The sequence below is a fragment of the Epinephelus lanceolatus genome, chromosome 11 (genome assembly GCF_041903045.1).
Source record: "Epinephelus lanceolatus isolate andai-2023 chromosome 11, ASM4190304v1, whole genome shotgun sequence".
Taxonomy (NCBI): Eukaryota; Metazoa; Chordata; class Actinopteri; order Perciformes; family Serranidae; genus Epinephelus; species Epinephelus lanceolatus.
The window spans coordinates 22022511-23122500 of record NC_135744.1 but is presented as its reverse complement, the minus strand read 5'-3'; the positions used below and the strand labels follow the sequence as shown (position 1 = coordinate 23122500).

Below are 1099990 nucleotides of genomic sequence, written 5' to 3'. Positions count from 1 at the left end.
TAACTCCCAACTGTGTCATCGGGTCAACACGCTTGAGAGCCACCAATGCAGGACAACGTGTTTAATGTTTGTGCTTTAACATCGGTTACTATGTGTTTGTATCAGCAGGGGACCACTTCACGGCCTTCAAGGGCACAGACAGGACATGTGATGCTTCATCCTGCAGTGACTAACAAAGGGGTGTATTTACAGGGAGAATTCCATGACAGCCGAACACACAGCACCAAGTCTGGTAGTCACTTCTTTGCAGAGTAACTGAATCATAGTACAGTATGGGTTAAACAGAAACAGAATCAGTGAGTGAATAAATATTCCTGCAATGCTGATCACTATAAAATGACATTTTGATCTTAAGGGAACCACGTTCTGGATAACGGAGACCTAATCTTCGCTGGTTCCCCTTTTCAGTCACGAAATGGGGAATTAGTGACTCACCAGACACTGTAAGACTCCAGATCATCACCAAAGGAATATGTAGCGCAGCGACAAAGAAAAAACAGAGAAGTATATGTATATAGTATATTTTTAGAAAAGATTTCCCAACAAAACCTGAGTGTATTCTTTACAATTCTTCAGTCTCATCTCATCTTAACATGGATGTAAACATTTGTTTTCACTGACAAAACAGTATTTAAAACTAATTTATTTACTGGATGTATGTCATCTGTGCATAAAAAGGGTCAATGCACTGATGATAGTCAAGAACTGAAACGTTTGCTGCTTTTTTTACTCACTCTTTATCATTTTTGCACTTTGAGAAACCTTTTTAATGCACAGATGTCTTGTATGAAGTGACTATTTTTGCATTGATCTCAGCCTGTGGACCACTCTGTGGCTTTGTAACCCAGTTACATTGGTGTGTGGTGTCTCCTCTGCTGTCTTTACTTGTTTGTCTATTGTAGCAATGCACCCAAGACAAACTTTTTTGTTAGTTTCACAGCAGCAAGACTTAAAATATAGATATCACCATTAAACTTCCTTGTTGAATTACTTACATTAATTATATTATCATTAGTGAACTGAAATTTTATGTTTAAAGATGTGAATTAGATATTATCTAAATAAATATGAGCTTTTTGCATAAATTACCACAGAGGTGGGAGGTAACTAAGTACATTTACTCAAGTGCTGCACTTAAGTATAAATTTGAGGTTCTTGCACTTACTTGAATATTTCTGTTTTATGCAACTTTATACTTCTCCTCCACCACATCTCAGAGGAAATACTGTAAAGCTGTCCTTCAGCATGATACGTGGCCGGTGCCATTATAGTTTAATGGCGCATGTCTGCCCAAGCGCCGTCTGTCACTATGTGTCGAACGAAAGATAAGGCGGGGTGGATGAGTCCAACAAATACCAACTTTGCTTCCCGTAAGATTCTAAAGCCAAACCCTGTTTTTGTTGCCTAAACCCAACCATGTGTTTGTTGTTGAAGGAAAAAAACATCAATTCGCAGTGTTGCTCTGGCGTAGTGTGTTTATTTTGAAAGAGACTGTATGTAAATGGTAAATGTCCTGTGATAACTAAAGTGTATTTTGAAATCAACCAATTCATGTAAAAGGCAGAACTTGACACGTCATCGCAGAACGTCAACAACCAATGCACCCAGGGTACCTTGCACATCATATCTGGGCGTGGAAAGTCCATGACCAAACGTCGATATGTATCTGAAACTGCCTCCACATTGAACTACAATATAAAAATACTCTTCCGTGTATTCATCAGTGATAAAAACAGGATATGTTAAATAAACATATAATACTGTGAAAAAAGCCATTCTGCACAATGACTGAATTTAATTTTGATACTTAAACGTACATTTTTTCTGAATGACGGACTTTCACTGCAAGATCTGAGCACTCCTTCAACCTCTGAATTCCAATAATAGAAATCTGAACTGGAATAAACGTGGATTTTAGACGTTTTCTTTCCACTAGTCTGACAGAAAATATGTTATGGAAGCAGAACAGTCTGAAACCTTAACATTGACCAGTGCATGAAAACATGATGTTTTCACCTGGGGTGCCTCGCCCTAAAATGACCATTCATTTCAAACACAAAATGCCATGTAAAATAAAATAAATGAATCTTAGTGTGGCTTGGATTATTTTTTAAAGGAGACTTACAGACTATTGTCCACCCATGCAGAGGCCTTTACCAAGATAGATGAAGTATTTTCAAACCTCTTTGTTGTTCAGTTGTGTGTGCAGAGGCATTTTCTCACACACTGCGCTACAGACTAAGACAGATTAAGAGACAGTCGGTGCCGGTGGTAAAACTGATTCCCTACTTCACTCCCATGACCTCATTAAATCTTATAAAACAACCACAAAACCAATCAGTGCGACGCATCTGTCATACGTTTGCATGGTTGCATGTTTAAATGTTGAAAGTATATGACAACAAATCACAACAATTTGATTTAAAACAAGTAAACAAAACGCATCATTAGACTCACCAGAAGTAACTCCTCCTTCCTCCTCTCCTCCAGATTATCTTCTCAACTAAAAATCTGACCTTCAATTAAAAAACAAAACCGCAGTGCAGTGTCCGGCAGTGATGCGAGTGTTCGAGTCCTATTGTACTGCGTTTTAAGATGCTCGTTCAGTGTAACGGGTGAAAGACAAAAGGCCAGAGGGAGATAATGTGACACGCCCTTGGGAATATCTGCGTACATTACGGGATTCCTGAGTGCTTAAAAGGATGCTGTATTGACTATGTGTGCTCATGCCATGACAGCAAGAAACACCACAAAAGAAGTAAATTATCTTGTTTAAAGGTAATCCACTGGAGCACTTTGCTGGATATAGAGTCACATCAAGAAAGAAAAAACAGCAGCACACTAAACAATAAAATAATGTTTGTTAAATAATACATATGAGTTACTTACCCTACTTTTCTTACTCAGGTTTGTGACGATTCTAAAGCGAGTCTCCTTTTTTTAGTCCATACAGTTGCTGATGGGCTTCCTGTGTCTTATGTGCCTTTTCGTGGTTTCATTTACAATGCATGGGTGTGTATGTGTGTGTGTGTGTGTGTGTTCAGTGCTGCAGTGATCCTGTGACTGAGTGTGTGTGGTTTCAGAGAGCCTGCCTGCCTGCCAGTGTGGGCTGCAGATCTGCTGTTCATATGATCATCTGACAATTTCCTTTCTTGACATAACTTCCCCTTTTCACAGTTAACAGGGCACACAGGCCTTCACAGCAAAGCAGTGACTGCTCGCACAGGAAGGTTTGGGTATTTAAAATATCCCCCCCACAGACGCACAAGACCAACTCAAATATTACGACAGATATTGTGCAGCCTGGCGCTTCATTACCAGTGTTTGTTTGGACTTTTCTACATGAGCTTTGTGTGCGAAGATGGTGCTTTGCGTTCAAAAGCACCAGAATATAAATCTAGGCCCAGCTGTTAACTTCAATCTGGATCAGACTGATTTGTATTTGGAAATCCTATGTTCTGCCGTCCAGGATCAGCCGATTCATCTTCCTTTTGTGACGGTTTTGAAGATCAACATTGGACTGGAGCATCCTGATCTAAATACAAACTTTTCAAGATTACTTCGTGTGGGTGACAAATCACTATGTTGGCATTCTGTCAACAAACACTGCAATTACCACTTATCGCCACAGGTGTCGCCAAAGAGAACAAAACAAAGAAATTTGAGATTATAACTTTAAGTAATTTCTTAAAGTTCTTACTTATCCTGTTAGGGGTCGTGCGGGCTGGAGCCTATCCCAGGGTACAACCTGGACAGGTCACCAGACTATCACAGGGCTGACACATAGAGACAGACAACCATTCACACTCACATTCACACCTACGGACAATTTAGAGTCACCAATTAACCTGCATGTCTTTGGACTGTGGGAGGAAGCCAGAGTACCTGGAGAAAACCCCGCAGACAAGGGGAGAGCATGCAGGCTCTGCACAGAGGGGCTCCCCCACCCTGGGGTTCAAATCCTCTTGAGGTGACAACTCTAACCACTGTATCACCATGCTGCCAGTTTTATGTTTAAAGAGAGAGAAAAAAAGTTTTATTACATTTTCCTCCTGAAATGCACCCCAAATCCAGCCTTCTGTTTGGATCACAATAATCCTCATTTTTCAGATCAAAGGTATCCAGATCCTGCGAAACAGATAGTGAAGGTTTTGATCCAGATGAAAACTAAGACTTGATTTCATGATCTTATCTGATTTCAGAATCCTTTTCCTTTTGAACAACCAATTTTCAAGATTTGATCAGATCCGATCAGATTACGTGAACAACTGGGCCCTGGTGACTCAGTCAGGTAGTAGAATAATGAATATAAATATTAAAATTCAGTGATGTTCATTAATATTTTTAAGATTTGACACAAACATTAATTATTAATACGGATTTATTTGCGCCATAGTAACATCTCATCAGCTGTTAACTAATGGCTCACTGCAGGAAAACTACACAGGCCCACACTCTAAGAAAGAAATCTGTACAATAACAGAAACAGTAGCAGCTCATTAACAACAGTTTGCTCAGCAATTATAAAAAAAAAACAAAAACAAAACAGAAACATTACGTTAATTAACAGGATGCCACCAGTTTAAAAAAAAAAAATCAAGACTGAAATATCCATTAAATATGTCACTCAGTCAGGGGTCGTCACCTCACTGAATCATAAAAAAGGGTCCGTTAACTAGAAAGGTCGGGAACCATCCAGCAGCAGGCTGAAAAATGAAGCTAGTATGGTAGTGCCAAAAGCTGCACTTCCTCTAGCAGGCCACTTGGGGCTGGCTCCAAGAGTGAGTCAAAACACATGTTAAAATGTCCTACTTCACAGCAAAAATAAACATTTTGGTCTCTTTAGCTAATCTCCCCCTTTATCATAACAGTACGGGGGGTGAATTTTTTATGTAACTCACCCGTTTACATTTTATTGTGACTTTAAGTTACGCTTAATAATAAGGTAATCCTTTATTTATCCCACAGTGGGGGAAAATTACAAAAGATTCATACAAGCTAGACAGCAGTCAAACCTAGAATCTTCTGATCCGTAGTCAGACACATTATCCATTGCACCACTAGTCCTACTAGCAACTTTGATCTACGTCCATTATTTTATTCAGTCTATAGTTATCTCATGATCGTTTCATCCTATTAGTTAATTAATTTCCGTAATTACTGTATGAATTCTTGAGTAATGGCCAAAAATGTGGTTCTAATTAGATCACTGCTGAATCCAGGTGGACGTTTGTGCCAAAATTGATGAAATTCCCTCAAGTTCTTCCTGAGATATTGAATTCATGAGAATGGGTCAGATGGATGACCTGAAGACATAACACCTCTCACCACAGCTGTCGCCAACGTGAAGACATAAAAATATCACAAGAAAGTTTTAATTTAAAGAGTTAACTTCAGAGAATCGGATCCAATCAACTTACTGGAAAAAAGTCCTGCAGAATTCATCATTCCTACAGGGTCTCATGATGGACAAAAAGTACAGAGTTTACTATCAGGTGATAAAGATGTGATGAAAGGAATATGTATCCACTCTGGTATTTAAAAAAGGCTTCTAACAAACACAAATAAAGTTTACTACACTGCCACAGTCCAATGATTATAGACGCATCTTATCTATATTGCATCACCACAGCTCAGGATAAAGAGGTGGCTTTTCTTTTTGGACTTGCTGAGATGGTAAGTGGAAATTTGAAAGAAAATAAGCTCCTCACACGCAGCGACATAGAAACCGTAAGACAGATGGAAGTGAAAGAAAATGACAGTAATAACTGAGGAGAGGACATTTCCTTCATAGCCTATTTTCTGCTCCAGTGCTAACATGTTAATAGTTGCTATGCCTCATCTCACTGCGGGTCGTGCTGATAAACCACGCCGTAACTACGCTTTCATTTAAAGAAGCAGTGCACGCTCAAATACGGAGATCCTGTTATGGATCATAAAATTGTGATCTTCAATCTTCGACGCATTCCAGCAGCGCCGTGATTTCGATCTACTTCATGGGTTTTATATATACAGTAATGTCTTAGTTACATGCAGAGAATGAGCATGATCTTGTCACGTTAATACTGCGTCTATGTCACAGCTGAAGAGTGAGGCAATGGCAGATTGCTGGGCTTTCACTATTTTACAGCTCAGTTTGTTGTTGCACTGTATACTGCTCTGATGAGGCCGCTGTCAGCGAAGAAATGAGCTCTTTAACGATAGATTTTTTTCTCATTAATGATGAGCATCTTTGAAAAATGGCAACTCTAGGTTTTATGCTATAACTCTCTATTGTGGCAACATGTTATCTGATAAAACATGACTAAACCACAACTAAACAGACCCGGAAAAAGCCGGGTATATCAGTGAAATATTCCCTAAAATAATTTTCATTTTAGTTACGATTGCTTCCTACCGTACTTGTTAACGTACCGCACTCCATACCTGGGTACACTTGCATCATCATTGTGACATTTTTGTGGGGCAACAGCGCAAAAAAGGGTGCCACACATGGACACTGCTGCCAAGAGACCATATTCAGCAGGGAGGAGTAGGGCTGTCCTGAATACCAGTTTTTGGGCACCAAAGATTCGGGGAAGAAGGGCTGCGATTAATCAAAGCTTCCCGGTAAATAAGAGATGAGAACATAAGTCAATGCAGCTTAAAACAACATGACAGTTAGACACTTTGTTAGCACGCACGTCACTTCAAAATAGCCATGATCGAAGCCTTACAGTTTCAAAGCATTCAGGTCAGCCCAGGAGTGAGGGCCCTGTCGAAAAAGCTCTGCTCCTGGCCAGAGGAGGAGCCACTGCTGTAGGGCATGGAGCTCTCCACCTACTGCCACCCGAGCTCTGACTGCAGGTCGAAGGCGGGAGCAAGGACGGATCTAAGTCTTTCCTGCCATCTGATATAGAGGCATCAGTATTTACTTGAAACTGTTTCATAACAGGTTAAAAACTCTTCCTAGTTCTGTTAAACAGCAGTCCACTTCCTTGTTTTGGTACAGCTGGTGTTCACACCTGATGTGTACCATACCAGAGTACATATGAACTGTACTGAATACAGTAGGACATATACACACACATACAGTACATATTTGGGCAAGAGGTTGGAGCTGTGGAGGAGCGAGGCGTGGATCGGAGTGAGGGGCCAAGGACACTATCAGCAGACAGCCTGTCACACCTTCAACTATGCATAACTTAAAGCCTTAAAAATGTCAACAGGTGAGTTATATAAAAATTCACCTCCTGTACAGTCGTCATAATGGTGGAAATTAGCTATAGAGACCAAACCATTTGTTGCACCAGGCTGTAAACATGTTTATTTCTGCTGTAAAGTTGGATATTTAACATGGTTGTCAATGGGGATTGACTGGTGTCTGGAGGCAGCCTCAAGTGGCCGTTCAAAGAACTGCAGTTTTTGGCACTTAGGTTTGACTTTACTTTTCAGTCCTGGAGTTTGCAGCTTGTCTACAATATGCATTTTAAGGATATAGCCACAACGTCAAAATGATTCAGCAGCAAAAACAGGTCAAAAAAGACAACGATAGTTAGAAGCTAAAGCCAAACTATAGGCTACAGATCACAGTTTAAAAGTGAACCACCACATCACTGCTGATCGCCACACAAGACAATGAATATAAAGGGAAACATTGCTGATATTGAACCAGCTGTGTGGCATCACAGTGTGTGCAGATGAACGGTGTTTGGCTGCGCAGCAGCGTTTCTTCTGCGAGTTCCTGCTCAGCTCACATCACAGATTTTTCAATTGCTTTTCTCGGCATAAGGAAAGTTTTAAAAACATAAAACCGCCATAGCCCAAAAATTAAAAATAGGAAGATTCATAACTGACATGGTGGCAGTTCAAGGCGTCAACAGTTTTACAGACTTGTCTTTTACAGTGGTGGCCTAAAGGGAAAATGCTCTCTGGGCCGCAGGAGATTTTTTTCATTGCAATGCCACCAGTGGCCACTGGGAAAAAATTGCTGCAAGGCTGAGCTAATTTCACGGGGGCCTGGAAAGCCCCCTAAGAGACGTTTTCTGCCATGTACATCCAGCCCTGTCTTCTTCTGTTTATGTTTAATGGAGGTTGCTTCCATCACCACCATCAGTTGGACTGTCCTTTGCTCCATCTATTCCGGTACTGCCTCAGCACTAGTGGTGACTACAAGGCTGATCCGGGTCATTTACCGGAAACAACATGTGAAAGAGGCTACAGAGCAAAACATGTTGTGGCGCTGCACTTTGCCTGATTGCTCATATATTAATTAAGTTAATTAAAAATGTGCAAAACTCTGAATTAATCATGTAAACATACAGCACAGGGATTCCCCAGTGGATTAAGACTCATTCATTAGGTCACAGAGGACCATGGCCACGCCGACAGCAGAGTCCGCGTCCTGTCCGTACACCACTGGCAGAGGAAACGCTTTCTCCACCTCCTGCCTCAGCACCTCATTTCGGGCAATGGCACTCCCACTGCCCACAATCCTGCTGACCCCCGCCTGCTGCAGAAGCTCAGCAGGCATCATGGAGGTGATGTTGTCGATGATTCCGCGGCACAGTGCCCTGGTCACATGACCCAGGGAGAGATTGGTAGTAGAGATGTTGGTCACCTGAGCAAGGGAGAGAGGGTCGTGTCGCTCCCCCAGGATGGTGGGACTCACCCTCAGGTCGGTCGTCTCCTGCCTCAGGGCGCAACCAATCAGCTTCTCATAGAGGCATGAATCACTCAGCTCCACTCCTGCAAGGAAGGAGAGAGGAGCTACTTAACATAGGGACCAAACACAACTATGAGTCAGTTATTCTGGTATCAGTTTACTGTATCCAATTAGGTTACAGAGTGTGCAATAAAACTCACTCACAGTGCTCTCCCTCCTTAAATCAACACTGCTCTCTCTGAACTCTTATTGATCTTTCATTTCAGCTGGGGTTAATAACAGGTCATGCAGATTACAGCCTGAAACACATCTAACCAGACTGATTCAGTTCTTGAGCTGCTATTTCCAAAACAAAAGCCTCAACATGTCTAACACTATGTTTACACTGCAGGCAAAGGGGGCTCAAATCAGATTTTTTTCCTGCAGCACAAATCACATGGAATGTGATCTTTTATTTTTGGTGTTTGGCTTCACCCCCCTCCACCGCCAGCACCCAGACCTCTGCCGCCGGACGTGCAGGGATCTCCAGGGGAAGTCAAACAACGTACATCTGTGCACAATGTGATGACACACAGCTTTTTGAATATCAGCAAAGTTTCCCTGCTTCCCTTCACTGGTTCCTGTACAGCAGGGTCACTCTTTTTTTCACTGTTATAATCATTAAAAAGCAAAAGCAGCATGTGTATACATTCAGTAGGCTATATCTTCAGTAGCTAGCTAGCTAACCCTACACTTTTCAGGGTCTGATTTTGGTTTTGGAACAGGGAAGAAACGTATATCTTTTTCCAACCTCTCCAGATAACGAGTATCATTAATACACGACGTGCCCCAGGCACAACATTTAGCTCCAAATCCACAAAACCAGCCTGAAAATGAAGGAAATCTGAAACGACTGCATTAGAGACAATGGAGCGCAGCTGTGTTGTTGTCGGGCCCTGGTCTGAGTTGGCCATGTTACATTATGATTGGCCAGTCTGCATCTGGGGGCGGGGCTTAGCAAAGGGTCACTTAACAGCCTTTGCTCCACAAAAAGCCATAATTACAAATTTGGCTCTCTTTCTCCTCGTCCTTGTTACTGTCTGCTAACAGATTCACTGGTTTCCACTGCACATCAGCTTAGAAATGAAACTGTGAACGCTGAGTGGCATCCATGTTTACCTCTCTACGACAGCGTGCTCCATGTGACGTCTTTGTTATTGCTGTTTTGTACATAGAGGTCAGTTCAGGACCGTGACCAGTCTACACTGAAATCTGATGGGGCCACATTTATGAAATGATGTGGACAGATCTGAACAATAGATCCGACTTGAGCACTGAGGCCTGCGGTGTGAACACAGCCTAGGAGTCTACAGGCACGCGAGCAGCTCTCTGAGGTTGTACTTAGACACAACACTGCTTTGAGCCAAATGTTAACGTCAGCATTTTTGCATACTTAGATTATTGTATTACTGTATTGTAATTGCAACAGTACGTTTTTGTGGACACTCCTTGTTGTTTGTACGATGTGATTATATGCCTTGTTGTTGTTGAACCAATCAAGACAAATTCAAGTCAGCTCTTGCTGTGGCAAGAAATATTGAATCTTTAATCGAGCACTTAACACAAAGTCTAAGATAGATAGGTAGAATTCATCTTGAGGGAAATGTGAAAAGCACAACACTTTATGGCAACCCATACAACAGTTGTGATATTTGACTACCATGTACATACCCAGCTCTTTCATCCATGCAGTGAGCATCCCCACAAAAGTGGCCAGAACATTCCCTCCGTTCAGCGAAGCCGCCACCGCCAAGTACGAATCGTAGTAGGGGAAGTAGGAGATGGAGCAGGCAGGCTGAGGAGAGTCTGGAGGTTTGAAGTCACCTGGCATGGCGAAGGTCAGCTGGGCCGAGGTGCTAATGTTGAGAACTGTGAAATTAGGAGAAACTGTCACCTGAAGGCACGTGAACCAACATCTCCAAACAAGTCATGCAAGAGACACTGATGGAAGAATTACATCTGATACATAATGCGATTTCTATGTGTGCAAACTAAGATAAGGGTATTTACTGCTGCTGACTTTTAATTTAGTCTTTTGTCTAGTGTTTTTAATTCAGTATGTTAAGACATTCTTATGTTTTGCTATTGTTCTCTTTGCCGTTTTTAAAGGGAAGCTAAAAGTACGTTTTTGTGTCTAAGTGACTAATGACAACAACACTCTTTGAATTTGGTCCAGTATTGAGCGAGAGTGCTGCAGCCAGCAGCCACAGAACAGACTGCAATGTAAACCCCTTAGGGCATGTTCCCATCGTCGGTTTACTTCCACTAAAGGCTCAGGTTGTTATTCTAAGTGTCTGACAACATGATGGAAAAGATCCCTCACGTGGAATCCTTAAAACGCAAACAGCTGGAAATCGCTATCGTCAAACCAACCAGACTCTGTTTAAACGGACAGTAATTTTATCCACATTAACATACTTCATTCAAAGATGACATAAACTTAAGCTGACCTGAGTGCTTCAGAGCTTCAAAGCTTGTACCACTGTCATGGTAATCAACGTCCAAATTAGTATTTGAATACTTGGTTGTTCTTTTTTTTGGTTCCGTTTTTTAATTATTGTATATGAATTACCCCCAAAATCCCAAATAGCCTATGAAATGAGAAATACTAATCAACAGTGGCATAAAATAGATACTTTTTAAAAATCTATTCATTTTTTTATGGGTCTACGTAGGAGCAAATTTGTTTTTACAGGATGTGGCTTTAATTTAATTGATGCAATTACTGCACATTTTGTCGCCGTTTTTGCTTCAACACAAAGGAAAAACTTTGAGATCCGATTTTTGCCCTCGTATCTCATTAGACTCATAATTACAGTACTAGCAGAGAATATAAATAACTACCATTAGATTGAGGAAAGTATGCTAGGATGCTAGCCCCGACCCCCCTAGCGAAGCTTCGTATATTTGCAGGTAATTCTCACGGAAGCTAGGGATGCGCGCGATTAATCGCGTCCTCCCCTTCGCTAGTCGGCACCAGAAATATTAGTCGGTTAAATCAATTAGTATTTTATTCATGTACAAGGCCTCCTAACTGTCATGCAGCCGCCCCCCACTAGTGGGGGCTACAGAGCAGTTAGACAGCAGTCCCCCTCCCTGCGGTAATGCTCGAGTAGACTGAAGTTTTAAAACAGCACAGTGAGAATTTGGAGAGACGTCCTATCGCAAAACCAGCGCGGTTTGGCAGTGCTTTGATCTAGAAAATTAAAACAAGGTAGCATGTAGGCTGTGTCAGAAAAAACTGGCTCACAACTACATTCAACTCAACTCAAGCATTTGGATGTTAACCTCCGTGGAACGATGGCTGCTGCTGCTGCTAGCCACACTCAGACCAATCTGACATTGTTCACTCGGAGACGCTGTGATCCCGCCCGGTCTGAGAAGATAACGCCACTCATCACGATTATGACCTCACAAGATATGCTTCCACGCAAAATGATGACCTCCAAGCTGGAGCACATTCACCATAAAATGAGTGTTTTCCTTTTTTTTTAGACTAGTCGACTAGTCTTAATTAAAATTTTTGTTTAGTCGCCAGGGAAATTAGTCGCCAGGAATCTCTCTAACCGAAGCTTTGAAGACCTGAAAATGCTAATTTGGACAGCCCTAAAAAAACAAAACAGTCTTGGTTCTTATTTCCACTGTTTCAACAATCACCAGCTCTGGTTTGTTTGTTGTGCTTGTGCTTGTTTTCGGCACTGACAGGCTCAGATTGATATTATAAGTGTCCGACAAAGACATTATTTCCCACAAAGAGCAGGACAAGCAGTCTTGCAGTGCATGGTGAGAGTGTTGCAGAGAGTTTGTGGTGCATTCATGGTCTGTTTTTGCATTAAAGACACTCAGCTTTATACAAATGAGTCAGTCCTGTGTGATGCGCCTGGCTCATGAAACTTGGACCAACCTGTCAAAATTTCTCACTTCAAATTTTTTTAGAAATAGATTTTGGTTGATAGTTCAGCCTGTCCTGTTTCAACAGCCAGCAGAAAACCAGTGACCGCCAAACTAGCAGGGCGATTGTCCAGTGAGGTGCGTACCACAATAGAATACATCACCAGTGGGACGAGGTCAGTGGAGCAGCATGTCCCTTAGCGTCCTCAGCAGATTTGTTGGGGATGTAGCCTTCCCTCAATACCGTACCAGTTAAAAAAAATTGTTGTTCCCATTAATCACTTAAGACACAAAAACATGGAAAACAGAATCTGGGTTGAAAAAAACAGAAGTCTCCTTTTAACTACAGTAAACTGAAGCATTATCAGTATTGTATAGTAGACGAAATCTAATGGATGCATTAGTCATGGTACTGCTGGAATGGATTCTTTCATTTGAAGTCCATAAACAGTCTTAGAGTACGTCAATCACTACACTAAGTGATCCTGGCCCTGAAAAGAAATGATTGGACGTCCTGTTTCACCTGCATCTGTTCGTGCACTCATGCAGGAGTAGACAGAGCACTGGAAGTCTCCCAAGGCGGCACCCACTGGCGTACCAGCAGGGATACCATGCCAGTCGGAGCATGTCTGTCCTGCCAAGCCACCAGACGGCACACACCGAGGAAGTAGGTGCAAAGGGAAGCCGGCACCCTTCAGACTGGAGCATGCACACAGACAGTTGCTTGTTATGTAGGTTAGGAAAACATGCTATTGGTATTTGAACTGAACAGGAAATTCTGCACTTTACATACATGTCTATATTCCACTGGTTGGTGGAGGTGTTGAAGAAACCCCAGCTGGCTGCATTCTGGGGCGTCATCACGCACCCGTCCAAACCGCACAGCATGGACACCACATAGTCCTGGATGGTTCCTGCAGCTGTGTACTCCTCAAGGAACTCCGGCCTGAAACCACATACAGTAGGTTCACTTTCATATCACAAAACCAAGTGCTGCAGTTCATGGGATTAAAAAAAGTGCATGCTGCTTACCTGTGTCTCATGAACCAGAGAATTGTCACACAGCCAAAACCTGTGGCTACACTAAGGTGTGAGTCTGGTTTTGCAAGTGAGGACAGGAAGTCACTGCTGCAGCGGCCATCCTGCCAAGTGATGAGCTGACTGGTGTCTCTGGCTGTGAAGAAATCCCTCTTGGACCAATCACAGCCTGCAGGGGTCAAGAGACGTGGGAAAATACAGCAGGTTAAATAAGTTAGATCTGACTCCCAGGAGCAACCAGCAGAGGGCAGCAGAGTTACGAGAGAGGTACAATGGACCCTAGTTTCTGATTAAAAGAGGAGTAATTTGAAAACCTCCTGATTTCAGGACTCAAACTGTGTCAACACACTTTAAATTTCAATGACAACTTTGACCATTACTTTAGGTTTTTGTCACTCTTGAATGACAGACACTTTTAGTAACGAGGGGATCTTCAAGTGTTTAAAAATATATGTATATTAATTCATTGTGACTGCTTTATGTGAACTGCATATATTCTAATCCTCACTCAGAGGGGGAAAAAGCATTGTGGAGCGTTGTTACTGTGGGCTACAGCAACACTAAACCATACCGAAAGTGTTTGGTGGAAATGGGGCATATGGTGCATTTTCAGTGGGCTGCATACTGCTGAAGTAAACCCGGAAACTAGAAACTTTTTTGTGCATATCTGCCAGGCAAGCAACTCCACTGGAATGAATAGGTGCCACCTTGGGGTCCTGTATCTTCATCTTATTAACATCGATGTGTAATGCCTGGTACACACTACACAACATTTCTGCCCGTTCCAACAGTCACTATGTCACATTAGGCGATTGTGGATTCACAAAATCGTGCTGTGACTTGGCCAACAGACGTGATACACTACACGATGGTACACACCAATTATCCCTGGTCGTCTTTCACAACGTTATTATTATTTCAGTCACTGTGTCTGTTCATGTGCCAGCCGAAAAGTTGTTGTAGTAACGTAAAAAACACCACCAGATGTCAGGAGCTACATTTGAAGTACTGTACACAAACATAGAAGTCACCGAATCCTCCACAAGTTCCTGCAAATGTTTCACAATAAAAGTTTTTTTAGACAAAAGAAGGGATTCTCTCAGCCGAGGTTATAAGGGGCTTTTAATTTTATACAGATATAGGAGGTGTTGAGTTTGAAATGGCGGCGCGACGCATTAACTTAATCAAGGCAAAAAGGAGCAGTTGAAAGTAAAAATAAAAAACCACAGAAGGAATAATAAATAACGGCCCGTTTATAATGTAATCTGTTTCAAATGGAGCTGGTAGCCTCTGCAGTTGTGGTAAGTAAAAGCCCCACCTCCATTTTTTAATTTTCTTACTTTATGTACATCTCCATTATAAAGAACATTTTTTGCTGTGATTTTTTTTCTTTAGAGTGACATGCAGAGAGAGAGAGACAGGAGGCACCAGACACAGGGTTCGGGATTGTGGCTGAGACATTGACTGTGGTTTTATTTCTCGGTAACATTCAGTAACTTCTCTGCTGCTGGCATCCCATCCCTCTACCTTACAGAGCAAGAGACAATTAACTTTTTTTTAAAGAAATAAATCTCTTACTCAAACAATAATTGACATTAAAAAAAAATACATAAATTAAAATAAACATAACTGTCAAGTTAAACTAAATATGGCTCTCTGAAATGAATAAATTACCAACATAAAATATAAATTCTCAAGTAGACTTAACAGTTAACAGAAAAGCTAATGCCCCATCCCGCCAGCTTACACAGTATCAATTGTCTACTCATTTACAGCATGCTAGCTACACTCATAGCCTCACCGCAATAACACCATCAAACAGTAAAAAAAACACGGTTAATTTATAGTCAGACCCCTGGTCAAATGGAGCCTGGAGTGTTAATTAACACCAACAATGACCTAATAAACAGAATGAGTTATACAAAGCAGAACGCTATCACCAGAGATATTGGATAAAGGAGATACCCCACCGTAGGCTTATCCAATGTGAAGAAAACGGTTACTCTTCCTGTCTCCTAAGTGGGCGTGGTTAGCTCTCCCTCCAATCAGAGCCTGTTCTCCCTCAACCTGCTTGTAACTGTTTGTAAGCTAACTGTGATTTTACCGCCTGTTTATCAAGATCACAAGATCTCGCGAGAACTTGTTTTCTGAGATGGACAGGGCTCAAACAAAGTTAACTTTCTCTTGATCTGTGCGGATGAAAAATGCAGCTTTAGTGTCAGAATGTTGGTAAGATGTGTGGCTTGTGGAAAACGAACCCAATATTTATTTTAGTGACTACAGGGCGAAAGAATTGACCATAAATTGTGATCACGTTCATTTTCCTCATTGACGACAATACATTCAGAGCTGCCGCAAGTCTCCTACGGGGGCGTGGCGCTGACGTCACTGAATCAGGAAGTGAGCTGAGTGGGGTATCTCGCTTTATCCAATATCTCTGCTATTACTCACGTTACAGGGAAAGAGATAATTAACTTTGAAGAACACGGCGTCCTAAACAGAGCAAATCTCAAAGCTATGGCGTCCTGCAAGGGACAAACAGTGTGAACTGCTACATTTGCTGCGAAATAGACAGCGCAACAGCAACTCCTACTGGCTTAAGCAGGTAACTGCCTTACATATGATTGGGCCTGTGCATATGCGACTCAAGAGAGCAGGCAAGCGATTTAGTTTTCACACTTGGTCCTTTTTAAATGAGCCGAACTCAGTCTTCTTAAAGTGGACCAAAAAGTAGAACAAAAGAAAGGGGACTTAGTTCTTTTTTTCGTTCACATTGTCAGTTAATTTGCAGTTCTCCCTGGTTCCATTGTGTTTATTATGCGTCCCACTGAAATAGCGTGTGATCTGTCGGCGGCAAGCCTGGAGGGCTACAATACAACATAATACAACGAACACAAAACAACGAACACGAGAGGTCTGAGTTCTCTTGGAGTGTTCACGTTTGCACAAAAAATGCTGAGCCACCACTCTGAGTCCACTTAGAAGGCAGAAAAGGACCAAGTGTGAAAACACCCTAAAGGACCACCTCAGGAGGTGGTCTGAGTTTGGTTCATTTAAGAAGGACTAAATGTGAAAATACCCTTAGTGAACCACACCGTGGACGTGAAGCATGACGTGAAACACTTAGGGTATTGTCGCACTTGGTCCTTTTCAGCCCTCTGGTCTGAGTTCTCTTGGAGTGTTCACATTTGCACAAAAAATGCTGAGCCACCACTCTGAGTCCACTTAGAAGGCTGAAAAGGACCAAGTGTGAAAGCACCCTATATCAGGTGGGCTGTAGCCTCCCCTGGCCCCCCTTGGAGACGCCACTGTATTCCCTCACTGATGTTTTTCACTCTTCATTTGAATCAATGAGCACGGTTACATGCGCACAATAATCACTGGGAATAAACAGGTAATGGTAATAATCCGATTTGACGCGTTTACGTGCACTTCAATAATCTGATAATCAGAAAAACCTGGTTTACATGATTCAGTCCTTCAGTTGGATTTCTCCCCAAGTACATGACATAAAACTCAAACTTCCTGTTACAGTAGGTACTCATATCCTTGAAAAACCTCGAAAAGTACGCAAGTCATATATTTGCAAAATAAAGCACTCATCATGCTGACAGCTTATATTCTTACAGTACTGTTTGTTTTTATCATTAACAAATACATGTGAGAGCATTCTAATGTGTAGTTTATCAATGTGAAGCCAATTTTACATACTTTGGGTAGATTTGGAGTAAAAGTACTGCAAAGTGCAATATACAAGTGTGTTGTATATAAACTTGTCACACAAAGTGCATAACATAAAAGTAAGATAAAATAAAAGTGACAATTTAAACACTGAGAATATAAAAATATATTATTTTATGTAAAATCTTTATCTGAAAGGCAACAAAAGCTGTCAGATTAACGTAGTGGAGTAGAAAGTACAATATTTCCCTCTAAAATGTAGTGGAGTGGGAGTATAAAATAGCAAAACCCGAAAGAAACCAGATTAAAGGGTATACATGCACCGAATAATCTGACTATTGGGGGAAAAGCTAGATATGTTTATCTGATTTCTCATAATCAGATAATGGCTTTTATCTGATAAAACCTATCAGATTATGCTGTTTACATGACCACTTGAATAATCAGGTAACTCCAGAAATCAGATAATGATCGGTTTATTAGTGTGCATGTAAACGCGCTCACTGAATGAAGACATCAGTGTTTTTGCCGCTCAAACTTCATGTATCATTGCTCGTCCAGCCCTTGCTTCACAACTCACCACATGTTATGAAATGCAACAGGGTGCGTGCAACCAAAAGCCTTACCGCTCTTTGCTTTCCAGAATAAAACCCCGTGCATCTGTCCGGATACCCCGATGCTTCTCACATGCTGCAGCTTGTCTCTGGGCAGCAGGCCCATGCACCGGTTCAGAGTGTCGATGATCCGGCCGGTGTCCTGCTCTTTCGCCTGCTCGGTATAAACACGTTTGTAGCCAGGTTACACACGAGTCACATGCGGGACATACACACACACAGCAGTGTTGTTATTGCTGAGGTTCGTAGTAAAGTTGTGCGGTACACGAACGCACTCACCTTTAATCCGCTGTGGTCGATTATATCAGACGTAGTCGGCAAAGCCTGAGTGGCAGCCACCAACCTGGAGCCAGTTTCTAATAAAACGGCTTTTACCGAAGTGGTACCCACGTCTACACCCAGAATATATGCAGACATTGCTACTAATGAGACTGCTTTGACAATAGGGTAAAGTCTACTCTGCTGCGTTCACTTTGAAGTAGGAAATCGTAATTTTACCATTTCAGCTTCCGTAGGTCATAGTAGGGTCATAGTAGCTATTTTTCTATTATCTTATACTTATTTAACTGTAGTATTTCTATTATATATTATGTCCTTTGCTTGTGCAGTTTGGCCTTTATTTTTTATTTCGTCTGAATATGTATACTGTATACACCAAACTCAAAGGCAAAGTCTTTGTGACTGAAAATATACCTTGCCTAATAAATATTTTTTCTGATTCTGATACAATGCCTCATATGTTCACCCAACAACACACACACTGATTAAGCTTGAACGTTTTTCCCCAATTATAATAAAATAAAGAATTTCCCACTCTTTAATGCGCAGTGAACGCACCACCACAATGCACTGCGAAGGAATATGGCCGACTCTTGCCTAGGAGTGCTATCCACACGAGAATGAATGTGCTGTTTCCGTGTCACATCAGATGACATTCATTGAAAAATAATCTGAGATCTTAGTCTGACAAGTTACTCTGACAGAGTATGTGTTAGTAATCGCGCTGTGAGGAGCCGACGAGTCCCTGCGATCATTTCCGGTGAGAATCTGTCATCAGTTACCGGGAGAGCTAACAGTGCTATCCTGTTAGCAACTTCAGCTAGGTTACGTTGGGTCGCACAGTGATGGGTTTAGTGTAATAATTTGGGAGCAGTCTCATCTGTTTTGTCCTTTTCTGGTCTTTTATCTGCCAGATTATGTCACCAGAACAGGGCTTTGAATTCCGGTATTAGCTACTTTGATTTATTGTGGTCAGTAGCTAAGCTAAGCTAAGCTAACATCGACTAACGCTGACTGACAGCTTTTCTTTTTGTCTTTGTCACTCATACCAGGGGGTTTTAACGTAGTCAGACCTCTGTCGATTCGTGTTAAATACTTTCTAATGGTGGTTAATATGTTAAAATGTCCAATGAATGCATTACATCAACCTACTGATATCTGTAAGGCCTGTACATTAGGTTTTACAAGAGCTTCTCTGATGTAAATGACCTTGCTTTGTGGTGTTACACCGAATTTTGTGACCCATAAGATAGGTTCCGTGATCCGGCCCCTAAACCCGTAACCCTAACGACCCAACGACTTAGAAAACTAATCGATTTATAAGGGTGTCTGATACTGATACTGGGTCACATGTTTTAGGAACATGTTGCTAATCGATTAATCGTTTGGTCCACAAAACATTAGAAAGCAGTAAGAGACGTCTGTCACAGTATCTTACAGTGACTTCATCAAATGTCTTATTTTGTCTGACCAACATTTTCAAATCCAAATATATTAAATTTACTATAATGTGAGATAAAGAAATGAAGCAAACCCTCTCATTTGAGAACCTGAATATATCATATTTTTGGTATTGTTGTTGCTTGAAAAGTGACCTTAAAGATTAATCAATTACAGCAGTAGTTGCCGATTATATTTCTCTTAATCAAATAATCAAATAATTGACTTATTGTTGTAGCTCTATTAAGATCAAATACTCCAGGTAAAAGGCCAGCATAATAATGAGGTGTTATTGTCATATATATATAAAAATAATTTAAAAATCAAAAGTAGTCATTATGCAGCAGGATGGCTTCTGTCAGTGTTATGTTGGTTGAGGCAGAGTCGGTTTCAACTTTATTTGTTCAATGTTTAGTGTACAGACTGATTTAGAAATTGAATGTCTCTTTTTTATTGTTCTGTTTACTTGGAACTGCACAGTACTTTGTTGAGTAAGATAAAAACTTTATGGATGATGCACAAAGATCGAATTGGCTGTTTAAATATGGAAAATTTAATTCGCTGGTTACTTGGAGAAATTCTGGGAAATGAGGAAAAAAGCTCTTTATTAGGATAAACTGCAGGTTTGTACCTTTTCTTTTCAGTCTACAGTTCATTAGAAACTTCTTTCAAATGTTATTTGAAAGAATATAATATAGTGATTTATTTTTGTTATTTGTGCTCTTTGGTTTTTACTGTTTTCTTTTGTGTATGTATGCCATAAGATGATTTTTTTTTTTTTTTTGTAAAATGGTGGGCATGGCACAGAATTAAAAAAATAAAATAAGTTCAGTCTGTTATGGAGGATGACAAATGACACAAGTATCAATAAGTGAATAAATAAAAAGATAAATAAATGTATAATATTGGGTTAAAAAAAGCAAGTTAATAAATAAATGTGTAAAGGGAATAAATACGGAAATAAATAGGAAAATAAGTAAATGTATGAATAAACACAGGAATAAATAAATGTGCAAATACATTTTTGAATACAGAAATAAATTCGAAAGAAAATAACAGAATAAATAAATGCTAAAAAAATTACAGAAATAAATGCATAGATTAAAGAAAAAATACATAGATGTTGAAATAAATCTGAAAAAAAATGTTGAGAATTAACATTATTTCTATTTTTTGTACAACTACATTTATTTATTTCTGTATTTATGTGTTTGTATGTTAATGAGTTGGGTAGTCCTAACCTCTGCATTTATGTATTTTTCGGTATTTATTTCGCATTTATATTTATTTTAGTATTTATTTATTTCCTTATTTATTTATTCATTTTTTTATTTATATATTTGATTATCTTATAGATTTGGTATATACAGTCTTGAGCTGCAAAGTAACTAGTTTCCCTATCAGTGAAATACATGTAGTGGAGCTACAAAAGATGTTTTTAAAACTGTATTTGTGTTCAGGGTTTGGGTCATTCGATTAAATGTTCCTCTCTCTGTGCCCAAATCTTTCCTGAAACAGGAGCACCTTCCTGTGACAGCTGACCAGAGCCAAGATGGCAGGAGTCGTAGCCAAGCGTGAGGGACCACAGTTCATCAGTGAAGTAGCTGTGAGGGGAAACGCCGCAGTGCTGGACTACTGCCGCACCTCTGTATCTGCCCTCTCTGGAGCAACGGCTGGCATCCTCGGGCTGACTGGACTGTACGGCTTCATTTTTTATTTCCTAGCCTCTTTCCTCCTTTCTCTGCTGCTCATTCTCAAGGCCGGGCGGCGGTGGAACAAATGCTTCAAATCGCGGCGGCTGCTCTTCACCGGGGGCCTCGTCGGAGGTCTTTTCACTTATGTCCTGTTCTGGACTTTCCTGTATGGAATGGTGCACGTTTACTAAAAAGATCTACCACAGATATCCCTGAATTAATCCCATCTAATGCTAAACCAATAGTAATGTCTGCCCTGCTGTTTGTAGATAAGCCTTTAGAAGATTTCTTCCATTAAGAACTGATGATGAAACGGAGGGTGTATCAATAATAGTATGCAGAATAAACGTTCTCTTATCCTTCCTGCTCCACGTTTAACTGTTTAACCTGTAACTCCCAATCTGTGCTCACCATCATCCATACCAGGAGAAGAGCCACAGTTATGATAATGTAGGTTGTAGTGCAGCAGAGATCAAAACCGCTAACATCCTGACAAGGTGAAAGCACTTTGCATTTCATGTACAATACTATGGTTAATTTATAACAAATCTGATTACTGATTGAAATAAATACCTCTTAACGATGTGTTTGCATATATTATTTATCAGTTCTCCTTTCAGGCAGCGTCATTTGTCGACATCCTGAAATAAAACATGACATACATTTGTTTCCAACAATAAAGACCATTCAATAAATAGTAACAGGAAGAACAAACAAGAGGGAGTCCATGCACATCAGTGTCTTGCACTATTCATTAACAATCAGCCCGCAGTGAACTTGTCCACTCACAGTAGACTCATAGCACATCATGACTGCATTCCACAGCTTCACAAGTGAAATATATCGTGAATGAGGTTGTGTTGTAGCCATTGCATGGCCGATATCAACATACAGCAGGAAACACATCAGCAGTGTTTTAACAGTAGATTTCTGTCACAACAGAGGTGCACGATGCATCGGACTGAAACACTAGCAATTAAGACCGTTCACACATTTTCTCACATACTGCTTCCAAGTGCAGTTTTTTTTAAAACATTTTCTCTTTGACTCCATGCTGACGAAATCATTTAGATGGTATCTTTGCTGACCAATTTAGCAGAAATCACTCTATTTTACTTAATCCAGTAAGGTTTATGGGTCCATGATGTCAAGTATTTTTACTGTGATTTTTAGTCCATAAACGGCAAAAGTTACAAAGAAACTAAGGCCAATCATTAATTTAACTGGAAATGATGCTTAATTAGTCTGATCAACAGCCAAAAAAGCTTTTAGGTATTGATTTTATGACATGAAATGAAGACATAATTTTGCATTTGTAAAGCAGTCATGGGCAAACATTTGGCAATTCACTTAAAGGGACAGTTCACCCCAAAATCAAAAAGGCATATTTTTCCTCTGACCTGTAGAGCTATCAATCAATTTAGACCGTTTTGGTGTGAGTTGTTGAGTGTTGGAGATATCAGCCGCAGAGATGTCTGCCTTCTCTCTAGTATAATGGAACTAGATGACACTGCTTGTGGTGCTCAAAGCCCCAAAAAAATACATTTGAAAACAGCTGACCATCTCCCTGGGCAGAAGGAAGCGTGCATCTGCTTATGGACAAGAAACTCCTTACAGTGCGAGATGTAAGCATTAAAGGTGTCCTCCTCGGTTGAGCTGTAACGTTAGCTAGCTCAGTGGTGCTAAGAGGCATAAATATAGACTGTGAAAGCAGTGTGATTGCACTGGGGCCCATGGAATGAAGGGGCCCGTAGAGAGAGAAGGCCCACTCAAGTGATTCAGAATGCTACCTTGGAGATATACCTGTGTTTAAAGATAAATGATATCATAAAGAAAACAGTGTCATTTGCTATACATGTTGACGAAAGGGCAAACCCGTCTGCATCAATGTTTTCTTTTTATTATTATTTTTTAAATAGTCAGTAGCCCTCTAAAACAAAATGGTGTGCTTTTTCTACATAAGCTATTAAATCTACAAATATACTATAAAAACTCTTCAATTAAATGATAAATTTCTTACTGTCTTTTATATTTTTGTAAGATATGCCATGATGATTGCTGGGTGATATGTATGTTGATGTTTCCCAGTGTCAAGTATCTATGTGTGTGAAGACAGTATATGCACAATAGCATGCACTGTGGCCTGTCGTATCTCTTACGCAACTGTGCGCGTCTCTCTGAACGTTGACACGTTTGGCAGGTTTGGTTAATGGAAAGGAAATAGGTCCTACGTCAAAGTGCTCACAACAAAGTCTGCTGATTATCTTGAGAAACCAGATCATAATTTCTGGAAAGAGACGTTGCTATTGAGTTTTTTCAAATGTATTTCTATTTATTTATTTATTATGCCATCTAGTGCCTGGGTCTTTAACAGGGAGTCCATGACCCCTAAAGGGTCCTCAGAGTTACTGTTAGGGTAAGGGTCACCAAATTACTGTTTGATAATTTAAGTTTCATTTTTTTTCCAGCAACAATATAAATATGACTGAAAATAAATGGTAAATGTACCTGCACTTGTATAGCGCCTTTCTAGATATTCGACCACTCAAAGTGCTTTTTACACTACGAGTCACATTCACCCATTCACACACTGGTGGCCGAGGCTAACATACAAGGTGCCACCTGCTACTCGGTTTTTAACACACTCACACACAGCCATCGAGAGCAATTTGGGGCTCAGATTCTTGCTCAAGGATGCTACAACATGCAGGCTGGAGGAGCCAGGTATTGAGCCGCCAATCTTCCGACTGGAGGACGACCCGCTCTACTCTGAGCCACAGCCGCCCCAAACACACTTCGACATTTAATTTAAAGCACAAAACGTTTATGATAGGATGACTGTTACCCATGAGTCCCTGTACAATCATGTGCGCTTGCTAACGCTAAATCCCTGTGCATGGCAAACTACTTAGCTGACAGTTACATACTACTGAATCATACTGGCCAATTAGCTGTATTGTTATTCCACGTGCACGTACATTCTTGTGAGCAACAATGGATTGTTCTGTAACTTTTCAAGCAAGAGACTCTGACATACCATCCACCTCGGAAACCACCGGCAAAAGTGCAGAGGGGAGGCTAACGCACCTTGCCATGCTACAACTGTTGCTTATTTAGCAGCTACAGGCAAGTGCAAACAAGACAAGACCCCAAATATCCAGAGAATTATCAACTCAGTTTTATACAGTTTATGTTGGAGGGGGTCCCCGCTTTGTCTCTCTTTCAGTTACAGGGGTCCTTGGCCTGTAAATAGTGAAGACCCCTGATCTAGTTTGGAGAAGGCAGACATCTCTACAGCCAGTATCTCCAACACTCTGCAACTCACACCAAAGCAATCTAGACTGATATAAATAGCACTACAGGTAAGAGGAAATATACATATTTTTGATTCTGGGGTGAACTGTCCCTTCAAGTCTAAGAATCATATCATGTCACTGCTAATAAGCGTTACCACAGTACTGTTGCAGATCATTATTTATCTCCCACATCCCAGCTTTGGACCCTGACCCAGCCACTGAAACCACCTCTCTGAGTATTTCTACATCAGCGTCCCAGCCCATGTGCACAGTGCTGAACATTAACATTTCTCTGGACCAACATATCAGGCATCACTGTAGCTAGTGTCATGCCAGCAGTCATGCCAGTAGATGAGACGTCAGTCCGACTTTTGGTTCCCCCTCTCGCAGACTGCTGCAGGTGATTCGTCTCGCTCCGCCTGCTAATTGTGTGAAGAGAAGGTGATGTGATGCCTCGGCTCTGCAGGTTGAGGAGAGATGAGGGCTGAGTATCGCTGTCCTGTGTTGCGTGGAATAGTGGGACCCCGTTTGTCCGCAGTCAGCTGGCCCTCTGCGGTGGGAGAAGATTCCACAGTAGGTTCAGTTTCCTCTAGCTTTTTAGTGGAGTTGGCAGCGTCTTTCTCTGCAGCTGGTTTCCTGGTTCGCCTCTCTCTGTGTCCCGTTTTACCATCCTTGGATTTGGTCCGTTCTTTCCTGTTGCACACAGTGTGAGAGAGATGTGCCAATAAATGGGATGATTGGAAAATGGCTGATTTAAATAGATTTTTTTAAGTGGGGTTGTATGAGCTACTTATCCATAATCAGTGTATTATTTACAGTATATGGCGGTCAACATGCCCTCAGTTTAAAGCAGCAGACAGGCCTTTCTGGAGTCAGACGCGCTACCGTTGCGCCACAAGTTCTGCAGACAGGCCTTTCTGATGGAGAACTGAAGCCATTATCTATGCTCTCCTCACAGTTAGGGTTGGCTGCCGAACCTGGTACTTTTAAGGGTACTGACCGAATTATGCCGGTACAACCAAGAACTGATTCACGTCAAATCAATTGGTGCTGAATTTTGGTACCTTATGGCAGTGGTTCCCAACTGGTCCAAACACAAGGCCCAGGTTTCTTCTTAGTCATTGATTCAAGGTCCACACAGTTTAATCTATTCAGATTCAGCGTCATACTTGCATTTGGTCATGTTGTTGAGCTGGTTCGCTGTCTCACTTAAGTAGCTGTCTGATTGCCAATCACTCTACAGCAGGGAACTGCACTTCAGCATAAAAGTTCTGTGCTGGAAATTCACTGAATGGACCAGCGACCCACTTTTGGACTGTAACCCACCAGTTGGGAACCACTGCCTTAGAGTGCACCTGGGTGAGAATGCCAGGTTCAGACGGGAGGTGGAATCACCGCGAAGCACCCCAAGGCCAGAAGCCACCGGCAGAACTCCGTAGCCTGCTTCCCAGCTTCAGGGCACTTTGCAGCAGAGACAACGGAGCTCCCTGTAGCCCCCGGAAGTGCCGCAAGTGCCCTGAAGCTGCAACTTGTTCATAAAGTTACTCTTTTGTAATTAGCCTACAGAAAGAGTTAAGCACTAAAAAAAAAGGTACCGTTGGGTACCTGTACTGAATTTGAGGTATTGGCACCTATTCACAGCCACCAGACTCCTGTAACAACAACAGTAATTTTACCTCACAGCACACAGGAGTTGCTAGTCTACCACTGCCTCAATCAGTTTGACTGTTCGTGTTATTGTGTGAATCCTTTAAAACACCAAAGTCACCCAATAGCACAAACTAACTAACCGATCAAGGCAGCTGTAGACCAGCAGCTTCTGTGTGCTGCAAGGTAAAATTGCTGTTTTTGTCAATGGGGTCTGGTGGCTTTGAAGAGAGCATAGATAACAGCTTCAGCTCCCCATGAGGAAGGGTCTGACAGCAAAGTAAAGTGGTGAAAATATTCTAAATGTGCCGCACACTTAAACTGAAATGGATTGTTTTAGGCAGCTAAAATGTTTTGCTGCTGCCCCAACCATAGCAGTACATTTCTTAGCGTCCATGTTGGTACTCTTGCCTGCTTCTCCAAACTTAGGCATGCGGATTGGCGGGTAGGTAATACAGTGACTGTGGATTAGTTCTTCATACAACCCCACTTAAAAAAATACAAACCATGCCTTTATAGTTTGTGTAAATACAGTAAGTCGTACTTGAAGTTGATGATTTCAAACTTCCTCTCTCGGTAGAAGGAGCTCGTGTTCATCATGTACAGCAGTATCATGTCACATGCAAAGGCTCCCTGAAAGAAAAAATAATAATATCAGCTGGATTGTCACGAGCTGCTTATAGTCATTTATTTGTTATTGTCCGTCACCCTTAGTAACCACAGCAATATGACATTTGTCAGACTCGAGGCGTCACAAGTTATCCACTGACACATCAACATAATATTTTAGTAAATGACTTACTACACCCAGCAGGGCAACACCCGAACCGATGGCAATTATTGTTGGAACAATATTGAATTTCCCAGCCTGCAAAACAATAACAGGCCTTGACTGGAAGTCTATTACCGGAATCATGTGCTTCCTGAAGACAAGAAACTGATCATATGACTGCTGTACCTGGCCATTGATCATTATATCAAAGCGAATCCCATACACTTTGTACAAAGTGCGAAAGGTTTCCCCTTTTTCATCCTTGAAATACCTGGCGTATCTGTAAGGGGAAAATATCAGTTTAAAAAAAGGTGTAAAAGATGAAAATAAAACAAAGTGAAAGAAATAAGGAAATAAAATGACTGACTCATTTCTTGTTAAATGCCTGAAGGGACATACCTGAAGTTGTATCCAGAAGTGACTGAGTTGTTCAAGTTCATGTCCAAACGGGTGAAGCTGTAATCGGGATTACACTGTGATGAGTCCTTATCCAGGTCACAGTTCCACTCAATGAGAATACCAACAGACCCCCCCTGGCGGACAGAAACAGTGACTGTGTAAATATTAAAACAGCTTCACACATGTTACTAATGACACAGATCATGCTGGTTTCCTTTAGATTCTGAACTTTTTTAATTATTATTATTTATCTTATTATTTAATTAATGCGTTGTTACTCTTCATAACTGAAAGGCTTTGCACCCTCACACAGCTGTTTCTTCTATGGAATGTCATTTAAATCAATATTAAATAAATAAATATGGTGAAAGAACATGCATATACAAATAAACATAAATAGTCCTAGCCTCTTACCATTCATCCTCTAAAGGCCTTGCGCACCCACACAGGTGTTTCTGTCTATGGAATGCCGTTTAGGTCAATATTATTTAAAGAAATATGTCTATGAAATGAATCCTGACATAAATCTGCCAATAAATATAGAACTAAATGTAAATATATAAATGAGTCAACATAAATAAATAAGTGAATAAATAAAAGCATAGGTTATTAACTCAAAAAAGGACATTTTATCAAAGGACTACTTTTTTAAAAAAACTTTCATTTCCTAATATGACTCAGGGCTGCTCTGGTGCTGCTGCTTCGATCTGAATCTGTGTGATAACCACACCCCATTTATTTAAATATAACAGATGGAAATTAAAAGAGCTGGGAAACAAATGTGGCATTAGAAAATAAAAATGTCCTGAAATTAAAAAATTGGGGAAATATGAAATAAAAGTCACCTGATATAAAGACTTTTTTTTTTTTAAAAAAAAAGCCTTTTAAAAATGAATAAATAAATAAAAACCTGTTTATTAATTTATTGAACTATATTGACTCATTAATATATTTATGTTTAAATTTATATAATCATGGTCTTTTTTTCATGTATTAATGTATTTATAAATGGATTTATTTACATGGAATGCCATTTAAGTCAATATTATATTGACTTAAATTTCAGTATTTCTGGCTGATTAGACCTTTAATCAGATTGAAGGCTGGTGGTGTTATGACGGAAATTACGTTACATCACCAAACTATATGAACCAATAACAATGTGCTTTTTAAAAAAAAAAAAAAAAAAAAAAAAAGCCTTTTTCACAGCAATTTGACTTGTCATAGCAGGAGAAGCACATGTTACTGATAACATTAACAATGGCTCTTCTCTATTCAAGTGTCCCATTTAGACATAACCAGTGGTGGAATGTAATTGAGTACATTTGGTGAAGTATTGTGCAAATGTAAGGTACTTGTCTCTTTTTTTCATGCCACCTTATACTTATAAACCACAGAAACATATCAGCTTCCAGTGCAAGCAAACCATCCCCTTAAAAAGCCAATCAAATGGCTTAGGTTTAACAAAAAATGTGTGTCACTGGACATCAACAGGAAGTGAAGAGACAGAAAGAGAGAAACAGTTTTTCCTCTTTCGGTGCTTAGAACAGTTTTTCTACCCCCAAAATCTCCCCAAGAAACAGTGTTGGGGAAGCTACTTTGAAAGCATAGCTTTGCGCTAACGCTACTTAGAAAAAGTAGTTCAAACTACCTAGTAAAAAAAAATTAGCTTCTTGCAAAAAGTACCCACTTGTTCACAGGTCATACATAAAAAAATATACCCCAGTAGTCATGGGAAAGTGCAGGAACGTCAGCTTTGGTTTTGTACACAATGTCCATCTTGTATGTAACATTACAATGTAGCTCACTTATTAAACCTTCACTAAATGTTAACACCTTCACCTTTATATGTGTTGTTAGATTAGTGACTGATGTCTTTTCAGAGTGTATTTAAAGTGTATTTATAGTTTTGTTGGTGAAACTAGTCAGTGTTGTGTACTTGCTGAAGGATGACCATGGTGATTCTTCCTCAGGGTGAGATTTGGGAGGTTTATTCATGACATGATGACGCTGTTGCTGTGCAGACACTGAGCAACACCCGCACTTTTGCACATGCACTACACAAATGTCAAAAGTGTGTTGTGGTGGTGGCTGCCTGACGAATGCACATGCCTTCCCAGCCGGCAGGATGAAAGTTAAATGGGGCGGGGCTGGTCAAAGGGGGTTCAATTACAGTAGAGATGCAATGGAAAGAAAAAATATATATATAAATATTCCTGTCCTTTAACGGTCCAAATATGTTTGTAGTTTCAGTTGTAACAACATAAATAAATGGCCAAAAAAAAGCCTGATTCCCTTCAATATGGCCGCCATGGGTCCTCATCAATAATAGGTATGACTGCATTAATAACTGCTTTGTGGTGCAAATATGTTTCGACAGTTATTACTGAAATTACAAGCAGCTAAAATGGATTTCCATAATTCATCAACGAGACACTCTATTTGGTTTATGATCAAATGACTGCGAGGAAGCCAGGAAGTGAGATCACTCCCACACACACACACTTGACTGACTGATGCATTTGTATCATTTGTACCTTCGCAGCCATCTCCTGGAAGTCATTTCTGGTCCAGCTGACCACATCTCCGAGGCGGAAGATGGGGCAGTACAGGTTTTCCTCTTTGTCGTAGGTGCACTTTTTCAGGTAGCTCTCGTCAGAGGTTTCAAGGACATTGGACCTAAGAGGTCAACACATATGTCAGATTATCAGGAACGTTGGAAACCAGTTTAATTTTCTCATTAAACATCATATATTGTTGAGTTTATCCATTAAAAGGGACGGTTTTCCTAAACCTTCCTCTGAAGTTAAAGTTTTATTCATCATATTTTTATGGAAAATTGGGGATGTGACCATTTTCACTCTCAAGGGTGGTCAGGGGAATCTATCCCAGCTGACATTGGGCGAGAGGCAGGGTACACCCTGGACAGGTCACCAGACTATCACAGGGCTGACACATAGAGACAGACAACCGTTCACACTCACATTCACACCTACGGACAATTTAGAGTCACCAATTAACCTGCATGTCTTTGGACAAAATGTATAGTGGGCAAGCTGTCCAGGATAAAAGTCCGGCGTTGTTGGATCCATCCACCTCCCCTCCCACCTGCCCTATCGGAAATCATACTGCTGCAACAGGTTGCGTCCAGCAGCAATACAAACTGACACTGCCCGTCTGTGTATCACACTGCCATTAAAGGTGGCTATTTGACAACTTCGCAGTGAGACCAGCTTGTGTCAACATGGTCTTATTCCAAGTCGTGACATATTGCTGCTTTGTCAGTGGATTTTCACATTACGCACTAGGTACCTTCCTGTGGACCACCTGGGACGCCACTACCAACATCAGGATGTCAACAAAAGCACTTGGTTAGGTTTAGAAAAGAACACCATGGTTTGGCTTAACATTCATAAGGGAGGTGAACACCAGACTCCAGGGTGAAAGTCCGATGCTAGGTATCCTCCTGCGTCTGCTGTGGATGTTCCGGGATGCCACAACCAACACCGGGACGTCAGCAAAAGCACTTGGTAGGTTGACTGGTGGGGGGGCGGGGTATATTATAATTACTGCCTAGACTGGGGAGACGGAAACTGACTAAGACACACCTGCTCCTGCCAATTCAGAGTCACAGAATTCCGTCAACTTCTCATATTGGCATATTTGACCTTTCGATCTTCATCTCAATTCAATTCAATTCAATTTTATTTATAAAGCCCAATATCACAAATCACAATTTGCCTCACAGGGCTTTACAGCATACGACATCCCTCTGTCCTTAAGACCCTCACAGCGGATAAGGAAAAACTCCCCAAAAAAAACCCCTTTAACGGGGAAAAAAAAAACGGTAGAAACCTCAGGAAGAGCAACTGAGGAGGGATCCCTCTTCCAGGACGGACAGACGTGCAATAGATGTCGTACAGAACAGATCAGCATAATAAATTAACAGTAATCCATATGACACAATGAGACAGAGAGAGAGAGAGAGAGAGAGAGAGAGAGAGATGCAGGTAATGACAGTAGCTTACAACAACATTAATGAAAGTAATAATATTATAGTTATAGTTCTGGCTACTGTGGTACAATATGTTGAAAGTATGTATTAGTATCAGACAGTATACTTGTGTGACAATAGTCATATGTGTATAATAACAGTAGAAGTATGACTAATGACTAATGATGGCAGCAGCAGCAGGAGGCATCTGGCAGGACCACGGCAGCAGCACAACCACACACGTCACACTGTCCAGGCACCGCTGCGGTATGAGTTATTCTGAGAGACAGTGGAGCACAAAGGCTCCGGAGAAGAAGCCGAGTTAGTGACATCCAGAATGGCCGAGTTAGCAAGATGCAGTAATAGGATGAGAGTGAGAGAGAGAGAGAGAGAGAGAGAGAGAGAGAGAGAGAGAGAGAGGGAGAGAGAGGGAGCCCGGTGTATTATAGGGGGTCCTCCGGCAGACTAGGCCTAAGTCAGCCTAACTGGTGGCTGGTACAGGGCAAGCCTGAGCCAGCCCTAACTATAAGCTTTATCAAAGAGGAAAGTCTTAAGTCTAGTCTTAAATGTGGAGACGGTGTCTGCCTCCCGGACCGTAACAGGAAGATGATTCCACAGGAGAGGAGCCTGATAGCTGAAGGCTCTGGCTCCTGATCTGCTTTTGGAGACTTTAGGGACCACGAGTAACCCTGCGTTCTCAGAGCGCAGTGTTCTGGTGGGATAATATGGCACTATGAGCTCTCTAAGATATGACGGAGCTTGACCATTTAGAGCTTTATAAGTTAACAGTAGGATTTTAAATTCAATTCTGGATTTTACAGGGAGCCAGTGCAGAGAAGCTAAAACAGGAGAAATATGATCTTGTTTCTTAGTTCCTGTTAGTACACGTGCTGCTGCATTCTGAATTAGCTGGAGAGTTTTTAAGGACTTACTAGAGCTACCTGATAATAGAGAGTTACAGTAATCCAGCCTTGAGGTAACAAAAGCGTGGACCAATTTTTCTGCATCTTTTCGGGTCAGGATAGGCCTAATTTTCGCAATATTACGCAGATGAAAAAATGCAGTCCGTGAGGTTTGCTTTAAATGAGAATTAAAAGACAAATCTTGATCAAATATTACTCCGAGGTTTCTTACGGTAGTGCTAGAGGCCAGAGCAATGCCATCTAGAGAAACTATGTCATCAGATAAAGAGTCTCTGAGTTGTTTGGGGCCAAGAACAATAACTTCAGTTTTGTCTGAATTTAACATCAGGAAATTGGTGCTCATCCAATTTTTTATGTCTTTAAGGCAGTTATGGAGTTTAGTTAATTGATTACTTTCTTCTGGCTTCATCGATAAATACAACTGTGTATCATCCACATAACAATGGAAGTTTATAGAGTGATTTCTAATGATGTTACCTAAAGGAAGCATATATAGAGTAAATAGGATTGGTCCGAGCACAGAACCTTGCGGAACTCCAAAACAAACTTTGGTACGTAAGGATGATTCATTACGAACGTCAACAAATTGAAAACGATCAGATAAATAAGATTTAAACCAGCTTAGTGCTGAACCTTTTAGGCCAATTAAGTGATCCAGTCTCTGCAGTAGAATTTGATGGTCAATTGTGTCAAACGCCGCACTAAGATCTAATAAAACAAGAACAGAGACGAGTCCTTTGTCTGAAGCAATCAGAAGGTCATTTGTAATTTTAACTAGAGCTGTCTCAGTGCTATGATGCACTCTAAATCCTGACTGAAATTCCTCAAATAAATTATTATCCTGGAGAAAATCACACAGCTGGTCTGCGACTACTTTCTCAAGGATCTTTGACATAAAGGGAAGATTAGATATTGGTCTATAGTTGGCTAACACCTCTGGATCCAGGGTGGGCTTTTTTAGGAGAGGTTTAATTACAGCTACCTTAAAAGACTGTGGTACATAGCCTGTTAATAGGGATATATTGATCATATCTAATATATGAGTGTTAACTAAAGGAAAGACCTCCTTAAGTAGCCTAGTTGGGATGGGGTCTAAGAGACACGTTGATGATTTAGATGAAGAAATCACTGCGGTCAATTCTTGAAGAGAAATTGGGGAGAAGCAATCTAAATATATATTAGATTCTACAGCTGTGTTTGAGGTTAGATAGGTAGGCCTACCATCCGAGGGCAGGAGGTCATGAATTTTGCCTCTAATAGTTAGAATTTTGTCATTAAAAAAGCTCATAAAATCATTACTGCTAAGGGCTAAAGGAATACAAGGCTCAATAGAGCTTTGACTCTCAGTCAGCCTGGCTACAGTGCTGAAAAGAAACCTGGGGTTGTTCTTGTTCTCAGTCACCATTACTGCTTAGAAAGCTCTTGTACTGTCTTTTACAATCTCTTACTTAGAGCAAAATACCATTATGTATGTCTTAGAGGTTTACTCCACACACACATACACACACACACACACCCCAGCAACAGCAGCAGCAGCAGCATATACTGTATATCAATCACCGACACCATTACGCCCTCTGGCTCTAGGCAACTGGATGTGCCACACTGTAAGATGTGTACTGCTGCCAGCCACTTTGAGTAATCTCTCATTAAGGGGGATTTGTATTACCGGCCAATCCTCATTCAGCATATAAAGAAACATAAAGAGAGATAGCTGCTGTGTAATTAGGAAAAGATCTTGAGTGGTGAATGAGTTTGTTGCATCTCTCTGCTGTCTTGCAGAGGGGGCAGCAGCAGCAGCAGCAGCAGCAGCTCAGCTCCTGCTGGGCTACCCCCATCTGATCGGACACCTGTCCAGGGCAAGGCCTGCTGTCAAGGACGTCTCAGATGACTGTTTCACTGTCTCACTCAGTGCAATGCACAGGCTGGTATAAATAGAGGCTCTCTGCACCCTAAAGCTATTTAAAGCAGCCATTGGGACACGTATATCCCCCTCAGCTCACTCACTGATGTATGACTCGAAACCACAGACACGGCAGCTATCAGCACCACTTACTTGGAGAATTCAAACTTTGGAAACCTGATGAAATTCTTGATGTAGATGGTGAAGTTTTCCGCTTCGCTCAGTAAGGGCTCTCTGGAAGTGAAAGAGAGAGGCAGCTGTGTTAAACAAAAACAAAACAAGTGGAGCTGAAAGGCTGCGTTAGTAATAAATAGAACCTGTGAAATAACTCCGTCCCCGTGAGAGGATCAGAGCGAGTGTCACTGTAGTACCACAAAATGGCACATTTCCAAAGTTCTATTAGGGGGGGGACACTCACGTGGGTCTCTTGCTGTGTTCGACAGGACACCAGGCGTGAATCTCACAGGTCCCTGTGCTGTTTAAACACACGCCGGTCTTTATTCCTGACGGAGAGAGCAAAGATTCTTGGTTTGGTGGAGCTTAAAGAGAGTTAATGTGAAAATAAGACAAACTGGAATAGTTTTGTGAACCAGGGCTGCAACTCATGATTATTTTCATTGTCAGTTTATCTGTTGATCATTTTCTCAATTCATCGATTAGTTTTTTGGTCAATCAGTGATGACCTCAACATGACGACCTCAAATGTCTTGTTTTGTACATAACCCAAATGTATTCAGTTTGCTGTCATAGGGGAGGAAAACAACCAGAAAATATTCACATTTAAGAAGCTGGAATCAGAGAATTTTGACTTTTTTCCCCTTTAAAAATTACTTAAACCTATCAATAATCAGATTAGTTGCCAATTATTTTAATAGTTGACAACTAATCGCTCAAACGTTGCAGCTCTAGTACTGTTGTGTGAAGAAAGGTGTAACATTAATGTATTACAGGATACTGTTGAAACAAAAACATATATATATATATAAATATATATAAATTAGTAATTTAAATGTAACATCTTTGCGATAGCATTGAATTTAAAGGGACAGTTCACCCCAGAATCTAAAATACATATTTTTTTCTCTTAGGACCTTGGTGTGAGCAGTTTCATGTGGGATTTTTTTTTTTCTACTGAACTACACCTGCTTATCGTATCACAGTGCAGAGGGAAGCATGAATATACTCATTGACGACAGGATCGTTTTAGTGACAACGAGAGACGTAAACATCAGCCCTTTTTACACTGCCTATTTAAGGCGGGAATGTAGCGCCGTTATCGCCTCACCATTCTCTATAAAAGGTACGATCGCATAATGGGGGGACAGAGTGATCACACCCTTAAGCAGACAGCAGAGGTAGAAACTGAACTGCACTGTATCAACATCTGTGTATAAAGGACAGCTGGCAGGACGGGACCAAGGATGGGACGAGTGTGACGTTTTGATGCCATGTTATGTGTGGGACCCACTGCCAGGAGATTTAAAGAGCAGCTAAAAGCAGTTAGCAGCTAACTCAAAGAAGAAGTTAAGCTACCGAAAATGTCTAAAAACTGGGGAGACAATGAGGTCCCGGAGCTCCTCACCCTCCAAGCAGAGGATGAGATCAGCCTCCAGAAAGTGCTGCCTGACGCATGTGTTATATGTCACACTAGAGGCCTGCGCTGTCTTGTCACACGTTGGCATGCTATCTGCCATGACAAGCTGTGGCGGTATTATGCTGGCACTGTTTGGTTCTCTCTCACAGTGTTCATTGCGATCCTATCACGGGATCTCTGTATAAAAAGGGCTATTACTGGTATCCTCCTCAGCTGAGCAGTCACGTTAGCTATCTCAGTGGTGGGTCCATGTCATTGGTTCGACAGCCCATTGGTTTGACATCCCATTAGTCCGACTGTCCGCGGTGCTGAATGGCTCGCGGCGGGCGTATGGTGCGCCGCGACCGGCTTGAGGTGGAGCAGGCTCACGGCTTATGTTTGTCACTTTCTTTTTCATTTTAACCCACACCATGATCTTTTCCTGACCCTAACCAAATGGTTTTTGTGCCTAAACCTAACCAGACCTTAACCACAGGGCATCATGATGATTTCGGAACGGACTTCAGAACAATGAGTTTAATATGGTCGGAACAATGGGCTGTCGAACCAATGGGCTGTCGAACCAATGGGCAGTTCCCCTCAGTGGTGCCAGGTGAGCTAGCAGTAGATGCACGCATGTTAATTTGGTTGGCAGTTGTAGTTTGGTGGAAAGAAAACAGCCCCTACATGAAACTGCTCACAACAAGGTGTGTGGTTTATCTTGAGTATCCAGATCATGATTTCTGGAATGAGACATTGCTGTTGAGTGTTTCAAATGTATTTTTGGCACTTTGAGCACCACAAGCTGAGTGCCATCTAGTTCCATTATAGTGGAGAGAAGGCCGACATCTCTACGACTATGGTGACCAGATACAAACAAAGCCTCGTTTCCACCAAACACTTTCAGTATGGTTCCTGTGGAACTAAAAGTAACCCTTCAGACATGGTACCTAGACCCTAGCGTTTCCACTGCAAACAGTAACCTTAAATGTGGGCGGGGTTGTTGTCACTCACTGCTCCGTCCAGCACTCACTGTGTTTCCTCATTACCGGTGATACAAAGGGAAGTCTGCACCTCGTTTATCGTCCACAGAACGAGGCTGCACGCAGACATTTTCAGAACAAAATAGAACAGGCTGCAGTGAGAGTCTCTCTCCATGGGATGTTTAAAAATAGTTTGTTTGTGCATTTAGTCCTTCTCAGGCAAGCTCGGGGGCTAAGTGTTGCTGGAGCCCACAGGAACAGCGCTCTGCAGCACTTTTTTTTTTTCCCCGAGTGTGAGGATTAGAATATATGCAGTCCAAATAACCCGGTCGAAATTAATATATATAAATGCTTGAAGATCCGCTCATTAATAAATGTATTTTTGTACATGTGTGCATTTCCTTTTCTTTCTGATAGATTCCTTCATATTCCACCTAAATCTGCATAGCTTGTGACTGACAATTTTCCCCATTGGATGTGGCGTATACGACAGTGACAGGATCACATGCACTTGACCCATGCAGTTTGATTAAAACCAAACTCAGTCCTGTGATGACAGCGTTCCCTGCTTTCTTTACAGCCACCGGATAAAAGCCAGATTATAGAAAAGCTTCTGTCCTGCAGTGGTTTGACTTTTGAAAACTAGAGCCAAACAAAAGGCGGTAAATCCTTTGGCTATGTGGGGCGCGGGAAAAGGGATAAAAAACCGAGTCACCCATTCTAAATCTCCAACACTCTATAAGTCACACGAAAAACAATTTAGACTGATTAAAAACTCTACAGGTAAGAGGAAAAAAGTGAATTGTCCCTTTAAAGTAGTAGTAAGACAGTGTGTTAACAAGACTACACTTGTAAACTGAAGTTATTTTTCAATCATACAGTCACAATGAAAAGGTAAACCTGCAATTGAAGCTAAATATATTCATATTATGGGTTAAGTGTTTGAATGATCCTCACCATGGCCCGCTATTACAGATTCCCCCTCCGGACAGTCATCATCACTTTGACATTGTCCATCTGGCACCTTGTAACTCTGAAAGATATGAAAATACAATTCTGTAGACATGGTAATGTCGCACAGTAATTTTAGACATTAGCATGGAACAAATGGAACAATTAAAAGTCAATAATGGCATTCCTCTTCCCTTTGTAGACTCACCTCAGCACAGAACCCCAGCTTCTGGTTGGGGGTCTCTATGTAATTTGTTACTATGAAGAACACCTGTTCACCCTGCGAAATAAAATTAGGCCCAGACAGTTAGACTGAGAAGCAAAAGGTTAAACAAATTACACACCCAGGAAGTTCAATATTGTTAAATCTGTGGCGACAGATGCTGAGGCTAATGATATCCACTACAGCAGACACTCAATCGCCTCATAATCTCTCTTGACAGGTGAGTAACTGGGGAGCGCTCTGACATCAGTATTGGTATTCTGCAAATTGAGATAGACTACTAGATAGATAGATAGTCGGACAGACAGACAGACTCACGTTCGGGGGTATGACATAATCCTCAGCACTCCACAGGTGAAGCCCCGTCTCTGAGCTGTTGGTCAGTGTAACACCTTTAAGCTTGGTGATGACGGAGGTCTGGATGGCCTCCTCTCTCTCCTGGTAACCTTTCTTCACCACAAACACCCACCTGACACATTCATCACACCGTCACAACTCATTAACGTTCTCTTACATTTGGTTGTGGACACTTGATGATCAACATGGACACAATGCATCAGTGCATAGAATCTGTGATGCCTTGTTGAGCAGCCTGTTAGTGTGACATACTATACTATGACTTCTTAGGATATTTTTATGGTATGTTATACCATGACTTTTTGTCATGACATATTTTAATGACTTTTAATGACACACTATGATTTTTTTTATATTAAATGACATGCTATACCATGACTTTTTTTTTAAAAACATTTTTATGGAATGGTATGCTACGACATTTTTGGTGACATACTTTATCATTATTTTTTTATGACATACTATATTATGACTTTTTAAACTTAATTTTAATGGCATGCTATATTGTGATTTTCTTTTTCATTTTACTATACTATGGCTTTTTTATTTTAATGACATACTATTTAATGACTATATTGTGATAAGATATTTGTTATGACATACTATATTACTTTTTTTAATTCCATGTTTATGTCATATTGTACTATGACTTTTTATTATTATTTTTGTCCTAGTATACTATGACTATTTATGACATTTTTGGTGACATACTTTATCATTTCTATGACATACTATATTGTGATTTTTTTTAAATCATTTTTATGACATACTATAATGTGACTTTTTAGTTAGATTTTTTTGACATACTATGTCATTTAAAAAAAACATTTTGAAAAAAAAAAATTAAATTACTTTTTCATGACATACTATCCTTTCATTCTAAATGTTTTTTTAACTATACTTTTTATTTTAATGACATACTATACAGTGACTTTTTTTATGACAAACTATATTACGATGTATTATATTACGATATTCCATGTTTATGTCATATTGTACCATGACTTTTTATTATTAATAATAAATATACAACGACTATTTACATTGCATTTTAATAACACACCATAGCCTACTAGGATTTCTTTTTATCTATTTTTCTTTTTTTATGGAATACTATACTATGACTTTTTATTTCATTTTTTTGTGACATACTATGTCATTAATTTTTATGTCAAATATTGTAATTTTCAATTATATTTGTATGCCATACTATATATACTATGACTTCTTTGTAATATTTTTATGACCTACTGTATTATGACTTTTTTAAATGATATTATGGCATATTATGGCATTTTTATTTTTATTTTAATAACATATTATACAATGACATTTTTTTTATTATTATTATATTTTTGTGTCATATTGTACTATGACTTTTTTGCCATAATATACTGTGACTAATTACAGGGCCATAGCCTACTATGACTATTGTACATTGTTAAATATTTGTATGACATACTATACAACTTCTTTGTGATATCTTTATGGCATAGTATACTATTTTCAGGATGTTTGAATGACATATCACAGCTTAATATGACCTTACATTTTCATTGAGTGCTACTATGACTTTTTTTAAGAGTTTTATTTTTACATACTTCATCATGATTTTTTTAAGGTATACTATACAATAACTTTTTAAATTACATTTTTGTGGCACACTACATTATAACTGTTTTTCATAAATTTTAATGGCATACTATACTAGGCTATTTATTACAATTATGACTTTTTAAATAACACTGTTATGACATACTGTACCATGACTTTTTGAATGATATTTTTATGGCACAGTACACATTTCTCTGACACACTATACTATGTGGTCCGGGGTTGACAGCACACAAATTATAGCTGTGGAAGTGCCGACACCAGCCTGTGGCAGATGAAAGGAGTCATGTTAACGTGTAAATGTACCCTTGATGACATCACAGAATATTTCATGCATCTCCTCTGAAACTACTCTGAACTATTTCTACACTTTCAAGAGAAACTGGGGGTGACTGCAGCATCTAATGAGCACAACACACAAAAGAAGTTTCAGACATGACATGGCAATAAAAGCACTGCACATGAACATGACCCTCCCTCCCTAACATACAGTACATGCCACAGAGCCAAATATGATTTCATAAGCACCCTACAGCCACCACACTGACAATCCCACAGTCAGATATAACAATTAAGTTTTAAAGGTCAAAGCAGATCACATTAACCCTCACCATACTGTCACCTGCTCACTTTTCATCATGTCTCCTACATACATCAGCATGACATCACTCAGTGAGGGGTGGTGGGATAAGGTGACTTCCTGTCTCTACAGCAATTTGACACATTAATGAATTCACCAGCAACTCTGTCTGAGACACAACCTTCTTTTATAAAATGAAGTTTAAAATGTAAGCACTGCCACTTTAACAACAGCATCAAAGTCAACGCTTTCAGGCGAGCCCAACTATTTTTAACTTTGTGAATCACTTTCATAGAGGTTACTTTATTCCACACTTGGACAAAAAAAGAGGAGGCATGCATTGCACTTCACCCAATTATGTATCCCAGCACGGCCAGCTGATAGAGTCTGAATAATATCCCGATTTTCCTGTTCTCGGCGATGACATATTTCTCTGTCTTGTAGTTGAGGAGAGACACGAAGAAACCTCCCCAGCCTGCCATTCCTCCCGCACAGTGGACTCGAGTGAGACAGCAGCTCGCAGGCTCCCAGCTGATATGTACAACTGCTGCACATGTCAAGCACCGGGCAGACCCATTCAGAGAGAGGGGCTGCAGGACACCGACACCGCTCTGAGACAGCTGGAGGAAATGTTAATGATTAATTTCTGTCTCTTTTTTTTATTATGTGTCATACACACAAACCCATGACCATCTCTCATGAGCTGACAAGACACCGTTTCAATATAGTTGCAGTGATCAGACATAAACAGGTGTAATCTTAATGTTCAGATCCCCAAACAAAATACTAAAGTACTAAAGCTGTTGTACCAAAGTATGCCACAAAAAAAGGTTCATGACTCAAGTTTTTCCATGGTCATCCAATGTTAATGTCATTCTTTTATTTATATGAAATGAATTTTCTCTAACCTCACAGGTCCAGTGTGCATGAATTTTTTTTTTAATTTTATAAACATTTTTTATAACATTTTTTTCAATGTAGCATGAAAAGCACAACCTACTCCCTCAAAAAAAAAAAAAAAAAAAAAATCTGAAAAAGCCAAAAAATAAATCTTGTGACTCTCCTGTCACTAACATATCTGAACCATGGTACCTGGATGTTACTAATAGCAAACAATGGAGCCAGTTCAGAGATTACAGTGAGGCCACAGTTTATAAATAGTAATAAACTGTAATAAATAAAACATAAATAAATGCCTCCACTCCATGTAGATACCATACACTCATTGACAAGTGTCATGAAATAAGTTATTGCATTTAAGAAAAAGAACGGTAATGTGTTTTGGGTGTATTTGCAGTAATTGAATAGCCTATAAAAAGTAGGTTTTCTTAAGTGTACCTGGTTGCAGCAACATGTTTCTACAGGAGTCCAGAATGGACAAACTACACACTGGCTCTAGACAAGGCTATTCGCGTTTTCGCGTCAGCCGTAGTTGGAAGCCCCTTCCCCTCAAGTTGTGTTGTGTTTTCAGTGGTTTAAATCACCGGGTCCGTTTGTTTAGAGAGAACGAGACCTCTGCGGATAATTCGGCTCAGGGTTAAAACCTCTTGAACGTCTATTTCCAGAATAAAGTGAGTAGACATTAAGTTATCAAGGGAAAAAGGTGAGCACACAGGTGCTGGGCAGGTGGCCCTCATGCTGAGCAGCATAAAAGAGACACTGATTACTGGTTTAAATCAACTTGTTTTGAAGAGGAAGAGACCTCTGCATATAATTCGGCTCCTGGTAAAAGAGACAAAGGGATTTTAAGATTTTAATGGGATTTTAAACAGATGTTTCAGATGATTGAAGATGCAACTTAATCCCTCTGAATTTTACACACTGCTCCTTCAGATATCACTCTTTAGGCTTAATCCAGATTGACTACAGTGACTTTTGCTTTGGCTAATATTGCTGTAAAATTCCTAACAGGATCTTTCCTTAAAAAAAAAAAAAAAAAGTCACTGCTAATTAGTTTTTGTTGGGAAACATGAGTGGCATTAGCTCAGTCCATAGGGACTTGGGTTGGGAACCAGAGAGTCATGAGTTCAAGTCCCTGTCAGGACCAAATACTGAGTGTGAACTGGTGGCTGCAGAGGTGCCAGTTCGCCTCCAGGGCCCCTGAGCAAAGCACTGAACTTCCAACTCCTCATGGTAGGTGCCATGGGCAGGGTTAGTTTTAAGTTTTAATTTTACCTTTAAAAAAATCTGTTTTATTTGTTTTATTTTGTTGACTTTTATTTATTTAAGTCTTGTAAAAATTATTATTGTTGTTCATTTTATCTTATAAGTATTTTTTTAATTCATTATAAGTATTTTTGTTGTTGTTTCAGTTTTACTATGTGAAGCACTTTGGGCTACATGTTTATTTGAAAGGTCCTACATAGGCAAGGCAATTTTATTTGCACAGCACATTTCATACACGTGGGCAATTCACCATGCTTTACAGGGTAATAAAAATAAAGCAAAGGTGAAAGATTCACAATTTCAAAAGTGCAAAGTACAAGCAAGTGATATAAGAGGTACAAAATTATAGGGGCAAGCTTGTGCAGTTTAAACGAAAAATAAAGTGAAAATAAAACAAATATACATTAAATACTCCTATATTTAAAGACACAAGTAAATTAAATTATAAACAATTAATGGGTAGAGTATGCAGTGTAAAATAGGAAAGATTTTAGTTTTGACTCAAAAGTAGTCAGAGTCGGGATTGTTTAATATAAACAGGGAGGTTGTTCCAGGTCTGTGTTGCATGATAACAAAATGCTGCTTCATCGTGTTTTGGTTTACTCTTGGGACAGCTAGAAGGGCCAGACCAAAATGTCCTTGGGGTCATTAGAGGGATCATACTGCACAAGCAAATCAGAGATTTATGTGGGCCCAGAGCCACAAAGTGATTTACACCTAGTTTTTCTGGTGCACACCCACAGGGTTGTTTTCCCCTTGGCTACGTTAGTGGTCAACGAGCAGCAAGATTTTGAAGTAAATTCTCAGTGACTGGTTGCCAGTGTAAGGAGTTTTAGAATGGGTGTCTTGTGGTCTTACTCCCTAGTTACCGTCAAGACCCTGAATAAGTTGCAGTTGTCAAAGAGCTTTTTTTGAGAGCCCTGTGAACGGACAATTGCAGTAGTGTACTGGAGGTAAAATTGTGGGTAAGCTTTGTTAGGTCTTGCTTGGACATTATTCCTCTGAGTCTTGCAGCATTTTTAAGATGGTAGTAAGCAGATGAAGTGACAGATTTGATGCGCCTTTGGCTTTCTGAGTCCAAGACAACACCAAGATCTCTGGCTTTACTCTTTGTAATAAAAGATAGGGATTCAAGGTAAGAACCGATGTTCTGGCTGTCATTCTGTGCTCAACGACAGTTATCTCTGCCTTATCTCTATTTAGTTGGAGAAAATTGTGTTTCATCCAGTCACTGATTTGTTCGATGCAGTTATTCAAACATCCAACAGGTGTATAGTCATCAAGTGTATGTGAAATGTAGATTTGCATATAATTATGGTAAGCTGCTTTATTATTTTGTAGAATTTGGCCTAAAGGAAGCATATAGAGGTTAAACAATAGGGTCCCAAGATGGATCCTTGTGAAACCTCGCAGGTCATGGCCATCTGCTTGGACAGAGTTTTCTAATCTTTGCAATTGAATTGCATCAACAAAGTTGAAGCTCAGTGAAATGCAATAAAAATACTTTGAAAAATGAGATAGCAGTGTACTCGAGGACTGTCTTTATCATATGATACTCAGAAAAAACGCTGGTGCTCTTGAAGAAAAGGGTCAGCACATGGGAAGAAAAAATGAACTTCAGGCACTCGTGTGAAGCACAAACAGATGCATTTGAATGCGTGGCTGCTTAAGTTAAAACATCGACTGGTCTTGACCCTAAGGTGTTCGTCAGGGTGCAAAAGGGTGAACAGGAGTCAAGCAAACATTTCATAAGCTTGGTAGGGGGGGTCACCCAATCTTGATTAATAAGTGAGCACAGGGTTTGTTTGTTTTTATTTATGTATGTTTTTTTGTTTATTATGGTATTTTTTTCCTTTTTTACATTCATATTTTAGATGTTCAGTCAGTAATTTTTCATTTTAGCACACAGGGATTTAAAAAACAAACAAACAAACAAACAAAAAAAAAAAACACTTGTGATGGCGTGTCACTTTCAAAATGGCTTCTCACTGTAATCCATTGCTGTCACCCACCTGTGCTCACTTATCAATCAAGATTGGGTGACACCCCCTACTAAAATTATAAAATGTTTGCTTGACCCCTGTCCACCCTTTTGCACCGACGAACGCCTTAGGGTCGAAACTGGTCTATGTTTTAATTCCTTTTTTTGCTACACGAGTGCTTGAAGTTCATTTTTTTCTTCCAACAATAAAAATACTGTTTAACTTTGTAAATACTCTCTGATCATTATTATTATTATTATTGGTAATAATTTCTGGCAAAAATCATTTTTAGAAAATTTTGTGGTAAATTTCTACACTTGTCCAATAAACAACAGGCTACTGGGAAAAAGTGACACAGAGTCCAACAGTGAGTCAGGCTTGTAGCCTTCAGACTCAGCCAATGCTTAATTTATCATATAAAGTAATCCTCCACAAGACTTGTGAACACACTTTGATGTTCAAAATTGGTGGAATTCCCCTTTAAAGTGAGACAGACACACTGATTTTCTTTCATCTGTAACACCGTCCATATCTTGTTTGTCTTTTACCACATATTTTTTTGTCGTCATTATATTTTTATAGTATGTATATTTTCCATTTTTATCCAATAAATTATAATAATCAGTGATAAAAATGTGATTGGTTATTCAAGGTACATCACAACAATTTCACTCGCTTGTTTGGCACTCAAAAGAAAAAATCACCAACACAGCTCAGGTTATCTTCAGAGCAGCTGCTTTGGATCATGATCTCTGTCCTCTAATCCTGTCATACTGAAACAACCAGCAAACCAAACTCTTTAAACCACAGATTGGCAAAGTGGTGAAGGAAATATGCAATTGTAACTCCACAGAACGTCAGCACTACTGGTAAGCTGGTGACCTCTAGTGGTTCCATGTGACGTCTACTACTTCATTGAATAGCCGATGAATACAGTAAGATTTTGAGTTACTGTAAATTCAGATTCAGAGTCCAGGCAACCAGGGTTATGGGGATTGAATATTGGATGTTCAAGAGGGCATTGACCTTTGAACCACAACGTTTTTCTGTTGCAAGGATGTTATTTATAAAATTATACTAGTCAAAATTAATACTTATTTTCTATGAGGTTGTTTAAGACCAAGTTAAGTGAATTATCTGAGTAAAGCCCACCATTACCATGCCCGTTTTTTTTTTCTTTTTGGTTTGAAGCATTAGTCTCTATCCTAATTTGACAGGGCTCTGGGTTTTACTCAGGTAACTTGATAAACCTGCTTCTCAGAACAAATTATAAACACACCTAACCTTCACCCATACCAGACTCTAAGTTGTCATGTATGATGCAGGCAGTCACATCAACTGGCTTCTCATAAACATTCAAACACAATGTTGATGAATTACTTGTCATTTCTAAAGGAAATAAAGAGCATCAGAGCAGCCAGCTCTGAATATTATGGACAGGAAATACCTGGTTTAGGGAACACTATGTGACTGCCTCTGAGGGGAGTTGGTCAGAAAAACCATGTTATATAATAATTGAAACCTTTGATTCTTAATTTTAACAAATATTAAAAAACATCAACTGTCCAACATTTGTTTACGAGGACATTACGCATAGAAATAAGGCAGAATTGTTAATGATCTGAATGTATAATAGTAACTGGATTTTAGCAGGGGAAAATCTGAAAACCCCTCAGCTCTTAAAATGTTCACATTCCAAACAAATGTGCAAAAGAGGCGGAAAACATAATTTAATCTGTCATCTTTTATTGAGTAATGTTGTCATGTAAACCAAGTAAAAACATGGAATCATTTATTGACCACCCCTCAGACGCAGGACCAAGTGGAGGGTTGACTCCTTCTGGATGTTGTAGTCAGAGAGGGTGCGGCCATCTTCCAGCTGCTTGCCAGCAAAGATCAGCCTCTGCTGGTCAGGGGGGATGCCTTCTTTGTCCTGGATCTTGGCCTTCACGTTTTCAATGGTGTCGCTGGGCTCGACCTCCAGGGTGATGGTCTTGCCAGTCAGGGTCTTGACGAAGATCTGCATGCCTCCCCTCAGACGCAGGACAAGATGGAGGGTGGATTCTTTCTGGATGTTGTAGTCAGAGAGGGTGCGGCCATCTTCCAGCTGTTTGCCGGCAAAGATCAGCCTCTGCTGGTCAGGGGGAATGCCCTCCTTGTCCTGGATTTTGGCCTTCACGTTCTCAATGGTGTCACTGGGCTCAACCTCCAGGGTGATGGTCTTGCCAGTCAGGGTCTTCACGAAGATCTGCATGCCTCCCCTCAGACGCAGGACAAGATGGAGGGTTGACTCCTTCTGGATGTTGTAGTCAGAGAGGGTGCGGCCATCTTCCAGCTGCTTTCCAGCAAAGATCAGCCTCTGCTGGTCAGGAGGGATGCCCTCTTTGTCCTGGATCTTGGCCTTCACATTCTCAATGGTGTCGCTAGGCTCGACCTCAAGGGTGATGGTCTTGCCAGTGAGGGTCTTGACAAAGATCTGCATGCTGGCACCTATGAAAAGTACAAATTCCAGGTTACTATTTTCCTTTAATGTGAAAAGGCCTACAGCAAAAGTTACCTTGTATAATCTAAAAATAAACTGTGTCAATTTATTGTGACCAGTCTACTATGAAATGGTACCTCTCATTGTAAATATCTTTACACCTACGCTTTATTGTAAGGCCGTTTAGATCATTGCCTCTACCTGTCTGAGAAGGTATAACGTTACGGTAATTTTGAAGCAGCTTTTTTCATGTATTTTGAACAAGCAGCCGCCATTATTCGGGTCCCTATTTATCATTTTATCTATAAGTGAGCGGAATCCCACTGTATCACAAAAACATACTAGTGGCAAGCCGGTGTTTCCAGCACCAGCGCCATTTTAAAATAACGTATTGTTGTTTGCCTTCGTTTTGTTCCGCTAACGTTACCCGCTAATGGACGATGGAGCTAGAAATGTTGTACCATTGTTTCTAACGTTAGCTAATGTCTTGTTGGCTATTGTTCAACTTGACGATTGATAAAGAAAGTAATAAACATAAAGGGCATTGTCTTAAACGCAAACTACGTCATATAAATTACATTACTCATCTCAGAAACGTTATTTTGACGTTGAAAGCTAGCCTTTAGCAAGCCTCTACAGTCATTGTTTACGAAGCGGTTAGCTAACGGTAGCTGCTATAAAGGCACAAAGTCGACAGCTGTGACAATTTACGGAAGCTCTAAATCGATGGATAAACTACAAAAAGTGTTGCGGATAATATATTTTTAAATAAATGGCTGTACTTACAAGTTATTTCGGTATTACGTCCTCCTGTCCCCCAGTTACACCTCCTCTGACTGTACAGTTGCCAGGGGGACGGGAATATTTATACTGGAGCTACGTCATCGAGTTATATTCATCCGCACTTCGAGTTATATTCATCCGCACTTGAAAATAGTCCCCAATACTATATATATATATATATATATATATATATATATATATACATATATAAAACGTTAGTTTCTGTCCTCTAAAAGGAGTAGGAAGTGTAAGAAGTGTTCACTTAAATAATCCTGCCCCCTTCTCAGTATTCAGGTATTCATGTCTAATGTAAAAAAGGAAAGTGTGAATAACTATCCCAAACTTATTTACAACTACTGATATAGACAAATAAACAAAAAAAGCATGTTCATGTACATGTTTCATGAATACTTTGTCACACAACCAATCTGATCCATACTGATGTTGGTGCACAAACTAACTACAAATAGTCATCCACTTTACCAGTAAATTATAGAATTCACAGTTTAAATACTCACTGTTCTTTAACATCATTACTGTCAATATAAGCATATAAGCACAGATAGGCTCCCCACCTCCTACGACGGATCAGTACACATACACACACTTTTTAGTTTTTTTGTGTTGTTGTTTTTCATCTCTTTGTAGTCGGAATGCATGTTGTTGTGTTTTTTTTTGTCTTTCTGTAGTCATTTTGTGTCTCTTTAGTGTTGTGTCTCTTTGATGTATTGGTCGTTTTGTGTCTCTTTGAGGTGATTTAGTCTCTTGTCATTTTGTGTCTCTTTGAGGTTATAAAGTGTCTTTTTTTAATCATTTTGTGTCTCTGTGGTTCTATTGTCCCTTTTGAATACAATTTTGGGTTAATTTTGTGTCTTTGTCATTTTGTGTCTCTTTGGGTTAATTTTGTGTGTGTGTGTGTGTGTGTATATATATATATATATATATATATATATATATATATATATATACAGTACAGGCCAAAAGTTTGGACGCACCTTCTCATTCAATGCGTTTTCTTTATTTTCATGACTATTTACATTGTAGATTCTCACTGAAGGCATCAAAACTATGAATGAACACATGTGGAGTTATGTACTTAACAAAAAAAGGTGAAATAACTGAAAACATGTTTTATATTCTAGTTTCTTCAAAATAGCCACCCTTTGCTCTGATTACTGCTTTGCACACTCTTGGCATTCTCTCCATGAGCTTCAAGAGGTAGTCACCTGAAATGGTTTTCCAACAGTCTTGAAGGAGTTCCCAGAGGTGTTTAGCACTTGTTGGCCCCTTTGCCTTCACTCTGCGGTCCAGCTCACCCCAAACCATCTCGATTGGGTTCAGGTCCGGTGACTGTGGAGGCCAGGTCATCTGCCGCAGCACTCCATCACTCTCCTTCTTGGTCAAATAGCCCTTACACAGCCTGGAGGTGTGTTTGGGGTCATTGTCCTGTTGAAAAATAAATGATCGTCCAACTAAACGCAAACCGGATGGGATGGCATGTCGCTGCAGGATGCTGTGGTAGCCATGCTGGTTCAGTGTGCCTTCAATTTTGAATAATACCCCCACCAGTGTCACCAGCAAAACACCCCCACACCATCACACCTCCTCCTCCATGCTTCACAGTGGGAACCAGGCATGTGGAATCCATCCGTTCACCTTTTCTGCGTCTCACAAAGACACGACGGTTGGAACCAAAGATCTCAAATTTGGACTCATCAGACCAAAGCACAGATTTCCACTGGTCTAATGTCCATTCCTTGTGTTTCTTGGCCCAAACAAATCTCTTCTGCTTGTTGCCTCTCCTTAGCAGTGGTTTCCTAGCAGCTATTTGACCATGAAGGCCTGATTCGCGCAGTCTCCTCTTAACAGTTGTTCTAGAGATGGGTCTGCTGCTAGAACTCTGTGTGGCATTCATCTGGTCTCTGATCTGAGCTGCTGTTAACTTGCGATTTCTGAGGCTGGTGACTCGGATGAACTTATCCTCAGAAGCAGAGGTGACTCTTGGTCTTCCTTTCCTGGGTCGGTCCTCATGTGTGCCAGTTTCGTTGTAGCGCTTGATGGTTTTTGCGACTCCACTTGGCGACACATTTAAAGTTTTTGCAATTTTCCGGACTGACTGACCTTCATTTCTTAAAGTAATGATGGCCACTTGTTTTTCTTTAGTTAGCTGATTGGTTCTTGCCATAATATGAATTTTAACAGTTGTCCCATAGGGCTGTCGGCTGTGTATTAACCTGACTTCTGCACAACACAACTGATGGTCCCAACCCCATTGATAAAGCAAGAAATTCCACTAATTAACCCTGATAAGGCACACCTGTGAAGTGGAAACCATTTCAGGTGACTACCTCTTGAAGCTCATCGAGAGAATGCCAAGAGTGTGCAAAGCAGTAATCAGAGCAAAGGGTGGCTATTTTGAAGAAACTATAAAACATGTTTTCAGTTATTTCACCTTTTTTTGTTAAGTACATAACTCCACATGTGTTCATTCATAGTTTTGATGCCTTCAGTGAGAATCTACAATGTAAATAGTCATGAAAATAAAGAAAACGCATTGAATGAGAAGGTGTGTCCAAACTTTTGGCCTGTACTGTATATATATATATATATATATACACACATATATTATTATGTACTCAGAGGTGGGTAGAGTAGCCAAATATTGTACTCAAGTAAGAGTATTGTTACTTTAAAACAATATTACTCAAGTAAAAGTAAAAAGTATTTTGCATTAAAACTACTCTTTAAAAGTACAATTTCTCTAAAAAGTTACTCAAGTAAATGTAACTGAGTAAATGTAACTAGTTACTACCCACCTCTGGTCTCTTTTGTTCACTTTTTGTCTGTTTGTGGTTGTTTTGCTCCTTTTGTGTTTGTTTTTTGTCTCTTTGTAGCAGTGTTGTTCTTTTTGAGGTAACTTAATGTCCCTTTTTCATTTTGTGTCTCTTTGGGGTAATTTAGTCTCTTTTGTCATTTTGTGTTTCTTTGAGGTAATTTTGTGTCTCCTTGATGTAATTCTGTGTCTTTATTGGTCGTTTTGTGTCTCTTTGTAGTAGTGTTGTTCTTTCTGAGGTAATTTTGTGTCTCTTTTGTCATTTTGTGTCTCTTTATGGTTGTTTTGCTCCTTTTGTAATTATTTTGTGTCTCTTTGCAGTTCGTTTGCATCTTTTAGTGGTAATTGTGAATCTCTTCACAGTTGTTATGTATTTATTTGAGTGACATTTTGCAGGTTGGAGCCAGGGCCCCCCTTGAGACTTTGGGCCCCTGGACCTGTACCCAGTAGACCCATTCTGTAATCCTTCCATGCATATATATATAGGTATATAAAAGAACCTGTTACATTTATTATCCCCTATTTATTCTAGTCCCCTTTGCACTCTGCACAAGTGCACTACTGTAATACTGTTTACATTTTGTGTTGTACATACACTCACCGGCCATTTTATTAGGCACACCTTGCTAGTACTGGGTTGGACCCCTATTTGCCTTCAGAACTGCCTTAACTCTTGGTGGCATAGATTCAACAAGGTGTTAGGAACATTCCTCAGAGATTTTGTCCATATTGACATGATAGCATCACATAGTTGCTGCAGATTTGTCGGCTGCACATCCATGATGCCAATCTCCCGTTCCACCACATCCCAAAGGTGCTCTATTGGATTGAGATCTGGTGACTGTGGAGGCCATTGGAGTACAGTGAACTGTCATGTTCAAGAAACCAGTTTGAGATGATGTGAGCTTTGTGACATGGTGCGTTATCCTGCTGGAAGTAGCCATCAGAAGATGGCTACACTGTGGTCATAAAGGGATGGACACAGTCAGCAACAATACTCAGGTAGGCTGTGGTGTTTAAACCATGCTCAGTTGGTACTAAGAGGCCCAAAGTGTGCCAAGAAAATATCCCACACACCATTACACCACCACCACCAGCCTGAACTGTTGATACAAGGCAAGATGGATCCATGCTTTCATGTTGTTTACACCAAATTCTGACCCTACCATCTGAATTGTTCAACCTTTGTCCATGTTTTAGCTGTATGTGTATCTGTGTATATACACAAAGAGACAAAAAAAAACTGACTTAAATTCCCTGGATGAGTGCACGTACAGTACTTGGCCATTAAAGCGGATCCTGATCTTTGGCAGGATAAACAGCCAACACCAGATAATCCAGATAACAGCATTGAGCCAGTTTATCTTTGGATTAGAAGGTAAATACCATGGTACAATCTTGTGCCATCCATAATCCAGACTACTTTCTTCACTGGAGACTATAGTGGCACCCCTTACCTTAGCCTTGCATGTGGGTTGAAATATTATTGATGCTTGGGGTGTCAGTTTCACTATATACACAGAGTCATCACATTCAACTCATTCATGTTAGGCTGCACATGGAAAAACAAGCACTCCTTGTATGATTTATTTTTCTGCCACAGACTCCTGCTTATGTCTGCATGTTTTCCTGACCTTTTAACATGCAATGTGTATTTATGCTGTGCATGTGGAAACTAATCTCATGTGGCAAAACAAGACAATCTACAGTATGTTTGTACTGGAATCTGATAAGAATATGCTGCCCAGTTTGTTCAAGTCACCTTCTTCTGGTTTGTTTGCCTTTTCTCTAGCTAATGTGTCAAAGTCTTAACAGTAGATGGCGCCACATCCTCATTAATAAAAATTTCTTCTTCCTTTTGAGGCTCTCAGTGACTCAGAACTGACCTCCAGCTCTGTCAACTTCTTCAGGAGTTTCAGTGCATTCACTGAGTAGACACCTTTTTATAATCTACCCATCATTCATCTCCACATCTACAAAGTGGATACATATGTAAATACATATAGACCATTATATTAAAATCAGCTAGCTATAGGCAGCTCCCAGCTCATTCTATGGGATTTGACCTACTTGGAGATACTGTGCTTGACATGGAAACTATGGGCAATGGTGATTTGTGACAATGCAGGTTTTATTACTTTTCTACGCACTATGCTTCTCACATACATCATACAACTAAAGCAATGTTTTAATTGGTAGAAATTACATCCTGAATTGTGTGGTAGCTGTTGTTTACAGAGTATGAGGAGGGAAATATTTCAACACCTTTGTTGTTGTTTGTCTGTGTTTTTTTTAAGTTTTTAGTTATGTTGAGGAGATGTCAATGAACCAGAAACTGTTTCTGGACTGAAGATTATCATAGCAATGTTACAGCCATCACATCAGCTTTCTGAGAATGAAACATTGAATCTGGTTTTGTTCTTAGCAATGAACTATATTAAACAGATATCTCTTGCTGTTATTCACACCCCAAGGTCATATTTTGAGACATCTAGCTAGCTGTGTCTCAACATTTACTTTTCCAGGTCATTCAGCAATTTAAGGTCACTGCATTACCATGTTTGAGAAATCATGAGAAACATCACCTTCAGCTCAACCCTCTACTTCCCCTACTACAGACTCAACAGTGTACTAGAGGTTTTATTATGGCCTTTCCTCCTTATTGCCGTGTTTGCATAAAATGAAAATGTTTTACCCAGGTAGCTTCTACTTAGCTGATAGTGTATCTAAACAGTGGATTTAAAACATGAATGAACAAACAACACCAGGAAATTCTGTTTAATCATTTATTAAGTGATGTATATCGAACTTTTGGTCATGTAACGGATAACACCTTTGTCATGTGTAACAACTTTATAACATGGCATGTATAGAATGTCATACACAGCACGTTAACTTTAGGGAAATAAGGTTAAGAACATGGAATCATAAAATGACTTTACTGCCCCCCCCTCAGACGCAGGACAAGATGGAGGGTGGACTCCTTCTGGATGTTGTAGTCAGAGAGGGTGCGGCCATCTTCTAGCTGCTTTCCAGCAAAGATCAGCCTCTGCTGGTCAGGAGGAATGCCTTCCTTGTCCTGGATTTTGGCCTTCACGTTCTCAATGGTGTCGCTGGGCTCAACCTCCAGGGTGATGGTCTTGCCAGTCAGGGTCTTGACGAAGATCTGCATGCCTCCCCTCAGACGCAGGACAAGATGGAGGGTGGACTCCTTCTGGATGTTATAGTCAGAGAGGGTGCGGCCATCTTCCAGCTGCTTTCCAGCAAAGATCAGCCTCTGCTGGTCAGGAGGGATGCCCTCTTTGTCCTGGATTTTGGCCTTGACGTTCTCAATAGTGTCACTAGGCTCGACCTCCAGGGTGATGGTCTTGCCAGTGAGGGTCTTCACGAAGATTTGCATGCCGCCCCTCAGACGCAGGACAAGATGGAGGGTGGACTCCTTCTGGATGTTGTAGTCGGAGAGGGTGCGACCATCTTCCAGCTGCTTTCCAGCAAAGATCAGCCTCTGCTGGTCAGGAGGGATGCCCTCTTTGTCCTGGATTTTGGCCTTCACATTCTCAATAGTGTCACTAGGCTCGACCTCCAGGGTGATAGTCTTGCCAGTGAGGGTCTTGACGAAGATCTGCATGCCGCCCCTCAGACGCAGGACAAGATGGAGGGTGGACTCCTTCTGGATGTTGTAGTCGGAGAGGGTGCGACCATCTTCCAGCTGCTTTCCAGCAAAGATCAGCCTCTGCTGGTCAGGAGGGATGCCCTCTTTGTCCTGGATTTTGGCCTTGACGTTCTCAATAGTGTCACTAGGCTCGACCTCCAGGGTGATGGTCTTGCCAGTGAGGGTCTTCACGAAGATCTGCATGCCGCCCCTCAGACGCAGGACAAGATGGAGGGTTGACTCCTTCTGGATGTTGTAGTCGGAGAGGGTACGGCCATCTTCCAGCTGCTTTCCAGCAAAGATCAGACGCTGCTGGTCAGGGGGAATGCCCTCCTTGTCCTGGATTTTGGCCTTAACATTTTCAATTGTGTCACTGGGCTCAACTTCCAAGGTGATGGTCTTGCCAGTGAGGGTCTTGACGAAGATCTGCATGCCGCCCCTCAGACGCAGGACAAGATGGAGGGTTGACTCCTTCTGGATGTTGTAGTCGGAGAGTGTGCGGCCATCTTCCAGCTGTTTGCCGGCAAAGATCAGCCTCTGCTGGTCAGGGGGAATGCCCTCCTTGTCCTGGATTTTGGCCTTGACATTCTCAATGGTGTCACTGGGCTCGACCTCCAGGGTGATGGTCTTGCCAGTGAGGGTCTTGACGAAGATCTGCATGCCTCCCCTCAAACGCAGGACAAGATGGAGGGTGGATTCTTTCTGGATGTTGTAGTCAGAGAGGGTGCGGCCATCTTCCAGCTGTTTGCCGGCAAAGATCAACCTCTGCTGGTCGGGGGGAATGCCTTCCTTGTCCTGGATTTTGGCTTTGACATTCTCAATGGTGTCGCTGGGCTCAACCTCAAGGGTGATGGTCTTGCCAGTGAGGGTCTTCACAAAGATCTGCATGCTGGCACCTATGTAAAATTGATATACATAAAACCAGGATTTAGAATAAATTCAGTGCGGTAAAACAGTTCATATAAAACTGCTGCGCCTTAACATTAAAGTTTCTAATATTGTAACTAAATACATAACCTAGAACCCTTTAATTACCCGTTCAATTTGTGAAACATAGAGCTTGTATTACCTCTACAATATGCTAATGACTCAAATGAGAATGGAATCCCTTATGACAGGAACACCTTCTTAGAAAATCCTAAAAAAAAAAAAAAAAAAAAAAAATAGAATATCAATCTGACGCACTTAACTATCGGCAGCCCAGAAGCCATTCCGGCCCGAGCGCCATTTTGAGATCTTATTGACCTTCCTTTTGTTCAGCTAACGTTACTCGCTAATGGACGATACTGGAAATGTTGAGTCATTGCTAAAGCTAACATTAGCCAACCATGAAATCAACTACGGACTGATCGACGCCGAAACTCGGTAACAACCTGTACTGACTTAACAAAATAATAAAGCTTAACCGCTCGTCTTTACTTGAAGATTTAACGTCAATTTAAGGCAGACCGAGTCATTGTTAACGTTAGCTACGATTCACTTGAGCCAAACTGTAAAGCAACGGCACCGGTCACCAAACAACCGACTTTAAAAACAGAACAAGCTCACATTGTAACAACGATATATCTTGGGAAGATGATAAAATGTGTACTTACTTCAGAGAACTGCAGTCTATAGTTTAAAGATTGAAGTGAAAAGCTGCGAAGATTTCTTCTTCTCGTCTTCCGCTGTGGAACTATACTGCAGTACAGCCAAACACTGTAATATATACCGGTCTCTGCATACGTCATCTTTTAATATCCATCCGCACTCGAAAATACTCCCCACTGCTCCGAACCGCAGTATATCAATGTACGTTATTTATTTTCTTACACTATTATTTCATTTAATAATCTAACGTTTACTTATGAATGTTTTATTATAAATGTGTATGCTTGAAAACTATATTTTGACATTTCCCAGGCGGCGGAGTGATATCTCCCTACCCAACGGCTCTGGCTCTAGAATTTGCTAGAACACGGTAGCAACAGAAACCGTCCCCGAGCTTCTGATTGGACGGAGTGATTGTTTGTTTGGCCAGCGATTGGTTGCCGTGTTACAGTAAGTAATGTTTGATGACTACATAACATTTATGACTATGTGATTATAACACAGCTCAAATCAAGACCTAAATAGATAAAGTCTTGTGTAATTCCAGGCTGTACTGTAGTCTTATAACACACACAAGGACTCTTCCCATCTTCCCCTTTTCTGTAATACAGAATATCATACCCACTGTCATATCAGGAAGTCACGAAGCCTGTAAATGACTGTGCATTTATGTGACACACCAAAGGCACATGTGCAGACAGTAATTCTGTTGATTTCCATCAAACGTGCCTAACAGATGGAAACGTGTTTGGTAAACGTGTCCCACCAGCTGCTGTGACAGCAGGGTGAGGTCTTTGAGGTAAAGAAGACAGCACTGCAAACTGACCTCCTTTACCCTCCTTGTTTCATTTCATTTTCACTTGCAATCAGATTTCACATCACACATACCATCTAAATAAAGAAGACATCCTGAACACACAGTGCAATATATGTAATTGGATCAGCTGATTTTGCTGATGCTTGTTATCTGGCCATGACCACAGGCTGTGTGGTCATGACCTAAATACTGAAACAAGTGATGTTTGAGACCTAATGAGGCCACATTTGGTTTGCCCTAAAGATAAACAGTTGCTTATTTATACTGCTTCAAGTCTGCACGTGACATTTGGGCTCATTTTAGTCTAGGTGTCTTTACTGAAAGTATGTATTTTTAATTAAAAGTTAAGTTGTTGTAGAGTGGGGCGGCCCTTCCCTGCTTATCAGGATTTACTGTACTTAAATGTGCATGGCAGGAATTAAAAAAAACATTCACAAGCACAAGTTGAGCAAGCCTTATGTTTTCTGACTAGACACAAAATAAATGTTTCTTGCTGTGTAGGCATATTATTTTCATGGCTCAAGCTAAGATCAGTTCATATGATGAAACGTTATGTTAGTTTCTGTTCTCCTTGTTAATATTTTTGAGTAATATATCCCAAAGCGTAATGGTAAAGAAGAATTTTATTGTATAATTTACAGGTAAAGGCGTCGTCTTTTCCCAGTGAGTGTGGGTCATGTACAATGCCTGGCATGTTGTCAACGCTTAGGTGATAGTGGACAACAGAGGTACAGTGAGTTTTCATATGTTCCTGAAACAAAGTGACCCAGGTGATTAAACACGCGAAGCATCTGAGATTTAGGTCTGCGGTCTCCCAAATTGGCCATGGGAACCAACGCAGCACTGTGGAGAGCTATTGAAAATCAGGTTCAAATACTGACCAGTGATTTGCCTCCCCACTTTTAGCTGCCACCATTATTTCAACAAGCCACAGCACTGTAAAATAAATCACAGAGCCAAAGCTCTGATGAGGGTCTGTAGCCCACTGGGATCCTATTTTAAGGTCATAGATATGATTCAGCTTGGAGTCTTAATATATGTATTTAGGTCACATCATTCCCTCCCGCACCCTGTCATATGACACCCAACCCGTGATGCAGTACGCAAGTGCTTTCCAGACAGAGCTGGGCGTCTGCCGGCTGAACTAGTTCAACCCCTGAGGAATGTGTTTGTGCACGTCTGCAGTACTTTGCCCTGCCCCTTGCTTGGAATTATTATCGACGGCCTCAAAGTCTTCCAGGAAAAGCAGTCTTCCAACAGGACGCAGGCCGAGCTGAGTACTGTGGGAGCTGACACTATTATCACATGAAACACAAGTGATTTTCTTAGAGGTGCCCACCTTTGAATTTAAATCACATATTCAGTGAGCACATGAATAGCTGTGAATGTGTCAAAAGCAGAGAGGCGTTTAATGTAAATGTGACTCTTATCAGTGAAGGACTTTGACTGGGGTCATTGTATTTTCTCCAGCAGGGTGACTGGACCTGTTTTTGGGTGGGACGCTCAGTTTCACGTCAGCAGATTTCACAACAAGTGTGTTAAACTGGTTTCAGCAGAGCTTCAGTTTACTGGTAAATACATTCCTTATTGTTTTCTTGTTGACATCAAAGTGACTAAGTAAGTTCTTACCATATCAGTAACTAAATATAGACACATGTATTCATCCTGATGGTTTGTTATTTTCTTCCCAGAATGGATCTGATGAAACATACAGGCGGCTGCCACTGTGGGGCTGTTAGGTTTGAAGTCCTACATTCCCCAGACCTCCATGTTTTCCACTGCAAGTACGGATATTAAATTCTATCACATTGTCTGTCATAAATTTAAATAACAAATTTGGTTGTCCAAGACGTGTTATTTTAAATTTAAAATAAGTTTGTAGTCCTCTGCCAAAAAATAAAAATAATCCTGGCACAGAAGCTCTGAAGCTATCAACATTTTTAAAGGGTGACTTTGGTATTTTTTTCAACCTTGACCCTATTTTCTAGCCTGGTTCCAGACCATAGACCCCGCCCACTCAACTGAGTAGGCTTGCATCTCTGGTCTGGCATACTTCAATGAATTTGCGATTTATCTCGTCCAAACGCTGGACGGACCAATGAACGCCGGGGGTGGGGGCGGGTCTAGCAATTAGCCAATCAGCGCCACGCTGATGTCAAGCTGTACGCCGGTGGGTAACTGGTGAGGATAGCAACAATGGCGACCGCTACAGATCCTACAGACCACATTAACGATGCTATCGAGGTATTTTGCCACTACTCGCGTTAATGGAGGACCAAATTAAGGAAGCTGCTAAACTGGATTTAACGGTGATGCAGCTGGGCGTGCACGACGACGGAGACATTTTAAATGGGCAATGCTCGCTTGTTTTCGGCACCCCCGAGGCATGGATACTAATGACGTCAGATTCTGGGTGACTCGTTGATCTCTACTGATTGGTTAGGGAAAAAATCAAATTCCCTCCCCCTTGTAAATCGCCTTCAATGGAAGCCATGTCAGACTGAAGGTTCTGGGAGCTTCAGTCTGACACTCAGGCTACCTATTTTCCTGAGTTGAGTTGAGGCAGCCACAAAACAGGCCTCAGTGTAACCACATGTTTGTGCTGTCAATAAACGTCCACTAAAAGTGCTTGGTTTTGTCACTGACAGGCTCGGATTGCTATTCTAAGTGTCTGACAACATTATGGAAAGTATATCTACAGAGAAATATCTTTTGGTCAGAGAATTAAATCAAATATTTAACCAGAAACAGCCCAGAAATTGCCATCTCCAAACCCACCAGACTCCATTTAAATAAACAGTACTTTACTTAAAGTTGACAAAAACAAAATGAAATTCACAAAAGCCATCTTGGTCATTCTTTCACTGTTCCAACAATCACCAACTCTGGTTTGGTTGAAATAAACTCATAATTCAGACAGTTACATGTGAAAATATGCTGACTCTATACATGCTAAAGTTACTGTTTTTATAAATGGAATCTGGTGGGTTTGGCGATGGCGATTTTGGGGCTGTTTCTTCTTAAATAAAAGGATCCTTCTCTTCAACAAAAAGGTCCATCTCTGTAGGGATTCTTTCCATAATGTTGTCTGAGTTTTACAATAACAATTTGAGCCTGTCAGTGGCAAAAATATGCGCCTTTAGTGGACGTACATTGATGTCGCATTTTTCCAAGTGGTTACATTGCATTGCCAGTTTAACATCTGCTGGCTGCAGCGCTCTTGCTCAATGGTGGACCAGTTTCAAAAAATGTTGTTGCCATTAGTCATGTAGACACAAAGACCTGGCAACATAAGGTCCAGGTTGAAAAATACTTAAGTTACCCTTTACAGTAAGTTTGGCTTTAAAAAAAAATCTTGTAGTAGAGCAGGTGTCCAATGTGCAAAGGCTTACCATAGCATCCGTGGTTTCCATTCCAACCCACGGGCCTTTGCTGTGTCATCACCCTCTCTCTCTTTCCCTTTCATGCTATATTTGTCCTATTAAATGAAAGAAAAAGCAAAAAGACCCCCAAAAATGATCTTAAACGCATTTGGAACAATATTTTGTTACTTGTACACTTTGAAGCAAACTAATATAAACTGATTCATGTCTGTTTCTCCAGCTGTAGCATCTGCACAAAGAAACAAAACCATCATTTCATTGTTCCAAAACATCACTTCACACTCTTACAGGTATTAAACTCAAGCAAACATTTTGATTCAACTGAACTTATATAATCATAAGAGCATTTTTAAGTGAATGATTTTTTTTCTCTCTCCCCAGGGGTCAGATAATCTGACCACGTACACGTTCAACACTCACGTTGCTAAACACACCTTCTGTAAAACCTGTGGAGTTCAAAGTTTCTACACTCCACGCTCCAACCCTGATGGATATGGTATGACTGTTAGCTGCTGACACAAGACAGTCACAGTGTTCTCATGTGTTGTAAACTTACATCCCTCTGTGTTGATGCCAAACTACCTCTGCTGTGTTTACTCCAAACGAACCGCTCCAGTCTGCTCTTTATTGCTTTTGTTGATGGTATTTGCGTATTCACATAACAAAATTAGGACACCACCATTTTGTTTTATTAATGCGGTAAAGCCAAGTCGTCAGTGAAATGTGCTGCACAGTGGTGGAATGTAACTAAGTATATTTACGCAAGTACTTAAGTACAAATTTCAAGATACTTGTACTTTACTTGAGTCTTTCCATTTTATGCAACTTTATACTTCTCCTCCACCACATCTCAGAGGTAAATATTTTACTTTTTACTGCACTGCATTTGTCTGACAGCCTTAGTTATGTTTCAGATTATAATTTTTCATACACTTGATGTCCAATGAAAAACACGTATCTCCAGACATCCTAGCCGCCAGAAGAAAATATTGGCAATTGTACGTTTTTGCAAACCACGCATACGTTACATTTGCATGTTTTGTACATATCAACATATGAACTGACTGAAGTAAGATGCCTGCCAAGATCACAGTGTAAGACTTTTTGTTTTTTAGCGAGTCATTGCTGTATTTCCAGCGGGTTTTTATTTTTATCGATCAGCTTCTCCAGCTGATTCAACCGTGTATTTTAAACCAGTGGTTCTCAACTGGTAAAGCCACGGGGGACAGATTTCTCCTTAGTCATTTGCTCAATGTTCACAGAGCTTATTATATTCAGCTCCATACTTGTGTTTGGCCATGTCTCAAGCTAGTTTGCAGTCTCTGCTAGGTAACTGTTCGTTATTCACTCACTTTACAGCAGGAGACTGCACTTCAAAGTAAAAGCTCTGTGCTGGAAATTTACTGTACTTAAAAATAAAGTGTGTTTTCTACAAAAATGACTTGATAGCAAATCACTTGCGGTCCATTCAGAATGGAGGAACCACTGTTTGTAACCCAAAACATGTTCATTTCCTAACCATAACCAAGTGGTTTTTGTGCCTAAACATAACCGCACATTAACCACATTGATGAAAATTTGAGTTTTAACGTCACGTTTTAACATATCTGCTACACAATAACATGCCAATGTAATGAATCTGTGGTTTGCAAAAAAATGCACAATGCCATTTTTTCTAGCAATTCAGTCACTCCAGATATGTTGATATTGAAATTTAGTTATAAAGTGAAGGATGAGGTGTTCCTTTATGTGTTGAGAAAACTCTGAAACTGAAAACAGGGCTGTTTATCTGACACCATGAAATCTTTTTAGATGCATGGCTCTCACAGGACAGCCACGCTGCAAACACATGATGATCTTATAGAATATAATACTTTGCTGTAGATTAAACTGCACAGCTTTTACTTGTAGTGCAGTATTCTCACAGTAGCCTTACTTAAGGATGTGATTACTTGTTTCACCACCGGTGCTGGACACAATGGTCTGTTTTGTTCATGTGTAACTAATCAAGATGACCTTCACTGCTGTTGTTTTCTCTCCAGGGGTTGCGCCACACTGTCTGGACCCAGGTACAGTCCGCAGTGTCACAGAGGAGAAGTTTTGTGGGGAGAAATGGGAGGAAAGCATGCAAGCTCACAAGAGCATCAGAGACATGTCTAAACCTACAACAGACACAAAATAACACCACTGCGATGTAAGAATCTTTTTAATCTGGAAAATGTACAGTGTTTTCAACAAATCTTTGACATTATAACTAAAAACAGCTCAACTGTTTCAAACCATAGTGTTGTTTTTATACAGTGTAATGACAATAAAGATGTTTCACTAGCAAACACACAAGTTTCTTTTTAATTTCAAAATTATTCTCCGCTTATTTACGGAGAGAGCTTAGAAAAAATGTCAGGCTACTTTAGCCAGTAGAGAACTGAATAAGTCTTTGTTTAGTGAGCAAAAACAGCTCCTCACATTTGTAAACAGCTCACTGCTACCACAGTAATCGAGTAGTTAGGCAGCGTAACAGGGTAACAATCAGTGCATCTGGGTGAGATAGACTTAAAGGAGCAGTATGTAGGATTTAGTGGCATCTGACAGTAAAGATCGCAGATTGCAACATGCTGAAACTTCTCCCATGTGCCAAGCGTGAACTCTCTCGGTTAGGATTCCTCCAGTGTTCATTGCTCAGGAAGTTTTTACTGGGAGCTGAATCATCTGCAGAGGTGTCTTCCTCTCAAAAACAAATGGACCCAGTGGACCCCACGATCTAGAGCCAGTGGTTGGTTTGTCTGTTCTGGGCTACTGTAGTAACAATGAGGACCTGCTCCCTATGTCAATATAAACAGCTCATTCTAAGGCAACGTAAATGCAACACTTATTATTTTAAGATGATCATACAATAAAGAAAACATACTTAGTATATTTTATTCCATGTCTGCCAGCATATCCCCCTAAATCCTACACACTGGACCTTTAATAGATCTTTAGGTTCTTTGGTCCTTGTGGGATAATTTGGAATGTGTTGACGAACATGTACCGAGAGAAGGTGATGTAGAGGTAACGGAACCACAGGAGTTGAGTGCGGTGACAAAACATGGCGTCCTGGAAAAAAAGACAAGGGTTGTTTGAGGTTATCAGCCAATAACCTGTTATTGTGAGATCACAGGTAACAGCAAACAGTAAAATCTCTGCCTAGTTTAAATAAAACTAAGCTCAAAAAGTAAGGAAATTTGTGTTTGGTAGATTATTTCTTTGTTGTAACAATGCTTCTTGGCAATAAATCTTAAACTTTCCCTTGTAAATGGTGCCACATTTGTAAGGAACATGCATTTATGGGATGAGCAGCAGAGCTGAGTATGTGGGTTGCGCCCATGAAAAATTTGCCAAATCTCCTCTGCCAATGCCAAACAGCTTTTTTTCGTTGGCTGACTTGCCACAAATGCTGGTTAAAGAATGGGATGCCATCCCACAGCAGTGTGTGACCAGGCTGGTAGCCAGCATGACGAGGAGGCGCCAGGCGTTTGTGACTTAGTATGGTTCTTGCACACGCTACGGAGGCTCCTGTTTGTTAAATGAATAAATTGTTAAATTGCCAATATGTCTTGTTTCTTCAGACTTAAATCATCCAATCCGCCAAACAACACCAAACAAAAAAAAACAAAAAAAAAAAACTGTTTGGCATGAGCGCAACCCACATACTCAACTCTGCAGCTCATCCCACAAATGCATGTTCCTTACAAATGTGGCACCATTTAAAGGGGAAATAAACAAGCTTTCCAACAGTATAAGATTTATTGCCAAGAAGCATTGTTACAACAAAGAGATAATCTACCAAACACAAATCTCCTCACTTTTGTGCTTAGTTTACATGTATTTCTTTATATAGCGTTAGCTTGATGAGACAAATTCAGTCCTCGACTCCTCGCTTTGCTGTAGTGTCTCTTTATTTACACACTTAATCTCCACTCTTGCTTCCTCAGCACTTACACTGTAAATAGCCGTACTACAATGTGCCGAACACGAGTGCCCTATAATAGCAGACAGTGACATGTATTGCCAACAAACTGTTCATTTCAAGGCTGACCTTTGCTCGCCTGTAGCCCTGTGAGCCTATAATGCAGCGGAGGCCTGAGGGCAGCAGCCAGCTGACAGGAAGCTCCAGGAAGGAGATGTACTTCCTGAGGAGGCCGACGGTCACCAGGGAGAGCAAACAGCAGTCTGCGAGGACAGACAGAGACCCAGTTAGATGTTAATATATCGTTATAATAATCGTTCACTATAGCAGCAGTAGACTTTTAACTAGGCCACTGTCGCAGGTTATTCAGTTTCACATATTTTAATGTGAAGCAACCTCACGTCTAAGTATAGACCATAGAAACATTTATTCATGTTTTATAGTTCATCTATGCACTACGATGTCAGTCAACCATTAGGTGAAAGGTTGACCCCATGCCACACTTAGAATGACAGAAGTAAACGTACATAAACAAATTACATTTAAAAAATAACCACTTTAATAAAATAAATTGCTTTAATTATTCTATTAATTACTCTATTTATTTATTTTACTATTTCATTTTAAATTGTTCTTATTTATATTATTATTTGATAAAAATAATATTTTTTGATTAAAAAAATATTTATTTTGATTATTTTTTCAAATTGATTTAAGGATTGTCAAATTTCTTCTTTATTCATCTATGTATTAATAACACATTATTTTCCCTTTGCATTTTTTACCTATTTATTTCCCCCAAATTATTAATTTTTGTATTATTTTCAGTATACATTTAAATAAATAATGAACAGCTAAAAAGGGAGAATTAAATAGGAAAGTAAATAAATAGGGGCAAGGTAAATAAAAAAGCAAATAAAAACAGAAATATCAACTTATGTCAAATTATATCAATTAATGCGTACATTTATTTTTAATATTATTTTTGATACATTTAATGGCATGTTAATTCAATAAATTGCTTTAATTTGCTTTATGTATTAATTCTTCTATTTATTAATTTTATTATTTCATTTTACCTTTTACTTATTTACATTAAAACATTTTTTTTAAAGACTTATTTTTATTTGGTTTACAATAGTCAATTTTTAAAATTCATTTATGTTAATTACACATGTAAAAAGGCGAATAAATCAAAAAAAATTGAAACAGAAATATCAACTTATGTCAAAATATATCGATTAATGCCTCCATTTATTTTTAACATTATTTTTTGTACATTTAATTGAATAATCATTTATTTATGGAGGCATTTATTTATTTATGTATAATCTTGACATTTTCTGTCATCTATACACATCAGCAACATATAATAATGCTTCTTTTTCACACTTTAGATTGTTCTTCCTGTGCAGCATTTGTGATGTAGGTTATGTGAATTAGGAACATGAGAATGACTTGTTCTACTGTATGGGAGTTGAAGTGTCTGTGTGAGATATTAGTATTGTCAGTAAAATGAAAGAAAGACTGGATAAAGCACAACAAAAATATGGCATCATATTATAGAGCACAGACTGTCATATGGTGCTGAAGGTTTCACCTCTGATCCTTGTCATGCAGCAGGAGTTTGTGGAGCCTTAAAGCTGCTGCTAATGAGCAGGCGTCCTGCTGTACAGCCAGGTGAAGAGGCTTATTACAATCACGTTGAGCCTAATTCTCTCCTGCCGTCTCGACTAGAGGCTGCGATCAGACCAGTCCAACAGGTGAGGTACAAATGCGTGGTAATAAATAACCAGTGAGTGTGATTAATCACGCAGCTTTCCTGCTCACTGCAGGCTAAAGAGGGTAAGGCAAACTGACATCTAGGATAAAGTGTGTGTTTGCCTCCGGACTGAGATGATAATGTCTTCCTGGAGTTCAACAGCACAGTGCAACCGTTAAGATCTCACATACGATTAACTACACATGCTTATTTATGCTGGTTTCTTATCAGTTCAAACTTTAATGTGCTCTGTGGCTTTGAGCCTGTTATAACATGTTGCTCCTGCTCTGTCCTACTTTTCCTTTCACATTACCTGTCAGCATCATCATAAGAACTTTCCAGAAGCAACCAAAAGTTCAGACTAGAACTGCAGTCAGTTGATTGTTTGACTGACAGAAAAATAATCGGCAACCTGAAGGTTTTAGACTCTGGATCAGTGTCTCTTCATGTCTGTCAGAGATTATGGAATTCTCTGTATTGTAGTCTCCGTGGGTTTTATTGCTGAATGATGAGTCTTTATTGAGATTAACACTTTAACAACGATGAGTATGGCTTGCTGGCCTAACAGCAGCCAAATAAAAAGAGAGGAAATAAAAGACAGTTTAAATTAACTTAAAATTCAAGTAAAATCAGGAAAGGCTCTCCGATAAAGTCTGTTTTATGAAGGGACTTAAAAGAGATCACTGACTCAGCCGACCTGATTTCCTTGGGCAGACTGTTCCAGAGCCTCGAGGCCCTGACAGCGAATGCTCTGTCCCCTTTAGTTTTCAGCTGAGCCTCTGGAATAGACAAAAGACCTCTGCTGCCCGAGGATCTCAAAGTATGTCCTGGCATGTACGTTACTAAGAGGTCGGAGAATTAGCTGGTAGGACTGTTTCTCTCTCTGTTGCTATGTTGCCTTCTGAGTATCCCGTTTCTGCTTTTGTGTTGTCAGCTAACTCTGTTTATAAAGGTGCAATATAAATAAAGTTATTATTGTGATTATTATTTGTCGTAGAAACAACAGTGACTGCTTACTTTTCAGGATATTCTCTGCATGAAAGTGTTGAAAGAACACATGGTGCAAAACAATATCATTTAAATTTTAGTTAAAGCTGTTGAAAGCATAAAGCTGCTACTAACTTGCCAAGTTTGTTCTCCTCTGTATGCATGTCTTAAATAATCAACAAAATATTGATCAACAATTATTTCCAGGGGCCGGCTGCACAAAACACCCTTAAGTCTTCTCCTTAGGGTTTCCTGAAAATGTTCACTTAAGTATTTATGGGTTTCTCCTTGTCATGCTCTTATAGTTCAGGAATCCCTGAACTGTTGCACAAAAGACCATGTTAAGGTACCTCTGATTCTATTTTAACTGCAACATGACAAGGTTTATGGTGATAAATGAAAAAACTAACACACTCTGAAAAGAGTCTTCTGTGACCAGGAGAACCTAATGGATATGCTTTTGATTTGACTTAATTAATTTTTGTTGCTTCTTCCTACAATCGTTTTCTGGTGTTTAAGGATCAAATTTACTTTGTAGGATGTGCTGTCTATGATTGTATTCCTCCAGAAGTATAATCTTCTCGTCCTCTGACCAATATGATTTTCTTGTCTTCTTTTCTTTTGCCATTTTTAAACTATCTAACTCTAAGTCAACTTTGTGAGTCCAAGCAAACAAATAATCTCCGTGGATACTTGTACCACTATAAAATCTCTTTCAATGCAGTAAATAAGTTTTCCCTTAACGAAGGAAACCTTTTAAGGGATTCTGTGCAACTGTGTGAGTCCCTCAGCTGAGGAGAAATTGAGCCTTAGGTTACACACTTAAAGAGAAATCTTAAGGTGTTTTGTGCATATTTGCTTTGTAACTGAATGATTTGCTGCTATTCTTGGTCTCACAATAGTAAATAGTAATAGTAAATTCAGCATCTTTGCATTTGGAAATGCCGGACAAAACAGGACATTTGCTGAAGTCACTTTAGGTTGTAGGACACTGCAACAGGCTTTTCTCACTGTTTTCTAATGTTTTGCAACCAAAAGATTAATTGTGAAAACAAACTAGAGTTTGTGATATCCAACTGGCCTCATGCTGCCACCAGCAGACCAAAATGTATAGAGGAGATATTAAGGCTCATGCAGTCCCTTTTGAACAGAAGAGGGCGCCGTACATTCACAAAATACCCACTGTGAGCCAGTGTTTACAACACCTAATGCAGACTGGAGAGGTGGTGCTGCTCGAGAGGAAGTTGTCCTTGTCTGGTCTGATTGTGAAGCAGTTTGTATCTTTAATTTAAAATTCTACGTAATGCTTAATAATTAATGCAACTTATGTACTCAATGTCAACATACTTCACATATCTAGTTGAAACTGTTTGCACTTGAAGAACTGGGACCAAGGTCACAAAATCCAACCTGTGATACATTAGTCCGAATTTCCAAGATAACCTCTTCAACGTTTTCGTTGTATCACACCTACCGTTGGGTACTTGTCCAGTGGATGCAAGATGGCTGGGAAGCAAAGTGAAGACAAGAACAATGTTACTCACTGAACATAGCAACTGTTGTCAAACATGATACATTTTACTGACAGTATTTATGATGGCAACCTCTACAAAAAATGGCCATGGTGTGATGTTTCTACCGAACTAAAGCTGGTTTTAAATACTGATAAAAATGAAGGTTATGCATCTCTCAAACACTGGGAAGAAGCCTGTGAACACTCCCGATGTTATTACTGCTCAGGGAAAGAAGTCAGAGGTCGTCACTTGTTACAAATATCTCGGTATTTGGCTTGATGATGTGATGAGGTCTCTCTGCCTGACTTTAAAGCTCTAATAACTACAAGGATGAATAAATCAGTTGGTTCTTGCCATTGTGCGTAAGTGTTGTAATATTTCTACATATTATTGTATATCTTTTATATTTTTTATTGTGTGGTTGTTTGGCTGTAAACGCTATTAAGCAATTAAAGGAGCACTTCATCCACAAAATGACCATTTGTATATCGATTACTTGCCATATGTTATGTTGAATTTGTGATGAAAACTGTTTTACTTGCATGCCCCCATGGTGAACGAAGAATCCAAAAACAGAAAATTCCTTATGTATTGAAGTCATAGGGGTCCACATTTAATAACAGCAAAACTATATCAAAACATCCCTTTACAAACTCTCACACAAGTCGCATAGTATAATCCAAGTCTCATTCATCCAGTCATATGCTCAGAACTTTCCAAACAGACCGCCTTTTACAATGGGGAACTGAATTTAAAGTGAAACTTATCTATGCTCTCTTCAAAGCCAGACTCCATTGACAAAAACAGTAATTTTACCTCACTGAACACAAAAGTTGCTGGTCTACCTCTGCCTCGATCAGTAAGTTTGTGTTATTGTGTGATTTTGGTGAATCCAAACTAACCTCTTTTAAACACTTAAGTCACACAATAACATAAACAAACTAAAGCCTGCTCTATGGTGGGGTGCTTGACGCTTTTGATAAGTGTTTCTCGACAGAAATGATTTTTTTTTTCCAAAGCTTCTTTCAAGAGAATTTTGTTTTGTTGCGGACATTAACTGAACCAAAATATTTTCAATGTCAGTACCAAGGAGGGAAATCAAAAGTGCTCATATCATTCAATGTATATACAATGTTCAACATAAAGAATTTTCTCCATTTTGGGATTGTTAGTTCACTGTAGAGACATGCAAGACATTCACCCAGTGTTACATTGAATCTGTGAAGAAAACTTTGTTTAACTGATACACAAATGGTCATTTGGGGGGTGAAGTATTCCTTTAAAATGTTGACAAAAACCACAACCCAACTTCAAACCTGAGATCTAGAGCGCAGTGAAACTAGTGCACACCCCCTGTGGGTTCCAGCCCAATGGGAATCATGAGATGTGATTTGGAGAGCTCACATCTTATCAACAGATGAGGCCCACAGATTGACGGAGGGCCATACAGGCTCAGTGAGGGAAAAGACCATGACTAACACGGCAGACAATTATCGCTGCAATATGGGGATAGCAGCGTACACTTCATAGTGCAAAACACTTTTAAAAAAAAAAAAAAAAAAACCAACAGTCTGATGCAACTCGCTTGGTTGGCCTCTCCAAACCAGAGCTGCCCTCCCACCTCACCACTTCAGGGACAGGATTTACTGCTGCTCTCTGGGAGCAGAGCCGAGTGCCTCTGAGGACTCTGTTTGGATGACCTCTCAGCTATGTAACAGGCCGATTCTAAAAAACATGCTGTGTATGTGTGTGTGTGTGTGTGTGTGTCTTTGTGGGGAAACATTTGGAAAGATGGATGTTGATGTGTGCCGAAATGTTCTGCATTTTCCTGGACAGTGTTTTATGACTGTGGAGTGGGCTGGTGTCTGTGTGTAAGCCACATAATATCCCAGAGGATGGCATCTATAAGTTGAGGGATTAAAAAACACTGTTTTTCTGATGGCAGAGCCTTAAAGTTCAGTCGGTACCTGACAGCTTTATGGATGGCTACGTGATTGGCATGGCCACTCACTCCGCTCCCATCGAAGGTCAGCACCTGAAACAACAAAATGTCTCATTGTGAGTGGGTGAAAAGCCAGATTCTGGGTATCTAAAAGTGAATTTAAATAAATGGAGGCAAAAGATTTTTCTTGGGTTAGTGGACGGGTTTCGCTGTCTGACTGTGGAGCTGCTTGGCAGCCGACAACTGATATTTAAAAGCCTTTTTCTGAGTGCATGCTTGCACACCAGAGGAAGCAAGTGAAAAAAAAAATCAGGTCAAAGGGAACGAAAAAGTGCTTGACTAAAGACTTGGCATTTTGCTACGCTCAGGCGTTTCCTACCATGACTGTGTCTTTGCAATCAAGCATACGTTTAAGCTCCCGACCACCACATGTTGGAAGCAACTAGTGAACTTTCTCTTAATTCTTGCTGGCTTGTACTTTTAAAAGCAAGGGAATGGCACAGTGTCAGACCAATGAAACAATGTTTTTCAGTTCAAGAGCAGGAGAAGTGAACTACTTTCACATCTAAATGTTTATCTCTGTATGTTTTTGCTTCATATTCACAAGAGAGGACATGATTCTCTTGTCTAGTTTTTAGTCTGGCGGCATATTTGGCTGCTGAGCCTGACAGGATGGGAGGAGACGGTGTGTTTGTTTGTCGTCTTTGATTAAAAAAAATATATATTTTAATTATTTTTGTTTGCCAAATTTGCTGTTTGTCGGAGCTATTTTTGCTCTTGTTGAGATAGACCGGATGAAAATTCTTTGATTCTAAATTAACCGCATTCCCATTAGCTAATAGTGCGGAACTGCACCGGAGCTGATAAGCATCTCTGTGTAAACACAGACGTCGAATCCAAACTTTCTACTGCAGCAGAGGCCATTTCCCCCTCAATTATCATGGAGGTTCAAAATACGGTCTGAGGTGGACGTAAAGAGACAGCGGCTGACAGGGTTATTACGCAGACCGCAGTGAATCTGGGATAATGAGCGAGGGGAGCTGCAGTGCCAAAACATATGGTCAAAACAGAGCAAAACAATACATGGGTTTGTACAAAAGGAAATTGTGTGTTAACATCAAACAGGAAATGACAGAAAAACGAGTGCTTTGACAGGCAAGAGCAGAGCTGAGTGTACCATGTTGAAGGAGTGAGCTCGTATGTGATTCACAATCAGAGACGAGACCAGTGAGACGCTCCATTCTGCTCTGGGATCGTCTGGAAGTTTTCTGGAGGGCGGAAAAAAGACTAGTTATCTTCCTAGTAAAACTACAACAGTGTTTTACTGAGAAACAACAGCACATTGTGTCTGTATTATAATCTCACTGTCAGTGAAAGTCAGTTCCACACAACATAAGTAAGCATGCTGGTGTTTCTTAGGCTGAGCAGTCCTATTTCTTTCCGAGCAGCAGATTTCTGCAGTGCAGATTTAACCCAGCGTTTGAAAAAGGGCTGTTATGGAACGCAAACACGGGGGAGTGCTGGGAAGTCCGGAGGTTAAGGGTCAGACGGCCCTTAGCATCATCTAAAACTGCAGCCTGGAGACAACACGGAGTGTACATCAAACATCGCACTTGGCCAGCTCGAGCTCTTGGCCTACTAAACATGCATAGATTCATTTTCTGGCACAAATAACAGCAGACTTTTTTTTCTCTTGCTACAGTTGTTCAGCAGCACCCTTGAACTCAAGAAAAATCAGCTGCAAAAAAGATGAGTTGGGCCAACGCAGTTCACATAAAAACACAACCTCCTGAGGGCTGCATCTGAAGCGGAGTGGATCCAGTTTGTTCACCAGTTCTGATTTCTCTGATTTATGTAGATGACAACCAAGAACTGACAGGACTGCATGACAGCTTGAAACTGATCTTCCTGCTTATATCCTCCGTTTGAGATAATTATGTCAAAGTTAAAGTCTTCTACTACTTTCTTTTTTATATTGGGGGAAAAACAAATGCACATGTCCCACATATTGAGGGGGACGTGTGTGGCTGGAGGAGAACATGGGTGTGACAGTGCATGCACGCATGTATATTAGAGCAGTGGTTTCCAACTGGTGGGTCACAGGCTCATTCTGAATGGACCACGAGTGACTTGCAAACTTGTCAGGTTTGTTAAAAATACACTTTATTTTGAAGTACAGTGAATTTTCAGCACAGAGCTTTTATTTCGAAGTAACATTTCCTGCTGTAAAATGAGTGGATAGCGATCAGCTATGTGAGAGAGGCTGCAAACTAGCTCGACAACACGGCCAAACTCAAGTATGACGCTGAATGTATTAAACTGTGTGGACCTTGAACTAATGACTAAGGAGAAATCTGGACCAGTTGGGAACCACTGTATTAGAGAATAAGAATGAAGCAGTTAACAGTTTCATAATAAACTGCAGTGAAAGTCCTGACAATTAGAATTACCATTTCAAATTTTAATTATCATTAAAACTGTGTTTGATTACTGCACTTTGAAAAACTTGAGGTAAATACTATCCAGCAACAACTAAAGTTAGGTACACTCTCCCTGATGCAGTGGAGAGCTGTAAGTTGGAATCAGGCCCGCAGCCACTGCAGCAAGGACAAGGCCTTTGTACATGGGGAGCTGCTCTACCAGGTGAGCTACTGGGCACCCCAGATCCGCTGTGTTTTTTGAGATTGGTTTGTATGGCAGGTGGTGCAGTGGTTAGCATTGTCGCCTCACGGTAAGAGGGTTCCCAGTTTGAATCCAGGGTGGGGGAGCCCTTCTGTGAGGAGTTTGCATTTTCTCCTCATGTCAGCGTGGGTTTTCTCCGGGTACTCCGGCTTCCTCCCACAGTCCAAAGACATGCAGGTTAATTGGTAAATGGTTGTGTGTCTCTATGTGTCAGCCCCGTGATAGTCTGGTGACCTGTCCAGGGTGTACCCTGCCTCTCGCCCAATGTCAGCTGGGATAGGCTCCAGCACCCCTGCAACCCCCGACAGGATAAGTGGTTACGGAAAATGAATGAATGAGGTTGGTGTGTATGCAGAGTCTCTTTTATTGTTGGCTGAGCAGCCTCTTGTTGGTGCTGCTGGATAAGATATTAACAGATAACCTGACAATGAAAATTCACCACAATCAACTTAATGTGTTTTTAATCCACAATAAAGTTGCATACACAGAAGGCAGTGACAGCAGTGAAGAACGTCCCTGACCCAAAGCTGGCTAATTACAAATATCCGTGTGTGCAGATGCTCTTTTCATTCCCTGTAAAACTTGGTGATATGATTTTAGTGTGTGTATCAGTAGTTTTTGAACATTTTCAGCACATTTTAACAATACTGTGATAATTGTGGTCATAATCATCGTGATAAGAAATGTTCATACCGTTTCATCTATAACATGTAGGTATATATAAGTGCATTAAGTGGGGGTAGGTGAGTGGGGGTGTGTCAACAGTTGTTCCCCTCCCCTTCGCTGCTAACAATGAGCCAGGACAGTTGAGCTGGTAGAGGGAAGTGATGGATTAGGCCACAAATCTATTGGCTGCCAGTGATGTGAGGGTCAGGCTTTGGTGCAAGGGGTGGAGGGGTGGGGGTCGGCTGTGTCACAGGGAGGAGGGGCGGAGGGTTGGGGTTCAGAGGTAGTTTAAAACGGTCTGTCATCGAGTGAATGATACCAGTGACACATCATAAGAGCTGTGTGTGTGTGTGTGTGTGTTTTTTGTTTTTTCAGAGTAGGATGGTGCAGTGACATTGAATCTTATCAAAACCAATGTTCAGTGATGGAGGAAGTACTCAGATCTTTACTTAAGTAAAAGTACTAATACCACTATGTGGAAAAAAAGTCCTGCATTGAAAATATAAGATTATTATGACTCATGCATTAATGTAAAAGTAAAATTTTACTGTTCTAGTTGGTTGAGGCAGAGCTGATTTTTAAGTAATCATGCAGGACTGTAACTAATTATTTTCCTTAAGGATTAATTTCCTGCTTATTTTCTAGAGTAGGGTTGCAGTTGTGTACCTAGAACTGTGTACGGTGGAATGAAAACTGACCGTTATCTTACCGTGTACATTTGCTTGTCTACGATGTTGAAAAACAATTGCAACTTGACAAAGAATTCAACGTGGGGCATCGGTGGCTAAGTGGTAGAGCAGGCGCCCCATGTACAAGGCCGCAGCGGCCCGGGTTCGACTCCAGCCTGTGGCCCTTTGCTGCATGTCACTCCCTCTCTCTCTCCCCCCTTCACACTTGTCTGTCCTATCCATTAAAGGCTAAAAATGTCCCCCCCCCCCAAAAAAAAAAAAAAAAAAGAAAAAAGAATTCAACCTACACATGCATATCTCCTCCGCTCCTCGACTGCCTGACAGACTTTTTACACACCATGTTTAAAAAAATGGTTTCTAGTACCCCTTTGTTTTTCATACCTTGAAGAGTCATTATAGCTGATAATAATATTAATAATAATTGTATAATACCATATATCGTGCTGTGTTAATCTTAGACCGCTGCCACTCAATTCTCATGTTAACGATTTGATTGGTTGTTTGCTTTGTAAAAATTGCAGAAAATAGTGTCACTTTCAAAATGTTTATTTTGTCTAAAATAAAAAATAATAATAATAATAATTATAATAAAAATAATAATAATAATAACAATTATGAGGAAAAGCACATTTTTTAAGGAGTTTTTTGACAGGGATGGTGCATATTAATACAGATTGCTGTAAATATGCAAGAATTAGCAGAAAAGGTTAGCTATAATCTGTAGTCCTTGGCCAGATATTACAATAGATTCCCTTAAAGTACAAGAACAAAACAGGAAAAGGTAAGGATAAAACACAGTTACTGAAATAGGGTGCAAGCAGCAACTCCTGGTAAAACACTGATAAAACTGACATGTTAAATGAAACGATTAGGGCTGCAAGTCATATTGCCTTTATTTTGACAAATAGTGCAGTATAAGTCGTAATTTCTGTGGTAATGTTCATTTTTACTGGGAAAAATATAAAAAATGATGATGATGATGATGATGATGTGATTTTTCTCTAATTCATTTCTGTAGCACCACAATGCTTCATCTAAATCTTATGCTGTACAACATTCTACCTTTATTAAAAAGAAAAGCAGCTCCTGCCATTTGGATATTGCATTCAGCCATATTGCAATTTCAACAATACTTCAATTAATTGTGCAGAAACTACACTACACAAACTACTACTACTACTGCTGCTAACAGCTGATACAAACTGTGTAAGCTCTACCTGTATATATTGTTGGGTACAGTAGTAATTTATGACAAATCATATTTTAAAAGCTCTCTAAATATTTTTTATGTAAAAAGTCTCAATTTGCAAAGCTTTAAAATATGTAGTGGATTATAAAGTAGCACAAAAAGAACACACTCAAGTAATGTATAAGTAGATCAGATTTGTACTTAAGTACAATACTTGAGTAAATGTAATAATAATAACACCACTGACATCATGAAATGCTACCTAAATTAATAAAAAAAACAAACCTAACATACTGTTTTGTCTATTTTAGACTGAAGGCTGAAAAAACATGAACATTTGGCCACGGTGTGTGAATATTAAATATTGAAATATCATTCAGAGTTGACAGCTTTCCTACTTTCTTTGTGTTTAAATGTTTGTGTTGCTCACTGCTGCATTTATTCATTTATTATTTTAGACATTTCTGCCTTACAGCCTAACAACCGCAGCTAAGCACTAGCACACAGGAGGGGGAGGGCAAAAAAAAGAAAAATGAACAAAAGATACAAGACACCTGACCTTTCTCAAGCAGGATGCAGGCTGAGTGTCAGCTTCACCATGGCAACTGTGCAAAATGTCCTAAAGTAACCTCCCGGGCTCCCCCTCCGCAGCTTTGCATGTGGATGTCTAATTGCTTGCAGGCATCTGTATGCAGTTGTTGAACTTTGGCCCAGTAAGGGGATTCAGTGTGTGTGTGTGTGTGTGTGTGTGTGTGTGTGTCAGAGAGGGCTTGTTTAGTCTGGTCACATGGACCACAGGCCTGTGAAACTGCCAGACTTCTGTCCACACAGTCAGATTATATGTCCTGCTGGGAACGGTTGAGATGCCACTACAAGCTGCCAGTACGCCCACAATATCACACTGTAATAAGGCAGCTACAACTACAGTAACAACACACACACACACACACACACACACACACACACACGCTGTTCCACCATAATTTAGAGACATTTGCGGTTGCAGGTTTTTTCAATATTCACTCATGTTGAGGTAATAAACCACCATGAAAACAACCACCGAAATAATACAGTTAGTGTTGTTTTGAAAGTAAGTTGTGCGGAGAGAATAATCTGATATGACTAAATGACTGCTGGCTGCAGGATTCAGTAGATGGGGAAAGCAACTGTTTGACTATGCAGAGGCCAGTGTGTGCCGATGACAAATGTATCGGGAATAAAAGCACAGCCAGAGGTCAGCGGCGAGGCTGGAACATCTCACCGCTATTTACTGCACCCTGTCATGTGCTTATAAATTAGCTCGGGCTATTTTTACCACTGATCAATGTATATTTATACCTCGTGTGGGGATACAGTGTTACTGCAGCGACTGTCCTGTCCAGAAAGTAGTGCTGAGCTCTTTGTTTACATCCAGACAGAGAATTAAACTAATCTAGTCAGACGCAACAGCTTTCAGTTTGTGATCTACCCCGAGTAAAGATTTTTCTCCCTGAAGTACATCTATATGTAGAGTCAAATCAAAAGTTAGAAAGAGCTGCTGCAGCTCAGTCTGATGGATCATGTAATCAAGAAGTGGAATGGTTGGATTTGTGCAGTGAGCAGCTATAATGGAGTCCAGGGAGCAGACAGAGGTCAAGCCAGTGCAAGTGGAGAGGCAGCAGAGCGTGCTCAGATCGAGCTTGATCACAAAGGCCCCAACATGCACCGGGGCCCCAGATACTGTCAACACAGCTGTCCTATTCAGTGAGCATTAAAGGGAAAATCCTATTTTAAAGCAGAATTCACGTGTTATTCCTGTTATTCCATAGGCTACAGTTGTGAGGGAGCAAGTCTCACACAGACCTGTCATCGACTCAAAGTAGCCCTCACTGTGCCTGCTGGACTTTTGGTGTGAAGTCCAGACTTTAGCTTGAAAACTGAAGTGCAGTGGACCCATCACACTCCCCTGATGCATGAGAGACAGTCCATTCTACAAAAGAATAGATGTTAACATTCTAGTCTAGCTTCTGTGTTTTTTGCTAATTACAGTTTTTAGTGATGTACAATGATTTCAGCATGATAGCGATATCGATTTTTGGAGCCAGAGGTGACCATATTTGGACAATAGCTGTGTCTCAATTCAGGGACTGCATCCTTCAATTGCATCACATAGGTGTGACCAAGGCCGTCCCATTTAAAATTCTCCTTCAAATGCGGCCGAGAAATGCAGCCTTCTTTCCCAGAATTTGAAGGATGCAGTGGATGAATTCTTTTGTGGCCCAGCCTATCCCAAGATGCATTGCGCGCCGTTGACGATTAAAATCAAGTTAAGTTAACTAACAGTTGTTAACTAGCTAAATGTTAACTGTTGCTAACCTTACTATAAACTAAAAGCACACAGCTTAAACAATCTTAATTTAATAAGTTAACAGTCCCCCATCAGCCTGAAATGTATCAGACGGAGGTGTTTCCTGCGGTGAATCATCTCCTCAAGATTTTAATAAAAAATATACATAATTATAATATCTGGGTCTATGATTTAGGGCTAACTCAATTTTGTCAAGTGCCGCTGGGCCTAGCTAACAGGAATGGCAATCAGTTGCGGGGAGAACAATGGGTGATGCAACCAGGAAATCCTCTGCAGACCAGACCTTTTGTTACAGTACATGCCTATGTGTTTTGGGCCCGCCCTTTTTTTAAAGTTCCCTCTATTTCATTGTGTTACTCCCCCATCCCCTAGACCTCTGATGGGGACGGCCAATTTCTGAGACCATTCGGTTTGGCTGATGCTGTCTTTAAAGGACGTGGTCGACGTTGACCGCGAAGGCTGTGGAGACACAGCAAATATGTTGGAGCTAACCCTAATGCTAGGTGCTAGCTTGGTTAGAACAGTGTATTTACAGCTATGGTAAATTGTGATAATGCTAATTCTAATTTTGTGTGTGCAGGATTTAGGCGGCTATATCGGCCAACATGAAATATAACACGATAATTATGTCTTCCTTAGTTTATAATCACCTGAAATTAAGAATCGATGTTTGTTATGTTACGTTAGATTGAGCTGTTTTTATCTACATAGGAAGCAGATCCTCTTCTACAGAGATTGCCATGGTTATTTGTGCTGTAAAGTTGGGCGTTTAAACATAGGGAACTATGGGGAGTGGAGCCAGCCTCAAGTGGCCATCAGAGGAACTGCAGTTTTTGGCACTTCTTTTTGGCTTCATTTTCCAGCCCTGGCGGTTGCCGCTTGGTATCACCAGATAAAAGGCTTTAAAATGAAATATCAACATCAGCTCTAAATGTATATTTCTGCTGCTATGACAGGCCAGTTATATGAAGCTTTAATTTTGCGACTTTAGGGAGAGCATCATCCAAGCCTGTAAATGTAGGATGCATTTTCCATTTTTGTTTGAAAATGTTACATGAAAATAAATTCAGCATGTTTTACACAGAGTGCCACAGGAAGTCATTCCTCCCTGTGGCCATGAAACTTTTCAACTCCTCCCTCACAGTGTCAGACACTCTGAGTCCATAACTGTCCATGATTTATTTATTATTTATATTTCTAACTGTGCAATTACTTTAGCCAACTTAACTGTACAAAATACAATACTGACTTAACTGATATCATTTGTGCAATACTAACTCAACTGTGCTTTATGCTTTGCAATACTTCAACTGTACAATCACTCCTTCTTATTTAATTCTTAACCTACTTATTCTGTTCTCGCATTTATATTTAGCATGCTTGTATTATGACACACACATTTCTACATATAGCTTGTATTTCTTTTTCATATTTGTATATTTATATGTATATATTGGGTTATATATTGCACCATAGTTCACACATTTTTCTTATGTACACATTTTATTTTAATTTCTATTTTCCTGTCATTTCTGTATGCCTTTATGAAGTTTAAGAACAACAGTAACGTGCCCCAATTACCCCCCTAGGACCCCCCCAGAGACTCGATGTTCTCTGCAATTATGTGGGAAAAATATGTGCATGTATCAGCATAAATGAGTTGGAAAATATTGGTATATTGGCAAAAAATCAATAGTTTTACTGGGTTTTAACAATATGTCATTCCACTTGTGTGTTTTAGTGTTTTAAATCTGGCATCGTTTACATCCGTTGCTTACAGTCTTATTCTACATTGCCCTTGCTGGCACATTGCTGCGAATCTTGCCATGTCGCTGCCACCTGTGGATCAGTGAAACAGTGTAAAACTATTGGCAGGAATGTTTATCGCGTCATGTGTGTCCTTGTGCACAAGATAACCAAAACAGGGACCCATTCATAGAAAAAACAGCTCTAGAGGTCAAAAACTCTTCCTGGTTTGTGTTCACATTACAAAGAAATAGTACCCAGCTTGGCATAAACTCAAGACAAATATTTAAAGCCCACAAACGCTGATGATCTGCTCCAGGTTTTGTCCATTGATAGCATCACATAAAAATCTCAGTTTTGAGCCTCAGGTGCTCATTGTCATAGTTACTGTGCTTGTTTTAGGCTTAATGCTATGTTTGATGACTTCCCAGAAAGCCTGGAGATCAGTACTGCAGCTACACTGCCTCCAGCCATCGTCATCCAACTCAAATCAAAATTAATAAGATGCACAAGGCTTCTGTTTCTATTTTTTTCTCTAGCTCTTAAACATGAAAAATGGACTGACCACCAACCTCTGCACAGCATCTTTTTCTGTCTTTGCACACATAAAATGACCAACAAGAAAAACAGGGAGAGGTCAAGTCAAGGATGTTCATCTGCACATACTTGGGCAGAGGAGGTTAAGAGCGAAGCCAAAGTGTGGCTAGCCATGTACAGACACACGGAGAGAAAAACAGTTTGGAATGACCTACATTAGCAGCGCTCAGAGCATTGCCAAAATGTATCCCACAGTCCTTGGCAGTTGGCTTCGGCAGACATGGACAAGAGGAGGAGGAGGAGGAAGAGGAGGAGGGGTGGAACAGAGGGGGAAAGCTGGTTGTGAGTGAGCCGGGCTCTCAAAGTGCTGATTAGGTGTGTGTTTTGGGCAAACAACAGAATACACAGAAAGGGAAAATGGGCTACACTCCAGTTCAGCAGAAGTGCAGACAGCACCAAGATCAAAGTTCAGCTGTATTCTGTGTGCACAAGATGATAAAACTGTGAAGTAAACACACACACACACACACACACACACACTGTTCTGTAGGGCAGACAACCTGGGCAGGCTGCCAGCTTATTACTGTGAGTTCCAGGTTAGTGCCAGAGTTCATGCAGCTCTCCTGGTGAGCCAACATGTAGAGACTCACATGTAGGCTGCCCTGAGATTCTTAGAAACTCAAAACATTTTCAAGGAAAGCTGCAGGGTTGATCCAGAGGAGGGAAAAAAGTTTCCCCCTTTTTTTCAACATCACCTTTTACCATTACTTTCTCTGTAACTTGACCTTGCCAATAGCCAGAGCCAGGAGACTGAAAGTCTTACAGCTGCATCAACAGCAAAACACAGAAGTGGGGCTGTCCCAAATATCAGTGTTTGGGTATCAAAGCTTCAGTGAGAAATAGCCGCCATTAAACAAAGCTTCGAGGGGGGTGGAAGAAACATCAGTTTTCACTCGATGCACCTTAAAAATGGGACAACAGTGGTATGCTGCAGAGTGCTGCAGAAATGAGTCCTAAAACCCGGAAATGAGTTAGCATTTTAGCACTCCTGTCCTGGTCCCCTCGTCTCGAAGTCAGTGATTTTTTTTGTTGGATGCCTGAAATAAGGTGCTGGCGCTGGTCACACTGAAGTCATGAGTCATGTGGTGTATTCGTTTACAGCCTAACATTAGCTTTTTACCTCCTGCGATTGCATTTACACTTCAACAATCATAAAAGTGATGTTCATTTGTGAAGATTATCTTGCTGAACAAAACATGTATCATAAACATTTGTTTGCCACAGAGTTTATTCTGTGCAATAATCCAAAATCCAAAGGAAAATCCCAAAGGCTTTTTTGGCGAGGGAACCAGGGCGACGCTACTTTCATGTTGGCCTACAAATAAACATCATCCCTGCAGCACTCTATTAGCTACTTCGTTAGTATGAATGTCAGTTACATGAGCGATAATAGCTAGGAAAAAAGGACACTTTGCAAGATGGCTAATTTGATAATGATATGCCAAACTCATTATCAAATTAGCTGAAAAAAATTAGTTGATTTGTGATATGCCACTTTTCTTGGGCATGTAATCGACTTTTTGTAATAGGTCATTTTAAATCTATTCCAGACGCTTCACTTCTTAAACTCTTGCCAGTGGAACTGTAAAGGTCCTAACATACCAAGCTAATAGTTAGTCGTCGATGACGGTCTGCTGCCCTAGTTTTTGCGGTGTGCCCCGCATCATTGGCACTAATCGGCCCTTGTTGGCTGTTTTTTGGCTGATTCAGCCCGCTCAGTAGGTGTTGGAGAAAGCAGAGCCCGGTAAATTAAATCACTCCAATTAGCAGTTCAGTTCATTCATTCATTCATTCATTTCCCGTAACTACTTATCCTGTTGGGGGTTGCCAGGGAGCTGGAGCCTATCCCAGCTGACATTGGGCGAGAGGCAGGGTACACCCTGGACAGGTCACCAGACTATCACAGGGCTGACACATAGAGACAGACAACTATTCACGCTCACATTCACACCTACGGACAATTTAGAGTCACCAATTAACCTGCATGTCTTTGGACTGTGGGAGGAAGCTGGAGTACCCGGAGAAAACCCACGTTGACACAGGGAGAACATGCATACTCCAGTTCAGTTCAGTTCAGTGCACAAGATAAGAAATCAAAGTGAGTAAAGTAAACAAACAACTTGGGTCAAGAGGGCGTGAGGTCAAAACACTTTGCAGCAATGAGCTCAGAGCAGAAATGGTTCATAACTGTTTATGTTGTTTGCTAGCACAAGGCAAATATCATCTGTTCTTTCAACAAGTTGTGTTGTTAATGTGCGAACTGGCTAACTAGTGTCTTGAATCCCAGCAAGCATTTTTTGGTTTAAAAAACATCTAATAGCAGTCTACATGAAGACCTGACGTCTAGGCTAAATCACGGCTGATTTTGGGCTGTCAGTGAAAATTTGGTAGACGTCTAACCATAGCCAAAGTGTAGACGTCATCAATTATACGGCTATGTAGAGACCATGTCCAAAAAATGGAGATAAACATATTTTAATTACTGTTGACTCTCCATACGTGATTGAATATCATACCGCACGCCATCTGCAATGGCGAAAATTACATTTAATCAATTTCAAAATTAAATCGGCTAGATTTGGGTTACATGTCGCTAGAATAAATCGGAGCTAAATATAACCAATACGTTTAAATCACGACTATTGCTTGCTGGGATCCGTCCTGTCAGTCCTCTGGTTTCTCTCTTTGAATGATGAATACAGACTACTGCCACCTGCTGGTATGGAGAGTTATTTCCACTCGCACAGGCTCAAAACCAAATGCTACATGGCCTTTGGTTGTAGTCTCTGTGGCGTGTTCAGGTGCAACTTTTTGGCGAAGACATAGGCGACAAAAGATGACTCAACAGTTGGCCTTCGTCACCACTAGTTCTTTGATGTTGATATAGTGTCAAGGCCCTAATTTTAAATGTGCTTTTCTGAGAATAACTAACTAACCATTTGAACTCCGATCTGGACATCAATTACCATGGCAATGGTCAAAGTATTGGGTCAACTCTGCATAGAAGAAAACACAAGAAGAGCGAGATTACCCCAAAAACACTGTTCGAAGTTGAGCGCAATGATACATTATAATTTGCTATCATGCATCTTACTCTGAAGCACTCTGACATTAACGAGAGCGAGCAAACAAATGTCAGAATCTTTCTTTGAACCGTCATGTTCCTGCAACAAAGCTGGAATCTGCACCAATTTTCTTACCACTAAAGAACCTCTGGGGAACCACTGACGCCCTTCATTTCATCCTCTACATCTGAGAAGTGGTGATGCTTAAAAGTTTTCCAATACCAGAGATACTTTGGTATGTAACCCATAATTGACTGAAAAAAATCACCATAGAAGTCTGAGGCTTCTTTTCAGTGAATCTTAACTACCTGACTCAGTGGCTGCAAATGAATGGGGGGGGGGGCTGTATTTGGGTGGCACCAGAATATTTAATTAAGTAGTAAAGAGGAACACAATGTCATTTAATTAATAGGCAATTACCTCCCGTGACAGTAATGTTAATCAGCCCTCTAGTCATTCAAATCTACCCAATGTCCCCGTAGGGCTCACTGACATTGAATAATCCATGGTGACTCGTCAAACAACTTGACAGACAGCTCAGAGCAAACAAACAGCTCAGTTGTGCAAATGTTACAGGCAAATTCAGAAGTCATAGTTCCACTAAGGACATTTTTAAATAACCTGTTATATAAGCTAGTTAAACAAAAAGTTTAAGTTTGATTTACCTGAATGAAACGATGACTTATCACTGGCTTCCTGCCTGTTGGAGAATTGATCTCAAAATACTACTGAAGGTTAAAAAAAGCACTGAATGGTTTGGAGCCAAAATATATTTCTGGTCTTCTGCTACATTATGAACCATCCAGCCCTCTCAGGTCGTCTGGTTCAGGTCTGCTCTGTGTCAACAGAGGCAAAACTAAACATGGGGAAGCAGCATTCAGTTTTTATGCACCATATATCTGGAACAAACTCCTGAAAAAACTGTCAGTACTTTCAAATCAGAGCTGGAGACTTTTCTGTTTGCCACTGCCTTTTATTAAATCAAATAATTATCATTTCTTTTAATGCACTGTAAGTTTTATTCCTGTATATTATACCTATATTATTCTATTTTAGCTTTTATTTTATTTTCATTCTCTTTATAATGTGCTTCTTTTGCACTTTGTATGTAACGCAGTTTGAATTGCCTTGTTGTTGGAATATGCTATATAAATAAACTTGCCTGATTATAATTTAAAACTTGGTTAGCCGTACTTTTCAGGGATGGATATAAAATAGATATATACTCTAGATAGATACATAGATTGATGTTAGTTTGTAATTGAAAGGTTTTTAGGGGGCTCCATGTCCCACTGGGAAGACCAATCACTGCCTCATTTATTTCCTCTGTGACACAGAGGTAGTAATACATCAGGCCGGACTTGATCGGCACTGTTGTGGTGAGAATGGATGGGTGTGATTTGTGGTCGACTCGCTATTGTTCTGATAGATACTGGGTGATAAGGAGGGGACTGATGGGCTCCAACAGGCAGACATGCTGACACTTGACTCCTGAACTCAAGGCGGCACAAGTATACTTTGCAAAATGATTTTTTTAGCCAACATATAGCCTCAGTTTTTATTTCTATAAGTCTATTTGTTTTTTTACTGTATTTTATTTTTTTTTAATTATTTTGAAATATTTAGAATTTTTTGTATCACTATAACAATCCCTCTTTCTTATTCTATATCTATTTTTTTATGTATTTAATATTGTTTATTCCCATTTTTATTTTAATTTTATTATAATTAATTGTATCTTTATTAATAATGTAATTTTTATTAATTCATTTTTAACTAACTCTTTTTTTACTTAATTTTTATTATAATTAATTTTATTTTTTATCAATAATGTATTTTTTATATATTCATTTTTAATTAGATCTTTTTTACTTAGTTTTTATATCACTATTACTATCTCTCTGTTTCTCCATGTACGGACATGTTTACATATATATTTTTATTTGTCTAGAGATGGGCATCAAAACTTAAGACACTGAACTACTGATTCATGCATGTCCAGGAAATTTCAATAACCAAAACTATGGGGGAAAAAATAGTATATCTGTAAAAATCTGTAAATTCTAAGAAGCCATTAAAGACACACAACTGGAGTGCTATAATTTGTATGTTGTGTGTTTGGTGCAGATGGCAGCTTACTTATGGTCTACTATGGTGACTCTGGAGTCTGGTATCCCCAGCACGGCACAGCTGCTGAGAAGTTCCTGTTTACGTTGAGCTCCTTGATTGTAGTAGTTTCCTGTACAATAATTACAGGACAAATTAGGCTAAAGACACTGTGATGAAAGGATACATGTAGAAACAAGTCTAAATTCTGTCTAGTTGCAATCTCAAACATTTTAAATGATTTTAAAATATCATATGTTCTTTTGCTGTGTCACAATGGTCCTCCTTATTCATGTAGTTTTTTAGATGATGGACACCAACATGTTTGAGCATTTCCTTGAAAAGCTAGTTGTTGCTGAAATCCCTGTAACCAAAATTTGTGCAATTTTCAGATTTAGATAGTGCAGCTTTACCCTCCTTACTTTGATTTTCATATTTCACCCAAAATTCAACAAGTCTTGGTCTGCTGAACATCAGCTCCCTCATCAAAACAGGCCAGCAGAGGATGTGCTTCCTGTGGCAGCTGCAGTTCAACATGCCAAAGACAACGATGGTGCACTTCTACACTGCCATCACTGAGTCTATCCTCACCTTCTCCATCACCATCTAATGTGCGGCTACCACTGCCAAGGACAAGGGTATACTGTAGCATATCATTTGCTCTGCAGGGAATATCACCGGCTGTAATCTGCCGTCCCTTCAGTACATGTACACCTCCAGGCCCCTGAGGCAGGCAGGGAGGATTGTGGCCGACCCCTCCCACCTTGGACACAAACTTTTTGAGTCACTCCCCTTTGGCAGGAAGCTGCAGTCCACCGGGACCAAAACCTCATGCCACAAAAATAGTTTGGCCTCATCGACAAGGCCCGGTAACCCCACTGACCCCTCACAGACATCTGTCTCTATGCCATATATTAATGCACATCTTGGACTGTTATCTCTATGAATTGCAAATATTCTCTATCATGTGAACTTTTGCACATCCTCAAATCAATATTTTTGCACATCCTGTATAAACGGTCCAGATCTCTCATTCTAAAACATTATACATATTTGTTTTAGTATGTTTTTCATATTGTATTGTACATTTGGATTTATATTCTTGATTTCTGATGTACTTCTGCTCTCCTCTGAATATGTTTATTGTATATGTGTATATGTTCATTACACCAAATGCCACAGCAGATTCCTTGCAAGGAACTGTTTAGTTATAAGCAGCACGAAGTGGCTTGGGTGTGACTGTTTTTTTTTTGTTTGTTTGTTCGTTTTTTTACCCTCCTCTGGGCTACAAATATTTTTTTTTCTTGAGCCTCCCTGACTGACTTGGGGAAAAAGATGACCCTATCGCCACCATTATTTATTTATTTATTTTTTGTTATGTAATTTATTTATTTTTTGATTAGAAAAAATCCTTTTAATGATTGAAAGTTAAAAAGTTGAAGATGAAATCCTGAAGTTGAAAAAAGCTTTGGGTTGTCACTGTTGTCGTGCATGCTGATTAGTTAGTGCCAACAGTTTATCTTTGATTACATTTTAATTAAGACATACTAGAATAAAGCTATTTTGGTGAAATATCACTATAAACTCATATTTGGTTCTGCTTTTTTCCCTGTTAGAAGCTTTAGGCATACATATTGTGCTCAAGGACCATCGGAAATGTGAAATTCCAATGATAATTTCTGTGACTGCAGCTTCTGGCTATGATAATTATGTAATTTTGACCATTTTTTACAGAACACATGCATTTGGAAGGCAAAAATTTAACGTCTAGCTGTAAAATAAAGCCATTTATAGTTGAATGTGCCTCTTCTAAGCCAAAATAATAAACACAATTCCCTCCTCAGTACTTAAAAAATATTTGACATGCTTCCCCTTTCCCGCACCCCTCATAAATAACGAACAATCCCTAAGTGACTTTTCAATGGTTCTAAAACATGTAACTAAACCCAGCTAACGTTGGCTAGCAGCTATCTGCATGATTAATAACGAAGTCTCTATAGCTCTACAGTGCTTTATTAACATTATCTTTACAAACAATAGTGTGCTGTCACCGTACCTTCAGATAAACACAGCAAATGAACGGTGGCGTTTGACTCAACGAGTCGAACAATCGTCGGCGCGAAGAACATACATTCATCATCCGGATGCGCGGTGACAATCAGAGCTCTGACGTCAGCGCCGTTTGTTTCTCTGCTCGACGAAAAGCTCGTTAGATGTTTCAACGACTTCTCCAAGGTACGCCGATGTCGATAGAAAATGCATTTTATCAAAACGAGATAGCATAAAACTAACGAGACAAGCAGGTAAACACTCATTATTATTGACCGTTACCGTAAACAATCCGTGTAAAGACAAAAGTCTAACATGCAAATGGTTCCACGTGTAAAAAAAACCATGCAGTCTGTCTGATACACCAAACGTTACCCCGTCTTTAAAGGTTGCAACAAGTATCACAACTAAGTCTAACAAAGGAAAAACCGCCCGCTTTTAGCCATACAATACTATGTTTCACTCACTTGGAGACACTGTCATGTTTTCTCACTGAAATGCGTTTAAATCAAGTTCTACGAGAACGAAGACATGCATGTGATACTGAATAATTTTACGGCGTATTTAAATAAAGAGGAATTGGAAACCGTTGAAGAAAGTTATGTAAATTAAGCTGAATTTGTGTTTTTGAAAAGTGAAAATGTAAAACACCAGGAACGTTACTGTGTTCAAGGGGAACGATTTAGCTGTGACACTGCATTATCCTTACAGGTATATAAAAGTATAAAAACAGACATGTTTCTTGTTTATCAAAAGGAGCGACACAAAAGTCCACTCAATTTTTATATCTGTATATTATAGTTTTATTGTTCATATAAATGTGTTGCGGTATGCCAGTAGTACCACGAGGATTCAACTGAGCGGGGACAATTTCCTTTACCCTGTCAGGACATCGACCGACAAATGCGGCGCAGCCTTCAGTCTGCCCAGTTGTCCACAGCCCACAACCCGCGGATTTACAATCAACAATTTACACATATTTCTGCCCAGGGATACGTTTCTCTGCCATCGGTATATTTTCTAAACATGAGGTGAGTACAAATCGCTAACACGCAGCAGAGCAACATGTCTAATTAGCACGCAATTTAAGCGCCCCCGGTCTACGCTTAAAATCTGCCTTGCAAGATGGCGACGTGGTTGAGGATTCAAAGGTGAAATACAGGCTAGCTAGCGACAACAACAACATCTTAAACGTTGTGTTTCTGCACTGAAGCGCTAAAGTAGCGTTTACTTTTGAGCACAAGTGTATTATTGTGGGTTTTTTTGGTGCATTTCCGGGAAAGAGCGCTCTGTTGTGGAAATAGACCCATCCCCCAAGATAAGCTACAAATCCAATTGCGTTTATATGACAGTATGATGTTAAAAGACAACAATAACAACACACAGCAGCAATATTTCTCACTGCTGGGTAATGTATGAGGCAGTAGGGGTTATCGAGGCTGCTTGGTTTGCATGGAAATCATCAGAGACCATGGCAAATGTTTTCTAAAATTAACTGTACCTAGAACTTCACGGTGAAACAACGGAAGCTAACGGCTAGGCAGTTTTTATAACCCAAAACTACATGCATCTACTCCACAGATGCCTTAACCTGGTGTTTCCCGACCTTTTTTGGTGTCTGTCTCACCCCCACAGCTCATTAGATGAGCAGTGATCCCTCATCAGCACCACTTGTCATGTCCTAAATGTGTTCATTTAAAAGGGGTTTTAAATACCATTTCTTTTCATTAACTCAGGATTTGCCTGTGTTTGTTTTTAATTTCAATATTTGTCAAGTTTACGTTTGCACTACTACCACTTAAAATGGCAGAAGCTGACAATTTCCCCAACACTTCCAGCTCTATTTGGACTTATTGCTTACTTTCTGACTAATTTTTATACACTTAATCTTAGCATGTGGATTTCAGGAGTTGCAGCCTACTCAGGTTGGAGATCCTATTGTAGTTTATTGTTGTGTGAAAAAGTAAGTACTATAGCAGCATCACTGCAGTGTTTAAAATCATATTTGTTTTAATTCACCCAGTCTCTATTTTTTTCTACCACAATTAGTTGCAAATTAGCTACTTAATTTTTAAAGTATCCCCAGGCAATTGGAAAAAAATTACCCCCTTGTTGGGAATCATGGACTTAAACCACTCCAGTTGTTGAAATTAAAATGACAGATTAGTAAATGTACTGTAGCCACGATTTCTGTGATATACACGTCAAAAGAGGCGAGACAGGGATCCATCTGTACCTGTATTTTGAAAAGGCCCATTACATGATTCCCATCATAGATTTCTGTGAGCATTATTACAAAAGCATTAATAAAAACTGAGAAACAGGTTATGATCAGTCAGGTCACTGACCAGGACTGCAACAGCTGATTCTGATGGGAAGCATATTAATGCTATCCTTCTCAGTTGCTCTGTATACTTAAAAGATTCAGTGGCTGGATGGGACAGGGAGGCGGCTTCCTCTTCTTTTTCTTCATATAATGTGTTTGTAAAGTAGCCAGACTGAAGTTGACGTTTGACAAAATCCTCCTGCGCAGCATCAGTGCAACAATTATTGTTTCCTGTTTCACTGATTGTCCGCCATACTGGTAAATATTTGGTCATCACCTCAGGGTACAACACAAGTTCCTATTTTTTTAAACAGGGATCTTATGTCATTTAAGTAATGTTATCAATAGTGTTTTCAGTGGCATTGGCCTTTTTTGGTATTCTCAGGCCAGAGAAAATGAGGTAGGAGTGAATTAAATCAAGTTAAGAAAACAGAACAGTAAAAGTGAAGCATCAAACAGGGCTGTAATATTTTGAGGCAGCTGCAGTGCTGCTGGGTGCTCTCTTTCAGAGTTTTTTTGTTTAATTGCTCCTCACATATTGACATGTACAGTATGTCTGCCTCTCATTTTGACAATTTGCTTTGAGAGGATTTGCTCTGTCTTGGACTAAAGCCAAAAGGTGCTGCTGGCAATGAAACTTCATCTCACATACATTTAAGAACTGGATTCCTGTCCTGTTTGGTATTAGCTTTGTGCAGAAAGCATAGGACATGACAACCTTTGCTACTATATAATACAAAGTTATGTCATTTTAATGGGAAAAATAGCGCTCTACAGTTTATTGTATAAAAACAAAACCATCCACCAGCTGCATTCAATGCGGCTTTTTTTTTTTTTACAAGTCACTGCGTCAAGACGCTGATGATATTTTTAGTATCATTTCTAAAACTGAAAGTGGATTTCGAATTATGGGATCCACCAAACTGTGTGGCCTGTGGATTGTAATAAAATAACAGCTTCCCACCCTTCTTATGGTGGCAATGGTTGTAGCTTTTCCATCCCTGAAGTTAGCATCATAATGTTTTGGCATGGTGGCCATGCTATAAATCTTGCAGACCTAGAATAAAAATGCTGGAGCCAGCAGAACACAGATTCATACGTTGGATCCCTGTGAGAAAAAAAAAAATCCAGTGACGCAGAAACTTTTCCTGTGTGTGTTTGGTAGCACATTGCCCAAAAAATAATCAGACCAAATACAAAATCTATGTGTTTGTTCAACTGAAATGTACTGGGTGACAGTGCTTCCTTGCTCTGTCTTATTCTTCAGATATTGCTGAACTGATCCAGGCCAACGTGACTTTAAGCAGCTAAAAATAAACTTGATCATTTCCATCCAGCTAATTTGCTTAAATGCAAGTGGAGGATTGATGGGTTTATCTTGGATAAAATTATATCAGATAACAATGGGATGTTGTTCAGAAGTAATGGCAACATGAGTGGAAAGTTGAAACCATGATCACTGCTCATCTGACTGGATGGCATGATGTGTAAGGTTTGAGACTGCACCTATTTACCACAGCTGTACAGCAGAACTTAATTAAAATCTGAGGAGTTTTCCCATCTTAAAAATATGTTAACAATGACATGACACACCCTGCTAATCCCTTTAATAAACAACAGATTGTTTGTACAAGAGATGATAGAGATGTTATAATAAAAGTCAGTCTGGCTAGTAATTTGCTGTCACGCTTCATATATAAAATGTGTTCAAATTTACAATAAGATTGGATTATTTGTCATTTACACAATGATGACATTTTTTAAATTTTTTAATTTATGTTAATTTTGAAAAATTAAATGGTGGAGGGAGGGTCATGCATTTTCCCCAAGTCACTCAGGAAGGCTCAAGAAAAAATATTTGTTGCTTGTCACACCCCAACAACTTAAAAATAAAGAACAGAGCTGGCTCAGGCTAAACTACTTTTAGATTTGAGCATAGATTCATGTGTAAACATTTGGACAGGTTGTTTGTTTATTGTTTCCATTAATTTGATTTTATTGTATTTTCAGATCATGTATAGACATTTTACTCCTAATTATGAAAATAAATTGTATTCATTATTTAACTAAACCTGTAATTTCAAATACAATTGGTAGATGATTCTTTAACAGCCTACAATACAATTTTCTTTTTGTAAGGCTTTTTTTTCTCATAATAATTACATTTATTTACAAATATTTTTGAGTAAGTATTGCCTAAATTGTTTGTTACTAAGAAGTATGTCACTGCTGGAAAGATGGTGGTTTTATAAAACAGGCCTGTCTATGCAGTTTGAAATTGGTGCTACATGACCAGAGAAAACAGAGAAAAAGGGCTGTGGCATTTGCTTTTGCTCAAAAGGTAGAGCAGGGATGACGTTCTTCTGTAGGCTGACATGAAAGTTGACGTTGCCCTGGGTCCCTTGTCAAAAAGCCTGGAGGATTTTCCATTGGATTTTGGATTATTGCAGAAAATAAACTCACTGGCAAACAAACATTTATGTTATATGCTTTGTGTAACAAGATAATCTTTACAAATGAACATGACTTTCATGATTATAGAAGCCTAAATGCAATCAGCAGAACTAAAAAGCTAGCGTTAGGCTACAAACAAACTACATGACAGTCACATGACTTAAGGTTGCTGCTATATCAAGGCTGTAAAGCCGTCCTCGGCGTGATGACACGCTTAAGTCTCATTTAGCCATTTGTTATCAAACACCATTTTTAAGACGAATAAGAGCTTCAAAATTCTCAAGTGGGGTATTTATTAATGTATTTTATCACGTAGAAGAAAATGTGAAAGTATCTTAATCTTGTGTTAACTTCTAAACTCGTTTCTGGCATCTAAACAAAATTGTATTTAAAAATCCCAGTGACTTTGAGACAAGGGAAACGGGAGTGCAAAAATCCAAACTCATGTCCAGGTTTTAGGAATCATTGCTGCATCACTCTATAAACAATGCAGTCACTGCTTAGTCATACCACTCGAGCTTACCACTTCCTGTTCATAAGCTCTCGTATTACAGCCAAACAGTGCACTAAAATTTGTTTCCGGAAGCATTTTAGTTGAGAAATAGGCAATGCAGTAAAAGAATCCTAGTGTATATTTGATCAGCACTGCCTAGTTTGGCTCTCTCTCGATCTTCTTCTCAACTCTTTGTGTCCGTAGTGGCGATGGGCAAACAAAAAATGAGGAAGCACAATCTGTAGCGTGAGTAACAGCTGTAGAGCCAGCGAAAATCGGCCGGATGACAGGAAATGCTGGCGAATGAGCAGGGAGATCTAGGCGGGAAGTTAACCACAGTTCATTTACTCATTCTGCCCACATTGTTGTGATACAGAGCTAAAAATTCAGCTAAATATCTCTTAACATATGGTGATTATTTCAGTACATCTGGAAAATGCTTACTGGCAATGTTTTTGCTGATATATTTATACTGATTGTATCTGCAAAATGTTCGTTGTCAACGGGTTTTTTCCAACAGCGCCCACTTCTGGCAGTCATAGCATGATTAAGACATGATTAGGTTGTGAATGTTCAATTGACGGAGGGAATTTTAAAAGTTTTGTCTCTGATAGCGTGGCCACCTCTGAATAAGTCTGCAATTTTGCTAGTTGAAGCTTATTATAATATCACAGCTGCTCCACATGACATTCAGACAGCTGTAAAGAACAAAAAATCCAGGCTGATAACAAATTTAAGAACAGGCTGCTGTTCTTTCCACCCACAGGAGTACTGTTTTGGTGTTTTCCAGAGCTGCAGCTGCACAACCCAAAGTTTTTTTTAAGTACCAGTTGTTCCAAGATCATCCTTGCACTTTTGGTTTAAAAGCCTTGACTGAGGTTAGCGCCCTTGCAAGGTACGGTGAGAGTGAAGAGTGATGTATTTTCAGCAGGGCTGTAGGCCTAAACTCACCTGCATTGAAATAATTGAGAAATGTGATGTGGGACTGGTTTGACTTTTTTGGTCAAATAAGATCAGTGTTTAAACCAACATACAATCACTATGACTTGTGGTGCTCTCTCCTGTTGTGCTTGGTATTTTTGGTGCAGACTAATGCCTACCGTACACCTGAAGACTTTGAAAAGACTTAGGTCTGACATTCTCTCACATCTAGAGACAGTGGAAGGTTTTAGTCACACATTGTAAGATTTTGTAAAGACTTGGCATCTTGCAGGGTTAGTACTTAGAAGACTACAACCACTCCCTTTAAGAAATATGACATTAACAATTCCTTATGTGCCTGAAAAAACACAAATATCTAGAAACACATGATAAAAGGCGTTGCATCTTGTCAATTTGGCATTAAAACAATCCATAGAGATAAACTGTATTTGTGTACAAACTTTACTTTTTGGATTTCATTGACTCTACTTGCTGCCAGCCTTTGTTGGTTAGCTGCGCTGTTTTATTGGGAATGAGAGGCGAATCGTCTCAAAGTTAAGATTTCTCACTTAATAAGTGCTAGTTGCTGGGTCAGATACTTTATGAATTAAACAAAGACTCTGGCACACTTCATAACTCCACCAGTTTCTCCTCCTTTTTCACGGTCTGTGAGAACCGAGACTTGTTCACATTCTTTCACCTCCCTGGAGTCCCCGCCATGTTTACTGTCTACCCGTTTTTGCGGCTTCCTGTTTGGTGCTGCAGATAGTGCAGCGATAGGTTGTTGACAGTCTTCACATTAGTATTTGCATAAGCCAAGACCAAAAACGTACGATTATATTGAACATGTTCGATTATATTGGAACATCGAGACGAGAAAGAGACTTTTGTGTCCACCATACACCAAACAATCAAGGTCATGAGAGCTAGCAAAACACTTGTGATTTTATTCCAACATTGGAAATTTGTTTGTGACAGCGGAATTGCCTGAAAAAGTTGTTTGGTGTTAGGCTGGCATAACTTGACAGTACACTCGGTGCTCAGTAGACCTCACATTATAACTCATTTCCTGTTCTACGCTTTCTGTCTGATGCTGCAGCAGTACCAGGTCTCTCATGCAGAAAAATATTTAATAGGCTTTAGTGTGGCTTTCAAAAACTAAACTTTATGTTTCTGTCCTGGTGCAGCTGGTTTGTGTCTCCAAACATGGTCTAGCTAAAACCTCTGAAGCAGCAGCAGCAGCCGGCTAGCACTGAGCCAGGATGTCCAGTAGCTCGGGCTACCCCCCCAGCCAGGGGAGCTACAGCAGCGAGCAGAGTCGGTACCCACCACATTCTGTCCAGTACACCTTCACCGGCTCACGCCACCAACAGGTAAAACCTTCCCTCTGCATTGTTGTAATTGAGCTAACAGCTGTGTTTGTCTTTATCATAATTGAGCACACACTCTCAACGTTGTAAGGTCCCACATGTTGACTTTACTCTGAGGCACTAGATGTAAATCCACCTCTATGAGTAAGAGACAAACAGCTTTATAGATTCTGAAATCTGAATTATTTGATTTTTTTGCTGTTGATTGCTGGGTTTGATTTGAGAAGCTAGGGTATCCAAACTATTTAACTGTTTAGACTGTCACAATTGTGGGGCATGTATAGTGTTTAACTGTGGCTCACTTTCCAGTTATGTGTTCCTTAGACTGTATTGAATGTTTGTCAGCCATTTTGGATGACACACTTCTCAGAAGCTTCCTTTCACAGAAATCTGTCAAAGGTACATTTCTGGGCATTTGGATTGTTTGCTTAAATCTGGGACAAAACTGGAGTTATGAAATGTTTCCTGTAACTGCATTTGCTTGTCCAGGTGTGTTCGGTCACACTGTGCTGATAACATTTACGTGTTCTTTACCTAATAACTTTTTGATAAAAGCTTTGGAGAATTAGAAATATATTTTCTTCACATCAATAAAATTAATTTAAGTTTGCCACATAGAAGTAGTGCTGCTGGTTTCAGTTATATCTTTGTGCACTGACTGATGAGATGTGTGAAGAGGGGCGAAGTCTAGTCCTGCATTGCACTGTTACATATGTTTTATTTATTTCATCTTTCTTGTGAGCTCAGATGTGATATTGTGGTATTCTGTTCTTATTCTGAGTAACATAGACATCTCCTTCTCTACTGATAAATGTGTGAACCTTGTTATTTTAACAGAGGGGGGATCAGCACTGTTAATTTGTTTTTAATATCTTTCTAGAGACCTCCAAATGCTGACATTATGTCTGTGTCGTATACTCAGAGCAGCACTGGTTGAGTGGTAAAAATGCCCATAGAGTTCATTTAGGAACTTTGCCTTTATTAGATTGAGTACAGCAGAGGGCCTACAGGAAATGAGGAGGGTGAGACGGGGGGTGACATGCAACAAAGGTCCCTGTCCAGACTTGAACTGGGGATGTTGCAGTTAAATGATGAGAGTGCCTTAAACTCTGAGGCCACCAGGATGCCACTCAGACAGCTTGTAACAGCGCTCTGAGCCTAGTACACAGTGGAGTTACTTGTGCAAGTTGAAAAGGAAAAGTGCAAAAGTGATGCTCCAGGTCACAGTTACGTGTGTAAATCCTGAATGAAACAGCCAGTGTATACGGCTGTATCGATTAAAACTAAAGTGCATCTGTTGCATAAGCTGGATGTGTCTCCCAGTGTAGACAGGACTTTGCCTCTCTGTAAACATGGTTTGGTTGCTGCATCTGTGAAGTGCTTTGTTGTGGCTTTGCGGGAGCTCATAACTTGTCTTTTCATCTCTGGTCAGTAGATCTGTACATTGCTTTACACCCAAAATCACCCCCCTTCATGCTGTTGTGACCTTGATCAGATTGCTTAATATAAAGTTGTTTTTATTGTACCTCTTGCCTTCAGGATTTCACCGTCCCAGACTATCGGACTCACATGCAAGATCCACAGGGTCGGAGAAGACCATCTTTACTCTCTGAATTCCACCCTGGAGCTGAAAGGTAAGGCTTTACTTTAAACTCTGTGATATGAGGGTCTGTATTGTAAGCAGGGTTCTCATTGCCCCCTTTACACATGTAGCTTACAATTGGAGATTGTCAGTGTCTTTGGCCTTGTTTGCACCCGGTATTGATATGCGTCTTGAGATCTGGTTGCTCAGACCATATTCAGAGGTGGTCTCGTCCGCACATGGCCACATTCTTTACGCTCATGCGTCCTGGGCCACAATGAAGGTTCACCTAATCAGATGATGTCCTTGCCTGTCAACTCCCCGCCAGTAGATGTTGCACTGAAGGATCGTCTCCGGAGCTGCCTCTTTCCGGCAAACAGTTGGCTCAAAGTCTACTCGGTTAGCACGAGCTAACGTAGCTGCAGCTTTTAAATGGTCCCGTCAAATTCACTGCCGAAACAGGTCAACTCTGTCAAAAACCCTGTTAACAACTGTTACACATGACCCCTTATTTGCGCCCTCAAATGTATTGTTTTCAATGTAGATGAGTGGTATGAGCGCTCATAAGCCAGAGCTATGCCGTTGTGGCGCACACGCGTTCCTGAGCGCTTTTTTCAGGGTGCACCGGCTGCGCCCTAAGATAAACAGAGTTCAACTTTTGGAACACAGCAGCGCACACTCCATGTCACGTGACGACGACCAACCAATCTCAGCTGACTATCTTTCCCTTCTTCCGTAAATATCAGTCTGTTAAAGATAGGCAAAAGTTGGTCATTTTGGTGCCAGAGCTTTTCATCTGTCCCACGAACTAGCAACTTCAGACGCAGCCTACTGCCGCGCTCTTGAAAGCTGGCTCAAAAAAAGAACAAGGGTAGTGCCCAGCACCTGACCTTGCGTTTTCCTGCCAGTTAAAGATGCGGCATGTGTACGGCCCCTTTGGTAACAGCTGTGTGATGCTAACAATTAGCCCTGTCACTGTATGTGTGTGGGCAGACTCCCATCATTCCACCGGTTAATAATAACAATTCCTTTGGCCTTTGCAAACGGAAATAATGTACGTGTTTATGTGGATATCAGGTGGGAAAGTGAGATCCTATCATAAGCGGTCACTTGAGATGCATTCAAGTGTCAGGTGCGATCTGACAGACTTGGAGCTGTCCACTTGTGATTTAATCGCCCAAGACGCATGTTAACAGCAAGTGTACACAGGCTCAGAGGCATTCTCACCTAGTGGAACTACTCTGTTGGGTTTAGGCGAGGTGCTGCAGGACATGACGCAGAAAGTACGCTGTGGAACACCTGAGTCTCTTGATGTTACTTTAATTTATCTTAATGTTTTGGCTTCGTCCCTTACTGACAGAAGTTCTTAAATCTTGTCATCTCTTCAGTTAGACATTTGTTGGCGTCTTAGTGTAAATGGCCTTCCTCTTCACCCACAGATATTCTTCCAGTTTTGCACTAGCCCCGGTTACTCGCTGTGAATTCTCCAGATAATGATCTGCTCTATTCATGGGCTCATTTGGACATTACACAGACTTAGTACTGGAGAACTGGTAGGATAAAATCTGTTAACGTCCAGTCCAGTTGATTCAGACATTTGAGTTCTCACACACAACTTCTCTGGGTAATATCAAGATAAATTCAGGGTTGCAATGCATGTGTTAAAGGAACTGTAGTATATTTTTTTCCTTTTGCGTTCCTTAGGGATGCCATGAACGTCCCCTGATTACAGCTTTGGAGTCATACATCCAGACAACCAGATGTAGCCTCTGGCAGGTCTGTAAATTTCTTGTTGACTTCTGTTCCTCAGGCCTCCAGAGAGACGCCATGGTTACGAACAGCAGTTTCACTCCATCACATCCCAGTCTGAGCATGATGCCTTGGAGGCTAAACGCCCTCGCATGGAGACTGTGCAAGAGGCCCACATCACCCGTACACCTCCCACTGCTGGGGGTATCGTCCTGCCTATGACCCACACAGTACAGGACAGTCTACGAGCCAGTGTGGATGTCAAAAAGGTGGGCCCTGTTCCTCTTCCTCTGCAAAACTAAGAAGTCACATTTGGTATCTGTTGTGTTTTTGTCCCCACTCAAGTGATAAATTTCTCACTTCTGTCTGTGGTTTAAAATGTCACTGTGTTTGTGTATACTACTTTAAGACGTAGACACAGTCCCCACCAAAACGTAGGATCTTTTCAGACACTGCTTCACTGGTTCCGTTTTGCGAACATGTCTGCAGGGACTGGATAGAATCATTCAGTTTTATACACATCCTGAACTGTAGTTCTTCACAAGCTCACTGAACCTTTGTGTTTTTGCCAGGAGTCTCAGTTCACTGTTAAAGAGTCCCCATCCCCGGGAGGACCGACACTTCACATGGGTGACGAGCAGGACACTTCTCCTTCCAAACTGTCCAAGGAGGAGCTGATCCAGAGTATGGACCGTGTGGACCGAGAGATCGCTAAAGTGGAGCAGCAGATTTTCAAGCTGAAGAAAAAGCAGGTTGGTTATCTACTTAGTGAAACCTTTTGTCTCAGAACATGCGTCAAACACAATGGATGTTATGAAAAAAACTTGGCACCAGTAGCAATGTTGCTCACTCAAACAAATATGGCTTGTTGCTGCAACAAAGGATGTGTAATTATTAACCACCAAGAAGAAGTTGTAAATGTGTGGTAGTTAATTTATGTTTAGTGTTATAATGAATATGACTAAAAGCAGGATTAACAGTGAATGTACTTTTAAAAGGATTTCTCTGTTAATGTTAACAGACTCTACTCAGTGTTGATGAGGACGCTTCCACTGACGCTGCCAAAATCAAAAATTCCATTTGCTAGAATAGTCTAACTATATGAATATGCCATTAAATGTACCAAAAATAAATGTAGTCATTAATTAATTGATAAAATCTGACATAATTTGATATGTCTGTTTAAATTTGCTTCCTTATTTATCTGCCCTCGTATTCATTCCCCTATTTATTTATTTATTTATTTGTCTATTGAATTGGAGTTTTATTTAATCTAAAATATATTTATGTATTTATTTATTATTTAGGAAATGTATAAAGAAAATAATACATAATTAAATAAGTTTAGGGAAATAAAAAGTAGAAAAAATATGTCAGTAAATAAAAAAAATATAATGAATAAATAACAACTTAAAAATGAATAATTTAAAAAAAAAATCAAGAATAAATATATTTGAAAATAAATATCAATATATAGATAAAAAGGAAAATAAGACAGGAAAATAAATAAATGGGTTAATTAATACTAAGGTAAATAAATGAAGACGTTAATAACAGGAATATCAGTGTATGTCACATTTTATCAATTAATTAATGCCTATACTTATTTTAATATGATTTCTTTATACATTTAATGGTATGTGAATTTATTTATTAAGTCATTTATTAAATTTAGATTTTGGCAGCCTCCATCCTCCATACCTACGAAGTCCTGCAGGCTAGTTCATTTTCCCGAGTGAGGAGTTTCAATCAGCACACAGAGCTTCAGGTTTCACTTTTTTGGCACTAGATGTATTTCAAAGTAATTCACCTGGGCCATAAGATACTTCTACAGATCTGCCGAGTTTCTTATTTTTTTTCATCAGACAATTTTCCTGTCTTTTTTTTAATCTAGTTTTTCTCCTGCTATCTTTTTTTAGGAATTCTGTCTCATTAGACAGGAATGTAAGATGAGCTTTGCTGGGAGAGAGTATGTTTCAGCTTTTCGGTCTGCATTTTTTTTAGGATTTTTTTTAGGGGTTTATTTGTTTGAGGTATTTCAGGAACTCCTAATCTCGTCTCTGTAACCTGGTAGTTTGCATAACCTTTAACTTGTAAACACTGACCGACCAAACACTCACCAGTTAAGACTGTCAATTCTGTAGAAAAACAAAAATGTTGTACATGAACAAGCCTGCACAGAATCTGATAATGCCTGCATAGGCCCTCAGATCAGATCAGCACATTGTAGATTCGTCTCCACCATTTTTCCCATATGAAAACAAATACAGATAAAAACCATGAAAAAAAAAAGGTTTTATTGGGTATAGAAGAAAGGAGGCTCCTTGTATTTTCCCATGTGTTTTGTCTTGTGTGCTATTGGTCAAAATGCTTTGTGTTGGTGTTGTCTCTTAGCAACAACTGGAGGAGGAAGCAGCAAAGCCAGCGGAGCCAGAAAAGCCAGTGACCCCTCCCCCAGTGGAGCACAAGCATCGCAGCATAGTCCAGATCATCTACGATGAGAACAGGGTTAGTCATCTGCTGCAAACACCAAGACGCACCGACAACAGGCCTTAGTTCTCCTTCGTCATTTCATTTCTGTTCCAAATGATTCTTTTATCTCTTATCTTTGTGCGTCCATAAAGCTGCAAGAGGTAACTTTTCTTTATCAACCAGCTTAAATTGTGCAGAGCCACACCAAGCTGAGAACATATAGGTATCCGCTGGGTCCTCACTGTAGGGGTGACCACACAGCAACCACAGCCAACCAGTGCCAGCGTCCTACCTCAAACCAAGCCTTACTGCGCTGACCTGATGGCTGAATACGAGTCTTTAACTCTGTCTGTGTTCAGCCTTTGGTACTTTTGTTGCTTCTAACTGAATCTTTGTGGTTTGGAGTTTAGTTTCACTCTTATGTGCCTCTTCGTACTTTCAAGTATCAGCCTTACTTAGTCTCGCTCACCAGACCTTTCTCAAGAAAAGAAAGGTCTGGCTGGGCCAACTCTCACTTTGAGATGGGAGAAAAAAAACGCCCTGGCTGCTTGTATTTCTTTAAACCAATCACAATCGTTCTGGGCGGTGCCACAGCAACGGTGCGCTTGCAGAAATATTGCTGGGGGGAAACAGGTTTTGGTGTAACACACCCACAAAAATATCGCCTACAGGATGCAAACCATGGCAGAAAAATGGCTACATCCCCGCAAGATCAAACACTGCAAAATTTAGTAAAGGACGTGTTGAAAATAGTTGAAAACTGCTACACAACCGGAGGTGGTAGGGCGGGACTTCAGCGGGTGGCTCGTTCCGCCCAATGAGAAGCTGATCTATGCAGCGAACTTCCGCCCACTCAGACTAGCCTTACTTAACTGTTTCTATCTTTTTTAATCTGAAAGACATTTCAGAGCAGAGAGCATCTATTTGACATGCTTTATAAAATATTCACAGACCTTTTTCATTTATTTTTTGTTAAATTTAAGCTACAGTAGTGACTTAAGGAACTTCATTCAGTCGTTTTATTAAATTAAACAAACGCATTAAATGTAATTGTTCCTGGTCAAAGTTGTCACAGTGTTTGGATCTTCATGAAGCATGAAAACTCTAAAATCATCTGGCTCAGATGGAAAAGTCTTTTATGGTTTAATTTCTGCTCAGTTTCCCATCCTTACCAAATCTGCCCACCGCCGGAGCACCTCAGGATGCTACACTTGGTCCTCTGACATTTTACTGACAAGACTAGAATCATTTGTAGCTTTTAAACAAACATTTGTCAGAAATCAAACAAAATTTCTGTCCCATTCAAACACAGCTCTAACATCAGCTGTTTTTCAGTATGAAAAACCTTGAAGTTGCCACCAGGTGAATCTCCTATTTTGCTGTTACTGATGCACACTGAACATTTCCTCTTGTCTCTGATTTATATTTAAGTTGTCCCACCATTTAAGGCTTTTATTGTGGAGCAGCTACATGAAATGCAAAAGTTTTGTGGGACGCCCTTGTAGCGGAGCTGTTTTGTAATAACAAGTGGTGTACATAAGGAGATGTGGCTTGAATGTTTGGTGCTCATGGCTCAGCTCTGCATGAGAATCCCCACCCAGTGGAAATACAGTATTTGGCAAAGGGATGTTTTAATTTTCAGAAATAATATTTAGTATTCAGGAATGTTTTGTGGTTTATGCATTTTTGATGTTTTGCAGTTCTTTTAGAGAGAAACTATGTTTTAACAGCAGTGCAGTTTTGTCAGATATTTCCAAGTTCGTTTTTGAATTTTTAAAAAATAATTAAGAATACAGTGGACTTAAAGTCAAGCGCAGAGGCAGGCCTCATTATCTGTCTTTCAGCTGAACAATAGGGAAATGAGTAAGTGTGTGTGTGTGTGTACGGAGGTCACCGGAGTTCATGCCTGTCAGACAATGTTGTGGTAGGAGAGTGCGGAGACACGCCTTCCTTCTCAGTCAGCCATTAACCCTTTAGACTGTAAAGCTGCTCCAGCACCGCACAGCAGTCAGTCTGGCAGCCACAGTTGTTTGTCTCAGTTTGTAGATTTGGGCTTATGAAAAGGAAAATCAAGAGTTATTCAGTATCATTCGGATGATCTTGAATAAGCTAACAGTCTTCATGAATCCAGGAAAACTATTGTAGCCAACCCTATTTATCATGCTGCAGCAGAACATTCTGTCTTTTTATTTGTTTTTTCTTCATTCCATCTTTTATCATCTCATCGTTTTTCTTGTATCATGTATTGCTCCTTTCAGGCAGATGCAGCTGCTCACATTTAAGTCTATTAATTGCAGAACTACAAGAACAAATTAGATGCATCTATAGATAATCAAACAAGCATCTTTTTTTCTCTACACAGGACTCAGGACTCTGCTCTGATTATTATTTAAGTCTGTCTTTAGTTACAGTTTCCTGATTGTTGTTGTTGTTGTTATTATTATTATTATTATTATTATTATTAATAATAATTTATGCTGTATCCACAAAAAATGTCTTGAAAAGATTATATTAATATGAGTATGACCCACATATAATATTGATAGTCAGATGAGACATTTTGTCCCAGGACATGTTATGTTTTTCATTTTATTTGTTTTTCTTATATCATGTCACTTCTTTCGGGGAGGTTTAGCTGCACACGTAAATGTATTAATCTCAGAAAATTACATTTCAAGGGCCAAATAAATGCACCATGAAAGGATCAAACAATATCACACAATGTTATTTTAATCCGTATTTATTTAATGGTAGACTTTATAGTTATTTATATGTTACAGATCACACTCTTGATCAACAACTAAATTGGACAATTTTAGTTGCTGTACACATGTTTTATCAAAAACATTTTTTTCCAGGTGACTTCTTTTGTTTTTTCTTGAACTGTATTTTCTGTAGACCTTGTAATTAAGATGTAATCTCTGTTCTTTCTAGAAAAAAGCTGAAGAGGCCCACAAAATACTGGAAGGTCTTGGTCCTAAGGTTGAGCTGGTACGTGATTTAATGGTTAATAATAATGTGTTTTGTCCTTGCATTAGCTTTTAGGAACAGGGCATACTTAGCTCCGCAGCGAGTTAGATATTACTGCTTGCCTAATAGCTAATGATTAATCCACTACCTGTCTGGTGTGCTTTTTCCCTTCATAGCCTCTCTACAATCAGCCATCGGACACAAAGGTGTACCATGACAACATCAAGACGTGAGTATCTACATTTGTTCCGTTGAGTCATTTGAAAAGTGCAAGAACATCACAGCAGACATGGTGCTCACCACACTAACAGGATCTCACCTGAGGAAAGTGTTGGAGGTAACGCTGACATTAGCAAGATAAACCCAGCTGATAAATCTGTCTAATCTGATTGCCGAGTCACCTGGTTAAGTTGCCCTACTGACAGCAAGGAGAGTGATTGAGAAACGAAGTGAAAGGACGTCTGCATTAGGTGTGTTTCAAATTCAGGTTGTGTTGGGGGTTGAAGGCCAGGCCGTCTGGGATAAAAACCCTTATCAGTGTGCACCATGAGAGCGGCCCATCTGGCTCGGTCTTTTATCAGGACAGAGACCACCTCTGTGTGAATCTGCTGTGCAAGTCTCACTCTCAGGGTCAGGTCCCTCACTATGCTCTCCCCACATCCACCATCATGTGTAAACACAAGGGTTCACAGTATTCTGTACCTGCAACAGTGCAAATAAACAATGATGACCATGATGTTTTTTTGGTAGGAGTGTTGGGAAATAAATCATGGTCTGTCCCTATGATTTACAAAGGAAGAGTTTACCGAAGCCGAGGACTGCTGTGCTTGCAGTAATTTATTTTAATGTTGTCATCTTGAGATCACAAAACAATAATTCAGTTATCTCAAGATAACAAAGATTGTTTTCTCATGATAACCGGTAAATTTATGATGGTTCTCGAAAACACAAGGCTGATTTCTCTAGTTAATTAATTTATCACAAGAAAATACCTTGTTTTCTTGTGATAAATTAACCCAACATTTTTTATATAAGGCCATGTTTACACGAAAATGTTACACTAAAATTAAGATGACGGGTAATATCAGATTATGACAGAATTTTAAGAACCCTGTCCATAAAAATGACGGACATCTAGAACACAGACTCGGCATGGGATAACTATACTGAAGTCAAGTGAGCCGTTCTTTGCAAAACCCAGTAAAGCCAGGCGATGGCCAAAAGGGGCAAAGAAAGACCCATATTTTTGCAATAAAATTTCACATTTGATATACCAAGTATAACATTATGTTGTATGTAAGTAACACATTATGTTGCACATTTTATAGAATCCAATATTGTCATATTCTAACGGCATTAAAAAATAATTGCAAGCACGGCCGTTCTCTGCTTCCGTAGACTTTTACTACCTGAAGGCACTACTCATTTCTCATCTTTGTGCTGCCTGGATCTTTTCTGCTTTGTATGCCTTCTGGTAAATGCCACCATGTATTTGCTAACAAACATTGTGATACTGTCAATTGACTGATTTAAATGTTGTTCTCTTTCAGCAACCAAGTCATGAGGAAGAAGCTGATTTTGTTTTTTAAAAGGAGGAACCATGCTCGGAAACAAAGGGTAAGTGTCCCTGCTGTCGGGAAAGCATTTTGGAAATTCCACTTATTTGTGTGAGTGCTCTGGACACAACATTAGAGGAGCCACTCGTTCCCATGGTCAGTGTAGTGGTCACATCATACCAGACTGTTTGCACCTCAGCTGACCGGTACAAATTAAGTAGAAAACAAATATTATGAGCATAAAAGCTTTTGATTCGAGGTATCTTCTGTGTTTACTTAAAGCTACAGGATGTTTACACACTCTCTTGGCACATTGCAAAAATTCAAGTGCAGTTTTTCTGGTTTTAACATTTGCATTTTTGTGTTAAACTCACACATTCAGAGAGGACACAGTATGAAATAAAACATTTGTGCTTTTTTTCCCCCATGACTTTGTTGAGGAAAATTTTACGGGCATACATGAATCAGTAGTGCAGTGTCATTTTCAGTAAATATACATGACTAAATACTAATATACACAGAGAATAAATAAAATAAAGAAGTAATAGTGATAATAAAATTTAAGTCAAAAAGACTCAATTAATAATAATAATAATTTGTAAATATGATGATGATGATGAGAATGATTATAATAATAATAATAAAAATAAATGCATAAATAAATTGCTAAAAACTAAAAAAGCTGTTAATGTTGATACCAAAAACCAAAGTAAATAATTAATTACTCAAATGTAAAAAGTAAAATAGAAGTACAATATACAGTGGAAAAAAAATTACAATATAGAAATAAAAACATGAAGATGAAATAAAATAAAGAGCTAACAGTGACACCAAAAATCGAATCAAAATTTAATTATTAAAAAAATGAATAAATAAAAAGTAAAATAACAATAGAATACACATAAAAAATAGAGAGATTAAAATAGTGACACAACAAATATAAGTAAAAAAAATAAAGTAACAAAATACAATTTACAGTAAAAAATTACAATAAAGGTTAAGAGAGAAAATTAACAGTAATGTATTTTTTCTAATATACGTGCAATTTAATTGAATCCTTTTGTCATCTTGAAGCTCAGTTCCAAAAGCAAGTCTGTAGTTGAATGTATATGTTGTTAGACAGCTCACTGAACATTTAACACTAATTTTAAATAATCCTGAAAATAAAAAACATATAACTACCAGGTCTCTGTGAGGTGTAAAATAAACCCCTAAATAAAAGCCTGCAGCCATGCCAGTAGCTCTGTGAGACTGAGCTAAGTGCTAACATCATTGTGCTAACATGCTCACAGTGACAGTGCTGTCGTTAAGCAGGTATAATGTTTACTACACTCAGTCTTGGTCTAATAGAAATAGTGCATTGATGTATTTACAGCACAGGAAATGCCTTGGTTTCCCCTGTTTGTTGGAAGGTATTGTACGGCCCAAGAAGCACTTTTATACGCAGTGTGATAATAAATTCTGTCACACTGAAGAAAAGATCTGAGAAATCCGCCGACCAAACAACGGTCTCTCTGTCTTTCTTATCAGCAACCATTGATTTAAATATTTCTGAATCACCCCATGTCTTTTTTGGATTGCAATGGTTCAACGAGTCCCACCTTTCTCTGCCTGTTCTCTGTCAGGGTCAGACAGACCGTTTGGACTCTGAACAGTGGCAGAGTGCACATGGCCTCGTGCCAAGAGGAAGGTGGATTGTTTGTCCCTTACTGCAGAGAGTGGAAACGGGGCTGTATTGTCCTCCCAATACAGGAATCTTTCCATGTCTTCACTAAACATTTTGACTCCTTTGATTTTTAGTTTTTGATGCCGTTAAAGTGCTAATTTTAGCCGTAAAAAAAACAAACCGTTTCTGCCCTTTCTCCTGTAGAGTTTACAGTTTACCAGACCGTTTGTAAGTGAATCTACATTCACAGTACATGTATGAGTTGAAAAGTAAGCTTCTGTAACAAAATTGCAATAAGCTTTTGTAAAGGGTCGGGACATTGAGTTAGTCAGTGTGAAAGAAACCCAGAACAAACTGAACAGCACACACTCTCTCTACTCCCCTGCTCCCACTTCAGGTTACTGCAGCCCGTCTGTAGATGCATTCATATTTGTTTCCATGTTATCTTCAAAGGTTGAACTGTAGCACTGATTTTACTGATAGGGGTTTTTAAAAGATGAAACATGCACTGATACACTTTCATCTATAGATCATTAAAGACATTGCGGTTGCTAGGTAGCCCAATGGGGAGATTTTAATAAGTGTGTTTCCATTATTTGCATCTCTTTTGCCTCTTCTGCTCAGTGACCGAACAGTGTGTTGCCTTTTCTGTACCTCCAACAACCTGAACTCTATCTATTGCTCCATTGGAAACTTGAGTTCTTCACCGTTGTGCAAGTTGCATCTTTAAGGGATAGTTTGGATCTTTTGAAGTTTGGTTGTATGAGGCACTTGACCATAGTCAGTAGATGTCGGTCAGCATGGCCCCAGTTTGGAGAAGCAGATAGGAGTACCACCACAGAAGCTAAGCAATGTACTGCTGTGGACAGGGGCAGCAACGAAACAAATTTTAGTCTGAAGCCTGAAGCCCTTATATCCATCTCTACTCTTTTCAAATCCACAAGACTCCTTTACCAAAAAGTTATTTTAGCTCAGTGGAGTTGCTGCCCTGCTGCTGCCTCGATCTGTTTGGATTCACCAAGGCAATTCAGGTCTGAAAGGCACACAATAACACTGACAAATTGACCATTTGAGGCAATGGTAGACCATCAACTCCTGTGTTCTGCAAGGTAAAAAAAAAAAGTCTTTGTCAATAGAGTCTGGTGGCTTTAAAGAGAGCTTTATATTGGATTTAGCTCCCTGTCGGAAAGGGCTGTCTGATGGCAAGGTAAAGCTGTGAAAATCTTGTAAATATAGTGCACACTTAAACTGATATTAATTTTCTTAGGTGGCTAAAATACAAGTTGTTGCTGCCCCTGCCCACAGCAGTGCACTGTTTAGCTTCTGTGGTGGTATTCCTGCCTGTTTCTTCAAACTAGGGGTGTGCTGGCCACAATCTATTGTATTTTAAGTAACCGATGTTGGAGAAACATAGCAATGGAAGAACTCAGAAATCCTTTTAATCCATATTACAGTCACTGGTTTATGGACTCTCTCATCACATCCAATATTCAGTATATTCCTTTTAGAATCTCCTGACGTTTTCCAATCTGTGCACACAGGAACAGAAGATCTGCCAGCGCTACGACCAGCTGATGGAAGCGTGGGAGAAGAAGGTGGAGCGAATGGAGAACAACCCCAGACGCAAAGCCAAGGAGAGCAGAACGCGGGAGTACTACGAAAGGCAGTTCCCCGAGATCCGCAAGCAGAGAGAGCAGCAGGAGCGCTTCCAGAGGTAAAAGTCTTTACCTGTTAGTGGCTAACATTGTGACTTTAGACAGGTGTTATGGTACAGTATATGTTTTGCTGGGGTCGGTTCAGAAGCACACACGTTTGCTACACGCCTTTTAACAGGATGCAATGAGAACTTCAGATTGTTTCAGTTTTTCTCTTTGAAGACGTGTCGCTTGTTTAAGGGATGTCTCCCCAGGGCATTTTTCTTATGCAGATTATCTTTTGATAATGTGCTGTGCATGGGTTGTGTTTCATTGACAATAATATCTTGACATTAACATTAGCGTGGTAGCTAATGCACAGCTACGTTAACAGGGTTGACTACACAGATAACGACAAGCTGACAACGCCATATATAGATTTTAAATGTGTGGGAAACCCTGCCTTCATACGCAAAAAAACAAAATGCCATTCCTTTTAGCCCACAGCAGTGCCACTACAAGGAGAGGTCAATGTGAACATCAGTTGCGCCGCCATTTTGAAATCATAGTCATTTTAGCAAAGTGATTATGATTGCACAAAACACTCCAGTTCTTGTCCTTATTCCAAGAAAGAGGATATTCCTAGTAAGCCGTATACATGGCTAAAGAAATTTAATATTCCACTATTATTCATCTCTACACGCAGCTGTGCATACTCTGAACAATTTAAAATGCCCCTTTGGCATCCTACGGCTGCGCCCTTTTTAATATCTTAATTGCCTCTTGATGTCTGAGTCTTTCATGATGTTTAAAAGTCGGTCTGCTTCTCTTTCTGACTGGAAATGACAGCTTTTCTTATGGGCATGCATCTCTAGCCCAGCTTCACAAATTATTGGTGAGTTGGTTTGTGTGCAACGTATCCATGACAACTCACAGAGCTGACTGTAAACAGGCAAGAGGCGGTGTGTCTCACCCTGCAGTAAGAACTACAACTGAAACACTTATTCTGAATGCACTGTAAACATGTCCCAAAGAATGCTCTTAAAGCCTGAATAGTATCGCTATATCACACATATGTAACTTGGAAATTGCCTAATTCAGAAGATCGAAACAGAAGATGCTGTCCACATGGCCCATATGTAATCCAGAATATCGTCATATTTAATAATGGTGGAATATTACTGTGCTTATAAAAGCAGTCAGTGATAATGCTAACAAGACCTGTTGCCACACCCAGATATTCAAATCGTCGCCTTCATTTTTAAGATGTCTGTTCAGCGATAACCTAAATAGAGGACAGTAGGTGATGTGCGGTGGCCTACTTCAGGCAGAGACGCTGTTTGTGTGGGTGGGAGATGGGGTCAGGGTCCAGCGTCTGGTTGTTCCTGGCGCTGCTGACGCTTTGTGCTTTCATTGAAACCTCCAAGTAAGACTTTGCATGTCAGTGCTGTTTATGCAGACCGCCAGACCGTGACGGAGGAAGCAATAACTAGTAACTGCTCAGAAAGACTCTTTTATTTGTTAATAATGGTCACTTCAATCATTCTGTTCATTAACAGAGCTCCAAAACTCGTTTCCCGTCGCTCATACTAACAATTTGACTCTGGTTTTAGTTGGAAAAGAGACAACTGTGAATAAGTCATGGGGGCTTGGAAATGTTATTTCCTCTACAAAGAATGCAACTGTTAGTGTCTTTGCACAGCACACAAATTCATTGTGACATGTAAAATAAAACTGTAACACTTTGTGTATGTGTTTTCCGCAGGGTTGGACAACGAGGAACGGGCCTTTCTGCAACAATTGCAAGAAGTGAGCACGAGATTTCTGAAATCATAGATGGCCTTTCTGAGCAGGAGGTGAGTACTGACTGGACAGCCTATCTAATATACTACAGTGTAGATGTGAAACTACATACCTAGCTGACAACAGCCCAAATAAAGTTGTCACAGTTTGTGTTTTTATGAGGAAGACATCTCTGTAGCTTACTACATCACCTTGAATCCATTTAACCTGTTTGACTCAGCTAGGTTGCCTTTGTCCTCGGCCGACATTACTGTATTAGGCGAAATTTGAAAGCTATAGTGATCAAAAAAACTAGAAGACCTAAGGAATTTATTGGCACCAACCATGCCACTCTTGCTTGTCGGGAAGGGGTTAAGTCATGCTCCAAAGTTAGGCTAAATGTAGGTTTTTATACCACGTCATAGCATGGACATTTTAAGGTGCTCCTCAAGGTCTTGGTTTCTTACTTTGGTATTTTGGATTAACACACTGCGCTGGGCAAAACAATGGTTTTACCAACTGTTCTGTGATGTAGTAACTGTGACCACCATCTCTCCACGTTCCACAGAACAACGAGAAGCAGATGAGACAGCTGTCGGTCATCCCTCCCATGATGTACGACTCCGAGCAAAGGCGAGTGAAGTTCATCAACATGAACGGCCTCATGGACGACCCAATGAAGGTGTACAAAGCCCGGCAGTTCATGAATGTTTGGACTGAACACGAAAAGGAGATCTTTAAGGAGAAGTGAGTTGTTTTTGTTTCGTTGACGGTCACAGCTTGTCCCTGTAAGTCTTTTGTGCAGATTTGGTTTATAGACCATAACGGCACCTCGGACTTGTGCTGATATATTTCCAGCTTTGGCACATGAATAACAACTGGCATCTCTTTGCAGGTTTGTCCAGCACCCCAAGAACTTTGGCCTGATTGCCTCCTATTTGGAAAGAAAGGTAAACTGCTGCTTGCATTTTCCCATTTATTTAATATATAGCAGGATTTCGTGTCATTCATATTTTCAGGGGGTCCATTAAAGACAAATTCTCAAAGTCAATTTTCAGTGATGTAAATAAGTTCTTCAGGCTGTGATGAAACCTTTAGCAGTGGGTCTTAAAGCATTTATTTTAAGAACCTTTAGAACTGCTCATTCTGGTCTATTGTGTGCAAGATAATAAAAGTTTTTTTTCTTAAACTGAAGAGAAGTACTAAAAATTCTGCACTCTGTAGGCCAAGCTAATCCCAACCACCCTGACAACTGCCTTCTTGCAAGTGCGTTCCCCGCAATAGCAAAGCGTTTTTAAAGGCGTCTACTGCCGCTACGGTCCACGGCTGCAGTGACAGGCATGTGCTTCAGTGAACACTGACAAATTACAAGCTAGCTTGTAGCTGCATACTGTAGCAAGACAACGGAAGTCACCGGAGTAAATTACAACAGATTTTTACATATTTGGACAATTTACCCGTCATCTGAAGTATGCCAGGATCCGTTTTTCTTCTGGTTGTCCTTACAAGTTTCAAAGCACCTGTCTCTGGGTATTCAGACATTAGCGTTATCGGCCTCTCCATCATATCTTCTTTTTGCTTCTGTGACACCGGCTATTTGATCTGCCAAAGCCAAGCAAACTCTGTCAAGTTCAACACGGTGAACTCCGCACATTTGCATGGCTGTCAACCACTTCATACCTCTAACACCATGTTCAAAACTGCTTCCCCTCTGATGCCATCCCCACATGGTGGTGTGAAAGCCCCTTTAGTAGTGACAAACTTTTTCAGACATAAAAGAAAACAATTAAAGATTTGAATTTTCAGTGTCATATTATTACATCGTATTCGATCTTTACTGTTATGTTATGTTATGTTCAAGTCTTTTTGTATATTGTACTCTACCAGCGACTTCTTACTGCTGCACAGCAATCTCCCAGGGCATAAATAAAGTTCCATCATATCTTATCTCTTATCTTCTAACAATGTGCCATTACTTGTTTCAGTGTGTTGCTGACTGTGTCCTCTACTACTACTTGACCAAGAAGAACCACAACTACAAAACGCTGGTGAGGCGAAACTACGGAAGACGGAGAGGAAGGAACCAGGTAAACCTGAAACTTAATTAATTGTTTGTTTACAGTTTGTTCCCTCTGTGGTTGTCAAGATGCTGTCCACTTCCTCTTTGTTTTCAGAGCAGTAAAGATGAGGATTAAAGTTTAAATCAAGAAGAGCAGTTCTTCAGCTGTGTGATTATCAGTCAATTCAATCAATCAATTTTATTTATAAAGCCCAATATCACAAATCACAATTTGCCTCACAGGGCTTTACAGCATACGACATCCCTCTGTCGTTTATGATCCTCACAGCGGATAAGGAAAAACTCCCCAAAAAAACCCCTTTAACGGGGAAAAAAACGGTAGAAACCTCAGGAAGAGCAACTGAGGAGGGATCCCTCTTCCAGGACGGACAGACGTGCAATAGATGTCGTACAGAACAGATCAGCATAATAAATTAACAGTAATCCGTATAACACAATGAGAGAGACAGACAGACAGACAGACAGGTAGGTAGGTAGGTAGGTAGGTAATGACAGTAGCTTACAACAACATTATTGAAAGTAATAATATTATAGTTATAGTTCTGGCTACTGTGGTACAATATACTAGGCTGATTACTAGGCTTTATAGAGAAACAGTATTTACCGTGAGTTTGAAATGGAGACAGCTCAGTCAGAAGGATGTGGGTGTGGTTGTTTCACATGCTGAATTGCAGCACTGAGTTTGTCTGACGTTTGCCACACCTGTTTCATGAATCATGTCTCCTCCGCAGACTGACAGCACATTTAGTGTATGACACCCACATTTGTTTCCTGATTGGTTCTTATCACTCACAATGTGTCCTTTCCCGATTCATCTCGCTCCTAGAGCAGGGTGTGCAGCTCCAAAAATAGACAATCAATATGTGGCAGCAAATGTCGATACTCTGTCGGGTCACTGGTGACGCCCACCTTTTCCATCTTTTAATAAAGTTGTAACAACACAAGTTTTACCGATGTTACTGATGTTACTCCAAATACCGTACCGTACTTTTCCTACTGCTACAGCTTCACATCAAAAGTCTTTAACTGCCAGAACAGTGTTGAGTGTGAGTTGACCTCATTATAAAGTAGTCACAGGGAATGCGATGTGTTTGTCGGTGAGAGTAGCTGTTAGACGACGAGCTGCAGGCGACAGGCTGCTTCGCGGCATAACCAACTCCTTTTACCTCATTAACATTATCAGGTTCCCCATTAGCATTGGGTTTAAATCTGAAATATTGCCAAACAACTGCTTTTGGTTTTCACTTTGACATAAAAGCATCCGCTATGGTCTTGTCTGTCAACTCTTCTTACTCTCGTAACGCGATGATTGGAATCTGACTCCTTCTACTTCAGGCTCCGACTCTGACTCTGCTGCTGCTGTATGGAGCAGACACTTTTCAGCTTATAGCGTCTCTTGTCTGGCTAAGTAATGGTAAAAAATTGAAAAGAACAACAGTGAGTGTGGTTGGGAAGTAATGTAATCAGTGTATGTCAGAACACTGGCCACTGTGGCAGGCCTTTATGAAGTGAATGTGTGAGAAACCCTATCGAGTGAAACAGGAAGCAGAGTTGGTACTACCCACCTCTATTTAATTAAAAGTACACCACCCTTGGATTATTGTAATATGGCTACAGTTTGATATGCTTGTTTGTCAGTTCCCCTCAAGATACATCAGCATTACCTGTAGAAGATACAATATCTTCACCACATACAGTCAAATGGAGATTAATTAGAGCATTTAATTGTATGAATATTGTAGGGGTTAGCACATACTGAAAAATGTGTCCAGGAAGCTGTTGCTCCCAGTATATTATCGTCATAGACACTATCTTTTCACTGGACAAGGACAGGGATTTTGTGAGGTTGTGTTAGCGACTGTAGAATGAGTGTCATTCTATTTGTACATTATTCTTCTTGGCCTTCATGCTTTCATCGCTCTGCAGATTTTAGAGTGTTTTTTTTTTTAAGTGCTTTAACAAGTTATTTGTGTTTCCGGCGCAGACACAAGTCTCATGCACTCTTTGCATATGATTTGTTCCATTCTAAATCAGAAATACCTTCAACAACAGGTAATACTGGTTGATGACAGATTTTCGTTTTTCTCGTCTCCGGTCGCATCAGTCAGGAACTTTTTTTCCAAGCTGCAGGGTGCAGGTGTAGCAGACAGCTCTTCAAAAGTGGAGGTTGGCTGTTGGTTCAGGAAGCGCTTGCTTTGATAAGCAGCGTAGTTTTCTTTGAGCGGAGGAAGTTTTAAAATGTCAATATTGCAGATGATCATGTTCATTTAAATTGGGTGAAGCCAAAATTGTGATCGGGATTAATATTTGATTAATTGTCTCGCCGCAGCTTGATACTATGACAAATCAATCTTGATTTATAGAGCCACATACAGCAGAGATAATAGGCTCAAACACACGGTCATGTCTTTATTCTCCATCCAAAAAATAATTAGCAGATTAATCGTTAATGAAAATAATTGTTAGCTGCGGCCCTGCTTCAAATCCATTAAAAAACACCTACATAGAATAACTTATATACTGTTCTTAGCTCTGAAAGACACAGTTTCAACGTTTACGCCAAACACAGTGTCACAGAGACAAAAGGTCAGGCCAGGGCAGGGGTAATATTCAGAATATAGGGCAACTTGGGACAAATTAGGAATTCGCATTTCTTTAATATGTAGAAGAAACTGTGAGAATTTTAAGAAATTAGCATCTTCTTGATCCTAATGTTCTGTTACATGTTGCTCCATGAAAAAGTATTTGTCACGGGATCAAGTAAAGAAACAAACTGGAGTGACCCCCTAGTGATTTGGTTTAACAGTTTTGGTTTGAGAGGTTTGACAGTACATGCCAAAAAGATTGGCTACGGAGATGTTGATGTACACAGATTGCTCTTTGTTGCACCAAAACCCAGAAGAAAAAGATGCGCCGTCTCACAGCGCCGTGTTGGCTGACATTAAATATTGATTTCACTCATTCTGATGGCTATTTTCTCCTCACTGGGCTTTTCCCTGCCTCACAGATGTGTCCACAGTCCTTGTACAGGACATTCTGTCTCTGTGTTGAGTACATCTGCTGTGTTACACAGTGGATTGGTTGTGGACTGTCTTTACATGGGAGGAGGTGGAGGGCGCGAGAGTACATGATTTACATTTTGAACACAATGATGGTTACTTTACTAAGTGACTGGTACAGTTTCTTCATGGGTGATTCACCTCGGCCATGTTAAGCCTTTTAATTTTGCTCCATTCATTGTATATGGATCCAGCAGCACTTGAAAGAAGACGTAATCTTTCTGTGGCATAAGTAAGTGTGGAAAATTGTCTTTGTGTATTGGCTCGTGAGCTCATGAGAGCTGACTGAAGAAAACACTCTCTGTGTACTTGGAGCGCGCTGTTGCTTTGTACGGTGAATCTTTCTTTGCTTTTTGTGCTAATAGTGTTACAACATACATACACACTCGGGAAATCATTAACACATTGACTTTGTTATCGTCCATTCATGAAGAGTTTGACAAGTGGGCTTTGTTTGAGTGATAGGGGTGGGCGGGGTATATACATTTCCTTTCTTGGAAGTTATGGGGCACTAAATCTGCGGGAGATAATCAGAAAAGGGGATGGTCTAACACTCGTTTCATATCAGATTGTTGAACACTGATATATATGAGGTTGTCGATGTTCAGTCCAGCATCTGTCTTGCACTGGATGTCTCACTCATTGTTTTATGAGGCGTGTTCGGGCCAAACTGTTCTGAGGACTCCCTGTGAGGAACTGCGCCAAGATGTACATACCTTCCAGGGCTTTTTTCCTGTTTACATTTGCACCACTAATAGGAGCGCTGATAACGTAAGCTGGCTATAAGAATATTTTGCTTTGATGAGTGAAAATCGTGTTGTATTTCTCGCATTGCATTTCTGCTCAGTAAAGCCTGGACTTCACTGTTGGTCCATTGGTCTGTTTTCTTCATTGTGTTTTTTGTTACAAGCTGTTGTTTGTGTTTTGTGCTGTGTTCAGTCACTCACCATAAATTTACATCACTCATGGTCCCTCTTGTGCTGAAATGTACCTGCTCTGAGATAGGAGATCTAAGAACTACAATCTTTCCTAGTTCTTGCTTGGCGGACACAATTGAACCTTTTTATAATTCTAAGTAGGGATGTTTCTAATGACTAATCTCCCATACGCTGAATTAGAAGTCCAAACTTAGACCAATCGACTAGTCTAAGAGAAAGAAAACATTTAGAAAACAGTCAAAAATGAGCATGAGTTGAACATTGTCTGAAAAATTACTGTCTGTATTGTAAGAGCTCATGTGGTAGGCTAACTCTTTCATGCATAGGTGACGGCACAAAGTGACACACACACACATAAGTCCAGTCTTGTCGGGATCTCAAGTGCGCCCCTAAACGCCTGTCTCGCTCTGCCCAGCAAGAAGACATCCAGTTGAAGTGAGTGTGTGTGTGACGCTCTGACATACTTTCCTCGTTGAACGTCTGTTGACAGCTGCCGACTTGTACCGGTTGAGTGCACGTGGTTCCATCCATTGAATCTGAGGGTGAACATGAGTGTTTGTGAGTGAAACAGGGAGAGCAGGAGATCTGTTGATGTTCAGAGTCGTATGTTGATTCAGACTCTTCCCATTTACCTTAAAGTTTCACCAACAAGTATTTCTGGTACCGACTAGAGAGGGTAGTAAAGTGTAATCGCCTAGTCGACTAATCTTGCACATCCCTAGCTTTAGAATCCCCCTTTTTCGTTGTGTCCGCACTGTAAGAACTATCCATGACTGCTTCTTAGAACGCCATTTTGAGGTCGTTTTTGAGCTCCTATTCCAGAGTATGTACTCCTCCTGCACAAGAGGAAGCATAAATGATGAAGGTGTATGTTGATCGGACTAACACATAAGCCAAAGCACCACCGGCAACTGCTATTTTTAAAAACCTGTTACCCTTGTAAACAACAGACTAAACAAAACACAAACACTGGCTCATAATGAAGAACAAAGGAAGAGAACACATTGTGTGACAGTGGAGTCCAGGCTTTACTGAGCAACGGGGGAAATACAATGCGGCTTTGATTCATCGATGCGAACTTGACATTGCTGTATTAACTGTCAGCCAGCTTGCAATATGTAACTTCAGTGTTGCTGTCGGTGGTGCGAATCTGAACAGAAAAATGCCATTGGAAGGTATGTGGTTAAGGCTGGGCAATATGACCTCAAATCAATATCACGATTAATTGAACATCATACCTCAGTTATGATTAATGACTGATGATTTTGTTTTTGTTATTTTGCCCTCATATTTCACTGACGAGGTTCGTACTGTAAATGTGCTCAACTATTAAAGCTGGGATATTTTTCTAATGAAAGAGTGCATATCTTATCTTTATGGTTTTAACATAATTGAAGGAAACACACAGATGAACTAGTTTCTTGAATCTTTTTCATATCATGCAGCCTTTGTAAATGCTTGTGTTATCAAGAGCTGCTTTGCGGAGGCACTTGTTGCTGGGTGCTTGTCAGTCTCTTTCTTTTTCTCGAGCTATGCACTGTTCATATTCAGTAACGTAATTGTGCTCCAAGTGCTGAAACAGATTGCCGGTATTACCTTTGGTCGCTGAAACTTTTTTTTCTGCAGTGTTTACATTTGATTTCTTTGTGTTCGGTGTCGTCTTCACGAAAACCAAAATGTGTCTAAGCGATGGACATGGTATTTTGACTCTGGTACAAGCTACTCAGTTGACTCAGTGTTTGAGTTCTCCTCCATGTTGCCTCCAGGTCGCAGGCTGGACAGTGCATTAACACACACAGTAGGGAAAGTATTAACAGAATTTTAGAAAATACCGACATGGGCAAGATTACATCGGTTATAGCCTCTGAATGTCGGTTTCGATTAATTGCCCAACCCTATAGGTAGTGCTTGAAGGAGCTCCCCAGTGGGCAGTTCCTCTCAGGGAATCCCTGAACTGATTAATCAGAAAATGCCTAATGTAAAAGAGGTTTCCTAAAATTGTGAAAAAGTTCCTCCTGCCCAAAAACGCCCAATATTTTGTAGTCATTTAATGTGTTTCCTGCAGTATTTTTTATTGCAGTATTTTACACAAACTTTGTAGCATTGGAACACATATAAACATAATTTCAATGGATTATCACTTCAGTGTAAAAGCAGATGTAAGATGGTCTCTGTCATCATCTTGACATTCAGGTCAGTTGCGTAATTAGCTCCAGTGGGTTTTTTTTTGTTTTGTTTTTTGTTTTTCTCTGTTTATTTTTCAGGTTGTGTACTGTTGTTTTTTCCTCTTTGCTTTAATGCACAGCAGGATGAAGTGGATTTCCAAGCTACTGGTGTGACTTAACAAACGCAGTCCGAGTGAGTAGAGTGAGTCATTAAAGAGGGAAGGAAGAGGACAGAGTGAGCAAAAGCAAGAGCAGTGGAATGTAGGGCGAGTGAGCGAAACTGGGTGAAAAAACCCTGAGCGAGACAGTCAGCGCTGGCAGCTTATCCGCTGAGTGTGTGCTGTTGGTTTTTTTTTCATTTCCTCTTTCTTCTGTTGCGCTCAGCGAGAGAGGGAGAGAGATAGAGAGAGTCCCCCCTCTGTGAACAAGCTGAGTTGGTACAGCCCAGCCATCTGACAGGCCCAAAAACTCACTGTGCTGCTGTGAGTGCCAATCAAAGAGGAGTGCTCGGCAGGGATTACCTTGAGTGACCCTGCATAGATTAGTGCGTGCATGTGAGATGGACAATTCTTTGGGCGGCTTAAGCGGCCTGATGACACGCTTTCCCGGAATATGTGCGGCGGTGCCGTGGCCCGGCAGCCCTTCTAAGGAGCTCTGCTATGGTGCTGTCCTGCCCCTCTACTGCTACCGTTACCACCGCTATGGAAGCACTGGAGGGTAAACTCACATTTGCAACACCAGTAAGCTGTGGCTCACAGCAGAGCAAAGGGGGGTTTATGACCAGCAAATGAGCTTGCAGGTATGTCACCAGCTTTGAAACCACAGTGTTTGCTTTTTAGTTGTCACTCAGTTTATTTCTCTTGCGTTGTATCTTCTCATTTTTGTCTGTCATATTTTCTATTGCTCTGTTGCTTGGGCCGTTACTTGAGGCTTGTAGGCAGGCTAACTCAGCTATTTTAGGATATTTTTTCTAGGACATGTGCGGACATGGTTTTTGATTTAACAGTCAAGCCGAGACTATGTGGAGTACGTGTGTATTTATGCAATGAGGAACGGACTTTTGAGAGGAGAAAATGGCGGAATAAGTTTTTCAATGTCATATTTCATAGTGCAGAGTGTGTTAGGCAGCAGACACACTGGCGGCTTTATAACATTCCTTGAGCAAATGTGCTTCAAATATGGAAGTTTATGTCCCCCCCATGTCAGCTGAATCCTAATAACTGCACCTCTGATCTAAATTAACATCTTGGCTTGGCTTGTGAATGCACAAAAACACAACAGTAAACACACACTCTTGTGAAACCCTGCACAGGTTACACCCCCTCTGTGTCTGCCACCACTTCATTGGTTATTTTCAAAAGTAGATTTTGACTTCTTCTCTCTGATATTGCTCTGCTCTGACAAAAACAGCATCAATGTAGTGAGGTTTTCACAGTGAAGGAACATTTTCAGCAATTATCCGTTTGTTTGTGTTTTTTCCTGCAGCTTTGCTCGTGTTTGTACGAGATTGTTTATATGCAGGTCAGCGCAGGACAAGCTGCAGTTCAGTGTGGCGTTTTACGATCATGTGTAATTGATATCGAATATTTATTGTGGTGGAACATTTATCTACACCAGAACTGGAGGAAGTGCAGTTGCTCAGTGATTGTGCAACTTTTATTTCAGTGACCTCCCTGAGCTTCACTATGTAAAAAAAATGGCTTATTTCAGTTTGTTGTGCAGTTCACACAGCAAGAAGTTGCAGTTATGTGGTAGTTATCTTACGAGCAGCAACTGTTTTGATAATCGAATAAGTATTTGCTGGTTTCATGCTTCTTAAATGTGAGAACTTGATGCTTTTCTTTGTCATACACAATAATAAACTAAATTACTTTGGATTTACGGACTGTTGGTCAGATAAAACATGCCATTTAAAGATGTCCCTTTGTCCTCTGGGAAATTACACAGGGCATGTTATACTGTTTTTGACATTTTATTGACAAAACTGAAAAATAATGGGCAGATTAATAGATAATGAAAATAATTGCAAGTTGCAACCCAAGTTGTGTCGGAGCTCTTGATGCACTTTAATCACATTTTAAAGATGTGATCTGTTTTCAGTATTATCAGTGCTTACAAATGCTTTCTAAATTAGACAAATTGCTGGGTTTTGACTAAAACAGATATCATATAAACCAATAAATAAATAAAAAAAACAAATGTGTATCAGTTATATCAGGAGAAACAAAAACAGGTGTAAAAACAAAGAGTTTGTACTGTGGAGGAGGCCAGAGCAGGAATTACAGCTTGCACTGCAGTGCTGCAAAAATCCAGTTTTACTACACAGATCCCTTAAATATGATCTGCGGTACCAAAAAGGCCACAGTTTTTATCTAACTTGCAAACACAGCACACTCATCAGAAGTCTGGCGCGTGTTTGTGGTGCAAGATAAACACAATATTAGCATTTTATTTATAAAGAGAAGTGTGAGTAATGTGCAGTTGTCAGTGCAACATTTTATAAGCTGAAAGATGAAAAATATGACACTGAGCTCAATTTTGCTGGAACTGTTTTGAAAATTTTAAGTGGTGAAATGTCACTGAAATAATATTGCTGTTCTGGTAGGCAAAGTTAAGCTCATAGAATAGCAAAGACCAATAGTAAAATGCTAACGTTGCTAACGGCTATAAACAAACTTCACCACGTTGCATGACTTTAACACCACCACCACAATGAGGCTGTAAGACTGTGTTCAGCGTGATCATGTTCTAGAGTCTCATTTAGCCACTTGTTAGCAACCGCCCTTTTTAAAGGTGCTCTCAGAGCTAGAGTTCGCCTGCTTTGGTCTGAATCATTGTTTCAAAGCTGTATAATTGCCTAGAGTTGGTTTGTGTTCTCATGGCAGCATGTACAAGCAGACCAGATAAAATGCCTTGCACAAGGAAGCTGCTTTTCATTGGTCAGAATTTCATGAGGGAACAAACCAGGAAGTAAACAAAACCTGGAGGAAGAGTATACTTGCAAGATAAATGTGACACTTTCTAATGTCACAATGGAGGGACAACTACGCAGGTTGATTTTAGCACTGCTCATTGTAGACTATATTGCTGTCATTGTTCATTTTAGTCAAACCATACAGTTTGAAAACGAGGCGCGGCTCCAACTAGAAAACAATGTGTTGATGCATTGGATGTGCTGAATGTGCATATTAAGGCAGTACAGGAGGAGGTGCACATTAATAATCCTCCAGGACTGTAACATGCTCATGTTTAACCCAAACAACGTGTCATGTGACTGCAGTTGGTTCAGATCCAGTTCGCCACAAACGAACTGCACCAGTGTTCGTTTGTAACCGGATCGAGACCACATATTAAAGAAGGTCTCGGTCCAGTTGTTTTGGTGTGCACCAGAGTGCAATTGCTGTGTTCACTCCTGCCCAAATGAACCACACTTAGGGGGGCAAAAGAACTTGAGTTCGATTGAACCGAACCAAACAGGGCAGGTGTGAAAGCACTCTTAGACGCTTAAAAGCTTAAAGATGTAGATTTACTGACATATTTTATGTTGCAGAACAAAACGTGAAAGTCTCTGAAGCTTGTGTGAACCACAGGACTCATTTCAGGCATCCAAGCAAAAATCCATTGATTTCAAGAAGAGGGAACCAGAAGTGCTATAGACTCACAAGTCAGTCTTTAGACGCTTTGCTTAACTAAAGACTGATGACTTTCTCCCTGATTTTGTGTTTAGATGGGCGGATACAATTTCAGAGTTTAAAAAAACTCCCTACGTTGCAGAACCAATAGTAAATCTGCAGGGCGGTCCTTCGGTGGCTCGCTGAACTCTTGTGCTCATAAGCATAGTCCGACTAGAAACACGTGTAACGGTACAAAATGGCTCAAGTCGCTGTAAGTCCTTCATTTCCACAATCTTGTGGACTGAGCACACGTTTGATAAATCGGAGTTAAATCTCTCGGCATCCATTTTCAAGCTCTCTGTGTGTTTGTTTCCTTGCGGACGAGAAAAGGGGGAGCGCACATTTCCGGGAGGGCGTGTCCTTTTCAAAAATGCAAGAGGCGTTGCTTTGTTGCCGGCCGTTTTCACCGGTGTGTTAAACACACTTTAGAAAGGAGTGTCCCCAGACTATCAGAAGGTGGAGATCTCTGATTGTTTGGTGGCGAGACTAGAAGTGCTAACATGCTTACAATACTCATATCTAATTTTTAGGACTCATTCCTGCAGCACTCTGTTGCTTGGCAGCAAAGTTTATCAAGGAGTTGATTAGAGGTAGGTAGTTTTCATGGGTTTGAAGCACCAATGATGAGCAGTTTCTCCCTTCCAGAACTCCCAGTAACCAGGGTAACTGTGGCTAATGCTTGATTTTTTTTTACCTTTTTTTATGCTCTCTGATTGAGCCCAGGGGATGAGGGCAGTAACAATGAAATTAAACCAGGGGGAAAAGAATCAAAAGCAACACAAGGATAAGCAAACATAAGGAATTTATTAACAACCAAAGTATGAAATTCACAAAAGACTTAAATAAATAAACTGAAAACTACTTTATTAAAATAAAAAAGAACAAAGAATATAACATAGAAGCAAAGACTATAACACAGCACTGACAAATCTGACCTCAGTACATTATAACTGGAGTTTCAACAGGTTTGCAACCAACATGCAGCCTAAACACCGCCAAATAACCCGCTGGCACCGTCTGCTCCAATCTCCAGACTCATCAAAAAAAAAAAAAAAAAAAAAAACGCCACACCACCAGTGAGTAAGTGGGCACCGATGTGCTCAATCACCCACTACTCCAGGTCAGGAAGTGGAGGGCAGCACCTGGAGAGACACAACACCTTTCATTTTGACAGTCAATTTTTCCACCATGATTGATCAGTGGTTGTCACCATCAGCTGGATAATTGATTTTATACTAAATGAATTCAGGCTATAGATACACCATCGGGTAAAGTGCTGCTGTTACGTCTATTTGTCTACATTTTTTCCTCCATCTTATATAATTCCATTACAGGAATGTTTCCAGAGAAGTAACTTCCGAGCATTTGTATCAGCTGATGGTGGCAATATCTGTAATGAATTGCAATGATAGAGGTGATGCATAGCAATAATTAAGTATATTTTTCATTTCCTTTTCCTGCAGTGAAATTGCTCGAATATAGAGCAAGAGATTCCTCTGGTGGCCTAAGTTCTGTGGTAGGAAAGGGGAGATTGACTTGTGGCTCTGTCATTTCCTAAATCAAACAGCACTTGTGAATCAGCAAAAGAGGGAAGAAATTAAAACTCTCAAAATATTCGAGCCAGGTCAGGAAAGAGCTTCATTTAAAAACACTGAGGAACCACAGAACCACAGGGCCTCATTGACTTTTGGAGAACATCTGTGTGAAGGCTCTTTACGCAGTGTGGGAGAAGAGGCAGGAATTCCTCGGCTCTCGGGCCACCTCCAAGTCAAACACTAGCGCTCCCTGACCCAACCAGAACAGCACCTCACTGAAGGACATGTATGGGCGAATAACAGATCTAAAACAGACTGGTCTGCTCTGCAAAAAGGTCTTGGACACCAGCGAGTGCCAAAAACATGCTTTGCAGACAACTGCGGGCAGGAAATGAGTCAGTGAGCCAATGAGCCAATCCAAGTTTGACATGTTCTTCTCTGCATAAATCAGACTGCAATCTGAGCTCTCAATCTGCAGGGCTTTCCTTAAACAATTTAACACCACAGCTGCGTCATCACACTGTATTGTAGAGCCGTCATACCACGTGTCACTATGGATACTCCCATGCTAGTGTAGCATGCAGTGGTTCTAAAATAGGGTTAACACACGCAATATTGTAAATAGCACCATCATGTCCAAAAATTCTGGCGAGAGATCTGATCTGCTTCAAAAAATAAATACAGAAGTTGCTTGTAAGCTATGGAGGACAAAAAACTGACAAAAGTATTAATAGATAAATAAATGCATAAGTAAATACAAAAATACATAAATAAATGAATAAATATATGAAAGAATATATAAATGCTGAAATAAATACAAAAATAAATAAATAATCTTGGAAATAAATACAAAAATAAATAAATAAAACCTGAAAGAAAGAAAGAGAAAGAGAGAGAAATTAATGCAGAGTTCAGGACCTTCTACTTAATGACATAGAAATACAAAAATAAATAAATGTTGAACAAAAATGCAGAAATAAATTTAAGATATTTATTTTTGTCTTATCTAATCATCAACTTTCATTCATTAATTTTTCACGCATTTCTTTATTTATTTCAACATTTACTTATTTATTATATTATTTGTTTATTTATACATTTATCTATTTATTTTACCATTTATTTATTTCCAGAATTATTTATTTATTTATTCCTGTATTTACTCATAATTAATATTTTCATATTAATTCATTCCTGTGTCCATTTCTACATTTTATTATTTATTCCTAGATTTATTTAATTTATTCCTACATGTATTTATTTAGTTATTGATAATTTACCCATTTCTTGTTTTCCATAGTAAGCAACAGTCTTGACAAATACAGTGCTGTCAGCGATGAATCAACCGTGAATTAAATTTTCCAGTTTTGTCTGCAGTTAATTTAAAGGACATGAAGGGAGGACAGTGAACTGAACAGTGTATGTGGGTTAAACCTCAGATAGCATCACATGCTGTTTTCATTCCAGTACTGTAGATCTGATTTTGCTGGTCATGTAGTTTTACTCCTAGAATGCAAAATCCCTCCGATTATTAGCGGTCTTTGGTTAGAGCTGGACAGAGCAGGCATTAATTCAAACAGCTGTGACAGTCGCTCTCCCTCTTTTTGTGAAGTTGTTAAGTAATCAGACTTCAGTGTGTGATATCGCAGACGGACTCCTCGTGTGCTGAACGACGTTGTTGTGAAACAGACAGACGGCCACAGCCCTATTTTTTTTTTTTTTTTTTTTTTTAAAGTTGCACCGCTGTCTTTGACTCAGTCCATATCTTTTGCCTTTACCATTGAGTGGAGCACATTCCTTGGCCCCATCTGGTACCAGCATGGGATGTTTGGCTTGGCATAGCCAGACTTGTTCCAGCACAGCACTTTCATGGAACAGGCAGGAGGAAGCTTTCTGTGGTTACTGCGCCAGCAGTGATGATAAAGAATGTTGCTCTGTCCTCAATCACTCTGTCGGACCTGTTTTTAAAATTCCCTTTTGAATGATGCTTTAACTTGTCCTCTCGTAGGCTGTATTCATCTGAACTCTTCAACAAAGTTGTGCTTTCACTTGAGAATAAAAATATTTGCCTTGTTCTTCCGAAATAACAAGATTATCATCTCAGAATTGCTAGAAAAGTTTTCATGGGAAAAAAAATTTTTTTTTCTTTTTTTCCTGAACTAATGAGATAATAGGACGAAGAGCAGAAATGTTTTTCCCGTGACGACCTACCTCATAATTCTGATATTATAATCTCATTAATTCAGAGACAGTCCAAGTGAATGTATTATGCTTCTGATGAGCTAAACCTCGACCCTTTTCAATTTAAAACATCAAGATGATCCTTGTCTCTACATAGACGTCGCTTTTAGTTGTTGCATGTTATGTATAAAGTTCATCATTCATTTTCTCAGTGAGGAATTTACAGAGACAAAGGAGCATGAGAACTGGCCATACTCCAGATTTCTTAATTTTGTAACAAGGCAGCGGTTTGCTTGTGTTGCTTATTTTTCAGCAGATGTTGGACTAAGTGAAGATCATCAAAATATGACACAGCCTTCAACCTATCTGCACAGAATGTACGACTAGGCCTTTCATCTTGTAACTTTAGTTTTACCTTTGCTCTTGAATATTTGTTTAAGAGAGACTATTTAGGCCTACGATTTTAGATGGTCCTCTGGGCTCACAGGGCTAATTCAGCCTCTGCTGTACCATTGCAAGATATCTGTTGCTTGATAGGATGCAGGAAAAGTGGACCAGGAAGTTTATAAAAAATCTCAGGAGGGGTGTAGTAAAGGTTATTAGGCAGGTATAAAGCTTCTAGAAGACAAAAGTATTCCCTGCATTGTATCAACTTCAACCTAAATCACTGTCACTGAACTGTTTTCCCTGTGTTCTGTCTACAGCAAATAACACGTCCCTCGCAAGAAGATAAGTCGGACGACAAAAACGAAGAGGAGAAATCTGAGAAATCCGAGAAAAAAGAGGACGAGGAAAAGAAGGACGAGGAAGAGAAAGATGAAAAAGAGGATTCTAGGTGAGTTTTGAATGGCTGTTTGTCCTGGTGTGACTCTGCAGGTAAAGCTTTGGTCCATACTCGGTGAAAATTCTGGTAAAGGTGTGTTAGGTAAATGAATTGTATTAAGTCCCTCCAGGATTTTGCAGACATTTCTGGGGTATTCGTAGCCTAAAAAGTCTGTTTTTTTCCTTTAAATCTTTTAAAGAAGGCATTTTGCTCCAGTGAGAACAAAACCGCACTGTTCTGAGTTTGTAACTTATACAAGACTACTGCTAACCTGCATAGTTAACGTAGCACACCTTGATCACCTAGACGCTGATGAAGCGACCTCGGACATGGTGATTTGCCTGTTGTCAGCGCGTGTCAGCCATTCTCCAGGTGTATGTTGCAGTAGAAAATTGTGTCAGTTGATATTGTTAGCGTCCACCATAATGTTGCATGTGTTGCAAGACAGTTTACCTCGCTGCCTTGCACGGCTTTAGTGGTAATATTTGTTGGTGAATGTAATACATTTGTGTCACGCATGTCTGCATCTTCATGGGATTGGTTGCATTTGTGTTAATTGTTGCAATTGCAGCATCCTGGCAGCGCTACATGATGTTTCAGTGCTTTCAGTTAAGTGTCGCCATACATTGGCAGCTTGATTTCTTTTAATGCTCTTACGTAAAATACATGCTGGTATTTGACAGCCAGATTGTAAACATTTCACCCTTGCTAGTCCAAAGACCCTGGGCAGTTACAAATGTGTATATCAACAATATTTGTCCAACCTATAAACGAGACACTAGTGTAGCTTATTCTGTTTGTGAAGCAATGAACACAGGAGTGAAGAATTCACAAATATGGCTTCACATTCAGCTTCAATGGCGCAGGAGGTGACACATATCATATCATATTGTAAGATTCAAGTATTAAACTGCTCGTTATGATCATGTGATGATTAATCAGTGATTATCAGAAACAGTGCAGTGACAGGAGGATTTCACTTCGCCAGGCTCTTGGTGGAGTGATGTATGGCTGAGAGGAGACTTGGAAGGGGATAGCAGTGTCAGTTTTAACATGTGGCTAACAGACAAGACAACCTGCTAGCTTGTTAACAAGTGTATCTGGCTTTGGTATTAACAAATCATAATTATATTATTTTTCACATTTTTATTTATTGAACATTTCAGGGCATACATGAATCAGTAGGTCAGTGTCTTAAGTTTCTGTGCCCACTTCTGGACAAGTATGTACATAGATAAATACCTCTCTATATATGGAGAAATAGTAACACTATTAATTCAAATTAAGTTAAAAAGACTTAATAAAAAAATAAAGAAAATGGGGGGAAAAATGAAGATAAAAATACATAGTAGAAAACAAATAAATGAATAAAAATAAATAGAGAGATGGTAATGGCAATACAAAAAAATAAAAATTAATTTAAAAAAAAATATAAAATGTAATATATAGTCAAAAAAATAAAAATACTATACTTTTTCCAAAAGGAAAGGTATAGTTTTTAAATGTATACCCTGACTATATGTTGACAAATTCTAATATGCCTTTCTTGTGTGTTTAGTCATAAAGGAAAATACCAGATCACAAAAAGAGCCTGTTATTGCTGAGTCAAAAGGGAATAGATATTTGCTGTACCAACAGTCTCTAAAGCTGTGTTTTCCCCCTCTTCCAAAAACCACAGGGACATTGGCAAGGACAAAGACAAGTGTGACGGTGGGGAGGACGAGGACGGAAAGGAGCAAAACACGCCGCGTGGCAGGAAGACTGCCAACAGCCAGGGCCGCCGTAAGGGAAGGATCACCACACGCTCCATGGCCAATGAGGCTGCATCTGTGGCGGCTGAGGAGGCACCTCCCCCTGCCCCTGAGCCTGCCTTGCCAGATCCTCCGCAGCTCCCTAAGCCTGATCCGATGCAGAAGTCCATGAAGGAACCTGCAAAACCCCAGACTCCAGTAGCTTCCATGGATGCTAATAAAGGTGAATCCTCTTGGGGATGCTCTCTGCAAGTCTTTTTACAACACAGCTCCACACTTACTGACACAAAATCGAGGGAAAGGGAGCTCACATTAAGAACAGTATTTCACAGGAAGAAAAGAATGTTTGCACTAGATTAGTTTTTCAAGTTGAAGCAGTAATGCTGTTATTATATTTTTTGGCAAGGCGCTGAACGTTACAGAACATTTTTTCAATGGCTGTGCCACTTGTTGAATTTATTTGGAGGGGATACCCACTCAGTTTTATACACAGTCTGCACTCAGTTTATATACCTTGCATATAACCTGCAAAGATTAGACACAGGAATTGTTTAGATGGGATGGTCTTTCGATGGTAACATTAACCCTTTAATTGCATCAAAGGGTGAGTTCTGTATTTTCTAACCTGGACCCTATTTTCCCATGTTTTTGTGTCTAAGCTGCAGCTGGCAGCAGCAGGCTGCAATGTAAGGCGTGTTCCCACCACCAATTTATGTCCACTATAAGTACTCATTGTAGCCACTGACAGGCTCAGATTATTATTATGAGTGTCTGACAACTTCTGACAACTTAAATAGAGGATCCATACAGAGATCACCACAGCCTCCAGACCCCATTTAAATAAACAGTAATTTTAGTATATATGGAGTCAGCATATTTTCACATCTAACTGGGAGAATTAAGGGTTTATTTTAGCCAAACCAGATTTGTTGATTGTAGGAACAGTGGAAAGATGCATCAAGACAGTTTTTGTGAATTATTTTGTTTCTGTTGACTTAGAGTGATAAAAATACTGTTTATTTAGATGGAGTCTGGTGGGTTTGATGATAGCAATTTTAGAGCTGTTTCTGGTTTTAAAAAAGGATCTCACTCTTCAACAGAGGTCTATCTCTGTAGGGATCCTCTCCATAAGTTGTCAGACACTTAGAATAACAATCTGAGCCTGTCTGCCGAAAAACAAGAACTTTAAGTGGATGTACATTTACAGCGTAAACATGCCCCACATGTTTACATCGCAGCCTGTTCGCTGCTGCCGCCTGCAGAGGTCTCAATTTGAAAAGCTCTTGTTTCCATTAATCGCTTTGACACAAAAATATGATTCAGGTTGAAAAATGCCAAACTTACCCTTTCATGAAACATGCCAAAAACCTTGCAGCAATTTATGGAAGTGACCACAGCGTCCATTCTCTGGCATCACATTTAGCTTCTAAATTGTCACAGTCAGCTAAACATACTGTTCATAGTGTTAGCTTTTTGTGTTACGAGCTGGGACAATTGAATAGCCACACACGCAAACAAGTGTTAGACATGTCAGAATATAGCTCTGCTGGCTTCCTCCTTCCTCAAAATGTGCAGATTCATCAGCTGTTTATAGACTGAGAGTGGACAGTTGGTTTCAGGCACTCAGTGCCAAGTGTCAGACAGACTCTGTCCTGCATTGCACTCCACTCAGGAAGCTGTATGCAGTCTGTCCATCACCATGGCAATGTGCTGCTCTGCTCATGGTGCTCAGTCACGCACTTGGTGCTCTTCCACCCTTTTGGAGTCTGTCACTCTGACAATGCTAGCTCAGGTTTTCAGGTATCCAAGAAGTCCGCGTGCACTAAGCCTGTTGTGGTGTTAATCTGTATCATTAATGCACTGTTTTGTAAGTTGCTTCTCCGCCACCTGCTCCATCCCTCTGCTGTCTGCTGAGCTCTACCTCACTCAACAGTCTGAGTTATGCAAGGTCTGCCCTATAATGTGATTAACTAACCGTCTGCACTGTGTCCTTCCATCCTCTCAACCCTCTGACCTTTCTGGCCTCGTTCTGGGCGTATCATGCTTTACATAGGACTGAGTCAACTGTAATCTCCCCTCTGTGACTGCATCGTGGATTTTGTGTATCTAAGGGGTGGAAGATAAAAATAGATTCATAGATGCATCTCTTGAAAGATTATGTCTCGATGCATTTTGGCTTCTATGAAGTCTCTTCCATCTATTATTACTATTGATAAAAGATAATGGAGTGTAATGGAGTGTAGCAGTGGTCAATATGTCCTGTAAATATTATCACAACCTTTTTAGGTGATATGGAGATACACAATATATATATATCTCAATATTTTGAAATCTCCTCTAAACTACTGTAGACTACTGAAATACTTATAAAGTTAGATAAAGAGTTACTGCAATAAAGTTAATGTATCGTTATAATAAAGTTAAATGAAGTACTTATATAATAAAGTCAAGCAAAGTACTATTACAATTAAGTTAAATTCAGTACCATTATAATTAAGTTGATTAAAGTACTATTATAATGAAGTTAAATAAAGTGCTGTTATAGAAAGGTAAATAAAGTTCAGATATAATAAAGTAAATTAAATATTGTTATAATAAAGTTAAGTGAAGTACTATTACAATAAAGGTAAATAGAATACTGTTATAAAGTTTAAAAAAATAACTATTATAATAAAGGTTGAACTATTTTATAATAAATTTACTTAAAGGGCCAGTGTGTAAAATGGGTTGAAAACAGTGACATGTAGCGTTTAGATTCTAGATTGCAGCACTCACTCGCTCGCCAGTGCTCACCCCTCCCGTCTGCAAAGTTATGGTGGCCTCCGAGGACCTCAACACTTTGGAAAAATGGTGTTGTCTGTGACAGAGAACAGCGTCTCTGCCGGTAACATAGCCGAAGCAACGAGCAATGAGGTGAAGATCTAAACCATATTACGATATATGTTATAGGTTATTGTCCTTCATGAACCCCCTCCGTCGCTGTAAAACATCACCGATGTTTATTCTCTGCTGCCGCTTGTCCCATTTTCTTTGCCCCTCTTTGCGTCTTCTTTTCCTTGCAGATGACGGCTCGGGTTCATTCTCTCCTGTTGCGTGGGAAGTGTGGTCCATTCGCAAACTTTATAACTAAAAAAACTTTTCACTACTCTCTATCGACGAACTACTAACACTCTCTGCTGTTTCCTCCTCCTTCTTCCTTCCTTCCTTCCTTCCGCTGTCGTCTTCGTTGGTTTATTTATACACGCGAAACGCATAATTATAAGGCTACGAAAACCAAACAAATTTTATTTTATAGCAATTATACACTTAAATAAACATATTAATGGGTAGACTATTCAGATTCAGATTCAGATTTGACAATAAACCATGCCAAATATTACACACTGGCCCTTTAAGTGAAGTACTATTACAATAAGGGTAAATAGAATACTGTTATAAAGTTAAAAAAAATAACTATTATAAGAAAGGTTGAACTATTTTATAATAAATTTACTCTAATAAAAATATTGTTATAATGAAATAAATCAAAGCGGAACAACTTGTGCTTTTATTCTGAAGCCAAACGGCTCATCTGGGGCAGGAAGTGTTCAGGAAACAAACAGCTCTCTCTCTCCAGTTCATATAGCAATAACATTTGCAAGTCGCACTGGTGCTCCATGGTTGCAAATCACGACTGGGTGGTTGCGGTCTGGAGCCCTGCAGATACAAAAACCCAAGCCTTACCAGCTCACTGGATGTGTGTGATGTTTCAAGCTTGTGAGGTTTTTTTTTTTGTTTTTCTTTGTGTAGTGAGAGGGAGAGAGCAAGAAACTTTCATGCAGATGGCTTAAATAAAATAACGTGACAATTTATTCTCAATGTTAACATCAGTTTAGTCATGTTGTCCATCTGCACATAGAACAAGCAGCGATACTTAAGTTTAATCGGTAAAACACCAAACCCTAAATGGAAGTTAAGGACACATTCAAACTGGTGCTATTTGGTCCGCTTTAAACGAACCCTGGTCCGCTTCCACGAGTAGTTTGGTTCGTTTGGAGTGGTGTGAACGCTCATTTGAACTCTGGTGCGGACAAAACAAGCAAACCCTGGTCCGCTTGAAAACTGAGGGTCTCAGTTCATTTGCAAGTGGTTCGCTTATGGTGGGAAATGTAAACGGACTATCCAGCGAACCAAAGAGAGGAAGTGAACCAGAGAGAGGAAGTGACAGAGAGCGCAGTGCATTTTGGGTAGAAAAACAAAACAAAGCCAACAGCGCGAACTGGGATAAGCAGAGGTAAAAAAATAAAAAGTTGTAAAATATCTCGTGGGCAGACGTGGAGTAGTGAGGAGGAGCAGGTGCTTACCCCAAGACTGCATAACTTTGGTGTTGCTCCATTGTTTTTGTGGTGACCATGCTGGCCGAAGGGGATGGATTTCCGTTTCTGGTCCTGGCAAATCGATGAGCCAGGTTTTCTTCTTTCTCATGCTTTTTTTCCTCCTGGTCAGTGGTCGTTTTGGGCAATACCGCCCCCCAAACGAACAGCTGTTTTAACTTTGTGACGTTGTCCAGGCGGTTTGGTCTGCTTTAAAAAGTGCAGTGTGAAAGTGAACTGAACCAAATGAAGGTGTGAAATTTTTCGGCATTCCCCACCCATTCGAACCGAGTCCCCAGGACTATCCCGGTGTGAATGCACCCTAAATCTTGTTTTCTTTAATTAAAGATCTTTACAGCTGTGCCATGTTTTAAAAGTAGCAAGAAGTCACAGTGAGAGAAAAAAATTAAGCATGTATAGAATCAAAAATTTTGAAGAGTCAGCATAAATCAATAATTGTTTTATAATGGCATTGTAGCCGTTTAAATCGAATCGGGTGATGTGCCCAGATATTACCAGCCCTGGTATCTGTTTGCTTGCACTCTTGTAACCCCTGCAGCTATGGCGCTTCTTAGAAGTAAGTGGTGCTAAAGGTTAGCTATCTGTCAGTCTTGCCCAGTTGAAATGGTGCCAGGTGAGTTCAGGAAGCTGCTGATTCAGTGGGTGGGGGTTTGATCTTGTTAGAAGCTGTGGGGGATGGCGTATGTGTCTGAGTGTGTGTTATTAGGTGCATGAGATGGTATGCTGTAGGCAGACACCCTGTGTGTTTTCATAGCACTGAGATGAATGACCACCCCCGAGGGGTCCAGACTGTCACGGGGAGAACATGCGAGTTTTGCCACGGGAAAAGGAAGTCTAGTGCAACTGACATTTGTTTGACTGAAGTGTAACAGACTGTGTGGCCGGGGGACCTTTGGTAGGAGCCGTCTAAACAGTGAGAATTGATCTCCTCATCTTCGAAGTTGGTGGGTGGATGAAGGGGGGGGGGGGGGGGGCAAGCCTCCTGTTAATGTCAAGGGTACATCTGCTGCTATATTAGTCCAAATGTTTACACAGTCTCAGTGGGTGCCATGGAGGAGAGTGGGCTAGAGTTCACTCAGCCCCCCTCCATACTAACCGTGCACTTCTGTGAATTTTGTCGGGGGTGTGGAGCTGTGTAGCCAAGCCGAGGCAAGAAGGAGGAGTGTGTGTGTGTATGTGTGTTCATGTGTGTGTGATGCGCAGTGTCACAGTAGAAGGGGTGGGAGGGTTTTGGGCTGGCTGTTCCATCTGTCTATTTGTCTCCATCCAAGGCCATTTCCCAAAGAGGGAGGCAGAGCTCTCAACTCTGCCGCTGTCTGGCGCTACATCAGCTGACCAAGGCCCTCCCATCGTGGATTAGAGAGGAGGAGGGCTCGCTCTGGGCTGTGGGGAAGGAGAGAGAAAGAGAGATAGGGAAGAGAGAAAGAGAGTGTAAGTGAGGGAGCAGGTCTCGGCAGCCCCTGAATGTAAACAGATTATTAGATTAGTGGCCATGAGAAGGAGACGGCTGAAGGGAGGACCGTCACTCTCTCTCTGTCCGTCTCCCTCCCTTCGTCTCACTCTCTCCCTCGCTGTCTTTCTCTCAGTGCTGATGGGGCTGTGTCTTTTTTCTTTGTGATTTAGCTGGTGCTGGTGAAACTGGAGAAACTTCTCGCTGGACCGAGGAGGAGATGGAGGTTGCCAAAAAAGGTAGTGTTTCAGTTTATTTCCCTCTTGCTTTATCTCCCTCCGTCCTTTCTCCGCGTTGCTCTGCTTTTTATGATCTTTCCTTGTTTCCTCCCTCCCTCCTCCCCTGTCTTTCTTCTTTCCTCTTCTGATTATCTGATATTGCCTCGCCCTGCCTGTTTCTTACATGCACACAGGAACGTACGTGCACATGCGTTCACATAAAAAGAAGCTTGTGCTGGTGTTTTACTGGGAGCTGACAGAGACCCATGCGAGAGATTTTTTTTGTTTTACTTCTTTCAGCTATGCTGTTCTGCTGGCTTCTCTGAAGTGATCTATTAAGGCCATCCATGAAGCAACAGAGCGTGACCATTGCAGCTTCCTCCAAAGATCACTATCTATTATTCACGTTCAAAAACTTTGTCAGGTCCTCCAGAACATTTGACTTTGCTGTTGTGAATGCCTCAAAATGTTTATTGCATGCACACTGTGCCTGGTCTCAGACTGCGCCGCTGCAGTTATTAGTCGGGTCATATGCCATTCTAGTGTGCCCCCTTTCCCCCTTTTTGCTTGGCTTTGTTGGTATAGACTCTTAAGTCTGGTTCCCTGAGTGCCAAGACCCACAGACGGGGGGAGTAAATAAAGGGATTAATGTGGATTAATTAAGACTCTCTTGGAGATTTACCTCGCTCTTAACAAAAATACACTGCTGCTATGATCTCCTCAGGCATTCAGACTTGTATGTTAGATATGTCTGTGGATTAGTGTACGGAAAAGAGACCTGCACAAGCTCCTCTGGTCATATGACACAGTCACATTCAGAAATCACGTTATGCTGTGCCGCCACATATGGCTGGCCATGCAAGCATTAAACACAGTTCCTCTGGCAGCCATTGCTGTAACCTGTTGATCTACATAAGCCTCAGTGTTAATACCGGGCTGACACATCTCAGGCCCGGCAGCCAAATCAGAAGTTTTCATGGAGGAAAAAGAAGCTCAACTCTAAGCTAACTGAACACTTATGAACGAGTAGGTTTTTATTAATTTGGCCCCTGACAAATTAAGGAAGTCAGATATAAAATAAATCGACATCCATCTCTTCCTACAAGCTGTGTTAATTTTGTTATCAAAAGCTATGCGAACACGGCTTGGAAGAAAGATACAAGGTCATATTTGGGCCCACACATTCCTTCACTCTTAATTTTTAAACCTGTGTTCTTCATCAGGTAATTGTAAGATAAAATCCTTTGTGAAATAAGAGTAAATGTACAATATAATCATATGACTAAAAAAGACTAAAATTAAACTAAAAGAAATTTAAAATGTAGTTGTCATTGACTAAATATAATTTATATTTACAGCTTTCTTTAACTAAGATGAGACTAAAATGTCCTGACCTTTAGTCAATTAAAACTTGACTTTAAAATCAAAACAGGATAAGGTTGACTAAACAGGATAACAGCTGACAAGGACATTTGACAGAAACTAAGACTTAATTAAAAAAATAGCTGACAAAAAGAACACTACTTGCAAGCAGATATGTAATCAGACACGATCTTGTCCCATCGAGCTCCAATATTGAGGTCTAATACTGGTAGTTAGTGAAGTCGCAGATAATAAGACGCTTGCTGCAAGTGCATTATTTAAGCAGCTAGAACACCTCACACTTTCATTTATGTAATACAACAGCGCGGCAGTTTCCTCAAAAATGACAACTTTATCAAAAATTGACTAAGCTTCACAAAGGTTCTTTATAACATTCACATGATGATATTTGTCAGTATATCTACCAAACCAACAATTTAAAACGAACACGATAACATCTTATTAGCTCGCTCAAGGGTTTCCTTCAAGGATGTTTATGCAATATGAGTGGGTAGATGTCACCTCGGTTATACTGCGGTAGCATGTCAGGGCTCGACTGTTGCCAGGTTGCTACTGGCAACCATTTTCAGAAATTGGCAACTAATTCTTAGCCCCTGGTTGACATCAGTGGCAACTGCTTTTTAACTGCTTTTTATGTAAATGGCACAGACAGCAAAACATGCACCCCAAAATACATATTTGTTATATTTGTTGCACTAGTGATATTTGTTTAACGCCATGACAGTCAGGACCAGAACCAGACGATGCTGTACATGGATAGGTGCAAATGACGACTTTGCACATGCGTTGGTGCATTTACTCATGCACCAATTCACAGGCATATACTGGTATTTTGTATACCAGAAAATAGTGATAGACACTTTAACTCATAACACTAACAGGAGCAGTGTGTAGGATTCTTAGGATTTAGTGACATCTAGCGGTGAGGATTGCAGATTGCTACCAGCTGAAACTCTCCCGCTTAGCATTCCTTCAGTGTTCTTTGTCCAGGAGGTTTTTACCGAGAGCTAAATTATCTGCTGAGGTCTTCTTTTCCAAACAAAAAGACCAGATGGTTTAAACCAGTAAAAACACTGAATAAAGCATTTCCCCCTTAAAAAAAATCTATTTTTTGAAGCAGCTGTCATGGAGGGACCGCTAACTATGTCAGCCAATGCAAAAAACGCGAATGGCTCTAGGACCACTGTTTGTTTTGTCCATTCTGGGCTACTGTAGAAACCTGGCGATGCAACATGGCAGACTCTGTGCAAAGGACCTGCTACCTATGTAGATAGAAGCAACTCCAAGTTAACAAAAAGACAAGTCTTATTTTAAAGGTGATTATACGCTTAAGAAAACATACTTATTATATTCCAATATGCCGATATGTCCTCCTATATCCCACATATTGTCATTATTAAGCTGACTTATAACTGCATAGAATCAAAATTACTCAAAATATAAGGTGTTAAAAAATGGCGATCATATTTTCAGTTGTGGCTACAAAAAGCTGCTAGCTGCTTAATCACTTTTAAAAGTTATTATTGAGCCTTCATGTATTATGTATGTATGTAAATATTTATTTCCGTAAAGCTTCAAGAATGGGGGAAAAACAGCAATCTTGTCAGATCCTGCAGCTTTAAAAAATGTGTGATTGCTTCATTTGATTATTTCTCTCTCAGTCCACTCACTATCATTTGTCATGTGACAAATGTAGCTGTCAGGATGGTTGAGCAAGTGTACATTTAGCTAAAGGCATGTAAGTGAAGGTCCGGGTGCCGCACTTGTGATAAATATCTGTTGTTGAACACGTTGCGTGCACTGCAGTGCTCAGCTTTTAAACTGTGTAGATTATCTGTTTGGAGGGTCTTGCTGATGGTGAAAGTGTTTCATGCATATTTTTATGGCTGTTCGATGAAGTTGCCGTAGTGGTCACCACAAAGGATGATGTGTTTTGTTCTGTGCAGTCATTAGGTTTCCCCAGTATCTTACAGAATACTCAAGCTGTCCAACATCTCTGGGCTGTCTGCAAGTCTAAGTGACTCTAAATAAGATGAGTCACTCTGAACAGTCCCATTGCCCCCATTCCCTCATTTAACTGGAGCAGTAATGGGGCTTTTTGTTGAGCTCTGTGGTGATTTGTCAAGCTGCCAGTATCCCTCCTCTTCAGTCGGGCTGGGAGGGAGGGGAGGTCACGGGGTTAGGGGATTTAGAGACGAGAAGCCCTAATGTCAAAGGTAAATGGCAGTTTTCCAGTTCACTGCAGCTTGGCTGAGTCGTTCAGCATTTAGTGAGGGCGTCAAAGCTGATTGTGCACTCAGCTCTGTGTTAATCGGGATGGGGAAGAGCAACAGCAAACCATAGCAACAGTGGAGTGTCATTTTGCAGCAGTACCGAAAGTTCTCCCTCAATAGTAACACCTGCAGCAGCTTTTAACTCTAAAGAGAAGATTCATTGAGATCATCTGCTTGAATCATGGTGATGGTGCTCAAAAAGCATGAAGCAATAATTGGAAATATGTGAAGTATAGCATGTCAGGGTATGTCCACGTCAAATCAGGCTTTAATGTCTTTGCCATACCCCTCTGCTGGTCCTTTTAGATCACTTGAATCCTATTTATACACAGTATATGACATCACCATAATTCCTCCAATAAAGTATTTGCCTACATTATGTTACATAACGAGTGATTTTTTTCTGATTAAGTTGTGTTCTATCAAGTGTTCAAATGCTGCACGTCTGTAACGCTCAGTTGTCTCTCCTGCAACAGGGCTTGTTGAGCACGGGCGAAACTGGACAGCCATTGCCAAAATGGTGGGCACCAAAAGCGAGGCACAGTGCAAGAACTTCTATTTCAATTACAAGAGACGTCACAACCTGGACAACCTGCTCCAGCAGCATAAGCAGGTAAGCTACTGAGCACTCTCAGCCTTTTCTCACAGTCTGTCGCTGAGCTGTAATGTATGAATGCAAAACACTATTCTTTGTGTTTCCCAGGATACACGGCGGGCTCGTGCTGATAGGTCTCAAGGTGAAGGTCTAGCCACCGTGTCACCTGATGATGACGATGATGACAACGCAGATGACAGTGAAGGTCAGTGAGATGGATGATAGGAAGTGCATGCTCATCATTAAACACACAGACACACACGTAACAAAACACGATTGTTTTGGACTTTTCTTCCTGTTTGAATTTTTTGGCCTTGTCTCTGAGTTGTGAAGGTGTTAAAGGGATAGATAGTGGGGTTGTTTGAGGTACAGGAACACTGCCACGGAAGCTAAGCGAAATGTATTTTAGCTACCTACAATAATCAATATCAGTTTAAGTGTACGCTGTATTTAGAAACTACTACTACTACTGCTTTGCCTTGCCGTCACACATCCATTTTAGACGGGGAAATGAAGCCGTTATCTATGCCCTCTTCAAAGCTACCAGACTCCTGTGACAAAACGGTGATTTTGCCTCACCAAACATGAGGAACTGCTCATCTACTGCTGCCTCGATCGGTTCATTTGTTGTGTTATTGTGTGACTTTTGGATCCGAACTAACGTGACGACCACAGTAGTACATTGCTTAATGTTTGTGCCAGTTACACCAGGGCCACACTGCCTGTGTGTGCACTGCGTGACAGCTACCTCGCTGAACTGTTGCAGCTAGCACGCATGCAGTGTTTACACGGACAGCGCTGCTGCTGCAGACCTATTTTTCCTCATTGAGTTTTCCTCACGTAAAAGCCACAATAAGATCCCTGTCTTAAAACAATGAAGGGATTCTGTCCACAGAAACGCAAGAGTGCTTTTAATTTGAAACAGAAATATGAAGTGTTGAGTTAAAAATGAACATGTACGCTTTGTGTCATGTCTTTGAGATATTCTGCAGATACAGACATTGAAACTGTAGTGAAGGTGTAATGTTGCTGGTATAATGTCTATGATAATCAACACGTAATTTTCACTGTCTATTTTTGCTGCCATGTCACATGAAAAAATGGGCCATGCTTGGAATATCTAGAAGAGCAGCTGCTGAGAGGCAGGCAAACCGTGCCTGAGCAGCACTGCTCACACAGGCAGTGTAGCTACTCTAACCTGCTAAGATCGGCGACGAATGTGTGCTGCTCATGCAGGCAGTGTGGCCTGGGCATTATGGGGTTATGGAAGATCGATAACACAATTCTTAAAGACAGCTTGGCTCAGTGTTGAAGAGGCACATTAGGCGGGCATCATCATCATGCAGAAACCTGCGTCAAGTCACACAAGACGAAATTTTAAGAAGGTGGAAGAAAACGTACTTCGAACAAAATTTGAATGATTGGATTTGAATACATAAGGATTATTACTGGTCTGCTACAGAGTGATTTAAAATCTCAATAAAACAAAAAATAATGGACCCACCCTTTAAGTGAGGAGGGTAGGGAGGGAAAAAATGCAGTGACAAGAATAGTGCAAAGCTGGGAAGCCTGAACCAGAATGCCCTCTGAATTGTCATGTAAGGATTTTATCTGAGCTGATGGTGATGTGCTTGCTCTCCGCTGACTGTAGTTTTAATGAGAGAGAAAAAAGGATCAAATGAAAAAAAGCAAGGGCGGGAGAGGTGGAGATAAAAGATATGAACTAATTCTGAGTACATGGGCGCCTGTTGCATAACATTCTTGGCTTTGAAGACTCAACAAAGCCTGCTCTTTGAACACAAAGTGCCGGTCCACTTGTTTGATCCGGCAAGCCTGCCTGTCTACCCGCCCCCCTCTCCTCTCCAGAGGTCCTTATCTTTGCTGGTGAAGGCAGTCCACCATAAAAAAGATAGCATGCTCCACACAGAAATATATTAATATGAATGTTGCCTTAATGATACTGAAAAGTGCTGGTTTGTAGAAACTGTTTTTAACAGCAAAGTGATTCGATATGTCCGTTTTGTTGGAGCTGCTCAGCAGACTTATATGTAATTTAAACAGCCTCCAGTTCAGAAGATAGCAGCGACGACAGCAGGAGGTCACAAGGTTCTCTGTCATGTTTATTTGACTTTCTCTTTGTCCCATGGAAACCCAAACTACGCTTTAGAGGCCTTGGTGATCTGTAGCCTGTGGGTCTCACATTATATCTATCAGACAGTAGAGCACATAAAGCCGGAGGAGGCATCAGCACAGCTCTGTTAATGAGCACTCACTGACATTTAAATGTTTGTTATTTGGCTGTTAAGTATTACTCTGATTTGGGTTTGATACATGTTATGCATCTGCAAACTGTTTTTGCATAGACATACCGCCTGGACAACCATCACCATGGCAACAACTGCAGCGGTAGAAAATATGTAAACCAACAGAGGCAGGCAGATTTTTTAAATATGCAGTTTCTATCTTAAAGCCTCAGTGTGTAAAAATGGTGAGTAACAGTGACATCAGCGGTCAAATTCTAGATTGCAGGGCTCACTCGCACTCACTCGCTCACCCCTCCCATCGGGTAAGTGACGGTGGCCTCGAAGGACAAAAAGCCTTGCGCAGACAGCAGAGATCCATCCACAAGTTTTTCAGGTTTTTCAGGAGTAGGCCTATCTAGCAATGAGGTGAATATTTATATCTAAACCATGTTACGATATTGTAGCAACCCTGCAGTAAATGTTCTGTTATAATGTCAATGTTCTGTGTGTTAATGGCATGTTTGGGATTGAATGAGTATAGGTAGGGGGGCAGGGTGTGAGTGTGACGGGAATGAGAGCTGTGTGAGTGCGCATGCTGGTGTGTGTATGAGTGAGCTGGAGGAGAGAGCAGCAGTGCACAGTTGGAGTTACAGCTAAGTTCTTGTTTGTTGGTTGTTTTGGTGTGGTTACGGCCAACAGTAACCTGTACTGTTCAGTAATAAATGGTGGTTTGCCGAATAACTGCGTCATCCTTTCCATACGTCCTGACGGACGCTACAATATGTTATAGCTTACCAGTGAGATATAGGTTATCTGTGAGATATAACGTTATGTTAGGAGTGTTTTATCTCTAATTGTTTTGGTAACACAAGCAAACATTAGCACAGTAATGCTTAAATAACACGTTTTATGTGTTAGTCACGCACAGTGCGGCAAATATAAGTTGGTACGATTATAATATATGCGTTTCCAGAGTGTTCTTTCACAGGAGTTCTTTCCACCTGGAATAAGCAACTCCGATATTCACTCGCGTTTTGTCCCGTCCTCGCTTATCTGATCTTTTTCTTTTATTTGGTGGTGTGGTTTCCCTCTTACGGGGCAAAACATGTGTGTGGTCCTCCATTTAAAGTGCGACAGAATCATGAAAGTACAAAGCAGGTTCACGCAGAAGCACCCCGGATTGAGCTTCACCTTCTCTGTCTCCAGTGACGGCAAGTTCTAGGTAAACGCGAAAGGCGAACCGCGTATATCCCTTTCGGGCACTGTATTCAAATATGGCGACGCAAGAGGGCAGCCTCCAGCAGACCGCGCCTGTGCCTGTGCCTGCCTGTGTATATATATAGAGAAGAAATTATTCTAAGCCTATGAGAAAGCTTCCATTTGTATGTGAATTGCATTACACTTTAGTAAATAATTATTTATGAAAGCAATAGTTGATATTTGCTAATAAACAACCACGTAAATTACACATTATAACTTTAAGAATGTGATTTCCAGATATGGCTTCATGTTTTTATTATTTAAAAAAGTTCAGTTTATTCAGTGTTTTTTGGCTCACTGTGTGTCCACGCAGTTTAAGATTCTTAAGGAACAGATGATTAGATTTATTATCATCAGAGTATTAGAGTATTTTGAAAGTCTTGTATCTTTGAAGCCTTGGATTTAGCATAAGCAACCTTTAACGTTACAAAGCAAGAACCATACATAAACAAAAAGTGGTCATAGATAAGGTACAGTACGAACTGGCAATGACGTGTGCCAAAACAAAACGTGACAATGGAGGAAGCACAGATGGGTAGGAAAGAAATGTATGAGGCATTAAATGTATGAGGTACCTTTTTGGATTGTTACGTGGCTTTTAATACACGTCAAGGCTTTTAAACATAAGAAATCACCCCAGTAGGTAGATTTATGTCACAACAGATCTACATTTGGTTTCATTTTCATTTTTAATAAATGTTGCACACCCTAACCAGAGTTATCACCCAAATCAGATTTGGTTGTTCAATACGAATATTTGACTGTTCATTCCTTTTTTCTATATAGAGAATGGGAGTTTGAATGAGGTTTGGCTGGCAGTTGAGGGTGACATTGATGTTCACATAATATAGTGAACAATCCCAGTTAGCCCTCCTAGCTAATAAGTGCTAACTGTGCTATCAACAGATTGTGCAATGTGCAACAACATTTTTTGCCGACACTGGATATCGAACAAAAGCCGGAGCCTGTATGGTATTACAAAAGCCAGAGCTTGTACCAGAGCAGCATAAAAGTGAGGAGTGGTCAGACTGCAGCTATAACTGGGGGCCAAAATGACTGTTCGACTTGAAGAATCTCATATGACTGAGGAGTCTCCGACTGATGACCTGAATCTTCAACTTTCAGAGGGCAGCAATAAACAAAAATGTAAACATGCAGTAGTGACTGTAATTGTTAAGGCACTCAAATATTGGCATATTTTCAGTGAGAGGAAAAAAATAACGTAAATGTCAGTAATTCTCCATCATGAGAATCTGACCTGTTCACTGCTAAACTGCAGCCTGCATTTGCCCTTAATACAGGGCAGTCACAATAGATTGACATGTGACACGTGACGGCACATTCTGCAAGCCTAAAGCTCTTTAACCATATGCTTACATGTGTATACTCTATGACCAAGTATGGCAACATAGATGCAGTGATAAACTCTCTATAACATGAGTTATTAGGGGGTCACAGGGGACGCATCCCCCTCAAAATTTTGGACGTGTACATTTTGCCCTTCCACCCACCTACTCCAAAAAAAACCAACAACTAACGGAGGACTTTTATTTTGACAAATTAAATACATTTCCACAACTAATGGATGGAAAGAAAAAATCACCAGAATGCATTCAACTTGCCATCTGATGTGCAAAATTCTCTGACGTAGGACCCCAAACCCCCTAGTTTAAAAATATCGGCATGCATTTAGACACAAATCTTTGTCCATTGAGCTTGACTATCCCAGTTAACCAGGCCTAGCCGACTACTGAGGGGCTTCAGCTGATAGACAACAACTGGTGCACTGCCAAAACTTTCCTGGTAAAACTCATGCTCCAGAACTTCTGTTCTATGCATGCCAGTGGTAGACATAAATAGACTGTTTTGACAGATTTGGGTCACAGGGTGTACCAAACTGAAGGTCTGTTACTGAACAGTTCGGGGCAAATACACGTACCGTTATATCCTTAATTATGACATGGAGCCTGCATGATGGGGGCGCATGTTTCTAGTTATTGCGGCCTCTTGGGTTACTCACTGATTCATTCACTTGTTTCCCTGTCATAATACACTTGGTCTTCCTTATCTTATTTGGGTTGTCCTTTGTTCCTAAAAGCCATTCAAATTGGCTTCAATGTCTTGTGGGTTTCATGTTTTGTTGACGTGTACTTATTTATCCTCTGGTGCTTTTTCTTAGGCGGTGACAACAGCTCCGATACAGAGAGTGCCCCCTCCCCGTCTCAGTCTGGGGACTCCAAGAGGGCAGACAGTGCTGCAGGAGATGCTCATTGCTCTGACCAGGACAAAGGTCAGGCCAGTAATGGAAAGGCCATGGAGCCCTCCTACGGAGGACTCTGTGTCAAGGAAGAGAAGAGCCCAGAGAGTGAGACTGGATCTCAGGAGGAAAAGGCCAGGATGGCTTCCTATGCAGGCTCGGTGCATCCCAAACCTGAACCTCAGGATGTGGACATGAAGACTGTAGAGGTTCAGGTCAAGATGGAGCCTGAGATCAAGGAGAGAGGAGAAAAGGGAGAGCATGGTGAAAGGCACAGGGAGCTCCATTCAGATAATGACTCCAGTGCCACCTGCAGTGCTGACGAGGACGTAGAAGCGGAGCCTGACAGACAGAGGTGTGTTTTCATGTTGTCATGTTGTGTTGTGGTTTACAATCACAGGACTCGCTTTCGAGTGTGACATTTTACATTTTGCTCTCTGCCTCTGCAGAATGTTCTCCATGGACAAGCCCACGTTGCTCAACCCTCCAGGCTCGGTGCTGGTGTCCTCACCCAAGCAAACCCAGCTCAACATCCAGCAGCTGCATCAGCGGGCAGCCGCCATCCCTCCTATGGTAAGTCACAGTTTCAGGTTTAGACTGGCACGGAGGCAGGCGGCAGGTTGAAAGCATGCCCATATTACCCACATCAGTCATTATGAGCAATGTGATAAGATCAGAAGGTTTTTGCCTTCTAGACCCTGTCTACACATATACAGATATTCAGATAAATATACGATATGAGGATATTTTCATTTTTCGTCCACACACAAGTAAGTTGAAAACACTTTCCGTGGTGCAGATTTTTCAAAACTCGAAATACTTTGTAGCCATGTGGACACGTAAAATTGAGCATGTAGAAAATGATGATGTCATCTTATCAAAACCTGCATGTGCATTGTTACTTTAGGTAATGAGCATGCACCAGAAACAATAACAACAACAACAGCTGCGTTTGTTTACATTTTGTTAGCACTGCTTGGTCTGATGACTACATTATATCTTAACCTAGTATTGCTGCACCACCTCATGGACGAATGGAGGCATCTGCTGTGCCCAGTGTTATTTGGTCCACCTTAGTGTCGGCAGTTTAAAGTCCACCAGAATCGTTAATTTTGGATCAGGCGAGAAGATAACAGGACAGTTTTATAAGTGGGTTGTTGATGAGGAATAGAAGTTAAACTTTCTCATGTCTAGAGCATCAATTGTATCTTTGAGTGAGTTCCCATCCTGACTTCGAAGGGAAATCAACGGCGATGAGATCTCCTGTAGGTGTTTTGAAAAAGTTAACATAGTCTGCACACTTTGCTACCTTGTTTGGCCGTGTGGACAGAATTATTGTTTTAAAGGTCAGGGTTAAATATCTGTACGTTTAGACAGGGCCTTAATTTCTGGATGTACTCAACAGTTCCATGGTGTGCTTTGCTGACAATATGGACATGGATATGGATCATTTATCTACCAAAGTCTTGTTTTAAAGTGGAAACAGTGCTTTTGTTGTCCCCAGTAGCTATATCTACTAACCAAAGAGTATCAATTCAACTTCTTTGCAGTTAATTTCCCCAGTAACTGTTTGTTTTCACTTAAAGTGTAAGATCTATAGAGTCTTTTAAGGTCTTTGAATGAAGATATTCAGGGAATACATTTTAATTTGAGGTGTGGTCAGTGCTCTCTGTAGTGCTCAGATAAATTCAATACCTCATTTAAGCTCTATTTGCACGGGCGTGCTGTATGTCTGTACTATACTCGAATTTAATGACATTATTCCCCAGATATGATGTCAAAGCAAGAACCGTAGTAGTAAGATGAGCCCTCTGAATTTGCTCCCAAAAATACTGTCAAAACTTTAATTTACAATTGCCAGTACAGCCTCCATAATTCTCAAGAGACATAAAAAAAAAGCATGGAGGAATAAATACACATTGCAAAAAAATATAAAAAATTCACAGAGATGATGACTCACACTGGAAGATTATTATCCCACGACCTCTGTGTTTTGCGAAATACTGGAGTCAATTTGTGTTCCTGTTTTACTTGACAAATTACAGAAATGGCAGATTCGCACAGGATTAAGATCACAGGCGACCTCCTTAGTTATTACAGATGACTAAAGGTCACCAGGGGATTCTAGTCCGTGCAAATTTGGCTTAAGTTCATATCTGAAATTCCAACTCATCTGGACCTTTTCCCTCCTTGACTTATCTAGGTGCCTGGTCCTTTTGGCCCCGGCGGCGTGCCCATCAGTGGTTTTGCCATGTTGCAACACCAAATCAAAGCAGCGCACGAGTCGGCACACCAAGAGGAGAAGCAGAGGCAGGATCAGGGAGACCTGGAGCGCCGACCACCCTTCAACACCCGCAGCCCCACTGTAATAGACAGAGATGGTAAGAGAACAGAAACTATCCTCATTCTGTCCTCCTCTCCCCTTCTTCCTGGTCATCGCTCAGTCAGCCTGTTGCTGCTAGCGGTGGACTATTTATAGTTAATGCATTTTATAGGCCCCATTCATTTTTGTTCCCTTTTGAAAGAGGAAACGTTTGAGGGTGATCTGGACTGTCCCTGTTTCAAATCAGATGCAAACTCAAAGCTGCGGTCTGCGTCGATGCTTCTCTCTGGTTGAAGAAGAGGACTGTGGTGTTTTTTGAGGTTTTATGACTTGAGTGTGTCAGAGTAGGACACTTGCCGTCTCTGGGCAATCGGGTGTAGTTCAGCCTCTTAGCCTCAGAAGGTTGAGTGGTAAAGTCACTTGGCAGACTACATTACGGCGTGATTTTTGCAACGCTTTTAGCACCTTTTAGTCAGAGTGCTGTGAGGAGCAGAGCGTCTGTAAGTAAGCTGCTGAGCTCTGACGCCAACATAATTGTCACATAGGTTTCAGCGGATGTGTGCGCAGTTGGTGGTGCTAGTTGTAATCTAGGTCAGCTCAGTGCTCAACGGCATTGAGTTCTTGTTTTAATAGTCTTCCCTTTGTCCTTATGCCTGTGTACTGCAGGTAAGCCCTTACCGTACTTGCCTTATGACATGAAGCTGGCTCTGGACCAGGAGGTCCACTCTGGTCGGCCAGGCTCTCCCTACAGACTCTCCCCCAGGGAGCTGAGCAGGGCCTCACCCCAGCCTGACCCCAACGCCCCCAATGCCTCCCGCTACAGTGTGCCACCAGGTAAAAGCACACATGTTCACCTCCTCCTTCCTTCCCTTTTTGCTTCCTCCCTTCCTGCTGATACAAACTAGCCCTGCCAGACTCCCATGGAGTCTCTTGTGTTTGAAAGTGGAGGCAGTAAAGTATACTTTATGTTTGAGCCACTGTATTGATATGTACATTTTATATTCTTACAGGCTCTCATGATAGCCTGTTTTATACAGTTGCTCCCCTGTCTTTATTTGAAGTTAAAGTTGTAGCAGACGAGCGCTGTTGTGGGATTTTCTAATCCTGTCATAAGTCGGGTTTTGGTAGAGGTCAGGTTGAATTTCCTCTTGTCCAAAGGTATACGTACACACACTAGAGTTGTAGCATGAGTCAGCTGACATGAGCAATACATTTTGAAACCCAAATTTCTGTCAAGAAATATTAAATCACTAAAAACTGTGACGTTATAAATGTTTTCCTAGTGATTTTATTCTGAAAGTGTTCTGCTTTCTGCATAGTTGGCTTTTGGTTTGTAGTATCGTGGATCTTTGCTTCGAGCCTGTATCTCATGAGCCAGCTCTTCTTGGTGTAATCACACGCTGGAGACAGTAGAATGGTGATTTTGTAACTGCAGCGAATATGTCGACGATGAGTCAGATTATTTTTGGTCCGTCCACCAGGGCACAGAGAAAACATGAGCACGCTTCTTTTCCTAATCTTGGCCGTTGTCCTACATTCTTGTCTCAGAAAGAGGCCGAGATGGTGTGTGAATCACTGCCAGTCAATAGTAGCCATCATCGCCAGTTATATTTTTATGATTGCGGGCAAGTGGCAGATGGTGGCCAGAGATATTATGTTTTCATGTTGTCCATCCGTCTCTCCCATTCCCATAAAAGCATTATCTCAGGAACACTTCTGGAGACTTTGGCACAAACGTTCACTTGTACTTGACTAGATTTTGTTCGTCAGAGGTCATTGTGAGCTTACAAAACACTTTTTTGGCCATAACTCAAGAATACATTAATTATGACAAAATTCCACACAAATGTCTAATAGAATAAAATTATGAGGTGATGACAGTTTTATCCAAAAAGGTCAAAGGTCAGCTTCACTGTGACATCATAATGTTCTGCAAAAACACTTTTCTGGTCCTTACTCAACGCCATATCTCAGAAACTGAACGGTAGACATTTGGTCAGATACTGATGGTGACGCTAATCTTAGATGTCCACCTTGACACTGTGATGGCTGTAAAGATCTTCTGTGCTGTTGGGTTGAAGATGAGTGTGAAGTAGGGATGGGCAACACAAGCAAAAACACTATTCGAAAATCGTGGCAACTATTCGACAATTTTTCGAATAATAAATGTTGCTTCTTTGCAGCAACATCCATATTTGAACCAATATCTACTGTCATGGCTACAACCTTCTGTTTTGTCCTGTTCCTGTAGTACTCCACCACAAGCTCATTGGTTCTGCTGATATTGAGCTTCAGGTTATTGTTGTCGCACCATGTGACGAAGCTCTCTGTCACTTCCCTGTGTCCCTCAGTAAAAATAAGCTCAAAGCAAAGACAGCATGCTTATCACTGGAAATTATTCTCTGGAATTATACATGTCCAGTGTCGCCCACAGAGGTTTTTGCGGCTTTGTGAACGCAGCATGTTCTTTTCCTCAGCAGCTGCTTGTGGAGTTTTGAGTCGCGGGTTGGATGACACCATCCAGTAAGAACTGTCAAGATTAGATGGATGGATGGAAGGCACAGGTGCTGCATGCAGACCCAGTGCAATGAACAGTGTGGCCTTCTCGAATGCTTTGTGACAGTAATACTGTCGTGTGTCTAGTTTCTAACCTTCTTTTATCAATTTTATTATTTGTTTATTTTTATCACACACTCTTGATTTATCTGGTCTTAGCCTATGTTCAATGTTTTTATTGCTGTTCCTGTTACTTTTTGTCTCCATAAAGCACTTTGTAACTGTGTTTTGAAAAGTGCTATACAAATAAATTTCATTATTATTGAAGTTTATTAAGTTGAAAGTGTGGAGCAGTGAATAACCGAACGATACATTCCAACAGAGCACCTGGTCCAGCTCCAAAATTAGAAAATCAAAATGTGGCTGCAGATATTTTAATCGTGGCATATCCTGCATGTCAGTATAGTGATCACTTCCATTTCGCCAAGAAAAAATACACTTAATATCTTTGAATTCACTCAAAGTTTTCACTACATACACGGTATTATGTGAGGCAGACATGGATGTAAACAACTGACCGGTTAACGGAGGCAAACAACCACAAGGTGGAAATTCTAGCACAGATGTTTATAGAATTCTATATTGATACTAGAGCAAAGAGATGTATGAGGGGGAACAGGAGTGGGGTCAACATTATGAACAAGTTTGATCCAGCTGGCAATTTAGTTTCCCATTATTTTATAGATCTGTATTCATTTACTTTATTTACAGAATTATGGTTCAAGGATAGCAACAAGTTCTTGCTTCAGCTTTAAGAAGGCAAAAGGGTGTAGTCCACCAAACCAGGGTGCACGGAAATTCCCTGTGAAAATGTCTGTTGCTGTTGTCGATGTGGAAATGGATTTTCTCTTAAAGATTGACTGTTGTTGTTTGTCATTTGGGGCAGACCTATTTCTCGTGCCCTGACAAATGAGGGTTTTGTCCCCGACGATGAACCGCAGCATGAATGTTAATGTTTGACGCACAGTCCCCCTGCGTAGAGGATTTATAAATCTGTCATGGAGCTGCTTGTTTTCGTGTCTGTCCCTGTGTGAGCCAGCAGGATGATGACGTCCGTGCGCGCCGGAGGAGCTCTCACACATCCATTTGCATTTTTGATTTTGTAGAGTGCGGCGCATGAGGCATGCTGCCTGCGTGGAGGTTACCCCCGGTCTTCTGCTTGTGTGTTGCGATCCATTTCGTCTACTCAGCTTTCCCAGGAGACGGTAATGCAGACAGCAGGCGTGGGCCAAGGTTACCTCAAGTTGAGGACAGGCTATTAACTGAGGTCTTCAGTGCTTACCTCACCACTCACTGGAGTCTGTCTGAATAAAGCTGAATATTTTATCACCCAGTCTTTGATGGGAAATGGAGCTTAATGGAACCCTGATGTTGGGTGGGTTGAAGCTGTGGCGTCTGGCAGGCGAAACATTTGTAGGTTACTGTGTGAGCTGATGTTAGTTGTTTTGTGAGTTCTTAATACTTTGCTGTTTAGGGGTCTAATGTCCGAATTTTGGCCAGTAAGCAACATCTCTGATTATTTTCTCATACTCCCCACCAGTCCTCCATCCTGCCCCCAACCAGCTGGTCCAGAGTATGCCAGATGGAGTCCGCGTGACATTCAGCAGACCCAGTCGACCTCCCAACATTCCCTCTCCTCCTCCACTCATTCCAACCACCAAGCCCACGGACAAGCCCTCCTTCATCCAAGGAGGCTCCATCTCCCAGGTAAGACGCCGAAGGGGGTGATGGCAGCGGAGCAACCCTCTTCTTACTTACACCAGCAAGGACAAACCGTAAAGTAGAGTTCCCATAGATCCCTAAAAAGTCTTAAAAGGTGTTGAATTTATTTATCTAAAAATAATAGGATTAAAACATTTTAAATTAGTCTTTCAAAAGTCTTAAAAATGCTATGACAAGGAAAGTAAAATCTCATAAAAATTGGCAACAATAATTGGATTTAAAATACATGAAGAATCAGCTCTGAAAATGTTTTATGAGAAAGAAAATGCAGTCAACACATTTGTTAGAGCTGAAGGATTCACACAGTTTGTTTTGGTGAGTAACAACGAATACAAACAACTTTTGTGTGTTTACAAGAAAATTCCAGAGAGCTCCATTTAGTCATCAGTTTCATCCGTCACTCAGAAAGAACACATCTGGGTTTGATGATGAGATGTTTTTCCACAACAGACAATCTGACACACCAAATAATCTTCTATAAATCACTTACCTACATTTTATTTACCAATATATTAAAGTGTTTTCTCCAGTGTGTCAAATTATAGCATCCTGATGGGATGCATCTTCTTGTAAGTTATTCTGTCACAAATAAATGACCCAAGGAGTTGTAGTAACATTATAAACAGCGTCCAAATTTTAAGATAATAAGGTTTTTACTTCTGAAAAATGAGCAGTTTTTATTTTCATAAAAAAAATCTGGTTAATCCAAAAACAAAGCAAGTGAATGCATTATGCCTCCACAGTAATGGATGCAGGTCTTCTTTTGAGTATAATTTTTTAGATATTTATTTTTTCAGTCTGTCAACAGTGAAGAGAATCTTCAAATAACTGTAAACAATTTCTCATCTATTTTAATCTTGCAAGGAAAAACGATTCTTTGTTCGAACATTAGATGCACTTTTTTCAAATTCAAATATACAGCTTGCTGACTCTCATTACATGAGCAACTTTTTTTCAATAGCTCAGCCCTGCAGAAATGGAACCAGCTCAACTGGTACTGCTTGACAAATTATCTCAAGTATTTTTGAAGGGCTGAACCAGCTCTCTGAGGTGCTGTGATCCAAGGCTGCAACTAACAACTTCTTTCATTATCAACAAATCTGTTGCCTATTTTCTCGACTAATCATTTGGTCTTACATTTGAGAACTTGCTACCATCAAATGTTTGCTGTTTTTTCTCAAACTAAAACGGCTCACCTATTATTGAGATAACTGCAAATTTTCTTTCGATCAACTAATCTAGGGCTCAACAATACGGAATAAAATGCCATATCAGCATCATCTCTGTTGAGATATGCACGTGTAGTACCAAATGACAGTAAAGTTCATCTTTGTTGTTAATTGATAACCACTAATAAATATAAAAATATGTGTAGGGGAAAGTAAAAATTGATTTCAGGAAGTAGATTTACTGTATGACCCACTTGCCCTAACAGGCAACTGGAAAAAAAGTTTACGTTGAACGGTGCCAACAAATAAATGACTAATTGTTGCAGCTCTTTTGGGATCTTGTATCAATGAAAGGGTTCAGTTATATCAGAATTAATATATAAACATATACCCTGTCTTGTTAAAAAATGCTATACAATATTTAAGTTTGTTAAGTTTATTAAGTGTGAAAATGTTTCGGAAGGAGTCTCAGTTTCCTAGTTCAGCCTATAAGGGTCAGTCTATATCTTTTACCTTACCTTTAATAATTAGGAAAAACATAACAGTTTTAGAGCATTAATTCCAGATTACCCATGTACAGATTGTTTGTGAGAATATTAAAATCATTAAAGTCACTCAAGAAAATATTTTCCCTAACAAACCCGTGTCACGTGTGTCGTAGCGCTTACAAGCAACTAGGCCGTTGTAAAAGGTGTTTTAGTCAGGGGAAATTGAGACTTTCCTTCGCTGTTATTTGCTGTTATCTTATTATATACCAAAGTTTATGACTGAATAACTGAAACATATAAAAGACTATCAACATCCTTTGACGCTACTCTCTTGTTTTTGTGAACACAGTGACCTGACCTTGATCTTTGTTCCTGTTTTTCCAGGGAACTCCTGGCACATACCTGCCATCCCACGCTGTCTATGGGCCAGAGGGGACTAAGAGCACCGTGGGCTCCATCTCTCTGGGTCTGCCTCGGCACCAGGATCCTAACAAACCTGGTAGGAAAGCACACCATCACATCACTAGGAGTAGGCTCCTATGCAGCTTTAGACATTAAGTCCCAACCCCACCTAGTTTAACGACACCTCTGAGGGATAACTGTGTTGTGAAGGCCATAAGGTTTCACCTCGCTACTCCATGACATTTACTGAAGCAAGCTTTTATTATATAATGGACGTCAGTGTTCAAACATATTGAACTAGATGGATCAGTAATGGCACACTTAAAATCTCCTGCATGTTTTTTGCCCGTTGTTGTGATGACATAAAAGTGAAGTTGTCAAAATTCATCCATCCATCCATCCATAAAGACAGACAGAACACAGCAATTTGAATAACATTTTAGAGAAGCTACAGAGTTTTTAACTGTTTATGAAACAGTCTCAAATTGATGCCTATACCTGACCTACATAAGCAAACAAGTCCATCAGTGAGAAGACACTGATATAAGATATTATAATTATTTATACATACTTATTCTTAATGCCTGTGCCCGGGTCTGATTCCCCACCAAATTAGACTTAACTATTTACGGCAAGCAGACAGGAAGAGTTTATGTTTACATTTTCCCAGGCAAAGTTTGGCAGTGAAAGTAGTATTAAAAATAAGTTGTGTCTTTCTTTCACTTGCTTCCAAAACACATGTGACAACCAGGTCAAGATCTTTGAGACATGAGGAGGTGGCACTCATGGAAACACTACCACTTTTGTCCACAGGGGCCACCAAAATCAACACAAATCCAAAATCGCTTGTAGTTTCTTTAATTTAAGATCACATGAATCCTGTCAACCTGGGTTGTGTTCACATTTTGGGAAGGACTCACTGTCCTTGAACCTGAACTGCTGTTGTTACTGCTCTAGTTTTGAAGCTGTAATCATTGTATTGAATTTTAATTATGCACTTACACTTCGTGGTAGGGCATGGTTCTACTTCTAGACTCGCTCTGTTTGGGTTTTCCTTTTAGTAAACGTTGTGTGTATAGTACCTGGTACTCTGTTTTTGGTAACACTTCAGTCAAGGTTCCAAGCAAGCTGAGTCGATACTAGAAGGTGCAGTTAAACTGATTGGTCAGAGAGAATCGTTACCACCATGACACAGGACCTCCAGCACAAACCCATCATTTTTAAATAGCCTAACTACCGTCAGTATTGACCGCAATATTTTTATTAACTTGACCCAGATTTTAAAAATGGCAGCCCCTTAAATTGCCCCGTACAAGTATGTGCAGACATTCTGTTTGTGGTTGCCAATGAAAGGATTCAACAAGTGTTACTTTGATGACGATGTCATCAGTTCGCATCCCTGTGACAATCAGCTAAGAATCCCGCCTATAATGACTGGGTGCTGTCTGCAGGGGAAAACAAAATGGAGAAAATGACTTAGCCCCAGTGAGTGAGTCGAGTCGAACCATGCAGGGTCGATGTACCATGCCCGTCATCGGCCACTGAGCCAAACATTTTGATTTTGATGTAAGAGCCCCAGCTCCTCCCATCCATTTCTTGGTCTGTCCACACTGATTTATCTACCAGAAGAAATGTAGGCTGCTTTTTGGATTTACTTGTACCATAGTTAATCGTCTAAATTTGTCGCTGCCATCTTGAAGATTTGCCACCATCACTGATCAGTTTCCGCTTGTGACAAAGCAGCATGCCAAGTACATTATTGACCACCTTCATCACGACAAGATGACACCAAGCACTCATGACTCAACTCTCTTTCTTACTTCTCCAGGAGCTGCAGTTCCTTCCATGCAGGATGGCAGAGGCAACCCAGCGAAGATGGGCGAGGGTCTGGCTATGAGTGGATCAATCACTCAGGTAATAAATGGATAAAGTGATATTTCTTTTTAGGGTAGTTATGATCGAAACCTAAATAGATAAATGACCTTAATTGGTCACATATTTGAGGGGTATGTGTTTTTGCTTATATCTTTTCTGGAAAATCCATAGGGCACCCCTGCCCTGCCCCAGTCCAGCATTGCTGCCGACCTCCTGAAGGGCACAATCACAAAGTTGGCCACAGAGGATCTGAGCAGCCCAGACAAGGCGAGGGGAGAGCAGCTGTCTAAAGGTCACGTCATCTATGAAGGCAAGAGTGGTCACATCCTCTCCTATGATGGTAAGTGCTGTGATCATTGATAAACCAAATGATTAATGAGTATTCCTTTACCAAGCACACAAACGTGATTGGTATTTTTCATGTCCAAAAGCTATCAAGAACCCCAGAGAAAACACCCGCAGCCCCAGAACAGGCCATGAGCTGAAACGCACTTACGACATGATGGAGGGACCCATGGGCAGGGGACACCCTGGCAGGGAAGGAGCTCCATTCGAAGGTATTGTTTGTGTGTTAATGAGCACTGTGTGCCCTGGATTATTTGCTCTGTATCAGGAGAATGATAGTTTGGGTTGTTTGTTCCTCAGGGTTGATTAGCAGAGCCTTGCCAAGAGAAGGGCTACATGGAGACTCTAAGGAAAGACCACTGATCACAGGATCCATCATGCAAGGTAGCTAATCGTGCCACATTGACAGAAATCACTCACTGTTACTATTGGCATCGAATAATGTAAAACACTTAAAATCTTTCCAGGGACACCTAGAACTGCTGCAGGGAGTTATGAAGAAGCCATGAAATATGGAAAACAGATAAAGCGGGAGAGCCCACCGATCCGCTCCTTCGAAGGGGGTATCGGCAAGGGCAAGCCCTACGAGGTCAATACTATCAAAGAGATGGGACGCTCCATTCACGAAATCCCCAGACAAGATCAGTCTGGCCAAGACATCTGCAAGACACCTGACATGTCGGACAGGAGGGTGATGGAGGGCTCCATGTCTCAGGTAAGACCATTTTAAAGGACAGACCTGAACTTTTTGCACTTACTACCACCATGCCAGAACTTCAGTAGTCGATACCAATACCAGTGAAATTCCACAATTCTAGATACCCGATTTAGTGCCATGGTTAACTATAAATCCCATGTGCCTAAACATCTCTGCTAAAACCCATGCAGTCTGTGTTGTGGTGAAGTCGAGCACTATGAATTAGACAGAGTTGACAGTTCAGTGTGTCGATGATGATCGACCTGTTGTTGCTTTCATTTCACCCTCCAGATTCACCCTCTCAACCAGTCCGCAATCAAGCACAATGTCAAGTCCCTAATCACCAGTCCCAGTAAGCTCCCTCACAGCATGCCCCAGCTCGAAGCCATGGAACGAGCCAAATACGAGGACAGCAAGTCGGTACGCCACACTGTGGTCAACTCCACCGGCTCTGTCCTGCGCTCCACACATCAGGAGGCCGGCAAATCCCAGCTTAGCCCGAGCATGTACGAGGACGCCAACGCTCGCAGGACCCCTGTCAACTACAGCACCAATCCTTCGTCCAGAGGATCACCCATGCTGGGACGTGCACCAGAGGGTATATTTATCATTTTATTCACAAACTGTGGAACGTCATGTTCTCAGCCATTCATTACATGTCCAGTGCTATAATTACAACAATTATATTGTTAGATAAAATTGAATTAGACATTTATCCAGCTAAACCAGGTCATCTCATCCTCAAAGAAAGGACTGACTGTGACTTTTGTTGCAAAGAAACACTCATAGCTGCAAGCGTGTAAGTCTTCTTGCTTTACGTCAGCACTTCTAATGTATGATGATCAGTTAATGACCACATCAAACCTCCACAGGGGTTTAAAAGACAAATATCACTGTTTATTTAAGAAGTTTCCTTGTGACATATCTGCATGCTGACTACTAAACAGAGATGGTGTAGATTAGGTTAAGGAAGATAAAGGAAGTTTTAGGGCTGTACCCAAATATTCGGATATTCGAATATTCGTTTCTATGGGTAGGTATTCCTTATGAAAATTTGGTATTCGATATTCGTTTTTTTATTTACTTTTTTTTTAACATATTTTTTTGGTGCTAAATGTAGTCTTTGTTGTTGGTAAATGTAGGTTATCAATAAAAATCAAAACTTTTAAATTGCATTGTTAAAAATGTGAAAATATAGTATCGCCTACCAACGGAGCTTGTGTGCACGGCACGCTTGAGTGCATCCGTCTGAGGCTGTGGATCAATGCCAAGTTTTACCACTTTATCACTATTCCCTCTAACTTGTAGCTGTTTTTTCGTTATCTTTTGAATTTAATATGAATTATGGAACTGTTTTTGTCAACGTTTGTTTCCCCCGTTTTGTACAATAAATTGTTTAAAGTTTCAACAAGTTTTTTTGGAGTGCGAGACACAAGTGTGTTTTGAAAACGGCCGCGGACTGTCACCTGCTCAACGCATCAGTACCTTCGGATGCCATGACAGTAATAGATTATAGATTGTAATAATAATGTCAAAATATCATTTACAGACCGATTTAACAGACGATCACTGCTGCCCGACCCGCAGGTCCATTTGCAGGTTCCGCAGGTTACAGGTCGACCCGCGCATCACTACTCAGCTCAGTCTATAAAGGCTGTACACAACAGTAGACATTATATTCTATTCAGGCCGGCAGAACCAGCAGCGCGTCGGCTCTACAGTGCACGGCACTGCTGATTAACCATTTTATTGCAGCACAGAGTGTCTGCCAGCAACCAATTACTTGCAGAGGCTTCCTACAACTTGTTTCAACGGTTCCGATTTAATCAGAAGACAAATTAAACAGGATGACTAGCCAATGTGAAAATCAAAAGAAAGCATAGAATAATGTGCTGAAGGAGACTGTTGTGCCATCACATTTTTTTGTGGTTTGAGAGCAAAGATCCGGTCGCTGCTATGCAAAACTCCGCAATACAGTTAGGTCCGGAAAAAAACCCCGGAGTCCGCAGGTTCAGTGTTAATGAGGTTTTTACAGGGAGCCTATAAAGAAAACTGATCCCATTTATAGAAGCGTTTCTGTTAATTGATTGGTTAAATATCCTGATATAATAACATTAGTGCCACCCAAGTACACTGTGTTCAGGCTCAGAAATAATAAAATGTTTTGGTTAATGCTAAAAAATGTGTGCTATCCTACTTTTTTCTAAGTAGAGACTTGATCAGGAATCATTAAAGGAATTGATAAAGGACCAGATCGATGAGCACAAGTGATAATGGCACTGGTATCAATAAAAACTCATCAATTCCCATTCCTCTTCCTCTTTCCAAAGGTGTAATGAGCTCTGCAAAATCTGCTGCACACGAACGAAAGAGTGCCATGACCCCGACACAGAGGGACAGCGTCCCGGCCAAGTCCCCAGTGTCAGGTGGTGACCCTGTAGCCTCGCACAGCCCCTTCGACCCCCATCACCGGCCTGTTGTTCCTGGGGAGGTGTACCGACCCCACCTGCCTCCGCATCTCGACCCCAGCCTCTTCCACAGAGTGCTGGATCCTGGTACGGTGTTTAAATCCTCTCCTCTGTTTCCACCGTAACTAGAAACAGACTTGATACTGACGAAAACAACTCGGGCCCTCTAATTCATAAGCATGACATGTCTGGGATCTTTTTCAGCTGTTGACGTCAGCAGTTGCGATCATTATCTGCGAGCCGTCTGTTCAAGTTTTGTTTTGTTTTCTCTCTCCTGCTGTCTACAGCAGCGTTCATGTTCCCTAGGCAGCCGTCCCCGACAGGCTACCACAACACCTACCAGCTGTACACCATGGAGAACACACGGCAGACAATCCTCAACGACTATATCACTTCCCAGCAGATGCAAGTCATTCGACCTGACATGGCACGAGGGTTGTCACCACGGGAACAGCCCGTCGCTATCCCTTATACAGCTGGAGCTCGAGGTATGGACCTCCGCCAGCTCACCTGCCACAACAGGCGGGGGAGAGGCTGTAGTATGCAGACTGTGTGCTTGTGTGAAGTAGTGGCTACCTTTTCCAGACGCCCAGAAGCAAATGACCTGGTCAAATTTAGCTGCTCTTTATATTGGGGCTGCAAATGATTCGGCTACTGCTCAATTCATCGATTGGGTACAGTCATCTAAATCTCCATTTGCTGAGTGGTTGCCTCTTACAAGTTGACCACTATTCCACTCCGTTTGCAGCCCTGTTGCTAACTTATCAATCTGTATTTGGGAGCACTAACAGTTGAAGGTGATGGGTTACAGCTAAGGTATTCATACATTCAGAAATTGATGGATCGGTTCTTGTTGCTCACCGTTGGCCCTTTGCTTCTGTCTGTAAAAGGGATTATTGATCTAGCCCAGATGCCTCCAACTATCCTGTTGCCTCACCCTGGGGGAACAGGTACTCCCACTTTGGAACGCATCGCCTACCTCCCCGGAGCTCAGCCCCCTTTCCCTCCTAGGGCTTTCAACCCAACCTCCATATCGTCAGGTGAGGACCCCTCCCTTCCCCATCCCTACACGTGTTCCCTTATCTTCCCTACTGCCACGATCTCCATGTTCCCTCACACCTCTGTCAGAGTGCAGCCCTGACCCGGCCTGAGGTGTCAAAGGTCAGTTCTGCCTGTCCAGTGATGGATCAAGTTTCTGCAATCACACTGGGAGGGATTTCTCACAACACTGTCGAAATGTTGCATGTTAAAGTGATGGTTGGGTTTTTTTTCTTTTTTGAAGTGGGGTTGTATAAGGTACTTATCCATAGTCAGTGTAATATTTTCATCGCTTCACCTGACCATCACACAGCCCTTTTCAGTGGCGAACTGAAGCCTTTTTCAAAGCCACCAGACTCCTTTTCACTAAAACAGTAATTTCACCTTGCAGAGCACAGGAGCTGCTGGTCTACCTCTGCCTCGATGGGTTTGTTTGTTTTTGTTATTGCCGACTAACCCTTAAAAACACCAAAGAAACAAACTACAAACTAACCAGCAACTCCAATGTTTTGCGAGGTAAAATTGCTGGTTTCGTCAAAGGAGTCTAGTGGCTTTGAAGAGAGCGATATAATAACTTCAGGTACCTGTTGGAAGGGGCTGTCTGACTCCAAGGTAAAGCAGTGAAAGTATTCTGATACTGATTTACTGCTGCCCCCCTTCTAAAGCAGTGTGTTGCTTAGCTTAGAGGTGTTACTTCTACCTGCTTCTCTAAACTGGAGGCGTGCCGACCGCTATCCACTGTAGATAATACACTGACAATGGATAAATACCTCATACAACCCCACTTGAAAAAAAAATCCAAATTATCCCTTTAATAGAGTGATTTTCTTTTTCACCCAAAGAAATTGTGTTCCTCAGGAGATCATTTCAGGGGCACAAAAATGTGAAATAAATTGTTTTGACCCCACTCATCTTTGAATGGTTAGGTTCATGTTTGCAGCTGAATATCTGAAACGCCTCGTACTTGTTAGTGTGGCCGCCACAATTACTTGAAATAACATCAAAATTGCAATATGGCCGAGTGCAATATTCACATCACAGGAGCTGCAGTGTTTTGTTTTTTTTTAAAGGTAAAAATGTGTCACAACATACAATTATGAATAAAGCATTGTGGTGCTATGGAGATGCCACAGCCTACAAATCATATTCCAGACACAAGGTAACACACTGGTTGCAGAAATCACATCGTCATTATTATTATTTATTTAATTTTTTTCAGTGAAAATGGATTGCAAAAATGATGATATTCACTAAAATTGCGACTCATATCGCTGTCAAAGTAATTGCAATATTAGTTTTTTGTCTTATCTAAATTCAAAACTCTTGTAACACATAGAAATTATTAGAATTAGAAAACACTTTTGATGACATTTGATAGACTCAATCGTTTTCAATTCCATACTGAAATGCAATATTCAGTTAAGATCAAGATTGCCTTAAAAATACTTTGACGCAGTTTAAAGGTATTATGAATATTTTAAGTTTATATGGATCTAAAGCAGCAGCACTGTAATGAACCCTGGGTGGTCTGTTGCACTCATGGTTTGTCTGAAATGGTAAATATGGTGTTATTATTGGTAAATAAATGGCTTAATGAATAAATTGAGATACATAGAATAATATTAAAAATATATGTAGTTATTAATGAATTGATAAAATGTGACATAAATTGATATTACAGTTTGAATTTGCTTCTTCATGTATTTACCTTTGTGTTAATTCCCCTATTTATTACCCTTCCTATCTAATTTTATTTATTGTATCATTTTTTTGAATGTATCTATTTATTGGTGATCAGTTGTAAATTTTATTTTTTAAACGTATTTATTTATTTTAATTAATTAATTTATTAATTGTTTCATTTATTTAAATGATTAATTCCTTTATTATTTTTGGTACACAAATGCCATATGAATTTATTTATCAAGTCATTTATTTATTTTTGATTTTGCTGGCTTCCATCCTCCATATAATCTTACCATGACTGTGCTATGATAAATCTGTAAGTTGCAGGCAAGGCCACATGGTTCAGATCTCCAAAGGAAGCCTGATTCATCCAGCTGAGACCCTTTGAGTCGTGTGTTTGTATAAATCCTGTGTGTGTGTGATGTCTGTCGTTGTTGTCCTCAGGCCACCCAGCCCACCTTGCTGCTGCAGCTGCTGCCAGTGCAGAGAGGGAACGGGAGAGGGAGCGTGACCACCGGGAGCAGCAGGAGAAGGAGAGAGAAAAGGAGAGGGAAAGGGAGCAGCGAGAGAGGGAGAGGGAACGGGAACGGGAGCGGGAAATGCGAGAACGAGAGCGGGAGAGAACTAATGAATACATCCGTGGAGGTGAGGTCTTATGTTGTTTAAAAAGTTGTGTTAAAGCTGTCTGCTGTCGTGAGTGTTAGCACATGCTCTTGGACACTTTGTTTTGAAATCCACTGTGACAATGTGTGTGTGTGTGTGTGTGTGTGTGTGTGTGTGTGTATCAGGTGTCCAAGAGCAACCAGGCCGGCCAGGGAGTCGAGGTTATCTGCACTCTCCTTCTCCCTCGCTCAGGACGCAGGATGTAGTGGTTCAGCAGCGACCAAGCATCTTCCAGGGCAAGAGTGTCATCACGTCTCTAATGTAAGTTTGAACCTGGTCTAACACTGCATGTCCATCAGTTCACTGGACATGTTCCCTTTCAATTGTGAAGAGAATTTTAAGCTCATTTTTATAAAGTCACAAGTTGGTGGTATAGGCTGCTCGTTACGCATGGCTGTCAATGCCAGTGAACAGAGAGGAAGAGGTAGAGGTTTCAAACCAGAAACAAAACAAGTCACCTTGGCCATCTGGCTTTCTACAAGAGAAACACAGAAAGAGGTCTTTAGGACTTTGTTTCAGTTGGCAAGTTTTTGTTTCGTGCCGTCCAGAGGCAAAGACAAATCGTGTTGTTATGGGAATATTCGGGAAGACATGCCAGCGGAAACAGCTGATTAGTCATGTTAGTTAAATTGTCACTACATCAGAACTTATTCTGCAAAGGATTTTCTATATCAGCTCTTTTTTGACAAACGCAAAAGCCACCTGGAGCGAGTGTCAGAACTTTCAAATCTTGCCTTCCTTACAGCCTTTCCGTTGCAATACTTCAAAATGCAAATAAGATGTAGCGACACCTGCGAGCTAGTTCAGGCGGTCAACTCAAGCTGCACTGATTCATACACACACGTCATACGTCACTCCCCATATCTCACCTACAAATCACACCCTCCCAATTTGGCGGTCTATTTAAGCTGCAAAATCTCCCCAGCTCTCTCTTTGCGTTGTCTATGCAGCTGCTGTCCTGCATCAGTACTGCCGCTCACTGTTTCAGCTCCACCTCCACCCCAGCATCCACCTGCAGGCTCTGGCTAAGGGGTAGGGATAGACTGATATGGATTTTTTAGGGCCGATGCCAATACCGATTTTTTTTCCATCACCCTTAGCCGATGACCGATTATAGACTGCCGATTTTCTTGAGCCAATATTTGGGGCCGATACTGCTTTTGCTCCCTCAATTTACATAAAAAAAAATGACACAATGATAACAAATATTACAGGTCTCAAGTTTAAAATAAGAAACATTTATTGAACAGTAAAAAATACTAAAACAAGATGGAAAGTTGAGGTAGAACAGGTAGATTATTATTATTATTATTATTATTATACATTCAAATAAAAAAAAGAGTTCAGTGCTCTTAAATCTTCCAGTAATGTCTTATATAAATAATAATAAATATAATAAATAAACAAATATTTAAGCTGAAGCATGAATAAAACAACAACTACTGTACACAGTAGGATTCAACAGCTTTGTTCAACTTAACCACATACTTTCAAATGAAAAAAAGTGCCAGGGAAAAATAAATCCACGAACCCACACGCGTATCGGCCGATACCGATACAAGTAAAAAACTCAAATATCGGCCCGTTATATCGGCCGGCCGATGTATCGGTCTATCCTTACTAAGGGGGACAATATTTAATCATCACTTCCCAATATCTCATGTAAACATATCTGTGGCGAGCGATGAGGCCGGAGTCTAGATGCCAAAGACGCACTTATGACAACACATACATGTCTGTTCATATGTGCATTGAGGTTGTCCCTCAGTTTATATGCATGTTTAGGTTTTGGGCAGCAGTGTGTGTGCGTGTGTCAGTTATCTCTATATTAACAGTCTGAGCATTAGTCGTACAAACCAGATGTCTTTTAACCGTTTCCATCTTTCAGGAAACGTGGTTGATGCCTTCATTTCTTTATTTCCTCTTCAGGCCTCATTCAGCAGCAGCGACAGCAGCAGCACAGAGTAGCTCTCGCTACAGCACTGCAGCTGACGCTCTGGCTGCTCTGGTGGACGCTGCAGCCTCTGCGCCACAAATGGATGTGGCCAAGGTGAAAGAGGGAAAGCATGAACGGGACGAGGAAATGGCGGCGGCTCGACGAGCAGCCAGCCTCTCCGAACAGCAGCAGCAGCAGGAGGCAGAGAGGCGATCCATGCAGTCACCATATGGTGCTATGTCTCTGCCAGGGGGTAAACCCCATCCAGTGTACTCTGAGGGCCCCGGAGTTAAGGATAAAGGCCCTCAAACCTCGAAGTCCCGCATTGAAGAGGAGCTTCGGACTCGTGGAAAGACGACCATCACGGCTGCTAACTTCATCGATGTCATCATCACGCGGCAGATAGCTTCGGACAAAGACTCACGAGAGCGAGGCTCTCAGAGCTCTGACTCGTCAAGCAGCTGTGAGTGTGCGGGCAGCACATGAGTGTACTGCAACACAGTGACCTCATCAGTTAGCTGAGAGGTCAAACACACATATATGGAGGATGAAAAATGACATCAATAATAAATTGTATAAATACAGGAATAAATGGATAAAAGAATAAATAAATGCTAAAATAAAAATACAAAAAATACAGAAATACATTTTTTTTTTTATTAAAAAAAACAACAACAAATTTTTATCACCCTTTTATTTATGAAGTTTTATTTATTTATGCATTCATATATATTTCAATGGCTATTTATTTATTTATTGTTTTTTATTTATGCATTTTTTATTTTCTCTATTTATTAGGGCTTTTTTAAAATTGTCTTATTAATTTATGTCCTTATTTATTTATTTATTTATACATTTATTTATTTCCTTATTTTATTCATACATTTATTTAATTATATTCTTATTCAATTATTCCTGTATTTATTTGTATTTTTATTTATTTACTTACTAATTTTCATTTTAGGTTTTTTATTTCTGTATTTATTTGGGCTTTTATGTATTTTCTAAGTCCTACATTTATTCATACATCCCTATTCTTTTATTTCTGTGTTAATGATACATTTATTTATTTATTTCCCTATTTATTCCTGTATTTTTTTGTATATTTGTTCATTTATTTATTTATCTATTTATTCCTGCATTTATTCATATATTTATTTATTGATACTTATTGATAGTCATTTGTCATCCACCATACACATATGAGTTAAACCTTAAATATAATTTTGACACAGAGTAGATCGTGACCAAACCTTAAGACTGTGCCCTTTTTCTGAGCATAGATGGTAACTCTTATTTATACTTGTTGTTCAGTGTCATCCAGTCGATACGACAACACCGGTGGAGGAGCCATTGAGGTGATTAGTCCTGCTAGTTCCCCAGTCCAACCCCAACAGGACAAACCCGAGGAAGGGCAACAACAGGCAGCAGGTATGAACGCACCAACTCAGTTTGAGCATATAATATTTTGGAGTAAACTGTTATAATGTTTTAGCTTATTCAAAGATTGTTTCAAAGATGACATGTAACAGATTTGGCTATGAAGGCTAAATTTAGCTTCTTGGCAAGTGGAGTAAACATACCATAACTTACATGACTTCACCCACTGACCTCGTAATTTGAGACTGTCAGACACCATTCCTCTGCACCAGTCTGGTCACGAGACTCCACTTGATGTTATTTCTGTCATCTGCAAACAAATGTAGAGCATGTGCTGTTGGGATTCGGTGTATTTGCTCCTCCCTGTCCTATTGCTCTCTCCAAAACAACAACGCTCTGTCCCTTGTCAACCTTCACCAGCTGGCATGCGGGCCTATGACATGAGTCGTTACCGGCCATCAGGGGAGCCACCACAGCCCAGTCCCCAGCAGCCCCCCTCGTCCCAGTCTGACAGCTACTCCCAGGTCCCCAAGACTCACCGGGTCATGACCTTGGCAGACCACATTTCGGTAGGACATGCTAAAGAATCCGTTTTTTCTCTTATCCTTTTGTTATTCTTTTTTTTTTTTACTGTAAATTGTAATTTTATTCATTTTTTAAATTATTTATTACTTGTGTTTTTTGTGTCACTGGTGCGTCTCTATTTAATTAATTTTTATGTTTATTCATGTATTTTTTTACTTAATTATTATTTATTGTTTGTTTTCTTTTTCATTTTTGTTTTAATTTTTGTTAATTATCTTTTTACTGTTACTATTTTATTTCTATTTATTTATTATTATTTCATAATATATAATTTAATATGTATATTTTCTCATAATTTTTATTTTTATTACTATCTGTCTCAATATCTTATCCATTATTATACATTTTTAATATAAATTATATATATATTTTTTTTATTAATTGACTTCTACTTATTATATTAATATTATTTATTTCCCTATTACTATCTCTTTTAATTCTTTCATTTCATTTTTATTTTATATATGTATTTATTTTCATTATTATTATTATTATTATTAAGTCTTTTTTACTTTTTTTTTTTAGCACTATATCTCTCCATGTATAGCATTTCTCACTTGTGTCTATTTATTTGTCTGGAAATTGGCATTGAAACTTAGACACTAAACTACTAATTCATGTATGTCCTGAAAATGTCAAACAAAGGGGGGAAAAGGGAAAAGAAATGCCAAAATAATTTTAAAAAAGTAATACTAGAACATACATATACTAGAATTACCATGTACATGAACCCATCATCGCTAACTAACCTGTCCTTGCGGTCTCTCCCCACCTTGCAGCATATCATAACGCAGGACTTCGCACGCAATCAGGACCCACCTGTCTCCTCCTCAGCTTCGGCCACATTCCAGAGTGTGGGGCCACCCGTGTCCTCATCAGGGCGAGCCAAGGTGCCCAGCCGCTACAGTCCTGAGAATCAGGTCCAGGCCCCACACCACCAGAGACCCTCCAGCAGAGTTTCCCCAGAAAATGCCCCTGACAAACCCAGAGCCAGGTGCGTGGCCCAACCCTGAAATAATAACAGTGAGTCTAATTTATGACTTGTCATCTGTCTAACATTTGTTTCTCTGCTCGCTGTGTTAGGCCTGGTAAATCTCCAGAGAGAGGCGGCAGGCAGATGGAGAACTATGAGCCCATCTCTCCACCACAGAGCTACCAAGGCATGGACAAACAGGATGCTGGCGGACCCCCACCCCAGAGGCGAGAGGCCGACAACTCCGAGATCAGGTATGAAATCTTCACAGTTTGGATACATAATGTGCCGCATTTCCACTGCATGGTTTGGATAAACTCAACTCACTTTTGGTACCAGGTCCTTGGCTCTATTTCACTCTCTACTGCAGATAAGTACCCCGTTAGCATAGGCGGGATTCCCATCTGATCGCCATAGCAATGCTGCGTTAAACTGACTCTATTAAACGATCCGTAGCACATCATCTAAAGTGCATTGCACAGTGCATTTAGCAAACAGCGATTTCACTCAAACTCAGTTCTCTCTTAGCGCTCTGACATTTGATGTCTGACTTTATTACACTGTAAATTAGTTTCTTGTTTGGATGCCAGCCGGCCGAACCTTCCTCCCTGTCAGCAGTTATTTGATATCCCGGTGGAATTCAAAGTGCCAAGACCTTGTTCCCTGGGTTTCCCCTTCGCTGTTTGACTCTTTACCCTTTTGTCTGGTTCAAGGAGTGACTCGCGGTCCCCGGGGAGCGTCAGCTACCTGCCGTCCTTCTTCACCAAGCTGGAGAACACCTCGCCGATGGTGCAATCCAAGAAGCAGGAGATCTTTCGTAAGTTGAACTCCACCTCTGGTGTCGGTGATTCTGATGTTGGTAAGTGGGTCTTCTCTTGTCCTCTCCCTTCATACTAACATGCACGCGTCAGGTGATAGAGCTAACTGTTGTTACATGTGTGTGCATGTGAGACATTTGTGTGTAATTCATTTATTCCTTCTGATGTTTCACTCTAATTAGCCGTGCGATAACGTTGGAGCAACCTTACTTACTGTATCATGTTTAACTTGTCATGTCACACATTTAGTTTTTTCAACAGCTAAAAATTGTTTTTCAGGAAACGCACAACCAGGCACAGAGATCTTCAACTTGCCTGCTGTTACCAGCTCCAGTAAGTAGCAGCTAAACTCGCTCAGACACTTCACAGTTCAGTCTAGATGAGTCTAGTTTTTTTTTTTTTTCCTCACTGTGTTTTGTTGTGATTTTTAGGCAGCATCAACCCCAGGAATCACTCATTTAGTGATCCAGCTAGTAACCTGGGCCTGGAGGACATCATCCGCAAAGCCTTGATGGGCAACTTGGAGGAGAGACAGGACGAACACCAGGGAGGACTCGGGGCACAGTGTGCCATCAACAACACACCCGGCTCAGGCAGCGATGCCCGCCAGGAGGCCAACCCGTCACCCAGTATGGGTAGGTGCAGATTACATTCCCAAAATGTCCAGAAGGGATGTTATGTTTAACATTGTTGCTGATTTACACACTCTGTCCTGTTTGAATCCGCAGGGAAGCAGAAGCAGGGCAAAGCCAACAGCCGGAAATCCAAGTCACCTAACCTAGGTCAGGCCTACGCTGGAGGGGAGCGTCCCTCTTCAGTGTCCTCCGTCCACTCCGAGGGAGATTATCACAGACAGGCCCAAGCCCAACCCCAGTGGAGCTGGGAAGACCGACCTTCTTCCACAGGTGAGCTGTCCAGCCTCTACTGTCCGTGTCTATAAGGACTGTAATGGGCTGTGTATTTAGGGGGTCAGTCCAGCGCACACAGAATACATGATGTGTAGATTGTAAGACAGTATGTGGGGGTTTGTTTCTAACGGTGTTAGAAGTGTTTGTTTCGCCGTTCTGTACGCTGTTATCAACATATGCTGAGCTTAGCAAAACAAGTGGATTGCCATGCGAGTCAGTCACATTATGGCGAGTGCAAATGAAACCATAGAGCTCGAGGACCTGCCTGTGCGTTCCAGGTTAGCTACAGCAGCAACGGAAAGAGAGTTGTGTATAAGACGAGGACGATGTGTCAACTCTGCTCCACCTTTGTAGGGGATGTGAATGGAAACACATCTAACATGCGCTAACACATATTTAATGGCACCAGGATGATCAATGTTTGGGGCCTTTGAATGATAGGATATAGCCAAGTAGGGCTGGGTGGTGTATCGATTTTTTTCAATATCGATATATTTTCAAGCAAGATATAGATTTAGACAACGCCGTTTGTATCGACATAGGGTCAAGCTGCGCCACATAATGCATACCAGTGTTCATCTCTCCTCTGTCACACTCTCCGCACAGCTCCACCCACTCACTCACTCACAGTTTCTCCATCAAAACGCAGAGAGACACAGAGCTTCTCCTCTGTTTAATCGTTTAATCTGTCCATCTGTTCATCTGTGATGAATAAAGTTACCGCAGCAGCACATGTACCATACTGTGGGCCTTTTCCTCTGCAACTTCTAGCCGCGTACAGTCTAGCCATGCTGCGCCGATTTGTGTTTCTGTTATCAGTTTAGATGCGCGGTGTCAGGCCGAGCTGCGCACCTTCTCCGGAGTAGGTCCAAAAGCCAAGCCGCCTGCACTCAAGCAGCTATTTATACAATAACTTCATTTATTGCTGTACTGATGTTAGAGTTAGTGTTTGTTGCTTCAAAAGCCGCTAATACCGTTCTGCAAGCTGCGGCCTGCATTGTATGTCATCAATCTAAATGCAGTCCCTGATTGGCTGCTTACGTTGTCAACTACGATGTTAATCCCTTACTGGTCTTGATTTTAGTTTCTGGAAAGTGTTTGGGGCGGCACCGAGGCCAAACTGATACAGGGAGCGAAACAAAATGTTGAGGTCACATCATAAGGATTGTCTTTGCTATCTCGGTATCTTTTCTGCTGTGCTTTTCTTTTCACCCTGCTGTGTTGAACTCGCATTGAACCGTGCTTTTGTGTACCGTTACACCCCTGGTGTCTCCAAAAACTGTCTCCTGGTAAAGTCAAAGACAGAACTACCTGAAGAAAACTAATATTTTCATTTTTTCTTCTCCTTCTCTGTCCAGGATCCATGCAGTTCCCTTACAACCCTCTGACCATGCGCATACTGAGCAACACGCCACCCACCTCCATAGCTTCCCCCTCCATACAGAGCCAGCAACAGCAGCAGCAGCAACAGCAGCCTCCAGCTGGAGCCCCACAGCGCGTGTGGCAGTCCCTGCTGTCAGAGCAATACGAGACCCTGTCTGACAGCGACGACTGAGCCCTGCGTGCTACATCACCAGAAAAGAGGCCTGCGCTGAGTCTTTCCACCCCCCTCTCCCAGAACTATCCTCGCTCACTGGCGAGTGCGTCGAGTAGATTGGGGTGGTGTCCTTTTTTTTCTTTTTGTTTTCTCGGTGCTATGGCGCCCCCTGGCTGTGAGCTGAGAGTACAAGCAGCAGCCTGTGACAGGCAGGGCTCTCCAGAACGAGACTGGCTTTGGTCTGGAAGCACTCACCCAGCCTGTTGGGGAAATAAAACTCAACGGAGGGGACGGCATGAGCTATAGCAAAGATGAAGAACTTCATATGTAAAAAGAAACGACATAAGAGACTATTTCTGATTTTTTTTTTTTTTTTTGATTTCTGTAAAGATATACCTTGTCTTTAAGAAAATCATTGTATGTAAATAGAGTAACCTTTTGCAGTGTTTTTCTTAACTTGATTATTTCTTATTTTAATGTCGCTTTTAAATTGATCCACTTTAAATGGGAAGAGTCGGGGTGTAATCTTTAGTATCGCAGTTGGTCTCTCCCAGATCACCCCACCTGACCCCCACACGTGACCTGACACCCACTCACATATTTTTACCACAGCAACGCTGAGAGAGACTGGACCTTTTTGGTTTGTACTTGACCAGGTGAGTGGAGCACAGAGATCGTGCCACCCACCCCCACCCCCCCACCCACCTGCGCGCCATCCACCAAGCACCACCAGAGCCTGAACATCGTGGACATTCGAGGATGAAACATTTCAAACAGCAGTGATATTTGATGCCTGTCTTCGCCACACAGTGGAGGTGATGCATGGATTGTAACTATCAGTCGGTAGAGGTAACTTCTCACCCCGTTCAAGACGAAGAAATGTCTTCAAAACAAGTTGAGAACACTGGTGTCATAGCAGAAAGTCTGATATAAGCTTGCCAGAAAAAGATATCCTTATGACTACTCCTGGACCCCGTCTGAATAATGAAAGTGAGCCAATGTTTTATTTTTTTGTTTTGTTTTTTTTTCAATAGAGCTGACCATGGTGTGTCACATGTAGCTGTGTCTCTCTGCAGTTTCCAACCTGTCCAGAATGATCTGCTCTGCAATGTTGTCATGGTAAAAAAAATATATAGTATGTCAGGTTTTGCCATGCCTTGTGACTTGAGAAAGAAAGGCAGCTTTAACTAATTTTCTCAGAGATTTACGTTGGTGTTTGATGTTTGTATTTGTTTCTTTAGTCCCTCTTCTTTTTTCTTTTTCTTTTTTTTTTTTGATACTGTCCTGACAAAAATCTGAACTCTGTAAATTGTCTTTCCATTACACAAAAGACAAAACTAACCAAACATAAAGAATGGTCTGCACCATTGTTGCACTTTTTTGCTTTGTAGCTTTTGACAAAAAAAAGCATACTACCTGCTGTGTAACTTATTCAACCTCCAGCACAGGAGTATACTAAGATGTGCTTTAACTTTTTCCCCACCACTCACAGAAATCTGGATGTTTTGACTTCCTGTCTTTTCTTGTAGCTGGTACATCTTTTTTTTTTTTTTTTTTTTTGTTTGTAGTGTGACTCTTTGCATCACAGTTACAGTTTTAAGTGTTTGGTACAGTTAAATGTTTTAGGAGTTTGCTGTCATGGTGATTCAAAACCATGACCACTTAATCTCTGCTTTCATTGTGTCAATCAACAGGCTTTGAATATGAATTATTATAGGTCAACTTCATAAATGGCAGTAACGTTCCTTTGCAAGTATGTGGAAAAAACAAACATATTCTGGCTTTCACTTTGCTCAGTTAACAAAATCCATCTGCTCTAAACTTTCCTCCTTTCGTTTTTGATTTTGAATCATTTTGTCATAGCACATTTTTATTTTCTGTCATTTTCAACATCTTCGTTATTCATCCTGTCTTGGACGGGATGTTATGTGTTTACAAAGGCAATGACAAAAAAAAAAGAAAAAGAAAAAAAAAGTTTACAAACTTGAATCTTAAAGAAATCCGACATGAAGCCGAAAAAGAATTGGAGCATCTTTTCAGCTCTCTATCAAACACACACACACACACACACACACACACACACACACACACACACACACACAGTGGTGACTTTATTTTGACTTGAAAACCCGTGTATCCTATGATGTTGAAATGCAATGTTTGTATCGCACAATGTCTCTTAGTAGGCTATTACAAGAGTTCAGACCAATCAAATAAAGTGGATCAGTTCTCCACAATTGAAAATGTGTCGCTTCTTAACAGGTGTGCCGTCGATTTATTGACTACTGTGGTTTTATTTTTGGTAGGTGTGTGATGGTCATAATTGTCCTCCGCTAAGTTTTACAGAAGCTCTTCAGGCTCATTTTTATTTGTGAAGATGCAATAGAAATTTTCAAATTTATGGTTTCAGCAATTGCAACTTGTGGTGTATAGAAAACAAATTATATATAAAAAGGAGCAGTTAAATTGGTTTTGCTGCATCCTCATTTCTGCTGTGCTCAGGTTAACCTTTTAACCCAGATGGAAACTACAAAAAAGACACACACACATCCCAGTGCGATGAGCTCTGAGGCCCAGATCCCAATGTCCCTCCTGAAGTCTTCGGCCCTGAACCCTTAGGGACTTTGCTGACGTCACCCGGCAAATGTTTGAGTGCAAGAAACTGCAAGGGCAAAAAACTGTGTAAATAGCAATGGGACAGGATTTTTAAATTCTAATTTACCTTCTTCACAGCCAAGGCACTCCAGGGGTCAGTCCCTGAGCTTTGTCTTACAGGCTCTTGCCTCACAAAGTGGATGAAAGGTAATATACCCTGAGCACCCATGTGTTTCATTTTCACAGCACTTTGAATTGTGGGTAATTCCCTCAGACAAAGTCTGCCGAAATGCATCTTGGCGGAAAGTGTGTACAAAGGGCTCCAAACGTCTGTGGGCGAGCCATCGTGCACTTGATGATCTGATAGCAAGACAGCCCTAAGTCCTCACACACTTTGCAAGAATGTGCGTTTAAGTCTGTGAGTGTGGAGATTAGGATTGAGCAATATTAAATACCAATGATGGATATACAAGCACACATGACATACCACACCTGTTACAAACAGTCAACATCAAATAGTAGTAAGAAAATACATAATATAAGAAGTACATACTCCCAATAGCATATCAAGGCTATATATAGAAAAGGTACATAAAGGAAAAGACCATACATACAAACATGTACACATAAATGCCTTCAGCTAAATAGCCGTCAATTATACTAAATGTATATTACAAGCACATGTGATACACCACCCCTGTTGTAAAATCATCAGTCAAACACACACCATTTCACCAGTGTTCACAGGTGTAAGGGTGTTTCTCAATAATTGACAACAGCCTAGACCAAGTGAACAAGAAAAACATGGGGGAAAAAAACAAGAAAACTCAAGCTCCTCACACAATAAAGGCTATTTACAAGATTATTTACAAAAAATGTTGATCTTATGAATGAACACATTGCCTTGCAGCTTTCATAAATGGTGAAACAGTTTCAATTTAAGCTCAGTGTTGGGAATAATGGCTTTGAACACTCTTGACGAGGGTCCAGGAGAACCAAAACGTTAGTGTTGCGAACGTTCGCAGTGTGCAGGATCAGTAAACTTAAAATCAGTCTGTCGCTGCACATTCTGTGTGCCAAATTATGATGATGGTGATTATTGTCTTTGCTCATTCTGTTCCTGAGGGACTAAAGAAGCTTCCTGCAGTGAAGTCAATGATGTAGTCATAGTGTGAGAAGCCTTTTTGTCTGGAAACGACTGACTCATAGTGAAAGATGATGCACAACAATAGAGCTCTCTCACAGCAGACATCTGGGTACTTTCCATTTAGGTGAGCCAGTGCCAGGCCTCTTGTATCGGTCTGTTTCACAGCAGACATTTTGACATCTCATAGTTGTTACTGACTTTGCTGATTGGACGTAGACTTTTTTAAAGTTGGCTTTCAGGTAGTTTCCCACACAATATCCTCCTGAGACCCTGTGTCCTCATATGAGGACATCACGTTTTGGGTTTACTTGACCTTATACTTTATTCTACTTAACTGAGACCTGTTGTCCTCGTTCATGGACATTTTTTGTGCCATCTAGTGGTTGTAAGACCACAATACACTAATCCATGTAAAAACAAGATGGCGGCCATCTCTACCAAGTCAGTCTGCAGCCGATCCCAACACAAAAATGTTCCATGTCCAAAACCTGATCACATTTTTGCCTCTATGATGTGTCAAAATGTCTGTTGTGAAAAAGATCCACTGTATGCCCCTCTGCCTCTCGTCCCCTGACACCTTTAGCTTTAACATCATCACCTTCAATGAATAATAACCTCATTGGAAAGTCCCCAAACTGGTGCCTTACAGGGCAACATTTAGGGCAGCAGTGGCTCAGTCTGTAGGAACTTGGCTTGATAACCTCGCAAGGCAGCAAACCCCTTACTGCTCATTTGGCTGTGCTGCGGCGACCCATCATTCTGACATCCTCCCAGATTTGATGCATGAGCCTGTGTGTGTACATCCAGAAAAATAACACAACGAAAAGCTGATTTTTCCCAGGGGATGAATAACATATATTATCAGTGAATTAAATTAGTTTTAGATTTAAACCAAGTATATGTTGGCACTAAGTCAGATGGAGCAGTAAGTTGGCATGAATATATATCCGTCTGGGACTTGTCTTTTACACAGACATACCAAAGGAGACTATTTTAGGGATAAAAACAGGCTATATTCTCAATGTTCTCATTAAGAAAGCACAGCAGAGGACGTACTTCCTGCAGCACCTGAAGAGGCTTTAACTGCCAAAGACATTGATGGTGCACCTCTTAACTGCCATCATTGAGTCCATCCTCACAGGGTGCAAACAAGGTGAGCCAGGGGGAGCTTGGCTCCTCTTGATAAGTCATGAGCTCCCCTGAAAACATGTTTTTTGAAAATTTGGTGGGTCTCCAAAATATTGACAGTGTGCTATTACTTCTGGGCATTTCTATTTTTCTTAATATGGTCATTAACTGCTTATAATACATCAGATGTGATTGCAGCTATGAATATTTATTTGCAGCAAGAGTCAGTCCTCTCTTTGAGAAAAGCACAGAAAAGACAAAAAGAAAGTGAGGTCCCCTGAAAGCTATGGTATAGGTAGCACATTACATCCTCATCCTCTCCATCACCATCTGATTCGCCGCTGCCACTGGCAAGGACAAGGGCAGACTGCAGCAAGTCATTCATTCTGCAGAGAAAGTGATTGATTCCTGGTAGTAAGGAAGGACTTTGTGTCTTTTTTACACGTGTGTCTCTGCAGGTCCTTTGCATCTCTTTGTGGTCTATTTATGTCTCTTTGTGGTAATTTTGAGTCTCTTCCTGGTCAGTACGTGTTAATGTGGTTGACATTTTGTAGGTGAAGTCTTGGGGGGATGTGAAACATTCTCCTCTGGCAGGAAGCTGTGGTCCAACATATCCCCTGATCAGTGTTTGTACATTTCCTGCACAAAACTATTCTGCTCTCTCAGTCTAAAAACAGTTATATTGCATTTTGTTACAGTATTTTTAATATATATATATATATATATATATATATATATATATATATATATATATATATATTTCTATCATAACTTTTCTGTTTTACACATATCCTCTTGACTTTTTTAGTACTTTGCCTTTGTTTTTATTTTGTCTTAATCTTTTTATTGTATGCACCAAACATAAAGGCACATTACATTCTTTACATTTGTCCATGAACATTACATTACCACACATCTTTCTGGACCATTCTCTGTACAAACGCTTTAATCTTTACACTGTGAATCTTTGCACATCCCCTAGAATATATATTTGCACATCCCTGCTTTAATCTTTCATTTGAAGCAGTTACATGGTACATATTTTTAACAATTAGAAAATATATGTTGTATTTTAATTTCATTCTATATTTGTGTTTCTTCTAGATACACCAAAACACTGAAGAAGAAGAAGAAGAAGAAGAAGAAGAAGAAGAAGAAGAAGAAGAAGAAGATGAGTAAAGTGCCTCTGTGGTATCAGTAACGAGTTATGCCAGGCCTTTTACTTTGAAGGGGAAGCAAACGTTAGAGCCGGAAGTCGTAGTATTGTGCTTGCATCTCATTGGCTATCGGAGTCAATTACTTCCTGAAACAAAACGGTCTAAAAATGCGGTCTTTTTTACCTGCAGTAGCTGAACAACTTTTCCGAGACATACAAAAAACCTATCAGGAGACTTCCCAAAGTAAGAAGAGGGTGGTAAAGGAAGGAGATAAACAGGATTATCGACCCATGAACAGTTTTGATATGAAAGTAGCGTTAGCATTGACTAGCTAATGTAGCAGAGTGTTTGTTCTGAGCAAACTTGACGTTAACTCGCTGTTTGTTATGACGGAATAGTTTATGTTCCATTGTAAAACGTAGCTAACATTACTTTGCTGTAACATTTGTTACGTTTTGTTAAAGCTTTTAACGACGACGTAGTTTAATGTTTGGACTGTAGGTGGCACCGTTGTAACACATTTCCGGGTCACTCCTGTTAAACGCAGCAACATTTCTCTACCCATGAATTACTTCTTTATATTTTCTTTGAAATGTGTATTCGTGTTTATTAATATTTATATCAAATGGCTTGACTTACGAACTAAGGTCTATTTTTATAACACAAAAAACGAATAATGCGCATTTAAAATACTTTATTGGACATTACATTACTCAAAATATACGTAAATTATTTTATAGGCCATGTTAAACCCTCTATATAAGTAATAACAGTATTAATTTATTTTAATTTTTAAAAAAATTATTTAATTAATTTAATTATATATATATATATATGTGTGTGTGTGTGTGTGTGTATATATATATATGTATATTACATATAATTGTTTTTTTTGTTGTTTTTTTTTGCAATTTTATCAGCTTCTGTGTGACCCTAAAGTCATTTCCCACCATGTAAGTTGGTAGTTTCTCACCCTCCAAATAAAAAATACCAAAGAAAAAAAAAAGACTACAATTCCATTGCCCAATTTCAGGAAGTGACATATGACAATTTTTATTTTTATTTATTTATTTTTTTAAAAAATAAAGCAGGGTGAGCATAAACTTTAACTCATGTCTTTTCTTCCATGTTTTGCTATGTCAGTTAGGGCTGCAACTAACAATTTTAATTGTCCATTAATCTGTCTATTATTTTCTCAGTTAGTCAATTAGTTATTTGGTCTATACAATGTCAGCAAACAGCAAAGCCCAATATGATGCTTCAGAATGACCTATTTAGTCCACAGCCCAAAGATATTAAGTTTACTGTCATAGAGGAGTAAAAAAAACAAAGAATATTCACATTTAAGAAGCTGGAATCAGAGCATTTTTACTTTTTCTTCCTTAAAAAAGTATTCACACTGATTAATTGATTATCACATTAGTTGGAGATTAATTTTATAGTTGATAACTTGTTGATTATTCATTGTTGCAGCTCTAATGTCAATATATTTGTCACACTCTTAAAGTTTCCCGCTTATAGACTAAATTATAAAGAAAGTCAGCCCCAAAAAATAAATAAATTCAAAAACATATTTGATATAGTTATAAAAGTTCAGTTTATGTGTATAAGAATCACTGTATATAATCACCATACACTATAAACCAGTCCACCCTATTGTTTGAGTGCCTGAGATTGGACAATATGTTTTCCTGCCAGTTAAATATGTCACCATTTTTATATATTGCAATAACATGAACAATCCATCTTTCTTTCCTCAGACGTTATGAGGCCAAAATGTTGCTGCATAACAGGATTGACCCTTCTACCTCAAGTTCATAGTCTTCTCTCTGGACAGCAGCACATTTCTATTACTATATGTGACCATTGTAGGTTTACGCACCTGAAAAGAAATACCTTTTTGTCACAGCAGATATTTTGTCAGTTTGAAAAGCTCACGTCACGTGGTACTAATAATTTCAACAGTGGTTGTGTTCGTGTGTCCCAGTCGGCTATGGCTCCAAAACAGAAGCAGCTAAATGGAATTCATCCATCAGAGATTTTATTATTCACACCTGTGCTGAGAGAACCGCTCTGCATCGTGCATGCTGGTTCACAGGGATGCTCGAACTGAGCCAACATTTATAGTTGCCACGAAAAAAAGCTACTATTAGTATTGTAAACAACGTCCGACCTGATGAGACAATTCATGTATCAGTAACCCATCGTCATAACCAGCTGCTCAAATCAACAGATGTCATCTAACAAAGTTGTCTCTGATCAGTTGTTATCCGACAGGACATAAAACTTTGGAATGACACGCCACAAAAATCCCATAACAAGGTTTCGTATATATTGTCCATAAAGGATTACCACCTGCCAAGCCCTACATCCCAATATTGCTCGATACGCCTCAGTGGACTTTTATTACTATCAGTCAATCACTGTGGTTTTCCTGTACAAGCTTTTTTTTTTTTAGCCACAGAACTCAGACTCTTTATTCAGACAGAGCTGGTTTAATTTGTATACTGGAGACATGCCCAGGAACTTTGAATAGTTGACACTTCAAGGCAGTGACGAACCCATCTCAACAGCTGACTTTATTTATTTATTTTGTTCCGCTGCATTGTTCTGCTGGGAAACCTTTGGTTCTGGCATTCATGTGGATACCACCTGACATGTTCCACCCACTCAAACACTGTTGCAGACCAAGTACCCCCCCCCCCCCCCCCCCCCCTCACGGCAACAGTACTCCCCAATGGCAGTGGCCTCCCAGCAGGATATTGCACCATGCCACACTACAAAAACTGTTTAGAAATGGCCTGTGGAGTGTGACACTCTTGGTCTGCAACGGTGTTTGAGTGGGTGGAACATGTCATTCATGGTATCCACATGAATGCCAGAACCAAAGGTTTCCCAGCAGAACAATGCATTGGACCATTGGTTTACACCCTTTAAACAGATTCCAAATACTAATTAGAAACTGATCAAGTGTCATCACGATTACATCTGTGGAACTTATGTTTTGGTTTAAAAACAATACATAAACACAAGTTTAAAGAAGTTACTTCTCTTTTTTTTGCAGTTCCTGATGACCTGCTTATTGCGTAAGTATCAGTCTTCTTCCCATTACCCTTTCACTTTCATCACAGGTATTTTTCCCTAGTAGTGGAATGTAACTAAGTACATTTACCAAGTACTGTACCTAAATACAGATTTGCAGTATTTGTAATTTATTTGAGTATTTCCATTTTATGCAACTTTATACTTTTACTCCATCACATCTCATAAGTAAATGTACCTCTTACTGCATTTGTCTGATGAGTACTATTTACTTTTTTATGGTGGCATGGTGGAGCAGTAGTTAGCATTGTTGGCTTACAGCAAGAGGGTTCCTGGTTGGGGTGGGGGAGCCCTTCTGTGCTTGCATGTTCTCCTCGGGTCAGCATAGGCTTTCTCCTCCCACAGTCCACAGACATACAGGTTAGGTTAATTGGGGACTCTAAATTGGCTGTGAGTGTGAATGGTTGTCTGTCTCTATAGTCTGGCGACCCATCCAGGGTGTAACTGTCTCTTGCCCAGTGTCAGCTGGGATAGTCTCCAGTACCCTTGCGACCCCCCTAACAAGATTATGGAAATAAATTAAAAACAAAACACACACAACATGCTCATATGATAAATGCTGTACTACACTACTATCAACTACCACCAATCTACGCACAATCGACCACTCAAAGTGCTTTTTACATTACAAGTCACATTCACCCATTCACACACACATTCATACACAGGTGGCCGAGGTTACCATACAAGGTGCCACCTGCTACTCAGTTTTTAACACACACTGATGGGCATCATTGTTCAGTATCTTGCTCAAGGATACTTCAACATGCAGACTGGAGGAGCCGGGGATCAAACTGCTGATCTTCCAATTGGTGGAGGAGTCGCTCTACCTCTGAGCCATGGCTGCAGGTTGAAAAGAGAGGGTGGCCGAAATACAATGTCAGGATAATGTCTAATGTCAACGTCAATTTAACCTACAAAACTGATTACAGATGAAGTTGATATTTTGTTGGGTTTTAAGTTGTGGTGTTAAGCAACCAAATTCCAGACATCTCATGCCAATGTCATCTTGATGTAGAATAACAACATCTAGTCGTAAGCTATAGAAAACGAAACCCAGTGTCTGACAAACATAACAATAATGTCCACACAATGTGACATTAATGTTGTTAGAAATGTAAAATATTGTCACCCCAATTTTAATTCTGATGAAAATCGAACATTTGTCTGACGTAAGAGTCCAGCGTCTTTCTGACATATTGACAGCTGTGGGAAAATATCTAAAACATAAAAATATAATATTATAATACAGTGAAAAGAGCCATTCTGCTTAATGAGTACAGTTACTTTTGATACTCAAAGTATATTTTGCTGACGTTACCTCTGTACTGAAGTAATATTTTAAATGCAAGACTTTTACTTGTAATTTGTACACAGTATTACTACTTAAGATCTGAATCCTTCCACTGCTGTTTATCACCACCACCAGTGACTTTGTGTTGCTGTAACTAAACTTTTTTTTGATTTTAAGGCTATCCATAGTTATCCTCCCCTGTCTGAGTCGTGATCTCAATAAAGATCTCTGCACATGGTTGACTGAGTGGGTGTGAGGTGCAGAAACCGCACTGACGAGGTCTGGATTTGCCTAAGTGACGTAGCACTGACACACAGTGTCATGATGCTGCTGTGTGTCCTGACATTTCCTGGCACAATGGTTTGAATTACTGAGAGTGAAGGGGTGCTCACTGTCTGGGTCAGCTCAGCCACATCCTGTCTGTTTGTCAGGAATCTCTTCATCATGCTCTGTTTTTCACTCTATTTTTGTATTTGTCTCACCTCTCCTGTGTGGGAAAAATTCTGATGTCCACATTAATGATTGCAGGTAACATGTAGTGTGGAGTCAGTTTCTTGCATTGAACATTAATATGATTGTCTTATATGATATTTTGCATCCTTTTTCCTTATTGTAATATATAGACAGTAATGTTATTTAAGTTAGTATATGTTTTGATTTCAAACCAGTCATATTATCGTCTACACTGGTAGAATTTTAGTGAAGGATAAAAGACTAGGAATAAGATGCTAAAAACTCCTACATGAGAGGCAACATAACTGTCAGTTACACAGCTCATACATTTAGAGACACAACACACACAGACACACGTCAAGGAAAACCACATCAGGGGTTTTGAGCCTGGACTAAAACGAGTCAGTGGAGGAGGTGGATCTGATTGGGAGGGGGATGCTGTTCCACAGTTTGGGTGCAGACACAGCAAAGGAAGGGTCACTCCTAAACTTAAATCTGGAGGGTGGGACAGCCAGGAGCCCCAGGTCAGCTGACCTGAGGGACTTGGGGTTAGAATAGGGGGTTAGGAGGTCTGTGATGTAGGATGGGGTCAGACCATTAAGGGCTTTGTACACAAAGTAAGTCTTAAACTTAACTTAAATTGTGCTCAACTTTGACAGTTCTTCGATCGTTTTCTTACTTTTAGACTGGTCAACCCGTCAAAGTTTAAATGTCTGTTTAAAAATGTCAGGCAAATTTATTAGAAACATCCCTCATTTTTACTCCTCTTTCTGTTTGATAGAACTGCAATAATTTGTCTATTGACAGAATATTCGTTGTTATTGTCATTTTAGTAATTTCCTAAGCAAGAAAGTCAAACATTTGTGAGTTTCATGCTTCTTAAATGTGAGAATTTGATGCTTTTCTTTGTCAGTCATGATAATAAATGGAATAGGTGAGGATTTTTAGACTGTTGGTCAGATAAAATGTATCATTTGAAGACGTCATCTGGGATGAAACGATTTATTGAGACATTAATAGGCAGATTCATTGATAATAAAAATACATTGTTGGTTGCAGCCCTGGTACTTTCCAGTGGATGCATGATTTTCACATGTAGATATTTCAAGCTCAGCTACAGACTGAACTAGAGACCATCTTGTGATGGGATCAGCCCAACTGTGATACACTAATCTGCAAATTATGCTGCATTCATGTGCTCCTTGGATGATCCCATGTCCCAAGTTGGGAAGTCATTATTCCAACTTACGTGTTCATGAGCTTTGAGTCGTAATGTGGATTCAACTTGGATGCTATAAAGATGTGTTGTATTTTATTGCTCAAACCATTTAAACAACACATTGATAACAGTTTGAAGCTTTATATTACAAAGTGATTTTACACCCCCTAAAAGTACTAAACTATTACTTTACCTAGCTAACGGTAATGAATAACTTTTTCTAAATAATCTAGGTCACTCTATGTGGACAGTAACTAAAAGTTACAACCTTACACATTATTACAAATAACACGTGAGAAAAAATTGACACGCAGTTTGTCAATTAATAAATAATTACCATCAGCTGAATATTTAATTTCATCCGCCATGTTACTGAATATGTGATGTCAACTCAGCAACTCCTAGTTGTTGTTCTGATTTGAGGGGGCATTCACATTAATTTTTCCAGATGGGAAGTAATTTTTCCGATTGTTCTGTCACCACATGAATGCAAGGTTAAAGCGAATGTTGGCTAGGGGCGTAAAGTTTGGGGGCAAATGGCAACTTTCCTACTTCCTACTTTCCTACGTCCGCCCCCCTTGCTTGGTCCACACCCATCTTCGAATTTTGCCTTCATTTTGATCTCAACACACCTGTAAAGTTTCATGACTGCATCTTTCACAGTTGTAATATTATTGCATTCACACAATCTGTCCGCACTCCACACACAGACATAAACACCTGATAAAATACTCAGAGCTGCTTCTGTGGTAGCTCTCACTACAATAGGTGTCACCAGGACCACATTTTGCTGTGATGACACACACAGACTCACAAGGTGAAAATATACATTCATACATGAAAGAAGTGACTGTAGAGGACGCAGATATTCTGGTTCTTCTACCAACAGTAGCCCCAAAAGTCCACAGCCTGTGGGGGCACAGTAACTCATGCTGTCTTAATGAGAAGCTCACACACTCTGGAGTGATCATAAAAAATTGGTCTAATTTGATAATTTCTTCAAAGTTCTACTCAGCAGTTTCTGTGTGTATATCATAAAATGTAATTATATAAATAACTCACTTATTTGTGCAAACCAGTTTCAAGTCATGCACTAGAGTACAAATTTGAAGTTCTCGTACTTTGCTCGAGTATCTCCACGTTATACAACTTTCGGTTACACTTTACTTGAAGTTATCTACATAACTATGACATGACACTGTCATGAACCTGTCATGAACATTATGTACATGTCATAAACGTTTATGACTGCTGTCATTAGGTGTCATTTGGTTTTTGTAATGACAAGTTGACATTGTTTGGGTTGTCTTTATTATGACAACTTGACATTAATTAAAGTGACATTACCAGAAGCTGTCTTTGTCATGACAAGTTGACATTAAATTTGTTTGGGATGTCCTTATAATGACAACTTGACATTAACATAAAGACATCTTCTGGTAATGTCATCCTGAGTGTGCATGCGCCACGGTGTATGCAGCCTGTTCCAGTCAAACAATTCCCCCCCGGGGATTAATAAAGTATTCTGAATCTGAATCTGAATCCTGGTTAATGTCAAGTTGTCATTATAAGGACATCCCAAACAAATTTAATGTCAAGTAAAGTGTTATCCAACTTCCTCCTCCTCTGCTACATCTCAGATGTAAATATTGCACTTTTTTCTGCACTGTCTGACAGCTTAAGGTACTTTTCAGATAACAGATTTTCATCCCCTTCCCACTCAGTGAAAAACATTTATAATCAGATGTGTTGATTTTTTTGTTTGTGATAGCACTGAATGATTTTAGAAAAATATCTAATTGTGATTAATTTGACTGATATTGCAATTGCAATATGATTTGTGATGTTAGAGACAATGATATTTGTTAATGAGTTATTGATAACTTTCAGGGTTTTTGAATGCCAAGGTATAAAACGTGGTGGATGTCTTTACATCTCTAACTTGCCTTCTACATTTTCTTTTCATGTCTTTCAGGCTGAAGTTTGTCTTCGGGCCCTGTGCGCTGCAGGCTCTGGACCTTGTTGACCAGCACTCAGTCACCTGTGTGTCCTCTCCCAGTGGACGCAAAGCATTTCAGGTCTGTCCCCATCAGTCTACACTCAAGCAGTGGTTCTACATACAGAGTTTATATACTACACATTAATGGGTGGCATCCTAACATTGAATCTTTACAACAACATTTACATTCTGCCAAAGCAAAATAGTTTGCAACTTGGACATGTATATTTCACATCTCGATCACCAAGATAATCAAAACAGTCGATATTAGGGCTTTTTTTTTTTTTTACCAAAACAAGTGCAGGACTTAAGATGTGTTTAGTGGTTTTCTTCCTTGTACTTTGTTTAAATTTCCATAAAGAAAACTGGGGGGAAAAAGAGACTCTGACACATCTTGGATCCAGTGTTTGTAGCTCGCAGTTTTTGTTTCGCGGTGTTTTAATAAAGAAGGTGAAAACAAATCACCTCAGCAGGTTGTTAGATCTTAATTTGATAAATGCATTTCATCCTGTGGCGCATCCATTAGTCATGTCCTGGCACACAATTACGCACTGCGCTATTGTGTGCTAATTAAATGCTGATGTTTGACATTTTATAATTGTATAATGGAGGCACTGAGAGGTGGATAATTACAGTATGATCACAATAAAATGTGTGACCTAACTTTGTGGGTTATATCATAATACCTTATTACAAACATGTCACTACAAACCTTAAGAAGTAAGAACTGACTCAGTATTTGTCACATAATAGAGAAGGCTCTTTTACAGTGAACAAAAATATAAATGCAACACTTTTGTTTTTGCTCCCATTTTTCATGAGCTGAACTCAAAGATCTAAAACATTTTCTATACACACAAAAGACCATTTCTCACAAATATTGTTCACAGATCTGTCTAAATCTGTGTTAGTGAGCACTTCTCCTTTGCCGAGATAATCCATCCCACCTCACAGGTGTGGCATATCAAGATGCTGATTAGACAGCATGATTATTGCACAGGTGTGCCTTAGGCTGGCCACAATAAAAGGCCACTCTGAAATGTGCAGTTTTGCTTTATTGGGGGGGTCTGGGGGGGTCAGAAAACCAGTCAGTATCTGGTGTGACCACCATTTGCCTCACGCAATGCAACACATCTTCACATAGAGTTGATCAGGTTGTTGATTGTGGCCTGTGGAATGTTGGTCCACTCCTCTTCAATGGCTGTGCGAAGTTGCTGGATATTGGCAGGAACTGGAACACGCTGTTGTATACGCCGATCCAGAACATCCCAAACATGCTCAATGGGTGACATGTCCGGTGAGTATGCTGGCCATGCAAGAACTGGGTTTTCAACTTCCAGGAATTGTGTACAGATCCTTGCAACATGGGGCCGTGCATCATCATGCTGCAACATGAGGTGATGGTCGTGGATGAATGGCACAACAATGGGCCTCAGGATCTTGTCACGGTATCTCTGTGCATTCAAAATGCCATCAATAAAATGCACCTGTGTTCGTTGTCCATAACATATGCCTGCCCATACCATAACCCCACCGCCACCATGGGCCACTCGATCCACAACGTTAACATCAGCAAACCGCTCACCCACACAACGCCACACACGCTGTCTGCCATCTGCCCTGAACAGTGAAAACCGGGATTAATCCGTGAAGAGAACACCTCTCCAACGTGCCAGACGTCATCGAATGTGAGCATTTGCCCACTCAAGTCGGTTACGACGACGAACTGCAGTCAGGTCGAGACCCCGATGAGGACGACGAGCATGCAGATGAGCTTCCCTGAGACGGTTTCTGACAGTTTGTGCAGAAATTCTTTGGTTATGCAAACCGATTGTTGCAGCAGCTGTCCGGCCAGCTGGTCTCAGACAGAGGTGAACATGCTGGATGTGGAGGTCCTGGGCTGGTGTGGTTACACGTGGTCTGCGGTTGTGAGGCCGGTTGGATGTACTGCCAAATTGCCTGAAATGCCTTTGGAGACAGCTTATGGTAGAGAAATGAACTTTCAATTCACAACAGCTCTGGTGGACATTTCTGCAGTCAGCATGCCAATTGCATGCTCCCTCAAAACTTGGGACATCTGTGGCATTGTGCTTTGTGATAAAACTGAACATTTTAGAGTGACCTTTTATTGTGGCCAGCCTAAGGCACACCTGTGCAATAATCATGCTGTCTAATCAGCATCTTGATATGCCACACCTGTGAGGTGGGATGGATTATCTCGGCAAAGGAGAAGTGCTCACTAACACAGATTTAGACAGATTTGTGAACAATATTTGTGAGAAATGGTCTTTTGTGTGTATAGAAAATGTTTTAGATCTTTGAGTTCAGCTCATGAAAAATGGGAGCAAAATCAAAAGTGTTGCGTTTATATTTTTGTTCAGTGTATTTCACTTTCTTCATTAGATTTTAGAGAAACATACAAATGATACATAACTATGTCAGCATATGGACATTCACAAGACATAAAAATTAAGATAAAAATGCATAATAATTTTAATAGAGAGTAAAAATTTAATAATAGAAAATTAAAAAGATAAAAAAAATGCTGCTCCTGCAGCTAGCACCTGCCAACATCCAATTTCATCCCACCATAGAGTCAACATAAAGCGATGCTCCTAATGCTCCTAATACTCCTAATACTCAGACCCAGTATACTTTCCAAGTCTGTATGTTCAAGATAATGATGCAAGGACGACATACTTTTTTCAAAATACTTCTTGTTTTTTTTGCAGACAGGTTTTTTAGTTATTTACCAGTACTTGGTCTATTTACATTTTTCCATTACAGTGCTTTCATCTGTTTTGCCCGTAACAGACACAGATATAAAAAGATTTGCTCCTTATGTTTTGTTCTTTTGGATAACAACCTAAAAAAAGGGTTTGGGGTTCAGTGTACACTATGTACTTTTCTACCGCGAGGGGACTTTATGCAATAACAAAAGACGGAGCAATGTCTTCATGCAGTCAGTTTCTCTTGGTTATAGTTCCTTCAGTGTTCATCGTTCAGGAGGTTTTTAGCAGGAGCCGAATTATCTGCAGAGGTGTCTTCCTCTCCAAATCAAACAGACGAGGTGATTTAAACCAGTGACAACATTGACTTAAGCAGGTTTACGCTTCTTTGATGCCGTTCAGCTCATCGAATTGCTGCCAGCCTGACTCCTGCTTATGTAGGCTCACCTTTTTTCTCTGATAACTTAAGATCCAGATGTTCAGGAGATTTTTAGCGGGAGCCAAATTAACCGCAAAGGTCTCTTCCTCTTAAAAACATATGGAGCAAACACTGAATAAAGCAGTTTCACATTAAAAATCAGTGTTTCTCTGATGCAGTATGGCGAAAAGTGAAAATCAAGACATTTGATCACTAAAATCCTTCATCTGATAAAAACATATATTTATTTTATCATAGAAAACTGACTTAAAACTGGATAAAGTGTCAATTTATGACAGCTTCTGGCAGACAGCCACAACCCTGACGCATGCACAGAGGGGATACAATGCCACTGACAGGCGATGGAGACCAAATGGCACGAGCCATGTCCCTGATTAAAATTGCAGATTTCTCTGAGTTTGAACGTTGTTGGAAACGTTTGGGATAATGCAAGTACACAACTCAACACAACATACACCGATCAGCCAAAACATTCAAACCAGTGGTGGGTGAAGTGAGTAACATTGATCATTTTGTTACAATGCAATGTTCTGCTGGGAGACGTTTGGTCATGGTGTTCATGTGGATGCTACTTGACGCCCTCCACCCACCCAAACACCGTTGTAGGCTATGTAACCCCCCTCCCCACAGCAACGGTACTCCCTGATGGCAATGGCCCCCCAGCAGGAAAATGAGCCATGCCACACCACAAAAACTGCTCAGGAATGGCCCAGGGAACGTGACAAAAAGCTAAAGGTTTCGACCAGGCATTGTATTCAAATCTCTAGATCTCTCTAGATCAAATCTCTTCCATCGTATACTTTATAGATTGGGCGCTCTTAAATCTGCATATTTTCAAAAGCACCTCACAAACACCTAATATTACCAGACGACTTCACACCAAAGAAGAAATGCTATTCCTTTTTTCTCAGAGCTGACCTGAGTCGCCCTGTCCTCAAAGTGAATCTCAGCAGGATGCAGAGTGACCTGTGACGGGACATGCAAGGCGGTCCACTGAGGTTGTGGTCATTGTGACCCAAATTTCCTGTAAACTCCTTCAGGCTCCTGCAAAAACAGCTTTATGAAAGGAACTGTAAAGCACAATGCAGCTAAATAAAGACATGTATTCTGCTCTGTTGGGACATGGGCAGCTCAGTTGTTGGTGTGTTTAACCGTTTCATTTAATGTCCCTTAAGGCTGTGTGACATTTGTGGTCCAGCAGCATGTATGGGAAATTATTAATGTAATATCTATTTTTATTCTCTTGTTCTCTGGAACCCACCCACCCCCCCCAAAAAACCTTATTATCTTCATCTGTGGTTTTTCTTGATCAGTGTTTCCCAAAGCCCAAGATGACGTCCTCTAATGTCCTGTTCTGTCTACAACCCAAAAATATGTAAAACCAGAAAATATTCACATTTAAGAAGCTTAACTCTGAGAAATTTACCTTTTTCACTGGAAAAGAAACTGTCACTGTACAACTGTAACATGTAACTTATATTTCAGACATTTGTCAGATTCCAAACCATGTTTAGCACTTTGTGATATTTTTCAAAGTTAGATTTTGAACATTGAGCTCTGTAATTCCAAAAACATATTGTTTGTATTAACTGTTTTATTATTAGATTTTATATTAAATCTGTTACAGAGCAGAAATGATGAGTCAATTAATCAATTAGGAGGTCAAAAGAAAACTAATCTAATTTTAGCAGTGTGAGGATTTGCTTCTTATCCTCTTCATATACAATATTAAAAAGTTGTGACTGGCATTTTTCACTGCTCTTGTCTTTTACGTATCATAGATTTAACGATTAATGGATTAATTGAGAAAATTATTTGCCGATTAATCAACGATGAACATAATTCCAGGGTGCAAACTTTATGTTTTGGTGGCTGGTGAATTTGCATATTTTACCATTGTTTGGCAAGGGGGTGGTGTTATTTTTGTACCCTGTAATTGTTAGTTGCTGTCCAGACCAATGTCATTTAATTCTTGCAATATGTCACAGCCTTATTTTCTAAGCTGAGAACAAATAATGATAATTTGCTAGATACAATATCTTGCAGACTCTAATGTTCAGTGGAAGTGACTGAAGCAGCAACAAGTTGTCATTTAATTGACATTTGATCTGCAGAAAATTACAAAGAAGAAAATATACTTTATTAATCCCTGAGGGGAGATTCAACGTTTTCACTCTGTTGTCATATACACACAGGCTGGAAATACACACACTGATGCACAAACAGGACCTATACGTGCATTACATATAGAGATAGCAGAGTGAGGAGCCCTGAGCAGTTGGGGGTTCAGTGCCTTGCTTAAAGGCAACTTGGCAGTGCCCAGGAAGCGAACTGGCACCTCTCCAGCTACCAGTCCACACTCCATATTTGTTCGGGACGGGGACTTGAGTCGGCAACCCTTTGGTTCCCAAACCCAAGTCCCTATGGACTGAGCTACTGCAGCCAAATCTGCAAATTAATCTGCAACTGTATTGATTGTTAATTGTTGAAGAGAGTGCGTTCCTTGGTCTGATGGTATAGTAAATATAATGTTTTTTAAGGCTTAAACTCAATCAACCATGGACTCTACCTGGTAGCGTTGCGTGTCCACCACAGCGTCTTTTTTCCTGTCACAGAGCTCGACATTAACACTTTCCCAGGGCAAGTTAACTCTGTGTTCAAGCAAGTGGAATGCCTTGAATGAAAAATAGATGTGATCTCCAGTGTAATATTATCTGAAAATAAAACTGCGCACTGTTTGGCTGGGAGCCAACAGCTGAGCTGCATGCACGAGTCTGTCTCACCACCAAGCGTTGAGCCGGACTAAATCGGACTTACTGGACACTAGAATTTAACTTCGGGGTTGACAATTTCATTTACAACATTAACTTAGTAATGTTAAATATCTCTGTAACGCTGCATGAAGAGAAAGTCTTACTATTCGTAGCCCAGCAGCTAACATTAGCCACCCTGCTGCTCCAACAAGAGCTGTGGTGTTATCCTATCGCTTTCAGAAGCGTCAAAATGCAGCCTTGAACTGCCTTTTCTTTTTTTTTTTTTTTTTGGAAAAATAAATCTGACACTGAATGTCTTCTGGGATTAAATTTGTTTTCCAACTAAAAATGGGGGTTGAAAAGTGTTAAACTGGATAAAACGTGCTCATCAATGTCCCCAGCCATCCAGTCACAGTGGAGAAGGGGCGGGACAAAGACCAGCCATCACGCTGGACATCTGCAGTTTTCAGTTGGGAAAAGAAACACTTTGGTAGACACATGACCTTATTAAAATAACAACAGCGACTGTCCTATCAATGAGAATTCGGTCGGATAAGAGCATATTGACGAATCAGTTGACCGACGGACCAGGATGTGACAACCCTAATGCATTGGAAATGTCAGTTGGATAAAGTCATTTTAGCCTCTGAGATATTGTGACAGGATTTAAATGATGAATTGCGAAAATAATCTACAGATTAATCAACGATGAACATAATTGTTAGTAGCAGCACTAATTTTCTGGATACAATGTCTCGCAGACTCTTGTGTTTAGTGGAAGTGACACGTCCTGCTTGTCAATGTTTGCATGAGTCTAAGCCTGTGGGAAGGTCACACATTTCCCCCTCTGCTTGATTTTGTTGCTCCGCTATTTACTCACTGCTCTGAAACATTTTAGTGGAAGCAGGCTGTCACTCACACATATAAATAGCTAGCCTGGGTCTGTCTGACGGTGAAGGAATCAGCCTAGCAGCACTCACACAGCTCACTCGTTAGTACGTTAGGGCTTTTTTGTTTAATCCATACAAAATCAAAGTGTGAAAACAACAAATTGTGGTTTTGTGATGAACCATTTCTCGGCAACTTCCCTGTTAATTTGTCATTTGTACACTTTGGGATTTGATACAGATTACACAAACAATATATAAGGTGTTCAGACATCAGAGTGGTATTGATTTTATTCTTATCTAAAAGAAATAGATTAAAGCCAGGAAACCAGGAATTGAGACAGGAGTCCTTGTGATGTAGCCAATTCGGGTTTTTTTTAATGCCTGATTTAATCATTTTTTGTAGAAATCTGACAGAGTTGATAAAAGTCTGGGACTCATCTTTAAAGGGCCAACATATCGCACAAAAAACTGCTGTTACGTGCTGTTAGTTTTAGATTTTGAAGGCTTTTAACAATTTTTTTCATCCAGGACATGGGTGTTTTCTGGCACAGGGCAAGTTTCAAAGTTAATCTTTTACCCCAAATATGCAATGAGTGTGTTGATAAGTTATAATTTTAAGGGTTTTTTATATATAAAATGTTGGATGTTCATATCAAAAGTGGCCAAAGTTTCAAATCATGTGGTAAACGTATGTAAAAGTAGTCCCTGTGAGCAAAAAACCTCAAGCGCCAGACTGTTCTGAATGCTCTGTTTCTAACAGTTTTTTTGTGCTTTGGCTACAAGCTGTCAGCTCATGAAGTATTTCTGTATATTATCATCTGCTCAAGGCATACTGCTGCAAGTGTTAATATTACATACACCGCTACATGTAGCTACATGCTAACATCAGGGAAACATAGTCGTGGTTGCTGATGTTGTTAATTTCTTCCCAATTTCAAATCATATTCCTACTGAAACATTTTCAGTTGTGTTAAGATGCTCTTATTGGTGATTTTTTTACATTGAAAGTGCTGCTATTCTGTTACAGTCATTCTGCAGCTGCGGAGATGGAGACATGTACAGCTGTAGCCACATTCTGTTTCGAGCTTACATGACACACCCCTCCAAACCTTGCCCACCAGTATGAGATGAATCCAGCAGCGCAACAGTTATTTGAACCCTTCTACAATGCGACATTGTAAAAGCCAAACATAGCAGTGATCTTCTTTATAATTCATTATACATGAAGATGTGAGTCACCTAAACGAGATGTAACCTGTACCCTACCTTTGACAGCTTCTTTTTTAACGTAACGCCTCATAGCTAGCTAAATGCTAACTTATCATTTTAATTGGGACTTCTGCGTCTGGACCAAGGGGCAAAGGGGGGGTGGTCGTGTACTGATGTGGTAGGTCAGGGGTAAGCAACCTGCAGCGCCTGAAACACATGCCTAAAGAAATTCTTACATTCTCCAATTGTAAAAATGTGAAGCCGCTATACCAAATAAAATAATGTTTTTACATTTCAACAACTAACGTGTGCATAATACATCTGCTGCACCTTTTCCTTGAAATTTTGCCGAACCTTGATAGCAGTGGCTAGTCTTGAGTCTTCCTAGCTGGTTAGCTATGAATGCCAAATCCAAAAAAGTAAAAGTCTCGAAATAAAATAGAGAGTTTGGTAATCATAAATAGTGCCCTGCAGAGTGGCCACCTGAATTTAGACTATTAGTGTCGGCTGATTTAGACTTAATAGGCTGTTTTACCTTCATTAAAAGCCTCAAATATATTTTACAGATTTACACAGATTTTTATACAGTATAAGGGAAGTAAAGTGTTAATTGAACATTAAAGGATCTAAACATGTTCTAGTAGAAACCTAAAATACAAGTATAACCTGCAAAATATGTCCCCGTTATTGTTCCAGACTAACAGGACCAAGCAGTGTTGACTGTAATGAGAGTGTGAATCATGAGCTTGTGCATTTGATTAAATATGCAAGTATGTTATGGATAGCTTTGAGTAATCAGGCTGTTGATTTTTACCTGTCAAGCAAGTTAAACATCCCTGATGCTTTCCCAGCAGCCTTCAGGTACAGGCTTCTCTTCTGGGAATAGTAGCATTACCTTGTGACTTCATGCGGAAGTTTTACAACATAAACAATATGTTAATAATCACATAACGACATTCTTCTTTCTCTTTGTCATAAATCCTGGAAGCAGTTCATTATGTGGCATTAGCAGCAGTTAGTGTTGCTCCTGTGGTATCAGCAGGTCTGTTTTATGTTTAACAGTGATAGATTGAGTGAGACTTCAGTTTACACAGTGTCTATTCAAACGCTGCCTCAAAGCCATGCCACAAATATTTATCTTAGCCTGCTCCCTGACTCTCTCAATTTAAACTTGGCAGTGACAGCTTCAGCAAGCAGCTGTTGAAATATCTGGAACCAGAACATGGCTGACATGGCATTAAGATATATTTAATGTTCTGGGCTAAATGTAATTACAGCAGGTCTCTAAGAAATAAAAGGAGGAAAGGAGCAGGAGGATGAGGATCAGGGGTCGAGTCATGACAGCCGTGACCTTTCAGGCTGGAAGGCTGAATACTTCCCTTCAGAATAGTCCATATTTGGGCAGCATGTTACAGCACTGAGTTAGTTTTCACATAATATATTGTATTGATCTATGTATCAGTATTATTTTGACAATAAAATACAATAAAATAGATTTCAGTAATAATATGATAATAATAATAATAATAATAAATACAAAAAACTAAATTGAAACAATATTGTCTGGTTAAAAAACTAAGAAAAAAATAAATAAAATGAATGTGAATTGATTTCAGGAAGGAGACCGCATGAATTTCCTTCAGCTTTTGCGACATCGAACCACAGAAATTGAACAAAAATGTGGTAGTGGCAAAAACTGCAGTTCTTTTAATGGCCACTTGAGGCTAGCTCAAAGAGTGAGTCAGTCCCCATAGACCCCATGTTAAAATGCCCAACTTTACTGCATAAATAAACATGTTTACAGCCTGGTACAAAAAATTGGATTTAGTCTCTATAGCTAATTTCAAAATTCATGACCACTGTGTGGGGGGTGATTTTTTACATAACTCATTCATCTTAATGTTATTAAGACTTTAAGTTATGCATAAGGAAAGGGACACTTTGAGTGACAGGTAGGTTCAGTCCGTTAGCAAGTTGCCACCACAGCGTCGACGTTGGATTGGTAACGTAACCATGGCGTAACCAGATTCACAGAGTAGAGGCGTAGCTGTCGCTATTTCAGTGTGTTTTCAGTTCATAAGAGTTATTTTAATGTGGTTAAAAAAGCCTTGTTCAGCATTTGGTTTTACTAACTACTCTAACTAGTCAGATACTACTACTACTATTTTTCCAGTATGTACAATTATTTTTAATGGTATTAACCCTGTTTTCCCGCAGCAAAAGTTAGCAGTAGCATTACCACAGTTAACCATAGTTGTAAATTCATTGTGCTAACCAAACTGGCAGCTAGCTGTAGCAACACTGTCTCAACCAAATATGGTCACTGTGGGCTCCAAAAATCTAAGATGTTGACGACCAAAAATGCCAAATTCGAAGTCTCAAAACAAATAGACATCTAATGTTAAACAACTGGGATCATGTCTTCCTGTGAGTATGGTAGTGAAAGAGTACTCATGTTGATTTCCAATTAAACATTATGGCCACTCCTCCATACTTCTCCAACCATGTATTTTGTGTATTAAGCTACATATTTACATACTACTGAAGCATTATACCTGGCCCATACAAAAACAACCTAAACCTACCGACTAAAGCTAAATCAATTTTTCAAAAACTAAACCTTTCTGAAATACTGAAACTTAACTACAACATTTTGAGGAACAGTGGCTCACTTTAAAAAAAAAAAAGCCCTTCTGCAATTAGTCATCTACTCATCAAAGTCCTTAAAAATTTCCTGTGTGAGGAGGAGAGGGTGAGAAAGCAGATTTCTGTCATCAGATGATAAATAGTGATCTTAACAAAGCAAAACTTTCTTAAGTGGTTTCCAGAAAATCATCAGACAATATTTGGATTGAAACTATATTCTTAGACACTATTAAGCGTAGAGTTTACTGGACGTACTGTGACTTGCTCATCTGGCCACTGAATCAGAGAGATGTCGAAATAGTCGATAAATTAACAAAATGCCCAATCTTTGTCATTTCCTGTTAATATGCTGTTTCCGTGGGACACAATCAGGTTTCTCATGGTGTAGGGAATGAATAACTCATGAGAGCATGACATTTCACTGCTGGGATTTTTCACCTTATCTCATTGTTAACGTTCAGTGACCTTTTCCTTGGCGAGAGTATACCACGGCCTGTTGGGAAACAGAAGTAGCGAGTAGACACAACACTGTGGATGGCGGTGTTTTGTCTTCTACGCATTAAAAAGTTGAGGTTGATGTTCAGCAGTAGGAATGAAACAATTGATGAAGTGGTTGATTGGCATGATAGAACTGTTTTGATAATTGATTAATTATTCATTAGATTCTGCCAAAAATGCCACACATTTGGAGGCTCCAGCTTCATCAAATGTGAGGATTTGCCCTGTTTTGTGTAACTGTAAATTGATTTTCTCTGGGTTTTGGACTATTGTTTGAACAAAACAAGTAATGCAAAGATGTTTGACATTATATAGACTAAAATAACTTCAGATTCAGGCCAACAGAACAAGAATGGCTGCATGAGGTGGTGAAAGGGGAAGTTTTTATGATGCTTTCCTAATGTGCCTGTTTGTGAAGAGCGGCAGCTGCAAGGGGCTCTGAAATGTTTTTTTTAATCTTATCTCCAGTGGCATCGGTTTGCCAAGCATTTCTTCTGATGGGAATGTAAAACAAGCTTTATGCGGCATGGAGACAGTTTTTTGGTACTTGACGTAGTTCATTAGGACACATGTAAGAGACAGGCAGTTCTCTTTTTTTAAATTTTACAATAGTGCAGCTGGAGAGTGACAGGAAAGTGGGGAGAGAGATGGGGAATGACACACAACAATTGGCTGCAGGTTGGAACTGAACCTGAGCTGCTGCAAAGGACTGTGCCTATATGCGGCACATACTCTACCATGTGAGCTAGAGGTCGTCCCAAGACAGGCAGTTTTCAAAACCCTTTGGTACTGTATAAGGTCTAGTTCACACCAATGACTGTATGATATAGATGGCATGAGAGCTCTCCTAAAGTTAATCCAAAACATCTCAATCTCCCTCTAGTGGCTGGCTGCAGTATAGGTCATAAACCCTGCCCCCCTCGATGTTAGCGGATGGGACATGGGCCAAACTAAAAACACAGTACACATCACCTGAATTTTTCCCAAAGATGGTTTCTGTTATTTTTTTCTGTAGTGTTTTATCACGTTGATTTATGCTTAAGTGGTCAGTTTTCCAATAAGTTTGGTTTTATTAGTTATTTGATGCCATAAAAAGGGTGTTTAATGACACTACTGACAGCTGCGTGTGTCAATTGGTGTGCTCATGATCAATGCCGCTACTCGCGATATGGTCGGACAGGTGTATGGGCAGGAACCCATTACTGCAGCTCCACTTCCTGATCGCTTCTGTGCTCCAAATGGCATTACCAGCGCAAGATGGCTGTGCATGTCCAGGATATTTTGGCATATTTCTTGTACAGTGGGAAGCAGTGTCCATCTTTATATACAGGTGAAGAGAGAGGAGGAGCGCACACCAGGGTTGGAGAGGTGCTAGTCTCGCTCACCAGACCTTTCTCAAGAAAAGAAAGGTCTGGCTGGGCCGACTCTCACTTTAAGATTGGAGAAAAAAACGCCCCGGCTGTTTGTATTTCTTTCAACCAATCACAATCGTTCTGGGCGGTGCCACAGCAGCGGTGCGCTTGCAAAAATATTGCCGGGGGAAACAGGTTTTGGTGTAACAAGCCCACAAAAATATCGCCTACAGGACGTGAACCATGGCAGAAAAATGGCTACATCCCCGCAAGATCAAACACCGCAAAAGTTAGTAAAGGACGTGTTGAAAACGGTTGAAAATTGCTACACAACCGGAGGTGGTAGGGCGGGACTTCAGCGGGTGGCTCGTTCCGCCCAATTAGAGGCTGATCAATGCAGCGAACTTCCGCCCACTCAGACTAGAGAGGTGCTGACCATTAACGAAAAAATACAGATTCACATACATCAAACCCTGATGAAGACGGTCTAGTCGAAACGTTGGTACTTGAATAAAAGAAAATATTTTTGCATCGAGTTTTAGAGTGTGCGCCTGACATCTTTCATTTTTATATACAGTCCAAGGTCCATATGTTGTGAGGGAAATTCTCCTCTCCAAATAAGTGACGTGACCCAGGTGTTCTCTGCCATCCTTCAAAATGTACAGACCTTTATACTGAAGCTCTGACCCCAGTTTGCATCCAACAGCTGCCCTCGTAAAGGTGATTGCCCCCCATAAAACAGATTCCCCAATACAGGAAACTTCCCTCATCAAACCAAAGGTCATGCCTCCAAGATATTGGAAAATAAGCCCCCAATATAGATTCCTGAATAATTCTAACAATGTGCATGGTTACTTTTTAGGAACTTAAGTTTTTCTTTGCGTTTTGGCCTCTTGCCCAAAGCAAACTGCATTTTAGGTCACTGAAAACAGACCCTTAGTTAAACTTCTTCCACAGTGAAGATGTTGAGAAACTCAGTCAACTTTTCAGTGTTGACGTGTAGACAGGGAAAACTGATTGCTTTGACACGACAGCTCCTGCGCCATCATTTTCTCATCATCGTCTGTTCCTATGAAATTTGCTTAGTGGCGCATGAAAACAAAAGAACTGGGTTTCCAGCATATGAAATCTTCTGCATCATGGGGCCCATACAGCAAGCACAGTAGAGACTTATGGTAGCTGAGTGGCTAACTTCTGGTTTAGCCCTCTGCTAACTTGAATGGGGTTAAAGATGACTTTATCATGCAGCTCTTCTAGACTTAATAAATATTATTGAACCGAATGAATTCCATCTTGATAATGAAATGAGTCATTTTGCATGGGTTGGGATGCTCAAAATAATTTATCTACTGATTTACAAATGTCTTTTTCACCATGTGATCGGAAAAAGTCTTTTTGGGCCTCGTAGCATCATGTGACAAACCCGGACGTTGTAATTCCCGGCAGTGTTCCTGGGGTCTTGGTTCTGTGCCTGCGTAAGACAAAATAACTCTCCATACCAGCAGGTGTCAGTAGTCTGTATTCGTCATCTAAAAAGGGCAAACCAGAGGACCTTTGGACTGCGCATATACTAACCGTTGTTATGATATATACATGAAACAAAGCAACATTTGCCTACCATTTTCACATCACTTTTGCTCACCACTTGCTGGTCTTCAGTTGCTTTTTTTCCCAATGGCGTTGTGAAAATATTTGTGTTGGATTGATCAGATGATATGAAGATGAATAAACTAGAAGAGCCCTCTGTCTTTGACCTCTTGACTTTAGTCGTTTGCTTATGTTGTGCACTGGTAGTGCACTGATTCGCTTAAGCTGAACAGCCAATCGGAGTGATTTGTCACGATAATGGGCTCTGCCACTGATTCATCATGCTTAATCAGCTGAAAAAACACTGCCAAGGGCTGCCTAGTGCCAACCATGTGGACACACCACATAAACTAGGGCCAAGACGCTGACTGATGGCCCAACATTGGCTGATGGCCAACCTTCAGCCTAGTGTGCCAGGGCCTTAACCTTGCTAAAAGGCAGCATTTCCATGTTTACACATACATGTACAGTTACTCTTCCACCATATTAAAGAACAGTGGTATCAGATTAAGCTATGGAGGTCACTGCCACATAATAGCCTTCCGGTAATGGGCTTGTTTTCAGGCTTCTGATTGGCTTCTTCTTCATCATCTTCTTCTTATTTGTCTGGCTTTAGGGTTAGGTTTATATCACCACCTGTTGGTTTGGCATGCTGACAGAGATTTTTATATATATGTATATATATGACCATACTTGTGTGGACAGGTTTTTATTTTTTTTTTGAGAATTAAGGAGGGAAAAACACGGTTTTCACAAATACCCGTGTACGTGCAGAGTTGGCCAAAGACTTCATACACTATGCTGGAGTACAGATACAGGGGATTGTATACCTCAGTGACTTCCCAGAGCTTTACATTTCCCTGAAGCCTTATTTGTGGTGTGGAACCAGTGGACAGAAGGCCGTCCAAAGTTCCGGCCCTCTGGCTCATGACGGCTTCCCGAGAAGTATTCCCGTGAGAGCCAACATTTCAGGCAGAGATGGAGCCAGAGCTTTGTTGAGGCTTTAACTCTCACTGTTCCTTGTGCAGAGACGGAATCTTACAGATCTTAATGCATAAACTGCCATTTGAGGAAAATTTGGATCCCTCCCAGGTTAGTGGAGGCCTGCAGTTTGTGGTGTGTGTTGATGATGTTGTTAGCTGCCAGCTTTGCAGTGTGAGCTGCAGCAGAGACACATAATAATGACAGCAAGCAACAGAAAATGCCCAAGTGTGAGCTGGTTTTCAATAAACTTGGCTCTTTGGGAACTGTAGAGACTCTTGGCTCGGTCTCCACAGTTGTACTGTTTCTATGCCGATCCTGCTGTGCATGGTGCTTTATTCAATTTTACTGAGGTGCTTTAAGTCCATGTAATTGTCTCTTTTGTGCCTCATTTATAATGAAGTGTCACGCTGAAGAAATGGGAGGTTTTTGCATTTGTAGGTCACAGGGAAAGGTAATTTATCGAAGCTCTGGAGAATAATGGAGCCTGCTCTGCCATCTTGGGAGGCATTAGTTATTGTGAGGTGTCAAGTTAATCCACCAACTTAATGTCCTTGTGTCATGTGCATGACGATGAGCCTTAAATCACTGCCTGTAGCTGGGAGTGAGCACCGGCATTGTGGTTTGGAGATTTTGTCAGTTGAGGCCATTAGACAATAGACACCTCATACTAGTTGTTTAAAATGCATCGTTTCTACTTCGTCTCCTTCAAATAGCTAACGTGAAATGATGATGCTGATGATGGAACCACACCTTCAACCCAACCACGATTCTGTCACTTCCATGAAACATTTAAAAATAAAGAATTATGGTTAGTTAAAGTCCAGTGATTTTGGACTGTGAAGTCAGTTTCTTAAAGGGACAGTTCACCCCAAATCAAATGTACATATACGTAATGCTGTTTATCAATCTAGATTGTTTTGGTGTGAGTTGCTGAGTGTTGGAGATATTGACCATAGAGATGTCTGCCTTCTCTCCAGTATAATGTAACTAGATGTCATGTCACTCTGCTTGTGGTGCTCAAAGAGCCAAAAACCCCCACAGTAACAGCCATGTCTCTTTCCAGAAATCATGACCCGGTTACTCAAGACAATCCACAGACCTTGTTGTGAGCAGTTTCATGTTGGAACTATTTTCTTTCCACCAAACATTCGCCAACTCACACCCAAACAATTTAGACTGATGAGTAGTGCTACAGGTAAGAGAGAAAATCTGTATTTTTGATTTTGGGGTCAATTATTTGTTTTAAAGGACCTTGCAAGTTGTCTTCAGGAGACATTATCTGGTGTATTGACACTGAAACAGGAACCAACTTTGTTGGTTGTTGTTTACAAGGTATGACTATATCCCAGTAAATCACCATGACTGCTGTCGTAATGTGTGAACAGTTTGATTTCACACACGAAGCAGCTGCAGGACTTGTCTCTAGATGACATCATCAGTCTCTTCTCCCTGCTGTGTAACTTAAGGACAAGGTGTGATTAGTATTTATGGTGGAGAAATAACAAAGTGTTGGCGTGCATGTTGCAGCGGCTCTGTACTCCCAGCGTTGATTTGAGCACATGCACTTTATATTGTGCAATAACTTAATCCACAATGTACTTAAAATCTGCTGCTGCCATTAATTTATTGATATTCAAGACGCACTTCATATTATTATTTATGCTAAAAGTTTATTTGTCACTGCTTTATCTCATCTTTATCTGTGGTTTTACCTTGTTCTTATCTTGTCTTAATGTTTTAAATTTCACTTTAACGTAATGTTTTTAACTTTATTTGTGTGCAGCTGTCAACAAATTTCATTGTACATCTACAATGACAATAAAGTGCCTAATGTCTTGTGTCAGAAAGGTTCAAACTCACAAGTTGTAGAAATTACATGACAATTTAAAGAACATTCATTTTCACTTTCATATTTAATAGTTTGTTTTTTTTAAATTGTTGGTCGATGTCAAAACAGCAGGATTCTATGTGCTGTGAGTCAGTAGGTATATTTGAGATGAACAGGGCCTCACCTGGAAAGAGGACGAGATCAGGGGGCGGTGAAAAAAACGCTGCAGTCAAGTTAGACAGTTTCCGACAGTTTTCCAGGTACTGTCATCATTATCAGCCACACAAGATATGTTCATGAACAGATTGAACCATTGATGCATAACATAAGACCAGTAGCCCACAGTCTTGTATTAGATAACACAACTACACAGAAAATTTGTATCTCTTCCAAATGTGGTGTTTGTGGTTGAAACTAAGAGCTAATCAGCTCTTTGATTTGACAGCCAGACTTTGTCCATCATGCTCTGGGTCTTGTAGGCAGTGGAGAGCTGCAGCTCTGCAGCGCTTATCTCTAAAAACTGCAGCTGCCTCAGTCTCATGAAGTTATCTTTGCCCATGTATGCATAATGTCAGAGCCAGTCGGACACAGATCCAACCGGCATGTATTGTGCTGCGATTGACGGTAATCGATTATTAGCAGGCCTGGCTCATCTCTAACTAGCATAATGTTGTTGTTTTTTTATTTTAATTTAACATTTATTGAACCAGGAGAGTCCCATTGTGATTTAGAATCTCTTCTTCATGAGAGACATAGCCAAGACAGGCAGCATTGTAATCCGCCGTCATGGACTTAAGTTTCACTGCTTCGCCGATGACATTCAGCTCTACATTTCCACCAAAGCCATCACTCCTGGTACTCACTTTGCCCTCGCCATCTGCTTCATGGAAATAAAACCCTGGCTTCAAACCAGCTTTTTCAAACTTAACTTTGACAAATCAGAAGTCATCATCATCAGTCCCAAATCTCTTCTCAAATCCACCCATAACTTCTTCCTGTCCATCGATGGCTACATTGTCCTTACCTCCCCCCATGTCCGTAACCTTGATGTCATCTTTGATCAAACCCTCTCCTTTGACCAACATATGAAACACATCACCAAAACAATGATTCATCATCCAAAACTCTCGAGAAGCTATAATATACCCAGAATTCAGCTGTTCGTCTTCTTACACACTCTGGGACCCGTGACCACATCATCCCTGTCCTTTATAACCTCCACTGGCTCCCCATCCCCCAGCATATCTGCTTCAGATCTGCCTCATCACCTATAAAGCCCTTCACAACCTGGCTCCCCCACCTGTCAGAGCTCCTCCACCTGCACACTACCTCCCGTGGTCTTAGGTCTGCTGATGCCAACCTCCTGAGTCAGTTTCATGACCAGGTTAAATAAAAATATTTACATCTTAAATAATCTGCCACAAATTCTTTCATTCTTGGCTTTAAAAGCATTTTAACAACATTATTTCGTTGAGTTTCAAGTCATTCTGAAACATATTACATGCTGAAGGTGTAGAATATGCAAAAATGCACCTTTTCAAATTTCCGTACAGTCATTTGGAACAAAAATGATAAAAAAAATGTCTAAGAACACAAAGAGTTTTCTGCATGGTAAAGGCATGAAGGTAGTAGGGGAGCCAAAACAAACACTCAAAACATAAAACTCCAAAATCCAATGTGGGTAAACACTTCATTTAGTCAGTGTGACTATAAACGTTTAGGATTGTGGAGAGAAATGGAGGAAATGGAAAAACAAGAGATGTACTTGGAAACATTTTCATGTCTTCACCTCTCTGCTGAGCTCAGTCATGTCCAGACTAGTTGAGGGAACTTTACGATCTAGAAACGAGCTTGTTTGTCTTCATGCCTTTACAGTCTCCAATGCACCTCAGCTGGCAGCCAATACAAACAGCATTGTGATCAATCTTGATTGGTGAACCTGCTTCCTCATAATGAAACAGCTTGTCTCTGTGTATGATCTTTCAAATGAGGTCAAGCTTTGTCACTTATTTAAATGTACTTTGCATTGATCTGTTTCAGGTAGTCGGAGGCTCAGGGCATTTGTACACTTGCTTTGTGTCCTGTCACTACTGCCCTTGCCCGGCCTTTGCCCACACCGTGCTCCGCAGAAACGAGGGTCTCCTGGTGAGTCTCAACTGTTAGCACAGCTTGGGCTGCATATCAAACCTCAGTACCCGCAAGTGCCAAAACCTGGCACTGAATGCTTATTCAGATTGTATTATTCTCTACATATACTTTAATCAGTCTTTGATGTAAACAATTTAGCTACTTTAGATTTGTTTCTTTTGTAGAAAAACATGTTTATCTTATTTAAGTAAGGTATCATACAAAGTGTCATTTGATAACTGTTCAATAATTCTTGCAAGGGCTTTGGTTTCAGAAATAGGGAGGGCAGAAAAAGTCAAGGCTCTTCAAACAAAGTGTCAGTGCTATTTCCGGCATTTAAAATATTTTATATAAAAAAGTAGAAGTGCTGTGTGAACTGCTGTATTTTCAATACACTAATTACTGTGGCTGAGAAGGGCAAAAGTGCTACGACCACCCAAAACATTTCAGTCTGGACAAATGTGTCGCAGCCTCAGCAACATATTCAAAAACATATGAAAATCCAAAACAAGTACAAAAAAGCAAAGGTGCAGCAAATTAAATAAGCATGCTGCAGAAAGTCAGAACAGATACATTAACAGCAAACATGCTGCAGATACAAAAAACAATGCAAAGTCAAAAACGTGAATCTTGAAAACAAATTTTGATGATTTGGGTTGTGTAGTAAGACATGCCAGCTTTCATGTTTTGGTGAATTGTTGTAAAGATCTACAACAAAACAGAACACTTTGCCCTAAAATTGTCTGTGGTTTTAATGGGTCCAGTGAGCTCCTCCAGAGCTAAAGTACAGTCATGCTGCACTTCTAGGGCACCGATTATCAGATCATGTTTGTCTTTTCATCCCTAAGAGGTGAATCACACAGTGACATAAAACTGTCAGTGTCATTTGTGGCATTTTCTTTCGTGGAGTCATTTTAATGATGGTGCTTGCCTCCCCACATGCAAATGTTCCACCAAAACAAGTTCACCCCTGATACTGTTGATGCATCCTTGGCCTAGCGCTGCCCAACATGATTGTGATTGGTTTAAAGAAATGAAAACAAGCCAGAGCATTTTTTTAATACAGTAGTTCTTTGTACAGGTGGGTTTTTTTTTTACTGCTTTGGCATTTCCCCTGTCGCACCTCCACCAGTGCCATAAGGTCAGTTGCAGGTTTGTCAGCTGGAGGCTGCCGTTAACTGAGGTTTTGCCCCCTATTCCAGTACACTGACACGGCACTGTCAAGATAGGTCTGGCAGTCATCACAAAAGAAGTTCTTCAGGCTTCCAGGGGGAGCTACATGAATCTGGTGCTCTTTTTTAATTCTGTGAAAGACTAAGGCCTAATGCAAAAAGAAATCTGTAACTTCTTTGTGTCACCTCTTTACACCACTATTTTGCTGTTTCAAAAACAAATACACTCTTCCGTCTGGTCTCTCTCATGTCGAAAATCAAGCCCTTCCTCTTAACGCTTTTCTTAGAGGCCTGGAGAGCTTCTGTTGTTTTGCCTGGATATGCAGCATTTATTATTTTTATTTATTTATTTTTTTTTTTTTGGACTTATTAGCCTTTAATATATAGGACAGACAAGTGTGAAAGGGGGAGAGAGAGAGGGAGTGACATGCAGCAAAGGGCCACAGGCTGGAGTCAAACCCGGGCCGCTGCGGCAACAGCCCTGCACATGGGCCGCCCGCTCCACAACCAAGCCACCGACGCCCCTATGCAGCATTTTTCTGTTGCATTTGCTTTTATTTGTTTGTTTGTGCATTTTTGACTTTGCATTGTTTCAATATCTGCAGCGTGTTTGCTGTTAATGTTTTTGCTTTTGTCCACTGAAGCTTGTTTTTTTATTTGCAGCACATTTCTGTTGTATTTGTTTTGGATTTTTGTGTCTATTTTTGAACTGGCATCATTTCTGAAGCCGCAGCACGTTTCTCCTCATAGAATTGTTTTGTGGCCGTCTGTTTGCCCTTGATGGCGAAAGTAATAACCCTATCTAAAATCACATTAGGTTTTTGTTGATACTTTAGATAATACTGTGCATCTTCACTAAGAAAAACAGTCCTTTATTGCCATATCTAATATTTGATATTTGATTTATGCTCAACTGTAGCATCTTTTTAGGAGAACTGAACTGAATACAGACAACTATGTAGAGGAGTTTAACATTTTTTTTAGTCCTGAGTAGTGCCTGCAGGCACAACCTCCATTTCTCACATATAGACTCCTCTTACCCCCACTGTACAGAAGCGAAGCTAAAATATCCCGGATACAGCCTCTTCCATCTTGCTCTGGTGACGTCATTTGGAGCTAGAGTCTGCACAGTAGCGTTCATTGCGGTGTCAAGTTTCCTGCTCATACACCCATCCAACCAATCACTAACTGTGCCACTGAATGCAAGCCCACAGATAGTCTCACACAGTTGTCAATCATGTTGTAAAATCCCAGTTTTATTACATTGAATAACTAATTAAATTCAAACGTTTCTTTTCCAAAGAAAAAAAAGAACATTTGAACACACAGCAGCGTGATAAAAACTACCTTAAATGACAGAAACCATCTGTGGGGAAAAATTATTTGATGTGTATTTTGCATTTTTAGTCCCATCCACTAACAGGGAGAGGGTGGGCTTTATGACCTATACTGCAGCCAGCCACCAGGGGGCAATTGAGATGTTTTGGCTTCTCTTTGGGGAAGCTAACAAGTTGTCCATCTTTATATACAGTCTATGTACTAACATAGATGTACAATAATAACTATACTGGACCCCAAGATGGCGCCCATTGATTCCGATGGAATTGCCTACCTGGCACATGCACCGAAAAATTTTCTAGCTTGCAGTTTTGCTTTCGCGGTATGCAGCCCACTGAATATGTACAGTAGTATTTCTCCTGCTGGCCCCGCCGGCAAGTTCCCGCTGGGCTCGTAGACTTTACACTGTAATGTTGTCGCAGGTTTTTAAATTGCTTTTCTTGGCTCAACAGTTTTTCTGACATCTCTATTACAGTGATTGTCTGTGGGGAAAATGTTTTTTTGGGCTGCAGGGGATTTTTTACGCAGCAATACTATAAGTGGCCACTGGGAAAAATTGGAAGCAAGGCTGAGCTGCTTTCCTGGGGGGCCTGGACAGCAGGGTAACTTTTATGTACCCTGAGAGATGAAATCAAGGAACCTTGAATAACCCCACAAATATAGATTTGGAAAAGAGAGGGGGTCATGTCCCGACACCACACAGAAGAAGACAAACACATAGATGTACATACACAGCGTCTTGCTAGGGTTGAACTCTGTTTGAACATCAGCTCAGGAACAGGAATTTCTCATACTGTATAATTTACACACTGCATACAGCAGTGTGTAAATTATACACACTGCATACAGCAGCATATTTACAGCCATTGTGTCTCATCAGTCAGGCGTGTATCCTGGAGAAGAAATGCGCCGCCAAGTCATAACTGAGACAAAGCACACGTTGACATGTGTGTGACAGATGTATTGTGGTCAGGTCATATTCTTGTCTGGTCACTGAGGGGTGTCTCCACTCTGACTGGCTGTTTTTGCTGTAACTGCAAGCAAATGGCTTCTCCTGCTCCGAGTAGCAGGAAAACTTATCTCCCTGGAGGATGCTGCTAAAATCAGTGTGAGAAACAGAGCTGCCTGCAGCAGACTGTGGAGACTCCCCATGAGTGTATCAGCACCACTTGTATCATTCCCCATGAAAACACACTAAAGACAAAAAAATAAAACTAGTCACTGCCTCATCAAAATCTCCTGCGACTTTTATAGCTTGGCAGAGGAAGTCAGTTTTGTATCTCATGGTGGATAAGATTGTAAAACAGCGGCTCCATCTGCATTCTTTCCTGGGTTTTTCAAACACCCACTTAGCTGTTAGCAAAAAGCAGTGATGTAGGTTAGAGTGGCAAGCGTCGAGCGATGATAATAATAGCTGAAAGGGTTTGTTTCATTTTTTGAAGTGGGGTTATATGAGGTACCTATCCATAGTTGTCGTATATTTTCCCCACTTTTTCTCGCCATCAGACAGCCCTTTCTGACAGGGAACTGAGGCCATTATGTCGCTCTCTTCAAAGCCACCAGACTCCTTTGGCAAACACAGTAATTTTACCTTGCAGAACACAGAAGTTGCTGATATACCACTGCGTCGATTTGTTTGTTTGTGTTATTTTGTGACATTTGAATCGACACTAATGTGGCATTGACAGCTGTATGTTGCTTAGTGTAATGGAAATCATTATAAAATTATGTAATTATGTAAAATCTTTGCAACGCTTAACACTTACGTAATGGAAACTTTAAGGTCCCTGTGCTATGTGCCACTAAGCAGAAAGTATGTGAAGTAATCCTTCATTTTATGTCTTGTCAGGATGTCACAAGCACAAGTGCCTTACATGATGTTTACTCTTTGTCAGTGTGTAACAAGCTGTGAGTGCTTTACGTGATGTCCAAGGACATGACGAGATAAGCTGGCCCAAAGTGCTTTGTCACCCCTCTGATGATGTTAGTTAAAGATCCCCAACCTCAGTTGTTGTCAGAGAGTATAAGTATCTGATATCTCCTGTGTTCAGGGCTCACTCTCTGCACTCAGCTCATTCTTGACTGTTTGTTGTCGCTTATACATACGTGCATATTTTTACAAACAAATTTCCATACATTTTCCATGACTAGGCCATGCCTTTGAGGCATGAGTTTTTATGACCATACATTCTCTGAAATGTCTGTGTGCACATGAAAAATAAGAATAAAAATCCATGTCAAAATATACCCACCAGTATCTGTAAATAAGGAGCTAGTCCAGTCGTGGCTTCTAAGAATAGTGAGAATTTAGTGTCCAAAGTTCCTCTGCCATTTGTGCTTTGTTTGTGGACACAGCACCCAAAGTTGTCCCTTGTTTGATGGAGGATGAGAGGGAAGCACTGCAGCTGGCAGCAGGTGTCACGTTGGTCACTGGGGTAAAAACACCAGTGTCAGTAGTTACTTTGCAGCAGTAGCAGCAGCAGCAGCAGCAGCTTAATGTTAGCGTCTTCAGCATGAATGTCCAATGCAGCTTCTCCCATGTTTGAAATGTCAAACGTTTAACTACACAGTCCACATTTTGCGCTTCCTGAGTCCTGGTCTTTCTCAAGCCATGCCGTATACTCGTCTAAGTGAAGCCAGACATTAATAAGTCAGCGTTTTCCTGGCATACACAAATGTATGTTTTGTCAAAGAACAAGCTGCAGCTGAGTGATGTGACTGATCTGACTAAACATTAATATGTACTGTTCTATTCAGGTATCTGTGAAGCAAATTTCCATGCCTTTCCAGAATGTTTTGGGTTTATTTATTTTTTCCAAAACTTCCCCAGGCCTGAAAATTGCTATTTTCAAATTCCATGACTTTTCCAGGTTTTCAGTGACCTTACAAACCCTGCTTCAACCAAAATTTGAATGTTTGCATTTGAGTACAGACAGAACATTAAAAGGGAAAGTCAAAGAATTTTTGTAAACACCAACACAGTGGACTTGGCCTATAACAAAACTCTCCAGTCCCACAGTCAAAACAACACTACACTCAGGAGACTGAGTGTTTGACAATGCAGTCTGCCGTCCTCCCCCGCTCAAGACTGTGTTCATTCAGGGGCTATGTAGATACCAACATGACTGGATAAGGCCAAACAAGGTCCATACTGCTCTGACAAGTAGGTCAGAGGAAAGATAAAGGAGCTCTGTGCTAACGAACAGAGTCGACAGGAAGCTAGTAAACAAACTTTTCTACCTTTGTCCTTTTCACCACACTTTGTCTCATTGTTGATGTAGAACACTGATCCACAGGCGTGTTGTTGTGGAGGAAATCTTATTTATAATGCATGGAATGGGCTGAGGGGGGAAAACAAGTCAATGATTAACATGTTAATGTTGATTGTAATGAGAGGAGTGTGTTCACCAACACATGCACACAAATGCAGAACTGCAAGGCTTTTTGTTATTTAGCCACACGGGTTATTCCTCACACAAACATACCATTCAGAAAATAATACATACTCATAACTCCTTTAATCACTCCGCTTTCATTTATAGAGATGATTATAATTTGATATGAATATTAGAAATTGTTCTGACATTTGCTTTGTGATTATTATTCTTGGGCTGAAGTTTACTTGTGGGAAATCTGCAGCACGTCAGAACCAAGCGGCTCCTCTGTAGTTAAAATTAAATTACTGAAGGGTCATTAGAGCTATATATCTGTGTCATTATTCACGTCAGCGCCCATGTCCGTGTAATGAATCAATGTCTGTGCTCTTTTCTCCCAGTGCAAACACATCCTGGCTGTCTACCTGTGTCAGGCCATGGGTGTGACTCAGCAGGAGAGCGTGTCTGATCAACAGATGTCCATGCTGCTCAGCGGGACAGCAGCCCCGTGACACCCAGGTACGTTCAGCAAAGCCCGTAGACCAGCACCCCCTCGCAGACCCTACTTGGATGAGAGCCGAGGTTTTGAATAGACATTTGAGTCACTGCAGAGAGGACTAGAGCACGGGAACACTTCTCACTGCCCTTTCATTTGTCTCTCTGAAAGATACCAGATGTTGCTTTATTTATTTTTTCTTTTGGAGTTCTTAATCTGTTTCCAGGGAAACATCTGTTCATTAAGTATGTGCAGCTTTATTTTTAGGTTCTTTTATCTGAAGCTGCAAGTATGGAGGACTGAGGCTGCCAAAATAAAAAATAAATAAAGACTTGATGAGTTAACACGGCATTAAATGTACCAAAAATAGTATTTAAAATAAATGCAGGCATTAATTATTCCATAATATGTGCCATGAATTGATATTTCTGTTTTGATTTGCTTCTTTATTTATTTACCTTTGTAGTAATTCACGTATTTATATACTTTCCTATTTTCTTATTTACCTATTTAAATTCCTATTTTATTCAGTTAAAGTAATTTTTAAAGCAACATATTTAAAAAAAGAAAGAAAGAAAGATATAATAAATATATTGATAAAATAATAAAATAAAAATACATTTAAAGATAAATTTAAAATTTAAAAATAATAAATGCAAAAATAAATAAATAAATAAATACACTGTCATGAACAAAGGAAAACAAATAAAGAAGCAGATTAATTTATGTCACATTTTATTTATGAATTAACACTTTTGAATTTTTTTTAATTTTAACTTTAATGGCGTGTTATTCTATCTATTTATTGAGTCATTTATTTATTCATTTTTGATTTTGACAACTTTCATCCTCTACATACAAGCTGTGAAAAAATAAATTTAGGCATCAATTGTATGAAAAAAATGTGACATAAATTGATATTTCTGTTTTAGATGGCATCTGTATTTCTTTACCCCGTTATTAATTCCCCCCATTTATTTACTTTCCTAATTAATTTTGCCTTTTTTAAATGTACTTATACATATCGATTTTTTTAAAGAAATAAATAATATAAAAAAATAATACAGAAGTAAATAAGTTTGGGAAAAATGCAATAATACAGAAAAAAATAAGTAAACTTAAAAATAAAAAATAAATGCCAAAATAAATAAATACAAAGGTAACTTTAAACAAAAAAATAAACATATGTCATATTTATCAATTAATTAATGGCTACATTTATTTTTTTATATTATTTTTGGTGCAATAATTGAATATTAATTAATTTATTTATCAAAAATTGTTTAATTTTTTCAATTTTGGCACTTTCCCTTCTCCATATGCGAGCAGTGAGCGTCTGCATGCTGAACCAACTTTAGAAAAACATGAACAATGTAATTATACATTGTCATATAACATAAAATTGAAAATGTAAGAATAAAGACTGACCAATATAAACAACAATATAAACATTGCCTTTATTAACAAAATATTTCACCGTACATACAGATTGCATCATGTTAAATAGCAGTATCAGTTGAAGTCTTGTTGAATGAAAGAGAGAATGGCCTCTGGAAAAGTTGAACATCAGTTTGACCACAGTGGATGTTTATCCTGATTAGTAACAACACTACAGCACATTGACAGATACTTCGGAATGAAAGGCAGGAATGTTGAACTAGATCAACTTGTTATTGTCCGTCTTAACTTGAAAATCACAAAAGAAGGCAATAGTTTGACATCAATCAATAGCTTGTAGAGAGGCGGACACCTACAGTACTTATATTTTTACACATCAGTCAACAAAGACAATAATACAACGTTACAGTGCAGTTACAGTATAGATGTCTCCATTGGAATGTACTAAAACTTTGGCACACTCCTGTATTTTAGCCCTTGAAGTTAGTCAGAGTTGGTACACTGGACACACATGAGGGGAGAGAGTAAAGCAGTGGAGGCAACTTAAGAAGAATGCTTGTTTAACACCAACACAACATGGTTCAACACCACCAATGAAGCACACAAAACGGGAAATAATTGAAAATGTCAGTGCAATGTGTTTTCATTTGTGTAGTGATGGCTTTCAGGTGACCAAATTCACCCTGTTTTTTTTTATTTCCCCTCACATAAATTACGATACTCCAAACAAAACTTTACCCTGCTCTGATTGAATTCATCAAGACCTGTTTTTGTTTTCTGCAAAAAGCCTTGTAGCCCTGCAGAGAAGAGGCAAAGCATCAGGTGCTTTAAGATTTGACTGGAGTGGAAAGCAGTGCTGCAGCTGTGTTCCCTCAAACTATGACGACTTATATATACTCACGCGAGACACCGTGGCGCAGACCTCCACAGATGGCGCTACGAGCAAGCACAAAGGTGTTTGTGCTCAGCGCATTGCTCGTTGCAGTATTCACCGAAATGTGCCCACTCCACCGTGTTAAAGTTGACTGATTCATCTGGCATCTTGACATGAACAGCTGTTTCTCGGTTAAAAAAAACAACCAATGTATGCAGTTCGGGGGCTTAATTAGCCAGGGGCAAGGTAATGCTGTTGTCAAGCGATGGCCTAGAACCAATGAGCAGTAATAATAACAATGCTGAGCGCTATAGACAAGATACACACTGTCATCGAGGCTGTTCTAAATTGACTTGTCTTCTCAATATCGACCAACATTGTAGTTTGTTTTACTTCACCTTGCTCCACTCTTAAAACCCAGGACAAAAACTGGCACATCAGTGTGGACTTAAAATGATGTTAGATTGAGGCGGATACCGGGGTCTCTAGTGTATGAATGAAAATTGAATTCCCCTCCCCCAAGAAAATCAGTTTGAATAGATTTGATGTCACACTGAGGGTGAAAACTGAGGGTAACGAGTTGACAGTTCTGTCTTATATCAGGCGATCTGAAACGGCAAACAAAATATGCCGTGAAGAGGCAAGAAGGCGACAAGTGTTATTGGCAAGACGCCATTGACCAAACATACAACCTTTCAATGCAGAGGAGGAATTAATGAGTTCAATACCCCTTAGGAGTTAAATATTTGGAACAACAAATGTATTAATACGAAACTGAGGTTGAAAGGTTGAGTATCAGCTGGCAAAATATTTACCGAAATTTAGATTTTTAAAATCTTTTGAAAATCCTGAGACATAATAATAGGAAGGCTGGGTATCGCAACTCAATACCTTCAAGGAATCAACTGAAGTAACCCAGTACCAAGTAGTATTGAAACGTCTTCAGTCAAACGATACCTGCATTCAAACTTTTTGCGCCGGGGGTCTGATCTCAGATCGTCAGGACAGTTCGAATGGTCAAGTTCAACGTGCCCTGTTAGCACAAGCTAACACAGTAGTAGCAGCTAATATCCAACACTGAGCCGTTAAACAATCCTAGGAAACTCACACTGACTCTGAAACAGGTTCTCAACTCCCCACCGGCTCAGCAGACTTTCTGGTGGTGCAGTCTCTGGAGCCACTGTCCTCCTAATGAAGAGTTTGTCTGCCTGGCTAGCATGAGCTAACACAGCAGCAGCACTAATGTCAAACACTGCACCATTAACCTAGTCCCAGCAAACTCATACAGACACTGATCTGGTTCAGCTCTGTCGTTGAACCATTTAATAACCGTTGGGTAATGTTAGACATATGATGCTAACAGTTAGCCCTATCACTGTGTGCACTGTTGGACTCTCACTAACTGTCCCTGGCGCAGAGCTCACTCCCGCAGCAGCAGCTACAACCCATAAAGTCTGTGGTGAAGTCGAGCACAATATATCTGATGGAGTTGGCAGTTTACTGTGCCGAGATGCAACCAAAACGTTCAAAAGTATGGATATAATGTCACACCACTTTATTAACATTGTAGGTATCGAATTAAGCACTTTCCTGGCATCGGTATCACTTTAACGGAACTGGTATTGGCACTTGTATTGCAAATTTTTAAACAATGCCCAGCCCTAATTAACAATAAAATTAAATTATTATTTACTTCTCAATGTATTTGCTTTTATCAATATTTGTGACAGTCATGTCTGAAAAGCCCTGCAAGCACCTAGTTACAGAAATTCAGGGTTATACAACAAAGTGGCGCAACAACTTGCGGAGCCTTTGGGCTTTAAACAAAATACGAAATATCATATTTTTTTGCTCGCGCCCCCTACCTGGGTCACTACAGCAGGCATAAACCTAGCATGCTGATGAATATGTGCACTGTTGAGTTTGCCTCTCAGAAGAAATTCCATTTGTGTTACCTTTGTCACTCTTGAAAATTAGATCATTTTGGGGGGTTTTACTGGACTTAGTTGTCTGTCCGATAAGATTAGAGATAGCTAAGATGGATAAGTGTTGGCTCATTAGGATTTTGATTAAGTGCAACATATTTTAGGGTTTCACCCTCAAAACTGTTTTCTCAAATGAAACAGCTCATCTCAGTTCAGTCAGTGATTTCAGCAGCTTGTGGGGGGAATGACTGCACTAAAAGGGCAGATGGGAGCCTCAGGATCCCAGCTGACACACTGTCTGAGGGCAGAGGGGATGTTGTCAGCTGGACTCCGGAGGCAAGTGACATTCATATACACCCAACTGAATCAAAGCAGTGGTGTTTTATGTGATGCAAGCATACGTGTGTACCAGGACATTGGTGATGAGGAATAATGTAAATTGATTTTAAGTATCAGATATGACATTTGCTTGTCTGCGCTATAGTGTGTTATCTCTTGGCTCGTAACAAAGCAGCTGAAAATGCCCTGTGCAGACACCGTTTTTCTTTAAAAGATATTATAAGTTTCCCACTTCCTGAGTTCTGTCTTAAGAAATGTTAACCTGGCAATTATATGGAGCAGCACTACAGTTTTGCTAAACTACTTCTTAAAGAGATACTTCATCCCCAAATCAAAAACACATATCTTTTCTTACTGAGGTGTTTTTTTAATCAATCAGTTTAGTGTGAGATGAAGAGTGTTTGAGATATCAGCTGTAGAGATGTCTGCCTTCTCTCCAATATAATGGAACTAGATGGCTCTCTGGTTGTGGTGTTTGAAGTGCTGAAAAAAACTCACGTGAAAAACTCAACAGCAGTGTCTCTTTCCAGAAATCACGACCTGGTTATTCAAGACAATCTTCTGACTTGTTCTTGTTGTGAGCAGTTTCATGTAGGAACTATTTTATTTCCACCAACTACACCCACCAACTGTATTACCACACAGAAGGAAGTGTGCATCTACTGCTAACTCACCTAGCGCCACTGAGCCAGCTAATGTAACAAATCAGCTGAGGAGAACGCCATTAATATGTACATCTCATGCTTTCACAAGCACAAGCCTCTCGTCCAAGAGCAGATGCACTCTTCCTTCTGCACGGTGATGCAGAAAAACATGTTTTTTTTGCATTTTAAGCACCACAGGCTGAGTGCCATCTAGTTCCATTATACTGGAGAGAAGGCAGACATCTCTACAGCTGATACCTCCAACTTGGCAACTCACACCAGAACAATCTAGACTGATAAATAGCACTACAGTTAAGAGGAGAAACTTGTTTTTGTATTTGAGATGAACTGTCCCTATATGTCTGTGTGACTGAATCAAATCATGCTTTTCTCTGGCTCTTAGTCACAAACTGATCTTGTGACCCCTGTGACTATCGGGGATTATTCATGCAATAGGCAAAGCATTTCTTTTCTTTCTTGTTTATTTTATTCTAATTTAGTTGTTGGCATTCTCCATGTATGTAGAAGAGTCCCGTCTTTTTCCCCCCTCTGTAGACTCCTGTGTCTGTCTGCCTGACCACATTTTTTGTAGAGGAGTCACTGGTGCAGCAACAGGACAATACTGGCACTTAGTTAAAGCAACAGCTCAAGAAGATTTCTGCTATACAATGTTGTTATACTGATAAAGAAAATCTTTACTTATGTCTGTACATTGAGTCTGTGATGGTCACGAGTATGAATTCATATTAAAGGGCCACCGAGCCAAAAATAACCACGGATGCAGACTACTGCTAATGTACCTCTCTAGGTCCACAAGTACAGATCTAGCCACACCAAGTTTTTTGATCTTTACATTCTCAAAAGATACGGTCTTGTAATAAATAAATTAATAAACACTGGCACTTATTGCTGACAATATAAAATAGCAGGGCAAAAAAAGGAGTGTTTGGAGTTGAAACAAGGTGGATTCAGAATGATAAATAGCATGATAGAATGTAGTTTGGATCATGTTCACAGTCCTACAAATCCAGTTAGCTTCAACATGTTTTTTAAATCAGAAATCCTTCACAATACAATAGTTACGTAAGACTCGCCATTCAACATTTCACTGCTTGACCCCTGATTTATAAATAAATGTCCACATTCAAGGCGCTTTTGACATCGATTCATCTTCACATATACCCTTGTTCTGTAAACATTATAAACCTCAGTGAACATGAAATTCAAGACTGAAACAACAGAGTTAACAGATAATACTCCGCCCCAGTCACGACTCTGTCTATAGCAGAGGGTCGATGGTCATGTGGATCTGGTCTCTGTTGTGTCTGCTGCCGTTGGAGCTGAGGTACAGCTCCTCCCTGTGGCACAGGAAGTGTTGGGCCAGAATCTTGCGGAAGGTGTTTCTGAAGTCCTGGATGCGGTAAGCATAGATGATGGGGTTGACCGCGGAGTTGGCATGACTCAGAATGATGGCAACATACATGACAAGTGGTGGTTTATACAGCTCCTTATAAAACAGTGTGAGGCAGTTAAGGATGTGGACGGGCAGCCAGCAGATGGCGAACAGTCCCACAATGATGGAGAGGGACTTGGCGGCCCGGATCTCCTTCTGCAGCAGCCCGTGGTGATGGCTGTCCCCGTTGCCCACGCATTTAAGCTCGATCTGTCTCAGCTGCTTCCTGGCCACTGTGAAGATCTTCAGGTAGATGCCCAGCATGATGAGCAGTGGCAGCAGCACACAGACAAAGAAATTAAAGTAGACCATGTAGTGCATGTCCACCACACTCTCAAAGAAGCACCTGAGCCTGCAGCTTTGTAGTAAATTTCCTCCGCCTGTTAGCCCCTCCACAAGGTCAGCGTTCGTAGTGTTATCCGCTGCAGAGCTGTTGCTCCTGCAGCTCGAGTACTTATAGTTCCAGCCAAAGAAGGGGATAAGACCAATGACAAAGGAGAGGATCCATAAAACTGCGATGATCTCTCTGGCAGCCTTTCCCGTCATCAACTCCTTGTACCTGAAGAAAACACAACAGAGGTTACCATTTTAATAATGTTAACGTTTTGGACAATGGTCACAATCCAAATAGACTCCAAAGATCAAGGACAGCCCAGCTATAACAGAAACAAATACAACATAGCAAACATGTGTACCTTGTCACGCTGCTGATGTTTGTAGCAGAGTGTTAATGGCTTTCATTGTAAAGAATTAACAAATTCAGCCGGCCTCAGGAAAACCTGATTTTCTTTTCTACCAGTCAAAGCGGAGCTGTCACTGCAGCTACATTGTTATAATCTTTTTCATCTTCCATGTGCTTGTAGGCATTCTTCCTCTTTCTTGGCCATTTAACGGTATACTAGAACACTGAAAGGCGTCTATGCTGCCCCGTCAGGTCTGGAAGAAATGCATCCCCAGTACCTAGTTATTGTAGAAAAAAACAAGAATCATCACGTTTTCAGAATTTTGGCATCAACGTGGTACCTAAGTATCGGTTCTTGTGACAACCTTAAGGCACAGAAACAACTAGCCACATCAAAGAACTAGTGGCGACTAAGGTTGACTGCTGCGTCGCCTCATGTTGCCTGTGTCTATGCCAAAAAGTTGCACTTGAACACAACACAAAGAATATAGTCAACGGTCAACAAGTACATATGTACTCTGCCTGCGTAAGTGTGCCAATGGTGTGGGACACAACACCAAAACTAGAGCAACAGGCACTTACGAACAGCACAACATTGACCAACAGCCAACCTCCGGCTTGTTGTAGCAGAGCCCATAAAAATGCAAACATGAATCAAACATTTTTGGGTGCTTTTTCTTTGATGTAATAATTCCATGATGTGAATATTTACCCGAGTTCTTCTAATGATTGTTCCATATCTGCATATTTGATTCATTTTCTTGAATTATACAAATCCAAACAAAGCTCAAAGCCCAAAGGTGTTTGACAGTCATGAACAGGATTTGAGCTAACATTCACATGACATTTTTTTATTTCAAATTCTGCCCTGGAGAAGGGCCCACTGAGAATGTTGTCTTCTCTTTGGCTCATAGAAAGTGAATTGATGTTGGCCGTTGTTTTGTTTGTTGGTGTGGCCCCACTGACAAATCTGATTATTCTTATTTGGCTCCTTCTGAGCACCGGGAGGCACATCGGCCTAATAATGGCTAGGCATCAGGCAGACAATACGAATGATCAAATGTGATGGTGAATTGCTGTGACTTGGTGCATTCAAGTGTTGCAGGGAATATCTCCTTCACAGTCTTTTTACTTTTTTGTTTTTTCAGACCAGACAACAAAAGACAACAACACAAATACAGCAGGCATCCAGTCGCCCACTCAGCCACATGAAGAAGACTAACGCCGAGTTCAGACTGACTTCAGCCCTGCATGAAACAATGCAGCCTTCTCATTCATTTGGACGGAGCCGGTCTGGGTGCGCAGCAGGAGTGCCAACACTTGGCTCTGACAAAACCTAAAGAACAAAATGCTCAGCTGACACTGATGGGAATGTAATAGTTGAGACATTTCAGTCAGTGGTGGCTCAACTGACATTGGCATCTATAGAGCCACCCTGCAAGCACTGCAAGCGACAAAACACAAAAACCTCAGTTAAGCTAATTCCAAACAAAAACAGACAGATCAGCTTCAAAGTCTTGGCAGAGCTACCAAATTAATTTTAAAGCTGGGGTAGGCAGTTTATTTTGGTGTTATAGGGCAAAAATCTCACATTAACCTTTGAGCATATTGTAATTAAAGTGGTGTGAGAGAAAACTAGACCTCTGCACCTCGTCTTGGCTCTGTTTTCAGGCAGAAATCTAGCTTGTGATGGGACACTTCGGCCAGTCAAGGGTCATTTCAGCGAGAGGACGTTCCTATTGGTTCTTCTACAAATGCAGATGCATGTGCATGCCCCTTCTATGAGAGCCTGATTCACAGAGCACTGTAAAAAACTGTACACTGCAAAGCAACCCAAAAAACGAAGACAGACTTATCAAAAGGAGAGTCTACAAGAGTCTGACAATAAACAAAATAATACACATGTCAGTATCAGCAAAGCGTTTCAGAGATGGAGAGAAAATGTTGCTAATGTTAGCCTTCTGCTAACGAGAGTCAAGGTTTTACAGCTGCACCTTGAAGCTCACCTTTATGTAGCTAACATTAAGTAGACCCTCCATTCACAGTAGCCCTCTTTACACAAAGATGGTGCTACGGGGCCGCTACAAAGTCCCCTCTCTACGCCTCCTTTGAATTTTTACACAGAACCAAAAGACGACAGCATCATTATGCTCCAGTGTGCGCTTTATAAACAATAACAATCATTTACCAACTCTCATATATGGCAGCTGATTTTGTTCTCTGCTCAAAGGGTGAGGAGCTCCCAAATCTCATTGTTTTGCCAATATGCAAACATGTATGGCTGCCGTTCGTTTATTTTGAGTTAGGTGCTGACTGCCCCCAGCTTCTTTTTGAATTTCCCATAGTGGGTCACACACATAACATGTCATCAAAACGTCACATCCGTCCTGCCTGTGGTCTCATCTTATTTATACAGGCACCAATTCCGCCCTGTTATAACCTCCTGAGGCGGCTTAAAGGCAAGACCACTCAGTCCCCTCATTCCACACTTGTACCATATGTACAGCACAGTGAGGCAGCATGAGGCCGTGATATTCCCGTCTTGAACAGACAGCGTAAAAGAGGCTAGTGTGTCCTCTGTTTCACTCCCTGCAGCTACAGACCACCTTGCAAGGAGGAGAGATGGTAGCTCTCAGATCCCCAGTCAGCGGCTGCAGCAACCTGAAACCAGCCAGCTCTGAGGGATCGTACAGCCTGGACTCCCTGCCAGATCAACAAACTTTCTTTTTCTATCGTTATAAAGGTTGGACGTGGCGCTGCTGCTGTCCACCAGCCAGCAGTGACACCTGACGCTGGGGAATTTGCTCTGGCTGAATTTGAGTGAATACCGCTGCCGACTGAGGTCCGTTTCAGTTGCCCTCCCCCCCTGAGTGCACAGTGCTCGGTACCATTGGTTTAAGCACACAAAATCCTAATGTATGAACCTTAGATATGTTTAGCTGAACTTGTATCATCACAGTGCATCCTGGGGAGGATATACTCTGGAGCCAGTGGAAATGACACCTCCATTTTAATTAACAAAGTACAGCAGGACTAAACAGATAAAGGGAGTTGTATGCCACTTTGGTTTTCATGTAATTTCCATTTCAAAAGGAAATACAGTCCAACTGCAACACTAACAGATGGGCTTATTTATATCATTTAAACCACTGATTCCCAACTGGTAGGCCGCAGTCCAAAAGTGGGTCACGGATCATGTCAAGTTTGTTAAAAACACTCTTTATTTTTAAGCTGAAAGCAGCAACCCTGCCTTCATCAGTCAGACTGACTGATGGGGATTCGCTCTGTTTGTTTTCTTTAAGTTATAAGTGTGTTTGTGTTGTAACTATTTGTTAAGTTATGGCATTTTAAAATGTATCCTGGTTGTATATGATTGCATAGTTGTACTGTATGTAGATACTGTGTATGTGTTTTTATATTTTTCTGATGTAAAGTCATGTATAGATATATTTCTAATTTCATTAATGTAAATTCTGCATCTGCGTTATTAACTGCAAGCATGAATGTTAATAAAATCACACTATTTTAATGTTGCCCCTGAGCATATATCGGCATACTATCAGCAAAGTAGCTGCTATCTCAGATAGTATCTCACATCCTGCTTCACTTGAATTCCTACAACAAACATATCGCTAAAATTACACACGCCTCACTTGAGGTTTGAAGCCAGTTAACTTGTTTGTGCAAATGTTTAGATACTGTAAGCAGGCCACACTGATGAAGCATGCAGACATTAAAGTGAAAGAAATAAACAGCCCTGATGAACTTTGTCTTCACTTCTTTAATGTCCTGGCTTTGTACTTTTTTGTAGTTTGATGCCTGAACTTTTGGACTAGATCCATCTTGTTTTTCACTATACAGGGATGGATGTTGACTGTTAGACTGATAAATGATTCAGCAAGTTTCTCATAAAGCCATCGCCTCATTGAAATATGATATGAAATTATGAACAGCAGGTGCACAGAGGCTGCGTATGGAGATGCAGGGCTTACTCACACAAGTGTCGTCCTGACTGTTCCCATTATACGAACAGCGCTCGAAGCAAAATGAGCTGTTTCCTCAAAGTGATTCAGACGGGCGACCACATGGTAATGACTCATGCACACGCTGACAGGCACACACAAGGCAGTCTGAGCTGGAGGTGCTGCAAATAATCTGATCTCTACAGCTGCAGAGGACATGATCACACTATATCAGCACTTACGTGACTTCTGCCGTTCTTGTAAACTTTTGCAGTTGTAATGATTAGTTGTAATTGATTATTAAATCATTAGTAAATGATGAATTTACTAAATGATAAATCATTACTTGAATATAAATCTGGCCTGTCATTTACAAGCCATTAGTAAGTGATTAAAGTGGTGAATTTAAGAGAAACAGTAAGTCAGGAGATGTGTAAAGGTCCATGCAGGGAGGAAGATACTGTGAATGAATGGGTCAAGCACAGGACTTTCACCTTGGGGTTTGTGTCCCCTGTGAGTCATTTGCAAAAATTTTTTCAGACTTAGCTGACTTATTATTTTGTTTTTAGGATGTTTAAAGCTGCTGAATGCACACTGTGTACATAAACTTTTTAATAATAGCTAAATAGTCCCGTTGGTGTTAACATAATATTTCGATGCTGCGAGGACGCCCAGGAAAGACATACAGCTGATCGCCAGGAAACGCAGCAAACTTCAAAGGAACTATTTTTGGACAATGATGAGGCTTCTCGATTGAACACTCAATGAATGGTAAGTGAAATTTCAAGGCCTGTTTCCATGGGAAATAGTTACATGTACTTGGACAAAGAGAACAGTGTGATCTAATGGCTGAAGCTAATAGAAGACTATAGAGTGAGAAACTGTGGGTTCAATTTCCATGAAAATGGAAAGAATTTTGATGGCTGGCGTCATAACGAAAGAGCGAAAACCTCAGCAAGGAAAATAAGACAGGTAAGCCCAATACCTCAGGCTATACTATGACTCTATAAAATGCATGTTATGACATGGTATCCCAAGACTTATTTACATTTTGAAGACAGAACACTGATTTTTTTTGTAACATTTTTATAGCATACTATTCTATGACTTTTGTCATGGTTTTGGATGACATACTATACTATGACTTCTTTTCATGGTTTTGGACGAAGTACTGTAGTATGACATTTTTCATGGTTTTGGACGAAATACTGTACTGTCACTTGTTTTTCAAGATTTTGGACGACATACTATACTATGACATTTTTTCATGGATTTGGATGACATACTACACTATGACTTTTTTTCAAGATTTTGGACGACATACTATACTATGACATTTTTTTTCATGGTTTTGGATGACATATTATACTATGACATTTTTCTCATGGTTTTGGATGAAATACTATACTATGACATTTTTTCAAGATTTTGGACGGCATACTATACTATGACTTTTTGTCATAGTTTTTGAAGACATACTATACTATGACATTTTTTCAAGATTTTGGACGACATACTATACTATGACTTTTTCTCATGGTTTTGGACGACATACTATACTATGACTTTTTGTCATGGTTTTTGACGACATACTATACTATGACTTTTTCTCATGGTTTTGGACGACATACTATACTATGACTTTTTGTCATGGTTTTTGACGACATACTATACTATGACTTTTTGTCATGGTTTTGGACGACATACTATACTATGACTTTTTGTCATGGTTTTTGACGACATACTATATTATGACTTTTTCTCATGGTTTTGGACGACATACTACACTATGACATTTTTTCAAGATTTTGGACGACATACTATACTATGACTTTTTCTCATGGTTTTGGACGACATACTATACTATGACTTTTTGTCATGGTTTTTGACGACATACTATATTATGACTTTTTCTCATGGTTTTGGACGACATACTACACTATGACATTTTTTCAAGATTTTGGACGACATACTATACTATGACTTTTTCTCATGGTTTTGGACGGCATACTACACTATGACTTTTTCTCAAGATTTTGGCCGACATACTATACTATGACATTTTTTCAAGATTTTGGACGACATACTATACTATGACTTTTTCTCATGGTTTTTGACGACATACTATACTATGACTTTTTTTCATGGTTTTGGACGGCATACTATACTATGACATTTTTTCAAGATTTTGGGCGACATACTATATTATGACTTTTATTCATGGTTTTGGACGACATACTATACTATGACTTTTTTTCATGGTTTTGGATGACATAATATACTATGACATTTTTTTCATGGTTTTGGACGACATACTATACTATGACATTTTTCTCATGGTTTTGGATGAAATACTATACTATGACATTTTTTCAAGATTTTGGACGGCATACTATACTATGACTTTTTTTCATGGTTTTTGACGACATACTATACTATGACTTTTTCTCATGGTTTTTGACGACATACTATACTATGACATTTTTTCAAGATTTTGGACGACATACTATACTATGACTTTTTTTCATGGTTTTGGACGACATACTATACTATGACTTTTTTTCATGGTTTTGGACGACATACTATACTATGACTTTTTTTCAAGATTTTGGACGACATACTATACTATGACTTTTTTTCATGGTTTTGGACGACATACTATACTATGACTTTTTCTCATGGTTTTTGATGACATACTATACTATGACATTTTTTCAAGATTTTGGACGACATACTATACTATGACTTTTTTTCATGGTTTTTGACGACATACTATACTATGACTTTTTCTCATGGTTTTTGACGACATACTATACTATGGCATTTTTTCAAGATTTTGGACGACATACTATACTATGACTTTTTTTCATGATTTTGGACGACATACTATACTATGACATTTTTTCAAGATTTTGGACGACATACTATACTATGACTTTTTTTCATGGTTTTGGACGACATACTATACTATGACTTTTTTTCATGGTTTTGGACGACATACTATACTATGACATTTTTCTCATGGTTTTGGATGAAATACTATGACATTTTTTCAAGATTTTGGACGGCATACTATACTATGACTTTTTCTCATGGTTTTGGACGACATACTATACTATGACTTTTTGTCATAGTTTTTGAAGACATACTATACTATGACATTTTTTCATGATTTTGGACAACATACTATACTATGACTTTTTCTCATGGTTTTGGACGACATACTATACTATGACTTTTTGTCATGGTTTTTGACGACATACTATGCTATGACTTTTTCTCATGGTTTTGGACGACATACTATACTATGACTTTTTGTCATGGTTTTTGACGACATACTACACTATGACTTTTTCTCATGGTTTTGGACGACATACCACACTATGACATTTTTTCAAGATTTTGGACGACATACTATACTATGACTTTTTCTCATGGTTTTTGACGACATACTATACTATGACATTTTTTCAAGATTTTGGACAACATACTATACTATGACTTTTTTTCATGATTTTGGACGACATACTATACTATGACATTTTTTCAAGATTTTGGACGACATACTATACTATGACTTTTTTTCATGGTTTTGGACGACATACTATACTATGACATTTTTCTCATGGTTTTGGATGAAATACTATGACATTTTTTCAAGATTTTGGACGGCATACTATACTATGACTTTTTCTCATGGTTTTGGACGACATACTATACTATGACTTTTTGTCATAGTTTTTGAAGACATACTATACTATGACATTTTTTCATGATTTTGGACGACATACTATACTATGACTTTTTCTCATGGTTTTGGATGACATACTATACTATGACTTTTTGTCATGGTTTTTGACGACATACTATGCTATGACTTTTTCTCATGGTTTTGGACGACATACTATACTATGACTTTTTGTCATGGTTTTTGACGACATACTACACTATGACTTTTTCTCATGGTTTTGGACGACATACTACACTATGACATTTTTTCAAGATTTTGGACGACATACTATACTATGACTTTTTCTCATGGTTTTGGACGGCATACTATACTATGACTTTTTCTCAAGATTTTGGCCGACATACTATACTATGACTTTTTTTCATGGTTTTGGACGACATACTATACTATGATTTTTTTCATAATTTTTGATGACATACTGTACTATGACATAGTATACTATGACTTATGTTCATGGTTTTTGGCAACATACTATATTATGTCTATGACTTCTTTTTTTTATTTTTGACATATTTTTGTTTGACATTTTCACAGGTTTTTTTGGACATACTATTTTATGACCTTTTCTACCACATTTTTATGACATACAATTCTCCTCTTTGTCGTAAATTTTTGTGACATACTATACTGAAACATTTTTTTTGATCACATTTTTATGACATAGAGTACTGATATTGTTTGCACATTTTTGTGACATACTATGTTATGACCTTTTCTATCACATTTTTAAACAACATTCTATCCTCTGACTTTTTTAGCACATTTTTGGGACATTATATGATTTTGTTTTAATCACATTTTTATGTCACAGTATTTTATGAGGCCTTTTTTTGGCACATTTTTGTGAGATACTATAGTATGACTATTTCTGGCACATTGTTGTGACACACTACACTAAGACTTGTACTACTCAACTGTTCTTTATGTTATTCTGTGACTATTTTTACTTTTTCACGGCATACTATAGCATGACATTTTAATGATATACCATACTATGATTTTTTTTAAACTTTTTGTGACAATATACAGTACAGGCCAAAAGTTTGGACACACCTTCTCATTCAATGCGTTTTCTTTATTTTCATGACTATTTACATTGTAGATTCTCACTGAAGGCATCAAAACTATGAATGAACACATGTGGAGTTATGTACTTAACAAAAAAAGGTGAAATAACTGAAAACATGTTTTATATTCTAGTTTCTTCAAAATAGCCACCCTTTGCTCTGATTACTGCTTTGCACACTTTTGGCGTTCTCTCGATGAGCTTCAAGAGGTAGTCACCTGAAATGGTTTTCCAACAGTCTTGAAGGAGTTCCCAGAGGTGTTTAGCACTTGTTGGCCCCTTTGCATTCACTCTGCGGTCCAGCTCACCCCAAACCATCTGGATTGGGTTCAGGTCCGGTGACTGTGGAGGCCAGGTCATCTGCCGCAGCACTCCATCACTCTCCTTCTTGGTCAAATAGCCCTTACACAGCCTGGAGGTGTGTTTGGGGTCATTGTCCTGTTGAAAAATAAATGATGGTCCAACTAAACGCAAACCGGATGGGATGGCATGTCGCTGCAGGATGCTGTGGTAGCCATGCTGGTTCAGTGTGCCTTCAATTTTGAATAAATCCCCAACAGTGTCACCAGCAAAACACCCCCACACCATCACACCTCCTCCTCCATGCTTCACAGTGGGAACCAGGCATGTGGAATCCATCCGTTCACCTTTTCTGCGTCTCACAAAGACACGGCGGTTGGAACCAAAGATCTCAAATTTGGACTCATCAGACCAAAGCACAGATTTCCACTGGTCTAATGTCCATTCCTTGTGTTTCTTGGCCCAAACAAATCTCTTCTGCTTGTTGCCTCTCCTTAGCAGTGGTGTCCTAGCAGCTATTTGACCATGAAGGCCTGATTCGCGCAGTCTCCTCTTAACAGTTGTTCTAGAGATGGGTCTGCTGCTAGAACTCTGTGTGGCATTCATCTGGTCTCTGATCTGAGCTGCTGTTAACTTGCGATTTCTGAGGCTGGTGACTCGGATGAACTTATCCTCAGAAGCAGAGGTGACTCTTGGTCTTCCTTTCCTGGGTCGGTCCTCATGTGTGCCAGTTTCGTTGTAGCGCTTGATGGTTTTTGCGACTCCACTTGGGGACACATTTAAAGTTTTTGCAATTTTCCAGACTGACTGACCTTCATTTCTTAAAGTAATGATGGCCACTCGTTTTTCTTTAGTTAGCTGATTGGTTCTTGCCATAATATGAATTTTAACAGTTGTCCAATAGGGCTGTCGGCTGTGTATTAACCTGACTTCTGCACAACACAACTGATGGTCCCAACCCCATTGATAAAGCAAGAAATTCCCCTAATTAACCTTGATAAGGCACACCTGTGAAGTGGAAACCATTTCAGGTGACTACCTCTTGAAGCTCATGGAGAGAATGCCAAGAGTGTGCAAAGCAGTAATCAGAGCAAAGGGTGGCTATTTTGAAGAAACTAGAATATAAAACATGTTTTCAGTTATTTCACCTTTTTTTGTTAAGTACATAACTCCACATGTGTTCATTCATAGTTTTGATGCCTTCAGTGAGAATCTACAATGTAAATAGTCATGAAAATAAAGAAAACGCATTGAATGAGAAGGTGTGTCCAAACTTTTGGCCTGTACTGTAAATTATGTTTGTTTTGTTTTTTTTTCAATTTTTAAGACTTACTATACTATGCCTTTATTTTAATGCACTTCATGACATACTGTAAAACTTCAATTAATAGCCTGGGCCATAATCAATTTAAATCACTGAAATAAACAGGCTTATATCTGGGACAAGTGTCTATATCGGCCAGGCCTTCAGGAAATAAATCAAATTGTTTATCAGCATACTGTTTACCAGTATGAACATTAGCAGCTTCAGATAATATGTCAGTTATCAATCATTCATTTCATCTAGCACAGAGAGACAGCACATTAGAGAATGAGAGAGTTACAGCACTTAAGGATAACGGCACCCAGCATACTGACACAATCCTGTTAAAACAATACTCACAACTTGGATTAATTATTATGAAAAACCCTTTTGATTCTTTTGATCTGAGGACCCTTACAGACTAAAGGAATATGAATAACTTAAAGGGTAATCGAGGAACAGACACATAATTTGAGGACGCCAACAACCAGCTTTTACACAACTGAAGAACTTCTAAAAAAAAAAAAAAAGAACTGCTTGGCAACCAACATGGAATGATCATCAGATATCATTGTGTGACATTTTATGCATTTGAATTTACGTGCGCAGGGGTACATGCCCACTTCATTTGCACATTATTAGTGCTGTGAGCGCTAACATCCTTTACCAAAGGATTGAAGGACAGAACTATCAGACATAAGCAATACAGGCAGAGAGCAGGCACCCTGGCTGTTATATAATTATAGCGTATGCCACATACCCACAACATCCACAAATCGATTTTAAGCATGTTTCCTGTCTGCCACTTCACTATCAACAATCAAATGAAGTAACACAGAAAGCAGGGTTCTGACACAGACACTAACAGACTATCAACGAGCAATAAGTAACCAGTGAGAGAGATAATTTGAGGACAGAGTCACGCTTTCAACATTCTGTAAAATATAATGCACAAAGACTATTAGCAATATTTGTAAATCATTTGTAAAGCAAAAATGTAAATCTTTAGTAATACATTTATAAATATTTAAAAGTTACAGTAGAAATTCCTCACTTGACCATTACTGATTTTTTCCTTACAGTTGGCAAACAGTGTGTCAGTAACGTAGCTCTAACTGTCAAGAGGATTCGGGTTTGAACAAGTGCATGTGTTATAGATACAATCCTCACCACATCCCATAAACATGTGGGTGGTGTTCTTCTTAGGTAGGTGCAGAGAGTGTTGTTGAGGACGTTCATTGTAAAGACAGAAAATATCACCCAGTGCAACAACACTGCACTTTTCTGTGTTTTTAGACAGTGATATGGCATGGATGTACATACACCATCAACAATTCATTGTTGAAAAGAAGATGTGAGAGATGAGCGTAAAGCCAGGCTGTCAGGAAGTGGGTTCACCTGAAAGCAAATGTCTCCCACTTTGACAACACAGACAGGAAGTGTGTGCCATCGCCGTCTGATTTCATATGCACACAATTTGCTAGTAAAATCGTGCTATCAGAGGGACGTGGCTTCTTAATCATTAGCCTAGTCTACCTCTGAGTAGGCAAAATCAACCCTGTATAATAATAATTATAATATTCCCAACAGTCAATTATTCATCAGTGGTGGGGCAGTTCTGCCCTTGTCCTGCAACCTGCTGCAAGGGGTCGTGAATAATACAGCACTCTGCCCACAGAAGGAAGGAATGGAAGCTTCAGAGCTCACAATGACCTCACATTCTCACACTTTCTCCCTCTTCCTCTCCATCTTCTACTCCCTCATTCTGTCAGTCACAAGTACAGCAGCCAGCACAGGGTCCATTTCCCAGAGGGTCCATCTCCTGCACATTGCCTCCCACCCTCTCTTTCTGTTCGGAGGCAGGGAGCGGACGAGCGGCTGAATGGATTAGTTCTGGCATGACGACAGCACGCTGGCATCTATCTTTGTTTTGCTTTCTTCCTCTGCTCCATTCTCCATACATCCCCTTCTCTTCTCTCTGTCACTGTGCTTCCGCCTGGCCTCACACAGACCTCTGCCAGGCCACACACACTCTCTAAACGCTCACAACATCCACTTCAATGTCCGGCAGTGTCCGCAGTCCTGCTTCAAACACAGGCTAACAGGTGGCCGTTCACACTGACGACACATGGGAATTTTATCCTTCCCCTCTCACTGTGTGTTCAAACTGATCTGTGCGTTATTTGCATTATGATGTGGATTCGTGAATGTCTGAAAACAAGTTGTACAACAGGGTAAAGGCACATTAATAAAACCATGTAAACACAGATGGGAATTTCTCGCCCCGATTGAAATGTGTTCATGCAAGAATTGTTTTGACAGAAGAGGGAAAGGTAAATATAGATATAATCTCCCTTTACATTTTCATGGGAGAGGTGGACTAGCTTTCCCCAGAGTGTCGTGCTGCTCAACAACTGCACTTGTCTTTGGTCCTCGCTGACTCATTACTGAAGTGATATACATCAAAAACTAATTTTGGAGCCCTGAAATACTCAGCCCACGCAGACTTGAAAGATAGTTTTCTTCCTCTCAGGAAATGAAGGCTGTGGTCAGCTTGTTTCACTACAGTAGTACAAACAATGAAAACTTCCTGTCAGTAATCAGCAGAGGTGTAACATTTAACTTCAACTAGTTTGCATTTCAACAGCTCTCAGTGTAAAACGTCCAAACACAAGTTCTAAGGTGGCTCTAACAGACATAGGCTATAGACAGGTGACACATGAAGACAACCCTCAGTGAATGAGTGTAGAAACATAACAAATATGAAGATGCTCCCAGACTAACCACATGAAACTGTAAGCCTTTCACATTTACTGCTCAGTGAGTCCGTGGACTCTGAGGGTCTGAGGAGCAGGGGCAATAACATGAGATAAAATAGGGCATCAACTGCATTCTGTGGGCACCAGTGTGCCGAAAGTTTCCCCATATGTAGGACAGCCTATATAACACCACATCATGTTTTCCCAATTTTAAGGTCACTCTAGAGGGCACTTCATCATGTTTTATCACAGTTGTGTGTCATTAAAAATATTTTTAAAAAGTCATAGTATAGTGTGTCATAAATAAATTAATAACAAGAGACTGTTTAGCGTAAAAATGTATTTTAAAAAATCATAAAAAAGTAATATTAAAAAGTCATATTAATAGAGAGTAAAATCATTACAAAGAATTCATAGAATGTAGGGTTGCAACGATATACCGGTTTCAAGGTATACTGGGATATTTAAATTGCCGGTTATCATACTGTGTACATTCTCCTGTCTAAGATATTGCAAAAATGCAACTGGATAGATAATCTCAACTAATCCTCCATTTTCCCCGGGATTATTAAAGTAACTATCTATTTATCTAATTTTATTTTAATTCTTTTCAAAGGGAGATTTTTTACACAGACTTTCATTTAAAAAATGTTTTAAGTTTAGTAATAAAACATTTGTTTAACCAAAAATAACCCTTCTGCTGTACTTTCTTTCAAGGTCATTCTGACATATGATAATAATAATAATAATCCTGTAATACCGCAATGTTTTCTGAGACCGTTATTGTACCGTGAAATTCTCATACTGTTTTAACCCTTATAGTAGGGTATGTAAAAAAAAAGCATAAAAATGTTCAAAAAAATGCAATGTATACTTTGTCCAAAAATCATAAGAAAGTCATAGTATAGTATGTAAAAGAAAAATCGTATATAATAGTATATTTTTTTTTCCTAAAAATTACTTAAAAAATCACGGTATAGCATGTTATTAAAAAATAAAAACAGTCTTAGGATAGTATGTCATAAAACTATTAATAATAAAGTCATAGTGAAGTAGGTCGTAAAGAATAATCACAAAATTCATAGTATGGATTGTAAAAAATATATACTGTATATTCAAATTATGTTAAAAAAAATCAAAAAGTCATATTTTACTGTGTCAAAAAAAGAAAAATCATAGTATAGGTATGTTATAATAAAATTCATAAAATTCATAGCATAGTATGTCAAAGATAATCATTAAAACTCCATAGTATAATATATCATAAACATTTTCATAAACGTGAAAGAACATTATGTCATTAAAAATGTTATAAAAGTGTAGTATAGTATGTAATAAAAAAAACCTCATTATAAAGGTCACAGTGTGTGGACTTTCCCTCTGTAGTCCTCAATCATATGCTCGCTCCCTAAAATGGTAATCAGGCAACAAAATCTGAGAGCCCCTGATCTAAGCTTTTGCTTTCAAAATGCTTTAAATTAGTTGGTTTAGCTGTCAAGTTTCTAAAAATCTCTCCAGGGGGAATTCCTTCCAAAACCCCCCTGGAGTGTTGGCTGGCAGAAAGTGTAGGCCACATTGAAAATGTAACCCCGCCCCTGTTTAATTGGTAGAGTGATATCAGTCTTCTCATCTACTTCAGTATATGGTGTTCTGATAAATGTCTGCGACAATACTGATCTTGTTTTCTAAAACAAGCTGCAAATCCCACACCTTAATCAACCTAACCACCTACATGTATTTCTAACCAATGTGACCTCCTGTATCAGACTTTATTTTAGAATCACATTGCATGTCATTGTCCTCTCGTCTGAACAGCTGATCCCAGGTCATTTCAGGACTCTGCTGTTGTGGATAATGTATGTCTCACAGAAAGTGTGAGGGTGATGCATCCCTCACTGTGTGTCTGTCTACATCTGAAATCAAATTCCCACCTGCAGCATTTTTAGTGAGATGATAAATGTGGTCAACAGAGCCTCGCCTGGTTCTTTAACTCCACCTTAACTTTTAGACATTTTTCATTATTTGTGAAACACTAAAGCAGGATTTACATGGTGGATGACACTGCACCACACCCACTACACCACTACATGCGCTGAAACAAAGACAGGGAGCTTAAAATGCCCACTTTCCTAACCACACTGACTGAGGCGGTGCTGCTGGTGTGGGTGGGGGTAATCGTTTGAGGTCTCTGATGTGCTAAAGGTCATCTCAAAGTCCAAACAGCACAGAGGGACAAAATAGCTAAAGGGTCTTTTTCTGAGAACGGCAAACGGGGGCTTGAAGTGAGCATTGAGTGGGTGTGCAGCTCTGTCATCTCGTGAGGTTTAAAACATCTGGCTTTGGCCTTTTACTTCCACTAAAACCATCTGTGAAAACACTTTCATGTGAGAGCCCCAAAGGCCGCAGACTGGCCAAACTCACACACACACACCAGCCATCACTGTGGACATGTAACATGAGCCGAACATACACACTGGTCTCATTATCACATGTATGCGTTGTGAGGCTGGGCTTTCAGAGGAAACTATAAAATTTCATGTTGAAAACTTTTTACAGAGAACGTCATGAGTGTGTCGCCAGTTTAATGGCAGTTTAAAGTTTTCTGTGTGAGGAGGCAGAATGAAGTTTGGTTTCCGTCCGTGGGTCAAAAATAGAAGTACAAGTGGGGATTTTTACAAGCAACTTGGTTGGATGACTTTTATCCTACACTAGTGTCAAAGTGTCCTTTCTTGCCAGCGTTTGAGACTAATGGAAATGACAGCACATCACAACCCTACGGCACAAACAGCACCCACAGCCACCTCCACTGGCCACAGCATTCACTGCAGTGAGTGTTGCCCTTTAAAAAAACATCTCTGACGCGCAAAAGCAACACCACCTAAAAACAGACGAGTCCCATCTGATAATAAAGCATGTATTCTTCAATTTGTTGTGAGCAGCACTGTGCTGCCTCTGTTCCCTCAGGCGGACTCGCTCAGAGGCTGCACAGCAGCACTCGCTGGCCTTTGCCATCAGGATCAATGGAAGTGACAGTGAGGCCCCTAATATTGATCCAGTGTCTTCTCCCGTCACATCAAACAGCTGCATGACAGATCTTTGCATCTGTTCTACAAGCTGCAGGAGGCTCCAATAAAAAAACAGATTCCTTGAGCTTCACTGTATGTAAAGGCAGCTTTACCTAAAGCCTACAGATTATTCAATCAGCAGCCACTTTAAAGCGTTTGCTGAGTCTGTCTCCAACTTGTGATTAAAGAGGTATTATCTGATTATCATTCCACGTTTACATATTAACTGAGCTATTTTTATGCAAGGCATTAAGCTCCACATGAAACTGATTCATGAGATCACAGAGCTGATGTTGATCTTTTACATCATGGACATGGATGGATTACTGAACGGGCTGACTGGGCACAGGCTCAGGGGAACCAAAGTGTCAGGGGCCCCCCTGGCCCTCACATGTAAAATGATAAATGTCGAAATAACGTGACCAGGAAGGGACGTAAAATGACCACAAGGAGATGAAAACGAACTGCAAAGAGACACAAAGTAACTACGAAATTGGGCAAACAACCATAAGAAGACACAAAATGACTACAGAGAGATACAAAACAACCACTGGAGACACAAAATGATTACAAAGAGACACATAACAACAAAAAAGAGACACAAAGTAACTAGTAAATTGGGCAAAGTGACGACAAGGGGATACAAAACAACGCATAAGACACTAAATTACATCAAAAAGATACTTTTTTTTTTTTACCTCAGTAAGACAGAAAACGGCCTCAAACAGACCAAAATGACCACAAGGAGAAGGAACAAGGGGACTGCAAAGAGACACAAAACAACTACAAAATACACAAAACAAGAAGACACAGAATGACCACAGAGAGGTACAACACAACAACAATGGGATGCACAACAACCAATATGACACAAATTACCTCTAAGAGATGCAAAAATCAACCCAATAAGACAGAAAATGACCACAGAAAAGACACAAAAAATTGAATGGAGACACAAAATGACTCCAAAAAGACAGATGACAAAAAGAGACACAAAACAACCACGAAGAGACACAAAGCAACAGCAAAGAGACACAAAACGACCACGACAAGGCATAAAACAACCACAAAGAGACACATAACAATGAAGAGGGGACACAAAACAACCACGTAGAGACAAAACAATGACAAGAAGACACAAAACAGCTACAAAGAGACACAAAATGACTACAGAGGGATACAAAACAACCGATAAGACACAAACTGACCTCAAACAGACAAAAATGACCACAGAAAGAACCACTGGAGACACAAAGTGACTACAAACAGACACATCACAACAACAAAAAATGTGTGAAAACTACAAAGACACGCAAAACTACCACAATGTCTGTGTGTCTTTTTCCTGTGTAGCATAGGTGGTGGGGCCCTTTGCAAATCTGTGCCCAGGGGCCAGTCATTTCATTATATAATCTTAAATTTAATTATTACCTACAGGGGACACATGTCAATATTCAGGGCTGTTTTATGAAGATAAAATGACAAGAGGTCAGTATTTTCTTCCTTATTTCACACACTGACTATGATTTAACAGCCAGAGAGCTTTGAGTTCACTTTGATTGAAAACCAGACTGAGGTCTCACTGTGTCTCTGTCTTCACCATCATCCTGTCAGATTAATAAGAAGAATGTTTAAATGAATTCCACATCAGTGATACAAACTCATTCTCACCTCAGAGGAATCTTCACCGCCAGGTATCTGTCAATTGCAATAGCCAGAAGGCTGAAGATGGAGCTCTGTGTCAGTACCAAGAGAAAACAGGCCAGGAAGAGGCATCCATAGAAGTCCAGACGGATGCCAACGCTTATGGTGATGGCAAAAGGGATGGCGAGGCAACCGACCAGAATATCCGCCACGGCCAGAGACACCAGAAAATAGTTGGTGGCGTTCTTCAGAGTGGTGTTGATCGACACAGCCCAGCACACCAGTATGTTGCCGGATATGGAGAGAACAGCGATTACTACTTCAATCACGATGTAGAACGGACTCATCTCAGCAAAGTGTGTTAAAGGACTAAAACCTGCAAGCTGAACATAACAGGAGACACAGTCACCCGCAACGCTACCTCTAGTCCCAGAGGAGTAAAGAAGTCTTTCTGCTGTAATCCAGGAATCTTCCACAAGTGTGAGCTGCGGTACCAGCCATCTGTTGGAAGGAAAGGGGTTTGCTTTATATTCAGATTAAGAAAAAGTTTGCATCACAAAGTTGACAAAAGCTGGAGAACAAAAAACGCATCAATCCTCCGCGTCTGCTGCATTAGTGACCAGACCAAGCTGAGGGAAAGTCACTGGACATAGTTGTGACTCACCTTCATAAACCTGCACATCGTCTCTGGATGTTTTCACATTAACAGCGAGCGATCTGTGGAGCGCATCTGTAGCTGTGGAGCGCAGGCAGTGTGTCACACAACTTCCCCCCACGCAGCGGTTTTGAAGTGGAAGGGGAAACGCAAGAAGAAAAAAACGAGGAGGAAAAAAACCCTCAATTTCACAGAGAAGCCACGCCCAACACACACACACACACACACACACACACACACACACACACAAACGCTTGCAAGAAGTGCGATAAGGGTGGAATCCCAAACAAGCGTCACCGGTCCGCCGCGCGTAATTACGCATCAATTAAACTTCGTCCAACCACGCTTCCACGTGCTTTCCGTTTAATGTAAATGCCGTCATGTTTATACTGTACGCACTCGCGCCTGCACTGCTCATAGACACGCGGCTGCATCTGGTTTCAATCAGTCCGAAATCGCGGAGTTTACCCCGCAGGCCAGGAGCTCAGTGGAGGCAAAAGAAGAACGATTTACTCACATTTAAACTGCTGAATACTGTTTACCTTCCGCTTCTGGCTGACGCAAATTCATGCTAAGAGGTCAAAATAGGAAGAAATATTTATATATGGAAATCAGTTTTGAGAGAGCACATGAATCCAAGACCAAGCTTGCCTTTTTTATATTCTCATCTGACCTTTCTTACTGTGTTTAGATATTTTCATTCATTCCCTAAGTGTTGCCTCATGTGTACCTGCTGCTACTCAAATGTGTTTAAGCAGCAAAGGTGTGATGTGACAAGCAGGCTACTCTTTTCCATTCAGTGTTCCCACAATGCCCAAATGTTTCACAACCCTGGCACAGAGCTGGGCACAGAGGAAAAGCATTCTAAGTAGAGCAACTCACAGAGCTGGTGCTTTCACGGACAAAGACTGCGTCACCTTGGCGTCACATAACTTGAAGAATCATTTTTTTCAAAAAGTGAATGATTGAATATAAAACTTGACAATCCTTTATTGGGCAATATCCATCCAACAGGCTTCCAGATCTGACATCAGTATATAGAAAACTGCACACACTTCTGTCCATTCTCACTTTTCAGGATACACGTCTTGTAAATCAATAAATAACACTTTTATCTTCCAAAACATAAGGGCATCTGCAAATGGAGGCTTGTCTAAATCATACCACAGAGAAAGTGTTGCGCCTTAACCTCTTACACGTAAAGGTCATCCTCTCTGTCATTATTTAAATATGGCATGCGGAATATGTAGATTTTGCAAAGCAGCTGCAGTACCATAGTTGTTGAAAGAGTCTCGATGGAAAAACATGAAAAACAGTGCACAATGGTTTGATTCAGCCGGTCCTTAGTGCTGTAAACAACGCAAACATAGAGATCAATCTGTCTTCATAAAAATATTTCTACAAAACTATTCAGCAACTCTCGTAGTGTTAAATCATGTTTTAGTGTCGCATCACAGATGGCAGCGTAGGGTTTGTCTCATCTCTATTCTTAAGTGGAAAATATAAAAGGCTTCAGTTCAACTCAAAGCTGTCAGTTCAAAACACTCTCTGCTCTGCAAAGTACAACTCCAGCTCGTTCACGATAAGCACTCGGTGTGAGAAGTGACAGATTCTTTAAAGCAACATTTCAGCAAACAAAACAAAATGTTCAGTGAAAAAAGACGTCACGCTGCGAGCTCAGACAGAGGGTTACACTTTGACCATGCATAGATAGTCTGGTATATGCTGTGTCTTGGAAGATTTGGCACATTTGAAAATGACCAGAACCAACGGGAGCCCATTACCGCCAATGTGATTAAAAATAAAAAAAGATACTGTTATTATTGATAAGTTATTATTAGAAAACTGTATGTATGATGTATTGATGTGTGGGTGAATGGTGCATGTGTTGTAAAGCACTTTGAGTGGTTGCTAAAGTCCTGTTTCCACCAAGCAGTGCAATACAAGTAGTCAACTAATGGCCCTAAATGATGACTATTGGTCGACTGGGAAAATTCGTAGTCGTGGGCAGCCCTAACTGAGATACTAACTTGTCATTTTTCTTATAACAACTCATTATTTTGAGATACAAAGTCATTATTTCAAGAAATGTTCTCACTGTAGTGACTCACAGGATCTGTTTTTTATCCATCACATTGGCAGATATGGGCTTCCATAAGAACCAGAGCATTTGATTCACAAACAACACTGATAATTAGCATATAATGGAAAAATATCTTCTGTACTGACAGCCAGTTTGTGACAAAATCTGGTAACACTTGAAGTTATCTACATAAGAGTGACATGACACTGTCATGAACCTGTCATGAACATTATGTACATGTCATAAACGTTTATGACGGCTGTCATTAAGTGTCATTCAGTTTTTGTAATGACAAGTTGACATTGTTTGGGTTGTCTTGATTATGACAACTTGACATTAATGAAAGTGACATTACCAGAAGTTGTCTTTGTCATGACAAGTTGACATTGTTTGGGTTGTCTTTGTCATGACAAGTTGACATTAAATTTGTTTGGGATGTCCTTATAATGACAAGTTGACATTAACCAGGATGACATTACCAGAAGATGTCTTTGTATCAATCATTATGTCACCTTGTCATAAACTCAAAAAGAGCTGCATTTATTGGTAATGTCAACTTGTTATGACAACCTAGTTAATGTCAACTTGTCATTATAAGGACATCCCAAACAAATTAATGTCAACTTGTCATGACAAAGACAACTTCTGGTAATGTCACTCTGATTAATGTCAAGTTGTCATAATCAAGACAGCCCAAATAATGTCAACTTGTCATTACAAAAACCAAATGACACTTAATGACAGCAGTCATAGACGTTTATGACATGTACATAATGTTTATGACAAGTTCATGACAGTGTCATGTCATAGTTATGACAGTGTCATGTCACCCTTATGTAGATACCTTCAAGTAAAGTGTTACCCAAAATCTATTACAGTATGTATTTTTGTCAGTTCTTTCAAAGTCAGTATAGAGGGAGTTAAAAAAAATCAAACCAGCTCAGCTGTCCCCTGCCTGTGAATCCGATGCTCAGATGATGTTTAAAGCTGGTAAAATTGAACAAGTTATTGTTTCTTGCAGTACAGTCTTTGTAAATTTGAGCCTCAGTGCTCACTGTAGCGTCCCGTTAAAAAATGAGAAAACAGCAACTCTGTGATTGTTTCAAATCTCCCAAGAATGGAGACTTCCTCAGTTGTGTGTTAAGTGTCCAACAGTGAGCAGGAGGAAGGTTACGCTGGCAGCGTTACATCTGTCTGGAAGGTGAATGTAGTGCTGACAGAAAAAGTGCTGCAGTGCCTCCAATTCATCTCTCTCCAGCTGGTCAGGTCTCAAAGTACTTGTAGATCTGAGAGACGTACTGCATGACGCTCTGCCAGTCCGGCCTGTCTGTCTTCATCACCTCCTCCATGTCCTGTTTGGAACAAAAAGAACAAGGAGTGTTTAGAGTTATGGTGTTTTGATTGTAATAATTCTGAGCTTTACAAACAGCACCACTGTCAGTCCAGTCAGAGTGGTGTGGAGATAAAACCCAGCTTCCTTAATATTTATGTATTCTGCAAGGACTCCATGTGTGGTCGTAAAAGGGCAACCATTAACAGTGAGCAGCATTATTATGAAGTCACTCTTCACAGGAGCGTCTGCTAAATGCCAGAACAACAGCATCCCCATTAGCACAATCAGAACTAACATGCAACGACGCCAAGATACGACACCAAGTCTCTCAGTGTGAAAATAACATTTGATTTTTATATCTTGATGGGTTTCTTATTTAAATACTTTCTATTTTATGTCCATGTGTGTTTTACATTACTGTCACACTGAGTGGTAAAATTTAACTAAGAACCTTTAAGTACAGTTTTGAGGTTCTTGTACTTTACTTTAATACTTCCATTTCATGCTACTATAGACTTCTACTCCATAGTTTGAGATCATGAATACAAAATATAAATAAACAAGCAAATTATTATGATGTGTTATTGCAGGTTAAACTACACAGACATGACCTCAAGTAGGAAACCCCAGGGACATTTTAGATTCTGATCTCAATTTTAAAGCTCATTTTAAATCACTGACAAAAACTGCATTTTATCATTTACACAATAAAGCCAAGGTACGACTGCTACTGAGCCAGCGAGATGCTGAGAAGCTTATCTGTGCTTTTGTTTCCAGTTGTCTTCACTATTGTCATGCTCTTCATACTGGCCTACCGAAAACTGCTGCCAGGGTTTTAACAAAAACCAAAAAGAGAGACCATATAACTCCTGTTCTACATAACCTAAACTGGCTCCCAGTATCTTTTAAAATTGATTTTAAAATCCTTCTTCTGGTTTTTAAGGCTCTTAAAAATTATTCTTATTTAACAGATTCCTCATCACCTTATGTCCCTCGACAAACCCTGAAATCCGCCACAGCTGTTCTTTAACTGTTCCTAATGTCACCACAAAAACCTTTGGGGATGCTTCTGTTAGCTGCTATGCCCAAAAAATACAGAACACCCTGCCTTTAAATATTAGACTTGCTGGCTCAGTGGAGAGTTTTAAACAACAACCCAAAACATATCTTTTTAATATAACCTATGACTAGCAGCTTCCTGTGTTAATATTCATAATATGTATTTTTTATTATTTGATTTGATTATTGATTGATTAATTTATTTATTCTTCTCATTTTTCCTTGATTGAGTAGTGTATAATTGTAAGGTTTTATCTGTTTACTGTCTGTCTCTGCTGCTGATTTGTAAAGCACTTTATGCTGCATTCTGTGCATGAACGATGCTATATAAATAAAGTTCATTCATTCATTCACCATATAAAATAATTACAATGAGCTTCACCTTTACCAGCTGCAACACTAAAGTGATGAACAAATTAATGCATTAATAATTATATTCCAGTAATAAAGTATATATTATTCTGAAACGGACCGTTCTGCATTATGAATACTTTTAATTTGGGTACTGTAAGTATATTCTGATACTAATATTTTTGTGAGAGTGTGAGTTAACTTTGCTGAACAAGGAGCTGCTGGTCTAACAATGCCTCAGGTAACTTGTTAGTTAGGTCACTTGGTAACACAAACTGACTTACCCAGGGGTCAGCAACCTTTACTATCAAAAGACCCATTTTCTAACAAAAATTTGAGTCTTATTATGAAGGTAACTCAGACTATTGCGTATAAAAAAGCCGTTCAACATTACTAATAGGTCTAAACGAGCATTCATTAATATGTTTTAGCACAAGGTGGCTTGTTGGCAGGACGCTATTTGTGAACATTTGGTAAGAGGTGGTGGTGAAAGCAAATTAATCTGTCCACGCATTATTAATATCTATTTTCCTCCCAGACTCCACAGTCCATAGCTAGCCTCGCTAGGGAGATTCAAGACTAGTCACCACTACGGAGGTTCATTTAGACAAGACAGGAGAAACATTTAGAGGAAAAGGCTGTAGATCTTCTTGACAAAATATTAAAAGTTGTTTGTAATTCTGTGCCTAGGCTACACATTTTTACAATTAGAGAATGTAAGAAATTCTTTAGGCTTACAGCAATTATAAATAAAAATTCAGTTCCATATGATTTTTTTAGAGCCTCAGGGAGCCACTGGAGAGAGGCTCATGTGAGTCGCACGTTGCCTACCCATGCACTAACAGATCAAGGCGGTTGCAGACCAGCAGCTCCTGTGCTGATCAATTTAACATTACTGTCTTTGTCAATGGTGTCTGGCTTTGAAGAGAGTGTGATTAAAGGGGAACTGTGCACATTTTCTACATTCATACATGTTATTCCTACGGTGTAACAATCCAAAAATATCAATAAACATGAACAACTCTCTCCCAAATCCAAAAACTAGAGTGCTCAAACTCAAATATGTGATGTCATAGGGTATAATGTCTGGAGCTGCTCCATAGACAATAAATTGGGAAAGATGTTCCAGATCAGTGGTTTCCAACTGGACCACAAGTGATGCACAAACATCAAGTCTGTAAAAAACAATTTATTTTTAAGTACAGTGAATTTCTAACACAGAGCTTTTATTTTGAAGTGCTGTTTCCTGCTGTAGAGTGAGTGACTAACGGACAGCTACTTCAGAGAGACAGTAAACTGGCGACATGGCCAAACCAAGTATGACACCGAACATATTAAGCCATGTGGACTTTGGACTCGTGACTGGGGAGAAATCTGGACCCTGTGGGTGGACCAGTGGGGAGCCACAGTTCTAGACGACACTGAGCACCCAGAGGAATGTTCTGAGTTTATGGGGACATTTCAGAACACCACAACAGAACACAAATCAAACAAACATTCTGTGGGTCCAAAAACTCCATCTCCCATTCCTTGTCTATGGAGCAGCTCCAGACTTTATACTCTATGACATCACAAGTTTGAGACGTACCTCTCTGGTTTCTGGCTTTGAGAGTGAGTGGCTCATGTTCACAAATCTTGATTGATCTTTTCTAGGTCATGGAAATAATTGGAATTATTAATTTAGGTGGTGTCCCCCTCCCCAGTTGCTCTTCCCGAGGTTCCTACCATTTTTTCCCTGTTAAAGGGAGTTTTTCTTTATCCGCTGTGAGAGTCCGAGGTCAGAGGCATGACGTATGCTGTAAAACCCTCTGAGGCAGATTGTGATTTGCTTTATAAATAAAACTGAATTGAATATGAAAGCTTACAAACAGATGTTTGATGAAGTTTTGCTGTTATTAAACATGACCACCGTTCACAACAGTTCATCAAGAATTTTTTGGATTCTTCCTTCTCTGTGGAGGCATGCGAGAAAAAGTTTTCGTAACAGGGGTTGAGATCAACAAATGGTCACTTGGGGTTGAAGTATTCTTTTATGATACTGTAATCTACATTATTGCATTATTATGACACTCAGTATCTGTTTCTCAATATAGGATATAGTCACCTGCTTGGACACAAATCAGGGCCCAGAGTGATGAGTCAGACGTTGAACCAGGCTTTCACATGACACTGTCAAGTTGCGTCACAGCAGTTTCCCTGAGCTCAGACTTATACAGAAGCTTCACTGCAATAACAGTAACTTCCATGATGTCTCAACCCCCTTACGGGAGGGTGATCAGCTGCTTCTCTCTGGGCTGACTGTCTGATTGTTGTGTTTATATAACAGAGAAAGTAACAGTTGAAAAGTTGGAAGTCACCAGCATGGGAACATAATTCCCGTAACCACAGGCACATAATGGACATTTAATAAGACAAAGTAAAATGGACTTTGGTCTCAGTGAAACATTTGGGCCTATTTTACTTCCTCGCTGACGTCCAGCTAGCTCTTCCACATATAAAGCGAAGGAGCTATTCGACTGATTTGTGTTTTCTCAGAGCACTTATTTTGGCTGGACTTCAGAAAGAACAGATATCCAACAAATATTCATCTGATTTATCATGCTCCTCAAAACATGGTGCTGTCATCAGGAAAGCAGAACATAGCGAGAAGTCATGCACAGATGTAAAGCAGGGCTGGAGAGAGGTCACATTAGTTTAACCTTTGCATGTCTCAGATACTCTGCAATCACTTCTAAGAAGAAAGTAAAAGTGTTAACAGAACAGTATGTTCAGCACCCAAAAAACATAGGTGTGAGCCAGGGGCGATTGCTCTGAGACAACAAGGGAGGCTGAACTTCCCCTAAAATTTCATATAGAAGAAATGATCAAATATGCACTATTGAATTTACATTAAAATAAGACTTTACATTGCATTAAACGTGTGCTAGGATGCGTTTCACATCATGACTATGATGTTCAAACGTCAGCTGTTTATCACCAGATTTCAAACACGACCTCCCCGTCGTACATTCTTGTGTCAGCACGGTGAATGCGGAGCCTCCAAGCACTCCTATGAGACAGCGCTGAGCAGGTTTTTTTCATGCAGCAAAGCGAGACGGTCATTGGATAAATGCGACAAAATCGTCACTTCCAGGGAGGCTCAGCTTCCCTGGGACCTAATGGTGCGGTAGGCGGGAGAGGACGCTTGGTGTATGCATGATGATTGGAGGAATTGTCTAAAGGCTGAACCCCTTTGTGATTGACGGCGCTTTTAAAATATATTTCGGCATTTCGAGCTCAGTCCCATGCGGATGCGAGTGCCGTCCGGAGTTCCGAAAATCTTTGAGGTTTGTTTTGAGTGTGGTTGAAAAACGGCTTCAATTAAATGTTCCTTTTATAAGTTACTGCCTCGCTACAATACGACATATTTCATGATGTAAACTTAAAGTGAGCTTCCCCTGTTTGAAAGACCAGCAGCCGCCACTGGTGTGAGCATAGGCTGATTATGAGACAATGGGCCCCTGGGCACAGATGTGCCAAAAGGCCTCCTACATAAGAGCAAAACACACAGACTTTTTCGTGGTTTTGCCTTTTTTTGTGTCTCTTTGCATCTCTTTGTGGTCATGTTGGCCCTATTTCTACCAAGCGGTACGGTACGCATTTTTTCCATTTCCACTGCCAAAAGTTGTGGATGGTACCAATGGAACCGTTCTGCATACTCCTGATTTTTGATTCCCCCTCTGTTGGGGTACCTAAGACACAGATCTGGTACTAAAAGGTGGAGCTGTGAACACTGCAGTCTGTTGATTGGCCAATAGCGGACAGTCACTCTGCTCAGGGCTGAGCTGTGGCTGGTTTTGAGGCTCATGTAACCACTGTTCATACTGTGGAGAGTTTCACATTTCTAAGCTATAACTATAAAAATAAAGGATGTTTTGCTGCCTCTCACAGCAGCTGTAGTTTGGAAAAAAACTCAATTCACTGGGCCAACTGCTGGTGACTTTTAAGGTGGAACATTAACTTGTAATGTTACTCAATGCATGAGTTGACGACGTGAATCTATCAGCACACCTTAAATTTGACTGTTTGTTTGACTGGTTGTTGTTTGTTTGTCTCTCTTGATTACGTGAACTGCATATATTCTAATCCTCACTTAGAGGACAAAAAACCATTGCAGAGGGTCATTCTTGTGGGCTATGGCCGGCTGTGCTGGACTGAGAAGGACTAAATGCACAAACCCGCTATTTTTAAATATCCCATGGAGAGAGACTCTCACTGCAGCCTGTTCTATTTTGTTCTGAAAATGTTGGTAGACACATTCAGTAATCCATCCATGTGTCTGGGGAAAAAACCTAATTTCCACTGGCTGCAGCAGATTATTCCTCTAAAGTCAAATTACTCTGGAAGTTGTGTGCGTGAGGATTTCACTTGAGCTGGCCGGCATTAAACTGTTTACAGTGTCAACAATCTTACAGCCAGTAATATGTGTTTGAATGAGAAGGGAAAAAAAGCATGACAGTATAAAACAAAGGCTTTTAGGGTGTGTGTAATGAGGATGTCTCTGTATGAACAACAGCTCTGTGACGGCAGTGAAGTGAGCAGTGATTTAAACAAGACAAATGAGTCAGGATCTATAAACATTTTATAATGATTAGAAATCAGAAGCCCATGTGCCAAAATGTTGAAACTATTCCTTAAAGAGATGGAGCATTTACTCCACATTTGCTACCATAAGCACACTGCAGTGCTTCACTAGATATAAATATGGAAGTGACTCTGTTTACCTCATGACAAAACACGTAGTGTTCATTCTAAATATTTCACTGGAGCAGCTGGTTGTTACTCAGGCATTGCTGACGAGAGCTGCTAATGTTTTCGCAAAGCAACTAAGTCAAATTCTATCTGAATTATGCATAAGGTTAGTTTTTCTCTTGATGCAAAGTGTCGTACATTTCCAGAGCACAGTGGTGGAGTGCCGGCTCGAGGCAATCCAGGCAGAAAGTGAACGATAACTGATATGACACAGTTAAGCTCAAGACAGTCAGGAGGAAAAATCATCAGACAAAGTGTACTGTGTCCAGTTCGTCTAATCAAAGGTTCCCTCTGTGTTATCTAAGTGTGTGTGTGAGTATGTGAGGTCTGAGGCAGCTCGACTCACCAGGGAGGGTTTGATCCCAATGCTCTCAGCAGCCTGGAAAGCTAAGGTCAGATTCCGGACCTGAAGAAAAACAAACCATTGTGAAACCACTGTGAAACTCCCTGCACCCGTCATCCTGCAACATCACACATGGAGGTTCAAACGGTAACAAGAAGCTCACAAATATATTTATAAACCCTACAAGCACCCAAGAGAAAGTCTAAAACAGACAGCGTGTGAGGCTTAGCTTGTCTGCATGAGCATCTTAATGTATATTATCTCCTGTTTATTTAACACATGTAAAGCTATACTGTGTACTGAATTACTCTAATTAATTAATCAAAACTCAAAAATGGTATAAAAAATAACCTTGTATATTTTGTTTGTTTTTTTCTTCCCCCCAATTTTGCTTTTTGAAAATTTCAAGGCATAAATGAATCGGTTGTTCAGTGTCAACGTTACAATGCCCATGTCTTGTAAATATACATAAAAGTAAATAAGGTAAATACCAATACATCATAGAGAGATAGAGAGGTAGTAATACTGATAATAAAAATTAATAACAAAAAAAAGTAAGCTACATAAATAAATGAATGAATAAGTCATAGATATAAAAAAAATACAAAGTAGAAATAAAAATAAATAAAGATACATTTGAAATAAGAGAGAGAGATGATAAAAGTGATACAAAAGAATCAAATTAAAAAAAATAAAATCAACGGGGTGTCGGTAGCTTAGTGGATAGTGCTGGCGCCCCATGTATAGAGGTGATGCCTCGCTGCAGCGGTCGTAAGTGCGACTCCGGCTTGCAACCCTTTGCTGCATGTCGTCCCCCCACTCTGTCTCTCTCCCCACTTCACACTCTTCACTCTGTTCTGTCCATTAAAGGTGCAAAAGAACAATCTTTAAAAAAATAAAAAATAAATAAAATAAAATAAGATCAATCAATCAATAAAAAATAAAATAAAAGTACAAGTCACATTAAAAAAGACAGAAAATTAACAATACCATACTTTTTCTAGAGAGAGAGGTATAGTTGTTGAATGCATACCCTGAGTTAAAGTTGGGGTTGGCAGTTTAAGTTTAGCTTCACTGGGCAAAAATCCCATTATAAGCTTTGAGCATATTGTAATTCAAGTGGACTGAGAGAAAACCAGACTTTTGCACCTTCTCTTGGTTCTGTTTTCAGGTTTTTAGAAAATCTAGGCTGCGATGGGAGACTTTGCACAATCACAGGTCATTTCAGAGAGAGGGCATTCCTATTGGCTGTTCTACAAATGCAAATGCATGCAAGTCCCTTCAGTGAACCCTGATTCAATGGAGGGAGATCCTACAGAGAAAGTTCCAGCATCGGCAATAACTGCCTACACTGCAAAGCATCCCAAAAAAGGAAGACAGACTTATCGAAAAGAGAGTCTAAAATAGCAAAGAAACACGTGCCAATATCAGGAAGCCATTTCAGAGATGGAGAGAAAATGTTGGTAAAGGCTCATGGCTGCGGCTTCATAGTCAAGTTTATGTATCTAACATTATCGAGGGCCTCAAAACAGGGTGTGTCCTCCGGCTCAATCCCCGTCGCTACAGACCACCTCAGCGGAAGGAGAACAGGCAGCAGCTCCAAAGACAGAACCCCAGTCAGCAGCCACAGCAACCCAAATCCAGCCAGCCTTAACCCTAGCTCCGGGGGTCTGGACAGCCCTGATACCGAGCTGGATCAGCATCCAGATTCTGTTATGCGGCTACAGAGATCAGACGCAGCGATGCTACTGGCCATCAGCCCACAGAGACACCTGGGCTGGATAGCTCGCTAAGTCTTGTCTCATTTGTGGTCTGATAACCAGTTAGAGAGCAGGACAAGGAGGGGCTGAGCGAAGAAGCTGCATGCAATGTTACAATAAAATAAGATTCATTAAATTACTGTATGGGAAACACTGGGTTACTGGATGAAGCGTGTACATAAGCCTGTGGTCGTCTGGTAAGAGGGGCTTACGACAGAGAGGGGAGAGATGCAGGAGGAGAATGTATTTTCAAACATATCTTTTCCTTTTCCAGATTTCTGCCAACCCCAGCTGTAACATTTCCAAAAACAACGACAACGAAACTCAACAAGACAATGTACAAATTCATATTTACGTACACAGCCCACTTATACAAGAGAAGACAAGAGAAACAATATAACAGACATATCAAACTGGCAGATGATGTCCTTGATGTCAATTTTCTGGAATACTGGTGAACTGTAAGTACGTGAGGACTGCTAATAGAAAGTTTCACTCTCTCTCGACCTGATGTTTAATATTTCTGCCTTCTGAACCAAGAGTGCACGTCCTTGAGTTGCAAATCGTGACTCTCACAAACACTCAAAATGTCATCTTAACTGCCTCTAGACATCAGCACAGCTGGGATGATGAATTAATTAATTATGAATTCTTAATAATTAGTTCTGCAGTTGTAGACTGCCTACTTGAAAGACCACCTTCCCCTTTCACCTAAAACATAAGTCCAATTTTAAGCTTATTTTCTTAAAAACATGATGTGATAAAGGGTGAAGGAAGGCAGTACTGGGATTATTGGAAGGACAGATTATACTGGGAGGAGACTGGGTGTTTGAGCCTCAAGGAAAGTCACTCAGCAAGAGTTATGAAAGCCAACACACGTCTGATGAATTATTCAGCGGGATGCCTTGGTCATTAGCTCTATGTTACACATTCACACCAACCAACTGTGCACACACACCTACATAACATAGGATGTGTCAGGCCTGGTCAGAGGTGTTTGTCTATTGTTTTACTGTCGTAGCAGACTGAAAGACCTGCAGTCCCCAGAGGGGAACCATATTGTTTGTACAGTTAGTGATATACCACCTGCATGTCCACATTACAGAGCTGTCGACGCCTTGCTATACAGTAGCTGCTGGCCTGTGCTCAGAATCACGTACAGCGCGACTGAACAAATGCTACATTCATAATTCATCTTCAGGCTGTCTCTTAATGCTGTGTGGACAATGTGGCGCACCTATAAAGTGTCTTCACCTCCATAAAGGAGGTCTGGAATGTGCAGCTTAATGGTGGAAAAAACGACTCCAGGCAAAATTGTTTCAAAGCATTACATGAAGTTTATTTGCCTTTTGGCAAAACATGCATCTTTCAGACCTTTGCTGTATAAGCAGTTTTTTTTCGCAGTTTACAGGTTCACATTTTCCACAAACAACTTATTGTGGTTTTATGTGTGGTATTTTCTGGAGACACAATTCTGCAGGTTTGAGTCGGCGGGGGTGGGGGGGGGGGGGGACACACGAGACTGAATGGGAGCATATCTGTATTCACAGGGTCCTGTGTACCCCAGCTCATTATCCTCTTAGTATGACTCATTAAGGAGAGTTTAAATACCCGGTTTTCGCAGCACAATCCCTGCTAGAAAAAAGCAATGTCTCTGTAAAAAAATATCTGCCTTTTGTGTCACTATCCATACTGTAAACACAACGATGGATTGCTGCAAGACACCCATGTTTGGTGCCTAAAAAGTTGCAGGAAACACAGCAATGAGTCCCTAAATCACATCTGGTTTTGTTGTTTGTCGGTCTTGGACAATTGTCTGCAGCTTGGCAGGCGTCTCACTTGGATGTCACGCCATCCTCCATCCATTTCACCTCCAGATGACAGTCAGCTCATGCGCTACGTCACATACTCTAGACTTTGGAGCCTATCCCAGCTGACACTGGGTGAGAGGCAGGGTACACCCTGGACAGGTCACTAGACTATCACAGGGCTGACACATAGAGACAGACAACCATTCACACTCACATTCACACCTAGGGACAATGTAGAGTCACCAATTAACCTGCATGTCTTTGGACTGTGGGCGGAAGCCGGAGTACCCTGAGCAAACTCACGCTGACACGGGGAGAACATGCAAACTCCGTACAGAAGGGCTCCCTTGACACAGGAACCAGGAACCCTCTTGCTGTGAGGCGACAATACTAATCACTGCATCGCCATGCTGTCGTAACTTTTTCAAGGTTTGATGGCTGGGATGACTGATGATATACTCCTTGAAACCTACGCCCTCAAAATTGTCCAGGATATTGTCCTTTAGATACTGATATCTCCACAGTGGCCAAACAAGATTTTTACCATTCAAACTGACTCAGAAACATCCATATCCCTTTGTTCTTTTGCAGTTTGAACTATAAAGCTAGTCCTTTCCAATCTCTGACAACATTAGTTTATATCATGAGACACAGGACCCTGGGAACATACAGATGACCCCAGGCTGAACTTGCAGTTTCAGTACTCCGCTCACTTATCAGAGAGGATTTTACTGCAGCTTCAAGTAAGTTAAGAGCTATAGTTTCTTTGAGGCAAACAGAGCTGTCAAGCTGCTGTGAAGAATTCACCTCACTAACCACATGCAACTGCCTTCTCGTGTCAACTCAACCCTGTACACAGGAAAGGATTTTGTCAGCAAAGCATCCAGTCATTGTTGCGGCAACCTTCTAGGGGCCCTGTGTCATGTACACAATGCCCTGTAAAGTACATGCGAGTGACCTCACTGCTCTTTTTTTAAACTTCTTCTTAGTTCATTTAATCACAAGCAATCGTGCAGGGCAGTCATCTGTTCAGAGACGCAACACAGGCAGAAATGTCTTAGAGGGCCGTCCATGGATTTCAGCATCTCCTCAATGTCCATATATAGTTCCTTTTCTTAAGTAAAGGGGATGAACAGCGGCACACCCTGCTTGCTGGACACGAAGAGACCTGAAAAATCTCATCTCAACTTTCCATTCGAATTCCTTTCAAATGAGGCTACTTGTTATTTTATATCCCTCTCTGCTTGATAATTCAGTGTTTTTATCTGAAATTACAATGATCATCTCCAATTCCCATTTTTCCTTGATATCCAAACTGTTATCCATCGGTTCTTCTGGTCATATCTTATCTAAATAAACCATAGGCTGAGAGGTTGTGTTTATGCTGAAGCTGCCCATGGGACATCAGTTCTCCTCCTTATATAACTGACCCAACATAATTAAACATTTTCCTTCACATTCTTTCAACCCTGCTTCCAATTCAGGTGGAACAAAGTCAATGTTAAGAGTATACTTTAATAATCCCTGAGGGGAAATTCAACTTTTTCACTCTGCTGTCACACACGCAGGCCCGAAATACACACATGCACAAACAAGACCTTTACATGCATTAAATGGAGAGATGTCAGGGTGAGGGGGCTGCCCATGGACAGGCGCTCCGAGTAGTTAGGGGTTCAGTGCCTTGCTCAAAAGTACCTCGGCAGTGCCCTGGAGGCAAATTGGCACCTCTCAACCTACCAGTCCACACTCCATATCTGTTCTGGACCGGGACTTGAACCAGCGATCATCCGGTTCCCAACTAAAGTCCCTATGGACTGAGCCACTGCTGTCCTGCTTGATGCTCAACATTTTCGTGAGCTCCCACATTGCTTGCCTTTCAGCACTTTTGACAAGATTGGTGAAGACTGACTGTTGGGCAGTCTCATTGAAACTGTTAAACCTTACGTTTGAGTTCTTCTCCCATGAACTTGGTCATTTAATTCCTTGAGCACCAAATTCTACTGTTTGCAAACAAGGCAGATTATTGTATTCGCCCCAAGCTGATCCATTTTTCCTGAAACCTCCTTTTCTCTTCAAACATACAACATTTTTTCATGGTGGTTTTTCAATCTCAATTCCACACTAAACTGCTGAGTTGTCCACTGCAACTAACTTAAGCTAAAAACTAACTTTAGCCAACAGCACAAGCATCGATGACTGAATACAACTCCCATAATACTTGCAAGATGCCACCAACCAAACAGTACCTTTCTAAGGCCTTGATCAAACACCTTTTGCAACCTGCAAAACACTAGGAGCACTACACTGTCTTTTGTCGCCTGCCTCGATCAGACAGAGCCCTTTCACAGCCTGCTGCATTTATTTTAAAACCATCGAATCATATGTCCTCACCTTAACCACTATGGTGCGGTTTGTTTGTGGTGAGAATGTGTTCCGAACTCGATCTGAACCAACTGCAGTCACATGACACATTGTCTGGGTTAAACATGAGCATGTTACAGTCCTGGAGGATTATTAATGTGCACCTCCTCCTGTACTGCCTTAATATGCACATTCAGCACATCCAATGCATCAAAACATTGTTTTCTAGTTGGAGCTGCGCCTCGTTTTCAAACTGTATGGTTTAACTAAAATGAACAATGACAGCAATATAGTCCACGATGAGCAGCGCTAAAATCAACCTGCGTAGTTGTCCCTCCATTGTGACATTAGAAAGTGTCACATTTATCTTGCAAGTGTACTCTTCTTCAGCGTGTTGTTTACTTCCTGGATTTTTCCCGCATGGAAATTCTGACCAATCAAGAGCAGCTTTCTTGTGCAAGTCATTTTATCTGGTCCGCTGGTAAATGCTGCCGTGAGAACACGAACCAACTCTAGGCAATTATGCAACTTTGTAACCAAATTAGTCCCTGATTCAGACCAAAGCAAGACAACTCTAGGTCTCAAAGCAGCCTTAGGATGGGTCTCAGATAGTTTGACAATCTGGTGTCAATCACTGGGCTTAATTACTGTTGGTAAAACGTTAGTAGTTGAGACGACAATTCGTTCAGATATGTTTGCAGCTTGCCTCAGACTAAGTTGAAAATGACCAAATCTTAGCTTAACACAAACCGCATATGGTGCTCAGCAAACGTCTTGTTATCACCACCACAGAAGGCCCGGCTTTCATTCATCTGATTGGACACTGGGAAAAAAAAGCCAGTGATGCCAGGTGCTTTTTCCTCTCTGAGTTGGTGTTTTTTATACTCAAGGCATTCAAAGCGCTCCGGCAAAAACACAAAAAGCATAAGGTGGATAAACACAAGATGCTCAGCAACACAAAAGCAGCAAGCAAAGCGCCTCACTCCCACTGAAAACTATTAGAAACAGACGCTCTGTCTGATTAGGGCCTATAAGTTGTGATTCCTACCAGGACAGATACTTGTTATGGGGTTGTAGTTTGACACAGTAGACGTGTAGTGTATTAAATGTGAGATTAGGAGGTGAAAGTATTGGAGTATTCGAAATATGAATCATGCTTTTTATGCCATATTTGGGTAAGAAATGCATGAAAAATGCACAACATTATAGGCAACTATGCTTTGGATGTTAACACGTGGTGTCTTTACCTCGACTTCACTGTTCTGGTGCAAAGCCACATAATTGTTCACATATGGATGTATAAGTACGTGTGAGTCATGACCCAGTGATAACCAATAATCCAGGTATGCAAGTAAAATGAGATTTGGATACAGGGATTGGAGAGGTATGTGTGTGACTAAAGAGCCTGTGTGTGTGTCTCTTCTATAAATACACTAATTTCCGCTTAGTTTAATGTGCTTCTCTTATTACCTGCTGGTAAGGCACCGACCGACTGGCTATTAAGACTGGTGTTAAATTAGCACTTCAGTGTGTACACAGTTTTCCTGTAGTTTTCTACCTTATCTTGACTGATGAGTTCCTGGTATGGGATGTGGGCGGGCAGATACGTGTGCAAGAGGGCACAGAAAGCCAGGCCATCACTCCAACTGCTGCTGAAGTTGGTCACATCGATGTTCTATGGACAGAAAATTGGGCAACGACAAAAAAGAACAGACGTTACAAATGACTCAAGTCCATATCACATATCATAATGAGCTTAAGTGCCCACAATTTGTCCAAGAGAGCTAATAGCCTCTTGACAACATGAACAGGCCATGAAAAAAGCCATTAAGTCACAGAACCACAGGAAACAACATGAAAATGAAAATTTAATGCTGTTACACACTGTCCCGGGTCTTTCAGAGTCCATTAATGCCTGGTCATGTTTCCTTCGTAAGATCTTCTTCTTAGATCCCATTTAAGCCTCTGATACTCTCTCTGATCTCTCCTCTGGGTGAAGAACGTGCATAGCGGCACGTCCAGTCTTGTGTTTTTGTGTGTGTACGCGATTCACGAGAAAAGTCACCTCATACACTGTGTACAACATTTTCAGAGTCTGATGAGAAGAGAGATTCCGTAGGACAGACTTCCTCCGGGCCATTGTTTGACTCCCTGTTGGATAGATAAGCTATTTCCGGTGTCTTCCTCTTTTATCCCTCTCATGAACTTTGGGAATGGGGCTAACTGCCAGGGAGACTTTCCTGAGTCATGGGTTTGTGTCTGTGCGGCTTCAGAGGCCTCCACATACCTCTACGCATTCACACACACAACCTGAGGAAGGAACAGTATTCTGATCCAGGTCCAGCAAGTGCAGGTGGAAATATTCAAAGAATCCTAAAAGCGGACATGCACGCAATAGGGCCACCCCTCGGAATTCAAAGATTTGAATCATCAGTTGGAGAACCCTCAGAGATTGCTTCAAGTAAGGCAGTCATTGTTATTGCTAGTCAGTGTGCTGTGCAGTGTTCTTCTGGGGACATTTTGGTCCCCAGATTTTGCTGCAAAGTGAGCGCACTTGACATATACGCTACTCTTTGGTACAGACAGTGATGCAGTGGCACAGAGGAGGAGAAACTTTGCACGGTAAGGCTCTGAGATAACATTACCCTCCGTCTTTACACTTTATAAGACACAGTCTCTGGCTTTTGTTTGATACCTAGTGTTGGAAAAATGTCGTCAGGGGAGTTGAAGGGTACAGATGACCCTGGCCCAGGGTACAGACAGAACAAGGCAATGAAAGGAGCAGAAAGGCAGTGGACCAGTGGCGGCTGCTGGTCTTTCAAGGAGGGGAAGCTCATTTTTGGCCTACATCATAAAATGTGTCCGTTTATTACCCTCTGGGGCTGCTGTGTGAGGCTAGTGTGACCGCCTGTGAGTGCTTTGGGATGGTGGAGGGGTTCACAGCAGCACCCGCTGCTTGTTGGGGACAGTAACTGCAGAGTGACAGAAGTCAGAGTCTCCAAACACGAGTACAGTCTCCAATAACACCAGAAAAAGATGCTAGATTTGTCGCTAATTGTTTTTAACAAAGAAAAAGTCACTAAGAGGATTGGAAAAGTCTCCAGATCAACTCGGAAAAATGGAATGAAACTTTGAAAAATGCTCCGGTGGTGGTTAATATTTCAAGATCGCTGATTCGCTCATTTCGCTGTCAATCAAAAAGGGATTCAGCCTCAGACAGATCATCCAATCATCATGCGGAAGCCCAGTGTCCAGGCCAGCCAAGGCCAACCCACTGCCCCATAGACCCCCAGAGACGCTGAGCGTCCAATGGGTGGGACAAAACCGAGCATTAATCCAATGACTGTCTAGTTTTGCTGCAGTGGAACAACCCACTCTATGTTTCCCCATTGAAGTCTTTGGACCCTGAGCTTCGACACTGTTTAATGCACTGTGACGCTACGGGAATGAATGAGAAGAAAGTCGCGTCAGTGGCCTGTGATAAGTAGCTGATTCTGAACAAAAGTTGAACGCGTTCTAGCGCATATTTAGTCAATGAAATGTTAACACAACAGTACATATTTGACCACTTATTTTCTGACATTTTAGGGTAAGTTGAGCTTCCCTTGAAGTCTTAGAGCAATCGCCACTGCAGTGGACAAATATCTGGCAAAAAAAAGGTGAAGAAGCAGCAGGTATGACAGGCAGAGCTGATGGTGAAAAGTGAGGCAGACTAATGTTAGTGAATAAAACCTGCTGTATCAGGCTCAGTTTTAAAGCTATAGTGAAGACACTGATATCATATAAAAATACACACTATATGTGTATCCAATGTTACCAGTCATGTTATGCTATCTTGTTGGGAAGGGGGCCAAATAACGCTGCAAAATTATGCTACATTTTGGCGAGGGAAAAAAGGAACATTGGTGTATTTATGTATTTCTGCATACTGGGGTCCCTGAACAGTCTTGGAATCGCAGAGAATGGGCGTCAGAGATGTATGATCTGCTTCAGGAGCATGGGCTTCAACATCTCTATAGCCATAGACAGAGAGTGGATGTGCGGGTGTTTAAAGAATTTGCTATGACAAAATATAAAAGTAATTGGTTGGATGAAATTAACCATAAACCAAAATTACGCACATTTTGTTTGTTTAAAGAAATGTATGATTGTGAAAGATATGTTATGTGTGATTTATCTAAGAGCCAAAGATCTCTGTGTGCTCAGTTTTGCTTTGGGATATTACCGCTACATATTGAGACAGGACGCTACACTAGAACTAAGGAAGATCAAAGATTATGTTACTACTGTGAGCTCGGTGAAGTAGAGAATGAAACCCACTTTCTGCTGTACTGTCCATTTTATGATGACTTAAGAGAAACACTCTTTGACAAAGTATCAACACATGTAGGTCTGTCCCAGGATAACCAAATAATTAAATGGTTATTTGATAATCATATATTTGCAATATCCAATTATATCGATAAAGCGTGGAATAGAAGAAAGCAAGCAGCTTATGCACACAGATAGATCATGGCTCTAAAGATTGTCCTTTTTATTTTATTTTGTTTTACTTATTTTTATTGATCTTTACTTGCAGCTTGCGTATATGTCATGTTTACTATTTTATGTTGGTGTGATGGCACTGGAAAATGTTTTGTTTAAAATGTGTCTGAATAATCCCATGAGGGATGGGCTGCCTTAGGCAGCCAGACACGAAAATAAAATTTCATTCATGCATACATTGGGTATGACTGGAAAACACACTACTTCAGTTCAGCACACTATTTAACTGATAAATGATTAGTTGTAAGAAAGTAGTCCCAAGATTGAATGAATAAATGAAGACAAAAATTAGACCGATACGTTAACTCATGATTTGATTTTATGGTTTAATATCATGCAGTAATTTCTTCACTCAATGTTTGAGTTGAATTTTCTCTAATCATCCATTGGAGGGCCCTTTTTTTCAGCCCAGGACAAACATAACTACCTCAGCTTGCCAAAATGTATGGCCTTAACACAGACTGGATACAAAATACATGTGGAAATACGATGAATCGGATTATATTCACAGGAAATGTAAAATTTTGCAACACATTCTCACTCCTAACTTGTCAAATATTGATTCTTGTTTAGCAGCCCTACATGTCCAGGTGCCCCTCTAGCATTTGTTTTGGATGTGTCAGCAAGTCAGGGGACAGCGTGTCAAGTTCTGCAGGTAACATGCATAGTGTCATTTCAAACAAAACTTCAAGAGTAGGTTTATTTACTTTTTAGGTTTACTTGGTTAGGTTTGGAGATAAAACTACATGGATAGGCTAAGGAAAAGATCAAGGTTGAGTTAAAATGACGTTGACTTTTGTTTTCACATGGGACACAAACAAAACAGTCTCCTGGGTGAAAGTCCTGTGTTCAACCACCAGCTTACATGGACTTTTTTGCTTTTTTAGTTTGTCAGCTGGTCTGAGCATCTAAAAATGACACGGTCCAGTGATAACAATTCATCCTCAGTGGATCATGAATGTCTGTCCATGATTTCATAGTAATTCATCCAATAGTTGTTGCGCTAAAGTGCCCTCTTGAGTGGCGAAAATGAGAGGATGTGCCCCTTTGGCTGCCCTCTTGAGTGGTGAAAACGAGAGGATGGCCCCTTTTGGCTGCCCTCTTAAGTGATCAAAACAAAGATGATGTGCCCTATTGGATGAAAACGAGCAGATGTGCCCTTTTGGCTGCCCATGTCATGCAGTAGGTGCCCTTTTTTCCTTTTCGCCCCTGCAAACATCCTGAGTCCGTCACTGGCACTAGGTAATGTTGGGTTATGCTCAGTGGACCTGATCATAACAGCCACACTTGGCAGAGTGAAGAGCCAGCCTGGTCTGTAGGCACAGGCTGAAATTCCCTGTTTGCTTAAAGCTCCCATGAACGAATAGCAGGGTGCTATTTGCTTCTGCATATTCATGTGTTTCCTGTAAAGACCTTAACCTAGGGAAGGACTTGTCTCAGATATTGATTGGTGTTTACATTAGTCAATAGTGCTTAATGTGTGTTATGCCCCCCCTGCCCAGGCAGATTTCAGATTGACAGTAGCTACTAGTCAAACATAGAAACCAGCCTTCTCTCTGTTGTTGAGGACTTAGCGCCACCATTATCACCCAAGCCTGTGGACACATTGGACAGGGATGAAATGGAGGAAGAAGACACCCATGATATTTTTGGAGTGAGGCCACACATGTTCGAGCCGAGATCCGGAGTCCAATCAAGTCAAGCCAACTTCATTTGTATAGCACTTTAAACACAAACAGGGTTGATCCAAAGTGCTCTTACAGCTCACAAAAAGCCAGCAGTGCCAGGTGAAGGAGAGATGCAGGCTGAGCCACACAATTAAGTTGTGTCATTGGACGACGAGTCATCAACATTTTTTTATTTATCATTTACCAGGAAAACAAACTATAAAATTCCATAAAGAAAACCTACATAACAAAATGACTTTCTTGTCATTGCTGGACCAGATACTGCCACGGAGGTGACGATCAGCACTAGACGTGATCAAGTAAAGCATAAACATCTATTTTGATCTCATAGGAAAATAAAAATCGTGTCTCCATTAGTGTTCCTGAGTTTTGGGTATTTTAGGGATACAGCATTTGCTGTAGATGTGTATTGTAAGACCATCTGGGAGTTTTATCTTTCCAGATAGGAGAAAAAGCCCTGCCGTGCTCTTCACATACTGCAGAAAGGAGAAAGACATAAAACAACGACAAAGCTAAATGTGCACCTGTTTATGCAGACTTGTTTTTCTAATTGTTTGGGATAGAGCATTGGATTAAATATCTTTGGGTACATCCGTGTGTCTGTACACAAAGCATTAGCTCTAGGGAGATGCTAAAGATCGGACATGCAGTCCTGTGCTTGTTTTCTGTTGCTCTAAGCCGGTGGTCTTCAGTCTTGACCCTGAGGACCAGAGCTAATCCAACCAGTGACTGATCCATACATGTGATGCCCAGAGAATGTAATAAACTACCTCACAGAATAGAAAAACAGCAGGACTCCGAGTCCTGAGGACAGCTCTAAAACGCTGCAGTCATGAATATCCCCAGAGCTCCTAAGAACTGTTGATAGATTTGTCATTCCTGATTGCCTTCACTCATCTGCTTTGGTGTTATGGATGCCAGTGTTACGTCAGCTTATAACTAGCTGTAGTTTCATAGTGAGAGGAAAAACTGCATTTTGGTTGGTTGTTGTGGAGTTTAAACACTAACCTAGTGATCACTATGGTCCCTTCTGGTCACCATGAAAATATGCCTTTAGCTAAAATGATCCCTCACTTATTTTTAAAGACTTTTTAGCCATGTAACAGTGCAGTTCTATGGATGTCAGTCAGTCCACCATTTTAGTCCAGACTCAAATATCTCTATAAATATTAAATGGATTGTTGAAATTATGTACAGACATTTATGGTTGTCCTAGGATGAACCGTACTGACTTTGGTGACCCCGTGAATTTTCTTCTAGCATCACCAGCCCTCAACATTGGTTTTGAGTTAACTATCTCAACAATGGGAGTGTATCTCTGTTCCTCAGCTCAATAACCTGTTATTATGACTCATTAAGGAGACCTTTCGAAGGGTTTTATGTTCTCAGTAATCTGACTCATAGGCGGTGTTGTAGTCAAGACCACCTAAACCAAAACCAAGTCATGACCTACACCAGATCAGTGTGAGTCCCAAACTGAATGACACACTTATGATAAAATGTGGAACATGCAAACCATAGACACTCCTCATATTGATGTGAAAAATTCACATCCTGGTAAAAACACCCACAGAAAACAAATGAGGACTCCTGTCAGTGCCATATGTGTGTGTGTGTGCGTGTATCATGAGAAATGACTCGATAAAATAATCAAAACGTATTGCAGAGGTGAATTTTATGTTTGGGAATTTTACTTTATTTTTCTCTGAGCGAACGAATACAAACACACACTAAGGAGATGAAATCAACTAAACCATCTTTATTCAACAATCCTATTTTTTGCACAGGCACTTTAGTGATATCTTTGTCCAAAACTGCGACTTGATTGAGAAAAAAATGAGATACGATAAGACCAAGAGCTTCCAAAAGTTGTCTTGAGACCAAGACTTATCTTGAGTACTACAACATTGCTTATAGGATATTAACATAACTTTTTGGATGTTTTAGAGCTTTTCATTTGTATTCTGTACTTTTGTTATATGTTGTCTGTCTATAACTTATGTTGCTGCCTGTCTCGGCCAGGACACTCTTGAAAAAGAGATTTTAAATCCCAAGAGGTTTTTCTGGTTCAATAAAGGTTAAATCAAAAAAATAAATAAATATAAAAACATAGTCGACAATCGTCTTTTTATGTTTTATGTGGTGTTTTCTTTTTCAGGGATTTAGTCATTTAAATGCCAGGCCTCGCTTCTCCATGTGCAAATATTCCACCAAAACAAGTTCCCTCTGGACACTTTCGCAAGGGCACCGTCACTGAATCTATCTGAACTATGATTCTGTTTAAAGTAATACAAACAACCCAGAGTGTTTTCCTCCTTAGTGAAGGATAATGATGGGTTAGGGTAGACCTTCCCCCAGGCACTAAAACAAAGTGTGGAGATAAGTCTGGCCATGCAAGACCATGTTCTCAGTAATTTTCCCCCAGGGTCAAATGTTCAGTGTGCGTTTCCTTTGGTCAATACGTTTAACTGAACCACCTACAGCACTTGAACTAGGGATGTTGCACTCTCTGAAACCTGAGTCCTCAAAGTTGTGGGCAAGACAGCTTTCTTGAGTTTAGACACTGATATCTCCACAGTGGCTGAAATGATCTTTACCATTCAAACTGCTTTGAAACATTCATCGCATTTTGTTCTTTCGCAATTTGAGCTGTGAAGCTCTTACAATGTTAGTTTATATCAATAGACATAGGACCCTGGGAACAAAGGCATTAAAAACTAGTGGATGGATTGCCATTACATTTTGGTACATTATAGTTCCCCACAATACTGTAGTAACAGGTGAAAATTTCTAGTTTTCCCTTTATGATAATCCCATCATACTAAGCTGTACACAGTTTGGTGCTAACTAGCAAATGTTAGTATGCTAAACATGAGCATGTTAGCTTAGCCACAGCTGCTACCATGGCTGTAGACCCTTATGGTGTTATCTTAATGATAATAGTGCATGGTCTAAAGCCCAGTATACACTGTGCGATTTTGGGCTGTCCCAGATGAAAGATGACCATCGTGAAAGGAACATGGTCATATCTTTGGTTGTGGCTCTCAAACAGTGGTCCTACATCACACAGTGAGAGAGGTTCAAGGATGGCTGTTGTCACAGTCTTGTGATCAAAGACAGCCTGGGATAAGATTCTGACAGTGTAAGAAATTTTGGATGACCATCTCAGTATGACTGCTGTTACAACCTCCGTCTAACCAACCGATAGAAATGTGGCATGAAATGACCCAATAGTGCTAAACCCAAACAAACAGATGGACAGCAGCTTGCCATGGAGACAAAATGTGCTCAAAGAAATATGTGAGATTCCAGCAAAGACGAAAACCTTGTTGAGTTGAGGCAGCAGAAGCTTCACCTGTATGATGTGTCCTCTAGCTCTTACCATGATCGCTTAAAGAAGGATGAAGCATGGAAAGAAATAGCGGCAGAGTTGCAGCTGCCAAGGAGTGTAACAAGTGTGTAACAAGCAAAGAGTACGCACATTGTGAACCCGCCTCTGTAGGCACATCTTAAGCCCCATTTCCATTGAGCAGTACAGTTCAGTTAAGTTCACTTTTTTTCCGTTTCCACTGCGAAAAGTTGTGGATGGTACCAATGGAACATTTTCGTACTGTCCTTATTTTTGGTCCCCCCTCTGTTGGGGTACCTAGCACAGAGATCTGGTACTAAAAGTTGGAGCTGTGAACACTGCAGTCTGTTTAATGGTCAGTAGCAGACAGTCACTCTGCTCAGGGCTGAGTTGAGGCTGGGTTTGAGGCTCATGTAACCACTGTTCATACTGTGGAGAGTTTTATTAGTAAACTGTAACTATAAAATGAAAAGATGTTTTGCTGCCTCTCACAGCAGCTGGAGTCTGAGAAAAAATAACTTCATTCACTGGGCCGACTGCTGGCGTTTTTTAAGGTTGAACGTTTCCTTGTAATGTTACTCAATGTATGAGGTGATGCAGTGAATCAACCGACACCTTAAATTTTCCATATGACAACTTTTACCATTACTTTAGTTTTTATATGACATACAGTGTTAGTGATGAGTGGATGTTCAAGTGTTTATATATATTAATTTCGGCTGGATTGTGTGAACGGCATATATTCTAATACTCACTCAGAGAAAAGAAAAGCATCAGGCTACGCCAACACTAAACCCCTGAGCTTGCCTGAGAAGGACTATACGCACAAACCCGCTATTTTTAAATATCCCATGGAGATAGACTCTCACTGCAGCCTGTTCTGTTATGTCATATGTCATTCTGTAGACGATAAACGAGGTGCAGGACGGAGCAGTGAGTGACAACAACCCCGCCCACATTTGAGGGTACCGTTTGTGGTGGAAACGCTAGGGTCTAGGTACCATGTCTGAAAGGTTACCTTTGGTTCCAAAGGCACCAAACTGAAAGTGTTTGGTGGAAACGCGCCCTTTACATAGCAAGAGAATACTGTGCCATTCTGACTTTAGACTAGGTGTTTGTTGGTCAGTCCCACAATCGCTTTCTACTGATTTGTTTTGTTCTGATTTGCTAAAATGCAAAATAACATATGAGTCAATTATTGTTGTCCGACATGAGCCACTGGGGCAAGCCAGAGAGCGTTTGTGTGGTCACAATGGGATCTGAGGGAGCAGCTGCTTCTGAATGAAGCCAAACAGGATGCTCAGTCCTGGGCTCAGCTTTGTTCACATCCACTATTGCAGATCATGAAATACAGTCAATGTGTGCACGATCAAGAATCACCCAATCAGTAACATTAACTTGTCATCATCATGATGGAAACAATCAGCAAACATATTTTCAAAAAACTCCTGTCATCATAAACTTTGAAAACCCCTTTCATACTAAGCACGTACCATGCATTAACAGCAGCATTTCACCTAAAGTGATCTCTAATCTGCAAATAACATTTCGGTGATCTAATGCTTTGATGATACAACACAGGCTGAGAAGGAGAGTCTTTGGATGTGTGAGTCTTCTCTCCATCAGTCACCGCCTATCTATTATGTCTGGGGGGCAGACCTGTGCAGTCATGTCAGCCCTCATTCCTCTCATAACTCCCCCCTTCTCCCTCTCAGCTGGCTCAGAAGAGCTACTATTTGTGTGTCTGTGTGTGGTGTATGTGCAGACTAACACACACGCGTGCACACACACAGAGACACACACACACACAAGGGAGTGATGGGAGGCTAATCAGACTCCTGAGACTCCAAACACAAGATAGACAATGACAAATAAGTTGACAAGAAAGGTTCCAGGGTGCAGCTTGTAGCCTGTGTGTGTGTGTGTGTGTGTGTGTGTATGTGTGTGAGAATCTGGAGAAAACATGTGTCCTAATCCAGGCCAGAGCAGGCAGGTATGTTCGAGTTCAGGGTGGGAGTGGGAGAGGAAAGCAGCTGGGTGTTGGTGGCGGGGGGTTGGGATTCGTTCAGGGTAAAAAGAGAGGGAGAGGCATGAATGCTAAAACAGCAGTGGACAACAACAGCTCTCTGGGAGCCGGCTCAGAAAAGCAAACACAGCATCAAGCGACAGGAAGTGTCTCGCTCGGCACACAAAAGGCAGAGCTGTCGCTTTTTAGGGCTCAGAGAAAAAGAGAGTATGAGAGAGAAGCAGGGGCCTGTACAGTCAGAGGGAGAGGACTGACCAGAGGTGGAAAAAAAGAGAAGTTGATCTGTGTATATTTGCTTTGGTCTGCCTCCAAGTGGGAAGCAGATAAGATCTATGATAGCATCAGTGGTTAAATTACGAGAGAAAATGAGCCTAGAAACTTTCATCAGCTAATAAAATGCAGACAGGGACATTTCACACATAGAGCTGTTCTTATAAAGACCAGAATGGTGTCATGCTGCAGCAACGATCCTCCTTTTAATGGCACTTTAACAAAATACGTATTAGAAAGATATCCCAAAAACCAGGCAGCAGAACATTTGTAGCTACTGTAGAACGTGAGACAACTGACTATTTTGGTACATATAGAAATATTTTTAAGTTGACATTGCTCACAAATGGTGATGAGTTCTGCAACTAACAATTATTGATTTCCCAGGAGCTCAGTCATCTGAGGAAAATGCTGCCATTGTTGTTTTCTGCAAATCATAAATGTGTTGCATTTGCATGTTTAATACGCATCATATAAACATTTCTAAGATAATGTAGTGTATGAACCGACTTTGTCACTGGGAGGTGAAGGGGATGGTGAATGGTGTGGCACCTAGATGAGCCAAACTGCAGAACACTGTTCAAGGCCAACAGACAACAAAAGCGGTTGTGGTTTAGGGAGTTGTTGCTGAATTTCCAGCAGCTTCATAGCTATCAGTTGTGGGTGTTTTGTAGGGACCCATCACTGGGTTTCTTGTGGCTTTTTAGGCACGACAACTGGTTGTTTGTTGCAGAGACATCACTGCTTTTCATGTCAAAACAGTGGCACGAAAACGGGTTGTTTTTTACTGACACATTGTTACATTTCCTGCTGGGATAGTGGCACAAAAACTGGTTGTTTGTTGCGGAGACTTCACTGCTTTTCCTGCTAGAACAGTGGTATGAAAAGCAGTTTTTTTTACCAAGACATTCCTGCATTTCCTGCTGGGACAGTGGGATGAGAACTGTGCATTTTAGGACAAATCATACTCCCTTCCAAACCATAACCAAGTGTCGGTGAAGATTCTCAGTCATCCAGGTCATGTAATCATAAATGCAATTTCTTGGTCAACTGGACCCTCTTGCGTCTCTTGAAGACATTTCGCCCCTCATCCAAGAAGCTTTTTCAGTTCTAAATGACTGGTAAGGAGATGCAGGGTTTAAACTCTGTGTGGGTGTGGACTCTTGCAGCGTCGTTAAGGTCATATGTGAGCTCTTTGTTCCAGAGTCGTTGAGGTCACAATGTGAGTCGATGACCCACCTGAGGCCTAACGATGGTCATTCCAGTTTGATGTAGAAAAACAAACTGGAACGATCATCAAACAGAGGAGGTGGCCTACGACACAACTTATCACCCACCGGCAGCAGTGGCTCAGTCCATAGGGACTTGGGTTGGGAACCGGAGGGTTGCCTGCTCGAGTCCCCGTCCGGACCAAATATGGAGCGTGGACTGGTGGCTGGAGAGGTGCCAGTTCACCTCCTGGGCACTGCCAAGGCGCCTGACCAAGGCAGCCCCCTCACTCTGACATCTCTCCACTTTCTGTATGTATAGGTCCTGTTTGTGCATGTGTGTGTCTTTCGGACCTGTGTGTAATTGATAAGCACGAGTGAAAAAATGTAATTTCCCCTCAGGGGGATTAATAAGTAAATAAACTTAAAAATTTAAAAAACAAAACAAAAACAAACCTACAATGCAGTCTTCCGATCCCTCCCCAGACGACTCCACACCCATTCACACCTGATCCCACCTGACCCTAACGACTGACATGATGGCCAGGTGGGTCATCGACTCACATTTTGACTTTAACGACTCTGGAACTAAGAGCTTACCTGTGACCCTAATGACACTGTAAGGGTTCCCACCCACACAGAGTTTAAAGCCTGCAACTCCGTACCAGTCGTTTAGAACTGGAGAAGCTTCTTGGATGAGAGGCGAAGCGTCTTCAAGAGATGCAAGATGGTCCAGTTGGCTACGAAATAGCACTTATGTTTACCATGACCTGGATGACTGAGAATCTACGATATAGCATTTATCATAACCAAGTGGTTTTTGTGCCCAACCTAACCACCTTATTCCCCGCATTGATGAAATGTAAAGTTTAAACAAATTTGCTGCATAATAACATGCAAATGTAACATATCTGTGGTTTGCATAAAGGTTCAATGCCAACATTTTTCCAGCGACTGAGTTGGTCCAAGAGCCCAACCCATTGCCTTCAAATATTTTAGCCCCAAAAAATCAGTGTATAATTGTATGAAACAGGGAAAAGCAGCTAATTCTCACAGTGGAGAAGCTGAACACACTGACAGTTAAGCATTTTTCCTTAATAAATAATTAAATAATGAAGTAATCATTCCAGACACACGTGTGGCTATAGCTGCAGAGGACATTAAAGGCCAAGGACAGCATATCCTCTCTGCCATAAACCATTTAGAAATGGAATTCACAGATGAGCTAGATATAATCCAGGCACTAAACTAGACAGCAGTTTAACACTGTGTGCAACAACAAAGGCTGAGTGTGTGTGCTCTGCTGCCACATGTAAATGCTACTTGGACCGGTGTCACATCCAGGAACACGGAGTAAAGCCCCACTGCTGTCATGCTTTTATGATACTTGACACCCAGATGTCAACGTGCAATTATTGCAATATTGAGCTCTTACTCACATATCAGGAATGTGAATAGCAGCGAGCGGGCGGGCAAGGAGGGATGGAGGATAACACACATACACACAGTTTGTTAAAAAGCCATCAGTCTAAAGGCTGAAAGCAGGAGACATCAAGCCTGAGAGAGTCATCTGACTGATGAGCTGGTCTCAGTATATTTCCTGTCACAGAATCTCTCTACCTCCCCTCGACTGAGTGAACAAGACATACGACCAAGAATGAGATGTGAGAAAGAAACAGAAAATAAAATGAAGAGAGCAAACAAGGACAGAGGAGGAGAATCCAACAAAAATGAGATAAGGAAGTTTGAAATGGAGGGACAAGGAAGACAGAGAGAGGGAGAATGCCCTAATGTACCATGCAATGAATCATAGTCATGAGCAATGACAGGCTGAAAGCCGAGGCAGGCGGGGCGGTGGAGATAAAGACAGGGCAACACGGAAGGTCACAGAGCTGCTGAAGCTGCTCTTCACAAAGTCATCCTGTTGCTACGTACGGTTTAATGGACTCATTCTGCACACAGGGCAGGATAACGAGTGGAGAGGGCGACATGGGTCAGAGAGGGCACAAAGGTCAACTGTACTTCTGCTTGTAGATAGATCTGCCTTTGATTGAAAATATCAACCTGTCTCACAATACCATAATAAATAACTGGTAATCATATTAAGATTATATAAAAGAGATTTCTGAGCCAACCGGAACCATATGGAATACCAGTTAAGTCAATATTACATAATCAAATATAAATAAATAAATACAGCTATAAAACAGATGCTGAAATAAATACATGAGGCAACAAATATTAAAAAAAATGTAAATATGATTTAAAGAAAATAAAGGAAATAAAAAAGTAGTCCTTTGAAAAACTCTTTTTTTTATTTATCAAAACATACTTGCTGATTTATATATTTATTTACATTTTTATATATATATTTATTCCCTCAATTATTTATTTATTTCAGGATTTATTTCGGCATATATTCATTTATTTTTTTGCTTATTTATCACTTTTTTTTAAAAAATGTAACTACAGTTGTGCAATCAGTTTTTTACTCTGCGCACAAAATAAGTGCTCATGCAAAACTGCCGTCGGATTCATGACTTGTGCACTCCTCCAAATTTTGTTCTTACTGCCGTGTATATATTAGTGAATCAGAATCGTTCTAAACTGACAGGTGTGTGCGTGCTATTTACAACCAGCATACTGCCACGCCCCTTTTCTCTACATAAGGAAATAGGTTAGCCTCGAGGTGTGTCATGGAGTAAGTGGTGAAGCTGTTTCTACGACACACCAGTGTCAGGTCAACGGTAAAGGTTTATGAATATCTTGGCAGTTAGAAACACCTCTTCCTCCCACTCTATTCAAACATGTTAGAACATGTCGGCCTCTAAAGCGCCTCTCCTGAAGGCACGGGCTGTATATCTTCCAGGAGAAGCTACTTATGCCATCTTAACACTTAACGCTTGGAGGTAAATCAGAATCTTTTATACAGACCCTAGAGAGGCTACTAATTAACATTGGCTATATATGTGAAATTTCACTCGAAATTGGTGGGAGTGGTCGATCATTATAGGCCAAGTCAATAAAAACAATGAAAACCAAACTGTTATCGTTAAATAGGGACGTTCTCATGCACTCCATTGTGCCCTACGACTGGGACACTTAGTTTTTATGGTTGAATATTTGAATTATTATTGATGAGAATAAAAGGATGCCGATTTCATAGTTATTTAATACATTTGGCCAATGCAATACAAAACGTCTGATTTTTAATTATAATCAATGAAAGCCTTATTTAATGAATGCAGCTGTAATATCCTACGCATTTAGCTAAAGGTGTGTGCCAGAGGACATCATTTGGTCATACTCAGTTCTAAATTTGTTGGAGGAGTATGAAAAAATTCAGGTAAGAAAACAGTTTGCGACTGAGGCCCAAAATGTCCTTCTGATTTTACCACCATGTATTTCTGATCAACACTGTGCTGTGTTCAAAGGTGACCTCCATGCCATGTTCTTCACTGAGCTAGACCAAACACATCCCAGACATTTTTCTGTACTGGCTATAAATCTTCTCATCTGACTCGAAGTATTCAAATCAGAAATAACCAGATACCAGAAATAAACTTGATTAAAAGTAGTGATACGACAATGTATAAATACTCCATGTAAAAGTCCTGCATTGAAAATGTTACTTAAATAAAAGTACTCGTTTGTCAGGATGACTCATTTCAGAATAATATATATTACTGGATTATAGTTATCGATGTATTAATGTGTTCATCAGTTTAATGTTGCAGTTCGTAAAAATGGAGCTACATTTCATTTATTTATTTTAAATATCATTTCGCATACTGCTGGGTAGCTTGTAAAATCCACCCCTGGGGACCAATTAATACTCACTTATACAATGATATTATAATTTATTTATTGGTTACATTTTGTCCTGTTAATTTGTCTTAAATCTGCAAAGTAACTGAAGCTGTCAGATAAATGAAATGGAGGAAAAGTTGCAAAACAAATTGCAAAACAAGTTGCAAAACAAATATAAATACTCAAGCACAGTACCTCAAGTAAGTATCTCTAATTTGTAACTGAGTAAAAACTGGAAATAACCACTTGTCAGATGCCGAGAGTTCCTTAATATGTTTTTTATTTTGACATGAGTCCAGACAGCCTTGAGGCCTTTCAGTCTCAAGCACATTTGTATTTAAAGTTCCTCCAGATATTCTTTAATAATCATGAGTATTGATGATTCAAGGAATAATAGAATGATGCCGCACATTTAATTAAGATACTCCAGTCATTTTCCCTTGCAGTGAGCCCTCTACTATGACCTACTGTAATCGTATTCAATGCCAATGATCTCACTCACAGCGCTATTACAGTTAATCCTACATTATTACAACTCGCAGTTACGGTTACTCTTTGAACTCCGACCCCCTCCCCCTCCTCCATGTCTGACCTCCATTCCACACTCGCCTGGGGGTCCATTCCTGTCCCTTCAATGGCTTTGTCTGTGCGTGTGTGTGAGTTTCCCAGACGTGGCCGGATGAGCCGTGCTCTGTCAGGCCCAGCTGAGCCTCATGTTCAGAGCCTTTGCTCATTGTTCCCATCTTGAACAAACAGCTTATTTATTTTTGTTTGGCTTCTATGGTTAATTGAGGGGAAAAAAAGAGTTTAAAAAGTGTCCGGAGCTGTCCTAAATTAAGACATCAAAGAACCTGATAAATATACAGCAGGAGGATTTAACAACAGACCAGACGTTAAAGAAAGCCTCTGCTTAGCGAACGTGGCCAAAAATGGCTACTTTTGTAAAACTGGAATCACAACAAGACGACATTTTGCTTCTAAATACAGCTTCAGAAATGTGTGGAAACTTTGCAATTGTGGTGGATGGATTCAAAAGTTTAGACGCAAAAATATAAGATTTTGATGCTGAAAATGTCAAAATTAGACATGACAACAATCCATCTTGACTTTTGATCATAATGCCCTGTAATTTGGCTGCTATCCACAACAATGTCTATTCAAACAACGCAAAGACTTTGTGGAAAGCAGGAAAAAGTTATACACTCATTTTCCGTTTCCACCAACATAGAACTGGTTCCTCCACAATTCCTGAACCTAATTTTGAGCCGTTCAGAGCATTTTGATCAAAAATAAATTGGTGCACAACCCAAAAAGTTGGTTCTCATCTGGAGCCAAAAACTTAACAGGTTTTCCTTGACCTGAAGTGCTAACTGTGACGACATCAGTGAACACATCATATTCTACAAGTTGGAAAGAGACGATGGAGAAGGCAAGTGAAAAATTGTCAGTGTGCAGTGGTCTCATTAGTAGTTGGTTCATGCTTGTTTTTTTTTTTTTTTTTGTAAAATCAACTATCTGTACTAACAGAACAAAAGTTCACAGGTAATTGTTGTAATCTGCTAGTTTGCTTCGATTTTTACTTCCATTGTGCACTGGGCAACGCCCTCTGTTGATTACATCCTTGATTACAATGGTTCCACTCAAAAGCGGTGGAAACGTGAGCAGTCATGAATACAATCAGTTCAAGAACCAGAGCTAATCTGTTGGAAAAGGGGTGGAAAACAGAGAAGCAGCGGTGGAGTACAAATTCAAGGTACTTGTACTTTACAGTCAACTGATGGAGCAGTTGATTGATGGAAGGGAGTCAACTGACAGATCTCATTTGGGGCGCCCTATCTAAACTGTCGCTTTGCAACCCGCCTCCACCCCAGCTCCTCCTTTTCATGCTGTGTCTTGCTTATTAATATCATGTTTGCCATTGATGCTGCTCTGTTCTGTTCCTTGGATCTTTGCTGCTGCTCTCCCTGCCTTAGGCTTTTAATGTATGCACATGGAAGGGCAAGGAGGTGTGCTCTATCCGCCTTAAGGTGCGGACACACCAAACCGACATCAAAGAACTAGCGGCGACAAAAGCCAACTATTGCGTCGTCTACGTCACCTCACGTCGAGGAAATAAAAGCTGAACAGCCAATCAGAGTGATCTCTCTCACCAACTAGCTCCACCGCTGATTCAACATGCTCAATCGGCCGAAAAGCCGCCAACGGCAAAGGGCCGACAGCGCGGGACACACCGCAAAAACTAGGCCAACAGACGCTCACCGACGGCCCGACTTTGGTCGACGGCCAACCGTCGGCTTGGTGTGTCAGGGCCTTTAGGCTTGCCACATGGGTGCTTGGAAGAGGCTTTCTGTGTAGGCCCGAGGAAAGGCAGAGGGGCCCCAGAACAGAGCCATACCACCAAATATAATACTGCAAATGGAAATAAATTTTTCTTTGACTAAAGTGTTCCTGACTGAATTTCCATTTTATGCAACTTAATACTTCTACCACACCACATCTCAGAAGTAAATACTGCATGGTTTACTCCACTACATTTGTCTGACAGCTTCAGTTACTTTGCATATTTACAACAAATTGAGACAATAGACAAAATGTAACCAATAAATAAAATATAATATTATTGTTTTTATTCTGGGGAAAAAACAACTTTACACCAGTCACTAATGACTTGTGCTGTGTTCACACAATGAGTGACAATGCAAAAGCATGACCTGCAACATGAAGGCCTGTTTATTTGGGGAATGTCTGTGTGGGGATTTTTGTTTTCACTTTCTTAAAACGTGATAGACAAGACAATCTCAAACAACTCCCCATACATCCTGCAAATTATAAAAAAAAAGAGACAGGGAACGTTTTACTCCACAACGGGTACATTTACATAAGCAAGATTTTGAATGCAGGACTTTAACTTGTAATGGAGTATTTTCACAGTGTGGTCATGGGAGTTTAACTAAAGAAGAGGATCTGAATACTTCCTCCACCTCTGCAAAGAAGTCACAAAGCCTCCAGTTCCAGGCCGCGCAGCAACACGTTCATTAGAGTCAAATCTCACTAACTGCCTTGAAAACCAGTGTAACAGAAGTTGTGTGAAAGCGGTCTTGTTTTTTAAGCCTGTGTCCAGTCCAGCTCTGACGTGCAGAGGATCCCTTGTGAATACCAATTTCCTGTGAGAGGCCCCTTCAGTGTCTCCCACAGGGCAGAGTTAATCAGCGCAAGCTTAAGGTAATCACTGATCGATCTGAGCTTCCCAGAATCTGACATTTGAGGTGTGACAGAGCCTATCTGGACTCACAGCTCCTAATCCTCAAGGGCTCGGGGGCTCTTTTCCATGGTGATAGCACAGCCATCCTACCCACTGTGTGTGTTTATATGCATTTAGCATGTTTTCCCTTTTCTTTCACTAACCGTGTTAGCAGCCACAGACCCCTCCAGGGACGAGATCCATATGACACACATCACTCACACCAACACATACATACATAGACACACACTTGACTGCTGGATGCATGATGTAAGGCACGTAGGCCACGGTTACTGCTTACATCGTGCTTTTTTCCTTGTCACCTGTATTCATTAAAAAGCAGAAAAGCATGCATTTACAGAGCCAAACGTAACCTGATATAAAACAATAATTAAGGGGTAACTCGAGTACTTTTCAACCTGGACTCAATTTTCTCATGTTTTTGTGTCTCAGTAACTAATGGGAGCAAGATTTTTTGAAAATGGTCTAGTATTGAGCGAGAGCCATTTAAATAAACAGTAATGTTTTCACTTACTTACTGTAAAACACACTTCATTCAAAGTTGAGAGAAACAAAACTCACAAAAGTCGTCTTGGTTCTTCATACCACTGTCCCAACAATCACCAGCTCTGGTCTGAAATAAACACTTAATTCACCCGGTTAGATGTGAAAATGTGGTGGATCTATAAATGCTAAAATGACTGTTTATCTAGATGGAGTCCGGTGGGATATGCGATGGCAATTTCTAGTCTGTTTCTTGTTACACAAAAAGGATCTTAGTCTTTAACAAAATGGTCTTCTCAGTACAGATCATTTTCATAATGTTATCAAGCACTTATGACAATAATCTGACCACTTTTAGTGGATATAAATTAACAGTGTGAAGTTGCCCCGAGTGGTTATATTCCAGTCAGTTTCACTGCTACTGGCTGCAGTACTCTTGCTCAGTACTGAACCAAATACAATTTTGTTTTTCCCGTTAGTCACTCAAAACCCAGACACACCACACCAACATCAAAGAACTAGTGGAGATAAAAGTCTGCTGTTGCATCACCTCATGTTGCCTGCATCTTGAACAAAAAGTTGCACTTGAACACACTGCAAACAGCTAACTAGCACGTACGTGCAGCGCCCACATCAGGGGAAATAACTCTCCATAACAGCGGGCAGCAGTAGTCAGTGGTGGATGAAGTACCTGAAAGCTATACTTCAATAAAAATACAGATATCTCACCAGAAAATGACGTTAATAGAAGTTAAAGTCACCTATTAGAATATTAATTCATTCATTCATTCATTCATTTTCTGTAAGCGCTTATCCTGTTAGGGGTCATGGGGGGGAGGGGTCCTGACATTAGGCGCGAGGCGGTGTACACCCTGGACAGGTCACCAGACTATCACAGAGCTGACACATAGAGACAGACAACCATTCACACTCACTTTCACACCTACGGACAATTTAGAGTCACCAATTAACCTGCATGTCTTTGGACTGTGGGAGGAAGCAGGAGTACCCAAAGAAAACCCACGCTGACACAGGGAGAACATGCTAACTCCGCACAGAAGGGCTCCCTCACCCTGGGGGTCAATCCGATTCTCTCTATGCGCACTGAGTGATTTCAGAGGGATTTCACTCATTGATGGGCTCTGCCGGCTTCGACACTGATTCAACATGCTAGATCGGTTGAAAAACAAAGACAAGAGCTAACTACTTCCAACGGTGCGGACACACCATAAAAACCAGGGCAACAGACACAAAGACATGAGACAACAGGGTTCAGGTTGAAAAATACCTAAGTTGCCATATAAGGTGAGATGAAGCTTAATTTCAGCACATCAAACCTACACTGTGTTCTAATCTAATCTTCTCCTCACGATGATTATAAGCACTCATCCCTTTGTTGGTGAAGATTCTCAGTCATCCAGGTCAAGGTCATTCTAAAGCCGGACTATACCTCTACGTCGAATCAACGCCATACCTACGGCATAGGCTCTGCGTTGACATAGAGCCTGCTCTGTAGCCTGATGTGCATCTCCCTAGAAATGTAACTATACATCGCGGTGACGCAGACCTCCTGTCTAGTTTTGTAAGCTGAAACCATTTCCCTCAGTGGAAATGAAGCTTTTATTTACTTTAATTTCACAGATAAAAAACAATAAATTGTGAAGACAGTAAAACCTCCACAAAATAGCATTTTAAGTCTTGTGTGTGATTTATCCTGGCTTCATATGAGCAGAGAAAATCTCTGCTAGTTGCTAGGCTAGTTTATACAATGTTAAATGCCATAGGCTGGTGCTAATAACGTTAGCAAGTTATATTTGTTTGGAAAATGTGTTCAGTATAAGACAGTTGTTTTGTCAGTGAACCTTGTGAGTTAAAATGGAGCTGAATTTTGTAACGTTACCTTTGTTGAATGTTGCTGTTGTCCCTGGTTTCATATGAGTAGAGGAAACGATTGCTAGCCGCTAGGTTAATTTATGCAATGTAAAATGCCATAGGCTTGTGCTAATAACGTTAGCATGTTGTATTTGTGGGGAAAAATGCTGCGAGTTATAGTGAAGCTAATTTGTGTACTTGTGTTTGAAATTGTCTCAATTAAGCCATGTTTAATGTGTGTTGAATGTGTTTTGGGAGTGTTTTGAATTAACTACACTTTACAGCACTTCACAGAAATGAAGCAGCCGACTAGTGTTTTGGAGGTGTAACTCACAACAGTGTAGGCGACGTGTGTAGGCTACAGTTACAATGCAGTCCTGAGATACATCCCCAGACAGCTTAACACCCATTCACACCTGGACCTATCTAACCCTAACAACACATATGATGGACAGGTGGGTCAAGGACTCACACTGTGACCTTAACAACTCTGAAACTCTGAGCTCACATGTGACCTCAGCAACTCTATAAAGGTTCTCACCCACACATGGGTTATAGATAGATAGATAGATAGATAGATAGATAGATATACTTTATTTAATCCCCAGGGGGAAAATTTAAAATGTCCTCAGCAGCAGGGGCAATAATGACAAAAAAGACACAGATCACAAGAACACAGCACACATACTGACACAAGAAAAATCCTAAAAGTACATAAGATCACAAGGTGTGAATAAAGGGTATAAAAAGGTGTATAAAAAACAGTACAATAAATAGGAAGAATGGTTCAAAGTGCATATGAGTTTGATTGGAGGGAGGAGTTGTACAGTTGTATTGCTGTGGGTATGAATGATTTATTTATTTATTTTATTTTTTTTTTAAAGCTTGCAACTCTGCACTAGTCAGGACTGAAGGAGCCTCTTGGATGAGATGTGAAACATCTTTAAGCAAGCCCAGATGCCAACGATATAGCACTTAGAAACACTCATCCCTTTATCAATCACAGTGAACGAGCTAAGTGTGACATCAGGCTTTGTGTGCAGCTATAATCAGAAAGATTTACTGTGCCCTGTGGCAGCTATTTTTGCCTTAATGTCAAATGACCTCCCAGCATGCTTACAATAGCTCCCGTTTTCTGTTTCACTTTAATTAGGTTGCTGTTTGACAAAAAAGGTCCGCCATCAATGGGACTGTAATAATAACTGGCACATGGCTGACCCTCCCATGGGCTTTGTCCTCGTCGTGCACAGCGGCTTTTCTGGCTCCTCACTGGCAGATGAGCATAATATAAGAGCTTGTTATGAAAGTGAACAACAGCGATTGTCAGAGCTGCCTCTTCAAAGTGATCATTAATTATGTAGCCTGAAGAGGCCAAGCATAAAATACAACTGGGTGACTCCATACTAAAGAGCCAATTAGTGTTGAGTTATTACCTCTTTGACCTTAGTCCACAGCAGAGAAGAGAGGGGAGCGAAATGCAGTTGGATGTATTGAAAAAACTGAACCTCACTAACCTTTCCCAGAGCAGAAGACGAGCATGGCAGAGAGAGAGAAAGACAACCTGGTTGTAGTTTTATATCAGGGTATTTGTCGTAGTCTCCTTCGCGGAGCTACCACTATGTGACAGATGAGTCAGTCTCTGAGCATTAGACCTGTAATTAGTGGCTTCCATGTGGTCAGAAGCCTCATAACACTGTAACAGCCTGACCTTTCTCCAGACATAAGAAGCACAACACATCCTCTGACAATAACCTTTTCCCTCTGCTCGTCATCACACTCAACTGTTGGTCACATATGTTTTGCTACAGAGCACTCCATTGGGCTCCACTTGCTTTAACTGGTGCACAGACACTGTGTGTCATACATGTATGCATACAGTACATATCCACACATCCCATAAAACACAATCCCTGTGGAAATTAGTGGAATTCAACAGAAAAAAAAACAAAAATCCCAAGAGGTTAACAACAGCCGCTCACACATAGCTCTGCTGAGAAACTGACCGCCAAAAGTTCAAAATATTTGGAAAATCGTTTTGAATCTGACTTGCAGGGCCTTTTGTTCAAACTATATCATATTTAACCCCTTGATCTACCCCTTTGTGCTTGATGCTGACAAGTATTCATATAGAGTACTGTAACTCACATTCTTTATAGTATATTTAGTGTATTACAATATGTTTGTGGAAAAACAGACTAATTTTGTTACAAAGTTGCATAACTGCCTAGAGTTGGTTCATGTTCTCACCGCAGCATTAACAAGCAGACCAGATAAAATGCCTTGGGCGAGAAAGCTGCACTTGATTGGTCAGAATTTCCATGTGGGAAAAATCCAGGGAGTAAACAAAACGTTGAAGAAGAGTACACTTGCGAGATAAATGTGACACTTTCTAATGTCACAATGGAGGGACAACTACGCAGGTTGATTTTAGCGCTGCTCATCGTGGACTATATTGTTTGAAAACGAGGCGCGGCTCCAACTAGAAAACAATGTTTTGATGCATTGGATGTGCTGAATGTGCATATTAAGGCAGTACAGGAGGAGGTGCACATTAATAATCCTCCAGGACTGTAACATGCTCATGTTTAACCCAAACAATGTGTCATGTGACTGCAGTTGGATCAGATCGAGGTCGGAACACTTTCTCACCACAGTTTCAAGAAGGTCTCAGCCCGGTTGTTTTGGTGCGCACCCGAGTGTGATTGCTGTGTTCACACCTGCCCAAACAAACCGCGCTTCAGGGGCAAATGAACTTGAGTGTGATTGAACTGAACCAAACAGGGCAGATGTGAAAGCACCCTGAGTGACTAATCGGAACAAACATTTTTGTAACTGGGCCAATGCCAACCAACAGGGCTGCAGCTGTGAAACCGGCCGCAATGTAACCCTAACAGGCAATTGCACACCGTCAATTTACAGTCACTAAAAGTGATTGCTTTTGCATCGGACGGGCTCAGATTGCTGTTTTAAGTGTCTGACAACGTTATGGAAAAAATCCCTGCAGAGGTAAACCTTTTTGTTAAAGAGTAAGATCCTTGTTGTTTACCCAGAGAGAGCCCCGAAATCGTCACTGCCAATCCCACCAGACTCCATAAAAATAATTATCAATTTTAAAACACACTTCGTGCAAAGTGAAAAACTGTCTTGGTTCGTCTTTCCACTGTCGGAAAGTGAGAAGATGTACAGCCTGCAACACAAGCTGCAGTAAAATCACTTGGGGCAAAAGACAACATCACAGTACGTCCACTAAAAGTGCTTGTTTTTGCCACTGACATTGTTATTCTAAGTGTCTGACAGCATTATGGAAGAAATCCCTACAGAGATAGACCTTTTTGTTTAACCAGAAACAATCTAGAATTTGCTATTGTCAAACCCACCAGACTCCATTTAAGTAAACAGTAGTTTTATCAATGTAAAACACACTTCATTCAAACTCGACAGAAACAAAATAAAACTCACAAAAGCCATCTTGGTTTATCTTTCCACTATTTCAACAATTACCAACTCTGGTTTGGTTCAAATAAACCCTTGATTCACACAGTTAGATCAGAAATAATGCTGCCTCTATACACGCTGTATATTACTAATAATTTAAATGGAGTCTGGTGGGTTTGGTGATGACAATTTTTGAGGCTGTTTCTGGTTGAACAAAAAGGATCTTACTCTGTAACAAGAAGTTCTGTCTCCTTCCATAATGTTGTCTGACTCATAGAATAACAACCTGGGCAAGGACAAGCACATTAAGCGGACATATATTGACAATGCGAACTCGCCCCAAGTGGTTCAATTGCAGCCTGTTTCGCAGCTGCCAGCTGCAGTGCTCTCACTCAGTACTGGAACAGTTTCAAAATAGTTGTTCTCATTAGTCACTTAGACACAAACATGGGAAAAAAGGGTTCAGGTTTAAAACAGCTAAAGTTATCCTTCAAGACAATACAGTTTAGGGCAGTAACACTTATCCTGAAAATAGATGTTTTTAAGGTTAACTGCCTAATAATTTGTTAATGACTTACAGGTCAGGCACATGGTGCACATGGAGGAAATGCATAAACATGAAGGATCACAGCTCGAATCAAGAACATTAACTTCAGGAGGGGACCGATTATGCCACAGACTGAAACTCTCCTAGTAGCCAAATCTTCTTACTGCATTCCTGATACTTGCAAATAATCACACTGTATTGCTAAGCCCTTTGTGAGAGGGGATCATAGGTTCCATAGTTAAATGGGAATGAGGCTCCATTAAGGGTTTCATGTCGCTGGGACCCATTTGTCCTGAACTGAACTGAGATTTGCATTTCTATCTGGCTTACTAATTAACAAGAGTCCATGTAAATTTAACCAGGATATTTACTCAAGTACTACATTTGAGTACAATATGGAACACTTTAAGTACTTGACTTGGGTATTTTCATTTTGTGCTACTTTACATCTCTAATCAACTGCGATTATTTGGCAGCTATAATTACAAGTTCTTGGCAAAAAAAAATCTGTGTAGAAACACATATTATAAGCAAATAGGCTGTCACTCTTCCTGCATCCAGCGCTGTTGTTTGACATGACAGTGATGTAGCTGGAGGCAATGAAGAACTACAGGCTATTTCATTATGGATTTCTAGTCTCTGCCTCTGGGTAGTCAGGGGGCGTGCTCTAGGTCAGTGGTTTTCAAAGGTCAAGCCAAAATCTCAAGGTACACCTGTATTTATCTGTGCACAATATCTTCTCTTATCATGAGATAAGACAATTAAAATGAGAAAAAATAGGACAGGTAGTTTTCGTGATACTGTATAGTGACAATTTTTCTTTCGGTGGTAGGTCGTCTTTGCTGGTGCTTTGTTGTAATTTGCTCCGTACAATAAAGTAATTCATTGTCCTACTCACGGCTTTCTTCTTTTTAAATGTTATCACTGACATAAAAGGTGGCAATTTTTTCCTTTAAACTATACCCAACAATCATTTAACTCTTGAGCAAGCAAACCTTCTCTGGTTACAGCTGCTTAAATGTGAGCCCTGTAATACAGTATATAACAACATAACAGGGAGGGGTGATTCTGCATCATAAATACTTTTACTTCTGATACATTTTTCAGATTGTAGTTCTGTACTTTAACTACTTTTTATAATTTCAAATGCAGGACTTTTAGTTGTAACAGAGTATTTTTACAATGTAGCATTAATACATTAACTTAAGTTAATAATCTGGGGCCATATTCACAAAGCTTCCTTGTACTAAGACTTCTTAGAATTGTGACGTTTTCTTAGAATTTCCTCTTAAAGTTAAGACTAGGTCCTTGTAAAGATAAAAGTTATTCATTATTAACCTTAAAATAACCCCTAATGTGAAAAACTGTTAGGAGCAGGGAGGAGAACTTTTAAGAGGAGTAAGAGTTTCTTAATCAGATGAGAAAATGGTGGAAATACAAAGAGGTCAGAGAAATATTCTCCAAATGCTGAAAGACAGTGAGTAAATAAAATGCAACAGATTAGATCATGCCGGAATAATATGTGCGGTTGATGTCATCAGGGATACGCACACATTTCCCACCTAACGCGGAAGGCCAGAAATAAAATGCAACAGTGCAGCAGTGATGACTTGAGGCTGTCTCAACCTTCCATCAGCAGTGATCACACTAGGCCCATTTCCACCACAGGAACTTCGGGGTAATTTTACGGGGCCGGGGCCGTTGGTGCGTGTCTCCACCGCAGGAACTTCAGGGTAATTTTACGGGACTGGGGCCGGTGGTGCGTGTCTCCACCGCAGGAACCACCCCCGAAGGACAGAGTTCCGGAACTTTTACAGGGGCTAAACAAGTCCCTACCTCGGGGTAGGTACTCAGAACGGCCCCAAAAGACTTCCAGCTGGGGCTTGGGGATTACTTGGTGCTGATTGGATATACTCAAGGAGGGATGTGATGTCAACAGAAAGCAACAAAACAGCCGGCATTTTTAAAACTCAGCAGACGAGGGTTAGCTTGTTCATATAGCTTCCTCCGCCATGTAAAAAAAACTCACTAAACGGTCCGTGAAAAAAATATTCTTTCCAGTGGATATCTTAGTTACAACATGATTGAGCTAGCAAAGCAGTTTTGTGTTGCTATGTGTGGTATTTATTCAGTTTTGGGAAATCACGATGTCTAGAAAGCATCAGTGGCTGCAGCTGACAGGGACAGCTAACAGCAGCAGCAAAGCTAACATCAGGACGTCATCTGTTAAAAGCCTCCTGTTGTCGGATACAACATGAAACTACTCCAGATAGCTTAATCATGTTGTAACTAAGACATCCGCTAGAATTTTTTTTTTCACGGACCATTTAGTGAGTTATTACAGACACCGCTAAGGGCTATCAGCTAACGGCGTCCCTATGTTGCCCCGGTAAATGGTCGCGCAACAATTATGTCACATCCAGAGCCCGGTAACTTTACAGAAACCTTCCTCCTACTCTGCTCTCTCAGTGGAGACACAGCGGTTGAGAGGGCCAAACGAGAGGACGTTCCTGTAGTAGTTCCTGCCCCCCAAATAGTACCAGGAACTTCTTCAGTGGAAACGGGCCTACTGACACTGACAACACTTTCACAGTCAGCAGTTCATTTCATTTCCACTGGGTGTCCACACCTTGTAGACTCACAAAAGGGTGTGTCCATGACAACCAATCACATCTTGTTTATGCTAAGTTAGGAGCTCTCTGAGAATGTTTGTGAATACGGCCCCTGGCCCCTAAATTGACAAGAATACCGTCGACATATCTTGTGTTTTTTTAGTTATGCCTTTTTGTAAGGAATTGTTAATATGTCGTATTTCTTAAAGGGAGTTAGGCGCAATATTTCCCACCAGGAGCAGGATGGGAAATAATCTGAAAAGGAATCTAAGTGTAGACTTGATAATAGACTTACAAGTCAGTCTTTAGACGCTTTGCTTAACTAAAGACTGATGTCTTTCTCCCTGATTTTGTGTTTAGATGGGCGGATACAATTTCAGAGTTTAAAAAAACTCCCTACGTTGCAGAACCAATAGTAAATCTGCAGGGCGGTCCTTCGGTGGCTCGCTGAACTCTTGTGCTCGTAAACATAGTCCAACTGCGTTAAAAGTTTTAAAGAAAGTCGCTGTAAGTCCTTCATTTCCACAATCTTGTGGACTGAGTACATGTTTGATAAAACAGAGTTAAATCTCTCGGCATCCATTTTCAAGCTCTCTGTGTGTTTGTTTCCTTGTGGACGAGAAAAGGGGGAGCGCACATTTCCGGGAGGGCGTGTCCTTTTAAAAAATGCAAGAGGCGTTGCTTTGTTGCCGGCCGTTTTCTCCGGTGTGTTAAACACACTTTAGAAAGGAGTGTCCCCAGACTATCAGAAGGCGGAGATCTCTGATTGTCTGGTGGCGAGACTAACCTGATAATAGTGATGCTGCAAGATCCCCAGTCTTATAAAAGCTTATAGTGTATGACTAAACACTCACACTGTCTTTAGATGTGAGAGGGTGTCAGACTTTGGTCTTTTAAAAGTCTTTTCAAAGTCTTCTGGTGGCAGGGTGTAAGTATTAGGCAGCAGAGAGGTGTTGAGGACGTCCTATGAGGATTAACAACCTGAAGACATCAGACAACTTGACTTTTTAATTTTAATTTTAATTTAATAAGCCTTTTTAATCCCTTTTAAAAACGTGTTTTTAGAAACCGTCTTTGTTTTGAATGAGCTGCATTACTGCACGTTACAGTGTTGACTAATAGGAGTTTCTCGTTAGGGGCGGTCTCAGTTTCCATTTCCTCTGGAGCTCTGGTGAAAATGGGTACTGAACCAGTGACCTTGCATGACAAACCAGTGACGCCCAAAGATTCATGTCAAACCAAACCAATCTAAACAATGTGAGCCATGGCAGTCTGTTTTATCACGCAGATCTTCAGACTGTCTCCTGGTCAGCAACATTTTTATCTCATCTGGTCACATATTTCCATCACAGAGGATCTGCTGGGTGTGTTTCACCAACACACACCGCGTGTGACCATCAAACAGCTTGCCTCAAATGATAGGAGGGCGACTCAAAGTTCACTGAGCAGCACTGCGCTTGAGAAATAGGGACTATTGATCTAACACCTCATCCCATCATTCAGACCATTTATCATTGGGAAGACTGGGTCTATTTTTAGCAGTTATCAGCACATGCTTTTTCAAACTTGGTCAAGCCGGAGCTCCGTGCTTTTAGACTGAAAGACAACCACAAACAGGACAGAAGCAGAGCCTTTTATGTCTATAACTGTAATTAATCTTCTATTACAGTGCTGAAAGAGCTCAAATGACTCCTTTTCCTCCTAAAGTGGAGGTTGCAGGTTGGGACCAGTCTGCCTGCTGGCAAGAGTTTTAGCATTAGCTAGCTGGCATGCTGGCACCCAAACACGATGATTACATAGGCAAATCTCTAATCCCACTGGGCTTAATGGGCTCCTTAAAGTGGATATTAGGGGAGCTGCTAATGCCAGGTGATTGTCAGCACTTGGACACAGGGAACACAGATGGGGACACAATAACAATGCATAAACACATGCACATGCATAAAAACAAGCAAAGCAATATAAATACACACATGTATAAATCCAGCGTGTCCGTAACACTGAGTGCTTCGCATCATAGTTTCCATTACCGTGGTGCCATGGTGACTTCACATCCCCAGTGAGATGACAAGCGGGTGAATAGTGTGTCTGCAAACACAGTAATGTGCCACTACAGTCTAACACCTAACTGATGGCTGAGAAAAATATAAGGAATAACCACCAAACCCGAGGGCATGAACTGAGCAATGCTGCACTGATGCAATATAGAGGGAGGGAGTGGGAGCTGTCATCTCAATTTTAAATGAATATTTGAAGAGTGTGAGACTAAAATAAAACCCTCGGACAGAAAAAAGCAGGGTGTGAAAGTGAATGGAGCCTGAATTGTATTTGAGAGAGGTCTCTGGCCTGTGATCCCTACCGGATAGCCCTCTGTTTTCTTCTGGCACCACTTCAGTAAAGCGTTCCTCTTAGATCCTCCATACTCCCGGGCCAGTGCAGCCAAGGGGTCCTTTCTTTCCACACTGTCACCAGGGAAACACAAACCGCAATCACACACACACAGAGAGAGAGAGAGATAGAGAGGGATGGTTACAGTATGTCATTGGGAGTATGATGATTACCCAATAAAACTATTATTATCTTCACATACATTCGCAAACTTCAGTGCGCGTGGACATGAAGGAAGCTTCATAAAAACCATAATTATGCAAGCTCTCTAAGTCTCATAGCAAAAGAATGTGTTCAATTAAATAAGCATGTTTCCAGATGGAAATCCATTGCAGGAAATAATTTGACCGCCATGTCTGAAACGAGCTCATAAGTGGCCCTGATGTAAAAACATATGATTCATTCCAGATTTCCGACAGAGGTGCTTCAGGAACCTAGAAATGTACTACTTAACATTTTATAAATATAATCAGTCTTCTTGAATTCAGATGGAGGGCAGGACGTAATCGATCCATATACAGCGTGAATTGGAAAAAGAGGAAAGTAATAAAACCTGCAGGCAGCAGGTATGGTCAGAAAATTAAAACTCATGTTGGATGTGATCCATGCAGTATGAAGAAAAGTGATTTTTTTCCCACAACCATGACTGAAATGACAGAATTTTTATATATAATATTTCAACTCTGTACATTGATGCACCGCTGTCATGCTAATGTTACTGGCAACATTAGCTAACTTCAGCTACTATTATCTTTTGTTTATATTATTTTTTAGGGCTTTTTGCCTGTTCTTTGTACAGGTGACGTGTTGTTTCCTGCTTTGGCATTTGCCCTGTCGCACCTCCACTGGCGCCACAAGGTCAGCTGCAGGGTCGTCAGCTGGAGGCTGCCATTCACTGAGGTTTCAACCCGTATTGCAATTCATCTCCTGGCAGGGGGCAGTTGCAGATGGGGACGTCTCCCCGTCACCCCCTGCAGCTGCCTTTATTGAGGTGTTGTCCCCCAGCCATTGTCCTTTCTCCGGAGCCACAGCCAGAAGCTTTCTCGGCTTTCTCGGCCTCCTCTCCTAGCTCCTTCATGGCCTTCCACAGTTTTGACCCCGCCATTTCAGCACCGTGGAGTAATCGGACTACTGTTTTGCCAACAAAGCCCCGGCATCTAACCTCCACGGGGTAAACCCTGGGTTTCCAGCCAGCCTCTTTGCACTCCGCTGCCAGCTCGGAGTACTTGAGGTGCTTCCTTTCGTGGGCTGCTGTCATGTCCTCTTCCCAAGGGGATGGAAAGCTCAATGACGACCCTCTTTTCCCCTGCAGACCACATGACAATATCTGGCCTGAGAGTAGTTGTTATGATCTCTATTGGGAAGACCAGCTGCTTTCTGAGGTCCACCACCTTTATTATAGAACAGGGAAAGAGAGAATGGGGGAGACATGCAGCAAAGGGCCGCAAGTTGGGCTCAAACCTGGGCCGCTGCAAAGCCTTCAGCCTATACTGGGCGCACGCTCGACCCGGTGAACTAAAGGGCACCCTTCAGCCACTACTTTCAACCCTCTAGCTCAACTTATCCCTTAACACTGTTAAAAATCTGGGTTGCGGCTAAAAACTTGGAGAAATTGTCCCAGTACATTGAAAATACATCCATCTCGAGGCATATTTAACCCAATGCTTTATTGTTTATGACTGAAATTAGCTGAAGACGGAGGTTCCTGATCCACATCTGCAATTGTTTCTATTTATTTTCTTTTTACTACTCCCCCTTTTACATCCTTTTACTTTCAGGAATTAAAGTGACCCTTGTTTTTTCCCCCGATTTGATCGATTGGAACAGCCGTAAACAGCACAAATCGTACGTACTTGCCATGGCAAGGCCAGGCGAATTTATTTATATAGCACATTTCCTACCCAAAGGCAACCCAAAGTGCGGTACAGATTAGTCAAGTCAAATTTCATGCAAAGTTAATTTGTGCAGTTTTGGTGGTCTTTGCTTCCAGTTGCCTGCCCTCTAACTGGACAGCACACCGACGTATGACATCATATGCACAGAAGCTATTATGATAATGAAACCGTTAAGTCAACTTATTAAAGAAATTCTTCTGCATAAACAGTCTCATGCATGGACGAGTAGCGCGCCTGAGCAAGCATGTGTGATTAAACTCCTAATGTTTTAGTGAAGCTGCATGTGTTTGGGACTCGGCTTATACTGCACAAGTTATCTTGAGAGTTTGTTACCATTTGTTTTGATAAAGTTTTGTTGATGTTAAACACTGACCCTCTATGACTAAATTCATTAAGAATTAATTGACAATTAAAATAATTGTTAGTTGCAGCCCTAGTAGACATAGAGGAATAATGAAAGGATGATATCTTACAATGATGTGCAAAGAATGTTGTCTGCATGATGGAGAATATGACAATACTTTGTAGTATTAATTAATACTATGCATGAATGAATCCTCTAATGGGAGTTCCATAGTAAAGGGAACTTTATTATTTGCTCTTTCATTATTACAATGAGATCAAAGCGTATTTGCAGTTAAGTGTTGTTGTGTTAGAGTGCAGGCATTGCTCAACATTAAAGTGCAGCCAACTGTATACAGCTCAGAGCGGCTCTAAGTGTGGGATGTAAAGATTAAGCACAGGTTTTTTTTTGGCCTCCTTCCTACTTTTCCTCTTCTACCTCCATGCCCTCATGCTCAAATATTCATATACAGACTTTAACACTGGCTGCACGTCTGTAAACCACACAGGAGAAAGAAAACAGAAATTATGAGAAGTACAACAGATTGGTTAAATGCCTATCTGCAGTGTCATTCAAAGGGTCCGCTCCCTGGGGTTTCTGCTGGAGCTGGGGCCATGGGAAGTCTACGAGACACGGTCGTTGCTCTGAACATGGTAAACATTTCACACGTCAGAGCAGCTCTGCTGTTGAATTCATTATTTCTCTGTCTGAGGCACCACAAGGCCAGAAACAGGAAGACCCTGTCCAAACAAACATAGGGCAGGGGCAGAGAGTGCGAGTGCTCATCAGCGGTGGTACAGCCGCCATAACATAACCCCGAGACCACACCAAACACGGTCATGCACTGCTGCTGATCTGCTGTTTGAGAGAGATGGTCTGTGCAAAGGTCTGCAATACAGTCACACACATTTAGATTAAAAATATATGTTTAAGGGATGGATGGCAGTGGGCACACCCCCCGTTCGGAGAAGCAGACAGGAGCACTGTAGCGGAAGTTAAGCAATGTACTGCCGAGGATGGGGGCAGCAGCAGAACATATTTTAGCCACCTACAAACTATCATGTGTATGCTATTTTTAAAATGCTTTCACTGCTTTACCTTGCCGTCAGACAGCCCTTTCTGACAGGGAACTGAAGCTGTTATATCACTGTTGTCAATGCCACCAGACTGCTTTGTCAAAAACAATAATTTTACCTTGCAGAACACAGGACCCATCCAACATTTGTATGTGGGAGCCATGTGAGTAGTAAATGAGATGAAAAATGGGCCCTATATGAGATTGTCCAAGGGTTCCATAATGGCGTCATGCCAGTTGTCCACATGGGTGGTTTCTCTCAAGTGGGCCCAAGACAAGATGCTCATTTTTGCCCCATACTCACTTGGTACCCAGGTAGCTGTAGCATAACCCATATGGAGCCCGCTTGGGTAAACCCACCTATGTGGGCTACTGGCATGGGGCCATTATGGGACCCATGGACAATCTCATACAGGGCTCATTTTTTAAGCTCATTTACTAACCACATGGGGTCCACATACAAATGTTGAAAAGCTGCTGGTCTACCGCTGCCTCAGACGGTGAGTTCGTTTGTGTTATTGTGTGATTTTGGTGTTTTAAAGAGTTAGTTCAGATTCACCAAAGTCACACAATAACACAAACAGACGAACTGATGGAGGTGGCAACACCAGCAACTCCGGTGTTCTGCGAGGTAAAATTACTGTTTCTGTCAAAGGAGTCTGGTGGCTTTGAAGAGAGCATAGATAACGGCTTCAGTTCCCCGTTGGAAAAAGGCTGTCTGACAGCACAGTAAAGCAGTGAGAACATTCTGATGTTACATTTTTGTAGGTGGTTATAATACATTTTACCACAGCAGAACATTGCTTAGCTTTCATGGCGTTGATCCTGCCTGCTTTTTCGAGCAGTGTGCTGACCGCCATCGATCGTAGTTGATACACTGACTGTGGATAAGTACCTCATACAACCCCACTTTAAAAACTCCAAACAGACAGACAGATGGCGCCAATAGAGTGTGCCAGTAATCCCAAGTGGGTATGGGGCAAAAATTAGCGCTTTTAGCACTTCCGGTTCTCTCGTCTAAAAGTCAATACGTTTATTTGAATGGGATTTTGGTAAAATGCCTCAAATAAGGTCTGTGCTTAACAAAAGCTTAAGCGAGTTTCAGGTTTTGTTCTACGACATAAAACACGTCAGTAAATACCCTACTTGTGAAGTTTGAAGCTTTTACGTGTCGTAAAAAAGGCGGTTGCTAACAAGTTGCTCAATACAACTACAAACCCTGTCAGGGACATTAAACGTCATCACCCCCGAACAGGCAAGAGTGCTGGCAGTCCGCCATTACAGCTTCTTATTTAGCTTAAACAGTCCGATTTCCCAATTATACAATGTTTTTAAAATAAAGCGGCTGAAATCAGTTGAAAGCTTAGTGGCGGTGACGTCAAGAGTCATGCGACCATGGAGTAGTCATGTAGTCCGTTAAAGCCTAACGTTAGCTTTTTACTTCTGGCGATCGCATTTAAGCTTCAAATGCAGTATGAAAGGTGTTCATATGTAAAGATTATCTCGCTGAACAAAACCTGTAAGTATCATAAACTTGTGTTAACCACAGAGCTTATTTTCTGACATAATCCAAAACGCAGTGCAAAAATCACATTCACTTTCTCTTCCGGGAACCAGCGCAATGCCAAACTTCCGGGTTTTGACATCAGCCCTGGCACACTCTATAATACTGACTATAGTAATTACTAATGTCAACAGTACATGATGTTGGTTGAGGCTTAGGGTGTTGTCCAGTGTGATGATGACCAAGTACTTGGCTCCTTCAACTAACTCTACTGTCTCATTGTGACAACACGTAAACATAAACTCAAACACTGAGTCATCTCTGCCTCAAATGCAGCCTGTCGCAATGGTAGTTGAACTAAATGGAGTGCCACAATCAGTCATTTTTGAGTGTACACAAAGAGGAGCGGTCTGTACACGGATATGATAGCCCTGTGATGCCAGAGGCCAGAAGATGAAAGCATGTTTGTTTAACATGTCTCTCTTCCCTTTCTGATAAGTGGATACTCATTTACTGTGTTAAAGCCATCTGTGTCAACACTGTCGGCTATAAAACTCGTACAACTCCAAAGTCTCTCAACTTGGACTTAAATATTTAACAGATTTTCACCAAAACATGTTATCAAGATGGGAACTTCTGAGTTTTTCTTGTGCAATTAAAAATTAGCCTTGAAGTTCTATGACTTGTGAACATGTCTGTTTTGTTGCAGTGCTCAGGGCATGTTTGATAATGTGTTAAAGACAGTACTAACTCCTGGTTTCACAACATTCAATATGCATTTCTGTCTTTTTTTTCCAAAGTAAGAGTTGATTAAAGCTGGGGTAGGCAGTTTCATTTTGGCATCACTGGGCAAACTTCCCACAATAACCTTTGAGCATACTGTAATTCAAATGGTCTGAGAGAAAACTAAACTTCTGCCCCTCCTCTTGGCTCTGCCTTTTGGCTTTAGAAAATCCAGCCTGTGACCAGAGACTTTGGCCAATCACAGGTCATTTCAGAGAGAGGGCATTGGGACAGCCCCAGCAAACTTTCTGTTGCTGCTGTCACACAGGTTAGACCCCGCACTGCCGCTGGCCACCAGCCTGCTGTGACATCCAGCACTTGGAGGTTTGTGCTGGCTGAATTTGAGCCTTTCCAGCCTCAGACCAAAGCTCCTTCTCCTGAAGTGCTGCCTGCTTTCTTCCCAGGGAAGCAGTCCACAGCGGCGGAGAGTGAGACGGAGGAACTGTGGGGTGGCTAGCAGCTAATTCTTGTCTCATTTATGGTCTGATGAACAGAAAAATAGAACGTGGCGCAAGTGAATGTGCTGTGTGCAACTCTACAATAAACTGCCTGTTTTTGTCTGGTGGGAGGGGCTTATGACAGTGAGTTGTATTTTCAAATACTGCCATTTTTTGTTTGCTTGTTTGCTTGCCTTTTCCAGATTTCTTCTTGCCCAAGCTTTAAAACTAGTCACCAAGGAAACCTGCACATCTTAACAAATAGAATTATGTCAGAGTGAATCATTGGAGACAGTCATGGTCGGCCCACCTGAGCTTGCTGTTGCCTCGGTTGTAGCTGAAGGATGATGTGCGGCCACTGAGGGAGGAGGGGGCTTTGATTACAGACTCTAAAGAAGGGCTCTTCCTCATCAGGCTGTTAGGTTTCAGGTCTTCCCCGCAGCCTGACATCTTATCTGGGGGAGTGAAGGAGGCAGGAGAATGAATGTGAGGAGGAAGTCATAATAAACCTTGTAAAACACATTGTAAAATGCATTTCAGAATTGTAAGGCGGGACTGCAACAAAAATAAGGTCATGGAAAAAATGGAAGAAATAGAAATGGAAAGCAAATTAATATTTATAACTTTAGGACTGGTTGTGCTGCTTTGACGCTCAAGTTACTGTGTGTTTCTCAGTGCACTCATCGAAGCTGGAACACCTGTTGACTGTAGACGGCTGGCGACATTTTCAGAGCTCAGTCACCACATTTACAGTATTTGCTTTTCTAAGAATAAAATCATAAAATGTTCCATGTCGGATGATTGCATCTCTTTATCCATCTTATCATTTCATTGTCTATATGTAGACATTTCAGCCTTAATCATTTCTTGAGCATCATTTTCAGAGATAATAGTCCGGCTGTCCTTTGACCTAAAAGCAGTGTGTGAAGCCCATCGCTTGTTCTTTATGACTGCAAAATGAAGTATGTACTGTACATAAAGGTAAACTAAACACCATGATGTCCAGCTAAAACCATACCTGTGATGTTTCAATGTTTCTATTGTGCAGCATCATTTTCAAAGACAAAATCCTCATTCATTCATTCATTTTCCGTAACCGTGTATCCTTTTGGGGGTCGCAGGGAACCTATACCAGCTGACACTGGTTGAGAGGCGGGGTACACCCTGTACAAGTCGCCAGACCATGCATACATACCATACATGCATACATTACATACCATGATGATGAGAGAATTCTCCATGATTAATTCTTTTCTCCAAAGTTTTTGACAGTGGCTTTATGTACGTGTGTCTCTAAAAGGACATAAAACAGAGCACAGATCTCAGCACATCAGAGTCTGAAGCAGTCTGTCACTTATCAGAGGTATTTATTTTATGTTTTAAAAGGAAAATCTCAGAGTGTATACCTGGATAGGGGAGACAGCAGCAGCAGGTGCGGTGCGTACAGGGATCCCACTCAGCGGGCTTCTCGAGGAGGAATGCATCTGAACTGTGTGTCCTGGTCCATCTGAAAGACCAGATAATACACCCGTTAATTATTGTGCCAAAGGAGAACTAACAGAAAATGACACACAACATGTCTGCAGTAACAGGTCTTCAGTATAGCTCAATTAATACAGTGCCCTCTTTGCCTCTTTTTGTTTTATCTGAAATCTGTTTGTATATCAAGTTTCAAAAACTTCCCATAGTTGCCATTTATCTTCTGGTCAGATTCTTAGTCTTGATTACTTATTCTTTGCTTATACACTCAGTGTCTGAATTTTAATCACTTACTTTATTGTAATAATGTTGTAAAATGTAATTCCAATCTTATTGAGTACATATTTTATCAGTTATTTTATTTGTATTAATATTATGATGAAAATTTATCTCTCATTAATTTTATTTTTTAAATTTTTTTTATTTAATGGTTTTATTCTTCTTATTATGATTACTATGATAATTATATTAATTAATTATTATTATATAACTAAATCAATTATATTTTGTTGTCATCATTTTTATTTTTTATTTTCATCTATTTTATTGAATATTAGTCTGACTTTTATTTAACTTTATTATTATAGTTTTAAAATCAATTATTTTTTATCAGTCTTTATAATCTATTTGATCTTTTATTTAACTATAAAATAATAAAAATAATAATTATAATAATTATTATCATTAATATTATTATTGGCCCTATTTTTGTTGATATTATAGCTTTTAAATACATTTCACTGTATTTTTTGCATCATCTTTTTAATCTATTTTATCCAACTTTTAGTCAAAGTTTGTTAAACTATCTTATTATTATGAATACTAAAAATATGTGGCTTTTGAATCCATTTTATTTTATCATTTTTATTCTATTCTTGTCTTTTTAAATCTGTTTATTCCAGCTTTTAGTCTGGCTTTTATTTAACAGGGATTTTTTTCTTTACTAATTACTGTTCTGGCTTTTAAATCTATCTATCTCTTTTAAAGTCTACTTTAATGGTGCCTTCAAGTGTCAGTTTTTGTTGACGCTGTCATAGAGGTCAGCTAAGTCCACACACAGCCCTGCTTAACTGAGCATGACTTTGCGGCAGAGAAATGACAGAAATCTACCAGCTGTTGTTCTCTAGAGTTACACAAACATGTTGGGATTCCCTGTGTGAGTGTGTGTGTTACGGTGCTCACTCTGTCCAACAGTATCAAAAGACTTAATGAGGGATTTGACAGTAGCTCCGGGCTCTGAGTCGTTGGCATCCCCGGCGACATCTATGGGTGTGGTCGGGATCATAGAGATATCGCACCAATGACGGTTGATATCGGAGTCGGACACCCTCACCTCGTCACCTTGGGACCTGACAGACACAATGAACAAGGTTGCTGTGTAGACACATGTACAATATATACACCTGTGGAGAGGAGAATCTGATGAACTGGAGATTTAACACTCACGTTACTATTTATCTTATAAGATTACCTACTGATTAGTACAGTTAAATGTTATGAAATAAGTTGTTTGCTCAGTGTATTGACGTGTGGTCATAGTTTGAAGATTGAACTAATGAACTGTCAACAACCAGATAAATTTGGAACACAAAATCTGAGCAGTCCAATACTCAAAACACTTTCTACCCATGGCCCCCCGGTGAACATTGGCCTCCAGTCTTTATGGCGAGGGATTTACACTGTCTTTATCAGTGATGAATGACCAGACAGGAATTAGTGTCTTAAACGTTGCACTCACCTCCAAAGACTGATAGAGACACACAAACACATTTGGACTGGTGTAACTTCATTTATTCATTTGCCTAATGAACATCTGACAAACAATACACGTATGTATTCCTTCACAGGCATAAAACCAGTTGTTCCAAGTTCTTTTCTTTTCTTTCTTTCTTTGCAGAATAAATTAACAGCACATTCACTGTATTGTTCATTAAAGCTCCAGTGTGAAGGATTTAGGGGGGTTTATTGGCAGAAATGGAGTATAATATGGTAAGTATTTTTTCTTTTAAGTGGTTCCCCTGGTGGGTCGCGGGTCCATTCTGAATGGACAACAAGTGACCTGCTAACATGTCAACTTTGCAAAAAACACACTTTATTTTTAAGTGCAGTGGATTTCCAGCACCGAGCTTTTACTTTGAAGTGCTGTTTCCTGCTGTAGAGTGAGTGAATAACAAACAGCTACTTAACAGAGACAGCAAACTTGCTTAAGACATGGCCAAATACAAGTATGGACCTTGAACTAAAGAGTGAAGAGAAATCTGGACCCAGTTGGGAACCACTGAGTTAGTGTATAATCACCTCAAAATAAGACTTGTGGTGTTTCCGTTACCTTAGAATGAGCCGTTTCTATCTATGTAGGGAGCAGGTCCTCGACTATGGAGATCACCATGTTTCTACAGTAGCCCAGAATGGATGAAGGAAACACTGGCTCTAGATAGGGCCAAGTGTATTTTTGTGTCAGCCACCTTAGTCAGTGCCCCTCCACAAAAAACACAGATTTTTTTTTTTTTACTGTCAAACTGTTTTTATCAGTGTTTCTACTGGTTTGACTCACTGGGTTTGTTTGTTTTGGAGAGGAGGAGACCTCTACGGATAATTCAACTCACAGTAAAGACTGCTTTAAATGTCTGGATCTGACATACAGTGAGCACCGACTAGTAGGTGCTGGGCTAGCGGGTTGTCTGCAATGTGCCAAACAGTGTCGAAGCAGCCCTGATTTGTAACATGAAACTGCTATATTCAGTGCTACTGCCAGTTTAAATCACCGGGTCCATTTGTCTTTGAGAGGAAGAGACCTCTGTGGATAATTCAGCTCCCATTAAAAAAACACAGAACAATAAACACTATAGGAATTCTAACCAGATGAAGTTTCAGCTGGTTGAAACAACCTAAACCCCCTAAATCTTACACACTGGACCTTTAAACGGCTTCACTATAGTAAGAAAATGACCAATTACACATCTCATCTTTTCTGTTTGAGCATATCCAAATGTTTACATTTTGAGCACCAGTACCTTTTCACCTGGCGGAACAATATGGCTTTTAATTAAAAAAAGAGAAAATGCACAAACTGAACATCTCTGATGGACTTTTAAGGAGAACCTGAGATCCTGCTGCAATACGCCATTATGCTGTATGACAACAGAGAACATTGTGTGTAAGGGTTTGGCTCAAAGATGAAATAAATCAACCATGTGATATTTCTGTCAAAGTGAGTGACATCACAAAATCTGAGGATCTGGTACAATATAAAGGGTGCTGAGGAAATACTCTAAATATGTTAAACATAGTGATTCAAGATCGATCAGCAGGTGTCAGTGACCTCTGAGGTTCAGATAAAAAGGGTTTCTATATTAACTTGTCAGTAACGTTGCTGAGAAAAAGAAGTTCGACTTTTCATCCGACAGTGGCGCTTTGAGAGGAACCTGTCATTATAGTCTTTGTGTTAAAATGGACCATCAACCTTTTGGTATGTTGTAGGAGTGAAAATGACTCTGAGGTACAGCAGTTTGTGTTTGTGGCAGTCGTAAAATCTAATTTTGGCAGTGTTCTGGACCTGGTTATTTAATGTGGCAGAAAGAGTTAATACTCTGTAGATTTAAGAGTAACATAGCAATAATCAAAAGGTACACAGATGACAGTAACAGAGCAGATGATACCAGTATGTCCACATTGATGTCTCCTACAGTATGGATGGCAGTTGTGTGTTCCATGGTGCCATCTAATGGCTAAATACAACACTGCATTCAGTTTCATTACAGGACCATAAACTTAAACATTAAACTGAAATGACATTGAAAAATAAGCAGACGGAGGTCAAAGTAAGAGTAATTTCACTGACTCAGAAATAAAAGCAAATGTGAGGTCCAGCACAAAAACCATGAGCCACCTCCTTTTTTTAAAACAATATCAAGTGGACTCTGCTGCATTGCTTTTGCCTTGAAATGAGGATTTTCAGATTTTCTTCGTTCTGGCAGAATGCTGTGAATCTTAACTGTTTCAGCTTTGCCATCGACTAAATATTCATCAAGTCTTTTTTCTGCTTCATCCTGCTTTTTAAGCAGGTCATCACCCTCTACTGTACCATCTCAACTCTCTAAAAAAAAAGGCACAAATCAGCGTCGCACAGTATGAAGAGGAGAGTCTTTCAAACATATTGCATTTCTTCAACACAGGTCAAGAAATGTACAAACAAACAATACATTCAATGAGAAAGAAAAATACAGAATTATCATTTAAAAGGTTCCAAAATACGGAAGCAGAGAACAGCCGTGCTTGCCGTTATCTCTCTAATGCTGTTATCTTGAGATCATGAGGAAATTATTTTGTTATCTTGAGCTCGTGTTCTCATGATAATGGGTTACTTTATTTTGATTCTTGAGTAAACAAAAGGCTAATGTCTCGAGATAATGAAATCATTTATCACAAGAAAGCAACTTTTGTTGTCTGGAGATCTCAAGATGATTTTGGAGAACTTGGAAAATAGTGTCTGGCTCATTTGATCACACCTGATTTCTGCCTTAAAGATCACTGTCATGATTCTGGATTGCTGAGTGGGACTGGGTACCATTCACATTTGAATAGATACCGGTTCTTGTATCTGGACTTCAGTGCCGCTACCCAACAGTAACTATCTTTGGTACTCTTGATGTAGCAGACAACCTTTGCTAATCACACTTAGAGCTAATCCTATGTCTGTCTTTCTATGTGTCTGCTCGTTTCTCTCACTCTCTGTTTAGACACATCTGACAAATATGTGGAATAGGCACATAATCAATCATAATCACAAACAGCAGTGACACTTGGTAATTTCTAAAATAAAATACAAAAGAAAATAGACCAAATGCTGAAACTATCACTGCAGATTGGTGCTGCAGCGATAGTTTCAGCTCGCTGGGAAGCTGATGGAGCTCTGCTGGTGCCTGCAGCTTTATGACATCTGAGCACTTCCACCCCCTAAACCTAGCTGCTCCATGGAGCATGATTGCCAAGCACAAAGCACAGAGAAGCCGACCATGGAGCATTTCTATCGGCTTCTTTTAAGCTTCTACCTTCCATCTAAAGTTAAACCTGGCTGTTTCACATAACTGCATTGCAGGCAGCGGAGCCGGTAATGGTTAGGGTCACTTCTGCTTACTGTCTGAACTTGGCGTTCTCAAGCAGATGCGCTCTCAGGTATCAAAATTTGGCACAGATTGATTTAATGTGAATTGGTACTCAATAGTACTGATATTATTTAGTTGGTATCCATAAAAGTACGAAGTTAAGTACCCAACCCTGTTGTTGGGGGGAATCATAAATGAGGAGGAATGATCTTGATGTTATCTCTAAAAAAAAAAAGGCACAATGCGATACCTGCCTGAAGTACAGTCTGGTACAGTCTGATGTGTTGATCAGTAATCAGTACTCCTTGATCTGACAATGTCAGCCTTAATCAGTTGTCATGACGCCATCTATGCATGCTGCCATGGTGCTCCTGATCTGTGATTAATATTACAAGAGGTAACAACTTCTTGTTTTCTCATGATAACAGAAAAATTATTGTTGCCTCAAGATAATGGCATTAAAGCACTGCCGTTCTCTGCTTCCTTACCAAAAGACATGTAGAGAAATGGAAGCCAGACTCTGCATCACAAACCTCTTTGTGTACTGCATCTACACTGGTCACTGTGGCTTACAATGAGTCTGGTTTACCACGTTACATTTTAAATGACACTGAAAAATAATAAGTGCAACAATAACACTGTCTTCACGAGGTGGAGGGCTCTTCTCTAGTGCCCCTCTACTGCCGTCTTGGTATCAAAAGTGGCTCCGGTGCTTATCCTGAAAAGAAGAAGAGGAAGAAAGATAAACAAGTGTTTACAGATACTTTATAGAGACCATCTTAAACATGTTCATGTGCAGCAAAATTTGAGATCTTACATTTCTTCTTAACATTGTTATTATGAGAAGCAGACCTCTGGGTACTTCTGGATTTTTTTTTAAACTCTGTTCCATGCATACCTTATAGGATTAATAAGGTCACTCATACTGTCTAGTATGACTAAATCACCCGGTGATGAAGACGCTATGCAAATGTATCTGAAGCACGTGATGCATAGCATGAGTTTATTCCAGTCATGCCGTGCAGACCCATCCTGCTATGTCACCAAAAAAAGTGGGAGGGTTATTCATTCAGAGAACAGCAGGTGGCACCAGATACATCTACTTGGTTTAAAGAACCAAAGACAAAGCAAACCAAAGAGGTAAGATAGTCCCTGAAGGTGAAGTCAGCCAGCACACAGAAAGACAGACAGAGTCAGACAGGCTAGAGCAGCAACACGAAGCCAAACACAGATAGGAAGGTCAGTGAGCAGCAGCAGCAGCAGCAGCAGCAGCAGCACACAGGGCAGGGAGAGGCAGGCTGGCTGAGAGAGGGCTGGCAGGGCAGGGAACTCACCTGGACTTTACACAGGGAGGCTTGTCAGAGGGACATCTTTGACAGGGTCATCACAGGGAGCTGCTGGAGGTGGGGAGCGGACGTAGCGTAACAGCTAATCTTGGGGAGAGTATGCTGACTTAGTCATGGTCTAAAACCAGTAATGTACTAGATTCACGAAGGCTGCATGAAATTTGAACAAGACATGATAAGGCTTTAAACCAAATATGACTATTTCTTAAACTATAAGTGCTCTCATAAGTGATGTGTTAAAGTACGTTTCAAGTAGAATCATTTAGAGGTTGTTTGCTTAAAGTGGCAATAGACTTTTTGCTATAACTTCTAATTATGAAGTAAATGTTGGTCACACACTGTAATGGCTAAAGAATAATGACATGACTGGCATTTAGGTTAGTTTCCTATCCCAGACACACCAAACCAACATCAAAGAACTACTGGTGACGAAAGCCAACTGTTGCGCCACCTCACATCCCCTATGTCTCGGCCAAAAAGTTGCACACATGCACATGAACACACTGCAGAAACTACAGCCAACGGCCAACTAACATGTATGTTCTGCACCTGCATGAGAGGAAATAACTCTCCATGCCAACAGGGGATGGTCGTTTGTCTCCGTATATTCAGAAAGAATAGGGAGAAACCGGAGGACCAGAGTTAGCCAGTTAGCACATTAACAACATAACAAGATGTTGAAAGAACAAATTATATATACCGTGCACTCCTGAACAATGACAAAGACAATTATGAACCATTTCTGCAAAAGAACTCAGTGGCTAGCAAAAAATAATCTTACCTAAAATAAGTTTTCTTTTATCTCACGCCCTCTTGACTTAAGTTGTGCGTTTGCTTTCCTCACTTCTGTTTCTCTTCTCGTGCACTCAGCTGAACATCCTATCAGAGATTTTAGTCACTGACAGGCTCTGCTGCCTCCAATGCCACCTCAACGTGCTGAATCGACAGAAAAACAAGTACCAACAGTATGTGACACAGTGCAAAAACTAGGGCAATGGATGCTCACCAACATCCCAACACTGATCAATGGCAGATCGTCTGCTTGGTATGTAAGGGGCCCTAAGCCTTACCTTCACAATGCAATTCTGTTTGCCACGGGGTATGATCTCCCAGGAAAATGAACCCTCAATTTACGGCACAAAGGAAATGCATAATAAAAAGGTAATAAAAAATAACACAGAGGCTCTGTAGTCTGAACCAAAATGACAAACTCTTGATTACCTCCCACACTGTCAACAGCAAGCACTACAGCTTCACTCCCTCCGTTACCTTTCAAAATAAAATAAGGACGTCCCAATCCAATCTCAAAGATCAGTATCTAGGCAGATCGAGGCATTTTTAACTGATGAGGATAGGCAATACTGAGCTATATATAGCCCGATCCGATCCTTTGTGTTACGGCAGCCATTACACAGGTGTTTTTTACTCAAGAAGCTTTCATGCACAGCAACGTATCAAGTGCAGCCGTCAGTAACTCTGCAACTCTCCACTGTCTATCTCTCCTCCACACCGCTGACCTCTGTGTCTGTTTAAGAGGGAGGGCCGAGCCCTGCCTACGGCCACCACACGTCATAAGCGACAACAAAACACAGTAAAATCTTGTTAATATATGTAATTCACCCAATTCATCTGCACTCTTTTCATTTCAGCTCAGTGTGAGAGTGTCTTGTGGTGTGGGTTACATGGTGCATGCTTCACCACGGACACTCAGGACTCTACTGCAAGTGTAACAAAGGCTCCTTGAGCAAACGGCCAATAACAGTAAATTATTAATGTAATTCACACATCCACGTAGTGCACAGACCATGAAAATAAACACTGAACAGAATACAGTTCATTCAGGTAACACAGGAAAAGGCTGCATCAAAGCAACCAACACTGGAGAATACTCTCTTAAAGGGACAGAGTAGGGATAAAGGGATTTGTTATTTTATAGCCTACTTTATTATTTTGTAAACACAAAACAAAAACAATAACTGTTGCAGCTGTATTATTAGAGGAAAATAGAAATATCGGATTGGGACTTGGCATCGGGATCTGGGCCAATAAATCTTGATTAGGCCAGCCCCCCAATGAAAGCCTTTTACATAAACGCTGCGTCACTGCTAACCAGAGGGAACTTAAATTCACTCTGAGCATTTTGCTAAGAGGTAACTCCTCAACAAAATAGCAGACGATGTAACAACCGGAGTAACTGTGGAAACCTGACAAAGAAAAAGAGCCCTGCTGACGGAGGAGGCAAAGAAGGCAAAGAGGGAGAGAGAACTAAGGTAAAAAAAAAGAGTGAACTTGGTGAAGAGAGTGCTCCAAACTGACATTCAGCTGGCTATTTCACTACGTTGCAAAACCTGCCTACGTATTAATCCTACACTGCCTTTATCATAGATATTCATATTAAATCAGGATTCTTAGGGCTGTTCCTTGCTTTGGACAGTAGCCATCCTGCTTGGCTCTGATGAAAACGGAAAACAATCTGCCTGTCTATGCGACAGAGGCACCAACAATAATACCACTTGGAAACAATGGGGGGGGGGGGGTGTAAAGTTGTGCGATTCCACTTGCAGGATTATACCATGACGAGCCACACAGATAAACAGAGCGCTGTACAGTAGCAAATCTAAGCAGACTTTGCCACAGGAAGTATTCGACCTGGCATGATAATGGAAGAGGACAACACTGTCAAAAACACCATGGCATTTGCACGCTCAAAAACACTTATATATACAGTATACTCACACACAAACCAATGCAACAATCTCTATGAGTACATCACTCACATTACGGCATGGCCACAGTGCAGCGTGATACATTGGCGTGAAATATTTTACACCGGCTCCTGTGCTGCATTATAAAACACTTCAAAGCAGCATCTGTGCCTAGAGCAGATCTGCCACCACATCCGTCTTCTCATATAATAATCACTGTCCCTAATGAATATACTGAGGTTAATTCTGTAAGGTTTGAATGTTACTATAGGGCAATGGTCAGTGTGGAGGAGGAAGATAGAGAGGGCAGCAGCTTAAAGGAGTAGAATACACAGAGGGAAATACGGCAGGAGACTGCTAATTTACTAACAGAGTCTGCCAAATCCCAGGAACCTAAACTCTGAGACTCCAAGGATTTAATCTTCTCAGATAATGGCTAAATTATGGCTAAAATAAATACACCATAGCAAACATTTTATCCTGCTTTAATTACATTGATTATGGAAGCCCATTTCTGTCATTATGATAAACATCTGTAAGTCATTATGATAATGATTTAGTATCTCCAAGTCATTTGGAGATACTAAATCTTTTTTTCAATGCTAAGTCATTATTTTGAAAATTAGGTCATTATTTATTAAATATTGTCATTATTTTGAAATGGTTTCTCATTATTTCAAGATTTTCAGTCATTATTTTAGAAGTTTCTTAATATTTCTGAAATAATGAATCATTATTTTGTGATACTAAATCATTATTTAGAGATATAAGTCATTATTTCTGAAACACTAAATCATTATTTTCAAAAAAGGTTTGTCATTTTGAGATACTAAGTCATTATTTCAATATAATAAATTATTTTAAGACATGTTCTCATTATTTTGAAACAGTTTCTTATTATTTCAAGATAGAAGATACCATTTTCTGAGAAAGTTTCTTAGTATTGCAATACTAAGACATTATATTAAAATACTAAGACATTATTTTTAGATACTGAGTCATTATTTTGAAATACTAGGTCATTATTTTGACAGTTTCTTAAAGGCGCTGTATGTAAGAATGTGGCCAAAACGGTTACTGCACTCAAATTCAAAATACTGCCGCGAGTCGTGTCCGCCCCCCCTCCTCTACAGATTCGAGGTTGCTGGACAGTGGCACGCTGGAGACTGATTTGTTTGCCCATGGGCGGCTGCCGTGGCAGGGCCATGTCGCCGCGTCCTTGATCTTCGGTTTTCCAGTGGACCGTTCGAGCAAGTCTGGCTTCTCTGCTGCTAACGCTGCTGCCGGGATACAGCTGAGGAGATTGCTAATGCTATGTACCGGGACACTGCTAATGCTGCTTGCCGTGCTGCTATAGCTCAGTCGTAACTGTAACTGATGCTGAGACTCTACTGACTGTGTGACTGGTAGACAGCGGTGGGTGGCGCAACAGGCCAAAACACAAATTCAATACATAAACATGATTTGCGGACCGTAATTTTTTTTTTTAAATGCGAATATTCTGGCTGTACTATTGTTGTCAGTGAGATTAGTATGTTATATGAACATTATTCCTTAGTCTCTGTGACATATTAGGATGATTTTACGACTTTGCTTTAGATTTCTTACATATAACTCCTTTAATATTTTGCAATACGAAATCATTATTTTAAGATATGAAATCATTATTTAGAGATATGAGTCTTTATTTTAAGATACTAAGTCATTATTTTGACACACTGATCCATCAATTTACATCCGCTTATCTGGGGCCAGGTTTTGGGGGGCAGCAGGCCAAACAAAGCACCCCAGACGTCCCTCTCCCCAGCAACACTTTCCAGCTCCTCCTGGGGGACCCCGAGGTGTTCCCAGGTCAGATGAGATATGTAATCCCTCCAGCGTGTTCTGGGTCTGCCCCGGGGCCTCGTACCAGTGGGACGTGCCTGAAAAACCTCCAGCCTGAGGCATGCTGATCAGATGCCTGAACCACCTCAACTGACCCCTTTCGACGCAAAGGAGCAGCGGCTCTACTCTGAGCTCCCACCAGATGTCCGAGCTCCTTACCCTATCTCTAAGGCTGAGTCCTGCCGCCCCACAGAGGAAACTCATTTCAACTGCTTGTATCTGCGACCTCATTCTTTCAGTCACTACCCAGAGCTCATGACCAAAGGCGAGGGTTGGGACGTAGATGGACCAGTAAATCGAAAGCTTCGCCTTCCAGCTCATCTCCGTCTTCACCACGATGGACCGGCGCAGTGCCTGCACCACTGCAGAAGCCGCACCAAACTGCCAATCAATCTCACGCTGCATTCTACCCTCACTAATGAACAAGACCCTGAGATACTTCAGTTCCCTAGCTTGAGGCAGTAACTCTTCCCCAATCTGGAGAGGGTAATGCACCGGTTTCCGGCAAAGAACCATGGCCTCAGATTTGGAGGGGCTGACTCCTGACCGTCATATTTTGAGACAGATTCTCGTTATTTAAAGATACCCTTACTATTATTTAAAGTTTCTTAATATTTTGGAATACTGTGTCATTTTTTAGAGAGCGTTTCTCAGTATTCCAATACTAAGACAATATTTCAAGATACTAAGACATTATTTAATGTCATTATTTTGAGATATTGAGTCATTATTTAGAAATATTAGGTCATTTTTTGGGAGATACTAAGTAATTATTTTGGGATACTTAGTCACAATTTTGAAATATTAGGTCAAACTTTTGAAATATTAAATCATTATTTTGAAATGCTATATCATTACCTCAAGAAACTTTCTCATTCTAATGACTTACAGGATCTTTTGTTTCATCACATCGTCAGAAATGGGTTTCCACGGTATTTAGAGTTTTGAAAACCTCTTAAGCAAGAGATTATTGGGAATTAAATTTACAACGTAAGTACCACTTATATAAAACAGAGGATGGGGAAATGGCAAGACTCTGGCAGGTATCTCATAACCACATCGTGTTGAGAGAGAAAGGAACTGCAGCCCGATGCTAAACAGGGGGAGCCGGGGGGGATTTGTGGAGAGGGAGGGAACTGAAAAAAGTAGGGAGTATGGTGGAGGTGGTACCTGACTCCCTGCAGGGCCTCGAGGTCTGATGAAAGCTTTGCACTGCGGTCCTGCTCCTCCTGCAGCTGCCTCCTGAGTGTACGGAGCTCCTGCTGAGCCTCCACCTTGATGTCATTGGCAACCACCACTGCGGTCTGGAGGTCCGCCTGGAACCGACGCCACTCCTCTTTTTCATCCTATAGACACAAACATATGGACATACTCTATAGATGCACATAAAGGTATATAGATACAGACAGAAATCATCAACTGACACAAGAACTGTTTGTGAACCCTTTGGATTTAATTGGATGTCTAACAATAGATAAATCTGATAAAACAAATGATGCACAAACAATTTTACTTTCATGTGTATTTATTTCTGGATGGGAAAAACTACATGAACCTTTAGGATAATGACCATGTCCCCCAAAAATTCCAAGCACAGCCACTGTCAATTTCCATACTTGAACCTGCGACTTCCTAGTTACTTTTATTTCAGATCCTTCTTTTAAAAAACAAACCACAGCACCACAGACGTTACAAAAGGAGCTTTCTTACCTTCATTTGTCTACTCATGACCTTCAGCTGTCGGTCTGCGTCAGCTTTCTGCTCCTCCAGCTTTTTGACAAGATCTGCAATGACAAAATTAAAGTTTTAGAGAACCTCAGGTCTAACTGTAGGCTCGGGAAGAATCACATTAATTAAACAGCATTAACAGGATGCAAAACCACCAGCCACAACTCGGGGGCTGCAGAGACTAAAACAAGTAAGTCTGCAACTGCAGTACAAAAGCTTCAGACTGCATTTCAGTCATTACAAACCGCTCTGCTGAGTTTAAAATTGATTTTAAACGCTCAGAAAACAAGTTTATGGTCTTCTCAAAAGCTCGCTCACAGTTGCTTGATGATTTTAGCATCTTCACCTCTGACGGTAAATTCACTGAAAGAGCGTCCTCATATAATACTGGGTTTATGGATAGATGACAAGCTTTCATTTAATGTACGTATTGCTGCTCTAGTTGGGAAGCTTACAGTGAAGATTGGCTTTTATATAAGAAATTACTCTTGATTTACTTTCACTTGTGGAAGCTACTTTTCTGTCTGTGACTGATTACAGTGACATATTGTATATGCATGCAACCTCCTCTATTTTACATAGCCTTGACTCAGTGTACCATGCATCTCTACATTTTATTACAAACACAACGTCCCTCACTCATCACTGCATTCTTTGTGATTTGGTGGGTTGGACGGCAATGACCATTCGCAGACAACAGCACTGGTATATTTTATCTATAAAGCAATATTGGGTAGACTTCTAGCCAACCTCTGCACCCTGCTGTGTGTCAGCTACACTCCTCCAGGTGGTTGCTTTTTAATGTACCCCGGGTTTAAACAGATCTGGGGAAATCTGTATTTTCCTACTCTGCACTGTGGGCATGAAGCATTCTCCAAAAATACCTAAAATTAGAAACTCTTATATCCATTGATGAATTTAAGGGCATCGTAAAAAGAATGTAGTGATAGAGACATGTGCTTGTTTTTCTTGAGGAGGATACAACAGCAACTGATCTACGGTTACTTCTGGACATTATTAGATCTTTCTAGAAATATTTATCATCACTGCAGAAATATTAGTATCAGAGCTATCTCATCTGCCATGTTTCATTAGAGCCTATGGAAACATAGTGTATCCAGCCACATACTGTTTAACAGTTGCCAACGGCACTAATGGTAAGTCAGAGACAGATGTGTTACAATACGCTCCCATTTTGCATCTGATTCTCACTGGATTGCCAGTTTGTAAGCTTCAAAAGTTTCCACCTCCTTACCCTCCGATCCACCTTAAATCCCACCGTCATGAAATGTTATAATATTCAGTTATTGTTGGAACTGTTTAAAGAGGTATAGGTTTTACGTTATTGTCATTTTGGAGGTGTTTCTAACACTCTGTCTGCCTCAATTTTATAGATGAGGACACATTAAATATTAGACACCACTGACTGCAGGTGAAAAGACTCCACAGAGGGCTGAACAGCCAGCAAAAAGAAGAACATACTCTCCATGTCCAGGACGGCTTGATTGGTGTGGCAGTTGACGGCCCTCTGCTGCTCCACCTGGTCCTCCAGTTCGAAGATGGTCTCCTTCAGCTCCTTCACCTGGTTCTCAGTGTGAATCGCGGCCTCCTCCAGTGAAGTCACCCGGCTGCTGAGCTCCTGCTCCCTCCTCTCAGCCCGCTCCTGAACCTGCTGGCATTTGGCCTCCGTCTGTATATATGGATGAATTTGTGACATTACAATGTGTTTAATACAGTCATAGGCTAAAACAAAAAAGTGTTGAGGTGCTCCACATAATCTTGATGGTGTTTTCTATGGAATGCCATACAAGTCATTATTGAATGAATACATACATAAATACATGTGCCAATGAAATAAATAAATGTTGCCATGAAATAAATTGTTAAATAAATAAATTAGACAATAAATATAAAAAGATTTGTCCAAAGAAGAAACAGAAATAAAAACAGCTGTGAAATAAATGTGAACCTAAAATAAAAAGAAATAGAAAAGAAATAAAAGTCCCCCGAAATAAATAAAAGTAGTCCTTTGAAAAACATATTTTTTTAAAGGGAGACACTTCGACTGAATAGGGTGAAACCTTTTATTTATTTATTAAACTATATTTTTTATATGTATGTTTATTTATATATTTATTGCCTCAGTTAATTATTCCAGGTTTATTTCATAGGCGTATTTATTTATTTAATTCATTTATCAATATTGACTTAAATGGCATACTTTTCACACCACTGTCTTTCAAAAGATTAGATGAATGATACTCTCCACAAAATAAAGCTGTATCAAGGCAATATTTTTGAGTCTAAAGCAGACTTAAATAAGTTATGATACGGTGCTGTTTGGTCTGCTGAAAACAAACTCTATTTACTATCAAGCAGCAAAAAGAAAAAGTTAACATAGCGAGTCTAATTAGTCTTCATTCGTTCATCTTTTTTAATGACTACTGCTCATTAGTGCACAGAACACATTTCAACCATAACTTCCACATCTTTCACTTAAAGGGATAGTTTGGATTTTTTTTAAGTAAGGTTGTATGAGGTAGTTATTCATAGTCAGTGTATTACTTACAGTAGATGGTGGTCAACAAGGCCCCAGTTTTGAGAAGCAGGTAGGAGTACTGCCATGGAAGCTAAGCAATGTACTGCTGTGGACGGGAGCATCAGCATAATGTACCTTAAAAACATAAACCTAACAAAAAATGAAATGGTGCTAAGCAAACACTGTCTTTGTTGGTTAGTTTTTTGCCACCTAAAAAAATCAATGTCAGATAAGCATACGCTATATTGAGAATATTTTCATCGCTTTACCTTGCTGCAGACAACCTTTCTGACAGGCAACTGAAGCTGTTACATCACTCTCTTCAATGCCACCAGATGCTTTGACAAAAGCAGTAATTTTACTTTGCAGAACACAGGAGCTGCTGGTCCACTGTTGCCTCAGTCAGTTAGTAAGTTTGTGTTATTGTGTGACTGTTTTAAGGGGTTCGTCAAATTAAGCAAAATCACACAATAACATAAACAAATGAACTGATCAAGGCAGCGGCAGACCAGCAACTCCAGTGTTCTGCAAGGTAAAATTACTGTTTTTGTCAATGGAGTCTGGCAGCTTTTTAGAGATCATAGATACCAGTTACATCTCTCTGTCAGACAGCAAGATAAAGCAGGGAAAATATTCTGATATTGATTTTTTTTAGGTGGCTAAAATATGTTGTGCTGCTGTCCCTATCCACAGCAGTACATTGCTTAGCTTCCGTGGCAGTACTCCTGCCTGCTTCTCCAAACTAGGGCCATGTTGACCGCCATCTACTGTGGGTAATACACTGACTATGCATAAATACCTCATATAACCCCACTTCAAAACATTTGAACTACCCCATTAATTAAGGCTGGTTTTCAAGTATGATAAAAGTCACTTAGAAATAAGGGTTAATGTAAACATTTAAGTGGGTTGTGAATAGTTATAAATGGCAGTAATGCAGAGTCCATGTAATGCTGTTTAGATAAGAGCTTAACTATGTCTGACAATGACAACATTGTCGTGACATGCAAGGTGACAGTGACTCATGGAAATAAGAGTTCAGTCAGGATTCGATCTGACTGCATCAATGTGTCCATTGCTCCAACTATTGAACTACACTCAAGTTGAAGTCAGTGTACCATGATAGTTGCTGGCATCCTGAGAAATGGCACCGCGAAGCAGCTCTCTGTGAGCATACTAAAACAAGTGAGTGATGTAGTTATGCAGGACCGTCTCCTGCTGACACCATATGGCTCTAATAGATTAGGATGTTCGTGACTGAAGTTATGGCGTGGCCTCACCCTCACACCCATGTGGCAGAAAACAGGAGTGTGACTCAGAGGGTCAAACACTGGAGGACCACCCTACTGTTGGCACTACAGTCACTGTCCAAAAATGACGACATCACTGAGCTGATGGTGACACGCCTCAATTTGGAGTCAACAACCACCTACATGACCCCAAACCCACACAGCCACAGCCTTTCTGGTGTTTGTGGTGTTGAAGGGGAAAACCAAAGCGACTTGTGAGAATCATATGAAAACTATTTGAGTGAACATGAGTTCATGTGCTGCGGTGGTGAAGAAAAGGATTCAGTACCAGCTGTAAAGCCTGTTTAATGGTCATGTTTGGGCCATTTTGGAAACTCTGTGCCCTAATGTTCACATTCAGTAAGTGACTGAGCCAAGAATGATTAAAAATGTTATGGCGGCCCATTTGACTCTCATTTTTTAGTCATTAGCAATCGCTAGACTGATGATACGGCTATTACTAAACACATAACTGTTGTGATTTGTTCTCTTTCTAATCTATTCCTGAAGATGACGGCACTGCAAGCACAGAATCTGAACATAAATCAATGAGCTGCTTTTTAACAAGTGAAATGCTGGCTTTGCTTTTTCATATTTTACAGTAAAAGCAAATTTTTCTTTGGGGAATTCCTGAAAGTTTTGTCAGACACAAGTGCTGCCCTCACTAACATAACAGAAAGTTTGTTGGAACAGTGAGTCACATATAATTCAAATACTGCATTGTACACACACCACTTAGCACAACACAATGGAAGCAACCAGCTGGAAAAAGTTTGAACAGTGCAGACATTCTCTAACCAGCAGAGAGTTGTCCAGTTTTAAATAGGCTCATTGGAATCTCTGACGACAACATTTGTCTCCAGATATCATCTCCAAGCAAAAATCTTATATTTTGTGATAAATACTAATTCCTTTAGTCATCATCTTATACGGGAAATATCCCTAACATTTAGTATTACCTAAAGTGTATATACAGGTTACGTTTAAAGGAACAGTGTGTAGCATTTAGTGGCAGCAAGGACTGGTGGAAGCAGCCAGCTGAAACTTCTCCCTTGTGCCAAGCATGAACCCCCAATTGACCTTTCGCTAAGTCCCGCCCCTTTGTGATGGTCCGACAAGCTGTCGCAGTAAACATGGAGCCCACACTGTAACTAACGGCACTCCCTGAAGAAATATAATCATATTTTTGGAAAAATGAAACAGTGATTCCAGAGAGAAGCAGACAGAGGGGTCTACAGTCTGTGTTTGAAGGATATATCCAGGATGTCAAACTGACTCAGCAGCAACAACAGGTTAAAAAGACAAAGACAGTTAGAAGCTCAAGCCAAACTATAGGCTACAGATCACAGTGTAAAAGTGAACCACCACATCACTGCTGATCACCACACAAGACAATGAATATAAAGGGAAACTTTGCTGATACTGAACCAGCTGTGTGGCATCACAGTGTGTGCAGATGAATGGTGTTTGGCTTCACCCCCGTGCTGCTGCCAGCATCTGGACCTCAGCCGCGGGACAGAAAGGGATCTCCAGGGGAAGTCACGTTCATCTGCGCACACTGCGATGACACACAGCTGGTTGAATATCAGCAAAGTTTCCCTGCTTCCCTTCACTGGTTCCTGTACAGCAGGGTCGGTCTATGTTTCACTGTTATAATCATTAAAAAGCAAAAGCAGCATGTGTATACATTCAGTAGGCTATATCTTCAGTAGCTAGCTAACCCTGCACTTTTCAGGGTCTGATTTTGGTTTTGGAACAGGGAAGAAACGTATATCTTTTTCCAACCTCTCCAGGTAACGAGTATCATTAATACACGACGTGCCCCAGGCACAACATTTAGCTCCAAATCCACAAAACCAGCCTGAAAATGAAGGAAATCTGAAACAACTGCATTAGAGTCAATGGAGCGCAGCTGTGTTGTTGTCGGACCCTGATCTGAGTTTTCCTGATGCTATGTTATAATTGGCCAGTCTGCGTCTGGAGGCGGGACTTAGTGAAAGGTCACTTAGAAATCCCTCAAGTGCTTACCAAGAGCCAAATTACCTGCAGAGATCTCCTTCTCTCCAAAACAAATAGACTCAGCGATTAAAATTGGTAAAAACAGTGAAGAAAATAAGGTAAAGCATAACAGGTCTCCTTTAAATTGTAAATACAATATATCACAAAAAAATGAGTTGTAACCTAGTACCCTTCCTACCTTGGACATTGTGGCTTGCACGTGCTCAGTCTCGGCCTGGGCTTGTAGCAGCTCCTGCCTCAGCTCTGTCAGCTCCACCTCCAGCCTGTCTCTCTCAGCGTGGGCTGTTTTCAGCAAGTTCTGCACTTCACTGCTGTCACCAGCGCTCTGCATGGCCTTCAGCTCACCCACCTTTTGCCTCTCAATGTCCACCTGCGCTTTCAGCCTACTGTTTTCCAGTCTGAGACAGTCTGCTGTTGCCCTCTGCTCCTCTGCAACCTGTGCTGCCTGACCTCCAGCTTCCACCTCCCTGTCCAGCTGGGCCTGCAGTCTGTCCATCTCCTCTTTGATGCAGCGCACCTGGCCCTGCGCCTCCTGGTGCTCCTCCTCCAGAGCCCGCAGGCTGCCTGTCAGCTGCTGCTGGATGTCCACTAGCTTCTCCCGTTCGAAGCGCGAGCTCTCGACCAGCTCGGCATACCTCTGCTCCAGCTCGGCCAGCCGAGGCCCTTGGCTACCCAGCTCCTCCTCCCTCTTGGCCTGAGCTTGTGCTTGCTCCTGAAGTCGGCCAGTGAGTGCTTCATTCTTCTGGGCCAGCACCTCCAGGCGCTCTCTCTGCTGTTGAAGCGAGGTCTGCAGGAGCCGTTTCTCCTCGGCCAGACGCTCATTCTCAGCCGTCAGCTCCTGCACCACTTGCTGCTGGTCAGCCAGCTCCTGCACAGTTGCCTGCAGCTCCTCGGCTGTGCTGTGGTGGCTCTCCTCCATCTTGTGAATCCTTTCGGTCAGGCTCTGCACTGACACATCCTGCCCTCCTGCATTGGTCACTGCCACCGCTGTAACGGCTTCTGCACTAGCACCACTACTCACTGACTCTGAACGCGACGGGATCTTCTCAAACTCTGAGGAGTCGGGTGATGGTGAGTCCTTGGTGATGTCAGAACCAGAGGAGACAGAGGTTTTGAGAGGGCTGGCAGTGGAAGGAAGACTGTCCTGTTGCTGAGTTGAGGAGTTGGAGTCTGAGGGCAGTCCATTCACCAAAGGCTTGGAAGGGCTGCTTGTGTTTGTACTGGAGAGAGGAGAGGCCTCCAAGGAAAGCAGTTTTTCCTTCAGCGCCTGGTTCTCCTCCCTAAGCCCTGCCAGCTCTCTCTGAAACTTCCCATTCTTCTCCCTCAGCTCCCCAACCAGTACAAGGGCCTCCGCCACTTGCTCCTGCTCCCGATCAGCAGCCGGCTCTTGCCATGCGACAGAGTTGGCTGACGGTGAGGAGGGAGCGGTGGAGGCTTTACCTTTGCAGCGCTGCAACTCCATCCTGAGATTGCTGATCTCTAAGTCTTTGGCCTTGGCCTCAGCCAGCAGCTCTTTCACCTGGCACTCCAGAAGGCCCTTTTCCTGGCTTTCTGTGTCTCCACGGGACTTGGTTGAACTACGTGTCTGCTTTGCCAGGGTGGAGAGGCTGGAAGTGCTGGCACTGGAAACCATCCTCTTAGTGGTGGAGCTCCTAAGCTGGTCCCTCAGAGAGATGCGGTCTCTTGTTATGGTGGAAGGGATTTCTCTAGGAGCTGGAATACCAGACTTCTTGGCCGCTTGTGCACCTGCAAAGATGAAGTACAAATGAAACAGTGTTTAAGTACCTAAGTAATCAAATCAGAAATTTTATGTAGTCAATCCACAAAACAGTTGACGAAGCTTTCTAATTTATAACTGTAAAAATTATGTGATAGTTATATAAACACATGTATATATCCTTTAAAAGTCTCATTGAGACTACAAATCTCTTTTTCAAGAATGACCTGGCCAAGATGGCAGCATAAACATCATCACAATAATAAACACAAGCAAACAAGTACAACTGTCACACACAACAAATGAGCATGTACAGCATCCACCTAAAATATAATAAAAAAAATACATAAATGTGCAATTTTCTAACAACGACTTCAGAAAAAAATTAAGGAGCAATCACATTGGCCGAGTGCTTTAATTGTCTTTTGTTCATTTCTCTATTTCAGCTACATAGACGCTTCAGCAGGCTGACTCCAAATTATGAGTCATAAACGCTTCATAAAGTATGAAACTATCAAAATATCCCTTTGATCTAAAAATCTTGAAACCTTGTTGATAAGTATAAATAAAAACCATGACCTACATTCACTACTGAGCAGTAGAAAGGTAGGAAAACACTACATTATTAATCTCTGGTTAGGCTAAAGTAAAAAGGTAATCTGGAAAGTTTACAAAAACAATACAATCATTAAAGGTAAACTTCAATATTTTTGAACATGGGACCCTATGTTTTGTGTCCAAGTGACTAATGGGTGCAACAATTTTTTTTTAAACTGGTCAAGTATTGAGGAAGAGTGCTACAGCCTGCAGCCAAAAAAAAAATAGGGCTGCAATGTAGTCTCTGTAGGTGATTTTTGCAACGTAAACTTTAAGTATCTAACAGAGAAATGAAGCATTTCTGCATATCTTTCGCTGGTGTTTTTGTTATTGTGACCAAGTTTCGCTCAAGGAGAAGTCTCATTCTGAAATCTCGCGAGAGTAACTTGTTGCAGAAAAACAACGGTGGAAATGTTCGTGAGAGTTGTAGAGAGAAGTGTGAAGAGTACAGAAAGCCTAGCTTAGTGTCATCTGAAAGATTTTAGACCAGCGAAAGGTAAAGAAAAACATTTCTCTGTAGGTTCTTTTCCTTAATGTTGTCAGACACTTAAAATAACAACCTGAGCCTGCCAGTGGTAAAAATTAACACTTTTAAGTGGACATAAATTGATGGTACACAATTGCCCATAGGGATTACATTGCAGCCTGTTTCGCTGCCGCGTCTGCAGCTGTCTCTCTCAATACTGGACCAATTTCAAAAATTGTTGTCTGAATCAGTCACTTGGGCTGCTTTCAGACCGAGAGTTGTCTTGCTTTGGTCCAAATCATCTAATTTTGTTACAAAGTTGCATAATTGCCTAGAGTTGGTTCATGTTCTCACGGCAGCATTTACAAGCGGACCAGTTAAAATGCCTTACACATGAAAGCTGCTCTTGATTGGTCAGAATTTCCATGTGGGAAAAATCCAGGAAGTAAACAAAACCTGGATGAAGAGTACACTTGCAAGATAAATGTGACACTTTCTAATGTCACAATGGAGGGACAGCTACGCAGGTTGATTTTAGCGCTGGTCATTGTGGACTATATTGCTGTTCATTTTAGTCAAACCATACAGTTTGAAAACGAGGCGCGGCTCCAACTAGAAAACAATGTTTTGATGCATTGGATGTGCTGAATGTGCATATTAAGGCAGTACAGGAGGAGGTGCACATTAATAATCCTCCAGGACTGTAACATGCTCATGTTTAACCCAAACAATGTGTCATGTGACTGCAGTTGGTTCAGATCCAGGTTGGAACACGTTCTCACCACAAACAAACCGCACCAGAGTTTGTTTTAAACCGGACCAAGACCACCTCTTCTAGAAGGTCTTGAAGGTTGTTTTGGTGTGAACCAGAGTGCGACTGCTGTGTTCACACCTGCCCAAATGAACCGCACTGAAGGGGCAAACAAACTTGAGTTCAATTGAACCAAACTAAATGGGGCAGGTGTGAAAGCACCCTTAGACACAAAAACACAGGGAAATAGGGTCCGGCTTTAACAGAATATTCAGAAAGTGTGTTTAGCAAAGTCAATGTGAAATATCACATGAGAAACACACATAATTTTACGATAATAAAAAATGATGATTTAGTTTAATCAAATAAACACAAAGATCCACTTGGACTGCAAATGTGGTGCCAGCGGTGATACAACACAGATTCCAGTTTACAGTCAGGGAATTCTTATGTTTCAGAGATAAAACTTTACTCAGTAAAATAACCATATAGCAGGCTTGACACTGAAAAGGGGAGGTTAATGGAATCAGTGTACAGACATGCCGGGACCATGGATTTGTTAACATCATGTAATGACACTAATTGAATAGACAGTGTGTCACATTCAGACACTTGTATTATTCAGCAGTTTGATGTCGCTGGTCACTGTACCCTATTCACATATTGTTCTCTGTTTGGACAACAGAGCATCTGCCTGGCACTGTCTGTCTGTTACTGTCTGTGGTCATTCATCGCTGCAGCGGAGCTTAACTGTGGCATTTCAAAAGGCATCAGCGTGGGTCGCTGGCACGCGCCAGCCTTTTCCAGACCTCTCTCAAATATGAAGAGTATTTACTGATGCCTGGCGTGAGCAGGGTGCTGCCTGAAAACGTTTTATTGTTTATTTTCCGATCATTCAGCAAACAGCGATAGCAGACATAAGGGGGTTGCTTGTTTCAAAGGATGACAAAGGTCCCTGTGCACGTGGAGCATTCAGGCACAAAGCAGCTTAAGCAGTGCACAGACAAAGACGGCCCTGTGTCTCTCACATGCACACATCATCATCAAACCCACAGAGCAGAGACTAGACAGACAGCCTGTGTGCTGAGATAGACAGCACATCACCCTGAGCAGCACGTGCACACATTTACAGCACACATACACACACACAAAACTCCACAAACAAATGGCCTCGTTTGGAATGGAAATCCTGTGGGTTCTTTAAGTACTCTGCCACTGATAGGCACTTTGCACAGACTATCCCCTTATTGAATAAACTAGTAACTGTGGCAGGAGCTGCCAACACTGGCACAATTTCTGGGGTACAAAGCCGTTTAACATTCCCAGAGTGTGCAGCTGTGGTTGAAAAAGTGAGGTGGGCTTGCTAATTATAACCTAAAATCGTTGAGTAAACACTCGAGGTTCAGATTTTTAAAGAACACCAGGGGCTTAAAGAAAAATGAAGAGTGGCAGAATGACACTTGGCCCTGTCGGTTCTGAACGTCAGTGAGATTAGGTTCTCAGTTAAAAGACTCTCTTTTACTTCTTCCACTCTGCTAGGATGCTGGTGTCCTCAGCTGACATTACTGTCTTTCAGAGGCTGTAGCAGGCTGAGTTTTAACACTCAACAGTTAGGATAAAGTTTGATGAGGGAACAACTAGCATTGTCCCAGAGGTCCCTTGACCTCTCACCTGAAGATATGTCAATGAAAAGCCCATCTGTATTCATATGTGATGATGTTAGGCCCTACAGAGGCTGTTTCACTCTAGTAAGGCCATTTTCAATAAAACTTTACCTCACTGTATTCTCTTAAGCATGCAGAGGATGTATGGATTTCATGGATATATTAACAATAAGGGGGTGTCTCAGCTGTTTCCAGAAAAGACATACTTGCCTTCCAGTCGCGAAAAAATGCAATTCTTTAACAGAAATCTGTCAAAAGTTTTTGATACGAGGGCGGCCTCTAGCTCAGCCAGTACAGTGTCCACCCCACGTAGGCTGAGTCTTTTGCAGTGGCCTGGGTTTAATCCCAGCCTGCGGCCCTTTGCTGCGTGTCATCCTCATTCTCTCTTCCCCTTTCCTGTCACTCTCTGGCTACACAGTAATAAAGGCAACAAGAGCCCAAAAAATAATCTTTAAAAAAAAAATTTTGATAGCAAATTACAGCATGGATTTTTCTGTGGTGTTCCTTAAGATTTTGGCGTCTTAATGTGCTATTTTCAAGGGTTTTTTCCTGTAATTTTTGACCATTTTTATTAATTCTCAAGTTGTCAAAAATGCTTAAATTTAGCATGGAAAAGCCATCATATACTACCATCCCAATCTTCTAAGCCCCTACAGGATGGAAGACAATGTCTGCTTCCAATAACGTCTAGTTAGACAACCTATGCATCACATACAAGAAATTAAACAGAGCTGAGACAACCGTGCCTTAGTTAGATTTTAGCCACATAAAAATAATCTATGTTAGTTCAAATGTATGCTATATTTTGATTATTTTCAAGGCTTTATCTTGCAATCAGACAGCCTTTTCCAATTGGGAACTGAGGCCGTTACCTCAAAGCCACTATTAATTTCTCTTTGCAGAATGAGGAAGCTGCTGCTCTACAGCTACCTCAGTTGGCTATAGTGTGTAAGGTAAAGCGCTTAACATATTGCAGATATAGCATGAACTGAATTTAATGTTTTTTAGTGGCTAAAATTTGTTTGCAGTGCCCCCTGTCCACAGCAACACATTGCTTAGCCTCCAAGCTGGTAGATTTGGTTTATCAAGGATGCTAACAGAGCAATACTGTACATAAAATAAGCAAAACACAGATGTCAGATAGGTCAGACCACCATGTTTAACTATAGATCTGTAAATGTTACAGTTTTGACTAAAAATGACAACGGAAAAGAACAAGTTCAAATCAACTTCCACTTGTCTGGGGCGTCAGTAGCTTAGTGGATAGTGCCAGCGCCTCATGTATAGCGGTGATGCCTCGCTGCAGCGGTCGCGAGTTCAACTCCGGCTTGCAACCCTTTGCTGCATGTCATCCCCCACTCTCTCTGTCTCCCCATTTCACACTGTCCAGTACATTAAAGGCAAAAAGCCCCAGAAAATAAAAGAAAAAAAACCCAAAAAACTTCCAGTTGTTTGCCCGGAAGTGTTTCCTGTTATATTGAGTCAGTCTGTACATTATAAAATTTCAAAGGTTGAGAAGGCACCTAGCCAAAACCCATTTATTACAAAACTTGATGCAGTGCTGAGCTGCATGCCAAATTAATCCTCAGGTTCCCAGCTTTTAAATGATGTAAGCCACCTGTATGTTGCATAAACTGTTGACCTGCTCTCTCACTCTAAAGACCCCCTGCACCACCTAAAAAAAAGGGTTAAAGGAAACTAGGAGCTGTAAAAATGAAGAGTTGCAGAGTGACACTCAGCTCTTTCACTTCTGAATGTCAGTGAGATTTAGCTAAAAGCCCTTGTTTAAAAAGAACTCAACGTGTTTGGACTGACAGGACGCTGCCATTTAAATTCACATTAACAAATGCCGCACTTCATCCTAATCAGTTAGATGAATTTGTGACTGGACAGAGCTGCACTTGACAAAGTGCGTGCCATTAAAAATCAACAGTCACTTTTCTGTGCACTTCACAGAGGATGAAGCCATGACTGGCAGAATGAGGGCAGCATGCACTCCTAAATTATGTACTGTCACATGGAAGATGTTAACACTAAATCAGCACTGTGTGCTCTAAATGACTGTTTACTATGCACTACAGGAAGCATCACCCAGACATGGCCAGAGAAAGAATGAAACACCTCACAGCTCGCGCATATTTCACAACCACTTGTCATATTCTCATAATAGGTGGCAATAAAGACGGGGACAATAGGTCCTTGTTAGAGACAGACAGGACAGTCCGATGTGATTAAGATCAGTCCGGTCCCACAAGGATGAGTGATGCCAAGAGCGGGACTTTCATTTGCTGTTCCATCATATTCTGTTTTCCTCTGAGTGAATAAAACCCAGATGGAGCACATGAACTCACTCATCTTTAGATCGCCCACCTCTTTAACCATGACATCACCGCAGCTGCTTAACGTGTACAGAGACATGACACCAGTCTAGATGCCAGGAGTCCGCACAGACAGCCGGATCCTAAAGAGGAAGAAACAGTCACAAGAGTACAGCGTCAGATAGTTGAACTGACATTTTTATAAGCCTTCTTTCTAGAAAGAAAGCTTATGAAGAGGTTGCCAAAGTTGGCCAAATATTATCTTAGACCAAAAACAATATTGTTATATAAAGCTGACATTAGCCACCACTGACAGTGTATCAGTACATCTCTGGTAGATAAAAAATACCACCCCAGTGAAACAACCTGTTTCCAAGACCAACAGAGCAGCTGCAGAACGTTTATTATATCAATTTTCACATCATCACGTGCCAGACACTGGAGACAGAGACTTAGACTCTATTTAAACCTACACACAGAGGGCAGAGGAAGACACCTAAAGTTGAACATGACACTGGATCAGCCCAGAGTACTAATAAAGATACCAGAAACAGTCTATTAAATGTAGAATAAATGATGACGTTGTATTGAAGAGCGGAGAAAGGGAGACTAACAGAAGTGCTTCCCTTCCTCAGACACTACAGCTGAGATGTCCCTGAAAGAGGCAATTAACCTCCAACTGCTCAAGTCAAGCTGTTCAGTGGCCACCTTCAAAAGACTCCCAGGACAGAATGTGGGTAAGTGCATTAGCGCGTAGCACTGCTGTAAATTACATTGCCTGCCTAATGTTTTCCAACAATTTCTTCACCATACAACTAAGCCAAACACAATTAAGACAAAAGAGCAAAGAAACGACCAGTTAATAACACAGCCATAGAGTATTTTGGACGAATTTTCAAGATTTAAGGCCAAAACGCACCAAAAGCATCTGACCCGCACCTGTTAAAGTGCACCTAATTTTATTGAAGTTTTGCCAGCCTACATATAAATAGCCACCACATTGGTGAAGATTCTCAGTCATCCAGGTCATGGAGTTTCTTAAAGACGTTACACATCTTGTCCAAGAGGCTTCTTCAGTTCTAACCGACTGGTGGGGAGTTGCAGGCTTTACACCCTGTGTGGATATGAACCCTTACAAAATTGCTGAGGTTCTTTGGTGTTGTCTGCATTTCAAATCTGATGCCTGCAGTGCGCCATAGGAGCACCAAATGACGCGTGTCAAGTGAGGCACACCAGTTATCGCTTTCAGTCGATTTGGGCCTTTAAGCTGTTATCACACACTACATCAAAGTTGTTCACACACTACATCAAAGTTGTTCACACACTACATCAAAGTTGTGGGTGTGGAAATTTTGTACATTTACCAGTCAGTCTACATTCTGCCCCCTTCCCCTTTAGGTCATGAGTTTTGGATGGTGACCAAAAGAATGAGATTGCAGATATGAAAAGCCGAAATGACTTTCCTCTGTAGGGTGACTGGGATAAGCCTGAGAGATAGGAGCTCGGACATCCAGAGGAAGCTCGGATTAGAGCCCTCTCATCGAATGGGGCCAGCTGAGGTGGTTCAGGCATCTAATCAAGATGCCTCCTGGTCGCCTGCCATTGGAGGTTTTCTGGGTACGTCCAACTGGCAGCTGGGGAGAGGGGCATCTGGGATACCTTGTTAAGCCTGCTGCACCTGCAACCCTGCCCCAGGTAAGTCGATGATAGATGGATGGCAAGGCGACTCACAGTCTGGTGCATACAGAATACACAGTAGAGATTGATGCATGTGGAACCAAAGTTCACGAGCTCAGGTTCAGCCCCAGAAACTTTGAGCCATAAGCTGTTACCAGCAGGTGCTAAGGTCAGCACAATAAGGAGACTGCAGTGTGAGTCAGTCACACTATGCCCAGTATAAATTAAACAATGGAGCTGAAGGACCCGTCTGCGGGTTCCCAGTCAGAAGACAAGAGTGGTGCGTTGACATTGCTCATTGTTGTAGAGTCTGTGAATGGAAACACATTCAATATCCCAATGCACATTCACCAGGATGATCAATGTTTGGGTGCTCTGAATATAGCCAAGCTAGAACTAAGTGAAACTCTTCATGCCAAAGTTTTATTTTATCAATAACAGATATATTTTGGTATTTTTAGTTTTATATCATAAGAGATGTTTCTTTGTGACCTGCTGTCTTTTGGGGTTCAAATGTTCCTCATTTTTATAATGACAATAGTCTACAGATGCTTCTAGTAGGAAAAATGTTACCTTGGTCCCCAGCAGGAAGATTGTGTCCGTCTTTGACACTTGCACTACTGTCTGTTCAAAATAAATCACAAGAAGTATGCCTTTATGCATTTGTTGTTGTTGTTTTGTCGCTGCACTGAACTGTGACTTTTGGGTATCGTTAAAGCTATGAAGGATGGATGGATGGATTTTTTTTTAAACAATTTGTGTGTGTGTCCAAGAGGGCACAGGAACTACATTTCCTTATGGCCCTTACAGCCACTTCTTTCCATTGTAAGTGTGCAAATCTTTCTTTCACAATCACGACTAAAATTTCAAAGGCCAAGGTGGTTAAGAGTTAGCTTAGTCTTAATTTAGTGCTGTCTTTGATGTAGGCCGGCTCAGGTCCAGGACCATTTATAGCTTCCTCTAAGAAGCACTAAATCTGTGAAAAGAAGTGCAATGGACAGTTAACTGGCTCACAGAGAAGCTTTCCTCCTCTAGCGGGGAATAAATCCTTATGCAGTCGAAGGAGTCTAGCTCTTATTGATAGCAAAGTGCAAATACTGCCAAACATCACTTCTGAAGAAAGTGAAAAAAAAATCCCCAGTGAGAGAGAACATTGTCAGATGATGTGTTTTGTACTTCTTCTTCCTTCATTGCTTACACTACAGGCGTAGTCAATTGTTCTAGATGAGGAATTTTCTCATGAACAATGACAGTGTTTAGTAGGACTGGGTATCGTTTAAAAATATGACAATGCTAGTACTCTTCAAGTGATAACAATACCAACAGAGTACTTCATTCAATACCTTTTATTTTGGCAGATACTTCCTAAATCCAGGTGTTCATAGCCAACAATGCAATTACCACCTGGTGTATAAATATCCAATGCGGCTATTCACACCTGGGTGTATATTCCTGGGCATTGAGCAATGTTGAAATATGAGGTTATCATGAACAGGTCTATTCAACTATTCTGCAAAAGTTAATGCACACAGTGTGCATTTATACATCCTAAAAACTGAAGACAAAAAGTCAATTAAGTCTAAAAATAATAAGCGAATACTGACTCGGGACACAAACCCCAGTCTCCTGTGTAAAAGTCCTGTGCTTGACCCATTCATCCATCACATCTTCCTCCCTCCATGGACTGCGTCGCTCTTTAAACTATGTCACCTGGCTTTTTGGCAGTATGTTCCTGAGTTTATCTCAGAAATTTTTCACTTTTTGGCTAGTACTAGCTTTAACCGTGACGCCTGTGCCCTAATCCTAACCATTCCTGACCCTGGAATGTCAACATGACGAGTACTAACCAATCACAGTACACAGTGGGATCCATAATAACGTGTTGAGGGATGGGTGTAAATAGCCAAAAAGCTGCAAATAGACACTCCTTTTTTTCTGCTACAGGTACGATTTGGTGACATCTCGCCACACTGGTCTGCCAATTCCCTCAAATACACCATGCTCAACTTCCACACCACAGACTGCAGAATCTGTGGGTGATGAAACGAGATTTTGGTATCTATAGTGTTTTGGTTTCCATTTCTACTTTGTTTGTCATCTGAGTAGTACTGACCAATCATGTTTGAACAGCAAATTAACAGTCCGTATGGAGCGAAGCGCATTTGCCGAAATTTAATTTGGGAACCCATCAGCCATCGTGTGATGATGATTTAGCTTTATATTAGCTTTATCAAAAAACATAGCTGCATTCATATGCAGATATGTGTTTATATAGAACAGCCATAATGAAGAAAGAAAGAAGTCTTACCTCGGATATTTGCTGGCTATACCGGATCAGCCAGAAATATTGGTCCTCGCCCTCAAAGGCTTACTGTCGTCGAACCTAAAGCCGATGGGTTCCGAGATTGGAATTATAGCTGCTGTGGCAATGGGCCAATCACGTGCCACATTAAATCAAAGAATGCTTGTTTTCTAGATCTGGCAACCACAAGGATTGAATGCAGGTATCGTTTGACTGCAGAAGTTGAAACTGGATTATTTTTAGTGAATACCTTGAAGTTATCAAGTACTGATACCCAGCCTTTGTGTTTAGACAGTAGCTAAAAACAGACTTGCTGCCAACTTCAATAGACCCGTCTGAGGAGACTGAGCATATTAAATGACTGTGTTGTTTACATTAACTAATTATCCAAATGAATTACGCAGACTGACTTCCAGTAATCCAAAGGCATTCAGTTATTCCATGGGAAGTCAGCTCCCTGATCACAGTAATGCACAGTGCTGGCTTCTTTCTCTCTAATGAAGATAAGCTTTCAAATCACAGCAGGAGCTGTGTGGCTGGATGCCGTCCAGCACCAGCCAGTTAACTGCGGCCAGCCTGACTGCCAGCCAAGAGGTGACAGAGTGCACTGTGAGCAAAGTGCACACAGTCTTCAATTTACAGAACAGGAGGGGTCCCGGGTGAGGAGTCATGATGAATTAATGAGTGCAGGTGGTCAAGTGTCAGAGAGTTGGCACCTGAAATGACGCACTGGCTTCGTCATCATCACAAACAAAGCTACGGATGGGAATCTCTCCCTGCCACTCCTCTGTCTTCCCCTCTGTGTTCCAGGAAATGTGGTGTGCAGTTTTTCAGTCAGGTGGAAGTGAAGAGGAGAGACACAGAACATGGCCTGTGTGTCTGGCCTTCCTGTTGTCCAACTGTCAGGGCATGAAATAGGTCAACAGGCGCCCATCAGTCAGACTCACAGGCATTCCTTTCCTCTTACTGGAGTGGAGGATAGACAGAAGCGAGGCTCCATGACTGCCACAGTGACTGAGCAGAGATTAGCCTGGATGGTAAGCTGCATCACAAATGTGCTGCTGAAAACCATGACACCCTTTTGAGTATTAAAGTGTTTGTTCATTGCGCTAAGGTTCTATAAACGACTGCAAACCAAGCTACACATGTAGAACATGCTTTGTGTATCCAGCATGGAAACATCCTACACGATATTTCCAAAAAGCAGCTGGATTCTCTGACTCGGCTTCCGGTCTAGGACCTGACATCATAAGAAAGGAGATAAATAAACAAGCAAACAGATAATACAAAACTGCAGAAGCTCCCTACAGCAATGCCAAACACAAAGCTGTGTACACCTGATATATTTAACTACATCATAAAGCTGCAGACAACAGTCTAACACCCATCTCTGATTGGCTGTTTGCACTTGGGATAAGACAAATTCCAAAATAAAACAAACCTTTGGTTAAATATTTGAGACTCATTAGAAGAAAATAAGTCAACATGCCGTGACTTTAACACCCATAAAACTGAATGTATTTTATCACAGTTTTTGGCAATTTTTTTAACCAATAACATGAAACAGGTCTGAGCTGGTTGTATACCTTTGTGTCCAGCTTTTTCTTACTGCAACAGATCTTTCTTTCTGCCATCAGCTAAATGGAGGTGCTACTGTCTGATATCATTCGATAACACAGTGAGCTCTAATCAAACTATTCTATATGTAATCATATCACTGCAAAACCTTCGCTGCATAAAGAAAACAAGTTTATGTTCAAAAGAACAACATATATAATGGGAGTCAGGACATGGTTTGCTGTTTCAGCAGCTGGTATGCAGGATACACGGGGAAATATGCTCAGTATGGGTTGGAAAAAATCCATTCATTTAAGTGTTCATTTATTTCAGTCCATGCAGAGGTAGAAAGAACCACTTTTGTTGCTGTAAGCTATTAGTAACATGACACCATTTCCGTTTTAAGAAAAACAGCATGGAAGTGAGAAAGCAGAAAATAGCGAACGGTCTGAGATTCATGTTTATTATTAATTATTTTTTAATTCTATTTTCTTATTTATTAATTTTTATGACACTAGCTTGATGAGCAGGAGTAGCTAAGTTAACTTAAAATTAGGGCTGCACGGTATATGCGGTAGACGGTAGAAATGATATAAATTTGGCCCACGGTAGAGATTTGCGCTTTACCGTCCTATCGTTGATGACGTCATCGCACCTGCCTCAGTGTGAAAATGGCTGCGAGCACAGAGACAGCGAAGCAAGAGGAGCTGGTTCACGTCCGTGATTTAGCGTAGCACGTGCAACATGTGTTGCTGGAGAACTTGTGAGTGAGTGAGTTAATGTCTTATGAACAGCCCCGGACTTCTCAGACTCTTTTAGCGACTTACCGCTCAGAGGGAACTCATTCAGTGTCTCCTCTGGCAGCAGCACAGCGTCTCTCCCTCTCCTCTCTCGCCGTGCGCACACAGGAGTTGGTTTTCGGCAAGAGAGTTTGTCATAAACCTTTGGTAATGTAAACCTATGTGACGCTAGGGGCTCCACAAAAAACTCCATATGTGAATGTGTGATAGTTGTGGTATCATAGCAGCCTGTCACAGGTTACAGTGTGATGATTAGAGGAGAAATGGCAGAGCATAGAGGTCCAGGTGGAAAAAACACAACTCAGTCATTTAGGATTTTGCTAAAAGAAGGAAATTACCCTTTCATATAGATCCCAGGGGACATTTTGCACCATAGAATACTGGGTTTTAATTTTGAGTTTTGAGATCTGCATTCTGCACAATAAATGCTCTAAAAAATACATTATATCTTTGCTTTTGTTGTTGTTGTTTTTTTTTTTATCAATTTAGCTTTGCTAAGGGACTACAAAACCCATTCAGAAACACTTCTAAAGATATTTTTTTATGAGCACTTTTTGCCTTCAATCTACAGGACAGTGAAGCGTGAAGGGGGGAGAGAGAGAGGGAGAGACATGCAGCAAAGGGCCACAGGCTGGACCCGAACCCGGGCCGCTGCAGCAACAGCCCTGTACATGGGGCGCCCGCTCTACCACCAAGCCACCAACGCCCCAGAAACACTTCTATTATAACTTTTACACTTAAATTTATACCACGATATATACCGTTACCGTGAAGGGATTCGATTTATACCGTGATATAAATTTTAGGTCATACCGCCCAGCCCTACTTAAAATATATATTTCTTAAATATTCAAATGTACAATGACATTTTCCTTGCAACGTTTCTAAGCAGAAGTACCAAATACTGCTGAGGGGGTGGCAGTAGCTCAATCCATAGGGACTTGGGTTGGAAACCGGAGGGTCGCCTGTCCGGACCAAATATGGAGCGTGGACTGGTAGCTGGAGAGGTGTCAGTTCACCTCCTGGGCACTGCCGAGGTGCCCTTGAGCAAGGCACCAAACACCCCCAACCACTCAGGGCGCCTGACCAAGGCAGTCCCCTCACTCTGACATCTCTCCACTTAGTGCATGTATAGGTCCTGTTTGTGCATGTGTGTGTTCGGACCTGTGTGTAATTGACAGAAAGAGTGAAAAAATTGTAAAACATCAAAAAAACAAAAGAAGGACTGGCAGACGTGTATTTTTCGAAATATGTCTCATGACATACAGACTCTGGAAGTGTATGACTCAACTTTTCCACATGGTCTCGTCTTAAAAAAGTAAACAAATATTGCAATAAATTGTAATATCGAGTAGCGATACTTGAAAATCACAATACATATCAAATTAGCATCCAAGTATGTTGATAGTATTTAATAAGCATATCGTCCCAGCCCCAGTGGCTAAGGTGATATTTCTTCTTTTGGGATTACTCGACCACCAGAAGAAAATAATAAAAATTTATCAAATCATAGAAAATGTTTGGGTTATGGCTATTCTAAAAAGAAACTTACTGCCATGGAAAAAAAATGAGTAAAAGACTGAAGACTGACAGATTAATGCAGACTGACTGATGTGCAGAAACACACCCTTATATTTAAGGTCATCGCTGTGCCTCTCTTGTCAGCAGGCGGCATGCTAATCAATCGTACCTACAACTGACCAGGCAAACCTTCCACCCTGCCTTTTCAAAAACAGTCAGCATGCAGGACTGTGAAGAATTGTGTGTTTAAGCTGAGATGCTTGTATCAGCCTGAAAAGTGAACAGCTCTGTGCTTCCTCTGCAGCACGGCATGAAAGTGCAGCATGAGAGCTGGCAAGCCACAGAGGGCCACTTGGCCCGGGTTCTTTGGCTCCTTTAATCATTTTGATTGAATCATTTTAACTGGCCTGCATGGGATGACTTTTAACACAGCATCCTTATGCTGATCCACTCCGCTTTACACTACTTATGGAGCCAAAACCCTACAGAGACATCCAATAGCATGGACCGTGAGCCAGCCAACTGGGAGGGAGAATTTCTTCATGCTCCAAATGGAAAACAGTTTAACACAGGACTCACTGAAGGAATAATAATATGCCATTTTACATGATTGTAGGTTTACAGGATCAGCGTGTGTGATGGGTAACAGGTTGTATTGCTAAACTTAGTTTTAAACTTCTGATGATTTCCATTTTAGGCCCTTTACCTTTGGAATAAATGTTACAAGACTTAAGATGTATTAAGCTGTGATCTACTTTCCTGGATTGACCACAAAAAGGATTTTAAGAAACCTACCCTATGGAAAGATTAAGCTGCAAATAGGGGTTTTTGCGAAAGAACAGACAACATCAGCCTCTAATCTCAAGCAACATTTAGGTACTGTGGCTCCCTTTTCACTGACCACAGCTTACAACATAAACAACAGAGAAGCAACCGATATTACAGAAGGGCTCAGTCTCACCAGCGTTTAGAAAAGCAACATTTTAGAAAAGGCAAAGTAAATTCATGAATTGCTTCAAAGCCAGGGTTGAGCCCCATTCACGTTTGAACCTTTACTGATACCAGTGCTTGGAATTCAGTACCCAATGGTACCTTTATTCTGTTCTTAACTTATAATAACAAAAAATGTAGTTTTTGAACAAGCTGGAGGGGTGATGTAGTAAAGTAAGAAGCAATTATTCTCCTCTGCTCTTTTCTAATCACACATAAAGCTACTCTTCTGTCTCTGTGTCTATGTGTGTCTGTCTGCTCATCTAGCAGTGATAGTAGGCTATTACTAAAATAATATAGAAAAGAAGATAGACCAGACAGCAAAAACATCATGGCCGATTTGCACTGCACTTATACTTTTGGCTCCGTGGGAAGGTGACAAAGCAGCCAATGTAGCAGCCGATGTATAGCAGCCGTGAAGCTCTGCAGCCAGCCTCCCGGCTGTGGGACCATGCCACCCTCTGTCTGAAGTTGAATCTGGCAGCTCAATGAAGCTCCGTTGCTGGCCTCAGAGCTTCATGGCCAGCTTCTAGGCTTCGAGGCACTTTTCGGCACTTCTGCCTCTTGTCTAAGCCTGTAGTTTTCACCCAGATGCACTCTAATGGCCTATTTCCACCAGATGCATGTTGGTTGCGTCTCCGCTCCGGCACAGCAGTGGAGCCGATAGGATTCAATTCTAGTCAACGTGTGTGTTTCCACCGGCTGCGGCTGTGCTGCGTTCCGGCTCCGTCTCAGCTCCGGCACTCCGGAGCCCTCCGCAACAGATACGCAGGACTTCTATTTTTGCTGGACGCCGGAGCACCACGCAGCAATTCAGCACAGAGCAGATCGTGCGGGGCAGGAAGTCGTGCACAGAAACAAAATAAAACATCTGGTTAATTTTCAAAATAAAATACACAGTGTTCACGGCGGATCATATTTCCCTGCACTACACCTTGAAAACTACATAATGGGCAGAGCCAGGCCTGAAGTCAACAGTTCAGAGGTTTTCAGACGTCATTTCACCCCGTTGACACCATGGACGAGGAGATATAATCATGGCAGTGCATTGAGATGTCTTCCGGCAGAGCTGCACTGCTCCGCACAGTAAACGCAGCCAGCGGTGGATATTGACGGACGGCGGAGCACGCAGCAGATAACCAGCGCTGCTGTTCCGCAACGGACACGCATCCAGTGGAAATCCGGCGTAAGGCACTGACATTTGGCACAGATATATTTAACATGAATCAGTAACTTACAGTACCGATGTAATTCGGTCCAAATTTGGTACCTAACCCCAGACTATCTGTTAAAATATTTCATCTGCCCACCGTCAGCCCAACGATCCCAGCATGCCATTTTCAGTTGTTTGTTGTAGAAAAGACTACAAAATGACCTATTTGGGATTGTTTTTGTTTGCTGGTTGTGCACAGGACACAACCGGCAACCAAAATGAAGCAACTTTCTGTCTTTGCAAACATGGCATGGCTGACACTGACACTTTGAGAACAAGCATGAATTTGCAATAGCTCCAACCTCCATGCTTAATTTCAGCCCTCTAGGGCAAAAAATGTGGTGGGGAATTTTAACATTGAAATTCCCGCCGTCTTGACGATCCGTATATTGAAGAGGATCAACGAAGTTATCACACTAGCTGTGTCATACAACCTGCAAGAAGTCACAACATCACTGAGCTTCCAACGCCACTTTTTTGCGAGGACGTGCTAATGAATTCCACTGTGCCACTTTCTGGACTGACTGTACAAAGACACATAATCGACAAGATGACACCCAGTGTTCCCAACTGATGTTTTTTTGTGTTGCTGTTCTCAAGACACAAACAGTGCTCTATAGCAGACAGCAGAACCTACATCCACAGGATTACTGTTCCCAGAGCCAGCTGCTGACAGATTGACAAACCATATCAGGTTGATTTGGTATGCATGATTGAACACACGTCAGATCCAATCCAAGTGTTTTTGGGATGACAATTTTATACACGCATTCAGAGAGGCTCTGCTATATATTTTGATCTTTATAAGCTCAGGCCTGAAGGCAATAATGTACCAACTTTGATGTCCAGGTTATAGTCTCCAGTTAAACAGGACATTTAAACAGCACACGCCTCCCTCTGCAAACACAAAGCACCGTGTTTACTGTACCAACTGCTAACTGCCATGGAAAGTATGACTGGTGTAACTTCCTCACGATGCCCCAGCTATCAGAGGTTGGACAAACTTGCTTCCTCATGTTGAATCCCTGGTCTACGTCAATTCGCTCTGATATTGTGTTGAGATAGCACAATAATCTGTCCTGTTGCTTGTGGTGATTTTGGAGCCTGCTCTGCATGGGAGCGGTACCCATCAGGCAGCCACAGTGTATCAGTGCCTCACCAGACGTTACAGCAGACAGATAAGCATTTAGTATCAGTATGAGAAGTGTTTTATAGGAACATCTCAGCTGTACTCTAACATCAGTATGGGGGGGGGGGGCTAGGCTACTCAGGGTTATTTTCAATTCTGTGATATAATTGTCTAATGGCAGCAGTAAGCAAAAACTGAGATATGTTGCTGCTTATCTGAGAGGAGGCCAAGCCAAGCACTGTTTATGTGTGTAAGGATGAAAACTGCCTTAAAGTAATGACCTTGAAGATATTATTTATTTTAGGTCACTATCTATCACCACATGGCGTATCACGGTGGTAACTGAGCCTGTGGCCCACTGGTGAAAGCTCTTGCATGTGCAGTATTAAGAGATGGGTGTCTGTGGCAACATTCTTAGGAGAAATCTCAAGCAGTGTGGTTGGTGACTAGTTCTGCATCAGTATTGTGCAAGTTCATGCAGTGCAAGTGGCACAGAAGTGGCCCTCTCTCTGGACGAGCAAGCAGATATCGATAAAAAAAACTGCCTTCAAAGCACACGTGTTTTTAGCTAGCAAACATTTTACGTAGCTGTGTCATAAATCCCGCAAAATCTCACTATGTCACAAAACTTCCAATGCCGACAGTTTCCTGTCTCAACTGGCTGAGGTTGTTGCCTAGTGGCCCCTGAAGTGGCACTCATCTGGGCTAGTCAGCAGGTCAATAAAATCAATATAAAATAGATCACCTTTGAAGACTATGCACGTGCAGACATGAGTTTTCAGTTATTCTACTTGATTAGACTAGATTAGGGAATTCTGTGAAGTCACCAAACTCCATGCTCTAATTAGAGTGACAGAGGCATTAGTTCTTCCTGACAACAAAGCTGACAGGAAAGTCTGGGAGATGTCAATCAAGTCACACATACAGAAGGTTCTGAGGGGAGCTCAATAATGGAGTAAAAAAACACCTGTGTGCGTTTGCCATGACTGGGTAGGGGCTTTAAAAAAACATCTAGAACACAAACTTATTCAGTGGAAGTAAATTATTAAAGGGCTTTTCCATACAGGTGTGCTGGCTTTCGCTTGACTTGGTTTGAATAGGTGTGTCAGCCCAGCACGACAGGGATTTGCATCTTCATTACAACAGTGCTGTGTGCTTGGAGGTGTGTCTTTAACTGATGACGCACTTGTCTTTAGTCAATGACATTTGAAAGCAGCTAAAAAAACCCACATTATTTTGCTGGAAAGAGAGAGTGGGGATGACATGCAGTAAATGGCTGTGGGTTGGAATTGAATTGAATTGTGAGGCAGCAAAATAAGGAAATGTTGAGTTTTCATCAGCAGTAACTTAACACAACTCGGACAAAGCTGAAAGCTAAACTCCAAAGCACAGATATTCAGTTAGACGCAACCAAAATACTGAGAGCTGAACACAAAGAGACTTTTAAAAATGTCTTTCTCTCTGGTTTCCTGCACAGACATGAGTCTCAACACACACAAGCTTGTTTGAGGCAGAGAAGGGTATTGTAGGGGGTTGGCTGCGGTCGGCAAGATGTTGCCGCTACCTCCTTAGTGGGCTCAGGCGCACCTTCACCCCACCTCTGGAGACGGTCCACCTCAGGCACACCTCGGCACATTTAAACTGACAATGGAAGAACAAATCAACGCTGCATGGTTTGACTCGTGCAGCCAAAATTGCCAATGGAAAAACCCTATTCATAATTTTTTTTTCCAGACTTAAAATAGTCATAAAAAGGTCAAAAAGTCAACATTTAATCACACAATTATGTATTAAAATGTAAGACATGTTTATGCTAGATGTCTGAGCTTTGCTGGCTTTCTGAACCAGCACCCATAAAAAATAAAAACGCAATGTTGCTTTGCCGCAGTGTGGACAGAAACATCAATATTATTCCAATGACAACACACTAACTGCTACTTCGATAACATACCCCACTTTTTTAAAAAAAAAAAAACACTGTGCTTTTGGCAGCATCTTCAAACATTACAGCTACCTTCAAGCATCCCAGTCAAACTTCTGGAGGAAGCACAAGTGGGAGAAATTTCCCATTTTTGACCATGAGAACGTCACGACAACCCGTTTTACCTCACTACACAAACATGTTTTCTTTGATCCTGTGCCCAAATGGGTACAAATGACTGAGCTGCAGCTCTGAAAATAGACCCACTCTTATTGGACAATATATTACTGACAATTCATCAACAACATGCTGACTGCAGGCGCTGGTCTTGGCCGCTCTCCTGCTGAGCCAGTGAGGAGACAGGAAGGCTTGGTGTAGTAGCCTTCAGTGTAATTTGGTTCTGATAACGACCTCCTTATCACTGCAGCAGACAGCTCACTCCTTAGCCTGCCACTTCTGAGATAACACCATCAATCAAATCTGAACAAGTTCCTCCTGCTCCCACATTTCTTTCCCTACTTCCAGCACCAGAACTGTTATTCTACCTTCCAAACTCACAGTCTGACGAGCCTCAGCTGGCAGTTTCACCGTCTGGGTGGAAGCAAAGCTTATGTAAAGAGTTGTATAGAGATAAGAGATAATGAACCCTAATTGAATTAAAGGTTTAGAAGTCTGTATGCTTATTATTATTTTTGTGAAAAATAAAATCAAGGGCTTCTGTGCGTCCTTGGTCTTAGCTCCCTAGGATCTATAACTTCCTGCCATGAGCAGGCAGAATGAAAAATCAAGCCATTTGATGATCAATTCTCATTTACTTTAGAGGCTCATTTGAGAAAATGGAGAGTGCTAATTCATAATAATAATACACCAGTCAATTAATAATATTGCTGAGTGCTTCATTTCATAATGGAGGTTCATGTGGGAAGATGGGCCGAGGATTACAGAGTGCTGTGCTGAGTTTAAATACTTCTCATAGCCTGCAGAGTGTGATTGATTACACAGAGTATGACTGTGATGGCATACTCTTTCACTGGCTGAGCAAACATTTTACTCTGACTCATTTAATTTGCAACCCCACATACTTACACATACCGCCATAACAATCAGAGTTAAGACTAATGCCTACCATACACTAGAGGACTTTGAAAGGACTTTTAAAAGAGTCTGACACCCTCTCCCTGCAAAGGCTGGGGATTTTGCAGGGTCGGCATTTTAAAAAACTACACCTCAAAATCCTTAGGAGATCATTTCCAATCTTGCTCCAAAAACTTTTTGGATTTTGTCGCCTTCTCTTCTTGCTCCAAAAACTTTTTGGATTTTGTCACCTTAACTCACAACCAGCCCCTGCTGGTTACCTGAGCTGTTTTATTGGGAGGAGATTGTGGGAATGAGATGCTAACCATTTCAAAAATTAGGATTTCTCACTAAAATAAGCGCCGGCTGGTGGATCAGAGAGATGCCAAATTAAACACAGACTTCTGTTCACTCCATAACGCCACCAGTTTCTCCTCCTTTTCCACAGTCCAAGAGAACAGAAACTTGTTCACGTTCTTGCCCCTACATGGAGTCCCCTGCATGTTTTCTGTCTACCTGGTTTGGTACTTCTTGTTTGGAGCTACAGAGAGTGTGCCTATTGGTTGGTGATAATGTTCACGTCATTGAACTCCACAATCTGCAAGAGCCAAGACTAAAAATTTCCAATAATATTAAACATGTCTGATTTTGTTAGAACGCTATGACAAGAAATCAACTGACTTAAGACAGCCCAAATGATCAGGATCATGTGCATGTGCTACAACTGATGGAAAACTTGTGATAGAGCACAAGTCATGTGGAAGGTCTAATCAAACGGGATCAGATTAATCTGAGCCAAGTCCTCAACGAGCGAGCATCTCAAGCCTGGCATAGACGGAAGATTCCAGACGCAAAAGCGGTTTCACTGTAAATTTGTCTGTGACCCTGAAAGTGCTTGAAAAGTCATTTGGTGTAATGCTGGTGTAAGTCAGTTTTAGTGACAGGTGAAGTTGGATACTGTGGCGGTTGTGTCACCAGTTTGTGAGCTCTTCTCACTACCATCATCGACAACATTGGCTAATCTTTGAATCCAAATAATATTATTTCTGGACTAGCCCCCTCCATGGCAGCTCTCCCGTGTATTGGCCTCTGCTGGTCTGCAGCATCCCAGTAGGTTGCCAGGTTTGTGTAACAAGAAATCACCCAATAATGTTTCAAAAATCAAACCTCTCAATAACAAGAAAATGCAAATATTTAATGACAAAAGTCAAGTGATGAAGTGAAACTAACCCTTTCAAGTCTAACTTAGGACTTAAGGCATGAACACCAAGTTAAGTCTTTTATCATAGTTATTCAACCAAATCTCGAGTCGTCAAATTTGTGACTCGAGTCAGACTGAAGTCAAGTCTTGATTCAAGTTCCCCACCTCTGATTACATTCTCATAATTACTTTGTACTGAGAATAACATTCATCAACAAGCAGCCCAGTTTTGCTGAGTAACTGACAATTTGTTAGATTTAAGACAAGGCAAAAGAAATAAGAGGCAATATTGGTGTTCTTTGTTCCAACTTTTTGACTAAACACTCAACAATCTTTTGTTTTGCGTATCATGTATTAACTGTGCACTGTATACTGTATGTGTGTGTGTGTGTGTGTGTGTGCATGGAGAAGAAACAGGGAGCTAATCTTTTCAAGCATGCAGCAGCTTGCTACCACTGCCTTACAATCTGAGCCTACTGTGCTCTATCTTCAAGCAACACTCGCTACTGCTATGAAGTGATGCAGCTTAACAACACCCACCTCTGACAAAATACTTCTCTGTACTGTGTGTGTGTGTGTGTGTGTGTGTGTGTGTGTGTGTGTGTCTGTGGGTGTGTGTGTGTGTGTGTGTGTGTGTGTGTATGTCCGTGCCTGTTGCCCTAGCAAGCCACCTGGCTCTGGTCTATTCAGTGTCTATTTCTGTTGGGATGAAAACATGCAAACATAAATCACATAGCAGCATAAAAATATGATGAAGCTCTGTGTGTGTATGTGTGAACGTAGATATGTATACAAATATGAGGAGGCTCCGCACACATACACAAGTACACATATTAAGATGTAAATTAGGGCTGCACAATAGTGTCAAAAATATTTCAATTCCGAATATTTGACCCAGTTTTAATACTCATTTTCAACAGTACCGATACACTGGTAACAGCTGTGCGTTGACAATCTCTCTTATTGTTAATGCTCACTACAGTCATTCTGCTGGTCTCTGCTACTTACCAAAAATAATCGTCACTGACGTCATTGCGTTATAGCCTTGTTATCTTTACCTTTTGCTAAAAATTTTAATTGTTCGCCCTCAATGTAAATTTTCCCTGTGATACTGAAAGAATCATATCAAAGTTAGAAATTCCAGTATCGTGACAACACAACTTCACGATATATTGCCTTTGTATCGTCATCGCAAAGTCAGTTAGCGTGATTAACACATTTTGAAAGACTGTGATATTGTACTTTTTTGAGTTAATTAAAAGAGAGTATTAGTGGAAAACTGCACTTTAAAATCTAACTATCATACTTTTTCTTTATTGGTGCCTTTTTTGCGTTCAGTTCAAAGTTTAATTTGGTCGATACAGTGAAAGCCACTATTATATAAATGGACTTGCACTTGTATAGCACCTTTCTAGTCATCTGACCACTCAAAGCGTTTACACTACGAGTCACATTCACCCATTCACACACACATTCATACACTGGAGGCCGAGGCTACCATACAAGGTGCCACCTTTTAACACACTCACACACCAATGGAGCCATCAGGAGCATCAGGGGTTCAGTATCTTGCTCAAGGATACTTTGACATGTAGGCTGTAGGAGCCAGGGGTCGAACCGCCGATGTTCGCCGACCCACTCTACCTCTGAGCCACAGCCGCCCATCAGTCTATTTCACGAGCTTCAACTACAGGTGCTTTACATGTGCACATTCCTTTCCTGTCTGCATCACCAGCAGCCATGACTGCTCCTTGCATTTTGAGTGCTACACAAGGTAGCCTGAGTAACACCAAGTTTCACTGCTGCATCTCATTGGCTTGTTTTTGGCAGTTTGTCATATGCTTCGAAGACAGTATGTTTTTCATTGAGAAAAACATAACTTTTTTCCCTCCCATCGTTATTTCAATGTGCATGGAGCAGCTGCAGCCTCGGGTAGCTAGCTTGTTATCGCAAGACAAAGCAAAAATAAAGTACTTTTTTTTCTCATGTTGTCATGTATGAAAAGACCCAAAATAAACTCTGCAAGCACACTACTAGATTACTATAGGCAAATATTTAAACAGTATTTGTAACAGTATATCGTATTTTGCGATATGGTGATAAAAATCATCATGGGACTGGGATGCTATGTACGTCTGTCTCATCGCTAAGCATTGAACAGGACTGATGAGAAAAATCGAACATTCTGGACACTACAAAGGCTAACTTTGAGGTCGACGATGTGGTGTATGACATAATATTACTAACATTAAATATCTATGGAACGCTGCATGTGAGAAACTTACTGGGGTTTGTTTTCGCCTAGAAGCTAACGTTAGCCATCATGTTGTTTCAAAGAGGCCTTTTATGTGATCCTATTCCTTTCAGATGTTTTGTAATCCAGCCTTGAACTTCAGTGTCTTTTTCGAGACTTTGTAAAATAAGTCAATTACAGCTACACTAAATGTCTTTTGTAATTATTCATTCATATTTTTAAAGCTGATTGTCATGCCCTGATTGTATCTCTGAACTGCAGGGGGCACAATGATAGTAGCACATCAGATTTATCATTTATTCTTTTTGAGTCATCTTTTTAAATAGTGAGATAATTATTGTTTATTGTGGACTTTTCATTATGATAATGTTGTACTGTGAGTTTTTAGTATTGTTACATTCCTAGCATTTGTATAAGATTGATTCTGTCCAAAGCTTTTTATCCAAGGATTGATCACTATAAGGCATTTTAACTGTAAAAGAATGTTGGAAATATGTTGTTGTATTTCAGCAGCATGAGGCAGAACTGAGTACACTCCAATATCTGTTTATTTATTACAAGTAATATCGTTTTCGTGATATTCATGGACAATATTGCTTATCTGCCTCACACCATGCAAATGGTGGTTTTGTTGAAGTAATTCAGAGAGGTTACAGACGTGGCAGAGCTTCGTTGTCTTTGGATGAGCCTGAAGTTGCTGCTGAGTGCAGTTCAGAGGGACTTTGAAATGGAAATCTTACTGAGGCGCAGTGAGCTCGGGGCAGCAGAGGGATGTGAGCGTGAGACTGATGATACCATCTCATCTGGCAGCTCCCCTCATGCTTACTGTCAAGCAAATCTCACTCAGCACTTTCCCCCCCGCCCGACTCCCGATATCTACACGCAGGTGCAAACGCATTTACACACACAAACCTGTACTGACTCAATACAGAAACACAACACAAGAGATCAGTAATTACACGCACGGAAAGTGAGAATACGCTCACATTAAATAATGGCACAAGAACAGAGCAGAACTTGAAACCTGTTTAAACAGCGTCTATAACTCCAGGGTATATTAATCAGTACTCATCAGTCAGTGCTCTGTTGGTGCGCATCGTAGTCAGTACTCATTAGTCAGGACTTGTCGTGTCAAGAGATGCACTCAGACTTGACATGACTCACATCTATTGTATTTACCAAATGTATGTCTTTGCCCTTTTACATCAACAGACACAGACAAAGAGGGATGCTGAGGCAAACCACCATACAACAGAAGCAGACCTGACTCTGTTTCCTCCTGTCTCCCCGCCTGGTTCCCCATGTTGGTCCGCTCCGCGACTCCCACTCTCCACACCGGGGCGGACTAATCCAAGAATCCGTGGCTGCGGGGGAGAGGTGAGTGTGTGTTTGAGTGTCTGGGTCTCTGCTCAGCACCGAAAAACCAGCGCCGGTCAGTCACACAGGGATAAAAACATAAAATTCTTCTTATTCCTCCCTTCTACTGCTCTTCTTTTCTTTTACTCCTCTCCGGGACTGTGTGAGTGAGTGAGTGAGCGTGTGTGTGCATGTGTGAGGAGGCAGGCTGTGTGTCCTGTCAGTGAGTGACTGCGAGAGTGTGTGTGAATATGTGTGCGTGTCCTCCAAAACGGTGACAGTATGTCACACTGGCAGGCGGGCGGGCAGGCAGCGTCGTGTGCACTTCATTATCGCTGTGATGACTGGAATCAGCTCAGAGGGGGAGTGGCTTCCCTGGCCACACACACCAACACACCTCCTCCCACTGCTGCCAGCCAGTTTACTCTCACCAATACCAGCTGAACAATGGTGAGATAAACCGTCCCTCTCACTGGTACTGAAAAGACAAGCGAGTAGAGAGAGAGGGAGAGGGTGGAGGAAAGAAAGAAAGAAGGAAGAGGAGCAGGAGAAGAGGAGGCACTGTTTGTATTTTTGGCAGAGGGTGACCGTGCAACTCTTGTCTTTTCTTGCTCAGGGAACTTGCAGCCTGGGACCTCACACAAAGTCTCCCGTGCCCACTCCCCCCTAACAAAATCACAACTGCAATTTCCCAACAAAAGTCTTCATAAATAGGGAAAGGAGATGCTGGTCACCCCAGGCTTGCAGCAACATTTCTGTCAACAGCGAGTGCACTCAGCAGGGAACAATAGCATGTGTGTGTATGTGAGTGTGCCTACAAGTGTATAAAAGATGGGGGTGGTGTGCTAGTTTTGGAGGAGTTGTGCAGAGCCAGTGAGAAGAGGGCTTGTTTTTTTTCCCCTCATTTACAATGTATGTATGTGTTAAATATTTATGATGGAGGAGCCGAGGAGTGGAGAATGACTTGTCATTTTCAGTTGTACTGATCTGTTTTTCTTAAGGGGCACTCAGTCTTCAGTGTTGTGTTTTTATGTGTGCACCTGTCAGGAAAATCATGATGAACTCCTCTTGGAAATCTGGCAATCAAAGCTCACGTGAAAAGTGCCAAAATCTGCAGTTCCTCTAATGGCCACTTGAGGCTGGCTCCGAAACAGAGTAAATCTCTACAGACCTCCATGTTCCAATGCCCAACTTTACAACATGTTGTAGCCTGGTGAAAATACAGTTTTGGTCTAGTTTCCCCGCTCACGACAACTGTACTTAAGACTTAAAATAATGCATAATTAAGGGCGTGGCCACTTTGAGTAACAGGCTGTCTGTGAGCTCTCAGTAAAATCCACCTCTTGCCACAGCTCCACCCTCTTGTCCAAATATGAGCCCTTTTACTCACAGATCGTGCTATAGGACTGGTAAGAAGTTGCTTCTTTATGCTGCCTATGCTTTTCTACACAGACCCAAACAACAGCGGCATAATGCTGCCTCAGTGTGTGATTTTCTATAGCAAGCTGACATCCCAAAAGCAAAAGAGGTGTGACGAGCATGACATGTAACACAACAGTGTCGGCCTCTAGTGTGACATATAACAATATATAAACAACTACAAAGGCATAACATGGCAATACAATCATTTACTGTCTGTTATATGATGGCTAATTTAGACTTCTGTGCGGAGGGCAAGGAGCTCCCCAGTTCATGGACATGTTTTGGTTGCTGTTCTTCTTCGAGTTAGCTGCTAACTGCTTCTAGCTCTCTTCAAATGTCCCAGCTGTGAGTCACACACATAACACATCGTCAACATTACACCCATTCCATCTACAGTTCTGTTCTGTCGGCTGTCCCTGTCAGACAGACATCCATTCAGTGCTGTTACTACCTCGGCTGCCGGCTCAAAGGCAAGACAACTCTGTCCCCCACCCTGTGATCATACCTTTTATACAGAACGTTGAGGCAGAACAGGCAGTGTAAAAGATGGTAATTTCTTGTTCCACAAATCAAAATTGGCAATGGCTCAAAAGCTCAAAGCTTCAAAACTGGAGCTGACAAACCAATGGGAGACGACATGGGGACTATGTCCATTATTTTTCTGCAGTCCATGGCCAAAACACAAGGAAATCCGGAAATACTCCCCTACAATACAGGCATATTGCTGTTAACAGTTAATTGAGATTAAAGATAATTATAATTTATCAGCGGCCAAAAAATACATCTATACCACAGAAATACCCACCCACAAGAAATGACAAGGACTAAAACCGCACAATAAAGCTGCAAATACTAGTCGATTAACCAGTTAGTTGACTGAAAGAAAATGAATCCTTAACTATTTTAATATCAATATCGTTTTTTTTTAAGCAAAAATATCAGATGTTTGTTGGTGCCAACTTATAAATGTGATAAGCTGCTGCTTTCTTTGTCGTTCATGATAACCCTTTAATGGGTTTTAGACTGTTGGTCTGACAAAAGCAATTTGAAGACGTCACTTTGGGCACTGGGAAGTTGAGATGAGCATTTTTCACAATCTTTTGTCATTTTATAGATTAAACAATTAGTCATGAAAATAACCGGCAGATAAGTTGATAATGGAAAGAACTGTTAGTTGCAGCCCTTTTGCACAAACACAAAAGAGCAGCAACTGCAGCAAACAAAAGATTTTCTATTCATAGCTTTCTGAAGAGAGAGACATCGTGTTTCATCTGACCTCTGTTAACAGTAATACAATAAGACAGCACTGTCTGAGTGTTTAAGACACAGTATGCTGTGCTGTGATGGTCCAAACAGAAAGCTCTGTTAGCCAAGAGCACTACTCTATATGGAGTACTATTTATCAGAAATCAAAATTTATTCCAACTGCATCATCAATTTTTAAAGCCATACTTGACACAGATAAGCACTGATATTTTTAGCAGGATGAGCATCTCTCTGTTGCGTAAGCTCAGAGCTACCAGCTTTATTTCCTTCATGTTCACTGCTGAGAAGAGCCATGGAAATAAAAATGCAAAGCAGAATAATAAAGGCGGCAGACATTTAAAGTTGCAGCAGCTTTTTTTTGCTCAATATGTTTTTGATGCACAAGATACTCTAAGCTCCAGTCAGAAAAGCATTTTTAAAAATTCCCCAATAGTCTTGTTTGCTGCAGGATTCTGCCCACGTCAGGTTGAATATTCAGCCCTTTGATACAATACTGTACACCGCCGCTTTCAAGCCTTTTTTTTTTATAGCTTATGAATGTTGCATAAACTGTTGGTACAGTTTCTTCATCCTTTCTTAATACTCTCCTCTCCCTCTTCGTTATGGAGCAGCACATCTACCACAGTAAACAAACATGCCTCTAATCCAGCTAAGAATGTTCTCCTCACCGCAGGACGTCCATCTCTGTGGGCCCAAACAGGCCCCTTTCAAGATCTGGCAAGACCATTTCTCTCTGTCTTAGATCTTTAGGGGACTTTGTGAGGACATAAGCTTCTCAAGCAAGGAATTTCAAACTCAGTGTCAAAACTCTGGTCAACAAGCCTAAAGGATGGCAGGTGTGTTTATGTTTGAGTTGATGCCAGATGCGTAGATACAGTGTTAATTCAGGCCTTTGAAGCAAACACTTCAGATGCAGTGTAGTGAGTGGGAGTAAAGCTATTCCCACTTGCCATAATCCTTTTCACACTCTATGCATAATAAATGGAGGAGTACATATATATACTGTAGTGCATAGTAATGTAGCGTTCACACCGGGTGCGAGTGAAGCGAATTTGTAACGCGAGTAACGTGCCGCCCATAACTGTGCGTTCACACCAAACGCGATGGACACGATGTCATCGCCCGTGACGCGAGTATCGCGTCGCTTGATCACAAATGTCACCTTTTTGATTATCGCTTCATCGCTTCAATCGCTATGACGCAACCCTCCTCCCGCAATTTTCTTCACCTCCTACTATTTTCTCGTCAACCATGGCTGAGTTAACTACCGTAGCTGCTCTTTATCTGTTGTGGACATCTGATTTGGATCGGAGACCCAAACGCTGCTGTGTCTGGGCTCACAATATCCCCCAGAAACGCACACAGCTGGGTGAATATCATCACCTCCTGCAAGAGCTGCGTCTGGATGACGGTCGTTTCCAGCAGTACTTCAGGCTGACGCTGGCCCAGTTTCAGGACCTGTTGGCCCATATCGGTGCGAGGATCTCCCGCCTGGACACCAACTACAGGCGCTCCATCCCAGCTGCGGAGCGCCTGTCCATCTGTCTCCGGTTAGTTGCTTATAATTTCTTTATGAATGGTTGGATATCAACGCTGATTGGATGTCGCAGCAGAGCGTCACGCGATGTCGCTTGAAAAGTTCAAATTTTTCAACTTCAAGCGACACGCGATGAGGCGATGGACGTGTCATCGCTTCATCGCGTCGCTCTTATCGCCTGAAACGCATCGCCCAAAGCGACATCACGTGTCATCGCGTCATTTACATTGATTTTGAATGGATACTTGTGGCGTTCATCGTGTCCATCGCATTTGGTGTGAACGCACAGTTATGGGGGACATAAAAGGTAACATAAACTTTGCATGCGTATTTGTGTGTGTCCATCTGCACATGTGGGTGTAGCTGCCCCCAATAGTTGACCAAAGATTTGTCGACCAGAAAGGTCATTAGTCGGCAAGATTTCATTGGTCGCTTAGTCTCAGAAAAAAAAAAAAAGAAAAAAAAAGTGAAACTCTATTAGGAGCTGCATCTTGTCAACATAAATCAAAAGCTATATAACTGGATCTGTGGGAATTTAATTTGAAAGGACAGACACAGGAAGTGGCCACGCTCAGCAGTCAGACAGGAGTCACGTTACAAACCAATCACAGCCGATATCTTTCCCTTCTTCTGTAAATATTCAGTCTGATAAATATGGGAAAGTTGATCATTTGTCTTTCTCTGTAATGTAGCACAATGTTAACAATGTTACTGACACTATTCTTTCTCACACCTTGAACTCAAAGCATTGTATTGCCGCACCCAAAATATACACTATAAAATACTGTTGGAAACATACAGGTGACTAGTCGACTAATGGCCCTAAATGACGACTATTGGTCGACTAGGATAATTCTTAGTCAGGGGCGGCCCTATAAGGGTGTAAAGATCCATCAGTCTAATTGGTGTATAAATTCAGTGATCAACAATCCAATATCATCGATACAAACTGAAAACATCGATGCATATCATCATCTTTAAGATACGCCTTTATTTTGAAATTCCCATGGCACATAGGTGTCACCACAAAAAAAGTGCCAGCCAGACAATGGCAAGCAACAAATAAAGAATATCAAGGATATATAAACTACAATAGTGATTTACACACCTAAATTTACATGCATGTATGTTTCTTTACTTCAGTCAGAGTGTGTCTGTCACGGCTGAGTGCTTATGCAGGCTGAGGCGTCCCAGTGGACTGAGACGTGTTTGATTAATTTATCTGACAGATATGAGGAGCTCAAGGACCGTACCTCTCTTCCCTCCTGCCTCTCAAACACTGACACACAGACAGACAAGGCTCCGCTGGGACCGCATGCTATGGCTGAGTCTGGGGTCTGAGTTGTGCACAGTAATAATGCGTATATGTGCTCCTCGGATGGGTCTAGCTCCCGAGTTGGGATGCTGTTCTTCCGAATTTGGTGTGTTGATGAGATTTTTGGTCGTAACAGGGAAACAATATGGACAATACAAAGATGTTGCAGCCCATTGTTTCTGACCAACAAACAACGAAACTGGTTGTGATTTCGTGAGTCATGGCTGTGTTTCCTGCAGCTTTGTAGAACCCAAATGTGGGTGTTTTTAGCAACCCATTGCCACTTTTCTGACTGGGATAGTGCTACGAAAAGCAGTTGTTTTTTACCGAGACATTGCTGCGTTTTCTACCAGGATAATGGCACAGACATTGCTTGGTTTTACTGAGGCACTGCTGCTTTTCCTGCTGGGATTGTGCCCCCAAAATGAGGTATTTTAAGCCAACATTTTCCTAACCAAGTGGTTTTTGTGTCTGTACCTAATCACACATCAACCACAGCTTGGTTTAAATGTAAAGTTTCAACGTATCTGTTACCTAATAATGTGGAAATATAACATATCCATGGTTTGCAGGAACATGTAATGTCAACATTTATTCTGACAATTGGGTTGAGACGGCACATGAAGGCACTGTAACGCTCACACGCACTCTGGGTCCATAACAGTTCTAGTGCACTTCTCCGTTCTGCTTATCCTTCACTGTGACTATTAACTAAGGTCAACTGACACTTGTATCAGTCATCCATCTTCCCTCTGAATTGGTGCCATGACGAAATGATACAAGCTGATTTATGGGGAACAGAAAGTCATGGTCCATCTGGTGTGGCTGGAAAACCTCACATACAGAGAACAGTCTGAGGGAAACTTCATCTCCATCACTCACTGACAGCTGATCTTTCATACAGCAGAGGCTGGAGGTTAACGGAAAGAATGTCCTTTGGCTGACTGATGGCTATGTGGGGAATGATACAGCAAAAATGTTTTGTCATCTGTAAATCTAAAGCATACAGTATTTTGCATTCAATCAGAGCGAGACGATGCATTTTGTTCAGAGTCTTAGTAAATGTCATGCAACAACTGTCCTGATCTGGTTGTAATAATGAAAACAATACCATTAGTAGGGAGCACTGATGAAACATTATGTCTGTTGCATGTCTACAAGTGAGTAGAGTATCCCTCACAGAAAAGTGAACGCTGTAGCGTGAGAGAGCTTGATGCTTCTTGGTAAGGCTAAGTTGATCCTGATCATTCACTGTCATCTTCCTGCTGAGGGAGATTTATGAGGTGACAGCATTACGCTGACACACGTCACCCAGGACAAAAACAGCATGCAGCAGAAACACACTAAAACTGACAGCTATGTTTTTTTTTTTTTTTAAATCTGCAAACATGTCAAACATGTCTCAACTCACTCAACTTTTACCTAGGAAAAAATTAGGAAATAGGGCAACAGCGCAAATCAGATTTATTTATGGCTCCATCAGAAAAATACAGAGAGCTGAGTTCCAAACCTTTAAAGGTCCTTGTTGAAGTAGTTCAGTATGATATTCTTTTGAACTTTATTGTAATTTGGTTTATATTTTCAATGATGGAGCCCAAAATGGATCACACAGGATTTCCACAGTGTACTTTAATCCTAAATCCTACATCTATTATTTGAAATACGACTACTGAAACAGGTAACAGTAAACCTCACATGAATTTGGGCCTTACAGGGGGACTCGAAAACACACTTAGCAGTGGGAAAGTGTAGCCTGCCGTGAGCTGCCATGGAATGTCTCTGGAAAGATGCGGCAGTTTCATTCTGCAGCAAAGTGCAACCAAACTAAAAGTTGGGGAAAGTTTAACTTTTAGCGGCAACTTGCGGCCAGAGAATACCTGCAGCCAAGCGGTAAATAGAGACCTGTGACTGCTGTGACATGTTGACTTTGTTACAAAGACTTTCTTTCTACCTGAAACACATAAACACGCCTTCTGGCGGCAGAAAATGTAATTATATGTATTTATATGATGCTGCTTGGTGTGTTTTCAACGATGATATGTGAAAAAAGTTGCATAAAGCCTTTTGTAGCTCCAGAGGGAGCAGCACCAAGTCTGATACTTTTTTTAACTGATGTAATTTTAGTCAGCATCGGCTGGGGCATTAGCCACTACCGTGTCAGGCCACCACCGTGAGTTTGACGATGCTTCACGAAAACAAGGCTGGATCTGGACAGTACTCTCTTAACTATCTGTAACCAGGGATGGGAATGGAGAACCAGTTACAGTTGAGAACTGGTTCCAAATCCTCTGATCCATCAGAATCACATGGCTCTGAGCTTATCAATTCCTTTTATCAATGTTTTTCTTATAATTGCACATTGTAAACAATGATGTCAAACTCTACTCTAACTCTAGCGTCTACTGGACACTTGCAACAAAATGGAGTCATGGCAGAGAGGAAAAAACTGTCCAAAGTGTGATTTCATTTCACAAAAAAGATTACATCAGTGATGCTTGTCATGTCTGTAAGGGTGGAAACACCAGCAAAATGCGGAAACATCTTTTGACGCAGACATGGGTTTAAATTCCACAAATGCCACGTATTTGACACTTGAGTGTCACTGCCTCCAATTGAGCAGCATGAGGGTAAATATGCGGTTATAATAACATTACAGGCAGACTGAGCACATCTTTTTTCAACTAATAAAAACCGAATTGAAAATGCTGTTTAAATATTGTCTCCTTTCACCTGTATTCAGACTTTTTTTTTTTTACATATAGAAAACTGACAGATAATTGATAATGGAATTGGTATCAGTCCCAAGTGCTATATGGTAGGCAAATGGACTTGCTTGAGTTTCTCGAACCCTCTTGGATGAGTGTTTCGTCCTCTCTTCTTCAGTTCTCTTGGATGAGAGGTAAAACGTCAAGAAACTCAAGCAAGTCCAGTTACCTACCATATAGCAATTAGGATTACCATGACCTGGATGTCTGAGAATTTCCAACAAACTATTAATAAAGTCTTATCTATTCCCATACCTATCTGTGGCTTGCAAATGTGGTTGCAAAATGCTACAGAGGGTAAAGTAGCAGGAGGGCTGGGTATATGCTGAAGCAGCACAATGTAATTGTCAAATCTGCCTCTGAAAGTGCGAGAAGAAAATAAAAGTACTTTAGCGAATCAGACAAGAAAAAGACCCCCCAGAAGACATAAACGCTAAGCTCAACTCGACTCAACCAAACATTAACGATCAATGTGAAAGCACTGACTGAACACAGAGGAAAGTGCCTGTCAATGAAATGCCCATTTGTAAAGTTATGCCCTGCAGTCACCCTCACCAAGCTTGTTATTTATAGAGCAGGACAGTCTTATCTCCTTCTGTCTCTTCTCCTTGCACACTCCACAGGGACTCGTCTCCAAGTGAAAGCTTTACTGAATTATTGATGAGCTCTCTTAAATAAGTCATCAGGATAAGGCTGGGTTTTAACCCGTTGTCTGACAGCACGGTAGAGTGGGTTAAGTGCCAAGTGGGACAGGGACAAGAGTCCATTAGCAAAAATAACAGTTTTGACTCATTAGCACGGCATGCTGTGAGGGCAGGCGAGGGCGGGGTCGGACTGTACATCGACTGACCTTTTTAGCCAGTACCCAGTGTGTGTGTGTGTGAGTGTGTGTGTGTGAGTGTGAGTGTGAGTGTGTGTCCCATGAACCTGTATACCATGATGCTTTGTCAAAGGGACCCTGCTGCTTTATAGCTTCCAAGCCTGCTGTGACTGCAGCGCTTAATCAAAGTATTTTTGCTGTGCTTGAATCTTACTTTTTGTGTTTGTTTTAAAAGTCTCTCAGAAAGACAAAAAGCCTTTCATCACATAGGAATAATGCCTACAGTGAGATCTTTCATTTGTATTACAGTACAAAGCCCATGACTGCGTATCTGATGTCTAGTTGGAACTGGAGATGAGATGGTACCATCAACACATTTTCAGAGATCATAACAAACATGGCAATCTTTATTGACTGCATCCACTGAAGGAACATATCACAGATTAATGTAATGAGTGACGCACACATCGAAATTTGATCAAATGTGGTATATCAGTGTGTCCTCACAGTGCTGAAATGTTTTCAAAATTACACTCATTAGCACAGGGATGCTATGTTGTCTCTTTCTGTTGTTTCTTTGTTTTCCCCTGCATACACAGAATCTCGGGCACATTTGACCCAGTTATAAAGCTTGAGAAAATTAATGATGCATCTCACCACTGCAGTCCTCATTCCTACAGTTAATTACCATTGATCTGCTAAATGACATGGGGGTTAGCAGTGGGCTAAAATATACAGGAATAAATCAAATTACAAATTCTTGCAATACGTTGTCGATACACTTCAGTATTTTCAATAAAACATGCAGGTACTTCAAACGAACTCCCCGGCCAATCTGTCTTACCACAGTCACTACTCCATGACTGCTCGTGGTGGCGCTTATTAAATGAATGAGGGTAAAGAGAAGTTAGCTAACTTGTGGTGAAGAAGAAACTGGACTAAGCTAACCAGAACTTAATGCACTTTTTTGTCTAACCTCAAATTTTAAGCCAACGTAAATGAGAAGAGTTGAAAGAAAAAAAAAATTGAAATTTTAAAATACCACAACAAGCAAACATCTGCTGAGGAAGCTCACATGATATGACTGAAAGCTCCAGAATAGCTACTAAATGAACCTTGTGGTGAGATTTACTGAAGTGCAACTACAGTTTTACCACAGAGATTTAAAAAATGTATACATTTTTGGTTTGAGGAAATGTGGTGTTTGGCTCTGAGTCACGCACATCTCTTGTATTGTAAATACTGAACATGGATGTCTCCCTCAGACTGCTGCTGGCATGGAGGCACAGGCCTGACGCAGACACACAGAGCTGTAGAGGGATCAATTAACTAAAGAAAACTAACATCACAATGCAGTGAATAAATACATAACTCGCTTTTATAGGGGTATTTTTCCTTCTTTACTTACACACATATTTTTATGTATTGTAAAGGATTGTCTTCACAATTTATCAAGAATCACAGAATCGCTGTATCATGATACCATTGTTATCATTCAATTTGATTTCACTTATGTATTGATTTACTTAAAGGTACACCATGTAGGATTGCTAAATATGTGTGCCAGAGAAAGTGAAAGTAAATGTGAAAGTGGGCGACTGTGGCTCAGAGGTAGAGCGGGTCGTCCACTAATTGGAAGGTCAGCAGTTTGATCCCCGGCTCCTCCAGTCTGCATGTCGAAGTATCCTTGGGCAAGATACTGAACCCCAAATTTCTCCCGAATCTGTTTCGTCCATGTGTGATTGAGTTTGAATGTTCAAAAACTAAGCAGCAGGTGGCACCTTGTGTGGTAGCCTCGGCCACCAGTGTGTGGATGTGTGTGGGAAAGGGTGAATGTGACAAGTAGTGTGAAAGTGCTTTGAGTAGTCGACTAGAAAAGTGCTTTACTAGTGCAAATCCATGTACCATTTCAAAAGCCATCTCCAAATTCACTCTCATTTGGCATTTCACCCTGCTATATTTGCATTTTTCTGGCACTGTGTTTCTTGGCTGTGTGCTGCTGACAGTCTGACACCTGGCACCACCTTTTTATAAAGTCTTGACCTCAGCTGAGCATTGTGGGCATGCATGTCCTTAAACATCCCAAACACAGAATGGAAAAAGAAGAAAGTAAGAAAACACAGGCAGAGTCTCTGCAGAAAAATACACCACCACACACCGAGAGTGGGTAGGAGGTGATGACTGAGAGGGATTACTTCTGTATGAGTCTATAAATTCCTTTTTTTAGTGTGTTCCTCCTATGTCTCTAAACATTAAGTATGTTTATATGGAAGACAAGTATGCCAATACTGTGTTTTGTTATCTTTGAAAAATGATGCTTCACAATACAAACTTTTGAAAGAACAATATTTCCGAGTCCCTGCAACTTAAGTAAAAGAATGTTTTCACCACTGTGAGGATTCTGTCATGCGTCCACAGTCTAGTCACAAAATGTACTTGGACAGCCTCTGAGAAAAAACTCAATTATTGCCTGACGAGTGTGATGACAGTTGTGCTGCAGCGTGCCTCAGAGCCCAGTAAGTCCTGATTGCTTCTTGTCTGTGTGATGTCACATACCAACTAGGGAGAAGCTCAGCTGTTTACGACCAATCTGACAAAACCACTGGGTGACAATATCACTAAGACAAGCAAAAGACTCATGTCAGTATCCGAGTAAATGTGTTTCTTCCAAATTCTGAATTTGTTAATCTTCTCTTCTCCTAGAAACAGCTGGTTTTACTTCAGAGACCTCCCTTCTACATCAATAAACGCAAACACTCAAGACATTTCAGAGCATCTTAACATCAGTGAGTTCAAAATACCACAGATCACCACCCCAATCTATATTCAAATCATGGCATTTCCCCAGTGTGGATATTTCAGCAGAGCTCTCAGGTCAGGCTCAGTGACTTAGAGCTGACAGCAGGAGGCTAAATGATGATTGTCACTGCTCGCATGCATGGTTAACCACCGCTGCTCTTTCAGGTGTCAGATTTGATTTTCCACTTGCTGATTAGCCTGATTTTTGAGACCTGTTTGACATATCCTTTCATTGTCTGCTGTTATATGTCTTGATGTGTACCGGTGTAGTCCCAGCCCAGGTGCAGAACAATACAGCTTGCCTTATGGGAACATCATTTAGGTAAAACATACTTGATGAGATCAAGTACTCAAAATGTTTTTACACTGAACAGAAATATAAAAGCTTTTGTTTTTGCCATTTTTCACATATTGAAATGAAAGATCTAAGACTTCTAAGACTTAGTTCTCTCATATTTTGATCTCAAAAACTGTTATAATCTGTGTTACTGAGATAATCCATCCACCTGACAGGTGCAGTATATCAAGATGCTGATGAAACAGCATCATTACTACACAGATGTGCAATAAAAAAACACTCTTAAATGTGCAGTTTGATCACACAACACTACGCCACAGATGTCGCAAGTTGTACAGGAGTGTGGCATAGGCATGATGACTGCAACAATGTCCACCAGAGCTGCAGCCCATGAATTAAATATTCATTCTAATACCATAAGCCATCTCAAATGTTGCTTCCAAGAATTTGGCAGTACATCCAACCGTCCTCACAACCACACACCATGTGCAACTACACCAGCTTGGGGCTTCCACATCCAGCGTCTTCACTTGCAAGATCATCTGAGCCCAGCCACCCAGATGGCTAATTATGCTAACATTGACTTCCACATCATATTCACACATTTTCTGCTTTGAAATGGATACTATTATTGCTGTTTTTTTGTTGTCTCAATCAAACATGTTTTGCTAATAGTAGTTTGTATTATTTCACACATTGTTCTTTGTACTTTTGAGTTCTTAATAACTTTGCGAAAATGTTATTGGGTGGAGGCTTCAGATAAGCCCTCTGGATTATTTGCCTCTCTCTGCACTGTATTTCAACATTAATTTTTTCTTGTCTTTTTTGAGTTTTAATTAGGCAAAATATAAAGTATAAACAATGAGTTTGCACAATCAAAGAAAAAGCTGGATGTGAAGGTCCTGGGCTGACTCAGTAGAGCGGTCTGATGTACTGTTAAATTCATGGAAACAACATTGGAGATGGTTTATGGTAGTGAAATGAACATTTAAATTACGGGCAACAGCTTTACTGGACATTCCTGCAGTCAGTATGTCAATGGCACACTCCCCAAAAACTTAAGACAGGTGGATGGATTATGGATTACGTTGGCAACGCGCTCACTAACATGGATTTAAACAAATTTGTGAACAAAGTTTTAAAGAAACTGTGTGCAAAGAAAAGTATCATATCTGTTGGGAGCAAAAACAAAAGTGTTGCGGTTATATTTTTGTTTTGTGTATCTGAGCACATAAAAAGGAACTGAAGTTGGTCAACTTGTTTTTACTGAATAACAATACCCTATATGACTGATGTTTTTGCCTCTGCAGTGATGGCAAACATCCCAGATCATTTTACATTGGGATACCACTCTGCCTGATGCAAACTGCAGCCAGGGGTGTAGTTCTATTTGTTTACGTACTGGAGTCCACCTACAGTATGACGCACGCTCATGGTTAAGTTGTGGCTCGTTAGGTTATGTAACCACTGTTCCCACGGTGGCAGCTTTATATACATTAGACATATAGCTATAAAATGAAAGGATGATTTGCTGCCTTTTCATATTTGCTTGTTTAAAAGGCAGCAAACAGTTTTCTAGTTTTAGACTGAGAATTAAAAACAAAAGTTCACTGTGCCGCTCATAGTTACAGTGTTTTGGTTTAAGGAGTGACAAGGTTAACAGGTGACTATTAGCAGAATGCATCCGTGGTTGCTCATCGTAACTTAGATAAATAGTTGGCGTAGATAATAAACACAGATTAGTATGCATTTAAAACTGATTACAGTAAAATTGAAGTCATTTACAAGAACGCCTGCATGTTCCATTCCAGTCTTCAACAGCTGGCGTCACTATGAGTAAACACAACACATTCAGCTGATTGTTAACAACAGTAAACACAGTCACTCGTTACACCTTAGCATGGCAGCTAGTGGCAACTTTTAGGTTGGCGTGTTCCTCAGTGCATGAGTTGTGAATCAATCAAAACACCTTAAATGCCAATATGAAAACTTTGACCATTCCATTTGTTGTCAAGCACTTAAAAGCGTGACTTATATGAATTTAAATGAAACAAAATAGTGTTGTTTCAGTGCGGTCCAGCAGCATTACATCCCTGACTGCAGCTACATAACAGCACCAAAACTCTGCCCTAATTTAAAGATGGTTTCCTTCATGACTATTTGACAATATACCTCTCCTTAACTTTGGTCTGCAACCAGGAGTTGGCTTGCAAAACTAGCACAGAAGTATGTGAGGAAGACTAATGAATTTATCATGAAAAGAACAAAGTGTGAATCTGTTCTTGTCCTTGGGCGTGAAAACACCAAGCTTTGGTTAATTAGAGCCTGATCCAATGAAAGCTGATCATGGTCTAATTGTGTTTGAAAGAACCGAGAGCCTCGCTTGGCCTCGGTTCTCAGCTCCTCTGGAGTCTTTTGTCAAGTAGAATTCAATTATCTCTGCTTCAGCACAACAACCCTTTGAAGGAGAATTTCACCAGAGCGCAGCATCTCCATACTGTGTGGATGGGACACCATAAACAAACACAGCTATCTGCCTCACACAGGATTTTCCAAGAAACAACATTCATTACGGCAAACTAATCCCTGTCATTATCTGCCGCCATATTTGTCCTATATGTAATGCATGTTGTGCTGTCAGGTCTATTTGAAGTTGCTCTGTTTATCCAGCGGCACACCTAGATCATACAAACACACAAGTTAATAGATAATACAAATACCTAAGAGAAGTGTTTATCATGACTTGTTGATGATGTACAGAATTTTGGGTGACTAGGAAAGTTCATAAAAAGTTTCTAATCTCATTTACAGGAAATGAGCATAGACGGCATGGACCACAAATCCCCAAGAACAGCAATGTGTAGTTACAGGAGGCGACAGTGTTTGTCCCATGTGTGTCTAACAACCATAATCTGCAGTACATTATGAAACAGCTATCCAGTATCTCCATCTTTCTTCTAGCCATAAATGGTTGTCATTCCTTCATGCAACTTTTTTTGTGATTAAATTTCTACTTTTCAATATTGGAAATTACATTGAATATAGCAGCAAATCAGCAGCCTCTACATGCACCTGTGATACTGGAAGTTGATGGTTTTATCATCAGTACACAAACATGGTATTCTTGTTAATCCACATATGTTTACATTCATCAGCTGCCTGACAAAGGGCTCTTATTTATCCATCCAGTATTTAAAATTCTCCCTCCACCCTTCCCACACCCTGAATGGCACACGAGTTAAGAAGACAACCCAAAACAAAAAAGAAAAAGACGAAGATATACACCGGTATATAAAGTCCAGGGGGAAAAAAGGAAAATAAATATATGAATAAATAAAATATCAGTTACAAATGTAAAAAACTACCACAGGTTATCAATGTACCATGTCTTGGTAACCTTCAATTAACTTGAGATGTTATGTAATAGTGTAATTCCACACATCTCTTGATACAAGCTGAACACTGGTGATGAAGCTCCATCATACAGCAATTAGAAAAGCGTTTCACAGCGGGGATTTTCACTGTCAGGGTAAAGACAACAATGAGAGTGATCACGAAGTAATGACAAGACATTGCCAACAAGACTGCACAGTGAATCACTGTATTAAATTATTTTCAGTTGTGATCATACTTTAACCACATGTAAACTATACTGGGTCCTAATGTAGTGGAGATGATCGTTTTTCCTCTTGAGTTTTATCGTTTCCTTTCACCTGCCCAGGAACCACACGCGGAAATTAGCTGGTCGCTAAATCTGGTACAAAGCATCTCATCTTTTTTAAATAATATATTTTTGTACATGGTCCCTGACATAAACAATTTTTAAAGACTATACATAAGAGCTTGTTAAACATGCCATGTATAAATAGTATTTAGGGTGGATTTTTGTTTGGATTTTGAAAAATATATCCCACACATGGTTCGTAGAAAGGGGGCTAGAGGGCGACAGAGCACGAATCTTCAGATTATAACTGTATTTTAATGCTGCTTTTCAAATGTGGATACATATCCAGTTAAAAAAAAAAGAGGAATAGGTTTGTAAAATATATCCCATGATCAAATCTGCACAGTTTTAGCAACCTGCATGGTAAAGTTTTAAATCAAACTTTTAATGCAGGTGTGATCGAGACAACTGAGATTGATTCTGCATTGATATTTGGCCATATGTAAATATTAAATCATGTTGACTGTGATCAACACAATGTTTTTCCTATTTATGACTCATATGTTTTATTGTGAATCATTATTTGTTGTGCTTCTTTTAAACAAACATGATGTCAACAGACAGAAAAAGCACCCTTAAAAATTAATAAATAAGTAAAAAATAAATAAATGAACAAGGGAAAATTTTAAATAATTAATTTTTAACCAAATAAAATAATTGATAATAATAATAATAATAATAATAATGATTTTTCTATTTATTATGATGACAATGTTTATGCCCAACATGATATCTTAATTTTTAATTTTTGTTTTTGCATTTTTGAGGATTATTTAACATACGTAGAGACAGAAAAAGATAAAAAATAAAATCCATTAATATATACGTAATGCATGTATGTATGTATTTAATTTTTACTCTAATAATATAAAAATATCTGTGATAACTTCTTCTCTTCACACTCAACCTATCCTGCCTGGTTGGTTTTGCATTTAAAGTATTCAGAGTATTTTTTTTCGCCATGCGAAAAACATAATGTCATGACAGAAATAGAGTCACATGAGTTTTTTGTTTAGAGCTCTGTGTTTCTCTGTGTTTAAAATTGTATAACTTGCTTAAACACACATCAACACTTACTGTACACAAACACAAGCACACACTGAAGCAAAATAACATTAGAAGACAAGCCTAGAACACCACACAACATCATTTTTCTGTCTCTTATCCTTGGATAGAAGAAAAGTTCATTTTTCTTCATTTGTCAACCAAAACATAGCCTGCTGTTGATATGGCTGAGCAGATGTGTGAGGAGCCGACTATGAATGCATCCAGTCTCTCAGTTTTGGACCTAAACCCTGAGAAACTCAGTCCTCAGCCACCTGCATCTCATCAATGCCAGGCAAACAAGAATAAAGAGACACAAGAAAAAAATGAGAAAAGGGGAAAGAGAAGCATCTCTTAAGCTACTGGTAACCAGCAGCAACTGGGAGCTGTGACAGCCAGCTTTAGTGGTGTACTGTGGCCCTCTAGTGGTCAAAAGTGCTTAGTTGCACTGTTTTCATACTATAGTGTTCACTGTGATCAAAGTCTCTGTAAGTCATTTTAAGATAATCTGATAAAAGAGGCAGTCCCCTACCGGACAGGCTGCGAGGACGGCCCTCTGCAAGATCTGAGATGGCTCCAGTGGTCACAGTCTTTTTCATTCGGGAGCCAGAGGCAGCAGCTCCCAGTGCAGGCTTTGTCAAGGCATCGTCACTGCTGGCTCTTTTCAGCTAGAAACACATCTACAGTAAGTACCAGCAATATAGTACAGAGCTCACCTGGTGACATTTGTATAAAAAAAAAAAATATATATACATATATATATATATATATATATATATATATATATATATATATGCATATTTAAGTGTGGACATAAATTAATAATGCCTAGAAACAGGAGCCATGACTTTCTTTATGCATGGGAACAAGATAATTCAAAGTCCAGAGGGGGATGGTTTTCAGTTTTGGAGTGTTGCTGGGTATTATTATATAATTCTCCTTGCTGTTATACTTTATCTTGCTGTTTCTATATTTATCCGTTCACACATTAGAGACAGCCAAAATCCCAGAAAACCAGCCCAGTCACCAGAAGAAAATGCTGGCATTATGTTTCTGCAAGCCATGAATATGCTTCATTTGCATTCACACTTATCATACTGATGTTTCTAAAGTGACCTAGTATATGAGCTGACTGTAATCGGGAGGTGGAGAGAATGATGACACCTTGGTGGGACGCCTGCCAAGCTGCAGACCACTCTTCAAGACCAGCAAACAACAAAACCGCTTGTATTTTAGCGAGTCATTGTTGCATTTCCAGCAGCTTTTTGGCCCACCAATGTGGGTGGTTGTTAGTGTCCCCTGGCTCTTTTCCCAGTGGCTTCAGAGCCCCCAAATGCAGGTGTTTTTAAGGGACCCATCTGTTTCTCAGCAGGAAATAGTGGCATGAAAAGCACTTCTTTTTTTACCAAGACATTGCTGGTTTTCCAGCGGAGACCATGTCCCCAAAATCAGGTTTGTTAAGCCCAAACATGATCTTTTCCTAACCATAACCAAGTGGTTTTAGTGCCCAGACCTAACACACATTAACCACAGGGTTTTTGAAATGTAACTTTCAACGTATTCCCTACATAACAATATGCAATCATAAGGTAACCATGGTTTGCAGAAACGTACACGCCAACATTTTTTCTGGCGATTGGGTTGCAGAAAACACAAACATATGAGTGACATCAAAAGTTTGAAAAAATAAAATAAAATCATTTCATTATAAATTCATTCAATGTTTTACATCTATGACATGCGGGTTGCTGCATGTGTGTGCAGCTGTCACATGCATTCCATGTGGTTTTATTTTGTCATAAGCATCTACATGCCAGGTATAGTCACGCCCTAGAGCAAAATACTGCAAATAGTTTAGTTACCTAGAGTGACACATGGCTGAGGAGTCAGAGCTGAAAAAAAAATCTAATCAAAATCTTTCTTTTTTGCTTGAGCGCATTTGTTGTGCATCTACTTGTTGTAGCCATTTAGCCGTGTATGTGTCTGTAATGTTATATGAATCATCTGAACTAATTCACCCTCAGGTAAAGGTGTCACCATGTTAGTGTCCTTGTGACTCACCCTGCTAAGGCGCTGGTCTGAGGCCAGTGTGTTGGATGATCTGGATGTCTTCATGGCTGTGGAGGAGGCGGTGGAGGAAGAGGTGGCCAAGGAGACCTGCTTCTGGAGTCCCGGCTTGGGCAGCCCCACCTTGGTGGCGCCCGATTTCATCATGGCTGCGCGTCAGCTAACTACACCTAAGAGAAGTCCAGAGAAGAGAGGAAAATGTTGAGTAACAAAATTCTGAATGGTTATCCTCTAGAAAAAAAGGCATATATGTGCCTGTGTGTTCACTGCAGTACAGCAGAACAGCTCCCCTGGAGTTATTCTTCCAGAACAGATGCTCAGTCTCATTGAAGGTTGCTTTCTTTAACCACTACGCCACAATGTCTATGCCTCAGAGGCACCAGTAAGCACTGCTGAAATATGAACACATGATCTTCCAATAACTAGAAAAGCACTTTGAACAACAAACAAGTCTCTGAGAACAGGACGAGTGACACTGTGAGAAACTGGCTTTTCACTGGTAAAACTACTCCTTATGACCATGACAAACTAACAATCTTTGTAAATACACTTCGCTGATAACTTTATTTTTAGCCTCATTCACATGCAACTTACTGACAACAATCTATCCATTCATTTTAGTGTCTATTTGCACTCTGGTGAGAACAGTCACATTGCAGCAACAGCCTGCTGTTGCTCTGAAAATCGGTTTGAATTTGCGCAACGCTTTACCAAAACAGAGCCAGAGCTAGCAGTTGTTCAAACAAGCGATCATGCTCACTGATACACAGAGCAGTTTGGGATATCTTCGTTAGGTAATGCTGAAGCAATCTGATGTTCACTTGCTTGTTTGCATCACATCCAGTTAAGAGGAAGAGTAAAGAATGAAGGCTACCTATGCAGAAGGACGTGATGGGTGAATGGATCAAGCACAGGACATTCACTGAGGAGAGTGGGGTTCCAGTACTATGTGAGTCAACTTTGGCTTCTCATTTTTAGATTTAGTTTACTTATTGGCTTCAGTTTTCAGGATGTAAAAAGCTGCTGAATGCACACTGGGTACATAAATGTTAGCAGAAAAGCTGAATAGATCTGTTCCTGTAAACGTCATATTTCGACATTGCTAGGACACCCAGGAATATGCACCCAGGTGTAACTAGCCACAAAGGCTATTTCCATCCCGGTGCAAATAGCATTGTTGGCTACGAACACCTGGGTGTTAATTCAACATAATAATATTAAAACAGCAATTGCAAATAATCAGTTTTGACCAGAGCTGAAGTTTCTGCCTTCTTCCTCTATGTGGCAGTATCTAAATCTTCCAGACAATTGACCAATACTACAGAAGAACATATAAAATACAAATATATTAAAGGTATATTATCCTGGGCGGCACGGTGATGCAGTGGTTAGCATTGTCGCCTCACAGCTTCAAGGTGGGGGAGCCCTTCTGTGCGGAGTTTGTATGTTCTCCCCATGTCAGCATGGGTTTTCTCTGGGTGCTCCAGCTTCCTCCCACAGTCCAAAGACATGCAAGTTAACTGATGACTCTAAATTGCCCGTAGGTGTGAATGTGAGTATGAATGGTTATCTGTCTCTATGTGTCAGCCCTGTGATAGTCTGGTGACCTGTCCAGGGCGTACCCTGCCTCTCACCCAGTGTCAGCAGAATAAGAACTGCTCCTTTAAGCTCCACAACTTCATAAATTTGAGCAGGAAGCACAGAATAATAGGTGGTGCCTTTCCTTCATGTGACTAGGAAGTCTCCAACACATTAGTACTGCCTACTAGCGGCTGTTCCAAAATAAACAGGCTAAGAGTTACCTCTGGGGGCAACTAAGGATATGCAATAGCAACACCATTGAACTACTTCCTGCTGGAGTTAAGAGAGAACAAAATCTGTCATCCCTTGATTTATTCAAACCAGCAGCACTGAATAACAAACAGCACTATCTCCACATGTCTAGTAGGAGATTTGCAGCAGGATACAGCCACATCACTGTAAGGAATATGGTTAAAAAGCAATACAATAATGGCTTCCTTTTCCCAGCTCCAACAGGATGTGGTCACAGGGAGTGTTAAAGGTGTGCATCTGTTGTCCAGAAGGAAATGCACTCATCTGGGTAGCTGTAGGAAATGAAAGGAGGAAGGAGTGCACTTAACCAAGGAGAATGAGTACTGGTAAAGAGCTCTGCAGCTCCCAGGTGACTGGCTGAGTCATTGATCAGCGATGGGGTAACCTGATCTTCTGCCTTTGGGAGGCACAGTGCTGTTAATGGGGATAGCCTCTGTCTGTGCAAGCACAGGAAAGAGGTAACCCTGAACCCATCTGCTCGACAGTGGTACACTGCACTGACTGAAATAATTCATGTGTAGCACTATACTTCAGAGCAGGAAGAGTGATACTGCAAGAAAAACCTGCAGTAAGCAATAGCTGGCAGCACAAATAATGTTATGATGGGTAATGGGAGCAGTGTGGGTACTAACCACTAAAGACAATAACAATACAGGGGATCCCACATCAGTAAAGTGTTCCCAGCATAGGACATCCACTTTGGTTCATTTTAAACTGCCATTTTAATGTTTGTGGGTGCTTAGGGAGTATCTGCTTAAGAACACACTGCCTTTGCTTTGTATTTTTTTGTCAATATGAGAGCGTGTGTCTCCCTGCTGGCCCATCATATGATACTAAGACCACTCTAGGCAAGATCCTATGACTAACTCCTGCCTGGCGTGGTAGTCAAACACCTCAGCTGGGATGGCTCACCTCCCTGGCTCAGATCAGTTTCAAAAACATCGGCACCACTCATTGCCAAGCACACATTTGACTTCTCAACCTACTATAACCTCGGTGTAAGCTAAATTAGGAAGTGAGGCAAAAAATGAGGATGTCCACCTCGAGGTTATAATCATTTCTTTTCCTGTAATAAGAGGGAACTAAGCAACAACCAAACATTTCGTAGAATCAATTTGATCAGGCAACTGTGAAACAATGATGTAATGTTTGAAAACAAATGCCTTCAACGGTAACTTGACTGACTAATGTAGTTACTAATGGGAACAACAATTTTTGAAACTTGTCCAGTACTGAGCAAAACGAAACACTAGGAGCAATTATGCATAATCAATGATGCACCATCAAATGTCCACTTTAAGTTCTTGTTTTTGCTACTGATAGGCTCAGATTATTAATCTAAATGTCTGACAACATTATGGAAAGGACCCCTCCAGAGACGGACTTTTCCTTGAGTAAGATCCTTTTTATTTAACCAGAAACAGCCTTGAAATCCCCATCACCAAACCCAACAAAGTCCATTTAAATATCATAACACACTCTTCATTCAAAGTCAAAAGAACCACAATAAAACACACAAAAGCCGTCTTGATTTGTCTTTCCACTGTTTCAACAATCAATCCACTATGGTTTGGTTGAAATAAACCTTTAATTTACCCAGTTAGATGTAAGAATATGCTGGCTTTATACACACTAAAATTCTCGCAGGTTTGGTGATGGAAATTTTTGGGCTGTTTCTGGTTAAACAAAAAGATCATACTCTTTAACAAAATGGTCTATCTCTGTAGGGATCCTTTCCATAATTCTGTAAGGCAGTTTGAGCCTGTCAGTGGCAAAACCAAGCAATTTTAGTAGCTGTAAACTGACGGCGCATAAGGCATGGTGTATGCTTGCAATAGTGTTCCCAGCACAAGGTACAAGCACCAGAAAATGACACAATCACCCCTTGTGTGTCGAGCACGAGGGCTCCAAAAATTAGGCACCCATTGCGCATGCGGGGTTTTTCAGTTCAACCAAGAACTTAAACAGGGAAGGCTGGCCGAGAAAATTTCGCCTGTAAAGATGTCTCTACGACTCTTTAGTAAGAGACCACACACAGCGAAGAGTGGCTACTCGATAAACTGGCGCTTACTACTCTTGCCAGGCAGCTTAATTTTCCAGTAACGTTCTTCCTTGTTAACTTCTTGCTTATCTATAGACTTTTTTGTTTGTACACCACCTGGCAGAGCATTTTGCAACACACAAGCTGAGCAGTAATGCACCTGTGCATGCTTGTAACTCATGCACCATCTACGGAGGACTGTGCCACAACCAATTTTAAAAAATCTTAATTACCCTGAGTGGTTACATTGCCGCCTGTTTTGTGGCTAAGTTTTTGTGTCCCTTAGACACAAAAACATGGGAAAATAGGCTCTAGGTTGAAAAAACAGCAAAGTTACCCTTTTGAAAAATGCTCTAAATCAAAAGCCAGTTAAGTCTAATCTACTTTATGTTCACCTTCTTTGGACCAGTGCAGGACTCAGTTGTGCAAATATGACCTCTCCATATCCCTCTGCAGAGATATGATCCTCAGGAGCCAGAACTCTGTCCCACTTACTTTACAATGGCCTAGTTAGGAACCCAAAAGTCTTTGAGAGACAGACTGCAGGTTGTATTTTAAACTTGAACTAGCAAAGACTTAGGACACATGGTGTGAGTTGGGCATCCTTCTGTAAAAACAACTCGACTGACAAAGATGACTACAGCTTGCATGGTGTGACAAAACAAATATGTACGATGATGACATCATGGCTTAAACAAAGCTGGTAAAAAGCTAAACACGGAATTCGCTTTAAAAAAAAGAAAAAGTCAAGTTGGAAACCCAAATATAATTTGTAGCCACCACAGTCATAAGTAATGGGTTGTCATCTGCCTTAATTATATTGCTTTCAAAACCAGGAAGATGAATGTAAAGGCTGAAAATGGGACAGTGCGGTGGAGGAATTTCTCAAGTTGTTTCTGACAGTTGCTGCTAGACTGGACTGCTGAAATGAGATAAAGAGAGAGCACTGGCAGTCATGACCAAGTGTTGTCAGTTTTCGTCCTGGATGAAACAATCTCTCACACACATCTGATCTGATACAAACATGAGGGAGAGGGAAATGTGCTCCTATCACACATGGAAGATCAATACTCATACATAATGTAAATAGCTCACCAAATCAGATCGTATCAAGAAAGTTGAGACATTAAAGGGATAGTGCACCCAAAAATGAAAATTCAGCCATTATCTACTCACCCTCATGCTGAGGGAGGCTCTGGTGAAGTTTTAGAGTCCTCACAACACTTGCGGAGACCTGAGGGGGAGTGGGTAGCAGCACAACTGCACACGTAATGGCTGACGGCGCCCCAGATTAAAACGTGAACCGCACTCACGTGTGCACGCTTGCGCGTGAGACCAGCAAAAGCATGTGAACACACATGAAGGCGGTGCCCATGTCTCAAAGTCTTGCGCAAGCGCACACACGTCAGCGCAGTGTACAGAGAGGCAGTTAGAGCTACAGGCTACAATGAGGCTAAAAACAGTTTAAATGACGTTTTTCCAAACAACTTTTTATGTCGGGGCTTCAGGACACTTGGATCACTACAGACAAGCAGTATGGAGATATTTTGTGGTTTCAATTATGTGTTCTTGGACATTTTAATCTGGGGCGCCGTCAGCCATTAGGTGTGCTGTTGTGCTGCTACCCACTCCCCCCTCGGATCTCCGCAAGTGTTGTGAGGACTCTGAAATTTCTCTCAGCATGAGGGTGAGTAGATAATGGCTGAATTTTCATTTTTGGGTACACTATCCTTTTAAGCAGGCTGTTCTCATGCAGTGTTCATATGTTTTCCTATGATAGAGTAATGCACCAAAATAACATACCCCATGTAATCATGAGCCAGTAATTTCTGTATAACCCACGCATTTTGGAAGGTTGCGATCACGTAACCAATGCACTGATGGGAGTAAAGGAGGAAGCAATCCCCATAAGGAGGCAGGTTGGGGTGGTGGATGGTTCAAAGCACACAGGAAATACCCCATGTGTTCAGAACGGTGTGAACTTTGAGTTAACTTTGAGTCATTTCAAGGTTCGTCATCACCATGTTTTCTAACCTGAATAACTTAACTTGCCTGAACATAAGGATGCCCAACCACATTTCTTTTCCGAAACCTTATCACAATAATTTTACTTGCCTAAACCTAGCCTTTGTAACTTTACGTTAAATATGTTATGTTATTCGTGGGGTGCTTATTCATAGAATATCATACAAACGGTGATATGACAATACAGTATATTCTATTTCTGAGCACAAAACACAGGTCTTTTACCCAGGAGACCAGTGTTTGGAACCGTGTAAATGTGAGTCATTTTAAGGTAGGTCATTATCATGTTTCTTTGCCTAATCTAACCTACGTAATTTACTTGCCTAAACCTAACCTTGGTAACAAGGTTGTAACTTTATGTTAAGAAGTTTATGTCATTTGTGGGGTGCTGACTTGTTGGATATCATACGAACCGCTGTATGAGTATGTTGCATTACAACATGCTATTTCTAAGTTCAATCTCCCATTTTTCAAGATTACATTAAAAAAATTAGCTGGTTTATTTATCTTTTCAGAAACTGTATTTGTGCCTGTGGCAACTGTCAGTCAAAAACAACTATAGTGAAAGATATTATATATATATATATATATATATATATATATATATATATATATATATATATTCATATATATATATATTATGTCTTATAACTACTAACAGTGAAAAATACCAGGCAGTAAAGCCAAAAGTGGGAGTAATCTTTAGAAATGCACGATAAAAAACAACCAGTATGTCCTTTCAAACCAAACTGTTGAAGCGTTCACATGAAGTATGAGACCTATGTTTAACAGATAATTAATATCAATTTACCTCTGAGAGTACAGATAAATATAGATCCAGTATTTTGAAAAAGTGTTATTTATATTCTTTACTGTAACAGATCCACATATATATAATTATTTTAAGGTAAAACTGCTGTTCAGCAAAAATAGGACAGATGTTGAGATAAAACCAGTAATTACTCAGTGCAAACCCACTACTATGTAACAGTTACAGAGGAAATACCTTCTTGCATGTACACATCCATTGCACGAATATGTTTCTTGGCTGACTCGGCTTGCCACAACCACAAATCGCCTCAGATAACAGAGGGAAATCCAAGCTAACCAATCCTGACCACTCTCTGACATTAAATGCAGGTTGCCCTGGTACAGTGTGGGGCAGGCCATGTACACTGCACTTTAATTATTTAGTGTGTGTTTGTGTAGAATACGAAGCAGATGGGAGTGCAATGCTTCCTCCTATCACCAGGAACTATGTATAACGTGAACATCCTGTCATTTACACAGAGATTAAAAAAAAAAAAAAATCTGTCATCAGAGGGGGAACCTGTAGTCCTGCAAAGAAGTGGCTGCAAAACCTGCTTCCTTCTTGTGGTGGCACTGAAAGGTCGACTCCAACTACACTTGTTTCTGTTTTTTTCAAATGGAAATACCCACTTGCTCGCCAGTGTGCCTCTAGTTGTTGTTTCTACCAGCTAGAAACAACAACTAGAGGCACACTTGCTCGCCAGTGTGCCTCTAGTTGTTGTTTCTAGCTGGTAGAAGTTAACGGTCATATACTATGTGGGGCTAGTATTAGGGTACTCGAAAATGTATCTAGGGGCTTGGCCAGACATCGTTGTATTTCAAATGCAATGACAATAAAGGCATTCATTAATGAATGAATTAATTCATTCAGACATGGACGTAAAAACTGATTACACCACATATGTAGATAATCCTTTGTATTATCTGTTTTTGGTTCTCCATTAGGGATGGGAATCGAGAACCGGTTCCTGTTAAGGACCGGTTCCAACTGGTCCAATTCATCGACATCATTAGCCTTTATGCTTAACGATTCCCTTATCGATTCTTTTCATTATGCCGAATCTATGCTTGTCAGTCAGCAGCCCGTTCAACAACAAAGAAGACGTAATGGCGGAGAGACAGAAGCGGTCAAAGCCATAGCTTCACTTCACGCTGTTGTTAGCCTCCCTGGAGCTGCTAGCTCACTGTGGAGCACCGTTGCATCCCCGCCCCAGGTGGGCGGCGGGCGGGGCGCTGTTGTTGTTAGCCTCCCTGGAGCTGCTAGCCCAGTTTGGAGATTCGGCACATCCCCGCTCCAGGTGGACGGCCGGCGGGGCGCTGTTGTTGTTAGCCTCCCTGGAGCTGCTAGTCAAGTGTTGAGCTTCGACGCATCCCCGCTCCAGGTGGACGGCGAGCGAGGCGCTGTTGTTGTCAGTCTCCCTGGAGCTGCTAGCCCAGTTTGGAGCTTCGGCGCATCCCTGCTCCAGGTGGACGGCGGGCGGGGCGCTGTTGTTGTTAGCCTCCCTGGAGCTGCTAGCCCAATTTGGAGCTTCGGCGCATTCCCGCTCCAGGTGGACAGCGGGCGGGGCGCTGTTGTTGTTAGCCTCCTTGGAGTTGCTAGCCCAGTTTGGAGCTTCAGCACATCCCCACTCCTGTTGTCGGATTTCATGGGAACACCAAGGATGGTAAGATGAGGGCAGTTGAGTAGATTTGCACGCTATTTGTTGTTATAATATGCTGGGCTAGCTGCGTTAGCTGCCTCACCTGAGATAGCTGCACTAGCTGCATGGTGTTGACACACTCAGGCTGGAGATGCTTTTTTTCCAAATCTTTCTCATCATCTTTCTAAACTAGACCATGGCTTTATGGTTCATAATAAAACGTTCTGAAAGCAGATGTATTGGGTTACAAACAACAGGAGGTGATATCATTAATTCACAGGAGGAATCGATAACGGAATCGATAAAGAAACGGATCGATAAGCAGAATTGATAATGGCATTGATATCAATAAAATCCTATCAATTCCCATCCCTATTCTCCATCCAGTAAGGCACTACTGTGAGGTTTTTAATTCTATGTTTTCGTTTCTTTTAGGAAGTTAGTAGCTAGAGTCCTTTATCTCTTTGTGTTGAACCCCCAGGCCCTTTCCCTTTGAAGTCTGCCTCACATTTTTTGGTGGTTTTACATTTCCTCAACAAGCTGGGTCATAACACATTAGCAAGAAGCTGTGACGTGGGTTAGAGCAGTGAGCATAGATAATAACAATAATAATAATAACAATAATAATGATAATAATAAGTGGAAGGGTTATTTGGTATTTTTGAAATGGGGTTGTATGAGGTTATTATCCATAGTCAGTGTTAGCCCTTTCCGACGGGTAACTGAAGCCGTTATATCGCTCTTGTCAAAGCCATCAGACTCCTTTGACAAAAACTGTAATCTTACTTTGCAGAACACAGGAGTTTTTGGTGTACCACTACCTCTATTTGTTAGTTTGTTTGTGTTGTGTCTTTCTGATCCAAACTAACATGGCAACCACAAGAGTATGTTGCTTAGCTTTCATGGTGGTTTGGTAAGTTCAACCTTACCGGATTGGTCTCAGGAGAGGAGCCAGACTAAAGTCAGCACACTGAGCAAAACTATTGACATTAGGCACTTAGTAGACCCCAGCCACCAAAATGGTGGCAGGACGGCCGCTCCTGATGAAAGCTGAAAGGAAATCAGGAGTGCGAAAGAGGGTCTGCTAGGGCCAAAATCCAAGAACACCATCAGGCAGAAACTTATGTTAGGGGACGTAGGAAAATGTTTTTAGAAGGACATGAGAAAATAGTATTTTGACGATAAAACATACACGACAAAAATTTGAAAGTTTAAAAACATAAGGAACAGTACTGCAAAGTGGGGATGCCATGGTGAGGAAATATTTCCACCCGATAACAAACATGTAACAACACCGGTGTTATCAATTACACCACGTTTTACAGGAAAAGGTATTCGTTGATGACACTCTTTACTGATGATGCAAACCAAACATTTCCTACTGCTGCAGCTTAAAATAAAAAGCATTAACTTCCGAAACACGAGTTGACTTTTATAATGAAGGAGTCCCAGGAAGCGCAAAGTGTTTTGTCAGTGAGGTTAGAACTACTGCTATCATTCATCAAAAACGATCATTTAAAGTGTTTTTTTTTTGGGGGGGGGGGACAGTAGATAGGACAGTACTACCATGAGGGAAGGAGAGAGGAGAGAGGGAATGACATGGAGCAAAGGGCCAGGGTTGGAATCAAACCTGCAGCCGCTGCAGCAAGGACAGTGGATCATTTTACATATTGCAGTGAGCAATAAAACAGTCAGGAGCCACAGTGAGCCGCTAGCTGAGGAGCTGCAGGTGACAGGCTGCACCTACACCTCCAACTTCTTAGCGATTTAACCAACTCCTTTTCCGTCATTAACTTCAGGTTCACTATTAGCATCGGGTCTAAATCTGTAATATTGCCAAATAGACAATTTTGCATTTCAACTTGAAAACAAATCGTTCGCCCTGTTGGTCAACTCTCCTTATAATTTAAATCTGACCCCTGCTACTCTGTGACGCATCTCTGCTGCTGCTGAACGGAGCAGACATTAAGTTTAAAATTGTACTGATTAAAAAAATCGAACCATAGCCAGCAGGTAATGTAAGCGATGTACACCTTTTAACACCAGAAACACAGACTGCCGCTGGAAGCCTTCTGGAGAGCAACACATTGATATAAAAAAGACCCTAAAATAAAGTAATTACTGGCCCCCCATTTAATTAAGCAAAGTGCATTCAGGTGTGACTGCACTGCTTCTGTCCAGAGAATAAAATCAGAAATAGTCAAGCATTGCAACACACATCAAAGCAAAACCAAACTAAGATTTACAGCTAAGCTTTTCTTTACCAACACGACATGGGCATGAAAATGTCTGCTTTATCACATATTCATGCAAACCTACACCAGACCACTAAAAGCAGTAAGCATCTTTTATGATCCTGACTGCATTTTTTTTAAAAAGGATATAGATTGAAAGTCACTGTGTGTCATCATCACATCCTCCTGTGTTTTTTCCTGCCTGGCTTGTTGGTTAGCTTTTAAAAGGCTAGCATAAGCTTTAATATAACATACTGTAAGCATAAGATAAACCTAAAAACAGCAAACCTCTGGTCAGCCATGGTTGTAAAACCTTGGATAAATACTATGCCTGCACAGAATATTTCACAGGTTGCAAAGTTTGGCCCAGGCACATTTCCCTTTCTGAATTTTATTTCCAGCGGTCGACAGAAATGTGAGAAACCTGGCAGAAATACCGGCAGCAGATGTTCTTAGTCACTTTCTTCCTAACTCAATATATAAACTTGACTTCAGATTTTCCTATTTCAAACTTTCCTACTCCAATCACCAATCACATCTTGAATTCAAAACAAACTCTATGGCTGCAAAGCAGTGACTGAAGATAAACAACATATTCGAGAGCTTAAATGAGTAATGAGACAGAGGGTGATGACAGATTGGTGTTAGAAAAAATGCTACAGTAAAAAAAACAACAGTGGTGCAATTCACTCACGTGTTTGTCACTGGACGCTGTCCTAGAGACTGCCCTCTGCCTGAGTGCCCTGAAGCACAACAGACCAAAATATCCGTCCTTTGCTGAGCTGTATGAAGAGTCTGAGGGCGAAAAGGGTCAGGAGCAGCGGCTGTCTGTCTCAACACAACAGCCAGGATGAGGAAGTACTGCAGGCTGCCAACCGCTGTGCTGTATGTGCCGCTGCCTCTTTCACTCTCTCTCATACAAAAAGGAAGAGAAGGACAGATACTCAGCCATGAGCATGTTTTTCTCCTCTCACAGTTTTTCCACTCTTCTTCGAACTCTTGAAGAACACGCAGTAAAAGCGGGAGAAAGGAGCAGAAGGAGGAGGAACATATGGCTTTGAGACTACTGGGCCATGCACTGTTGAAATGAGGGTAATCATTTTTATTATAATCACACAGCCAAAACCACTGCCGTTAGAAATGCAGGTGTCTGCACTTTGTTCCCAGGACAGTGGCTTGCAGTTTGACTTAACCTGAGCCCATGTGTGTTTGTGGTTTGTAGGCAAGACACAACAGTGCCATTGTATTCCTCTATATTAAAAACCACAGCCATGTACAACAAAATATTGTGCTGCTTTGTTAAATTTTCTGTGCACTATGTCCGAGTCATGTCTGACTGGTGGAAGTCTGAAAAATAAAGATTGATTTATGACATTGTTATGAGTTCTTTATTTCGAAAGTGATCTGTGGGCTGTTGGGGCATAAACAGCAGCTACAAAGCTGGTCTTTGTCTGAGAAACACTTCTTAATGTGAGGGTGGATCATTTGTGGAGGGGTCTGCATTTTATGCTCCACCATTCTGGTCTAATTTGGATCCCACAACGTGCGGCATGCCAAGGCCGTAGAGCGTGTGGGTAGAAAGTGTACTGCACGCTGGTCCGGGATGAAACAGGCTTCAGCCTGTGGCAAGTGGTAAACTGAGGAACTTGGTCCGACCACACCCCTACACCACCACAAAAACAGCTTTCTGCTACGGGTTGAGAAACAGTTCAGAAAGCTTTTTTAGGCACCACATGCTGTTTCACACTCTGCTGCAGATACTGATTTTGGGTGTGATTTGATGCTGCACACTTTCGACAACACCGATTCTGTGACGTTGCTACAAGCAAACAGTATCTTATTGCAGTTTTGTCAACTGCTGTCTAAACGTTGTGACTGTTCACAGCCAGTCTTAGTGACAACTGTGAATTACATCATGACCGCAGCAAATGCTTGTCTCTTATGTTTAGAGGGTCTCTGTTGAAATTATGTATCCTGACACTTAAAACATAGTTCTAATAATGAGGTTAACCAATTTTTATTTTTTTCTTATCTGCAGTAGACAAATTTGACTTGGTTTTCTATTCCGCTCTACCCTTCATGGATGGCTGAAGTCCTCAACTAAAATTCCTGAGAGCATATTTTAAATATCATGTTTGGTGGGTGGAGCTGGGTCTATATCTGGTTTTGCCTGTGCAGTCTGGTGTACCAGCTTAGTTGGATTTCATTTAAGACCAGATGATCTGGCATTTGTCATTATGACACATTCTGGTAAATTAAAAAGTAGCCTACATCAGCAACCTGTGTCAAAGGTGTCACAGTGTTAAATCCTACCTGTATTGCATTATTAATAAGAAATACAACAACATGATTAAAACAATATTGTTTGTTTATGACTGGACTAACAGAGCCACTTATACCTGACAGGCCATGCGCAATTTAGTGCCAAGCTGAGGCCAGGAACATGAGGGAGACCAAATTTTAGTAGAGTTGGGAGGGAGGAAAATGCGCATGGCACATGTTGTGTTTGTTTACGAAAAAATGCATGTATTTTTGGGGTGACGAGACATAGCAGATTTACACTCAAAAGCCCCTTTTACACAGCCTATTCAGGGCTTATTTCACCTCACCACCCTGTATAAAAGGTAAAAACACGTGAAGTAAGTGTGAAGTGGCAGAACAGGACATGTGTGATCTTTCGATGACGTGTTAAGCGGGATTTAAACTTCTGTGTCTAATCGACGCCATACCTACATTGCAGGTTCTGCGTTGACAGAGCTGAGCCTGTACCGTACCCTACGCCGCAGCGTGACGTGCATCACTTTAAGCGGGATTTATACTTGGTATCGTTACAAAATACGGCACCCACCGGAGGGCGAATTTGTTTTTCCTAGGATGGCAATGGCATGATGTACCCTACTCTGCCTCTGACCTGCATTTGTATAGTGCCTTTCTAGTCATCCCACCACTCAAAGTGCTTTTACACTACGAGTCACATTCACCCATTCACACACACATTCATACACTGGTGGCTACCATATAAGGTGCCACCTGCTACTCAGTTTTAACACACTCTCACAGGAGGCAATTGGGAGCAATTTGGGGTTCAGTATCTTGCTCAAGGATACTTCGACATGCAGACTAGAGGAGCCGGGGATGGAACGGCTGATCTTCCGATAGGTGGACGACCCGCTCTACCTCTGAGCCACAGCTGCCCTGTCTTACCCTTACCCAAATTAATCTCACTACTCATGCCTAAACCTAGGCACAGTAGTAAGTACAGTAGGACGGGTCATGCCTTTATCACCATAGGAAGAACAAATTTGCCACTGTGAGATTTAAAAAGCAGCTAGCAGTAGTTAGCAGCTAACTCAATGAAGAAGAACAGCAAATGTCCACAAACTGGAAAGACACCAAGGTCCGGGAGCTCCTTGTGCTCTGGGCAGAGGATGAGATCAACTACCATATAACAGGGACAGTAACGGATTGTTATTGCCATGTCATTCTGTTGGTATTGTTTGAAAGCTCTGTCCAAGATGAATGCTTTACCTCACATTGTGTTGCACATCACGCCTCTTTTGCATCAGAGACACCAACATGCTATCTAAAATCCCACACTGTGGCAGTGCTAGAAGAAAATATCATTAACATTCAAAGGTATTAGGATTCATCATCTGGGAAACAAGAATGCCCAATGTACAAAGTTTTGTGCCAACCCATTTAGTAGATGTATAGACACATCACTGGATAAGTGAATACAAGCACCACCAATCAGGGGATTACCTGTAATTCATTAGGATTCATCCAGTGGGTGTCACATACATCTGTACAAAATGTCACCAAAGTCAGTCAGACTTGGTCGTGAATGTATGCACAAAAATTTCATGGCAAACTTTCCAACAGTTATTGATATTTCCAGTTTGGATCACATCGGTGGACCGAAGCAACCGACAAACCGACATTACCTTCCATAGGACCATGTCGCTAGCATGGCTAAAGCCTACCGTCTGAGGAAAACAAATATCACTTTTGGGAATAGTATACAGCCTTGTGCTTCCTCCCATACACATGATGTCACCAACTGTCTGTTTTTTTAATCTTTCTTTATCTTATCATCCTACAGAGGAGTTTTACCAGAAGCATGTTGCATACAGGTGCCAATAAACCTGTAGGATCACAGTGAAAACACAACACTTATACGAACAATAAAACGATTTAAAGTGTCCCAATATGGAACAGAGACTTGGGAAAAGCAAACCAGTAATTACCAGTATAATAATTATTTCTCAGCCATAAAAACAGCCAACTTAATTTATGAGGACATTTCTAAGAATTTCCAACTGGAATAAGTTTCTATACTGCCAAGATCCTTTGAATAAATTGAAACTAAACACTTACAGAAAGGGTGACTGAGGAAAAAGGAAACAGCTCACGCCTGGAGTATGAAACAGGCCAAACATCAATAAATAATGACGGAACATAAAGACGTAGGGCTGGAGGTGGCAGCAGGCATTCTGAAGCTCCTAAGCACCGCCTGCTTCTTATTGTCTTCCTTTTTCCTCCCTCAGTCTGTGCACAGGAAAGAGCACTGAGTCAGAGTCTCCACAGACACAACATCATCGCACAGGACGTGAAAACAAATGTAAATTGTGCGATGATGATGAGTGTGTGGCTTAGAATAGCCTACTGTTATTTCCATCACCATTAAAAGTAGCAGCTACTCTTATGATACTGACCAAAACTGTCCACAAAATTAGCTCAAAGTGTAAAGATACTGTAGGATTAAAACTGTCAAGCTGCATGTTTGTGCAGAATGAAATATTGACTGGAACATGAAGTCAGCTTCAAACATCTTTGAGGATTCAGCGGTATTTGGACAGAATATTGATATTTTGGCTCCACTCTATACTATTTGCTCTTGATGCTACATTACTGGTCTATGCTGTGTAGCTGTTCCCATAAAAATACACATATGAACCCAACTATTTAATTAAAGCTTCATCTATTTAAAAAACGAAGCCATCTGGCGATGGATGGGTCCCAGTTTTCAATGCGCCAAAAACTATTGGTCAAAATAAAGAAAGATTCAGTAAAGTTGTATTTCGTTTACAGTCACAGCTGTCTCTTTTTGTTGTTAAACTCCCCTCAGCTGCATGGAATAACTGTCAGTGTTGTCATTTCATTTCAAAGATGTCTGTAAGAGGATTAAGTTGTGCACTGAACATGCAACACTAGATAACTTCAGTGGGAGATTTAACAGCAGGGTTGACAATAAAAATTGCCTGATTGCCCAGGGCCAGTAACACGCCAAGCCGAGCTCAACTCACGTGCCCGATTGTGCAGGAGTAGTAATAAAAAATTAAACTCATCATTTTAGAGCTGATGATGGATGTAGCTAAGGAGTGGGCCATCTTGCTTCCTTCTCATCTTTATTGAGAGTTGCACGTGTGCAGTACCGATCTGGCACTCGCAACAAAATGGTGGGTAAAGACAAAGATTATGAGCTGAAGTGCAGAAGGAGCATTTTAATTCTCCTGGAAACAGGAGTTTAGTTAGCTGGCATTACAGTATGTATTGCACAGTTTGCAACAAGTAGCAAGTGGCACCTTGGATGGTAGCCCTGGCCACCAGTGTACAATGTCTGTGTCAAGGGATGAATGTGATATGTAGTGTTAAAGGGCTTTAAAGGGCAGGAAGACAAGAAAGGTGCTATACAAGTGAAAGTAAATTTACCATAAGATGGGGTCCTATTTCATCACAATTACAATTAGCGCTCACATTCACACCTATGATCAATTTAGAGTCACCACTTAACCTAACCTGCATGTATTTGGACTGTGGGAGGAAGCCTGAGTACCCCGAGAAAGCCCACGCTGATGCGGAGAGAACATGCAGACCCCGCACAGAGGGGCTCCCCCCACCCTGGAGTTGACAGACTGGTAAAAATAACAAACCTCAGTCTAATCACTGGCAGCATGCAACACACCTGTGCACAACCCTGGTGGTGGGAGCTCCACCTCCCGGGAGTTGTAGTTGGGGTTTTTTATGTACTGAATGGCAAACTGTTTTGCATCATATTATAAATTTTTAATATGAACTGGCTGGGGCACAAGCCAAACAAGATTTCATGCAGTCAATTTATTTTTCCTGATGGATTACTGATAATGTATCTGAGGGTGAGTGTTTCCTGCCATCTTGAAGCTCAGCAACAAGACAATGTAAAGATGGATTGACACGAGAAAATGTAATTTAATTAGTTATTTTAGTCTACGACAACCACATATGATGAAGTATAAAACAGCTGGATACCTATCATAATGTGTCACTGACAACAAAGGTCTTACAACCACAAGTAGATATTTTCTGTTGCTTCTGCCGGTGTGATATTGATGCATTGCTACTGCTGCTTCTGATATCACATTATCATAACAGCAGCTGAACATCTGACCAACATCTGCGCTCCAGCTAGTGAATCCAGAACAAATTACAGTTGCTATATAAACGTGCAGTGTATTGTAAAGCTACAATGATTAGTCAGTCAACAGAAAAAAAGTCTAATTTTTTGTACAAATGGCAGAAAATGCTGTTTTCAGGCTCTCAGATGTGGAGATTTACTGCTTTTTTTCTGTTTTATATGGTATTAAACTAAATAATTTTGGATTTTGGACAAAAAAAAAAGGCGTCACCTAGACTTAAGGGTAACTGGGATGGACATTTTTCACTGGTATTTTCTGACATTTTACAGACTGAAAGAATAACCTAGTAAATTATCTAGTTGCAGCCCTAGCATACTGTTAATCAAGAAACATTTCACTTAATATCAGACAGTAATATGTGCAAAAATGTGTGGTGCTTAGATGCATGTATTAATGTATTAATTGTGCCTGACCACGTCGGCAGCTCTGCAGCATCTGTACAGCACCTGGGTCTAAGGAAGCGTTGTGTGTGCAAAGTCATTATCTCAGCTAAAAGTGAAACGGGAAGAGTGTGGGATTAGTCTGTGTCCCATGCTGTGAGACAGTCTCTGCTCTCCCTCTGGGTTTCCCCTTTAGTCTGAAGGGATCTGAAACTAGTACGCAACAGGACGCAAACCTCCTTCCCAGAAGCAGCACTGGGGAACCTGCAGCCTGGTTTCACACAAAACAATACAGCAAAATGTGTGACATTTTCTGCAGTCAGTAGCAATTTGTGAGAGCTGAATGTGAGCAAAGCAAGATGCCAAAACACACTAGAATGCCTCCAGCTGTACAAATATTAACAGACTTTAAATGGTTTGAATTACACTCCTGGGAAAGGAGAACCGTGAACCTAGAGCTGGGAAGCAATAGTTCATGTATGTATTGTGTTTGTCTATTGACTATTGAGCCAGCTGCCTTTGTGTGGAGACTTTGATGTGCTCAAAATAGTAAAACCTCCTAGTATGATATAATTCCTCAACCAAAACATAGAAAAACTACCTCTCGGCATCTGAATATGAAATAGCCTAAAAATGAGAGCTGCTGCTTAAATCAGCATCTTTACGTTCAAGATGAGAGGAAAGCAGAGCTTGTGAGGAAAGTGCTGAGTGGATAATTTCCTTTGATCTGGACATAGATCAATAGCTTGTTTGCCTGGCTTTTAGGCCTCTGCAGCAGGGGTTCTCAAACTTTCACAAAAAACAAACAAAAAAAAAACAAAACTGCTTAATATGAGACCATGGCTCATTAATTGTGACAGTTCATATCCGAGAGCAGAGGCTGGGAAGTTCAATCCCCCATTTAAATATCTGATACAATATTCACACTTCAAAACTTTTTATAAGTACCATTTAACCTGCATATGCAATTTTCTTCACATCATAAACTTTAATTTTACTTTTAAAACTTTATGTCTCATTACTAACTTAAACAAAAATGAACTAAAGGTTAACCAATTAATTAGTTTGGCCATACAATTGGCGCCAACAGGACGTTTTAAAACTATTGTTATCAGTGGACCTTGGCTCCAATAGTGGCAGATGGTTGTGCAGCCTCCACCAGTCACGAGGGACGTACATCATCAACCAGAGCTGAATAGGGGAGGGTTGTGTTCAATGAACAGTGGGTACAGCTCCAGAGCAGCAGGCCCCTTCTGCTGTGTGACTGTGTCTCAGTGTACTGTTCTTCATTTTAGCAAACAACTGGTCGAGCACTGTAGCGCAACATTTGCATGGAGGCTCCATACACAAAGTCAAGGTAATGTCACTGTGTACCTGAGAATCTCAGGTTGAAAAATAATAAAAATAAAAATCACTCCCACCTAGATTTTTAATGGTTTGATGATGTTCAGTTCCAGAGTTAATTATAAATTACTTTGACTTAGATGTTCAGTTCATTTCCAACACTGTCAAAAAATTTTGGGGGGTGGGGTGGGCGTGATATCGGCCAATTAATTGGCTTTTTCCTGTTCCAAACTATCATTACTATATCTGCCTTTAAAAATTCATCATTGGTCAACCTCCAAAATGAACAGTCTGGTTTCTAAAACACTAACAAATATATTTTTCTGATATATTTAAGTTGTGTCACAGTAAGGGAGTAATGATAATGAGTAACGATACATCTGTCAGGAATGATAAATCAATGATCAATATCAACAATGCAAAGTGTAAACATTGATACATAGCTTCATCTTAAGGACATGCCTTTATTTTTGAATTCTCACACCACGTCTTTGTCACTATTTTTGTCCAAGCGCACCTCTTTCCTAAACGTTCACATAGTGCTAGCAACCTAGTGACAGGAAGATAATGGTAAGCAGTCACGGAGAAGATAATGAGGATATTTATTGATAAAAACAATATTGATCGCAAGCCCTTGAGTAGATACACAGACTTTGTGTTATCACCAAATATCATATGGTTGTCCAAAGAATCAATATTGTATCAGCGAATGCTGATATTGTGGCAGTGCTCTACAAATAAATGAATGTGTGGGAAACCCTGCACTATTTTTGTTAGCAATTTTGTCGATAAAATATCAGAAAATAGTGAGAAATGTTGTTTATAATTTCATACATCCTTTGTCTTAAAATGTCTTCTTTCGTCTACTTGTCATGTATGCAAAAAGGAGAGATCAAAATCTTCACATTCATACTTTCATTTTGCTGTTAATGATACTGCCTAATCGTGTGGAATTCATTAACACGATGAACACAAAGAAAACTAATTCCTCTATAAAAGTTGGACGTAAGCATGCACACTTTGGCCCAAGCCAAACAAGATGTTACTGACGTATTGAACTGTGCGCCCTGGCAGCAGTCACAGCCACCCATTCTCTCCCAAGAAACTGCTCTGTCCTGGATTCACCAGGAATAAAGAAGTAGGAGCGGATAAAGATACAGTCTTCTTGCATATTTCATGTGCTTCATCCTCTGTTTCATCGTTCTCAGAGCCCGGGCTCCCTCGAGGGCCAAACTTCCTGCTCAGATGGTGTCAAAGTTCTTGTCTGATAAACAGTCAGTCAGAGCTACATGGCAGAAACTTCAGCCGCTTTCCTGTCTGCCTGGCTGGCTGCATGTACAGAGAGTGGGCGGATTCCATAGAAACTCTAGCATAGCATGCATGAGAACCGCCAGGGAATAAAAAGACCACCACTTAACAGAGCTCAGTGATTTTCCACAATGGAACATCATAGTATGAATGCCACTGAGTAGAATTACTGTCCAACCTAAAAGGAGCAATCCGCGCTCTACGTCCTTTGAGTTTGCAACAGCGCACAGATTTGTGGCATGAGAGCTACTTGACGTTCATACAGTAGTGGGTGTGTTCCATGCAGCCCGTATGATGACGAGAGTCCACAAAGAGATAACAATGGGTCAGACCTCAGACACCGAGCAATCATTCCAAAGACACTCCCTATGCATGTGTAAACATCACACTTATAAACTTGCTTGTCCTGTTTACCTGGGTGAGATAACTCAATATCAAATCATCTGTCTACATCTTGACTTGCTCATGACACTTCTTCACTACACTGTTCTTGCCTTCAGGCTATCGTGGAAGCAAAAAAAGCCTTATACCATGATTAGGTTATCGACTACAATATAGACATGACTTCAATCATTTTGCTCACCACAATATTGTCTGTTGTCTTTACATAAGAATGTCACCAACATTTTAGTCAACATGCCAGAATAAACCACAGGGTTTTCCCCTTTTTTCTCTCAAAAGAAAAATGAAATAACACTTCAGAGACGACACAGCGTAGCTTGCCAGTAGCCTGCAGCTGCATTTTTGGAGTGGAAGCAACACAGTCCTGATAGTTGTTTGCTTGCCATCATCTGGCAATGAGCCAAAAAGTCTGCGTTTGTTGTTTTACCCTCCAACAACTTCATCATCCACTCTGTAAATCCGACAGCAAACTGCGCGGCTCCCAGGCCATACTTCCCTGGGAACCAACTGCAGTACACTAGCAAGATAACAGAGGTAACTCTTCTTTTACACTGCCGGTGCAGTAACCGCCCTAACAACTACCTATCTGCAAGAGCCTACCCAAAAGCAAAATGTTTTTGAAAGCAGCTGCTGCCACTACAGTCCACAATGGTGCTGACAGGTAGGTGCTTCCCTGAACACTGGCAAAAGTGCGAGCTAGCTTGTAGCCGCAAGACAACAGAAATCACTGAAATTAGTAATCTGAAGTTTGGTGGAATAATGGTGGTGCAGTGGTTTCGAGCCCGGGGGTGGGGGAGCCCTTCTGTGTGGAGTTTGCATGTTCTCCCTGTGTCAGCATGGGTTTTCTCCAGGTACTCCAGCTTCCTCCCACAGTCCAAAGACATGCAGATTAACTGATGACTCTAAATTGTCCATAGGTGTGAATGTGAGCGTTTATGTGTCAGCCCTGTGATAATCTGGTGACCTGTCCAGGCTGTACCCGCCTCTCGCCCAGTGTCAGCTGGGATAGGCTAAAGCCCACCCACGACTCCTAACTGGATAAGCGGTTATGGAAATGAATGAATGAATGAAAGTTTGCTGTAAATGTTACCCCAGGCCCACTCTATCTTCTGGTTGTCCATATAAGTTACTGGTGATGTAACTCCGGGTATTCAGACACTAACATTATCAGCTCCTCCATCTTGTCTTCTTCCTGCTTCTGGGATACCCACTTTTTGATCGGCCAAAGCCAGGCGGCAACCTCCAGATGTTTAACACTCTATGCAGCAGAGCAAAATCTGTGCGTGTTCACGTGGGCAGCAACCGCTTAATACTTCAATCGCTGTTTCAAACCACTTCCCTTCTACTATCTTCCCCTCATTAAAACGACTGGAGGCAGCGAGTTACTGCACAGCGGTGTAAAGGCCCATAACTGTGGTATTCCCAGAGCTTGGTAAGCTTGTCTTTAAGTCACAAGGTTCTACTTGCCAAATTTGTATCAACTCTCAAATTAATAAGTAATTTTGGGCTACTCCTATAAAAGTATTTTTAATTTTTCAATATATTAACAGGTTTTTGATTACTTTTTAATGGATATGTTAAATAGTTTATATATTCCAATTCCAATGTCTGAATATTCTTAAGAATTATAACTTCATTGCCCTTCGAAAAGGTGTACTTGTATTATTATTCTATTGTATAAACATATATTAAAATGACATTTATCGCAAATATTTCTGGGAAATACATCATCCAACAAAAGTAGTTACCGTGACAGGCAAAAGAAGCCTGAGACATTCATGTTAAGAGTTCATATCTCTGCTTTACCTCAGACGTGGCCCAGATGACCCATTTACAGCAACACTAGCATTCCTTGGAGCCAGTGAGTTAGACCGTGATACTTGTCAAGTATGCAGTCTGTTTCCTGGACGTTCTTGAACTAACAAAAAAAAAGGAGCCAGAGGAAAAAGATGCTTGGCAATGCCTCCCTTCACAGCTACACCTCTCAGACAGAAAACACTGCTGTGCCAGTGCAGATGACGATTTAGAGGAGAAGGGAGGTAGCCTGGCAATGCTGAGGAGGCTGGGAGCCATCTGCCTCTGCAAAGCAAGAGTTAAAATACTTTGCAAAATAGCTGCAACCTGCTGACAGCATGCTGAGCAGCCTCACATTCTGTCAGAAACAGGGGGACTTTTATTTATTCAACGGACTGAACACATAATTCCAGCTCCAATCAGTCCATCTCCTCTTATCTCCTCAATTAAAGCCTCCTCCACTGCAGTTAAGGACGTGCCACTCCAACTGTATGCAGCCCAGACCTCGCCTCTTGAGGACAGATAACAACTCTTTCTTCCCAAATCACACTGAGTGCTTTTCCCTGAATGTGTGTGCGTAACAGAGTGGGAATGAAAACTGTGTCTGACCATATTAATATTTTCCTAAGATCCTCATCATGAAGAGGGTGAGAACTAATCCTGTTGCAAACACGAGGATCAACACGCACAGCTATGTATGCTGAATAAAGGGAGGCAAACAAGAATTCTCTGGTAAACTAATCTCAAAGCATATTATTATTGCAGCTACTGTATATGCATGAAGCACCTTGTGATGTCAGGTCACTCTGTTGTCCAGCTTGACAGTAATGCTGCTCAGGATTCAGGAACTACACCCAGTCAGCGCCTCTCTCTGGTACCTCATCTACAGCCAAGCAGGCCAGAGCACATTTGCATGTCTTGTTATCTATTCACCACTCTCGCTTTGAATCAAAACACAAGATCTGAGACCTCATTTACATTCACTTCTTAAGAATATATAAACAGAAGCTAATTTTAAGAAGACAACCTGCATCTTATGCTACACATTGCATTTTAACATTAATTTCTGATGGCTTTACCTGATGATAATCTATGCCAGAGAAATTGTTGCAATGTATGAACGAGGAAACAGTGGGTGCACTCGCTGACCTGCACAGGCTTCCAAAAACTGCTCTGCTCTGATGCAGCCAACAGGAAATTCACTATCAAGTTTTGAGTTTGTTTAGAGATTAACCTCAAACTACTTTTCTGCAATAAAGACGTCTGCTTGACATTACTAAAGATGAAAATCTGACCAAGTCGTTTTATAAATGAGGCCTTTTCCAATGTCAAGAGACCTGTGGGATATTTTGGACATCTGTATGACTTTAGTTGTGCCTCTGGCAAAATTTAAAACACAGATTTGTCCCTCCATATTGATTGATGACAGGTCACTGTAGGCTAACACCACACAGCAACTAATAGACTTGATGAACTCAGATTGGTACAGCTCAGTAGTCTCCTTGATCCTCATTACTGTGGGGAGCTGGGTGATGGGTATCTCATCTATGAGTCCTTGTGGCTAAAGTTTCACACAAGCTCAACTTAATAATCATAAATTTTTAAATCCCCACCCACTCAACAACCTACAACAACCCTCACCCTGACTTCTGGCATTGTCAAATGCCAAAAAAAAAAAAAAGTCACTCTGCTCAGGGCTGAGCTGTGGCTGGTTTTGATGCTCATGTAACCACTGTTCACAGCATGGCAAGTCTTACACCCCTACTCCACACTGACCTTTTAAATAAACAGGTATTGCCTATTAGGGCTGCTCATTTTGAGGAAAATATATGATATGTGATGACGTTAAATATTACTTGCGATAAACAGATATTAAAGTGTACTTAGGTCTGCCGTTCTGCTACTTTCAGTATACTGCTAAAATATGACAAATTGCTTGTTGAATCAAAAAATAAAATAAAAGGGAAATTTTTTCCAACATACTTTTATTAAACTAAATCAACACTGAACTGAAAACAAAAGCCCCGTTTCCACCAAACACTTTCGGTATGGTACCTTTGGAGCCAAAAGGAACCCTTCAGACATGGTACCTAGACCCTAGCGTTTCCATCGCAAACGGTATCCTTACGTGTGGGCAGGGTTGTTGTCACTCACTGCTCCATCCATCGTGATGGCCCACCAGTGGATGGAGACATGAAATATAATGCTTTTCAATGTCCATAATATTCATTCATTGTGCAAAATAAGAAAAAGCATGTTAGCCGATTCTGATTTCTAATTTTATCATTTTAAGGTCAATATCGGCTGATACCGTTGACGTGCCGATATTATCGTGCATCCCTACGTTTATGAATGCCCATAATCATATGAAGTCATGACAGTTGACAAAGCTTCAAATATGGATGTTGCTGCAAAGAAGCTATAAATTCATGATTGCTTCACGCACATTTTCAACCCAGCAGCACAGACAACCTATACAACCAGCACAGTTTCAAGATAAGTGTCATCAATTCAGTATCTGACCAAATGTCTCCTCTTTTGTTTCTCAGTTATGGTGTTGAATAACAGCCAGAAAACATGATGATGTCACAGTGAAGCTGACCTTTGACCTTTCAGATATAAAATGGACTTAACTGTTTTTTCTATTTGATATCTGTATGAAATTTTGTCAGAATTAGCGTGAGAATTCTTGAGTTATGGCCAAAAACGTGTTTTGTGAGGTCTCGGTGATCCTTAACCTTTTCGACCACCAAGATCTAATCAGTTCATCCTAAAACCCAGGTGTTTGTTTGTACAAATTTGAAGATAGTCCCTCAAGATATGTCTGACATACACATTCATGAGACTGAGATGGACGGACAGCCTGAAAACATAATGCCTCTGCCCACGGCTTTCTCTGGTGCGGAGGCATAAAAATCCCTAGTGCAATAACACAGTCTTTCACAAGGTGTTTCACACAAGTTGACACTGCGATAGCATAAAAAATATATATATATACCTACATATACTGTACAGCCCTACTGCTTAGCTGTTATCAAGGATGTGCATACTCTTTGCATGTAAAGATTTGCATAAACCTCAGTCTTAATTTCATCTTAAATGCCTAATCAGTACTTTTTTGACTGAGTAAACAAGACAGAGGTATGTCCATGTTTGGACATGCAAATTGCAGACTGTATCTCTACCCAGCTTTTAGACGAGTCATACTGTAAGTACATTTCTTTGCGGTTATATTGGGGCACTGGAGGTTTGAAAAGTGTGCAATTCCCTGATTCTAGATTGCAACATCCACACTGATGTCTGTGTTTTATCTTAATTATATTGAGCCTACAAGTCATTATTATGGTGGCGTCTCCTTCCATAGAAAGCAACTGGAATTCCGCATCTGAGGTGAGCATCTGATGTACAATATAGAGGACAACATCACTGCAGTATCTGCCTTTCACCCTTCTTCCCACAGCTGGACAAGGTCACTCTAAATGCTGTTACCCCACCCCCACCCTAACTAATTTCATATGTCAGTTACAGCACGTGGATGACAGACTCCACTTTGACTCTGCTGCTAATTTTCTACTAACAGTCCCTTAGTGTGCATCAAACATAAGTAAATCCAGGACACCAGCACTGTAGATGATCCTGAGTGTGTGGCACAGCAATGACAGGAGACCATGAATCCCCTTTAGAGTGTCACACATTCCCACTGAGCAGAATGGTCCAGGTGATTGCCAGGTATCATTTTCTGTCTGACAAAACAAGCCATACCACCGCTGTACAACTGGACATGGGTGCTCCCCACATAACCTCTGGCTATAAATAGCAAGCCAATGACAGGAACTGCCTGGATAATGAGTTGAACAGAGGATGAAAGCAGCTATAGAAAAAAAAGAGGAGGATTCTCTGCTCCAGGCTCTACAAGGACATGCTAAGGATTAGTCCTGGTAAGGGACACTACTGCCTCCATCAATGAGAAACACAAAGTCATGGAATCAATAACAAATTCAAACAGACAGATTGCAAATATGTTGACGGATGCAATCTTCCTGGCTACAAATACTAGACACAAAAAAGACAGGAGCCTATCGGTAAACATCAATGATTAAAAAACTGTATACAGTGCTTTAGCCTGCATCATTACATCGACATAAGACCAGCCTCCCTCGGTGCTTTCATGTGTCTAGCCCAGCCCGTCCCGAACACAGCCCAGAAGCCGGAGACTATTTCCCCTTCTTGGATGGTTAACCATGAGAAAAACACAGGGTGTAATTACCTACAAACAACATTCACATTGCATTGCATGGCATTGACTGCCTCATAAATGACTGGTGCACTGCTCATATTTGAACTCTCCTTTCTGCCGGCGTAATCAAAAGGAACAGAAGAAAGTGAAAGCTGTTATTTGTTGCCCATTTGGTCTCTCCCAAAGGATCCATGAGCGTTTCCTTGCAAGGCTGGCCTCTCCTATAAACACAAGACTACAACGTAAGCTCTGCAATTAGGATATTTTACAACTTTTCTTTCCCTTTTGTCGTTATTGAAAAGTCCAATTATGCTGCACAGTAAGCCATGACCAAAATAGAAAAGGTTTATTATTAAAGCATCTCTATTTCAGGCAGTGATCTGATGTTTCTGGAGCACTTCGGTAATGTAGGTTACAAGTAAATGTTACGTGGCAGGAATAGAATCGCAGACAGGAGCTTAGTCAGGAGAGTTTGCTGTAATGAAGCATTTAAGGTCCTATTAAAGACATAAACAACAAGCTTCCACATAAAGGCACACTAAACACAACAAGGCCCTGTTTGACTGCTTCACATGGCACTGATCTAATGAGGAACAAATGGCTCGCTGATCATGTGAAGTAAAACTGCTTGCAGTGCATTGAAGTGGTACCAAAGGGCAACGTGCCATTAGCGGCAAATGTGAAATTTACATAAAAACACGTGAAAAAATAAGCAGTGCAGCTGAATTAGTAAATTAATTTGTACAATTGCAGGTTTATTTTGGAGAGAAAACTTTAATAACCCTTCAGGCTGGTGCTAAACGGCGCCTAGCTACCTTCACTGATTCAAATCTGATAAAAGTAAATCTTTGTATTGTGTATAGATCTTGAGTTAAGGGCTTTATCTACCACTGATGGTACTGAGGTCATATCCTCTGTATTTCTGAGGAAACTTTGGGGATTTTTGCAACCTAGGAGGACTTTAACATTAAAAACTTGGCCTAAACATGGGGGGATTCTACTCTATACCATAACACCAATATTTTAGACTCGATTTATTCAGTGTTTTTGCCAGTTTAAATCACGGGGTCCGTTTGTTTGAAGAGGAAGAGACTAAAAAAATCTCCTGAACATCTGGATCTTAAACTATTAGAGAAAAAAGGTAAGCACACATTAGCAGGTGCTGGGTGAGCGGCCCGTCTCTGACATGCCAAACAGCGTCAAAGAAACACTGATTTCTAACTTGAAACTGCTTTAATCTGTGTTTTACCTGTTTAAATCACCAGGGGTCTTATTCATAAACACTGCGTATGCACAAAACGAGGCATGAAAGAGGCGTACGCCACTTCACACGCAAAAGTTGAGATCTATAAAAACAGACTTGATGGGAGAAACGTTTGGGAGACAGGAAATTTGTGACAGACGGTGACATGGAAGTCTGATTGTAGAAATTGTCAAATATTTTCTGGCACACACCATTTTTGGCTTTGTTCGTATGTACAATTTCAGTAGAGATCCTACGCATTGTTTTATAAATGAGGCCCCTGGTCCATTTGTTTTGGAGAGAAGGAGACCTCTGCGAATAATTTGGTTCCCAGTAAAAATCTCCTGAACGTCACATCTCAAGTTGTCAGACAAAAAAGTTGTGCACACATTAGCAGGTGTTGGGCTAGCTGCCTGTCTCTGATGAGCCACACAGCATAGGAGAAACACTGATTTGTACGCTAAACTACTTTTTTCAGTTTTTTTACCGATTTAAATCACCGGGTCAATTTGTTTTAGAGCGAAGGAGACCTCTGTGGATAATTCAGCTCACGCTAAAAATCTCCTGAATGTCTGTACCAGAAAAAAAGTGAGCACACATCAAGTTATCAGAGACAATCGGTGCGCAGAAACAAGCAGGTGCTGGGCTAGCAGCTCTTTTGTGATGTGCCAAACATCATAGGAGAAAACCTGATTTGTAACGTGAAACTGCTTTATTCAGCATTTTTACCTGTTTTAATCACCTGGTCTGTTTGTTTTAGAGAGGAAGAGACCTCTGTGAGTAATTCGGCTCCTGGTGAAAACCTCCTGAAGAAAGAACACTAAAGGAATCCTAACCGGGAGACATTTCAGCTCACTGCTAGATGCCACTAAATCCCCCTGAATCTTAAACAATTTTCCCATTAAAAACGTACACACAGTGGGTATTCTTGAAGCCAATTCCAGTATTTTTTAGACTAGGTTTAGATTTCAATTTAACAACTTTTTTCCTAACAAAACAGCCACGACATACCTCGTGTAGATAGGCTATGTATTCCTGGCAGTGTAAGGCTTTGAAGCAGAATTTAGATTTGTTTGTTAAAGAAAATAAATCAAGAAAAGTCTGTCAAGCTCAAATAACACACGAAATATCCAAATATTTAAAAATATTAACAGACTTTCATTTTAGTTTCTGGATTTTCTTGGGGTGTGTGTATGTGTAAGCTGCAGTATCTTCACTGTCCTGTTAGATAATGTAACTGACATGTCCCTTCACACAGGAGAAAACCCATAGAGTTGTCAGGTAAAACATTACACTACCAAAGACAACACCATCACTGCATGTATTAATACTTCTTTCCAGTCGTGTTGGACTAAACACTGAGACAGAAAGAGGCAGATGGGGAGTATTGATCCAGCATGGATCCTGTTGAACTCCGGAGGCTGCAACCTTTCCAAGTACACAGTGAAATTCAAGATGTGAAGCCACGTAAAAACGTAAAATAACGTCCTGTTTCTAACCGTGTTTATTCGACTTGTTCCCCAAATGAGACACTCGCACAGTGACACGTTCACTTAGCATGTAAACAACCTGTCCTCTGGCTATTTATATGACAGACGTAGTCACATCAGGAAAGACACGTCTGCTTCACAGTGACTCATTAAATTAAAAGGAGCAGATGTTGCTATATTGTTAACGCTGCTAACAAACAGGCTGTCATCAAAGTCAGTTTGGCGTCGCTCTCAAACCAACTGACACCGCGCGACTCTCTGTGACAGCTTCGTTAACGTCCGCCGACAAACACCGTTAACGGTAAAGTTTACACATTTTAACTCAACACATTATTAAAAAGAAGAAGAGGAAAGGCTGCGACAGACTGTCAGAGAGAAAAGCTTCATCTCACCTGTTCAGTGTCGCTGCTGCTGCTGCTGCTGCTGTTGTTTGATCAGGATGCTGCTGCCGCCGCCGCCGCCTCACGCACGCGAGTCATTAAAGTGTTACCACCGGCCTGCTGGAGCCGGTAGGTGGAGCGCGTGGAGAGAGTTTTGGCGCAGTGCTCGAGGAGACTTCTGGGAAATGTAGTCTTTCCATCTATCAACTGCTGGAAGGCACCAATGAAGTCTCCAACAATTTAAAAATAGAATAAAAAAAATAATTATAACAACAACTAATAATAATAACAATAACTCTATTATTGTTTTTATTTTATTTCATTTATTAATATTTTTTTTATCCAAACATAACATCCAAAAAATAACTTTTTAAAAATACAGTCACTCCAGTCACTCCATAACAATAATAATAATAATACAAATAACAACAATAATAATAATGATAATAATAATGATCATTATTATTATTATTATGAAGTGTATGTCTTTTTTAAAAAGTATATTCATAACTATATAATAATAATTATTATTATCATTTATATTATTATAATTATGATGATTATTATTATCATTATTATAATTTTTCATACTTACAAATATTAAGTATTATGCCTATAGCTAAATAAACATATACAGTACATGATATATACATAGAATAAACAATGTTAAAATAGCCCAATACTACTACTACTACCAATAATAATAATAATAATAATCATTAATATTATTATGATTATTATGAGAATTACGATTATTATTATTATTGCTGTTGTTGTTGTAGATATTATAGATATTTAAAAAAAAAAAAAAAAAAACACAGGGGGGGACACATTTACAATGCCTAAATATTGTCAATATGTAGTTAAGACTAAAGTCAAAGATTTAGGCTTATTTAACATAATGATAATGATAATGATAAACTTTATTCCAGACTCAAGTCCATATAAAATACATACAAAAACACAGACAATACAATAAAAACAACACAACAAGTAAGTTTAAAACACATACAGGCATGTTTTTATGGGGGTAAATATTAGTACTGCTTGATGATTATCATTTTTTTTCTTTATTGTTGTATTTCTTTATGAGAACCTGGTTGGGATTGTGCTTAAATGCTGGACATTTAAAGAAACCAAGATAGCATTTTGTATATTTTGTATAAAACTGTATACTAATCTAAAATACACAGTAAACCTTGTACAATCTAAGGCAAATAGATACGACAGTCCAGCAAAAATATCTTAGGGCTTCCTTTGCTAACTTTATGAAGTAGTGTTTATTGACTTGGTGCAAGTTACTGAGAGAACCTAATGGCAGGCTCTTGGCTGGTGTTGTATTGGAATATATGTGTTTAAATAATATTCCGTCATTCTCTTGATTTAAATAGGGGAATTCAACACCCGTCTGAAACAGCTGCAACAAAAATATATACATAAAACCTCCAAAAAGGTATGATTTATTGTAAGGATGAGATGTCTTTTCTAATAAAAACATTATATTAAAATCACAATATTTGCTTTATGTTGACTGTGTGGTGAAATGAAGTAGAACTGTGGTGACTAGAAGCTGCAGGAAATACATTTTTAAGTATTTATATAAATATTTAATTATTCAAATGTTAAATTTGAACGTATTTTAACTTCATTTATTTATTTGATTATGCAGTTTATATTAAAAGATACATAATCATATTGATATACATATAGTTGTGTATTGATATGATTATGTTTCTTAAAAAAATAAAATCTACTCCATAATGTTACTGATAGTAGTCTACCCATAATGATATAGGTAAGATGGAAAAAAAACATTGTGCATGTGCAGTACAATTTATAAAGACACAAGCAAAGCGTTGTGTAACCCTGAAGGTAGAATTTACTGCAGCACTTGCTGACGTCAGGCAGGTTGTTCCTGTGTGTCGAATGTGCTGATAGGAATTTAAATAAATCTTATCAGAGAATAAAATACATTTTCAAAAATATCTTTCAAATATATGTATTCTCATTTGCTTCGGTTTACTAATTTCTAAATTATTATAAATATAAGTATTAAAATAATATTACAAACAATACAAATGTGACGAATCTGCCCGCGCGCGTCTTGAACTACATTTACCTACAGCGCTGTGTCATTGAGAAACATGGCCGCCTCCACGGGAGCTACGAACGTTGCTGCCTCCGATTTACAAGATCCTTCTCCGGCGGGTCCGAGCATGGACAGTCCACCGCTTCAGTACAGTCTGATCCTGGAGCACCTGATCGGGGACAAGAGGCCCATAAAGGAGCTGAGTCCCGGTGTCATGGGGGGGCTGCCGGTGCCCGTGAAAACCGACGAGCAGAAGATGATCGAGAGGGGCATGGAGAGCTGCGCCTTCAAGTCTGTGCTGGCCTGTGTGGGAGGTAAGATATCAGCCTGACATTACAGGTACACATCACAGCTGTTTGATGTCTGTGTGGCTTTAGCTTTAGCGCTAAACTAAATGTTTTAATATGAGATTTGACTGTGCTGTAAACTGGTGTCAGAGCTCCGAAATCAGCTGCACATGTGGAGGAAGAGGACTGGAAGAGACGCTGGTGTTATGAGGCATACTGATACAGAGCGCAGATCATTGACTGACTGACAGAAAGCAACGTTTTCTTGCATCTTACATCTTTATTTATTTTATAACACTTATTTTGTATTGTTTAATTGTATTCTCTTCCTCGTATGTAGTTCCTGTTGCTCAATGTTGTCTAGTTTATGAACAGTTTTTATCATTTTCTAATATTTTTATTTATTTATTTTTGTATTTTAAAGTGCCTTAACTTTGTTTTGAAAAGTGCCATGTAAATAACATATTATTATCATTATTATTATTATTTATTTGAATGACTGTATTAATTAGTTTAAGCTATATTATTATTGATATTATTATGTATTATACCATATTATTGTGTTACATACATACCAGACTTTTACTTTACTAAATTGTATCATACCAAATTATATTATATTTGATATTGTGTTTTACTCTTGCACTATACTATATTATGTTACACTAGATTATTATTATATTTGTTATTATTAGAAAATAGAAAAATAGAAATAGAAAGAACTTTATTAATCCCCAAAGGGAAATTCAGCTATCCAGCAGCTCATAATAAAAATTAAATAAAATACGTTAAAATAAAAATAAATGAGCAAATAGACATTAAATTAAGATAAATTGTCCATTACACACTGAATTACATGAAATTGTATCGTACTGTATCATATTATATTTGATACTGTGTTTTACCACTGCACTATACTATATTATGTTCCACTAGATTATTAAAACAAGCTGTCTGAAAATGACGCTTTGGGAATCTGTGATACTAATTAAATATTTTACAGACCAAAGATTCACTGATAATATGAAATGATTGCTGTGACATTTCCTGTACTTTACACACATGTGATTAATTACTGTAAGGAAATCAGAGAGTAGCTTAACAGTGTACATCATATTTTATTCTTCGAGTCTGTAAATGTTGTTGTGCTTCATTGTGTGGACACTCATGCTGGTGTTTTTGTTCTCTGCAGGTTTTGTCCTCGGAGGAGCTTTTGGTGTTTTCACAGCCGGCATCGATACCAATGTTGGTATTGATCCCAAAGACCCTCTGAGAACTCCGACAGCACGAGAAGTACTCAAAGACATGGGCCAGAGGGGGATGTCCTACGCCAAGAACTTTGCAATCGTGGGCGCCATGTTCTCCTGCACAGAGTGCATCATAGAATCAGTAGGTCACACTGCTTTTTAATGAAATCCTGCTTGTCATATTGTTACTGTAATGCCATCACATGTAGAATGTGTTTTGGGAACCTCATGTTTGTGTTCTGCTTTTTTAAAGTCTCCTCAGAATGGTGTGATGGCACCCTCTGGTGCTAAACTGCTGTATTTGATCCTCCAAGTGATGATGTGCAAAATAATCCATTGTAACTTCTCCCCTGTGTGTTTTTCACCTGCAGCACAGAGGTAAATCTGACTGGAAGAACGCCGTGTACAGTGGCTGTGTTACTGGAGGAGCCATCGGATTTCGTGGTATGTGACCTGGTGTCTTTGCTTTGATGTTTTAAATTTAAAGTGGTATATTTCTCTTGTCCTGACGTGTATTGTTTGTCTGTCTTGCAGCTGGTCTGAAGGCCGGGGTGCTGGGATGTGGAGGCTTCGCTGCATTCTCTGCTGCCATCGAATATTATTTACGGTGAACCACCAAAGAGTGGCTCTGTGGACTCAATGGATTCACATGTGGGAAATCCAGCTTGTGAATATTTACCTGCACATGTAGGATTGCTGCATAAGAAGAACTGATGTATTCGGTGGAAGGGGCAGGATTTTTGTTGGTAAAAGACCTGTGTTACTTTTACTATATGGACAGTTTGAGCACAGCAAAGCAGCTTCATGTGGAGAAACTGAGCAGAGTGGATCTGCTTCTGTGTTGAAGGTTTTAAGGATGAGATGAAAATGTTGAACCCAATTCACCTCCATTCTGAGCCACGACCAACTCAAATGGGACTCAGATAAACGCTGTTATTCATTATTAGAATAATGTGTCTACTCAACTAATCTACATCAGAATTATTTATATGAATAAAGATGTTTTTGTTAACTTGTTCAACTTGTTGTTGTCGGGGCGGCTCAGGCTATTTATGATTTTTGTTATAGTTTGTATAGACTGAGGAAACAACACAAATCTGCTTATTGATATCAGAAATACTGAAAAAGGAGCCTCCATGCTGCATGATCTTAACATTTAATATGGAACGTCTCCAGACTGTTAGCACATATCAGTGTCTTACTATTAAATACTGTGTTTATCTAGGAAGTCGAAACATTTTCTAAACAAACAAATTTTCTAAAAACAATTCCAATCTGAAAAGTAACTAAAGCTGTCAGACAAATATAATGGAGTAAAAAGTACAACCATTGCCTGCAAAAGTAGAAGTTTAAAGCTGCACAAGATGGAAAAACTCAAGTAAAATACAAGTAACTCAAAGCTGAGAGAGAGATAACCCAATCTGTGAAAAGAATAATATATATTTGTTTTTTAATATTGTGTCAGTTATTTCAGAAGAGAAAGTTACAGTGCTTGTAAATAAGGGCCAAAGCCAAAAGCATTTTCTAATGGTAACATTTCAGTACTGGAGTTAGACCTGAGCAAGAAAAGGAGACAAAGACCACCTATTGTGGAAAATATGCAATTTGGAATAAAGTTCCAAATTGATTCTGGGTCACAGAGAATTCTTCTTGATCCAGGTGATTTTAAAGGTGCAGATCAGGGTAGTAAAATCTAAGATGGTAAACATTCACAGGTCATCCCTGAATCGACCACCAGGGGGAGTAATATACAAAGATCTGAAACTTAAATTATTGAATGTGCTTCAGTCTTTCAGCGGGAGAAAAACTGCTCTAAATGTTAAAGTTTTAGATGATGTATGAATGATTTTAGTGCATCAGGTGGGAAAAACATAAATAGATGAAAGTCACTGTTCTGACATTTCCTGCAAGCACTGTTTACCAAAACTCAAAATGACACACAGGTGCTGATTATTGTTGTCACATGCTCCATTTAATCAGCATTATCTTACAATATGTGGACATGAAAATGTTATGATGTAGCATCTTCATCGTTATTAACAGTTAAACCCTATTCACGTGAAATGGTACATCATGGACAAATGAAATTGTCACCAAAAACTTGAAGCTCTGACCAAGTGCTGTTAAACAAATATGACCCTTATCGGCTTGATGGGGGTGCTAGACTTAATGGTCAACTTTGAAAGAATATAACTCCTATGCTTTAAGTCCTATTTACACTGAACTTAGTACAGTTTCATCAACCATTAATGGCTACCTCACTACATTTCCACCATTTTGAAATTTTTGAAAAACACATTTTTGATATGTTCTCCTAAACCGTAGGTGCCACATGGACCAAGTTTTCTGTGAATTATTATTGGACCAAGCAGGATCATGCACCATGCCACACTGCAAACATCGCTCAGGAATGGCCCAAGGAATGTGACAAAGACCTCAAACTGTTAATCTGGCCTCCAAATTCCCCAGATCCCAATCTGAATGAGCATCTATGGCACGTACCGTGACTCCACCTCACAACCCACTGGACTAAATGGATCTGCCGCCAACGCACTGGTGCCAGACACCGCAGGACACCCAGAGATCCTGTGTCCATGCCTCGACAGGTCAGAGCCAAGTTCGATCCAAGGAGGCCCCACCTTGGATTAGGGGTACATCTGGGATATCGGCACATCACAAGAATCCTTGAGCAGACTGGGACCTGGGGAATTTAGAAGCCAAGTTGACACCTTGAGCTTTTTGTCACGCTCCACAGGCCATTTGTAAACAGTTTTTGTAGTGTGGCATGGTGCATTATCCTGCTGGGGGGCCACTGCCATTGGGGAGTACTGTTGCCATGAGGGGGGGGGGGTACTTGGTCTGCAATGGTGTTTGAGTGGGTGGAGCATGTCAGGTGGTATCCACATGAATGCCAGAACCAAAGGTTTCCCAGCAGAACAATGCATTGGAACAAAATAATCAAAGTTATTCACTTCACCTGTCAGTGGTTTAAATGTTTTGGCTGACATGTTTCCAGAGAGACTCAATCATTGACACAGACGGACACAAAGTGAGAGTGTTTTGGTAACTTTTATTTTACTAAAAAAAAGGGGGAGAAAAGTTCACATTGACATTTAGTCTCAATATTACAGTATACTGAAATTCTTCTCAAAGGAAGTAAAATACAACATTTTTTATTCCATTTTAATCTTATATTAAAAATATCAAATAGTACTCATCTAGCAGTGCTTACAGTATCTTAAGATATGTCGCAGGCTTGATAGCAGAAAGGTTGGCTTTGTACAGAGCAGAGATGGGCGTTTGCCGGTCTTAGCGAGGGCCTTGCAGAGACAACCTACCTTTGTGTTACCTGGCCTGGTCTGATTGACAAGCTGAACATGCAATGAGGGCAACTACACAAATCAACTCTATAGATTATACCGGTGCAGTAAGACACTTGGAACAGGCTTGCAATGAAACAACAAGAAAAAAAGCTAAATGTTCCATTCACTGTGTTTTTTCCCTACAACCCTCATGTCACAGAGTGCCCTCTCTCCTCTACAAAGTGATCTGAAATTAATTGGCAGACTTTTTTTTTTTCAGTACAGCTTACCAACCATGGACATGGTGAATGAGAAAATCAGACTAAAAATAACGTCACTACCTGAATAAACTTCAAAAAACAGACTCCTTAGAGCATTTCTCTAGTTGCACAGAACTGTACAGGCACACATATTATATATATTTAAAATAAATAGGGCTAATTTGGCCAAGACTCACTGGGGAGGGCAGCTCTCTCTTGTTTGTCAGCACAGAGAGACACGTCACCAGCCGTTTATTAGGGTGGCTCCCAGCCACTTCTACACCTCACAAGTTCTCATAGTCCCTTAAACACACAGACACACACACGTGCACGCACACACTCACTCAAGTACATCCATATCGTCACTCACACACCCCGGCCTCCTCCACCACATGCACAAAGCCAGAAAGACAGAAAAAAGGAAACAAAACAGCTGCTGAACATAATTATTAAACATGTAAATGCCTTTTTTTTTCTGGAATGCCTCTGATCAGGAAAAAGAAGCTGAGTCGACTCATCAAACCAGCGTCTGGACAGGGCTCGCTTATGACACACACCGGTGTGATCCTGTGCCACCGCACCAGGCTGTGGCCTCGGACCCCCATCGATCTTTTCCGCAGTGGTCCCAGAATGCCTTGTTGTCTTGTCGGTGGGAGGGGCGGCTCTGCTCTCCTCACATTACAAACAGGACATGTGACTACTAGACGACCAGGAAATCTCCTTCACCACCTCCCTACGTGCTCGGCTCCATCTCTTTTTAGGACTGGGGGGGGTTCAGGGGTGCAGACAGGAGGGATGTGTGTTTTGGGGGCTGTACAGTCAAGATGAGCTGCCTGCTGGGCGGAGAGGTGAGGCAGGAGGACCGAGTGGTGAGGACCAAGGTTTGTATGGAGTCTCTCACGCTCTCCTCTCCAGATGGCGCCCTGAGGGAGGCGGGTGGGGACTAAACGTCAGTGGAAAAGTAGAGCGTGTTGCGCTTCAGTTCGGCAAAGGAGATGGGAGGATGCTGCAGGTAATAGAGCAGCACCTGGACCTGTGAAGAAAGAAAGAAAACAAGTTTGTTTGGTTAAAAATTTGTTTTAATTCTTTCCAAATTAAAGTGGAAACAGACAACTTGTCAACTTTTCCAAGAGATATTACTGTTGCTGCCGTTGTTGCAAAGACAACAAGAACACTTTCCATTGTCCTCTGAGCCTAGCAACCACCAACAAACAGGACACACTGCTTTATGTTTTCCACAATTAACTCAGCTGTGTCATCATCCAGCATTTCTGCTACTGGATATAGTCACAGCAAAGAACTTACACTGATACTTTTGGTAAATGGGGATAGCTGGGGAGGGGAGGCGCTGCAACTGAGAGGGAAAGTGACGACAACAGAGCAAAGCAATGTGATGGAGAATCGGAGGAGAGACAGAGCGCACATGAGAGACTACTGAAATAACAAAAGGAAGAGAAGGAGAAGTGGGGCAAGGGTTCACGTCCACGCCAGCCCTTAGCTTGTACTTAACGCTTTAATATTTTTCCATCCATCCATTTTCATCTGCTTATCAGGGGCCGGGTCAAAGGGGCAGCAGGCCAAGCAAAGCACCCCAGACGTTCCTCTCACCAGCAACGCTTTCCAGCTCCTCCTGGGGGACCCTGAGGCGTTCCCAGGCCAGATGAGATATGTAATCCCTCCAGTGTGTTCTGGGTCTGCCCCAGGGACTCCTACCAGTGGGACGTGCAACAGGAGGCACCCAGGAGGCATCCTGATCAGATGCCCGAACCACCTCAACTGACCCTTTTCAACGAGAAGAGCAGCGGCTCTACTCCGAGCTCCCTCCGGATGTCCGAGCTCCTCACCCTATCTCTAAGGCTGAGCCCATAAAATCAAAAAATATTTAAAAACTACAACATAAAGGATGTTAATATTGTTTTGTTCGAACTACACTTTTCGTCATCTAAAGCAACAATTTCACTACATTTGTACATCTACAGTACAAGTTATCAATCTGACTGTGATCTAACACTGGCTGCCATTCACCTTTTATGAATGGGTACAGTACATATTTTTATCTATAAGGTCACTTGGATCTACTTCCTCATCATTTTTTCTTCCACAAATGAACCACCTGATGTGAAGCAGACTGTGTCTTCCTATGCTTGATTCTCTCTAAGTAAAAATTATTACAGAACAACTTTGCTCTCTTCTAGAGTTTTAAATGATAATTATGACTCTTGTGTTTGACTGCTACAAACTATTTAATTGTTAGTTAATATTTAAGGATGTCTGGCTGCTTTGAAGTTGGACTGCTGCCTAATTCAGCACTTATTTGGAAAGTTGTTCTTTGCTCTGTTATCTGCCTGAAGCTGGATTCTGCCTGTTAATTGCTTCTCGAAGTTTGTCTGCAGTCTGTGTTTAACTCAGTCTGCTGCTTAGCAACAACTCCTGTGAAAAAACACACAACCCTGACCTGTGACTACTAAAATAAAGTTTAAAGAAAACCTTTTTTATGATTTTGATGAATTCTGACAGTCAGTTAAGTCACAAATGAACACGTCTGGAAAATCTGCTTTATTAAAACAGTCTAATGTTCCACAAATGTCCCTGAATCCCTCCTTTAATGGGTCTCATCAGGCGGGCATATGTCTGGAAAACTTAATTTGATGTACTCTTTGTTTAATGTTGCTAGCAGTTTACCAGGAAACACAGGTTCTTGTTGGTAATTTAATTTACAATATGTATTTTACTCTCCTGAGAAGGTGCATTTGTGAGTCTGTGTCTCTAAAACATGTCCAGGAATTCTTTATTGCTGCTACATGGTTCTTTTATTAAAATAAAGGAGAATCCATCATATGAGATTATGTTGAGGATATGGCAGCGGAAGCATCTTTCTTTGGTGTGTGACATTTTGTATACTTGCGCCATAAACATTTAGAATTTAAAGAAGCCCCAATACAAACACTCAGCCTCACTGTAGTGGACTGACGGGACCTCCTGCATGTGCACGCTGCCCCATTTATGATGATTTACTCTGGATGTTGTTTATTCTGCCAAGGCAAAAAAAAAACATTTGTGCACAGGAAACTCATCTCTCAGTAGAGATGAATGGATGGCCTGCAGCCTAAATACAGCTGGGAGAGTAGACCGCAGTGACAGGGGTCACTGAGCGACGTGGGAGTGAAATTCATCCGGAAAACATGTGCGGCGACCGAGGAAATCTGCATGTACGCACCAGTCTACCATCTACGATGTACAGTCACAGAGGGGATGCATACTGAGTTTTTGTAGATTCAAAGGTCCGAAAACTAAAACTTGGTCTAAACATTGCTACAACTGTGTGAAAGGTAAATATCCACACAATTATTAGTTTTAAGGCAGCACCAGGGCTGGAAATTAGCACCAGCCATTAGCTAAATGCTAATAAAATATGCAAGTGGCTGCTAGTTTTGCGTCACTCACAAGCCGAAAAAAACAAAAACAAAAAAAACAACGGCAAACAAATGAGTGGCTGCTAGATTTTGAAATCCACCGGCCACAGAGGCAATAGACTAAAAAGTTAATTTCCAACCCTGGTCAGCACCAAAATGCGTCTGTGTGTAGGTACCTGCGCCATCACGTCATGTGACCAGATGTCAGAGGCGGAGGTGATGTGCTGTCCCTTCGTGCTCTCTGACTCTGAGGGCCTGAGCAGAGTGGGGCCAAACACAGTGGCCAGGTTATGGAGGGACATCTTGTTGATGGGCTCCTTTTCAGCCACCCTGTTTAAAAAAAAAAAAAAAAAAAAAACACCAGGAGGCCTGTCAGTCAAAGAGGGCGGGGTTAAAACATTGGAGAGACAGTCAGGGGTGCCATGTTGAAGGCAGCCATTACAAACGTAGGCAGAAACTGAACACAGAATTGTGGCTGTACCGTGAAGGTCAAAAGATGGTGTTGATCTGAAGGTTTAAATGAACACTGTTAAACTACTACTGCTGATTACCTCTCTTTAAATAACAGAAAACAAATCTTCTTTAGCAACTATCCAGAGTTCAAAGTATTTTCACTGTTCCTTGCAGGGGATGAACAACAACAACCGGACATAGTTTACTGAGTGGTTCAGACAGATGTTCCACAGCACCCAGGTCAAAAATACAAGTAAACAATGTGAGCAATCAACGCAAAGGTTAACACTATCTACCATTCAACATGTAAATGGCAGCATTTTATGGCTTGGTCCTAATTATAGGCACTTTTAAATGATGATCTGAGGGTAACAGTTCAAACTCTGAGTTTCATATTTCAGGACCTCGCTGTCTGACTGAAAATAGGCCTCTGCCTGTGAGATGTTTGGGAGGATCACAATTAAATGACTGGTTGAATTTATCTGCGAGTTCATCTGAAAATAAGACATGAGATGGTCTAAAACAGCAGTTCCCAACTGGTCCAGATTTCTCCTCAGTCATTAGCTCAAGGTCCACACAGTTTAATATATTCGGCGTCATACTTGCGTTTGGCCATGTCGTTGAGCTAGTTTGCTGTTTCTGTTAAGTAGATGTCAGTTAGTCACTAACTCTACAGCAGGAAACGCCACTTCAAAATAAAAGCTCTGTGCCAGAAATTCACTTTGCTTCAAAATACAGTGTGTTTTTTACAAACTCGATGCGTTCACAACCCACACTTATGGTCCGTTCAGAATGGACCTGCTACCCATTTTTGGACCTCAACCCATCAGTTGGGACCTTGTTTAGATTACATACACTGCTACATGTAGCTAGATGCTAACATCAGCTAAACATGATTTGAGTTTAAAAGCTTTTATTTGTGATTTTTCAGGGTAGAGAGTGTCACTATTTTATAGTCATTCCTCCGATGCGATGACGGTGTGGAAAACCTGACTAATTGGGGCAGACTGTGCTTTTTCGGGAGAAGGGCTTAAAGAGATAGGAAATAAAACGCACTGGAATACAGGTATATTATGGCAGACAGTACGAGAAAAATAAAGTGAACGTTAAAACATGTAAACATGTTCTAGTAGAAACCCAAAACACAAGAATGAACCTGAGCATGGGCAGAAAATATCCACTGCACTTCAAAATAATGTGTGTTTTTTACAAACCTGACACATTCGTGAGTCACTTGCGGTCCATTCAGAATGGACCAGTGACCCACTTTTGCACCGGGATCCACCATTTGGGAACCACTGGTCTAAAAGATTTCTACTGTATATAATAACGGGTGTTGAGACACATCAACTTCACTATTCTGATTATACCAACAGACATGGTTTCTTTTTTACAGACAGGTGGCCTAACTGTGATCAGTGGGAGTCCCTGTCTATGTCTGTGGGTTACTGCGTGCATGTGTGTACCGTTTGAGGTGCTCCAGCAGAGTGAGGAAGGTCATGAGGTTGGGGTCGGGCAGGGAGCGCAGGAGGTGCATCATGCAGTTCTCCTTGGCTGCCGGGTCTGAGAGCGCTGCGAGGGAGAGGAAAAAAAGATGTCAGATTCAATTATGGGACGACAGCTTCCTAACTTCAGCCCTTATCTCTTCCAGCTGGGCAAATTTAGCTCCCCACTGATGACAAACACACACTTCCAGGACTCAAAGGTCGCACCTATGCCCTCCATGAAGGCGGGGTAGAGGCGGTCGGTGAGCAGAGGCTCCGGCAGCTCCCTGAAGTACAGCTTCAGTGTTCCTGCGATGGCGTTGATGTCCATGTCGCTCAGCATCACCAGGATGTCTTTGGTATCTACAGGTCAGATATGGAGGATAAACAATAACTTGAGCATGTATAAATAAATACAGGAATAAATATTTAAAAAAAAAAAGAAAATGCATAAATAAATACTGAAATAAATGAAAAAATTGCATAAATAAATAAAAGTTGATAGTTAAACAGGACATAAATAAATAAATAAATACAGCAATAAATAAGTAAAAATGAATAAATGCTGAAACAAATACATAAATAAATTAATGAATAAATGTAAAAAAACATTTAAAAAAAAAACAAATTAAACTGGACAAATATCTTAAATTTATTTCTACATTTTTGGATAACTACATTTATTCATTTCTGTGTCTGTACATTAATGAGGGAGGAGGTCCTAACCTCTGCGTTTATTTCCATATTTATTAATTAATTTATTTATTTAGTGATACTTATTTTACTTTCCATCCTCCATGGTCAGACACAAACAAAGAGCGATTGGAAAGTGAACGCATTACATTATTACAGCCGAACAATAACACAGCTGCTCTTTCCGTCTCCGGGAATAATGTAATCTCTCAATAACCTCACATCCAGACGGAGACAGATGCAGACGTGCTTAATGATACTACACACAGAAATGTAAGGTGATACTGTGCTCCGCTTGGGACCAACGCTGAGAGACTCTTACGCAACATAAAACTTGAACGCTTGACAGCTGTTGCTTCTCATCTGTCCTGGCCCCCCAATTCTCACGTCTACTAGGTGCTAGAGCGAAGGCCTCGATTACCTAAACCTCTGGGCTGCAGGGATGTTAAAATCTGAGTGTCAAACACTTCATTTCCTGCATTCTGGTTAATTTATGCACCAATTTGTGCCTTTTCTGCATCAATATCATGGTACTCCCTGCTTCAACAGTGCATAGTTGCTTGATCATCCTGTTGTTTTATGGCAGATTGCAAACATTGCTTTATACCCCCATAATTTATGCCTAAGTTTAATAATATATATACTAAACTTCCAGTGTTTATGCATGCACTAAATTTGTAACAGGTACATGCTTGATGACTGCTGTGGTGTTATGTAATCTGACGGGATAAATGATTAGATGTAGGTCACCAAACTATCAGCTTTAAAGGGAAATTCCGATGATTCACTGATGGGATTTTGCTGTTACATATAATACAATCTGTTGTGTTGTTGAAACTGTTGTTAGTTCTCAGGTCAAGATGATGGGATGGACAGTCAGTGGAGTCTTACTGGTGTCGAATGCAGTTTTGAGGGCCTGGATATCCGTGGCCACCCCTGAGATCCTGTAGATTCCCACTTCGTCAATCCCCCTCTTCTCCACTTCCTCAATGCACTGACGGACGATGTAAGGCACCTTGGAGCGCTCGCGCCTGTGGACATGAACAGCATGTTATCTTTTCTGATAATGTAGGTACATTTACAGATTTATCTGTTTGCTAGCTCAAATATACAACAATAAATGTGCATAAAGCTGCAAAGACTTTATTTTATTTTGAAGGTAACAGCACATTCTGGTCTCATTAACGGAAACATGCTCACTTTGTCACCACGTTGATTTTGACTCCAAACACCCCACTCTGTTTTTTGGATGGCGTTCTCTTCAAGCTGAGGTCCCGACTCGTAAACTTCATAGAGAATTCCACTTTGATCTGAAGAGAAAGGAAACTGCGTTACTCAAAGAAGAACCGAACTTTGGGACCCCGACAACTTTTATGTTTTTCTTTGCATTGAGATTTAGCGGTTTTGACATTGAAATTTAATACCCGACATATTCAAGCTCAACATTTTAACATGTGGATTTTATTGTAAAGATTACAGCCGAACAGATTTTTTTTTTTTGAGATTTCCTTATATTTAGGGCTGCTCCCTGAAAGTTGACGAGTCGCCTCAGTGACCCCCTCAGTTGACAGGAAAATCTTCAAGTTGCACTGTCATTATTTTTCAGTGTACATTATATTATATTTTTATATTCTAACAGGATGAACAGGTTTGATGACAAAACCTGAGGCAGAGAGGTCTCAGAAGACGTCTGTAGTTTGGCAGCATTTTTAACTTTAGAAGGACAAAACTAACAAAGTAAGATGTAAGCAAAATTCAACATCATTGAACAATGATTATCTGCAATTATCTGGGCTGATTTACCACACATGCAATGCAGGCAATAAGTCTGTTTAAGGCTATAACACATGTTATGTACTTTATACCTCTGCTAGGGCCATCCCACGTACAGTAGTGACGATGATCATAGCTCGTCTTTTACAGACAGCATCGCAGATTTCATTGCGCTAGATATGATACATGATACAATATTATCACGATACTTAAGTCACTATACAATATTATTACGATTTTAAATATGTAAAGATGTGGTAAGTATTGCCCTAAAATATACTGCAGTTTATTACCTTTTTTTAACTGTAAATTATGTTCCCAAAGGAAAACTTTGTCAACATCTGTTTTATCTAATAAGATTAAGTTTTCAGTCTGTTCATTTCACTTCGGTCATTTTTTTTGCAGCAGCAAAATGTGTCTGTTGCACTGACAAAGCAACTGATTATATTATTCTAGTAGGCTACCTAAAGTTTAATTTGCAATACTAATAATTTGTATCATTAAAAAAATGGGTACTTGGCCCTGTGTGATGATACAGTATTGCCAAACAAAAATAGTGCAACACTATGCTGTATCGATTTTTTCCCCCACTCCTACTAGATATGAGGCCTGTGAATATTACTGAAGGTGCAGGAGACGGAACAAAAAGTTGGATGCTCATGTTAAAGGCGCTGTATGTAAGAATGTGGCCAAAACGGTTACTGCACTCAAATTCAAAATACTGCCGCGAGTCGTGTCCGCCCCCCCCCCTCTACAGATTCGAGGTTGCTGGACAGTGGCACGCTGGAGACTGATTTGTTTGCCCATGGGCGGCTGCCGTGGCAGGGCCATGTCGCCGCGTCCTTGATCTTCGGTTTTCCAGTGGACCGTTCGAGCAAGTCTGGCTTCTCTGCTGCTAACGCTGCTGCCGGGATACAGCTGAGGAGATTGCTAATGCTATGTACCGGGACACTGCTAATGCTGCTTGCCGTGCTGCTGTAGCTCAGTCGTAACTGTAACTGATGCTGAGACTCTACTGACTGTGTGACTGGTAGACGGCGGTGGGTGGCGCAACAGGCCAAAACACAAATTCAAAACATAAACATGATTTGCCGACTGTAATTTTTTTTTTAAAATGCGAATATTCTGGCTGTACTATTGTTGTCGGTGAGATCAGTATGTTATATGAACATTATTCCTTAGTCTCTGTGACATATTAGGAGGATTTTACAACTATTTGCTTTAGATTTCTTACATATAACTCCTTTAAACAGGTAAATCTGTTTCCATTCGGGGACAGCCCTATTTATATTATCAACTCAATTCTCCTTTTCAAAGACCTGTGCGTACACAAACTTTTGTACTTGTGGGGAAAACATTTCTCACATCAGCAGGGATATAAGAGGATTCAGTGAATAGAAACGCTATGCAGTCAGAAAAACTGGCCAGCCTTATCATCTCTGCCAAACATAACATCTCATCACAAGACTACATTACACATAGTACATTATAATCTAAGAGATAAGTCCTATCAGAGTTGAAACTGCTTGTGTCTTACCCCATTCATCTCTATGACGTCCATGTGCCAGTTCTTGGACTGCACCGTCTGAGGATCCAGCTGGAAGACACAACAGAGACAAAGACATGATGCTTGATAGGATTTTTGACCAAATAAGGGCACATGACTTCATTTGTACGGGATTTTCCCAAAAGAGGAGGCGGCTTAATCAAATCATCAGATAAAAACTGTGGAAAAGTCACATTTCTGCCTGACAGCATTATGAAACAACAATAACAAGTCACTACAAATACATTCACCACAGAGGAAACAGTTTTGTGTAATGGCAACACATGCATGACAGGGTTTTCTCTGGCGGGGAGTAAAAGGCAAGGGTTTAACTTTGGGTATCTCACCAGAGTGGAGCAACTAAAACAATTTTTAGCAGTGTATCTATGTTCCCCAGCTCGATATCCTCTTCAGGTGACTCATTAAGGAGACCTTTGAGGGGGTTTATTGTCTCAGAAATGTTTTTTCTTAAAGTCAAATATTCAGTGTTTGTTTGTTGTAATATTGAAATCACCTGTAGCTTACAGCCTAATGATGCCCTTAAATGTGTGAGATTTTAGACACTGATATCTAAACAGTGGCTGAACTGATTTTTACCATTCAAGCTGCATTCGAAACATCCATCTCTCTTTGTTCTTCTGCAATTTGAACTGCAAAGACAGCCCTTACCAATCTCCTACACTGTTAGTTTATATCGAGAGACACACATGCTCAACACCCAACACACGCCTCGACTAGGCCCTTGGGAACACAGGGACGACCCTCACGTTCCCCGCTTAAAGAGAGGAGATTATTTCCTCTACTAAAACAAATTAGGAAGCCAGCTTTTACTTTTTGGTGTGTATTACAAGATGGGCTTGTCATTTGAGCTTCTTGAAATGAACAGTTGCTGTTCTGTAGACGAAATACACCGCCTGTTTTCTGGCAGAGAAAAACAGTGCTGTTCCTGCCCAGTTTCGAACTGAGGACCTTTCGCGTGTTAGGCGAACGTGATAACCACTACACTACAGGAACTGGCTGACACCTGCTCCCCCCTCCTCAAAAAAAACACGGACAAACACAATCTTCAGGCATGCATTGAGAAACCCCTGCTGAGGAAATGTCGATAACCACCGTGCAAATGTTTGAACAAGAAAGGCAAAGCTGCAGAGGTGAGCAGAAGGTGAGGGGGGACGCTTTGAAACTGTGATTAATATTCACTGAGTCCAGAGTTCACCTTGTAACTGCTCCATTTTTCTAACCAGATGAAAGTCAGGCTGTCATTGCAGCCTGTGCCACAACACAGTCAGTGAGTCTCCTTCAGGAAAGAAAGATGCCACTTATGTTCCCCACATATACCCTCTGCAGTCTCTTGGGGTTCAACAAGGGCTCCAGATTGGCTCAGACACTTGGCCTACTTCACCGCACACATTCTCAAAGTCTGGGTCACACGTCCCATGATGTCCTCCGAGACATGATAGATGGCAGCCTGTTGTTGTTTTAAGTCTCCTGGAGTGTGTGCCCGCCGTGTGAGGCCACAACAGCTAATGCCTTTTTTATAGGCTGCTTGCACTGCACAGTTATGTCATTACAATGCTGCGTGGTGATGTGCTCAACGTAGAGGAAAATAATGATTGTCGGGTGAGCACAAGGGCAGCACACTTTTCTTATTGTCAGGCATTAGGCTGCGGCCATTAAAAGTTCTCAGTGAGAGTATTTCATTACCTCGTAAAAAAGCCATTTGGCATTGGTTTCACGCATTCCTATCATCGTTAAAGCCTGTTTTCCCAGCAGGGATTGAGACGAGGGACAGGTAATCACTGCAACTGGGTCTTTACACAGCTACTGCCAAGAAGGGAACTGGGCAAAGGTCCAGGACTGGCTGCTGATGCCTCCTGCAACCCCACGAATTAGACTAAAACTGTTCCTCCCACCGATTTCCTTCCTATTAGCCTCTGCTGATTTCTAAAAAAACCTGATTAAATATGAATGCACTGCAATGGGGTTGTAAAAACAAAGCGGGTATTTTATAGGCGGCGGTTACACTCACTGACCTCTCTTGAAATCATATCCTCAGCTGGGCTCTTTTTTTTTTTAATTAAAAATACTTGGAGAGGAACTTGTTTCACCCTTTTCCTTTCCTGGAAAATTAGTTTGTTTAAAGTGATGACTGCAGACTGTTTGGCTGGAGAGGCCTCAACAGAATTCAGACTGACTTGGTTCATACTAGATATTACACTCAGAATTAGAAACACAATGTCAGGAGAAGGGTTGCATGAGAAGAGACAGCTTTCTTGGAAATGAATTGTGACTTACATCGGGGGATGTGTGCAGTCAGCTGGTTTAAACAAAGCGGCGAGAGGATTTAAGGTTTTATCCTGAGTGACAGCTCAGCCAGGGGACTGACAGGAAGAGGGCAGCAGGTAACAGAGCAGGCAGGGACTGGAGAGAGCTAATGCGGTGTAGATGTGGCCATATAAAGCTAATCTTAATCTCACTGAATGTAGCGGAGATCTGTAGACATGTAGTAGGAGAATACACTAAAAAATTAAAGGAATACTTCACCCCCTAAATGGACATTTGTATATCAGTTACTCACCCCATGTTATGTTGAATTCATGAAGAAAATTTTGTTTTACTTGCATCCTCCATGGTGAACGATGTAAACAGATGTTTTGATATAGTTTTGCTGTTGTTAAACGTGGACTACTATGACTTCAATTCATTCATTAGTTTAAAGAACATAGTTTTCTTCAAGAAGTCAATGTAACAAAGGGTGAAAAATACATATACAAATGGTCATTTGGGGGATGAAGTATTTAAGGCAAATAATATCCTAGAAGACTATAAAGAATATATTTTAAAGCCTCCCTTTTTGCTTATTGGCTGTATGTTAACACATTTTAGACCTTTTTAAGAACCTATAGAAAGCAAACCAGCATGTCCCCCTTTCATCTCACTCCAAACAGATGAAAAGTCCGATGACTGATTTCCGTTCCGAGGAATGTTTGAAGGGGATTTCTAGCACATGAGCATCTACTATACAGTATGTGTGTGCATTCATGCACATGTCAAGGAAATGATAAAAGTCAGAAAGTGTCTGGTGTTTTTTTTTAGAGACATCCTCGGGCTAATGTGGCTCTGATTAGGATGCAAAGCTGTCTTTGTAGGACCGTAAAAACTATGGAGGATATATGACTCAAGGCAGACTGCAGCCCGGAGCAAAGCACAGAAATACTTCCAATCTAGTGGACCACTGTACACACTGATTTGTACGCATTCCAGTTGGGGAACACACTCGAAGCTTTGTCCTTATATAGAATGCAATAAATATGTGAGAGTGTGTTTGGAGGATACAGTAATTCAACCAGCATATATGGGAACTCATTGTTCCGTGAGCTATATGTCTATGAGTGTGTAGCAGGTTTGAGGCTCAGCTGGTTACCGTGCTCTGTATGGCCTAACAAACCTGACTCATGTATGCTCACACACACACCTCATCTAATCGGCCTTTGGTGTGTTCGAATATCCGAATCCATGTGGCTGCCATGTGGTATGGCCAACTTGAAGGCCCTAAAGAAAATTGATGGTTGATTTCAGTATCTTCTCCTGCCTCTGGTTGGACTTTCTATCAGTCAGGCAGAACAGAATACATCATAACTATGAGTCTTAACTTCAAAAGAAGAAGCAGACAGCCGTGAACCAGGATGTATATACAGCCAGTACTCTGCCCTGACTGATCTGCAGGGACAGTACAAAGCAGATAAGATAAGGCATGCTGTTCAGCTGCCACATGGTCTGTCTTTCTGATAGACACTGCAGGGGAACAGGAAGTCGGTTCAGTTCTCTTTATAATGATTCTTGGTAGTGTCAATTGTTGCAAAGTATTTATAAAAAGAAATTATGACCAAAAAGTGGCACTAAAGGCTTAATGTTTTGCTTATTCTAATAAAAGCAAAAACTGGTCACATATGTGGTTATTGGTGGCCAGTTTAGCCTTTTTATTAACCGTAAAAACCTGCACGCAACAAAGAACAGCACTGTTGACACATAACCAACAGCTGCAGCTTCCGCAATTCATTAGGCTCAACAACAAACACACCACCTGCCGTCTTTGGGCTAAAAACTGCTGTTCCCGCCCAGTTTCGAACTGAGGACCTTTCGCGTGTTAGGCGAACGTGATAACCACTACACTACGGGAACTGGCTGCCCTGCTTTCCCCTCTCTGAGAACATAATCCTGCACTCCTTCACTGGCATGTGACATGTGAGCCACACTCCTGCAGCCTGTATGGGAGCAACAGCAGCAACAGACTGACGCAGGGGGACAGTCAGAGGGCTGCACCCCTCTGGTGCTCTTTACATCTCTGACAAAACACCCAGGATGCCATTCTGCACATGCAGCACTACAGCAGGAGAATAATATATTTCTGGGGTCTTTTCTTGATTGAAAAAGAGCACATGTATTGCCAAGTGACCATGCAAGAAGCATGCACACAGTCCTGCAGTATATGAACAAGTTCGGCCCAGGGGCCCCTCAGTGGTATGATCCATCCATTAGAATACAAGAGCCAAAGCATTCTTTACTGACAAGCAAGTAAAAAATGCACACCTGCAGTTTGTTAACAAAAAGTGTTTTGGTGCATTTTTAGTTGCTCCGTTGCTTAGTCCACAAAAATTTCCCCACCATTTGGCTGCATTAATTTTTGCCCTTGGAGGCTGAAATTTAAAATGGAGTTTGCAGCTAATGTGAATTTGTGCTTGATTCTGCAAAGATTAATTCTGGGATTTCCGTGTCACAACTAGGAATGATGTACTAGACTATATATTTCCTATTAGAGAATAAATCCTGCATGTAAATGTCTTCATTCAACTTTTACCTTGATTTAACACTAGTGAGTAATTTGAACAGTTAGGACCCTATTAAACAATCCACAGCTCATGGTCTAAAATGCATGGTGCAGGTGCATTTACAGTAGGGTGTGTCCAACTCCTGTTATGCTAGTTAAACAGCACATCATCTGGACACAAGTAAGGCGCAAGTGGCAAAGGGGTTGTCTTTAGTCCCTTAATTAACCATAGGTGTGTTTTAGGCATAACATGAATTCAACCACATAGAGTATCATCTATGATTCCCTTTAAAAGCCAGGTGCACGTGCAAATTGAAGAAACGAGCGCTTTTCTGCTGAGAGTAAAGCAGTCAGAGCAGTAATGACACTGCAGCAAATATTGTGAAGCATTTAAGCAGCAAAACTAAGATAAAAAATTTTGAGGAAACAGAACTCTCCTAATGGGGAGTCGGACAACAGCTCTGCTCTGCTCTCTGCTATGTTCACATTTTACAGAATGTGATTAATGATGTATTATTTCACCCATCTGGAACCCATCCACACATGTGTGTAATAAGCAGGGAGTACACATGTTGTGATGTGGGCCCATCTTACTATCTGAGTAATGTGCCATTTAAATGGCGGGTAAATACTGCGGCATTCTGACTGTAGACCAGGTTTTTGTTTGTCAATCTCTGCCTAGAAACAGCAATATGCAAACAGTGCACCTGGCCACACCTTATTTTAAGGTGAAACTGGCCTTAACGACTCTGAAACTCAGAGCTCACATGTGACCTCAGCGACTCTGTAAAGGTTCACACTCACACAGGGTTTAAAGCCTGCGACTCTGCACCAGTCAGTTAAAAATGAAGAAGCCTCTTGGATGAGAGGCAAAACGTCTTCAAGAAACTCAAGCAAGTCCAGTTGCCTATGGTATAGCACTTCAGGCTACCACGACCAGGATGACTGAGAATCTTATTCTAAGAGCAACATAGCCATGGGCGCACTGATGGGTGCCAGTACATTTGCCGCTTACAAAACGTGGGCGCTGGCAGTGAGAATGACTGCATTGCTCTGAAATTAGCAATGGCAGCTGTGCTTGCACTGTGCGCCGGGTGTAAGGTAGGGCCCTAAATATCATTAATTAGATATAATCTGGGTTGGACTTAAGTGCGTGGTTTGTCCTGAACACATATCTGTGTGATATGAGGAAAATATGCTGTTTAATATCGTAACGATGCAATAAATAAACAGATATTTCTTTCAGTATTCTGCTAAACTACAACAAATTGCTTCATGAATTAACTGAATGAAAGAGAATTAGTGCCAACAGTCTTTTATTGAACAAACTGAACTGCACACAAAAGGCACTAATGAAAATAATAGTGCAACTTCTACTGATTCATCTTTCAAATAACTCAAAAAATCCCTGAGTACAATATCGCAGTGTTTTGATATATTGTGAACAGCCTTAGCATGAATAGATATTTCTTAAAAAAAAAATAGTGCTTATTCTGTAGATCCAAGAAAAAGAACTATCTAAGAAAGCGTGTTCTGAAATAGCCACTGTGCCAAACAGTTGGTTAGTGAAATGCTGTTTAAAGCCTTTAATAACACAATCCCTACACACTTAATTAGCCCATTGTTGCTGCGCTGGAGACTTAATGTATGCTGGTGACAATATTCAAAACACAACTTGATCTTTTGATATGCTAAATTAATGAATTTCTGTTTAATTTGTCCTTTGTGTTTCATTACAGTTTTCTCATTGCTGCTCTCTGGCTGATTAAATATTCATTCAGCTGCAGAAAGCTTTTTATTAGTCCTTTAATTAGAATGTAGCTCACACTGCACGGCTCCTTGGTTTTTTAGCAGGATTACAGGAAGTGTTTGTGCAGCTATGGAGCCTTTCATCCCCACGCTCCAGTATGTATTTGCCTCGTAGAACACAAGCAGCCTACCTATTTTTAGATAAATGAGCCACATATGCATAATGTTTGTATATGCATCAGTGACAGCTAGCGTCTTTACTCAACAGCTGCTGATGTCACCGTGGCCATGTCAGGCCTTTGACTCGGTTGCCATGTTGCCTTCGTCCCTCACTTCCTCGTTGGAGCCAATCGGTGGCGGTTTTCAGCCAGCAGAGGGTTGTGATTTGCAGAGTAGTCTTGAATCTCTGCAGGCAGTATGTGATTCTCTTATAGGGCTTGTAAACAGAAACACACACGCGCACTACTGTACAGTTATGCAACACCACCCTGCCTGCAGCCTGCACACAGAACTGTGAGTTATCCTACACTTACGAGGAGAGAAAGAGTGAAATATCCCTTTAATGCTCTGAATTTGAGTTCTCCTACACTTTCCTCATCATGTTGTTGCTATTTTGTGTCATTTTCAGTCTGAATTTACTCAGTAAATATTCAAATCAACCTAAAATGGATGCTTCACTTTAAAGTAAACCATGAACTGTGATTCAGGAACATCCCTGGATCAATACTAACTAAAAACTGTCCCATTCTAGGCCTTCAGCTGTTATATAAAACCCACATGCTGAAGTCACAGATGCAAACACTGCTTTGTTTCATTGTTGTACAAACTAACCACCAAATTTTTTGATATAATCCAGTGCAGCAGTGACAAAACTCACATATGCTCTCAAGAGACTGAGATCTAAGTCCTGTTTCTGTCCTCCGCTGAACCCTCATGTTTGTCTTGGACAGATTTACAGTGATCTTTTTCACTCGTCGTTCTTTGCGTAGTCGTAGGCAATACCTGACTATCCAGGCTATTTGTGATCTTTTCCACTAACAGCATGTACCATTTGGAAGCCATTAGATGATCACGTACACATTCTCTATGGAGTCGACAACTGAAGACGTACGATGTGTAAGTCTTGATGCAGGCGCCAGTACGATGATCACAAGTGTCTCACTTCAACTTTTTTGGAGAGTTTTGACTACTAATTGGAGCACTACCATGAGCTAAAAAAGGCAACTTCTTCCTGTTTTTATTGCGTAATTTTAGCTGAAAAGAAAACTTTCAGAAAACTAACAAGATCATCTCTATGTTCCCAAGCTCTGTGCCCCCTTTATTTAACATGCAAGACACACTTCACAACCATCTTCCTAATGATTAAAGACATGTACAAATATTTATTCATGTCTCTTGATATACACCAACATCATAGGAGATTGATAAGGGCCAGCTTCACAGTTCAAATTGCAAAAGAACAAAGGGAGATGTCTAGAATGAAAAAAGCTATTTTACCCACAAATCTCAGGGTGAAGGTTTCAAGCAGTATGACACCAGTAGGCTATAAGCTGTAGGCAGGGGTGGGTAGTAACACATTACAAGTTAAGTAAGAAAGTAGTTTTCCTTTTTTAAAATCTACTTCTACATTCTACAGGTATATTTTTGAGCCAGTAATCTACATTTACTTCACTATGTTTGCCATTTATACCTCCATTATAACTAATCTGCTCTAAATGTGGGGATTAAGAGCAGGGGGGAAAGCACGTGAGGAGCATCTCTAATGTTAAAAAGAAGCATCACCTGTCTTTCGACCACAATGTGAAGATGACGCAGCAAAACCCAGAACAACAGGCAGCTTCTAGCGACAATCTCTGACCACATCTGGCCAAACTTTTTATACCAAGATCTTAAAAAGACAATAGTCCTCCTCTAACCTCTGCAAGCGTATTGAGGTAAGTTGCACATACTGTAGGTGAACATGTAGTTAGCAAGCTAATGTTAGGTACGTTACGGTATGTTAATTTTTCATGTGTAACTTTCATTCTTTGATCTTCTAATAAGGACATTAACGTAATGGTAGCTAGAGGTGTTTTGGCTTTTTAATTTATTAATCCTGATTAAAAAGGGTTAGGGTTTTTCTTTTCCTTTGTTTTGCACTGGCTGGCACACACCCTAAAAATATTAGAATGGAAAGTAACTTGTACTTTGTTATTTATTAACCAGGTACTTTTTTACTTTCACTTGAGTAGGTTTCTCAAAATTAATATTCACTGTTACATGAGTACAGATTTTTGGCTCTCTACCCATCACTGGTTGTAGGTGGGTGATCTTAACATGGTGACATGGTGAAAAAAAAGCACTGCTAAGAACAAAAAACCTTTTTAAAGATCTCCTTATGGTGTCATATTAAGACACTATTGAGCTGTGGAACATGCGACCCTGAGAACTAAACCAGCAAAATAGGTCCTAAACTGATTGTCTCTGACGATTTCAGATAAATGCATCAAATTCCCTGAATTCATGTGGTAACCCCAAGTCATCGTCTTTATGGAGAACTGTTTACCCTAACAACTTTCCTGTCATTACCTAAGTCCAGACCCCTGTTTAAGCATGTGATGAACATACCACATCTTTAAACTCTCACCACCTAATTACATGATTAATGCCTTGTCGCCACCCTGCTGAGATTAAAGCCACCCTGCACACGGCCTGCTGTACGACCAGAAGCCATGAGGCTGGACTCATCCATGAGGGAGTCACTGTGGGTATCAACCTGAGAATGCTTTACTGACCTGCCGTTTCCCTCCTGGAGCTCATTAACCAGGCGCAGATCCTGCGCACGCGGGGATGGATTGGGGCCAATAAAGGGCTATGCCCTCCGGTGGGGACAGACGGAGATTTATGTGGCCTATATAAAAGGCCATTAGGGGACGAGCTGGCATTTTAGGCACGCAGGAGGGATGAAACCCTAATATCTTATCTGCACTAATCAACATACTCAGATGGAAGTGCATAATTTCATATGTGGGCTAAAATGCAGCGTGGGCGAGAGGTGGGATGAGTGAGGTGGAGGGCAGATGATAATGGTTGGATCTGATTCTCTGCCACGGCTAAGCCGGAACGACAGCTCCATTGTTCTCCCCACTAAGCTGGCTGTAAGTCCACAAAGAAAATAAAACCAGAACCTGCCTGGCAAACAGGTCATCAGCCAAAAGAACATGATGTTAAACACACACACTCACACACACCCACCCACACACACACACACACACACACACACACACACAAAAAACAGACCACAACTGAGAAGCGCTTAATCATCGTTTGTTCTTTTGCTGGGACACAAATGATACAGTATGTCTGGTTCTGGTCTAATTAGTGTTCCCAGCCAGACTCCCATCGCATCACACCGTGTCTTAATTAGGTGCCGCTTTAGGCTGAAGCGGTAAGGACAATCCCCCAGTGTACTGACATACCCTCACGCATCCTCCAACATCCACATTCCTCTCTACACCCTGTAAGTAACATATTATGCATGCCACAGATGCACACCAATGTGCCCTGGAGTTAGCTTTCCCTGGCCCCCTTTAATAATTATTTGAAAACACTGGAAGTCGCTCTTAAGACTATTTAAAGACAAATCTCAAAGTAGATTTTAAGAAGTAAAGCCAGCAAAACAATTTACTTCAACTTGAACACAGCTGGCTATACTATTAAGATTGTAATATGCAAACAGGGGAAAAGTATTACAAGGAAATAATGACCAACTGTTTTTACTTCAGAGTGTGACATTTTCAGATTGTTTTAAAGGGATAGTTCAGATTTTTTTAAGTGGGGTTTAGGCTTGGGTGGTATCACCAGGGTATTTAGCAATCCCAGTGGTGTGATTTTCCATAGCGCCACACATTCATACTGTCATAGATTGCATATCCCGGTAAAATTTTAGGAAGGTATGAAGGGTGCACAGTGTATTACCTACAGTAGATGGTGGGCAGCCGTTTGGAGAAACAGGCAGGAGTACTGACACCGAAGCTAAGCAATGTACTGCTATGGACAGGGGCAGCAACAAAACATTTTAGCCACCTTAAAAATCAATATCTGTTTAAGGGTACACTATATTGAGAATATTTTCACTGCTTTACCCTGCTGCCAGACAGCCCATTTCCACTGGCATTACATTTTCTCAACTGTAGAACTTCTGTGTTCCTTCACATAAGCGCCACTGTGGTGCACACTGATTAGGACAGCAACCACAAAATGACTTTGGATACCTTTGTGAACCAGAGTATACAGAGGAACTTCTGTGGAGGCAGCAATAATGTTCTACAGCTGAAGAAATGTAGTGCCGAAGGAAAGGGGCTGCCTGACAGCAAGGTAAAGCAGTGAAATCAATGTACTGCTGCTGCCCCTGTCCACAGCAGTACATTGCTCAGCTTCTATGCTGATACTCCTGCCTGCTTCTCCAAACTCAGGGCGTGCCGACTGCCATCTACTGTAGGTAATACACTGACTATGAATAAGTACCTCATTCAGCCCCACTAAAAAAAAAATCCAAACTATCCCTTTAAAGACCTGCAGGCAGCCTGTCATGTTACTGTTTCAGCTGATGATTTAACTCTGTCACCTCTCACCCTCCATCAAACAGAGTTCACCACCACGCAGAGGCAGAACTGCAGGATGGAGGGAGAAGAAAGGGAGAATTGTAGAGGAGCTGATAGGATCAAAAGGCAAGCGAGCACAGAAAAACTGCAACACAAGTTTACTCATAAACCCTGCCGATCAAAGCCTCACTGAAAATGAATGAAAGGATGAATGGGACTTCACAGAGCAGTTTGATGAAGGGAGATTCCTGCGCAGGCTGGGTGAGAGCTGGGGGGCAGGATCACATGCAACTAACTGTGAAGTTGACAAATCTGGACAGCAATGAAATGCAGAAACCTCCTTAATCTCATTATTTGGCATAAAGACATGGAGACGCCTGTGCAAAGAATGAATCAATACAGGACCCGCGGGTCGATGTCTGGGCTTAGTATGTAATCCCAGTTTCATCCCTGCTCAGTGTAACCAGTGGTCAGCCTTCCTCAGGCCTCTGTTGAATAATGGAAAGCACCGAAACAAAGGTCACCTCTCAACTTCTTTGTCCTGAACCGCCTTATCATTATGCACAAAAATTACAGCTCAAAATGCTGGCGATGCACTCATGATGAAGATGAGGAGGACTGCTGAATAAACATGCAAACACAGTGAATTAAAAAAATGAGTCAGAATTTTAGCTGCGTGTGCAGAGCTATGCATAGAACCAGGACAGGCTCACGTGCGTCTTCTCTATCGTTCACATACAAAAGCATCTGGAGCAAAAAAAAAACAAAAAAAACAACAAAACAAACAGGAGCCTGTTTCCTGCTCCCACGCACGGATCACAATCCCGAACCTGCATTGAAACTATGCCATACCAGACCTGTTAATGTGCGCACTACAGCTGCAATAATAATTGACTTGCTGTCAACTATTAAATTTAATCGCCAACTTATTTGATCATCAGTCAAAAGTCTCTGATTCAAGCTTCTTAAATGTGAATATTTTCTGATTTCATTACTCCTCCATGACAGAAAACTAAATATCTTTGGGTTGTGAACAAAACAAGACATTTGAGCACATCATCTTGGGCTTTGGGAAACACTTATCTACATTTTATAGACCAAACAACTAATCATTTAATTAAGGAAAATAATCGTCAGACTCATCAACTATGAAAATAATCGTTAGTTGCAGCCATCTTTGTGTAACAGATCCCTCAACACAAGCTTCACTAATGACATCAACTGCCCTGTCTGAATGAACCTCAATCCCATAACTGCACACCCAGCCATCACTACACTGGCCATCTAAATTTACTCTAAAACTTGAGTGAATTGGGAGACTATGAAAGTATTCACAAAAAAAAGAGAGAGAGAGAGAGAGTCATAAGAGGAAGGTAAAAAAAAACAAAAACATCCAGGCAAACATGCATGTAGCTGTTAGGGTTAGCTAACGTTATCCAGGCATGAAACTATATATTGTCTTAGATTTTGGATATCGTTGTATCGCGAAATGGCATAAATGGTATTTTTCCCCTCATTTTAAAGCCTGCATTACAACAAATGTGTCAACTAACCAGACTTTTCTGTTTGTTTTAACACTTTGCACTACCCCACTTAGTCGTTATACCCACATTATTGATGAGGAGAAACAAAAACAAAACGATAGTCAACCCTCTAAATTTGTCGCATCAGAGAAGGTATTTGGTCAGAAATATTGTTATTCTCCATTTTTCCCTGTCCTAGCACTGATGAAGTGCTTTTGAGGAGATTTAAAAATATCGAGATATCATGTATCGAGATAGAGCCTAAAAATATTGTGACTTTTCAGCCCTAGTACATAGCCTGCACTGCACATTCATTATGTTTACTTTGTCAAAATACTTCCAAACATCTCTCTAATGCCTAGTCACTCCACTCTGCCAGTAACCTTAGATCTGATCTAGATCTAGATTTGTCCAGAAAATGTAAATGTTTAATGTAGAATAGGGTTATATGTTTGTGCAGTGATTACTATAGATGTTAATAGAATACTGACATCCAAATCAGGTACTCAAGTACTCAAATACTCATGCCCATCTCTACTAGAAAATGCCAAAGTGATAAAGCTCTACCCTTGTAATGTAGCTGTACTGAAGAAAAAACTGATAAAAATATGCCACACGTATGTTTCAGAGCTTATCTGGCATAATGTGACAGTTAATCAGTGGAAATTGAGCTTGGAATGCCAAAGGGGCATCAGATCAGCTCAGCCACTGGAGGACAGTATTTAAAATGCACAGCAGGGGGAGCTACACTGATACTGAAACATCTCAGAAGATGCAAATACCATGTACTCATCAAGAGCAGCTCTAAGAGAGGTATAGCAGAGAAAGGGCAGGAATGAGACAATAGGGAGGAAATTGTGATTTCAAGTTAAACTGACATTGTTTTCTCCGACACATCTGTGGTTTTTAAAGTGATGATGATTTTCAACACCTGGGAAAACGACACTGTGCAGTCCAGGTGATAAGCCCTGCTAGTATCTGTGCTGTTTATCAGAACATTAACATCAGGAAACATTTGCTTATGGTACTCTAACCTCTTTTCCAAGCTGACAAAAGGCTTAGAAACACATTTATAGTATTCATTACAGTAAGTAGCATCTAATATGCAACAATAATCTCATTTCAGGACAGGAAAAAGCAAAAATGAAGGCTTTTCTAACAAATGTTATGTTTGTGTTTTCTGTGGCTGGTGTCACAGCAGGCCACTGTTTAGCCACCTTTTTAATTTAGCACTACATCACTGCCTCTAGCGCAGTCAATAGAGCCATCAGATAAGAACAATAGTCAACTCTCCACTGAAAGACAGACACCCGGGGAGAGAGCGCATGCACATGGAGAGGCATACACTGAGCATAAAGGAGAGACAGAGCAAACAGATGGAAGTGACACAGTGATAAATAAAAGAGAACAAATGATAAAAGAGAGGAAACAGCTTGTGTGATGTGTATGTGTGTGTGTATGTGTGTGCATATGTCATTCAAAGACCTTTTGTCTGAGCAGCTTGCTGCGAACACGGCCCCATAGCTTGGCCCCGGTGTTGGTGTGCCTCTTAAGCACAGGGGTCTGAGGCTGGCTGGACAGATTTTGCTGGTTCTGGTCCACACAGCAGTGCTGCTCCAGACGCTCACACACCGAGTTCAAGTTTACATCCGACACTAGAATCTCCGTCATCCCAAAAGCCTTTAAATGCCTCTTCCACCAAAGCACAGGTGGAGGAAGTGCGGCGTGTACAAGGAGGTGGGGGAGGATGGATCCCCACGTAGCCTCTCACCGATCACTGGACCAGGTGCTGGAGAACCGCTCCAGGAATTCACCGGCGAAAAAAAAATCTCCCGCAGCTGATTCTCACTTCAATAAAGGGAAAAGTGATGACAGGGAGGAGAACAAGATGCTGCCATGGTCTCCTTGATAAGCCTGATAATAATTCCTCTGTGAGCTCAATCCACAGTCAGCTGCCAACATCTCTTCGCAGTGCAATCTGACTTCCACAACGGCAATCACAGATACAGAGCGCTGGAGCGAGGCAAAAAGAGAGAGGGAGAGAGAGAGAGAAAGAGAGCAGAGGGAGGGAGATCGGGGGAGTGAATGAGCTCCCGTTGTCACTGAGCAGCCCTGCTTCTCCAGATGTTGATGGACACACCTCCAGAGAGGGGAGGAGGGAGCAATAAACAGTCAATGAGAAATGAGAGAGGGGGAGAGTGAAAGAGAGAAAGAGGGAGGGAGGGGGGGATGGCGAAATGCTGAACTGTGTTTTGCTCCATGTTTTGACCCCTTGTCAACCTTTCCCAGAGCTGGTCATCACACTCAGGAAGTGAGCAAAGAGAGGAATGTGATAAAGAGAAAGAGGTAGAAAAGGTGTGAAACCTTAAGGGTACAGTGTGTTGGATTTAGGGGGATGAATTTACAGAAATGGAATGTAATATAAAAAGTATGTTTTCTATAATCACCTAAAAATAAAGCCCCGTTTCCACTGAGCAGGACGGTGCGGTACAGTTCAGTTCGGCCCGCTTTTTTTCCATTTCCACTGTGAAAAGTTGTGGATGGTACCAATGGAACCGTTCCATACCATCACCAATTTAGGTCCCCCTTCTGGGTTGGGGTACCTAGCACACAGATCTGGTACTAAAAGGTGGAGCTGTGAACACTGCAGTCCATTGATTGGTCAATAGTGGACGGTCGCCCTTGCTTGGTACTAAGTTGTGGCTGGTTTTGAGGCTCATGTAACCATTGTTTACAGTGGAAACGCTAGGGTCTAGATACCATGTCTGAAGGGTTACTTTTGGTTCAAAGGGCACCATACTGAAAGTGTTTGGTAGAAAAGGGGCTTAAGAATTGTTGTGTTTTTGTTGTCTTAGAATGAGTCATATATCTATATAGGGAGCAGGTCCTCGTCTATGGAGAAAGCCATGTTGCGCCACCATGTTTCTACCGTAGTTCAGAAAGTACAAACCAAACACTGGCTCTAGACAGGCCCATTGATGTTTTTGCGTCGGCCACCATACTTAGCAGCCCCTCCATGATGAGGGCGTACAGAAAAACACTAACGTCTGGATCATAACTTATCAGAGATAAAATGTGAGCACACATTAGCGGGTGTTGAGCTAGCGAGAACCCCTGATTTGTAACATTAAACTTATTCAGGGTTTTTACTGGTTTTAATCGGCAGGTCTGTTTGTTTTTGAGATGAAGAGACCTCTGTGAATACTTCAGCTCCCAGTATAAACCCTACTGAACAATGAACACCAAAAGAATTATAACTCGGAGAAGGTTAACTGGTTGCCATCTGCAATCCTTACCGCTAGATGCCACTAAATCCCCTAAATCTTACACACTGGACCTTTAAAAAGTTCAGGTAATGAACGCTAAATATTAGTGGATAAAATGTCTAAAAAACATTAGGAAACATCACCTCAGTAAAAATTTCAGCAGACTTTAAAAGCTTCAGCATTGTCAAATGTCAGAGAATTCTTTTCCTCCACTTTCCACCCCATTCCTCCTCCTCCTCCTCCTCCTCTTCTTCTTCCTCTCAGTCTCAGTGCTTGTTACCGCGCCTTTCTGTGCCGATGACTTCTCCTTACCACGCTCTTACAGTTCTCTGATTTCCACGCGCACGCTCACTCGCACATCCTGGGAGACACGCCGAGCGAATCACCATCTTTATTCAACAGGACAGCCGGAGCTGGCTGCTCTTAAAAGGCGTATTCCTCTGTATAATGGATCGATAGGGGAAGGGGACTCTGTGTATGCCTGTCAAACTCCATCTCCATCCGCCGCCTGTGTCCCATCCTATTTGAATTAGAGGGGGAAAAATATTCTGCTGAGGAAAGGTTACAGACGCAAGGCTGCATTTTAAAACCTCCGCACCAGTATGACAGACTGTCTACTGGGCTGAATGGTAGCTGTGATTGAGAGTCAGCGTCTACTGGTAGGTAGACTGATGTGGGCTGATTGTACAGTTATTCATGAAGAGATTCAGATAAGAAACAACAAGTACGTTACACAACTTCCTTGATCTACTGAAATGGTGGGAGGCAGCTGTGTTTACTAGGACGGCAAGTGAGATGCATAAATATCTGATCCAAATAAATTTCTTTCTCTGCTAAATGTGTTGCCCATTAACTATTGAGTTATTGATTACCGATACTCTAGATGAGCATTTAATAATTTGTCTGTCCTATATTTCCTCTAAAATAGCAGCTACAAGTAGAACAAGTGTAAGAATATATTCAGTGGCTTGTTTTAAGTCCATGTAGGCCCTGAACACACCTTCACAAACCAAATAGAGTCATCATGTCATCACGAGGCGCCACACACGGCACTAGACAGTATGATACCATGGTGTAACAACATGTGGCTTAGTGTGTGTCCTGTGGTTGAGATATAAAAAGAGAGCAGATAGGAAGGGTGAGCAGGACAGCCTGTATGTCTGACTTTGTGACCGACAACGTAGGAGGATGAGGAGGAGGAGGAGGAGGGAGGGGGGTTTAGTATGGGAGAGACCTCAGCCAACCCCTGGCCACAAAGTATTTTTAACTCCCAGGGTTTGTAACTATGAGACATACACACTCCATGCGTCACAACTTGGAAGGAATGTCTGGGAAAAGCATGTTTTGGAAATGGGAGAAAGAAGAAAACCCACGGGGGAGAGAGGAGATATTTTTGGGAAAGATGAGAGAGAAGGGGAGCACTTATATAGACTGGTATATTTTAACTTTGTACATGTTAACCATAATATATGTTTTCTGATTCCCAGGTTGTGTTTATTGTAATTTTGAGGGCATACATAAATCATTAGTTCAATGTCTAAGTTTCATTGCCCATTTCTGGAAGTAAATATACCTAAGAAAATTGAAAAATTGAATTTAAAAAAAAAACAACAAAAACAAATAAAACATTATAATAAAATGATGAATAATAATAAAATATAAAACCAATAAATATAGTAAATAAATAAACAGCCATAAAAGAAAGAAAGAAAGAAAGAAAGAAAGAAGGAAAGAAAGAAAAGAAGTACTTAAATACTTAAATTTAATTAAAAAATAAAATAAAATAAATAAATGAAAAAAAAAATAAATAAATAAATAATAATAATAATAATAATAATAGTAGAAGAGAGATAGTAACATTAATGATAAAAATGTAATCTAAAAAATTATAATACTAGGATGAATAATAATAAAATATATTACCAATAAATATAATAAATAAACAGCCATAAAAAGAAAGAAAGAAAGAAAGAAAGAAAGATTCTAAATATAAAGATTTATAAATGGTAATAAATAAAAATAAATAAATAAATAAAATAATTATTATTATTGTAGTAGTAGAGAGATAGTAACATTAATGATAAAAATCAAATTACAACAAAATACATTACTACGATGAATGATAATAGATAATATATTACCAATAAATATTATAAATAAACAGCCATAAAAAGAAAGTAAGAAAGAAAGAGGTTCTATTAATGGTAATAAAAAAATCAGTAATAAAAAAAATTGACAAAAAAATATTAACTGAAATATAATTCAAAATAACAATAATAATAATTATTATTATACAGTGACAAAATAATATAAATAATAAAGACCATAAAGTAAATAGAAATGAAATAAAATAGAGATACAAAATTCAAAGTAAATCTTTTTTTGTTTAAAATCTATCTATCTATCTGTCTATCTTGTACTTGTCATATTGACATGTGAAAGCTTCACTGCCTTACATGGAAACTCCTTCAATTTGGTATTGAACTTAAATATATATACAGTACAGGCCAAAAGTTTGGACACACCTTCTCATTCAATGCGTTTTCTTTATTTTCATGACTATTTACATTGTAGATTCTCACTGAAGACATCAAAACTATGAATGAACACATGTGGAGTTATGTGCTTAACAAAAAAAGGTGAAATAACTGAAAACATGTTTTATATTCTAGTTTCTTCAAAATAGCCACCCTTTGCTCTGATTACTGCTTTGCACACTCTTGGCATTCTCTCCATGAGCTTCAAGAGGTAGTCACCTGAAATGGTTTCCACTTCACAGGTGTGCCTTATCAGGGTTAATTAGTGGAATTTCTTGCTTTATCAATGGGGTTGGGACCATCAGTTGTGTTGTGCAGAAGTCAGGTTAATACACAGCCGACAGCCCTATTGGACAACTGTTAAAATTCATATTATGGCAAGAACCAATCAGCTAACTAAAGAAAAACGAGTGGCCAACATTACTTTAAGAAATGAAGGCCAGTCAGTCCGGAAAATTGCAAAAACTTTAAATGTGTCCCCAAGTGGAGTCGCAAAAACCATCAAGCGCTACAACGAAACTGGCACACATGAGGACCGACCCAGGAAAGGAAGACCAAGAGTCACCTCTGCTTCTGAGGATAAGTTCATCCGAGTCACCAGCCTCAGAAATCGCAAGTTAACAGCAGCTCAGATCAGAGACCAGATGAATGCCACACAGAGTTCTAGCAGCAGACCCATCTCTAGAACAACTGTTAAGAGGAAACTGTGCGAATCAGGCCTTCATGGTCAAATAGCTGCTAGGAAACCACTGCTAAGGAGAGGCAACAAGCAGAAGAGATTTGTTTGGGCCAAGAAACACAAGGAATGGACATTAGACCAGTGGAAATCTGTGCTTTGGTCTGATGAGTCCAAATTTGAGATCTTTGGTTCCAACCGCCGTGTCTTTGTGAGACGCAGAAAAGGTGAACGGATGGATTCCACATGCCTGGTTCCCACTGTGAAGCATGGAGGAGGAGGTGTGATGGTGTGGGGGTGTTTTGCTGGTGACACTGTTGGGGATTTATTCAAAATTGAAGGCACACTGAACCAGCATGGCTACCACAGCATCCTGCAGCGACATGCCATCCCATCCGGTTTGCGTTTAGTTGGACGATCATTTATTTTTCAACAGGACAATGACCCCAAACACACCTCCAGGCTGTGTAAGGGCTATTTGACCAAGAAGGAGAGTGATGGAGTGCTGCGGCAGATGACCTGGCCTCCACAGTCACCGGACCTGAACCCAATCAAGATGGTTTGGGCTGAGCTGGACCGCAGAGTGAAGGCAAAGGGGCCAACAAGTGCTAAACACCTCTGGGAACTCCTTCAAGACTGTTGGAAAACCATTTCAGGTGACTACCTCTTGAAGCTCATGGAGAGAATGCCAAGAGTGTGCAAAGCAGTAATCAGAGCAAAGGGTGGCTATTTTGAAGAAACTAGAATATAAAACACGTTTTCAGTTATTTCACCTTTTTTGTTAAGTACATAACTCCACATGTGTTCATTCATAGTTTTGATGCCTTCAGTGAGAATCTACAATGTAAATAGTCATGAAAATAAAGAAAACGCATTGAATGAGAAGGTGTGTCCAAACTTTTGGCCTGTACTGTACATACATATATAATGTATTTTAAGTTTGCTCTACACATGGATGCACATTTTTTGGCTGTTGGCTTCCTTTTTAACTGTCAAGAAAGAATAAAAGTTTAAAAAAACTGACAGCATTGCGAGCCCCCCGACAAAAGGTCATCAGTGAACCCTCTTGTCTTCCATTCCCAAAGTGTACCATGTTACCATCTTTCCTCATTCATTTTCTTTTGTATATTTATATCCATGCTGACAACACTGATCATTTTGGTCAACCAGGTTAAGATCTATTCTATCTATCTCTACTTGCAAACGGCCACAGTCGCACACAGAGCACAGTTACTCTTGAGAATAGCAGCGTTGGAGCATCTATACAACCGGGGTCAAATGGAGTCCATCACTTCACAACACATCACATCAGAAAAGTCATGGAGTGAATACACATGCACGTATGCACTCCACCAGGCGCGAGACCACAACGACATACAGTGCGTTCATATATCCAGAGCCCCTCTCTGTCTAATGTTAGCTCATGCACTATTTATGGCATTAAAACATACATACTGCACATGCAGACATGTTAACCCAGACGACTGTGGGTTCACTCTAACTCCACACACATTAAAACAGTCCAAGCAGTTCTGCACAGCCTGCCACAGCTCACCAAACCCCCAAATTTATTCCATACGCGATATCTGAATGGAAAATAATAACAGGATAGTGTTGTTCCTGTTCTGAATCTTGTGGAAGCGAACCATTTCAGCTCTCTGGTTCAGTTGGTTGGATTGGTTTTGTTGTGCGTAAGAAGAGCCGAGTAATGGGCCCCTTTTTTACTGAAATGCCCTTGCATAGATAAAAATGTACCATAGAGCTAAATTACCCATATGAAAAGATGAACTGCGTGGGGCTTTGAGCTCGGGAGACATGGGAATGATAAAAAAGAAGGAAAGGAAAAACGCAAGTGGGGAGGGAGAACGAGTCCAACAGGGAGATAAGATTAAGAGCTCTTGTGGGAATGGGAGACTACATGAAAGGAAAGAAAAAGAGTAATTAGTAAAAGTGGTAATGCTTGAGATGTTTTTGTGGTGCAAGGTTTGGTGCTCAACACTAAGGCCCAGTCCACACAAACACAGGTAGGGGTTTTTCCCTCCTTTATTTAAAAAATAAAAAAGCCATCCACACAAGCACTTAGGTGTGTGATGATATCAGGAATTCAGTAGTCAACAGCAATACCACTGAAATTCCACGATTCTCGATAACCAATTAAAATGAATTCAAATGTTATTAACAATCCCTGATGATCCGCCTTGAACGCAAAGTACCAGTCTATGTGGGTTCATGAGATTTTCCAGGTACAATATATTAACTAGTTCCTCCTCCATTGTCGTTGCTGATCAGCACTCGTACATGTAAGATGTGATGGATGGTCTTTATCGTAGGTTATTTGTCTCGCCCTTCCTCCACTGTGATTGGACGGCTGGGTAAAAAGTGACAGTGGTGAGCGCAGCATTTTAATCAAAGCTGAACATTTTTCAAATCTCTGCAACCAGAAAAAGACGGCAAACATGCAACACAGAATAAATGCTCAGCACCTCATCACCTCCACGTTGTAGTGGAGTGTAAAGACGCAGCGCTGCCATTGTAAAGAATTAACAAAATATGTGGCCGCAGAAAGAAAACGCTCTTCTTTTTGATGAGACAACAGAACTTGATGCCGTGTTGTTGTTGTTCAACTGTGCTGGCAGGCGTTGTTCTTCTACCTTTGGCATGTAACGGCAGAGTACTTGTACTTTGTAGGCGTAAATGCTGCCCCGTCAGGTCCCAGTATCTGAGGTACTAGAGAAAAACAAGTACGATGTTTTTAGAACTTCGGTATCGACATGTCTACAAGCACTGTTATAAAAGAAATCTCTGACCAACTGAAAACGCACAAAGTGCTAACCAGAGCACACCAAACCTAGAGGCAGCAATATAACCCAATCATGAAAAGAAGAGGATGTTGATCAATCAGAAACCTGAAAAACAAGGTAATACCGAAAGGCTCCTTGGAGCAATAAACTCTGTAACCCATTCTAACACTTCTGTTTTTCAATCTAGAGGAAGGGCAAATGTACGTGTGTGTAAACATGTAAAGAGTCCTGTGGCCAAGGTTAGAGCCTGCACTATTTTGGCCATGTCAGCCATTGCACGCAAATGAACTTTGGTGACTTTCTGAAAATCTTCCCCCTAGAGGGAGTGCTACAAACAGCAATTCCTTTGTGGATGATAGGCCACAGAAAAATCTATGTCTTCCAAAATACTACTTACGGCCATACCACCCTCAGAATGCCCAATCTCGTCTTCCAAAATACCTGTGTACGTGTAGACTGGGCTGAACACTGTGGTGTTAGTATGGCTTCTAGAGATCACCTGACAACTTGACTGTTTGCTTGTTTTTCATTTACTGCTGAATGTTGAATTTGTTCAGTTTGATACTATTTCTTTTCTGTTCTTTGGCATTGTGTGTTATATCCAGCTCTTCTCAAAATCTTTTTCTATTTTAAGAGACGGTTTTATTGCTGGAAATCTGTGCCTCAGGACAACCACACCAGATCTTTTAAAGGGTAACTGTAAAATGTTTCAAGGAATTTAATCACTGTTACTTTACCACAATAAGTCATAATAATATACTTTTAAAAATGTAGCTGATTTGAACTTAAGGTAAAACCATCTGATTACAACATTAAAAAGGTGAAAGAGCAGATGGTCCAGCCCTGAGTGCCTGGGCTCTGACATCAGGACCAGTCCTGGCTCTTAATTATAGATGTGCTGGGTGGCACAGCCCCTCGTAAAGCTGCTCCATATGACCAGACAGGAGGGGGGGAAGGGAATGTTGAACTAGGTCCTGGTTTACACTCCAAACTCCATCTGGGACTGCGGCCGCTCCCTGACAAGCCCTGTGATTCTGTTGATTCTGCGATTCTCCGGCCTCCATTCCTGCAGGTTTCAGCGCTGCTCTGCCAATCATAGAGACCTTCGAGAGCCAGAGATAAATTAATGATCAATCTAACGGCTACGGTGCTCCGACATGAATATGGAGCAGCTCTGAATCCATGCCTGGCTAATGTGCAGGGTTGGTCCAGTAACTGCAGTCCGTCTGGTGTTTTAGGGTGTTTTTCATGTACTGTAACAGACCCCAGTGAGTGTATGGTGGACATCCTGGGAACACTGTACAGCTGCTGAAAACATCTGCATGTAAATGTTTTGCAGTTGACCTTCACTGTTTTCTCCCTTTGTATGAAACAAAGCCGGTACTTGAGTGTGACGCTAAGCAGTCCACGATGTTTTTTTGTTCACGTCCTAAGCAATTTAGTCACAAATACCGTCCTGAGTCAAAGTTGTAATATTTGACATTTACAAGATCTTGTGAACTACAACTCCAGATTTTCAGTGACTCTCCTCAAAGCAAGAAGGTCCTGGGCTTGAATCCAGCTCCCAGCTGGGCTCTATTTGTGTTCGTATATTCTGTCCTGCCTGATCTGTAAAAAACGTGTACGGATTAAACATGTTAATAAATTAAAAAAATAAATAAATAAATAAAATTTAAAGTGCTGTTTGGTGAATTTTGGTCAAAGCCAGACCAGCAGATGCCTTAGACCTTACTGACAAGACCTTACCAGTCTTTATGCTAAGCTAAGCTAACTGACCTCTAGCTGTAGCTCCATATTGAACACTCAGAAATGAGAGTGGTATCGATCTTCACAACTCACTCTCTGCAAAAAAGAGTCCCTGCTAATGGTTGCTCTGCATTTTCACTTTCATAGTGAACACACAGGGTTTGTGATTTTACAACCTGCACGCATGAATACGAGTCACAGTAACCTTCTGTTCATGTGGGCTTTGAACTGTGGCCCCAATTCATGCTACACAATCTAACTTTGAAAGTGTGTGTGTGTGTTCATTCATAACGTCACTACAGAAAAGACCTGTGAAGCAGCTAACGGAGGAACAAAGGTGATCATTTGGGACCTAGGTATCAGAAAATGATGAAATCAAAAAGAAACGGGGAGCAGCCCCGGGCTTATTTGACTTACTCAAGAAAAATGACTAAGTGCTTCGTTTTCATCATGTGTGTCTCTGAGGCCTGTGATTGGCTGACATGAGGGGCTGGGTGACATTGACAGCTGCAAGCGGCGTTGTGAGCGGATAATTCAATCTGATTTAATTCGAACGGTCTCTGTAAGAATGTTTACTGGATGACCCACTCCACCTCTTTGATCTTTCCTGCTGCCTTCGCTGGAGCTTAGGGAAGGGGAAGGGAAATAGGGTTAAAAAAGGAGGTGTGTGCGTGTGTGTGTGTGTGTGTGTGTGTGAAGGGGGCTTTCGAGGGAGGGTCCTTCAGGGTACAGTGTGAGTGCTAAAATGGGTGTGCAGAGGCGGGAGGGGGGTTTGGCAGGGTGGGAAATCACAGCCTTAGGGTGCTCTACAGATTATTCCTGCTTCTCTTTCATCTGAGCCGTTGGGGGGCATCTTCCTCAGATTAACCGCTCCATCACTTATTAAGCACTTTGGAACAAAAGTAGCGATGGAGAGCAAGGAGGGGAGAAAAGAGAGGAGCTACTGTAAGAGAAGGTTTCATTAACATGTAGCTCGTGTCTGTTGTGTGTTGTTGGGTGTGGCCGGCATGAGAAGAGGAGTGTGTGTGTGTGTGTGTGTGTGTGTGTGTGTCCTCCCAGAGCCAGAGAGTGGGTGGAAAAACAAAGCTTTCAGGATATGAAAATATATAAATAGACCCAGCTACTGAAAGCCTCAAAATTTACTCAGTGGTAGATCTGCGTAACTTCACTGAGGAGTATTTTGAGTCTGGTCAGTACATTTGGATGCAGGTGAGGACAAAGAGAGAACTGTAAAAATAAACTGAGCAAGAGGAAATAAAGCACTAACAGAGGTGGAGGAGCAGAGTGATGCAAGAGCAAATGGTGAAGCTGTAATGCTGCTGGTTCTGCATGACAAACCTCCTTTCAAACAGCGAGGTCACACTCTGTATACACACTGATCCTCACACTGCTATTCATGTACTTTCACCTGATTGATTGTAATTGCTAATTATGTTTATCTGTACCCATCTTAATTTATTTCATTGTCATAATTCATCATTAAGATGTGATTATTCATCAAAGGTTCTGTATGCGACATACAGAGCATTAATATAACAGCAAACCACTACTTGCTATGTAAAGATAAGGTGGAGTAATGGTGTCCTGAGCAGAGAATGAAGTCATACCGTCCTACGTGCTAACTCATCATCGCTACTTTGTACAGTAGTCATACAGGTCTTACTGCTTAAACCTGGACAGTGTCATCGCAAAAGTGTCGCCCCCACCCTTTGGTTCCATCTTGGTTAACAATGTTAATTCTGTCAGCAGTGCTGCCATTGTTTAGTGATGTTTATTGAGTTTGCACCATTAGCTGCTAGCCGCTGGCTAAGCCCCCTCAATGTCGACACTCCTTAAACATGAAGCCCTTTTAAGTCACTAGGAAGTGTTGCCAACTTGGAACAGGTTCCGTTCAAGTTCCCATACATGAAGCTCAGCGCAAGTTAAATCAGGACTCAAGAATCAAGACTTTCTTTATGCTATATCCATACACAGTTCTTTCTCCATCCCACCCCCACCACTTCCACCTATCTGCTGACTCTGGGTGCTCCCTCTGTGGGTTAGCCAATCAAGCTTTGCCACGATCTCCTTCAGCCGTTCATGTTGCTACTGCCAAACTTAAATTCTCTTCTCTGCTCCTGTCAGCTGTCTTTTAGGCAGACTTGTCGTGCCGTCCTCCACCCCATTCACCTCCAGTCACCTTATCAAGAGCCCAGGACAAGCACATCAAAAGCCCACGCCTTTTCACATCCAAGTCCTCAGCTCCCTCTTAATCTCATCTTATCAACACTATCACCACCAGTGTCTAGACTCTACAGGCGAGTTCCCTAATCTACTACGTCTTTACCACCCTCCTGGAATAGATGACATCACGATGAGGTCTCATCCCCTAAGACTTTCACATTTCTCAGACTTTGGAGTTTGGAGCATTTTGACCAAAAATAAATGGGTTAGGGACCAAAAAAGTTGGTTTCAAACTGGAACCAAAAATAAAAAACAATGACAGGTTTTTCTTGACCTACGAACCATGACTGCACCTGTGTCATATGATACAGCTTCTAAAGAGAGGATGGAACATTGCATGTTATAGTCTGCTACATCTTGTGAGCAATAATAGTCAGCCTATGCTTGATTTTAGGATAAAACCAATATCTGTAATAACAAAACAAAATCTAGCAGGTAATCAGGATGTCTACATATCAGATATAACTTTGATGCTTTTTATGATCTTTTCGAGAACACTTTAAAGACAAATTTAAGACGATCAGTTTCTCATTGAAGCATTCCAGGTAAGCGTGAAGGTAAGCGGTGTATATTTAGTCCCATGCAAAGGTAAGTTTTATGTAGGTATACAGTGCAAAAGCAAGCAGGTTCGCTAGACCACACCAACGTTCCAAGAATCGTGAACAGAGCTGATTCAAGAACGAGAGCTGATGTGGGGAAAAGTAGTTAGAGGGAGCCAACACAGCTGATGCTCTGTGTGTGTGCCAACAAGATTAAAATGCGTCGTTCCTCAGCGCACTGTATTTGTTCACCAAACAACAGAAATCTTTCTAGTCACACAGACAAACAACAGCACCTCCTTAGTGGACGTAATTACAGCTAAACAACACAGTGAACTTTCTTTAATTACAACTAATCCGCCCATCCCTGGCAAACATTACAGCATACAATTTGAGCCAAGCTGAAACTTGAGTTTGCTTTAAATAAACACCCGTGGCTCAACACGAAGTTAAAGCTGCGCGAGGCAAATTTGCATTTTTGAAACCCCAAGTGGTGGTGCAAAATAACTTTTTGGAATTTTTCAAAAAGTTCAGACATCATTACTCATAAAGCACCACATAATCCTGAGTGTCTGGGTTTCCATTTTCCTTAGCTGCAAGCAGGAGATTGTGATAAGAAATCTTTCCGCAGCAGGTTTAGCCATCATTGCTGTGTCCAGGTTTTTCTGGCTCAAGCGCTCACTTGCTGCATTTTGCTTAAAATTTGTTATTTTGTGAGCACAGACAAGATTTTCAGTTGCAGTCATACCTGGCATCAGTTTAATGTGTGTAAATAGGGTAAAGCTAAGAAGTAAGTCTCAGAGGGGATGACACATTCTTATCTGTTTGAGCAACAGTTGCATGTGATGTAGACTGGAGTAGGGTGTGACCTCTTCATACAAACCATCCTGCCCTTTAGGGCGATATGCATGTGAACCTATTATATGAAGCCGTGATCTTCGTGTTGTGCCCTCTGCTTGACGAGGACAAGGCTGTGTTACATCTGAACACTGTGACCCAGTTCCAGTGATGAAGTGAGCGCAGCCTCACAGGAGGACAACACTGCTGCTAACCTGCTTGAATAATTCACTCTAAAAGTGTAAACCCACGGCTGACTGGACGCAGTCACCTGGAAGATTACATGAGCAGGGAGAAGGAAGAGAGAGGAGGAGGTGACAGGATGATCCCGAGTGACATAAGGTGAGATGAGAGCGTATTATGCAACCAGAGGTTACAGTGAAAAGCAGTGAGGAAAAACATTTTTGAGCATGACGGTCTAAGTGTTAGAGGAGGAGGCGGATGAGACTGTTTTACACGAGAACATCCAATTTAAACTGCAACAGTCTTCTCAGTTAAAACCTGCTCAATGCTTTCTACAGTTTTTGGGAAGTGTGTTCATGATGCAGACATTTTTTCGATGATTCTAGTGAAGTGGAGGTGAGTTTAATACTTAACAGGAAGCAGAGAGACCAGCTCATGTAGTCTCCACTTTGCCATGACCAAGCGGCAACCTCCAGGGCTGAAAGATAAAGCCAACATGGAAGAGCCACAAACTGCAGTTCTTTGAACAGCCACTTGAGGCTGACTCCAGAAGCCAGTCCATCCCCATAGACCTCCATGTTAAAATGCCCAACTTTACAGCAGAAATAAACACGTTTACAGCCTGGTACAAAAAACAGTTTGGTCTCTATATCTTATTTCCCTCTTTATCACTATACGTGAGGGGATCATCCAAATATGATCACCACTGGCTCCAAAAAAACAAGATGACGACGACCACAATGCCAAGCTCGAGGCTTCAAAACGTGAGTCTGCAAACCAGGGGCAACAGCACTTGAGTGGTCGGAAGGCTAGAAAAGCACTATATCAGTGTAGTCCATTTACCAATGGGTGACGTAATGGTAACTACGTCCTTTATTTTTACAGTCTATGGTCATGACCAAACAAAACACCCCAACCACACCCAACAGCTGAAATCCTGTCATTACAAGTGGTGTTTCCATTCAACTGACCCTTCACTAATCCTGCCCCTCGAACACAGACTGGCCAATCATAGCAAAGCGTCGTCGCGCTCCGACAAGGGTCTGCCAACTACATGGCTGTGCTCCATAGAATCTCATGCAATCATTTCAGATGTTCATCAATTTCAAGCTGGTTTTGTGGACTTCGAGCTAAATGTGTAAAATGTAAAAATTGTGACTGTGGTGTATTTTCACACAACTCCCTTAAAGCTGCAGTAGGTAGAAAGCCTGAAAACGGTTGATTTTTGAGTCTCACCTGAGTTAGGTTTCATTCGTCTCCACCCTGAGCCCCTCCTACCAGACGAGCACGCGAGTATTTTATCCTACTTGGTTCTATTTCTCCCTCTCTGGGAGCCTCAGCTCTCCCTCACCGCGCAGCAGCCCGCCCCGCACATACCCCCATGGATCGGCTCTCCCTCTCCGCGGAGAGCCCTTGGCTCCGCTCCCACGGTCGACCCTCGCGCCCCCCGCCCGGGCCCAGCCCAGCCCCACCTCACCCTTCCCCTCCCTCTGGGACCCCGGGGAACCGAGTTCTGTCTTCCTTTTTTTGGGTTGTTTAGCCGTGTAGGCAGTTGTAGCCAATGCTGGAAAAGCTATTTTACCTGGTGCACTGTTCGCAATTGCTGCTTGCTCTCCCCTTCTGCCGGTGGAGCAGGAACGCGCATATGCAGTAGAACAGCCAATAGGAATGCAGTGATCTGAGCTGACCTTTGATTGGTTGATGCACATCAGCACAATACTGATTCTTTAGAGGCTGAACACAGAGCCATGGTGAGGTGCAGAAACCTATTGTTTGTCTCAGACCACTTGATTTACATTATGCTTAGAGGATATTATAGAATTTTTACTCAATTATACCAAAACAATGTTGCCTACTGGAGCTTTAATGAAAGACATGAAATCCCCATTATTGAAAAATCGGATTTGTTACTTCTGGCATTTTCTTTTCCATCAAAACTGCATCAGCTATTCTGTTAACTAATTCACAGCAGCATCCACAACACCTTCTTCTTTCACCAATAGCGAGTAAAAAAAATGAGTGTAGGGTCAAAACCTCATTAGCAGGTGATGAGGCTATCAACTTGAAGGTGGAAAATCAATTAGTGAATCAATGGAGACTATACTTGCTGCGGCTCCTGACAAGTACCCCGATGATTGGATTGTTATGATGACCGGTCTCTCTTTAACAGTGTTACAGCAGACCACCTCAGGCTTATAAGGAGGAGCTGTGGTTAAACGTTTTCTTTCTGATGTACCACACAGCCAAGTCTCTTCTGTTTTTTCTTTTACTTTAATCCCCTATCTTTCTCATTCCAATTCACAGATAAAGAAGACATCTTAGAGGTGAAACAATAGTGTTTTTCCACTAATGGTCGATACCAAGCAGCCAGTGGCTGGATTATTGAGACTGGTTGACAGAGGTTTCTATCTAACCAGAGCTGACCTGCCTCCCTCATGTTGGCTGGAGAGAGGAGAAGATACAAGTAGGCAGAGATGCAATCAACCCAAACAACTCCTCTGCAACTCCTGGAACACACACATCCAGTACACATCCCTCTCCCGGCTATTACACAACACACATTACATAATTCATACAGCTTGCGACTCTGTGAATCAGACTTTTAAGGTGCCCTCCCTCATAAACACCCACTCAGCTCTTTGAAAGGACCAGCACAGGGAACAGGTACAGTACAACACTTGAGCTGGCACCCCCGCCGGATCAACACATTTTATGATTCCGCCAAGGACATTTAAAAAATAACATTGCTCGGATGAAGTCAGCACAACACGCTGGTTATGCAACAGGCGGCTTCAAGCGAAGCAATGCACAGAGAGCACCCGTCATCTGAGAAATACTCAGAGCTGGAGAGAACACTGTTCTGCAAGGTTACTTAAAGGGGACCTGTAATGCTTTTTCATATTTTCTGTCATATACATAATGTTACAATGCTGGATGTTCTTATTACACGTGGCCAAAGTTTCAAATAATGAAGTAAACATATGTAAAAGTAATCCTGTGAGCAAAAAACATCAAGCCTCAGACTGTTCTGAATACTGTTTCCAATGGTTTTTCTACCTTTGAGACAAGCTGGCGTCAGCTTGTGACGTCTTTACACAGTCACCTGCTCCAGGCATGCTACTGCAGGTGTTTACATTACATACACTGCTACATGTAGCTACATGCTAATGTCAGGTAAGCATGTAATCATGGTTGCAGATTAATTTCTGCCCACTTTCAGATCATACTCCTGCTGGAATATATCCGCTTGTGTTTAGAAACTTAACTTTAAAAGGTGCAATGATGGTGCAGGCTTTTTGGGGAGGAAAGCTTTAAGAGACAAGCGATAAAACAACAGCCCACTCCCCAAAAAGAAAATATTGGTTTTGTAAGATTCAGCAAACCACTAATGTACCTTGCATTTGTGCATTTCAAACTTATCATATCAACGTTTCTAAAGTTATGTAGTGTAAAAGCAGACTTTGTTATATGGTGTGACAATTAGGCAAGATGCTGGCCAAGCTGCAGACCACTGTTCAAGACCAACAAGCAATGTTTTTTAAGCAACTTGTCACTGTTTTTCCACTGGGATAGTGCCACAGAAAGTGGTAGCTTTTTACCAAGCTATCGCCACATTTCCTGCTGTGACTGTGCCACCAAAAACATTTTTTTCTGAGGGCAAACGCAATCTTTCCCTAACCATAACCAAGTGGTTTTTGTGCCTACACCTAACCACATTAACCACGATGTTGTTGAAATGTAAAGTTTGAACCTGTGCACTACATAATAACATGCAAAACAGAAACATATGATGCCAACATATATTCTGGTGACTGGTTTGAAAATGGAGCGTTTCAGACACAGGTGTTCCAGAACAGACAGTATGAGTAAAACAAAGTGGTTTTGACCATTACAGCATGTAAACGTGTTCTAGTAGAAACCCAAAATACAAGTATGAACCTGACATTGAGCATAACATATCCCTTTTAAACTAGTCCTATTCAGTGGTCAACTCACAGCGGAGTAAAAAAGGCTGATTGCAAAGTGTGCCTCACTAAAGTTTTGTGACTGCTGACGTTAGAACAAACATTTGGATCAGTACGTGTCACTTGAGGTTGTGTATTTGTCAGGGCTACACACTTGAACTGTTCCTCTCCATTAGAGAGTTTTAACATTCCTAAATGTGCTAAAAAGGCAGAAGATCAAGTTGAAAGTTGCTTGGATCCTCGATATGTTACATGTGGCATCAGTCTGTTCCGCAGCAGCACCAGCACTGGATTTGGTGAGACCATAAACACGAGCTAACCGCAATGGCAATGACCTCATCTTTTACACAGCTGACAAGTTCAAAACATCCTCACAGCAGGGAGTCTGCAGGGACTTTTAGAAACACTTCCTCCACATGAAAACAATTACATCATCATTAGCCTCATTTGTGGTAGCAAAATACTGAGGTCCCTGGACAAAAATTGAAGCAGCCAATAATCAGGGCTTTGTTATTGCGGCTGTGAAAGAGTTAAGCAATACATATAACCCACCTTATGACCATTATCGACATGTGTTTACATTCTTTTAACTCATTACAGCATGTGTGTATCTGCCATGTGAGGAATGTTTTGTTTCATGAGTGAAGGTAAACACCTGTCAGGGTGGCCAGCTGTCTGGCTGCACATTTGTAAAGCAGACCTGGACAACAACATTAGCATTAATACCAATAAAGCCTCAGTTTTGGACTTTCGAGAGTGGGAGGAGTTTCCGATATTTACTGATAAAAAATAAAAACAAATTAGATAAGGGTCTGTGCCGTAAGTACGTCAGCTCAGAGTTCATACAGTCTGCACAGTCCGGACAGGAAATGGGCAGTCTCCCGCCCTCGCCCTGGGACAGGAAGTCATAAAGCAGGATCAAACGCCTGGCACTGCTCACGGTCCTGCCATATGAATAGCATAATGTCATGGGAAGTCATGGACTTGAGAACGACCCAAAGCCTTTGCAATAGCCGAAGTTATGAAAACCTGACCTACTGGAGGTAGCTGGGGCTTTGCAGAGTGTCGATTTTGTACATGAAGCTAAAAATCAGTCAGAGGTCCTCTCAGTGTTATACTACCTGGCTGCATTTACATTAAACATGAAGAGGGCCTTGTACCACTCTGGTAAGTGGAGTGGAAGGAATATGGAAAGGTCATCAGGACTTGCTGAAATGTGAAGAGAGGGAAAACGAACACGAGAGCACGCAGGTTTCAGCCATGACCTGAAACTAGTGATCCAAACACGCTACAAGAAAAGACACGGTGAAACAGCAAAAAAATCCATATAGCAGTACTAAATCCTTAAACTATTAATATGTAAAGTCTTTTTAAACTAGAAAAGTTAAGTATTTAACCAATAATCATTCAAAACGTATTGCTTTAAGCCAAAACAAATCCAAGAGATAACAAACTAAAACCATACAAATCTCAGATAAATGGATGTTGTGGCCTATTTGCTTCTGACCCACTGTACCGCTACATTCAGATCTAAATTTGTATGCCATAAACCACATCTCAGCAACTGTACATCAGGTTAAAGGTCACAGCCAAGATAAGGCCATGGGCTAAAAGCACTATTTTAGGGACCTTGCATTCACTTTAAATCTTCCGACGAGCCTGGGAAGAATACTATTAATAAGTGTATTTCCCTCAGCCAGCAGTTTTCATGTCCACTCATTTTGCTCTCTGTCTAGCGGGTAAATTCAGTATGTGTGTTTGTGGCTGGGGGCTTTCTCTCTTGACTCACCCGTGAACACGCTTAGATCACTACAGGAGGCAAGCAGATGCCTCTGCAACACTCTAACATGCAAAAACTGCATGCCGAAACCCAAAAATAACAGCTGCAGTACCTCCAGCTACTGATTAAGAGTCAGCTGCTGTTTCATCTGCATATGGTGTGGAGGAAACACAAGCTAAACACTAGATATCAACCCAAGGTTTGTGAAACTGACTCGCTTAATAACCTCTCATCTTCATCAAAATATTTCATTAAAAACGTACTCTTCCTTTACTAATTTGCACATAGAAGAAAAACTGCAGACCTTCACAAGTGTTGGGGCTTCAGGGATCAGACGGAGCGTGTGAAGATAGAGCTGACAGCTTACTGAGGCATAAACACACAGTTCTATAGGTACTTCAACAAAAAATCAAGACTGTGTGGCGGCTCAAGGACAAGGAGCATCCTAGAAACGAGTACACAGACACTCACACACACATCCACAGCTCTTGGCAGACAGCACGCATGAGGCTCCTCTTTCAAAAATCATTGGAATTTTCAACAGGGATGTCGATAAACAATAAAATGAAACGTGACTGGAAAATACAAACAGTCAATAGCAAAATATCTTATCACCGTGAATGGTCAAACCATTTGTTGTTTTCCTGGTGTTGCTCCCATCCTGTTGGGAAAGGTCCAAACATCATTAGACCTGAACCACTTCCCCTGATACAAAATGTTGTCATTGGATCATGGGTGTTTTGCAAAGCTTCTCCTGAGGTTGTAGAATGGAAAACCAGGATGTCAGTAATCCCTCTGACACACTATACTACTGGATTCTTGTGGATGCTTCTGGGGAAAACGTTTAGAGCAAAACGCTACACAGTAGACAGGATGAAATGGGGAAGTGTGGTGAACTGGGAGATGGCCCTGCAATACAAGTACCCATCTGCCAAGTGTTTAACCAAGACACTGAATTCCTACAACCTTTACAGAGACTGCATAATAGGTGACCTGACCTTTGACAACCTGATCGCCAGAAAAAATGTTGGCATTGAATGTTTCTGCAAGCAACTGATGTTTTATTTATGTATTTCATGTTGCTGATAAGCTGTAACAACAATGCTGTGGTTAATGTGGGGTTATGTTTAAGCACCAAAACCACTTGGTTAAGGTTAGAAAAATATCGTGTTTGGGCTTTAAAAAATAGTATTAGCGGCACAATCACAGCTGGAGAGGCCATCAATGTGTCTGTACAAGAGCAACCGCTCTTCGTGGCGCAATTCTGGCTGGAAACACGGTGATGTATATGGAAAAAAACAACTGCTTTTTGTGGCACTATCCTGACAAGAAACGCAGCAGTGTCTCAGTAACAAACAAGTGCTTTTCATGGCATTATCCCAGAAGAAAATATGGTCATATCATGATAAATAACAACCACTTTTTGTGGCACTATCTCAGAAGGAAATGCAGCGATTTCTCAGTAAAAAACAAGCACTTGTTGTGCTTTTTCTGCAGCTTGGCAGGCATCTAGCTGTCACACCATTCACCATCCCCTCCCAGGGACAAAGTCCGCTCATATTCTACATCACTTCAGAAACACTGATATGATACGTATGAAATGTACAAGTGTAACATCCGCAGTTTGCAGAACCATACCATGCCAACATTTTCTCCCTCAGAAAATGATCAACCATGCTTATTTGGGTTTACTTGAGATACTACAACGCACTGTGGATTAAGCCACAATTCGGTCTGAAGCAAGAAAGCACACTGCCAATTGTAATTCCATTTATTCCTAGTGACCACTGCCCTGATGTCTCCCCCACAATATCTCCAATTCCTACAAGAGAACCAAGCCTCAAACAGGCCCCACTGCAGATCAACCATCCTGCATAATGAGGTGCAGAACCACAGCGGGCAAATACTTGCTCATCTCAGACCCCAGCTGTGGCCATGTGGAAAGCATCGTAGTTCCTGCACAATCATCACGTCTAAACAAACAGCCGAGGAGAGCATTTTAACAAAGTGGCATTCGAGTAAACGCTCCAGCTTTATATCTGTCCAACCCCATCACTAGCTTCCCCTGAGGGTAGCGTGGGGTTCAAAACAAAAGCAGCCCAGAGCAAACGTCAGCTACAGACGGATATCCATCACATCTTAATGCTGTAGGAACAGCTCTGGTCCCCTGACTGACCACATGAAAGCCAGAACGGGCTCTCCATGCAGGGACACAGTGTGTTGCTGAGGCCCATTTACTTTAATATGGGCCAGAAGGCTGCCAACAACAACAAGAGGAAAAGGGATGCAGAGAGGGAGAAAGTATTCTGGTCTCACTGGGGTTGGGGGAATAAAAAAGACAGAGTCACATCTTGGTTCTGGCAGTGATGTGAAATCTGATTAAGAGAGCAAAGAAGGCAGAGAGACACTGAGGGGCGTCTCTGTGGAGCTGTTTTACCCGTCAACCATGGATAGAGGAGGACAGTGTGGAGGAGCGAGGGGAGGAACAGTTTGACATTTATGGGACATACGTTTATTCGCTTTCTTGCAGAGATACAAATGAAAAAATCGATTCCACTCTCATAGTCTGTTAGATATAAGGCTGCAGCCAGCAGCTGGTCAGTTTAGCTCAGCATAAAGACTACAGAGAGTCAGTATGCCCGGCCAAGAAATAGCCTGACACTTGAGGGTTGATTTATAGTTGAACATAGACTGTAAGCAGAGCCTTCACATGTCGCCTACGCCCCCGAGAGCATTAATACTTGTGCGATGGTGTGTCTGTGTTGCTCTGCAATTAAACTCCCATCTTCTTCCACACCAATATTTGTGGAACTCTCTTTCCATGAATTCGCTGCCATCAGTCTTTATAATGTGGTGAAGAGTCGTACATATTTACTACTTCTTTATTTAATCTTTACTCGATTTGGACCAGGTTTATGACAAAGGAGAAGCTGGAAATAGGTAGGATGAAATGCAATGCTACCAAGCAGAGCAGTCACAGTTGTTGTTGACATTTTGAAGCCTTGAGTTTGGCGTTCTGGCCTTTGCCATCTTGTTTTTGTTGGAGCCAGAGGTGACCATATTTGACTGAGAGGGTGGAGATGCGGAGGAGCGATCTGTAGACTTCTTTTAAAGGCCTACATTTGAAAAGTCATTCAAATTTAGAGCAAAGAAATCAAAATGGTTGCGGACTTTGTAAATCTTTAATAAAGCCACCCAACTTTCTCTTTAGCTCTTGATGGGAAAGTGTCTCAATTACTTTGGCTGACGGAGGGCTTTGTGATTTGAACTTAGCATATTTTTGGGGGCATTTGCTAAAACGATGGGTGTGGTTGTTTTTTCTTGGGAGGCAAATCTCTGCAAACAACATGACATGAGGCTAAAAATAAATAACAGTTTAAAAATTTGCTATTTTAAATTATTTATAGCCACATACACCCACGTTGTCATTGCAATTTACATGATCCTATACTACTTTAGATCTACTCAATTTCATATCACAAAGATTTCAATACCACCCTAACAATAGGTAAACCCTGCTAATAGATAAAAGAGGACAGAGCAGAAGCAAAGGAAGCATCACCGGGCAGACTTTAATACACAGGACTCTACAATCCAGTGACCACACAGGGATTTCACAGACCCTAGACAATCCATGGGTTGAGCCTCTCAGCGCGCTGGCTGGCAGAGCCAAGCATGAAATGAGCTTTGCCCCTCAGAGAGTCAGACTGGGACCGCGATGAGAAGGATGAGGTGAATCTCCTTCCCCAATGTCATCTGTTGTCTATAAATCCACAGCGTGAGTGCAGCCAGGGAATGTGAAGTTTATATGTGAATTAGAAGAAAAAATGACTGCCGTACATCAACGGGGGAATAAAAAACCTAAATTAAACCTGGAATGTCCCGGGATACAAAGAAAGAAAAACTGTTGTTACAGAGAGAACCCCAAAGGGGAACCGCAGGGTTTAATGACATGAAATTTCTTTGATTGATATTGAATAGAACATATTTTGACACCATTACTTGGTCTGGTAACAGTTGTCTTCTTCCATAAAAACTGGAGAAGAGCTGGTTGTTTTAAACACAGCAGGGCTACAAAGACAGCGAGAGGTTAGGATGTTACAAGGTAACTTCAGCATTTTTTACCTTGGACCCTATTTCCTTATGCATTTGTGTCTAAGTTCATACCATAGAGAGTTAACACATTATTCTCTACAACTCTCAGGTTCCAAAGCTACCAAGCAGCTGAAACAATAAGGGAGAAAATTTTAGAAACAGCCAAGTTAACTGATCCTGATCGGTGGAAACAGAGAACTCAAGCTCTTGTGGCTGGACTGAGAGGCTCTCATCACTCCTCACACGGTTTTATCTGAGCGTAGACATTGACGGCCTCTGTGTTCAAATATGACACTCTTTTTATTAGCTGACCCCCTCCCCCTCCTCCTTCAGACTGTTTCCAATTATTTCTGAACCCTGACTCTTCCACAAGACAAAAGGGTGGTAGTAAGTGCGTGGAGAGATTCACGGTGCCTCTCTGGAGAGCATTTCATTTCCCAGGCTGTGATGAGCTCCTTTGTTCTCACTTTAACTCTCAGCATCACATAATTGGCCACCATCTGGGGCTCTCATTCCTATTCTCCTCCTCCATCTCTTTCTCTTCTGTGTTTCTCGCAAACCGCGCTCTCCACGTGCGCTCCATATGGATCTTCATGGTAGGAAATCATACATCTGTTGTCAATCCTTTACACTTCCCTGAAACATTATGTAACATTATAATGAGGACCAATTACACAGTCGGCGTGCCCTCAACATCTCTGAGGTGCTTTGGAGAGCAACGTGTTTGTATTGTATTTTCTACCGGGGGGGGGGGAAGACACAGAGGGATAAATGGGATGGCGAGGGAGAGACATCACACAGAGCTCCTTTGGCCTTTAAATTGTGACTTTATTCTTTCACGAGGTCCTTAGTCATCCAACAGCTACAGCAAAGCTTTCCTGCTTTGCTCTTCCTACACGGTTCACAGTTCACTCTTTATCCTCGGCTGAATCAAAAGTCTGTCCAACGCCTCCGACTTGTACAGGGTCCAGCAGCAGCTGAGACTTTAACCAGTTCTGGCATCCTTTTACTCATAACTGGTTACATTCAAAATTTAGTTAGAGTTTGTTCATCACTGAAATGAGCTAAAATCCATAATGTTTCGTAGCCGTGCTTGCAGTGTGACTTTTGGAATGGCAATGTGGGTCTGTCGGCCCATCACTTTGGTCCGAGCTATTGGATAGGGCAGCACAATTATTCGAATATTAATCACAATCACTATTTGCGCCTCCCACAATTAAATGGACACGATCAACTGCAACATTCAAGCTTAAAATGTATGATCCCCTCATAGAAAACTCCACTGCGTATCAGCTCAAGCTCTTCCTAAACTAAAAGCCAGCCTCCACTTTTAAAGAGCTGTCATGCTGTTACGCACACATCCTGTAGCAGCAGCCTGTGAAAAACTTTCCACAATGTTGTGGCAGCAGATGGGCAAACAAAAATCATCTGCTCATCAACCGTCATCATCTGTTCTTTGGAAGTATTTCGGATTTGGGAGAAAACCAATCATATGCAAAGAATGTATGAAACTTGTGTCTGCACCTCAAAGATGCAAAACTAACTTGTTAAACCACTTGAGAAAACACCACAATCTGCAGCAAGATGAATGCATGAAGGCGAGAGGAATAACGTCACTAACGCTACCTCGCTGGATCCCCGTCCTTGTCCAGTGTCAACTCAGACATCCATAGCAGTGATATAATTTTATTTATGTTTTGTTTCTAGGCAGATCCATTGAATTCAGGCGAAGAGGAACCTTATTTTAAGTCTTGTTCTAATGCAAAGATTTGTACATTAGCAGGAATGTAGCACAACATGGGTGTGTGAAAGCAGTCCTCTGTTGATTTAAATGTGAAAGTGCAATAAAAATATTTTGTCAGTAAAATCAATAAGTTATCAGGATAAATATTTCTGATCTCAATATGAATCAAAATAATCAAGATTATCATTTTGGGCTAGTCCTACTTCTAAGGATTGTGACGTATGAAACCCCGGCTGTCTGAATTCAAGTTTTAAGAAGGCATAAATGCTCAGCTATGGCATTGACTGCTTATTTCACTCATGATATGTCTTGTAGCATATAAAAAAAAACACCATATGGAAATGATAACAAGGTTAAAAACTTGAATTTCAATGGAGGGGATCTGTACTTTATGTGTAGTGCCTTTGTATAATGTGTTTGATATCTGTGTTGGACAGTCAGTCAATGTTATTGTATTCCGGTAGATATCCTGCCTTAAAGTAATCTCAAATATAGAATTCTTATTTATATTTAAACGATTTAAGAAAGTTGTTCCCAACTAGTTAGTCGCAGTCCAAATTTGGGTCACAGGTCTATCCTGAATGGACCGCAAGTGACTCGCTTACATGTCAGGTTGTAAAAAAACATACACTTTATTTTACTTTATTTTTAAGAACAGTACATTTCCAGCACAGAGCTTTTATTTTGAAGTAGCGTTTTCTGCTGTAGAGTGAGTGACTAACCGACATCTTGACTACATGGCAAACGCAAGTACAACGCTGAATGTTTTAAACTGTGGGACCTCGAACTAATGACTAAGGAGAAATGTGGAAAGCTGGTCCAGTTGGGAACCACTGATTTAAGACATCCATTTTCAAGTTTTACTAACCCAAGTTTTTCTGTTTAGACTGGAATGGATCTCAGTTATTACTCAGTGATTTATGACGGAGTGGACTACACAGACTGAAAGCAGAAGTGCGGGTCAAAGTGCAACCAACTCTGGCTCACAATACAAATGTATTTAGGCTACTTGGTCCACATGATTAACGTCAGTCTACTGATGTTTAAGCACATGTCAGCCTTCATCAGACTGTAAGGTCCGGACAGTCCCACATAAGAACATTTTGTTTTACTGCTGTCCTCCTTAAATCATTTTCCATAAGAAGATGGCATTAAAACAGTAACATTAGAATTCCTCATCCTTGCCTTTTCTCTGCAGCGTAGAACATGTGATTCTAAGAAAAACCCAACAAAAGCATCAAGCTGGATGACAAATGCTGATCAAATGTGTCTGTTTTGTTTTCACACTCACATAAACTAGATTTGGCAGGTCAGGGGCTTTTCCTATTCTACTCTCACAGAGGAAAACAGTGGGTATCTGCACGTTTGCGTGATCTAAGAACGCATACAGGAGTGCATGTAGTTATTTAGGGCATGCATATCCCCAGTGGCAGGGAGTGGATGTTTCAAGTGGGAACAAAGGCTGTCTAAGTGAGGGTTGTGACGGAGGAGCTTCTTTGTGGGGAGATGACAGGGAAAGACTAAAAATCCATCAAAACACCGCTATCAGCTCCAATGATCAAGGATCGTTTGATGAAGGAAGTCGGCTTAATTGGGACTCATCAATAAAAAAAAGCACCATATGCTCAAACCCAGACAGACTATGAGGGATGAGCCTCATTAAAAAATATAGCCGAAAAAAAAAAAAAAATACAGGGAACATAAAGAATAATATAAGTGGGTTTATGAGGAAAAGAGCAATGAGGACGATCTTTGGTACTGACTGTTAATCTACAACCCCCACCCCAAAACACACACACACACACACTCGCCAGACAAAGGAGACGTAAACTAATAAACAGCAGATAATGTAGCAGGCTGAAGTTATTGATATCATTTACAATGTATTAGCCCATCACCCATTTGTGTGTGTATGTACGTCTGGTTTGTCCCCAGGGGGGCTGAACACACACAGCAATGCCCCATCTGTTAATATTGTTGACAGCAATGTGCATGTGTGTGTCTGTGTGCATGTCTGTGTGTCCGCAGGGGGTGTGCAGGGTGGAAACATGACAGATCACAGCCCTAAATGACAGGGGGTGCAGAAGCAAAATAAATGACACCATCTATTAGACAGTAATTTATATTAATACCTACACACTGAGGCATGAACACACACACACACAGTCACACACAGACTCATTAAAACCAACTGAGCTCCATGGGCGAAATGAATACTACATGAAATACCAGCACCCTGCATGCCCCAGAGGCAGGACATTTCCAACATAAAATATAGAGGAAAAATCAGTTGGGAGTCCTGGGCTCAGTTTCTATGAAAAGCAAATGGATGAAAAATAAAATTTTGTTCCCACCAGACTTTATTCTGTGCTACACTGCTAAAATTTCATTTAGATGACGACAGTTGGAAATTGTTTATTAGCAATAATCCCTTGAGATGTTTTATCTTGTTTCCAATGCCATGATAACTTGGCTTTAACGGCACACAACTAAAACCTCAATGTAACATTTTCTGTTTCAGGGCTAGCAAAGTGACTGCAACTTATTCTATCGTTTCTATTTTTTAAATTTTTTTATTTAACCAACAAAACCTCTTGAGATTAAAAGTCTCTCTTTTTAAGAGTGTCCTGGCCGAGACAGGCAACAACAGAAGTTATAGACAGACATAGAACAAAAATACAGAATAAAAATATGCAGATCTAAAACAGGCAAAATAAAACACAAAATAAGACTACAAAGAAAAGCCAAAAAGCCAAAAAGTATGTTAATATATACTAGAAATGAAACATAAAAACAGAAAAAACGGCAACTACACGATTACAAAAACCAGCTAAGACACACCGTGACATCGGCATACAGAAGATTGTGTACAAAAATCCTGCAACAGTGCTTTGAAACAGCCGAGAGGAACCAACGAGTGTGACTTTAAGTCCTTCTGTAGCAGACTCCACATATAAGGGGCTGTGTACAAAATTGCTCACTTGCCAAACTCTGTACGTACCCTTGGTACAGACAATAAAAACATGTTCTGTGAATGGAGAGCATAGCCATTTTCGGTTTTAATGTACACACATAAATATGCCGGAAGAAGGCCAAGAAAAGCTTTGTCAACAAGAGAATGCCAATGAAAAGGTCTACCAAACTGTAAAGAGAGCCAGCCAACCCGAGCATACAGGATAAAGCGATGAGTTATGCCTAGTTCACACGATTTTGTCATCACAGAGGATCTTGAAAGCCACCTTGGGTCGGAGGTGAGTTGGCAGATAGTCTGCCACGACGAGTCCTCGTGTGAACAAGCCTACGAGCAAGTCGCCCCCTCGTCTGTGACTGGGACTGGATATCTGGCATGCTAGAAAAACTGGAGAAGTGTGACACGACTGACAAAGAGCATCAGCCAATGAGAGGCGGGATATGTTCCACGTCAGCACGCAGGAGGACGGAAGAAATGTGAGGAGGACAATCCGCAGGGTTGCCACTTGCCAGGTCTGCTTATTAGCCGCAACTTTGGGCTTGTTTCTAAAGTGGAGTTGCTTACTTGGGCTTGCTCTCTAAATGTCACCTTTCTCTATTATATCCATCTAGTAAGTTATTTAAACGCATGATAGTCACTTCTTTTGGGCTTGTTTCCATAGCCCTCGTTGCTTGTTTCTCTCCCAAGATCTGGCAACACTGACAAGCCAACAAGCAACAAAAGCAATGGCGGCAGATCTGATTCAGCACTGGGAAGAATATCCATGCCTTTACGATGTGTCGTCTCCAAGTTAAGAAACGTAGTTTGGTAATGCCACCGCGTTATCTGGGGCTCTGTCGGTAAGGGCTCGGTGGAGAAATCTTGTGGTGTGCACACACAGGTCGTAACACAGTTGACGAGACTCCCGATGACAGAAACACATGTCACCAGGTATGAACACTCAAAAGATTACGATAGTCTCTGCGACGCAAAATCAGGGTGAAAATCGTGTAATGTGAACTAGGCTTCAGTGGCTAAATCTGGAGGATAGTGAAGGCCAAGGTGGAAGAACAAGTTGGTGGTACAGCATTTGTTTGTGGTTATTGTTGATCGGCACTTCCTGCGGACTGGGGTGTCTATCAACACCCTGCTTTTGATGTGGAATTTAAAAAGTTTCACACTTGTGAGATCATTTTTTTGGGTTCAGTTAGAGTGTCTCGTTCTCATCAATCATCTCCTTCTACATGATTTTGCATGGCGGTTGTAGCCACACACTGTGGTAGTAGCCAGCTAGCTAGTTACTGTGCATGTGTCACGTCTAGTTGGGGTAGGGGCCTTTGGGGAAGGTGGTTAAGCAAGAACGCTAAGAAACTGAAATTACTGAAGACGCCCTTATTATTATTTACACGATCATATGTGTATTATTAACATGATGTCAATATTTAACTTTTTTAAATATCACGCTAATCCTCAATGCTGGTATGCTCAGTGACATTTATATCAAATAATACGACAGACAAAATCAGGATATAATTCTCCAGAAGAAGCAGTAAAATTGATCTGTCACTCATAGATACATACACTAAAAAATATAAAGAATCAGAAATATCTTAATTTTTAACTGCCGCTTTCTCATTCTGCTTACACATACTGTTACCATCTTTCTAATGGTATTTCCCTTAGTGTTTATACATACTGTACACATTACTAAATGCACTCCGCAGGCTGTATTTCATTGTCATGACAGCCCGATGTTGGCATGATGTTTGATCGAGCGCTGGGAGATTAGATCAGAGTTTGAGGCCAGCACTTTCTGTACTGGCTGAGTGCCACAGGTCCACAAGCTTCACCACTAATTCTCAAGCCGGCCGGCCTGCTATTAGCTCCAAACAACGGCACTTTCACCAATAACCCTTCACATGCTGTAGCATGTAAATGTCAAACTCTGCATCTAATGCTTCGTATGGAGGGAAGCGCTTTGACTCTTAAGTGGGAATGAGAGTGCAGATAGATGCTCGCCCTCAAACTTTACAACCCCTCTGCACCCGTAGTTTTACAGTAACTCCCAGCTAATGCGTGCACCCCCTGTCCAGCTCCTTGGCTTCGGTGAAGGAGCTACTGTAAAAGCTGCCAGGAACAAACAGCTTCATTGCCCCCTTTTCTCTTTTCGCTCCTAATGCCCAACTTCTCTGGCTCTCATCATCTCCGGGAAGAGGTTCAAAATGATCAGGTTACTCCTCATTGAGGCCCGGTAACACTGCTGCGGTGAGGGCTGACATGCGCTCACCACAGAATAGAGAAAACAATAGAATCAACCCCCAGTGTTGTGCAGAAGGGGGTGAATGAGTGTTAGGGATGATGGGGGAGAAGGAGAAGGAGGAGGTTGGGAGGTTGAGGTGCTGTCTCTTTTCTGGGGACATCAATGAAGATGTTACTAATGACGAATAATAGAATGATCCGATGCGGCTGCAGCAATGACCTGCAGAAGGACACTGCGGGTAACGTGTAGTTCCACACAGTTTTGATACACAACACTGTGAGGAGGACATTCTGTACAGCACCATGTCAGCCATCATCTCTTAAAGCTGGGGTAGGTAGAAATCTGGAAAGGGAAAATAGGAATTTTAAAAAAGGTAGAATTTGAAAATACACTCTCCACCTGCAGCTCCCCCCTCTCTGTCATAAGCCCCTCCCACCAGACGACCATGAGCATATGCACGTGCTTCAACTCAGTGTTTCCCATACATTGATTTATTTAATCTTATTTCACTGTAGAGTTGTAAGCAGCTTATTTGCTCAGCTCCTCTTTGCCTTGTGTCTTTATTTATCAGACAAATGTGACAAAATTAGCTACTGCTAGCAACCCAACTGTCTCTCCGCCTTGCTCTCCATCGCTGTGGACTGATTCCCCCGTAGGAGAATGGGTGGAAGAGACAGATGTTTGCTTGGTGGCTGTAGCTGCTCGAATTCAGCAGATGTCACAGCTGGCTGGTGGCCAGCGGCAGCACCAGTTCTCACCTGTGTTACAGCAGCAACAGAAAGTTTGCTGATCCAGCAAATTGACACATTTTATTTCGTTTACTGTCAGGCTCTCTTTTTGATTTGAAGTCCATGTTCTTTTTATGGGTTGCTTTGCAGAGTTGGCAGTTGTTGCCAATGCTGGAATAGCAACTTACTCCACTATTGAATCAGGCTTTCACCAAAGGCAGGTGCACAAACATCCCCATTTATGGAATAGCCAAATGGACGCCCTCTCTCCTAAATGACCTTTGACTGGCCAAAGTTTCCCATCATGGGCTAGATTTTTCTAAAGTCTGAAAACAGAGCAGAGAGGAGGTGAAGAAGACTAGTGTTATATCAGACCACTTGGATTACAATATGCTCAGTTTATGATGGGATTTTTGCCCAGTGATGTCAAATTGAAACTGCCCCCAGCTTTAATTGACAGACCCTCAACAATGTGACTACAGCAATGTGCTGATTGCCTTTAGGAAAGAGGTTTCCAAATCAGACACTGTGGGGCCCCAGTCAGACAAAAATGAGACAACTGTGCTCCCCCAAAACATTCCTCAGTATTCTTTGTCTTATTTGGTTAGACGGATAATCATTCCAGTGTTTCCCACAGAACTACAATCTATGTGGTGGGGTCGCTAACTGTCCTTTTCTTTTCTTTTCCTTTGCCTGTGTGTCCTTGTGTATTATTCTGGGTCCCTTCTCTATGTTAAGATGGTTTTGCGTCCCTGATCTATAACGCAGGTGGATCTCTTCGTTTTTTCCCTCAGCAGAAGTTTGTGGAGTTGTGAGGGAAACCCTGCATCCTCAGTTTTGGAACTCGTTCCCATAATTAGGGAGCTTTGGGGGATGTAAATAGGAAGAGTGATGTTGCTATGGAGTCAATTAGTTAGCTGTGAGCCACAACTTGATCCCCCATCTTTTAAGCCTTTGGCAAAAAGTATGCTGAATTATCTATTAGCAGCTCCTGCTTGCAGTGTATCCATTGATGTACAGACAGCTATCACTGGATTACTTTGATGCTTAAGAAAATTGGACATGACGAAGTTCTGGAGTTAAAGGGAGTGTCTTTTTCAATGATTTCCATAAATCTAGAGCTTACTAGAGCTACTTACAGTGGAATTCTTTTCTCTGTCTTCCTCAACAATGCGACAGACTAAACGACTGAGAGTGCTGGTGGGTGTATGAAAGACAACACAGTCTTCCTCTGATAAGACAAGAAATAAAAGCCCTAAGAGGTGTGCCCAGGGGAGGCTGGGATGGGGTACACAAGGACCGGATTACCAGATGAAAGCATAGCTGACGCTGGGTGATATGATGCATTCCTGCTCTATAAAGCACCAGGGCTGTTAACCTCGACAGTTACATAACTGGTCCTCTGAAGACAAGTACCGCAAGCTACAGCTCACACATAAGGGTCACTTGGAAGAACTTGCACAGTGTATGAGGCAGACCAGGAGATGGTTTGCTCTTTCCACTCCTGGCAACCAGACTTTTATGAAGCATCACACAGGCAATGGACCAAGTCTGATCATGAATAGTTTGTAATTAAAAGAACATTCATCTCTTCACTGGAGCTTTCAAAACCTCATGTCAACGTCGACAGCAAAAATAATCTGTGATTGTAAGTGAGGTCACACCATGTGTACAGAAAGTTTGTTTAGCCAGCGGACAATCAATGCTTACAGAGCAAAAATATCCCAACAGCATGCCAAAGAAACAACACACTGGAGGCAGTGCTTTTCTTTAACTGGCAACTTACGGAGCTGATACTGATCAATTTTCCAAATCGCATAATCAGAGACATTTAAGATTCCATTTGTGTTGCCAGTTTGAGAGACAGGGGGAGAAAACCCCCGACACTGTTGCCATTTAATGGAGGATTAGCAACGTGACCTCAGAGATCAGAGGTTATCTGCTCGGGGGACGTCTGTTGGGTGAAGGACTGGAAATAAATGGTGGTATTTTCCCCCATGGACAAGCAACTCAATCAAGTTAATATGAGTGTGCTGCTGTTGGCTTTCTCTGATGCTTTACCTTTACTGTTTTTGTGGGTGTGTGCATGTGCTCACTGGTGGACAGGATACTGAACCTCCTGCACATAAAGGCACAGCGTTTACAGAAAATACTGTACTAAAGTACAGTTTATTTGATTTTCATTATGTTATATTTTTGTTGTATTTTTTTCTAAATTATGTTAGCTTAGCTTTTGTTATTGTTTGTTTTTTTCTTTATGTTAAGAGGTCTGTTGTATAAGCTTGTGGCTTCTTGACCTCTCCTGACACATTCCATGTTTTTCATTATCTGGATTTACTGCAATCTTATGTGTGTGCAAATAAAATAAAAAAATAAATAAAAATAAAATAAAAATATTTATCAAAATAAAATGAAATAAAATAAAAATAAATAAATAGAATAATATAGAAGTATTTATAAAAATAAAATAAAATTAAGAATAAAATAAAGATATTTACAAAATAAAAATAAAACAGAAATATTTATAAAAATAAAATGAAATTCTACATGTTATTTATTTTATCATTACTTTCTGTTTTATTTTTTATTTATGTTAGCCAAGTTCTTTTGGTCCATTGTATCAACCTGCGGCTTCTTGACCTTTCCTGACATATATCTTGTATTTTACTATTTGGATTTTATGTAGTCTTATGTGTGTGCAAAAACAAACAAACAAACAAACAAAAAAAAAAAAACAAAAACAGAAAGTTAACAAAAAAAAAAAAAAAAAAAATCATTTAAATAATAAAACCCCTCAGGTTTCCTTTTCACTATCAAAATAAAACCTCTGGCCCGATTCATAACATCTTCTGATGACACAAGCGATCAACTTTCTCATCAGTAACAAAGTGAAGTAACAGCAGTGGGCAAAAAAAAAGAAAGCAAACTTCCAGCCCAATATGCCCATTTACGGTCAGTCAGTGTTCCACGAGCTTGTTAAATAAATCAGAGGGTCTCCAGAGAGGAAAGCAAAACATTGGAGGCTCCTTCTAAACTCAGCTTCACCAAACAGTTTGGGTCCAAGTGAAAGTCTCTTTAGGTATGCACTCTGGACTGTAGAGCAGACTCATGTCCCTCTGGCTAACGCTTTGCAAAACTGGAACAATACTTAGGTACTATCTGCCTTATGTGATCAAACGTCAGTCCCACAATGTCTCCAAACCAATATTGAGGATTTCATCATATTTTAGTGACAATAAACTAAACATAGAAAATCATTTCATGGCTCATGGATTTTTCATCCTTGCGCACATTGCCGGTAGAAGAGGGCAACAAATGACATCAGCATTCATTTATGGTGAAGATACACATCAACAGGCTGGCTGTATGTTGACTGATGGTGACGATATCCATAGTAAAAGTCTCTTTGCAAAAGTGTATTTCTCAGTTTTACTACCAAAATCAATCAATGCCTTTTGACATCACCAATAATGAATCAGCTTCACCTCATGCACAGTTGTAGGGCTGTGGCTAATGATTATTTTCATTATTGATTAATCTGTTGATCATTTTCTCAATATTTACACTAATTGTTTTATCTATTAAATGTCAGAAAATAGTGGAAAATGCCAGTTATAACTTCCCACATCCCAAGGTGACGTTCACATAGACGCTTGTATTTTTGCTTCACAATTTACAAAACTGATTATTTGATTTTCATAAAAGTTGCCAATTCATTGAAGTAAATCGACTAATCGCTGCAGCTCTGCACAGTTGATACAATAAGTGGAGACAGTTTCTCTATTCTCAAAATCAAAATCCTTTCTCCACCAGCTACTGTACACATCCCCCTCTACAGTACATTCCCACCCTCTCAGACTCTGGGATAGAACATGCCATTCTCTTTCTCCCTCTCTATTTCTACCCCCCCCCTCTCTGTTTCCCCCTGCTCGCAGTGAGCCACAGAACATGTGGTGTATTTATTTGTTTTTTGGCTGTTGTTGGCTTGAGGTGGATGTTCCCAGCAGCAGCAGCGTTTGTCTCTCTGACTGGCAGCCATACCAGAGCGGGTGGGTTTTACTGTCATATAAGACGCAGTGATAAACGATTGATGAACCAGTGTATTGAATGTAGAGAGACGGGATAGACCCCTTTAACAGAGAAGAGGGAATTAAATAGTAGGGCTGTACCGAATAGTTTGAAGCTTCATTCACAGCACTGACATTCAAATTCTAAATCAACATTTGAATGCTGCGTAGTTTGTTTTTTTTCCTTGCATGTCGATTCCCTTTGTTTAAACCTGTTAGTTCTGCACAGTTGCAGATCAAGATTAGGCTACACTAATATTACTATTACAGTATTATACTATTTGTTGAATGAGGTTCCAGTGGTGGCTGCGTGGGATTGTTTCCAACTCGTGTGATCCAAACACTTCCCATAACTCCAGAGTGCTGTCCATGAAAAATCATTTCAGAAATTTACAACATGTTTTCATTGAACTAAATATTCTGCTTCAATCCATATTTGTTTGCTTTTGGGCTCAGATTCAGAATACTTTACAGATCCCCCAGTGGAAATTGGGAGACATTACGGTTGCTTTTAACTATTTAGATATAGAAAATGAAAGTAGTGTGCCTCATGCTTCAATACAACACAATGCATACATATAAATATAAAAATATAGGGAAAGTATAAGAAAATATAAAAACATAAGAAGAGATACTTTGTGTAAAAAACAGAATTTTTGATCTTGCTTTTGTTTGCTTTCCAGACTGCTGCATACAAAGGGAGGCACGTACCTGTGTTGACGGGGCGGTCCAACAACAATCTTATAGCCCCATAACTTATATTCATTCACTGAAGATGTGGATTCAATTAAAAAAAGACTAACTCATCTAATCCAATGAATCTCTTTATTCAATTTGAGGATTTGTTTGGTGATGGCGTCATTCATAAAATATGACAACTAACATTTGAAGTTTCATTCAAAAAACCTAAAGAGAAGCTTCAAATATTAAACAAGCGTGAATTTGCAATAGCTGCGACCATGTACAGGCACGCATCAATGTGGTGGCCCTTTTTGCTAACTGGCGTAAACAGCCAATCAGCTGTCCTTTGGCTCACGACCAGTCTATCTCCACAACAAATTTCAGCCTCTTAAGGCAAAAAGTGTGGCTGTCAAAGGGTGGGGAACTTTATGTGGACTGACCGACCAATCAATCAATCAATCAATCAATCAATCAATCAATCGAAAGAGCGAGCTATTAGAGCTGGTCACAGCTAAAAATGACATTCTGTACAGCCCTGTTAAACAGTTCAAAAAATTCTGCCTTAAATAAAAGGCAAGGTAACCAACTAACTATTCTTTTTATTGTGAAGTAGTCCTTGGTTCTCCTGCCCTACAGTAACAATATATCAACAAACATAGCCACAATCGTGCACACATACATGCATGTGCACAATTACTTTTTTTAAATCATCTGATAGGTCAGACAATCTTTCATGAAGAGTCGACTCCTGACCCAAATAACCTAATCAAACAGCCTAGGCAAGGTGTAATTATTTTCTACCACACTGCACTCAGAAGTAAAGACGGACTGGTAACTATCCACAGATATAAATCATCTCCATACAGTAGATTCATTATTTTAGAAACATCCAAGGTCACAGTATATGAACAAATCCAATGCCACATTAGGATGTGTGTGGAAAAGCACGCCTGTGTGGTGCACACTCACTCTCCTTCCCATTTGCTCTCCAGAGGAAATCAAAGGCAACATTCAAGGACACAAATCATCAAACTGAGTGAGGAAGGTGGTGGTGACAAACAGGAAATGCTACAACACAAATTTGTGGTGGGTGTTTTTCTTTTTTTTCATTCAAAGACGGTTTGAAAGAAGAGAAAAGAAGAGAAACAACATACCCACCAAAGAACATCAGATTTAGAAGATATTTTTGAGATACATCCTCTGCCCCACTTTCTCTCTATGTTAGACAGGAGATCTGTATCCCCAGTGCAACTTGTCACTGATACTGCTTTTACCTGCGACTACAAATGTTGTTGTATGTGCAGCAACAAGAAACACATTTTGGAAAGATTTAATTGATGTAAACCTTCTGTACAAGGGTCTCTAAGGGTGGAGAACTGATCAGTCGACCAGTTTGTGGTCAGCTGGATCAAAGCTGATCAGATCCGTGGATTAGAGGAGCAGCTGCTGCAGAGACGAGTGAAAGCAACCTTTTAGACCAAGCACTGGACCATGAGATGTGCTTTTTCCTTGAGAACGCAGCGGTATCTAACGTATGTGAGTGTGCTGCCTTTCTGCGCTCCAAGCATGTGGAATTACTGAACAGTATACATACTCAAACAGTCCAATGAACAGTCCAGCACCAAATGTAGAATGTCAATATGCAGCAGAGAATGTTGATGTTGCGAGAGGCTGCCAGAACTAATGAATGTGTGGAGAACCCTGCGTACAGTGATGGTGTGGTTACATGGCCGTCTGTTTTGCCTTCCCAGCTGCGGCACTATTCCTCAGTTCTGGTCCAATTTAAAAACTGTTGCTCCCATTAGACACAGAAACTTGGAAAAACAGGGTCCAGGTTGAAAATGACCAAAGTTTCCCTTCAAGTTTGGTGAGTTAAAGTATCATAAGCAGGTTTGAAAATAAACTGCTACAGGCTCACCTCTGGCACTGACACCTGCCTCACTTGAGAGAAACATGAGGACATTAACTGACGATAAGAGCGACTACACCCTCAGATCTGACCCAAGCTCACAAGGCGAAGCTCTGTCGATTGCAGAGGAGGAAACTGCAAAAGCAGCACTTGGACTGAATTACAGGGAAAATGACAGGAGTCAAGCTTCACTTGACCAAACAGATTTTCCTAAGTTCTGGAAAAATGGAAATATGACTCCTCTGCTTATGCAAAACCTAAACAAGGATGCAGAGCGGTGAGCGGCATTTTGCCTAAATCCCAAGAAACCACAGATCCGACTGTGCAGGCAGGATCTAGTTAACAAGACTGAGAGGGAGTTTTACAGGAACATTTCTCACAAGACAGGGGGAACCCCCCTTAAATAAACTCCCTTTCAGACTATTAATCCAACCAGCGTCATTAGAAGCCACCACGACAAAACCACTCCATTGTGCATAGGGGCTAGACGGCTAATTAAATGAGTCACATGTTGGGAAATATCCCCGAGAGGACACAGACGTCTCTCTTTGTGTATGGCTTGTTTCTGTGATGGCCTGTCAGCAGCCGCTCTCTTACCTGGACTTGTCCTTTTCCCATGATCTTGTCCACAATCTCGTTGTCATCCTTATTCAGCATGCTTTTGTCATAACACTTCTCATAGCACAGGATCCGCAGGTACTGGGAGCCCTCCAGCTCAATCTCGAACTCCTACACAACAACACAGAGAGAGATGAGGAGATTAGAACATTTTTATTGCAGTAATGACAGTAGCAATGTAGAGTAAAAGGTCTGTGTGACAGACTTCGTTCCACTGAGGCTCTGTGGTGTCTCTGAAGACGCGGGTCTTGGCCTTGCTGACAAAGTATCCAAAGGAGTCCACTTCAAGGGTGCAGTATAGATCTAGGAGGAGACACAGAAGGTAGACAAATCCATCAAGAAAACTGACCACTAAAAAACATTTAGGCTTGTGACATGCATGTAATTTTATGAGAAATAATAACTGTGTTTCTGAAACATATGCTTTGTGACACCAGAGTGAAACAATACACATCTGTCAATCACAGTTTTATCATCTTGTAGTAAAAGTCCAGCCATTATAACAGACTTTTAGTGGGTAATGATGTCATTGTTTGGAGATAATGTCTTTTCATTAAAGTCAAACATAATTATAGGTCACTTGTATGTCTTGTTAATTAAAGTTTCTTGACACTTAAAGCAAAAACAGACAAATACTGATCCAGCTTTGGCAAATGCAGCACAGAAGTACTTTCATTCAGTTGGCTGCACCACTCTTTAGATCAGGGCTGCAACGGTATGAGATAACCGTACGAGAACAGTCTCAGAAAATATTGTGGTTTCACAGTATCACTCTATTACAGAATTTATATTTTTATCAGACTGACTGTCCCTTAAAGGAATGAAAACAAAAGGTTTTTTGTTGCTTGAACAAATGTTTTATTACAATAATTGAAAGTAAAAAGCCTCCCCTTTGAAAACAGAGATTCTCTGTCCAGTTGCATTTATTCCCCCAATATCGTAGGTAAGCAAATGTACACAATATGATAACTGTTGACTTTTTTATCACGGTATACCTTCAAACTGGTATATCCCTGCAACCCTACACTAGATTAGTGTATTTGTAAGACACATAAGTTTAGAGCTGAAACAATAAGTTAATTAGTTTAGGTTGCCATTGGCAGTCATGTTGAGCCTTTGGTTGCCATCACTGGCTACCACTTTTTAACATATAAAAAATAGGGACAGCAAAACGTGCACTACATTTAACTGGGACAGATGGTTGGTCACCTATCATACATCTCGCCTCCCTCCACTGGTTGCCAGTTAACTTCAGACATGGTTTAGTCCCCAGTTACAAAACTAAGCTTCTGACTACTTATGCTCCAAGTCGTGACCTGAGATCCTCAAGCCTACCCTCGCTAGTCGTCCCTTGATTGAGGTTGGTGACTAAAGGTGACCAGGCCTTTGCCATCAAGGCGCTGAGGCTCGGGAAATTCTCTGCCTGAATTCTCTCCCTTCTTTTGTTCTATTGTTGCCTCTATACACACTATTTATTCAGCTCTTCTTAAATACTGTATTGTTATCATTGTGTTATTTTCATGTGTTTGTGAAGCGCTTTCTAACCTTTTTCAGATAAGTGCTATACATGTAAAATTATTATATTACTATTATTATAAAATGAATTAATTTTCGACATTAATTTCATTAGCTGTTGTTGTTACAGTCAGAATCAGAACCAGAAATTGCTGCACACACATCAGTGCATTTATTCGTCCTTTAAACTACTAATTATTTTCTTGGTTAATCAATTAATCGTTCAGCGAAAATGGCCCAAAAATTTCCAGTGCCCAAAATGTTTTGTCAAACCAACAGTTCAAAAGACATTTTTGCTTTAAAAGTTACTTTGAGTAATTAGGATACTGTGCAGTCATATATCAGCTTAATATTGAAAATGTGACTGAATGTTTAAAGGCTTTATTACGATACCCAGTAAAAAAATTGTAGCTTTGTTTTCTTCAATAAAAAAGAAGAAAATTGGGTCAGATCTGATACCCAACACAGATCCATTTACACAAGTACATGCACCAATGCAAGTGCAACATTGTCTGGTTATGGTCCTGACTGTAACAGTGACATTTAAATAAAAAACTGAGTGAATCTGAGTTTGGGGTGCACGTTTTGCTATTTGCAACCTGGCAACCGTTACTGTTGAGCCATGTAATACATTTTTGAATTAATCGTTCCTCATTCTCAAGAGGAAATGCTCGAAAGTTGAATTTCTAAAGGTTTTCACAGTGACAGTGAGTGAGTGTCTGATTGTGGTATCAGATTTGTAATGAATGTGCACTTAAAAGTTAAAAAGGTTACGTTCCATCAAAGTGAACAAGCTCTTTAAATTGTCGATAAGTTGTAGTTTGACGCACATCAATCTCCTGCCTGTGTACACATCATTTAGCACCAGCAGACCCTCATACCACAGCCGCCGCTCCCCTGGGATCAGCTCACACTCAGTTCTTCCACGGAGCAATTAAGGCTGTTAATGTGTTTCTTTAAATGCTGCTGCCTGTGGCGGTTCCTGCAGACCTCGCTGCCGGCTGTCTGTAAAGTGTCAATACTACGTCCCGCAGCCTGGACCTGGTCCCTGGGGTTAACCTCCATCTGACAGCATGATGGATGGATGCACTGCTCGACCTTTCACCAGGAGAGTCACCACGATTAGGTAAGGGAGCCAGAGATAGCGGCGGGGGAGCTGGTTGAATCTCATATGCATATTGCAGAATGACAGAGAATATGTTTACACTGCAACATCAGAAACAACAGCCTGACAGGAGCCTTGGTTAACACCATGGAGAGATACAAAGCATTCCACCTGGGTGAGCCAGGACACATATGTGGCCATATAACAATCACTAACAGGACTATACAGTAAAATGGAGTCTCATTCCATCTGGTTTCATTCCTGCTTTGTTTGTTTTCTCAGCATCCTGAAAGGCTCTGACACAATTACTCCCAATGAGGAAGAGATTAGTGCTGCTGGTACGCGGGAAGTCCAGCGGAGAGGAATGCAGTGTGACCATCTGGGGGATATTCATAAAAATGAGGCAGTTATGGTACGCTTCCGCTACATACCGAAGCGTAAAAGCTGGAAGGCTGCCACCTCTGCTTTGATGTCTGGCATCCCAAAAACACAAACTACCTGACAGATGGGGGAAGGTTTGGGGTGATGTTTTTGACATATCAAAACTAGGGTTGTAACAGTTGTGCCAAACTGTCACGGCACAGAGGTTTGGTGTATCCAACCACATGCAGAATACACAGTATGTAGGCCTATGAAAATAATGTGGAACCAGTGGTCACAAGTGCGAGTTCCACTATGCTATCAGCAACATATGATGTTAGCACAACAAAGCCTCCAGGAACAGGACTGGGCTTCGAAGCCAATTTGACATAGTGACCAAACTGTGTAACTACAACTTCTGGGTCCATCACGTGATGCCATGTGGTCCACAGAGATGTTTTCCCATAGATTTATATTATGAAAAAGACATCTGTAAATTAGTGGAGATGTTTTTGAGCGTCACAACCCCTACAAAATGACTTCTTTCACTATTGGGATTTGATCCATTCAGTCTGATAACATTTTGAAAGTCTAGAAGAGCTGCACAATTACATGATCTAATCCCCATTCAAGATACCAAAGGGCTAATCCCAAAGTTTGCTGCTCTGCTGGCGGAGTCTCTAGTGCGCCTACTCTATGGGCCGAAGGATGAACATGGCCCCTACACCAAAGCTGTATCCAGTTCACTTTACACATCCATGAGCACTACAAGCTGCTGAGCGTTAGTAGGTCACACTTTAGTGAGCACAAATGAAATGCCAGAGCAAGAAGATATGCCTGCAGGTTCCCAGTCAGCTACAACAGCAACAGGGGGAGAGAGTCGTCAATGGAAACACATCCAAAATGCTAATGCACATTGAACAGCATCACCTGATGTGCCGATCAGTGGGACAAGGAATAAACAAACTAGAGACCAACTCCTTATCCCGACTGCTTTAAAGCAGCCTTTAGACACAAAAGCAGAACAACACTGAAGCATTTGGCATAACACTGACAAACAGCCAAGGTGGAACTACTTGTAACACTCCTCTTACTGTACTGGTTTAAGCTAGAAGGGCTGAAAAACTATTGTGTTTGTGTTGTTTTTTTCCCCTAAACATTTGTGCAAATTCTTGTGTGATGGCACATTGTAGAGACATGAAATCTTCATTAATGATTGGATGTTGTGACCAAATACTGCCCATAAAATACGATCAGAATCGGCCTATTGGGGGGCGCACATCCCTCACTCCACAAGTCCGACTGGCGTGAAATTCAACACACACGTACAGCTTAATGTACTCTACAAAGACGGCTCAAGAACGCGTCTGACTAGATTTTCCGCCATTTTAAGATTGCTCAAAGGGGGGCGCCACAAGTTCCAAACAGGTGCACTAGCCTGGCACAAAACTTAGTCATAAATTAATGATGACACTAATCTTTGTCCAAATGTCACTAAACTTGGTGATATTTACTTCAAAAGGTAATCTTGGACATATTGAGACTACAAGAAGCACAGCTAGAAAGAAAATGTGAGAAATGGACGCTATACAAGACTCAAAATGACAACACTGGACTGGAATAATATTCAATAGATACACTAATCCTTAAGGCTGTAAAAATGTGTGTTTACTGAAGCAGTTTTTGTTTTGTCAGCTCTTATTATTTTTCAATTATTTAATTATTTTATTATGCTGTTGTAACCGACATGTCAACGTCACAAAAATTGTTCTAATAAAGATTTAAGTGAAGAAAAGGGAACTTTAAAGGGTCTTGATCCATCGCAGCTTTCGACTTCTAACGGTCCGTGTTGACTTAAACAACTGACTCACCACATGTTGCTATGTTTGTATTTATTTTGTATTTTCAGTTTCAACCAGACTTCTGTGTACCGTTTAGTACCTAGTTTACACTGGGATGCAAATCAGTTTAGCACTGTTTTGTGAATACAAAACAGCTGTTGGTTGTGTTCAATTTAGAAAGAAAAAGTACCAGTAGTCAGGGCATTTGTTTGAGACACTACAGTGATTCAAACTGCTCTTTTCATCTAGCCGCAGAGAAGAAGAGAGTGTATTCATAGTCCTGAGCAGCTCCCACTTTTCTCTGGAAGCTTATTTCCTCTCCATGTGAAATGGGTTTCAACCTAAAATTCAAACAAGGCCAGGGAGAGCATATTTAGAGACTTTTTGTGTCCTCACAGTGGATCCAGGAGGGCTCCGAGAAGTAGGACAGACTAAAAGAGGCCTGGAACTCCTTATGTTTTTATCTTCCTGGCAGGTCACCACCAGGCGCAGGGTATGAGGGGGATAAATTGGTCAGCATGGGGGCTCTGACCCTAAATGCAGGGGTTAATGAATACCATCCTCTTCCATCTCAATTAACTGAGCACTGCAGCGCTTGTGGTGTGTGTGTGTTTTTATACAGGAGGCTAATCTTTGCCTGGGGCTGTGTTGAGTGCTGGGTCAAACCATGGGTTCACAGAAATGGGAGACAAGTGATAATCAGTTAAACTAAACTGTGTCTCTACAGCTGCAAGTCCCAGTCACCAGGACAAGAAATCTGTTTGTATGTTTTTTTTGAAGGCTTCAGGAGAAAATAGTCTTCTGAGAGAACAAAATGAGGGGAGAACAGGCACAACTTAATTGTTTTCATAGAATCCAGAAGGAGAAAACTAATAAAAGCATGGCAGATAATGAATGGGAATGCATGCAGCCATGGCTGAATTAGATTACATGCAGTCATGAGAGCACGTGAACACTAACAGCACTGTTTCGTCTGTAATTTTTATGGGAACAGTGGCGACTGATGAAAGATTTGGTCCTGATTTATGAGTAAAAAAGTACCGTAAGACTAAAAATAAATAAATATAACTTTCTTTTGTCTGGTAGCAACTGCACTATTATTCCATTATTAGTTATATACAGTACATCACATGTGAATTAAGTTCAGCGCAGGCGCCCGTCTGGGGGTCAGGGGTGTTTGTGCTGGGGGCCCACCCGAGGGGACGGGCTGGGCCGAGGTGACTCTGAGCATAGGGCGGCCCCACGCTGGCAGCGGGGCCCCTCTCGACGCGGCTGCAAGGGTTCGAGAAACGTCGTGTTTGCCGGAGCTTCCACCGCCCGCATGGGTGGGGAGGTTCAGGGGAGAACCACTGACCCAATGGCGGGCTCTGTTGTGGGACACCTGGGGCAGCACGGTGATGCAGTGGTTAGCATTGTGGCCTCACAGCAAGAGGGTTCCTGGTTCGAACCCGGGGTGGAGGGTTCTCTGGGTACTCAGGCTCCAAAGACATGCAGGTTAATTGGTGACTCTAAATTGTGTCAGCCCTGTGGTAGTCTGGTGACCTGTCCAGGGTGTACCCCACCTCTCGCCCAATGTCAACTGGGATAGGCTCCAGCACCCCTGTGACCCTCAAGAGGATCAGCGGTTTTATATATATATATATACACACACGCCACTGTTTTTAATATCTCTATCTAGAGATAAAGAGGTATAGAGGTATTTACCTGCAGTATATATACACCTACTTGTCTGGGCAATGAAACACTGACACTGAACACTGAACTACTACTGATTCATGTATAACCTAAAAAACACAACTGTGAAATATATAAGTGTAGCAGCTCAATCTAGATCTGCACACACTCTTTCTAGCACAGACAACTTCAGTTTGTTGCAGCAGCTGTTGAATACATATCGAGGGAACAATGCAGTGTCACTTGTTGACACTCACACAAACTCAAAAATAAACCCAAGAACAAAGTGAACATGTTTTGCACCTCTCTACTAGGTCATGTTTTCCACTCATTTTTTATTCTAACAGAGTTTTGGGGAGATGCTCGACTCCCAGCTCCCTCCTCTGTGACCCAGTTTGACTACTTTGCCCTGGGCTGAATTTAAAGCCCTTTCCCACTGGGGGGGATCGCTGTGACACAAATAACACAGCTCCAATAAAATATTCTGGTACATGCTTCTGTGAGTTTTCAATCAAATCAGGAACAATTAGAGGCTATTGTTGATGATTACACGTCTACTTAACAATCTGAACCACTGAATAATGATAGCTAATTCCACTCATTACACTTTGAAATTCTGATATGATAATAATTACCATATGGACACAAGAGCACACACTGTACGCACACTATTATGCAAAAGAGCAGCAAATTGCTCCAAAACTCTTGTAAAGAACGCACGGTATGCTTTAAGTAGAGACAGTGAAGGAGACATTGACATTGCAAGGGAAACCACAGTGAACCTCTAACACACACAGGCTCAACTACACAACATCTACTGTACATAACAAGTAACATTTGATCCCATCATTAAGCTACATGTGGAGGAAACTGTGTAATTTCAGCGATTTGTGGTTTCATATAGGGCTGTTTTCAAAACAGAAATGAGAGAAATGGGAAATTCTGCCAGTGCTGGACGGGTTTCATAACGAGGACTCTACAGTGTTATTAACAAATATTACAAACATCCATCTATCTCTGAAAGGAGTAAAAACAACACACTGCTGCTACGACTGTCTCCCAACTCTAACCTTCAATGCAATTAGAATTTAGGTATTTCAATGTTTATCGGACACCGAGGACGAGATACCTCTCAAGATAAGATTTTATTTATCCTGGGGGAAATTGCTGCAGCAGTTGCAACTAGAATTTTCGCTTTGCGGTTGAAACTGCCGTCCATGTCTGTGAAAACATGGCTAGTTCACACACATCTTCCCCACAACAGCACAGAAGATCTATACAGTCAGCACAGTTTCAAGGTGAGCACCAAAGATTAGTGTCACCAATTAATTATCTGACCAAATGTCTGTTTCTGAGTTATGATGGTGAGTAATGGTCGGAAAAGTGTTATTGCAAAACATTCGCAGTGAAGTTGACCTTTTGGATATTAAATGTCAAAAACATATTTTGTAAGGTCAGTGTGGTCTTTGACTAACAAAATATAATCAGTTCATTCTAAAGTCCAAGTGAACATTTGTGCCAAATCTAAAGAAATTTCCTCCTGGTGTTCTTGAGATACTGCGATCATGAAGATGAGACAGAAGAGGGCATAGTGACCTTGATCTTTGACCTATGAACACCAAAATCTAATCATTATATTTTTGAGTCCAAAAGGACGTTTGCGCCAAATTTGAAGAAATTCCATCAAGGCGTTCTTGACATAAAGACTAAAATAACATAACAGTAGATGCAAAATACAGCACTAGAACTTGAAGTTGAAAACCAAAACTCAAAATATGATGTTTGATCTCGATCTGCCAAAAGTAAACCAACTTTAAAAGAATGTATCACGACTTTAAACCAGATGATAGAAGGCTTGAAGTGACTAATAATGCAACACAAGACAATTTAATAGTTTACTGGAAAAATTGAAATGCAGCATGTGGGTAAAGTTTATAAAAAAAGTTTTTAAAAAGTTATGTAAAAAGTTTGTGTTCATTAAAAGAATTAACTGCATGATAATAGTGCCAATAGAGTTTTATATTAAAGTTTAACTGATGCTGAACAGCTGTAGTGGTGAATAAAAGTTGCTCATCTCAGCATCCTGGGCGCAGCCAGTAGACTCCCACATATAAATGCTTAACTACCCACACATGCACATATACACCCACACTCAAACACACACATATAAAACACAGTCATCCACACAGCAAATTCCTAATCTAAAAACACAGGTGCAGCAGCATGTGACTTTATGACAGAGCAACGCTTTGAACACAGCTGAATTTAAGAACTCAGTGATGTAGGAGTGTGTTGTGTAAACTGAACTGAAGTATACTTTAGAATTAATCATGAACTATTAATATTGTCTTTTCCATCTCTCAAATGTAGGGTTGTATCTAAGGTCATTTTTTACATTCGAAGCTTCTATTGGGGTGTTCAAATAAAGCTCAAAATGTTTGTCATCATATTTTATGATGGTTCGAAGCTTTGAATGATTCAGTCCTATTTAAAGCTGAAGCTGCACATATTGGCTGATAATCACACTTATGGTCTGTAATCTAATAATATCATGCAGCATATTTTAATAACTGTGGGAAGTCTGTGCTCTCTGAACTCTTGTCTTTCTGCTGCAGGAAACCAACATCAGTTACTTTATTTGCTGGATACAGTGAAGAGGAGGTTTGTTTTCCTCACCTGGCACAAGTGGGTGGTGTGAGTGATCCCAGGACTTACAAAAGAAAAAGTACAAGAAAGGTTTTCAACATGTTTAAACTCTGCATAAACCCCCAAAGGGGGTTTACTTAAATGCCATTTGAGATTGTGAGATTTGGGTAAACAGCATTTACAGTACGCACATTCACGCCTTACCAGAATCCTGATGATTAGGCTACGTTTTGTTTATGTCTGACCCCCATTTAGAGGGACATTTTATTCTACTCTGACACAAAACACTTCTGTAATGGCCATTATCACTACCACCACCACCAAAGTGACCCATAACAACAACACATCCGCTACCTCGCACTACCTTCACGGCTTGCATGCCCCACCCTGGTTTTACACGCTTCACTGGACACACTGACATCAAACTGTATCAGTAAAACCACCAAACTTCCCTCAACACACTCACACACACACATGCATACTCTTTTTTTCTTCATTTTTAAACCCTTCAGCTCTCCGCGCTCCATCGAGGATCAAACAGGCTTTCAGAGGAGAGAGCTTTCCAATCCATTACCCGGGAAATTCTAGCGGGCCGGCTTTCATATTCTAAAGGCTGTCATGGTAACAGAGGAAATCACATTTCTTCATCTCACTCTCTTTTCCAGATATTTGATATTTGAACTGCTGCAACAGGGCACAAAGTGTACCGAAGCACCAGCTGTCCACTACTGACACGTCTGCACATTCCTGCCAACATCGCACTCGGCTGACAATAAACACACTTGGAGCTGCATCCGCACACGTTGTTATACAAAGGAGCATTTGTGTAAAGTATGCGATATCAGAGACAACTGCCGTTATGTTTGCCAGCAGTTCAGTTTCAAAACAATTGGTCTCTCTTTCCTTTTAATGTGCCTCGAGTGTTTTTGTGATGTGTGCTAAATGAAAACAACCACAGGAATTCCACAGTGGCTTCAACTTCTCTTTTTCTCCCTCTTCTATCATCTTCACTCTCATTCCCCATCCATCCATCTGGCCGTCTCTGCGTTGGGCTATAGCATGATGGAAACTGCATGTGCCGACTGCTGTGATTGACTGGATCATGTGTTTCGCTGGCAGACACGTATCTACACAGCAGCTATGTGTGAGGGGGACGCTTAGCCAGAGTGTGCGCACACACACACACACACACACACACAAAAAAAGCTGTTTCTGGCCGACTTACTGGCTGACTCCTTGAATCCTTTGGCAGAGTGGACGATCACATGCAGAAAGCCGTAGAGGCCAGGAATCTCCTCATCTGGAAAACAAGAACACACAGAGCAGTCAAGTCGTGTTCCTCGTGTAAATATGATGACGTGCTGCATTTAAAAGTCATTAAGAAAGGGAGTTTGTGTACATAGAACAGTGCAAAGATAAACACACAGAAACAGAGAGGAAAAAAGCCCACAGAGCACTACTGTCTCGTTTCAATCTCAAACACCCAAGAAATACTCGCACAGTTAGAAAACAGACACTCTCCTGTATCATCCTCTATTGCCTTGGCAGTGTAACATCACCTGCTGCAGGCTGTAATATTCTCTTGTGTCATATCTCCATGACTGTCACATCCCATCATGACTGCCTCTCACATTAGTCATGGACCGTTTTGCTTTAGAGAAACGTTTTTTCCGTATCAAAGCACTCCCTCTTTATTTCTCTCACAGTGTCAATCAGACATGTCATTGACAGCTGTGCTATTAATTCTTTCTTTTGTTTCAGGTCCTCTTATACCAAAAAAAGTCTTTCTTTACTCTTGGGAACCTGGCCAGAAATGCAGCAGAAAAGGCAGCTTTAAATGGCAATTTTAGGGTGTACTGTATTACCCCTTTTCAACAGTCATGGGCTGGTTTGGCTTGGCTTGGTTTGGGCCGTCAGCCCAGCACAGCAGGGATTTGCATTTCCATTACAGCAGGGCTACTTTCTTGAAGGTAAACTGATGATGGCTTGTCTTGAGTGATGATGTTTGAAAGCAGAGTGCTGATCCACGGCTGAAGTTCCCTGTTATTTCTGCTGCATGTGGGGGCAGGTAAAAGAAGTTTACCTGTTGGAGGTGAGCTGTTTGCAGAGGTACAGTAAGAGCCTGTTGTCTGCAGCTCTTCATCAACATCTCACTGTAGCTGTTTCTGCTTTCACTTTCCTCCCTGGCATATTATCAGACTTGCCTTCATTGAAGAAAAGCTGCCAACAAAGTTCCGCTAATTCAGTGATAACACATTTAATTTCCGATAGATTCTTCACAATAAAAGTCCCCCATTATTTTATTATGTGAAAACTTTTATTGTGAAGCTGCAAAATAAGGAAATGTTGAGTTTTCGAGCAGTAACTTCACACAACTTCTAATGCAGCTGATAGTGAGCATGAAACAGTAAACAGCTTTTAAAACGCATTTTTCTCTGGTCTCCTGCAGACATAGGTGGAGCGTCGCAAAACACATGTTTGTTTCAGGGGGAGAACGGGGGTCGTCAGGAGTTGGCTGTGGTCGGGGAGACGTCACTGCTACCTGCATGAGAGCAAGCGGCCCGGCTTTTGGACCTACTCCAGGGAAAGTCTATCTCTGACGCGGCTTGGCGTGCCACGGCGTGTCTAAACTGACGATGGAAACACAAATCGACGCAGCATGGCTTTACTTGGCGTGGCCAAGAGTGACAACGGAATAATCCAATCTAACAAACTCCTCATGAACAAGAGGGATTCATCAGGCTGAAAGGAGTGATTTTTAACAAGTTGGTTTATCTAAAGTCATTATTCTATCTTCATTATATACAGATCATTATTTAAATAATAAATGCTCTCACCCGAAGAAGAGACACATCAAACTTGAAGTGATAATTAACTGTGATCACAAACTTTCCTCAGATTGGTATCAGACCTCACATCAACAAGCACAATCTTCTGTCATAACAACTGAGCTGGCCGCCAAGTGAGATTTGTGGGTGGATGTTCGTTGGGTGGCCTGATATACCCCCCGCCTCCCCGCCGACACGACATGAAGGGGATACACTCTTGCTTTGGCTAAGGCCTGGCTGTATCTTGGTAAATAAACTATGATGGAGGGCCACAGGACCGTTGGAGCTCCACTGTAGGCGGCAGAGAGGAGAGCAGTCAGTCAATGTGTGTGTGTGTGTGTGTGTGTGTGTGTGTGTGTTGTATGTAAGCGACGGGAGTTTCACAGGAAGAAGGTTCAAAGGTTCAGCTTCGAGGTGGCCTACAGTGTGTCCTGCTTTTAGAGTGAGAATCAAGATCTTTTAATGATAATCTTACTTGAACAATAAACTGTCGACTTCATTTAACTAGTATGTGATAATTGAGGCGTCAAATCCAAGTGTGAGTTTTTAATTCTCTGCCATCTTATCCATCCTTTTAGTTATTATGAGACATTCCTTCCCCAGCTGGTCTCCATTTAAACTCCTACTGTGCTCCCTGCTTCACATGTCACTGAGGTGTGTGTTTATGTTTGCTTTATAATGAGGAGCGTTTTAAAGTCCAGGACAAGATGTGGGGTCTGAGCTGTGTTTTAACACACAGGGATATCACCTCCCCGGGACAAAAAGGAAACTATCTACAAACTTAAGCAAAATGACGAAGTCCTTACACAGCAGATCAAGTCAGCAGACAAGTTACCATGTAAGTAAAAAAAAATCCTGGAGCCTGACAAAGCAGTTAACATCATTAACCAGACTACTCTGTGAGTGAAACAAATATATACAGTACAGGCCAAAAATTTGGACACACCTTCTCATTCAATGCGTTTTCTTTATTTTCATGAGTATTTACATTGTAGATTCTCACTGAAGGCATCAAAACTATGAATGAACACATGTGGAGTTATGTACTTAACAAAAAAAGGTGAAATAACTGAAAACATGTTTTATATTCTAGTTTCTTCAAAATAGCCACCCTTTGCTCTGATTACTGCTTTGCACACTCTTGGCATTCTCTCCATGAGCTTCAAGAGGTAGTCACCTGAAATGGTTTTCTAACAGTCTTGAAGGAGTTCCCAGAGGTGTTTAGCACTTGTTGGCCCCTTTGCCTTCACTCTGCGGTCCAGCTCACCCCAAACCATCTCGATTGGGTTCAGGTCCGGTGACTGTGGAGGCCAGGTCATCTGCCGCAGCACTCCATCACTCTCCTTCTTGGTCAAATAGCCCTTACACAGCCTGGAGGTGTGTTTGGGGTCATTGTCCTGTTGAAAAATAAATGATGGTCCAACTAAACGCAAACCGGATGGGATGGCATGTCGCTGCAGGATGCTGTGGTAGCCATGCTGGTTCAGTGTGCCTTCAATTTTGAATAAATCCCCAACAGTGTCACCAGCAAAACACCCCCACACCATCACACCTCCTCCTCCATGCTTCACAGTGGGAACCAGGCATGTGGAATCCATCCGTTCACCTTTTCTGCGTCTCACAAAGACACGGCGGTTGGAACCAAAGATCTCAAATTTGGACTCATCAGACCAAAGCACAGATTTCCACTGGTCTAATGTCCATCCCTTGTGTTTCTTGGCCCAAACAAATCTCTTCTGCTTGTTGCCTCTCCTTAGCAGTGGTTTCCTAGCAGCTATTTGACTATGAAGGCCTGATTCGCGCAGTCTCCTCTTAACAGTTGTTCTAGAGATGGGTCTGCTGCTAGAACTCTGTGTGGCATTCATCTGGTCTCTGATCTGAGCTGCTGTTAACTTGCGATTTCTGAGGTTGGTGACTCGGATGAACTTATCCTCAGAAGCAGAGGTGACTCTTGGTCTTCCTTTCCTGGGTCGGTCCTCATGTGTGCCAGTTTCGTTGTAGCGCTTGATGGTTTTTGCGATGCCACTTGGGGACACATTTAAAGTTTTTGCAATTTTCCGGACTGACTGACCTTCATTTCTTAAAGTAATGATGGCCACTCGTTTTTCTTTAGTTAGCTGATTGGTTCTTGCCATAATATGAATTTTAACAGTTGTCCAATAGGGCTGTCGGCTGTGTATTAACCTGACTTCTGCACAACACAACTGATGGTCCCAACCCCATTGATAAAGCAAGAAATTCCACTAATTAACCCTGATAAGGCACACCTGTGAAGTGGAAACCATTTCAGGTGACTACCTCTTGAAGCTCATGGAGAGAATGCCAAGAGTGTGCAAAGCAGTAATCAGAGCAAAGGGTGGCTATTTTGAAGAAACTAGAATATAAAACATGTTTTCAGTTATTTCACCTTTTTTTGTTAAGTACATAACTCCACATGTGTTCATTCATAGTTTTGATGCCTTCAGTGAGAATCTACAATGTAAATAGTCATGAAAATAAAGAAAACGCATTGAATGAGAAGGTGTGTCCAAACTTTTGGCCTGTACTGTATGTATATATATATATATATATATATATATATATCTATCAAGCAAATCGGTGGATAAAAAGACATTGCGCATATTTTTACAGCCCAAAGCTCAAAATGCTTTGAATAGATTTTAAGGCGTCACCGGCAACTTTTGGATAAGAGCTATAAAAGTGCATTTGAATAACCTCCCATCATGACTTCTGAGTGAAATATCAATCTGAGGGATTTGTTGGTTAAATCTGATATCTGCCTCCTCACAGACTCTTTTATCTCTGCTACAGGACGGGAACTATAAATGTAGAACACCTTCAACATTTCAACACTCACAAAGAGGGCAAACTACTGAAATAAAAGGTGTCTTTTTATGTTCTGCCAAAGTGTCACATCTATGATCACCTGTCCTTGCAAAAATGAAAGTATTGTATGATATAGTTGTGAAGCTGTTTTTTAGTTATTATGCCAAGTGTTGGAACAAAACTCTTTTTTCTTATCATTATTATGGTTTTGGTTTAAACTTTCTATTTTTTATCTCATACCAGACTTCATTAAAGAACCTTGAGCTGCCTCTGTTTCTGAAATGTGCTCATAAAGAAGCACATATGTGATAAAACACATAGTCTGAATGCTTGATCTCCTGCAGAGATAATAATTAAAGAAGGAACTAAGTCATTAGCATGTGTACTAAAGAAAATAAGTCACAGTACTACACTTCAGGGTTGAGCCGGCCACCAACATCTGAAAAAGCTCCAGTGTCCAGTGAAGTTCACCAGAATGCAGAAACAAAAATACAAACCAAGAATCCCTATCATCACCACTTTAAAGCTGCTGGAGGTCAAAATGACGGCCTACTTGTACAGACATACCATTGTACAAGAGAAGAAACATTTTTCTCTATGATGCAAAAGATTAAGACAGTGTGCTTTTCTGTCAGCTCTGTGGCTATACATGTGCATTGTGTGTGCACGTGAAAGCAGAGACCCTGGTGGCATTTAGGGAGATCAGAGTAGGTCGGCCAGATGGCTTTAATGTCACCACCAGCCTCTGAAAGTGTTGCAACGCAGAGATCTGGAGCAAAAACAAACATATAGGAGCTGGGAGCTCAGCGCAGGCCACCGCCGGCACACTGCGTGGCATTGACTGCTACAAGCTAGATGAGAAACATATTGTAACCTAGATTCTCTCCTGCAAGGCCCCCCTCTCTCATTATGTGGCTTTTTTGTGCTGAGAGTGTAATAGGCACTTTTGTGTGAATTTAAACTCAAAGCAGAGCGAGGAGAGGAAGGAGCACTGTGTGTGTGTTTGTGATTGCTGGGCAAAAAAAAAGGAGAAAGCAAGAGAAACATACAAAGCACCCACACATAAGAGGACCTGAATAAAGAAGATACTGTGTGTGTGTTTCTTACCGTCTTTGTTACTGGTGACAGGAATGTTGTGGACAGTTCGGAGTTTGAAACAGGAGCTGGTCAGGACCTGGAGCTCCACAGAACTTAATACACAGGACTGGAGATCTGGAAAGAACACACAGTAACCACACAGTCACGGTCAAACTTTCACTTTCCTGTGGTGCAGTCAGTTTGTACAAAGTGGTTTGAAACCACTTGACGAAGCAGAGAATGTTTTCTGAGGACAGAATTTATTCAAGGCCAGCGTTACCTTTCTTCTGGAGTTTCTGGATGCTTTCCCTCCACTCTGACCTCTCGTAGTCGGAGGAGAGGAGGAACAGGTAGCTCTGAATACACAGGAAAAAAATACTGTTAAATCTCTGACAGTGTTTCTCATTAAAGGAGCAGTGTGTACGATTTAGGGGGATTTAGTGACATCTAGCAGTGAGGAATGCAGATTGCAACCGGCCAAAACGTCTCCTGGTTAGAATTCCCCGTGTTCATTGTTAATTATATAGAAATGACTAAAAGTAATTTCTTATCTAATTTTCATTTATCATTATTGTAGCCTTAAAGTGATTCTTACATTTTCTAATTGAATAAATGTGTAGCCTACACGCTGAATAAAAATGTTTTAATGTCTCATCAACTATGTGTCACACATCTACAGGCTGGCGCCTTTTCCTAAAATTTGCCAGATCTCAATGGCGTTGGCTAACCTTGAGTCTCCTTAGTGAGGCTAGCTATTGATTCCAAGTCCAAAAAAGAAAAACGTCTCAGAGGAAAATAGAAAACGTCAGAGTGCGTGGACAGATTTGTTTGCTTTCACTGCTTACACTGCAAAGTTTAAGTACAAAAAGGGCATTTGAACTGTTCTTTTTTTTTTCCTTTCAAAATCTATGGAAATTAAATATCCAAATTAAGGATGCAAAGTTTGCCAGCAGGGATAAAGGGAAAGTTAATCAATACTGTGTCCTCCACCTATAAGAAATGAATATGTTTTAAAGGCCCCATGCATGAAGCCTAGACTTCTAAAACCCTTTAACGATGTCCTGAGAATACCCATCAAGTGCTACAGTTTGGTTTGGCCCCTTAAAACAGGTCTATGTTTGGCTAAAAGCTTTCTTTTTTTAACTTCAAAGTGGAATAGCGAAATAACAATGTGCCTCATGCAGTGTATTTTTTATTAACCAGGCCAACACAGGAATTCACTTTTGCTTAATTTCTTTGGTGGCACAGATGTACGCTCTAGCTGATTCTGTATTTTGACCATTTGTGAACTGCTTTAAACCCAGTCCATGCTTTGTGGGTGTGACTTTATGCTGAGTCATCATCACTCATATCTACATGATCAATGTGTTTATGATTAAATTAACTGTTTCACCAAATCTTGCAGGAAACACTGTCTCCTCTACAAATCATTAATAGAAGACGTGAAAAAAATCCCACTCAATAAATTATTGCAGATTTTATACATAACCTAGATGCACCTTAAAAACACCATGATGTGAAAATATCTCATGCTGCCACAAGATTTTTATTTTGGAAACCTAAATCTGAGCAATCATAAAGGACTCTTTTAAAAGGTACATGCCTCCCTCTAGTGGCAAGAGTTGAGTGTTGCAGCTACATGGATGCAGAGAGTGTCGGGACGAACACATGTACCTTTCCATGTTTGTTGTGGATGCGGAAGGGGATGGTGGGAGAGTGCAGGAGCAGCCACGACTCCTGCTCATTCATCTTCTTCCTCAGACGCTCCACGCGACTCTGACCCTTCGGTGCTTTCTAAACACACAAACAACCAAAATGACGCACAGAATCTCATTCAGTGCTGAAACTGGAGTCCAACTCCAGTCATAACTTAGAATTTTAACACACATGACATGATGCACATATATATTTTTAGTTTCAGCGTGACTCACACTTACACACATACTTCAATCTACCAATATCTATGGCAACTAGACCAGCAAAGACTATGGATAAGCCCCTGAAAGTGAGCACAGTGCTGTAAGAGTCTTTATATATAATTCAAGGATCTCAGCTTCTCCTCAGAATTGAAGGAAAACAAATACACACATCCTCCCAGCCCTCACCAGGAAGCCGTGACTCACAGCCTAGATACAATCAGACCAATCTGGCCTCCTCTGACTCGAAATACCAGCCGTGGTCACTCGCTGTGCCCTGGGTGGGCGAGTTTACCACTGCGAGAGGGGAATAACAGGAACTGTCTGCTCCTGGAGCCTTCAATGTGTCTCAGCCCGGGGCGCGGGGGCGATTACTGTACAGACTTGTAGCAGCTTTTTTTTTTAACCTCTGTCACTCACTGAATGTTTTAGCACTGGTAGGAATTAACGAGAAGGGCTGATGCAATGGCAAATATTTACATTTATAATCACTTACATTCATGTCGTAATTCTTGTGTAAAATGTGTGAAGGTTTCTTTTCTTTTTACTAGCAAGCACCACTGAGGATAAAAGTTCTTGAATGTTGAATCTTGACTGCAAGCACAAGTGTGACGCAGCAATCCGATCTGTGGTGCAAATTGCAGAAACAATTTGGAGATTAGGAGGAACTTCAGAAGTTTTTGATTTAAAGGGATAGTTTAATTTATTTATTTATTTATTTTTTTGAATTTAGGTTGTATGAGGTACCTTTCCATAGTCAGTGTATTACCCACAGTCGAGGCACACTCCCAGTTCGGAGAAGCAGACTGGAGTACTGCCAAGGAAGCTAAGCAATGTACTGCAAAGTGTATGCTATACTTAGAATTAGGGCTGTCAAAATAGCGCATTCATTTTGATTAATTAATCACAGAAAAAATAACAAGTTCAAAAAAAATATTATGCTGATTAATCATGTTCTGTGGTGCCCTTTGACCTGCTGCGATATGAAGGCCACAGTGGCTTTGTCACATGATGGAGGCAGACGAGATGATGCTCAGCCATTTGAATAGAACATTTACAATTAAAAAACGCCCAGATAGAACTGTTGACAGGAGCACCGTTCTCTGCAATGTCTGCGCTAAGGATTTCCGTACCATCGGAGTACTTCAAGCCTGAAACATCACCTCAGTGCAAAGCATTTTGCAGTGAACCTGGAGGTCCGAGCTAGCACAGCCTCTGATGCTAGCACTAGCAGCTAGCCTCGTCAAGCCACACTCGACCAGGCGATCAGATGCAAACTGAGCAAGTCTACCTGTGACCGACTGACTAACTCCCTTCGAGGACAGGGGGACAACTGTGCCTCAAAAGTTTTTTAAATACTTTCAACAAAAGTTCATATATGCGATTAATTTAGATTAATTAATCACAGAGCATGTAAACAATTCATGTTTTTAATCGCTTGACAGCCCTACTTTTACCGCTTTACCTCGCCATCAGACAGCCCTCTCTGACAGGGAGCTGAAGCTGTTATCTATGTACTCTTCAAAGCCGCCAGACAGCTTTGACAAAAACAGTAATTCTACCTTGCAGAACACAGGAGCTGCTGGTCTTCCGCTGCCTCAATCGGTTTGATTGTGTTGTTGTGTGACTTTGGTGTTAGCTCAGATTCACAAAAGCCACACAATAACACAAATAAACTGATGTAGGCAGTGGTAGGCCAGTGACCATTGAAACAGTACAAAATAAAACAGTGTTAGTTGTTGGATAAGTACCTCATACAACCCTACATCAAACTATACCTTCAAGTTTCACATTTTTTCCCAGTTTCTGGATCAATTTTTTGGATGTCTCGTTATCGGCCTCACAGAGTTTCCCTACATGACGCATTAAACCTGATCCTGTCTAAGACAAACAAAGGTGTGGATGACAAGCACTGAGGTAAAAAGGAAGGAGCCGTGTTTCCAGCACAGAATTACTGATACGAGGGAGTCTTCCACGAATGTCTGTGCATGCCACGATAAATATCTTCAAGCAGGACACATCAGTCAAAAAGTCCCTCCTGAGTCATTTGTATGTGTTTGTGTTTCTCACACAATAGGGAAGCAGCTAATGACTCATTTTAAGGAACCACTAAAGGTCCCGCTCAGAGATCACCAACCCCAGAAAATTAAAAAAGTTTCACACGCCAGTAACTGCCAGCAGGATTACCTTCTCTTTCTGTATCTCACTCTTTAAGACTGAGATCTTGATCTTCATCTCCTCAATCTCGTGCTCGGGCAGGACCTGGATACTGGGGCAGGAGTCAGAGTCGTCCAGGGTCTGGAAGGTCAAGTCTGCCAGAGGAATGTACCACTTGCACTCATACTGCTGATGGCGACTGCAGACAGGGGATTCAGAAGGAGAATATGAAACACAATTAGTCAGATAATGGTACAATAAATCCTTCCTCTTTTTTTTTAGAGTCACCAAACCATTTGTTGTCACCAACCAGGTGTTGTCGATATGTGTTTTGAAATGTTTTTTGTTGATGAAGGTCTAGCTGAGACACTGTGTATTTAAATAAAGTTCACTGCAAGTAACAGGACAATGTGCGGAAATTCTCATCTCTTATCAGAAAAATCATTCCTAGTAAGAGATGATTAATGACATGATTCATTTTACTGTAATTACTGACTTCACGTCGTTAAAATAAAAAAAGTTCAACAGTTTCATTTCGTTTCTATTTTTAGTAAAACACACAACATCCTGTGAGCCTTACAAATGAGAACTGCAGTTTAAGGCCCTACTCACAAATGCGCTGCTTTTCTATTCAAAAGCGTACTCATCTGACCTTGAGACTAGTTCGATCCAAACACGCCAAACTAAGGAGCAATGTTCAGCCTTTTCACGTAGTCACAATGCCTAGATTAATGAAAATGATGCACGCTCAGCAGTGTGCAGAGAGGATTGATTTGCATTGTCACTAATGAGACTTTCATTAGTGTTCCTGGGTGCAGCACAGTCAACTCATTACCGGTGCGACGCCTTCATCAGAGGGCCAATTTAAGAAGTTTGATAATAAGAAACCACACTGGAAACAAAATTCTCATTTGCTACAACTAAAATCCACTGACTGAAGATGTTTTCAGATATTTTACTAAAGTATAAGTACGACACTACACTGTGAAAATACTCGACTTCAAGTAAAAGTTGTGCATTTAAAACCTTACTTCAGTAAAAGTCAGTGTTTTACTTTTATATCTGATGTTTTTAATATCACAGAAACTTTTCTGGTAATATTAGTAATATTACTACCTTTAATATAAGCTGTCAAAAGGATTTATAAGGTCTTTTGTACCTGCGGGTTGGGCAAGTCATTCCTAATAAAACTATTTGTCGTAATTGTTTTGGGGGTTGCTTCAAAACAGGAAGAAAAAAATACTGAGTTCAGAGCTGCCCGCTGATAGTCGACCAAATGTTCATCAACCAGAAAGGTCATTAGTCAGCAAGATTTCACTGGTCGCTTAGTTGCAGGAAACAAAACCATACAAACATGAAACTCTATTAGGAACTATTGTCAAAATAGATCAAAACCTATATGACTGGACTGTGTGGGAATTTGAAAAGACAGACACAGGAAGTGGCCACGCTCAACAGTCAGACAGGAGTCAGGTTAATTTCCAGGGCTGGTTAATAACATGTCGGGCAGGAAATCCAAAGTGTGGGATCATTTTGAGAAGGTGAAGGACGAACCCAAGGTGATATGTAAACTCATCTTCATTGGTCGACTACAAACATGACGTATCATCTGAAACATGGAAGTAGCTACATGCCCATTAGCCCACAGCGTCATTAACAGGCGGTTCGCTCAGTGTGTGACGTGCACTTGTAGATAAAATATAGGCCTATATTAATGAAGGTTCATTAGTACGGTTTTGTATTTCTCTGTAATGTAGCACAGTGTTAACAATGTTACTGATACTATTCTTTCTCACACCTTCAACTCAAACCATTGTGTTGCCCCGCCCAAAATATATCATTTCATAATTAAATTAATATCATAAACATGTGGGCGACTAGTTGACTTATAGCCCTAAATGATGGCTACTGGTCAACATGTTGAATCAATGAAAATGTGACTGATTCACAAATAATAGAAGTGAGATAATCGCTGGATACAGTGGGATTGAGGATCCTCTGTGACTTAACCCCATGTGACTGAGTTTCTGGATGTCTGTGCTGCTATTCCTGTGTGTGTAGCCTGTAGGCGGCATGCTGAGATAACACTCCAGACTATAATAGTCTAATTTACAGGCCTGGTAGTTATGGCAACGCTATGTGTTCCTCCAAGTGAGGGGGTGGCAGCAAATGACACAGTCAAACGATGAATGTCAACCAAAATAAGATCCAATCAGGCTAACAGCTGCTGCCGTGCTGACGAGGCGAGCGACACGCAATCCTGTAAATGTGACACTTAATCTGTGGACATGTGTCAAGCCTTGAGATGCAGCATCACACACACTCAAACAAAATCCCGGCGCTTGTGTTACCTCGCTTTCCTTTGCCTCCAGCTCAAAGAGATTCCTTAAACACACAACCCTCTGCTTGTGCGTACACATTTTCTTGAATAGCACCTTCATCCTTGCTCTCTGTTCACCATGTATATCAGCTACTCTCCAAAATACCAGAGGGAAAATGCCTGCTATCCTTTCTCTTTGTTAGCAAGGCTTCAAAAAAAGCACCCTCTGCTTTGCAAAGCCAGGAACAGAAAGAGACAGAATCCTCGGTAAAGTGCCGGTTTCATCCTTTTCTGTTTCACTGTCTGGGGCTGACGTGCTGATGTGGAATGAACAATACAGATAGAAACCTAGAAAGGGTCATCCTAAGATATGGTGGATATTTAAAGGCACACATTCATGGCTCTGTAGTGAATACACTGTTATGATATTCTGGATGGAGAGGGAAAGGTGAAGTGGACTCACCCAACAGCCGTCTTCTTCATCTTGGCACAGAGCAGCAAATCGGTGAAGAGGAAGACGTGCCGAAGCTTCCTGGAGCTTTCTGACACCTCCACCAGGAAGCCATCCTTCACCAGCTGACGAGCCTACCAGAACACAACACTGGTCAAACAATGTCAAGAGAAACGAGTGAAGGGCTGCCTTGTTTTCAAGGAGATCAATTCAAGGATTTTAACTGGTTCCTTCCCTGCTTGGGTTTCAACAAGCTCGGGGGAAAATGATCAAAATACAACAACTCTAAAATCACTACATTGGCTCCAAATCTGCTTTACAGTCACTTTGCAATTCTACATCTTAGTTAAATGTTATTCGAAAGCCTCACAGTTGCATTTGATGTGTGTTAGATCTCAAAGGGAAACTCTACTGATTTTGCACATCAAAGTCAGAGTGTTTACAGGTCTTGGGGAGTTGTATAAAGCCGTTTGTGGCTCCAGAGGGAGCTGTGGGAAGTCTAATGAATTGCCTACGAGACAACAAGTTAGGATGAAAAAAATGTGGGGGAGTGGAATCAGAAAGAAGTCTATACTTCAACCTGCTGCTCATCTCTGCTCGAGGCTAGCTGCTCAAGGTTATGTTAGCCGTGACGAGCATAACACACCCCAATCTCTGAACCAACAGCTGGCGGTTGAGTTGCATTGTGAGCGATGTAGGCACCAGGTTTTGACAGTGAAGGAGAATGTGTGAAATGTGATCTGTTGCATTAATATTCATCTCTTTTTTAGTTTATTTTACACTGTCTGTTGTGGGTGCGACAATGTTATAGGAGTGAGGTGCTAAATCAGTATATCGGAGTACTCTCAAGGAGACAAACAATGCACTGAGGGGCACATTCACAGAATAGATCGCAGCCACTGATAGCACCATAAATTGTGCATTACCTGAGACTGCTATCCACCCTGTCTCAAAGTCCAATTCACATGGGATATTGCGCTAATGATATTACAGTGCAAACACACCCATTAAGTTTTGCAACTCAGTGCTATTTGCTCTTTTTTTGTCAGCACTGTGAGTTACAGATGCTGACCAATGAGGTGCAGAGACAGTCTTCAGAACTACAGGTGAGGAATTTAAATGTGACAGAGAGAAACCGACTGACTTTGAGGTTCTCCTGTTTGTGTACAAAGCTCTTAATGGTCTGGTCTTCATCCTGGCTGTCCCATGCTCCAAACCTGGCTCAAAACCTACTTTTATTCATAGTGTCTGAAGCCCCCTGAAGTGGTTTTCTCTGATGTGTGAAGCTGTGTATCTGATAGTTATGTTTAATTCTCATGTATGTGTTTCCAGCATCGTATTCCTTTTGTACAGCACTTTGGTCAAGGTGAGATGTTTTTAAGTGTGCTTTATAAATAAATTTGAGTCGAGGCGGCACGGTGCTGCAGTGGTTAGCATTGTCGCCTCACAATAAGAGGGTTCCTGGTTCGAGCCCAGGGTAGGGGGCTCGAAACAGGGAGCCCTTCTGTGCAGAGCTTGCATGTTCTGCCGTGGCAGTGTGGGGTTTTCTCTGGGTACTCTGGCTTCTTCCCACAGTCCAAAGATATGCAGGTTAGCAATAATTTGGGGACCTGTCAAGGGTGTACCCCGCTTCTCACCCAAACCAACTCAACCAACTCTCTAAAGACGCAAAACTTTCACTGTAACTGCGCATGGCTATTAGGGCTGATCATTTGCATAGAAAGGGGCAAACTTTGCGCCAAATCTATGCATATTACCTCATTTAAAAATCTGCAAATAGCACAGGAGCACCAAGGCGCTGTTTGCTTGGCAGCGCAGTTAGGCTGTAATTCACCCTTTGCAGGTAATTTTGAGAATTACAGTTTCTGCTTGTCTTATTTGTACAGGTTTAGCAGCTACAAAAGCCACACAATCCTTTTGTGAATTCTCCCATCAATGTAAACTTTCATTTGTTAACAAGAAAATTCACCAAGGCACCAAATACACCTAACTTCCAAACCTTCTAATAAACTCTATCTCAACTGTACTCGTCTTTTGCCTCTAGAGGTTATCAAATCATGTTTGTAGAGCACTTCTAACTTTATGGAATGTGTTCGATCAATATGCCTGAATTTATTTTTAGGGTTTCATGTTGAGTCAAAACCTGCAAAGGAAAGAAATGACAGGACACAAGGCAGACAGGAAGATATGAGCTGTCCTGAAAACACCTCAGTCAAAGAAGGCAATTTAAGTATTATCCCTGGCTGCCTTCCTACATGCAGAGTATTTTCCTCCATCCAGGGTCACTCTCTCCTTGCACCATGACACAGCAACTAACTTCAAAGTCAATTATCCAGACAATTGGCTTTTGTTTTTGCTGTATCAACCTAAATAGGGAAAGTACTGGGCAAAAACAACAATAGCATACTGAACACTGCTATTCTATTTATTTTAAATACAGTCTGTGGACTCTATCTAGTTATTGGCAGGTATCTACATTGTTATCTCATTCATACTAAGAGATGAGGGTATTAATTTACACATAATGACACAGATAACCACACACACCTCTCCCTTGGGTGTGGTGACGGCAGTCCTGCGAGGGTCGATCTCCTCGTTGATGGAGGAGAGAAAGTTCTGAGATATCCGCAGAGCGTCCTGCAGGAGGGGGAAGTCCGGGTGGTCCTTAGGAGTGTGTTTCAGCAAGTCCTGCAACACATGCACAAATCCAATGGTGACATAGACACACACAGTCATGGTTTGGTTTAAAACTTTGTTGGTGCAGTAAAATATCTTTTTCTGTAAACTGTCAGAAATTCATTTTTACCTCCTAAAAAATCCACGCATGCACAAGCCCTGATTGAATTTTGTCTTATTATTCAAAACATAATTGCACTGTGCGAACACAGTGAATACTTAAGTAATCTCTGAAAATCCCATTTCCTTGTTTTTATTGAAGGTGCTCTCATCTGCATAGCAGCGGGGTGAGCAGGACAGCTGACAACAGAGACTTGAGATGCCGTCTTCGTTCCAAAACAAACAAATTTTCTCTTACTTTGCATAAAAAGACAGGAAAATGACCTTCGTAGAATCCCTCACACTAGCGTTAGATGCACTGGGCATGTTGTTGTTCTGACAGCTTTATGCAAAAGTAGTCGTGCAATAAATTCCCGTAACATAACTCGACACATCCAGGCATCTCTGCTTGCTTGATTGGCGGTTCCCACTTAATTACTATTACTCATCCAAAGAGGTCGGTTTATTTAGGCTGCGAGGACACTGTGATAAACAACAAAAAGCAGGCTTTGATTTTTTTAGCACTTGGGCTGCTGTGTGGAGCCACTAATGGAGAATTAAGATGTGTGAGAGACAACATTTTATTCTCCAGAGTGGATTTGCTGAGAGGAATGTCGAGTCTATCATCAGAAATCTTTCTGGTAGAAACTGTTTATTCTGCTTTGTGTGTGTGTGTGTGTGTGTGTGATCAGTTCATCAACATGCAAAACAAAGGAGCGACACAACAACACATATTTTCTCACTTGCCTCTTGTGCTATCTGGCCATGTTGTTTTTATTGTTTTACTTTATTCAGTGGTGGAAAAGATCATTTACGCATCAGAATAGGGACTGTGAGGGTGACATCATGCGTTTTAAAATTTTGGGACAGATCTTGTGAGGAATTTGCTCTGCTACAATGGTTACCCGATAACCTTTCGTTTCGTTTATTAAAAAGCTACCTTGGTCAAATCTGATGTAGAAGGAAAAAGAGAAATAAAAGTGACTCTATACAGAGGAATTGAATTGCAATGCCAATATTTCAAAAAGTAATCACAATAAACCTATTTCCTGAACTAACTGCATTACCTTTGGATAAGTTTTAAAGTTACAAATGTCCAGAAGCTCATGAACAATTTTGTGTGAGCACAGTGATACTTGCAAAGGAAAGATGGCTCTCCACTCTTTGTCCTTGTTAGGGTATAACACCAAGCAAAATACATACGATAAGGAGGTAACTACCGTAGCAGGCCAATCAACAGAGCACATACCTAACAAGATGGCACTCGCATGCAATACGGCGTGACGTACCTTCACATATCCTATACCAGAAAACTCCATTTCAAGTAAAGGTCCTGCATTTAAAAACCTACTTAAGAAAAGTAAAGTACTTTCAACTAAAAGTACTCCAAGTATCAAAAGTAAAAGTACGGGGCTGGTTGCACTAAGAACCTTGAGTTAAGATTTTCCTTAATGTCCGAGATAAGGTTTTCTTGAAGAATAAAAAAATCAATTGCACAAAACATCCTTTAGTCCTTAAGGATTTAAGGTTTTCTCCTTATCTTGGTCTTATACTTATGCTTAAAGTTTGTTAAACCGTTGCACAAAAGAACCTTAGTAACCAAAGTAAAGACAAAAACTTAAATTACCCTCGACTCCATCTTAACCACAACATGGTTGAGCTTATGGAGATAAATGAGAGAAATTAAGGCATCCTGAGAAGAGTGTTCCATGACTGGAGGAACCTGTTGGACACGCTTAATGATGAGCAGGTGATTTTGAATTTTACCAGAAGTCCATTAATGACTGTGACCGTCTAGGGTTGGATAACTCAACGCTCCAAAGCTGCGCTCTTCCAGTCCCTTCACAATTAATGATGGCTCTGTGGATTTATGTAACAGGATCTTTCCAGTCAGTTATTGGCGAGGTATTTCATGTGAGCTTTAAGTGGCATACTTAAGGAGCAAACTTAAGGTGCTTTGTGCAACTGACCCCTGGTTCGGCAGTAAAATGTCCCCTGTGACATATGATGTGATATATTATTGTTATTGTTAATATTGATGCATCAGCAAGTAAGCTGCATTTTATTGCTGAAGCTGGTCCAGTGCTTCTCAACCTGGGGGTCGGCCCCCTTTCAAAGGGTCACAAGATAAATCTGAGGGGTCCTGAGATGATTAATGTGAGGGGAAGGAAAAACAAAAAGTAAAACTCTAAACTTTGCCTTTTGTGAAATATTGGAAGTACTAACAACTCATTGACATCTGAAACATTACAAAGAGCTCCAACCAGATTTGTTTGGTTGTTGTGTATTTTATAAGTTTATAGTATATTTTCTATGCAAGTTCTAAATCTGAGAAGTAACTAATACTGTAGCATATTAGCATAGTAGTAAATAGCATGAGTAAAAAGTAGCATTGAAATGAAATATGAAAGTAAACTATGAGTTACTCAAAATTGTACTTAAATTTAAATACAGTACTCAAGTAAATGTACTTAGTTCATTTCCACCACTGGTTATATGTGCCAGTGTGTTGAGTTATCTGTCTCCACACACCGATATGATGGAAGTGAATGGAGTTTCTCTCCTGTCTTTTCTGTCATTTGGACGAAATGATCCCTTAAAGTCGTGTACAGTAAGTGCGAGCAGCATACTCACATGAAGGACCAGGGTGCTTCTGGTAACACGGTCAATGGGCTTGTAAAGGAGAGCTGTGGGAAGACAAAAGAAGAGGAAGGCTCTGAGTCAGTGTTGCTTACACACACACACACACACACACACACACACAAACAAACGAACAAACACACATAAACACACAAACAAACAAACAAACACACACACACACACACATAAACACACAAACAAACAAACAAACACATACACAAGGTCACAGTTCCACTGCTCCAACAAGGACAAATACTCCGACTCATGGCACCTATAGTCTGACAGGTGATATGATTTCAGCCGCCTACAACTTGTTCAGAACACAGCAGCCCGAGCACTGATGAGGACCAGACGGCGATTTTAAAGTCATTACATTGGGAAATGGGAAAACACAGGGGTCCCTTGACCTCTCACCTCAAGATATCTGAATGTAAATGAGTTCTATTTTTCTCCCCTTTATGGACGTGCCTACTGTATGCTAGGCCCATGCAGATTTGGACAAAAACCACTCAGCTTTCTCATTCAGGACAAAGCAACCCGCCACAATCAAAACATCTGCCACCACAAAAAGATTTTCTATTTTTGGAGCTGAACCGTTCATTAGAAGTGCTGTTAAAATATATCTATAAGTTTGGTTATTTATAGCACCACACTATCGAGCACAGAGCGCACTCTTGGCACAGGTGAAGCAGCAGAACATCAGGCACGTTGATGGAGAGACTTAACCGTTCATTCTACTGTGTCTAAACTGGGTCTAACTAGCCTCTGCAGCAGCTGCTTCTCTCCATCCATTTGATCTGATCAGCTTTGAACATGTCAACATATCAATTATCCACCCTGCGACTCCCACAGACCCGCAAAAATGTGAGAAGGGACACAGAGTGATACAAAAGGACACACACGCATTGTTCCTCAAAGTCTTGGTGTCTTGATGTGGCATTTTGGAGGGATTTTTGACCCCTTTTTTGTTTGTTTTTACAAATTCTCGATCTTGGTAACAAATGCTATCAACCCCACCACTACTGCAAAAACTTGTGGTACATAATTGAGCATGGGAATAGCAATCGTACACTTATTCATCATAATGATCAATCAGTAACAGATTTATGATGAGATGCTTCTCAAATTAATCTTTAGGTTCCCTCCTTTCATATGATGTAAACCACTTACATGTGGAATCTAATGTTGACCTGTTATCTCCCCTGTACCCCTGCTAAAAAGACAGCAAAAATGGGCCTCTTTGGTTTTCGTAGTATTTTTTAGCCTTTGTGTTATATATTCTCTTGACTTTTCCCCCTCCTTTGTTATCAAAAAAGCCAATCAGTAGCCTGAAAAATAGCTATTACTGGAAGGCTATCTGGAGCAGTGACCTCTGTAGCGCATTCTTACAACTTCTATTAGTACACATGTAAAAAGTCCTGTTAGCAAGGTTAGAGCTAGCACTATTGTGCTTCATTTCTGACACCTCACAAAGAAGATAACAGCACACACTATGACGTTACAAGCCAAGAACTCAGTTTTCCCCTGTCAGCACTAAAATCTGAGCTTCTGAAAATCTTCTTCTAGACTCTGGAATTTTACAAAGGTCTGTCTTCAGTGACCGAAAATGCAGTTTGTGTTCGGACCTAAAGCCAAAATGCTTAGAAAAAGCTATGTTTTAAAAAATACCCGTGTACGTTTGGACAAGGATTAAATGACAACAAGCATCCACACTGCTGAAGCGCCTTTTAGCGATACATGCAGCTGTCCCTGACCTTTGAGGTCCATGCGGGAACAACAGAAGATATTATTGTTATTTTAAAAAAAGAAATCTGATTGTACGTGTGTTGTTATAAGTTGAAAGGTTGAAGGTGGGGGGCTGTTCAGTTTGTTCTGCACAACAAAGGAATGGGCACACACACACACACACACAGAAGTCCAGAGCCAGGCTGCTTAACATGCAGTCCACCTCCGTGGTCGATGCTGCAGTCTCCTATTGGTTCTCAAACAGTTTGCTTCCACTGCATATTTAGGCTGCTACTAGGTAAACTACAGCCTGGACGATGGACTTTAAGAGTCCCTCTGAATAACACTGAGGCACACAAAAACAGCACAAATGAAAGCATGTTTATATAGAAAGTGCAACAACCACAGACACGTGCCCAAACAGCACTGCTCCTATCTCCAAATCAAAGTTTAAGCCTGCACCACCACACTTGGCTGGTTTCCGGCTTTGCTGCGGGGTTGATGCGAACAGCGGCAGGTCTGACACACATGACAGCTCTGGGTGAGAAACTCCCACAGACAGGACAGAGGGGAAAGATGGAAAGAAAATGGAAAAAATGGGGGTGGGCGGCAGGCAGGGTGGCAGATGTGAGAACCCCTGGGGAGACACGAATAAGAAGCAAGCACACATACAGATGTAAAAGAAGAAGTCAGACCTGGATTGCAGCAGTCATCTAATGAAATGCCAAAAACGTCTCAAGGTCTTAAAATAATAATGCCACCGGTGTCACGAAGCATTGTAAAAAAACAATGTATAATAATGTTTTTCCGCACATGCACTCAGAAATCAAAAAAGGCTATGCAATAAAAGCAAACCACATCAGCAAGAGCACAAGAATCTGGAAACCAGCTGACAGCGTTCCACTAAATGATCAAGCTAATCTCCATTCATTACAGTGCAGACTTAAAGCGACTGATTTTAAAACCAAGGGAAGAAAAGCTAGCCAGGTGAAACAAAGAGAAGTGCTGTGCCTTCTGTATGCAGGGCAGGTTGTCTCAGACAGACAGTGCTCCGCTCCCACAGAGACGCAGGAACAGTGCTACACTCATCTGTTTAAACCACTGAACATCGCTCCCATCAGCTGTACAGTAGTACGGACGTGCTGTCTCTCACTTCTTCTCCGCCTCTGTACGCTTACTTTTAAGTGTTCGTCCTCCTTTCTTCTCGCCTCCTCCTTCAACTAAGAGAAATGAAAGGGCGCGAGCAGAAACCTACAGGGAACATGTTCGGATCTACTGATAGGGCTTGTCATATTAAACTTTACACATCCTCATATGCTCAAATACACACGGACACACACTCACACACCCAGCTACTATATAAGACCAAAGAGAATCTTCTAGAGGGTCTTGCTGATGCTCTTTGAAGTTTCTCCACCCTATGGTCATTAATAATGCGGCCTCCATCTACGGTCCTGGTTCACTGAACCAATACCGTTACCTCCTGGAGGATTTACTACATGACCTGCTCTGTCTGCAAGGGCTGAAAACTCCTCTAATTCTGTGTGAGTGCAGGTTTATATTCACCTCAAGTACAGCTACTTTAGGTGACTTTAGGTTACCATGGGTACAATTTTACTTCCAGTTTTGTTAGTGCAGTACATTTGAGGACATCAGTTGGGAGTACGCTAGCTGGTTGTACAAGTCAGTACATCATGTATTGATTATTTATGTCCCGCTTTGTGCTGTGTGTCTGAAATTCTACTGCAACTGGGATCTATTTGAAAACAAGAGTCTGTATGCAGTCAGGCGGCATGCTCACAGTGACAACGTCAATGTTAAGCTGGTAACAATTCCCATGTTCCTAAGTTCAGCATGTTAACATGCTAACAGTTGCTAATTAGCACTAATCACACAGTTCAGCTGTGGCTGATGTGAATGTCATTTTTATTTGCAGGTATTTGATCAGAAAGTAAAATATTGGGGAAATTTTGACCTGAAGATGGTTCTAGATGGAAAGTTAAAGCAGCAGTGCAAGACATTTGTCTCCCCCCTCTGGCAGCGACAGTAAGTACACAAACACTATCAACGCATGCTTAAGACGTATGCCTGCAGGCGAACTCGCCACATCTCCCCGTCCCTGGGAGCATTCTTTTCAAGTTGTTTTTAGTCTCAAGTTTAATTTAGTTTATTTGAGTCCTCCTCCCCTACTTCATCAACTAAAAAATTGACACTTCTCATTCAAATTAAACAAAATGAGCAAAAAAACAAGAAACACTTGGCACAAAAAAAAAAAAAAAACTATAGACCCACAAGCAAACAAACTATAGAAAAAAAATCCTTTCTCTGAACACCAAGTTTGTTTTTTTATCTGGAGCATCCATACCTTTTTTTGGACGCTTCTTAGCTAGCTTCTGCCAGACTCCTAGCTGCCACTCTGTTGCATTGGTGTCCCCTGTTCCCTCTGGCTCTGGCAGGTTGACGTAAAACTAATTATTTCTGGTGCAGCAGCTCAGGAGAAGTCGCCAGCGACACCAGACACCACAAATTGGAATACAGTGAAATACAGAGAGCTATCCTAGGCAGGTTTTGCGAGGGCTTGGATGTAACGGTCGTTCATTTATATACTTAAGTCCCGCACTCTAGCTCTAAGGAGATTTAACAATAATAATGTTCACTGGTTTAGAATGTAACGCTTGCTAATTGGCATTAAACACAAAGTACTGATGGGGCTTATAGGAATGTCATTAGTTTGCAGGTATTTGGTCATAAAGTATTGGACAAATTTTGACCTGGAGATGGGGATAGATGGAAAGTTATGGGATCGTCAAAGTCAGTATTATTCATCTTCAGAGGATCATGAATGTTTGTACAAAATCTCCTTGTAATCCTCACAATTTTTGGAACCAATGTACTGTCAGTCTGATGACAGTTTAGCCCCTGGAGTTCCGGTGTGGCCAGCGCATTTCTTAATAACGGATATAGTAAATGGAAAATAGACTACATTTGTACAGTGTGCCAAGATTTCTTTTTCTGTGCAAAGATCATTGTTTACAGTCCGATTAGCAACTTAAGATGCAAGAGCAGAAAACTTGAAGGTACGTAACACTGTAAAGGACGCGCCTGCCATCTTTTGAAGTACATGCTCTGTTCTCCCTATAACCAAAGTGTATGCACTCAGTCCAAAAATGAGATAGTTTATGAATTATGTGAGTGGCGTTAGTGCATCAGGGTATATAATCCAGCCTTGGGCTGCCAAGTCATATGGATCCATGTTGTTTATCTTAAATAGTTTGTCCAAATATCGTTGCTTCACCATGTAGCAGGCGCAATAACACGGTGTGATCCATACAAGATGGCGCCCCTTCGCAAAGATTTAACACCTTGTGAAGTCACCTTCACATTCTCTACGGAGTTGGAGTCGAGAGATGACATTGCATTTCGGCCATTGTGTTTAACCTCTTTGACTCCCCACATGGACTGTTTACCTGCATGAAACCGAAGCCCACTGAGAGATTACAACGTATCAAACAGTTGTTGAGATATTTCAGCCTGGACAAGGTCGCTCAATGGCTACAGAAAGATCAATAACACCTTCTACAGCGAAGTTCAAAGTTCAGTCAAAAGTCAGGACGAGAGGATGAGAAGATAGTGAGGGAGAATCAGACAGAGAAGCAGATTATTGGAAGTCGATGACCTGTCACAGTGGGATGCCTGTGATTGGTCCTGTTCTCAAGGTCGCCTGGACGAGTTGGCTGACAGACAGACAGTTTGTCTTTTCTATGGAGGGGTAGACCAAAGTCTTTGACACATACTGCACCGGTCTACAGCTAGGACACGGGGACTGCCAACTTTATTTGGCAAGACATTCAGCCGACACCAGTGTTAGGCATGAACCATGTCGAGGATGAGGAGGGCAGAGCGGGAAAATGAAGATGGCAGAATGACAGATAGGGAGAGGGTATGTATGGATTAAGAAAATGGAGAGAAAACAGTCGGGGTACGGAGCAGGAGTCCCCATTTACATGTAAAACAGGATGTCAGATGTTTGATTTAGTACTTGTGTTTCTGTATGCATCTATTCATTAGAAAGTGGCTGGCAGATAAACCAGTATGTAAACAAGCCTGACAAATTGACTTATTTGACTGAAGAAAACACACAAAAGCACAAGTCAGTTCATTTGGCTGGGGTCCAGTTAGATCATGTTAAAGGCGAGGAGGATGGGTGGATGAGCATGGGGAGGAAAGCATGATAAAAAACATATGAAGGAAAAAGAAAGAGGAAACAATAGCTGAGCTGAGCCAGAGAAACCCCTCGCCTACCGCACCAAGTAATTAAGGAACCGCAATACAAACAGTAATCAAAGCAACTGCCCTGGGTGCTGACAAACACTGATTGTTGAGGGAATATGACACCAGCTTCATGCTACTTATCTACCGTGGTAACCTATGGTACAGCAGACCAGTCATATAGTAGTGTGATATAGCACAGTCTCAGCAGTGAAAATGAGAAACTGGTGTGATTATAACAACCAGCATGTTTGTTTTTTCCCCCCTCATTTATGGTGCATTAATTAACACTTCACAGGTACACACATGTGAACACTCACCCACCCTCTCTCAGCCAAACAAAACCCCATCATTTGCTCTTCATGTTTGGATAGAGCACATTTCATTCTTTCCTCTGGAGGTCTATCCCCTGGTTCAGTTGTGCCAATTCCCCCAAAACAGCTTAAGTTGGCAAGGTACTGCCAGAGCACAACCAGCTGCCTAACACATAAACTCGCTCACACACTGATCAGACTTGTCCCAATCCTCTGGTGATAAGTATTCCCTATGAGGAGCAGTCTGGGGGCAGCAGTCCTTATACAGACCAAACGTGCTCTGCTTTTAAACACACACACATTCAAAAAAAAAAAAAAGCTGTATATCCTGTATTTTAATTAAAAGACATAAACAATTGCAGTCTGACAGTCCTGGTGAGCTACATATTCTAACGGATCATCACTCAGCAGACACACAAAAGAACGCTTCAAAAGAAACTAATTTTATCACTTCATTACGTGAGCTACATGTACATGCAACATCATTAGCAGACAGTTACTATTTGTGCATCACGAGCATCACTTCACAAAGGTCCAAATACCCATCAGTTATGCCGGTATCCCGAATCAACCCTTGTCCCAACTTCACATCAGCAAACACAGTGCACTACCAATCTACCGTAGAATCAGCGACGATGTCATTCTAGAAAAATGGCAAGAAAAAGGAAAAACAGCACTCCCAAGTCGCCTACATTGAGCGGCGGCAGCTCATATCATGCAGTCGTTACCGTATGTGCAGTTACAACACAGTCTGAGGACCAGAAGCACCTCCATATCCCTCATGTCCTCTCCTCACTCTGTTCTTCTGCTCACTGCCTCCTTTCTCAGGCAGAGACAGACAGAGAGAGAGAGAGAGAGAGAGAGAGAGAGAGAGAGAGAGAGAGAGAGAGAGAGAGGGGGGGGAGTTAAAGAGAGAGAGCAAGTGTGTGTGTGTGTGTGTGTGTGTGTGTGCGCGTGTGAGAGAGAGAGAGAGAGAGAGAGAGAGAGAGAGAGAGAGAGAGAGAGAGAGAGAGAGAGAGAGAGAGAAAGTGCTCACACATGTGCCCGTTTGCCTCCCAAAGCCCGCCACTGCATACACAAGTAGAAGGGGCAGGACCGGAGTCTTAAAGCAGCGAGCAAGCCGAGACAGACGTGCACGCACACTCACAAATAGATACACAAATACAAGAACGCACCAGACACACACTGACACACACGGACAAGAACGCACACACATACACACACTAACACTTACCCTCCATCGAGACAGTCGTGGTACAATCTTTGGAGTCTTTAGGACCTTTTACTTTGAGGTTCTGAAAGAAAAGAGCGGAATGATCAATTTAATTAATTATACACACACAACCACGTTCTCGCTCCCACACACACACACACACACCGCTCTCTTCTGCTTGGCTGAGGCTGATAGAACTAATGAAGAAGTATAGGGTCACTGCAGCAGACTGAGACAGCTGAAGGAGTCTGGACAATACAAGTTTTACAAGTTTACCTCATAATAAATCATATTTACAGCCAGCAACACATCTCTACAGCGTGACTGTGCTATTATATTCATTAAGGTTTTGATTGCTTTGCCGTACATTGCATTTGGATTAGTGTTGCGATGGGGCGCTGTATTGGAAATCACAATTACAGCAAAAGACAGGAGTACAATCCACTAATAGAAATGTATTACAAGTATGTGTGTATGTAACTTTAATGCAAGCAGGCTGTGAAGGTTCTACAGTGCTATTGGGTAGTAAAAGGTCAAAAACATGACAGGAAATTGAGGGTTTTATATTTATAAATTTAAGGTGACTACCTCCATAGCATCTAAACTTGACGGTTGCAAAGGGTACGGTTGGTAATTTTTAACCTGGACTCTGTTTCCCCATGTTTTTGTGTCTAAGTGACTAATGGGAACAACAATTTTAGAACCGCTGCAATAGAGGCTGCAATGTAACCACCCAGGGCATGTTCATATTGTCAACTTATGTCCACTAAAAGTGCTTGTTTTTAGAACATATTTTCATGGATTCATGGATAAGTGACAAACCACCTTCTAAGGCAAACTGGCACAATATAATCATGGAGTGTTTTCTTCTAGTATACAAAGAGACAATTCATGGAAATATGGACTCCATACCTCTGGATGTTGTTTGTAAAAAGAACAAAAGTCAATAAATATATTTGATTTTTGCCACTGACAGGCTCAGATTGTTATTCTAAGTGTCTGGCCACATTATAGAAATGATCCCCACAGAGATAGACCTTTTGTTAAAGGGAAATTTCGGTTTATTTCAACCTGTCTCCTATCGTCCTAAATTTGTTTCAAGTGACTAGTGACATAAAAATAATAGTTAGCATGTTAGCTGTTAGCCTAGATACAGCCGGGGCGCATAGTAGCGTCAGACCTGTTAAAACGTAAGTGAATGGGCAACCTTCAAGTGCAAAGTTAGTCCACTAAACAAGCTTTTTTCCCACAAAGGCCGCCTCATATCGTTAGGATAAATGTCAGAGAACATACAGAAAACGACATGTAAATGTGTTGTCTTACCTTACCAGTGTGGTGCCATGTTTGTTTACCATCTAGCTCTGCTTTCCAAAAAAAATATATCGAAATATATCTCGCGAGCTCTAGATAAAGCCCAGCTGGATACTACTCCAGGTGGAGGTGTGCGCCCCGGCTGTATCTAGCCTAACGGCTAACATGCTAACTATTATTTTTATGTCACTAGTCACTTGAAACAAATTTAGGATGAGAGGAGACAGGTTGAAATAAACCGAAATTTCCCTTTAAATAACAGTATGAGCCTGTCAGTGGCAAAAACAAGCACTTTTACTGGACATAAATTGATGGTATGACAATGCCCCGTGAGGTTACATTGCAGCCTGTTTTGCTGCTGCAGGCTGCGGTGGTCTCGCTCAATACTGAACCAACTTCAAAAACTGTATTTCCCATTAGTCACTTAGACTCAAAAATATGGGAAAATCCAGGTTGAAAAATACCAAACGTATGATCTTGACCCCGTATTTTTGTTCAAGGTAAGCTACAATTACCATAACAGATTGAATGTAAGTATCCCTTATGCAAATTTAAAGTGTACAGCCATGTACAAATCTAGCATGGAAACAAGGAAGTGAGGCTTTATCAGGGTTATCGCTTCAGTCACAGAGGTTTGTTAATTAACATCTGTAACACCTTCAAAGCAATCAGGAGGATTTTAGCACCCCAGATCACCACCTTCCTCTACATGAGCTCTCAACTCAAAATATATCCACCTTGCTGCAACTATTTACAATAGCCCAAACCTTCTGTTGTGAGCTGCACTGCTCATTTGCCCAGAGGCTGCTGGGTGTAACATATTTTAACATCAATGTATGTGTTAATTGTATTTTAAGCTGGTGTTCCTCAAAGTAAAACCACATTTCCCATAAACACTGTTGCTTCCTGTCGAAAAGAGGATGTTTTGATTCATCTTGCTTCCCCTCTGTGCTCCATGTGCATTTGTTCTCTCCTTCACTTTACTGAAGAGGATTAATGTGACGGTTTAAGACACCTGAGACCAAATAGATTGTTTAATTCACTTACTATTAAGACAAGTTTGCTGTGGTAATAAATCTAAATATATAGTTACAGCTTTTTCCTCCATAAGCTTCACTGGTGCAGGACGAAAGGAAAATGTGTTCTGTACTGAAGCAGCAAGAATTTGTCTCTTTTTGTGTGTTTATGGTAATCATGCTGCCTTCTATACACACACAGCGACTCTGATTATGGGACAAGATTACACCAAATCCTCATATTACAGAAAGAAACAAAAGCCCAGAATCTAATAAATGCTGCATATGTGCTATTCAGACATGTCTTGCTTACATAATGTCAACCGTTTTTTGAGTCTGTGATCATCATTGGAAGATAAACTCACCTCAGATATCTTCTGGAACTGGCCGTTGGCCTGGCTGCATTTCACTGCCGTCTCTAGCGCCACTTTGTAGTTGTCCACAAAAGCCTTGTACACTCCCAACTGGCTGGCCTGTGAAAATAGAACGAATTAGAGACATTAAGGTACAGGAGAAAAATGGTGGTGTGAGACAATGATAGTGGTATGAGTGAATCTCTCTTCTGTTGAAACTTGGTTTCCTGTAACAACCTTGGGACTGATTTCTATGTAAAGGACTCAGGATGTGAGGTTATGTGTGCTCTCAAGTACCTTGCCTCTCTTCAGCTCCACTACAGTGCCATCAGTGTGCAACACCTAGTTGACGTTATGTTAGAAATGCAGTCCGCTAACGCCAACAAACGACCAGCACCCCCCACCAATACAAAGTCCACACATGCTGTGTTTTCTGCTATAAAGGTTTTGCTATGGCGGCCTGGAGATGGACCTTCAGTTAAAGCTGTAGTTAATCTAATTCAGCCAGTGCAAGACCCAGTGGCAAGGGGGTGGATATCCAAACTTTCTGTTGCTGCCATTACACAGGTTAGACCTCGCGCTGCTACTGGCCACCAGCCAGGTGTGACCCCCAGCACTGGAGTTTGCACTGGCTGAATTTAAGTTGCTACAGGCGCTATCTGAAGGTCTCTGGAGCTGCCATCCGCTCTCTCCTGTGGGCAAAAAAAGTGTCCGTGTCCAAGTGGTAGGGAGTGAGGTGGAGGGACTGCGGTGTGCTAGCTTAACTCATTTGTGGTCTGATAAACAGTAAATTCATCCAATTCAGTGCCCCATATCACAGATTCAGTTTCCCCTGTGCTGAAAAAACTACTAGAGGACACACAGACGTGAAATATTTTGTGTTATTGTGATTTTAGCTGGCAAATGTTAGCTAATGTCAGGTTGCTTGCTAACACCATGATGTATAAAGAGAACTAGATACAGCGTAGGGAAGTGGGACTTCATTCATTCCCATTAACATTGCTCAGTGGCACATTAAGCCGGATACATGATTTCTGTGTTATGAAATTACTCAGACCTTCTGTGTCTTGGTGCCCATAGAGCAGGCGGAAATAGAGACTTACAGTGGCCGTGCAGATAACTTCTTCTTTAGCCTTCAGCTAATTTGTATGGAGATAGCATGATTTAATCATGCAGCTCATTTAGACCTCAGAAATGTTATCGGACCAAATAAATAAAATCCATATAGGGAAACAAGTAATTTCATGTGGGTTGTGGTGCTCATTTAAAAAATGTATCCACGTTTCTACAGACATCTCTTGCACATTGTAAACTTATGGGAAAAAGTCTTTTTGGGCCCCATGTCTTCATGTGACAGACCTGGAAGCTGTAGCCCCTTTTACACTGCCGGATTGGAGAGTTGATCCAAGGTGCCCAATTTTCCGCCTCTTAGGGTAGACATATTGGCGGAACCCTTTTAGTTTAAAAAGACCAAGGTGGCCTTCCGCAACAGGAGGGGCTGTTGAAGACAGGAAATAGCTGATAGCAGGAATTAGCAAGCAGCTAGTAGCAAGAGGGAAATGCAAACCTGACAGACACTGTAAAGATGAGCAACTGGGGAGACAAAGAATTGCGCACCCTCCTTGCCCTCGCAAACGAAGAGGCCATTAACCGTCAGATGACGGGGACGGTGAAGAACGGGCTGACTTACGAGAGAATCGCCGAAGGACTGACCAGCCGCGGCTTTCCTCCTATGTCACTGTTTACGTCACACGCTGAGCTACACGTTTTGTTACTTGCTCACGCCCCCCATTGCCCTGAAAAAGCTGCATTCTGTATAAACAAAATTAGGTAGGCAGCATTTTGCTGCACTCGCTGATTTTGTTTTTATACTGCCAATGCTGAAAAATGACTGATTGGGCTTTCCTGCAAATTTGCACAATTCCTGTTTAAAAAGAGCTTGAAATGCCATGTTTGACGGCCATGTCCAGTTGGCTTTGTCAAAGAGTCGGGCACTGTTCCTGGGGGCTTGGCTAACTTGGACAAACTGCGTGGTAGCTAATGTAGCAAAATACTGTCTTAAGTGAATAACGTCAGCAAATTTATCCAGACTCCAGGGGCTGGTCTTAAATCACTTTATCAACTAACACTACAAAGCAACCAACGCCAGATCCATGCAACGTATTTTAGTTATAGCTAGCTGGCTGGTTTACTGTCTATTAGATTTAGTATTTCAACACAAGTCTGTCATGGTGGTAAACCAGTGAAGAGAGCACAACTTGCATTCACCTTGAAATATCACTTCCATACTTCCTTACATACGTACTGTCGCACAATGAGATTAAAATAGATAGAGCTATAGAGCTCTGGCAAATGAATTAATTTCTATTCCCATCAGAATTTAGCCTGAAGTGGAGGGTTGAAAAGACTGCAGTCCCACTTCTGCTCTATCAGCATACATGAAATTATCCCCCCCCCCCCCCCCCCCCCACACACACACACACACTGGTACACACATACAGTGTAGCCATGCACACAGGCTAATCACATTCCCATCATGCCACTCCACTGGTGGCTCTGTGCAGATTCACTTTCCCTTTCCCCGTCCCTTTCATTAACAGCAGCTCTCTGCTGCACTGTATGTGCATTGTAACACAAGCAGACCAGCAGTGCATGAATATGCATCCTGCTACAGCTATGCTTGAATGGCTGGGCTGAAGTGCTGACTGCACCCTATTAAAGCAATGAGATTGGATTTGGCTGAATAGAGTGAATGAGTAAGACTTGTTACTTTTGTCCTTAACACCCCCCCAACTCCTATTTTCATTTCCTCTCCTTCCACTTCCCCTCAGAGCATGAAGTGGAGAGTCGGGCACAAGAGAGGAGACATGGAGGAAGCATCCAGCCTCATATGATACAAACTGTAAATCAATATATTCTTCATAGGATACGGATGATGGAGAAAATAAAACATAGCCAAGTTATTTTGATGTGTATTTTGTGATTTGGCCATCTTAGCCCAATCCTGACAAACATTTAGTCACATAAAGACTTGCACAGACAAGAACTCAGCCAAACAAGTGTCATGGTCTGTATATCATCTCATCATAATTGGAGACTTCAAACCAAAACCTTGGATGGAAGGGAGAAACCACCATGTGTGATCACATTTCCAAAGATAGACATTTTTGACTTGGCAGCTTGGCTGGAAAGAACAAATCAAGCACAATGACGTGATCAAGTTATTTTGACCAGTTTATCATGTTGCTTGGACACGGCGTGTGACCGGTATGAAACCTTTCCAACTCTGTCCGTCACTGCGACGCAGGGCTTTGAGCGATGCTCTGAACATAGCGCCTACACTTCAAACAACACGATCACAGGTCAAAGTGGCGGATGGGAAAACAACAGCTTGTGTCTGAAAGTGGAGGTGGGAAGGAGGAGATGAAGAGGGATGGAAAAAAAAGGAGGGTAGGAGACAGAAAGAGAGTCTTGACTAGAAATAGACACTTTCAAGCAAATGAAAATGCTGATAGATGGCTTACGTACTCCTTGACATGTTAGATGGCAGAACGCTGCAGGCCAAACCATGTTTCTAACAATATCTTAAGCTCTGAACATGACACACAACAGTCTGAGCTCTGTTTTGATCATTTATGTATTGTTGCAGAAAATGCCTAACTCTGTTTAGACACTCATTATTAGGCATCAGCAATTAGCAATTTAGCAATATCTGTATTCTGCACATGCTTGACTTCACTAACTAATCCCAGTATACAATCAACTTCACAATCAAATATTGTATGTGCAGCACACTGTTTGCCAAAGTTCCTCCTGTTACTTTAATACATTGCTCCCCCTTTATCTTAAACACTCAAACTTCAGTCAGTCGTGCTCGTGTCATGTGATTAACACCTGTGAAGAACGATCAAACCAGGGAGATTCTACCACAATTCTCACTCACAAATGAGGCCAGCAACTGGGCATAATTCATAAATAAATCCAAACTTGAAATCAAAGTGAAACTAGGAGAGCAATCTGAGAGCACAGACCTCCGCCAAGGCTAAATGCCTCATTTCACAATGTTGATGAAAGTGAAAAATACTGTATGTATACGCCCTGTGATTTGGATCCCCTCCAAAATTTAATAGGTTCTTTCTTAGCCCATGCTACACCATTACACCAAGTTTCATGGAAATTCGGCCAGCAGTTTTTCTGTGATCCTGCTGACAAACATGAAATTGGGATGGGACAGGAGTTTTTTTGTGGTCGTGGGATGGGACATGAGTAAAAATCCACTCCCATTTCACCCTCTATCACCAACCTTACAACAAAATGGGCTGAAGTAAATACCATGCAACATTCTGACATCCCAATAAATAGACTAAACAGCAGACGTTTGAATCCTGAAGACAAAAACTGAACTACACTAAGAGTGTATAGCCATGTTAGCATCTCTGTAAGGCTATTTTTAGGCACAGCAATGATTTGAGCTAAAAGCTAACATCAGCATTTTAGTATGCTTACAATAACAATGCTAAAATGCAAATGTGAGGCAGATATGTTAACCACTTTCAACATCTTAGTTTAGCATGTTAGCATCCTAACATTTGCTAGAGACAAAGCACAATTGAGGATGATGGGAATGTTGTTGAGGTAATGGACCAGAGTATGACAAATTAAAATTTTCATGAAAGGTTAAGTCTTCAATTAAAACATAACATATTTCAAACCAAAGACATGATAATTGATTTTTGAAGACATGCCCACACACGACATCATATCCCTTAATAGTCAGACAGTGCAATGTGTCCAGTCTTCCAAATATAATTATTGACTCAAAACTGAACTTTGAAGCAAGCTGTTTTGTTTGAGGAAGCAGTCCTGGTACTGCATTGACGAAACCATGATGACTTTTTTTCTATCATGCTTTAACTGGATCAATTTTTATCTTTTCCTTTGAAGGCCTACCTTTAAATAACTGAAACTCTCTGAGTCAAACTGTCATATGGTCTGGTGGGCTGATTGGTAGGTCACAGCTTAACCCAGTGTCCCTGTACACCAGGCAGTTACAGCAGATAACTAGCTCAATTTTAAATGAGGGCACCCACCCTTTGCACAGTTTATAGTCCCAAGAAAAAAAGTGGTACGAAAAACAAAAACCTTGTTCCAGCAGCCATCACTCAGATTAACAACTATTTTATTTTAGTGATTCATGGATCCTTGTTCTTTTATCATGTCTGTGCATTGTCTGTGTTGCCTGCTGCATCTACTGCAGACAAAATCTACCTACGGGTACATATAAAGTAACCTGAACCTGTGGGATTATCAAAGTTATTATTATTCATCCTGAGGGGACCATGAAAGCCTGCACCAAATGTCATGGCAATTTATTCAATATTTGTTGAGATATTTCACTAAATGCCAACCATATCAACCTATTGTGAAACTTGACGATGGTCAGGGGATCACCAAAGTCAGTCAGCTTCATTTCCTTGTGACCATACATTTCTGAATATAATTTCATAGCAATCAGTCCAGTAGATGCTGAGATATTTCAGTCTGGAACAAAGTGGTGGCCACATTGCCCTCCATAGAGCCCGTGCCAATAGTAGGTTAAAATGGGGATGCAGTAATCCGTTTACCAGTGTAACATAATACACAGATTACAGTTATAGTTGGTGCCAAAAAATGAATGTATGTCTTCAGAAATGTGTGGAAAATCTGTTCTTATTAGCCTAAAATCTCTTCAAAACCATGACTGTAGCGAGATTAAACCCTTCCCACTTAACAAATTATCAAAGTCAACTGGAATGCCTCCAGGGACTTTAGTAATGTGGTCGGTCAAATGCAATCCTGGCAGCCACGGGCTGCAGCTGAGCCCCCTTCTTGTCTGAAAAAGGTGAGAAAAGTTGGAATGGTGGCTGGCTTTTATTCCCCATCTGCCTGTTTTCTGTAACTCTGTCCCTCTGTGTTGCTTCAGTGGCCTCCGTGCTGCCGACAAGGAGCAGTAGGGAGTAGACCGGCTAATTACAGTGCCATCTGTACTCTCACACTGCCACTCTGACTAAATGTTTAGCTGCCACATGACATGCTCATGTACGCACATATACGCAGCACAGATGGGCGCTGATGACTACACTAATAGGTGTCACTTGGTGGTGCGACTCCTGGGGTCCACAGAGAGGAGGGGAGGGGGATGAGAGGAAGAACGTAAACTACTAAAAAGGATTAAATTTCTACATAAGAGATCTGCTCAGTTTCTCTGCTACTAAATATAAGCTCATGTAGCAATGCCAATCAATCTTCCCAAGCTGCCAACACATGTAAGAGCTGTACAAAACCAAAGAATTTTATTTATACAGAAGAAGGGCTGCATGATATGAGGAAAATATTCATTAACCTTGTTGAATAATAAATAAACATTAAAGTTTACCCAGTTCTTGACTCTTGTGCCATGTCATCTCTCTTGTATCAAAAATAATGCCAGACAGCAGACATGCTATTATGTTTTTAGGCACCAGTTACTCTCTGGCATCTGCACTTTTGTCTACACTGATCTTGTCACACTCTTCTCCTGCAGTACGACAGCACTACTCCAATAAACCTCACTCATGTGTGCAGATTCTGCCCAATCAGATGATGCCTAACAGCCAGGCTCTTTCTGATTGCCCAGAGTTAACTGCATGGCGTTTATCAGTCAAAATACTACAGACAAAATGTAATTTAATATGTTGTTACTATGTTCAAACTGCAATATCCCATTCTTTCACAATGCATGTGCATGTTGATATCCGGATGACGTTAAAAAATAAATAAAAAATAAATACGAAAATCAATATAATGTGCGGTCCTGTGCAAAACACAGGCCCGAACTAATAAAATTATGATTTAAAAAAGGAAATATTACCACAAAGAAGAAGTGACAACACTAAGAATCTGACTAGACCTTCAATGCTAACCTTCCGTACGCATCAATCGCGCCAAAGAGACATTTCACAGGATCTAAAAAAAGCATAGAAGTTTGACAACCTGCTCAGGATAGCTGTTTGTTCTTTTAAACATTAAATAGCCGACTAATTTATAGTCAAACAATGACTCTAAGTAATTTTTTAGGGAAAAACATTTTTGGTTCCAGCTTCTTAAATGTGAAATTTTTCTGGTTTCTTCACTCATCTATGACAGTAAACTGAATATCTTTGGGTTGTGGACAAAACAAGACATTTGAGGACGTTATCTTGGGAACGTCCCACTGGTAGCAGGCCCGGGGCCGACCTAGAACATGCTAGAGGGATTACATATCTCATCTGGCCCTGGGAAGGCCTTGGGATCCCCAAGGAGGAGCTGGAAAGCCCGCGACCTGGCTTCAGATAAGCAACTGAAAATGGATGGATGGATGGATGGATGGATGGATCTTGGCCTTTGGGAAAAGGTGATCGACCATTTTCCATTTTTTACCATTCCATAGACCAAACAACTGATGGATTAATCAAGAAAACAACTGACAAATTAATCGACAGTGAAAATAGTCATCAGTTGCAACCCTAATCTGCAGTAGTGATTTTGACCCACTTATGGAAGCTTGGGGTTGTACTATAGCTAGAAGTTACAGATTCAGCTACTTGGCTTGTCTTGAACCAGATTCCATTGAGTGCTTAAGTAAGAAACATGGCTACAGGAAGTCCTTTCCATAAGTTTCTTGCTCGAAACTTGTCCGCCTTCACCTTCAGACTATTTAATCTATTGTCTTAAATACCCAATGTACAAACTGGAAGTTGCACTTTTAGTCACAGTGGGTTACTGCTAATCACAGCCCTGGCTAGCATGATTTTATAAGACGACAAAGTGCACCTGAAACCCTCTGTGAGATGTTGAAAACCGAAAGCGAAAGATGTCAACATGGTTGAGAGCGCCGTTTCATATCAGAATGAGACAGACATCCTCATCAGGTTCCTCATAACGCCGGCACGAAATTTACTGAGTTATTCAAGCTGAGCTGTGATATTTATACATCTGTCGAACTGAAACAGGCCGGTGAGAGTCTGTGGCTGAGTTGGGGGGTGAGTGAGCAGAACAGATGCATCTAAATGTCGCTTAACATTCAACCTTACGATAACAAAAAAAAAAGAAAACCTTGATTCAGTCCAGAAATATATATGATCAGATACTGTCAGCTCATAAAAAGATCAGACTTACAGTCTACTGTGTGCTGACATCTTGTCTACTGCACAGACATGAACTCTCTATTCAAATTTGTGAAACTTACAGATGCTATCTCACAGAACCACACAATAAATCCCAGGCCAGTAGAGCCAGAAACATTTAACAACTTCATACAATAACTTCTCTTTTTTAAAAGACTAAAATAGAAATCCTGGTTCTGACGAGTTTTTCTGCCTGAGCTGGCATGACACTCATTGGTGTGCTCTAGTCAAAACAACAGTGTGCTCATGACTTGGCAAAATGTCCCAGGATCTCTCATAATGGGACATCTGATTAACTCACAGCTCATTAGCGAGAATAAATTACGTCTCCTCAGATCCAAAAACGTGGTGCAAGCTGAACAAGGGACATAATTAATCACTGATCCAACATCAGTTAATCACATTTATCTGGTCATTGTCACACAATTTAAAGATTTGTAAAGCTGCGTAAATAATTCTGACAACCCTATGAGTGTAAAGTAAGTTGCCTATTTCTATACTTCTGTCCTTTGACAATACAATGGTTTGATATTAGCTGTACCATTTCTTTTAAAACAGAGGAAACTTAAAGGGGTAGTTTGGATTTTTGAAGTGGGGTTGTATGAGGTACTTATCCACAGTCAGTGTATTACATACTGCTGGTGATCAGCACGCCCCTAGTTTAGAGACAGGAAGTGGAATATCTGAATATCAGTTTAAGTTGATTTTATATTGAGAATGCTTTTATTGCTTTACCTCGTCGGACAGCCCTTTCCGTTGGCATTACATTCTCTCAGCCGTAGAACTTATTACTATCTCCTTTACAAACTGCTGAAAGTCTGACCCTAACAGCTGATCTGCGGTATACAGTGCACAGCTATGCGGCACTGATGCGTAGGAGTGCATAAGTTCTACGGTTGAATAAATATAATGTCAAAGGAAAGGGGCTGTCTGACAGCAAGGTGAAGTAGTAAAAATATTCTCAATCTGGCGTACACTTAAATTGATATCATACTCCAAACTGAGGGCATGCTGAAAGCCATCTACCGTACTTAATACACAGACTATGGATAAGTACTAGGGATGTATGATATAAACTAAGCACAAAAAGTAAGGAAATTTGTGTTTGGTAGATTATGTCTTTGTTGTAACAATGCTTCTTGGCAATAAATCTTATACTGTTGGAAAGCCTGTTTATTTCCCTTTTAAATGGTGCCACATTTGTGAGGAACATGCATTTGTGAGATGAGCAGCAGAGCTGAGTGTGTGGGTTGCGCATGTAAAATTTGCCAAATCTTCTCTGCCAATGCCACACAGCTTTTTTTTTTTGCTGTTGCTATTGAGCTTCTGGTACCCGCAGGTGCTGACAATCAGGTGCCAATCAGCACCTGTGAGTACAGGCCCTGCTACAGTGGTCAGTTGGTGTCGATAAATTCGCAATTCATTATCAGGCCGATAAATTATAGGGCGATAATGGGACATTTTTATTTTTATTATTATGCATTATTCCGATAATTAAAATTATAGCCGATAAATATTCCAACAACACAAAGCCAGACTGCTTCACTGACTTAACATGGGCAGCATCTACACACCCGACATAGTGGGTGGCGGTACATGTACCTTTGAACTTGGTGTGTGAGTGGCCAATAAACACACAAGAAGAACAACAACTGCAGCATACGAGGGCAATACAAGCTGTGGTGTGGACATTGTTCACAGTTCTAGAGGAAGACAACAGGATTGCGCCAAGAGTCTGATCTTTGATTGCAGCTGTCGAACAGGTTAGACACAGCACTGAAGAACCCTCTCCAGAGTGTTAGCATGAGCCGATTAGCAGCAGCGGCTAACATCCAACACAAGGCTTTTAAAAGCTCTGTTGTTAAACGTATTAATAAGCGCTGGCCAAGTGATGCTAGAGATAACGATTGTTTGTATCGTTACCTGGCAACCCAGTCTGGAGCATGTCCCTCTCTCTGGCTGTGTGTATGTGAGATACAGCTGCTTGTTTGTCTGAGTTGAGTGTTAATGTGTGAGGTAAATCAATGTGAAATTATCGGATATTGCATCGGTTGAAAGAATCCATATCGGTGCATCCCTATTAATATATCATATCACCCCAGAAAAAATCTGAACTATCCCCTTAAGGAGTTTCTGTGTAAATTATAATAACAGTTATGTTTTTCAACCAGCTAGTTAATTCATATTTTAACATTAAATCCATGGCACTCGATATGTATTGCCCTGGAATGGTGCTAGGCAAAGTAATGACGATTTTATTGTCCATTACCTTTAAAAATCCTATCACAAGATTAGGCTGTAACAGTCAGAGTAATAATTTGAACAGCAGGATGGCAAAAATAATAATAACAACCTCAACACTATGAAAATTATGAGCATAATAAAAGTGACTTAAATTATTATTTGTTCTCTGAGGTATTCTGAGGCTCCCGACTGTAGAGCCAAACCCTGTTGTTACTGTCAGGTAAAAGAGCTTACAGTGGTTCACTGCCACTTCTCTGAATAGACAGTTTGTTAGTCTGTCTCGTTCCAGTCCTGGAAAATTATAAACCACAATATTCTGTTACTGCCCGCCCACTGTGGGTAAATGGGGTGAACTAACAGGACACAGTGTGCCAGGGTTTATTGACTCCAATCATACCAGCTACACTACGGCTCTCGGTACCAAATGACATTCAAAAAGAGTTAAGAGTTTCTACTGATGGCTGCCTCAGGCTTTTACACACTGAATGGAAGCATTACACTGTAAATTAAATTTCTATGAGGATTTACTTTTCCTAAAAGAAGTACAATTTCTTACATCTCAGCTAAAAGTCTCTATTACAGTATGTTGCATCAGCCCATCTACAGTACGCCAATCACATGTAATGAGTATCTAAAAGAGACACACACACGCTGTTACAGTATGTTATGTGCAGAGAAGCATTCAAATTACATTATCCACTACAAATCTGACAATGCAATGATGTAACACAGAGGGGCTGACTTTGAGATGAGCCGAAGCTGGAGCCTTGCTAATTCCACACACAGACACATCCACACACATAACATGATGATGTTGTTACATTATGTACTGAGAGCGCCTGTTTAAGCAACATAATCCAGTGCAAACATGACGCTGTTATAGATCGGAGGCTGCAACGTTTCTGCTAATGCACTCAGACCTCAGACACGGGGGCGCACACACACACGCTTACGCACGCACAGTGTAATTTAGATGAGTGATTCACTGAGTACAAATAGTGTTTGACAATTCTCCCGCTGACACCCGTTTACATGTACCCTGCAAATGATGGAGCGGGATAAAAGAAAGGCCCACACACTGTAGTTCCTGAGCCCACGTCACACTCACCAGCTTCTGGAACAAATGTCCCACGGTGACCTTCTCGTCCCACTGCTGGATGTTGGGTAAGAGGGCGTCGTAGAACTCCTTGTGGATCTCAAAAATGTCCTGGATTTTGTAAAAGATGGTCTCTACCTGCTGGATGGTCAGGACGGGCTGCGAGGTTGTGGCCGTGGCTTTTAGGGGACGCATTGGCTGGATGATCAGAGACAGAGAGAACGGACAGAGTCAGTGAACACAACCAAGGACCAGTACATATATGAAGAAGTGGAAACTGAGGCATCACACCTAAACTCAGTTAATGTTTCTTCTTGTTAATATCATAAGCTTTATAACAGTATGGTATAATTGTTTTCCAATATACATATCATGTTTGTTTCAACTGTGGCTTAAAGTTCTGAAAAAATGGGTTGAAGTCGTGTCTATTTTAAAAGCAGGCTTTGACAGCAAGTATAATTTTGAGGCAGTTAATTGGCACTTAATCAGCGGCCTAATTGGGCCACTGCCTGAAAATAAAATCAGTTTCTGATCTTGCTATGCGTCACTCAGTGATAAGCATGTAATCTTAGCCTCTCTGCTCTGCAATTGGGTGACTTTCTTCCCTGCAGTGCAGTCTCTGACCACTCAGATTGTACGCCTACTCAGCTAATCATAGATATGTGCGGAGAGAGGACATGGCAGGGGGGAGACCCTGAATTACAGTGAAAACAAAAACGCTCTCACGTCATGGAAGCCAAAATTCTCTCAGGCTGATGATGACTCAGTCCTGCGCTGATAACAGTGGTTGTATGGAGGCAGAACACAAAGCTCAAAAGCCCTCATCAGGTCTGACAACAGTGTTACGACAGATCTCCATCTACATTACAGAACAGCGTCATGTGACTATGGAGGCTGCACAAATACAACTAGTCACACATTTATAGAGTATTTTGTGTGTGGTATCATTGATGTAGAACAAAATAGAAAGCTTTTATTGTCACTGTGCGGTATACAATGAAATTAGAAGTGCTGCTCCTGGTCAGTGCAATAAAAGACACAGGAAGACACTGCAAACACAAAATCAACTTCAGCAAACAAACATCCACAAATGACAGGTAAAAATACATGACTATACAGTAAGTCTGCACTAGAATAGAAGTATGTATTGCACTAAATTAAACGCAATTATTGCACCATAATGAATGTAATTATTGCACATGAACCATTAGGTCTGCTCTCAAAAGACAGACATCACAATGTGTGTAAGGGGTCATTCAATACTTTCTGGAGTTAAGTGGAGTTTTGGCCCAGGGAAAGAAACTGTATACTGATACTGTAAGTGAAAGCAGGAGCACCTGAACAAACTGATACTCAGCATGTCTTCAAACCTTGTAGCCCATAGTCATATCACTGTCATCTGATCTATTGTTCACAGCAGCGTATTGATGAAAAAGCTCAGTATCAGGTACTAACATGAAAAAAAAAATCCTGTTTTTCATGTTTTTTCAAAATATTGTTATAACAAGATGTGTTCAAGTTACAAAAAGAAACTTTTATTTTTATTTTTGCATGCATTTATTCACCGAACTGATCTTCTGAACAATTCTCAGTTAAAGCTTTATTAAAGTTTCTGGATGCGTCTCTCCCTGCTGATTCTGACAGAAAATTGTAAAAATCCTTCTTAGTGTGGGTCTACAGTGCGCATACATATCACAGTATCATCCACCGTGCTCAATAACAGCAAAATTTTGCCATGTCTCAACCCGAGCATGAAGCAGTACTTAATCATGTTGTACAGATGGGCCATAGCCCTTCTCCAACACTGTTTCTTCATCCAAAAATAAGTTTCACATGATGACAATATGTTAAGTATCTTGTAAAAATGTGAAAAACATCTTGTCATAACAAGACACTTTTCATGTTACCTGATACTGATCAGTTTTCTTTGCTGGCGTGACATCAACACGCTGCTGTAGTAGCTGACCAGACAAGTTTCACACACGATTAGTTGTGTCAATACATGATGAGCCAGGAGGACAGGAAATAAGAGGAGAGGGCCTTTCTGTAGCCTGTAATGTTTTTGCTGATATCTCATCTTAAAAGTTTTGTTCCCAGAAAGAAACTTTTCAAGTGTTGTTGAGTTTAGTATAGTCTTGTTTCGTCAGTGTCTGCGTCTCGTGAATCACCTGCTACATCTACAATTACCCCTTTAATTTGGGGTGTTTGGCAGGTGAGAGGAATTCAATTTCTCCCCTGTCTCTTTGAAGCACAGTGAGGCAGTTTGTCAGGAGTTTTTTTGTCTGAACCAACAAGCTGAATACAATGGACTTGTCCATTGCCTTTTTCAGGTGTTAACACCTGCTGCTATGCCAATAGATCCAAGTATAATCAACTGCTGGTGACAGATATAGTCAACATTCTCCCTAGATTATGTCAAATTCACCACCATAATCTGTAACACCGAGAGCTGACACAGAGGGTTACCAAAACACAATCAAACACATGACCTACTTTTGTTTACAAGTCCTGGTCTGCCTTTAATTTCATAACCTACCAAACATAAAAAAATGCAAGAAAGCAAAAACTAAAGTCTAAATACACTCTGTGTTTCTCTCAATGACAGAGGAAGTGGAGGTGGACAGGAACTAACTCGTCATTGTGCGAGTTGTACAATGACTTGTTGTGTCGTCACTGAGGGCTCAAAGAGAAGGAACTGAGAGACAGACCAGATTTCTGCTAGCATTGCTGCAATCTTTTGTTTACCACACTTCTGACGATGTCTTTTTTTTCTTTGTTTTACTATAACTGTTGTGTGACTGTCCATGTTCAATTCTACAGTTTGTTGTTTAACTGACAACGTGTTGATCAAAGTGAAGCATGTGGCCAAGAGCGCCAGGATATGATGTAATGGCTTAGCATGGGGAAGCATGTTCAGTAAGTGTTGCAGGAGGCTGCTGTGACTGTGGTCAGTGTGACCATTAACCACTGACAGTTCACACAGGCCTGCACCAGCTCACACGGCAGCAGCACTGCAACATGCATGCTGCTGCCAGAGTCTTAAAGGGACATTTCACCCCAAAATCATAAATACATATTTTTCCTCTTAGCCGTTGTATCATATATACATAGATCATACATAGATCAGCCTAGTGTTGGAGATATCAGCCGTAGAGATGTCTGCCTTCTCTCCAATATAATGCAACTAGGTGGCACTCAACTTATGGAAAAGCATAAAGAAAAAAATTGAAAAACTCAACAGCAATGTCTCTTTCCAGATATCATGACCCAGTTACTCAAGGTAATCCACAGGCCTTGTTGTGAGCAGTTCCACATGGGAACTACTTTCTTTGACTGAACCACAGCCGCAAACCGTAAACATTAATGGCGTCCTCCTCGGCTGAGCTGCAACCTTAGCTAGCTCAGTGGTGCTAGCTGACCTAGCAGTAGATGTATGCTTCCATCTGCATTGTGATACAATTGGCAGGTGTGGTTGAGCAGGAAGTAGGGATGCACGGATTGTGAAATTCTGGACCAACACTGATACCAATGTTTAAAATAACAATTTGGCCAATAGCTGATACTAATGTTTGGCTGTTGCTTATATATTGCAGTTATATATTGCAGTGAAAACATCAACAAAGTCGTCCTTTCAACAACTGTATTTATTATAGTATTTCGCCGAAAACTGAATTTTACAAGATAACATTTGAACACCTCATAAGAACATGATAATTTACCTTCACCCAATACTTATTTTTTACTGAAGAGAGCTTGAACATGTCAAAATTTAATTCAGTGCAACCAGTTCCTGCTACCGATTGCTAACAGCTAACAGCTAATGTTAACTAGCTCTCCTCCTGCTGATATTAAAGGGAAATTTCGGTTTATTTCAACCCATCTCCTATCGTCCTAAATTTGTTTCAAGTGACTAGTGACATAGAAATAATAGTTAGCATGTTAGCCGTTAGCCTAGATACAGCCGTAGCATTAGACCTGTTAAAATGTAAGTGAATGGGCATACTTCAAGTGCAAAGTTAGTCCACTAAACAAGCTTTTTCTCCACAAAGACCGCCTCATATCATTAGGATAAATGTCAGAGAACATTTAGAAAACGACATGTAAATGTGTTGTCTTACCTTACCGGTGTGCTGCCATGTTTGTTTACCATTTAGCTAAGGCTGCAACCAGTCCCATTCCTTGCAATAGAGGCATTCCTCTTCTGTGGGCACTGGGGCACAGCATTCACAGGTACACCACCAATCTCCAGAGCTACGCAGCCTTGCAGCAGCCATTCCTCCTCTCTCATCCTCTACCTGTTGTGCCTCTCTCTCTCTCTCTCTCTCTCTCTCCTCCTGCGTTCTTCACTTTCACAAAGCTCTTCGTCAGTGTATTCTGGCTCAAATAAATAAGGGCGGCCATAAAACTCTGCAAAATGAAATTCCTCCTCCACAAAGTCAAAGTCTGGCAAAAAGTCAGCCATTATTCTATAAATCTTTCATAAAATAAATGAATGAACTTTTCAGGCTACTGTCCGGTTCTGCCTTGCGGCTGTTGCTGCTTGTTCTCGCAATATTTCAGCCACGCTTCGGTAAGCAGAGGTAAATGGTAAACACACCGTAAGGTAAGACAACAACTCTGAAGACCACCTAAATGTGGAATGTTAGTATATAGGCTTTCCACATTGATAGTCAATGGCCGCCCTTATTCATTTGAGCCAGAATACACTGACGAAGAGCTTCATGAAATTGCAGAACGGAGGAGGAGAGAGAGAGAGAGAGAGAGGCACAACAGGTAGAGGACAACAGAGGAGGAATGGCTGCTGGAAGGCTGCGTAGCTCTGGAGATCGGTGGTGTAACGTTACCTGTGAATGCTGTACCCCAGTGCCCACAGAAGAGGAATACCTCTGTTGCAAGGAATGGGACTGGTTGCAGCCTTAGCTAAATGGTAAACAGCAAACATGGCACCACACCGGTAAGGTAAGACAACACGTTTACATGTCATTTTCTATATGTTATCTGACATTTATCCTAATGATATGAGGCGGTCTTTGTGGAAAAAAAGCTTGTTTAGTGGACTAACTTTGCACTTGAAAGGATGCCCGTTCAATTACGTTTTAACAGGTCTGACGCTACGGCTGTATCTAGGCTAACGGCTAACATGCTAACTATTATTTCTATGTCACTAGTCACTTGAAACAAATTTAGGACGATAGGAGACGGGTTGAAATAAACCGAAATTTCCCTTTAACACAGATTTGTTGTTAACAATGTCACATTAACAGGGAAACAATAGGGGGCGCCCCCTGATACACCAGTGGTGAGTTTATTCTATTTAGTCCTGACAGCATCCCAGGCGAGATCTCTGTCCATTCCCAAAATGTTTTCTATTGTCCCCAGGATGACAGGACGCTGTTAGCCTCGAGCGCTGCTTTTTAGCCTGCACAAAATTGCTGTGACACAACAGAAAAACATCGTCCACCGCCATCAGTGAAAGTCATATTATTTGCAGGAAGGCCGATGGCAGTCAACAAGGTGAACATCATCACATACAGATGTCCAGCCGATAAATCAGTGCATCCCGAGTAGAAAGAAAATAGTTCCTACATGAAACTGCTCACAACAAGGTCTGTGGATTATCTTGAGTAACTGGGTCATGATTTCTGGAAGGAGACATTGCTGTTGAGTTTTGCAAATGTATTTATTTTTGGCTCTTTGAGCACCACAAGCCGAGTGCCATCTAGTTCCATTATACTCAAGAGAAGACAGACATCTTTACAGCCGATATCTCCAACACCCGGGCAAATCACACCAAAAGAAAACTAGTGATGAATAGCACTAATGGTAAGAGCAAAAATGCGCAATTTTGATTTTTTTGGTGAACTGTCCCTTTAACACACTGGGGTTTTTTTTTTTGCCACCAAAAAGAAGTGAATCTGTCAGTCAGTGTCAGAGAGAGACATTTTCTTCACACCAGCTGTATTATGTTAACACGTGGTGTTGTGTGTTTTGTGCACTGTGTTTCGTGCACCGTGTGTGTGTGTGTGTGTGCATCTCACCAGTAGCAGGGCCTCCAGCTGGTTAATGTAGATCTCCTCACTGGCCAAGAAACCAGACAGCACCAGTTTCTTCATCTCCAGTCCTTTCTCTATGTCCCCCTGCAGGATAAAACATACATGTAGTTATACATTTCACATTTCTAACCAACACCACATCACAGAACGGTGACTCACGCTTGTTTCCTGCATGATGCCACTGCAGTTACCACATTAGGTAAACATGAGACTAATACACACACATCCAGAGTTTGTAGGAATGAGTGGCATCTGTTTATTGGGAATCTAGGCAGATCTAAAAACATGTAAATGGCTTACTTCCTCTGTGGGAAACACTTACTCCTCATACAGTACTTCCAGGCAGCCGCTGCATTTTGATTCAATATCAGGGAAGTCACCTCCCTAGCCATGTTTGGGGAACACCGAGTGAGAGCAAAACAAGACGCACTAATACTTTTATCCCTGTCCTGAGGAAAACACTAGTCTGAGTGAGAATACTTCAAAGAAGAAAAGGTGAGAAATACAGCTGCAAGCAGTGAGCGACAGAGGTTAGACTGAGGTGAGGTTCTTCACAGTCTTGCTGTTGGTATTCTGCATTATCCCGTCATCCCAGCATGCACTGGGCAGAAGGCAGTGAAATACGGGATACTGGAGGATGAGACAGTCAGACTCACTTCAGTAAACACCTTTAGGCATTCAATTCATCTGTCTGACATGCCTGTTATTCATCTACTGTACTTTGGATGTAACTATAAATCTCACATGATTTATATAAAATCAAAGGTGTCAAAGCACTTTCACACTACATGTCACATTCACCCATTCACACATACATTCACACACTGGTGGCTGACGCTACCATTCAAGGTGCCACCTGCTACTCAGTGACCTCTCACACACTGATGGAACAGCCATCGGGGACAATTTGGGGTTCGGTATCTTGCCCAAGCATACTTTGGCATGCGGACTGGAGGAACCGGGGATCAAACCTCCTGCCCTCCAATTAGTGGACGACCGGCTCCACCTCCTGACACAGCCGCCCCTGTCAAACTGTGAAATTCTCTGGCAAGTAATTTCACGTGTTATCGATGCTTATTCAATTTAAGAAAATGTAAAGAGACAAAATGACTGGACAGCATGACTTCAAACGTGAAGTCAACAATCCTGATTCAATATGCTTTTGTAAAGTTCAGTTAATATCTCCTTTCAGACCTCTACTTGTTTGTTCTGTGACGTTGCCTTTGTACATGGCATGCTCGTGCTAACCACTGCGCCAAGCGGTTTGTTCTGTGGGAGCACTGAAGAAAAAAACCTGGTGTTCACACACAGTCCTGGGTTGTAAATGGGAAACAAACAAAGTGGCTCGGACTGAGCCACACAACACAATTGTGATGTGCTTGTACACAGGACATGGGAAAGGCCACGGTTGTATAATGAAAAAGGAGAGTGGGAACAGAGGGATGTTAACAAGGAGCTTCTGAAGGAGCACTGACGGGAGGGGCGCATTTGTTTGTGCTGGGTGCAAATATCATCCATCTTTGTCCAGAAACTCTGACTCCACCTTCAATGAGCGATGTTTACCTTTGTGTGTACAAGTGCTTTAAAAGGTATTTATGTTGTTTAAATAGAGAACACACAGACAGGTAGAGATAAAGATTTTTCTTCTCCCTGCTCTTTTCAATCGTGGACTTGGATAAAGTTGTTACAGATTGGAATGAATGAAATCTATCTTCATTTTATGTAAGAACATGAACTGTGTTATATAAACTAGGTTAGCAGCAATGCATCGTGGTATGAAAATTGACTTTTATCATACTGTGTAAATTTGCTTATCCAAGGTAATGAAGAAAAAGTCACCTGACAAGAGAATCTCACCTGTGCATGTTTGTCCTCATCTGCCTGTCAGAATTTTTACACATTAATTATCATAAAGCAAACAAGCACTTGATGAGAAAAGTTGAAAATTACAGAAAATACGCAAGTGGCTGCTAGATTTACCCCCCCCCCCCCCCCCCCCCCCCCCCCCAACCAAAAAAAAGGTAATCTATTAAGTAGCAGGTATGTTTTGGAACTCATTAGCCACAGTGGCAGGTGGACAAAAACGTCAAATCCCAAGCACCCATTGGTTTGTGGACTCCCGTTTTAAAGCCTCACGTTAAGCATATTGGCTGTCACCATCTTTGTTTTTGGAGCCAGAGGTGACCATATTTGGATGAGAGGTTGGCGCTGTAGAGCAGCAAGGGTCGGATGTAACTGAGAAGCAGAGGACACGAACTCAAAGCGGCCACACTCTTGAATATGCATAACTTTGGGGCTTAGCTATAAAGACCAAAACCGTTTTTTTTTTTTTTGTACCAGGCTGTGAACATGTTTATCTCTGCTGTGACGTTGGACATTTCAACATGGAGGTCTGTGGGGATTTACTCTGTTTTGGAGTCAACACTTGAGACAACCCTAATACAAACTGTGTGCTTTGCAGATCAACACACAGACTCACTCTCACTTGCACCATCTAATCTAGTCAGCAAGCCATTGAGTTTATATAGTTCACACTATGTGATGGTGTGAGAATGATAACGATGCTTCATTCTTCATATACAGAGTATATTATTCATAAAGATATATTAACACCTGCCACGCAATTCACACTGTAGTGTAAATGGTAAAAACTCACAGTGGTGTTAATGTAATCTTAACAAGTAAGGTCAAGCCACTTTATTTATAAAACATATCAAACAATGCGTTGACCAAAACACTCAAAATGCGTGAAATCAACACGAACAATCCTCATTTAAATATTCCTCCATAATAAAACAGCATATAGATTAACAGTAAATCAGCAGCTTTCCCAAACAAAACACCTGCTCAGGCTGTCATTCACACACACGTCCATGCACACAAAAAAGGCAACACAGTGGAGAACTGTGGTGAAAGCAGTGTTGAAGTGTCATATGTACTTTGAGGGAGGCCAAAGAACGGGCATGAGGGCAGAGAGGAAGATTAATTATTAACAAGAGCAGATCCTTACAATGATATCAGCACACCAGCCCTGCCTGATAAGACAAGGAAGGAGCCATGACCTCATTGTTTAACCCAATCACGACAACATCCACCTTCTGACACTGATGTTATCCCTCGAGACTGGAGGTGTGCTGTATAACCATGTACAGCGTATACACTGTGTGCCAATAAACACTTTACATGTCTTAATTACAGGTTTAGTAAGCATCCGTTCACTGGAGGACAGCAGAGATTTAGCGACACTATTCCTATCTAAGATATTTTCCTGTACAAGACACATCATACTGTGCATTCATCAAACTTTCAGAGAGAGATGAGGAATATGTATGTGCTGTCACATGTGATAACTCTTAAATGTTACATGTGCACCTGTTCATCAACATGCATTTCCATATGTGATTGTTTCTGTCAAGTAACGCCAACCATACACAGGAAGACTTTTAAAAGACTAAAGTCTGGCACCTTCTCACATCTACAGACAGTGTGAGTTTTAAGTCTCACACTGAAAGATTTTGCAAAGACTGAGGATCATGCAGGGTCACTATTTGCAAGACTAGAACCAGATTCCTTTTGAGATTATTACCAGTCCTGCTCTTGGTGAAAAATATTACACTAAAATCCCTTTCAGAAATATGACAATTCCTCATGTGTCCTCAAAAAAGATACACAGTACTTGCATACAAACTTGTTGTCTCAACTCGCTACCAACAAGTGGTTGGCTGTGTTATGTTAGTGAAAGGAGATAGTGGGAGTGAGAGATGAACCGTTTCAAAAATAAGATTTCTCACTAAAGTAAGTGCTGGTTGGTGGATCAGATACACGCGGTATTTAACACAAGGAGCAACCTCTGAGGCTGAAAAATGAAGCCAACGCATAGTTGCAAAAACTGCAGCTCCTCTAATGGCCACTTAAGGCTGGAACCAGGGGTGAGTCAATCCCCATAGACCCTCATGTTAATAATGCCCAACTTTACTTAGGAGGTAAAGTCCTTAAAAATAGTATATGACAGCAACATAACATAAAACAGGTGGGGCAGGTGTTTAAAAATGGTTGGTTAAAAAAGTTTGGGCTGAGAGATTCAGAATTTTTATCTTACCTGCAAATTAAATCTGTTTTGAAGTCATTGCTTTCTAAGGGTATGGACATAGGGAACAAGAGAGACTTGGAAGACCAATTAATGAGGGCTGCTGGCAAGAGAGGTACAGTCTCAACAATGTATAAGCTGTTGTGTTCTGCTATCTTTGACAACAAGGCAACAAGGCTGCTCTAACTCTTCAAGATGATGTGATGCTATGCCTGATGAATTTGACAGTCCCTGGAACTTTATTAGATCGTGTTTTGAGAAAACGTAAACAGACTGTATAATTGAATCTCTGTCATACTCTGTACTCCCCCACCTCCTTTTTTGCTAGTTCATTTGTTCAGTTGTTTGTCTGTTTGTCCGTTTGTCATATCATTTTGGTTGTTGTCATCTTGTTTGTTGTTGTAACTGCTATTAAAAATGAAAAGTTATTAATAACTTTACTTTACAGCGGAAATAAACGTGTTTAAGCCTTAACAAAATCTTAACAGGTGAGTTATGTAAAAACTGGGCTCTAAAGTTACGCAAAATTACTTATGGTCTGCTTTGGGGGACAAACTATCGGCAGATAGTGTCCTCAGCTTCTAAGTTCCTCCACAGAGCCAGCCTTTTGCCCAAATATGGTCACTTCTGGTTCCAAAACAGCCAAAATGCCAGACTCGTCCATAAACCAAAGGGCGACATCACAGTAGCTACATTCATTAATTTATACAGTCTATGGTTAAACATTGACTCTTGTTAACTCCACACCTCCGGCCAGTTTCTCCTCCTTTTCCACAGTACAAGAGAACCAAGACTTGTTCATGTTCTTGCACCTCACTGGAGGGCCCTCCATGTTTACTGTCCACCAGGCATGCTGCTTCCTGTTTGGTGCTGGAGAGAGCGAAGCTATTGGTTGTTGACAGTGTTCATTGAACCTCAAATCAAGACATCAAGACGAGAAAAAGACCAACTTAAACCAAATGATCAAGATCATGGGAGCACGCCACAATTCTATCAAAACTCTCTCTCTGATATTATTCCAACATTGGAAATCTGTCTGTGTAAGTAATTTGGTGTGTGTCCGACAGAATAGTGACTAAATCTAAAGCGAATCATAAAAAGAGCCAGAAGTGACAACTAATCTCTTTCAATCCAACTGTGGAGAGATTTCAATGAGGGACGTCTTTCAAAATCTATCAGGCTGCATTCACATCAACACTTCGGCAAGTTAATGAAGGATTTCGACAGCCCATGTATTCAGCAGAGTTTGAGTCTGCTTTAATGCTGGCATTCCTTGAAAGAAACTGAGAGAAAACGTTCCCTCTAACTCAAACACAAAACAAAAGCGGCACCAGAAATGAGTCACACTCTTGAGACTCTTTGATATGCAAGTACGGCTACAGCTCACCATTTATTTTAAGCACCACGAACCACATGTCCACATCTCCAGACAAGTGTCATTGTACTTCTATCGAAATTACACCCCTGAGCTATTTCTTACAGGATTTCTTAGCTTCTTTGAGGTCTGAGTTATGATGCCAGATCTGTGTCGTCACACTGACCCACAACTAAACGCATGCATTTTGTAGTAAAAGTAAACGAGTACATGTTGATGACTTGTAAGTCTTACTACCTCCGTGACAAACATGTCACATTAGGGTGAAAAAAGAAACAGGAAAACTATTTTTTCTGACAGTGGGAATATTTTCCCTCAGCTGTACAAAGAGCTACTGTGTGGCGGGAGAGGGCAAGATGAGAAATACATGAGCGGTGAAAGGATTTTTCCATGGCAACCTGCTCCTGTGTGTCTCACTTACGTTTTTAATACGGAGAAGAAGAAAAACTACATGCTTTTTGTTGTGCCCTCTGCTCTCATTGTGTGTGATAAAGGAGCTGATATCAAGAGTGACCGGGAACGACGCAGACAGCTCTGCTATTTGTCAATTCATCTGGCAGGAGTACACATACTCACATACTCACAAACACACACTGCTTCACAGACAGAAGTTACTATTAGAAACAGACCAGCTGTCTTTAAAAAGCAGCAGAGTAAGGAGACATGTGCTCTGGAGTCACTGCCTCATCAGGCCACGCTGACACATCAATGGCTGTCACACACACACACACATACACACAGTCTTGCAGCCCAGATGGCTCATAGGCACACGTAGCGGCACAAAGTGACACCACATCACGCCAAAACATCAGCAAGACTACACACTTTGCTATATATAGTCAAGCTTTCAAGCCCAGTCAGCAGGTCAGACTTGCGTAAGTGTGTCCATATGTGTGTATGAGTGTGTGTATTCCCCTGCATCCAGCTGTCTCACCTTGAACTGTCTATGTGTCGGAGTGATGGGATCCAGCTCCCCATCTCCATATTCAAACACATCCTCCTCCTCCAGCACACTGTCCAAGTAGCACAGCACCTCCTCCTCTTCTTCCTCCATGATTCTCTCTTTCTTTTCTTTCTTTCTCCTCCTCCTCCTCTCCTCTTTCTGCCTCTGATCCCCTTCTTCAGGGCCTGTCCGGACACATCAGTGTTTTCCCTTCAGAGCAAGTCGTCTGGACACCGAGAGAGAAAGAGAGAGGACCCCGCCTACACAACCCCACCCCCCTTCCTCTGCCGGGCTTCCTGGTGTGAGAGAGTGTGTGTGTGTGTGTGTGTGTGTACCACTGTTCCACCTCGGTCGATGAGGTCTGCCCTCCCTCTACACCCGCCCCTCCCCTCACAACAAAACGCTATCCAGCCACTTCCTTGATGACTACATAGACTGTTTCTGTCTGAGCTTCACTGGGAGAGTGCCGCTTCTTTCTCTTCATTTCTTTCTTCCGTATCTTCAGGCAAAAGCCACTTCCTCAAACACACAGTTTCTCTCTTTCTCACATCACTGAGTTCTGTCTCCTTCTCTCTGGCCATTGTCTCTGTATTGATCTGCTGAGAGCCTTGGATGTGGAGCTGAGACCAGCTAATGTGCCGCTGGTGCGGCTGATTCTAATTACAGGTCACATAGTTCACTGGGTAACAGCAGTTTAGAGCAGGCAGAACACCAGGTTCAAATATAAAACTGTTAAAACAGACATGTGCACCAAGAAGGTCTGTTTGGAAAATCAATAACTCTGGATACTGGAAAGAAGATTGAGATGTGATGACTCAGCTGTGAGTTTGTGAGTGAAAACAGTTCACTCGCCACGACCTCTCACCCTGCTCCTGAACCCTAGGAGCCACTTTACAGGAAGTCAGCCTCCCTCTGGATTTTCCTCCCCCCATTTCTCTGGCTGGTTCTTCAGAGTCTTAAGTCTTAAGGCAATTTCTGCAAGCTTATCTTGCAAATTCAAGGCTAGTTCTTCAGGTTGCTTACCTCCTAGCCCGGGGATACTTGACTTGTTTTGCCCAGGGGCTACTTTTGCAACATGACAGGAGGCCAGGGGCCAGTTGGTAATCAAACATCTACAATATTTATCAAATAAAATGAATACACTTTTAAAAAATAAGCACAGATAAAGGAAAATTAATGTGTTCATTTTTCATTTAATTGCCTGTTTTCAGCCTTTAAAATGTGCTGTCACCACTCCTCTTTGCCAAGAGGTAAATCCAGATGACCAGTCCTGCCTAGTTCAGGTGTAAAAAGGGGCGCCTCTAGGATATGAGGACTGCCAGGAGGTATGGAGGATCCTCCCCTAACATTTTTAATATAAACAAGCTCTATTTTGGTAATTATTTTCAATGTATTCTTGCTCCTTATTTAGATTCAGAGTGAGAAAAAAAAAATCCCAGCGTGAATCAATTTATTTTGATTGTGAGTTAGAAAATGGTCAGCTCCCACTTGGCACCTATCAGGGGCCAGATTTGGCCTGCAGGTTGAAAGTTGAGTATCATTATCCTCGCCTTTATTATGTAGGTGAGATTTATTTTACAAGCTGCAACCTCGGAAGAGCGTTGGGAAAACAAAAAAAGAGTAAATTTATGCTTGTGGCTTGTATTTCTAGGTCATCTTAGTTGCAAGCCATTAATATGGGTGGATAAAGGAGCATACAAAAAAAGAGGACAAAGGATAGAAAGTAAAATAACAAAAGGCAGAAACAAGGAGGATCAAATAAAATGAAGAAAAGAAAGAATAAAATTGAAGCTGCCAAAATAATTAATAAATGGCTTTATTTCTCCATCTTTGTACTATTTCCTCTATTTACTTTCCTGTTAAATTTTCCCTTTTATTTTTTTTACTTATTTATCTATTTACTTATTGAATTATTTTTATATATATTTTTTAGTTATTTTTAAATGTATGTATTTTTTTTTATTAATTCATACATTCATTTCACATTTATTTTTTATTTATTCATTTTTAAATACATTTGTTTATTTTACATTTTGGCAGCTTTTGTGCTCCAAATAACTTGTCAAGTAAATTTAATTTATTCAACATTAAATCACCAATTTTCCCTTTTATAACACCCACTATCTTTAGACCCACCATTTAAAAATCCTTTGAAGGTGGGGAAAAAAACACAGACAGAGCAACAACAGAGGGTGGTATACACAGATACACTGACGCCATGGTTTTAAACCAACCCAAAATACAAACTAAAACATATTCATGTCCATTTAACTCTCATGCGCGCACATTTACAAACACGCTCCTCATGCAGAATGTATGCAACTTGGCATGGAGGTGCCAGCGTTGGATCTCTCACATCAGCAGACGAAAGGCAAACTCAGCGGAAAGAAAGGCCAACTTAACAAGGCGGTGAGGAGAGGACGACTACAGTGGAAAGACTTCAGAGGCTGCAGCGTCTGACGTGAATCCTCCACATTTAATCTGTAGCAGCATCAAACCAGCCTACCAAACTATAAACTGCTCCAAAATAAAGTATCAGAACTACATATTGAGATTATTCAGAGCTGTTTGCCTAACATTATGCCTGCAATGATGGTTACTTAAAGGTGAAGGGATTCAAGTGTTTATCATATAAAATGTTCCTAAAAGTGCCTGAAGAATCTTTTTCTTGCGACCACTTTATTTCATCATTAACAGCGACCTGAGGTTCCCAGGATTCACTGCATTTAAAAGTGAATGAGTACTTCAACTGCATTTTTTTTTCAAGTGGTTCGTGCTAATGAAAATATAATTAACTCTCACTGAGGAAACTAAATTCCTGAGAGCAAGCCTCTAGCAACAGGTCATTGGACTAGTCCTTTCACATTATTGCAGTTTTGCTGAATGCTTTAACACTCACAGTGATTCTTGAAGCAGTGCATTTACCAAGTGTGCCAAACAGGATGCACATTCTTTGCTTTACACTCTGTTTGTAATTTAATAATGCACTTCTCGCAAAACTGGAAACATTGGTCTCTACACATCTCTACTCTGACATATGTGAAAACATTTTTAGGAAATGAGCTCACTTACAAATCAAAGCTTGAGCACTATAAATAAACCACAGGTGAACATTTGATTTGAACAACAATGGAGGGCAATATTGGACAGAAAGATGTGAATGAAGTTACTGCCGGCCCCACAGAGAAGGCGAGATGAAGCAGATTTTTTTTTTTCTGTTCTTTGTTTTCTTACACAAATCTTTCCCATTTCTTTTTTGATTTTTTGTTTAAGGAGTGTTTGAGGAACAATAGTAATAGTGTTCAGAATGAACATGGATAATTTACACATTTGGATACCTGTGTGTATGTGTGTTTACAACATGTATGATAAAACGGTATTGCAAACTGCTGTGATCTGCACACAGAAAAAGCAAAAGGCACAAGTGCCACAAGCCGCTGTTTGGGAACTGGAGTAAGCCGGACACAAGGCTCAATTTTGCCCGCCATATGTTTCTAACCCCCTAAAAATGTGAAATTAATATATACTGCTGTTTTATTTTTTTGTGGGGTTAAAATGCTCTTTAAATATATAGGATCCCTGATAAGTGTTAGTGATTTTTCATAATCTAAGCACAGTGGGCAGAGTAACACTTGGTGCAGAAAGTCAGTTTGGCTCAGGTGCAGTAAGAAACGATTGTAGAGACGTTGGCACATGGACAAAAGGGATTTCAATTAAGGGAAATGCAATCCTACTACCATTTTGCATCTTAATCCTACTACTTAATCCTACTACCATTTTGCATCTTAACAATACAATACAATACAATACAATACAATACAATACAATAGGTGTTTGCTTTAGGCCCATGGCCCAACATTAGGTTTCAGTTTTGGCCCTCCAAGGGAAGAAGTTTTTCACATCTAATTTATAGTATCAGTGTATAGTTGGTGCCTTGTGTGCTAATTCAAATGTAAGTGTGTGTACTGAACTGACACAAAAACACAATTTTTAAACAGTTTGAAGAGTTTTTTAAGATCGTTTGCTTTTGCAGAAGATGTTTAATGTTTCACTGGTTTGGTTTAAATTTAAGTTTTGCAAAAAAATAGCCTTTACTCTAGTTTCAAAGATGGTGCTGAAGCAATCAGAAAACAAATGTGAAAATGTCCTGTCTCTGTTACCACATGGTGCCACTAGATGGAGACACATTTTCATTTAAACGAGCCGACCTCAGGGTGATTCACTGTGAATTCAACAGAACAATAAAATGAATAATTCATACATCACTGCTATAACAAGAAGGTCAATGATCAAGGCCACGGTGTGTTTGCACTGCTGCGATAATGCGATGACAATAAAGCTGCTTGAAGGAGAAATAAAAAGAGTCAATGGGAGAGAGCGGGCGGAATTAAAGAGCAAATAGAGCAAAGTGGGAGCTGTGAGAGTCAGGTTGGAAAAGGTGACCATGAGACATTTCTATAAAAGGTGTCTAAGGGTATTTCCAGGAAAATTCCCTACTTCTGTTATAATGTATAATAAAGAAACAAGCTTTGAAAGTGTAAACCACAAAACAAAAGTCGGAGCCAGTTCCACCTGCATGTTAAAGCTGCTGCTGTGATGTAGCCTCTTATTGTGTGCGTGTGGGAGGATCAGTTCAGGTCAGGGTCAACATGACTCCTGCTGAGCCTCCCGGACTGGGTGGTAAGCATCCACTCACACAGCATGACACACAACTGGTCACACAGGACACACATAGCTGTGGGGCATGAAAAGAGCAGTGCTCAACCCTGACCCACTGACGTGACGGAGTAAATATCAGCGCCACAGATGCTGATATATGCAGATAAAACCATTCAGGAAAGTCAGCATTTTTATACGACAAGGAATGTATTTCCATTTTATGAAAGATTTTGCATCAGCCTCTCTAAATGCCTGGAGTCTGGTGGGACTTAACTGGGAGATTCTACAGACAACAGTGTGTTTCATATTTCCTGAAGCAACAGTTTTCTTGAAGTAAACACAGGCGGTATTGCATTTCTTCTCCCCATGTGCCCTGACAGCCTCAGTGATCGAATAAACAAAGAAAACAGCAACTAAAACCTAAATTATGAACTTTAGGTGCACAGGAATAAACTGGCATCACTGAACACTGATTGACTGACAAATGATCACTTCAATGACTACTTTTAAAAACAGCATTATGAATATACAGTCCTGGAATGAAGGACTAAATAACTGGCAAATTGGTGCCGATGGCGTCAAACCCCATCTGGGTCAGCGGTCACTTCCTGCTGCTGTGAATGCGCCCCCTGCAGTGTGCTGCAGGCAGTCCAGCTATTGTGACTAATCGCTAACAATTACACAGGGTCTAGTTCCGGCGGCTAACTTCAGGAAGAAACCTCCTACTGCTAATTGCATGAGAAACACTTGGCTGATGACGTATATGTCGGCTTTAGATGTATTATACTCCTGACAGCATGTGAATAATGTCAGGATGGTTCATAATGTACAATATTATACTTTCAAAGAACATTTCAGTGGCTGTAAGAGTGATTTCACTTCAACTTTTTAACTGTTTAGAAGATCTCCTCCTGATTCCTTTTAACTGGCTAAGGTACAACTTGATGCCAAACTTTGCCTGGGAAAATGTAAACACAGGCTCTTTGGGAATGCGTGTTGTAAATTGTTTCATCTGATTTAGCGGGGTATCAGAAGCAGGGACAGGCATGAAGGGTATAGGAATAGCCTATCTTCTTGCAAATGGTCTCATTTGCTTTTGCAAGTTATAAAGAGACATCGGTATTGAACTAAGATTGTGAACCGGTTACGAACTCCTTGTAGCGGCCTTAAGAAACTCACCTAGAGGAGAACTGCACCCAATCAGTCATCCTGTGTGTAATCACAACCTGAAACATCCAGGCTGTGATTTATGTTGCACGGCCCTCTGTCTCCATCTGTCACATTATTCCATTGTCTAACCATACGAAGTTGTGTGTAGAAGTTCAAGTGTGGATGACTGCTACTGATGTGTGGCTGTGTCTGTATGTGTGTGCGCTCTTACCCCTGGCAGCAGCCCCTCTGGGGGTGTGGGGGAGACCGTTTCTCCGTCAGGCCCTTGGGGCGCGCACAGCTGGGGCGACATGGTGGGCGATTCATCTATATAGGGCAGCGTCTCGGAGCCATCCTGAGACTTGCCGTCCTCCGCTCCGTCCCCCTCGTAGCCATCTGTGTTGTAGTTAAAGTCTGGAGGACACGGAGATAGGGAGAGAGGAGATGAAGAGAAAAATAGAGAGAGAGAGATGGATGCTGATTAGCATTTCAGCACAGAGAACAAGGCCATCGCTGGGCTCCAGTGACTCACAACCATGACTGAGTGAGAACAGTCTAGTACTTCCTCAATTTCAAGCTGTAAATTCTCCCGTTACCCTCTACTTATTCTGGTACTCCATATATGACAAAAGAAGAATGGATGAAATAAAGGCTGACATTTAGGGAGACAGTTTATACATACAGATATATTTGGATATTTAAAGAGATAGTTCACCTAAAAACCAAAAATACATATTTTTCTTCTTAAATTGTTTTAATGTGAGTTGCTGAGTGTTGGACATATCAGCCGTAGAGATGCCTTCTCTCCAATATAATGGCACTAAGTGGCCCTCGGCTTGTGCTGCTCAAAGCACCAAAAAAATACATTTGAAAAGTGTTGAGTGACAGGAAGTGTTCATCTACTGCTCCCTCACCCAACACTACTGAGCTAGCCAATGTTACAGCTCAGCCAAGGAGGGTGTCACTTATGTTTACATCTCGTACTGTCACAAGCATGAGCCTCTTGTCCATGAGTAGATGCACATGTTCTTCTGCTCGGTGATACAGTTGGCGGGTGTGAGATAAAATAGTTCCTACATGAGACTGCTCACAACAAAGTCTGTGGATTATTTTGAGAAACCAGGTCATGATTTCAGGAAAGCTGAGTGCCATCTAGCTCCATGACATTGGAAAGAAGGCAGACATCTCTACGGCTGATATCTCCAACACTCAGCAACTCACAACAGAACAATCATGACTTATAAATAGCTCTAGAGGTAAGAGGGGAAATTTGTATTTTTGATTTGGGGGTGAACTGTCCCTTTAACAGGTAAAACAACAGTGGTATAACAGTGGACTGTTGAAGCTGATGAGAAGCAGAAAACACGCCAACAACAGCATGAAACAGTCTAGCGTGGCTGAGCTGGTTTCAGTGCTGAACTATATATAACTGTTAAAGACAGATATCTAATCTACCCCTGTGCTGAGGACTCCACATGTGACTTTCTTCATTCAATTTTAAATTTGTTTCCATGTATCTATGGGTTTTACATATTCGGCTTAGTGTCAGTATTGAGGTCGATATTCATGTCCAGTGACAACGCTGGTGTTTTGGCCTGAGTAACAGTGACAGTTCCAGTGGAAGGGAACAGTGCTGACTCTGAAACGACTCCTGTTGCCCTGCCTTCAAAAGAACACCGGTGAAGGAAACAGTGGAATAACAAAAAGGCATGGGGAGATATAAAAAGCTAGTGTGAGACATAAAAGATATTTGGTTGACACCATTTATATCTGATGTCTTTATAAGAGAGAATGGTGATATCAAGGCTGAAATTATGACACACACTTTCATGAGAAGGGTCCAGTGTTTAAGATTTAGGGGGATATATCGGCGGAAATGGATTATAATATTTATAACCGCTATATTTCTACAGAAGCTCAGAATGGACAAACCAAACACTGGCTCTAGATTGGATAGCAACCTCTGCGGATAATTTAGCTCCTAGTAAAAACCTCCCCAACGTCTGGATCTTAAGTTATCAGAGAAAAAAGGTGAGCACATTTTAGCAGGTGTTGGGCTAACGGACGTTCTCAGACGAGCCGAACAGCACCAGAGAAACACTGATTTGTAAAGTGAAACTGCTTTATTCAATGTTTTTACTGTTTCAAATCACCAGGGGTCTCATTCATAAAAGAATGCATAGGATCCATTATGAAAATGTACGTATGGACTAAAGCCAAAAATGGCGTGCACCAAAAATATTCAACAATTTATGCAATCAGGCTTCAACCTCACCATCTGTGTAGAAACTTTCCTGTCTCCCAAACGTTCGTAAACATGGGTTTCTCCCATCAAGTCTCCCATCAAGCCTGTATAAAGATCACAAATTTTGCCTGGGAAGTAGCATACCCCTCTTTCAGGCCTTGTTTTGTGCGTGCACAATGTTTATAACTGAGACCCCTGGTGTGTTTGTTTTGGAAAGATGATTCTGCTCCCGATAAAAACACTGAAGGGATCCTAACCGGAAGAAGTTTCAACTGGTTGAAGGATCCTGAATCCTCACTGCAAGATGCCACTAAAGCCCCCTAAATCTCACACACTGCTCCTTTAAGTAAGTACAAAGTTCAGGATGTTTGTTTTTACCCTAATGGGACACCAATCCTGTTTGTTTATGTGATACAGTACAGTGTATTCCTTTATAAGTGCATGCACCAAAGCTTGTGCAACTATTACAAAAAGCCACAAGCAGTGGGCTGGTGTAAAAGCTGAACACAGTGTTTGGAAAATGATGTGGGAGGTGTGTAGGTGAGCCTATCTGACTGCATATAACCTACCCTGAGCTCAGCCACCACTCTAAAGTACAAATGTGTGTGAATCCAACATTGTGCAGACACACATGTGCTCCAGAGGGCGTGTGTGTTTGTGTGTGAATACCGGACAACTCTAACGAGCCACAAATGTGAACTAATTGGAAAATAAAAGCAGGGGTCAATCCCCACTGGGACGACACATGCCATCAAGCTAATGCTGATGGGTGCCTAGAGTGGCCAACACACCGCCGTCTGTCACCTTCTGACACGCACCGTAACCCGTAGTCGCTGGACCGCCCACCTGCCAATCAAATAATTCCCTCCATCTGTCCGTTGCACGCGAGTAAGTATGTGGTCACAGCTACCATATGGTTTATTTGTAGCTGTTAGGCAAATAGCAGACAAATACAGCACTTCAGCTGACTTCACAGAAAACAGTGACAGCGTGCCGAAGCGCTGCGAGATGACACAAGTACAACATGAGACATAAATGTGAGGAGGGGGTTAAAATTCTAAGGTAGGGTCATGTGTCCAACTCCAACTGTGCTGTGATCGTGACATAAAAAAAAAAATCTGCTCTTCCAACATTCAAGCATGTGTTTGTTTTCTCTCTTTCTCCCTCTCGTCCATCTGTTCCCTCTCTGACTCTTCTGTACACCTTCTGGCCTCCTGACAGGCTACTTTGTCCCAATCTGCTGAAGTTGTCTGCGTGTATGTGAGCATGAGAGAAAAACAGAGAACTATTCTTGTTAAATTAGATATTCAACTGATGTTATAGCACCCGACAGAGCCCCCAAATCCTCTGATTTCCACCCAACTCACAGTTGAGGTCTTGAAACTCAACTGTGAGCTGAATGGATGAATGGGGTAGCGTATCTGTGTTCCCCAGACACACTCTCACTGGCAACTCGTGAAATACCAATACTTGGACAATGGCCCCACACATAAAACTATGACACTCTTGGTACCTCTAAATGGATACTGTGTCTTTTATAAATAAACTAAGAATGTAGGTAAAACACTTTTTAGGTTGTTTTTAGGTTTACCTCCTTAAGTTTAGGCAACAAAAGTATGTAGTTAGGTTTTTGCCTGACTAGGGCTGGGCGATAAAACGATCTTGAAACAGGATCGCAATAAAATGTATGTCGATGACAATGATGCCCTATAGTCATTTTACTCGATATGGATAGACCTAGATAAAGCCAAACAGCGTGTCATGCAGCAGAAGCAGAAGAACTCCTGTCCCCTTATCACACAGCCATAGAGCTCAGATCCTCCGATCAAAGGTTTTTATCAGTCCCGAGATCTAGGACTAAGTGTTATGGGACAGGAGTTTCTCTATCGCTGGAATTCTCTTCCTCCTCCTATCCGGTTTTCCCCCACCATTGAGATTTTTAAAGTCATTTAAAAACGTACCTGTATTCAGCCGCCTTTGATTGTGCCTAAGCCGACCAGCCCAATTTTTTAACCTGAAGTCTGTGCCTTTATTGTGCTTTTATTACTACTATTATCCTTATCAGGATTTTTGTAATTGTACTATTATCTTTGATCGTACTATTTTTTTTCTCTTGTTTGTTCTCTTCTTTTGCTTTTTGTTTTCCTCTGTGTATGATGTTGAGCACTTTGGATCAACGGTGTTGTGTGTAAAGTGCTATATAAATAAAGTTGAGTTGAGTTGAGGCATTGTGTACACCCATGAGTGGAAGTGAGGAGCAAAGCGGTGGTGACGCTAAGGAAGAGCTTGCATTATCCTTTAAAAAAAGATGAAATTGTGGATGAAAAAGGTTATCCAGTGTCAATAATATGGCAGTGGAACGTCTACTCGAAAGATGACGACGCACGGACAAAGACGGTCTGCAAAACATGTCGTCAGTTGGTGCAAACCAGGAAGGAAACACAATAAACCTTTTCCATCACCTGAAAAGGTGGCATCACAGCGACTACACTGAGAGCATGAAAATCAGGGCCAAAACCGGAATATCGTATGTTGTAAAGCCCTCTGAGGCAAACTGATCTGCGATATTGGGCTTTGCAATAAAATTTAAATGAACTGAACTGAAAAACACATGGTTAAGTTTGGAAAAACTATATCATGGCTTGGCTTAAAATAAGTACAGCTTTTACTAACATAATGTAATGTCACTGGCATAGTATGCTACACACACTTGCACACTACATTACTGTATGATTTATTATTCAAATAACTTGGCTGACTTTTGGCTCCACATGGTGAACAAACAGTGGCCTCCTGGGTGAAAGTCCAGAGTTTGGTTTACCCATCCACCTCCACTCCTGCCCACACTCTGTGGACTTTCTTGCTCTTTATACTACTGCAGTTGCTCGGAGCATCAAAAATGCCACCACCTGGTGTGTCTCATAGTACCATTAAAGGGTGCCTCGGTGCAGATATGTCACACCGAGGGCCACTAACCAAGCGTCTGTATTTTACGAGTTAGGAGTGAGACTGGGTTGGTTCCCCAGCTCAATATCCTCTGAATATGACCCATTAAGGAGACCTTTAAAAGGATGTCAGGTTCTCAGAAACATGTTTACCCATTGTCAAATGATCAGTGTATGTTTCCCAGTGTCAATATGTTAAAATCAACCATCTACAGTTTATAGCCTACTGATGTTACCATTCAAACTTCATTTGAAACGTCCATATACCTTTGCTTTTTTGCAATTTGAACTGTAAAGCTAACTCTTACCAATCTCTTGCAATGTTGCTTCCTATGAAGAGACAAATGCCATAAAACTCAACACAAGGCTAGACTTGGCCCTGAGGAATATAGGATCCAGGGACCATTAGGATGGCCCTATGGAAAGCCTTAAATGATGCACTCAACAAAGCACTCTCGTCTAGACGCACATCAAGGTCTGTTCCCTCTTTTACAAAGATGTAGGCCATGATTCCTTCGCAGAAACATCAATAGGTAGCAGAAATCATTCAGAAATACAGCCCCTGCTGTGCTGAGCAGAGAGCCAGTCCATCGTGGAGAACAAAGTCAGAGCAGCAAAGACAAAGCAGAGGAAATACTCGGCTCTCTGACCTATCCACAGATCACACACACACATGCACGAGCTTCAGTTTACTTACAGTTGCCTGAACTCTCATGCATTTAATGTCAGCTTAGTATGCATTATGTGTTGAACTGTTAATGTGAGTCGATACAGTAGGTTCATTTTGTGTTTGAATGAATCTCTGCATGCAATTTAGTGTGTGAGAGGTCATTATTTCTACTCATTATGTCTTAATAGCCATAAAATAATGCAAGACAGAGAGAGATACAGTAGGAGAAGCAGAGACGCAAGTAAAGGGCGAACATGAAAATGCCTTTTTGCCTGGCTGCTGCTTATGCTGTTGCTCAGCCAATCAGACAAGATCTAAAACACTCCCAGAGCAGAGGGGAGCAAGGAGACAGACTGACAGACAGACAAACAGACAGACAGACAGACAGACAGACTCAGTGATCAATCAATAAATCAGTCTCAGGAACCATCAGTTATACTGCACATGATCAATTAAACGTTTCAGTTAATTTTCAAGGAAAAAAATGCCCAAATTTTGATATTTCTAGGTTCTCAAATGTAAGGATTTGCTGCTTTTCCTGGTCTTACAACATAGTGAATTTGATACTTTTGGGTTTGGAAATGTTTCTTGGACAAAAAAGACATTTAATGAAGTCACTTTAGGACACTGTAACATGCTTTTCCCATTGTTCTCTAATGTGTGGGACCAAATGGTTAATCAAGGAACAGATTAATCTGTTACAAACATCATTGTGAGTTGCAGCCCTAATTGCCAGTACCAGGTACAATGAGCATTCATTGATAATTCAAGCATTTTTACATGAATTACTTTGATGTAAATAACATAGTGTTGATGGTAATTTACCTTTGAGAAGTTCAACTTGAGTATAAGACATAAAAAGGCATCGGTTTTGAACTAAAAGACTGTCATGACTTATTTGCCTTCATATCAGTAAAACGTCCACTCATTTGCGTCACTGACGTCCACTTCTTTATTGACATAGTATCGTCACAATAAAGTCAGTTCTCTAAGCCTGACTACTGATAAAAGTATTACTCATTGATAAAGGACAGGGCTCGCGATTCAAGGGAAATTCTCTTTACTGATGTGTTGCCAGTAGAGAATTAAACATCAGTACACTCCTGTAGCTTTGATTGGGTTTACAATATACAAGCCACTATATAACAAAGAGGAAGGGGGGTACATAGAGAAGGAGGAAATGCTATAAGGTTGGTCAACAAGCTTGTTGTTTACAGACCAGAGGGTGATGAAGGGCACCCAAGGAGTGGGAATTTAAGCTCTGGTCCACACATAGATGGGTATTTTAAAAAATGCATTGTTCTGAAAAGGCCTGAAAAGGTAGCAATCCATCAGAAATCAAGGCTGTTTAATGGCACAAAAGATGTGGCTCCTTCCAATACATGAGAGGAACGGAGGTTACGTGATATTTGTGGCTAATACTCAACAAGATGGAAAGATACTTACTCCTTTCGGAAATTCATCTTGACTGCAATCATCAGATACATAAACAGGAAACTGTAATAGCAAAGACCTCACCAATTACAGCACCAAAATAACAAATGTCAGCGTCATAATTATGGACCTATTCACCATGGACCAAGAGTCAGTGATGATTTTATCGAAATGCTAACAACATGCTAACAAGGATCATGCTTACATGTTGACAATGAGTGTCGAACTTCACATTACAGCACGAGAGACTCCTTCACTGAATCTGCTCTGCATCACATTAATGTAATTAAATAACAACCAGCGATGGTATCTGGTCTGAGGTATCTGAGGACCAAATTACAAATAAGTAACAGGAAGCACTTGAATCATGATCACAAATCTTTCCTGCATTTTATGTTGATCTCATATCCATTCTACACACAGGAACAACATCTGTCTTTGAAGGTTAACCTGTAGCACTCTGAGATCCAAGGATGAAAAGTGCATTACAAATAAAATTTATTATTATCATTATTATTATTATTATTATTAGGTTAGGTTGCATACACTAAGCTTTACAACCAAAACCTAAGAGTGTGAGAAACCCTGTGACCATTTTGCGTATACTAAATGTCTAAGACTAGTCTTAGAAGTATTTCAGTTTAGAAGACATAAAGTAAAGGGAATTTCCCTGGTGTTGTGAGGGATTCATTAAGTCTTTTCTTATTCGATCTTATCTTAAAGATGACAAGATGACAAAAGCGTCTTAAAATAAATGATTTTCTTATACATAAATATGTGTTTTGTGGTTTCCTATCCTGTCAATCATTTTGGGACTCTTGAGAAGTGACTCCTTAGGGAGGCTGGTATAAAGAATACGTTATCATCTAAATGGGAGTTATCTGCATATGTCTGTCACACCGCTGTCATTCTACACGTCTTTTTTAACAGCTACGACACAGAAGGTCAGATTTCACAATATCATTACAGAAGTATTTCAGTGCTGGAAAGATGATCTTTTCACATAACTGGGTTGTCTATGCAGTAGAAAGATGCAAATACTTTCACAGTTAAACAGTAACCTAAAATATGTTTCTGAAAACATTTAAGGCCTGCCTAGTTTTTTTTCTTTATCTTTTATGATAAAGGAAACAGTATGGCGCTCACTTCCTGTTCCCAAACTCTCATAATACAGCTAAACAGTAAGCTAAAACATGTTTCTTAAAATGTTTGAGGCAAGGCAGCACTGCCTAGTTTTAGTTTGATCTGATTTTGGTCTGAGTTTGAGAGAAAGCGGGGCAGCTCTCTCTATCTCCCTTCAATACTCTTTGTGTCTGTCATGGCAGGCGTACAAAAATGAGGAAGCACAATCTGTAGTTCTAGCGACAGCCCAAGAGCCAGCTCAAAAATGTTCACTGGCAAATGAGCAGGGAGATCTGGGTGCTGGCAAGATAGAGGGTTGTTTACCACAGTTCATTTACACATACTACCCATACTGTTATGATACTAAGCTAGATGAAAATCACTTAAGTATTCCTTTACACATCACGCTCCTGCATTGCTGTTGTTGTATTGTTGAAACCCTGCCACAGTCACAGTGCTCACATGCGCACAAGCCCACACGAGCACATGTTTATCTGCACACACTGTGACAAGCTGAAATGTCGGCTGCCTCAGTTCAGCTAATGCACCCTGACAATCCCCATGCGTGACAAACAGAAAAATCAATGCTGAGTTGTCAGTCCATGAAGGGGACTCATCAGCCTTAACGTGTTATTACTGTTCAATAGAGCGTCCCCCAAACATACACATTTTACAGGGTTAAAATGGGGACAACCTTAACATGACATGTGATTAAACGGTAGATAACGTCAGGTAAAAGGATTGACTAACTTGCAGAGGAGGAAGATCCTATTGAGAAATCAATACAGCTTCAGTCTGGAACATCACTACAGAGAAGTGGCAGCCCAGTCAGCAGAGGAAAATGTTGGCATTGTATGTTTTAAACTATAAATACGTCACATTTGCAGGTTTCATAAGGATCATATCAACATTTCCAAGTGACATATAAGCTGACTTTGTCATCCAGAGGTGGAAGGGATGGTGGATGGTGTGCCATCTAGGCACAACAAACAAACCAACAAGACCAACAAAACCAATTGTCATTTAGTGAGTCATTGCTGTGTTTTCAGCTGCTTTTTAGGACCAGTAGTTGACGTTTTGTGGCAACAAATCTGTCTTTTTTCAGCAGCTTTTTGGGCAAGGAACGCAAGTCTTTTGTAGCAACTAGTCTGTCTTTTTCCAGCAGCTCATCAGGCACCAAATGTAGGTGTTTAGTAGCAACCTGTCGGTGTTTTTCCAGTAGCTTTTAAGGCACCAAATGTAGGTGTTTTGTAGCGACTCATCTGTCTTTTTCCAGCAAAGTTTAAGGAACCAAATGCAGGTAATTTGTAGCAACCAGTCTGTCTTTTTCCAGCTGCTCATCAGGCACCAAATGTAGGTGTTTAGTAGCAACCCATCCGTCTTTTTCCAGTACCTTGTAAGGCACCAAATTAGGGATAGGCCGATATGGATTTTTTAGGGCCGATGCCGATACCGATTTTTTACCATCACCCTTAGCCGATGACCGATTATGGACTGCCGATTTTCTTGAGCCGATATTTGGGGCCGATACTGCTTTTGTTCCCTCAATTTTACATCAAAAAAATGACACAATGATAACAAATATTATAAGTCTCAAGTTTAAAATAAGAAACATTTATTGAACAGTAAAAAATACTAAAACAAGATGGAAAGTTGAGGTAGAACAGGTAGAATATTATTATTATTATTATTATTATTATTATACATTCAAATAAAAAAAAGAGTTCAGTGCTCTTAAATAATAATGTCTTTATAAAATAAACAAATATTTAAGCTGAAGCATAAATAAAACAACAACTACTGTACACAGTAGGATTCAACAGCTTTGTTCAACTTAACCACATACTTTGAAATGAAAAAAAGTGCCAGGGAAAAATAAATCCGCGAACCCACGCGCGTATCGGCCAATGCCGATACAAGTAAAAACTCAAATATCGGCCCGATATATCGACCAGCCGATGTATCAGTCTATCCTTACACCAAATGTAGGTATTTGTTGCAACCAGTCTGTCGTTTACCAGCCGCTCATCAGGCACCAAATATAGGTGTTTTGAAATGACCTGTCCATCTTTTTCCAGCGGCTATTTAAGCACCAAGTGTGGGTGTTTTGTAGCAACCTGTCTGTCTTTTCCTAGTGGGGAGAGTGCCACCAGAAGCGGTCTTTTGTAAAGAGACATTGCTGCTTTTCCAGCAGGGATTGTGCCCCCAAAACCAGGTACTTTAAGCAAAAACGTGATCTTTTCCTAACCATAACTAAGTGTTTTTTGTGCCTAAACCTAACCACAGATCAAAATGTGAAATGTCAAGGTACCTGCTACATAATAACATGCAAATGTAACATATCCGTGGTTTGCAGACACATACAAAGCCACATTTTCTTCTGGCAATTGAGCTGGAAGTGGACCTACATGAGGCTGTCATCCACAGACCAGAAAAACCACAGACCAGAAAAACTACAGAGTCAAACACAGGGCGACCATGCTTACCATTACTGGAGAGGAGAGAACGAATGAGACACGCAGCCTCAAAGAAGAAAGCCATGAGTGCGCTGACGTGTGCGTGAGTGTTGTCTGACCTAAACACCTTCACCGGCAGTCATCCATGTCACCAAGGCAGTCGGGCAAACATTATGTCACAGCTTAAGTCCCACTGGTCCCATTTCTTTGACTCAAATTCAACATCAGGGAGTGAGAAGCTGAGTCAACTGTACTGCCACAGGAGTGATGTGAAATAAAGAGAGCTGCTCACCGCTGAATACTTCCACTGTTGTAAACCTTTCAGATAGCACTTATTCAAATTAGGGCAACAATGCTGTATTCAAAAACACACGCAGACAAGGAGGAAGCAACAAACTCATGCACATACAGAAAGACCAGTTACTGTACATAAAATGCTTTGAGTACATCAGTTTCTCTGTCACGTCAATTCCCAGCAGGCCAATACACACTGTCCTGTTATGGTTTACTGGTCACATAGACATACAAATCAATAGTGTGGGTGTGTGTGCATAAAGTTTAGGTAAACTCCATGTACTGTATTATGAGGAACAAACAGAAACTGGCTTTCTGGTTCAGATCATTCGACACTATAATGGAGAGCCAACTGTCCAAACCACACACTGAAACCCAACAACAAAATGCTGCAGTGCAGCAGGCTGTAGATTAGTGCAGTTTTCATATTTGGAAATTATTCAAATCATGCTGTTGCAAGCTAACACAGCAAGAGTCTATGAATCCAGCGAGCACATTGATCTGCAATTAACTATTTATAGGACTATTTGAATACGTAGTTCGGCTTATTCCAGACACCCAAACAACTCTGTCAACGCAAATGTTAACAGAACTTGCAGATAGATTTTTTTAAAGGTTTTCCTTGCAAGAAATTAAAAGGTCATACCGGGTGAATAAACACAGGTTCCACAAGTAAAAATAGGGAACTAATACTTCATTTGATACCTTTTTTCTACTTCTACCTTTTTTCTACTTCAGTTGACACCATCATTTGAATGGAAGCATTAAGATGCATAAAACGCCACCAGACACCACAAGTATGTCGTATAGCCATACTTTGGAATGTTTTGGTGGCATCTCAGCACGCTGAACTTCCAACTCTATCAAATACACCACGTTCAACTTCACCACACCACAGACTGTATGGGTTAAAGCTGCTCTGATAGCAGGCACACTTCAAGTGATTTTTTTTCTAGATCAGAGTACAAAAAGGATCAAATGCAGATATCATATGACTGGAGAGGTTTCAATACTATTTGGTACTGGGTAATTGGGGTCGATACAGCTCAATACACAGCCCTACTGACAACTGAAGTCAAAGTTGACCTTCATGGGCCCAATGGCTGGCCTAACAGTCATTGGACAGACAGGCACATGAGAAAATGTTCTGTCAGTGCCACTAAAAGGCTGCGCTAAAGCATATAGCCATTACTGTAATGTATCATTAGCTGAGCCTCGAGGCTACCAGTAGATACCACAGAGCTTAGAGGAAGAGAAAACCACATTTACACTGTTTCTGTCCGTCATCTGGAGGACACGAGATGGAAGAAGTTCTCATTTATTTTGCAAAAGTAAAAGTAATAATACTACTGTGTAAAAATACTCATTTTAAAATATGACTTAAGTTAAAATACAGAAGTAATAGCATCAAAATATACTTAAAAGGGAAACTACACCCATTTTCAAAATTCAGATGTTATTCCTATGGTGTAAGGGGCCATACACATGCTACGTTTCTTTGCACCCTCAAATTCATTGTTTTCAATGTAGATGCACGGCAGGCGCGCTCAAATGTCACAGCGACACCGTCATGGGGCGCACACCTTCCCAGGCGCCTATGTTCAGGGTGCGATGGCTGCACCCCGAGATAAACCAAGTTCAACTTTTGGAACGCAGCAGCACGCACTGCATGTCATGTGACGAGGACCAACCAGTCACAGCCGACAGATATCTTTCCTGTCTTCTGTAAATATCAGTCTGTGATAAATATGGCAAAGTGGTTCATTTTGGTGCAGGGCTACCCAGAGCTTTACATCTGACCCACGGACAATATACCTAAACACTTACAAACGAAGGAAGATCAGCTCTGCACTCACCATTTTAGAATCTTATATACTCTATTATTGGATTATAATTATTAAATCTATTAATGTGTTCATCACTTTAATGCTGCAACTGGTAAGCAAGGAACTCATTTTAATGACTTTATATACTGCTGGGTAGTTAAACCTGCAATAACACATCATCACTAATTAAATTTAATTTAGTTTAAATGTGTAATGATATTAATAATTGTTTGATTATATTTTGTTTTCATTGTCTGAATCTGTAAAACAACTAAAGCTGTTAAATATTTAATGTTGAGGATGGGTCAAAGCAGCTGCAGATATACCACACTGCATGAGTGCCACCGCTCCCTAATGAAAGCTGCGCCATTTGTTTTACCATGACCTGCTGTGAACTTAGAACAGGGACGGTAACGGCCACTAACTCCAGTCATTTTAGTAGAAATATTTTTGTTTTTAATACAAACAGCAGAATTAATTGACAAAATTAAGACTGAAAAAATATACTTTTATTTAATTTACTTTTTTGGGGGGCATCTGTGGCATGTCCATGTGTTTGATTGTTACCACACTGCATTGCATTCTGGTCTATTGAGACTGTGGATTTGTCAAAGTAAATACAGACAGAACAGAGCTCCTTTTTTTTATTCTGAGGGATTGACTCAAAAACCTGACATTTCCGCTGATGTTTTATAACACTGTACTACTAAAGGCCACGTTATGAAACTTGTGACATAACATCATCTCCATATACCCAGCAGCTCACGGGATTTAAAAATAAAATACAACAAAACAGACCCAGAAATTAGAAATACACCACAGAGATTACATGTGTTTCGAGGCTTATTTTTTTCCTGCCTATCTTAATACCAAACACACCCTCTTATATTTGATTATGTTCTCAGTGTTTCCCTGGACCTTCTTTGCACTCCACATGACGCTTAGGGAAATCAGTACAGCCCGTGAGGAAACACAGACACCTTTGCTGTGTCACTCACATTACACAAACGTGCTCTACACAATTACTCGTAGGCTCTGGTGTGTGTTGATGGGGTTAGATCAATGAGGCTCCAGCTAATCAGGAATGGCTTGCACCAGAAAACACACACACAGATCTGCAAATTGCAGGATTGTTCAGCGACTGCATAAGTCTAAGTGACAGAGTGTAAAGTGTTTAAATCTGCTTCGTGAGTAGAAAACTACCTCAGCAGTTTCATAGCAAGTTCCACATGTGGTGGAAGAAAATTTATTACAGAAGGATCAAAGTGGATTCAATGAATCAAATCAGAAAAATGATTAAAATGCCAAAATGTTCTCCTCATAGTGCAGCGCAATAATATAAATGTCTGGGCATTAAATAAAGACTGCTTTTTCAATAAATAAAAAATAGCGCTCGTCAATCTCTGACACCATTTATCATTTCCATATGACACCTAAAAGAATCCTGCCGTGGTGCATTCAAGGATGCGCTGAAATGTGACATTTGAGTGTGAGCTACTGAACAATAGTCTCTTTCATGGAAATGCAAATAAACCACATTTACATGATTCCTTTATAATGTCATGGTTTGGTTATGGTCTGTCCTCCAGGTTGGATTTTAAGACAACCTAGCATGTGAGTGCAACACTTTTCCTTTTTGTTTAACCTGAAACAGCCCTTTTGAATAAACAGACACTTTAGCTTGTATAGAGTATCTAACTAGGTGAATTAAGGATTTAATTCAACCAAACCAGAGTTGGTGATTGCCGAAACAGTGGAGAGACAAACCAGAAAGGTTTATGTGAGTTATATTTTGTTTGTGCTGATTTTCAACAAAGTGTGTTTTGTGATGGTAAAATTACACTTTATCTAAATGGAGTCTGGTGGGTCTGGGACGTCTTTCACAGTTCCAGAGGAAGACAACAGGACTGTGCCAGAGGTCTGATCTCAACCGTCAAATAGGTTAGACAAAGCGCTGAAGGACTGTCTCCAGAGAGTTAGCACGAGCTAATTCGCAGCAGTGGCTGACATCCAACACCAAGCTTTCAAAAGGCTCCACCCTGTTGTTAAATGTAGTAATAACCACTAGCCATGTGATGCTACAGTTCGCCATTATTTGTAGCATTACCTCTCTGGCTGTGTGTGTGAGAGACACAGCTGCATGTTTGAGTATTAATGTGTGAGATGTGTTGTGGGTAGGCCATTTGTCTTTTTCACAGCCTATTGGCAGGTATGGAAGAGTCAGAACTGCTAGGGCTATGCAATATTGAATCATCCATATTTTCTCACTACATCTTAGCCTTTCTTACCCTCAGTTGTACATAAACTACCGGTTATATACTTCTTTTCAAAATACAAAACCATGAAATTATCGGTTATTGTATCGGTTATCAGCCATGAGAAGCAGGTAGTTATCGGTTATCAGTATCGGTTGAAAAAATCGATATCGGTGCATCTGTATTTGAATGTCGACGACAAGATGTGAGACTGAGTCACTGACTGTGTCATAGGAATGAATTTGTTTTTGAGAGACAGGGCAATACATATTTTTATTTTTTGTGTTTTGTTCTGTATTCCTTTTGTCTCTACCTTTATATAACATTCTGTAATGACAATAAAAATGAAGTGTTAAAAAAAGGTCTGTCTCTGTAGGGATCCTTTCCATAATGTTGTCAGACACTTATGATAACAATCTGAGCCTGCCAGTGAATGTACTTTGATGGTGCACAACACCCTATTAACATTACACTGCAGATTGTTTTGCAGCTGCAGCTCTGTCAGCTCTGTCGCTAAATACTGGACCAATTTTAAAAATTGTTGTTCCCATTAGACACAAAAACAAGAGAAAATAGAGTCCATGTTTCCAAAATTACCCTTTAAAGAGGTCAGAGGTGAAGGGCTGGATGCCATAATTTGATCAAAGAATCCACAATAAAGAGCATTTCATCTATACACACTCTGATGTGATTTTCACCAATGACAGCTGGCACAGCAACAATGGATCCCAGTGATGGAGAGAGTCCAGTGGTTCTCCTAAGAATCACTGCTCTGGTGTGTGTGTGTGTGTGTGTGTGTGTGTGTGTGTGTGTGTGTGTGTGTGTAGCAGTGGTCCACTCTGCTTGCCGTGTAATAAAGCCCAGATATAGTTGCATAACCATCCAGTTAAATCTGCAGTCCCCATCCCTGCTACCCCGCCACCCACTCAACCACCCAACGACCTCCGCCCAATGTCAGCTCACATCACTCTTAACTGCTAACCTCTCCTGACCGACAGCTCTAAATCCACCTGTCACTCTCGATAACCGGCCCTCGTTTCCATGGCAAGGACAAAGGCTGCCATGACAACTGGCCACGTTGATGCAAATCCTTTCTGCTCGCCAACAAACTGTTTGCTCACGTCGGGAGGGAAGAACTGCACGATTTATACCAGAAGACAAGAGAAACTTTTAAAACTGGACAGCCTGAGTCATAAACTAGCTGAGGGCTCCACAGAGAGAGAAAACTGTCCACAATAAACCTCTGCAGGGAGAATATGGATCGCTCTCCTCCAGCTGCCAAACACTGACTCTGAAGCTGGCACAAAAAAAGGAGAACAGATCTATATGTACATTATGGCTCACATCTCAGCTTTCCTTTATCTTTTGTTAATTCGTCATGTGACCACAGCGCCTGCATGCTTGTTACTGCTGCTCATAACACAGTAAACATAACAGAGGGATGACATCACACCAGTTTTAGCATCTTTACATTGCCTCTGTTTGTTTTAGGATTGATTTTAAAGATATAATAAGTTAACTTTTCCACATTAAAATGTCTAAAAACAGCTAGATCAGTGTCATATATTTCGTTGAGTTGTGTACTTACATGTTCCAAACCAAAAGAAATCTGTAAATTTAACAAAGAATGCTGTCCGAGTCATTTGATCGCTGTTGCCCATCAGTGGCATCATATCCCCCTTCTTGCGTGTGTAAGGGTTGTGGTTGTCTGACAGAAGCTGTTATCAGTTGACTTTTAAGCCACATTCTTACGATACACTTTTCAGATCTTGCTTGTTTTTTATCTACACATTTCAATCGGATGAAGGGGTTTACTGGCAACTGCAAACAGCATGTGGAAACACTGAGTTTTAACATGAAGCTGCTTTACTCAGCGTTTTCACTGGTTTAAATCACCGGGTCTGTTTGTTTTGGAGAGGCAGAGACGTCTGCGGAGAATTGAAACCTCCTGAATGGATCTTAAGTGATCAGAGGAAAAAGGTGGTGGTGCAAAGTGTACTTGAATTGCCGTTTTTGCACTGATATTTGTAACATATAATCATTTCCTAACACACTCCTGTTGGTCACTCACGCAACAATACACACACAAACACACACACACACAAACAAAAATGATGGGATTGAAGAGGTAACCAATAGTGACCTCTCCTGTGCTGCATTGCCTCCTCACACCCACAGTGGGCAGCTGAGTGACAGCTCCACTGCCAGGCGACATCACACAGAGGGACCCCTGCTCAGAGCTGCTATGGCAGGCGGGCCAGTCTCCAGCTGTTTAACTACACTGAGCCAGAGTGGACAAAAATGGCTGCTTCTGTAACCTCACCTTTCCGTTCAGACATTAAAGGGACTCTTTTATCTGTTATCTGATTTAGGAGCGGGCGAGCGCTTGTGTGTTTAAGTGGTACAAGCATAGACGTGATAGCTGAGTGGGGACTACAAAAACCTGCTAAGGCATACATCAAACAGCCAACATGTCCACTGGGCTATACTGGGACTGACAGAGCTATCCATCACACAAACACACAAAGACGCGCACAGCGGCAGGTACACACCAGTGTGTGCACATGATTGGTGGACAAAAGCAAATACATGTAGAATACAAACATGTCTGTGAGGAAAAAATAACATGCAGCAATTTACGTCAACTGCCAAACATTCTGCTGCATGGAAACATCAAAAACACCAAGGATGTGTTGGTATGCAAATGTAGCTGTCTTCTGAATAGCTACTGTACCTGCATGTTGAGATAGCTCTCTGCGTACCTCTGCATTTACTCCAACACATATAATGTGGTGGCAGCGACAGCAGTATCTGTGTGTATATGGTACAACAATACTATGTGCTGACACTAATGGCAGGCGAGACAGCACAAAGGTAAACATCTGTGTCCTCTGTCGGTGCGATTTGTTTTTTGATTCATTTCACTAATGGAGGAAAATGTATGGGGTGCTTCTAAAGATTGTTTTAATTAGGGACGCACCAGTTTCAAAACCGATTTCAACACCTGGGCCAATACCAAGTACTGATCTGATATCAGTGTTGAATTAATAAGCTATATGCCTCACTGAAGTGACAGGGATATTTTTTTATGTGTAAGGTAGCGTTGTCAAAATATTGATTTATAAATACATATCGATTCTAAATACTCATTTTACACTTATTGCTGATGTTAATTACTACATCAGGCTGGTTTTAGACACTGCATTCCCAACATTGTAAAAACAAAATGTGCCAGATAAATACATTCATGAACACAGAATTGTTATTTATTATTAAAATAATAAATTGTGCACCGGCAACTTAATAAAAAAAAATAAATCAATAAAATTAACAGGAAATACAATTCAAGTGTAAGCCTTCTGAATGCTGCAACAAACATTATTATTAACAAGCATTAACAGGAACTGAAATTAAAGTATAAAAAATACGACTGCATGATTAATCTCACAATTATTTTATAATCAATTCGCTTGCTTTATAAAACTGTGGAAACACTTTTCTATGATATCTCCAAATGACTTGTTTCGAGAAGCTAGAAACTGAGAATGTTTGCCATATTTGGTTTTTTTTTAAAAATGACTTAAACAACTGATCGATTATCCAAATTGTAAATATATTTTCCTTCGGATGACTAATTTATAAATAGAGCAATTTTTGCAGCTATGGAATTGTTACAAGAGTAGCCTACTACACCTCCATATAGAAATGGATTTTTAAAAAAGATTTTAACAATAAATTTGTGAATTTCTTTATAAAATTTTTAAAAAATATTAAAATACAAAATATTTCCCAAATCCTTAGAGTCCTGAGAGTATTCCAGTTTCTGAGTGTTGTGTCCCTGATGTTCCTAGATGCCACAGGGCTCAAAGAAAAAATATAATTTAGGCAAAAATTGCGGGAAAATGTGTGTCATCGACTATTTGAAGGGCTACAGTTACCTCAGTATTTGTTAGAAAGATTCACAGTTGGGCTTGAATGAAAGCCAAAAAGGTCCCCTTTAAAATGACACCAAACACGATATTGTAAAACACTGAAAACCAACCAGGATATGCACCAGCGTTGGAAATCCAAAATAGTTTAGGGGTGGTATACTTCATGAGCTGGTTACTGTGCCACAGCTGCCACTCGGGAATGTCTATCATACCAAAATATCATCTACAGACATGGATATTTTCATATATTACTACCACATTTTGCCACCTTGAGTGGTACATGCACTAAAAACAACATTTTCAAAATACTAATAGAAATATCAAGTCATATTCACGAGCACAGAAACACAATGAGCAGCATCAGTGAGCTCAGTGTAGCAGGGACGCTGCATTCTAACCAAAATGTCACTGCTTCTAACACTGATAACAGTGAGAGATGAAACAACATGCAAATTGTTTTCCCCTTTCTCAGCAACTACCGTAACGCTGTCCACACTTAACCCTTTATGTACTGCAGTGGACTCACAATAGAAAGTGTGTATGCACTGCAGCCCCCATAGGGTCCTCCTGTATACTGCCATCCTCTCTCCACCTTGTCCGTCTATAGGAGCTTGCACCAGCTGTAAAAAGCTGCAAACTAATAAAGTCAGGGGAAGAAAAAGTTGCTGCTGCAGTGAGAGAATTCAATCAGGGAGTTGTGCTGCCTTGCTCAGCATTTTTTCCTCTATAAGCAGCAGAGGGATTACATCATGCCCTGCAGCCAGCTAACACTGTGTGGGCACCGAGAAGCAGCCCTGCAAACTGCCTCTGTATAGGGTGCATGGCTGCAGTCACTGAGCACACACACACACACACACACACACACACACACACACACACACACACACAAATACACACCCTCAATTTTACAGTAGAGATGTGAGTTTACGAGCAAAGGGCTGTTGTGCACCTTCAAGATTCTTTTGGGAGGCCATTAAGAGAAAAAGTGTGTGTTAAGAGTCAACAAGTCTGTACAAGTTTATTTTTTAGCCACCTTTGCTGTATATGCCGCATGTGTGTTTATGTGTGTGTGTGTGTGTGTTCTGTGTTGTTGACAAGATATTCCTCTGCGTCTTCAATGCCGCTCTCAAAAGATGTAAGTGAGCTCAACCGTAACAGATCAAATCCTCCCAAGACCAGATAAAAGACGGAGAGAGGAAAAGGAAAACAGAAAGACAGAGCGCTGCGTCCTCGAGTCTCCTGCTCAGCAACTAGTCCTCCAGGCCCTGTGGAGCCATGACAGCGTGACAGTACATCAGTGGCATGACAGATGTGTGGTCATTGTGTGTGTGTTGACAGAGTACGTGTAGGCTTTTACACCTCCCTGTCCTGCGGTCATCAATCAGGAGGCGACACTGGGGAAATTAAAAGCCTTTATGAAGGTCTTTCTTTACAGCGCCGGCCCGTTGCTCCACTCATCAACATAAAGTATTTCAACAGCAGCAACATGACACGAGACTCTGAGGACGAACAGGTAGCTATATAGCCTCACTAGAAACCAATTTAATTCAAACATATGCAAATGAAAAGCTATAAAAAAAGATGGGAGCTCTGGTGAGAATGTGAAAATACAGTGGTTACATTTTATATAAGTTGCTGAGAACTAGCTAGCTGGAGCAGCTGCAGTTAAAAATGTTCTCAAGCTCTGAGGAAACAAACGATGAATAAAATTACTGAGCAAGAATTTGAGCTTTATTAGCTTTCAATTAGAGCTGCAACAATGAGTCAATTAATAGATTAGTCAACTGACAGAAAATGTATTGGCAACTATTTAGATTATGGCATAATCATTTTAGTCATTGAGGGACAGCTCAGCGATTGTTCTGGTGTGAGTTTTCCCAACCATTACTGGGGTGTAGTGATTCTCCCTTTTTGTTCCTCTCCACTTCACCTATTTGTGCGAGCCCAAAGAAAAGTAAAAGAACACTGCAGAGACAACACAGCGTAGCATACCGGTAGACGGCAACTGCACTAATGCCCAATCCCACTTCTACCCCTTAAATCTTCCACTTGGTATTGAGTGCCCTCGTTTGCGAGATAACCCTTGATGAGGAAAGTGAGAAATATTAGGGTAGAGATCTTTCCCTAAGAAATGAGACACCACTTCATGCAAATCGGCGTGTCCGACGTGCAGGCATATGTCACGCATAGTAGCGACGCAAGATACCGGTAGTCATTCAGGTTTGAAAATGTCGGCTCCAGCACTTGTGTCATGGTGTGTGCTATGTTTATTCTTCTCCATCTGATGAATCAACGGAGAAGAAATGCTAAAAACAGGAGGCGCCTACGACGTCTTCTAGTTCTGATCGGGTAAGTCGATTTGTTTTAATATTTTGATGCTGTGTTCAACCGAGTGGCTGATGAGTTTACACTAGTCCAACCATCTGTTGTTTGTATAGCCTACATTCCGATCGTAGAGTAACAAATTGTTTTCCAAAACTTGCCGAAGTTGCTGACTTCGCAAAGTGTTCTGGGAAATTTCATCTTCCACTTCGTTGACAGTATGGGTCGGGGCTCCCTTGGAATCTAGGGCGGGTTTTAAGTGTTGGAAACACTTCCACTACCTCAATTCTGTTTTGGGACACCACTAGCCTAAACGTGAACGCGCACAACCAAGTGCAAGTGGGTATTTCTAGGGGAAGTGTGGGTATTGGGACAGGCCCTCAGTTAAGTTTAGTTAAGTTTAGCTAAATGCTAATACCTATCTGTAGTCCTACACACAACAAGTAGAAACAATAAATAAGAATAAAATTCAAGTTGCAATGCAGACTACAGTAAATCCATGTACCTAGCATAACAGAAGCAGTATGTACACACTGCGCAGTACAAAACACAATATAGTGGAGTGGTAGAGACACAGTCCTGATAGTTGTTAGCTTGCCAACCCCTGGCAACAAGCCAAAAAGTCAGTTGTCTGTAGTTTTATTCTCCAACAACTTCATCCTCAACTCCCCAAATCTACCAGAAAGCCGCCCAGCTCCCAGTCCATCCATCCCCGATAGCCGACTGTAGCACACTAGTTTGTTTATGAAGGTAACAACAGTGTTATTGGAGCTTCGCTAAGCTTGTATATTAGTCACAAGAGGCATCACTTGTTTTTTTTTGTTTTTTTTTGCCAAATTTTGTCCCTAACTGGGTTATTCTGGGGATTATCTTGAGTAACCAGGCCATCTTGTTCGATTGTATTGGAGAGAAGGCAGACATCTTTACAGTCGATATCTCCAACACTGGGCAACTCCCTCCAAAACGTCTCAGCTGATAAACAGCGCTACAGGTAAAAGGAAAAACATGTATTTTTGATAATGGGCGAACTGTCCCTTTAAGCAAAGAAGCCAAAATTTGCTTGTTTTCTTCTTATATGTGAAAATTTGATGCTTTGCTTTGTCTTTCATAGTCTCGCCACCAGACAATCAGAGATCTCCGCCTTCTGATAGTCTGGGGACACTCCTTTCTAAAGTGTGTTTAACACACCGGCGAAAACGGCCAGCAACAAAGTAACGCCTCTTGCATTTTTGAAAAGGACACACCTTCTCAGAAATGTGCGCTCCTCCTTTTCTCGTCCGCAAGGAAACAAACACACAGAGAGCTTGAAAATGGATGCCGAGAGATTTAACTCCGTTTTATCAAACGTGTGCTCATCCGTGAAGAAAATGTTTTTCCAGCGGGTGTCTTAGTTACAACATTATTGAGCTAACTGAAGTAGTGTCATGTCGTATCCGACAACGGGAGGCTTTTAACAGACGATGTCCTGATGTTAGCTTTGCTGCTGCTGTTAGCTGTCCCTGTCAGCTGCAGCCACTGATGCTTTCTAGACATTGTGATTTCCCAAAACTGAATAAATACCACACATAGCAACACAAAACTGATTTGCTAGCTCAATCATGCTGTAACTAAGATATCTGCTGGAAAAGATATTTTTTTCACGGACCGTTTAATGAGTTATTACCTATTACAGACACTGCTAACGGCTAACAGGGCTAACAGCTAACGGTTAGCCCAGCTAAACGTGCACACAGAAATAGTAATGTTTGCTCAATCATTGTGTTTATAGACTTTACAAACATCAGATTAGTCCAAACGGTGATACAGTGATGTGAAAAATGTGATATATAGGCTATATATATATATAGCTAAAAGCTCTGCTGGTTTTCTACCCGGAAGTATTTGTAAACAAAAAGGCGATTCCCTCTATAGTCCGGTACCGCTACACGTGTTTCTAGTGGGACTATGTTTACGAGCACAAAAGTTCAACGAGCCACCGAAGGACCGCCCTGCAGATTTACTATTGGTTCTGCAACGTAGGGAGTTTTTTTAAACTCTGAAATTGTATCCGCCCATCTAAACACAAAATCAGGGAGAAAGTCATCAGTCTTTAGTTAAGCAAAGCGTCTAAAGACTGACTTGTGAGTCTATGTCTTTCATAATAATAAACTGACAACCTTTGGAATTTTGGACTCTCAAATAAAACATAGCAATTGAAGACGTCCGTTTGGGCTCTGGGAAATTACACTGGGCATGTTTCACTATTGTCAAACATTTTATTGACAAAATAATTAATTAATAATTGAGAAAATAATGGGCATTTTCATCTTAAAAGAAAATAATCATTAGTGGCATCCCGGTTTTTAATTGATTCTTTTTATCTGTGAACCAGACCAAAGAATCAGGGGTCTTTCTCTTCACACAGTCTCTGTTCAAAAACCATCCACAAACCAAAGGTAAACCTGTCGGCTGACAACAAACAGCCACCAGCCAGAGGGGCAGGTGTGGAGCGACAGATTGTGTTCCTTACTGCACACTGCGTCCTCCAGGGAGCCACCGCAACTGTGATCAATCCAGCTTAGGTAGTGATCAATATGCAGACACACCCACCTTCTTCCTTATGCACATACACACACGCAGATCCTCAAACAACTCTAGACACACGTGAGTGAACATGCAGCCACATGTGCACATAGATAGCAGATTCAGAGAGATTCAGAGATTCAGAGAGAAGTCTCGCTGCACAATGACAGATTCCAATCTCGCCTGTTATTTGAGCCTTAAATTGGAATTTTTATTTGACAAGGAGGCTGTTTGTGGTGTTGGTGAAGCATTTTGTTAACAGATGTTTGTTGCACAATAGTCGACAACAACACAGTCTTATACAAGGAATAGTCTAGGGATGAATTCAAGATGATGTCTAAGGCAGTCTCTTAACCACTTAGTACACTGGAAACACATCTGATGAGCTAAGCAAAGTGTATTTTAATAAAATAGCATCTTGAAAGGAACTTTGCATGGTTCTCTGCAGCTAAATGGAGTCAAGTTTTATTGGGGATTTGCAGGAAAAACAGGTGAAGTTGTTGGAAAATCTTTACACATTGTACATTTGTACATTTAAGTAGGCAACTTCTTAGTCGCTTTCTTAGGGCAGCATGATTGTGCATTCTGTGTGGGGTCTACATGAGTCTACGTTATATGAGATGTAAGTCAAGTATGTGACGTACCTTGCATATGTTAACTAGCAATAAAATGGCATTTCAGGTGAGGTTCTTTACCATGAAAAGTGAAAAAGAATAAAAGCAGCAGGCAAACTTTCCCAAAAACACACAACCTCATGGTCCTATAAAACCATCCAAACAAAATACCGTATCAGCCTTGAATCCATTGCAGGAGTTATTCTCATTTCCCCTTCTCTAAGTGTCTATAAATAACTTACTTTAACTGATTAATGAGGACCTGTTCATCCACTGCAGGCTGCATGATCAAACAGTCAATATATACAGTATATAACTTTCAGAGCTTAATGCTCTAAAAATAACTACTGCCACCGACATGAATTTCACATGAATGCAGGATGTGGCAGGTAGGAACGGCAATAAATATAGGGTACTGAGTGTATGCCTGGACACTGCAGCATGGAGAGGTGTGAATGCATCATGGTCACCTTCAATACATGGTGACAACTAGCAGAACATCAAGGGTGATGGGACTGTGAGTGAAAGAAATTACGTGTACAGTGACTCCAAGTGCAAGCCAATCTCTCAAGAGTACTCTTACTAATATTAATTTACTTCCAAAGGTATTCATTTATTGCTATTGATCTTAATCTAATTTTTGGACAGATATAATCCACAGATTATACCTGAGAGAAAGAGAGAATAGCGGCCTTTCGAATGATTCAGCCCTAAAATTACAGTTTGAATTCAGTGTGTGCACATTCTGTTTCAACAATGAGGACTTCCCCCACTATTTTCCCCTGGCTTAATGTTACATTAATGCTAAATGATGCTAACTACGCAGGGGTCAAGAGCAGTGAGGAGCTGCAGTCTGAGTCATCCAGTTAAGCCGGGGTCTTTGTTCCCCCCTTTCCCTCATCCAGCCTGATCAAGATGATAATGGGTATGCTCCTTGAATAGAGTGAACCACTGTGCTCAGGAAACAGGCAGAGCACACTTTAAAGGTCAATAAGCTGCAGGACTCCCACACATTAGTTACTGGAGAGTGAGAGAAAGATGAAAGAAAGCGCAGACAGAAAGGGAAAAGCTCCAGTGAATTGTGGTTTAATGGAAGATGACGGGAGAGTTGCCAATCCAAAATCAAAACCTTAACAGCATGTAACATCTAACACGGGCTGTTAGACGCTGTGGATGCATCCAACCCAGTCCCTAGAATAACTGTTGGTGTTGTACATTTCTGCAAACCAGGGATATGGTATTATGTAGTGGATATGTTGAAGTTTTAAGTTGCTACAAATCCGTGGTTAATGCATGGTTATGTTTAGCACAAAAACCACTTGGTTATGGTTGAGAAAAGATCATGATTTGGGCTTAAAATACAGTTTTAGTGGTTCAATCACCACTGAAAATGCCACTGATGTCTTAATAAAACACCCGATTTTGGTGACACAATAATGGCTGGAAATGCTACAGATTTCTTGCTAAAAACATCCAGTTTTGGTGGCACAATAATGGCTTCAATAATGCCTTGATATGCCACAGATGTCTTGCTAAAAACTTCCAGTTTTGGTGGCACAATAATGGCTTCAATAAAGCCTTGATATGCCGCAGATGTCTTGCTAAATACATCCAGTTTTGGTGGTACAATAATGGCTGGAAATGCCACAAATGTCTTGCTAAAAACATCCAGTTTTGGTGGCATCATTGCGGCTGGAAATGCCACAGATGTGTCACTAAAAAAACTGTTTTGGTGGCACAATCACTGCTTGAAATGCAGAAAATATGTGACTTTAAACACCAGCCTTTGATGTAACAGTAGCAGTTGGAAGTGCCGCTAATGTCTTGCTAAAAAACAAATCGTTTTGTAGTTCGTTAGTCCCGAACAGTGGTCTGCAGCTTGGCAGCCATCTTGCCTAAATGTCACACCATCCACTATCCCCTCAACCTCCCAATAACAGAGTCAGCTTTTTAGCTTTTTTACTTTGGAAACATTACAATGATACAAATCAAACACATATGTAACATATTCGTGGTTTGCAGAAATGCCGACATTTTCCTCTTGCGACTGGACTAATGCATCCCAATACAAATGTACTGAGATGATGCTAATGACCATGTGTGGCTTTTATCCACTCCACAACCTGTGTGCAAACATCCAAAGCACTTCCCTGCCAGAGAGGCATCCGATAAGAGGCAGAATCATCCCTTTATACCTCAAATGAATGACAATCCTACTACAGCTGCATATCTTCACGTGCCATATGCCCGTAGGCAGCGAGAGATAAGGGCCCCCTCCACTGCGGAGCCACATGCATGAATTGCTGTTACCCTCAAACCAAACCAACCAATGTTACCATGGCAGCCAGCCACTATACATTGTAATTAGCTGGCCTAAATCCCCAAGGCTGGGTCTGGTTGGACACAACCCACTGCTTCCATAGATTAGGACAACCACTGTGGTGCACGGGGCCCGAAGCCGTGTCTGTCTGCACACACAAACACAAGAGGTCACATTCAAGTGCAGACACACCTCTGCACACACATAACAAGACACAAACCCTCACTGACACAACATTTTATATCCCACCGCACAACCCTCCCTGTGTTTATAAGCAGGTACGAGGAAATCAATCCTTCACATGTACTGTGGCGCTATCACAGCCAACACACACCCACATTCAGCACAGCAAAGCACTGTACAGCAGCTGTACTGTGTGGGCATCTACACCTCAGCGTGCAGCACTACCCTCTGCATTCGTTCGTGGGCATGTGCTAATGGAAAGTGTATCAAACCGTGCAGTGAAACAAAAAAGCTACAATGAGTGAAGCTATTAAAATGCAAGCTGCTGGTGATAGCCCTCAGGGCAACCCTGGCAGTGATTGTAGTGTCTATTTATTGCACTCCCCAGCCCAATTAGGACAATATGATGCAGATTAGAGGCAATGAGTCTGATACACTCTAGGTGTATCAGATAGAAGAGGGCACCCTGAGCAGTGGTGTGCTGCATGGTCAGGTTAATCTTTCACAGCACAATAACGCCATTAAAGTTATTAGAAATGGAAGGCCAAGGAGAGCGATTATTGAAAAGAGAGACCCTCTCCTACGGGAGTCAAAGCGAGGACAGAAATCGATGGAAAAGTTTGTGACAAAGAAGAAATTCATCTCAAGACTAATTAGGCCAAAAAGAGACACAGAGATAAAAACTAACTGGCAGCGTGTGGGCGTACACTCCAAGTGAGAATACATCAAACTTTCTGCTGGATCTAACTACTTACAAGGCCGTTTTATGATTCACATGAGCAGGCGAGGAGGATTCTGAAGGCAATTTTCAGAGATATTTACTGGCTAATAAAGAGCAAAAGTCCCAAAATGTTTTGGAAAAGAGCTGCTAAGCTAGTCATCTTTAAAACCAGTCAACATCTTGTTGAATTCTACCACAGTGATCACTTAGATATGTTAAAATAGAAAACTGCTATCAGTCTGCCACATCAGCACGAGCATACCAACCTTACCAATGCGAGAACTATTGCACATGATTGCATCACGCCAAGCCAGACATTTATGTACTTCTTTTTACTTTCAAGCTTTAAAAACCTCTGGGGCCAAACACGTACTGCCTCGAAAACTAGAGACCACTGTTTAAAACACGTTATGCCTACGGTACACTAGAAGACTTTGAAAATACTTTTAAAAGACTAAAATTCTGACACCCTCTCACATCTAAAGACAGTATGTGTTTTTAGTCACAGTCTATAAGATTTTGCAAAGACTGGGGATCTCGCAGGGTCTCTATTTGCAAGACTGCAACTAGATTCCTTTTGAGATTATGTCCCATCCTGCTCCTGGTGGAAAATATTACGCCCAACTCCCTTTAAGAAATACGACATATTGTACGACATATGAAGACGGTATTCTTGTTAAGCTGCTGGTTAAATATGCTATTTCAGTGGGAGGAGACCGTGGGAAGGAGAGGTTAATTTAGATCACTCTACTCACTATGATAAGTGCTGGTTGGTGGATCAGATACCCAGCGAATTGAACACGGACCCTTCTTCTCTCCAGAACTCCAGTTTCTCCAGTTTCTCCTCCTTTGCACACTCCAAGAGAACTGAGACTTGTTTGCGTACTTGCGCCTCCTCACAGTCTCCTCCATGCTTACTGCCTATCTGGTTTGCTACTTCCTGTTTGGTGTTGAAGAGAGTGCAGCGATTGATTGTTGACAGTGTTCACGTCATTGAATTCGATATTTTAATGAGCCAAGACTAAAAGCTTACGATAATATTATACATGTTTGATTTTATTGGAATGTGAAGACGAGATCGAGATCACGGGAGCCACACGCCACAAATCCACCAAAACTCTCATGATTTTATCCCAACACTGTAAATTTGTCATTTGGCGTAAGGCTGGCATTAGTTGTCAAATGAAACCTTTTTGAATACAAAATTGGCATACCGACACACTTTTAATGAATGGTACCTGGATTTCAATGAGACTAGATCAGAAGTTGACAAAAAAACAAACACTATTCAGAAAAAAAAGAGCTGGAAACAATCCCACGCCGTGGCAGCTCCTTTGTCTCTCGAGCACTGATGGCAGGAGTGCAGGTATAAAGAGAAACACCTGCAGTTAACAGGCCTCTCTGCAGATTTCTCTGACTCTAACAGGGTCATGCAGCGATGCTTTGCTGTTCTCTCATACTCACCACCCATTAGCCAACTGTTACTGCTGTGTATTTGCCGAGCAGTAAAACCCACAAGGTGTCTCACGTGTCACCGACCATCCTGTTGTTGTTTACGCACGAACGCAAACTAATGCACAGCCTTTACAGATAATGAGGCTGGCCTCAGCCGCGTTTGTCTTGGAAGTTTATTTTAAGAGATTTCTATTGAGCGACTCGTTGGAAAGAGTGACAGAAGAGATAAGAGAGTAAGAAGGGATGCTGCACGATGCCTGATAAACAGGGAGCGCTCGGAGACACAAACCCATCTGGCATGAGCGTGTCAGCACATTACACACACACACACACACACACACACACACACACACACACACACACACACACACACACAGACTGGCGAGAGACCTTTTGGATATCACTCAATTGATTTTGAGTTGAATCCATCTACAAAAGGTCACACTTAAGTGGTGAATAAAAAGTGGACAGTGATTTAAAAGAGCGGCCTTGCTATCTGTACAGGTGCCAGCATCCTATTTATATTTAGAGAGGGAGAATATAACACAGAACACAACGGAGAGATGATGGGCACACATGAATAAATAAACTTCACAAATATTAGGTGTCCCACAGGAAAAGACAAAAGCATGCATCCTTCTGCTACCTCATACCTCAGATGCACACTAATATTCTACTATTATTCTGAATATGATACAGGTCAAGTAAACACCATATTCCATATATTCTGAATGTAACATTTCCAAAATAAGACGTGGGATATGCCAATATTATTTGGGTTATAGGAGCATTTGGACATGTATACAGGAGGAGGCAACCCTTGTTTGCACTGACTGAGTAAGCTGCAAAATTTATTTGTAAGGAATAAAAGAAACAACTTGTTACTGTCACTCTGTTGTCCTAAGGTCGTTTTTTATTTTAAATGAGTCAATTGTGCCCCAAGTGGCGAAAATCCGGTATTACCGACTTGATGCGGTATTTTACAAAAAACAGACCGTTTTTTTTTTCCTCATACCGACCCAACCCTAGTGAAGACAAGAACTCATAGTTTTAAACTAGGGGTGAGGGGAAAAAAATCGATACAGCACAGTATCACGATATTTTTGTGTGGCATATCGCACAGCCCTATCACAACATATTTAAAATAACAATAACATGACAATAACGTGACTTAAGTATCATGATAATATCGTACTGTAGATTCTCTGGTGATTCCCAGCCCTATTTTAAACATTATGAAAGACTTGAATATCAACAGGTTTTTAGATATGCACAAATATCCCAACGCTGACCTTTGCAAGAAGGTGATCAAAAGATGGAAGAGGGAGGCACGGTCTAATAAGCCCGCCACCGGTATTCACTCAAAAAGCAAAATTGTACAGGCAGCTGCAGCCATTCCACTTTTCCATATTTTCACTTTATGACAAAAAAATAATGTTACGATTATGTGGACAGATATTCCAACGGAAATATGAGTGGCAATTTTAGTATGAGAATCATCTGTTTTTTGCCAGGGTCTGTACCAAACAAGCATGTTCCCTTATGTCTGGAATATGATTTGTAGACTGGGACATGTCTGTAGCAACACAATGCTTTATTTATAAAAGGTACTTTATGATGCATTTTACCCTTATCAAAAAATTGCAGCTCCTGCAATGTGGATATTGCACTCGGCCATATTGTGACTTTGATAATAATTTGATTAATACAGCAGACCTAAATTGGAGTGTGCACAGCTGCATGTAAACAGGAATATTAGTGGAATACTAATTTCTATTAGCCACGTAAACAGCTTAGTGGGAATGTTGGCTTTTTCGGGATAAGGCCAAAAACCAGAATATTATGTGTATGTAAACGTGGTCACTATGAGTGACTCCGGGGGTTTTTCGGACCTAACTGTATTGCGGAGTTTTGCATAGCGGCGACCGGATCTTTGCTCTCAAACCACAAAAAAATGTGATGGCACAACAGTCTCCTTCAGTACATTATTCTATGCTTTCTTTTGATTTTCACATTGGTTAGTCATCCTGTTTAATTTGTCTTCTGATTAAATCGGAACCGTTGAAACAAGTTGTAGGAAGCCTCTGCAAGTAATTGGTTGCTGGCAGACACTCTGTGCTGCAATAAAATGGTTAATTAGCAGTGCCGTGCACTGTAGAGCCGATGCGCTGCTGGTTCTGCCAGCCTGAATAGAATATATTCTCCATAGCCTTACTGTTGTGTACAGCCTTATAGACCGAGCTGAGTAGTGATGCACGGGTCGACCCATAACCCGCAGGACCCGCAAATGGACCTGCGGGTCGGGCAGCAGTGATCATCTGTTAAATCGGTCTGTAAATGATATTTTGACATTATTGGCTATTACTGTCATGGCATCCGAACGTACTTATGCGTTGAGCAGGTGACAGTCCGTGGTCGTTTTCAAAACACACTTGTGTCTCGCACTCCAAAAGAAACTTGTTGAAACTTTACTTTACACAAAACACAAACAATAATTTATTGTACAAAACGGGGAAAACAAACGTTGATAAAAAACGGCTCCATAATTCATATTAAATTCAAAAGATAACGAAAAAACAGCTACAAGTGAGAGGAAATAGTGATAAAGTGGTAAAACTTGGCATCGATCCACAGCCTCAGACGGATGCGCTCAAGCGTGCTGTGCGCAAAAGCTACGTTGGTAGGCAATACTATATTTTTACATTTTTAACAATGCAATTTAAAAGTTTTGATTTTTATTGATAACCTACATTTACCAACAACAAAAAGACTACATTTAGCACCAAAAAAATGTTAAAAAAAAAATTAAAAAAACAAACAAACCAAAAAAAGTAAATAAAAAAATGAATATCGAATACCAAATTCTCATAACGAATACCTACCCATAGAAACGAATATTCGAATATCCGAATATTTGGGTACAGCCCTAATAAAACCTATGACGAAATGTATGTTTTGTTTTTGTTCACGAGACGAGACTGAACGAAAAAGTTAGTGGTGGACAAAATGATAAATTATTTTATGAAACATATTAGAAAAATGTTTTAAACTGGGAAGCCAAGAAAGGCCGTGCTTGTAATTATTCTCTAATGCCGTATGAATGGTATGAGATCGGAGCAACGATGGGCTGGTAAACTCCAGTATAGCCGATGCCAGGATGTTTCAATAGAGTGCAAAACACTCACATCGTAGCAGCGTCAGCCGTTATCACTTGCTTTGAGATGTAATTCTACAGTAAATAAGCAGCCGCGTTTGTCTGACTGTGGATGGTCGAGCTGTTGAATGGATTTGTGGAGTGTTTCTGTTGCAGCAGTGGCAGTTAGCAGCTAGCTCCACCTATTAGCTGGAGCCTATGGAGGACAAAAATGAATAAAAGACTCAAACTAAATCTAAAATAGCTGCCAAAAGAACACTGCCACACTATACCAAATCTTTTATGTATTATGTGTGTATGTATTAACCCTTCAACCTTCCTGGGTGTTTCTTCTGTTCTTTTTCTCCCCTCTCTTGCTGAGGGTCTCTATAATGTCAAAGACAGCCAGGCTGAATGTGAACATCCACTTAGATCCCAGCAGAAAGATGACCTACTGAGACCAGAAGGCCAACTCTTACTGGGGCCATTAATCTTTAACGATACCCACACATGTACACATATACACACACAGAAACTGAGAGAAAGCGATGACTACCTGCAGGTTAATGAATTCCTGGTTTGACAGCTTCTAACATAGGCTGTGAACACGTGACCAAACATTCATTTCAGCTTTATATCCATGATTTAGGAATATGAGTCCATTTAAGAAAACCTGATTTATGACCCATATGTGTTTGTATACCTGAGTCTGTCTGGGTGACTGGTCGTTGCTGGAGTGCATCAGTCAGCCCTCTCAACTCATAATGGCCTCGTCTCACTTTCCGGTCTCCCCCTCTCCTCCCCTCTCTTCCGCTCGACTACCCTGAATGCTTAATCGTGGCCTCTGCCTTCCGGGAGCACGTAAACACGCCAGCTGCACCATTGGCCGGGAACGGTGGTGTTACTCTGTGTGGATTGGCTGAGGCGAAGGGGACATGGGTGGCAGAAGAAGAAGGGGTTGGTGGTTACCATAGCCCTAAAGGATGACTGCTGTCCATAGTAACATACCACACACACACATACACACATACACACACACAGCTCCAGCCCCTCAGGACATGGTAAAGGTCCCCACAGATTCACAGAACACAAACACACTCAGACACATGACACACCCTCTAACATCAAGCACAACAAAGGATTTTCAGAGCTTCACCCACGCTAAGATGGCATCGAAAGCACAATCTAGCTAATGCTGCTATTTGATGTGTTCTAGCTACATTACAGTTTAAGCTCATTGCAATCGGATAATTTTCACTTAGCTATCAGCGAGCTGGGTTGTTTTTCTTCAAAAATATAAGAAGAATATTAATGCTGAGTGCCGTTTTTGTGAGCATTAACTCACCCAGATTGTCTCTTATCAAATTATTATGGAAAGACACTGTGATTTATAACATAGGCTCTGATTTTAAAGTGGAAACAGACAACTTTTAACAAGCAGCGGTAGCTACCAGGGAGAACAAAAGCACTATCCTCTTCCTGTTTTGGTTCCGCAATGTAGTGTAGGGCTGCAAAATATATCTTTTTTTATCGTCAGCGATAAAATTGGAACCTTTTGTGTTCAGTTCAATGTTCAATTGGTTCAATAAATGAATGTTGGAAATATTTTCTCTTCCTTTTTTTAAACTCAACAAGCAATTTGCTGTATTTTAGCAGTATACTGAATAGGGCTGCCCCTTTGAAAATTGGAGTTTCTAACCATCAGAGAGTCAGTCACCTGAGATTGCTTCAAGAAGAGTAGTTTTTTTCTTTCTGCTAGTCAGTGTGCTGTGCAGTGTACTTCTGGATACGTTTTGGTTCCCTGGTTTTTGCCGCGGTGTGAGCACTCTTGACTTTCACACTGGTACTCTAGTACAGTCGCCTGCAGACAGGATGCAGCAGCACAAAGGAGGAGAAACTTTGTGCTTTAATGCTCTGAGATAACTTTATCCTCTCTATTCTGCTTGGAAGAGGTGAATTTACAGCTCATAGCAACTTAAAACGACACAGTCTCTGTCTTTGTTTGATATGAAAATGTTGCACATTTTGGATCCCTAATTACCAACGTTATCTTGTTTACGAGCTAACATGAATGGTTCCACATTTCCACTTAGAGGTCGACCAATATTAGATTTTTAAAGGCCAATATAATAATAAAAATTTGTAAAATGTCCTATACGTGCCGATTAATCAGCCAAATTGATAAATCAGTGACCTCTAATTTCTTCGTGCTGTAAATGGAGCCTTCACTTTCTTCAAAGATCGTACCTGGTGGCAGACAGAATTACATAGTGGAAGCGACACTTCAAGGTAACCAATCTAATGGTGATGGTGTTATTATTTTATAGCAATTACATTGTGCTATCAACATTTTCTTCATCATGACAAGGCAAAAAATTCCTTTAAGCGAGAGTTAGAGGCTAACATTAGCCCAAGAAGCTTAAGTACAAAACTGTCAGTGTTATCATTTACAGACTGTTAGTAACACAGACGTCAGTCAGGTAGCCTGGAATTTGCTTCATAGAAAATTGCTTCCTTTCAGATCAAAACAGAAGAGTAATACTGGTCCGGTATCATTTGGATATTCTCCCCTAATCCTTCAGCCCCCGTGATACATGATGAGGTCTTTGCTCTAACTTCTCTGCGGTGTGTGAAAGAGCCACAACAACATACTCAACTGAGCCAAAAGCTTCATCTATTATTCACAAGGTTGTCATTGAATGAACCCAGGCAGCCGTGGCACAGAGAAGCACAAGCCCAGCAGGGGTGTGGGCGAGGAAGCTAAGTTGATGTTATTACTTGGTGTTAAATCTCGCCTTCACTTCTCTCAGCTGGAATCACTCACTTGGAACGATGAGAAGTTAACCATATCCATGATTAAATACAACTGCACAGCTACTATAATTGTGTATATGTTTACACGTGGTATTGACATGCATCTCGGATGATTCAAGCACAAACAGACAGCTAAGTACAGGTGAGTGCACCCAATGCTTCCAAGATGTGTCTGGCCACATTCTTTCAGCAGTATGTATGCTAATGTGTACTGGGCCACATTGAAGGACCACCTACTTAACTGACCTCTTCTGTGTAGGCCGTACTCATATGTGCACCAACAGTGAAAAGCCCATAGAGATGTATTACAAGTGTGTCAAACATCTTGGGTGGTTGGGTGTACCTGGAACACACCAAGCCTGCCATGGTCTTTCGAAACTCCTATTTCTTTTCACAGGAAGTTTACCTCCTCTTCTTCTTCTCCTTCTTCACTAGTATTTGGTCTTGGCAAACAGAAATAATGTTTAAAGTTTTTATTTACGTAAAGAGCTGTGAAGTGAGATCTGGTCATAGGAGGTCACCAGAGACGCATGTGGAGACACATTTTAATACCAGGTGTGAACAGACAGACCTAGAGCTGTCCACCTGTGTTTGGATGACATAAGACGCATGGTAATACCAGGAGGAAACAGGGTCTTAGTTTTCAGACTAAAGACCTATAGACCAATGATATTTTGGAAGAATTTAAATATTTCATTTCAGGCAGAAGCCATCTGTCGTTATGTATGCATGGTCAGGAAATTATGTATGACTGCCGTATGGTAAATGGAAAGCTCCATATACTGCACTATTGGCTGCACTACACAATATACAGACTTCTCTTCTGTCAAATGATTTGAGTAGTGTATACAGTATTAGCTTACTTGGCGCTTTTTGGCAGTTCATCACTTCCTTTTGGACCATACACCAGAATTTTACCCTGGCAAATAACGTGCAACAGCTGCAATATTGCAACCATACTGCTGGACTGACAATTGGTGCTTTCACACAATATTTACGGAATGAGATTTTTAGAACTAATCATCAAATCATAAAAAAGTATAACACTTTACTGTAACGCAGCCTTTAAAGCCAGAAAAAGACAACACTGACAGTACTGCAATACCCAAAATCTAAGACGATCTGGTCTCATATCACGTGTCGATATATTGTCGATAAAATGCCCAGCCCTAGTGATAATGGGATGCTCTGCTCTGTTGGAGCCACAATATGTAACAGGTGTGTTTTTCATAAAGTGTACTATCCTCTGAATCCTGACATGCTCCTTAATATGCCACAGCAGTAAATATTGTCTTTAATACAGCAGTATCTGTTTTATTGCTGGATAGGAGTAACAGTTGACTTGTTTACTTTGCCATCAGTACATCCACTCTCTGTTTCTCTCTCACTGTGTGTTAGAAGCTCAAAGCACTGAGCATTTGGTTCTCCCTCAGCAGCATCACACAACTGTTTCCTGGCTGTTTTGGAGAAGTGAACATGAAGCCGATTACATAAGCATGAACCCCTTACCGGGCCCAATGGGAGAAAGATGCTTGAAAACAAAGCAGAGAAGCATGGCATGGAAGAGGCAGGAGAGATGACGGTATTGCATAACAAAACTGCTTTGGGCTGACTCAGATTCTTTCTCCCGCTCAGTGTGTATGTGTGTGTGAGAACAGATTTAAATGTCTGTTTCTATAGCTACAGTACAGAGAAGGAAAGGAACAGCTTCATCTATTGATCAGCATAATGGAGGAGCTTTTACAGCGGGAAGACAATGATTCAAGACTTGACATGCAGCACGGATTAAATCACACAACACACAGTTTCATTCCTACAAAGGCATAAGGCATTTTTGGATAAAAGTTCTGGGAGTTGCCCACTGGGAAGCTCCCCCAAGAGCTACATAAGGTCAAGGTTTTTTTCGGTTTGCATCCGCCCTGCCAATAGGTACGCTGAATTGACGTAAGCCAGCTTTGACGAATCAAAATCACACTGCATTTCCCCCAGCACATATATGCTCAATAAAGCCTGGGCTTTGCTGTTGCTCCATTTGCTGGAGACAGCAATTGACCGATTAATAATGCTGTGATGAAGCATTTACAATCTCCCAACTGAAGACAACCAGGGTCTGACTCCAGCTAACAGCTAGTTTTGTCACGTTTCCCATCAAACACAAAAAGGCAAGCAAGAGTTGCTGCACGATGACTCCCTCATCCTTATATTTCAGCTATTTTTCCTAATCTCCTTCAGTAAAATTAACTGACTAACATTCTAACCTGGTTCCAACAATTAAAATATGGCATCTTCACAGTGAACCAGAGGTTCAGGTGGACCTTTTGGCCTGTGTTGTGTTCGTCTCTGTTGTTAAGCCACAAATGACATGTTTGGAAACACTTTCAGACCCCATTGATCAGGACTTGTTTCTGCTGGAGCTCAGGATGGAGCCACCGGCTGGTCAAACAGAGAGAGAGACTGGGAGAGAGAGAGGTAGGTGGTTTGGTCAAAATAGATTTTGTGGGGCGAGATAAATGAGACCCAGCCCTTGTTGTATTAAACTCCCCTACGCCAGTCTGCTGGGAGGCCATCCAGAATCACTCTGCTGTGCCCCTGTTTGCTGAAGCAGGCCATGTGACAGCCAAATAACTAACATTAAACACTTAAAGACAGAACTGGGACTGGACTGGATTCAGCTGAGAGCAGCCAGCCAGCAGTGAAGTTGGCTCCATCCATCACAGCTGCAGAGGGAAGCCAGAGCAGCTGACAGCCAGGGAAATCCACCACTGTGTGGTGAAATGTGGAGGCGTAACCCGTAAAAAACAGTTAGCATCTGGTTCATTTCCATTGATGCAATTCGCTCTGAATACAAGTGCCACGTAATCTTTTTATCAAGAGTCTAAAGTCCTACCTGTCACATTAAAACAACTTCTAACTTACCAAAAACTCCAAAACAACAACAGCCATGGGTGAGTGATGAAGCCAATACACGTGTCTCATTACAGCCCAGTTGCCAGAGGAAAATGTTTAAATTGCATGTTTCTGCAAACCATGGATACATTTGTAAGTTTCATTCATATTCTATCAATATTTCTAAAGTGACGTAGTAGACGAGGGGGATAGTGGACGGCGGGACAACTGGGCGAGACAGCTGCCAAGTTGCAGACGACTGTATGAGACCAACGAACAACAGAACTGACAGTTGATTTTGGCAACCCTTTGCTGTGGTACCAAACCTGGGTGTTTTTTATCAGTACACTGCAGCATTTCCCAGAAGCAATTAGGCCACCAAAACTGAATGTTTTTTCACCAACATATTGCAGCGTTTTCCAGCAGTGTTTGACACAGCACACCTGGGTGTTGTTCCCCGACACGTCATGTCTTTTACGCCACCAAACTTAGGTGTTTTTTACCAATACATGGTGGCATTTCCTAACAGCATTTGAGCCTCCGAACTTGGGTGTTTTTTACCAATACATCACAGCATATCGCAGCAGAGTTTGAGCAATCAAACTTGCACATTGCGCCATTCCCAGCTGCCTTTGAGTCACTGAACCTGGGCATTTTTTATAGACCCGTCCCGTGTTTTAAGCCATGATCTTTTCTTAACCATAACCAAGTGGTATTTTTTATGCCTAAACCTGACCACGCCATCACCCATCATTGCTGAGGAACAAAGTTTCAACATATCTGCTTTAAAGTGATGTACAAATGTAACATAGCCATAGTATGCCGAAACCGTCAGCCGCCAACATTTTTTCTGGTGATTGGGTTGCTCATCACTAAGTGATCAAATTGACTCTAAAATTTTCTTCTGTATCTTGATGGTGATTTATTAAGAAGCACACTTGCCTTGAACTACCTTACACCTCAGCATTTAGCCTTGGTGGTTAGGGCTTGTTTGCCCCACAATATCTCCAAACAGGATCTAATCTGTTGCCCGAAATTTGGATTTACTGAGACCTATGAGTCACCACTACGTCCATAATTCTCTACAGTTTATGATTAAAGCGTAGTTGTATGGCAGGCAGCAGATTACTTCTCACCAGAAACATGTTATTCCATATTATTATCTGCAGTCCTGGCAGAAGCAAGAAGGGATTATTCAGCCTTTAACCCTTTACAAACTGGTAAAAGGCCCGCCCTGACTCACACAGTGGGATTTTAGCATGGCTTGCTGGGCTGAACTCCAATACAGCTCAACACACTGACAGGATGTACAGAAACCCTCCCTCAGAGCTGCACATATATTCGAGCCTGTCTCACCGTGACTCGGATTAGGGAAAATCGTTTTGACATACATGCATGCGTGTGGCTCTGCATGTGCGCGTGCCACGACGGCTCTGCCATGCCAAAAATGCCCATATTCTGACTCTTACATAATCTAGCTCTCCTTTGATGTTGCTTTAGCGTCACGTGGCACTGAAGCAAGCCGGAGAGGAGTCTGGCTAATTCTCTGAAGGTTATAGCGCAGACTGGCAGAGTCAGAAGTCAGAGTCAGTCTGCCATTCTGGTCGCGTGGAGATGGCAACACAGTGCAGTTTAGGCACAGAGATTATGGGCGTGGAGGCAAACATGCCCTTGAAAGTTCATGGATGGCATGAGTCATTGAAAATATGGGGAACTGAAAAGCTCCTGTGGGTGATTCAGTGATTTCTCTGAGTGCAGATGAGGGTAACGTGTGCTAAATTCATGTGGTTTTAACAAGCAATGCAGACACTTTTGTTTTCAACTGAAGCTGCCAATACGCTGCGCCCATATTCAACATCTTTAAATTTGAAAATTACTATATTATTCCTAAATAAATATATATATATAAATACGTATATATTTTTTTAAAGAAGTACCAAAATAATTCACCATCCAATGTAATTGTCAGAATAAACAAAATGAGAAAAGAAAGTGTTGCCTTGCTTTACTGGAACAAATGTGTCACTAAAAAAGAAAATTTTCTAAGAGATACAATTAAAATTAATTAATCAAGTTTAATTTCAATTATGATTTTGGCTGCCAGCGATTATGAAAACAAGATAATGAAAATAAAACAATTATTGTGCCCTATTCTATTTTGCAATTATGTCTTCATTTTGTCATAAATCCAGCGCAACCCCTTCCTTTACAGCAGTGCACTCTCGCTAGATTGAGCAACTTTTCAGACCCTCTCACTGACTTTATTTCTAAAAAAGTGACCAGTGACAAGCTTTGCAACTTATTCAGATCTTCAGGGAAAAAGCGAGATATATTTATCTATTTTAGGTATATTAGCTGAATAAATCAGACTTAACTGCACTTCACAGAAACCTAATACAGTGGCATAGTAAACCCACCACCAACCAGTGTTCTGACCACTAAGTACTTAAAGACGTTAAGATAATCTCTTGAGTCATTTAATTTAAGATAGGATGTTTGAAAGCATTTAAATTTGAATTTGAAATTTCTATTTTTGCTGCAAATGTATATTGGTTCCAAATATCAGTTATCAGTCTCCTTGATTACAAATAATTGGTATTGTAATCAGCCCTGACATAAACATACTGGTTGATCCCTAACTGTAATTAATTCCCACGCATGCTACTCAGTTACTCAGCACTCATATTGACCAAAATAATCAGGATTACAATTTCTGCCGCAGTCAAGCAGCCCTAATTAAGGCTGCTTACACCTATGTTAGCATTAGCAACCCAAATACACTGTAATTTAGCCATCTGATGTAAATATTAGTAAATAATAACGCTTTGTGAAGTGATCTGGCCTAGCGTTAGGTTCCTGCTTGGAGTCATATTTGAAACTTATGTTGAACACTGACCACTGTGCCATTTATTACTGCCTTCCTTCCTTCCTTCCTTCCTTCCTTCCTTCCTTCCTGCCACTGATGTATTTTCCCCATTTATCCACAACCGTCTAGACGGCCCACTTCCCTGAAAAAGTTGTGTAACAAACTCAGGTCAGTTGTTACCAAAGTACAGCTTGACAAAACTGTGGGGCCATAAAACTAGCCAAATGCTAGTAAAATACACAAGTGGCTGGTAGATTTTCTCACCTAATCATACACTGGAGCTTGATAACAGTCTTTTTCATGATCTGATATTCCAAAATACTTGACCAGCGCATTATACACATTATATCAAGATTTGATGCGATAATGCAAGACAAATTAACAGTTTATCATCAGTGGAAGACGCAAATGTACAAAGCAGCTGTTCGAGACAATATCTAGTGTACACGCAAACCAGTCAGCAACAAACAAAAAAAAATAAAAAATAGGGCCAACCAATGGAGTGGTTAGAGACTGAAAGTGAGACAAAGGCACCATCAAAATGCTTCTAAAATCAGATCATGGGTAAAAAAAGCTTTTAGCCTGCTGCAGAACATAATAAAGCTGATAAACCGTATTTGTATGTGTGAGAAACACGCTAAAAAACGATGAGATCAGGACAGGAAAAGACAAAAAAATGTGGAGAAGCAGAGGATGAGAGGGAAAACAAGAGGGTTTTGAAGAACTGACACACACACATCGACACACAAAAACACTAATAGCCGCCTGGGAGCCGACCACTTATGCTGCTGACTGGACAAATGGGGCAGAGGATGACTGATGAGAGGTCTGGGCCAGTGATTTTGGTTGGGAGTGTGTTTGTGTACTTACACTGATGTGAGTGCATGCAGCGCTGCACCTTAACTTAAGCTTGTGCATCTTCTTTTTTTTTTATTTCTGCACTCTGTATGCACCTAGCTTCAAAACTAGCACCTGTGTAACAAACACAGAGGGAATGCAGTCCTGAACAGTAAAGCTGAACAGAGAAACTTCAGTCTTGTGGGGGGAACAAGGCAGCTGTGGCTTTGAGCATCCACTCCCACTTTACTCAGCGAGTGGAGGATGTGTGGTCACCGCTTTAACACTGAGCCATTAACACAGTTCCAGTGGCTGAAGAGAAAGGATGCAATTACAGCCTCATGTTTAGTAATCTACTACTCGACTACACTATGGGAGGGGTGGGACCGGCTCTGTTGTGTGCGGATGGGTTACAGCCTGTGGTCTGGTGAATGGGCTGTTTCAGGGTCAGTGTAGTGGTACTGAGGGAGTGTGCTACCGTTAAAAGTAGTCCTCAAAAAAATGCATAAAAGTGGTGGTGTGTTTTTATTCCCCTGAGTGAAGCCAGCCCTTGACGTACCAATTTACTTACCCAACACACACACAGTAAAGGATAGCGGATGGTGGGAAAGTGAAAGGATGATGAAATGACAGGTGCATGAAAGGATTGTGCCCCCTTCCCTCAGAAGAGCTCATATAAAGCCTGTTGTAATGTTAATAGTCTGTCTCCTATTGTACACATCCAGCCTCTCGCTGAATTTCAAATGTGTTGAAGCACATTAGGTGTTAAGTTGCGATGTGTTCTGTTTCTGGTCACAGCAATGCCGGGAACCAAAATAGCAATATTAAAATAGTACACAGGCTAAGTATACAGTCCCTGGTGATAGGAATTCATTACCATACAGTCACACTGACCTGATCCATTTCTGGAAAGTGGACTAGTGCATGCACTGAGAATTCAGCACTGAGATAATTCACTGCTATGATGCATTCACAGTTACTGGCAAGTGATGTTCTTATTTTCTGTTTTACTGGATGTTTAGTCAATTAATCAATAAGCTGATTGACAAACGGTTGACTGGCAACTATTAACATACCTGAATAATCATTTTAAAGCAAAAGAGCCAAACGTTTGCTGGTTTCATGCTTCTTAAATGAGAGAATCTGACACTTTTCACCGTTAAGGCCCCTTATAGTCAAGCCCCTTCCTACCTGTCTGAACTCCTTCATATCTACACTCCTTCACATACTCTTAGATCCTCTTCTGCAATCCAACTAGAGCTTCTAGAGCCTTCCGCCGTTCTGACCCCCACCTCTGGAACTCTCTCCCCCATGACATCTGCAATATTGATTCCCTTTCCACTTTCAAATCCCGTCTGAAAACACACCTGTTCATGCTGGCATACTTGTTCTGACTTAATGGTGACACACATTGAGATTTGCACTGATGCTGATTTTATAATGATGTAATTATACCTAATACTTATAATTACGATTTTTTTTGTCTGATCATTTTATTAACTTTTATTGTATATTATGGAATTGTTTGATTTTATAATCTATGGATACTGCTTGTTTTTTTTTTTAAACTGTGTCTTGTAAAGTGTCCTTGAGAGCTTTGAAAGGCGGCTATAAATGTTATTATTTTCTTGACATGATAATAAACAAAGTATCTCTGGATTTTTGGACTGCTGGTCGGATAAAATCATTTGAAGACATCACCTTAGAATCTAAGATATTACACAGGTTATGTTTCACTGTTTTCTGACATTTTAATTGACAAAAACAAGACAACGATGTGGAGATGAGTTAGGAAGAAATCCACTCTGTGCTGCAGTTAAAAAGAGAAATATTGGCTATTGGTTAAGGCTGACTGAAGGTAAAGAAACTCAGTGGAATAATATACAACTACTTGACATATACGACATCATGTGATATACATGTCGAAATTAAACAAGAGCTTAAACTGGAGAAGAAGGGCTGGATGGAAACCAGAGGATCTGTAACCTCTGTGATGATAATCGTGTGGGAGATCATAAGTATCATAATATGTCTGAATATCAGAATGTAAGCTTAATGACTTACAGAGAAAGGTATTTGCCAAAGTATTATTTAAATCGCCCATCTACATTTAAATTAATTTTTCTATTACAATCAGATAAGCCAAAAGTTATCTGTAAACCATGTTCCTTTTTGAAGAATGTCCTCCTTTTGTTTAAGTAATGTTTGTTGTTCTGTGGCCACGGGTGTTTCTTGCTGAGTTTCCAGTGGGGATAGTGCTGCGAAAAGCAATTGTTTTTTACCGAGACACTGCTCTTCTTGCAGCCAAGATCGTGCCTCAAAACACAGATATTTAAGCCAAAACATGATCTTCTCCTAATGCACGCGATTAGTCGTCTAAACGATAAAATGTCATCCCCTTTGCTAGTCAGCACCAGAAATGTTAGTGGGTTAAACCAGTTAGTGTTTTATTCATGTACAAGGCCGCTTAACTGTCATGCAGCCACCTGCCACTAGCGGGGGCTACAGAGCCGTCAGACAGCAGTCCCCCTCTCCGCAGAAATGCTTGAGTAAAATGGAGTTTTAAAACAGCACGGTGGGCAATTGGAGAGATGTCCTCTCACAAAACCAGCACGGTTTGGCAGTACTTTGTTCTAGAAAATGAAAACAAGCTAGCATGTAGGCTGCGTCAGAAAAAACTGGCGTATAATCATTTGACTGGAGCAGCGCGCAACCACATTCAACTCAAGCATTTGAATGTTAACCTGAACGGAACTGCTAGCCACACTCAGACCAATCTGACATCTTTCACCCAGAGACGCTGTGATCCCGCCCGGTCTGAGAAGATAACGCAGCTCATCACGACAATGACCTCGTAAGTTACTCTTCCACTTAACTTCGTTGAAGGTAAAGGCTTCAGGAAGTTAATGGAATACGTTGAGCCTGAATACACCGTGCCGGGACGCAAAATGATGACCTCCAAGCTGGAGCACATTCACCATAAAATGAGTGTTTTACTTTTTTAGACTAGTCGACTAGTCTTAATTAAAATTTTCGTTTAGTCGACAGGGATATAGTGCTGGTGGTAGGGGTATTCGTGACATAATAACATACAAATGTAACATAACCCTGGTTTGCAGAAACATACCAACATTTATTCAGGCCATTGGGTTACCTACCTAGACTTTAAAAATGTGCTGGCAGGTAGATGACTTTTTTAACCTTAAAGAAAAAGCCAGGCAAGCTGTTTTTTCTATTTTCCATCTTCATGCTAAGCTAAGGTGAGCTAAGTATACTTGAGACAGACATGAGAGCGGTATCAATCTCCTCATCCAACTCTCAGCAAGAAAACAAATACACATTTCCCCAACTGATATTCTGTTTTTTACTCCGTCTAAAACTGAAACAGCTAATCGCAACTATACAATATATGTGTGGCTCAGTTATCACACCTCAATGACACATATGTTTATCTCGCAATTATTCATTTTCACACCTCATTCAGGAAAAAAATGCAATGTTACAGATACAGTAATGTACAGAATCACACACTTTTGTTGTAAATTAACTGTACAGTGTGATAATAACATTATCACTCCTGTGTAGCTGCTTCAGTGTATTTGTGACAGATTCTAGACCACTCTGAAGAACAAGAGTAGCAGCTGCCCACCACATACACTTCGGACAACACGCTTGTATTTTGGGTTGCTTTCTTTCTGTTTCTGTATCACTTAAACCCCAAACACCACCACCACCACCCCGTCTCCCTCATCCTCTCCTATTCACTCCCTCTCTGCAGATTAAGGCATGGTAACAATGGTGACACAGCAGAGCAAACCCCAAAAGGCTGTGTCATGTGCCCAAAACTGCCAACACACACAAACAGTATCTCAACAGCACACACCAACAGGGAATCACAGCTGCGCCTGATGGGATGTGTGTAATCGCTGCAAAGGTGTACACTCACTGCTCTGAATCGAAGCATGAATTATTGTTCATACCCTGGTCTAAACCACCCTCATTAAAATATTCCTTCTGTAGAACAAAGTTGTATTTATACACAGTAAAAAAAAAATCTTGGAAAGCAGAGGCAATCGTTTTGTTGTGTATCAGCCTTGTTCCATAACCTGTAAGCGCCAACACCTGGTTTGAAAACAGCGCCAAAGTGACCCAGCTGTAGACACAGTATGACATGTCAGACTGTGTCTACAGCACAGTATGAGGACCACAATAAAGAGGGGATTAAAAATTCAGCATCAGACAGCTCGCATCCTCAATAAGATGGAACATAAAGTTCTACCTCCGGGTTGTAAGCATGACTCACACTCTCCCACACTAGATTTCTTCAGGCTTTCCCCGGCTTCTAGTGCCAGCAAAGAGCCCCACAACAGCGGAGTTGTTACTACTGCGGGACAACGGAGGCAAAAGAAGGAGCAGAGGGGGGAGATGACCGTGTTGTTATGGACAGCCACAGCGATGCACGCTAATTGGAAGTCCTGAGAAAATGCAAAGTGTTCTCTGTGTGCATGTAACACGAACAGGCAGCCCATGAGATGGAGAAGGAGGGGGAGCTGGGTAAAATGGCTAGAGGTAAAGACGAGCGCAAATGGGAAGCGATATGTGGAAAGGAGTAAATAGATAGATGGAGGGATACATACTGCTGTAGAGGGTGTCGATCCAAGAGAGCCGGGGCAGGCCACGAGCACTGAGGGGCTCCATCCTGCTTTTCTCTCCCTGTCTCAGTCACTCTGCTGTCTTTCTTATTTCTTCCCGTCCGTTTTAACGTTGCTGCTTTTCACGTTGCCTCTTTTCTTTCCCTTATCCTTGAGCCTTCATCTCGCAGGAGGAAGCAAAAAGAATCATTTGGAAAAAATGTCAAAAGACACCCCGGGGTCCAACAGGCAGACGAGCGAGAGAGCCGAAGAAGGAGTGTATGGATGAGTGGTGCGTGCGTGTGTGTGTGTGTGTGAGACAGAGAGAGGGAAAACAACAGGCTGGAGACGACCACCGCGGACCGTTGCTAGGGGAAGGGAGAAGCACTCCCTCTCTCTCTTTGGCTTGCTCGCTCACTCCCATCCACCCCTCCTCTCTCTCTCTTGATTCTGTGCGAATCGCTCATCAGTCTCTTTTTCTCTCTCTGTGTCTTGGAGCAGAGGCAGGAACTCAGGAGCAATGCATGATGACTGTGTCAAAGGTGAAATAACCGTCTCTCTGCTCTTCTCTCTTTTAGGGTGTTTTCACATATAGTCCTTTTATTGTCAAACTATGTATATACACACAAACTATGCGTATATGTGTAGTTGTGTATCCACCTTATTCCTAGCCCCCATGATACCTTGCGTGAATCATAGGTGCAACTTCCGGCGTTGAACCGAAACCAGCAATTTCCAATGGTAACAGTTTGTTTACAGTGCTCTATTCTTCTTTACAAGAGCAATAGGGAAATAAAACGTGGAACACACCACCTGTTATAGCTCAAACAGGATTATGTGATCATACCTCTGATCTCTGACAGCCATCTCAACATATTTTTTTTATTTTTTTTGCTTTTCAACCGAGCACGCTAGCAATTAGCTTGCCTTGCTCCGTTAAAATATTGTTAACTTTATCATGTCCCGAGCTAGCTTAAGGTAAAATCTGCTCCTTCTGAAGATGATTTATGATTTCTGATGACCTATTAAGAGATACTAACACATTCGGCAAACATTTAACATATTTCAGTATTAACTGTAGCTCCATGTAAAGTGAATAAATATGGTGTTTTCCAGCTAATCCTCCGCTCGTCTGCGTTAACGACACAGTTTACACGTTTTTTTAGCTTCTGATTTATTAAAAACTATTCTGACTGAAACATGAAGCTGAATTTAGCAGCAGACTTCAGTAACACATTCTCAGCCCTAATGATTAAATACATATTTCAAGGTTTGTTGCTGAGTTTATTTTCAGAGTCAGACAGGTAAAGACAGGGATATCATGTACTGACGCTGAGTGACGGACCTGTCAGTATAGGTGTCATTCTCTTCTGCAGATTCTGATTTAATACTTTTTCGCTGTCTGGTGAAACTCTTGTGGCAAGTTACATAGGTTAGGTTTAGAAAAATATAGTTACATAGATTACATGTAGGTTTAGGAGAGAAATACAGTTATGCGTCGTCATGTTATGTACTTAGCCTTAACTTGCGTACTTACGGTTAAGTCACATGCTTAAAGTAAAGTTATGTAGGTTAGGTTTAGGACAAGAAACATGCTGATAACGAACCCCAAAATAACTCAGAGTACACTTGGTTTCACATGGGACACGAACAGCGGCGTAAAGTCCTGTGTCTGTTGGATCCATCTACCACTCCAGCCTACCTCCTTAGGCATGCTTTCACTCTTTATATTGCTTCCTTCTTTACCCCTGTCAGCACAATGGTGACATGATCCCAGCCTTTCCCATTACGTGGGTTAAGTACAAATTACTGGCTCATAATTATAAACAGTACATGAGAACAGCTTGCACCTAAAGCACCATTTCGCTGATTCTTTCATTTCTAATCCTTTTGTGCACTAGAAGAAAAATAGGGAGTGCTGCACTGGGTCAAAAAAACTAGGCACTGGTGATATTAAAAAAAAAAAATCAGGTGCACTTCAAGGAAAGGGCAAGTAGTCAAATAGAAAAACAGACTATTCACCTTACTTAATGTAGACGTCCATGGTATAGGTTGGCAGTCTGAAAAGCATCTGAGGCACTCTGACTGTAAATAAAAATCCTTTATTAATCCATGCATCAATAAAATATTTTTATTTACAATGAGATTGCCTTGGATGCTTTTCAGACTGCCAACCTATACCATGGATATTAAGTAAAGACAGTGATTGTTTTATATTCTAATCCTTTTGTGCATTGTTCCAGGTGGACGGGGCAGCATACTTTTTTGGTCTAGTTCTGTCCTAACACAGAAACTCGATTTCTGTAAAGCATCATGAAAGGGCAACTGCAGGCCATATTTAATAAGATTTCTGTAACATTTTCTAAATGTACAAAGGCAAGGAGTAACTAGTCCACAGTGAGATGTGGTTACGTTCTCCTGAGGATGGTTTTATGTGTTTGTGTGCTTTTTTTGAGGGCTTCTGATGCATAACGGAGGGTAACGCGCAACATCATCACTGAGCTGGATTACCACACACAACAATGAGCTGTCGTGTGTGAAAGTCAGTCAGTCACAAAGTGACTGGTTCAGATGTCGTGTTTTAAGATACTCCCGTCTTCCTCTGTTCCTGTGGCCACTTGTGTAGCCCCCCCCCCCCCCCCCCCCCCCATTTACACACATGTTGGAAGAACATGAAAGAGATGCACAAACATGAGCATGTGTGTGTAGCACCTGTGGAAAGGTGGTTGGACAGAGATGAATACTGATGTTTCAGCTGGCACAGTAACAAATGTACAGGTAAAATGGGAAAGACAGTGGCGACCCGTTTACACTTTGTTTTAAAGTGCATTTCGGTGATCCAAACACAAGTGTAGAGCCAAGACACATGGCTGTGTCTATCATGCTACTCTAGCTGACCACTTGTACAGGTTTGGTAAAACACAAGTGGTAGAAAGTCAAAGGGCTCCACCTACAGTCATTACGTCCACACTCTTGTCTGTCATGTTAAAGGTTGTGTCAGTACTAGGTCTGTCACGATACTAGAAATATAGTAGTCGATACCAATAATGGAGTAAAATGAACAAAATTCTCCACCGTTGCTGTTTAGACAGTTGGTCTTTGTGGTAGGCTGTTTGTCTCGCCCCTCCTCCACTGTGATTGGACAGCTGGGTGACAGTAACGACTGCCACATCAGATCTGGAAGAACTGCATCCCCAGTAACTATGGTACTGGAGAAAGGTCATGGTTTCAGAATTTTGGCACCGACTTGGTACTGAAGATTTGGTTCTTGTGACATCCCTGGTGGTCACAGATGATGATATAGATAGAATCCAGCATGTCTCCTTCCATAGGGTAAAACGATGAATGGTCACACAACACTCTATGGAGAACTGGCCCACTGTCACCAAAACGACCACCACGTCCTCCACAAATGACGTATTCTCCTGTTCCATTCTTGTCAGGAATGCTTGAGGACACATTAGCATTTACACTAGAACAAACGTGTCACAGACCACCTCAGCAAGTGGTTTCAGTGATTGGTTCAGGATACCTTTTGGAGGTCATTTATACTTGTAATAGTGCTGTCCACTTGTGATCCAGTCAACCAAGATGCAGTTTAAAACCAACTGTAATCAGTACCGCTCGGTACAAACGATGACATGAGCATACAAAGAATTAAGGTTACAGTACAACCTCCAACAAACTAGGAAAGCAAACATATCATTTTGTCATTACACAATTAAGAATTTCATAGTCTTCTTTATTGATTTTTAAATGATCTGTCTGTCAGGTTTTAATGGGCACATTAGCACTCCTGTTGCGTTCTGTTCCCACAGACAGAGCTGACAGCACCACCACACAGCACCCTTTCTTTTCAACCCAGCTAACTCTACGTTTATGAACGCATGTGCTACAGAAAGAAATTAGAGACAAGCACCATCGTGCCAGCGGCAACAAAGCCTGATATGAAACCCTCCCCTCAAAACCCCGTCAGGTCCACTCCTCCCCCCCTTCATCCTCCTCTAAGCAGCATGGGGGAGGAAAGACGAGGAGGTTGAGAGGCAGAAAAACTTCAATTAGGACACAAAGGCTGACAGGAGGTACCCCCCCTCCCCATCCATCCTCAGCAGGCAGAGCACCGGGCCCCGAGCACCGCTCTTTGTCTGGCTCCACAGCTCTCATGTGCCAGCTGGAGAAAACACGCACACATACATTCAAAGACAGGGTACCCTCAGAGCTCGTCTAGCCAGAGGTCATATATGTGTTTGTGTGTCAAGGCATTTAATGTAGGCCTGCATGTGTCAGGGTTATTAATGAATATAAATGTGGCATTATGAAGGAGGAAAATCACACTGGTGTTACAAAAGCATACACAAACTCATAGTTTGAGTCTGTGCGTGCACACGTAGTAGTTCATTCAAAGAGAAAGCCACGCAGGCAGAGAAGAACACATGGTCTGTGAGTGGCACATCATCAAAAATAGATTCATCTACTGTACAGCCTTACACATCCTTTGTCTTAAATCTGGGACAATAGGGCCTCTCAATCTCCCACACAAACACACACACAGCTAGTGCTCTACTAATGTGTGCATGTACCTGTCTTCAAGGGTTTTGGGCTGCCCACCTCCCCCCCTCCAAAATGTCTCATCATTCAAGGGGGCAGAGCCAAACAAAGAAAACACACATACACACACACACGTGCCATGCCGAAACACGCACACACACACACCATATATGCAAACACACCACGCTGCATGTTAGTTTTCCTGGAGCGTCACAAACGTACATTTATCAAATATTAATAGGCAGTCAAGCTGTGTAGTAAAAAGGGCCATTACTTACTGTCTCTACATCCCATTGACACACAGAGGAAAACAACATGCACAGCCAACCAGCTTGCACAGTTGGTTCAGGTGAGAGCAGCTGAAGTATCTGTCGAGTTGCAGATGTTGGGGGGGGGGGGCACGGTCTGGCTCTTTGTAGCACAACAACAAAGCTTAACACATCAGCAACGGTTCATTCTCCATAAAGGTCAACATTCAGCAACAGTCCTCCACTCCATGTGTGTGTGTGTGTGTGTGTGTGTGTGTGTGTGTGTGTGTGTGTGTTGGCATAAAGGCCGAGCAGGTGGATTGAATGGGCGGATAAGATCTAGACTTCAGGCTATCATAATTTTAAATGTCTCCATTTCGAAATTGGTTTTTCCCAGGAAAGGGGGTGCTTTGTGTCGGATCACACCAGGTCAGGTGGAGTCTAAAATCAGTTCGCACAGTCTCCGTTTGTGGACGTTTGCAAAGAATCGCGCAGGTGTGTTTAACTACTGAGGGTGTAACGCAAACAGAAATCCAAAAGACAATACATCATGTCACAAACATAGAGTACAACACACACACAAAACACTAAAATCCATACTTCCCTTTGATCATGCGTGTAATCCCACTGTGAGCAACCCACTGTACTGCATGATGCTCAAAGGCATATTTAGGCTTACCAAAGTCAAATGTGAGTTAGAGGTCTTCTGTAGAAACTACTCCCGCAGGAAATCTGAATATTAACACCAATGTTTCTGCTGAAAAACTGTTTAATGAGCCACCTTAATCAGCCTTACTCCATGCATTTAAAGAAGAGCTTCTACTTGAGGAAGTGAAACTAATGCATGACTGCATCTTTATAACCAGACGAAAGGAAGTGAGTTCATGGTTGGACAAATATAAAGAAAAGTTGTGGTGACTGGGAAAAAAACAGCAAGGTCGCACAGAATTCACAGGGGATAATTGGATTTGCATTAGTAGTTGTGATCCCAACATTACAACATCATGGAGGGGCTGAATAAACAACAGAATATTAATCAGATATGGATGAAATGGTTAAAATAAACACCATTATAATGAAGCCCAATCTGATTTTTTATCTGTGTTTTTCATCATCTGACACCCACACTGATTTCACATTGCTAATAAAACAAAGCCTGATTTGGGGAATTACACCTCTTGGTTAATCCTAACAGACCACCAACAGCACCATTATAATCATAGTGGCTATCACTGCTTATGTTGTTTCAATATACTGAACAGACTGTAGGCTGATCCAAATACTGTGTTATATCAATCAATACGAGACAAAAATAGACTGTTATTTAAAGCTGGGGTAGGCAGCTTTATTTTGGCGTCTCTGGGAAACAATCCTATAATAAACTGCGAGCATATTGTATGGACTGATAGAGTGGACATCTGAGAGAAAACTAGACATCTGCAACTCCTCTCAGCTCTGTTTTTAAGCTTTGGAAAATCTAGCTCATGACGTGAGACTTAAGCCAATTGCACTGTCCTTCAGATGGCAGAAAATCCTGCAGAGAAAGTTGCTATTCCAGCATTGGCAACAACTGTCTACACTGCAGAGCATCCCAAAAAAGGAAGACAGACTTATCAAAAAGAGAGTGTGTAAGAGAGTCTAAATGAGAGTCTGACATTTAACAAAAAAAAAAAACAAGTCAGTATTGGCGAAGCCTTTTAGAGATGGAGAGAAAATGTTGCTTGTTTATGTAGCTAACATTAGCTAGAGCCTTGAATCACAGTGTGTCTTCCACCGAACTCTTTGCTAGGGATGCGCACTATTAGTTGTCTAAACAATTAAACGCCCACCCCCTCACTAGTTGGCACCAGAAATATTAATCGGTTACACCAATTAGTGTTTTATTCATGTACAAGGCCTCCTAACTGTCATGCAGCCGCCCACCACTAGTGGGGGCCACAGAGCTGTCAGTCAGCAGTCGGACTCCCAGCTGTAATGCTCAAATAAAATGGAGTGAAGCATTTGGATGTTAACCTGCGTGGAACAACGGCTGCGGCTGCTAGCAGTGCTAGCCACACTCAATTTGGCATCGTTCACATGGAGACGCTGTGATCCCGCCTGGTCTGAAAAGATAACGCAGCTCATCACGACAATGACCTCGCAAGATATGCTTCCACTTCACTTCGTTGAAGGTAAAGGCTTCAGAAAGTTAATGGAATATGTTGACCCTGAATACACTGTGCCAGGACGCAAAATGATGACCTCCAAGCTGGAGCATATTCACCATAAAATGCATGTTTTCCTTTTTTTTTTGAACTAGTCTTAATTAAAATTTTCATTTAGTCGACAGGGAAATTTGTCACCAGGAACATCCCTACTCCCCGCCACCACAGACCGCCTCGCCAGGAGGAGAGCGGGCAGCAGCTCTGGAGATCGACCCCGAGTAAGCGTCTGCATCAACCCCAAATCAGCAAGCGCAATCTCCAGCTTTGTGGGACCGGACAACCTCAGCACCCCACTGGATTGGCAAACTTTCTGTTGCTTCCGTTACACAGGTTAAACCAAGGGCTGCTGCTAGCCACCAGCCCGCTGTGACACCTGGTGCACAGGGGGTTTGCACTGGCCAAATTTGAGCCCAAACTGCTGCCCGCTCTCTTCCCACACAAACAGTCCACAGCGGCAGGAGCAAGGCGAAGAGGCAGTTGGGTGGCTGGCATTGTCTCATTTGTGGTCTGATAAACAGAGAAAGAGCGGGGCAAGAAGGGGCTGAGTTAATGTGCTATATGCAACTCTACAATGAAATACAATTAAATAAATCAGTGTATGAGAAACGCAAGGTTCCTGAAAGAAGCACATGCATGTGCCCATGGTCGTCTGGTGGGAGAGTTACAGGAGGAGGGTGTATTTTTCATATTTCTGCCTACCCCAGCTTTAAGCAAAATTGTTGCAGGCTCTTAATTTGAAATTTCAATACGTAAAGATTTCCTGTCATATAGTCTGGGGGGAAATGGTGGTCATTGCCAGACCAGTGTGTGTATGGGTCTGTGTATAATTAGGTGGCACAGAGGCCCACCAGCCAATGAAACTGTCACCCACCACTCTCCCACCCCTCCATCCTCTCTGTTCTACCCAGATACACCTGCCCCACCCCACTCCACCAACCCCACCCACATCTACCCCTTACTCTTCCCCAACATTTCGACCCTAACAAGCCTGGGGGTTGATTGGGGGGGGTGGTGTGTTGATAGCACTAATTTTCCAGTTACCACCCAGCTCCATCTCTCAGGGGCAGCATCCACAGAGGGTTGGCCCCCCTTTGGCACTGCACCACTAACTGGTACATGAGAGTAAAGTAAACTGGAAATGTTAAAAGCCTGATCTACCCACACACTTGAAAATGTTTTCCAGTGCTACTGGTTTGTGAGTGTATGTACGTGAGAGTGACAGAGAGTGTGGCTGCGGCACATACAGGAAGTGTTTCCATATGAGTGGTTTCAGAAAAGCCTAATGAAGCGCTGGAGCGAAACAGAATTCACAGAAATACAAATAATTTAGGCTAAATGAAATTGGTCTTGGCAAATAGAGAGGGTGGAAATAAGTCAGCAGCACTAGACAGACAGTCAATATTCTAAATGGAGATATATACGTATATTAAATTCACTACATTCACGTCAGTGGTTCCGTGAGGGTGTATTTAAACAATGGATAAATAAAGAAAACTGGATACAGCGTTGAAGCCAGGGCCCAGTTCTTTCCTATGAAAGTTGCCAAGTGGTGTATGCCAAAAAAGTTAGATTTCTCAGGTATAAAATTACCCAGATCTTACGCATCATGGGGCCTATAGAGCAAGCAAACTACAGACTTATGCTGGCCGAGCGGTTAACTTCTGGTTCAGCCCTCTGCTAACTCAAATGGGTATATATCAATTTAATCCTGCAGCCCTTCTAGACTAAAAAAAATGTTATCAGACCAGTTGGATCAAATCTTGATGGTGAAACAAGTTATTTTGCGAGGCTGTAACCTTAAACAAAGGTATCCACTGATTTACAGATGTCTCTTTCACTTTGTAATGGGAAAAAGTCTTTCTGGGCCCCATGGCCATCAACACAGAGATTTTTTTTTAACAATGTAGTATCTGTATGGTCACCTGCACTCAGCCCCGTGTGAGGAACTCTCTGAAGTGTGGAAACTCTCCTTGGAGATGGATGACGATATTCTCCAGCTATAGGTTTTTCAGACACATCCCTTTGTTTTGGGGGTTGGGGGAGACGGCAGCAGAGACGAGCAATAACTATGCATTATTAAAAAGCCCGGAGTGCACTAGTGATGAACGTCTGCTTGTTAAATGGGAATGCCTGAAATCATCTGGGGTGCTTTTTGTGTTTCATTTTTTTCATTGTTTGTTATTCTCTGCTGGTTTCTTTTATTTTTAAGTTAAATGGTGTGATAAGCCCCATGGGTTTTGTTTTCATCTCAACTGCACAAATAAGTTTTGTCTGGCCTCTGCGTTTGTCATAGTCACTATATTTTTACTCCATCAAGCCTATCACAATGTCCTTAGAGACATCATTAAATGTCTTATTTTGCCCAAACAAGATTTCAAAACCCAAAAATATCATATTCACTATTGAAACAGTCGATGTCTAGTCATAGTTATGGAACCTGGTCAGCGAGGCAGAAAACAGTCCTTTCCCCCCATGCCTGGAAATGCTGGGAAAGCACAGTTTTTACACTCACATAAGAAACACTGACTTAACATATTATTAAGTAAACTTAACATACAATATCAGAACCCTACAGCCATTAATGCTATGATGTAATAGACTAGCATGTTTCAGTGAATTCCATGCACTAACGAGACAGTATAGCAGTGCTAACATTGCTCAAAGCCATTAGCCTGTCTTTTGACAACGTGCTATAATGTTATCACACAGAGATTTGCCACCTCAAGAACTACAGGTCCTTGGAGGCTCAAAATGTTTTTACTAGCAGCTAAACAATCAATAGATAAAGCATTTGATCCTTTTGTTTAAAAAGAAACAGCCACGACATTACCATCACCATACCCACCAGACTCCATTTAAATAAAGAGTAATTTTAGCGTGTATAGAGGCAGCATATTTTCACATCTAACTGGGAGAATTAAGGGTTTCTATCAACTAACCCAGAGTTGTTGATTGTTAAAACAGTGGAAAGGCAAACCAAGATGGTGTCTGTGAGTTTTATTTTGTTTCTGTCAACTCTGAATGAAGTGTGTTTTATAATGATAAAATTAGTATTTATTTAAATGGAGTCTGGTGGGTTTGATGAAGGCAATTCTGGGGCTGTTTCTGGTTTTAAAAAAAAGGATCTTACTCTTAAATATAAAAGTATATCTCTGTAAGGATCCTTTGAATCTCGTCATTCAAACAGAAGAACAATCTGAGCCTGTGAGTGGCAAAAACAAGCAGTTTTAGTGGTCGTAAATTGATGGTTCATACGTGCCCTGTGTGGTTACATTGCAGCACGTCATTTCCATTAATAACTTTAACACAAAAACAGAAAAATCGGGTCCTTGTTTTTAAAAAACGTCCCTTTACTCTGGATTTCTAGGCTTATTTGACATGCAGAAAGCCACACAGCAGCGAATGCTTTGGTTTCCCCCTCGCGTTCCCACAAATATGATTGTATCTATAATGTAAGATCAAGGAAAACAGCAAATCCTCACATTTGAGAACCTGGAAATATCAAATTTTTGCTTGAAAAATGACTTATGATTATCTAAACAGTTGTCGAATAATTTTATGCCAATGGAACGGTTGATTAATTGACTAATGGTTGCAGCCCTTCTGTAAACACAACTGACCTCTCACCGTAAAGCTATTCTATCTGACTGACAAAGCTATAGCGAACAGAAGAAAAAACACTAGACCTCAAGTATGTGTGTGCATGTGTGTCTGTATGTGCACGCACAGGCATCACAGTGTGTGCTCTGGCAGGCGAGATCCCCTCTCACCTCATTTGCCCTGTAAACCCCTCCCGAACTCCTTCGCCATCCAATTATGTGGAACGGACCTGTCTGGCCGACCACTGTGACACGTCTGTGATTGTCTGCTCTATATTAAACCAACCTCTGATTTATGATAAAGAAGAGCTTCCTTAAATACAATCCCGTGCCTGTTCATGTCAAGGAGAGAGACGTGAGAAGGGACAAAGAGATGGAGTATGGTGCGTATGAATGAGAGAGGGAGAGTATTCATCTGATGCCAGCTGAATTCACTTTGATCTATTGAGGTCAATGTGGAAATCATCTGAATCATGCTGCGATTGGACAGACACCAGATAAGGAGAACTGCCCCTCCACACACACATTGACTCAAATGTGCACACACACTGTAAAACATCTCATGTGTTATTTATGCTGTTTGCTTATAATCAGTGTTTGTTTGCTGCACAGACGAGCTTCATTTTCACAGACACACTTGCACAGTTGGAGAGCTTGTCTGGCATTTTTAACACCAGCCCAGAGAGGAGATGAGACCACTGAGAAAACAGTCTGTCTGTCTTTGCACAGTTGCATGTGCACAAAGGCACACATCCACTCAAAAAATCGATTTCAGATCTGACGGATCAAACACACAAACACACACCATTAATAAGGGGGACAGCGAGGACGTCTGAATAAAGAACTACTGCTCTCTAGTGTTTCGTTTCTGTCAACACAAGTTCAGGAGCTTAGGAAAACATCTTCAGTGTGTGTATGTTTACAGACAGAAATGTTATAAACATGGCAGAAAATGAACAGTTTTTTTAACAGGGCAATTTGGTGCAATTTTTGCCTCTGATAATTAAAATCTGGAGGCATTCACATGGGGCAACTATCGTGAATTTGTGGCAAATTTTGTCCTTTGCCCCCAGTGATTTCTGACACTGGTTATGAAGCAAGGAGAGGAATTGATGAGGAGTAAGAATAAGATAGGATAAGTAAGAATTTGCAAGTTTTACACACACTATATGCAGTCTTCTTCTACTTTAATTCTTCTTCTACTTTCTTCTTAGTCTGCCTTAAAGAAAGTGACCTATTACTCAATACTGGGGTTAAACACATCTTGTGTTTATGCACATAGAGAACTGAAGCCGCTGTTGCTCACTTTCTGTATAGACATGGTGCAATACTACTCACAAATGTAACGGAAATGAATACTGGGAATAATTTCACCTCACTGCACAAAATTATGTTATCGCAAGTACTAATATCATTACTGCATTCCCCCTAACTCAGTGGTTCCCAACTGGTCCAGCCACTGGGTCTAGATTTCTCCTCAGTCATTAGTTCAAGGTCCACACGGTTTAATATATTCAGTGTCATAACTGGGTTTGGCCATGTCTTCAAGCTAGTTTGTTGTCTCTGTCAAGTAGCTGTCTGTCAGTCACTCACTCTCCGGCAGGAAACGGTACTCCAAAATAAAAGCTCTGTGCTGAAAATTCACTGTACTTGTCACTTGCGGTTCATTGAGAACTTTTGGACCATGACCCACCAGTTGGGAACCACTGCCCTATCTGACAATTTGAAAAACAAACATACAAACTTTAAGGGCTTTCTCTTTTTTGTGCCTCCTCGTCTCCTCTCTCCTCCTCCCCTGCTTGTGACCCGGAAGTCGATCTCAGTGCGCCATCTTGAGGGATGTTTCAATTCCTACAGTGCATCACAAGTTTAGAGAAGCAAGGAGAGAGGTGGCTTGCTGGATGAGCCATGAGCGAGGAGGCACAGATGTATCTTTGATAGAAGTCTTTGCAGAACCCATGACGTAAAAAAGAGGCTTGATACACACCTTATACTTAATGGGTGTTGCTTTAAAATGACGGCTGCGGAGCACAGATGTGTCATTTTGTTAAATGCCTGTTGCCTCATTTCTCTCTCATCGTGTCTCCTCCTTGCCTCCTCCACTTGCATCTGAAGTGGGAGGGACTACGATGCAAGAAGAGGAGCCAAGGAAGGGAATCAAGGACATACTCAGTGAAATAAGAAGAGAGCTACAACACTACAGAATGAAAACAAACACACCACAACATAACTGTCATTGCAACAGATGTCCACATGAGGGTGCTGTGTCCAATTTGCCAACACCCAACGATCCCATTAGATCCCAGCCAGTTAGGGTGTGCTCTCACTAGCATTATGTCACACAAGTGAGCATGCAGGCCCATTCACCTGTTTACCTTTTGTCTAACAGCAGCACTCTCTCAAGAGGTAACGCTAACGTTCAAAAGCTCAGAGTCAAAAAAGAAATTCAAGACGTCAGAGCTTCATGTGAGTAACACAATGTGGTACAGGTGAGTGAGCTTGATGCTGAAGCTGCAGAGGGATTGGTCGGGCAGCTGGCGCACGTCCCGAGTCAGGTTAACTGTGTCATCAAGACAGAGTACAGCATAAACACTCGCTGACACATGAGAGGGGCACCCACTGCAAAACAGAGAGTGAAAGCTGCGCTGTACAAGCATGAGCAACAGATCTCTTCATTCATCCACATCGGCCTGTTTTCAGCTTGTTAACAAATGTATGGATTCACTGTGAGACTGGAACAACTATTTCCTCCAGAGAGCCCTGTTAAATACCACCTCAGTCATCAGTCATCAAGTGTGTTAAAAACATGTCATGCTCTTGTTTCTGGCCTAACAGAGGATGTGCATTTATGTCTCTTTTTGACCTCAACTCATCACAGCTGAGTGGCAGAACAAACCAACACATATTGTGGCCAATGCACTACAATGCCCCCAGAACATGTAAACTGGGTGAAACATGCTGCAGCTTCAGAAGCGATGTCAATTCAAAAGCACATCTAAAATAGCAACAAATACAACAGATACGGGGCGTTGGTGGCTTAGTGGTAGAGCAGGCACCCCATATACAAGGCTGTTGCCGCAGCGGCCCGGGTTCAAGTCCAGCCTGTGGCCCGTTGCTGCATGTCTCTCCCTCTCTCTCTCCCCCCTTCACACTTCACTGTCGATTAAAGACAAAAACATGCCTTAAAAAATATTAAGAAATGAATAAAAATACAACAGATATATAGTGCAAATTTAAAAAAGCGTGCTGCAGGAAGCCAAAACAAATACATTAAGAGCAAAAACAGCGGAAGCTGAGCAACAGATTTACGTAGCTCCCCCTAGAGGCCTGCAGAACTTCCAGACTGTTGACTGACTGTGAAGCATTGTTCTGACTTTCCGTATTTGCAGCATGTTTGTTGTTAATGTATTTGTTTTGGCATTCTGTGGCACTTTTTTTTCATTTCCTGGCACACTTCTGTTGTTGTTATTTGTTAGAAGTTTTCAGATGTGTTTCTGAATTGGCATCCTTCCTAAAGCTGCAGCATGTTTGTCCTAATTTACAATTTTGGGCTTACACTTGTCGGCCACAGTAAACAGGTGACTGCATGTGAGTGTGTCGAGGCTCTGACACCAAGAAGCAAACAAACAAACATGTATCTTGACAAGGCAGAAGTCATTGGAATCAAAAATTATCCATGAAACCCTCTAAAAACCAAGGAAAAAACACATACAAATGCACAATATCTTATCAAACAAAGGCAGTGTTTGGGAAAGTTGCAGAATTAGTGTGGCCTATAAATCTAATCCTGCATTGTTCTCAGCTCATTTGCCAAGACTGTGCATGCCTAGAAAGATACAAACCGACAAACAAAGAGTGTCTGGTCGTGCAGGAAGCTCCTCAACACTGTGCAAACAGCTTAAACACAGTGAAGACACAACTTACTACTATCTTCTTCCAGGTACAATGCCATGCCTATACTTTTAATCCTAGACCTGCAGGCTCAGTGTAGCTAGTGTTTCCACATGGGATCACACACACAATGACACTCAATACCCACACTGGGAGCTCCTGTGATCTGAAACTCTTTCCTTTCTCTGACACTAATATAGTCAGTTGGCCAATGAGCGAGTTTTCCCAGCCTGACTGTCTCGTAGTATATCATTATGTTGCATCTTAACTTGAGCAGAAAGTTGTTAAAACTTTTAATCCACCTCTCTGTTTATTTGTCCATCTGTTCCTATTTCCACCTCGAGGAAGTGAAAGTGATGAGCGCAACAAAGGAAGTCCTCAAGACATTACCCGGTGCACACTGGGACAGAGAACTGAGAATGCCTTCATGTTCCAGCTACAGGTGTTTTAAAACCATCATACTTCAGTGAAGGCCAGTGTTTCATTAATTCCCTGGCGTGCAGCTGACAACAAAAATAGCCTCCACAGACAGGAAGGAGTGACAAAGGCTCGTGAAAAAAGGCGTCTTGTAGCGCTGTAAGAAAGAAGAACTTAGTGTTCAGGACAAAGCCAGGAGTCACGAGAACATATCCTGCTGTGACAGCTCTGAAAGCCAAAAGTCTGAGACATGTCTACTTAATAGAGGTGACGGTCCACAACATTTGAAGAAAACATTTTTCTCCATGGCTGCCATCTGACACGGTAACACTGTCACCACAAGAACTTCACACACCAGCAGGGAGAACACAAGCTCAATTTTCAGGAACAGAGCAAGACCAAGACTACACTATCTATACACCAGGGGTGGGCGATATATCAAATATACTCATGTCCTGCGGCTTGTTCCATGTGGGATGTAGTAAATAACTATAACAGAATACAAATTGTCACAGAAATATTTTTAAGCTGCCGGCACTTTGCTTCTCTCACTCTATACAATGGTTCTCTCCCTGTCACGGACACAAAAAGAAGAAACCTCATACATACATGAACATACGTCACAGAGTGTGTGTTATATATGAGACTTGTTTTTTTGTATCTGGATGGAAGCAGCGAGCAGGGAAAGAGCCTGGACAGCATGAAAGAAATGAAGCGCAACAGCTAGTTTATACGTGTTGAGTTATGACACAGTAATGGAAGAGTTTGTCAAGCTTGAGCTGCAGTATGTAGTAGGGATGGGCATTTTAAGTAACTTCCACATTCGAGAACTTTAATTATAACAGAGTACTCAAACGCGCACCAAAAAAATCAAACTTAAGAATGGGAATGTAAATTGGCCAACAACGTAAAACAAGTGCAATCTAAAATTCATTTACTGAACATCCAGGCTTCAATTAGCCCAATATACCATCAATTCAAAGTCAAAATAAGAAAAATCAGCAAACTTTCTGTTGCTGCTGTTACATAGGTTAGAAGCACAACTGAAGAACTGTCTCCAAGCCGCTCTCCTTCCGGTCAGTTTAACGTCTGCCTGGTTGGCATGAGCTGACACAGCAGCAGCAGCAGCTACAATCTGACACTGAGCCGTTTAATGGTCCCTTTAAACTCAAACCAACACTAAAATGGCTCAACTCTGTAGTTAAACCCGCAATAATCGTTAGGTAATGTTAGCCACGCAATGCTAACAGCAGGACAGAGTGACAGGGTGGCAAGGAGGCACTGAGCGAAGCAAAACGCAGCGCACTGGGCATTACCATTAGTTTAATTTTCACCCATTTTATAAAAAATTAAGTCGTGTTCACATGTGAGAGGTTTTTATTTAATAGCTTTTTTGCATGCAGGTTAAAATAATTCCAATAAAAACCACTTATTATTACAAACAAGAATGGTTTAATGCAGATATATGCTGTAGGACGGACGACTAGAATGATCATATACTAGTCCATACCCATTGAGTACAACATACCATACCATGACTTAGTCATACCAAAAATTAGAATAAAAAAAAAGCCTTCGGCCACAGGGGGAGCCACAGCAATCGGTTGCATTTTAGCCATTTTTAAGCATTTTTCTGTTGTTATAGCGCCATCCAGTTGCCAATTAGAGTTAAATTTCTCCAGTCACCTTGAGGCACCCTGTTCTACATATCTACCAAGTTTAGTACAAATCAATATGGCGGTTAGGCCTAGATAAGAAATTATCTCTCTAGCGCCCCCATTTTGTTTGAACGGGTCAATAATGGAGGGGTCCCCTCAGATTATGTGTGGTCATATGCCTACAAAGTTGCTCGATGAAACCCTTGAGATGTTATACACCTTTATGTGATGAGCCACGCCCTCCACAATATTCATTGCCTTATAGAAGCTCAGTTTTAGTAAGTTTTCCAACTTTTGCCAAGAGGGAACTTTAGATATTAAGTGTTTTTCATAAAATTCAAAATGGCGGAAAGTCTGTATAACTGGAAGTTATGGGTCCTTGAGGCAAATGTGTTCCTCATGAGGAGAGGCATCTCTGTGCAAAGTTTCATGTCTCTACGACATATGGGGCATGAGATATGCCCATTCAAAGTTTGCAATTTCAGTCGGTTGCTATAGCGCCCCCCTTTGGCCAATTGATGTAATATTGCTTCATTCACATCCTCCCATGACCCTCTACCACTGTGCCAAATTTCACATGGATTGACCAAGTCAGTGAGGAGAAAAACATGGAACAGACACACGCACCCACACACACACACACACACACACACACACACACACAGAGTTTTTGTCATTATATAGTAAGATCATGATATATAACATGTATCGCAATATAGCCTAAATATTCTGCCATATCATCCAGCCCTACTATACACTGTCTGCCTACATAGTCTGAGATTCGGGCAGGGTTTAATAGCCATTTGTAATTTACTTCAACTGGCCTCTAATGAACTTTCTGTGTGTTGGTCATCAAATGTCAACACCAGTCTCCGTATACCCATGAGCCCATATGAAACAGCAAAACAAGGAACAGTTCAAATCGTGTTTTCCGAACAGTCAGAGTCAGCAAACCACTGACTCGCCACTGGCCAACTAACACTCAACTTCCTTCTGCAACAAGTCCTTAAGCTAAAACTCTTCATACTACTGACAGAACTTCAGTTGTGTATAAGGCAGGAAACAGGCCATGTGCAACATGTTTCCCAATGACACTTTTCCTTCTCTCTCTGCTGTAGGACAAGCTATGACAAGTTCACTGTAATTCTGTTACTGGTTGCATTTATTATCATTTCATTACACAAACCTGGCTAATGAGTGAAATTAGGTTTTAGACTCATACTTTCAAAACAGACGCCTGATGCTACATGGTTGGTGCATGAATTGTTTCAATTAGTACACTGTCTCAATTTGGATTTGGACAGTCAGCAGTGAAGTTGTGCTCCGTTTTCTAAATAAATAGAGAGAAATTTATTTAAAAAGTGCTTTCAGCCATATGTTATAGAACCCATTTCAAACTCTTCATTAGAAATGGTCCACCAGTGCCTACACTGACAGTTTTACTTATTGTAATCTCATTTCTTGGAGTATCTTCAAATGCTTCATATCCCTAAAATCTGTACGACCTAAGCTAAAAGGCTATATAACGGGACATGGTTTTTTTTCATCAACTTTTACAAAATAAACACACAAAACATACTGATCCAAAAGATTTCTAAATACAGAAATATGTACAAAATCTTTCTCAATACCCCATAATTTATTTGATCTATGTACATTATTTAGTTTCTTTTAGTATCTTTAAGAACTGAAACTCAGTAGTTTTAGGGGGGGCTGCACAATCAACTGGTTGTATGCTGACTGTCCCCCCCTCCAGTCAAAGTGTGAGTAGCTGCAGCATCATTATGGAGCAGTGAACTGATGTATGTGGCCATGCACACCCACTGGCAGACTGTCAAGAGAAGAATGCAGGGCTCTGTGGGCCCATTAGCACTGAACAGACACACACACACCCGCTTCTTTCCACACAAACCACACTGGGATCTCCATGGCAGCCGGAGCAGTCAGCCAATCAGAGGGGGCCTGGTATTTTCTCTGACTTCACACAGAGGAAGTTTAAGTCTAAATGTCAATTATAAAGAAGGAGTTTGTGGCCGTCTGCATTTAAGCTGTGATTATATAATATTATTAATAAATGACACAAAGAAAAGCATAAATGAATTGAACTTCACACAGCACAAGAAACGGTGACTAAGAAATATCAACAAATCTTATATCTGCCAAATATGAATCAGAGTTACCCTCATGGAGTGAGACCTGAGGGGAAAACAGAAACTGGAAACCTCTCAGAGAGAACAGGATGACATGAGTCTCTTCTTCGACTCATAGGTGGGAGACTAGCAGAGAGTAGTGTCATGTGGTGGGAGCTTTTTAACCTGTTTAACTCTCCACGTTTGCCTTGCAGCCAATGTGCTTTTCCTTTATTTCTGTCAATTGACAAATCAACGACAGTGAGATAAACACATTGACGTCACTTTCACGCAGGGCACACCGATGGTTTTCTCATTTAGCAGTGCTGCAGCAGAGATGTATGAATCAGTTAACTGACAGGAAAACCACCACTCTCAGACGCCCCGTTATCTGCAGCTGCTCTCATCTCAACTTGATTTGAACTGAGAGGATTTCACATCAAGAATGAGTTTGCGTTTCCTGTACTTTCCAGTATTTCCCCTGTGTAAAATCCTAGCTCCGAGGCATAATCTGAAGGAAACAGTGAGCGAGATAGTTTATTTGTCTCATTTTTGTTTATGAAACGGGTTGACTCAAGGAAGAGGAGTGTGAGTGAGACAGCTCAGCCCTGTCTCAGGGGAGATGAGAACAGCAGCAGGGGCTTTTGTTGGCTGATGGAGGGCACAGCTTTGTGTCTAAATGACTGTCATCTCCAGGCTGCTCTTAATGTGAAAACCTTCCCAGGATAACTCTATCCTGAATCAAAAACCTCTGGAGGGTCCACACCTTTGTTGATTCTAGGAAAGAACACATGATGAAAAGGCAGTGTGCCAATGTCCCTTAAACAGGAAGCTGGTGTGAAATCAGGTTCACAAAGCTCTACTCGCTGGCTGTACTGTTATGAAGCCAACACATTTTGACAATAATATCAATATCTATCAATATTTTCCCTGTGTTTATTTATATAGCTCATAGCACATAGCAAAATACAACACAGACAAAATAAATAAATAAATAAATAAATAAATAAATAAAAATAAACAATAAGTAACATTTTGACTAAAAATTACACTAAAACAGTAAAATATTGAAAATCAGTAAGTAAAATAAAAAATAAAATTAAATAAAACAGGGGGTATAAGTGATGTAAAAAACAAAACCTAAGGCTATGATATTATTAAAATTAAACACCAAATTAATTAAAAAAATAGGTCTTTAATTTCCATTTAAAAATACAGAGAGAGCTTGCCATTCTAATATCTAGAGACAGTGAGTTTCACAGTTTAGGGGTATAAAAACAAAAAAGCACCACTACTTTTATGGGACTTTTATGGAAGAAAAGTGGTGGAGAACCACAGTGATCCTGCTAGAACATTAAATAAAAGAAAATCTCTGATAGAAGCAGGAAGCAAGGTCATTTAAAGCTTTATAAACAATACAATAACTTTAAAATCAATTCTAAAAAGATACAGGTAGTCAATGCAGTGGTTTGATCCATTTTCAGGTCATTCCATGGAAACTGTCCAGATTGAACCTTGAAATTCAAGATTTTAAATCACAACCAAATGTAGAATTTTGTATTTCATAGCATGAAGAATATGTTAGACCTGCATTAAGGCACTTTTTTTTACCAATTGGGCTGTATCCAGATATCGGCCTTTGACAGGTGGAATGTGACAGGTGTTAAGATTACAGGTAATATGGTGAAAATCAGTCTAACACCAAACTTCACATGTAGCTGAATGAGAAGAAAATGTTTTATGCAAACACATTTTGAAAATTTAATTAAAAATTGTTTTCCCCCTATTTGTGTGTGATGGGGTGGATATGTTACGTATCACAACTATTCTAAAAGAAAATCCAAAACTCACCAGCATTTGAATTTGTCTTCTTCAAACTCTTAAATGATGTCATTTCCTCTTAGTGACGTCACTTAAAGAAACAGTACAGTATACTGGTGCAAAAATATATTAGTGCGACCAGCCTGTTCTCATTACAAAGTCAAATACCACCGCTTTGTCAGTGATTCCAGTGTCAGACACCGACGCCAAAAGCTACCTTTCGGGGCAGTATGATACGCTGCTGGATGGGACCTCTTGCTGTGTTGCGATAAGCCGCCGGTCAGCAGGATGATACACGGGGTGGCATCAGTTCATAACATGGCCAAAGGCACCAGTCACAGGGTATGATGCGCCACTGGACAGCTTCAGTTTGAAATGCTGCTGTTAACAATCTTATATAAGGAGCTGAAAAGTCCCTATAGGGCGGGAAGGAGAGGTGGTGAATGGGTCCAACAAACCCCAGACATTCTTCAGCCAGACTTTCACCTGGGAGCCGGGTGTTCGCTTCCAATGTAGAGCAAAACCATTGTGTTTTTCTAAACCTAACCATGTGCTTGTGTATTTACATCCCAACATTGGTTGCAGCATCCTGGAATGTCAAACAGCAAAAGCAGAATGATGCAGAGTGTGTAATATGGAGACTTGAAAGTCCACTGACGAAGCGGCAATATGTGACGACTTGAGATGATTTTTTTTCCCTTTATATGTTGGGGGCCAAAACAGTTTTCTTAAAATGACTCTTTCCTCGTCAGGCCGTATTAGACGCAACCACAAAAGTGAAACTGTCAGTTAACCAATGACACCAGACGTGCACTATATGTCCCTCTTTAGACTGTCACAATCTAACTATCTAATTATCAGATAAACCCTTAATGGTGTCATAATTGCCATCAGGCATCTAGTCTGGCACCTTAACCACTTTTATTCCTCGTTCAGTTTCAGCAGGTAATGACTATGGCTGCTGACGTCAGCAGACTGCATGAGAACTGTATCACAGGATTTTATGTGGGGTGACAGGGATTACAATGGGTACCATGTGAACCTGAGGAAAATCCTGCTATGATGAAAAAAGCCCACTTGAAAAAAGTAAGCACACTTGTCTTAAAGTCACCAGATTAAGGTTTACTTTAGATTGCTGTCACAATATAACACTCATAGCAAGCATGCATGTGGCTTTGTGCACGCTGTGCTAGATGCAGCTTATTTATAGATATGAGAGCACCAGGCTGTATTAAAGCTTTCTTATTTGCAGTTCCCTACCCTTGCATTTCACACCTCTGATGAAGAGCGAAGGTCAACTCCTGCATCCATCTTACAAACAAGCGATGATGCTGCAAAACCCACACCTCCTCCTCTATCACAGAGACATCCTGTCTGCCTGCCTGCACAACCAGCACCACGACACATTCATCACCAAGGTAACACAGGGACAAGTCAGACCATAAATAGGACTTTAGTTTGGAGGATTTAAAAGCCATAAATTCTTTGACTGCCTTCACTTTGAAGAGATTTGAAGGATGTGAAAAAGTTTCCCACTGTTCCTATTACTTACTGGGTGACATGCTAAACCAGTATGGCGCCCATATTCAAAAAAAAAAGTTTGCCGTTACTTGAACATAAAAGGAAGTATATTTCTATTCAGGGAGAATATGCAGTAAAAATTGTTATTTGGGTCAACACAGCTTAAAACTAAAGCTTCCCAAAAGGGCAATAATTTCCAAGAGCTCGACCAATCAATATTTGTTTTTCCTAAATTAATCGTTAGTCTATGAATTGTTAAAACACAGCCAATAAGAGAGCTCCAGATGATATCTTAAAATCACTTGCTGTTTTCCAACCTAAATATATCTAATCCTTTCAATGCTAAGTGTGTCAAAGGCCATTAATACAAAGGTTTTGATTATACTGGAAACTCACAGGCATGTAGTGTGTGATAATGGGGAGTAAACCATTCAAAGTTTCAGAGAAATACAATTCTTTTCTCAAGAAAAAACACTCAGGCAATCTGCATATTGATTAAATCAATGTCCTTGTCAGTTTCTCACTAACATGTTGGTTAAAGACAATAAATGTGAGTCTTGTACTTGATGACGTCACAGGTCTGGTTACTGTACTGTAACTGGGCAGTGGCCGTGAATCAGCCTTTTCTTATCATTGTTAGTGAGCTTTATTAAAGAAGAAAACATGAGAAATAAGTTGAGTATTTCCTTTGTTTCCCTCCTACTTCTGCAGTGGTATAAATTAGCACCAACCACTGCTTATCGTAATTTATTTTCAGAAAATCCTCACATTTAGATATTTTCAATTTTTATATTGTGTTTTTGTTGTTGCTTTAGTTAAACTTAACTCTGGGTATACATTTAACAGCTATAACTTTTCTTTTTTTGTATGATTTATCTTAATTTTTTATTACTGTAAATTGTATTTTTTGTATTTTTATTTGATTTTTTTTTCTTTTTAATTAATATTTTAATTAATATTTATTTAACAATTTACTTGTATTTTTTGTATCACTATTCCAATCTTTCAATTTAACTTAAAATCCATTTTTTCTTACTTTTAATCTTATTGTTTTTATATTTATTTATATTATTATTCTTTATTTTTGCTATGTTTAGCATTTTGCTTGAAAAGTGACTGACCGATGGATAAATGATCAAAACAGCTGCAGATTAGTATTCTGTCAGTCAACTCAAAGATCAACTTACTAATCATTTTGGCTCTAAACAATACCATACTTGTCTATCTAAATTTTACTATTAGCTTTTTTTTTCCAGGTGAAAGTCTGTATACTGGGGTGCCCACAAGTGTACCTAGTAGAGTGGACACACCATTTACAAAGTCCTTGTCATGGCAGCAGCGGCTGCAGACTCCAAACCACGGCCCTTTGCTGTCATCACCCCTCTCTCTTTCACTCCGGATCAATCCTGTCTGCAGTCTGCAAAAAGCTGAAAAAATAAAAAAAATCCACATAGTTCTGCCTGGTTTCAATGGGTGTAAAGTTTAGGGGAAGATGTGTTTATGATTAGTTGATCCAGCTCTACAGCAGTGTTTCCTGGGAAATATCCCAGATGAGGGAGAGTTCTGGAAGAGATTTACCCTGATTTATGAGGATTTTTTAACCTACGTTCTAAAAAACTCGTCTGCCACAGTGTTAAGCCTTCACTTCGCAGTAAGACAGTGTTGTAACTTGAGCTGTCAAACTGTTTGGTAATAACACATACAAACCAGAGGTGTGTACACAGAATATACAGTGAAGCCTGGAAGCCTGTAAACTGTAATTCACAGGGTTTATGAGAGAAGCACAAACAAATCAAATAGACTGAGCTCCATTCACACCACAGAGTGTTAAGATAAAAACAATATGACAGGCCCTGTTGCACATGCTATTCAGGACGGGCCTGGACAAGCCCTTCTTATCTGAGGGTAGAAAGAGCCAACCAGAGGGAGAAAGGAGAATCTATGTGTCATATGCAAGGATCACCCTAGTAGAGCGACAAGAACAGGTTTGTTCTGCAGTTTCCTTTTTTTTTTAACACATCCAGTGATCAACAACAGCCGAATCAAAAAAAAAAAATCAGTATTGTGTTCTTTTCTCATTACAGATCACAAAGAGATGAAAACTGAACCTATTAGCAGGATGACGCAGCATGTGCTGCCAGGCCTTCCTGGTGATACAGTTTTATTTACTACATGAATCATGCCAAAGAGGCGCTACTGTAAGAACCTGTCAAATTTGGGAGGGAGAAAAAAATCCTAAATCTTATGAAATAATTCCTGTGAACAGAATATGGTGATCTAATTTGAAAGCAACTGGAAAATCATGAATGTAATCGTTTGACATTTTCAGTGTTGACACTGTCATGTTGATAATTTTCTCACCATGCAAGACAACCAATAATCTGTGCATGTGGGTCTAACAGGACGACTCAAATACTGCAGTGGCATAAACACTGCAGAGCCAACATTAAACATGTTGTTGCCTAATTGTATGTTTTGACAGGACCTTCACTCCAAAGACTTTAATTCCAAAATGATACGTCCACAGTCCAGAACAGAAACACTTGTTACCACAGAACATCTCTTATTTATGCAATGACTCATCTCAACATGTTGCCCAAAATAATTACAATATCACGTCTTGAATGTTTCAGTCATACAAAAGTTTGAGAACTGTGTTGAACTCTGTGCCAAAGGTTTTTCTCGCTTGGCTATTTTCTGAGCAACCAGCTGACAGAGAAGTGTGTTATAGGTGAGAGAAAGAGGAAACCATGCTGTTAGCTGGGCCATCATGTTGTTGTCAGCTCCGAACTAACTGACCCCATGAACTTTACGTAAAGTATCAGATACTTTGCCAACTGAAACTTTATCACCCAAAATGAAACAGTGAGTCATTAAAGTTTATAGAGAGGCATGCAGAAATAAAACCATATGTCTCTATGCAGATCAAAGTTGCTGTGTGCTAAAAATAAACAGCTTTTTCACTTGTGTCTGTATTCAACAAAAAACAGATGTTTTTCCATATAAATGCTTGAGAAAGTCAGGATAGCTGAGTCTGTCCATCACTGCTGATTGCTGTCTGCTGACTGCTGGCAGGACTGGGCAGGACTAATGCAAAAGAAACACCAGCACCGAGATTTCATATCACAATTGATCACTCTTGAGGCTCATCTATACTCCCTTTATGTATGAAATATATGTCAGTTTCAAACACTGTAAACATCACTGCCCACACACCTTGCTCCACTTACATATGTGACTGGTGTCCGTAGATCTGTAAATATACAGATGATATCTCTAGTGTCCAACAAAAAAAGTGTAATTCTTTACAGATGGATAGAAACCTGATAGAAACTACCTGTAGCCATGGGGGAAAGGCTTATTTTGTCCGTTTTTTGACATTCAGTATTTTGGAATATGTGCTTGGAAAATTACAGGGACAAAAACAGGACCAATACTGCATTAATTCATTCATCTTCCATAACACTCAGACTCTCACAGGACTGATACATGGAGACACACAACCATTCACACCCACATTCACACCTATGGCCAATTCAGAGTCACTAATTAACCTAGCCAGCATGTCATGTCTTTGGACTGTGGGAGGAAGCCGGAGTACCTTAAGAGAACCCACGCTGACACGGGGAGAACATGCAAACTCCGCACAGAAGGGCTCCCCGGCCCCGTGTTCAAAGCAGGAACCCTCTTGCTGTGAGGCAACAATGCTAACTACTGCACCACCATGCTGCCAAGGTAGGTAGCATGTTTTGTGAAATATTTCAATATAAAGACATATGAACGGCTGAATGAGTCATAATGACAATCAGACTGTACATAATATATAACCATATTTTAGCAGAATAACATTACGCAGATTTACACTGTATTAAAACTTGATAACCAACTTCTTTTAAATCATACAAACTCACTTGACAATCAACACAGGCAACTGAATTGAAGAAAATAGCCTGTTGGCTAGTTAGCAGCCTGCTAGCTAAGTTAAATTTTTAACATGAAAGTTCAATTTTTTAACGTACTCAAGGCAAATTCCAGGCAGAGGGGAGGAGTTTCACAGGCACATCAAATATGAAAACCATTCCCATAGGAATGAATGGACTTCTGGTTGACTCATGTTTGTACGCATACATAAGAGGAAATAAGGCATCATACTTTCAAGCGACCTTTATGTTAGCACAGACATAGCCAACAGATGGCACTAAAGGACAAAGCCAAAAGTTCCACACAACAACAAACAAGAAGACTGTGGAGGAGGTTGTAATATTGTATCTCTAACCAGCGGTGATCTATGCGGCCATTTGATGTTACATCTTGACATGAGGATGGAAAATTCATTTGTAAATTCACAAAGAAGACCCCAAAAAGTGAAGTGCCAGATATGCCAAAGGAAACTGGCACATCATAAACCATCCACAACCAGCTTGGTTTACATCGTGAAACTGGTGACCATTTCATCCACACCAGTGAAAACTATTCTAACTTGCTCAGTGAGATTACTGAATCAACAATATAATCAGATTCAACAAAGACGCTGACAGCCTTAAAATAACAGCAATTACTCCAGGTTTTGACCAACAACACAGTGCTGTGAATCAGAGGTGAATCACGCACACAGAGAGCCCCGGCCTATATGGACTCAGACACACATGACCTGATGGATGACCTATTCCAAGGAAACACACATTACACAAAGGCATCAGCATGAGCAAGACCCCTGGCATGAGCCCACTGACAATGTGTAGCTATGAGCGTGTGGGAGTAACACAGCAGTGTAGCGGCAGAGGCCCCGAAAATGTTCCTGGTTCCTCCCACAGCTCTTAACACCCTCCATTGTTTATAGCCACAATAAAGTCTTTCCACTGATTAGCGCATTTGTCCAAGCTAAACATCATTATCCTGCTGGACAACAAAGACATAATGGATCAAGAGATTGACGGTAAATGCTTATCCTGACTGACCCACAGCTTTATGGGAAAATACGTCCCCCTAACTACATTGGAAGAGAAACAGAGTGTCATGATTAAAAAACAATACAGGTGTTTTCATTTGATTTTCTCAGTGCCTCTAATTTTGTATTCGCGATATGAGAGCAACTCATAAGACACTCTCCCACTGAGTCATGTCCAACAACTGTCTTTTAGAGATGTTTCCCACACATTCATGTCTCCTTGATAAAAAAAAACATTTAATCAGAAGGTGCTTCCTTAAATGACAGCCCCCACAAATATGACGTATATATGAAATTCCACTTTTGCATGAAATAATTTCAACATCTAGTCAAACAGAGACTGAGCGCCTTTCTCAAGTCAATGTGACATGAAGAAAAGCATCAGTATTCACTGCACTGGTGTCTACACTCTTAGAAATGAAAGAGCTCTTACTGAAGGGCTGAGTTGCTACCTACAACCATTTGCTTATTTTTTTGAAGAAAGTGTTCTTTGTAAGATGAAGAACCCTCTTCATCCAAAGAACCCTTTTTGGAAGAAGGCATTTGTCAGAGATTGTTGAAAACATGGGTGCTAACAGATCCTCACCCTCATATACTCAAATGTTTACCCATGTTTCAAATGGTATTTTTAAATGCAGATGTATCTGGAATAATCAGTTAATTTTACTTGTGTTCTGCTATAGTCTATATCTTTACAGTGATTTTAATGGGTACCCAGTACTCAGCATTTTGTGGGCTTTTCAGTTCTGATTTGGAGTTTCACTTCCCAACCCTACTGCATCACTGAAATAGTTAAGGCTGTAGTCGTGGAGATTTCATTAAAATCCTCACCTCCTAAAAACATGATTGTGAACCATAAGACTACCAGACTACACCTGGCCCCAGGCTAACCTGTTAAACTAAAACCATGTCTATTAGGAAAGAGATCTATGGGTAATGTAGTCAATTACTGTTTTTACAGCCCCCCTTGGTGGATTCTGGAAGAAACCCTTGGAATATAAAAATGTTCCCCATAGAGCCCCCTGTGTGGGTTCTTGTTAGCACCCTAAGAGGGTGGAAAAGTTCTGTACAGAACCCCAAGAAAGGGTTCTGGGTTGAACCATTACAACGACCTCTCATGGGGATTCTGATTCGAACATTTTACAGATGGTTCTAGGTAATGCCAGATTCACACTACACAACATTTCTGTCTGTTACAATGGTCACTTTGTCAGATTAGGCGATTGTGGAGTCATAAAATTGTGACATTACTTGGCCGACAGACATGACAGACGACACAATGGTCCACACCATTCATCCCTGACGTGTGTGATGTCATCAGGTTATTCTTGTCCTATCTTTATTACTATTACTATTATTGCAGTCACTGTGGCTGTTCATGTCCCAGCCGAAATGTTACTGTAGTAAGAAAATCAAACATGCAAGACTTTCTGTCGGGAGTCATGAGACGTCCCAGATGTGGCATCGGTTGTCGTCTACTATGACACACTACACAAAATGAAACGATGGATTATCGCGTACAGGAGTCGTTGACATTCAAGATCCAAGCCGACACCATACGACGCTGCGTTGGGCTATAATCGGGCTGATATCGTGTAGTGTGTACCTGGCATAAAACCCTTTATGTTGGGTTCTAGGTAGGGGTAGGAATCACCTAAAGCCCCACAATACAATATTATCACGATAAATATTGGATAAATATTGGGATTTAATAAGTTTTACCATATGCTGAATATTGCGATAACAGATACTATATTACCTTTTTTCAACTGTAAGTTATGTCCCTAAAGAATGTGGGTGTGAATGGTTGTCTGTCTCTATGTGTCAGCCCTGTGATAGTCTGGTGACCTGTCCAGGGTGTACTCCACCTCTTGTCCAATGTCAGCTGGGATAGGCTCCAGCCCCCCCGTGACCCCAACAGGATAAGTGGTTACGGAAATGAATGAATGAATGAATAAATAATAAAAATATTGAGTCTTGGCTCCCATGTATCGATACAATATTGCTACACAATGCTACACGATACTATGCTGTATCATTTTTTTCCCACCCCTACATCTGGGTAGAATGCTCAAAAAAGGGTTCCAGGTAGATCCTTTCTGAACTTCCTACCAGGAACCAAAAAAGGTTCTCCAGTGGGGACAAGCCGAAGAACCTGTATGGTTCTAATTAGCACCTTTATGTCTAAGAGTGTAGTTGTTACAGAGAGGGAACACTGGACCTGAAGACCTCACTCTGCTCTGGCTAATACTTCATATTTTGGGATTCTTGCTTCAGATACTAAAGTGAGTCATTTCCCAAAATCCTTTGACAAATTTCAGACCAGTTAACTGAATAAATCCCTTTAGCTATCATTAAGTGTCATCTACACTACCAACAAAAATGAAACCCTGAGTCAACAATTAGTACAAATCCACCCGTAATCTTTAAACATTAAACACCAGAACATAATAAGGCACAAGGATGTTTCAAACATGTTTTGTCTGCTTTCAAAAGCCTTCCTCAATCTATTCTCATGTTCAACTTAGTCACTGACTCTTGACTCATGACTGACAATTTCCATCAATATTGCCACACTTTCTTAAGGAAGTCTCAAAGTAATGCCATTTCTGTGAATCCTGTTTCCTGGATTAGCCTTTATATTATTAACTCGTAGATGCCGTCTTCCACAGGGCTGTGAGGTAAATAGATTTACGTGTGCACCACACTCTACATCTGACAATCAATAACAAGAGCTTTAAATTTTTGTTTCATATCAATATGAGTATTCCCAATGAGCTGACACCTTAAAAAATAGCCAAGAAGTTAGTTGAGAATCTGAAGGTAACAAAATCTGCCTGTTGGTTTTATCCATACAAACACTGAAGCGAAGAAACAAAACATGTGGTGTTACAAGGTGTGTTGGACTTTTTCTTGGCCGGAGGCAGTAACTTCCTAGAGTCTTGCTGGTTGCCTGGCAATCTCACAATCATGACAAGACCTGAGGAAGCAATACTAAAAATGATAACAGCTTTAAAGATGCTGGTAGGTGGATTTTGTTACCATTAGCAAGAGCCAGGCTAGCTGTTTCCCTCTGCTTCCAGTCTTTGTGCTAAGCTAAGCTAACTGGCTGTTAGCACTAGCTTCATATTTAAAGCACAAACATTAGAGCAGTTTTAATCTTCTCATCTAACTCTCACCGAGGAGAGTTTGGCTGAGGAGCTCAATGGCTAAAAAAAAAAATAATCGCACCTAATAGGGATGTACGCTACCGGGACTTTGACTATGTAACAACTCATTTGACCAATAACCGATACCGATATCGATCAACATATCCACTTTTTTCACTTCCTAATTTTAGTGATTATCAAGTCTCTTCTGTCGTGGAATTAACATCATACTACGCATACATACTCATTATCGTGATGGCCCACCAGCAGATGGAGACATGAAATACAATACTTTTCAATATGTGTAATATTCATTCATTGTGCAAAATAAGAAAACGCATGTTGGCCGATTATGATATTTAATTTTAAAACCAATATTAGCCGATGACGTGGTGATATTATCCTGCATTCCTATCACCTTATATAGCAAGTTGTTTCGATCTCACTCCCTCTTGACTTTCGTCATTTGTTTGCTTTCCTCTCTCCTCTTCCTTTCTCTTCTTGTGCACTGAGCTGAACTGCCAATCAGAGTGATTTCTCTCACCGTCAATATGCTGAATTAGCCAAAAAACAGCCAACAAGGGCCAACTAGAGACAACGGTGCAGGACAAATGGCTAAAACTAGGGTAACAGATGCTTAGCGACGGCCTGACATTGACTGACAGCTGAAGGTTGGTTTGGTGTGTGAGGGCCCTTTTGAACCTTTTTGCAATAGACCACTCCCACTGCCACCTGCACGCCAAATATCAGCCTCCTGGGGTTAAAACTGTGGCTGCCAAACTTTGGGGAAATTTTTGGGACCGACTGTTTGACCAACCTACCAACCAGCAGGGCAAGCTATAGAGCTGCTGGTAGCAGCAAAAGACAAATGCTCCCAAAGGGTCAGGCACACACAGAGAATAACTTGGGCCCAATCTGAGGTAATCCACCAATCTACATGATTTAAAACCTAATGTGATGCCAGCGCAAATGTTTACACAGGAAATCATTTAGTCATCAGTACTGTGGTTGTTTATGTTTTCCTGTTTTGCCCCTACCTGAAACATGTGATGCTGCAACAGACTGTGGTAGGAGGTGTCAGATCCCATATCTGATCACTGAGAGCATTTAGTTTTCTTTGAGGCTGGTCCTGAGCCAAACTTACGCAGGGTCTCTTTTGTTTCATAATGTCCACTCCAAATGGAGAAGCTGGCTGGTCAGAAATAAATAAATCACATAACATTGTCGATCGATTGTAAGCGGCGGTGGATTGCAGTACAGTGAATTAGGATGTGCTAAAATATTGACCAGCTGGTCAGTCCATGCAGACTGAGGTGATGAAAGCCAAATGCAAAGCTTGCATTGGTTGATAAATCATTTTGTCTTTTAAAATGTGCCGTGTTAAATTAATTTGTTACTGCTGTCTGTGGAGATGTTTTACTTCCCTTGTGTTTTGCCCTTTGCTACACTCAAGAGGTCTTCAGTTACCTTCTGGTAGGCCTCTTGCCACACACTTAAAATGAATTAGCTCTACTTGAGCCACATCCTCACCCGAGGAATCATGAATCAAGAGTTGAACCACTGTCACTGATTGCACAGTTCTGCTCTGTTATGTCATTTTATTTAATTTGTTGCAATATTAATGTTTATATTTTTTGTTTTATCGCCATTAACAGGAGCAGTGGTTGCATTTAAAGTATTACCTGCAGATGAGGAGTCGTCATGGTCGGAGCTCAGGTACCCATCACTCCTCCTGTCAGGGGTGCTGCACCCGGAGCCTCGGGAGGCTCTGCGGTGAATCTGCGGGAAGGACGGGGACAGCCTGCCGTCATCACCGGAGTCAAAGTCCCTGCTGTGGCGGAAAGGCCGTCGGTTGTCCCGGTTGTCCCGGTAGGCGCTGGACGTCCTCTGGTTGTCCCTGCCGCCGGTCTTTGGTGCCAACAAGTTATTCCTGACGAAATTCTCATTCAGCTCCGCATCCTCGTATTCTCGGTCGCTGCCCATGTCGTTGTCATTTGGCTGGGAGACAACAGCTGGGGTCGGGTCCACTCTCTGAAAGCTGGGTTTCCGCAGCGGGACAACAGGGATGGGGACGGGCTTACCTGTCTTGCCGCTGAACCTGCCCCGCTCCCGCCCGAAGGAGCTCATGACGCCTGCTGTGTTACCTGCCGCCGCGTGGAGCTTCACGCCTCCAGGGTCGGACACCTTGGTTCTCGCCCCGTCGACCTCACAGTCCCGCCGCTGCGGTTTCTGAACATCCCCGGGCTTTGAGAAGCCAAACGTGTCAGCGTTACAGTTCTCATCTTTGCCTTCAAACCTTTCCGGGTCGCTTCTCTTCTGCCGAGCCATGGTGGTCTGCAGGTAGATCACCTTGAATTTCTCCTCCGCCAGAGCCTTCTGGAGCCTCTTCAGGTTGGCTTTACTCGCCTCCAGCTCCGACTCGATGTCCTCCACGGAGTTCAGCGCCATTTGTGGGACTTTTCCGTCTGGAAATTCATTCCTCCAGTGTTTCTCAAATTCCTCCTGTTCCCACATTATCGATGTTCAAAGCGGGCTTTTCGCCAGCCGCAGTCTCGTATCAGTCAGAGAGAAAATGCTGGAGCTGTGTCTTCTTCACCGAGAGTTAGCGGCGCGTTTGTCGCATATATCCACCTTCCTCTGCTTCTGGGGAAAAAAAATGTCTGTCGATATTAAGTTGACCGCTTTCTGACCATCTTCAACCTCCCACACAAACAAACAGCAGGTCTACGTGTGCACACTGATGCGGAGAAGTTTTCTGCCACTACGCTGAAAAGTTTCGAGACTTCCTGTATTGAGACGTGCTGCCTTCAGGTGCTGCTCGAACAAGTGTGTTGTCTGTAAATCGAGCACACCTTTATGCCAGATTTTAAAGCAGGTGTATTTGGATTACCTTTTAATCTATATATTATTTTCTTTATTAGTCAATCAATTGTTTGATTACAAAACATTAGAAAGACAAGATAATCTTATATTAGTCCCACGAGGATAGTGCAATTACAAGAAGCACAAGCAAGATACAATAAATAAGTCACCAGCAAAAAGCAAAATTAATAACTGATTGAACACAAATGAAACAGTGTGAAAAGCCTGTTAAAATATCCCAGAGCCTAAAATGACTTAATCATATGTCTTGTTTTATCCAATCAAATCCAAAAATGTTAAATTTATTATAATGTGAAAGCCATAACTGACAAATGGTTGCAAGCTGATCCTCCAGCATTTGCTCCAACATGGCTGGGGATTATAAACGAAATATACTGTATAGAAACACTTTTATTTTAGGACCTGAGCAATAAAAATGTACAAAATATTGGGAGAAATGGATTGTGTTTAAATGCCACTAAGACAAGTGTGACAGTATGCCAAGATGTAAGTGAAAAAATGTACTGTGATTTGGAGTAGAAAAAAGAGTTGCAAAAAAATTAACTGCAATGTTAAGACCGAGGAAAGCAGCAAATCATCAATCATCAAAAATTCCCATCTTATATTTGCAGATAATATCACATTTCCACAGAGTATTTCCTGTCATGCGCAATAGTTATACAATTCCGACAGCACTTGAATGCGACAGGTACAACTAAAGTGGCAGTTGATGGGTGCGAGTTCATCACTCTAATCACAATCAATCAACCACCAGACTGTACATTTGGGTTCAGTGTTTTTTTGTTTGTTTGTTTGTTTGTTTGTTACGTGGTGTTTATTTATATTTTTACGAGACACATGACATGGTGGGTTGTTATTTAAATCCTATATTTATAGGCTCAAAAAGAAAAGGTGAACAGTCCAGCGAACTTATTGGATAGTGTGTGTCTCCACTGATACCTGATTTAGGAAAATCCAGATCTTAAAGGTACAGTGTGCAAGAATTATATATATTGGCAGAAGTGGAATCTAATATAATAAGTGTGTTGTCTTCAGTTTTCTTTACCTGAAAATAAGAATAGTTGTGGGTCCTCGTCCACAGAATCTGCTCTGTTGCACCACCATATTTCTACAGTAGCCCAGAATGGATAAACCAAACACATTCTTGACCGAGCCATTTGCCATTTGCCTATTTGTGTCAGCCTCCGTAGTTATCAGTCCGTGACGAGCAGTGTTGAAAAACCAATGATTTGTTTTTACTGTTTCAAATCACCAGGCCCATTTGTTTTGGAGAGGAAGTGACCTCTGCGGATAAGTCAGCTCTTGGGAAAAACTTATTGATCAATGAACACTGAAGGAGTTTTAACAGCGAGAACATTTAGCTGGTTGCAGTCTGCAACTTTTACCACTAGATGGCACTAAGGCTTTGTTTACATGGATACCAATACAAATAAAAACAGATTTTTATTTATCCCGTATTAAAAACATTCCGGGTTTACACAATCAGTTGTGAAAACGATATCCCTGTTTACACAAAAAACACAAAAACAGCAGCTTTTTGCTGCAATTAGCATGCCAGGCCAGTAAGTTGCGATACACCATAGAAGAACATTCTGCACATGCACAGTGATTTGTTTTCCTCTTGGCGCTAGTGATAAAAACAATGATAAACTACATTTTAACCTTATGTAGCACAGTTAGCTGCTATGCACTTACTAATATTGGGCACAGCAGACATCTTTGTTCGCCGATGTAGTGGTGATGTTGATGCAGCAGTGCTAAGTTCATTGTAAGCTCGTAAGTAGTCCCAAAAGTGCTAACAAAACGTAAACAACCCGGCATATATCTGCCATTGTTGTTGTGGTTCCCGGGCATCTAATGGGCATGCGCAAAGTGGGTTGCACAACAAAAAAAATCTCCATCTATCCTGTTTACAAGTCTCCGTAGAAACAGATATTTTTAAAAACTTTCACTTTGGAAGCCATCAAGAAAAACGCTGGTTACATGTAAATGAAAGGTGCAAATGCAAAGATAAAAACCTGTTTTCAGAAATATACGGAACTGTATAAACAGACCCTTAACCCCCCTAAACTGTACACACCAGACCTTTAAAAAGATGCAATTTGAAGGTTTGTTGTGTAGGATTTAGTGGCATCTAGTGGTGAGATTGCAGATTGCAACCAACTGAAACTTTTCCCAGCAGCCAAGCTGTAGGAGAACAATGGTGGCTGATGCAGAAATGCTAATTGCCCAATGTAGAGCCACTGTTGGTTTGTCTGTTCTGGGCCACTGTGGAAACAACATGGTGGACTAAATGGCTCGTTCTAAGGTAATGAAAGCACAGCGATTGTAGTTTATATTCCGTTCCTGCTAATGTATTTCCCTAAATCCTACACATTGGACCTTCAAAGTACAGAGCAAATAAAATGTTATGAATGTATTGGTCATTGTTTTCTAGTCAAGCTGCACTAGTGACAAAGTTGCACCATGACAAATTTTTGTCCCGTCACAACAGATTTGATATGACTATCATGATATCCAAGGGAAGCTGCAACACATGCTTTGATTGCAAAGAAGGCCTGGCTTATGGAGCCTCCTGTTTTGGGTTTACACAGGTCTACAGATTTGTAGGCGTCCTCTTTGACTTCAAGTCTTAACAGCATGGACAGGCATTTCCCATAGATATGAGTACTCATTTGCCAACTTGCATTGTTGCAAAACAGGACTGTGCTGTGAGAGGACAGCACTGTGACTAGAACTTGTCTGACACCGGTCTCCTTGCCTCCAGCTGGTGGTTTGACACAAGGGAAGGGAAGAGTTCTGAATGTGCTCGTGTTTAACAGGCTACTTGCTCTCAGGCCTCAGAGGAAACACTTTACTGACACCGCAAACCGACACACACACACATCAGTGCTTTTTACACGCTTATCAGATACAGGCACGAGTCATAACTCACAGCAGATCAACACATCCTCATTCTCTCGCTTTGTTTTTGATGCTATTTTATCACTGCAGAATAATCTTTAGTGAGAAACATGACCTTCTCTCCGCCTCTTCCGCCCTCTTGATTTGTAGCACACAGACAGATACTTTACATCCACTAATAAAACATTTTTTAATTTAATACAGCAATGGAAAAATGTCTTACCTTGAAAACTTTTGATCATAGCAATTTTCATGATTGATGATTACTCAAAGGCTGAAACATAAAACCCAGTCACCTTCATCTCCGCAGGATTCATGCAGCTGCATCCAGATAAAAAAGCTTGGTAAGCAGCCAAGCATGAGACTTCCAGTAAAACACGGATGTAATGCTATACAACAGGGAAGAAAGTTACCACTAAGGACAGAGAACTATAGGGGAGGGTGGAGGCAGAGATGGACGCTTGGCATTTTCGAGTGCCCGTTTGGATCCCTGCCCAGAACTGAAAGATCATTCTACTAAAAGCTTCCAGTAGCCAGGAGGAATCATTGATTAGCACTCGCTGCAGGCCTAAGAGCCCTGATTGGGTTACTGTAATGAATAGATGGGAAAAGGCTATGACCAGCCTGTAGTCACAAAACTGAAATACTAATAATCACAAGCCTGGTATGATATAAAAGGAAATGCACTTTTCTGGTTAATCTAGTGCTCTATAGAGTCAGGAATGCAGAAGTGTCTGTCTCAGCTCAGTCCAGAGATAATGGCATGACTGGGGAGGGTGGTAGCGCTACTCACAAAGAGTGGAGTTAGCAGACAGCATTCTTTACGTCTCATTCCCAACGTGCTTTAATTCATCAGACAACAAACTCACTGTTTTGATCCAGACATGAAATACGTGAGAATGCAGCAACACACTCCAAGGACAGCTCTATTGGCTGCATGTAAGAAGTATGGAAAAATGCAGTGCACTCTGAGCACCGGGATGGTGCACTCAAAACGGTCAAGAAGTTGAGTGGAACTATGGACACTTCTCGCCCTCAATGGTCGCCATCTTGTCTACGTAGCGGAAAGCGAGGGACCACTTTTCAAACTGGAAATGGCGGCTAAGGAATGTGCGACGGTGAAAGTCGCTGCACTGTACAAATCTAAGTTATACATGTGTTTTTTGCACTAAGCACCACTATACTTGATGTAATGGTTTGGTACCACGAACGATAACACGAATGCTAATGCTAGTTTGCTAACTAGCTAATTTGCGGTCGTTATTTCAGGTGAGTGCACATCGGCCGTGCTTGGTTTGAGACAACACTACCCTGTCGAAATTTGCACACTACACCAATAAGTACATAGTGCACATAGTATACTACATGGAAGTGCACTAACTGAAGTGTGTGATTTGAGACACAGTGTCAGTTCAGTTTTGTTCAATGATGTTCAACCTATATGTTTAAGAAAATGTACTCAGAAGAGATTGCCACTCAGCAACATCAGACATCATCTTGTCCTGAAAAGTGGTGTACAATAAGTAAACACGCTGTCAACATTTCTCTTCTAGAGGACAAACAAACCAGCAAACTATCCTGAAATTATTGGAGTCCGCCAAAGTCGGGGTGATGGTTTTTATAGTGTTTCTGGTGTGTATGTATTTTTCGTTGGCTTTTAGGTAGTCTATGCTGGTTTATTTGCTTTGTTGTTGATTTGGTTCTATTTTTATTGGGTAACCAATGGTTGTATAAACTTTCTGGATGGTTCTGGCCCATGGATAACAGCGGCCAGTTGATGAAGGGGTGGAGGGCAATGGATGAGGGGGTGGATGAAGATGTGTATGAGCAGGTGTGTGTTTGAATATAGGTGTGGATGAAAATAGAGGGGAAGCATGTACGTAGCAGGGAGAAGAGGGACAGGGAAGTACATGAGATCTTTGCAGATTAGTCTTGGATTCTCATTAAGGAGAATTTAAAAAGAAAAATGTTGTAACAATGGAAATGTGTGTTTGTATAATTCTGCCCAAGACAACACACAGTATTCTGCGAAATGTGTATCAACCAAGTCCAACAGGTCGACCCACATCACACCCATTCTAGTTTCTTTACACTGGCTTCCCATCAGGTTCAGGATTCACTTTTATGATACTTGTTCTCATGTATGGACCCGTCCACAGTCAAGCACCTGAATACATCAGTGACTTCCTCCATCCATATATCGGCAGTAGGTCCCTTAGGTCTTCTGAACAGGACCTACCGGTTGTCCTCCGCTCCAGATTCAAAACAAAAAGTGATTGTGGCTCTGACACAATGAAACTCTCTTCCATTAGTTTAATGGTCTGTGGCCTCTTTAGAAATTTTTAAAAACGTCATTTCTGATTAGATGGAAAGATTGTTGTAATCCTCCAATATTTGCACAAAGTATTTGAGATATGTTGTAATTTATTAAGTTGCAGAAGATAAGGTGTACTATTAGGTGGTCAGCTGATAAGTTTACAGTGATGTGGCAACTATTCCTTGGCTGTGTTGCAGCCCAGTTGCCAGACAAAAATGTGTGCATTGTACGTTTCTGCAAACCACAAATATGTTACATTTGTAAGTTTCATATGGTCATACCAACGTTTCTAATATAAGCTGATTTTGTCATCAGGGGGTAGATGGCAAGATGTCTGGCAAGCTGCAGACCACTATTCAAGACCAACAAACAAAACCGGTTGATTTATAGTGAGTCACTGCTGTGTTTACAGTGGCTTTTCAGCCCCGAAACCTGGGTGTTATTTAGTGAGCCATGGCTGTTTCACCAGCGAGGATAGTGCTACAAGAAGCGATTGTTTTTTATCAAGACATCACATGTTTCCTGTTGCAATAGTGCCATAAAAAATGGTTGTCTTTTATTAAGACATTGCTGCATTTCCTACCGAGATAGTGCTACGATGAAAGGTTGTCTTTCACAGAGACGTTGTGTGTCCTGCCAGGATGGTGGCACAAAAAGCGTTTTTCTTAAGCTTTATGTGTTTGTGTGCGTGTGTGTGTGTGTTTGACCTTTTTTGATTAAACAGCTGTAGATTGACAGAAAAGGTGGGAAAGACGGGGCAATGACATATAGTAAAGGGCTGCAGGTCAGAATCAGTCAGGACTGAACCCTGGCCTCTGCAAAGAACTCAGCCTATATAGGGTGCACACTCTACCAGGTGACCAAACGGTCGCCCCAAAGCAATCGTTTCACAGAGACATCACTGCTTTTCCAGTGGGGTTTGGCAAGCAAAACTGGTAACACAATCTTTTTTTAATCCTACCCAAGTGATTTTCATCCCTAAACCTAACCGCAGGTTGACCACAGTGTTGCTGAAAAGTAGAGTTTCAACATATCCACTACAATAACAAATGTAACATATCCATGGTTTGCAGAAACACACAAGGTAAACATTATTTCTGGTGATTCATGTTGATGTTTAAGGCTCCAGTAACTTTATGGCTAAGTAAAAAATTTTGGTATACATGTAACTAGAAGTGTTGGAAATAAAACATTGGAAAGATCCCTGATATATCTGAGGGTTCACATTTTTCTGCTTGTGCTAAATTGTTAGGAGTATGGTGCCCTAGACCCCTAACAACTTTCTTATGTCCCTTACATAGTTCATGATGAATGTGCATGTGTATAAGTAGTGTTTCTGTTGTAAGCAATACAGTCAAAATTAAAAACATTAATACCTTCAATGACTTCATGCTGGCTTTAATGTATTGAGCCAAAGATCTAGCTCTGACAATCTGCAACTATAAAATCTGCAGCTATAAAATCTATGCTGCAGCAGAGTGCACCATGGAGAGGACTGCAGTCAGTGGGTGTGTGCTGCCCTCTTATGGCTCAAAGGTGCTACAAAACAAACATGACAAGTCAAAGCAACAGAGTATGAAGGGTGCCAACCCAAGTGCCAGAAAAAGTGTTGGCACTGTTCATTTCTGCAAACCACTGAGGGTTCTACATTAGGATTCGATGTTCTGTTGCTGATACGTTCATACTCTGTGTTTCAACAATGCTGAGGTCAACCCATGGTTAGGTTTAGGCCCAAAAACCACCTGGTTATGGTTAGGAAGACATCCAGTCTGGGTGGCACAATCCCCTCTGGAGACACAGAGACGCCTGGATAAAAAACAGCTGCTCACAACAGGTTTTGCTGTGTGTTGGTCTGGAACAGTTGTCTGCAGTACCACGCAGTCCACCATCCCCTGATATGTATTAAATGTGCAAATATAACGTTGTCATGGTTTGCAGAAACGTGGGGGAGACCGGGGTTGGTTGTCATACTTTTTACTCTTGTGCGAATTTCTCATCATCAAACATCTTTCAATAGTCATTCCTACATTAAATGAAAGCTTAAGGTCCAGGCTTGAAATGCATATCCCTTTTATTTTTACAACTTATTGTAACAAGAAGTTATTACCCATCAATGACAACTTGTCCTTGTGGTTATCAATGGGGTTTCAGAGCAGAAAACACCTGAGAACATATAGTTGATAACATGTTTGCTATGCTGACTGTCTTTCTGAACTGTAACATGTGACAACCTTACCCAGCTGACCTTTTCACAAACATTTTAAGCTAGCTACCACATGGCTTTAGCTTGCTAGCTAAAAGTTGACCCAAATCAAAGCTATAACCTTCAACTTTTTAATAAGTGTTTGATTTTTAAATGACTAATTACCTACAAGCTTTTAATAAAAAAAAACAGCAACATGAATAATTATGTTTGATATCAACATAACGTCACAGCGCCCTCTAGTGTGGCTGTAATAAGCACTGTGACAACAAACTCATGTGACAACCAACCCCGGTCTCCCCTACAACCTTTCCTTCTAGTGACTGGGCTTTGGGTTCAGCTACAAACAGCACAAAACCACAGTCTGGCATAGTACTATATTTATTGATCGGAAAATTTCCACAGGACTTTTAAAGACAGTAAACATTGCTAATCATATAAATGGTGCTACCAAAAATATTGCTAACTGAAAAATGAATTACTGTAAGACCACAGTGATACACTTAGACACAACAAAGACGTGAAAATATTAGACAGTACGTATGCTTTCCACGATTCAACGATCTCATACATCACTTAAAACCAAAGATACAGTACAAGTATATCAAAATAGACACAAATATATCATTATAAAACATGTTTCAAACTGCATCCAAATGCATTTGTTTAGAGAACGTATACCGTTTCTTATCAAAATAATATCACATATAGTTTCACTCCAAATTTGTTGTGCAATTTTTTTCTGAAATATCTATTAAGGCAACAATAGGACAGCACCACAGATGCAACCACTGGAGTTACAGGTAGGTAGGTAGTATCAAAGGCCACAAACACCCTCCCAAAGATGTTACAAATATATTTCAAGAAGACAAACAACTACAGTTTTGGGTCAAGAGATGGAGGTTATGATCCAAAATGGCCGTCCTGAGCAGTAGTGAGTGTTGTGTGATGATTCGTAAGCCATCAGTGGTTAGGCTTGGCCTTTCATATTATTAAAACTTAGTTGATTTAATGTAAATATATCTTTTAAATAACAACAGTATCATAAATACTTACCACAGCAATTTACCAGTCTTCAGATCAAAGACTTTCACAGTGACTCTGAGTAGAGCCTTCACAAATATTCTTTGCATAGTTAATAGATTCTCTGATAGTAAATGCATAGAAAACTAAAATCAGTGTGTAAAAGATGGCATCTAGTCATTATGTGAGGAAAGTCTGTCATTAGCTAACAGAACAAAGTGCAAATTCTATACACAGATTGTTTCTGTGGCTAACACACGATCGCTGTTAGCCCCACCATCTCGTTTTCATGCTTTTCTGATGGCGCTCGCTACCAAGGTTTCCCGCCGGGTGGTTACAAATGCCTGTTGTTTTTCATAATAGGCGGCCTCATTAATAAAAGTGGGATACACAGTCCCTGAGCCTTGGTAGTGGATGGTCTTCCCGTCAAATGTTTGGAACATAGGGTCACCCGGGTTCAGCGGTTCCCAGTCACAGTCCTGAAACAACAAGCAATAACCACAGGAAAAGAAACTTGAGTATGATACCCAAACTAAAATAATATACTCCCACATCAACCAAAGATGTCTCATTTCCTCTTTCATATTAACTCATATTTACAGGTTCAGTAGGTCAGATATGTGTGTAGTGAAGGCAGGCATAATTCAGACTTTTACCTGCAGATTGGGGTGCACCATGGCAATGATGTTTCCATTGGTGTCTCTGGGGTAGTCAACCCTCTCCGAGACCCGGAAAACTTCCACTGTACAGGGAGGGAACTCCATGCCTGAACAACACACAAAAAACAGCATCCCCAACATTGTTAGCATCCTGGAAAACCTCTATTCCATCAAAACTATTTCTATTACTAACTATTTCGTCACTGATGAAAAATTCAACTTTATGTATAAAAAGAGAATTATTTTCTGACAACAGGAGAGGAAATAAAAGAGATGAAGAAAAAAAAACTATAACAATTCCTGCTACTTATCAATGTCATTTCTGTTTGTCATTGATGTTGGCTCTGTTCTGTTCCCGGGGAGGTCTTTGCTGCTGCTTTCCCTGCCTTAGGCTTTCAATGTAGGCGCATGGAAGGGCAGAGAGGTGTGTTCTCTCCGCCTTAGGCTTTCCACAAAGGTGCATAGAAGAGGCTTTCTGCGTAGGCCTAGGAAAGGCAGAGAGGCCCCAGAACAGAGCCATACCGCCAAATAAAATACTGCAAATACTGATGGACAACCTGAAATCATAATCTGTGCATTCCAATACCCATACTACCATACTATATAGCATCAGCATGCTTTTCTGGCCATTCTGACCCACAGTCCTCTGCACAGCGTCACAGCGACTGAGCCGCAAACAGATAACAGCTTGACAGCTCATTGACAGTTTATTGATGGCTGTCAGAAGTTGCATTGACGGATGACAGAGCATTCAAGTGACTGATGACCTCTTGATTTAGTAATATAGGAATATTGATTGTAAAGTAGTAAAGTAAAGAAGTAAACAAAATAATCATAAATATAACCGACAACTAAAGAGCACAAGTATTAAATAACAACGACAGAGAAATGTGTAGCCTCTGTAATTTTACTATTGTGAATATAATATTGTTAGTATTTACAATGTATGCAGTTATTACTTATTGCAAAATAAAAACATCAGAGCTTTGCAGGTTGACCTCTGTCTCTGGTGAGCTTGGTGAACAACGTTTTGTTTTATCTCCATGGTGACGGATATATGAGTAGGAGGGTCAAAGTTCAGGGTGTAACGTTATGAGGAAGTAGTATGTCCTGACTGTGTGCATACTGTATGGAACAGTACATACATTTTAAGGACAGCTGCAGTACATACTAAAAGTAAAAAGAAAAAGTAATTCAAAACACTCCCACTTTTACTCAAGGATCCAGGATCGAGTTTGGGATTTTGGCAGTCGCCATCTAGTTTTTGGAGCCAGAAGTGACCATATTTGGACGAGAGGGTGGAGCTGGGGAGGATACTCATTGCTACATCTCTATCATGATTGACAGGTGGTCATGGCAGTGATTTGTCAATCAAAAGGTAGCCACACCTGAAAGCATACCCTGCTTTCTGGTCTATTTGACCCAAATGGGACATCATTTGCAAACTGAACATCATGCTGTATTGATAAAGACTTAAAACTAGCTATTGAGGCCAAAAACTCATCAGTAAAATGTTACCTGAGGTAAGAAATCAAGTGAAACTTGTATACAATCTCACTTCTGTTTTACAACCACTGGCATCACCCCCCTGCTGGCCATTAGGAAAAATGCAGGTGCAAGGCATTTCTGCATTGGCATGCCTTTGCAGAACCGGAGGCTACGTCCACTTCTTTTATACAGTCTGTTAGTGAAGTCTGTTGAACAAGAAGCTGGAAGGTGCCGCACACAGTGCCAAAGTGGCCTTATTCAGTCTCCGGAACCAAACAGGATGTGCAGTGGTTTTTGGCAGAGATGGGAAATTAAGTAAGTAAATGCTCAAATGAACTGTTTTACCACCAAACGTAAGACCACTGAGCTGGATTGATATGCTAGTGGCAGCACAGCGCATAAGAGGACAAATGTCCCAACATTCTCCTCACAGTATGTAAGTCATTCTAAACAGTCATTTTTAACTGTCACAACATTTAAATCTACGGAAGCCCTAAAGGTAAGTGAGAAAAACAAAAATTCTGGTAATCCATTTTCTAAGTCTGATCTTAATTGTTTCCTCTCCTGTGTTTGTCTTAAGAATGGGTATAAAAAAAGGTTTTGCCAGGACAATCTAAGTTCCTTCTTTCATTTGTGAAAACAGAGGGCAAAGGGCAGAGGGGACAGTCAGTGTTAAAGTGCATGAGCCAGCTTGAACAGGTGGGTTTTGAGATGGGATTTGAAGGATGTTATGCTGTCAGACTGTTTGATGTGTAGGTGCAGGGATCTCAAGAGCCCCGGGGGCAGTGTAGCTGACAGCCCTGGCAGCCATGGTGCTGAGGTGTGAGGTGGGGATGGTCAGGAGACAAGCAGATGAAGAGCGCAGGGAGCAGGAGGGGGTGTACTCCTGGAGGAGGTCAGAGAGATAGGTGGGGGCTACGCTGTAGAGTGCTTTGAAAGTGAGCAGAAGGTTTTTGTAGTCAGTTCAGTATTGAACAGGGAGCCAGTGTAGTTGGATGAGAATGGGGGTGATGTGGTTGGATGATTTGGTGCGTGTAATGATCCAGGAAGCTGAGTTTTGAATGATTTGAAGCCTGTTAATGAGTTTGGTGGGAAGGCCAGAGAGAACTGCATTACAGTAGTCAATACTGGATATAACAAATGCATGGACCAAGACCTCAGTGCTGGACTGGGACAATGATGGGCGGAGTCTGAAAATGTTACGGAGGTGGCAGAAAGCTGTCCGGGTAATGTTATTTATGTGTGGTTCGAATGAAAGAGTGCTGTCCAGAATGACACCAAGACTCTTGACATGGCTGGAGAAGGGTACAGGAAAGCTGTCAATGATGATGTCTAGGAGAGACCTGTGCATGAGAAGGGGCTGCTGCGCCAGCCTCACTTCGCCATTTTAGGGAATGTGAATAGAAAAACATCCAACATGCTAACGCACATTCGAAAGCAGGTGTGCTGATCACAGGGATGAGCAAAAAACTCACTGGAGGCCGACTCCTTATCCCTGCTGCTTTCACGCAGCATTTAGACGCAAAAGCAGAAAGAGATACATTGTCGATATTACAGGTATATAAATGTAAACACACTGAACATGCTAATGCACAGTACAGCATCACCCTGATGTGCCGATCACTGGCACCCCTCTGTGATGTAGTCTGTAATAACATGACAGAAGTGGTGTGGTGTGGATGAATGTTAAAAATTCAAACAAAAAATGCTTAATTTAGGGTAATTACCCTTTAATGACATAATAAATGTAATAATGACCTGAAATCATGTTAGTAACGTGTTTCATTACTTTGTTACTGCTAAAAAGTAAAAGTAATATACTACTGTAGTAATATTACCACTAAGTTACTTTTGTAACACGTTACCCCCAACCTGAACTCATGTTACATAATTTGAGCTAGCAAGTTATGTAGCATTGCTGTCAAGTATTTCTTTTGGCTAGAAATTCACTAGAAAGAGACGTGAATACTTAAACTCTAACTTAAAACATTAGCTAGTGGTGCACTTTGGCCTCTTGTGGCCAGAATTGGTATTACAACAACAAACACTTCACAACAACAACAAAAAATGAACTTGCCAAAACTTTTTTTCACTCATTTTCACAAATGATAAAAAGTAAAAATGATTCTGGAAACATCTTTCTTCACCTGTTGTTAAGTCATAAACATAAGAAAGAAAAAAAAATTCGATCTAACTTTTTTTTCCCTCTCTTGCCTCTTCAGGCTTCCATATCCATCTCTTACAGCTAATCGAGTTGTTTCTTCATGCTGCTCAGCTTCAAAGAGCAGGAACACCGATTCATCACCGTACCCGAGCATTCATCAGCACCAGTGTGGCCCCACGACAGAAGATTACCACATCATTGGCAGCCAGACTCTGACAACAAGCGGGCCATTCAACAGCAGGCCAGGCAGGGGAAACCAACAGACTGCAACTCGCACTTGGCACGGACCGCTTGTTTACGTAAAAGAGGAAGGAAAAGGCTGCCTTGCACCTAAAGCACTGCAAACACTGCTCCATGCCTTCAGGAAGAGAAGGGGCAGAGCGGAGGCGTGATGAGCCAGATGCAGATAAATTTAGAGATCTGGATGTAGGTACATCTGGATGAATCAGACCCGGCACCCATGGGCGTTTTGTCACAAAATGTTGCTCATCAAGATGATGCTGACAGACAGGAAGCCCGGCTGTAAACAACTTATTTTTCAATTACATAACACTTATGAATCATAATATTAGTCGTCCCAAGGTCAAAATTCCGGAGAGACACTTAAATACTTGCCTGCAAACTTTAAGAATCATGTCTGCTTCAATCTCAGCTACTTTGGCATAATCCTTTACGTATCATATTAATGTGGTGTGTTACAGATTAAAATTTTAAAACGCAGCGGTAAGCCTGTCCTACCTTCATTAAACAGCTCGATGAAGTCCAGCGCATGTTTCATTATTTCCCTCATAGCTTCAAAGATGTTGCTTCTCAAAACACCTTGAGGCTGAGGACCAACTTCCAGACCTGAAATGAAACAAGCAGAGGACACATTTGCAAATTTAAAACTTTTCTTTACTGACTGAGTGGATGATTGATTTGGGGGACATCTTACATATTGTCCATTGTCCCTAAAACAGTTTGGCTGGACTCACCAACAGGGTGCTTGGCAACAGAGCGGGAGGTGGAATATTTCAAAAGAGGATGTTCATTAAGCAGAACGAGACAGCTGGCTGGAGCCATGGCTTTCTGCAACACAAAGACATCAAGGACAAGATCTCAGCTGCAGATAAAAATCACACCTTGGCACAGTTTCACACTCCACATCAGCCAACTGTATTAAAGCTTCAGTGTGCAGGATTTAGGGGGATATATTGTCAGAAATGTAATATAATAAGTGTATTTTCTTTAGTTTTTAATCACCTGAAAATAACAATCATTATGCTGGGGTGGCTCACGTGCTCAATAAACAATAACCACGTGCATGTTTAAGTTGGTAGTCTGTCTTGGTAAAGTAAAGGCACAAAATCTTTGTTCAGCACAAACAGCCTTGTGATTCTCGATTAACAATGTAGGCCTTCATCATTAAACAACTGGAAAAATAAAAGATCTCCTGAGTTTAAGCTGTTGATGGTGTAAAAAATAAGAGATTGTTTGTTCTTACTTGTTTTGACTCAAGTCTCTGGGTAAGTAAAGGAACTGAGTTGCCCTGTCTGTGATTTCTTCTGTTCCCTAAAGTTAAAGAGTATTTCTCATAACCTCTTTTGCTTACAGTCACAAAGAGTATGTTCCTTTTCTCTGCTCTTTTCCTCCCTGCTGTTGCTCTGCGTGCCTTTGTTTTCTGTTACAGAGGAAGAACCAGAGATGCAAACAGGCCCAGTTCAAATACTGTGTATTTAGGTTCATCTAGTTCTTTGTCAGTTGAATCAATTTGGACATTTGTTAAAAGATGTTGACGGGTTAATCAAACTTTTCACCTCACAGTCAAACAACTTCATTTGAACTGCCATTGTCTCTAAAACAGATGCCTGGGCACACGCGAATAAACTATTTTTAAAAAAATGATTTATTTTGTGGTATGCATTTTTCTGCTTGCTGTCCCTGTTTCCTATGTGTTAAAAATTGGTTGCCACTGATGGTGACCGAAGGCCAAGACGGTTGCATTGCTTGCAAGAACCTTTGGTTTCTTTTTGCCATAAAGCAACTTGAAAACTGCTGTGAATTTGTTGTTGTTTATGGTAATTATTCTGCCGTGCATATTGTTAATTTACTGTGGTTGAAACACTGTTTGTTCAATCTTTTATAGTTATATATAAAACAAAAGAAGAAGGAGTCTTCTCTGAAACATTAGGGCAGATAACGACCAAAGAAAACAAGCGTCTCTCTGGTGTATTTGGATGGTTGATCCTTTAAATGAGTTTGTTTAACGTGTAAAGGTAAACTGATTAATAGATTACCTATACAGGTTAACTGAACCTCTCCAAGAGACCTCTTAGTAAAACACTGACTTCTAAGCACACATATGGATGTGGAAGATTGAAGGGAACAAGCAAACATATTTAGGGACAATGTCTCCGGGGGTCTGGTGTAGAATTTTACCACCGATTTAGACTTTGTGCACACGGTGAGAGGAGGTCCACAGATTGAACGCTCCTGAATACTTAGTAGCATGCTTGTGCCGAAAAGTTTAAAAATTCGAATGTGCTCTTCAAGGCTCTTCAAGGAGTTAGCATCATTATTTTATTTGAACAATCTGTCATTTATTTTTCAGAACAAGTTGCTTTGTGATATTCAGGAGATTAGGAGTGATATGTTTCGCATGTTTAGAGAAAATATTGGGATTTTTGGCCGGGCTCAGCCTTTGGTTTACTGGTCCATCTATGTCCCAACCCTCACCTGTGGTCATGAGCTCTGGGCAGTGACTGAAAGAATGTCATCGCAGATACAAGTGGCTGAAATGAGTTTCCTCTGTGGGGTGGCTGGGCTCAGCCTAAGAGAGCTCAGGCATCCGGAGGGAGCTCGGAGTAGAGCTACTGCTCCTTCGTGTCGAAAGGGGTCAGTTGAGGTGGTTCGGGCATCTAATCAGGATGCCTCCTGGGTGCCTCCCGTTAGAGGTGTTCCGGGCACGTCCCACTTGTAGGAGGCCCCGGGGCAGACCCAGAACACACTGGAGGGATTACATATCTCATCTGGCCTGGGAACACCTTGGGGTCCCCCAGGAGGAGCTGGAAAGTGTTGCTGGGGAGAGGGACGTCTGGGGTGCTTTGCTTGGCCTCCGAACTTCTTATCTCATAAAGAAGAGCTAAATTTAAGTTTTGTTTCAGTAAGGGAACATTTTTTGTGGCTGAATTTCTTTTCCAGGCCTGGGATAGAAGGCAGAACATTCTGTTTCTGGACTGGGGTTGTTAAATAACATGCACTTTTGATTGATACTGCAACGTCATTATAATTGTGTCTTGTAAATCCGGGGGGTGTTGGGCACATGCAAGTGTGCACGACACAAATAAAAATCAATCAATCAATCAATCAAGGCAGTCACCTTGATGTAGTTCATCATCTGCAGGTTGAAATGGTCTTTGGAGCTCTCCAGGATCAGAGTGCAGCCCATGTTGGATGTCGTGTTGTGGAGGTCAAAGATGACATCGTAGGCATCGGGGCTTCCTTTGGGTCCAAATATCCTGTTGATCTCCTGAGCTCTCTGCACCTCGTAGGGAAGGTCATCTCCTCCTGGGGCACTGCGGGACACACACACACACACACACACACGTCAACACATTCACAGCTTATCAGACAATTCTGCTGAAGGAACAATGAGCTATGACACGTGTTAATGATTCACACAAGGTTATCTTCTTGTCCTACATGGCCTGTAACACTTTCACCTAACTGTTAGCCATTGTGGAAAATCTCTGTGATTAATAGGTCAGCCCAGTAACTTAAACTGGGCCGAAAAAACAAGAATTTCCTGTACTGCACGTCTTCACATGTGCGTAACAAACAGGAAGACATTAATAACTGCAAATGATGTCTTGGTAATGACCATAATTCCACCTAATCTGTTAATGTAGGAAGTCATGGCAGCCATTAAGTCTACACTGGAATACAAAAGCTGGATTCAACAGGACAGTTTGGCCCCTTTTTGTGAGCGTGAAGACGAAATTTAATCCACTTTCTCCAAGCCTTGCATGTCTGCTCTTAAAGATCCTTGAGAGATTTGTTTTGTCCCCAGGCTGGACTTGCCCCCCCCCCACTACCAGACAGACACGCTACACGCTCTGAGCACAGAGTGACCGCCTCCCTTTTTTTCTCTTAGCTCTTTTAAAGCATTTCAGAATAACCACTGGTCTAGGACATTCTCCAAACTACTGTAGAGCAGCACCTCTGCTGTGCATTATTGTCTCGCCTCCCTCACATCTGCTCTTTAGACCCCACTTTCAGCAAATATCTGGTATTGTCTGGACTGGCACGACGTCAGTACACAAGCACAGTGTGAGCTGCAGCTGATAAAGTGGTCTCAGCTGAGAGGACAGTAAATATGAGGGAAAGCAGTCAGTCTATTTAAGTTGAAGAAAATGACGCCATGAGCTGTTTTTAGAAAGAGCCTCCAAGCAGTTAATCTTCTTATATGTTGCCTTCAGAGAGGCCAAACAGTAAGAAGATCTTTGAATATCATTACAAAAACTTGCAGGATGACGCAAAGTAACCCAGACAGGATGATCTGAGCTTTTAACATTATTTCAGTAATCTGCAGCAAATAATTTAAAAGTAAACACGACAACAGAAGTTGAAAATATCATAAAGAAACTAAAGGTAAAAAAGGTATACATCATAGGAAATCCTGTATCAATAATACTTTTAAGCATATGTGCTGTGTTTGTCAATAAATTACAGACCTATCTTTTTAATTTGTGGAGAAATGTTTTAATTACTATTTTGTTTTTTGTTTTACGTTTTGTACTTTTACATTCTATTGACATTTATTAACTGATTTTTAAAACATTTTCTTTTATTTTTTACATTTTACATTGAATAAAACAACAATGACTTTTTTTCATTTTATCATAGAGAAATGTTTTTAAATTTTAATCTTTTTTTTACATTGTTTTATCCCTGCTCTTTATGTTATTTCACCATATGTATGTATATATATATATATATATATATATATATATATATATATATATATATATATATACACATGTATATTTTACATTTTACATTGAATAACCCAACATTGTTTTTTACTGTTGTATTTTTTTCAGTCTTTTTTTTTAAATAGAGAAATCTTTTTAAGGGTTAATCTTTTTTTTTTTAATTGCTTTTTTTTCTCCCTGGTGTTTAAGTTATTTAACTTTATTCTACTGTCTTATATTTAGTATTTTTATTTTTTTTTAATTTTCAATTCATTAAAACATATTTTGTTTTATTGTTATTATTTTAGTCTCACAAATTTTATCTATTTATTTATTTATTTATTTTTACTTTCTGTTTGTGTCCAACATTTTCACTTAACATGAAGGTTATAAGACTTTTTTGTGGTCATTTTGATGTTATAAACACTTCGCTGGTCTCCCAACCTATCTCCATGGCTACACTGATTATACAAATACTGTTGTTTATTTAATTTCATTGTAATTATTTTTAACTGATGTTTGTGTTCACCATTTTGACTTTTCCTTATCCGCTGCGAGGGTCCTAAGGACAGAGGGATGTTGTATGCTGTAAAGCCCTGTGAGGCAAATTGTGATTTGTGATATTGGGCTTTATAAATAAAATTGATTGATTGACTGATTGACTTTACATGAATGTTAACAGAATTTTTTAGGACATTTTTTAGACATATTTTAAACACTCCCACCCCACCCTATATCTCCACAGCTAAATTAAAGATACAAAAAATATTCCTGTTAATTGCATTTTGTTCTGTTTTATGTAATTTAATTTAATTTTTTAAATTTTAGACTGTGTGTGCCACGGGAAATGTGTTATATTTGTAAATAAAGTTGAGTATTGACACCCATACTAATCACAATAAAAGACCATTATTAACCCCATATAGAAACATAATGGTGATAAGACTCCAGTATGCACCACTGCACCACACACACACACACACACACACACACACACACTACAATAACCTTGGGAATGTTATAATGGGATTCCTTATTTATGAATACTGGGACACAATGCTCTTATCCAACCACATTAGGCTGCTGTGTGCTTCATGTCCAGTTCATGCACGGTCCATGCACGCTGACTATATGAGCCAGCGTTTGCGTAACACCATATCTTCCGCTGTAATGCACAAGGAGGGGAAGAAAAAAAAAGACGTCTTAGTTCATTTGCAGCTCGGTCACGTTTCGCTCACGTTTTTCCTGCTGGCTGACAAGTCAGGAGGAGGGGACACGCTGCTCTGCTGTTATTGGGAAGTGGTGGGGGAGACATGGCTGGTGGTAAACACACACATATACATACACACTACCTGAGACAATGACAGTTTGATGCAAGGGTCAAGGTGACTGTTTTTGTGCAGGGATGAGAAGAAATCAGTGTGAATCCTTGTTACACTGCACTGTTTGTCACTGTCATGCGTTCATTATCCTGAGCATAGTGATATGTCCCTGATCTGTCAGGCAGAGCGCACGTGTCAATCAATAATGTTGCATAATAGTCATTACATTTTCCAACATACTTTCACCAACTATACATACGCACGTGTCATGTCTTTGTTTGTATCATCAGATTGAGCGCAAAACATAATGCGTAAAATCACACCAGGGTCCATTGTGATTGTGGAGCTGTTTTGTGGATCCGTGCCATGAAAAGTTTCCATTCAACATGTATGTCAGCAGACAGGAACAACAACAACAACAACAACAACAACAACAACAACAACAACATCCAGACCCAGCAGCGACACTGAACATGCCATGACAGCCGCTGCTCCGAGGTGTGTGTTCACCTACCTGAGGTTTTCCGGGGTGAAGGCTCGGTTCAGATCCGTGTCCACATATCTGGTGCACTTCTCCACAGCCCTCGGGTTGGTAATGTAAGGTTTGGTCTCGACCCCTTTCCTCTGGATCTCGGCGCTGTTCTTCACCCACAGGTTCACCAGCGTCATGCCTGACATCTCGTTCCCGTGCGTCCCTCCGAATATCGCCACCCTCCTGGCCTCTTTGAAACACGCGCTGCTGTTGTAGGAAGAAGACGACATATCTGGATACGGATAAAAGTGTGGAGAGTCTGGATGAAGACACGCCGGACTCACAGAGGTAAAAAGTTTCCAGCTGGAGCTTCACAGGCTCAGTGTTTAAATGCCTGCTGTGGCTGCGCGCTTACGTAACGTGCCCGCTGGCTTGTTGTGATCAGTCACCGTGCGTAAAATGCGCTGAGTTGAGCACGACATCTCCACTTGCAGGCGAAACTCCAGTGAACAAGGTTCCTTCCTTTGTTCACACATCACTGTGAAACTCACGGGAAAGATTGACTATTCGTTTCCGGTGATGTTCTTCCAAAATAAAGCGTAATCAAAACAATGTTTCGGGATTTAAGCGGCATTAACAGGTAGTCTTTAAAGCTAGACTCGTCAAGATATAGTACTTCCGGTCGTGGCCTTCAAAATAAAACCATTTGACTTGTTTACCCACCTGTTCCTCCATAATATATTTAGTAGTCTATGACAAGTAAATGCCATATTTGTCTGATTGGTCTAAAGTCTTAAAAATCTGGTACAGACACATTTTGGGCAGAATGAAAAAATTAGGTTAGAAATTTCTAGCTGTTGTATTTTGAATATGCATGTTGTGCTGCATCTTGTGCATATATGTTATAGGCTTATATGTTAATATGTTTATGTGAAAGAAGAAAAACGATTTAAATGTTAACTATTAAATCTAATCGTTATATGTTAGATCTAAATGTTAAAAGATAAAACTAAAGTTTTAATCTTGAATCTAAATGTTAAATGTTGAGTCTAAATGTTGAATCCAAAAGTTAAATATTAAATCTAAATGTTAAATGTTAAAACTAAATGTTAACCTTAAAGGTAAATATTAAAACTAATGTGAAATGTTGAATCTAAATGTTAAAAGTTGCAACTAAAGGTTTAATCTTAAATCTAAATGTTAAATGTTGAGTCTAAATGTTAAATGTTCAATCCAAAAGTTAAATATTAAATCTGAATGTTAAATGTTAAAACTAAGTGTTTAATTTAAAGGTAAATATTAAAACTAAGGTGAAATGTTGAATCTAAATGTTAAAAGTTGAATCCAAAAGTTAAATATTAAATCTAAATGTTAAAACTAAATGTTAACTTTAAAGGTAAATATTAAAACTAATGTGAAATGTTGAATCTAAATGTTAAAAGTTAAAACTAAAGGTTTAATCTTAAATCTAAATGTTGAGTATAAATGTTCAATGTTGAATCCAAAAGTTAAATATTAAATCTAAATGTTAAATGTTAAAACTAAATGTTAAATTTAAAGGTAAATATAAAAACTAAGGTGAAATGTTGAATCTAACGGTTAAAAGTTAAAACTAAAGGTTTAATCTTAAATCTAAATGTTAAATGTTGAGTCTAAATGTTGAATCCAAAAGTTAAATATTAAATCTAAATGTTAAAACTAAATGTAAACTTTAAAGGTTAATATTAAAACTAATGTGAAATGTTGAATCTAAATGTTAAAAGTTAAAACTACAGGTTTAATCTTAAATCTAAATGTTGGGTATAAATGTTAAATGTTGAATCCAAAAGTTAAATATTAAATCTAAATGTTAAATGTTAAAACTAAATGTTAAATTTAAAGGTAAATATTAAAACTAAGGTGAAATGTTGAATCTAACGGTTAAAAGTTAAAACTGAAGGTTTAATCTTAAATCTAAATGTTAAATGTTGAGTCTAAATGTTAAATGTTCAATCCAAAAGTTAAATATTAAATCTAAATGTTGAATGATGAGTCTAAATGTTGAGTCCAAAAGTTAAATATTAAATCTAAATGTTAAATGTTAAAACTAAATGTTAAATTTAAAAGGTAAATATTAAACCTAATGTGAAATGTTGAATCTAAATGTTAAAAGTTAAAACTAAAGGTTTAATCTTAAATCCAAATCTAAATGTTAAATGTTGATTCTGATGGCTGTTCCATCGGTGTGTGAGATCATGTGTGAATGGGTGAGCGCTTTGAGTGATCAGAAGACTAGAGAGGTGCTATAGAAGTGCTGTGCAGTCCATTTAACTGATAGGATGATTTTCATACCATGATATCAATTAATCACTTTTAATATGCTTTTATACTTTTGTACTAACACCATACACATGCAATTCTTCCAGATATCTTTTAAGTTTGTGTAACTTAAAGATACTAGGTGTGTATTTTTTCCCAAAGGAGAATAAATATTATTTTCACTAAGATCAATACTGAGTCCAGTTGATCTCTTCTGTATCTGATTGAATATCAAAACTTTCCATTTCAACCCCATGAATACCCACGGCGCACTTTGTTGCAGCTAAAACAAACAGAGTCACTCAGACAATATCAGCTCATTTACAAACCTATTCTGCAATAAAACAGTTTCAGATTCAGGTTCTGATCATAAATTATTTGAATCTGTGACACCATTAACGAAACAAGCACTGGTTCAGGGCTTTATTTGTACAGCTGTGCGACCACTCATAAACATTTAGACTTTTACTGAACCATGAATTATTTCAACTCATTATATAAAAAGGTTTATTATTTCTACTAAAGGTGCAGCAGGGTGAAATAAAAGATGAAACTTCTCCCTGCTGTCAGATAGAGAATGTCCATTGTGGCGGGTGAGTGTTCAAATTGATCAATTAAAAACACAAAAATAAAAAACATAAAAACCAGATTCAAGTAAGTTCTTGAGATTTTGGCTTTATATTCAAAAGTGATCACAAAGATATTAATTATAATCAATTCTTCCTCCAAATATTGTAATGTTCATATTCAGCTTTTATTTTATATTTTTTTTTAAAAAAAGTGCATTTCAACACCAAAAAGGTTGAAAACTGTGTCAGTAAAAAAACGCTTTGATACAAAACAAACTTCATTAAAAAATGTTTTTCCCTTAACACTGTCATAATTATCATTGTTGTGTTTTCAGATGATTGATTTTCCAAAAAAATGATCTCTCTGTCTGCCAATCTACAACTCATCCAATCAGTGAATTCATACTAACAGTCTGCACACATCCTCACTTGGATCATAAAGTCTCCGCTTGACCTTTCTGTGCTTATTTTTTGTGTTATTGTCAGGTGACAACATTTCAGCTTTAGAGAGAGAAGCCTCTGATGACACTGGGCTGCTGGGAACAGCTGACGGCTTATTACGCTCCTTCTTTTTCTTTTCTCTGGGCTCCAGCTCAGCGGGCTCGGTCAACGATTTCCCCTCACGCAAAACATCATTAGTGGGTTTCTTTTTCTTCTTCTTTTTCTTGTGCGTCACATCATTTATAGCCAGATTCTCAGTCGTAGTGCTGTCAAGAGACATTTCAGCACTTGGACTATGTTTGCCTTTTGTCTTGTTCAGCGAAGATGTGACTGGTTCAGCATTGTCAGTGGCAGCTGGTGGATCCTGTTGTATTAAATGATCTTGAAACTTCTTCTTCCTCTTCAACACCACAGCCTCATCAGGAGGAGAAAGTCCTGCATCAGCTGCACTTTCATATCTTTTCACAGTTGTCACTGCCTCACTTTCATTTCCTGCATGTTTCTTTTTCCTTTTCACCCCCGTGTCAGTGGTTTCGGGTATAAAGTTCTGAAATTTTTCGTTTGCTTCCTCAAAATGCGGCCTTTCCCTGCTGTCCTGTGCTACCGACTCCTTCCTCTTCCTTTTCTTTTTCACGATGCCATTAAGTTCCACCGAACAACCAGCGCTGACACCGGGTTTTTCTGTACCCGAGACACGAGACTGCGAGGGAGAGTTTTGCTCCCCATGTGTCTGAGCGTTGTTTTCCTTTGCATCAGCAACGAGGAAGGACGAGGTCCTCCTCTCTTCCTTTTCCTGCACAGACACTGAATCATCGCTTTGTGCCACACCGTCTTCGGAGATACCCCTACTACATATTTCACTCTTTTTCGACACCAGTTCAGTATTTTGGTCCTCAATGCCTTCCTCTGTTTTCTGGGTATCACCTATATTCTCAACCTTTTCTTTTTGTTCAGGAGAGTCAAAGATATTCTCAAAGATAGCTTTCTTCATTTTCAGTGACATCCCTGAACCTTTAGCCGAAGTTACAGAATTATCAATGCTAAAGTTCACATCTACACCCTCTTCTCCATGCTGAGTTGCATCATTAGACGACGACTGCCGCTTCTTTTTGTGCTTCTTCTTTTTGACATGAATGAATGTTTCTTGGGAAGAAGCTGCAGCACTTTCTAAACAATTTCCAGGTTCCTCCAACTGTTCTGTCAATATGGGCAGCAGATTTGAAGTCCTATTCAACGCCTCCTCCTCTTCATGTTCCTCTGTAATTGCAGCCTCCTCTTCTTTTTTCCTTTTCTTCTTTTTCTTCTTCTTTACCTCATCATTTAGAGGTTCAGCGACTGTGCTGGACTGTAGCTGCTCAATGTCCTCACCACTTCTTTTACTCTTCTTCTTGCCACCTTCCTCCGCTCTCACATCAGATTCCAAGTTTCCATCCTCTTCCTGTTCGACATTTTCTACTGCAGGCTTATTCTTTTTTCTCTTCTTTTTCTTATGTTTTGGATCGGGAGTGTCTCCCTCGTCCTGTCTCGGTGTGTTATCATTGTGCAACGAGTTCACACACGTTGCAGCATGCAGAGCCTCCGGCTCTTCCAGACTCTGGCCCTTTCCTTCTTCTACACCTTCATTATCTCCTTTGTCTGTCTTCTTCTTTTTCCTCTTCTTTGAAAGATGTTCTCTTTCAGGTCCGTCCCCTGCCTGTCCTGTTGCAAACGTGTCGTCTGTGTGGAGAACATCAGTTTGAGGCTCTGCTACAGGTGTGGATGCTTCTCCCTCCTTTTGTGTGGTTGGTCTCGGACTTCTCGGAAGCTCACATGGCTCACAAACTGTAGCATCGCTGTCGTCGCACAGCTCTTCCTCTGTTGCTTTTCGCTGAAACGTGAGACGTTTCTTTGCCTTCAGTATTTCACTTTGGGCCAGAGAGCTTGTGTCAGTTGTTGTGTGTTCATTGGTCCTCTCCTTCTGGACCAAACCTCTATGAGTGGGCTCTCCTTTATCAGAGCAGTCTGTATCTGAAAGTATTGGTATATCTTTCAATAAGGCTGCCTTCACTGTTTTTTTGCTTAACGTTTTCGTTCGTCCTCCTCCCACGGTTTCTTTTCCGGCATTACCAGCTTTCCTCCTCCTCTGCTGATTTGACTGGCTGCCCCAGATTTGCTTTGCTTTTGATAGTGCCATGAAACGTTTCCTCTCCTGTAAGATGACACACAGATTAAAACAAAGTTCCAAAACAAAAATTGCAATAATGTCACATTGCCAATGCATGGTTCAGCTTGACCTGACCCACTTTTAGTATCAGGTCCTCTTATCTTTACTCAGTCCTCTCCACTGTGGATAGTATCCCCTCAGTGTCTGTGGGGTTTTCAGCTGATTGCCATAACAACTGTGAATGAAACCGCCCTCAACGGGACACTCATTAAATCCTTTTATAAGCAACCATGTCTGTACCTCTCAATTGTACGGCGTAGTTTTGTAGGGCTACATTTTCAAAAAATCTGGGTCGAATGAATAACAAAATTGCGGTCACTATTGATGGTAGCCTGGCTGTTTATAAATGGTTGGTTTGTGTAAGTCTAAGATGTCCCATGATGGGCTAGTCACGATTCTCTCTGACCAATCAGTGGTCTGCAGTGTCTCAACTCCACCTTCTAGTATCGGCTCAGCTCACTTGGAACTTCAACTGCAATGGTGCCAAAAATGTACCAGGTTTCAAATACAATCAACAACATTTGCCAATGGAAAACCAAAATAGTGAGCTGAGATGCAGAGAGCTTTAACATACAGTGGAAACACAGCATAAAATGCAAGATCTGAACAGCCTGCTTACCACCACTTTGATGTCTTCATCTTCTGCTTTACCTTCGTCCTCTCTGTAACAGAACACGTGTGTTTTATTACCAATCAATCAATCAAATTGAGGGGCGGGCCCACTAAGGGGAGCCTGGTGAAAAGAACTACCAGGTAAATGTAAAGCAAACGATGAATCTCCATCAAACGTCACACCTACCGAACAAGACAATGAGACGAAGCATATCTCGCTATTGATGAAGAGAGACAACACGGTGAGCTATCTGACTCAAAGTATTAGCTACTGATGGTATGAAGCCAAAAACGTTAAGATGGCACTTGGAGACTTCACATCCCTAACACAAAGAGGACCCTGTTGATACCTTAACTGTCTCCTACGAAGTACCCTGCAGTGCTGCTCAGTATAAAAAGCCACACACTGAAGGTGTAGGATTATAGGTCTATAAGTAAAAGTGAGTATTTTTATACCTTTGTATTTTAAGACTGGGCTGGGGGGCTTGAAAATATTGTTTAACTACATAAGGTGGGCCCTGCAAAAAAGGTTTGGGAACTACTCGGTTAGCGGAATTTAAACATCTTAAAACATGAATATATTTAAATAAATGAAAAAATGATGATAAATTAAATAATGTCCATAAAGTGTTCCAAAGAAAAGACAGGCTAAAGGGGTAGATTTAAAGTTTACGTTTAGAGGTATAAACACTTTGTCTCCTGATGACAGCACCAAGGGCTAACATGTATAGATTAACCCTTTGAAACGTGGAACAACATCACTTTTCTTGTGCTGCTTTCAGATGCCTCTTGCAAGTATTCAAACCTTTGAACCCTAAGCAAGTTGGTTTGATTTCTTTCAATAAAATAATTTATGGGGCTCCCCGAGGATCAATTTTAGGGCCACTACTTTTTAAACCTAAACCTTAAATTGGCTTGATTTCTTCTAAAAACATGGGGAAAAAGGCAATGAGCTACTTGATAAGAAATGTCCAACAAATAAAGAGAAAGATTTAAGAATATTAAAAAAAAAAAAAAAACAAAGAAAAAAAATCTAGGGAAAAACTATATTTATTATTACTATTATTATTATTATTATTACATTTTAAAATTATGTTACGGAATTATTGTAATTTTTAAGCACTCTTTCCAAATCATTTCCCTGTTAGTTTGTTTTAACTTTCCTTCTTTCTTTCTTTCTTTCTTTTTTATTCTAATTTTCTTCATTTTGATTTTCTCTCCTGCAAATTTTTTTCGGGTCATTTCATCTTTTGTGCCTCACTGCCTTCTTCCCATGTTTTTAGAAGAAATCAAGACAATTTCCTTTGGTGTCAATGTTTTTTTTTGCACATACAATTTTTACTTTGCACTAAATATGCTCACTTTTTATCCACTGCTCATTATTATTATTATTATTATTATTATTATTATTTATTGCTGTTTCTTGTATTTCTTGTACATTTTTTTTGCATGCCTAGTTTTTTAAGTTTTTAAATTTTGAAATCTTTAATCTCACTCTTTTCCCTTGACTGCTGTAACAGTGGAATTTTTCAATTGTGGGATCAATAAAGGTGTATCTTATCTTATCTTAAAAAGTAGTGGCCCTAAAATTATTTTATTGTAAATTATAAGCAACACACACCTCTACTCCAGCTGCTCCGGACCAACTTATCAGGTCAGGTAGCATCAAAACCAAAATTTCACTGGCATCTAAATGTATCCTAATCCAATCAACTATGTTACTAGGGCCGTCTTTGTACAATAAGCTCGAAAACCAGACTGACACATTGCTAAATTATTGTTTTATTTAAGGAAAATATTTAATTATGTGAATATGGACACCTTTTTCCTAAAATTATACTTAAAAAGGTAACATGAGATATTAGTCGGCTACTGGATGTTGGTGGACAAAGGCTAATATTTAAAAAGAACACATGTAACTTCAAGTAAAGCATGAATATTCCTTGACATAAACTCACTCTGACAGTGGAGATATGTCCTCCCCATCGATGTCAACAGTTGGTAAAGATGACTCCAGATCCTCTGCTCTTTGGTAGCTCTGCCACAGCTCTCTGACACATTTAAAGAAGCCTCCCATCACATAATTCTGTAAAAATAAAAAAGTATTTAGCTCTAAATAACGTTTGCAAAGCCTTTGTTAAATGATCATGTAGAGGCTAAGCCAATGCTTCAAGCCACTGAGGCATTTCAACAGGAAACCTAATTGATGCGCTTGTACTTTACCATGACGGATGAATGAGAGTCCATTTATTTCACATCTCATTCTTTAAATCACACATTCTCACACAACACATCAGCACGGAGCATATCGTGTTGCTGTACAGTGGTCAAAAACTGTTTTTCCTGTTCCGGTTGGAAACACCTGACGAGCCACAAAGGTTCCTAGGCTATATAGGCTGACCCGCCAATCACAGTTAGACCATAACACACAAACAATTAACATAATTTGCTCTCACAGTTCGTGTATTTAAGTATTGGTTATTCTTACATGAAGGCGTCCGTTCTGGGCAGGTAGCAGATTGCGTCTGGACTTCTCTGGGAGGAAAGGGAACCTGTATTTTGGCAGGGTGTATTTCTTTCTTCTTTCTTTGCCTGTTTTGGATTCTTCGGGGGAAGCGGACGATGAATTGTTCTCGTCGCTTTCTTTATGATCTCCAGGAAATGTGAGGTTTGACCTCAAGCTGAGGTGACGTCGTCGTCTCCCTGACCTCACAGGCTCAGGTACTGCCTTCTGAGTTATGAACAGGCTGTCTCCTGAATCGCTGCAGAGACACAACCACACATTTAGAAGTCAAACTGGAGCATTTTCAGGCTGCTGTAATGGGAGGGGCTGCATCAGGGTCGTTCCTGATACGCAGCAACATTTCAGCCTCACAACTTCAAAAAACAGAAAAGGTGGATTTTTCATGTTTTGCATTATATAAGAATAGTGACACGTTTAACTGTTTATGGTAGTTTTATATGGGTAGTTCTTGTAAAAGTTGATTACTCCGCACTGGGGACATGATAATATGAGCACATGTACACAAACAAGCAAACAAACAAACAGACTCAGTTAAGATTGATTCACGGGAACAGAAGTGTTGCTGCATTACAGGAATGGACCATCATAATCATCATCATCGTTGTGACCTGTGAGGAGCATCCTTACCTGTCTGCATCAGCAGCTTCCTCAAATAACGTTACTTCATTCTGTCTGCTGTGTCCCTCGTTAGACTCAAGATACCGCGATATTTTCTCCACGTAGTCTGGAGGGGATGTTTCCAGCACAATGTGGCATGACTGCCCCGATACTACATCAGCTAAAGCATCAGACTGAGTGAAAGCCAGAGAGTTACGCACTCCGGTCATTGCGTAGTTTAGCTGTGGACACCGCCAAAGTAGCGGAGGTCTTCATTGGCAGGAAATAGTGAGAAATTAGATCCGTTTGATGTTTCCGACGAAAATGTTTGAGTTTTAAAGTTCCGCTTTAGACGCACAATATTAATTATTAACCAAACAGTTCATTGATATCATATAACAACATGTATCTGCACCAAAACAAAGTAAAAAAACAAAAAGAGTAGACACTACACATGTGGTTCTGCGTCGACCAGGAAGTGTTTTAGCGTCATCGAAGTGACGTATAATCATCTGACCAATCACCAAAGAAGAGGAAGAAAGCACTCAAAAAAAAACAAGAGGCTTCACTGTTTGTACTTCCGTTTTCGACTGCATCGGCTCCCACAATAGCTTTGAGTTGTTTTTATTAATTTTTCTCCACATAAATGAGTAAATGTGACATGTATTTAATGAGCACCACTGGATTCAAACTCCATTTGCTGATGAAGACCATGAGATGAAGTTATAATGTCACTGTACAAATGAATACAACTATAGCTCATTAGATGAACATAAGTTGTTTATATCAGTCTTTTTATGTGATATTACTATATTTATCTGCACTCCCAGACTACAGGAAAAAATATTTTCATATGCCAGAGTTCAAATATCAACCCAAAACTTAATTATTTTAGGTTTCTAAGTATGCCTACTTTACTTCCTGAAACTGATTTATTAAAGTGTTACCCATGAACAAAATACAGTATCCAAATTCTACTCAAGGGCAAAGGTTTTGGTTCAGTATCAGGCAGGGGTCTGGGGGTCCAAAGCCAAGACATTTTGAGCTCTATTGAATACTTAATTTCCTGCAATCTGGTGAAGTTTTATGCATCCTTGTACCCTTTCTGCATCAGTTTAGTAGATGTGCCATGGTATTTCCTGCTTCAATCGTGCATAGTCGCTTTATCTTCTGTCTGTTTTATAGATTGCTAACATTGCAATTGTATCTTGGGGCCTTGTTCATGTGTGAGGGTAGAATGGAGCATGAGATGGATCAGTGGTCATCTGTAGTCATGTTTGCACTGTGCCGGACCGTCGTGGTGAAGAGGGAGCTGAGCCGGAAGGCAAAGCTTTCGATATACTGGTCCATCTATGTCCCAGCCCTCACCTATGGTCATGAGCTCTGGGTAGTGACTGAAAGAATGACATCAAGGATACAAGTGGCTGAAATGAGTTTCCTCCGTGGGGTGGCTGGACTCAGCCTAAGAGATAGGGTAAGGAGCTAGGACATCCGGAGGGAGCTCGGAGTAGAGCCGCTGCTCCTTCATGTCGAAAGGGGTCAGTTGAGGTGGTTCGGGCATCTGATCAGGATCCTCCTGGGCGCCTCCTGTTAGAGGTGTTCTGGGCATGTCCCGGGGGCTGCATGGATGGATGCAAACATTGCTTTTGAGGTTGCATACTGCCACCCGCTACTTTATGTACTTAAGTCATTGTTGCATCCCTGAGTCACGTTTTCACTCTTTCTCTTGAACTCACTGGTTGTTTTCGTTGTTACTAGTTGTTGGATGTTAGATTGTGGTTACTGTGCTTAATATTACTGTAATTTGAAGCGCTATCTGATATAAGAATTTCCATCAGGATAAATAAAGTTGAACTGACATGGACTGAACTTAATTAAACTGAATAAACCCATGACTATGATTGCATTTATTTCACACAGATAAACTGGCTGCATGGGCGAGGAAACATCATCTGTGACAGGAACTCTCTCGTAAGTATTTACTCTTTGGCTGAACTTCTACAGTAGATCAGTCCCGTGGTTCGTACAGTCGATTTTTCCTCCACTGTTGACTGTGAGTTGGTATATTCAGTATCAGCCTTCAAGCACAGTCATAATGGCAGATATTAGCAAAACCGAAAAGGTTCAGCTGCACGCTCCAGACTTGGAGGAACTACGTGGTGGTAAGGACTTCAGCTTTGATGCGCAGACAAAGTTGCACAGGCATGTTGATAAAAAGAGCGTAATAAATACTTTTTCCTGGTTGCAGTGCTACAAACAGGACTGGAAAACAACTTTGCTGAAGTTCAGGTGAGGGTTGTGGAGTGCCCTGATCTCACAGAGGAGCCTTTCCACTTCCCTGTCAAAGGTAACGGATCAAGTACTCAAATGTCTCATGCATGCCCTACTTACATGTGTATTTAGTTCATTCATTCACAGGCTGACACTTTGTTAACCCTCACACTCCCAAACCAAAAACTGCATGTTTCTAATACGTCCATCAGTCTGTCTTTATCTTGACACATGGCTGCTTCTTCAGAATTACCATGACTATCTGAAAGTGAAGATTTATTTGCAGGTTGCATTAAATATCTGTGTTCGATTAGGCTATATGTACATGCAGAATTTATATTCACCCACTTTTTATAAAATGCATTGCTTTAGAATCGTGAAATTGTCAATTATGATAGCTAGTTATAGAACAGCAATCCAGCTAGTCAGCACAAAAGTACTCAGAACTTTGCCCCAAGGATAGGTAGCAACACCACAGTAAAAAAAAAATGACATGAGCACAAGCATCAACATAGACTTAAAGTGCTTAAAGTAAAAGCTGTCCTCCCAGAATGGGTCAATTCAGAATTATATATATCACTCGATTATAATTATTGATGCATTAATGTGTAAGCATTACTAATGTTGCAGCTGCAGGTGGGGCTATTTTTTTGTATTTTATATATCCTTCTGAGACCTGAACTTTTGTTTGGTATGCATTATTCATTTCTCCTTGCTATTTTGGATCAGTAGGACCAGATAAATATACAAACTCTAAACGCTGTCAATGATAATAAGGTCCCAATGTCCTCTAACGAGACCATAACAAAGTCCTAATGTCCTCAAAAGAGTACTTCCTTGGTCAAATCTGTTGCCATGTCAAACTACAAACATTATTAATTGTAAATAAACAAGTTTCAACTATGACATGTGATCAGGTTTTGGACCTCGTCCACTTTTGTGTCGGGATCGGCTGCAGACTGACTTGGCAGAGATGGCTGCCATCTTGTTTTTCCCTGGATTAGTGTATTGTGCTCTTACTACCACTAGATGGCACAAAAAAGTGTCCACGAACGAGGACAACAGGTCTGAGTTAAGTAGAATGAAGTATAAGGTCACGTAAACCCAAAATGTGATACACATTCCCAAGTAGAATGGGACACAGCCTAATTTTGAAGCTCATAAAACAGGTGGATTGCCATAATGACGCACAAAGAGGGGTTACAAGTAAGCATGATAGACCAGGGTTACTGATATGCTCATTAAGAGTGGGATAGACCAGGTAATTTGTTTGCAAGTGTTGCTTAAACATTGGGTAGGATACCAGCATTCCACTGAGACTGAGGGTTTTACATGTAGTTGAAGGCCTACCTGATATGTGTCATGTTGTTTTTCATGTCAACTCATGCTGTAGGCTTGTGTGGAAAGCCTCGCATCACTGATGTTGGTGGTGTGCCGTACCTGGTTCCATTGGTTCGTAAGGACAAGGTAGTCTTAATGAGAATATTGCTTTGAGATAATGATCAATGGCCCGTAGCGAAAGGGATTAATATATCGTTGTCTCTCCTCCTCTTCCTCTCAGGAATACAACATGAACACTGTATCAAAGGAGGTGGAGCTGCCAGGAGCCTTCATCCTCGGTGCAGGAGCTGCTCCCTCCAGAATTGTTGGAATGAACGCAGAAGTTAATCATTTTTTACCCCCTGTATCTAACTGAAAGCTGCAAACAAGTTTCTCAGTCCAGGCTATGTTAAATAATGGAGAAATAGAATGTAAAGAGTTGGAGAACGCAGAAGCTGATGGACTAAATGTTTTTGTCCACAGCTGATGCCTCTGGTTCTGACCGAAGCGGAGGGGAGGCCTGCAGTCAACAGCAGCTACTTCTCTTCCATCAATCCAGTCGATGGCCAGTGTCTGCAAGAAAAGTACAGTGACAAATTCTCTGACTGCAACTTTGGACTGCTGGGTAATCTGTACGCTTGTGAAGGCAAGTCTGGAAAGGTAATGTGTCTCCTCTGATCAAACAAGATCTGCAGCTTTTTGTCTTTGAGAAGATGACTGCATTGGGGCTCCTCCAAAAATGCCATGTCATTATTGCCTCTGCTTTTGGCAAATAATGAACGTCTCTGGTTGTATATGAACTTAAAGATAAATTAGTAACCTCCCTGAAGTTGTTGTTTGTGACCTTCAGCCCCGTCACATGTGTGCTCCCAACATTTAAACGGGTAAACATTAATAAAAGGGTAGTGACTGCACAAGCTGAGATGTGGTGCCCTCTTCACCTGTGCACCTCCGCAGGTCATAGAGGTGAGGGCCAAGAAGAGGACGGGAGGTGACAGTCTTGTGACGGCCATGAGGACGACTCTGGAAGGTCACTATCCGGATAAAAGCCTGGCTCTGGGAGGCACCTTCATCATCCAGAAAGGGAAGGCTAAAATCCACATCATGGTAAATATTGGACATGACACAGAAGATGTGATCTCTGACAGTTACATTTGATTTATCTCTGTGTGTCTGATCGTCGATAGCCGAGAGAGTTCTCAGTCTGCCCGCTCAACACCAACGATGACGTCAACAACTGGCTTAAGCACTTCGAGGTCAGAGCCCCGCTCATCTGCCAGTCAGTGCTGGTATCCAGAGACCCTGTAAGTCAAGCAAACACACTCATCTCAACGAGATAAATGTCTGAAGTCAAGAAAACTCTCTGGCACACCAATTTGAGGATGTAGTTTTAAGGGCTGTAACATCAATAGGCTATAGGCTGTAGGTGGATGATTTCAACATCCAGTATGTCTCCCTAAATCCTACAAACTGGACCTTTAAGAGAGTTTTGAGCTGAGAATATATTCGATACGCTCCTCATTTGCAAAATCAGCTGCCTTGTAATGATTCATGTGTTTGCTATGTATCCAGGGTTTGGACCTGCGGGTGGAGCACACCCACTGCTTCAGCCACCATGGAGAGGGTGGCCACTACTACATAGACACCACACCGGACAGTGTGGAGTACCTGGGCTACTTCGTGCCTGCAGAGTATGTCTACCGCATCGACAGGCCCAAAGACACCCATGGAGTCGGACGTGATTGAAGGACGCATAAATGAACAAATGATGTTTGCAGCACAGCATCTCTTAATGATCTAGATGATTCAAGCTGTGTATGATTCATGTGAGGTTTTTGTATTCTAAAATACACAGAAACTTAGAATTTTTAAATGGAAATGCGTCATATCTGTAAATCTTTCCTCTATCACAAATCTAAAAAAGCCTTATACATTTCTTATGTAATAAACAGTGTTGAATCTGGATCCTCTTGGCTGGTTGTTCACTGAATGCTGTAGTAATGTGCAACTCACCACCTCTAAAAGAATACTTAATCTGGGACCTTGAACTACAGAGTTGCCTGCCAACTCCATCATGATAAAAAAAATTGTGCAAGACAGTTGAAAGCAGGCAGTTGCAGTAATATCTGTGCCCTGTTTGCACGGGGTGAAAATAAGGACAATCATTTTAAAGGCCCTACACACCACCTATGCACACCACACACAGGTGTTTTCACTTATTTGGTTAATTAGGCCTCTTTTCAAGATGATGGAGATGTGCGCAAAGTATGCTCAGTTGATCTCCAATATCTCTCACAGTTGTATTTCTAATTGATTGGAGGTGAAAACACTTGAAAAGCCATCAGGTGAAAAACTAGATGTCACAACAGAGGCTACATTTGCATGACTGTAAAGTGTCACCTTTATACTGGGTTTAAAGCTAAAATCAGCTTCTGTGTTTCACACTATTATGAGAGGCCACATGCGGAGTGTCAACACTGGACATGACATGACAAATTAAGTTTGACCACATCTACTCTATAAAAAAGGCTCATTTACAAACCCCATCTGGTATTTTGTTCCTCCCAAAATGAGTTTCAGGTTCACTCTGCTGCCTTAGTCCTTATTCATGCTGGAGCCTATCCCAGCTAACATTGGGCAAGAGGCAGGGTACACCCTGGACAGGTCACCAGACTATCACAGGGCTGACACATAGAGACAGACAACCATTCACACTCACATTCACACCTACGGGCAATTTAGAGTCACCAATTAACCTGTGTGTCTTTGGACTGTGGGAGGAAGCCGGAGTACCTGGAGAAAACCCACACTGACACAGGGAGAACATGCAAACTCCGTACAGAAGGGCTCCCCCACCCCGGGTTCGAACCCTCTTGCTGTGAGGCGACAATGCTAACAACTGCAGTTATGACACTGAGTAATGGCAAAAAAAAGTTAAAATTATGATGTCAGACTGAAGTTGACCTTTGACCCTTTAGATATAAAATATCATCACTTCATCATTTTATTCTATTAGACATTTGTGGGTGACCTTTGACTACCAAAATCCAATCAGTTCAGAGTCCCCACGCTGACAAAGGGAGAATATGCAAACTCTGCACAGAAGGGCTCCTCCTGGGATTAAACCAGGAACCCTCTTGCTGTGACAGTGCTAACCACTATACCACCGTGCCGCTTATTGATATATATATATGATATATGTGATATATATATATATATATATATACAGTACAGGCCAAAAGTTTGGACACACCTTCTCATTCAATGCGTTTTCTTTATTTTCATGACTATTTACATTGTAGATTCTCACTGAAGGCATCAAAACTATGAATGAACACATGTGGAGTTATGTACTTAACAAAAAAAGGTGAAATAACTGAAAACATGTTTTATATTCTAGTTTCTTCAAAATAGCCACCCTTTGCTCTGATTACTGCTTTGCACACTCTTGGCATTCTCTCCATGAGCTTCAAGAGGTAGTCACCTGAAATGGTTTTCCAACAGTCTTGAAGGAGTTCCCAGAGGTGTTTAGCACTTGTTGGCCCCTTTGCCTTCACTCTGCGGTCCAGCTCACCCCAAACCATCTGGATTGGGTTCAGGTCCGGTGACTGTGGAGGCCAGGTCATCTGCCGCAGCACTCCATCACTCTCCTTCTTGGTCAAATAGCCCTTACACAGCCTGGAGGTGTGTTTGGGGTCATTGTCCTGTTGAAAAATAAATGATCGTCCAACTAAACGCAAACCGGATGGGATGGCATGTCGCTGCAGGATGCTGTGGTAGCCATGCTGGTTCAGTGTGCCTTCAATTTTGAATAAATCCCCAACAGTGTCACCAGCAAAACACCCCCACACCATCACACCTCCTCCTCCATGCTTCACAGTGGGAACCAGGCATGTGGAATCCATCCGTTCACCTTTTCTGCGTCTCACAAAGACACGGCGGTTGGAACCAAAGATCTCAAATTTGGACTCATCAGACCAAAGCACAGATTTCCACTGGTCTAATGTCCATTCCTTGTGTTTCTTGGCCCAAACAAATCTCTTCTGCTTGTTGCCTCTTCTTAGCAGTGGTTTCCTAGCAGCTATTTGACCATGAAGGCCTGATTCGCGCAGTCTCCTCTTAACAGTTGTTCTAGAGATGGGTCTGCTGCTTGAACTCTGTGTGGCATTCATCTGGTCTCTGATCTGAGCTGCTGTTAACTTGCGATTTCTGAGGCTGGTGACTCGGATGAACTTATCCTCAGAAGCAGAGGTGACTCTTGGTCTTCCTTTCCTGGGTCGGTCCTCATGTGTGCCAGTTTCGTTGTAGCGCTTGATGGTTTTTGCGACTCCACTTGGGGACACATTTAAAGTTTTTGCAATTTTCCGGACTGACTGACCTTCATTTCTTAAAGTAATGATGGCCACTCGTTTTTCTTTAGTTAGCTGATTGGTTCTTGCCATAATATGAATTTTAACAGTTGTCCAATAGGGCTGTCGGCTGTGTATTAACCTGACTTCTGCACAACACAACTGATGGTCCCAACCCCATTGATAAAGCAAGAAATTCCACTAATTAACCCTGATAAGGCACACCTGTGAAGTGGAAACCATTTCAGGTGACTACCTCTTGAAGCTCATGGAGAGAATGCCAAGAGTGTGCAAAGCAGTAATCAGAGCAAAGGGTGGCTATTTTGAAGAAACTAGAATATAAAACATGTTTTCAGTTATTTCACCTTTTTTTGTTAAGTACATAATTCCACATGTGTTCATTCATAGTTTTGATGCCTTCAGTGAGAATCTACAATGTAAATAGTCATGAAAATAAAGAAAACGCATTGAATGAGAAGGTGTGTCCAAACTTTTGGCCTGTACTGTATATATACAGTACAGGCCAAAAGTTTGGACACACCTGTATATATACAGTACAGGCCAAAAGTTTGGACACACCTTCTCATTCAATGCGTTTTCTTTATTTTCATGACTATTTACATTGTAGATTCTCACTGAAGGCATCAAAACTATGAATGAACACATGTGGAGTTATGTACTTAACAAAAAAAGGTGAAATAACTGAAAACATGTTTTATATTCTAGTTTCTTCAAAATAGCCACCCTTTGCTCTGATTACTGCTTTGCACACTCTTGGCATTCTCTCCATGAGCTTCAAGAGGTAGTCACCTGAAATGGTTTCCACTTCACAGGTGTGCCTTATCAGGGTTAATTAGTGGAATTTCTTGCTTTATCAATGGGGTTGGGACCATCAGTTGTGTTGTGCAGAAGTCAGGTTAATACACAGCCGACAGCCCTATTGGACAACTGTTAAAATTCATATTATGGCAAGAACCAATCAGCTAACTAAAGAAAAACGAGTGGCCATCATTACTTTAAGAAATGAAGGTCAGTCAGTCCGGAAAATTGCAAAAACTTTAAATGTGTCCCCAAGTGGAGTCGCAAAAACCATCAAGCGCTACAACCAAACTGGCACACATGAGGACCGACCCAGGAAAGGAAGACCAAGAGTCACCTCTGCTTCTGAGGATAAGTTCATCCGAGTCACCAGCCTCAGAAATCGCAAGTTAACAGCAGCTCAGATCAGAGACCAGATGAATGCCACACAGAGTTCTAACAGCAGACCCATCTCTAGAACAACTGTTAAGAGGAGACTGCGCGAATCAGGCCTTCATGGTCAAATAGCTGCTAGGAAACCACTGCTAAGGAGAGGCAACAAGCAGAAGAGATTTGTTTGGGCCAAGAAACACAAGGAATGGACATTAGACCAGTGGAAATCTGTGCTTTGGTCTGATGAGTCCAAATTTGAGATCTTTGGTTCCAACCGCCGTGTCTTTGTGAGACGCAGAAAAGGTGAACGGATGGATTCCACATGCCTGGTTCCCACTGTGAAGCATGGAGGAGGAGGTGTGATGGTGTGGGGGTGTTTTGCTGGTGACACTGTTGGGGATTTATTCAAAATTGAAGGCACACTGAACCAGCATGGCTACCACAGCATCCTGCAGCGACATGCCATCCCATCCGGTTTGCGTTTAGTTGGACGATCATTTATTTTTCAACAGGACAATGACCCCAAACACACCTCCAGGCTGTGTAAGGGCTATTTGACCAAGAAGGAGAGTGATGGAGTGCTGCGGCAGATGACCTGGCCTCCACAGTCACTGGACCTGAACCCAATCCAGATGGTTTGGGGTGAGCTGGACCGCAGAGTGAAGGCAAAGGGGCTAACAAGTGCTAAACACCTCTGGGAACTCCTTCAAGACTGTTGGAAAACCATTTCAGGTGACTACCTCTTGAAGCTCATCAAGAGAATGCCAAGAGTGTGCAAAGCAGTAATCAGAGCAAAGGGTGGCTATTTTGAAGAAACTAGAATATAAAACATGTTTTCAGTTATTTCACCTTTTTTTGTTAAGTACATAACTCCACATGTGTTCATTCATAGTTTTGATGCCTTCAGTGAGAATCTACAATGTAAATAGTCATGAAAATAAAGAAAACGCATTGAATGAGAAGGTGTGTCCAAACTTTTGGCCTGTACTGTATATATATATATATATACATTATATTTTACATATTTTTTTTATAGATTTTTAAGAAATATTTTATTGTAATTTTCATGTATTCTATATTTATGTCTCTGGATTTTTATAAAAGGTGACTTGCTTTATTTCTGAATTTTGTTTTCTTTTATTTTTTCTTTATAATCTAATTTTTTTTTTTAAATATAATTTAATATGTTTGTATCATGCACCAGTACTCCAAATAAAATTTCTTCTATGTGAAAAATATTTTACAATGAACCGGATTCTGATCCTGACCATATCAATGTACTGTTTGGTTTCATTAAGTGAATAATAAATGGTTTTAATATGTCTTTTTTTTTCAAATCTGAGTCTGGTAAATTAAGATAAGATAAGATATACTTTATTGATCCCCCAGAGGGGAAATTCAAATATCACAGCAGCACAAGACAAAACAAAAATACATTAAATACAATAAGATAAAATAAATAAAATAATAGTAAAGAAATAAAAAGATAAAATAACATAAAATTGCTACATCAAGATGCATAAAGTGACTAAAATGGCAGACAAAGTGCTGAATGAAAGTGTTGAATAAAATAAAGTGTTTTTAATTATGTATTAATGTAATTGCCAATTTAATAATTACTTAAGTACGTTAAATATATTTATTTTAGTAGAGACCATATTACGTAACAAAATCAGTTGAATAAAATATTGTAGTTCTCTAGTGGCGAAACATCGCCCTCTTCTGACCACAGCAGGTAACACATCATTTCCCACAATGCTGCTGCCGCACCAGCCCGGAAGTCGGACGTTTATTGACAATATGGCCGCTGTGCTGGGTCTGGATTTGGGGAAAATTGTAATTTGACAGCGCTCACCGGGGCTGCGATACTCACCCGTTTCCACCTCGGGCGTGTGCGGGACCGATGCATTTGAATGAAGGGACCCGCCAACCCACGGGATGGTGTCAGTGAGCTGAGGAAACCTTCAGAGAGTCAACCCCGTCATGTCGTTTTTCAAGAGAAAAGGTGAGGAAGCTCCTGCAACGTCAACGGCTGCTAGCCGCACTTAGAGCCCGGGCTGAGGGGAGAGTTGGCCCCCGATAAGATGTAACTATCGTGGTCGAGACTGCGACCGCGAGCAAATTAGCCGGGGACACCGTGGTGTTTGTGGGGAGGAGTTTTTCCCTGCTGCCGCTGCCCACTGCAGTGACACGGTTAGCTTAGCGGTGGCCTCTCTATCCTCCCTGCCTTACTTAGCCTCATATTAATCCACCGCAGAGACCTGTTAGCACTACGACACACCACTTACACACATAGTTATGATTATATATTCATAATACAGTGCTTTCAAATGTTTAAAACTACCAACGAGCGCCATTAGCACTGACAGCCATCACTTCAGACAAGTGTCGAGCTGAGCTAGGGCAGCTAAGCTAGCTTCATCAGGACATTGTCATACAGCTTTAACCAGCAGGAAATATGAGAAGGAAAGTTTAATGATAGCCCTTTGTGCCTGAATCAGAGCTGTGATTGTCTTAGAAAATGTGTGTAGCGTTAGTTTGCATTCTTCTGAATGAGTACACATAAATGGAATCTGATCATGTTTTTTTGCATTACTTTGAATATACTGTAACACAGCTTGACATAAAGGTAAAGAATAGACAGGACTATTATGTGTATTAGTATGTGATAAAAAACAGGTGTGTATTTATTTATTAAATAGATATATTATATAAAAAGCACCAATGATCAACAGTTGAATAAAATAAAACACCAATTTACCAGGGCTGGGCAATCTATCAACACTATATCAATATAATATCTGTATCATGGATATTGTCTCAGATCAGGGGTGTCAAACATACAGCCTGTGGGCCAGAACCGGCCCGCCAAAGGATCCAATCCGGCCCACTAGATGACTAGACTAAGAGGTGCCAGGTTTCAGGAGAAAGTTAAACTATTTGCCAACTTCAGGTAAAATTCTGTTTCAGAGGCTCGTCCACCCTGAACATTGTGCAAAATATTGACAATCGGCAGCTTCAGTGCAAAAGAATCTGTATCAGGGAATGTGTCATTAAATGCACATGTAATGACAGTGAGAAGTAGACTGACTGACTGAGGGAAAACAGAGACATACCTTTGAAATTGCACTTATTTTTCTTAAGATATTGCTGTTTTGTTAAAGGATAAACGTCAACAGAATGTATTTGTCATTCTATACAAACAAAAAATGGAAATTATAAAGACCTGATGGTACTTATAGGTTATTGTGCGATGGACCAGAATTTTCTGTTACTTTCCCACTTACTTATTAGCCTTTATCCACATTACTGATTATCCTTATCAAAAATCTCTTTGTCTGAATAATTTGAAAGCCAATATTGTCACAATATTAATATCAAAGTATTTGGTCAAATATTGTAAGATGATTTTCTCATCATCTGGATCACTATGTACAGTATGTAAACATATACATGTCTATATACTGTCTATATATGTGGCTTGTAGAATTATATTGACAGTGTCAGATGATATGCACATTGAAAAAGGGATGCATTAAAAACTAGAATTACGATGTATAATGGGAGTAGAGGATGTTTTGATTACGGATGCACGATAATATTGGCACGTCATCAGAATTGGCCAACATGCTGCTTATTCTTAATTTGCACAATCGATGAATATGACATACATTAAAAAGTATTGTATTTTATATCTGCATCTGCAGGTGGGCTGTCATGATAAGAGTATGCATGCGTAATATGATGTTAATTCCGCGACAGAAGTGACTTGATGATCACTAGAATTAGTTTGGGGGAAAAAGTATGTGAAGATCGGTATCGGTTACTGGACAAATATTTTGTCACACATCAGGTTTATCAGATATCCGCAAAAAAATCCAATATTGTACATCCCTAGTTTTGATGTAATAAGATCTTGGCGTGAAGACTGGTCAGCTTCATCCAACATTAAGTAGAAGGAGCTGATTGAATTGGACCTGCTGGTTATAAACGGGTAAAAAGAATGGTATTTGCACACCATAAATATTGTGTCTTAGAGATAGGAAATTGTTAACTAGATAGTATCTTGTATGTCCGTGTGTGATCTGTCCTGAGCTCCTAAAATGCAAGCTGGTCATGGTGCAAAACACATAATGGGTAATTTGTGCTGTCCCACTGTTACACTCTACATACTTAGCTAAAACTAATGCAGTGTAATATATCAGCCCTATAATAACTTACACCTTCATGAAGGGAACAATTGTTGAAACTTGATTCAACTTCATTTTAAAGGCTATAATTATACTGACAGGTGCATCTTTTATTTTGTGCACACGATTTATGTCAACTAGGGTAGGGCAACTATCAGAAACACCTCTAATGCAGAACAGTTGAACAACGCCAAAACCTACAGCCCCCACAATGTTTATCATCAAGGTGGGTTTTATTACCTGATTGTTGTATTAGACCACATCACTTTAGCTATAGGTGTAAGTCATAAAAGATGAATCACTACATTTTCTTAATTATCTCATTGCTTTGATAGAAACTACACAAAGGTGATAGGACAGAGCGGTAAGGCAGTGATTATAAGACGATTTCAGCTGAAGTCTGCTTGTGTTTTTGTCGTGGAATCCATAGCACAGTAGCTTCAGTGTCTTAACTGACCAGCAGTTGTTCATCCTAAAGAGTGAGAATGGCGATTTGCCTCATTGGCTGCGGAGCTCAAAGTAGCTGACACAGCAGCAGGGCTCCAAAATGAGGAAATATTACAGAGAGTGCACTTTGAAAGCTCTGAACCAGGATGACACACTGGGCTGACAGGAAGTAAGTGTGTTTCCTTCCAGTTTAGGCATGGCTGAAGTTTTTTTTGTAAAGGTTTCACAAAGAAATTGTAGCATTAATGTTGGATATGAATTAGCCACGTGATACAATATATTAATCAAACTGATTTTAATACAATGCTCTCATCAGTATCTTTTGTTAGGTTGTTGTACTTTGTGCATTCAGGCATCACTGTTGACTTTTATACGTTTTATCGACTTCATTCCTTCAGTGAGTTTGTCCCACTCAGCATGTCTTGCCATCTGACCTTGTAGCATTTTCAGTAGCTCGAGCAGAAGTGCATCCATTCACTGTGACTACTGTGCTGACAATGGAGCACCTTTAGAGACAGTCTGAAGAGAGTCCTGGTTGTGCTCATGTTTGTTAGTGGTGCATAAAGCTCTCTGTTTGAGCTGGTTTATAATCTATGCCCGTCAATGCTGTATTTCCATTTTGCTGATAATACATCTGACATACTGTTTGTGTTTTTTTTAAACCGCAGAATCTAATGCAGCAACTCATTATGGTCCTATGAATGTTTACTCAATGGTCCAGTGTGTAAGATTGAAGAAGATTTAGCAGCATCTAATGGTGAAGATTGCAGATTGCAACCAGCTGAAACTTCTCCTGGTTAGATTTCCTTCAGTGTTGGTTGCTCAGAAGGGTTTTACTGGGAGAAGAATTATCCACAGAGGTCTCCCTTTCTCCAAAACAAAGGGACCTGGTGATTGAAACCGGTAAAAACACTGAATGAAGCAGTTTCACGTTACAAATCAGTGTTTCTCTGACTTTATTTGGCACGTTGCAGCTCCAAGCTAGGGTTGCTGAATCAAAAACAAATGGCCTTGTTTAGAGCCAGTGTTTGGTTTGTCCATTCTAGGCTACTGTAGAAACATGGCTATACAACATGGGGATCTTTGTGGACGAGTACCTGCTCTGTGTGTAGTTATAAACGGTTCATTCTATGCTAACGAAAATTCAGCGATTCTTATTTTCAGGTGCTTATAAACTGAAGAAAACATACTTATTATATGATATTCCGTTGCTGCCAATATGTCCTCCTAAATCCTACACACTGGACCTTTAACACAAAGACATCTGCTGTTAGTTTGACCCAGTGTCTGTTCAGCTCAGCAGTAGGTTGCTGGAGTTAAGACTTTTTAAAAGTCATGGCTCTCTGCTGTGACAGATGCCCATCAGTGCCAGCCCACTTTTAGCTGACACATATGTTCACAAACAGCTCTGTCCCAAAGTGTCTTGCTGAAAGAGCATCTTCCGTACCGTTTCGCCCAAGTGTCCCAGTCCATTTTGTAATGTCAGTGCTTGAAATTGATACTTATCCTGACCGCCCTTTGCAGCAAGTGCCTAATCTGAAGATATGAATGGTGAGTCACTCTGATGAGTGGCTGCCACCATGTCTGCCACCGTGCACTCAATCCACTGCAGGCAGCATATTTCATTTCTTTATTCGACAGCTGGCCACAGTGCTTTGGAGTGGCATCAAATATTTGCAGTATTAAATGGTTTTGCATCAGACAACCAGCGTGATTTACGGTGACAATCAGCAGCTTTTATAGGGCTTCAGGTATACGCTGTCAGACGGTCAACTCCTCCTCGACTTTAAACTGCTGGGAGTGGGACCCACTGAAACTGAGAGACCAAGGTCACTAATCTTAGGAAGCACTCTGATTGCTGACGTACAGTATGAAAGCCCTCTCAGTCCTGCTTACTATATAATGAGCAGAACTGAGAGGGCTTTCACATATCAGAACAGCTTCCCTATTTATCTCCTCATCTGTCCGCAGCAGCAGGGAAGCAGCTCAGCACTCATTTATGTTTGCTTTTCTAGTATATCAGTTTCCTCATTATGTCATTATATAACTAGACGGTGAGTTCCAGTCTTTCCGGTGACGCCACACCATCCCTTTACCTCACCTGTCAGTGAATCTCATGTACGAACTGTGTGCAGGTCTCGCCCTGTATTGTGAATCAAATGCTTCTCCAGTTACAAACCCGGTCTCGTCTTTCTCCCCACAGCCAAAAGCAAAGAACCTGAGAGAGTGACGGATGCTAAAGTCAGTAGAGGTGAGTTCGTCATCAACTCTGTGAGGTTATGAAAGTGTTGAATTGATAATGCCTGTTTTAAATGGAATGGTGTGTGGTTATTTGTGATGCATTTGTTGACACTTTCAGATGTATTGTCAGCCCTGTCTCCTAGAAATGACATTTAAATGCATCTAATTGAAAACAGTGAATACATGTTTTTGTGGGAAATATAATGCGGAGCAAATGTTCCATTAACATTATGAGGAAATGTTCCTATTTAACGACCTGGCAAGACACAAAAATAGATACTTACGGTACGCTATCCACTCATAGTGACTACAGAATTTTTTTTTTGTATGAATGCCTTATTTCATTAGCGTTAAACCGAAATCACAGTCTTTCCCCAACCTTGAAGTTCAGTTCAGTTTGGGACGAGATGCTCCAATCGCTGATACACATACTTGAGACTGTGAGTGGGGGTAATAGTGCCATCTGGGGGTCCGAGTGGGAGTCAAAGGGTTAGATGGACAGAAAATTAGGACACAGCAAAGGTAGAAAGAAAAGTAAGAAGGAGCATAGGGAAGGTAGAGCCAAAGAGAGATGTCTGTGCGGACTGAACTCTCCCCCTAGACAAGAGATTAACAGGAGGAAATCGTACCTAACTTTACTACAGGTGGAGTTTAACTGGTCGATTGTTGTTGCACATACTTGCGATTGTGGGTTAGAGTTAGTTATTGCATGATCTCTGTTCTTTTCAGCAACCGTTTAAACAATACAGGAAACAGTATGGCACCCACTTCCTGTTCACATAGTCTCGTATTACAGCCAAACAGTGCACTAAAATATTCTAGGCAACAGTAACAGAAGCTTAGCTCATAGTTGATCAGCATTGTCTAGTTTTACAGTTTGATCTGAGTTTGAGAGAGAGGTTTTCTTTCACTTGATCCGCTTTTACAGTCTTTGTGTCTGTGGTGGCAGGCATACAAAAATGAGGAAGTACAATCTGTAGTTCAAGCAACAGCCCTCCAGCAAAAATCTGCCTGATGTTGTGTATAGTTTTGCGTCATCTGGCAGATTTTCATTGGCAAATGAGCTGGTTGAAAATCTTGTAAGTATCCTTTTAACCAAAGGGCTTTTGTCGCCTCACACGAAAACAGGAGTCTGGATGTGAACCTGGTGCCACATTTCCTTTTATATACATAAATGTAACGGGTCATTAACTCAAAGAAATGTCTCTGATCATAATCCAGACAGTGATTACGTTGCACCCATGATGTTATTATGAATGCAGTTTAGTAATATACAGACAAAATTTCTAGGAGACAGGGCTGGTGTTACATGTGTGTTCTCTTAGAGCTGAGATAAGCCTCTTTAACGAAGTGATTTAAATGGCTCTGTGCTGTAGCTGGTTTACTATATGTAATCTTTGCTGGCCATATTGTCACAAGGACCGACATTTTGACCTCAAGCTACTAAGTGAAACACATACATCTCTCAGGCAAACAAACACTGAGCACTTTGTCTTCTCAAACATCTCTCATCTCACACCCCGAGGCGTCTGTGTACTAACTGTGAGCTCTTTGAAAAACCTTCACTAAAAAGACCTTTTCATACAAGTCACACTGATGTCATACATCCAGGCTGCTCACTTTTTTTTTTTTTTTGGCCTAATGCCTTTTTTTGTCCTACATCCTCCGCTCGCAGCTCCACCCAGCCCTCACTCTCCATCACTAGGACTGAGGAACCACCATGCCATCCAGGAAGCTGCTGGGCCCAGCCATGTGGCCATCAACGCCATCTCTGCCAACATGGACTCCTTCGCCCGCGGTCGCACGGCGATCCTCAAGAAACAGCCGAGTCACATGGAGGCTGCGCACTTTGGAGATCTGGGTACAGAGCCTGCATTCACGGGCTTGTGTTTTTGCTTTTCATGAAAACACAAGACTAACCACACATTTGAACATATACATCTGAGGTTTATGCTCAGACAAAATGAAAGAGTTAGTGTTTTAGATGCAGTGGTGGGTAAACAAAAACAGTACTCAAGTAAAAGTATTGTTACTTTATAATTATATTGACTCAAGTAGACCTATAAGTACTTACAAAAAAGGGTATTATATAAAACAGCTACTATTACATGTACAATATAAAACGTCTTTAAGTACATGCATTGGAGTAAATGTAATGTGCTACTACTTCACCATTGTTAAGATGTAAAATCAGCATTTTGGCTCTGAACTGATTGTAATTCAATATACAGTACAGGCCAAAAGTTTGGACACACCTTCTCATTCAATGCGTTTTCTTTATTTTCATGACTATTTACATTGTAGATTCTCACTGAAGGCATCAAAACTATGAATGAACACATGTGGAGTTATGTACTTAACAAAAAAAGGTGAAATAATTGAAAACATGTTTTATATTCTAGTTTCTTCAAAATAGCCACCCTTTGCTCTGATTACTGCTTTGCACACTCTTGGCATTCTCTCCATGAGCTTCAAGAGGTAGTCACCTGAAATGGTTTTCCAACAGTCTTGAAGGAGTTCCCAGAGGTGTTTAGCACTTGTTGGCCCCTTTGCCTTCACTCTGCGGTCCAGCTCACCCCAAACCATCTCGATTGGGTTCAGGTCCGGTGACTGTGGAGGCCAGGTCATCTGCCGCAGCACTCCATCACTCTCCTTCTTGGTCAAATAGCCCTTACACAGCCTGGAGGTGTGTTTGGGGTCATTGTCCTGTTGAAAAATAAATGATCGTCCAACTAAACGCAAACCGGATGGGATGGCATGTCACTGCAGGATGCTGTGGTAGCCATGCTGGTTCAGTGTGCCTTCAATTTTGAATAAATCCCCAACAGTGTCACCAGCAAAACACCCCCACACCATCACACCTCCTCCTCCATGCTTCACAGTGGGAACCAGGCATGTGGAATCCATCCGTTCACCTTTTCTGCGTCTCACAAAGACACGGCGGTTGGAACCAAAGATCTCAAATTTGGACTCATCAGACCAAAGCACAGATTTCCACTGGTCTAATGTCCATTCCTTGTGTTTCTTGGCCCAAACAAATCTCTTCTGCTTGTTGCCTCTCCTTAGCAGTGGTTTCCTAGCAGCTATTTGACTATGAAGGCCTGATTCGCGCAGTCTCCTCTTAACAGTTGTTCTAGAGATGGGTCTGCTGCTAGAACTCTGTGTGGCATTCATCTGGTCTCTGATCTGAGCTGCTGTTAACTTGCCATTTCTGAGGCTGGTGACTTGGATGAACTTATCCTCAGAAGCAGAGGTGACTCTTGGTCTTCCTTTCCTGGGTCGGTCCTCATGTGTGCCAGTTTCGTTGTAGCGCTTGATGGTTTTTGCGACTCCACTTGGGGACACATTTAAAGTTTTTGCAATTTTCCGGACTGACTGACCTTCATTTCTTAAAGTAATGATGGCCACTCGTTTTTCTTTAGTTAGCTGATTGGTTCTTGCCATAATATGAATTTTAACAGTTGTCCCATAGGGCTGTCGGCTGTGTATTAACCTGACTTCTGCACAACACAACTGATGGTCCCAACCCCATTGATAAAGCAAGAAATTCCACTAATTAACCCTGATAAGGCACACCTGTGAAGTGGAAAGCATTTCAGGTGACTACCTCTTGAAGCTCATGGAGAGAATGCCAAGAGTGTGCAAAGCAGTAATCAGAGCAAAGGGTGGCTATTTTGAAGAAACTAGAATATAAAACATGTTTTCAGTTATTTCACCTTTTTTTGTTAAGTACATAACTCCACATGTGTTCATTCATAGTTTTGATGCCTTCAGTGAGAATCTACAATGTAAATAGTCATGAAAATAAAGAAAACGCATTGAATGAGAAGGTGTGTCCAAACTTTTGGCCTGTACTGTATAGGTCTGTTACACCTCAGTGGTCACATTTATTACACATATTACTGTCTGATGTTAGTCTGTTAGCTGTCAACCAAGCTGGGAGTGATAGATACAGTCGTGTTTCATTGAATTTGGTTGGTTTTATGTAATTTTATTTTATTTGCACACACTTCAGACTGCATAAATCCAGATAATGACAAATAAAAAAATGTTTCAAGTGAGGTCAAGAGGCCATGGGCTTATAGAAAAGAAAAAAACTAAGTTAGCATTATGATATTAGAAAAATATGTCAAAAATAAATGACAACAAGAAGCACACAAAATGAGCAGAAAAAATAGCCAATCAGTTGTCAAAAATCCAATAAAAACAAAGAAATACATGAAAAAATACGAAGAAAAAGACAAAAACATCAGCGGAGGGAGGAAAATTGCAAAAAAAAAAAATCTGTATTGATTAATCTACTAATTATTTTCTCACTTAATACTTAAGTCTATAGAAAATAGCGAAAAAACCCCATACAATTCCCAGGGTGAGTCCAAGCTGACATCTTTCAATTCCAAAACCCAAAGATATTTGTATAACTAATATACATGACAACATCAAGCAGCAAGAGATGCTGAAACTAGAGAATGTTTTTTTTTGTTTTGCTTGAAATGTGACTGCAGTGATTAATCATCAAAATAGTTGGTGATTCATTTTTGATGATCCACTGATTACTTGAGTCATGTCAGATTCACTGAAAACAAATATTTCAACAGGAAAAAGGGAAGAAGACAGAGCACAGAATGTTTATATGTTAATTGCAGAATGTTTGCAGGGTTGGTCAAATATAAAAGCACAACATATAGACTTTAAAAAACAATTGATAAATGATATACAATGCAGGATGTATGGATTCATACTGAAGTAATCCTTCTCAATCATCACTTATGATCCACTATAAGTGTGTGGCGGTGTATTTATCTGCAGAGACTCCGCCCTCTGAACGTAGAGACCTTTTCTGTGCTTACGACCTTCATGAGCATGTACCCCCACAGCACTTAGGTGATGCTGGGACTATAAAAAGGTGGCCACCAGGTGCTATACCATTAGCAGCAGGCATCCAAGAGACAGAGTGCAGAGAAAAAGGCAAATGTAGTGAGGTGAAGCGCCAAATGGGAGAGTCTGGGGTCTGCTTTTACTTTCACTTTCTCTGGTGAGCCTGGTTACAAACAGTAACTGACAGTCCTGCTTTGTCTATCTTTAATATGAAGACAGCCAAAAACTAACATGACATAAGGAATCATAAACACGGCAAAGTTTGCTTCATGTTTAACTTGTGCTGCAGCTATAATATGCTTGAATGGGACTGTTGCAGCACACTGTCAGGCACTCCTTCACTATTCCTGTGTGATGCACTCGCAACACTGCCTGCGTCGGTTCTGACAAGCACCCAGACATTCCAGAGCCCGTCAGCATAACGCTGGCCTTCTCCTGTGGTCACATGGTAAAGAAACACCTCCTCCCTTTTATCACAAGTGCTCTAAAATTAGACCCGCGACATGCCATGGTACGAGGCGGTGACAGGTAGTGTAGCTGACATAATGAACGACAACAGTATCAGGAACTGTACGAGCAAGTTGGCCAGAGAATAGCTGGGGTGAGTCAGATGGAGGTGGAGGAACCTGCGCTGCAGCCCGGACAACAAAATCAGAGTAAAACACGCCGAGTGCCATTGACTCCTGGGCTGTGGGTGTAACACAAGGAGGAGAAAGGAAGGAAGTGAGGGTGGAGCATTCAAGGAGGCAAGGTGGGTTAGTGTGGATGGCAGCCTGTAGGCAGCCATTGCAGGTCAACTTAGAGCTAACATAGAAAACAATAGTGGACGTAGGAGGAGTTATCAGGAGTTGATCATGTGATTTCCCTGCTCTCTTGTTGAAGGAGTACAGAGCAGGTTTGGCACCAGTGAGGGGGCATAGTAACAGCCATTGACTGACTCTCAAAAGATATTCAAATGAGGCAGGTGCTTTTTGATGATCTGACGCAGACACAGACGCCGCACCGGTTGTTGTGATTCCAACAGCTTTCAGTGATAACGTGGGCTCGACTGTGTGATCTTAAGGAATCTGAAGAGGCACCTCTTGAAGCATTATTTCATTTTTCAAAGTACAAACATAACACCACCAAGCCTGAGCCCACGCGTCAGTCTAACTACAGCTGATGTGCTGTGATTCATAATCTAGCAGCAAGTGTCGGGTTTGTATTCAATGAACACGCTCCCTTATTTATTTTGTTTCCTGGGAGTGTGTTTGTGCTCTCATTCCCCCACGATGGTGGATGTTATTCAAACAGACAGTCTCTATTTGAGACACAGTGAAGTCAGATGATGTGGCTTCCCTACAGGAGTTTGGAGTCTATCAAAGGTTGCTGTGGGTGCCACAGTTTTTCTGCTGACCACTTGGACCACAAGACAGGATGGACACAGATGCTGTTGCCGTGTGATTCTGAAAAGTTTGTCTGGGTTAAATCGTGTGTGAAATTGCATAGTCTAAGGCCACCTCCAGACAGGCAGAGAGCCAGGAATTTACAAGACTTCAAAAACCGATATCCAGGAGTTTAAATTCAGCTCACGTCGGCCTTCAGTCTGGACCACATTTTCAGTTGAAATAGGAGAGTTGAACACAGACAATCTACTTTTTATGCTTTGCTTCATGTTGCATCTCCCCTCAGTATACTGCACATTTTGTCTTCCTTCTGTTATGAAAAGTTGAAACCTGTAAATAATAAGAAAGTGTGCTGCTCAGTTTGTTTTTAAAGTGGAAAACTTAATGTGCGCTTAAAGGCAAGATAAATCTTATTGTCATATGAATGCAGAAATTTTTTCATAAAGCTTGTATGGGCTCAGCTTTGCAAACATAAATCCCAACTAAGATACACAGGCACTCCAAAAATATAACAATGAGAAAAGGAAACATTAAAAAGTGGCTTAATCATGAAAGAGTCAGACAAATCAGAGAAAATGTGTGCGCTCAGTGAGACTTGGATACGTAAATGCATCCAGATGCTTCCCTTTGATTGAGTCTCTGTATTCTGCGATGTTCCAGGTCATTCCAGTGTGAACTATCAGCCTCAAGAGACCCGCTCTCGGCTTTCCAAGACAGTCGAGCAAGTCCTCCGAGACAATGTGGCGATACCCCACTACATGCATTTCATGGAACTACAGGGTGCCGACCACCTGGTTCGCTTCTGGTTGGAGGCCGAGAGTTTCCGCTCCACCAGCTGGTCGCGGGTCCGAGCGCACAGCCTAAACTCTGTCAAACACAGCTCTTTGGCCGAGCCCGTCCCAGCCTCCGCAGATGGCGCCGAGCTTCCGGAGTTCGCCCAACATACACCCAACGCTCTCTCCCGGGACAGTAGCAGCGAACGCCGGACAGTGCACTCAGAGCAGCGGGACTCATCCAGCACAGACGCAGGCCTGAGACCCGGCACCCCTCGAGCAGAAACACCCAGCAGGCAGGCACCCTCGAGGACGGGGACTCCCTACAAGGGACAGTCGAACAGCACCCTGCGAGACCTTTCTGACAAGCTCATGAAAAGTAAGTCACCTTGAAGCAACCGTCTCTCTTTGTGTTGTTTTTTTTTTTTTTTAACATACTCAGGTGAATTCAAAGATTGTGCAGCTTTTGCAGCCACTAGCTTTGTACAAATAAGACAAAAAGAAACCGTGCAAGTCTCAAAGAATCTTCAAAAGGTGACACAAAACTCTTACTGTGCTGCCAAACAGATAGTGTGCCCCTTTCTATACAAATTGCCAAAACCAAATTACAGAGATCAGCGCTAATAGCCACATGCAGTTACTGTAAAATTTTTAGCATCTTCAGAGAGTTGGTGTTAACTGAAGCACAGTTGTCAGGGATGTCACACCCAGCACTGACCCAAAAACAGCTTCTCTCTGTCATGTTTCAGTTCCTTATCTGAAGTTTTGATTAATGCTTCTGCATTTCTTCGGTGAGGACCTGTAGCTCAGGTCTAAAGATGTAACTTTTCTTCTACTCCATGCCAATGTTCTGCCTGTGTTCTTGGCACAAAGGCAACATTTACACTTTGCCACATGGATAATTGCCATCAGACACAAAACTACTGTTTTAGCTGTAAGACTTTATGGCAGAGTTTGTGCTGTAATATCTGTAATATCAGCGCAATATCTTTTGTGAACCAGACCTTGGGATGGGGAAATAGTTGCAAGTGATGTCCAATTCATGATGCTGTCAGCAACTTCAATCCATTCTGTGTCCCCTCATTGAGCTGGCACATGGAAACACAACTAATCATGATGTACATGAAGCATGTGACTTAAACATCACTCAGGCATCCACTGAAGAGATGTCCACATCCGACCTGTGTGGAGTGACAAGAAGACTTAAACCTTATTCAAATGAATACATGAAACAAACATAAATTCCATATTTCTGTTGTGCTGCTTTCCACTGTTTGAGGTTTGACTGGCACTCTTGACCACCATCTTGTGGCAGCCTCATTTTTTACAACAGTTTTAAGGCGTCGGAGTGGAGAATTAGCACCAGCAACTGTTTGTCTTGATGCACCAGACTTTTAAATTCCGCATAAAAATAGTGGATGAAAACCTGTTGTGTAAATGAACCTTGTCAATTATTATTATAATAATTTCTCCCTCAATATTCAATATATTTCTCACCAGTGTAGGATGCCTCTGTTTTTCTGCTGCTGCCCGACTTTGTGATTCAGAGCTGTCTTTTGCAGCTTTAAAGGATAGCTTCATATTTTTCAAGTTTATCTTAAAACAGTACTGACATGCCCATATGTACATTAAATGAGGTTGTCAGTTGCTGTAATTGTTCCTGGGGTCCATAATGGCGTCAGAGAGGTCCCTACATCGGGGGAGTTCAATGTAAATGATGGGAGACAAAATCCAGAGTCCACTTTTTTTGTTTAAAGTTCGACAAATCAGGTTCATATTGTCTTTTTCAGTATGAAATTCCCTCTCTGTGCATCCATCCAACTACACAAAAACATCACTCCAATGCAGGGTTACCCTACACATTCATGTATATGTGACAGCCTGCCACAATAACAACATCTGCTGCCACGGATTAATTTTCTATTTTTTAAGCTGGACTGTTCATTAGGAGCGCTATAAAAATATTTATATTCTTCGGTTATTCATTGTTCCACACTATGTGAGTGCAGAGCGTACTGCGGGTGCTGATGGCGTGACAGAACAGCAGGTGCAGTAAAAGTGAAACTTAACCATACGTGTGTAGAAGATTGCATTCACTCTCAGCAGCTGCTCCTCTCACCCATTGATCTGATCTGACCAGCTCTGATTGGATTGACTGATTCAGAACTTCAGCCTGTGCTGCGTTCACGGACCCACAAAAAACAGAATTTATAGAGGTGACACAGAATGATAAAACAGGGTAGTTTTGTCATCAGCTACCATCACACATAAATTGTAATCCTGTGGGAAACACTGCTGTGTATGTTGTAGCATCACTGGATGATCAGCTGTTTGTGTCTGTGTTTTTCAGGTATAGAGAAAGATGCGGTCACCATCTTCACCAAATACATCTCTCCAGATGCTGTGAGGCCCATCCCCATCACAGAGCAGATCAGAAACGATATAGTTGGTAAGATACAGATGTGTTTTTAAATAAGACACCCTATTTTATTTCCTCTGACTTCAGTCACCCATGTTGAATAATATTTCTGTCTTTCCTCTGTGCAGCTAAGATATGTGGAGAGGATGGCATGGTGGATCCAAACTGCTTTGTCATTGCACAGTCGGTAGTCTTCACCATCTTGGAGCAACAGTGAGTCTCTATCTAATCATTTTCTGGAGGAGTTAGTACTCACACAGCAACGTTTCCCCCGTCGCCATGTTTTGACATTAAGATTAAAGTGCAGCTGCTTTCCTCTCTCATTTTACCACTGTGACATCCACAGTAGCGCCTGTATTCATCTTCCACTCGCTCTTTCATTTCCAGGCACTTTAGCGAATTCCTGCGGAGCCATCATTTCTGTAAATACCAGATCGAAGTGTTGACGAGTGGCTCCGTGTTCCTGGCTGACATCTTATTCTGCGAGTCAGCTCTCTTCTACTTCTCTGAGGTGAGCGGGCCAGTGGGTCCAAAGCATGATTTATTTGTGGTGTCTCATTATAAACACATTTTACCCCATTGTCAATGACAATTTGTAGTCGATCAGAGACCTCTGATGTTGATCAACCACTTGGCAGTTGACAGTTGACACGATACACACAACTGGAGATTATGTATATAAAAAAAATACATAAATTAATATAGACAGACAAAGGAAAAATAATAAATGAATACCTAAGTAAATACATTTATTTCAAAATAAATTATTAAACTTAAAAATAAAAAATGCAAAGGAAAAATAACAAATAAATAAATAATGTAAGTAAATACCTTTAAAAATTCATTGTTCTTTTTTTTGTAACCACTAATTCTTAATAAATAAATAATATTAAGATATTAAAAATTAAATACAAAAATAAATAAATGTAAAAATTAATTTAAAAATAAATAAAAGAGAAAATTAAATAAAAAGTAAATAATGAGGGGAATTAATACAAAAGTAAATTAATAAAGCAGCAAATTTAAACAGAAATATCAATTTATGTTAATTTAATCAATTAAATATTTTTTTTAAACTTCTTAGGTACATTTAATGGCATATTATTATTGTTTTTTAAATTTGTTCCGTTCATGTTCATGCACAGCCATCAAAGTCACAGTTAAAACAACTCTTAATACATTTTCCATGCCCCTCTCTCAAAACACAAATGATCAGATCAAATAGATGATGTGATATTTTTCGAGTCATTTATTTTAATTTTGGCAGCTTATGTCCTCCATTCGCAAACTGTGCCTCTTCTTTACTCCTCATACCTGTCCTCTTTTGCCACGACCACAAAACTCTTCCTGTTAGTTTGTTTACTGACGTATTCTAGAGGGAATTTCCATTGTCACAGCAGCAATAAACTGAGGACACAGTAAACATAACTACACACAAAAAGCCCTTTGGATGCTCCCTGTGCAATCTCCCCAACTATTGGTTTGATGCAACTGACAATTCGCACCAGAACCCCAAAACACAAAGTCAAAGGTTATAAACATTTATATTTTATGTCAGCAAATATGCGGGGACATACAGTAAATCCTGAAACAAGGGTATTGTAAAAACCCACAGTGACCTGTGCTTGAATTGTTACACACTTCTTCCCTGCAGTACATGGAAAAGGAGGAGGCGATGAATGTACTGCAGTTCTGGCTGGCGGCAGACAACTTCCAGAACCAGCTCGCAGCTAAAAAGGGCCAGTATGACGGGCAGGAGGCTCAAAATGATGCCATGATCCTCTACGACAAGTAGGTCCTCCCTCAGCTTCTCCTTGGGTCCTGTTGCGCTCTGGTTATTTATTTTTAAAGAATGGGTTTTACTTGATACTCGGAAGTTGCCATTATGTTAAAATCTGTAATTTTGTTTGGTGTCAGAATAAATAAGTGAGACGACGTAATGTGTATCAGACACCATTTTCTTTGAGTTACTTAAGGTAATAAGGTTTTGTGTTATTTTTCCTCTCTGAAAAGGTTGTTCCTTACTATTTCCACTGGCCCTGTTTCCTAACATTACCAGTGTTCTTTTGTGTGCTTAGTAATTAATTTCAGTGTTAAAGCTAATCCATTAAAGGCACAGGATTCAGATTTTTTTGAAGTGGGGTTATACGAGGTAGTTATCCATAGTCAGTGTGTTACCCTAAAGTAGATGGTGGTCGGCACGCACCCAGTGTGGAGAAGCAGGCCAGAGTGCAACCATGGAAGTTAAACACTGTACTGCCGTGGGCGGGAGCAGCGACAAAACATACTGTATTTTAGCCACCTGAAAAAATTCGTATCAGTTTAAGTAATAATGATAATAATAGCTTTTATTTATATAGCGCCTTCCAGGAGACCCAAGGACACTCAACAACCAAACAAACAAACAAACAAAACAAGACAGAGCAAGATAAACAGGCTAGCTGCCAAAGGCCTATGTGAATAAGTGTCTTTTTAGCGCAGACTTGAAAGTGTCCAGAGATGGAGCATGGCAAATCTCCGTAGGGAGAGTGTTCCAGAGGGTGGGGGCGGCCACACTGAAGGCTCTATCCCCAAAGGTCCGCTTATTGGTGCTGGGGATGGAGAGGAGGCCTGAGTCAGAGGACCTCAGGTTCCGAGATGGGGTATGCTGGTGGAGGAGAAGGTCCCATAGGTACGGTGGAGCGAGGTTGTGGAGCGATTTGTAGGCAAGCAGAAGAAGTTTGTAGGTTATGTGGAGCTTAACCAGAAGCCAGTGCAGGTGAATGAGGGTGGGGGTGATGCGCTGCCAAGGCTTAGTGCGGGTAAGCACCCTGGCAGCTGAGCTTTGCACATACTGGAGCCTGTCGAGGGCTTTATTGGGGACCCTGAACGGGACTCCATTGCAATAATCCAGCCGGGATGTGATGAAGGCATGGATCAGGGTCTCAGCCACAGAATGTGAGAGCGAAAGGCGGAGTCTAGGCTATATTTAAAATATTTTCACCGCTTTGCCTTGCTGTCAGACAGCCCTTTCTGACGCGGACCTGAAGCCATCATCTATGCTCTATTTAAAACCACCAGACTCCTTTGACAAAAACAGTCATTTTAACTTGCACAACAGGAAAGTTGCTGGACTACTGCTGCCTTGATTGGTGAGTTGGTTTGTGTTAATGTGTGACTTTGTTGAGTCTGAACTGGCCCTTTAATACTACATTCAACAATAATAGTACACGACAACTGATAAGCTGTGCAATTAACCCAATCAGTGAATGCAGTAACTGCAGGAAGTTTGTGTAAAACGAGCAATTTGGATGAATTTTGAGCAGATTATTAGTTTGTTTTTTTTTCAGATATTTTAGGGACTTTTGGACAGTTGTCTATTGTTTTCTTTTATTTCTAACAATCATACATACTTAAGAGGCTTTTTTTTTTTTTTTTTTGGTCCTAACAAATTCAGTGTTTTCTTCTCCCTGACACTTGGCCATTGTTCTATTAACTCTTTGGTTGTTTTAACTCTGTACTTTTCCAATGCATGACGGGGCTGTTTAGCAGAGAGGGAAGGCTTGTGTTCAGGTCTTTACTGCACCCTTATCCTGTGAGATTATATCTTAAATGAGTTTTTTAAAATGACAATTTCTGTCACAGAAATGAGTGAAATGCTGATACATGCCTATTGTATATTTTTAAAAAGCTTATAATCAAGAACGCCTCACAACCCCTTGTGAAGCTTTATTGACACCTAGTGGGGGTTGGGACCCCCAGGTAGGGAACCAGTGCTCCAAAACACCAAAGTCACACAATAACACAAACAGATTGATTGAGGCAGCGGTAGACCACCATGTTCTCTAGGCTAAAATGACTGTTTTTGTCAATGGAGTCTGGTGGCTGTAAAGAGAGCATAGATAACAGCTCCCTGTCAGAGAGGGCTGTCTGACGGCAAGGTCAAGCAGTAAAAATATTCTAAATATAGTGCACACTTAAACTGAGATTGATTTTTTTTTTAGGTGGTTATGTTTTGCTGCTGACTTTTGCAGTACACTAATGTTGCATTGCATTTGCATCTAGTCCTGCTTACCAGGGGGCAGCACCACTCACACCCTTATTTAAAGAAAACATTTTCTCTTTGAAGTTCTGAGATTTTCCCTGAATTGTGTTGCATTTTGGGTATTGATTGAAATTTTGCCCTCATCTGAACTCAGTCATTCATTGCTCTATTTTCTCTCCAGGTATTTCTCACTCCAGGCGACCAACCCTCTGGGCTTTGGCGACTCTGTGCGGATGGAGATAGAGTCGAATATCTGCCGAGAGGGGGGGCCGCTCCCTGACTGTTTCACCACTCCACTCAGACAGGCCTGGACCACCATGGAGAAGGTCTGATTCTCCAATAACCACACACCAAGGCCTCGGCATTTTAATACAGCTCTTCTCTTGTGTTGTTTTACTGTGTAGGGAAATAGGGAATGTTCTGTTATGTAAGACAAAGCCTTTAGTTAATTTACAGTGCCCTTTAAAACATTTAATTAGATATTTTCTATTATCATCTGCTTGAACTGTTTTCTTGAATTTAATGGGATCCTCCGAAAGGTTTTGTGTTGGAAGTCACTGACAAATTGCCCTATTATGCCACTGACGAATGCACCTGCCGTAAGTTAATGAAATGAAAGCTGAACACTGTTGTTAGCACATAAAGGTCAGTAACAAACCTCTGTGACTTGTGCCCAGAAATATATCACGGAGCTCATTACTCTCTAACAGAGTCAGTGTTGTGTTGCATTTGTTCAGGTCTACATGCCAGGTTTCCTGTCTAGCAACCTTTACTACAAATACCTGAGTGACCTCATCAACTCGGTGCGGGCAGACGAGTTTGTGAATGTCAGCGCTCCAGGTCAAGGCGGGCCGGCGGACAACGACCGTTCAAGTTCAAATGCCAGCGAGGGTTCTCAGACTCAGGTGACCCCCCAACTTTAACCTGCATCTTCTTCCCCTGTGGGGATGTTCCTCTGTCTGCTGACATTTAGACCTATTCTGCCTCATTACATGAATAAGGAAGATATTTTTGTTAATGCCAAAAGGTTGCGGTCATTCCTGTTGTTTAGTCGTCTTTACAGACAAAAAAAGTTTTTTGAATTTCATTTAATACAGGGATATAATACACAGCACACACTCAACAACTGGAGATTTTAAGCTCCTCGTTACAGTTATTTTTAACGTATGATTTTATTTATTTATCTTTTTGTTCTTATGTTATTGCTACATTGGGTATAATGTTGATTTGGCTATGTACTCTGTTATAATTTGTATTTCTATGGCTGCAGTATGGGTGTAGGGCCCAAGACCAGTTTCCCACTCTGGGGGACAATAAAGTTAATCATGATCTTGAATCTTGCGGCAAAAAAACAGTACATAAAACGCATAGATCTCTTCATAAAATAAAATAATAAGATTGACAATACCAATACCTTTAGAAAGTGAAATATACATATGTCAGGTAAAGCATTTTTAAAGTTTTAAATAGATAAAACAAAGAATAAAATAAATAAAACTTAGATTTAGATTAGTTCTTGATTTCCTAACAGAATAAATGTATTTATTATCTGGGGACAGTTGTCATCCCAAAAGCCCTAACTTCATGTTTAAAGGTGTTAGTTTAAATGTTGAGCGGCCTTTGCCATTTTTTGATATTCGTCCACAAATGCAACTGGTCTTCTTCCCTATTGCAGAGTCTACATAATGATTGTTCAGTGTTTAACACATCAAAGGGACAGTTCACCCCAAATACACATTTATTCCTCTTACTCGTAGCTGTTTATCAGTCTAGCTTGTTTTGGTGTGAGTTGTTGCGTGTTGGAGATATCAGCTGTGGAGATGTCTGCCTTCTCTCCGGTATAATTAAACTCAACGGCAATGTCTCTTTCAAGAAATCTCTCTTTCAAGAATCATGACCTGGTTACTCAAGATAATCCACAGACATTGTTCTGAGCAGTTTCATGTAGGAGCATCACTAAAGCCCAGTTCATATTACACGATTTTCACTGCGATTTTGACGTCACAGACGATCTTGAGAGCCACCTTGGGTCAGAGGTGAGTTGGCAGATAGTCTGCCACGACGAGTCCTCATGTGTGAACAAGCCTACGAGCAAGTCGGCCCCTTGTCTGTGACTGGGACTGGATATCTGACATGCTAGAAAACTGGAGAAGTGTGGACTGACAAAGCGCATCAGCCTGTGAGAGGCGGGATATGTCCCACGTCAGCAGGCAGGAGGACGGAAGAAATGTGAAGAGGACAATCCGCAGGGTTGCCACTTGCCAGGTCTCCTTATTAGCCACGACGTTTGGGCTTGTTTCTAAAGTGGAGCTGCTTATTTGAGCTTGCTCTCTAAACGCCATCTCTCTCTATATATATCTGTCTAATAAGTTATTTAAATGCATGATAGTCGCTTCTTTTGGGCTTGTTTCCATAGCCCTGGTTGCTTGTTTCTCTCCCAAGTTCTGGCAACACTGACAAGCCGGCAAGCAACAACAACAATGGCGGCATCCACAGGATCACGGGGAGCGCGTTGTGTTTGGACCCAGGCCTGATTCAACACTGGGAAGAATATCTATGCCTTTACGATGTGTCATCTCCAAGTTTGGTAATGTCACCGTGTTATCTGGGGCTCTGTCGGTGAGGGCTCGGTGAAGAAATCTTGTAGTGTGCACACACAGGTCATAACGCAGTTGGCAAGACTCCACATGACAGAAGCACACGTCGGTAGGTATGAACACTCAAAAGATTACGATAGTCTCTGCGACGCAAAATCAGGGTGAAAATTGTGTAATGGGAACTAGGCTTAAGCTAGCTAATGTTACAGATCAGCTGAGGAGGACGCCATTAATTTTTTCATCTTGCACTGTCACGAGCAGGAGCCTCTCGTCCATGAGTAGATGCACACTTCCTTCTGTGAGGTGATATGGTTGGTGGGTGTTGTTCAGTGGAAAGAAAATAGTTCCTACATGAAACTGCTCACAACCAGGTCTGTGGATTATCTTGACTAACTGATCATGATTTCTGGGAAGAGACATTGCTGTTGACTTTTTCGAATATATTTTTTTGACACTTTGAGCACCACAAGCTGAGTGCCATCTAGTTTGATTATACTGGAGAGAAGGCAGACATCTCTACGACCGATACCTCCAACACTCGGCTACTCACACCAAAACAAGCTAGACTGATGAACAGCATCATAAGTAAGAGGAAAAATATGTATTTCTGACTAGGGATGAACTGACCCTTTAAGTTAATTAATAGTAGCAGTAAAATATTTTACAATATATTCAAAGATTTCTGGAAAAGGAATCAATTGTTGCTTTGTTCTGAAAAGAAAATCATGTCATCTTCACACTACAGCAAGGTGCCAAGAGGGCAGTGATCAAGATCCTGAAAAACTTTGATGAGGCGATCACGGTGGACGTGGCCAGCCTGGACCCTGAGTCCTTGTACCAGCGGCCATACGCTGGGTGAGTTATGCATGTCAGGTGTATCAGATAATTAATTAATCTGGCTAATTCTGTATTTAAAATCATTTCTTTAAATGCCCTTTTTAATTATTTGCTGTTATTTGTCTTATGGGAATTTCCCGTGTTGTGTTTTATGTTTCTTTTCATTTATGCTCCTTTGATTGCCCACACGGCTGTTTGGCTTTAATGGTTCTAACTGTTTTTATTGACTCCCTCTTCAAGTGTTTTATGAGCCTGCTTTGTAAAATCCTGTACAAACTTAACTCGAGAGAATGATCTTATTGAAAGACAAAGCTGTAGTCTGTCAGATTAGTTTTCCCTAACACACATTGAAATTGCTTTTATTGAGTGGATACAAACACACAGCGGTGTTTGAATGTGTGTGCCTGAGGCTCAGTTTTGTCCCATTTGCTCTGTGTGCTGTCTTCATCCGTCTCCTCTGCTCCGTCCGCTCAGAAGGATGACGTTTGGGAAGGTGAACGAGATGGGCCAGTTTATCAGGGAGGCAGAGCCGGAGCCGGACGTGAAGAAATCCAAAGGCATGATTCTCACTCCCTTCTACCTGTTCGCCTCTCTCTGCCTCGTTATATTCTTTGAGTCTTTGCCCTCACTCTGTCATAGTTTATCTCACTCCCCCTTGCAGTGAAAAACATCTACTCTGCACCTATGAATATAAACCTCATCTAGTGGCTGCTCCCATTCTCCTTACAGCTCATAGCCTGTTGAAATATTTAAGAACATTCCCCTTGAAAAGCAAAACAGCCACTACTCTTAACATCCAACAAAATGTTTATTTATTATGTTGAAGAGTGCTTAACCTTGAGGGCCACACAATGAGGCTGCAGAATAATCCAAATATAAAGCTGTCTAATAAAGCAGTGCAAACCTAAAGTGTCAGGATTAACTCACCTTGAGGAAATCTAATTAGCCCACAGTGCGCAGCAGTTTGAGTTCAGATTAAGATACTGCAGTGAATGTGCTTTTTACTTTAATGCAGTGTCTTCGTCTCACTCAGACTTCCCTCTCCTCTCACTTAGGTTCCATGTTTTCTCAAGCCATGAAGAAATGGGTCCAGGGCAACTCCGATGAGGTGAGGCCACAAGATGGTAAAATATTCAGTGATCTGGGGCACATAGCAAGGCTCTCAGTGGCATGTATGAACATTCTCTGTGTGACGTCTGCCCATGATGTATGATTTATTAAAGCAACTACAAGTAGCCTGTCATGATAACTACTTTTGGTGGACGATATATTTCCCCAGAAATACTTGGCGATAAGCTGTATTGTTGTCATTTTAAGACCATTTTATTTCACTAATATAATAATTATGCAATAGTGTAATAATGCAGTTACACACTTTCAAAGAGCAATGACATTTTAATTCTCAATCATATACAGGCAATGGAATAGGAATGTGAAAAAAAGGTCATTTCATTTGGCTCAGGTGCTGTGAGAAAAGCCTGCCCATCGTATCGTACCATATCGTGTCGTATCACATCGTATTGTTATCGTATCGTATCATACCGCATCATTTCGTATCACATTGTATCATATCGTATCGTGTCCTTCATGCATGTTGGTCATCATGCTCACAATCACAGAAACCTTTGTGATGTTTGATTTGCTTTACAAATGCGGCTACATTCAACAAACGTTAGCCAGAATGATAGCTAGCTTTGTTTTAGCCACCAACATCAACCTGTTTATTGATGTAAAACAACATCTCGCAATGTATTTGATAAATAAAATAGACATATTACATACCTGTCTAGGAGGAAGGGGGCCAGTTGACCTGTCGCTAAGACCCACCCTTGAATCCAGACTGGCCAATCATAGCGTAGCATCGGTTAAACTTAACACATTTCTAAGTCACCTGCGATCCATTCACCTGTCACCCACTCTTGGATTGCGACGTACTGATACAGAGGAATCAGTTGTAAAAAGAGACTGTTTCACAACAACTTAAAACCTCTTGTATCTGCTTCTGAGAATGTCCTTAAAAGTCTGTGGTTGAAGTTATTTGTTTTTGTTCTAACTCTTGCCATCAAGGCCCAGGAGGAGATGGCATGGCAGATCGCCAAGATGATTGTCAACGACGTCGTCCACCAGTCAAACCACGACAGCCCCGGCAAGTCCACCAAGGTACGGAGCCTCTCCCGGTTGTCTCCTTCCTGTGCAGTGATGTGCCGAATGACCGCATTTCTGTCTAAGTGTTTTCTTTTGTCTGTCTGCAGTTATGACCCCACTGAGGAACCAAAGGACTGTCACTCCCTGCAGACGCTGGTCAAGCCAGTGACATACTGTACACAGGGTTCGCCCTACAATGAGAACGAACAAGGCATTTTATCACCTCCCCATGTGTCTGTGCGTGTGTGTGTGTGTGTGTGTGTGTGTGTGTGTGTGTGTGTGTGGCTGTGAGCGCGGGTGAGTGATTGTCCACGCATGGGCTAATGGAAAAGTTGAAGTTACATCATTGTTCCAATCTTCCAACTCCATCATAACACTATAAAGGTACACGTGTAGTCGTTGCCAAAGGTAAAGCACATCCAAGTGCTTACATCATACTGGAGGACGTCACTCCTGACGAAATGGAAACGTACAACTTGAAGAAAGCCGGCACGAAGAAGAAGCAGCATGTCAGTCAGGGCCGTCGCTGCGTTGCTGTAGCCATATCTGAAAAACGTCTGTGTTATCTGGGACCTATGGAGGACGTTACAAAGACTGAATTACCCGCACTCCCTCATGACACGCCTCCCCACACCTTTTATAACCATTCCTCGTTTTTAGGTTAAACTCTCCCTCAAAGGTCAGCCACGTTAAGCAGATGAGCATTAGCGTTGTACAGTTTTTTTGCATACGCTTCCCTCAGCCTGCCCGGAGTAGTGTTGTCTGCTGTTTTACGTACTGTAGAGCGTTTTGGAACTGAAATGACAATGAAACAGAAGAAAAGCCGACGATCCTGGCTGACCTCCTATACGAACCTCCTGGCACCTTTACAGAGCGTAGAAGAAGAAATACTCCCTTATTGAACTTAAGTGCTCCATTTGTGTTGGAAAACTCCAAACTCCATGTCCTAAATGTTCTATATATATAAATATATATATGTAGATTTCTGGTTTACCCCATATATTAATGTTAGTCCTTTTTTATGGTGATCGCTGTTTTTTTTTTTTTTTTTTATGCATCGCTGAAACGTCAGTGGTGACCGGACTGTTCAACTGGAAAGTGTGCTCAGTGAATTAAACTCCCCCTTTTTTTTATTTCTTTAGAGCCTTACCAAGATGTGGAAAAGAACCAGAAAAGACTTTTGGTACTATGTACCACTAATGTTTTCTGACATGTATGTGTACTTAATCTATAATATATTTAAATTGTGTTTGATTTAAATACATATATTATGAAATGTTTGTCTGTCCTCTTTTATTTTTTCTTTGATATATTTTAGTGATGGTAGCAGGTGCCGCCTGGGGTTACTTTCACACAGTCTTATGTTTACAGGCAAATTGTTATCATGTGGGAAAAGTGACAAGCCTACTGCAAACAGCTTAGTATTATCTCCTCTGACCAGGTGGGGGCAGTGTTGGCTGTATTGCTATGTCAGGGTAAAACTGAACAAAAAGGAACATTGATGACAGAGAGCATTATTTCTGACATAATAAGTATGTCTGCTTTTTCAGTAAGGCTTCCCTGGCTTCTCTTACACCCAGAAAGCCTGGAAGCATCCACAAATTGTAATGTACAGTTGAACCCAAAGGGCACAGAAGTCACCTTCAATACTGTATAAAGCATTTAAAGTGTTCTCATTGTCAGAGGTCTCACTGCTGTAGTCACCTCTCCCTGTGTGAAGCAGGGCCTATTAATGATAGTAGATAATTAAGAATAATAAAAATAATATTACAATTTAATTTGATACAACTGTGTTTATATTAAAATAAAATGAGCCTGCTGCTAAAGCTAATTAGTATGATGAATATTCCACACACTAATTGGCTGTGTAGCAACATGCTACCTGCACGTGCAGAGGCAACGCCCACCTGAGTACAAACGGACGGTCCCTGTCCTGAGCTCTGATTGGCTGAGACGCTGTTACAATCACTGACACAGACCTGTATCACTGCAACAATGCACACAACAACAATCACTTTGACTGTACATGTCGATGCTGAGAAGTATTTGTTTTGCAGAGAATAATAATTAATTGAGATTAAAAAATATTTAATGAATGTTTTCATATAGTGTTTTTATTACAGTGATGTGTCTGGGTGTCTTTATGGGAGCAATTCATGTAACACTGCATTAACAAAGTGCAAGGTGCATTTGGACAAGTACCTGCAGCCAGGCGCCCCATCCGTGAAGTTACAGGAGAGAGGTGAACAACACCGGAAGTGTGGGTTTTAGCCTTCAGAATAAAATTTTTTTTAAACTATGGCTCTCAACACATTTCCTGCCATAGGCCTCCACTAAAAACACTTTTCTACCAATGAACATTATCTCCCAGACTGAACCTATCAACATGTTGCATGAAAAATGACTTTAAAATTACCAGTCAATAACCAATTAATTTTCTGTCAACCAGTCAATCTAATAATCATTTCAGTGGCATGTTTTTTGTTGTCCAAAAATCCTAATTTGTAGGTTACAGTAAAGGAATCAAATAATTGTAGTGCAATTAAAAGGTACAATATTAATCTCTTAAGTGCAGCAGGAAATGGTTTGACATTAAAATACTCAGTACAAGTACCTGAACTTTTTATTTAAGTACAGTAGGGTAAATGTAAAAAGTAGCACCAAAGAAACCTGAATGTTTCTATACTGTATTATTATTTTGTCAAACTAAATAAATAAATAAATAAATATAAAGCTCCTCCAGAGGAATAGAAGACAATATATAACTGTAGTACCCATCATAACATGTGAACTGACATTATGTGTAAAATTAGTGTAGTGTCCCTTTAGTTTTAATTATTTAAAGGGCCACTGTGTAGGATTTAGTCATGGATGGATTACTGTCTACGGGGCACAAGCCCAGGGGCCCATAGTGTCAGGCCCCCCCCCTAGCTTTCACTTGCAAGATATCACTAAAATAAACTTGTACTGAAAAGGAAGAGACTCAAAATGACCCCAAAGAGATGCAAAAGAACTTTTCATTACAAGAAATTGGAAAAACCAAGATGTTGTTAGCAATACCAGGTCAACCTGGATCAAGGAGAAGAAGAAGAAGATGTACTTCATTAATCCCAGAGGGCAAATTGTTTTTTTCACTCTGTTGTCATGTACACACATACACAAATAGGATCTATACATGCATTAAATGGAGAGATGTCTGGGCCAAGTGCCTTGGACAGGTGTCCAGGGCAGCTGGGAGTTCTGGGCCTTGCTCAGAAGCACTTAGGCAGTACCCAGGAGGTTGTACTGGAACCTCTCCAGCTACAAGTCCATGCTCCATGCTTGGTCCATACAGGGATTTGAACAGGTTCCCAGGCTGATTCCAAATAGGCTGAGCTAATGCTGCATACAAACACCATTGCAACAGATAGAAGTCGGACAGGACCGTGTGTATGACTGTTTTAGCGAAACACAAATAAAAGAGAAGTACTAATAAACAAAAGCATTTCTCAGGGGTTGTGACACTCAAAAAAATGTATCCTTGGATTTATAGATATCTCTTCCCCAATGTAAGTCCATGGGACAAAGTCTTTTTGGGCCCAATGACATCACAGACAAGCCTCGGAAACTGCAGCACCACTGTGTGGCCATCACGGAAATTGGCTTCAAAGCCTGGTGCACTTCCTGGGTGCCTGGCTATAAAGTGCCCTGGAAATTAGTTAGCATTTTTGGTTAGATGCCTGAACTAAGGTCTATCATCAACACAAGCTTAAGAGACTTTCACGTTGTATTCTGTGACATAAAATATGCCAGTAAAAACCCCACTCATGAACTTTGAAGCTTCTATGTGTCTTAAAAAAGGTAGATGCTAACAAGTGGCTAAGTGAGACTGCAGAATGTCACCACGCCACACCATGCCGAACACGGCTTTACAGTCTTGTTGTGGTGGTGACGCTGGGTCATACGACTGTAGTGTAGTTTGTTATAGCCTAACATTAGCTTTTTTACTTGTGGTGATTTCGGCTTCTATAATCACAAAAGTCATGTTCATTTGTGATTTTCGACAATAATCCAAAATCCAATGGGAAAATCCAGTAGGCTTCTGGATGAGGGGACCAGTGTGATGCCATCTTCTGCGTCGGCCTACAGAAAAACGTCATTCCTGGACTAAAATTCAGTGCATTCTTGAAATGGTTTTCTTGACCAAAATAACCTTTAATTTTGAGCTGATGTACCTGATTAATCTGGAGGAACTCGAATGGAGAAAAAAGGATAATGAGAATACTATTGGTGGCATGTTAGAAATCCTTGACCAAGAAATGGCTGAAAAAAGAAATGCCTAGTGTTGATGAATGTATTGACTTAGTTCATAATATCTATGCAATGGAGAGACTGACTTTCAGTTTGAGAGCACAGAAGGAAATTTTTATTGAGAACTGGACAAAATGTCTGAATGTCAAACTTTGTCTGATAAGTACTAGAAACCCTGTGATGTGACTAGTAGCCCCCACTGTATAATTTATGTATAGCTAGTAAATTATTATTAATTTCTTTAAAAAAGCGAAAACGCAAACGGCCCTTAAAGCCAGTGTTTTATTGTCCATTCTGAGCTACCGTAGAAACAAAATGGCTGACTTCGTGGGAAAAGACCCTCCTGCTCCTTTTGTATGTAGAAACGGCTCATTCTCAGTTAACGAAACACAACAATTATTATTTTCAAGTGATTACATACTACTGAAAACAGTTATTTTACATTCAGTTTTCACCGCTTCTCTCAGGATTTCACTTTGAAAATCACACCCGGAAGTACTCATCGTTTCAACCCTCGCGAGCTTGACGCTGTCCAGGAGCACTCCGCCTGAGACGCAAAGTGCGCTGCTGTCCGTGTTGAGTCCACTGAGAGGAGCAGAGGACAGGAGACAGGGGGGGTCCGGGACATGTCTGTGTTTGCGGCTCTGAATTAAACTGCTCCTGCTGCACCTGCACCTGGTATGACAACTGCGCGTGCAGTTTTGGGTGTGACAAACATTTCGCGCGCGCGCGCGCGCGTGTGTGTGTGTGTCAGGTTTGGGCATTATCCAGGCTGAGTGGAGGCGCGGATGACTTGACTTTATTGTAGCAGCATCACCATCACTCCTCCTTCTGATGTGTTTTGGACGTGTTCTCAGCGGTTTGTCTGTCCAGACCAGATGTTCTGGGGACACACACACACGCGGGGCTGCCGCTGCGGATGTCCACTGATTTATCTGCTGATGTAGAGCTGCACGAGGGGCTGAAGTTGGAAGTCTCGCTCTTGAAGGTGTGAGCTCCAAATGCATTCGCTCCTGGGCCGGGAGAAGAAAGAAGAAGAAGCCGGGTTTGGGATCGATCTGGGTCTGTCTCCGGGCTTTCTGCCCCACGCTGCCACCATGTTCAGCTGTGTGGGCTGCTTCTGGGTGCTCCTCTCCTCCGCTCTGGTCGCCGTCTGCAGTTTCAGCTTCATATCCCCTGCCTGGATTGTTAAGGACCAGCTGAGGAACAATCACCACCATCACCATCACCATCACACCAACAAGGACTCTGTGAGTTTCGGTTTGCTGTGGCACTGCTCGGAGTCTCTGGATCACATGTACCGATGCTACACCTTCGGGGGACTGGGCAAATTCGCAGAGATCCCCTCCAGCTCCTGGCAGGTGGGTAACCATACACACCCATCACTTCCATCCATCACATGTGGATGGAGGAGAGCATGTGGGGCACCAAGTGGGAAGGTACTGGATCCAGGAAAGAGTGGATAGCAATCATATTCAAGTCTAATTACTGCCCTGAATCAAGAAATTTACACCTGATTAAAGAAAAATTACTCAATTTGAGACATTTAATTGATTGTGCATGCACAACAAGTCATTTATCTTTTAAATTTAAACTTCAGTTAGTTTAAATGACTTGTAAAGATCCCATTTATCAGCATGTATCCACAGAGGTTCATTTGATTCTTCAGATTTTTTGGGGCATCTGCAGTGACTCTGCCATCAGGGTTCACTGGCACCTCCTGATGAAACTCTGGGCATGCTGCACACACACACGAGATGTAATGATTACGGCGGCTCTGATGCTCCTCCTGAGTCAACTTTTCACGAAAAACACATTTGGCGATGATGCAGTCAGAAAAAATGATTCATTGATCTGGTTGTGTATCATACAGAGAGCAGCATCTGCAGCACAGCACGCCAGACACACATCAAAGCTGCGAGAGTGGCTCTGGGTTGGCAGGCTGCACACCGATTGGGGCTCCCCACCAGCAGGAATTTCAATTTTCGTCTCTCTTTGTCAAATTGAACCCGCTTAGCGAAATGTGCCAGTGGCTGATTCGGACCACTCTCCCCACCTGTGGTGTGCTCAGTTGTGCAATTATATCCAGCGACAAACACCTTCACAAATTGGATTGTTTGAGGGTGATCGCATTGGTGGACCACTGCAGATCTGTTTGTGGGGTCTTTGACTGAAGTTTGGAGACGTTGCTGAGGCTGTGGGGGAGTTTGTTAGCTTGTTAGAGCAAAAAGCAATTGGCCTTATTAGCAGACTTGTAACTGGGATGCTCACTGCTCATGCAAGTTGTAGTATAATTTCATACAGGCAGGATGTTTGGACCTCCCCAGCCTTGCGCCCTCCTGCTACTGCTCCACTCTACCGGCAGCCACCTCTGGAGTTATGATTTATGCATGAAGAGGAATTAGCATTTGAAAGGGAGATATTAATAAGTGGCTGCTCGTGTGATTGTAGCGCAAGTATCTGCAAGGAGGGGAAGAATGCAACGCCTGGGATTCTTTTCAGAGGGAAGCACAGGTGTTGAAACTGCAGAGGCAGATAGAGAGCAGTGAGCAAACATAGAACAGATTGGGATCTCTGTGTCATCTTGTTTATATTCAGACATTAACGATGACATGTCCCTTACTGAATAAGCCGTGTGAGAAACCGTGTTTGGGGCTCGTTTGGCTAAAATCAGTCGTCTTTTTGCTGGTTAGCCAGATGCCAGCGAGTCAATTAGGGGGTCCAGTTATGAGCTTCTCCTCCAGTTTGTTAGTGAGCGTGAGGCTGATGGAGCTGAGCTACACGTGTTATTACAGCGGTGAACTCGAGCGCACGATCCTGCTCCCACAGCCATTAATAAAGGTGAAGGGGCCATTAAGTTTTCATCAGAGCCACTTTATTACTCCGCCACTCCTCACTGATGTGCACATCGTTTTGCTGATGCCCTCCATTTTCAACAACTTGTCAACAACTTGCAAAGACAAACCTCCACAGCACATAGGCAACAATGTTAGAGATGTCTGTGCTACAGTACACACACATACACACAAACACACACACGCCTCAGCAGCCATTAGTCCCACTCTGTGTTTGTGTTAGTAGAAGAAGAAGACACCCATCACTGTATATTGAGCTCTGCGGTCTCCATCAGAGTGGAAGAGTGTACTATTGGCTCACTCTGAAAAGACAAGCTGAGCCCTGTGGGTACTGTGCAAGTGAACCAAGGGGAGGACAGGACAGGGGAGGAGGAGGAGGAGGAGGAGGAGGCTCCCTGAGAGGCTGGCCTACTTGTGCTGTAGTTTCTGTGGGTTTTTCTGTTGTCGCTTCATGTTGTCAAAAGCTTTTGCTTGGACCGCGCTGCTGTCCAGTGCTGCTGGCACTCAGGAGCCCAGTGCTGTGGTGGTGGGCCGTCGCCAGGCTGGCAGGGTGGCTGCATCCATTTAGCCACTCACACACAGACAAGCCCCTGAAATGAGATGTAAAAGACGGCGGCAAACAAACACAGGCTTATGTCGTTAGTTTCATGTGGGAAGGATGGTCGAGAAGGGATAGATTCCCAGGTTTGCAGCATGCGAGAACATATGTCATCTGACATACTTGGTTACTGGTTTATCCATTTATTTTGTTTAACTTTTGAGACGTGGGGTGAACAAAATGTTTGGCATACATATTTTTTAAAACTTTTTTTTGTTTTTAAGAGTATTTTTGGGCAGTTTTTGCCTTCACACAGCCAAAGCCTACAGGCTGGAATTGAACCCATGTCGCCACAAAGGACTCAGCCTTTATGGGATGCCCACTCTACCAGGCGGGCTAGAGGTCGTGCCTTGTTGAACACTTCAGGCACTCCTGTATTATTACAGCGGAAACAGACAACTTTTCACAGTTACTTCAGTTTCAGTTGGAGATACTAATTGCAAAGAACTTTGAAACCATTGAAATTAGGCTTGGGCGATCTATTTAAAATACAGCGGTATACGTCAGATGAATTCAAGATTCTCTCTTTAACCGAACTAAGACTTAATTGCCTTGTTGACTCGTAGGAAAACACACTTAATTCAAACGTGACCGAAACAATATAAAACTCACCAAAAACCATCTTAGTTAGTCGTCTAGTTAGTTAGTCCACTGTTCTAACAATCACCAGCTCTGGTTTGGTCAAAATAAACAACATATTCTCACTCTGACCTCATCACATATTGACGTTTGGTCATGGACCTCTCATGTCCACATACGACGTCAAAGGTATCCTGGGACGTTGTGTTCTGTTTTTACATGCATTATCTTTTTTCAAAATACACTTCCGTTTTCCCAGGAAATTTACCATTTACATAAAGTCTCTTTCAAAATAAAGGCACTACGTCAGTGCAACAACGCAAATTGAGTTTTTTCCCCCATCCAACAATTAACGCACGTTGTTGGGTTTAGGCAACAAAAGCATGTGGTTAGGTTTAGGAAAAAAGAACAGGGTTTGGCTTTATACTCTTACGGGACGCGAACACCGCTCTCCAGGGTTAAAGTCCGTGTTTGTTGGACCCATTCAGCACCTCTCCCACCCACTTGGACTTTAGCCGCCTTAACTTTCGTTCTTGTTCTGCTGTGTTTCCCATTGACGCCGCGGAGTGGTGACCGGTCGCGTATCATGCCAGTGTTAAAGGACGGCCCTTTTTCGTCAGTGTCTGACGTGGCAAGTCACTGTCCAAGCGCCAGATTTCGATGACTTTGGAGTGAGACCGGGCTCAAATAAACCTTTCTTCCCCCCTGATTTCTCTCTGGTGTTGCTGTAACATTATCCCTATCACTCGCAGTCACCATGTCACATATTCCACAAGTAGAGACTGACCTCTGGTGGTGCATGATGTGCACTACATACAGCATCTCAGTGTAAGTTTAGTAGAAAGATAAGCATCTGTGTTTTTGATGGTATTGAAAATTATACCATTGGGACTTCTAAATATCCAGCCATACCGTTGTACCATGATGGCGCCCAAGCCTAATTGATACTCTTTGGTAACTGAAGTTTGTGAAGGAACTGCTTTATCAGCTGAACATTGGTAAATAAGGCCCATATTTGTCTTGCTGACTGCCACTGGCCTATCAGCAACTAAGCTGGCATTCACTGATGGCAGCTGACGATGTTTATCTGTTGTGTCAGATCAAGTTTTCACAGGCTAAATTTTGTGTTGGGTATGTGCGGTTGGACTCGGACAACAGTGGCTAGCATACTCAGCTGCTGACTCGAAGAAGCCACTGGCTGGACCGACTCTGCAACAGGAGCCGTGCGCACATGTGGTTTGTTTTCACCTTTGCTATTAGTGAGCAGCTGTTCAGCTCTGCGTTTGGATGAAAAGAAATAGACTGAACTTCAACAAGGCAGAGATGCTCATCTTTGTTAGGAAAATGTGCATCTTACTAAGACGTAGGCTATATGGTACTGGTTTTCATTTTGATATTAGTAATATTCGGAAGAGTAGACACATTGCATGATAAATAAACAGCAACAAAAATCATTGTTATCAGCCCAGAAGTTTACAATAGGTGCATCCCAGCTGGAGATGTCTACTGGTATCTACAGGGGAAAACAAAGGTGCTGTCCTCTTCCTGTTTTGTTTTATGCACTTTCTTTGTGCCCTAACAAGAGCCTTCACTTTCCCTGGGAGATCATACCTGGTTGCAGACAGAATTTCAATGTGAAGGTGAGATTTGTAAGGAACCAGTCTAAACACTGATGGTGTCATTATTCTATAGCCATTACACTGTGCAATCAACATTAGCCTTCTTCATGATAAGTTGAAGCAAAGAGACGTGTCTGCTTCCAGCTCTCAGATAAATTCAGTCGTAATCATGACTGGGGTGTTAACATGAATGCAATTTGCAAGCTAGAAAATGGTCTTTACTGTGACTCGACATAATCCATGATCCATAAAAGTGTTTTGCAGTCGATCAGCGCAGCGCAGCAGCGCACATTAAGCGTCTTGCAACAGGAAAAGCTATTGAAAACTCTTCTGCATCGTGGTTTTCCACATAAATTATTCCTTGTATTACTTCTGCTTGTTTCTGCTCGGTTGTGTGATTTTTCCATCAGAGCAGATGTAGGGTGGCGGTAGTGTGCGAGCGTTGTTTGTGTACATGCACACAGGAGCATATACATGCGTGTGTAGAAGTCAGAGGAAGTGTGAAAGCGTGTGTGTGCTGCTGCCAGGTTGAACATGTCAGTGGAAGAGGTGTACTGTGAGCTGCTGCTAGGTAAAGTGTGAAGGAGAAGGAGGAGGTCGCCTGCCAGAAAACATTTTCACCTTAACATGTTAACAGCTTATGTGCTTCCAGCTGCTTCACAGCACTAAACACTGGAGCTGGATTAGCTCGGCCTCTGTGGTAACCAGCCAAAAGCTCAGACACGAGTGTGTGTGTGTGTGTGTGTGTGTGTGTGTGTGTGTGTGGTGTGTGGTGTGTGTCTGGGTTTCTCTTTACTGTACGTGATTCCTGGCTCTGTGGTGGCACGTGCGTTCGTCCTCCTCACGCAGTCCATGCCCACTGAATGTCAAGGTCGTCTTGTAGCCTAAATGAGTCGTGGCCGAGCTCCAGCGACACTGATTGGAAAACGTCTGAGTTTGTCCTCATCTTTTGTCGGTCTGTGCAGAAAATGGCAGCATGACAAGACTGTGGGAATATAAAAAAGGGGATGTGATTGGCTTCCATTGAAAGCCTCTGACACATGAGACAAAACAATCGGCCCATGTTGTCTTCCCCACATGCCAAGAAGATGAATTATAGACGTTACTGGAGATGTTTTACCATGCCTAATTGCCAGCTACCTATGAAGAACACTTACTGGTGCATAAACCCCTGCTAGATGCTTCGAATGTCATTTCACCACTCAGTGAGCCAGAACTAGTTTTAAGTAGATAGATAACTCATTTAATGGAATTCACTTAGGATTCTTTTGTCCGGCTGCTGCTCAGCTCTTGTCTTTGCTCTCCTTCATTAATATCTGGAGAAGTTTCACCAGGAAAAAACAGGAAAAAGGATGTTGCTGCTTTATTTTCAGTGTTATGTGTGAGAATGTTATTTTACGTAATCTATTTCAAATTGTTGCAGACAGCAAAATGATTTTAAAGAACTGTAAATGTCAGGATGTAATCTGTATTGTACATGTTACAGCTTTAGCTAGAGAAATATTATACAGGCAGTGCAATAAAACTGTTGTCTACTGTGGAAGCATATTCACTGCTTGTGTTGTACTGTGTGCTGTGAAGTGCAGGTAATGAACCACAGCAGAATAATTTTGTCAGCAACATAAACTAAATAGGAAATGGAAATAGGTTCCAAATACATCAAGTAAACATGGAGAAATTCAGCACGTGTTTGTGTTTAAAAGTTACTATTGTAAGTCACATTAATTTGGTATATTTTTGTGCTCTCCTCGACTTTTAACGACTCTCCTGGATTTTACTGAAGTTTAATACAAGATGTGAAATTACATCTTAAAGAGTCAGAAGAGTTTCAGAAACTGGAGCCGCTCACAGTGAACGACTATTCATTCATTCAAACCTTTATTTATGACTCGGGAAATCAATTGATGGAGACCCTCATTTTCGGTGATGCCAAACGTGAACATAGACATTAAACAAAGAACCATCATGTATATCAATTAAAACACAAATGAAATCATACAAAACAACAGACAACAACAGTAGCAATAAATCATTACTAAAAGTAGAAATACAGGGTAATAAATATGCTAAGGAATGGAGGAATGGAAACTTCACATTTCAGCAATGCTGTGGTTGATGTGTGCTTATGTTTGGGCACCAAACCACTTGGTTATGGTTATGAGGAGACCATTTTTGTCTTGAAATACATGTTTTTGGTGGCACAGTCCACGCTGGAAGAGCAGCGATGGCTTGTTAAATAAACAGTCATGTTTATGGGCTAAAAAAGTGCTGGAAAAGAGCCACAGGTCGCTAAAAACACATGTTTAGGGGCTGGAAAGCTGTAGGAAAAACACCTGTGTCTGGTGCATAAAAAGCCGCTGGAAACACAGCGATGTCTCACTAAATCACAACCGGTTTTGTTGTTTGTTGGTCTCCAACAGTGGTCTATAGCTTGGCAGGCATCTTGACAGAAAGACTTATTAATAAATATATGATGTGTAATTATTTTTGTAAAGTAAGTCCTTTTTGTCCTGTTTGGCTGCTCTGAGTACCAGTACCGTAATAGCACGAAAAGATGTGCATCAAAATCTAAGCTGCAGCTGGCTTGACTGGGTTTTACATGTTGCTGCTGTTCCTCTGTCTTGTCTGTGTGTTCTCATTGTCCTCTTTTTTCATTGTAGCGTTATCACTGATAAATTTGTTTTTCACTGGGTAAGAAATAGATGTATGTAGAACTGAGAATTACATGCACAGGTCAAATTTTACGTGCACCAACGGGCATATTCCCATGGTATCTCTAGCCCTGAACATGCTGTACCAGTTTGATACTGATGCATTATTTTGATATGTTGTGGGAAGGGTGTTTTTTATTCAAGTCAAGAGAAGTGTTCGAAGAAAACATTAATAACCCAGGGGAGACCCTTGTATTTTTTTTAAAGTAAAACATAAGGTTCAGCCCCCCCCTCACCACCCCGATAATTTTTTTGCAGTCCCTTAAAGGGGAACACCACTGATTCTACACATCAAAGTATGTTTACAGGTCTTGGGGAGTTCTACTTTGTGTGTGAAAACAGTTGCATAAAGGCTTTTGTGGCTCCAGAGGGAGCTGCATCAAATCTGATAAAGTGCCTCAATATCATCCCCAAACAGACGTTGGTTGGGGATGAAGACTGTGTGTTTGAATGTGCAAAAAAGATCTGATTTGTGTGGAGTTAGACTGCATTGAGCTTAGCGGACCTTTGTAGAACGCTCCTCACCTCCTTATCATACAGTTCTTTAAAATAATCCAGCTTGAATACTTTACTTTTATCATCCAACAAAATTCAAGTAACTCAATCACATTTACTCTGAGCATAATTTAGTTACTTTTGTTTGAACATCCAGTCAAGACGTCCCTTTATAGGTAAAAAATAGTTCCAAAATGAAAAACAGCTGAGACGTTAACCTGGCTGTCAGCTGCATGTCCTTCCTGAGTGTCCCAGCGATGTCGAAATATGATTTTAACATGACCAAATAATAAACTAATTTTGACCCCTATGGCACTCCAGCTTCGGTCTCCTGGGTGAAAGCCCTTTGCTTTATCCATTCATCCACCACTACTTTCAATCTATCTGGACTTTGTCGCTCTTCATAATATGTCACGTGACTTTCTGGCAAATATCCCTTAAGGCTACTTCTACCATGTGCTATCATGGTCAGCTTGGATATAGTCTTTTGGCTCATACAAACACCACAGGCTTAAAACGATGAGAGGGGAATATAAAAAAAAACTAAATTTTACAAGATTACATATGAACACATCATGAGAACGTCGTAACTAACCTTCGCCCTGTAGTCATTTTTACTGAAGAGAGCTTGAACGCATCATATTGTAACTCAATGCAACCTCTGTTAGCAGCTAGTTCCTGCTAGTGTTGCACGGAGTATTCCAAATGGTACTATACTGCATTTGGAAAATACCGGTACTTTGAAATTGATTCAATTCATTAATTTAGTTAATTTATTTTACTCATTTATGCACACAAACGCCTTTCTTGTTCCTATTGAAGCACAGATTGCACAAGTGGTGTGTATAACAACACCTGTATCAACATTCGCAGCTGGCGTATGTGAAAAAAGACAAGAGAAAATTTGCCTCGCAAAGGGAGACAACACGAGACAACACAAACTCGGTGGAACATTTGAGTTACCAAACCGTGACGTCTGTACCGAGGTACTGACCGAACCATGATTTTTTTGCTACCGTTACACCCCTACTATTTATTGTTCTAAAGGTTTGTAGCCAAAAGGACTTTTCCTTAGGAAAAGTACCAAAGAGTATCGTAAAGTAGCGAAATTCATATTGGTATTGGTACCGAAACAAAGATTTTGGTATCGTGACAACACTAGTTCCTGCTAACAACTAACAACTAACAGCTAACGTTAACTAGCGTGCCTCCTGCTGATGTTAACATGGACTTGTTGTTCGCAATGTAGCATTATCAGGGAAACACTAGGCATCCCCTGATGTGTCGATACCATAGACTGTATGTAGAGATGGACAACGTGTCTCCACCTGCCTTAACTATACTTGTGCATATACATATACAATGAAGCCAAAATATTTAGGATATAGCTGCTTCCATCTTGTGTCAGTCATGTCATTTGGAGCCAGAGTCACAGTAGCATTCTCAGCAGGTATCAAGGTTCCACACATAGGCCTGTTTGACCATTCCCGACCAGCATCGCCGATAGTCAGCACACTGATTGGCACACACAGCTATCAGTTTCCCCTTTTTTAAACATCTAATTACTAGTTATAACCAAACTTATTGGAAAATCAAACACTTGAACATACATCTCTGTGATAAGAACTACCTTAAGAGACAGAAACCATCTTTGGGAACAATTTATTTGACATGCACTTGGAGCTTTTAGTTCAGCCTATGTCCCGTCCGCTAACATGGATGGTGTAGTTTATGACCTATACTGCAGCCAGCCACCAGGGGGCGATTGAGATATTTTGGCCTCCCATTTGGGGAGCTGTCATGTTGCCCATCTTTGTATAAAATCTATGGTCGATAGTGAGTTTTTACTGCTTCCTTTCATCCTGACGGCATCCCAGGGAAGATCTCTGTTCACCTCAAACACATTTTGTATTGTCTGTTGGGACACAACAGAAAAACACTGCAATCGGTGAATGTCATCTTACTTGCTGACAGGCTGATGACAGTCAGTAAGGGGAATACTGGCTGATACCGTTGTTCAGCCGATAAATCAGTGCATTCCTAATTATTCTTCAGTGAGCAAAATAAATATTTTGGGGTTTTAGTTGGACAAAAGACATTTGGAGTGGTGTTACATCTTGCTTTGGGAACTCACAGTTTTCTGATATTTTATAGTCCAAGTGATTAATTGAGATCTGACAGATCAATCAATAAAGAAAATAATAACTTTGTTGCAGCCCTGGACACGTTTTTAAATGTTTTGACAGCGCTCATATAAGCTGTTGTGGAAATGCTGGACAGAGTGGATGCACTGTTGTTGAATATTTCTCTTTGACCACATATTATGACATGTGCCCTCCCAAGCAGAACATGATGGTATGCACTTGGTGGACAGCCGGTTCAGGCAGAGACTCACCAGAGTGCTGCCTAATAACAGAATGATGGACAAGGTCTGGCCTTTATCTCTCTGAACAACATGAGAGAGAGCTGCAGGGTCTTTGCTCTGAGCTGGTTGCAGGGGCCACAAGGTCCAATGACACACACACACACCCACACACACACACACATTCCCAAGGGAGTCAATGTATTCCTTGCCACTTGCTGACAAATACACCGGCTCAACAGACCAACAGAAGGCTGTGAAATCTCCACTGAACAGAAAGCCATCATTTTGTCCTTGATGCGGGCTGGAGTTGCTCCTTAGATTTACTGTAGCAGTAAAGCTCCTCTCTCCCCTCTCTACCTCTTACAGCCTCTCTCCTTTAATGCTAATGGGGAACCTCTGTGGTGAAAGCCATTTGTGTGGAAGTGTGTCTGCCTGTTATAAATGATGTTATGAGGTCTAATGCACATGTTGTATTCCAGCCTCACCCCCGTGGGGAGTCCACTGCCCAGTTTGCACGAGAGACAAAAGGCGGACTCATCTGGTTGCTTTCTGCAGCCGACCTCATTCTGTTTAGAGCGTCATGTACAGTGCTCTCCGCAGAGGCACGCTCGCTACACACACACACGAGTATGATTAGATACAACAGAGTGATGTGATGTACCCACACATGTACCACTTTTACACAGTGAGATGAAAAGAGGCCGAGGGATGCAAAAAAAAAAAAGTCTCTCACCCTTCAGAGTGTGATCAAAAGAGACGTTGATGTGATGTACAGTGGCTGTCCATGTCAGCACTGATGCAGTAATTAGGGGTTCAGGGAGGGCACGTCAAGGGACATTAGAAGGGAAGTGAAAGAAGTGAGTTATTTCAATAAAATTATTTCCTTTGTTACATTCCCAAAAACCCCAGATCATCAATGTAAAAACGAGCCACTCAGACCCAGCGGACCGCCCCCATCCACAGCAAAAAGCAGCCATCATTCATATTCACACTTCATAATAAACCGTTTCCTTTCAGCTGATATCATAAAAGGAACTCAAGCTGTAATGTTTTGGCTACCAGCTCCAGTCCATTTTCCACTCTGCTCTCCCCTGACCTTTACCCCAGCCTCTTGTTGTCCGTGCACCACTTACCTCTCATGTGTGCACAGCATGTGTGAGAGGAGAGAACGGGGGAGGTCAAGAGTCGCGTTTTACTACCATCTTCTTCTGTCGAGCTGTTTTTCAGGTGGCTGGTTCATAGCAGAGCAACACATCATCTTTTCGCCGGTGCTTTATGAGACAAACATACCCTTGGCTGCTGGCTCGAAATAATATAAATTAGTTTTTGTATTTGGTTGTCTGTTCACCTCGACCTATGCCAGGTACATAAATAGACTCATTGCAGAAAGTTCAGTGCGGAGCAGGAGAAGGCGCCGCTACTAGAACGAGAGATAGATGTTTGGTCCTTTGACAGGAAGTCTTGCGTGAAATGTGGTGTGCTGACTTATTATCATACTGCGCATGTTTACTTCAAGGCCACCCGTCTGACTGATGACAAAATTAATGGTAGGCAGTGTGTATACAGAGGAGCATTTTACAATGATAGATTTGGGGATGAATGGGCCATTTGGATGGCGTCCTGATTCTCGTGTTTACTCCCTCACAAGCCCACACTTTGCATTTTCTCTTGTTTGAACTAAAGACCGTTCTAAAGCTCCAGTGTGTTTACGGCTCTGTAATGCAATTTGACGACAATAACTGTTGGACGTGTATGATGGCCTGCTGATATGTCAGGCTAGTATTTATGTGTTGTGTTGTTGGCCTCTGATATAAGCAGTGTGTGGAATTTGTCAATACTCTGCTGGTTGTCTATAGAAGGCACTTAAAGAACTGTACTAGTGGCTCTGTGCTTGTTATGCCATTAACTACAAATGGTTGTGTAACTGCTCACCTTTTTTGAAAGCACATGAGTTTTCACATTGATTTTCTACCATGCAATGCAGCTGCTGGTTTCAACAACATGCTAGTGCCTTGAAGGATGCTTAGACATCTGAGTTTAGAGTTGGCTTTTTATAAAATCCACATCAGGCATCTCATGAGACCACAAATGTAATAGTCGATATCAATGCGATATGTCATAAAAATGACAAAAATGTACATGTACATAAGCATACACCCTTTTTTAAAACACATTTTAAGTTTAGTTTAATTTAAAATTTATTATTACAGAAAATTGAGCATAGCGTTAGTTCAGGCAGGACATGATGTCAAGCTCAGCTCACATCTCAAACAGCCTAATCAACTGTTGGAGCAGCTGATTGATAGCAGGGAGTCAGCTGACAGATCACATGATTCCATTCTGTGCAACCAATTGGTGAATCTCATTCAGGGCGCCCTATTTAAACTGCTCTGGCCTGCCTACTGTGCTGCTTCCTCTGCAAGCTACTTTGCAACCCGCCTCCCTCCACCCCAGCTCCTCTTTTTCATGTTTCTGTTCCCGGGGGGGGGGGGGGGGGGGGGGAATCTGTAGGTTACTGCAGGATCTTCTATTTCTGGTTTGGCAATGGTGGCACAAAGAATATCATATTTCATGCAAATAAAACCTCGTACTGAACAGTTCAATACAAATACCTGCATTGTTTCATCCCTGCTTAATATATATCCTACAGTATATTAACATATTTCTCCTGAGTTGTTGTTGTGGTTCAGTACTTGTACAATCTATGAAGTGACTGGTGGTCTCTGTGGTAGCATTTTACCAAAGAATTAACATTTTTCAGCTCTTAGTGACCAAAACAAAACGCCAAATCTGCTGTGCTCAGTGCAGAATAGATGTTTATCGTCTCGTCACACTGCTGCCATTTGTAGCAGAGTGTAAAGCTGTCGTTGCAGCTGCACTTGTCACCGTCTTCCATGTGTTGTTGTTCTTCCATGCTGGTTGGCATTCTTGTTCTTCCTTTATAATTTAACGGCAGACCAGAACACTTGTAGGCGTATGTGCTGTCCGGTCTGGTCTGTCAGGTCTAAAAGAGCTGCATCCCTGGCACCTACGGGACTGGAGAAAAACAAGTACTGTTAAATTTTCAGGATTTTGGCATTGATTTGGTACCACAGTATTGGTTCTGGTGACATACCTATTCCACACTGCAATTCTTTGAGTAGTCTTACTCTTGAATCCTGTGTGTTAGAGTGTCCTTTAACATCCTAAGAGGTACAGTCGAGGACAAAATTATTAGCCCCCCCTATGAAATTTGAAGTTTCTTCAAGATTTTCCCAAGTACTTTTTTAACAGAGCAAGGAATTTTCAACATAGCATTTCTGAACATACTAGTTTTCTTTAGAAGGCACAAATTATTTATATTTGCACACCAAAACAGAATTATTTAAGAAAAAAATAAAATGACCAGGGACATTATCATTAGCCCCCTTTAAGAAATGACCATTTATTAAGTCATTGCACAAACCACTTTTGTGCAATGATGTGCTTTCACTTCACAGGTGATGTACTTAAAGGTGATCAGGTGAATCAGGTGATTTCACTCAACAAGTAAGTTAAAACATGGTATAAAAGCCTCAGTATGGGTCATTGAGCTGTCAGTTGAGAAAGCACCATGCCGAAAACTAAAGAAATCAGTTTGGACTTGAGAAAAAGAATTATTGATGCACACAAAGCAGGAGAAGGATATACAAAGCTATCCAAGCCTTTCCAAGTGTCAAGAACTGGAGTGAGAAGTATAATCCAGAAATTCAAAGACAGCCACACAGTACAGAACAAGCCTGGCAGAGGTAGGAAGCGAAAGATTTCAAAGACCCTGGAAAGAAAACTAGTGAGAGATGTGTCTAAAGACCCCAGAACAACTGCCAAGACACTGGTGAATGACTTGGACACATCAGGAATCGTAGTCTCTAAGAAGACAATCACCAGAGCTCTGCACAGGAATGGACTGTGAGGTTGCAGACCAAGAAAAACTCCACTTTTGAAGAAGAGACACCTTCAAGCCAGACTTAAGTATGCTCAGGACAACCTGGAGAAAGATTATGCATACTGGAAGCGTGTCCTATGGTCTGATGAGACTAAACTAGAGCTCTTTGGCCATAGAGACACTGCTTATGTTTGGAGAAAAAGGGAGAGGCATATAACCCAAAGAACACCGTCCCCACAGTGAAACATGGTGGTGGGAGTATTATGCTGTGGGGATGCTTCAGTGCATCTGGAATTGGAAATCTTGTCAAGGTGGAAGGAATCATGAACAAAGAAAGATATGTGGAGATTTTGAAAGAAAACCTTAAGCAGTCAGCAGTAAAACTGGGTCTAGGTCGTCGCTTCGTCTTCCAACATGACAACGATCCAAAACATACGTCTCTCTTGGTGAAGAACTATCTCCAGAAGACCAAAGTGAATGTAATTGAGTGCCCTGACTTAAATCCCATTGAAAATATGTGGGGTGACCTAAAGAAGAACGTCCATGCCAGAAGGCCATCAGATCTGGAGGAGCTTGAGAGATTTGCCAAAGAAGAATGGGCTGGGATTCCTCAAAAGAAGTGTCAGAGACTTGTTGAAAACTACAACAAACGACTGCAGGCTGTTATCCAGCAAAAAGGATACACAATTGACTATTAGGATCCGGGGGGCTAATAATTTTGACCCTGGTAGTTTTTGTTTTTTGTGGAATATTTTCATTTCTGTGTGCAAACTAAACTAATGTAAGCATCCAAAATAAAACTAGGATGTCTAAAAAAAGCTGTGTTAAAAATGTGTTGCTCTGTTTAAAAGCACTTGGGAAATACTTTTAAAACAATGACATTTTTGTAGGGGGGCTAATAATTTTGTCCTCAACTGTATTTTACTTGTCCGTCTTAGAAAAGTTGCAACTCTCTGCAAGTGGGTTTTCATTCTGTTTTGCAGAAGAACATAAAGCAACAGCTGTCTGGAAGGTGGGAAATCAATTTAAAGAGCTTTAGAAAATGGTTGGCAGTGATATTAAAAAGACTGGATTTGTAGCTCATTCAATTCCGTTGACTTTAAGAGACTTGAAAGTTGGTATTGGAACAGTTTGTATGAGTGAGTTTGCATCATCATTACTGCACAGACACATGAGTTATACATTGTAATGGGAAACATGCAAAATCATGTTATGCATGTCTGATTGTTGCTATTGACGGGGATATTTTTGAGTTTCAGTTGAGAGCAGTTGTCTCGTGGTTTTGAAATAACTCAGTGCAATGATTTGTTCGAAGCTACAGACACACATATCAGGAGCATTATGGAGGTCGTATTGCTCAAGGACATTTTGACATGTGGAGGCAGAGACTGACCCACCAACCCTTCAATAATGGCTAAGCTGCTGTTCAAGCTGAGCTACAGCCTTCTACTAAATGCTTCAGAGGTTTTTACACATGATTTAGAAAATAGAATTCTGGGTAAACATGTTAATGTCTGTGTTTTAGAGGCTCTGTCTGCTCCGTCTTGAGATACAATAGGGTGTGTCCCTCCAATCTGGTTGTAAGATTTTGGGGGAGTGTGTCGACAGGCGGAGCAGGTCAAGAGGTCAGCGCAGCGCACGGGAGAGGAATTGAAAGTGCACGGGAACAGCTGTCCGGATGATGGATAGAACAGGTGGCTTGGGGAGAGATGAGGAGGAGGAAGAGGAGACTGAGGCGACCATGTTGATCTGCATTTTATACCCATCTAGGAGAAGTAGAGAGGAAATCAGTCTGGCCGAGAGGGAGAAGGATTTATGATCTCATCAGCCTTGATGGATGGACCGTACCTGCAGTGTGTGATCATTTTCCGCTGCCTTTTTATATTTGATATCTGACACTCTGGCAGCAGCAAAAACACTTGCTGTGTTGAAAGCTACTGATGGTCAAAAATATGATATACTCCAGCAGCAAAGGTTTATTCAAATATTGGCTGGATTCCCAGCGGCAGCAAAACGTGTGAGCGTTTATCTCTCTTATGAATTATACTCTTTGCTTTGGTGATATTTAAGAGCCTCTGATCAGCAGTTCCCAGGTAGACACAGCGAGCTGTCTGACTGATAGGAGAGGGGGAGACGTGGGGCGGCATAACCGAGTGCTGTTTCTTCCAGCGGGGAACGGCTGAGTCAGCGGGCTCCTGGAGGCCGCTGTCCATTTGTTAAGCGGCCTGTCACTTCCACTGCCTTCACTGTGGATCCTGCGGGTAGTTTATGTATTGATTTAACAGGGAGCCTTTCTCCATTTTTTAACATAAATGATGGCTCACTTGGCTCGATGCACTGGAGCTGTGCGAGTCGGCCTCCATCAGTAGTCAAAGCACAGGGGTTGCAGGTAAAAGAGCTCGGGGTAACAGGAGAAACACTTTAATACGGTAAATCTACCCCGGCTTCACACCTTAAAGCCGACATTCTGTACAGGGAAAGATGCTGCTGAGAGGAGAAGATACTAGTTTGATGGAATCAACTATGTTTTTGTGATATTCCACTGCATCTGTATATAGTTTTTACTGCTCCACTTTCCCGCTTCTCACAAATCCTGCAACATCAAAACATAAAGCTCCTGGGATCCCGTCAAGCTCCCAAACATAACTTCTACGGTGAATCCCGCAGCGAGTCGCTCAGCTTCAGAGCAGAAAATCCACAAGTCCCATGTGTGTAGACTTATTCAGCTTTATATAAAGGGAAATGTCACAGAATGTCTGCTTTTAAATAACTTAGACAGTTTAGACATGTCAGACATTAAAAAAATTAGCTGTTGGTTGGGACACTGTGTGCCAGTGTTCCCCTCAGACATTTAGTTTTGGAGTCAGAAGGGAATTGCAGCATCTGATCAGATTTTCTGATCTTTCTGTGGGGAGCTGTCTGTCTGCTAGTAGAGACTCTCTTCCTCTCTTACTGAAACTACACAGATAGGAGCAGCCTTCATTTACTGTAACTCACTTTGTCAGTGTTATGTATTAAAGGTACTGTATATAACTTTTTACATGTATTGATAGGTTTTTTTAATTGCCAGTGGATGAACAGGTTGGAACGCAACTTAAAAACTGAGACCATAGCTGCCCCTAATAGTCAACCAAACATTAATTGACCAGAAAGATCATTAGTTGGCAAGATTTCATTGGTTGGCATGTATACAGCCCCTAATTTCCAGGTCTGGTACCTGCGGTTATTCCACAGGCTAGTTAATAACGTGTCGGGCAGGAAATCCAAAGTGTGGGATCATTTTGAGAAGGTGAAGGACAAACCCAAGGTGATATGTAAACTCATCTTCATTGGTCGACTACAAACATGACGTATCATCTGAAACATGGAAGTAGCTACATGTCCATTAGCCCACAGCGTCATTAACAGGCGGCTCGCTCAGTGTGTGACGTGCACTTGTAGATAAAATATAGGCCTATATTAATGAAGGTTCTTTAGTACGGTTTTGTATTTCTCTGTAATGTAGCACAGTGTTAACAATGTTACTGATACTATTCTTTCTCACACCTTCAACTCAAACATTGTGTTGCCCCGCCCAAAATATATAAATAGCTCTAAAATACTGTTGGAAGCATGAATTTAAGCTGTTACAGCTGCTGACTAAAGGTCCGTCTCTGGAGCTGCTGTCCGGCCTCCTCCTTGTGATATTGTTGTTTTAGCTGGCTAATCTTAGCTAACGTTGGCTTGCTTTCTAATGCAGATGAATTGCTGGCTAGCAAACATAGCAAAATACTGTACTGAGTGGATAATGTTGGCTAATTCATCCAGACTCCCGGCGCTGGTTTGTAAACTACTTTATCAGCTATGAATCAACCAATGCCAGATCCAGTAATTTACAGCTACAGGCCAACAAGCTAACTGTAACCTAAGCTAAGGTAGCCAGCTAGCTGTAAAGCTAAGCTGCATGGATCTGTTGTCGGTTGCTTTAACGTCAGTTGATAAAGTAATTTGCAAATGGTAAGCTAGTTAGTATCGTAGCGATAATGATCCAAATGAAATATACGAATATGGCAGACAGTAACGTTACTCTAAATATGATTGTAATTTACTTTGCAGCACTCTATCAGCACAGTGCCGTGCAATCAGGGTCAGTCTCTTGTTAGTCACTGTGGTGCTCGCGGCTATGGAGGGTGCCAACTGGAGTTCACTTATCGGCCTCAGAGAGAGTTGTCACTAAAAACAAGGACTTTATGAAAGTTACATACAGAAACTTTCATGGTTATGCACATAGATTAATATTCCGCAGACTTTTTGTTGTATAAGTGGACATCATCATCATCTAATGCTGTTGGTTTGGTTTGATGCCAGCACCCCTTCATGCTCACTAATATATTCCTCAATAAAAAGTTAATTTCCTGCTCTGCAACAGTGAAGAGTTTGCTGTTGCTGTTGAGTTTGCTAATGGGCAGCTCCATAGAGAGAGCTGAATGAAAGAAAAAGATGAATACAGGCGCACCCAGTAGGACATGGGTAAAAGCTGACGCATAATAAAGTGATTTGGATGCAAGTCAATTTGTAAATCAGTGTAACATCTCAGATTAAAATCTACATTTTCCATTATCAAACTGTTTTTGCTTATAAATGTAACTCCCTCCAAGGCCAGAGGAATAAGATTCCTGCATTTTGTTTTTAGTCCCATTAGTGACCTGGTAAGTGATGACTTTAATAAAACCAGCAGCTCCTACATAGCTGACCATTATTCCTGTAAAACTCCTTTATGTTCTAAAACAGGAACAACAAAGGTACTTTTTGAACTGAATCATACTTTAAGACCCTGTTTACACCTGGTGTGTAAGTGTAAACGACCACCAAAACGCATTGTGGTCTGATCACTCAAACCTCTTGCTGAAATGGTCCCAATGTGTCCATAACAAGCAGGTAACAGGGAAATATGTTATCAATATAGAGTGTGGTGTTTTTTTTTTGGTGATAGCAGACCAGTGCTCATAACTTGCTCTGTCAGTAACAAGTTGGACAAAGTGTTACGTAACTGTCCATTGTTTTGCTCTGTTGAAGGAGACCTGTTGGATTCTGCTGACAGCGATATCGCCAGCTGCACCGACACAACCGCTAACATAACTGGCGGGAGTGTGGACGTAATAGCCGTGCATAGGGCCCTTTGGCCTTTTTAGCGTAAATGATGCAGGCAGTAATGCAACCCAGTCGTCAAAATAAATGTGGCCATTGTATGTGTCTGCAAACCACAGATGTGTTACATTTGTATGTATTATGAAGTGGATATGTTGAAACTTTGCCGTTAGGTTAGGATTAGGCACAAAAACTACTTGGTTATGGTTAGGAAAAGATCATGTTTTAGATTTAAAAAAATGCTTTTGGTGACACAATCACCGCTGGAAAAGCAGCAGTGTTTTGGTAAAAAACAAATTGAGCATAGCATTAGTTCAGGCAGGACATGATGTCAAGCTCAGCTCACATCCCAGCTACATCAGCTGATCTCAAACAGCCCAATCAACTGATGAAGCAGCTGATTGATGGAAGGGAGTCAGCTCATAGATCACAGGATTCCTTCCTATGCAACGAATAGGCGAATCTCATTCAGAGTGCCCTATTTAAACTGCTCTGGCCTGCCTATTGTTGCTGCTTCCTCTGCAAGCCACTTTGCAACCCGCCTCCACCCCAGCTCCTCCTTTTCATGTTGTGTCTTTCTTATTAATATCATGTCTGTCATTGATGCTGCTCTGTTCTGTTCCGGGGGGTCTTTGCTGCTTCTCTCCCTGCCTTAAGTGCAACACACACCGCCGCCGTATGCCGCGCGTCAAAACGCCCGCCTCCATTATATTCTATGAATCAACCCACACTGGCGCCAGCCGACGCTCCGCGCCGCTCTGCTTCAGCCCACTGCTCTATTTCCAGCACGGCCAGCGCTCATGGCGGCGCTGCGAGAAAAGCCTTTTATGTACGTCTCGTCTCGTAGGATCAACTCCGGTTGTTTCAAATTTGTAATAAGATGATTTTGATAATAAACTCACCTGTGAAATTCAAGTTGTTGTTGCCTCAAAGTTTTTCCTCTTCTTCTTCTGTTACTAGCAGTTGGCAACCGTTGGCAACTAGTGTAGGTACAGCCACCTAGAGGGCTGGGGTGGGAAATACATGTTGACGGTGCTGCTGCGCGCCGCTGCCAGTGTGTGTTGGGGGGCGGCCCTTGACGGCCACAGTGCCGCGCCGGCGGCGGTGTGTGTTGCACTTTAGGCTCTCCATGTAGGCACATGGAAGGGCAGGGAGGTTTGCTCTCTCTGCCTCAGGCTTTCCATGTAGGTGCATGGAAAGGCAGAGAGGCCCCAGAACAGAGCCATACCTCCAAATATAATACTGCAAATGGAAATTAAGCTTTCTTTGACTAAAGTGTACCTGAGTGAACTGCTTTTTGTGGCACTACTCCAGTGGAAATACAGCAGAAGGCCACTAAAATGCCACTGAAACACACACAGTTTGCTAAAAAACAACTGCTTTTGTTGTTTGTTGGTCTTGAACAGTGGTATTCAGCGTGGCAGGTGTCCCGTCTAGGTGTCATGCCATCTATCTAGGTGTCAGAGGGGTTACCCAGTCAGTATTGATGTGTATACAACATGTGGTACTAAACTAAAGTCCTTTATTCGTGTCCACTGCAACTTTGTGTGTGCAACAAGTGAAGACAGTAGAAAACATGTTCGTCATATATTTCCAAGTTTTTTACCAGAATAAGCTGTTATAGTTGCAACGCTTCCATAACACACAGGCTGTTTAAAGCACCACTGTTTCTGTTTACAGAGACATTTTTCTGCATTTTGTTGGGGCTGAACTCACTCCTAAACACACCTTGGTCAGCACTGGAGACACATAATGGTGACAGCTGTGAACAGCAATGTGTCTCAGCTGTCCACTTGTGTTCAGATTACTCAAACACATTTAAAACCAAGTGTAAACAGTCTCAGATTCATATAGTTGAATTCTCATGAAAGCAAGCACAATTAATGGCTGAACATGAACTAAACTCTCTTGTCATTTATCAGTGTTCGCCCAGTAAGGCATCGAGACAGTGAATCACCAAACTGAGCTTAATTAGTGACCTACTGCGTAATGATAAACTGTCATCATGTTAGATGAAGCAGCTCAGCAGTGTGCTTGTTGTCCAGTTACATCATTCATTCATCATTCAGCTTGAGCCTCCATAGGCCAGACTCTGGGCTTCTTAACATGCAACAGATGCTCTTTCTGATACTTTAGAGACTGATGCAACCGCGATCCAGACCTGGTATTACACTTTATTTATTAGCCCTGAGGAGATCTACACATTTTGATTTGTGTGAAAAAGAAGATTCTTGACTTATTCAACAGCAAGAAGAGCACTCTGCTCCATCCTGAGATAAAGCCGAGGTGTGGTTCGACTCTCAAACTAAATATATTAACCAGGTTATTTAAAACATTTCTAAATATTGCCCTACATGTTCATTTGTGGGGGTTAGGAAGTTTACCGTAATGTGAGAGTAATATGGAGCAGTCTGACTTGCTGATGATGTGAGGCAGAGTGGTGGAGGCAGATATAGTAGCATTTCCAGTCGCTACAGTACAGTATGCATGAATTATGAAATGTGCACTTGGGACTAGCGGTAGTGCAGATCATGCATAAATGCAGGAGCAAGCTGGGCTGTGTGAGTTTTTTGAGGGTGTGAGAGCTGAAGGACGGCCTCCGCTGGAGCCCACACGCTCTTTTAAACTTCTCCATTACAGGTGGAGGAGGCTGTAGACTCTATTCGACTCCTCTACCTGGTGAAATATAGCCACATACAAACAGATTTTTAAAGTGGCAGGAGGTTTGTACTTGTAATCAAAAGCCAATCTGCAGAAGCTATTAATATTACATCTGAATTCTGGAAAAAAACCTCGAGTCAATTACCTCGTTTTTCTGCAAACTCACAAGTCATCTGGGAATAGTCATCCAGTTCCAACTGGATTGTTGAAAGTAGCTCTCTCTTTTAGAAGATGCTCTTCTTTACAAATCACTGGTTAAATCACACACTTTCAGACTAATTAATTTCAAGACGCTTAAAGCTTGTGTCTTTTAAATCACATGTGATAATGCAGTTTATTAATCCCAACATTACCACGATACAATAGATAAACCCGTGTAGATACAGGATGTCTGACAGCCCTGCCTTTCAAATATGTCCTAATTAATCCAGACTAACGTGCTTTTACAGTTTTTCCCTTAAATTGCTCATAGACATTTGCCCATGCATAAGTTACATTTACAGTCAAATGTAATTACAATTACATTAAACTGAAAGTTAAAGGTTAAGCTCAGTATTTTTCAACCTGGACCCTATTTTCCAATGTTTAAGTGACTAATGGGAACAGCAATAGTGTGCCAGGGCTGACGTCAAAACCCGGAAGTTTAGCATCGCGCTGGTTCCCGGAAGAGAAAGTGAATGTGATTTTTGCATTGCGTTTTGGATTATGTCAGAAAATAAGCTCTGTGGCTAACACAAGTTTATGATACTTACAGGTTTTGTTCAGCGAGATAATCTTTACATATGAACACCTTTCATACCGCATTTGAAGCTTAAATGCGATCGCCAGAAGTAAAAAGCTAACGTTAGGCTTTAACGGACTACATGACTACTCCATGGTCGCATGACTCTTGACGTCACCGCCACTAAGCTTTCAACTGATTTCGGCTGCTTTATTTTAAAAACATTGTATAATTGGGAAATCGGACTGTTTAAGCTAAATAAGAAGCTGTAATGGCGGACTGCCAGCACTCTCGCCTGTTCAGGGGTGATGATGTTTAATGTCCCTTACAGGGTTTGTAGTCGTATTGAGCAACTCGTTAACAACCGCCTTTTTTACGACACGTAAAAGCTTCAAAATTCACAAGTAGGGTATTTACTGATGTGTTTTATGTTGTAGAACAAAACCTGAAACTCACTTAAGCTTTTGTTAAGCACAGACCTTATTTGAGGCATTTTACCAAAATCCCATTCAAAAAAACGTATTGACTTTTAGACGAGAGAACCGGAAGTGCTAAAAGCGCTAACGGAGATCCGGGTTTACTGGCACACTCTATATATGAAATTGGTCCAGTCTTGAGAGACAGCTACAGCTAGCATTGGCAAAACTAGCTTCAGTGTAATCATTCAGGGCATGTTTGCACCATTTACGTCCACTAATAGTGTTTGTTTTTGTCACTGACAGGCTCAGATTAATATTCAAAGTGTCTGACAACATTATTGAAGGGATCCCTACAGAGACAGACCTTTTTGTTAAAGAGTAAGATACTTTTTGTTAAACCAGAGACAGTTACGATATCGCTGTTGCCAAACCCACCAGACTCCATTTAAATAAAGAGGAATTTTATCCTTGGAAAACACACTTCATTGAAAGTCGACAGAAACAAAATAAACTCACAAAAACCATCTTTCTTGTCTTTACACTGTTCCAACACTCACCAGCTCTGGTTTTATTGAAATAAACCTTTAATTCAACCAGTTAGATGTGAAAATATGTTGACTCTGTACATGCTAAAATTACCGTTTATTTAAATGGAGTCTGGTGGGTTTGGCGATAGTGATTTTGGGGCTGTTTCTGGTTAAACAAAAAGGATCTTCCTCTGTAAAAAAAAGGTATATCTATGCAGGGATCTTTTCCATAATGCTGTCAGACACACTTAGAAACAATCTGAGCCAATCAATGGCAAAAATCAAGCACTTTTAGTGACATAAATTGATGGCACAAAATGCCCGGGGTGTTTATATTGCAGCCTGTCTCGCTGGTGCTGGTTGCAGCTCTTTGGCTCAGTACTGGACCAATATGAAATAATGTTGCTCCCATTAGTCACTTAGAGACAAAAACATGGTAAATTTGGTTCAGGTTGGAAAATCCTGAACTCATCAAACAACACAACTTGTGGTCATATTAATATAGTCTTTCAAATACAGATATCAGTATGAACCAGTTCAACCTGACAGTAATTTGGGCTATGTGCCTGTGCTGTTTGTTGATACTTTACATAAATGAAGGTGACAAAAAAGACAAGCAAGCACATCACAGCATGTGTTGTATTCTTTTCTCAGAAGATGATTTTACAAGACAAAAGAAATTGTGCTGCACTGGGATTTATTACAGTTTTGAAAGATGGCATGCAAAATACTGTAAAAAAACAACATTTTTCTGTATTTGTTTTATTACTTTCATTATTCATTTTTAAGTGCCTTTGGCCTCTTTGATCCATGTGTGTAAATAACAACACAGAGGTGGCATCTTTTATAGATAAGTACCGATTGCTGGTTGTGCAAAGGAGTTTGACACAGGTGCATTAGAGATCCATAATTATGCAAGTAATTTCCATCAGCTGTGAATACATGTTTTCCTTTTGCTAAACACAGTTAATTTAATAGAGTTTTGGGTCTTTGTATGAGATTTGTGGAAACTGTTTTCAAAAAAGGGTGTGAAAATGTGTGAAACCAGTGAAAAAATGTGAACACATTTGCAAGAGACGCCTTCTGCTGTGCTAAGGAGGTGATGATGAAGATCACAGTTTCATTAAGCGTGTCTTATACAGTAGCAATCCAGAAAAACTGTAATTCTCGTCCGGCTAATTTGGTTCTCTGAACGCAGTCAGAGAATTGATTTGTAAACCTTTGATGAAGTTATCTTGAATAACTCTTACTTTGAAATAAAAGGCAGCACGAGCAGAGAGTCGGAGAAGTCAAAGCGAGTGTGGTACTGTGAGTGAAGTTGGGTGCACAATTGATGAAGGGTACAAGAGACTTTGAAGTGATAATCATAAACCTGTATGCTGTGAAATACTTATATTCAAGAATTTTAGCTCAATGCAAAGTTTTATCGCCTACACATTCATACTATTCAAGGTCCAGTGTGAAGGATGTGGGGGCATATACCGGCAAAAATGGAGCTGTTTATATCTACATAGGGAGCGGGTCCTTGTTTATGTTGCTCCGCCAACACTGGCTCTAGCGTTTTCGCGTTGGCCACCATTAGAAGCCCATCTGCAACAAACCGCTTTGGGAAAACACTGATTGGTAATGTGACAGCTTCAAAGACCCCCCCCCCCCCAAAAAAAAAGATTTATGTCAAAAAATATCTCTGTGCATAACGAACAGGGTTACAAGCCGTACTTTGATATAAGTTCCAATTCTGTATGAACACTTCATTAGATTTACAGTTCAGAATGTATGTGACAGTTTCCATGTGCTTTCAAAGTGAGACATTTTACTTTTCACCTCAGCTGTGGCAGTTCGTTTTATTGTTTTTATTACCACGTAAAGTGCCTCTGAGTACCTTTTAAATGCCATACGAATAAAATGCATAATTGTTATTATTATTTAGTTTGAGTACGTGGTGTGATGCTTTTTATTAGAGGCATATATTTTGTTTACCTACAGGACAAAGTCAGCTTCAGCTGCTGGGAGGACAAGGTCTACAGATGGATCCTCATTGTATGTGGGCTGTAGTGTTTTTATACCAATGTGAGAAAGTACAGTATTTCTTTTTCACTTTGAAAAGGCAAAGTGCTCCTCCCTTCCTCTCCCCCACATCTTCTCCACATATCTCTCACACTCCCCCATCATCTCATCCTCCCCCCTCAGCTCTCTCTTTCTCTCCTGCAGCGCTGTGTTTTGATGTAAAAAGATCAACTATAATTTCTGGATTGGGCCTCTTTGTGCACCAGTTACGCTCTGCCGTTTGTTGGGATGCCAAACATACGTTTGTTCTAATGAGCAAACATGCTGATTAACAGTTATCTCTGTCTTTTTCTCCGCTGAATTTATTCACTTCATTCCAAATTTTAACAGAATGCTTTTCATCCATTTCTTATTAGCATCTGCTTTCAAAGCCAAGAGACAAAACAAGACAAATTCCACGGCTGGTGTCTTTTGAAGAGACTCCGGGGGGGGAAGGAACGGAGGGGGGAGGAGGCGAGGACGGACTCAGAAGTATCAGTTGCGCTATAATTCAATTACAGCATCTATTGAGAGAGACGAGAAAGGAGAAACTTTGCCTGGGGTTCCTCTCCTCTTTTGACTATCCATCAGCCCCCACCACCAGCAGCCTATTATAAGAGCTGAATAAAAACCTCTGGCCCGGCTCTGAGGATGTCATCATTAAACCAGACTGTGAGGGATCCCATACATTTCAAACCCGCTATTTGATCCCCCCTATCTGATCTGATCGGCCTTTGTGATCTATTATGAACGAGAGTGCGATAGAGAGGAGAGGGAAGAGGCGGTATTAAGAAGTTTCTAGTTATTTGCAGTTTTTTTTACCCATGCCTGCACCCTAACCTGTACGCCCCCCTTCATCCCTGCGCCTCTTCTCCAGGACATCAACTTCCATTTAATTGAGAGCAGAGAGAGATAAAGACAAGAGAAGCAGGGAAAAAAAGTCATCATACACCCCACAGGTATACTGTGACTCTGATGTGATGCTGTCGTTTGGAGGCATATAGAGTAGTAGCAGAGGAGACATCATGTCTGTGCAGTACTGGATTTTAGTTACATAAACCGCATTCACACATGACTGCTCATTGTTGTCGATGCAGGAAAAATGCATAGAAGGTAATACACTATTTGTAACAAAGGTATAAATTGCAAATGTTGCGAAGTAAAATATACTCAAATAAAAAGTAAAAGTAGGGTTCTGAAAAGTGGATAAATGTGCAATGTTCTAACTGCAGGTACTTATTTTTCTATTTTCATCTGTCTTTGTTCGGCGTCATGTTTCCCGCAATTTAATTTTTTAGATCTTTGATTATATGGAATAGCCAGCCTTCACTCAGAAGTGCTCACTCATTCAAGGAGGCAACAAATATTTGCACATTTGGAACAACAATTGTTGAAATTTGTACGGTATTGAATGAGAAAACTGCAGCTGGCAGCTGCAAAACTGGCTGCAGTGTAACCACTCGGGGCTTTTGGCACCATCCATTTACATCCACTAAAAATACTTGTTTTTGTCACTGACAGGCTCAAGTTATTTTAAGTGTCTGACAATATTATGGAAACGATCCCTACAGAGACGGACCTTTTTGTCAGAGAGCGAGACCCTTTTTGTTTAATCAGAAACAGTCCGGAAATGGCAATTGTCAGACCCACCAGAGTCCATTTAAATAAACTGAAATTTTATCACTGTAAAATGCATGTCATTCAGAGTCGACAGAAACAAAATAAAAGTCTCAAAAACCATCTTGGTTCGTCTTTCCACTGTTCAGTAATCACCAGCTCTGGTTTGATTGAAATAAACCCTTAGTTTAACCACATAGATGTGAAAATACGCTGACTCTATACAGCCTAAAATGACTCGTAATTTAAATGGAGTCTGGTGGGTTTGGCAAGATCGAAATTGTTGTTCCCATTAGTCACTTAAACACAAGAATAGGGTTAAAAAAAATACAGACGTTACCCTTTAACAGCTGTATACATCTGAAATGATTTTAAATTAAAGCCTTGGGTCAGGCTCATTAATAGCTCAGGATAATCAGCACTGCTGTGTGAGACAGCCCTGTCCAGGGTGGAGCATATCTACAGCACCTCCTCCTGGAAAATAGTTCCAACGTCCCTGGAGCTCGTATGTACAGAATCCCTGCAAGCGCTTGGCTTTGGTCAGCAAGGTGCAGCTATGTGAGCTGTGTATAAACCTGCTGCTCTGATCTCTGCACTGTGCGTGTGTGTATGTGTGTGTGGGCAGGTGGTGCTCAGCACTGCCAGATGGACACTTGATCACTTGTCATACAGTTCTTGATTAACCCCATAAAGTGAACCCATCATAAGAGCCCTAATCATTATCAGTGAATCAAGGCGGGAATTTACTTGTTACTCTTAATTTTCACAATGTTTTTTTGATATGAATCAATGGCACTGCGGGGCTGCACTGTTTCATTTTGAAAGGTATTTCTCTCAGAGCAATGCGCCTAAAATAGAAGCTTTTATCCGCGTCCTATAGCCCTCCATCATAACAGTCTCTTACATATGAGTCATTGTCTGCGCGGCTCTACCTGAGGGTTTCATAAAGATGATTCTCCTTTGGGATGATACCAGCGTGCATCTATTTCCTCTTCCTGCGCCGCAGCTGGTGTGAAACTAGAGCTGCGGTTTATGTCTTTCTCCAGCAGTTCTGGGACCACAGGCTCACTGAAGTTTTTTTGGCAGGCTGGCAGGTACCTGAGGCAGTTTATATTCATACAGCTTCTATTCACAGACAGAAATAAATCTTTTTCTAAACGTTTTTTTTTTTTTTTTTGAAAACGGCGAACACAATAGAACATATCAACTTTACTGTGCAAAAAGCTCTATTGATTTCTCTCTGGTGTAATTTCTGGTCTCATTTTTACATTTGTTGGTTTTGGAAACATTTTGGCTGTAATTTTCATCTCTGAACATCACTGATAAGGGACTCATGACAAAATATAATATGATATAATATAATATTTCAGCATGTCCTTGCTACCACTGGGTTCTTATGATTGGCTGCACAGTTCATCTAGTTAAAAGCTAAAAAGGTAGAAACTTTAATGAGTCTCATGGGGAAATTGCAGTGTTGCAAAATCACAAATAAAGACTTACTTGAGATGGAAATAGCAACAGATTGAAAGCAGACTTCAGTTATAAAGATATTTACACAATCTGCACATAAAGTCCTGATTAAGGTGACGTATGCAGTCATCATTCAGACTCACATGTAACTGGAATATTAACATCTATATAGGAATCAATGCACAGTTAGTAAATAATAATGATATGAGGTCATGGTGCAGCTTTGGCTCATTGATCAACAATAATTTGGGTTCATTCATCACCCCAGAGCCCAGAAGTGAAGTCCCTTTGGTCTGCAGGTGGTGCAGCAGGTGGCAGCCGGTGCAGCTGTGGACAAACTGGAACTAGGCCAGCTACAGTGGAGTGCTGGTGGAAATGGTGTTGAGCCCCCACTGACTCCCATACTGTATACCTGCTTGTTTAATTGTCTCCCCAAACACCCAAAACCAACCAGTACTTCTAGTCTGGAATAAAAGTACCTGGCCTGGGGTTTCTGCATGTCAATTGCTTTGATGAAAGGCTACTCTAATGAGGACTATATGGACCATGAGAGCACAGTATATTCTTAAATAATATATTTCTTTAAGCTAGTTTTTGGCACAGAGCCCCTGTACAAGAGCAGAGGCTGTATATGCAAAGGATCTTATCTTAATTCTAGGAATCCTCCTAAATGGCATGAACTGTTCCTAACAAAGAGAGCTCAAAAACTAAAGCCCTGTTTCCGCCAAGCAGTCTGGTTCAGTTCAGGTCAGTCTCTTACACATTAAGATGTTTATTTTTGTGTTCCTATTGTCATTAGACTTGGATGGTACCAACAGAACTGCTCCATTCCATCCAGTTTTTTCGTTACCCCTCTGTTGAGGTACCTGGAACACTGATCTGATACTAAAAGGTGGTGCTAGATACACTGAGTTCATTGATTGGTCAATAGGGGACTGTCATTCTTGCTTGACAAGAACTCAGGACTCGCACAAACGACAGACCCAAACAGAGACTCTTAACACTCCCTCCTGTATTTTTTTGTCATGAGAATGTTGGCGCAACCCTGCTCTGTGGACGATAGACGACATACATTCCTTTGTATCGTCGGTGAAGAGAAGATATATGTCATATATATCCATATATTTGGATGCAGCAAAGGTGTCATGGTGCATTGGTTTGTGAACTGCTGTTTTGAAGCCTTGAGTTTGGCATTTTGACTGTTCCCATTTTGGAGCCAGAAGTGACCATATTTGAACGAGAGGTTAGCGCTGTGCAGGAACAAGGGGTGGATCTGAATCACAGACTGTAGCGACGCCCTGTAGCCAGCCGGTCACTCAAGCAGCCCCGCTCCTAATTATGCGTAACTTTAAGCCTTAATAAAATGTTAATGGGTGAGTTATATAAAAATGTGGGGGGCTGGGTCCTTGCTGCTGCTCTCCCCGCCTTAGGCTTTCCATGTAGGCACATGGAAGGGCAGGGAGGTTTGTTCTCTCTGCCTCAGGCTTTCCTCGCATGCGCACGGAGGGCAAAGAGGAGTGCCCTCTCTGCCTTAAGCTTTCCACGCAGGCACAGGGATGGCGGAGAGGTTCACTCTCTCTGCCTTCAGCTTTCCACGTAGGCTCGTTGAGGGGCAGAGAGGTCCAAGAACAGAGCCATATCACCAAATATCAAATTGCAATGGAAATAAAGTTTTCTTTGACTAAGGTGGTCTTGACTGAAGTGTATATGTATAGTTTTGCTTGCAGCCGGTCACTGCTAGTGTGTTTTAATTAAATGCGACGTGTGATTTGCCAACTATCGTAGCAGCTCCATGCCATACAGTCTGTCATGGGGTGATGTTGAAGTAGAAAACAAAAGGTATCAAGTGAAGTACTCTAGTGGTATTGATATCACTTAAAGGGTTCTGGTTTTGGTATTAGTGTTGTAATTTCTTCAATGATGCTAGCCCTACTCGGGTCTCACTAGTGGCAGCTCTCTCTGACCAATCAGTGGTCTGCAGTATTTTAACTCCACCTTTGAGTATCGACTCAGTTCACTTGGAACCTCAACCGAGGTGGTACCAAAAAAGTATCAGGTACTATCCACAACCTTTGCTCATGTAAAACCAAACAAGAGTTGAGTTGAGTAGAGCGGTACTGTACCATGCAGTGGAAATGTGGCACAAATTTGGTTGGTGAATAAGTCCACTAGACAGAAGTTGGAGTAAGAACAGAAATGACAGGTTGAGGTTTCTGCAGCCGCGGGTGACTCTGAACCAACTTCCTGTCCTGAACTGTGATCCAAATCAAACATCCCTGCTGTGGACGTACAACACAAGCCTCACAAAGTGCAGTGTAAATGTACAGTATACATTCCTGTGTGTGTGTGTGTGTGTGTGTGTGTGTGTGTGTGTGTGAGAAAGTGACTCTGACTGTACAAGAGATTCCCACTGTGTTTTCATTTAACATGACACCAAAGACACCACATTAAAGCATTGCTTTGCAGCAGGGAGCGTCCTGTGTGTGTGGCTTCTTTCTAGAGTTACTGTGTTTCTTGGCTCTTATTGGGCAGATTATAGATATTTACACTGATACTATAAAGGAGTATTGGTACCAGACACTATAAATATCACAATTCAAGGCCCATAATGAATGAAAACTTGTGTTGGAAGTATCAGGGAGACATCACAATTTCTTTTTAAACTATTCCAGGTAGCAGGATGTGTAGACTTAAAGTAACATGAAGCCTGAACAGCTCCAGTAAATCAGCCCATATCATGAGATTAATGCAAAAAGTGGGCTTTTAAAAAAAAAGTGCTGAAATGCAAAACTCCGTCCCTTAGAGCACAGGCTTTAAATTATTTAGGTACTACATTTTTAAATTATTCATTTTAGTGTCATTACTTTGATAAAAATTCTTCACATCTCCCTCTACATAATGACATTAGAGCTGGCACTTGACCTTATGGTCCTAATTAAGAAAGTCACAGCTGGAGTTTTCCTGTCTGACCTAAAGTTTTGTGAAGCTGCAGCAGAGATAAGGAGATTCTGGAAAACATGAACTGCGGTTTGCAAGCACGGCTACGTTAAATCTGCATGTTATTATGTGTAAACATTTCAACAACGCTGGGGTCAACGTGTGGATAGGTATAGGCACAAAGCCACTTGGTTATTAGGGGTGTAAATCACCAACTTCATCACAATACGATATTATATCGATTTGTTTGGATGGCGATACGATGTTTGCCGATATCACAAAGTCTGTCACGATACGATTTTGATTCGATTCAATTCAGGAGCCTGCGATCGATATGACGCGATATCATATGCCCATCTAACACAATCATTTACATCAACTCACAAAAACAAGTAGAATATGATTTGACCATTTTATTTCTGAGCTTTGTTGTTGTTTGAGCAGAGGTGCACTTGCCCAGAAATGGTGACACAGATGTGCTATGTGAATTTCAAAATAAATGTGTATCTTTAAGATGACGACATGGATCGATGTTTTCATTTTGCATCGATGTAATCGGATCGTTAATCAATGAATTGATGTATCGATATGGATCGATGTATCGTTACACCCCTATTGGTTATGGTTAGGAAAAGATTGTGTTTTGGCTTAAAATGCCTGCTTTTGGTGGAACAGTCCCTGCTGGATAAACAGTGACGAGTCACTACCAAACACCCAGCAATGACTCGCTAAATCACAACAGGATTTGTTGCTTGTTGGTCTTGAACAGTGGTCTGCAGCTCGGCAGGTGTCTCGCCTAGGTATCAGGCCATTCACTATCCCCTCCACCTTCCAATTACAAAGTCAGCTCATATACTACATCGAAGCATCCAAATGTAATGTATTGCTGGTTTGCAAAAAAGTATAATGGCAACATTTTCTTCTAGTGACTGGACTTTTGAGTGAAGGAGCTACCAGTAATGTACAGTCAAAGCTGTAGTAGAAACATAGAAACTAGGGATGTCGATGTTAAACTGCCTGGAATATTTTTGACCGGTTGTGCATGTCGGTCTATAGGTTCATTTTTCTACTCTTCAGTTAACTGCACTGCGTATGACACAGGTCTAGTAGGAGCCAACGTTAGCTACTGGAATTGGCGATTACTGCTCGCAGTGCTGTCCCGACCCAACAGTGTTGCTGTGGCTTTTAATGTCTTCTGGTAGCCTTCGTGTTTTATTTTGTATGAGTGAGGGGAGTGGATGGAGGATCGATTGCTGCTTATGTTGTCTTTGGTAGCCTTTTGTGTTTATGTTTTATGAGCGATGAGAGTGGATGGAGGATTGACTGTTGCATATGTTTTTGCACCATATGGAGTTGCTTCTCCAATTTCATTGTATCAAGCATACAATGACAATAAAGGTTTCTATTCTAATGCTAAAGGGGGTTGGTGGCTCAAAATGAAGCTGCTTTCTCACTGGAGTGACCTGCGGGGAGACCAGAGGGTGGCCACCATGTACAGTAGCGACACCATGCCATAATTTTTTTTATGGGTTTCATGCACATGCTTGACACCACAATGCAGTGAGAAATTGATAAAAAGGCGGAGGACATGGAGCTGAAATCATCAGTGGGATTTTCTGTTCCAAATATTGAGACAACACATTAGTAAAGATGTGTTACTGCAGGTGTTACTTGGCCGATGGAACGTTGTGAAGACAGTGAAAGTATGTGTGAGGAGTGTCTTTCTATCGAACCACTACCAGGATACACAGTATGGACTCCAAAATGTCTTTTCTCTGTGAGAATGGATTCTCCTCTGTTCCCTGAAGAACAAATTACAGAGGTAGGCTTCAGGCAGAAAATGATATAAGATTGTGTCTTGGAACTATATCTCAAAGAATAACCAGAGCAGGTCACTTTATTCGCTGAAGGCACACTCATATAAAATTACATAAACCCCTTATTTATGTCTCTTTCCACTTTCATTCTGCGTTCAATTATTCATTATTTTTCAACCAGCTGACATGTGATGCCAACAAGACAGAATAACAATTATTGCATGATTCTGTTAGTCGCCTACACTGACGGCCTTTACTCTGGTGACAGCCATCTGAAGGCAGTAGCTATCTGTTCCATCTGCAGTCTCTAACCAAAGTGATGTTGCACACTGTCAGGCCACAATTACATACGACAGATCCACTGGCTTAATTTTGTGTAACAAGCGCCAGACTGCTGTTTAATAACCACCCCTGTGCACATGTGCACATCAAAGTTGTCTTGTAATGAATCACTAACAACAGTTTCTACTGCCAATCAATAGGACACATTTGTTGGAGGACACATTTAAAGTAGTTTAGAAATGATCTTGTACATTTCCATGACAATTAAAGATCACTTAAAACTTCTCACTTAGCTAATAACTCCATCAGGACTGTCTGTTTCTGACAGTCCTCTCCCGAAATCTCCACACAAGACAATGAGGCAAGGACCACCATAGTTTTAAGAGTCTTTCCATGGTGTAACGCAGTGCGGACACAATAAAGGGGGGATCTTAACTATGAAAATGTTCATTTAGTCCGGCTTCAAAAGTGAGTCGATCCCCATAGATCCCCATTTTCAAACCAAACTTTACAGAACAAACAAACATGTTTACAGCTCAGCACAAATAAACAATTTTGCTCTCTGTAGCTAATTTCCCATTCAGTCATTGTTGGCATTGCTTAAAGTTATCTATAATTAAAGGCGTTGCTGCCTTGAGTGACAGGTGGGTGCTATCTGTTGACAAGTCACTACCACTGTCACACTGGTTGGGTAACGTAACCATGACATAACCCCAGATTCATAGAGTATAGGTGAAGCTGTCACTATTTCAGTGTGTTTTCAGTTTATAGAAGTTATTGTAATATCTAATCACTTAAAAAAGCTCTGGCTCAGCATTTGGTTGTATTAACAGACCCTCAAAGGCACTGATACCCAATTGGTGGCCCACAGGCCAAATCTGGTCCACCATAGGGTGCTGGGTGGCCCGCTGATCTTTTTCTAATTCACAATGAAAATGATTCACTGTGGGAATTGTTTTTGTACTTGAAATGTAAATTAGGTGCCAGGGTGCAGAAAAAAAGCATCAAAACAGAGCTTGTTTATCAAACAAAGACCAAGGGGAGGATCCCCCCAACAGAGGTCCAGGCTACGCCCCAACCAGCTAACTGAGCTAGCAGCTAGTGTTATCTCCACCCACTCATCCAAATATGGTCACTAGGGCTGTCAACGAATATTCTAAATTCGAATTTAAATTCGAATTTGAAAAAAAATTGGACCTTCAAATGTGAAAATTGATATTTGATTGTGGAGAGAAAAAAAACACCACCGCAGCTGTCCTCTTTGCGAGTGGCTGTTGGCCTGGGCCGCTGCACTGAACACACTGCATAAGGCCACACCGCCCGCGGAGGTGCTGCGATGCGCAACGCACCGAAATTCTCGCACGAGCCGGAGCACTTCCGTTCACATCAGACGCGTATTTCTCCATGCTGGTCGACAAGCGTTTCTGCTCCCAGCTGTTGTCTCCGTCACCTGGCTTGACACATTCGTTCGCGGCTCGTGCAGAAAATAGACCAGAGCCGGGGGGGATGAGGTCCGCGGTCGTTTCTAAAGTACTGTTATAGATAATTGTTTTATGTGTTTTAATGTGTAGGTATGTAAATGTTTTCAAAGATGTTTATGTTGAAATAAAAATACCTACAAGTAGTTATGTTTCCTTGTATTAATACATATACAAGTATGTTTCCTTGTATTAGTTTGCCCTCTTGTGGACATAATGTGAAAAAAAAAAAAAAGTCAAACGGTTCGAACCTATGAGTTATTTTTAGAAGGAATATTCGAATGTCATTTTTGAGCAATTTTGACAGCCCTAATGGTCACTTCTGGTCCCAAAAGACACAAGATGGCAACGGCCAAACTTGAGGCTTCATATCAGAAGTCCCAAACTAATAGTCTATTTCTCTGAAAAGTTAAAGTGAAAGTGAAACTTAGCCCACAAAATACTGATACATACCTGACTTCTCCTCTGATACCCGCTGATTCACAAGTTGACGGCATTGGTTTCTTAGGTTTGTGATGTACTAAACCCTTTCTGTCTGAATCCATGTTTTTAAGTCATTGGTACTCGGCAGTTCCTAGGCTAAAATGCTCAGCCATAGCGTTGACTGTTAAATGCTACAGGACATATCATGAGCAAAATTAGCAGACAGACAGGTTAAAAACTTGTTTTTTAGTGAAGGGGTCTTAAATGGCAGATGGTGTGATGACAAATAAAATCACATTTTTATGCACTGAAAAAAAAAACACTTGATCTTTAGCATCTCCAGAACCTTTCTAATTAAAGAGAGTGATGGATATTTGTATGTATTCATATTTGAAGCTCTGCAGGCCCCAAACAACAATTAGGCCCAATCCCATTTCATATTTTTATCCCTTCCCCTGGTTTTTGAGTGTCACCTTGCCCCTGGAAACAGAGTTGCAAGAAGCAGTGGTGAAATACTTCCCCTATAGAATGGGACAACTCTTCAAGACCCTGATACATCATCAACATGCTGGCGAATGCCTAAACAGATGCGCACGAACATTGTGAATGTGGCGTCTTCTGCTGTGGTGATGTCTCTTGCTTGGCCTACAGTTGTCAGGATTTCACACTATCAACCGATCAAACAAGTCATCAAATAATAAAGGAACCTGCTTTATTACCAGGGTGGAGAGGTGTATTGGGACTGGGTTATAATAATTGCAGTTTCAAAGTGCCTTCCTGTAACATGTGATATTGTGTTTTTTTTTCTGGTCCCACCTCAGGTGCAGGCAAACCTGGCCATGAAATTACCAAAAGTGCATGTCCTTGGCACACAGGGCAGAACACAATTGACTGCAATCTGCATTAGGTTAATGAAAATAGATCCTTTAGTCTTATTACAACCTGGAACTGATTTTTTGGCCATCATTTCCATGACAATTACTGGGATCTAAGTACCCCATGTGATCTGTGCTGTCCATAACATGAATCCACCTTAGAAAGTATCTAAAACTACTCTAGCTGTCACATATTAACTAACAAGTGTTTTTCTCTGTGCCTCATAATACATCCAGGCATCATACTCATACTTTTTTGGGGTTTTCATAATTTGTCATTTATACCCCTACGCTCTACAGTAATAGGATTTCCCCTCTGAACATGCATGTGTTTATACACCAACACTGGGAGACTATGTTTGTGCGTCCCTGTGTGTGTTGGAGAGGTAACAGCGAGCGCTTCCATGTCCTCCTAAGTGCTCCTGAATGTCACATCCTATCTGCAGCCTGTCCCCCAGGCACAAATGGACACTCCATCCACTTGTCAGGTGATTAATCTCCGCTCCCCTCTCTCCCTCATCTCCTCTCCATCTCGTATTCACTCTGTACACACACAGCTTCGTCAGCCATTCAGAGGACCGTCACATACACACACTTATCCGAACTGCACTCCCGCTCCCAGTCTCCGCCCAGCAAAGATCAATGGAGAAGACGGATGTATTATTCAGCACATTAATTTAGAGGTGGAGGAGGGTGCTTTTTTGTATTAGCGCTCTGGCAGGATTATCAGGATTTCTCTGAAAGATGATGAAGTTGCAGGGCGGGCAAAGAGAGAGAAAGTACAGGGGAAGGAAACAGTTTAAGGAAAGTGGACTGGACAGGCCAAATCTCAGCTGATGCCTTGTGGGAGGTGGATGGAGCCGAATCACCTCTGGTGGCTCAGAGATGTTCTGGAAGGCTGTGTTACGGTGCTAATGGGCTTCTAGACGCAGAGCATGTCTAGGCTGATGCTGTAGTGCGACCGCTGGGCTCTCACGCTGCTGAATGCTGATTGGTGATGGGAGGGTTGCGGCAAGCTCAGAGGATGGCATACCTGTGCATATTAACATAAAGGCCTATGCCACACTCAGATGGGAAGTAACCACTGGCTGGATTTACTCTGGCATGATGTAAGAGGGCAGCAAGTGCCGTGTGCACATGTGGTTTGTTTTAATGTTCAATCTAATTCAATCTAATCTAATCTAATTTAAACGATCAATCAAGAAAATTGACAGATTACTCGACAATAAAAATACATTTAAGTTACAGTCCTTTTAACCTTGCTAACAGAACTTTTCACATGTTAACACATAAATCTGCAGTGACTCTTCCACTATATTCAGAAACAGAGGCATCAGAAACACACTTTGATTTGCCATAGCAGTTGCTAATAGCTTTTCTCTAGGCTTCCGATTAACCAGCATGGTTCAGCATGGCCTTAGGGTTAGGGTTATAACGCCACCTGTTTGTTTGGCATGTTCCTGACAGCACATTTAATTGTTTTCTTGTTCTCATCTGGACATTTTTAAAACATTGATTGTGTGAATGGGATTTTTTTTTTTCTTGGAACATAGGCGTAAAAAACCTGTTTTCAAAAATACCTGCGCACGTGTGGACAACATGTTCTCACTTTCAACTCATCAAATTTTGGCCAGTGGCACTAGGCTTCAAACTGTGACGGTCTAGGTCATCCTCTAGCGGCAGTTTTGGACACTCATGGAAGGCGTGTTGATTTCCACTGGTTACATGTGCAGTGTTTTTTAAAGATGAACTAACTACTTTAGATTTACATTAAAAACATTAATTCCATAGCACTGTTAAAAAATACAGGAATGAAAAAGGAGACAGACACTGGTCTCCTGGGTGAAAGTCCTCTGTTTGTTTGACCCATCCACCACTCTGTCTTCCAACCCCACTCAGACTTCTCATATAGACATTAGAAAGTGCTTTGTGCGTTGGAATTAGACGCCACCCACTGATCGAGCTGCTTTATTTATAATGCTCTGGGAATGGGAACGGGTTGGTGTGGACTAGGCCTAAAGCACACACGCACAGAAAGAGCTGTCGAGCAATATGACAAACTCGTCACGTCTGCTTATCGGTGGATCTGCAGTGCTCTCGCTTCACCCCTTGTACTCCATAAAGGCGAGACATTCGATTGTAAAGTGGTGGGGTTATTTCTGTCAAGGGCTGACTCTGAGCATTAACTGTGTCCTCTCCTCGGCACTTGTGAAGAGCAGAAACCCTTCATTTTCCACAGCTCTGCTCTGGAACATTTAGCCATTCAGCCCAGGCTTGGAAAGGCAAAGTGCGTTTAATGAGACATGCCTTGCCATCTCCATCTTGTAACTCCCAATTGAGGAGACAATGAAATTTCATTGGCCCGTACTGTGTAATCCCCGACTTTCTTAATGTAATTGGAAATCAAAGAGTCCCCTTCAGACTGTCCCTTTATTACTCAAAGCAGCTGGATGGAGGTTTTTTTGTATAGTACAGTTATTGGTCTCCAACAGGCTCGGGATGTGGCTCATTTATTGTGGGAAACCAATAAAGTATCTTTATGATGGAGCCAGGTAGTCTTACATGTGTATCAGTGCCTGTATCCCTGAGTTTTATCAGCATTGTAACACTTGTATGCTCCAGGCTGCTCACCAGTATGGTGGGATTAATAGGTGCTTGTGGGTCAAATCCGGCAGCTATTGCCTGCATTGATTGTGGACGTGAAGTAAAAGTTGTGTTTTTGTGCGGTAGCTTACCTTAAAGGTCCAGTGTGTAGGATTTAGGAGGATATATTGGCAGGAATGGAATATGATATAATATAATAAGTATGTTTTCTCTAGGGTATAATTGCCTGAAAATGAGAATTGTTCTTTTTGTGTGTGCCCAGTTCAGACCAAAGGTTCACGACAAGACAAGTTGAAACAGGCAACTATTTGCAATGTGTCCTTCTGTAATGTTCTATAAACCTGTCGGCTCACACCAGTGTAACTAGATGAGATGGTGTATCATCTCTATGCAACAACTCTCTGTACCTCTGTTCTGATTTCCAGCTTTTCAGGCTTATTTTGTGGCTGAATATAATCTGTAGCTTCTTAAAATATGAATGAGGATAGTGATAGTGAGATACTGGCTACAGCTGCATTTGTAGTAGTGATGAAACAGCGAAAAACGAGCATCACATAGACTGTATTCATAATAAATACGCCACAATAATATAAGTAAGCAGCTCCAATTCACATACAGCGAGCAGCAGTAGCGACCCACCGTCTGACACCGGCACACCATGAGAATGGAAACAGAGGGCTCGGCGGGGACGGAGCACCTGCCGCAGCAACAACACACCATCTGCGGTCATTTTGACTTGACCAGCTGTCTTCACTGCAAGCTGATTGGTTGTTGAAAGAGCTGATGTGCTTTTTGTTCTAAAACCAGCCGCCAAATTGCAGGTAACACCATCAGCTGGCTTGAGTTTAACTCAAACGGCCAGTTCACACTGCTGTAGCGTTCTAAAATGTAAGTTCTAAAATGGTTTTGTCTCGTCTCCAATCACTGGTCTGAACTGGGCTTTAGAATGAGCCGTTTATATCTACATAAGGAGTGGGTCCTTGTCTACACAGATCGGCTTGTTGCACTGCCATGTTCCCACAGCAGCTCCGAATGGACAAACCAAACACTGGCTCTAGACAGGGCCATTTGTGTTTTTGTGTAAGACACCGTAGCTGAAAGGCCCTCTGCTACGAGTAGCTTTGGAGAAACATTGATTTTTTTCCCCCTTGAAATTGCTTTTACCGGTTTAAATCACTGGGTGCGTTTGTTTTGGAGAGGAAGAGACCTCTGTTGACAGTTTGGCTCCTGGTAAAACACCTCTTGAACGTCTGAATCTTAGCTGCCCAGTGTCCAGCATGCCGAACTGCGTAAAAGAAACACTGATTTGTAACATGAAACTGCTTTATTCGGTGTTTTTAACCACCTGGTCTGTTGGTTTCAGAGAGGGAGAGAACTCTGTGGCTAATTTGACTGCTAGTTAAGAACTCCTGAACAATGGACACTGAAGGAATTCTAACCAGGAGAAGTTTCAGCTGGTTGCAGTCTTCAATCCTCCCCGCTAAACGCCACTAAATCTCCTTAAATCTTACACACTGGACCTGTAAGTCACAATATCCGGGGATGATTATCTTCCAAATCAAGTTTTCAGACTGCAGCAAAACAAGATTAAAACAAGTCTGCCCGTCTCTGTCTCATGCCAAAAACTTTAATTTCTTCCCTCCACAATTTCTCCACTCTTTCAGCCCTCGTCTTTCCTCTCCGGCTCCAGCTGTTGCAGTGGCTCGACCAGTTATTAACACACAATTACAATCTATTTAGGAAGCATCATTGAGAGGACCAGTGCTGTTAGCAGCTTATTTTCTACTAAATTAACTTGTGCTCAGAGCAGCGCGAGCAGTCGTAAAAAAGGCTTGCAAAATTTTTCTGTATTGTCTGTGAGTAAAAGTGGTAATGATTATGGGTTTGTTTCATCAGAGCAGATGCAGTGTCGGGAGTTGATTAATTGGGACACCATTAATTGAAATGTTGGTTGTTTTCTGTAAAAATAGCTGTCTAGCACTCTGATAGTCTTTGTTAGCCTCTCGGGCTGTGTTTAAATGGCACACAGTAAATGTCATGTGTATAAATCTATTAGTGCTTGCAGATAATTGAGTGACTAAAAAATGGACAGAATACACAAAAACGTCCGGATTTACAGCTCACATATGGAAATATTTTGATTTACAACCATTTACAGCAATGCAATTTTCATTTTCCTCCCAAACATTCATGCATTTTTATGCTAATCATCATTGTCTGACTTAATTCAGCTGACTACAACATCATAACACGTATTTTATTGTTCAGTGAGTGAACCTTATATACCTGAACATGCCTGCCCTCCCCTCTTCTAAAGGTCCACTCCCCTGTATGAGACATGATGCACCTTTAATGTGTCGTAGTGAATTATGAACAGCAGGGTGGGAGGTAGGCTGCACACCAGGAGCCCACAAGGCACGCCAAGATCAAGCAGCTGAGAGGAAAGAGGCATTCCTCTGCATACATGAATATCATTTCAGCAAGAGACTGAGAAGAACAAAGACCATTGAAGTTAATGACTTTTCTGTAGTGTGTCGCTGCGTCTCCTCTGTCCTCTTGTAGTTGCCAGGTTCAAAAGAAGAAAAACAAGTAGCTGTGGCAGGAGTACCAGAGATAAGAGCTCTTACCGGCAACTTGCTTTCTCCTTTACTTATTATGTCCCCTGCTGTGATATATGAAAGCAGGCGGCTATATTAACAATAAACCACCTTTACACCTCGCATTGAAATGCATTTTGCAATCAGATAGTGCTTGATCAAATGAAAGCACAGGTGTAAATACACACAGTACTGAGGTCGGATTGTGATCCAGTTGGCCAGGTCATCAGGTAGTCAGGCATAGAGACTACATCAAACACAGATGTAAAGCAACTGCGGTTGCCTTCCAGTTGATTAATCTCCTGATTATTTATTTGATTAATCGATTCATTTTGGTCCAAAAATGTTTGCAAATGGTGAAAAATATTGATTAGCGTTTCCCAGAACATAAGATAACGTCCTTAATTGTCTTGTTTTGTCCACAATCCAAAGATAATCCATTTACTGTCACAGAGGAAGAAAGAAACCAGAAAATATTCATATTTAAGAAGCTGGAATCGGAGAATTTCTTAAAAAAATTCATCAAACCAATTAATCAATTACCAGAGTAGTTTGATTAAATATTTAACAATGAATCAATTAATTGTTGCAGCTCTAATGGGCGGAGATATTTAATTGTGCTTGACTGTTCCAAACCAATGTGTTTGCTACTATTCGCCAGTTAGCTAGCGAGCTAAGCTACTCGTATGCAATGCCATTGTTCAGACAGCTCATAATTCTGAAGCCCAAAAAGTCCAAAAAGCTGTTTTGACACAAAATCTGGCACTGACTACTGTATGCCACTGTGGAATATCAACAGGGACTGAACTTTCATGCACATTCAGCTGTGTCAGTGGGTCTGACTGAAAACCGCATTTTTCATGTTAGGTGGAGAAACTGATATCACCGCACCAGTCATACTTTTATTCTGTGTGCTGATACTTGATAATTCTCATCAACATCAACTTTATCTGTATATTTATCATTTCCACGTCATGAGCTGCTTCTTTTTCTCCTTCCCTTCCCTTCATTTCAACTCTAATGGATTTTGTTTCCTACAGCTCAAAATCAAACACTTCAAAGGGCCTTACAAACAGAATGACAAATTTGGGTAAATAGAGTGCAAACCATCTATAAGGAATATGGATATGGGAAACCCAAGTTTGCAGATTTTAATTCCTGTACTCACTATGAAAGTTTATCATGTAGCATCTAAAGCCCCGTTTCCACCAAACACTTTTGGTATGGTACCTTTGGAACCAAAAGTAACCCTTCAGACATGGTACCTAGACCCTAGTGTTTCCACCACAAACAGTGCCCGTAAATGCGGGTGGGGTTGTTGTATGTATGTGTCACTGTATTCCTCCTTTATCAGTCTGCACCTCGTCTATCATCCACAGAACGAGGCTGCACGCCGTCATTTTCAGAACAAAATAAAACAGGCTGCAGTGAGAGTCTCTCTCCATGGGATATATAAGAATAGCACGTTTGTGCATTTAGTCCTTCTCAGGCAAGCTCAGGGGTTTAATGTTGCCGGAGCCCACAGGAACAACGCTCCAGAGGATTAGAATATATACAGTTCACATATCAGGTCGAAATTAATATATATAAACACTTGAAGATCCGCTCATTACTAAAAGTGTATGTCATATAAAACCTAAAGTAATGGTCAAAGTTGTCATATGGAATATTTAAGGTGTGCTGATGGATTCACGTCTTCATGTCATGCACTGAGTAGCATTGCAAGTTAATGTTCCACCTTAAAAGTCGCCGGCAGTCGGGCCAGTGGATTGTGGGGGGAAGTAATTTTTTCTCCATCTCCGGCTGGGGCGAGAGGCAGCAAAGCATCCTTTATTTTATAGTTAAAGCCAAAACCAGACACAGCTCAGCCCTGAGCAGAGTGACTGTCCTCTATTGACCAATCAATAGACTGCAGTGATTTTGGCTCCAACTTTTAGTACTAGATCTGTGTGCTAGGTACCCCAACAGAGGGGTGACCCAAAATGGGGACGGTACGGAACGGTTCCATTGGTACCATCCACAACTTTACACAAAAAGCGTACTGAACTGAACTGTACCGTATGCTCAGTAGAAACAGGGCTTTTGTTTAGCCAACATTTTCTATTTAGTATAAAACACAAAGTGCAGCTGAGTCTGAAGGATTTGTTATTAGTTTTGCATGTTTTTGGTCAAAAAGTATAATAAAAGTTTTGATCTGATCACCAAAATCAGCAGGATTTATCCCCTGGGGACCATGAATATCTGCTTTGCTGTCTGCTGGCTGATATTGAAGCTTCCTTTGTGATAGCACCATCTCAAAGGCAAAAATTGTCATTACACGCTGTAGCTGCTAGAGGACTGAGAAATGATCTCTGCGCTGAATAATGATGACATTTGAATCATAAATTTAATCAAATTAAACTTCTAATCTTTCCCAAAATGATTTGCAATGAAGTCACTTTACCAAAGGAGTTTGTTCTTATTCTGCACATGCTCTTCCTTTGCTTAATCGCTACAGTCAAGGTGCCCTCCGCCTGATCTGTAACCCAGATGTGACTGTGTGTAAAGGCACTGTTTGTGCATGTGGGGCGCTGCTGAAGAAGAACACACACGTTCAAAAAAACATTGACAGATAAAGGTCAAAAGAACAATCATCCTCATTGCCAACATCCAACATCATAACACTTCAATATTTCTCTGCTCTCCACTCTGCCTTTCTGCCAAACACCCAGAACAAGCTAATTAAATCTTCTGTCAGGCATGGAAATCACTCTGCTTTCATCCTTCCTCCATTCACGTCAGTCACATCAGGGACATGCATAATGACACATGTTTTAGGGCTGTAATTCCCTCCTGCATGTTAGACGTTTCTCGCCCCTGTCTGCATGCTAATCATTAATGTGGCGCTGTTTTCCAGCTGCGTTAGCGTGTTGCACTTGTCCAAGAGAGAGATGTTTTAAAATGTGTCGAGAAGGATGGTGTGTGGCAGCTTCACAGAAGCTGGAGAGTCATCTTAAGAGGTTATGCAGATCAAACAGCACCAGAGAGACACACAGGTTGTGGGAAATGCAGCACTGCACTCACACATGCACACACTCCCTCAGGGCTAAGATGCTGGAGGGCTTTAAAGTTAGCTGCCACTAGTCCAGGAATGCACAGGAGTCTATTTGTAAGGAGGACAGCTAGCACATTGATCAGAGTGAAAAGGTGGTGAAACACTAACAGGATATTGTGCAAACAAGTTCTGCACTAGTGGAGGATAAAATCAATGGCTACTTATAGGAATTTACAATCATAGCTCGTCAGAAAAGTTGTGAATGAATCAGAGACTGTAAAAGAAGTTGATGTAACCACAATGATGTTACCCATCTGTTTGTGGACTAACATTTCGAGTTTGGCATTTTGGCCGTTGCCATCTTGGGTTATTTGGAGCCAGAAGTGACCACATTTCAATGAGAGGGTGTGTCTGACTGAAGGCCTTTGCGCTATGAGTCCATTTTTTTTCGGTTGCGTTTTTTAAATCCGTCATTCGAACAGCACAGAAACCCTGCACACCGATTCCAATGTGCCGATTGTTCATCTCTAAAAGCTTCTGACGGATGCGGAAAACATAGCAAATCAAACCTGTTCTGAAAATTTTAATGACGGACGAAAGTCTTGGACTCAGTGTGCAAACGTCAGTGACACAATGTGAAGTCGTTTTTATTTTTAGATGTGCGACAATTTCAGACTCTGTGTGCAAAGGCCGTGAGAACCTTGACACACCAAGCCGACGGGGGGCTGTCGGTCAATATCGCGCCATCAGTGAGCATCTGTTGCTGTACTTTTTGTGGTGTGTCCTGCACTCTTGGCACCAGTTGGCCCTTGTTTGCTGTTTCTTGGCTGATTCTGCATGTTGGCTGTAGTCTTTGCAGTGTGTTCAAGCGCAACTTTTTGGCCAAGACACAGACAATGTGAGGCAATAGGCCTCCAGGAACTTTGGGGTAATTTTACGGGGCCGGGGCCGTTGATGTGTGTCTCCACCGCAGGAGCCACCCCCGAAGGACAGAGTTCCAGAACTTTTACAGGGGCTAAACAAGTCCCTGCCTCGGAGTAGGTACTCAGAACGGCCCCAAGAAAATCCTGGCTGGGGCTTGGGTATTACTTGGTGCTGATTGGATATACTCAAGGCGGGATGTGACGTTTTGTAATTAATAACACGGTTATCGTAGATTAGCTGGGCTACCCGTTAGCTGTTAGCGGTGTCTGTAATAACTCAATAAACAGTCCGTGAAAAAAATATTTTTTTCAGCAGATATCTTAGTTACAACATGATTGAGCTAGCAAAGCAGTTTTGTGTTGCTATGTGTGGTATTTATTCAGTTTTGGGAAATCACGATGTCTAGAAAGCATCAGCTGACAGGGACAGCTAACAGCAGCAGCAAAGCTAACATCAGGACGTCATCTGTTAAAAGCCTCCCGTTGTCGGATACGACGTGAAACTGCTCCAGTTAGCTCAATCATGTTGTAACTAAGACATCCGCTGGAAAAATATTTTTTTCACTGACCGTGACCGGAGTTATTACAGACACCGCTAACGGCTAACGGCGTCCCTACGCCCCTACGTCGCCCCGGTCATAATGGTCGCGCAACGATTACGTCACATACAGAGCCCGGTAACTTTACAGGAACCTTCCTCCTACTCCGCCCTCTCAGTGGAGACATGGCGGTTGAGAGGGCCAAGCGAGAGGACGTTCCTGTTGTAGTTCCTGCTGCCCAAATAGTACCAGGAACTTCTTCAGTGGAAACGGGCCTAGTGCAACGGTCGGCCTTTGTCGCCACTAGTTCATTGATGTAGGTTTGGTGTGTCTGTGCCTTAAGACAAAAACAAGTTCACGGTGGCATAAATACACATTGCTATGTCTCTGCCCTGATTGACAGGTTGCCGTGGTAGGGACTTCATGCTCCAAAGCTTACTCTGCCTTACGGTCTATTTTACTCTAAATGGATCATAATTTACAAAACATCAGGCTGTATTGAAGAAGACTTGAAAGTGGCAACTGAGACCATAAACTCATTAGGAAAATGAGGTAATAAATCAAGTGAGAAGTAGGGTCAATTTCTCATAGACTTCTAAACAATCTTACTTCTTTTTGCAACCAGTGGAGTCGCCCCCTGCTGGCCATTTAAAGAATGCAGGTTTAAGACACTTCTGCATTGGCCTCACTTTTCAGACCTGCAGGCTACGTCGAGGTTTTTGTGTGTGTGTAGCAGTGGTTCCTGCCTGTGTTTTGCTCCTCTTGCTCGCAGCATGTGTGTGTGATTAAGCAAAGATGTAATGAATAGGGACAGTGGCTTGTTGTTTGGCTGTAGTGCTGTTTTCCAGCTGAGAGAGCCATTAACCTGTTTGGAGGATCGACTGTGAGATTGCACAACGTGACCTGACCAAAACATGGACTTTTTGGCTTTGGGAGGTGTTTTCAAATGTATACAATGAATCATAACTGTTTGACAGGAAGGTAAGCATGTTTGTTTGTGGTTACGTGACGGAACAAGCAACTTTCCACAGAAGAGGAGTTTGCTCCCCGCTGTGAAAATCTCCAAGTGTGGTGTTGGGTCTACTTTCTGTCAATAAAATGGAGCTAAAATGGAACTGTTTTGTGTTTGTGTTCCTCAGACCAGTGCGGTGCTGTGTTCGGGAGGCTGTGCTCTGCTGGCTGTCAGCTCCCTGTTGGCCATCATCACCATCTTCCTGCCCAGCGGAGGATGTGAGAGGAGGATCTGCACCCTGGCTGGATACATGCAGATGGCTGCAGGTCGGTACAGATGCACACACATACTCACACTAGATACAAAGAAAGAGGGCATCCTTCTTGCAAATGGCTAAAAAACATTAAATTTTTTGAACTTGCAAAGTCCCGTGTCTGTGTTAAATTCATAATTTCTGTATCTTGTATGCTCCATGTGCCTTTCATGTGAAAGACATTCTGCATCCTTTACCTTTAGAGCCACTCTGCAACAAGCACTGATAGCGCTGTCTATTACTAGAGTTGTACAAAAAAAGCATCTGACTTTGTTGCCCATCAATCAATAAAACAAAACAAAACAAACAAAAAAACAACAACAAAAGAAGCAACCCGAGGACAGCTGCTGCTAGGCAACCACAGTCTGCATAGCACTCGTAGGGGTGAAAGCAGCGAAAGGGAAGGCGAGGATAGATTTAGAGCCTGCTGTAAAAAGACAATTATGCCTCCTTAACACAGGTCATTGGTTCAGGGTTACATGTGACTTATCAGGCTGCCACTTTCACTCAAACAGAGAAGTAGTCTCGTAAACAAAGCGACGTCTTGTCAGCGCTTGGGCTTTAAAATCCCATAATGCAGCACGGCTCATGTCACTGCTCAGTGCCGGCCTTCACACTCTTGCCTTGTGCATCGGACCATTTAAATGGCAGTTGGTACAAATGTTTTGCTGTTGTTATACGAGAGGATGTGCTCCTGTGTGCTTTACTTACAGCAACATATTTTCTTACACGTGTTGCACTGAAACTAGATGTGTTTTTGGCTAGACAGCAGCAATGCGAGAGCAGGGGTCTCATTTATAAAACAATCTGTAGGATGCATACTAAAAATGTACGTACGGACAAAAGCCAAAAATGGTGTGTGCCAAAAAAATATTCAACAAATTCAACAACCAGGCTTCCACCTCACCATCTGTGTCACCAATTTACTGTCTCCAAAATGTTTGTCAGCATCAACTCTGTTTTTATCGATCCCAACTTTTGCGTGGGAAGTGGCGTGCACCTCTTTCAGGCCTCGTTTTGTACGTACACAATGTTTAGAAATGACACCCCAGCTTTATGAATGCAAAAGTCTGTCATTGTGTCACTGAGTTGCTGAACGAGTGATTAAGTTACACCACTGGCCAGCAGAGTGTTGGTGTTTCCCCATCAGCCATTGTGCCTTCAAAATGAACAGGCTCCACAGTGTTTCTGCTGGGAATGTCTTTGCCACCACAGCAAAAAAGAAATCTCTAAAGAAAACTGCATGTTCCGCGATCGATCGTATGTAACATGGAAGGCCAGTGAGGTCATTATAAGTCTCTTTTCCTCTGTTGTTGTTTCATGGTTGATCAACTTTTTCCCACTTTATCGAATACAAAAGTTGAGACATCTTTAGTACATATTAGTTTATGTTAGTTTAGAATTAGGAGAAGTAAAATAACTCTAAAATAGAAGTAAAATATTGAGAAAAATTTATAAAAACAGGATAGGCTGTCTTATAAAAGTGTCTTGTAAAAGTGCGTGAGAGGATATGACATATTGCCAACTTATTCCTGCCACAGTGTCATACAATGCTTGTTTTTAAATCACTCTGTTCTTGTCACTTTGTTCAAGTCACTCTGTTTTGCTTCTAAGTTGACCATAAGCGTCAAATATTTCTGGGCCTTAAATGCTCGTTTGCTCTTCAGCTAATAAACTTTGTCTTTATCTGCTGCCATTTTCTTGCGATTGCCCAACCGGTTTGTGCAACTTTCAAAAGGGATGAAAAGGAAGCCAGATGGCTCACTCATCAGCCCCAGAAAAAAACAGTGTGTGTAATTCTTTTTCACCACTTTATCAAACACAAAAGTTCAAACAGACATCTGTAGAACATAAGATTAATTTATTACAATTCATCTGAGACATGGCTGCCACAAATACTGGTAAAAGCAAATTAAAAAAAGCAAGTTTATATCAGGAAGTAAAATATTCAAATTGATTATAAAAAAGGACAGTCTCATTAAAGTGTCTTGGGATTACTTAAAATTTGAATTGTTTTTAATTTCATTTCATTTCAGGAGGGGATTTATATTTGTGTAAGCACTATTTTGCCAGCAAAATCTAATTGTTTAAAAAGATATTCAGTGTACTGTATTTTGGTCGTATTCTCAGTCTCAAACATAGCTTAACCAGGTCATGTGAAAGGCTACCTCAGTATACTTTAAGGCCCAGACACATCAAACCATCATCAAAGAACTAGTGGCAACAGAAGCCGACTGTTGCATCGCCTCATGTCGCCTGTGTCTCGGCCAAAAAATTGCAAGTGAACACACCACAAAGACTACAACCAACAGCAAACTAGCGCATACATTCTGCACCTGCTTGAGAAGAAATAACTCTCCATACCAGCAGGTGGCGGTAGTCTGTATTCGTCATTCAGAAAGGGAAATCGGAAGAAGAACATTAGGGACTCAAGACATTAGTTATCAAGTCACATTAGCTACACAACCAGATGTTGAAAGAACAAAAGATATTTATTGTGCACTAGTGGAATATCACACCAACCATTACAAACAGTTTCTGCTAAAGAGCTCACCGGCATGTTTTGATCTTGCACCCTCTTGACTTTCCAATAGTTTACTTTCCTCACTTCTGTTTCTCTTCAAATGCACTGAGCTAAAGTACCAATCGGACTGATTTTACTCACCAAGGGGCTCCGCCACCGATTCAGCATGTTGAATCGGATAAAAAACAGCCATCAAGGGCTGACGAGGACCGAGAAGGGGAACCAAGTACCAATCGTGCGGGACACGCCGCAAAAACTAGTGCGAGAGATGGTCCGATGTTAACCAATGGCTGACTGTCGGCTTGATGTGTCAGGGCCCATAGGTACAATGATGATGATAATAATAATAATAATAATATTTATAATACATTTTATTTATAGAGTCCTTTCATGGTACTTAAAGACACTTCGGGATCTGGAGAGGTCAGTGCAGTCTCGAATGTGTTTGGGGAGAGAGTTCCAGAGGGAGGGGGCGGCTATGGTGAAGGGTCTGTCGCCCCAGGTCTGGTGCTTGGTCCTGAGTGGTGGTGTCAGGAGGTTGGCATCAGAGGAGTGGAGGCTGCAGGAAGGAGAGTGGTGGTGGAGCGCACGAATAGGATCACTATAGAAAATTGCAGATGTAACAATTTGGCCTTAATTTTAGCCTGGTTCCAGACCATAGACCCCGCCCACTCAACTGAGTAGGCTTGCATCTCTGGTCTGGCATACTTCAATGAATTTGCGATTTATCTCGTCCAAACGATGGACGGACCAATGAACGCCAGGGGTCTAGCGATTAGCCAATCAGCGCCACGCTGATGTCAAGCTGTACGCCGGTGGGTAACTGGTGAGGATAGCAACAGTGGCGACCGCTACAGATCCTACAGACCACATTAACGATGCTCTCGAGGTATTTCGCCACTACTCGCGTTAATGGAGGACCAAATTAAGGAAGCTGCTAAACTGGATTTAATGGCGATGCAGCTGGGCGTGCACGACGACGGAGACATTTTAAACGGGCAATGCTCGCTTGTTTTCGGCACCCCCGAGGCATGGATACTAATGACGTCAGATTCTGGGTGACTCGTTGATCTCTACTGATTGGTTAGGGAAAAAATCAAATTCCCTCCCCCTTGTAAATCGCCTCAATGGAAGCCATGTCAGACTGAAGGTTCTGGGAGCTTCAGTCTGACACTCAGGCTACCTCAATTTGGCACTTTGACCAAACATGGTCCAGCTTCATCGTAGGTCTCAACCTCGTCTCTTTCTCTACATTCCTGCCATTTTCTGCCTTTTCTTTCGCTCTTCAAGCACTTCTGTTGACTAAGTCTGAAGTCTGTTCTTCACGTCAGCTGATCTACAAACCTTATTTTTCCCCTCTCTCATTTGTTTACCTTTAGCAGCAATCACGTAGCCTCTATCCTTGAGAATATTGAGTAGTTAATTTAAATCCCTGCATTTAACTAACCGTAATTAGAGGCTGAATTCATTTGAGCAGGTTAAATGTTTACTGACAGAACTGGAACTTTCGCAGGGCATGGTTAATGGTGTGTTTAAAGTGGCGCTTATTGCTTACAGCCAGGCTCTAATACTTCTGTGTCTGACTCCAGCATCAGATCAATGCTGCTTTGGGAGGATGAGAAGGAGTCTGTGGCAAAGCAAGAGCCTCTTGTGGATGTGTGTGTGCGTATCTATGTGTGTAATCCCGTTGTGTGGAATAGAGCTGTGTGTGTGTGTGTCTTTCATAGCGACAGACTTTGCTAAACAACAATGCGACGCAAGGAACCGGGCCTTTGTTCCATTTCCAGGTCGACTCTTGTCTAGATAGACGGAGGTTTCACAGAGAGAACCACAAAGCCCCGAGGAGGGCAGATCAGAAGACTGTTTGTTTTCCCAGCACTGCAAGTGTGTGTGTGTTTGTGAGTGTTACCAAAGAGGGCTGATAAACTGAAACAAGTAGATTAAGAACAATGGTTTTCTTTGTGGTGTGCATATTATCAGCCTTGTGTTTGAAGGTGTGTGTTTTTGAGCAGATTGGGAGAAATGAACTGCTGACGAGACGATTGTCAACTTTCCCTTTGCAGATAGACGCCTGTTTTGATCCCCATGTTTTCTACAGTATCTTTGACAGGCAAAGGAGATGTCAGTTTGTGTGTGTGTGTGTGTGTGTGTGTGTGTGTGTGTGTGTGTGTGTGTATATGTGTGTGTGTGAGAGAGAGATGATGTGTTACCCCACTTATGATGCCTGAAAATCATTATGAAGACAAAAAATACAAAGCACAAAGTGAGGACATTTTTTCTGATCATAACTTCTTTCGTGGTTTGGCATATGTTTGAAATATAAAGAGTAAAGGTTATGATTAAGACACTTTGAAGCTGTGTTGTGAGAGGATCTTGTTTCATTTGCAGTAAATCAAAAGTGTTAACCAGTGAAATATCAGATTGGAAGGGAGGGGCGGAGTTTATTTGATGCGTAGAGTGCTTGGTTTCTTTTATTTTTTCGTTGTTTGTTCATTTTTTGGGGGTAGTAAGTTTATATGCATTTGTAAGATGGAAGGATTGAAGAAAGCGAAATTTTCAGATATAAATGCAAAACAAATTTGCACTTTTGTCATCTGTATATCAGCAGTGTTTCCAACAGAGTTTGAATCTGACTGGGGGGGTTGCTAACTTGTTGTTTTGAGGGTTTTTTTTGTGTATCAGTCTTTTGCATGTCCCTAAATGCAGCGCAGGCAGAACTCTACATGTGTCCTTTATTTTCTCCTCAGCAGTTCATTGAGTTTCAGCTTACTGGATGGAAAACTGATGGATGACAGGAGCAGCTGTTTCTGATTGAAAGCAAACTTTAGACCCAGCACAATGAACGGTTAAATTTCCCTTTCACTGTGCCTGGTGTTCTGCTGCTCCATCTGTGACCAGAGTGTGCTCTGCACCGCGAGAGTGTGGAAATGGATAACTGAACAGTACCAACGGCGCTCCTAATTAATGGTCCAGTTCAAAAACTTTAAAATCAAAACTTGGCAGCAGAAGTTTTATTCAAGGCAAGCTGCCACAAAAAAACTGAATGTGTAGGAAACCTTGTTGTAAAAAGATAGAAAGGAATGAAGATTTTTTTTTACATTTGATTAGCCATAGGAGGTCAAATTTCACATCTTAAATCTGTTGCACTATGTGGTGTTAGACATTAGATAAGCATGTGCTACATTATATTTGGTAGGATACAACTTCAACACTTTTTTTCCACAAAAAGTTCAATTAAGTGCTTAAAAATTCTTAAAACTGCACAGATTAGGTTCACAAGTTCATGTTCACGGCTGCCCATGGAGCTCATGAGTTCCACTTGAATTCAGCGTAATTTCTCCTCCGTTGTTGATGTCCAGCAATGTGATGGTTGGTCTTTGTGGTATTTGTCTCGCCCTCCTTCCACTGTAATTGGACAATTGAGCAAAAGTGACACTGACAAGTGGTTCACAGCGTTTTACTCAATCATATTTAATTATGTTTTAATGCTTTGTGAACAGAAAAAACTGTCAAACATGCAGCGCTCAGCGTAGGATAGGCGCTCAGTGCCTCGACATGCTGCTGGTCTGTGTAGCATAGTGTGAATATGCGGTGCTTCCATGAAAAAAAGCAAAAACATGAACGTAGCGGTTGTGGCAGCAGGTTGCCATCTCCTGTGGTCAACTGTGCAGTATTGCAAAACTGTGGTCATTGCAACAGCCCTAATTTAGCCTTAATTCAGGGTGCAGGTGACGCCACCTTCTCCAAATGTGGTGGTTTCAAGTACTTTTTCGTTGACGTCCCTCACATCTGCAGACCCTGTGCTAACAATACATGCACATAATTCAAACAAGGATTGTGTGAGACAGCATCAACTAGAGGCTGAATCATTCCCCTGTAACTGTGGTCACATACAGCCCACCTCCAAAACTGACGCTGCTGTTTTCATTTACACCAACATCTGCTGCATCACTGCTACTATTACACAGCGAGAACGTAGGAGGCACAGCCCAGGAGTGATTGTACGTTCTCTCAGAAGTATAGAAGCACATGACCTTACATATCAACAATTCTGTCATGTCTGACGGCGCACTTACACTCGCACACACACACACACACACACACACACACACACACACACACAGCCGAGGACTGGTTTGAACTAGGAAAAACCTTTTTTCGAGGTAAAGCTGCCTGGCTCTTTCCTTTCTCAGCCCTGTGGTCCTGTGGGTGAAGTCCAGAATTAGATGTGAACTTGCTAACCCTCCACTGGTTCAGCTCAGCACTCCATCCAGTGGCTGAGCTGCTGCGCCGGTGAGCTTTGCCACCATCAATGTTTTATGCTCAGAGAGAGAGGGAGGCTGAACATTTCTGTGTGCTGAGGCGGGGAGCTTTTTCTCCTCCTGTCATGCATATTTCATCAGCCTGTTCTTCTTAGTGGTCAGGATTCATTGGATTGGACGGCTCTTTGGTCGGGCGCAGTGTGGTGCGTGTGTGTGGGGAGAGTGAACGGACAGGGACACATACGGAGTAACTCACTTTACAGGATAAAGAAATAAATGCAGATATAACTGGTTTAATGTTTCTTAATGACACATGAAGTTAACATTTTATTATTCTGAGTCGCAGTGACAGTGACTTCACCCTTCACCCTCACTCATCTTCTCGGTTATTTCATTTTATTCAGATTCCTCCGCTGACAGGAGCAGCTGAACGCCACGTTGGGGTTTCGTCGTGGTACAGTGCTCAGGTAGATTCTCCCAGAGCAGTTATCTGCTCAGGGCTGAAGACATGTCACACTCGGCTGAGTGTACAAGCACTCGCTGCACACACAAGCTTAATCTCAGCTGTTTTCCTGCAGGGTTATAGCCATATTAACATATGGAGATAATTTACACGATGTGCTTACATAAAAATGTGCAGGAGATGTTATGTGCTGCAATGATTGGCTGTTGTTTTCTCTTTTTGTTGTTGATGTGACTGCAAGTGAGTCGATTCCAGTTCAAAAAAGAAATGTTTTTGTGTGAAAGTGGCTCTTTGGGAGTTACTTGGGTTGAGGAGTTGAAAGCGATACGCCAGAAGCTGTGTTTTTCTGCTCTTGAAAGAAATATGAACCACAGGGTTTTTTCTTACCTGTACAGTCAGATATGTTTGTGTTGCTGTGGTTTCTCATCCTTGCATGGAGAGATAACAGGAGAGAAGTGGCACTTAGCTGCACATGTGAAATCTGGCTTTACTTTGACTGCTGAATTTGTCGTCACTGTTTGGTGACGGTTTTTCAAAAAATGACAAGCACGTAAACTCAAGTTGTCTCAAGGGTGGTAACAAGGGACCCTTAAATTTAAGAAATATTTCATGTGCAGCGGCATCAAAAATTTCCCAAAATATCAAGATCCTATTGAAGTCCTTCACCTCAAGACATCATGCATCGAGTAAAGAAATCAATCGTTTCCCAAGCTGAAAGCAAACATGTTGACTGAAGATACATATTTCTGTGGTTTCACCTCATATAGAGGTGAAGTCCTGAGGTAATAGCTAACTTTAGTTTGCCTTGTTGATGTACAAAGCCTGGTATATATTTGACCTTTGAATAGATGTAGATGTCAACATATATTTTTAGCTAACATCAATTGATGCCACTGGTTTTCGTATTTGAAATCATTTACAGGCTTTTTCTTTGCTTGGGAGCCTCTGAAGTGAAGCAAACTCATTGAAGGTATTTCTGTTAGAAAAGAAAAGAGTGGTTGTTTAATGTAAATAATTATTAGCAGTGCAGTGTGGCTCTAAGGATGGCAATGTCAGTCTTGAGTCTTTGGCTCACACTGAACTATTGGATGGGTTGCAATGAAAATTGGTGCATAGATTGTGCATTCATGTCTCCCTAAGGGTGTAAATGTAAGCATACTTGGAGTAAAATAAGATGGTGAACATAGTGAACATTATACCTGCATGACATCAGCATTTTGTCCCACAAAAAAGACACAAAACATATATATTTGACATAAATTCAACTATTCCTGACCTGACTATTAAGAAACACTGTTCATCATATATATTGACAACTTGAAACCAGAATCCCTGATTCCATCCCTACCACCTTACCCACCCAACATTCAGATATTCATTGATGGTTGATCTCTGCTGCCGCACAACATTTATAGCTGCCACCTTATTCTTTATCAAGGGATTCCTGTACCAAATCAAAAAAGTCCAAAAAAGGACTCCATATCTTAATAAAGTTTTGAGAGGAACTTCTGAGTGTGTATTTGATTTTTTCTAACTTTAAGACATAAATCTCTGACCCAGTGAGAAAAGGATGGGGGAGCGCATTGATTCCAATTCAGAAGGATCAAACTTCTTGCAAGAAGAGTAATGAAAGCTATAACCTTGTGGGCTTTATTTGGTAAGATAGCACGGGAATCCTTCAAAGTTGGACCAGAAAGTGTGCAGACTGGGTTGGGGTTCAGTTGGGTTTGAGACATCTCACTTAAAGCTTTAGAAATAGTTCTCCAAAAGATGAAGAGGTTTGGACATAACTGAAACACATGCATTGGCTGGCCTCTACATCGAGGGCATACTGGCGCAACATTCGAGTATAACTTTGCCAGTATAGCATTAGTAAGATGAGCTGAATGTACCACTTTCAGTTTTATGTAGCTATGTTTGAATTTCTGCCTTTTTCACAACCCTCAAAAGCCTTTAGAGAGTTATTTGACCAAGAGGCAGTGGAGGAAATGTGGCGTAACCTGCAAGAGACATACATCCTTGACAAGAGAGAGGAGAAGGGCAGGAGTGGACGGAGGGCCAGCACGGACAGAAGTGGAAGTATATGAAATCAACATTCCTTTGGAAATCTTTCATGACAAGATGCTGAAATTCACAAGAGCAATGAGGTTGCTTACAGCACAAAGAAATTTAATAGTTGCACGGTATCACTGCATAACCATGGTAGCCCCGGTGCCAAATGCAAGACGCTGGCAGAAAGCGGCAGTGGTCAGTGAGGTACCTCCTGTGGTGAAGAGAGCAAGTGTGTCTTTACATTTTGTCTTGTATTGCAAATGTTTGCAACACATAGACCAGTGAAATGCATCGGACCGAGTGAGTACTGTGCATAATAATCAGGTGACGGAGTAAAAAGAGAAAAGGCATACGAAAAATACAGACATGGCGTGCAAGGGCTTTAAGTCTTAGCAGAGGTCAAGAGATATTTTCAAACCCTTAAATATTCCCCCCCTCCCTTTTTACCATCTCATTAATTATCATGTGACCCTTCAAATTTATTTTGGGAGTTCCGACCCCCATGTTTGCATGCATTGATTTAGATCAGTATTTGGAATTGCTCATGGGCACTTGGGAGACCAGCCTCTTGTTGTACAATAACAACTAGATTATTCCTCTGATATCTGCAGATATCACAGTTTCATTCACAGGACGGTATTTAAATCAAAACCATGACATTTCTGCTGCTCTTGGCAATGAATGAACAAATTGTGCCGTCTCAGCGAAATGAATGGAAACGACTCTGTGGAGGAATATTATCATTCGCTCAGTGGACCAACTTTTAGCTGAAAAAGGTTTCTAATTTACAGCTAAACTCCATCCAACCCCAGCTGTGCCCGGTGAACATTTCCCTTTGAAGCTTCCCTCTGTGCAGCCCTCTGAAACTGGGCCTTCTTATCTGCATCTCCATCACAGAGAGTCCTTCGGTGTTTCTGTCTTTTTTTTTTTTTTTTTACCTCGACCCTGGCTGCCTGGGAAAGGAAAGGCAGTGTGTAACTCCGGTGCGTTCCCACACACACACTCTTACATCCAGTTCCATTGTGCTGATGCTGAGGAAGCCCGGCCTGCTGAGGAAGCCCGGCCTGCTGTGTCAGCGTTCCCTTGGGCAAAGCTGCTATGCAGATGTCCTCCGAAGCACGGTGATGAAAATAGGAAGTTGCTTTGATCAAAGCACCTGCTGTGTTATTTCAGTGCTGCTGTTGCTGCCGGAGCCCATATGGTACCTGTGCCAGCTGTCAATCACCTCTCTGATACAGATGAATACATTTTCCATATCAGGCTGGATTAGAGCGGCAGACTCTATTAGCAAAATGTGTCCCTCCAACAATTAGACCACACTTAGTGAGTTTTTCTTTTCATCATGCGTGAGGAGAGATGATTGGACCATCATTCATGTCACCATTAGTATTCCGAAGTGCTCTCCTGCAGAAAGTCTCAGACTGAGCGAGAGAACTTTTTCTTAGAGAGCAAACATCACTGAAGCATTGTTTGATTATCTCTGCCATCTTTGAACTCCTTCCAGCTGCCTCCAGGCACAAAATGTAGCCGTTCCTGTCCAGTTTTCCACATTTTTGTGTGATGGGAGCAACTTCAGGTCAGGCACCATAGCTTAAGGATTCCTCACCGGCCGATGTTTTTGGAGTCTTTCATTTCTGGTCAGAAGCTGTCTGCTCCGCCCTCCAGGCTGCTTCCCTCTCATTTAATATGCTGTGTGTCTGAGGGAGTGCAAGCGCAGAGTAAATCCATGCTCCTTTATCTGACCTGTCACTCCTCCATCTTCCATCCAATTTTTGCTTTCATCCTTTTCTCTTAACTTGCAGAGAGTATTCCCTATAAGCACGTCTTTATCACAATCACAACCCGAACCTCTTTTTGCTTGTTTTCTGTCGATCACTGATATTTCATTCTGTTTCATCATGAGTCGGCGGGCTCCGGGCCTTTCACACACCTCAGAAGTACATTTTTTGCAGGGAAAACTCGTTCACCACAGAATCTCACCAATCTACCAAAGAAATGAGACTGAAAAGTTGATTTAGCTCCCTCACATAAACTGCTGCTCTGTGCTGTGTGTCCAACCCAATCAATGGAAAAAATGTTGACCTCAGATATGTTTTACATTTCTTTAATCTTTGACATAAAGTGGGGTTAGGTGTAGGCAAAAAAAGCCTTGGTTATGGTTGGGAAAAGATCATGTCTTGGCTTAAAATATCCAGTTTTCGTGGCACTATCCCAGCACTTTTGTTTTGATGCCGTTGCGTTGAAATAAATAAATAAAACTTATATAGTACTAACCCATTTCCATGTCAAGAAGCCAAATCAAATGTATAAAAATGAAACAACTATTAGCCTACATCTTTTACATAATAGATATTGTTCAGATATCCATGGATTGCTCAGTAGCCTGAGCCTGGGCGCACCTTACTATCCAAGTGCACAGGATGACCTACACATTATTTTTTATACTCACAATATTCTACTGTCTATTATTTAAGTTGCTCTCTAAACAGCGCAGATCTACTGACACTACGGTGGAGTAAATTTCATGTTATGTTATTGCTCATGGCCTCTGGGATCAGTGCTGTTGCCCACGCAGCAACGCAGGCTCTGATCTGTCGACAGACTTGACCCATTGCGTCATGGGATACATCTTGCTCTCAGTGTACTTTAGGTCACAACTAACAAAAACTCCTTTCAACATGGATAAATGGATAAGTTAAACATAAGACATTTAATTTTTTAATTTTTTTAAATTTTTTTTGTTTTTTATATATACTTTATTAATCCCCGAGGGGAAATTCAATTTTTCACTCTGTTGTCAATTACACACAGGTCCGAACATGCACATGCACAAACTGGATCTATACATGCACTAAGTGGAGAGATGTCAGAGTGGGCTGCCCATGACAGGCGCTCTGAGCGGTTGGGGGGTTCGGTGCCTTGCTCAGGGGCACCTCGGCAGTGCCCAGGAGGTGAACTGGCACCTCTCCAGCTACCAGTCCACGAGCCATATTTTTGGTCCGGACGGGGACTTGAACAGGCGACCCTCCGGTTCCCAACCCCATGGACTGAGCTACTGCCGCCCCCTTAGTGCCCCCCTAGTGTTGGATTACAAAGTTTCAAGAGATACGAACCGTAGCGCTAGTTGGAAAGCTACAACAGTGTGGAAGCCGAGGCTACTTAAAATTTTTAGAGCACAGGGCTGCGAAAGTATTCTAAAAATAGTAAATAGAGTACTTTGACGTATACATAGACTGTAAAAATAATGGACGTAGCTAACTTGACGTCACAACCTGGTGTGTGGACTCCTCTTTTTGAAGCTTCCAGTGTGGCATTTTGGCCGTCAGCATCTTGGCTTTTTGGGGCCAGAAGTAACCATATTTGGGCGATAGGCTGGCGCTGAGGAGAGGCGAGGGGTGTATCTGACTGAGAAGCTGGGCTGTAAACATGTTTACTTTTTAAAGTCGGGCGTTTTAACATGGGGGTCTATGGGGATTGATTGGCTTCTGGAGACAGCCTCAAGAGTCCGTTCAAAGACCTGCAGATTTTGGCACTTCTGTGTTGGTTTCATTTTTTGACCCCTGAAGTCATTGCTTGGTTGTATACAACATCTACGACCTCGGCAGGTTAAATTTTTATTAATAAATTACCTGGCATTGGATCGGTGTATAGTCTTGCATATTCGCCGTTACCCTACCCAGCACTTTAGGCAGTACTGGAGGGTTCCAGGTATTGGTACTTGAACAACTCTAAAAACAGTGATGAGTTGCTAAAACGCAACTGGCTTTGTTGTTTCTTGGTCTGCAGCTTGGCAGGGTCTCACCCAGAAGACACGCCATCCACCATCCCTTCCACCTCCTGGTGACAAAGTCGGCTCCTATACTACATCAGTTTAGAAACGCTGATATGATACATGTGAAACGTGCAAACGTAACGTATTTGTGGTTTGCAGAAATACACAGTGCCAACATTTTCTTCTGGTGACTGGGCTCTGCACGTCTGTCTTTGTTTGTGTGCGCTGACAGAGTGTGACCCACTTTAGATGCTGACATTGTAACCTCGTCACCTGTGACTCACAGCGCGCCGACAATAGGCATTAATCATAGATGCGCGTCTTGTCAGTCGTGTCAGAGTGTTTGTGTGTGTATGCATGTGTCACTTTTTCTATAATCACAGCTGCATTTTGCGCTCGATGTTGACAGTAATGTGATTGGTCACATCTCACCCTCGCTACACACACACACACACACACACACATACACGTACACGTACATGTGAAAACACACATACACAGAGGCAGCAATCTGAACATTTTCCTTGGGTTTGTGCTCCAGTTTGACAAATCTCATTAATTAAACAGGGCAGGAGCAGATTTACACAGAAATCATTAATATTTACTGGAGAAACACTACACGGCCACTTCATCTGCAAACTTGGGAAAGCGTTTACAAACATGCGACATGTTTGATTCATTCATTAATACGTTTCGCTGCTGTATTACAACATTTCTCATCATTGCAAATGGATAAACATGCCCTAATGTCTACTTATGAATCAAAGCCTGTGTGTGCTTGTGTATTTATGTATGCTAAAGCGCACTCATTGGTCAAATCTGATGTCTGCAGTAATTACGAGCACGGCTGGGCTCGGCTCTGTTCACTCACTGATACATCACCCCAACCCCCTAAAAAATCTCACTGTAATTGGTCCAGCAGTCAGTTATAGTCGGACTGTAATTAAGACTGAACTTTCATCCTGTCCAATTCATCTCTTTTCTTTTCACATACTGGAGAGCTCTATTATAGACTTTGTGTGGAGGCAGCCGTCTGAGATCAACAGTTTTTGTAATCTATCTTTAATGCTGCCTTTTCAAAGGCTGCCTGTGCTTTGATATTTTCCTCCTCATCAATTGTGAAGAGACAAGAATACCAGTATGTTTAAGAAATTCTTCCTCCGATATTACATATTAATTAAGCTTCCTTATCTTCTGTAAGGACACACACACACACACTGAAACTATCCTGGCATGCGGTTACGCCTTACGAGTTGTGTCATGGTAGCAAGCAACAAATGACATGTTGACAGAGGAGAGGAGGAAGATGAACAGAGGCAGATTGAAAGCAGAGGTGGGGGAATTGCAGCACTTTATTTTATTTTTTTCTACTCTTCCGTATTTGTTCTGGTGGACGGACTCAGTCCTTTCACTTCTGTCAGACGGAGAAGAACCGTCACAGGGTCCAAAAACATGTTCTGCTGTTTCTTATTCCTCTCTTGTCCCCTTTCTCTTCCCACTCCTCCGTCATCCTGGCATGAAAGCCCCGGCAAACACACTCACACACAAACACACTCAAAAGAACCAGTGGCTATGCATATTACATGAGCTCTCCACCTCTGAAGGCCTCTTTGCTTTTTTTCATTTCGCAACTTACAGCAGAGATGATGAGGTGGAAGCCAGAACCTGCACTTAAGGGCTGTTTTCTTAGTTTACTGCAGGAACCAGAAGCTGCTGTTTATGGGAATCCTTTTGACTTTAAGTCGGTGCAGTTTAAAACATCAATATGTAATTCGGTAATATCTTTGTACAACGATTGTAAATCATTGAGACCGGGAAATTAAGGAAATCCATTGTCTATTGATGTTCTGGTGTTTCTCTGCAATAAGACTTTTAATCTCCACTTACTTTAGTTTGCTCTGCACGTCTTCCTCCTTGGCTTTATGCCAGGTACGCACTACCAGAGAATGAAGCTGATTTTGGTTCCCCTCACATCACAGTTGTCAGCAAAACCCTGACTTCTTTAATGGTTCTAAAGACCATCTTGCAAATTTTTCTTTGGCTTTAGGTATGCTAAGAGCTCAGTGTCCACTGATCTGCTCAGAACTCCATCCTGGAGTTTTCAAATCGCAAATATAGGGATGTCAATAATACAGGGCAGAGCAGCAGAGTCGGCTGCTGCCAGGACTGGAGTCATACAGTGCTGCCAAGGCAATGCCATGATGTTGTTCCTGGGAGACAACTACAGCACCCCTCAGCAACATAGTAACCCAGAGGCAGAGACTGACACCTATATGCAGGGGTTAAAGTTCTCCGGCATAGCGCCGGATTTCCGGCGTGGCGAAGTTTATGTCCGGCACAGGCAGAAGTGCTCTGCAGTGCGAGCATTTCACTCGCATTGGCCCCTAAAAATATATGTGCGAACCGGGAAAATGATTTAGGCGCACAGTGTGCGAGTAAACACAACCTACTGTTTATCGTAATCGGCATCAGATGTTTTTTCATCGATAACCGATCAAATAAATGTATTTTAAAACTTGCTCCTTTGGCTCTGATACAGCCATCTCGCTCCCTGCCTACAGTCCCCACTGCACTGGGCTTTGTAACAATGTCCCGCCTACAACCCCCTCTGATTGGTTACACGGCACAAGTGATAGCCAATCAACACTGATGCCTGTGCATGCTTTCACGTCATGTCACATTGAGACACAGAGCTCAGACAAAGCAGGAGAGGCTCTGGTAAGCCAGCGGTAATTTTGGTAAGGTAGGGTAGGGAAGGTAAGGTAACAGAAACCAGACAGAAACGAAAGTTGCAATAAAAATCCTCTATGCTGACAACATTATATGATCCATTTCAATGATGACATGCTTGCCCAGAGGTGAAATTTCGATGTAACTGCCTGTTAAATTAAATCAAGCGCGATACAATTTTGCAATCAGCCTAAATGATTTAGCTTCTAAAAATAAATAGCACCAAGGCAAAAAGGAGATGTAGGAGCTATAAGTCAAAAAGTCTGGTAACCACTGAAAGTTTAATCTTTATTTATAAACTTATTATGCTATAAAAGTTTAATCTGAAAAGTAACTACTAAAGCTATAATCTTTTTGTTCGTTTTGATAATAAACATGTTCCTTTGCAATACATACATACATACATACATACATACATACCCCGCTCCGGAAAAGATTTCAGATTTCAGGCACACAAATCTTCCGTGCTCCACATTTCAGGCACAAAATTTTTTTTTGCTTTAACCCCTGTATATGAGACCTATGGTTAGCACAAGCTAACACAGCAGCAGCGGCTAACATCTGAAGCTGAGCCAATTAAAAGTCCCAACAAACTCGCACCAATGCCGGAACAGCTTGACTCTGTTATTAAACCTGTTAGGTAGCGTTAGCCTTGTGATGCTAACACTTAGCCCAGTCACTGTGTGTACGTGGTGCAGGCGGACTCTCAGTGTCTAAGGTGCAGAGCTCACACTCCTGCAGCAGTAGAATGAGAGTGCAACCATGTCCTTCATAAATGATTAGATGCCGGTGAAAAAAAATTTGTTGATACATGACAAGGTTAATTGGTGGCTCTAAATTGACTGTAGCATGAATGGTTGTCTGTCTGTATATGTCAGCCCTGTGATAGTCTGGCGATCTGTCAAAGGTGTACCCCGCCTCTTACCCATTGTCAGCTGCTAGAGGCTCCAACCTTCTCTGCAACGCTGCACCAGGATAAGCTGTTGTAGATAATTAATAAATTAATGAATGATTAAAACAGCAAATATGTTTTGAGGGAAATGTAATGTCAAGCAAATTATGTTTGTGATTTACATAATAAGGAAATGTAGCCAATTAATGTAGCTGGCAAGTTGTAAAAATGTTGATACTGAACTTATCAGCAAAATGTTCACTGAAATAGTATTTCAGTTGTTTTTTGTCAAAACAGGCAATCTTGCTATACAGTGTTCACTTCGAGTGTCTACAACATTATTTCTTTAGAACCTTTTTTTTTATTAACATTTCACCGAAATCCCAATCTTTCCTAGCATTAACCAAAGTGCATTTACGTTACGTTACCTTTAAACACTAGACAGGGGTCTTGAGACAAATCCGGGATTCTGGTGTCAAGGTCCTATACTTTGAACCCCTGTCATCCGCCCCAGCCACCTCCTTGCGAAGCCTACAGGTACATAAAAGTAGTGTTTCATAATCTGAAAGCCACAACACAATTATGAAAAGAACTAGGAGACAGGGTTGGGTGTGCTGTTTTGGCCAAATAATTGCCTTCAGCCCACTGTAGGTGCAAAACTGTCACACATGTTGGTGGAAAGCTCTTCCTTCTTTGTGCCTTAACTAAGTTTTACAAAACAATATCTGAAGTTTACTTGGATCCACCAAAGTGGAAACACTCTCATGTCTGCACTTAATTGTCTGACGGCAAAAGGGGACGTAATTGTTTGGTGTGTGTCATGCTAACTCCCGTTTCTGCAACGAGGAACATGAAGCACGTTTGCTAACACTCAAGTGTGTGTTCTGGATGTTTGAGCCGTTTTTACTGAATCCAAGTACATCGAGAAGGTCGCTGGTTACAGTCACGCTCCCACACTGGCTCACTGATGGTCACAGTAACACAACCCATGTGTGTGTGTGTGAGTGTGTGTGTGTTTGCGTGCATGTGTGTGTGTGTGTGTCTCCCAGGAATTCCCACTAGTGCCTGTTTGATATGAACAACAGCCAGGATGAGTCATTGTTGTGTCTGTGGCTGCTGGATTGCAGCTGCTTTATTCCTCCACACTGGGCCCTCAGCCGTAAACACACACACACACACACACACACACACACACACACATGCACACACTTGGATGAATGTGTGTGCGTGTTTATACATGCTTCCCTTTCAGTTTCATTTCTCTTATGTCGTTTTATCCTCTTCCCTCTCATGCGCTGATTGATCCTCTGCTCAGAGGCTTCTCTTGAGTGCGCCGTGATGAGTGAGAGCTTGTGCCGCGTTGTTGTTGTTTTTGTTTGTGCCATCTGTGTTGTTGGGAATTAATTTTTTGTAGGCAATATGAAGGGTTGAGAGCACCGGCGCCTGTCACACACACACCATGATTGATTAGGCAATGCAGCTCAATTGCTATTACTTTTCTTGTGTTTATGAGTTTCTCATTTGCATGGGGTAAATGAATGTGTTAGCTCTGCTAAGTGAATTAAAAATGCTGCATATGAGGATTGTAGGTAGGTGAGCGACCCATTGTGAATTCCTGTGCTTGTAGAGGATGATTTCAGCTCACAGACCAGCCTGTTTTACAGCATTAACGTTTCCAGCTGTGTAGGTGTTGTTAAGAAGCTCGTATGGTTTTAGAAGAGTTTGCCCTTTGATCACCTTTACAGTGAAGCAATGAGAAAACAAAGTCAAAACCTGTTCTCCATGTTAAAGATGTATTTTGGGGAATATAGACCCTTTTACAGTATGATGTTTTTTGGAGGGTGGGGCTTAGTTGGAGGCAAAACAATTCTTCACAGACATTAGCTAGTGCTAGCTTGGTTAGCATAAATATAAAAAATAATTCAAACTCTATGCAAAAATAGAATATTTTTCCCAAAATGTGGAGCTATTTCTTTAAACGTACTCTACACTCACACTCTCTTCAAATAGTCAATCACAACTTAAATACAGCAATTTCCAGTAGTTCTGTGTGAAAAGCTGATAAAATGAACCCAGAATAATTTTTGAAGTGTTTTGGCTGTATGTACAGTGGCTGGTCTGCACAGATGAAAAGCGAGGAACAGCAGTGATGCAGGACATGTTTGAGCTTTCAAGTGCCTGCAGCAGAGGCAGAGAGAGAGAGCAGTAGAGGGAATGTTTTCTCACAAGGACATCAGTAGCAGCAGCAGCAGGGTGGCTGGGGACCGACTGTACATTCACAGTCAGCTGGATGAGAGCACATATCAGGGAGAGTCAGTGAGGATTTTGAAGAGCGGTGTTGAAGAGGTGGGCAGAGTGATCAGTGACAGATCAGCAGCAAGCGCAGGTCAAGTTTATTTTGTTTTCAGTCAGAAAGTTAAAGTAATACCTCACCTACAAAAGGGTGTAGGGTGTCGGTTTTGTTTTAACACTGGGGAGGACACATATGAAACACAGAGCTTGGGATACTATTGGCACTTTACTGGAATTTCCAACTTCACTACCTTGAAAAATGTTGATATTTGATACCATTATCCAAACTAAGGGGAAAAAAATCAAGATTTAATGCAGAGGGGATGAAATGGAAAATTTTTATTAGCAGATAATTATAAGAAGGCTTTAACATGACAACAACAACTTTTATTTTCTTGGACAGTAGCAGCTGGTACCAGTGTATCAGTACTGCAGGAAACAAGTACTGAATCTAGTGATTTTAAAATTTTGGGCAGACACCAATACAAATGTTTTTGTATTGATGTTTATTTTGTTTTTGTTATTTATTAGGGATGCACAATATATGTCGGCTGATAAATTATCGGCTGAATTAACAGCTAGCCATGTGATGCTACAGTTAGCGATTAATATTAAGTCCCATTGTCCTCAAACGAGATGATAATGAAGCCCCAATGTCCTCAAATGAGTACTTCCTAATCAACAGTGTCTATTGCTAAAATTGGTCAATTTTGTTGCCATATCAAACTACAAACATTATTAATCATAAATAAACAAGTTTCAACCATAACACGTGATCAGGTTTTGGACCTTGTCCACTTTTGTGTCGACTACAGACTGACTTGGCAGAGATGGCTGCCATCTTGTTTTTACATGGATTAGTGCATTGTGCTCTGGCACAAAAAAGTGTCCACGAAGGAGGACAACAGGTCTGAGTTGCCAGTAGAATGAAAATAAGGTCTAGTAAACCCAAAATATGATGTTGTCATATGAGGACACAGGGTCTCAAAGAAAACGTTTGATTCACTTTTTCAACATAACAGGGTGAGTGGTGGATATGCAAATCTTTGAAATGAAGCAAGATGTATGGAAATATATGTACAAGCTATATATTCCACATTCTATAGCACACATAACATATACTGTACTCTACTATACTATGCATAGAGTGTATCTGTTTTTTAAGAGCAAGAAGACGATGACAGGACTGACAGGAAATCTTTTGTCTCAAGCACAAAGTCAGTTCTCTGGGGATAGAAATTAATCACTTTGGTCTCTTAAAAAATGATTTTCCACTTAAAGGTTTTAATGGCAATTAGTTGATTGCAATTAGTTTATTGCTGATGTTGCTGTGCCAATACTCTCACTGTAGCTACAACCGTTTCAGTCCTGATCCATCTGCTCCAGCTGCTACACTGGATGTATTTGCAGCAACATAATGGATCTCAGACGCAATATATGTTTTATTTATGCACCACTTATGTTTATCCATGCATCCGTGTGATCCCACAAATCCCTCTGAACTTCAAATGTTATTGATCAATATATCACAGAATTTACATGATTACAAGACATTCAGGGTTTATGAAGAAAAGCGTTACAGGCAGGGCGCTGAAGTCACACTCGTGTTAGTCGAAGTGTCTGTCTGCTCAGACTGCAATATATTACGGCAATGAAAGATGGCTGGCACTTATTGAGATTACAGAAGCTAAGTGACATAGGGAGTGTGTGTGTGTGTGTGTGTGTGTGTGTGTGTGTGTGTGTGTGTGTGTGTGTGTGTGTATGTCAACGAGCTGCTCCTTTGAGCCATGAGTCAGTTCCTAACATACCACTCCATCTTTGACAGGGAGATGGTTGCCACAGGTGCATGCTTCCCCCTGTGACACACACACACACACACACACACACACACACACACACACGAACACCTAAAGGTAGAGAGAGAGGAGTCACATTCCTGCCTCGACCCCCTTGGGCCCCACATGCAGTCGGCACGGTGCCTCCTTAAATCAAACACACACTCCTTCACTGCCCTCTTGCTCACACAGAAAGGCAGGTAGACATATGGGTGAGCACACACACATACACGTGAAATGTTGGCTCTCTGTCTGGGTTATATATCACGCATGCACACATACATGAACACACACCTTTGTTGTCAGTCCTGAAGATGTGTATCTTTGGCTTTGTGGAGGATATGATCTGTGCATCGCCCTCCGAGCTTATTCGTAAACAGCTTTCACATCTCACCATGAAGGCAGAGCTCAGATCAGTATTCTGGGAGAGACCACACGCACACACACATAGGTGTCGTAAAAGCAGTCAGTCGTGGACAGTTCTTTCTCCCTACAGCAGGACCAGACTTGCATATTATTATAGACCACACACACACACACACACACACACACACACACACACCTATTGATTTCATCGATCATTTTTGTAATGAAATCTGTCCTCGTGTTGTCAGTCAGTGATCCACTTGTCCCATGCCATTAATCTGGAGCGCTGTGTGTGAAGATGTTTTACCTTTATGAAACTGATATGTGGCCTGCAGTGTGGATTAGATCAGATCATACCAAATGTCTGCTATATTGAGAATATTCGAAATGCGTAAGTCAATGGAGAATAGCCTTAATTTCTTGCTGACAGCTACATTTGTTTAGCACTTTTAAGTAGTGCTGAAACAGTAGTAGAGTAGAGTAGTAAGTTAGCTGAGTTTGGATGATTAAGTAATTTATCAAGGAAAGATACCAAATATTTGCCATTTCTAGATTCTTAGATGTGGCGATTTTCTCAGTTTTTTACTATTGTAATTGAACATGTTTGGGTACTGGACTGTCGTTTGTACCAGAGCTGCTTGGCATTATAGTTTTGTACATTTCTACAAACCACAAATATTTTCCATTTGTATGTTTCATATGTACCATATCAACTTTTCTAAAGAACATGGGAAGTAGTATATGAGCTGACTTCGTTATCTGGAGGTGGAGGGGATGGTGGATGGCGTGACACCTTGGCGAGACACCTGCCAAGCTGCAAACCACTGCGCCAGACCAACAAACAACAAAGCTGGTTGTGTTTGAGTGAGTCATTGCTGCGTTTCCAGTGGCTCATTAGCCACCAGATGTGGGTGTTTTGTAGCGATCCGTTGCTGATTTTCCACCTGTGATAGTGGCACAAAAAGTCGTTGTTTTTCACAGAGACATCGCTGTGTTTCCAGCTGGGACTGTGCCCTGAAAACTGAGTATTCTGAGCCAAAACATGATCTTCTCCTAACCAAAACACAGTGGTTTTTGTGCCTACACATAACCACACATTAACCACAGCAATGTTGAAACATAAAGTTTCAACGTATCTGTGACATAATAACGTACAAATGTAGCGTATCCTTAGTTTGCAGAAACCTACAATGCCAACTATTCTGGCAGTAGGGTTGAGATGCAACCAGTAATTCAATAGTCAATCAAAAGAAGATGGATCGTCTCAATTGATTAAACATTTTAGTCATTTCTTTAGCAAAAAATGTCAAACAATTGCTGTTTCCAGCTTCTTAAATTTGAAAATCTGCTGATTTCTTTAGTCGTTTATGATGGGAAATGACAAGTCTCTGTTTTTGGGTTGTCCGTCTGTTCATCCATACCATTCTTGAGGGAATTTGGCACAAATGTCCACTTGGAATCAACATTTTGGTGGTCAAAGGTAAAGACTGCGACCTTGCGTCTGTCTCGTTCTCGTGAACACGATATCTCAAGAAGGCCTCCAGGGAATTCTCCGAAATTTGGCACAAACGTTCACTTGGGCTCAAGAATGAACTGATTAGAATTTGGTGCTCAAAGGTCAAGGTCACTGTGACCTCACAAAGCATGTTTTTGGCCATAATGCAAGAATTCATGTGCTAATTATGACAGAATTTCACACAATTGTTTGATAGGATAAAAATAAGAAATTTAGTGCAATTTATATCAAAAGGATCAAATGTCACCCATCATCTTGGGTGGCCACCTTGAAACTGTGCTGACTGTAAAGATCTTCTGTGCTGTCGGGGGAAAGATGTGTGTGAAGCATCCATGTTTTCACAAACATGGATGTAAACTATAAGCACAGGGTGATTGGTTTGTGGTGGTATAGAACCACGAAGCAGTAACACTTTTTGTGGTGTTTCTATTAATTTGTCCACGTCCCCCTGCAGATGACCTCCTAAATTTTTAGTTCATGTACAATAAGGAAAATGAACATTGCTTTCCATGATAGCAGCTTGTTATTAAACTTAATCAGGTTTGTGCAACCATGTAAAACACACACCTTACACACACATACACACACACACACACACACACACACACACACAGTTCCCTCCTAATTGATATGTCCTGTGTGTGTTTGGCTGCTCACGCTGATTGATCTGCTGATGGGATGGATGCTGTCAGCTTGTGATCTAATCCGTTACAGCAAAGAAGCGTACACACTGAAGACAGAGACGATGGGAGAGAGGGAGAGGGAGAGGGATCCTCTGTCCCAACACATCCCTCACCTCTCTCGCCTCTCTCTGATTACAGTTTAAAGAGGGCACCTCACAGGAGCAGACAGACAGCAGAGGAAGACGGATGGGCCGAGCAGCCAGTCTGGGACCAAACAGATTAAGGCCCCGTCTCCTCCACCGGCCTCACTTGTTCATTTCACTTCTTTCACCATGTGACTGCGAGGTCAAGATGAGGCTGTCGTGCAGGAAGTGAAGCCTGAATAAAATGGGATCACCCTGACAGCCACAATGCTCAACCGCACCCGTTATTGTCTGTTTAATTATCTAGATTTGCACCGGACGCTGGCTCACTTGTCACTGGGAAGCTTGAGGGATGTTCACTAAATGACAACACACCGCCAGTCTGTCTTCATTCACGTTTGTGGATATTATCTGCTTAATAAAACTCTCCTCAACATCCTGAGGTCAAACTGCTGCAACCACAACCCATACTGATTGAATCTGCAAGGATAAATCTAATCTTTTAGAAAGTTGTATAAGTTGTTATAATGTATGGGTAATGACAGAAAGAATGACATCGTGGATACAAGTGGCTGAAATGAATTCCCTCTAAAGGGTGGCTGGGCTCAGCCTTAAAGATAGTGTAAGGAGTTCGTTTCAAACGATGTTACCATCACTGCCCGCATACTTCCATGCGCCCTTTACGTTGGCATGGATGTTAACCAATATATCCACCAGGAGGCAGCCCAGCATCAAAAGTTTATGACAACAACAAACTCAAAAACAAACATGGCGACTGTGGAGGAGATATTGATAATGTACCTCTTGCATAAAAGACAAAAACAGAGGCAGCGTTGTAGGAGGCGCTGGTCGGTGAGGCCGATAAATACATCGCGACTGGAGGACGGAGAATTCTTTTCTCTAGTAGTGCCGATGAGGGAAATTGGAGTGTTATTTCTTCTTCGTGTCTCACTAGAGCTACGTATCGGGTAGTGACAGCAACACTGCCCCCATGGTTCCCGGTGGTACTGCTCCGTTTGGCCTGTATCCGTAAGTTTTATGGAAACGTGCAGAAATACAGACTAAATGAACGCGGAGCACGGACAGAAGGCTCCATCTGTATCCGGATCCGTATTTAACGTTGAGCATAAATGAGCCCATAGAGGTATTCCTGGCACGGCCAACTGGTAGGAGGCCCGGGGCAGACCCAGAACACGTCAGAGGGATTACATATCTTGTCTGGCCTGGGAATGCCTCAAGATCCCCCTGAAGGAGCTGGAGGGCTTTGCTGGGGAGAGGGACGTCTGGGATACTTTGCTCAGCCTGCTGCCCCCACGACCCAACTTCAGATAAGTGATTGAAAATGGATGGATGGACTTTTGGGTTCACGCTGGACACAAACAGTGGTCTCCCAGGTGAAAGTCCAGAGTTTGTGTGACCCATCCTCATCCTGTCCCTGCTGCCCGATGTGGACTTTCTTATTTTTAATATAACAGCTTTGCTCAGAGCATTAAACAAATGCTGCTGCTTGGTGTGTGTCATACAGCTGCTAATAGGTTCCTAGATGCATGGACATCTGTCCTCGAGGGCAACTGATCAAGGGTTGGTGAGACCGGGTTGTTGTGGTTCATGGATGAAAAAATGGTAGATTTGATGGATAAATATGTACACATAAACAATTCTACCTGTCAACTCAGCTTTATGGGAGCTGCCAAACAGCAACAAACACAATAGGCCATAGGGAAGTAATAACACAGAAACAAAGTATATTTCACGTTCACTAGTGAGAGTGAGGCTGCTAGTCATCTGTACAGCCCCAGATGCATTTATCCTGATTTTACACTGGTCTGTGTGCTGCCGGTGAATCTCGGTGTCCTCATGTGAGGTCCGAGCAGCCGCTAACCCAATTATGGCTCAGACTCAGAGATAACGCTCTTGTGCAGTGAAAGCAGTGGCTCTGAGGGCAGACAAATGACAGAGTCGGGATGAACATGTAAAGCATCTGAACATCATGCAGAAAACAATCACATGTTGATTATTATTAAAGGGACAGTTCACCCCAAAATCAAAAACACATATTTAACAGGCGACCTGCACCTGAACCACAGCAGCAGTTTTTTGGCCATAATCTGTTTCAAACCTGAATTTCCACTGTAAAAGAAAAGAAATACATTCAATATTAAAACATTTATAACAAGCTCAGTGCTGACATGTTTCCTTGCACCACTTCTTCTTCTCTTCCTTCTGTAACTTCAAGCGTCTGTCGTCAGCTGCATCTCGTGTATGACAGGTTTGGCAGAGCGGGCTGTTCCCCTTGGTGTGTCTCTGTCTTCCAGTGCGCATAGTGGTCCATGGCGATGCGGTGCGCAGTTGATAATCACTGCTCTGTGTGCCTGTTACACACATCTCTCCCATTGCTGGGGAAGCAGAGGCAAGCACTGCCAACCAAGTTGCCTTGCAGCTCCTCCCCTCTTTCTCTTTTTCTCTCGATTTCACTCCAATTCCATGCAACTCTTGTCATTTATGCAGAAAAACTGCCAGTTTCATGCGTCTCCTGGGCAGAGCACTGGAGTCAGTGTACAGTAAAGCCCCGTTTCCACCAAGCAGTACAGTACGGTACTGTGCAGTTCGCTACGCTTTATTTCCACTGTGAAAAGTTGTGGATGGTACCAATGGAACTGTTCTGTACAGTCCCCATTTTTAGTCCCCCCTCTGTTGGGGTACCTAGCACACAGATCTGGTACTAAAAGGTGGAGCTGTGAACACTGCAGTCTGTTTAATGGTCAGTAGAAGACAGTCACTCTGCTCAGAGTTGTGGCTGGTTTTGAGTCTCATGTAACCACTGTTTGTACCATGGAGAGTTTTATTAGTAAACTGTAACTGTAAAATGAAAGGATGTTTTGCTGCCTCTCACAGCAGGCAACTTTTAAGGTGGACCGTTAACTTGAATGTTACCCAGTGTATGAGTTGACGACGTGAATACATCAGCATACCTTAAATTTCACTGTGACAACTATGACCGTTCCATGACAAACACTTTTAGTAATAAGTAGACCTTTTTAAGCGTTGCTAAATATTCATTTCGGCCAGTTTATGTGAACTGCATATATTCTAATCCTCACTTGGAAAAAAAAGCATTGTGGAGCATAGTTCTTGTGGGCTCCAGCAACACTAAACCCCCGAGCTTGCCTTAGAAGGACTAAATGCACAAACCCGCTATTTTGAATATCCCATGGAAAGAGACTCTCACTGCAGCCTGTTCTGTTTTGTTCTGAGATGATTCAGAAGCCATATGTTCCATTTAACCTGAGTAGTGTTGTGATTGGAGTGTTGGATGTTACCATTTCAGACTTACACAAATTAAGAAAATGTCAGCATGGAGTCTCGTTCTGTGGACGATAAACGAGGTGCAGTCTTCCCTCTGTGTCACAGGTAATGAGGAAACACAGTGAGTGCTGGACGGAGCAGTGAGTGACAACAACCCCGCCGACATTTAAGGATATTGTTTGCAGTGGAAACGCTAGGGTCTAGGTACCATGTCTGAAGGGTTACCTTTGGTTCCAAAGGTACCATACTGAAAGTGTTTGGTGGAAACCTGGCTTTTGTGAGCAAATGACACCCTAATTCTAATGTTTTGTTAATTAAAACCTTAATGTCAACATTTTCATTACCTATGATGGGTTGATGACAACACAGCACATACAGATATTCATGACAGTACACGGACTATAGGGTCTGCATTAAAAAAAGAATAACGAAAGTTAGTTCAGTGGTGCTAGGTGAGCTAGCAGTGGATGCACGCTTCCTTCTGATACTGTTGGCAGGTGTAGTTGGGAAAGAGACATTGCTGTTGTTTGATTATACTGGAGATAAGGCAAACATCTCTACAGCTGATATCTCCAACACTTGGCAACTTGCACCAAAACAATCTAGACTGATAAACAGCACTACAGGTAAAAGGTATTTTTGATCATACAGTGAACTGTCCCTTTACATCTCAGAAAATGAGATTATGCATCTCTCAGTCTTTTATTATTTTATGTCCTAAACATTTGTTTGTGCATGCACATATGCTGGGCATCTCCCCCTGCTGAAGATATGTTCCTGGCCACATGCTAGTAACTCATGTTCCTCAGCCCGCCATACTTTGAAGTAGTGTTGGCATGTTCCCAGATTCAGTGAGGACTTTAGTGAGTACAGTGTTCTCAAAATTGGTAGACATGATGAACCACAATAATAAGATCCAAGTTGTACTAAAGCAGAACTTTGAGAGTATAATACAAATGATAATGATTAATATTTCTCGTGATGAGGTGACATCACAGTTCTTGTTGTCAAAACTGCACAGCCTAATCTCATAATCCGTCCAGCTATTTTCCCCATTATCCCTTCTCACTGACAGGCCGATACAAACAACCTCAGCAGGGGCTAATACTGTGTCAGCGGGGCTGGATCGCCCGTCCAAGGATGAGATGCCCGCCATCTGCTGTGTTTACACTTTCAGACTCTCAGACTGTATTCTTTTGACAGCCTTTGATGCATTAATGATTTCACTTGTCTCTCGGGTCTCTCGATTCGGCCGAGCCCTGTTTACTCTGGAGTTAGCTGCACTCTTTCATCATGGCTGGAATTCCCCTGGTTCTCAACTTCTAACCAAAGCATGTCAGAGAAAGGGGAAGTGCAGAGAGAGACTATATATATTTGGCAGAGTTTGAGAAACGCAGGCTGTCATTCTCTTCTCATCACTCTAATGCAGTAGAACAGTGCTCATCTTCTGAGCCTTTTTAAAGATCTCTTCTGTGGAGTTTCTGCTTGGTTAGATGGAGTAAAAACAAAACTTACGATCTGGATTTGAACCTTTGAGTTTGCAGGGTTGTGTGAATCTTAATCTGCTGATGCTTCAGGATGCAAAATCAGAGGATGAGTTACTGGTGTTCAGTGTTCAGAATGATTGCTGATTCAGGTAAAAATGAAGTCTTACACCTTTTTAGTGCCTCTTGTGATGAGATACGAGGTGTGGAAACTGGCTGCAAATTGCTCCTCTTTCTCTCTGTCACACAGAAGCAATTTAATGCCGGGGAGCGAAGCTTCTCAGGCAGGAGACGTCTTTGTGGTACAAGTCGTCTCTGGTGAGGAGACAAATGAGAGAGACAAATGAGGGAAACTAACCCAGACTGAAAGAGAGAAAAGAGGGCGAGTGTAACATTTTGAAAACCAGTGCCATCCCCTTGCTCTTGTTGCCGGGGGCAGAGAGGGTCGTATCTGAGAGCGCCGCTCACGTTCAGCAGCAGCAACAGGAGCAGAGGTGTCATCGGTCCCCAGAGTCTCCCAGCACCCTCAATCTGTCAACACACATTCACACACAGAGGGGAAAGTACACGCACACACACAAAGCAGAGCTAACACACATCTGCATGGACTCAGTGTCCACCTCGAACACACCATAGGAAAGGAACAGTGAAGTAAATGTCTTGGCTATTATGGGAAGGACTGCCATGAAATTTGGTACATGCATGCATGCTGCCCAGACGATGGCTCTTAATGACTTTGGTGATCCCTGACTTTTCCTCTAGCGCCACCATGAGGTTGACATTGATGGTTTACTATTACTTTTTACCACTGGATGGATTTTCATACAGTTTGGTACAGATATTCCCTACCCCCTCAGGCTGTAATTGTAATTGTAATTGTGATGATCCCTTAATATTTCCTCCAGCTCTATTAAAACAATAATAACCATCGACTGTGAAGAAATAATGGAGGTAACCACCGTGACATCACCCATTGGTTTGTGGACTCCCATTCTGAAGCCTCGAGTTTGGCATTTTGGCCGTCCCCCACTTGGTTTTTTGTACAAGATGAACAAGATGGTGGAGCTGTAGTTTAGTTTCTCAAAACACGACAGCTGTTTGAACTTTTGAACGCCTGGTCTAGTGTGGCTGGACAAGGCTGACTGCTAGCGTTAGCATCAGAGGCTGTGCTAGCTCGGTCTTTCACGTTCACTGCTAAACGGTTTGTACTGAGGTGACATTTCAGGCTTTTAGTACTCCAATGGTACAAAAATTCCTTGCTGCAGAGAAAGTGGAGAACAGTGCTCCTATCAACACTTCCATCTGGGTGTTTTTTAAATGTAAATGTTGCATTCACAGGGCCAGGCATGTCATGTGACAAAGCCACTGTGGCCTTCAGCGACACAGCGGGTCAAAAGGCTCCAACGGAACTCAATTAATTAACATGAATTTTTTTAATACGTTAGTTTTTCTGGGATTATTAATTAGTAAATTAACATGTTCTTTTGACAGCCTTCCCACAAATGTAACGTATCCGTGGTCCATAGAAACGTGCAAGGCCATTCTTAGCGACAATTGGGTTGTACACAAATCAAATGTATGTTGTAATGTTTTGTACGTCATTTTCATACCTTTAAGATTTTATTCATATTTTCTTTATTGGTAAAGTTTTGAAACTGAAAAAAAAAAACCCATGAAACACAACACTCATGTTCACAGCAGTTCTGTATCTTGACGGCTTTGTAAGACATGATCTTCAGTGATCCCTGAAACGCAGAAACAGTCATGCAAGTTGGTGTTTTATTAATAAAGCGCATGAATAAAACAGTAATAAAGGATATAATGCAAAATAAAATGGATTAAAACTAGGGCATTGACATTGTAGTCATGAAATATAGCTCTATTGCCTAAAATAAAAGTGGCGCCTCAATTGTTTTTGAAAGATTTACAGATTTGATGTAAGAATTATATATGACCAGTCAGTGTGGAAACACAGGGGCCTCTGTGGTGGAGATAAGACTTTTAATGGGAAACAGAAGTGACACTGACGTCCTAATCCCTCCATCATTTCTGCTTTGCCTTTTATAGCCAGGCTGTTTAACACAGTCTGGGCACGCAGAGGCCAGAGGAAGTCAACGACCTTATGAGAGGTCATGAGGACAATCAGCACTTTGTATGACCGAGGAATTCATCTAATCCTGAGAGAAATACTAAAATAAGAGAAAAGATTTCCGCCTGCTGCTGAACACCGTGCAGCACTTTGAGGTTTTTCTGTCTCGAAGCAGAATTACAGCCTGTCAGAAGCTCCAAGAGCAGCAAACAGCCTCAGCCGACTGAAAGGCCTTCAGCAAAAAGCAGAGGGATGTTTTCTCTGTCAGAGGACCTGATCCTGATTTCTGCCCGTTCTTCACGACAGCGGGCCTCCACTCAATGACCGCATGTCGGCCGCTATTTCAGAAGGACAAGGTGAGAAAGAGAAATGGCAGCAGGGAGATGCTCCAGCATGCATCAGAAGAGATCAGAAGCGCTCCTGACAGCAAGAGCGTGGATGCAATTATCACCACAATGCCTTACACTCGTGCCTCAAAGAGAGCTGTAACAAGAAAATGATACACGCCTGCAATATTGCTCAAGAATACATTCCCCTCTCACCCTCTGTTCTTTAGCTCTTCCTTTCAACTCTTCCTTTTGTTCCCGCCTCCTCTGACTCCACCACCCCCCCATCGCCTCTTCATCTTCCCTCCAACCTCCTCCTCCTCCTGCACATTTCCCCTCGGGAATCTTTGAAATTCTCTGAAATTAAAATGAGTCTGGTGTCCTGCCCTGCAACAAGGATGAAAATAAGTGTGATTCTCGTCTTTTTTATTGTCTTCTACACACCCGCGTTGATTGATGATACCAACTCTCTTACAGTGGATCATATTTACTTTTGTCGCACAGTTTCTTATCCTTGTGCAAGCGCCGTGTTTTCCCTGTCGCCCCTGCATGCGTTTGCATCATACAAACACAATGTATGTGCTATAAGAGGAATGCCATTAATCTCCTTGTCCTGCGAGAACTGTGTTGTTTGCGTGAGTAATGAGCTCTGTACGTCCACGCTCTGTCTCTGTTGTCTTTAATTGGTGCAGCGTGACTCTATTAGAGGGATCCGGTGTAATTAACGTCTTCTCCAGAGAAGAAATCCAACTTCACTGCTCCATAGGCCTGACTTGTTTTTAGCTGTTTGAAGGGATGATCCGCTCAACTGGCCTCTGATCGGTGAAGTGACTCTAAGTGAAAGATTTTGCTGATTTGAATTTCTAAACGTCGACTTCTGCTCCCATAATTGCATATCACAATCCTAACACGACAGCAGCTCTGTATGTGTCAGGCCCTTGTGTGTGTGTGTGTGTGTGTGTGTGTAGGAATGTGTTTGCTCTTTGTTTCTGTGCTCTCTGTGTGTGTATGCCGGCAGCTATGTTGCACGTGTACCCAGGTGTGTTAGACAAGCCATAAGGAGCTGATAAATAATAATGATACTCCCGTCTGTCCCCACCTGCAGCTTTTTAATCAGTGCCTTGCACAGCCACCTCTCTGGTTATTTGTGTGCCTGTGCTCAGTTGGGTTGCCAGAGATAGCAGATCAAAAAGCAGTGGAGTAGATCAGCGTCCATTTTGCTGTGCGGCTTCAAGAGCCAGATGGAAGAACACTGCCATTGACCAACTCTGAGTTTTAGCTGTGCTGATTTAGACTGAAATATCTCAACTATTGGCTGGATGCATGGATGTTCATGGTTTCCAGAGGATGAATCTTACTGACTTTGCTCATTCATTCATTTATTTTCTGTAACCGCTTATCCTGTTGGGGGTCGCAGGTGGGCTGGAGCCTATCCCAGCTGACATTGGGCGAGAGGCGGGGTACAACTTTTCTGTTGTTTTTTTAACTTTTCTGTATTTATCAGACTGAATGTTTACAGAAGAAGGGAAAGATATCTGTCACGTGATTGGTTTGTAACGTGACTCCTGACTGACTGCTGAGCATGGCCTCTTCCTGTGTCTGGTGGCAACTTTAGTAGATGCACACTTCCTTCTGCGTAGTGATATGGTAGGCAGGTTTAATTTGGTAGCAAGGTAATAGTTGCTACATGAAACTGCTCACAACAAGGTGTGTGGATTATCTTGAGTAACCGGGTCATGATTTCTGGAAAGAGACATTGCTGTTGTGGTTTTCAAAAGTGATTTTGTGGTGCTTTGAGCACCAAAGGCCAAGAGCCATCTAATTCTATTATAGTGGAAAGAAAGCAGACATCTCTGCAGCCGATATCTGCAACACTCGGCAACTCACACCAAAAACATCGAGACTGATAAAAAGCACTACATACAAGAGGAAAAATATGTATATTTGTTTTTGGGTTAAACTGTCCCTTTAAATCTGAGGATTGCGTGGTTGTTATCTTACATGATTTGCGGATAATGAATTCGCATTTTAGTTACATTTCTGCCAGAAGACAAATTCAACTGTTGGTAAGCTGTAATTTCTCAATAGGATTTTTGTTTCAGTTTTCTAAATGATTTAAATAGATGAGTCACAGTTTGAATCCTCAGGGATTATTTTGGATCTGTGTGTGTGTGTGTGTGTGTGTGTGTGTGTGTGTACAGTATCCATGTACACTGCGATGGAGCCCTGATATGTGATCTCCCTCCTGATCAAGGTGACTTGGACGAGCGGTGGGTTTTGGGTGAGGCGGGCAGGCTGCCCGGATAAAGATGTCAGGCACCGCTGGCAGGTTTGGGACTGCTGTGCTCCCTGTGATATGACTGGCAAACACACTCCCTTGCCGAGCCATGCATCACACACACTCAAACACAGACACACACACGCGCACACCGCCAGTTCAAATAGTCTTAGTCCCTCTGTTTGCATTCGTGTTTGTTTTTGTGTTAGTGTTTGTGCATGGCCGTTCTGTGTGCCACTGCCAGTATCCTTTCTCTCTCTCTGATGATCCGAGGCACAGTCGGCTTGGCACAGCCTTGATGTCACCGTCATGCCAGCAATCTGAAATCTGAACCTCCCCTGCTGCCCACAGCAGCCAGAGGAGGGAGGGATAGATGGGTAGAAACAAAATAAAAAGCAACAAAGAAATTGAGACAGGGAGGAGAGGACACAGAGACAAAGAAGGAGGGGTGGTGCTTCACCTGCTAGATCTGATTCCTAGATAGGAGTGTATTCAGATCAGCTCTCTCCTCCTGCTTCTCTGCTCTCAGTTATTTCTCTATCCAGGTGACGAGGGTTCACTGCAGAGGATGAATGGCGAGGGATAATCCCCGAGCTCACTGATAATCAACTTACACCCTCTCACTGCCTGTCAGCTCGCTCCCCGTGTCCAGCTCTGCCTGCAGTTATTGATCAAAAAGCTTTATTCTTGTTTATTCTACTTTGGAGCTTCACTCAGCCTCATTTTATTTGTTTTCTCACACACATGCACGCACAACGTGCACATTGGTCTCAGTCAGCTGGGATTTTTCTCTGAGTGTCTTTCCTGCTTGTGAGGCCTCCATTAAGCGTCAGCTTGTGGTTTGGTGTAAATAATAGGACCTGATGTGTGGTTTGTGGGTTCTAGAGAGAGAGAGAGAAGGTGTGTGTGTGTGTGTGTATGTGTGTAGTTGCGGTTTGTGTCAAATTCATCCTAAAAGGGGTAATGATGTGGGAAGATTTCATCAGTTTGTGTGAGTGCGTGTGTCATCCAAAGTCTTACCTGAGACATACAAACACACACACACACACACACACACACACACTGTATTCTCAAATGATACCATAAAAGAAGTCCAGTTTCAGCCCATACAGTTAATGCTTACAGTCATTTATGTCTCCGTGAACTCACCATACAGGATAAATGAACACATACGGCGCAGGAAAGTGCAGCATGACCTGCTGTCAGTCACCTGAATTTGATTTCCTCTCGTGGCTCCATGTAGCACTGATGAAAACTGTCCAATAAATGAGGTACCTGTCAGTCTGTATAACTTCATTTGGACACCTCATGGTTTGTTTGTAAAACGCCAGTGTGAACCGTAGACTGTATGAAATGGTGTGAGCACAAACCAGACCAGAACTAAAGGGCAACCATGTATACATTTTGTCCTCGGACAACCGACATGAACTGAACTGATAAACTTGCTGGAATTAGGTAGAATATGGAAATGGCATTTTTGTTAAGAAGAAAACTCTGAGTGGTAAACCTAAAAATCTGTTATAAATAATGTGTTGGAAATCTACATTATCCTGACTTTTGTGTGACAACAGGTATGTTTCTGAAAACCAGGCATATATTACATATGAAACATACATATGTAACATATGCCTGTATCACATCAATGTTACTAAAGTGAGGTAATATATAAGCTAACTATGACATCAGGAAGTAGTGTGGATGGTATATGGTGTGGCATCTAGGCAAGATGACTGCCAAGCTGTCTTGCCTAGATGGATATTGAGACATGGCGGATTTTACTGCTGGAATAGTTCCATGAAAGTGGTTGCATTTACCGAGACATCGCTGCATTTTCCGCCAGGATAGTGGTATTAAAAGTGATTGTTATTCACCTGAGATACTGCTTTGTTTCCTGCTGGGATAGTGGCAGGAAACAAAGTTGTTTCTTACCCAGACACCACTGTGTTTCTTGCTGGGATAGTTCCATGAAAAGCGGTAGATGTTTTACCTGGGACATTGCTTCATTTTCTGCCGAGATATTGGCATTAAAGGTAGTTGATTCTTAACCAGACATCACTGTGTTTCCTGCCAGGAAACAAGACTTTGATATTTTAAGTCAAAACATGATCTTTTTCTAACCATAACCAAGTGGTTTTGGTGCCTAAACATAACCACACCGTCACCACAGTTTTATTTAAACATACATTTTCAACACATCCACCACACAGCAATGTGCAAATGTAACGTATCCATGGTTTGCGGAAACGTACAGTGCTGACAGTTATTCTGGTGATTGGGTTAAATTAACAGCAAAAAGAATGAACAGAAAACCCCAAATAGTGGCAAGTAAGATTTTAGGCACAGGTCTTACTGACACATGACCAAATAAACCTATAAAATGGGGGGAGAGTTATATGAATGCTGAGGCTGCTATCTGAGAATGTACTGTACGTATCTACGCCTCCATTTGTATGAACACAAAAGTAAACACTGTCACCTGTGCTCAGCTCTCTACAGCCTCACACACACATGATTCGCTCACCCATGGCTACGTGTCACATCCACACATGTAAAACCTGTCGCTGTTCATGTACACTTCTCTGACACACACACACACACACACACAAATGCGCCCTATGACCGAAGTGACGCCAATTCTGTCTGTCATGTACAATCAAAGCCAATCACACACACTCCTTGTCAAATAGTGCCAAGGCTATGAACCACGTAACAACTCTGTGTGTGTGTGTGTGTGTGTGTGTGTGTTTCAATGTGAGTTTCCATTGTGGGCTCATTGTGCAGCAGTGGAGTGTCTATAAAGCAAAGATGGATAAACAACTCTCCTTTGTTTGGCCCCTAGCATTGGCTGCACACAATCCATCCAGCAAAAAACACACAGTCTGTCGGTATAAAGCCACACACACATACACACACACACACACACACACACACACACACACACACACACGCTCATACACGTTTATTGTCTACGTTCAGTTATCATCTGTGCAATGATGGCCCTATTTTCCCCTCAACTCAGCATGGCCCACACTTGGCTTCAGGAACATCCCATTTACCATGCACCAATTACAGATCTCACCGCACACACACACACACACACACGCACACGCACACAGATGAACAAACATACACAGACAACACAGGCGGATTTGTTTGCACTAACAAGACGAGGAAAAAGACTTACAAAGAAAAAATTTTTTGTGTCGTTGAAGAACAAAATTGTCACAGTCGCCTTCATTTTTTTCACCAAAATATAGTCAGGATACTTTTTTTTCTTTTTTGTTTTTCATAGTGTAGCTATACTCTAGAATATTCCCTCTCCTTCACATGTGGAAGTTGCTGACAGCGTAGCACCTTCGCTGGTACAGAGATGAGAAATTGGAGGAGCTGCTGGTTTTGGAAGTATTTTACCAACAGTTAATGCCCAAACTTAAATTTTTCATATTTAAGATGTTCTCAGATGGATGCCTTTTAAAAAAATTGTGCCTTGTGAGGTCTTCCGGTTCAAATTTATTTTCTATCCGAACCTGGAAGCATCTGAACTGCTGCTCCTCTAAACACTGTCCATGCCCAAAACTGGTCAAAAAAAAACAAAACGCTAACATCTGGCTTTTTTCTTTTGTGGGAAAGGTTATAATCAGCATTTATTCCTGAGACAAATGATTCTGCAGTAGTATTTATCTATATTTATTTATTTTACAGGTATTTATCGTCTCCAGCTTAATCAGAAAGAACCATGACACCCAGCTGGACACACTTATTTTAATCCCTTTTCTGGTGCAGTGCTGTAACAGCTTGTTGCCTCTGTTGGTAACTTCTGTGACTCTTTGTAAAAAAAAGAAAAAAAGAACATGTGGGTGAAACTGCAGATCTTGAATGATAAATATATTATAATATGGTGAAGATAATAATAATTTAATTTAGTTTTTTAACATTTTAAACCCTGTGGCTGCTGACTGTGTGTCAGCTCGGTCTTCTGCACCACCTGGAATATGAGAGACGCTTCAAACAGATGTGTTTCTAACAGACGCGTTAACTGTTCAATGTTATGAGAATAAGTTAAAAATATTCAGCTGAATTGTACTGTCTGAATCAACTTCGTTTTAAAAAGTTTGACACGTATGAAATGTCCCAAAATAATCCCTTTGCATGTGCTGTCTAATTGAATTATTCCAACAGCATACGGTTTTTATTGGGTTTGCGGTTTCTGGTCAGGCCGCAGATCTTGCATCCTTGGGTCGGGTTAGATTGATGGTTGGGTGGAGCTAGTTGGTCATATGTGCAGGTGGTGGTGCGGGTGTGGTATTGCAAGTCTCTGTGCAGATGTGGATTTTGTGTACGTGAGAAATGCCCTGATATATACCAAATTTGCAAGAATTTCTGAGTGTGTGACGTAAGCTTACTGGACATATTCAACAGTCCCACAATGCATTGCGTCTCCTCAGGTTATCCAATGGCGGACTGCAATGCACATGGTTCTGGCACCAACCAGCAACACAGCATCTACAAATGTGAAAAACAGGAGCTCACATATATAATGTAATGTAGGAAAAATATTTAACACCAAAATATGTAATAATGCCTTCAAATTATACTGTTAAGATATTAAGTTGAGTGGAATTCAACTTTTCAAATTTTTATTCAGTGGTACTTGTGACCGGTGACATTGTGATCAGTACAGCCATGTGATGCAGAGAAGACATATCACTTCTGTGTGAACAGTCTGCTTGTAATGACATACTTTTTCGTTAATTCCGTAGGCAGTATGCAGTACATGCTGATTGAGTATGGAGCACTTAGTGCGTTGGTATCCAAAAGCTTTAAACAGCAGAAAGCCTCTGTTCTGTTTTGATCTTTCAGTCAGATTTTTCTTCTTCTGGAGATTCAATTGAGCATCACACAAACAAAGTCTCAAATCTACTCTTATTTCACAATGCTACTGACTCAAAATCGTTAGATTACCAAGACCGGGATCTGCTCTGACAAAGCAACCAACACCAACTGGAGGACAGATGGTAGCATGGCTCCGGTTTAGCAGAGCTGCTCTTCACACACCATGCCTGGCTTTAGTGTTTGTTTGCGTATGTGAGAAAATGTGTGCGCCTGCCTTCGCTCGCCTCGTCGTGATGTATGTTCTCAAGTTCGTCTCTAAACCAGCCCACACATAAACAAAGTGCGTGTTTAATGATTGCTGTCATGGATCTAAATACTGCAGAGTCTTTGGAAGCTACAGTGTCATCAGTATGCAAATAGCACACAAAGCAATAAAGCTTTTAAAGCAGCAAAATGTCACTGTCAAGACATCGGCTTCATATCATTGCTTTCCCACAATCCCACTGATTAACCCTGTCTCCCTCTGTGTCGGGCTGAATCAGAGAGACTGGGAGGGTCTGTGCCATGGTGTTTATCTGTATTTAAGGAAAGTACTCCCACACACACCAACATGTATACACGCACACACACACAGAATGGCATGTTAATCATGTGTGTTTTCCTCAGATCATCAGAGAACAGACTGAAGCTGCTTATTGAGATACGGAGCCGTATTAACTCCAACTGGTAAAAACAGGGACGCATATGCTTCAGAAGTACAAATACCCTGAGGGTGTGTTAATGTGTGAGAGTGTACAAGCATCTGTTGGTCTCTGCATGTGTGTGTGTGTGTGTGTGTGTTTCTATATCAGAATTATGCCTGCATGTGTCATTACATGTATTAGTGTTTATTAGAGTCCTACCTTGACTTTGCAAACAGGCCGCAAACCACCCGTTCAAGTTTTCTAAATCTGGATAAAAGTTAATAAAAAGCCAGAAATTTGAACGTAATTTGGACCTGTCTGACTTTGGTCCCAGGTCGGGTCACAGTTCCTCAGAAATAAGTGGACCCAGAAGGAAAAAACAGGCCTGTTATGTACTGATTAGTGTTGTTATGATACTGGACTTTCTAACTTCAGTACAATACCTGGAAAAATATTGATATCCAATACCATGTTTGATACCATGGGGAAAAATTGTCATTGAGGTCATATAATTAAATTTTTAATTTAAAGATAAATAGAACAAGGCAATAACATGACAACGACAATTTTTCTTTTCTTGGTCAGTAGCACTGAGCAGCAGAATGACTCGTAGAGAGCAAAAAAGTGCACCTGGCACCCGTGTATCAGTACTGAAGAAAATGAGTATTGAAACTGTTTCAAATATTCAGAATTGACATGTATCAAAAAACTGATGATTTGGACAACACTAGTTAGGTGACATGTTGGGAGTGAGATTGTGTTGCATTTTCTGTTCTACTCAGAAAAACATCTCCCAAGTAAACAGGAAGTGAAGAGGAAGTTGTCAAATCACAAAACTGTTTTAATAACAAAAAGGATCTTCTGCTGCATAACTTTACCACTACTCTCCATCCATAAGGTTGCTATCATCTCTCTGATCTGCATTCCCAATGACTGCAATCTATCACTCCCTCTCTGTCCTCTGTATTTCTCCTACTCACCTTCTCCTAAACCCCATTTCTTAATCTGTTTCTTCCTCGCTCCCCTGTCGAGACTCTCCCTCAGTTTAGGAGGAGGCAAAAGCTGGGAGGTTGTATCAGAGGAGGTAGGTTAGCCTTGTGACAAGAGCAGGTTCAGAGGTGCAGAGCAGACTTAGGATCCCTGTCAGCGCTCACTGTGGCCTACTGTTTGTATCGGGCCACACCAAGGGGAAGAGAGCTGGGAAATTGGATTCAGGCGTTCTCGCCGTGCTCCTTGAGAAATAATCAAAACAACAGCACGCTACACGCTGCATCACATCCTCGACTACTGGAGGCAAGGGGAGGGGATAAAAGCAGGTGTATGTGTGAGAGTGTGTGTGTGTGTGTGTGTGTGTATGTTGTGGGGGGCGCAGACAAAAGGGCTGTGGAACATCTGGATGCCGGTGATAGCTCTGCTCACACGCGTTACGAGCCAAATTAATCAAACCTGGTGGGGAGACTGTTGAGTGTGTGTGTGTGTGCGTGTTTGTAAGTGTGTGTGTGTGTGTGTGTGACATATATTAAGAGTCGATCCACGTCCTGGACAACCCAGTGCCGACATATAGTCATCCAGGGAGGGTGGAGGGATGGAGAGAAGAGAGGAGGAGAAAGTATAAATCAATGGGTGCACGTCGGCAGGGTGACTGCGCTCGATACCGGAGCTGGTCACAGCGAGAAGAGCAGCACACACATGTTGTCGCCTCCTGAAACTCTTTTAGTCCCATCGGAGGCAAGTTGATAACACAAGCACAACTGCTTCTGTCAGGCCCCTCATGAACACAAGTCAACCCAGGATTGGCCTCAAGATGGCTGCTGGGAGACTGATGGTCATACAGTAGATGTACCTTGGTTACATGGACTTATACTGATAACGTAAAAATATCCATCAGTCCATTTTCATTCGCTTATCCAGTCCCCCAGCTCCTCCTGGGGGGCCCTGAGGCGTTCCCAGGCCAGATTAGATATATAATCCCTCCAGGATGTTCTGGGATCTACCTCCGGCTTCCTGCCAGTTAAACGTGCCTGGAAAAGCTCTATCGGCAAGCACTCAGGAGGCATCCTGATCAGATGCCCAAACCACCTCAACTGACCCCTATCGATGCAAAGGAGCAGCGCCCCTACTCTGAGCTACCTTCAGATGTGTGAGCTCCTCACCCTGTCCCTCTGAAGCTGAGCCCAGCCACCCTACAGAGGAAACTCATGCTTGTATCCACCATCTCATTCTTTTGGTCACTACCCAAAGCTCAGAATGTAAGTTGAAGGTAAATTAAGAGCTTTGCCTTCTGGCTCAGCTCCCTTTCAAGGCGCAGCTTGAAGGAGGAGAGGGTACAGTTTGGGGAACTCAGAATTGCATTTCTGCTCTTTGCAAATAATGTGGCTCTGTTGGCTTCTTCTCATTGTGACCTCCAGCATGCACTGGGGTGGTTTGCAGTTGAGTGTGAAGTGATCGGGATGAAAGTCAGCACCTCCGAGTCTGAGGCTGTGGTTCTCTGCCGGGGAATGGTGATTACCCCTTCTGGGTTGGGAGTGCGATACTGCCCCAAAGGATGGAGTACATAAAATGTGTTGCTGGATACTGGATGCATATTATGGAATTATGGGTTGACATTCATGATCCCCAGAGGATGGTCAGAGATGGTAGGAACTATTAGTGAGCATTTCACTAATGAGCCTCCAGAGGATTCAGTGTTGGGGCTTGGTGTCCCAGGCTCACCCCCTTGGTGTTGTCTCGTTTTTGATGTTATTTTGGAGCCCAAATGTTGTCTCTCCTCTTAATCCAGCACTATTGGCTTGCCCTTTTGGCAGCGATAGAGAGGGCTTTGATGGTTTGACATTGGGCCTGGCATTGGTGTCTCGTCCTCAAACAGACTCGTTGACTCGTACGTAGCCTCCGCAGCCAACTTCCAGTAGGCAAACTATATATTTTCAGCTATGTTGTTTAGCGTCGGCTACCAGTTCAGTGTACTTAAGCCTCTTGGGTTCATAGGCCTCACCCACAGAATCATCCCAGGGCACTGCAACCTCTAGGAATGTAGATGGTGCAAAGTGAGGTGGACCAAAGCACGAGGTCCAGTCTGAGGTTGCTTGTGGTGATCTCAGTTGGGAAGCAGAACCTCTGTTCCATGTCTGCCAGTTACTTCCCATTCTGAGTTGCTCTCAGCTGCCCAACCTCTGGTTTTGAAGTGCAGGCATTGGGTTGCCTTGCACCTTCATTGACGAACTCTCCAACAGAGGAGGCTCTCCAATGTAGCTGCTAGACACTTCAGTACCTGGTTGTGCCACCAGGTGTAACGGCCCCATGCAATTCTACTCTTACTGGAATCTGCTTCAGATTTAAAGCCTACTGACTTTGACGATGCCTTGATTTTTCCTCTAGCGCCACAGTTAGATTGACATTTTTGTTTTGTTTTTCAGTCAAATGTCACAAGAGGTCTTGGAAGGATTGTCATGAAATCTTGTACATATATTCATGGTTTCCAGAGGATGAAACCTAATTCATTTGTGATCCAGTTACATTTCGTCTAGCGCCACCAGCAGGTAACAGTTTACCTTATCCCGTGAAATATCTCAACAATATCTAGAAGGACTGATGCAAAATGTTGCACAGACAATCGTGTTCCCAAGGTGATGGATCCGGATGACTTTGATAATCCCCTAAGTGCTGGATGGTTTTCCTGGATGGTGCCCACATTCATGTCCCCCACAGAATGAATTGTAATCATTGTCATTATTTAATCAATTATCGTTTATTAAATCATTATTACAATGTAAACATTATCTAGCAATCATCAGTTTGTTAGCACAACCACACAGAGAAGCTGTGATGGCTGTAGACTCTTTCCCTGAACACTAAATTAAATTTAAAATGAATTCAAATTGTTGTTACTTACTAATTGTGGACCCCTGGGTGCACAAGACCCAAGTTTGCAAATCACTGAGGTGGAGGAACCATGAATGTGATTAAGCCAGAGGTGTTTCTCTCCTCTCCTCCCCCTCTTGTGACTGTGATGGTATTGGGAAGGCAGCAGCACCGGACCACCATCACTTATTTCCAGACTTGACTGGAGGGTCGATATGAATTAGCATTCCCCTCTAAATGAAACCTTTAGGGATTTACAAGCCACCGCTCCAGTGGCCTGTCTCACTCGCAGCCATTTGTGAAAAAACAAAAACCCTATTCAGGTTAGTTAGCTATTTAAACAAAACAGTTTAAATATTCATTCTTACATGAGCTACTTTCTCTTTGCTATGATAATGATTTAACCTGCAGGGTTTTTTCCCCACCCCTTCCTTGTAAAATACTTTAGTGCACAGGATGTTAAATGTTTAAGGTCTGTATGGAACAAACAGAAAAAGAACTGAGGTGTTCTCAAGGGTTTGACCTCCACTCTGTGTCTGTCTCCTGCTGCCTACATGCTGTGGCCTTGCTGTTCTGTCCCACGTTAATGTGAGTGTATTATATCAGCATTGATTTTCTCCCCTGCATTCCCGCTATCGACACATGAATATATCACGTTAACTGCTGTAGTGTGCCGAGTTCAGGGTTTATGCACTGGTCAATGCAGCATCAGGAGGAAGATAAAGAAACTGTGCAGACTCCATTCTGATTCAAGGAGGAGGAGTGTTTGGCTCACGGCTCTTTTACGTTTCTCTCTCTCTTTGGAAAATCCAATTTGTTTTAAGCTAAAACTCCTTCAGTGTTGTAGAGAATCTTAAAGGAATACTTCACCAACAAAGTGATCATTTGTATATCAGTTACTCACCCTGTGTAACAATGAATTTGCAAACTTTATCTTGCCATCTAGTTCCATTATATTGGAGAGAAGGCAGACATCTCTATGGCTGATATCTCCAACACTCTGCAACTCTCACTAAAACAATATAGACTGATTAATAGCACTACAGCAAGAGGAAAAATATTTGTTTTTGATTTTTGGGTGAATTTTCCTTTTACACCATATCTACTTGTTGAGTTTGAGGTGAAGTTATTTCTCTGAAATCACTCCACAAGACATCTAATTTTTGAAAATGTTTTTGAACTTTTGATTTTCTTTCACTCATCTTAAGAAAAAACAAGATTTCCAGACTCATCGTCAAACAAAGTAGCGCTGATTTGTAAAGTCGATAAGCGTTTCTCATGTTGGCAGCTCTCCTCTGATAAATAGTGTGTTTATTGTCATTATTTATCTCTCTCTTCTAACCGTCCCTCCCTCGCATTCTCCGGCTGTCTGTCGATGAGGGCAGGTAGCCCTGACGGCTGTGAAATTGAATTAAGCGTGCCTCTCAGCCCCCTCTCCTCCTCCTCCTCCTCCTCCTCAGCCTCCTCTGACATGCAAAGGTTTTAATGATCATGAAGCTGGGAAGCATTCCAAATGGCAAACACTTAATTGAGAAAAATGAAAGGGACAGTGGCGCGATTCATTTGTCTAAATAGAGGAACGCGGGGTGCGGAGGGTCGCCCCGTCTTCAGTTTCTCATTTCTTTTTCACCCCTTCAGCCACTTGCTCAAAAGGGAATGTGCGGAAATTTCATTAGGTGAGGTGTGGGATAAATCAACATGACGAATCTCTCCGCTCACCTTAATTGTGTTTTGCTCAGCAGAAAATCAGACAGGGCCGCTGCTGGGTGCTGTGGATGCTTTCGGTCGTTTGGGAAGGTGATGATTGAGTGCATGATGTTTGTCAAGAGTTTAAGAAATATACCAGCATGGCGTAAGATCAGAGCTTCATCGGTGCCTTTCAAGCACCGTGGCTGAATGAAGAGTTAATGTGGCCGGGTCCGAAGGGCTGACCTGGTAATGAACCTCTCATTAGTGACATCATTAGCTGCCGCCTCCCACGGTTTGAATCACACCTCAGGGATGAGCCAGCAGATCTGCTTAAATCACCTCATAGCTCCGTTTCCCATCTTTACGCTGTCTCTGGCTAAGGCTGAGCTTCTTGCACTGGGGTTAATGTGGGTGACTCCCTCCCTCCCTCCTCAGCCCTCCACCCCCCCACCCACACAGCTCACCAGCTTGGCTCAATCCATCACTCGCATCTGACCCGGCCTAATCTGTGATTATGTGTCAAGCAGGAGGCCATTTATTCCAGATTAATTTATTCATCTTCCTAGTGTGGCTTCCGCTGCGGGGGATTGATGGCACAATATATCTGAGGAAAAGAGAGCCAGAGAGGAGAGAGAAAGAGATTGTCCATTTCTGTCCTCAGCTATGTGCGAAGCAGCTTGTTTTACAGCTAATGTCTCCCCTCCTCTTCATGCTAACCCCTCGTCAGGTCACATGTGACAGACAATTAATCAGCCAATTAAAGAAAAACTGTGAGAATATTAGCAAAATTCTTTGGCCTACATCTCAGTTTTAATTGTGCCTTGCAGATGGGTCACAACTTACTTCATAGTTAGTGTTAATATTTCTCTCTAATAGGAAATGAGGAAGCGTCAGAGAATCAAAGTCTTAATCTGAGGGGACACTCAGCTCTTCCACTTCCTCTGCACTCTTCTCCATATTAAAGACATACCCTGAGGTTTCGGGAAGTCAGCCCTTTGATCAAACTTAATGTTGCGCAGCGAGAACATTGGTAGCCTCTTCACATCTTAGTGTTAAATTATCCAGTGCTATGCTGCTCTTGAGATTATGAAAAAATTACACTCATAGAAATAAAGATGCCAACTAGAAACATAGAGCGTTCTTTGGCTTGTCCCTATAGAAGATTCCTTTTTGATTCCTGGTAGAACCTTTTAAAACGGTTCCACCTGGAACTGTTTCAGAGGGTTATACCTAGAACCACCTGTGAAAGTTTCCACCCAGAACTCCCATGGTTACCCATTTCCTCCAGATTCGCTCTGGTTGTTGAAGTAGTTCCCTCCAGGATTCCTGGAACCTTGGTGCTATCTAGCAAACCAGCCTGCGTTTTGAGTGAAACCATTGTAATCAAGGATGTGTCTTCAATGGAGGGTGTTGCACAGAGCACAATGGAAGTTAAAAGTAGAGGTGGCAGGATGTGTTGATCACCAGCAAGCTCTTGTTCTGTTATGACAGATATTTGTTTTTATCCCAAAAACAAGTATAGTAAAAAGACTTAGTAGATTATGACATGCAATACTTCTTAAATCTTCTGCTTCCAACCTGAAGAATGTGACACGCCCACTGATGTTGTCATGGTTCGTCTGTCAGGTCAAGGAAAACCTGCTGTTTTTTGGTTCCACATGGGAACCTACTTTTCAGATCCCTAACCAGTTTATTTTAGATCGAAATGCTCGGATTGGTTTAAAGTTAGGTGTGGGGACCGAAACGGAATCTGATCCATGCTGGTGGGAAAAGGATATGAGAGGTTTCACAAAGAATCCTTTTATGATGTAAAAAGTTTTCTTAAAGCTCTGAGCTCCTAAGTTGTGATGTGTTTGCTGACTTTTTTGGAACTGGCCGAGGCAATGGAAGTTTATTTTTCAGGGAATGGTAACATAATATATTGTAACTTTAGTCATATAGTTTTTCTTTGTAATTTTACATTATGTCTGAGGAAAATGTTGATATTTCCAACGGCCTCATTTTTTTTATCTGTCACTATTTCTTTGCATTTCCTGCATCATGTGACCCACTCGCTAGCTTGCTAAATTGTTAGCCTCCGTGCCCTCTAGACTCCAAAAGTAGTGTCCATGTTTTCATAGCCTTGCAGTGGTGTTCTTACGACATAACCACTTGAAAGCACATCATGTACACAGTTTTCCAGGTCATAACCACAAGCTTGTAAGTTCCATTTGAAGGCAGTGTTAGTCTTACAAAGAACCCTTTTCTGAAGAAAAAGGGAATCCGTAATTGCATCCGTCTTCAGAAGCAAAGGGTTCTTGGTAGAACCTCAGCCATTCGGGATGAACCCTTTTGGAACCTTTGTTTCTAAGAGTGTGGCTGTGTTCTTCCTTTGTGCTAAAATAGTACGATGCACTGCAGACAAAGGCTGTAGAAATCATCCTTAAGGGTGATATCAAGCTCACCTTGTAGAATGTGCGCCCCATAGAGTCCTTGGTAGCGGTCTGGGTTCGAGTCAGACCCACAGCCCTATGCTGCTTTCTCTTTCGCTCCCCCTTCTTGTCACCGTCCAGCTGTCTATTACAAAGCCAATAAAAGCCCTTAAAACTAATCATAAAAAAGAAGTCATCCATAAAGCAGATGCTGGTTCAAGCACTTGTTTTTGTGTGAAATCACACGTTCACTGTATGTTTATGAAGACGCCACAGTCTGGTGTGAGTTTTTCTGATCCACCAAGTTCAGTCTCAGAGTGAAAACATAATGAGCGCACAGGGTGCTGAGGTGAATACTGAGCATTTGAGAGCATCCAATAAAGAGGCTCCTTCATTCATCGTGGTGCGGATGAACGGCATCGGCCCATATGTTTTGTTTTGAAGGGTATCCAGAGAGTGTCAGCAGTTTATTTTATGGTTTTTCTCTCCTCACCACAATCCACAAACTCCCCCTGTCTCCCTCTCTCTGGCTCTTTCTCCCTCTCCTATTGCTAGTATTCTGAGCTGCTTGGTGTAAAGGTGAAGTGGATCTCCAATGCTGTGAAGGCTCATTACGGAGCTCTTCCAATTCCTGTGTCTTAGCTGGCTGATAGGGATGGTGGTGGGCTCTCATAGACACACGGACATCCAAGTGGCTCTCTCATTTTTCCTACCTAGTGAGGCCTGTCTGTGTCTTTAAACTCCAGTAAAATCTTGCAGAGATGTCTATTCCAGGCAGGCGGAGATTGCTCGCTCCTCCGTTTGAGGGCCCTCAGTGAAGGTGTAAAGCCCGAGAGACGGACAGACAAGCAGCAGCGGAGACAAGAGATGGGAGGCTGAGGAGACTTTTGAGGTTGCCCTCTGGCTGCCTGTTTGATGGAGCTCCCAGGTTAGCACTTGAATAGAGGGGATAGAGGCAGGCTTTGCCTTGAAGCTGTGCTTTTGTAGAGAAGGGGGAGGAATTGGTTATGAATCTGTTGCACCTTTTTAATTCCATTTAAACCTTCCCTTCTTTATTTGTAGTCCCCACAGTGGCAACCCAGTGTCTGTTTTTAAGAAGAACTTTTCTCCACGGAAAGATTCCCCCTCTCCTATCAATCTGATTGGTCTGTGAACATTTTTGCTCTTGCTCTGTTTCTTGCTGTATCGCACCTTGCTGCAAGATCTCTCCATGGTCGTAGAAATATTGTCAAGGCTTTTGCACTTCTTGTGGTGCGATTAAATTTATAGCTTATTATAGTGCCCTCTTATTGTAGGTTGCAGCGGGTAAATGCATTAATTAAATACCTCAAGTGTGCTATGTAGATGAGAGGTCAGAGAGGTGTCCAGGTAATAATGGGATTGTGTCTAAATGAATGCGAGGCAAAAGTTAACTTTTCTTAGATGAATAAAAGTCAAATTTGATGAAGTTTTAACAAGTGAGACAAGGACAAGGAGGCCTTAAAAATCTATTGCTTCAGACAGACACTGGGATACAGGAGACGACACCCAGAAAGACTAATGGGGGAGGCTTATTGAAAGTCAAGTCAAACATACCTCCTCCATCCCTTCCTCCTGCTCCTCTCTGTCTGTCTACTTCTATCTCTTCCTCATCACTCCCTCTCAGAGCTGCTGTCTCCTCTCTGCTCCGTCCTCCCAGATGTGCCACATTAATTCCACAGCTGCTGTCCCCGTTAATGTTCACCGTCACAGCTTGCACACCCTCGTTTCCAGCCCCACCCCCCTCGCCGATGCTTGTGTCTGCACGCGTGTGCCTAAGTCCGTGTTTGAGAGGGAAGTGCAGCAGCTGTTCGCCCTCCACTTCCTGGTAAAACTATAGTAGCAGTGGTGTGAGGAGGGCAAAGCAGCAGATTTACTCATTCATGGAGATGTCATCAACAGCAGCGCTCATGCTTGTCTGGGACTCGTGTGCACAGGGATACACACACACACACAAACACACACACACACAGCATCAGCACCACTACTCCCTTTCCCATTTAAAACAGCCCTGCCTGAGAAGATTTCAATAATCCCTGCTCCACAGTGGGCTGTTTTTCCGACACATTGCCCAGGCCAGTCAAGCCCGATGGACGATATCTGTTCTTTACCCCCAGGCACCCCCTAAGCCCACAACGCCCCCTCCCCCACCCCTTTAAAAACAAAGTGTGGATGTTTTGTGGGTAGCTGGTCGCTGCAAACCCCTGCAATGTATCTTAATATTCAGATACACACATAAAAATAAATAAAATAAAGATAAACACATTTGTACTGCATGCACATTAATTATTAATTTGTTTACTTAACAGCGTCTCTTGTAATTATGACCTGCTGGTTAATATATAAGTGGTTTTATCCCAGGCTCATTAAAGCCTGCCGTAAGTATTAAGACATTAAACTGATTTGTGTGCGATTTTGTTCTTTTGCATATCTCATTACCTATTTGTTCTGTGCGTGTCTCTCTCTCTCTCTGTCTCACCCTCTATCTCTCCTGCTAAAGACGGTTAATTTGAATGTGGAGGGGTGTAATTGAAGGTCACACCTTTGTGTTGGCTGCCTGGCTTAATGAAGGCTGAAATAGTCTTCAGGAGGAGTGCAATTCAGAAGCGGTGAAAACACACATTTTCAGCCGCTACACCAGGGATTGCTGTTGTTATTGCAGTCTGTGAGTATCTTGTAGACAATGTAGACAGTGCACGTCTGTGTGTTATGGAACTCGCATCTGTTCTCCACCATTGCTTTCATTCATTTTCATGGCTGTGTAAGGACAAAAGGTCCTGTGGTGCTGATTTTAAAGAGGCACTCTGCTGATTTTACACATCACTAACAGTTTATGATTCATGCAGATTATTACTCCGCCTGTAAAAACTGTTGCGTGATATCTTCTGTTGCACTTGAGGAGCTTTTTCAAATCTGAGAAAATGACCGTCATCAGGAGTTTTCTCAACATGGGTTCGAAGATCCCAAGAGATTATCCTTGGTCCGTGGATGGAAAGTCAGTCAGATGGTCCACCACTTTGGTCAAGACCAGTGACTGTAAATAAAGATGGACAACACGTCTCTACTTCATTCCACTGTGCAAAAATGACGCCAAAATATTCCGGGTACAGGCACTGCCATCTTGCGTTGGTGATGTCATTTGTAGCAGCATCTGTACAGTAGCGATCGGGAAGTGGAGCCTCAGTATTGAGTTCCCACCCATCTGACCAATCAAGACCAGTGTCACTAATTGCTAGCACACCTATTGGCACACACGGCCGTCAATCATTATGTCAGACCTTCTTTTTATACCATCGAATAACTAATTTAAACCAAACTTAGCAGAAAAATGATCACTTGAACACACAGCAGTGTGGTTTATGACCTATGCTGCAACAAGCCACCAGGGGATGATCCAGATATTTTGGCTTCCCTTTTTGAGGAGCTCTCATGGCGTCCATCTTTTGATACAGTCTTTGATCCAGACTGAAATATCTCAACAATTATTGGATAGATTGTTACATATTTTTTCGTCGGACATTTATGGTGGCAAAAAGGATAAAACCCTGTCATATTCATGATCGTGTGACTTTTCCTCTTGTGATACCATCAGGTGAAATGTCTAAATACCTGCAATGACATTCTCATTAGCCTCAGCCTGACTTTGTGAATAGGCCTAGGTATAGGTGCAGCAGGAGCAGCTCTTTGATCAGTCCCTTTTGCTCCTTGGTCCTAAAGCTAAGGCCCTGAAGAAAATGCTAAGTTAGCATTTGGCTAGCTAGGAAGTGTTAAGTTAAAAAAGTATGTTAGGGTGAGGGCAAGGGTTACATCTCATTTCTTATGAGGTGAATCACATCTTCATATGTAGTGAATAAAGTAAATTAGTAAAGTGTATTATTGCTTTGTTTGGCCACATAGTTATTCAGGAGGCCAACAACATTGTGTTGTAGTTGAGTTCAAATAACCGTTGCGTTAGTGGGTTTGTCTTGTGCTGGTGGTGTGCACCGTTTGGGATGCGTCCTGTTGGCTTCAGACAGAATGTGGTTGCAGCTCTACATGTCCTGGACTTTGTCTTTATAGCTAGTTAGCAAATTGTAGCATGCTAACATGCTAAACTAAGATGTGTCAGCATTTAGCCCAAAGCGAGCCCAGTCTCACTCGTCGAAATCCGGCGCTTGGGCAGTGACTTGCAGCGTCAACCAACGAAAAAAGCCGTCCTTTAACCTCGGCATGATACGTGGCCGGTTGCCATTAAAGTTTAACAGCAGCAGGTGGCATCGGGGGAAATGCGGCAGGACAAGGACAAAAGGTTAAGGCAGCGAAAGTCCGACTGGGGCGGGTGGGAGAGATGGTGATGGGTCCAACAAACATCGACCTTCACCTGAGACAGCTTTGTTCACGTCCCGTGAGTTGCACTATGGGACTTGTAGGAACCAGCATTTCTGGAGCTAGACCCATTAAAAGAAATAAAAGTCAGGACATCTTTGCCTCTGATGCATCCATGACCATTCGTTTTAAAATCTAATATTGCTGGGTAGAGTTGCTGCGCTCCTCCTTCTCCAACTATACGGCCCCATCATTGCAATTGGCCGCCACTTCTGTGACATTGCGTCCTTTCTGTTGACAGAATCTTAACTCTGAAGAATTACTGCCCTGGCCAGGGGAATCCTCATACACAGATACAACACACACACACACACACACACACACACACACACACACACACGGACAAACAGCAGTGAGCCATAAGACTGAGGTTGAGTGTTGGACATGGGGAATACAGGACTAAGGGGACCCATTGTATCTGAAGCCGTGACCCGGCCCTGCCTGCCTCAGATAACAGAATTACTGCAAATTGAACTTTAGGGTTTTCTCTCTCGCTCTGCTTTTTCCTCTCACCAAATCATTCTGTCTTCCCCACTGCCCGTGTCACCTCCTCCGCTGCTGCTTTCTCTGGGATTTACGTCTTCTCGGAAAATCATCTTCTACTGTTTTGTTGGAGCCCGCTGCCCCTGAAAGAAACAGTGAGGGAGACAGAGAGGAAGTGGGAGTGAAAGAGAAGAGACACAGACGGAGACAAAAAAAGATGGATGGCTGTTGGGTGGAGTGATAAAGAACAGGAAACAGACAAATAGAGAATCAGAGGAAAGTGAGACTGATGTGAATGAAACAGAGAGGCAGCGAGGCAGAGGATGGAGCTAAAATGATGGCAAAGAGGAGAAATCAAGTGAGGCAAAAGACTCGAGGGACAGCTCTGCACTCCCCCACACATTCCTTAATTAGGAAATATAATATTGAGAGAGGATTGAGGTGGATCAAATGTGGGAGATAATGGTTTTATCTGTGGCCAACTCAGAATTATGGATGCAACTGCCAAAGCCCTTTCCAGGTTGGCTACGTGGACTGAGAAGAAGTGTGAAAAGCCCCAGGCCATGATTTGCACAATTAAATTGAACAGAATTGTATGGAATACTCTTGCATTATTAAAGTCCCTATTAAAGACAGAGAAGGAAGAGTGTCTATTAACATAAAAGTGGATTTAGTGCCTGAAGGCAGAGGCAAACACAATGATAGAAATTCATCAAACCAAATGCTGATTTCAGACATTTATTGTTGAGTTGATGCATGAGGGCTTTGTATCTGTTTGCATGAATTAGTGAGTGTGAGTGAAATAAATCAGGGCTGCAACTAAGGGTTATTTCATTTATTGATTATCCTATAGCTCTTTGATTAATAGATTAACCAGCCATAGCCCTTTTCCATACACTCACTTTGACTCTGCATTTGCATCTCAATACAACAGGGCTACCCACTTTAAGGTGTGTCTTTAACTGATAACATGCTTGTCTTGAGTTGACGACTGTTACGACCACAGCTGACGCCCACTCCATGGGCTTAATCCCCTAGTTTGTGATATGTGTCTGCTGAGTGGGATGTGTGGTTTTCTGCACCTGATTGGGTCCACCTGCTGAGGCGTGGCTCATCCCCCTTTCCTGCGTCCTGTCTGACAAGCCGGGGATCCTGATTGGAGCGGCACCCGCTCCAGCTCTCCAGTCCAGAGGGTGCAATTTTTGGACCAAGATGCTACAGAAGCCTGGCCAGCTTGACAGTTGGGCAGCTGTCACTTGTAGCTTGCCAACTTGCCTCCCATTATTGTTTCAACTGGATGGACGTTAATTATTGTATTAACAGTGTTTTTGTTAATTGTATTATTATACTGTAGATAAACCATTTATTCAGATGGACTAGTTGCAGGGCTACTGATATAACTGTTTTTTGATTTTTCAACAAGCTATTGAGGTTTTATTTTTAGTTTTGGTTTGTTTTGGTAAAGTTAATATGTCTTTTTAGAGTCCTCTTTTGAAATTGAAATCCCCCCACAATGAGCAGTGTTGCAGAAACACCATTTTTTTTATGTGAACTGCTTTATTCTGTGTTTTTACCAGTTTAAATCATAAGGTCCGTTTGTTTTGGAGAAGAAGAGACCTCTGCACATAATTTGTCTCCCGCTAAAAAACTTACTGAACGTCTGGATCTTAAGTTATCAGAGAAAAAAGATAATCACATACAGGCAGGTGCTGGGCTAGCGGCCTGTCTGCAGTGTGCCAAACAGCATCAGAGAAACACTGATTTGTAACGTGAAACTGCTTTATTGAGTGTTTTTAACGTCTTAAATGGCCTGGTGTGTTTGTTTTGGAGAGGAAGAGACCACTGCAGATGATTTGACTCTGGTTAGTAGTAGTAGTAGTGGTGGCGATGGTGGTAGTAGTAGTAGTAGTAGTAGTAGTGGTGTTGGTGGTGGTGGTAGTAGTAGTAGTAGTAGTAGTAGTGGTGTTGGTGGTGGTGGTGGTGGTAGTAGTAGTAGTAGTGGTAGTAGAAGAATAAGAAGTACTTTAGTAATCCCTGACAGGAAATTCAATGTTTTTGCTCAAGAGCACCTCAACAGTGCCCAGGAGGCGAACTGGCACCTCTCTAACTACCACACTCTATACTTGGTCGGTACAGGGACCTTAACTGGTGAAAACTTCCTGAAAAAAAAAAACCTCTTAAAAACCTCCTGAACAATGAAAACCGAAGGAATTTGAACCTGGAAAAGTTTCAGCCAGTTGCAATCTGCAAACTTCACTGCTATAAGCCATTAAATCCCCTAAATCTTACACACTGGACCTTTAGAGTGGTAACCCAGAGGTCTGACATTGCATGCCCATAAAGTTAGCAGAATCAGGAGAGACAGATTGCAAAAGGAACACTTAAATTTAAAGTAACAGAGGCCAAAATATCCTTACTTCTAGTACCTAGTTCAATCAGTAGACAGAAGAATGAAGTAAAGATAATATTTAATACAGAATATGAGTGTACAGATTAACGGATGATTTGTGCTGATTAAGATTGGACACCAGAGGGAGATATTTTGTGATCGATGGACATCTGAGCAGCATCAGGATGAATCCCCCCATGGAGTCCAGACACTGGTGGTGGCTGATGACTCTGAGGCTGCTGACTGCTGAGGCGTATGAGGCTGATGAATCGCTAAGGACTAGGTGGTGATGGGGAAGACAAGGGTGCACACGACTGCAGCAAGGAAGAACTACAGCAGAGAAAGAACCATGTTTAAATATGGAGCAGTAAGATAATGGCTGACAGAGAAGGTGTGTCGCTGTGCCATTGGTTGATTGTGAATCAGCTGATGACTCAATTGACCTACCCAGACGATGACACCGAGAGATAGTGAGTGAGCATGCGTGCAAGGAGTAAGAAGAAAACTTACAGCCTGAGCATGAAAACTGTTGTCTTCCTGACTGAACTTTCGCTAAAGCATCATTACAGCTCCAAAAGCTCCAAAAGTGCTGGGTCATGCATTTCCCATAGTGCAACTCGATAGCATCTGTCATTAGACTCCACCTGCCTCCTAAATGCACGCTTCTTTCAAACCCCACAACTCTAGTTTGTGACACCCTCTTCCCATGAGCCGGCCACACCCACATGACCCTCAGCCTCTCTGGGGTTAAAGGTCATGATTGTTGGCCAGTCAATGCAACGTGTGCTCCTCCTGATAGGACAGAGGACAGTCTAATGTCTGATTCTAGTGCTCCATCCAGGAAAGTGTGTCTGTATCCTCTCTGATTGAATCCTAAATGGATTTCTCACCCATAAACCCTCAGCACTGACAATAACCCTGAGTATTACTGTGGTGTGCAGACTATTCCTATATTCATATCACTCTCCTTCCTTACAAGACACTGTTAAATACAGCACAGTTAGTCTTATGATAGCCTCCTTGGAAGGGACTATTTGAATTTCTCTTTTAGACTTGAAGGAGGAGGTGAGTGGAATGTAAGTTGTGAAATTGCACACAACATTGTGAAATTTTTCAGGGAGCGAAACACTGAAAAACACTCTGCTTTTCCCAGAATTCAATGAGGGTTGAGTTGACCAGAGTGGCATAACGACCAGATGGGTTCTCACCACCTTGGGTTCATTTTGAGGCTTTAGCTGCTATTTTCATTCTCTCCCACTCTCACAACTCCTTTGCTTGTTCCTAATTGTTTTTTAGTCTGCTCCACTTCCATCAGTTTCTGTCCGCTGCCAAGTGGGAAGCTGTTGTCATCGTAACCACAAGTGTCCCTGGCTCTCTCCCTCTTTCTCTGTGTCGCTGTTTTGCTCTGCCTGCCTCTCTGTCCGCCTTCCTCTCTGTCCTCTGATGTGATAAATATTTATTTCCACGCCACTCTAGGAGGGGGTGGGAGGTATGGCGAGGAGGGCTTGAGTGGTTTTTAAGGAGCTAACGGAATTGGAATTGGTGACTGGTACCCGGGTACAAGGACAGAGCACACACACACACACACACACACATACACACACACACACACACACACAGACGCATGCTTGGGCTGAATGGAAGGGAATTGATTGTGGCGGCAGCCTCGTGCTTTTTTTTACAAACCTGTCTCATTCATTGAGGGAGGCCTCTGGCTGCTCGCCCTCTCAGGGGGGTCTTCAATATCTGTTATGGGTGGGTGTGGAGGCCTCCACCATGTGCCAGTCAATTTTAATCATATAAAGCTGTCTCGGCCCCTCACTGAAGGCATGCTGGCTTTATATGCCACTCCTGAAATAGCGTCTTGAATCATGCGTGGAAGTTTTATGAGAACAAAGGATAGTTGGAAATACTTTGTAATGTGGAAGCTGCTTGAAGATTTAAACCTAAAACTAAGCCTGTCACAATGATTACGTTATTGACTTGTCGTGCGATCTATGACATGACGTTGATCATCTTGCTAACCTCGATATTGCCCATTATGTCACCGACATTTTAGCCAACATGATGCCAGAATAAACAGCGGGGATTTCCCGACCATTTTAAAACTTCGGGTCTGTGATTCTCCTTTTTTTTCTCTTCATCGCTGCCTACTTATGCAAGAAAAATAAAATAACACTTCAAAGATGACATAGCTTAGCTTCCCAGTGGCCTGCAACTGCACTTTTGGGGTGGAAGAGGCACAGTGCTGATAGTCGTTAGCTTGCCAACCCCTGGCAATGAGCCAATAAGTCCATCGTTTGTAGTTTTACCCTCCAACAACTTCATCCTCTACTCCATAAATCCACCAGCAAACCCCCAAGCATCCAGGCCATCCGTCCCTGAGAGTCGACTGCAGCACACTGGCCAGATTATGGACATAAGACTGAATCCAAATGTCCACCTTATAGACTTTCAGATTGAGCCCTCGTGGACTTCAGTTGTACGTAGTGTGACGTTTTTACCCTCATCACGTAAAGTCTGTGAGGGCAGAGACTGCAAGCGGCTGAAAAACAGCCCTCAAGATGGTTTTACTCGTTGCCATGGAAATATTCAACTATCGCTGTTGTCATATTCATGTCACATAAACTAATGAACAGTGCCTACTCATCTAAAGTTTTGCTATGCTGGTTTATTAGTGGCAAAAGACATTCCTTTGTTTTTGTAGGCCAAATTTTGCAGCCCAAACCTAAAAACATTACCTGTATTTAGCAGTATTTCAAAACTGCAAATGTCCGAATCAGTTGAATTGGACATTAAACAGACTGCTACTCCTGCCTGCTCTCTGGTAAGTAGTTCCAATGAGCCCATGTGTGAATAGAGTAGGTAATTGTCTGCAGGATTCACATGTTAATTAGGGTTTTTATCATGAGGCTTGCGTGAAATCTTAAGGGCCGAAGCTGAAATCATCAGACAGATTAAAGGAACGGCAAGAGACTCAGTTGTTTATGACCAAATTACAAACCAGCTACGGAACCACGGTGTAATTCGTGTAATGTCCTGCCCCCTGCATGTTAACCAAACGGAGTGTTTCCAGTAGATGAGACGCTTCGGACACAGACAATCTCCTGTTGTGTGCTATATGTGTGAAAGAGACACTGGACAATGCCTGGACCTGATTATACAGATTTCATATGAGAAAACGGCTAAACTGAGTACTTTTCAGCTGCTCCAATAAAGGTACTATAATTCCAAATATACTTTCTTGTATATTTAACACGTTAGTTACTTTTTAAAAATATTTGAATTTTTCTTCATATTCCGATATGTGAAGATTCTTGAAAATAAAAAGGTCATTGCTCTTTGATAAGGTGTAATTGCATTATTATGCTATGTATTATATTATCACTACATCAGTGGCATAAAATGGTCTCAAAATGACAACAATATCATTTCTTGCAATTATTACTGGGACAAAAATATCACCTAACCAAAGTAGTTATCATGACAGGCCTGCCTAAAACTCCACACGGTATATTCAGAAGGATGTTGCAGACTGAAGCATTCCTTTCTGAGCTTTCTCATTTATTGCACAATGTTGGAACCTACCACTCCACTCTGGAGTTTGGAGTAATGGACTATGGGTATTATGGGACACATTTTCACAAAAACAAAGTCTAGTGGCTCTTTCTTGAGTTGTGTACAACGAATTCTTGTTGTTCTTTGGGTTTCTATTTTAAACTGAATGCCACAAACTCCTCAGCCCTCCCATGCTGCTCTCCTCAACTTTGTCTTTCCCACTGTTTTCCCAGTGGGCCACAATTACAAATCTTCCTCCCACCATATGGGCCAAATCCTATAATGGCTCCGGCTGAAAGAGGTGTGTTTGCTCACAGTCTCCGTTTCTCATTCGCACAAAAATTACACGCATTAGTAGCTGTGGGACAAAGCAGGGCTAAAGAGGGGGATCTCTTTTAGGTTGCGATGTGAGATGGTGCGGGGTTGCAGAAGAAGCTGCTGCTTTGCATGGCAATAGGCTGATAGTGTGCATGGATGAAATCATGGGGCTGGCTGGCCATCAAACAGAGGCTGAATGTGAGGGAGGCCGGGCCCCGGACGCTCCATGGCTAATTGTGTTACCCAGAGAAAGCCCGGGCCGGCCTGTTCTCAGCCATTGAGGAATGGAGGCGCGGGTTTGAAGCCTTTCAGGATAAGGTAGAATGGTCCCCGCAATCTGAATGGAGCCTTCAAGAAACTGAGAATGGCTGAAAGACAAAACGAGAGGAGGAATGTGATTATTGGATTTCCCAGAGAGTACACTGTGTTGGCAAACATTCAGTTGAAAGAGTTCACTGGTGCTTTTTGGAAACTGATACTGTCTTGGCTGAATGTGTGGTGGTGCAAGATTCACACTAAACAACTGGCAGAAGAATGAAACTGTTCAAAACTCCTCTGTGGTAACAGTTCCCTGCCGTGGTGGCGGTTAGCTTTTGATTACCTTGTATTGATCCCTGATAGGAATCTTGTGTTTACTGCTCATAGCTCACTTTAACACCTGGAGCCTGACTTACCAAAAGGGACTTTGGTCAATGGCCTTGTCATTTACTCTTCGTGGACCGAATTACTTCCTGATATACAACTACTAGAAATGGGATGGTATCTTTCTCCTTAAAAACAAACATCCCTCTTGCTATCAGTCTAGAGCTTTGATTCTTTGCCTGAGCCTGATTTGGCCTGACCCAACGTGCAGGCTTCTGGCTGAGCTGTAATTTCTCAATATTCCCCTGGGTTTGAGTCAGGTCAGGTTCTTGCAAATTTACAGGTGTTCTTATGCCTCCACACCAGCGATAACCATGGCTGGAAGCATTATGTTTTGTGGTTGTCCGTCCCAGTCTTGTAAAGTTGATATTTCAAGAACACCTTAACGAAATGTCTTCAAATTTGGCACAAACATCCACTTGACTGAAAAAGAAACTGATTAGATTTTGGTTGTCAGAGGTCACTGTGACCTTATGCCTGTCTCATTTTCATGAACAGTATATCTCAAGAACGCCCTAAAGGACTTTTTTCAAATGCAGCACAAACGTCCACTTGGACTCTTAGTCACCACTTGGTAGTAAAGGTCACCCACAAATGTCTAATAGAATAAAATGATGAAGTGATGATACTTTATATCCAAAGGGTCAAAGGCCAACCTCAGTCTGACATCATAATTTTAACTTTTTTTGGCCATTATTTAATGTCATAATTGCAGTGGTTAGCATTGTCGCCTCACAGCAAGAGGGTTCCCAGGTACTCCGGATTCCTCCCACAGTCCAAAGACATGCAGGTTAACTGGTGACTCTAAATTGTCCGTAGGTGTGAATGTGAGTGTGAATGGTTGTGTGTCTCTATGTGTCAGCCCTATGATAGTCTGGTGACCTTTCCAGGGTGTACCCCACCTTTGGCCCAGTGTCAGCTGGGATAGGCTCCAGCCTTCCCGCAACCCCTAAGAGGAAAAGCAGTTACAGAAAATGAATGAATTGGTAACACTAATTTTGGGTTTCCACCTTGAAACTTGGCTGACTGTGTAGATCTTCTGTGCTGCTGGGTTAAAAATGTGTGAGGCATCCATGTTTTAGAATACATAGCTTGTTTGCAGCAACATCCACAGCTGAAGTATTGTCAACTGTAATGGCTACATATGAGACTGGACAGGCACGGATGTAAAGTGGAACGTGACTGGTTCGCGGAGGCATACAACCGTGAGGACAGACTGGCAGTTTTCACGCGTAAATGGCAGGAGTTGCATTTGACTGAATCAAGAGGGAAAGAGAGAGACAGAGGAGAGACTGTGATAGAGAAAGAGGGAACAACAGAGCAATACAGTGGAAAACTGGAGAAGAGAGTGCAGGCAAAAGAGAGTGATGGAAAACAAGAGAAAGAGACAGAGACAGGTTGCGAGGCGACTTGGTTGGCAGTGTTTGCTTCTTCTTCCTCAGCAGTTGGAGAGATGTGCTTAACATGCAGTGGAGCATGGTGATCATCATCTGCACGCTGCCACTGACCGTCTTGCGCACTGGAAGATGGAGACGCATCAAGGGGCTCAGCCCGTTCTGCCGCACCTGTCAGTGAGATAAAGAGCTGAGGACAGACCATTAAAATAACAGGAGAAGTTGTGCCAGGAAACACGTCAGCCTGTGATAACTGTTTTGATATCTTTAAAAAAAATTACTGTAGAATTTTGGATTTTTTACTGGGCTTGGGCCTTAAACAGCTGCTGTGGTTCAGGCTTGGTTCGGGCCTGATTTTTTGGGGCCAATCAGACCTCTATATCAATTATATCTCTGTTTTGTCCTTTTCTCTTTGCCTTTCTTTTTCTTCGGGGTCATAACTTACAATGACCCTGACAATACTGAAAAAAGGAAGATTTACATCCGTCATATAACAGTCTGTGTCCCCTGGACAGGTTGCTGCTGTTACAGGATGAAGCACCAATAACCTTCCCCTGCTCCCTGTATCATCTCTTCCACCTTGACTCTGCTGACCTTGAGTGCTGGGATATTTAACCACAGCTATCCCTGAGCCTTGCTATTTTTATGTCTTTCCTAACCTTTTAAAAAATGTTCTACTGGGCCACTGCCTTAGTTTATAATCTCCATCCATCTCTGTCAGGCAGCGAATGCAACCCCCTGAAAGATATAATCGGATTTTGGTGGCATTAAACAGCGAATAGCTGCTGTCATTGGACAACCTGCTGGTAACCAGGTTAAGAGGGGAACACCACATTTGTCAAGTGTCAGGGTTGAAGCGCAGGCACCAGATATGGACATGTACTGTACACTTGCTCTGTACTCTCAGAGGAATTCACACAAGCTGTTAGGATGAGGAGGGGAAGCTGTCTCATTTCATTTACTGTCAAGCCAGACGCACGAGTTAATAGGCTTCCTTAAGCCGAAATGAAGATTCTGTGTGTAAGAGGGTCAGGAAGATAGCCTCTCAGAGTGTGTGCTGCTGCAACTTCAGAATCAGAATCTGGTTTATTGCCAAGTATTTTCTTTCTCTTACAACAAATTTGCTTTGGTGTTTTAGTGCAAGGCACACACATATAAAATAACGATGTGATCTTTATGTGTACTGTCATGCTGTGAGCCCCTAGAGGTGATGCATTCAGTAGGCATTTCAATGTAAAACGCCCAAACTAGATACTCCAAGAGGTGCCGTGATGCAGTTGTTCAATCATACCGCCTAGCACTACAGGAACTACCCCTGGTGACTTGCTGCACTTTGACCTTACGGTTCTTTCCTTTGATTACTATCATTTTTTGATCATTATCATTTATCTATTTATGTTGTCTTGTTTTTGTTAGTTAGTTTGTTTGTTTAAATGGTAGTGTTCATGGTGGTTGTGTGATCTGTAGTGGGAGCAGGTGGAGGAAAATCTAGAGAGGTGGAGGTATGCCCTGAAAAGGAGAGGAATGAAGGTTAGCCGTAGCAAGACAGAATACATGTGTGTGAATGAGAAGGACCCAAGTGGAACGGTGAGGTTACAGGGAGTAGAAATAAAGAAGGTGGAGGATTTTAAGTACTTAGTGTCAACAATCCAGAGCAACGGTGAGTGTGGACAGAGGTAAAGAAACGTGTGCAAGCAGTTTGGAGCAGGTGGAGAGAGGGGTCAGGTGTGATGTGTGATAGAAGAGTGCCAGCAAGATTAAAAGGAAAGGTCTACAAGACGGTGGTGAGACCAGCGATGTTGTTTGGTTTGCAAACAGCGGCACTGAGGAAAAGACAGGAGGCAGAGCTGGAGGTAGCAGAGATGAAGATATTGAGGTTCTCTTTGAGAGTGACGAGGATGGATTGGATCAGGAATGAGTACATCAGAGGGACAGCTCATGGTAGATGTTTTGGAGATAAAGTCAGAAAGGCCAGGCTGAGATGGTTCAGACATGTTCAGAGGAAGGATGGTGAGTGTATCGGTAGGAGGATGCTGAGGTTGGAACTGCCAGGCAAGAGGCCTAGAGGATGACCAGAGAGGAGATTTATGGATGTAGTGAAAGAGGACATGAAGTCAGTTGGTGTGAGAGAAGAGGATACAGAGGATAGGGTTAGATGGAGGCAGATGATTCGCTGTGGTGACCCCTAAAGGAAATACAGCCGCAAGAAGAAGTTCCATCCAGTGATTTTGTTGTTTGTTGGTCTTGAGAAGTGGTCTGCAGCATCCACCATCCCCTCCATTTCTCAAAGACAGTATAAGCTCCTACACCACGACACTGTAAAAAGGTTGACATGATACATATGAAACATACAAATGTAACACATTTGTGGTTTGCAGAAACTTACAATGCCAATTTTCTCCTCCAGCGACTGAGCTGGATTTGCTACCCATGGGTACTGGGTAAAGTTTACCCAGTATTGCATCAGTACTTTTGACTCAATGACCTTTAAGGAATAAGCACAGGTGTTTCCATATGCACAAGTCATACATATCCTTCTGCCTGCCAAGTGAGTTGTGCTGCCTGTGCTCCTTTAGCCGGTGATATTCATTTCAGATGTCTGTATTGTTTGTTCTGGAAATGAGAAATATGTATCAGACATGAGGGGCGATGTCTCATTTATCACCAGCTCCCACTGTCCGAGTATCTCTCCACCAGAGACAGATAGATATGGCAGAGTATTGTCTGTGGCTGACACTGTTGTCAGAAACGGTCATTGTGGATGTGAATGCGTCTCATTCCCGGGACAGATAAAGCAGAGCCCTTTCTCTCTTTCCTCTGTAATTGTATTCTGTCTCCGTGCTCCGTAGATGTAAGTATCAGATGTTATGAGTAATGAAAGTCCTGAAATGAGACGCTTTTCTTTTTCAAGTGTCACCCACACACTTGTTTGTCATCGGTTGCGAGGGTGGATAGATGATTTGCATGTATATGTGTGTGTTGAAGGAGGGGGAAACAGTGATCGGTAATCATTTGGAAGGGGGAAATGAGGCACCTCATCAATCACGCAGTCTTCGTTAAAGGTTACGTCGCCACATCTGAGGGAACGTATTCGGCCTTAGCGAGGGGAATAAAAAAGTAATTATCCTTTATCATCAGCCAAAGGAGACTTGACATAATTAGTTTTTTTTGTTTGAAGCTGATTTGGACTTCCTGTCTTTGGGGATTAAATATATCCGCCAATCATTTGATTGTATAGTCGCCGTACAGTCACTCGTCTTCTTACGTGAGACAGAACGTTGCCCATGGCTCCATCCTCCAGCCCGCCTATTGATCAGCCATGACAATCTGCGTTGCACCTTCGCTCCTGCAATTTATCTCTATATGTTCATCTTATTTGTCTCTTCTGAACTCTGCTGTCTGTCTGTGTTGTGTTATGTTTCCATGACCTGACATACAATGCCTCCATGCCTCCAATAATATGATGTGGGAGTTTTGGGGTGGCAAGGAAAAAGAATTTCCCCTCAGGCATCAATAAAGTCTCCCACTGAACATTAATAAAGCTGTGTTATTGTTGGCAAGGCCACATCACTCAGACCTCATTTTCACAACGGCTCATATTTGTAATTGAATATAACATATCCATTTTGAAATGGACATGTAATATGTCCTGATGTCTGCTGCTCTCAAACTCTGAGCCCTAAACCCTGGAAATATTACATCCTACTTTAAAAACTCCTTTTTACAATGAGTGGAAATGCTTTTTAAAAATGGTTCAAGATATCTTGAAGCTTCAACACTGAGTTTAATTTTTCAGATGGTAGAGATCTCAGTTTACAGTTTATATTGCTCCTTGAACAATCTGAAAATACAGTCATACAAAAATATTAAGTATTACAATGTATTAAGTGCAGTCATTTTGTTTTTTTAAAACAAGTCAACCACATTTTATTATGCTTTGTTTGCACTGTTGATATGTTGATCCAGAAATTTGTTAGATGTTGTTATGCTCATATTATTATTGCTACAGTATAACTCATTTTTGGATACTTTAGTACTAGAAGCAAGCCGTTAACAGTGATATATTAGCACCTTGTTAGTTGAACAGATGCTGATTCTCACAGGACTAATATTACCACATGACCTCTGTGTTTGGAGAAATATTGTAGGTAATTTGCGGTGGAACTTTTACGTGACAAATTACAAACATGGCAGATTCACACGGGATTAAGATCACACATGACCTCCATAATTTCTACAAATCACCAGAGTTCCCCAGGTAATACCAGCCCCATGCAAATAAGGCTTTACTTAAAAAAATTCTCAAGCCATAATGTGATAAACTGATGACATCATCACAATTATGTTGAGTAGGCTGACCTTCATGGGTAAAATTGGTGGAATGCACCTTTAAAGGGACTGTTTCTGACTGTACACTTACAATAAATGTGGACATAGAATTTTGATGGACTTATAATGTTGTTTGACTGTAAGACTGCTTTGAAGGGGGCGGCACGGTGGTGCAGTGGTTAGCATTGTCACGCATACATAATTAGGCTACGGTTGTCTGGGTGCGCAAAGGTGAAGTGGCTGGTCTTGTCATACAAAGGTTGATTGAGTGTCAACTGGAGAATATGGAGATATTTGCATCTTGAAAGCCGGACTACAAATGTGGATAGACAGGGAGAAACACACGCAAGCCTAAGACGTGGTAAGATACGATATTCCTCACTATATGAAGTGACTGATAACAAGATCTGTATAATGGATTGTAAAGAAATTCGTCAGGTTTTTATTCTGTAGACAATTGATCTGTATTTATAGCATGATAGGATGACAGCACAATGATGTGTGTGGTATCCTCGGAAAGCTCTGGTCCTGCACTTTCATATGATATGTGTGGCATTTCTGTGTGACCCTGCATTCGTGAGTAATCCATCTAAGAATAATGTGTGTGCAAAGCTGTATGAAAGCTGCGTCGATCTCTGTTTCCTTGCATCCAACATACTATTTAGGATCAGCCTCTCACCCTCATTCAGACCGGGAGCAAGTGCCCTCTGCCAGTCCATTTTGTAGGCGGACTTTAAATTACAAATCTGTGATTTTACTTCACAGCAAAACTGCGTTTAAGTTTCCTTGCAACAATTTAAAAAAAAAATCCACTCTGTCTGATTGGGGTCTTAAAGGGGACTATTTTTGATTGTTTGACTGTTGCAGTGAATTTGGAAATTAAATTTTCAAGGACCCATAACACCATTGACTGTCAGACTGCTTTAAAGATATTTTTATGACAGGCTGCTCTGTTGACATATATATTAAATGTTTATAAGAATCCATTCAGCCCTGTTAAAAGTCTTATATTTGCCTTTTTATTGCCATCAAACTCATTATTGAGTGTTAGATCTGCCATTGTTGCCACTTCGATGAATCCCCAAGGTGAATACACTTATGGCTGATGGATTCATATGTCACACCATCTGTCCACATTTATTTTCATATTCAAACTTTGTTTCCGGAGTACAGTTCAGTAAATATTCAGACGGCAAACTACCTGAAGTGCAAATAGCAGTCCTCGGGCATCCTGGCCGCAGAGTGAGCTGTAATGATTTTAAATTAGAGGAGGACAAGGACAAGGTGGCTTCTCTTTCCCACCATCATGAAGCTTCTAATTACCTGCCATCTTCCTTTGTCTGGCGGACTTCATGCTGGGTTGTAAAGCCAGAGAGGAGGAGAGGGAAGAGAGGAGGAATTATGAAAAAGGGAGCAGAATGAAGGAAGGGGGTTGAGGGACTGTAAGAGAAAGAGAGAGTGAAAGCCAAGTGAAAATCCATATACATGATTTATACCAGTGCGACTGTGCGCGGTAGGCAGGAGTTATCTTTTATTTATGAGGGCATCAGCGGCAAAGCGCCCAGATGTTAAGCTGTGTGGGGATCTCATCTAGCCAGAGTCGCTCTCTGGCAATAAAGCTAGAAGGTTCAGAGCTGGGGAGGGCGGCGTAAGAATATGTGTGGAAGAAAGACGAGGCTTTGTCTTCTTTGACAGAAAGCTTTAGGCTAGATAGTTGTGGCTGTAAGCGGTGGCCTTAAAACTTCTGTTAGATTTGTTAAACTAGAAACCCGAGAAAAGAAAAAAGAAAACCTCAAGTGCTGATGGAGTCATTTACTGGACTGGCTCATTTTCCACTCTTCCATTATTTATCTGCGGAAGACAAGACACTTGTTGTTTTCTCCTCTGTCAACAGCTCATCAAAGAGGCGCTGAGGATTCATTATGGAAATGAAGCCCTCATTGTCACCCTCAGCAAATCAGATGCAAGATCTCCACGCCGAGCATCATCATCATCATCAATCTAACCTCACATTAACACAGACTGGATATGAAAAACACGCCTCGCATCCTAATAGCACTAATAAAGATGGTTGCTAATGTTGTGCTGCAGCCACCCGAGGGTGGAGGTTGCTGACGGGGCAGCAGCTCACGCCTTAGATGTTTGCTCTAAAGCGAGGTATTGGCGTTGGTGACAAATGCCTAACAGCCTCGGGCGGAGCACAGGAAGATTTGTGAACTGTAGCAGAGAGGGAAAGGTTACGCTCTGACCAGGTCACCAAAACCCTCCAGCAACCCAGCAGGTCCAGTGCTAGTTTAACTGTGGCTTCTTTACAACCTCAGCAGCTTTGGTTGGCAGGATAACCACATTTCAAGCATCATATAACCAGAGCGGGTTCGTTTTCTAAGGACAGACAAGTACTTTAAACCCTAATGCTGCTTTTCGAGCTTGTGTGCATGTGTAAAGCATGTTTTACACATGCATGTATTATGTGGCTCCGGATTCTTTCTTATGACAGAGGCTGTAATGTCATTTTCCAAACAAGTCTTACTCTGCAAGCTAAATTAAAGGGTAAGGGCCCAGACACACCAAATTGACATCCAATAACTAGTGGCGAAGAAGGCTGTCTGTTGAATCACTTCACATCGCCTGTGTCTTCACCAAAAAGTTGCACTTGAACACACTGCAAAGACTACAGCTAATGACCCTGCATGAGAGGAAATAACTCTCCATACCAGCAGGTAGTCTGTATTTGCCATTCAAAAAGGGAAACAGGAAGACGGACAGGGTGGATTCAACATGCTATTTAGCCAGTTAGCACATTAACAACAATGTTAAAACAACTAATGACATTTACCATACGCTAGCAAACAATACAAGCGTTTTTTTCTTAGGAGCTCTTTGGCTAAAAACATAATCTGTTTATTTAAACTAGTAACTGTAACAAATTACAAATTTTTAGTCACCTGCACAAAACTGATAATGACAGCTAGCTAGCTAGGTCCTTTTAAGCACCATACGTTCAGAATTCTTGCACGACTTCTCTGGAGATTCGCTACTGTGCACCAATCTCTTGCTTTATGGCTACATCATGACTTGCCAGCAGGGATTTGCACTTCTTTTTAGAAATGGTGCCAATGTTAAATGAATTTCGAAAGTAAAACTTCTGCATTTATTTAACATTAAAAATTTAAAAAATAGGCGGCACGGTCGTGCAGTGGTTAACATGGTAGCCTCACAGCAAGAGGATTCCTGGTTCGAACCTCAGGGTGGGGGAGCCCTTCTGTGTGGAGTTTGCATGTTCTCCCCGTGTCAGTGTGGGTTTTCTCCAGGTACTCCGGCTTCCTCCCGCAGTCCAAAGACATGCAGGTTAACTGGTGACTCTAAAATGGCCGTAGGTGTGAATGTGAATGGTTGTCTGTCTGTATGTGTTAGCCTGACGATAGTCTGGTGACCTGTTCAGGGTGTACCCCGCCTCTCACCCAATGTCGACTGGGATTGGCTCCAGCCCCCCCGCAGTCCTTAACAGGATAAATGGTTATGGAAAATGAATGAATGAAAAAATAAATGACTTGAAATGATAAAAAAACCAAAGAGAACAAACTATTCAAAGGCAGACCCCTGAACCGTTATTGGGATAAGGTAGAAGGGGATTGGAGCAATGTGGACTGCAGGAATGGTGGGAAACACACAAAGCACTCTCCAGTGATAGGAGTAGGATGGGGTCTGGTGGAGTATGCAATTGTGATTTTTGGGCTGTTTCCACTTAAACAAAAAGGATCTTACTTTTTAACAAAGAAGTCTACCTCTGTATGGATCCTTTACATATTGTTGTCGACACTCATAATAACAATCTGAGCCTGTCAGTGGCAAAAATAAGCACTTTAATTGGACGTAATTTGACAGTTCGAACATGCCTCGAGTGGTTACATTGCAGCCTGTTTCACTGCTGCCAACTGCATGGGTATCACTCACTACTGGAGCAGTTCCTATTACTCTCCTTACTCCTTAAGTTTTCGTCACTGGCTATAATATAAAATTATTAAGGGAACTTTGTAAATGTCTTTGAGGAGTTACCAAACACAAAATAGAAGCCAGTTTGACTCAAAATGTTTGGCATCAGCTTAGGAAAACAAGTTTGGTGTCTTCGCAGGGAGACTATGGATTGTGATGGTAGCCGTTTACTTGCCCCTCCACCTCAGCTCCATTATCTCAATTGAAGCAGTTAGTTACAGTAAATGGACAGTATTAAAGTGACACTTCTTGGCTCCTGAAGCAGGTGCTTACGTTATAAAAACGCATTCAATTTCAGACGTTGAGCTGCAGCATCTTAATAGCTCGCTCACTGTTAGCAATTACTGAAAATGAAAAAAGGTTTTTGCCAAAGTGTTCTGTACTGCCAGTCTGGGATTTCACAGTGTCTTAATCTACCTTAAAGAGCTCAAAAGGGGACTGAAGGGATCCCAAACATTTCCAGTTTTCCACATGAGTAACCAGGGGCATCCGGACCGTTACATGTTAGATAACAGAAATCCATATAGCTTTCACATGAGCTTTGCACTGCCGCTGATGAAAGGTATAATCTCAGCCGCTGACAAATAGGGACTGTCTCCTGTCTGCTCGAGGAGTGTTTCAGTGTGTGCATGTGTGACTGTGTGTGCATGTGTAACACAGCGAGCCGAGTGCAGGCAGACAGACAAAGAGCCACTCCCTACTGGTTGTTGAAGTGCTGTGTGTAGATGCACTTCATGTTGAAACACTGAGGGAAATGAAATAATATTCCACACAGCACAGGGGATGTAGAGTAATATATGACATTATTGTTTATCTTCTATCGTGGGAATTATTTTTTAATATCAGGAACTGATACGCAATTTTCTAGTCTAAATTAACATGGACAAATTTCTCCCAGGACAACTGATAATGAATGTTTCTGTTTGACTTCTTATTACTGTAGCACCCAGTTGGAAGAACATCAACCGGAGAACTAGGGATTTTTCATACCTAAACACACTGTATATTGTTACATACAGTGCATGGACATCTAAAGGTCTACCAGTTATTCATTTCTCCTGTCACAGAGTCAGACCAACAGCATGTCTTTGTTTAATATCACATTCATACATCACTGTCCCTCACTCTGTCATATGTATTAAGATAATTTGACCATGCATTTGTACTTTTGTACAAGAATGTGTGTTAATGGGTGAATGTGACATGTAGTGTAAAAGCGCTTTGAGTTATCGGAAGACTAGAAAAGCACTATACAAGTGCAGTCCATGCAGCCCATTAAACCACTGATTTGAAGTATTATGAACAAGATATCATTTGGAAATTTGAATTTAAAGGAGAAGTTCGGTATTTTGCACTTTGAGCCCCTTTTTTTTTTTGTTGTTTATGATGAAATAGAGTGGTTAAGACCAAAATTGTGACGATTGCCCCTTTTCGGAGAATTTGGCTTTCCCCTGCCTGGCTTAACATTGCTGCCTATGGCCATGTGTGAACCTGTCCTAAAACCACCCTAAATGTTCGTTTTCAAAGCCATGAAAATCGTCTTGATGAGGGTTAGATGAGACAATACTACACTCATATCTGTCTGTTCAGTATGAAGCTGGAGCATAGAGGTGGTTAGCTTAGCTTAGCGTAAAGACTGAATGGGGGGGAACAGCTAGCCCGGCTTTGTCCAACGGTGACGAAGGGTGCTTTCAAACCGAGAGTTGTCTTGCTTTGGTCTAAATCAGGGACTAACAAAGTTGCATAACTGCCTAGAGTTGGTTCGTCTTTTCATGGCAGCATTTACAAGCAGACCAGATAAAACGCCTGCGTGAGAAAGCTGCTCTTGATTGGTCAGAATTTCCATGCAGGAAAAATCCAGAAAGTAAACAAAACGTTGAAGAACAGTACACTTGCGAGATAAATGTGATACTTTCTTCCTTGCATCTTTTTGGTGCACACTTATTCTTCTTCTTGATGAGGGTTTTATGAGAAGGTATATCTGTCCGTTCAATATGAAGCTGGGGCCTGGAGGTGGTTAGCCTAGCTTAGCATAAAGACTGAAAACAGTAATTAACAGCAATCATTATCATTAATTAACATGTTGTATCTTGATTGTTTAATCACAACAGTTTGTGGCCAACTAGGGTTTATGTGTCGGACTCTTTCTTGGCTGGGAGCAGCGACTTCCTGCAGTCTCCACTGGTTGCCTGGCAACCTCACAGTGACAACAGGACACCAGGAGAAAATTTTTAACAAGAAAAGTGAATCAAGTTATGAATATTACATTGCATGATAATGGCGTTTAATTTCCATAGTCAAATAAATTAAATTTGAATTTTATTGATTTATTCAACATTTCATTTAACCTAAATCAACAATTCCCTGTGTGCAACGCAAAGTCCAATATATGAAACGCAAATACAATCTGACATGGATCTCTTTTTTTCTCCACCCTCACCTACCTGCCCTCTGTCGCTTCCCTTCCAGTAACAAACCAGTGGGAAAACCATGTGAAGCAAATATGCAGCGGAGGACATTAAATCTGATAAGAATGGAAGAAATGTTTAGATCTAGAAGGAGCGAGCCTAACCTGTAGCCAGGCTGCTGTTATTGTATCCCATCAGGGTGTATGACATCTACTCGCCATAGAACCTCCATTATCATAATGTCCCTGGGCTTAGCACCCTGTCCCAAAGGCCAGTGGGGTCTCCATTTCTCCGCTCTAATAATGGAAAGTGCCTCAGAGCCCCGCTAGACCTCCAGGTTTATCCTGCTTAGTGTTGGGCCATTAGGAATATTGTGAGGAAGAGTGATACATGTGCATATGTGTTTTCAGTGTGCGTGTGCCTGTGTACACAAAACCTGGGACAGATGTAATATGGGAATAATTCATTGGCGGTTAATGGGATTTCAGTAGGAGCCTGTGTTGTTGACAGTTTACTGTGGCCGCCTACCTCAGTGTGAATTATTAAACGGCTGTGAATTCCTATTAGTGTCTGTGTGACAATGGAGCAGGCCACACAAAGAGCTGTATTCACAGACAGCACCCACACACACAAGACAGATAACAAAGAAGAAGCGACATGTTACTGAACTCTCTGTCTCATAATCACACAAAACTGGCCGCAGAGACAAACAAACTCCAACACGTTTTTGGAAATTGGATTTGGTTCAGCCAAACGGGATTATTATTCACACAAGTTTAAGGGAACAGTGTTTAAGATTTAGGGGGATTTCTGCAGATTGCAACCAGCTGAAACTTCTCCTGGTTAGACCTCCTTCATTGTTCATTGCTGAAGAGATTTTTACAGAGAGCTGAATTATACGCAGCGGTCTCTTCCTCTCCAAAACAAACAGATCAGGTGATTAAAGTAGTTTCACAATACAGAACAGTGTTTCTCCAAAGATGTTTGACATGTTGGAGACGGCCCGCTAGCCCAGGACCTGCTAATGTGTGCTCACCCTTTTTTGTCTGATAGCCCATTCAGAACCAAATTATGTTCCAAACCCCATAGGATTTCATGGAATTTCACAATCTTGTTTTTCCAGGCATAGAAAAGTCGTGGAATTTTGTATGTGTACAATGAAATTAACTGTAAAAGTAATCTTCCTGGGAAAACCTTGCATAGCTGTTGACATAACGTAGCTCTAAATGCATCAGCTTAGTGCTGCATTGACAGTGAGATGTGCGATAGTCACATTGAAGGTCTTGCAATGTCAAGTACGGCAAAGTGGTCCTTAAAAAGTCATCGAAAAGTTTTGAAATTTTGTCCATGAAAATGTGTGGGAACCCTTTTTTTTATTATAAAGATACTTTATTATGTGTTATGTTTTTCTGTCCATTCCAACAGACAGAACCACCTAATAGAAAAAACTATAAATGGTCTTAACAGACCTTTTTTCAACAAAAAACATGAGTTTATTTTTCATAAATTGTTAACTCATATCAGTGAATAAAGTGATGCTTTAAAACACATTGTATATAGTATTGTTTTTGTTGTCACCACTCTAAATATCCTCAATTTGTAAGGTATCTCCAGAAAACAGTATGTTGAAAACCTCCTGAGATGAAAACTCTGTGTACATAATCAGTAGGATGCATTATAAGCTAATTGTTTCATTAGAAAATCAATTCAGAGCAGTATTTCCCAGTTCAAACTGTTTTCCCCTTTCATTTTACAACGATACTCAGACTCTGCATCCATTCCATTGGCAGATATTTTGAAAAAGTCCTGAGTAAAAGCTTTAAATCTTAGATGTAGAAACATGGTGGATGAAGACCAGATCCCTATGAAGATATAAACACCTCATTCTAAGATAACGAAAACATGATTCTTATTTTCAGGTGATTATACACTAAAGAAAACATACTTGTTATATTATACTCTGTCTCTGCCAATACACCCCCCGAAATCCTTCACACTGGACCTTTAAAGCATTACACAAGTGAGAGAGGGCTTAACAAGATTTAAAGAAAAGCATCCTCTCCTCACAACCTGACTACCTACACACACGCTGAAAACACACATCTAACCAACAAGACTAAGGAAACAGCACTTCCCAAGTCACAGGGAGCCTTAATTTAATTTCCCAGTGTTTGCTTTGAGATGAGACAAGGTCATTTGCATTTCCTCTCTGAGTATTTTTTTAAGCTGTGACTCAACCCGCTAATAGAGCAGATACACACACAGGACAAGGGAAAAGCACAAAAAAGCTTAGGCTTAAATAAAAACAGCATTGTTTTGGTCTGTTAGTGTGTGTGCGTGTGTGTTTGTATGTGTGTGTCGCGACTGCCCGAGGTTGTCTGTGTCTATGTCTTTGTCTGTCTCATTATGCAGATACACAAGGTTACAGTGGCTGCCTGCTGGGTGTCAGTCCGTGTTTGTTGCTGTGTTTTACTATCTGTTCTCAGCTTTCTGCTCCAACATGGGCACCGCGAACAGCACTATTAAAAAGCCAAGGTGCACTCTCAACCGAGCTGTCTGTCAGCATGATTGGTTGGCTGCTTGTAATCGATGGAGCCTGGCCCACAGGCCAGCCACCTAAATCCATACAGACGGTGGGGAAGGATGAGATGGCAGCAAGGAAAGTGTCACACACACCCCCACTCCTTGTTTAAATGGCTCCCCACTGTTTAAGACCCCATCGATCAGTTAGTGAGCGTGTGGCATTTTGACTTAAACCGTGCATGGATAATGGGCTTGGCAGGCACCATACAGATAGTGGGACAGCAGCCCAAGGAACAAGCAGAGGGGGGGCTCATTAATCCAGGGGCATGCCGTGACATTGCCAACAGGCTGCAGCTGGATTGAGGAGCATCTGGAGCAGCCTCCCATCACCGGTGCCCACCCCACTTTGGAGCAGTGGTCTGGCCTGGTCTGGTGCAGTTGACTGCCAAAGCAGATGGTATATTGGGTGGGTACAGGCTGGGCATGGGATGTGCATGGGCAGTGATGTGGCTGATGGAAGCACACAGACATGCTTTGGCTTGCACTGGGCACACTGGTCATATTTACTTAGTGAGGGAGTGTAATGTAGGATTCATGGTTGTGCATTTTGGGGGCATTTGTAGGACTGGACTCGGGGAGGCTTTGGGAATTGGGAGTGTTCAGAAACTTTCTGTGTAAACCTGGTACATAGTATTGGTACACAATATAAAATTTGCATTTGATGTAATAATACTTTGTCCTTTAATCCCTCTGTAATGTGTCATAGCAACCCGATCGCCAGAATAAATGGTGGAATTGTACGTTTCCGCAAACTATGGATATGTAAAGCCCAGGTCAGACCAAAGATTTGGGCTGAAACAAGTTGAAACTTCCAACTACTTGCAATGTGCCGCTCTACAATGTTCTGAAAAAACCTGCCAGTTTACACCAATGTAACTAGACCAGATGGTGTCTGTCACCTCTAACGGGAGGCACCCAGGCGGCATCCTGATCAGATACCTGTACTACCATAACTAACCCCTTTCGACGCGAAGGAGCAGCAGCTCTACTCCGAGCTTGCTTCGGATGTCCGAGCTCCTTACCCCATCTTTAAGGCTGAGCCCAGCCACCCCTCTGAGGAAGCTCATTTCGGCTGCTTGTATCCGTGACCTCGTTCTTGCAGTCATTACCCAGAGCTCATGACCATAGGTGAGGGTTTGGACGTAGATGGACCAGTAAATTGAAAGCTTTGCCTTCCGGCTCAGCTCCCTCTTCACCACAACAGCCCAGCACAGCGTCCACATCACTGCAGATGCCGTACCAAACCGCTGATCCATCTCACGCACCCTTTCTACCCTCACTCATGACCAAGACCTCGAGATACTTGTCCTCCCTCGCTCGGGGCAGTAACTCTTTCCCAACCTGGAGGGGGCAATCCACCTTCTTCCGGCAGAGAACCACGGCCTCAGACTTGGAATTGCTGACTCTCATCCTGACCACTTCACATGCTAACCGAAACATGATGCAAATGAAAAACGTGCTGCAGAAACCCAATATAAATACATTACCAGCAAACACACTGCAAATACTGAAAAGATGCAAAGTCAAAAACACATAAACTGCAAAACAAATGCAACAGAAAACCACTGCATATCCAGTCCACACAATGGAAGTTCTCCAGGCTTCTAGAGGGAAGCCGAGCATCATGCTAATGCTATGTAAATCTGTCCCTCTTTTGGAAAGATTATGTGCTTTTTTATGTCGCCTCTTTGCTCCACTTTTCTTCCTGCTTCAAGAACACTTTCTCTTATCTGGTTTCTCTTTCTCAGGTTGAAAATCAAGCTGTTCCCTTTAGAGCTCCCCCTAAAGGCCTGGAGAACTTTCATTGTGTTGACTGGATATGTGGATACGCAGTGTTTTTCCTCTTACATTTGTTTTCAGGGATTTCTGACTTTGCATCGTTGTTGTATTTGCAGAATATTTGAGTCAGTATAGTTTCTGCAGCTGCAGCACATTTCTCCCGATGGAAATGATTTGGGTTGTTGTAGCTAATTGCCCTTGTTGGCCACTGAGTAAAACAAGTAGTAAACACACCTTACCTCAGCAGGAAACATGTTTGTTGTTCCCGACCTGTGGGTCCATTCCACTGACTTTCAGTCAAGTTGAGTAATGATGATATCTTCAAAGCAACTGACTCAAGGGAATCTTGAAAATGAGGGAAAATTCCACATTGCTCTGTGTATACTACACTGTCAGGTATGACTGAGTTCAGTTGGTTTGGTGGACACAGGAGAATCCATCCAGACAATTACTGGCCGGTCATCCACAGTGACCGGCTTTACTGATGATTTTATGGTGATATTTAGTTCACACATTAATCATGCTCTGCTGTCTGGATCTCTGAGTGCAGTTCTGCATATTCAGTTTGTCTTTCCAGTTCAATCTGACAGGGTCTTTCACCCCTGATGCATCGGTCCTGCGGCACCTCTGTCTGGTTCTGCCCCTGCGAAATTACACCGTCATTACCGACTAAACACACACTCAGTGGTTTCCAAACTCAGACATCAATAAACTAATCACACACCCAGTACAAGCCAAACTGCACGTCAATGCGCCACAATCGCAAATGTCAATGCTAATGAATGTAAATGTATGCAGTGTAAACCTACACACACCAGTTGAACCGTTGGAGGGCGGAAAGGTGCAACAGAGAGCAGAGAGATGGACTGTGCCTCAACCAGATGGCTCAGATTCACTTTCACAATCATCCTTATTACCTCCAGAGGTTATAGCTCTTTTTACACAGAGATCCCACAGTACTGTCACCATGTGGACCCTTTATTACGTCGGCTTTGCTTTTTTATACAAAACCACACAACACTGGCATAATGCCACCCTAGTATATGATTTTAGACAGCATGCCTGCCTAAAAAGTGGCCTGTTGGGGCACCCAGTAGCTCAGTGGGTAGAGCTGGCGTGCCATGTTCAAAAACAGTTTCCTTGCCGCAGTGGCTGCAGGTTTGATTCCAGCCTACAGCCTTTTGCTGCATGTCATCCCCTCTCTCTACACCTTTTAACGCTTAATCTGTCCTGTCCAATAAAGGTATTAAAAAGCCCCAAAAATAATCTAAAAAAAAAAAGTGGCATGTGGCAACAGCATTAGCCTGTGACATCTGGTAGTGCTTTCTAAACAATAATAAAGGCATAACATGGTAATAACAATCATTTACTGTCACTATTATGTGGCGATTGATTTTGTCCTCTGCTCAGAAGGTAAAGAGCTCCTGGACAACATTGCGTCCCCAGTTTGCTGACCGTTTCACTTGCTGTACTTCTTCTTTGAGTTAGCTGCTAACTGCTGCCAGCTTCTTTTCAAATCTCCCGGCGGTGGGTCGCACATACGACAGATCAAAACGTTACACCCTTCGCATCCTACTGGCTCACACTTCTACACAGATGTTGCTCCGGCTCTGTAACTACCTCTGCTGCGCTCCCTCTGTGTCTGAACCTTTTAAACAGCCCTCAAGCGAGGGAGTTCAAGTATCTCGGGCTATTGTTCACAAGTGAGGGTAGAATGGAGCGTGAGATTGACCGGTGGTTTGGTGCAGTTTCTGCAGTGGTGCAGGCACTGCGCCGGTTCGTCATGGTGAAGAGGGAGCTGAGCCTGAAGTCGAAGCTTTAGATTTACTGGTCCATCTACGTCCCAACCCCCACCTATGGTCATGAGCTCTGGGCAGTGACCAAAAGAATGAGATCACAGATACATGCGGCAGAAATTAGTTTCCTCTGTGGGGTGGCTGGGCTCAGCCTTAGAGATAGGGTAAGGAGCTCGGACATCTGGTGGGAGCTCGGAGTAGAGCCGCTGCTCCTTTGCGTCGAAAGGGGTCAGTTGAGGTGTTCGGGCATCTGATCAGGATCCTCCTGGGCCCCTCCTGCTGGAGGTGTCCCGGGCACGTCCCACTGGTAGGAGGCCTTGGGGCAGACCCAGAACACTCTGGAGGGATTACATATCTCATCTGGCCTGGGAACGCCTTGGGGTCGCCCAGGAGGAGCTGGGAAGCATTGCTGGGGAACAGAACTCGTATCTGTAAGAAATACATTATCTGTACCGGACGCTGGTTTAATACGAGTATTCTGCTCAACCCTGCACTCTACATACACTGGTAGCAGTTATCCTCTGGGGTAGCCCTACCATATAAAGTGGTTGCTCTTGCAGATTTACACATCATTGAAGACTGGACTGGGTCTGTACTCTCCAAATGCCCTTCAAGTTGCTGATGTGTCATTGGTGCCCTGTGGTGTTTCCCTGCAGCTCAGCCTGAATCTCTGACTTCCTGTGGATGTGGCAAGAAAACAAAGACATCTTCTCTTTTGCTGTAACAGTATTATTTTGACTCAATAGTGGATTTGTGTTGTCTTTTCTAATTATACAGATTCTTTTCTGCACACACACAGTCTCAGCACATCACCTCTCATTAGCCAAGATGCGCTCCAAATTGTGCCGCTTAATTAGCCCAAAACAGAGAGAGAAGAAAATTGCTAATGACAGGGAACACAATCCACATTAAAACAGAGCATGCGCACAAGCGTGTGTGCGTGATTTTGTGCACGTATATATATCTGTGTGTGTTCAGCTGAAGCCCATTCTTCTGAACACAAAGTGATGATGAGCATAATCTGGTCTACATATGGCTGCATTCTTGTAAACAGCAGACAGCTTCACTCTAATTAACCCACAAAATGAGAGGAACAGGAGGCCACAGTTTGTGTGGGTGTTCTGGACCAGCGCTGTGAAAGAGGAATTTCATCGTGGTCTCATTGCTGGGACCTGAACTGTGGAAGGAGACATCTGATAGGCTGAGTGTTCTCCCCACAGCGAGGATCCACTGAGTCTGTGCTGTATTGTATCATCTCAGTGGGGGATTGTGGAGGAGAGACAGTGATGGTCTCATAGCTGCTTTTTAGTGCATGCTAATGGCTAATTAGGCATTTCATGACTAAAGCTGCATGGTTATTCTCATTACATGCTACTCAGTACTCCCAGAGTGCCACAGCGTTATGCTGAGGACAGGGAGAAGGCCTGACTTGGTTTCAGTGTCTCACAGTAGGGTATTTTTATTTTTTATATTTAGCATCTAAGGCCAGCCGTAAAGCCTTTGCACACTGAGACCTTTTTTTTTTCTTTGTGCGTTTTTTTTAATCTGTCATCAGAAAAAAGAGAAACCTTGCACACTGCGTCTGATACATTTTATTGTTTTAATCACTGTGAAAATTTGCAACACAAGACAAAATTGATGAACACTTTTGCTCCCTTGCTTCTCTCCACTGGAGGTACCTATCGGGCTGTCGTGACTCTCTCCTTGTGTCTTGCATTTGGCACCGCGTTTACAGAAAGGGGCCTAGCTGTCCTCCTTATCTGTCTCCACACTTTTTTTCTCTGTCAGTATGCAGCCCACACCCTCCTCCTCGTCATCCTCATCCACCTGAATATTACTATCTGACCTGTTGAAAGTAGGCTATCTGAGTTATGAAATGATACTCTGTGACCCAGGGGCGTAAATATAGATAGCGCAGGCAGTGCGGTTGCACTGGGGCCCATGAGGTGGGGGGCCCATAGAGAGAGTGGTCCTTCCGACAATGTGTTGGGTGGAAAATGGGCCCTTATGAATGATTGCCACTCTGAAAATACGCCTGTGTTCATTATTTTTTGTCATGTACAGATATGCAGTGATGATTGCTGGGTAATATGTAAGGTGATGTTACCCAATGTCAAGTCTCTGATCATGTGACGAGACGACGTGCATGGTAGCGTGCACTGGGGCCCATTGTAACTACCTTACACCGCTACTGTGACCTGTTGCAGATGCATTCTGCCACCATATTTTCTTCACTGCTTCTCGGTCAAACAACTCTCTAAAGGCTTTTGTGAATGTGAAAAAGAAAAAAAAAAAAAAAAAAAAGGAAAAAACAAATCTGTTCCAAAAACTTAAATGACGAACAGTTTTGGAGTTTGGATACAATTTGAGGTCGTACTTCTTTTCAGATGTGCAACAAAATGACTTAGTGCGTAAAGGCCTTTACACTTGTACTTTTCAAGCGTTATCACCGTTACAGACAAATTGCTATTTTCAGAATAAAAACATGAGATTCCCATGATCTTGATCATTTGGTGGTTAAAAACTCAGTCGGTACTGTCTTAAATCAGTCTTTTCTCATCTTGACACTAGTGAAATCAAACAAGTTTAATATTATTGTAAGTTTTTAGTCTTGGCTCATGCAAATACTGAAGTTTAATGATGTGAACATTGTCAACAACCAATAGGTGCGCTCTCTCTAGCACTCTAGGTTCACTTGGACTGTGAGACAGGAGGAGAAACTGGTGGAGTTTTGGTATGAACCAGAGTCAGTGTTCAATTTGGCGTGTATCTGATTCACCAACCAGCACTTATTTTAGTAAAATATCTTAATTTTAATCTTAATTCTACCTCTGAGCAACAACCGCCCCAAAGCCACAGCCCGAAATACAGTGTATCTTAATGGATTATATTGATGTCCAGTTAACAAGAATACTGTTGACATATGACGCGTTTTATTCGTATTTCTACAGTTATGTGTTTTTGCAGACATGCAAGGAATTGTTAATATGCCATTTTCCTTAAAGGGAGTTTGCCGTGATATTTTCCACCAGGAGCAGGATGGGAAATAATCTCAACAGGACTCTAGTTGTAGTCTTGCAAATAGTGACCCGGCAAGATCCCCAGTCTTTTCAAAATGTGAGTGTGTAACTAAAACTGCCTTTGTCTTTAGTTTTTTGATGGTGCCAGACTTAAGTCTTTTAAATGTATTTCCAAGGTCCTCTCATGCGTGGTTTCCATAACTGTATTCACACGGTTATTCATAGCAGTTGGATTAATGGTATGATAATAGCAACAGCTCCATCTCACTCTGCATGGATGTTTATTTGACTGTTCAAAGTCTTTCTCCCTGACATGATAGAGGCCCTATAGATGCTTCTGTCAGCTTAAGTCCTCACCCCGGCTCTGGGTCATTAAAATGCTGTCTGTCAAACACCCTCCAAATTAGACGCAGAACCATTACATTTAAAGGGACAGTGTGTGTGTGTGTGTGTGTGTGTGTGTGTGTGTGTGTGGGTGGGTGTGTAAGAGAGAGATTGGGGGTGTGGAGGTTTTTCTGCTGTTGCTTAGTGATAAAGCTGTTAATAGAGTAGCCACTGAAGATGTTAACCAGTCTTTGTGTTGCCTGATGAACGCCCCAGTTATCATGATAATTTGACACAAGGGAATCCAGCACAGTGTTTATGTGAATTGGGAGATCATTGTGTGTGTGTGTGTGTGTGTGTGTGTGTGTGTGTGTCAGTAGAGGGTCGTGGGGGCCTGTAATAATAGAAAACCTGCATCTTCCTTGCAAAGTGTAACCATCCTCTACTTGAGGGGTTTTCCAGACATTCATGAGATGCTTTAGGGATGAGGGAATGTTTGTACCTAGAAAGGACATAAGTGCAGATTTAGTCTTAATAACAAGGACTACGCCTTGTCATTAAAGCAAGACCAGTCAGTTGTGCACCTGGCTTTTGCTTCTGCCTAGTCATCCTCCTACAGACGACATGACAACCAAGTGGCTCTGCTCCTCTCTTTGGTTCAGTGTATCTGCAAACTAAAGCAGAATGTTTAAAAGGCTTCTGATGACTAACTTAGACTGTTCTGTTTTTTTCATCCATTGTGCTTTAAGTGCCAAGAGGTTCAAGAGATTGTTTGTGTGGAGATAAAGATGTGTTTGCTTGCTTGAGATTACAAGATTGTGACACCTGAGCGAGACACCTGCAAAGCTGCAGACCACTGTTACACACCAACAAACAACCCAACTGGTTGTGTTTAAGTGATATGTTGCTGTTTGTCCAGCAGATTTTTATTCATCAAACATGGGTGTTTCTTAACAACCAGTCGCGGTTTTTCCATGAAAAGCAGCTGTTCTTTACTAATACATTGCTGCATTTCTTGCTGGAATAGCCAGGATAGTGCTAAGAAAAGCTTTTTTTTCTACAGAAACATACCTGCATTTAGTGCACGTTAGTGCCAAAAACGGGGTTGTTATTTATTGACACATGTATGTGTTTCTTGCCAGGATAGTGTTATGAAAAGCGGTTCTTTTTAATAGGACATTGCTGCGTTTCCTGCGGGGATAGTGCTAAAACAGGGTTTGTTTTTTATTGTGACATTGCTGTGTTTCTTGCTGGGGTAGTGTCACGAAAAGTGGTTGTTTTTTACCAGGACATCGCTGCATTTCCTGCGGGGATAGTGCCAAAAAAGGGGTTGTTTTTTATTGTGGCATTGCTGTGTTTTTTTTTTTTTTTTTAATGGAGACAATGCTAAGTTTCCTGCGGGGATAGTGCCAAAAAAGGGGTTGTTTTTTATTGTGACATTGCTTGTTTCTTGCTGAGATAGTGTCAAGAAAAGTGGGGTTTTTTTCCAGGACATTGCTGCATTTCCAGCCAGGATAGTGCCACAAAAAACAGTTGTTTTTTACTGTAACACAGCTGCATTTCCTGCGGAGATAAGGCCAGAAAAAAGGGTTGTTTTTAACAGGACATTGTTGCGTTTCCTGCGGGGATAGTGCCAAAAAAGGGGTTGTTTTTTATTGAGACCTTGTTGTGTTTCTTGTCAGGCAAATGTCATGAAAAGTGGTTGTTTTTTGTCAGGACATCACTGCATTTCCAACAGGGACAGTGTTATAAGAAGCTGTTGTTTTTAACAGGATATTGCTGCGTTTCCAGTTGGGTTAATTAAAAAAAGGGGTTGTTTTACTGAGACATTGCTGTGTTTATTCTGGAAGTTGAGTTGCCTGGATACATGTATTTTTGAGATAATTTATATCATAACTTGAACATAATACTTAACGACCACATTTTGAAATTTCTACCAGAGAGAGTACCCATGAGAGTGTCTATGCAGCTTGCAGAAAATCAAGTAGCCTTGTGCAGAGTGTGTACACTCATACAGACACATACTGTACCAGCTTCAGCAGGAGATAACAGCTCTATTTACGCTGCCCTGCTTGCCTTGCCATTCTCTCATGATAACACTTAATAGTTGCTCGCTAGTGTGCGAGCACCTCGCCGCGTCAGTTGAGTGGCGGACACAGGCAGCAACCGGTGGACATCTGCACTCAGCCACAAAAATACAGACCAAGTGTAGGACAATTTTGTCCAATTGAAACCAAACCCAGACTTGGAAGATGAGTAGGATTCAGGTATGGCATGTTGAGTGTTAGAGGTGTGGGGATAAACATGATATTCTGCAGCCGGGCTGATGTGTTTGATCTTTGGTGTAACACCCTGTGACCTCCACCTTAACACATTGTGAACAGTGTTAGGATAAACTGAGCCATGCACACACTGGAATTTGCAGATCTCTAACTCCTACTAAAAATATATTACCCTCTTTTTATGATTGTACTCTTAATTTTTTGAGGACACCTTGCACCTGGTTGTCACGATTACACAGCTATTGAAGGACAGTCAACATGTCTCTGTGTGTTTGTAGGGGAGGTGGTGTTGAAATGGAGCTCTAAAACCATGCGGGGCAAAGCAGAGGGGTGCAACCGATCACAAAACTGGTGTTTGCAGTTATACTGGACGCAAACACAATTGTGTGTGTGAGTTTGTGTGTGTTGACGTACAGTTCAATAAATGATTCATGATGCCATTAAGTTCTGTGAAACACTTTAGAAGAATAAGCAAGCTGTCAGCAAAACAACAGATCAGGATACAGAATCTGTAAAAGGTGTTTCATAATAACTATACAGCATGTAAGTGATAATAATACACAATCATTTGTTTTCATCTTTGCTTGTGAATGAGCTTTTCCCTAAGTTGCCATTGTTGCTAAATATTTTCACTCATGTCTTTGAGGCTGTCACTTTTGCCATGATGGATGCTCAGAGGATGAAACAATAAGTATGTGTGATTAAGCTCCAGTGTCACGCCTGAACGCACAGAGGTCACCCTCTGACCCTGACCGCTGACATCGCTGCATGTGTGTGTGACAGAGAGAGGACGAAGCATTAAATAAAAGAGAGCCAGGCGCACTGTTGTCACCAGGACTCTGTTCCCAAGAAGGGCCAAATGTCACGCAGCCACCCATAGGCCGTGTGTGTGTGTGTGTGTGTGTGTGTGTGTGTGTGTGTGACGAGTTCAACCACCACTGCTCTGCTGTAACCAAGGAAATGCTTTCACCACATTAGCGCTCGCCTCCCTTGTGTCTCCGTGGTCGTCTTGATTACCTCTCTGGCTGTTCTTGTTACCCAAGCCTTCATTTACAGATCTGAAAGCATGTGATCGATTTGAAGGAGAGATAGAGGCCATTTATCCGCACGGAGAGGCTGAAGGTAGCTTTCTGATTGGCTCCTCAGATTAAAGAAAAAGATGTGAGTGATTAAAGAGCGGGACGAGTCCTCTTGCTTTGAGCAGAAGTCCAATGAGATGACATAGGGTGAGGTTGAGGGGGAGCTGCCGAAGTCCGTTATTACTCCATTAGCATGGGCAGCACTTTAGGAGATGTCATTAAGATGTGTGTGTATGTGTGCACCTGTGTGTCACACTGATGGTTGGCAGGGGGAGGAAGGAAGAAGCTTATTAAAAATAGAGGAGATGCAAGAGCAAATAGTTTGAAAAGAATAGATGATAGAGATGTCTGCCTTCTCTCCAATATTATGGAACTAGATGGCACTCAGCTTGTGGTGCTCAAAACACCAAAAAAAAAAAAAAAAAAAAAACATTTTAAAAACTCAGCAGCGATGTCTCTTTCCAGAAATCATGACCTGGTTACTCAAGATAATCTACAGACCTTGCTGTGAGCAGTTTCATGAAGGAACTATTTTCTTTCTACCAATAAACACCCACCAACTGTATTACCACACAGAAGGAAGTGTCTAGCCTGATAAATAGGGCTACAGCTAAGAGGCATGTCTGCCTACCAGTAGACATGCAGCTGTTGTAGAGAGATGTGTTTGGGGTTGCCACATTGCCAGGTGCCCTGAGCAGTTAGCAGTTCGGCGTCTTCCTCAAAGGCCACCTCAGCAGAGCTCAGGAGGTGAAGTGGCACCTCTCCAGCTACCAGTCCACACTCTGTATTGACTGGTCCGTGCTGGAAATTGAACCAGCCACCCTCCATTTTTCCTAAGCCAAGTCCCCACGGACACGTGCTATGCTGCAGCTGCAGCTAACCATGTATGAAAATCCTGCAGTTTACCATTTATGCCCAGTTCAGACCAAAGATTCACGACGAGATGAGTTAATACAGGCAGCTACTTGCAATGTGCAGGCTGTGTGTGAGCTGCGTTAGTTTAAAACGGGTGACTCTTTCTTGCCAATGCACAAACATCCACTACCTTGTTATAATCCACTACTCTGACCAGATCACTAGATGCTAATTGCTAATAGTGGTTTAGGGTTTAAGGTCCAGTGTGTAGGATTTAGAGGGATATATTGGCAGAAATGTAATGTAATAGTATGTTTTCTGTAGCGTTTAATCACCTGAAAATAAGAATCATTGTGCTTTTATTACTTTAGAATGAGTTGTTTATATCTACATAGGAAGCCTTGTCCATTGACTCCGCCATGTTGCACCCACATGTTTCTCAAGTGGCCCAGACTGGACAAAGTAAACACTGGCTCTAGACAGGGCCATTCAAGCCAAACTGCTTTATACAGTGGTTAGCATTGTTGGTGTGGGGGGGGGGTTTGAACCTTGGGGCGGGGGAGCCCTTCTGTGTGGAGTTTGCATGTTCTCCATGGGTACTCTGGCTTCCTCCCACAGTCCAAAGACATGCAGGTTAATTGGTGACTTTAAATTGTCCGTAGGTGTGAATGTGAGTGTGGATGGTTATCTGTCTCTATGTGTCAGAACTGCGATAGTGTGGTGACCTGTCCAGGGTGTACCCCACCTCTCACCCAGTGTCAGCTGGGATAGGCTCCAGCCCCTGTGGATAGTTTGGTTCATGGTAAAAACCTTCTTAGTGGGGCGTCGGGGGCTTAGTGGTAGAGCAGGCGCCCCATGTACAAGGCTGTTGCTGCAGCGGCGCGGGTTCGACTCCAGCCTGTGGCCCTTTGCTGCATGTCACTCCCTCTCTCTCTCCCCCTTTCACACTTATCTGTCCTATCCGTTAAAGGCTAAAAATGCCCAAAAAATATCTTTAAAAAAACCTTGTTAGGGCTCATTTATGCTCCCTTTACATACGAAAATGTATACGTCCGTTTCAAACAATGTTACCGTCACTGCCCACATACTTCCATGCACCCTTTACGTTGGCATGGATGTTAACCAATATATCCACCAGGGGGCAGCCCAGAGTCAAAAGTTTATGACAACAACAAACTCAAAAACGAACATGGCGACTGTGGAGGAGATATTGATAATGTACCTCTTGCATAAGACAAAAACAGAGGCAGCGTTGTAGGAGGCGGTGGTCGGCGAGGCCGATAAATACATCGCCGGAGAGTGGAGAATTCTTTTCTCTAGTACTGCCGATGAGAGAAATTGAATTGTTATTTCTTCTTCGTGTCTCACTAGAGCTACGTATCGGGTAGTAACAGCAACACTGCCCCCACGGTTCCTGGTGGTACTGCTCCGTTTGGCCTGTATCCGTAAGCTTTATGGAAACGTGCAGAAATACGGACGAAATGAACACGGAGCACGGACAGAAGGCTCCGTCCGTATCCGGATCCGTATTTAACGTTGAGCATAAATGGGCCTTTAGTGTCTGGATCAGAAAAAAGGTGAGCACAGTGAGCAGGTGCTGGGCTAGGGGCCCGAGATGCGTTACAGAAAAACTGATTTGTAACGGTTTCATTCACTAGGTCCATTTGTTTTAAAGAGGAAGAGACTGCTTGCTCCCTGTAAAAACCTCCCCAACAATCATCACTGAATGAAGTTGCAGCTGGTTACAATCCTTGCTGCTAGATGCAAGTAAATCCCCTTAAATCTTGAGCTGTGTGCAACTGTGATAGGCCAAAATAATAATACTAGCAATGTGGATATTGCTCATCACCTTTTAACCCAAAAGTCATTCCCCAATTCCTTCATTCAACCTTTAAAACATTAACAGAAGGAAAAGAGGAGGAAAGGAAAGACTAATGAAAAGATAAAGAAAGGAAAAGCTGAGCCAAAAGAAAAGAAGCCCATCTTATCTGAGGGGTTCATCTGTGGCACTCTGCCGTGGTGCTCCATCTCTTGTAATGAACTTGATCCCAGAGATCTGCTGATCAAATGATCTCCAGCCGGGGGCACTCCAATTTAAGAGACCAGCAGAGGACGACGCGGGCTGCTACAACTGACACGAGGCAGCTCCGCGAAATATCATTTGTAGGGAATTAAGACAAAAAGCCTCCCTTTTGTTCTCATCGCCTCGGGGTGCCGCAGATTTCCACACTTCTGAACAATGGCAACCAAGAAGTGTGATAAAATGGACTCTAGTGGAGACACACACACATATACACAGAGACACATACATATATCTGAAACGCATGGTCTGCTTACTCTGTTAGAAATCCACAACAAACAAAGACACTCTAGTCCTAATAAGATGCATTCAACCAAGGATGAGATTAGCTGGGGTGCGCCTACACACACACACACACACACACACACACACACACACACACACACACGCACACACACACATACACATACAGGCAAAGCTGTTAAGATCTCTGGGCACTTTTCGAGACTTCTGCTGGAATCTGACTGAGAGGGAACATCCAATCTTCTTTAAAACCCCGTCTTCTGAGGCTGTCGATCGTGGCTGTGTGTGTGCGTGTGTGTGTGTGTGTCTGAAATAAAGTACGTCTGGGTGTAAGCTATTTAGAGAGTTGTAGGATGCATTCTTGTCTTGGGCATGTACTTTACATGGCACATACACACACATACCTGCTCTAGACTACAGCCTGTCAATGTTGTGACAGAAATATTCATCATATAGGAATCCTGTCTGGTCTGGATCCCCTGCTGTGACCCGTCTCTACCTCACCCTCGTTCCCGTTTCCATTCCTAACACACACACACACACACACACACACACACAAGTTGGTCCCAGGTCCCCCACTTGGTAGGTGGAGGTGAAGGCTGAAGGTAATGGTTTCCATTTTTCCTTAATGCCAGTGGGTCAGGGAGCGATGGCAGGGCAGAGCTTCATTACAGCAGCCCAGCAGGGCCCCGTGTCTCCTGTGGGGATTCATTATGTCGCTGCCCCCCCCTCCCACCCAACACACATACCCGCACATATACACAACCCAGCTACATCCCACACTCTTCATAAAGAATTCTATACATTAGGGGTGTAACGGTACACAAAAATCTCGGTTTGGTACGTACCTCGGTACACAAGTCACGGTTCGTTTTTTTTTCGGTACAGTAATGAAAAAAATAGACTATTAAATATCTTTTACTTATTGGTAAACTTATTAAAACATACCACCACAGCAATTAACTCTTTTTACACAATTTTTGAATGAAACAAATATATATAAAATCCTGCTTTTTCACATTGTTTGAATGAAAATAGAAATAGGCCTATAAAAGTGAAAAATAAAATCCTGCTGTTTTTTTAACACATTTTTTGAATGAAAAATATAAATATACATTTCTGCTTTAACAGTTTTACGCAATTAAAATAAAAAGTGTAGTGCAGCTGGTCAGCTTTAAAGCCTGCTCAGATTCAGTTTTACTAGGAACTTACTTAGCTTTCCCACTTTGTTAAAGTGCAGTAAACAAAACATGCTTATATCTAAAGTGCAGCTTGAACAGTTTTACTCAACTCCAATGGCGTTGGTTATTTCTTTAGCGCGATGGTCAGGGAAACGCTCTTTCTTTTTAAACGACGACGATATCGTAGTTTGCACCAGATTGCTTTTTCTAGTCGTGCCAGTTAACGTTCATAATCATTAATATTCACCTCCTGTTCACTTCCATTCATAGCGAGCAAAGGGGTGAATAAAACATTTGCTTCTGTTGGCAAAGCAAATTTGCATCTTTGCATCACGTGGAGTTTAACTTTGGTGAACTTTTACCAGTGAAGCCGTAGCTTCAACCAATAGCAAAGGAGTATGTGTGGAGGAAACTGTGGTTGTTGCTGTGTTTAACCAGCCGATACTGTATGATATTGGCTTTGAAAAAAATCAAACTGCCCCATGTGAGGCATGTTTGGGGGCTTGTTACTCAAACTATGTTATTTATTAACTTTTTACTCCTTTCAAAAGAAATATTATGACTTAACTTATAATTCCTTGCCAACAGATAGTGGTTAAACTACTAGTTATATTACTTTTCCGTCACACCCCACAAAATTAGTAATTGTGTCCTTTCTCCTTGAATTCAGATGTCATGTGCGCCTCTGTCTGAATGTCAGGGATAGTCAAGATTTATACTTGTGTGTCAGCTCAATGCAGAGTCTACGCCGTAGCCTACGCACGTGGCCTGCAAGGTTGTGAGCGTTTATACTTGTGCAGTGGTGTGTCTGTGTCACTCTGTAGTGACCCCTCCAAAACACTGGTCTGCGGTGGGGTTTCTGTGAAGTGCTGTAAACTTTAGTAGATTCAAAACACACATTAAACACACATTAAACATGGCTTAATAGAGACAGTTTCAGTACAAAAATTGGCTACACTATAACTCGCAGTATTCACAGACAAACACACTCTAATTCTGGACACATTTTCCCCACAAATACAACATGCTAATGTTATTAGCACAAGCCTATGGTATTTTACTTTGTGTAAATTAGCCTAGCAGCTAGCAGACTTTTCCTCCACTCATATAAAGCCAGGGACAACAGCATCATAAACAAAGGTAACATTACAAAATTTAGCTCCTTTATAACTCACAAGGTTCACTGACAAACAACTGTCTTATACTAAACACATTTTCCAAAAAAATACAACATGCTAACGTTATTAGCACAAGCCTATGGCATTTTACATTGTATAAATTAGCTTAGCAATGAGCATTGATTTCCTCTGCTCATATGAAGCCAGGATAAATCACACACAAGACTTAAAATGCTATTTTGTGGAGGCTTTATTGTCTTCACAATTTATTGTTTCTTATCTGTGAAATTGAAGTAAATAAAAGCTTTGTTTCCACTGAGGCTGGCGTCAGGCTACAGCGGGAACTGCCCATTGGTTCGACAGCCCATTGTTCCGACCATATTAAACTCATTGTTCCAAAGTCCGTTCCGAAATCATCATGATGCCCTGTGGTTAAGGTCTGGTTAGGTTTAGGCACAAAAACCACTTGGTTAGGGTCAGGAAAAGATCATGGTGTGGGTTAAAATGAAAAAGAAAGTGACAAACACATAAGCCGTGAGCCTGCTCCACCTCAAGCCGGTCGCAGCGCACCATATGCCCGCCGCGAGCCGTTCAGCACCGTGGACAGTCGGACTAATGGGATGTTGAACCAATGGGCTGTTGAACCAATGACATGGACCCGGCTACAGCGTAGGGTGCAGCACCATTTTGACGCAGAAGTATAAATCCTTCATAAGGCTAGGTAGTTTGCGAGTATTTTTTAACTGAGGATCTTCTGTTGCCTGTGATCAGTGTTTTCCTAAGGGTCTGTTTGAAAGATGGAGACTCAATCATGGAGATAAGTAACTTTTCATCCACCACATATACACCCACAAACTTCAGGTCTTTTGGTCTTTGTCACTTGTGGCCTGCAGCTGTCCATGACTAAAATCCAAGTTTGGTTGTTAAGCCACTGCAGGGCTACAAGACTATTTACTGGAGTTTAACAACCTGTCGCTCACCATCATCTGAAGATAATTACAAGCACTCTCAATGTCCGACAGTCGACCACAAACATTTTTGTCTCGTCATGTCTTGCTGACGAAAATGAAGCATAGATTTTGTCTTAGTTTTTGATTATCAAGATCTATTTTTAGTTTGTCATTGTCTTGTTTTTGTCATGGGAAAAAAGCTTGTTGACAAAAAAATTTCATCATAGTTTTCATCAGCGAAATTAACATTGGTTTTATGTCACCGTGCCAGGCAAATCAGTTGACTCGATCTTGGTAAAGTGGCCGTATTCAAATGTCTGGACCCAGAAAAGTGCACATTGCTGATTCCAGAGCCAAAATCGGGTTTCACTGTAGAAACAGCCACAAGTCATTTCCACTGCAAGTATACCACTTGAACTCTCACAGGCAAAGCAAAAAGGGTTTTCTCCATCACTATGCTGCTTAGATGTGCAAAGAGCCTTTTTCAGCCTCCTAAAAGTCCCTTAATGTTATAAACGTATTTTTCAAATTTTCTTATTTTTAGCAAATCAAATGTTTCTTTGTCTGAATACTGCGTATCAACAAATACATAACAGATAACAGAATATCCATCTTTTTTGTGAGTGTACCGTCTACCCACTCTTCCCCAATAAAACACTACTGGCAGTGAAATACACACAAAAGTAACACACACACACACACACACACACACACACAGATAGAGATCAAGATTTATACACAGGGACATTCATTTATTATTTTAAGTGCAAGCAAGACAAAGAGGCACATTTGCAACACACATACACACAAACTGATTAATGGGAGCTCATATATAGTTACCGTGCCCAGGTGCAGAGCTCCTGATCCTCTTTTGTCTACAGCAGCCTTGTGCACATCACATTCATACTGATCCACTTTCTCTCCTCCACTGCTTCATAAACAACCCTGTCTGTGGATGCAAAATTAATTTCACCTACAAGCATAGGTGGATTCCTATAGCGGAGCTTTTCACATTTCCCCACTTGACTTACGGGGTCGTGCATGTGCTGAGTGAGCTCAGTAACCCCGTGACGTCGGAAACTCTTTCAAAATACATTCTGCAATTTGAAAAATGTGTGGCAGTCAATTGGAAACTAAGTACCCTGTTCTTAGCCCACCTCATGAATTCATGCATTTTGCACTTTTCATTATACCTGTGGTGTGCTGCGAGCGGTTATGAGTTCTACAGTGCATTTTATCATATAGCCGGTGTGGTTACTGCGTTTATGTATAAAAATGTATATTTATTCAGTGAGAGCCACTACATCTTCTGTGCTACGTCGATGCATGTGTTTATAGGGGCTGGGTTTAGAGACCTTTGAATTGGGGGGGGGGGGGGCAGACTGGGGCACAGTGAAATAAAGACCCACACTTAGAGCCTGGGTTCTTGGCAATTATAATTTGTACGTTATTCATAGCAATATTGTTTATTTAATGACAAATAAACAACTTTAAATATCATAAAATAAAATAATATCAATATATTGCTGCTACCTCCAAATAGTCCCTGATTACAAACATGGCTGCATTTTGTATCTCGAGTTGTTTTGTGAATCTTTGTTCCTTTATGTCTCTTTGTTGTTGTTTTGCATCTCTTTGTTTTGTTTTTTTTTTGCATTTTGTTGTTTTATTTAAATCTTCTTTTGTTGTTTAGCATCTCTTTATTGTTGTTTTGCGGTTCTTTGCTGTCATTTTGCATCTCATAGTGGTTATTTTACAACTCTTTGTTGTTGTTTTCTGTGTTCTGTGTTTCGTTGTGATTGTATTTTGGTTGTTGTGCATCTCTGTGTTCATTTTGCATCTCTCTGCAATTGTTTTGCTTTTTTTGTTGTTTTGTGTCTTGTGGTTGATTTAATCTTTTTGTTGTTTTGTGTCCTTTTGTTGTTGTTTTGCAGTCCTTTGTTGTTTTGCATCTCTGTGTAGTTGATTTGCGTTTCTTTGCTGTCATTATGCATCTCGTTGTTTTGCGTCCCTTTGTAGTTCTGTGTTTTGTTGTGGTTGTTTTGTGTCTCTGTCATTGTTTTGTGCCTCTTTCTGATTGTTGTGTATCTCTTTGCAGTTGTTTTCATCTCTTTGTGGTTATTTTGTGTCTATGTTGTTTCGTGTCTTTTTGTGATTGATTTTCATTGTTTTGTTGTTGGTTTGTGTCTTGTGGTTAATTTTATCTTTTTGTTGTTTTGCATTCTTTTGTGGTTGTTTTGTATTTCTTTGTTATTGTTTTGCACCAATTTAAGGCACCAATTTAGAAATGTGCTTTTCATGAAAATAACCTTGTGGGGACAAATAAAATTGAAACAGTTTCTCATTTAGTAGCTTCCAGCTGCTTTGCATGATACATAAAATCAAGGTTTGTCTCATATTTATTGTGGCATGTTCTCCTGACTGACTCTATGGCTCACAGATGTGAACTGTGATGCCACAGCACAGCTGGGTATACAATGCGCCTACTGGTGTCACCAGGTTGTTCTGACTTTCACGGCTGACATTCCCTGTTGGACCTGCAGCAGCTACTGAACCCAGGAGACGTGTAGCTTAAGGGCTTAGCCTCAGGGCCATAGGCTGTCAACACAATCAGAGGGTTAATGTCAGACACAGCTGTACACACACACACACACACACACACACACACACACACACACACACACACACACACAAACACACACTGACATCGCCTTTAGCAGACGTCCACATGCAGCACAGGGACAGACCTTCAGGTTCCATCATTGTTTCCTTATTGGCTGTTTCCTGACACAACACCCCATCGTCACGGTGAGCACAACTTTTCATAGTTGATTGATGTCTTCAATCTGTTTGCCGTTTTCTCTCTTGTAATATTTTTATTTATTTTCCCATCCATGCATGTGAGGTACTTTGTCTCCCGTGCTAATTCAATCTGCGAGATGGGATGGATGGATTGAGGGAGAGATTAGGTTTGGTTAGGTTGTATATCGACACAACCTCATGTTCGCTGTGGGTTGCCTCATAAGGGATAAGGAAGTCAAGGACAAGCAATTTGTCTGAGGTGTAAATTAATTTGCAACATTAAAAAAATAGATGGTGATATGGAAATGAAAGTAATTAAGATGATAGATTGGATGCAGCGTGTGAGATTCATGTGTCATCGCTACAGTGCTCCCAGGATAGAGATTCACAGTCATAAGCATGAGTTCAGATGGCTCAGCATGCGCTGGGAGCTCACAGACACTGAAGTGATCCTTGTTTGGAAGCTGCGAAAATGGTGTCTAACTAACTGTGTGCTATGCTGTGCGACTCGTATGTCTGTGACTCTATTATTGTTTCTTTAATTTGCTTTGTTTTCATTTCCTTCCTTTTACACCTTTCTGTTATTGAAAATTCAGCAGCAGTATCTCAGCAGTGTCTCTTTGTCTCTGTTGCTCATGAGAAAATATGATTAGTTGTGATCTGGATGAATAAACCAACACCTGTAATAGTTCTACAATTTGGGAAATAAACATATTTTTTTTGGAGGGGGGAGTTAGATGAGCTGATCAGTATCATACTCACACCTTTACACGGCAGCTGCTGGCAGGGTTAGCTTAGCATAAATCAACATGATCTCACAGAAATACGTGAAATGACAATTTAACATCACATTACATGGTGGTGGCAGATAAAGTGATAAATTATGTGGGTTTGGACATCAAAAGTTCTAAAAAGGATTGTAGTTTCGGTTAAAAAATAGCTACATTTATTATTACATATGGGACATTAGTATGTCATGTCACAGAAAGTAATTACGTAAAAGACCAAAGAACGTTAAGTTAAAAGAAGTTAACATTTTCTTTAAGTTTCACACGGGACACAAACAGCAGTCTGCTGGGCAAAAGTCTGGTGTTGGTTTGATCCATTCATCACGCAGACATTCTACGTACACGGCAGTGATGTGCGGGTTAACCTACAAACTGTGGTTCCTGCACGGGATTGGGTGGTTTTTGTAAGTTTGTTAAATAAGGCAGACATGTCATAAACCGACAAAGTAGCATTCTGAGTAAGTTATTAATTAACTTACAGAAACATTGTGCAATAGTCCACCTTCCACCACCTCTTTACCTTTCTCTGAATCTCTTAATCTCTCACGGATCAAGCAGCTTTATGGTCAGCACTGCTGCACTCAGGGTTTCTTTCGTCTGGTTTTTGACCAGGAAAATCTGTCAAAGTCTGACATTTTTAAATCTCTCCTGTCATAATGTCCTGTACCTGTCAGGTGGGCTCTCATGTAAATCATCCATGTAGGATACCAGCTGCGCACTTGAGATCATACTTTAGAAGTGTCCACTTTTAAGATAGATGAGTACTTGTTGTGTTCCCATGTTTGTACTTTTTAAACTGAACACATTTTATATTCTGATATTTACTGCAAATTACATCCAATATAGCCAACAGCAAGGTGGTTGTTATTAGCGATGGTCATTACTACAAACTATCAGCTCTCAGTTTGCAGGTCTGTGGTTTGAGTTCGGTTAATTGATTAATGCATGTTTGAGGATCAGGCAGGGCTGATTGGCTCTTATAACTGGCAGGTGAGTTGGGTTTTAAAAAACCTTAACCTGGCCATCACCAGTACTTGGACTCTCTCACATTTTATACTACCTGTGGAGTTGTAAGATTAACCACCGCCCACTGTGTGATGTTGTTAAACCAAGGAATTTGTGTGTCCACCATAAGAAAGGATCTTAATTGACTTTTCTTAAGCATTGTTTCTGTGGTGCCAGCACTGGGTGCCACCGCTACATAATGCGCTGTTTAGAGGCCTTGGTCATTTCACACATTTCTGTGAGAGGAGGTTGCATAAAGACTTAACTGGGAAACAGCTAGCCTGCCTCTGTCCAAAGGTGAAAGTGCAAAAACAGAAGTGCAAAAATAACAAGTTGACATCTTTTAAATGCTAAGCTAACCATCCAGCTCTATATTCGGGGTGCTTTCAGACCTAGAGTTGTCTTGCTTTGGTCTGAGTCAGGGACTAATTTTGTTACTAAGTTGCATAATTGCCTAGAGTTGGTTCATGTTCTCACGGCAGCATTTACAAATGGGCCAGTTAAAATGTCTTACACATGAAAGCTGCTCTTGATTGGTCAGAATTTCCATGTGGGAAAAATCCAGGAAGTAAACAAAACATTAAAGAAGAGAACGCATGCAAGATAAATGTGACACTTTCTAATGTCACAATGGAGGGACAACTACGCAGGTTGATTTTAGCGCTGCTCATCGTGGACTATATTTCTGTCATTGTTCATTTTAGTCAAACCATACAGTTTGAAAACGAGGCGCGGCTCCAACTAGAAAACAATGTTTTGATGCATTGGATGTGCTGAATGTGCATATTAAGGCAGTACAGGAGGAGGTGCACATTAATAATCCTCCAGGACTGTAACATGCTCATGTTTAACCCAAACAATGTGTAATGTGACTGCAGTTGGTTCGGATTGAGGTCGGAGCACGTTCTCACCACAAACGAACCGCACCAGAGTTCATTTGTAACCGGACTGAGACCACCTCTTCAGGAAGGTCTCGATCCAGTTGTTTTGGTGTGCACCAGAGTGCGATTGCTGTGTTCACACCTGCCCAAACGAACCACACTTAGCGGGCAACAAACTTGAGTTTGATTTAAAGTTTAAGTTTTTTTTAAGTTTATTTCCTTTATTAGTCCCCCTGAGGATTGAACCGAACCAAACAGGGCAGTTGTGAAAGCACCCTTGAGAGATATGGGAGTGCTCTCAATGTCTCAATGTTCTCATCAAACTCTTGGCAAGAAAGTGAGTAAGTGAATAATAATAATAATAAAAATGCTTTTCAAAAATGTCAAATGATTCCTTTAAATTCATGTGTAATCCCTTTACATCACTGCCTTTATTTCTTAATCCATTGAGGGTATTCACAATAGGCTCTCATATTGTAACTGCTTATTGTCTTATCTTCAGTGCTCTGTATCAGTTGTGTTCTTATCTGTATCTTTGTAGCTGCAGTGCCACACAGGGAATCATTAAAGCTGCAGTTAATCATCTGATCTAATCTCCAAAAAGATGAAAAAAAAAAAAGCTCGTAGAAGTCAAGAGTCTCTGAGACTAAAGAAAACAGTTACATGCTCAAATGCACTCTGGACCAGTGGCTTTAACCACCTATGCAGTCATCTCTTTGAGCTTATAGAGCAGTCTGAATGAGTCAGTGATAAACAGACCTATTACTGAGCGCTGATTGACCAGTCCACAGGCAGGCCCACTCACTCTGAAGATAGCAGAAGGTATTTTATTTCCCTGCTAATCTCCCTCAACTCCCTGTATTTTATTTCCTCATCGGCTTTCTCTTTCTCTCCCCTCTCACTCTTTTATCTTTTTTCGTACAGCGCTCAAGGTCAACAGGTTTTTGCCTTCATTGACAGCAGTGGACCATCTCCACAGAAAATGGTTTGAGCTTCACTTTTCTCTCAGACACTGGCAAGCAATTCCCCCGTGGTTTCAAACCAGCTTTCTGAGCACGTATTCCCGGTTTGTCTCACCTCTTGATTGTCACTGAAAAGCAAGCTGGACTCAACAAATTGATTTTCCCCCCACTTGTGTTATTAATCATTTTAGTGAGAAGTAGCAGCTATTGTTCGTCACAGGCGAGTGATTGTCAAATCCCCTCATTTACGCACCTAAAACTGTCACTTTCACTTTTAACCAGTGCTGTGCACAACATTTTGCAAGGCAGGTGCTCAAGTGAAAAAAAGGGCGCCTCTTCCACACTTTTTTTTTGCATGGGGGGGGGGGGGGGGCAGGCGAGTGGCTGAGGAAGGGGGCGGAGTGAAGATTGTCCCTCGCTGCGGGGAGAGGAGAGAGGGCTTCCACGGAGGTCAGGCCTCTTTACCCGGTCCCTCTCCTCCACACTTTGGCTTATTTTCACCCAGCCCAGCACTGGTACCTTGGAGAACAGTCCCTCGCTGCGGGGAGAGGGGAGAGGGCTTCCCGGAGGTCGGCCTCTTTACCCGGTCCCTCTCCTCCACACCTAGACTTATTTTCATTGTGCCGATGGTGGCTTGGAAAACCGCCCCTAACTGTGTCACACGGCCAGAAGGGAAGGCGGCCGGAGCTCAGCCAGTCCCCTTCTCCACACTTAGACTTATTTTATCCTACTTGGTTCTATTTCTCCCTCTCTGGGAGCCTGGGCTCTCCCTAACCGCGCAGCAGCCCACCACATCCATCCATCCATCCACCCCTCCCTCCCTCGCGGCCCTGCACATATACCCCCGAGGCTCGGCTCTCTCTCACCGCACAGCAGCCCTCCACATCCCTCCCTCGCCGCCCCGCACATATACTCCTGAGCCTCAGCGCCTCTCCTTGACCAACTAACCTAAATACTATAAACACACTACTAACTGTAAACTTACACTAAAATACACTATGCTAACAATACAATTTGACAAATTACTAGATATTCTCTCTGCTCTACTACTCTCTCTGCTCTGATCCATCCTACTCTCTATCAGTTTGATAACTGCGGACAGAATGGTTTTATAGTAAGGGGAGGAGGAGTAAAGGGAGGAGGGCAGGCTTTAGCGTGGACGGTTAGTGACGTCATTCGCCCCGAAAAAGAGTCATTCGCCTCCAGTGTAATGTAATGTAAATTCAAATGTAATAACCAGGTTTCAAGCTGTAGAGGGCACTCCATACCACATTTTTAAAATAAAATGTCAAGATTTTGAGCAGGATCAGTCAGCAACACTACTATACAACCAGAAACAATGATTATCAGCTGAAAAAAATGGTTTTAGGGTTTAGTTACTCTTTAATACATGACGTGCCCCAGGCACAACATTTGGACCCTGGTCTGAGCCGGCCCAATGCTATGTTATGATTGGCCTGTCTGCATCTGGGGGCGGGACTTAGCGAAGGGTCAGTTGGTGGCTGTGAAAAGGGAAGTTGAAGAAGCTCGACTCAAATGGAGTTGTTGTGGATACAACACATTTTTAATTGAGAACTGATGCCATGGGCCAAATTAAAAATTAAAATGTCAAATTATTAAAGGAAATTTTAAAAAAGTCTTGCAAAAAGAGCACTTATCTAATCAGAGGCCAAAGGACAGGTAGTTGAGCAGCACCTGGGGTTTATCTGTGCAGGTGCCTGTTTTTAACTCCGTCAGTGTTTCTTGAGGCTTTTAATTTTTGTTCTGTCAGTACAACTGAGGTCCTTTTGGAAATGTTTTCTCCAATTGGACCAGCACCCAAGCATATTAGCAATTGCAGGTCTATCTACCGAAAGTGAATCTTTGAAAACTTCTCCCTCCCCGTTGTGCCTTTTTCCTCTCCCCCTTAATCGTTTTTCAGAAACATTTATTAGGGAGTTGTGTTTTAGTTGCTGCTGTGTACGTGATCACCTTAAGCTGAACATTTCGAGAAATGGAGGTAGTCGGAGGAGCGTCATTAGCATAATTTCCCAGAGGCGCACTGAGCTTAATTATCAACATGGCTGTGTGCAGACTAGAGCACAGCTCATCACATTAGGATGGAGTCCCTGCTGTTTGTGCCCACGCTTCGCCAGGTCCCAGCTGACTACCTGCAGATTCATTGCTGGCACAGTTCAACTCCCAGCAACTCCAAAACTTTCATCTTGCACGCTACCATTCCTCACCTTGAGCACGCACAGGGGTTGAAATTATGGAGCAAACTCGATGCACATTTAGATACGTAACACCGGATACTATAGCTGTATGTTATTTCAACTCATCTCCTTTTAAAGATGACTGGTTTTTGCTGTTGTGTGTGGTCGTCACACACATTCCTCTGCCACTATCTTTTATCTGTGGTAGCTGCTTAATGTGCTGTCACAGCCGTGTTTTGGACTTCCCTCTACTTCCTTCTCCCTGCTGCCCGTCTGGAGGTCTAGGAAAAAGTGTGTTCACTGCGTGAGAGAGAAACAAAATTATCCATCCACATCTTCATTCGTCCATATATAGAGAGGGGAAATGGAAATTCTGCGTCGTGTGCGGCCAGTGAAAAGGCAATTTCCTAGAGAAACACTACCTTTATGTGCTGCCCTTTGTTATGCTTTCATTACTGGACACACACACACACACACACACTGTGTGTGTTTCCACCTCATACACGCAGTGATTAAATTATGCAGTTTAGACCCTAATCTCTTGGATTTACTCGTGAAGCTGCTGTTGACCCTCAAGTGTTGTATATTCAAACCATGGGCGGATTATGAGACAACGGGGCCCTGGGCACAGATATGCAAAGGCCCCCACCACCTCTGGTACATAGGATAGGACCTTGTGGTTGCTTTGTATTTCCTTGTAGTTGTTTTCCATCTTTTTGTGGTTTTGTGTCTCCTTGTGGTTGCTTTTTGTCTCTTTGTAGTTCTTCTGTGCCTCTTTGTGGTTTTTGTGTCTCTTTGTAGTAGTTTTGTGTCTTTTTGAGGTTATCGTGTGTCTCTTTGAGGTAATTTTTTGTCTTTTATGTTGCTTTGTATCTCTTTGTGGCCATTTTGTGTCTCATGGTTGTTCTGTGTCTTTCTAGGGTAACATTATGTCTCTTTGTGGCCATTTTGTGTCACTTTGTGGTTGCTTTGTGTCTCTTTGTAGTTCTTTTGTGTCTCTGTGGTTTTGTGTCTTTTGAGGTAGTTTTGTGTCTCTTTGTGGTAATTTTCTGTCTCTAGTCATTTTGTGTCTTTTTGTGGTTTGTGTCTCTTTGAAGGTGATTCTGTGTCTTTCTGTTGTTTTGTCTTTCCTTGTAGTCGGTTTATGTCTTTTTGAGGTAATTTTGTGGGGTTTTTTTAATAGTTTTTTGGCTGTTTGTTGCATTGTGTCTCTTTGTGGTCATTTTGTTTCTTCTTGTGTTTGTTTTTTGTCTTTCTGGGGTACATTATGTCTCGTTGAGGTAATTTTGTGTCCCCTTGTGGCTGTTTTGTGTCTTTCCGGGGTGCTTTTGTGTCTCTAAAAGGTAATTTTGTGTCTTTATGTTGTTTGTGTCTTTTTGAGGTAATTTTGTGTCTCTTTGTGGTCATGTTGTGTCTCCTTGTGGCTGTTTTGTGTCTTTCTGAGGTGCTTTTATGTCTCTTTGAAGGTAATTCTGTGTCTTTCTGTTGTTTTGTCTTTCCTTGTAGTCGGTTTATGTCTTTTTGAGGTAATTTTGTGGGGGTTTTTTTAAATAGTTTTTTTTGGCTGTTTGTTGCATTGTGTCTCTTTGTGGTCATTTTGTTTCTTCTTGTGTTTGTTTTTTGTCTTTCTGGGGTACATTATGTCTCATTGAGGTAATTTTGTGTCCCCTTGTGGCTGTTTTGTGTCTTTCCGGGGTGCTTTTGTGTCTCTAAAAGGTAATTTTGTGTCTTTATGTTGTTTGTGTCTTTTTGAGGTAATTTTGTGTCTCTTTGTGGTCATGTTGTGTCTCCTTGTGGCTGTTTTGTGTCTTTCTGAGGTGCTTTTATGTCTCTTTGAAGGTGATTCTGTGTCTTTCTGTTGTTTTGTCTTTCCTTGTAGTCGGTTTATGTCTTTTTGAGGTAATTTTGTGTTTTTTTTAATAGTTTTTTGGCTGTTTGTTGCATTGTGTCTCTTTGTGGTCATTTTGTTTCTTCTTGTGTTTGTTTTTTGTCTTTCTGGGGTACATTATGTCTCGTTGAGGTAATTTTGTGTCCCCTTGTGGCTGTTTTGTGTCTTTCCGGGGTGCTTTTGTGTCTCTAAAAGGTAATTTTGTGTCTTTATGTTGTTTGTGTCTTTTTGAGGTAATTTTGTGTCTCTTTGTGGTCATGTTGTGTCTCCTTGTGGCTGTTTTGTGTCTTTCTGAGGTGCTTTTATGTCTCTTTGAAGGTAATTCTGTGTCTTTCTGTTGTTTTGTCTTTCCTTGTAGTCGGTTTATGTCTTTTTGAGGTAATTTTGTGTTTTTTTTTTAAATAGTTTTTTGGCTGTTTGTTGCATTGTGTCTCTTTGTGGTCATTTTGTTTCTTCTTGTGTTTGTTTTTTGTCTTTCTGGGGTACATTATGTCTCGTTGAGGTAATTTTGTGTCCCCTTGTGGCTGTTTTGTGTCTTTCTGGGGTGCTTTTGTGTCTCTAAAAGGTAATTTTGTGTCTTTATGTTGTTTGTGTCTTTTTGAGGTAATGTTGTGTCTCCTAGTGGTCATTTTGTGTCTCTTTGTGGTATTGTGTCTTTCAATGTAGTTATCTGTCTTATTGAAGTCATTTTATTGTGTTGTGTCTCTTTGTGGTCATTCTGTGTCTCCTTGTGGTTGTTTTGTGTCTTTCTGGGGTACATTTATGTCTCTGAAGTAATTGTGTGTCTTTTTGATGCTTTGTTTCTCGGTTTGTGTTTCTTTGTTATTTTGGCTCTTTTTGAAGTAATCCTTCTGGTTGTTTTGTGTGTTTCTGGGGTACATTTATGTCTCTTTGAGGTAACTCTTATCTTTGTGTTGCTTTGTGTCTCTTTGTAGTTGGTTTGTGTGTCTTTGTAGTTTTGTGTGTTTTTGAATTCTCTTCAAGGTAATTTTGTGTCTTATTGAGGTAATTTTATGTCTCTTTATAGTCGTTTTGTATCTCTGTGTGGTTTTATGTCTTTTTGTAGTTGTTTGGGTCACTTTTAGTTAATTTTGTGTCTCTTTGCAGTTCCTTTGCATCTTTCTGTGGTCTTTTGTTTCTCTTTTTTGGTCCTTTTGAGCCTCTTCCTGATGGGTACATGTTCATTCGGGTAAAATTCTGTAGGTGAAGGCCACGGGGGCCAGTGCCACCTTGGGGGCCAGGGCCCGGGCCTGGTAGGCCTGTTTAGTAATCCATTCATGATTGAAACAGTTATGCATGATTGCACGTGTCTATACAATATAACAGTGAGTGTATGTGGGTCACACTCTGTGTTTACTGCCCCGGGCTGTTACTGTAAATCAGCACCTCATTTACATCAGCTTGCCTGATCACATCTGGGTTATTATTGTCTACATGGGACCAAACAGAGATCAGCTCACCTGTTCTATTCATGGAAAATGCTTGCTTGTGGAAAAAAAGAGAGACAAGATGATGAAGAACATGGTGGAGGAAAACACCCTAAGAAGAACAGTGGTTCTGATGTATCGCTCTGGGCCTGCATCTGTAATTAAGCAACATTTCTCAGCTCTCTCCAGCATATGTTACCTGTCACTGTGTTTCATCAACGACAAACATGGCCGGCAACACAGACAAATGAGCGTCGTGTTGGCAAATCAAGATTTATTAGATGCATTTTGTTGTTGTTTTGCATTCGCCTCCAACTTTACCTGTAAGAAAGCAGCCATTATCCTTGGCAGAGGAGAGAAATGTGTTTTTTTCACCAACCTGGATTGTGTGTTGATATCTTTGCTATGCAAGGTAATGTGACATCAAACAAGTTTGTGGTAATGTAAGGCCACAGTGTAATGTGTGGGCTCTTTCATGTGTCTTTGAAGTGAATAGTAGATAATGTCCCTGTTTGGACAGCAGCCAGATGAGAAGTTTCTTTCAAGAGTGAGAATAAGCAGCGGGAGGTGGTGACTCGGAGGACATAACACCCAAAGGTCCACTGTTGTTCTGTGCTGCTACTTTTAATGTCTTTGTATTTACACGTCTGACTGCTCTTGTCCCAGAAGAGCTGGTGGTCTCCACTCAACTGTCTGTCTGGCTTGTAGGGTCGGAGAAGATAAACAGCGCATTAGTCCATTCTAATATATTCTAGTTCTGTTTCTGGCTGCAAGGCTTGAATTGTATAACCTGTCCTGTCTTATTTTTCAGTGTAAGTCCTTCACTTCTGGACTTCTCATTATAAAACACTTTAAAGTGCCTGTCCTCTATAGAAGAGTGCACAAAGACATTTGGTTAGTAGACTGTTAGTGAACTAAGCTACTGTTCAGTTGTAAATCTCCCCTCTGATCCTGAGAAAGGTTTAACAATACTATATTGTTAAGACAGTGAGTCACTCCTCTTCAGTACACTAGGCTTTACTGTGTGGTAGTCGTCTCAACAGGCGTCTCTCTGTCTGGGCTGGGGTGACAATAATCAGTGCACGTAAAATATTTAATGCAGGTGATTGCCAGGGGGAGCAAACAGACGGATGACATCATGAAAAAACAGAAATTAAAGAGTGCTGCATCTACAGTAAGGGAGCCACCTATTTCCTATTGAGTTTAAAGGAATATGTCATCCCCCACATGACCATTTGTATATCAATTACTGACCCTATTCAATTGAATTTGTGAAAGAAACTGGAATAAACTGTTTTTCTCGCATGCCTCAGGTAAACAGAAAAACTGGGAAAATTCATAATTAATTGAAGTCGTAGGGGTCCGGGTTTATCAAAAACTCAAACCACTCATGCAGAATAATCCAAGCCTGATTTATCCAGTCTTATGCTCAGTACTATACTACTAATAATTACCCCAAACAGGCAACCCTTTTCAACGGGAAACTTAACTACAAGTGAAATGTATTTATGCTCAATTCAAAGCCAGACTCCATTGACAAAAACAGTAATTTTATGTCGCTGAACACAGGAGCTGCTAGCAGTAGCAGAGAAAAGCAGTGAAAATCTACACTCAAAGTCTGTAATAATTTCACTTCCAATCATCGGCTAACTCACTACATTTTCACCTGCAGTATGTGCAACTAATTTTAAGTTTCTAAAAGCAGAGACCTCAGTGTTTTTTGGGAGGCACAGGAAGCGTTTCATCATGTAGCTGTTGTATAAAAGGTGTGGCCAGATGTGGTTATGGATTGTCACTGAAAGCTGCCTCTTGTTTTGAATGTTGCTCTATCATCATTTACTCGTGGTCAACAGACTTCTGCCAGGCTGCTGGCAACTTGGCATCCACAGTAAAGGTGCTACTCTGGTGTTCTTTGCTCCCTACACGTAATCCCCACATTTAGAGCAGACTAGTTGTAACGAAGCAAAAAGTAGCAAATCTCTGCTGGTCTACCACTGCTTCTATCAGTTAGTTAGTTTGTATTGTTGTCTGACTTTGGTGAATCTGAACTAACCCTTTAAAACACCAAATTCGCGTCACAACACAAACAAACAAAGTCAGTGGTAGACCAGCAGCTCCCATGTTCAGCGAGGTAAAATTACTGTTTTTGTCAGTGGAGCCTGGCTTTGAAGAGAGCATGGATAGATGTTACTTTCTGTTCAGTTCCCCGTCAGAAAGGGCCGTAATGAGCATACGACTGGATGAATGAGACTTGTGTGAGACTTTGTAAACAGATGTTTTGATGGAGTTTTGCTGTTGTTAAACGTGGACCCCATTTACTTCAATTCATCAGGCATTTTTTCTCCGATTTTGGATTCTTTGTTGACCCTGAAGGCGTGTGAGAAAACGCTTTCTTCATGAATTCAGCGTAACGCAGGGTGGGTAACTGATATACAAATTTTCATTTTGGGGCTGAAGTATTCCTTTAATTCTTCACTAACAGAGTTATGACAGTCAGAACACAGTGGAAATAGAGTTTGATCCAGAGCAGAGGTTTTGGCTTCGTAATGAAAGGAGCCTTGGAGCGCAAAGAATTGAATTTCTTTTTCAGTAATATCTTATAAGAAACTGAAGAATTATACATTAGATACAAGGTGTATGGATGTCTGGGACTGCAGTATATTGGATTTCTGACATTTTCTGACAAGAGTAGATACCAGATTGCTACAATTGAACTCACATTCACATTGAAATATGACATGTTTCTAGGTTTGTGTAATAATCTAATCCAGTGAGTTCTGTGTAAGAGGCCTCTGATGAAATTGATTCAGTGTCACGCTTGGATGCCAGGTTATCACACACCTTTCTAACCCCACAAACCCATTCTCCTTCTTTTTCTCACTCTCACCGCTGTGAACCCGTTTCACTGTCTCTGGAAGCAGCTCTCTGTTTCTCGGTTGCACCACTTAGAGACAGAAACTCAAGGTTAATTTAGCTCATTTAGTTTGTTAAAGCTGAGTCTTTGTATGGTAGCACAATGTTTTCTTCCCCTCTGTTTTATTTAATTTTTGAGTCTCTCCGCTGCTGCCCTTGCTGTGAACATGCACACAAAAAACCTTTACACAAAAACAGAGAGGCAGGCACAGAAAGGTATGTCTCGCTATTCATTAACGTACACAAAGGCCTCCGCAGCCTTGCAGTTACCTACGAAAACAGACTGAAGCTGCTGAACAATGAAATGTAGTTCTCTTGGATGCTTCAGGCTGTTTTGACTTTCCAAATCCATATTTTATTCCCTCAGTCTGAAGCCTGTGCACACTTCAAAGCTGCTGAAGTGTGCATTCAAACAAACAAGTAAGCCAAGGACATTTTTTCAAGATGAACAGACTATAACTCTCCTGAATGACAACATTGTAAATGAAAATGTAATTTAAGAAACTCAAAATAATGTAAAACTATTGGACAGAACTGCCACTTCTGCTTATGAGCACAAACCTAAATTCTTTTTAGGTTGAAATATTATTTCAGACAGATTAAAAAAAACAATAATCGGGAGTGAATTTAAACCCAACCCCCCGTCTTTGGCACAGTGTGTAAAGTTTGCAATGAAACTGGGACACATTAGAGCCCAGCTAACTTGAGGTCTCTCCATTATTCACTGTCTCATCATCTCTGAGCCATTATGATAGCCTCGTGTACCCAGCGGCGCTCATCTGATCTGGGCTGACATACTCATCTTAACATTTATTCCTCTCAGTGGGGAAGGGACTGGACTTTCCTTCCTGTCTTGCGTTCTTACAAATGCGGACCGTTAATTGGGGGTTGGAAGGTTTGTAAACTGTCGGCTACTTGGGTCTATTAGGGGGTAATTGATGGAAGTACTTGTAGCTTTTTACTGCCTGGTGGCTGCAGCTCTTTAAAACCTCTGTAAGTGACTGCAGAAAAGGTATTAGGCAGTTCAATCTTATATTTCCTTTTGTAAAAAGCAACACTTTCCCACACAATATTAAGACATATAGTGGAAATAGACAAGTTTTTTGCTTTAACTTATCATTATAAAGTCAATGTAGATTGCAGTATGTCATGACACCATCAACATTTAGATTGGCTCTCTACTGGCTTCGCTTTTACTTTTCACCGAGTACAATCTCCAGGGAAAATGAAGGCTCCATTTATGACACAAAGGACGTGCACAACCAAAACAGGAAGAGAATAGCACTTTTGTATTCCCTGGTAGCTATCGGTAGCTACACCCAATTACTAAAGAATATCTTGTTCTTTGCTGTTACTATCCCCAGTAGCAGAAATGGCAAAGTTGGAACCAAAGTAACTCACTGCAGTCTGTCCTGTGCTGTTGGTAGTTGCTAGGCGCCAAGGAAAAAGGGAAGCGACGGCAGCGTAAACAAACCAACAAACCATTTGAACTGGGGGTGAAAAGTTATAAAGTTGTTTCCACCAGTTGCAGTTCTAGCCTAAATGGCGCCCTGGGTGACACACAGTACATTTCATATGTAGGATATATGTTGAAACTTAGTGTTTCAGTTTTCAATAATATGTCATGACAGTGCTATGGTTAATGTGTGGTTAGGTTTAACCACAAAAAACACTTGCTTAGTGCTAGGAAAAGACCATGTTTTGGCTTAGATTACACGGTTTGACCGCCACAAACATTGCTGGAAATGTTGCGACATGTCATTAAGAAGTATGGATGGAAATGTCCCGTGTAGTTTTCTTAAAAACAAAAAAAAGGCTTTGTTGTCCCAATGTGTCATTTAAAAATACCCAGCTTTGTTGCAACAAACACAGCTAGAAATGTCCAGAGGTGTTGTTAGAAATCACCTGTCTTTGTTGCAACAAACAGAACAGAAAATGCCCTGCCTTGTCATTAAAAATACCTGGTTTTGTTATAACAAACACAGCTAGAAATGTCCCGAAGTGTTGTTAAAAAATACCCAGTTTTGTTGCAACAAGCACAGCTAGGAATGTCCTGATGTTTCGCTAAGAAATACCCAGTTTTATTGCAACAAATACAACTGGAAATGTCCGGACAAGTTAAAAAAAATTTTTGTTGCAACACATACAGCTATAAATGTCCCATGTTGTTCTAAAAACAAACATGGCTGAAAAAGTCCTGATGTGTTGTTTAAAAAATACCCGGTTTTGTTACAACAAACACAGCTAGAATTGTCCTTACATGTTGTTAAAAATACCTGGTTTTGTTGCAACAAGCATGGCTGGAAATGTCCCAACGTCCACCCTCCCCTCCTCCTCCAGATGAGAAACTTCGCTCACATACAACACGTTACCTGAACTACATCACATTAGAAATGTTGATATGATTCTTAAGTAATATATCCGTGGTTTGCAGTAACACCAACATTTTATTTTGGCGACTGGGCTGGATGTCAACACAGAGGCATTTAGTTTGCCATGCTAAGTGGGAGTCCACATGCACACTGCTCTCCTGGCTGCACAAGTAATGAACACTTACAGGTTTCAGTCTCTCCGCATGGCATCTTGGTGTCATGTCATCCTCTTTCATCACACTAACCCATTTCTCACAGGATTAGATTAGCGGGCCATGTAAGACCCTGGTGAAATTAATTTCTATCCACCCTGCAGTGGAATCCAGTTTCACATTTTCTCTAACTTAATTGAAGGTTTGTGAAAAATATAACATAGACCTTGTTGTTTTCTGTGCATCCTGTACAGTATGTAATGCAGTCTGGCATTTCTCTCCTATAACATTATGGGAGGACAGTTTTTTATTCCACACATTCTTGTTCCTTGTCAAAACCTTGACTGCCACATGCTCATTTGGAGACTCAGGTGTGTTACGCTAGTAACAACGAATATAGCCTTGAGCCTTTAGCCTGCAGCGGAGATGAGCAACAGGCTATAGAGGTCTGGTTAACTCTTTCCTACTCTACTTCTTTCTAACTCCACACACCCAGATTTCTCCATTTTCAAACTTGTCTCCAGCCCCATCCGACGCTGACTCAAATGAGATCACTTGAGGCAGTTTATCAGACTACACACAGCTCCCTCTGGAGCCACGAAAGCCTTTAAACAACAGTGGTACACCCCTGTAAACAGACTTTGATGTGTAAAATCGAGTTCCCCTTTAAGACGTGTAAATTCACTTTTGTTTGGTTTCATCCCTCTCAGATCAGAAATTGATCCGTTTGGAGTTATCCTCTGATATGAGGTTGATTTTTACAGTTTTTCAACGGTTCTCTCCTCATTAAAGGCTCGCAGAGCTCCAGTCAGCCTGAGCTGCAGCTTATCTGATCCAGACACCCGACGTGCATACTCCTGGTCTGATTGATAAAACCCAGCCCTCACCCTGCTTCTACCTGACACTTGCTGCAGCCTGGATTTTGTTCCTGTATTGATTATTTGGAGGTTACACTGTGTTGTTCATCGTTTACCGATTCCAGTTTTGTGTGCAAGTTTCAGAGTAGCAGGGAAGTGGCCTTGGCTTGCGAGCGCACGCCTGTGCCTTTGTGTTTCCTCCACAAAAGCCAACGATAGTTTGATAAAGAAGGTCATTAAAGTGTCATTAGGCAGTGAGCTCTGAGGCGCCGTGGCCCTGCAGATAAAACATGGGGCCACTCTGAGAGCTGGGAGGGCTGGGCACAGGGTGAGAGGCTCAGTTAACTCCACACAGAGATTCTACGGCAGGCCAGACAAACCAGACTCAAGAGACACCTCTCCTTCATCCATTCAGACCTTTTCTTTGTGCCTCTCCTCTATCATCCCTTTTCTCCTCCTAACAGTCAATCCCAAAGCCCCCACTGTGCAACTAGAACATCAGTGAAAGCTTCCTACCTCCTCATTCCTCTTCTACCATCACAATCCCTCTCTGCCCACCAAAACCATCGATTTGATACTCATACAGCTAGTGCAGTGGAGCTCTCACATGAGCACTGTTTCCCACTGACCATGAAGCCGCTGCCCTTGAAAGTAGGAAAACAGACATCTCCTGAAATCAATAGAGCGTCATAAAAGATGTTTGTTGTGTGTTTTATTTAGAGAGCTGCTCACTATCACAAGTTCAAGCTTCTCCAGTAACCCCAGCTCTCCAGAGCTAAAACAACTATGACACCTGGCATTGTAATGGAAATACAGCCGGCACTCGGAATGACTAAGAGCAGCAATGATAGCCTGTAGCACAGTCAATAACTGCTTGGCAGCACAGGCTGGGAGACTTGACTCAATTTGTAAAAGTGAGCCACTCTCTGGTCGCATGAGGACAGTGTCTGAGAAAGCTGATTGCAGCACAAGTGCAGGAGGGGGGGGCGTCCTTTTACAGAGTTTTAAAATGAGGAGTGCAAACTTGGATCAATTTGAAGTTTCTGTCAATTACAGGTCATCAGCGCTTTTGTTGTTCAATACATTAAAAGCTCTGTTCGGCCACAGTTAGACGTATAAAACTATCTTCGTCATGATTTATTATTATATATGTAACACAAGGCAATAAATCATCACGTCTAGGAGCAAATGGAGGAACTTCAGCTGCACTGAAGTGTCTAAATTACACACTGAACTCGCAGTCAGACTGTGAGCCTTTTCTGCAAAACCTCTACTGCCACCAAGTGGCTGTCAGTTCATATGGCAGTGTACAAATCAAGAACATGTATGTTTTATTTGGGTGAACCAACCCTTTAAAATAGTTGTGTAGATTTTGTGCCATTCCCCTGAATCAGTGCCTCATCCATCCCCAGGACATAACATATATAAATATGCATAAAAATGTCTTTATAAAAACTTTGTACAGACTCATAAAGAAATAATCCCCTGTAATCATCACTTAGGCCTACTAGAGGTGTGTGGGTGTTTATTTATCTGCACTCTGTCTATGTTTTATTTATTTTTTCTTACTTTATGTGTTTGTGAAGTTTATGGGTGTTTCATTTTACTTGAAATGCACGCTGACTCTTTTTACCTTGATAACCCACCCCCCTAAAAATTAAGGAGATTACATAAATCACATGACCAACAGGAAGTTGCATCAGTTTAGTCTCCTGAAGGACAAATGTAAATTCTGAGAATGTTCATCTCAATGTACAGTCCTGTTACCTAAATTATTTCTGACACGTATCAGTAAACCACTTAAAGGTGCTAAGTGTTGTCATGCTATTAGAATCGACAAGGGCACAAGTTTCGTTGCTGGGGGCACATATGAAACAGGTGGCTTGGGGGTCTTCCCTTTAGGAAATTTTGAGTGTCCAACACTTCTGCCTTCGGTGAAATTTTCTGAACCTGTTTGTGCCTTTCTTGCGTCAATTTATTAAGGATATCATCAAAATAAAAGTCCTATGCTGCTTTCATGTTTTAATTAGGGGTGACACATGCATGTTCTTAATATTGGGGAGTTGTTTTCCCTGCGTCACCCCTCCCCAAAATCTGCACCTACATTGATGTGGCTACTTTTCATGTATTTTCTAATGCTAGGCTAGGCTTCTAATGCCTTGTAATGGTTTTCTTACCAGTGGATATCAAAACACCAAATAAGTATTCATTAAAGTGTCCAGGTTGAAAGTCAGCTATTCCCAAAATAAAAGTATTAAATAGGACAGGTATTTTATGTTAGAAATGCCTTCTAGTATTTGGTGCATCTCAGACCAAAAGACCATTACACTTTTTGAATAGTTAAACATGTGGTAACACTTTACTTGAAGGTATCTACATAAGGGTGACATGACACTGTCATAACTATGACATGACACTGTCATGAACTTGTCATAAACATTATGTACATGTCATAAACGTTTATGACTGCTGTCATTAAGTGTCATTCGTTTTTTTTTATGACAAGTTGACATTGTTTGGGTTGTCTTTGTCATGACAAATTTGTTTCATTAAATTTGTTTGGGATGTGCTTATAATGACAAGTTGACATTAACCAGGATGACATTACCAGAAGATGTCTTTGTATCAATCATTATGTCACCTTGTCATAAGCACAAAAAGAGCTGCATTTCTTGTTAATGTCAAGTTGTTATGACAATCTGGTTAATGTCAAGTTGTCATTATAAGGACATCCCAAACAAATTTAATGTCAACTTGTCATGACAAAGACAACTTCTGGTAATGTCACTTTGATTAATGTCAACTTGTCATAATCAAGACAACCCAAACAATGTCAACTTGTCATTACAAAAACCAAATGACACTTAATGACAGCAGTCATAAACGTTTATGACATGTGCGTAATGTTCATGACAGGTTCATGACAGTGTCATGTCATAGTTATGACAGTGTCATGTCACTCTTATGTAGATACCTTAAAGTAAAGTGTTACCAACATGTGTTATTAGATACAGAGCTGGAAAAAAATTGTGAAGTAACAACATGCAAATGGCACCAATTCTGCAAAATGTCCCCTAATAAAACAGTAATATTTTATCTATGAAAGACTAAACTTCAGAATTAACACATTTTTCAGCTGGTGTTTTGTGTTTAATGTTTCCTCCAACAGTCGACCTACATGAATATCCTGACTGCTGTCTAACCTACTCTGCCTCTTTCTTCTCTGCAGTGTTCATCATGGCTGCTGGACTGCTGGTCTACCCCTTCGGCCTGAACTCCTCGCTGGTCAGGTCCTTCTGCGGGGACTCTGACATCTACTACGCCGGCGAGTGCCAGATTGGCTGGGGTTACATGCTGGCTATTGTCGGAGTCATGCTCACCGTCTTCTTGCCCTTTTTTGCCAAATATGCGCCGAAGGAGCAGCTGTCCCCCACCCCTCTACCCACGCTGTTATAGTGCAGTGATACGATGTCTTGGGTTTTTTTTCTTCTCCCCTCCTGACCACTCTCTAACCTGGGCTTGATGTGATGGAGAGACACGTGCATCCCGTTTTTAAAGGTGATGCTGTTTGGGACTCAACAACAAACGCTGTCTTCCTGCATCTGTCGTGTAACTAACTCAGTTAATTTAGATGGAATGTTTTATGTTACAGTAATTTCTGCAGTTATTATGTTTTCTTCATGTCAGTTCTGGAGATGATGCAGTCAGAAGATGCAAGGACCTCGCCTCACATGATTTAAGAAAATGACCACAAACATAACAAGTACTTGCATAAAAAAAAAGAAAAAAAAAGTGTCTTTATCCCTTTCTTTCTTTCGTGGGTAACAAGTCGACGTGTGTAACATTCCAAAACAGACTGGCCGCGTAAAGAGAGTGGAAGCATGAGATTATGTGGCAGTTTGATTCGTCCAATCAAATTTTTGAGGAAGAGGTTTTGAAAAACTTTTGACTCAATGAGAGAGACACTTTGAACTGACAAAGACTGAGAATATTAATAGAAGGAGCTGCATCTACTGATGATGTACTGTGCTGAAGCGACTGTACATATGGTCTGGATTTAACAGAGCTGCAAAATACCACAGTAAAAAGAGAAATTTGATGCTTTGAAGGATTGTTGCTCTGCAAACTTTATCTGCCTTCCAGCCTTGTGACCAGGCAGTGAACCGGTGGGAGTCAGGAAGATGTTTGAGCTTTCAAAGACAGTGCATTTAGTGACAAAGAAAGGACTTAACACAGCTTCAGACCTGCCGAGAGGACAAACTGAAATCTCTTCTTGTAACAAGGAAGTGAATTGTACTAATACATAGTGGTTTCAGAGTAGAGTTGTCAAAAATGTTGGGATACTGCATCCTTTTGTTAACCTTTTCCCCCAGAATTGTTTGTGTAACGTAACCTGCTTGTTAAACATGGGCAAATGTTTTCTGTCTACAACACACACTACTAAACACTCTAATTCAGGAAAAAAAATGATTGCAAAAGGCAGGGAGATGTGGGAATTTTGTCAAAAAATGCATGATAAGATGGGCTTTGTTAATGGTAGAACAATTGATCTAGATTTTAAATGTGATCTGACCAACTTGTGCCTTTTAACATAACCAAGACAAGTGTTTAATATCAGGTTATCATCTTTTTTCTGCTGAAAAACTGTGGCTCCTGTTGTGTGATGTGTTTTTATTTCCCCTGTTATATTTCTTCCTCTCAGAAGTCTTTCTCCTGTACTTGATGCAGTATGATCTCATTAACTTGAGAAAATGTTCTGGAGGATTAAAAAAAAAGATGATGTCTTCTAATCCTTGGAGGTAACAGCAGAGACACGACGAGAGGGAAAAAAAGGAAAGCAGTGTACTTGTGTTCAATTATGCCCTGAGACATTTTTGCCAATTATCTAGAAGAGGTAAATCACTTGAATTGCCATATTAAAAGGTTGTGACATGCAGCTAACAGATTAATTCCTGGCATCCGTGTCTTGCGTGATTTAGAAATTGAATGGCAGAGGAGGGAGCTGTATAAATTGAACTTCGCCTTTGGTTATCTGTGCTGAGCTGAAACATTATTCACGTTATGTGTAAGACGTGGCTTAAAATAATTAGCTCCTCAAGTAAGCTAATGTGTTGCTGTGTTTGCGTCAATCCACTTCTCCTTTTTAAGCGCTGGCACCATTCCTGTCATGTTCCAAGGACAAAATGTCTCCACTTACTCTCCCTGTACACTGCCAATTTCATCAAGCTAGACTCCATTTTCTAGTGGGTGTTTATGTGCGTATTAGTGTTGAATAATGGGTTGGATTTTTTTTTTAAATATTTCCCAAATTTGGGTTCCCATAATGACATTTCCTGACGTTAAAGGGATAGCCTGGATTTTCTGAAGTGAGGTTGTATGAGGTTCTTATCCATAGTCAGTGTATGACATACAGTAGACATCGAACTGTCTGCCATGAACGTTTGACTGGTGCAAAAGAAAATGGGAATTGTTGTTAGTTGTTACGTACACGTAAGTTGGGCCGTATATGTCATACCCACTACTTTGAGAACTCAATTTTTACATATATTTTCCCGATCAAACAGAAAAATACAACCAAACACAGGCTATCAAAGTTTCTCTCTTTCACCCAAAAGGCCACCGAAAAAGTCATTATCAGTTAAAGTGCGTGCTTTATTTAGAATATTTTCAAAGCTTTACCATGTTGTCAGACAGCTGTTTAATATGGAGAACTTAAGTTGTTATATCACTCTCTTGAAAGCCACCAGACTCCTTTGACGAAAAAGTGATTTTACCTCACAGAACACTGGAGTTGCTGGTCTACTGCCTCCTTGAATCGGTTAGCTTGTGTTATTGTGACTTTGGTGCTTTAAAGGGTTAGTTTGGATTCGCCAAAGTCACACAGTAACGCAAAGAAACTAACCGATCAAAGCAGCAATAGAGCAGCAACTCCAGTGTTCTGCGAGGTAAAATTACTGTTTATTTGTCAGTGAAGTCTGGTGACGATGAAGAGGTCACAGTTAGCAGTTTCCCGTCAGAAAGTGCTGTCTGAAAGCAAAGCAGTGAAAATATTATAAATATAGTGTACACGCTGATATTGATTTTTTAAGGTAGCTAAAATAGGCATTGCTGCTGCCCTCGTCCACAGCAGTACATTGCTTAGCTTCCATGGTGGTAATAGGGGTGGGCGATATGGCCCTATATGCTTGCTGTTGCCAGGTAACAGTATGACGTCAACATGTCAACAAGTCAGAATATCGCGAGTATTACGATAAGAATTTTTCATGTTATTAAAAATGATCCCGGCTTTATCATGAAAGAGATGATATGGCACACCCCTAGGCGGTACTCCTGTCTGCTTCTCCAAAACTGGAGCGTGCAGAGCGCCATCTACTGAAGTTAATACACTGACTATGGATACGTACCTCATACAACCGCACTTCAAAAAATCTGAACTATCCCTTTAAAAGATTTACTGTGATTATGTTGCCATATTTGAAAGAAAGTCAGGAGAGAAAAATGTTGGTATTGTATTGGACCTCATACTGTGCTTGACTGTGGGAATGACTGGCGTGACTGCACTGGACTTATTCCCCTATTTGTCGAACCATTGTGTGTAAAGTCTCAGCACTGGTGAAAGTGTTTTGGTAGAGTAGAATTCTTGTTTTTTCCATTGTGATGTTTGTAAATAAACTAACTGTACTTGATATCACGTTATTATTAACTGCCCCGTTTTTCAAAGATATATTTTGAGATATTACCTCATCGTGTTTGCTTTACCTGAATTAACCTCGAAACAATGTTTGCTGTTCTGTGAATTTTCTTTGTAATAAAAAAATATTTCAGAACATACAAAAAAAGAGAGGCTGTACTTTCCCTCAAAGTTTTGGTTAAATGAAATGACTCTTTATATATGTGTTTCACAAATAAATACAAACACAGCTACACCAGAACATGCATGTGAATTTAACTGTTAAATTTCAGTGCTAGCGCACATAACAAACTAATGGCAACACTGCCAGTAGGTTATACCTTAAACATACTTATTAAAACTACTTGAACTTCTACCCATAACAAGAGTTATCTATCACTATATAGCACTAAGCTTGGTTTTCATGTACCCACATCAAATACTGGTATACTTTTTGTCTGATTCATCTGAAGGTACCTCATGGTCAGACTTCACTGAGTGATTTGACCAGCGCCCTCATTTCTGCATCGCAGGCTTTGACAGCCTCCTGTGCGTTCCTCAGCTCTGACGGCAGGCCGGGTCTGACAGATACACACATCAGGACATCTCTGCTGCGGTCATAGTTTCCCACACAGCGGTGAACTTGACCACGGATGAGACGGGGCAGCTCCTGCTCCTGTGAGACAAGAGGCAGAAATGAAGATTAAGTCCAGTCAGATTGTCAGGGTGTCAGGGGCAGGTTATGTTTCCTGGTCCCAGAAAACTTTACAGGTACAATATGAAACTTTTCTGCATTAAACGTCTAAAAACAACAAAACCTATGTTTTATAGTTTAGTAAGCTGTGTACTTAATGTTATCCCAAACATTTCCAACAACATTCAAAACCAGAGAAATCTGTAATTTTAATCAAGGGCATGGTCCGTGTCATTTGGTCGCCCTTGGTCCCTTTTGTGCATGCGTCAAGGTTGTTGTCTGCCAGAAGCTGTCATGAATTGATTATTTATCCAGTTTGAAGCCACATGTTTAGGATAAACATTTTAGATCTAGGTCATTTTAACTGTATGTTTTAACCAAATGGATGATTTTAGTTATCAGACATCTGGATCTGGAGTTATTAGAGAAACAAGCTGAACGAACTTTAGTGGCAACTGGGCTCCAGCCCCTGCTGTGCCAAACAGCATCGGAGGAACACTGTTTTTTAACATGAAACTGCTTTATTCAGTGTTTTTACCAGTTTAAATCCCTGGATCTGTTTGTTTGGGGGAGGGAGAGACCTCTGTGGATAATTCAGTTCCCAGTAAAAACCTCCTGAACGTCTGGATCGTAAATGTTCAGAGAAAAAAGGTGAGCACACATTGGCTGGAGCTGGGCGAGCAGCCTCTCTGCGATAAGCCTGACAGCAATGGAGTAACACTGATTTTTTAAAATGTGAAACTGTTTATTCAGTGTTTGTACCAGTTTAAATCAACTGATCTGTTTGTTTTGGAGATGAAGAGACCTCTGCAGATACTTGAGCTTCCGGTAAAAACCTCCTGAACAATGAACACTGAAGGAAATCTAACCAGGAGAAACTGACTGCAATGACAGCATTGTTCCATCTTTTGTTACTGGTTTGATTGAGAGACCCCTGGCGGCAGAAAATTACATTTTGTATGTTTGAAGGGGTTGTTGAAGTAGCCTAGTTACTTATTTTGCAACTCACATTTTCATAGAAGACGCACTGAACAACCTCTCTACCGTCTCTCATGAGGAAGTTCTTGGCTCCGTGACAACCCAGAGTGACTGCAGAGTCGAGAGTAGCTGAGGGAAGAGCACAGCCTGTCACTTTGATGGTGTTTAAAAATACAGTGACCATCAGAGACAACAGCAAGTTCCAATCCACTGACCAAATATCTCAAATAAGTACGGGACTTTGTCCTTAAACTGACTCCAGTGTCTCATGCCATCAATAACTGCGGTCAGGATCCTTAGTGAGTTTTCCATGGCTGGCTTTTCTGGAAGTGTGCCCTGCTAAGCACAAATACAAATAATGCAGTGATCACAACTATACCATGAAACATTAATGGCACATTTTGAAATCTTTGTACATTATTAGATATTTTCCACTTATTTTTCTACCTGAGTTTGTCGCACAGTCTGACATTTATTTGTGCTTCTGTTTCCTTGAAACGGGGATCTCTGTGGCCCAAAGCTGTTAGTAAAGTTCCAGGAGTTGCTTTGTGGCTGTGCTGCACAAGCAGAGGGCCTGCTGGGTGGTGGGACAGGAGCGGGCGCAGGTCTCTGTGTGGGATTGGGGGGCCTGTAAGATGACTGCTGTCCCATCTGAGAGAACCCAGTATGTGGTGTTGCCTTGTTTTGTGCACTCTCCCTGATGTGTGGGGCTTGATAGTTGCTCTGTCTGGAGTTAACACCGGGGCTGAAATCCTGTTGTCTCACTGAGCTGCTGGGCTGTCCCATCTTAGAGCTGAAAATAAATATATATATATTTTCACATGCTGTGATCTAAAATTAAAATACCTGTCACATGTCACACCGACTTTTTAAACCTTTGATATTTAAACATTTTATTATCTTTGGTCTATGTTTTTATGCGTTGTCTGTGCTAGCCAGGTGCTCTCTCTTTGGTCATGAGCAAATTATGTTACAGTAAAATCATGGCTCAAACTGACAACTTGTTTGCTCGCTGCTGCAGCAAGACACAAAACTGTGGTGTCCATATTTCTGTAATCTTTTCCAACTGTGTCTGGATGGTAAACTTTCATTATGTTACAGTTCATTATTTGAGTACATAAACATGCAAAAACAAAACACACACACACACACACACACACACACACACACACACACACAAAAGGCTTGTGGGTGATTTGTGATTTTTCAGCATTTTTTGTTGTTAAAGGTATACTATGTATGTGTCAGCTTTTCTCTTTGATTTGTTTTGCCTGAACCTTGTTTCTCTGTGCCTCAGATCCACACTCACTGGTCACCGTTTGCCAGCCACTCCAGTCTGCCAACTTGTTTCCGGCCCAGCTCAGCCTACCTGTCCTGTTTCTCCCGAGTGCCCTGGATCAACCTAAGACACCCCTTCTTGCTTTATTGAAAATAAATCCACTTTAAACTGAACAGCTGTCTGAGTAACACTTTTGGGTCCAGTTCTCTCTATACCACACGATAATACATGCCAAAGTAATCCCCCTCAATTATAATTTAATTTTAGCTGTTAGGAACATTCCTGGGCACAGCATGCAGGTGAAGTTAGGACTTTGTAAAAAGGTAGTGTCCAGGTGCCAGACCGTACGGGGTTGGCTTTCACTTTCGCTGGTGATACTGTTCACAGACGGTAACCGACAATTCCTGCTCAGTATACTTTTAATGTACTGTCAGAAATGGGTCACACCACTGACCGTCATACTCATGGTCACAAAGTCAATGAAACGTACCTTGTGCCTCCAGCTTTGTACGGATGTGGTACAGGTGTATAGGTTCTCATTGCAGGGGCAGGCCCAGGAGCAGGCCTGTTGCTGCCATACTGCTGGGGTGGAGTAGATTGAGGGATACCCTGCCTGTTCCACTGGTGGCTTTGTGGAGCACCAGAAACGGGACCAGAGGCCTGGTAACACCCATAGGTACCTGAAGAAAGGAAGGAAAATCTTATGGTGGCCTCCACTGTCTGTAGCTTTGTTTCTTAATCAATGGGACGACATTTTATAATGTTGTTCTGTTTTATGTTAAAAGGTGTCAGTTGTGTGATTTAGCAGGAGATGGTTATTTTGAGCATTTTAAAAAATGTAGTTAGATGCCCTGTAAGAGTGAAAGTGCTGAGGGTCAGATAGAAGAATTAAGATCACTGTCTACTTAAAGTGCCTTTATATTTTGCTTAGGGTGTGCTGCCACCTAGTGACTACAATGCACTACACTAGAAGCTTCAGGAGCCTAACTGGCTGCTTCACCTGATGTGCTGAGAGATGCAGCTGAGCTGGTGCTTGCCGTGTATTCACTGTGGGAGAAGAATTCATTCTCAGAGGGAGCAGATGTCAAAGGAATTCTGTTTCTTTTCTTCTGGTTAAAGAGCGGCACAGACAGGCAGCCTGATGGGAGACAGCAGAGGAAATATATCTGAAAATATTCAAATGCTCAGTCGATTAGCCCTACAAAAAAATTCTCTTTAACAATACTACAAATTTACCAACCAGAGGTGGTAGAAGTACTCAGATACTTTACTTTAGGTAAGTAAAAGTAGTAATACCACACTGTTAAATACTTTGGTACTAGAAAGTATATAGTATAGTATAGTATAAAAGTAGTAGTGTCAAAATAGACTTAAAGTATCATAAGTAAAAGTATTCATTATGCAGAATAAGCCCACTACAGCATAAAATATATTATATAATTCATAAGTGCCGATGTGTTCATCACTTTAATGTTGCAGCTTGTGAGGGTGGAGCTCATTTTAATTACTTTATTTAGTGCCAGGTAGCTTCACCTACAATAGTCCATCATGTTTATTGTAGGTGATAATATTTTGTATAAATAATAGTAATCTGCAACGTAACTAAAGTTATCAAATAAATGTAGTGGAGTCAAAAAGATGTACTGTGGTGTTCATATAAATTGGCACAAAATGGAAATGCTCAACTAAAGCACAGGTACCTCAAAATTGAACTTCAGTAAAATACATGGGTAAATGTACTTAGTTACTCTCCAGCACTGTTACCGACATAATACTATAAGTAGCTACTATAGATTCTTTCTTTGGGTATGGTACCGCACCACAAAAAGCAAACTGGAACCACTATTTTAGGATATTTAAATAATATTATATGGCAACTAAAAATGTATTTAAGAAGTCCTTCATCCCAAGTGCCATCAATATCCTTAAATCAACAAAGTGACTGGTAAGTTTTAAAGCTGATTTAATGTGTTAAGTGTTTTGTAATGACCTTGTATGTTTATTTTACTGACTGTCTGCTTTTTACTTTGTTGTCGCTTGTGTCTGGTGAGTCGAGGACAATTTTCCATCCCTGGTGTACATTAAAGATATATCCTATTCTAAAAATACGCTGTAGAGCAAGCAGAGCCCCCTTTTATTTTATTTTTTTAATCTAAATCACAATACACTGATCACTGAACCTGGCAAACTATTAATATGAGTTGAATAAATATACAGGTATGAGTATCATGAAGTGAAAACAAACCTGCTGTTGGCCTGGCTGGCTGGGTTTCCTGTCTCCTCATTACGATCAGCTCATCCAAGTAATGTTAGCGGGTGGTATTAGCTAACTTACAGAAAGACATAAACCAAATGAAATGACAAAAAAGGAAAAGACCTTAACAGTGATGTCCTGGTAAGTGCTGGTCAACTAAATGGTTCTAAAATATGGGGGAAAGTGGTGGGTTAAACCAGCTTATGTTTTGGTGTTTTGCTAGTTTAGCAACAACTGTAACATTAAGCTAAAGTAGTTGGCTAACGTTAGCTAAAAAGCTAGTGTTACATTTTAGACAGCTTATCAAGCTAGCTACAGGCTACCTAGCAATCATTACAGCTATAATGTACAGCTAAAAGTTGTAACTATTTTTTCATTTACTAGTCCAGCATATTTTATAATTTTATAAATTAATTTATAACTTACTCTGAGTTTTTTGTTGTTGTTGGGGGAAAACGAAACGTCCTTTAGCTAACGGTTCAGCACCTTGGAAAGCGACACGCGCCAAAAGTTACTGGTGACCTATGTTGCCTTCATGTTCCCCACAGCAAGCTCGGAGATCATAACGAGAGTCGGATTGCATTCAAATACTTTTGGTCGAAATATGTTTTTTTGGTAAATGACAGCCTTTGTCTGTGGTGCCTTTTTAGAGTGATGGAAAAATATTTTAGGCACATGTTACTGATGCCTCATATTAAGCATATTCATTGTGTGCATCACCTCCATCATTTGATGACATAACTTCAATGTTAGTTTTCACACCCTCCCAACCTTTATACCACTCTGTTTGGGATGACTGAGAAAGACCAAAAATCAGGTTAGCAATTATCATATGCATATAATGTAATCACTGGGTCCTCAATAGGGGGTCCGAGACCCCAAGGAGGTCTCAATTTATTGCTTGATCATTTTCCCCCCCTTTTCAATAATTAATATAAACTAAGCACAAAAAGTAAGAAGATTTGTGTTTGGTAGATTATTTCTTTGTTGTAACATTGCTTCTTGGCAATATATCTTATACTGTTGGAAAGCCTGTTTATTTCCCTTTTAAATGGTGCCACATTTGTAAGGAACATGCATTTGTGGGATGAGCAGCAGAGCTGAGTGAGTGGGTTACGCCCATGAAAAATTAGCCAGATCTTCTCTGCCAATACCAAACAGTTTTTTTGTGCTTGTATTTGTGGAAGGTGTTTCTTCATATTTACAGATTACACATTAACACACCGATTGTTGATCTGTTCACACAAATAATATTGAGACAAATCTATTTCCATAGAGGTCAAGACTGCAGCCCAAGGTTGGTATGGCTTTCTGCCTGATAACCGTCATCTGCCAGGTTTAATATGCAATGCAGTTTTATACTATATATTTAGTAGGGGGTCCCTGCTCCGTCTCTGTTTCAGCTAAGGGGTCTTTGGCCTGAAAAACGTTGAGGTCCCCTGACGTAAGCAGGAAGTATTTGGCCAGCACTCAAAGTTATAAACATCCTAATAATGAAAAACCATATTCTTTAGTAAATAAGAATAGTTTTATTGATATAGGACCTTAATCTTGCGCCTTTCATTACAGTGAGGTTAGACTTTAACTGAGCAGTTGACTGGCCAGGTCTCAGATCAACGTTATTTAACTTAACTGGTCACTCTTTAGACTGTTATGTGTAACTAGTGATTAACCATTCCTCCTCTTGCTCGCAAGGAGCAAAAAATAACTAACCACACACAGCCAACTAGTTGTTTTACCGGAACTGTCAATAACAAGGTTAAATTATTCAGCGTGTCTTTGAAGAATGTTCGTGAAAATCTAAGGAAAATACGGTGATTTGTCCGAGGACGCTAAGTTTCACTTTGCACATAGAAAATTTTTATCAAGATCACAATACTTGAAGCCTTACCATCCATATATGATAATGAAAGAGGCATATGAAATACCTTATATAACCAAGTGAAGTAGGCAGAATGAGATAGATAGAGAGCAGACAGAGATGTAAATATCATGAGCGCAGACAAAGCAGTTACACTGGGGCCCATGGGACGAGGGTGCCCATACAGAGAGCAGCCCCTCCAACAGCATGTTGGCCAGAGAACAGGCGCTTGTAACTCATTCTGAAATACACCCATGTTCAAAGAAGAACTCAGGTTAGATTTAGAAAGGAGGGGTCAGTAGCAGTCTATTCCACAATGAAATTATGTATTTGCTTTACATAAACTATAAAACCAAATCAACTACAAAAAATATTTAATTGTATGAGTACTTTCTTATTTTTTTTATTTATTTATTTATTTTTTTCATTTACAGATTTGCACTGATGGTTGCTGGGTAATATACTGTATATGTTGATGTTGTCCAGTGTCAAGTCGTAGCTAGTTTAGATGCAGAATCTTGCACTAGGGCCCATCATAACAACGTGCACTGGGGCCCATCCTAACTACCATACACTACTGGCAGACAGTAGGGCATCTGAGACTTCCAATTTCAGCTCTTGACACAAGTGTCAGCCTTTCTTTCTCATCCCTTATAGGATCCCTCTCGCCACAGGAAAACACAATCTGCACCTAGATCCTTATCACACAACTGGAACCCTGTAAAGGAGACATTCACATGTTCTTCTCATTTGTTACAGTCGTGGTATGGCTGCAATGCTCTGCTCACACTTAGCCCTCACTTGACTTCTCATGGTGTTTCAGGAGATGAATGAAAGTAAACAGAGAGAGATGGAGACATCTTGTTGGAGAGTCAATAAGGAGAGACAAGGGCAAAGGCAACACACCTACCAGCTCTGCCCTTCGTTTTGCACAGAGCCCAAGGCTAAATCTCAGCCTCAGCACGTCTGTGTGACATCCTCTCTGAGAGTCCGTAGACCAGTCTTTGATCCTAACACACATGGAGTCTCTGTCTTGCGTTTCCTCTGTCGGCGAATCCATGGCAACAGCAGTATGAACGGTCTATTCAGGGTGGTCTCCACTAAACCGTTTGCCTCTGAGAAGCTATGCTTCAGCAAACATTTTGTATAAGTGATTAGACTTTATTCCAGGTGAGAAACAAAACAGCTGCTACCTGAATCCTCTGAATCTCTTTCATTTCTGCTCTGGAGTCCAAAACAAATTATTCAGTTACTGAGTCATGATTGCTGCAACACCACTTATGTTCTGATGTAATAAAAATATGACATCTTTACGGGTTTTGTTTGTGCAGTGTCTTTTAAAAGTAGACCATGCTATTACTGTACAAAGAAATTGTACAGATGTATAGCACACTGTGAGTCGGTGCTGGTGAAGTCAGAGTAACAGAAACCTACATTTGGTCCCCTGAACCGCAAATCCTACGACCTTCAGTAAATGAAACCCATTTATTAATTTTCCAGTACTGTATATGTCCATGGCAGCACGGTGGTGCAGTGGTTAGCATTGATCCCTCACAGCCCAAGCTTTCCCGGTTCAAACCTGGATATTTATTTTATTTTAGGGCTATACCCAAAAGACATTAAGTATGCTAAAACAAATAATGATAGCTTTGTCTTCTGCACTCCAAAAAAACAGATTGCAATGTTTTGGAAGAAGACTAACAGACAAATTGGATTAGACAAATGCAAATAACTTTTTTTTTTTTAAGAAAAAGTAATGCACGTATGAAAAGGGAAACAGGAGGTGCATTACGAATTGCATACTTTTTCCTTTTACTTTTAGTAGGTACTGCAGTTACCCTTACCCAATCAGGACGTACTACTTCCTCATAACAATACGTCCTGAACTTTGACCCACTTACTGATATATCTGTTACCATGGAGATAAAACAAAATGCTGTTCATCGAGCGCGCCATAAGTTATGACTGCATACACTGTAGATTCTAACATATTATATTCACAATAGCAAAATTTCAGAGGCTATACCTTTCTCTTTCATTGTTTTTTAATACTTATGGCCTTTGCTGTTGGTTATATTTGTTATTATTTTCTAAAATTAAACAATTAATATTCCTACCTGATATAGTAGAACATCCTGGTATTTCTGGCACACTGCATTTGACATAGCATGTATTGGGATATACTAAATCTTTTTCTGGCATACTATATAGTATGGTAGTATGGGTACTGGAACGCACAGAGGGTATGTTTGAAAGGCTTTAGGGACAATTTACTGTGTATGTGAAATGATGTTGAAGAGGAAGAATCAGTATTCCGTAATAGAATCCTTGCAGTATGGATAACTTGAGCTCAGTTTTTGTGAAGATAATGATGGAATTTAAATTCAAATAGACCTTTAGGACATATGTATGTACAAAATAAGGTTTTATGTCTGAGAGGTTGTTTCTTTGTGTTTGTTTGTGCCACAGTGTGTGCTTTAGTCGACCAGGCACCATTTGTTTCTTGTTACATATGTAGGTTATGTACACACGTATAAAGAGCATTTCTAACAAACATATTGTTTAAGAAAAAAAAAGGGGACACCTGGTTGTAATCCTCACTGGCCGCCTGTACCTGTACATCATATGATGAAAATTAAATATCATACAATGTTATATAATGATTGCAAATAATCTATTAATGACATCATATAACCAAATACGTTTCTATAAAAGCCCATACATGGTTTTACTCAGAGAGTATCTGTGTTTACACCCTACCAACTCTCAGATAAAGCCTGAAAGACTTAATGATTACCTGAATATGATCGTTTTGATGCTAAGTTGTTGATATTTGCCCTCTTATTTCCAACAATGAGAGCCACATGTACTGTTTCAAAGAGATGCTGTTTCTTTTCCATAGGCCTGTGCCATATTACCCTGCTAATTACTACATGCAGAATTAAAAAAAGACAGAAATATGAACCTTTGCAGATCTGTCATTGATCATGTCTTTAAATACTTAACATTATTATGGGAAGTTATGGTGTTTGATTCCATCAAAAACCAAAGAAAATAAGACAAATATTTGTTATAACAGATTTGATAATGATGTTGGCAACATGTTTTATCCATGAATGTAAATTTAGCAATAAAAAATATATATTTTATTGGTTTCTTAAAGGATGTTGAGCAATATGGGAAACGATTTTCTAATTAGACCAACATTAAGTAAATCAAGACACTCAGTAAGTGTATCTTTTATATTTTTTTGTTTCGTGTGATACTGCACCCCTGGCTCTTTTGATATTGCTCTACTTGCAGCAGTGGACAAAGCACCCAGATATTCTACAATAAGTGAAAGTAACTCAGTCCATAGGGACTTGGCTTGGGAACTGGAGGGTCGCTGGTTCAAGTCCCTGCCCGGACCAAAATATCGAGTGTGGACTAGTGGCTGGAGAGGTGCCAGTTCACCTTCTGGGCACTGCCAATGTGCCCTTGAGCAAGGCACCAAGCCCCCCCAACCGCGCCTGTACATGGGCAGCCCCTTCACTCTGACATCTCTCCATTTAATGTATGTAAAAAGGTCCTGTTTGTGCATGTGTGTGTGTGTATTTCGGGCCTGTGTATGTATATGACAACAGAGTGAAAAGACTGAATTTCCCCCTTTGGGATTAATAAAGTACATATACAGTACATATATATATATATATATATATATATATATAATTTTACAAGTTAAAGTCCTGCATTCAAAATCTTACTTAAGTAACAAAAGTAGAGTTTTATAATCAAAATACAGGCTACTTAAAGCACCACATGTAATAGTACTTATCGTGCTATCAAGATAATGTTTATTATTTTAAAGGATTATAATTATTGATGCATTTAATGTGCTCATCATTTTAAAGCTACAGCTGATAAAGGTGGAGCACATTTAAATTGTTTATATGCTGCTGGGTGGTTTAATCTAATACATGAACTCCTAACAGTCACAGAGTGGCAGGACAAAAAACACTTGTATCCTTGTATATTGTATATATTTTTTATTATATTTTTTGTATACTGCATATTTCTGTATATTCCAACTCTTGACTAAATTTTGAGTACTTATGTCAATTCTGGTACATTGAAAGGAAGTCCACCGGAGTCAAATTCCTTGTATGTACATACGTACTTGGCGAATAAAGCTGATTCTGATTCTGATTACCATTCATTTGTTGATTTATGTTTTGTATTTTTGAATATGTAAAGTAGCTGATGACTAAAGTTATCAAATAAATGTAGTGGAGTAAAAAGTACAATAGTTCCCTCTGAGATAGTGGGGACTATAAAGCAGCAGAAAATGGAAATACAAAAGTAAACTACAAGTACCTCAAATTCTAAATACAGTACTTAAATAAATAAATGTACTTAGTTACATTCCATCACTGTGTATTTGTAGACTATCCCCTGCATATTGAATCCGGCTATGATCTTGAACTACCTCATCTGTCTCATAGTCAGCTCTGCATAGTTTGGAGAGCATGTAACACAATCTTGTGTAATATATATTTTCCGTCATGTTCTGGAAGTTTCAGTCACCGGGCTATTTATTGTCCCACCGGGCCGGGTAAAACGATAACCTGAACGTTGAGTACGGCTTTCCGACAACCCAAACTGGCAACCTGCATGTTGTTCAGGGGGAGGCGCTAGTCCGCAGTAGTTTCTGGAAGGAACCTCATGCTTGCACCATGGAGAAAGTGAGTGTCCTGCAACCATTTTCATCATTAAAATAATTATTATTATTAATATTAAACCTACCTGTTTAAAACTACCGATGAGTTAGTTTAATTTTGAGTCTCTTTTCGAGAATAATCTGGAGGTCAGCGAAGTTAGCACGCTCTTAACACTGGGACTTTACTATTTGCTAATACCAGACAGCTAGCTAGCTTGTTAGCTTAGCGTCAATCCGGTAGTAATGTGTTGTAGCTGTTTGGCTGATGTTGTCTGATTGGGCTTGAGGTTGTTACAGCCAACACAAGGTATTTTAACAACGCTGCTATACTACGTAGCTAAACTGTATCAAAATAGTGCAAACTTAATGTGCGGCTGTGGCTAATTTATGATAGCACACGGCAAGGTTAGCTAATAGTTGAGCTAACGGCTATGACTTTACATTTGCCACTACTGCTTCATCACTGAATGTATCTCAGTCTGGTTTGGCTGTTTGTGTAGCCCCTGTCCATGCCTCAGTATAACAAAACAGCTTGCTAACTGCTAGCAAATGACCGGCAAGTTAGCACATCACTGTGTCACAGCTAACATGGGTACACAATGTGAGCGCTATCATTACTGGGGGGTGACGGGCAAATGAAAGCCACAATTAAGCCAGTAAGTGAATCCCTGCGTTAAAGTGTTGTGTCAGGAGACCGACAGCTAAACTGCGGCAGTCTGTCAGTAGCACATGCTGCGGGAGTATTTTTGGAAAGGCTTCGGCGTTGTCCTAAGTCCCATGCACTCACACCGGAAGATCATTCTAGATGCACACGGCGCCGCTGTCATGGCTACAGCAGCATTTTGTCGTCAATTGCCGTCCTCTTGCACACTTCTGAAACCGGGCACTTCAAGTATCATTGTATATTCCTTCATCTTGAGACAATACCACTGTGTAAAAGTAATCACAGGTACATGCACGAGCTTATAAGGCATCATTACTTGTCTGGTAACACCTCTAAACATCACCAGGACGTCTGCTAGTCCGTAAAAAGCCAAATAAATTGAAATTTTATACATATGAGGCCTTAAAAGTCATTGAATACTATTAAATTAATTCGTGAGGTCTAGATTGCAACAAACATTATATCAAATAAAGTACAAAGTACAAATCAACCTAACACTGTGCCTAATACTGTCTTTTTACTTTATACTTTAACTTAATGTCATGGTCCTGACTGATGCCCACTACCACTGCTATTATTACTAGTCATACTTCCACTATTATTATACACATATGACTATTATTGTCACATACATATGCTATCATATCCTCCTGAGGCCCCAGCTGTTGTTTGGTATGCATTTTCCATTTCTCCAAATTATATGGGAATGTAGGACGTGATAAGTATAAAAGAAACAAAGCATTGCCTTTTGAACAGGAAGTAATTTCTGGTTGGGTGGATGTCCTCATATGGGGACAATGGGTTTATTTTTAACAGTCACAAGCGTGTAATAAATTATTAAACTGTTTATTCCAAAACCTAAACATTTGTAGTGCTTAGAGCACTCGTCTTCCATGCGGAAGGTCTGGGGTTCGAATCCTGCTGGGGTCGACGTCAGCAATGGCATGCGGTCACAAGAGGTTCCCACCGCCGAATCAAACAAGGATCATATTCCTTAAGGAGGGCGCATCTCAAGCCTGTTGTAAACGGGAGGTTCCAGATGTAAAAACATATTAATTCCAATACCTAAACATTGTTGTGCAAAAAAAAAATTACAAACTATGCACCAACTATTTAATGTGTTGTAACTGCATGGGTTAGAGGTCACTGTTCAGGTGCAACATATCTAAAAGTCTTGTGATTTGTTTGTTTTGTAACTGTAAATTTTCCCAGCTTCATACTTCGGTCTACAAATGTCCTTTTTGTCTGTAGGGACAGTCTGTCACACATGATTGGCCTGTATGAAATGCTGGGATAGTACAATAATAACATCCCTGTGTCCTCAAACGAGTACTTCCTAATTGGCAGCATTTTAGCTTGTTACTATTACTTTAATTGATAATTTGTGTGCCATATCAAACTACAGACATAAAATTTGATCAGGTTTTGTAGCTTGTCCACTTTTGTGTCGGGACTGAGCAGAAAAGTGTCCGCAAATGAGGACAACGGGTTTAAAGCTATAGTTGGTAATGTTGGAGAGCTAGCAAGATTTGAAAGCGGCACCTCCTCTAAGCTCCACCCCCTGCTCCCCCTCCCGTCAGTGCTCCATCCAAAGCCACGAGCCCAGACATGCCTGAAAGCGCATCCTGCTGTCAGCAGAGCAGAGGAGAGCCGAGTAAAATAACAAATCCCCCCAAAGCAAACAAATAATTACCTGTCCAACAGAAAGACAGCAACTTCTGCATCACTTTTCAGGCCCTTCAGCTCCCTCAGTTGTCTCCACTGTTCAAAAGCTGGACTGCTGTTGATGTCTGGTTTGTCCTCTTACTTTATCCAAAGCCTTTTCTGCCTCTAACTTTCCTTTCTCAGCCTGTTTAGTGGGGCGAGCCGTTACAAATAACACTGGAAGTGGTACTTTTGGCTGCATTTTCTCTGCCATTGTGCAGCAAACTCCTGCTTACTCAGTATTTCTGCTGAGGAGTGTGCTGAATATTTCCGGCAAGGGTGACATGTGATGAGTGCGCGCAGGGAGGAGGGAGGGAGGGACAGAGTGGGGCTCAGGCAATACGAGACATGAAGGCATCTGATTGGTTCTTTCCATTCACACCGAATGGCAGGGATTGGTCAGAGTTTTTACAGGCCTGTAGCTGCCACAGAGGTCTGATTATGTTCATTCCTTTTTCTGAACACATTATGTATTGACTACTCTCAAGATGGAAGGACCATTTTACCCAGTATAACAAAAAGTGTTTCTGAACAGGATTACCAACTATAACTTTAAGTTAAGCAGAATTAAGTATAATGGGCAGGAAACCCAAAATGAAATGTCCTGATGTGAGGATGCAGGGTCTCAGGAGGATAAAATAATATTTACTTACAACATATATGCTACCATAATACTATTATAATTCTATTATTACATATTTGCTCTGCATCTCTCTCTGTTACTGTCTCTCCTTATGTATCATTTTGTCATGGATCACTGTAAATGTATTATGTTGATCTGTTCTGTACACACGACATCTATTGCACGTCTGTCTGTCCTGGAAGAGGCATCCCTCCTCAGTTGCTCTTCCTGAGGTTTTTACAATTTTTTCCTTAGCTGCTGTGAGGGTCTAATGACAGAGGGATGTTGTATGATGTAAGGCCCTCTGAGTCAGATTGTGATTTGTGATATTGGGCTTTATGAGGAAAAACAGAAAATAGAATTGAGCTTACCTGTTCCCTGAATGTAGATTAACCCAACTCACTATAATAACCTTATTCGTACATAATACTTACTCTGGACAGGACGCCATATACAGCGTACTACTTGCTCTTATACTTGGTAGCAATGCTTTAATAAGAAAAAGATCATTTTCCCCAAAAAACAACTATTACATACAGATAAAAAATATTCTAAAGGCCTTAAAAACATTACATCTGTCTCATATCTATAGACACCTTGATTACAGGAAACCAAAACGCTCCGAGATCTTCCATAACACTGTTAGCCAAAACACCCTGAAAAGCTCTTAAAGATATACTATGCAGGAATTTCCTAAAACACAATGTTTTGACTAATGCTGAAGTAATCCCTCTCAATCATCATTTGTGATCCATTCTCAGTGTGTGGGGACTCTGCCCTCATGTGCACTAGTATCGTCAGGGTTTTATAAAAAGGGAGTGACAAAGTGCCAGACCATAAGATGCACGCATCCAAGAGACAATCAATCAATTACCCTGTAACACCAACAACCACTGTACATCACTGTACCTGTAAATTATATTTATAATTTATCACTGACAATACGAAAATAAGCATGCTGTATATACTGACAGTTCCAGCTACCTCATTTATGTAAAGCGACCTGTTTAACAGTTACATTAATAATTCCATATTAATTCCAGCACCCTTTGATGCACCATTGCATTGTCGCCTGTTCAGCTTTGTTGTTGTTTTTAACTCTATGTCTATTTCTGTTTAAGCGCATCAGCAGTAACAATAAACGAACGTTTCTAGACAGACTGTCTCTCAGTTTAAATTACCCTAAGCAACTAATGATGTGATGGTCTGAGCAGAGACAGTGCTTATTTTCTGAAACTGACATTTTAAAAAGTGGGGTCGTCTTTGGTGGATTTAAACCTTCCTGCTCTGAGGCAACAAGCTAACCCCTGGGTAATCTGTGGGCGCATTCACACTGGGATAGTCCAGCAGGGACTCGGTTCAATTGGGCGGGGAATGCCGAAAAATTTCACACCTTCGGTTCACTTTCACACTGCACTTTTTAAAGCGGACCAAACCGCCTGGACAATGTCATGCAGTTACAAGAGCTGCTCGTTTGGGGGCTGTATTGCCCAAAACGACCACTGACCAGGAAGAAAAAAAGCATGAGAAAGGAGAAAACCCGGCTCATCAATTGGCCATGACTGAAAACTGAAATCCATCCCCTTCAGTCGGCTTGGTCACCACAAAAACAATGGAGCAACACCGAAGTTAAGCAGTCTTGGGGTACGCGCTTGCACCTCCTCACTATTCCACGTCTGCCCACGAGACATTGTTCAACTTTTTCTTTTTTTAACCTCTGCTTCTCCCAGTTCGCGCTATTGACTTTGTTTTATTCTCCCCAAAATGCACTGTGCTTTACGTCACTTCCTCTCTTTGGTTTGCCGGATAGTCCGTTTGCATTTCCCACTTTAGGCAAACCGCACCAGTTTTCACTTGCAAGTGAACCAAGACCTCCAGTTTTCAAGCGGACCAGAGTTCATCATTTGGTCTACACCAGAGTTCGAACGAGTGTTTACACCACTCCAAACGAACTAAACTATCCGTGGAAGCAGACGTGGGTTTCAAGTGGACCAAATAGCACCAGTGTGAATGCGTCTTTATATTTAGAGTAGTTTGCACCTGGAGGATCCTCAATGTACATTCACGAAAAATACATTATCTGTCAGCACCACTGAAGCACCTGTCTGACATGAACAGCTGAGTGTTTCTTTTTTCAGCTCTGCCAGCAGCAGCTGCAACAGCTGTCTTCTCTTTAGATGGATCGAGTGATAGAGAACGTGGAGCAGGAGAGCTGTAGTATTGTGAATTCGTCCTATAATGTTTTGTTTGATTATATCCTCCTGACCTGTAGGTTTCAGCACTGAAAGACCAGGGCAACAAGGCGCTGAGTGCAGGGAACATTGATGAGGCTGTACGTTGCTACACCGAAGCATTGGCCCTTGACCCTTCAAACCATGTCCTGTTCAGTAACCGCTCAGCTGCCTACGCCAAGAAAGGCAACTATGAGAATGCTCTCCAGGATGCCTGTCAGACCATCAAGATAAAGCCTGACTGGGGCAAGGTGAGAATGTTCTGTCATTTTTCAGTTTATAAATTGTGCAGGGATTAAAATTGCGAAGACAATCTAAAATCTCTCACTTTCTCAATCAACCAGGGCTACTCCCGCAAAGCTGCAGCATTGGAATTTCTTGGCCGATTGGAGGATGCCAAAGGAACCTACCAAGAGGGACTCCGGCGAGAGCCAAGTAATCAGCAGCTAAAGGAGGGTTTACAGAACATCGAGGCTCGGCTTGCAGGTAAAAACTGTTGAAGTGGTGATGTACTTTATCCTACAGAAAAGGTGGCATTATGATGTAAAAACCGAATGACTCACTTTTCCCTCCTACGTGGGTGGAAGATTGAGAGAATACTGCCGACAGGATCACTGAAGTAAAATCACATTGTGAGTGTTCAAGTTTTCAAAAGGAGAGTGGGCAGTCCACTTGGGTTTTGAGTGTTGTGATTCATTCAGACAACAAACAAGTAGTAGGGATTACAGATGAGAGAAAACTCTGCTAAATTTAATCCTAGACTAGTGTAAGATGTGTTGGCATCAGGAATGCAGCTCTTGATTATTTATTGACGGAGTATTCTACAGAATAATCCATCAGTTAATCAGGTTATCAGATAAGAAATAATTTTGCTTTATCAAAGAGCAGCAGTAAATACAAAGAATACAAGACAAGTTTTGAATGAACAATTAATTGATTTCATTTTTGAGAAAAATCAACATTTTTATTGCTTAAATTGCAAAAAATGATTGGGTTCCAGTTGCTACTTACACCACCTGGTGTTTTGATTTTGGGGGTATTTTAAGCATCGCTGTGAGCAGTGTACTGTAGGTATGTGTGACTCTTGATAATAACATGAGTGAAGCTCAGGCTTTCACAAATTGACTGTGGCTCTGTTTTTTCTGTGGTAATGTTTTCAAGTTAGCCAACAAAAAGTTTTGCTACAGAAAATGTTTGTTTAAGGAAAACTACGTGCTGCTTGGGGCTCCCCACTCATCCTCTCTCTGGTTGGGGTCCCAGATGAGCAGGGTAATGTTGATGTAGGGCTGGGTGACAAACGACTGTGCGATATATCAATATAATTTCATGCAAGATATACATTTTGACAACACCGCTTATGTCGATGTAGGGTCAAGTTGCATTACATAACACATACCAGTGTGCATCTCTCCACTCTCACACTCTCCACAGAGCTCTGCCCCACTCACTTGCTCACAAGTTCTCCATCTACACTCAAAGAGACACAGAGCTGCTACTCTGTTTAATCTGTCTGTTAATTAGTCCACAGCATGATATCGGGCTAAATGTTGCACCTGCTAAGCTAAATCAGTCTGTGAGATGAATGAAATTACTGCAGTAGCACATGTGCAGTACAGCGCAGTGCTGCTAGTGTGTGTGTGAGGTGGATCATGGCAGGTCGCCGTTCTTCTTGGTAGTTGTAGTCTTGTGTGACCTGGAGACAGCGCCAGATGTATATAACATGGACATAGTGTCTCTTGCGCCTTCCCTCCCTTGGCTTCTCTGTTGATGCTGTGTGCATAAAAAGGATTAATAGCCTAAATAAATAAAAACAATTAAATCATTTTCCAGCACTATATTCATTTGAAAGGCCAACGGATGGTTAATGACTTTGTAACTCCTGTCACAGATATTGATGATTATTTCAGATCAGACGGATTTAGGCCGACTTGATACTTTAATAGTTGTGTTATAGTTTTGTGGCCTTTGCTGCAAACCTTTAAACCTCTGTAGCTCCAGTGCTGTGTGCAAAAGGTTAACCTACAGCCCTGATTTTTATTTTATATCATGTGTCATTTACATGTTGTGCAGCTGCGTATTTTCAAACTGGGAAAAAATCCCTGTCTTTGCATTTTATTTTGATCTCAGTCTGTTTTTATAAAAGTGCTTGTGACATCTCAAATGTGGCTTTGATTTGCAGCTGAAAACGTGCAGCCCATTTCATAGAAAATACCGAGATATATATCGTGTATCACCAGTCAGCCTGTAAATATTGAGATATGAACACTCATGTCCACAGTGTAAGCGCATTGTGTCACAGTAATAATTATCCATGTGAAGAAATAGTGCACTGTATGTAGTTCTAAGGATTAATCAAAGCTTCAATGCAAATAATTTTCATTAGCCATTTTTAGTATCAAGTGAATCAAGTTTCTGGAATCATTGTTTCACCTCTAGTTGGTATCCTGAGTGCTTCTGTGTGACCGTATGTATCACATTAATAATCACCGATTTTTGCTTTAACAGAAAAAACAATGATGAACCCCTTCGCCATGCCCAACTTGTATCAGAAGCTGGAGAGTGACCCTCGGACCCGTGAGCTACTGTCAGATCCCAGCTACAGAGAACTGCTGGAGCAGCTCAGGAACAAGCCATCAGAGCTTGGCACGTATGTACACTTTCAAAAATGTGTCAGTTTTAACAACATTCTGCTGTAGGGAGAAGTTTTCTCTTCAGGGCTTTCTGTCAGAAAGGGATTTCTTGGTTAAAGTAAAGAAAAACATGGTGGTTTGGGTTAAAACAAATTGATTAGAATAGAGAAAGGCCCTGAAGACAAACTTCTCCTATGTGCCAACATTCTCTGATTTAAGGCAAACGGATTATGTCTTGAGGCAGGACTCCAAAAACAAAAAGATGATTTTTTTTTGGGTAGAATTGCAGTAAAAGATTACACAGTATTTCTAGGCCCACTGTCATTCTGCATTCTCCTGATATTATGATTCATAGTCATTAGAATGTGTAATACTGAAAAGTGACCAAAATCTAAACTATTGGATCTGTAATGAAACAGAAGTTAATCTGGAAACATGCAGTATCCCTGAATCTTGTGGTATTAGAGATGCATTTCTTTGCCTGACTGTTTTGCAGGAAGCTGCAGGACCCCAGAGTGATGACCACCCTCTCTGTGCTGCTGGGACTGAACCTCTCTGAGATGGAAGAAGACGAGGAGCCCACTCCACCTCCTCCCCCCAAACCCAAAGAGACTCAGCCACCACCTCCCAAAGAGGAAGACCTTCCAGAGAACAAGAGAAAGGTAAAAAAAACAAAAAAAAACAAATATGATTGACTTGTTCATCATACTTTTTACTTTTAATGAGTTTTAAGACATTTTCTGATGAAGCCTTATTCTGAGCTACTTTTAATCCTCTGATTTCATTTTTTTCTTTTCTCAGGCCTTGAAGGAAAAGGAACTCGGGAATGCTGCGTACAAAAATAAGGACTTTGACACGGCGCTGAAACATTATAACGAAGCAATCAAACACGACCCTACCAACATGACCTATTTATCTAATCAAGCAGGTACATATTCTTATATGCTGGAAAACAAATGCCAGCCTCACTCATTTGAGCAGACTGACACATAGACACATGATATAGAAGTGTATCATGTGTCTCATGTATAGAATTAATCTGGGCTGTCCACTGAGAGAAGTTTTGGGCTGGAAAAAATCTCCTAAATCAGACTTTGTGATTGGTTGGTGTTCTGCCACTTGGCTGACCATCACAAGTCCTCAGCTTGGAGGAAAAAAAATGTAATTGCCAGCAACACATTTAGATCTAAAGCTTAGGGGGTTTTGCAGAAAGCGATCAGCAAATGGGTTGTCAAATGTAGTAGCATCAATAGCGGGTTTAAAATGAAAAAATAAACACACACAAAAGATGCATGGGATGCTAAAAATACATGTTAATTAACCACCTGACGTGCAAACCACAAACTTTATGCATTATAAGCCCTGTTTCCACCAAACACTTTCAGTATGGTACCTTTGAAACCAAAGGTAACCCTTCAGACATGGTACCTAGACCCTAGTGTTTCCACCACAAACAGTACCCTTAAATGTGGGCAGCATTGTTGTCACTCACTGCTCCATCCAGCACTCACTGTGTTTCCTCATTACCGGTGACACAGAGGGAAGTCTGCACCTCGTTTATAGTCCACAGAACAAGTCTGCAAACCGACATTTTCAGAACAAAGTAGAACAGGCTGCAGTGAGAGTCTCTCTCCATGGGATAGTTGAAAATAGCGGGTTTGTGCATTTAGTCCTACTCAGGCAAGTTCATGGGTTTAGTGTTGCCGTTGCCCACAGGAACGGTGGTCTGCAACACTTTCTTTTCTCCAAGTAAGGATTAGAATATATGCAGTTCACATAACCCAGTCGAAATTAATATGCATAAAAGATCTACCATTACTAAAAGTGTCTGTCATCCAACAGAGACAATAAAAATTAATGGAACGGTCAAAGTTCTCATCGTCACGTTGTCACCTCATGCATTGAGTAACATTACGAGTTAAAATTCCATTGTAAAAGTTGCTGGCAGCCAGCCCAGTGAATTAAATTATTAAATTATTATTACAGCTGCTGCAAGAGGTAGCAAAAAATTATTTCAATTTATAGCTACAGTCTACTTATATATGTAAAACTTTCCACAGTATGAACAGTGGTTACATGAGCCTTAAACCAGCCACAACTCAGCCCTTAGCAAGAATGACGATTCGCTATTGCCTGCAGTGTTCACAGCTCCACCTTTTGGTACCAGATCTGTGTGCTAGGTACCCCAACAGAGGGGGGACCAAAAATGGGGACGGTACGGAACAGTTCCATCGGTACCATCCACAATTTTTCACAGTGGAAACGAAAAAAGCGTACTGAACTGTACCGTACTGCTCAGTGGAAACAGGGTTTTAAATTACTGATAATAGACTCGCATCCGATACAAACAGGCGAAACATCTGTTAAAAAAAGCTGTGTTGGACTTTGAAAGTAAAATATGTTCTCCTTTTTGTTATTTCTACAGCTGTGTACTTCGAGAAGGGAGATTATGACAAGTGCCGAGAGCTCTGTGAGAAGGCCATTGATGTTGGCAGAGAGAACCGGGAAGACTACAGACAAATTGCTAAGTGAGTTCTGGAAGAAGTGTGAAAAGTATTTGTCTTTTTTTTATCTACCCACACTGCCCCTCAACCTAGAGGGCAGGGCTGGTATTTTTTGGGTCTTGCTGGAATATATTTATTCATTTATTTATTTACTTTGTAGTCTGGATGGGAAACGACATGCAGCTAACCAGTATGAGACCAGAAAAACTGTTATACAACAACCATTAGGTGGCACTGTTGCTGTATTACTTGCCACTACAGCTGGCCAAAGAAGAGACAGTGCTGTTGAATTAGGACGCAAATTATGTGTCTGTTTACTGGAGTATTTTGTTGAAGAGCACAAAGTTTGTTGTGTGACTGTTGCTCTTAATGTTGGTTTTTTTGTTGAATTCGTATTACTGAACTGTCCTCTGCTTAACTAAAGAACTCCCCAATCCTCACTCGTTGGTTTTTGAACAGGAATGTCAGATGGCTGAATTCGGACGTAATAACATGTTTATCTTCTTCTGTGTCCTCCTTCTCTTTGTACAGGGCCTTGGCTAGGATCGGGAACTCATACTTCAAGCAGGATAAATACAAAGAAGCAGTTCAGTATTTCAATAAGAGCTTGACAGAGCATCGTACTCCTGATGTCTTGAAGAAGTGTCAACAGGTGCAGTGCATACTGATTTCCCACTGAGCGGAGCTTTATGATTCTTCCTCAGACAGTAAATCCAGAATTTATATGTTTTCAGTTGACTTTTAAAAAAAAAAAAAAAAAAAAGTGGTGCTAGACCGACATGAAAACATAGGCGGGGTCTTCACTTATAACTTGAAACTGTAATTGGCTCTCCAGGCAGAGAAAATATTGAAGGAGCAGGAGAAGCTAGCCTACATCAACCCTGACTTAGCCCTGGAAGAGAAGAACAAGGGCAACGACGCCTTCCAGAAAGGTGTGTAATAGTTGTGGTGCTTGTTGGTTGTTATTTGATTCTTCTTGTAAGAACTTGTCTAAAGATAAACTTGTCTTCTCCGCATCACAGGAGACTACCCCTTAGCCATGAAACACTACTCTGAGGCCATCAAGAGAAACCCCAATGATGCCAAACTCTTCAGTAACAGAGCTGCCTGCTACACAAAGCTGTTGGAGTTTCAGCTCGCTCTGAAGGTACAGTGATTGCTTACCAATCATGTTTGTCAGTCAGTTAGAGATTCTAACCTGCCTCCAATTTTTTTTGCTCCTTAGTATGACCTTGTAATAATCTTTTTTCTCAGGATTGTGAAGAGTGCATCACACTCGAGCCCTCCTTCAGTAAGTGGGAAACTTTGTATTTATTAGCATTTAATTCACATTTTGCTTCAAGAACTTTAATGAACGAGTGTTTTGCACTTGTAACTGTTAAGGTGTAGATTAAGTCCATCTGATTAAACATCGGAAACACATCTGTCCACAGTAAAAGGCTACACACGTAAAGGAGCTGCCTTGGAGGCCATGAAAGACTATTCAAAAGCTATGGATGCATATCAGAAGGCTCTGGAGCTCGACTCTTCCTCAAAGGTATTTCACAGGCCACTACACAGTTTAGAGTGATAGAGGAGATTTCTGCACACTTAATCCTGTTTCACAGACCTTCATTAGACCATACATCATTCAACAGTGGACAGGTAGGTTAAAAAAACAAAACAAAAAAACAAACAAAAACAATCTCATGCTAAACATTGGCAGTATGGAACACACCTGTGCGCACCCTGCTGGTAGAAGCTCCACCTCTTGGGTATTGTAGTTTTTGAGCAATAAATGGAGTGCTGTGAGGCATACAAATCGAAGCCATATTTGTTAGGGTGCTTTCACACCTGCCCTGTTTGGTTCGGTTCAATCGAACTCAAGTTCCTTTGCCCCCTAAGTGCGGTTTGTTTGGGCAGGAGTGAACACAGCAATCACACTCAGGTGTGCACCAAAACAACCAGACCAAGACCTTGAAGAGGTGGTCTTGGTCCGGTTACAAATGAACTATGGTGCAGTTCATTTGTGGTGAGAACGTGTTCCGACCTGGATCTGAACCAACTGCAGTCACATGACACATTGTTTGGGTTAAACATGAGCATGTTACAGTCCTGGAGGATTATTAATGTGCACCTCCTCCTGTACTGCCTTAATATGCACATTCAGCACATCCAATGCATCAAAACATTGTTTTCTAGTTGGAGCCGCGCCTCGTTTTCAAACTGTATGGTTTGACTAAAATGAACAATGACAGCAATATAGTCCACGATGAGCAGCGCTAAAATCAACCTGCGTAGTTGTCCCTCCATTGTGACATTAGAAAGTGTCACATTTATCTTTCAAGTGTATTCTTCTTAAACGTTTTATTTACTCCTGGATTTTTCCCACGTGGAAAATCTGACCAATCAAGAGCAGCTTTCTCGCGCAAGGCATTTTATCTGGTCCGCTTGTAAATGCTGCTGTGAGAACATGAACCAACTCTAGGCAATTATACAACTTTGTAACAAAATTAGTCCTCTGATCTATAACAATACGAAGCATCTAAAAACAAAAATAGAACCAAGAGCTGATGAGGGGTATCAAGCGAGGCCATCATGACACATAGAGCCCAAATTGTGTGTTTGAAATGAAATATCTTGAATTACAGGATAACACTCATATCCAAATCCTCGTTAAGGCCTGTTTATTTGTTTGTTTTTGAATTTCTATTTATCCTTTATTTAACCAGGAGAGCCCCTTTGAGATTCAGAATCTCTTTCATGGGAGACCCTGTTAGGACAGGCAGCAGCATAAATAAAACACAAAGAAATACACAGAGTCAGAAAACAAAAAGGAAGTAAATATCAAGCAATGGAACCCACAACTCAACAGACTAATTTAAAAGAGTTTGTTTTGTGACCACGCAAATCAAAAATATTGATATTTGTCGCCTTATTTTTCACGTTCTGGATTTCAAAGCATTTCAGTTTTTTTTTTTTTTTAATAATTTGCTTTCTCCACATTCAGGAAGCCACAGAGGGCATGCAGCGCTGTATGATCAGTCAGACCATGAGGAACGACAGTCCAGAGGAAGTGAAGAAAAGGGCCATGGCTGATCCCGAGGTGCAGCAGATAATGAGTGACCCAGCCATGCGCATGATCCTCGAGCAAATGCAGAAGGACCCTCAGGCGCTCAGCGAGTAAGTTTGTTTATTTATTTTTTCACTTAAATCTTTTGTTTTAACTTAAATCTTTTGTTAACCCACTTAAACCATTTTTGTGACATTAACATGTCAGTTACAACAGAATTAAAATAATAAATTATTAACTAATTGAAAAATAATAAGCTCTAACGAAACAAAAAGTATAGAGTCCATTTTTCACATTTTCTGTCCAATTGTGCTTCTACTTAAGCGAGTACGTTTACCAAATTAATTGTCTCACTTTCTGTCTCTCAGCATGAAGAAGTTAATGTTTTCTTTTTTCCCGTTTGATCCTCAGCCACTTAAAGAATCCAGTCATCGCTCAGAAGATTCAGAAACTCATCGATGTCGGACTGATAGCCATTCGTTGACGAGAACCAAGAGACTCCGAGACATCAGTGGAACAATGTGCAAATCCCTCCAAAATATTACATCCTCCTTTCTTGCCTTCAAAATTCAAAATTACATTGTTCTTAGTCTCCCTGAGACTTTGTGTGTGTTACATTTTTTTAAAATCAGTTTCACAACTTTTACATTGTATTTAAGAAAGCATCTCGTATGTCATCTGAAGAACTTAAAGACACTCGAAAACATCTAGAGAAAAATAAATGGATTCATGTGTACAGATGCTCACATACATCTAAAAAATAAACAGCACAGTTAAGTGAACCATCGTGCAGTGTTTAAAGGGGAAATCCACCCTGAAGTGATCACATATTCCTATTGGTTCATGGTTTAAGAATTTCTACACTCAAAATAAAGATTGTAAGGTAGATCACAAATTGAAACTGTCAACATTGGTCATTGTTCTTAACTCTTCTCTTCCTCTTTTAGGCTTTACTTAACATGGTGCTTTAAAGCTGGAGTTTGTTTTCCTCTCTTTTGGTCGTCTACCACACCTCAGGTGGAAAGCTGAATATCCTTTCTGCTGTTTTTGAGCCTTGATGGATGCTCTTATTTATGTACTATACAGCTGAACTCAGGAAAGTGTCGAGGGTTTCCTTGATTCTGGTGTCGAGGGGACGGATCCAGACTAATTGTAACTGGGACTGGAAGAATACTACTTGATGCTGTTGAGAGTGTAGGGATATTTTGCCATGATTAGTGATTTAAGATGGAAAATTAATCAGTTATTAAACAAGTTCATACAGCAAATAAGGCAGCAGTGTTTTTGTGTATTATGTTAGTCAAAAATTAAAAGTTTGGAGGCAGGGTTGCACTTCTATGTGAAAATATGCAGTTGACAGTCCTCCCACAGTGTCATGATTTGGCGCTCGAGAGTAAACTTGGAAGATGTGCCGATAGTCTAAGTAGATACTTTTGAATGGCCTCGAATATTCATTTTCCAAGCCTGAAAATGTGGCTTGAATATCTCAAGATGATGGGAATAAAGTGATAGTAAAAGGGTGGATTTACCTTTCTAAACTAACTATTGGTTGAGTAACGGGGGTCACAACTATCACACTTCATAATGCATCTTTAATGTTTGTCGTCTTGTCTTAAGAGTACCGAAGCCTGTGTGCCTCTGTGCTATGGTTTCCAAGAGGGACTCACATATGATTTAAAAAAAAAAAAAAAAATTAACTGGCACCTTTTTGTTTTCACGTTACCACAGCTGGATTTCTCTGTAACTCAACACAGCAGATATGGACATATGGACATTTTTCAGAGTCCCGTTGTAATCATAAGCCTCCACGTAACAAACGTGGAGTTCACACAATGTGAAAGAAACTGTCCCAAGAAGTGTAATGTACCAATGGAAATCAGTTGTACAGTCAAATATACAGTATCTGAATGTATTTTAAAGACCAACATTGTTGACAGTTACCCAATGCAGTAGTAGACCAATCATAAGGTCGTAGTGTGGTTTTAAAAACAGAGGACACACCAATAAAAAGTACAATGAGAGATTCTTCATACAAACACTTGTGTAAGTCATTATGCTTGTCATTGCTTATACTCAGAAAGGGACAGTTCAGCCCCAAATCAAAAATTTTCCTCTTACCTGTAGTGCTGTGCTTCAATCTGGATCAGGGGTGTCAAACATATGGCCCGGGGGCCAGATCCGGCCCAGTGGATGACCTTGCACATCTAATAGTGATGCACTTGGGAGGGCTGAGAGGTGCCAGGTTTCAGGAGCAAGTTAAGAGGCTGCATTGGAGGCTTTTCCATCCTGACCAAAATACAGTTCTTTTCTGTATGTAATGACAGTGACTAGTCGAATGTGGAACAATTGAGAGATATTGTCGGAATTGCATTAATTCCTCTGAAGACATCACAGGCTGTTTGTCATCTGTTTTGTAAATGGATTAGCATTTTCAAAATTGACTTCTTTAAACAAAAAAGAGGAAAAATTTGGAGGTGTTTGTTTTTCATAGGACATAATGCAGTGGTTTTACTGGTCCAGCCCACCTGTAGCCGAATCGAACTGCATGTGGCCCGTGAACTAAAACAGATCTGACACTCCTGACCTAGATTGTTTTAGTGTTAGTTGCCGAGTGTTGGAGATATCGGCTGTAGAGATGTCTTCCCTCTCTCCACTATGATGGAACTAGATGGCACTCAGCTTGTGGTGCTCAAAGTGCCAAAAAAAGACATTTGAAAAACTCAACAGCAATGTCTCTTTCCAGAAATCATGACCTGGTTACTCAAAATAATCCACAGACCTTATTGTGAGAAGTTTAATGTAGGAACTACTTCCTTTGTTCCGAACCAGTTGTATCACTGTGCAGAAGGAAGCATGCATCTACTGCTAACTCACCAAGCACCACTGAGCTACCTAACCGTACAGGTCAGCCAAGGAGGACCCCATAAACGACTACATCTCGTGCTGTAACATGCATACTTCCTTCTGCACATCGATACAGTTGGTGGGTGTAGCTCTAGAAAGAACATAGTTCCCACATGAAACTGCTCACAACAAGATCTGTGGATTTTCTTGAGTAACCATGTCATAAATTCTGCAAAGAGACATTGCTGTTGAGTTTTTCAAATGTGTTTTTTTGGCACTTTGAGCACCACAAGCTGAGTGCCATCTAGTTCCATTAAACACAGGAGAAGGCAGAACATTGAATGAATGGCTTGTGGCATAAAGGTCTATAACAAAAATAAAATGTTTTGCTAGTTTAAGACGAACTGTGATAGATGTTTATAAACAGGCACATTCAGTTTGATAAGATCAGCCTTTACCGTCTCGCATGGGAGAAATCTGATAGAACACAGGTGACGTATCAACACACAGCCTCGCCATACACACTGGATATATGTGTATACAGGTGCAATCAAACTCCAGTTATCATTCAGTAACGCACAGATCACACACATGTTCAGTAGTTTGATGGTGGAGCTAAGTGAAGTTCATACCTGTGGAATAAATTCCTAAATCAGTGGTTCACAACTGGTCCAGACACAGAGTCCAGATTTCTCCTCAGTCATTAGTTGAAGGTCCACACAGTTTATTTCATTCAGCATCATACTTGTTTGGCTGTGTTGTTAAGCTAGTTTGCTGTCTCTGTGAGGTAGCTCTCCATGCTCTTTACAGCAGGGAACGGCACTTCAGAATAAAAACTCTGTGCCGGAAATTCACTATACTTGAAAATAAAGTGTTTTTTACCAACTTGGCATGTTTGTGTGTCACTTGCAGCCCATTCAGAATGGACCCATGACCCACTTTTGGACACGACCCACCAGTTGGGAACCCCTGTCCTGCCCCCTTTCTGAATACTCGGATGAAAAATGAATGTTGAGTAAGCTGGTGTAGTGAAATATCCTTTCCATGACAGTTTCAGTCTCCAGTTTCTGGTCTGGTTTGTGAATTTGAATGTTTAATATTGTCTTTTATTATGACTGTATAACATGTATGTTTTTATGTCTTTTTATTAGGTGTATTAGTGAAAACACTGGATATTAGTAGCATGTACATGTCATTCCCTATTCCTGCCTGTCCTAGCCTAGATGTCAGGACAATAGAAATAAGTCATGTGACTATACTGCAATATCATGATGGACTTGATGCAAATCTGTGTACAGTATTTTAATTTCTCAAATTCAGTTAAATCTATGGACAGGTTACCAAACCATGCTGTGATGCCATAACGAATAACAGATCCAATAGCTGCCCTGCATAACCATAACACAGTGCTTTTATCTATTCCTTGGACCCTGAGCCTTTGCAGAAAATGCAGACGCTGGCTGGACATACTCCACTTGATGAGCCCATTGTAACTGAGAATCCAAGTGAGGTACTTGTACCTGCTCAACTCTCTCCCTGTCGATGACAACTGGGCTGTGGTCGCCAACAGAACCTCAGTTGCCACAATTATGCCAGCATAAATCTAGATGTTCGTCATCCATCTTGGATAATCTAAAAGTAAATAGAGAGTAAATAGAGTAAAATATGCTCTGCACACAATCTTATATCGTATAATCCTAAATTTCACACGTATAGAAGATCTCAAAGCCGACCTCACAATTATGTTCCACTAGGAGCAGTCAGAGATGTGGTAAGGTCATGCTCCCAATCTAAAGACATGCAGGTTAATTGGTGTCCGTAGGTGTGAATGTGAGCATGAATGGTTCTGTGTCTATGTGTCAGCCCTGTGATAGTCTGGTGACCTGTCCAGGGTGTACCTCGCCTCTCACCCAGTGCCAATGTCCAGCCTCCCTGCGACCCCTAACAGGATAAGGTTATGGAAAATGAATTAATTAATGAATTTAATGTTCAAACTGATAAACGTTATTGTTTTGTGTAAATATACACTCATCCTGATTTTGCGTTTGGGAATCGAGGACCCTAATTGTTGAAGTTGTGAAAGCAAAATTTCTTTCTCAAGATTCATTAGTGGGCCCCCCAAATCTTTCAGATTTAAAGGGGGGAAGAATGGGCCAAAAAAAATCCCATCTGAACACAGACATTTATTTCTTCATACAGAAAGCATCTAGAAGCTGGCATTGATATCAAAGGTTCCTCCAAGTATTAAGTCTTAGGGCTGCTGTGAAACTGTGCCTTCTTAGGGCAACAAAAAAGTCTGTCATGGGTGCGTTGGTATTGTGAGTAACCAAGAAAGGACAGCAGAGGAGATACCCGCACACCAATACAACTGGGCTGGACAGCCACAAAAAAAGGTTCACAGACTGAGATCAATGCAAAAAAGAATAAAGTGTGCAAGAAATAATACAAGCTTGCTTCTACTTTTTTAATTACTTTTTAATATTGTTAAGCACTGTCCCAACTTTTCTCGAATTGGCATTGTTGTTGGTGTACTGGTCTCTACCATCAGTTGTATTTAGTGTGCATAGACAGGGAGAGCTCATGTAGCTTCACGGAGGACGTGTACCTGTATGCCACAGAAAGTCACTTACACCAGGTGTTGTCTTCCTTTGGGGAATGCATGATTCACTTCCATCTGTTTCAGCTTGTTTAACAGGATCTGAGGAGGTATTAAAGGCTGAGCTAAAATCCATAAACATTAGCATGCATGTCAGCTGTAACCTTCCTAAATCTACAGATATTTTCCTTGAGCCTCTAGAGTCCATGGCATATTTTTTATTGTCATTTATTAATCAACTATTTATGTCTACATTTTATGCTATGTTATAGTAAGTGTGCAAGACAAGCTGTTCAAGCAAATTTTTTACAGTTTGTGGCGATGATAAATGGTGTAATTGACCTTTCGCTAAGCCACGGCCCTTTGTGATGATCCGACAAGCTGTCAGAGTAAGCATTTAGCCCACACTTGGAAAAATGAAAGAGTGATTCCAGAGAGAAGCAGACAGAGGGGTCTACAGTCTGTGTTTGAAGGATATATCCAGGATGTCAAACTGACTCAGCAGCAACAACAGGTTAAAAAGACAAAGATAGTTAGAAGCTAAAGCCCAACTATAGGCTACAGATCACAGTGTAAAAGTGAACCACCACATCACTGCTGATCACCACACAAGACAATGAATATAGAGGGAAACTTTGCTGATATTTAACCAGCTGTGTGGCATCACAGTGTGTGCAGATGAACTGTGTTTGGCTTCACCCCCGTGCTGCTGCCAGCATCTGGACCTCTGCCGCCGGCAGGGATCTCTGGGGGAAGTCAAATAACTTCCATCTGCACACAATGCGATGACACACAGCTGGTTGCTGGTTCCTGTACAGCAGGGTCGGCCTTTTTTTCACTGTTATAATCAGCTCCAAATCCACAAAACCAGCCTGAAATGAAGGAAATCTGAAATGATTGCATTAGAGTCAATGAAGCACAGCTGAGTTGATGTCGGACCCTGGTCTGAGCTGGCCTGATGCTACGTTATGATTGGCCAGTCTGTGCCTAGGGGCAGGATTTTGAGAGAAAACATGCAAAAGAACAACTGCAGTAAATATTTACAAACTAAAACCACTTAAATTTGTATGCCCCTCCCCTGAGCCAAAATAAACAACACAAGTCCCTCCAAGTGCTTAAAAAATAGTTGACATGCTTCCCCCTTTTTTGCACCACCCTTGCCCCCTCATAAATAACAAACAGTCCCTAAGTATTTGCATACATGTCAACTGTAGGTCTTTAACAGTAACTAAATTCTGAGGGCCCCCAAACACTCTTATGAGCCAGTGTTTAAAGCCATCTGGACATTCATGTTAAATTATTTAGTCTTATATGCTGAAAAAATGTCCATCATTTATCTTTGATTCATTATAAGTGTGTGGGGAAAAAAATAAATCACCTATTACCGTTATTAAAACAATATCTAATCTAACCAGGGTCTCCTGAGGTCAACGTCGCTCCGCCCACATCGAGTGTTCACGTGACCGACCGTCGCCCAGGTTGTGTCGAAAGCATCCTGGTGTTAGCAGTTAGCTACCCGCTGACAAAAACACAAACTAAGGCATGAATATTTTTACAACGCGCGAACTATTAACGCGGCTCTAGCGGAGACAAAGAAGACAAGGACCTACCCACACCCCACTTTCCAACATGGTTTGATAGCTGGCATGTGAAGAGGCCAGTTAACGTAGCTAACTATTAGCGCTAGCTAACGTTCAAACTTTGACGGGCAGCAGCAACAATTCGCTAGCTAGCTGCTAGTTTGATTGACTACAACCATTCCGGCTAGCCAGGTAACACCTTGTTATTGTAGCAGGTATGCTAACTAATTAGCATCTCGTGTGTGTACTGAGTAATAACGCGTTTTTTTGATCAGCCATTTAAAACTAGCGTTATTACTAAGTAACGTCCGCTAACTGATCAATAATGACTGCTGTTGAGCGGCTAATGCTAACGTTAGCGGTTTAAACTTCACTGTAACTAACACACAATTACGCAGTGTTAGTGCTGATTATCTTTGTCCCAGCTAATAGTGAAATTAGGCGAACAGCAGCTACTGAACAGCTGTAACCTGAAAAGCTACGCGTCTGTGTTTTCTTATTGATTCGGCCAATCACATGAGATAAATAATGCTAAACACCAGGATGTCAAACGCATGGGGATTAACGTTAAGGCAGCAGTATTTTGTAGAAAACACAGCTGTCCGGTCATTTCGGTAATCCTTGTTTTCCTCATCATGCGGCTTCAGTAGATGTTTGTAATTGCTGAGAGTTGAGTTTAACGTCTTGTATCTGCCAACACATTTGGCTACGTAGTTCACCGTAAACAGACTGTATAGGCTAGAGTCTACTTTTCTTTAAGTTATGCCTGGGGACGCATCAGATAGTAGCGATGACTCCGATACCAAAACAAATGAAAAGGCCTGCACCGTCAAGCATCAAATCACCAATGGTAAGTCAATTATACTGCTTATAACTACGAATATAAACCCCCCTGCACACTGCAGTTCACTCAGTCTATTAAAATGTATAATTGTTTAATAGCTGAGGCTCTGTCAGAGTTAGAAATGACCACATGTAGTCATGTCTGAGACTGGAGGTTATGGTCTATGTTTGCTTCTCCACATATAAATACAAACAATTAGAAACAATTAAAAGTATGATGCAGATCAACACAACCCCATTTAATCCAAATCACACACAAAATTGGATTCTTAATACAAATACTTTATGCTAGGTATTTTTTTTACTACTGTATTGTGTTGCGTGTTTTAGTCACCCATTGTATGTGGTTCTCAAATGATGTGCCGTGATGCTAATCCAGGTATTCCATGGGAATTTGTGATCACCACACATGCAACTGGACCTTTACAAAAACTTATGAATGAAATTTTGATTTTAGACAACCATTCACACTCACATTCACACCTACGGGCAATTCAGAGTCACCAATTCACCTAACATGCACGTCTTTGGATTGTGGGAGTACCCGGAGAAAACCCGCACTGACACGGGGAGAACATGCAAACTCGGCACAGAAGGAACCAGGAACCCTCTTGCTGTGAGGCAGCAGTGCTAACCACTGCACAACAGTGCCGCCGAGCTGTGATTTATTTATTTGTCGCCACTCACGTGTGGAAATTATAAGTATGTGACACATTAAAAGCCCTGGTTGGCAGCCAGTGTGAGAGATGATAACATGTAAAAAGAGAAAGCCGTGAGTGGGACAATTAATCGCTTTATTGTACGGAGCAAATTACAGCAAAGCACCAGCAAAGATGACCTACTAGCGAAAGAAAAGAAAAAAACACTGATGTAGATAATGGATTTTTTATCCTTCAGTTTACACCCAAGTAATTCATTTCACACGATCTTACCCACCCATGTGCCAAGCTTCCTGAGCATCTGTGTGTCACACCAGAGCAGCTTGTGGATGGGTGCACTGCCTTTTAATGAACTTGGTTCAATTGGTCTGAAATCTAGACCGAAAAAAAAACCCACCTGTTGTTGTCTTATAGTTTGTTTATGGACATTATATGTATCCTTAAATAGAATGCACGGTGTAAATCTTTAAAGATAGTCTGTACTGAATGGCATAAGGCAGAGAACTGCTGCTGTAGTGTACTCCCTCAGTTGCTGAAAACTTCTGGTTAGTTGCAGATAAACTGCAATCAGTGCTGTCATCAGCTGTCAAAGGAGCAATGTATTACCATGCTTAATTGATAGGGGTGTAGACAGTGACTGAAGTGCAACAACCTCTGAATCTATAGAGAGCAGTGCAGCTGACAACATTCTTCTAAGCTGTAACACAGTGAGTCATCGGAACAATCAAGTACACGTTTGTATTAAAATATTTTTTTTGTTACTGTGCTGTTAAGTGTTTCTCTTTCTGAAGAATGCAGAAAGTCAAACACGCTTTGAATCCATTCGGTTAAATTGACTCACAACTAAATTATGCCACCTCTTAAAGTTTCACAGCTGTTTCAGAATAAGAGATGCCAGTGCAAATTGTGAAATGTGTCTGCCTGGCGTTTTAAAACAAAAGTGTCTGTGTTTGCAGGGCTCTGAAATGAAGCATATACTGCATGTTTTGATCATGATATTTTTGTTTTGCCACTAGCTAACCTCACAGGTCACACCGAGAGGGTCGGCATGGAGAACTTTGAGTTGCTCAAAGTCTTGGGCACTGGAGGTAAGTTTCCACGTCAACATGAAATATATGAAATATAACTGTAGTTGTAGTCAAACCTGATGGAAAAACTTGAGTAAGATGTCAGTATGAGATATTCCAATTATCAGACAGGATTAATTTCCCTGCCATGGTTAAATAACTCAAGGGCAACAAAGTGTTTGTAATTGGTATGTGTAGACTGTGAGGAGAAAATGTCCCTGATGACTTAAATGCTGTGGTAAAACATTTTTTACATTCATATCATGAATTTGGGAGTTGCAAATGATCAAGGCAGTAGTATCTGAATGTTTATAAGACAGGCTGTCGATGTCTCTGTTATTAGATCTCATCCACAATGAATACCTATGAGAGATCTGAGAAGCTGTGGTGTGCAGTTTGCATATATTCCACTTCAGTTTCACTTTTGTGCTAGAAAGTGAAGTCATGAACGATTGGATGAAATGTTTGTTTGTCTTTGTCTAGCTTATGGAAAAGTGTTTTTGGTCAGGAAAAACACCGGTCACGATGTGGGCCAGCTGTACGCTATGAAGGTGAGACCATATGTCTAAGATATTAAACTAAATGTGATCACAGACAGGTTGGTTAGACCCTGTTTACATTTTTTTAAGAAATGCATTTTGGTGATCTGAACACGAGTGGACAGCTGAAACCCATAGCCATTCACGCCTGCGTCTATAATGCGTCTCCAGCTGACCACGTCTGTTCACATATTGTCACTGCCTACGTCACTTGCACTCGAAGGTCAAAGGGCTGTTATTATGTCTACAGCCTTTCATGTCGTGTTAGCAGTTGTGTCAGTGCAGCTGGAGATATTATTGTCAGCAGAATCCACACATATCCCTCCATGGGGCACAACGATGGATGGTCAAGCAAGTCTTTGTCCAAATCATTGTAAAACAGGCAAGTTATGTCACCAAAACAACCACCACGCCCTGCACTGATGACGTATTCTGCTGTGACGTCCTTGTCAGGGACACATCAGGACGCATTAGCTCTTAAGCACTATTCGGACGGGATTAGTTTAATGTGGAGACGTGGGGTAAAGTAATTTTTACCAGGGATTTTAGTTCCGTCCGAACGTGCCATGTCTGTAATCATTATGGATAATATCAGTAAACATTACGGCTGCTTTTATCTTCTGTAAAACGGTCCGGAGTCACGTCCTATTTACAATAATTTTTCCGCCTTTACAACTAGTTTTCCGCGTTTTTTCGATGATGGAGGCGCTTGAAGAAGCGTTGGGTGTTGTCGGCAGTGGTGCTAGTGGACATTCTTCTAATGATCGCATAGCCCTATGTGGGAGACCAATCATAAGGTCGAGAAGAAAGCACTTTTCAGAGCCACCAGACTTCTGGTTGTGTTAGGTAGGCCTAATATAAATCCATATTGCTAATCGTTGTGTACACACAATCCTGATCATGGGCAATATTTCATATTGGGCTGATCATTAATTATTATTATCCTTCAATTGATGCTTACAGGAAGCAACGTAGCACGCACATGCTGACAGGGAGGTGACGCCAGGGGGCAAACCGAGTTACCACTCCCATCTCTGGTAGAATTACGGAGATTTCTTGTCCCGTGCGAATCGGATATTTATATTACAGACATCCTGTGGTAAATTGACATTAGTCCACATCCCTGTGTAAAACTAATCCTGTCTGGTACTTTACACTACCAAAGATAAGTAGTCAGATGCGTCCCAGACACTTCGGCGGTTGTTTAAACTTGTATTTAGCGCTGTACACTTGTGATCCGATAGCCAAGACACATTTTAAAACCAAGTGTAAACAGGGTCTCTGATTTAGATAAAAGAAAATAATTCAAGGCGGGAAATCTTGTACAATCTTTTTCATGTAAAAGATTTACTGATTTGGCCTTTATTCAAAATATATTTGTGTACTTGCACAGAGAAAATTATATTGATGTGTCTGAAGCAGAGTTGTCTCACAGGCAGATAATATTATGTACATGATGTCTTTTTTAGCTGCTGTATTGATAGACACGTTGTTCTATCAAGGTTGTCTCGATTTTCCTGGTGTTGACTTAATATGCTGATGGGAAGGTTATTTACAGTAACTTCATTTTGATGACTACCCCAGGTGTTAAAAAAAGCAGCCATCGTTCAAAAGGCAAAGACAACAGAACACACTCGCACTGAGAGGCAGGTGCTGGAGCACATCCGCCAGTCTCCTTTCCTGGTCACGCTCCACTATGCCTTTCAGACGCAGAGCAAACTACATCTCATCCTGGGTGAGTGATGGCACAATACAGCCTCATATGGAGAACTTTCTGTTTTCTCAGTCTCGCAGTGCTGAATAGATGTTCTCTTTATGTTTCTGTCTATTACCGTTTGTCTGTTGGTATTTTGTGCATAATGTGCATAATGTGTGTTGTGTGTAATTTTTGTACCATGTCTATTCAAGCTCCCTGTGTATTTGCCTGTGTGTGTGAGTACAGACTACGTGAGCGGTGGGGAGATGTTCACTCATTTGTACCAGCGGGATCACTTTCCTGAGGAGGCGGTGCGGATTTATATCGGGGAAATCATCCTGGCTCTGGAGCACCTGCACAAGGTGGGTGTCCCTTCTTCCAGCTCCATAACTTAAAGCTACATTTATCCATTTGTGGAAACCAGGGAGCAGAAGGAAGACAATGCAAACTTACAGAGACACTGCACCAACCTATCACCTTATATATTGTTATGGCTGGTTTGTTGGAAAGCAGTTGCATAGTTACATACATATAGCAGACACAGAGCAACATTATCACCCAGTTGGAGTCCTGACAAACACAGGTGCTATTTTTAGTGGTCACCACCAACTCCTTGGTCAAAGGTACACTATGCAGGATTGTCAGTTACTGTTTGTAAACACACCAGCCAGTGAGAGTGAAAGTGAAAGCCAACCCCGGCTTTACTCTCGTTTGGTGTTTCGCTTCACTATATTTGCATGTTTTCGGCGTTGCGTCTATTGGAAGCCTACTGCTTTTGATGTGGCGCCTGGTTGCTGGTTCCTTTTTGTAAAACCCCGGCATCACCTGAGCATTGTAGGGATGCATGCCCATAAACGTTCTGAATACAGACAGCATAGTCTCTGCAGAAACATACAGCGCCATACTCTTACATTGGGTTATAAGTGGTTGAGAGGGATTTGTTGTGTGTGACTCTATACGTTGTTGTTTTTTTTAGGAAAATCCTGCTTAGTGTATCTTTAAATAATTGAACCTTTAACTGCAAAATGTTTGACTGTCTTCAGCAGATACTCGCTGACTTTGTCTGTCATTTGGTGCTGGGCAGGAAGTCCCCTTTGGGCTCTTAACGACCTGAAATCTCTTGCTCACTAAAGTGGTTACACAGTGGTTAATGTTAAAAAACGACTGTGGTTGTAAATGTTGCTCTAAATCCAGGTCAGCAACTTTGGCATTGAAAGATAGGCATGTTTTGTTTTTTTTAAATTGATGTGCACAAACCACAACATGGAAGTTGACAAAGAAGACAAACTAGATTCACACTGCATCTCTTGACATTATAAAACTTTCAAAATAATAGATTCTTGCAGGTTGTGTAAAAATCATCATTCACTCAGATTGTCCAAATTGGCTCAAAACAGCTGTTTATCCCTGTTGGCATAAAACATCCTAATCAATAAAGAATGCCACCCTTTGAAGCCAGCTTGCTATCTCAGCACAAAGCATTTTATATCTGTTTATTTAACCTTGATTCAGTCCTCAGTGTCGAGTACCTGGTGCTCCTTTTAACGTCGCCTCTATTGTGTATTGCGTTTTTATGTAAATGTGTTTTTATATGCTGTATCTGGATGTGATATGATATGTTTTAACCTGCCCCTTTAATAGCAGATAAATACACATAGACAAAGTCTCTTCTTCTTCTTCTTCTTCTTCTTCTTCACCCAAACAACATAACGTTGACTGTGATGCCTTGTTCCTTTGAATAGTATCAAATAACACCAGCTATGCAACAGCACCCTTGGTGATTAGTATTCTCATTTCCTGAGGTAATGTTGCAGTTAAGGGTTGCACTTTAGATTGTGTTGCTGTTTGGACAGTTGTTTGCTTTGACAAGATAAAAACTACTGAATAGAGTTGGGTCAGATTGATACTGCGTACCATCTCTGCTCACACAATCCTGCACTTACCAAGAATGTAACTAGAAAGTTTTCACTTTTGTTTTGTTTTGTTCAGCTTGGCATCGTGTACCGAGACATCAAATTGGAAAACATTCTTCTTGACAGTGACGGCCATGTGGTATTGACAGATTTTGGGCTCAGCAAGGAGTTTCTGGAAGAAGAGGTATGTCAGCACAAAGCAAAAAATCTATACATATGGATGAAGATCATGACAACTTTTTGTTCATATAAAATTTGTTTTTATCATAATACTTTTATCTTCTCCGTCTCCCCATTACAGAAGGAAAGGACGTACTCTTTCTGTGGTACCATTGAGTACATGGCACCTGAAATCATCAGGGGGAAATCTGGGCATGGCAAGGTAAATATATTTTGGTGAGACAGTAAGCGCTGTTGTTCAGTGCTCATATATTTTGGTAATGTTCAAGATTTTAAGTGGTGACAGGTGAGGAGCTGGTAAATTGCAGTCAAAGACTTAGGGCCCTATTTAAATGATCTGTAGCTCATGGTCTGAAGTGTTGTGTGCAAGTGCATTTAGGGCGTGTCCAACCACTTTTGCTGGTTAAATGGTGCATAATCTGGGCGTAAACAGAGGCCCGCAGGGCAAAGGGGTTGTATGTGGTCTCTTAATTAATCATAGGTGTGTTTTGGGCGTAACTTGAATTCAAGAGTGAAGGAGGACTTTGAAGAGGCTTAAAAGTTTCTTAAACAGAAGAGAAAATGGTGGAAGTAAAGACTAAAGACAAAACACAAAGAGGTATGAGAAATATTCTCCAAACGCTGGATGACAGTGAGCAAATGAAATAAAACAGATTAGATTGTGCGAGGATAATATGTGTGGTTGATGTCATTCGGGATACACACACATTTCCCACCTAACACTATACCACCGGAAATAAAATGATCACAATACTAAAATATTTGGAAAACTGGAAAAGTGCAGCAGTGATGACTTTGGTCTGTCTCAACCTTCCATCAGCAGAGTAATCACACTAACAATGACAACACTTTCATAGTCAGCAGTTCATTTCATCTCCACTGGGTGTCCACACCTTGTAGACTCACAAAAGGGCGTGTCTGTGACAACCAATCACATCTGTTAAAAGAATGTGTCTTACCTAAACCACACCTCCTCACTAAGGTAAAAGTTTCTATCCCTTTCTTGCTCAGAGTTGCTATGAAAACCTTTCTAAGTCACTCCTAAGCTAGGACTAAGTTAGGAGATTTGGAAAATGGGAGAGTAATGCAGTGAGAGCAGTAATGCACTGCAGCCAATATGGCAGCAAAACTAAAAACTAGTTATAAACTTGATGGAAGAAACAGAACTTAACTTTTAGCTTCTGAAACAGTCAGTGAAGTTACTCTGCTCCTCATGTATAAATGTGCACAGCATGTATCTTTATGTGCAGTCGGACAGCAGCTCTGCTCTCTGCTATGTTCACATTTTAAAGAATGTCATTAAGATTTTCCTTATTAATTACATATTATTTCACCCACCTGCAACCCATCCACGCACTTTAATGCTGTAAGCGTAATGACTTTGGTAACTGTGGTGCCTACCCATGGCATGTAAAAGTCTATAAATAACATCTACTTTGAATACTTTGAATACGGTCTGAGCTAAGACTCATACATTAGATCAAAGATAAGATTGACATCTATGGTTATTGAAGGCAACCAGTATCATAACAGACAACACAGGTTCCACTGAATAAATACACAATGGGTGCCTTATCTGCTTTTGTTTTGTGCTCTTTCTTTTATGTAATGTTTTTTTGTTTACCTGTCTTCTTCTTCAGTCTGTAGATTGGTGGAGCCTTGGGATCCTGATGTTTGAGCTTCTGACGGGAGCATCTCCGTTTACCTTGGAGGGGGAGAGGAACTCCCAGAGTGAGGTGTCAAAGTGAGTGCAGTTGACTCCATCTTCTTTGAACATGTATTCAAATGATCAACCTTCCTTATTCTCAGGTCGTAACAGTTATCTCAGGCATTATACCGTCTCTCATTAATCAATCCAACACACGTTGTAATTATACATGTGGTTATTCTTTACACAGAGCAGTTCTTAAAGCTGCTCTATGAGGGTACTATGTTAACAAAATTATTTTATTTCACTGACCATCTCCCCCACCTGTCTTCTGTCAGACGTATTTTGCGCTGTGATCCACCGTTCCCCTCTATGATTGGATCCACTGCTCAGGACCTGCTGAGGAAGCTGTTGGTGAAAGATCCCCACAAGAGGCTGGGCTCTGGACCGCGTGGGTCTGAAGACATCAAAGCACATCCCTTTTTCAAGGTCCTTTCTACCTCAACTGCCAGTCATTCACATTCTCTCTTTCCCTGCCTGTCACCTCTTTGCATTCATCCATAACTCTTCCCTTCTGCTTTTTTGTTTCGTAACAGGGACTGAACTGGGCCGACCTAGCACAGAAGAAGGTGCAAAGTCCGTTCAAGCCAGAGCTGAAGAGCGAACTCGACGTGGGGAACTTTGCTGAGGAGTTCACCGGGATGGATCCCGTCTACTCTCCGGCGAGCACGCCGCCAAGCACTGACCGCCTGTTCCAGGTTGGTCCTTACTTTCTCAACCTTGACCCTCATAATTGGGATTTTCAAAATAAATTACCTTTAACCACCATCTGAAAATAATCCATTAAGTAAGTAAAGCATTTTTTATGTAGCGCTTTGTATAATACACAGTGAGAAAGTGCTTCACAAACACAAAAACATAAATGAACAAATAAATAAAGTAAAATTAAAATTACAGAAGCCGTTGAAACAGTCCAAAGATTCAGCAAATGAGATCACCTGGGGAAGATAGTTGAAGAGGGTTGGGGCTAAAACAGCAAAGGCGCCATAACTTTGTTAAGCAGTTTGAGTTGGGGATGGACAAAAAAGGATCAGAGTGGTTGAGAATTAGAATAAGGAACGAAGAGATCAGAAATGTAACTGGGGTCAAGGTCATGCAGTGTAAGCCAGTGGAGGGATGCAAGAACAGGGGTACTGTGAGAATGATGGCTAGCTGTAGTTAAAAGCCTGTCAGCTGCGTGTGTGGTTTTAGGCACTCTGTTTTCTCTCTCCTTCTTATAGCAGACTATTCAAAGTCTACTACGCCTAACATTACCTCTCTGTTCTTTCAGGGTTACTCCTTTATTGCTCCCTCCATCCTGTTCAACAAGAACGCGGTCATGGGAGACTTTGTGCAATCCCAGATTGGTGCTGAGCGTCCTGCTTCAGCCTCTGTCCAGCGCAGTGCAATGTTAGAGGTACGACTCTTGAACCAGCTGATCTTGACTCATAAAGCCATTTTTGGTTTAAAGTGGGTATTAGTTGTTGCTTTATGGTAGAGAGGCAGTAATCTAGGTAGAAGTAAAACAGCATTTAAAAATACTCAGCAGTGTTTGTTAATAAGGGCAGACAGGAAGGAAGAGAGGAAGAGAAACTAGTTCATTTAGCCTAGTCGAGCAAAATTAACCAAGGTTGTCTGACCTTATTGCGCACCATGTTTTGTCGCATTTTGTCGAAGGCTAGGTAATGTTAAAGAAATATCACAATTATGAGGAGACTGTTTGATAGCATTTAGATTATTGTAGCATCTGTTTCAATCCTACAGTATGCAAGGATAGATGTTGATGACAATCAGGGTTTCATATGAGTGTAAATGTATCTTTATATAAATCTAAACATGGTTCTCTGAAGCAGACCTTTCTCAGTGCATAAATACTGACTTTGGGGTTGTATCTCATTTTGGTCGGTGCACATCAAAATCCTTCTTACACTGCTGGAAGCTATGTCCTATTGCACAAGGAAAAGACAAACAAACTCAGCACGTCTCGCTTAAATAACAGCTCAGTGTGACTCATGCCATCATCCCTTCTTTGTTCAGGAATCCCAGTTTTTTCAGCACTATGAGCTGTGTCTTCACGGGCCGCCCCTCGGCGAAGGTAGTTTCTCGGTGTGCAGGAAGTGCCGACACAAGCAGACCGGCCACGAGTATGCTGTCAAGATCGTCAGCCGCAGGTGAGTTCAGATGCTGCTACACTGTGATAGTAAGAGGTTTGAGTTTGTGTGCTCACTGAACCATCTGACTGTATAAGTCTTGTTGTTAACTGACTGTGCTGACTGTGTTAGAATGGAGGCAAACAGCCAGAGGGAGATCGCTGCTTTGAGGCAATGTGAGAGTCACCCAAATATCGTCAAGCTCTATGAAGTCTATACTGATCAGGTACAGTGGAGGAAACCCACATAGGGTGACATGTACAGTTACATAACATTAACAGATTAAATCATGAAGATACTGTATGTTCTTTCAAGGATGGAAACTTCAGCAATGTGGGACAACAAAAGAATCTCGTAAACTTTTCTCTTCTCTCTCAGTACCACACATATTTAGTGATGGAGCTTCTGCGAGGTGGCGAGTTGCTGGAAAGAATCAAGAGGAAAAAACTCTTTGGAGAGGCGGAGGCCAGTCAGCTGTTACAGAGCCTGGTGTCAGCCGTCAGCTTCATGCACGAGGCGGGAGTCGTGCACAGAGACCTCAAACCAGAGGTGAGCTGGGCTTTAATGGCTTGATTCATTCCTCAGAACAGCTGTTCTCAAACTTTTTCCAGTTTTAAATTGTTTCTCAGCCAATACCCCCTGACCAGCACAAAACATTTTTGGTAGACGTGAATGCCATATAATACACACAGTCTCTCATTGGAAAAAAAAAGACCCAAAATCATGACCACACGTTTTCCTGCTTACCTATAGTGCTTTCTATTAAAGCTAGATTGTTCTGGTGTGAGATGCCGAGTGTTGGAGATATCGGCTGTAGAGATGTCTGCCTTCTCTCCAGTATAATGGAACTAGATGGCACTCGGCTTGTGGTGCTCAAAGTGCCAACAAATACATTTGAGAAACTCAACAACAATGTCTGTTTCCAGAAGTCATGACCTGGTTACTCAAGATAATCCACAAAACTTTGTGTGAGCAGTTTCATGTAGGAACTATTTTCTTTCTTTGAACTGCACTCTCCAACAGTACCACCGCACAGAAGGAAGTGTGCATCTACTCATAGATGAGAGGCTCGTGCTCCTGACAGCATGGCTGAGGTGGTGTTGGTGCTAGGTGAGCTAGCAGGAGATGCATGCTTCCTTCTGCGTGGTGATATGGTTTGTGGGTGTAATTCGGTAGAAAGAAAATAGTTTCTACATTAAACTACTGACAACAAGGTCTGTTGATTATCTTGAGTAACCGGGTCATGATTTCTGGAAAGAGACATTGCTGTTGAGTTTTTCAAATGTATTTTTTCTAGACTTTAAGCACCACGAGCCGAGTGCCATCTAGTTCCATTATATTTGAGCGAAGGCAGACATCTCTACTGTGGCTATTTCCAACACAGCAACTCCCACCAAAACAATCAAGATTGATTAATAGCACTACAGGTAAGAGGAAAATGATGTATTTTTGCTTTTGGGGTGGACTGTCCTGTTAAAACTTGCCTGTGAAAAATATCCCACCTATTATAATAGAAAAACTAAAACTAAACTGAATTAAAAAACAAAAATTCAAATGAAATAAAAATAAAAACTAATTAAAAATACAAAACTATAATAACTCTGGTGCACATGCATGTATAATTCTGCTCATATTAAAACATCAGTCCAAACTCATTACATCCATAATTCTACCGTTTGACATTCTGTTGAAATTAAAAATACATTTCAGTAATTAAAAAATGAAACTTTTTCCAGATAAGTTAGATGTTAGAAAGGAAGCCATGGCATGTGGAATTACTGGCCCAAGTAATATGATGAGAGAGAGAATTAGTGAGAACGAGAACAGACTGAAGTTTTAATTGTCTCAGTATTATTCCACTGTGAGCTGCATGTGTCCTGTGTACCCTCAGGAAATCTGGTCCACGCTGGCTGAATATGTCATAAGTGACCACTTTGATGTGTGGGGACGTTAGTGTGGGTACTTTGCAGCATTACCGCACATGATTTAATCAAGGTAAACGCAGTGGACAACAGTGCATAATGTCTCCACTGCGGTGCAGCACTTTTCAAAATGAAGGCTGCAGATTTATCACACACATATCCTGCCGTCTTCAGATGGCTGTGGGATTTAATTAACTGAAGGAGAGGGCTTTCATATAGTATAAAGCAGCTGTGAATGACAGATAGTGGTAAGAATCACCCATTAACTTTCAGTTCTGCGCAGAGACGCCTGTCGTAATCGCATAAACTTTTATTTTTGATGCCAATCTAAATGCTTTTACTGGTGGGAGCGTTTTTAATTAAAATGGTTTATCTACATTATTCCATAATTCCTGCACATTCTGCTAAAGCATTGAGTTTGTGCTTGTTGACAGAATCACCAAATGATGAATCATGGTCAGATGAGTGTTGTGGAAATAGCTGTTGTCCTACGGCATCTAATCTCATTTTCACCACAATATCAACAACTAATTTTGCCTCATTTAAATAAAACTCCCATCTGTTTGCCCTCTACTCCTACCTTTGCACCACATGTGCTGCGATGGGCACAAAAATGTCATACACACAGGCAATGCATTCATTGAGCTCAGAATCACATACTTGCAGTTTTCAGCAGTGGTTCTAGTATTTAGTGTTTAGTACTCTTTGTTCTGTCAGAAAATTTGGAGCCCTGGGTGTAAAAAGTTGGGAAAAATAAGAGAGGACAATGATTGATCTTATTTGTTTCCCTTGCAGAATGTGCTCTTCGCAGATGAGGGGGAGGACTCCATGCTCAAAGTAATAGATTTTGGATTTGCCCGTCTGTGCCCCGCAGGCAGCGCCCCCCTGCAGACTCCCTGCTTCACGCTGCAGTACGCTGCACCTGAACTTTTTGAGAGTGCAGGATACGACAAAGCCTGCGACCTCTGGAGTCTCGGGGTCATCTTGGTAATTTAATCTAAAACCGCTGATTCGGTCGCATCAGTCGGTAAGGCAAACTGAAGTACTAATGAGTCTCTGCGTGTGTTTTCATCAGTACACCATGCTGTCAGGCCAGGTGCCATTTCAGAGCGAGCAGCGGGGGATGACCTCATCATATGCTGCTGACATCATGCAAAAGATTAAGGAGGGTGATTTCTCGTTGGACGGGGAGGCCTGGAAGGGCGTATCGGAGGATGCCAAAGAGCTCGTTAAAGGTATTTGATGTAGTACGTTTGAAGTGACACATTTGCAGCTGGCTTTAGGAATTAGGGGCACATGACAAAACCAACATAGGACACAGTAGTGTTAGGCAGGTGTAAATAAAATTCAAAGCAGTTTGATATTAAGCCAAACACCAGATTGGAGCAGTATACTGAAGGTTGTTATTAGCAATGGCCATTTACCCTTCAGCTCTGTGGTGACCTTCCTTTCAGACAACTGCCACCTTATTTAGTGTAATGAGGACGTAATGTGTAGAGAACACCTCATTTTACCTTCATGAATCAGCCGTTCCTCTTTCAAAGAGGGCGACAGGTATAAAAAAAAAAAGGGTGTGTGGTGTTAGTGACTGTGGTCCATTTTGTGCCACCCTCGTCAGCTTCAGATTCAAAATGTATATTATATTTATAATATTTCTAATATTTTCTGTAACTAACCAACCAACTGCAGAGTAGACAATCTGCTTCCTTTTTACACTGGCACGTGCATGCCCAGTGTATGTAAATGGTCATGTGATATGTATTTTGAGGCGTGTTAGGCCCCGATCACACAGAAAGCATTTTAGCAGCTGGAGGCGCATTTTTGTAATTGTTTTTAGGGAGAATGAAGCTTTTTGCTTGTGGTTTTTGTGTTGCAACGCACCTCATGTTTCTTCGCTCTTTGACAATGTCCTCTATGTTTTAAGGCCTACTGACAGTGGACCCAGAAATGCGTCTCAAACTCTCTGATCTGAAAGAGAACAGCTGGCTGCAGGGCGGAGCATCCATGTCCACCACTCCTTTGTGCACTCCGGATGTGCTGGAGTCTAGTGGGCCTACTGTCCGCACCTATGTCAACGCCACCTACAAGGTAATGGTGTACAAAATTTGTTCTCAAAATAGATTAGTTCATGAACTTGATGTGTTTGATCATACTGTTCTTTGGTCCTATCTGTCTCTCACCAGGCTTTCAACCGTGGTAAGAGAGAGGGCTTCTTTCTGAAGAGTGTCGATAATGCTCCCCTCGCAAAACGCAGAAAGCTGAAGATGACAAGTACAGGTGTAGAGACCCGATGGAGTTCATCTTCTTCCTCCTCCTCTTCTTCCACATCCTCCTCTGCCTCTGCATCTGCAACAGCATCTAAAGCACAGCCAAAGCAAACTGTGACCCCAAAGCAGAGCTAGCCTAAACAGCCGGGGAGAGAACAGAAGGAAACGAAGAGGTATGAGCTTAAACTGGAGACAAGATGTCCTCCAGTGGTGATAGGGTCACTCCGTTCCAAAAAACCAACCTGACAAACCAAAAAACTGGTTTAGGTTAGTATTTCGCTTTCAATTTCAATTGAATTCCACCTTTTTACAGCAAAGCACCTTCGTTCATTATGCCCAAACTGTATTTTCCTTGAGCTAATGGAATAGAAGATGGTAGAAATCTAGTTTGGCATCTTTAAGATGTACAGAAATCTGTGGCCTTGAGAAAAATATTATTACTCAGTATTCACTCACCATAACATGGTGACATCACACACTAAAAGTTAAAAATGAGACATTTACTTGTTTTCACTGTGGGTAAGAAACAGTGCCTAGCTATATAGGGATAAAGGGAAAAAGGAGCCATAAATGAGCAGAAGCCATATACATATACATATATACAGCAAAGCAGTGAATATATCAATTGAGCCGTTGTGAATACACTCAAAGTTGCACATAGCAAATGAAAAGTCCTTCCAGGAATTTGTAGGCTCAGTTCTTTGTATCTTTGTAGATTGCATATAGTTATTTTGTATGGAGCCCCTAAAGTCCTGAAAGGTATTACTTTTTATCTTGTGTTTACAAGTTATTAACCTGTGGGAACAAGTTATTATTTTATTCGCACAAATTAGCCTGTTATCATCTGGAAACAAGTCATTTATCTTGTTTACCCAAGTTAGCCCATTACCTTGTGTGCATAAGTTATTATCTTTTGGGAACAATTTATTATCTTGTGTACAGAATTTATCATTTTGTGGGAACAAGTTATTAATTTTGTTCACACAACTTTTTATCTTGTGGGAACAAGCCATTATTTGTGAGCACAACTTGTCTGTTTTTATCTTGTGTTCACAAGATAATAACTTGTTCCCACAAGATAGTTCCTGAAAGATCATTTGTTCCCACAAGATTAGAACTTGTTCCCACAAGATAATAGCTTGTTTTTGCAAATAATAACTTGTTCCTTCAAGATAATTATTTGTTCCCACAAGATAAGGTTCCCATAAGGTAAGAACTTGTTCCCACAACCTATTATCTTGTGTGCTCAAACTATTGTAGAAATAAGTTATTATCTTGTGGGAACAAATGATTATCTTGTATGCACAAGATAATCACTTGTTCCCACAAGATAATAATTTGTTCCCACAAGATGGTTCTCAGAAAATTCTAATCTGTTTCCACAAAATAATAATTTGTTCCCACAAGATAACTGGTTCACACAAGATAATAGCTTGTTCCCTCTAGATAATTTGTTTCCACAAGATAGCATACAAGATAATTTGTTTATACAAGATAAGAAGTTGCTCCCACAAGATAATATCTTGTTCCCTCAAGACAATAATTTGTTCCCACAAGATGGTACCTTGTTCCCTTGAGATAAGAATTTCTTCCCACAAGATAATTTGCCTACATAAGATAAGAACTTATTCCCACAAGATAATAATTTGTTCCCACAAGATTGTTCCCACAAGATAATTTGTTCACACAAAATAAGACCTTGTTTCCTTGAGATAACAATTTGTTCCCACAAGAAAGTTCCCACAAGATAATTTGCCTACATAAGATAAGAACTTATTCCCACAAGATAATTTGTTCTCACAAGATAACTTATCTGCACAAAATAACACATTGTTCCCACAAGGTAACAAGCTGGTGCAACAGGTAATAATTAGTTCCCGCAAGATAACTTGTGTGCACAAGATAGAAAATATCACCTTTTTGGACTTTAGGTGTTCCGTAATTTTGAACTTTGCCATGTGTAATTTTTGGCAAAAATCTGCAAAACTTTGGCCACAGGTGCCACATGTAGTCGAATAGTAGTTTTGTATGAACTTAGAATTTTTTGCTGTTGCACTTTTTGCAGAGAATGTAAATGATTAAAAAACGGCAAATTGCTGGAAGGACTGAGGGCAGAGGGAAATGCTTAGGATATGTAAAACCTTTGAGAGCAGAGGATGCTGTAGTTCTCTATTGGATGCAGTTCTAACTGTGTCAGTCTGAAGGGCACTGACTGTTGCACCTACAGTACACTACCAACTCTACATATCCCTTTGAACACAACGCGGGGCGCATGTCTTCATCGATTGCTCTGATGATGAAGTATTTTTGGCAAACAATCATAGTTTGACTTGAAGTGGTCACAGTACTAACCAAGTGTCCAATGGTAGCAGAGATGAAGACACAGAAACAGCCATGAAATCATGCGCGATTTTCTCGTCATACGTGCTGGTGTTGATATTATTACTCGCGTTATTGTGCCGCTCTGAAGATTTCTAGCATGCTAATCTGTCGTGATGATGAACTGTAAGAACTTTTTCTATATTTTGGTATCTTGGTATCTCACTAATGTCATGCAGAATGTTTCAATGCTACCAAGTGCAGCTCGAGTGTTTGCACGTAGCAAAATCCATTTTGGTGATTTTGCGTGTACATCGCCTTGAGCTTGTGAATTTTTAAAGGGTATTTCTCTTTTTTTTTGCCTTTTCAGACCAGCGCCATATGCGGCTATCACAAACACAATCTGATACAGTCTTTGACATTATGCTCAGCTTGTTGTCACCTGGGCTGTAAGGGTCACCAAAATGTCTTTTTACAGATGGTTTTAAAACATCGTAGGGCTTTGAATTTGAAATAATGTTACAGACACTTAATCATGACTTTAAAATGGTTTTTCTGATGAGACCATCCTGCGAGATCTGTATATACTCATCCTTGATTTAAAGAAAACAAAAAAAGATGTATGTAATGACTTAAAATCTGAAAAATGTTTAAATGGTATTTTGGTCTCCTGATGTATTTTTATTGGACTTTTTTTTTACATGTTGCACAGTCAGTTGATCAATTAAACACATTTCAGCTTTAAAGGTGCTTTCACTGATATTTATTACATGTAATTGATTTTAATGCTGTGGTAATGGGATTGATGATTAAATCGGCTCTTGTGTACCAGCGCCATGAGTGTGTGTGTGTGTGCGTGTGTGTGTGGCTGTGTGAGAGGGTGAATGGTGCTGGGAGGTTGGCTGTACCAGAAATTTCTGTACCAGATGAAGCATTATTGCAAGTTACTGTATTATTTCCTCGTTGTTGTTTGCCGCCTTTGTCTGTTTTAAAGGTAACTGGTTGTTCGTGTTTGAACATTGAAATTTTTACTTAAGGAACTGTGCTTTTATTGGTGTTGATATTATTTTGTTGTAGTAAATGATGTTTTCCTTTTCTCTTCTTTTTTTTTTGAGCATTACTATTTTACTGAGATGCACTGTCACTGATGTTGTAACTGGGAATTTATCTTTTGCATCAAGATTTTTTTGGTTGGTGCAAAATAAACTTTTAAATAGACGGTTGTGTGTTTTGTCTTTTGAGTGTCGTATTTGTTGTGTAAATGCTTGCAATGAGAGTGCTCAGGTTGAGCAATGTCAGCAGCAATGACACTGAGATCCATTATCAGTAAGTGCAAACAAAATAAATTATACAGGAAGTTTGATAACCGCTTTATTCGACAAAAGCCATTCTAAAAACGTACCTATTTAATAACGAGGGAAAAGCTTTCTTTAAAGCAACACGAGTAGTTTTCAGTCAGCGTTTCACTTGTTGGTACCACTCAAGGTGGCAAAACTTATAAATAATTTATGAAAATGTCCATGTCCGTAGATGATATTTTGGTATGATAAACATTCCTGAGTGGCAGCTGTGTCACAGTAACCAGCTCATGTAGTGAACCACCCCCTCAGCTATTTTGCATTTTAGACACTGGTGCATATCCTGGTTTAAGCTCATGGTCAGGACATTTTTCATTCATTTGTCATTTTAAAGGGGACCTTCTTGGTTTTCATTCAAGCCCAACTGTGAATCTTTCTGACAAATATTGAGGTAACCGTAGCCCTTCAAACAGTCAATGACATACATTTTTACATAATTTTTGCCAAAATTATATTCTTTTCTTTTAGCACTGTGACATCCAGGAACATCAGGGACACAAAACTCAGAAACTGGAATACTCACAGGACTCTAAGGATTCAGGAAATGCATATTATACCCATACTTTTTCATTGTGAGACGTTATTGTGAGCCATAATTTAGAAGAATTACTTTTCATTTTAAGTATTTTGGGGTAGCTTGTAATTGGTATGTGACAGGGCAGCAAAAAAAAAAAAAAAAAGTAACAATATACTTTGGAGTAGAGTAATTCTGTATATGCTTTCTATGTTCCATAAAACATTGAAAAAAATAATCCAAATGTACAAAATGCAGAACAGTACACATCACTCACTCACACAGTGATTCTCTAAGCACACAATACTCACACTATTTCCATAAATTACGTGCAAAATCTAGACCTCGGGACAACTGGAAAAGATGCATCTGAGGATCTTGGGGTGCGAGAAGGAACATAAGGCAATAAAAGATCTGTTATTTAACTTGAAGCAAGGCCTCTCTGGGCTTTGTAAGTAATCAATAAATAAAGGTTTGGTTTTGGTATCAAAGTATTTACTCTTTTTTTGTGGGTACTTGTACTTTTTTGAGTATATAATAAAAAAAAATGATAAAAATAATTTATCATTAGTATCATATGTTGCTATATTTCAAGACAAATTTGTTTCAGAGTGAAAACAAAAGTCACATGAAAAGGTCCTGATAAGGAACTGTTCTTTGTCAGAGGAGAGGGGTGGCTGGGGTGTGACTTTGTTTTTTTGTGTTCGCCTTTTACCTTCCCTAAGGCTACAGATATTTTTCCTTAAGCCTCCCTGTGTGACTGGTGGAAAACGCACGACCCTCCCTCCACCATGAATTAGTTCTTAGATTTTTAAAACCTCCCCTCTGATGTTTTAAAGTTGGGGACAAAACCTAGGAGTTGAATTGTTCAGTTTTGATTTTTCACTTTTGTCTTAGCGCAAACAGTTTATTCTGGCCAAATTTTAAATGAGACACGTCGAATAAAGTGATTTTGATGAAATATCACTATTATAAGCTCAGATTAGGTTGTTTTTTTTTCCCCTAACAGAAGTGTTTGTCGCACATGATGTGTCCGAGGAGCGTCAGAAGTTTTAAAATCCAACAATAATTTCTTTCTTTCTTTGTTTTTAGTTTCTGGGTCTGAAAAATTAATGCAAATTAACGCATTTTTTTTTAATGCACTGCTTGGATCATCCTCCTCCATTGTCTAAAACAAGCTAACAGAACTTGCTCGCATGTCTTTGGAGAATAGTTTTGCCTCCAGCTAAGCTCCACCCACCAAAAATCATCATACTGTTCTCTAACAGTAAAAGGGTCTACAAGCCAGGGTGTTCCCAACTACAATTTGGAGCTGGTAAGCGGTCGCTGAGAGAGGAAACACTGGTGCTTAAAAATTATTTAACATGCCTCCTCCTTTTTGCACCACCCTCCTCCCCCTCATAAATAATGAACAGTCCCTAAACTGTGTGACAGGTGATCAATCAGCAGCTGCAGCAAGAGGAGCTGCAGGTGTGTGTGCAGAGCTGCAGAGAGGAGACAGTCTGCAATCAGCTGGTCACACCTGCAAAAAAAAAGGTTACCTGAATGAATGAGTGATTTCGTGCACCACCCGGCAGGTAGCCTACTCTCAGTGACTCAAATCAAACACACCCACGATGTTGCGTGACTCTGGCTAAATGCTAAAAATGCTCAGGCTGGATCCTGCTGAGGAACTTTTACGCACAGTGAGGTGTGAGAGGCCTTTCTGCTGTGCAGTCCCGGATGACTGCAGAGCCTTTGTGAATATGGGGAGCGCAGAGGGACCGTGGACTGGTTATACTGGGGCAGAGACACTAAATGGGACTGAGGAGCTGAACCTAAAGCAGGTGGTGATGACTGAGGAGGACGAGACCCACAAGTGAGCACTACAACACACTCACTGAACTCAACAACAATGCGTTTTGTGGTTCTTTGGTAATATTGTGGTCATATTGTATCTGTATTTCACCTTCTAAATCAGGAATTCCAGTATGTTGTTTCCATGGTCCAGGAAAGTTCAGTCAATCTTTGTGAAAATGAGCTACCCTCTCTGAAATTCAGAAACCACAGAATTGACCTTTCACTAAGCCCCGCCCCTTTGTGATGGTCCGACAAGCTGTCGCAGTAAACATGGAGCCCACACTGTAACTAACTGCACTCCCTGAAGAAATATTATCATATTTTTGGACAAATGAAAGAGTGATTCCAGAGAGAAGCAGACAGAGGGGTCTACAGTCTGTGTTTGAAGGATATATCCAGGATGTCAAACTGACTCAGCAGCAACAACAGGTTAAAAAGACAAAGATAGTTAGAAGCTCAAGCCGAACTATAGGCTACAGATCACAGTGTAAAAGTGAACCACCACATCACTGCTGATCACCACACAAGACAATGAATATAAAGAGAAACTTTGCTGATATTTAACCAGCTGTGTGGCATCACAGTGTGTGCAGATGAACGGTGATGACACAGAGCTGGTTGAATATCAGCAAAGTTTCCCTGCTTCCCTTCACTGGTTCCTGTACAGCAGGGTCGGTCTTTGTTTCACTGTTATAATCATTAAAAAGCAAAAGCAGCATGTGTATACATTCAGTAGGCTATATCTTCAGTAGCTAGCTAGCTAACCCTACACTTTTCAGGGTCTGATTTTGGTTTTGGAACAGGGAAGAAACGTATATCTTTTTCCAACCTCTCCAGGTAACGAGTATCATTAATACACGACGTGCCCCAGGCACAACATTTAGCTCCAAATCCACAAAACCAGCCTGAAAATGAAGGAAATCTGAAACAACTGCATTAGAGTCAATGGAGCACAGCTGTGTTGTTGTCGGACCCTGGTCTGAGCCGGCCTGATGCTATGCTATGATTGGCCAGTCTGGAGCTGCTCCATAGACAAGAAATGTCCTTTTTTAAGCTTAATCTTTATTTAGTTTTCATCAACAACACAATGTATAGGTTTCCTTTCCATTTTCAGCTGCATATAGCAGTTGTACACATCATATTCAAGACATAAACATAAAAGGATAACAGCATAAACATCCACTCCAAAGTGTGTATAGCCGAACTTGTTAATTAGAAAAAAAAGGAATAAAAATGTAGTAATAATAATTGTCCCCTGTAAAATCTGCTCTACAGACTATGACATGTGATGTGTGTGTGCCTGACCAAAATTTCTTTAAAGTATTTTTACTCGAGTACAATCTTCTAGTACTCCTCCCACCTCCGAGCTGTATTCCTTGCTATTTATTTCTGTTCTTCAACTTGACCTTGAAATTCCAGAGCGTCGTGACTGTTAAAATCTATAACTGGAAAGATTTCTGTTCAGTCAAACAATCCCTCTGTGCTGCTGTTATTTCTGTTTCCACACAGCCTGCAGCTTCTTAACAATGTCAGATGATCACTGCATCTGATTGTCATATGCTGCACTGAACTACGGCACAACTTTGTACAGTTGTTTTTCATCGTGCGTGGTATTAAACCAAAGAGCCTTCAGTTGTGTTTCTTAGTGTCTTTATTTCCAGCAGGGAGCTCTAATATCCCATCGTGTGTAATGAGTTTACTGTACCATTAGGTGGCTGCTGTGTCCTTTGTGTCCTGTTTTATCTGTCCCTTCATCTCATCCCGTGTCCGGTGTTCCCCTCTCATTTAGTTACTTCAGTGAAAGATATAAATATGTCACTGTGCTCAGAAAAAACAATTTTAGGATACTTTTAAAATGTCTAACATTGAATTACTTGATTGTTCTATTTCTCATATGATGTCATGCATGACGGTCAATGGCACAGGGTTAGACAGGTTACATTTCCCCATTAGGTCACATGAATGTTGTTCAGGAGGACAGGACGGTAATTAACAGCACAGGACATGGGGAACAGGACACAGCCGACACAGAGCAGGACAGAAAAGGACGCAGTTGCCCACCTAATGATACAAGACCTTCATTACATAGGACAAGACACTAAATTACACCTTCTCACTAAATTACACCTTTCCTCATGTACCACCGAGCCAGGAGCCTGTAAAAGACATTGTAAAGGGTTTGTGGCTCTAAAGAGAAGCACTGAGCGAAGAATATGCCCAGGCGAGTGAAACGCCTCTGTGGCCTTTGTGTTGGGTGTAGGTCTTCTTTTCTGAGGCACAGCGGTGCTTTGAGCTAAATGCTAGCATCAGCCATAATGCAAACATGCTAAATTTGAGCAGGTTTATTCACCATGTTAGTTGAGATTTGGTCATAAATGTGTGCTGGATGAACCGCCCATTTGCAAGAAAACATGTTGGCATTGTATGTCTCTGCAAACCATGTATACGTTACATTTGCACATTAATATGTAGCAGGCATTGTGGTTAATGTGTGGTTATGTTTAGGCACAATAACCACTTGGTTATGGTTTGGAAAAGATCATGTTTTGGCTTAAAATACCCTGTTTGTGGCACAATCCTGACTGGAAATGCAGTGACATCTCGGAAAAAACAACCCCTGTTCTTGCCACTATCTCGACAGGAAATGTGATGTCTCAGTAAAAAACACAACAGCCTCTGTTGCCATTATCAAGGCAGGAAATGCAGCAAAATCTAGGTAAAGAATAATCACCTTTCTTGGCACTCTCCCAGCAGAAATCGCAGCTAACATCTCTGTAAAAAAACAACCATTTTTCGTGTGGTACCTTGGTGGGAAAACAGCAATGGGTCACTAAAAAAATATGCACGTTTGGTGACTAAAAAGCTGCTCAAAACCCTGCTATGACTCACTAAAATCAATGAGTTTTGTTTTGTTTGGTGGTCTCAAACAGCGTTCATTTCATTTCTGTTCTAAAACACACCCACAACAGTTGGATAAAGACCCAGGGGTCCCTAAAAACACTGATGTCTGGGGGCTGAAAAGCCGCTGGAAACACAGGGGTGAGTCACTTAAAAAACAACTGGTTTCGTGTTGTTTGTTGGTCTCGAACAGTATTCTGCAGCTTGGCAGGCAGCTCATGACACACCGTCCACCGTCCCGTCCAATTTCTGATGACAGAGTCCGTTCATTGTGGTACTATCCTGACAGCAGAGGAAGTGATGTCTTAGCAATAAAACAACCAATTTTCAAAGCACTAACACAAAGCTGCTGGAAACACAGTCTAGTCAGTGGTTCCCAACCAGTGGGTTGGAGTCCAAAAGTGGGTGACAGGTCCATTCTGAATGGGCCGCAAGTGACTTGCAAATGTGTCAAGTTTCTGAAAAACACTTCTCATTTTGAAATACAGTGAATTTCCGGCACAGAGCTTTTATTTTGAAGTGCGGTTTCCTGCTGTAGAGTGAGTGACTAACAGACAGCTACTAGACAGAGACAGTAAACTAACTCATGACACTTACTCGTGGTTTAGATGACACGCCATCCGCCATCCCCTCCACCTCCTGATGACAAAGTCAGGTCCTTTACTTCCTCACTTAAAAAAAAGAAAAAAGATTTTATATACATGAAAAGTGCAAATGTAACATATCTGTGGTTTGCAGAAACTTACAATGCCAACATTTCCTCTGACAACTAAGCTGGGATGAAAAGTCAGGGCAACACCACTCATTAATGTTCATCTTCTGGGAACCATGAACACCAGATTCCAGTACAGTCTGTGGAGCAGTTGTTGAGCGTGAACCAACAGGCCCACGGGGCCACGGAGCCACAAAAGGTGAAATTATATTGGTGGTGATGATGCATGTGATAACACAAAAGCAAGGAGAAACCAATAAAACTGATTGGCATGCTTTGCAGCCCGCTCATTGATCGCTGGCAGCGGATGAATTCCCAGCTGAGCCCCTGGGCTAATCAAACTCTTCGCTTCACATATTCTACAGACTGTGTGCTGCAGCAGAGGCCACTGTTATTGGCACCGCATCGCTTACAAACAGCTGCACTTTCTGAAGGGCAAGACTTTTGTCTCTGCAGGAGGAAGCGAATGTTTACTCATAAAACTCACACTTTCATACACAACAAGAGTTAAAGCCAACGAACTGTTTGGGGGGGGGGAGCAGCCCTGTTGGAATGGTGAATTGAAACTAGGTTTAAATTTGTGAGGAATTAAATATTAATCAGAAGGTAGAATTAAAGTGTCATCTTAAGCTTATTAACAGTTCTGCAGACGGCCATGAAAGTGCCATAAAAGCTGTTCTGCAGTGTACCAAAAAATAAACATCCTTTGGGATGTGATCCATTCCCACTTGTGGAAAACAATATTTTGTATTGTGTTGCATTTCCTCGTTGTGTGAGACCCTGCAGCTCTACCGAAACGATGACAACAGTCCTGCGGTTCTGCTCTGTATCTGTCCAGTGTAAACTTTATGCTAAAAATGGCCCACTGACTGATGAGAGAGCTTAATGAAATATTTAACAGGCTATTAAAGTATGTGGTTTGTGATAATATATGCATGTTGCCCGTCAAGGACCCTCGCTGCTCTATTAGTTCACTGATAAGTTTCATGAACTCTGACGCTGTCCATGGTCCTGAGCGCTGCACCATAAATTCCACACCACCGGGGGTCAGTAGGGTGCTTGGCACCGGCAGCGCCAGCGCCACAGTGAGCAATGGGGAAGCGATGGATAACATGAATATAATGTGTCATTGAGTCATTAATCAAATCAATCCCCGGGTGGATGATTTGCACAGAATAAATGTAATATATCGAGCATGACAAAGACGGATCTGGATGGAACACTTGCTCAAAATCATCAATTACAGTCCGTATGGCTTGGAAGTGACCCAAGAACTGAGTGCACTTCTTTCAGTCAGCAGCGTATACACACACACACAAAAGAGGGAAACATTTGCCAGTAGCACCATCAAGCTGTAGGAATTCATTTATTGATGAGTTTTCAGAGTGGATCACAGTTGCGGTCTGAGATTCCCCTTTCAAAGAGGTCAATAGTCACCAAATGTGTTTGAGTTGTATACAGACTCCATCGTGACCCACCGGGCATCAATATACTTGTGTCATATGATGGAAACTGTACAGGATGTTATACTGGAGAAAAGATGGATAAGAGTATAAAAGTAGTTGAGGACTTTTGTGTCGACAGCATTAACCACGTTCCCATCATTAACTCACGCAGGAAAAGCACAAATTAGTGCATGAAAATTCACCAGAATGCAGGATATTAAGGGTTTGATGCTCAAAAGGTTTCTGGGGGAGAATTTCCAAACTCTCCCTTTCTTATCAACCCTTCCCCCGATTTTGAAACAACCTCTAGACCCTTGGATGCTACCAACATTGACCTTCTTTTTTCTCTCTTTCTCACAGACATCCCCCAACTTTGTGGATGTGCGTTATCAAATTGCTGGAATAACCCTATTAACACAAACTCATCCTTAAATGTGCTAATCACAATATGGTGATACAGTGGTGCAGCAGTTAGCACTGTCGCCAACAGCAAGAGGGTTCCTGGAGTTTGCATGTTCTCTCTGTGTCAGCATGGGTTTTCTCCAGGTACTCCGGCTTCCTCCCACAGTCCAAAGACATGCAGGTTAATTGGTGACTCTAAATTGTCCATAGGTGTGAATGTGAGTGTGAATGGTTGTGTGTCTCTGTGTGTCAGCCCTGTGATAGTCTGGCAACCTGCCCAGAGTGTACCCCGCCTCTCGCCCGATGTCAGCTGGGATAGACTCCAGCCCCCTGCGACCCCTAACAGCATAAGCACTTACGGAAAACGAATGAATAGTCACAATACTTAGTATATCGCAATACATTTAATATTGGAATAATATTGTATCATGATAATATCGATCCCCACCCCGACCATATATGACATTCAGAGTCTGCACACAGCTCTCATCTGAAGCAAACATGGAGGTGGCTGAGCTGAAATGGTGGTGGCTAGCACTGCGTACAGTGTGAACATCAGCAGCAGTGCAGACAGAGCTAAAGGTGTTAACTTGGTGCGGATCTGGAGGGTGGGTGCTACGCTCCCACAACGATCCTCACCAGTGTTGGGGAAGTTACTTTTAAAAAGTAGTGTTTGCTCGTTACTCGTTACTTCTTAAAAAAAGTAATCCCTTACTTTACTTAGTTACCCTCTGTGAAAAGTAACTTTTTATGTTACTCGTTACTTTTACGTTACTTTTATGGTGCTTGACTTTGGGTAGAACCCCATCTCATTTCCTAAATGTGAAAAAATCCGAGTTTCCCACTGGTATTTACCACTTTGGTGATAAAATAAAGATTAAAGAGTGAGAGTTAATTTGTGTTAACTAGGCTACATGAATTTGTTACATGACAGATTACTACTACTAATAGCCTATTTGCCAGACCTGCTGCATCACTGAATGAGGAAAATATTAATATTCACAGACACTATCTTTGAACAAATAATGTCATATTCTTGAATAAATCATTTTCTGTTCTGTTATTACGTGTGTAACTGTGAGACTGTGTTTGTGTAACAGACTCATACTTTGCAGTAAGCTACAGACCTGCACGAATAAATTAATTCATTTTCTCTTCTGGTATGGTATGGTAGGTACTTTATTAACCCCTCGGGGGGAAATTTCAATGTCACAGCAGCAATTTAAAATACACAAAATAGGAGCTGCTGCAACAGGCTGCCGTTCACACAGCGCCAGGAAGGTAGGCAGGTTATGATTGTTCTGTTTTCTGTTAACACAATGCTGCATTTTATTGATGTTTTGGGGGTCGTTTTGATTTCCTTTGAGGTTCCGGGGTCATATGTTGCCCATGTCTGAGGTCTGACTAGCGAGGTTAACGTTACATTAAACAACACTTACCCAGCCATACAAGTGCAGTTCACAAAAACCATCAGACAAATCCCGGTATTCAATATCTTGGACATGACCGCAAAGTACAAAATTATACACATCAAGGGATGTATATGCCTTGAGTTTTTCATGCGTATAAACGCTGGGTTTCTCCACAAGATATAAAAAAATGTCCGGCCACTGTAGCTTAGGCCATTTCGTTGGGTCGGTGACCCACTGACCCGACATTAAGTACGGGTCAGGAAACCTCACTCTGTTGCTAATTGTTAGCTTATTACAATAAGCTAACCTGTCTTCGGTTGACAAACCGTTAAAATAATCCGAGGAGGCGTGTGTATCTTCCATATTCCTCATACAATTCTTGATTTTGGCGCTCCTGTCTGTACTGTTGACATGGCAACTGTCACAGTTCCTGCCTAGTGCGCAGCTGAGGCAGACAGGCAGTGTCACCATCAAATCTGTCCCCGGAAAAGGTAACGTTGTGCCCAACTGACAAAGTAACTACGTTCCGTTACCATATTTTCAGTAGTAACGCGTTACACTACTTTTTACCAAATAAAGGTAGTTACGTTACTGTAACGCGTTACTTTGTAACTTTGTAACGCGTTACACACAACACTGGTCCTCACACCATGGGTCAGGAGGACTGATGCACCAAACCAACGGTTGGCCCTTGACCAATGTCGGGCTGTCAGTGAACATCTGTTGCCATAGTTTTTGCGGTATGTCCCGGCCCTTGTTGGCTACTTTTCAGCCTGTTCAGCATTGGTGGCCCATTGGTGACAGAAATGACTGATTGGCAGTTCAGCTCAGTGCATAAGCAGAGAAACGGAAGTGACGAAACCAGACAAACGACTAAAGTCAAGAGGATAGAAAGAAACATGTAATATTAGCTATGTATATTTTTTGCCATTTCTTTAGCAGAAACAGTTTGTAATTTAGTCATTGTTCTCTATCTCACGGTACATGTCCTTTTGATCTTTCAACACTGGGTTGTGTTATTGATGTGCTAACTGGCTAACTAGCATCTTGAAGTCATCCTATTGGTCTTCTGGTTTCCCTTTTTGAATGACAATTACAGACTACTGCTGCCTGCTGCTATGGAGAGAGTTATCGATGTGCTAGTTGGCTGTAGTCTTTGTGGTGTGTTCAAGTGCAAGGTTTTGGCCAAGATGTGATGCAGGTTTGGTGTGTCTGGGCCTTAACATACACGCTTGCCCCGCCCAGCTAGCACAACAAAAACTAAAACCTTGGATTACAACACACACCGAGGGAGTGTGATTTCATTCTCTGCTCAGGACGCCATTACATCAGTATATATTTACATAGCAAATATTTGTTTGCCGCTAGGGTTGCAAAATTCCGGGAATTTTCAAAAATGGAAACTTTCCATGGGAAATTATGGTAATTAATGGGAATTTATGGGAATAAACGGGAATAAACAGGACTAAACTGGGAATTTTCAAAATTGATGGTTGGCTCTTCATAGGGAACGTAAATATAGTTGAGGAAAGTTATATTTTAGCATAATCTTGACTAAAACAAACAGATGCCTTTCAAATGCACTTGAATATCCATGCCATTCCTCAACCACATGCACAGAGCACACTGCTTACTGCATGGCTATTGAGACCACACCCCCTGCTGGCACTGTGCATGCCTCCATCACATGTACAGAAGATTTCTAGAAGACTGGACCACACTTTTGAGCCTGAAGCACAAAGACTATTGAAGGCACACATTTGAGCCTGTGGACTAAACAAAGTGAAGTAAGTTTTGATGATATTATGGGGAAATATATTTATTAAATGTTTAAATTGCAACTATAACATACAAATGTATTCATCTAGTAGCTAGTAATCTGATAAGTTAGATGCTAAATAAGCCATAGCTAGCATAACATAAGGCAGATGCTAGCTACCACATGTGGCTGTTTTTTTCTGCCTCCTGCAATATGTTCTGAAGGTCATTCCAGTTGTTTAGCTAGCCTTACTATTTATATCTGTTCATCACATTGCATTAGTGTTCTTACAATATCTTGCATTGCATTAGTATTCTTACAAGCTCTTGTCTTATTTTACAGAAAAATGCCACGTGCGCCACCCGTTGTGTGGAGACATTTAACACCAGCTAATGTACAAGGGAAGTCTGTATATATTTGTAAGTATTGTGATAAGTCTTACGTGAAGAATGCCACAAAAATGCAGCAGCATATTGCAAAGTGCAAAAAAATTCCTCAAGGCCCAACACATGCAGCAAACAGGAGTTCCACTCCAGGGGAAAATGAATCTGTTTCAGCTGTATCAGAGTCAGATACCCTCTCATCAGCTCCTGGTCCCTCTGGCATCAGAGGATTCTTTGATTTTATGGATGAAGCTAGCCAGAGAAATGCAGATGAGTGTTTTGCTCGTGCAATCTATGCAACTGGCTCACCCCTGATGCTGCCATCCAATGTGTACTGGAAGAGGTTTTTGAATGTTCTCCGACCAGCATACATTCCCCCAACCAGACATGCACTGTCTACTCATTTACTGGATGAAGAGTTCAACCGAGTTCAAACAAAAGTGAAGCAGACCATTGACCAAGCTGACTGTATTTCAGTCATCTCTGATGGATGGTCCAATATCAGGGGACAAGGAATTATTAACTACATAGTATCCACTCCTCAGCCTGTGTTCTACAAGAGTGTAGACACAAAGGAAAACAGACACACAGGCCAATACATAGCAGATGAGCTGAAAGTGATCATCAATGACCAGATAAGGTTTTTGCACTGGTCACTGACAATGCAGCCAACGTGAAGGTTGCCTGGGCGCATGTGGAGGAGACCTACCCTCAAATAACTACTATTGGCTGTGCTGCCCATACACTAAATCTTCTCCTAAAAGATATAATGGCACTGAAAACAATGGACACCCTGAACAAGAGAGCGAAGCAAGTTGTGAAATATGTGAAAGGCAAACAAGTAGCTTCCGCTACATATCTGTCAAAGCAAAAGGAAAAGAACAAGAGTACTACACTGAAGCTTCCCAGCGTAACGCGATGGGGTGGTGTTGTTATCATGTTTGACAGCCTTCTGGAGGGAAAGGAGTCTCTGCAAGAGATGGCCATATCCCAGTCTGCAGGCATCGACAGCGACATAAAGAAGGTCATCTTGGATGATGTGTTCTGGGAAAGAGTGTCTAGCAGTCAGAAAATCCTCAAACCTATTGCAACAGCAATAGCGAAGATAGAGGGGGATGGTGCCATCTTGTCAGATGTCCAGTGCCTTTTTGCAGAACTCAAAGAAGAAATCCAGACAGTCCTGCCCACTTCCCTACTACTGAAACCAGAGGAAACTGCTGTGGTCAAGTCATTGGAAAAGCGGAGGGGGTTCTGCATGAAGCCGGTGCATGCAGCAGCGTACATGCTGGACCCAAAATATGACAAGGGCATACTTTCTGGGGAAGAGATTAACAGTGCCTACGCGGTCATTACAGCCATGGCTGACCACCTGGGTCTTGATAAAGGCAAAGTTCTAGGCAGTTTGGCAAAGTATCGAACAAAGCAAGGCCTTTGGAAAGGGGATGGAATATGGCAGTCATGCCAGCACATATCTGCAGCCACCTGGTGGAAGGGACTATGTGGATCTGAGGCCCTTGCATCTGTAGCTTCCATCATCCTCCAAATCCCACCATCATCAGCCGCCTCCGAGCGCAACTGGTCACTGTTTGGCAACATCCACACAAAGGTTCGCAACAGGCTCACAAATGTGAGAGTGGAAAAGCTGGTTGGCATTCGGGCAAACCTAAGGCTCTTTGAGCCTGACACAGAGCCATCCTCAACAAGGCTGGAAAGTGACACTGAAGAGGAAGACTCAGAGTTGGATGTTGAGGAAGTGGACATGTTGTTGGATGTTGATGAGGCCCAGGAAGAGCCTATTGACTGAGCAAAAATGCAGAGGATTGCTTCAAGGAAGATTTGCATGTTTAATGGGACGTTTTGGAGGGAGAGTGGCTTTTTTCATTTAACGTTTTGAATGGGACTTTGTCGAGATTTTTGGTTGGGGGGGGGGGGGGGGGTGCATTTTTGAATGAGTGGGGTTGGGAGATGGGTAACATTGAACCCAACATTCCTGTTTTTGTTCATCCATGAAACAAGTAATTAAAACGTGTTCTGTTCCACTTACAAATAAATCTGTTGAAATATCTGTTGAAAACATTTTGTATGGATGTTTTCTTATGACTTCTGTTTATATTTATGCTTGGATATAATATATTCCCAGTTAGTTCCCCTAAATTCCCATTAATTCCCATAATTCCCATTATTCCCATGGAAAGTTTCCAATATGGAATATTTCCAAAATTCCCAAGCTTAACTTCCCATGGAAATTTACCGGAAACTTTCCGGAAATTTACCGGAAATTTTCCACCCCTTTGCAACCCTGTTGGCCGCTTTGTTGATGTTTAAAATCTTACATAATGGGACCTTTTAAATGTTTTCTGACAAGTTGTTGCTAAAATGCCTGAGCAAAAAAAGCACAAGCATTGTAAATGTGTCACAATGCAGGCTAAATTACTGTTGTCAGTTGATCTCCAAAATGTCAGGAACTGGATGACCGTGCATTTTTTGTTTGAGTATATGTCATTGCGTTGAAGAGGCTTCATTAACCTGAGGGTCAACACATTTTCATAGCTTACACCGTCCTTTAATTGAAGTTAGAAATTAAAAACAACCAGTTGAGAGGTTTTCACCTGGCTGTGACAGTTTGTAAATTAATGGCAGTATGTAAATTCATACTTTTCAGTTAATGAGTGAATCATCTTTCCTTTCTGTGTGGAATGTGGGTGTGTGCGTTATTATGGGAGCGCTTTATGAACCTCGTGTTGGAGGACGAGTAAGAATGATCCTTTGTCGTGTACATCTACTTCCTCCCTCTTAGCTTTGTCCTCCTCTGACTCAGTGGCATTTACACAAGCAACTTTAATTTTGCAGTAGCTAACATCTGTGAATAGATGTCAGAAAACTGACTCATGCAGCGCGCGCAGAGCTGCGTTCACTTAATCATGCAGGTCAACCCAAGAGATACGGAGAGGATAAGTACGTATATATTTCTCCAGCTGCATATTCTTTGCTATATTGACTGGGAGGATAGCAACGGAGCTGAGGAATAAAAAAAGAGTGAACTTGCCTTATGAATATGTCAACACAATGGGATTTCTGTTATGAGTGTAGGCACGTAGTAGGTAGAAAGGCCTTTACTTTGAGTTTCTCTTCAACCTCTTCGCTAACCGACAGGTTCTCAGAACAGAGAAACTGTGTATTGATTCAGCAGCTAAAAGGCATTTTCAATTCACATACCATTTAAACAGCCTTCCCTGCACTTTTTACTCCACCGGTTCCATTAACCTCACCCTACCCTCTGGCACCCATCACCCCCTCTGACTGTCTGTTAACCCTGTCTGCTTCATCCTCATCCCATCATTGCAGCTTCAGCTGAGTTATGATCATTACCTTTCCGCACACGTCCATTTTTACCCGTGATTGTGCACTGACACAAACACCAGTGTAAAGTGTGCTGTAAAAAATGTAAAATCACCGGTGGTAATATCCACAAGACAGTAACAAACACTTTAACAAGCCTGCTCTGACTGTTATAGATTCAGTTGGCAGCGGTGATGCCGTCTGCAAACAAATAATCCAAGTCTGTTAAAACAAGGTAAACATTATTGCAGCATATAAAAAAAATCACAGCAGAGCTTCAGCGGGGCAAACCTGAAAAGATGACGAGGCAGCTTTTACACATGTTGAATATGTCGAACTGAGAGCATGTGGCGTCAAAAGAGCACTCACAAAGAGGAGGAAGGAGCAGAACAAAATGAGAGGGGGAGAAAAATCATGGAGGGTGCACTGGTATGATTTCCTAAGCTTTTGTGTAATATAAATTATGAGCCATATCTCTCTCTCCGGCATTGTTAAGTGCACCTCCTCGGTATCTGATCTGCAGGGCTGTGAGGAGTTTATTAAAAATGGAAGTCATTCTAAATGAGCCCGTAATGCTCAACCCTTTCAGGAAATCTTAATGGATCCCAGCCTATCTCTGACAAGGTTAAACGCTTGAGGAGACAGCGAGAAACGTTAACAGACTAGATTATGGAGAGAGATGAATACTAACCAGCGCATGGATTCAGCTGGAACATTAGACACTGTCATGAATAAATTCAGTGAGTGTGTTTACATGAAAAGCAAAAGAATACTGCGTACTGTAGCCTTCATCTTATCGATTCCTCATAATGTTTTATGTATTGGGTTGAATTATCAGACACAAAAGCTCACAGACACTTTATCCTGCAGCCATGAAACCTGAACACACTGCAGAACTTTGCTTTCTTCCTTGACAGCGTGTTTCATGTCTGGTTTATTACTTTACAGTGTGATTTCCTAAACGCCTGTGTTGTCAAATTTCTTTTGTCCTCATTTCCATGTGTTTTCCTAAGTTGCAGCATGTTGAGCTTCAGCATTCTTATAATCTTTATAAAGGGCTTTTCAAAACAGAGTTACAAAGTGCTTTACATGTCAATTAAAACAGACAAGACATGAAAACAGCAACTTAAAAAAACACTTAAGTGTATAGAAACAGGGGAAATAAAAGACATTTTAGATGAACTTAAAACTCAAGTAAAATCAGGAAAGGCTCTCAGATAAAAGTCTGTTTTAAGGAGGGATCACTGACTCGGCCGACCTGATTTCCGCGGGCAGACTGTTCCAGAGCCTTGGTGCCTGACAGCAAAAGCCCTGTCCCCTTTAGATTTCAGCCGGGCCTCTGGAACAAACAAAAGACCTCTGCTTAAGGACCTCAAAGTACATCCTGTGTAAGAAAAATATAGATACACTTTAGTATTGCAATTAGGGCTGGGTGTCGTACTTGCTACCTTTAAGGTATCAATGGAAATACCGTAAAACTTCAGTTAATAGCCTGGGCTATTATTTGCTTGTATCACTGAAATCAACAGGCCTATATTCGGGACAGGCCTTTAATTCCTCTCACACAAAAGTGTTGCTCAGCAAAGATGAGAAATACAATCAGATTGTTTATTTATACCAGTAAGAATATTACTTGTATACAAATTAGGCTTCAGATAGTATATCATTTATGGATCACTCATTTGCTCTCGCTGTGAAAAACGGTGCATCAGAGAAAGTTTTGGCACTTAGCACACAGACACAACACCACTTTATCCTGTTAAAAAAATACTCACAATTTGTATTCATTTTAATGGAAAACCTGTTTGATCTGATGATCCTTACGGACGAAATGGTAGATGGACCTTGTATGGAGACGTGATCTGAGGTAGCCAACAACCCGGTTTTATACATCCGAAGAACTTATATATATATATATATATATATATATATATATATATATATATATATATATAAAAACTTGGTTGCCTGGCAACCAGACCAGGTGTCTAATTGAGACAGGCATCTATTTGTCAAAATGGGTGGCCACTCAGGGCTAGTAAAAAGGACTGGGCGTTTAATTGAAGTTTTAGGGTAACCCAGTAACAAGTAATATAGAAACTTATCTGGTCAACCATACGTGCATTCAGTCCTTTTTGTACCCAGATCTAGGAAAAATCTGTATTATTTGTTTGAAAGTATGGCTACAGTACACGCCTGTGGCATCTGGTGGTATTTTACACAACTGAATGGTTTCATTCACATGTTGGATATCAAAGAAGATAGATAAAAGAGATAAAAGTGACAGTCCTGTAACTAAGGATTATCAAAGCAGGCAGACTTTTGGGTTACCAACAAGTACCCAGCCAACATTTGTATGTGGGGCCCATGTTGGCTAACAAAATGGGCCCTATATGGGACTGTCTATGGATTCCATAATGGCCCCATTCCAGTTGCCCACATGGTTGGGTTTAATCAAGTGGGCCCCACATAGGTTATGCTAGGGCTACCTGGGTACCAAGTGGGTATGGGCCCAAAATTGGGTAAACCCACTCGTGTGCAACTGGCATGGGGCCAATGAGGAACCTGTGGACAATCCCACATAGGGCCCATTTTCACATCCATTTACGACCCACATGGGCCCACATACAAATGTTGGCTGGTCTGAAAACTGAAACCAATGCAGAAGTGCCTTAAACCTGCGTTCTTTATAATGGCCATCAGGGGCCAAGAAATTTACCCTACTTCCTACTTGATTTATTACCTCAGTAAACATTTTCCTAATGAGTTTATTGTCTCAATCCCTAGTTTCAAGTCTTTGTCAGTACAACATGATTTTCAGTTTACTTGTGGTTCCATTTAGAGTAAAATAGATGAGAAAGCAAGGTATGCTTTGGGGCGTGGCTACTCTGTGATTGACAAGTTGCTACCATGGTGGTGACCTTGGTCTCTCGGTCAGATCCACCCCTCGCTCTTCCACAGCTCCACCCTCTTGTCCAAATATGGTCACTTCTGACTCCAAAAAACCAAGATGACGATGGCCAAAATGCCAGAATGAACAGTCACTTCCCTTCCTATGTATGTGCCCTTCAGATGACACCAGTCAGTGGATAAATTCAGCCTCATTAACTCTGAATAACTCAGTTTCACGACATGCGGTTGTTTGAATAATACAGTGTCTTTGTTTGTTTGGCGAGGAGCGCCTTTAAAGTCTTTGGGATAAGCTGTTCATATGCATCTTTAATGTCATGCTCACACGTCCCCATGTATAATGAATAAATATAATCTGGATACGCTCACAGATGCAAAGGAAACTGTGCTTAAGCTGATATCCTGGTATCTGAGTAGTTCTAGATCATCTTGTAACTGGAGTAAGATCTGGGGTGGACTTTTTGTTTACATGTCCAGAATCAAGGTGTGAGAAAGAATAGTATCAGTAACATTGTTAACACTGTGCTACATTACAGAGAAATACAAAACTGTACTAATGAACCTTCATTAATATAGGCCTATATTTTATCTACAAGTGCACGTCACACACTGAGCGAGCCGCCCGTTAATGACGCTGTGGGCTAATGGGCATGTAGCTACTTCCATGTTTCAGATGATACGTCATGTTTGTAGTCGACCAATGAAGATGAGTTTACATATCACCTTGGGTTCGTCCTTCACCTTCTCAAAATGATCCCACACTTTGGATTTCCTGCCCGACATGTTATTAACTAGCCGGTGGAATAACCGCAGGTACCAGCCCTGGAAATTAATTGCTAAGTGTGGCCACTTCTGTATCTGTCTTTTCAAATTAAATTCCCACATGGTCCAGTCATACATAATTATTTTGACAAGGTGCAGCTCCTAATAGAGTTTCACGTGTTTTTTTTGTTTGTTTGTTTTTCCTGTGACTAAGCATCCAATGAAATCTTGCTGACTAATGACCTTTCTAACATTTGGTCGACTATTGGAGGGCAGCCCTACTCAAGATATCGCAATATGTTTAAAATACCAATGATATTGTATCATGCTTTAAGTATCGTGACAATATTGTATTGTGTGGCCTCTGGAGATCTCCACCCTTACGAATCTCACTTATTAATGTGCTGCTCATTGAGGACATTTTCACACATGACCTCTTGAACTCTGCTGTAAAAACTCATGGTGAGCAGATTAGCTTAGTTCAAACGTATATAAGTTTACTTTAAATTACAGTAGGCATCCTTAAGTTTCCAGCGATACCAAATATTGAATTGATGCAACAACGCAGCCATAAAAACACAGTGTCTTAAGTCTTAAGTCTTAAATATTTCACTCATGGAAAGCATCATATAGCTGCAGGGAAATGTTACTTAATATGTGTGATAATCTCATGCAGTGTGGATGTGTTTTATTGATTTGGATAAACATACCGTGAATCTCAGGCATTTGTAGCAGACTGTTCGTATTCATGAGGGTATCAGACGTGGAGGCTGTGAATGGCCAGTCTGCCTTTTAGGACAGAGGGCTTTCAAAAGGACAACCTGTCATGCATTATTACATCTATCTGTGATCTGGGTCAAGCCCCTGTAATGCATGAGTGCATTTACAGGCACGCACAAGGCCGACATGCAACACACAGGACCCTCGTTTCAAAGGAAATACAATCAACTCTATTGTGAACTCTGCACCGCTCTTATTTACAGTCATTAATTCGCTCTTAGCTGATGGGTATTTGTGCAGCGGCTATCAGAGCGCCTGCAGCTATTATTCAAGTCTCACAGCACTAGTACATGCATGGGCCACATATGTGCCAAAACTGGCACAAGCTGCTGAAGGACACGTGAAATGCATTCCTGCCCTTGTGCACAAACAGCAAAGCATAATAATTACCACAGAGAGGCCTCATATGCGGGATGCAAAGGGAGTTGTAGTGTGTGTGTGTGTGTGTGTGTGTGTGTGTGTCTGTGGCTGGGAGAGGGGGCGGTGATAATGCGCGTTGAAAGAAGAAATCTGTGTTGTGGTATCTTCATTATTAATTTAGTTCCTCCTCATGCGTTGCCTCACAGTTATTTTCATGCATTGTTTCCTCACTTGCATAGATAGTACAAACAGATACACGCTGCTCATGTGTGGCCGAACTTCCCAAATTGAGGATGAAGATGTGTGTTTAGTATTCAGTTTGCTCAGTGGCCTCTTCGCTCGGCAAAGTTGGCAAAGAACAATCTACCTGCACACTCCAGCACTTTTGTACAATCAAAATGGTGCGTTCATGATTGGAAAAATAAAAACTAATTTAGAAATGCAATTTGTTCATTACGATTAACACGGGCACTGTGGATTATTTTGAGTGAAACACACATAACTTGTCCTCCTGCTGGAAATATTCAACTATTTTTGGGACAATAAATGTGTACTAATCTGCAGCTGAAAATATTCACCAACACATTAAGCAGGTAAGAGTCTCAGTGATGTCTGCTAAAAACTGTAGCGCACAGCTTTTAGTTTTAGGAAGTTACATATATATATGACGTGTGTTCTTTAAATATATTAAACATATTGATACAGTAGCCTTATCTCTGAACACTATAGGAATAATGGCCAACTTAATTGTCTGTCTCCGTCCAAGCAATGCTCAAACTACTCAGCACCTGGGGCGCCCACTAGCTCTCTCGGTAAAGCAGGCGCTCCATGTACAAAGGCTATGTCGTTGCTACAGCCGCTGCCGGCACGACTCCATCCCACAGCCCCCTGCGGCATGTCATTCCCCCTCCTTCTCTTCCCCCTTCATGCTATAGTTGTCCTATCAAATATAGGCAACCCCCCCCCCCCAGAAATATCTTAAAAAAAATAAAAATAAAAAATTCAGCACCGAGTTTGAAAGACAGATTTAATAAGTACGAGGTATGAAAAAGAAGTAACCACTGTAACATTTTCACTGTCCTCCATGGTGCTTTCTGCTGTTTACTAATCAGTTTTCTGGCCCGTCCGTGATGTGGAACATGACACACCAGAAAACATCAAATCACAACAAAACAAAAAACCCAGAAAGGCATACTCATCTACTGCATTGCCGTGTACACAGCTTTACATGCAATGGGAAAACAGTCTATCACCAGTTTTTAATGGGGTTTCCTACATTGAAAAAAACCCTGCATACACACGCTAATTTCAGTGGAGAAAAAGCACGTCATGCTTAATGTTCTTCAGCTCATTGGCCACAGTTGCCATTTAATAACAACCATCTGGTATTGGACTAAAATCCCCTCTGGTTTGCAACAAGATGTCTGTGATCAAATACTATGAATTTCCTAAGAAGTTCAGCATTTTCTTGATTCCTCTGAACTGCTGGGGGAAAGATTGGCCTGCCCTGGTCCCTAAATCAAACACACCTACACTTCAGTCATTGTCGATTCAGTCGTAGCTCCATGTAACAATATGAGACTCCAGACTCGGTGTGTGAACATTTCTCATGATGTAGTTTGGATATAGTTAAACTTCCTTCATTGTGAAGTGGCTAGTAGTTTGGGAAACTACAGTTTTAATGTAGTTTCCCAAACACTGTCAGTTGACCAGTCAAAGAGTAGAAGCATCAAGACATCGGAGAGACTCAGCCGTACGTGTTTGAGCTTGTTGAGTCTGTTGTGCACCAAAAATGGCGACTAGTAGACGTATCGGAATGTGAGGTGTAGTTGGCATCTTTTATTTGTTTATGTAGTTAGCTTGTAGGCAGTGGCTTGGTTCATGAATTTGTGTTTCTTAGTATTGCAAAGGAATGACCTGCCCTAAGTCTGTCCCTAAGTCTGTCCCCCCCCCCCCCCCCGTCGATATGTGTTTCCTGTATTAGACAGATATTGGCTTACTTATTCGAGATGCACCTTTGTACCTAATCTAGGTGTTCATTTGAATCTCAGATTTTAAGAAAGTGCACAGACATTGCTGCCCTCAGTAGACAGATGTGTCTAGTTGCTCGGATACACGTCAGTATATTCAAGGTCAGACATTTCAGAGGACATAAACATAAGAAAAACACATTTTAGAGCAGAGGGGGGCTTTAATTTAATTTAGAGAGTCCAGTTAGCAAAGCCAACATTGAGCTCAATTTCAGCAAAAGGTCATTTACTATAAACACTGAGGTATAAAAGAGGGAACATCTGTCCCTTGTGACCTTTTATGATCCTGATGAGGTTCCAGCAGATGTTGCCCTGGGCCGGACAGATGAGGAAGGTGTGACAGAAATCAGCGACAGCAGCATCCGGAGCTGTTCCCACAGATTGGCATGAAGCCATTTACTGCACCAGGGAGCTGGACGCAGCCCTGACCTCCTCGCAAACTCTGAAGCTTTTCAGCCTCCTTCTGTCATAAAGCCATTTCACGTAGGTTAGTTGGAAATAAAGGACAGTATTGCACTTGTGACTCACTGCCCACATGCAGGGCAGATCACTGGATCGATTGCCGCCCTCAGTTTCTCTCCACAGTGGCTCCTGCTGGGAGAGTGAGTGCTGTCACTGAAGCTGTTCCCTTAAATAAAACAGTTTGAGAGGTGCCTAACGTTTCAATCTCTGACAACCCAAGAACCACTTTCACTGGTAAATTACAGCAAAGAGCCGGCTATGCATGTACCCTCTCATTTCTGTCAGGTTAACTCATTAAATACACATTTATTATCTGCTGTTCAGTTATTGCTAACCACTTTACCAAAGCCTGGGGCTGCTTCACTCAGGGCAAATATCAGATCTGAATTCATGTACAAACACCCTGGATAGTGGGTGCTTATAGCTTATAGCTTATTATTATATAAGTCCAAAAGCCAAAGAGTAGGTGCAGCACACTGTAGTTGAAGAACAGGCTTATGATATCAGACAGAACTGTCAACGCCATCTTACTCTAATCGATCGGGGGAGGGGGATGAGATTTTACCTAACCAGTCACTAGGGGCCAACATTTCCACTGGAATCTAATGTCATTTTAAATCCACAATGATGCATAGACATGCCAACATACCTGTTTTGTCGGGGTTTTAAGAGTGTAGCGGAGCAAGGTAAAACAATCGGTGTCAGGCAATATTGAGAAGACATATCGACTTAGAACAGCCTCGATAGCAGCGTCCGTCTTGTCTACAGGACTCGCTGTTGTTGTTATTACTCCTCATTGGTTCTATTGTAACTGAGAAACCTCTGTTTCATGTCACGATGATGGACGAATCGGTGAATTTGAACTTGGTGGAGTGAGTGAATTCAAAGGTTGGAACCCACGCAAGATAAAAAGTACAACTGAGCCAAATTAAGAGTTAACCGTACCGGCCTCACAGCGAGTTACCTTGAATTCATGAAGAAAACTTTTTTTTCTCATGTGCCTCCATGGCGAACGGAGAATCCAAAAAAGGCGAATTAATTGAAGTTAACTGCATTTACCAACAGCAAAACTATATCAAAACGTCTGTTTACGAACTCTCACACAACTTGTCTAGAATAATCCAAGTCTCATTCATCCAGTCGTATGCTCAATACCCAAACATGCAATTGAATTAAAACCTTACAACCTTAAAATCACGTCAGTTCAAACAATCTCATGGATGGACGAGTACCATGCCTCGGCACATGTATGCTTTTGAACTTTGCTTAAGCAGAGCTAAAACACAGGTGCATGCCCAGGCACGCTCTGGGCTCGCTACTCACAGGCAGAGGTGTTTTATATTGTAAAGTTTTCATGAAATAGTTTTGCTGTTGTTATATGAGGACCCTGATTACTTCAGTTAAAGAAGAGTGTTTGCCTTTTTTGGATTCTTCGTTCACCATGAAGGCATACAAGAAAAACAAAGTTTCTTTAACGAATTCAAGGTGTGGTAAGTGATATTAAAATTATTAAGTAAAATGATACGATGATGATATTAACTAATAGTATTCCTTTAATAAAAGCCGACATACTCTCTGCAGATTTTCAGGTGAATATTCAACTTAAAATAAAACGGTGACTACAATGAAATTCCATAATATGTTACATGTATTTCTTTCATTTTTTTTACAAACTAAAATATATTTAAGGTCTACAAGGACAAACAACCTAAACCAGTGAAGCTTGCCTGCTGTTGCTGTGGGGAGATTGAACGACCTGCAGGTCTGACTCCACTGACAGCCTGCTCCTTGTCTCGTCTTGAGTGTTGTTGGGTCTGATTGTTGTTATGTTTGCAAGCTCAGATTCAGCCTGTCAGACAGCGCTGAGGGCTGAGATGTATCAGCAATTCTTGAGCTTTGTTTACTGTGTCATGTTTTTCCAATGCTTTCTCTGACGGTCACTATTCCTCTGACTGCTGAGCTCCCTGAGAAACTGGAAAACGAGCTGGAAAGCGTGTTGTGTTACCATGACAACCAGCAACCTTGGGTCGTCATGGCATTAGCTGTATTAAACAGTTGTATGGTGATTTTATATTTATGTTTTTTTTTTCTAGCTTTGATATGTTTGAGAACATAAAACATAGTTCATGTAAGTGCCACTGTGGAACGTTATTAAGAATGCACAATAAATGAACAATGATATCTTGCAGCACCCTTGGCCTGTCCTTAAGGCACCCCAAGGTGCCACAGCCCACTTAATGGAAACTGGAAACACTGGCTTTTATTTCAGAACTGGAAGGAGCTCTAACAGTAATTGTGACTTAACGAACAAACATGCCTGCAGGGGAGCAAACGACCAAATAAACACTCTCGTCCTTTTTAAAACTAATAATTCCGTTTTATTTTATAGCCATCAGTGAAGAGACTTCTGTGTGTGATTGTGCGACTGCCTGAATTTACAACACTGCTGATCTAACACTCACTCACAGCCCCCAACAATATGCATCTGTGGTGATCTTGTCTCCCTTCCCTGCCTCCAGTATTTCTGTCCCTTATGTTGTAGGACGGAGTACGTCAGCTCAGTGGTGTAGAAAATTAGATCATTAATTGGGAATCATCAACAATGAATCTTTGATAAGTAATTTGGCGAGTCTTCAGCGGATGTGGGGGATGAGCTTTACGCTGAGAATAACTCACCCTCCAGAGTCTATTAAGGGATAAGACTGGTGATATTCTATATTTCTGTTATTGTAAACAAATCCGATGAAAAGACTCAAATCATCAATGCCTCAGTCAGTACTGCTCTCCACCTCAAACTCATTCATTCCTACTGAAGACCTTATGCTTTAAAAAGAAAGCCTCACTAATATATATACTTTTATTTAAAAGAAAGCCCATAGTAATTTTCTAAATCAGCTGGGCACTGTAGTTTTTAGCGAGTGTCAAACATAAATTAAATCAAAGAGCAGTGAGCGGACACTGCCTCAGTTAGTTTGTTAGCCACCTAAAAACACCCACCAAAATAAAATCTGTATCAGTTTAAGTGTACGCTATATTTAGAATATTTTCACCACTAATCCCCTGTCAGAAAAGGTTCAGACAGGGGATTGAAGCCGTAAGGTAGAGTGGAGCAAATATAGCATACTCTTATGCTGATAGTGATTTTTTTTTTTTTTTTTTTTCTTAGGTGGCTAAAATATGTTTTGCTGCAGCCCCATCCACAGCAGTACATTGTTTAGCTTCTGTGCCGGTAGATTTGCTTTATCAAAGGTGACAACAAAGCAACAAAGCACATAAAATAAGCACAGCAGAAACAACAGATGGGTTGGACCACTGTGTTTAACTAGTTATCTTAAAACGTTACAGTTACAGCTGAAAATGACAACAGAAAATCAGCAGGTTTGCCAGTTTTACATATCTCCATAATTGTAATAAACTGTAAGTTTGCTACCCGGAAGTGATTGTTGTTGTTTGCGTGACGTCACAGTGATTTGGTCTGTGTAACAGGGTCAGTTACACAAAATTTGTTTCAGTTGTTATTACCTGACATGCTTAGGTCTCCATAGTCAATATGTGGAGCATTTGATACTCATGTTCATGTACCCCTACGTTCACCTCTGGGGGTACCATGCCTATAAAGGGGTGACTCCCGCCTTACCTCTTTGCTTTTGCTGGTGTGTAGCCTGGAAATCCAGACTCAAATCTAGAAAGATTTTGAGTCTGGCCCTCACTGATACACCCTTCCTACCCAAGGGGCAGCACTAACTAAGGCATATTAAATGCCGCTGCACGCAATTGGATAACACGATGGCCAATCAGAGCAAAAAACAAAGTGACGTATTCTTTGCAGTAAGCCCCATTTGTTTGCTGAACAGTGGGGCTAACTGGTATATTATGCTTTTGCCGTATCCCGTCGGCAAAACAGCAAAAACGTCCTTCCTGGAAACGAAGGCTTCTAGGGCAGTCTTCTTTTCCTCTCTCAAGGAAAAAGATAGGTGTAGTTGGCTTAGCGTTTCTTCCAAAGCTAAATTGAATGGACGTGGTCCTTCGGCAGCTGCCATCTTGGCTATTTACTTTTAGACTCCTACCGTGCTGTCGTCATCATGTTACGCCCGCCCAGAGCCCGCCTCTGTCAGATAGACTGATCTGATTGGTCTGATTCTGCTCGTCGGGGCCAGATTCCCGAGCAGAGCAAATTTGAATTTGCTAGGGGTGGGGCATCTGGATTTCAAGGTTAGCTGTTGTGCTCTGTGGGAGAGGTAAGCGACATTGCTGTCATAGTAATTTCCGTGTTTTAGTGCTGTTAAGCTGTGTTTATAAGTTAATTTTGTGCTAACATGATCTTGTGATGTTTAATTTTTCATAGGGGCTGGAGTTTGTATGGTTGTATTTGACGGAAGATTTCGTTTTTGCCACTTGCTGTCAGGTATGTTTACTGTGTTTTATCTGACTTAAATGAATGTAACATGGCCGCCCTTTTGCTGTTGTGCTCCACTGGAGAGGAGCTCGAGTTTGGATGGTTGTATTTGACGGAGGATTTTGTTTTTGCCACTTGCTGTCAGGAATAAACGGAGATCGCCTCCAAGATATTTACAGTCTGGGCCTCTTTATATCAATACAACGCAGGCATCACTAGAGTCCACCGGTTACATCTGTACATTCATCCTCGCAATTATATTGCATCTACAGTACAGGCCAAAAGTTTGGACACACCTTCTCATTCAATGCGTTTTCTTTATTTTCATGACTATTTACATTGTAGATTCTCACTGAAGGCATCAAAACTATGAATGAACACATGTGGAGTTATGTACTTAACAAAAAAGGTGAAATAACTGAAAACATGTTTTATATTCTAGTTTCTTCAAAATAGCCACCCTTTGCTCTGATTACTGCTTTGCACACTCTTGGCATTCTCTCCATGACCTTCAAGAGGTAGTCACCTGAAATGGTTTCCACTTCACAGGTGTGCCTTATCAGGGTTAATTAGTGGAATTTCTTGCTTTATCAATGGGGTTGGGACCATCAGTTGTGTTGTGCAGAAGTCAGGTTAATACACAGCCAACAGCCCTATTGGACAACTGTTAAAATTCATATTATGGCAAGAACCAATCAGCTAACTAAAGAAAAACGAGTGGCCATCATTACTTTAAGAAATGAAGGTCAGTCAGTCCGGAAAATTGCAAAAACTTTAAATGTGTCCCCAAGTGGAGTCGCAAAAACCATCAAGCGCTACAACGAAACTGGCACACATGAGGACCGACCCAGGAAAGGAAGACCAAGAGTCACCTCTGCTTCTGAGGATAAGTTCATCCGAGTCACCAGCCTCAGAAATCGCAAGTTAACAGCAGCTCAGATCAGAGACCAGATGAATGCCACACAGAGTTCTAGCAGCAGACCCATCTCTAGAACAACTTAAGAGGAGACTGCGCCAATCAGGCCTTCATGGTCAAATAGCTGCTAGGAAACCACTGCTAAGGAGAGGCAACAAGCAGAAGAGATTTGTTTGGGCCAAGAAACACAAGGAATGGACATTAGACCAGTGGAAATCTGTGCTTTGGTCTGATGAGTCCAAATTTGAGATCTTTGGTTCCAACCGCCGTGTCTTTGTGAGACGCAGAAAAGGTGAACGGATGGATTCCACATGCCTGGTTCCCACTGTGAAGCATGGAGGAGGAGGTGTGATGGTGTGGGGGTGTTTTGCTGGTGACACTGTTGGGGATTTATTCAAAATTGAAGGCACACTGAACCAGCATGGCTACCACAGCATCCTGCAGCGACATGCCATCCCATCCGGTTTGCGTTTAGTTGGACGATCATTTATTTTTCAACAGGACAATGACCCCAAACACACCTCCAGGCTGTGTAAGGGCTATTTGACCAAGAAGGAGAGTGATGGAGTGCTGCGGCAGATGACCTGGCCTCCACAGTCACCGGACCTGAACCCAATCGAGATGGTTTGGGGTGAGCTGGACCGCAGAGTGAAGGCAAAGGGGCCAACAAGTGCTAAACACCTCTGGGAACTCCTTCAAGACTGTTGGAAAACCATTTCAGGTGACTACCTCTTGAAGCTCATGGAGAGAATGCCAAGAGTGTGCAAAGCAGTAATCAGAGCAAAGGGTGGCTATTTTGAAGAAACTAGAATATAAAACATGTTTTCAGTTATTTCACCTTTTTTTGTTAAGTACATAACTCCACATGTGTTCATTCATAGTTTTGATGCCTTCAGTGAGAATCTACAATGTAAATAGTCATGAAAATAAAGAAAACGCATTGAATGAGAAGGTGTGTCCAAACTTTTGGCCTGTACTGTATATTCACATACAGTACCCGTTAGCAGGAGATCTACTCCATGCAACATGAGGCATGTATTTTTGGGATGCTTCTAGGATGTGCTGCACCACATCTTCTGGAATTACAGGAATTTTCCAGAGTGGCTGCATTCAGTTGGAGCAGCTGCCTGGTGGAGATGTGCACTCTACTGGGTGCACTTTTCTAGTTTTTTAATAGTTTTTCCAATAACAGTGGAGCTCTGGGCCACAGAGGAACAAGATATACAGCGCTTGTTGTCAATTTATTGTATGGTTTTGGCGTTTCATGGGATTTACTGAAAATAAGAAAAACACAAAACATCTCCAGTCTCATTACCACTGCTGACCCTCCAACATGTGGTGATGCTGTCCCTCTTTAACCCCGACTTTCTCTCACCTTTCCTTTCGCTTCCTCTCTGCCCCGCTCGTCCTGCTGTGCCAGCCTGCTCTCTGTGCCAAGAATGCTTCACATCTGCCTCTGCAGGGTACAAATGATGGCTGCGATGTGGATTTAAGAATGTGTGCCTCTGTAAATATTTGGTTGTGCCTTGGTGAGTCCCATGGGGGGGAAGTCACTCTGTACAGGCTCGACTTTCTAAACCCCACGCTGCAGTCTGAAGGAGTCCAGCCTTACAGTAAGTCCTCTCTGCTGACAACGCCGGCAGGAAGAGGATCGCAGGAATATTTAGTGGAGTTGAAACAAGGACAGTTGTAATAAATGAGACCAGCATTGCTTTTATAAATATGATTAAATTACCCGCAAGGACAAACAAAATACACCGAGCAGTTAGGATTTATTAGTTAGCAGGTCATGTCATTTAAGTTGAATTTGACAGCTGCTTGAGTTTAATTGAGTGGCCTGACTTGTTTCATCTAGTCAAAATGACTGTTATCATGCTGTAATGGATCACTACCCTTTGCTGTGCGGTTAGATGCTTTATTGATGGCATGAATAGGAAAAAGGGATATTAAAGTATAAAATAAACATTTAAATCTTTACTTTGATGCCTGTTTATCACCTGTTTTTCCAGCAACTTATTTCTTTCTCCTCCCGTTTAAATGCTGATTGACATAGTTTACCCTTTTATCTCTCATTTTATGTGTCTGTAATGTATAGAAAATGCTGATGGATGAACGGTTTGACGGGAGAATGAACGCTAAAACGTCGATGGAAGTGACAGAGAGGGAACGTTACAGTTTGAGGCCCCATTGAAAGGTGATATGGTTGGAAAGCTGACATTGTTATGGTTCTCACAAAACCCATTTACATCCACATGACTGTGAAATTTCCCGCGTTTATAAGCAGCCCTTTGAACGCTTCTCCCCCCTTAGTTTTATCTCGCTCGTTTAAAATTGGGTGATGTGACAGGTAGGGAAATTTCAACTTCAGTTCTTTAATCTTAACACTGTAGCAATTCGGAATATGTAAATGTGTTTAAGATGAAGAAAGCTTTGAGCCATTTATAGTAAAAGTGACTGTGAAACTGTTGCAGGCTTCACACACTGTGCGCTAAATTTATTATCCACAAATTATTCTGTGATTGTCTTTTATGAGGTACTTGTATTCGGGCTTGAGGGTTTTTTTGCGGAAATTTACTGCAATGATTTATACCTCTTTATTCAATATGTGGGGTTTACCTAAAAGGGTGTAAAAATATCAAGAAACGCACCTTCCAAAAACTTGATCTGTCTCCATCTCTATGGTATTTATGAGCTTCTGTCATATCTAATGATCCCATTCAATTCGGATTTTACACTCAACAAGCAATTCACTTCAGTCACATTATTCCTAAATCAGTTTTTGAATGCAAGAATCCACAAGAAATGGCTGCAGTGTGTTTGTCCAAGTAGATTTATATTTCTAATTTACGTGACAAATAGTATCTTAAATGGCCATATGCATTGTTTCAGTCTTGTTGTGCAAAATGTTAAATGTCATGCAGAATTTTTTGTCTTTGTATCTGTAGATTTATATAGTTTCTCTGAAAGTTTTGAAGACTTCAAAGGCCCTAAAAACCTATTTTCTGAATCATCTTTTACTTGCACACCAGTTTGAACAGTTTTGGTTATCCTACTCAGAGGTGACCAATCAAGCTTTTCTTTATTTTCTGTCATATATATAATATTACAGTGTCAGTTGTTCATATTAAACATGGCCAAAGTTTCAAATAATGAGGTAAATGTATGTTAAAGTAATCACTGTGAGCAAAAACCTCAGGTTTCAGACCATTCTGAATACTCTGTTTCCAGTATGCTACAAGCTGACATCAGCTTGACATGTAGTCTTGATGGTGGTTGGTGATGTTGTTTATTTCTCTTTGATTTTGGATCATATTCCAGCTGGAATATGTGTGGTTGTGTTTATAAGCTGTTATTGATGATTTCTTTATGGTAGAAAATAGTGGTGGGCGATATGGTCCTAAAATAATTATGCGATATTTCAGGGTATTTTTCCAATAACGATATTCTTGATGATATGACAAATGATCCAAAAATGTATTTTATTATTAATTTATGTTATTAACATATTATTATTAACATAGAATTGCAACAAAATAAGTGATCAAGTTTTACAGTTTGCTTCAATATAGTCAGTAAAACGAAACTAAAATGATCTCTCTTTTCTTTAGTTTTGAACAACAGTAACTCAGAGTGAGATTCAGATTCTGTATACAGTATTAATAGATCAACCACAACTTACACATTTAAACAGCTCCCAAATACAAAATAATAATAATAATAATAATTTTGCTTTCAGCCATGCTTGTTGTTGCCGTGGGTAACAGTATGACGTCAATATGTCAACAAGCCCAAATAGACAAGCCTGGGCATATGTAAGCACTTAATACAGTAATCCACTGTTTCCCATACATGATTTATTTAATCTTATTTCATTGTTGATTTTCTTGAAGAGCATTCACTCAGCCCCTTCTTGCCCCACTCTCTCTCTCTGTTTATCAGACCACAAATGAGACAAGAATTAGTGAGCTAGCCACCCCACAATCCCTCCAACTCCTCCCTCCACTCCTCTGTTGAGCAAGTGTAAACTGCCCAGCGCCCGGTGTCACAGCGGGCTGGTGGCCAGCAGTAGTGCCAGGTCTAACTTGTGTAATGGCAGCAACAGAAAGTTTGCTGATCCACCTGGGAGGCAGGGCTGCCCGGTCCCTTGGTCTTGGCTGGATTCGGGTTGTTGCAGCCGCTGACTGGGGGTCTGTCTCTAGAGCTGCTGCCTGCTCTCCTCCTGGCGAGGCGACACACTGTGATTCAAGGCTTTAGCTAACGTTAGCCACATAAACATGAATTTGAAGCTGCAGCTGTGATTCCAGTTAGCAGAAGGCTAAACAATTAGCAACATTTTCTCTCCATCTCTGAAACACTTCCCTGATACTGACACGTGCTTTATTTTGTTTATTGTCAGACTTTTTTTTTAGACTCTAGACCTTTTTTGATAAGTCTGTCTTTCTTTTTTAGTCGTTGCTCTGCTCTACAAATGCGCATCTGCATTTATAGAACAGCCAACAGGAACGCCCTCTCTCTGAAGCGACCTGTGATTGGTCAAAGTCTCCTGTCACAAGCTAGATCTTCCAAAGCCTGAAAACAGCCAACAGGAGGTGCAGGAGTCTGGTTTTCTTTCAGTCCACTTGCTCAAAGATTATTATGGGGTTTTTGCCCATGATGCCATAATATCCCAGCTTTAACTTAACTGTCAAAGTCTGACTATGACATGGGAGTGCAATAAAGAACTCTTTTAAGATAATGAGTTTTAAAGTGGAGAGTAATATATTGTATTCTTTATACTTTGCCTCTTTAAATGTGAACATTGTTGTGTTATTTTAGGATATTTGGGGCAGATGTTGTTTTTGTGAAATCACACTCAGCTCCCCCTGAACACACCAATAATTTCCATTCAGTTCCAAATAATAAATTCAAGGTATTTAACTGCAACATGTCTGCACTCACACCCATCTAATGTGTCCTAGTCTCTTTAAAAGGAGGATGACATTCTTCAAGTTTGGGCCAGACTCAAACCAGGTCACAGCGTCATGGTGTGTGTTGACCGCTGGCTCATCAGGGTGACCCAGTGATATCATTTAGTCTGCCGTAATTACTGAGGAGACTTGCCAGATGAGCCAACTCTTTGCCAATTTTGCGTGCTTTTCACTGTGACATGTGTGACCAGTGGCAGATGCAGCTTATTTACTGCAGTGCACATGATCATTTTGATGTGCTTGTGTTTGTGCGTCTGCTCCTTGGTTAGCTCTCTTTTCCTTGTGGTGACAGAACTGTGGCTACACCCAACGTCTCATCTTCAGCTACGTATTCATGGGTCATCATTGGTGGAGTCAGTGCCATGCTCCCAGTCAACACAGCAACCACAGTCTCTCTTTTTACTCAGTATCTAATATCCTCATGTCCCCTTCTCCACTACAGTCCTCTCGCCCCTGAAACCGCTCTCTGCTCCTCTGAACATAATACATCGTTCTCTGTCTTGCACTCAAAATTCTTTGTTTCTTTAATTAGTGTTTCTCTATTATAAATTATCATTCTGGCCACACAGATTTGTTACGTTCATTGCCAGGCCCCTGTGGCTTTGACTCTTGCACTCCTACTAATGGTCTTATTAATGCTTGGCTCTAATGTTGGCTATCCTAGAAATTAAACTTATTTTAGCATTGCACTAATGTTCTTTTTACTTCCTGTATGAGAACTTGAGCTAAATGAGGAAATGTTAATTAAGATTTTCCACTTTGGAAATGCCTTTAGTGTTTGTTTTCTGCATGACTATGGCAAATGGGTGAATGGAAGAGAGGATACAGTCCAGGAAGACACACTGCATTTAGTACCTTAGACCTAGTCTACAGGTACACAGGCATTTTTAAAAGGAGTTTTTTTGGCCTTTCGTCCACATGCAAACTGTGTTTTCATAGCTGAAAACAGACCCTTTGTAAAACTCAATCCAGAGTAGAGTTTCAGAAACTCAGTTTTCTGTGTCGACGCTGCCCAGTCACCAGAAGAAAGTCGGAGTTGTCGCTGTGTTTCCAGGGGCTTTTAATCACTAAACCTTGGTGTTGTGTAGTAACCAATCACTGTTTTCCAGCAGCTTTCAAGGTGCCAAATGGGCTGTCTTGTAGCCACCCACTGGTGTTTTTCCTGCAGCATTTTAGGCACCGAATGTTGGTGTTTTGTAGTAACCAGTCAGTTTTTCCAGCAGCTTTCAAGGCACCAAATGGGCTGTCTTGTGGCATTTTAGGCACCAAGCATGGGTGTTTTGTAGCAACCCATGGCTGTTTTCAGCAGCAACTAAGGCCCCCAAAACATGGCTGTTTTGTAGCGACCTGTCACTGTTTTTCCAGTGAGTATAGTGCCATGAAAAATGGTTTTGTTTTACTAAGACATGATATTGTGACCCCTAAAACCATTTTTTTAAGCAAAAAAAAAAAACAACAAAAAAACAAAAAAGTGCAAATATAATGTATCCATAGTTTCTGGCTTGTGATGTCAGAGTGTGCACCGTTATCTGCGTGGTGAGGCGTCACACATGAGGTGACTCTCTTGCAATGGTGGACTTAGTCAAAATAGTGTTGGCTCTACCTGGCCAACAGGACGTTTACATCAGTAGATGCACCGCACACAAGAGGGCTGAATTGCTTCTTTTTTTCATTTAGTCTTCATTTGAACAAACAGCGTGTTTGTAACATTTCAGCCTGAAGCAATTCAACCCTCTTGTGTGCGGTGCATCTACTTATTTACTATCAATCGGATGCTTCCTGCCATCACCTGCAGTAATAAGGACTGACAGTGCAGTGCACGGGGCATGTGCTTTTGATTACACATGAATGTACAGTAAGGCGTGCTGCGCAGCATTTTTTAAAATTGAATGCCACTTGTGGAAAAAAGGAAAAAAAAAAGGCTTGCTGCGTCTTTTTATTGTTGCCAGGCAACCACCGACTAAGCTCCTTATTCTAACCTTTCTGTGTAATCAATCTACCATTTGTTTATTAATTTTCTTTTTTTCACAGTAATTAGTATCTAGTTCCTAAAATGTTGAGGCAGAGGGTACTTGCTGTAGCTCTGGTTGAGGGTGAGAGGCTGTCAGCAAATAGTTTGTTGGACACAGGGAAACGGAGATCTGTGTGGGTACATGAGACCCATGATGGCCGTTTCCAGGCATATTTCAGGATGCTCAGGGGCAGTTTGACAACCTGCCGTCTATCGTCAGAACGTGTAACTCTGGGTATCCAGCGACCGCTACCACCAGTTTCTCCTACATTGTTTACCAACTGTAAACTTGTTGTCATGACCACCACAGAAGGCCCACCAGTCAAATCATCCAATTGGACAATGGGGAAAAAAGTTGACCAAGAAAAAGATGACGTGGGGCATTTTCCGCTCTGAGTTTAAGTTTTTTCAACTTGAGGAGTTCAGATCACTCCGACAAAAATGCCAGGTGCCTAGAGTGCAGGGAAAAAAACAGCGAGCAAAAAGCTTTATTCTCATTAAAAACAATGAGAAAAAGCCGCCTCCAGCTGCTAAAAAGCGCCTTACTCTTCCACTGTATTGAGGAACAGAGGCGTCAAAAATGTGTAAGGGGCTGTACACATACCGCGTTTTTTGCGCTGTAAAATTCATTGTTTTCAATGTAGACACGCGGCAGGCACACCTGTTCTGGAGCGCCCTTTTTTTTCTGAGATAAACACAGTTTAAATTTTGGAATGCATCAGAGCACAACACATCATCTGACAAGGACAAACCAATCACAGCTGACCGATATCTTTCCCTTCATCCGTAAATATCAGTCTGTAATAAATATGGAGAAGTTTAGAACAGAGCTGCCAGAGCTTTTCATCTGTCCCATGGACAACAGGCCGACACATGAACAATGCCTGGTGGTTGCTTTAATTGCTTAGCAACCTCGGACGCAACCTGCTGCTGCGCTCTTGAAAGCTGGCACAGAAAAGTCACAAGAGTAGCACCCAGTGCCTGACCTCGCGTTTTCCAGGCAGTAAAAGAAATGCCGCATGTGAGGTCACTGCTACATAAGCCAACACTCCCATGGCACAGACCCTGCTGCCAACGTTGCCCATTTTGGACGAGACCCAGTTGGACCCTTGATGACTTCTGTAGCTATATTGCTCTCCACCTGGCAATATAGTGAGAGAGTAACTTTATGTGCAAACATGTAACACATGTAAGAACCAGCACTATTTTATGCCCTTGACAGTGAGTTTTCAGTCAACATTTAACTTTTTTTTTTTTTGACAACAAAGGAGGAAAAACTCAGTGTTAAAAATACTTATGTACGTGTCAGCTAAGCCTCAGCTGCTTTCTTTAATATAGCTTTAAGATTTCAATGACAGCCCAAAAGATTTGGTCCTTGCTTTCTTTTCCATTCCGACTTGTTCCTGTTTCAAATTGCCATCAACAGCTGCATCAATACTGCACTTTCATGCTGGGGATGGAGAGGCGTGTTTCCGCGCCAGCTGCTACAGTTCAGCAGCCTGTTTTTCTGGGTATCTTGACATAAGTCTTTCGGTGCGGTCATTAAGGTTTTGTACCTTGCCTCACATGGTTTCCAAAAAGTCAATAAGAACCATTGTAGCTGTTGTGAGGCGGCACTATGAATGTAATCAATGGCAGTTTTCTCGGCAGTGTTCACAGCTTTAGAGCGTCTTACAAGTTAAAACACAGGAGTAAATGCACTTTTAGCCTGAAAAGACTCTCTGGCTGTTTGTGGTAAATCACACCTAAAACAGGCTTTACAAGAAGGGAAGTGTAACACGTTGGTGACGGTGAATTATTACCCAGTCACAGTGTTGATTAAATGGCAGTAAAGACAAACTAAACTACCCTTCACTCCTCTGCTTTGCATGGTTTACAGCCTGACCTGACATAAATATCATTGTCAGCTGTCTGCTGAGGCTCCTTAGGATGATAATAATTACTGAACACTGCAAACCTTCTTTCGCTACAGATAACGCAGCCATGAACATCTTTTTTGTTTGCATTTCTTCCAAAACAGACTAAGCTAAACACCCAACATAGATTGGAAAAAAAACCCACAATGTTATGTGCAGAAAAACCCATGCTGGTGGCTTTAACGTGTGCCTAAGCCTTGTAGAAGTTGTTGTCAACTGTATTCTGTAATATAACGTCCATATGCTCCTTCCCTCTCCCCCTCCATCTCACTATCTGCTTCTCTCGTTTTCCCACTGGGTGGAGGAGCTATAAATTAAAGTGGGGAATTACTGCTAACTGTTGGAATAAATTAAGGCGCTTTTGCGTCTGTAAACACCGTCTGACTGCGTAATTACACTCCCACTCCCACTGAGATGCCATGGAGAGGGAGGATAAGGAAAGAAATGCAGCATAAATGGAGAGCCGTGGCAGTGGGAGAGAGTGAAGATGAACAAAGTGTCACAACGGGGGTCAGATATTAGATTCGCTCCTTTCGCTGAGTCCTGGACGCTGGCTGGGCACTCCTACAGATTAGGGGGGAAAGGTGACTTTGAACATCATGATCTCAATCACCATGTTAGTCATCACATCTTAAAGCAGCTACATGGAGGATTTAACAGGTTATGAAACAGTCTCTGTTTAACGCTGATGTCTCTATATGACCTACAGAAGCAAACATGGCCTGCAGCAAGACGACTGGCTGTCTATATATAGTTCTCTTTAATGTTTGTCCCTGACTCTGATACCCCGCAAAATCAGACGTTTCCCAGGCAAAGTGTGGCAGTTAAAAGAAAACAGGAGATATTTCTTCAGAAAATGTTATTTTTGATGTTATATTTTGTAGTTATGATTTATAAAATAAATTGCTAGATGCGGTTTTACATAAGTATATGAATTTATGTTGGTGGCTACAACAAAGTTTACTGTTTCACCACCATCATATTATAGTAATTCATCTGATGTTGGCACAAACATATACATCACCTCATCACTAGCCATGCTGCAAACAGCTGTGTTTAAAAAAGAACGACAGTTTTAAAAATAAGTTGCATCTTTCTTTCAGTCGCTTCTCAAACAAATCCATGCGCTAACCAGGTAAAGATCTCTACTTAATCCTCTTCATCCCCTATGGGACATAAGGCTTCACTGAGCTCTTTCCATTGCATTTGATCCTTGGCTGCATGTTGCACCTCTCCCCATGACAGGTTCATCTTTTCCAACTCCAGTGTCACAGTTCTGCGCCAGGTGGTTTTGGGCCTTCTGGGTTTTATTGCCTGGTGGTGTCCATCTTAAGGCAACTCTCATGATCCGGCCCTGGTCCATTCTTAGCACATGGCCTAGATCTTTACAACTGGCAAAAAAATATTTGCATTGTACGTTTCTGCACAACATGGATACGTTACATTTGTACATTATTTTGTAGCAGATATGTTGAAATTTTGCATTTCTCAACATTGCTTTGGTGAAGGTGTGATTTGGTTATTGGAAAAGACCCACATTTGGTGGCATAAAAGCCTCTGGAAAGGCAGGAATGCTGGTGCAGGTTGCTGAAATACACCCAGGTTCTGTGGCTGAAATGCAGCAAGGAAATGGTGCAACGTGTCGGTGAAAAACACTCAGATTTGGTGGCTCAAATGCTGCTGGGAAACACCGCCATGCGTCGGCGAAAGACACCCAGGTTCAGTGGCTCAAATGCCCTTGTGAAACCCCAGGATGTGCCACTAAGAATGCAAATATTTTTAGGCGTAGAGTGGGCGTCTGATGTACAAAGGCTATGTCTTTGCTGCAGCGGCCACAGATTTGATTTCAGCCCGCGGCACTTTGTTACATGTCATCCACTCTCTCTACACCTTTCACGCTTAAATTGTCCCGTCAAATAAAAGCAAAAAAACCATAAAAATAATAACACGTAAACAGTTTTGTTGTTTGCTGGTCTTGAACATGTCCTGAACAGTGGTCTGGCAGGCATCTAGGTGACACGCCATCCACCATCACCTTCACCTCCCGATGACAAAGTCAGATGATATATTGCATGACTTAAGAAACGTTGATGAAACACTGAAATGTAAAGTATTCCTGGTGTGCAGTAATGTACGATGTGAAGTGTGAACATCTTCCTCAGGCGACCAGGCTATGTCACAAGAACTCATTCAAACACTACCGCTTTTGTCCACAGGGGCCGCCAAAATGAACACAAAATGAGAGTTCTTTGTTGTTGCTTTAAAGAAAAAAACAAACTACTTAAAAATATCACTGTAAACTACTGCAGACATCCTCTGGAGTTAACTGCAGCCTGTCTTTGTTAAAGATTTATTTATGGGAGACGTTGGATCTGGTGTATTTTCTCCTGAAAAACAACTGTGTTGAACATCGTGCAGCAGTCAAGCCCCCTCAATCTGCAGTCTAATTACAATATGGCCATGTTAATGGCAGATCACATTTAGCAGCACAATAGCTCATTGGATGGACTAAAAGCCACTTTATCAACAGCATGATCTTAACCGCTGGCTATAAACAAGAGCCAGATACACGCGGCCTATGAGGACAGCAGCGTCATCAGCCTGAGCGTATAGCAGACCACAGAGTTAGCCTGTGTTATGAGGACCAGGTAAATTTAATTAACACATTTGGAAGCGCGCACGCTTCTGTACACCCACATCGACTGCTGACGAGCCATGCACTCAAAGAGGCCTGTTGACATTAGCCAGTACAACACAACTGACATAGTGATCCACTCAGTACTTCAACATGCAGCCCAGGCAGCCAAATAAATGAAGGACAGAGTCCATAAAGCTGAGCTCACCTTACTATATGGTTGTATAGCAGCTGTAAAAAATCAGTCGGCCTGCAGAGCCAGTGAAATGTGTGGAGCTGCCAGCATGGCTGCAGCAGTGACTGGGCCTGTCAATGACTTACATGCACAGAATGACACATGGCTCCTCTGATGGTTTGTATTTCCAGTGGCACACATCTGTGTGCACATTCAGCTCCACACTGGTGTCACACAGTTTGCCACGGGCATGCACCTTTGATAAGCTACTGTGACAACTACAAACAAGCCTGCTTACCCAGCAACTGATAAATAAAACACATCTGTCACAACATTTTCATGAAACAGTGGCATCTTGATGAAAAAGTTAATATCATTCAGATTAGGATTGTAAGGCTGCACATCCCTGTGCATACCACATGTCAAGGGAAGAGACAAGGCCTGTCATAGGGCTGAAAAGCAGCACCTTTCAAACATGGATGGATTACTGAATGGCCTACTGGGCACAGGCACGGGCGCCTTAAGTGCCATGACCTTCACCTGCAAAATGTCACTCAAATTAACACTTAACAACGAGGAAGAGACTCAAAATGACCAGCCTGTTCTCATTCTGAGGTTGTCAAATACCTCTACTTTGTCAGCGATTTTGGCGTCAGTCACTGGTGCCAAAAGCCACCTTTTGTGGTGATAGGATACGCCGCTGGAGCCGGGAGGTGTCATTTTGTAATGAGGTCGGATGGTACCTTTCGAGGTGTTATGGTATGGTGTATGATATGCCACAGGACAGCATCAGTTGGAAACACTGACGGCAATGACATAACATAAGGAGCTGGAAGGTCCCAATAGGGTGGGCAGGAGGCAGGAGGGTGGTGGATGGGTCCAACAAACTCTTGACTTTCACCCAGGAGCCTGGTGTTCTCCCTCTGTATGATTGTAGAACCAAACCATGGTGGTTTTTTTTTTGTTTGTTTGTTTTTTAACCCTAACCACGTGCTTTTGTCGATGTCCCGGCATTTGTTGCGACGTCCGGGAACGTCAGCAGCAGATGCAAGAGGGTACCTAGCGTGTAACATGTACAGTAGGTGTTAATGTCAATTGACATAGCGGCGATATGTGATGACGTGGGATGAAAAAGACACAAAACTACAAAGAGACGCACAACAACAAAAAAGAGGCAAAGCCAACGCAAAGTCTGTGTGTCCTGCTTCTTGCTCCTTTTGTACAGCACTTTGGTCATCATGAGTTGTTTTTAAATGTGCTTTCTAAATAAATTTGAGTTGAGTTGAGAGTTGAGTTCATAGGAGAGGTGGTGGGGCCCTTTGCATATCTGTGCCCAGGGGCCTAACAGGTTTAGTTGAGGTCACAGACTGCCTCGCCTTCCAGTCTTTGCGCCTCTGTAACACTCAGATATTACAGTAATTGTTTCCCAGAGAAACACTGACATCATTTCTGATGCACACAAAATTACATCAAATGCACCGCGAGTACAAGACTGCACGATGGCACAGGAAAATTTGGGTAGCTGCATTTTTCATTTTTCAAGGTCCTACTGAATCATTAATGTTGTACGCTGATGCTCTGCATTGTAATTACAGGAGCCACTGATCTTTGCTTACAGGTTTGCCTTTCATGTATTAAAAATTCCGCTTTTTTAAGACAAATCACGCCTGGCTTTTCATCTAACATGATCGAGGGACATAAAACAAAACTGTGGAGACAGCACATTTTCCATGTGAACATATATGGGAAGGGGAAGAGAGTCTAAAGCTGTGCCACACCTCATCACACCAGCTGATTCGTGGAAAGCTTTCACGTATTGCTTTTTGATGCACAGCTGAAAAGTAAGCAGCTGGTCTGGGCTCAGCCACACCGGTGGGATTCAGAACACTCGGCTCGGTTCCTCCCACGGAGAGCCGTGGTCCACATCACTCTGGGGACCGGAGCAGATGTCCAACCAATTTGAGGACCACTTTGAAAACGCTCGCCTGTCAAGGCTTGGAGTAACGGTGCCATGATTGGACAGAATCATAACCTGCCCAACATGCTGCATGGATCAGAGTGGAGCTCTAATTAAAAACAAAAAGCATCCATCAGTGTGACAAAGAGGGAGAGAGACTGAGAGCTGGCCAGAACAAAATCTGAGGGGAAGTGTTGTTTTTACAAAATGCAACTGCACAGAGACTCCTGGTGATATTATGCATTCAGAGGGACTGATTGTAGACTAGAACACTGCAAGTATGTTTGGATAGATAGATAGATAGATAGATGGATGGATGGATGGATGGATGGATGGATGGATGGATATGCAGCACTGTCAATGAATGTCAAGTTCCCAGTACAGTTAATGCACAGGGAACAGCTGAGTGAAAGAGAGACAGAATGGGAAATATGCACCGTGTCTCACTGTTATTCAAAGGACATATATAGAGGGAAGGCTTTTACAAATGTGTTCCAGCCTCCTCCTCCCTCTCCTTTAATCCTCTCCATCCTTTACGCCTCAGTCTTTCTCTCCTCTGCTCCTCTTCTCCAGCCTCAGCCGGCAGATTGAAGAGGTTTTTTTTTTCTCTTTCTCCTCTCTCTTTCAGAAAACAAAACAGCCTCTCCGGGGCAATTTTTTCAGCGCAAATAGCGGATACAGCTGAGAGCAAGCGCATTTTCTGCAAAGGTGCACGGATGAGCAAGCACGGACCGGTCCGGTGACTAATTGCCATAATAAGGCGCACAAGTTCGCCAGCGACTCAGGCACGTTTTATTCCTCCGTATTACCATGTAGCCAGTGCCGCAGCGGGGAGATAATCGGGCGGAGGGAGCAGTTACAGAGAGGAGACAGAGAGAGGGAGAGAAAGAGGAGGAGAGAAAGGAGCTGGCAGCACATGATCACACAAGGCTATCCAGTCACTGATCAACTGGAGCATTCATAATTGCGCTGGCGACAACATATGGGAATACAACAAGGCGAGATTGTGGTCACACCTGCTTTCTGGAGGACACCGGAGGACCCGTGCGTGGAAAGAAGAGCAAAAAAGGGCGGTCAAAATCTGAGGGGACTTTGCATCAAACAGAGGGAAAGCGTGGCATCCGAAGCGCCATCCGGTAGGTGAGTCTTGATTGATGTGCACGGACTGCCAATATGCTGTTCATCATCCGATCCGGCCAAAAAAATAAAAATAAATAAAGAAAGAAAACACCCCATCAGTGTTTTATTGCGCGTTATAGCCCCCAACAAGTATTTGACACATATTTATCTTGTGTTTGAGGCTCGGTTCAAGGCATAATCAGGTCTGTCTGTGCAGCAGCACAACCGCCTCTTTGCCTCTTTGCAAATGCCAACCACTTGATTGAGGAGACGTGTTTCAGTGAATAGCTGGCAGACACATTTATGAGCAGTGGATCGTGGTTCGAAGGCCCGGTCTGGATATAAATCCAAACAAAGGAGAAGACACAGTGTAAAAGCTACGGGGATTAGGCAGTGATGGGCATGCAGGAGGGGAAATAATGAAGCCACAAAATGTAAGTTTATAACTGGGATATGTCTTTGCAGTTGTAATGTGCATTAAATTGAGCCTGCAACAATCAGAGCAATAAAAATAATGCATTTGAGAATTAGTGTGACTGTATATAAATCATATGTAGCCCTCTATTCTGGTTCAGGGCTGAAGGATGATTGTAAAGTTGGTGAGTTCTGGATAACCTGAACGCACACACACACACACACACACACACACACACACACACACATACACACACCCCACCCCCACTGCTGGGTTTCCATTGACTTATCTGACTTGTGGACAGAATGACTGCATATAGGCCTATTACTCCTGCAGCAGTGCCTCCCACCATGGATGCCCATTAAATTGTCATTAAGTTGGTAAAACAGTTGGATGTAATAACACCGCGAGCTGAAATCAACACAACGTGCCGTAAATCTAAACATGCAGAATGGAAATATTGTGGTTGGGAGGAGGATCAGTCAGGGGAAGTGCTCGTGTGGAAGTGCACGGCTTGCTTCATGCACTCGTTGGGGCTGATTTAGAATAAAAATGGAGAAGAAGTCACATTTATAATAGTTGTGCAGCATCTTGCTGTGTGTCATCTGTGCAAAATTAAGCCTCTTTCATGTAAATGTTCTGTCAGGATCAACAATAGCTCTTTGAAGACTTCTGAGGAAGTCTTCAAAACATTAGTGTCTGATTATGAGAGAATTTTGGGAAATGATGTCGAATAACCAGCCCAATCTACAGAGGAAAATGTTGGCATTGAACATTTCTGGGAGTCACACATAAATTACACCTGTACATTTCATATGTATGCTTCTAAAGCAGCATGGTATATGAGCAAATTTGGGTGTTTTTAGTCACCTGTCACTGTGTTTCCACTGGGAATAGTGTCAAGAAAAGTAGTTGTTTTTTAGCGTGACATGGCTGCGTTTCCTGCTCGAATAGTGCCACAGAAAGTGGTAGCTTTTTACCAAGACATCGCTGTGTATTCTGCCGTGATAGTGCCATGTAAAGTGGTAGTTTTTTAGTAAGACATTGCTGCATTTCCCACTGGGATAGTGCCATTAAGTAGTTTAGTTTTCTGACGGGATAGTGTCACGAAAAGCAGATATTTTTCACTGAGACGTTGCTGTCTTTCCTGCTGTTATAGTGCCACAAAAAGCGGTTGCTTTTTACCAAGACATCGCCGTGTATTCTGCCATGATAGTGCCACGTAAAGTGACTGCTTTTCACCGAGATGTGGTGCATTTTCTGCCGGGATAGTGCCATGAAAAGTAGTCATTTTCTACAGAGACATCACAGCGTTTCCTGTTGGGATAGTACCATGAAAACTGTTTTTTTCCCAAAAGATATTGCTGTTTTTCCTGCCGGGATATTGCAATGAATAGCTGTTGCTTTTTACCAATACATCACCACAATTATTGCTGTGATAGTGCCACTCAAGTGGTTGTTTTTTTTACCAAGACATTGCCACGTTTCCTGCCAAGACAGCGCCACGAAAAGCGTCTATTTTTCACTGAGATGTTGCCATCCAAGTACATGTAGTACTGTATATTCCAACAACATTTCCAATGCAATTCATTAAATAATCCCATATGCTGAATATCAGGATGAAGGTAGTTTTAGCGTGAGAAGCCTCTGGCAGAAGCCCCCAGAGGGGCACTTCACAGAGGCAAAACAAATGAGGGACACTTACAAATAAGGAGCTGTGGAGGCTTGAGACATGCCTGCTGCAATAACTTGATCTAACCTGTGCACATGGCACACCGGCGATAGACAAACAGATGGCATCTCCAAAGGAATTCATCTTGTGAAAAGTTGGAAGAGATATTCTTGGGTGGACTACCCTCTGACTCGCTGGCACCGAGGCCTGCGTCTGGCAGTAATGATGATGGCAGTCATGGTGAATGGCCTCGCTGATTACATCGCTCACTTTTATGGCTTACCCACACCTTTAAAAAAAAATTCCCTCCAAAAAAAATCTCTGTAGTTACACTCTAACTGTGTTGCTGCTGCGGAGTGTTGCTGAATTGATTTACATGGATTCATCGTACATCAATTAATGTGCAATTGAGATTTGCAATTGGGTGACCAGCTCAAGCACAATGCAGCCTCTTCCTGTGCTATTAGATGATGGGTCATTATCATGATTGTTGAATAGTGTGGCTTTCAGATTCACTCGTTTGCAGAGCAGGTGCATTACAGTACAAGCTATTTGTAGTGTGAGGGTCTTTGTGTGGCTTTTCAGTGTGTTATTTGTTGATTTTGAGTTATTCGTAGTTACTGCGCGACCACATTAGAGCACGGGGTTATGGTTAATTTGGAGAGCACAATACTTTTATTGGCTGTCAGCGACTGTACGGCAGTCCTGCTGGATTTGTTAAAGTTGCTGTTTTCCAGTTCTTTCGCTGTGTGGCTACAGATGCTAAACGTTTGTATGGCTGCAGCAGCACACAGCTGCCATGTTGATTACTTCATTGCATTAAAGAAAAAGAACATTTAAAATCAGTATGTTGTGTCAGATGATTAATGTCTTTGGTAAGCAGCTATGTAATAAGCAGGATAATGTATAGGGAGCCATTCATTATTGTGCTTCGCCTTGGGGCTTACTTTCGATAATGACCACCTTGCTGTAAGTGTGCCTTACTTGGCAACCTGTAGCAGATCAGAGCCTCTTGTTGTTGCTGCCAGTGATAAGCCAGTCTGGAATCATTAGTGCTCGTTTCAATTGGCTGTGAATGCAAGGTAACATTACTTACTGACATTTGACTTATTCCGGTTATTGACGTTTGATGTCCACATCATTTTATCCTGATCTCTCACAGATTAGTCTCAATACGTCACAGAACACCAACACGGCTCTGTTACGCAGAAATCATTCAAAACAGGCGAGAGAGCGGTGCAGGATCAGCTGGCTGTGTCTCGTGTCGCCTTCCATCTTCACACCATCACAGCCTCGCCACAAAACACCCATTCAAAATCGAGTAGAAATGATGCAGTTTCAGCCCAGTCAAGCTAGCTGCCCCCAGCTACAGTACTTCTTTTTGCTCACAATGGGAATATGTGAACTTCCTGTCTATAAAACATAACAGCATAGCCATTATATTCATGACAGCACAGTCATTACAGGAATGACAGCCTTCCCGCTCCCCATTGTTGCCATTACAGCTGAAAAATTGATGGTTTGCAGTGTCTGTGCTGGGCAGTAGGTGGAAACCTGTCAGAACACACTGGAGGTGGACTGAGGAACAGAATTAAAGCAGACTCATGGAAATAAGTTCAGACTGATTTTGACGGAAAGCACCTATACTCGCTATTCACTCACACGCTTAATTGCAAGGTAAGTCATTTCAAGAGTGTTATTTTCAATGCCATAGTGGTAAAACAACGCTGATTACGGAGATGCATGAGTGCTAATTAGCACTGCTCAGTAACAAAATGGAAAATTTATGAGCATGTATTCAAATGATAGGTATAAAAAGGGACTGTTTGTCTTGACATAGAGCACAGTGAACACATAAGTGCTCTTCAGTAGCAGGGAAAATTGGAGAAATCTGAAATTATGTATGAAAAATAAAAGTTTTATGCTCAGTGTTGGGCTCGTTATAAACAAATCTAATTTATTACCCATTGCTCCTTACATTCTGATGAGTAATATCACTATACTTATTACTCCTTGCCAACACTAATTGGTTACATTAATCGTTGTATTACGTTTCTGTTACACCTCACACAATTGGTCATTGTGTCCTTTCTTCTCATAGGTCACACCTCTCATGTGCCTCTGTCTGAATGTCAGGGTAATCTTCAGTAAGTGCAGCTAAGGCTAGATAGCTTGCAAATGAGTTTTTTTTACTTGGGGATCTTCTGTTGCCTATGATCATTATTTTCCCAAGGATTTGTTTGAAAGACGTAGAGTCAATCGTGGTTATAGGCAACATTTCATCCACCCACAAGCTTCATTCTTTGACGCTGATAGCCTGCAGCTGTCCTCGATTAAAATCCAGTTTTGGTTGTTTAGCCAGTGAGGGGCTACAGCCATCCTACACGGCCGAGGAGGGTTCACCTTTGGTGGGGTGTAATTCCATGAGCTTCAGGCTGTTGGTCATTGTCTGAGTTTCAGGAGGTTTGAGGTCATGTTTTTTCGCAGTGCAAAGTGTCATAGTGCCACTACCTGGAACAACATGTTCTTGCCATCTTTCCCCCTGACAAAATCAAAGTAATGAGCGTAAGCGTTTCCATCTTCCAAACCAACTTGCTGCTGTGCTGTGCATGCATTTATGAAAATCAATCCAGGATGTGATTGATTGTGGGGTTTCAAATCAGTAGAGGGTGACAACAAATGTAAAGTTTTTGGGGTAACTGTAATATCATTACAAGGGATGCACTAATTGTGAAATTCTGGGCTGATACCAGTACCAGTGTTTAAAATAACAATTTGACCGATAGCCGATACTGATACAAAAAAATCTTCACTATAAAAAATAACTGTGGTAAAGTCATTCGGCCTGTATTACACTACCTTTGACTAGCGCAAATTAAATCATATACATTTATGAAACAACCTTGAATATAACCTTCTTTCACACGAAAAACATTTTTATTATACATACTGTAATTCCCTCTCAAATATCTACTTCATAATGCTGTGAAAACAATAAATTTCTACTTCAAACAACTGTATTTATTCAAGTTTCTTATCAAAACCTACGTAATTTTACAAGATTTAATTCAAACACATCGTGACAACGTTATAAGTGAATTTCGCCCAGTGCTCATTTTTACTAAATAGAGCTTCAATGCATCATAATGTAACCCAATGCAACCTCCAGAAACTGTCACTAGTTAAATGCTGATGGCTATAAGCTAACGTTAACTGGGAACTGCCCATTGGTTCGACATCCCATTGTTCCGACCATATTAAACTCATTGTTCTGAAGTCCGTTCCGAAATCATCATGATGCCCTGTGGTTAAGGTCTGGTTAGGTTTAGGCACAAAAACCACTTGGTTAGGGTCAGGAAAAGATCATGGTGTGGGTTAAAATGAAAAAGAAAGTGACAAACACATAAGCCGTGAGCCTGCTCTGCCTCAAGCCGGTCGCAGCGCACCATACGCCCGCCGCGAGCCGTTCAGCACCGCGGACAGTCGGACTTATGGGATGTCGAACCAATGACATGGACCCCGTTAACTAGCCCCCCTTGTTGATCACAGTGTAGCACTATCAGCATCCCGGGGAAGATTTCTGTTCATCCCAAACACATTTTCTATCGATCCCAGATGACAGGATGTTGTTAGTTTCGTGTGTTACTTTTTAGCCTGCGCAAAATTGATGTTTGGCCGTTATATTGCTGTATTCCTAGTTGTAGCGACATATTTGTTTTTGGGGGAAACAGTATTACTGAAATTTTGTTAGTAATATTGTTACGTTACACCCTAACACTGTTTATGCTGCAAAAGAAAACTGTATTTTTGGAGATCTTATTTCTGCAAAATGTCTGCGGGCACACACCAGCTTTTATGGAATTTGTCATATTTTAACTGCATTTTGCATCCAACTGTTTGTGTTGTTTTAATGAAAGCCGCTCATGAGCCACTTGCCATTTGCGGCAGCAGGAACAGAAACACAGTCATCATCTTCTCCAGTGAAAGCATTAGAGGGAGAAAGGAAAGGGAGGGCTTTCTGGAACCAGTGGGACCTTTGGTGTTGGTACCCTTGCCACAGGCCTGCACTGAGCTGGACAGCCTCTATCTTTGGCCATGACCACAAATTAATTAGTTGTACATTTGCAGGGTAAACAGCACGTTGAACCACTGCTGACAAAACTGAGCTTCATTGGATCGGTGTTAGTCAGCTGGCCGGGAGACAAGAAAGGGGCAGCTTGTGACAGGATGTGTGTCTGTACCTCCAGCTAATGAAGCATCTCCATAGCCCATTCTCAGCTCACTCTCCTCTCACAACCACCATCTTTTCCTTTTTCATGTTCTTTCTTTCTGATGATAAATACCTATTAATTTAATTCACATGTAAATGAAGCTGTACCATCATTTTTTGTGTGACTTTTTGAGCAGCCATTAGCGTATTTCATTGGAGAAGAGTTGGCAACGCTGTCTTTTGTGGATTTATCCAGACATTTATTGTAAACTTCCTGCCATCCTGTGCAGCAGACGCCTGAGTTTTACGAGTGCTATTTATTTGGCAGAGCGGGAATGGCGATATCAGCACATGCACTCAAAATCCTTCCAAGGCAAATAAAATACAAATGGACATGAATACATTTCCAATTGTTCCCTAATTGCTGTTGATTGTTGTAATGCTGATTGCAAATTAGCTGGAAATATGATATACTAATGAATCAGTAATAATCACCAGAAACGTCTAAATACTTTTGTGGTCTTCATTGCATTGTTGTGCAAGGCTATTCGCAAGAAATCAGCTTTGGTAAAAAAATAAAAATACTCCCAATCATGCACAGCAATGAAAGCCACCCGTTCTCTATACTGGCTTTATTTCTGCAGCCTTGCATGTAATTCAACAGCCACCTAAGACAAAATAAGTCTTTTCAGGTGCTCTGATGCATGAAATGGACATTCAAACATGTCATTTTACATGTCGTTCCCAAGAATCAGAATGTAATGAAGTCAAGCACTGAAAGCATTCAAATAGACCATAATGACCACACGTATTACACCTATTACACAATGCATGGGGTTCATTAGTGCTAATGTCACACTCACACAGTCTGTTTTGACATGAAAAGAGACACTTTATATCTGAGCCTTTGAATCGATAGTCACATATTTTACACGCACGACTGAGAGAAAAACACAGTCCATCTATATTTGAACAGACTGAAATGGATGTTCATAAACAGAGAATCAGTTCATTAAGATGTCACTGTGAAGGCAGTAAATACCAAAGCTTGTCAAGATAGTAACCCCCCCCCACCCAAAACATGACATGGCTCCAAATTCATAAATTCATCCAGCCACACAACGAGGGAGAGACCATATCTTTGAATATTGAGTCAGTGCCACATGTTTATACCTGTTTCGCACCTTGTTTTGTACCTTTTTTCAGAACTGGTCAGGTTGTTTGAAGCCAGAAGGGTCAGCTGATACTTCAGCTTCTTGTAGATATTGATGATGACGTTAGAAGAGCGTAGCTTACATTCAGCTTCCATGGAGGCATTGCAGCCTTTAGCCTAACAAAATGTATGACATACTCATACACCAGAGGTACTCGTACACCAGAGATACTCGTACGCCAGAGGTACTTGTACACCAGAGGTACTCATACACCAGAGATACTCGTACACCAGAGATACTTGTACACCAGAGGTACTCATACACCAGAGATACTCGTACACCAGAGATACTTGTACACCAGAGATACTCATACACCAGAGATACTCGTACACCAGAGATACTTGTAAACCAGAGATACTCATACACCAGAGATACTCATACACCAGAGGTACTCATACACCAGAGATACTCATACACCAGAGATACTTGTACACCAGAGATACTTGTAAACCAGAGATACTCATACACCAGAGATACTCATACACCAGAGGTACTCATACACCAGAGATACTTGTACACCAGAGATACTTGTAAACCAGAGATACTCATACACCAGAGATACTCATACACCAGAGATACTCATACACCAGAGATACTTGTACACCAGAGATACTTGTAAACCAGAGATACTCATACACCAGAGATACTCATACACCAGAGATACTCATACACCAGAGATACTTGTACACCAGAGATACTCGTACACCAGAGATACTTGTACACCAGAGATACTCGTACACCAGAGATACTTGTACACCAGAGGTACTCATACACCAGAGATACTCGTACACCAGAGATACTTGTACACCAGAGATACTCATACACCAGAGATACTCATACACCAGAGATACTTGTACACCAGAGATACTTGTAAACCAGAGATACTCATACACCAGAGATACTCATACACCAGAGGTACTCATACACCAGAGATACTCATACACCAGAGATACTTGTACACCAGAGATACTTGTAAACCAGAGATACTCATACACCAGAGATACTCATACACCAGAGGTACTCATACACCAGAGATACTCATACACCAGAGATACTAATACACCAGAGATACTCGTACACCAGAGATACTTGTACACCAGAGATACTCGTACACCAGAGATACTTGTACACCAGAGGTACTCATACACCAGAGATACTCGTACACCAGAGATACTTGTACACCAGAGATACTCATACACCAGAGATACTCATACACCAGAGGTACTCATACACCAGAGATACTCGTACACCAGAGATACTCGTACACCAGAGGTACTCATACACCAGAGGTACTCGTACACCAGAGATACTCGTACACCAGAGGCACTCGTACACCAGAGGTACTCGTACACCAAAGGTACTCGTACACCAGAGGTACTCGTACACCAGAGGTACTCATACACCAGAGGTACTCGTACACTATGATTTAGCAATATACAAATACTGAATATATTACTAATATTCAGTGTGACAAAATGTCTGATGTACTCATACACCAGAGGTACCCATGTATCAGAGGTATTCATACACCAGAGGTACTTACTTATACACCAGGGGTACTCACACCGGAGGTACTCATACACCAGAGGAACTTACTTATACACCAGAGATACTCATACACCAAAGGAACTTACTTATACACCAGAGATACTCATACACCAAAGGAACTTACTTAAACACCAGAGATACTCATACACCAAAGGAACTTACTTATACACCAGTGGTACTCATACACCAGTGGTAGTCGTACACCAGAGATACTCATACACTAAAGGTACTCATACACCAGAGATACTCCTACACCAGAGATACTCATACACCAAAGGTACTCATACACCAGAGGTACTCCTACACCAGAGGTACTCGTACACCAGAGATACTCGTACACCAGAGGTACTCGTACACCATGATTTAGCAATATACAAATATTGAATATACTACTAATATTCAGTGTGACAAAATGTCTGATGTACTCATACACCAGAGGTACCCATGTACCAGAGGTATTCATACACCAGAGGTACTTACTTATACACCAGGGGTACTCACACCAGAGGTACTCATACACCAGGGGTACACATACACCAGAGGTACTCATACACCAGACCTCGAAGTAATAAATGATTAAATAGATAACAGAAATTAAATGATAAATGGTTGTAATAGATAGCAAAAAGTAATAAATAGTATTAAATGACAGTCGTGAGGTGGTTAAAGGGTATTTGAGTTTATCTGGTTGTACCTGCTGTCACTTTAACAGCCGGTCCTACAGACTCTCTCATAGATCGTATCTATGAGATCACAGGCTTTGGTAAATATGCAAAAGACTTTGTTAAGTTCAAGCTCACATTCTAATATTGAATCTAAGCCAGTGCAGGTGCAAAGATGGAAGATTGACAATTTCATGATATCAGTAAAAAGACCAGACAGGAACTGCTCTCCCTCCCCTGCTATGCTTCAGTCTTGCTGTGTGTGCAGTGCATATCTTTCCCTGATTACATCAGCTGTGGTGCTGATATAACCATTTACTGTGGTTTGAGGCTAAAGAAACGCAGCTTCCTGCATTCATTTTGTCTTTTTGAGTATTTTGAATGTCTGCCATTTTTTACAGAACAAAAAAAAACTCTTGATGTCTCAGTCTTTTCAGAACAATCGGTACAATGCTGCGAGTAACTAATTTAACTATACTTTGGCTGTGCATGCAGAGTGACCGGTTCATCTGTAGATGAAAGCTCTGTGCAGATGAAAGCTGTGCGAGGATGCAGGGTTGTCACTGCATTGACGTTGTCCAGTATGTGGCTTAATATTTAAAAGTGGCATGCTAGAGTCCGTGAGTTGAATGTGCAATAACAATAGTTGTGGGAACAGACATCAATAGCTTGAAGCGACTTGTGAGAGCATACTGAGCTGGAATAAAATCACAATTTTTCTGTCTCAAAAGAGCCTGTGTTGCTCTACCACAGGCAATATTATTTTCCTCCTTCATACATTACATTGCTATTTCGAGAAACAAAAAAACAAAAAACAAAAAAAAAGAAGCAAACTACATCTTCACTCAATTTTCATTTGTCCGTCATTTTAGGAGCAGGCTCTGGGTATGTTGATGCAGGAGATGTAACGTTGATCATATTCAACGCGGTAAATCAGACCTTCTGCCTGCTTGTTGGTACTCGGTTCTCCCATCGGAAATATACTGCCTGGCCAAAAAAAAAGTCACCACCAAAAAAAAGGTCATACACTCTAATATTTCATTGGACCGCCGTCTTTAGCTTTGATTACGGCACGCATTCGCTGTGGCATTGTTTCGATAAGCTTCTGCAATGTCACAAGATTTATTTCATCCAGTGTTGCATTAATTTTTCACCAAGATCTTGCATTGATGATGGTAGAGTCTGACCGCTGCGCAAAGCCTTCTCCAGCACATCCCAAAGATTCTCAATGGGGTTAAGGTCTGGACTCTGTGGTGGCCAATCCATGTGTGAAAATGATGTCTCATGCTCCCTGAACCAGTCTTTCACAATTTGAGCCCGATGAATCCTGGCATTGTCATCTTGGAATATGCCCGTGCCATCAGGGAAGAAAAAATCCATTGATGGAATAACCTGGTCATTCAGTATATTCAGGAAGTCAGCTGACCTCATTCTTTGAGCACATACTGTTGCTGAACCTAGACCTGACCAACTGCAGCAACCCCAGATCATAACACTGCCCCCACAGGCTTGTACAGTAGGCACTAGGCATGATGGGTGCATCACTTCATCTGCCTCTCTTCTTACCCTGATGCGCCCATCACTCTGGAACAGGGTAAATCTGGACTCATCAGACCACATGACCTTCTTCCATTGTTCCAGAGTCCAATCTTTATGCTCCCTAGCAAACTGAAGCCTTTTTTTCCGGTTAGCCTCACTGATTAGTGGTTTTCTTAAGGCTACACAGCTGTTCAGTCCCAATCCCTTGAGTTCCCTTCGCATTGTGCGTGTGGAAATGCTCTTACTTTCACTATTAAACATAGCCCTGAGTTCTACTGTTGTTTTTCTTCGATTTGATCTCACCAAACGTTTAAGTGATCGCCGATCACGATCACTGAGGATTTTTTTCCGGCCACATTTCTTCCTCGAAGACGATGGGTCCCCACTATCCTTCCAGTTTTTAATAATGCGTTGGACAGTTCTTAACCCAATTTTAGTAGTTTCTGCAATCTCCTTAGATGTTTTCTCTGCTTGATGCATGCCAATGATTTGACCCTTCTCAAACAGACTAACATCTTTTCCACGACCACGGGATGTGTCTTTCGACATGGTTGTTTAGGAAATGAGAAGCAACTCATTGCACCAGTTGGGGTTAAATAACTTGTTGCCAGCTGAAAGATAATCGCCCATGCAGTAATTATCCAATAGGAGGCTCGTACCTATTTGCTTAGTTAAATCCAGGTGGCGACTTTTTTTTTGGCCAGGCAGTGTATGTTCTTCTGGCATGTGAACTTAATTTGCTCTATCCTACGCATTCATACTTACAAAAAGTTGAGCCCTCATGCTTTAAAAATATGTAGCTCATAACCTTTTCAATACAACATGGAACACTTCTACTGTATGCAAAAAAATGTTTCTTTTTTTCTGAGTATAATTCCTTAGTATATAATCACCGGAAAATAGAAATCATTGTGTTTCGTTAGAACGAGCCATTTATATTTATATAGGAAGCAGGTTCTTGTCTATGGAGATCATCATGTTGCCCCCATAGAAAAATGGCCACTGTGACGTCACCCATTGGTATGTGGCCTCCTGTTTTGAAACCTCAAGTTTGGCATTTTGGCTGTTGCCATCTTGGTGTTTTGGAGCCAGAAGCGACCATATTTGGGTGAGAGGCAGGAGCTGTGGAGGAGCGAAGGGTGGATCTGTCTGAGAACCCGAGGACACTATCGGTAGAGAGCCTGTCACTTAAAGCGGCCATGTCCTTAATTATGTGTAATTTTAAGCCTTATTAAAATGTAAATGGGTGAGTTATATAAAAATTCATACCTGTACAGTTACCTGTACCCAGAAGGTTGCTGCTTGTTGCGCTGCCATGTTTCTACAGTAGCCCAGAATGGACAAAACAGCTACTGACTGCCCGAGAAAGCTGCTCTTGATTGGTCAGAATTTTGATGCGGGAAAAATCCAGGAAGTAAACAAAACGTTGACGAAAAGTACACTTGCAAGATAAATGTGACAGTTTCTAATGTCACAATGGAGGGACAACTACGCAGGTTGATTTTAGCGCTGCTCATCGTGGACTATATTGCTGTCATTGTTCATTTTAGTCAAACCATACAGTTTGAAAACGAGCCGCGGCTCCAACTAGAAAACAATGTTTTGATGCATTGGATGTGCTGAATGTGCATATTAAGGCAGTACAGGAGGAGGTGCACATTGTATGAAAGCACCCTAAGTTACCAGAGAAAACAGGTGGGGCACATTAGCAGGTGCTGGGCTAGCGGCCTGTCTCCAACAAGCCGAACAACATCAGAAGAACACTGATTTCTAAAGTGAAACAGCTTTATTAAGTGTTTTTACTGGTTTAAATCCCCTCGTCCGTTTGTTTTGGAGAGGAAGAGACCTCTCTGGATATTTCAGCTCCCAGTAAAAAAACCCTGAGCAACTAACACTGAAGGAATTCAAACCAGGAGAAGTTTCAGCTGGTTGCAATCTGCAGTCCTCACCGATTGATGCCACTAAATCCCCTAAATCTGCTCCTTTAAATCATATGTAGCTCATAACAGTACAACATGGAACACACCTACCGAATGTAAAAACAGGCTTTTTCTGAGTATAACAGCAATATTTTTTGACAGTGCCAGCTCATGCAGCCTTGGAGATTTCTTTCATTTACACTTGTGCATGCTGGGTGGATTGGTGAAATATTCATGTCATGTTAATCTAATAACTCTCATTTTGTAACACAGGAGAGACTGTTGGAGTCTGAGGCCTAAAGAAAGGTGCACAGCCTGATTATTATTTTTGCATGTGAGATTTGGAAAATCACACATATAATTCAACTGAAAAACAGATATTTAGAAAGGGAGGACATTTTAAATCTAAAATGCAAAACAACAGCAGTTAATGGTGGCTTTAAATGAGACATGGCGGAAGCTCTCTGAGGCCCAGTTGTATTGACATTTGCAGACACTAAAGCGTTTAAATCCAGCAGAATGTGTCTTCTAGTGATTTAGTGATCTGTTAAACCCCCATGTACTCTGTAAATCACAGAAATCAGTCTCTTATGAAAAGCCCGAGCATTCACGTTCAGTTTCTGTGTCTTGACATGTGTTGACAAAATATAGATGCAAATTCAAAAATTATCTGAATCACTGCAGCTGCAGAGTGCTGCTCAGTTGTAAAGCCATTGTACAGGTCAAGTGTATTAAATGTTAATGTTTCCCATGAGGTGGAATATGAGGAAGTTGTATCTGCATGTGTCATGGCCGGTAGTGCAACATGAAAGGCTTGGAGAAATCTATTAATCTGCTGCAGCAGAGCAAAGAATATTACGTAACTTTATGTCAAATCCAATGTACAGTTTGTGCTGATATAGAGTATTTTCAACCCACACATGCTGCTGACACTTTTTTTTTAAGAGTAACTAAGCTGAAATTCTCTCCGTGCAGCGCTGTGACTGGAGGTTGATTGATGGTCCCAAAGTCAAAGAGAGAAGTCAGGACAACGTTTTTTTTTACAGTGTTGTTTGGTGCAGTGTGGGGTTGGGCAATATGTGTTCCACAAGGTCTCTTAGCTGTTTTAGTTTCATAAATAAACAAAATATACTTGCAAAATATCAAGAAAGGGAATATTCTTTCACATATTTTCAGCAATAAACAGAAAAATACAACCGTGTACCTTCTGAATTCAAGTTTCTTGCTTTCACCAAACTCAGACTAGCTCATTTTTAATGCATCGTAAAACACACCCAAACCCTCTCGGTTAATTCGGTTAGATGAGAAAATATGCTGGCTCTACACGCTGTTTTTCCTCGCTGTGTTTATGCTACAGGTTTAGCTCACTGATCAAGAGTCTGACGCTCTATTGTCTCGCATAGCCAGACCTATCTCCACACTTTGTTGTAGCACTGTGCCAGCTGCTCGCTGAACAGCGGCATTCACTCATTCTTCAGAGCAGACCATTAAAGGTCCGGTGTGTCAGATTTAGGGGGATATAATACAGAAGTGGAATATAATATGTATGTATGTATGTATAAGTATGATTTCTTTGGTGTATAATTACGTGAAAATAAGGGTGCTTTCAGACCTAGAGTTGTCTTGCTTTGATCTGAATCAGGGAATAATTTTGTTACTAAGTTGTATAACTGCCTAGAGTTGGTTTGTGTTCTCACGGCAGCATTTACAAGCCAATCAGATCAAATACCTTGTGTGAGAAAGCTGCTCTTGATTGGTCAGAATTTCCATGCGGGAAAAATCCAGGAAGTAAACAAAACGTTGAAGAAGAGTACACTTGCAAGATAAATGTGACACTTTCTAATGTCACAATGGAGGGACAACTACGCAGGTTGATTTTAGCGCTGCTCATCGTGGACTATATTGCTGTCATTGTTCATTTTAGTCAAACCATACAGTTTGAAAACGAGGCGCGGCTCCAACTAGAAAACAATGTTTTGATGCATTAGATATGCTGAATGTGCATATTAAGGCAGTACAGGAGGAGGTGCACATTAATAATCCTCCAGGACTGTAACATGCTCATGTTTAACCCAAACAATGTGTCATGTGACTGCAGTTGGTTCAGATCCAGGTTGGAACACGTTCTCACCACAAACGAACCGCACCAGAGTTCATTTGTAACCAGACTGAGATTACCTCTTCAAGAAGGTCTCACTCCGCATGTTTTGGTGCACACCTGAGTGTGATTGCTGTGTTCACACCTGCCCACACGAACCACACTTAGGGGGCAAATGAACTTGAGTTCGATTGAACCGCACCAAACAGAGCAGATATGGAGAGGGTCCTCTTTCATGGAGTCTGCCATATTGTTCTACAGTAGCCCAGAATGGACAAACCAAAAACTGGCTCAAGATAGGGCTATTTGTTTTTATGCATCAGCCACTGTAGTTCTCCTACATGCTTGGCACACGGGAGAAGTTTCTTACTTTGTTTTTCTGCTTCCAGTGATGAAAGAATCCAAGTGCGCATACATTTTTGAAAATTGAAGTAAAAGCAGTTGTTTAACAACTATATCAAAACATCTCTTCAAAAACTCTCACACAGCTTGTGCAGATATATAATATGTATATATATACATATATATGTTTCTTCCGAAACAGACAGCCTTTCTGAAGGGGAACTGAACCCAAAGAGAAACTCATCTATGTGCTCTTGAAAGCCAGTGTAAGCGCCATTTATCAGTGATAAGTTTGATTTATTGTTAGATGGTATGACTTGCTAGAATAGAAGAGATAGAAGAGATAAATGTCTTTCAGCGCAAGGTTGTTAAATATGTGAGGTTACTTTGTTCCTGTATATTTTGACCTCTGCGAATCTTTATATTGGTCTGTGCTGGTACCATACATATTTCCAACGGCGAAGCAACACGGTTGTTTTACCACTAGTTCGTTGACTTCGCTACCGAGCCGACTCAGCGCATAAGGGCTCATTTATGCTCAACGTTAAATACGGATCCGGATACGGATGGAGCCTTCTGTCCGTGCTCTGCGTTCATTTCGTCCATATTTCTGCGCGTTTCCATAAAGCTTACGGATACGGGCCAAACGGAGCAGTACCACTGGGAACCGTGGGGGCAGTGTTGCTGTCACTACCCGATACGTAGCACTAGTGAGACACGAAGAAGAAATAACAATTCAATTTCTCTCATCAGCAGCACTAGAGAAAAGAATTCTCCGTCCTCTAGTCACAATGTATTTAACGGCCTCACCGACCACCGCCTCCTACAACGCTGCCTCTGTTTTTGTCTTTTATGCAAGAGGTATATTATCAATATCTCCTCCACAGTCGCCATGTTTGTTTTTGAGTTTGTTGTTGACATAAACTTTTGACTCTGGGCTGCCTCCTGGTGGATATATTGGTTAACATCCATGCCAACGTAAAGGGTGCATGGAAGTATGTGGGCAGTGATGGTAACATTGTTTGAAACGGACGTATACATTTTCGTACGTAAAGGGAGCATAAATGAGCCCTTAAGCAGTCTCCTGTCGTCATTAAGATGTGGTTATTTATAGAAGTGAATAAAGACGAAGAGGAACACAATGCAGACTAAAGCTAGCCACTAGAGCCAGACTCCATTGATAAAAACAGCATGGTTGTGCAGTCGTTAGCGCTGTTCCCTCACAGCTAGATGATTGCGGGGTCGAACCTGCTGGTCGACTCGAGCCATTCTTTGTGGAGTTTTCATGTTCTCCCTGTGTCAGTGTGGGGTTTTCTCTTCTCTGGCTTTCTCTCACAGTCCAAAGACATGCAGATTGGGGTAACTGGATACTCTAAATTACCCTTATGTGTGAGTGTGAGCATGAATGGTTGATTGTGTGTTTGTGTCAGCCCTGTGATAGTCTGGCAAGCTGTCTAGGGTTAACCCCGCCTTTCACCCAGTGTCAGATGGGATAGGCTCCAGGCCCCCTGCAACCCTGGAAAGGATGAGTGGATACAGATAATGAATGAATGAAAGTTTTGATATAGGTTTGCTGTCGTTAAACGTGGACCCCTACTTTCCTACTCATCAAGAATTTTCTCTGTTTTTGGATTCTTAGTTCACTGGAGGCATACAAGAAAAATCTTCTTGAGTTCAATATAACACAGGATGAGTAACTGCTAAATATGGTCATTTGGGGGGGTGAAGTATCCCTTCTTCTGTTTGCTTGTAATTGTAGTTAACGCGAGGTTGGATTGTAATGGGGACAGGCAGCACGCTTCTAACAATGTGAATGATTTACTAAACCAGCACGCAGCCTTTGTTCTTCGCTGGAATGCGATGCCAAATGTGGCATCAAGACGAAGCCTTTCACATCACATATTTCACACACAGTATAGTATGCATCGTATGCATAAATGTATGCATAAAATGAAAGTATGCATAGAATACCACATTATTGTATATAGGTAGTGTCATGATAAACCCAAGGGTACCCACTGGGACTAATGCATTCAGAATCACTATTTTGTGGTAATTTTGCCATAAACATGAAAAATGGTCAGTCATATTTCCTTTCCATATCACGCTCCTCTCCCTCCCCATTTTTCCCTCAGCATTGTTTTCTCCCTTTTCTCTCTGATGTCGACCCCTCTTCTATCAGGCTGCCACGTTTTTTGTTATCATCAGAGAGACAAATGAGAAACAAGAGAGAAAGAAAGCCTCGGGGCTCATGTCCTCACATCATCACCACTCCCTTTATCCCCCAACCCCCCCCCCCCCCCCCCCCCCTTCCCTCGCTCTCGTTCTCTATCCTCCATCTTTTCTGTCTTCCTGAGTGACAGCTGGCAGCCAGTAGGGTACAGTGGGCATGCCAACCCAAGTGCAGATATTTGCCAACTGACTTGAGAAAATACACATTTGAACGTGACTGACTCATGCGTGCATGCTGTAGCTCTGGATCTCCTATTGCTGCTCTTGTCTGGAGAGCTCAAACACATGCAGCACACATTACACTCCCTGCTGCCCACAGAGCTTTGTGGCCATTAAAACCGGCAACAGTACGTTCACAAAAGGCCTGTAAATGAATCCAGTGGGACGGAGTCGAGGCAGAGGCCATGCAGGCAGCTGCCATAAAATCACCCATCGAAAGCAGCAGAGCAAGGAGAGGAATTGATTAGAAAAAACAATTACATGTGACCTGTTTTTTGAATTTAAATTTTTTTTTTTTTTTTACATAAATATAAAGAGGAAGATAGATTAACATCCGAAAAACCATTCTCTATATGTTAACATATTATGATGAAGATGTTTGCGTTTATTGCTTCGGCAAGGCGACTATTCTTTTCTGTTGTGACTGGAGCAATAATTAAGCTCCGCTTTGTTGCTCATGTGGCTTTTTTCCTCCCTGTTTTCTTTCTCCTTATAAAGAAAAGAAAGAGGCCGGTGCGTTGCCTTTAAATTCAGGAGCTTCATAGCACACAGCAAAAGGAAGACATCTCCTGTAATGACTCTGCAATATGCAAACAGCACCTTTTATTATACAAACAGCGTGTGCCGTCCCGCTCCCCTTGTGCGAAAACACTCATATATATAAAAAATTCAGCTTCACACTACAGACAGCAGCTGATACCGAGCTCAGCCTTGAATATGTGACATTCTGACTGATAAGTGGTGTTGAAAACAGGAGGAGCAGACAAGGAAAAGGAGCAGTAGTCTTTTATAATTTCTACTATTTTCTCATTTTCAAGAATTCCCCAGTGACAGACATCTGCCAGTCTCTTTTTTTTTTTTCATTCCTTCAGTCTAAATGGGAGGTGACATTTGGGTGAGTTTCTCTGGTTGATGTCGACTGAACAGCAGCTCTTGAAATCCACAATCTGATTAGTGTGTAGTGGAGGCAGGATTGCAGAATTTTACAACAATTTATGGGGGTGCAGAGGTCAGCGGTTGCAAAGAGGGAATTACAAGACACGAGATTACATAAAGCATATATAAAAGAAAACAAGATGTGCACCGAATAACTGTATGCTTATACACACACACACACACAATATCTATGTGTAATCTGGGATTATTGTAGTGCAGGAGGAGGGCTTGTCCAGCACTTCATGCAATGCAGAAATGCACAAAAAAGAAAAAAGAAATGGACAAAACACAAGGCTCAGACCTGAACCTTAAGGGATAAAGCAAGACAGGCGGTAATGAAAAATCAGGGATACGGGGATTTGTTGTTTTGCTTTGATGGAGGAGAAAGACAGAGGGAGAATCAGAGTCTGAGACAGAAACACCAGCAACAATAATCCTGGAAACATGAGACATTTCTATGAAACCTGATATCTGTGTGAGTGTTGCTCTTAGCACCAGTTAAAGGTGTTAACATCCAGCATTCTAACACTGATTATTACGATTACTACAGTAACAGCTGACACATTTGTTAGATTACCAAAACAAACAGGGCAGCCACTGCAAAGCCTGTGTGTGTGTCTCTGCATTTCATTAGAAATCAGATAAAAAATTGCTTTATGGCACGCAAAGGGAGATTGGTGGTGGTTTGTGGCACAGGACAGGAGCAGAGGGTTGTTACTGTATTGGCACAAAAAAAAACCTTCGACATCTTCATTAGAGATGCAGCGATTAGTCAAGTAATTAATCAGTCTATTGTCAGGAAATTAACTGGCACCTTTTTGTGATTGTAGATCAAAAGTTTAAAGGGGGCCTATCGTAGAAATAGAATGGATTGAAAGGACATTAAACTACTTGCTGTGGTTATTTGACCAGTACAAAAGAAAATGTGTTAGGTTTTTTTAGTGATAACACATCAGTGGGGCCGTAAAGTGTGTCACACTTATTAGTCTGATATCTCTGTTTTGGCCTATTTCCTTATAAAGTCACATAAATATGATATAAATGGGAATGTCATTTCTACTTTCATTCTATTTCTATGGGCCTATTATGCTCATTTTCAGGTTCACACTTATATTTGGGGTTTCTATTAGAATATGTTTACATGCTTTAGTGTTCAAGAAACACTTAATTTTCTCTCATACTGTCTGTGCTGGAACACCTTTGTCTGAAACACTCTGTTTAAGCGCCTGTCTCTTTAAGACCCGTTCCCAAAATAGCCCAGTCTGCTCTGATTGGTCAGTGTTTGCGGGTCTTCTGTATCTGCACTTTCTACACAGCCAGGGAATGCATGTAATGTTGTGTTCACACCAAATGCAATGTGAATTTTTCCCTTGTGTTGCTGAATCGCTGAATGAACTTCCACTGGTAGGTCCTCAGCGTCCTATGTCACCAGAGAATCTTGATGCCTATTGGCTAATGCAGCGTGAATAGTACGCTAAAGTTCAGATTTTTCAACTCTCGCAAACAAGCGTATGACAAGAAATCTCGCTTCCTTTTCGTAGCTTAATTTGCTTATTTCGCATCATTCACGCTGCGTCCATTGTGCTGCCCACTGAAAATCAGTGTCTAATTACATCTTTACACTGACATGTAATTCACTTGTAGTTTGCGCCCGATGTGAACGCAACATAATGGAGTATATGGTGGCACTCTCTACCAAAAAAAGCTTCTAAACACAACTGGACATGTTCCAGCAGCTGTATGCTCCATAATCAGGGAGAAATTAGCAACATTAGCTATTAGTCCCATGTAAAAATGATAGATGTAGCCACTGTGACATCACTTGTTGGTTTGTGGACTCCCGTTTGAAACCTTGAGTTTGGCATTTTGGCCGTTGCCATCTTGGATTTAAGGAGCCAGAAGTGACTTTATTTGGATGGGAGGGTGGAAAGTACCCTAACGCTAGCTGCTAGCTTGGTTAGCATTGTGCATTTACAGCTATGATTAAGTGTGATGATGCTAATGCTAATTTTCGCTAGCAAAAAAACAAAAAAAAAAACAGGCTTAAAACCATTATAATAAAATGTGCTTACTGGAAAACTGAACATCCAACTCCTTAGAGGGTCTTTTAGTACAACCAAACACTGAACAAGACTTTTTGTAGGTGACCAAAACATTACAATTAACTCATGAAATTTTCTGCCCCAAAATGTACCCCACTTACAGTTGTCATGAATGGGGGGAATTATCTATGGAGACCAAAACAGTTGTTTTTTTTGTACCAGGCTGTAAACATGTTTATTTCTGCTGCAAATGTGGACATTTTAACATGGGAGTCAATGGGGAACGATTCACTTTTGGAACCAGCGTCAAGGGGCTGCAGTTTTTGGTGCTTTCCATGTTTTCCTGAATTAGCTTGTAGCTACATGTAGCTACATGTAGCAGTGTATGTAATGTAAACACTTGCAGTAGCATGCCTGAAGCAGATGACCATATAAAGAAACCTGTCACAATCTGACATGATGTTGTTGCAAAAGTAGAAAAACACTTTAGAAACAGTATTTGCTTACTTTTACATACAATTAACTCAATAATCTGAAACTTCGGCCACGTGTAATATCATCCGACATTTTAAAATGATGTATATGACTGAAAATATGGAAAACATATTGTCATTTTTGTAAGCAAGAATATCTAAATAAACAGGGTCCAGCCTCTCACATGTGAATATCTTCTGGTTTCTTTGATAGTAAAGTGAATATTTTGGGGTTTTGGGAAGTGCATTTTTCTCAATTTCATGATACTTTATAGCTCAATAAATTCATTTTTTTAAATAAGAAAGTAATTAAGAAACAGTTATGAAAATAATTGCCAGGTACAGCCCTTATCTTTAGCCTGCTCATGGAGTGTTTTTATTTAGTATTTTCATACAGTGCATTGGGGGCATTCACAGTGTACATATTTTCATCATAGTTTTCCTTCATCTCTTCTTACTTCTTTATTTCCTTAGCCCCCTAGCAAACATCCACCATTCTCCACTTTTTTTTGTTAACGGAGAAAGCAAAAAGAATGAGGGATACTGTGATGCATTTTCAGCCCGCACTGCTTGAGCATGCTCCACCCTTTAGTCATTTAAGTCACACTTAGGTTTCAGTGGTCATTGGAATTCCTTTTTACGAGCCCGCTGATCAATCAATCCCGTAATTCAATCCCGCGGTCAATCATGTTTAAATGAATAATTCACAGACCACCATGACAGAAAGCTCTGTGAAATGGCTCACAAGCAGGGCGCTGCCCTTATTCTGCAAGGAGACCTGAATGGAATCCGTCCAAAGTAAAAGTGGATAAGGTCAAAATGTATAAAAGGAAAGGGAACATTTGTGTATCACTGTGCCGTGTTCAGACGCTCCTCGAGCAACGTGATCAACATGTTACCAGGAATCTGCCACAGTGAAAAGCTGGAAGCAGCTGGTCAACAGCCAAACTGATCTGAATATTGTTGTCGCCTCTCTGTCCGTTATTAAAATAAAGGCAAGGTTTCAAAGCTTTGTTGTCATATGCATAGAGAACAGGCTGTCCTCCACATAAATATTAAAGGCTCAATCAGTTTTTTCCTATAAGTGAAAGGATCGTACATGACACATTTCCTGGAAAAGTGAGGACAGTTTTTTTCTCCGTGTGCTCGTCATGGTTCTCTCACTGGTTTGAAGTGGATGTGACCCAGTTAGAAAAAGATGATGTCACATATGTCTTGGCACCAATCAGCATTTGGCAAAATTTAAACCAGAATCTGCTTTAAGTATTAATTAGTTATTTGGTCAATTACTAAATCTGACACCCACAAACAGAGGCAGAGCTGAGGGCCCCGAATGTATTCTCAAAAGCCCCGAATTTGTAAGGTTTTTAAAGACTAGGTAACATAAAATCTAGGGCTGCCCCTGGCAAAGAATTTTCCTAGTCAACCAGTAGTCGTCATTTAGGGCCATTAGTCGACTTGTCGCCTGCATGTTTAGGATATTGATTTAATTATTAGATGATATATTTTGGGCGGGGCAACACATGGTTTGAGTTGAACAGCGAACACACATGGCTGGGTTTAGGCAACAAAAGTACTTGGTTAGGTTTAGGAAAAAACAACAGGGTTTGGCTTTAGAATCTTACGGGATGTGAACACCTGTCTCTTGGATGAAAGTTGGTGGTTGGTGGACCCATCCTGCCCGCCCCACTCAGACTTCCACTGCTTTAACTTTCATCCTTGTCCTGCCGTGTCTCCCCCTGACGCCGCCGGGCCCTGCGTATCATGCGTATCATGCCGATGTTAAAGGATGCCTTTTTCGTTGGTTTCTGATGCCGCAAGCCACTGCCCAACCGCCGGGTTTTGACGACTTCGGAGTGAGACAGGGCTCCCCAGACCTCCCATCGAAGCTTTAGGCTGAGTCCTGAATGTCTGGCTCCACCCCTACCCACAAACACACAGCCACAATCCCAGGAAGCTGATTAGTTTTTTACTCTTAATAAAAAGAAAATCCGAAAGATGCTTTTTACTCATTTAGTCAAGAATACTTAATATAGTGGAGTACAAGAAAAGGTGTGTTCAAAGCCACCAATGAACTCAAGCTGCACCGTTTCACAGGGTGCTGAGCATGTTGCAGTGAGCACCATTTGCAGCAGTAGGCTGGCAGCCGGTTATCGGGCCTTGATGTCTGCCAGCACGCTTTCGTCATATGGAAATGGCTGCAGTCTCATCTAAAGTGGGATGGAAAAAAAATGATACGCGCCTTCCCAGAACTCCCCCAGAAGTTTTGGGCTGAGTCCTGAATGTTTTCAGTGTCTGGCTCTGCCCCTGCCCACAAACCCCCACAGTCCCGCTGAGGCAGATTCGTTACTTTTTTTACTCTTAATAAAAAGAAAATCCAAATGAATATTAATGTAGTAGAGAAAAAGGAAAGTTAGAACAGAAGAAGAAGAAAATTACTTAGATGAAAATGAGACTGAGGAAGTGTATAAATTACAAAACTAAATAATAAGTACATTGTGCTGCATTAATGTAAATTTGTAGTGTATCTCTAGTGTGCATCACTTGTTTGTAGAGTTTGTAAAGTACAGTTGTGGTAATTGGAGTTGCTGTAGTAAAGTCTGTAAGTCTGACTTTCATAATTGCCATGCTGCTTGAGTAATTAACATGCTACATAGCCTACACTATAATACAAGTATAGAGACGGCACACATTATTTAAATTGCCACATTGAAAACTTTGCCTGTAGGACCCGTACGCTTCAACATAAAACCCTCTCCTGTTTATGATAAAGTGAACATTTCGGCTCACAGCTTTACTTTTCCTGTGACATTTTCACTTCATTGTTTCAGACTGATGCTTCCTGTTTAGTGCTCGCGTGCGTTCAGCTATGGTAATTGCTATATGGTGAGAGCGGCAAAAACACTAATAACTTGTCTGTTCTAAACTTTGTAGCTGCACAAGACCAGAACATTGAAGCAATCGAAGCTTGTTGCACCGCCCACACAGGGTCAGATTACAGCGACACATCAGCCGCTCGCAGTGTGGAAGCCCTGTCAGGGTGCAATAACCAGCAGCCCACACAGACGGGGCCCAGATGGACAGGTTTACTGTTTCTGATTTCCTTCCCTCCTCCTGCCACTGAGCAGTCCTCCTCCCTGTGCTTCAGGCTTTGTGCTTTGTGAAATGAAGTGTGATGATCAATTGCACTGAAAATTTCTCAGAAGGTTTAAAATGGAGTTCTGTGGGCCCCGGTCTGCCTCCTGAATTTTTTAAGTTTCCTCTGTGCAGAAAGACAAATAGCTGCCCTTTATGGAACCGCCTTAAGCAGTTTGATTGTTAATACTGTAGGTGTTTAATATTACAGTAGAGAGTTGTTAAATATATAAACACGTTAGAGTGCATTTTATGATTTATGAGCTTTTTAGAAAATTACATCATACCCATTTTTTATGCCAGTATCTGGTTCCTTTTATTTTTTCAACTAATAAAACGGGAGCGTTTGACCCCTCGGGGAGTCCTTCATCTGTATTTTTACAGTGTCACAGTTTTCAGTGTCACAGTCGCAATCAGTCATATTGCCATGGATGTCTTCCAGCACACACACTCTCTGGGAATAAAAGAATGAATAGCAAGTAAAAAAAAATGCCAGGAAAACATAAAATTTCTTGACTTTGAGGTTATTGGCTTTGTGACTGCAGAGAAGGTTTATGGCAGCGAGCTTTTCAGAGGCTAAAAGGAGACAAAGGAAGCTAATCTCACTGAGAACGGTAAAATCTGCTATATAGCTAATGAAGTATTATACTGTGGTCAATGAGGTAGAGGCACTGCAGAGAGCCCACGCAGTGTGTGTGTGTGTGTATGTACAGTATGTGTGTGTGCGTCAGTGTGCTTTGTTGTATGAGTGGGGGTTTGTTTGTCAGAGGGCTGCGGTGATAATGCTGCCATCAAGAAGTGAAGTCTTTCAAGGGAGAATGAGCATGTACGTCAGGGAGAGACGGAGAGAGAGGTGTTGATTTTAGTGCAATAGGAAGGACATATAAGGACGTTTAAGAGCAAAACAAGGAACAGAATCGGAGCAAGAAAAAGCAATACAAACTGTATGGTAGGACAAGAATTTCTATCTTCCAGTCCGTAGGACCATATCAGTGTTTTTGCTCTTTCCAAACTCAAAACTACAAATAATGTGATGTACACTGTGAATTTAACATAATTGAATGTTTTGTTTTCTACTTTATAGGCAGCTATTGGTTTTTCCATTAATTTCCATACAGTGTAACAATTTGATTTGGTGTAGGCCAACAGGATGGTTGTATCCCTCAAGGAGAGGGAGACAAAACCCGCTGTATGCTCCATGTAACGTTTGCTGCTGAAGCAGTCCACTGTAAAATGCCTTGCGCATAATCTGGAGCTGTCACAGATACCACTTTTCTCAAACTGAATAAATTCTAGCCAGCAGGCCTGTAACCACTGGTATACTGGAGGGTATATTCAGGTATATGGGGTATAACCACCTCTTTTTTTGGCACCTATCAATTCATGAACTACCTATCAACCTCATCAACTATCATTACACCACTGCAAGTAACCACGGTATTTTGGGGAAATAAAGACACACTGATTTACTGTGCTCTTGCCGGGAAGCCAACTTTGTCTTCGCTCTGTGGCCAAAAGTTGCAGATTGATTGATGGATGGATGTCATGATGTTATTGGTTGGAACTAGTTGGTACAAGTCTACGAAAGCCCGCTTCATGTTTAGTTTGCTTTACAAGACGAAAACATGATTGGATTTTGATAGAAGCGTATGAAGAAATTGCTCATCAGCACACTGGTCAGCCAAAACATCAAATCCACTGACAGATGAAGTGAATAACATTGATTATCTTGTCACAGTGGAATTTCAACCTTGGGTTCTAGTATTCATGTGGATGCTCCTTGACATGCACCATTCACCCAAACACTATTACAGACCAAGTAAACCCCTCATTGCAATGGCACTCCCTGATGGCAGTGGTGCTGCAAAAGAACTGCTCAGGAATGGCCTAAGGGATTTGATGAAGAGATCAAGGCATCAACCTGGCCTCCAAATTCCCTAGATTTCAATCCAGTCAGACATCTGTAGGACGTACGGGTGCCCCACCTCACAACCCACAGGACTCAAAGGAACTGTGTCCATCCACAGTCATAGACGTCAGAGGCCCACCATATATCGGACTTGGCTCCGACCCATGGAGGCATAGACACAGGACCTCTGGGTTTCCAATGTGTCCCACGGATACTCAATTAGATTAGGATCTGGGTTATTCGGAGGCCAGGTGGACGCCTTGAATCATTCTCAATCTCCTGAAGGGGACATGAATGTCTAAACCATCATCATCTCAATTTATCCAATAGTTCTTGAGATATTTTAGTCTGGACCAAAGTAGTCTGGCTCACAGGATGTTGTCTTGTCACTACATGAAACTAGTCTCACATAGCCAGACCTATCTCCGCACCTAATTTTAGTGATGTGCATGAAACAACAGCAACAACTTCTGAGGTAGCAACCTACACACCAAAATGTCTTTTAATGTTTTATGTGGCATTATAGTTAGCAGGGATTTAGTCATTAAAAAGCAAGGGCTCGCCTCCCCTCTTCCACTAAGACAAATTTCCTCCTGACAGTTTTTTCCAAGAGCACCGATGCTACGTTTTGGGCTTAGCGCCACCCAGGATGATTGTGATTGGTTTAAAGAAATACAAACAACCCAGAGAGTTTTTTCACCCTAGTGCGGAATTATGTTGAGTTCAGCCGGACCTTTCTCCAGTGCTGGCACAGCGCAAGGTTGCTGTCCTTAGATCCCGGCTGCTAGCTTGGCTAAAAGTCAGTTAGCAGATTCATGAGACTTGCCTGCAGGGTCAGTGTCCACCAAAGTGTTCTTTCCCAGCTGAAAACACAAGATGCTCCTCAGGAAATACCTGGCTCGGAGTGTTTGAAAGCGGAGTGCTTTGGTGCCCTGTGTTTTTTGCTGTGGAGCTTCTGTAACCTAGACCTGCCAGTAAGCCTATATTCTTTCAGTACATAAGCCTGCCTTCATCCGCATGTGGGTCATGTCCCTGTTACCTTTTTTGCAGCACCGTGACACGCTGTGTCGCCTCACAGCAATCAGATCAAATAAATGCACACCTGAAGCAGCTATAATCGGTATTTTTTCATTTACAATGGATCACATGCTTGTATGTCTGAATCCACAGAGGTTCACAGCCGAGTCTGTAGTTCTCCTCAACTCGATGGAGCTTTTTGGCTTCTTTTGGCTCAATGTTTGAGTTTTTCAGCATACAGCTGTTCGGCTCAGTCTCACCACTCACAGCATCGTTTTCAGCTGCATCAGGCTGATGTTTTCAGTGAGAAAGCTCTAAAAACCCTCTGTACACTACAGCCCATCACCAAACTGCAGACAATTAGAGACTACCTGGTGAACATAGAGGAGCACTTAGCAATATTTAAAATATTTCCCAGTTGGTGGAGACAAAAACAGAGCTAAGAGGAGAGCGAATACTGGACCCCAAAAAGAAAGCTAATGTTGCTCCAAAAATGGTGGATGTGTCAATAAGAAACTCAAAAAGGTAATATGTCAGTGTTGTGTTCACAGCTGGTTTCCGTGGCACCCAAGTGGCCAAAAAACGTTACTGCATGTTTCAGAAATTAATCAGATTCAAATTAATCTACAGTAGTTAAACCATACCATTGTTCACTCGTCGTTCATGTAAAATATATCGGCGGAATTGCAGCAAATACAAGATTAAAGGGCCGTCCACACCAAGAACTATAACACAGATTAGAGATACTGTTCTGTAAACGGTGTAGAATTCAAGCACTATTGATGGAAAGTGAATATTTTGTGCACATAGATACTACTTTGATTGTCACAAGGGGTTCACTCTCTTCAAAGAAGGCGAGTCATTACGCTACCTGCGTTAATGCGAGAGAGCCTACCAGCTAACTTTTTGCAGTCATCTCAACATTTCCGTTAATAGTAACAAAACACTATTACTGAGTCTATATAATGTCTGGCTCCGCCCCTACCCACAAACACACCTCCACACTCCCAGGAAGCCGATTAGTTTTTTACTTTATTTTAATTTGGAGGTAAAGACCTTATTTACAATGTAGTCGAGTTAAACAATATAAAGTAAAAGCACTTAGACACAGAAAAAAAACAAAAGAGAAACTTACATAAAAGCAATAAAACCACAATTGAATATGTAAAAAAGGAAAAAAAAGCAGCAATGATGAATAAAAATAGTTAAAAATAATTGAAAAAAATTTAAAAATAAACACAGGAATCAGGTAAAACAGAAACACCTAGAAGTAAAATGACATTTACTGTATATTATAAGGCCTTAAGGGGTATTAAAATGTCGTAAATCAAATTTTCAGAAGTCTCAAAAATGCTAAGACATGGTAAGTAGGATTTTATGATTTTTTTTACCTGATATTGCATTGTAAAAATTTCAAAATAATTGGTAACATCCTTTTTTTTTTTTTTTTTTTTTTTGGGGGAAAAGAATTTACCTTTTTCAGTCGTGGTTAATTTAAAAAGTTGTGGTTTTCTTGAACTTTTTTCTAGTATTTAAAATATGTTGAAAATCTTAAATCTAACTTGCCATAAGCTGTAGAAACCCAGAGTCCAAGAAAGACATGTCCAGAGGAGCCCACAGTACAAACTGTTTTCCCGTATTTGACATCACTGTAACTTTAAAAATGAGAACATGGCCGTGCTGTGCTGAATCGATTAATCTTGTGAAAGAATTGAATGTTTATTTAGTTCTGTAAAATGCTGTCAGTGTGATGTCAGGACAAAAGTCAAGGTTGAGTTGCTTGTTTGAGTCAAGGGCATGCCGTCTGAAAGATGACAACTATATTTTCCTCAGCAGGAAAGCAAATGTCATCAGTCCTGAAAATATGGCTGTGCAGCAGTGCTATGGTCAGAGGTCCTGAGAGACACTGTCCACACAGAGCTTTTTCTTTTCTCCACAAACCTAATGATGGTTATACGGAGGCCAACAGGTTTTAGTGATTGAGATAAAACCCTGGTTGACTGTATAGATTGAGCACGTACACTGACCACGTTTTATTTTCCAAATGTCATGTTTATTTTCAATTCCATTTAGATTTTGCCTGCATGGGTGGGCCTCCATAAAACCGTTTTTCGAGGCTCTTGGTGATAGGGGTTCCCGGGGTGATCTGAGGATACTCTGGAGGCTTTTTCCATCAAGAATGGAGGAGGCGAAAGGAAACCAAACCTCCTGTTCTTTTTCCTGTGTTCTTGGTTTCTGCCTCTCTCCATTTGTCAAGTCCTGCTCCATCATTTCATGCTTGACTCTCTTTTCCTATTACCTCATGCAGAGACAGTATGGCAGCCCATGGGATATGTCAACATGCAGACGCATTAAATTATTAGACCTTGTTTATTATGAACTCTGTAGCATACACAACCGGCTGCAACCTATTAATATTCATGCAGCGTGACTGTTCCCAACTGATGCTAACAGGACAGAGTGGGGTCACGTTAATGCAGTCACATAGACGTGCAGAATAAGACAAGCAAGTGCACATTTTGACGTGGACATTTACAGTAATTAGTCCTGTTACAGGCTGGGACATAGAGGCACACATGCATGCACACAGCGCGCAACATAAGGGATCTTTTACACAGTCAAAAGAGAGTCTGTTCCGTGCTGCAGCCTGGTCAGATTGACATGGCCGGTTGGATCAGCTTGGGCTATTTCTGTCTTTTTTTTGGTCTGAGCTCGCTGCAGGCAGGAGGGGTCGGAACACTGTCCGCTCGACTGAGTGGTCGAGTGAGGGCGACCCATCACGCAAGCAGGGAAGACTTTTTAGAGGAAATATTTTTTGGGAAGGTGAAAGAAAGCACTCACTGGGCTGCACTTCCTGCAGGACTGTGGAAGACATGAGCGAAAAAGCGTCGTGGTCAAAGCAGTAAAAACAGGAAACAGTTGAAAACTAGTCAGTGATAACATGGTCTGGCGGTCTTTCTTTATCATGGGGCTTTGGATTTGTCATTAAACAGGCCATCCAGACATGAGTCATCTGTGAGATTACTCTTTGTTTTCTGCATGCCCTCTGTCCCTCTCTATTCTTATCCTGCCTAATTTCCTCTCCGTCTCACACGTTTATTCCCCCCCCAGCATGTTGACCTTGTCCCTTATTCCAGCTAGTTCAATTGCGAGATAGTCCACAATGTGTGTGTGTGTGTGTGTGTGTGTTTGAGGGGACAAAGAGGAAACCTAGAGGTGGGAGAGAAAGCAGTGGAGAGAGGGGGAGCAGTGAGGTGTCCAGCACTTAAATTGCCTGTTTATTTCCAGTCATTGCATCAATTACACTGATACAGCTTACAAACGAGCGCGCTGAGTGTGTTTGTGTGTATGTGTGAGATGGGGGTGGAATAGAGAAACAATTAAGAATGATAGATATGGAAATTTTTGTGCTGTTCTATGCAGTTTCTGGCTTCATGAGAGTCACAGAAAAGCACGCAGGGGGCAGAAAAAAGGAATTTTTTTTGTTCTGTTAGCAGAGAGAGAAGCAGAGGAAACTCAAGCCGTATTTTGATTGTGGTCCGTGTGACAATCAGAGAATTCATGCATAGAGAGCGCACGTCTGAGTGTGTGGAAGGGGGCTGCATGGGTGTGTCTGTTAAGTGTGTGTTATATGGTTCGGCCAGTGGCTGCCCTGAGATCAGGAGCGTGATCGTCGGCTCTCTGGGGAAGAGGGGCGTGTCTGTGACAGGCTGCAGTGATTAGTGGAGCTCAGCGGGCAGAATTTATCAGACTCAGCCGAGGCCGTGAACCATTTCGTTCTGCAACTCTGCAATTTGTCTCTCAATTCGCGTCATGTAACAGCCTGAATGTGGCTTGCCTGTGCGGGTTTGCATCATGCATGTTTGTCCTGCCTTGTGCATTTCTGAGTGTCTTCCTATGGTGAGGAATAATTGAATTCATGAATGGTAAAGTGTGACAGGAGGGAGATACGTACAGAACCACTGTCGATACAATTTGATTTATGCTTACATCAGGTGTTCTGTGACTTTACTTAAAATGCATGTTAGAGGAAAAAAGACTTCTCAGGAGATTTGTGTCTCCAAGAATTGACAATTAATTGATTAGTCAATTTGCCGGGCTGCAACTAAAGATTATTTTTATTAGTGATTAATGTGCCAATTATTGTCTTGATTAATTGTCTTGTCTATAAAAATAGTGAAAATGTCTGTTACAATTTGTCACAGGTGTCACCTAGATCGAATATTTTGTTTTTACCAACCAACAGTCCAAAACCCAAAGACATTCAGTTTACTGGTGTCTAAGATATGCCTAAGATAAGTATCACAAGTTGAAATTTGAGAAGCTGTAACCAGGAACTGATTTCCATTTTTGACTTAACCCCCCCCAAAAATAAATAAATATTAAATAAAAACACTAAAATGATCATTCAGTAATCAGAATAATTGCTGTCAATTGTCTTAGCGATTAATGAACCAGTTGTTGCAGCTCTAGTCACTTGACGGAAGATTCGTCTCAAATGGTTTTTAATAGACAGTTAATCATTTTAAGTAATTTATCAAGTAAAAAAGCCAACGTTAAAAAATTAGTAAATATTTGAAGTCATGTTTCTGGCCACCCGATGAATGTAAGTCCAATAATCTGTGTTTTTTAGCTCTGTTTGTGGGCTCCACCAACTCCAGAAGGAAACATCTGTTTTTGTAGCTGCTAAATGCTCCACTATGTTCATCAGATAGCCACTCACTTTGTCTTAGAGGTTTTCTGAGTTCCAACTGACCAGCCTGAGCCCTAATGGACCCGAGAAAATTGTTTCGAGATCTGGTAATTTCTAAGAATATATAACTGACCGGTTTTTGCCTGGGATGTTACAACCCAATGCATGTCTGAGTGCAGAGATGGGTCTCAAGTATATTTCATAGACCCAACAAACCCAGTTATTAAAACTTACAAAAATGTCGTTCTACTGCTAAAAACACTTATCATGTCGGATGTAATGTACTGATCTCATGCATCTCACTGTGTATAATGTTTAATAATATTTCAGCTTTTTTATTCTATTGTCACTTATTTTGTTGTTGTTGTGATGTGAGCAGCTGTAATGCTTTAATTTCTCCCGTCTCTGGGACTTATCGCCAAAACAGGAACTTTACAATAAAACAAATGATAAAAAACAAACAAATAGCCGAAATACTTACATTAATACAAATATTATAGCGTCCATCTTTCCTCCGCTCCGCCTCCAACATGCTGGCGCTGCTGCTTAATTTTTTTTTTCCATCTTACTTTTGCTCTTGTAACCAGATCCTAAATCAGGCTTATCATCACACCAGGCACACACAGCAGTTTTGTGTTTGTCTTGTGAATAGTGTTGATCATTGGACTTCTCAGATCCACTCAGGTATTACATATGATGATAAACAGAATTGGGAACTGTGGTAATAGAATGAGACCGACCCGAATGAGCATAATAACATGTGGAGGCAACAAGTGTGGGCATTGTACGTTCCTGCAAACCATGGACACATTACATTTAAAGATTATGATTTAGGCAAGGCAGCTTTATTTGTATAGCACATGAGGGCAAAGTGCTTTACAGAGCAGTAAGATATAAAACATAATAATAGGGACAAACATAATAAGGATACAGATTTGCAATAAAAGAGTACAGAGGAAAAAAGATATAAAAGATAAAATGTATTACTAAATGATTAAATGCAAAAGTTCAGACAAAAGGTGCAAAGATGATTGAAAATTGAGTTTAAAAATAAGTTTGCAATCACTACAGGGTGCAGTAGGCAGTTGTTACATTTTTAGCTTTGACTTACAAGTGGCCAGAGTCAGGGCTTGTCTAACATCTGGGCGGTTGTTTCAGGTTTATGCTGCTTCACCATGATTTGTTCCAAACGGATTGCAGAAGATACGTTAGCGTGTGGTTATGTTAGACACAAAAAACATTAGCTATAATGAGGAAAAGGCTTAAAATTCCTGGTTTTGGTGGCACTATGTCTGTTGGAAACAGCGATGTCTCAGAAAAAACAGCTGTTTTTTGCATGTCACTATCGCCGGTAGAAAAACAGTGATGGGTCATTATAGAACACTTACATGTGATGCTTAAAAAGTCGATGGAAACACAGCAATGACCTGCTAAAGCACAACTGGTTTTGTTGGTTGTTAGTGTCAGACAGTGGTCTGCACCTTTGCAGGCGTCTTAGTGTCTTTCCAAACACCACCTCCTCCAACTTCTGATGAAGTGAGCCTGTATACTATGTCAGTTAAGAAATATTGATATAATAAATATAGAATGTGCAAAGACAGTATGACATATTTGTGGTTTGCAGAAACGTTCAGTGCTAACATTTTCTCAGGCGATTGGGCTGGGGTCCCGGGTCCTAGGGTTCAGGTAGCCCCAAGAAGTCCTCTACTTTGTCTGTCTAATGATTTGTGCTGAACAGATAGTGGTTTTTTTTGCAAATGCCAACACTGTGAGAGCACTGAGAGTGAACCCAAACAGTAAACTTGAGGGCCAGACAAATAAACAGCAAGCTATAAAGCTCCGTAAAGCCGAGAGGAGCTGCAGATTCAGGCGATAATTCTTTGTATATTCATAATCATGAGCCTACACTTTCACTTCGTCACATTGTTTGCACATTGGTTGTCATTCTTATTATAAAAATATCGACTATAGCCACTTTAATGTGTCACCTTGGGCTCTTTGATGGACGTTTTCCACCATTCTGTAACATTTTAAAGATGAAACGGCTCATTTATTAATCAAAACAACAACCGAGAGATGAATTGCTAATGAAAATAATTATTGCTTTCACCACTGTTACGAAGCCATTAGTATCCTTCGTAAGAAATGTCAAAGTAAATCCATGTATTAGAGGAAACTACTTTTAATCAGCCCCTGAACAGCCAATCATACTGGCCTGGCTCATTACTGTCAAAAGCAGAGAGCATGAAAAACATGGATGACAGATTTAGTGGCCTGCCTCTATCCCTCTGGGCTGCATACACAGTTTTTATGGTAAGGGAAACAATTCATCACAGGGCAATTCATCAGTGGATAACTTTTAATTAATGTTCAAACGTGTGGACCTTTAAAAACGGCAACCTCAGCTCGCTCCCCTGCTCTGGTGTCCGCTCTGTTTGTTTCCTTCTCCCAACATCCGCACCGCTTCGTCTTTTTCCTCCGTGTCCTTAAAGTGTGGTCGCTCTATTTACTCATCCGCTTTTACTTCAGCACTATCCTACTCCCTATTTTCACGGCTCCTCTTTTTCTCTCCACTCTATATTCCCTCCATGTTTACATTAGTTTCACTGGCAAGTCCTTGCGGCTCAGTCCCTGCCAATGTTTGTGTTGTGGTGAATGCTGCCCCCTATTTCCAGCATTTTACCATCTTAATATCTTCCCTAACCAGCTCATTTATTTTCCCATGTCTGTTTTTTTCTCCTCCCCTTCTCCTCTGCCCTGCAACATCAAGGCTGAGAATTTAAAGAAATGGACGATCAGAGAGCGCAAGACTATTGGAGAGGCTCAAAATGGAGCCGGCACGAGCAAATTGGACACAAGCACGCAGTGTAGATGTAGAAGATCCCACATAATAGGGGAAAAAAAGAGAGTCCGACAGATTAATTCTGAATGAAATTAAAGAAGACGAGAGGGAGAATGAGATGAGTAAATTGAGCATTACTTACTGCATTACAGTGTCTCTTAATTAACCGTGTAAAAGCTTTCTTATTAGGACTGATGCACTCCTCAGTTAACGAGGGAAGAGAGAATGCTCTTTCAGTTGTCATTGAGATGGGCCTTGGAGGGAAGAAGTGAAACAGCAAAGCACTGAATAGGAAAGAGCGAGTACAACTGCGGGACAATGATAAAGAAAGGTCCATCTGAATGTGCATGTGAAATCGTCTCACTTATAGCGGGGCTTTGTCTCAATCATCTGTCATCTTTGTCATCCCGGTCTGCGCTGCCCTCCGCCACCTCCCTGTCTGTGAATAGACATTGTGTGCAGCTGCGTTGAAAGTCTGATCACATCGCAGGGTATCTGTGTGTGAGAGGAGTGTGTGTGTGTGTGTGTGTGTGTGTGTGTGTGTGTGAAGTCATTTCAGTTTCAGGTTCTGCACCTTTGCTGTCTATCATTATTAAATCACACTGAGGTATAAACTGAAAACACACACACACACACACACACACACACACACACACATTTTTTTCATTATATTCTTTTCTTTGTACCTGCATAGAAACAGTAACTAAAGAGTTCACTATAGCAACAGAGAAATGTAACAAAGGCTGCAGCTCAGCAAGGACACCTGATATTTTGTAGACAAAATTGATCACTATATGATTCAGATGTTCCTGAAGCATGATGTACAGATCAGTTGGGGATATACTTTATATACTTTCTGTCTGTAACTAAGCTGAGAGGATTGATAGAGATTTGATGTTTGGGGGAGGTATCAATCTTCTCCAACTCTCAGCATAAAATTTGTGCTTTTTAGTTAAACATTTTGGTAAATACATTGTATATAATATTTATACCACTCTCATGTGTGAGAAGTAGAAGCCAACCCCAGCTTTGTCCGTTTAGCATTCCTGCTCGCTGTTTTTGTATTTTTCAGCACTGTGTCCACGATTTTTGTAGCTTCCTCTTGGATGTGCGCTGTTCCGGTTGCTACCTTTTTACAAAGTCCCAGCCTCACCTGCGTGCTGTGGCCAGGAGCATCCTGAACACAACAAAATAAGAAGAAAATATGAATATAAAGGCAGAGGGCAGAGTCTCTGCAGATAAATGCTCGGGACACACTTATGGTTGGTCATAAGTGATGATTGAGAGGGATTACTTTTATAAGAGTCTATGCATTGCATTGAGGAAAATCCTGCACAGTATACCCTACGGATCTCGAGCAAGGATGTGTTTAGCTCAACATAAAGACTGGAAGCAAGGGGAGAGAGCTAGCCTGGCTCTGTCATGAGTTAGATCTACAGCTGCAGCACAATCGCAGGAATAAATGTTAGCATTTAACGTGTCTGCAAACCACAGATATGTTACATCTGTATGTTGTTATGTAGCAGATATGTTGAAACTTAGATTTTTTTATTTTTACATTTCAACAGTATTGTGGTTAATGTGTGGTCAGGTTAGGCACGAAAACCACTTGGTTATGGTTAGAAAGAGATTACGTTTTGGCTTAAATACCTATATCCCTGCCAGAAATGCAGCAATGTCTTGGTAAAAAAGACAACTGTTTTTCAAGACAGTATCTGGAAGCCAATGCAGAAATTTATTAGTGAACAACAACCACTTTCTGTGGCACTATTCCTGCCGGTAACGCAACAATGTCTTGGTATAAACGACAACCATTTTTGGGGCACTATCCCTGCAGGAATGTTTCGGTAAAAAACAGCTGTGCTTGGCGGCACCATTCGTGGTGAAAATGCAGCATTGACTATACAACACAACTGGTTTTGTTGTTTGTTGGTCTCAGTGTTCTGCAGTTTGGCAGGTATCACACACCATCCACCATCCCTTTCACCTTCTTTTACAAGGACAGCCCACTATTTCACTTAAGAAACGTTGATATGATATGTACGAAACATACAAATGTAATGCAACCTTAGTTTGTAGAAACATTCATTGCCGACATTTTCTTTTGGCGACTGGGCTGACATTTTCCAATACCTCTAAAACTGTCATTTTTACAATATAATATCTTGTTTGTTTGAACTGTTTATGAACAGAAATGTAAAAAGGACAATTCATTATTTTAGGGAATAGACTTTTCCTGCAGCTTGACAAAACGTTATCAGACTCTTTATTCAATTTCAATTCAATTCAATTCAATTTTATTTATAAAGCCCAATATCACAAATCACAATTTGCCTCACAGGGCTTTACAGCATACGACATCCCTCTGTCCTTAAGACCCTCACAGCGGATAAGGAAAAACTCCCCAAAAAAAACCCCTTTAACGGGGGAAAAAAAAACGGTAGAAACCTCAGGAAGAGCAACTGAGGAGGGATCCCTCTTCCAGGACGGACAGACGTGCAATAGATGTCGTACAGAAAAGGATCAGCATAATAAATTAACAGTAATCCATATGACACAATGAGACAGAGAGAGAGAGAGAGAGAGAGAGAGAGAGAGAGAGAGAGAGAGAGAGATGCAGGTAATGACAGTAGCTTACAACAACATTAATGAAAGTAATAATATTATAGTTATAGTTCTGGCTACTGTGGTACAATATGTTGAAAGTATGTATTAATATCAGACAGCATACTTGTGTGACAATAGTCATATGTGTATAATAACAGTAGAAGTATGACTAATGACTAATGATGGCAGCAGCAGCAGGAGGCATCTGGCAGGACCACGGCAGCAGCACAACCACACACGTCACACTGTCCAGGCACCGCTGCGGTATGAGTTATTCTGAGAGACAGTGGAGCACAAAGGCTCCGGAGAAGAAGCCGAGTTAGTGACATCCAGAATGGCCGAGTTAGCAAGATGCAGTAATAGGATGAGAGTGAGAGAGAGAGAGAGAGAGAGAGAGAGAGAGAGAGAGAGAGAGGGAGAGAGAGGGAGCCCGGTGTATTATAGGGGGTCCTCCGGCAGACTAGGCCTAAGTCAGCCTAACTAGGGGCTGGTACAGGGCAAGCCTGAGCCAGCCCTAACTATAAGCTTTATCAAAGAGGAAAGTCTTAAGTCTAGTCTTAAATGTGGAGACGGTGTCTGCCTCCCGGACCGTAACAGGAAGATGATTCCACAGGAGAGGAGCCTGATAGCTGAAGGCTCTGGCTCCTGATCTGCTTTTGGAGACTTTAGGGACCACGAGTAACCCTGCGTTCTCAGAGCGCAGTGTTCTGGTGGGATAATATGGCACTATGAGCTCTCTAAGATATGACGGAGCTTGACCATTTAGAGCTTTATAAGTTAACAGTAGGATTTTAAATTCAATTCTGGATTTTACAGGGAGCCAGTGCAGAGAAGCTAAAACAGGAGAAATATGATCTCGTTTCTTAGTTCCTGTTAGTACACGTGCTGCTGCATTCTGAATTAGCTGGAGAGTTTTTAAGGACTTACTAGAGCTACCTGATAATAGAGAGTTACAGTAATCCAGCCTTAAGGTAACAAAAGCGTGGACCAATTTTTCTGCATCTTTTCGGGTCAGGATAGGCCTAATTTTCGCAATATTACGCAGATGAAAAAATGCAGTCCGTGAGGTTTGCTTTAAATGAGAATTAAAAGACAAATCTTGATCAAATATTACTCCGAGGTTTCTTACGGTAGTGCTAGAGGCCAGAGCAATGCCATCTGGAGAAACTATGTCATCAGATAAAGAGTCTCTGAGTTGTTTGGGGCCAAGAACAATAACTTCAGTTTTGTCTGAATTTAACATCAGGAAATTGGTGCTCATCCAATTTTTTATGTCTTTAAGGCAGTTATGAAGTTTAGTTAATTGATTACTTTCTTCTGGCTTCATCGATAAATACAACTGTGTATCATCCGCATAACAATGGAAATTTATAGAGTGATTTCTAATGATATTACCTAAAGGAAGCATATATAGAGTAAATAGGATTGGTCCGAGCACAGAACCTTGCGGAACTCCAAAACAAACTTTGGTACGTAAGGATGATTCATTACGAACGTCAACAAATTGAAAACGATCATATAAATAAGATTTAAACCAGCTTAGTGCTGAACCTTTTAGGCCAATTGAGTGATCCAGTCTCTGCAGTAGAATTTGATGGTCAATTGTGTCAAACGCCGCACTAAGATCTAATAAAACAAGAACAGAGACGAGTCCTTTGTCTGAAGCAATCAGAAGGTCATTTGTAATTTTAACTAGAGCTGTCTCAGTGCTATGAAGCACTCTAAATCCTGACTGAAATTCCTCAAATAAATTATTATCCTGGAGAAAATCACACAGCTGGTCTGCGACTACTTTCTCAAGGATCTTTGACATAAAGGGAAGATTAGATATTGGTCTATAGTTGGCTAACACCTCTGGATCCAGGGTGGGCTTTTTTAGGAGAGGTTTAATTACAGCTACCTTAAAAGACTGTGGTACATAGCCTGTTAATAGGGATATATTGATCATATCTAATATATGAGTGTTAACTAAAGGAAAGACCTCCTTAAGTAGCCTAGTTGGGATGGGGTCTAAGAGACACGTTGATGATTTAGATGAAGAAATCACTGCGGTCAATTCTTGAAGAGAAATTGGGGAGAAGCAATCTAAATATATATTAGATTCTACAGCTGTGTTTGAGGTTAGATAGGTAGGCCTACCATCTGAGGGCAGGAGGTCATGAATTTTGCCTCTAATAGTTAGAATTTTGTCATTAAAAAAGCTCATAAAATCATTACTGCTAAGGGCTAAAGGAATACAAGGCTCAATAGAGCTTTGACTCTCAGTCAGCCTGGCTACAGTGCTGAAAAGAAACCTGGGGTTGTTCTTGTTTTCTTCTATTAATGCTGAGTAATAGTTTGCTCTGGCATTGCGGAGGCCCCTCTTATAAGTTTTGAGACTGTCTGTCCAGATTAAACGAGATTCTTCCAGTTTGGTTAATCGCCAATTCCTTTCAAATTTTCGCGATATTTGTTTTAACCTACGGGTTTGAGAGTTATACCAAGGAGCAAACTTTCTTTGCTTTGTTAACTTCTTTTTAAGAGGAGCTACAGAGTCGAGCGTTGTTCGCAGCGAGCCTACGGCGCTATCAACAAAATGATCAATTTGGGAGAGGTTAAAGTCGGCACGGGAAACCTCTGTTACTGAAGGTATTGGTATTGAATTTAACGACGAAGTAATCTTTTCCTTAAATTTTGCGACAGCACTATCTGAACAACAATTAGTATAGTAACTGTTGCTGAGTGGCGTGTAATCGAGTAAAAAGAAATCAAAAGTAATCAGATAATGATCTGATAGCAAGGGATTCTGTGGAAAGACTTTTAGGTTATCAATTTCAATTCCATACGTCAGAACTAGATCGAGGGTATGGTTAAAACAGTGAGTGGGTTCATGTACACCCTGACTGAAGCCAATGGAGTCTATTAATGAGATAAACGCGGTAGCCAGGGAGTCATTATCAACGTCGACATGATGTTAAAATCGCCTACAATAATAACTTTATCTGATTTAAGAACTAAACTGGATAAAAACTCTGAGAATTCAGATACAAATTCAGAATACAGGCCAGGAGCACGGTACACTATAACAAATAAAAGTGGCTGCGAGGTTTTCCAGGTCGGATGTAAAACACTAAGAACGAGGCTTTCAAATGAATTATAATCTAGTTTAGGTTTAGGGCTGATTAACAGACTAGAGTTAAAAATGGCTGCAACTCCCCCTCCTCGGCCGCTGCCTCGAGGAATGTGGGTATTATTATGACTGGGAGGAGTGGACTCATTTAGACTAACATATTCATCTTGACACAGCCAGGTTTCAGTGAGACTGAGTAAATCAATATGATTATCTGATATTAATTCGTTTACTAACACTGCTTTAGACGATAGAGACCTGATATTTAACAGTCCGCATTTAATTCTCCTGTTTTGTCTTTCTGTCACAGAAGAGGTTTTAATTTTTATGAGGTTGTTATGCACAACTCCTCTTTGTTTAATTTTAGATTTAAATAATTTAGGTGGTCGGGGGACAGACACCGTTTGTATAAAACTATGAAAACTATGGCTGGGTAACTGAACTAGAAGCTCAGAGAGGCGTTTAGGACTGCAACTCTCTGTCCTGGTCTCAACTCTGGGTTGTCAGGGATTTAAATTACTAATAAAATTTGCCAGGTTCCTAGAAATGAGAGCAGCTCCATCCAAAGTGGGGTGAATGCCGTCTCTCCTAATAAGACCAGGTTTTCCCCAGAAAGTTTGCCAATTATTAACAAAACCCACATCGTTTGCTGGACACCACCTGGACAGCCAGCGGTTAAATGATGACATGCGGCTAAACATGTCATCAGTGGTCAGATTTGGGAGGGGTCCAGAGAAAACTACGGAGTCCGACATCGTTTTTGCATATTCACACACCGAGGCAATATTAATTTTAGTGACCTCCGATTGGCATAACCGGGTGTCATTGCCGCCGACGTGAATAACAATCTTACTGAATCTACGTTTAGCTTTAGCCAGCAGTTTTAAATTTGATTCAATGTCGCCCGCTCTGGCCCCAGGGATACATTTGACTATGGCCGCTGGTGTTGCTAACTTCACGTTCCTCAGAATAGAGCTGCCAATAACCAGAGTTTTATCCTCAGCGGGTGTGTCGCTGAGTGGGGAAAAGCGGTTGGAAACGTGAACAGGCTGGTGGTGAGCCGTGGGCTTCTGCTTGGAGCTGTGCTTCTGGCGAACCGTAACCCAACCTCCCGGCTGAACGGGAGTTACCGGAGGACAGTTAGCTGAGGCTAAGGCTATGCTATGTGTTTATATATAGAGCTTGGTGCAACCTGCACAAACACAATAATTCATCATGTTGTTAAATGGTGAAATGCAAAGTAAAATGTGTCAAAAAAGAAACTTAAGCCCATTTCCCACTGTACAAAAAAACAGCTAACACCCACTAACATCTGACCTTTTAATGTAATAGGAAAGGTTACTATTGATGTTAGCACCAAGGTCAAATAACTCTGCAGTAGTCACATAAGAGATAAATAAAGCTTTTCAGCCTCCATACGCTGCTTTGTACTGTTTACTAACCTGTTTTCTGACTTATCTGCTGCAGGTGGTGTACAAAGCTCTGGTCTACTGGCAATGGAAATAGCCTATTTTTAGCATGTTTACCCGTGTTTAAAGACCCTTGCACACATGCTTATTTTGGTGGAAAAGGTTCATTCTACAGAGTGTTGTACATCACGCTGTAGCAGGCTCATCTTTATGTCATCAGTGTGAAAAAAAAGGCTTTTGCTGATAAAAAGTGTCACTATTTACTCTGAATTTCTGCCCTTATAGCTTGTAAAACACATAAAATCATACATAAGTTTTCAAATTATAAAGTCTATTGCATGCAAAGTGTAGATTTAGTTAGAAATTCAGCCTGCGAGTTGCTCTTTAACACATGGGACCAGTATTAATCTTGTCATGCAGCTCTTGCAGAGAAAGCAAATAAACATATTTCCCAAATGTTGAACTATTCTTTTATGTCTTCCCCCCCCCCAATTATCCAGTATCCAGTTAAAGAACAAAATGGAGGATAAACTGGCAGCAAATACCCGCAAATTTACACAGATGCCCTTTAATTGCATTTTAGCAAATGTGCTGTTTGATTCCTCATTTGAGAAGTTTTAATCCAAAACTTCGAAGTTGGAGTTGGGTAATGTTGTGTAAATATGTTGACGTAAAGTCTGTACATCAACAATTTAAACTATCTCTGCATACACTTTATCACCGCTTTCTGTTACAGTAATAGGAAACAAGCCCGAGTACATTCTGAAGTTCAGTTTGACAACTGTCTCCTTGCAGTTATTTCCAGGTTGCTCAGCCAGATCGGAGCTGCAGCAGTCCAGATGGGAGACAAAGAGTGTTTATACAAGCAACTGAGTCAGCAGATTTTACACACAGCAAATCTGCAATAGCAGCCGTAGCAGTTGGTTGTCTAAGATCAAACTAAACGTCAGTCTGGGAAGGAGCAACTGTGTGGGTGTCACTGTGATTGACGGCTCTTGTTAAGAGCAGGATTCCTGAGAGGGGAACAGCGGCTCAGGCTTGTCAAGGTCAATCGGGAGGTGTTTGGCAGGAATCCAATTGGAGATTTCAGCTTGAAAATTGGAGATATGCAACCCAACCTGTGTGTCAGAGCTGGGAATCAAAAGGTCAGTTAAGTGCCATGGCAATGATAGGAGGAATTATGGGATGTGGTGACAGAGCCAATGGGTTTAGTGTCACAAAAAAAGAGAGTTTGGCCCTGGTGGGCCTCCTTGGAGAAGAAGTTGCGGACCCTTGTCCTGATACCACAATCTCTTCATCTGCTGTCTCTTCCTACAATATGATGCTGTGTTTACTTAGCAGCAGGAAACTAGAGGGGCTTCTCTTATGGCCATAGTGATAATAAAACTGCTGCTGTCCTCAGATGTGTTTGTTTCTGTCACAGGTGTTTTAAGTTGCTCTTTTCTCTGATATATAAGTTTAACATAAGTACCATGCTAACCATGAGCTTTCATTGTCCATAGGCTGTACAGAATAAGCAATGCAGCCACACTAGTGACATCCATTTTGGCCACCGACATCTTGTTTTATTGGAGCCAGAAGTGACCATATTTGGATTAGAGGGTGGAGCTAACCCTAATGTTAGCTGCTAGCTTAATTAGCATGGTTTATTTACAGTTTATGGTTAACTGTGATATGCTAATGCTAATTTTTGCTAGTAAAAACAGGCTTAAAACCATTAAAACTAAATGTACTTAACAGAAAACTGAACATCCGATTCCTTACAGAGTTTCTAAGTACAACCAAACACTAGGCAAGACTTTTTTTAGGTGACCAAAATGGTGACAGCTAGCTTACGGCTATGCCTATAGCCTACACTGTGACTCTGGGGTTACGCCATGGTTATGCTACCTAACCATCATTGCTGCAGTGGTAGCGACACCCCCCTGTTACTGAAAGTGGCCAAGCCCTTAATTATACATAACTTTAAGCCTTAATTAAATGTAAACACGTTAGCTATGTAAAATCTACCCCCCGAACAGTTTCAATGAACTGGTAAATTAATTAATAGCCTTCTGCGACCCTGCATCCACATATAACATTACATTTTGGGTTTGCCACACCTTATACTTAATTTTACTTAACTTAGACCTGTTGTCCTTATTTGTGGACATTTTTGTGTGCCATCAAGTGGTAGCAAAGGCACAATACACTAATCCATGTGGGAATGAGATGGCAGCCATCTCTGCCAAGTCAAATTTTATGGTTAAGACGTTGTTTATTTACACTTACCTAATGTTTGTAGTTTTATATGGAATACAAATTTGACAAATTTTAGCAAAAGTAAGAAGCTAAGATGTTGTTATGTAGGACGCACTCGTTTAAAGACATTGGGACTTTATTATCGTCTTGTTTTAAACCATCAGGTCTTTGTTACTGTATTATCGTGTCATTTCACATAGGCCATTTAGGTGTTACAGACTGTTCCTACTGACAATAAGGACATTCCTGGCTCGAAATATAAAGCAAGGAAAATTTATATAATTGAATAAGTCTCGAGGCTCTTAGATTTGTTGCATTATTTTCAATTTTGCTTTGGCACAGTCATGTTTAGGAGTCGTGACTATGAAAAATAAACCAATTGTCCCCTTGTGTTTTCCCCAAACTACTTACTGTTCAAAGACAATGCTTAGTGTTTAATACTTATTAGATCCTACTAATCCCAAATAGCTAGGAGTAATTGAAAATGCATGCAAACAAAAGCTTGGGTCTCAGGAGGATAGAGACCAAAACTGTTTTTATGTACCAGGCTGCAAACATGGTTATTTCTGCTATAAGTTGGGCATTTTAACATGGGGGGTCTCTGGGGATTGACTTGCTTCTGGAGCCAGCCCCAAGTGGCCATTTAAGGAACTGCAGCTTTTGGCACTTCCATCTAGGTTTCAGTTTTCAGCCACAGAGGTTGCTGCTTGGTATTACTCCTGTGTGCCACTTTGATTGGACTCAGTATACTGCACTGACACCTGGCATAGAGGATTGTTTAATCACAACCCAGCTGCATAACTAATGTGGAATTAAATTATAGGCGAGGTGCACTGTCTGCCCAGCACGTAGATATCTGGCAACCGTTGCAGTTGTTTCAGTTCCAGTTTAGTGGCAAGATTACATTTCTGACTCCAAGTACAGATTCTCATCCACATCTTGTTAAGTATTTATTTACATCGGGAGTTTTCAAACTGTGAGGTGCGTGTCCCCAGGGGGGAGTGTGAGAGACATGAGGAGAAGATGCTGAGTGAGGTGAAAGGGACAGATGTAGCTGTAGGTGTTCTAAAAACAGTGGGAAGTTAGTTATTTTTGGCCTACTGGTTTGGTCCAATCACCAACACAATCAACAGTTGAAGCAGCAGCAATGGTTGTGACAAACAGTCAGAGGAGGCAATTACTAAACTTCAAAACTGTTAGCACACGGCTGTCGCAATTAGCATCAGAAATTGCACTTGTTCTCTGAGCTGTAACTCAGTCACATTTGAACACACACTACACACTTTTCTAGATTCAGTGTGACTTTAAATTAAGGAAAATATCATTATCTGCACTAGGGATGTCAATTTTGGTCAATATTGTTTTTGATAGCTCGGCACCCTCTAACCAGTAACCAACAGGTTCATTTTTAAGGAAAAAAACCCCCCCAAAACCCCAAAATGATGTGAATAGGCCTACATGAGACCTTTTCTTTCAGTCCGGTGCTCCATTGACTCAGAGAGCTTTAGCGCTGCATTTCAAAGTGCTACCCAGTTAGAGGTGGTGAAATTTTAATGTTTTGTGATGTAAAGCTAGCAGCTAGCTGCGTAAACACACACACAGCGCACATACTCGGGCGGAACATACGCGGAACGGACTCCGCAGAGGTCCGCGCAGACTCAAAGCGGACGTCCGCAAGGCCTGTGCGTGCAAAGCTCAGATTTTACGACTGCGCGGACTCCGCTCCGCGCACCAGTGACTGCTCGGCATGTATTTTTCACATCGCAGGGATTTTTCACGGACATTTTTACAGGAAACTACAACACAGAAGTGCGCTCGACTATGGAAGCCCGTTCCGCTTATAGTACACCTGAGTATGTTCGGGCCTTTAGCTAGCGGTGCTGCTCACTTAAGCAAAACCCCTTCAGCATTGTTAACTGGTGTTAGCACCACCAGTGGTGCTGACACTGCTAACAGTGCTAACAGAACTAAAGTGATGCTGAAGGGGGGGGGTTGCAGCTGAGCTGCTTACTCACTGGGCTACCTGGGGGAAGCTGGAGGCTGGCCACCAATGTTTCAACAGTAACACTGTTGGGTCAGGATGGCGTCCGCTGAATGAGCAGTGCCGCTACCTCGCTCCCACCTGACCTGGTGGGTGTGCAGTGCAGAGCAGCCAAGACTGACCATTGGAGACCATGTGGGCACTATGTTCCGGCATGTTTATGCTACTAACTGGCTGTCTGTCTCCCACCAGACCTGGGTGGTGCACAGTGCAGTTAACTGAAGAGTAGCAGAATTATGCAACAGACAGACATGCATCGCCGGTCAAAATTATTCTCAGCGGTTAACCAATCAAACATTCCTAATCTCCACTCATCATAAATAATTTGCATAGAAATCCGAGGTAAAAAGATGCTTCTTATAACTTCAGAACTTACCTGAGACTCAACATGTTTGTCAGTTTTCTTGATAATTGTCTGTTCCTCCATGGGAACACTGCAAACAGGAACTGGTGATAGCTCATTCTGCATACTTTCAGTGGTGCCAAATTCGGTGGAGATGCATGCCAAAATGTTGGTATTACACGTTTCTGCAAACCACAGATTCGTGATATTTGTACTGTGTTATGTAGCTGATACATTCTTCATGTTTCAACAGTGCTGTGATTAATGTGTGTTTAGGTTTAGGGACAAAAACCACTCTTCATGGCACTATCTCTGCTAGAAAAACAGGAACGAGTCACTCTGAAACACCCAAGTTTGGTGCCTAAGAAGCCACTGGAAACAAAGCAATGACCCACTAAATTACAGTTAGTTTTGTTGTTTGTTGGTCTCAAACCGGTGTGGTCCGCAGACTGCTGCAGTCTTACCTAGGTGCCACCCCATCCACCATCCCCTAAACCTCCAAAGTCAGCTCATGTACTATGTCATTTTAGTAATGCTGATATGATAAGTATGCGTGCACATGTAACTGTGTAATGCAGAGTTAGGGGGGCCCCAGACTTTGAAAACTAGATCTACATGAATACCTTTTGCAGATACCTTGTTGAAATGATCCTACAGGTGTCCTCGTAAGTTTGTTTGTTCTGACAAAAAGATTTTTACAGACCTCATTGGTGGCAGCATGTTCAAGAATTTCACTTTTAGATGTCTGATCAGATGAGATTTGGTTTTACGACAAAAGGAATAAGTTGAACTGACTCGAAGGAAGATGGCGTGCTGTCTCATGTCACAAAGCAGTCGATGCTTGCTGTGAGAAAGAGACCCGATCAGCATCGATGTGAAGGGAAGACAGTGAGATCAGGGCGGAGGGGGCTGCTGGCAGAGTTTCAAGGCCTCGTCTGGGAAAACGAGAGAGATGGTTGGTGGTGGTTGGTAGTCGAGAGCCTCAGATGTCATTAGCCATTTTCTTTTCCATGTATGTGACAAAATCCTCAAAGCGGAGGTGTGAGGGAGCTCGAGGAGAGACAAGGACTGTATTTTTGTGAGGTTGCTTTGGTGGATGTTTCACATCAACATATTTTAGTGAGATTTATATCATTCTTTTAACACTCTAATGCTCTTTTTATTTTATTTAACAACCTTATGACTATCATGGCGATGCAATCATCAGCTTAGCTTAAAAGAGCACAGCATTAAATTTGATGGAAAAATCAAAGGAAAAGAAATGGGTTTTTAAAGTTTGCTGACTTTATACTTTTATAATTGGCATTAAAACCACTTAAACAGCAAATTCAGTCACTTCTTTTCTTTTTTTAGAGGGTTTATGATTAAATTGAGTCACCGTTACTGCAAATGCACGTCTGATTTATTTGAAATAAATGTAATGAAAGTTTAGTAAATGAAGAATAAATCATTTAATCCTCCAACCAAGAGTAGATTAAGAAAAGTAATAAAGACAGCAACGGACAAACAGCAGAAACACACATGACAGTCGTGCAGAGAGATCTGTAATGCCATTACAGTTTCATCAGAAAGTGTAACATCTTGACATTGATTGGCGTTGATGGTCAGCTGTGTTCCCTTGTGATTTCTCTGTCACTCTGTTTCTCCACAGAGAGCCAACATCAAAGCTGAACATAAAACACAGGAGGAAGAGTTGTTTCGGAAGAAAGAGAAAACACACCGCTACGAGTTTATGGACTACGTGTCGACAAAAGCCAGAGAAGAAACAGTTTGCAGGCTTTGAAGGAGTCGTGTTGGGAAGAATAGTGCAAATGGTGCTGCAGCACCTCCTTCCCTGGCAGCCCCACTTCAAAAAGTAAGCATTGGTTCACTTATTCTTGATTTTGTCAATGCATTTAAGATATCTGAGCAGTTTCAACCTTTTAATATGTGATCAAACTATAGCAAAGTATTTTCTTTTGTATTTAAATGTATGACTAACTGATGCTCACTTGTATTATCTCTTTATGCTATTTTAAGCTTATAGCCTTACAGCGCTCCTTTTCTCAGAAAAATGGATGTCTGTGGACCTTTGAAAAACCCAGACAGTCCATTTATGACACATAATGTTTACCATACACTAGATGACTTTGAAAAGACTTAAAAGACTAAAATCTGATACACTGTCACATCTAAAAACAAGGTGAGTTTTTAGTCACATGCTACAAGATTTTGCAATGAAAAATTATGTTGTGCTGGTGGAAAATATCATGCCAAACTCCCTTTTAGAAATATGACATATTAACAATTATTTACATAATAATAATAATGCTAATAATAATCTTTATTTATATGGCATCTTTCAAAACACAGTTACAACGTGGCGTAAAATAAAACCAAACACATTTGAAACACAAGGAGAATATAACAAATAACACGTCATAAAATGTCACCAAAGTAAAAGATAAAATAAGGAAGGCCAAAACTAAAATCAAGATGATAAATGGGAAATAAAATCAATAAGATAGCAATAAAATAGACAGACAGCTCAAATAAACTCAGGATATGCTTTCTGATAGATGTATGATTTTAGGAGAGACTTAAACGAAGCCAGTGACTCAGACAACCTGATATCCTCAGGCAGGTCATTCCAGAGCTTTAGGGCCCTGATTGCTTCAAAAGATAGTTTCAAAAACTAAGATTTCTCACTTAAATAAGAGCTGATTGGTGGATCAGACTAAATTAAACACAGACTCTTCTTCTCACCACAACTACACCGGTTTCTCCTCCTTTTCCCCAGAACAAGAGAAATGAGACTTGTTCACTAATTGCGCCTCCCCTGGAGTCCTCTCCATGTTTACTGTCTACCCAGCTTACTGCCGGAGAGAGCACAGCTATTGATTGTTGTTCAAGCCACTGAACTTCACCATTTGCATGAGCCAAGACTACAAACGTGCAATAATATTGAATATGTTCGATTTTATCGGAATGCCAGGACGAGAAAAAGATTGGATTTAGGGGCGTCTACTGGCAATGGTTCATAATATTCACAGCTATGTTTTCATTAGTTTATAATCACCTGAAAATAAGAATCGTGTGTTTTTGTTACATAAGAATAAGAATGAGGTTTATATCTACATATGGAGCGGTTCCTTTACCATGGAGGGTGCCATGTTCTGCTACAGTAGCCCAGAACAGACAAACCAAACACTTAAACCAAGCGATTGGGTTCATGGGAGCGAGTCACAACTCTAGCAAAACTCTCATGATTATATTCTGACATTGGAAATTTGTCTGTGACAGTGGAATCTCTTGACAAAGTCATTTGATGTAAGGCTGGCGTAACAGTGTTCTGAAGATATTTCCCAAGTCTCCTAAGACTCTTAGGTCCAACTGGATGAAAAATAGTCTGTCTTCTGCACGCTTTCCTAAGTTGTGTCTCTTTTCCTCCAATCCAAACAAAGATTCATCTATCCATCCATTTTCGTAACCGCTTATCCTCTTGAGGGTCCCGGGGGGGCTGGAGCCTATCCCAGCTGACACTGGGTGAGAGGCAGGGTACACCCTGGACAGGTCGCCAGACTATCACAGGGCTGACACATAGAGTCAGGCAACCTTTCACACTCAAGGCCAATTTAGAGTCTCCAATTAACCTGCATGTCTTTGGACTGTGGGAGGAAGCTGGAGTACCCAGAGAAAACCCACGCAGACACGGGGGGGGACATGCAAACTCTTCACAGAAGGGCTCCCTCCTGGGATTGAACGAGGAACCCTCTTGAGGCGACAGTGCTAACCACTACATCACCGTGCCGCCCCCAAACAAAGATGGTAACTGAAGATGACATATATCTCTTCGTTCATTTTTGGACAAGAACTCCAATTTTTATGAACACTTATACCGGAATATTCCACCTCTTGCCCCCAGGCTAAACAAGCTCTGGTCGGATAAGTGCTTTTCTAGTATATAACCAGTATAACACCAGATCCATGCACTGCCATCTGGGCGTAACCCTACACCTCCTAGCTCTGTCCCACTTACAACTAAAGACAAAACAAAATGGCATGGTTGTTGCAAAATAAACCTGAGAAACCTGAGGCTGTGCCTTCTTTGAAGACCTGGCCAGCAGAAATTGGCAACTTGTTTTTTTTTTCCGAACAGTAACTTTATTGATTTTCAACAACAATAAACAAAGACATACACACATCCACATATACACAAACAAGCAAAAGAAAAGAACACCAGAACAAAATCTTGGTACAACCACAGAGTATTTAACACACACACGTAATCCACCCCTGACCCCAAAAGTATGAATTTCAAGATAAATGAATAAATAAGATAGAATGAATAAAAAAGAATTAAATGAATAAATGAGAGAGGAGGGTAAATAAATAAATGAAAATAAGAGGGAGAAGACCATTATAAATTACAGGTTGAGGATCATGCAATACAACACACTTCAGTTTAAGTACAGGTTATATTAATGTACACATTTTGACAACAATTAACAAGAAAAAAAAGAAAACTTTCCATTCTGTAGTTGGTGCCGACTGCTCTGCTTAACGCACTACTTTGTATCCTATAAGAGCATGTTTGTGGCTCTGTTGCTTGGTTACAAAACAGCAAATCCTAAAAAAAATACCAATATATTGACAGTTCTTTCCAATGTTTTAGATTTTCGTAAAAAATAATTTGTTAATATTTTTGCTTGTGTTTTACAAGAGGAGCGAGGACACGTGGATTTTGTACAGCAAATGTAATTTCATTCAGATGATTAGAGGAGTTTCTTGGATTCTGTAAATACCTTCAGACTTTGAGTGTTGTTTCAAGATCATCTTAGTTTTTCAAAGACGGGTGAGTAATTATTTTTCAGAGAAACGGAAGCTTAGCGCTGCTTCTCAAATGAATGAACTTGACTATTTTAACCTTATCTAACCTTTGAAATGGGATCAAAATTTCAATTAGCCTACAACAGAATCACTTTTATAAAATGCACCAAATGCAATACACTTACTGAAACTGTCTCTGTATATTTTTATATAAAAAAAGACTCTCATTCACCTGGAAAAGCTGAAAGTTACAGGACCTTAAAACTGTAGCAAACAGAAACCAAGCTTGGGGAGCACCTTGACTGTACCACCTTCTCAAATGGTGGCAGTAATTACATAAGAGATAAATGAAGCCATTAAACAAACTAACACTTATCAACGGTTAACAGTGGGCAATAAAGCTCGATTATCCCCCTCATTTTCTCCTTTTGGGCAGGAGGCCAAAGTAAGCAATCAGTAAAGGTTGCACTAAAAGCCAACACCCATTAATGAAAGATACTAACTCCATGACTGCCTCAATTTGTTTTTCGGTTCCAAAGCCAACAGATTTCCGTCCAGAGGGCAAGATTTTGTACTGGTTTCCAAATATAAGCTGAGATTCTGAGAGGAAGGTGACATTACATTTAATAATAATAATTTCCACAGCTTCTCAGTCAGCAGAAATATTATCTGTTCAGTGTTTTGAAGCCAGTCTGACCAGATTTCAGGGGTGAAAGTGAGATCATGTGGAGTCATGAGAGAGTGAAGAGTTCTGGACGACTGTGTGAAGTGTCCTGGGATTCAAAGCAACTTTTGCTTGAGATCTGAACACTCCCACAGCTGATGTTTCATGCAGGAGAATCCCACACACACACACGCACTAAGAACTCAAAAGTCAAGGATCTTTTCTGAGCCCCGGAGGCGGCCTGTATCTATTTATCCACTGAGATTTCTCATATGGTGAAAGACAAACGTATGCAGCTCTGAACACACAAACAAAAGCCTACATAAATGCACTAGTGCTTTAAAACCACAGCTACAGGTACATCTCACAAGGAAACATTTCCTCATGTTTAATTTAAGTACATTTATTCAGCGGCTCCATAATTATTTGTTGCAAAGCTGCGTTGCTGTGGACGAACAAGATTTCATTAGATAAAAGTAGATTTTACAACCAGAATAAATGCTGGCATTGTACGTTTCTGCAAACCCCAGATACATGACATTTGTATGTTATTATGTAGCCCGTACATTTCTTTATGTTTCAACAACACTGTGGTTAACGTGATGTTAGGTTTAGGAACCAAAACCACTCGGTTATGGTTGGGATGAGATCATGTATGGTGCAAAATACCCACTTTTGGTGGCATGATCTTTGCTGGAAACACAGCAATGTCTCAATAACAACACATCCTCTTTTCATAGCACTATCCCTGCAGAAATCGCAGGGATGGCTCAGTAAAACCAACAGCTTTAGTGGCACTATCCCGGCATGAAACACAGCGGCACTATCTTTGCAGAACATGCAGTGATAGCTTGATAAAAAAAAAAAAATGCTGCTTTTTGTGGCACTATCCCCGTTGATAATGCTAAAAACACCCACAGCTGTTGGCTACAAAGCTGCTGGAAACGCAGTGATGACTCTCTAAAATAGAACCACTTTTCATGGCACTATCCTGGCAGAAACTGCAGTGATGATTTGGTAAAAAGTAACTGCTTTTTGTGGCACTATCCCTGTTAATAGCGCTAAAAAACACCCAAGTGTGTTGGCTGAAGATCCGCTGGAAACACAGTGATGGCTCAGAACAAAAACATATACTTTTTGTGACACTATCATGGCAAAAGAGGCAGCAATAGCTTAGTAAAAAACAACCACTTTTTCTCGGCACTATCTTTGCAGAAAATGCAGCGATAGCTTGGTAAAAAAAAAAACTGCCGCTTTGTGTGGCACTATGTTCGGTGGAAACGCAAAAAACACCCAAGTTTGTTGGCTACAAAGCCGCTGGAAACGCAGTGATGACTCACTAAAATACAACTGCTTTTCATGGTACTATCCTAGTAGAAAGTGCAGGGTTGACTTGGTATAAAAAATTGCTTTTTGTGGCACTATCCCCGTTGATAACGCTAAAAACACCCACAGTTGTTGGCTACAAAGCTGCTGGAAACACAGGGATGACTCTCTAAAATAGAACCACTTTTCATGGCACTATCCTGGCAGAAACTGCAGTGATGATTTGGTAAAAAGTAATTGCTTTTTGTGGCACTATCCCCATTAGTAATGCTAAAGAACACCCACAGTTGTTGGCTGAAGATCCGCTGGAAACACAGCGATGGCTCAGAACAAAAACAACCACTTTTTTGACATGATCCTGTTGGCTTAAACGCCTGTGGAAATGCAGTAACGCCTTGCTAAAAAACAATTGGTTTGTTGATTGTTGGTCTCATACAGTGGTCTGCAGCTTGACTTGATGTCTTGCCTAGGTGTCCCCACTACATCACGTTATAAATGTTGATATGATGCATATATGGTATTTGAAACATACAAATGTAATGTATCTGTGGTTTGCTGATACGTAGGCTACAATGTGAATGTTTTTTTTCTGGTGACTGGGCTGAGATTTGAACAGGATGGTATTTGTTATTTCAATCAGTCAAAAGACAGTGAGTATTTTCTTTAGATTTCTGTTGGAACAATATAAAGTTTAAACTGTTTAAAATGGGATTAAGCAAATGTTGCATGAAGAGAGTGTTATACGGAGGAGGGAAAGAGAGAGACGCTGCTACAGATTGAATACTATGGAACAGAATATGCAGAAAAAGAACAAAATCGCAAATGGAAAGACGGAAACATTAAATTTAATCAATACAGATGATTTTTTTCATTTGTGAATGCAACACGAACAGGTGACAGGCCAGACAAAAGTGAAAGGAAGATGTGATTGTAAAAGAAGGTGTGATGATGAAGCAGAAGAAAACTGGGTCTCAGTCTGCTGCCTCATCGTCCCACAAGCCGCATACACTGGAGGGGAGGAATTATGGCAGGGAGAGCGAGCAGAAAAACCTGTTTCTTCTAACTATATAAAAAAAAAACAGAACTGCTTTTGTTCAATCGATGCAGACTGAAATTGAGTCGTCCAGGCAGTGTGTACGAAGACGTGCACAAACATGTTTTGATTTTGGGAAGTACAGTGTGGGATTTGATGTGTAAATTGTGATGTGGAGGGTGCAGATGAGAATGTGAGGATCCAAGTAGCCGGCAGGGAGGTGAGTAATACAGTAGATTGGGAGCAGCAGGCTGAGATCACGGCACCACAACATGTGATGGAAACTGGCCTATGATCTGCTTGTACTTTCTATTTTGGTGAATTTGGATTGAAATGTTCTTGTGGCCAAGGACAAGTCGAATTGAATTGTTTCCATGAATAGTCACAAAGTCAAAAACTATATTAGGCTGGAAGAATATGCACAGTATAACTGAGAAGTTAAGCCAAAATCATACTTGACACAATTTGCAGTGGAAATGGTCTTGCTACATCTGTGTCACTGAAAAGCAACAGATTACTGAGCCTTTTTTTAATATCGTGCATCCCTATAAGGAACTAATTACAGTTCCTTATAGGGATGCACGATATTGGATTTTTTGCCGATATCCGATATACCGATATAGGACAACTCATTTTTCCAATGACCAATACCGATATCGATATACCCCCTTTTTTCCCCACCTACTTTTAGTGATCATAAAGTCTCTCCTGTCGTAGAGTTAACATCATATTACACATGCATGCTCTTATCATGACGGCCCACCAGCAGATACAGACATGAAATACAATACTTTTCAATGTATGTTATATTCATTCATTGTGCAAAATAAGAAAAAGCATGTTGGCTGATTCATTTTAAAGCCAATATCAGCTGATACTGATGATGTACATTATCACGCATCCCTAGTTCCTTCAGTCTAGCGAGTTGACAGTTCTTTGTGATATCAGGCAAAGATCAGTATTTAGAAGTTTTAAAAATCTAATAATGATATATAGGCCAATAGTACATGATTTTTTTTTACATAAACACATGGCGGCATGGTACAGTGGTCAGCATTGTACAGTGGTCAGCATTGTCGCCAGTACAGTGGTCAGCATTGTCGCCTCAAGGGTTCCTAGTTCGAACCCAGGGTGGGGGATCCCTTCTGTGCAGAGTTTGCATGTTCTGTCCGTGGCAGTGTGGGGTTTTCTCCGAGTACTCCAGCTTCCTCCCACAGTCCAAAGACATGCAGGTTAATTGGTGACTCTAAATTGTCCGTAGGTGTGAATGTGAGTGTGAATGGTTGTCTGTCTCTATGTGTCAGCCCTGTGATAGTCTGGTGACCTGTCCAGGGTGTACCCTGCCTCTCGCCCAATGTCAGCTGGGATAGACTCCAGCTCCCCCGCGACCTCTAACAGGATTAGCGGTTATGGAAGACGAATGAATAAATTAACTTAACATAACTAGAAAAGTGCACACAGTAGAGTGCGGATCTCCACCAGGTCTGTCTGGGGGCATGTTGGTGGGGAGCAGGGAGTGCAGGGTAGGCTGTGTGTCCATTGCGTATGCATGACAGTAGTGGAATTAATCTCACTCAGTTGTCCCTTCTGGATCCCTTACAGTCATCAAAGATAACAAAAACGTGGATTTATACATCGGTCTTGTCAAATTTTTTTAACATATTGGGTGTGGAATTAATCTGCAGATGCTCCGGATCAAAATGAGGCCAAACTTTTCTACGGATGTCAGTTTTTGAACCTCTACAAAGGTCAAAATGTGTCCTGCAGCAGACACTAGGGCTTGTTGTTGGCAAATTGGCAATGCAGATGGTGAGATGGTGAACTGAGGCCAGATGACATGTAATGTATAGATCCTCTTCGTCATAAACAATCAAACCAGCAGATTTTTTTTGCTAGTGAGCCATAACTATTCCAAAAGCACGTTTAAATTGTGAAAGATATAAGCCAACTTTCAAATATCAAATCTAATTCTGTCCAGCATCAGCGCTGTGTCATCATCACATTCCCCTCAGAGCGCAGAGGAGATGGCCGGACTGCATGCTGTTGACAATCATGGTCATATGTGTGGGACACCGCAGCTGTTGAAATGCACACAAATAGCATTCAATAATCCAAGAACAGAGCGTCAACAGTGTGCAGTAATAAGTTCCAGTACTGTCCATATATCACCAAATACGACTCTAGTTATTGTGTGTAAAATGGCTGCAGTGACCACAACTGTGCTGTCACTGGAGACACAGCCACACACTCTGCATACTCCAGTCACCTTACGTACATCTTCACCACCTGCACATGCGGATTAGGTAAATTGTCTGGAAATAAAGCCAGTGACAGCTCTAGCCTCTCGCACAGTCATTACACTCCATATCCTCATTATGAGTCCTCATCAAAATGCAGACTGAGTTCACCGTAACAATACTTAAATAAATAAATTGTGTTTACCCATTAAACTTACATTTTCAAATGATATCACAGGGTCGGGTACACCACTGATTGTCCCGATCATTTTGGCAAGGTGTGAAGCAATCAGGCTGATTGCTATAAACATATAAATACTGTGGTGACACTCGGTTGTTGCCGTGATTCACTGTAAAGAACCATTTATCATCAGACACATTTGTATGCATCTACAGTCAGATACTTTGCATTGACCATTTATGGTTGAATATGGGTGTGTAGAGGGTGGGATATGAGGCTGAGCCACGTGCGGACAACTCCAAGTTGATTTGGGATTTGTAAGAAGAACTTGCAGGCATACGCACAGTTTTATAAATCAGATTTTTTTTTTTGTGTTGCCTTTTTGTTATCATGCTATCATGTACACTTTTAGCATGGATCATGCATGCTGGTTTATAAATGAGATCCCAGGACATTTACGGTTCAGCTTGCCAGTACACTCTGAGCAACGACAAAGTAGGTTAAGGTGCCACCATATCAATGGTCCAACGGCCCAAAATTCCGAAGCCCTGCTACTCCGCAAAAAGTGCCACTGAATTAAAACTCCATTTCTCCAAGAGCCTGTTATCCCCCCAAAAACGCCCATTTCTTCGAAGTTACATTTCTCCGAAAATACACACTCCCTGCAGTTAATTTCAGTTTCCCAGCGGTGTTTGAGACACTGATCGCAGGCGTTTTTACTGACCCTTTGCAGCATTTCCAGTGATGTTTGAATCACTGATCCTGGGTGTTTTTACTGACCAATCACGGCATTTCTAGCAGTGTTTGAGCCACTGGTTCTGGGTGTTTTTAACTGACCCTTTGCAGCATTTCCAGCAACGTTTGAACAGTAGATTTGTTTTTACTCACTCTTTGTGGCATTTCCAGTGATGTTTGAACCACAGATCTTACTGACCCTTCACAGTAATTCCAAGAACATTTGAGCCACAGATCCTGGGCGTTTTTCCGAACTCTTCATGATGTTTCAAGCGAAATATGAACCACAGATCCCAGGTATTTTTACTGACCCTTCACAGCATTTCCAGCGACATTTGAACCACCAATCTTAGGTGTTTTTACTGACCCTTCATGTCATTTTTACTGACGTTTGAACCACCGATCCCAGGAGTTTTTACTGGCTCTTTGCGCAGTTTCTCAGCGACATTTCAACCCCCAGTCCTAGGTGTTTTTACTCACCTTTAGCGCTGTTTCCAGCAACCTTTGAACCACCTTTCCCGGGTGTTTTTGCTGACCCTTAACAGCGTTCCAACTGACGTTGGAACCACTGATCCCGAGTGTTTTTACTGACTCTTAGGGCGTTTCCAGCGACGCTTGAAGCACCGATCCCAGGTGTTTTTACTGATCCATCACTGCATTTCCAGCGGTGTTTGAACCACCAGTCCTTGGTGTTTTTGCCAACCTTTTTGGCGTTTCTCAGTGGTGTTTCTCAGAAGCATTTGAGCCTCTGATCCTGCATGTTAATCAGTCCCTCACAGTGTTTCCCAGCGGGGTTTGAGCCACTGAACCCAGGTGTTTTTCACCAACCCATCCCTGCTTTTACAGCAACTTTTGTGCCATCAAATGTGGGTGTTCTAAGCTAAAATATGATCTTTTCCTAGTCATAATGAAGTGTTTTTTGTTCCAAAACCAAACTACACATTCACCACAGTGTTGTTGAAAAATGGAACGTATTTACAGAGATATACAAGTCGAAATTTTTTTGTGGTGATCAGGGTGTCTAAGTGCAGGGAGAGTAAATTTTTAAAAGCAAGGAGCATTGTTTTTGGGATAACAGACTTTTGGAAAAATGAGCTTCCAGTCCAATGGGACATTCCTTGGGCTAATAAAGCTTTAGAATTGTGGGCCATCAGAACAATGAGCAGACCCTGTAATGGTGACATAGTTTCTAAGTAACCTCAAACTTATTTTAGCATTTCTGTGCTGCCATTTCTTGTTACCTTTCGCCGACATATACACCAGTGCTGATATATCTGCAATAAGCTAATATGAGCCAATGTATCGGTCTACCTCTATATACAAACAATAAATCAAGCTTTACTATAAAAACCTCTGTATGAAATGCCATATACAATTACATTTTCATTTTCCTAGGGAAAAAAACAAACAAAAAAACAAATTTCTTCAGTGGTCATTGTGATTACAACATCCACTCTGTGACAGCTGCCTGCCAGAAACCGAAGTCAAGACATAAATGCAAACAAAATAACACTGTCTGGCTCTTCTGATAGAAAAAGTGCATAGAATGTTAACTTACCTTTTAATGTGAACATGTCCATCATTTTCATGCAGACACAGAAAACAAAAACACAGACCTGATGTGAAAAAGCACAATTTGAGTTCCTGTCGGGGAAAATGATTGTTAACTTTATTCTTGAATAAATAAGTAAAAGGGCAACTGCATCTTCTCATTGAACACTGATAAATAAAAGACAGCCAGAAATTCAAGAATATAAAATACATGAATAAATTACGTTAAAAACAAAAAAAGATGAAAGACGTGTTTTGTGCTTGATCTTTAAAAGGTGCTTCAACTAGCAGCTGCTACATGACAGAGACGGTTAGCAGCATCAAGTGATCAGTTTACACTCAAATACAGGGTCATATCATTTTAGCAGTGGTGAGGTGGTTTGCAGGCGTTTTCAGTAGCTCTTGGACCTCCAGTATGGCTGGCAGGCATAACCTGATAGCCCTGTAAAGGTGCAGAAACAGAGAAGGTTTCACTGATGTTATCTTTTTCTTTTTCTGTTTTTTTTTTTTTTTTTTTGGTCAGATGTGGGTTAATTTTCACCCTGAGAGCCTTGTCATGTGACTCGGCTGCCACGGCCTCCCACAGCCTTGTATTTATATTGCTACTTGTCAGGGTTGAATTCAAATTTAACCAATTAAGCTAACAGACCTCCCTCTCTCCTTTTCTCACAAATAAAAAAATCCAATCAGACTCCTAGTTGAAGCGTGACAACCACAGCCTGACTCCTTGACTTTAAGGCGGAAGATAAATTTGCCTTTATAAGTCCCATTTATAATGATCAAGTACGTTTTCTCAAAACGGAGAAGCCAGACTCTTCACCAGAATAAACTGTTTCCTCTATTTTATGCAGCACCAACATTACTGGAAAAACCAGCAACATTAAAAGCAGGGCAAATGATACGAGGAGCCGGCGAGGCATTGATCAAAGACTGTGTTATGACCACTGACGCAGACTGACACATCTAAAGTTTATTTACTAGCTGGTCTGCCAAGTTCGTGCTATTGAACTGTACCATCCACCAGTGTGGCAGAGCAGCAAATCTCCCATTAAATATCAAAACCTTTATTTTGATTGCTTCATAGATGAACTCAAAAAGCATATAGGTCATTTAAAAAAATCTAATTAGCAAACAAAAGCAGGGAAATAACAGCTGGAGAACATTACAGTAGTTTGATAATCAGAAAGGCAATTTGAAGGTTGAAGTTCAGCTTCTGTTTTTAAATAAAGCATTTTGTAAAATATAAAAGTACAGTGTAAATTTGCACAGTAAAACACAATATTAAAATACTGAAATTAGAATAAAACAATTAGGCAATAAAAGTTGCACCAAAGGAAGAAATAAAAAAGAGTTTTTTAGATATTTTTTATATTACCATGCTGATGTCATGTTTACCATGTACACCATCTTAGGTCAGTGTGTTAGCATGCTAACATTTGCTAATTAGCATTAAACACAAAGTACAACAGAGGCTAATTGGAATTCTATTAGTTTTTGGTCACTGATTAACATATTGGACCTGGCAATTATTGAGATAATTAAGTCTGGTGCAAAGTGGTAGACTAACCACCCGACGATCAACATTGCCATCCATAGAGCTAAGTGTGGGTGATACATCGTTAGAAATGTGTCCACCTATAGGGATTTGTCAATACCGTCTCTAACGTGGGAGCTATTTGGGGCAGGCCATGTATGTACAAAAAGAACTGGATACAGTGATCAAGGTGAAACCCTGTGCAGAAAGTCGTCAAAAAAGAAGCCAAAAAATTTAAACTGCCATGTATAAAATTGCCTGCATGACCGGTGCTGCTTCTGCACTGTATGGCCCATAGAGCAGCCAAACTAGCTACTGCTGCTTAGCCCGCTAATTTCGATGGGGATAACATGGTTAAATCATGCCACTCTTACAGACTTTCCAAATGCCATCTGACTGAATGGATCAAATTCTGATATTGATATGAGGTTGTGACACTCAAAAAATTGTATCCACTGATTTACAGCCATGTATGTCTATGGGAAAAAAATCTTTTCGGGCAACATGGCATCATGTGATGGATGTAATTACGCCGTTTACCTCACACGATAACTTATGACCCCCAGGAAGCCTGCCGGGCTTTCAAGTCAATTTTCCTAGTGGCCAGACTGTGGAATTACAACTTTCAGGTCAATCACTTGATGCCATGGAGCCCAAGAGAACTTCTTCTTGTGAGTTTATTGTGAAAGGGACGTCTGTAAATCAGTTGCTACATTTTTCTGAGCATCACAGTGTTTTATTCGGGCTGATAACATTTTGAAAGTCTATAAGAGCCGCACAGTCAAATAAATTAATCCCAATTCAAGTTAGCGGAGAGCTAAACTGGAAGTTAGTTTGCATGTGGCGCTGAGCAACTATTTTAGGAAAATACGGGGCTCCACCTCCAACGCTGTATCCAGTTCTCTTTATATATCCATACAGTAATGTGATTTGGGCAGGCATTCAGGAAGAGAAGTGGAAAAGTGGTAAATATAGACACCTGTAACACTTGATTGTTCTCAGGAATCTTAGAGCTTCCATTTTAAAATAATTTTAGTTATACTGTGTTAGTTTTTTTGTTTGTATGGAGGTTCCAAATAAAAGAAGAAAATAAAAGAAGTGTCGTATGGCTATTTTAATTTCTTAATTTAAGTATCATGATATATGCAGTTACTGTGATATAAAATTACATATACCTTGATAGAAGATATCAGCCACATGCCCACCCTGTGACAATTATTAAGAAAAACAATTTTGTAATAAAACTATTTAGGTTAGTTCAGTGACTGATTCTGTTATTACATTTTAACAATAACCCCCCCTCACCCAAAACCCTGTCAGCATCATGTAAGATTTATCCCTACCTTTGCACACAATGCGGGAGCATATTGTTGCTAGGAGCTGTGGCCCTTTTGTTAATACTGAAAGGATTTACCTGTAATCTGGCTGTCTGGAGGAAAAAACATCAGGCCAAGAGAATTTAGCAGCAGCTGCAGTGGAGAGGACAGGGAATTAGACTGGTGCCACGACGGAACATATTATAGTGCTGTAAAGATAAAACATGTTATAGTGCTTTAGTGCTATATATCAAGTCACGCCAAGGCCCTGTGAGCCGCACACCCACCAGCAAACAAAAACCCCCAAGATGAAGGTTCATCCCCTGCTGTGAATTATGTGAAGCACTCCACTGCTGCGGCACTATCTCTATTACTCTGCTACAGCATTATTTTCAAAGCAATACTGAGTAAAGTACACAATATGAACTGTCAATTTGCCGGGCCAATATTGATTTGTATTGTTATTCTTTCATATCTCTATGGATACTGGATGCAAACATGAAGAGTCTCTCGTAATCGCACAGTTAAATATGTGCAATGGAAGAATGACCTGGTTTTAGTCTTGGATCCAGATCCAATTTTACATGTGCAACATATAATTTATTAGAAACGGAATTTAATCTGTGGTTTGTTTGTACATGTAATTGAAGAATTTAATCTCTTGGTGGAGTTTTTTCTTTAATACTTAATCCATCTTAACACCACAGAAAATTCAGGTCTTTCCCACTCGAGTGGTAATATAGACTATATGACAAAAATAAGACAACTTATTTCATCCGGAAACACAAATCTTTATATGTGTCACATACCCTGGGTCTTTGTGTCAGCAGTTCAGATGAGAAACTGCTGAGTACAAATCCAATCACTCCTTCATGCCAGGAAATTGGTGCATAAACCAAGAAAAAAAACTGAGTTAGTACGGGGGCGAAGAAATCCATTACTTATTCAGCCTTTAACATGTTATTCAATCTGCCTCTATAGCATATTCACATGGCATGTTTTCAAAGAGGAGGAGATGATAAGAGATTTAAAAAGGATTTTAATGCATTGGGCGCATCAAATAATTCATGATTCTAATTTATTATGAGCCACAAACGCAGGGACTCATTTGGTTTGAATGTGATATGTGAGGCGATGAATACAGATGGCTTTATTCAAAACACTTGAACATCATTTGGGATGATGACAGTGGTGTCTGTTTATTTTACATAAAAGTGACAATGACGATGTTTATATGCAGAGAATATTGTGTTTTTTGGACTTATTCAGAAAAAGGCAGCGTTCCTACTAAGTTGTTTACTTGGTTAATACAAATGAGTTTCACTAATATTCCTGTTTACATGCAGACTGGGAGTAGTGTGACTAAACATGTCGTTCATCATGTCAAAACCTGGAAAAGCGGAACTGCGTGACTCAAATGTGTCTTTTGCTTCTTTGCTTCAAAATAGGCTTTTTTCAAAGTTTTTCATGGGTGTCGGCCTTGTTGGACCGTACGAACACAGTCTCCCTCTTTCATTCTTTAAACCACGTTCTTTTAGGGACAGTCTTGTGATATTTGTGCATAGCCAAAATCCTGTTGATATCCAAGTTTTTCACAACCTTTAAAGGGAAATTTCGGTTTATTTCAACCTGTCTCCTATCGTCCTAAATTTGTTTCAAGTGACTAGTGACATAGAAATAATAGTTAGCATGTTAGCCGTTAGCCTAGATACAGCCGGGGCGCATAATAGCGTCAGACCTGTTAAAATGTAAGTGAACGGACAACCTTCAAGTGCAAAGTTAGTCCACTAAACGAGCTTTTTTCCACAAAGACCGCCTCATATTGTTAGGATTAATGTCAGAGAACATATAGAAAATGACATGTAAACATGATGTCTTACCTTACCAGTGTGCTGCCATGTTTGTCTACCATTTAGCTCTGCTTTCCAAAGCACGGCCGAAATATATCTCGCCAGCTCTAGATAAAGCCCAGCTGGATGCTACTCCATGTAGAGGTGTCTCGTCCTCGGTCACATCCAGACCTTAAAAATAAGGCTGCAACCGCTCCCATTCCTTGCAACAGAGGCATTCCTCTTCTGTGGGCACTGGGGCACAGCATTCACAGGTACACCACCAATCTCCAGAGCTACGCAGCCTTGCAGCAGCCATTCCTCCTCTCGTCCTCTACCTGTTGCGCTTCTCTCTCTTCTCCTCCTTTCTTCAACTTCACAAAGCTCTTCGTCAGTGTATTCTGGCTCAAATAAATAACTAAGGGTGGCCATCAGACTCTGCAAAATCAAATTCCTCCTCCACAAAGTCGAAGTCTGGCAAAAAGTCAGCCATTATTCTATAAATCTTTCATAAAATAAATGAATGAACTTTTCAGGCTACTGTCCGGTTCTGCCTTCCAGCTGTTGCTGCTTGTTCTCGTGAGATTTCAGGCACGGTATGAGATCGCTGCTTGTTCTCGCGATATTTCGGCAGCGCTTTGGAAAGCAGAGCTACACTGTAAACAACAAACATGGCACCACACCGGTCACCGGTCAGTGGCCTTCAGCGTCATACACTATTTTTTACACTCCGGCTAATTACAGTAGTGTAAAGAGTGGACAAGTCTGCCTAGTGCGGGTAGGAGTGAAGGTGGGTCAAACAAACACCGGCCTTTCACCCGGGAGTCTGCTGTTCACGTCTGGTGTAAAACCAGAAGTAAATCGAGGTCTTTTAATAATTCAAATAAACACAAGAAGTTTGTGTGCGTGTGTGTAGCATGCTATCCTAGTGAGGTATGTAATTCGACGTATATGACGCTCAGTTAATTATTAACATTCATTCATTTACTTTCTATAACCGCTTATCCTGTTAGGGGTTGCGGGAACCTATCCCTGCTGACATTGGGTGAGAGGCTGGGTACACCCTGGACAGGTCGCTAGACTATCACAGGGCTGACACATAGGCTGCGTTCAGACCTGATTCAAATCTGATTCCTTCTCAAATCGGATTTTTAGGGCTGACTGTCCACACTGTTTTTAGCAAGTGTCCAAATCGGATTTGGCTCTGTTCAGACTGGGCCACATTATTGACCAATCTGACAGGTTGCTGTGGCTACGACATTGGAGCGGAGATGTCATCTAGCGTGTATTGTGTGATGTCATATAAGGAGCTGTTCAGACTCAGACACATCTGTCCAAATGCGATTTGAAACTACCTCCCAAAGATGGTTTTGATCTGGTTTGCAAAAATCGGATTTAATGTCATTTATGACTGTTCAGACTTCACAAGAGCCATCTGGTTCCAATCTAGATTGGCTAAAAATCGGATTTTGGCTGGCAGTCTGAACAAGGCCATAGAGACAGACAACCATTCACACTCACATTCACACCTACGGACACCTATGGAGTCACCAATTAACCTGCATGTCTTTGGATTGTGGGAGGATGGGGGGATCAAAACCCCCCACCCTGGGTTCAAACCAGGAACTCTCTTGCTGTGAGGCGACAATGCTTACCACTGCCCCACTGTGGTGCCACATCAATAACAGCTGTAATTATTTCAAGCCAAACAATTATGTTTTTCTCTGTACATTTCGTCGTCCAAAAATGCATGGCTCTGGATGCAGATTTTGCCATGTTGTTTCTGGCCTCTTCTTCTGTTATGCATTTAATGCTATTCAACTTCCAGGTCAAAGCCCGGGGAGGAAACTGTGGAGCATTCACAGAGCACCTAGGTCCAATTGACTGTATACATGCAGGAGTAATTCGACTCCCAGTTGCATTAACTGGGTGTGTTAGTCTGACTTTGAGAAATTAAGTTTAGTATGATTTCAGTCGTGCTAATGTATTTACATGTATTATAAAAGTCTGGTTTTAGTCAGAATAATACAATAAATCGGGTTTTTCTTTGTTGTTTTGCATTTCTTTGTTGTTTAGTGTACAGTATCTTTGCAGTTCCTTTGCATCTTTTTGTGGTACTTTTTAGTCTAGTCCTGTTGGTGTGTGTTTCTTTGAGTGATGTTTTGCAGGTGAATGCCAGGGGGGCCTGCTGGACACTTTGGGCCCCTGAGCCTGTGCCTTGTAGGCATGTTCAGTAATCCATCCATGGCTGTTTACACGTCTAAAGAATGCTCCTAAAATCTGAATAATACTGGCATATTCCATGTTTTAATTGGAAAATGCTACATTTGGAAAAAGACCTGATTCAGAATATCCGAACAGAATATGCTGTTTACCTATCAAATTCTAAATATTCAGAATGATAGTGGAATATTAGTGTGCATGTAAACTTAGTTAAAGATCACGATTTTGCATATGTAAAAGAAGCAATCTGTGAAGAGGAAAATATTTTTTTAATGCTGCGGTTTGTATTTGTGCCTTGTTTGTTTCTTTTAAGGATTAAAGTCCATTTTTTAATCTCCGTGTTTTAATAGCTTGAAGATTACAGTACATTATTGCAAAGACATGGCCTCTTAGATAGAGTATTACAAGAAATGCACACACAAATAAAACACAACAACCTCCCCGATTAACTAAAATGAATAGGCCATGCTTTTCTGGCCTATCTCATTTTTTTTTCTATCTTGGATCCCTCGAGTTATTGCTGTCATCACCGTAATCATTATATTTTGCGTCATCTTTTCCAATCTGTAAATCTAAAATACGATCCATGGACATGGCATGTAAGATAAGCTGTGGGCCACTATTATCTTTTCCCTGCCATCAGTAAAGTGGATTTCCTGATGCATCAGCAGCCCCTTCGGTCATCCAAAATCTGGTTTTCCAGATTTCCCACTCCTATCCCCTCTGTGGGGGTCTTAATGGGGAGATGGGATTCAAAGGTCTTGCTCAAAGCCGCTTTCTGTCACTCTCTCTCCCTGCCTGTTTTTTTATGTAAATCGATCCAGTCTTGGGTTCCAGCATTAGATTGGGGGTTGTTGTGTGTGCTGTACACTGCCTGAGGCGGCTGACTGTCTGGCTAACACATTACCCCACATCCCCGCTTTACTCCCCTCTACAGATAACTGAAATGTAGACTGCAACCATATAGATTGTCCCCATATGGGTTAATGTTTGCAATTTGATCGTGCATGGATAGACAAACACACAGCACGTCCGAAGCAGAAACATACACACAAACACAAAGAGCCTTCAGGTGCTCTTTGTGCTTTTACATCGTTTTCTAATAGAGGAAGAAAAATGAGCAACCATGGGGCAAAACATCCTGAAATGACTGTCTGCCGTCCTTTGTAGCACCTGCTTAATCCAGAGAATCACAGCTCAATATGCTCTATTAATCCCTCCGGCGCTCTGCACCACTTCAATCTCACACCACATCTATGTTGTTTTTAAAGGGCTGACCCAAATACTCCAGTGTTCGAGAGACTCGCTGCTGAAGCTCCTGGGATTGAAAAGTCATCCATTCTTTAGCACTTTTCTGCCACACACACATTCACACACCGAGATCTCATGAACATCCACAGCACAGTACGGTGTACAGCTTTCTTAGTCATAAAATCAGCTTATATCAAACTGCAAGTTTACAAACAGTACCAGCTTTTTAAATTTCAGAAATGATTCTCTTCAGGTTCACTGACACCACTTCACTTCAATCAAGAGGACTAAAGTAGAAATAGACACAAAAGCTCTTATGCTTGAACTGATTGTGACAGACATAAATCAAACAAGAAATATAAAGTACTATTTGGGCCCAATACCATTCCTTATCTTTACCCCAACTCCTCATTTTCCAGTGCAATTTTACTGAAATGGGACAACCTTTCAAGACCCTGATATGTCATTAGTAGTCGTCAATAGGGTGCTCTGGGAATGAGTCCTAAAACCTGGAAATGAATTAGCATTTTAGCACTTCCGTTTCCCTTGTCTCGAAGTCAGTGGTTTTTGGTATGATGCCTGAAATAAGCCCAGTTAACACAAGCTTAAGAGACTTTCAGGTTTTGTTCTATGACACAAAATATGTCAGTAAATACCACACTTGTGAATTTTGAAGCTTTTATGTGCCTTTGCCAACAAGTAGCTAAATGAGACTACAGAACGTTATCATGCCGAACATGGCTTTACAGCCTCGTTGTAGCAGGGATGTTAAGTCATGTGACCGTGGTGTACTTTGTTTGTAGCCTAACATCAGTTTCTTACTTATGGTGATCGCATTTAGGCCATTTGTAAAGATTATCTTGCTGAACAAAACGTGCAAGTATCATAGGAGCTCATGTCTTTGCACAAGAGCTTGTTATCTGCCATAACCCAAATCCAAACTGAAAAATCCCATTGGCTTTTTGACAAGGGAACCTGCTAACTTCCGTGTCAGCCTAAGCATTATCCCTGGAGCACTCTACGGCATTTACATAAACTGAAACTGAAACTGACCTATGACATTAATGGTAATAAAGACATTTGTCATTCATCTTGTTGAGATAGAAAAGCATGTATGCTCACAATTTGTTCACAACTGAAGCTTAACCCTATCAATCATTAATCAGCAAATAAAAAACAATACTGCTTTATTACCAGGCGGGGCACTGTAGGCTCACATAGCAACCCGTCTTCACTGATATTAGAGGAGTGGTAGCACTGCTGGCCTTAAGTTAAATTTCAGGTGTCACATACCATCAAAGAGGTGGGATGTGACATGGAAGTACTATGTCGAAATGTAAGACTGTAAAGTGCAAACAAGCAATAACAATATAACGTTAGCTAGCTAGTTAGTTGGCTACTTAGACATTAGCACACTGCTAGCAATCTTTCTTGTTATGTTTGTTCAGAAAAAGTCCATAGCAACAGTTTCTTGCTTGTCCAGCCATCTTGAGGATGATTTCTCATAACACTTGGACTGGAGCGTGCCTCTTAAAAACCTCCGCTTAAAGCGCCATGTAGCCCCAACACTTCACCCCACCTCTCTGTCCCAACAATAACCGAGCCCCCCCACCAGTAGATGTGAACACACAAAATGGAGGGCTAAGTGGTAGAGGCAAGAGGTGTTTTGAGATTGTTGTAACTGTGTTGTGACATTGTTCATAATGGCACTATTGTGCATTTATTTTCTATCGAAGCTATTATTCTGAAGTCCCAAGTCTGCTTTCTAATGAAGAAATATATTAATAATACAACATCTGGGAGAGCAGATTGTTGGCAGGATTGATAGAAGTTTACAGCTAGATTTCTATAATAATCTGCCCTGTCAGGGTTATAAATGTAGGAATATAAGAGCAATTATAATCACAAATGTGTTATTTTTTTTACTACACTGATGAGGACAACTGAACTAAAAGAAAGTTTGGCATAAATGTGATTTTTTTTTTTTTTTTTTTTTTTTTTTTTTTAAATGTCACACTGCTTTAAAAATGGCTGTTCGCTCTGTGTTGTTGTGCAGGACTGAGTAAAGCAGGGTACACACAGTGATGTTCAATCAAGCGACACATTCTGCTGCTGCCAAAACATAAATTGCATTTATCCAGCCTCAATCTAAGACATCCATTTCCTTATGTATAATGCCATCTTGCATTACAGATATTGTTTTCTGAATTTGTCACTTCCCATGCTTGTCAGTTTTATGATGAGATTTTTTATATTTTTAGTGGCCTTATTAAGAAATTGGTTTTGGCTTCACACATTTTTAGCAAAAGTATCTCATGGTCATGACTACAAGGCGCAGGGGATGGGTTGTGCTAGAGAAGAACTTTTAGTTTTAACTTTAATTTGTAGAACATATTGTCCGACCACGTTAGGAGACAAGTAGTTTTGTATAGCCAGATATGTCTTCATGCTTACTGAACTAGGGATGTCAATGTTAAACTTAATTTGGTTGACTGCTGAGATGTTTTTGACCGGTTACATGTTGGTCTATGGGTAAATAGATTAGATTCTGCTGCTCTTCAGTTTACTGCACTGTGCACCACCCGGTAGTGGGAGCTAGTTAGTGACCAAGCTGCTTAATTTTAACAACACTAAAAGGGATCTGTAGCCTAGATGTGTGTTGGCCGATCAAAAGCAAAATTAAAGAAACTGTCATCCCTGAATTTAACCACAGATTTTTAAATTTACTTAGCTACTGCATGCCAGGATGGCACCTTTTCATTCCAGTGGAGATACTCGCCTGATGCACACGCTAAAAAAAGTTTCTAGCTTCTGGGTAAAGTCTAAGGTCTCTGATGTTTTCACTGCAATACCATGAGTGGCCACTAGAGAACATTGTCTGCAAGGCTGAGCAGAGCTCTTAGGGGCAAAGTTGAACCCTTCAAAATCCTGCACTTAGGGGAAAAAAACGCCTTGGGTGGAGCTATGTTCAGGATTCAGCGAGTGTGCCGTTGCAAAACAGTGTGAACTTGTTTTGATGGAACATTTGCAGGTGGAAAGGTGAGCCCTAAATCTCTACAAAAGTAAACACCACATAAAACACTAAAAAGATGTTTAGTGTTTAGGTTGCTTATTTGGAGGTTGTAGTTGTTTCATGCATAGTGATAAAGGGAAGTGGAGATGGGTCTAGCTATTTGAAACTTGTTTCATGTAGTGATAGAGATTTGGAAACAGTAACACGCAGATAGTGAAATAGCAGGAGAATTCCATTGGCAGGCATGGCTCTATGCACTGTCCTGTGAGGAGACAAGTGTTAAAGGGTGATTGAAAAGCAGGCTGTCACAGAGGGGATGGAGATGCGATAACATAGATGGTCACTCCTGGAAGGCGTTCATAGTGTTTGACTTGGTTGTTTACATCAAAAGTGACAGAAACAGTTGAGCCAAGAATGAACAAAGAAAGAGAGAAGTTCAAACCCTGGCTCCTTTCTCACCTTCACATAGCTTTCCAATCAGCAGCAAAGTGGGTGTGAATCTGAGACTGAGTGTGCATACAGTTTGAAAACAAGGCGAGGCTCCAACTAGAAAACAATGTTTTGATGCACTGGATGTGCTAAATATGCATATTAAGGCAGTACAGGAGGAGGTGCACATTAATAATCCTCCAGGACTGTAAAATGCATGTTTAACCCAAACAATAACCCTTTTTAGATAGGAATTGTGCAAATTTGCAGGAAAGCCCAATCAGTCTTTTTTCAGCATTGGCAGTTTAAAAGCAAAATCGGGGAGTACGGCAAAATGCCACTTGCCTACTTTTGTTTATACAGAATGCGCCTTGTTTCGGGGCAATGGGGGGCGTGAGCAAGTAACAAAACATGTAGCTCAGCATGTGACGTAACCAGTGACGTGGGAGGGAAGCCGCGGCTGGTCAGTCCTTCGGCGATTCTCTCGTAGGTCGGCCCGTCCTTCACCGTTCCCGTCATTTGACGGTTAATGGCCTCTTCGTTTGCGAGGACAAGGAGGGAGCGCAATTCCTTGTCTCCCCAGTTGCTCATCTTTACTGTGTCTGTCAGGTTTGTGTTTCCCTCTTGCTACTAGCTGCTCATTCCTGCAGCTGTTTCCTGTTAGTCCACCGCCAGTGGGTTGCACGTGTGGCGTCATCAACAGCTCCTCCCACAAGTCTTCAACAGCCCTTCCCGTTGCTGAAGGCCGCCTCGGTCTGTTTAAACTAAAAAGGGTTCCGTCAATATGACTACCCTATGAGGTGGAAAATTGGGCACCTCGGATCAACTCGCCAATCCAATAAACGCTTGCAGCTTGCCGGCAAAACGGCCCAACATTCGCAGAAAATCTGGCAGTGTAAAAGAGGCTACTGCGTAATGTTACAGTAGTTGGTTCGGAATGAACCGCACCAGAGTTCATTTGTAATCTGGCGGGGACCACCTCTTCAAGAAGGTCTCGATCAGGTTGTTTTGGTGCACACCCGAGTGTGATTGCTGTGTTCACACCTGCCCAAACGATCCGCACTTAGGGGGCAAGAGGAAGTTGAATTCGATTGAACCGAACCAAACAGGGCAAGTGTTAAAGCACCCTGAGTTTTAGAAAGTTACAGAAATTTTTTGGACAGCCCCCCCCCCCAAATTCCTGTGTCAGAGAGATGTGAATTTCCAAAGTTTCCAAAGCTGTTTATCCATCTGTCAAGTACTGCTAAAGAAGCATACTGCCAGCTTAAAAGTCTCCAGATAGGTTTGATAGTTAGACCCTGAAGTCCAAATCAAATCTAACATAATGGTGAATAAAATGGTCATAAAATCCTGCTCACATCAATTCTCAGTGAAGGATAAATGCAACCCTCTATTTGCAAGAAGAATTTACACAACATTTGAATTGACAAAGGACAGACAGTAATTACTTTTCCATTAAATGATTCCCGACCAGCCACGGCTGAACAACTGTTGGAGGGTTTGGCATTCTTTGTTTTTTCAAACGGTGATTCATTACACTTGAAAATGAGTGCCGTGTCAACAAAGTTTGCTCTCATCATTTTCAATATTTTGGCAATGAATAAGCACAGATTAATGTTTGCAAATATATATTCAGCAAAGTCAACTCCCAGCAGAGTTGTCATTCATTTGGTTAATTATCGTGCTGTCTGACTTACACTCCTGGGAATCCTGTAATATGCATGAGAGCCGACTGGCTCTGGCAGATCACCTCGGATTTGTGAGGAAATCAATACTATAGCCTGACTATGTTTGCTGCTGTGTGGGCCTTAACGGCTTGACTAATGGCTCTGGTTATTGAAGACTGCGATGGGCTCAAGTTGTCACTCTGTTGCAATTTACCAGTTTCCAAATCTCTGTAGTCAATAATGTACTTAATGTTATGACATCTCGCGCTTAATCAATAACAACAGCAACTCGTGGTGCCAATCAAGTCCTGAGTACAGCTCATGCAGACTCCCACAGCACAATGGTACTGATCGCAAATAGTTAATTAGTTGTCACATCATCAGCATCCTGCTGCAGATTAAACCTTTCCCTTGATATTTTTGTTCCATTGTTTTGTTTCTTCACAGCTGAATTAAGATGTGTGTAGAAGTTTTAATGAAGTTTTGTAGTGCCCAGTGCCATCTTGACTGCCTGAGGAGAGTTTAGCTCTTGAAGACGATGGCTCTGAGCTAAAACATGTTGTTCCGTCGTGATAATGAAAAGTATCTTCGGCTCTGTCTGGCTAATGCAGCCATCTGCTGGCAACTCCTAATGGAATTATAGAGCCTTTCAAGATCTCTTAAATAATTCAGACGTGGAGAATATTCTCAAGACGTCATATTTATGTGCGAGGCTTAATTCTAACTGTAGGATTGGATTTGTCAATTCCAGAGTTACTTTTCCTAATACTAAATATGCACTCTGCTTCGAACATTCAGTGCAGGACAAAGTAAGTCTGGTCTTGTCTGTAATCTTGGATTACTGTTGCTAATTCAACATAATGATGGTTGGCTGTGCGGTTATCTTTCAGTTTTTCTGGCTTTGAATCGATGGCAGAATGTTGTGAGAGGCTGAGAGGAATCTTCACAGATCCAGCCATGTGTGCACATCTCCTTGATGATATGAGTATTAATTTTGGAAAAAAACAATCTTGTCATTGAGTGCAAGCTGTCTTTGTTTAGATATGATAAATGAAGTATTGTTTAGACACAAGAAAATGAAAGTATAGTGCAAAGCTGAACAGAAAAATTTTAACCGAAATCACCTTATACGCCTTTCCCACCAAAATTAATGCATGTACGGGGATTTTTTTTTAAACATGGGATGACCTGATAAAAATAGGCAATGGGCTGCTTTTCCCATTGCCAGTAGACCAGTGAGCTCTGCAGCAGACGAGTATGCCTTTTGGTCATATGTGTCATGGTCATCATCACGGATTGGCCGAAAAACAGGTTAATAAACAGTTGAAAGCAGCATGGGGGCCAGTGAAAATGTTACAGTGGTTAGTTGTCTTTATATACCTCTTATTTTAGTCGCTCTCTTAAACCCAGTGCTGACTAATTTCAAATGATATTTGAGCACTGCTTGGATGGAGACTGACAGCGTTATGTGGCAGCCCATCATTGCATCATGCCAGCAAAGAGGCTAAAAATAGCGTGTCCACCCAGGTGTCGTATTCCCATCACTGCCAATCAAAGCTGATCAGAGGTCAGTAAATACTCGTGACAACTGCAGAGTCAATTGTCTCCAGGGATTGAACCTTTCCCATTAAATACAAAAGCCAGATGTTAATGGGTGTTTGTATTTTTTTGTGTAGTGGGGAAAGGGCTTCAGTTGTCTTGTCACCTGTGAACATTAATGAATTCATTTGTGCATCAGTGCTGACTATATTTCTCTTTCTCTCTCAGGGTGGAGGTCACAGGATTCCAGCTCACTGCAGCAATTTGAGAATTAACAACAGACCTGGAAAAGAGAAACAGTGCTTATGTTCACCATAATGGCACCCGTAGGCGTGGCTAAGCTGCGGGCTCGGCTCTTCCTGCTGTTTCTTTGCTTGACACTACGTGCTGGCATGCTTCAGTTTGCTACAGCCACGATACAAGGGTACATTGGAGACAGGGACATGATATGCCCGTCTGTGTGCAGGTGCGATGAGGACTTTATCTACTGTAATGATCGTGGCCTGAGCTCCATCCCCTCACTGCCCCCTTCGGCGTCCGTCCTTTACCTTCAGAACAACCAGATAAACAACCCGGGTTTGCCCACCTCCTTGGAGCGCCAGCTTGCCGTCCGTGTGGTCTACCTCTATGATAATGAACTGGATGAATTCCCCATGCACTTGCCACCATCCGTCCGTGAACTGCATTTGCAGGACAACAACATACGCACTATTCCTCGTAGTGCACTGGCTCGGATGCCTTTGCTAGAGAAGCTCCACTTGGATGACAATTCTATTTCCACTGTCAGCATTGAGGACCAGGCCTTTGCTGACAACCCACGGTTGCGCCTACTTTTCCTTTCACGCAACCACCTGTCCAGTATCCCCTCAGGACTGCCTGCCTCTCTGGAAGAACTCCGTCTGGATGACAACCGAATCTCCACTATCCCAACCCATGCCTTTCGAGGCCTCGCCTCACTTAGATGTCTTGTCCTGGATGGGAACCTTTTGGCAAACCAGCGCATTGCTGATGACACATTCTCCCGCCTTTCCAACTTAACCGAGTTGTCCCTAGTCCGTAACTCCCTCCAGACCCCTCCTGTCAACCTGCCCAGTGCCCATCTGCAGCGCCTGTCTCTGCAGGAAAACGCCCTGACTCATATGCCACGTGGTTCCTTGGATGGCATGCGCAGGCTGCTGAGGCTGGACCTGTCAGGAAATAACCTGACCACCCTGCCGAGGGGACTGTTCAAAGACCTGGACAGCCTGGGACAGCTGCTGGTGCGAGGCAATCCTTGGCACTGTGGTTGCAACCTGCGCTGGCTGTATGACTGGCTGCATGCCCGTGGTAACTCCATCACTGTCAGAGGTCTCACCTGCCATGGACCTGACAGGGTGCGAGACATGGCCTTGATAGACCTGACCAGTGAGATGGAGGAGTGTGAGGTGGTGAGGACAGCAGGGACCAGAGACAGAGTGGGTGGGGGTGGAGTTGATAGCTCTACCACTCACACTCCTCCACAGGGCTCTCTCTTCACCCTCCGCTCAAAGCGACCAGGCCTGGGGCTTCCTGACTCTGGCTTAGACTACACTCTTAGCAGCAGTGGTGTGGGGAAGAGTCTGGCCCTCAATGTGAAGCCGCTCTCTCACAACAGCGTCCGTGTTACCTGGAGCGTGGCCCAGCCCAGCTCCTCCTTCAGGCTGAGCTGGCTTCGACTGGGTACTGGGAACGCCATGGGCTCAATCACAGAAACTCTTGTGCGGGGTGACCGTCGAGAGTACCTGCTTACCTCCCTCCAACCACGCTCCAGCTACATCATCTGTATGGTGCCCCTCCCTGCCAGTTCAGAAAGCAAAGGAGGAATTTCTGGAGATGCTGACTCTGATGAAGCTCTGGTGTGTGCAAAAGCTGAAACGTCTGACCTCACCCCTCTGGAGGAGGAGGAGGATGAAGACTCCCATCAGATGACAGTGCTGCCCCTGGCAGGGATTATTGGTGGGGCCACCGCCATTGTATCTTTGGCTCTTATTTTTGGCATCTTCTGTTGGTATGGACATAGGACTGGGCATTTGTGCTCCCGTGACCATTACACACGCAGCAGCTCCCGAAAAAACAAGAACTATGATGATTACATTGAGTCAGGCACCAAGAAGGACAATACCATCTTGGAGATCCGCAGTCCGGGGTTCCAGATGACGCCTATGGCGGCTTGCCAGCCAATGCAGCCCAAACCACTACGAGAGGATTACATCATTCATACCATATTCCCCTCCAATGGCACTGGCCTGTACAAAGGTGACAACCATGTCGCTAACGCAGGACATGGCACCAACCGTGGCTATAGAGAAGGAGGAATCCCAGATATAGACTACTGTTACACATGATGTACTGTACCAGATCCTGTTCACAGTGTTATTGGTAAACTGTATAGATGCACAATTTCCCTTCGCATGGACACTTCTGAAGCACCCCTCTGTGCCTTCTTCTTCTGGTCTCCCATTCCAAAATACCTGCTGTTCACTGCACTGAAAGAACTGTATGTGATTAACTGGAACTGAAACCGTGTGGGAACTGTTGACTGCAGGAAGCAGCAGCCAGTGCCCCAGGTGTAAATGCACAGCTGACTGTTTCTTCACCATCTTAGTAATGGCCTGTGTATGTTGTTTTTTTCTTTCTGCTCTTTCCGTGTGACATGCAAGCAAAGAATGTATACACTGTGGAAAGGTCAAACTTTGCATAGGTGCAGGTAGAGTTCCTCTTTCACACACAGGAGCCACAGCAGTCAATTCAAAATGGATTAAGAAATGATGAAATGACATTTTTGGTACTCTTTTCCTGCTCACCGGTCATACACAGTATGTAGTCTTATCAAGTCATTGTTCCAAATGCCTCAACTATATTGATGTGCCCTACCAGCTATCCAAGGAAAGGGCTTTGTAAAGCTGTGAATTGTTCTATTTCAAACGACCCAATAACCACTTGTCTTAAAGTAGGCTTGTTATTACCTTATTCAGTAGTTGGCAGGGTGAGGATCGTATCAGGGCTGGTCGGCCTTGGTTATACCTCTCGAGATCATTCACCTAAGATCAGTATTGTAGTGTTGCATCAGATGAGATGTGGCACAAGCGTGTAGATAATACTTAGATACCGACTGGGCTGTGTTTGAAAAATGCTTTGCTATTTTTATCCGTGGTTTGTTTAGTAATCAAATCCTGCACAGCTCTCTTTATTTATTTATTTTGTCCCTTATGTGATGGTTTTTGTCTCTGCTAAAGTTGCTTTTTATAATTTTTGCTCTCATGTTTGTCATTACTGATGAAGCCCGGCTTTGATGAAGACAGTGGATTTGTTTCATCTGAACAAAATACGACAAGTGAAGAAAATATCCCGACGGCTGTCTACAGGCTCATGTTTTCTTAAATGCAGCAGAGTGAGTTCTTGAATGAGACTGTTTATATTATGTAATCTGAAAATTAGACCCCACGCAAAGACTAGCATGTCAGCCCACTGAGACGGTAGAGACCAACCTCAACCCCTCTTTTCCCATTCTGTGCCTGTGTGCTTAACCTGTGACTTCAGTTGGTTACAAAATGTTTCCTCCACATTTTAAAGTGGCGTTCACAGAGAATCCAGCCTGGACAAATTACTAATGTGGAGCCTGCAATGTGAGGCAGACTCTTGTGAGTGAACCTCGAAATGAGGGCGAGAACTGTGAGTGAAACTGAGGAGACTCAAACCGCAACACTGTTGACCTGCACTGTGGAGCAGTGGCCAAGCTGTGGGTGGGTGGATTGACTGTCAGGGGAGTTTGGAGGTCGGGAGACTCCTCAGTGAGATGAGTTCATTGATGTTTGTTTTAGCAGTGCTAAAAGGCCTCCACTCATTCCACCTCTTTTATTACTGAGCAGCACTAAAAATGTAAATGTATTAGCACTTAGCAGAGAACAGGGATAAATGTAATGACAGGCACGGTGAGACGGAGGCTAAAGAAACATCTCCAGGCACTGAGTAAGATGGAGAATTGATGGCTCTGGCGCGGTGGAGTTCACCCATGCATAAATCTGTTTGTCATACTCAGCTTCTCCCCTTGGGTTTAATATTGTCCATCAGTTGTTTACCACTGTGTTGCTTCCAAAGGGGAAACCAATTGTGCTTCCTTGACTGTTCTGCCCGCCGGAGTTTTACACTGGTGTCAGACAATATGTCAGTGGAATGTATATTTTATCTTGCACCCAAAATCACTGGCTTAAACATCATACCGGCCCAGCTAATTCTGTTTTGGGGAATGTTGATATAGTGTAATTGCTATTTTACAGTGGGTCTATTCAAGACACGTACTTCCTCATCATTTGTATAAATAAAACCATGGCCACAGCCACATAAATATTTTTTCTGGTGAAATTATAGAAAGTAATGGTGCCATAACTTTGCGTAAAAAAAATTATGTGAACCTGAGATATGTGTGGAATTTGCTTTATAAATTCATCTTCAGAGGGGATCAATAAAAAGTTTTATAATCTTGTTATTACTGCAACCTGTCATTTCACCTCATGCCTGAGGAAACGGAATATCTTTATAACTCACAGAGGTATTGGTAGGGGATAAAATTTTATCCCAAGAAGCAGGCTTTTGTGCATAAATTAGACCTGCATATTGTTTCTATTTGATGAGGGCTCAGAATAGCTCCGGGATAAAACAGTGCCAGCTACAGCCTGCGGCCAGACACTTCGAACCAGCTGAGATTATAAGATGGAGCTAAGAAGAGTCAACAGGCTGCCACCCTCAACTTCACCTTTACATGCAACAAGGCCCAACTCCAAATGAACAACTTCATCAAAACAGATGAAAACTTGGGTAATCAGCCTTTACTGGGTTGAAATTTCAGTTCACCTGAAGGACTGTGCCTGTGCATCAGCTTGATAGAGTCCATCTAAGACGTCATACTGCGTTCCATTTACCCCGGAAGTCAATAGTTGGAGCTGGGAATGGCCTCACACCCAAGGTAACCACATTCTAAAGCAACAAGTCGGAAAACTAAGATTTGCTGTAGCTAGGTTAGCCACAGTCAACCATTGGCCCCTTTAAGACAGTCTGTTCAAGGCAGGAATGTTGCGCTGTTTTTCTGCCTTGCTGTACTGTATAAAAGGTAAATGGGACCGTTGGCACTAGCGAGTCCTTGTCGGCTCTTGTTGGCATTTTTGAATCAGCGTCAGAGGCAGCAGAGCCCTTCAGTGATTAAAATTACTCTTATTGGCAGTTCAGCCCAGTGTTCGAGAAAAGAAATGAAAGTGAGAAAAGCAAACAAATTAATTAAGTCAAGACGGCGGGAGATCGAATAAACACGTTATATTAGGTACGTTTTTTTAGCCACTGAGCTCATTAGCAGAAACGGTTCTTAATTGTTCGCTGGTGCACGGTAATTATCATTTGTTCTTTCAGCATCTGGTTGTGTTGTTAATATGCTAACTTGCGTCTTGAATCCATCCTTTCGGTCTTCTGGTTTCCCTTCGTTAATGACGATTACAGACTATGGCCACCAGCTGGTATGGAGAGTTATTTCCTCTCACGCAGGCACAGGACGTACATGCTAGTTGGCCATTGGCTGTAGTCTTTGCGGTGTGTACATGTGCAGCTTTTTGGCCAAGACACTGACGAAGTGAAGCAATGCAACAGTTGGCAGTGGGCTGCGGAGGTATAGTACAGCGCTGAATCAACATCCGTGTAAAAAGTGTTAGCCCACAGGACGAGTGTGACAACATAAAAAGCAGCAAGTAGCAGTTAGCAGCTAACTCAAAAAAAGAACAGCAACTGAAAATGTCTGCACCAGGAGCTCCTTACCCTCTGAGTAGAGGACGAGATCAGCCACCACGAGATCAGCCACCATAAGAGGGATCTTTGTTTGGTTCTTAATAAAAAAGCAAAGGTAGGATAATGAAGGCTCTTCATCACAGCAGCACTGTGGGACGTCTGTATAAAGAGAGCTACAGTTAACAATAGCAGTTGAAAGCAATGCAGTATGCCATACACCTGATAGAAGTTGGACAGTACTGTGTGTGCTGATTTAATGAGACACCAATAAGAAAGGGGTATTAATAAACAGTATATTATGACAGCTTTCACTGTTGATGCTCTGAGCAGCCATTTTGGATTCTGAGGTCTGGGTTGACGAGGTTACTTTTGACTTCCTGAGTCAGGAATCCAACTTCAGGGGGCATTCCAGTTGAAATTTGTGACTGGGAACTTGGAAATTCAGACTTCCCAGTTTGAACTGAATGCACCACTAAACCACCAGTCAGCAAAAACAGGACTTTTATAGGATGTTGAGTTACTCTTTAAGCAAACCAAAATACAAAACCTCATGTTTGTCTGTGTCTTATTTCAGTCTCTTATGTAAAATGGAATGAGAAATGCTTCTAAAATTATGGATTCACCCATTAACGTGCAGTGAAAGTGGTACTGTTCCAATTTATTCTCCTCTATTTTGCATTACAAATAGGAAAACATTTGTCAATTACATTATTACAAGCTGTAGACACAGAAACAACGCCTCACATTTAACTCCTTTTCTCATACACAGTGAACATTGCTTGAGTAAAAACTCAGAATCCATTGGCAGCTTTTGTGTACCCACAGTCATGTTGTGTTTGGATTACCGGGTGTTGGACTGAAGAGAACCACCAACTGTGAACTTGAGGTATGAAATGTTGAAACTGCCATTGTTTTATTTTGTTTCATTCCTCCAATACAACTTGAATTTTTTGCCGACACACATTTGAGTGCCATATAACTGCAATGCGCTGCTATTTTTCTACTGTCTGTGCCCATGGGAATGCGGTAGGTCTGTAAGAGATTTAATAAGTATCACCACGGATCAACAATGTAACTGCTGTTGTACGGCATTGTGAACAGTTTGTAGCAGCAGCTGAATTCCCCATGCAGAGCAACAGAAGATGATTGGATTATCCCCTCCTCAGCATGCCAGAGCTGTGAGTCAGTCCAACACAAGTTAATTAATTTCAAGGGTGATAGAAATATGTAAAGTTTATACATACAGTACCTCTCAGACTCTGAATGAACACTCGAGAGGGAAAGACATCTTCAAGCACCTTGATCACATCTTTACTAATTCTACAGCACATCTATTGGCTTAAATAAAAAAAAGAACATGAAATCATTTACAATCAACACATCTTACCTCCTGTATGACCAGGTAGGTCTGGTTTTAAAGGTGAACTTCACTGATTTTACACATTAAAGTGTGTTAGCAGGTGCAGCACTACTGCGTAGGTTTAAAAAAAAAAAAAAAAGCTGTAGCTTTTGAAGCTTTTCATGGAGCTGCATGAAGTCTGATAAATAACTGCAAGTGACGTCACTTGAGTCTGCGTCAGACAATAGAAATTACTAGAAATTACATCTGTGGTTTGCAGAAACATACAATGCCAACATTTATTCTGGCGAGTGTGTTGCGTCAGTCGGGGATTAAGAGTTCAAGTTTGAAAATTAAGAATATCTGAGGGTGTGGAGTTAGAGAGAAATGAGCTGACCGGACCTCTAAAGCCCGCTGCTCATCTCTGCTTGAAGCCAGCAGCTCAAGGCTATATTAGCTGCTAGTAGCACAACACACCTGAATCTCTAACTAAACAGTTGGCGGTCCACTTGAATTGTTCAATCAAACTAGGTGCCAACAATCAATGTTGGCACCTAGTTTTTGAGATAAAGGAAAAGTGCATGGAACAAAAGAGACAATATCTCTGAATTTGTTGTATCGATTTTGATCCTGTTTGATCCCGCAGTGTTAGAGGAATGCAATGCTGAATCTGCTATTACTTTTAAGTCACAGAAACCTGAAGGATAATCATCGTCTTACCAATTTATTGAGGGAAAAAAATGAGAACAGGTTTATGAAGAGCAACATCACCTTGGAGATGAAGATACTTCCATCAGAAATCAGTTGCATTGCAACCAACGATCAGTGCGGAGAGCACAGTATGTAATCTGGGATTGCATCAGCAGAGATGGTTAAGACAGATCAGCCTTTGCTCATTGCTGTCTTTGACTAAAGGAAAAGCCCTCTGATGATCATCTTGGAAGGCTTTATGCCAGCAGTGCATATGTCTCTGCTGGTCTTGGACAGTGCACTCCCCCTCTCAAGCCCCCTTTGTGCTCTCAGAGATAAAAGAGTATCCTATTGTCATGGTCAGCCGGATCACAACTCAAATAACTGTGACCTGAGGGTTGGGCAGTGACCTATAGTTCTTGCCTCACTTCTGGACGATTTAAGACCGTCCCCTGTAAATCTCATTGTGCAGCACGGAAAAGGGCGAGGGGAATGCAATATGAGAAATACGATATTGGAAATGAGGCCAAAAGGGGGGATACTGCAGAGGAAGAGATCGTGGCGATGTTGGCGATGGGAGTTGTTGAGGAGTCTCACACCAGATGGGCTTTCTTGGTTTCTTACGCAGATGGTTTAATAATGTTTCTCCAAGATTTCAACAGTTAAGGGTTGATAAGCTGGCAGTGTGATCATCTTGGATAAGTGTAATATAAGACTGCATGGATTTTGGAAATACCGCCTTGTCTGAGCCCTGATGATCCTAAGGGGACTGTGTTGGCTACACTGAAAACACAATGGCTAAAAGCAGAGAGACAAACTGAATTGGTGGCTCCCTGCAGAGTATGAAACAAAATCATCCCAAACTCAGTATTAAAGGGATAGTTTGGATTTTTTGTATTGGGGTTGTATGAGGCACTTGGTCAGTGTTTTACCAACAGTAGATTGCGGATGGCGTGCTTCCAGTTTGAGAAGCAGGCAGGAGTGCCACCATGGAAGCTAAGCCATGTACTGCTGTGGACGGGGGCAACAAAATATGATTTAGACACCTAAAAATATCAGTAACACTTGAAGTGTACGCTATATTTCGAATATTTTAATTGCTTTACCTTCCAGTCAGACAGCCCTTTCCGAATGGGGAACTCAAGCCATATATCTATGCTCTCTTCAAAGCCACACCCCCACAACAAAAACAGTAATTTTACCTCACAGAACACAGGTGCTGCTGGTCTACTGCTGCCTTGATTGGTTAGTCAGTGTGTGTTATTGTGTGACTTTGGTGTTTTCAAGGGTTAGTTCAGATTTACCAAAGTCACACAATAACAAATTATGGATCAAGGCAGCGGTCGACCAGCATTTTCTCTGCTAGGTAAAATAACCTAGCAGAGAAATGTCGTGTGGATGTTGGGTGTGGTATAGGCAGCTAGTAGTAGGCGGGGCCAGCACTGAAGTCACACTTGGGGATTGGTGGTAATGACTCATCAGCTGCTATTAGCCGCACCTGGAGCAAAAGCTGAAGAGGCCATTGATCTGAGTGGGAACGCCACAAGGGAGAGGCTGGAGGCAAGACATTCTGAAGACAAAAGAGACTGAGAACGCGTTTGACACTCCACCACAAATTATCCATGTAAACACAGTTTCACTGGACAACTATGAGGAAGAGTGAGCTGGTTGGCTGACTGGTGCGACGGAACAGCACCCAAGGGGTATCCTGCGTAGTTATCCGGCCTGAGCGAGCTGGTTGTGAGGTGCAAGAGCGGTGGCCTCGAGGTGAGTCAACCACACATAACTCCCCCATATAGGGAAGGTTGCACTCACCCAGGGAAGTCCAGGCACATGGCTCACTAAGAGGCACTAAGTTACGGGCTTGCTAGCCTTAGTTGGTGAAGTTTTTACAAGCTAGGTTTAGCATAACAGCGTAACACTGACTCTCAAGTTTATTTGGTTATTTATTGTTATTTTGTAAACAAATAAGCTTTTAACTATTTGTATACTCAACTCGTCTCCCGTCATTGTTGCAGCCTGACTCTAGGGGGACAACCTAACGCATTGACAGATTGACGCTGACTGGAAGTCATTCATTCCAATGGAGGTGAAAATGACAGATAGTAACGGACTAGCACGCAGCACGGCAGCAGTTCCGTTGACCATCGGACCGTGGAGGCATCAGATTTTTCCTACTCAGGCGTTGACAAGATGGGAGAAACGGAGCGTATGGTGCTGGAAGTAGGAAATAAATTGCAATCACAGTTGTAAACAAACAATATTTCATTTATTTATGCAAAAGAAAAATAAGCATAAGCTTTTTTTTCCACTATTAAAAGTGATTGTTGACCATAGGTTGATTTCTATGCGGCTGATAATTAATCTATATTTTCGAATTTTGAGCTCATTTCCATATCCCATTTCGCGCCTATATATCAGCTCTTTCAATAGTACACTACTCAACTCGTCTGCAGTCACATCATATAGCAATGGATAAGCGGACACAGCAAGAATGAGGCTTTCGTCCATCTTGAAATGACGTCAGCATGCTTGCTAACCGCCCGCATCTGGCCAGGTCCGTCAACGACAGAACCTCGCAGTGTTGTTCTGGGGGTGGGGAATACGTTGGGGGAACGCTCCGTTAAAACAGGAAAAATAGGTTGTGCACCCAGCGTAAAAGCTGGGTTGTAACCTTGTCAAAGGACTCGTGGCTTTGATGAGATGTTGTAATGTCTTCAGCTCCTTGTTGGAAAGGGCTGTCTGACAAGGCAAGGTAAAGCGATGAAAATATGTGGAATATAGCGTACACTTGAACCGAGACTGACTTTTTTAGGTGGCTAAATATGTTCTGCTGTTGCCCCTGTCCAAAGCAGTACATTGTTTAGCTTCTGTGGTGGTCCTCCTGCCTGCCTCTCCAAACTGGGTGCATGCTAACCGCCATCTACTGAAGGTAATACACTGACTATGTATAAGTACCTCATTCAACCCCACTTCAAAAAATCTGAGCAATCCCTTTAAGTTCGTCTTTCTGAGCAGTCATAATAGAGCAATACTGAACCTCAAAGAAATATTTGCAACTTGTTAGCCTACTAAAGATCAGGTAAAGACCTTTTCTTTCTCTTTCATCTTCACAAAATCTAATCTAAGAACTCAGAGCCCTGCAGTATAAATAGGGAAATCTGTCCAAGGTCTCAAAAATACCGTCTTTGCCTCATAGTCATATCTGGGTAGGTAGGTGATTGCACAGATATATGAGAGATAGAAATACAAAGATGAGGCAGATTCAGTTCTCTCTGCATCAGGAGGAAATTGATTTGATGGAGCTGGACTGTGTTGTTTCACAGGAGGATAGAGCTGCCATGACAATGCAAAGCCTGAAATCATACTTCTTGCACTGCCATTTTACTCTTGACACTGAGTGTGCACTAACGGCCTTCGGATGTGCAAACAAATAGACAACTGCAGATCGGGAGCCAGACATAATCCCTGTCCCCAAGAGATGAGGCTGAGCTTGTTAGCTGGAGCTCACTGGTGAGACCTTGGAATGAAGTGGACTTCAGTGCTGTGTATTGGAATCACTGTATATATGCTCTTGAACCTGTCTTTGCTTCAACCGAGCTTTGATGATTAAATGTGATAGCTGCCCAGATGGAAGGGACCTAAAGTATGTATTTTTATATTTCAGCCCGTAACCAGCATTCATCAGCCAGGATTTCTTGCCTTCAGACATTTTATTTCTGCACAGTGATCTTGCAGTAATACTACACCAGCCCATTCCTATTTTTCTTGTCTGTTTCAAGGTCTCAGAGTCAGTATGTGGCAAAGATTCTCAGAAATGCAGAGATGCTGTACTGTTTTCTTGATTTTCTACTCTGACGCTTGCATTCTTTTTTTGATTAGTTAATGTAGGAGAGAAATGGAGACTGAATGTTTATGTGTAGGTGTGAGAAAGTGGATTGAAGTATTACCAAAGACAAATTTGTTGCAGCACAAATCTACTGTAGGTAACCTGACATCTGTATGAAGTGTGCTATTTATTCTGAAGAGGCTGTAATTACCGTGATGTGGCTCAAATTACTGAGGTAGTGCTCCAGACTAGAATAAAATTACATTTTGTAAACCAATTTAGGCTAGCTGTTTTACAATTAGATCAGAGGGGATATTACTGATGCAGTTGTTCTGGATGGGCTCAGATAGTAAATAGACTCTGCAGGAGTTACTTAATAAAACTAATGCCGTTAAAAAAAAGCCTATGTGTGCATGCTGGCAGGCCTTGTGCAACTTGAAGCTCTCAGTGGTTCTGCACAAAACACCTGCTGTTATGTTCACAGGGACTGAACCAGCAGTTAGCAGATGGTAGTAGTGTGTGTGTGTGTGTCTTTGTGTGTCCGTCTTTGCTCAAACTTTGTCTGGAAAAAAATAGAGACCACAAACAAACCACGCTGCTGGAATCGGTTTCTTAATATTCTGTTGAGATTTCTAGGAACATTCAGCTCGTCAGTGTTGTCATCACATCTTCCATTTGCCAAACCGGCATCTGATTGTAATTTCGGTTTTTAGCCAGATAAGGGTTTTCAAACTGTATGTTCTGTTTTCCTTCAGACTCAAAACGAGGCTCGTTTACTTGAGTGCCAGGAGAGAATGATTTTTTGTCTAATCAGATTTCCTTTGTTTTTGCAAATGACTGCCTCTGAATGATCACACTGAAGGGGAAAACAATTTTTTTTTTTTTAGAAAGGGTGTCTTATTGCCGTATGATTAAACGTGAGCTGTGGGACGAAACAATGGAAGCTGAAATCTTACTTTAAATTCAGTAGGATTTGCACTGATGAAATTTAACACGTATGAATGACTCTTCAAAATATTTAAGTTTCTTTCAGAACCATCTTCTTACAGATATTTATTTTCAGTCACTGGTTAAAGCTGTTTTTGTTTTGTTTGTGTGTGTGTGTGTTTTTTTTTCTCACCTCTTCAAGAAGGTCACAGTCCAGTTACAAATGAACTCTGGTGCAGTTTGTTTGTGGTGAGAACGTGTTCCAACCTCGATCCAAACCAACTGCAGTCACATGACATTGTTTGGGTTAAACATGAGCATGTTACAGTCCTGGAGGATTATTAATGTGCACCTCCTCCTGTACTGCCTTAATATGCACATTCAGCACATCCAATGCATCAAAACACTGTTTTCTAGTTGGAGCCGCGCCTCGTTTTCAAACTGTATGGTTTGACTAAAATGAACAATGACAGCAATATAGTCCACGATGAGCAGCGCTAAAATCAACCTGCGTAGTTGTCCCTCCATTGTGACATTAGAAAGTGTCACATTTATCTTGCAAGTGTACTCTTCCTCCAGGTTTTGTTTACTTCCTGGATTTTTCCCGCGTGGAAATTCTGACCAATCAAGAGCAGCTTTCTCGCGCAAGGCATTTTATCTGGTCCGCTTGTTAATGCTGCCGTGAGAACACGAACCAACTCTAGGCAATCATGCAGCTTTGTAACTTAAGCCCTTTTTAAATAGGAATTGTGCAAATTTGCAGGAAAGCCCAATCAGTCTTCTTTCAGCATTGACAGTATAAAAACAAAATCGGGGAGTGCAGCGAAATGCTGCCTGCCTACTTTTGTTTATACAGAATGCGCCTTTTTCAGGCCAGTTGGGGGTGTGAGCAAGTAACAAAATTTATAGCTCAGCGTGTGACGTAAACAGTGACGTACTCTGAGGGAAGCCGTGGCTGGTCAGTCCTTCGGCGATTCTCTCATAAGTTGGCCCGTCCTTCACCGTCCCCTTCATTTGACGGTTAATGGCCTCTTCGTTTGCGAGGACAAGGAGGGCACACAATTCCTTGTCTCCTCAGTTGCTCATCTTTACAGTGTCTGTCAGGTTTGTGTTTCCCTCTTGCTACTAGCTGCTCATTCCTGCTATCAGCTGTTTCCTGTTAGTCCACCGCCAATGGGTCACACGTGCGGCATCATCAACAGCTCCTCCCACAAGTCATCAACAGCCCCTCCCGTGGCGGAAGGGCGCCTCGTTCTTTTTAAACCAAAAAGCTTCCAACAATATGTTTAGCCTTACGCAGCGGAAAATCTGGTACCTCAGATCAACTCACCAATCCGACTCTGTGTCTAAACGCTCACAGCTTGCCGGCAAAATGGCCCAACATTCGCTGAAAATCTGGCAGTGTAAAAGGGGCTAAAATTAGTCCCTGCTTTGGACCAATGCAAGACAACTGTAGGTCTAAAAGCACCCGAAGTCTTGTTGGTTGACATTTTATTCAGTTTATTATTAAACACTAACTACGCTAAATTTAGTGACCTGTTGTTTTGTAGGTATGGCTTTATTGTCACTTTCTTATGTTCTCTCAGGATGCAATGAATGTGTTGTGCCTTTGAGAGTGTCTTCTGTTGCTTTTGTCTTTGCATTGACGAATTCCCGAAAAGAACATTCTGGTCGTGCCGTGAATGCATGTAGAGCAACCACTGATTTCCATTGCTGTTGTCCCTCTGATAGATATAAACACAGCAGCCCAGCTGTTGGTAACATTCTAACTCCCATCACCTCATTATACACTCAATTATAAATACCCCCTTCTCGTACACCTTTTCACACACTAAATATCAAATTGTCTCATTTATGCAAAAAACTACCAAACCAGGCCAATTTAAACTTCACAATGAAAGGAATGGCTGCTGGAAAATGTTGGTACGGCAGCATAATAGCCTCATAAGATGAAGAGCAGGCTGTGTTGTGCTTGTTTTAAGCGTTTCACATCTGGTCACAGAGAAAACAGCATCTCTCATGACTGACACTGACCCTACTGGGTATCCAGAAAAGGCAAACACTTTCTACAATTTGCTAATTTATAACAACTCTTCAGCCACTGGCCCACTTTTTCTACTCAGGTAGGTCTGTCTTTCAACAGCTTTGTCTTTGAAAAATCTCAGTGGGTAAACTGTTACCAGGCCATGAGTCAGAGAAATTGTTATGACAAATTCACAGTGACTACTCATCTTTATATCAAGAGTTATTTTCTCTTTGCGACAGATCCAGTGGAGTGTTCACTTTTAATCATTTGAGACTGAGCTGCACTCTGATATTGTCTACAAAGCCGTTCTGATCAAACACCTCAGAGGTAGGTGGTACTGACACATCACTTTAATGGTTCATCTCCCACCACTGTGACTGAACACATCCATTACACTGTTCAAATCATTGTCATCAACTGTGCTAAAAACAACTATATCCCCCGGTTTTGACTATACCATCCTTTTCTCTCGACACTTCCCATGAGGGAGCATCGACTGTTGGACGTACAGTGAGTAAACAAATAAATGGAGTTTCAGCTTGACAGATGTCTTTGGTGTTTGTGCTTTGACATTGAATACTCAAATGTAATTTAAGCACAGTTAAACTGGGCCTACCAGAGCCACTGGGTGAGGCCAGTCACAGATGGCTCGCTAACTCTCAGACAGCTGCTGGACATTACAGTAAAACTGAGAGTTCACAGATCATAGCCAGCAAAACCATGTTTTCTCCACTATGTCCCATATAGGAAGGGACACAAACTATCAGTGTAATAACCATGGATCAGTGGGATCCACCTCTGTTCTTAACCTTCACTTATAAGTAGCCATTGTGGTGAGGGATCTACTGAACTGGGCTCAAACTGCTGCTCAACAGTGTTTCAAGGGCAGAAACACCAGACCAGACATTCATGGTCCCCAGAGGATGAATCCTGCGGCATCATCACTTTTTAAAAATTTGTTAATGACCAAAGAAACTAACTGAGCATAGCGTTAGTTCAGACATGACACAATGTCAAGCTCAGCTCACAACCCAGCTACATCAGCTGATCTCAAACAGCCAATCAGCTGATGGAGCAGCTGATTGATGGAAGGGAGTCAGCTGATAGATCGCATGATTCCTTTCTATGCAACCAATTGGCGAATCTCATTCAGGGCACCGTATTTAAACTGCTCTGGCCTGCCTACTGTTGCTGCTTCCTCTGCAAGCTGCTCTGCAACCCACCTCCAACCCAGCTCCTCCTTTTTATGCTGTGTCTGACTTATCAATGTCATTTCTGTTTGTCATTGATGCTGCTCTGTTCTGTTCCCAGGGAGTCTTTGCTGCTGCTCTCCCTGCTTTAGGCTTTCCATGTAGGTGCATGGAAGGGCAGGGAGGATTGCTCTCTCTGCCTTAAGGCTTTCCGTGTACGCACGTGGAAGGGCAGAGAGGTGTGCTCTCTTCGCCTTAGGCTTTCCACATAGGTGAGCCCAGTCTCACTCCGAAAACATTGAAATCCAGCACTTGCGCAGTGACTTGCGGCTTCAGAAACCAATGAAAAAAAGGCATCCATTAACACAGCATGATATGTGGCTGGTTGCTGTTAGAGTTTAACAGTGCCTGGCAGTGTCAGGGGGAAACGTGGCGGGACAAGGATGAAAGTTAAAGCGGCGAATGTCCGACTGGGGCAGGCAGGAGGGGTGGTGGATAGGTCAAACACCAACTTTCATCCAAAAGAGCGGTGTTCGTGTTCGTGCGCTTGATCCTCGTGTTCGTGCCGAACCGTGTTCTTTTTTCCTAAACCCAACTGCATGTACTTGTTGTTAAAGGAAAAAAAAAGTCAATTTGGGGTGTTGCACCGACGTAGTGCGTTTATTTTGAAAGAAACTGTATGTAAACATTACATTTCTGTGAAAACAGAAGTGTCTTTTGAAAGAAGATAATGCATGTAACAGGCTGAACTTGATATGGCGTCCCAGAACGTCAACAACCAACACACCGAGGGTACCTTGCACGTCGTATGTGGACGTGGAAAGTCCATGACCAAACGTCAATATGTGACGAGGTTGGAGTGAGAATGTGTTGCATAGACATTTCTGTGTAGGCTGTGTAAGAAACACAGAGAGGCCCCTGAACAGAGCCATACCACAAAATATAAAAGTGCAAATGCAAAAAAAATCATTTCATAATTTAATTTCTTTGACTAAAGTGTTCCTGACTGAAATATTTTTGTCAGGCTATGCTATACTTTCTGTTCAGCGCTAATTAGCAAATGTTGCATGCTAACATGCTAAAGGAAGGTGATAAACACTTCGGGTGGCCACACATTCTGGTTTTCCAAGGATTGTTCTCTTTTTTGAGCAACTGCCCCAGAAAAGGGCTATTCTTTCTCAGGACATAAATTGTCCAATTTTTTTGTGAAAATGTACCTTTAGTTTAGAAAGTCCAAATAAAACTGGATTCTTTTACTGCTATTCTGTTTTTTCCTCTTTATTTTGAAAGCCCCTGAGTGGATGTTGCAGTAAGCTACTGTCATGTCTCATGCTGCTGTTTTGACAAATCAGCGTGTGCATCAAAAGCCTCATTGAAGCTTATATCCATTAATTAACAGCTGTATCTGGCTGCTGAGTGTTATCAGCTTGACTGCACGTCAGGACAAATAAAGGTCAAGTGTGAGTTGCCGAGTGTTGGAGATATCGGCCATAGACAGCACTGGGCCTTGCACAGTAATCATCAATCATAATCATAATGATGAACTATTTAAAATTAAGATGAAGCACAACTACAATAAGCCCCATTAGACCATCAAGCACAGTATAATGTCATGATCCTGGGTTGTTGTTTATATTCTGTGATCTTGTGGACTTTGTTTTGGGGTTTTCAGTTTGTGTTCTAGATTGTTTAATGTTATTAATTCATGTTTAATCTGTTTCCTGTTTTGTATTTTGTAGATTCTGACCTTTTGTGTCATGCATGATTTTAGTTCCTGTCTTTGTGTGTTGTTTTCTATCACACCTGTCTTCCTTCAGTCTCGTTAGTCCTTCCCTGTTCCTAGAGTCGTCCCTTCACACCTGTTCTATATCAGTCTTGTTTGCTCCACCCTAGTGTTCCCCTCCACACCCTTTTGCCTGTGTCCAGCTACTCCAGCGGCATCTCGTTCTTGTGATTCATTTTCTGTGTATATAAACCTGTGTGTTTCCTGTTGCTCCTTGTCAGTTCATCTCTGTTCATTACTGTGTTCATGGTGTCGTTCCCTGCTCCATTTCCTGCCTGCTCTCTTGTCTTCCATTTTGGATTTCTTCCCTGAATTCATCCCTCTGTTCGTCGTGCTTCCCTGGTTTGTTTCTCCCTTCTTTTGGACTTTGAGTTACCTGCCTGTTTTGGATGTTTTTTTTATCAGCTTCATTAAGTTCGACTTTTGTTCAGAATCCACCTGCCTACAGCTCTGCATCTGGGTCTTTTCTCAAGTGATTCATGACATCATATACATAATTGCTTGGAATAATAAAATGAATTTTGTGGTTAGATTGTGTCTGTCTTTCTGCTCATGCCATGCAGTTCTAATGCTCAACCTCTCTTTCTCTTCCCCTCGAATTTGGGCCGGAAGTTACGTCACCACCACAGAAAGCAGGCACTGCTGAATCAGAGAGGCATGTTATGTCCATCTCTCCTCTGTTCCATACAGTATTGGAGATACTGGTGTGAGTGAGTGGGTCAAAAAGTGACAAAGCAGCGCTACGATTACCGTAAGTTATTAATAACTTACAATAACATTGCATGCAGTAGTCCACGTTCACCCTCTGATTTCATGTAGGAACATTTTTCTTTCTACCCACCAACCTTATCAAAAGGAAGCGTGCACAAACAAGTGTCTTGTGCTTGTAAAGCCCAGTTCAGACCAATGATTGGTGAAGAGACAAAACCGCTTCAGAACGTTGCAGAGAAAAGTCGCAATGGTGTGAACTAGAAGTCTGAGCTTGACTCAAGCCGGCTGATGGTGTCACGTGCAACTCAACTGGTCAAATCTTCGGCGGCTGGTTTAAGAACGTAAAGCATGTCACCTGTTTTAACAGCCAGTTGTCTTGTAGTGATGTCTGCTGAAAGTCAGAATGGCCGCAGGCGGTGTGTTCCCTGCCGCAGGTACTCCGTCCCCACCGATCCCTTTGTTTCCATTCTCACGATGTGCTGGTGTCAGACAGTGAGCTTTTTAAATGTATTTTCTGGCGCTTTGAGCACCACAAGCAAGGTGTCACCTAGTTCGATTATATTAGGGAGAAGGCAGACATCTCTACGGCTGATATCTCCAACACTCTGCAACTCACACCTAAACAAGCTAGACTGGGAAATAGCACTACAGGTAAGAGATAAAATATGTATTTTTGATTTGGGGTGAGCCGGCCCTTTAAAATCAGCATGTTAGCACTGCTGTTGTGAGCATGCTGATGTTAGCATATAGCTCAAAGCATCCCTGTGTCTGGCTGCTATCATGGCTGTGGACTCTTAGTCTTGTTATAATAAATGAGTAGATGACAGTGGTTAGAGATTCACTGATGATACCCTGCACCAGATGAAATGTCACTCTATTCTTCTATTCGTCTTTATTCTGTTAACAATCAATCACGGTCGGGGTGGACCCCACTCTGCGACACGCTGCTCAAGGCTTCTAACCTTTCTTTGTCCATCATGAGATCTTCGCGGGGGCGTTATCTCACACTCGCTGTGGATCTCACATTGGGGAGTGTCATTTTAATTTACAGTCTCATAAAGCGAGGCCCTTTGAGACTTAAAACGATGATTGCAGGCCATCCAGAGAACCAATAACAGCCAAGTGCCAGGACGGGGAGGGTGCCTTTATCCTCTGCACACCTTCACTCCCTTTCAGCCAGAGCACTTGATCCTTGCCTGCCTGCCGTCTGTCTTCATGGTTGAATCTCCTCTGTATACACTTCTTCGTCTGACCTGGGCTTCTCCTATCTTGACTTTTCCTATCTTTTCTTACCTGCAGCTGGCACCTTCACTTTCTACCTGTCATTGGCAAGATATCTGGATAATTGAACGTTGGGTCGATGTGGTCGTTATGCACTTTGGATTTGAATAAAGTCATGCTGGGGCTTCTTCCTAATTGGCTGAAGATGTGTATGGAAATTTTTTGCAGTCTTAAACAGCAGGAGGAACCAATTATAAGGCAGATAGGGGGTGAATACCAGGTGGAATATAACACATTTTGGCTGATTAATAGAAACTTTGCAGAATTCTCTGCTGGGAGAAATGCGCTGTGCAGAGCAATAGTTTACACCAGGCATCTGTCAAAAAAATTATTCTTCAGGAAATGCTGGTGTCTTTTCTCTGTCAGCCAATGTGTCTGTGTGTATTTATAAGCGAGTGAGTGGGAGAGAGTCTGGCAGACAGACAAAAAGCACCTAATAACCAGCCATTCATTTTTATTCTTTGTTATTAATTATTTTGTGTGGAAATGCAGCTCTTTTTAGTTGTTAAACCAAATGAAACACAACGGAAGCAGATGCACAAAACCACAGAAATAGAGTTATTTTCATTTTATTGCTATGCACAAAAGCACACACTATATAGTACACCATATGCACGACCCGAGGACGTATATGGCAGTCGTGCAGCAGTGATGTTTTATGTTTTATCTCCCACTTTTGTCGCCGAGCTCAGCGACGAGGACAGTCTAAGTGCTCCAGACCTCTCAGTCTGTTATAAGATTACAGGGTCCAAAATTAAATAGAGGCATGTGCAAAGGTTGGAAGGCCAGGGAGGAGTCAGACAGGGCCGAGGTAATGTCACTATGTTTCTGATCTTTATTGGGAACGACACAGACAGAACCTCCCTCCCTCCCTCCCTCCAACACACACACACACACACATGCATTTCCCTGTATTGATTAGTTGGGGAAAAAAGGGTTGAGGTCAGCAGGCATATGTCTGAATTTCTTTCTCTCTGTCTCTCACACTCCATTTATCTCTGTCTGATTCAATGCTCTCCTTCCCCCATCAGGGGGCCGTGCTTCATCTGTATATCTGCGCCTCCCCTCCCCTGACCCGCTCTCACACTCTGTGGTTTCTTTTTGTCCGTCTCTTTGCCCTTCACTCGACATACATAAATCAATCACTCAATCCAATTTCGTTCAGAGCAAAGCCTGATGGATTCGCTTTTGAGCCGCCGTCCTGATAAAGTAACAGTATCCACAGTGTAATTACATTACAAATTAAATGATGTGGTTATGACCGTGGATTTGATTTTGCTTCATTTTCAGTATTCACACACAATTGTACAAGAGGAACAACAAAACGTGTACAAACAAACACATGGCAACCAGACAGAGAAGCATTTCAAGCTCGCTGTGAAATGGGGTAAACACATGCTGGAGACTGGGACCCCCAGAGGGGCGCTAGATTGTTTCAGGTACTCGAGATGATTATGGAACAAAAATAAAACACAATTCTACTATATAAATGCATTGTACTGTTTTTTTTTCTTCTCCCAGATATTTCCTCTCAGATAAATGGTGATTGTTTTGACTTGTTCAAACCTCTTCACAGCACAACAGCACTTTATGTGGAATGAACAATGAACCAGTTTTTCATTGTTTTGATGCTAAAATGGTTTCAGCTCATTCAAACGTGGTCACTCAACAATATGTGTGCGTTCTCTGTTTTTTTTAAATTGCATGCACATAAACTCAAATCCTTGAAATTTCAAATGGGTCCCAGTTAATTTGTCACAACCACAGTCAAAAAGGTTTAACATTGAAGTTACACCAACCACAAATGGTTCAATTCTCATCTAAAGATATTTATTTAAAGATACAGAGGTAGTTGAAGTCTTTGAATTTCATGACCATTTATATTAAAAAAGAACATCATTGCAATGATTTTATTCATTTTTATTCGCTAAATGCAGCACACACATGATTTGTTCTTGCTTGATAAAATTAATATGTGCCAACGCACATTGTAACATTATTAGAAACTTTGACAGTGACAAATGTTGGTGTTTGTCAGCACTGTGGTGCAGTGGTTAGTATTGTCACCTCACAGCAAGAGGGTTCCTGATTCGATCCCAGGTGGGGGAGCCCTTCTGTGCGGAGTTTGCATGTTCTCCCCGTGTCAGTATGGGTGTTCTCCAGGCACTCTGGCTTCCTCTCACAGTCCAAAGACATGCAGGTTGATTGCTGACTCTAAATTGGCCTCAGGTGTGAATGTGAGCGTGAATGGTTGTCTGTGTCAGCCCTGTGATAGTCTGGTGACCTGTCCAGGGTGTACCCTGCCTCTCGCCCAATGTCAGCTGGGATAGGCTCCAGCCCCGCCCCGTATTGTCGCCTCACAGCAAGAGGATTCCTGTTTCAAACCCTTCAAATGTGGGGTTCGAACCCTGTGGTGGGGGAGCCCTTCTATGCGGAGTTTGCATGTTGTTAGCGTGGGTTTTCTCTTGGTATGCCGGCTTCCTCCATGCATGCAGGTTACATGCAGGTGACTCTAAATTGGCCGTAGGTGTAAATGTGAGCGTCAGTGGTTGTCTGTCTCTATAGGCCCGTTTCCACTGAAGAAGTTCCTGGTACTATTTGGGGGGCAGGAACTACTACAGGAACGTCCTCTCGCTCGGCCCTCTCAACCGCTGTGTCTCCACTGAGAGAGCAGAGTAGGAGGAAGGTTCCTGTAAAGTTACCGGGCTCTGGATGTGATGTAATCATTGCGCGACCATTTTGACCGGGGCGACGTAGGGGCGTAGGGACGCTGTTAGCCGTTAGCGGTGTCTGTAATAACTCACTAAATGGTCCGTGAAAAAAATATTTTTTCCAGCGGATGTCTTAGTTACAACATGATGGAGCTAACTGGAGTAGTTTCATGTTGTATCCAACAACGGGAGGCTTTTAACAGATGACGTCCTGATGTTAGCTTTGCTGCTGCTGTTAGCTGTCCCTGTCAGCTGATGCTTTCTAGACATCGTGATTTCCCAAAACTGAATAAATACCACACATAGCAACACAAAACTGCTTTGCTAGCTCAATCATGTTGTAACTAAGATATCCGCCGGAAAAAATATTTTTTTCACGGGCCATTTAGTGAGTTTTTTTACATGGCGGAGGAAGCTATATGAACAAGCTAACCCTCGTCTGCTGAGTTATAAAAATGCCAGCTATTTTGTTGCTTTCTGTTGTCGTCACATCCCTCCTTGAGTATATCCAATCAGCACCAAGTAATCCCCAAGCCCCAGCCAGGAGTCTTTCGGGGCCGTTCTGAGTACCTACCCCGAGGTAGCGACTTGTTTAGCCCCTGTAAAAGTTCCAGAACTCTGTCCTTCGGGGGTGGTTCCTGCGGTGGAGACACGCACCAACGGCCCCGGCCCCGTAAAATTACCCCGAAGTTCCTGCGGTGGAAACGGGCTTTATGTGTCAGCCCTGTGATAGTCTGGCAACCTGTCCAGGGTGTACCCCGCCTCTCGCCTAATGTCAGCTGAGATAGGCTCCAGCCCCCCGCGACCCCTAACAGGATAAGGGCCAACAGAAAATGAATGAATGAAAAATGTTTGTGTTCGTTTACATGAAATTAACTAGGCTGGTGTAGGCAGCAGTTTGGAAAGTTAGTCAGAAAGCCCTATGCCACAAGATATTAACATGTTATGCCTAATTTAAAATAAAAGCATCCTTTTTTTATCTATTTTATCAACAGTTTGATGAGCAACAAGCAACTGCGGATTTTTCGCAGCACACAGTATAGAGCAGAGAATAACAGGCATAATGTAAATGTGCATCACTTGTATTAAAGGTCACACTTTTAAACATGAGATGACACAATATACACAGAACATTTTCTTCTCACTTTCTGCTGTGACAGCCCTGAATCATCCATGCACAATCTGTTGAACTCAATCCCATCACCAGAGTAAATGCTGGCATTGTACGTTTTTGCAAAGCGAGGATATGAAACATTGGAACATTATTATGGCAGATATGTTGAATCTTGATGTTTCTTTATGTTTCAATAATGCTGTAGTTTAGGCATAAAAACCACTTGGTTATTGTTAGGAGAAGATCATGTTTTGGCTTAAAATACCTGTTTTTTGTGCCACAATCGTAGCTGGAAATACCATGTTGTCTTACTAAGAAATACACAATTTAAGTGCCATAACTGATGCTGCAAATGTCATTATGTTTCACTAGAAAACACATGGCTGTAAATGCCACTTTGTCTCACTTATAAACAACCAGATTTGTGCCACAGTCGGTGCAGAAAATGCAGCCATGTCTCGATATTAAACGTACCATTTGGTTGTTTTTCTTGAACGGCCGGTCTGCAGAGTAGCAGCTGTCTTGTCGTACACCTGCAGCATTTGGTAACACTTTACTTGAAGGTATCTACATAAGGGTGACATGACACTGAGACATTGTTTGGGTTGTCTTGATTATGACAACTTGACATTAATTAAAGTGACATTACCAGAAGTTGTCTTTGTCATGACAAGTTGACATTAACAAGAAATGCACCTCTTTTTGTGTTTATGACAAGTTGACATAATGATTATTATTGTCATGACAAAGACATCTTCTGGTAATGTCACTCTGATTAATGTCAAGTTGTCATAATCAAGACAGCCCAAATAATGTCAACTTGTCATTACAAAAACCGAATGACACTTAATGACAGCAGTCATAGACGTTTATGACATGTACATAATGTTTATGACAGGTTCATGACAGTGTCATGTCATAGTTATGTAGATACCTTCAAGTAAAGTGTTACCCAGCATTCCCTCTACCTCCTGATGACAAAGTCAGCTCATACATGTAACCAGAACTACGTCACTTTAGTAATGTTGATATGTATGAAACGTACAAAAGTAACATATTTGTTTGCAGAAATGTGCAATGCTAACACTTTCTTCCGTCAACTGGGCTGTACCAGCTTCACTAACTAAATAAAACTGCTGGTTGTAGGTACAAGCTTGTGATTTTCATCAGTTTCCAGAGTTCTTGGTTTTTCAACACTGTAAATGCAACATGTTTTGAAGGTGTTACACATCAAAATGTCATAACTCTAGTAGGCAGGCGAGAGCCTCCACAGACCATCTGGATTATCAGCACCCCTCTGATTTAGGGCCAATCCCTTCACAGTAACATCAGGGAACAGATACATTAACCAAGCCATGCCTAAATCTTAACGCTTTCCCTCACAGATAGAGCTGATAGCTGATCAATAGTTGCCAGACTCAATCAATCAGTGCCCCTCCCACCCCAACCCCAACAACCTCTCCAGTCACTTCAAACCCAGCTGCCTCAGCTCCAGGGCAGATTTGTCCTCCAGTGTCTCTGTCATTTGTCTTTAGATTTCCCTTCCATCTGATAGCTCCAATGCTTTTCAAATGCCCTTTCCACATGTCCTTACCCCCTGTCAGTGATTTATACGTGTGTCTGGTCATCACTGAGGACGCTGCAAGTTCATGCTCATTTGCACAAAGTCATTTAGTCTCATACTCGTTTTTTTTCTTCACATAAGTTTAACAATTTGCCAGTGGGGGAGGAATGATCCCACATGAATCCGGAGTTGTTTCAGCATGCTTTGTTAAATTTTACTTTATTAAAAGAATTAGAGCAAGTTAATTAATTTGCAAATGTGATTTTTTTTTCACAGCCATGCAAAATTTGAAGAGGGATTTTAGACTCCATGCTTCATTAAAACAACTTTTTATTTGATGCAGCATAATTTGATTCAGTGCTTTTAGACCTTGTGAGATGCAGAGAATATTTCTCCTTCCCTCCTTCCTTCCTTGGCACTTCTTGGACTGTAGCTGTTTTTTATTTTGCTTTTTCATATTCCCATTTTACTCCCATCACTTCCCTCTACAGGCAATTCACAGATGCAGTGAACTGTGAAGGAAAAAATTTGTCCCCTCATTCTCAAACACATGTATGGCCATTTACACACACATACATACATGCATACTGTACAGACAAAAAGTCGTGATGCATCATGCATGAGGGGGCAGCGTCCTGCACACATCGATGTCATTACCATGCATTTAAAAACGCTTGTCATGGCTGCACTGAAAGCTGCAATGTCCCAACTTTTTTTTTTTAAAGCAGCAGCAGCAGTTCTGAATTATTGTAACACTGTTGATGTCTATCAAGGATGGCCTGGGTTTTTATGACAGTCATTTCCTACAGTTACAGTCCCTTAGTATCTCTTTACGTCCATCTTCATTTATGACATTTGGCAGACGTTCTCCGGCAGACCGACTCAAAATGTGCTCATTAAGACAACACTGCTGCTTATAAGTGCAAGAGAAGCTACACCACTCCTTCATAACATCTGCTCTGCTCTGTCTTTTACTGCTTTTAATTAAGTCATAGCAGTAACTCACAGGCTTGTGATCAAAGACCCCACAGTCATTGATCATCTATTTAAAAAGATCCACACATGTACACAGAAAATCAATCAATACATCTGTGCTGACTGCATTTTGGGTTCTGTTCTGTGGATGAAAGGTTAATATCTTTATCTACACACACAGTGCTGATTGGTGGATGATTGAACCCAGCATTCTGTGTACTTTTGGTAATAGCCAATACTTTATTGGCTGTCAGTTTGTACACCATCTGCTGACTGAACACACAAACTGCAATCTGACACAAGCTTGCCAAGTACAAAAAGGCAAAAGAACAACAACACAAGAAGCGTTTTTTTTTTTTTTTTTTTGCTGCTGTCTAGCGAGGAAAAAATGTAAATGTGTTACACTAAATTTAAAACTGAAAAGCATTAAAGTTTCATCGCTTTAATGCCTCTACTTTACACTTTTATGCATATCTGCACACAGGTAGCATGTGTGTGTGTTTATATAAATGCACCTGTGCTTCCTTTTGCTCAGAGACTCTTTACTTTAACATGATTACAGCCAAACTCCACAGCAAGAACAGGCAGGATGCCAAATATACAAAGTAGCATTATAAAAAACCTATTATTTTTAATATGTGCTGAATTTTAATTTAATTATATAAGTAAAAGGATTGTGAGACGCACAGTAATGCACATTTAAATGTGCATAAATCATATATAGCGTCGACTAGACTCATGTTGTGAGAATCTGTTTCAAGAGAGACATATGGTGTGGATCATGAATAATTCCTTGTAAATCGGCTACCTGTTAGTATTTTATTTTAAATGTAATGTTCATTCATATAACTCACGGTGTCACTGTATGTCGTGCACAGACAGTTTGGATGCTATTAAGCACCTGTGCATGTAAAATAAAGCAGAGCCTCCTCCAGTAGCCGACAATATGAAGTGACACACACTGACTTAGCGGTTAACTTGAGAGGAAAAAACTAATGAAGTGCAATCAGTGTCAGGATAAGGTTTACTGCCAAGTAGGTTTTCACTTACAAGGAATTTGCCTTGGTGTTTGGTGCCCACAATAACATATTAAGAGGAACTAAAAATCAAAGCAATATACCTCAAAAGTTGAGAATGTAAATACAGAATATAACAATTTTAAGAAAAACATGGAAAACTTACTTTGAAAATTGATATAGGCTAACAAATACTGTTTGTGCATGTCAAGATTGGCAAAAATCTTGATAAAGAGATGTGCAAATGTTCACAGTATAGGGCAAACTTGTCTCCTACTTGCCTAGATTTTTTTTTTTTTAAGATATTTTTTTGGGCATTTTTAGCCTTTATTTGATAGGACAGACAAGCGTGAAGGGAGGAGAGAGAGAGGGAGTGACATGCAGCAAAGGGCCACAGGCTGGATTCGAACCCAGGCCGCTGCGGCAACAGCCTTGTACATGGGGCGCCTGCTCCACCACTAAGCCACCGACGCCCCGACTTGCCTAGATTTTTAAAAAATAATTTCTTGATCAAAGAAATAAAGGTATGTTAACCCTTTGAAACCTGAGCAAATTGGCTTGGTTTCTTTGTAAACATGGGAAGAAGGCAATGAGCAATGACAGAAGAAATGACCTTACCTTCTTACCAAGTTGGCCGTATTTATTTACTTGTTTATTTGACAAGGACACAAGCATAAGACATTGCCTCATATGTAAAATACGAAGTAGATGCAACACACAGGTTTCTAGCCGTGGCTAATTTGCAACCCCTGTCCCTGCTAGGCTTTTAGAATTAAAACAGCAAGTGTAAGATTACTGAGCATGGAGCAATTCAATTCAATAATACAACACAGTATGTACAGTAAAATACACAAACAAACACATAATTAATTGCCTTTTTATTCTTAAGGCTTCCCATTGTGGTGCCATTGTGCTGTAGTTCTTGATAATAAAAAAAAAGGTCCTAAATATGATCTCTTTTTGTGAATGTGGAATATTCGCAATAGAATTAAATGCACAAACAAACACAAAACATCTTTCAAAACACATAAAAATGTCTTTATCCTATGATTAAATTGTTTGTCTGTTTTTTCTTCTTATATAATGTTGAACATCCACCCAAAATATTGTAGTATGCCACTGGTGTAAGGTCGTTATGATGGGCCCTAGTGGATGCGTAGATGACCCTTGTGATGGCCCTCATGCACGCTATTGTGCACATATTGTCTCGTCACATGGTCAGAGACTTAACATTGGATAACATCAACATACATATTACCCAGCAATCATCATTGCATATCTGTATCTGACAAAAAATACCAAAGAAAACAAGTAATTGAGAAATGATGAATTTAATTCAACAATTTTAATAGTCGATTTATAGAATGTTGATTTACAGTTATAGAATGAGCATATTATTTTGTATGAGATGCTGCTGACTGTTGTACAAATAAAGAAAAAAATAAACATGAGATGATTTTGCCTTTTTGAGGACATATATACCAAACGGCACTGTTTTTAATTTGATTAGTTCTTCTTTGAGCACAGGCATATTTTCAGGGTGACATTCACTCATGAGGGCCCATTCTCCATTCCAGAATATTGTTGGAGGGCCCACTCTCTCTTGGCCCTCCACCTTACAGGCCCCAGTGTCTATATTTACGCCCCTGGTAAGTTATAGGCCTCTAATTCTGTCCTCTAATTGACAGAAAGACTGCTGTCTGCATTGTAGCCCACATATGGTAGGCTACGTCGTATGTCAGATAGAGTTCAATATTTTTTGTAGTTGTATAAAAATCATAGTGTTAAATATCTAATTGAAAAACATCGTTAACATGGACGTCTATACAGTCAATGACTCCCGCTCGGTAGGTGGCAGCAGAGTGCAGTAGTCGGTTTGTTACAAAAACCCACGAAGAAGACGCAGAAGCGGAAGAGACGTGGCACATAAACAGAGAGAGGAAGGAAACAGCTAGCTGCAGCCAAGTTTTCCCGATGACAGCTTCTAGAGCCGCCTTCCATGTGAATTTGACACGGAAGCTTCAATGACAGTCGTTCAACATCACCTGAAAGCAACGGGGCTCCAATAAAGTCAGGTAACACGTAATTATGTATCATTTGCGTTGGAACTTCCTCAACTCTGCCAAGCTAGCTTGATTAGCTCGCTAACGTTTCCTCAACTGATAACTTACAGCTAAGGTAGCAGCTAATGTTAGCTTAGATAAATATTGGGACTGAGCTGACGAGACGTGTTCGTTTAGTTCGGTGTTTGAACAGTAAGTTACTGTCGAAAAAATGACTCATTATGTCCCGAAACGTGTACGATAAATTTTGTGAAGTTAGCCAAAACTACAACAATCGAGGTGCAGCTAGTTACAGTTGAATAACTACCGTTAACACTAACAGACAGTATGTCTGACAGTGTCTTTGATAACCAGTTAACTGTACAGCATGTTAAAGTAATAGACTGTCGGTGTCGATAATGTGGAGATGATGTAACTGTCAAAATTGCTGCTCTTACTGTATGACAACCTCATGTTGGGCTGCCCCATCCAGTACTTGTGACATGGCAGTAGGTTCAATTTTATAAAATCCATACGGTTTGCAGTTAGATAATCCATTAGATACCTCTTATATTAAAGTAAAATAGGAGCAGGAGAAGCTAATGTGATAATACAGGGTGACTAATGGGTGGGAATTCACTTAAGTAGCCACAAGACCACAAACAGGCGGAGGGGGTTTAACTGGAAAGTTAAGGTAAGGTGTTTTAGGACCCCTCAACTGATGTCCGGGTTTGTTGGAGTTTCCTCAGCTTAAATAATGATGCATAATCACAATATGGAGATCATAAACATTACCCTATCAACACAATGTAGTGTATGCAGGAGAGGCTGTGGAATAATTTACACATATTTCGGGGGATTGTGCAACACTGTAGGAGTGTTGGGAGAATATTGAAAGGGAGAAACCAGTCATTTTAGGTGTTGATTTAATTTTAATCCATAATATAATATGTTGGGATATTTACCTAGAGCAGGGGTTGGCAAGGCTTATTATCAAAAGAACCATTTTTGATAAGAAAAATCTGTCTGACTCTGGAGCCACATAACGATGATTACTAATGGTGTAAATGAGCATTCAACAGTATGTGTTACCACAAGATGGCTACTCTGCAGTGGGCTTTTTCTGATTTTTGGTACTTCAACTATGCAGCGTTTGCGGTGAAAGTTAACAAATTTGTCCTGGCACTATTCAATCCTCGATTTTCTCATTGTAAAGCTTTTACTTTTTTTGGATTTGGAATCCATAGGTGGCCTAGCTGGGACACTAAAGAGTCACCAACACTATTTGAGTGTCAGCAAAATGTAGAGGAAAAGGTGCCAGGTCGTACACGAATAAAATGTTAAGACATTTATTTTTTTCAATTTGCTGCATAGGCTACACAGTTTGACAGTTGGAGAATGTAAGAATTTCTTTAGGCCTACAACAGAGATAAATGAAAAAACAAACAAAAAAAGGTTTGTCATTGCAATTACATTTTTTGGTCTGTCAAAGCCACCAGGAGCCACTTGAGATTGGCTAAAGAGCATGGCTCCAGCGCGACAGGTCACAGTTCACCTATATCTCAGCATTTCATTCATTTCTGTGAGGAAAACTAAACTAAATTGTTGTTCTTGAAATTTGGATCATTGTTTTAGAATTAGTGTACAAAACTTTGGTTGAGAGTGCTTTAACTTTTCTCCTCCCTGCCTGGTATGGTCATGTTAACTGTACATTCAAGAATAAATTCTCTAGGATTGTGACAATGGCAGGTAAAATAGTTGGCATGCCACAAAAACCCTTGACTCAACTCCTTACACAAAGGACGAGGAAGAAAGTGAGGAGTATCTTGGCAGATAGCTCCCGTCCTCTCTTTAGCCAGTTTGAGCTCTTGAGCTCTGGGAGGCGCTGTAGAGTCCCTCTGGTAACTAAAAAAGTATTTAAGAAGTCCTTCATCCCAAGTGCCATCAGTATCCTTAACTCAACAAAGGGACTGATGAGTTTTAAACCACAGACAATGAGCTGATCTAATTTGTTAAGTATTGACTTTGTATGTTTATTTTACAGACTGTTTGTCTGCTTTTTACAATGTTGTCTTTTGTGTCTGGTGAGCCAAAGACAAATTTCTACCCCTGATGGACAATAAAGATTTATTCTATTCTGTTCTATGATATTCAAGATATAAACTTAAAATCTCTTAAAGGGCACAGTGAATTGATTAGTAATCGTAAATGTTGGATGAGCCTAGTTGCAGCTAATGTTACTGAAGATAAATGTTGTGACTGAGCTGACAAGACTTGTTATTTTTGTTCGGTGTAAAACATCGAGGTAGAGTAGAAAATATGACTCGTTATGACCTGAAATGTTTACGATAACTTGTGTGAAATTTGCCAACTCCACAACAGTCGAGGTGCAGCCAGTTACAGTTAGATAATTACAAATCCCACCAATAGATGGTATGAGTAGCATCCAGTGCTGAGTGCCATTAATAACCACTTAATTATGTGGCACGTTAACCTAATGGACAGTTGTCTAATGGACCAAGAGACTGAGACAGGTCTACATAACGAAAGAAATGTCATTAAACAAGATATTATTGCCTAGTTGTCAAGTGTTATGCCCAGCTTGTTTAAAAGTAATGCAAAGAAGGGAAGCAACCATTTACATAAGCAAGACATTTGTTAAAGATAATTCAACGTAAGCAAACTATGATTTATTAAGTCAGCAGTCAGTGGTGTAGCAAGGCTGTTGGGTGTGAGGAAAATGTGGATGTTAACCTAAACTACCTGTAGCATGAACCAAGGCTTAAATTCAACACAGTAATAACTAAACAAACCAAAATTGGGGAACTGAAAGGCAGTGATTGAGAAGCCATTTTAATATTAATCTCAGAAAATGTCAGTTAAATATGAGAAGCCTATCCACCTTATTCCTAGCCCCCATGATACTTTGCATGAATTATAGGTGCAACTTTCGGTGCTGAACTCAAACCAGCGATTTCCAACGGTAACAGTTTGTTTACAGTGCTCTATTCTTCTTTCCAAGAGCAATAGGCTCTGTGCACAGAGCCTATTGTGAAATAAAACATGGAACACACCATCTGTTAAAGCTTGAACAGGATTATGTGATCATACCTCTGCCATCTCTGACAGCCATCTCAAAGCATTGTTTTTTTTTTTTCCTTTTCAACCGAGCATGCTAGTAATTAGTTTGCCTTGCTCTCATAAAATATTGTTAACTTGCCCTATTGTTAACATGGCCTGAGCTAGCTTAAGGTAAAATCTGCTCCTTCTAAAGATGATTTATGATTTCTGATGGCTTATTAAGAGACACTAACACATTCAGCAAACATTTAACATAATTCAGTATTAACTGTAGCTCCAAGTAAAATGAACTGTACTGACGCTGAGTGACGGACCTGTCAGTGTAGGTGTCATTCTCTTCTGCAGATTCTGATTTAATACTTTTTCACTATGTCTGTGAAACTCTTGTGGTTTTATTTCTCATATCAACGGTACCTTTGGCAACAGGAGCAATCTCTTTTTGTTCTGGTCACATGTTCAACACACAGTTGCTGAAGACACGGACAGTGCAACAGGTACCAGAGCTCTGCAAGGACATTTTAAAAAATGCTAAGTTAACATTAGTTAAATATTTGTTAAAAAATAAATAAGTATTTGCTAAACTGAAGGCAAATTACTTTGGAAAAGAACCAGCGTTGACGGTTAGCCACCAAGAGTAGCCACTGGGACTAACCAGACAGTCTATGGGGCTAACTAGCTTACTGCTACTTCCACTATCTCAGTGGAAGTTGCGCCCAAAATCATGAAAAAAAATCAGTCAGGAAGAAAAGAAATCAACAAAACAAGAATGACTGTATTTGGCTAAACCAGCAAATGAACTACCTGACGAATATATACTTCATCACACTGATTGCCCAAGACAGAGATATGTACCTTGTTTTATATGACATGGCAAAGTGTCTGAAGATTGACACATTTATGTCAGTATCTTCAAACCACAATATGTAACATACATGTTGACATTATGATTATTTTCCTTTGCTCACGTTGAATATTTGTGATTATCTTTAATGTAAGTGGTTTGGCAGAAGAGTTGCACACATCGCACAACACTTTGAGGTTCAAACTCTTCTCATTACTTTGTAAGCGAGTCAGCTCATGACACTCAAAGTGGTCACACTCAAAAATATGCCAACGGCAATTGTGTCTGAGGAAATATTCTGGCTGTCAGGAAAAAAGAGATGAGATAAAGTCATGTCAGTCTTTGCCTCCGTTTTGTTGCTCTACTTTGTATTAAAGGGAACATTAGCCTCGGGATACATACATTCAGAGCAAACCTTTTAATGTCATTTTGCTAGACAATGAAAACACATTTGTCTTGCTTGTAGCTTCTGCTCATACTAAACAGCAGGACGGTCTGTAATTTACAGAGAGAGGAGAACAAGGATCCTCTCTCTCAGTCTGTTGTATACATCCAAAACAAACCTGCATTTGTTTGTCTGTCCTCCACACAACACAGGTGGCTATGGGTCTCTGCAAGTGTCCAAAGAGAAAGGTGACCAATTTATTCTGCTTCGAACATCGTGTAAATGTGTGTGAGCATTGCCTGGTCTCCAACCACAACAAGGTCAGTGAGTGAACAAGTATCACCTGATGTATGTTTGTACAAAGCTTGTAACACCACATTAAAATTCTGCGTTTCCGCTCGCTGCCCTTCAGTGTATCGTGCAGTCATATTTGCAATGGCTCCAGGACAGCGACTACAACCCCAACTGCACTCTGTGTAATACTCCGCTGAATGCTCAAGACACCGTCAGGCTCGTCTGCTACGGTAAGATTACAGAATTACACTGTTGTATCTATAAATGCGTAACATTGTAGGTCAATGGAATTTTGCTATTCAACAAAATGACATCCTGTCCTTTTTGCTTTGATGTGAATTCTTTCTTTTTCCACCACAGATGTGTTCCACTGGTCCTGTCTTAATAACTTGGCCTCTCGGCTGCCCCTCCATACGGCTCCAGCGGGATACCAGTGTCCCACCTGTCAGGGTCCAGTGTTCCCCCCTTCCAACCTTGCCAGCCCAATTGCTGATGTGCTGAAAGAACAGCTGTCGTCTGTTAACTGGGCCAGAGCTGGTTTAGGGCTGCCGCTGGTAAGGGCCTATTAATGTTACATCCCTTGTTTGGCGATAACAGAACAATTAGACAGTGCATTGTTTTGCTGGGAAACCTTTGAGTACCACTGATCAGATACCACCTGACATGTTCCACCCACTCAAGCATCATTGCAGACCAAGTACCCGCCCCTCATGGCAACAGTACTCCCCAGTGGCAGTGGCCTCCCAGCAGGATAATGCACCATGCCACACTGCAGACATCGCTCAGGAATGGCCCAAGGAATGTGACAGAGACCTCAAAGTGTCAACATGGCCTCCAAATTCCCCAGATCCCAATCTGAATGAGCATCTATGGCACGTACCGTAACTTCACCTAACAACCCACTGGACTAAATGGATCTGCCACTAACGCACTGGTGCCAGACACCACAGGACACCCAGAGATCCTGTGTCCATGCCGCAACAGGTCAGTCCGATCCAAGGAGGCCCCACCTTGGATTAGGGGTACATCTGGGATATCGGCACATCACAAGAATCCTTGAGCAGATTGGGACCTGGGGAATTTAGAAGCCAGGTCGACACCTTGAGCTTTTTGTCACGCTCCACAGGCCATTTGTAAACAGTTTTTGTAGTGTGGCATGGTGCATTATCCTGCTGGGGGGCCACTGCCATTGGGGAGTACTGTTGCCATGAGGGGGGGGTACTTGGTCTGCAATGGTGTTTGAGTGGGTGGAACATGTCAGGTGGTATCCACATGAATGCCAGAACCAAAGGTTTCCCAGAAGAACAATGCATTGGACTGTGCTTCGTGTGCTCTGTGGTGTAGTTTTGATAAAGCAGACACAGCACAGGAAGTGGAACTGCTGCACTGACAAAAACAATTTAAGCGTCTTTTTTGTCAGCAAACAAGATAATTTCATGTTAAGTTGTTATTCTCTAAATTACATTTTAGTCTCATCTTGTTCGTTGACAGCCTTGCATTTTGATATACGTAGTCAAAGTTAGGGTTAAATGGTTTTGAGCCGTCTCGTCATCGTCTTGTCTTTGTCATGGACAAAAGGTAGTTGACGAACAGATATAGTAAGTTTTCAGTAATCAACTAAACCAACCCAATCGCTCAAAAAAATACACATTCGGAATTGTGCATTTTCTGATTGTATTTAACGCACAAATCATACAGATTTAATTTTCTAAGTTACTAATAAAATGTTACCTTTGACAGATTGAAGAGCCCATTGGGGGCCTTGAGGAGACCACAGCTCATGATGTCACTGATTACACCGACTGGTCAACATTTGATGGTGAGCCTTAATGTTTACTTTATAGTAATTAACAAGATGTGCATATTTATTAGGGGCTGTTTGTAGCTGTTTATTATGCAGTATTATTAAAGTAGTAAAATTAAACACTCTTTATTTCTTCCTTCAGCACAAGAACAAAGTAACATTTACCCCAGCCACTCTTACAACACCAGCCTCAGCCCTCCACCAAATTCTGTCTCACCTCCAGCACAGGAGGACCTCGGAGGTCCTCGTAAAAACGGGGATCCAAAACTGCAGGAGCACACTGTGGTTAACTTCACCAATGCCACTGCCTGTGACACAGTTACACTACACGCAGGTAAAGCAATGGAAAGTCCTCTGAATCTGCTCTCACCAACTGCTTTTAAAGCCCTGCATGTCTTTCTTTAAGTGCCCTGAAATGTTTGAAATGATTTTAGGTCACCTTTTTTGCCCATCATTTAACATACTATGTTGCCTCTTGTGGTGAAAGATTAACAGAATTATTGCTGTTACTCCTCAGCATCGTCACCAAGAAAGATCTATGACACGCGGGACGGAGGTCACAGCTCTGTCACACAGATTGATTTTGATGACGACAAGTACCGGCGACGGCCAACGCTAAGTTGGTTTGCTCAAATTCTCAAGTTAGTATCCTGATTTTCTGTGTAACCAAAGCTGTCTTTTATTGTCACAAAGAATAAATCACAACAGATATAATTGTGATTCCTGATTTCTTGATCTTTTATCTTTCCAGAAATCGCACAGGAGGAAAGCGGACATCTCTGTCCTGGAAGCAGCGCGTCTTCATGCTTCTTCTGGTCGGAGTTCTTGGATTCTTTACGTTGATAATCATCATGGCTAAACTTGGGCGTGCCTCCGCTGGCTCTGACCCAAATTTAGATCCTCTTCTTAACCCCAACATCCGTGTGGGGAAAAACTGATTTAAAAAAAAGCATCGATTCCTTCTCTTCCTTCTGTGTTACACATGTAAGCACGTGTAGAACGAGCTGAAATGGGACTTTCTAATACACGGTTAGCCCAACAGAGGGAGCTGTTTACCCAACTTGAGTGGAGAATGGAGGCAATCTCTGGTCAGGTCAGTAGGAATATGCCAGGGCCCTTCACAGACCCTAAAACAAATCTCACGACATTCAGAAACTTTCCTGTGATTGATCCAAACAACCCGCAAACTCCAAAGGTGACCGAGGCCCGGGGCATGTAGACAAAGGATCAGGTTATTGTGGCTTTGAAAAGCTAACAATGAAAAGAGGTAGTATTTATATTTACGATTCCAGCTAACATTTATCAGTGATCTTTGTATTTTTTTTAAGTTAAGTAGAATCAATAGAAACACGGTTGATGTTGAAAGAACATCTTTAGCTGGCTGAATTGTCCAATAACTTCTACACGGTCATAAACTGATTCCACCTGCTGATTTAATTTGAGTGCGTTTCTCCTTTAGAGAAGATTTCGCCCTCACAAATGGGATCAAATATACCCCAACACTTTAATTAATACATAACATAACTATTTATGGGTGTCTGCATTACTTCTGAAATTGAGTGCATTGCTTTTAGATTTGCCATACATAACTGTATGTACATTTTCCTGATGTTTTTTGACTGTCTATTAAATGGGAATACTACACACTGTCAGTATTACAATGTTATTTAAAGTCCATCATCAATTATCTGCAGCTGTGTACAGGCAAAATCAAGAGTGAAGAGTTTCTAACATGTCAGTCGTGTAGTGCAGCTTTGATGAGAATAATATATCATTGAATATATTTATTCATTATTATTTGAGTGCAGTAGCTCAAACTAAAATGTAATTCCACTGCCCAGTTCTCATAAAGCAGCTACTGGCTGCAAAAAACATATTAATGCTATCACAGACTGGTGATAATAACAGTCAAGAATATCTCACACACTAGATGCAGTGATGGGCTCTGTGTGTTCCACACTGTAAATTACTGCACTTCTTTTCAAAGCAACATTTGCACTCAAGTGACATTTATGAATAATTACTTAAATGAACAGAACTGGAGAAGAGACAGCAAGTAACCGCTCTCCTACTTGCTTTTATAACACCGGTATCTCACTATGGCAAGACACTGCATATATGTCTGGCTTCAAAATAAACAGACTTTCAAAGATAAAGCAGTTTGTACTTTTTATTTCAACAGGTGGCAGGTAAAATAAAGGTGTCAGATACATTTAGGTTGGACCACCTTTTTTTTCCCTTTTTTTTTTTTTAGGGTCCGAGCACCACGCCGGTGAGGGATCTATTGAAATACATTAAAATAAAATAAGTAATTATTTTATTTTAATGTAATTTAATGTAATTTAATTATTTTATTTTGAAGAAAATCGCCTTTTGGGGGGTTTTAACATACTCGAAAACGTGCCAATTTTTTGCATGCACTTGCAGTGTAAATTTACATGTGATTTGGCTGTTGTTAGTGGGTGTGGCAAAATGGCTTGGCCACGCCCTTTAAAGAGCAGCCCCCGCAGCATGTTTCACTGACATGCACAAAAATCTGTACACACTTGTATCATGCCCAGATGCACAAAAAAGTCTTTTGGACCCATTGCCTAAGCACAACAGGAAGTAGGCCATTTTGAAGCCCGTGTGGTCATTTTTGGCGTTTCCCAGGTGTATTTTTACGAATTTCTCCTACACAGTGAATCAGATTGACTTCAAAATTGGTTTGTGAAAGCTTGGCTACATTGAGATCAAAAGTTATCACAGGATCTACCTCATGTTAAATGGAATGCCCCTGCAGAGAGTTGAAATTTGATGTCTTGCCATGAGACACGAAATTGCTACAGCTTTGGAGTAAATGGTCCGATCTCCATCAAACTTAACATGATTCATAATAGTCCCACCCTGAACACATCAATACGACAATATTCCGTGATACTCATAGCGCAACCTAGTGGCGACAGGAAGTACATCTTTTCAGACTTAACTTTTGATTTACCTGAAATGTACATGCTGTGGTCTGTATTTGATGCACAAAAACATGATGTGTCATTAGTGCACTCTCCAGCGCCCCATAGTGGATAGAGGAAATGGCACAAAATGTGAATTGGTCATTTCAAGGCCCACACTCTATGAAGGATATGCCATCTCACTCTGGCGTGTGGTGTCTGACTTCCAGCATCAAGAAAGCATACTAAACTCACATATCTATCAGGGTACTTAAACTGGGTAAGAAAATACATGAAAAGAAAAACCAAAAACCAAAGAGGTAGTGATTACAGAGGGTTCATGTGTGTCTTAGTGAGTTGTTGATCGACAGGATAAACTAGACAGCAGAAAGAAATATAGGAGTCCGTCTCGAGATTCTTGGAACAGTAGATATTTTATGAATAGAATCCAGTATGACCTTCCACATTTGTTGCTCCTCATTATAAACTTCTTAAAGGTTAGATGTTGCTCCCTCCATAGAGATCATCTCCAGAAGTTCCTCTTTCAGCTGAACTGTGTCCTCCCTAACTGTTGCTATAAGTCTTTAAGCTGTCATGCATCCAGTGATTACGATTTGTGTATTGTGTTTTGACCACCTTCAAGTAACTTGGATGCATCATCACCTGATGAGAGGAGCTTCAGAATGACTTATTTCTTTATTACCAGGTGCTTGTTTGTTTTGTGAAAGGGCAGCTCAACCTGCAATTTAAAATCCTATTTGTTATAGTGGTGGGATTGCCAACACTGTAAAAAGATGCGGTAGTAAAATCCTGAATGCAAAGGGCAAAGTGCGATTAAAAAATATCTCTTATTTTTTAGAGGACAAATTAGACATAAGATACCATGTGCTGTACATCATGCCCTTTAAACTCTAAGAAAGAGCAGGCGGATCTGCAAATCCTGATGAATGCACTCACTAGCGCTCAGCCATGTCACCTCTCTACAAATATTTGCATATTACTCCCCCTGGTGGTGCATCCAGCTTTGGAGCTCCATAGATCTGCTCGGTGACAGGACAGAGACCAGAGTCAGATCTGTTTCCAGAACTATCTCTGCTCTTTCAGCTCCAGCGTGATTCTGTACTCTGCACTATACATGGCACCATTTAAAACATTTAAATTCTATCCATGTGGTTGACATTGGTATTGTTTTCCCTTTGCAAAGGTCAAAGTTATACGATTCACAAGACAAAATATGTCTGTTTCTAAATACAAACAGTCAAAATGTACAAAATGCTTACATGGTATTTTAAACTGCAATGTGACACAAAGATGTGGTAGATGTTGGTATCATGTATGACCTCATCAAATGTCAAGTATCTGCAAGGGGAGACTCTGACATTTATCTAAAGATCTCCTCTGCAGGTCAGCCAGTATGTATTTAACCACCATGTTGCTGTTTATCACAGTCTAATTTATTGTCATGGGGCATTTAATTTTCTATAGTTTTGTGCAAATATCATTGTGTGACCTTACAATGGCTATATGCTATGTTGTTTATTTATATGGCACATTTTAAAACAACCGGTTAGAACAATTACATACTTAAAAAGATTGTAAAATACTAAAATATTAAAGCCACTATGAACAACCAAAGGCCATTGAAACCGTGTATGTTTTGTGACACATGGACCACTGGCATTTAAAGGAATACTTTACCCACAATATCACCATTTGTAAATCATTTAATCATACTGTGTTACCTTGAATTTGTCAAGAAAACTTGATTGTTCTCGAATGCCTCCACGTAAAATGGGTAACATATTGATTGGGGGCAGCTTTCAACAACAGCAAAACTCAATTCAATTTTATTTTATTTTATTTATAAAGCCCAATATCACAAATCACAATTTGCCTCTGAGGGCTTTACAGCATATGACAACCCTCTGTCCTTAGATGCTCTCAGTGGATAAGGAAAAACTCCCCCAAAAAACCTTTAATGGGGGGGGGGGGGGGGGACGACTCTATATGAAAACATTGTTTACAAACTCTCACACAACAGGTACAGTGTGATCCAAGACTCATTTATCCTTTCGTATGCTCAGTACTTTCTAAACACATGCATGTTCACTAAAACCATGGATGGATGGATGGATGGATGGATGGATGGATGGATGGATAATACATGGATGATAAATATATGGATGGATGACACATGAATGGATGATACATGGATGGATGGATAGATAGGTGGACTGATGATGGATGGATGGATGGATGAATAATACATGGATGATACATGGATGGATGGATGACATGGATGGATGGATGGATGGATGGATGGATGATGAAAAGATGATAGCTGGATGGAGAGATGGATAGATGGAAAGATGATAGCTGGATGGATAATGCATGGATGATATATACATGGATGGATGACACATGAATGGATGATAGATGGATGGATGGATGGATAGATGGAAAGATGATGGATGGATGGATGGATGGAGAGATGGATGGACAGATGGATGGGTGGATAGATGGATGGATGATATAGATAGATGATATATGGATGGACAGATGGATGGGTGGATAGATGGATGGATGATATAGATAGATGATATATGGATGGATGGATAGATGATAGATGGGTGGATGGATATAGATAGATGATATATGGATGGATGGATGATGGATGGATGGATGGATGATAGATGGATGGGTGGATAGATGGATGGATGGATGGATGGATATAGATAGATGATATATGGATAGATGGATGGATGGGTGGATAGATGGATGGATATAGATAGATGATATATGGATAGATGAATGGATGGATGATAGATGGATGATGGATGGATAGATGGTGGATGGATGAATAGATGATAGATGGATGGATAGATGGTGGATGGATGAATAGATGATAGATGGATGGATAGATGGTGGATGGATGAATAGATGGTAGATAGATCATAGATGGATGATAGATGGATGATGGATGGATAGATGGTGGATGGATGAATAGATGATAGATAGATGGTGGATGGATGAATAGATGATAGATAGATCATAGATGGATGATAGGTGGATGGATGATGGATAGATTGATGGATGGATGGATGATAGATGGCTAGATGGATAGATGCTGCTTACATTTGCTGTATGATGCACCACAGCAGTGGGTGGCTGCATGTTGCAGCCCTTCACCTGCAACAAACTTTATATTGTTAAGAAGTAGTGCATGTAGTGGTCATATTTCCCTCTCATATATTTAAAGTTACTTTATTGAAAGCTATAGCAAATAAATTGCATGTGAAAAATGCGTTCAGTAAATTATCCCACAGGAGATGGGTGTGTTACAGCATAGAGCGTGCTGCAATCATTATCGGTCCTTTGATGAGATCCTGCATGATGCAACTATGTCACATGCTGTCCTTGGGAATCCTCGTAATAACCCCCTACAAGCGTGAACGTCTGTGTTATAAATATTCACCGATACGTCACATGTTTGTGTGTGACTGTCAGTTGCCTCTTCTAACTTTCCATTGCGTTTATCAATGAGTGACAGCAGTGCAGCTCTGCCATTGATTGACAGTGGATCTGAGCCATATTACATTGATACAGGGAAAGCTGCCGGCGGCGATGAAGATCCATGATGCAAAATTACAACAGAAATGACACATCTGGCTCTTGTATACAAGCTGTGGTTTGTATTGTCTGATGTGCTTCTTGACATGAGAAAATGGTCTAAGTCATGAGTGGATTAATAAAACGTAACAAAGCCCTGTGATGTGTAATTGCGTTTGTCACTCTATTGGAGTTCAATGTATCTCTCAATTACTCTGAGATATTAGATTGCCCATTGCTCTGACATAATAGGGACATCCTGATCAATACCGTGACACTCTGTTGTTAACATGCGAACTGTGGGCAGCACAGTCTTTCTGTACCTCTGCTCTGTTCTCATGAGATGGAAGAATCATCTTTGTGACAAACTGCTGACATCCAGAGTGATTTCTTTTGGGGCCTTTTTCACAGCGAGCACTGACATATTCTGACGAGTGAAAGGGAATTTTGTGAATACTTAAAGCTTAAGTAGTGCAAGAGGAAAGTGGGTGACATCTGACACCCACCCACCACCATGCCTCCAGTTACACTGGCTCACTTCAACAGGAGAGTTTACCTCTGACATTTCTTCATCTGCTACCTTTGATGTGCAGCACTGAAGGGACCTTGGTACAAGTTGAAGAATGAATGCTGGAAGCCAGTGTTTTTTGGCTGGCACAGGCACTCAGATCCTCGACTTTAAAACATCTATAATGTGCTCAGGGCACCTCCAAATAATAATTAAAAAAAACCCATCATTGAGATATGTTGAGATATTATGGAAAGCCAAACTGCAAAAAAACAAAACAAAAAAAACAAAACAACAACTTTATAACATTCATTTTTGGCAGTTTGAGTGGTTTATTAAACAAAATCCTAAAATAAATATATTAAAATATTTGGCTTATTATCACTTTCAAGTCTTTCAAGATGTTCAAAAAGCCATTAAAAGAAAGTTAAAAAAGAACAGAAGTATGAGTAACAAGCACATGTGAATACAGGAAGGTTTACCCCAGGGTTCTGTGTTAGGTACGCTGCTATTTTCAATATATATTAATAGTCTTGGTCAAAATGTGGTTGGTGCCAATTTTCATTTTTATGCCGACGACACAGTAATATACTTATCTATCACAGAGGGTCTGGCCAAATTGCAAGCTGTCTTAAATCTTATCCAGATTCAGCTTTCACAACTAAAGATGGTTTTAATTGTTAAGAAAACTAAGGTTATGCATTTCTCAAATGCTAAGAAGTAGCCAGTGAACACTCCAGATGTTGCTCAGGGAAAGAAGTTAGAGGTCGTCAAGTCCTGCCTCTCCTTTGAGGTTAGAAAAAGACTGCTACATTTTTACTGGTTCTAGATTATGGTGATTTGATGTACATGAATGCATCGGCACATTGTTTGTACATATTAGATACTACGTATGATAGTGCACTGAGACTTGTTGAAAATTGTAAAGCCCTCACTCATCACTGTACGCTTTATTCCAGGGCTGGTTGGCCATCTTTGACCTGTAGTAGGCTCAGTCACTGGTTTTTGTTCATTTATAAAGCCATGTTAGGTGAACTCCCTTCGTACATTTGTACTTTGATTAAACAGAAATCTGACCAAAACTCAGTCTAAAATATCAAGGCTTCTATGTGCTTTGCTCCCTTCAATTGGAATAACCTTCAAAAAGAGTTGGAACTACATGATTTGGTTTCTCTGCCTGACTGTAAAGCTCTCATATGTACAAGGTTGAATGGATAGATTGGTTCTTGTCATTGTGCGTAGGTGTTTTTTTTTTTAATATCTGATATATGAAGAAAGGTTCTGTGGTACCCACAAGTCTCCCTTAAACTTGAGAAGGCCTTTTCACAGTAAATGCTTTGTACCTCACAATCAATGTACTCCTTTAAATTGAAGCTGTATATTCGTCTTTTTAAATCTATTTGAAGAACAATCAATCACCAAGCACATGATTATACAAATACATAACACATTCAAACGAGACTGTTGTGGAACTCAACACCTGTTGTGGTATTTACATATTTTTCAACAAGCCTATACACTTCAACAGCATAAACACATTGACTGATTTGTAGTTATGGCTTTTGGTTTTGGTGTGCCACCTCAAGATTTTCAGTGGCCCCATTTAGCTACAACAGTGAAAAAATTCTGGCGTTGTCACTGTATACAAACATACAGTGTGCACTGATCTTATGTTTGTTGTATGTAAAGTTTCACTGAATATGTATTCATTCATGCTGGTATCTTTAAAATATGTGCATAAGTCATCACACACAGAACAGCATACAGCAGAGTTTAATAGAGTACAACAACTGGTCGCTCTGTCATTGGATGGCACAGGAGTATATATTGATGTGTGGGTGTGTGCGGGTTTTACATGTGCTTCCCAGTTCAATTGGACGGTGGATCATTGGGAGAAAGTCAGTGTTTCACTGAACACCGCCTGTGTCATTCTGTGGCTTCTTTGAGGACGTAAGTACAGATGCTGGCTGCATGGTAGATTATTTCTGAATTAACTTCACTGTAGCTGCTTTCTCAATTTCACTGAGCTTGCTTTAGAAACTGACAACTTGTTTTATTATTATATGTTTCATAGTGTTGCATGCAACTCATAACACAAGGATTAATTTTACACAGAGAAGTCTGTATTTGACTTTTTTACATTTGCCTTTACATTGCATGTAGCACTACATGTGTTTCAAAAATAGATTTTTTTTTTAATACTTCCGTACAGTTTAGAAATGATGTACATACACCTGATAATCAGTCATGTTACCTCTGTAGTAAGCGAGTATAGTTTTCAACCCAGTCACCAGAAGGCAATGTTGGTTTCTGCGAACCACAGATATGTTACTTTTGTACATTTCATATGTATCATATAAATGTTTCTAAAGTGATGTAGCATATGAGCTGACCTTGTCATTGGGAAATGGAGGGGATGGTGTGATGCTTAGTGATGGTGAGACAACTGTTTGAGATTAACAGTGACTTCAGTGAGTCTTCCAGCAGCATTTTATCACCCAAACGTGAGTGTTTTTCAGCGATCAGTGGCTGTGTTTCCAAAGGATATAGTGCCACAATTTTTTTGTCTTTTAACCGAGTCATTGCTGCTTTTCCTGCTGCAATAGTTCCCAAAAAGCGGTTGTTTTTTATCATGACATTGATGCATTTCTAGTCGGGATAGTGCCATCAAAGGCTTTTATTTCTTAACAGAGATAGCACTGCATTTCCTTTTACGATGGTGCAGCAAAAAACGGTTGTGTTTTATGGAGACATCGCTGTGTTTCCTGCTGGGATAGTGCCACCAAAAGTATTTTAAGCCAAAATCTTTTCCTAACCATAACTAAGTGGTTTTATGTGAACCACAGTGTTGTTGAAATGGAAAGTTGTAACGTATCTGCCCCATAATAACGTATAAGCGTAACGTATCCATGGTTTGCAGAAACATAATACCAACATTCATTCTGGTGATTGGGTTGATAGTTTTATGAAGTAGTACTGTATTGGTATCTATCAATCATACATTTTGTAATCATTATCTTTTCCTACTTTACTGCAATAATAGTATGAATTAAAATTCAAATATTACCATGTGTCTATTTCTGTAAAGTGGATAGGAAAATAATTGTCACTGCAGACTGAATTATGCAACTTTTCCCCAGGGATTGATATCGTGCCAGTTGATGGAGAAATATTTCAGACCTTTACGTACTCATCAGGACACCAAAGGCGTCAAAGGTCATAAGCCTGAAATGTGTGACCATCAAGAGAAAGACCGCAAGCATGGAAAGAATGCAAACTCAAAAATTCCACAGATGAAGCACCATCACCAGAATCAAGGCCATCATCATCGGCAAAAGTCACATCAGTCAGATGATAATGACAGCCATGAGTAATTATGGATTTCTTATCTACTGTTTCTTGCCTGTCCTCATGTATAGAATATGTGCTTCTCTTTTTATTTTAATTTTTATATGATAATGATGAAAGTGGCAGAGATCTGTGTCCTTCTGTGTTTGTTTGTTATGAGAGTTTTGATTCATAAATTTGCTCTGTTATTACAAAAAATAATTATCATTATCATTAGCTTGTCTCAGTCTTATATTGGTTTCCAGTGTGTCTATAATAATTTTACTTTCTTTCTGAAATAGCACCCATTCCACAGCGGACGACAGCCTTTTCAGTGATCTTCCCTCCGGCCATCAGCATCAGCATGATGAAGACAAGACTCATCATCCTCACTCTCACCATTACCATCGCAAACAAAACCATCGCCACGTTTCTCTCTCAGAAGCTCCCTCGAGTTCCTCAACTGCTTCCTCTTCATCCTCCTCTTCTTCTCATTCTACTTCATCCTCATCAGTATCCTCCTCCTCCTCCTCCTCCTCCCCCTCTTCTTCCTCTTCCTCCTCCTCCTCATCTTCATTTTCTTCCTCCTCTTCAACATCTTCCTCTAGCCTGTCCTCAAACTCCAGCAGTGACTGTTCAGATAGACATCCCCTTAAGAAGGCTCAGCATTCGCAGTCCTGTACTGACATTTCTGGGAAACACAAGCACTTTGAGGAGGAAGACGACACGGTCCCTTTGATAGATAAAAGAGGTTATCAAAACAGGCTCTCTGCTAAACAGAAACAGGAGAAAGGTAAGTCCTCTCACAGCGGCCCCACCAAGGGAACCAAGAACCGGGCTACAAGAGGCTCAGGATATGATGGAAGTGTCCGCAAAAGCAAATCAATGGAGGCTCTCACTGGACCCAAAGAAAAAGACTGGCATGAAAATGAAGATGAAAATGAACAGGAGAGGAGAAAAAGTGAAGCCAAGAAGAATTTAATGAAGGAGAAAATGAAGTTCTCTGCCTTCCTTAATGAGATCACTCGGCAGGTGCTCAGCCCGATGAGACTCACCACTCTTGGGGTTACAGATGCTCAAAGACCCTGCAGTCCAGGGCAAGCCTCTGTTCGATCCAGTAAGGGAGACAGCAGCACTGAGAAACACAGTCAGCCGAGGAGTCGGCACGACACTGCAGAATCAGTTTGCTCCAGCAAGTACTCTCATACCAGCAAGGACTCTTCTCAGCCTTCTCACTCTAAATCTTCTCACCAGCGTCAACGTCACCGTTCTACAGGCTCACCCCATCGCACGGGTCACAGAAGCTGCACCGATGTTCGTTGTTTGAAAAGAAGTCAATCATGGTCTCAAGCCTCTCAGCATCGCTCCCATTCGCCCTCTTACGAGCACAACCACCATCGTCACCAAGGAGACGATCATGCTTCTAGTCATCATCATCTCCATGGTGATCGCAACAGCCCATGTTATAACCATCATCACAGAGACCATCACAACACAAGTCATCACCATCACCACGGACACCACCACAGTCCTCTCTATCATCATGGTGACCACCACAACAAGTCTCATCACCACAGAGACCACAAAGACACATCCTATCACTATTACCATGGAGACCATCATCATGGAGACCACCGTCACCATGGCAGCCATCATAGCCCCTCTCATCATCGTCACCATGAAGACCACCACATCACAACTCCTCGTAAAGGTCACCACACTCCAACACATTACTATGAAGAACATCACAGTTCAGGTCACCGCCGCCATAGCGACCACCCAACCATTGAACGCCCAACTACCCCACGTCACCATGGACGCCAGAGCCTAACCAGTGACACAATTTATCATCACCATGGTGACCACCACAGTGAACCTCATCATCATCATTATCATCATCATAGAGACCACCACAGTGAACCTCATCATCATCATCATCATAGACACCATCACCAAATTCCAGGCCATCACCATCACTATGGAAATAAACACAATGAATCTCAGCAGCATCACCATGGAGACCACCACAGTGAATTGCATCACCATCAACACGGAGAACATCACAATTCAGGCCATCAGCACCACTGTGATGAACACCACAGTGAATCCCATCACCATCACCATGGAGACCACCATAGTCCAAGCCATCAGCACCACCATGATGACCACCACAGTCAAGGCCATCAGCACCAGCACCACCATGGAGACCACCATGGTGAATCGCATCACCATCACCATGGAGACCATCATAGCCCAGGCCATCAGCACCACCATGATGGCCACCACAGTTCAGGCCATCAGCACCACCATGATGGCCACCACAGTTCAGGCCATCAGCATCACCATGGAGACCACCATAGTTCAGCCCATGAACATCAACATGGAGACCACCACAGTACAGGCCATCAGCACCACCATGGAGATCACCACAGTCCAGGCCATCAACATCAACATGAAAACCACCATGGTTCAGGCCATCAGCATCACCATAGTCCAGGCCATCAGCACCACCATGATGACCACCACAGTCCAGGCCATCAGCACCACCATGATGACCATCACAGTACAGGCCATCAGCACCACCATGATGACCACCACAGTCCAGGCCATCAGCATCAACATGAAGACCACCATAGTCCAGGCCATCAGCATCACCATAGTCCAGGCCATCAGCACCACCATGATGACCACCACAGTCCAGGCCATCAGCACCACCATGATGACCACCACAGTCCAGGCCATCAGCACCATCATGGTGACCACCACAGTCCGAGCCATCAGCACCATCACAGTGACCACCACAGTCCAGGCCATCAGCACCATCATGGTGACCACCACAGTCCGAGCCATCAGCACCACCATGATGACCACCACAGTCCAGGCCATCAGCACCATCATGGTGACCACCACAGTCCGAGCCATCAGCACCATCATGGTGACCACCACAGTCCGAGCCATCAACATGGAGATTCACATCACAATCAGCCCCACACCAAAAATAATAATCTTGGCCATGACGGCCACCATGCTGGCAGTCCCCCTTTACCCAAGAAGTTGGAGTCTCTTTCCAGCAAAGCAAATTCTTCCAGGAACACTAGCAGCCCCTCTAGCCAGGATGAGGAACAGACAAGCTTTATTGGCCCATCATCAGATAAAGTATGACATTTCTCTTGGTGTTAAGTCCTATACTTATTTATGAAATCCTCTATTACAGCGTGCCATGAAGTAATTATTGGCAAGTCAATAGCAGCCCACGTTACACATGCTTGATTAACTGGTTATGTAATAATGTTCCACTCATTTGCTTGTCTATTGATTTGGGCAGCAGTGTGCATGTCACAGTGGCCACTAGATTAGTTATTACAGGACAATGGATTGCTCAAACTAATGGTAATTTAATTGACTTTTCCATCGTCTTTATTCTTTTCCATTTTCAGCTTTTTTTCACTTTATTCTTTGGCCTTCTGTAATGGTATTTCTGAATGTCATTTTTCTTTCACATAGGAAAAGCCACATGAACTAGGTAGGATCATGTAAGTATGACATAATTCCTTTTGGATTTTTAATAATCATAGTTCAAGTGGCAACCATGAATGTGACATTATCCATGTTTATTGCACGCTCAAATTATTTTGTATGTGAATATCACAGAAAACACTGACGTTTACAATTTAACAACCAATGTGTAATATAATAGTAAAGTGATCAATGAAAGGAATTCATAGAATGCTCATGTCTTACTCCATTTTATATCTCTTATTTTGTGTATCCACCTGACAGGGTACTACAGGAGCAGAATGAAGGTCTGCATCAAACTTTGCTGAAGACAGCAGTGAGGATGGAGTGTTTAGGAGAGGAATTCATGAGCAATCAAAAGCTTCTGGAGGCAGAGCTTCAGAGGACACGTATGGAGCTTAGCAGCCTCACAGAGAGGTTTGGGAGGTAAAGAACGCATGGATAGACCTTTGTTTTTGTCATCTCAATTTATTTTCTTTGAAGATTTAGTTCATTTGGAGCAAATCTGTAATTTTTCCAGACCATGTGCAAAAGTTGTGGGCAAACCACTTGACTCAGAAAATGAAGCAGCAGACAGAAAAAGATTACATCAAATTCCTTCTTATGTTTCATTAACTTGGCCATTTTATCCGCTAATCCCTTCCCAGACCGGAATAGATATAATCCCTCCAGCATGTTCTGGGTCTACCCTGGGGCCTCCCACCAGTTGGACATGCCTGAAATGCCTTTAACGGGAGGCGCCCATGACACGTTCTTATCATATGCCCAAACCACCTCAACTGGCCCCTTTTGATCTGAAAGAGCAGCGGCTCTACTCTGCACTTCCTCCCGATGTCTGAGCCCAGCCACCCTATGGAGGAAGCTCATTTCAGCTGCTTGTATCTGCAATCTCATTCTTTCGGTTACCACCCAAAGGTCATGATTATAGGTGAGGGTTGGGATGTAGATGGGCAGGTAAATTGAAAGCTTTGCCTTGTGACTCAGCTCCCTTTTTACCCCGACGGTCTGGCGCAGTGCCCACGTTACCTCTGACACCCCACAAACCACATTTCATTTTACCCTCACACGTGAACAAGACCCTAAGATACATGAACTCCTGTGCTTGGGACAACAACTCTCTCTCAACCCAGAGGAGACAGTCCACCATTTTCTGGCAAAGAACCATGGCCTCAGATTTGGAGTTGCTCTCAACCCGACTGCTTCACACTCAGCTGCAAACCCCCCCAGTGCATGCTGGAGGTCACAGTGTGATGAAGCCAATAGGACCACACCATCTGCAAAAAGCAGAGATGCAATTCTGAGGTCACCAAACCAAACCCCTTCTTTCCCCTGTCTGCACCTTGAAATCCTGTCCACGAATATCACAAACAGCATCTGTGACAAGAGACAACCCTGGTGGAGGTCAACACCCACCTAAAATGTGTTTGACTTTATGCCAAGCATGTGGACACAGCTCTCACTTTGGTCATACAAGGATCGGAGGGCTCAGTACCCTCCACAGGACTCCCTGGGGGATGCGGTCGTAAGTTTTCTCCAAGTCCACAAAACACGTTAACTGGATGGGCAAACTCCCAAGACCCCTGCAACAGCCCTGCAAGGGTAAAGAGCTTGTCCACAGATCCATGGCCACGACGGAATTCACATTTCCCCTCCTAAAACCGAGTTCTATTAGCTTGTGCTCTTTAATAGACAGTTTTGGTGTTACACATGTTAAAAAGTTACAATTCCGAAGATACCTGATTTGTTCTCTTTGATGGCACCTATGGGCGTTAGTGGTAAATGCAGGTGTGTTTTTGGATCTCACTTACAAACAACGCAATGCTAGCAGAGATTGGAAAAAACAGTATACTGCTTCACACCAAAGTGAGATGAACAGTGACTCTGTTGTGCTAGCTCTGCCTTATCTCTCCCGAGATTGTTGCCACAGACATCCAGTTCATAATAGTGCAAATGCAAGGGTTTTCGTCAGTGGGTCATAGGCTCAATAACCAGTGTGTTACCTCATTCGGCAATAGATCTTGACTTCACAGACATTTATTTAAATACAAATTTTAAAGATTATTACTTAATTAGGCTGCTGAATCAACTTATTTCTCAATCATGTAACCAAAATCATAAAGTTGGGCTCTGATGAAGTCCTTTTTAAATGTACAATTACTAGGGATATGTAACATAATGGCTACTTGTGGATGTGAAAGAAATTGAATGAAATACACTTAACTGTGATGTATTGTTGTTGTACCTGGGTATATCAAGCTATTCAAGGCTAAATTTGCCCTGATATGTTTTCCTTAGAAATATGCTTTGAAATGAGATTTCACCTCTGTTTTTACTCTGTCTTGTGTTTCAGACCCAAGATGACACCTGCAAATAATGCATAGCTATATTACTGCCTCATACAATGTGCATGTATACTAAAATATATTGTATTATTGTTGAGTAACTTCCCTCTCTCATTTGGGGCCTCATTTCAGATTACATGACAACTGCTCCTCCACACAGCAGACTAATAGTCTTCTAGAGCAAAGGCTTCACTCAGTGGTGAGATTGGAAGCATTTTTTTGTTTCTTGTGATTGAGCCTGAATTTTGTGACATGTAGGAGCCTTCTGCTACTGAATTATTAACATTGACTGAGCGGTAGAAGTTATTAAAACTCCCCCACTTACTGAAAGTTTACCTGTGACACTGTGGTTCCTGTGCTTTCTGTGACAGGCTCAGAGTATGGAAGGAGAACGTGAGAGGTTGAACCGACGTATTTCGGCACTGACGAAGCAGCTTGCTGATGCAAAATACGCCAACAGTGTGGAAACATTCAATGTAAGATCTTTATCTTCCATTCCATTCAGAGGCAGAAGAGGAAAACCAGAAAAGGGCACCCCAACAATTACAAACATTGGCAAAAAATAAACGGACCAAAACATAAAAATGTAATATTGATAAGCCTCTGTAAACTTGCACATGCAGAATTCAGCATTACTATGTTTATATTTATTCTTACACAAACCTGTTTATTCTTTGTCTTTGCATCATTTGATAAATAAACTGATCCCTTACTAACCTCTACTTACTGTAGGTAACATCAGTGCTACACAAAACTGAGCTCCATTTTCAGACAGATGATGCCATGAATCAGGTGGTTCCTCCCATCGCCCCCCCTCCGGCTGAGTTCATGGACAATCATACCTATGAGAAGGCCAAAGCAGGTGGGCAGGAGCAACCTCTGGGGTCAGTCCCAGAGGAGGAGGAGTCTGACTGGTCTGAGCTGGGAGACGAGACCCCACGATTTATACTGACAGGATCAAACAGAGTTCCAGTGTGGAGACACCGGGAAGCAGATGACAAAGACAGTGAGTCAGGGGGTGAGGAGATCCTCAGACGACACTACCCCCGCCCACTGCAGATACCTCATCTCCAATTCACCATGCACAATGAGAATCTGTCTGACGGCACGGCAGGTGAGGACACTTTCAGGATCTCCACAAGTCCAAATCATGGCTCTGCCATCCTGATCCGGTCAGCCAGCCTGGAGGAAATCCCTCTGGCTCGCCATCACATGCAGAAGGAGCTAAGAGGTACAGAGGCCATGATGGACCTCCACCACCAAGGGGGCGAAGCTACTGGGGATTTAGATAATGAGATCATTCATCACTGGAGAACGAACAATGACAGGGATGCAGCTATGGTGAGGCTGAGCAGGACGTCAGAGGCAGATAGCAGCCTGACTGGCCTGCAGTCAGCTGAGCGGATGTTCAACCACTTCATGTGTGGAGCGCAGCCCGCTGAAGGACAGGGTCAGGGCAGGGCTGAGGTGCACAGCTGGACAGGAGGGATTCCAGATGAGTTGTTGAAAGGGGAGCGAACACAGCTGTGACAGAAACATGGATGCACTGTTCGCTGCATCTGAAACTTTAATCTTTATTTATTAGGAAAAGTTAAATGAGCCTCTTCTTCAGCGGCTCAGTGGTTCAGCCCCTCTAATTAACATGTGGCTCGAGGAGACTCAACCTTTGAATTTTCTTTCCCCGTCTTTAATTAACACTCTTCAGACGGCACATTGTTCTCCCTCATTTGTTTCTTAATAAAAATCTACACTTAATTAAATAATCACATTGTATACATTACTTTACACTTTTAACTGCTTAGACATGGTCATTAAATAGTGAAATATGTATTTTTGGTTGTATACATGCAGATATAGGCTTTTCCTCTTCTTATTCTGTTTGCTTTATTGCATGAAACACTATGTATTCATATAAGATGTACTTCTTGTGTAGGTAGCCAAAGTTATGCACCGCTGAATGCATTGCTTCATGCTATGTACTACAAGTGTTAATCACTATCTAATAGTCTTACTAGGTATGTATTATATGACATAATGTATACTTACAAATACAGTTGTGGAATAGTTTAAAATATGTGTATGTGCAAAAAAATGTCCTGTCTTTGTGCAAAATATTTATTTCCTGTGGTTATAATAATTAAACGACAGAAAGAAAAGCTTGCAATTGAACACATTTCACAAGCTTGTGTAAATGTCATCCATGTAACTCTGTCCATGTAACATCTAATAAACCAAATGTAACAATGAAACAAATTTAACGGTCTGCATTTGTTTTATTTCTGATCAGCTTTCTCTCAAAAGGACTAAATGAAGATTTAAGTGTTACCTAGGAAATGTTCTGGAAAGTTTAAGTTAAATCTAGATTAAGGAATAGCATGACAGGTAAGGGACATTATAGTAAAGGGGAGGAAATATTTTGCTAAACAAAATGTGGCAGGTGTTTCTCAGAGTCTGTGCAGTCTGAGCCCATCTCCTTGAAGGTCATTGAGATTGCAGCTGGTAGGATGTCAGGATTTTTACAGCCTCTGGACTGGCTTTTATACAGGCTGCAGAGCGGTTTTACAGTTACTCAGGGGGTCACGAGAGTTGGATTCTCTTTTATGCATGTGTTTTACCTAATTGCACAATCAACAAGAACATCGCAAGCAACTATTACTATCAAAATATAGCCATTTTTAATGTACTTGTCAGTCAGTATTCAAACCAAAAACTGTGCCCCTGCGACAGTTTATGTATCCACACTGAGAGTATGCTTTTAGCCACGTTAGCTGTATTGGCTGTATGGATGGCAGTTTCAGTGTGACAGTTTGATGATCGGTCAGCTGGTTTGTTCCACACTGAAATATCTCAATGACTACTGGATGATGAAATGCCATGAAATGTTGCACAGGAATTCACAGGATGAATCTAATTACTGTTGGTGATCGCCTGACTTTTCCAGGGGTTTTTATCCAGGAGCTTTAGCCACTTTCTTTGGGGCTGCTGCAGGTAGCGGAGATTGAAATGTGTCAGCACTGATGAAAGTTAAGGACTGTTTGACCATTTTTTGCACTTTGAGCACCCTTCTTTTTGAGCACAGATGTCTTAAATAAATTGACTTTTTTTTGCATTGGGCTCAGGTTGTGAACGTTTTTGTGGCTGTCCAGTCCAGTTGCATTGGTGTGCGGGTATCTCCTCTGCCGTCCTTTCTTGGTTGTCCATTGTACCAACCCATCTAAGATAAACTTTTTGTTGCTGTAAGTAAGCGCAGTTTCACAACAGCCCTAAGACTAAGACTGAAATGTCTCAGTAACTATATTGGATGATTTGCCATGACATTTGAAACATACATTTACGTGCCTCTCAGGATGAATTCTTAGAACTTTGGTGATCTGCTAACATTTTATCATCAGGTCAAAATACTGGTTTGTAGTTTATGACCAAATACCTGCAAAACTAATGGCATTCCCACTGGCCTCAGCTGTACTTTGTGTTTATCAACTGATGTTCATGTTCATAGTCACATTTAATGGCACTGTCCTGGCAGGAAAAACAGAGACAGGTTGCTAAAAAACACCACATTGAGTGGCTAAAAAGCTGCTGGAAGATGCAGCAATACATTGCTATGAAACCAACAATTTTGCTGTTTGTTGGTCTCGAGCAGTGGTTTGCAGTTGTCTGCAGCTTGCCAGGTGTCTCACCCAGTGGCATATAGTAGTTAGGATGGGCCCAGTGCACGCTATTACGATGGGCCTTGATGCCAGATTTTGTGTCGAAACAGCTATCGTAAACTTTATAGTATCTAGTATAAAATGCCAAATAAAATAGGTAATTACTCATTAAATGGATTTTTTAAAATACTTAATTTACAGTTTATATTTTTATGTAAAATGAACATATGATTTTTTTTATAGTTTGCTACTGACTATTTTACAAAACAAAAATAACAGAAAGTCTGATGGAGATTGGTTTGCCTTCTCAAGGACATGAATAGCAGATGACAGATTTATATTGTAAGGTGTGTTCTTTAAACACGGGCATATTTCTGAGATCGCCTGTTGAATCACTCGCAAGGACCCATTCTCTGCTCTAGAGAGAGCGGACCCTCCAACCGCTCTCTCCACGGGCCCCCCCCACCCCATGGGTCCCAGTGTCTATATTTACCCCCCTGGTTTCATCTATAGGTGCCAAACCATCTACCATCAAAGTCAGCTCATATATTATGCCACTTTAGAGGTATAAAATGTACAAATATACAGTATTGTGTATTTGTGGTTTGCAGAAACGTACAATGTCGACATTTTCTTCTGGTGACTGGGCCAATTCTGATGTGCATTTGAATGGTGATGTGACCCTGAAACTGAGGTAAAAAAGTGAAATAACCACATAACCCGTGAATATGAATGTGAGGTGAACTGAAAAAAGTGATTGGAATAAGCAAAGTGAACATGATTTCCACCTCTACTCACAGTGCTCCAGGGTCAAATACAGGACACGGACTCTCCCAACCTGTCCTGTTGTGACTCTGACCTGGATAAGCAGGGTGAATACGAAATGAAGAATCCTCTACCTGGTTGTGGTACGTATAAAAACCCAAGGTAGTAGCACCAGTTTCAGGGTGGCAAATAGAGCCTCCTCCTCGTGCTGTTTTGATTCTGCCTGAAACTTTCTTAAATCCTGCTGACAACCCAACCTGATGATGATCAGCACAGGACTACCAAAGAGAGAGCCATATTTATCCCTCTGAGCTCCTCACAGGTGCAATAAGATAAACAACATTTACTCACCTGTCACATACTCATCCTCAAGAGGAACTTTTCATCAATGTGAATTTATTTCTCTGACTGTATACACTAATGTTTTTCCTTTTCATGCTTCCGTTTAAAATTCACACGTAATGATAATAAGCAGAGATGGGAAATCAAAATGTTTGAAAAGAAGTGTTATTATTGAATATAAATCAAAATTCTTTATTTCTTTAAATATTATTTTTTCCCAAGTTGAATTTTCTTTTAACGTCACATATATTCCTCTTTATGTGCGCACTCAAAGTTGTGTCCAGAGGATACCTGTTACACAGTTAATGTCTTATAATATCCATCTCCCCTGTCAGGCTTAATTTGTTTTGTCATCCGTGTCCCTCTGTGTGAGTGGTGGATGCTGAGCAGACAATGGCCTGGATTCACAGACCACTTTAATAGGATAGGTAGGCATTAGTATTAAGACGCTCCTGCATTCAGGTTTGCCAAATCCAGTGTGCCAAATCCACTGCGTGGCACACTGGACGGTGCATAGTGGTCGGTGGAGATAACTGGACTTTTTTCAGCACTTTTTGGGAAGACAAATAAGGTGAACTTTGATGCACTAACATTTGTTTTATTGGAGATGCACCACTTGTGAAGTTGTAAAACTTTGTTCTTCAAGGATTTTGCTGCAGCTTCTTTTGACCTTTTTTCATTTTTTCAAATCTATCATCAGTGTGTAATTATGCTTTCTCTGTTGCTACTGGTTTATTTTTCCACTTTAGGGTTGAATTTCCATTTTGTCCTCTTCATATCTGAGTCCTGCCTCTGACCTCTCCTTCTCCCTCGCAGACATAGCAGCACAGCATCGGCCCTCGTTGGCTCGTCGCTCTCCTTCCCCTATTCCCTGCGGTGAGACTGGGATTCCCTCGCTGCAACCATGGTGGTGATGAAGATGAAGTTCCCCTTTCAGAAAAGGGTGAAGCTAGCCCAGGGACTGTGGCTCCTCTCCTGGTGTGCCACAGTGGCCGGGGCTATCACCTTCACCCTGGGCTGCATCCTCAAGACGGAGCTCCGCAGGAGGGCAGAGGTATTCCAGACTTTGTTTCTGACTCTTTTTTTTAACTTGCAAGTTACCAACAGATTACAATTAATAGTGTAATACTTTACAATATAGCTGCAAGAGTGAGTGACATGTAATTATGTTTCTCAGTGTAACTACATAGTGGTGTGAATAGTCTAACTGTGGTCATACTGAGAAGAAAATCAGTTCACCTAGTGGCCTTTTGTGACAGAGAAAACAGGTAAAACATAAACTGCCAATCATGATGCAGTCCAGTAGACTGAGGAACAGCATTTTTGGAAGTTGTAAGGTGATACAGCTGATTACACACTTGTGTTCAGCCGTCTGTCTTACTTTTAAACTGTCGTCATTTTGGGAGAAAACATAAAAATGGGTCTTGAAAAGATGAATAAAAGGTGATTCTGATACAAAATGTCCTTGTTGTAGACCAGCAGCAGGTAAATACACCTGTGACCCACTTTGAATCTTGACTCATCATTTGATAAACCAGGCTCTGTCAGTCTTAATCACCATAATCCCTTCATCTGAAGGCCATCATCACAACTTTGCATTGAAAACAAACCTATGTAGTTTTATATGGATGTATTTCATTCCCACATTTAAATAGCTGCAGCCTCAAAAAGATCATGTTTGCACAAATATGGTGTTACAGCTATTTTCGTGTTATCAACATGATTTTGAATATTTTTAAATGTACCTAAATACAGAATTTTGTTTGACCTGTTTGGGTTGTTTCATCCTTTGACAGCTGAGGTTATGGCAATATTCTGTTTGCATGACTGTAAAAAGTGTAAATGGACATGTATATATTTTGGAAAAAAGAAATGAAAGACACACACCATAAGTGAATAAATAAATTACAGAATTGATGAGACTTAGACTTAGAAAAATGTGATTTGATGAAAATGATTTACATCTATACGCCAACCAGACTCAATGTGGGTGTCCTCCATCCAACAAAATGCAAGTGGCCTTTCAAAGCTCCATTTAACTAAAATAAACCACTTGAGAGGTCACTTTGTACAATAAGTTTCAGAGATGTGGCTTGTGTCAAGATTTTCTGCAAAAACCAGTGGAATTTAGAAGACTTAAAAGACTTTTGCACACAATACAGAGCGTGAAACTCTACAGCCTTACATGGCAATACCACATTTCACAAGGGACATGTGTTTTAGTTCATGCACTTTTTGAACAGTGTGAGTTTGAAGTAAAGTAAAATCTAGACTGAGCAATTGAATGACATGTGCAGCTACAGTTCGTGCACTGTAGGTGCCCTTGAGCAACACAGCTGAGCCTCAGCTGCTTGGCGTGAGCTGCTCAACGCTCATTAAACTCTGATTAAACTGAGAGGCTCTTAATCATTCATATTTGTGGCTGACTGTCATGCTGCAGATGAAAATTAGTACGCATGCTTTTTAGGAGTCCTCCCCTTTATAAATAAGGGTTGAACTCTTTTGAACCTGTGAGGGTTCTTCAACAAATGTCATGTGATCAAGTTGAACAAACCCAAAGAAACTTAAACTTTTGATTCAAGATTGTAAAGTCAGACTGAATTTGTTAAATATAATAAAATGGGGCACAGTGCATCTATAATTTACACCTATATATCTATAGCTGCAGCCAGGTTTGCATATTTACTCATTACCAGAATCATGTAGTTTCTTTATGAGAATAAGCTGTTTAAAGGAACAGTGTGAATGATTTGGGGTGATTTGGTGGCATCTAGTGGTGAGGATTGCAGATTGCAGCCCACTGAGACTTCTGGTTAGAATCCCTTCCGTGTTTATTGTTCTCTTCCTCTCCAAAACAAATGTGCCAGGTGATTTAAACCGGTAAAAACACAGAATAAAAGTTTCACGTTACAAATCAGTGTTTCTCCGATGCAATTTGGCATGTCAGAGACGGGCCGCTAGCCTAGCACCTGCTAATGTGTCCTCACCTATTGTCTCTAATAACTGAATGAGTGCCTCTGATCCAGACGTTCAGGAAGTTTTTACCCGGAGCCACATAATCCGCAGAGGTCTCTTTCTCTCCAGAACAAACAGACCAGGTGATTAAAACCAGCTAACACTGAATAAAGCAGTTTCAAATTAAATAAATCAGTATTTTTCTGAGGTGCTCATCGCTGAGGGGCTGCTAACTACGGTGGCCGAGGCAAAAATAAGAATGTCTCTATCTAGAGCAAGCATTTGGTTTGTCTTTTCTGGGCTACTTTAGAAACGCGGTAATCTCTGTAGACAAGATCGGGACAATACTCCAGTTTGAATTTTGAATATTGCCACATATTGGGACGTATCGGGCAAGATGCCCTTCTTAAGCATGTATTCTGGCAATATCACAAAAAATTTACACAGATGAAGTTAATTATACGTGACCACGAACAACATAATGTGAATGGCTCATTCCAAGGTAATAAAAACACAACAATGTATATTTTCAGGTGATTAAACACTAATCAAAAACATACTTGTTCACTTTCTATTTCTGCCAATATATCCCTTTAAATCCTACACACTGGACCTTTAATAACTGGAATATATTTGCTTATTAGTGGGTGTTTGTAAATTGACGTTAAGACATACTTTCCAGGTTTTTACCAGATATGTTCTGATGCATGTTTCCCTTGTTTCCTTCCAGCAAACAAATAATAATGACATTATTGTGTGACTTGCTTCCAGGTAATGGATAACTCGGACATACATGTTGTGCCCAACACCCTCATGATCGTTGGTCTGGCCTCGTTGGGTATCAACTACTTTGCGTCAAAGATCTGTCAGGATGCTCTGGATGCTGGTCGATTTCCCCGCTGGAAGAACATGTTGAAGCCCTATTTTGCTGTCTCTTGTTTCTTCACTGTCCTCATGCTGCTGGCTGTCATCATGAGCTATGCAATGAAGGGCAGTCTGGAGTCTTCTCTGAAGGCCGGCCTGAGGAACGGCATCCGCTTCTACAAGGACACCGACACCCCGGGCCGCTGCTTCCAGAAACAGAACATCGATCGCCTGCAGATGGAGTTTCAGTGTTGTGGAAACAATGACTTCAGGGACTGGTTTGAGGTCCAGTGGATCAGCAACCGCTACCTTGACTTCAGCACTAAGGAAGTGAAAGAGTAAGTTGCGGACAGTATGATACATAATTGGGCGGTGGGTTTCCCATCCCATTACAGGAACATATATGTAATCATACCTTTCTCTTGTTTCCTTAGCCGCATCAAGAGCAACGTGGATGGCCGTTACTTGGTAGATGGAGTCCCATTCAGTTGCTGCAACCCCAGCTCTCCACGGCCATGCATCCAGTATCAGCTCACCAACAACTCAGCTCACTATAACTATGATTACCAAACCGAGGAGCTCAACATCTACCTCCGAGGCTGCAGAGAGGCCCTGGTCAACTACTACATGGGCCTGATGAACACCATTGGGGCTGGAGTACTGTCAGTCTTCCTCTTACAGGTATATTATGAGGAGGTTTACAGGGACTGTGATTTCAGGCAGAGATTCATTTTTAATTTGGAGGTATAACAGTGAGTGGTAGAGCTGCCAAGGCTGTATAAAAGCACACTTTCACATTGTGTTATGTCTTTACACATGCAGGAAAAATTCTGCTGCAGCAACTCACCATTTTGTATAAAATGTAAGCAGCATACACAAGGCTAGATGCATTTTTTTCTGCTGAATAATTTAAAGATTTCTTTTATGAGCATCTTGACTCTGATTGAAAGTGAACATCACATGATTCCTCATTCATTTACAGAGTCTCATGTGCACAATTAATGCAATTTCTATCAATCACCACTTACATCTGCCCTACATTTAACCCGCTCCACTCATTATCTCCCCCCTTCCTTCCTCCCAGGGCTCTGTGCTGGTGAGCTTGCGCTTCCTGCAGACCGCCATGGATGCAGTGGCAGGGAATGAAAACACAGAGATTGAGACAGAAGGGTACTTGCTGGAGAAATCAGTGAAAGACACCGTCATGGAGTACATCGGACCCATGTTGAAGTTCCTCCTGCTTACGAACCAGGTGGAGGAAGGCGCTGCTGCTGAAGGCGCAGCTCCAGCAGCTAAATAAACCATAAATGATGTACACACATGTAAATAATTTTTACACAGAGAAGGCAACTAATGAATGATAATTGATTATTTAAATCTGAAAACAGAATATGAATTTCACAGATATAGGGATAGTATTTTTTATTGTCCGATGACCGTCACAGAATAAGTAAATGTTTATTACATTACTGTACTTTCCCATTTAAATTCCATATGGTGAATTGATACCCCCTTTGTTAAACACACACTGTATCAAGGGTGTAGGTTTCGCTTCCGTTGTTCTCGTGCACTGTTTGTATGGTTACCTGCGAAAAGTAATGCACCAGAATTCGTATATAATCCACCTAATTGTGAAGGAGGCTAGTGACAAATGCGCTAACGGGAGTAAAGAAGGAAGTGGAATAAAAAGCGAAAATCTGCATAAGGATGCAGGTTGGGGTTGTGGATGGATCAAACAAACATAGGTCTTTCCCCCAGGACACTGGTGTTTGTGTCCCTTGTAAAATGAAGTGAACTTTGAGTTATTTTAAGGTACGACGTCATGATACGTTAACCACGTAACTTTTAAGGCACCCAACTGTATTTCTTTTCCTAACCTACGTAACTTTAAGTACGTAATATGACATCACCCAATCATAACTTTTTTCCTAAACTTAACCAAACCGATAATTCTGTAGGATATCATACGAACAGTACCAAAAGTTGGTTGTCCCCCATCTGAAAAGTTTTAGCATCAAACACTGAATTTTCTACATTTGCATCAATTTGTGATATAAATGTCTTTAATTTTGTCAAAGTCCTCTGCTACTTTCATGTTTTTATTTGGGGGGACAAATGCACATGTTCTGAATATTGAGGAAAACATGTCCCCTGCGCCCCCTCAACCCCCCACCCCCTTAATATATGCCTATGTACTGTATAACATCAGAAAACATACTCACCCACATAAGTTATTGTAAACACATGATTTCAACTAAATTTGATTTTTAAAATTATTTCTCTGCTTTGTTTTTTGGTTTTGATGATAAGTCCTTTATTGTTATATTTGTTTACAGCTCCACAAATACACAGAGTCACCTCACTGCTTTCTTTGGCTTTTGAATGTGATGTGCATCGTTAATTGCATCCTCAAGAGTCTGTATCCAAAGCAGTAAAACACAAAAAATATTTTCAGTCTTATAAAACAAGGCTATGAAGCTGACTGTAGAATGAAATGAGGCACAATGCACTGCTCTGCAACAGGACTACCACATAATATAACAGAAGCAGGGGCTTCTGGCAAATGTTTGGGGCCCCACGGAAAAAACATTTGGGGGAAAGGAGCCTCTGATGGCCACTCATTTTGGCACATTTTACAATCCTAAAGCTTTGACCTCCCTTAAACCTCATAAAGGCACTATACAATGCACCGCCACTGCACCAAAACCCCCCTCGGGCCCCTTCTAGCTACCGTATGACAGCTGGATACCGATAGTTAGGACAGGGCCTCCTTTGCCTGGGGCCCCCCAGAGGCAAGGATCATCACTAAACAAAAGTCTTATTAAAGTTTGAGGTCCCTAATTGCCTTATGGAGTGGAGTCACTTATTGCTTCTATTTTTTGTTAGACATTATCATACTTCACCTGTCAGATGTCACCGTCACTAACAGGTACTCTGAGTCGCTAATAGCTCCCTGCCTCTCTTGTCCCCATCAGTGAAAGGAATACAAAAGGATTATGAAGATAATCAATGTCAGTAATGCAGTGAAAGCCATTGAGTGTGTCCTCTGTTCTGACACCTTTGTTAAAGCTTTTAATCCCATTTGTTAATACTCAACCTGCTGCCCTTGCAGTTAGACACCTGCGTCAGGTGAATGTAAGATGCAAAGTGAACTATGAGCCAAGGCTTTGTTTGCTTATGGAAATTAAGTACTGGAAAACATATATATATATAATACTGGGATATAATTTTTCAAATTCAGATGAAGAATTTGTGTTCTTTCCCCATGTCTCCAGGCAGTTCAGTAAATATAAAAGGGAATTATCATACACTTTCTTTGTTTCTTTCTAAAAACACAGTATTGGTTACCCTGAAATCTATTTCAACCCATGTGAATAGCTTTATTAAAGGTCCTTTTAAAAACATCTCTGTGTCTTGAGTGATTATTAGGGGATAGGCGGACTGCTTCTGACTCAAAACAAGTAGTACACCATATTTAGGTCTTAAATTACCAGTCAAGATCTCAGAGGCTTCCCATGTATTCTCACTGCAAATTCTCTAATCTGTATATCTCAATAGCACCTCAATTCACTGGTCTATATATAACTAATTATTTGTGCATTGTCTTGTTGTTGTACTATCTACTGTCATCACTGGATGTCCATTATTATTACAGTTGTTATAAACCTGTCAATAATCAGAATAACAGAAAAACAAAAATGCTAATAGGGAACAACAACACCTAGTCCACTGGCTTCAAACATTACTTGGACTGAGGCGTATTACAGTCATATCCTCCTGAGACCCTGTGTCCTCATATGAGGACATCACATCTTGGGTTTACATGACCTTATAATTTTTTCTGTTCAACTCAGATCTGTTGTCCTTGTTCGTGGACACTTTTTTTTGTGCCATCTAGTGGTAGTAAGACCACAATACGCTCATCCATGTAAAAACAAGATGGCAGCCTGCAGCTGATCCTGATACAAATGTGGACAAGGTCCAAAACCTGATCACATTTTATGGTTGAAACTTGTTTATTTATAATCAATAATGTTTATAGTTTGATATGGCAACAACTTTAACCAATTTTAGCAACAGTAACTAGTAAAGACACTGTTAACTAGGAAGTACTCCTGTGAAGATATTGGGACTTTGTTATCGTTGACAGTATTTAGTTTTTTATACTTATCAGGTCCCACTGATCCCAAATAGCTAGGGGAATTTAAAAATGCAAACATACGTTTGGATCTTAGGAGGATTTAGTAAAGGCATTGGGGAGCATATAGGCTTATTCCAAGGTGAAGTTGATATTAAATTAATAACTGACATCAGTGTGTCAGCAACAACCAAGGCAGCAGCTATAATATTAATCTTTTTTAAATTTATGTATTTAATTAAACAAAAGAACATGACACACATTCAGTGTACAGGGGACGATATAGATATAGAACAGCAAAAACAGAGCCTAGGGTATATCACACTAGATAAAAATATTAGAAAACATACAGCCTTTACAGCCATAGAGGGAAAACACAAAATTGACTTTCAATTTCAACTTCAACTTTATTTGAAGTCTGTATTGTCCCTGGAGGACAATTACACAGCAAGTAAAAACACATAAAGGGCAGGAGGGAACACATGAGAATGTACATACACAACAATCGGGGCAACGGGGGGCAGCATGCCAAATACAGTGAGGTGAAACAACAGTAGACACTGGAATACAGCATTGCAATGTAAAGAAAATTGATTGTGTAAACGTAATGATTAGCAGCATCTGAAGTACAGTTGCTAAATTTACTTTTAAGAATACATTTTTCCAACATCATTATCAAATGCAATATCAAAAAAATATTTGTCTTCTATCTTGGGTTTTGGAGAAACCAAAGACCACATTTTCCCATATTACTGTAAAGTAAGTGAAGATAGGATCAATGACAAATCTGCAAAGGTTTTGGTGTGCGAACATTGCCAGATATCATAAACCTTCAATTAAAAGCCTAGACCCAATGAAACGCCCGGTCTCACTTAGACCTCTGGTCTGGTTTCCAAGCAGTTCATTTTGATACAAGTTCTTTGGATATATAAAACCGGGTTGTTGGCTACCATTGGTTAGCTATTTGGATCGCACATACAGATATAAATGTTTTAAACTTTTGTCAACATGGACATGCTACACATTGTTAGCTAGGTTGATTTCATTTTACTGAAACCATGAGCACCAGAGAAGACCATAAGTCACTGAGATTTACCTGCATGATGAAAAACAAGTGGTGACTCCTTGGCTGTCATAAAGTCTTTTAAAGTTTTTTTTTATAAAATTCCAAGTTATGAATATTGTTTTAACAGGATAAAGAGGTGTTGTGTCGGTATGCCGAGTGCTGTTATCGTCAGGTGCCGAGAAACAAGCCTGGTCTCACTCCGATGTCGTTGAAATCTGTCACTTTGGCAGTGACTTGTGGTGTCGGAAATCCAGCAAAAAAAGGTGTCCTTTAACATCAGCATGATACGTGGCCGTTTGCGATACAGTCTAACAGCACCCGGGGAGAAGTGCGGCGGGACAAGGACGAAAATTAAGGCGGCAAAAGTCTGAGTGGGGCGGGAAGGCAGGGGTAGTGAATGGGCCCAACACTGACCTTCAGTATTCGCAGGGTTCACTTCCCGTAAGATTCTATAGCCAAACCCTGTTCTTTTTTCCTAAACCCAACCATGTGTGTTTGTTGTTGAATCATAAAAAAGTCAATTTGTGGTGTTGTACTGACGTAGTGCATTTATTTTGAAAGAGACTGTCAGTAAACATTAAATTTCCTGTGAAAACAGAAGTGTATTTTGAAAAAAGACAATGCATGTAACAGGCAGAACTTGACACGGTGTCCCAAAACATCAACAGCAAACGCACCCAGGGTACCTTTCATGTTGTATATGGACGTGGAAAGCCCATGATCAACATCAATACGTGACGAGGCTGGAGTGAGAATGTGTTGGAGCAACTAGTGTCATTAACATTTATACAAGTAACATTCATACTGGTTTAAATGAACAATTTGGTCATATTACCCATCTTTGCTGAGCAACAGTTTTGTGTGAACTGATTTAAAAGCCTGTCTTGTATAGACGCCTGTCCCAAATATACAAGAGGAGGTCAGTGATTTAAGACAATAATAGCCCAGGCTATAAAGTTTTATGGTAGGGGTAAATTGTTTTTGAATAGTCATCATGGAAAGCTCAGTTCGTGTTTGTGCCTTTTTTATGTCTGCATGTAGTGACTGGCAAAGTGGCCTCATATTTATAAATATTTTTGAATGACATTAGGTTTTTATGAAGAACCATTTAGACACTCACTCACAAACCAATTCCAACAGTCCTGTGTCATGACACGTGAAATAGAGACAGCATCTCTTTAAAACATGGCACGTCTGGCTCTGTTATTATTTTGGGGATGCAGTGGGAAACATATTTTCCTACTGGGGAGTCAGCTGGGTCAAAATAAAATTAATCTGCCTGCGTAAATACAGACGCGATGACGTTGTTATTACGTGACGGGACGACGGCGCGCTCTCTGATATTCCATTCACTCTCGGGATCCGGCCATTTTGAACCACACTCTCATAAACGGCGTTCAAAACGTACATAATCTGTCAGTTAAGTTATTTGAAATTATCTCCTGACGAACGCTTTATGATATTTGGTTTTAGCTAGTTTAATGGCTATCTCATTCATAAGTACCTCAGTTAAAGAGGTGTTTCAAATCTTTCAGAGTGACTGTCACGCCCAGTAAGGAGCCGTTCAGAGTAAACGAATCATTTACCAGTCACGTACTCCTCTAACTGTTGCAGCTGCCCGGAAAGCTAGTTTTAGACAACTGGCTAGCCGTAGCTGGTTGGACAACAGCGAATCGCTTTATCAGCTTTTGTATTCAGCTACAGTATTTACAAAAAATACCATCCAGTGCATAAACAGCAAGTGGAGGGAAATTTACCAAACCTGAGAGGTAGGTGGACAACAGAGACATTATGTGTCTTCACTTGCTATTAGCAGTATGTCACACTGTTGGGCAAAATACCAACAGGGAGCTAACTAACAACTAAAGTGACAAAATCGTCATCAACTGATGACTGAACGCTATTGTTATATCTAAAAGTATCGTAGTATTGTTCAGTGACAGTCTTATTAGGCTAGTAGCTAGCTTAGCACGGTCGCTTCCCTTGTGTTTTAGCTAGCTAAACGAACTTAGTGGCGTTGAATAGCTCTCTGGGGTATTGGAGCCATTGTTTTGGATTTGTTTGGGCTCATATGTAAAGCTAATGTTATAGGACATGGGGAGCAAGCTAGCTCTTGAAACACAGGCCTCGGGTTTTGCCGTTGTGTTCCTGAATTTACGTCTACTCTGTATTTAGGCTGCTACACTAATGCTCACAGGCTAGTACAATACCACATACACGGTGCTGAATATCACTGACATGTTGGAGCCAAACAGTAAGTTTAGTTCAACTGGGTGAGGTCAACAACACTAGGATGGGATGTTCTGATTGTACTGGGTCTTTTCCAGTCTGAAACCACATGGTGGCGCTGGTGCATAGTGAGACCAGGGCTATATTAGCCTGATTACTTGTTTACTGAATCATGACTAAAGGGAGTGGATGAGGTGGCATACAGTGAGGAAGATCTCCCCACTAATGTTGCTGATATTTGTCCAGTCATCTCTGAGGCAATTACTAGCTCTTTATTTTAAGGTATATGAGACAGATGTTAGTATGAGCACCTTCTTTACCCCTTTGCTTAGCCAGCTCTACATAGATGACTTTAATTATAAGAAATCATAAGTTCTTCGTTGATGAAACGTCACATTTCTAAGGCATGAATGCAGATTCCTTCCAGGTCCTATGTGCCACATTGAGCAATTAAGGTTAAGAAGCATGATGGGTAATGCATCCTACATGGCTAGATAGAAGGAAGCTGCAGATGTGCTGCTCATGCTGACATTTGTGCATCTCATACTTTAACATCTGCACATCTCAACGCAAACACATATGTAGTTTCCATGTGAATATACATATTAGCGTTGATTATTTTCCCACCCATCTCACACATCAACACACCTTGGGAGTCTTTTCTTAGTTGAGGTTTACAGATTTTTTGAAACTGTTTCTAAAATATGTTGTGTGTACATGTTATGTTATCGATTTTGTGTTTGGTCACAGTTTTCCAGAGAAGAAATGGAAGGAGACGACTGCAGTTTTCCTCCAGATTCGTCGGATGATCACTCGCAAAGAGGAAGTGTTGCTTCTTCTGCAACCCTTTCACGTGGTACGGTGCAGCAAGTATTTATGTAACTTATGGAGGATAAAATCACTCCTCAGTGTTTTCTTACATGCATTATTTTTATCTGCAGCAAATTAAAGGACCAGTGTAGGATTTAGGAAGATTATGTTGGCAGAAACAGCACGATATAATAAGTATGTTTTGTTTTTTAGTGTATAATGACCAACTTGTAATCGTTGTGTTTATGTAACCTTAGAATGAGCTGTTTATATCTGCATAGGGAGCAATTTTACCAGTTTAAATCACAGGGCCCTTTTGTTTTAGAGAAGAGGAGATCTCCTGAACCTTCCGAACAATGAAAACTGAAGGAATTCTAACCAGGAGACGTTTCAGCTTGTTGCAATCTGCAATGCTCACAGCTACAAGCCACTAAATCCCTCTACATCTTACAGTCTTTACCTGTAACTTCAAAGTGTCAGTTTATATGTGTTGTTTTTCCTGGCTGACTCATCTTTGTATTTTTATTTGTGTTTGCTCTCCCAGCTCAAGATGTGCTTATATATCTCTGTGGTGACAGCGCAGTACACTTATCAGTAGAAGGGCTTGGCAGCATCTCTGTGCAGGAGTTGGGCCGCATTGTTCGTGAGGCTCTCCATATTCCTGATTCTACACAGGATGCTTTTGCCTTCTGGCTTTGTTCTCCACTGCTCGGTAAGAACCTTGACCCACACTTTATACGCTCATAAATGCTGCAACGCTTCTCTTATATGACATTTCTGGCAGGATGTTAGGCAGGATATGTGTCTAGAGTCCTTAAAAAGCCTCAATTGGACAGCAGTAATACAGTACTGTAGCTCTTTAATTAGAAATAAAATGGTACAAGCAGGTTCAATACAGTAGATTTAATTTATCTATTCAACTGTTTAAATAGCATCAGGTCCTTAACAGAAAATTAATAGGCTTTACTTTGTGGCTTTGCCTTTGAAATGTACTCTCTAAATGGTTGTACCATACTTTGATGTAAACTGCTCCAGTATCACAAAAGCAAAGAGCAAAAGAGCAGGAAATAGACACATCTCACTGTGTTACATTTGCCTCCTCCTCTCTCCTCAGAATTGCAGCTAAAGGCAAGGCATCAACCATACAAACTGTGTCGGCAGTGGCAGGACCTGCTGTATCGCTTCACTGAGGCCTCAGAGGAAGACATTTCACAAGGTGAGAGTTTATGTCTTGTGTTTAGCTGTTCGGATTTTGCAACAAGCAATTTTTTTTGGTAGTTGTCTGGGCAAGAAACCTGGTAAGGTAAGGATTAGAGGACTTGGTTTATAGAGCCACGTTTTTGCTGGAGAAACATGATGTCTTGGCTGTGTCTACACTTGACCTGGTTTCTAACAGAATTCTTACAAGAGCATATGACACATTGTGTGTGTGACAAAGACACAAAACAGGGAAAGGGTGGCAGCAGTAGCAGTGCAGAGCAATGAAGGGAAACATCATTACTTTTAGCTATGTCCAGTAAATCCACAGTCGGAGTAGAAATGAAACTGGAATGAAGAAGTCTATTTACTGTGACTGTAGCTCTCTACACAGAGATCCCGCAATACTACTGCAATGAAGACCCTTCCTTATGCCAGCTTTGTTTTTTTTATACAGAACCAAACAATGCTGGCATAATGCCGCCCCAGTGTGTGATTCTTAAGCCCCTTTTACACTGCCAGATTTTTGGTGAATATTGGGCCGTTTTGCAGGCAAGCTGCAAGCGTTTAGAGCCGGATTGGCGAGCTCATCTGAGCTGGCGGTGAACTAACAGGAAACAGCTGATAGCAGGAATTAGCGAGCAGCTAGTAGCAAGAGGGAAACGCAAACCTGACAGACTTTAAAGATGAGCAACTAGGGAGACAAGGAATTGCGCGCCCTCTTGTCCTTGCAAAGGAAGAGGCCGACAGTGAACGATGGGCCGACTTATGAGAGAATTGCTAAAGGATTGACTAGCCGCGGCTTCCCTCGGAGCAAAGCGCAAGTCATTAGTTACGTCACACGCTGAGCTACACGTTTTGTTACTTGCTCACGCCCCCATTGCCCCGAAAAAGGTGCATTCTGTATGAACAAAAGTAGGCAGGCGGTATTTCGCTGCACTCCCCGATTTTGTTTTTATACTGCCATGGTGAAAGAAGACTGATTGGGCTTTCCTGCAAATATGCACAATTCCTATTTAAAAAGGGCTTTAGATAGCATGCCGGCATTCTGGAAGCAAAACAGGCAGGATGTGTAACACAACAGTGTCAGCCTTTAGCATGACATATAACATACACATTGGGCAACACTCTCTAAACAATGACAATGGCATAACATGGCAACAGCAATAATTTACCCTGTTATATGGTGGGTGATCTCATCGTTTGCTTGGAAGGTAAAGAGCTCCTGGACCTCACTGTCTCCCAAATTTGCGGACATTTTCAGTCGCTGTTCTTCATTGAGTTAGTTACTAACTGCTACTAGCTGCTTTTAAAACTCCCAGTGGTGGATCACACTCATAATATATTGTCAAATATCACACCTGTCCCGCTGGTTCACACTTTTACACAGACGTCGATTTGGTTCCGTTACTACCAACGCAGCTGGCTTAGAGGTGGAACAATAACACCCTCCCATTTCATGTTCGTACCTTTTATACAAAAAGGCGAGGTGGAATAACGGCGCAACATTCCCACCTTGAACAGGCTGTGTAAAAGGGGCTTATGACTACAGAGCCTGTCCCTTCATTAAAAAAACTCCTATCAAAAAACAACTAAAAGGCTACATCTTCTTTAAAGGAATTTATTATGCTTTTCCTTATTTTTTCATCATATATATAGCCTAATGTTACAGTGTCGGATGTTCATATTAGATGCGGCCACTTTCAAATAATGAGGGTCAGGCTGACGTTGGCTCGTGAGATACCTCTTTATATTGTCATCTGCTCAAGGCACGCTACTTCAGGTGTTTACATACTTACTGCTACATGCAGCTACATGATGACATCAGGTAAACATCTTCGTCGCTGATGTTGTAAATTTCCCCCTCATTTAGGCTCATATTCCTGCTGCATGTGTGGTGGAACGATTTTGGTTTAGAAGCTTTTATTGGTGGTTTTTCAATGTGGAAAGTGCTGCTACAACACGGTTGCGATGACGATGCAGAGACGCTGCGACGCAGAAGATCAGAAACACTGACCAATCAGAGCCAACTGGGCTTTTTCAAGAGGAGGGCTTAAAGAGACAGGCACTAAAATGGAGCAGTTCAGATAGAGCATGAATGGAGGAGTTCCAGCACAGACAGTATGAGGAACATTAAAACATGTAAACATGTTCTAATCGAAACCCAGTGAGCATAACAGGTCCTGCATAAGTCTGTGCCATAACATACTGTATCCACTAAACCATATAAGTGTAAATATCAGCAAGTTATGGCAGTGCAGTTACAGTGTCTCTGGTTTCCTGCTTTAAGCGTCTTGTTTTCAGTAACCTGGTTTCAAAAAACTGTGTGTGTGTTTGTATGCCAAGCACAGCCGGTTTCTTTTTCTGCAGCCGTTCCCCGTTGATTTATAGCTTACTTCCAAATTGTCGGTGCTTAGCCGCTCACTCAGGGTGAAAGTGCTATCAGGTTTGTTTGGAATAAATAAAAGGAAATAGAGTTGGCGCGATAAGCAATAAACACCTGTGGCTGAACAAGCAAAGTAAAAGCTGGAACATGTAGGAAGTCAGCATGAAGAGAAACCCTCTGGAGAAAGAGAGTGGAAAAGAGATTACTCTTGCTGCGTTTTAGTGAATATTTCCCAGTAAAATAATATAGGAGTAGATGTTGTTGGCTCTTGAGACATTTTTACCCTTAAGTCTTTACATCATACAATTTTTTTAAGCACTCACTAGGATGAGGGTTATTCAGCTAATCCGAACATTGTAGCAGTGTTTACAGCATGTTGCCAAATCCTGTCCGAATGGAAAAACCAGAACAGTTACGTCATATCTTTTAAAAGCAGGTCCAAGCCTGTCACACAGACCATGCAACAGTATTATTGTCACCAAACCATCAGTTGTATTTTTAAAATTTTAAAGTCAGTTGGTCTAAGTAGAACTGAAACAACTGATTAAAGGAAAATTATTAGGCAACAATTTTGACAGACGATTAACTGTTTCAGTTATTCTTCAAATAAAAAAATGATCTCGACCAGCTTCTCAAATGCAGAGTTTTTTTGTTTGTTTGTTTGTTTGTTTTTTTTCCTTTATCATATGAAATTTAAAAATCTTTGGATTTTGGACAGATGGTTGGATGACACGAGCAATTTGAAAATGTTACCCTGGGCTCAAGGAAATTGTGATGGTCATTTTTTATCCATTTAATCTCATTTTATAGATCTGTTAATCAAGAAAATGATCAGATATTTAATTATTATTATTTGAAAATAATTATTTACAACTGGGGGTAAGAGAAAAAATAGAAAAGAAATAAAACACTGATAGCAGTAACACTAATTGGTTTAATATTTCTGGTGCCGACTAGTGAAGGGGTAGACATTTAATCGTTTCGAGGACTAGTTGTGCGCATCCCTAGCAAGTATACAAGTCTAATGCACCAATCCGATGCCACGTGATATATCGCTAAACTTTAAAGTAGTTTCACACCTGGATAAAACAGCAGGTTTCCTGGAATTCTTTGCCGCTCTAAAACAGTAGTGTAAAGAGCAAATTGTGCTGTTGTGCCTTTGGCAGCTACTGTTGTAGAGCAGTAAAGAAGAACTGATAACTGCAAAATGTCAAACTAGGTAATGAATCAAAGTTGTATGGCATTCATTCTCTTTATGTATTTGTTCATGTTTTACAGAGGGTTTAACCTGAGTGGTTATTTTTTTATCCAGTGGTATCAGATTGGTACCCATTATCTGCTGATGCACAACGTCAGGATTGTGAATCGTTATCAGGAGGGAAGAATGGTATCAGAACATCTCTAATTTTTCTAATTTTTAGTTCTCTGTTAACTTTATTACCCACAATGGACTTCCAGTGACAATTTTGAATAAGTTGTAAATGAGGTGTCAGGCAGTGACTCAGTGTCTGATGTTATTTGTCATTACTTGACAGTCAAAGTACAGCAACCCAAACTTGTCCTTTTAGAAGAACTGATGACACTGCTGCACAGTGCATTTCCATAAAACCTAGAACACAGCAGGGACAGCTTACCACAAATAAAACAACAAGTATTGCATAATCACTTAAAGGCTGTTGTGTTTTTTTTGTAGAGTAGATGGGGTTTCCACACACAGAATAGGACTCTGAGGCGGAGCAGAGTGGGTTAGCGGGGGCCATAGTGTTTGTCTTTGTACCCTCACTCCTCCACCCTGGATGCTGGAGCTGAATCTCACCCAGTGATGATTGGAGGAACAGAAAATCCTAAGGCATCACTGTCCTCTGCTTTTTCCTCAGATGAACCATGTCTCCAGTACCGTCGCAATGTGTTTTACCCTAAATCGAAAGAGCTGCAGGTACTGTTAACCTTAATTCTCTGTCAGAACATCCATTAATTTGACATTTGAGTGAATTATTAAGACATTGTTCACTGGGTACTTTGAGTCTTACAGTTTAGTGAACCCGACCCACACAATGCTCAGTGGGCTTCAACATAGATTTTTGGTAAATGTCTAGAAGTTCTGTGTCTTTTCTGTTCAAAGATGTTGTCCTCAGAATGACTGATGTTCCTGATAACTGATGGATAATTGTCTTCGTCTCACTCCTGAGCAGATAGATGATGAGGGCGTGCTGAGGCTCCTGTATGAGGAGGCCAGGGACAACATTCTCACAGGTCGATACCCCTGTGATCCCGAGCACTGGGCGACTCTCGGAGCCTTGTCTCTTGTTCTTGATGAGGGAACTGGTCTCGACGGCCAACAGTTTACTTCGACTATAAGGTAAGTTAGACAGGTTGGTTATGGATGTGGGTTTTAAATGATTTTTTTCTTTCTGAATTCTACACATGATCACATCGTTGACCCTTCAGTTTCTCTTAAAGGAATAGTTTTACATTTTGGGGAGTGTGATTATTCGCTTAGATGAGTGGATCGATACCACTCAGTGTGTTTTTGTCTTTGGTCAGAGCCATTTAGATGTTTCCCTCTGCTTCCAGCCTTTATGTTAAGAACCGCCACTAGGTCTGGGTACTTTGCGGCCATTCGTTATTCCTTTTGAAGTAGGTAAACAAAAAACGGGAAACGAGTCATCTCTCGTTTCTCGTTTGGAAATTGGAAATCGAAAAACGAGTCTTTATCTGCATTTGAAAAACAGGAATTCATATAACTGTATAATTGTGGTGTAACCATAAGCGCTTACACAGATGTTAACAGTGAGCCTATTTTCTGGTAAGATCATCGACACACACAGCACTCTGTTCATCACATGATCCCACTTGACTTTCTGTCCTTCTGGCTGCAGCACTTGCTTAAATGGGTATTTTGTGAAGTTTACGGTTGCCTCGGTTATAGTTCACCTTTTTTAGAAAATGAAGAAGTGTGTACTGGGCCCTGCTGTTAATCAGACGGTGAGAGGCCGCCGCGCTGAACCTAATGCACTAAGAAAAATCGACATTGTAAAAAAAAAGCCCAACCAAACTCATGTCCCTCAGCCCACATATTCTAAAGGGCAGCTGGTAAATTGAGCAGTTTCAAGTGCTTCGGCACAGTCAGAGACAGCATGTTGCAATTTGATGGAAATCCTCAGGCAGTGAGAGAAAAGGTCAACAGTTCTTTTGTTTGAGGGGGGTTGATTTTTTTCTTTTGTAATGCTGTTCATATTGTGCCACAGCAGCGCTTTTGTGGCACTTGTTGGTTTTTAAGTGCCGAGTACAAGAATGCACAAAATGGCATTTTTGATTGGAGTGGGATGGTTGTGGGAATGTGTCTTTTTTTTTTTAAAGCCTTTTGAGACTTGATTGTGATTAAAGGTCTGAGATTAGAGGTACTTGATGGGGCCCTATATATCACAGCACATACGATACAGCAAACTAAAGGAGTGTAGTTACTGTTCTTATTTTAGCTGCTTACACAACAGGCTGCCTACAGTCAGTAGTGACATACTTCTGAATAGATATTTCGGAGGAAGTCTCATATTTGTTTGCTTATGGAATTATAATAACATCTTAGTTTGTGTCTCTTCTTCTCTTTTTACAGCTTCATACTGTAAAGAAATCTCCCTTTATTTGGTGTTCAAAATCAAAACAAATATTGGGACTTCATCCAAAAGCCTAAGTCACTTCTTGTTTCTCTCTGACCATAAACCGCCGTAATGTTAGCCGCTTTTCCCTCAAGGAAATGAGGAAATGAGAAAAGGCACAGACGTCATCGCCTACATATAAATAATGCGATGTTCAACAATACAGTCAACTCAAATCCTCAAATTATGCCGTGATTGGACTATTGTGGAGGAGACAAACACTTGCTTGATAATTTTGATATCTATGAATGGAATCATGCTTTCTATTGTAATTACTGGTTACAGATTGCATTTTAGACGGAGCAGTTCTTTCCAGAGGATCTCAAAGTAATCATGTGTCAAAAGCTGTCACACTTCAGGAGAGATTGTTTTTTTCGGTCATAATGTGATTGGTAGTAATAGAGGGGCAGAGGTCAGAACTCCAGCAGCACACACACTGTAAAAAACTTAATTGTGAGACCAGTGTGTTTCAGCTTGTGGCCGTCATCAGGGCAAATATCAACATATTACAGAGGACATTTAAATGGGATGATTGAGGAGAGGAAAGAATCTATAGCAGGGTATGAAAATAACTTTTTTTCACCGACAGTCGCTCTGTAGTTCAGTCTACACACACACTCGCTCCACCCTGAGCTATTGCCTCAAAATGAATGTGTGAGGCAGTAAAGTTGATGCAGTAACAAGTGGGCATGTATGGTGTGTGTGTGTGCATGTTTTTGTTGATGGTTGTTGGTTAGAATTTGGTGAACTTTGACCACATTCAAAATGAATAAGGTTCTGTGGCCAATAGCGTTGCTCCCTGACGTCTCTTCCTGTTGTGCCTTTTCTCTGTCTGCCGAAGTGGCAGATGTCCTGATGATTTTAGACGCCACTGACAACAATTTGCCTGCATTTGGTGGGTTGTGGGTGTTAATTTGAGGACTTGATTTGTAGCATTGTTTTTTACAACACCTGTAGAAGTGAAGAAACCAGATGATTGAAGGATAAATGTATAATGGCACAGTACAGTAGCATATGAGTATTGCACTGATGCAAGAGTTTGTTCCAGCATCCAGTAATTTGCACATATAAAGATGCACTTAATGCATTTCATTTGCTCTCCACAGAGAGAAGAAGCTGTCCTCTTTTCTGCCTGCACACGTTGTCATGGGGAGCGGAGGTCTGCTTTCCACTCTGAGAGGGAAGTCGAGCCGTCAGGCAGGGCTGGAGCAGAACCTCTTGGAGGAGTACAGAAAGATCAGCACATCTGTTGGAAACTTCGCTGAGCCCACACAGCTCCTACACCAGTACCTCAACAAGTGTCACACTCTGCCTTATTACGGGTAAGAACTTGTGTAATGAGCCACTCATACTCCACAAGAGTTAGTTTCACCTCAAATCACTTTGTGTTAAGTATAATTGACATTAACTACACAAACAGGTGCGCTTTCTTCTCTGGGGAGATTGATAAACCAGTGCAAGGGATTCTCCAGAGGGCCAAACGCAAAGCGGTCAATGTTGGGATCTGCCTGGAGGGAGTTTATGTGATGGATGTCAAAGAAAAGGTGAGTGCTGCGTTGTCTTTGGTTGACAGCTCTGTAAAACACCAACACAATAGCGATTTTTTCACAGAGATCCCACAAAACTGCTGCAACAAAGACCCTTTATCACGCTGGCTTTGCATTTTTTACACAGAATCAAACAACGCCGTCACAATGCCATAGCAAGATGACGTTCCAGAGGCATGACAGGCCTGACATATAACATGACAGAGTCCTTGTCTAGTGTGACATACACATACACATCAATGGCGCTTTTTAAACATTAACAATAGGCTTGTTTGAGATGAACTGCGCCACGCCTGGAAGGTGGACGAGATCAGGTGGCTGCAGCAGGGGGTGGTGACACAAAGCTGAGGTGCACACTGCAGGAATGTTGAAAGCTGTTTTCATTTCTGATGATAACTAACCTGAGTTCTCTGATTGAACACATTTCCTTGCAGCATGTGCTGCTCGGCCTGCATTTCAACGAGCTTTCCTGGGACCACAGCTACCCTGAGGATCAGGGGGACTCACACATTCTGTGGCTGGAGTTTGATGGAGATGAAGACGGCACTCCTGTCAACAAGTTGCTCAAGATCTACTCTAAACAGGTAAGAATATATTTGTGAAACTGAGATTATATTTAACACCTGTACACACATTACCTCACAACTGTTAAGTGTGTTGTTGATCTGCTTTTTTGGGGTCGCACCTGTCGTGGTCGGCAACTCTGCATCTTTGCTGGAGTTTGAACATCAATTTAAGAACGCCTTGCTGCTGCGACAGATGTAGTCCTTTTAAGTGTGTCTCACTTCAAATGTTTTCAACAAGCAGAGAGAATATGCAGCCATCTCTAGAGAGCGCACTGCATCTGGTGTTTGTGAGAGTGAGCTCCAGGATCGGGTGCAGCTGCTGTGCCCATTTGTTCCTACAGGAGCATAACACTCGATATTAGCGTCGAAACCGAATAGATTTCAAATATTTTTCTGTACTTAGATGCGCATCATCTTTGTTCAGTCATTGTTCGGTTTGAAAAAGACTGTCTTAGCCAACAGATGGTGAAGAGATGTTACATAATGATTGAGGCAGAAATACATAATCACACCAGGCTCTAATCCAAGGCTGGCAATGTGACCCTTTATGTGTCTGCAGTTCAGTAATGGACCATCGAGAAGTAAAGTACAGCTGTTCATTATGTATACATTCAAAGCTCGAAGTCAAAGGGTCAGTTTGGATTTTTCTAAAGTAGTGGTGTATGAGGTACTCTATAGCCAGTGTATTAACCACAATAGATGGCGGTTGGCATGCCTCCAGTATGGAGAAGTAGGCAGGAGTGCTGCCATGGAAGCTAAACAATGTACTGTTGTGCATGAGAGCAGCAGCAAAATGTATTTTAGCCACCTTAAAAAAATCAATATCAGTTAAAGTGTATGCTATATTTAGAATATTTGCACTGCTTTACCTTGCCGACAGACAGACCTTTATCTGATGGGGAGCTGAAGCTGTCGTGTGTGCTCTTTTCAAAGCCACCAGACTCCACCAGACAGAAACAGTTCAATCAGGAGAGACTCGTTCTGAGAGAAAAGAATATTTATTTACATGTGCACATAATTGTGAGACAAGTGAAAAGTCTTTGGTGATCAGACCCCATCGTGATGTCATCTATTCCAGGAGGGTGGTAAAGACGGAGTAGATTAGGGATCCCCTTTTATGGAGTCTAAATGCTGGTGGCGGTAATGGTGGTTGATGTGAAGGAGAATGGGCTTTGATGAGCTTGTCCTGGGCTCTTGATAAAGTGACTTCACGTGAATGGGGTGAAGGAGGAGGGCGCCTAAAATGACAGCTGGCAGGAGCAGAGAGGAAAACAGATTTAAAGTTTGGCAGCAGCAACATGAACGGCTGAAGGAGATCGTGGCAAAGCTTGACTGGCTAACCCATAGAGGGAACACCCAGAGTCAGCTGATTGGTGGAAGTGGTGGGAGTGGGATGGAGAGAGAATTGTGAATGGATATCCGATATAGCATAAAGAAAGTCTTCCTGACTGAGCTTACGCTAAGCTTCATTAATTCTACCTTGCAGAACGCGGGAGCTGCTGGTCTACTGCTGCCTCGATCGGATAGTTTGTTTGTGTTATTGTGTGACTTTGGTGTTTTAAAGGGTTAGTTTGAATACAACCAAAGTCACGCAATAACACAAACAAAATAACCAATCAAGGCAGTTGTAGAGGAGAAGCTTCTGTGTTCTGCGAGGTAAAATTACCGTTTTTGGCAAAGGAGTCTGGTGGCTCTGAAGAGAGCATAGATAATGTCTAGTTAGGGGGCATGGGTTTAAGGGAATTCTAAGAACCCCAGAGAGGGTGTAAAAAAAAAAAAAAAAATATGACCAAAAGGAGTAGAGCTTTGGGCAACAGAAAAATGTGTGTGTGTAGTCTGCTGGGGAGAGAGACCACCTGTCGTGTCGTTGGTACCAGGAAATAATTTCTTCAGCTTGGCCCTAGAGTAGTGAGTCTTGTAAACCACAACATAGTGCATAGTGATACTGATCCCTGGTGTTACCTCTGTCTTGTTTCTCTAAACTGGCGATGTGCCAATCCGAGATATTTCTTTAAGGCTCAAAATTTCTCATTTGTGTTATTTTCTTGTGTCAAACAGGCGGAGCTCATGAGCGGCTTCATTGAGTTCTGCGTGGAGCTGAAGTCTGCGTCCGATGGAGGAGCTGCGGCCGATACGGACGGTGAGGTGGGTCAGTCTCAGCAGCCTGCCGGGCAAGACGGCAGCAACAAGAACGGACGTGGAGGACGACGCGGGATGCTGCAGAGGCAAGGCAGTGTCGTGTGCAGCCGGGTCCATTCACTTAACACCATCAGCTACGTGGACAATGGTGAGTCTCGTGGTTACGTTGAGTCATCCAGGCCTACTTAACGATCTCCCTCACCTGTAGTAACAACTTTTCCAATATTTCTCCCATCGTTTTTCAGGAAAAGAAATCAAACGCTTGAAGCCGAAGAGAGCCGCGTCCTTCTTCACCCGACAGGCGTCTGCAACCACGTACTCTGCTGTGCAAGCGACGGAGAGCCTGGAGCAGGGTTAAACTCACTCATCAGCCACGCCTCTCTCTCAAAGACCAAACCTGAACATTTTACACTGAGATTTAAAGACTTGATAAAAGCTTGAGACATTTAACTGATAATATATTAACATGCAAAGGACCAAGCGAGGGATCTAAGTGTGAATGACAATATTTATCTGTTGAAGTTATGTATATTAAGAGAGTACAGTAATGTGAAAAACAAAATGATCTATTAACCGCTATGCTTCCAAGGTTAAACTGAAGTGGCTGTTCATTAGATGGCCTTACATGTAGAGAATATAGCATTATGTGAGCACCATACGATGGGCCTCCTTCATGAGACAAGCCTTAGAGAACTCCTCAGACATCGACTCCAGCTGATGACTGTACGGTATCTCTTTCTGCAGTGCTCTGGAGCTGCGTTTACTCTTTGTAGTCAAACATGTTAAACCTCACTAGAGTATAACCACTGCATTACCTCTTTTTACTCTGACTGGGGGTTGAACACCGAGAATATCCCCACCTAACATTTTGTAAGAGTTGCCACAAACTCTTTACAGTCAGCATGACAAGCACTTTCAGGGGACGATTCGGGGGCGTGTTCCCACTTCTCTGCTTCTTCAAACTGCCAGTGCCTTGTTCTCATGAAAGGGTGAAGACACTTTAGAAACATACTGGTAAAAACACTTAGCGGTTAGCGTTATTGATCAAAGGAGTCCGTATGGGAGCACCTTTTCTGTGTTGTGCAAGGTTCTTGTAAGTACATCCTTACTTAAAGTTTGACCGCATTAATACATGCTGATATTTGCAGCTGATTAGCCTGAATGTAGTCTAATCATGGACGATAACAGGATAACATTTTACAGCATCGAGCTGTAGAGGCTAAAAGTACATATTCATAGTCCTTACTGGAGAGCATGAATTGATTCAGACTAATAAAAAAATCAAATTGGAGTCACAAAACAACCAAACCAAACAGTAAAATGACGTAAAAATGAATCCACTTAAAGCTCCTGTCGAACAAATTAAGGTTGACTTTGGTATTTTTCAACCTGGATCCTATTTTCCCATTTTTTTGTTTAAACGTATTCAGTGTTGAACGTGAGTGCTGCAGGCAGCGCCCACAAAACGGGCTGCAGTGTCCCCACTCGGGGCATCTGTACACTGTCAATTTAAAGCTTGTTTTTGTCAGTGACAGGCTCAGATTGTTATTAGGTGTCTGTCAACATTATGGAAAGGATCCCTACAGAGATAGATCTTTTTGTTATAATGTAGGATCCTTTTCATTTCATCAGAAACGATGAACGACCCTAAAATCGCCGGCATCACCAGACTCCATTTGAATAAACAGTAATTTTAGCGTGGATAGCGCCAGCATATTTTCACATCTAAGTCAGTGAATTAAGAGTTTATTTCAACCAAACCAGAGTTTGTGATCGTTGAAACAGTGAAAACACAAGCAGAGACAGTTTCTTTGAGTTTTATTTTGTTTCTGTCGACTGTAAATTAAGTCTGTTTTACGATTCTAAAATGACTGTTTACGTAAATGGGGTTTGTTAGTTGTGATTTGGGGGCTGTTTAGACTAGATGTTCTAATCCCTGATACACATACTTGAGACAATGAGTGGGAGTGATAGATCATAGAAAAGTAGGACAGAGCGTACGGAAGGCAGAGCCAAGGAGAGACGTCTGTGCAGACTGAATTCTACCCCCTACTCCCTCATTTGATGAGGGAAGAGAGAAGACACTAACCTAACCCACTAAACAAAAAGGATCTTACTCTATCGTCTCTGTAGGGCTCTTTCCCATAATGTTGTCAGACACTTAATAATCTGAGCCTTTCAGTGACAAAACAAGCACTTTCAGTGGATGCGCAGCCTGTTTCACTGCTGCTGGCTGCAAGCTGTCCCTCACTACCAGTTTCAAATCATGATTGTCCACGTTAGTCACAAAAACAACTCATACTACACCCTTATTCCTGCCACTAAAAGGTCAGCACGTCACATTCAAAGTTAAACTGCTTCATTAGCACAAACAACATCCGTGCACAGGTCTTGACTTGACTCTAAGCTGTTTGGTCAGACCTGATTAGCAAAGTAAAACTATTTGTGCAACTCTTGACATGAGAGAGACAAAGAAATAAGAAACCTTCCTGTTTATCAGCACTACTCACTGACTCACAAATTCAAACCGCAACTTAACTTTTGACTCAGTCTTGGTTGACATTATTACACTGCGGACAGGGAACACTATCTTTGTATATCAGTGTTATCAAAACCTGTTTTCAGTGTTTTTAATTTTTTATTATTTTTTTTTTAGTTTAAAAATAGGACTGTTGTCTCAAACCATTAAGGAACATAACTGCTCTAGTTTAGCTGAAAATTAAATATCACCAAGCTCCGGATGTGCATCTGGCACAGACCAGCTGACCAAGACCGTTTGACTCTGCTGTTGAAATCTCAGTCCGTACACCAAAGCAAGCCTATCTTACTGTGCTGCAACACAGTATGCTACCTTAATGCTCCAGAGACAGACTTCCACCGCGTGACAGGGTCCTCCAGGTGTCTCTCTGAACTAATGCTGATACAGACATGCTCTGTCTTTGTCTGTAACATTTAACAAACCTCACTAAAGGCCATTTGTAACACTGCCTTCCACTTACACGTATGTCCTGAATTGAGATGTGGTGGCATCATGTATTCTTCCTGAGCATGCAAACTGCAGAATGTTTGTACTTTTTCTACGCTTTCACTCAATACGCATCAGCTACCGTCTGTAACCTAACCCGCAGCAGTCCAATATATTGTTGCTAACGTACACTATGCATGTCACATTGTAGAATAGGCATTCCACATCAGACTACACACCATGTGATACTGCACTATTAATACTAACACACTGTTTATAAATCTCTTTTTGTATTGTTTGTTAGCTTTTATGAGAGAATATTTTTATTTCATTTTCATATACTTGTCAGTGTTCGTACGCAAGAGTGAAATGAAGAAATAGGTCATTATCTTCTCAAGCAATCCCTTTGCAGAAGCATCAAGTGCCTTTTTGTTTGTACTGATTTGGTGCTTGGAAACCAGGAACGGACAGTTTTTGTTATTGCTATGGTTTAAACAAAACTGTGTTTTGTAATATATTTCCCACATTTTCAACTAGACCATGCATTTCATCTTTCCTAGCTGATGTGAGTACATTGATATACTGGATAAGTACACTGGGCTGCTTTTGGACAGTGTGTTGTGGTTCCTCTCAATGGAGTGGTCAGTCTGCCTTCATTGTAATATGTCTGATACGCTTTTCTTTTTTAATAAACAGATGCAAAGTGGGCCCATTACTCTGAAGATGTTTGTTTAAGTGTGTTTAGTAGTGTTTTCCTTCTTCAGTGTTTTTCTGCTGGATGCATTGATATATTCTGTATGAACTCACCAGCCACTTTATTAGGTACACCTTGCTAGTACTGCACTGGACCCCTTTGCCTTCAGAAGTGCCTTAATTCTTGGTGGCATAGATTCAACAAGCCTGAACCGTTGATACAAGGCAGGATGGATCCATGCTTCATGTTGTTTACGCCAAATTCTGACCCCACCATCTGAAGGTGGCAGCAGAAATCCAGACTCATCAGACCAGGCAACATTTTTCCAGTCTTCTATTGTCCAGTTTTGGTGAGCCTGTGTGAACTGTAGCCTCAGTTTCCTGTTGTTAGCTGACAGGAGTGGCACCTGGTGTGGTCTCCTGCTGCTGTAGCCCATCTGCTTCAAGGCTGGAAGTGTTGTTGGTTCAGAGATGGTCTTCCGCAGACCTTGGTTGTAACGAGTGGTTATTTGAGTTGCTGTTGCCTTTCTGTCATCTTGAACCAGTCTGGCCATTCTCCTCTGACCTCTGGCATCAACAAGGCATTTTCAGTCAGAGAACTGACGCTCACTGGCTATTTCCTTTTTCAGACCATCCTCTGTAAACCCTAGAGATGGTTGTGCGTGAGAAGACCAGCCTGTCTGGCACCAACAACCATGCCACGTTCAAAGTCACTTAAATCACCTTTCTTTCCCATTCTGATGCTCAGTTTGAACTTCAGCAGGTCGTCTTGACCATGTCTACATGCCTAAATGCATTGAGTTGCTGCGGCGTGATTGGCTGATTAGCTATTTGTGTTTATTTTCAGACAACATTTAAAAGGACAGAAAAAGGCGCAAAGCAACAAAACCACTGCACATAGTCGCTCACAAAGGTATTTACTGTATAGCCCTGAAAAAAATCAAAAGTAATGATTTAAACAAACTTTCTTACCTTCTCATCCAGGCTTTTGCAACAAAATTAAACAACCGTTGTAGGTATTTGTCCTCTGAGCACCAGAAGATGTCAGGGTTTAGACGAGCCATTTCATGGAACACTAGCTCTTCTAAGTCATCAAAATTTGTACAGTATAAAAGAAAATGGGATTCCCTTTCCATTTCACCCAAACCACATAACTCTCACATTCTGTTTTCTTCCTGAATGTTGTTTAATAGCACAATCTCAATGGCCAGAGGAAGAATACCAGCTCTCAGCTGTGCAACGATAGAATGTTTTCGAACCTTTTCTCTTCAGATTACAATAACAGCTTCTTTTTTTATGGAGTCAAAAATGTGGTGTAAGTTATTCCTGTAAATCTACACCATGTCCTCCTCCTCAAAGATTAAGCAGAGCTCTTTATGTACTCCATTGTTCCACAATTGGATCATGTCACATTTTTGTTGCACTACTTCTGGTACCCAGCCCATTTCTATTCCAGCAAATCTGTAAATGCCCAGAAACAATCATATGGCTCTATTCTGTATAGTGTGAGCAGTGTTAGATTCTTGTAAGCCCCGTACCCTTGCAGCAAAATTTAAAATATGGGAGGCACATATGTGAAAAGTAGTAATATAATACATAACATGACATGACATGACATGACATAAAACAATACAATAAGCAGCAATATAACATAGAATAGAGTACAATCAAATATTTTATTCCATACTATGGTACAATAGCATATTACCTTTCAGCTTATGTTTTTAATCTCATATCCCATGCCATCATAATGTTTTTTTAATATAATAATATAATATTCATTTTCAATTCATTGCTTATTTTACTTTATGTTATCTCTTATTTTTTTTTAAATTCTATTTTCTTTATTTATCTGTACTACTGCTGCTGTAACAACGAAATTTCCTCGTTAGGTACCAATTAAGCGTAAATCTTATGTTACGTTCGCAGTAATGCACTTCCGGATTGTCATACCGGAAGTACTTTCAGATAACTCTCTTGCCTTCACGTACTCTTTGACGACGTAACACCAGTAACACCGGATAGGCTAAAAACCCGGAAGCAGTGACATTTTCAAGCTAGCTACCTGTGTACGTTTGTATTAGAAGAAATATGACATTTTCCAGTTAATTATTTTTGAATTATTAATTTAAAATCCCTCTTGTTAAGAGCAGAGAGATAAGCTACACAAATATCAGTCACTTTAGAGCAAGCAGTGAGCGTTTTCCGGCAGTGGTTGTCTGTCTTCTCCTGCCAGCTGGACGCCCGTCATCTTTGTTTACCGTCATTTTGTTTGTACATTTCTCAGCTGGCCGGTGTCGCACAGTATGGACGGTGAGGCGGACGGCTTGGTGGCGGTGCCCGGGGAGCCCGGCCCCGGCAGGAGGCGCAGGGTGCACGGCATGTTGAAGCTCTACTACGGGATAAATGAAGAAGGAAAGGCCGCGGAGCAGGCGGAGTCCCTGGATCCCTGCGACATCAACGGGCCGCATTTTGACCCGGAGCATTTCCTCAACAAGGTGAGAGACCACTGCTTTCTTCATCTGTCATGTCTGCCCATTGTGACACAGATCACATTAAGGCTTCTGCACTGTATGCTAATAACACTGAGACATTAGTGTTAACAGGAGCTGCTAATGTATAGGCCTAGTATGCTGCTGTCAAGTGTATCAAACCCAGTATCATTTACTGCACAGAAACATCAATACTCAGGGTGCCATTTTCTGCAGTTTGGTAGGGAAATATTACAATATTTGAATGAAGGGAAACGTGAGTGTCTGTGATGCATCTGCAGCTATGCTCCCCAGTGTTCCCCAGCTCAGTATCCTCATAATATAAAGGGTTTTATGTTCACAGCAATGTATGTTTCCCTGTGTCAATATGTTATAATCACTCACCTGCAGCTTACAGCCCATTGATGTTACACTCTGAAACCTACACCCTTAAATTTGTGGGCAAGGCAGGTGTCTCTGCCTCCACAGAGGTTAAATTGATTTTTACCATTCAAACTGCATTTGAAATGATGATATCACTTCATTCTTTTGCAATTTAAACTTCAAAGATAATACCTGACAATGTTAGATTATATAATGAGATTATTTTTAACATACAGATTTTCTTTTGTCATTGTTGTACGCCTAAAGTGATTATTGCATTCTACAATGGTAAAAATGTGCAACCTATACATCGAATTAAAAAAAAGTTTTGACATTTCATCAACTAAAATGTGCGTCACATATCTGTGACCTGGCTCTTTTAATAGTAAACTTTGCCCCCCATGGCATAGGACATAGGAGCCCAGGACTAATGGGATGACTCTGATGCATCTGACTATCGCCAGGAGTTCCTTTTAGAGCGATTACACAAGTTTCCTTTGGTGTGTAAAAATGTGGATGGTTGTGATTAGATATGAGGTCTTAGGATAAAGGCTAAAGAACCACAAACTAAGTGGGGGTATAATTCAGCTCTCTTTACCAATGCATAAATGACTCAGTGCTCTTTTAACTGACATTATATCTCATGGAAATGGCACAGAATGAAGTGGACTGGACCAGGGTTGCAGTGATATTCTGGTTTCAAGATATTCCGTGATGTAAAAGTTGATGGTTGTTACACTGGGTACATTTGCTTGTTTAGATATTGAAAAACAAGGCAAGTCGACGTTGAATCTAACCTTTAATTTAGTTATTTCAAAAGGGAAGACTTGTTACATATACTTACATTAAGAAAACAGTTTCAAGTTTCAGTTACAGTCATAAAAAGTTTGTTCAACCAACAATAACCCTTCTGTTTTAATTCCTTTTAAGGGTCATTTGACTGATGATAATATGAATTCTGTAATACTTCGATATAGTGAAACCATGATATTTTCTGAGATGGTTATCCCACCATTTAAATCTCATACTGTTGCAACCCTAGGCTGGACATTATACCCACTTTTTACACAACAGTTCACCAGTAAACATACAAAACTGTAATGCTATGCCTATATTGCACTCTTTTCTTGTGGAGGAATGGTAGTCACACATAAATAAGTTATTAAGAAAGCTGCTTTATGAATAACAAAGATATACTCAATGAATCAATGGATTACTGAACGGCTTCTCCTGGCCTACACCTGCAAAATGTCACTCAAATGAACACCTACCGACCAGGAAGAGATTCAAAAAGACCACATAAAGATGCAAAGGAACTGCAAAGAGACACAAACTGACAACAAAAAAGTGCAAACAACCATGAAGAGATACAAAGAAACACAAAATTACCACACACAACATCACTACAGAGATGTATAACCACAAAAAGATGCGTACCAAGTACAAAGACACACAAAACAACAACAAAAAGAAGCAAAACCACCACAAAGTCTGTGTATGTTGCTGCTGTGTAGGAGAGGTGATGGGGCCTTTTGCATATCTGTGCCCTGGGGGCCCATTGTCAGGGGTCCCTCCTGGCCTGTCTCATAATCCGCCCATGAAACAATAATTTGTTGTTTGACTTTGTATTTCATATGCACTGGTTTTGAGTGTGGTTGTGACCACTGTGTGTTTTTCATCTCAATGCAGCTCAGAAGAGAGTGCTCTCTTGCCGAGCTGATGGACCAGGAGACCTGCATGGTCAAGCAGATCCGCTCTCTGGACAGCGATATGCAGACGCTGGTGTATGAAAACTACAACAAGTTTATATCTGCGACAGGTGAGGGAACGTCTCGGTCTGTGTGAATTAACTGTTAAAATGTTGTCAGATTTGATTGAGCACATGTTATGTTATGTTCTTTATTTATACAGCCCTTTACAACAACCCTTTCGGTGAACCAAAGTGCTTTACAATAGATGCAAAAAACAATTAAAAATAAATAGAGGCAATAACAACAATAAAAACAATAAAAGCAATGAAAATAATAAAAGCAATAGGAGCAATAAAATACAATAAAATAAAGTAAAACAGAGGAAAAGTAAAAGAGTCACCACACTACTGGGTATTAAAAGCCATCCTAAATAAATATGTCTTCAGTCTAGATTTGAAAAGGCCCAGGTCAGAAATGAGGCGCATTTCAACAGGGAGCTTATTCCAAAGCCTGGGAGCAGCAATGGAAAAGGCTTGATCACCCCAGTGTTTGTATTTTGACCTGGGCACTTCCAGCAAAAGTTGGTTTGACGATCTTAGCGCTCTACCAGGTTCCCGAACAGTTAAAAGCTCAGTTAAGTACACTGGGGCGAGACCATGAAGAGCTTTAAAAACAAACAGTAAAATTTTAAAATCAATCCTATACTGGACGGGAAGCCAGTGAAGGGATTTAAGAACAGGAGTGATGTGCTCTCGTCTGTTAGTGCTGGTTAAAAGACGGGCCGCAGCATTTTGCACCAGCTGGAGGCGACCAAGAGAAACCTGGGAGACACCAACATAGAGAGCATTACAGTAATCTAGTCTAGAGCTTATAAGAGCATGGATGGCCATTTCGAGGTTGCGGCGACTTAAAAACATTTTAACTTTGGCCAGGAGACGAAGCTGGAAAAAACTAGTTCGGACAACACTGTTTATTTGTTTGTCGAATTTAAGGTCTGAGTCAAGAAACACTCCCAGATTTCTGACATTTTGACTGAGTGTTGGAAACAAGGTTCCAAAGCCAGTCGTCCCTGTGTCCCCAAACATGATGCACTCTGTTTTACCATCATTAAGGTGAAGAAAATTCTGGGCCAACCACTGCTTAATTTCAGCCACACAGGAAAACAAAGAACTCTGCGCACTTTGACTGTTTGGCTTCACTGGCAGATAAATTTGCAGATCATCTGCATAACAGTGAAAGGAGAGGTTGTTCCTGGCTATAATTGACCCAAGAGGCAACATATACAAAGAAAAAAGAATAGGGCCCAGAATAGACCCCTGTGGGACCCCACAGGAGAGAGGAGCACTTGACGAGGACAAGTCACCAACCATAACAGAGAAGGTTCTGCCGGATAAGTATGATTCAAACCACTTCAGTGCTGTACCGCGAATGCCAACATAATCACACAGGCGTGACAGGAGGACTGAGTGGTCCACCGTGTCAAAGGCAGCTGAGAGGTCAAGTAACACTAACACAACCGGAGATTTGGTATCCACTGCCCGTGCAATATCGTTATGTACTTTTAACAGCGCAGACTCAGTGCTGTGACGAGACCTAAACCCAGACTGGAACTTCTCAAGGACTGAGTTGTTTTCCAGAAATGACTGTAATTGATTAAAAACAACTTTTTCTAAAACCTTGGAAAGAAAGGGCAAATGGGAAACAGGTCTAAAATTTGACATCACTGAGGGGTCAAGATTAGGCTTTTTAAGAAGGGGCCTGACCACAGCATGTTTAAAGGAGGCTGGGACAGTTCCTAGTCCAAGACAACTGTCAATAAGAAAAAGTAGACTAGGCCCCACAGTGTTAAAAACCATTTTCAGCACCTTGGGAGGGACAATATCCACTGGGCAATTTGTAGGCTTTAAGGATTTAACAATGTTACTTAGAAAGGAGAGAGAAACCATGTCAAACTGGTTGAACACAGCAGAGTGAGTAGGAGCAACAAGCAAGTCCTTATTAAGATTCAAGTTACAACATTTACTGATGTCTTGTCTGACAGACTCCACTTTGTCAACAAAATAGCAAAGAAACTTCTCACAAGTGGCGATTGAGACATCAGTCAGAGCAGAGGCGCATTGGTTCACAGCAGCATTGATTGTGTTAAATAAAACCCTGGGACAATGATTGCTGCTAGAAATAATGTTAGAGAGGTACTGAGATTTTGCTTCACGTACAGCCTTCTGATAATCAGCAAGGGAAACCCTTAGCATTTCCAGAGACACTTGCAATTTGTCCTTTTTCCATCTGCGTTCTGCCTGCCTGCAGCGTTGCCTAACGGCGCGGGTGGTGTCATTCAACCAGGGATCTGTTCTTGGCTTGGCAGATTTTTGCCTAAAAGGTGCGACCAAATCCAGGATCCCAGTGCAGGTGGAGTGGAAGAAGGAGAGAAAGTCGTCGGGACATGGAGGGGAAACCAAGCCATCCCAGGCAAACAGCTGTGAGTCCTTGAAAGCAGCGGTAAATTCATCGGCTGTGGAGGGAGTGATAATTCGCCGTTGCCAAGATGGAGCAAGAGGTTTGCTCCTTGATTGGGGGGCTATCAGTTCAAAAATAACAGGGAAATGATCTGAGATTGCAGTCTCAGAAATTTCTTTGAGGGAGACTGAGAGCCCAAGGGAAATTACAAGGTCTAATATGTGCCCAAGCTGGTGTGTTTTTTTATCCACTGACTGAGTTAGATTAAAACTTGCCAAAAGACTTTTGAAGTCAGTGGCAAACTGGTCAGACAGACAACACACATGAACATTAAAATCCCCACAAATTAGAAGTTTATCATATTTTGGTAGAACGTCTGCCAAAAACTCAGAAAACTCCTGAAAAAAGTCTTTATTATATTTTGGAGGGCGATAGACAACAGCGCACAACACGGGACTTGCAAACTCCATCACAAACAGTTGCAGTTCAAAAGAGGAGTATGCATCTGCAGGAAGACGCCAGCATTTAAAACTGTCCTTGAACACAACAGCAAGCCCCCCTCCTCGCCCCGACGCTCGCGGGGAGCTGAAGAAAGAACAGCTGGGTGGGAGGAGCTCAGAGAAGACGCTGTTGTCACCTGGTTTCAACCAGGTTTCAGTCAAAAGGAGGAAATCCAGAGAATGTGATATAAAAAAGTCATTTAAGATGAAAGTCTTATTTACGACGGACCTGGTGTTGATCAGAGCCATGCGAACCAAACTCTGATCCGTTTGTTGGGAGGCACGCTGGACCGGGCGGAGATTGTCCGGGATGCAGCCCCGTCTGCGGATCCTCACGGGCCGGCGGCAAGGAAGTGAGTACCCGGCCTCCGGTACTGCCGGCTGCAGCCACCGGTAAGAGTATTCCGTGGAGCCTCGGATGATGAAGCTGGCGAACTCCCCAGAGACCCCAAACGGCGGACGACGAGTGCTGTGCGTGGAGGACGAAGCCAGGTGAGCTCTCAGCCGGCATTTTGCTCCACCTCTCTTTCCGCGTCTCCTTCGACGGCTATTGCGTAGCGACCAAGCCGGGAGACGCCATAGATATGAGGGTATGGACGCCAGAACAGGCGGCGGTGGCGTAGGATGTCCATTAAAGCCATGGATCGGTTGGTTTTCCACAGAATCCCGGATTTTTAAAAGATTCAGGCGATCATACACCAACAGAGATGACACTTTATGAAAACACAGCGACAGGAACAGGACAAAACACAGCAGAGGTAGCAGAGACAGACGGCCAGCCACACACAACGGCGCCATCTTTGACTCTGCTTGCAAAATGGATTAATTCGTATGTTGACCCGTCTCTCCATGTTTTTCCAGACACCATAAGAAAGATGAAGAATGACTTTAAAAAGATGGAGGATGAAATGGATTGCCTGTCTGCTAACATGGCAGCAATCACTGAGTTCAGTGCTCGTATCAGCGGGACTCTTCAAGACCAGCATGCACAGATCACAAAGCTCTCAGGTGAGACCTGAACTGGAGGTTTGTTTTGTTGAGTCAGTTGTCGAGGGCAGGGGGGGGCTTCATGATGGTTATATTCATATTTTCGTCTTGCCATGTTCCACCCCAGGGGTTCACACTCTGTTGAGGAAGCTGCAGTTTCTGTTCGAGCTGCCTGCTAGATTAAATAAGTGTCTGGAGCTGCAGGCCTACGCTCAAGCAGTGAGATCCCACCGCCGTGCCCGCTGCGTGCTGCAGCAGTACAGCCACCTGCCCTCCTTCAAAGGAATTCAGGATGATTGTCACGCCATCATGGATAAGCTGGCACAGGAGCTGCGGCAGAAGTTCAGGTAGGAAACTCAACCTAAATTCAGATTAGAGACGCCGCTGTGAGGAAATGAAACACTTAAGAGTCACTCTTCCTCTAGCAAGAGACGTGAGCGACGAGAGCACAGAGAGAGTATGAACCATAGAAACAAATTTGGATTAAATACAGACTGTTGCAAATATTCTACCCTGATTTTACTCTAACTAGTGATGGGCAAAAATAAACAAACAAATCTTTATGAACGACTCCTCTTAGTGTCTCCTATGTGTCGGGTCGGCCTGCCAAACATCAGAGTGCTCATGAATCCCTAACGTGTTGTAACATAGGGCAGTGCAGTCAAGTGTTAAAACAACACGTTGATAATGAATCGTGACATCCTGTAGGGACTGATTCTGTGATAAGAATTGGTCCGCCCATCACTAAATCAAACTAATACTGCAAATTTGCTCTATTGTATATTGCAGATATTCATGCTGCTCGACTAAAAAGTCAATTAATTTGCTGTAACGCAGATGTTTTGTCATTATTGAATGTTGTACCTGCCTGTTTTAATTTTAAAATCTTTACAGATATTTCTTATTTGTGTCTATTTTTTACATTCCCCGTTGATCTTCTGTTTCTTCCTGTTCTGTTGTCCTAAAGGGATGGCGGGTCAAGCGCTAAAGATTTATCAGAGTGTGTGGAGCTGCTGCTACAGTTGGATGAGCCAGCCGAGGAGCTCTGTGATAAATTCCTGAGCCATGCGCGGTCTCGGCTGGAGTCGGACCTCCAGGGTCTGGAAGCAGAGATAAGACCGTACCCCTCTGCCTCAGCCGTGCAAGATGCTTCTGCACGCGTGCTGTCATCCACTGCAGCCGCCGAATCTCCGACTGATAACTCCCCCAACACGAGCACTATGCCTTCTCCCACCTCAAACACTGACATCCTGGAATTCATCGACAGAGGCTGCAATGAATTTGTCAGCAGCTTATGTTTAGTAATAACATCTTATCAAGAACTATTTATCAACCACGCTCAGACAGGAGAGCTAGCCTCCAAAAATATTCCTCAGATGGCTAATGGTAAGTTGCACGCCTTTGTGGATGACCTTGCTGCTCGGTATTTCTCGCTGGTGGAGCGGAGGATACAAGAGGAGAAAGGGGTTGGAGATAACTCCCTCCTGGTCCGTGCACTCGACCGCTTCTACCGGAGACTCCAGGCTGTGGCCAAACTGCTGCCAGGCTCCGCTGTGCCAAACCAGGGGAGTGAAATTGTGATCCGGGCCGCAACAGAGCGAGTGAAGCAGTACCTCTCTGCCCTGCAGAGCTTCTACATGGACAGCTTGACGGATGTGAGGCAAGCCCTGGCGACACCTCGCCTCTCTGTGGCTGGTGCTTCTGTGGCTGGAGGCGGAGCTCTTCTAGGCGGGGCGGCCTCTGGCAGAGACGCTCCGACCAGCTTGCCAGAGCTGCTCTCCTCCCTGTCGGCTTCCATTCTCAATCAGATAAAGTCAGTGTTGGCATCAGTGCATCTCTTCACAGCTAAGGACATTACATTCTCCAACAAGCCGTACTTCAAGGTGAATCGCTTTTCTGTCTGTTTGCCAGTTAACAGCTTGCCCCAGGAAATCATTTTCCACTTTACCCCATAGTGAGAGTGACAGCTGTTTCTGCCTGTCTCCTCCTCGCAGGGTGAATTCTGCAGCCAGGGTGTACGTGAGAGCCTGGTGGTGAGCTTTATAAAGTTTGTGTGCCAGTCATCTCGACAGTTTTGTGAGAGCGCGGGAGACAAGGGAGGTTCGACTCCCCCGGCCCTTCTGTTGCTGCTCTCGCGCCTCTGCTTGGACTATGAAACCTCCACTATCTCCTACATACTCACTCTCACAGATGAACAGTTCCTTGCGCAGGTAAATGGCTTGTCCCCTTATAAATGCAGAGACATACACAAAAGTCCACATTTCACTGTAAAATACAGTAATTAACTTCAGATAGATGCTTCAGAGTTGCATTTTAGTGCATCAGTCCTGAGAAGTGGGACTAATCTGTACTATTTTTCAGTGCATTTTTAAAAAACCCCAAACGATAATCTGTTTCGCTGCCATCTAAATACAGATCTTCTTCTTTTTGTTCTTTCTCAGCATCACAGTCCTGTAACACCTGTTACAACTTTATGTGCGGAAGCCAGAGAGGCAGCACAGAAACTGCTGAACCACTACGTAAAGGTAGGTTGAAACATTCACTGAGTTGCTTTTCTTACTGAGGAAAAAGAGTGACATCTATGCTCAAAAATAATTCCACAAACAACCTTATTTTCTGCAGGTTCAGGGCCTGATCATCTCCCAAATGTTAAGAAAAAGCGTCGAAACACGAGACTGGGTCAACACTATCGAGCCCCGAAACGTCCGGGCTGTGATGAAGAGAGTAGTGGAGGACACCACCTCGATTGACGTGCAGGTCACAGATCACGATATCTTCATCTGTGTTATGTCCATAAGTCCACTTATTACGCTGTCATCACCATGCTTGAGTAGGCTGTGTTGTGAACCGTCTTTGCTCTACCATAGGTTGGTCTGTTGTATGAAGAAGGCGTGAGGAAAGCACACAGCAGCGACTCCAGCAAAAGAACTTTCTCTGTCTACAGCAGCTCGAGGCAGCAAGCGCGCTATGCTGCCAGCTACACTCCAAGGTAAATGAGCTGGAAATAGACTGGTGATGTGATGATATAAAGTGCAGTCCTTCAGTGGTTTTAGCTTTGCTTGGTTTAATGATGGCATTGTAACATATTTAAAGACTTAGTCAGGGGTAGAGCGATGTCTTGGATTTCATGAAGTGTGTCTTTGACATTTCTCTGATATTTAAGATGCATAATTTAGGATGGAAATATGTAAAGATAAGCTGTGGGCGAGTCAAGATCCGTCACTATTTACTCTTGAAACTGTCACCAGTTACTCACATCCACCTTTAAGGGTATAATATGTAACATTTCCACATTCAAAGGAAAAAAAAAATAGACCCATGTTATATATTTTGTTGAGTTGTGTTCTTACATCATCCAAAAAGTTTCCAATAATGTTCAAACCCCGAAAATGTTGTAATTCTATTCATTTGGTTGCCTGTCAATGGTGTCATAACCCCGTCACTGTCTTGTTCTAACTTCTCAGGAAACACAGGACACACCAGGGGTCTCATTTATAAACACTCTGTACACACAAAACGGTGCCTAAAAGACGTATGGCGTATGCCACTTCCTGCGAAAAAGTTGTGATCTATATAAACAGACTTGATGGGAGAAACTTTAATTCATGCTTAGAAACATTTTGGAGACGGGAAAGTGGCGACACAGCCTCATTGTAGAAATTGTCGTATATTATTTTGCACATACCATTGTTTGCTTTTGTCTGTTATACTTGTAGTGTAGATCCTATGCACTGCTTTATAAATAAGACCCCTGGTGATACGTTAAAGAGTGAAGAAAGAATCAAATAGTGTCACAAAGTTATACTCACTAACAGCAGAGTGGGGCGGCAGTAGCTCAGTCCATAGGGACTTGGGTTGGGAACTGGAGGGTTGCCTGTTCGAGTCCCCGTCCGGACCAAAATATGGAGCGTGGACTGGTGGCTGGAGAGGTGCCAGTTCACCTCCTGGGCACTGCCGAGGTGCCCTTGAGCAAAGCACCGAACCCCCCAACCGCTCGGGGCGCCTGACCAAAGGGCAGCCCCCTCACTCTGACATCTCTCCACTTTGTGCATGTATAGGTCCTGTTTGTGCATGTGTGTGTCTTTTGGACCTGTGTGTTAATGACAAGCAAGAGTGAAAACATTGAATTTCCCCATGAATCCTCCACCTAAGGTTAACTAGCAATAGACATTACATGCTGTTCTTTTATTCCTCTGCATTATTCTGTCTGTATATCAGTGGTTTGGTGAGATATTGTGTGTGACAGGCATACGAACATACACAGGCAGCTAATTTGTATTACCATCGTCACCTTCACTGCAGGGGGGTCAATTGTGACTGAGTTGCCTTTAATCAGTAGAATAAGGTCATTGTTCTAATTGTGTATTTTTGTTAAGTGATTTGTTTTTTGTCTGCCTGCAGTGCTCCCATGGATACTAATCTGCTGAGCAACATACACAAGCTGTTCTCTGAGAGGATCGACATCTTCAGCTCAGTGGAGTTCAACAAGGTGAGTGAAGGTCTGCGTCACTCCGTATAGTCCATGGACCAGGCCAGAGTTTGGTACCGTCTAAGGTCGCAAAATCTGCCTACGATATAGCACCTAGGATTCTTTGGTACCAGTTGGTTTGTAGGGTCCATACAGGTACTTTGAAACATGATAATAGTTTCAAATTTCCAGCTTTACTCATTTTTTGGACAGTTTGCTATTATTGCCCTACAGTATCCTCAAAGTAGGTTTGTGTGCAGTCTGTTGTAAGATCTTATCGATCAATATAATAAAGTTTGAATCACACATAGAAATACACATGCATAGACTTTAACGTATATACAAATAATATACACAGGTTTTTATGAGTTTGTCTGTGGCAGGCACCCAGGCCCACCATGTTTCTAGAAAACTAGAGTTTGCCACCATGGCCTGGGCCCATGGGCGAGTAGTAGGGATGGGAATTGAGAACAGATCCCAAATTGTCCGATTCATCGGGACTACATGCCTTTGAGCTTATCAATTCCTTTTATAGATACCGGCATGTTTTTCTGACAGTTGCGCCTTAAAAAATGCTGGAAATTTGGAACAAGAAGGAGTCAAGGTGGAGAGAAAGAAATGCCCCAAAGCGTGACTTCATTTCACAAAGAAAGACAACAGCAGTGCTGCTTGTAAAGTCTGTAAAGTAATGTAAAGGTTGGAGACACCAGCAATATCCTGAATCATCTTTATACACAAAATGGGAATATATTCCAGGAATGCCATGTATTTGACACTTGACGCACGGAATCCACTGTTTCCAACCGAGCAGCATGTCCGAGGGTAAATATCCTGGTATAACAACATTAGCACCATGTAGGCAGGCTCAGCAGAGTTTTCTCCAACTAAGAAAACCTAAATGAAAGTGCATGCTGTACAAGTATTCGGCACGATGGTGCAGTGGTTAGAGGGTTCGTGGTTCGGACCCAGGGTGCGGGGGATCGAATTCAGGGTGGGGGAGCCCTCTTGTGTGAAGTTTGCATGTTCTCCCCATGTCAGCGTGGGTTCTCTCTGGGTACTCTGGCTTCCTCCCACAGTCCAAAGACATGCAGGTTAATTGGTGACTGTAAATTGGCCGTATATGCCTGTGTAGGCCTTCCTATTTTTTACACACAGAATTGATCAGGAATAAATAAGGAATTCGATAAAAAAAAAATTGACCAAAAAGCAGAATTAATGATGGCATTTATATAATCTTATCAGTTCCCATCCCTGTACTGTAGTGTAATCTTCAGTGAAAACATCACACACACGCTCACACTCCCCTCCACTGTCCCAGGTCTCTGTGATGACAGGAATTATCAAAATCAGTCTAAAGACATTCCTGGAGTGTGTCCGCCTGCGTACCTTCGGCCGCTACGGGCTGCAGCAGATCCAGGTGGACTGCCACTACCTGCAGATGTACCTGTGGCGCTTCGTCTCCGATGAGAACCTTGTGCACTTCCTGCTGGACGAGATAGTGGGGAGCTCCGCCCACCGCTGCCTGGATCCTGCACCAATGGAGCAGAGTGTGATCGAAGTCATCTGTGAGCGGGGTTAAAGCTCAAAGTGCAGCACACAGCACACAGTCTTCTCCAGACACCGTATCACAAGTTACAACAAACACTGGAATCATGCATCGAAGTTCAAACACTTCGTTACATTATTACTGTTAAATGTTAAATTAATTGATCCAGATACATATTATACTGTAAAAATGAACATATAGATCGCACTTTTATTGCTGTAAGAATGTCAGTAAATCTTCCAACACTAAAGAAAGTCAGTTTGGGAAAGATTAACATTACATACCACCTCAGTCTCTAGTGCTTGGGTTGCATATTACAACAGTCATTTAAAAACCATAGAATATAAGAAGAGAAACCCCTCTCACCTCCTCTATGTGCAAATATAGGAGAGAAAAAAAAATAATCCGTGATACAAGAGAAACTTTTTGGCTCGTACCCCTTGAAGAAATGTGTTTAATGTGCATACAAACTGAATGACTGAAGAGAAAAGTTGTGTCCTGTGAAAATCTCATGTATTCATAAATCATTTTAGGGGGCTTTTAAATAATCTGCAATTTGAATATCACCTGATTACTTCTAACACTAAAATAACTGCAGCAGATTTACTTTAACTCTTGCCTTGAGGTTGGTTGATTCTCTGTTTTCTGTGCATGTCTTCCACAGATAAACAGTACGTTTAGGGATGATTTCAACGTGTATGTCTCCAATAAAAGTGTATGAATGTAAGATTTAATGTGTGTTCTTCTACCGCCGACACACCAACAATATTTAATGTAGGAATTGTGAAATGTTCAAACAACCTTTAATTCCTGTGATGATGGTGTCTGCAGCTTGAATCGGGCCAGTTTATTTCTAATGGCGTGCCAAGTTAGGGCCGATGCTGAGCAAGGTCTTCTTATTCAGTTATGAATTTATTTGTTTTGGCCCAGTGATGGCAGGGTTGGCAGCCACAATCAGCCCCGTGTATTTGGCCCGAGTCTGGGGCATCATTCATCCGAAGTCTCAGCCGAGTCAAGTAATCGGGTGCGACCTGACTTATTTCTTCCGGCATGCAGAGTTTGGGCTGATGGTGGGCCAGGTGATGCTTTGATAACAGCCCAGTAATGGAAGGTTCGGCAGCCAGAATCAGGCCAGCTTATTTGGCCTGATTCTGGCGTCATTAGTCCTGTGTCTTGGCTGAGTTGAGTAATTGGGCATGACATGACCTTTTTCTTATTTCTTCCAGCATGCAGATTTTGGGCCAATGCTGGGTTAGGTCATGTCTCGATAACAGCCCAGTAATGGCAGAATCAGCAGCCAGAATCGAGCCAGCTTATTTGGCCCGAGTCTGGGGCATCATTCATCCCAAGTCTTAGCCGAGTCGAGTAATCGGGCGTGACCTGACTTACTTCTTCTGGCATGCAGAGTTTGGGTTGATGGTGGGCCAGGTCATATTTTGATAACAGCCCAGTAATGGCAGGGTCGACAGCTGGCCCGATTCTGGGGTGTCATTCATCCTGTGTCTCAGCCGAGTTGAGTAATCAGGCCCGACCTGACTTTTCTTATTTCTTCCAGCATGCAGATTTTGGGCCAATGCTGGGCCAGGTCATGGTCTGATAACAGCCCAGTAATGGTAGTGTCGGCAGCCAGAATCGGACCAGCTTATTTGTCCCGATTCTGGAATGTCATGCATCCGAAGTCTCAGCTGAGTGGAGTAATCGGGAAGGGCCAGACTTATATCTTCCGACATACAGAGTCGGCCCAGCTTATTTGGCCCGACTATGGGGCGTCATTCAACCCTTGTCTCAGCTGTGTCGGGCAACTGGATGTGGCCTTACTTATTTCTTCTTGCATGCAGAGTTTGGGCCAATGCTAGGCCAGGCCAGTAATGGCAGGGTTGGCAGCCAGAATTGGGTCAGCTTATTTGTCCTGATTCTGGGACATAATTTATCCCAAGTTTCAGTCGAGATGGGCAATTGAAGGCAGCCTGTCTTTTTTACATCCCGTATTGATTATTGTAAGTCGCTCCTTTTTGGTCCTCCTCTCAAGTCCATCCACAAACTTCAGCTGGTCCGGAACTCTGCCGCTGGCATCATCACCAGAACCCCCTCCACCAATCACATCGCTCCTGTTCCTCAGCAGCTTTACTGGCTCACAGTTAAACAATGCATTGACTTCAAGATCTTCTCCTCCTTACTTTTAATTCCATCCACAACCAAGCTCCTCTGTACCTCTGCCAATTCTTGCACATCCCCACTCACACCCTCAGGTCTTCCTCTTCCATCCACCTCGCTGTCCCACCAGCCTGCCTGATCACCTGGGGGACTAGTGCCTTCAGCCGCTCTGCCCCCCGCCTCTGGAACTCCTTCCCACCGGACATTTGTAGCATCAACTCTCTGTCCACTTTCAGATCAGTCTGACTCACTATTTACACAGAATGTTATTGACTGTAAACCTGTTTTGATGAATATTTATTTGCTGTTATCATTATTTTATTATTCAGTTATTTATTTTATGTTACTTTATTCTTTATGTCTTTGACTTTTTTAATCTGCTGTTATCTTCTCTATCTTTGCCCGCAAGGTGACCTTAAGTGTCAGGAAAGGCGCCTTTGAATAAGAATGTATTATTATTTCTTCCAGCTTGCTCAGCTTGAGTTTGGGCCGATGCTGGGTCAGGTTACTGTGGCTAACTGGGATGGTAAATGGTGGTGTAACTAATCAACGTTGAAATTTTTATCAAGGGCTGTACAGTTATTCAACATAATGTCCTCAACAGCATTATTTCAGTATGTATATCTATGCAGTATTTCCTTGTATTGTGATCATAGGACCACTTCAGAAGTCTAAATTATATGTAA

At 41.2% G+C, this 1099990-nt stretch overlaps 27 protein-coding genes, 1 long non-coding RNA gene and 2 other non-coding genes across 49 annotated transcripts in view; 17 read left to right on the top strand and 13 right to left on the bottom strand.

The window, feature by feature from the left end:
* The window catches only part of trpv1 (transient receptor potential cation channel, subfamily V, member 1), a 27519-nt gene extending 24025 nt beyond the window's left edge, over positions 1-3494 (bottom strand). The window contains exon 1 of one of the 2 annotated variants that reach the window (XM_033647299.2): positions 2890-3494. The gene's annotated coding sequence lies outside the window, so the exon portion shown is untranslated. Of the gene's footprint in view, positions 1-2457; positions 2840-2889 lie in introns of those variants that run through there. The other variant, XM_033647314.2, reaches the window with a different exon arrangement.
* Positions 3495-4363: 869 nt separating this feature from the next.
* On the bottom strand, positions 4364-18374 carry shpk (sedoheptulokinase). The gene is made up of 7 exons (XM_033647324.2): positions 18187-18374; positions 17920-18061; positions 13607-13781; positions 13368-13520; positions 13098-13273; positions 10355-10552; positions 4364-8727 (listed from the first exon to the last, which is right to left on the bottom strand). The coding sequence occupies exons 1-7, from the start codon at positions 18322-18324 to the stop codon at positions 8324-8326; spliced, it is 1386 nt and encodes a 461-aa protein (XP_033503215.2). The 5' UTR covers positions 18325-18374; the 3' UTR covers positions 4364-8323.
* A 368-nt stretch (positions 18375-18742) lies between these two features.
* emc6 (ER membrane protein complex subunit 6) lies at positions 18743-21905 on the top strand. Its single transcript, XM_033637527.2, has 2 exons — positions 18743-18946; positions 21145-21905. The coding sequence occupies exon 2, from the start codon at positions 21179-21181 to the stop codon at positions 21509-21511; it is 333 nt and encodes a 110-aa protein (XP_033493418.1). The 5' UTR covers positions 18743-18946; positions 21145-21178; the 3' UTR covers positions 21512-21905.
* On the bottom strand, positions 21904-41466 carry p2rx5 (purinergic receptor P2X, ligand-gated ion channel, 5). Its single transcript, XM_033637454.2, has 12 exons — positions 40887-41466; positions 38303-38453; positions 37970-38041; positions 37768-37843; positions 34673-34757; positions 34408-34488; positions 29972-30113; positions 27435-27568; positions 27222-27315; positions 27066-27131; positions 26808-26896; positions 21904-25309 (listed from the first exon to the last, which is right to left on the bottom strand). Exons 1-12 carry the CDS (start codon positions 41015-41017, stop codon positions 25039-25041), a joined length of 1392 nt encoding a protein of 463 aa, XP_033493345.1. The 5' UTR covers positions 41018-41466; the 3' UTR covers positions 21904-25038.
* A 4943-nt stretch (positions 41467-46409) lies between these two features.
* LOC117263822 (polyubiquitin-C) lies at positions 46410-56178 on the bottom strand. Of its 2 annotated transcripts, XM_033637486.2 has the most exons (3): positions 56029-56178; positions 53727-55329; positions 46410-47166 (listed from the first exon to the last, which is right to left on the bottom strand). In XM_033637486.2, exons 2-3 carry the CDS (start codon positions 55319-55321, stop codon positions 46476-46478), a joined length of 2286 nt encoding a protein of 761 aa, XP_033493377.2. In that variant the 5' UTR covers positions 55322-55329; positions 56029-56178; the 3' UTR covers positions 46410-46475. The 2 variants fall into 2 exon arrangements, with proteins under 2 accessions (XP_033493377.2, XP_033493370.1); XM_033637479.2 differs by lacking the exons at positions 53727-55329; positions 56029-56178 and adding an exon at positions 47952-48091 and having other exon boundaries at positions 46410-47173.
* cenpv (centromere protein V) lies at positions 56110-62414 on the top strand. Of its 3 annotated transcripts, XM_078172368.1 has the most exons (8): positions 56110-56224; positions 56336-56473; positions 57482-57568; positions 58311-58411; positions 58532-58624; positions 60444-60513; positions 60605-60719; positions 62266-62414. In XM_078172368.1, the coding sequence occupies exons 5-8, from the start codon at positions 58533-58535 to the stop codon at positions 62403-62405; spliced, it is 417 nt and encodes a 138-aa protein (XP_078028494.1). In that variant the 5' UTR covers positions 56110-56224; positions 56336-56473; positions 57482-57568; positions 58311-58411; position 58532; the 3' UTR covers positions 62406-62414. The 3 variants fall into 3 exon arrangements, with proteins under 3 accessions (XP_078028494.1, XP_078028493.1, XP_033493398.1); XM_078172367.1 differs by lacking the exon at positions 57482-57568; XM_033637507.2 differs by lacking the exons at positions 56110-56224; positions 56336-56473; positions 57482-57568 and adding an exon at positions 57614-58171.
* On the bottom strand, positions 62412-87829 carry pigl (phosphatidylinositol glycan anchor biosynthesis, class L). Its single transcript, XM_033637467.2, has 7 exons — positions 87521-87829; positions 85498-85597; positions 71555-71645; positions 70403-70470; positions 68396-68427; positions 64302-64435; positions 62412-63319 (listed from the first exon to the last, which is right to left on the bottom strand). The coding sequence occupies exons 1-7, from the start codon at positions 87777-87779 to the stop codon at positions 63191-63193; spliced, it is 813 nt and encodes a 270-aa protein (XP_033493358.1). The 5' UTR covers positions 87780-87829; the 3' UTR covers positions 62412-63190.
* Positions 87830-88420: 591 nt separating this feature from the next.
* Positions 88421-171796, top strand: ncor1 (nuclear receptor corepressor 1). Of its 5 annotated transcripts, XM_033637791.2 has the most exons (46): positions 88421-88544; positions 94895-95080; positions 96617-96711; positions 98470-98677; positions 98981-99160; positions 100803-100916; positions 103815-103871; positions 104027-104079; positions 105401-105467; positions 108614-108786; positions 110472-110562; positions 111057-111235; positions 111384-111438; positions 112474-112575; positions 126825-126955; positions 128622-128917; positions 134691-134756; positions 138868-139004; positions 139095-139191; positions 144669-145101; positions 145196-145319; positions 146950-147127; positions 147736-147903; positions 151166-151332; positions 153389-153503; positions 155235-155320; positions 155453-155621; positions 155713-155838; positions 155927-156010; positions 156094-156341; positions 156615-156921; positions 158654-158878; positions 159079-159279; positions 159682-159831; positions 161960-162160; positions 162304-162439; positions 164108-164577; positions 165429-165545; positions 165915-166063; positions 166859-167073; positions 167163-167306; positions 167766-167911; positions 168150-168203; positions 168302-168505; positions 168599-168775; positions 170137-171796. In XM_033637791.2, the coding sequence occupies exons 2-46, from the start codon at positions 94970-94972 to the stop codon at positions 170331-170333; spliced, it is 7203 nt and encodes a 2400-aa protein (XP_033493682.2). In that variant the 5' UTR covers positions 88421-88544; positions 94895-94969; the 3' UTR covers positions 170334-171796. The 5 variants fall into 5 exon arrangements, with proteins under 5 accessions (XP_033493682.2, XP_033493697.2, XP_078028495.1 ...); XM_033637806.2 differs by lacking the exon at positions 147736-147903; XM_078172369.1 differs by lacking the exon at positions 159682-159831.
* Positions 171797-176365: 4569 nt separating this feature from the next.
* zswim7 (zinc finger, SWIM-type containing 7) lies at positions 176366-220916 on the top strand. Of its 2 annotated transcripts, none has more exons than XM_078172365.1 (6): positions 176366-176585; positions 179407-179428; positions 184386-184488; positions 203365-203469; positions 209737-209854; positions 219742-220916. In XM_078172365.1, the coding sequence occupies exons 1-5, from the start codon at positions 176510-176512 to the stop codon at positions 209845-209847; spliced, it is 417 nt and encodes a 138-aa protein (XP_078028491.1). In that variant the 5' UTR covers positions 176366-176509; the 3' UTR covers positions 209848-209854; positions 219742-220916. The 2 variants fall into 2 exon arrangements, with proteins under 2 accessions (XP_078028491.1, XP_078028490.1); XM_078172364.1 differs by having other exon boundaries at positions 176372-176585; positions 218295-220916.
* On the bottom strand, positions 211272-235877 carry adora2b (adenosine A2b receptor). The gene is made up of 3 exons (XM_033648847.2): positions 235661-235877; positions 235024-235497; positions 211272-217023 (listed from the first exon to the last, which is right to left on the bottom strand). Exons 2-3 carry the CDS (start codon positions 235341-235343, stop codon positions 216291-216293), a joined length of 1053 nt encoding a protein of 350 aa, XP_033504738.1. The 5' UTR covers positions 235344-235497; positions 235661-235877; the 3' UTR covers positions 211272-216290.
* A 2615-nt stretch (positions 235878-238492) lies between these two features.
* specc1 (sperm antigen with calponin homology and coiled-coil domains 1) lies at positions 238493-384442 on the bottom strand. 4 transcript variants are annotated; one of them, XM_078172363.1, is made up of 15 exons: positions 359785-359905; positions 354729-354904; positions 353200-353335; positions 309348-310915; positions 304805-305012; positions 303305-303378; positions 302765-302940; positions 291737-291903; positions 290482-290582; positions 290293-290368; positions 289386-289530; positions 283010-283112; positions 253102-253218; positions 245615-245674; positions 238494-239086 (listed from the first exon to the last, which is right to left on the bottom strand). In XM_078172363.1, the coding sequence occupies exons 2-15, from the start codon at positions 354879-354881 to the stop codon at positions 238997-238999; spliced, it is 3174 nt and encodes a 1057-aa protein (XP_078028489.1). In that variant the 5' UTR covers positions 354882-354904; positions 359785-359905; the 3' UTR covers positions 238494-238996. The 4 variants fall into 4 exon arrangements, with proteins under 4 accessions (XP_033501653.1, XP_078028489.1, XP_078028488.1 ...); XM_078172362.1 differs by lacking the exon at positions 359785-359905 and adding an exon at positions 384363-384442 and having other exon boundaries at positions 238495-239086; XM_033645754.2 differs by lacking the exon at positions 359785-359905 and adding an exon at positions 366012-366147 and having other exon boundaries at positions 238495-239086.
* LOC144464658 (uncharacterized) lies at positions 366077-366689 on the top strand. Its single transcript, XR_013492326.1, has 2 exons — positions 366077-366202; positions 366294-366689. It is a non-coding gene; the product is annotated as an uncharacterized LOC144464658 (long non-coding RNA).
* A 2021-nt stretch (positions 384443-386463) lies between the features above and the next one.
* Positions 386464-388985, top strand: timm22 (translocase of inner mitochondrial membrane 22 homolog (yeast)). Its single transcript, XM_033650709.2, has 4 exons — positions 386464-386753; positions 387919-388115; positions 388345-388417; positions 388508-388985. The coding sequence occupies exons 1-4, from the start codon at positions 386495-386497 to the stop codon at positions 388582-388584; spliced, it is 606 nt and encodes a 201-aa protein (XP_033506600.1). The 5' UTR covers positions 386464-386494; the 3' UTR covers positions 388585-388985.
* Positions 388986-391023: 2038 nt separating this feature from the next.
* On the bottom strand, positions 391024-600619 carry abr (ABR activator of RhoGEF and GTPase). 5 transcript variants are annotated; one of them, XM_078172357.1, is made up of 23 exons: positions 599645-600619; positions 521539-521720; positions 509079-509177; positions 503053-503238; positions 491530-491637; positions 488859-488919; positions 481311-481363; positions 478449-478589; positions 475914-476035; positions 473161-473329; positions 470732-470851; positions 469338-469413; positions 469088-469192; positions 463552-463626; positions 453391-453488; positions 453165-453296; positions 400889-400948; positions 398779-398888; positions 398470-398609; positions 397114-397248; positions 396868-396973; positions 395125-395278; positions 391024-392568 (listed from the first exon to the last, which is right to left on the bottom strand). In XM_078172357.1, the coding sequence occupies exons 1-23, from the start codon at positions 600474-600476 to the stop codon at positions 392479-392481; spliced, it is 3354 nt and encodes a 1117-aa protein (XP_078028483.1). In that variant the 5' UTR covers positions 600477-600619; the 3' UTR covers positions 391024-392478. The 5 variants fall into 5 exon arrangements, with proteins under 5 accessions (XP_078028483.1, XP_078028484.1, XP_078028485.1 ...); XM_078172358.1 differs by lacking the exon at positions 599645-600619 and adding an exon at positions 567836-568151; XM_078172359.1 differs by lacking the exon at positions 599645-600619 and adding an exon at positions 532209-532278.
* Positions 401839-401911, bottom strand: trnav-aac (transfer RNA valine (anticodon AAC)). The gene has a single exon. It is a non-coding gene; the product is annotated as a tRNA-Val (tRNA).
* On the bottom strand, positions 405007-405079 carry trnav-aac (transfer RNA valine (anticodon AAC)). Its single transcript has one exon. It is a non-coding gene; the product is annotated as a tRNA-Val (tRNA).
* Positions 600620-608634: 8015 nt separating the features above from the next.
* aspa (aspartoacylase) lies at positions 608635-620784 on the bottom strand. The gene is made up of 6 exons (XM_033650908.2): positions 620392-620784; positions 616962-617157; positions 614578-614671; positions 614342-614449; positions 609949-610058; positions 608635-609771 (listed from the first exon to the last, which is right to left on the bottom strand). The coding sequence occupies exons 1-6, from the start codon at positions 620637-620639 to the stop codon at positions 609580-609582; spliced, it is 948 nt and encodes a 315-aa protein (XP_033506799.1). The 5' UTR covers positions 620640-620784; the 3' UTR covers positions 608635-609579.
* A 2690-nt stretch (positions 620785-623474) lies between these two features.
* On the bottom strand, positions 623475-630081 carry LOC117261249 (uncharacterized). Its single transcript, XM_033633591.2, has 5 exons — positions 629624-630081; positions 628961-629234; positions 628431-628558; positions 626480-626522; positions 623475-625845 (listed from the first exon to the last, which is right to left on the bottom strand). Exons 1-5 carry the CDS (start codon positions 629821-629823, stop codon positions 623617-623619), a joined length of 2874 nt encoding a protein of 957 aa, XP_033489482.2. The 5' UTR covers positions 629824-630081; the 3' UTR covers positions 623475-623616.
* Positions 630082-631596: 1515 nt separating this feature from the next.
* On the top strand, positions 631597-635149 carry bkgd (beta-keto-L-gulonate decarboxylase). The gene is made up of 8 exons (XM_033636590.2): positions 631597-631755; positions 631842-631940; positions 633258-633331; positions 633426-633527; positions 633668-633844; positions 634142-634291; positions 634372-634488; positions 634757-635149. Exons 1-8 carry the CDS (start codon positions 631689-631691, stop codon positions 634928-634930), a joined length of 960 nt encoding a protein of 319 aa, XP_033492481.2. The 5' UTR covers positions 631597-631688; the 3' UTR covers positions 634931-635149.
* Positions 635150-640500: 5351 nt separating this feature from the next.
* akap10 (A kinase (PRKA) anchor protein 10) lies at positions 640501-666754 on the top strand. The gene is made up of 15 exons (XM_033609301.2): positions 640501-640729; positions 645565-645612; positions 647278-647463; positions 652526-653017; positions 654989-655087; positions 655186-655270; positions 655445-655568; positions 656712-656848; positions 659263-659407; positions 659819-659986; positions 662424-662533; positions 662990-663072; positions 663571-663623; positions 664583-664675; positions 664768-666754. The coding sequence occupies exons 1-15, from the start codon at positions 640708-640710 to the stop codon at positions 664771-664773; spliced, it is 1851 nt and encodes a 616-aa protein (XP_033465192.2). The 5' UTR covers positions 640501-640707; the 3' UTR covers positions 664774-666754.
* Positions 666755-669479: 2725 nt separating this feature from the next.
* Positions 669480-829087, top strand: lhfpl7 (LHFPL tetraspan subfamily member 7). Its single transcript, XM_033611354.2, has 3 exons — positions 669480-670311; positions 717313-717451; positions 828524-829087. The coding sequence occupies exons 1-3, from the start codon at positions 669952-669954 to the stop codon at positions 828748-828750; spliced, it is 726 nt and encodes a 241-aa protein (XP_033467245.1). The 5' UTR covers positions 669480-669951; the 3' UTR covers positions 828751-829087.
* Positions 829088-832321: 3234 nt separating this feature from the next.
* spata22 (spermatogenesis associated 22) lies at positions 832322-837200 on the bottom strand. Its single transcript, XM_033634616.2, has 7 exons — positions 837161-837200; positions 835916-836053; positions 835406-835595; positions 834084-834429; positions 833852-833972; positions 833668-833765; positions 832322-832640 (listed from the first exon to the last, which is right to left on the bottom strand). Exons 1-7 carry the CDS (start codon positions 837198-837200, stop codon positions 832449-832451), a joined length of 1125 nt encoding a protein of 374 aa, XP_033490507.1. The 3' UTR covers positions 832322-832448.
* Positions 837201-843645: 6445 nt separating this feature from the next.
* stip1 (stress-induced phosphoprotein 1) lies at positions 843646-858401 on the top strand. The gene is made up of 14 exons (XM_033651115.2): positions 843646-843751; positions 848989-849198; positions 849292-849433; positions 851453-851594; positions 852074-852239; positions 852379-852505; positions 854003-854105; positions 854613-854733; positions 854917-855013; positions 855104-855228; positions 855336-855372; positions 855515-855618; positions 857071-857243; positions 857545-858401. The coding sequence occupies exons 1-14, from the start codon at positions 843743-843745 to the stop codon at positions 857615-857617; spliced, it is 1629 nt and encodes a 542-aa protein (XP_033507006.1). The 5' UTR covers positions 843646-843742; the 3' UTR covers positions 857618-858401.
* A 5631-nt stretch (positions 858402-864032) lies between these two features.
* rps6ka4 (ribosomal protein S6 kinase, polypeptide 4) lies at positions 864033-879629 on the top strand. The gene is made up of 18 exons (XM_033644764.2): positions 864033-865003; positions 866672-866743; positions 867206-867273; positions 868846-868996; positions 869204-869319; positions 870947-871054; positions 871172-871252; positions 872691-872794; positions 873037-873187; positions 873295-873456; positions 874029-874154; positions 874775-874908; positions 875020-875113; positions 875266-875436; positions 877605-877796; positions 877885-878044; positions 878734-878897; positions 878993-879629. The coding sequence occupies exons 1-18, from the start codon at positions 864916-864918 to the stop codon at positions 879209-879211; spliced, it is 2361 nt and encodes a 786-aa protein (XP_033500655.1). The 5' UTR covers positions 864033-864915; the 3' UTR covers positions 879212-879629.
* A 44699-nt stretch (positions 879630-924328) lies between these two features.
* Positions 924329-1001571, top strand: flrt1a (fibronectin leucine rich transmembrane protein 1a). 2 transcript variants are annotated; one of them, XM_033635788.2, is made up of 3 exons: positions 924329-924869; positions 973371-973574; positions 999285-1001571. In XM_033635788.2, the coding sequence occupies exon 3, from the start codon at positions 999362-999364 to the stop codon at positions 1001417-1001419; it is 2058 nt and encodes a 685-aa protein (XP_033491679.1). In that variant the 5' UTR covers positions 924329-924869; positions 973371-973574; positions 999285-999361; the 3' UTR covers positions 1001420-1001571. The 2 variants fall into 2 exon arrangements, with proteins under 2 accessions (XP_033491679.1, XP_033491671.1); XM_033635780.2 differs by having other exon boundaries at positions 924329-924873.
* A 26333-nt stretch (positions 1001572-1027904) lies between these two features.
* zfpl1 (zinc finger protein-like 1) lies at positions 1027905-1036596 on the top strand. The gene is made up of 8 exons (XM_033635568.2): positions 1027905-1028074; positions 1032561-1032668; positions 1032761-1032872; positions 1033003-1033196; positions 1034383-1034461; positions 1034589-1034780; positions 1034964-1035087; positions 1035198-1036596. Exons 2-8 carry the CDS (start codon positions 1032567-1032569, stop codon positions 1035382-1035384), a joined length of 990 nt encoding a protein of 329 aa, XP_033491459.2. The 5' UTR covers positions 1027905-1028074; positions 1032561-1032566; the 3' UTR covers positions 1035385-1036596.
* Positions 1036597-1043358: 6762 nt separating this feature from the next.
* Positions 1043359-1052931, top strand: LOC117261188 (uncharacterized). Its single transcript, XM_033633491.2, has 8 exons — positions 1043359-1043443; positions 1044634-1044863; positions 1045123-1047976; positions 1048325-1048353; positions 1048601-1048762; positions 1050811-1050877; positions 1051050-1051154; positions 1051411-1052931. Exons 2-8 carry the CDS (start codon positions 1044655-1044657, stop codon positions 1052206-1052208), a joined length of 4224 nt encoding a protein of 1407 aa, XP_033489382.2. The 5' UTR covers positions 1043359-1043443; positions 1044634-1044654; the 3' UTR covers positions 1052209-1052931.
* A 3325-nt stretch (positions 1052932-1056256) lies between these two features.
* On the top strand, positions 1056257-1061387 carry rom1a (retinal outer segment membrane protein 1a). Its single transcript, XM_033610406.2, has 4 exons — positions 1056257-1056489; positions 1059162-1059592; positions 1059689-1059935; positions 1060339-1061387. Exons 1-4 carry the CDS (start codon positions 1056340-1056342, stop codon positions 1060552-1060554), a joined length of 1044 nt encoding a protein of 347 aa, XP_033466297.1. The 5' UTR covers positions 1056257-1056339; the 3' UTR covers positions 1060555-1061387.
* A 4557-nt stretch (positions 1061388-1065944) lies between these two features.
* Positions 1065945-1082668, top strand: frmd8 (FERM domain containing 8). The gene is made up of 11 exons (XM_033651041.2): positions 1065945-1066227; positions 1067438-1067543; positions 1068042-1068209; positions 1068612-1068713; positions 1072958-1073016; positions 1073273-1073439; positions 1075843-1076058; positions 1076157-1076280; positions 1076718-1076867; positions 1078908-1079136; positions 1079234-1082668. The coding sequence occupies exons 2-11, from the start codon at positions 1067453-1067455 to the stop codon at positions 1079344-1079346; spliced, it is 1419 nt and encodes a 472-aa protein (XP_033506932.1). The 5' UTR covers positions 1065945-1066227; positions 1067438-1067452; the 3' UTR covers positions 1079347-1082668.
* A 1984-nt stretch (positions 1082669-1084652) lies between these two features.
* Positions 1084653-1097877, top strand: vps51 (VPS51 subunit of GARP complex). 3 transcript variants are annotated; one of them, XM_033647792.2, is made up of 12 exons: positions 1084653-1084715; positions 1084934-1085144; positions 1087191-1087320; positions 1091011-1091157; positions 1091264-1091483; positions 1092104-1093019; positions 1093131-1093346; positions 1093578-1093661; positions 1093759-1093893; positions 1094004-1094125; positions 1095538-1095625; positions 1096923-1097877. In XM_033647792.2, exons 2-12 carry the CDS (start codon positions 1084953-1084955, stop codon positions 1097181-1097183), a joined length of 2511 nt encoding a protein of 836 aa, XP_033503683.1. In that variant the 5' UTR covers positions 1084653-1084715; positions 1084934-1084952; the 3' UTR covers positions 1097184-1097877. The 3 variants fall into 3 exon arrangements, with proteins under 3 accessions (XP_033503683.1, XP_033503691.1, XP_033503700.1); XM_033647800.2 differs by having other exon boundaries at positions 1084683-1085144; XM_033647809.2 differs by lacking the exons at positions 1084653-1084715; positions 1084934-1085144; positions 1087191-1087320 and adding an exon at positions 1090505-1090641.
* The last annotated feature ends 2113 nt before the right edge of the window (positions 1097878-1099990 follow it).

Coding starts and splice junctions, on each gene's coding strand:
- zfpl1 (XM_033635568.2), top strand. CDS start 1,032,567: ATGGGTCTCTGCAAGTGTCCAAAGAGAAAGGTGACCAATTTATTCTGC. Junction 1,032,873..1,033,002: donor CGTCAGGCTCGTCTGCTACG/GTAAGATTACAG, acceptor TTTCCACCACAG/ATGTGTTCCACTGGTCCTGT. Junction 1,033,197..1,034,382: donor CTGGTTTAGGGCTGCCGCTG/GTAAGGGCCTAT, acceptor TACCTTTGACAG/ATTGAAGAGCCCATTGGGGG.
- zswim7 (XM_078172365.1), top strand. CDS start 176,510: ATGCGGTCTTTTTTACCTGCAGTAGCTGAACAACTTTTCCGAGACATA. Junction 179,429..184,385: donor CCTGATGACCTGCTTATTGC/GTAAGTATCAGT, acceptor CATGTCTTTCAG/GCTGAAGTTTGTCTTCGGGC. Junction 184,489..203,364: donor GTGGACGCAAAGCATTTCAG/GTCTGTCCCCAT, acceptor GATCTGTTTCAG/GTAGTCGGAGGCTCAGGGCA.
- bkgd (XM_033636590.2), top strand. CDS start 631,689: ATGGCAGATATTAGCAAAACCGAAAAGGTTCAGCTGCACGCTCCAGAC. Junction 631,756..631,841: donor CTTGGAGGAACTACGTGGTG/GTAAGGACTTCA, acceptor TCCTGGTTGCAG/TGCTACAAACAGGACTGGAA. Junction 631,941..633,257: donor TTTCCACTTCCCTGTCAAAG/GTAACGGATCAA, acceptor CTCATGCTGTAG/GCTTGTGTGGAAAGCCTCGC.
- aspa (XM_033650908.2), bottom strand. CDS start 620,639: ATGTCGTCTTCTTCCTACAACAGCAGCGCGTGTTTCAAAGAGGCCAGG. Junction 617,158..620,391: donor TTCACCCCGGAAAACCTCAG/GTAGGTGAACAC, acceptor TGTGTCCCGCAG/TGCCCCAGGAGGAGATGACC. Junction 609,772..609,948: donor TGGTGCACCCCAATCTGCAG/GTAAAAGTCTGA, acceptor TTGTTGTTTCAG/GACTGTGACTGGGAACCGCT.
- p2rx5 (XM_033637454.2), bottom strand. CDS start 41,017: ATGGCAGGCTGGGGAGGTTTCTTCGTGTCTCTCCTCAACTACAAGACA. Junction 37,844..37,969: donor AGCTGGGGTTCTGTGCTGAG/GTGAGTCTACAA, acceptor CATATCTTTCAG/AGTTACAAGGTGCCAGATGG. Junction 25,310..26,807: donor TTTGAAATCATCAACTTCAA/GTACGACTTACT, acceptor TGTGTGCAACAG/GAAAGAACGGACCAAATCCA.
- shpk (XM_033647324.2), bottom strand. CDS start 18,324: ATGTCTGCATATATTCTGGGTGTAGACGTGGGTACCACTTCGGTAAAA. Junction 18,062..18,186: donor TCGACCACAGCGGATTAAAG/GTGAGTGCGTTC, acceptor TATACCGAGCAG/GCGAAAGAGCAGGACACCGG. Junction 10,553..13,097: donor GAGTGCACGAACAGATGCAG/GTGAAACAGGAC, acceptor CTAATTTCACAG/TTCTCAACATTAGCACCTCG.
- LOC117261249 (XM_033633591.2), bottom strand. CDS start 629,823: ATGACCGGAGTGCGTAACTCTCTGGCTTTCACTCAGTCTGATGCTTTA. Junction 629,235..629,623: donor GAAGCTGCTGATGCAGACAG/GTAAGGATGCTC, acceptor GTGTCTCTGCAG/CGATTCAGGAGACAGCCTGT. Junction 628,559..628,960: donor CCCAGAACGGACGCCTTCAT/GTAAGAATAACC, acceptor TTATTTTTACAG/AATTATGTGATGGGAGGCTT.
- stip1 (XM_033651115.2), top strand. Junction 851,595..852,073: donor AAGCCATCAGAGCTTGGCAC/GTATGTACACTT, acceptor ACTGTTTTGCAG/GAAGCTGCAGGACCCCAGAG. Junction 852,506..854,002: donor CTATTTATCTAATCAAGCAG/GTACATATTCTT, acceptor TTATTTCTACAG/CTGTGTACTTCGAGAAGGGA.
- adora2b (XM_033648847.2), bottom strand. CDS start 235,343: ATGAGTCCGTTCTACATCGTGATTGAAGTAGTAATCGCTGTTCTCTCC. Junction 217,024..235,023: donor GCGGTGAAGATTCCTCTGAG/GTGAGAATGAGT, acceptor TGTTTTCTTCAG/GTACAAGGAGTTGATGACGG.
- vps51 (XM_033647792.2), top strand. CDS start 1,084,953: ATGGACGGTGAGGCGGACGGCTTGGTGGCGGTGCCCGGGGAGCCCGGC. Junction 1,093,662..1,093,758: donor TGCTGAACCACTACGTAAAG/GTAGGTTGAAAC, acceptor TATTTTCTGCAG/GTTCAGGGCCTGATCATCTC. Junction 1,094,126..1,095,537: donor GCTGCCAGCTACACTCCAAG/GTAAATGAGCTG, acceptor GTCTGCCTGCAG/TGCTCCCATGGATACTAATC.
- pigl (XM_033637467.2), bottom strand. CDS start 87,779: ATGAGTGTTTACCTGCTTGTCTCGTTAGTTTTATGCTATCTCGTTTTG. Junction 68,428..70,402: donor GCCATCCATAAAGCTGTCAG/GTACCGACTGAA, acceptor TTTGCTTCCCAG/CCATCTTGCATCCACTGGAC. Junction 63,320..64,301: donor AGGGCTACAGGCGAGCAAAG/GTCAGCCTTGAA, acceptor CTTTTTTTCCAG/GACGCCATGTTTTGTCACCG.
- emc6 (XM_033637527.2), top strand. CDS start 21,179: ATGGCAGGAGTCGTAGCCAAGCGTGAGGGACCACAGTTCATCAGTGAA.
- rom1a (XM_033610406.2), top strand. CDS start 1,056,340: ATGGTGGTGATGAAGATGAAGTTCCCCTTTCAGAAAAGGGTGAAGCTA. Junction 1,056,490..1,059,161: donor AGCTCCGCAGGAGGGCAGAG/GTATTCCAGACT, acceptor ACTTGCTTCCAG/GTAATGGATAACTCGGACAT. Junction 1,059,593..1,059,688: donor AGCACTAAGGAAGTGAAAGA/GTAAGTTGCGGA, acceptor TTGTTTCCTTAG/CCGCATCAAGAGCAACGTGG.
- LOC117261188 (XM_033633491.2), top strand. CDS start 1,044,655: ATGGAGAAATATTTCAGACCTTTACGTACTCATCAGGACACCAAAGGC. Junction 1,048,763..1,050,810: donor CTCACAGAGAGGTTTGGGAG/GTAAAGAACGCA, acceptor GCCTCATTTCAG/ATTACATGACAACTGCTCCT. Junction 1,051,155..1,051,410: donor ACAGTGTGGAAACATTCAAT/GTAAGATCTTTA, acceptor TACTTACTGTAG/GTAACATCAGTGCTACACAA.
- ncor1 (XM_033637791.2), top strand. CDS start 94,970: ATGTCCAGTAGCTCGGGCTACCCCCCCAGCCAGGGGAGCTACAGCAGC. Junction 145,320..146,949: donor CAGCCGCCATCCCTCCTATG/GTAAGTCACAGT, acceptor TGACTTATCTAG/GTGCCTGGTCCTTTTGGCCC. Junction 167,307..167,765: donor GCCGACAACTCCGAGATCAG/GTATGAAATCTT, acceptor GTCTGGTTCAAG/GAGTGACTCGCGGTCCCCGG.
- rps6ka4 (XM_033644764.2), top strand. CDS start 864,916: ATGCCTGGGGACGCATCAGATAGTAGCGATGACTCCGATACCAAAACA. Junction 868,997..869,203: donor CAAACTACATCTCATCCTGG/GTGAGTGATGGC, acceptor GTGTGAGTACAG/ACTACGTGAGCGGTGGGGAG. Junction 874,155..874,774: donor AGCGCAGTGCAATGTTAGAG/GTACGACTCTTG, acceptor TTCTTTGTTCAG/GAATCCCAGTTTTTTCAGCA.
- akap10 (XM_033609301.2), top strand. CDS start 640,708: ATGTCGTTTTTCAAGAGAAAAG. Junction 645,613..647,277: donor GGATGCTAAAGTCAGTAGAG/GTGAGTTCGTCA, acceptor CTCCGCTCGCAG/CTCCACCCAGCCCTCACTCT. Junction 653,018..654,988: donor TTCTGACAAGCTCATGAAAA/GTAAGTCACCTT, acceptor TGTGTTTTTCAG/GTATAGAGAAAGATGCGGTC.
- abr (XM_078172357.1), bottom strand. CDS start 600,476: ATGTGGGAACAGGAGGAATTTGAGAAACACTGGAGGAATGAATTTCCA. Junction 469,193..469,337: donor CCAGAAACTCCAGAAGAAAG/GTAACGCTGGCC, acceptor TGTTCTTTCCAG/ATCTCCAGTCCTGTGTATTA. Junction 398,610..398,778: donor AAAATCAACGTGGTGACAAA/GTGAGCATGTTT, acceptor TCATGTCCACAG/GCGCGAGCGCTCCAAGGTGC.
- frmd8 (XM_033651041.2), top strand. CDS start 1,067,453: ATGGAAGGAGACGACTGCAGTTTTCCTCCAGATTCGTCGGATGATCAC. Junction 1,067,544..1,068,041: donor TTCTGCAACCCTTTCACGTG/GTACGGTGCAGC, acceptor TTGCTCTCCCAG/CTCAAGATGTGCTTATATAT. Junction 1,068,714..1,072,957: donor AGAGGAAGACATTTCACAAG/GTGAGAGTTTAT, acceptor CTTTTTCCTCAG/ATGAACCATGTCTCCAGTAC.
- cenpv (XM_078172367.1), top strand. CDS start 58,533: ATGGATCTGATGAAACATACAGGCGGCTGCCACTGTGGGGCTGTTAGG. Junction 58,625..60,443: donor CTCCATGTTTTCCACTGCAA/GTACGGATATTA, acceptor CTGTTTCTCCAG/CTGTAGCATCTGCACAAAGA. Junction 60,720..62,265: donor CTCCAACCCTGATGGATATG/GTATGACTGTTA, acceptor TTTTCTCTCCAG/GGGTTGCGCCACACTGTCTG.
- lhfpl7 (XM_033611354.2), top strand. CDS start 669,952: ATGCATTCGCTCCTGGGCCGGGAGAAGAAAGAAGAAGAAGCCGGGTTT. Junction 670,312..717,312: donor TCCCCTCCAGCTCCTGGCAG/GTGGGTAACCAT, acceptor TGTGTTCCTCAG/ACCAGTGCGGTGCTGTGTTC. Junction 717,452..828,523: donor ATACATGCAGATGGCTGCAG/GTCGGTACAGAT, acceptor TCTTCTCTGCAG/TGTTCATCATGGCTGCTGGA.
- LOC117263822 (XM_033637486.2), bottom strand. CDS start 55,321: ATGCAGATCTTTGTGAAGACCCTCACTGGCAAGACCATCACCCTTGAG. Junction 47,167..53,726: donor GTCCTGCGTCTGAGGGGGGG/GCAGTAAAGTCA, acceptor CATAGGTGCCAG/CATGCAGATCTTTGTCAAGA.
- flrt1a (XM_033635788.2), top strand. CDS start 999,362: ATGTTCACCATAATGGCACCCGTAGGCGTGGCTAAGCTGCGGGCTCGG.
- spata22 (XM_033634616.2), bottom strand. CDS start 837,200: ATGAGGAGACAGGAAACCCAGCCAGCCAGGCCAACAGCAG. Junction 834,430..835,405: donor TACAAAGCTGGAGGCACAAG/GTACGTTTCATT, acceptor ATTTATTTTCAG/CTCTAAGATGGGACAGCCCA. Junction 833,973..834,083: donor AGACTGTGCGACAAACTCAG/GTAGAAAAATAA, acceptor TGTGCTTAGCAG/GGCACACTTCCAGAAAAGCC.
- timm22 (XM_033650709.2), top strand. CDS start 386,495: ATGGCCGCCTCCACGGGAGCTACGAACGTTGCTGCCTCCGATTTACAA. Junction 386,754..387,918: donor TGTGCTGGCCTGTGTGGGAG/GTAAGATATCAG, acceptor TGTTCTCTGCAG/GTTTTGTCCTCGGAGGAGCT. Junction 388,418..388,507: donor AGGAGCCATCGGATTTCGTG/GTATGTGACCTG, acceptor TCTGTCTTGCAG/CTGGTCTGAAGGCCGGGGTG.
- specc1 (XM_078172362.1), bottom strand. CDS start 354,881: ATGATGAAATCGGGCGCCACCAAGGTGGGGCTGCCCAAGCCGGGACTC. Junction 310,916..353,199: donor CCGTCCTCGCAGCCTGTCCG/GTAGGGGACTGC, acceptor TCATCTTTGCAG/GTGCACAAGCGGCCAAGAAG. Junction 239,087..245,614: donor TTGGGATCAAACCCTCCCTG/GTGAGTCGAGCT, acceptor TGTTCCAAACAG/GACATGGAGGAGGTGATGAA.